This window comes from Aquarana catesbeiana, linkage group LG06, assembly GCF_042186555.1.
Source record: "Aquarana catesbeiana isolate 2022-GZ linkage group LG06, ASM4218655v1, whole genome shotgun sequence".
NCBI classification, from domain to species: Eukaryota; Metazoa; Chordata; class Amphibia; order Anura; family Ranidae; genus Aquarana; species Aquarana catesbeiana.
The window spans coordinates 352,613,441-353,626,008 of NC_133329.1; the positions used below are offsets into that span (position 1 = coordinate 352,613,441).

The 1,012,568-nt window shown below is 42.2% G+C and overlaps 2 protein-coding genes and 1 pseudogene across 7 annotated transcripts in view; 2 read left to right on the top strand and 1 right to left on the bottom strand.

The window, feature by feature from the left end:
• Nucleotides 1-252,438: 252,438 nt before the first annotated feature.
• Nucleotides 252,439-967,351, top strand: KCNH7 (potassium voltage-gated channel subfamily H member 7). Of its 5 annotated transcripts, XM_073634033.1 has the most exons (17): nt 252,439-252,840; nt 293,714-293,944; nt 603,433-603,588; nt 671,273-671,698; nt 708,586-708,606; nt 709,036-709,059; nt 727,377-727,591; nt 762,491-762,916; nt 791,032-791,431; nt 799,324-799,523; nt 883,905-884,148; nt 885,922-886,127; nt 890,016-890,112; nt 901,552-901,809; nt 923,150-923,318; nt 935,038-935,230; nt 946,352-967,351. In XM_073634033.1, the coding sequence occupies exons 1-17, from the start codon at nt 252,765-252,767 to the stop codon at nt 946,616-946,618; spliced, it is 3,609 nt and encodes a 1,202-aa protein (XP_073490134.1). In that variant the 5' UTR covers nt 252,439-252,764; the 3' UTR covers nt 946,619-967,351. The 5 variants fall into 5 exon arrangements, with proteins under 5 accessions (XP_073490134.1, XP_073490137.1, XP_073490136.1 ...); XM_073634036.1 differs by lacking the exon at nt 709,036-709,059 and having other exon boundaries at nt 883,896-884,148; XM_073634035.1 differs by lacking the exon at nt 709,036-709,059.
• LOC141101875 (U2 spliceosomal RNA) lies at nt 621,098-621,199 on the top strand (annotated as a pseudogene).
• A 34,668-nt stretch (nt 967,352-1,002,019) lies between the features above and the next one.
• GCA (grancalcin) overlaps nt 1,002,020-1,012,568 on the bottom strand; it is an 87,866-nt gene continuing 77,317 nt past the window's right edge. For both annotated transcript variants that reach the window (XM_073634038.1, XM_073634039.1), the window contains exons 7-8: nt 1,007,083-1,007,141; nt 1,002,020-1,002,714 (exon numbers count right to left, since the gene is read on the bottom strand). In XM_073634038.1, the coding sequence (XP_073490139.1) occupies nt 1,002,688-1,002,714; nt 1,007,083-1,007,141 (86 nt within the window). In that variant the 3' untranslated portion in view covers nt 1,002,020-1,002,687. The remainder of the gene's footprint in view (nt 1,002,715-1,007,082; nt 1,007,142-1,012,568) is intronic.

A 1,012,568-nucleotide genomic window follows, 5' to 3' on the forward strand; every position in this document is an offset into this window, starting at 1 on the left:
CCGAGGCTTTCCCCGTGACAACAGAGGGGGCGAACAGGAAAGTCCCTGTGCGTCAGAGGGGGGTGTTAAAGGGGGTTTCCAGATTCTGATAAGCCCCCCGCCCGCAGACCCCCACAACCAAGCAAGAATTGTGGGGATGAGGCCCTTGTCCTCATCAACATGGTCCCCCTTCAAAGCACCCTCCCAATGTTGAGGGCATGTGGCCTGGTATGGTTCAGGAGGGGGGCGCTCTCTCATCCCCCCTCTTTTCCTGCGGCCTGCCAGGTTGCATGCTCGGATAAGGGTCTGGTATGGATTTTTGGGGGGACCCCACGCCATTTTTTTTTTTTTATTTTGGCGTGGGGTTCCCCTTAACCACTTCAGCCCCGGACCATTATGCTGCATAAGGACCAGAGGACTTTTTCCAATTTGGCACTGCATCGCTTTAACTGCTAATTGCGCGGTCATGCAATGCTGTACCCAAACGAAATTTGCGTCCTTTTCTTCCCACAAATAGAGCTTTCTTTTGATGGTATTTGATCACCTCTGCCGTTTTTATTTTTTGCACTATAAACGGAAAAAGACCGAAAATTTTGAAAAAAAATGATATTTTCTAATTTTTTGTTATTAAAAAAATCCAATAAACTCAATTTTAGTCATACATTTAGGCCAAAATATATTCGGCCACATGTCTTTAGTAAAAAAAATGTCAATAAGTGTATATTTATTGGTTTGTGCAAAAGTTATAGCGTCTACAAACTAGGGTACATTTTCTGGAATTTACACAGCTTTTAGTTTATGACTGCCTATGTCATTTCTTGAGGTGCTAAAATGGCAGGGCGGTACAAACCCCCCCCAAATGACCACATTTTGGAAAGTAGACACCCCAAGGAAATTGCTGAGAGGCATATTGAGCCCACTGAATATTAATTTTTTTTGTCCCAAGTGATTGAATAATGAAAAAAAAAAAAAAAAATTACAAAAAGTTGTCACTAAATGATATATTGCTCACACAGGCCATGGGCATATGTGGAATTGCACCCCAAAATATATTCAGCTGCTTCTCCTGAGTACGGGGATACCACATGTGTGGGACTTTTTGGGAGCCTAGCCGCGTACGGGGCCCCGAAAACCAATCACCGCCTTCAGGATTTCTAAGGGCGTACATTTTTGATTTTACTCCTCACTACCTATCACGGTTTTGAAGGCCATAAAATGCCCAGATGGCACAAACCCCCCCAAATGACCCCATTTTGGAAAGTAGACACCCCAAGCTATTTGCTTTGAGGCATGTTGAGTCCATGGAATATTTTATATTTTGACACAAGTTGCGGGAAAGTGACAATTTTTTTTTTTTTGCACAAAGTTGTCACTAAATGATATATTGCTCACACAGGCCATGGGCATATGTGGAATTGCACCCCAAAATACGTTTAGCTGCTTCTCCTGAGTATGGGGATACCACATTTGTGGGACTTTTTGGGAGCCTAGCCGCGTACGGGGCCCCTGAAAACCAATCACCGCCTTCAGGATTTCTAAGGGTGTAAATTTTTGATTTCACTCTTCACTGCCTATCACAGTTTCGGAGGCCATGGAATGCCCAGATGGCACAAAACCCCCCAAAATGACCCCATTTTGGAAAGTAGACACTCCAAGCTATTTGCTGAGAGGCATGGTGAGTATTTTGCAGCTCTCATTTGTTTTTGAAAATGAAGAAAGACAAGAAAAATTTTTCTTTTTTCAAATTTCAAAACTTTGTGACAAAAAGTGGGGTCTGCAAAATACTCACTATACCTCTCAGCAAATAGCTTGGAGTGTCTACTTTCCAAAATGGGGTCATTTGGGGGGGGGGGTTGTGCCACCTGGGCATTCCATGGCCTCCGAAACTGTGATAGGCAGTGAAGAGTGAAATCAAAAATTTACGCACTTAGAAAGCCTGAAGGCGGTGCTTGGTTTTTGGGGTCCCGTACGCGGCTAGGTTCCCAAAAAGTCTCACACATGTGGTATCCCCGTACTCAGGAGAAGCAACAGAATGCATTTTGGGGTGTAATTTCACATATTCCCATGGCATGTTTGAGCAATATATCATTTAGTGACAACTTTGTGCAAAAAAAAAAAAAAAAAATTGTCTCTTTCCCGCAACTTGTGTCACAATATAAAGTATTCCATGGACTCGACATACCTCTCAGCAAATAGCTTGGGGTGTTTACTTTCCAAAATGGGGTCATTTGGGGGGGTTTTGAACTGTCCTGGCATTTTATGCACAACATTTAGAAGCTTATGTCACACATCACCCGCTCTTCTAACCACTTGAAGACAAAGCCCCTTCTGACACTTTTTGTTTACATGAAAAAATTATTTTTTTTGCAAGAAAATTACTTTGAACCCCCAAACATTATATATTTTTTTAAAGCAAATGCCCTACAGATTAAAATGGTGGGTGTTTAATTTTTTTTTTCCACACAGTATTTGCGCAGCGATTTTTCAAACGCATTTTTGGGGGAAAAAACACACTTTTTTAAATTTTAATGCACTAAAACACACTATATTGGCCAAATGTTTGATGAAATAAAAAAGATGATCTTAGGCCGAGTACATGGATACCAAACATGACATGCTTTAAAATTGCGCACAAATGTGCAGTGGCAACAAAATAAATACATTTTTAAAAACCTTTAAAAGCCTTTACAGGTTACCACTTTAGATTTACAGAGGAGGTCTACTGCTAAACTTACTGCCCTCGATCTGACCTTCGCGGTGATACCTCACATGCATGGTGCAATTGCTGTTTACATTTGAGGCCAGACCGACGCTTGCGTTCGCCTTAGCGCGAGAGCAGGGGGGACAGGGGTGCTTTTTTTTTTTTCTTTATTATTTTTTTGCTTTTTTATCTTATTTTTAAACTGTTCCTTTCATTTTTTTTTTTTTTTAAATCATTTTTATTGTTATCTCAGGGAATGTAAATATCCCCTATGACAGCAATAGGTAGTGACAGGTACTCTTTTTTGAAAAAATTGGGGTCTATTAGACCCTAGTTCTCTCCTCTGCCCTCAAAGCATCTGACCACACCAAGATCGGTGTGATAAAATGCTTCCCCAATTTCCCAATGGCGCTGTTTACATCCGGCGAAATCTAAGTCATAAAATGCTCGTAGCTTTCGGTTTCTTAGGCCATAGAGATGTTTGGAGCCACTCTGGTCTCTGATCAGCTCTATGGTCAGCTGGCTGAATCACCGGCTGCATTCTCAGGTTCCCTGTTGAGACAGGAGAGCCAGAGAAAAACACGGAAGACGGTGGGGGGGGGCATTCCCTTCCACTGCTTGTAAAAGCAGTCTAGAGGCTAATTAGCCGCTAGGATTGCTTTTACATGAAAGCCGACCGCTGGCTGAAAAGAATGATACCAAGATGTTACCTAAACCTGCAGGCATCATTCTGGTATAACCACTCAAAGTCGTGAATGGCGTACCTGAAGACAAAAAAATGGTTAACAATAAAGCACAGTAAACGGTAAAGTATAAAAAATTGCATACCTGAAAAGCAAACGTGATAAAACATAATAACAATAAAACATTGCAGAATAGAATACAGTAAAAAAGAGCAGAACAATAGAGAGAGAATAGAGAGAGAGAGAGAACAATAAAACGACAACTATTTTTTTTTTATTTTATATTTTTTTTTGTAACTGTAACTTTTATAACGGTAACTGGTTCCAGGTTCGGGTCTCTCAAAATGCGATGGCATCTTGGGAGACCCTGTGAAAGTGTGCCTAGTCTGTGCAATGCTGTACCCTACGCTAATACTCAACTAGTGTATGGTAGCGTTCAAAACATTCACCAATGCAAAGACCAGGATTGTCAGGACAGGAGGGACAATAGTAGCGGGTGTCATGCCTATATCCGTGCTTGCTGCAGACACAACATCTTTTTTGGGGGGTTCGTTGGGTAGGGGTACTCGGGAGGACATAAGGAAAATGCCTCTCATGCAGCCGACTTCATTTGGTTGGGGATGTGAATGGGGGAAGTACGGGTGCTGCAGAAGTGGTGGGTTCCCAATTAGGATTGGCGAATGCAGCAGGAAGGGCACTATGGGCACGACGGGCCTGTGTTTGTCTTCTTGGTGGCAGTGGGACACTACTTGTGCAGGTTTGACTATGACCGGGGTGTACTAGGCCGCTGGCGCTTGCCAGTTCACCAAAACGCTACCAAAAAAACTGTTAGCGATCGCAGGGATCAGGCCTGACTCTGCGAACGCTGCAGTTATGCGTTTAGTGTTTTGTAAGTGACAGTGATCGATCCATACTGCACTTGGGTGGGCTGGGCCGGGCGGAGGGGGCAAAGCGCAGGTGCTAGCAGGTATCTGGGCTGATTCAGCTAACACTGCGTTTTTGGGAAGCCTAAACTGCTGGGGACACTAATATAGATCTGATCGGATCAGATATTGATGCGTTCAGATACTATACCACTAAGGGAGGCGTATGCTGCGTGCGTGGGTGTTAGCGGTACTGGCGCTAATCTGACGCTGCCTGGGGCGACGCATATCACCGTCGGGCGATCAGGGGGCTAAACCTTTATTAGGTAATAAACGGCGGGTAACTAACCAGCGTCACCCGTAACGGTTATACGGTGATCAGTGGTGAAAGGGTTAACTAGGGGGCAATCAAGGGGTTAAAACATTTATTAGGTAGTATATGGGGGTCCCTGTCACTATAAAACGCTGACCGCGAACCTAAATATTTACGTCCCTAACTAGCGTCACCAGCGACACTAATACAGCGATCAGAAAAATGATCGCTTAGTGACACTGGCGGCGGGGGGTGATCAAGGGGTTAAAACTTTATTAGGGGGTGTTAGGGGGTACCCTAGACCTAAAGGGGGCTAATACTAACTTCCCTAACACAGTAACTGTCACAAACTGACACCATGCAGTAATCAGAAAAAAAAAAAAAAAACTGCTTGGTGTGACACGGGATGGGGAGGGGTGATTGGGGGGTGATCGGGGGGCGATCGGGGGGGGGGTCGGGGGTGTAAAGTGTGCCTGGCATGTTCTACTGTGTGTGTTTGTGTTTGTGCACTTACATTGCAGTCCTCTCTCCTCGGCGCCGGAACGGAAACTGCCAAGCCGAGGAGAGATGACATCACATCCTCTGCCTGTGTGTACTACACACAGGCAGGGGAGGATTCTCATTGGCTGGGAGCGATTGCGAGGGGGGGGCCACGATCGGATGGCCTCCCCCTCATCTCTGATCGCTGCCAGACCAACGGCGACCAGGTACATGATTTTGCCTGCCCGTGCCATTCTGCTGATGTACATCAGCGTGAGGCGGTCGTCAAGTGGTTAAAATCAATACCAGACCTGAAGGATCTGGTATGGATTTTGAGGGGGACCCCCACGCCTTTTTTTTGTTCCGGGTTCCCCTTAATATCCATACCAGACCTGAAGGGCCTGGTATGGAATTTAGGGGGACCCCCACGCCATTTTTTAAAAAAAAATTTGGTTTGAGGTTCCCCTGTGGGGAAATCCCATGCTGTTTTTACAAATGAACTTTTATGTGTATTGTCGGATCGACAATTCATATAGCCGCGAGTACTTTTAAATGACTTTATGACAATAACTTACATGTAAGCCTTTAAAAGTAGCACTTTTGATTATTCATGTTCGAGTCCCATGGACTTTAACGGTGTTCGCGTGTTCGAACGAATTTTTTGCCTGTTCACATGTTCTGGTGCGAACCAAACCGGGGGGTGTTTGGCTCATCCCTGGTGCACATGGACCAGAAGCAAATGTGTGGGGATGCCAAACAAATCAATGAACCCCACCCACGCCAAATCTAACTACCACATCCACCCCACATTGATTAAGCACAAGTACATATCATACCCTTATCCGGAAAATGAGCAGCATCTACTCTTTGCTAAAGAGGGACCTCGCCATGTCCACCTAGATGGAGATCCTGACCAGCACAGGAACTTCCAGGTGATTACAATGAATTATTTCTGGGTCAGAAGGCGAAACCACACTCTTTTGATCGCTGCTGCTAATATTTGATCGCAACCACAATTAGAATTTTATTATTTTTGTTTATTTGCAGATATGCAAATTTGTATTTCTACTTATGATATTTAAAGGCGTTCGATAAGAAATGGTGTCCCTGGGTTAGCAGCAGGTGAATGACAAAAACAAAAGGCCCAGTTTGAGCCCTGGTTCATACTGACAGAGGGAGGAAATCATTCAGCTGAAATCACACAATTTCATTTCCGCATGTCAGTCCTGACTGCAGGGGGAATTTCAGAGACATCTGTGCAGGTTTCTGCACCGATATCAATACAAATTTCATCCCAAAGTTGCACCAATTAAAATAGTGCAATTGCCACCGCTTTGACATGTCAAATCGCACCAATGTGAACTAAAGCTGACGCATACAACACTGCCTATCCACCAGCTGAATTCATTACCTGCAATTCTCCACAGCTGTTATATGTAAAGATTCCACCTTTATCATTTACTTGCAGGTGTGTAGAAGCCTAGGTTTACATTGGAGCGATTTGTCATGCGATTTGAGAGATCAAATCGCATGACTATTGGCAGCAATGGCACTGTTCCAATCGATGCGACACCGATTTTGTGGCTCCGCACCAATTTGCTAAATTAGTTCCTGCACTACTTTTGCCGATTTCAGGTGCGACTTCAATAGATATTTGTGTATGAAGCCACACGGATGTCTATCAAGTAGCACCTGAAATCACGCTGACCTTGCTACTTTGAAATCGTGCTACTTCAAGTGAAGTAGCGCGATTTCAAAGTAGCATCTATGTGAACCAGGGCAAAGAGATTCGTTTTTTAGTGCACAAATATATATTGAAATAAAATATAAGAGATATTGCACTTTCCCAAAACCACCACCCACAAAAACTAAAGAGAAAGAAAAGTAGAAGAGAAAAAAAAACACCACAACAAAGCTCAATAATGTACTTTTATTTTACCAGCAGAAAAAAAAAATTACATTCATTTACTAGCTTCAAAAAAATTTGGACAGGATATATGGTGCTACATTTATCAATGGGATTTTAAGGGCCCTGCTCATAGGAGCTTACAATCTAAAATTTGACAAAACCTTATGCCTCATACACACGGTCGGACTTTGTTCGGACATTCCAACAACAAAATCCTAGGATTTTTTCCGACAGATGTTGGCTCAAACTTGTTTTGCGTACACACGGTCGCACAAAGTTGTCGGAATTTCCGATCGCCAACAACGCGGTGACGTCAAGCACGTACGACGAGACTAGAAAAGGCCAGTTCAGAACCAAGCGTGGCACCCTTTGGGCTCCTTTTGCTAATCTCGTGTTAGTAAAAGTTTGGTGAGAGACGATTCGCGCTTTTTCAGACTTGTGGTTTTCAGATCGTTTTCTGCCGTTCAGTTTGTGCTTGTGGGTTTGTATCTGCTCTTCAGTGCGTGCAAGCAAGTTCCGCGTGACTTTAAGTAGTCATTGTATTCTTGTTCGTTCGTTACTGTTTTTCAGGTCGCTCTTCAAAGGCCTTGCTGTTCTTCAGTGCGTTCTGTTACTTCGTTCTGAGCAGCCGACCGTTTTCTAGCCATGTTGCGTATACGTACTCCTCGTAGAGTTCGTGCTGTGCGGGGGCTTGGTGTTGGGGTCCTGACCTTGACACAAGTCCAGTCCATGAACAGGGTGGGGAGGAGTTCATGGACCAAGAATTGGTTGCTTCAGCGTGACCAGTTCTCTCATATGCCTTTGCTCCGAGAGATCCGTGAGAATAATCCTGATAATTTCAGGAACTTTCTCAGGATGATGGACCCCGTATTTCACCGTCTGCTGGCTTCGCTGACCCCCTATATCAGCAGGCAGGATACCTGCATGAGGCAAGCCATCACTTCGGAGCAGAGGCTCGTCGCTACCCTGCGGTACTTGGAGACAGGGAGAAGCCTGCAGGACCTCAAGTTCTCGTCAGGCATCTCCCCCCAGGCTCTGGGGATCATTATCCCGGAGACCTGTTCTGCCATCATCCAGGTCCTGCAGAAGGAGTATATGAAGGTAAGATTTTTATCCTTTAATATCACATTTTATTGTATTTAATGTTTGATAATATATTTTATTTCTTTCCTCATTCCCTAATTACCATGATTGTAATATGCTGTGAATGTCCCCTTTGTCCTCATGCATGCAGGATTTTTATGTAATTATTTTTTTAGTCCTTTATACAGATTGCCCTTCAATAACCTCCCCAGCATGGTCTCCTGCCCTATATTCACCTCATGTAGTCACTTAACAATGTATTTTGTCAGCTCCATAGTAGTGCTTTACCCCAAACACCCCCTAAAATGTTTTTAAATGTGATTTGTGCTTTAAATTCAGGCAGAGTGCCAGAGGCTTTTTTTTTGTGGTGTCCCCAAATCATTTTTAGTGACCCTCCCTCCCCCCAACTGCTAAGTCAGCTGATCCCAATTATCTATCTATCCTCAATCATCTATCTGCTGACTTTGCAAAACCCATACACACTATACCCACCTCTTTTGTGGTCAGATTTATGGATGAATTCCCCAAAGCATGTAGTGCAAGGGCCTGCCTGAATACTTTCAAATGGCACTGTTTAAACTTTTTATATCCTATTATTATCTTGACAGGTAATAGCAGAATGTCCAAATGTCCTTAAATGTGTACAGTGTGTTTTTATATCTTTGTATTATGACACTTCTTACCTGTCCAGTGCGCTGCCAATAGTGTAACTAAGGAGGGGCTGTTCCAAGTAATACACATTATTTAGGCATTCATCTCTCAATGAAGTGGAGAGGGTTACCTGTCCAAGATTTCCCCACCCCCCATAATGTTAGAAATGGCCCATGAGAGGGGGAGGGGGGAGGGGTAATATGATAGGTGTACCTTATACTTTGGTGTTGTTAAATTCCCCTTAATAAATGCTATCTGGAGGTTGGCCAAGAATGTTTGTGTCTAATCTGCTTGCCATGTTTATGTGCAAAAATATTAATTTATTTTTGTTTTCCTCAACAGTTTCCTTCCACGCCACAGGAATGGCAGACTGTGGCCTCCCACTTTGCCGAGCGGTGGGACTTTCCTAACTGTGGAGGGGCAATTGATGGGAAACATGTCCACATCGTCCCACCACCCAACTTGGGGTTGTACTATTTCAACTATAAGGGGTTCAATAGTATTGTGATGTTGGCGGTGGTGTCGGCTAATTACGACTTCTTGTATGTGGACGTGGGGAAGAATGGCCGGATGTCCTATGGTGGAGTCATCGCCCAGACGGAGTTCTACAGGTATCTCCAGAATGGCAGCTTGGACTTGCCACCTCCAGAGGACAATGTGGAAGGACTCCCATTCGTGTTCGTTGCTGATGAAGCCTTTGCGCTGGGGGACCATCTTATGCGGCCATTCCCTATGAGGACCCTCACCCCGGAACAGAGGGTTTTTAATTACCAGCTGGCCAGAGCCAGAAGAGTGGTGGAGAACACATTTGGAATCCTGACCAGCCGGTTCCGCCTATTTCTGACACCCATCCATATGGCGGAGTATAAACTTAATCATATAATCCTGGCGTGCTGTATTCTCCATAACTTTTTACGCAAACATTCCGCCAACTATGCTGGCTCAGTTGGGCCTGAGGCATGAAACAACACTGATGGCGCTTGAAAGTGGCCGTCCTGGCTTGCTCTCCCTGAGTGCCCGTGATGTCCGGTTACGATACCTGGAGTTCTTTGCGGGTAGGGGGGCCATCAATATGCCAGCAAATTTGGGAAGCCTTTGTCAAATAAAAAAGCAAAAAAAAGAAAATCTTTGTGGACATTTACTGCTTGTGTTTGTTTTAGCTGACCGTGACAGAAATGTGTTGAGTCCTGAAAATGGCGTGATTGTGTAACCTTATACAAAGCACTGTTGGGTGTTATTTACTAAAGGCAAAGACACTTTGCACTACAAGTGCACTGAAACTGCACTTGTAGGGCAAAGAGGATTTGCCCTTAGGAAATAACCCCCATTTTCACAGAAAACAGCAATGACATCAAGAACAAAGTGTTTTAGCGTTGACACAATAATCCACACATTCTTGCTTAACAATTTCTTTAATACCTGCACAATCACATGTGCATTTAGAAAAGTTTTTTTCAAACAAAACAACATGTTTGTGGCATAACAATGTTTGGGGTAGCATTATCAAACAGATAAATGTCCATTTAAGCTAAAACGGGCATGTGTAAAACCAACAAGAAAGCCACAAATCTTGAACTTACAAAGTTCACATTTGGTAGAACTTGAAGGCAATATCAGACAAGAGTATTTAGGAACTGTGTTTGATATTGCGTTCAGATGGGGTGAAGTCACCCCAGGAAAAGCCAAATTTGGAAGATGCACACCAATTTACGAATGTCAACATGTGCTAGCTGCCATCACAGGGGATCAGGGGATGTGTTTTGAGGAAGGGGTTGCACCCTCAAAACGCATCCATTGATCTCCCGTGATGGCAGATAGCACATGTTGGCACATTGTGTGCATCCTCCAAATTAGGCTTATCGACAAATCTTTCAAACATTTTGAACATTGAAGCACACAAAAAAACAAAGGGATTGGGAGGGGTTTTAAACTCGCCCCAAAACATCAATGATGTTTTTATTTTTTTTAATAACATCATTGATGTTTTTATTGAGGTTTTCCAATTCTAAATTACACCCCGTGATCTCCCCGATCAGGATCTGTGCACTTTCTGATGTGGAAGGATCTGGATCCACAACATCCAGATCACCTAAAAAGAGAGAAACCCAAAAAAAAAGGTATCAAAAATATGCCGGCATCCATCTCTTACCTGAGCCTGTGGTCGCAGACACTCACCTGTTGTGGTGACAATTTCCACCACATCTTCTTCCTCCTCCTGCACTTCTTGGGTTGGTGGGATTTCACCTTCTTCCAGAGGTGGGGGGTCTGTGTTCTCCTCGGATGAGGGGTGTCCTCCGAGTCTTTTCTCCCCTATGTCAAACAAAAATGCTATACTTAGCACACAGTGATTTGATGGCACAACTATAAATATAAAACATTGCTTGGAAGTGGGGTACAATTGTCTATTTTGGCATAGTTCCAAAATGTGGCATTTTCTGTGTCCTTTGTCAAGCTTCAAGACTTTACCTGTTTTGTACAAGCTTCACAGATGTAGCCCCCCCCCCCTATAGAATACACTGGAGCACCTGTGTGGCCCCCTAATAAAAATGGTGTTCTGGTGTCCCGCACTAGTGCTCCAGTGTCCAGATGTGAAAACAGCTGCTGAATGTCCTCTCCTTACACAGAATCTAGTTTGCATTTCATTCTAGTAACAAAGCCATCTACCCAACCAAAATAGTTTCTGACAAGTAGGGCGTAAAAATTGTGGCCAAATGCATATGGCCTAAACAATGGTGTTTTATAGGTCGAAAGAAAAATGTTTGATACGAACGAATAATGTACCCATGAACATGAAATTTGCCATGTAAAAATGTAGACTTGTAAGAAAAGCACATGGAGCAGCACGAACGTAATAAACATAAAGAATAGGAACACAGGACAACTACTTACTTTTTTGCAGCACTCTCCGGATCTTTCTGGACTGCTCATGTTCTCGTAATTTCAGGTCCGACCACCGCTTCCTGAGCTGATCTTTCGATCGTCGTACCCTGAAATGCCGGTGCAGACTCTTGACCACTTTCGCCATGATCTTGGCCTTTCGGACATTGGGGTTGGGGTAAGGTCCATACTTCCCCTCATAGTCGGCCTTCTTCAGGATGTCCACCATCTCCAACATCTCCCCAAAGGACATATTTGAGGCCTTAAATCTCCTTCTGGATCAGGACGTTTCAGGCTCCGGGCTTTCCTCCTCCTCCTCCTCGTCGCTATAATTAGCACGCACCTGATGTGTCTCCGCCATGTGCTCTTCCCCCACTGCGCCGAACGAAAAGGGGCGGGGAATAGACTAGAAAGAACGTCAGGGGCGGGCGGAGTTACACGCATGCGCAGTGTATATAAAGCGTAACACGCGTGCATATTACGTACGATCTGTGAGCGGAGGAAGGAGCATCGAAAGCGCAGATCGTGATAACGAAGGTAAGATCTAAACTTGGGCCTATACTGCTTCGAAATTGAAGCCTTTATTGTAACAAGATTAGGAGAGTTTGGCCTGACCTTAGGGTTTGTCTTGTGTTGTGTCTTGCAGAGAAAATGGATGGCTTCAACTACCACAATTTCCTCCCCCTGTTCATAGACAAATACAGGGAGCTGCCCTGTCTGTGGCAGGTGAGGCACCCCCATTACAATAATAAACAAAAGAGGCAGGCAGCGCTGGAGAAACTGCTGGAGTTGGTGAAGCCGGTGGTCCCCACAGCAACCATCCCCTATTTAAAAAACAAAATTGGTGGCCTGAGGAGCACTTATCTTAGGGAGCGAAAGAAGGTCACAGATTCCCAGAGGTCCGGAGCTGCAGCAGATGACATTTATGTCCCCAGGCTGTGGTACTATGAGAGACTGCGATTTCTGTCAGACCACACTGAAGTCAGGGAATCCCTCTCTACTCTTCCTTCCACTCTTCCTTCCACCCCAGCTGAGGCTTCCGATGTCCAACCTGGGCCTTCCAGCCAGGAAGTAGTGGAGGAGCCCAGCTGGAGACAGGTATAGCATTCTTCTCCAGATTTCTGGTCAATAAATAAATGATGTTTACTAGATGTTATTATTGATCACTAATTGCTGATTGAAAAAAGTGTTTTACATATCAATAGACAGTAGTGGGCACCCAAAATTGGGACAAGAATGAAAAATGCTCGGCTCAGAATGATAGTCTGTTATATTTGTTAACATTCAATTTGCAACAGTCATGAGGTGAAAATTGTGTGTGATTGATGAATAAAAAACTAAAAACATGTCCCTTTTTCATACACAGGAAGACCTCAGCCAGGAGGAGGTTGTGGAATGTGGCAGTCAGGAGGAGGCGGGGATTAGTGGCAGCCAGGAAGAGGCGGGGCTAAGTGTCAGCCAAGAGAAGCCTGGGACCAGTCGCAGCCTGACTGAATTGCAGGTTCCTCCCCTCCGCCTTCCATATAAAAGAGCGAGGAAGACGACTCCCATGCAGGATTCAGCGCTCAGGCTAATTCAGGAGGCTTCTGCGTCCCTCCGAGCCTTACCCACTCCTGAAGAGGCCTTTGCCTGCATGGCTGCCACCAAACTGCAGGGCATGCAGGAGGGTCAACGCAAGCTGTGTGAGGACCTGCTTTATAAAGTCCTCAGTAAGGGGGTGAGTGGGGAACTAACACCCAAGACCGACGTGATTGAGTTGGACCATCCTCCTCCTCCTCCTGCTGCCACAACTCCACCACCAGAGCCACAGCGTGGAAGGAAGCGTGGAAGGAAGACAAGAGAGTGATGGCCCTGGGTTCAGTCTGGTCTGACAAAAGCTGCAGTCTCTCGTATGACCACAGCCTGGGGACACAGATATCATCTGCTGCTTTCCGGATCTCTGGGACTTCTGGACCAGACTGCACTCCCTTAGATAAGGACTCCTCAGGCCCCCAATTTTGCTTGAAAATAGTTGATGTGTGCCCTGGGGGTGCAAGGCTTCACCCATTTCTGCAATTTCTCCAGCGTTGCCTCCCTCTTTGTTTAGTTGTGAGCCCTTAATAAAAGTTATTTTTTGGGGAAATTTTACTCTCCTGTGTGTTTTCATCCAAAAAGGACAGTTTGTTGGTGACGATTCAGGGACATTTCTAACATAAAATGTGAAATTAACAAGGGACAACAACACCAAACAATCTCCTACAGATTAAATAGAACAACATATCAATGGTGTTGTGGTAACTTGACACAAAAACACACACAAAAGTACAAATAAAAATCCCAAAAACAAAAAATACGCCTTGAAAAAAATACAAACCAAAAATAAATTATTCGGCCTTAAAAACAAAAACAAAAAAACACCAAAATAATGATGTCAGATGTGACAAATCAAAATATATTGAGGGAATCCCGATAAATAGTAAAGAAATAAGTTTGTGAGAAGTGTGTGTGAATATGAGCAGCAAAACTACTTAATTCTTGTCACATTATAAAGAAGAAGAGAGTGCGCTGTATTAAACCATTTTTAACATTGCAGCGTGACGAAAGTGCTGTATCCATTGCGAACGCTAAGTTTACCAGACCGAGCTGTTCCGTGTCGGAATTTTTTCTGAGCATGCGTGGCACTTTGTGCGTCGGAACAGGCCACACACGGTCGGAATTGACGCGATCGGATTTTGTTGTCGGAAAATTTTATCTCCTGCTCTCCAACTTTGTGTGTCGGAAAATCCGATGGAAAATGTCCGATGGAGCCCACACATGGTCGGAATTTCTGACAACACGCTCCGATCGGACATTTTCCATTGGAAAATCCGACCGTGTGTACGGGGCATTAGAGTCAGTGTATAACGGGCAACACATCACATTTTTATCTGCAAGATTATAGAAACATACTTAACAGTCATTCTTACAAAGCATTCCAACATAATATTACAAAAGACTTATTCAAAACACCCACCACCAGCCCACAATCCACAAATACATACATTGGTGACCATGTTCTGCATAGTTGCCAACATTGTAAAAAAAAAATGTGGGACACTTTTGTGGCTGTAGGCGGAGCTGTCCAATAATTAGGGAGCGGGGCATTCGTCAGCAGGCGTGGCCTGGCAAAAACAGACAAGTGCTTCGCGCGCCGTGCCGAAAAATGGGCGTGGTTTACGTGAAATTGTGGGCGTGGCTTAAATGGGCGTGGCTCTAGAGGGTGTGGTTAGAGTCTGAAATGAATGAGGGATGGAGAGGGGGAGAGAGGGGGAGAGAGAGGGAAATGACGGGACAGCAGGCCCAGATCCTACACAATAGAAATATGTGTATTCTAGAAAGTTTAACAATAAGCAGATAAAGATACTCCAAACACCTGGTGTTAATGCTTCAATCATCCCGGCACCATGGTTGTTATGGTGTCAGGATGATTGAAGCGCATTATTTCTATTATTACATTGTAATATAAAATGAAATCATTCAACTCACCATAATGCAGAATCAGTGGGATCCCTGAGCGTGTCACCAGCCGTCCGTCCTTGCTTCAGATGTCCGAGCAGAGTCCGTCTTTGCATCAGGTGCCCCCAGCGGAGCCCCCCTCACACCAGGAGTCCCCGGCGGAGCCCCCCTCACACCAGAAGTCCCCGGCGGAGCCCCCCTCACACCAGGAGTCCCCGGCGGAGCCCCCCCTCACATCAGGAGTCCACAGCAGAGCCCCCCCTCACATCAGGAGTCCACGTCAGAGCCCCCCCTCACATCAGGAGTCCCCGGCGGAGCCCCCCTCACATCAGGAGTCCCCGGCGGAGCCCCCCCTCACATCAGGAGTCCCCGGCGGAGCCCCCTCACACAAGGAGTCCCCGGCGGAGCCCCCCCCTCACATCAGGAGTCCCCGGCGGAGCCCCCCCTCACATCAGGAGTCCCCGGCGGAGCCCCCCTCACACCAGGAGTCCCCGGCGGAGCCCCCCCTCACACCAGGAGTCCCCGGCGGAGCCCCCCCTCACATCAGGAGTCCCCGGCGGAGCCCCCCCTCACATCAGGAGTCCCCGGCGGAGCCCCCCTCACATCAGGAGTCCCCGGCGGAGCCCCCCTCACACCAGGAGTCCCCGGCGGAGCCCCCCCTCACACCAGGAGTCCCCGGCGGAGCCCCCACTCACACCAGGAGTCCCCGGCGGAGCCCCCCCTCACATCAGGAGTCCCCGGCGGAGCTCCCCCTCACATCAGGAGTCCCCGGCGGAGCCCCCCCTCACATCAGGAGTCCCCGGCGGAGCCCCCCCTCACATCAGGAGTCCCCGGCGGAGCCCCCCCTCACATCAGGAGTCCCCGGCGGAGCCCCCCCTCACATCAGGAGTCCCCGGCAGAGCCCCCCCCTCACACAAGGAGTCCCCGGCGGAGCCCCCCCTCACATCAGGTGTCCCCGGCGGAGCCCCCCTCACATCAGAAGTCCCCGGCGGAGCCCCCCTCACATCAGGAGTCCCCGGCGGAGCCCCCCCTCACATCAGGAGTCCCCGGCGGAGCCCCCCTCACATCAGGAGTCCCCTGCGGAGCTCCCCCTCACATCAGGAGTCCCCGGCGGAGCCCCCCCTCACATCAGGAGTCCCCGGCGGAGCCCCCCCTCACATCAGGAGTCCCCGGCGGAGCTCCCCCTCACATCAGGAGTCCCCGGCGGAGCCCCCCCCTCACATCAGGAGTCCCCGGCGGAGCTCCCCCTCACATCAGGAGTCCCCGGCGGAGCTCCCCCTCACATCAGGAGTCCCCGGCGGAGCCCCCCCTCACATCAGGAGTCCCCGGCGGAGCCCCCCCTCACATCAGGAGTCCCCGGCGGAGCCCCCCCTCACACCAGGAGTCCCCGGCAGAGCCCCCCCCCTCACACCAGGAGTCCCCGGCGGAGCCCCCCCTCACATCAGGTGTCCCCGGCGGAGCCCCCCTCACATCAGAAGTCCCCGGCGGAGCCCCCCTCACATCAGGTGTCCCCGGCGGAGCCCCCCTCACATCAGGAGTCCCCGGCGGAGCCCCCCCTCACATCAGGAGTCCCCGGCGGAGCCCCCCCTCACATCAGGAGTCCCCGGCGGAGCCCCCCCTCACATCAGGAGTCCCCGGCGGAGCCCCCCTCACATCAGGAGTCCCCGGCGGAGCTCCCCCTCACATCAGGAGTCCCCGGCGGAGCCCTCCCTCACATCAGGAGTCCCCGGCGGAGCCCCCCCTCACATCAGGAGTCCCCGGCGGAGCTCCCCCTCACATCAGGAGTCCCCGGCGGAGCCCCGCCTCACATCAGGAGTCCCCGGCGGAGCTCCCCCTCACATCAGGAGTCCCCGGCGGAGCCCCCCCTCACATCAGGAGTCCCCGGCGGAGCCCCCCCTCACATCAGGAGTCCCCGGCGGAGCCCCCCCTCACATCAGGTGTCCCCGGCGGAGCCCCCCCTCACACCAGGAGTCCCCGGCAGAGCCCCCCCCTCACATCAGGAGTCCCCGGCGGAGCTCCCCCTCACATCAGGTGTCCCCGGCGGAGCTCCCCCTCACACCAGGAGTCCCCGGCGGAGCCCCCCTCACACCAGGTGTCCCCGGCGGAGCTCCCCCTCACATCAGGAGTCCCCGGCGGAGCTCCCCCTCACATCAGGTGTCCCCGGCGGAGCCCCCCTCACATCAGGTGTCCCCGGCGGAGCTCCCCCTCACATCAGGAGTCCCCAAGGGAGACCCCTCACACCAGGAGTCCCCGGCGGAGCCCCCCCTCACATCAGGTGTCCCCAGTGCCCCCCCCTCACATCAGGTGTCCCCAGTGCCCCCCCCTCATATCAGGTGTCCCCAGTGCCCCCCCCCCACTCACATCAGGTGTCCCCAGTGCCCCCCCCTCACATCAGGTGTCCCCAGTGCCCCCCCACTCACATCAGGTGTCCCCAGTGCCCCCCCCACTCACATCGTGTCCCACAGCGGTGCGCGCGCTCACCCCCCACCTAGAACCCCCACCCCTTTCCATATCAGACTGGCAGCGGGGCGGGGGGTAGGCGGGCCGAGGCGGAGCGGGGCGGGCCGAGGCGGAGCGGGGCGAGGCGGAGCGGGGCGGGCCGAGGCGGAGCGGGGCAAGGCGGAGCGGGGCGGGCCGAGGCGGAGCGGGGCAGGGGGTGGGCGGCGACGCAGAAGCTTCGTCTAGCCTCCCCCCAGCCGTCTTCCTGAACTTCAACAAAATGGCGGCCGGCGGAGACAATGTCTCCGCCGGCGGCCGACCTCTAGCGGCGGCGGCGGCGGCGGCGGTTTCAAAAACCGGAACCGAATTTTTCGGGACATTTCCCGGGACACCACAAATCCGGGAATGAAGTCCAAGTCCCGGGAATGTCCCGGGAAATTCGGGACAGTTGGCAGCTATGGTTCTGCTGGAAGCTGCATTTCGGTATACACAATTTAACAACGAGATCAAAAAGAGTAGGTCAGCAGATGCTTCCAAACGATGTTTGCAGGATCAGACAGGAACAATAAACACACAACATTGACAGCATGGCCACATAAACCCACTTTTGATTGAAAAAATGCACAAGAATTTCATCAAATATCCCTAGTTGGGCATTTGTCAATATGCACAATATCATTCCTTCTCCCCCACAAATCACAGCAAAAAACCTGACCTTCTCAGGCCAAACAAACCCCCCTACTGCAGGCCTTTATATAAGAGAGGTTGTATTGTTAGCACACTGACACACCCAAAAGAAGTACACGCCCAACAGTATCTTTTAGTCTATCTCTTCATGTATATCTAAAGTGATTGCGCCTGATGAGCAGGAACATATAATACTATTCGCAACTGTGTTAGCCCTTGGCTATGTGCATCAAATCTCCAACTACAGGCCAAAGATCAAAGTCCATTTGCATCCACATAAACAAAGCAACAGTTTTCTAAGCATATGTACCTGTGCAGTGTAAACCTTAAAATTTTAAATGTCCGAGTCCCTGGGCATGATTAGTGCTAATAAACATTAACATAAGTCCCTGGCTGCAATGAGCTTCCAATATAAAGTCCAAAATTAACTTTCTTACATTAGAACCTATTTTGACAGGAGACAAATACAATGCCAGCATGTCTTTGGATTGTGGTGAGAAACCCACACAGGGAGAACATATAAACTTCAACACAAGGATTAGCATGTTGGGGAATTGAACCAACATCCCAGGTGCTGCTAGATAGAACTGCTACCCACTTAGCCACCCTCACACATGTTCTCTGCATATCTGTGGTGTGAACCAGCCCTAAGTCCATAGCCATGCTCAGTGTCACAAGCAATATACAATATATTGGCCTAAGTATTGGGATGCTTGCCTTTAAATGCACATGAACTGTAATGGCATTGCAGTATTAGTATTGGGCTCAAAACTCATTTGGCCCACCCTTTGCAGCTATAACAGCTTCAACTCTTCTGGGAAGGCTGTCCACAAGGTTTAGGAGTGTGTCTATGGGAATGTTTGACCATTCTTTCAAGTGCACTTGTGAGGTCAGGCAAAGATGTTGGACGAGAAGGCCTGGCTTACAGTCTCCACTCTAATTCATCCCCAAGGTGTTCTGTTGTGTTGAGGTCAGGACTCTGTCCAAGCCAATCAAGTTCCTCCACCCCAAAATCACTCATCCATGTCTTTATGGACCTTGCTTTGTGCACTGGTCCAAATGATTTGGTGGAGGGGGGATTATGATGTGGGGTTGTTTTTCAGGGGTTGGGCTTGGCCTCTTAGTTCCAGTCAAGGGAACTCTTAAGGCGTCAGCATACCAAGACATTTTGGACAATTTCATGCTCCCAACTTTGTGGGAACAGTTTGGGGGAAAGCCCCTTCCAGTTCCAACATGACTGCACACCAGTGCACAAAGCAAGGTCCATAAAGACATGGATGAGCAAGTTTTGGGTGGAGAAACTTGACTGGCCTGCACAGAGTCCTGGCCTCAACCCCATAGAACACCCTTTGGCTGAATTAGAAAGTCTGAAGACTGCCCCCTAACATGAAACACCTCCATCCCTATTTACATAGCAGAGAAACAAAGGTCGCCCCTGGGACTTTGAAATGAGGTGTTCATGATGATCAAAAGGTGAACAAATATGTAAGTAAAAAGGTTTATTTGATTGGTAACAGCACCATCCAATACAGAACATGAGCATGGGTAACAGGTTCATAAAAACAGCAACATGACATAATGATCCTCTAAACATAGCCAAAATATTGTAATATCACAAATAATACAGATATTCATGATACATCTCAAACTGACGCATTTCGCAAGCTTTCCTCGCTTCATCAGGGGCTGATGTGCATATCTGATGTCTGTAGAAAAACAGATAGGGTATATATTAGAGTATAGGTTGAGATTGGACAAGAGCATGAGGCCTGAACCGATCATCCCATACTTACTTGTCAAACGATTGGCTTCAGAGGCTGATCCTAAGCAAAGGTCGACGGAGGGCATCTCCCCCAGGAGATGAAGGGACGGGGACCACAGCAAGGAGAACCAAGGCCAGACGCAGGGGCAGGCATGGCAAAGATTGGAAAAGGAGGTGTGAACCCAAACTTCGCCCATGGATCTTGCAGGGCATACTCACTGTATGGAATATATGAGTATGTGTGTAAAACTGGGGTAACTACAATATCAATGTCCTAGAAATATAGGGTAATGTACATGGTACACAATATTGAAAAGTATCAATATCCTAAAAGTATAGGTTAATGTACATAGTATACAATATTGAGAAGTATCCTACAGACAAGATCTGAGGTAGCCAGGATAGCAGTATAATAAGGGTATAAAATGTGTGTACTAGTGCAGGGTATCCAAAATTTCCTGCAGAGCATAAGGGAAGATGGTAAAAGAAAAAGAAAAGTGGGGAAAAAAAGTGAGGAAAAAATAAAAGGAAAAGTGAGGGAGTGAAAAAGTGCAACAAAGTAAAGTAAGAAGTAAAAACAAGTCAAGCTGGAGTATAACAAAACTAACCAAAGGAAAAAGAGAGATGAAAAAAATGTGTATAGGATGTGGATATGAAGCCACTGGGTGTATGTGTAGAGATGAGTGAATATCCTGGTAAAATAAAGTATATAGGTATAAGAAATTATCAAAAATGCCTACCAGTGTGGTTGAACCTCTCGCCTATGTGTTGAAGAGAGCAGTGGAAAGAAGGTTTGCCATGCTCTAAACATTATTTCCATGTGCACTACTCCAGGTTTTAGCAGAGTAAGGGTTTGGGTGCTATTTGGTTTCAGGGAACTATAGTAAATTCGATTTTGGGAGTATTTTCTCACCAGCGCTATAGTGAATACCGTTTTAGCGCTAATTAGTGGTAATTACCGCTAATTAGCGGCAATTAGCGCTAATTAGCTATGCAGCTCTATAGTAAATGACCCCCAGTATCTTACAAAAGTGAGTACACCCCTCACATTTTTGTAAATATTTTATTATATCTTTTCATGTGACAACACTGAAGAAATGACACTTTGCTACAATGTAAGGTAGTGAGTACACCCTTAAGTGAAAATATCCAAATTGGGCCCAAAGTGTCAATATTTTGTGTGGCCTCCATTATTTTCCAGCACTGCCTTAACCCCCTTGGGCATGGAGTTCACCAGAGCTTCACAGGTTGCCACTGGAGTCCTTTTCCACTCCTTCATGACAACATCATGGAGCTGGTGGAAGTTAGAGACCTTGTGCTCCTCCACCATTTGAGGATGCCCCACAGATGCTCAATAGGGTTTAGGTCTGGAGACATGCTTGGCCAGTCTATCACCTTTACCCTCAGCTTCTTTAGCAAGGCAGTGGTCGTCTTGGAGGTGTGTTGGAATACTGCCCTGCGGCCCAGTCCCTGAAGGGAGGGAATCATGCTCTGCTTCTGTATGTCACAGTACATGTTGGCATTCATGGTTCCCTCAATAAACTGTAGCTTCCCAGTGGCGGCAGCATTCTTGCAGCCCCAGACCATGAGACTCCCACCACCATGCTAGACTGTAGGCAAGACATGCTTGTCTTTGTACTCCTCACCTGGTTGCTGCCACACACGCTTGATACCATCTGAACCAAATAAGTTTATCTTATGTCTCATCAGACCACAGGACATGGTTCCAGTAATCCATGTCCTTAGTGTACTTGTCTTCAGCAAACTGTTTGTAGGCTTTCTTGTGTATTATCTTTAGAAGAGGTTTCCTTCTGGGACGACAGCCATGCAGACCAATTTGATGCAGTGTGCGGCATATGGTCTGAGCACTAACAGGCTGATCCCCCACCCCTTCATCCTCTGCAGTAATGCTGGCAGCACTCATACGTCTATTTCCCAAAGACAACCTCTGGATATGAAGCTGAGCCCGTGCACTCAACTTCTTTGGTTGACCATGGTGAGGCCTTTTCTGAGTGGAACCAGTCCTGTTAAACTGCTGTATGGTCCTGGCCACCTTGCTGCAGCTCAGTTTCAGGGCCTTGGCAATCTTCTCATAGCTTAGGCCATCTTTATGTAGAGCAACCATTCTTTTTTTTCAGATCCTCAGAGAGTTCTTTGCCATGAGGTGCCATGTTGAACTTCCAGTGACCAGTATGGGAGATTGAGAGTGATAACACCAAATTTAACACACCTGCTCCCCATTCACACCTGAGACCTTCTAACACTAACGATTCACATCACACTGGGGATGAAAAATGGCTAATTGGGCCCAATTTGGACATTTTCACTTAGGGGTGTACTCACTTTTGTTGACAGCAGTTTAGACATTAATGGCTGTGTGTTGAGTTATTTTGAGGGGACGTCAAATTTACACTGTTATACAAGCTGTACACTCACTACTTTACTGTAGCAAAGTGTCATTTCTTCAGTGTTTTCACATGAAAAAATATAATAAAATATTTACAAAAATGTGAGGGGTGTACTTAATTTTGTGAGATACTGTATAAATGTGATCCCCACTAAGCGCGGCTGCCCTATAGCAGTAAATGTTCTATAGAGCGGTCGGCAAGTAACTTTTTTTTCTTTTGTTATTGCAGTCATTGCATGCATAATTTTAGACTCTTTAACCACTTCAGCCCCGGAAGGATGTACCCTCTTCCTGACCAGAGCACTTTTTACAATTTGGCACTGAGTCGCTTTAACTTCTAATTTCGCGGTCATGCAATGCTGTACCCAAACAAAATTTGCGTCCTTTTCTTCCCACAAATAGAGCTTTCTTTTGATGGTATTTGATCACCTCTGCCGTTTTTATTTTTTGCGCTATAAACGGAAAAAGACCGAAAATTTTGAAAAAAAATGATATTTTCTACTTTTTGTTATTAAAAAAATCCAATAAACTCAATTTTAGTCATACATTTAGGCCAAAATGTATTCGGCCACATGTCTTTGGTAAAAAAAAATGTCAATAAGTGTATATTTATTGGTTTGCACAAAAGTTATAGCGTCTACAAGCTAGGGTACATTTTCTGGAATTTACACAGCTTTTAGTTTATGACTGCCTATGTCATTTCTTGAGGTGCTAAAATGGCAGGGCAGTACAACCCCCCCCAAATGACCACATTTTGGAAAGTAGACACCCCAAGGAAATTGCTCAGAGGCATGTTGAGCTCATTGAATATTATTTTTTTTGTCCCAAGTGATTGAATAATGACAAAAAAAAAAATTACAAAAAGTTGTCACTAAATGATATATTGCTCACACAGGTCATGGGCATATGTGGAATTGCACCCCAAAATACATTCAGCTGCTTCTCCTGAGTACAGGGATACCACATGTGTGGGACTTTTTGGGAGCCTAGCCGCGTGCGGGGCCCCGAAAACCAATCACCGCCTTCAGGATTTCTAAGGGCGTAAATTTTTGATTTCACTCCTCACTACCTATCACAGTTTTGAAGGCCATAAAATGCCCAGATGGCACAACCCCCCCCCCCCAAATGACCCCATTTTGGAAAGTAGACACCCCAAGATATTTGCTGAGAGGCATGTTGAGTCCATGGAATATTTTATATTTTGACACAAGTTGCGGGAAAGTGACACATTTTTTTTTTTTTTTTGCACAAACTTGTCAGTAAATGATATATTGCTCACACAGGCCATGGGTGTATGTGGAATTGCACCACAAAATACATTTAGCTGCTTCTCCTGAGTATGGGGATACCACATGTGTGGGACTTTTTGGGAGCCTAGCCGCGTACGGGGCCCCGAAAACCAATTACCGCCTTCAGGATTTCTAAGGGTGTAAATTTTTGATTTCACTCCTCACTACCTATCACAGTTTTGAAGGCCATAAAATGCCCAGATGGCACAAACCCCCCCAAATGACCCCATTTTGGAAAGTATACACCCCAAGCTATTTGCTGAGAGGCATGGTGAGTATTTTGCAGCTCTCATTTGTTTTTGAAAATGAAGAAAGACAAGAAAAAACATTTTTTTTTTCTTTTTTCAATTTTCAAAACTTTGTGACAAAAAGTGAGGTTTGCAAAATACTCACTATACCTCTCAGCAAATCCCCGTACTCAGGAGAAGCAACAGAATGTATTTTGGGGTGTAATTTCACATATTCCCATGGCATGTTTGAGCAATATATCATTTAGTGACAACTTTGTGCAAAAAAAAAAAAATTGTCTCTTTCCCACAACTTGTGTCACAATATAAAATATTCCATGGACACGACATGCCTCTCAGCAAATAGCTTGGGGTGTCTACTTTCCAAAATGGGGTCATTTGGCTGGGTTTTGAACTGTCCTGGCATTTTATGCACAACATTTAGGAGCTTATGTCACACATCACCCACTCTTCTAACCACTTGAAGACAAAGCCCTTTCTGACACCTTTTGTTTACATTAAAAAATTATTTTTTTTTGCAAGAAAATTACTTTGAACCCCCAAACATTATATATTTTTTTAAAGCAAATGCCCTACAGATTAAAATGGTGGGTGTTTCATTTTGTTTTTCACACAGTATTTGCGCAGCGATTTTTCAAATGCGCTTTTTGGGGAAAAAACACACTTTTTTAAATTTTAATGCACTAAAACACACTATATTGCCCAAATGTTTGATGAAATAAAAAAGATGATCTTAGGCCGAGTACATGGATACCAAACATGACATGCTTTAAAATTGCTCACAAACGTGCAGTGGCAACAAAATAAATACATTTTTAAAAGCCTTTAAAAGCCTTTACAGGTTACCACTTTAGATTTACAGAGGAGGTCTACTGCTAAAATTACTGCCCTCGATCTGACCTTCGTGGTGATACCTCACATGCATGGTGCAATTGCTGTTTACATTTGACGCCAAACCAACGCTTGCGTTCGCCTTAGTGCGAGAGCAGGGGGGGACAGGGGTGCTTTTTTTTTTTTTTTTTTTTCCTTTATTATTTTTTTGCTTTTTTATCTTATTTTTAAACTGTTCCTTTCATTTTTTTTTTTAATCATTTTTATTGTTATCTCAGGGAATGTAAATATCCCCTATGATAGCAATAGGTAGTGACAGGTACTCTTTTTTGAAAAAATTGGGGTCTATTAGACCTTAGATCTCTCCTCTGCCCTCAAAGCATCTGACCACACCAAGATCAGTGTGATAAAATGCTTTCCCATTTTCCCAATGGCGCTGTTTACATCCGGCGAAATCTAAGTCATGAAATGCTCGTAGCTTCCGGTTTCTTAGGCCATAGAGATGTTTGGAGCCACTCTGGTCTCTGATCAGCTCTATGGTCAGCTGGCTGAATCACCGGCTGCATTCTCAGGTTCCCTGTTGAGACAGGAGAGCCAGAGAAAAACACGGAAGACGGTTGGGGGGGGGCATTCCCTCCCACTGCTTGTAAAAGCAGTCTAGAGGCTAATTAGCCGCTAGGATTGCTTTTACATGAAAGCCGACCGCTGGCTGAAAAGAATGATACCAAGATGATACCTAAATCTGCAGGCATCATTCTGGTATAACCACTCAAAGTCGTGAATGGTGTACCTGAAGACAAAAAAATGGTTAACAATAAAACACAGTAAACGGTAAAGTATAAAAAATTGCATACCTGAAAAGCAAACATGATAAAACATAATAACAATAAAACATTGCATACAGTAAAAAAGAGCAGAACAATAGAGAGAGAATAGAGAGAGAGAGAACAATAAAACGACAACTATTTTTTTTTATTTTATATTTTTTTTTTGTGTTGTTTTTTTTTTACACTTTTTTTTGTAACTGTAACTTTTATAACTATAACCGGTTCCAGGTTCGGGTCTCTCAAAATGTGATGGCATCTTGGGAGACCCTGTGAAAGTGTGCCTAGTTTGTGCAATGCTGTACCCTACGCTAATACTCAACTAGTGCATGGTAGTGTTCAAAACATTCACCAATACATAAACCAGGATTGTCAGGACAGGAGGGAAAATAATAGCAGGTGTCGCGCCTATATCCGCGCTTGCTGCAGACACAACATCTTTTTGGGGGGGTTAGTTGGGTAGGGGTACTTGGGAGGACATAAAGAAAATGCCTCTCATGCAGCCGACTGCATTTGGTTGGGGATGTGAATGGGGGAAGTACGGGCGCTGCAGAAGCACTGGGTTCCCAATTAGGATTGGCGAATGCAGCAGGAAGGGCACTATGGGCACGACGGGCCTGTATTTGTCTTCTTGGTGGCAGCGGGACACTACTTGTGCTTGCCACCTCACCAGCTTGAACTGCACTTATGGGACTTGCCATGTCACCAAGTGTTACTGCAGTGCTGGTTTGACTACGACCGGGGTGTACTAGGCCGCTGGTGCTTGCCAGTTCACCAAAACGCTACCAAAAAAACTGTTAGCGATCGCAGGGATCAGGCCTGACTCTGTGAACGCTGCAGTTATGCGTTTAGTGTTTTGTAAGTGACAGTGATCGATCGATACTGCACTTGGGTGGGCTGGGCTGGGCCGGGCGGAGGGGCAAAACGCAGGTGCTAGCAGGTATCTGGGCTGATCCCGCTAACACTGCGTTTTTGGGAACCCTAAACTGCTGGGGACGCTAGTATAGATCTGATCGGATCAGATATTGATCCGTTCAGATACTACACCACTAAGGGAGGTGTACGGTGCGTGCGTGGGTGTTAGTGGTACTGGCACTAACCTGACGCTGCCTGGGACTGGTGCTTGCCAGTTCACCAAAACTCTACCAAAAAAACTGTTAGCGATCGCAGGGATCAGGCCTGACTCTGCGAACGCTGCAGTTATGCGATAAGTGTTTTGTAAGTGACAGTGATCGATCGATACTGCACTTGGGTGGGCTGGGCTGGGCGGAGGGGCAAAACGCAGGTGCTAGCAGGTATCTGGGCTGATCCCGCTAACACTGCGTTTTTGGGAACCCTAAACTGCTGGGGATGCTAGTATAGATCTGATCGGATCAGATATTGATCCGTTCAGATACTATACCACTAAGGGAGGTGTACGGTGCGTGCGTGGGTGTTAGCGGTACTGGCGCTAATCTGACGCTGCCTGGGGCGACGCATATCACCGCCGGGCGATCAGGGGGCTAAACCTTTATTTGGTAATAAACGGCGGGTGCCCTGACACTATAAAAAATAAAGGAACTAACCAGCGTCACCCGTAACGGTTATACGGTGATCAGTGGTGAAAGGGTTAACTAGGGGGCAATCAAGGGGTTAAAACATTTATTAGGTAGTATATGGGGGTCCCTGTCGCTATAAAACGCTGACGGCGAACCTAAATATTTACCTCCCTAACTAGCGTCACCAGTGACACTAATACAGCGATCAGAAAAATGATCGCTTAGCGACACTGGCGACGGGGGGGGTGATCAAGGGGTTAAAACTTTATTGGGGGGGTTAGGGGGGTACCCTAGACCTAAAGGGGGCTAACACTAACTGCCCTAGAACACTAACTGTCACAAACTGACACCATGCAGTAATCAGAAAAAAAAAAAACTGCTTGTGTCAGTGTGACGGGTGGGGGGGAGGGGTGATCGGGGGTGTATTGTGTGCCTGGCATGTTCTACTGAGTGTGTGTGTGTTGGTGCACTCACATTCCAGTCTTCTCTCCTCGGCGCCGGAACGGAAAATGCCGAGCCAAGGAGAGATGACATAATTTCCTCTGCCTCTGTGTACAATACAGAGGCAAGGAAATGATCCCATTGGCTGGGAGCGATCGCGAGGGGGGGGCCACGAATGGATGGCCTCCCCCTCACCACCGATCGCCGGGGAAGATTTGCCAACTGCCGCAGGCACCGGGGGGGGGGGTATGATCGGACCCCCCACCCGCGGGCATGCAAGGACGTACCTGTAAGTCCTTTTGCCTGCCTGTGCCATTCTGCCGACGTACATCGTCGTGCGGCGGTTTGCAACTGGTTAAAGGAGTTGTAGAGTCTCGAGGTTTTTCACCTATTGACCCCATACATACTATGGGATTTTCTGCAGATTTTTGTCTTCAGATTTACCAAAACCATATGATATGAGGTCAAACCTTAACAGTTTCCATTTGTATGCAATCAGACAGGCCCTTGCACTACATGGTTTTGGTAAATCTGAAGACACAAATCTGCAGAAAATCTAATAGTGTGTATGGGGCCTAATGCATTCTATGCATTAAGGTGAAAAACCTTCTGTGGTACAGTTGCCCCATGTGAAAAGATATAATAAAATATTTACAAAAATGTGAGGGATGTACTCACTTTTGTGAGATACTGTATACGTGATCCTGCACTTCCGGGTATTTGGCGTGAGTATGAGCAACCGGCGGCTCGCTCCTGCAGTGAATCTACACAGCGGGAGTTTATCAGTGGGTCCTGTGGACCCCATGTCTGCTAGGACCCACTGATCGTTCTGTACACAGGCAGAACAGCGATCTGTCTATGAAAACAAGTCAGAGTGTCAGTCTGTCAGTACAGAAGGCATGGATCCTGTGTTCATGTAAAGCAGGAACACCGATCCATGGCTTCTACTAGTAAAAGCACCTCTCCCACTAGACTGAAACACTAGCTAGGCACAGAGTTAACCCTTTGATCGCCCCTGATGTTAACGCCTTCCCAGCCATTGTCATTAGTATAGTGACAGTGCATATTTGTAGCACTGATCACTGTATTAGTGTCACTGGTCCCAAAAAAAGTATCAAAAGTGTCAGTTAGGCGTCCGAATTATCTGCCACAATATCGCAGTCCTGCTATAAATCGCCATTACAAAAAAAAAATAAATACAAATTCCATATATATATACACACCATAGTTTGGTTTGGGGAAAAGTTATAGCATCTACAGTACAATCAATATACGCTTATTTTAATTTTTTTTACCAAAAATATGTACCAGAATACATATTGGCCTAAATTTATGAGGAAATTCGTTTTTTCGTTTTTTTTATTGGATATGTTTTATAGCAAGACCGCACAATTGTCACTTAAAGTAGTACAGCGCCGTATCGCAAAAAAATGACCTGGTCATGAAGGGAGTAAATCTGCCGGAGCTGAAATGGTTAAAGGGAACCTTTGAGAACAGAAAAATGGGAGTTTACATTGCTGATTTGAAATTAGCCTGCAAGGATAGGGACTTGGACTTAGGTTTCAAATGTTACTGGTTTTCATGCCAATTCCAGGTCAGTGATTTACTTGAACAGGAATGATAGCCTGCAACTTCTATATTTCTATCCGCACTGGTTCACTTTAAGAATAATTCAAACATCAATGAATCTCGCCAGTTAAGTCTGTCAGCCTTTCTTATTGACACTAAGCCATTTTTGCATGAAGGTCAGCAAAAATTCTACGATCTACCAATTGACTAATCAGGTGGCAAATTAGATCAATTCACATTATAAAGGTAAATTAATGCATATGACATGAAATTACAATATGCCATATCAGCAAAAACTCTGTTGTAGTATTCCCAGATTACTAAAAAAAGACATCCAGTGAAAGACATCCAGGTAAAATAACTCTTTCCATTTTAAGTGGTTCATAAAATTACATTTTAACCACTTCAATACAGGGCTTTTATACACCCTTCCTTCCCAGACCAATTTTTAGCTTTCAGCGCTCTCACATTTTGAATGAAAATTACTCAGTCATGCTACACTATACCAAAACAAAATTTGTATCATTTTTTTCTCATAAACATAGCTTTCTTTTGGTGGTATTTAATCACCGCTGGGTTTTTTATTTTTTGCAATATGAGCAAAAAAAGAGAGAAATTTTTGAAAAATTCTATTGTAAAATTTTGCAAATAAGTCATTTTTCTTCATAAATTTGGACCAAAATGTATACTGTTACATATCTTTAGTAAAAATAACCAAAATTAGTGCATATTATTTGGTCTCTGTGAAAGTTATAGAGTCTACAAGCTATGGTGCAAATCATTGAAAAATGATCACATCTGATCATACCTGATGTACTGAAGGTCTATCTCATTTCTTGAGACCCTAACAAGCCAGTAAAGTACAAATACCCCCAAAATGATCCCTTTTTGGAAAGCAGACATTCCAAGGTATTTAGTAAGAGGCATGGTGAGTTTTCTGAAGTTTTTTTTTTCCCACAATTCTTAGGAATATTATTTATTTTTTTCCTTTTTATAAAACATTGTCATAATAACAAGTTATTTCTCTCACACAGCACATGCATACTTGCAATGACACCCCAAAATACATTCTGCTACTCCTCCTGAGTATAGTGATACCACATGTGTGAGACTTTTACACAGCCTGGCCACATACAGAAGTCCAACATCAAAGTAGCACCGTCAGGCGTTCTATGAGCATAAATTGCACATCTCATTTGATTACAACCTATCACACTATTGAAAGCCCTGGAGCACCAGGACAACGGAAACGCCCACAAAATGACCCCATTTTGGAAAGCAAACACCCCAACGTATAATCTATGAGGCATAATGAGTCTTTTGAATGGTTCATTTGTTCCAGACGTTTTTGGAATATGTGGAAAAAAATGAAAACGCATTTTTTTTACACAAAGTTGTCCATTTATAAGATATTTCCAACATACAGCATGAACAAAAAGGTCACCCCAAAATACATTCTGCTACTCCTGAGTATGGTGATACCACATGTGTGAGACTTTTACACAGCCTGGCCACATACTGAGGCCAAACATTGAAGTAGCACCATCAGGCATTCTAGGAGCATAAATTACACACATAAATTCCTGCCAACTTATCACATTGTTGAAGGCCCTTCACATTTCTAACACATAGCATGTACTGTACATACCAATTACAAACCAAAATACATTCTGCTGAGGAAAGGGTAAAGAAAAGATTACCTGCAGTTTTAGTAGTGCAGTGGTCCAGAGGAGAGTATCGGTCCAGCAACGTGGACAGCGATAGCAAAACAGGCAGCAGGCAGGAATACTGTCCATAGTCAGTACAGGTAGAGATGTTGTCAGCACAGCCAAAGCATTGGTCCAGATAACAGGCAGGGATGTGGTCAGCAGCAGCAAAAGGATTGTCCATGCAGCAGGCAGGACTACTGTCCATAGTTAGTACATGCAGCAGGCAGAGATATGGTCAGTACAGCCAAAGTATTTGTCCAGGGAGCAGGCAGGACCCATCAAGCTTAGGGCATCGGTCAGGAAAGAATGGGGATGGGGTAGAGGCTTCTCCCACCCAAATCGCTTTGAAGCCTCCGGACAACCAGACCCTGTTCTGGGAACACCGAAAACCAAAAACTGTTTTTCTCTCAGAACACTATTCTGGAGCCCCTCACATGTGTGAGACCCCTGTGTAGCAGGGTGAAAGATCAGTGCAAGGGGCAGGCAAAAACATGGTCAACAAGCCGAGGTCAGTGCGGGTAAAAGGCAGAAATAGACAGTAGGCAGAGGCATAGTCGATACAGTCCAGGGTCAGTTCACATGAAAGGCAGAAACATGGCGGATAAAAAAATGCAGGCGGCAGGCAGAGGCATAGTTGATACAGTTCAGTGTTAGTTCACGTGAAAGGCAGAAATATGACAGATAAACAATGCAGACGGCAGGCAGAGGCATAGTCAAGAAACAGGCCAGGGTCAGTTCACATGGAAGACAATGATATGGTTGGTTGAGGCACCAGGGAAATATTCAGGACAGAAATTGAAAACGGGGGAAATGGCAGTCTATTAGAAATATGGGCTAATAATTTACAAGCGTGTGATAGTGTTTGAAGCATTCTCCGATGCAAAAGCTAGGTTGGGAGGGACATTGGGGACAATGGAAACTGGTGTCTTTCCTAACTCCTTTTTTGGTGCAAACCCGACATTTTTTTGGGCGTCGTCTTCCGGATCCTGATGATGGAATATGGTCAGGAAAATGGCGCTCATGTAGTCTGCTGACACCATCAGAGCGAATGCTTTCTGGGGGGGATATTTGCTGATAGATCAGGGCAGTGACAATGTCTTCAATAAACTTTATGAAGGTGGTGGGTGTTTCCGTTGATTTTTGGTAGATTATGAAAGAATTATACATGGCCAAATGAAAAAAGTAAATTGCAACTTTTTTGTACCAGAAGAGGGATTTTCGGGTTGAAAGATAGAGCTGCAATATTTGATCATTTAAATCCACCCCCGCCCCCCCCCCCACAAATTGATTGTACTCAAGGATACAGGAAGGCTTTCGAACTGGACCGCGTCTTCTGTGAAGTTCCACCGATGTGTCACCATGGATGGTGGACATGATGTACACATCTTTCCTATCCCTCCACTTCACAGCCAACACTTCCTCGTTCCTTAAGCTTGCCGATCCCCCCCTTTGTAGCCTTGTGGTGACTAGATTCTGTGGGAAGCCCTTTCTGTTTTTCCTTGCTGTACCGCAGGCCAAGGTATTTTTTAGGTATAGGTGGCGGAAAAGGGGCAAACTAGTATAGTAGTTGTCCAAGTATATGTGATACCCCTTTGAGAGGAGTGGGAATGCCAGCTCCCAAACAATTTTCCCGCTTATTCCCATGTACGATGGACACTCAGGGTGCTGGAGCTGGCAGTCTTTGCCTTCATACACGCGGAATGAGTGCACGTATCCGGTGGAGCTTTCACAGAGCTTGCCATACCTCGCCCTCTTACTGGCGATATATTGCTTGATTCCCGGACGGCCTGTGAAATGGACCAGGGATTCGTCCACAGAGATGTTCTTGTCAGGGATATAAAGTTCGGCAAATCTCTTGGAGGAAAAATCGAATTTTATATAATTTATCAAAGTTTGGGGTATTTCAAGAGGGGCACTGTGAGTTATCGCTGAAATGCAAGAAGCGCTTTATAATATATCGGGACCTGGACATAACAGAGGAAAAAATTGGCATGTGGTGGATAGGGTTGATTGACCAATATTTATGCACTTCATTTTTTTTGTAAGCCCCATATTGAGCGTTAGGCCTAAAGACAATTTAAGCTCCGCCACTGTTAGGGGTCTCCATTCAAAAGGGCGGGAATAGCTTGAGCTGGGGTTGTTTTCACTAAATTGTTGGGCAAAAAGATTGGTTTGGTCCACGATGCCTTGTACTAATTCGACAGGGAAAAATAAATTTAAAAAATCAATTTGGGAAAAACCTTCAGTGTGGACCTGCACACCTGGCTGTGCTGTGAAAGGGGGGATCGTGGCTGACCCTGTGCTAGAAGGCAGCCACAATGGGTTTGCCAAGGCATCTGGTACCTGGGTTTGGGCCCTAATTCTTTGGTGTGCAATCCTGGGAATTTGTAAGGAAAAAATGTAAAAGTTGCGCCAGCTCTTGGATGGAAGTGAAGCAGCCAACACAGCAATATGACCGTTGCAAGTGAAAGTTGGAGTGAAGAAGTGTGGCGCTAATGGGTGGTGGGACTCCTGTTGCTAAAACAGGTAGAAAAAGTGGTTAGGAGAGAGTGAAAACTCCTTTAGTGTAAAAGTGTTTGTAAGGTATACATAAAAATATATATTGGGTAATAAACACAGTACAAGTGAAAACCCAGTGTGTGTTAAAGAATATAAAAAACTCAGTAAAAAAGAAAATTTAAAAGAAACTAGTTAAGAAACAATCAAAAATATATGGTACAGCAAATACATATCAATGCAAGGTGAGCTGAGTGTGTTAATCCACAGAATTGGAGTTCAATGGAGGTGGCAGACCAGAAAAAGAACACCGGTATCCCCAAGGGGAAAAAATAAAAAAATAAAAAAATATATATACAGAGGAACTCAAAAGTCTTTTAAATGGCAAGATGGGATAGTCTCATTCAATCCCACAGGTAATTAGATGTGAACTGTCTTCTCAAGAGGTAACCTGAGGGTTATTGGGAAAGGACCCGACCAATGTGTTGGATCTTGGCTCAAATGGATAATTCCCACCAGGAGAAAGGCAGAAGCAAAAAGCAAAAGAATGCCCTTACCAGATCCGGTGGACTCACGGGCCGTAGCGGTGAGTCAAACGAGCCTATACCGTTAAACGGTGTGGGGTAAAGGTGTGTGGGAGAACTTGTAAACCATCTTGTCAGCAGTCCTCATACGAAGCACCGATTTGGAGTCCGGGGTCCCCAGGGTATGGTTCCGATCAGCAGATCACCGTTTCCTCAGAAAACCATCATATGTGCAAATAGGCAAAAAAGGAAAAAAAAAAAGGAAGAAAACTCCACATAGTGTAAATCCTTGATTAGCAAAGAGCATAAAAGCACTTTATTTAGGGAGTGTACTCCGAAAAAATGTTGTTACAGGCAAGGGGCGGTAAAAACTCGGCCCAAAATAAATTAAAAACCGGCATAAAAGTAATAAAAACAGGCGCAGTAGATAGTGGTGGGGTATAAACATAGGACCCGACGCGTTTCGCCTCCCAAGGCTTCTGCTGGGGTATGAATAAGCCCCCCACACACAACTGCGCTTTATATACAGAGAGATTGGAGTGTAACAGCTGATCGGCGCTGTTACACGGGACAACTTCCGGGTTCGGCAGCGTCATCCGTGACACACCGGTCACATGACTTTTTGTGGCCAATCACGGGCTAGAGAGGATGGTTAGAAGCCAAGCCTCACTCCTGACCACCTATAGACAGAGAAGCAATCCCATTCGTCATATGTGACGGTCACCTGATGTGGCAATGACGATGGGACGCTCTAAAGTGCGTGTCAAGGAGAGGAGGAAGTAAAAGCCTAATGGATAGAGGCGTGGAACGCACAACACGGCGGCGATCCACGCTGATAGTAATTGTTTGTAATAAACTGATGTGATCCCGATCCCGGAAGTGTTCCCAGCATATTAGCATATGGGCATATAGAAATAAAGGTGTATATCCAATAGGTGTTTACTAACAAATCTTAGTGAGTACACATGTAAAAGTATAACAGCAATATATATGACATTTTCTAGGAATTGAAAGAAGTATAAAGAGAGATGTAAAGGGAGTTATACCTAATAGGGAAATAGGGGAGTATACAACAGAGACTCATAAGGGAATCTATGGAAAGAAGGTGCATGTACTTGGTATGTACTGTGCACTTTAATTCTATTGAGTTAAAAGATTCCTTAATGGACTAGAGACTAGGGAATTCGAGGAACTCTTTATCCTATCTAAACAAGATAACAGGGTGGAAAAGTGAAAATGTTTATTTGATCTAGCAAGAATAGACGCTCATTTAAAGCCCCATAGGGAGTTTGAGAACATAGTAAGGGAGAAAGTCAAATGTTCAAAAAATATTAATAAAATGACAGCAATCTAGTGACATTTATGAAAATAGATAGTCCAAGGAGGTGTTGTGTAATTCATAGAGTTGCCAAAGGAGGGGGGAGAGGGGGTGGTGTATCAACGCCTAAGACTGATTTATAAAGGCGTTGATATCCCACTCCACGTTCAATCCATATGGTACATAACATTTCATGAGATGTATCCAAAAAACTTCAAGCTTGGAGACACCCCTTGTGTTTGGTTCCCCCCTCCAATGTGGAACAAATTTGTCAATAATTTGAAACTTTGTTCCAGATGGATTCTGATTATGGTGAAGTAAATAGTGTTTGGGAACACTATGATTGGTGCGTCCTTTTAGTATAGCTGTGATGTGTTCGTTCACTCGTATGGAGAAATTGCGTTTGGTACGTCCTATGTATTGCTTACCACAAGGGCAGGTAATAAGGTAAACGATAAATTTTGTGGTGCATGTTGCAAATTGTTTCATCTTAAATTCCTTCCCAGTGGAAGATGATGAGAAGGTTTCAATTTTGCGAGATTTGCAAACATTAAGTTTGCATACTGTACATTTCCTGCAGGGGAAAAAACTTCCTTTTTTTTTCCTTTTTTGCCTATTTGCACATATGATGGTTTTCTGAGGAAACGGTGATCTGCTGATCGGAACCATACCCTGGGGACCCCGGACTCCAAATCGGTGCTTTGTATGAGGACTGCTGACAAGATGGTTTACAAGTTCTCCCACACACCTTTACCCCACACCGTTTAACGGTATAGGCTCGTTTGACTCACCGCTACGGCCCGTGAGTCCACCGGATCTGGTAAGGGCATTCTTTTGCTTTTTGCTTCTGCCTTTCTCCTGGTGGGAATTATCCATTTGAGCCAAGATCCAACACATTGGTCGGGTCCTTTCCCAATAACCCTCAGGTTACCTCTTGAGAAGACAGTTCACATCTAATTACCTGTGGGATTGAATGAGACTATCCCATCTTGCCATTTAAAAGACTTTTGAGTTCCTCTGTATATATATTTTTTTATTTTTTTATTTTTTCCCCTTGGGGATACCGGTGTTCTTTTTCTGGTCTGCCACCTCCATTGAACTCCAATTCTGTGGATTAACACACTCAGCTCACCTTGCATTGATATGTATTTGCTGTACCATATATTTTTGATTGTTTCTTAACTAGTTTCTTTTAAATTTTCTTTTTTACTGAGTTTTTTATATTCTTTAACACACACTGGGTTTTCACTTGTACTGTGTTTATTACCCAATATATATTTTTATGTATACCTTACAAACACTTTTACACTAAAGGAGTTTTCACTCTCTCCTAACCACTTTTTCTACCTGTTTTAGCAACAGGAGTCCCACCACCCATTAGCGCCACACTTCTTCACTCCAATCCTGGGAATTTCATTCTGGGGTCTAGCAGTGCTTGTACTGGGCCTCTCCTAATGGGGTCTAGCGCCGTTGGCACTGCTGGTAGCTGCCTGGTGTTCAGACCCTCGTCTTTTGGACAGACTGCTTCCTCCTCTGATTCAGATCCTGATGTGCTGCTTTCGACGGGTTCATATTCTGAACCAGAATCGGAATCAGAATTGTAACTGGGCAGTGAGAGCTCCCCGCTACTCTCATCGGTCAGACTCAGTATTTGGTATGCCTTTTCTGGCGTGTATACCTTTCTGGACATGGCTGTATGACGGGTGACGCTGATGGGCTGCACGTCAGAGACTAATGAGCTGGATGTCAGGGACTAATGAGCTGCTCCTTTTTAGTAATTTTAGTACTCTGATGAGCTCAGACAGGTACTGATGGCAGGTACTCTCACGGGTACTGATGGCAAGTACTCTGACAGGTACTGATGGCAGGTACTCTGACGGGTACTGATGACAGGTACTCTAACGGGTACTGATGGCAGATACTGATGACAGGTACTCTGACAGGTACTGATGGCAGGTACCCTGAGGGGTACTGATGACGGGTACTGATGACAGGTACTCTGACGGGTACTAATGGCAGGTACTGATGGCAGGTACTCTGACGGGTACTGATGGTAGGTGCTGATGACAGGTACTCTGACAGATACTGATGACAGGTACTCTGATGGGTACTGATGGCAGGTACTCTGAAGGGTACTGATGACAAGTACTCTGACAGGGACTGATGGCAGGTACTCTGATGGGTACTGATGGCAGGTACTGATGACAGGTACTCTGACGGGTACTGATGGCAGGTACTCTGATGGGTACTGATGGCAAGTACTCTGACGGGTACTGATGGCAGGTGCTGATGACAGGTACTCTGACGGATACTGATGACAGGTACTCTGATGGGTACTGATGGCAGGTACTCTGAAGGGTACTGATGACAAGTACTCTGACAGGGACTGATGGCAGGTACTCTGATGGGTACTGATGGCAGGTACTGATGACAGGTACTCTGACGGGTACTGATGGCAGGTACTGATGACAGGTACTCTGACGGGTACTGATGGCAGGTACTCTGATGGGTACTGATGCCAAATACTCTGACGGGTACTGATGGCAGGTACTCTGATGGGTACTGATGACAAATACTCTGATGAGTACTGATGGCAGGTACTGATGGCAGGTACTGATGACAGGTACTCTGACAGGTACTGATGGCAGGTACTCTGACGGAAACTGATGACAAGTACTCTGACAGGTACTGATGGCAGGTACTGATGGCAGGTACTGATGACAGGTACTCTGACAGGTACTGATGGTAGGTACTCTGACGGGTACTGATGACAAGTACTCTGACAGGTACTGATGGCAGGTACTCTGACGGGTACTGATGACAAGTATTCTGACAGGTACTGATGGCAGGTACTCTGACGGGTACTGATGACAAGTACTCTGACAGGTACTGATGGCAGGTACTCTGACGGGTACTGATGACAAGTACTCTGACAGGTACTGATGGCAGGTACGCTGATGGGTACTGATGGCAGGTACTCTGACGGGTACTGATGGCAAGTACTCTGATGGGTACTGATGGCAGGTACTCTTTATTGGGGGGGCAATCTGGGCACAATAAAATCACAGTAAATGTGTAACTCACTGTTAGCTCGCTCTCCTTCTCACACTGGATCGGTGTGTGAGGAGAGGAGCCCAGCAACAGCCATTACACTACGGTTTGTTTACATTTGTGACCGACTGTGTTTGGACATAGCCGGTCACTGGTAAAGAGCCATTTCATTGGCTCTTTACCCTGATCGGGGCTGGGCTTTGTCCGAGTGACAAGCCTCAACCGAGATCGCCGCGCTGCGCGCACCCAGGGACGTGCACGAGCGGCGCGCACGACGCTCTGCATTGTGACCGGCTGTGATTGGATACAGCCAGTCATGATGCTTTCTAGACTCCGTCACCCGCTCATTAGAGGGTGCTACATACAGTATGTAACTCAACTGTAAAAAATGTAAAGGTGTGAATGTTACCATTGGGACAGTTAGATCATGTTTTTGTAATATTCCAAAATCTTTTCGAAATCAGTAATAACCTCAAAACAAGGACATCAGAAGCTGTGTTTACTTTGTCTATAACTCGGCTATCACAGCATGCTAATTCTGTAGAGTCATTATCACAAAAAGAAAAGGGCTGACACAAGAATTTTTGAATGATGTACACATTTTGCCCACACTGAGTATAACCACACCAGAAAATAATGTTCCACGCAATGATCATATTTCTTTATGACTTGTTCATTTTAATTGCGCTCCTGCTGGAGTAAGAACAATCGCACATCACAGATAAACTAATTGGTGCTGTTTACACACAAATGAACACCCACACACAGAGGACATGGCCATCTCCAAGGCTTTACCATTGCCTACAAGATATATCATTAAGGGAAACTATTATGCTTGTTTGGTCAGTTTAATTTCTTGTTCCAGGTATATGACCATTTATTACAGCTTTATACTGTGCGGGAGATTTTCTAAAACTGGTGCACGCAGAATATGGTGCAGCAGTTCATAATAACCAATCATCTTCAACGTTTTATTGTCAAAGCTTAATTGAACAAAGTGACGTTTGAAGCTGATTGGTCACCATGCACAACTGCACCAGATTCTGTGTGCACCAGTTTTAGTAAATCAACCCCATTTTGTTTCTTCAGATATTTCTTTGTAGGTCTTTTCACACAGGTAGGCATTTATTTTTTTCTTTATCAATATCAGTCCAGCATGGGTCTCCTAAAGGGAATGTGTCATTGACAAAAGAATAAAAATTCAGAAAGGAGTGCCAGTCCAAAATCAGAAGAAAGAGGTCCAAGATTATTTGAATTGTTAGTAAACCATGTAAGTCATGTAAAAACAGGCAATGCATTTTGGGGGACAACACCAATCCCTCATCATCAAGGCTCAAAACAGGATAAACCTTGGATGGACTGGTTTCCTAGAAAACTGTGGAACACAGGCTGAGGGTGCCATTCATCTCACTTCTTGCACATGGGTCTGTTTCATGTTGTGTGGCTTATGGATCTTTTTCTTTGACATTGCTTGTTTTTATATGACTTATTTTACCAACAATTAAAATTATCTTAGACTCTATCATCTGGTTTTGGTCTGGGGATCCTTTCTATATTTTTATGGTTTGAGCTTCTGTCAGGTGCCCATTGAGGGAGGTCTTGCTTTGTGGTAGCTGCCTCAGGTATTGAGTTTGTTTGAAGTTTTCTTTCATCTCACTACACATACAAATCTAAACGTTCCCAGTGCCCCTTTAAAGGGTTAGTTCACCTTTACCTAAAAACTGCCTATGCAGATAGGGGGCCCCTCTAGGTAAAAACAAACTCTGCAGCTCTGACTTAACCTCTTCAGCCCCGGAAGATTTTACCCCCTTCCTGACCAGAGCGTTTTTTGCGATTCGGCACTGCGTCGCTTTAACTGTCATTTGCGCGGTCGTGCGACGTGTCTCCCAAACAAAATTGACGTTCTTTTTTTCCTCACAAATAGAGCTTTTTTTTGGTGGTATTTGATCGCCTCTACGCCTCTATTTTTATTTCTTGCACTATAAACAAAATAAGAGCGACAATTTTGAAAAAAAGCATTATTTTTTACATTTTGCTATAATAAATATCCCCCAAAAATATATAAAAAAAATTATTTTTTTCCTCAGTTTAGGCCGATCGTATTCTTCTACATATTTTTTGTAAAAAAAAATCGCAATAAGCATTTATTGTTTGATTGATTTATTGGTTTGCGCAAAAGTTACAGCGTTTACAAAATAGGGGATAGTTTTATGGCATTTTTATTAATAATTTTTTTTTTTACTAGTAATGGTGGCGATCAGTGATTTTTATTGTGACTGCAACATTATGGCGGACATGTCGGACATTTTTGACACATTTTTGGGACCACTGTCATTTATACAGCAATCAGTGCTATAAAAATGCACTGATTCCTGTATAAATGACACGCAGTGAAGGAGTTAACTACTAGGGGGTGGGGAGGGGTTAAGTCAGTACTAGGGAGTGATTACTAACTGTAGGGGGGATGGGCTAGCAGTGTCACTACTCTGATCACTGCTCCCGATGACAGGGAGCAGAGATCAGTGCCGTCGAAGAAGAACGGGGAGATGCTGTTTACATCAGCATCTCCCCGTTCGTCCTCTCCGTGAGGTGATCGTGGGTATCCCCGCAGTGATCAAGTCCGCGGGACCTGGGACCCGACTCACGGAGCTCCCGGAGGGAAATTCAAATGGACGTACCTGTAAGTCCATTTGCCCAGCCGTGCCATTCTGTCGAAGTTCATCGGCGTGTGCCGGTCGGGAAGGGGTTAAGTTGAATAATAACTCCCAGGACATTGCTAGGATGTTTCTAAGCAAGGCCTAGTTGTTACTGCTCACCTCCACCATCACAGAAGTGAGCTCTCAAACACTGAGCTCAGAGATACTGCATCAGGGGAGAGAAAGTGCATGTAAGGTGGTTTGTTTGGCTGCATTTCTTTTCCCAGGATAGATGTTCTGAATGTGGCAACAGTGGACTATGCCCTTACAATGTGCATCAGCACAGTTGCTTTTGTCTCCATTAGTAGAGCGTGTGATAACAACACATAGAAATGTTGTATTCAAGACAATCACATCATAGCAAAAGAATGCAACATTTGTGGTCCGCGCAGGATACTTTTGTGATGTGATCATCTTGTATAAAACATTTGGACATTATTTGAAGATCCCTTGTGTGCTGGAAATATATGCTGTTCCATGATGTTACCAGCTTCCAGCCGGCAATTGCTGCACCATCCACTTACCTTCTAGCCTACCCTTAGAATGTACCATAGGAATAATGTTTACGGAGGGAGCGTAACTGGGAGACAGGGAATGAGCATTGTTACCCTATAACAGGAACTTCCAGAACAAGGACCTTCATGGCAAGATCACAATGTATTATTTTAAAGAGGAAGTAAAGTTTTCTTGTTTATTTGTACCTACAGGTAAGCCTATAATAATATAATAACTTGCACTGTTTAGGAGATATTTACTATATACGGTGCTGCCGACATCATCAGCGCATGCGCTCTGAAGGAACGGCCGCAATGCACACTAGCTCATTATGCCTTTGTCTTACAGGTTTTTTTTTGGGGGGGGGGGTGTTTTTTTATCAGGTTTACAACCTCTTTAATGAAAGCAGCCAATGACTTTTGAAATGACGTTATCTTCTTATATGAGGTTTTACAGATTGGGTGCACTTGTTCACATTTTGGGAAACTTTGCAGTCACTTTGCTGCTCATTAATGACAGATTCATGTAGATAATCCATGAAAAAAACTGGCCTGTGGATACCTAAAAAAAATATCTACAGCTCCTTCCAGGCTCTGAATGGCTAATGGATTCATTCATTGGATAGGGAGTTTGGGTTGCTTTGAGGTTTACCTTAAATTCCTCTTCCAGTCTCTACTGTATAGGTGTTAACAAGAACACTTAGCTGAGCTGAACAATGGGCTTCCCTTAGGACATTTGTATTATGCTTACCTTCTAAGTTCATGGGCATCTTATTGCTGGTCAAAAACATAGGCTAACTCAGTCACCTGAACCAAACATTTTAGAAACAAATATTGTATTTTTCATAACATTGTATACTACAGTGGCAATACAAAATGAGCTTAAAGGGTAACTACCCTTTTGCGAAAAAATAATAGAGCAAATTAAAAAATAGTACAGTATATACTGTATAATTTTTACACAAGCCATATTGTAATCTAATGTTATTCTAGATTACCTTTCCTTTTCCATCTGCGCTGCTGTGATCTTCTGCAAAATTCAATGTGATATGGTAACCTAGAGGCGTTCTGTACACAGCTGGTGTACAGAACACCCCCAGAAATGTAATTTCCTGCTTGTGTGATTGGCTTACTGATTTTCCCAAAAATCTGCAATAGAAAGTCAAATTTTCAGTATTTTAGATTGGTCAGATATTCTACAAGGGTTAATGGAAAAATAGAACGCTGGATAGCCGCACTCCAAAATAGTTCACCTTTATTAAAAATTAATATCAAAGCATCACAGGGTGCTTGGTCATAGCTAGAGTGCTAAAGATACACATAAAAGGAGAGCACAAGTGCGATGTAAAAGAAAAATGACACAAAAAATAAAAAATAAAACCATAACATAAAAACACCCTTTGGGACTTCAGGCTGTTGCGTTTTTCTTGAAGAATCACAGTAACTATTCTTTGGTTCATCAGGACTTCATTTTGTGTTGTTTGGAATATCTACTTACTGGTACTCATAATTTTTTATGTTCGATGGAGACTACTTCCTCCATAAGTGTGGGGCCTCGATGGGCACCAAATTTCCCCCATCCCTTGCCAACAGATATATGGGATGGTGGGAGAGGACCCACATTTTTAGCGCTGGTGGTCTCCATCGTTCTAAAATAAGATTTTTTCGCAGCTATATAGATGATTTCATCTTCATATGCACCAAAGTTATAGGCAGTGTCCATGTTTGGACTATGCATCTTAATGATAATAGTCTAAACCTTAAATTCACAGGTGTCATGGATCATAAACGCATTGAATTTTTAGATGTTGTCCTTATAGGTGAAGGAGAGCACATCTCCTCTGTCCTGTACAGAAAGCCTTCGGCTGGTAACTCCCCCCTGAGGGCTGATTCTGGTCACCCCAGACATACCATCAAGGGCAAATACTTCTAAAGGGATGCAGACCCTGCAGTTTTTCTCATCAGAGCACCAAGAGGGCACCAGCTGATTATAATGAACCAGTCTTTCCCATTCAGAATCAGTATCCAAAGGATATTGTGAAACTTTGAGAAAAAGAGAAAGCTTTTTCTTCAGAGCAGAAAATGTTCGGACTCTGCAACAAAGTTTGTTAGAATCCTTAAAATTCACATTGATCACCCACAGGGGATTGTTATTTTCTCAGCAAAAGTGAAGTTACTCTTTAATTTAAAGCGGAGTTCCACCCATATACATGTCAGCAGCTACAAAAAGTGTAGCGCTGGTTTTTAATAATCAGACACCTACCTGTCCTACAGTCCAGTGATGCAGGCGAACGAAGCCCCGCTCCTCTCCCCCTCCTCTCCTCAGTGCTGGCATTGTGACTGTGGGCGCCCGGTTCTGGCTTCACAGCAGGGCACGAGTTGCGCATGCGCGAGCTGCGCTGCACGCTGTGATTGGCTGGGCAATCTTCTGGGACCTGTGACATCCCAGAAAATTGCACGGAGGGAGGGGGGAGAGGTGAACTTCCTTCCGGCTCCACCGAGCCCCTGGAGGAAGTGGGAGCTGGATGCCTCTAGAAAAAAGGGTATCCACTCCCCCCCAAAAAAATGACATGCCAAATGTGGCATGTCAGGGGGTCACCTTCACTTAAAGTGGAAGTTCCATTTTTGGATGGAACGCCACTTTAAATTTAAATCACTAAAAGCTCATATAAGCTTTGAAATACACGTTGTGTTTAGCTACTTTACAGTTCATCTTTCGTGAAAACCATACCTGATAATCCTACCATAAGGGTTCTTGTTCTGTCACTTCCATTTGTGGGGTGACAACTTTCTTCAAATTGTGCTCCTGCAATATCACATGCAACCATAAAGAGGACTACAACAATGGCGTCGCTAGGGGGTGCGGACCGCACTTAGGTGACACCAGCCAAAGGAGTGACACCCGTCGGCAGGGGGACCACTAAAACCGCACCAGCATCCGCATCTCTCACCAGCTGTCTGGGTTGCCCCCACTGTCTCACACAGCAGACTGAAGCCAAAGCCGCCTCCCCCTCCTCGTCTGTTTAGATTTTCACAGACTGGAGGAGGGACACCACAGTGCATGCCAAGCTTAGGCCTGCACTGTACTGTATTATATTGTAGATGGACAAATAAGAGGGACAGAGTGACTGGGAAGAGGAGGGGGGCAAGTTAAATAAGATGGAGGAGTGATTCTGGGGGATAAGAAGACATGGTGCTGGGGGGGGCACTTTGGGAGGGGAGAGTACCTATGCTAGAAGTGGGGGTTGGATTTGAAATCTGACCCCCCACAAGAACCTAAGCCCTCTTGCCTCCCAAAGTGCCCCCCAATACATATCTGACTCCCTACCGCCTAACTAGCACAAGTCCTCTCCTCTCCCAAAGTGCCCCCCGGCACATAACAGACCCCCCCTCCAAGCTCCCTACTAGCACAAGTGAAGAGGGGTGAATGTACCGGGGGGGTATGTACTGAGTAAAGGGTCTGGAGTCTGGGAGTCTGTACTTAGTGTGGGGGGGTCTGGACTGGGGGAGGGGGTTCTGTACTGAGGGATGGGGTCTATAGTTAGTGGAGAGGGGGTCTGTAATGAGGGAGAGGGGTCTGTACTAAGGGAGAGGGTCTGTACTTAGTAGAGGGGGGGGTCTGTACTTAGTGGAAGGGGGTCTTTACTGAGGACGGACTATACTTGATGGAGAAGGGGGTCTGTACTGAGGGAGGGGGTTCTGTACTGAGGGAGGGGGTGGTCTATACTTGGTAGAAAGAGGGGTCTAAACTGAGGGAGGGGGGTCTGCACTGGGGGAGGGGGGTCTGTACTGAGGGAGGGGGTCTGAACTGAGGGGGACTATACTTGGTGGAGAGGGAGGTCTGTACTGAGGGAGGGGGTGGTCTATACTTAGTAGAGAGGGGGGTCTATACTGAGAGAGGGGGGACAGTACTTAGTGGAGGGGGTCTGGACTGAGGAAGGGGGGGTCTATACTTAGTGGATGGGGGGTCTGTACTGAGGGGAAACTATACTTGGAGGAGAGGGTGGTCTGTACTGAGGAGGGACTATATTTGCTGGGTGGGAGTTGACACCATGTTTTACCACACCAGGTGACACCAACTCTAGTGGCTCCATTGGGCTACAAACACCCAAAGTTAAAAACATTGCACAAACACAGTCATTTTATTTCTTTCAGGAATCTGGTCCAATGATGTGTAGCTGACACTGGAGCGAGTACATGTGGAGAGGAAATGACTCAAAGAGGCCATAGGAGATCAGCAGCTCTGAGATGCAAAAATACATAAAAAAAGAAAAAACAGCATTTTATAAGAAAAAGCCATTACAAAAAAATTGGATCTATTTTATATTGACCAATTCCCAGACAGATACAGTATCTCACAAAAGTGAGTACACCCCCCTCACATTTTTGCAAATATTTTATTATATCGTTTCATGTGACAACTCTGAACAAATAACACTTTGCTACAATGTAAAGTATTGAGTGTACAGATTAGTGTAAATTTGCTGTCCCCTAAAATAACTCAACACACAGCCATTAATGTCTAAATTGAGTTAATTAGCCATTTTCCATCCCCAGTGTCATGCGACTCGTTAGTGTTACAAGGTCTCAGGTGTGAATGGGGAGCAAGTGTGTTAAATTTGATATCACTCTCACTCATACTGGTCACTGGAAGTTCAACATGGGACCGCATGGCAAAAAACTCTCTGAGGATCTGAAAAAATAATTGTTGCTCTATATAAAGATGGCATAGGCTATAAGAAGATTGCTAAGACCCTGAAACTGAGCTGCAGCACGGTGGCCAAGACCATACAGCGGTTTAACAGAACAGGTTCCACTCAGAACAGGCCTCGCCATGGTAGACCAAAGATGTTAAGTTAAGAAGTTAAGTGCACATGCTCAGCGCCATATCCAGAGGTCGCCTGGGGGTGGGGTGGGGAGTCATTCTGTCAGTACTCAGACCATACACCGCACACTGTATCAAATTGGTCTGCATGGCTGTAATCTCAGAAGGAAGCCTCTTCTAAAGATGATGCACAAGAAAGCCCGCAAACAGTTTGCTGAAGACAAGCAGACTAAGGACATGGATTACTGGAACCATGTCCTGTGGTCTGATGAGACCAAGATAAACTTATTTAGTTCAGATGGTGTCAAGCGTGTGTGGCGGCAACAAGGTGAGAAGTACAAAGATAAGTGTGTCTTGCCTACAGTCAAGCATGGTGGTGAGAGTGTCATGGTCTGGGTCTGCATGAGTGCTGCCGGCGCTGGGGAGCTACAGTTCATTGAGGGAACCATGAATGCCAAGATGTACTGTGACATATACTAAATCAGAGCATGATCCCCTCCCTTTGGAGACTGGGCCACAGGGCAGTATTCCAACATGATAATGACCCCAAACACACCACCAAGACGACCACTGCCTTGCTAAAGAAGCTGAGGGTAAAGGTGATGGACTGGCCAAGCCCTATTGAGCATCTGTGGGGCATCCTCACACAGAAGGTGGAGGAGCGCAAGGTCTCTAACATTCACCAGCTCCGTGATGTCATCATGGAGGAATGGAAGAGGACTCCAGTGGCAACATGTGAAGCTCTGGTGAACTCCATGCCCAAGAGGGTTAAGGCAGTGCTGAAAAATAATGGTTGCCACACAAAATATTGACACTTTGGGCCCAATTTGGACATTTTCACTTAGGGGTGTACTCACTTTTGTTTCCAGCGGTTTAAACATTAATGACTGTCTGTTGAGTTATTTTGAGGGGACAGCAAATGTACACTGTTATACAAGCTGTACACTCACTACTTTACATTGAAGCAAAGTGTCATTTCTTCAGTGTTTTCACATGAAAAGATATAATAAAATATTTACAAAAATGTGAGGGGTGTACTCACTTTTGTGAGATACTGTAGGTCTCAAGGCTTCACATGCATGCCTCAGTGACAGTAATACTGTAGATATGACAGATTCAAGCATTACTTGTGAGGTCTCTTGAACTGCCTAACTGTTCACAACCAAACAATAGTGAGCACTGTAAATGCCTAAAGCACCCATTGTTTTGTTGTGGTCTGGGAGAGACCTGCATTTGTTTGTTATGCTGGGAAAACTGATTTCTTGCCATACTGTTGTGTCTTTTTCAATTTGCAATGAATAATTAGAGGGGAATTATATTTACAATGTATTGCAGGAATACTAGTGTAAGGGTAATTCATTCTTGAGTCTTCTCTTGTGGTGGACTAAGGGAGGAAATGTCCTGAGGACTTGACATGCTCTGTGGAAGAAGATAAAAAAGAGAAACAATGTTAGCAGTGAACAGCTATTGGTGCTGAATGAAGGGCTTGTTCCAGTCAATGGCAGTGACATGGCGTTGACAACTGCCTTGTAACGAGATAATAGCAGCCTACTTAACATGCTCTTCATTTATCAGGACACAATAAAATGATATAATATAAAGAACATGATGATAAGAGTACTAATCTCGCCATTGTAAATTTTTGCATTGCAAACGATATACTGTTAACCAGTTTCTCACCTTAATACTTGCAGAATAAATGCTCTAAAGCAGCAAAGCAATCCTAATTTTGTATAAGGAAAGTGGAATGAATGGAATACAACAGAAAGCAGACCTATGCTGAAAAAAAATATATATATTTTTGTTATAATAAAGTGTCACAAAACAGTCTGTAGTGCTTACTTTGCTGAAGCAGATGCTCCTCTGGGCTGCCATGATGATGGTCATTTAGTATCCAATATATGACTAATAAGCCCAAAGTATATATGCAAAACAAAGAGCAACCAGTTGGGACTTTATATGAGAACGCAGGGCTACCACCGCCAACGTAAATGTATAAGGGTAGGGTGCATGCTTCCATCCCTGTTGTATATATGCAAAACAAAGAGCAACCAGTTGGGACTTTATATGAGAACGCAGGGCTACCACTGCCGCCTGCGCTGCGTCGCATACTTGTGACGTCAACGCGGCGACGCTGTGTTTACATCCTACGCCCTCCACGAGGTGATTGGCGCCGGACGGGGATGGCGGTTGCCGCTCGTCGTTTTGGCGCCTTCTCCTCTTATTGGCCGCTAGCGTGACGATGGTGGACACTCCCCCCTTCATTGGAGTGTATATATACTCCTCTCAGTAGATAATTCCTCCCTTCTAGGGTTTGTTACCCCCATGGTTATGATGTACTTTGGATTTAATCAATTTCACTGCAAACCAGGTATCTTTTCTGTCCCCCCTGTTTACATCTTATTTTGTTCTACCACGTTTTTGCTCTAAACTGTCTCCATCTTGGGTACCTATACCCCAGTACTGGGGTTTTACTAGTATTTACTCTTTCCCATTCACTTTTGTCACCAATTTACCCCTATACTCTGTACTATAGGTATTTCTTATGACACTATTACCACTGGATGGTTCCTGTCTTATAACTTGTTCTATTAATATCTTTTTCATTACTGGTCTCTTTTTTGCAACACATTCATTGTTATACCCCTCTTTCATTTCACCTCATATTTCCTTTTTCACAGACAGCTACACTCCCGTGCTACACTATCTCCTCTCTACCCATGGGGGCCCCTCCCTGGGGAACATTTTCTCCTTTTGGCGATACATCTACGCCCGGGTTTGTCCACCTAAGCTCCCGGGACTGATGTCTACATCCGGTCGGCCTTCCGGCCCTCCATGCCTTCACCTAGTCCCATTGACATCTCTGTAAGTAGTTGTGGTAAATTGGGGTTATTCCCCCTCTCCTTTTCCTATCCAAAACAATGATTATTTTAGTTTACCCTATAAATTAACTATGTGTTTCAATACATACAGACATCTACCTCATACTTGCTCCTGAAGAGTGGCAGTCGCCACGAAACGTGTAGAGCCAATAGATGCCCTTTCGCTCATACTGTACTTTATCAATACTTACCATACTTACCCATTGGATCGTACCAACATATCTAGACACAGCTCTCTATCAGGGAGACACGCTTCTATAAAAATGGCTCTCTATGATGTGCATGATATGAATTCATTATGCTATTATTGTTGTTGTCATTATTATTGTTACACCTATCTACCCAATGTACTTTGTTTTTATATAATATTTGATATTATGAACTTATTATATCATTATTTTATTATGGTAACATTATGAATTCATTATGTCATTATTTTATTATGGTATCATTACCACTATTGTTACCATTTTTTACATCAATAAACCATTGACTACTAATTGTTGCCTTGTAATGTTGTCATCAATGCCCATAGTTTTATTATACCTAGTACTGCCCATTTTCATATGTATCGTGATTTCTCCAGGGATGCATTCTTCATATAAAGTCCCACCCTCCTTTCTCCTTATCAATAAGCCCAAAGTAGCACCTTCTGTGGCACCAAAAAAAAGAAATATTTTGTTATGTCAATAGAGCAACACATTAACAGGATACCATAGTGCTCTTTATCAAAGGGATATAAAGCACATTGACACCTTGGGGCTGATTTAACCTGTTGCCACCCACTTAACACATATCTGCAGCAGCAAAGAGGGTAGCCTTTAGCAGCCACACGCCACACAGTGACTGAGCTGCCAAAGACAGCTCTCAGTCTCTGGCAATGATCCAGATCCAGTGGGAACTGCTCCCGATCATGTGACCACTAAGAAAACTAATCACAGTGCACTTGATAAGGCATTCACTTTCATTATCCAAATAGGTAAAAAGCTAATTCCTTTTTACTAATTTCATTTGTACATGATTGGATAATCGAAATGAATATTTACACCATTTATTGTGTGATGGGTCTCAACTCTTTTAGTAAATCAGCCTCTAAATATGTAGCCACCCTACCATAATCAGGAGTGTGTATTTAACATAGTGCACCTGGTTGTATCTAGCCAGTGCTTGATTGATAGATGGTTCTGCTCTTATGGTTTCCTTAGTTCCAGCCTAGTTGTTTCCTCCTGCCTGTTATCAGGGAGTGCCTCTGGTAATATAGGTGGGAGAGACAATACAGTAGGTCTGGAGTATATCTGTGTCCTTCTCTTGCCAATTACTAGGAGTTTAGTTACCAGTGGTGCATGCTGGGGAAGGGCATAAACATTTAAGCCGACCTTGTTGAAAGGTCTTTTTCCCCAGGCTTAGGACCGGCGAGGAGTGCTACCAATAGACCAGCCTTTTTCAGCCATGGTGCCTTCGGGTTTCTTTAGGGGTGCCTTGGCAAAATGCTTAAAAGTTGCTCAAAAACTGTATACAAGCCAGCAGGTGGAGCAAGACTGCCTTTTAGTTACACAGGTTCTCACTGTGCACCATAGACAACCTTCTAGACACCGGCATCCTAACAATCACGATTAATAAGGAGGACGTCGGGTGCCTGCACGGCATTGTAGTTTGCCCTCCCCTGCCCCTCTCCATTAGCACTGGAGTCACTGAGTGAGGGAGAGAAACTGAGGGCAAGGAGAAACATTGGAATACCAGTCAGTACCAGTAAAATGTGTATTTGCTTTGGAAAAATAAATCACCTCTAATGTTGGGTGTCTCCTATGTGTGTGGAATCTGTGGATGTTGCTGCATTATGTAAAACTCTTTGTTTAGATTTTAACATTTTAGAATGGGGTGCCTCGGGATTTGCAATTTTAAGGGGTGCCTTGACTGAAAAAGGGTTAAGAAACACTAATATACAGTCAATGGCCATTTTTTTTGCAGCACCCCCAAGAAAAAAGAAAAATGGTATTTGGCAATATAGGGGCGCCGAGCCAAAACTGTGGGTGTGGTCAGATTGCATCAACAGTGGGAGGGGCTTAAATGGCCATATGCTTTAACCACTTCAATACAGGGCACTTCCCCCCATTCCTGCCCAGGACAATTTTTCAGCTTTCAGCGCTGTCGCACTTTGAATGACAATTATGCGGTCGTGCAACACTGTACCCAAACACATTTTTTTATAATTTTCTTCCCACAAATAGAGGTTTCTTTTGGTGGTATTTGATCACCACTGGGGTTTTTCTTTGTTTCTGTTATAAAATTTTGTTTTCTCCTTCACTCATGGGCACTGATGAGGCTGCACTGATGGGCACTGATGAGTTGGCACTGATGGGCACTGATGAGGAGACTCTAACATGTAGAATTGATGGGCACTGATAGGGAGCACTGATATGCGGCACTGATGGGTACTGACAGGCCTCTCTGATGGACACTGATAGGTGGCACTGATGGGCACTAATATGCTGCGCTGATGGGCACTGACAGACGATGCTGATGGGCACTTACAGATGGCACTGATGGGGCACTGACAGTCGGCACTGATGGACACTAATAGATGGCACTGATAGGCTGCACTGATGATGAGGTACTGACAGTTATTACTGATGGGCACTGATTGGCATCTGTTTAGGGCACTGACAGGCTTTACTGATGGCCACTGATTGGCACTTTGGTGGCACTGACTGGCATTTTTATGGGCACTGACTGGCATCTGATGGGCACTGATTTTCATCTGTAGTGGGCACCTCTGATGGGGGCTGTGCTGATAATCAATGCGCTGATTATCAGCGCAGACCCCCCTCTGACAGGAGGGGGCAAGATCAAAAAAGAGGGATTCAATTTATGGCAGGATCAAAAAAGAGGGAATTGGAATTTAATAATGCTCACTTACTCACTTTTCTGTTTGCATGTTCACCTAGTTGAGTTCTTAATTGGCTTAATTGGGAGTAACTAGATGTAGACTGACTACTTTTTCTCCTTATTCTTAGTGAATTAGGCCCATTGTGTCAAAATGAAATATATCATTCTAATTTTAAGATTTTTTTATATATAAATATTAAGACGTACCTGTGTAAAACAGTTTGTCTTCACCAGTCTTAGAACAAGTCAAGAAAAAGAAGGTTGAACCTTTCTACTGTCTTAAAAAGGAGTGAAAACAAGTCAGGATTCATTGACTGGAGAAAGTGTGCTTGAAATAGACGTCTGACCGAGCAGGGTGATGTGTGGAGCTGAAACATGCAGCGAACCCACAGGGATCAAGCACCAAAGTCCCACACTTGGGATGTTGGTGCTATGAGTATTGTTAACCTGGTCATGTCCACATAGCCTATCGTATATATACTGTATATTATATATATATATATATATATATATATATATATATATATATATACATTTTGATACAGTATGTCTCCAGAAGTCAGACCTAGGAGTGTAGGTATAAATTTGAACTTCATTTATGTAACATTTATACAGTATATAGAATAATGTGGCAAGTCTGGCATATTTGTATTTTATCTGTACTGAAATTCATAGTTAATCAGCACTAATGAGTAATGGCTTCGCCTTGTCTATAATATTGGTAATAACACCTTTTTGGAATGTATATGTACAGACAATTGCGTAATGCAATAAATGAGGCACACTGCCTGATAAAGCAAATACTTTTACTAACGGCATAAATAATAAATGAACAAACAGATGTTATGTAAATAAATACACCTAGAAGATGCAGAGTTTGTATTATGCTTTCACATATATTATGTAAGTGTTCTCTGGCCAGGATTATGGTCGTGCATATACATTACTTGGCCCCCTCTTAAGACAAAAGTATCCTTCTTGCGTGAGGTCGACATACAGTGACCATATAAATAAGTCATACTCCAACTTAAATTATACATACAAATCCTGACTTGTTTTCACTCCTTTTTAAGACAGTAGAAAGGTTCAACCTTCTTTTTCTTGACTTGTTCTAAGACTGGTGAAGACAAACTGTTTTACACAGGTATGTCTTAAGATTTATATAAAAAAAATATCTTAAAATTAGTATGATATATTTTATTTTGACACAATAGGCCTAATTCACGAAGAATAAGGAGAAAAAGTAGTCAGTCTACATCTAGTTACTCCCAATTAAGCCAATTAAGAACTCAACTAGGTGAACATGCAAACAGAAAAGTGAGTAAGTGAGCATTATTAAATTCCAATTCCCTCTTTTTTGATCCTGCCATAAATTGAATTCCTCTTTTTTGATCTTGCCATAAATTGAATCCCTCTATTTTGATCCTGCCATAAATTGTATCCCTCCTTTTTTTGATCCTGCCATAAATTTAATCCCTCCTTTTTTTTTTTGATCCTGCCATAAATTGAATCCCTTTTTTATCCTACCATAAATTTAATCCCCCCCTTTTCTGATCCTGCCATAAATTGAATCCCTCTTTTTTGATCTTGCCATAAATTGAATCCTTCCTTTTTTTGATCCTGCCACAAATTGAATCCCTTTTTTATCCTGCCATAAATGTAACCCCCCCCCCCTTTTTTCTGATCCTGCCATAAATTGAATCCCTCTTTTTTGATCCTGCCATAAATTTAATCCCTCCTTTTTTTTAATCCTGCCATATATTGAATCCCTTTTTCTATCCTGCCATACATTCAATCCCCCCCTTTTTCTGATCCTGCCATAAATTGAATCCCTCTTTTTTGATCCTGCCATAAATTTAATTTCCCTTTTTTCTGATCCTGTCATAAATTGAATCCCTCTTTTTTGATCCTGCCATACATTTAATTCCCCTTTTTTCTGATCCTGTCATAAATTGAATCCCATTTAATCCCTCCTTTTTTGATCCTGCCTTAAATTTAATCCCCCTTTTTTGGTCCTGCCACATATTGAATTCCCTTTTTTTTCCTGCCATTAATTTTGACTTCACACTGTGTTGCTACCACTAAGTATTTTACTTGAACATGAGATTGCATTTTCACCTTCTTCTAAGGAATACATTTCTCCCTTGGAGTAATAAGGTCCTAATATCTCACGTAGCATTTTTTCTACACACTTCTTTTTGGCTCAACCAAATAACTTTTTATATTGCCTTTCTTTCCTCTCCCCCTTCTCATGCTGGCTATAAAAACCGGTGTAGTCACTAACCACTTGGATAATTGGTTGTATCAATTAAATATGTTCATTTTCTGTGACACTAACCTGATAGGCCAATTATGTAGAGATGGAGTTTGCATATGTGTATGTGAGTATATATATATATTGCCATATCTGTTTCAAACTAGCTACGCTTAAGGCTATTGCCAAAACGCTTCAGATTTAGTGTTTCATTGTCACTCTGATGTACCAATAAGCGACACTTCAAGGATTACAGTTTTGCCAGCTCTTCTTACTGCCCTTCTTTTTCTTGACTTGTTCTAAGACTGGTGAAGACAAACTGTTTTACACAGGTACGTCTTAATATTTATATATAAAAAAATCTTAAAATTAGAATGATATATTTCATTTTCACACAATGGGCCTAATTCACTAAGAATAAGGAGAAAAAGTAGTCAGTCTACATCTAGTTACTCCCAATTAAGCCAATTAAGAACTCAACTAGGTGAACATGCAAACAGAAAAGTGAGTAAGTGAGCATTATTAAATTCCAATTTGGCATAGTCGCGGTTCCATAGCTGGCAATTGCCAACGAGTTTCCTATATGGAACTGCACTACAGTTTTTAGCTATGATAATGTATGTACATGTATGTCAATAAACCATTCTCAAGTGGGGTGTGCTCTACCTTGTATGTGGCTATTTATTTATATTACAATTATTGTGCATAGTTTGTTTTCTTCTTTTGCTAACAAATGCTGTTCTGAATGATTATTACAGAGTAATGTCTGCTATTCCGTGAGGTTACATGTATTTATCATTTACAGTACATATTTGCTATATGTTAATCTTTTTTTTCATGTTACATTTCTTTTTTAGGAGACTATAGAGATCTAATTATCTATGTTCATTCTTTAATCATACTAAACTATTATGCAAGTCTAATTGTACTCAGTACATTGGCCTAGTGGTCTACACTAATCCACAAGGAGTACTTAGATCATGAGTTAAAATCCCAACCATGCTAACACCCTGCATGTTCACTAATTTGATTATTTTATTTCCACACAATAATATTTTTGCAAAAATTAGTAGATGTGACTTATTTTGCTTCTTTTGCTGATATTTATATTATTTTCATTGATGTAAGAGTTATATCTCTATTCTATATATGTCAAACTTTTTTATGTCTAATTCCTATTTTATGAAAATGTTGAGTTCTATTTATATATGTTCTTTCTGTAATCATGGTACTTCTTTATACTCTAGGTATAATCGTACTCAGCACAGTGGCTTAATCCACAAGTGTACCTCTGTTTGGACATTTTGGCCACTAAATTTATATGTACAGCTAGTGCGACTTATGGGTAAAAAAAAACACCTGGTTGTCAGCGACTGCTTGAATCGATACAAAAAAATGAACTGTTAGTGCTAGCAGGGATCAGGCGTGACTCTGCGAACTCTGCAGTTATGTGTGTTGTGTTTTGTAAGTGACAGTGATCTATTGATACTGCACTTGGGTGGGCTGGGCTGGGTGGAGGGGCTAAACGCAAGTGCTGGCAGGTGTCTGGGCTGATCCTGCTAACGCCACATTTTTGGGAACACTACTATTGGGGATGCTAGTAAAGATCTGATCTGATCAAAGATATTGATCCCTTCAAACAGTATTCTAGTAAGGGAGGTGTATGGTGTGTGCGTGTGTGTTATTACTACTGGCAATCAAAGAGTTAAAAATCTGACGCTGTCTGGGATTGAAACTAACTGACACTGACTAGCTAACCCGTGACACTAATACAGCGATCAGAAAAAAGATCTGTACACTATACTAATGCCACAGTGACAGGGAGTGAAAGAGTTAACTGGGGGGTGATCAGGGGGGTAAACATTTATTAGGGACTATATGGCGGGTACCCTAAACCTACCTGGGACTACCGCTAGCTTCCCTAACGCTGTTTAGATTCACAAGTGACACTAATACGGTGATCAGAAAAGAGATCTGTACACTATACTAGTGACACAATGACAGAGAGTGCAAGGGTTACCTGGGGTTGATCAAGGGGGTAAACCTTTAATAGGGACTATATGGGGGGTACCCTAAACCTTTCTGGGCCTACCATTAACTGTCACTAACTATCCTATCGCTGTTTAGTGTCACAAGTGACACCAATACAGTAATCAGTGAAAAATCTGAAAACTGCACTTGGTGACACTGTGACAGGGAGTGAAAGAGTTAATTGGGGGGGATCAGGGGGTGATCAGAGGGTTAAAAGTGTGCCTATGTGTACTGGTATTAGCAGGGCCGGTGCTACCACTAGACAAACTAGGCACTGCTGCCTAGGGCGCCCATCCACTGGTGTTCTCACTCTCTTTTCTCTGCAGCAAGCAACTAAGTCTCAGCAGCAGCAGGCAGCCACCACTCCGTTTACACATAGTGTCAGAGGTGCAGCATCGACGGAGGACTGTGTCTGTGTCCCGACTCCCGAATGAATGGAAGCAAGCAAACATTCATTGATGGGCACTGATGAGGCTGCATTTGATGGGCACTGATGAGGCTGCATTTGATGGGCACTGATGAGGCTGCATTTGATGGGCACTGATGAGGCTGCATTTGATGGGCACTGATGAGGCTGCATTTGATGGGCGCTGGTACGGCTGCATTTGATGGGCGCTGGTGAGGCTGCATTTGATGGGCGCTGGTGAGGCTGCATTTGATGGGCGCTGGTGGGCTGCATTCGATGAGAGCGTCATTAAAAAGGTAGGGCATTAATAGGCAGAGCAAGGGGGTTGGAGTCAGGGGTGGAGCCAAAGAGGCAGCGGTAAAATGAGGTTTTGTCTAGGGTGTCAAAAATTCTTGCACCAGCCCTGAGTGGTAGTGTAGTGCTTGGTGTACTAACTATGGATGTCTTCTCCTCGCTTGCTGGAACCGAAAAGGGCTCCACGAGGGGAGATGACATTATTTCCTCTGCCTGTGCTTACATTACACCGGCAGAGGAGGCATTTCATTCGCCAGAACCGATCAGCAGGGCCAGGCCAGAAATAATTGGCCTCGGCCTGTAGATCGATCGGTTCTGTAGCGAATCTGTTCGCCCCATGTACAGCGGGAAATGCGCATGCGTGCCCCATACCCGCGGGAGTGAGCGACGTACACCTATGGTGATTCGCGCAGCCGAGCCAACCGCCAGCTGGTTGGCAACTGATTAAAGCTCATTATCTTTGCAAGCATTTAAAACATACCAATTATGCTTAACTTTAGGGTGAGATTTGTCATAAGATTTGGACCTGTCAAATTGCATGATGTCGCTCCGGTGTGAATGGGGGCTTAACCTGCTCTACACAGTCTCAATTTTTTTCCTGTACTCAGCATTTAGACTGAATCTGGTGTGAAAGGTTCAGTATCCCAGGACTGCGGAGCCCAGATATACAATCATAGTTCAAACAATGTACAGCTCTAGTGCTGGAATATAGACATGTGAGAATGAGGAGGCAAGGAAAGCTCTTGTTGATGACTGTGTTCCCTGGGCTACACCTTCTGCAACATGGCAACCCTAGGCAATCAGAAACAGGAGCAGTGTTAGAGGCAATTAACAATTCACACTACTTTGGAATGCATGATTATTGATATAATATGAATATTCCCAATCAAAGAACATTAATTTTAATGGAAGGGTTTGGGGGTTGATATATACTCATGTGCAGGAATCCACTGTAGTAGTGTAGATGTACATCCTTTGGCTATTAAAGGTAAATTCCATTCAAGCAGAGAAATACATAAATGGGAGTTGTTTTTTACCTAATAGAGATAACATTTTTTAATCCATTCAGTCCTGAAAATTGCAGTTCCTGCAAAACAGCACAGCCGGTGGGGGGGGGGGGTGCTGTTTTGCAGGAACTGCAAATTTCAGGACTGAAATATTCATAAGATGATGAAGGAGCAGCAGGAGACTGGTGAGATAACACCTTATTCTGTTCTCTGATATTGTCTGCTTGTATGCAGCTCACCTGATTGGCTCCTAGTGTTGCCTCTTCCTCACCCAGTTCAAGTGATGCTGGACAGGCTATTACAGGTACTTACACTAGTTGCATGTAAACTGATATAATTAATGATTCATTAATAAATATATGGTTTCATAAAAGAGGTATTAAGCTCAAAAGCAAACATTTAATATATTGCAGCTTACCAATTCTTAGATGTGATGGCTACATTTGTTTTCTTTTTTTAGGCTTTCTTTTCTTTATTTTTACCTGGTGATCCTGTCAGTAAGTCTGTTGTCTTTCAACAGAACAAGCTGTCCTGCAAATGTAGCATTTAGAGTGTTGAGACAAACCATTTACCACTGACAGGGGTGCTTACAATGATCAGCTTTTATTTATTCATAAACAACTTTATTCCAAAAAAAAACAAAAGAAACTGTTGCTGTAACTGCTTGTGTAACTACAGTGTGAGCTGGACTTTTTCTTCAGTTTGTTAGTGTATCTAAATCTTTAAGTGTTGCAAATTTGATGGCGCTGCTAAGAGTTGAAGATCATGAATACTAGAAACACTGTGGGATGTTAAAGTGTCAGTGCAATTAAATACACATATATAGCTAAAGCAAATGTGCTAGATCAGCCCTCAAAATTTCCACTCACCTGCTCGCATTTTGCGAGTGGAAATTAGTGGAGGGCGAGTAAGGAACAAGGGCAGACTGGGCTGACAGTTTCCTGGCTGATTGCTTCTGGCTGAAGCGGTGCAGCCATCAGAGCGGCCCTGAGGGGGGATGTCCTGTAAAGAAGCCTGCACCACTTCTGCCAGAAGCAATCATCCAGGAAACTGTCAGAAGGATTGGGCAGCCGGATCACACAGATCGGAGATCTCCCGCTGAGACGTGGCTTGTATATAAGATACGAGATTGCTGTATGATGATTGGCCAAAGCATGCACCTGACCTGCATGCTTTGGCCAATCACAGCGCTCTCGGCTGGGAGAGCTATAATTAGCCAAAGGCAGGGTGCCTTTGGCCAATCATGGCTCAGGGGGACTAAGTCCACGCCCCACTCTATATAAGGCTGCTTACAGAGCAGCAGTGTGTAGTGTTGTTGGCATGGACAGAGAGAGAGCTTGAGTTAGATTAAGCAGGCAGGTTATTCAGTTAGTGGCAGTGTATTTGATATATATATATATATATATATATATATATATATATATATATATATATATATATATAGAGCACTTGTATATGTATTTGTTTTAATTATTCATGCATTTTGTATGAGCACAATCACGTTCATGATGGAGGGATAAGTTCAGTGTTCGTTATATATTATATCTTATGAGGATTTTTGTAGATTTTCAAGATCACTTGGAGGTGTTTTATTATTTTAGGATAGTTTTTAATCACGAATTGTAATGGTAATAAGAGGATAATATTAGCGCAATTAACCACTATATTATTTATTGATCCTATTACTCATTTTAGTTGCAGCTATATTATTTGGTCATCTCGTATTAACCATTTGGTATCCGCACTAGTAGTTCTATCCACGTCAGCACTTGAGTCTTTTTGAATATCTAATAAAGTGTGTGCAGTTTCTAATAGACATCAGGTGGTATATTAATACATATTTACAGTCTAAAATATATATATATATATATATATATATATATATATATATACTCTGCATTCAGTGTAGCCTATATATACACAGTGCATTCGGTGGCGTAAACTTTGTAATACACTTCAGGCAGTGTGCACAATATCTAATACAGTGTGTACAGTTTCTACTACACTTTTGGTGATGTACACAGTATACATTACAGTGCAGCCATTGTACACTTTCTAATACAGTGCAGGCAGCGTACACAGTATCTAATACAGTGTGTCCAGTTTCTACTACACTTCTGGTGGTGTATACAGTATACAATACAGTGCAGTCGTTGTACACTTTCTAATATACTTCAGGCGGTGTACACAGTATCTAATACAGTGTAGTATGGCGTTGCAAAACAAAAAATACATCATGTCCCGGAAGGCCAAAAAGGAGAGGCAGATGCTCACAGGCCATTAAAAGAGGGCAAGCAGCCCCTGTGTCTACAGACAACAGTGGTGGTCGTGGCCATAGTGCTTCCTCTGCAGGTGGCCGTGGGGCACGCTTGTCCTTTTTTTCTACTGCTGGCCGTGTTATTGAGACACAACATGCAGAAGAGTTGGTGGAGTGGATAACGAAGCCGTTCTCATCCTCCTCATCCTCTGTCACCCAGGCTCAGAGTAGTCCACAGTCACTCCTTCCGTAGCCCCACCATCATGCACGGAGGAGTCCCCAGAATTATTCGACCACAGTGTCGGTTATATGCTGCTGGAGGATGCGCAGCGATTTGAAGGCTCTGATTTTGGTTCACAGGTTGAGGAAAAGAGTAATGTGAGCCTAGAGAGAGGGGGTGTCACAGAAGGACAATAAACTGGCAGTCATGTTCCCCCAGCTGCAGCATACTTCCAAGTTTGCTCCAGTTACGGGGAAGGAGGGGATGATGAGGTCACTGACTGTACTTGGGAGCCTGAGAGAAGAGAGGAGGAAAGTAAGGAGGAGTCACAACTCCAACGAGACAGAATGTCCTCTAGGGGCTGACTCTCCGCTGACTTCTAAAACCTATGTCTGAAGCGGATCAAGCGTGGCCAGAACAGCAGCCGCTTGGGCACCACATGCTTGACCAGACATAGATGACCTGCCAGTCCGTTGGCAACAGCACTCGAAAGACCCACATCAAAGAAAAAGGTGGACTTCTCCTTGCTCCTCATCTGGGATCTCCTAACCCTACTATACCTCCAGTCCTCTCAAAAACCTGCACTGAGAGGAATGAAGGTATAACAATAGGTGCCCCAAGTACTTGCAGCCAATCTGCTAGCAGTACACCACCAATTGATTTTAGCAGGCAAATTTCCTTACCCCAGTTGCTGAACCATAAAAAGAAATTTGGTCCCAGCCACCCACATGCTGAGCATCTAAATGCCAGCTGGGCCAAATTGCTAGCACTGCAACTGATGCCTTTTTAGCTGGTAGACTCTGCCCCCTTTCTTGAATTTGTGGCAGGTTCCAAAACACTGTTTCTTTTCATGGAAGGCCATCCTGACTCTCTACTGGCATATGGAAGGCAATGTTTTGGCCTCGTTTGACAGGGCAGTCAGCAGTAAGTTTCATATTACTGTTGACTCATGGTCCAGCAGGCATGGGCAGGGACGTTACCTTTCCTTCACGGCACACTGGGTAACTCTGCTGGTAGCTGGGAAGGATGCAGGACAGGGTTCAGTGTTGTTCCGTCACCATGCATCCAAAATGCTAGTGGTGATTCTGACACAGCTCTCTCCTCCTCCCCCTCCTCTTCTTCTTCCTCTATGGCCTCTTCTGCAGATTTGTCCTCTGAACCAGCGATGCTCCGTAAGCGTTCAAGGGGCTACGCAAGCACTCAGGCTAAAAGATGCCATGCGGTGCTTGAGTTGGTATGCCTAGGGGACAGGAGCCACACTGGGGCAGAGATTCTGTCAGCTCTGCAGGGGCAGGCTCAGAGGTGGTTGACGCTACGCCAGCTTCAGCCAGGAATGGTTGAATGCGACAATGGCACCAACCTTCTCTCCACCCTCCAACAGGGACACTTGACCCATGTTCCATGTTTGGCACATGTCCTGAATTTGGTGGTGCAGCAGTTCTTGAGCATGTACCCAGGCTTACAAGATCTCCTGAGGCAGGCCAGAAAAGTATGTGGTAATTTCCGCTGATCATACAATGCCAGTGCTCGGCTGGCTGACATTCAAAGGGAATGCAACCTGCCCACGAACTGCCTCATTTGTGCCATGCCCACCAGGTGGAACTCAACGTTGGCAATGCTGCAGCAGCTGCACACACAGCAGAGGGCCATCAAGTACCTGTGCGAATATGGCACCAGGACAGGGTCAGTGGAGCTTGGCTTCTTTTCGCCATGATAGTGGCTACTGATCAAGGATGCATGCACTGTCCTGTCATCATTTGAGGAGGCCACAAGGATGGTGAGCAGCGACAATACATGCATCAGTGACACTGTCCCTCTGGTCTTCTTGCTGGGCTACACGCTTCGTGGAATCATGGACAGGGCACTTGAGGCAGAACAGCGGGAGGAAGAGGAGGACTTCCTTTCCTCTCAAGGCCCCCTTTATCCAGAAAGCATTCCTGTGGGCCCGCCAAATACAAAGGAAGAAGAGGAGGAGGCGGATGATTGTCAGCATGGATGTAGAGGATAACACTCAGCAGTAGTCTTCAAAGGATGGTTTTCAGTCCCCAGAAGCCCAAGGAGTTGTACATAGCTGGGAGGAGGTAGTTACGGATAATGTGATCCTTATTGACCCAAAGGACTCAGAATTGAATGTCTCTGCAAATTTACGCTGCATGGCCTCCCTGATTCTGCAAAGCCTGTGATAGGACCCTAGGATTCGTAGTATCAAGGAGAGGGATCATTACTGGCTGGCGACCCTTCTTGAGCCACGTTACAAGGGTAAGGTTGCAGAACTCATCCTGCCTTCACAGAGGGAGCAGAGGATGAAACATCTTCAGGAGGTCTTAAAAAAGGTTTGTGCAACGCATTTCCAGACACTGGGAGGTTACCATTACCTGGTGCTAGACAACGTGTTGCTGAGGCTTTGTTCAGTCAGAGGTAGAGCGGTGGAGAAGGTGGCCGGCTGAACGATGCCTTTAAACAATTTTTCAGTCCTTAGCGCCTAGGTCTGATTGGTTCAAGCAACCATCGCCAGTGTCTGCATTATATGGTGCAGGAATATCTAGGGGCAATAGCAGACTTTGAGACCTTTCCAACAGACCATATACGGGGTTACTGGGTCTTGAAGATGGACCACTGGCCAGAACTTGCTCAATATACAATTGAGCTACTGGCCTGTCCTGCATCAAGCATGCTTTTTAAACACCAATTCAGTGCAGTTGGGGGGTATGTAATGGATCAAAGAGTGCACCTGTCCACAGACTCTGTTGATAGGCTCACATTCATAAAAATGAATCAGCAGCTATCAAGCACCTGATGCTGATTTGACTGATTGAATTTGCTATGGATCTGGGATCCCTTGCAGACTGCCTATGCTGACTATCCTATTCCTCCTCAATCTTGATGATACTAGCTTACAACAATATTTTTGGTTTAGGGCACCACCACCCAAGGCCCAATTTTTCTGCCCCTGTTTAACAGGGGCATGTAATTACAATTTTTGTTTTAATATTTCACAGCAGAGCCAGAGCCTATCACCCAACAAGAGTATCTGTGAAGGGTTACAGTGTTGTGGCACCACCACCACCCAAGGCCCAATTTTTCTGCCCCTGTTTAACAGGGGCATGTAATTACAATGTTTGATATAATATTTCAACGCAGGGCCTGTTCCTGCTCCCAACAAGAGTAACTGTGAGGGCTTACAGTGTTCTGGTACCACAAACACCTAAAGCCCAGTTTTTCTGCAGAGTATATAGGGCAGGCCGTATAATATATATACTGCTGTTCAGAGTATATAGTGCCTGGGGGACCCCCACCCCATTAAAAAAAAAATTGGTGTCGGTTTCACCTTAATATCCATACCAGGCTTGAAGCGCCTGTTATGGATTTTGGGGAGAACATCCACGCCATTTTTTTTTTGTTTTTTGGTATTTTTATCTATATTGTCCCGATACAATACATTACAGCTGTGAGCAGTTTTAAATTACATTTTTTACTTTTAGAAATGTCATTTTGCTGTGGCACTGTTATAAACATGGGAAAGATATTTAAAGAAATATTTCATTTTTATTGTTTCACTTTAAGCATTGTTAAAATCACTGCTCCCGAAAAAACGGCCATTTATAAAACTTTGTTTGCATTGATACATGTACCCTGGGGCAGGACCAGGGTCCCCAAACACTTTTTAGGGCAATAACTTGCATCTAAGCCTTTAGAATTAACACTTTTGATTTTTCACGTTCGCGTCCCATAGACTTTAACGGTGTTCGCATTAATTTTTTGCCTTTTCGCATGTTCTGCAAACAAACCGGGGGGTGTTTGGCTCATCCCTACTTATGAGGCTGCACTGATGGACAATGGTATTATGCTGCACTGGTGGGAAATGGTATGCTGTAATGATGGGCACTGATAGGCTGCACTTATGGGCAATGATACACTGCAATATTTATTTTTGGAACTTAATTCTGCATAAAACATTTAACAGTGTAATTTCATTAGATAATTTACAAGTGCGTGTTTAGGGGTGGACTTAGGGGTGGGGCAGGGTAGAGGTTGGGTAGAGCTACTGGTGGCGAGTAACTCTTAAAGTGGTTGTAAACCCTAAAAAAAAAAATCAAAAAAACAAAAAAAACAAAGGCATAATGAGCTAGTATGCTTAGCATACTAGCTCATTATGAATTACTTACCTGAGATCGAAGCCCCCACAGTGGTCCTCGTTCACCGATCTGGCAGCCAACATCTCTCCCGGGAGTTAATTCCTTGTATCGCGGCTCCGGAGCTGTGATTGGCTGGTGCCATTGCTTCAGTTTGCTTAAGTGCGCATGTGGCGATGACATTGGCACATGCAAATACAGGGATAGCGCCTAAACCGTGCAGGTTTAGGAGATATCCAGTGTAGCTACAGGTAAGCCTAATTATAGGCTTGCCTGTAGTAAAAAGTGGTTGTAAAGAGTTTACAACCACTTTAAGGCCTGGATAGTGACTCAGGACTTGAAATTTTGAGCCCTGTGCTAGATGGATGATCAAAATATAAAGTCCATGTAAATACAAGTCCAAAATAAAGAATAAAAAATTAAAAATAGTGTGATGAAAATGAAGAGTCTTCTTATAAATGGTGCACTTCAAATTTCACTGTGAAAAACGTGCTTCACAACCAAAACGACAATCCGTGACTAGTGCTCCCTTCACCAGGTGCAATGGAAGCTCACCTCATTCATAGACGCTATGAATCCAGAGCCTAGTCTCGGGAGGGGCACTGGCAGAAAATGTTTTTTTTTCTCCGGGAAAGTTATCGGGACAGTGGCTGGTGTTAGCGCTTTCATCATCACGGCACCATGGTTGTTATGGTGTCAGGATGATTGAAGTGCATTATTTATACTATTACATTGTAATATAAAATGAAATGGTTCAACTCACCATAATGCAGAATCAGTGGGAGCCCTGTGCGTGTCACTTGCCACGTCCCTGACACCGGATGCTGATTGTCACTTGCCACATCATTTGCCACACGTTGCGGATTGTCACTTGCCACACGTTGCGGATTGTCACTTGCCACATCACCTGCCACATGTTGCAGATTGTCATTGGCCTGCTAAGATGCAGATTGTCACTTGCCAGAGGGAAGGCAGGCAGCAGAGAGATGATGTCATCTCTCTGTTCCCCGCCCGCTGGCTCTCTGACTGGCCAGCACCTCCACTCTCATGCCGACCGGCCTGCCCACTTACTCGATGATTGCCCTGCCCGCCCGCACACTCACCTACTAACCCCCCTTACTCATCCGCCGACCTGCAGTGCCCGCTCAGGCGCTCACTCACCTGCCAACCCCGCTGACTGGCCAGCACCTCTGCTCACCTTCCAACCAGTCCGCCCGCACACTCACCTGCCGACCTCCCCTCACTCACCTGCCGACCTCCCCTCACTCATCTGCCGACCTGCCTGCTCAGGAGCAGTGGCGTAGCATGGGTTGTCAGCACCTGGGGCAAGGCAAGTAATTTGCGCCCCCTAACCTGCAGACTTTTACCACTCCCCAAGTCCCTTCAAATACAATAGTACTGACCTCCCTGATTCCTATACTGACCACTACACTAACCTACTTGATTTCAACACTGACCAACCTGATTCCTTTACTGACCATTACACACTACACCGACCACTATACTATACTGTCCACTACACTGACCACTATACTATACTGTCCACTACACTGACCACTATACTATACTGTCCACTACACTGACCACTATACTATACTGTCCACTACCATGACCACCATACTATACTGTCCACTACACTGAGAACTACACTGACCTCTACACTGTCCACTACACTACACTGTCCACTACACTATACTGTCCACTACACTGACCACTATACTATACTGTACACTACACTGAGAACTACACTGACCACTACACTATACTGTCCACTACACTGACCACTATACTACACTAACTGACCACCATACTACACTAACTGACCACCATACTACACTAACTGACCACCATACTACACTAACTAACCACTATACTACACTAACTGACCACTATACTACACTAACTGACCACCATACTACACTAACTGACATTCTCTCCCCCCCCCCGGGGCCAGTAACATGACTGTCATGATGGAGTCTCACTCACCTTTGTGTCTGGCTGGCCTGCATCAGTCCGGAGGAGGAGAAGACAGCGGCGGCTCACATTTTTGCTTCTCTCCCCCACTCTGTACCTGCAGTGTTCAGTGTCCGGCGCAGCGCACTGTAATTGGGCATATGGGGGTCATGTGTGGAGACGGGACTTCAGGAGCAATCGTGTACAGGCCAGCTCTGCGCCTCCCGTGACCCCCATACGCCCAATTACAGCGCACCGGACACTGAACATGGCGGCCGGAGCCCGGGGACACAGGAAGTTAAAATTAGGAGGAGGCAGCCAGTGACACATACTGGCGCCCCCCTAAATGTTGCGCCCGGGTCCACGGCACCCCCCACGCTATGCCACTGCTCAGGAGCTCACTCACCTGCCAACTCCCACTGACTGGCCCGCCCGCACACTCGTCCCTGGGCCCTGATTGTCCGTCACTAATTTCTCGGAGGGGGCAATTGCCCGTTCCCCCCCCCTGGATCCGCCCCTGATAGGGTCAAACGCACTCAGAACTCAAAAGTGATTCTCATCAGCAAATGGCTCCACATAAATCTCTGATGGCTCCTATAAAGACCCCTGAGGTCAGACACACGCTGCACACCATGTACTTCTGCTTTAATAATGGCTCCTTAATGCTCACCAACAGCTCCAAATCGACATGAAAAGATAAAAGTGCTTCCAATAGTGCAGTACCAGGTGTTAAGCTGAATGAAACCTCACCACCCCAGCTTAATACATTAAACTCACATTTATTAAGATAAAAAACAGCATGTATAAAAATCCAGCAAGTCTCTCGTGTAGCATGGAAGAATCACCACCAGGCTCTACCTCTACGCATTACGCCACCTTCCTCGTGGTTTCATCTGAAGGGCTTCATCTGGAGCTTCATTTTCACATCACTTATTTGATATTACTCATTTTGTGTTAGTCAACATTTATTCACTTACCACTAGGTGGCAGCGCACAACTTTCTTATTTTGTTTTATCTAACTCTATGCTACTACATCTAATACTCCCCTCAAATTAGACTGGAAATACTGCTGTCCAAAGTTCTCCCTATGCTCCTTCATCCAGAGTGGGGGCACTCTAATACATGAGGTGTGTTACTGGCCAGATCACCAGGTGAAAGCTGAGGGGAAAAAGTCTAGATGCAAAAAAAACTAATGCAACCACCATATCTAAGGATTGGTAAGCTTCAATATATATTTTTAATTTTTTTTAAATTTTTAACAATTTACAAAATGCAAAAATCTAAATCAAATCAGACAGGTTCAGGTCACACGTCATATGCAAATCATGGCATAAGTGAGCACAGCAACAATACACAAGGTAGTTATACAGCATTGGCGAGGTTTCTTCCAGGCAAATATTTGAAAGCAGACTGGGGTTCTTTTGAAGAAGCAGAAAGAAACAGGCAATGTTGAGGACCGTAAACACAGTGAAAAGCCAAGGAATGCAGCCATTGAAAGTCACATCATGCTTTCTTCCCTTTGACATCGGAAGATTTCCAGCAGTGCCATCAGCACAGAACTTGTGGCAACCAGTGCAATCTAGGTACACCCATTTACTGTCCAGAGAAGACTGGCCAGATGTGGTCTTCATGGAAGAATTGTGCCCAAAAAGCCAAACCTCCAACATGGAAACAAGGCTAAGCATGAAAACATAGGAACTGGGGTACAGAAAAATGGCAGCAGGTGCTGTGGACTGATGAGTCAAAATTTGAAATATATGGTTGTAGCATGAGGCAGTATGTTCACTGAAGGGCTGGAGAGCAGTACAATAATGAGTGTCTGCACGCAACACTAAAGCATGGTGCTGGTTCCTTGCAGGTTTGGGGCTGCATTTCTGCAAATGGAGTTGCAGATTTGGTCTGGATCAATGGTGTTCTCAATGCTGGGAAATACAGAAATACTTATCCATCATGCCATGAAGCATTTTTCCACACCTGTCTAAATCTTTTGCTTTTTTGGGTCTAATATCACTTAATGTATGTCTTTTATACTGTGTATGCCTGGAGTTTAGCTTAAAGGGGTAAAAATATATTTTATCTTGACCTCGTTGGTTACCATTTGTGCTATAAATGTCAAGAACATTGAGTATGCTGTCCTTAGAAAGAGCAACTGAAAAACGATTGAGGTAGAATGAACAAAACAATGCCCCTGGTTGCAGAATATCTGACATAAAAAATATTTTACTGATCTTGAAGTACCCTTGCTTCAATTATTGTGTTCAGGAACTGTAAAACACACTCCAGCAAAAAGTATGCCCCAAGGTAAACACAGTTCTCCACTCTACTACAGTACATGATGTCACTACTCTCTGGGGTAAAATACTCTGTTCTCGCTTGGTTAGCTTTACTGCCTCCTAGGTCTGGAGCTATTTGGCTTTTACACAGTTTAGTCACATCATTTTAAACCAGCAGCTATTACTGGTATTAAGGATTGGCTTAGGAAGCCATGCCATTCTCTGATCTTCACAGCCCAGTTGGAACCACAGTTACTCCCTTGTTTTCTAGAATAATACAGGTAATGACAGAAGATGTTGCTTTACCGAAAGTTGTAACGAAAATTGGATTTCTTCTTTTTGAAAAAGAGAAAAGAGTTAACTCTGTATCTAGAGATACATATCTCATATACCTAGCATTCAGGGGTAACCTGCATGCCCCAATGCATGTCCATTCCCACCAGAGTCTGGCCAAACTTTATTATTAATAATAGATATTGTAGGTGTAGAGTGTATCGTACTTTCACTTTTTTACATAATTCCTGTTTTGTAAGGTAGGTTTAGGATCCATTATCCAATCTCTAGAAAGTGAGAGGATCTGAGTGATTCCCTCAATATATTTATGTATACTACATGGTTTAAGAGTTCCAGACAATTATATGATCATTCCATTGTATAAGAGAGTAAAGTAAGTCCCTTGTAGGACTGCCAATTACTCCTGTCTTGATTTTCTCAAAAGTATGTCTACTATTATCTATCAATACTCTATAAATGTACTCTTTATCACTTGCCTTACTTTAGCCATAATCTTTTTTCCTAACAAGTGAAATCCAATATCCATCCTATGTACACTATGCTGCCAGTGCCAACTCTCAACAGAGACTAGCCAATCTGCATCTTGTAACCACATCTATCCCATAGTCCACCTTTCAAACACATCATGAGCATTTATGAAGTAATGATGCAATTTATGCACATGTGTCGAAGGCATGGATGGAGAGTCTATAAAAAAAATGGTTGCCACAAGGGCAATGGCATTCTAGCATGTTATCTTGTTTGATTTATTTGGGGGCACAGAGCACCTGATCACTCTTATTTTTATGAATTCCCGATGAAGCCCCAATCTCATGTGGCAAAACATGTTGAGTGAAAGAGGGTTGGATTGTGTTGGTTCTCTTTTTTTTTTTTGGAAGGTGGATTATAGAAAAGATGTAGTTATAAGATGCAGATTGGTTAGTCCCTATTGAGAGTTGGCTGTATAGTGTACATAGGATTGTTAGGAAAGAGAGATTATGACTGAAGTAAGGCAATGGATAAGGATATATTTATAGAGTCTTGATATAAAATAATATGAATACTCTTAAGTAAATCAATAAAGTAGTAACTGGCAGTCCTACAAAGGAGTTACTTTATTATTGTTAGGAACCTCCCTATACAATGGCATGATTCCATAGTTGTCTAGAGATCTTAAACAATGTACTGTAGAAGAATATTTTGAGCAACTCACTCAGGTCCTCCCACTCTCAGGGGAGTAGATGATGGATCTTAAATCTACCTTCCAAAATAGGACTTATGTGAAAAAGTGTCCTATACACCTTCAATGATTATTAAATATTGAAAAAGTTTGGTCAGACTTTGATGGGAATGGACATGCATTCGGGCATGCATGTCACATCCTATATGCAAAGTGTATAAGACTCACCAAAAGGTGTCTGCAAAAAGATAATGGAACAATTGCAGAGCAGATCTCCAACGTCCACACTTTACAGGTGGGTAGTGCAGTCAGTGACAGGTTTACAGCTTATGTGCCTATAGTTCCTGCTGATATATACATGTAGTTGTGACAGTGACAGATGCAGGGGTGTCAATAGGGATAAGCAAGATTTCCCAAAAACTATGGTAACTATCATGAGATTTTACATGAAATGTCACTTTTTTGGTAAATGTATTGGAAACAATGGAAACAAAAGAGAGGTGCTTTTAAGGGTGCAATAAGTTCTAAACCTTTGGCTTCCAAGCCCTACTTTCCTCTTTAAACCTCAGGTGGCCAGACCATTTTTTTTTTTTTTTTTTACTTTTATTTTTTTTCACTATGTCTGTGTCAGGAAAGGGTCCATCCGCTGGTAAGATCTATCAATTGGCGTGCAGTACTGAGGTCCACCAGCAGGTGTCCCCTGGCAGTTTGGAACTGTCAGGGGAGCCTTTCCCTGCTGGTGTTATGTCATTGTTGGGCCACAGTGCTGGTGTCCACCAGTGGATGGATCCTGGCAGTGTGGAGCAGACAACACTTCCTGCGCTCAGGTGTTACGTGAGGACAATTACTGGCAGTCTCATAAATACCTGGCTGATGAGTACTCTCATTGCCTTGATATCTCTCTCCTTGTGCCCTGACCTTGCTTGCCTGTTACCCGGTCCAGAGCCTGCATCCGACCCTGTTCCCGAGCTTATACTGACCCAGTTCCACCTGCGTTCCTGTTACCTTTACCTTACCCTTCAGCCCAATCCATCCCCTCCCTGTCCTGTTGGTTCCCTGTCCCTCATATACTGATCTCCCTGTGTATGACCTTGGCCTGGCTAACGTTTATGTTTCCAGAATATCCCTTGTTCACTTGCTTATCTGCTGTGTATGACCCTGGCCTGGCTTACGTCTGAGATTCTGGTATTGTCCCATTTGCTGTATATACTATTTGTTGTTTGTGGGGTTTTGTTTGGTTAGTTGTGCACTGTTTGTATTTACTTATTTATCACCTTAATTTATCATCTTAATAAACATCATTATTATTCATCTTACATGCATTTCTGGTTCTCTCTGTGCAGTCCACACAGTCTGTTCTACTGCTTCTCTGACAGTCCGTTGGTTTTATTTGGGCCCATAGTGTGTTGGTGCACCATGCCACAGTGCACCAACATATGTAACATGAATTAGTACGCAGAACGCAGTATTGTCACCACGGGCCTTTAGGGAAATATCAGGGGCCTAAGCACTCCTGTTTTAATATAGGAAAGGGAGGGGTTTAGTAAACCTGAGACATACTTATTGATGTTCCGCTTGCCATCCTTAGTGGATTGGATCCTCCGTGCTGAGTGCCCACACTCCAGAACCCACTGTCTCTGCTGGAACAGGCAGGGAAAAGCATAAGGGGTTGAAGGGCACACAGATGACACAGGAGGCACACAAGGGGAGTGAGTTGTGCAGGAGCAGAGCAAAGGTCATGGTGGGGAGGTGTCACATTTGTTAATGAATGGCTGATATCCACAGCTTTTCAACTGCAGATCACAGCTATTCATTGATCTGCAGGGTTCATTGGACTCTTCTATTACAAGTTTGCAGTTGCTAAAGTGGGAATGCAGCCAACATAAGGATTACTGAACTGGCTAACTGGAAGCAGTTTTGTTCTGCTGCAAGTCTTACATTGATGGTACCAAGGGGTTAGGTGTATCCCGAGGGCTACAGAAGCTCCTTTCACCTATCCTGGCTCTTCTTCAACTTTTTTGTGCCTCTCATTAGTCTTATTATTTTATTATTTATTTATTTTCAGAAAAAAAAAAGAGTGGACAAAATTAAATTTAAAATGTTAAAGCAGCAATATGCAAATAACAATCAAATATTCAAGAAAGGAAAATTAATACAAATAATAAGAACATTAAATGTAAATATAAAAACAAAAATATGTTTGTTATATGTTTGTTTAAACAAAATTCATCTATGCAGCTCACTTAATAAAATTTGGAGTTTACGAAGTAGCTCAGCAGCACAAAGATGCACAAAAAGAATGAAATAATGTTTAAAATGTATATAAACCCTAACAATGAACATCTCTTTCTTTGCTTCCTTTGCTTCTCCATGACTGCCATTAGGCTTACTGAACTGATCTTTCCATCTTTGTTGTCCAAGGGTGCCAACAATGCAATATTTCAATTATTACAGCACCGGAAACCACTTGTATGTAAATACCGGACCCCAAGCCTGGAGGTAGAGACCCCCCTAGACCTATTGCCTCTGCAACACTCCATCTTCTACCGACCCCCCTGCTAGCATGACTCATCCATATTTAGGGGCTGACCCAGCCACCCTGCCAGAACAGTACTACTGGGGATTGGCCAGGTTCCCTCAAGTATGCAGATCATCCCTCCTGGCCTCCGCCCACTAACTTCTAGAAGTTTTCCAAACTTCCAGATACAGGGGGAGGCAACTGACCGCAGAGGTTTGCTTTATTTTCATCAAAACTAGAATTTTACTGTAGGACCATCTAGTGTGCTACTAGATTAGTGCAGGCAAATTTATTTGACTCATGGGAAAGTGCGTCTGAATCTGGGTCAGGGTTTACTGTAGGTCAGGCTGGATGGCTCACAGAGACAGGTTTCTGGTGCCTCCCCCTGGATCTGTAAGTTTGGAAAACTTCTAGAAGTTAGTGGGCTAGGAAGGTTGATCTGCATACTTGAGGGAACCTGGTCATTCCCCAGTAGTACTGTTCTGGCAGGGTGGCTGGGTCAGCCCCTAAATATGGATGAATCATACTGGGGGGGGGGTCGATAGACGATGGAATACTGAGGAGGCACTAGGTCTAGGGGGGTCTCTACCTCCAGGCTTGGGTTCGGGTTGACTTAGGAAGATCCTTTCAGCATCACGATTTGATTAGGAATCTCGCTTGAGAGCAGTGGGAGCAAAGAGGCTAGAGTGAGTACGTCAGCACATCCAGCAATTTTCAATGGGAGAGACTGCCACATGTAGCAAGTTTTCTAAAAGGACAATGTTGTGCTTAACCCTTTTTATCCTTGGCCTGAGAAATCTTTAGTGCAGCCAGGAGGGCTGGTAGTGCTTGCAAGCAGTGGAGCTGGGAGCAGTTCTACATTAGGAGAGGATACACTCCTGCATGCAGTCTTGCCTCATTTTTGTGCTTTTTGAGAGCTCCTCATCTGTAAGGGACTTTTGCTACTGATCCATGAAAGACTGTGTGACAGAGGAGGGAAGTTGCTCCCTTTTGTTCTTTGTTTCAAGCTAGGCATCCCATAAATTCCTTCACCCCATCCCAGCTGTTACTTCTAATAAAACATCAAGACAAAGCCAAGGGACTGACTTCTTGTGTTTGGATGCAAGCAGAGAATGTGTGTTGCCTGGCTGTGCAGGAGTAGGGGAGCCTGTCACCAGCAGCCCCTGCTGTATATCTGTATATGCAGTAAAGCATGCTTGTTATACTTAAGGTGTAACCTAAGGGGTTAATCCTCTGCATTGTGTAAAAAGACTGTTTGATCCTGTATGCACAGATCCTCCTCTTCTTCCACTGACATCAAAATAAGTCTGGATAAGACAGAGTTACTGGAGTCAGGCTGCACATGCTCAGTTTGGTGTATATTGCTGGAGTGTTTTTTTTTTCTTGGAAGAGTGCATATGATCAGCGCAGGGCCAATCAGCATGGTCGAGACAGAGGGTCAGGGGTACTGCAGCCTGATAGAACAATCGTGGGAAAATGAATACTCCTCCTACAAGCTTTAACCAGACACTCATGGAAGTCACCAGACTGCTATATACTGCTGATTAGAAAATGTATTTAGCAGTTTATATTTACTATGATTGCATTTCCATGTTCTGTGTCCTGTGGGAGACCAGATATAGTGAATGCACGGTCCTGGGTTTAGTAACACTTTAACTATCAAGAAGGGATTTGATATCTGAACAAAAAAAAATAAACAACAATTTTCATTAAAAAAGGTATAAATGAATATGTGACTAAATTAATATATTACATGTCATATTCAAAGGTTTTATTGAAATACACCTGTTCTCTTATCCTGTGTTTTCACAAAAATAGACCCCTTAGATTGCAACTATGACAAAAAAAAAACATTTCCATTGCAAACAAATTATATTGCCTCCTTAAAGTTAGGGAAGCTCTGGTGTTCTAATAATAAATACTTGACGATCATACAAGTTCATGGAATGTCCTACAGGGTGACAACACTATTTCATCTTACAGTGATTTTACTATCCCAGAGGCTCTCCTTGGCTTGTATTGTAACATAACAAAAATGTAAATTGAAGCACCATACCACTGCTAAGCAGTCCATGTATCAGGTTCTAATAAAAGTCAGGGGGAGAATCCAAAGAATATCATTGTTTTTCAGAGGATCCAAACATGCCAAACCAGCTGCCAATAAGACCAGTTCTTGTAATCACCCTGAAATAAATAATATTAAAGGTCCAACTCACTTCTAGTTCATTCGCTGTGTGTTCAATCAAGCCCTTGATGTAGGGGGCGTTTTTGGATCTCCAAAGCGTAATGGATGACCTTTGAATTGTCCACCTGACTTTTACTGCAGTGTTGTCACCCTTTGCAACAACATCCTAACCTGCAGAGAAGGATCAATATTAGCTAGTCACTGCTAATAACCCACCCTGCCAATTAGTGTAGGAATGTATCCACCCAGACCAGAAGCAGGAATCCTAGCGGTTGCTCTGTGTCACCTCCTCTGGATGCAGAGCATCTTTTAGGTCCCTCCTCCCAATCTTACAGAGAGAAGACCTCAACATCACCATGGGGCTGCCAAAGAAAAGGAAGGAGAACAAAATAAGCATTGGCAATGCATCTACAGCGGGAGAGTGGCTAAGAAGTTTCCTTTAAATGGGCTAGAGAGGGACTTTTTTTTCTGTGAAGTACACATTTGGAGAGTGGAAAGTTGAGCTTCATAAGAAATGTTACTAGGGTTGTCATCTAGAAGCTAGATACTTTTATTGTACTGTTCAGTGTACATTGTTTACATAGAAAACATATTTTATTCCCTCACCAGACTATGAAAAGATATTTTTAACATTAATGTTGTTGTATTATGAAACACAGATATTCTGTTTGGTTTGAGTTGGAGCTCTTGTGATATTCCCCCGAAGGCCCTGTCTTCTGTAGTGTGTATAGTATAATGATAATTTAGGCTGCTCAGCTTGTCCTTGGTCAATGACTCCGTATTTTGGCACATATTTTTTCCCTTTTCCTTAGTGTCAAATATTGCTGCCAACTATAAGCCAGCATACATCTGTCTGGTTTAATCTGTGTGCCAGATGTAAATAATTCATTGTTTACATGCTATGAAAATCTGTGTTATGTAAATTCACAGAATTAGCCATTTATTACATCAAATATTCTCTGCATCTGCTATATATATATATATATATATATATGTACAAAATAAAATAACATGCTTTGATGTTCCATTAAACCAACAAAGAATTTCCTGTATCACATAGTTAAAGGCTTTATATAAAATAGTTGATATCACTGTTGATAAATTCATAAACATAATTTAAAGATAAGTAAATACTTATGTAAGAAGAATTTTAATGTAATTGTTATTCAGTGAATGATCAGACAGAGAGAGAGTACTATGATTTGCAATTTACTAAAGCAATGCAATGTTAGAATGTTAGAACAATGTTAGAAGCAATAATGCAAACATATTTTGGATGGCAAAGAGCTTGCCTACACTGCAAACACATACAAAAGCATGGACTGTTCACAGCAATATCTCTGTTGCCCCGTACACACGGTCGGATTTTCCGAAGGAAAATGTGTGATAGGACCTTGTTGTCGGAAATTCCGACCGTGTGTAGGCTCCATCACACATTTTCCATCGGATTTTCCGCCACACAAAGTTTGAGAGCAGGATATAAAATCCGTTGTTGGAAATTCCGGTCGTGTGTACACAAATCCGACGGACAAAGTGCCACGAATGCTCAGAATAAATAAAGAGATGAAAGCTATTGGCCACTGCCCCGTTTATAGTCCCGACGTACGTGTTTTACGTCACTGCGTTCAGAATGATCGGATTTTCCGACAACTTTGTGTGACCGTGTGTATGCAAGACAAGTTTGAGCCAACATCCGTCGGAAAAAATCCTAGGATTTTGTTGTCGGAATGTCCGAACAACGTCAGACCGTGTGTACGGGGCATGTGACTTCATCAGTGTAACATGTAGCTGCATAGCATAGTTTCTTTAATACTCTATAGCACCAGAGAGTCAAGCTAAGAATCCCTAATTCAGGTTCAGGTAACACAGGTGAACAGATGGAGGGATTCAAGGCCTGAGGTCAAAAGGGCACCCCATTGGAATTGCACTACTCTGTTAGTAGCTGGGGAAGATGCCTCCCACAGTAGTTTCCAGAGAAGCTGCATGCTATTAAGTCCCTGCATGGCTGCTGCACAAAAGTTCTGACAATGGAGGGCCACTCACCTCACTGCAGTCCACTTACCTAGCTACCTCTGCCACATCAGATTTGCCTCTCTGAGCTGTTGAGGCAGGGAAGCAGAGGAGCGTATCTTCCCCGGGTGTGTCTAGGAACACAGGTAAATGTGGGAAATGGAATTAAAGGGACCCATGTCTGCATTTGAGCATAGTGAGTATATAGACACAAAAATGCAATTCTCTTCTTTTGGGGTCACATGCTAGGCTTTGGGTAGTCAATTTCATTTTTACACCAACTGCTGTCGGTGTGAATCTTGTACAATATATGTCCCCATAGTCACAGTGTCGACGCTCCCATTTTAAGATTCTCACACTGGTATTCTGGGGATTAGGGATTAGGGAATCTGTCAAGGCTTGGTTGGCAAACATTTTTGTTAATTATGGTTGATGTTCGCAAACTTTTGTGGTGAACAATTGGGGGGGGTTTGTGCCAATAGTAGGGCTAATAAGCAAGATATTGTCAAGGGAAAGGCATAGGAAGTCAAGCACCACAACAGAGAACATGTACAAATGCCAAAATGAATAATAACATTTAAAAACAAATGATATTTCTTTCTACTTCTTTCAAGTACTACCAGAGTTAATACATAAAATATATTGATTTTTTATTAGGACAATTAAAAAACGGATGTTATTTTTTTTTTTAAATAATGTAAACCAACATGTATCATGCATATAAACTTTACAAAACCACAATCGTATCTTTTCTTGTATTTTTTTTTTTTTTTAGAAAAGTATTGAGAAAGTGTTGAAATGGATATGATAATGAGAAAAATACAACAGCACGGGACCTCTGATAGCAAGAAAAGAGAAAAGTAATATGAAAATAATTTTCTAAAATGTAAAGCATACTGTATGAGATAAAAATTAAAATACAGTGGAATATGGTCTTTCTTGAAAAATATGTATACACATACTGTATGTGCTCACTGGGCTTACGGATCCAAGTATTTGCAGATATACAAAAGAAAAGATGGGATGAAAATTGTAATATGTGTATAATAAAAATATCGTATGTAATCACTATAGGGATTAATAAATTGAGTGGATAGAGAAACAAAAGAACTACTAAAAAATTTAGAAGGGTTACAATAAACAGCAAAACTTCACAATAACATGATGGTAAGAATACAGATAATATCACTCATGCACAAGGGCCTTTATTAGAGGGACGAGAAAAAACACAGGTGCCAAAATGTGTAGATCGCATAATACAACAGGATTATATGGAGAGAGATGTACATATCTGGCGATTACGTTTTACTGTCACAATGTTTATTCTCTGATTAGAAAGATATAAGCAGAAAAGAGTACAGGGCCTTCAAAGATCTAATGGCCTTATGGATGTATCGCAGAAGAGGAAATGGATGATAGGGAGGAAGCGTCCATCAAATGGGAGAAGTCAGGGAGAAAAGATCAGTTTGGAAATAGGTTAACCTCCTTCATACCCTTATCCCAAAATATGACATTATTTTCATTTGTTAGAAAGGAAGGCAATGAAATTATGCTGAATAATTTTTTAGGCAATAAGAGGAACGATATCACAAAAGAGCAAATTAATATTGTATTGAGAGTATAAAGATTAAATTATTAAATCAACGGATAAATATGGGAATGTGCTTATCATGACTTTTAAACAATATAAATAAATGGCGAAAACTATATTGGACAACCCAAAAAAGTATCAAAGATTCTCAGAGAAATAGATGGAAAGACCTGAAAAAAAAGGGAGACCAACAGTTTCTTGGAAAGACTCGTTGACTGAAAAGGCTACTTTTCTGTTGACTTTTTTCTAAAACCACATCTAGAAACCTTAGCATTATATGAAAGGGACACCCCACATTTCATTTCTATGATTGGAAGTACCACTTGATACCCACTTGGTGGGATTGGATGTAGACTTTGAATGACTACAATCCAAAGTTTACATTTACTTTCTATAGAGCAATGTAAAAAAATATATCGACCGTATTCATCTATAATAGTCTGCCTACAGGGGAACACCAACCCCGTTCCAACCAGAATACTCACTCCTCTGAAATATGAGATGTGAACAGAGTGATATTGGTTCTGAAAATCCCTCCATTTAAGTTGTATCATTGTGGCCTTAGTGAGATGTGTCTCCTGTGGGCAGAGTACCTCTACCTCTATATGCACCTACTGTGGAAAAGACTGCAGTTCTCTTAACTGGATCCCCTAGCTCCCGAACATTCCAAGAGCATATATTAAGCATTTTAGGTTGCATTAAAGATTAATTCAGATAAGCCATATCCCTTATATTCAAGCCTACCTAAACATGTGCAAAAAATTCTTAAACAAACAAAAAAAAGTGGCCTGACCAACGTCGTGCGTCATCTCCCAACGAATACAGGATTGTTTGATGGTTTAAACTCAGATCTTTTATGCTTGAATTGAATTTTTACAATGTGAGTACCATTCTGTTACTTTTAGAATAAAGGTTTTAAACGTTTTTACGCTATGGGCACCCCTTCTCTTTTATGTTAACATAACACGATCCGGGATTGCCAGGAACTGCTGCACAGTGGCATAGACTGTGACTGCGCAATACCCCTGCAGGGGTGAAAGTATCCGGTGAATGTTTGCACAGTAAGAGCACGAATATCAAGCACTGTCACTAATGAACACTGGAATAAGAAGATTGCATTGAATAATATTGTTTACCAAGAGGAATAAGCTTTCAAGCACAACTATCACCTGCGCACTATAATTAAGACTATTCAAAGCAACATTGTTTTTTCTGATTAACGCTTGTTATTTTGAGCACAAGTCACTTTACCATTGACTGGATTCCCCCCCCTCCCCCCCTTCCTTTTTCCTTCCCACTCACCTTAGCACTTCAAATCAATGTACGGTATGAATACATGGGCATATTTTGATATAACAGCACCACGTGTTAAACAGTGAGTTGCATAGGATCAGCCACTGTCTGAAGCAAATTACATACACATCATTTTCTATTTTTATGCAAAATCACTTTTGATTGTTACTCATTTTTTGGGATAAAGTTTTTCAAGAATTTTTATCAACCAACATTTTCATACTTTCACTCACCTATCAGAGGTGACTTTAATATGTTATCACAGTGCCATAACACTTTGCCATAAAACCAGAACAGCGCCGTACCCACATCTAATTTCTTCTCAGTTCAGCTTTTTCCACTTCGGTGGTGATTGCATTTGTGGAGGCAGCAGTTCTGAACCACTTTTTTACCTACCCCCATTGCGCGGATTCATCATTATTTTCCTATTTATAATATTACATTAGTGTAGAATCTTTAACCCCTTTCTGTGAAAGAACCACATAATATTGCATTTGTGTAAAATCCTTGACTCCTTTCTGTGATGTTTCTGTGTCTATAAATCCCACAAACAAACAGTTGCTCATCCCCCCTAAAACATACACCCCACATACCCCCCATACATTCTGACTCTAAACCTCTCTAGGCTTACTCTGGGGGCCTCTAAAAATGACCATTCCATGTGTCCCAAGTGACATATCTATTCTCTTTGGTACAACAACAACAAAAAAGAAGGAAAAAAGTGTCCAAAGGTAGGGGAACCTCACACTCCTTGTTCCACTTATACAGTATCCCACAAAAGTGAGTACACCCTTCACATTTTTGTAAATATTTTATTATATCTTTTCATGTGACAACACTAGGGATGAGCCGAACACCCCCCGGTTCGGTTCACACCAGAACCTGCGAACGGACCGAAAATTCGCACGAACGTTAGAACCCCATTGACGTCTATGGGACTCGAACGTTCGAAATCAAAAGTGCTCATTTTAAAGGCTAATTTGCATGGTATTGTCCTAAAAAGGATTTGGGGACCCGGGTCCTACCCCAGTATCAATGCAAAAAAAACTTTTAAAAACGGACGTTTTTTCAGGAGCAGTGATTTTAATGATGGTTAAAGTAAAAAAAAAAAGTGAAATATTCCTTTAAATATCGTACCTGGGGGGTGTCTATAGTATGCCTGTAAAGTGGCGCGTGTTTCCCGTGTTTAGAACAGTCCCTGCACCAAATGTCATTTTTAAAGGAAAAAATCTCATTTAAAACTGCTTGCGGGTTTAATGTAATGTCGGGTCCTGGCAATATGGATGAAAATCAGTGAGACAAACGGCATGGGTACCCCCCAGTCCATTACCAGGCCCTTTGGGTCTTGTATGGATATTAAGGGGAACCCCGCACCCAAATTAAAATAAGGAAAAGTGTGGGGCCACAAGGCTCTTTATACTCTGAACAGCAGTATACAGGCGGTGCAAACAAGACAGGGACTGTAGGTTTGTTGTTAAGTAGAATCTGTTTGTCATTTTGAACGGGTACATTTTTAACGTGTTTAGCTCCAGCCAAAAAATCTTTTTTAAGCTTTTTGGAAAACATAGGGAAGGGTTATCACCCCTGTGACATTTGTTTTGCTGTCTTTCCTCCTCTTTAGAAGATTTCACCTCACTTTTTGTCCCAATGACAAATGTTTTTTGAAAATTTGGGTTTTTTTGTGGAACAAGGATTGGAAAGCATCAGTAGAAAGGAGAAATGTTTTTCCCATATTAACTCTTACAGGAGAGAATTTCCCTTCCTAGGGGTAGATTTCATCTCACTTCCTGTTGTCTCCTTCCGTTTGCAAGTAGGAGTCGTTTGTAAGTTAGATGTTTGAAAGTAGGGGCCTGCCCTATATACTCAGCAAAAATTTGGCCCTTAGGTGTTGTTGTGGCCACAACAACGTAAGCCCTCACAGGGCCCTGCTGTGAAATATTAGATCAAGAATTGTAATTACATGCCCCTGTTGAACAGGGGCAGAAAAACTGGGCCTTTGGTGGTGGTGGTGCTGGTGCCACAACACTGTAAGTCCTCACTCGCTCTTGGTGGGTGCAGAAATGGGCCCTGCTGTGAAATATTAGATCAGGAATTGTAATTACATGCCCCTGTTGAACAGGGGCAGAAAAATTGGGCCTTTGGTGGTGGTGGTGGTGGTGGTGGTGGTGCTGGTGCCACAACACTGCAACCCCTCACAGACACTCTAGTTGGAACGCAGGAACGAGCCCTGCTGCAAAGTATTGCATCAAAAATTGTAATTACACGCCCCTGTTAAACAGGGGCAGAAAAATTGGGCCTTAGGCACTGGTGCTGGTGCTACAACACTGCAACCCCTCACAGACACTCTAGTTGGAACGCAGGAATGAGCCCTGCTGCAAAGTATTGCATCAAAAATTGCAATTACACGCCCCTGTTAAACAGGGGCAGAAAAATTGGGCCTTAGGCACTGGTGCTGGTGCCACAACACTGCAACCCCTCACAGACACTCTAGTTGGAACGCAGGAATGAGCCCTGCTGCAAAGTATTGCATCAAAAATTGTAATCACACGCCCCTGTTAAACAGGGGCTGAAAAATTGTGCCTTAGGCATTGGTGGTGGCGCCCAGAACCAAAAATGTTCTTTCAAGCTATCAGCGCGATGATTGAGGAGGAAGAGGATAATTACTCAGGGATAGTCACTCAGCATCAGCATAGGCAGTCTTTGAAGGGATCTGAGATTTAAAAAAAAATTATTCGGTTACATCAGCATCAGGTGCTTGGTAGCTGGTGGCGATCCAAGACTGATTCATTTTTATGAAGGTCAGTCGATCGACCGAGTCGGTGGACAGACGCACCCTGTGATCGGTTACAAAGCCTCCAGCAGCACTGAATGTGCGTTCCGAAAGAACGCTGGATGCAGGACAGGCCAGTAGCTCAATTGCATACTGTGCAAGCTCTGGCCAGTGATCCATCCTCAAGACCCAGTAACCCAGAGGATTTTCGTTGGGAAAGGTGTCCAAGTCTGATCTTGCCCCTAGGTATTCCTGCATGTAAAACAGACGCTGGCGATGGTTGCTGGAACCGATCATACCTTGGGGCTGCGGACCAAAAAATTGTCTCAACGCATCGGTCAGACGGCCACCTTCTCCACCGCTCCTTCTTTGACTGACCGAAACCTCAGCAACACGTTGTCCAGAAACAGGAGTTTGTAACCTCCCAGTCTCTGGGAACGCGTTGCACAGACCTTTCTGCAAGGCCTCCCGAAGATGTTTCATCCTCTGCTCCCTCTGCGATGGCAAGATAAGGTCCGCAACCTTACCCTTGTAACGTGGATCAAGGAGGGTTGCCAGCCAGTATTGGTCCTTCTCCTTGATACCACGAATACGAGGATCCTTACGCAGGCTTTGCAGGATCAGGGAGGCCATGCAGCGTAGGTTTGCTGAGGCATTCGGTCCGGAGTCCTCTGGGTCACTAAGGACAACATGGTCCGCAGCCACCTCCTCCCAGCCACGTACAAGTCCATGTGTTTCTTGGGACTGATCCCTTAAAGACTGCTGCTGATGCTGAGTGCCAGGCTCCACCTCCATACTGACACAATCTTCCTCCTCCTCCTCCTCCTCCTCCTCCTCCTCGTTCTCTTCCTGTGTGATCGGCAGGCATGCAGAAACACTGTCTGGATAAAGGGGGCCTTGAGAGCTAAGGAAGTCCTCCTCTTCCTGCCTCTGTTCTGCCTCAAGTGCCCTGTCCATTATTCCATGCAGCGTGTGCTCCAACAGGTGGACAAGGGGGACAGTGTCACTGATGCATGCACTGTCACTGCTCACCATCCTCGTGGCCTCCTCAAATGGTGACAGGACAGTGCATGCATCCCTGATCATGGCCCACTGGCGTGGGGAAAAAAACCAAGCTCCCCTGACCCTGTCCTGGTGCCATAGTCGCACAGGTACTCATTGATGGCCCTCTGCTGCGTGTGCAGCCGCTGCAGCATGGCCAACGTTGAGTTCAACCTGGTGGGCATGTCACAGATTAGGCGGTTCTTGGGCAGGTTAAACTCCTTTTGGAGGTCCGTCAGCCGAGCACTGGCATTATATGACCGGCGGAAATGCACACAGACTTTCCTGGCCTGCCTCAGGACATCCTGTAAGCCCGGGTACCTGCCCAAGAACCGCTGCACCACCAAGTTAAGGACGTGAGCCAAACAGGGCACATGGGTCATTTGTCCCTGTCGGAGGGCAGAGAGGAGGTTGGTGCCATTGTCGCAAACCACCATTCCTGCCTTAAGTTGGCATGGCGTCAACCACCTCTGAACCTGCCCCTGCAGAGCTGACAGAACCTCTGCCCCAGTGTGACTCCTGTCCCCCAAGCACACCAGCTCAAGCACCGCATGGCATCTTTTGGCCTGCGTACTTGCGTAGCCCCTTGAATGGCTACGGAGCACCTCTGGTTCCGAGGACAAAGCACAGGAAGAGGCCATGGAGGAAGAAGAAGAGGAGGGGGTGGAGGAGAGAGGTATATCACAATCATTAGCATTTTGGAGGCGTGGTGGCGGAACAACCTCCAACACTACTGCACCTTGTCCTGCATCCTACCCAGCTGCCAGCAGAGTCACCCAATGCGCCGTGAAACTTAAGTAACGTCCCTGTCCATGCCTGCTGGACCATGAGTCAGTGGTAATATGCACCTTACCGCTGACCGCCCTGTCCAGCGAGGCATGGACATTGCCTTCCACATGCCGGTAGAGAGCCGGAATCGCCTTCCGTGAGAAAAAGTGGCGTTTAGGTACCTGCCACTGAGGAACCGCACATTCCACAAACTCACGGAAGGGGGCAGAGTCTACCAACTGAAAAGGCAGCAGTTGAAGTGCTAGCAATTTTGCCAAGCTAGCATTCAACCGCTGCGCATGTGGATGGCTGGAAGCAAACTTCTTTCGGCGGTGCAGCAGCTGGGGCAGGGAAATTTGCCTGGTACAATCTGACGTTGGTGTACCAAAAGCAGATTGCCCACAAGTACTTGGCTGTGACACACCTAATTCTACACCTTCATTCCTCTCAGTGCAGGTCTCAGAGAGGACTGAAGGTATAGTGGGGTTGGAGATCTCAGCTGATGAGGAGCAAGGAGAGGTCCTCTTTGTTCTTTGGTGTGGGTCTTTTAGATACGCTTGCCAACGAACTGCATGGCAGGTCAACATATGTCTGGTCAAGCATGTGGTACCCAAGCGGGAGATGTTTTGGCCACGCGAGATACGCTTGAGACATATGTTGCAAATAGCAGCGGTGCGATCTGATGCACTCGTCTCAAAAAAGGCCCACACCAAAGAACTTTTTGAATAACGCGCAGAGACTGCAGCGCCCTGCACATGTGGAGCTTTGGGGTGTGATGCAGTCAATGTGCTGCCCTTAGGTTGGCCCCTGGAGGGCATCCTGCCTCGTTGGTGATGTGCCGCCTCCTCCTCCTCCTCTCTCCCATCAGGCACCCACGTTGAGTCAGTGACCTCATCATCCCCTCCCTCCTCATCACTGGAGCAAACCTGGCAGTATGCTGCAGCAGGGGGAGCATGACTGCCAGATTGCTGTCCTTCTTGGGCACCCCTCTGTCTGCGCTCATGTTACTGCCTTCATCGAGCTCAGTATCATCATCAGAGCCTTCCAAACGCTGGGCATCCTCCTGGAGCATGTGGTCAAACAGTTCGAGGGACTCCTCAGGAGGACATGGTGGGGCTAAGGAAGGAGTCACTGATGACATTGAGCCGAGGGAAGAGGCCGCTGCTTTGCCAGACAAAGTACCCTGGGCATGGGTGAGAGAGGATGATGAGGACGGCTTGGTCATCCACTCGGCCAAGTCTTCCGCATGTTGTGGCTCAACACGGCCAGCTGCCGAAAAAAAGCCCAAGCGTGTCCCACGGCCACATGCTGATGAGGATGCACCGTCTCCATGACCAGCACTAGACACAGAGCCTGCTTGCCCTCTCTTATTGGCTTGTGACTGTCTGCCTCTCCTTCTTGGCCTTCCAGACATACTAATGGCCTGTAGCTGCACTAAGCTGGGATATGTATATATATATATATATATATATATATATATATATATATATATGTACTGATACTGCAGCTAGCAAAATCAACTGCCTGCCTGTAGTATGAGAACACCACCAACCTTCTACAGGTAGCTTTAGCTGAACACTGTGAGGTGGACGCACCCCACTAACTTGTAGGTTTAGCTGAACACTGTGAGCAGGACGCACCCCACTAACTTGTAGGTTTAGCTGAACACTGTGAGGTGGACGCACCACACTAACTTGTAGGTTTAGCTGAACACTGTGAGGTGGACGCACCACACTAACTTGTAGGTTTAGCTGAACACTGTGAGCAGGACGCACCCCACTAACTTGTAGGTTTAGCTGAACACTGTGAGCAGGACGCGCCCCACTAACTTGTAGGTTTAGCTGAACACTGTGAGCAGGATGCACTGCACTAACTGTAAATAGTCTAGCTGCCTGACTGTGGTACTAATAGGATCAAAAGAACACCATTAATTTTCTTCAGGTAGCTGTATATACTGTAACAAGACAAGCCTGCCTGTCAGTAAGAAGATAACAGGAACGGATCTAGCTGAACACTGTGAGCAGGACGCACTGCACTAACTTGTAGGTTTAGCTGAACACTGTGAGATGGACGCACCATACTAACTTGTAGGTTTAGCTGAACACTGTGAGCAGGACGCACCCCACTAACTTGTAGGTTTAGCTGAACACTGTGAGCAGGACGCACTGCACTAACTGTAAATAGTCTAGCTGCCTGACTGTGGTACTAATAGGATCAAAAAGAACACCAGTAATTTTCTTCAGGTAGCTGTATATACTGTAACAAGACAAGCCTGCCTGTCATTAAGAAGATAACAGGAACGGATCTAGCTGAACACTGTGAGGTGGATGCACCACACTAACTTGTAGGTTTAGCTGAACACTGTGAGCAGGACGCACCCCACTAACTTGTAGGTTTAGCTGAACACTGTGAGCAGGATGCACTGCACTAACTGTAAATAGTCTAGCTGCCTGACTGTGGTACTAATAGGATCAAAGAACACCAGTAATTTTCTTCAGGTAGCTGTATATACTGTAACAAGACAAGCCTGCCTGTCAGTAAGAAGATAACAGGAACGGATCTAGCTGAACACTGTGAGCAGGACGCACTGCACTAACTTGTAGGTTTAGCTGAACACTGTGAGGTGGACGCACCACACTAACTTGTAGGTTTAGCTGAACACTGTGGAGCAGGACGCACCCCACTAACTTGTAGGTTTAGCTGAACACTGTGAGCAGGACGCACTGCACTAACTGTAAATAGTCTAGCTGCCTGACTGTGGTACTAATAGGATCAAAAGAACACCAGTAATTTTCTTCAGGTAGCTGTATATACTGTAACAAGACAAGCCTGCCTGTCAGTAAGAAGATAACAGGAACGGATCTAGCTGAACACTGTGAGGTGGACGCACCACACTAACTTGTAGGTTTAGCTGAACACTGTGAGCAGGACGCACTGCACTAACTGTAAATAGTCTAGCTGCCTGACTGTGGTACTAATAGGATCAAAAGAACACCAGTAATTTTCTTCAGGTAGCTGTATATACTGTAACAAGACAAGCCTGCCTGTCAGTAAGAAGATAACAGGAACAGATCTAGCTGAACACTGTGAGCAGGACGCACTGCACTAACTGTAAATAGTCTAGCTGCCTGACTGTGGTACTAATAGGATCAAAGGAACACCAGTAATTTTCTTCAGGTAGCTGTAAATACTGTAACAAGACAAGCCTGCCTGTCAGTAGGAAGATAACAAGAACGGATCTAGCTAAACTGAATACAGTGTATATATATATATGCAACACCTGGGATGCATATATATATACACAATACACTGTAAGTGCAGCTAACTGACTGACTGTTCTGCCTAATCTATCTAACTCAAATCAAATGTCACTGTCTGTCTCTCTCTCTCTCTCTCAATGAACGCCGGAACACACACTACACAGGGCCGCCGTGCAGGCGGCCTTATATAGTGTGGGGCGTGTACTAAATCCCCTGAGCCATAATTGGCCAAAGCCTCCTTGGCTTTGGCCAATTACGGCTCTCTATTCAGGCGGCGCTGTGATTGGCCAAGCATGCGGGTCATAGTGCATGCTTGGCCAATCACCAGCCAGCAATGCACTGCGATGCCGCAGTGAATTATGGGCCGTGACGCGCCACACGAATTTGGCGCGAACGGCCCATATCGTTCGCAATTCGACGAACGATCGAACAGCCGATGTTCGAGTCGAACATGGGTTCGACTCGAACACGAAGCTCATCCCTAGACAACACTGAAGAAATGACACTTTGCTACAATGTAAAGTAGTGAGTGTACAGCTTGTATAACAGTGTAAATTTGCTGTCCCCTCAAAATAACTCAACACACAGCCATTAAAGTCTAAACCGCTGGCAACAAAATTGAGTACACCCCTAAGTGAAAATGTCCAAATTGGGCACATAGTGTCAATATTTTGTGTGGCCATCATTATTTTCCAGCACTGCCTTAACCCTCTTGGGCATGGAGTTCACCAGAGCTTCACAGGTTGCCACTGGAGTCCTCTTCCCCATGACGACATCACGGAGCTGGGGGATGTTAGAGACCTTGCACTCCTCCACCTTCCGTTTGAGGATGCCCCACAGATGCTCAATAGAGTTTAGGTCTGGAGACATGCTTGGCCAGTCCATCACTTTTACCCTCAGCTTCTTTAGCAAGGCAGCGGTCGTCTTGGAGATGTGTTTGGGGTTGTTATCATGTTGGAATACTGCCCTGCGGCCCAGTCTCAGAAGGGAGAGGATCATGCTCTGCTTTAGTATGTCACAGTACATGTTGGCATTCATGGTTCCTTCAATGAACTGTAGCACCCCAGTGTCGGCAGCGCTCATGCAGCCCCAGACCATGACACTCCCACCACCATGCTTGACTGTAGGCAAGACACACTTGTCTTTGTACTCCTCATCTGGTTGCTGCCACACACGCTTGACACCAAAAAGTTTAACTTCATCTCATCAGACCACAGGACATGGTTCCAGTAATCCACGTACTTTGTCTACTTGTCTTCAGCAAACTGTTTGCTGGCTTTCTTGTGCATCATCTTTAGAAAAGGCCTCCTTCTGGGACGACAGCCATGCAGACCAATTTGATGCAGTGTGCGACGTATGGTCTGAGCACTGACAGGCTGACCCCAAACCTCTTCAACCTCTGCAGCAATGCTGGCAGCACTCATACATCTATTTCCCAAAGACGACATCTGGATATGACGCTGGGCACGTGCACTCAACTTCTTTGGTCGACCATGGCAAGGCCTGTTCTGAGTGGAACCTGTCCGGTTAAAGCGCTGTATGGTCTTAACTACCGTGGTGCAGCTCTGTGTCAGAGTCTTGGCAATCTTCTTATAGCCTAGGCCTTCTTTATATAGAGCAACAATTTTTTTTTCAGATCCTCAGACAGTTCTTTGCCATGAGGTGCCATGTTGAACTGCCAGTGACCAGTATGAGAGAGTGAGAGCGATAACACCTGCTCCCCATTCACACCTGAGACCTTGTACCACTAACGAGTCACATGACATCGGGGAGGGAAAATGGCTAATTGGGCCCAATTAGGACATTTTCACTTAGGGGTGTACTCACTTTTGTTGCCAGCAGTTTAGACATTCATGACTGTGTGTTGAGTTAATTTGAGGGGACAGCAAATTTACACTGTTATACAAGCTGTACACTCACTACTTTACATTGTGGCAACGTGTAATTTCTTCAGTGTTGTCACATGAAAAGATATAATAAAATATTTACAAAAATGTGAGGGGTGTACTCACTTTGCTCTATAGCAAATAAAATGTATGTTCTTGCTAACATATATATTCCTCCACCATTTAAAGCTGAGATCCTATATAGATTAATGGAGTTTATGGTAGATAAGACCGACATACCAGTCATTTTAGTGGGGGATTTCAATATAGTCATGGATAGGAGAGTGGCTAGGTTCTCACCAGGGTCACCAATAGATGGTGCATCCGATAGTCGGGTGTCTCAACTTTTGGGGGAGGTGGAGTTGATGGACATCTGGAGAGTGCGCAATCCAAATGGTCAGCGATATTCTTGTTATTCCAGAACACACTCCCCACTCTGCAGAATGGATTTGGCCCTTGGGAATAAGGAGGTACTACAGCTAGTAAGGAATATAGATTATATGCCAAGAGGCCTCTCGGATCATTCACCGTTGGTGATGTCGGTGAGCCTAGAGGAGAGGTCGCCATCCATGTGAATGGAAAATAAGCCTGTTCTGGATGGAACTAATGGGAAAACCAGATGAGGGGTTGATAGCTTTAAAAGAGTTTGTTGTGACAAACACTGGTACGGCCTCAGCAGGGGTGATATGGGATGACCTTAAAGCATATCTCCGGGGCATACTAATCCAGTATCGAAGTTAAAGAGATGGACCAAAGAAAGGGAATAGCCTATTAAGGAGGGAGTGGTAAAGGCAGAAAAACAATATGTGGAGGACCCGACACCTGATAGGCTTAGGGAATGGTCAGCTAAACAAAAAGAATATAAAACAACTGTGCTAAGGAAAGCTTCTACTCCATTATCCCTGCAATTAGGACATCAAAGGGCAAGATTTCATTATATACACCAGAGATCACAGATACAGTTAAAGGGTATTATGAAGAATTGTATAGGTCACAACAGGATGACGGTGAAGGTGAGATGGGGGACTTTTTTTAAGGGCCTGGAGGTCCCAACCCTTTTAGAGAAGGATAGAGAAAGAAAGGATGCCCCTATAACCCTGGAAGAATTACAAAAGGCGGTAGCGGCCATGGCAAATCAAAAATCCCCTGGGCCGGATGGCCTTCCAGTGGAAATCTATATATAGTATGGGGGGGGGGGTATTGTTTCCGGAATTATTAAAAGTATTAAATTGGGAAGCCATGGAAAAAAGACTCTCTATGATGGAAGCCACTATAGTCGTTCTTCCCAAAGAAGGGAAAGATCCACTTGAGGCATCTTCGTATAGGGCTATATCCCTGTTGTGCAGAGATGTTAAAATTCTGGCGAAAGTGTTGGCCGCTAGATTGAATAAAATCATCCAGAAACTTATACATCCAGACCAATCAGGCTTTATACCAGATAGGTCCACTAGCATGAACATAAGGCAGGTATATCTAAACCTACAGACCCCAACAGATAACAAGGGGTCAAGGGCCATCCTGACACTGGACACTGTTAAGGCTTTTGACAGCCTGGAATGGCACTATCCCTAGCAGATTCTTGCAGAGTTCCAGCTTGGCCCTCCCTTTGTTAACTGGATAAAAATACTTTACGATGCCCCCTCAAGCGAAAGTTAGAGTAAATAATGAATATTCAGAGACCTTTCAATTATTTAGGGGAACAAGACAGGGGAGCCCTTTATCCCCCCTGCTCTTTGCCCTTGCGATGGAGCCTTTGGCAATGGCTATTAGATCATCCCCAGATATGCAGGGCTTTCGAAGGGCTGTGGGAGAGGAAAAGGTTGCATTATTTGAAGATGATGTTTTGCGGTTTCTGGGGGATACTCAGCTCTTCCTGGTGACAGCAATGAAAATAATCAAAGACTTCATTTTTTTTTAGTTTAAACTATAAACTGGGGAAAATCTGCACTTTTTCCTGTAGACTTTCTCAGTAATCCCTTACCAGATGAAACCCCCCAATTAGGAGTAGTAGAGAAAATGAAATACCTAGGAATACATATCACGAGAGACCCCAATAATATAATCCCTCTTCTGGCTAGATTTCAACGGAAAAGCAACATCTAGTGTCATTTCCCTTTGTCGGTAGTGGGGCGATGCAATTTGATTAAAATAATATAGATGCCACAATTACTGTATATGTTGCACAACTCACCAGTATGGATACATAAGAAATGGTTCCAGAAAATTGAAACTCTTTTTAGAGAGATAATATGGAAAAAGGGAGCTGCCAGAATACGCTTGCGCGCACTACCGCTACAAAGGGATGAGGGAGGATTGGCCAGGGGCATGCACTCAGGGGAGGCAGGTGAGGCTCACCTGCCATGATCATTAAGAAAAACAATTGAGCTTCAAGGGTCGTAGTTTGGAGACCTTAAGTCACAGAGACCTCAAATTTGGGGGGTAGGTAGCCTATGTCCTACCCCACCACTGGTAAAAACTACGACTATGGTTCTGGAGATATGGGGCTCCTTGTGCAGCCTGTCAGAAGCTACATACAGAGTGGCCCGTTTAAATACAAGTTGGCACACTCTGTTTGCAGCAGACCGAGGGGTTGAGCTTACAGTGCCTCTCCTCACTTCTTGTCAGAAGCACTGAGCACAATGGACAGCTTGGAGTCTTGGACCAATGGTAAAGTACCATTAGCCCCAGCTGTCCAATAAAAATGCTGCAGTGGAGGCACGCCTCTCACTGCAGTGTCATAGAAGGGGCATGTGCCTAAAAGACAAATGCTCCCTTCCAGCCCAGCCCTCCTAACTACAAGGAAATACATGGGTTTATGGGTATAAGTATTACCCACAATCCCATGTTTTTCTCACACAGTTAAGACGGAGAATGAGAATCTGCTGCTGTTGAAAAGGTCATTTTATAATCAAGCTAAATCATATATTTATATGCTATATGTTATAACATAATAATTTATTATTTATCTATTTACTGTGAAATTACGGGTTGGAAGTTATAACTTCAAGCTTCAGTAATTTGTCTGTTAAGCCACCTTGAGTACAGTTTTTGAAAATATAGTAAATTACCTTAAAAACAATATATAATAATTATTTGTATATTACTTATGGTATTTAACCCCTTGCCACCCAGGCCAATTCTAACACTTCTCTCCTACATGTAATAATCATAATTTTTTCCTAGAAAAATACTCAGAACCCCCAAGTATTATATATATTTCTTTAGTAGACACCTTAGGGAATAAAATGGTGGTCATTGCAACTTTTTATGTTACACAGTATTTGAGCAGCAATTTTTCAAACATTTAAAAAAAAAAAAAACTTTCATGGAAAAAAAAAACACTAAAGATTTCTTTGTAAGATGTGAAAGATGATGTTACGCCAAGTAAATATATACCTAACATATAAAGCCTTAAAATTGTGCACACTCGTGGAATGTAGTCAAACTTCAGTACTTAAATCTCCATGAGCAACGCTTGAAATCTTTTTACAGATTACATGTTTAGAGTTACAGAGGAGGTCTAGTGCTAGAATTATTGCTCTCGCTCTAACGATCGCTGTGTATGTAACCTGGCTCTGATACTAGCCAGTGCCTCACCAGCCACTGACCTCACCGCAGGTTCCTGGGATTGGGGCTACCACATCCATGAAGCTATTTTCTGGCAGCACAGTTACAGCAGGTGGGATGGAGCAACAGACCCAGGAGGGGTTAAGTAGGTATTATCAAACACATCCCATAATACAGTAACGGAGGCAATGGAAGCAGATTCCTTTTCTGTTAGGAGCCCAACACTGGTATTGATGGTTAAAGTATGGGAAACAGCTAAGACCTTAATGGGATATCATAGATTTACAGAATACCCCCCCCCCTTTGGAATAATAAAATACTACATGAAGTACAGATAAAGGAGGAATTTAAAGAATGGGTAAATTGTGGCATAAGCCTCCTCACCCATATATATGAAGATTGGACGTTAAAAAGATTCCAGGAGCTTAGAGAAGAATACTTGCTTTGGTGGATGTAGTTTAAAACGCAAGTATTAGAATGGTGTAATGTTCCTCTCCTCTGTAAGGTAATGGATGCAGACACTTTGAAGGGATTAATCTCTGGGATATATTTGCAACTATGTAAGAAGGCAATAGCTGGGATGGAAGAGCTCCCCAGTAGGAAGAGGTGGGAGGAAGATATAGGGGATATAACAGAGACAGAATGGAGGCGAATATTGGAACTGGGCCCATTGGTGTCAATGTCCCCCTCTCAGATAGTGTCACATTTATTTTTGTTGCACAGAGTGTATTATACCCCTCAGAGGTTGTTTTTATTCGGACGAAGACCAGATTCCAAATACCCTAGATGCCAGGCTACAGGAGGGGATCTCATACATATTGTTTGGAGATGCCCACAGTTACATTGGTACTGGGGAGAAGTTTTGGGCACCATAAACTCAGTCTTTGGGACATCTCTAGACCTAGAGGCAAAGATATGTATGTTGGGTTATGTGGAAGGAAAGAGTGCCCTTGGTAACACAGAAAAGAAAAAGGGCTTCCCTAGGGTGGGCACATAAAAGTGGTTAAAAAGTGTATAGAGTATAGTGGTACAAAAATATTTATTGATATTTAGACATTATCACTAAAAATAATACATATACAAATATAAAGCAATGGAATGTTTAAACAAGTTTGAGTGTTATCAACATATTTACAACGCATGAGAAGTCCTCTTTGCACACAAAAAGAGTGCAAAGAGGACTTCTCATGCGTTGTAAATATGTTGATAACACTGAAACGTGTTTAAACATTCCATTGTTTTATATTTGTATACAGTATGTATTCCACTCTTTTTTAACCAATTTTATGTGTCTTTAAAGTCCACCCTAGGGGAGCCCTTTTTCTTTTGTTCTCAATACTGGATGTGGCACTGATTGGCATAGTATTACTGTTCTTTCTCTTTGGTAACACACAGATAGCAGTACTTAGATGTTTATTTCAAGCAAGAAAATGAATTGCACAGAGATTGCAGTCAGTGATGCCCCCAATATTCGGAGAAAGGGTAAAAGTCATAAAGGAAACAATAAGGAAAGAAAAGTTTATATACATTAAAAGGGGTAACTTAAAAAAGAATTGAAAAGATTTGGAGACTCTGGTTGGATGTAATGGAGAGCCTCCCTACAGAAAGAGAGGAGAATTCATAAAGAATATATATAAGGTAGAAGGACCATACAATTTTAAACTAAGGGAAGAGGTATATTTAAGATATAAGGGGAAGGTAACAACAACAAACTGATTAATAGATGAGGTGAGATCTATTAATAAGGAAAAACAAACAATGGGAATGTATGAGTGAGCGAGAGAATTAGGGGTTACTGCAGAATGAGTGAAGCAGGGATGAACAAGACAATAATGTCATAAATGGGGATAATGGTTGATTAGGAAAGTTTTTTTTATGGAAGTTTTGGTGGATGGGAGGAACTAGGGCAATATAGTAATTGGAATATGCATGTATTATAAAGTGAAAGCTATGTTAGTAATATATTCCCTTAGAGAATGGGGTGGCGAAGGGTTGAAAGGGTAAATGTTATTTTATGGTTTGTATGTAGATGAATTTTTTTTCAATAAAGAATAATGAAGTAAAAAAAAAGAAAAGTTTACATTCACTAGTGACAGGAAAGATTTACATTTCCTGAATATAAAAAATTGTAAAGAAGGGAAACTTTATACAAATTTGCCTTAGGGAGCCTGCTGCAAGATACACAATTTTGGATGTCAGTAGTAGTCATCTACAGGCCCTAATATCTTATGGACATTAACACATCAGTAGAAAATAGCATTCTAGATTATGAATTTGAAAAAGAAGCTGCCTCCTTAGAATGAAGATACAATAAGAGAGGTTAAAAAAATAAAATACTATCTAAGGCCAATAAAAAAAAGCCAAACGGAGAAGGAAGATAGATGAGATGAATGTGAAAAGAAGAGAAAAAAATTAAGAGTATTTATCAGTAAGATTTATTACCAGATCTTCAGCTCAGCGTAAGATCCTCCAAAAAAGGCTTTGCAAAAAAAATTTGAGACTTTCTAAACAATTTAAATCTTTAATAGTTTATAAGGAATCATGTTATTTGAAAGATGAGTTAGTCCATGCTGAATGTGATAGCAACATGAAAGAAAATGTAAATAAGTAAGGGTGCATAATAATGCCAATGTTGTAGTATTTGCTACATTTTTGTAGAGGAGAAAGAGCTCAAAATTCTACCAGGCAAAGCTGTTGGGCCATGACATTTTTCCAACTGTGAAATTATGTGTCATTTACATGATGAGCTGCATATGAGGCTCGCTTTATACCGGTAAAAAAAAAAAGATGTTTAAGGATAGGATAGGTTATGTGTTGATAGGATAGAAAAAAGTGAAAGTGAGGGTCAGAGGCGGCTCTCTAATTAGGCAAATTAGGCGGTCGCCTAAGGCCTCACCCTCTCAGGGGCCTCGCGGCCAACTAGTTTGCCTAAAGAGCTGCCTCTGCTATCCTACTATCCTAAGAGACCGCACTGACACCAGCACTGAGAGAGACCGCACTGACACCAGCACTGAGAGAGACCGCACTGACACCAGCACTGAGAGAGACCGCACTGACACCAGCACTGAGAGAGACAGAGCACTGACACCAGCACTGAGAGAGACAGAGCACTGACACCAGCACTGAGAGAGACAGAGCACTGACACCAGCACAGAGAGACAGAGCACTGACGCCAGCACTGAGAGAGAGAGGTTAATGACATCAGCGCAGAGACAGAGCACACTGCACTGAGATAGAGTGCCCTGACACCAGTACTGAGAGCATGCCAGCACTGACACCAGCTTTGAAATAGGGGACACTGACACCAGTACTATATGCAATTCATTTTCATTGCTTGAATTATTTTTTCCCTTATGGACGTGAGTGGGGCCTCATGTCTAAGTTATGCCTAAGGCCTCACAAAGCCTAGAGCCGCCTCTGGTGAGGGTGATTGGGATCCTACAGAGAGAATGTAGATGTATTTATTTACTTAAAGTCTATGACTCTCAAGGAAACTAAGCAGTCAACTTTAGCTGCTAAATATAGTCTTAATTCAGTCTTGGATGATCCTGAATATACTTTTTCCTCTCTGAGTTTTTTTTGGTTTTCTTTAGATTATTGTTTTTTGAGATGTTTTAGGATATTTTTTAGAACTTTTTTGTTTGTATTTGTAACTGTAATTTCAATGCCATATTTTTTTCTCTTTTGTTTCTAAAATATTTGTCTGGGATTAGCTTAATTGATATGTTTATATTCATGACAGTTTTGAAGCCTAATTATGAATTTCTTTATAAATGTAATATTTGGTACATTTAAGAAGTTTGAATGTTCTGTAACAGCGGTGGGGTATGTATTGCAGATGTCTATTATGTTGTAGAGCAAGATATTAGGCTACATCTGAATATAAGTAGAAGCAGTCATTGTTATCTGATAGGATGGCAGCACGTTATGTGGTTGCTGAAATTTTAAACATTTACAGTAATGATGCTTTAGTCTTTATGGACATAACTCAAAAACACCATTATCAAGTTTACAGAAAACCACAGCTACTTGAAATACACTATAAAACTCCATAAATATTTGGCAAGGATGTTCATCTCCAACCTCAGAAGCCCAAGAGTCTGTCTATAAATGAATAATTGCGCCTAAACAGGGAACGATGAATAGAATTATGTGTTAACAGTTTAGATGTTGTTTGTACAAGGTCATAAAGAATGCCTGAAATAATAAAAATTCTGCCACAAACTTAAAGAAGATGATATCATTAAAGGGTAACTGTGCTTATAGGGCACTTACCCCTAGCAGGCTTTCCCTTTCCGGGATTTTTGGAAACAGGCATACTTGCCTAAAACCCTATTCTGTCAAGCTTTTTGTGCAATCCAAAACATGAGGAACATGGGAATCCCACTAAATAAGAGTGTAGTACTCACCCTGTGTATCAGGGGGTGTAATCTTGATATAATACCAACAAAAAAGAAAAACAAAAAACAAGAAGACTTAACACAACCAAACTGAGTTAACTACAAAATTTATTGGGCATAAACCACTGAAGGGTGTATACAAGCATAACAGAGTCTGCCCATGTCCCCATGTTCCCCCAAGAAAAACCACCTAAACTACCACCCAAAAGAACCCCACCCTAAGACTGGGACCAGAATACACCACCCCTCGCAAAATGAAAACGAAGGGTGGGAGATGCAGTCCCAACAGGGAGCTGAGCCCACCCTCTCCTCGTAATCAGGCCCTAATGCACCCAGCCAGGGACCATGTGTGAACCCACTCCCACTGGGTGTAGTGCTCCACCTTAAAGCCACAATGGGCGAATGAGGGACTGCCCCATAGTAGAGCAAGGGTGTATAACCCCGATCAAAACAGCCAGCCCACTGGTATCCCTACCAAACACACCCACAGTCCAACGTCAGTCAGTCAAAAGGGTATCAGTTAGTGGCTATAGATGAAGCCCATATGGCCCTGATTGAATGTACTTAAAAAGTCCTCCAATATCCAGCCGGTTAACGCTGGTAACAAAAGGTGAGTAAGTCAGCCATGCACATGACAGTCCCGACTGCTCGTGGCTGAAGTTGGCTGTCCATATAGGGATGTGGTGAGGAAGAAAAGAGATGAACGGCAAGAGAATGACTCACAAGTGAAGAGGGAGATTCACAAGTGCGTCAGGTAATCTCAACCTGTCGCTGGTACAGACCCTGCTAGCTTTTCCATTTACATAGTTACATAGTTACATAGTAGGTGAGGTTGAAAAAAGACACAAGTCCATCAAGTCCAACCAATGTGTGATTAAGTGTCAGTATTACATTGTATATCCCTGTATGTTGCGGTCATTCAGGTGCTTATCTAATAGTTTCTTGAAGCTATCGATGCTCCCCGCTGAGACCACCGCCTGTGGAAGGGAATTCCACATCCTTGCCACTCTCACAGTAAAGAACCCTCTACGTAGTTTTAGTTTAAACCTCTTTTCTTCTAATTTTAATCAGTCTTGTTAAACTCTTTTCTGCGAAAAAGTTTTATTCCTATTGTGGGCTCACCAGTACGGTATTTGTATATTGAAATCATATCCCCTCTCAAGTGTCTCTTCTCCAGAGAGAATAAGTTCAGTGCTCGCAACCTTTCCTCATAACTAAGATCCTCCAGACCCTTTATTACCTTTGTTGCCCATCTTTGTACTCGATCCATTTCCATCCTTCCTGAGGACTAGTGCCCAGAACTGGACAGCATACTCTAGGTGCGGCCAGACCAGAGTCTTGTAGAGTGGGAGAATTATCGTTTTATCTCTGGAGTTGGTCCCCTTTTTAATGCATGCCAATATTCTGTTTGCTTTGTTAGCAGCAGCTTGGCAATTGCATGCCATTGCTGAGCCTATCATCTACTAGGACCCCAGGTCCTTTTCCATCCTAGATTCCCCCAGAGGTCCCCCCCCCCCCAGTGTATAGATTGTATTCATATTTTTGCCACCCAAATGCATTATTTTACATCTTTCTACATTGAACCTCATTTGCCATGAAGTTGCCCACCCCATTAATTTGTTCAGATCTTTTTGTAAGGTTTCCACACCCTGCGGAGAAGTTATTGCCCTGCTTAGCTTAGTATCGTCTGCAAATACAGAGATTGAACTGTTTATCCCATCCTCCAGGTCGGTTATGAACAATTTAAATAGGATTGGTCCCAGCACAGAACCCTGGGGGACCCCACTACCCACCCCTGACCATTCCGAGTACTCCCCATTTATCACCACCCTCTGAACTCGCCCTTGCAGCCAGTTTTCAATACATGTACTCACCCTATGGTCCATGCCAACGGACCTTATTTTGTACAGTAAACGTTTATGGGGAACTGTGTCAAATGCTTTTGCAAAATCCATAAACACCACGTCTACGGGCCTTCCTTTATCTAGCTGGCAACTCACCTCCTCATAGAAGGTTAGTAGATTGGTTTGGCAAGAACGATTCTTCATGAATCCATGCTGATTACTGCAAATGATACCGTTCTCATTACTAAAATCTTGTATATAGTCCCTTATCATCCCCTCCAAGAGTTTACATACTATTGATGTTAGGCTAACTGGTCTGTAATTCCCAGGGATGTATTTTGGGCCCTTTTTAAATATTGGTGCTACATTGGCTTTTCTCCAATCAGCTGGTACCATTCCAGTCAGTAGATTGTCTGTAAAAATTAGGAACAACGGTCTGGCAATCACTTGACTGGGTTCCCTAAGTACCCTCGGATGCAAGCCATCTGGTCCCGATGATTTATTAATGTTAAGTTTCTCACGTCTAATTTTAATTCTGTCCTCTGTTAACCATGGAGGTGCTTCCTGTGATGTAACATGAGGATAAACACTGCAGTTTTGGTTACTGAAGCCCCCGATTCCCCTTGTGAAGACTGAGGAGAAGAATAAATTCAATACCTTTGCCATCTCCCCATCCTTCGTAAACAGATGTCCTTCCTCATTCTTTATGGGGCCAATAAGGTCTGTCCTCCCTTTTTTACTGTTTACATACTTAAAGAATTTCTTGGGATTTTCTATATATATATAAATAAGTTTCACAAATCCTTACGATTATATTTCAGTGGTTTTGTTCTTAGGTTTCATTATGTAAAGTAAACCCAAGTTATATTTTAAAGCGGTTGCAAACCACTGCACATTTTTTTTTTTTTTTACTTGCAAGGCAAAGGCATAATATTCTATGCATCGTATACTAGTAATATGTCCTGGTGCAGTCTTTCTGTTGCACTACTTGAGTAAACACATGTAATATATATCGGTTTTACTGGATGGCTTAAGGTGGGTGTTTCTACATACATTTGGTTATTTGTATAAAGGGAGGTGGCATGAGTGATTGGGCATATAAAGGGTCCCTTTATATTTAGGTGTAGAGCTGCCATAATTATTTTACATGCTCTGTTAAGGGGTCTTCTTTATTATTGTACATTATGTGTATTGCAGGCTTGGAATTAGGATGTTGTTTGCCTATATTTGAGTTTCGGGAGGCCCTCTCGAGGACGATTATATAGGTTAAAATGGGAACATGGAAGGGACAAGATTTATCTATTCATTTTTCAAAGATATTTGAACTAATATCCCTTAACCTCCCTGGCGGTATTCCCGAGTCTGGCTCGGGGTGGATTTTCAGAACCAAAAGCGGCAAACCCGAGCCAGACTCGGGATCGCATCGCAGGATCCAGGAAGAGCTTACTTACCTTGTCCCTTGGATTCTGCGATGTCTCCCCAAGTGTGAGCGGCTCGTCCTCCGCTCGATTCATCACGGAGTCGAACTCCGTTTCCTGTGAGCTTTGCGACGCATGGGGACAGAGAACGGCACCAAATTCAAAAAGTGAAACACACACAATACTTACAGATTACAGTATACTGTAGGAAATTATTTCACATCCCTTTTGTCCCTAGTGGTCTGTCCAGTGCCCTGCATGCAGTTTTATATTATAAAAACTGTTCTTTCTGCCTGGAAACTGGAGATTGTCCATAGCAACCAAAACCTTCCCTTTACATCAAAAGCGGTTTTAGACCAGCTAGAAAACAGCGATAATGAATTAGAATCACTCGCAGAATTGAGTGATAGTGATTTGTGGGGAGATCCGTCATCAAACACTGAAAAGTAATGACAGCGACAATTCTGCAACTGAGCAAATTTCAGTGTTTTTGATTTGATTACATTATTGAATAATTTTTATTATTATTATATTATTATTTGGTATAATTATTTATAGTTATTTATTATTTTATTATATTATAATTTATGATTTCGTGTTTCAAACCCGAGATGTCTACTAGACTCTGGTTTGGACAGATTTAAGTGTATATTGCTAAAATTACAGGCCTACAATATGAAATAATCATACCGCCAGGGAGGTTAATATTCTAGGTCAAATATACAGCTTCATAGCCTTTAGCCCCCCCCCCAGTGATTACACACTATCTATTGTGGGTTAAATGAGAACACTTAACAGAGTGGTACAAATTTCTTTCTTTTATGTTGAGAGGATACTCTTTGGGGCTCTTCTAACGGTATGTGTATATACCCCAATGCCTCAAGTCCCCCAAAATGTAGATGTCCCCCTTCCTTTTTTTTTCTTTCTTCTGTTTTTGTTCTTCTCTGTGATTGTCTGGTTCCCCTCCCAATGAGAGGTTTGTTGTGTTTCCTTTCCAGTTTCATGACTCTATGATTTATGATTCATGGAAATAGGATTTGTATTGTACATAATGTAAATCACATGCATTGTTGCTATACAATCTATTTATTGAATGGAAATGTATGATGATTTTATTTATCTAATTTCACAGAGCATGGGGAAGTGAGATATTTGGTACCCTCGAAACGTGTTGTGGAAGGACCATTGGGTTCCCCCCTGCTATTGCCATTCAAAGTCCTTAAAATCACTTGAGTGAATGCAAGTAAAGATAACAGCACTTCTGCAATCTGCTGTGAAACTATTTACCATATTTTATTGTTCATTATATTGTGGATGCACAAATAAGCCATGTTTGGCCAGAATGTGATGGAATTTTTAAACCCTAAAAAATTCAAATAGATGTATGAATTTTAATTATGGTGCATATTATACATCAATCTGAACACCTTCAATGTCCCACACATATTGGATTTATTTTTGTTAATTATACCAGAAGAGTTTATCCAAAAACACTGACAACCAAATAATTCAAAATAGCTGTATGGGAATTTTAAGGTACTGAAATCACATATTATAGTCTCAGTAACGTTAACACATTCATTTTTATTAATATCCACTTACAATATCATAAAACACCAACCTTGTGGCATCCTATGCGAGGGGGAGTCTAGGGCACATTAGCATTTAATCTGTATGGTTTACACCTTAGAGAGCTTTTTGTATGTAGACTGTTAATTATCTGCCTGAGGATAGTTTGAGTAACAAATTGAAAAGCTATGAGAGGAATAAGGTGCTAGTATCTATATGTTTGGATATATTATAAATAAAGAAAAAATATTTTGCACTTAGTGCAGCAATATGTCTTCAGAGCTGAACCTATAAAACATCAGAATACTGGATGTTAGATCTAAATACATACACATATAAAAGGAGCCCATCTACTAGACATGTGCACACTGAAATATTTGGTTTTGGAGTTTCGGTTTCGTCTGAAAAATACATTTATTTAGTTACTCCCGAAATTCGTTTTTATTTATTTTGTTTTGTTAAAAAATGCATACGTACGAAAAATAATTAATGTCGAATCTGTCAATTGAAGGCCTATGGTGTCTGTCGTATATTCTAAGAAGATTTGACGAAGCAGCTAAACTGTGCGATGCCGCAGTCGTACATTTCTGGTCGAATGCTCCGCCCACAAGCTATAGTAGAATTCTAATGTTGTATGTCTAGTAATAATTATAATTATTAATTATTATTACTAGTCAAACAACATTAGAATTCTTCTATAGCTATGGGTAGAGCATTTGATCGTAAATGTCCGCTCGCGGTGATCGTATGTTTTTCGCTGCTTCATCGAAAACTAAAACGAACACGAAAATCCCGAAATTTGGACAAAAATGCATTTGGACAATAACGAATGCACATGTCTAGCATCTACCCAAATAAAGTCCAAAGAAACAGATTATGTGAAAAGACATTCCGATTTCTGTGATTTGATACTCTTCAGCTCAGTTCATGTAACAACAGAGAATAAAATTCAAAGAGTCAGTGAAACAATCAACCATCCACGATCCAGTGTAGATATCTTGAAAAGCCGAACAAACACTTTGTTCCCTCCACCACAGACAACAATGGGCTCCTACCAAATGAACTGGATCCCCATAACAGAGAGCTCACCAAGTTCATCAATGACCATCCAGGCATCCATCAATGGTGAAAGGACTCCTCCAACCTCAGGCTCCAAGACAGCATCCATACTCATAGAGAGGAACAGAGGCTGTGCATAGTGTAAAACTTCCAAAAAAATTATTATTAAAAAAAGGCATACTTACAGAGAAAAAAGCAGATACAGCATGTAACAACAAATAGTAGTGCCTCGCTGGCATTCAACCGGTAGGTGAAGTAACATCGCAGGTTAAGCCCAATAACTTATATAACATTTGAAAACCTAAACAAGAGTGGACATCTAATCTATAATACTAGGTCCAGAGTTAAAGTAATATTAAACTCAAAAGCAAACATTTATTATATTGCATCTTACCAGTTCTTAGATGAGATGGCTACATTAGTTTTCTGCTTTAGGATTTCTTTATTTTACTTTTACCTTGAGATCCAGCCAATAAATCTGTTGTTTTTCAAAATAACAAGCTGCCCTGCAGATGTAGCAGTAACAGGTTTGAGACTAACCATTTACTACTGACTGGGATGCTTACAGTGATCAACTTTTATTTATTTTTGTAAAGCCTTTATCCCAAAAGGGAAAAAAAAGCATTTGCTGTAACTGCTTATAAAGTGTTAGCTGGAGTAGCTGCTAGCTGTAGGTGACATCCCTTGTATAGATTTAAAAAAAAAAAAACATTTTTACCTACACTTACAGTGGGGCAAAAAAGTATTTAGTCAGCCACCAATTGTGCAAGTTCTCCCATTTAAAAAGATGAGAGAGGCCTGTAATTGTCATTATAGGTAAACCTCAACTATGAGAGACAAAATGTGGAAACAAATCCAGACAATCACATTGTCTGATTTTTGAAAGAATTTGCAAATTATGGGGGAAAATAAGTATTGGGTCAATATCAAAAGTTCACCTTGTAACGAGCCCCTGCTCGCTCGGTTCCACTCTCCAGACACTCCTCTGCTGCTATAGAATCAGATTGCAGATCGCACGTCTGATGGTTCAGTCATCCGATGCTCCGGGATTAGAACTACAGCTATGTGCCGTTCTAATCCAGTTGTGTAGCTCAGAACAAACACTGGGCAGGCTGTATGTAAGTTCAACCAGGAATCTCTTTTATTGAGGAATACAGGCGCTTTTATACAGTAAAAGAGGAGGTGCGTATCTCCTGCTCATATTACTCTGAACATACACCTGTGACCAGAAACCTAATTAACATGGGCTAATTAACTAATCCCTTTAGATAGCCTAGATGACTCAGACATGACCTTTAGGCCAGACTGGCCGTCTTGTAGCTCAGAAAACCCAATCAACATTATCACAAATCCACACGAACTCTTCTTCACACAATAGCAGAGTTAATTAACACAAACAACAATGGGGATCTTATGACTCTAGACTTATTTACAATACACATTCTAGCAGGCAACAGACAGACAGGTGACTGGAATTGACATCAGCCTCTCCTAACAGTATTTGTCCCAGCATTATGAATCAGCCACTATTTCTAACATGGCAAATCCAGGGTCCCCAGAGTCTGTGTGTCCTGGAGGACCAGGACCGAATCCACAGTAATACCACCTCAAGGGTCCTCAGGCATACAGCTCACAAAGAGCACCGTTCCCCCAAATGCCAGGGCCCACGATCAAACAGCAAGAGGCTAGCATTCAGTCCCCTCCAAAAGTCTCTCTCCCGGCTAGGTCTGTCACACATCTCAATACTTTGTTATATATCCTTTGTTGGCAATGACAGAGGTCAAATGTTTTCTGTAAGTCTTCACAAGGTTGTCACACACTGTTGCTGGTATGTAATAGATAGTATATAAGACATATATATGGTAATACAAATAGTCATATACTAAAACAGCGCTATGTTAAGCATATAAGACGAAAGTGTGGCCAACTACACACAGATAAAGTCCATTAGACTCGTGCAATATCAGTAGTGGTTCAGAGGGTGTTCAAGTAGATCATAAAGCATGTCACAGTGTGCACCTTCCACCGATCACTCCAACTCCACCATATGTGAACACACTCCCCTCAGGGGGTCAAACTCACCAGAGCTTTAAAGTATAAAAGCATCCAATTTAAGGATATTCTGGACCACCTTAATACAGCACTTCTCTAGGCAATAGGGAGATGAAGGGGCTCCAAAGCATTAAAAAACGAGAAAAGAGCGCAAATAGCGTAATTCCGTTTTATTTAGGGTTGTCCCGATACCGATACTAGTATTGGTATCGGCACCGATACCGAGCATTTGCCCAAGTACTTGTACTCGGGCAAATGCTCCCGATGCTTCCGCCGATACTATGACAGTCAGCGGTGATCAGCGCGTGGGGGAGTTACAAGCTTCTCCCCCAGCGGCTTTAGTGACATACAGTGGTGATCGGTGCTTGTAACTCCCCCACACGCGATCACCGCTGACTGTCACCTCATCCTCCTCCATGCCCCCTCCGTTCCTCTGTCCCCCTATGCTGTTCCCCTCTGTTGCTCTGTCCCCCTCCATTCCGGCGTTCCGCTGTCACCCTCCGTTGTTCTGTCCTCCTCCGTTACACTGTCCTCCTCCTCTGTCCCCCTCTGTTTTTCTGTCCCCCTCCGCTGTCACCCTCCGTTGTTCTGTCCTCCCCGTTAAACTGTCCTCCTCCTCTGTCCCCCTCTGTTGTTCTGTCCCCCTCCGCTGTCACCCTCCGTTGTTCTGTCCTCCTCCGTTACACTGTCCTCCTCCTCTGTCCCCCTCTCCGCTGTGTGAATGGACAGAGTCAGCTGACTCTGTCTATTCACATAACTGAAACATTGTAATCTCCTGTGATTATGATGTGTCAGGTTATGAATGGAGAGGAGCCGCTGTCTTCTCTCCATTCATTCTCAGTGCAGCTGAGGCTGCAGAGAAAGGGACTGGGGAATCTCTATCCTCGGTCTCTTTCTCTGTCTCAAAGGGGATATATCAGAGGTCTGTTAAGACCCCTGATGTCTCACCAAAGCCCCCCAACAGGGCTGATAAAAAAAAAAAAACACACATATTGCAATAAAGAATAAAAAAAAAAAATGATTGTAAAAAAATAATGAATGTAAATACAATAAAAAAACACACAGAAACACAGAAACCGTTCACCCCCTACCCTAGCCCCCACCCCCCACCCCACCCTAAAAAAAAAAAAAAAAAAAAAAAACACTGTCACGTGACATTAAAAAAAGTATCGGTAATCGGTATCGGCGAGTACTTGAAAAAAAGTATCGGTACTTGTACTCGGTCCTAAAAAAGTGGTATCGGGACAACCCTAGTTTTATTCATACAAAGCACCCATTACATTGAATCTCCCCCATTACTAGCAACGTACCAGATTAAACAGAAAACACAGCAGATCAAATTAATATCACCGTGCACTGCACCGTGGCCGTCTGGAACCAGTCACCGCAATCAGATAACGGTAGCGACTTCCTCGTTCCGGGTCCGACCTCTATGGAGCGCAAGCGTCACTTCCTACGTCAGGGCATGGCTTACACGACATAGGAAGTGACGCTTGCGCTCCATCGAGGTCGGACCCGGAACGAGGAAGTCGCTACCGTTATCTGATTGCGGTGACTGGTTCCAGACGGCCACGGTGCAGTGCACGGTGATATTAATTTAATCTGCTGTGTTTTCTGTTTAATCTGGTACGTTGCTAGTAATGGGGGAGATTCAATGTAATGGGTGCTTTGTATGAATAAAACGGAATTACGCTATTTGCGCTCTTTTCTCGTTTTTTAATGCTTTGGAGCCCCTTCATCTCCCTATTGCCTAGAGAAGTACTGTATTAAGGTGGTCCAGAATATCCTTAAATTGGATGCTTTTATACTTTAAAGTTCTGGTGAGTTTGACCCCCTGAGGGGAGTGTGTTCACATATGGTGGAGTTGGAGTGATCGGTGGAAGGTGCACACTGTGACATGCTTTATGATCTACTTGAACACCCTCTGAACCACTGCTGATATTGCATGAGTCTAATGGACTTTATCTGTGTGTAGTTGGCCACACTTTCGTCTTATATGCTCAGCATAGTGCTGTTTTAGTATATGACTATTTGTATTACCATATATATGTCTTATATACTATCTATTACATTTACATTGTTTTTTTTAAACAGCTGCTTTTATTCTCCATACCCTTGGCTTTTATATTTTATATTTCAAAGGGTCTGGCAGATATTTTATGAATGTCATTTTTGTCTACTGAAGGTTCTAGATGAGTGTTGTTAGAGGATCTGTGGCGCTGAGTGGTGTATTATAGGCCGAGTTATACACTGTTGCTGGTATGTTGGCCCATTCCTCCATGCAGATCTCCTCTAGAGCAGTGATGTTTTGGGGCTGTCGCTGGGCAACACGGACTTTCAACTTCCTCCAAAGGTTTTCTATGGGGTTGAGATCTGGAGACTGGCTAGGCCACTCCAGGACCTTGAAATGCTTCTTACGAAGCCACTCCTTTGTTGCCCAGGCAGTGTGTTTGGGATCATTGTTTGTTGGTGAATCCAGCAGTGAAAGTCCACTCTTAATAGGTGTATGTAACACAGAATCCTATACAAATTACAGTGACTTCAGGTGACGTTTCCCACGTAGATGGACTGGGACTCACCTACAGTAAACAAAACAGCTTTAGTCAAGTCAATCACACTTGTACCCCTTTTAAAGAGGGTTTAGTAATCCTCAGGATCCCTGGTATGCTTTGTTTTTACGTTAGTTCAGTGCCTCTCAGGAAAGGAGACATAAGGTAGTGTAAATCTGTATAAAAACTTTATTTACAAAAAGGAGAAACACACTTATATAACTGAAAAGAAGCAACTATTAGGCTATAAACCATATTATTGTTGTTATTATTATTTAATTTAGTAGAAGCACAATAGATTTCTATTTGTAAAAACTAACAGAACAGTGACTTCATAGTAACATGTGAGCACCATTCTGTACTGTGGGCATCGCTCAACCTGGTAGAGGAATGACAAGACCTAATAGAAGGTAAGTATTGTAGTTCAAACTTGTTTTTGGTTTTTGTTTGTTTGCTTGTCTGTTTTTTTTTGTTTTTTTTTTGTTTCTTCTACCAAAAAGGTGAAGATGGGCTTTAATCACTTTGCGCTGACTCCCAATGGCTCTTTGAGGCAGTGGTTCTCAACTCCTGTCCTCAGGACCCGCTAACAGGCCAGATTTTAAGTATCACCTTGGGGAGATGCAGACTAGAATATTGCAATCACTGAGCGGGCAAATGATCTCACCTGTGATGTATTTCAGTTATCTTGCAAACCTGGCCTGTTAGTGGGTCCTGAGGACAGGAGTTGGGAACCACTGCTTTAAAGGGTCCTGAAAGACGACAGGTCAAGAAGGACTTCTTGCTTATGAAATCACTGTAATTGGTTGTCACAGCCGTCACATAATTAGAAGCCCCTCCAACAGGCTCCCAATTGTAAGCATTCACCAGAAAGTGACAGTTCAGTCAATGTGCTGGAAGTGCAGAACAATGGAGCTGACTGACACAAATATGCATACATCTGGCAATAAGGCCCACCTGTTGTGCATAATGTTGACTGAAAGAGGTTAACACAAATATTAATATGGATCAATATGTGGATATACAGTATATTGATTGTATCTCTTTTACATGTATGAAAATAATACACATTCTATTTTAATGCAATCAGAGTTCTGGAGAATTCCTCAATACAGAAGTGTGGTATCTGTATTGTAATTATGAATACTAATAAAACTCATCAAAATACTGTCATCTGGCAAGTGGGTTCATATCATCTTTGAAGATATCGCAAGAATTTATATTACCTAGAAATGTGAGGATTTATATCAACATTGGAAGAAAATGGGAAAAACATGCAAGTAGTGACATCGAAACATCATATGCTTCAAGAAGACGTAGTTTGTTATTACTAATTCTGCTCACAAGCTACAATAAATTGTTTTACAAGTGTGTTCATTATTGAAAGAGCTGTCGTTCGCTTGTTGTAACCAATCAGATACTGCTACTGACAGAAGACTAATAAAAATATAATAGAGAGTACTTAAAGTGGAACTTCACCTGGAGGATATTGTTATCTCCTGCTCCTCTTCAGCGCCACCATCTTTCATTATCTTGCACATGCGCTGATGTGTAGCAGGTCTCTGCTAGGTCTTAAAGAGCTTTGTCTCATCTGTGTATTTCATATGTGTGCACACGCATGATGGTTCCTGGCAGTAAACCCTGTGGGTGCTTTGCAGCTTGTTTATGCATGAAACAGACAAACCCGTGCATGCGCTAATGTGCATGTGCGCAATCTCGCAGTGGGCGTGTGCCCCACAGCTAATCATGGAGTCAATTGGACCTGACGTCATTCTGGCCAGAGAGCAGGAAGTGCTGCAGAAGAAAAGTAAACCTTTTGGTAAAAAATGGAACAACACCCTATTCCTCAAAGTGTAACTTCGCCCTTATTATAACAATTACAACAAAGGCACCTTTAGAAGTGTTTAGTAATGGCAATCTTCAAACAGAAACTTAGGCCCAGTACAGACATCGCGTTTCGGGAACGAGTGTTCCTGCTTGCAATTTTCAAAGCTTGATTTACTTGCTTTCCCGTGTGTCGTGCATAGGGCAGCCCATACATTTCAATGAGTGATCGTTGCCCAAAAGAAGCTCCCCCTTCTTTTTGGGGGACTAACTTGCAATTTTTTGTGTGTGTGTTTTGCTGCTATTGCCACGCAGTTCTGTTGCATAACAATTGCAGCAGAATCACATCACATTTGGGGTGCCATTAACAATAATTGCACCCAACTTTTGGCAAGATTTGGAATCACAGGCAGAATCACAGTGATACTTCAAAATGATAGCAGACATCAACAGGAGGACAAACGTTTTACAAAATCCTTTTGAAACAGCCTTGACTGGAGGTAATAGGGAATGGCCAGTGATTCTAGGCCTCTGTAAGAGCAATCCCAGTCCATGCAGTAACCTCTGGAATCTTAATTTCCTAACACATGCACACCTGAGAGTCCAATACCAGGGAAGTGAGTACAGAGGTACATTAGTACCCTTTATTACTAATTCCCAGAAAGAGTAAACTGGAAATAAGCACACCAATGCTGGAAAGTCCAAGTGTTAAAATTACAATTAAAAAATTGTAAACAATATTCCCCCAGTGTAAATCCATTGTCAGTCGCATCATCCAAAAATGTAAAGTCATCGGTAGCGAGTGACAGGTGTTCCGAGAGCCGCATATCAAGTCAAAGTCTGCTGTGTGATAGTGAATGACAGTCTCAGCCTGGAAGCCCCGCCAGGCCACGCCCTAATGCCTTTCACTCCACCCACCGGAGCGTACTATGCCTGGAGCATAGACGATCACCCTTCCCGGCCAGCACTCACATCGGTGGGCACAGGACTTTATTCCCTTACAGCCTGAGCAGCTCACACAAATATCTTGGTTTTCAATGTAAAGTCATCACCACATCTCTAGGGATCCTGGGTGAAGCCTTTGACCATATATGGTCATAACCAATTCACAAAGTTAAAGTAGAACTAGTAAGGGAGGGTTATTTATTTTTGCCATCTGTGCCCCATTGGAAAGATTTCCTTCCACGTTCTGTCCCATAGCCAAACAGGAGGTGAGAGGAAATCCCTACAAATTAAGAGAATTCCTTGTGGACCCCCAGATCACCAGAACTAATCAGTTCTGGGGACTCTCCAGCAGCAGTAATTGCAGATTTCGACAACTTGGCTGTTTTCACAGAACAACGGCAGCATATACACTATGGTACACGACGATTTGGCTGTTTTGACAGAACACATGGCTGCGGCCATGTTGTTGGTTACTAGCGGGTGGACTGCCAGTGTTCTGTGAATATAGCCAAGTTGTCGAAATCTGCAATTACTGCTGCTGGAGAATCACTGGAAATGACGTGGTTGGAGATTTTAACGAGTTGGCTCTTTTGACAGAACACCGGTTCAAACTAGGTAAAAAAGGCAAATGGCGGGACTTTTCATAAGCACACGGAGCAGTAATAAGATGGAATAAGTTAGCTTTTAATAAATTCAGATTATCATAAAGTTTTTTAAATTCAAATAATTCTATGCATTTTGCTATATATAACCATTTGTATAACTTTACAATTCATTAAAGCCAGAGAAATATACATAAATAAATATTCCAACAAGGAATCAATACATAATATGGGATACATAAAATGATTAGAACATGACTACATAATTAGATTGATAACTATGCAGGTTAAGAAAATCATTAAAATAAAATACAAAACAGAAACAAATGTATTGGAACGGCCTGAACAGATGCATAGTTGTATACACTAGGTTGTTGTTGGATCTACGCATTTCAAGGCCTTTATGCCTATCATCAGGAGCAAAAAACCATAGTGGTAATCTAAAAATAAAAATTTTTATTTTTTTATGTAATCATGTTCTAATCATTTTATGTATCCCATATTATGTACTGATTCCTTGTTGGAATATTTATTTATGTATATTTCTCTGGCTTTAATGAATTGTAAAGTTATACAAATGGTTATATATAGCAAAATGCATAGAATTATTTGAATATAAAAACTTTATGATAATCTGAATTTATTAAAAGCTAACTTATTCCATCTTATTACTGCTCCCGTGTGCTTATAAAAGTCCCGCCATTTGCCTTTTTTACCTAATATTATCTAACTGATTAGGGATGGTAGGCACACGGCTGCATTAACCATAGTAATTCCTTCATATTCCCATACGTCTGCTTGTCAGCCGTTTATATGTTTTTCCAATCATTATATTTTTTTTTTTTTCATTCAATATATTGTTTATTTTATTGTTGCCCTTTTTGCCATTTATTTTTAGTTTTTCTCCTTACATGTGCGCAGTGGTGTATGTGTCTGTGGTTTTGTTGGACCTTGCCTTCTTGTCCCGTTTGGGAGCTGCGACGCTCACTGCGGACCCTCCCTCCCCCCTGTTGTGACGTGGGGTGGGAGGGGTTTGTCCTCACTATCCATCGACGTCACACATCCCGACCAGACACGCTGGTGTCTTCTTAAACGCAGCGTGCCGACCGAGTGTTTGCTATCTGCTGGCCCATCGGGGGATGACATGGTTGGCGCCGCCGGCTGTGGGACCATTGATGGACTGGTTCCTGAGCTATCGGCGTTCTCCCCTCCTCTCCCTATTTGTGGACCAACGTGTAACGTTGGGGATATGTTTGCGGGGGCACGGCCTCTTTGGGCTCCTTCCCCACATGGATTTCACACACCGCACTCAACACACCTGTATCTGTCAAGCATCATGCACTCAGGCACCTTTGTTTGTGGTTATCCTGATTCAGGTATACACATCTCCCTTTTACTACTATTACTTTGTTTTTCATTTCTAGTTTATTTCCTCTTTCTACTCCTTCTCTTGCTTTTATTTCTACCTTTCTTTCCTTGTACACTATTTTTTTCCCCACCTTTTATTATTCACTTTCATTTATCTCTTGTCCTTTGTCATTTTTTCACAGAAACCATTCTTTTCAGCCAAGAGTTTTCCCATTGACCATCACCATTCTCCACATTGTCACCCATGCGGGGCGCCGTTCATTTTTGTCTTTTGTCTGCCGCAGCATGTCCCCTCAGCTCCCGTGCGAGACTTTTGTGGTTTGGTCTGGGGATTTCATGGCCGCACCATCACTGTGAGGACCCTCATGTAAGTGTGTGGGCAGGCTGGGTCCATGGGGGGACCCCTCTTGTCCAGAGGAGTTTTGTGGGGTGGTGTTTTTTTTTTTTCTAAACACATTTCCCATTTTTATTTTTAGATTACCACTATGGTTTTTTGCTCCTGATGATAGGCATAAAGGCTTTGAAAAGCGTAGAGCCAACAACAACCTAGTGTATACAACTATGCATCTGTTCAGGCCGTTCCAATACATTTGTTTCTTTTTTGTATTTTATTTTAATGATTTTCTTAACCTGCATAGTTATCAATCTAATTATGTAATCATGTTCTAATCATTTTATGTATCCCATATTATGTATTGATTCCTTGTTGGAATATTTATTTATGTATATTTCTCTGGCTTTAATGAATTGTAAAGTTATACAAATGGTTATATATAGCAAAATGCATAGAATTATTTGAATATAAAAACTTTATGATAATCTGAATTTATTAAAAGCTAACTTATTCCATCTTATTAATGCTCCCGTGTGCTTATGAAAAGTCCCGCCATTTGCCTTTTTTATCTAATATTATCTAACAGGGATGGAGGGGGGGACCTGAGCGGCTCCCCTATACCTCACTTAACCACTTAAGGACCAGCCTCGTTTTGGATTTTAGGTGTTTACATGTTTAAAACATTTTTTTTTGCTAGAAAATTACTTAGAACCCCCAAACATTATATATTATTTTTTTTCTAACACCCTAGAGAATAAAATGGCGACCATTGCAATACTTTTTTTTGCACCATATTTGCGCAGCGGTCTTATAAGCGCACTTTTTTTGGAAAAAATTCAATTTTTGAATAAAAAAATAATATAACAGTAAAGTTAGCCCAATTTTTTTTTATATTGTGAAATATAATGTTACGCCAAGTAAATTGATACCCAACATGTCATGCTTTAAAATTGCGCCCGCTCGTGGAATAGCGTCAAACTTTTACCCTTAAAAATCTCCATAGGCGACGTTTAAAAAATTCTACAGGTTGCATGTTTTGTGCTACAGAGGAGGTCTAGAGCTAGAATTATTGCTCTACCTCACATGTGTGGTTTGACCGCTGTTTTCATATGCGGGCGCTACTCACGTATGCGTTCGCTTCTGTGCGCGAGCTCGTCAGGACTGGGCGCTTTAAAAAAAATTTTTTTCTTTTTATTATTTATTTTACTTAATTTTATTTATTTTTGCACTGTTTTAAAAAAAAAATCCTATTACAAGGGATGTAAACATCCCTTGTAATAGAAAAAAGCATGACAGGACCTCTTAAATATGAGATCTGGGGTCAAAAAGTCCTCAGATCTCATATTTAGACTAAAATGCAAAAAAAAAAAAAAAAAAAGTCGTTTAAAAAAATGACACAAAAAAAATTGTGACTTTAAGAAAAGTGGGCGGAGCCGACGTAATGACATCGCTCCGGCCGTCCTATGGTATAGAGACGGGTGGGCGCCATCTTGGCCTCACTCGTCTCTATACCCAGGCACGGAAAGGACCCGATCGCCTCCGCTGCTACCGACGGCTCTGGTAAGCGGCAGAGGGTGCGGGAGAGCGGCGGGAGGGGGGGTGGCACCTCTCCCACCGCCGATAACGGTGATCTCGCACAGAGACCACCGTTATCGTGTACAGAAACGCCGGCCACAAAGATGGATACCTCGGTTGTGGCAGCACCTGCTGCCGTTACCGAGCTATCCGTCTTTAAAGTGATGATGTATATATACAGTGGCCGGTCGTTAAGTCCCACCAATACTCTCTCTTTTTACATACTAACCGGTTCATACTAGCGCAATGCGGGAACCAGTGCGATTCCAGTGGCAGTTCCTACATTGCATAGGACTCGCAGGCAGTTCACACTGCCCTATGCAAACCGCTGCAGGTGTCTAACATCACACCAGTGTGAACCCACCCTCAATGCTAATAGTAAACAGGAAAAATAGAGAGGATGAAGCTCCCTAATGGGGGCACAGACAGCAATAAAAACTGACAAGCGTTCTAATCCCTCTGCACTCTATACTAAACTAAATAACAAGTTTTGCCTTTAGTTATACTTTAACCATCACTGCTTAAATTGGTCAATCCAGCTAACTTTAGAAATAGTTTGCTTGAGCCACACTTCTGTCACTATCAATGATCTTGAGAAAATGCTACCACAGCAAAATATAAAAACCATGTCAAAATTATTTTCAGGAATATGTAACACCAACAGCATCAAATAAGTGCTTTGCTGAGAATGACCAATGGATTTCTTTTAAATAGACATTTGTTGTTTATGTACTTTGTGGCTTTTTTAAAGCTCCTTCCCTGTCCTTGTCTTTCAATATCAATTGCTGTCACCTTGTCAGTTACAGAAGAACCGTTGTAGACAAACATTGTGGATATTGTGACTGCGAGGGGAGCTGATCATGTTTCTGTGAGTTAAGTAATGTGTACCTGGACATTACTATTGAGTTTAGATTGTGCACTGTCCCAGCTGACATGTTGACAGATAACAGATCATTATATATTATTATATCACTGAAGTCTGTAACAATGTTATGGTAAGAGGGCTGAGACATGATTTATAGCATATGGTAAAATTACTTAAATCAAGCTGCTTTTTTTTTGTATTGCGGTCTACTTCGCGTTGTAGGGTTAGAACAACAATTACATTAAAGTGGTAAATGCATATCAATTGTATCTGTGTTTATTTGTGAAAGAAAAGTTGCATTTCATAAATACTAACCTTATTGCATTGGTTCAGTGTCAGACTGAGGTGGCAAAGGTGCAACTAATAAACTGAGAGATAAAGAGGGGTATTTACTAAAATTGGTGCACAGAGAATTTGGTGCATAGTAACCAATCAGCTTCTAGGTTTTATTGTCAAAGCTTAATTTTTTTTTTTGTTAACTCAATAAAGTTTTAAATTATAAGATGAAACAATCAGCGCCACAAGTAAAAAATATTGTCATGTTTAAATCAGATAACCTAATAATAAACGTGCGCAGCTGCTAAACATTCCAAGTGGTACGCCACACTAATTTCAAAATGAATAGTAAATAAATAAATGTAGCGCTATGTGTAAAATTATAAATATAAATATAAAGTGCAAATCTCTAAAATAAATAAATCCTACATATAAATTAATAGTCCATAAAATGAAAAAATGAAGAAATAAAACATGAAAAACTCTTCTTGTGATCAGTGTATCCACACAATTCCACCACAGTGATTGTTCGTCCTCAAAAGGAGTGCACACCACCACCAGTAAAAATGTGTGCTCACCTCCCAGATGAGTCAAAACTCATATGCGGATCTCCCCACGAGCTCTTTGCTCTCACTTCCTCTTCACAATCAATGGTGGGTAATCCAGATGGCTCTTTTCTTAATGGTAACTCAGCTCATTAATAATCAAAGAAACAGATTATCTCCCAGCATTCAGAGCAAGATTCCATGAGTTCAGGACATGTAAATAATAAGTATAGAGACCATAGTGTTCTCCGTATACAAATTTATTCAAAGCCCCCAAACAGACAAGTTGCACTTACAAGATAAAAACTTTTAAAATCACATAAAAACCTAGTAGCCCCATCGTGTTCACATACACAGTGCCTGGCTGAACGTGATCAGCTCCTCTCTTCTAGAAGCATATTGGCTAATCACAGGCCTTCCTCAGTAGAACGTTTTTATTGAAAAATAAATTTTGCAAGTACAAGTCATCAAACCATTCCAGAGAAATTACCACGGTATAAGTGACAACAAGTCCAACATTGTCACAATGGTACATGTAAAACAAAACATTCCTATCATAAGTGTCAAATTACAAACACACCACATTGACTTCATATATAAACATTCAGAGTATGAGACTGCTACCTATACAAGACTCTATCCAGAATTAAGTCAACCGGCGATAACCCCGGGGTATCAAGCCAAGGCGACCATACTGCTTGAAATTTATGTGAGCTACCCCTATGCTGGTAGATATATTTTTCCAAATGGATTGTATCTCCCATTGTTGTAATCCATTCCTTCCAGGAGGGAGGTTCATCAGATTTCCAATGTCTGAGGATTAGCTTTCTAGCCTAGAATAAGGCTTGTGCTATGCTTTGTTTGGTAACCTCTTTCACCTGGAGATCATCTACACTATACAAAATTATAAATGCAACACTCTTGTGTTTGCCCCTATTCATCATGAGCTGAATTCAAAGATCTATGACTTTTTCTATGTACACAAAAGGCCTATTTCTCTCAAATATTGTTTACAAATCTGTCTAAATCTGTGTTAGTGAGCCCTTCTCCTTGTTAATATTATACAGGATTTATATAGCGCCAGCAGTTTGCGCAACACTTTACAATATGAGGACAGACAGTACACTTACAATACAAAGCAATACAGGAGGGATCAGAGGGCCCTGCTCGATGGAGCTTAAAATCTAGAAGATTGTATTGCAAAGTTCATGTACTGCAAAGTTTGCAGTACATGAACTTTCACTGAAGGTGGACTGTTTAATGAGTTTGTAGCATGGATCACTTTATTGCAATATCATGATCTGTATATTCATTTCCATATTAAGCACAGATTTGCTGTTTGGCACATGCACATTACAAGAGTAATGGTAATTTACTCAATTTTATCTGCTGTCCTGGCTAGGGAGTTCCCCTCCTCTTTCTCTCTCTCTCTCTTCTCCTCCTGTCATCAGGCAGACCCCGCCCCAGGCCGGGGAGACGAGCGATGCAGTGAAAGCCAAACGGAGTTGGGTAGAAGGTGGAGCTTTAGGCTCCACCTGTCCAATTACATGCAGCCAGTCACCGGTCGCTTATGGGGGCGCGAGTCGCCCCCCCCGCCAAGCACGCCATCACACCATACTACTTACCAACACTGCTACAGCAAGCCAGCTGCCGGAGCCTGCATTTGTGCGGGAGAAGGTCGCGGGAAGGGCTCAAGGACTCAAGAGGGGCTCTTTCGCCGTCCCCCCCCTGCAAAGTACTGCCCTTGGCCTGGGCCTTGTCGGCCTAGGCCTAAATACATCACTGCCAGTAATACAGGTGAACAGCTGGAAGGATTCAAGACCCAAGGGTGAAGTGCCAACCCTCTGGAGCTCGAATACTCTAGTAGCAATTGAGGAAGGGCTCCCCAAACTAGCTGAGTCTTAAAGAGAAGCTGCATGGTATTAGCCCCAGTCCAGCTGCCTGCGCACTCATTCTAACAATGGAGGGCCACTCACCTGGCTGCAGAACATTTGCCCATCATGTGTATTCTCTCTGAGCTGCTAAGGAAGGGACACTGGGGATCTTATCTTCCCTGGGCATGTTCAGGAACCCAGGGAGTTTTGGAAAAAAGCGGTTAAGGGTATCTGTGCCTGCATCTGAGAATGGCAAATGGACACTCTGCTACAGGGTAATGATAAGTAAACAGCAGGAGGACAGACTGAGGAAACACAGATCCACACAATGGATGAAGCAGAAGAAGGGAAATAATTCCACTGCAGCCTCAGAATAGGTACAACTGCCTCTTCTGTAAGAAGAACAGTGGGCAGCACAATAGTGATATCACCAAGCCTCAATCCAAATCTTCTGAGAGTAGCCTTACATCAGTGGTCCCTGTCAGGGACCAGTTGAAAAAAGGAGGGGGGGGGGGGGGGGTTGTGGTGTGACAATGCAAGTGGCTTAACGGCTAATTCACAGTCAGCAGTGACAGACTTTTTACCACATTGTAAAACGTCTGTCACTGCAAGGACACACATGAAACAACTGTTTCCTATGTGTCTCATTCACACTACTTCTGTAAGACGCAAAAGTTGAATCCCACCCAATTTTACTTCAGCAGTTTAAGAAGATAATGACAGAGGAGAATGAGCAAGAGCAGAGGAGAGAGATGGAAAGGAAGCTCTAGGACAGGGATATGCAATTAGCGGACATCCAGCTGTTGCAAAACTACAAGTCCCATCATGCCTCTGCCTCTGGCTTTCATGCTTGTGGCTGTCAAAGTCTTGCTATGCCTCATGGGACTTGTAGTTCTGCAACAGCTGGAGGTCCGCTAATTGTATATCCCTGCTCTAGGACATCGCTCAGTTACGGTCTTAGCTAGGCGTCGCCGTAGACTTCAGACCAAGCCAGAAGCAGCCTGTTCAGCAAAAGGCCAGTACAGCAGCCTTCTGGATTCTGGGAGCTACTTAAAGAGACTGAGTGAGTCCAAGCCAGCCATTCACCCAAAGGAAGGAGAGGACAGTGAAGTGCAATACCTTGTGTCTGGAACCAGGAGTACCTAAATGCAGTGCAAGACAGCCAGGAGCACCCTAACACCTTTAACTTTGGGCCTAGAGCAGCACATCTTCAACACAACTTTTTGTGACTTTTATTCCCTGTTTCAGATGCACCATTGCTCCCACTGTGTTGCAGTACAGTTCAGTTTGGATAAGAGCAGCCAGAAACTTTAGCAGTTTTCTACTGTTGGGGCATCCCATGTACCCCCATCCCCATCCAAGTTCAACGTTCCCAAAATAAACACAAAAAAACAAAACCCTTAACCTGGTTCTTGAGCCATTTGGAGAGTGTGGAAAATTCCTTTTGCCTGTCTGTGGATGCTGTGAGGGGGAAAACAGGCCCAAAAATCCACAGGCTCCATTGGGGGGTGGCACTACATTTATGTATTTATTATTTCTGTTCAAGCAGTTACCATTACACTTTGTAATGATGGTGATGATTAAATTGGAGGATTTTACATCTAACTACCTTTTTCCTTGGTATTCAATATCGCATGCCAATCCTGGAAAAAAATAATTCTTCGGAGGAGAATTAGGCATATTGGGTTGTCTCTGCATAAGGTTATATTTTTAAATACATCTCAAACTCAATCATCTTGCCATTCCAAGTTCAGTAATTAAATTATTCACATTTGCTATCGCTGTCATTTTAACTTTTCTATTTGGTCTCCAAGATGCTAACAACCATCTGGCATGCATGCACTCTAAGAAGATAATTTACTGCTTCTCAATGGGATTTTGTAGCTGAAGTTCATTCATTAAATTTATGATTTTAATGGCTTTGGAAGAAATATATTATAAATTTTGAATTGACGTGTTAATAAAACAGGAAGTACTGTTCTGCTTTATCTTTCAACAAATATTTTAAGGTAAGTAACCTGTACTGATAGACATATACAATATATACTGTCACAGATCATCTCCTCTAAAAAAAAAATCTTGGTTGTCTGTATGCATTTTCAAAAGAGGCCAGCTTTTGCAGTCTGTATGTGTTTCGGCACATGTTTCTATATAAACGTACTTGTATTCAAACATTTTTGAATGACTTCTAACTGATACCTTTAAAACTTATGTGGGGGGGGGGCATTTAAAATTGACCTCTTAACACTGCTCTGATGGCCATAGTTGCCCTTGTAAGGACATGCTTTCTTGCTTTGGTGCATCTACCAGAGAGGGCATATAACAATATATAAGGTGTAAAGGTATGGTTGCCCATTTTTTGGCCCAATTTTTCTGTCTAATACTAAAGGTAATCAATCTCTACCATATTCCTGTTTTACCTTCACCTGTATCACCAGTGTAATTAGCTTCACATCCTATACATTTCCAGTATAAATGGGCTAAATAAAATTCTTCAGCCCTTTTAGTGAGTAAGTATGCTGTTTGGAGTCTGGTCTATAAGGAAGTCCTCAGATGAGGAGTAGGGATGAGCCGAACACCCCCCGGTTCGGTTCGCACCAGAACCCGCGAACGGACCGAAAGTTCGCACGAACGTTAGAACCCCATTGACGTCTATGGGACTCGAACGTTCGAAATCAAAAGTGCTCATTTTAAAGGCTAATTTGCATGGTATTGTCCTAAAAAGGGTTTGGGGACCCGGGTCCTACCCCAGGGGACATGTATCAATGCAAAAAAAACTTTTAAAAACGGCCGTTTTTTCGGGAGCAGTGATTTTAATGATGCTTAAAGTAAAAAAAAAAAAGTGAAATATTCCTTTAAATATCGTACCTGGGGGGTGTCTATAGTATGCCTGTAAAGTGACGCATGTTTCCCATGTTTAGAACAGTCCCTGCACCAAATGTCATTTTTAAAGGAAAAAATCTCATTTAAAACTGCTTGCGGGTTTAATGTCATGTCGGGTCATGGCAATATGGATGAAAATCAGTGAGACAAACGGCATGGGTACCCCCCAGTCCATTACCAGGCCCTTTGGGTCTTGTATGGATATTAAGGGGAACCCCGCACCCAAATTAAAATAAGGAAAGGTGTGGGGCCACCAGGCCCTATATACTCTGAACAGCAGTATACAGGCGGTGCAAACAAGACAGGGACTGTAGGTTTGTTGTTAAGTAGAATCTGTTTGTAATTTTGAACATTTTTAACGTGTTTAGCTCCAGCCAAAAAATCTTTTCTAAGCTTTTTGGAAAACATAGGGAAGGGTTATCACCCCTGTGACATTTGTTTTGCTGTCTTTCCTCCTCTTCAGAAGATTTCACCTCACTTTTTTGTCCCAATGAAAAATGTTTTTTGAAAATTTGGGTTTTTTTGTGGAACAAGGATTGGAAAGCATCAGTGGAAAGGAGAAATTGTTTTCCCATATTAACTCTTACAGGAGAGAATTTCCCTTCCTAGGGGTAGATTTCATCTCACTTCCTGTTGTCTCCTTCCGTTTGCAAGTAGGAGTCGTTTGTAAGTTAGATGTTTGAAAGTAGGGTCCTGCCCTATATACTCAGCAGAAATTTGGGCCTTAGGTGTTGCTGTGGCCACAACACTGTAAGCCCTCACAGGGCCCTGCTGTGAAATATTAGATCAAGAATTGTAATTACATGCCCCTGTTGAACAGGAGCTGAAAAATTAGGCCTTAGGCACTGGTGCTGGTGCCACAACACTGCAACCCCTCACAGACACTCTAGTTGGAACGCAGGAACGAGCCCTGCTGCAAATTATTGCTTCAAAAATTGTAATTACACGCCCCTGTTAAACAGGGGCAGAAAAATTGGGCCTTAGGCACTGGTGCTGGTGCCACAACACTGCAACCCCTCACAGACACTCTAGTTGGAACGCAGGAACGAGCCCTGCTGCAAAGTATTGCATCAAAAATTGTAATTACACGCCCCTGTTAGACAGGGGCAGAAAAATTGGGCCCTAGGCACTGGTGCTGGTGCCACAACACTGCAACCCCTCACAGACACTCTAGTTGGAATGCAGGAACGAGCCCTGCTGCAAAGTATTACATCAAAAATTGTAATTACACGCCCCTGTTAAACAGGGGCTGAAAAATTGTGCCTTAGGCACTGGTGGTGGCGCCCAGAACCAAAAATGTTCTTACAAGCTATCAGCGTGATGATTGAGGAGGAAGAGGATAATTACTCAGGGATAGTCACTCAGCATCAGCATAGGCAGTCTTTGAAGGGATCTGAGATTTCAAAAAAAATTATTCGGTTACATCAGCATCAGGTGCTTGGTAGCTGGTGGTGATCCAAGACTCATTCATTTTTATGAAGGTCAGCCGATCGACCGAGTCGGTGGACAGACGCACCCTGTGATCGGTTACCACGCCTCCAGCAGCACTGAATGTGCGTTCCGAAAGAACGCTGGATGCAGGACAGGCCAGTAGCTCAATTGCATACTGTGCAAGCTCTGGCCAGTGATCCATCCTCAAGACCCAGTAACCCAGAGGATTTTCGGTGGGAAAGGTGTCCAAGTCTGATCTTGCCCCTAGGTATTCCTGCACCATGTAAAACAGACGCTGACGATGGTTGCTGGAACCGATCATACCTTGGGGCTGCGGACCAAAAAATTGTCTGAACGCATCGGTCAGACGGCCACCTTCTCCACCGCTCCTTCTTTGACTGACCGAAGCCTCAGCAACACGTTGTCCAGAAACAGGAGTTTGTAACCTCCCAGTCTCTGGGAACGCGTTGCACAGACCTTTCTGCAAGGCCTCCCGAAGATGTTTCATCCTCTGCTCCCTCTGCGATGGCAAGATAAGGTCCGCAACCTTACCCTTGTAACGTGGATCAAGGAGGGTTGCCAGCCAGTATTGGTCCTTCTCCTTGATACCACGAATACGAGGATCCTTACGCAGGCTTTGCAGGATCAGGGAGGCCATGCAGCGTAGGTTTGCTGAGGCATTTGGTCCGGAGTCCTCTGGGTCACTAAGAACGACATGGTCCGCAGCCACCTCCTCCCAGCCACGTACAAGTCCATGTGTTTCTTGGGACTGATCCCTTAAAGACTGCTGCTGATGCTGAGTGCCAGGCTCCACCTCCATACTGACACAATCTTCCTCCTCCTCCTCTTCCTCCTCGTCCTCTTCCTGTGTGATCGGCGGGCACGCAGGAACACTGTCTGGATAAAGGGGGCCTTGAGAGCTAAGGAAGTCCTCCTCTTCCTGCCTCTGTTCTGCCTCAAGTGCCCTGTCCATTATTCCACGCAGCGTGTGCTCCAACAGGTGGACAAGGGGGACAGTGTCACTGATGCATGCACTGTCACTGCTCACCATCCTCGTGGCCTCCTCGAATGGTGACAGGACAGTGCATGCATCCCTGATCATGGCCCACTGGCGTGGGGAAAAAAAACCAAGCTCCCCTGACCCTGTCCTGGTGCCATAGTCGCACAGGTACTCATTGATGGCCCTCTGCTGCGTGTGCAGCCGCTGCAGCATGGCCAACGTTGAGTTCCACCTGGTGGGCATGTCACAGATTAGGCGGTTCTTGGGCAGGTTAAACTCCTTTTGGAGGTCCGTCAGCCGAGCACTGGCATTATATGACCGGCGGAAATGCACACAGACTTTCCTGGCCTGCCTCAGGACATCCTGTAAGCCCGGGTACCTGCCCAAGAACCGCTGCACCACCAAGTTAAGGACGTGAGCCAAACAGGGCACATGGGTCATTTGTCCCTGTCGGAGGGCAGAGAGGAGGTTGGTGCCATTGTCGCAAACCACCATTCCTGCCTTAAGTTGGCGTGGCGTCAACCACCTCTGAACCTGCCCCTGCAGAGCTGACAGAACCTCTGCCCCAGTGTGGCTCCTGTCCCCCAAGCACACCAGCTCAAGCACCGCATGGCATCTTTTGGCCTGCGTACTTGCGTAGCCCCTTGAACGCCTACGGAGCACCGCTGGTTCCGAGGAAGAGGCCATGGAGGAAGAAGAAGAGGAGGGGGTGGAGGAGAGAGGTGTGTCACAATCAGCATTTTGGAGGCGTGGTGGCGGAACAACCTCCAACACTACTGCACCTTGTCCTGCATCCTTCCCAGCTGCCAGCAGAGTCACCCAATGCGCCGTGAAACTTAGGTAACGTCCCTGTCCATGCCTGCTGGACCATGAGTCAGCGGTAATATGCACCTTACCGCTGACCGCCCTGTCCAGGGAGGCATGGACATTGCCTTCCACATGCCGGTAGAGAGCCGGAATCGCCTTCCGTGAGAAAAAGTGGCGTTTGGGTACCTGCCACTGAGGAACCGCACATTCCACAATGCAGAGTCTACCAACTGAAAAGGCAGCAGTTGAAGTGCTAGCAATTTTGCCAAGCTAGCATTCAACCGCTGGGCATGTGGATGGCTGGGAGCAAACTTCTTTCGGCGGTGCAGCAGCTGGGGCAGGGAAATTTGCCTGGTACAATCTGACGTCGGTGTACCAAAAGCAGATTGCCCACAAGTACTTGGCTGTGACACACCTAATTCTACACCTTCATTCCTCTCACTGCAGGTCTCAGAGAGGACTGAAGGTCTAGTGGGGTTGGAAATCTCAGCTGATGAGGAGCAAGGAGAGATCCTCTTTGTTCTTTGGTGTGGGTCTTTTAGATACGCTTGCCAACGAACTGCATGGCAGGTCAACATATGTCTGGTCAAGCATGTGGTACCCAAGCGGGAGATGTTTTGGCCACGCGAGATACGCTTGAGACATATGTTGCAAATAGCAGCGGTGCGATCTGATGCACTCGTCTCAAAAAAGGCCCACACCAAAGAACTTTTTGAATAACGCGCAGAGACTGCAGCGCCCTGCACATGTGGAGCTTTGGGGTGTGATGCAGTCAATGTGCTGCCCTTAGGCTGGCCCCTGGAGGGCATCCTGCCTCGTTGGTGATGTGCTGCCGCCTCCTCCTCCTCCTCCTCCTCCTCCTCTCTCCTATCAGGCACCCACGTTGAGTCAGTGACCTCATCATCCCCTCCCTCCTCATCACTGGAGCAAACCTGGCAGTATGCTGCAGCAGGGGGAGCATGACTGCCAGATTGCTGTCCTTCTTGGGCACCCCCTCTGTCCGCGCTCATGTTACTGCCTTCATCGAGCTCAGTATCGTCATCAGAGCCTTCCAAACGCTGGGCATCCTCCTGGAGCATGTACCCAACACTGTGGTCAAACAGTTCGAGGGAATCCTCATGAGGACATGGTGGAGCTAGGGAAGGAGTCACTGATGACATTGAGCTGAGGGAAGAGGCCGCTGCTTTGCCAGACAAAGCACCCTGGTCATGGGTGAGAGAGGATGAGGAGGATGAGGACGGCTTGGTCATCCACTCGACCAAGTCTTCCGCATGTTGCGGCTCAACACGGCCAGCTGCCGAAAAAAAGGCCAAGCGTGTCCCATGGCCACGTGCTGATGAGGATGCACCGTCTCCACGACCAGCACTAGACACAGAGCCTGCTTGCCCTCTCTTATTGGCTTGTGACTGTCTGCCTCTCCTTCTTGGCCTTCCAGACATACTAATGGTCTGTAGCTGCACTAAGCTGGGATAGAACACCTGTAATTTTCTTCAAGTAGCTTTATATACTGTAACCAGACAAGCCTGCCTGTCAGTAGGAAGATAACAGGAACGGATCTAGCTGAACACTGTGAGCAGGACGCACTGTACTAAATGTAAATAGTCTAGCTGCCTGACCGTGGTACTAATAGGATCAAATAGAACACCTGTAATTTTCTTCAGGTAGCTTTATATACTGTAACCAGACAAGCCTGCCTGTCAGTAGGAAGATAACAGGAACGGATCTAGCTGTACACTGTGAGCAGGACGCACTGTACTAAATGTAAATAGTCTAGCTGCCTGACCGTGGTACTAATAGGATCAAATAGAACACCTGTAATTTTCTTCAGGTAGCTTTATATACTGTAACCAGACAAGCCTGCCTGTCAGTAGGAAGATAACAGGAACGGATCTAGCTGAACACTGTGAGCAGGACGCACTGTACTAAATGTAAATAGTCTAGCTGCCTGACCGTGGTACTAATAGGATCAAATAGAACACCTGTAATTTTCTTCAGGTAGCTTTATATACTGTAACCAGACAAGCCTGCCTGTCAGTAGGAAGATAACAGGAACGGATCTAGCTGTACACTGTGAGCAGGACGCACTGTACTAAATGTAAATAGTCTAGCTGCCTGACCGTGGTACTAATAGGATCAAATAGAACACCTGTAATTTTCTTCAGGTAGCTTTATATACTGTAACCAGACAAGCCTGCCTGTCAGTAGGAAGATAACAGGAACGGATCTAGCTGAACACTGTGAGCAGGACGCACTGTACTAAATGTAAATAGTCTAGCTGCCTGACCGTGGTACTAATAGGATCAAATAGAACACCTGTAATTTTCTTCAGGTAGCTTTATATACTGTAACCAGACAAGCCTGCCTGTCAGTAGGAATTTAACAGGAACGGATCTAGCTGAACACTGTGAGCAGGACGCACTGCACTAAATGTAAATAGTCTAGAAGATAACAGGAACGGATCTAGCTGAACACTGTGAGCAGGACGCACTGCACTAAATGTAAATAGTCTAGAAGATAACAGGAACGGATCTAGCTGAACACTGTGAGCAGGACGCACTGCACTAAATGTAAATAGTCTAGAAGATAACAGGAACGGATCTAGCTGAACACTGTGAGCAGGACGCACTGCACTAAATGTAAATAGTCTAGAAGATAACAGGAACGGATCTAGCTGAACACTGTGAGCAGGACGCACTGCACTAAATGTAAATAGCAGGAACGGATCTAGCTGAACACTGTGAGCAGGACGCACTGCACTAAATGTAAATAGCAGGAACGGATCTAGCTGAACACTGTGAGCAGGACGCACTGCACTAAATGTAAATAGCAGGAACGGATCTAGCTGAACACTGTGAGCAGGACGCACTGCACTAAATGTAAATTGCAGGAACGGATCTAGCTGAACACTGTGAGCAGGACGCACTGCACTAAATGTAAATAGTCTAGAAGATAACAGGAACGGATCTAGCTGAACACTGTGAGCAGGACGCACTGCACTAAATGTAAATAGCAGGAACGGATCTAGCTGAACACTGTGAGCAGGACGCACTGCATTAAATGTAAATAGTCTAGATAGAAGATAACAGGAACGGATCTAGCTAAACTGAATACAGTGTATATATATATATGCAACACCTGGGATGCATATATATACACAATACACTGTAAGTGCAGCTAACTGACTGACTGTTCTGCCTAATCTATCTAACTCAAATCAAATGACACTGTCTCTCTCTCTCTCTATCTCTCAGCACACCGGAACACACACTACACAGGGCCGCCGTGCAGGCGGCCTTATATAGTGTGGGGTGTGTACTAAATCCCCTGAGCCATAATTGGCCAAAGCCACCCTGGCTTTGGCCAATTACAGCTCTCTCTACTGACGGCGCTGTGATTGGCCAAGCATGCGGGTCATAGTGCATGCTTGGCCAATCATCAGCCAGCAATGCACTGCGATGCCGCAGTGAATTATGGGCCGTGACGCGCCACACGAATTTAGCGCGAACGGCCCATAACGTTCGCAATTCGGCGAACGATCGAACAGCCGATGTTCGAGTCGAACATGGGTTCGACTCGAACACGAAGCTCATCCCTAATGAGGAGCAATGGAAGGAAGAACCCTCTTCCATCCACATCACCCACCTTCTCCTGATGAGCCCCCTAGTCAGAAACTCTAAACATTATTGCATATTGACTAAAAGAGACCCTGTCACCACCTTATGTATATTAGGGGATTTTTGTAAATTTACCCAAAATGTAATACATGTGGTTACCTCTCTTCTTTTTTAATTTTGTGCCGTAGACGTTCAACTATTCTTCTCTTACTCCAACACTTATTGGAGTGTTACATGTTCTATGTTCTAGCCTGACACTGTAGCTTCCCTCCCCAGCCCTACTACCAGTTTTCCTAGTATTGCCCCAGGAAGTCTTGCCTCAACTGCATAGTCTTTGCAGATCACACAAGGCTTTGCTGACTACTGCCAGGAATAGTTAGAAAGATAGATAGAAAAGTGCTTGTATTAAATCAAAAAGGAAGCAGTGGAGACCTTTCCGACGTGTTTCGTCTCCAAGGACATCGTCTGGGGTCCTTGGAGATGAAACGCGTTGGGAAGGTCTCCACTGCTGCCTTTTTGATTTAATACAAGCGCTTTTCTATCTACAATCATGTGAGTGTTTTAACTTTAATAAATTTAAAATTTTGCATACGGAATTACACTATTTGGTCCCTTTTTGCTTCTTCCTTTGGCACTTCACATCTGTGAATGTTGGAGTACCGCTACCTATGAAAGGCTACTTTCCAACTGCCCTCACTTGGATGTGAACGGGGAATCTCCAGCCCAAAGAAATCAATATCTCCTGCATTTACCCACCACATTACAAGCCTGTTTGACACCCAGAGCATATGTTCTGGCGTGTTCAAACATTCCGGTAAGCCTCCTCTTCACATGGTGGTGGTCCTATCACAGTCACAGATTTTTATCCTTGGATAGACACGTTTTTTTCACTGGAACTTTTGTTACAGAGTCTTACAACTCTAAAAAATATATAGACTGGCATCGCACATTCATTTAAATTTCAGTCGTATTGTCACTAGTGTCGTTATTTATATGGTCACTCAGTTTTATTATATGATTTGTGTTTTCATTAATATTGTCATTTTTTTATGCCACAATTTATTTTTTCTATTCATTGTTTCTAATTTTTAGATGTCATTTGGGCCCACAGCCCATTATGTTATAGCGCTACACTTTTTCGTTTTTATTTTTGCCTCTGCCATTTATCCAATTTGGCGTGTTAGCTGCTTGATATCGGAGGTAGCGCAAAATTATTTGCTACACTTTTTAGTCTTGTAAAAATATATACTCTGTTTTGTAAAAAGATTACATAATGTTCACTTTGTCTTGTTTTGTAACTTTATTGTCGAAAATACCTTATTTACAGCACCGCTGGGCGCTCACGTGACCCGCTTAGAGATCTTCTCCTCTCCTTCCGGCTGACAGCGGCCCCTCCCTCTGCAGTGCTCGGAGCGGGTTAGACGTCAGCAGGGATCTCGACCCTTCCCTCGGCAGTGCTTGGAGTGCGGAAGAAGAGCTCTGGCGGATCACGTGAGTGCCCAGCGGCACTGTAAATAAGGTATTTTCAACAATAAAGTTACAAAAGGAGACACACTGGACATTATATAATCTTTTTACAAAAGGGATTACATATTTTTACAATGACTTTAAACCCAGGTTCACATTGGAGCGATTTTGTGAGTGATTTGGCATGTCAAAATCAGCGGCTATAGCCGACAATGGCACCGTCCGAATCAGTGCGCCGACTTTGTAGCGCCGCTCCGATTCCCAAAACCCGCACAGATGTCTGTCAAATCACCCCTGAAGTCGGACTGCATTGCCGGGTTGAAATCGATTTCTAACTCGCAGCAATGTGAACTCAAGCTAACTAAGGTTTATTTTTGGGATTAAAGATGTCATAATGATGACTCCTGAGCTGACAAGGGGAGAGAAGACAGGGGACATAGATAAAACATCCCCGGAAACTAAGCCCTAGTGTGTTTTTTGTAGCCGAAATTAATATAAGATCCGGTCTTATTTTCGGGGCAACACGGTATGTAGTGCAAGGACCTGTATGCAAGATGAATGGACAGTCTAGACAAGTACTCACATTATGTTTTTGAAAATCTAAAGGATATTGTACAGACTGTGCAATTAAATTGTAATGTATATAATAAGTTTTAGCCTGCCTGTTCACAATTCATTTATCGAGACAGCAAGGCTGCCACTGCTTTTCTCTTTAACTTAAATCACATTTGATTTTAACACAAGGGCATTACAAGAGTTATTCCCTCCTCTTTGTAATCTTATCATTGCATTGTTGCAACATAATCACTTTTTTGTATGAGTCGTCATTGATCTATTGTTAATCTATTGTCATTGATTAATTTGTTTTGGAAATTGGAAATATGCAAATGAGTTATTTTAAACAAATTCTTAGTAGAGATACTGCAGTCCTATCAATGTTAAACAATATCCCCGTATCTTGCTCTAATCCATGAAATCAGTTTAGTCTGTGCTGAACTGTTTTTGTGGGTGATGTGTATATCAACCGACTCGCTGTCACTCCAGTGGGCGTTAAACTATGTGAGTCATATGATGCCCTAAAGCAACAATGAAAGCAATTTCCTCTATGTGGAATTTGAACAAATCCAAAACTGTATAATACAAAGAGGCAAAATGAAAGCAGAGACACGTAGAATACAGTATGTAGTAAGCGGATGCTATCAAATGTATATAAAAAAGGATTGCAGTTTAAAGCTCATTTTCTATACTTTACATTCCTACTCTTCCCATAGCTGCCGTCTATTCCTTTTTTATTGTCTATATTTAATTATGTCATTACAGATAGGATATCTGCCCTATGAATGAACACAAGGACAGGGACAGATAAAGAGATGTATGTAAGGGAGCTTACATTGTGAAGCTGTAAAGGCATTGAATGTTCTAAGAAGCCAAGGAACTTCTCGTTAAAATAGAAGATCCACAGGATCAAAAAAAAAAAAAAAAAAGATACAGTATAATAATACATATTTCCAATTCCTTCAGCTATATTCATGTAAAAAGTCAACATGTTTGAGTCTAAGGCTGTATTTGTCTCAAATAATGAAAAAAAATATAAGAATAAGTGTAAATAAAAAAATAAGAATCTGTTATATCGTAATTAAAGTGGGACTAAACCTCCACATTGGTCACGGGCACTGCCATCTTCTCCCAATTTTTCTACTGGGTTCCTAAACTTCGGCCACGTGTTTGTCTGGGCCGCGATTATATTATGCCATGCATGCATACTGGAGTCACGATCGTGGCCATAAATGTATGCTGAGCTGCGCATGCACTACTCAGTGTGCATAAATGCTGACAGGCAGGGAGAAGGGTTTATGGCAGAGGAGGGTCTCCTCTGCCATAAAAATATTACCTGTCTTTGAAATCTGTGCCCAAAAAAGGCAAGCAGAGGACAAATGACTAGTATCCAGTATTGCCACCTCCCTGCATCTTATTTTTCCCCATTTGTGGTCTTGTGCTGCACTGTGCCTCTAGGTGTAAACAGCCAACTTTGTAGAAGAATATGTTTTGCTTGTTCGTGACAGAGCCTAAAACCAATGACTGATGATCTGATTGTAGCACACTCTAGTGTGTGCTACAAGAAGAGTATTGTAAGTAAAAGCATTTGGCTGGCTCTAGGATTAAAACCTGAGTCACTGAATCTGGGTCAAGGTTACTAGAGGCCAGGGCTGGATGACTCATTCTGGCAGCTCTCTGGTATCTGGAATATTGGAGAATGTTCTAGAACTAGAGGGTGGATGTGAGGAGGAGCTGTCATGAATATTTATGGGACCTCAGCCAATCCCCAGAAGTGGGCTGGCAGGGGGGGCTGAGAAAATCTCATAAAAAGACATGGGCCATGCCAGCAGGGGAGTCGAGTGGAAGCTGGAGATGCAGTGCTGAGGAGAGGTTGTCAGTGGCCCTTGAGGGACCCCTGCTGGGGAGGGGGTTTACCTTGGGCTGGAGCTCGGCATAGATGGCCTAGAAGGATCCCACCATAGGAGGCAACTGGAGCGATTCATGCCAGAAGAGGCATTGGGAAAGAGCTAGCAAAGACAGTGAGTAATATCAGCAGAGTGCAGGGACAACACAAGGGGGAGAGACTATCAGCTGTAACAGTGCTCTATGAAGGCAATGGTGTCCTTAAGTCTTCATCCTTGCCTTGGGGAGTCTCCATGGAAGTGTGCCAGTGAGGAAGGACTGGGGAAGTGCATCAGTCAGGAAGGACTGGGAAAGCGTGTGCCAGTCAGGAGGACTGGGGAAGCAAGTAGCCAGGTGGGCTGGTATCTTCTGCAGCAGTAGAACTGGGCTCAGGGTCTACAGGAAGGCAGAAGGAGATGCTGTTCACTCCATATTGTACTACGTTATCCACAAAGGGACAAGATGTTCCCAGCCTTTAAGGGGCTGGGAACATCTTAGCTCCCCTGGAGTGATCAACAGGATCTGTACACCAAGTTTGTGCAGTAGGAAGGAAGAAGAGGACTTTGTGTAAATAGTGAGGAAGTTGTCCCCTTTCTTCATAGTTCTGAACATTTTTGGGCATCCCATAATTCCCTATCCTATCCAAGTTATTAACCCCTAATAAAACATCAAAAACAAGCAAAGGACTGTTTTCTGTGTTGGAGTGCATGAAGGAAATGCTGTGTGCCTGGCCGTGTAGCAGTGGGGAATCCTAACTCAGCAGTTCCTACGTGGGATATGCTACATGATGATTGGTGCAGAAGTATTCAGAAGGCACTGAGAGAGGTGCAGAAGTTAGGAAAGAATGAAACAGAAACAGGGAGATACTTGCACTGCAGGTCCTCTGCTACAGCTTCCCATCCAGCAAACAGCACAGTAGTGACATCACCAAATCTCGCTTCAAATCCCGCAAGACCAGTAGTCAGAGGCACACAGTGCCTAGGTGAACTCACACTGATAAAATAAAAAAAACTCTATTTAGGAAGGGAATTTTATTTAGTAGGAAATATGCCAGGATTACACTGACCAAGCTAAGGTGGACCATGTGCAAATGCCTATGGTGTTCAGTGGTGGACTGGGACAGTGTGCAGTTTGCAACTAAATACATATATTTACTAACACCTATAGTTCAGGATAAAATCTTAGTACAAAGCAAGGCAAGCCCAATCAAGTAGAGTTATTGTATAGATGCAAACAACTGGAATTTTTTGGCACAAAGAATTTGACTTCAAAGGAACACATTATACACTAATGACATAGTGACTAGAGGAAAGTAGTTACCTCTGGCAACATTGAGACACAAGCATCCAATGCACCAAATAAGGAGGATGCCATGGGTATTTGTAACTTCGAAAGGGAATGAAGATTTGATCCAACTCTGATAGTATGTATTATACAGTATAGGTATTTTACAATTCTGTTTTTCATTAAAATGGTATTAACCACTTCAGCCCCGGAAAATTTGGCTGCTCAATGACTAGGCCATTTGTTTTCTGGTACGGCACTGCGTCACTTTAACTGACAATTGCACGTTCGTGCAACGCTGTACCCAAACAAAATTGATGTCCTTTTTTTTCCCACAAATAGAGCTTTCTTTTGGTGGTATTTGATCACCTCTGCGGTTTTTATTTTTTGCGCTATAAACAAAAGAATACCAAAAATTTTGAAAAAAATACAATATCTTTTACTTTTGCTATAATAAATATCCCACATTTTTTTTCAAAAAAACTCATTTTTTCTCAGTTTAGGCCGATACGTATTTTTCTACATAGTTTTGGTAAAAAAAAAATCGCAATAAGCGTATATTGATTGGTTTGCGCAAAAGTTATAGCATGTACAAATTAGGGGATAGATTTATGGCATTTTTATTTATTTTTTTTTTTTTTACTAGAAATGGCGGCGATCTGCGATTTTTATTGGGACTGTGATATTGCGGCAAACAAATTAGACACTTTTGACACATTTTTGGGACCATTGACAATTATACAGCTATCAGTGCTATAAAAATGCACTGATTACTCTATAAATGTCACTGGCAGGGAAGGGGTTAACACTGGGGGGTGATCAAGGGGTTAATTGTGTTCCCTAGGTGTGTTCTAACTGTAGGGGGGATGGGACTGACTAGGGGAAGAGAGAGATCGGTGTTCATACTTAGTATGAACACACGATCTGTCTCATCTCCCCTGAGAGAACCGGGATCTGTGTGTTTACACCAGGGGTCTCAAACTGGCGGCCCTCCAGCTGTTGCAAAACTACAAGTCCCATCATGCCTCTGCCTGTGGGATTCATGCTTGTAACTGTCAGCCTGTCTTGCAATGCCTCATAGGACTTGTAGTTTTGCAACAGCTGGAGGGCCACAAGTTTGAGACCCCTGGTTTACACACACAGATCCCGGTTCTCGCTATGTCACGAGCGAGTCATCGCGGTCACGATTGCAGACTGACAGCGGTGAGAGCTGGTGGTGCGGAGGATGGTCTATGTGGACAGCTTTACCCCGGATGCCTGCATACTTAGGTATGCCTCTTTTAATCATGAACTATGTTTGTTGCTAAATGTTGTACCTTTATTAAATGTAACCATATTGCTACACTTAGAGGCGCCTCTCTTCACTTTTATACTCTGTAGCTCCTGCTGGATTTTGCTTCTAATCCCCTTGTGAAGGCTGCCATTTGTGGATGAACATTTTATGGTTACACAACCTATCACATTGCTATAATCTTATTGTATGGACTATAAACTGAAGGACTTATGAATAAATGGTTGTGGAATGAATCATCTGAGTTTCCATTATTTCTTGTGGGGAAATTCGCTTTGATATACGAGTGCTTTGGATTACAAGCATGTTTCCGGAACAAATGATGCTCGCAATCCAAGGTTTTACTGTACTACTTTAAGCTTTCTTATTGAGGTGAAAGTACTTATTTAAAGAAAACCTTTCCACCCACCAAACATGTAAACATGTACTTTCAAAATTACAATGAACAGTGTATATCAATAGGTATAACAATATCCAAATTTTGACTCTTTTTTTTCTAAAATAAATCATTATGCCCTAATTATCTATCTCTAACCACTCCCAAAAATTACCCCACCCCCGTTGCTGACATATATAGTAAGAGAAGATGTGTATTTAGCATACAGGCTATGTTCGATAGACTGACTCCAGGCCGAGGTGAGGCAGTGGCACAATTAAATTTTTTTCTTTTGTTCTTCCAAACAAGGTCAATGTTGGGTAAATTTACGATTTAAAAAGGGCTCTAAATTGCAGGTTCCTTTTTTTTTTTAAATATGCATGTTGTCCTCTATAGTTTTATAGCAAATTGTATTGGCTTGTTATACTATAAACGGGAATGTATTACTACAGGACAGAATGGATATTTAAAAAAATATTAAATGTGTTTTTCCTCCCATTTCAGATTGAATTTAACTTTATAACCAGATACATAAAATATTTATGTTAGAGCTTGTGTGGAGGCAGAATCTAATCTTCACAGCCATAACTCTAGTGTTTTATGCAGTATGTCCGGGCTCTTGTCTGAATGTTCAAGCAAGCGAAATAGGCTCTCATTGCCGTGTAAGGAATTTGCTGTGGCTTTACTGGGCCAGCACACATCAGAAGTGACAAATTCACTTGCAAAGCATACCTTTTTACAACATTACAGGTTTCCTAATTTTAGCCATGCTTTTTTTTTTTTTAATAAAAATTCATAGCAGAATTTCCTAAAAATACTAAACGTGCAATACGTTGTGAAAGCTTAAAAAGATTGTGTCACTAACTTAAAAATGTTCCCAGTAAAAGCACAGAAAATCACGTATGTTAAATGCTTACTTGCAGCATTTTTTTTCTCTCCATAACAATTTGTTTTTTATTTACTTCAGCTGTGCCTTCAGTGGCAAATTGTTAGCAAATTGGTTTTGAAGTAGTCGAAGGTCTAAAGTCAACTAAAAGTCAAGTCAATTCCGTAGCACAAACCTTTCTCATGATGTCATAGCCCTCTCCTCTTCTGGGAGTGTCTTGTAATGCCGCGTACACACGACCGGTTTTACAAAGGTTTCTTCAACGGAACTCCGACTGAATTTCACTCAAGCGGTCTTGCCTACACACATTCGATAGAAAGACGGGGTTTGGGACTTTAAATGAGGAATGCATGAAAGGACCCAGGGATAAGACAATGCATTTTCCATCTGCCCACCTGGAAATATGTCCATGGTTGTTGTTTTCCACTGGCCCCACTTCAGTTCCCGGTCTGCAGACCATTTGTTGGCCCATGTGCTCCGACTCGCACGCACATTTTCGCACTCTGCAATTGAGTAAGTTGGTTGGAGCTGGATTAATTTTCATCTCTATTTTTAGTTTCCCTTAGGTATTGGGTGATATGACCATAATTACACGCTATATTTATGTCCTTTTGCAGATTTTACTCAATCATGCATCCGCCCCTGAAGATTGCTGGTATGCCATGAAACGCGTCGGACACACACAGATGCAACATGATTTTATTCTAGGACCCACCTTGGTTTTAATGTTTCCACTCGTGAAAGGATTGTATAGCAATGCGATTAAGTAGTCGCTTTACTGTGTTTTATGGTTTCCTGCACCATGCTTTGTTATATATGTCTACTATTATGTATGCTTACTATTATGTATGTATGTTCGAATGCACGCTCTGCTGGGTGTTTTATACTAATTAACACATCCTTACTACATTGTCTTATCCCTGGGTCCTTTCATGCATTCCTCATTTAAAGTCCCAAACCCCGTCTTTCTATTCAATTAATAGGGATGGAGATTATGTTCTCATAAATCTCATTTAAAGTCCTGCAACGCCTCCCATGTCTGCCTACACACATTCAAACCAAAGTCCGACCGTCCAGAACGCAGTGACGTACAGCACGTACGACGGGACTAGAAAAAGGAAGTTCAATAGCCAGTAGCCAATAGCTTTCGTCTCGTACTTGCTTCAGAGCATGGTCCGTCGGAACAGCATACAGACGAGTGGTTCTATTTCTAGGTCCGTCAGAATTCTCGAAAAAAAAAAGTCAGCTGAGGCATACACGCGATCGGAATAGACGATGAAAAGCTTCTGTCTGACTTTTTCTGTCGGACATTCCGCTCGTGTGTACACGGCTTTACTCTTTGTGCTGGTCTGGCTCCTCTGCCCCTTCTCTCACCTTCCCTCATAACCTTTTATGTAGCAGCTGGGAAATACTAAAGTTCCCGTTGAGTGACAGCTCAGAGTCTCCTGAGGCTGCTGACATCACACCCAAGATGGTGGCACCAAGAAGCAGTCTAGGAGCTTTTGGATGTCTACACAAGGGAGGCAAATAACATGGCAAAATATATTTGATGCACATTTAATCTTATGGTAAAAATTGTTGGTGAAACAGATGTTCTGGTGACATGGTGACTCTAAAGGGTCAGTTTGCCCAAAAATTATATTAAAATTTTTGGCAGAAGCTTGAAATTTAAAGCACCTAACAGTTTTTTTTATATGCCCCAGAGACTCGATCTATTCGAATTTTCTCTGCACATGAGCTCTTGGATCTGCACATCTACTGTGTTTACTATGAGTAAATCCTCTGTGGAGTCTATTTAATTTTTTCATATTATAGAAAATGCATCAGAAGAAGCTGGAAATTAGTGTGGATAACCCAATACTCTTAAGCTCCGTACACACGATCAGATTTTCCAACGGCAAATGTTCAATGTCAGGCTGTTGGCGGAAAATCCGACCGTGTATGTTCCATCGGACAATTGTTGTCGGACTTTCCGCCTACAAATGTTGGCTAGCACGTCTTCAAATTTTCCGCCAACAAATGTGTGTTGTCAGATTTTCAGACCGTGTATACATAAGTCCGTCAGACAAAAGTCCAAAGTACAAACACGCATGCTCAGAAGCAGAAGCGGTCAGTCTTGTAAACTAGCGTTTGTAATGGAGAATTAACATTCATGACTTGGCAAATTATGAAATCTCCAAATGCAGCGCACATTCTCTTCTTCTTTAATGGGATAATAATGAAGCTGCTTTGCTGGTGATACTGAAGGAGTTATTGAAAACAAATTTTCACAGGCTTTTTTTTTCTAGTGATATCAAGAATAATATTATTGTTTTTTTTTTTTTATTTGGGCAAGTTACAACAACACCATTATCCTGTAGTTTTTAAGATCAAAGATACAACTATGTTGGTGTCCCTTGTCAATTTTACATTGTATTTTTTTTTTATGTAACTGCCTACTCCCAAAATATCATTTGAAGTAAAACACATAGCCAAGTATTTTTCTCCACGATTTTTTTATTGTGCATTAAAAAAAAATAATAATTAAATTAGACATGCTATCTTCCAATAGAATTTAACCAAAAAGTGCATTCTATGCATCCAAAAATATAGAAAATATACCAAATCAAATCATTATTCAACCAAAAAAAAATTTTAAAGCAATAACTCCAAGGCCAATAATAAATTACACGTTATCTCCTCCGATTCCGCAACATGTCTGGTTGATGAACGGCTGTTCAGAAACAAACTGAAAAGCGCAAATTGAAAAGCGCTAAATGAAAAACGCGAAAAGAAAAGCGCAAATCAACACTCACCAAACTTCTACTAACAAAAAAAAGCGTATTACGTCTAGTACGTCACTATGTTCGTAATTGTTGGCTAACATTTGTGTGACCATGTGTATGCAAGACAAGTTTGAGCCAACGCCCTTCGGACAAAATTCCACGGTTTTGTTGTCGGAAAGTCTGATCATGTGTACGAGGTATTAGGGGTATACTTATAAAACAATTGCAGAGTTATTTTGCTTGCAAAGCTGCATGTACATTCATTTTGGCAAAATCAAATGTTACTAGACTATTTTTTCTCTAGGTCACATAATTAATTCATAAGAATAGTGTGCAAGCAGGTACTTCCCAGAAGGTTCTAAAGCGTTAACAGTTTTCTCTTAATGTGTTCATTTCCTCAAGTTACTTAGTCCATACCTTTTAAATAGGGCTCACTAAGTGCCCTAGAGAGCTATTGGGGAAAGTCTGCCAAGATGTAGCTGTTACTCTGCCGGAGTGAACCACACCCTTGGGAGGGGGTGTTGTGGGAGCCCTGTTGGGGTTCCAAGTGAGGTCTGGAACTGATGCATATCTATGGACTGCAAGTCATGGACTTACTGCCTTGTTATAATTATTACCAAATTATGGTCATCAAGGGATTGTTTGCTATCTATTGTGGTTTTACTGCCTAAATTGACTTTTGCCTTGAAAGGATTGCTTTTATGGACTTTGCCATCTGCCTAAGGTACAGTCACTTCATTGAATACTAGAGAGCTTTGTATAGGAAAGTGTGTGGTAGATGTATTTGAGAATTGTTAATTGTTACTTGTACCTGGAACTACTTCAGTAAAAAATCTTTATAAGTTCTTCTAAATTGCCTGGTATGAGGTCTGTCAAGGGGTGCATGCATGGCACATCAAAATAACAGGGCTTACAACGAGGGGACTGAAGTGAGAGAAGATACAGTACAGAGTATAACAAGCTGTATGGTGTCCAGAGGAAGCTAGCATGCCATTGCTAATGACTACCGTATTTGTGACACTTGCTAAAGCTACCAACCAACCAGGAAACTGATGACATGGCAAAGGTGATGGTTACTCTGGTAGTGAAGGAGTGTTATGCTTGGCCCTTTCACTAGCAGCCGTGTCCCCACATACTGGGACCGGATCTGCGGAACAGAGTGCTTAGGAACTTAGCCTGGAGGCAAGGGAGAGAGATTTAGAAGGGAAAAGAGAACAAGCATGGAGTTATACATTTATGGATAGGTGTGTTTTCTGTGTCCAATAGCAACATCCAGAACATTGTCCCTGGGAGTAAGGTGACGGGACTGCTGAGTTGGTGGAGACTGTTTCATGTTCTACAGTACTGGCTCAGGAATGATGTGCACCTGGGGAAGTGGTGTTCTCTAACAGAAGTAATGTCCGAAGTGCTTAATGTAGTGTAAAAATTAGGGCCACGGATTACAAAGAGTTAACTGTATAAGTGCTGCCCACCTCTAAGTTTGGATTATCGCCTTAATGTAGATTTTAGTATGACAACAACGCCCTGCCTAGGTTAGGCATTAGAGAGTGCAGTGTCCCCACTAGGGTGCCTTAAGTCCCACTCCCAAATGTAAATTGGAAAAATACTGCATTATGGACACTAGATGGAGCTGACATTCATAGTAAATAATAATTTATTTCCTATGATCATCAGCTCAATCTAGAACTTTTTGCAGGGTGGGGAGCATCATTTTAAGGTCATCCATTCTCCGCCCCTTTTTGACAATGTTATTATCACATTATCATGGTCAGAGACTGCAGAAGTAGTACAGGAGACGGTCAAGGACTGCATAAATGGCACAAGAGAACTGTCGGAGACTGCATACATGGCACAAGGGGCGATCAGAGACTGCATACATGGCACAAGAGATGATCAGAGACTGCATACATGGCACAAAAAACTGTCAGAGACTGCATACATGGCACAAGAGACAATCAGAGACTGCATACATTGCACAAGAGACTGTCAGAGACTGCATACATGGCACAAGAGATGATCAGAGACTGCATACATGGCACAAGAAACTGTCAGAGACTGCATACATGGCACAAGAGACGATTAGAGATTGCATACATTGCACAAGAGACTGTCAGAGACTGCATACATGGCACAAGAGATGATCAGAGACCGCATACATGGCACAAGAGACGATCAGAGACTGCATGCATTGCACAAGAGACTGTCAGAGACTGCATACATGGCACAAGAGACAATCAGACACAGCATACATGGCACAAGAGCCTTCAGAGACTGCATAAATGGCACACAAGACTGGCAGAGACTGCATACATGGCACAAGAGACTGTCAGAGACTGCATACATGGCACAAGAGACAATCAGAGACTGCATACATGTCACAAGAGACTGTAAGAGATTGCATGCATGGCACATGAGACTATCAGAGACTGCATGCATGGCACAAGAGACGATCAGAGACTGCATACATGGCACAAGAGATTGTCAGAGACTGCATACATGGCACAAGAGATGATCAGAGACTGCATACATGGCACAAGAGATGATCAGAGACTACATACATGGCACAAGAGACCATCAGAGACTGCATACATGGCACAAGAGACTGTCAGAGACTGCATACATGGCACAAGAGGTGATCAGAGACTGCATACATGGAACAAGGGATGATCAGAGACTGCATACATGGCACAAGAGACTGTCAGAGACTGCATACATAGCACAAGAGACTGTCAAAAGACTGCATGCATGGCACAAGAGACTATCAGAGACTGCATACATGGCACAAGAGATGATCGGAGACTGCATACATGGCACAAGAGACGATCAGAGACTGCATACATGGTACAGGAGACTGTCAGAGACTGCATACAAGGCACAAGAGATGATCAGAGACTGCATACATGAAACAAGAGACAATCAGAGACTGCATACATGGCACAAGAGACTGTCAGAGACTGCATACATAGCACAAGAGACTGTCAAAGACTGCATGCATGTCACAAGAGATTGTCAGAGACTACATACATGGCACAAGAGATGATCAGAGACTGCATACATGGCACAAGAGCCTGTCAGAGACTGCATGCATGGCACGTGAGATGATCAGAGATTGCATACATGGCACAAGAGATGATCAGAGACTGCATACATGGCACAAGAGACTGCATACATGTCACAAGAGACTGCATACATGTCACAAGAGACTGTCAGAGACTGCATACATGGCACAAGAGACTGTCAGAGACTGCATGCATGGCACATGAGATGATCAGAGACTGCATACATGGCACAAGAGGCTGTCAGAGACTGCATACATGGCACAAGGTGACAGAGAGAGGAGAGAGAGGGGGGTGAGAAAGACAAAGAGGTGATAGAGAAAGAGAGAAGGGGAGTGAGAGAGAGTGGTAATGAGAGAGGGTGAGGGGGGTGACAGAGAGAGAGAGCGGGTGAGAGAGAGAGACTCCTAGCCCTGTCTGCAGTCCCTCTAGTGCCCCTATGTCCCAGTGGTGCTAGTAATGCTCACTACAGTGCCTTGCATGCCAGTAGGATGCCCATGATGGTCAGCAGCTGGCAAGACCCGTTTTTATCCTGGGTGAGGACAGGAGGTGCTCTGTTCCTTCCACCGAATCTATGACTTAACATGGAGCGGTCCCTGGCTGCCTGCATTTCCCACCCGTCCTTGTTCTGTGAACCCCGGGTCTATCTGTCCTCTGTGCCTGGGAGCTGTGAGGGGGTTTAAGGAGTTCAGAGGTTCCAAGCTCTGGGAGGTGCCGGGGACACTGTTCCTGGCATGTTTGGAGGTCTTGCTGCTCTTCTTTCCCATGGCCTCTGTCTCCTAGGCCACCCGCTCACACTGTGGCGAGCAGGTGATGTCACCCTGCCCAACCCTTGGGGCCTTCGCTGTCCCGCTCCTCACACCAGCTGTTATCAGACCAGGACCCTGACCTGTCAGCTTCACGAGTAGCCCTAAGGAGGCAGCCTGATGGTGGCGCCAGCCCTGCTAAACTGTGTACAGGTGTGAGCAGAGCCAGCCGCCGGTGCTAGGATAAGAACTGAGTGGGGAACCCTTGATCCCTGATACCAGGGGGGGCACTTGCCCCCCCTTGTGGATAACTATGTGGCCACCATGAGGTATTTCCCTGATCCAATGTATGGCAATGTGTGTGCGTTACCATACGTATAATAATGTGTGGTGCATTAAACGTTAGGCTAATCTGGTTTAAAATTATGGTTCCCCAATGGGCTGTCAATGTACTACAATGCATGTTTTCACACACATTATTGCAACAAAATAGTCTGAAGCCCTTAGGAAACTACAGATCTCAGGTAAAAATAACAACCATGCTTGTTTTTAATTTGAATTGGTCATCTAGAATTGAAGTTGGTGACAATCATCTCATGTTTATTGGTACCCTAGAACCTCCACGATTCTGTTCTGTAGTCTATCTATAGTCTATCTGTATCTTTTCAAGTCATCAACATCAATACTTTCATGTGGAGTTGACATTATCCACAGACGTGCTTCTGTTCTGCTTAGTTCCCTGCACAATGTTTTTACCTATATGAAAAGATGTTCTGGTTGTCTCCTATCAACCATCTGCTTGTGGCAGCTCTTTCTTTTTTGCCTTGACGAACCCCAGGAACCGATCAAGTTAAACAAGACTGTGTGAGTGATAACAAGCAAAATGAAGCGTTTATTCCAGAGGAAGGCCTATCTGCTCATGACAAGCTTTATTATCTGCTTTCACACATGCTGACATCTCATAATGTTTTCCCACAAGTGCTGGACAGAAATAGACCATGAAGAAAGCTTCACAGGACAATAGCATTCCATTTATCTAGAAACAATAGGATACAAACACAAGGCGGACAGAGCACGGCCCCATTACCAGAAGTGATAAACACAGCATTTCATTTTAAGGTGTTAAAGAGGAACTTCTGCATATCTAAATACCAGAATATCATTTTAAAATAAAGAGATTCTGAAGTCGATATACAATGATCAGCCTTTAACTTTATGACCACCCACCCAATTTTTAGAAGGCCCTGTTACCACTAAAACAGCCCCTTTTGCTGCTAAAACAGCTCTGACCTGTTGAGGCATGAATTCCACTTGACCACTGACGGTATGCTGTGCTACCTAGCACCAAGCCCTCAGTAGAAGATCCTTTAAGTTCTGTAAGCTGCGAGGTGGGCCTCCGTGGACTTTTTTTTCCAGCACGTCCCACAGATGGTCGATGGGATTGAGATCTGGAGAATTTTGAGGCCAAGTTAACACTTCAAACTCTTTGTTGTGTTTCTCAAATCATTCTTGAACCATTTTTGCAGCATATTGGGGCATATTATTCTACTGAAAGAGGCCACTGCCATCAGGAAATGCCATTTTCATGAAGGGGTGTACTTGGTCAGCAACAATGTTTAAGTAGGTGGTGCGTTTCAAAGTAACATCTACATTAATGGCAGGACCAAGGTTTCCCAGTAGACCATTGCCCAAAGCATCCCATCAGAGACGGCTATCTAATTGGGCAAATTAGGCGGTCTCCTAAGGCCTCACGTACACAGGGGCCTCGCGGCCGCCCAATTTGCCTGACATGGGAGGGAATGTCCCCGGGTCACTCTCTCCAAGCTGGCGGGGTAAGCAGTCTGGGCCGGTAAAGTGTTCCTAATATGCAGCCCTGCTATATCAACAGCTCCACTGCGCCGACCTGAAGTGTCATTCTCGTCCTTCTACTTCTCTCGGCACTCTCCAGCACCCCCTTTCAGTGTCCTCCTCCAGCGCTGCCTGCAGACAAATAATGGAGGCGGAGATGCCGGCCGCTGCTGAACCTGTCAGGTGAAATGCATGCACATGCAGAAGTTCGTTCTGCCGGCTGTGTGGCGGGAGGTAAGTTGGCAGCTTTTTGGAAGAATGTGAGACTTGTGTGCAGAGACTGAAGGAAGGGGCTTGAGATGGGGGAGGGGTGGTGAGAGCAGTGTCTGAAGCAGGGTGGGAGGCCAGTTCTGGTGCTGTGCACTTAATTTCAGTTGCACTATGCATTCCACTGCAAAGTGGCCTCTGCAGTGATGGAGCAAAAAATTAGGGTTCATTCACACCATATACTTTTATATCATCTGAGATACACTCCGCACCTCTCTCATGTCATACTACCCACCACCATACACTCCACACCCCTCTCATGTCATACTACCCACCTCCATACACTCCACACCCCTCTAATGTCATACTACCCACCTCCATACACTCCACACCCCTCTCATGTCATACTACCCACCTCCATACACTCCGCACCCCTCTCATGTCATACTACCCACCTCCATACACTCCGCACCCCTCTCATGTCATACGACTCACCACCATAGACTTCACACCCCTCTCATGACATACCACCCACCTCCATACACTCCGCACCCCTCTCATGTCATACTACCCACCTCCATACACTCCGCACCCCTCTCATGTCATACCACCCACCACCATACACTTCACACCCCTCTCATGTCATACTACCCACCTCCATACACTCCGCACCCCTCTCATGTCATACTACCCACCTCCATACACTCCCCACAACTCTCATGTCATACTACCCACCTCCATACACTCCCCACCCCTCTCATGTCATACTACCCACCTCCATACACTCCACACCCCTCCCATGTCATGCTACCCACCTCCATACACTCCACACCCCTTTCATGTCATACTACCCACCACTATACACTCCGCATCCCTCTCATGTCATACTACCCACCACCATACACTCCGCACCCTTCTCATATTATATTACCCACCTCCATACACTCCGCACCCCTCTCATGTCATAATACCCACCTCCATACACTCTGCACCCCTCTCATGTCATACTGCCCACCACTATACACTCCACATCCCTCTCATGCCATACTACTCACCACCATACACTCCGCACCCTTCTCATATTATACTACCCACTGCCATACACTCCGCACCCCTCTCATGTCATACTACCCACCACCATACACTCTACACCATTCTCATGTACATACTACTGGCCTCCATACACTCTGCGCCCCTCTCATGTATGTAGCACCCTCTATTGTGCTAGAAGAGTAATGCAGTTTTTTGAGAGAAGGTAAATTTCCAGGCATGGCTGGCAGCCAAGCCTGGGTGTGTTTTGATCTGGGCTGGTAGCATCACTAGGACCTCCTGCTTCTTTCTAGAATCTTCTAGCATTTTCTGGAAAGGGAGGCTGAAGGGGAGGTGGAGCTACTTGGGGTATTCTAGGGAGCCCTGACCTATCCCCAATCTGGATTGGTAGGGGGCAGGCCTCCTTAAATACCCAGGGTCAGCTCAGTGGTGGGTGGTTCAGGAAGAAGCTGGAGATGGAGTGCTAGTCTGTCAGTGGCCTTTGAGGGAGCTCCCCAGTCTGGGGGGGGGTGGGGTGACCTTGGGCCTGGGCTCGGGTGCAAACAGGACCCTCTGGGAACACGTGGAAGTGTCCTGGACTGGAGGTACAAGAGCTGGTGAGTGATGCACAGTCAGGAGGACTGGGGAGGCACGCCTGAGAGGACTGGGAGTGAGCAGTCTGAGATGGGTGCAGAACCAGAAGAGTGGACTGTGGAAGTCTGGGCAGGAAAAAGAGGCACCTGCAGCCAGGAGGGCTGGCAGGGCCCAAAGAGGTGGTGCTGGAAGCAGTAGGCACGTGTAGGACAAATAGCACCAAGGACTATCATATTTTTGCTACACTATAGGGATCCTAGGCCCCTACCCACAAAAGGAACTTGCAAGGCCTGGCTGAGTCAGTGTCAGGCCTAAACCTGTGCTAGTTGGTCCTGAAAGTCCAAGCAAGTGATGTGCTGGAGGTATTGAGGCATAATAGTCTGCAAGCAAGTGTTGTGCTGGAGTGAAGACTGGAGTATATATACAGGGAGAGTATATAGTTGGTCCCATGTAAATATCCTGCAAATTCAGTGGGCATCCCATATTTTCTTACCCCACCAAGTTATTTCCCCTTAATAAAAAACAAAACAAAGTGCATGGACTGTTTTCTCTCTAAGAGTGACTGGAAATTGTGTGCCTAGCTGGGCAGGGTGACAGGAGGACTACTATACTCAGCAGCCCTCACAAGGGTACCGCTACATGTACATACTACCCACTGCTATACACTCCGCACCCCTCTCATGTACATACTACCCAGTGCTATACACTCCGCACCCCTCTCATGTACATACTACCCACCTCCATATACTCCGCACCCCTCTCATGTACATACCACCCACCACTATACACTCCGCACCCCTCTTATGTACATACTACCCACCACCATACACTCAGCACCCCCCTTATGTACATACTACCCACCACCATACACTCAGAACCCCTCTCATGTACATACTACCGGCCTCCATACATCCCTCTCATGTACATACTATCAGCGTCCATACACTCTGCACCGTTCTCATGTCATACTACCCACCGCCATACATTCCACACCCCTCTCGTGTACATAGTACACACCACGATACACTAAGCCAACCCTTTCAAGTACATACTACCTACCTCAATAGACTACGCATACCCTCCACTTTTCTATCCTACACATATTTACCACCATCGTACAGTGCCATCATAATAGAATCATGGGCACTGGGGCCCCTACTAGGGAGACCTGCGGCATACACAGCACACCACAGAAAACAATGATTGTGGCTAAATCATGCTACATATTGGGCATGGCTTTTACAATTGTTTTATCATTTCTTTACAATTTTTTAAAAACATTCTTACGTTTTTTTGTTCTTTTTATGAGATATCTGGGGACTAAACAGACCCCCGAAGTCTCAATTTTGAGATAGAGAAAGGGACTGAGGAAACACATTCCCCAGTCCCTTTCACTGTAGCCTCAGCTGCACACAGTTTACTATGATCACGGTGAGTGATCAGTACTGATCACTTACTGTGTTCATTTAGAAAAGTAAGAGGCTGGTAAATTACATATGTATCAGCCCCTTTTCCTACCCTCCATCCTGAAGATCGTCCACAGCAGTCAGTGCGAAAGAAGCGTGCGAGAGAAGTGCGAAAGAAGAGGAAGCCGGCAGCACTGGGGGGGGGGGGGGCACACCGTTATTATTTTACTGTTATAATTATTTTTCCCGTTATGGGTGAGTGGGACCTCATGTCTAAGTTTTGCCTAAGGCCTCACAAAGCCTAGAGCCGCTTCTGCATCACATTGCCTCAGTTGGCTTGCCTTCTTTACACACTGCATCCTGGTACAATTTCTTCCCCAGGTAAATGACACACGCACCTGGCCAACCACATGATGTAAAATAAAATGTGATTCATCAGACCAGGCCACATCCTTACTCTGCTTCGTAGTCTAGTTCGGATGCTCACCTGCCCATTGTAGGTGCTTTTGGCTGTGGACACGGTCAGCATGGGCACCCTGACCAGTAAAAGCCCTTCAAGTGAGATTTTGTACCCGCTGCACCAGAAAGAATTTGCAGGATGATTTTAAGAAATTTTCATCCACAAGCAGAAATATAGAAAATGTATTTTAAATAGTGCCTCGGCTTCCTATTACATTTGTAATCTAGGAGAGGAAACAAATAGTGCTGTATACCAACCAAGCTCTACTGCATTACACATGGCTGTCAGTCTAACTCAAGATGGCTTCTGACAAGAGAGAGAGCAAGGATGACCTAATATGAAAGCTTCTACACCTTCGCTATCCAATAATGGGCTGGGGTGGTCCTTGACCAACCTCTTTCAATCTTTATCTCTGGAAAGAGGGTTGGAAACTTGCCTATACTGTCTGGCAGATATGACTGGATAACAGAAAGGGATAAACAGGATTAGACATTTTTTGACAGGTTTCAGAGTTCACAAAAATGTATTACACATGTAAATTTAGTTCATGAGGAGTGCAGCTTATTAGGGATGAGGTTCAGGTCTGCCACTACTATGGATGTAAGTACTTAAATATTCATAGCCTGTCCACCCGATGACTTTAAGAAATTTTCATCCACAAGCAGAAAATGTATTTTCCAAAGTGCCTTTGTTTCTTATTACATTTTCCCTCTGTAACCTGGTATAAGAAACTGTAAACCATCCAAGATTTACTGGATTGCACATTGCTGTCAGTCCAACTCAGGAAGGCTTCTTACAGGAGAGAGCACAAGGAAGACTTAATAAATAAGCTGCTGCTCCATCACGATCCAATCATGGGCTGGAGTGGCTTGACCTACCTCTATCTATTTTTATTTGTGCACAAGGCAAAAATTACCATATTTTGGGGAAAAAAATATGAAGTGCCACATCCAATATACTTACATCAAAAAATTAGGAACCAAAAAGTTTCATTAGCTAAAAGGGACTTTGAAGGCGCCATACAGTTATAAGTAGCAAAAACACAATTAAGAAGAAAATTAAAATCTATAAAATGTAATAATCACAAATTATCATTAAAACCATACAAAATTGTATTTCATATTCTCCCACTGATTGATAATTTACAATAGTTATTACAGCACTTAGACCAGTGATGGCAAACCTTGGCACCCCAGATGTTTTGGAACTACAATTCCCATGATGCTCATGCACTCTGCAGTATAGTTGAGCATCCTGGGAAATGTAGTTCCAAAATATCTAGGGTGCCAAGGTTTGCCATCACTGACTTAGACCCTAAAAAGAGTCAATACACAATCCACATGTAGAATAGCACTAGATGTCCTCATATTGTTGCATAATCTGCTCTTCTGATCCGGAAGTTTTTACCTATAATTGTGTTTTCTGTCTTTGTAGTTTGAATATCTAGGATTGCTGTGCTGGTGGTGGCTTCAGTCTCCTCCCCGTCTGATCCAGTGTTTTGAAGCCAGTTTCCCTGCTGTGAGTTGGGAAGGAGTTGGAGCTGTCCCTTCTGTAGATGCCTAGGTGGTGACTAGATGCCTAGGTGCTAAACATTCCCAATGTTCTTCTTTTGCTTTTATTATTGTGGTAAACCTCAGTGTAATATGCATGATTACAGTTGCATATTTCTGTGAGAAATAAGAATAGTATTATCTGTTTTTATTTATTTTGTGTTATTTTTTTAATTAAGCAGTGGTTGGTTATGAAACGCGTTGATCTTGAATCTCTCAAGTAATATAACAATATGAGGACATCTAGAACTATTCTACATTTGGATCGTGTATGGATTCTTTTGAGGGTCAATAGTTAGTGCAAACCAACTATTGCAATTTATCAATCAATGAAAGAATATGAAACATCATTTTAACTGTACAATGCCTTGAAAGTTTCATTTAGCTAATGGGTCTTTTGGTTCCTCCTTTTTGAATATTTTTATCTGTAAAAAAAGTTGCCTATACTGTCTGGAAGGGGGTTGTCTGCATAACAGAAAAGGTTAACAGGATAACACATTCTATCACAGTTCACATTAATGTATTACACATGTGAATTTAGTTGTTTTCTTCCATCCTGGTTGAATGCCCTCTCTTTACCTAACAGTGACAAAATAGATATTTTCCAGTTCGTTTCACAGCTCCTGCAAAGATATTATTGAGCCAAAAAATAACCCGTGTCATCATTTCCCATTCTAGGCACTAACAAGGTCCTAATGAGGCCAAGCCACAAAATGCTGCCAGAATCGTTACCGGACACCTTATAGGTGGAAGACGTCTTATAACCTTTGCCCTCTGACAAGACTGTTTTTATTTTAATTAGCCCTGGCTGTCTGCTCTGACGAATAGGTTCACCCTTCTCTCTTCCGCAAACATATTTGTCATAGCAAACAACTCAATAAATTAATATACAGTTTTCTTTTTGTGTGAACACATAAAACAAGATTGCATTCAGATGTGTCTACGCATACACTGTATCTATTGTAGAATAGAAAGCTTATAAGGCAACTGGTTTAAAGTTAACTTTGATTTGCCCACACTAATGCCCTGTACACACGACTGGTTTTGCCGTCGGAATAAACTCTGAAGGTTTTTCTGAAGGCGTTCCGATGGAATTCCGCTCAAGCTGTCTTGCATACACACGGTCACACCAAATTCCGACCGTCCAGAACGCGGTGACGTACAACATGTACGACGGGACTAGAAAACAGAAGTTCAATAGCCAGTAGCCAACAGCTTCCGTCTCGTACTTACTTCAGTTGTTTTTGGTGCGTCGGAACAGCATACAGACCAGCGGTTTTTCTGATAGTAATTTGTTCGTCGGATAAATATAGAACATGTTCTCTATCTAAGTCTGTCTGAATTTTCGACGGAAAAAGTACGATGGGGCATACACACGGTTGGAATATACCATGAAATGCTCCCATCGGATTCTTTCTGTCGGAAATTGCGCTCGTGTGTACGCGGCATAACAATTAGAAAATCGAATGAACATTGTTAAAATGAAACATTTCAAACTAAATAGGACATAGCCAACTTTAGTTTACTACTTCACCAAGGACATATATCCAACCAGCTAAATCATACTGCAAAGGTCTAAGCTAGCTAACCTAGTGCACTGTCACCGGCAGCGATAAGCTGCCTGTTCTATCTAGATTAAATTGATGTAAAGATGTAGAGGAGGGTTTACAACCACTTTAAATTTGAGTGTGCCCGTGAAATGGCGACATACTTCAGTACCCTATATTTTCTATAGGCGGCCCTTCAAAAGCCCCCTATAGGTCATCAGTTTAGTGTTACAGAGGAGGTCTTGTCCTCTATGTGATTTTTCAGTGACAAGCTCTCTTTAATCAAACATGCAGGGTTTAATAGAGCATGTCTGCTCTGGGCTCCACTGATTGTATTGCAATGCAGATTGCATTGCAATACATTCCTTTCTGGCTATACTACCTGGGAAAGTGAGAGGGTGACCTGGATGAGGCGTCATACACATCGCTGTGTCACAGCAAGAAGAGAAGTAGAGCGGACGTGTGTCCATTGTTCTCCCTCCTCTCCACCTGCCGGTGCCCGCCATGTCGGTCTCAGGCCAGCAGTTGGGCAAGCGGAGCCCGGAACGACATTGCGGGAGCACCTGCGCACGCGGGGGGTTGTGAATGAAAGCAAGCAGGCAGGAGTCTGCTGCAACCACCGGATTGTGTATGAAACCCTCCACTGTCAAACGGACCTGGCAGCGAAATGGTTACAAAAAAAACCTCATAAAGATGTGCGCCCCTCTAGGAAGGACGCATGTAGGCACATGCCTACAGTGCCTAGTGGGAAATCCAGCCCTGCTCACCCTCTTATTTTTGCAGCAGTGGGCAAATTCTAAGGGTCATGAACACTGGGGCTCTTGTTAAGGCTTTTCTCATAGCAGCTTCAAAAACGCACCTAACCTGCATTTTTGCAAATGCATTTTGGCACGTTTAGGCATGTCAATCGCTTGGCATTTATTGACTTCATTAGCCAGAATATTAATTTATTCTGGCCATTGAAATGAACAAAAGCGCTCATGTGCTAAACACGCCTAGTGCTTAGAGGGCATCAAGATGCGTTTACACGTGTTTAGGCTCATTGTGGCATAATTTCAGCCAAAACACTGCTCTCTTGAACACACGAGTGATGGGTTTCTTTTTCTGCCTCTAAACGCCCCTGCCTTTAAACTCCTGTAAATGCCTATGTGTGAATTGACACATTGGCTAACATAAAGGTGCTTTTTAAAAAAAAAAGCCTGTAAAAAGGGGTTTTTGAGCTGCAGTATGCATGAGGCCTAAATGCTGTAGAAAATGTGGCCATGTGTGGTGGGAGCACTATTATCTGCAGCATTGTCCTGTTAGTCTAGTGTTGGGGGTGGCGCCTTGACATTTTGGGCTTACAGGAAGTGGGTGAAACAATGTTGGGTGTCTTTTAATCAGGAGGAGAAGCAGGTCAAGATTGATAACATGGTAAGTCTTCAGGGGACTGCATTAGAGATAAAGTGAGTATAACATTTGGAGATGCTATTTTATTTGTACAAACTCCTGGGGAATCCAATTTCATATCTTTCGCTTAAAGCGGGGTTCCACTCAAATTTTTAACTTAATCTTACCCCCTTCAGTTAATTGCATAGATGTTCAAATGCCGCACGAAAAAATTTTTTATCGCTGTAATTACCTTTATATTGTACTTTATTGTGGCACTTCCTGTCTCTCCTCCCATGGGAGTAGGCGTGTTTATTGCCTTTCCCCGGTGCCGCACTGTCTCCTGGGAGCTTAGTGTCAGGCTTCCCAAGATTCAGTGCGGGAACAATGATCATGCTTGTGAACAAGCTGTGAATGAACAGCATTCACCGCATCCAGGAAATCAATGCTTGTGGGCTTCACATGCCCACAAGCAAGATGGAAACAGCCAGCATCACATTTTTAAAGTTATTCTTCAGTACGAAAACAGACAGAGGCGGAAATATTACACCCAAACTGTGAGTATTATTTTGGGATTAGCAAAGTATCTCAATGACCTAAAAAAAAAGATTGGTCGCCGGACTCCCACTTTAAGCCACAATTGGGTTGAACCATGGATGGTGTATACCGGCATTCCATGACCAATACAGACCAGTCCTTGATGTAAAAGATTCTTGCAAGCATTCTCTTCCTCTGGGATCAATAGCCATTTATGTGGCTTGTTTCCTTGCACATACACTATATTACCAAAAGTATTGGGACACCTGCCTTTACAGGCACATGAACGTTAATGGCACCCCAGCCTTAGTCCACAAGGTTCAATATTGAGTTGGCCCATTCTTTGCAGCTATAACAACTTCAACTCTTCTGGGAAGGCTGTCCACAAGGTTTAGGAGTGTGTCTAAGCTCGCTCATCCATGTCTCTATGAACCATGCTTTCATGCACTGGTCCAAATCATTTGGTGAAGGGGGGATAATGGTGTGGGACTGTTTTTCAGGGGTTGGGCTTGGCCCCTTAGTTCCAGTGAAGGGAACTCTTAAGGCGTCAGCATACCAAGACATTTTGGACAATTTCATGCTCCCAACTTTGTGGGAACAGTTTGGGGATGGCCCCTTCCTGTTCCAACATGACTGCCCACCAGTGCACAAAGTAAGGTCCATAAGGACATGGATGAGCAAGTTTGGGGTGGAGGAACTTAACTGGCCTGCACAGAGTCCTGACCTCAACCCGATAGAACACCTTTGGGATGAATTAGAGCGAAGACTGCGAGCCAGGCCTTCTCATTCAAAATCAGTGCCAGACCTCACAAATGCGCTTCTGGAAGAATGGTCAAACATTTCCATAGATACACTCCTAAACATTGTGGACAGCCTTCCCAGAAGAGTTGAAGCTGTTATAGCTGCAAAGGGTGGGCCAACTCAATATTGAATCCTATGGACCAAGACTGGGATTCCATTAAAGTTAATGTGTGTGTGTGTAAAGGCAGCCATTCCAATACTTTTGGTAACATAGTGTAGGTTTGCAAGTGTAGGTTTACCATGAGTACACTTATGCCGCATACACGGTTGGATTTTCCGACGGGAAATGTTCGATGGGAGCTTGTTGTCAGAAATTCTGATGGCGTGTAGGCTCCATCAGACATTTTCTGTCGGAATTTCCGACAAACAAAATTTGAGATCTGGATCTCAAATTTTCCGACAACAAAATCCGTTGTCGTAAATCCCGATCGTGTGTACACAATTCTGAGGCACAAAGTTCCACACATGCTCAGAATCAAGCAGAAGAGCCGCACTGGCTATTGAACTTCATTTTTCTCGGCTCGTCGTACGGGTTGTACGTCACCGCGTTCTTGGCGATCGGAATTTCCGACAAGATTTGTGTGACTGTGTGCATGCAAGACAAGTTTGAGCCAACATCCGTCAGAAAAAAAACATGGATTTTGTTGTCGGAATGTGCGATCATGTGTACGTGGCATTATAGTGCATTCATGCCAAGAGGTGATCATGCAGTATATATCTCCACACATTGGCCATGCAGTATATATCATACAACCATGCTTCTTTATCAATTGTGATTGATTAACAATAGCTAGCACATTTACAATTTACAATAGGGCTCAATAATGCTCAGATTATTTTTCCACTGTTGTTCCAGAACAATAGAAATTGAATGTGCCAGTGGTCATAGGTATTGATTGCTTAAGAGGGTGGGGGCACCTTAACTTTAGACTTTTGTCTGCAGCTAAGTACCGGTATATTCATTCTTACTTGATTATTTATCCAACTTCTATCTCGGTATTGATTTGCAATCTGTTTGATTAATGGTCTGCATTCAGTAACCTGAATTCTGTTTAAATATTAATCTGGATTTTGTTTGATTATTGATCTGGATTCTGTTTGTTTATTAGTGCTGTATAGTTAATAAACTGGGTTATATTTGACTATTAATCTGATTTCTGTAATATTCAGTTTTAATAGTGATCTGATTTCTGTTTGACTATTTACCAATTAATATGTATTCTATTTGTAAAATGTATGCCCCGTACACACGGTCGGACATTGATCAGACATTCCGACAACAAAAGCCATGGATTTTTTCTGATGGATGTTGGCTCAAACTTGTCTTGCATACACACGGTCACACAAAGTTATCAGAAAAGCAGATCGTTCTAAATGCGGTGAGGGAAAACACGTATGTCGGGACTATAAACGGGGCAGTAGCCAATAGCTTTTGTCTCTTAATTTATTCTGAGCATGTGTGGCACTTTGTGCGTCTGATTTGTGTACACACGATCGGAATTTGTTGTCGGAAAATTTGATAGCAAGCTCTCAAACTTTGTGTGTCGGAAATTCCGATGGAAAATGTGTGATGGAGCCCACACTCGGTCGGAATTTCCGACAACAAGGTCCTATCACGCATTTTCCATCGGAAAATCCGACCGTCTGTACAGGGCATTAGTGTTTGAGGCTAATCCTTCTTTCACACACTACAAATGTGTTATAGCCCTTGAAAGAACGACAGCCCTTCAGCCTGCACCATTAAAAACCAACTTGAAAATGGAAACTCCCATATCTCTTTTCTAATCAGATCTGTTTAAAGTGTTATCTCACTTATTTGGAAAACCTAATAATGCGATGCAAGGAAACATTGTAAGCATTATTTATTACATGTATTTTCTTCTTTTTATGGTACAAGATTTTTGAAGTATTCACACTGACCTTTCCAGTATCCAAATGCTATTGCATGTGGGAATAATAGACACGGGGAAGGCTGTATCTATATAAGCTAATTTGTAAGCAAGCGCATACAGCAATATTCATTTTTACTCCGTGGATGCTAAACATGATAAACAAAGGAAATCCCTAAATTTTTCAGTGAATTCTGGGAAATTAAAATTCTCTATTTTGCTCATCCCTACAGATCGGTTGCTCTTAGGTTTTCATTTATTAAAGGTTAAAGCTCTCCATATGCTCAGAGTTTCTGCATGATTCTCAGAGTTTACCTTCCCTCCCACCTGCTCTGACATCTGGCCTGAACTTGATGATGTATCACAATTTGGTACTCTTCATGTCCCATCTGACTCTTGGCTGTTACCATTGATACAGTCCTGAGGGCTATAACCTAGGAGATACCCTGCAGTCCTATAGGCCCTCTCCATAGTGTATTAACATAACTGTTGGGGTAATACAAGCATGCAGGTTTATGCAATGAACATAATAATTTTACTAAAACTGGAGAGTGTAAAATCTGGTGCAGCTATGCATGGTAGCCAATCATCTTCTATTTTCAGTACATTTCAGTTCAATTAAGCGTTGACAAAAAAACAAACTGGAAGCTGATTGCTTTTTATGTAGAGCTGCACCAGATTTTGCACTCTCCAGTTTTTGTAAATCAACCCCTATATGGCTAAAAGATTTAGAAGTTTGTCTGTTGGACGTTGTGTTCCATAAAGCTAAGAAGTCATCAAGTCAAAAAGCAAATAATTGGCATTCCAGTGAATTCTAAATGTTTGTAGTAGGACTTAGGTCAAGGCTCTGTGCAGACTTCCACCACACCAAACTCATCAAACCATGTCTTTATAGACCTTGCATTCTGCACAGGGGCACAGACATGCTGGAGCAGAAGATGGCCCAAAACTGTTGCCACAAGAATGGAAGGGCACTGTTGTCTAAAAGGTTTTGGTGTATTATAGCATTACATGTACCCTTTACTGGAACACCCGAATTTAAGAACAAAATACGAAGGCGTCTCCGCAACATTTTGGCCACAGCGTATTACAGTAATCTGTGTACCCCTTATGCCCCGTACACATGATCGAGATTTCCGACAACAAATGTTAGATGTGAGCTTGTTGGCGGAAAGTCCGACCGTGTGTATGCTCCATCGAACATTTGTTGTCGGACTTTCCATCCACAAATGTTGGCTAGCAGGTTCTCAAATTTTCCGCCAACAAATTTTTGTTGTCGGACTTTCTGATCATGTGTACACAAGTCCATCGCACAAAAGTCCACGCATGCTCGGAATCAAGTACGAGCATGCTCGGTCACGTACGTCTTGTACGTCACTATGTTCGTAATTGTTGGCCAACATTTGTGTGACCGTGTGTATGCAAGACAAGTTGGAGCCAACAACCTTCAAACAAAAATCCACGTTATTTTTGTTGGAAAGTCAGATCGTGTGTACGGGGCATTAGTCTAATCACAAGTCTAGTGAAGGTAAAATGCTGGATTAATGTATGACTGTCAGTGTCCACATATGTTGGTATTATATGACAAGTCCTGTGACCTCTTGTTCCATGGAAAACAAACATCAGGTGTATAAGGGCAAACCTATTGGTAATCCTGAAAGGTTTTATCCGCCTTGATGAATGTTACTGTTGATAATTTTTTTTTGTTCCATTTTTTTTATTGATTTTAAAACACTCAGATTACAAATACTGGTTATATCTGTATTCATGGTGAAATTTACATTGTGTCATTTCAGTGTTGGGAATGATAATGTTAACTTTGCATAAACACTTTCATGAAATGAAAATCATTTGGTGTCTCATTTGCTTAGAGGTCCAAAAAGTATGCATGCTTTGCATGACCCTGCATATTTGTATTTTTTGAAAGCTGTTATAATTGCTTTGTCTATCAATAGGTCTCCAAAAAGTAGTCTGATTCATTGCAGTAATTAAATAACATTGCTATAATTATATAATAATGACAAGCCTAATTAGAATACTAAGTAATATGACTGAGGTAGGTGCAGCTCCACTTTTGCTCCAGTTCTCGCAATGGAGTTGGAGTTGTAAATCCTAACTTAATGGCATTTACAGTGTTGCCCCCCCCCCCCCCCCCCCCAATTCATACCAGGCTCTTCAGGTTATTATAGTACACTGACATTCAAGATATTTAGTGTGAATTGCTCAACAGTCATCAAGCGGATCAGAGCATTGCTGTGAGATGGAAACTCTACTACAAACTGACTTAATTATAACAACTGTAAATAAAGTGCACAACATTTAAAGGATAAGCACATTTTTACACTGATCCTTCACTACTTGCCTTCCCTTCTGCCAACTGCTTGGTCATAGTTTATACTTATGCCGCGTACAGACGATCGGAATTTCCGACAACAAATGTTCAATGTGAGCATTTTGTCGGAAATTCCGACCGTGTGTAGGCTCCATCGGACATTTTCTGTCGGAATTTACGACAACAAAAATTTGAGAGCTAGTACTCAAATTTTCCGACAACAAAATCCGTGTCGGAAATTCCGATCGTGTGTACACAATTCCGAAGCACACAATTCCACGCATGCTCAGAATCAAGCAGAAGAGCCGCACTGGCTATCGAACTTTCTTTTTCTAGTCCCGTCGTACATCTTGTACGTCACCGCGTTCTTGACGTTCGGAATTTCCGACAACATTTGTGCAACCGTGTGTATGCAAGACAAGTTTGAGCCAAAATCCGAAGGAAAAAAATCCACGGTTTTGTTGTCGGAATGTCCGATCGTCTGTACGTGGCATTACAGTACCTGTAACTCGTCACCTAATCCTTCCGAAAATCATTGAAATTCAGCACTGCAAACTCATTTCGTTTCATCTCAACTTTGGTTTTTTTGTTTTGTTTTTTTATTGGGGGGGGTTTAGTTTTGGATAGAAGGAGAAAAGCCCCTGTCTTTTTTTTGTATTGTCCATGTGTGAGCTGCACCTCCTATCAGCATGCGACCATCAATGTGGTGGGCGCTTAAAATGTCACAATATGGCATTGGCTTTGTTAAAAAAATCCAGTAGAATGTAGAAATCCATCAAAACTTCAAAGTATTCTTTCAATGTTTTGACGCCTTGCAGGGTCAGTTTTTTAGGGCAAACTAGTGATTTAGCTGCCCCAGACACAACAAGAATTAAGACAGAATCTCTATGAAGTTAACCAAATGTTTTCCAATAGCTTCTGTTCCAGTGACAGTTGTACATTTTTTTATTTCTGGTCACAGATAGCAATTCAGACCCTTATCAGGGCATACAGCCTGTCTGGCTAGGAATAGAGTGGGGGCAATAAGCGTCCTTTACAATACTGCCCTCCTCCCATTTATATGATGATTGGATATCTGGGGACCCTTTATAATATAGGGGGTTTACATATTCTGATAACTTTTATCCTGCAGAACTTCAAATTCACTGGGCTAGGCCAGGAATGTGGAGAAGAGGCCTTTGCCCCCACTCAAGCAAGGTACCACTCCCATGTTGAGAACATTTGCCATTTTATGATTCAGGAAGGAGGGAGCCACATGCTCACTGTCCCCCTTTTCCTGACCAGCTAGATTGCATGCTCAGATAGGAGTTCGTTATGAATTTTGGAGGACTCCGGGCTATTTTTCTTACTTTTTTGTAGGAGTACCCCTTTGGAATCAATATGAGACCTGATGAGTTTTGTATGGATTGTTATTCTTTTACTTCTCTTCCTTAAATCCATACCAGACCCTCATCACAGATAATTGGCTGGTATGGATTTTTAGAGGGAGTCACATGCTTTCAAACGTCACTTTTGGTTTAGTACATCCTCCATGTGCATCACTTCACTGGCAAGTTTATGGCATCCCAGCCAAATTATATGTTTGTTTTTTTTTTGTAAGGGTATGTGTTTTCCCTAGCAGGACCAAGCCCCCTATGCCCTTTGACAACCCTTTGCCTGTTAGCTTTGAAAAAAGATATTACTTTCAAGATTCCCCTCCCATTGACTTCAGTGGGGTTCACATTAAAATGTTCAATGTGCAGTTTTTTTGACCATGTTCGTCAAATGTGCCCACAAATCGAGCCCAAGCAGATTCACCCATCACTAATAACAAGTAGCAGAAATGTTAATCCACCTTGTCATGAACAGTATTCTCATGTATACTGGAGTGAAGAAGACAACATGTATAATAATCTGTTTCTGACAGTGATTAGTAATATAACTCCATTTCTCTTTCATGATAATTCATCTTTAATGTCCCCTTAGGTACCCTAATACATTTAAATAAAAAGGTATTAAAGCCAAATGTTTATGAATCAATTTAGATGTAACACCTTTATTCTATAAAAGTCTCAGGAGATGTTTAATGTTCTACTGCTGTTCACATTTTCACGTGTTATAATTATCCTGTAATTTTTTGAACAGTTCAGAGAATGATCTAACTTTATTATTCCTGCAATAAAGGCAAAAATAAAATTACAATGCTTGCTTTTCTTTCTGGTAAAGTGTAAGGCCCCTTTCACATGTGCAGATCCGTATTCAGACATCCGCTTGCTCAGCAGGGATCGCTCCGTTGATCCCCGCTGAGCCGGTGGATGACAAGTCCGTCTCTGCACACTGTGCAGAAGCGGACCTGTCAGATCTCCGCTCTCCTCTATGGGGGGATTGGATGAAAATGGACCGGCTGTTCGTTTTCATCCGATCCGATCTGCCAGACAGATGGAAAATAGGGTTTCCATTTGTCTGGATTTTGCGGACCGAATTGGATCGGGGCAGATCAGATGTCAACGAACATGTCACCGCTGACATCCGTCGCTCCATAGAGATGTATGGAGCGACCGTTCAGGTCCACCTGCAAAAACTGATCCCCAGTTGTCAGGGAAGTTGGGTAAGCAGAGATCCACGGGTGGGGGGGGGTACAGAGAATCCTAGCTAGTGTCTTACCTTTACCAGTGACATCGGTCCCATCGTGGCTACAGGACGGCACTCTCCTCCTCTTAACTCAGTTACCATTCCATGTTGCCAGTACACAGCACAGACACTTCCCCAATCTGGGCTGTTCTCACGCCATGCTCCTCTCCATTCAGGAAATGGCTCACAGCTTCTCCCCAGCCAATGAGAACAGAGGGGTGTGGACTGTGGAAGGCAAAGTGGAAGCCCAGTACTGGAGCGTGGCTGTGGGGCCCTAGGACATATCTGAGCTGGACTTTGTGGAGGATATGATTATACGACAGGGGGGTTGCAGGGGCCTACTGGAGCTAGGGGTGGGGTTGCGATTGTGACCCCTGCAACCACTTATGCTACGCCCATGCCCTTAAAGTTGAACTCAAGACAAATATAACAGGCATAAATTACTGCAGCTCCATATTTATTAATAGATCTTTTTTTTAATACAAGCAATGTAAAAAAGCTAAATTCTTGGTATTAGCTTGCAGTACACTATACAGTCTTTAACCACTTCCCACCCGGCCTATAGCAAAATGACAGCTGGGTGAGACTTTCATAATTTCGGGTGGACATCAAATGACATTCTCCCAGAACGCACCTCTCGCGCTGAGAGCACGATCTGTCACTGGCTGTGTCCATCAGACACCGCCGATGGCAGATCACTGTACCAACATGCTGCCGGTACCATGTGATCTCTGTCACCAATTAGGATGAGGCCGATGTTCGAGTCGAACGTAAGTTCCTGGAATACTGACTATTATAGGGTGTTCACGGGAAATTCGATTGCCCACGGAACACCCCATAATGAACAGCGACGCTGTCAATACACTGCAAGATGCATCAGCAGCTGCTGATTGGCCAAAGCATGCACCCGACCTGCATACTTTGGCCAATCACAGCGCGCTCTGCTGTGAGAGCCATGATTGGCCAAAGGCAGGGTGCCTTTGGCCAATCATGGCTCAGGGGGCTGAGTCCATGCCCCGCACTATGTAAGGCTGCTTACACGGAAGCCGTACATATTTTTTTGAATGAGAGCAGCAAAATGACATTTGTAAAGGAAAAAATTTAATCCAAAACTGCTCGCGGCTGTAATGTATTTGCCGGATCACGGCAATATAGATAAAAATCATTGAAAACAACGCCATGGGTTCCCTCTCCCAGTCCATTACCAGGCCCTTTGGGTCTTGTATGGATATTAAGATGAACCCTGCGCCAAAATTAAAGAAAAAAAAATTGCGCGGGGGTCCCCCCCAAAATCCATACCAGGCCCTTCAGGTCCCAAACTGTCTACTGTCATTTTTACCATTTTGACACTTTTTTTGGTGAATGTGTAGGGGTACAATGTACCGATACCTATTCACATGGGGGGGCGGGATCTGGGGGTCCCCTTGTGTAAAGGGCCTTCCAAATTCTGATAAGCCCCCCACCCGCAGACCCCCACAACGACCGGGCAAGGGTTGTGGGGAAGAGGCCCTTGTCCCCATCAACATGGGGACAAAGTGTTTTGGAGGGGGCCCCAAAACCCCATTCTCATGTTGAGTGCATGTGGCCTGGTGCGGTTCAGGAGGGGGAGTACTCTCTTGCCCCCCCCCTTTCCTGAAGCCTCCCAGGTTGCGTGCTCGGTTAAGGGTTGATTTTTCAATGATTTTTATCTATATTGCTGGGATCTGACAATTCATTACAGCCGCAAGCAGTTTTTAATGACATTTTTCCTTTAAAAATGTCATTTTGCTGTGATACTGTTCTAAACACGGGAAAGATGCGCTACTTTACAGGCATACTAAGGACACCCCCTAGGCACAATATTTAAAGGAATATTTCATTTTTATTGTTTCACTTTAAGCATTGTCCCTTTGGGTCTGGTATGGATATTAAGATGAACCCTGCGCCAAAATTAAAAAAAAAAATTGCGCGGGGGTCCCCCCCAAAATCCATACCAGGCCCCTCAGGTCTGGTATGGATTTTAAAGGGAACCCTGCGCCAAAATTAAAAAAAGGAAGTGGGGGTCCCCCCCAAAATCCATACCAGACCCTTATCCAAGCACGCAACCTGACAGGCTGCAGGAAAAGGGGGGGACGAGAGCGCGCCCCTCTTCCTGAACCGTACCATGCCACATGCCCTCAACATGGGGAGGGGGTTTTATGTCCCCCCAAAACATCTTTTTCTCATGTTGATGGGGACAAGGGCCTCTTCCCCACAACCCTTGTCCGGTGGTTGTGGGGGTCTGCGGGCAGGGGGCTTATCGGAATCTGGAAGCCCCCTTTAACAAGGGGACCCCCAGATTCGGCCCCCCCTATGGGAATGGGTATCGGGTACATTGTACCCCTACACATTCACCAAAAAAAGTGTCAAAATGGTAAAAATGACAGGAGACAGTTTGGGACAAGTCCTCTATTAAAAAAAATAATAAATAAAGTGTCCCGCAATGTAACTCCATCTTCAATCACAGCGCCAACGACCCAAGAAAAAAAAATGGAAAAACTCTGCCTCGATGGGAGGCGTCCCGTGACTGCAGGCTTTTTGCAATGACAGCTGTTATATTGTCACATGGCATCAGAAGGGGCGTGGTCACCCGTTTACGTCACCAGGTGGCCCCACCCTCAGCTATATAACAGCTGTCATTGCAAAAAGCCTGCATTTGCAGGACTCCTCTCATCGAGGCAGAGTTTTTCCATTTTTCCATTTTTTTTTTCTTGGGTTGTCGGCGCTGTCTTCGAAGATGGAGTTACATCGCAGGACATTTTTTTTTTTAATAAAGGACTTGTCCCAAACTGTCTACTGTCATTTTTACCATTTTGACACTTTTTTTGGTGAATGTGTAGGGGTACAATGTACCCGATACCTATTCACATGGGGGGGCAGGATCTGGGGGTCCCCTTGTGTAAAGGGCCTTCCAAATTCTGATAAGCCCCCCACCCGCAGACCCCCACAACGACCGGGCAAGGGTTGTGGGGAAGAAGCCCTTGTCCCCATCAACATGGGGACAAAGTGTTTTGGAGGGGGCCCCAAAACCCCATTCTCATGTTGAGTGCATGTGGCCTGGTGCGGTTCAGGAGGGGGAGTACTCTCTTGCCCCCCCCCTTTCCTGCAGCCTCCCAGGTTGCGTGCTCGGATAAGGGTTGATTTTTCAATGATTTTTATCTATATTGCTAGGATCTGACAATTCATTACAGCCGCAAGCAGTTTTTAATGACATTTTTCCTTTAAAAATGTCATTTTGCTGTGATACTGTTCTAAACACGGGAAAGATGAGCTACTTTACAGGCATACTAAGGACACCCCCTAGGCACAATATTTAAAGGAATATTTCATTTTTATTGTTTCACTTTAAGCATTATTAAAATCACTGCTCCTGAAAAAACGGTTGTTTTTAAAACTTTTTTTTGCATTGAATAATGTCCCCTGGGGTAGGACCCAGGTCCCCAAACACTTTTTATGGCAATAACATGTATATAAGCCTTTAAAATTAGCACTTTTGATTTTTCATGTTCATGTCCCATAGTCTTTAACAGTGTTCGTACAAATTTTTTGCCTGTTTGCAAGTTCTGGTGCGAACCGAACCGGGGTGTGTTCGTCTCATCCCTAGTCACCAATCACAGTAGATCACATGACAGTTGTAAACAATGGATGGCTTCCTTTCATGCCATTCATTGTGTACAATGTGTTGCTAGCTGTGATTGATCATGGTGTTCACATGGTACAGATGGGGCCAATCACAACCCATCTGTACCATGTGATTAGCTGTGGCCAATCACAGCTAATTACAACAATACTCACTGAATGAATCTGTTTCATTCAGTAAAAATGTTTTTTTGTTTTTTTTACACATAATGATTGAAAGAAATAGAAAAAAAAAATAACAATTACATTTTTTTTACATACTGTCAACAGTCAGTGTCCCTGATCCCCGCCAACAACAGTTATATGATATTATAAAAAAAAATTTCAAATGTCTTCATTTTCCAAAAAATTGTGACATAAAAATTATAACTTCAAAAAACCCACCTAAATACCTTGGACTGTCTACTTTCCAAAAAGGGGTCATTTGGGGGATATTTGTACTGTCCTGGCATTTTAGGGCCTCAAGAAATGTGATAGGCTGTCAGTAAATCAGGATTGAGCAGTTTTCAGATATATACTATATTACCAAAAGTATTGGGACATTTGGCACATTCAATTTCTATTGTTCTGGAACAACGGTGAAAAAATCATTTGCGCATTGCCCCTATTGTAAATGTGCTAGCTATTGTTAATCAATCACAACTGATAAAGAGGCATTGTTGTATGGTATATACTGCATGGCCAATGTGTGGAGATAGATACTGCATGATCATTTCATGGCATGAACGCACTATTAGTGTACCCATGGTTAAACATACACTAGATTACCAAAAGTATTGGGACGCCTGCCTTTACACGCACATGAACTTTAATGGTAATCCAGTCTTGGTCCGTAGGGTTCAATAATGAGTTGGCCCACCTTTTGTAGCTATAACAGCTTCAACTCTTCTGGGAAGGCTGTCCACAAGGTTTAGGAGTGTGTCTATGGGAATGTTTGACCATTCTTCCAGAAGCGCATTTGTAAGGGCGGGTACTGATGTTGGACGAGAAGGCCTGGCTCACAGTCTCCGCTCTAATTCATCCCAAAGATGTTCTATCAGGTTGAGGACAGGACTCTCTGCAGGCCAGTCAAGTTCCACCACCCCAAATTCGCTCATCCACGTCTTTATGGACCTTGCTTTGTGCATTGCTGTGCAGTCATGTTGGAACTGGAACTGGAATTCTCAAACTGTTCCCACAAAGTTGGGAGCATGAAATTGTCCAAAATGCCTTGGTATGCTGATGCCTTAAAGGTTCCCTTCACTGGAATTAAGGGGCCAAGCCCAACCCCTGAAAAACAACCCCACACCATAATCCATCAAATGATTTGGACCAGTGCACAAAGCAAGGTCCATGAAGACATGGAAGAGCGAGTTTGGGGTGGAGGAACTTCACTGGCCTGCACAGAGACCTGACCTCAACCCGATAGAACACCTTTGGGATGAATTCGAGCGGAGACTGCGAGCCAGGCCTTCTTGTCCACATCAGTGCCTGACCTCACAAATATGCTTCTGGAAGAATGGTCAAACATTCCCATAGACACACTCCTAAACCTTGTGGACAGCCTTCCCAGAAGAATTGAAGCTGTTATAGATGCAAAGGGTGGGCCAACTCAATATTGAACCCTACGGACCAAGACTGGGATGCTATCAAAGTTCATGTGTGTGCAAAGGCAGGTGTCCCAATACTTTTGGTAATATAGTGTATATACCATAGTTTATGAACTTTATAACTTTTCTACAGACTAAATAATGAACACCAATTTGGGTTATATTTGCCAAAGAAATGTAAAAAATGCAAAATACATTTTGACCTAAATTTATGAAGAAAGATTATTTATTTGGCTACAGTTTTGCTTGACTGGCGCAATTATCATTTAAAATGCGACAGCTATGAAAGCTGAAAATTGGCCGGGGCAGGAAGTGTCCTGTATTAAAGCAGTTAAAGCAGAGCTCAAAGGGGCAAGAGAAGCAGCAAAAGTAGCCAATCAAATGTGCTACAGTGCAAGAAGCATGCTGATATAAGGAGGGAAGAGATGAGCTCATCAGTGTGCTACTTCAACTTTCCCTTTCCAGTCACAGTATTGACGTGGGTAAGGGACCTGTAAATGAAAGGGAAACTGCACCAGCGAAAAAATGGGTTTCCTGTCCTGCCAGACAGGGCTTTGCTGTGTAGCATAACTGTGTAAATTTTAGGACTATATGGACAGAAATATGAATCATTTGGTAAAACATCTCCCTTAAATGCATTTTATTTAGGCCCCTTTCACACTGGAGCGGTTTTCAGGCGGTATTGCGCTAAAAATACCGCCTGAAAACCGCCCCTAAACAGCCTCCGCTGTTTGTTCAGCCCCCGAGGGCTTTCACACTGAAGCGGTGCGCTCGCAGGACGGTAAAAAAAGTCCTGCAAGCCGCTTCTTTGGAGCGGGGAAGGAGCGGTGTATTCACCGCTCCTGCCCATTGAAATCAATGGGACAGCGCGGCTATACCGCGGTAATACCGCGGCTATAGCCGCGCTGTACGAGCGGATTTAACCCTTTTTCGGCCGCCAGCGGGGGTTAAAACCGAACCGCTAGCGGCCAAATACCGCTGCAAGAACGACGGTACAGTAGCGCTAAAAATATCGCTGTTGTACCGCCGACGCCCCCACCGCCCCAGTGTGAAAGGGGCCTTACAGTATGCATTAATTGTTTGCTTGGAATTCATAAAATAGTAATTAGAGTGATTCCTAAATTTAGCAGTTAAGCCTCGTACACACGATCGGATTTTCCGACGGGAATTGTGTGATGACAGGCTGTTGGCGGAAAATCTGTTTGCACGCTCCATCGGACAATTGTTGTTGGATTTTCTGCGGACAAATGTTGAATGGCAGGCTTTAAAATTTTCTGCGGACAAATGTGTGTTGTCGGATTTTCCGAGCATGTGTACACAAGTCCATCAGACAAAAGTCCAAAGTACAAACACGCATGCTCGGAAGCAGAAGCGGTCGGTCTTCAAAACTAGCGTTCATAATGGAGAAATTACATGACGCGGCAAATTATGAAATCTCGAAATGCAGCGCACATTCTCTTCTTCTTTAGTGGGATAATAATGAAGCTGCTTTGCTGGTGATACTGATGGAGTTATTGCTTTTTTTTCTGGTGATATCAAGAATAATATTAATATGCTTTTTTTTTTTTTTGGGGGGGGGGGGGGGGGTTACCACAACACCATTATCCCGTATTTTTTAAGATCAAAGATACAACTATGTTGGTGTCCCTTGTTAATTTTACATTGTATTTTTTTAAAAGTAACTGCCGACTCCCAAACTGTCATTTGAAGTAAAACACATAGCCAAGTATTATTCTCCACAATTTTTTTTATTGTGCATTAAACAAAGAAAACAAATAAAATTAGACATGCTATCTGCCAATAGAACCAAAAAGTGCATTCTATGCATCCAAAAATATAGAAAATATACCAGATCAAATCATTATTCAACCAAAAAATAAAATAAAAGCCTCATGCATGTGTCCTACTTCTTAATATAGGGGGTCAACAATGCCAAGAGTTGGTGAAAGCAGGGGTCCGTCATCCGAAGATAATTCCGAAAATCATCTGGATTATTCTCCTGGAGCTCCCGCAGCAAAGGCATATGACATAATTGGTCACGATTAATAAAGCAATCAATTTTTGGTCCATGAACTCCTCCTCCTCCTGTTCCTGGACTGGACTTGGGTCAAAGCAATAACTCCAAGGCCAATAATAACACGTTATCTCCTCCGATTCCGCAACATGTCAGGTTGACGAACGGGCGCTCAGAAACGAACTGAAAAGCGTGAACTGAAAAGCGTGAAATTAAATCCGCAAAATGAAAAGAGCAAAATGAAAAGCACAAATCAACACTCACCAAGCTTCTACTAACATGAAATTAGCAGAAGGAGCCCAAAGGGTGGCGCTAAGAGCCGAAAAACCACATAGTACGTCACTACGTTCGTGTTTGTTGGCCGACAATTCCTTGCCGTTTGTATGCAAGACAAAATCCAGACACACGCCTTCAGACAAAAGTCAGAGGTTTTGTCTGTGGAAAATCCGATCGTGTGTACGAGGCTTTAGTGTAATTGCTTATAATTATGCAAAAGATCTTATTCACTAGACTTGTGCACAACGGAAAATTTTTAGGGCTGTTACTGATTAAAATTTTCATGTTCGATAATCGATTTTTTAAAATCGATTAATCGACTGATTTCGATTAATTAAAATGCACATACAGATCCAACTACTTTTAGATGATGTCATGCGTAGCTCCTCCCCCGTGCGCGTTACATTCAATCAGTACTTCCTCAGCGGGGCGGGGCTACGGCGTCACCCTACAGTCTATTTAAATAGCACTGTTGTGCATCAGGGGACCGATGGAGAGCCAGAGACATCCATCACCTGCTGAGACAGCAAAGTGTCAGCTCTTTGGAAAAAAGTGCCCTCATCATAAATGTTTCTTGATTGCTGGATAACCAATCAATGTCAGTTCATCTTCAAACTGACTTACAGCCAGGAAAGCCCTCAGATATGTTGATTTTCATAGCCAAGTCCCGGATTTACATAGATGTTCATCTGAATACTTGGCCAGTGAGATCAATCAAATCGTTAGGATCTGTCTCCTCAATTTATGATTTCATGGACATCGGCGTCACCAGACTCCTCCCCCCTTCCCTTCATTAGCAGATGGAGGCACTTGGGGAAAGGGGGAGGAGTCCGGTGACGTCGATGTACATGACGGCACCGGACTCCTCCCCCCTTCCCTTCGTTAGCAGACGGAGGCACTTGGGGAGGGGGGAGGAGTCCGGTGACGTCGATGTCCGTGACGTCACCGGATCTCTGACGGAACTCCTGAAGACCCGGAAGCCGGCGGAGAGGTGAGTACCGATCAAAAGAATTTTGATCGATCAAAAAAATGAACGATTAATCAAGGAATTAATCTTTCATTTTCCCAGCCCTAAAAATTTTGTTTCGCTTCGTTTTGTTTCATTCGTAAAATACATGATTTCCTTCTGTTATATTCATTATGTTACGTTAATTTGTTTTCGGATAACTCGTTATTTCTCTAGATATCGATATTCGTTATACCGAATCGATTGTTAATCAATTTGATTCGATATGTACATCGAACGCAATTCGATATTTATGTATGTATATATATTCATGATAACGATTCGTAGTTTGGAAGTCGTTTGTTATTGAATCCATTAACATATACAATGACAATATCTCTTCTCCTCTGCTCAAATACAATACAACACCCTTCTCACTCAGTTCTTAGGAATGCACTGTACTGTAAGATTTACTCCCAGTTGACCTTTTGTTTCATTTTACCTTTAACAAATGAATGAACCATGTCAAATTAATTTGTTATTTTCGCTATAATTTCTTTCGTATTAGTTGAAATTTGTTATTTTTTTCATCGGACATTCGGATGCATCGGAATGTCCGAAAGATGCAAAATTTGACTGAATTTCGATTTGTTACAAAACGAATTGCACCTGTCTATTATTCACCTTAACATTTTAATAACGTGCTAAAAGAAACAATTTCTTGATATCATATAATTACTCCTGAATATTCCATATCATTACATCTTACGCACCGCTAAGCTGCTCCTCCATCATTACTGACACTAATTAATTGCAGGTCTCTGATGTAAAGAAATATGTTTTACTAAAAGGTGTTTCACATCTGGCACCTTTCTATTAGAAAATTAACAAGAACATGCAAATTAATACCCCCCCTCCCCCCCCCCCCCCCCCCCCCCAATTTTCTGTCTCTGTCCAGTCTGCATTTGGAGGAGGGCCACCTAGCCAAGGACATCATGATTTTAAAAGTATGCAGGTGGGCCCGTCTGTCATTGTCCCACTACAGTATCTCACAAAAGTAAGTACACCCCTTTTTGTAAATATTTTATTATATATTTTCATGTGACAACACTGAAGAAATGACATTTGACTACAATGTAAGTAATGAGTGTACAGCTTGTATAACAGTGTAAATTTGCTGTTCCCTCAAAATAACTCAACACACAGCCATTAATGTCTAAACTGCTGGCAACAAAAGTGAGTGCACCCCATGTGAAAATGTCCAAATTGGGCCCAATTAGCCATTTTCCCTCCCAGTGTCATGTGACTTGTTAGTGTTACAAGGTCTCAGGTGCGAATGGGGAGCAGGTGTGTTAAATTTGGTGTTATCGCTCTCTCTCTCATACTGGTCACTGATTTGCCAGATTTATTGGCAAGATCACCAAGTTAAAAAAAAGGGAAAAAGAGCTAAAAAAGAAAACCAATGCAGCCATCACATTTATTTATTCTTACCATTGAAATGCATTATGGCTCAAATGTGCCTAGCTTTTAGGCACTTTTCGGCACATCTGCGTGTAGCAGATTTAGATACACAAAAATACAAATTGAAGCAGGACTCCAGCTCACACTGCAGTTACACAAGCGGTTACAGCAAATGTTATTTCTTCTTTTGGGATAAAGGTTTTACATAAATAATTAATAGCTGATCACAGTAAGCACCCCCGTCGGTGGTAAATGGTTTACACTGCTAACTGATACATCTGAACTACAGCTTGTTCTGTTGAAAAACAACAGACTTACTGGCTAGATCACCAGGTGAAAATATAGGAAATAAAGCCTAAAAAATAAAACAAATGCAGCTATCCCATTTAGAGCCCTTGCACACTGGGGCAGTTTGCAGGCGCTATTGCGCTAATAATAGCGCCTGCAAACCGCCCCGAAAGTGCCGCTGCTGTCATCCCAGTGTGAAAGCCCCGAGGGCTTGCACACTGGAGCGATGCGCTGGCAGGACGGTAAAAAAAGTCCTGCCAGCAGCATCTTCGGAGCGGTGAAGGAGCGGTGTGTATACCGCTCCTTTACCGCTCCTGCCCATTGAAATCAATGGGACGGCGCGGCTATACCGCCGGCAATGCGCCTCTGCAGAGGCGCTTTGCGGTGGTACTTAACCCTTTCTCGGCCGCTAGCGGGGGGTAAAACCGCCCCGCTAGCGGCCGCATACCGACGGTAAAACGCCGCTAATAATAGCGGCGTTTTACCGCCGACGCCGCCCCCCGCCCCAGTGTGCAAGGGCTCTTTAGAATTGGTAAGCTGCAATATAATAAATATTTGGGGTTTAATACCACTTTATTTTCCAGAAGCTCATTTGGGGGTCTTCACTACATATGTCTACAGTTTCAATTGGATTTGAGCACATTTTGTTACTATACATTTATTACATAAACAAATACCAATACTGTGCCAATATTGCAGCCCCGCTGTGCCCCCATTGCAGCCTCACTGTGCCCCCCATTGCAGCCTCACTGTGCTCAACATTGCAGCGTCACTGTGCCAAAATTGCAATCTCACTGTGCCCCCATTGCAGCCTATTCGCTTATTGGGATTTTTTTTACCAAAAACATGTAGCAGAATACATATGGCCTAAATTGATTTTGGAAATGTGATTTTTTACATTTTTTATTGGATGTGTTTTATAGTAAAAAAATTTTTTTCTTTTTTCCAAATTGTCGCTCTTTTATGTTTATAGCGCAAAAAATAAAAACCACAGAGGTGATCAAATACCACCAAAATAAAGCCATATTGCAAAAAATGGCCTGGTCATGAACCTTCCGGGGCTGAAGTGGTTAAACTGTAAAGGCAGCCGGATGGGGTAATATACTTGCCTTGTGATATGGCACGGATTATACCCCCTGTTGTATTGCTGGGCAGTACCACTAACTGAATGTGTACTTGCGATAGCATGCAATGCATGCTCCTGTAAAGTGCCGGCGTTCTATCGAATAGTGCATCCCCATTGGATAATGCCACAGACGATCTGCGCTTGCGCAGTACGCAACGTCACTGCAGCTGATCAGCTGGCATGCCTTTAACACTGCACATGCACAGATCGCCAGAGGCATTATCCGATGATCTGCAAAGGGAGAATGAAATCGTCAGATTCTGTCTGCCTCTCTGCTCTTGGAGGAGAATTGATTGATCACGTGATAGCTGAATTTGGTGGGCCACCATCCTGCAACACACTCAAATCTGCCTGTCACATCATCGGTCAATTCTCCTGCATGAGCAGAGAGGCAGGCAGAATCTGACTATTACATTCTCCCTTTTGCAGATCATTGGATAATGCCTCCGACAATCTGCGCATGCGCAGTGTTGACGTCATGCCAGCTGATCAACATATCAGCTGCAGTGACGTTGCATACTGCGCATGCACAGATCAATGGAGGCATTATGCGACGGGATACACTTTTCGATAAAACACCAGCTGAAAAGTGATCCTCCACTTTTCAGAGGGCAATGCATGTGTAAATGAGCCTTCTTTGAATGTCCAACTGCTGAAGAGAGTCACAAGTCATCAACATTTCTTTCTAATATATCTTGAGTTTTCTGGTAACTATTATGATGGCTGGCAAGTACATAAGTATATACTTTTTTGCAGGGGCGTTGCTAGGGGGTGGCTATTGGGGCTATAGCCCTGAATCTGGGGCCCATAGCCCCGAGTCTCTTGCCGCAGGGTCCCTGCCTAACCAACGGGTTGCGGCTGCTGCGGAAGGTGGGCTGGCTGCATGAGAGAGGCGGATAAGAGGAAAGAAGCAAGCTCTTCACAGCCGGGCCTATTCAATTTGGGAGCGAGGTGTGGCAAGCAGCAGAGAGATGACATAATCTCTCACTGTCCGCCACAAATTGGTGCTCTTCCACCCTCACAGCACGATCATTGTGGAGATCCACTTTGCAGCCAGATCCCCTTGCTTCAATGTCGGAGGTGCGGCGGGGAGCAGCGAGATGACATCATCTCTCACTGCCCACCCCGCATCACCTCTCTCCTGCTCTCACTAAATGGACCAGTGCTGTCAGCCTGCCACCAATGCAGCATCAATGCACATTTGGAGGCACTGGCTGGCATGGCAAGTGACAATCCACATCAGCTGGCAAATGACAACCCACATCTGGTGGCCGGTGACGTGACAAGTGACATTCTGCAAATGGTGGCAAGAGATGTGGCAAGTGACAATCCACATCTGCTGCCAGGTGAAAGTGGCAAGTGACAATCCACCTCTGGTGGCAGGCGACATGGCAAGTGACAATCCACATCTAGTGGCAGGTGACGGTGGCAAGTAACACGCTGCATCTGGTGACAGGTGACGGTAGCAAGTGACATGATGCATCTGCTGGCAGGAGATGTGGCAAGTGACACGCCCAGGGCTCCCACTGATTCTGCAGTATGGTGAGTTGAACCACTTCATTATATATTAGAATGTAACAATAGAAATAATGCACTTCAATCACCCTGACACCATATCAACCATTATGCCATGATGATTGATGCGCCAACACCAGCCATCGCCCGTGAAAAATTGCTTACCACTGGTCCACCCCACCACCCCACGGGCATGCAAAAAAGGTTGGTGACCGCTGCTATGGGCTCTAGCCCCAGATCTTTTGCAGACCTAGCAACTCCCCTGCTTTTTTGTCTGTGTGTTTTTTGAAGTTGAAGCTGAAGTTGAATTAGAGGTTTTGCCCCAGTGGAAGCAACACTTATCAAATAGGCAGTTCGCCCAGATTTGATCATTTCTATGCAATTAACAGCCATTCAGTTTATAATGTAAAAAAAAGGAACAAAGACTACATAACACGTTCTAATTCCCAGTTGGCAGAGATGGGGCGCGGGCTGCTGGGTGATCTGCTAATGATCTGATATCTCTGAAGATGGACAGCTGTTTGACAATGCGTTGTTCTGCATGACATGTATGCAATGTTTTTCAAGAGAAGAAGCAATTTTGAGTGTTACAGTATTATGTGCACAGACACAGCTAAAGTATATATTGTTATTGGGCTAGTTCCTAAATAAAAGGGCAGCAGTAGGAGAAATGCAATGTATTAAACACTATGGGGGTTATTTACGAAAGGCAAATCCACTCTGCACTGCAAGTGCGCTTGGAAGTGCAGTCGCTCTAAATCTAAAGCCGCGTACACACGAGCGGACTTTTCGACCAGACTGTTCCGACGGACTTTCGACTGACTTCCAATGGACTTTCCGAATGAACAGACTTGCCTACACACAATCACACCAAAGTCCGACAGATGCGTACGTGATGACGTACGACCGGACTAAAATAAGGAAGTTGATAGCCAGTAGCCAATAGCTGCCCTAGCGTCGGTTTTCGTCCGTCAGACTAGAATACAGACGAGCGGACTTTTCAATAGGAACTGGGTCCGGCAGAGTTCTGACATAAAGATTTGAAACATGTTCCAAATCTAAAGTCCGTCAGATTTTTGACCGAAAAAGTCAGCTGCAGGTCCGATGAAGCCCCCACACGGTTGGTCGAATTGTCCGTCGGACCAGTCCGGTCGAAAAGTCCGCTTGTGTATACGCGGCATAAGGGGTAGATCTGAAATGAGGGGAAGCTCTGCTGATTTTATCATCCAATCGTGTGCAAGCTAAAATGCTGTTTTTTTTATTTTCCTTGCATGTCCCCCTCGGATCTACAGAGACTGCACTTCCAAGTGCACTTGCAGTGCAAAGTGGATTTTCCTTTAGTAAATAACCCCCAATATGTAGTATACACAAAATGATTAGCTGTTTTGTAAGTCATTTCCAAGACACAACACTTGCAAATGGGATGGTAGATTAACAGATTGATGTATAGATGATGGTAAGGTTAAAGCTTAATTCCAGGCAAACTGGTAAATAAACAAATGAAATTCATTTAAATTTTAAGTGCAGCCAAATCACAAACAAAAATCAGCACAAAGGACACAATATTGAGTAGGATACTATGTGGTTGATTTCAATGGCTTATCATTCATGGGTGCAGGGTGTTCCCGAAGGGGGGGCCCACTGTGACCTACACACTGCACCCATGGATGATCCCCCGGTTAACAGTGGGGGATGGTTGGTGCGGGGGAAGGGGGGGACAGGTACAAAATAAAAAGTAAATTACAAAATAAGTAAAAAATAAATGAATAAAAAGTAGCATTATAACAAAATAAAATAAAAAAAAAATTGTAGAAAAAATGAAAATAATAAAAATAAAAAACGACTGACACCGTTCACTACCTTACTGACACCCTACTGACACTGCCGCTGTATGCTCCGCACTGTACATTCCCTATTTAACAATACCAAATTAAGCCACGCCCAATATTTAGTGCAATTTAAACCACACCCACTGTTCACCGCGGCACGCTGTACACGGCACGTTTTTGTTTTTTATTAAAGCCTAGGGCCCACTTTTGATCTTGCACACAGGCCCACTGATTTCATGACATGACCCTGGATGATTTACTAAAGGCAAATATAGTGCACTTTTGCACGCACAGATGATCCAGAGCTTAGCAAATGAGGTAAAGCTTCACTCTACAAAGAATACCCAAACATATGGAAGGAAATTAAAAAAAAAACAGCATTTTTGCTTGCACATGATTGGATGATGGAAGTCAACAGAGAACTCCCTCATTTACTAAGCTCTGGAGAAACTGCACTTTCAAAAGAGCACAGTAGTGCAGTAGTAGTAAATCAGTCCCAATGTCCCTTCTGCTGTTTTCTCTTCTGTTAGTGAAAATCTTCCTCCATCATGACCCCCCTCTCTATCCCCACTGTTGTAATCTTCCAGTGTGGTGGGGTTAATTTAACAAATCGACTGCCGTAGGCTCTCATCAAAAGTATCTGACTATGCCCATCCTTTTGGCCAGCTGCTCTATTAATGGAAGCTGTACTACCAGTGGCGGTGCATCCATAAGGACGCACGGGCGCTGCTCCCTCTCTCCAGCCACTACCTCTAGCACCAATAGATAGATTCATGCATTCATGCATTGCATGAATCTATCTATGGCCGCCGCTGCCACCCCCTATTCAGACGCCCGGCCCCTTTTCGGGCACAGGGTGCCTGAATTACAGGAGGGGACAGGATGGCATGCTTAGCAGATCAGCTGTTAGGAACGATCAGCTTACCATCCCGTTACTGGCCGTTTTCAACCATTCGTTTTTTGCTTGATGTAGAATGGCGCACTGAAGCACCTGGACATTGTGAGTACCCTGTGTGGGACCTGTTTATTTTTGTTTTAATAAATTGCATAAGCATACTACACTATGAGATCCTTTTTTCATTGATTTACTGAGGCACATTGGCGATTGATCCAGGATCCCGGACGCACTGCTGAACCCTGTAGTGGTTCCAAAGCATGTATTGACCAAGCTTAACAGCGAGGTACACACCTTTAGGTGAGCCTTCATTACATGGGGGGGCACCTGAGTGAGAACACAGCATCTGATTATCGCATCATTTTCACAGCATACTGAATCGCATGGAGTGTGGAGCACCTGTAAATTGGATCAATTTGAACTTTGCACAGTGCACTTAAAGCGGAGGTTCGCGGAAAAAAAAATATTAAAAGCCAGCAGCTACAAATACTGCAGCTGCTGACTTTTAATATATGGACACTTACCTGTCCAGGGCGCCCGCGATGTCGCCAGCCGAAGCCGATCCGTTCTTTGGCTCTCGGCTGCTGCCGCCGCCATCCTCGGTAAGGGAATAAGGAAGTGAAGCCGTGCGGCTTCACTTCCTGGCTCCCTACTGCGCATGCGCGAGTCGCGCTGCGCATCCTCTCAGGTCCCTGCTGTGTTCTGGGATCTGTGTGTCTCCCAGAATACAGCGGGGGAGGACGGGGTAGGCGCCGGAAGTGGCATAGATCGCCACAAGCGCCGTGGTGATCTATGCCAGGAAGTGGGAGCAAATACCTATATTAGACCTGTATTTTTCATCACTATATGAATGCACATTGTCACTTTATTTTTTGGCTATTAAGCACTTGTTATTTTATATATTTTTTATCATATATTTTATACATTATTAGTATCACGGTGTAGAGGATATAATTTTACCATTTCAGAGGCTTTATGCTTATACCTTTGATAGCGCAGCGTTTTTAATGCGATTTTAGTACTTTTACATGGTTTATGGGAAATGTTTACCGCTTGCAGCTGATTCAAAGAGGATTTATTGGTTTACTATTGTTAGTGGAGGCTCACAGAACATTCTATATAATTTTTGTTTTACAATGTGATCGTTTACAATCACCTTAAGCCTTTCATTGTGAATTGCCCAAAATAACTTTTTACCTAATTACATTTACTAAATCAAGAAACAATTGTATTCATTTGGAAGGTATACTTAAAGCGGAGTTCCACCCATATAAAAGTCAGCAGCTACAAAAAGTGTAGCTGCTGACTTTTAATAATTGGATACTAACCTGTCCCATGGTCCAGCGATGTGGACACACGAAGCCCCGCTCCACTCCCCCTCCTCTCCCTGGCGCCCGAATTGTGACTATGGGCACCACAGCCGGGCATGCACCGCGCATGCACGAGCCACTCTGCGCGGTGTGATAGGCCGGGCAATCTTCTGGGACCTGTGGTGTGTCCCAGAAGATTGCACGGAGGGAGGGGGTGAGGTGATCTTCCTTCCGGCTCCACAGAGCCCCGGGAGGAAGTGGGAGCTGGATGCCCCTAAAAAGAGAGTATCCGCTCCCCCCCCCCCAAAAAAAAATGACATGCCAAATGTGGCATGTCAGGGGGTCTCCTTCACTTACAGCGGAAGTTCCATTTTTTGGGTGGAACTCTGCTTTAAGTGAACCATAATGAAAGTATCTCTGTGCATGGAGGTTTTCTTTTACAGGAAGCAGGCTGTTTTTTTGTTTGTTTTTTACGTATTTGTGTATTTTTTCTGTGTAGGTTTTTTTTTTTCTAAGTTCAGGATGAAAAATGTATGTCTTCCTTTGGGAAAACAACAGCAATGCTGCATCAGCATATTCACACTAAAATGTGAAGGTTATTTATAAAATATGACATTGCAAATGGAAAGTGCTATTAGAGATTTCTCTGTTTCCCTGCTGCTTGTATTCTCGGCTTTTTTCTGCATTGTTTCAGACACCTTCCCTCTACAACACCATCCATAACACTTCTGTCTATTTTTGGTATTTGGAAGGTATATAAATAGACAGACTTCCTGAATATATAAGAGATGGTGAGATCCGTACACGGTGAAATGTTCATCTAGGTGCAGCCATCCTTCACTGTATACAAGCAAACACTGGATCGGCATCTAAACAGATAAATTTATGTCATATCCTAAAGGATCGTTCGCTTTGGTACCAAAATAGACTGAAGTAACAATACTGTAAAGGAGCGGAATAAGGGAGGCAAGTGGTGAGGTTGGTTTACTAAAGGAGTTAAACCCACAACAGTAAAATCGATCAGTAAATCACGCTTGTTATACTCACTGTGGAACCTAAGGTGTTATACCTCTGCCTTGTAAAAAGGCTGTTTGATCCTGTATGCAAAGATCCTCCCCTTCTTGCATTGCCCACATAACATGTATGGATAAGACAGAGTTACTGGAGTCAGTCTGCACATGCTCAGTTTGGTGTTGTCAGGGAAGATTTCTGAGAACTGTCAAATATGCCAATATCCAAAATGGCTGAGCTAATGCGCGCATGCACATTAGCGAATGGCACGCAATGGCGAACGCATGTTCACGACGTTGAAGGTGCGTACACAAAACGCGCTAATTGCCAGTGTTCACTGGCCTATATAAGGACACCAGTGGCTCTCACAAATTGCTGGATTATCGTCAGCCATGTATCCTGTTTTGCTGTGTTCCTGTGCCTTGTGCTTCTGCTTGATTACCCATTACCAACCCGGCTTACCCCTGACCTGCTCTGGCTTCTCTCCTGACTCTGAACTCGGCTTGCTTCACAGACCTGCTCCTGCCTATTCCAGATCAGGGCCGGTGCTACCACTAGGCAAAGTAGGCGGCTGCCTAGGGTGCACTGCTGCCTAGGGCGCCCAGCCGCTGGTTTCCCTACTCTCCATCTCCACGCTATGTAAGTTTTCAGTGCTGTATTATAAATACCTCTGTAATAAATGTTATAACCTCTAGTGAGCGCTGCTGGGAAAAAGCGTGCACATCTTGGGGGGATGCAGGGGATGCCTCTGCTGCATGTTACTCAGGCAGCCGCTCTGTAGTGTCATTATAGAGGCGCAGCACTGAAGGACATGTCCTGATGGAGCGGAAGCAAATATCCCCTGCGTGCCTCTATGATCAATGCTCTCTACTGCAGCTGCATGCTTCCTCTAGCACCGGCTCCTGTCACACTGATGCTCGGGCAAAGGGGGTGGATTCAGGGGCAGAGCCAAGGGGGGAGGCAAAATTAGGTTTCACCTGGGGTGTCAAAAATCTTTGCACCAGCCCTGTTCCAGATTGACATCCTGTGTTTGACTCCGGCTTGATCTCGATCATGCTTCCTGCCTCTGCTCCTGACTGACTTCCTGTGTTTGACCCCCAGCCTGGCTTTTGACCTTGCTCCTGCTTTACCCATCTGTCTAGATCCGCCAGCATCTCCAAAGAATCATTGGCTGTGACCACCTTCTCTGCTTCTGGGTGTCCTTACATCTGGAATCATCGGGCAGCTTCATCTTCAGGCAACCCGTGCATCTTTGGGCATAGCACCCTCTGTCACCACCTTCAGGGGTACTCTGCACTTAGCCGCAAGGGGAGCCCTCTCGTTACCTCAGCCTCCAGTCTGGTACGTGACAGGTGTGTATTGCTAGAGAGTTTTTTTTTCTTGGAGGGTGCATGTGATCAGCACAGGGCCAATCAGCACTCTCCAGACAGAGGGTCAGGGGTCCTGCATCCAGATAGGTCAGTCAATGTAGTATGAAAACTCCTCCTACGAGCTTTAACCAGGCACTGATAGACGTCACAAGACTGCTATATACTGCAAAACTCGATAAATCTACTCTATTGGATGTAGGCCCGAAGAAAAAGAGAGAGGGATCCACTATACCTTTTATCACAACATATTCAGCTCAACATTACTTAATAAAGAAAATCATACATAAGCATTGGTACCTATTGGGCAATGATAAAAGAAGAAGTAAGACAAAGAGAACTGAGTCTTTCATTTCAACAAGTACCTCGAAAGAATATAAAATAGAGCCATTTGTTACATGTAGTTCTACAGGAGTAGTCTATTTACTCCAATGCCCCTGTGGGCTTCAATACATTGGGAGGACTAAGCAGTCAATGCAGGTCCGCCTAGGAGAACATATTATCAACATCAAGATTGGCTTCAAATACCATTCGGTCTCCAAGCATTATGATATGTTTCATAACCGTAATCCAGACAACACATTCTTCCTGGCGATAGACAAATATAATGCTCACTGGAGGGGGGGTTCCCTGGTTAGAGAACTGTCAAAGTTGGAGATGGCCTGGATCCATAGGGTATGATGTTACACTTCATATGGCCTTAACATAGATAGGGATGTCAACGCTTTTATAGATAATGGTTAAACAGATATTAATGTGAACCAGACCTGAGCTCCCAGATGACCCTGTGGTATGGAGAAGAGTGTATTGCTCCATTAAATTTAGAGCCACCAGCATATATTGGGTTAAAATAGTGGAGATACATGGGAATATATAGGCCCCTTATATAGGTTTGACAATTTTGGGGGAAAGATTATCAACATTCTCTTGGAAGTTGAGGTTGCCCCTTCTGCCCCATTTCCATTATATTTATATTAAATATTTGTATCACTATGCTATCTAAAAATGAAATGGTTATTTTTTCCTTTTCCTTTTTATGTTTTTCTCTTTTCTCTTTTTGTATGAACATGGGACTCAATTTTTTTTTCCATTGTTCATAATTTTTTCTTTTTAAATATATTATAATTTATATTTTATTTGTAGTGGCAATTAAATTACATAGTAAGGCTAAAAGCATTATGTTATTTGCTTATGGACCACTAGAGGTCACTTGAGTTACGTCCCTGGTTTTTAAAAAATTAGGAATGATCTTAGTCCAAGGACTAATGACCCGAAATCTAGGAGCTTTATGGTACTCCCTAGGATAAAGTGAATAAGATCTTATCTCTATATCGTCTGATGTTTTTTAATATCACTTTTATGACGATCGTTCAATTAGCCGCCACTGGTAGTTTTCCCTGAGGTAAGGGCAGCAGCCCTATTTCAATATGGTGGTTGATATGACGGGGGACGCTCGGAGCTCAGGACTGGGCGTCTCCTTTTCGATTATGGAGCTTAAAAGGTGGCGAGTCAGCACGCCACCCGTGCCCCTGGACGACGTCACCTTTGACGAAACGGCGTAAGGAGGAACGGCGTGCTGACATCACCAATACAACGCGAAGTCCCGGAAGCAACAAGCGATCATCCGAGAGCCGGACAGCTCGATATATTTTTTATATGCTACAACCTTCTGAATACTTTGTAAGTGCAATCTTTTTTTATGAAACAATAAAATGTTTACAGTTTTACACTATGCAAGCTTTTCTTTTTAATGTGGCCAATTGATGACCGTGAGATACCCAGGGGTGATATAAGAGGAGGAGAGGTGCCATCTGGTGGACAACAACAGAGACCTTGGCTGGGTTATAAGCTCAAAGCGGACGTGATCTCCTTAAAAAAGAGATCAGTGTAGCTGGTAAGAGGCAGTCATTTTCCAGGTGGAGGAATCTTTCTATCACTAATCACCTTTTCTGCGGTGTTTCCTTGTTTTAAGTCACAAATCAATCAACAAAGGAAAGACTTTTCTTAATAATGTGAATACCTCGTGATCAACATCAGTATTTCTCTAGAGAATCCTTGTTGATATGAACTCTCCCAGGGACATTTTTTTGACCATGTCACGTAGATGATTTTAAATGCATTTATTTACAACATTGTGATGCATGTGGTATATCATTTTTCTATTCAGATTTATGAATTGACACGTGGATTGGGAGTAAATTTGTCCCCTATCCATTAGGGATATTTAATACATATGAGTAGATATCATATTTTATAGGGTCTCATGATGTGCGGCTTTTTCCTCTGAACTATATACTGCTGATGGGAAAAAGTAATTAGCAGTTTATATTAACTATAATTATTGCATTTTCATGTTCTGTGTACTGTGGAAGACCAGATATAGTGAATGCAGGCTCCTGGGTTTAGTAACACTTTAAGCATGTTCACTTTTAAAGTGAAAGCAGTTATAAACCCAAAACCAAGAATGTAATATATTGCCGCTTACCAATCATTAAGTTTGACTGCTGCATTCCTTTTCTTTTTGTAGTCTTTTTTCCTTCTGTTTCCACCTGGTGATCTGGCCAATAACACATCTCCTGTATTAGGTGTCCGTTTATGAAACTGTGAACAGCGGTGATCCCGGGGATCACCGCTGACCGCAGCTCATTAACGGTTTATGAAACAGAGATGATCGAGGGAGATGTTCTCCCCCCGATCATCTCTGCATACAGAGAAGCCGACTGACACAGAAATGGCCAGTTTATAAAGTTGCAATCTCAGCACTTCACTGGCAATCTGTGTCAAAATTCACCCTCCCAGATTCACCAGCTCAGAGGTGGTGAATCAGGGAGAGAATAGAGAATCCCAGGGGGAACTGAGGAGGAAGAAGGAAGGGTTCCTTCTACCCCGATCAGGTCCCCCAAGACAGTAACCATGTCCCCCTGCCATGTTTATGTGTATACAATAGAAGGCTGGCCGGAGGCTAGCCTGAATTTGTAGGAGGAGCCTGAGGGCTATATACTGTATCCTTCCTCCTCCTCCATCAGATCCTTCGTCGGATCATTTCCGGGTTCCCACCCACCTGTTCCCCCATACTTTCATTATTTAATTTACATTTCATACATATTCATTCAGGGTATGCCCTCTTTTAGGCATACTGACCAGCTAGGCCAAGGCACACCTCAGGTCTTGATAGTTAGGGTTATTACATTTCCGAGTGAAGGCTCTGACTACAAATATATTTATATTATATTTGTACTCGGAGTCTCTTAGAAATAGTCCAGGAAAGGTAATGGAGGGAGGGGGAATAGTGACCTGTGGTATGCCTTGGTCACGTGGTCAGTATGCCTAAAAGGGGGCATACTCAAGAAGTAATTAGTAAACAAATAAAAGAAAGTAAAAGAAGGGATGGGTGGGTGGGATAACGTGAAAGGCACATCGACAAAATGAGTGGATTGAGGGCAGGTATTTATGGAGCCAGACTCCTCCTACAAATCCAGGCTGACTTACGGTGAGCCTTCCTATTTGTACTCGGAGCCTCTTGGAAATAGTCCAGGAAAGGTAAGGGAGGAAGGGGGAGTGCCATGGTCACGTGGTCAGTATGCCTGAAAGGGGGCAAAATAGAGACAGTAGGATGAGAGAGAAAAGGGGATTTATTTGAAACCATTTCATAACAGACAAGTGTGAAAATGCGTGAGACATCTCAACGTGTGGATCCGGGATATACCTGGAGTAGCAGGATGAATTCCACCTACCTAACTTCTTGATGATCGGAACAGGTAGCCCTTGGTGAGAGGCTGCTGAAGCAGCTCCTATCCTGTAAGAATGGCCGGAGTACGAGGTTGTTTTGACGAATTGCGCTGTAGTGAGGGGGGCACTAGGGAAGGTAAGAGTGGACTATCCTCAGGTTTGTCTGCTGTCTGCGCCATGAGTTGGTCTAGAACTGCTACCGGGCATCATGCAGTACGGGTCTTAAAATCATAATATCGGTGCCGGCTCCTGTCTGCTGTGTCTTGCAAGCGTCTAGGTGCAGCCGGAATCTGACTAACTGTTTATTTAGGAGCGTATGGGACTTCGGACCAGTACATGTGAATTCGCCTAGACTTAGGAAACCATAGAAAGCCAGATACATGGTCTTGAGGGCTAGGCTAGGTAGTTGCCCGAAAGGGGACCTGGTAAGCATATTGGACATGCTACGGAATATATGCCCAGTGAGCTAGTCGTGATAGGGGGGTTACTTAACATGGCCTTAATGGGGTGTGCCGAGAAAATAGAGGGCCTTATCGGGGTGCAGCAAGGATGCAAAGTGTTGGATTCCAACCAAATGTGTCTTAACAGTGCTGTGAGAAAGTTTAAGCTGGGAGTGGAAGTACGCCACGGAAGCAAGTAGGTATTGAATGTTGTAACAATCTAGCCTGGGGTACCCAGTCCATGCAGGCTATAATAGAATAGAAAAAAATATAACAGAAAATAAAAGAATAGGATATAATAGAGTAAAACAGAACAAAATAGGATAGAAAATAAAAGAACAGAATAGAATAGAAAGGAATAGAATAGAAAAAAAATAGAATTAAATAGAAAGATTATAACCATCTTCTGAAATTTGAATAGAATAGTAAAGAATAGAATTAAAAAAAACAATAGAATAGAATAGAAGTAATATAACTATTTTCCAAAATTCTAAAAGAATCAATTCAAAGTTAAATAGAATAGAAAAGAATAGAGTAGAATAGAATAGAAAATAACACAATAGTATAGAAAAAAACAACAGAAAAGAATAGAATGAATATAACCATCTTCCTATTCTATTATTTTATTTTCTATTCTATTGTATTCTTTTCTATTCAAATCTATTCTATTCGAAATTTGAATTCTGGAAGATGTTTATATTCTTTCTATTCTATTCTGTTGTTTTTTTCTATACTATTCTGTTATTTTTTATTCTATTCTAAGCTGTTCTGGCCCGTAGGTTGACTAAATTCCTCTCGGCCCATGTCAGAATGGGTGTCACTTCGTTCAGAAGGGACCTGCTGTGCGTTCCTCCTTGATTCTGAACATAAGCTACTGCCGCTTTGTTGTCCTTCTGGAGAAGGATGGATTTTCCCCTGAGGAAGGTGGCCAGAGACAGGATTGCTACCAAGCCGCCCTTAGCTCCAAGGTGTTTGATACTACCTCTGTCGCATTGAATTGCCATCTGCCCTGTACCAACTGGTCTTGGTAATGTGCCCCCCCATCCTAACTGACTTGCGTCTGTCGTCAGAACAGTCCATGTGATGGGGCCAAGGGGACAGTGAAGCAGAAGGTTGGATGGTCTTGTCCACCACCAAAGGCTGGATTTCATTGTAGGTGTAATCAATATCCTCTGCTCTAGGCGATCTTTCTTCCACTGTGATAAGAAGCCCACCTGGAAAGTTCGTAGATGCCATCTGGCCCATTTCACCATAGGTATGCATGAAGAGAGGGACCTAGCAGGCTCAGACAGTCTGATGCAGCCATAGAATGGCTCGCTAGCACCCTTTTCACTTTCCCTATCAATGAAGGGATTTTTTCTGCCGGGAGTGAAACTGCTCTTCCTGGAGTGTTGAAGAAGGCCCCTAGGTAAATTATCTCCTGTGTGGGCGTAAGTTGACATTTGGCGTAGTTGATTAGCCAACCAAACTTTATCAGTGTGTCTAGGACCAACTGTACATGTATCACCAAGGTCTGCCTGTGCTGAGAAAGAACTAGAATATCGTCCAAATAGTGTAGTACTCGAATCCCCTTCTCTCGAAGAGGAGCCAAGATCGCTACTAGCACTTTGGTGAAAGTTCTGGGCGCTGTTGAAATCCCGAAGGGAAGGCATTGGAATTGAAGATGTAAGTCGCCTATTCTGAACTGAAGAAAAGGTTGAAACTGAGGGCGGATAGGTATGTGCAGATACGCATCCTGAAGGTCTATGGACGCCATCCAATCTCCTGGCTGAACAGATAGAATGACCGTGTTTAAGGACTCCATCTTGAAATGTTCCACCCGGATATACCTGTTCAGCCTCTTCAGGTCTAGCACTGGCCTCCAACCCCCCGATTTTTTGGGGACCAAGAAGACTGGGGAATAAAAGCCTAAGTGCTTCTCCAAGTCTGGAACTGGTACTACTGCCTGCTGGAGAACAAGCATTTTGACATATTGAAGAAGGGCCTCCTTCTTCTCTCTGGAGGTTGGAATCTTGGTGGCATGAAAGGAATAGAGGGGAGGCTGCCTTTTGAATCCCCAGAAATTACCTTGACAGACCGTGGAAACTGCCCACTGGTCTACGCAACCTTCCACCCAAACCCGGGCAAACGCCTTTAGACGGGCTCCTACCGAACCGGTTTGGGTGGAGAGGGCATCAAAAGGACTTCTGCCCATCAACTGTGGATGTAGAGGCTTTTGGTTTAGCCGACCTCAGAAAGGTAGCTTGTGAACCTTTCCAGCCCCTTCTGTACTCCCTTCCCGGACGGTAGGATTTGGAGTCCTTCCCTCTTAACTGGCCCGCTGGGAGGTTTGCAAATCTCTTCCTCCTGCTTCTGTCCTGGGGAATTAGCCCACTTTTCCCCCCTGTGACTCTGGTAATTGCCGTATCCATTTTTTCGCCAAACAGGGCTTTCCCATCATATGGAATGCGACACCATGATTGCTTAGACGTTGGGTCGGCCGACCATGGTTTTAGCCACAACGCTCTTCTGCCCGTTATGGAATACAGCATGGCCCTGGAAGAGCATTTTAGGACGTCAATAGCCGCTTCTGCTATGAAATCTGAGGCCAGCTTTAATTCATCCAGTGCCTTAATGATTTTTTCTGAACCTACCCCTTGTCTGAGGGCCGTTTCCACATTGTCTGACCATACTCTGGTGGCCCTTGAGATCGAAGTCAGAGCTACCGCTGGCTTGCATGCTCCTCCAGCTGCCTGTTTTTTTCAGGTCTGAGTCAATCCTTCGGTCAAGGACATCTTTAAAGGAGACTGCGTCTTCTAGTGGCAAGGTTGAGCTTCTAGCCAACCTCATAACTGAGGCGTCCACAGTTGGTACAGCATCAAAAAGTTGCGCATCTGCTTCTGCCAGTGGATATAACTTAAGAAAATGATTATACGCCATAGGTCTTCTGTCTACCTTCTGCCATTCATCTGTTACCACCTCCTTGATTTCTTCCATCAAGGGAAAAGTTGATAACTTTCTTTTCAGATGTGGGAAATATTTCTTTGTTTTAAGAAGGTGGCTCTGGATTTTCCTCCCACTGGATTGCATCCTTGACCGCGGTTATGAAAGGCTCAACTAGAGCGAAGTCAAAAGCTGAAATATTGCTATCCACGCCTTCCACCTCCTCTTCAGAATCCACCTCTGTGTCCGAATGAGGAGTGGACGTGCTTACTGCTGCTTCAGGCGAGGGTGGGTTAATTTGGTCTTGGGAGAGGGCCAACTCCCTGATTGAATCCTTGATCAAGCTCTTAATTGATTCCAGAGACTGCTGCTTATCCTTCTCTCTTTATCCCCTGTAGCCTCTAGTAGACACTTCTCGCATACCAATTTTTCCGGCAGCGCTTGTCTTCCACATACCCAACAGGTCTTCTCTTTTGGATACACCGGTCTGTGGGATTCGTGTCTGCTAGGGGTATGTCGGGGTGACCTCTGGCCACTGCGGGAGGCATGAGCTGAGGATGAGTGAGAGTGTCCTGAGCTCCTATGACCTTTGGATCTCCTATCTGAGGAGCTACGGTGAGATGATCTGCGTGATGATCCCCGGTGTGGGCTGTAGAAACAAAAAATATGTTCTAATTTGCCCGAAGTGCTCTTTTTTTTCCTTTAAAACGTACCTGATTGTTGCAGCCCTTACCTAGTGGTATGATGAGGATCTTTTTGTTGTGGTATCACATTACTAGGGGCAGCTGGGCAAGAAGAAAAAAAAAATAGGATAGATTTCTTTCTGCTTTCCTTTTTAACTATATAGATATATATATATATATATATACATATATACATATATATATATATATATATATATATATATATATATATATATATATATATATATATATATATATATATATATATATATATATATATATATATACACATTCATACACACATCTACACAATACATATACATAACCACAAACAAAAGTACCCATTTACAAGCCCCTAAATACGTTGACCAGGCTCCATTGCAAAAAATAGGGAAGACACTTAAGGGAGATGTCTTCACCTTGATAGCTGGCCCTGTAGTGAATCCCAGGCTCTCCATTTGTGCTGAGAGCGCTTTGGGAGTACCAAGATGGCCGCCGACGGCTTCAGTTCGCTACTGGGCATGCGCCGTACTGTCACATGACGTCACGTCGTGACTCCGCCCCCCCCGCCGAGTAAAACAGAGCCGATCGGCGCGCACGAAGCGCCGCACACTGCTACAGGAGGAGGGGGGACATAATCCATGGAGGGACGCTGCAATGCAAGTAACAGCCTGCTCACATACGGATAAGAGACATACCATCAGGGAAGAGCATAGAGGAGATGCTAAGCTCCTGTTAATCTTCCAATATGGCCCAAAAAAAGATCCACAGAAAAAAACGGCCTTCCATACTTATCTGGCGCCTTTAGCAGCCCAAGCAATGGGACTCCATACTGCAGGAGAGCATAAAGCGGTGAGGTAAGGCTGATAATGATCCTGCTGGCATGAGGACAAAGTAAAGAAAATACTGACTATGGGGAGGAACTCTTTTTTTATAGAGTTAAAATGGTCCTGTGGGTTGGTAGGGGGCGGAGCAACCAACCATGGGTATGCTGACATGGGAGGCACCAGGAAATGGCATTTAACACCTTAGTGTCTGCTTGTATATATTGGTTTAACCTTTCATAGCTACCTGTATGGTTCATGCTGCCTTCTTACATACGAAGAAAAGTGTCATTTCTCATTATAGATCAGTCTGGATTTTATTGTCCATTCTACTAACTACCGTATTTATCGGCGTATAACACGCGCCGGCGTATAACACGCACCCCAAGTTTAGGAGGGAATTTTAAGGTAAAAACTTTTAGGAGGAAAGTTTAAGGAAAAAAACTTACATTTAAATGCCCATCAATGCAGCCTCATCAGTGTCCATCTGCAGCCTTGTCAGTGTCCATCTGTAGTGTTGTCCCTGATTGCAGCCTTGTCCCCCATTGCAGCATTGTCCCCCATTGCAGCCTTGTCCCCCATTGCAGCATTGTCCCCATTGCAGCATTGTCCCCCATTGCAGCCTTGTCCCCATTGCAGCCTTGTCCCCATTGCAGCCTTGTCCCCCATTGCAGCCTTGTCCCCATTGCAGCCTTGTGTCCATCTGTAGTCTGTGCATCTTTGAAAATGGCACCGCCATTCTCGGCCACTTTCGGCCATTCTCGGGGGCTCTCGGCCGCTTTCGGCCATTTTCGGCGACTCACGGCTGCTCTCGGACGCACTCGGCTTTCGGCGGCTCCCGCGGGACTGCGAGAGGCGCCGAGAATGGCCGAAAGCGGCCGAAAGCCGTCGAGAATGGCCAAAAGCCGCCGAGAATTGCCGAAAGGGGCCGAGAGCCGCCGAGAATGGCCGAAGGCGGCCGAGAGCGGCGGCGCCATTTTTAAAGCCGCCGAGAAAAGCTAAAAGCTGCTGAGAGCGGCCGAAAAGCTTACAATCGGCGAGGGATCGTCGTATAACACGCACCCATGATTTTCCCCTGATTTTCAGGGGAAAAAAGTGCGTGTTATACGCCGATAAATACGGTACTTTTAAGACTGACGTATATTTATTTTTCTTTCTTTTTTCTTTTGTCTCTATTTGGAGTGAACGCAGTTTTCTGAAAAGGCCAATGATGTCCAGACTACACCCCCCGATGCACAAACAGACACACTTTCTGTGTGTATGTTAAGGTGTGCGGGACAGGTGGCAAATCAGAGTACACGCATACTAGAGGCTGGAAAATTGGTTAGTGAGTTTAAACATCACCTCCCCCTAGACAATTACACTAATGCCCCCCTCTGCTGCTCTGATTAAAAAAGACTGTCACGCCTCTGAAAAGCAATCCACACAGATTTCTTTTCAGAGGCAATATGCGGCCTCCTCGCCACCTGTGTGGGCACTGGTGAGGCTGCACTGATCGGCACTGATGAGGCTGCACTTGGTACCCACTTTAAGCCCACAATCACATTGGGCCGATTTGGCATGTCAAATCGCATGCCAAATCGGCAGCTATTGCTGACAATTACACAGTTCAAATCGGTGCGACGCCGCCTTTGCGGAGCCGAACCGATTCCCAAAATAAGTTCCTGTACTACTTTTGGTGACTTTGGGGGCGATTTGAATAGACATCTGTGCATGAACCCACACAGATGTCTGTCAAATCGTCCCCGAATTCGGACTGCATTGTTTGAAATCATGCGAGTTCAGATTTCAAACCCTCCCTAATGTGAACGTAGGCCTAATGTACAGAGAGGAAGAGGTGGAGCCTAAAGAGGAAGGGGTGTGGTTTACAGATGACAGAGCAGGTCTTAAACATGAAGGGCTGTGGCATTGACAGGAAGGGGCGGGTCATATTTAAATTTGGGGGTGCATGAATTTAGTCAGGCCTAGGGCAGCACAAAACGTAAATACACCACTGGGTCCCTGGTAATATTTCCGGAATCCCACACAGGAAGGTCACACCGTCCCTCACCATCATCAAAGTGGAAACCTCAAGGATGATAATATTGAGGTGGCGACAGCTTCCCCTCTACCTCTGACAGGCTCTCCGGCCGGCAGAACCGTCACTTCTGGTTGGACTGCAAGCCGCAATCCAAACCCTGCACTGCTCTCTCTTGATTCTGGATAGGCTCTCATACAGCCTTGCAGCCAGATGCCCCCAGGATAGGCCCAATCTCTGGCCTAGCAGCCTGGGGCAACATGACACACGTCCACCCAGACAGCCGTCTGGGTGACACAGAACATAGATCACCTGATCACCTGTAAGCCAGCATGTGAAAGGTGGCTGGGTCAGCCTTTTAACACCCCCCACCCGATTGGCGTGGAAACTAACCAATCGAGAACTGACCCAGTCGGGTTTCATTTGCTGGCTTACAGGGGCGCTGTTACGCTGTGCTCTTACATTTAAGGTAATTATCTTTTGGAAGCCTCATTTTATTTCTGATTTTCTTTTATATTTTTGTACTTATTAGGCATTCTCATGCCAATTTTATTTAGTCATTCTGGCATATCCTTTTTGATTGAATAGGCTTGTGAACGCCGTTTGTTTGGCAACACCTGCCTGTCCGCATTGGCTCTTTTTCCCCCTCGACTCCTTGCCTACTCCTACTCATAATTTGGTTAATAACCCTGGTCTGTTTCATACAGCTCCTGGGGTAAGTTGTTATTTAACTTTTTTTTTAAAAACCTTTTATTTTTTTTTTAAATAATTCTACTGTTATACCCTTTTTTTCCTGCTTAGCAACCCTCCGTTCCAGCCTATCATTGCACATGCCTATTCTTCATCTATTTGGTCACCACAGCGCCCCTTTTTCATATAACCTTGAAGTAAGTTGTTGGTATGTATTGAGGCTATTACGCCCGTTTCATGATATAGATATGAGCTCTTTTGGAGCCTTTACTCGTATTTATTTAATTTTCACTGTGCATTTTTGCATTTTTTATTAGGTCTCCCCTTTGCCCTCTGCAGCCAGAGAGTGGCCTTGAGGGCTTGCTGCCCCAACAAAACTGGACCACTTTGGCCCTGCTCTGTTGGGCTGTTGGGGTACGTTGGGTGAATTTTGGGGACTGGGGAGTTTTTTCCCTTCAGATGTTAGTTTTGGTGGTGGGGGATGGGGTGAGGGGAATTGGGTATATGCTATCATTTTGCCTAATCATTCAGCAATCGACATTGTATTGCTATGTTGTTTGTTTGCATATTGACTTTGAGCTCTTCCTTTTAAACCTTATTACTATCATTTTTCTGGACAACAGATCATCTATTTGCTCTCATATTATAGTGTATATGTGGTTCAGTATTGTGTATCATTGTGCTCTGTTTTTAAATCTTTGTAATAAAATTAGATAATCTTCTTACAATTTATACTGTGTAGTGTTTTGTAACTTGGCACCGTTATAATCCCCTCTCCCTTTGTTCTTCCTATGGTGGGTGGAGTGTCATGGTTTGGGGCTGCATGAGTGCTGCCCTCACTGGGGAGCTACAGTTCATTGAGGGAACCATGAATGCCAACATGTACTGTAACATACTGAAGCAGAACATGATCCCCTCCCTTTGGAGACTGGGCCGCAGGGCAGTATTCCAACATGATAGCGCCCCCGAACACACCTCCACGACAACCACTGCCTTGCTAAAGAAGCTGAGGGTAAAGTTGATGGACTGGCCAAGCATGTCTCCAGACCTAAACCCTATTGAGCATCTGTGGGGTATCCTCAAATGGAAAGTGGAGGAGCGCAAGATCTCTAACATTCACCAGCTCGGTGATGTCGTCATGGAGGAGTGGAAGAGGACTCCAGTGGCAATCTGTGAAGCTCTGGTGAACTCCCATGCCCAAGAGGGTTAAGGCAGTGCTGGAAAATAATGGTGGCCACACAAAATATTGACACTTTGGGCCCAATTTAGACATTTTCACTTAGGGGTGTACTCACTTTTGTTGCCAGCGGTTTAGATAATAATGGCTGCGTGTTGAGTTATTTTGAGGGGGGCGCAAATTTACACTGTTATACAAGCTGTACACTCACTACTTTACATTGTAGCAAAGTATCATTTCCTCAGTGTTATCACAAAAGGTGTTTATCAAAAGGTATAATAAAAACTTTACAAAAATGTGAGGGGTGTACTCACATATATACATCTCACAAAAGTGAGTACACCCTTCACATTTTTGTTAATATCTTAATATATCTTTTCATGTGACAGCACTAAAGAAATTACACTTTGCTACAATGTAAAGTAGTGAGTGTACAGCTTGTATAACAGTGTCCCCTCAAAATAACTCAACGCACAGCCATTACAGTGTAAACTGCTGAGTGAAAATGTCCAAATTGGGCCCAAAGTGTCAATATTTTGTGTGGCCACTAATTTTTTTTCCAGCACTGCCTTAACCCTCTTGGGCATGGCGTTCACCAGAGCTTCACAGGTTGCCACTTGGGTCCTCTTCCACTCCTCCATGATGACATCACGGAGCTGGTGGATTTTAGAGACCTTGCGCTCTTACACCTTCCATTTGAGGATGCCCCACAGATGCTCAATAGGGTTTAGGTCTGAAGACATGCTTGGCCAGTCCATCACCTTTACCCTCAGCTTCTTTAGCATTCATGGTTCCCTCAATAAACTGTAGCTCCCCAGTGATGCCAGCACTCATGCAGCCCCAGACCATGACACTCCAACCACCATGCATTGCTGTAGAAAAGACACACTTGTCTTTGTACTCTTCACCTGGTTGCCGCCACACATGCTTGACACCATCTGAACCAAATAAGTTTATCATGGTTGGAGTAATTAGGGATGGGCCGAACACCAGAACCAGAACACCTCGAACAGACAAAAAGTTCTAGCGAACATGCAAACCCTATTAAAGTCTATAGGACGTGAACATGAAAAATCAAAAGTTTTAATTTTAAAGGCTTATATGCAAGTTATTGCCATAAAAAGTATATGGGGACCTGGGTACTGCCCTAGGGGACATGTATCAATGCAAAAAAAGTTTTTAAAACAATTTTGGCGTGGAGTTCCCTATAAAATCTATGCCAGACCAAAAGGGCCTAATATGGATTTTGGGGGGGACCCTATGCTGTTTTTTTTTTTATTTTGCCATGGAGTTCCCCTTAAAATATATACCAGACCTAAAGGGCCTGGTATGGATTTTGGGGGGGACCCCACGCCGTTTTTTTTTTCTTAATTCTGACATAGGGTTCCCCTTAACCAATTCAATACACGGTATTATATACTCTGCACTGCACTATATACCCTGCACTGTATTATATATATTACACTGACTGCACTATATATTTTCCACTGTATTATATATATTACAATGACTGCACTATATACTCTGCAATGTATTATATATACTATACTGATGGCACTATATACTCAGCACTGTATTATATATACTACACAGGCTGCACTATATACTCTTCACTGTATTATATATACTACACGGACTGCGCTATATTATATATATATATATATACACGACTCCACTATATATTCTGCACTGTATTATATATACTATACGGAGTGCACTATATTATATATACTACACGGATTGCACTATATACTCTGCATTGTATTACAGTATCTGACAAAAGTGAGTACACCCCTCACATTTTTGTAAATATTTAATTCTATCTTTTCATGTGACAACACTGAAGAATTGACACTTTGCTACAATGTAAAGTAGTGAGTGTACAGCTTGTATAACAGTGTAAACTCATTAGTGTTACAAGGTCTCAGGTGTGAATGAGGAGCAGGTGTGTTAAATTTGGTGTTATCACTTTCACTCTCTCATACTGGTCACTGGAAGTTCAATATGGCACCTCATGGCAAAGAACTCTCTGAGGATCTGAAAAAATAATTGTTGCTCTACATAAAGATGGACTAGGCTATAAGAAGATTACCAAGACCCTGAAACTGAGCTGCAGCATGGTGGCCAAGACCATACAGCGGTTTGACAGAGCAGGTTCCACTCAGAACAGGCCTCGCCATGGTCGACCAAAGAAGTTGAGTGCACGTGCTCAGTGTCATATCCAGGTTTTCTTTGGGAAATAGACGTTTGAGTGCTACCAGCATTGCTGCAGAAGTTGAAGAGGTGGGGGGTCAGTCTGTCAGTGCTCAGACCATACGCCGCACACTGCATCAAATTGGTCTGCATGGCCATAGTGTTTCAGTGAATTTCTGATTCTGTAATCTCATTATCTCTCATGAGATTCCAGAACCAGGGGGTGTTCTCCACTGTTCGAAGCGTTTGTAGATCGCTTCACTTCACAAAAGGAGAAGCAATCTACACCGCTTCACAAACAGGCCCTAAGAGGAGAACAATCTCCACTCTGAATGCCAGAAATCTGAGCAGCGGATATTTTCCACTGCTTCATAAACAGACACCTTAGAGTGCCCCACTCTGGATGAAGAAGCATAGGGGCACCTTTGGGCAACAACATTGTCAGTCAGGGGGGAGGGGAGTGTTAGATGTACTAGCAGATTTAGATTCACTAAACAAATTGAAGTAAAACTCCAGCTAACACTTTATAAGCAGTTACAGCACCAGTTTTTTTTTCTTTTAGGCTCGGTTCACATTGCCACGACCTGAAAAATGTGCAACCCGCGGTGCGACTTTGCCAGACGACTTCCTGGTGACTTGAGTACTACTTTGATAAAAGTAGAAGAGAATAGAAGTTGGATAGAAGTTGCCTTCAAGTAGTACAGGAACCTGCAGGAGAGCTTGTTCTGTAGAAAAATACAACAGACTTACTGGCTGGATCACCAAATGTAAATATAAGAAAGAAAGACTAAAAAGGAAAACAAATGCAGCTCTCACATCTAAGAATTAGTAAGCTGCAATAAAATAAATGTTTGCTTTTGGGTTTAATACAGCTTGTATTTTTGTTTTGCAAAGATTTTACTTTTACTTTTTACAGTATATTAGTAAATGAGGTGAAACAGCGTGAAAAATCAGTTTGCACAGAACCTCCAATTATGTGCTAGGAAAAAAAAGAAAACAGGATTTGTTCTTACACATTTGGATAATGAAAGCTGAAATCCAGGTATGGCAATTTGTATGCAATTAGATTGGTCCAGCTTGAACCAATGTAAGTATGTATGTGCCATACCTGTGGAATCCCAACAGAATCTAGAAATCAGTGTAGAAGGTGCCGCTACTATCTCCACAGTGATCTCCATTAGCTTCTTGGTCCCGTGCCATTGGCTGCCCTGCTACTCATTGAACAGAGAAGGTTACTCACTTGGCATGGGTGCCATTCAGGGAACACTTAGCATTGTGAATGTATGAATCAATGAATGCAAAGTGTTCTCTAGTTAGACAAGGTGGAGATTGTGAAGTAATCTCTCTGCCTCTCCACCTCATCTAATCAGAAAACACTTTCATTGAGAAAAAGGTACTCATGCCGAGCACCCTCCTATGTTCACATTGCAGCAGGGAAGCCCCTTGGCACAGGACTCAGAAGCTAGTGGAGATCAGTGGAGTAGTGGTGCCTACTCCAGTCCTTTATAGCTTCCTTCTGGGAAACCACAGGTATAGTCCAAGCTAGACCAATGTAACCAGAGGCAGCCGCTCATAAGGTGTGCAGGGGCAGGGGCGCCGCCCCCCTAATCCATGCGACCGGCCCCTAATCTTCATGCAGGGTGCTGGACGCATGGATTTCAATGGGTTTTTTTAAGCACATGATTAGAGCCTGAGGCTCAAATTGGCTTCAGAAAGGATGGGCTTGGGGCACAGAGCATTGCGCCCCGAGCCCACCCACTTGAGTGACAATATCAAATTAATATTCGCAAATTTCTTCCTGCTTCTCCTCCCGGCCAATCAGGAAGCGGGTCCTGAGACCCAATTGGCCAGGAGTCCCAATTAATTATTTAAAAATCATACAATATGATTTTCTGGATTTTTGTTTTAGATTCCGTCTCTCACAGTTGAAGAGTACCTATGATAAAAATTACAGACCTCTACATGCTTTGTAAGTAGGAAAATCTGCAAAATCTGCAGTGTATCAAATACTTGTTCTCCCCACTGAATGTGTGCATATTTATTATGTATTTGCATTAGCAGGAGATATTTATTCACTAGCTAACCTGCTATGTAAATACCCCTAATATGCTAAAAAATAAAAAAACATTTTTGCTGTCACCTGATTGGATGATTGAAGTCAGCACAACCTGACCGAATTTGCGACACTAAGTGAAAATTCTGTTTGCAAAGAGAAAATTTACTTGGCTTAGTGTTGCCTTCAAAGCTGAAGTTTAGATATGGCAATTTTTACATTCAGTGGTGGCTGGTGCTCAATTTTTTTGGGGGAAGGGGCGGGAAAAAACCTGGCCCCCTCACTTCCCCCCGTCACTTGATCGCCCGCTTGATTGCCGCTTTGCTTGCCCATCGCCTGCCAGCCCCGCAATTGACCAGGAGGAGAAGCGACCGCCAGGACTCGATGCAGGGAAGGGAAGATGCAGGGAGGAAGCCACCGAAGCCACGACCTGGATGGGGTAAGTGCGGGGCTGGCAGGCGATGGGCAAGCAAAGCGGCAATCGAGCGGGCGATCAAGTGACGGGGGGAAGTGAGGGGGCCAGGTGTGTTTGCCGCCCCTTCCCCCAAAAAAATTGAGCACCAGCCACCACTGAATGTAAAAATTGCCATATCTAAACTTCAGCTTTGAAGGCAACACTAAGCCAAGTAAATTTTCTCTTTGCAAACAGAATTTTCACTTAGTGTCGCAAATTCGGTCAGGTTGTGCTGACTTCAATCATCCAATCAGGTGACAGCAAAAATGTTTTTTTATTTTTTAGCATATTAGGGGTATTTACATAGCAGGTTAGCTAGTGAATAAATATCTCCTGCTAATGCAAATACATAATAAATATGCACACATTCAGTGGGGAGAACAAGTATTTGATACACTGCAGATTTTGCAGATTTTCCTACTTACAAAGCATGTAGAGGTCTGTAATTTTTATCATAGGTACTCTTCAACTGTGAGAGACGGAATCTAAAACAAAAATCCAGAAAATCATATTGTATGATTTTTAAATAATTAATTAGTATTTTATTGCATGACATAAGTATTTGATCACCTACCAACCAGCAAGAATTCCGGCTCTCACAGACCTGTTTTTTTTTCTTTAAGAATCCCTCCTGTTCTCCACTCATTACCTGTATTAACTGCACCTGTTTGAACTAGTTACCTGTATAAAAGACACCTGTCCACATACTGAATCAGACTTCAACCTCTCCACAATGGCCAAGACCAGAGAGCTGTGTAAGGACATCGGCGATAAAATTGTTGACCTACACAAGGCTGGGATGGGCTACAGGACAATAGGCAAGCGGCTTGGTGAGAAGGCAACAACTGTTGGCGCAATTATTAGAAAATGGAAGAAGTTCAAGATGACGGTCAATCTCCCTCGATCTGGGGCTCCCTGCAAGATCTCACCTCGTAGGGCATCAACGATCATGAGGAAGGTGAGGGATCAGCCTAGAACTACATGGCAGGACCTGGTCAATGACCTGAAGAGAGCTGGGACCACAGTCTCAAAGAAAAACAATAGTAACACTCTACGCCGTCATGGATTAAAATCCTGCAGCACACGCAAGGTCCCCCTGCTCAAGCCAGCGCATGTCCAGGCCCGTCTGAAGTTCGCCAATGACCATCTGGATGATTCAGAGGAGGAATGGGAGAAGGTCATGTGGTCTGATGAGACAAAAATAGAGCTTTTTGGTCTAAACTCCACACGCCATGTTTGGAGGAAGAAGAAGGATGAGTACAACCCCAAGAACACCGTCCCAACCATGAAGCATGGAGGTGGAAACATAATTTTTTCAGGGCTGCTTTTCTGCAAAGGGGACAGGACAACTGCACCGTATTGAGGGGAGGATGGATGGGGCCATGTATCGCGAAATCTTGGCCAACAACCTCCTTCCCTTAGTAAGAGCATTGAAGATGGGTCGTGGCTGGGTCTTCCAGCATGACAATGACCCGAAACACACAGCCAGAGCAACTAAGGAGTGGCTCCGTAAGAAGCATCTCAAGGTCCTGGAATGGCCTAGCCAGTCTCCAGACCTGAACCCAATAGAAAATCTTTGGAGGGAGCTGAAAGTCCGTATTGACCAGCGATGGCACCGAAACCTAAAGGATCTGGAGAAGGTCTGTATGGAGGAGTGGGCCAAAATCTCTGCTGCAGTCTGTGCAAACCTGGTCAAAACTACAGGAAACGTATGATCTCTGTAATTGCAAACAGAGGTTTCTGTACCAAATATTAAGTTCTGCTTTTCTGATATATCAAATACTTATGTCATGCAATAAAATGGAAATTCATTTTTTAAAAATCATACAATGTGATTTTCTGGATTTTTGTTTTAGATTCAGTCTCTTGCAGTTGAAGAGTACCTATGATAAAAATTACAGACCTCTACATGCTTTGTAAGTAGGAAAACCTGCAAAATTGGCAGTGTATCAAATACTTGTTCTCCCCACTGTACATAGGTTAATGCCAATTGCACAACGCATATTAGGTATTGCCGGAGTGAGAGGAATAATTACTGAAAAAAAGCATAGCTAAAAAAAAATGTATCAACATTTGTGATGCAGCATTTGTTTTAATTGTTGAGCTCAGAGGGTGAACTTATACTTTAAGGATCAATAACATATTATTTATTCGAAAAAGAAAGCTTTTAGTGAGTGGTTTGGATTGATGTATGTGGATCTATTGCCTAATGGCTCAAAGTAATTGCAATAATGGAACCCCAAGAGCTATACTTCCCTACTAACTGGGAACAAATGTAATTTAGTAACAAAAAATGATTTGTATGCTTCATACATCACACAGATGGAAAAGAGTGAAAAATACAGTGTATGCAGTGCAGTGAGAGTGCAAATTCACTGCACTGTGGTGCGATTCAGATGTAAATTCCAGGCTATTGCCTTCTATGGGAATGCATCTGAATTGCACATCTCATCAGTTTTGCACACAAATTCAATCAGACAAAAAAAAAATGCCCAGTCTATACCAGGTCCTTTCTGGTCTGGTACAGTGCTTAAGGGAAACCCCACGCCAATTTTTCATGGCGTGGGGCCCCCCTCAAATGGGGGACTCTTCCCCCCTGCCCCAAAGCACCTTGCCCCAATGTTGTTCAGGACAAGGGTATCTTCCCCACAACCCTGCTCAGTAGTTGTTGGGGTCTGCAGGCAGGGGGCTTATCGGAATATGGAAGCCCCCAGATTTCGACCCCCCATGTGAATAAGTAGGAGTACATTGTACCCCTACTTATTCACCAAAAAAGTGTCAAAAAGAAAAAACAATGTCCCCCAGTGTAGATCCAGCAACAATCATGATGAACGCCGCCACCACTGACGACTGGAGAAAAAAAATAAATAACTCCCCACCCTAACTCCCAACGTCTGACAGTTCTTAAATAGCTGGGTCAGTGATGTCACATGAGGCATGAGGACAGGATCACTGGTGCCAAATAGCAAAAAATGGCCTGGTCAGAAAGGGAGTTAAAACCTTTTGGAGGTCAAATGGCTAATAAACATATAGTGCCAATATGGGGCAGACAGACACAGTTTAAAGTGAGTTACAGAATTGGGTCTGGTCAATGACCTGCACTATGCAATAGAACTGTAAAGATGTCTCTGCTCTAATCCAAATAGCTTACACACACACACACACACACATATATATATATATATATAGAAATATATATATATATATATATATATACATATATATATATATATATATATATATATATATATATATACTATAATGAGCTAGACAGCTAGACTGCTAGAGGTTTATAACCACATCTTTACTGGTTTTCTATCATGAGGTCTATGGCAGGCTTTCTGCAGACCTCACTATAGGTTCAAAAATTTCAATGGTGGTGGGAAGAACCTAATTCTAACTTGGAGCACACAAGCCGCAAAGATCACCACATGGGCATGACAAAATTAGATCTGACTCTGAGGTTTTACCTTCCTGGTAGTCAGAAATGGCATTAGGAATCATACTCAGTGGATTGCAACTCTTCAGTTGCAGAGACAGCTTCTAACCAAATACTGAGATACCAGTTTTGGATAGTCTTGTTAAATGCCTAGTAAAAAAAACTCAGAAGCCTACAGTGCATACTCTGTATTGCCAACTCGTTTTTTTCTGAAAGCATTGCACTACATTCAACCCTTATTTGACATTACCTACCACTTGCTGTCAAGTGCCCTAACTTTTTCCATTTGATAATGCTCTCTGCACTGCTTAAGACTTCTGTTAGCATAATTGGAGATATATAGTGTATCAGGCTTCTAACTAGACAGTAGCATGATAAATCTCTTCTGTAGCTAAAAGTAGCAAGCTAGTCTCGTATCATAATGACCTTTTAATTTTTCAGAGCTTGCAGGCTATTTGTTCTGGGCTAAGCACTACAAAGAGTGTTTGAGAGGTTGAGCAGAATGTTTCAGACAATTTCAACAGACTCCATATCGCAATGGAAAATTATAGAAAGTGAAAGTGTCCAAGTTGTCTATAACAGCCAATCACAAATCGCATGCTTAGATTCATTTTCTAACATAATGAAGGGTCAGGTTTAATCTGGTTGCTATTTACAACAGACACTCTTCATAATTCCCACCAATTTTTATTTATGAGGTCCTGAAAACCACTGGGAACTTATGGGGAAACAAATAGATCCTATTTGACTTTTGATTCTTTTAAAGTGGAACCAATGGAAAGTGTGGCCCCAATTAATGCTGATCATCTGGCCCCCTATGTTTGTCCCCTTTGTCTATTTTGGTCTTTACAGTACAAATTCATTCAATCAGAGATCTCAGATTGTGTGAAAATACACTTACACCTGCCATTTCCTTCAGTGAAAGCAGCATTGAAAGACCATTTCTAACACATATAGCATTTTCGTCATGATTTTTGTTAGGTTGATGGTCATTGATGACTTTTTGAACACAGACTAAAAAACCTTCCTCTGTCGTCTTACCCCTTTGGGACACCAACATCCCTTAGCACAGTAGAAGGCCATGTCACACATGTCATGATGAGGAATAAATCTATATTGGGGACCTGCTAGGCAGGACAACCAAGGCTTTATTTACACCTATGGAAAAAGGAAAATATAGCAGTACTTTCAAGATTCACCAAAAATTCCTTAAGTAGATTGATGATCAGCAAATTTCTTACACATTACTTTGCCAGGACAATGTATTGATAGTTGTCTTGCACTATACAGGTGCATCGCATAAAATTAGAATATCATTAAAAAGTTAATTTATTTCAGTAATTCAATTAAAAAAGAAAGTGAAACTCATATTTTATATAGATGTGTTACACACAGAATGATATATCTCAAGCATTTCTTTCTTTTAATTTTGATGATTATGGCTTATAGCTATTGAAAACCCCAACTTCAGTATCTCGGAAAATTAGAATATTACATAAGACCAATAAAAAAAAGGATTTTTAATACAGAAATGTTGGCTTACTAAAAAGTATGTCCATGTACAGTATAGTGTGCACTCAATACTTGGTTGGGGCTCGTTTTGCATGAATTACTGCATTAACATAGCGTGGCATGGAGGAGATCAGCCTGTGGCACTGCTGAGGTGTTATGGAAGTCCAGGTGGCTTTGATAGTGGCCTTCAGCTCGTCTGCATTTTGGGTCTGGTGTCTCTCATCTTCCTCTCAACAATATCCCACAGATTCCCTATGAGGTTTAGGTCAGGAGAGTTTTCTGGCCAATCAAGCACAGTGATACCATGATCATTAAACCAGGTGTTGGTACTTTTGGTAGTGTGGGAAGGTGCCGAGTCCTGCTGGAAAATGAAATCAGCTTCTCCATAAAGCAAGTCAGCAGAGGGAAGCATGAAGTGCTCTAGAATTTCCTGGCAGAGGGCTGCGCTGACTTTGGACTTGATAAAACACAGTGGACCAACACCAGCAGATGACATGGCTCCCCAAATCATCACTGACTGTTATTTTAGTAACATTTAACATGAAGAGAAAAATCTAACCCCCTACAGTACCTTAGCTTTGACGCTCGCAGTTACTGCACCCCCTAAAAAGACTGTAAAGGAAACACATTCCAGGAGACTCAAAACTGTAGTGAAAAAAGCAGCTGTAAAGCAAGTTAAAGTAAATCTGTCATGTTGCCAAGTCAGGGTAAGGTAACAGATACTGAACCCCTTGAAATGCCCAGATATGGGAAAGCTTGCAACCTTCTCCTCTTTTCTCCCACTATGCAGTGCTTGGCACCTGAACATCCAGTTGTAGGATTGAACATTGTTGCATAGGGGCAGAGGGCGGTCCTTAGCCATGAGTAAGCTATATGACAAAGCTTAGATCATACAGCTTTCTACTCCAGGCTATGGGAGGAAAGTGGGGTGGTGGGGAGAGAGCAGGAAGAGTAAGTATTAGTAGCAGACAATATGCACTATGGGGGGAACCTAGTACTTTGCCCTTACAGGTTCACTTTAAAGGACTCCATTAGGCAAAATTTTTAAATTTATACAGTAAAACCTCGTACACAGGATCGGATTGTTGGCCAACAAAACCGTGGTCTTTTGTTCGAAGGGCGTTGGCCCAAACTTGTCTTGCATACAAACGGCAAGGAATTGTTGGCCAACAAATATGAACATAGTGATGTACTATGTTGTTTTTCAGCTCTTTAGTGCCACCCTTTGGGCTCCTTTTGCTAATTTCGCGTTAGTAGAAGTTTGGTGAGTGTTGATTCGCGCTTTTCATTTTGCGTTTTTCAGTTCATTTCTGAACGGCCGTTCGTCAACCAGACATGTTGCGGAATCGGAGGAGATAACGTGTTATTTATTATTGGCCTTGGAGTTATTGCTTTGACATTATTTTTTTGGTTGAATAATGATTTGATTTGGTATATTTTCTATATTTTTGGATGCATATAATGCACTTTTTGGTTACATTCTATTGGCTGATAGCATGTCTAATTTTATTTTCTTTTTGTTTTCTTTTTTTTAATGTACAATAAAAACAACTGTGGAGAATAATACTTGGTTATGTGTTTTACTTTAAATGACAGTTTGGGAGTAGGCAGTTGCATTTAAAAAAATACAATGTAAAATTGACAAGGAACACCAACATAGTTGATCTTAAAAACAACGGGATAATGGTGCCCAAATTAAAAAAAAAAAAAAAAAAAAAACGTAATAATATTATTCTTGATATCAATAGAAAATAAAAAGCCTTTGAAAATTTGTTTGCAATAACTCCATCAGTATCACCAGCAAAGCAGATTCATTATTATCCCATTAAAAAAGAAGAAAATGTGCGTTGCATTTCAAGATTTCATAATTTGCCTTGTCACGAATGTTAATCCTCCATTGCGAACGCTAGTTTACAAGACCGACCGCTTCTGGCTCGTCCTTGCTTCCGAGCATGCGTGTTTGTACTTTGGACTTTTGTCCGACGGACTTGTGTACACGCGCTTGGAAAATTCGACAACAGACATTTTTGCAAGTAATATTTTAAAACCTGCAATCCAACATTTGTCTGCGGATAATCCGACAACAATTGTCCGATGGACAAAATCCGATCATGTGTATGAGGCTTAATATCTCAGATTGCGAGTAACGCGGTTAACGAGTGTTTCGCAATACGAGATATTATTTTTTTGAAATCCTTACTCGGTTTGCGAGCGTTGTCTCACAAAACGAGCAGGATTCAAGCCTCTGCGGTGTGCAGTACCGCATTTGGACAGAGCTGCAGGAGCGCCGGTGACATTCGGAGCTGCTCGGATGCATTCGGATGCACTCTGATGGACTCGGAGCCGAGTTTCTGAGCCTCTCCGAGTGTTTCCGAGTGCATCCGAGCAGCTTCGAGCTGTTTCCGAGTGATTCTGAGTATCTCCGGTGCCCCCCCACCCACGTCTGGCCACATGCGGTACTGCATACCATAGAAGTCATTGTGGAACAAATTTTCTGAGTTTCCATTGACTTCTATTGGGAAACTCGCTTTGATATACGAGTGCTTTGGAGTACAAGCATTCTTCTGGAACAAATTATGCTCTTAGTCCAAGGTTCCACTGTATCTAAAATTGCTACATAAAATACTTTATAATACTTTATAATGTTAGAAAAACAACTATAATCATATATAATATACTGTTATCATTTGTTTTCCCTGGGTAACATGTAAGGTTTCAGTAATTCTGTAGGCTTTTCTGTAGGCTGTAGCATTAACTGGCTGGGCACTGATATAAAATATTCTTCAGTGTCAGAGCAACCGGGGAAGTAATGTCTCTTATAGGCAAGGGATGTACATAATCCTAACTGATGACAGAATCTCATCTAAAAACCATTATCCTGTTATTCAATATACAGGAAAACATCTACAAACAAAGGCAGTTGTATTTGTGTTATAATCGCACTCCTGATCTGCTATACCAGAATCCTTAATTCTTTGTGTCCTGCCTAATTTTATACAATTGGAAGTCGGTAGGAGTCACCCGGATTTTGTGCCTGCCTCCGCCACCAACCACCACCATCACGACCACCATCATTTACAGCCAGACGAAAAGAAGGAAGAGCTTAATTCTTTTCCCTAACATATTAAATTCATCCTCATGCATTTGATCGATGGAGACATGGGGCCCCTCAAGGAAGTATGTACTATGGAACTAGGTGTGGGTAGGTGTGATGGCAAAAAACACTCACAGGCCAGTTGCAGAAAAGGTAACTGTATTGAAATTGAAGTTCAGCAATACACAACAAGCCCAGAAGGCACCAGACCGGGAACAATCATAGAATGGAACAGCAATGAGTAAGAGCAGAAGGCCTCAGATGTGCCAACAGTGTCTGTCTCTAGGGAAAAACTGTGGCCTGGCCTGGCCATTCCGTACCCAAGTGTGGAGGCTTCCAGGTAGTGTGTCCCTGCACTTTCCCTACTCATCTGGAACCTTTCCCTGACCCCTCCCTACTCTAGCCAAATGGGAAATGCATGCCAAACCCAGGAGCCAGGGTCTTAAATAGACTCTGTCTGACCCAAGATGGCAGCCAAAGTCACAAGGGGTGCTAGCATCAATATAAATGCTCAATATATTGCTGCACTTAGAGGGCACTGCTCTTTCTTTTTCTTCTTTTCAATACAAATGCTGCCTCTCTGTGACCATAGAGGAAGAGTTACTTCTCCACCTGCATTGGCACTGCCAAGCGCCACCTGCAGTGCAGAAAGTAACCATAAAGGTAGAGTTTCTCGATGATTTGTAACATTCACACAGATCAGTGGTTTTGTGTTTACTCTGATCTGCATGGTTGGTATGGATCAGTAATTCAGAAAGTATTGCCACCAGTTCAGACTGGCATTCTTATAAGGAGATCGATAAACATTGTCCCCATATTTCTCTATCTTTCACCAGTAAACATTTATAAATGGAAAGGGATTGTTTAAAGCCTAACTCTAATGCCCCGTACACACGGTCGGACTTTGTTCGGACATTCCGACAACAAAATCCTAGGATTTTTTCCGACGGATGTTGGCTCAAACTTGTCTTGCATACACACGGTCACACAAAGTTGTCGGAAAATCCGATCGTTCTAAACGCGGTGACGTAAAACACGTACGTCAGGACTATAAACGGGGCAGTGGCCAATAGCTTTCATCTCTTTATTTATTCTGAGCATGCATGGCACTTTGTCCGTCGGATTTGTGTACACACGATCGGAATTTCCGACAACGGATTTTGTTGTCGGAAAATTTTATCTCCTGCTGTCCAACTTTGTGTGTCGGAAAATCCGATGGAAAATGTCCGATGGAGCCCACACACGGTCGGAATTTCCGACAACACGCTCCGATCGGATATTTTCCATCGGAAAATCCGACCGTGTGTACGGGGCATAAGAACATTTAAAATGATCCCCTGCATTGGGGCTGCGTCCATACTGCAAGGCTTAATAGTTTGTTTTGTCTAGGGGAGAGGAGAAACAGTTTTAGTTACCTGATCCTTCGCTCCCCCTGATCCTTTGCTACCTGCACAAATGGCGCTCCACCAAGCTTCAGCAGTGAAATGCCCTTCAGTGTCATCGTGTTGTTCTTCATGAGATCAGGGCCCTAGACTGCTGAAGCATGGGGGAGGGAAAAGCTGAAGGGACAAGTCTAGCTATGGGGAGAAGCAGAGGATTGGGTAAGTAAATCCCCTAGACCAGTGGTCTCCAAACTGCAGTCCATTGCTTGCTTTTATCCAGCCCTTGGGGCACCATTTCATTTACTGATATGACAATGGGGCATAATTCCTCCCGCTGACACAAATGAAGAGGCACAATTCCTCGAAATGACACCAAAGTTGGGGTAAAATTTCTCCTAATGACACCAACAATGGGGCACAATTTCGCCAAATGACACCAACAATGGGGCCCAATGACACCAACAATGGGGGCCAATGACACCAATGATGGGACACAATTCTTTCCAATGACACCAACGATGAGGTGCAATTCCTCCCACTGACACCAGAGATGGGGCATTACTTTTTCCCACTGACATCGGGACCATTTTTACTCCTAGTGGCCACCGACCGGCACCCCCCCAAGTCTCTAGGACATTAAACTGGCCCTTTGTTTTGAAAGTTTGAAGACCCCTGCCCTAGACCAAAATGAGTAATTAACCTTTTGCAGTGCAGACACAGCCCCACTGCAAGGGATACATTTTAGTTGCTTGGAGTTGGACTTTAACTGCTTCCGGACCAGCCGCCGCAGTTTTACTGCTGCAGGCTGGCTTCCCAGCGCGAAATCACGTTACTGTACATGATCTCGCTGGGTCCGGATAGCAGGCGCATACGCGCCCACTGCACAGCGGGGGGTGCCGATGCTCATGGCCGACGGTCGCAATGACCGCCGGCCATGAGCGATCATGACCAGGAGACACGGAACAGGGATGAGTGTCGTAAACACGCACTTCTCTGTTCTGTTCTGACAGGAGTGACAGATCGTGTGTTCCTATTAGCTAGGAATCACGATCTGTCACTTCCTGTAGTTAGTCCCTCCCCCTTCAGTTAGAATGACCTCCCAAGGAACACAGTTAACCCCTTCACTGCCCCCCAGTGTTAACCCCTTCACTGCCAGTGACATTTTTACAGTAATCAATGCATTTTTTAATCGCACTGATCGCTGTATTAATGCCAATGGTTCCAAAAATGTGTCAAAATTGTCCGATGTGTCCGCCATAATGTCGCTGTCACGATAAAAATCGCAGATCGCTGCCATTACTAGTAAAAAAAAATAATAAAAATGCTATAAATCTGTCCCCTATTTTGTAGACGCTATAACTTTTGCGCAAACCAATCAATATACGCTTATTGCGATTTTTTTTTACCAAAAATATGTAGAAGAATACATATCGGCCTAAACTGAGGAAAAAATAGTTTTTTTTATATATTTTTGGGGGATATTTACTATAGCAAAAAGTAAAAAATAATGCGTTTTTTTCAAAATTGTCGCTATTTTTTATGTTTATAGCTTAAAAAAAAAACTGCAGAGGTGATCAAATACCACCAAAAGAAAGCTCTTGTGTGAAAAAAAAGGACGTCAATTTTGTTTGGGTACAACGTCGCACGACCGTGCAATTGTCAATTAAAATGACGCAGTGCCGAATCGCAAAAAGTGCTCTGGTCGGGAAGGGGGTAAATTCTTCCAGGGCTGAAGTGGTTAAATAAAGTTACCTCTGCAGCCATGTGCCAGCTTAAACCTAGATTCACATTAGTGCAGCTGCAGCATGATCTGATTTTCAGTTCAATTTTGTAGTGTGACATCACACTTTTTTGAGATTTTTGTTCATTTTTGTTCATAAAACTGCACTAAAAAATGCACTAAAAACATATGTAAATGCATTTTGCACACGTCTTTCCATTGAAATCTAGGCAGCCAAAATCACACTGCATCAGCATCAAAGTAGCACCTGTACCTTTTCCAAAAATGTGCTGCAGCTGCGCTGCAATGATGGGCACCATAGAGAATAATGTGATTACCATTGTTGTGTAGTGCTGCGCTACAGCAGTTGCATCAAAAATCGCAATGTTGTCAACGGGGGCTTAAAGGCTCAAATTAACTAAATATATTCCATGGGCATCAAAACAAAAAGCAAAGTCCTCCAGTTCATTTTAATTACAAAGCCAGCATGCTGTAAAGAAGGATCCTTTCTTTACAAAAATAATGGTCTCTCTGCAGAGGTCCAACTCACCACCTGCTGACATAGACCTAGCTGATTTAAACTACGAGTTTATTTGAACTTTTACAACAACAGAGTGACAGAATCTATCATTCTGTATATGAAATACAGTTAATGAAGTAGGATCAATAACCACACAAAAATGTGAAAGTCACATCAAAAATCTCTTTCAAATTCTATACTCATTGAAAACATAATACATCACCTGTAGACACTAAACTGGCCCTTTCCTTGCATATTCCAGCTCACTGTGAGACTTGTAATGATAAAGAGCTGTGGCTTGGTCTCTGTCCTTAACTCCTGAATACCTGCCGAGCAGCCACTATAGATAAGTCTAACCTTACGGAGTATCTATACTTTGTAATAACTCACAATGAAACAGACTTTTAAACTTCTACCTCTCATAAAGTAAATTGGACAGCAATTTTCACATCCATACACCATGCAATATATGAATAGAAAAGCTATAGTAAAAAAGTGTATGAAAGTAAAGAACAATGACATGAGAAGTGATATTTCAACAATTGGTAAAGCCATAGGTGTGTACCCCAAAGCTCCAAAACACATGTGTGTGTGTGTACAGTATCTCACAAAAGTAAGTACACCCCTCACATTTTTGTAAATATTTTATTCTATCTTTTCATGACAACACTGAAGAAATGACACTTTGCTACAATGTAAAGTAGTGAGTGTACAGCTTGTATAACAGTGTACATTTGCTGTCCCCTCAAAATAACTCAACACACAGCCATTAATGTCTAAACCACTGGCAACAAAAGTGAGTACACCCCTAAGTGAAAATGTCCAAACTGAGTCCAATTAGCCATTTTCCCTCCCCGGTGTCATGTGACTCGTTAGTGTTACAAGATTTCAGGTGTGAATGGGGAGCAGGTGTGTTAAATTTGGTGTTATCGCTCTCGCTCTCATACTGGTCACTGGAAGTTCAACATGGCACCTCATGGCAAAGAACTCTCTGAGGATCTGAAAAAAATAATTGTTGCTCTACATAAAGATGGCCTAGGCTATAAGAAGATTGCCAAGACCCTGAAACTGAGCTGCAGCAAGGTGGCCAAGACCATACAGCAGTTTAACAGGATAGGTTCCACTCAGAACAGGCCTCGCCATGGTCGACCAAAGATGTTGAGTGCACATGCTCAGCGTCATATCCAGAGGTTGTCTTTGGGAAATAGACATATGATTGTTGCCAGCATTGCTGCAGAGGTTGAAGGGGTGGGGGTCAGCCTGTCAGTGCTCAGACCATACGCCATACACTGCATCAAATTGGTCTGCATGGCTGTCATCCCAGAAGGAAGCCTCTTCTAAAGATGATGCACAAGAAGCTCGCAAACAGTTTGCTGAAGACAAGCAGACTAAGGACATGGATTACTGGAACCATGTCCTGTGGTCTGATGAGACCAAGATAATCTTATTTGATTCAGATGGTGTCAAGCGTGTGTGGTGGCAACCAGGTGAGGAGTACAAAGACAAGTGTGTCTTGCCTAGAGTCAAGCATGGTGGTGGGAGTGTCATGGTCTGTGGCTGCATGAGTGCTGCTGCCACTGGGGAAGAGGACTCCAGTGGCAACCTGGGAATCTCTGGTGAATTTCATGCCCAAGAGGGTTAAGGCAGTGCTGGAAAACAATGGTGGCCACACTTATGCTTACAATATTGACACTTTGGGCACAATTTGGACATTTTCACTTATGTTGCCAGCGGTTTAGACATTAATGGCTGTGTGTTGAGTTATTCTGAGTTGAGGGGACAGCAAATGTACACTGTTATACAAGCTGTACACTCACTACTTTACATTGTAGCAAAGTGTCGTTTCTTCAGTGTTGTCACATGAAAAGATATAATAAAATATTTACAAAAATGTGAGAGGTGTACTCACTTTTGTGAGATATTGTGTATATATATATATATATATATATATATATATATATATATATATATATATATATATATATATACACTATATTGTCAAAAGTATTGAGCACATGCACATGAACTTTAATGGCATCCCAGTCTTAGTCCGTAGGGTTCAATATTGAGTTGGCCCACCCTTTGCAGCTATAACAGCTCCAAGGCTGTCCACAAGGTTTAGGAGTGTGTCTATGGGAATGTTTGACCATTCTTCCAGAAGTCTACTTGTGAGGTCAGGCACTGATGTTGGACGAGAAGACGTGGCTCACAGTCTCCGCACTAATTCATCCCAAAGGTGTTCTATTGGGTTGAGGTCAGGACTCTGTGCAGGCCACTCAAGTTCCTCCACCACAAACTCGCTCATCCATGTCTTTATAGACCTTGCTTTTGTGCACTGGTGCGCAGTCATGTTGGAACAGGAAGAGGCCATCCCCAAACTGTCTCCACAAGGTTGGGAGCATGAAATTGTCCAAAATGTCTTGGTATGCTGACACCTTAAGTGTTCCCTTCACTGGAACACAGGGGCCAAGCCCAACCCCTGAAAAACAACCCCACACCATAATCACCCCTCCACCAAATGATTTGGACCAGTGCACAAAACAAGGTCCATAAAGACATGGATGAGTGAGTTTGAGGTGGAGGAACTTGACTGGCCTGCACAGAGTTCTAACCTCAACCTGATAGAACCCCTTTGGGATGAATTAGAGTGGAGACTGCGAGCCAGGCCTTCTCTCCAACATCAGTGCCTGACCTCACAAACATTCCCATAGACACACTCCTAAACCTTGTGGACAGCCTTCCCAGAAGAGTTGAAGCTGTTATAGCTAGGGTGGGCCAAATCAATATTGAACCCTATGGCCTAAGACTGGGATGCCATTATAGTTCAAAAGCTCATGTGCGTGTAAAGGCAGGTGTCCCAATACTTTTGACAATATTATATATACAGGTATACACACACACAAACACCCTAATAAATAAGTGTAAACAACATTTTAAGTGTATTAAAACAGACGGTGTCAGTAGAGCAGTGAACGGTGTCAGTAGAGCAGTGGATGGTGTCAGTAGTTTTTTTTTTTTTGTTTGTCTTTTTTTTTTTTTTTTTTACAATTTGTATTTTTTTTTAACAATATTATTTTTATTTTTTTATTTTTTATTTTTTTAAGAGTCCTGTTGGAAAGATTTGGTGAAATATCAGGGGTCTAAACAGACTCCTCATGTCTCACTTTTGAGACAGAGAAAGGGACCAAGAATAGGGATTCCCCAGTCCCTTTCTCTGCAGCCTCAGCTGCACTTGACAGTGAATGGATGAGAAGTGCTCTGTGCTAAGCAGTTTCATGTTCATTCACAAACTGAAGCATAGTAAACACAATTTACTATGTTTAGGCTATGAATTAACACAGTGAGTAATCAGTACAGAGTGGAGGCCCAGGCAGCAGGGGAAAACTTCACCATCCAGGCACACCCAGCACACCCCCCTGTGCATGTCTATGGGTAAAGCTTTTTATATTTATAGGCACGTTTGGAGGGATTTTTCTGCAATATTTCCGGATACAATTGGGAATTTCCTCTCCCCTGGGAATGTGTTCCTGTGCCTGGATTTTTCACGGGTCTCCATCTCCTCAGCTCCCAGGATATAAGCTTTTAGCAGCCCTATATGTGTGTAGCACCGCATCTTTTAATTATGTAACTGATATGTAAGTAAAGGAGGGTGGATATTTCTTTTCTTTTCCTCCTGCCCCTACTCTTTTTCTACTATCTTGGCAAACATTAGACCATATTGTGGAGCAGGAGAACCACTTTAGGAAACCAAAGATGACTCCGGATACAAGACTTCAGGAAAACAAACTTTTTGATTCCCGCCAGCAAGAGACACCCAACCTCGGCTAATGCCAGGAAGTCAAGTGTGTCGTCTATCGGCAGGTTATATATATTAACAGAGGCGTCACAAAATACATTTCCTTTTACAAAAATTAACTAACTTAAAACACCTTAATACATCTTAAAACATTTTTATATTCAGCATCTTAAAAGCTTGCTATAGTCAGTGACATCCTGCCTATACATCCTGTGTTCAAAGCTAGCGGGGGAGTTAGTTTTTAGAAACAGGTGTCTGGAAATTCTATTATATATCAGTAGTTATTCTGTGTGACCCTACAAGTGAACATAACATGTTTGCTAAATTTCTCCATTTTGTTACAGTATCCATCCTGTCCAAGCCCAGCCATCCCATCCCAACTGGGCTGACAGCACAATTGGTATTCATTGTTTTTTGCAGATGTGCTCTTTGTCCGCTCCTGAGGAGGTGGATTCATCCACGAAATGCGTCGAGCTTACTGGATGCAGTCATGTTTTTCATCATGTTCAGTCATATTTTTATTTTATAGTCTATCTCTCAACTGACCAATTTGTCTTTTATTACCTATATGATACTCAATAATATGGGCTTACATCATCAGTTACAACAATATGCTCATCATGTTTTATTTGTGTATATATATATATGAATTGCTTTTGTGTCGTTTTTGTATGTGTATATATATGAATTAAGGAATACCCATGTAAGTACTAAAATTGCACTGTTTTATGTTTATGGTAATAAATTTGTCAATTTAATTTCGTGCTGTGTGATATGCCTCATATAAATCCCCCCCCCCCTTTCCCTTTTTTTTATTATGGGTTAGGCTGCATTCACACCTGAGCGTATCGTTTTAAGGTGGAAAGTTGTGCCTTTTTTCCTGCAATTTTGCTGTGATTTTTGCTGCGATTTTGTACAGGTCAAAAGGTCAACGATGTAAAAAGTAGAAAAATGCCTGTAATCTGCCCAAAAGAAACTCGTGTACTTTTTTGAGCTTCAGGCGACAGAACGCTCAGATGTGAACAGGGGCCATTTAAATGAATGGGATTTTGCTTGTTGGGTGTTTTTGAACTTCTTAGATGAGCGTTTTACGAGCTGAAAATGCTCAGGTATGAATGCAGCCTAAAGCAAATCTGCAACATACAAAGCAAGATCATGGTGTGAAATTATAGCCATATGGAAATAACCTTAAATCATAAGGCTGCATTCACACCTGAGCATTTTGTAGCTCAAAGCTGAAAAAAAAAAAAAAAAACAGTTATTCTCTATAGTGCTTGTTCAACACCTGAATGCATAAATGTCTGTCACTCAAAAAAGTTCTGGAGTTTCTTTTTTAGTTCAAATTGCAGCATTTTCGGGCATTTTGCATCCCATAGAATTGCATTGGGGTACCAAAAAAACACACAACTCGTGTTTTGTCACGCGTTTATCAGCATTTTTAAGCTGAAAGGTTCACACAGCTACAAGTGATGTCACATTTCATACTGTTCTTTATAGGCTAACAAATAAAAGCCTGAGGCGCAAACACTGTAATACAACACGTAAAAAAAAAAAAATGAATGTCAAAATATGCAACAGAAAATTCAAAAATGTGACACTCAGATGTAAATACAGCCCTATTGAGTGATATTTAGTTTGTCTAAAGTGACACTCTGGTTGACAAAGAAAAAACTTCAAGCATGTATTAACCTAAAAAAGTCCCTTTTACTGTTCACAGCCTCATTCAAATCTCTAAATTCCTTCTTTGCTGATGTAATCTGCCCTTTCTACCCCCTCCTTCATTCATAGAGCCAGTACTATGAATCCCATGAATGAAAAGTGGTCTATGAATGGAGGAGGCGGACCTTTCATTCATCCACCCATCCTCCATTCATAGAGGGCTTTTCACTGTTGAAATCTATAGTACAAGTTCTATAAACAGAGGAGGGGGTGTAAAGGGTGGGCATAGTCAGCGCTCTTAATGAGCACCTGTCACAGGTCCAGCACTAGTATTAACCGGTTTCCGAATACCCCACATACATTTACTGCGGTGGGGCGGCCATTCTGCACAGAATCACGTACTGGTACGTGATCCTACACTTTTGGGTCAGGGGCACAGCGGGAACCAATCAGCGGGTGGACTCGATGTCCGCCGGGACCGCCGATCGATCTGGACGCAAGCAGAACAGCAGTCTGCCTGTGTAAACAAGGCAGATTGTCGTTCTTTCAGAGGGGAAGGTACTAATCCTGTGTTTCTGCTAAGCAGGAACACAGATAATTGCCCCCCCCCCAGTCAAAGCACCTCCCCCACAGTTAGTAAGCACAACTTAGGCATACATTTAACCCTTTGATTGCCCCTGATGTTAACCCCTTGCCTGTCAGTGTCATTAGTACAGTGACAGTGCATATTTTTTTTAGCACTGATCACTGTAATGCCCCGTACACACGGTCGGACTTTGTTTGGACATTCCGACAACAAAATCCTAGGATTTTTTCCGACAGATGTTGGCTCAAACTTGTCTTGCATACACACGGTCACACAAAGTTGTCGGAAAATCCGATCGTTCTAAACGCAGTGACGTAAAACACGTACGTCGGGACTATAAACGGGGCAGTGGCCAATAGCTTTCATCTCTTTATTTATTCTGAGCATGCATGGCACTTTGTCCGTCGGATTTGTGTACACACGATCAGAATTTCCAACAACGGATTTTGTTGTCGGAAAATTTTATATCCTGCTCTCAAACTTTGTGTATCGGAAAATCCGATGGAAAATGTGTGATGGAGCCTACACACGGTCGGAATTTCAGACAACAAGGTCCTATCACACATTTTCCGTCGGAAAATCTGACCGTGTGTACGGGGCATATTAGTGTCACTGGTCCCCAAAAAGTGTCAAAAGCATCATTTAGGTGTCTGATTCATCCGCTGCAATATTGCAGTCCTGCTATAAGTTGCTGATCGCCTCCATTACTAGTAAAAAAATTAAAAATAAAAAAAAAATCCCCTAGTTTGTAGGCGCTATAACTTTTGTGCAAACCAATCAATATACACTTATTGGGGTTTTTTTTTTACCAAAAATATGTAGCAGAATACATATTGGCCTATTGCTCTATTTGTGGAAAAAAAAAGGACCGGGTACAGCGTCGCAGGACCGCCCAATTATCAGTTACAGTAACGCAGTGCAGTATTGCAAAAAACGGCCTGGTCATGAAGGGGGGTAAACCGTCCGGAACTGAAGTGGTCAAACCCCACAACACCAGATGATTACAGCTGCACAGTATGAGATGGAGGCAGGGGACTTCAGATTTCCACTATGACAACTGGCATCACCACAAGGGACACTAAATGGAAGTACCATCCCTTGTGCTGAGTGCTGAGTTTTGAACAACATTTTTTACCTAAACTTAGGCCTTAATGATTTCTCTCTCTAGCTAAAACTGGAAAAGTTCTGTACATTTTGTTGCTGTTACAGTAAAGGCTATGTTATAAGGCTGAATGTGTGGACATTCTTTATTTCTGGAGATGGGCCTCGGGCTACAAGATTGTGAACGACCAAGAAGATGATTGAGTTCCTCTATGCTACAAGTGTGTGTACCCTATCTCCTGCCTGTTGCAGGGAGATGGCAGGAGGGGCCCTTGGCCAGCATGACCATTACTGGCAGTGAATCAGAGCACCACTCACAAACATACAGCGTTATCTCCCCCATAATGTCTCTATAGTCACTGCTGAGACAGGTATCACTGGCAGGAGAGAAGACGTGATTCTTCTGTGTGTGGGGCCTGGTGATGCAATTTCACCTCTAGCCATTAGGTGGCGCTAACCCACACAAGACATAATAAAAATCTATTAGCAAGTAGTTCCCCAATACTAGCATGCATGGAAGACATTGTTAAAACACTAGTGGGGAAAAAAAAAGGAGTTTTTAGGTAGAAGAAACACTTATGTCACGTACACACGAACGCACATTCTGACAATAAAATCCATGTTTTTTTTTCCGACGGATGTTGGCTGAAACTTGTCTTGCATACACACGGTCACACAAATCTTTTCGGAAATTCCGAACGCCAAGAACGCGGTGACGTACAACACGTACGACGAGCCGAGAAAAATAAATTTCAATAGCCAGTGCGGCTCTTCTTCTTGATTCCGAGCATGCGTGGAACTTTGTGCGTCGGAATTGTGTACACATGATCGGAATTTACGACAATGGATTTTGTTGTCGGAAAATTTGAGATCCAGATCTCAAATTTTGATTGGCGGAAATTCTGACAGAAAATGTCCGATGGAGCCTACGCACGGTCAGAATTTCCGACAACAAGCTCCCATAGAACATTTCCCGTCGGAAAATCCAATCATGTGTACACGGCATTAGACTCCTTTCACACTGGAGGTTTTTCAGGCGTTTCAGCGCTAAAAAAAAGCACATGTAAAGTGCCTGAAAAACGCCTCCCATGTCACCAGTCAGTGTTCCCGATCACCGCCACACCAATATGGAGATGCTGTACTGCACTGGTGACAGTATATAAAAAAAAAACAAATATTTTTTTTTTTATTTCTTCATTTTCCAAAAAATTATGACAAAAAATTACAACTTCAAAAAACTTGCCATGCCTCTTAGTAAATACTTTAAACTGTCTACTTTTCAAAAAAGGAGTCATATGGGGGATATTTGTACTGTTTTGGGCCTCAGGTACATCAGGATTGATCAATTTTCAGATGTATACCTATACTCTACAACTTTCCTACAGGCTAAATAATAAACACTGATTTGGGTTATTTTCACCAAAGAAATGTAATTGAATAACTTTTGGGTCACATTTATGAAGAACAATTATTTATTTGCAAAATTTTATAACAGAAACGAAGAAAAACACGTTTTTTTTTTTTTGTTTTTGTTTTTTTTCAAGATGTTGTCTTTTTTCATTTATTTAGCAAAAAAAACCAAAACAAAATACCATCAAAAGAATGCTCTACTTGTGTGAAGAAATCGATAAAAATGTACTTTTGGTACAGTGTTGTATGACCGCACAATTGTCATTCAAAGTGTGACAGCGCCGGAAGCTGAAAATTGTCCTGGGAAGGAAGGGGGTTAAAGTGCCCAGTATTGAAATGGTTAAACTGCATATTTTAAAAGTCACATAAAAAATGTTTTATTATATTGATAAATAATATTAATAACAATGTTATTATTTTAACATGATTGCTATAGTAATGTTAATCAGAAAGTAAAGTCAGGAATCTAATACCTCTTCTCTTTCTCATTCTTTTCTGCTGTTTGTTTATTTGGATATCAACCATAAACAAAATGATCCTTGTGAAGTGCAATCCTTCCGGAGTCCTTCCTGTCAGATAAGTGGTGGAGCTACAAGAGCAATCGATCTGCTTCTCCCATATCAGATGCCATTACACCAGATAGGCGATCAATAGGTGACCTCGCATTAGGAGAAGGAGAGGGAGACGCCCCCTTCTGGTCATCAGCAGCACTGCACGGCTCTGACTCGTCTTCCACTCTTCTCCTTCCTGAACCCCATGCTGGGATCATCTCCTCCCTCCTCCTCTCCTCCCTCCTCCTCCTCCTCCTCCTCTCCTCTCTGATATTAGACTCATCATAACAAAGAACTGTATGGCGAATCCAGCCATGTGTCTTTATTTGTTTTGCACCAGTTCATAGTAACAGTATTTGCAAAAATAGTGTTAAAATACAGAAATGTATGTCTTCCTAGAGAAGAGAAATCAGCTGTTATATATGAATATAACCCGAGGACAACATTTAGTCATAATATTAATAATAATTAATACCTGGAGCATTATTCTTAGCAAATATTAAATCAGCATGTGGAATAATTTAACCATGATGATAAAATATTGTTTTATGTAGTTTGCATTAGTAATAGTTAGATATTAATGTGATTAGTTGGCTTTGTATTGTCAGTCCTGGAAGATTGAGGAACCCCCTCCCCCCCCCCCCCCAAATCCCTAACATCGGGCTCTCTGTAATATAAAGCAGTGCATAGCATTAGGAAATGCATAGTGTGAAGCTGTACATAGTATACAGCAGTACATAGTATAGGGCTATACATAGTACAGAGCAGTATATAGTATAGGCAGTATTAGAATAGGGCTGTACATAGTATGGGGCTGTCTATAGTATAGGGCTGTCCATAGTATAGGGTTGTGCAGGGCTGTACATAGTATAAGGATGTATGTAGTATAAGGATCTACATAGTATAGGGATATACATAGTATAGGGGTGTACATAGTATAGGTCAGTACACCTACCTTTAGGTAGGTGCTTTATAGTATTTCTTTGATAGAGTAGGATATAGAGACAGGTAAATTTAGCCAGGCCTGTGTTCTTTACTAAGCCTGGATGTTAATTTGGAGTTGGAAGTGTCAGAATAGAAGGGGGTGTGGCCGTCTACACTTGGGCTCAGGAAGACCTCTGCTTACGGTGGATTCTGCTGGAGAGAGAGAATGGGCTGAGACTTGAGTGGCAGGAAACCCATGTGAGAGGATTGACCAATGATTAATTTCTTTGGTCAAAGGGAGGTCTTACATATAAGGGGGGTCACATGCCCTGGGAGGGGTTCGCAGATTCAGTTTGGGATTTAGAGTCCACAAGTTAGGCCCAGAAGCCCGGGAGTTCAGAGATCCCGGAGCCCTGATGCCGGAGGAGGAACCAGGGGGCAGAGAGCCTGGGCCCCTGGATAAGGAGTCAGCATGTAGTCGACAAGGAACCACCGGACGCTCCCATTCGGGGAGGCGCCGATCAAGAAAAGGAGGAAGTAGGAGCATAGCGGCAGACGAAAACCTGGGTGATCGACTTTCTGTGAGTAGAACATGGACTGTTGATTGGGAGAGAGAGCAAAGGAAGTGCAAACCCAGAGGAGCCGAGAGAGGAGCTTATGCTGTAAATTCAAGGGCCACAATATCTAATACGTCCAAATACTGAAAGGGTGTTGGTATGCGGGTCATAAGGAAGGTGATGTAGGTGTTGACCTTAAAGAACCAATACCCCAAAGGAAGCCTATCAAGTTAAGCAGGGGAGCTATTCAGAGTAGCATATCCTCAGCCAAATATCTTAAAGAAGAAGCAATAATCTGCAGTGGGAAATCAATACAGGAGACATTATTCAGAGTAATGTTTACCTGTGGGATTTGGATAGTGCTGCATTACACAAAAGGAAAGGAACCAGGAAAGGATTAAATTAACAGTCCTGCAACCATATGGGGTCTTATGGGGCATCTCATATACTTCACTGGAGAACCTCACGGATATAATCCCAAATAAAGAAATCTAAAGTGCAACTTTGTCTGTTTGTGTTATGTGAGTGCATGGGAGATCGGAAGTGGACTGATTGGCAAGGTAAGGAACTAAAACCCAGCAGCCCCCAAGGGGGTACCGCTACAAGAGTATAGAGGTGCACATTGTATAGGGCAGTACATAGTATAGAGCAGTACATAGTATAGAGATGTACATAGTATAGGGCAGTACATAGTATAGAGGTGTACATAGTATAGGGCAGTACATAGTATAGAGGTGTACAAAGTATAGGGCAGTACACAGTATAGAGGTGTACAAAGTATAGGGCAGTACATAGTATAGAGGTGTACAAAGTATAGGGCAGTACACAGTATAGAGGTGCACATTGTATAGGGCAGTACATAGTATAGAGCAGTACACAGTATAGAGGTGTACATAGTATAGGGCAGTACACAGTATAGAGGTGTACATAGTATAGGGCAGTACATAGTATAGAGGTGTACAAAGTATAGGGCAGTACACAGTATAGAGGTGTACAAAGTATAGGGCAGTACACAGTATAGAGGTGTACATAGTATAGGGCAGTACACAGTATAGAGGTGTACATAGTATAGGGCAGTACACAGTATAGAGGTGTACATAGTATAGGGCAGTACAAGGTATAGAGGTGTACAAAGTATAGGGCAGTACACAGTATAGAGGTGTACATAGTATAGGGCAGTACATAGTATAGAGGTGTACTTAGTATAGGGATATACACAGTATTGGGGTGTACTTATTATAAGGCATTACATAGTATAGTGCTGTCCATAGAAGTGAATGGGGGAGCTGTCCAAGGTGCTGAAAAAAGGATCCCATAAGGATGAACGTTAGCTGTACTAGTGTACCGTGTACTAGAACGCTTGCAACATATTGTACTGTATAATACATCCACATTGATGTGTTTTCTGCATTTCATATAATAAAGAAGTGAACTTTTATAATATTCAATTATATTTTTTCCAGGCATTATCACAGCCAGGTGTCATGGATATCATCATAAAATGAGGACTTTATTAACGCTTGGATCTAATTTTCTTCCAAAGTGAAAGCCAATCTGCTTTTCATATATAAACTCATTTTGTTACCTCTGTCTTTCCTCTGTTTACAAAGATTGTGAGATCTTAAAGAGGATTTAGCGTCAGATATATTATATTTATTTTTTCATGCAATGTATATGCAGGCTAAGTATTATGTAACCCTAAGGTTACTTTCACTTAGTTATGTCCACCTGCCGGTTTTTCAGGCTGATCTGATCAGAAGCTTCATGTTAGTCCATGGCCAGCTGGATGTAAACTAACTTGCATTTGTTTACCTTCAAGTTTGTTCAGGTCTGAAAAAAAATGGAAGAGGTCTGCATTCTTTTCTATTTTTCGGATCTAAACGTATTTCTATGGGGTGGAGGTCAGGCCTCTGTGCAGGCCAGTCAAGTTTCTCCACCCGCTCATCTATGTCTTTATGGACCTTGCTTTGGCTGTATTTGTTTTTTGTTTTTTTTAGGCTTTTTCTGTTTTGCCTGATGATCTGGCCAGGAACACAGTTTAAGGACTGCTCTTTAATAATATGACTGCATGCACACAGGCATGTTAAAATAATCCCATTTACCCTGAATCTTTCTGCTAGGAGCTGACAGAAATATCCAGTGTAATAAAAGCCCAGTCATCATTCTAATGGCTATAATATTTATTTGTTCTACCCACTAAAATGAAATTACACAAATACTCTTGTGTTTATGCATGTACAGCAGGGGTACCCAACTTTTGAGGAGCGAGGGCCACTTTAGTGACTTGGTAACCGGTCGCTGGCAACAATGAGCAGAGCAGACAGATGACAGGTCCGTGCCCACTCTGCAAATGCAGAGCAGACACGGACACAGTCCTCTCTACTCTATGGGCCCTCCGATCCGATCCACACAGACAGAAGGGGACGGATCACCTTCTGTTTTTTTAAGTGGATCGGATTGGAGATAGGTGGGTGTAAACGAAAACCAAGTCTGCTGCTCAATAGAGGTGATTGGAGGGTCCAACTGGGTCCGCCCAAAAAACGGACAGGCAGACCCAATTGGACCAATCATGTGAAAGAGGCCTAAGGATGCTTTCACACTAATGCACTGTGGTTTACCTGCACCTCAACTGACCTCAATCTTCACTTCTTCCTCAGGATTCCTGCAGGTATCACTGGCTACTGCTATCCCCCAGGTGGGTATGGCTGTTGGCTGCTGCTGGCTGTCCTCCAGGGCTAGTGCTGCTGGCTGGTACTACTGGTGGGTACTACTGGCTGATACTGCTGGTGGGTACTGCTGGCAGGTACTACTGTCTGGTACTGCTGGTGGGTACTGCTGTTTGGTACTGCTAGCTGGGATGGCTGGTTGGTACTGCTGCTGGTTACTGCTGGCGGGTACTGCTTGGGCTATTTGTTTGTTTCTGGTGTAAAATATGGTCCGGGGACACACTGTACACCTTTGCTGCCACTGTGCTCTTGCTGGGTGTCCAGTGTGCTCCTGTTCCTTTAAGGGGGATTGGGCTGCCTCCAGGCTCACCTGCCCCTCATCTATCCATTTAATGTATGTGCTTCCATTGTGGAGACACCTATAAATTCAGTAGCGTTAGGACTGCAAGCATACACAAGGTGCCATGAAGAGGCCTTGCAGCTTATGCATGCGTTTGCAAATGCGTGCTAACTAAACCCCTGTTTCTAACGCAGACTGTTGGACAGGTTAATTTGGTCAGTTGGCAGACTGGTTGGTGAGTTGAGCTATGGAATGTTCTGTTTTTGTCTTTCTGGCTGGTACTGCTGGCTGGTACTGCAGGCTGGTACTGCTGGCTGGGACTGCTGGTTGGTACTTCTGTTGGGTACTTTTGGTGAGTACTGCTGGTGGGTACTGTTGGTGGTTACTGGTGGCGGGTACTGCTGGTTGGTACTGCTGGGGGGTACTGTTGGTGGGTACTGCTGGCAGGTACTGCTGGTGGGTACTGTTGGTGGGTACTGCTGGTGGGTACCTTTGGTGGGTATTGCTGGCTGCTTCCCGACCCACCATCCCCAAGCATCAGTGAGACACGTGCCGGCGCTGGAGGAACTATGGGGCTGAAGTAGAGAACAGAGCCGATGCTTCCTGTATCGCTCCTGTCACAAGCTGAGTATCACGCCTGTGACAGGAGCCGGCGCTATACAAGAAGCATTGGCTCTGCTTCCTCTAGCACCGGCTCCGTTCTTCACACTGATGCTCGGGGATAGCGAGTTGGGAACCCACGATCTGGGCTTTCTGACCTGCCATCACAGACGATAAGGTGGGGCGCCACATCAAAGGGCGCCTGCCGGCCAGCGGTCGGGCACCCCTGATGTACAGTATATGCGCATATATGCGAAAATTATGCCAATATGCTTCTGTCTGAACATAGGTTTGGGGCTTTTTTATGCCCCTAAAAACTGCTCTAAAATAAATTTCACAATGTGCATGGACACCTTGGCTAATATAGAGCTGTGATCAGAGGCAAAGAAAAATGCTTCCAGACGTGGCATTTTTTCTGCCCATGTGTATGAGGCCATAAAGTACATTTTAATTTAACCATTTGCAGACTGCCCGCTGGGAATGTACTGTGGAGGCCTGCTTCCAGGTTTAGGGTGCCCACATGCACGTTCCCTGTGGAGCCTTTCAGCAAGTCCTGGCCATTGATTCATAGGGAGGGAACAATTTCTCTGTTTCTCATACATGTTTTGCAGAGATCTATTAGTAAAATCAGCACACTTTACACATATTACACACAGTTAGGCACACATTTAACCCCTCGATCGCCCTCAATGTTAACCCCTTCCCAATCAGTGTAATTAGTACAGTGACAGTGCATATTATTATCAATACTCGCTGTATTTGTGTCACTGGTGATGTCATTGGCAGTTAGTCAGTTCCCCCCAGCGTTAGTGTCAGATTGGCCGCCACACTATCGCAGTCTTGTTATAAGTCACTGATCACTGTCATTACTAGTATAAAAATAAATAAAAATTCCAGTATGTATACCATAGTTTGTAGGAGCTATAACGCAAACCAATCAATATACACTTATTGGGATTTTTTTTACCAAAGACATGTAGCAGAATACATTTTGGCCAAAATTTATGAAGAAATTACATTTTTTTTTTTGGATATGTTTTGTAGCAGTAAGTAAAAAATATTGTTTTTTTTTTTTCAAAATCTTTGGTCTTTGTTTGCTTATACAATAAAAAAATAAAACCCAAAGGTGATCAAATACCACCAAAAAAGAAGCTCTATTTGTGTGAAAAAATTATATAAATTAAATTTGCGTACAGTATTGCATGACCACGCAATTGCCAGTTAAAGTACTGCAGTGCTGAATAGCAAAATATGCTCTGGTCATGAAGGGGGTAACATCTTTTGGAGCCAAAGTTGTTAAATGATCAGTTCATGATGGAAAGAAAAATGCAATTCTTGACTTACAATCGAATCTTAAAGTGGCCATAAAGTCAGATTTACAAATAACTGGCACCCCCTCTGTTGTATGAAGATACAAAGTACTCTGTGTCAGTTTTTCTAAAATTATAATCCTAAATACCTTTTTGCGGTCACGTGAGCTCCCTCTGCTCTCCTTCCCCGATCTAAGGAGAGCAGCGGGGGGGCTGAGATTGCCCTCTGATGTCTGCTGGCCAGCAGAGGGAGATCACGTGACTGCATAGTGGTGCTGTTCAAGCAGGTGTTTAGTATTATAATTTTAGAAAATTGACACATAGGGATGGGCTTCATGTTTGGGTCGAACATGAGTTTGATGTTCGCCCGTTCGCCGAATAGTGAACAATTTGGGGTGTTTGCGGCAAATTCGAAAGCCGCGGAACACCCTTTAAAAGTCTATGGGAGAAATCAAAAGTGCTAATTTTAAAGGTTAATATGCAAGTTATTGTCATAAAAAGTGTTTGGGGACCTGGGTCCTTCCCCAGGGGACATGGATCAATGCAAAAAAAAGTTTTAAAAAAACGTCAGTTTTTTCGGGAGCAGTGATTTTAATAATGCTTAAAGTGAAACAATAAAATTGTAATATTCCTTTAAATTTCATACCTGGGGGGTGTCTATAGTATGCCTGTAAAGGGGCGCATGTTTTCCATGTTTAGAACAGTCTGAGAACAAAATTACATTTCTAAAGGAAAACAAGTCATTTAAAAGTACTAGCGCTAGCGGCTATAATGAATTGTCGGTCCCAGCAATACACATAAAAGTTAATTGATAAAAACGGCATGGGACTCCCCCACAGGGGAACCCCGAACCAAAATGTAAAAAAAATGGCGTGGAGGTCCCCTCAAAATCCATACCAGACCCTTCAGGTATTGCTGGAGAAGAGGTAGAGGAGGAGATGCAGGGGAAGCCGCTGTAAAGCCGAGGAGGAGGAGAAGCCGGGTAAAGCCGCCGCCCGGAGGAAGTGCTGCCTGCCACCTAGATGGGGTAAGTGCACCGACGGATCCATCCCACCGGGGGGGGGGGGCAGATTTGGTTGGGTTATTTGCCGCCCCACCAAAAAATATAGCACCAGCCACCGCTGTTATTGACACCTGCAGCGGATTGCACACCCAGTGCGTTTGGAATGTTGTTTGGGAATCTACCATACCGAGTTTTGGTATTAATGGGCACTTTTTTACAGGAACTGTGTAGAGCTGGGGGCGACTTTTAAAAAAAAAAAAAAAAAAAAATCTGCGATTTTCTTTAAAAAAACTCGATTCACGATTCGAATCAAGTTTTTTTTTTTTTTTGGGCACTGAGTCCTGAGAAGCTGCGGGCAGGAGTTTTTAGGTGAGGCCGCGGCTTTGGCCTAGGCCGTGGCTTCAATCTAGTCCGCGGTGTCCGGCCTCGTGGACTAGGCCGAAGCCACGGCCTAGCCTAAAAACTCCTGCCTGCAGCTCCTCAGGACCGGTGCGGTGAAAAAAAAAAAAATCGATTTGCTTAAATTTTGAATCGATTTGACCTCTCAACTCGATTCAAGATTTAAATCGATTTTTTCCCCAGCCCTAGAACTCAGTCAAATGAACTCAAGGTACAGTCACATACATGTCTTTTTTGCCCTGGTGTTATGTAACTCTTTTAGATGTTATCAGTACCTTTGGAATTGTAATACTTAGATAAGCTTTTTTTCGTCAGTAGGTTGAAATATAAATATGAGCTTATTGATATGGTATACGATTTAGTTACTGTACATCTTTACTGATCCATCTGCAATCATAGGCAATATTCCATTGTAGTATTTTTTTTTTCAGTCGATCAGCAATAAATCATGTTACTGTACAACTAAAGCAGGATAATCATACATGATTTATGTGGCTGGCAGTAAAGGTGAGCTAACCAGTATGATAGGACTTTCCAGAGTTAACCAAAGCTGTGGTGTCAGCATTTCCTGTGTGTATACGGCATGTGTGCACTGCAGTCATTATTATATAGGTGAGTATGATTCTTAGAACATAACACAGTATAATAATAGAACTATGAGTGCTATTTAAAGCAGGTAAGAAAGTGATGATGTTGTCTCCATGATTTATAGGGTGTTCTCATCTCATCTAATTCCTCTGAGTGTTTTCATAGTTTCATTCATTCATTCATTCATAAGGATTAGTAAGCATGCCTATAGGCAAGTGGATCTAAAAATAAACTGTATCCAAAACCAAGACTAGAAATGGAATATATTGCAGCTTACCAGTCCTTAGATGTGGTGGCTGCATTTGTTTTTTTTTTTTTTTTCAGGCTTGTTTTTCCTTTATTTTCACCTGGTGATATTTCCAGTAACGCATTTCCTGTCTTAAGCTAGGTTCACCCCTACAGCGTGGGGAAAATAATTATTTGCTCCCCTTCAAATTTTGTAAGTTTGCGTGCTTACAAAGAAATGAAGGGTCTATAATTTTTATCATAGGCGTATTTAAAATTATATAGATGGAATATCAACCAAAATCCAGAAAGAACACATGATACAAATGTTATAAATTGAGTTGCAGTTCAGTGAGTAAAATAAGTATTTTAATTATTAATTATTTTTAAATAAGTATTTGATCCCCAAGCAAAACATGACTTAGTACTTGGTGGAGAAACCCTTGTTGGCAAGCACAGAGGTAAGACGTTTCTTGTAGTTGGTTACCTGGTTTGCACACATCTCAGGAGGGATTTTGGTCCACTCTTCTTTACAGATCTTTTCTAAATCCTTAACCACCTCAATACAGGGCACTTACACCCCCTTCCTGCCCAAGCCATTTTTCAGTTTTCAGCGCTGTCGCACTTTGAATGACAATTGCGCGGTCATGTTACACTGCACCTTAATTAAATTTTTATAATTTTTTTCCCCACAAATAGAGCTTTCTTTTGGTGGTATTTGATCACCTCTGCGGTTTTTATTTATTGCGCTATAAACAAAAGAAGAGGGACAATTTTGAAAAAACACAATATTTTTTACTTTTTGCTATAATAAATATCCAATTTTTTTTTTTTTTTTAACAAATTTTTTCCTCAGTTTAGGCCGATACGTATTCTTCTACATATTTTTGGTAAAAAAAAATTGCGATAAGCGTATATTGATTGGTTTGCGCAAAAGTTATAGCGTCTACAAAATACGGGATAGATTTATAGTATTTTTATTATTTATTTATTTTTTACTAGTAATGGCGGCGATCTGCAATTTTTATTGTGACTACGATATTGCGGCGGACACATCGGACACTTTTGACACATTTTTGGGACCATTCACATTTATACAGCGATCAATGCTATAAAATTGCATTGATTACTGTGTAAATGTGACTGGCAGGGAAGGGGTTAACACTAGGGGGCGCTCGAGGGGTTAATGTATGACCTAAGGAGGTGATTCTAACTGTGGGGGGAGGGGACTGACTGGGGGAGGTGACCGATCGCTGTCCCTATGTACAAGGGACACGCCATCGGTCTCCTCTCCTCTCTGACAGGACGTGGATCTGTGTTTACATGCACAGATCCAAGCTCCTGCTCTGTTACCCGGCAATCGCGGGTGCCCGGCGGACATCGCGGCCGCCGGGCACGCGCACCGGGTCCCGAGTGGCTCGGGAGGGCGAGGACGTCATATGACGTCCTCCGAGAACAATAGAAGCCTCGTCCAGCCGTCATATGACGGTGGGCGGTGGCTTAGTGGTTAAAGTGGATGTAAACCCGAAAAAAAAATTTTATGTCATAATGTAGAGTATAAGATTTCTTATCATTTGAGCCCAGTCTTACCACAAAGAGTAAATCCAGCTCTGAGCAATCCGAAACTGAACATTTTATTGTTCAGTGAGATAAAACTTGACAAACAGAGAAAAACTTTGTCAATTCCTCCCCCTTGCTGTGAGTGACAGGTGATTTACATATCTCGTGCACTAGACCAGGACATGCATTCTTTTTTAATCCTCACCCCCACTCCTTTCTTCAGCAGCTCTGCAAGGATTGGCTGTTCCACACCTCACCATGATTTGGCATGCTGAAGTCATGTGGTTACTTTCCTGTCTTTTCACTGGATGTTAGAGATCATAGCAGAAGTTCAGTGTAAGAAATACACAGGAGAAAATGCATATTGACAAGGGGAGTGTAGAGGTGGGCGGGGAGTCTACTGACATCACGACTCCACCCACCGAGCTCCAGACAACAGACCCACCCACAGAATCTGCAGTTTTTCAGGTCTCATAACAGACAGAGGGGAGACATTTGACAGGTAAGGTTACATGCAGGAGGCATGTATATCCTTATAGATAACCGCTATGGCAGTAGTTTAGAAAGGATGACATTGGGTTTACATCCACTTTAAGGTTTCTTGGCTGTCGCTTGGCAACTCGAAGTTTCAGCTCCATTGTCAGGTACGGTGTCATCTCCGGTTTCACCTGCTGATGGCACTATTACATTCAGCACCAAAAGGGTGTAATTCCAGTGGCCACCAGCGGGTGTCTCCCTGCCTGGACTTCAGACCTGCCATCAGCACACCTGTCATGGGTCTGCTGGACTATATAGACCCTCCCTGAACTAAGCCTCAGTGCTTCAGAATTCCTCTGCTAAGCCCTTGTCCCTGCCAGTACCTGCTCTTGTTCCAGCCTGTTCCCGGACCCCGTTTGTGTATCCTGTTCTTGAGTCCTGTTTCCTGTTCCCTGCCCCTTGGTCTGCTTTAGTATTCCTGGTTTCTGTTCCCTTGTTGCTTTTGCCCATGCCTTATTTTTATTTCATGTTTGTTTCCTTGCTCGTGTATTATATTAGTTAGATAGATAGTTAGGTGGGTTTGCTGTGTTTTCACCATTTACTTGTTTTTGGTTTGCTGTCTTGTTTTCACGTGTATCTTTATCATTAATAATAAACATACTTTTTTTTATTTATTTACTCGTTTGTCCCTGATTCCTTGGTGCAGCCCAGCGATCTGATCACCTGCATTGGATGTTGTGTATAACATCCCCTGACAGAATTCTGAAGCCATACAATCAGATCGGTTGCACCTGGGAATTGGGGCCTGAGTCCCAGCTATTGTTGAAAGATGGATTTTGAAAGTATTTTGTATTTATCGCTCCTGGCAACGGATGACAGAGACTTTTGTTATCAGACATTGGCTGAATACACTAGGGAACAATTGATAGAATGCATCCGCCTAGCTCATGTTTTTATTGATCAAGGCAGTTTTTTGTTTGAAGATGTGCAACCATTAATTAAGATCTGTACTGAGTTGGCCCTGTCTGATGTCGCTGAGGGAGGTGATGACTATACACCCCCTTTTAGTGCAGCTCAGGTAGAATCTTTAGTTTGGCTGTTGGAGGATGACTCAGCATTTTTTTTTTTTGAACAATATTCAGCTTGTCCTCAGCAGGTGCTTGCAAAATGCACTGAATCAGTGCAGTCTCTGGTTAGACAAGCTAAGTGCAAACCTGATTCAGTGCAATCATTAATAAAGGCCTGGTCAAGTCTGTTGCACTCAGCCTCTGTTCGCTCCCAATATACCTTTCTACCAATAAAATACCAGTACCCTGTTTGCTCCTGTTGCACCTACCCTGCCTTTAACCCCCCTGCTGCTTCTCAGCTGCCTCCATCACCTTCACTAAATCTCCCTTCAAAACCTGCTCCCTCTGTTTTGCCATCCTTTCACTCTTCGCTTCTACCAGCTGCATTCACTACCTACAGCCCTGTACCCACTTATAGATCCCCAGTGGCTAAAACCAAAAAGAAGCGCAAGTTTTTTCCAACCCATACCATCATGCCAGTATCCCATCCTGCCTCCCCACCAGCTGATCTGTTCCAGCCTGATGTGTTCCTGTATGCCGCCCAGCCTGATGTTCTGATGCCTGCTGTTGTGCCAGTACCTGCTGTTCTGCCTGTTGTGCCAGTACCTGCTGTTCTGCCTGTTGTGCCAGCACCTGCTGTTAGGCCTGATGTGCCAGCACCTGCTGTTAGGCCTGATGTGCCAGCACCTGCCCAGCCTGATGTGTTCCTGTTCGCTGCCCAGCCTGATGTGTTCCTGTTCGCTGCCCAGCCTGATGTGTTCCTGTTCGCTGCCCAGCCTGATGTGTTCCTGTTTGCTGCCCAGCCTGATGTGTTCCTGTCCACTGCCCAGCTTGGTGTGCCTGTGCCTGCTGCCAAGCTCGGTGTGCCTTTGTCTGCTGCCCAGCGCGGTGTGCCTTTGCCTGCTGCCCAGCTCGGTGTGGATGTGCCACAGCCCAGCTTGATGTACCTCTACTTTCTGCTCAGCCTGATGACATGGTGCCTGCTAAAACTGTTCCTGACTGATGCCCATCTTGCCGCTGTATCAATCCTGTCTGTCGCCCGGCCTGAATGTAATGCTCCTGTGTGGTCTGCCTCCAATGGTTTCTTGCCCGTTACCCTGCTAATTTTCATCTCTGGATCCAAACTTCCTGACCCGGGTGGTGGGTGCGTGTCCTATTTTCAGACTCTGATGGCACGTCCCCCAGTGAACTAAAAGACTCTGGCCTTGGAAGTGCGAAGAAGTCCGCAGACTCAGTAAGGAAACATTTTAGGGTGTTTCTGCACCCACTCGGACTGTCGTACCCAGGGCTGAATGGAGCGTCCAGAGGGGAACTGTAAGGTACGGTGTCATCTCCGGTTTCACCTGCTGATGGAACTATTACATTCAGCACCAAAAGGGTGTAATTCCAGTGGCCACCAGCGGGTGTCTCCCTGCCTGGACTTCAGACCTGCCATCAGCACCCCTGTCATGGGTCTGCTGGACTATATAGACCCTCCCTGAACTAAGCCTCAGTGCTTCAGAATTCCTCTGCTAAGCCCTTGTCCCTGCCAGTACCTGCTCTTGTTCCAGCCTGTTCCCGTTTGTTCCTGGACCCCTTTTGTGTATCCTGTCCTTGAGTCCTGTTTCCTGTCCCCTGCTCCTTGGTCTGCTTCAGTATTCCTAGTTTCTGTTCCCTTGTCGCTTTTGCCCATGCCTTATTTTTATTTCATGTTTGTTTCCTTGCTCGTGTATTATATTAGATAGATAGATAGTTAGGTGGGTTTGGGGGTTTGCTGTGTTTTCACCATTTACTTGTTTTTGGTTTGCTGTCTTGTTTTCACGTGTATCTTTATCATTAATAATAAACATACTTTTTTTTTATTTATTTACTCGTTTGTCCCTGATTCCTTGGTGTAGCCCAGCGATCTGATCACCTGCATTGGATATTGTGTATAACATCCCCTGACATCCATCCATAAATTTTCTATAGGATTAAGGTCTGGAGACTGACAAGGCCACTCCATTACCTTAAAGTGGTTGCAGACCCTTACAATCCACTTTTTGCTACAGGTAAACCTATAATAAGGCTTACCTGTAGCTACCCCAGATATCTCCTAAACCTACACGGTTTCGGAGATATCCTCTGTATCTGCATGTGCCAATGTCATTGGCACATGCGCACTGAAGCAAACGGCACGTACTTGCCGTTTGCTTCAGTGAGTGCGCCGTTACCAGCGGCTCCCAGGCACATGCGTGGGAGTGACGTCATTGCAGCTCCGGCCAATCACAGCGCCGAAGCCGCAATACCCGGAAGTAACTCCGGGGAGAAATGTCACCGGCCGGTGCTGTGTACAGGCACCGCAGTGGGGGCTTCAATCTCAGGTGAGTATTACATAATGAGCTCGTATGCTATACTACCTCATAATGCCTTTGTCTTGCAGGTCTTTTTTTTTTTTTTTGGTTAATTTTTTCATGTGGGTTTACAACCACTTTAATGTGCTTCTTGGAGAAGACAGTGATAATCACAAGAGAATCCAGCAGCCTGGTTGTACCCAAGTTGATCGATCGATCAACTTGGTACATTCAGCCTGCCCATTAATGGTTTGAATCTCAGCCGTTTCCCGCTGAACCGGCCGAGATTTGAACCGTGTACGGCCGGCCTTACTGTTGTAAGATGATATCAGCTTGCAGAAAAAAGAATCCTTTTTTCAAACAAAAAATAACCACGCTCCTGAAAATTTTTCAAACCAAGTACAAAAAGTTGCTAGCTCTCTATGAGATTTTTGTCATAGCGAAATAACATTAATCTAAAAATGTGCTGCACTATACTAAAGAAAAACACATTCATAAGAAAACAAACTCATAACATAAACAAAAAGTCCAATCAGGTCCCGAAAGCATAACAATAGTGGATATTGAATCTTCCAAAACACCGAAAGAAGGGAAGATGCTGTGTATCCCCTGGCAGACTGGACTACTGCTACCAAAGAGACGCACTACATCACTTTATTGTTAAAACCGCTAAAAATACAGGGAATATAACCGCATAACCAAATTAGCAGTCAGAATCGATCAAACTCACAGTGACACTTCTGCCATGATGATGTCATGGCATGTAGCTCTGTCCTGATGTGTTTCATCAGATATGACATATTCAGGGCATGGAAGGCATCATATCTGACGAAACGCGTATAGGCCCTCCTTATATGAGTGTATTTTTAGCGGTTTTAACAATAAAATGATCCGGTTTTACACTATGTAGAGCATCTTGTCCTTTTTTTATTTACACATGTGCTGGTTTATGTGAGGCAATAAATAGGTGGCTTAAAGGGATATCTCCCCTAATTACTTCTACTGGGTGGATGAAAGCACAGAACCTAATAAGAAGTGGAAATATTTATAAAGAGTACTTTTTGACTTCCCTTTAGTTAGAGAATCAATTGTTTCCAGTAATGCCGTGTACACACGAGGGGCATTTTCAACAGAAAAAGTCCGACGGGAGCTTTTCATCGTATATTCTGATCGTGTGTATGCCCCATTGGACTTTTTACGTCGAAAATTCTGACGACCTAGAAAGAGAACATGTTCTAAATTTTTCCGATGGAACCAATTCCTATCAGGAAAACTGCTCGTCTGAATGCTGTTCCGAAGTACCAAAACCGACGCATGATCTGAAGCAAGTACGAGACGGAAGCTATTGGCTACTGGCTATTGAACTTCCGTTTTCTAGTCCCGTCGTACGTGTTGTACGCCACCACGTTCTGGACTGCCAGAATTTGGTGTGACCGTGTGTATGCAAGAGTTTATTCCGAAGGGAAAACCGGTCGTGTGTACAGGGCATAAGCCTTCAGGTGTGTCTTTGGTGGCCGTGATCCAGTCCTGGTGGGAATTTCCAGCACCTTCCCTTCTTTCAGTGTGTGGAAGATTCATTATCACCTATTTCACAATTTTGGAACTTGATTTGACTTTTTTTATCATTTTTTTTGATATACAAAAGCATTTTATACATCTTATGTAAATGCAGACATATGTCCAAACATAAATGTAAATACAGGCATATGGCCATACAGCAGAATGCAGAGTGGTGTTTACAGCAGCTATGGCATACCTCCATCCACACCACCAATCACAAAATATGCTACATACCTGCAGACAATTATACATGGACATCTTCCCAAACACCCATTCTCATGCTCAAAAAATATATCCATGCATCTTCAAGCACAAGGATGAGATTTACAGGTATAAAACATTTTGTAATCATTGGTGTGCACATCCTACTTCATTAGGGTGTGCACCTCAGAGCACAAACACACATGAGTGTATATCAGCAGAGCAGTGGATGTAGGGCAGTGGACAGTCGTTTTTATTATTTTTTATTTTTTTGCAATTTAACTTTTTACATTTTTTTACAATATTTTTTCGGAGCCCTGCTGGAGGCTTTAGTGAAATATCAAGGGTCTAAACAGAGAAAAAGAGACTGAGGACAGAGCTTCCCCAGCCCCTTTCTCTGCAGCCTCAGCTGCATTGGACAGTGAATGAATGAAAAGTGCTGAGTGGCTTCCTGGTCATTCACAAACTGAAGCATAGTAAACATAGTTCACTCACTGTGTTCATTCATTCAACCATCCTGAAACATTCCCCACAGCAGCGGATGGGAGAGGAAAGGAGGGAAGCGGGAAGCACTGCAGGGGGGAGACAGGGGGCGCCAGGAAGCAGGGGGAATCGGCACCGCACAGGGTGATTAGGGTGTGCCTAGGCAAATCTGACACACCCTGTGCGCACGCCTAGTTTTGTAATACAGTAACATGCCTTAGCCAGGGCTGCCAGGCACTGCAATTTTGGCTGTATGGCCATACATCCGTAACTGCATTTATCTACAGGAGCCCTCGTTTATTAAATCGTTTTATTACTATTCAATAACAGTGTTCTCTTGTATGTAGTTGGCTTTAAGCCTGTAGCAGCATCTTTTTTAGAAGACGCTCTGAAATTAGCATCTTCTCTTTATCTGCTCTACATTTATTGGACTTTTTATTTATGTTATGAGTTTTTTTTATGATTGTGTTTTTTCTTTGGCATAGTGCAGCACATTTTTATATCAAAGATAAAATAATCTGTCAGGATGAAATCGAATTAAGTCCTTGTTCAATGGGTCCTGAAATGCCATGCACGTACATTGTAGAATTTGTTTACAGCTTTGTGTGTTTAAACAGTCAGATCGGTGTGAGTATCGTGAACTACAGCCTTCCGCGTCTATTAGGATTAGATCCATTTCTTCTGCCTATAACATGTGACATTTTGTTTAGCCAAAGATTGTCCACTGGACTTTTCAGAGGAGTGTGGCCAGCAGAGTTTACACAGGGTGAGGCCATGTGTAATGGTCGAATACTCTGTAGTTTCAGGGTTGAGTTGATTATTTAAAATCAATAAAGCAGATTTCAACTCTTGCAATTCAAACCTTGCAGTGAGGAGTTCACACGTAATACAGAGCGTTGCTGATTTAAAATGCAAATGTGTAGCTGGATGTTTTTGTCATATATTTACACATTATATTTAAGTGTGCAATACATCTACACAATATATATATATATATATATATATATATATATATATATATATATATACACACATATGCAGTATCTCACAAAATTGAGTTTACATTTTTCTAAATATTTTATTATATTTTTTTATGTGACAACACTGAAGAAATGTTGATACTTTCCTACAATGTAAAGTAGTGAGTGTACAGCTTGTATAACAGTGTAAATTTGCTGTCCCCTCAAAATAACTCAGCACACAACCATTATTGTCTAAACCGCTGGCAACAAAAGAGAGTACACCCCTTAGTGAAAATATCCAAATTTAGCCAAATTAGCCATTTTCCCTCCCCCGGTGTCATGTGACTTGTTAGTGTTACAAGGTCTCAGGTGTGAATGGGGAGCAGGTGTGTTAAATTTGGTGTTATCGCTCTCATTCTCTCATACTGGTCACTGGAAGTTTAACATGGCACCTCAAGGCAAAGAACTCTCTGAGGATCTGAAAAAAATAATTTTTGCTCTACATAAAGATGGCCTAGGCTATAAGAAGATTGCCAAGACCCTGAAACTGAGCTGCAGCATGGTGGCCAAGACCATACAGTGGTTTAACAGGACAGGTTCCACTCAGAACAGGCTTCACCATGGTCAACCAAAGAAGTTGAGTGCACATGCTGAGCTTCATATCCAGAGGTTGTCTTTGGGAAATAGACGTATGAGTGCTGCAAGTATTGCTGCAGAGGTTGAAGGGGTGGGGGGTCAGCCTGTCAGTGCTCAGGCCATGTGCCGCACACTGCATCAAATTCATCTGCATGGCTGTCATCCCAGAAGAAAGCCTCTTCTAAAGTTGATGCACAAGAAAGCCTGCAAACAGTTTGCTGAAGACAAGCAGACTAAGGACGTGGATTACTGGAACCATGTCCTGTGGTCTGATGAGACCAAGATAAATGTATTTAGTACAGATGGTGTCAAGCATGTGTGGCGATAACCAGGTGAGGAGTACAAAGACAAGTGTGTCTTGCCTAGTCAAGCATGGTGGTGGGAATGTCGTGGTCTGGGGCCGCATGAGTGCTGCCGGCACTGGGGCGCTACAGGAGGAAACCATGAATGCCAACATGTATTGTGACATACTGAAGCAGATCATGATCCTCTCCCTTCAGAGACTGGGCCGCAGGGCAGTATTCCAACATGATAGCGACCCCAAACACACCTCCACGACAACCACTGCCTTGCCCAGAAGCTGAGGGTAAAGGTGATGGACTGGCCAAGCATTTCTCCAGACCTAAACCCTATTGAGCATCTGTGGGGCATCCTCAAACGGAAGGTGGAGGAATCCAAGGTCTCTAACATCCACCAGCTCTGTGATCTCATCATGGAGGAGTGGAAGAGGACTCCAGTGGCAACCTGTGAAACTCTGGTGAACTCCATGCCCAAGAGGGTTAAGGCAGCGCTGGAAAATAATGGTGGCCACACAAAATGTTGACACTTAAGGCCCAATTTGGACATTTTTACTTAGGGGTGTACTCACTTTTGTTGCCTGCAGTTTAGACATTAATGGCTGTGTGTTGAGTTATTTTGAGGGGACAGCAAATTTACACTGTTATACAAGCTGTACACTCACTACTTTACATTGTAGCAAAGTGTCATTTCTTCAGTGTTGTCCCATGAAAAAATATAAAAATGTGAGGGGTGTACTCACTTTTGTGAGATACTGTATATATAGATATATATAGTGACGTTGCCTAATCTAATCTAGGAAATATGCCAGCAGTATAAAACAATGACTGTACAATTTATAAAATACTCAATAGCACGTTACATAATCCTTGACATTCTGTTTTGTACCTGTTACTAAAGGTGTGAAATATAATGAAACATTACATGAACTTGCTATATCTAGGTGGCAAAGGCTGCAAGATAACCTCCACTTATAAAATGCAGCAGATATCGTTCCAACTCCAACCAAGGAGCGAAAATGTTAAAAAAATGTAAAAAAAAAAAAAGATGACTGTGCATACACATAGTACTAAAAGCAAAATTAAAAAAATAGCATATATGATGCATTCTGTCACTAGAAACAACAAAGCAGTTTTTGTGTTTCTGAGCCCCCCCATAACTTAGTTTTGCTACCTGGTAATCCTTCTGTTATTTTTCATCTTCCTTTAGAGCCCATTCACACAGGGGCAACATGACTTCCAGCGTGACTTTGGGAGGCAACTTGGACACAACTTGAGTATGAATCACAGCGCGACTTGGGGCGACTTCAGCGCGACTTACAACACGACTTTAAGTCGCCTCCAGGACAGGGAACTGAGCATACCAGGCTACCCCCTACACCGAAAAAACGGCGAGGGGGTTCCCCCCAAAATCCATACCAGACCCTTATCCGAGCATGCAGCCCGGCACCCCCCCTCCTGAACCGTACCAGGCCGCATGCCCTCAAAATTGGGGGTGGGTGCTTTGGGGAAGGGGGGCGCCCCCCACCCCAAAGCACCCTGTCCCCATGTTAATGAGGACAAGGGCCTCTTCCCGACAACCCTGGCCGTTGGTTGTTGGGGTCTGCAGGAAAAAAAGTGTCAATAAAAAAACACAGTACACAGATTTTTAAAGTAATTAGGCAGCTCAGGGGGTCTTCTTCCGACTAGGGGGGTCTCTTCTGACTTCTCCGCTCTCTCCGGCCTCTTCTCCCGGCGTCCGGTTCTTCTCCCGGTGTCCGGTTCTTCTCCCGCTCTCCGGTACTTCTGCCGGGCTCCTCCGCTATCTTGTGCTCTTTTGCCGCTCTTTTGCTAGCGGTGGCCCGGTCTTCTCCATCGTCTTCTTCCCTCTTCTCTTCTTCTGATGTTGACACGATGCTCTCTCCCACTGTTATGCCGTATACGCGGTGCGCAATGACTTATATAGGCATGGGGCGTGGTCACCGTGTGATGTCACCCAGTGACCCCGCCCCTTATGATGTCACAGTCCCATCATGCCCTGGGACTGTGATGTCATAAGGGGATTCCGATAAGCCTCCTGCCCGCAGACCCCGACAACTAATGGCCAGGGTTGTCAGGAAGAGGCCCTTGTCCTCATCAACATGGGGACAAGGTGCTTTGGGGTGGGGGGCCGCAGGGTGCCCCCCTTCTCCAAAGCACCCACCCCCCCATGTTGAGGGCATGTGGCCTGGCGCGGTTCAGGAGGGGGGGCGCTCCCCACCCCCTTTCCTGACCGGCCGGGCTGCATGCTCGGAAAAGGATCTGGTATGGATTTTGGGGGGACCCCATGCCGTTTTTTCGGCGTAGGGGTTCCCCTTAAAATACATACCAGACCTAAGGGCCTGGTATACTCTTCAAGGGTAACGCATGTCGGTTTTTTATTTAAAATTTGGCGTGGAGTTCCCCCTCTTGATTCATACCAAACACATGTCAGTATTGCTTGTCACTCATTGGGAAAGGAAAAAACACATTTTTCCTTTCCCGATGAGCGAGTCAGCTCGGCGCTGGCATATCGCGGTCACTCTTCCTGGGTAAATTCTTTTCTTTTTCCTGTAAAGTTGCCTCACTATGAACGGGAATCCGACTTGGAGGTGACTTCCATTGAAATCAATGGGTACAAGTCGCCTAGAAGTCGGATTGAAGTAGTGCAGGAACCTTTTCTGAAGTCGGAGCGACTGCAGTAGTGTGCATTAAGACGGATCCATTAACTTACATTGATTTTTTTCATGTAGCGCGACTTGAGGCAACTAGGGGCGACTTGGGGCGACTTGAAGTCGGATCCAAAGTTGCCCCTGTGTGAATGGAGTTTTAAAGAATATGTCAAAACAACATTTCATATTTCTGATATGTACTTGCTGTGCCATGTACTTGTATGAAAAAGTATCCTGTTCTCTTTGTATTGTTTCCTTTGTGAGAAATCTCTGGTGTTCCTGCCAGTCCCTCTGCTTTCCTAATACAAATCGACCACACTGGGCATTAGAGCACAGTGTTGTTAGATTTCTGGCTATGTTCAGGACTCAGCCTGCTCTCATCCAATGATCAGACTGCCCCCCTTCCCTCCCCTCCCCACCCCTGCACAGTCATTTACTGGGAAGACCAGTGTGCTGCTGTTTCTCCTGCCTAGTTCTTGGATGTCCTTATGCAGCTGAAAACAGAGGGTATGTGTTCTCTTCTAAAAAAAGAGGGGATGAAAGGGTATTTATAATATTTTAATATGTAAAATGTTTTGCCTTTAATTTCTATTTTAAACTGAATGGATTGTTTTACAAGGTGAGGGTTTACATATACTTTAACCACTTGCCTACCGGGCTCTTATACCCCCTTCCTGCCCAGGCCAATTTTCAGCTTTCAGCGCTCTCATATTTTGAATGACAATTGCGTGGTCATGCAACACTGTACCCAAACTACATTTTTATCATTTTTTTCACACAGGTAGAGCTTTCTTTCGGTAGTATTTAATCACTTCTGGGTTTTTTATTTTTTCCTAAAAAGGAAAAAAAAAGTTTTTCTTAGTTTCTGTAAGTAAATTTTGTAAATAAGTAATTTTTCTCCTTCACTGATGGGCACTGATGAGGCAGCACTGATGGGCACTGATAGGCTGCACTGATGAGCACTGATGAGATGTCACTTATGGGCACTGATTAGGTGGCACTGATGAGGAAGCATGAATATGCCGCTCTTATGGGCACTGATAGGTGGCACTGATGGGCACTGATTGGCATTGATGGGTTGCATTGATGGGCAGCAGTGATAGCACTGACTGGCATCACTAATGGGCACTTTTTGCTGGCACTTGTGGGCACTGATTGCTGGTACTGTTGGGCACTCATTGATGGCATTGGTGGGCACGTATTGCTGGCACTGGTAGGCACTTATTGCTGGCACTGTGGGGGCTTTTTTGTAATCAGGGCACTGACAATCCCTGATTACATACCTAAATCTCCTGTGTAAGGAGATACCACTGATCGGCTCTCCTCTCCTCACACTCAGTGTGAGATGAGGAGCGCCGATTACCGGCATCTCCGTGTTTACATGTGAGCAGCTGTGATTGGACACAGCTGATCACATGGTTAAAGAGCCGCGGCCGCAGCTCTTTACAGAGATCGGGGTCGTGCCAAGTCCTAGCAACACGGCGCAGCCGCATGCGCCCGAGTGGCCTTTCTGGGGCACGGTCATATGACGGCATCCCTGAATGAGAGCTGCACCGCCCCGCCGTCATTTGACGGTGGGAGGGCGGCAAGTGGTTAATCACCACTGGGGTTTTTTTTTTTATTAAACAAACAGACCAAAGGTTTTGAAAAAATAACAAAATGTTTTTCTTGTTTTGTTACAGGTAATTTTTCTTCTTCACTGATGTGCGCTGATGAGGCTGCACTCATTTGCTGACAGCTGATCACGTTCTAAAGGGCCTGCTGTGATTGGCCCTTTGCCCGATCTATAATCTATCCCAGAGTGCGCGGGAAGCGCGAGAACGGGAGGATGTCTATGGATGCCCTCCCGGCAGATTAAGCCCGCTCTGTTGCTCTACATAAAGATGGCCTAGGCTATAAGAGGATTGCCAAGACCCTGAAGCTGAGCTGCAGCACGGCGACCAAGACCATACAGCGGTTTAACAGGACAGGTTCCACTCAGGACAGGCCTCTGCCATGGTCGACCAAAGAAGTTGAGTGCACATGCTCAGCATCATACCCAGAGGTTGTCTTTGGGAAATAGACGTAAGAGTGCTGCCAGCATTGTTGCAGAGGTTGAAGGGGTGGGGGGGGGGCAGCCTGTCAGTGCTGAGACCATACTCCACACACTGCATCAAATTGGTCTGCATGGCTGTCCTCCCAGAAGGAAGCCTCATCTGAAGATGATGCCCCAGAAAGCCCGCAAACAGTTTGCTGGAGACAAGCAGACTAAGGACATGGATTACTGGAACCACGTCCTGTGGTCTGATGAGACCAAGATAAATTTATTTGGTTCAGATGGTGTCAAGCGTGTGTCGCAGCAACCAGGTGAGGAGTACAAAGACAAGTGTGTCTTGCCTACAGTCAAGCGTAGTGCTGGGGGTGTCATGGTCTGGGCCTGCATGAGTGCTGCCGGCACTGGGAAACTACAGTTCATTGAAGAAAACATGAATGCCAACGTGTACTGTGACATACTGAAGCAGAGCATGATCCCTTCCCTTCGGAGAATGGGCCGCAGGGCAGTATTCCAACATAACCACCTCAATACTGGGCATTTTCGCCCCCTTCCTGCCCAAGCCATTTTTCAGCTTTCAGCGCTGTCGCACTTTGAATGACAATTGCGCGGTCATACAACACTGTACCCAAATGATATTGTTATTGTTTTTTCCCCACAAATAGAGCTTTCTTTTAGTGGTATTTGATCACCTCTGCGTTTTTTATTTTTTGCGCTATAAACAAAAGAAGAGTGACAAGTTTAAAAAAAAACACAATAATTTTGACCTTTTGCGATAATAAATATCCAATTTTTTTTTCTTTAAAACAAATTTTTTCTCAGTTTAGGCCGATATGTATTCTTGTACATATTTTTGGTAAAAAAAAATTGCAATAAGCATATATAGATGGTTTGCACAAAAGTTATAGCGTCTACAAAATAGGGGATAGTTTTATAACATTTTTATTTTTTTTAAATTTTTTTACTGGTAGTGGCGGCGATCTGCGATTTTTATCGTGACTGCAATATTGCGGCGGACACATCGGACACTTTTGACACATATTTGGGACCATTCACATTTATACAGCGATCCGTGCTATAAAAATGCATTGATTACTGTATAAATGTGACAGGCAGTGAAGGGGTTAACACTAGGTGGTGATCGAGGGGTTAACTGTGTTGCTAGGGAGTGTTTCTAACTGTAGGGGGCAGGGACTCACTAGGGGAGGAGACCGATCGGTGTTCCGCTGTACTGGGAACACATCATCGGTCTCCTCTCCTCTGACAGGACCGTGGATCTGTGTGTTTACACACACAGATCCATGTCCTGCTGTGTTACTGGTAATCGTGGGTGCCCGGCGGACATCGAGGCCGCTGGGCACGCGCACCGGGTGCCTAGTGACACGGCAGGCGCGCGCGATCGCCGGCGGCGGCGCGCACGCGCCCCCTGGTGGCCTAGGAAAGCGAGGACGTCATATGACGTCCGCCCGCAACGAGAGCTGCGCCGCCTGGCCGTCAATTGACGGCCGGCGGTCGGGAAGCAGTTAACGACCCCAAACACACCTCCAAGATGACCACTGCCTTGCTAAAGAAGCTGAGGGTAAAGGTGATTGACCTAAACCCTATTGAGCATCTGTGGGGCATTCTCAAATGGAAGGTGGAGGAGCGCAAGGTCTCTAACATCCACCAGCTCCGTGATGCCATCATGGAGAAGTGGAAGAGGACTCCAGTTTTCAACCTGTGAAGATCTGGTGAACGCCATGCCCAAGAGGGTTAAGGCAGTGCTGGAAAGTAATGGTGGCCACGCAAAATATTGACACTTTGGGCCCAATTTGGACATTTTCACTTAGGGGTTTACTCAATTTTGTTGCCAGCGGTTTAGACATTAATGGCTGTATGTTGATTTCTTTTGAGGGGACAGAAAATTTACACTGTTATACAAGCTGTACACATGTTGTCATGTTGTCACATGAAAAGATATGATAAAATACAAATATATATATGTATATATATATATATATATATATATATATATATATATACTCAGCACGTCCCTTCTAATGCAAACATACATGAAGTGACAGTGTGTAGTGACACGGGAAAGCACTTTCAGATGAATTCTGTACTTTTACTGCACAGAGTGTGTTGGCTCATCTCTAAGTTGGAGAAATGTCCTAAAGTGGTTGTAAAGGCAGAATGCATTAAGATAAAAAAAAGTCTGCGTGCAGCAGCCCCCCTAATACTTACCTGAGCCCCATCTTGATCCAACGATGTTGCACAGGAGCCTTGGCTATCTGGGGACTCTCCCTCATTGGCTGAGACAGCAGCAGGCGCCATTGGCTCCCACTGCTATCAATTAAAGGCAGTGATCCAATGAGGAGAGAGAGTGGGGCCAATCCTCGGCTCTGTGTCTCAATGCACACACAGAGCAGTGGCTCTGCTTGGGCGTCCCCATAGCAAGTTGCTTACTGTGGGGTCACTCGGCAGGAGGGAGGGGCCAGTATTGCTAGCAGGGGACCTGAGAAAAGGAGGATCTGGGCTTCTCTGTGCAAAACCATTACACAGAGCAGGTAAGTATAACATGTTTGTTATTTTTAAAGAAATAAAACAAGACCTTAGTTTGGCTTTAATGTTGGACATGACAGCAGTCTCTGCCTGGTCCCGGCATTGATGAGCGCGCTCTGCGCAAAAGGTACCCCCCCGCATGTAGTGTGAGTAGGCCCTCTCCAACACGTGCATTTTCATGCTGGTGTCCCAGTCATTTCTATTGGGACATGCGGCTGCACAGACACAGCAACTGTGGCCTAATATGACATGCAAGTGAGTGCAGGGGCGGGTCCCCAACTGTATACAGGCTGTGTTTTGGGACCTGCACCCACACTCACCCGTGTGTAATATTAGGACACAGTTGCTGTGTCTGTGCGGCCACATGTCCCAATAGAAATGACTGGGATGCCAGCATGAAGATGCACACAACATCTGTGCACCTCCGTCCTGGGAAAACATGAACCTACCATGGGCCCGCAACAAAGCACACAGCCTCGGGGGTCTTTCACACTTGTGAACTCTGCAAGCGGATCCACCTGCTCTGCAGGGGATCTCTCTGCTGATCTCCGCCGCTGAGCAGGTGGATGACAGGTCCGTGTCCGCTTCACTGATGCAGAGCGGACACAGATACAGCCTGCCATCCTCCATGTCCATCTGTTTTTAGTGGATAGGTTTGAATTGGATGTCGGCGGTTGTCAACGGACATCCGCCACTCGATAGAAGGCAACAGATTGTCTGATTGGGTCTGCCTAATAAAACAACAGGTGAACTTTATCGGTCCGCCCATGAGAAAGGGGTCTTGTAATTTTTAAAAAAATAGACCTGAATGGACACGGATGTAGACAGATGTAAACAGGTGATCATCTCACATACACTATATTACCAAAAGTATTGTGACGCCTGTCTTTACACGCACATGAATTTTAATAACATCCCAGTCTTCGTCCGTAGGGTTCAATATTGAGTTGACCCACCCTTTGCAGCTATACAGCTTCAACTTTTCTGGCAAGGCTGTCCACAATGTTTAGGAGTGAGTCTATGGGAATGTTTCCAGAAGCACATTTGTGAGGTCAGGCACTGATGTTGAACGAGAGGGCCTGGCTTGCAGTCTCCGCTCTTATGATGTTCTATCGGGTTGAGGTGCAGGCCAGTCAAGTTCCTCCACCCCAAACTCGCTCATGTCTTTATGGACCTTGCTTTGTGCACTGGTCCAAATCATTTGGTGGAGGGGGGGTTATGGTATGGCGTTGTTTTTCAGGGGTTGGGCTTGGCCCCTTAGTTCCAGTAAAGGGAACTCTTATGGCGTCAGCATACCAAGACATTTTGGACAATTTCATGCTCCCAACTTTGTGGAAACAGTTTGGGGATGGCCCCTTCCTGTTGCAACATGACTGCACACCAGTGCACAAAGCAAGGTCCATAAAGACACGGATGAGCAAGTTTGGGATGGAGGAAATTCACTGGCCTGCACAGAGTCCTGACCTCAACCAGATAGAACACCTTTGGGATGAATTAGTGTGGAGACTGCGAGCCAGGCCTTCTCGTCCAACATCAGTGCCTGACCTCACAAATGCGCTCTTAGAAGAATGGTCAAACATTCCCATAGACACACTCCTAAACCTTGTGGACAGCCTTCCCAAAAGAGTTGAAGCTGTTATGGCTGCAAAGGGTAGGCCAACTCAAAATTAAACCCTACGGACTTAAGCCTCGTACACACGATCGAATTTTCCGCAGACAAAGCATCAGACTTTTGTCCGAAGGCCGTGTGCTGTGAACTTGTCCCGCATACAAACGGTACACAATTGTCGGCCAACAAACACGAACGTAGTGACGTACTTGACGTACTAGTAGCCAATAAAGAGGAACTTCAATTGTCATGCACCACCCTTTGGGCTCCTTCTGCTAATTTCGTGTTAGTAGAAGTTTGGTGAGTGTTGATTCGCACTTTTCATTTTGCGCTTTTCATTTTGCGCTCTTCAGTTCGTTTCGGAATGGCCGTTCGTCAACCAGCCATGTTGCGGAATTGGAGGAGAGAACGCGCTATTATTGGCCATGGAGTTATTGCTATGACCCAAGTCCAGTTCAGGAACAGGAGGAGGAGGATTTCTTGGACCAAAAATTGGTTGCTTAACCACTAACCAGACCAATTTCCAGCTTTCGGTGCTCTCACATTTTGAATGACAATTACTCAGTCAGGCTACACCGTACCTATATGAAATTTTTGTCCTTTTTTTCACACAAATAGAGCTTTCTTTTGGTGGTATTTAATCACCGCTGGGTTTTTTATTTTTTGAGCTATAAAAGAAAAAAGACCGAAAATTCTGTAAAAAAATGAATTTTTCTTTGTTTCTGTTATAAAATTTTGCAAATTAGTAATTTTTCTTCATATATTTTGGCCAAAATTTATACTGCTACATATCTTTGGTATAAAAAACCCAAATCAGTGTATATTATTTGGTCTTTGTGAAAGTTATAGCGTCCATAAGCTATGGTGCAAATTGATCACATCTGAAGTACTGACGGCCTATATCATTTCTTGAAACCCTAACAAGCCAGGAAAGTAGACATTCCAAGGTACTTAGTTAGAGGCTTGGTGAGTTTTTTGAAGTTGTAATTTTTTTCCCACAATTCTTTGCAAAATCAAGATTTTTTTTATCTTTTTTTTTCACAAAATTGTTATATTAGCAGGTTATTTCTCACACACAGCATATGCATAGCACAAATTACACCCCAAAACACATTCTACTACTCCTCCTGAGTATGGCGATACCACATGTTTGAGACTTTTACACAGCGTGGCCACATACAGAGGCCCAACATGCAGGGAGCACCATCAGGCGTTCTTGGAGCATAAATTATACATATAATTTCTTAACTACCTCTTACACTTTTGAAGGCCCTGGAGCACCAGGACAATGGAAACACCCCAAAAATTACCCCATTTTGGAAATAAAACAACCCAATGCATAATCTATGAGGCATAATGAGTCTTTTGAACATGTCATTTTTTTCTACAAGTTTTTGGAAAATGTGTAAAGAAAATAAAAACGCATTTTTTTTCCACATCGTTGTCCATTTACACAATGTTTCTGACACACAGCATGTACATACCAAAGATTACACCCCAAAATAGATTCTCCTACTTCTCCTGAGTATGGCGATACCACATGTGTGAGACTTTTCCACAGCGTGGCCACATACAGAGGACCAACATGCAGGGAGCACCGTCAGGTGTTCTAAGGGCATGTGTTTCAAATCTAATTTGACTACCTGTTACACTTTTGTGAGGCACTGTAGTGGCATGGATGTGGCATGGGTGATAACTGATGTGGCATGTATGAGCATGAATGGGGATGGATCAGCCGTGGATGGGGATGGCTGAGCATGAATGAGTATGGCTGAGTACGGATGGGTACAGCTGAGTACGGATGGGTACGGCTGAGTATGGCTGGGTATAGATGGGATGGCTGGATACGGCTGAGTATGGCTGGGATGGCTGAGTATGGCTGGGTATGGCTGAGTATGGCTGAGTACGGCTGGGTACATCTGAGTATGGCTGAAAATGGCTGGGTACGGCTGAGTACAGCTGGGTATGGCTGAGTATTGCTGGGTATTGCTCGGTATGGCTGGGTATGGCTGAGTATGAATGGGTATAACTAATTATGGATGGGGATGGATGGGATGGCTGAGCATGGATGGATGGATGAGTATTGCTGAGGATGGATGGATGGATGGCTGAGCATGGATGGATGGATGAGTATGCTGAGTATGGATGGTTGAGCATAGATGGACGGATGAGTATGCTGAGTATAGATGGCTGAGCATGGATGGATGGATGAGTATGCTGAGTATAGAATATGCTCAGTATGGATGGCTGAGCATGGTTGGATGGATGAGTATGCTGAGTATGGATGAGTATGGATGGGTGAGCATGGATGGATGGATGAGTATGGATGGGTGAGCATGGATGGATGGATGAGTATGCTGAGTATGGATGAGGATGGATGGATGAGTATGCTGAGCGTGGATGGCTGAGTATGCTGAGTATAGAGTATGCTCAGTATGGATGGCTGAGCATGGTTGGATGGATGAGTATGCTGAGTATGGATGAGTATGGATGGGTGAGCATGGATGGATGGATGAGTATGGATGGGTGAGCATGGATGGATGGATGAGTATGCTGGGTATGGATGAGGATGGATGGATGAGTATGCTGAGCGTGGATGGCTGAGTATGCTGAGTATAGAGTATGCTCAGTATGGATGGCTGAGCATGGTTGGATGGATGTGTATGCTGAGTATGGATGAGTATGGATGGGTGAGCATGGATGGATGGATGAGTATGGATGGGTGAGCATGGATGGATGGATGAGTATGCTGAGTATGGATGAGGATGGATGGATGAGTATGCTGAGCGTGGATGGCTGAGTATGTTGAGTATGAATGGGTGAGCATGGATGGATGGATGAATATGCTGAGTGTGGATGAGGATGGATGAATGGGTATGATGAGCATGGATGGCTGAGTATGCTGAACATGGATGGATGGATGAGTATGCTGAGTATGGATGGGTGAGTATGCTGAGTATGGATGGATAGATGAGTATGCTGAGTATGGATGGGTATGCTGAGCATGGAATGGCTGGGTATGGATGGATTGGGTGGATAGCTGGATGAGGCTGCAGTGGGCACATATCAGCGCCGTGTGCACTACACATCCAGCCCACAGCGCTGCTGCCACCGATCTTTCCCCTCGCACTGTACCAATAGGTATGGGGAGTGGAGAGAGGAACCGGCCGTGACGCTGGTTTGTTTACTAGTGATCGTTCCGTCATTTGACGGAGCGATCACGTGGTAAACGGCCACTATCAGCAGCTTACCGCGATCCGGTCACGGATGTTCCCAGGTGCAAGAGCAGGACTCTGGGACAACGTCAATGTATGCCCTCCCAGAGTTATCCGACCACACTGCAGCCGTCATTAGGCTATAGCGCGGTCGGCAAGCGGTTAATCGTGACCAATTATGTCATATGCCTTTGCTGTGGGTGCTCCAGGAGAATAATCCAGATGATTTTCGGAATTATCTCCGAATGACGGACCCCTGCTATCACCAAATCTTGGCATTGTTAATCCCCTATATTAAGAAGTAGGACACATGCATGTGTTATATTTTCTATATTGTTGGATGCATAGAATGGACATTTTGGTTAAGTTCTATTGGCAGATAGCATGTCTATTTTTTTCTTGTTTTCTTTTTTTAATGCACAATAAAAAAATTGTGTAGAATAATACTTGGCTATAGTAAAATAAATAAAATACAAGTATAATAATATTATTCTTGATATCACTAGAAAACAAAAAAAATTTCAAATACGTTTGCCATAACTCCATCAGTATTACCAGCAAAGCAGCTTCATTATTATCCCATTAAAGAAGAAGAGAATGTGCGCTGCATTTTGCCAATTCATAATTTGCCGCGTCACGAATGTTAATTCTCCATTACGAACGCTAGTTTACAAGACCGACCGCTTCTGGCCCGTCCTTGCTTCCGAACATGTGTGTTTGTACTTTGGACTTTTGTCTGACGGACTTGTTTATACATGATAGGAAAATCTGACAACAGACCATTGTCCGCCGAAAATATACTAGCCTGCCATCCAACATTTGTCGGCAGAAAGTTGAACAATTGTCTGATGGAAGGTACTAATGGTCAGATTTTAGGCAAACAGTCTGTCATCACACAATTCCCCAATGAAGATCGTGTGTACAAGGCTTAAGACTGGGATGCCAATAAAGTTCATGTGCATGTAAAGGCAGGCAACCCGATACTTTTGGTAATATATTGTAGATTGTGGTTTAGTCTGGATCAGGGGTCTCCAAACTATGTCCCTCCAGTTGTTCAGGAACTACAATTCCCATCATACCTAGTCATGTCTGTGAATATCAGAGCCTCATGCGACATGTAGTTCTGCAACAGCTGGAGGGCCGTAGTTTATAGATCCCTGTTCTGGATCATCTGAAAAACTGACAGATGGTGGTCGGTGTGCAATCACCTACACTTTATAAATACCTGTAATAAATGAATGGCATGCATGCATGGATGGAGTGTAGATAGGAAGTAATTGCAAAGAGGCTGCAGGAGACTTGCAGTGGTGATGTGCAACAAAAAAGGGGAATTATTCTATTATAAAAATATAAAAGGGGAATTATTCTAATATAAATATATAAAAGGGGAATGGTTTATGATCTGCAGGGCTTTAGCAAATTAAATGTCACCCAGTTAGGCTTATCGTAATATAGGTAGCATATAGTACATACTTATAGTAATATAGGTAGCATATAGTATATACAGTATCTCACAAAACTGAGTACACCCCTCACATTTTAGTAAATATTTTATTAGATTTTTTTCATGTGACGACACTGAAGAAAAGACACTTTGCTACAATGTAAAGTAGTGAGTGTACAGCTTGTATAACAGTGTAAATTTACTTTCCCCTCAAAATAACTGAACACACAGCCATTAATGTCAAATCTGCTGGCAACAAAAGTGAGTACACCCCTAAGTGAAAATGTCCAAATTGGGCTCAATAAGCCATTTTCCCTCCCTGGTGTCATGTGACTTGTTAGTGTTACAAAGTCTTAGGTGTGAATGGGTTTAGGTGTGTTAAATTTGGTGTTATCGCTCTCACTCTCATACTGATCACTGGAAGTTCAGCATGGCACCTCATGGCAAAGATGTCCTAGGCTATACGAAGATTGCCAAGAACCTGAAACTGAGCTTCAGCACAGTGGCCAAGACCATACAGCGGTTTAACAGGACAGGTTCCACTCAGAACAGGCCTCGCCATGGTCGACCAAAGAAGTTGAGCACATGCTCGGCATCATACCCAGAGGTTGTCTTTGGTAAATAGACCTATGAGTGCTGCCATCACATTGCTGCAGAGGTTGAAGGGGTGGGGGGTCAGCCATACGCCACACACTGCATCAAATTGGTCTGCATGTCTGTCCTCCCAGATGGAAGCTTCCTCTATAAATGATGCACAAGAAAGCCCACAAACAGTTTGCTGAAGACAAGCAGACTAAGGACCTGGTTTACTGGAACCATGTCCTGTGGTCTGATGAGACCAAGATACATTTATTTGGTTCAGATGGTGTCAACTGTGAATGGTGGCAACCAGGTGAGGAGTACAAAAACAAGTATGTCTTGCCTACAGTCAAGCATCGTGGTGGGAGTGCCATGGTCTGGGGCTACACGAATGCTGCCGGCACTAGGGAGCTACAGTTCATTGAGGAAACCATGAATGCCAACATGTATTGTGACATAATGATGCAGAACATGATCCTCTCTCTTCGGAGACTGGGCCACAGGGCAGTATTCTAACATGATAATGAACCCAAACACACCTCCAAGACAACCACTGCTTTACTAAAGAAGCTGAGGATAAAGGTGATGGACTGGCCAAGCATGCCTCCAGACCTAAACCCTATTGAGCATCTGTGGGGCATTCTCAAACTGAAGGTGGAGGAGTGCAAGATCTCTAACATCCACCAGCTCCGTGATGTCATCATTGAGGAGTGGAAGAGGACTCCAGTGGCAACCTGTGAAGCTCTGGTTAACTCCATGCCCAAGAGGGTTAAGGCAGTGCTGGAAAATAATGATGGCCACACAAAATATTGACACTTTGAGCCCAATTTGGACATTTTCACTTAGGTGTGTACTCATTTTGTTGTCAGCGGTTTAGACAATAATGACTGTGTGTTGAGTTATTTTGAGGGGAAAGCAAATTTACACTGTTATAGAAGCTGTACACTCACTACTTTACATTGTAGCAAAGTATCATTTCTTCAGTGTTGTCACATGAAAAGTTATAATAAAATATTTACGAAAATGTGAGGGGTGTACTTTCTTTTGTGAGATACTTTGGGTAGTATATAGTACATAATTATAGTAATATAGGTAGTATATAGTATATACTTTTCTTATCATACACCATGGGACACAGAGCCATAGTAATTACTATGTGGGTTATAGGCCACCTTCAGGTGATGGACACTGGCACACCCTAAATTAAAAAGTGCACAAGTATCTCTTCTGGCCAAATTGAATGGTACCCGGGCCTCGTATCCGAAGAAACGAGGTTTTGCCTGTGAATGCTTCTCTTTTTAGAGAGCTAGACCCCAGGATCCAGTACTTTTTGGTAGTAAGGTCATAAAGTTTCACTGGCGGGGTGCTATTGCAGGTCCAGGATAGTGGGTTACCTGAGGATCCCCGGCTCCTGAAGGTTTCACGGAACCCACTGTGAAGGGTGAAGATTGGGTCTCTTGGTTTACCACAGAAAACTTCTAGTAATATAGGTAGTATATACTTCTAGTAATATAGGTAGTATATAGTATATACTATAGTATATAGTATATACTTCTAGTAATATAGGTAGTATATACTTCTAGTAATATAGGTAGTATATACTATATAGTATATACTATACTATATAGTATATACTTCTAGTAATATAGGTAGTATATAGTATATACTATAGTATATAGTATACAGTATACTTCTAGTAATATAGGTAGCATAAACTATATACTTCTAGTAATATAGGCAGTATATAGTATATACTTCTAGTAATATAGGTAGTATATAGTATATACTTCTAGTAATATAGGTAGTATATACTTCTAGTAATATAGGTAGTATATAGTATACACTTCTAGTAATATAGGTAGTATATGGTATATAGTATATACTTCTAGTAATATAGGTAGTATATAGTATATACTATAGTATACTTCTAGTAATATAGGTAGTATATAGTATATACTTCTAGTAATATAGGCAGTATATAGTATATAGATCATATATATATGTATATTATATATATATATATATATATATATATATATATATATATATGTGTGTGTGTGTGTAAAATATATATATATATATATATATACTTCTAGTAATATAGGTAGTATATAGTATATACTTCTAGTAATATAGGTAGTATATACTTCTAGTAATATAGGTAGTATATAGTATATACTTCTAGTAATATAGGTAGTATATACTTCTAGTAATATAGGTAGTATATAGTATATACTTCTAGTAATATAGGTAGTATATACTTCTAGTAATATAGGTAGTATATAGTATATACTTCTAGTAATATAGGTAGTATATACTTCTAGTAATATGTAGTATATATCATCGGAGAATCTGGTAATTGGCAGTTGTCACTGTGTCCCCTCTCTGGTCCCTCCGACCTGTCCTGTGACCGCTGACAGCTCTGTATGCCAGGAATGCCATGTGCCAGCTGCACACAGGGAGGAGGGGGGGGGGGGTCATCCTCTGCTGGTGATGACTCGGGTCCTTTAAGAGCAATAAGAGAGACATGAGCCTGGGAAAGAGGCTGCGCTGTGCCCGCTCCCCCCTCCTCCTCCTCCCATCACATCGCTAGCTGTGCCGGAGGCTCCGGAGGTGAGGAGGGGAAGGACAGCGACCCTCACACTCTCCCAGCTGCGGGGAGGGGGCTGCGATCACCTGAATGCTCAGGGAAGGTGCTGCAGGAGGAGCCCCTTCCGTCACATCTCCGGGCTTCACCATTCTTCCGTAGGAGATGATGAGCGCTGAATGAGGAGACTGGAGCAGATCGGGAGATCCTGGCGGAGGAGCTTTGTGCAAGTCTTGGACAACTGAGAGCACTTCACTTCCAATAATGCCTGTCAGGAGGGGACATGTGGCCCCACAGAACACCTTCCTGGGGATCATCATCAGGAAATTCGAAGGACAAAGTAAGACTTCTCCCCTCTGCTCCATGGAGAGCAGATACTTCTTCCTTCCTATTGGGTGTTGGGTTGTTGTAGCAGAGCATGGATGTGTCATCTTCAGTCCTGGTAGTCAATGGATACATTGTATCTGCCAATGTATCAATTATTGTATCAGCCAATGTATCAATTATTGTATCAGCCAATGTATCAATTATTGTATCAATCATTTTATCAGTTCATTTATCAGTCATTGTATCAGTCAAGGTATCTTTGGGTACCAGGGTGACATCTATATTGATGGACCCCAAAGACAGAATGGTGCTTACAGAACCTAATTTAGGGACTCCCTCTCGATATAAATTGGGGGGGGGGGGGCATATATTCTAGTCATTGGTCCAATTCAGGGTCTTAGCCAAAGCGTACACTTAGCTTTAGCTACGGATAGTAGATACAAGGCAACCAATCAGGTTTTAGCTCATTGTAGAAAGAGCAACTTGCTCAGCCTTTATAATTTTGGAGGGGTGCAGCTAATTGAGCATTCTTCTTTTTTTTGTAGGGGGTCTAATATGTATCCAGGGGTCTAATTTGGGGTCTTAGCCAAAGGTTGCACACTTTGCTTTTTTAACTGTTAATATTAAATAACAACCAATCAGGTTTTTTTATTTACTGTAGGAAGAATCAATAACTAAGCATTTTTTTTTGGGAGGGGCAATATGGATCCAGGAGTCTAATTTGGGGTCTTAGCCAAAGGTTGCACACTTCGTTTTTTTAACTGTTGTTATTACAGTAACAACCAATCGGGTTTTTTGTTTACTGTTGGAAGAACCAATAACTGAGAGGGTTTTTTTTTTTTTTTTTTTTTTTTGGCGGGGGGTGCAAAATGCTTGCAGGGGTTTGATTTGGAGTTTTAGCCAAAGGTTGCTTTTTCTGTAGTTAGAAAATATTACAGAAAAAGCAGCCAATCAGGTTTTAGTTTACTTTAGGAACAGTGGCTAATTAAACATTTTGTGTTTTTGTTTTTTAGGGGGGGGGGGGGGGTGCAAAATGCATCAAGGGGTCTAATTTGGGGTCTTAGGCAAAGGTAACACTTTGTTTTATTTTAGCTGTTGATGTTACATAAATAGCAGCCAATCAGATTTTAGTTTCCTGTAGAAGGAGCCACTAACTGAGCGAAGAATATTTGTTTTTTCGGGGGGTGCAAAATGCATACAGGGGTCTGAGTTGGGGTCTTAGCCCAAGGATGCACACGTTGCTTTCTCTTTAGTTAGTAAATATTACAGACATAGCAACAAATTAGGTTTTAGTTTACTGTAGGAAGAGCGGCTAATTGAATGTTTTCGTTTTTTTTTTTTGTTTTGTTTTTTTGGAGGGGGGTCAAATATGCATCCAGCGCTCTAATTTGGGGTAAGCCAAAGGTGGCACACTTTGCTTTTTTTAGCTGTTGATAATACATAAATATCAACCAATCAGGTTTTAGTATACTGTGGGAAGAACCACTGGCTGGGCAAGGAGGTGTAATATGCATCCAGGGGTCATATCTGGGTTCTTAGGCTGACCATACACTACACAATCTGATTGTACAATCTCCTTTAGATCTACCATCAGCCATGTAGTACAAAGGCCTGCCTGATTTGATACTGGTTTAACGGATTGTTTAGGTTTGTCTTCATGTTAAATAGTTTTGGTAAAGCTCATGGAGATTGTACTGGGATTATATAATCAGATTGTATAGTGTATGCAGAGCTGCTGTTAGAAATCACAGGCCCCGTACAGCCTACCTGGTAGGGCCACCCCCCTAATAGATCAAAACAATATTCATAAAATCATTATTAGTGGACACAAACATAACAGAGAACCTGTGTGAATTAACCCCTTTTTATTAGTTTTTTTACATTTTTTTTAGGTATAATTTTTTAAAAATGTACATTTTAAAAGTTATTTTACAATTTTTAAAAATTATTTATTACACTTTTTAAAAATTATTTATTACAATTTTTTAAAATTATGTATTACAATGTTAAATTTTTAATTTTTTTTTTTAATTTTTAATTTTTTTACAGGGCAGGGAAGCCGACAGTGCCACGGGAGGGGGGGGGGTGTTCAGCACAGTGGCAGGGGGGCACACTGAGGGGGATCATAAGTAGGCAGAACACGGAGGGGATCGATGCGGGGAAGGATACCCTGTGTCTATTTCTCTCCCTGCAGCAGCTGAAAGCCAGCAGGAGGGAGAGAAACCAGCTTTCAGCTGCCGCAGAGAGCCGCACAGGGCATCTTTCCGTAACTGCCCCTTCGCCCAACCACACCGATTCCTCCTGCTTTTGGACCCCCCCCCCCCGTGCCCGGGCCCCCTACAGGAGGACTGGTGGTACACCCCCCCCCAATCAGCGTCTCTGAGTGTATGGCTAGCTTTAGATAAAAGTTGAACAATTTTCTTCTTCTTTAGCTACTGATATTACAAGCATAGCATCCAGTCAGGTTGTTTACTTTAGGAAAATTACTGGTTGAGTATTATTATTATTCTTGTTTTATTATAATTATTATTTTTGGGGGGGCTACTTTGCTTTAGCTAGTGCTATTACATACATAGCATCCAATGGGTCTCAGTGTGCCAGGGTGATGTTTATGTTTTGTGATGGACCTCAAAGACAGTATGGTGCCTACAGAACCCATTTTCAAGACTGCTAACTCTAAAAAAATTAGTGGGCCCCCAAAATATAGTCAATGGTCCAATTTGGGGTTTTAGGCAAAGGATACACTTGGCTTTAGTTAATTATATTACATACAATACAATATATTTTCTGTAAGAAGAGCGACATTTTTATTTGGAGGGGTGAAAAATGCACCCAAGGGTCCAAACTTGAAGCCAGGGGCTGCACACTTTTGCTTTGGACAGAGGTACTACATATATAGCATTCAATGTTTTTCAGTGTACAGTAGGCAGAGCAATGTCATGATGATGATGATGCCAAGCTGATCTGTTGGTTTGGCTATGCCCACATAAAAACAAACGTCATCATGATTTATAGAAGAGCAAAGACTGGTTGTATTGGGGGCTGTCACTTGTTTGTAAACATTGAGTGCTTTTGTTACGTTTATTTTTCAATTGGTTTATATATAAGGATGTTTGGTTTTTCACTAATCTTTACACAAGTGGATGTATTATATGGTGTCTTAAATATTTTAATTTATGTGTGGGCATTCCATTTAGATTTTTACATATATTGTTTCTTATTGCACTCTAGCAGGACAAACATGTATATTTTTGGTTTGGTTTTGCACTTTGACCTTTTTCATTTCATTATATATATACCTTCTCTGCATCAAAAGATAAGAGGCATGCCTTTAGGTTGTGTCACTGGATGTAGGCAATAAGGTTAATGGTTTTAGTGGTGTTGTCCCTGGCCTCTCAACCGGGAACAAACCCCACCTGATCTGTATGGAAGACTGAGCGTGAGAAGCGGTTCGGCCAAACTTTTGCGAAAAGTTCAACGTCTGGGTTGAGGAGCGAAATTGGCCGATAACTGCTACACTGAGAGGGATCCTTGCCTGGCTTGGGTATGATAGAGATGTAAGGAATAAAAGGTCACTAGAGGGTAGATGGGAATCGTCTATAGAGTTAAACGCTACGGTGAGCAACGGGGCGAGGGGCTGGGCAAACGTCTTGTAGAACCTAGGGGAAAACCGGTCTGGGCCCGGGCATTTACCAGATTTCAGCCCTTTGATAGCGTTTAGGAATCCTGCTACCGTTAGAGGGTTGTCTAGGTCAGCTGACTCTTTGACATCTATCTGTGGTAGAGCTGTCTCTCCTATGTAATACTTCATGCTGGAAAGGTGTGGGTTTCCCGTGTGGGTCTGTTTAGTTCGCGAGGGCAGGTTGTGCAATTGAGAGAAGTAGTGTTGAAAGGCACCTGAGATACCCTGGGTGTTGATAATATTTTGTTGTTCAATAGTACAGATGTGTTGGATGGGTCGGTGTGGGGGGCAGGGGTGGAGGACCCTTGTCAGGTGTTGCAAACATTTGTTGGCTAAGGTGTAATGCCGGTTGCGTCCCTTGTCCCTAGCTATGAGGGATTGGGCATCTAATATGCGGAGGAACTCTCGGCGGGCATTGGAGAGGTCAACATAGGTTGTGGGGTCTGGGTCCCGTTTATGTGCGAGTTCGAGTGTAGCTATAGTGGATAGTAATCGGGTTATGTCAGCGGATCTGGCTTTCATTAGGCGGGAGCCGTGTTGTATGAGTGTCCCACAGAGTACGCATTTTAAGGTTTCCCATTTAGTGGTCCTGAATAAAATCACGGATCATCTGTTCGATCGCTACTATGCATGGAACATCCTTCAACAGGTTGTTGTTCAGGCGCCATGAAAATGTTTCATGGGATTTAGGTGGGTGGGTGGGCTAGGCCAGAGTGCGGGGGCATGGTCAGACCACAATATGTTGCCGAGGGATGCCTTAAGTGGGATTTCCAACAGGTATTGGGAAACTAGGAAATAGTCGATACGACTAGAAGAGTTGTGGGCTATGGAGTAACAGCTGTATTCTCTCTCAAATGGGTGTTTCCCCAACACTTGAGCGGAATGAAGGAGTGATTTTTTATGTGTGAGAGTAGATTGGGATATGGAGGACTTACCTGAGGAGGTGTCCAGGGCCGGGGAAAATGTCACATTGAGGTCTCCACCTAGAATGAAACAGGGACCGCCAAAAGAAAGTAACTTGTTCAGAACCATGGACAGGAAGCTCTCCTGGTCTTGGTTTTGTCCATATACGTTAGCCAGTGTGAAAATAGAGGTGTTAGATTTTAATTTAAGAAACAGAAAATGACCTAGGGGGTCAATAAGGGAGTCTAGAACTTCTGGATGGAATAATTTATGGAAGGCTATGGACACCCCCTTCGACTTTGCCTTCGGGTTTGTACTGTGATACCACTGGAAGTAATAAGGGTTATTAAGGTTCGGGGTGGCTGCACCCCTAAAGTGGGTCTCCTGCAGGAGCAGAATTTGAGCCCTGGCTTTGTGGAAGTGGTATAATATCTGTCTTCTTTTCTCCGGAGTATTGAAGCCTCTACAGTTAAAGGATGATAAAGTTATATAATCATATGACAGCATGGTAACATTGAGAGGAAAAGACACTAAATCTCCAAATTGTAGCTAACACTGAGCTGTGTTTGCACCAAGGTCTGCCCACTAGGGGAGAAAGGGGGAAGGTAAAGGGGGATGATGGGGGGGAGGAGAGGACAGAATAAGGAAATAGGAGGATGAGAGAGAGCAGAAGGGGTGGGTGGGATCCATCTCCAGTATAGAGAAGAATAAAGGATTAGAGTAGTAGTAGATGGGAACCACCATTGAAGACAGAAGAGAAGAAATAACAAGCCACTAGATGGCAGCATTAAACCATTGAGTAAATAACTTGACATTTCTAAAATTTAAGAACAGAATACTAAAAGTACAGTGCATACACTTGCACTATCGGTCCTAAGGGGGGGTAGTCGTGGTAAGCACATGGAGTGCCTCCGATCCCGGGGTCCACGGGGGTATAGTAACGAATGCTAAACTGGGAATAACAGTCATCAGATATTACACATAGCTTAATATGAACTATAAGGCACAGATGTTCAGTATAAAACAAGTAATCCTCCACACTGTTGTTGTGCATGCTCAGGGGAAGCTGGGGGGTTCGATGGGATGTAGGATGTGGTCAGTGGCACGGGGAGGAATAGCCTATACCGTTAGAGGCAAACCGACTGACGACAGCATGGAGGAGACCCCTGTGCGTCTAGATATATATGTAAAAAAGCAGAACAGGTAAAAACAGTGCAACACAGTAGCAGAAAGGATAAAAAAAGGGGGGAAAAATGCAAAAAGAGGTAACAAAGTTAGTGCATGGGCTATTCAGGTAGCCCTGGATGTTTGTTCCAGCGGGTCATAGATGGAGGGCGTATGCCCTGTGACGGAGCAAAGGGAACAATCCCGTCTCTGGGGTAAAGGTGCTCAGCTAATAGGCGCCTAGACAGAGTCAGTCATCTGGCGGCATCTGGGAGGTAGATCTGGGGGCGTTTCTTCTTGATGGACTTCTGCCAATGCGGGTTGAATGGGAGACCCGGGGTAGTAGGTGAGAGGGGCCAGTCCGGTAAGGAGACCTGGGGCAGCTCCAGGGTGCTCAGGAACTGTGGCAGGTCCCCCAAGGTGTGGAAGAGGGCCATATTGCCTTCACGTGGGACCCGCAGCTGGGATAGAAACCTCCATTGGTATTTAATATGTTTCTCCTGGAGAAGAGCTGTGAGTGGTTTGAGAGAGCGTCTCATGGCCAGTGTTTGGAGTGAGAGATCCGGGAGCATCATGACAGGGGTGTCGTTCAGCTGGATGGAGTCTTGTGTGCTGGTGGCCCGCATAATTTCCCCCTTAACCTTGTAAAAGTGGACCCTGAAGAGCGTATCGCGGATAAAGGAGGAACCAGGGTTCTCGGGCCCGAGGTCCTGTGCACTCTGTCCAGCTCAATGTGGGCTTCTTTAGGCTGCTGGAGTAGCTGGTTAACCAGTTCATATCCGCGCTATTGCCGAATGATGGCAACAGCGCGGTCCCGACCCCTTACCACATGATTAGCTGTCAGCCAATGACAGCTGATCATGTGATGTAAACAGAGCCGGTAATCGGCTATTTTTTCTCCTCGTGCTGACAGCGTGAGGAGGGATCACCGGCGGCCGGGAGAGGCACATCAGTCCCGATCACGGCGATCGTCTGTGCCCCCTGCCAGTGACACCTAGCAATAGGCAGCAGTGCCGCCTACCAGTGCCCACCAGCGTCACCCATCAGTGGCCACAGTGCCACCCATCAGTGCCCACAGTGCCACCCATCAGCACCCACAGTGCCACCCATCAGCGCCCACAATCAGTGCCACAACAACAGTGCCCATCAGTGTCACCTACCAGTGTCCATAAGTGCCCATCAGTGCAGCCCATCAGTGCCCCCCATCAGTGCCGCCCATCAGTGCCCCCCATCAGTGGTACCTATCAGTGCCACCTATCTGTGCCACCCATCTGTGCCACCCATCCGTGCCACCCATCAGCGCCCATCAGTGGCCATCAGTGCCGCCTTATCTGTGCCCAGCAGTACCGCCTTATCTGTCCCCATCAGTGCCGCCTTATTTGTGCCTATCAGTGTCGCCTTAACTGTGCCTATCAGTGCCGCCTTAACTGTGCCTATCCATGCCCATCAGTGCAGCCTATCAGTGCCCACCAGTGCTGCCTCATCAGCGCATATCAATGAAGGAGAAAAATTACCCGTTTGCAAAATTTTATAACAAACTATGAAACATGATTTTTTTTTTCAAAATTTTCCGTTTTTTTTGTTTGTTTAGCAAAAAATAAAAATCCCAGCTGTGATTAAATACCACCAAAAGAAAGCTCTATTTGTGGGAAAAAAATGATAAAAATTTCATTTGGGTACAGTGTTGTATGACCGCGCAATTGTCATTCGAAGTGCGTCAGCGCTGAAAGCTGAAAATTGGTCTGGGCAGGAGGGGGGTTTAAGTGCCCAGTAAGCAAGTGGTTAAACATGGCGGTGACTGCCCCTGCCAGGTCCTTGTGTTCCACTGCTTCAGGGATACCACGGATTCTGATATTGTTCTGTCTGTTACGTTTCTCGATATCGTCTTGGTGGTACATGAGCTGCTGCAGTAAAACAGTGTGGGATTTGAGGGACTCCTCGTGGGACTGCAGTGTGTAGCAGATGACGTCAGTGGTGTTCTCTATGTCTTCCATACGGACCCCTAGGCCTTTCTTAAGTTCAGTTATCTCCTGTCTGTATGTCTTTTCTATACGGGAGACATAGTGTTCAAAGTCAGATTTTGTAGGCAGGGATCGCATGTATGTGTGCAGGGATCGCATCTACGATTCCATATCCCAGCTGTCACAGGCCTGTGAAGCCTGTGAGAGGCTGTGGGGGCTGTGTAAGGGAGGTTCAAGGTCTGCAAGGGAGGCTGAACAGCCCCTGGAGTGTACCTGCATGGCGTCTGCTGGCTCAGAGCGGGCCAGGGATAGAGGTGCCAGCGCCATCTTGGATTTGCCTTGGCTCATGTAGGCCACAGATTACCGGGTTAGAAACCATCCCAGATCGCCCTGTGTCCGGTCACCAGCGAGTTTGGGCTGATCCTTGGGTCTCTCCTTGCCCATCGACGCGGTTTGGAGATGATGTGAGCTGTGATGGAGGTGATAGAGCCCCGTGGAGATCGTCAGGACCGGGAGCTGCCGCAATGCACATCTTACAGCTCCATGCATTAGGCCATGCCCCCTCCCTTTTTTATAATTGATGACATTCCCTCTGATCTCAGCCGCATAAGAGCTGGGGGAAGGAGTAGCAGCACACTGAGCTTCCCAGTGAATAGCTATGCAGCATGTCAGGACAAATCTGATAATCGAAGAAGAGTACACTGAGTTCCCAACATAGCTAGAGAACTGACCATGGTGTGTTCTTCTGCTTAGTGTGGTCAGTTATTAATAGGAAAGCAGAGTGGCTGGCAGGATCACCAGGGATTTCACACAAAGGAAGCAATACAAAGAGAACAGGATATTTTCTCATACAAGTACATAGTAGAGCCAGCACATATTGGAAATATGAAGTGTTGGGGTAACAAACGCTTTAATTAAATCCCTTATGCGTGTAGTATAACCCTGTATGTGCATATATATATATATATATATATATATATATATATATATGAAACTATTACAAGTATTTATATAGTGGCAACAATTTACGCAGTCCCTGCTGCAGTTTACAATCTAAGGTCCCTATCTCACATGCATACATACACATAGCAGGGCCAACTTAGACAGGAGCCAATTAACCTACCATATAGGTACTGTATATAATATATTTAGTGTCATTAATTAACCCATAGCAGTTGTGTGGTTGTATATGTAGTATTGATCAAGTTCACATTTCACATACAGTACATGCTTTCGAATGGGGAAGACTGTACACATGAAAGGTGGATATGTACTTTAGTTTTTTGCCTCAAGACTCATGGCTGAGCACCAAACGTGACTTCTTAATTGCACACAGGGCCCAAATTTACTTTCAAGCCTACTCCTAACTGGCACAAACACACAGCAGGTTCATGAATGGATGAGCAAGGTGCTGTGAGCACTCCAGTTACAAGGTGCGTTCAGGCAGGAGTTAGAACCTAAAAATTGCAATGCCTGCTGCAGTTTTTTTTTTGATGGGTTATGTAACGAAGCACTACTGAGAGCTGGGGAATTGTGCAGTGTATAAAAAGATAGAGAGAGATCCGTGTTTCAATTTTATTAAGCAAATCGCCATTGTAATAGTGTCTCTGCCCTTGCTTTATTTTAACCCCTTGATAGACATAGACGTATGCGACCTTAAAACGTAGTAGTAAACTACGAGTTCTGTCTTTTGAACTACAAAAGGCTTTTTAGGTTACATGATTTTGCTGTTCTTTTTGGAAATGTTTTCAATGATCCCTGCATGTGAGTCAGACTTAATAGGGCTTATTTAAGGCACAGAGCAACATTCAGTGAACCACGGAACCAAGTCAGCGATTATCTTCCACTGTTTTAGCAACAGAAGGCTAATAAAAGGCAACATTTGACTGATATGTATGAATTGTGGTCACATGTTTATTATTTGTTTTATATCATATTTATTTATTAATTATACATATATCTTTTTTTTCCTGTCGATTTAATTTTAAAATCAGAATGCTAAAAGTATGAAATTAATTAGATGGTGTCATGTTCTGGTGAAATTTCATACAGTGGAACCCCTTTCATTAAACTAAGACAAATTAGATTAAACTTGTGTTCTGGTCTAAATAATTAACTAAGTATGTAGGTCATAACTGATACTGTAGGTTAACCTTACATAGCACTGTGTTACTGGATGAGTATACCAAATGGATGTGGAAATAACACGGGAAATTGTAACACTGGCATCTTAGTTTCTTGACTATTTTGTAGCTTACTTAAAATTTTAAAGAACTTTAACTACTGTTCTATGAACTTATTTTATTTACCTAATCACCCAATGAATTCACATACAATTTTGAGTAATGTAGTGATGTATGCATTACAGGTAAAGGTTTGGTATAGGGTTGCCTTCCAGAGACTTGATGAAGCTGTGGAAAATTAGATTGATTAGCAACTCAGGTATTATATACAAGGAGTATGTGAACAAAAAATATTATTTTTAATAAGAAGTACTATTTTAACTAAATTCTTGTCTTAGTTTTGGGACCCTAAAACTAACATATACATTAGGAGATTGTTAACATATTGTTCTCTTACTAAGTACTCCTAAAATGCTAATTATTACATTGTTCCTGGAGGACTGGGCTGCCTTCTCAGCAGGTCACCAGTACTATGGAAGGGACGGACTGCACCTAAATGAGGAGGGTGCAGATGTTCTGGGAGTAAAGATCAAAAAGTTAGAGGGTTTTTGTAAACTAGGCGAAATAAAGCGTTACTGGATCTGCTGATTACCAACAATACAGACCTGATCACGGATGTGGAAATACTGGGAAATTTAGGAAACAGCGATCACAGGTGAATTGGCTTCAGTATAAATCACGCAAATAGGAAACATAAGGGAAGTACAAAGACACTGAATTTCAAAAGAGCCACGTTCCCTAAACTACAAACCTTGCTAGAAGATATAAATTGGGATAAAATCTTAAGAGCAAAGAACACGGAGGAGAAATGGGTTCGCTTTAAGAGCATATTAAATAAGGGCATTAGCCAGTGCATCACATTTGGTAATAAATTTAAAAGAGCAAACAAAAAGATCGCTTAACGCCAATGTAAAAATGCAGATAAAAGCAAAAGAGAAGGCCTTCAAAAAATACAAGGTTGAGGGATGATCATCAGCATTCAAACTTTATAAAGAATGCAACAAGAAATGTAAGGGTGCAATTAGGGTGGCGAAGATAGAACACGAAAGACACATAGCGGAGGAGAGCAAAAAAAATCCCAAGAAATTCTTTAAGTATGTAAACAGTAAAAAAAGGGAGGACCATATTGGCCTCATAAAGAATGAGGAAGGACATCTGGTTACAAAGGATGGGGAGATGGCGAAGGTCTTGAATTTATTCTTCTTCTCAATCTTCATGGGAGAATCGGGGGGGGGCTTCAGTAACCAAAACTGCAGTGTTCATCCTCATGACACATCACGGGAAGCACCCTCATGGCTAACAGAGGACAGAATTAAAATTAGACTTGGGAAACTTAACATTAATAAATCACCGGGACCGGATGGCTTGCATCTGAGGGTACTTAGGGAACTCAGTCAAGTAATTGCCAGACCATTGTTCCTAATTTTTAATGACAGTCTACTGACTGGTATGGTACCAGTGGATTGGAGAAAAGCCAATGTAGCACCAATATTTAAAAAGGGCCCAAAATACATCCCTGGGAATTACAGACCAGTTAGCCTAACATCAATAGTATGCAAGCTCTTGGAGGGGATGATAAGGGACTATATACAAGATTTTAGTAATGAAAACAGTATCATTAGCAGTAATCAGCATGGATTCATGAAGAATCGCTCTTGCCAAACTAATCTATTAAGCTTCTATGAGGAGGTCATCTAGATAAAGGAAGGCCTGTAGACATGGTGTATCTGAATTTTGCAAAAGTATTTGACACAGTTCCCCATAAACCTTTAATGTACAAAGTAAGGTCCGTTGGCATGGACCATAGGGTGAGTACATGGATTGAAAACTGGCTACAAGGGAGAGTTCAGAGGGTGGTGATAAATGGGGAATACTCCACAGCAGGGGTCTCAAACTGGCGGCCCTCCAGCTGTTGCAAAATACAAGTCCCATCATGCCTCTGCCTGTGGGAGTCATGCTTGTAACTGTCAGGCTTGCAGTGCCTCATGGGATTTGTAGTTTCGCAACAGCTGGAGGGCCACCAGTTTGAGACCCCTGCTCCACAGGGTTCTGTGCTGGGACCAATCCTATTTAATTTGTTCATAAACCACCTGGGGGATGGGGTAAACAGTTCAATCTCTGCATTTGTGGACGATACTAAGCTAAGCAGGGCAATAACTTCCATGCAGGATGTGGAAACCTTGCAAGAAGATCTGAACAAATTAATGGGGTGGCCAACTACATGGCAAATGAGGTTTAACCACTTCAATACCAGGCACTTAGACACCTTCCCGCCCAGGCCAATTTTCAGCTTTCAGCGCTGTCACAATTTGAATGACAATTGCGCGGTCATGTAACACTGTACCCAAACAAATTTTGTATCATTTTGTTCCCACAAATAGAGCTTTCTTTTGGTGGTATTTGATCACCTCTGCGGTTTTTATTTTTTGCGCAACAAATAAAAAAAGACCGAAAATTTTGAAAAAAAACAAATTTTTCTTTGTTTCTGTTAAAAATTTTTGTAAATAAGTACGTTTTCTTCTTCAATGATGGGCACTGATATGGCTGCACTGACGGGCACTGATACGGCGGCACTGATGGGCACCGATGAGGTGGCACCAATGAGGTGGCAATGATGAGGTGGCACTGACGGGCACTGATGATGGGCACTGATAGGCGGCACTGATGGGCACTGATAGGTGGCACTGATGGGCACTGATAGGTGGCACTGGTATGCGGCACTGATGGGCACTCGTAGGTGGCATTGGTGGGCACTTGTAGGTGGCATTGATGGGTAGTTATGGGTGGCACTGATAGTTGGCACAGATGGGCACTGATGGCCACAGATGGGCACTGACAGGTGGCACCGATGGACACTGATGGGTGGCACTGATGACACTGATTGTTTGCAGTGATGCCCCTAAGGGTGGCATTGCTGGGCATCACTGCAACATAATGGTGCCAATCAGTGCCCATTTGTGGGCACTGATTGGCACAGATTGGGCACTGACTGGGCACACTGGGCACATGTAGATGGCCATGGGGTACATACCTGGCCATCCACATGTTGCCCCTTCCCTGGTGGTCCTAGTGGCGATCCCTGGTGGTCCAGTGTGGTGATCTGAGGGGGGGCTGCACTGATAAACAATCAGCGCAGACCCCCCTGTCAGGAGAGCCGCCGATCGGCTCTCCTCTACTCGCGTCTGTCGATCAACGGCTCTTCCTATTGACATCGTGATCAGCCGTGATTGGACACGGCTGATCACGTGGTAAAGAGCCTACGCCGGAGGCTCTTTACCAAGATCGGTGTAGCGGTGTGTCAGACTGACACACCGATCCACCGATCGCCGCGATGCACGCCCCCGCGGGCGCGGGCGGCATGTTATCCTGCTGGACGTCATATGACGCCCAGTCTGGATAACTGAACCACCGCCCGGCCGTCATCTGCTATGGGCCGGGCGGGAAGTGGTTAATGTAAAAAATGTAAAATAATGCATTTGGGTGGCAAAAATATGAATGCAATCTATACACTGGGGGGAGAACCTCTGGGGGAATCTAGGATGGAAAAGGACCTGGGGGACCTTTTCCATCCTAGATTCCCTTCCCTTCCACAGGCGGTGGTCTCAGCGGGGAGCGTCGATAGTTTCAAAAAACTATTAGATAAGCACCTGAACCACCGCAACATACAGGGATATACGATGAAATACTGACATATAATCACACACATAGGTTGGACTTGATGGACTTGTGTCTTTTTTTAACCTCGCCTATGTAACTATGAAACCACAAAAAGGTACCCTAACCCAATGAAGATCCTTAGAAAAATACCTTAAGCTGTAGCACTTCATTATGTTTTGTATATGAAGGGATGTTGCCATTATGTTCAAGCAGAAAAATACAGCGACAGTAATATCCACAATGCAATGGGCTGCTATGATATTTACTGTGAAACCCTATGCATAATCAGTGTATATTTTACTGACAACTTTACCAAAAGAAAATATATTTATTATGGGGTTTAACCAGTGGTAACTGGGGTGTGTGAGAGATTGGGGGTAACCCACCTGTTTGAAAATGTTTGTTTACAGTCAATATGTCCTGACTTCATATATGTTAAAGTGGTTGTAAACCTCAGACATTAAATATGAACAAAGCATATCCTTCTATAGTGTGTACTTGTCTCAACCCATCGCACTAAGGCTACTTTCACACTGGGGCGGGCGGGCGCCGGCGGTAAAGCGGCGCTATTTTTAGCGCCGCTTTACCAGCGTTTTAGCTGCGCTATTCGTCCGGTAGCGGGCGGTTTTAACCCCGCAGTGGCGCTTTGCCAGTGGTTTGGCGGTGTTTTCAATGGGCAGGGGCGCTTTAGCGCTGCAAAGATATGACTTGCAGGACTTTTTTGACCGTCCTGCAAGCGCACCGCTCCAGTGTGAAAGCCCTCAGGAGAGACAGGTGAGGCTCTTTTTAGAGGCGCTATGCAGGCGCTAGCTGTGAAAGTAGCCTAAGTGTCACTTCTGTCTGGTGCTTCTTTCCTCTGCTTGACAAGTTGACAGGGGAGGGACCTCCATCTGATTGACAGCCTCAGCTCTGTTCCTGTGTGCTGTGTGAAGGCTTGTGTCTCTCTTCCCTCCAATCAGCTCTCAGAGCACTCCTTACTGAGCTCTGCAGAGTGTAATTTCAGCTCTCCGCCCATTTTTTTTCTGACAGCTCAGAGAAGCTTTAGAAAATTCTGCACTTTGAATGGATGTAAAAAAGAGAAGACTGCAGATAAACAGGTACAACTTACATAGGAGGATTTGTTTCATCACCTGAGGATAGTCACTTCACTGGAAATATGTAAGGGTTTACAACCACTTTAATCTCGAACCCAGAGGGGTTTGTACATAGCTGTAGATGTCCTCCAGAACTCTTAAAACCTCTGGAGATCTATTATGTATATCCCACTTTGACCTAGCAGGTTGGTGCTTTGACCTACTTCTACCTACCTTCCTGTTCTCCAGCAGTGTGATAAGTAACTTTACAGAACATTAAGGAATTGTTGGAGGGTGCTCACCAAAGAGACATCCTCCTAACTGAAGTCAGTATTTGCATAATAGAGATCCAGGGGTTCAGAGGTTTGAGGTTCCGGAGGTGCTCGAGAATCATCTGTAGATGTGTACAGGAACCTTGAAGTACCTGTGTTTCATTAATAATATCAGCTTTATATGTATGAAGCCCTAACAAGTTTACTTTAAAAAAAGAAAACCAATTTAGTTTGAATGTTGCATTTAAACTACTTCGGGAACATGGGCTGCCTAGATTTCCTGCTGAGTGGTTCTAAACTTCTATCCAACATTCCTGTTGTGCAGTTTGTTGCTGTATTCACTAATACAAGTGGATAGCACTATCCTCATCTTCTGATTATCCCTGAACATGAGCCTGTAGTGCAAGCCAGGAGTGCACTGGTACTAAACGCCACCCTCTTTTCAGAGGCCATGACTACTGACTTCCAATGATCTATAGCCTGGTACACACTTTAAAGTGGTTGTAAACCTAGTTACACCACTTGTATCTACAAGTAAGCCTATAATAAGGCTTACCTGTAGGTACTGTACATTTTTCCTAAACCTGCACGGTTTAGGAGATATTTACCATATACGCTTTCACCGATGTCATTGGACGCATGTGCACTGAATAAACGGCCTACTCTTGCCGTTTCTTTAGAGCCTGTGCCATGAGCAGCGGCTCCTGTGCGCATGCGCGGGAGTGACGCCATCGCAGCTCCAGCCAATCACAGCGCCAGAGCACGCAAACCCAGAAATAACTCTGGGGGACATGTCGCCGGTCACAGCGGTGCGGGTAGGGAAAGTCTCCAGAATAGCTCTGGCGTTTTTTCTCCGAACACGCCCGAGCGATTCGTATGGATATTGTGTGCCCATTGCAATAGAGCAGATAGTCAGGCCTGAAATGAATCAAGATAATCAGCCTGCAGTACCAGATGTTCTGCTTTCATGATGTACTCTGGCATCAGACTTGTGGGGGTAACCAATTGCTCTCCAGACATGAAAAATTGTGAATGAAAGTAAATGCAGAGTTTCTCACTAAAGCTAACTTTTAAGGTAGGGTAAGTTTATATTTTTAGATTGACATTAGTTTTAGTCGATCTTTCTAGGTTTTTTAATGCTGTCTTTACTTTTTATTGGGGGCTTGCTAGTTATCGCTAGTTACCGATATCAAAGATCACCACTGCACCCCGGTGACCTTTGATCTCTTCACTTTTGTCCAGGTAGATCTCTATCTCTCAAAGGTTGCCTACCCCTTCACTGGAGCCAATTTAGACAGGAGCCAATTACCCTACCAGCATGTCTTTGGAATGTGGGAGGAAAACCACTCAGGAACAGGGAGAACATACAAACTCTAGGCATGTAGTGTCATGCCCTGTACACACGGTCGACTTTCCAGCGTAAAATGTGCGATCGGAGCTTGTTGTCAGAAATTCCGACCGTGTGTAGGCTCCATCTGACTTTTTCCATCGGAATTTCCGACACAACACAAAGTTTGAGAGCTGGATCTAAAATTTTCCAACAACAAAATCCGTTTGCGTAAATTCCGATCGTGTGTAGACAATTCCGACGCACAAAGTGCCACGCATGCTCAGAATCAAGCAGAAGAGCAGCACTGGCTATCGAACTTCATTTTTCTCGGCTCGTCGTATGTGTTGTACGTCACCGCGTTCTTGATGTTCGGAATTTCCGACCAACTTTGTGTGACCGTGTGTATGCAAGACAAGTTTGAGCCAACATGCATCGGAAAAAATTTAATGGATTTTGATGTCGGAATGTGCGATCATATGTACGGGGCATAATGGTTAGGATTCGAACCGGCGACCATAGTGCTGCTAGGCGGAAGTGCTAACTACTGTAATATACTGTGTATATTTGTATATGAATTGCTACACTTTATTGCTTTTAGGCATTTACGCACCTGGATTGATAGAAATATGTATGAGACCATTACTTTGTGAAAACATTAGTTGCCTGGCAGTCAGTGGATAAAAACATAGAAGACTGACAGCAGAAAAAAAAAAAAATAACAGTGATTCATCAAGTGTGCCTTTTTTTGTTTTTTATTGTACATACAGAGGTACTGACCTAGAACAAGCATGCAGCAAGTACATTCCGGATGACTTGTTTCAGGTCAGTGACTTAGAACATCATGAAGATATTCCATCAGCCAGACAACAAGCATTTTTAGAAGGAGAAATCAGCAGTCTGCATCTTTCATTCTGCAAAGGTTTCCTCCCTGTGTAGTCCAAATAAGATTTTTATATATTCTTTGGAATACATGGAAAGCCTATCAGCATCAGAAAAGTCTATCAGTATTGCTGAAATGTTCAAATCAACAGTATACGAGTATTTTATTTTATCTGTTGATGTTGAGTTCTTTTTTTTTTTTCATTTGATGACTAACATTCAGTGTTCTTTATATAGCGCTGGGGGGGGGGGGGAGGCACTCAGTACAAGAGGGAAATTCACATGCAATGCTTCTGCCGATAACACTGTCCTGGAAACAGATGATAACAACTTGAGTGTTGTAAAGTCTGTAAGTCACAGCTTTTTTGCAGAGATTGCATTCAGATGTTTGTTTAAAGGGTCCAAGCACCGTGGGAACCAGAATATATAATGAACCCTTTCTATAGGAACACTTTATCATGCTTTATATGCAGTATAATTATCTGAACGCGAGAGTCGAAGTGTCAGAATGCAATAGCCGGCATATCTAGTTAGTCTTGGATGTTGATAAGCTTGTTGGTAGGAGACTTGTTTCCCATAAATTTATGTTTCCCATTTATTGGATAAGTAATTTTTTTATTTTTTATTTTTATTTATTTATTTATTTTAGAAAATCAGTGTTTTATCGTTTTTATTAGCAAATAAGGTGAGTATGGTATTAGCTATATTGGTGTCCAGGTATGTAAATGTGTCAAAGATATCACTGAAAGATCTGTCAGACCAAAAATCCTGACATAAATATGTATGCACGGAGGAGCTGGATATGGGTGCTTATACCTGTGAAGGAGGCAGCAGAGCAGAAAGCAGAAATTCTTTGGGGCCAGTTTATTTGAAAGAGAAGGAATAGCAATTGACTGGGAAATTCCAATCTGCGCCATCAGTGTATACCTGGGGAGGTCAGAGAATGCCCGCACGCATACAGTTATTTGGCCAGGGTGGGCATTTTTTTTGGGGGGGGGGCTTAAGTGCTTGGGTGTAACTTTAATATTTTTACATTTTTTTTTGTTCACTAAACTTTTATTTTTCATCATCTAGGGAACAAAAAATCCCCTACATGATGATTTTTATGGAGACAGATTCTCTTTAATGGGACATTAGGGGGGGGGGGGGGGGGTGTAAAAGACCCCAGAAGTCTCACCTGCCTCCCAAGGAAGCTAATGGGCAGGGTGGATTTGATTTAAATCACTACTGTGTTTCCCCGAAAATAAGCCCTACCTTGAAAGTAAGACCTAGTTTGATTATCAGGGCAGGCTGCAATATAAGCCCTACCCCGAAAATAAGCCCTATCAAAGTTCACTAAAAAACCTGTAATCCATTACTGTATACTGGTGCAGTGTCTCCATTTATTACTGTATTTAGCGCTACACCTTTATTCCCCTTACTGTATTAATAATACAATATTTTACAGCCGCCGGAAGTCCTCTTTTCTCATCCTGGCTGATGTCTGAAGCCCCTTCCTTTTCAGTGTATGAAGTGGGCTGACGTCAGCGGGATCTCGGCTCTTCTCTCTCATCCTCTTCTCCCCACTGATGTCTGCGGCCCCTCCCTCTGCAGTACTGGGAGCGGGCTGACGTCAGCGGGGATCTCAGAGAAGAAGAGCAGATCACACGTGAATGCCCAAAGGAGCTGTAAAATATTTTTTATGGTATAAAACTGTGGACACACTAATGAACCAGTATAACATTTTTATTAAAGGTATTTCATAAGGATTTTAAGCAAGATGGATTTTTTTAATGATTAAACTGACTTCTGACCTGACAGTGGAAGGGGTGGGGGGGTGACACAGGAACTTTTTTTTATTTTTTATTGATTTATTCATGATTGATTTTTAGAACATGGAGAGGGGTAAATGATGCAGCACAAGCACTGTGCTATCTATCATGCTTTAAAAGAAACTGATTTTTTTTTTAGGGTTACAACCACTTTAGTGCCATAATTAAATAAGACATCCCCTGAAAATAAGCCCTAGTGCAAAAATTAATATAAGACCCGGGGAAACACGGTTGTTAAAAAGCTTGATTTAAATCAACTCCATTTAAAGTGGTGTTCCGGCCGAAATTATACTTTTTAAATAAAAATACCCCTATAATACACAAGCTTAATGTATTCTAGTAAAGTTAGTCTGTAAACTAGGGTCTGTTTTGTTAGTTTATAGCAGTAGTTTGTTATTTTATAAACTTACAGCAGGCCGTGGCCATCTTAAGTGTGGGCATCTGAAGCCAGACTGTATTTCTTCCTGGATCTCATCCTTGCAGATCTTGCACATGCTCAGTGCAGCACAAGCAGTGTAATAGGTTTCAGGTCAGGTTTCCATAGCAACGGCAGTGTCAGAGGAAGTTGCCGCCCCTTCCCAGAAGGCATTGCAAACAGGAAATGATACGATGGGCCACGGCCAGGGAGGAGGAAGTGAAAAATGAATACAGCAGATATACAGTAGGTGCTGAGAAAAACATTTTTAAAATATCCAATTCGTTTACAGTGCACCGTTTAGTGAGGGATGCTGAAGAGTAGTAAAAGTGGGTGGAACTCCACTTTAAATTATAATTTTTAAAGAGCAACTGTCATCTTTGTCCTGCAGCGGCTCCTCCTCTGACCCGCTATTGACTCACCGACAGTCCCATTCAGCAGGTGAGTGGATGCCCCGCTAACAGGCGCTGCCATGATGGATCTGAAATGACAGGTGCTCTTTAAATATAAGGACTTATTCTTGCTGGTAGTTAGAATCTTTAATATTTGCAAACAAAATTAAGGTTTCCTATTTAGAATAATAAGCTGTCAGGTTAGTAAAACAGTGATATCAGAACCGATTCAATCATACAGTTTGTAGTGTACATAGATTTGCAAAACAATGAGATAAAGGAATATTCCTGAACTTTGGTTTATCTCAAGGTTACCGCGAAATTATGTGAATGCATCAATGCAATGCGTGTTATCTCAGCTTACAGAGCTTGGATTCATTGAATGAATTTACCAAAAATTTAAAGCGTAACTCCACTTTTTGTTGAGAAAAAAACATACCCCTCTGGGTGATCTCTGTACATTGCAAGGATTATAACAAACTTTGCTGCAGATTCCTACCTTTTGTTATTCTGAAGAAATGCATGTGTGTTTGTCTGAGCCTCTGTTCTGACTGGGTCTAATGGGAGTGGTTTCATAATTAACTCACAGGTGTGGAGCTACAGGGCACTAATGAGGAAATCTGCTGGGCCTGCATTTCTTTAGACGTGTTCCTATTTAAAGTATCTCTGCAAAAATGAAATTTTTGTTGCAAGGGATGTCTGAAATCTGACTTATGTGAGTATGTTAGGCAGACTTCTGGGAAAATTGGTGAGCCAATCACACAAGCAGGAAATGATGTTTCTGGGGAGTGGTCAGTACACTCTCTGTGTATAGAAAACTCCAGGTAGCCATATTGCAATGTATTCTCAGAAAATTACAGATTGAAAAGGAAAGGTCATCTTTAATAACTTATATAACTTATGATTAGTGTCGTAATCATATGCAATCATATTTTTTCTTTATTTGCTATTTTTTTTCCCCCAAGAAAGTGGAGTTACCCTTTAAATATTGCAGAATATACAGCCTCATGCTACATAACTAAGCTCCATTTCTTGCTGAATAAACGAAATTATTAATGTATCTTAAATAGAAAACTATCTTTAGATTTAAATTTTAAAAAAATCCGATTTTTAAATTTTTTTTTTTAAAACATCATTGATTTTTATCCACCCTGCTAATGGAACATAGATCGGTCTCAATAAGTTTCTTCCCTGGCCATCCTGCCTTTAGAAAATGACACCAGAATTTGGAAGTGACGTTATACACGCTGCCTCTGGGTCATTAAAGAGGAAGTAAGGTCTTCTTTTTTAAATGGTACCTGCAGGTAAGCCTATAATAAGGCTTACCTGTAGGTACTGTAAATATCTCCTAAACTTGCACCGTTAGGAGATATTTACGCCATACACCGCCGATTATGTCATCGGCACATGCGCTCTGACGGAATGCCAGTCTGTGTCGTTTCTTCGGAGCCCTGTGCCATGACTGGCGGCATCGCGGCTTCGGGAAAATGTCCGCCATCTTAGTGGTGTGCGGGGCCACTGCAGGGCTTTGTTCTAAGGTAAGTATTTCATAATGAGCTAGTATGCAATGCATACAAGAAAAAGAGGGTTTGGGACTTTAAATGAGGTAGATCTAGCATGGCTAAAAGATGAGTCAATGTAACAAGACATGTTTTATTCATTAAAAAACATGACATAGCAATATGAGTACATGCATAGTAAAAAAGCATGACTGCAGCAAACTGTTTGTGGGCTTTCTTGTGCATCATCTTTAGAAGAGGCTTCCTTCTGGGACGACAGACATGCAGACCAATTTGATGCAGCGTGCGGCGTATGGTCTGAGCACTGACAGGCTGGCCCCCCACCCCTTCAAACTCTGCAGCAATGTTGGCAGCACTCATACATCTATTTCCCAAAGACAACCTCTGGATATGATGCTGAGCATGCGCACTCAACTGCTTTGGTCAACCATGGCGAGGCCTGATCTGATTGGAACCTGTCCTGTTAGACCGCTGTATGGTCTTGGCCACCGTGCTGCAGCTCAGTTTCAGGGTCTTGGTAATCTTCTTAAAGCCTAGGCCATCTTTATGTAGAGCAAAAATTCTTTTTTTCAGATCCTCAGAGAGTTCTTTGCCATGAGGTGCCATGTTGAACTTCCAGTGACCAGTATGAGAGAGTGAGAGCGATAACACCAAATTTAACACACCTGAGACCTTGTATCACTAATGAGTCACATGACACCGGGGAGGGAAAATGGCTAATTGGGCCCAATGTGGCCCCATTTTAAACAAGCTGAACACTCACTACTTTACATTGTCATTTCTTCAGTGTTGTCACATGAAAAGATAGAATAAAATATTTACAAAAATGTGAGGGGTGTACTCACTTTTGTGAGATACTATATGTCACCAGAACACATAGGTATGAACGGCCCCTTTATAAGCTTATCACCTGGAGGCGTCTCCAAACTCTGCTCACCCTCCACAAGATTTTATCCGGCTTGCAGCTAGTCTCAGTGATGTCCTCAGTGGGCACAGGTTGAGGATTAAAATCAGCAAAGGCTGCCTATGGTCACCGCTTCACACCCCCCCCCAACCCACACATGGACTCTGTAATGGGGGACTCTATTAGGGACACTGATGGGGACACTGATCTAAGGGGCATTAGGGTGGGAACCCTATAATGGGAACTCTGATGGGGACCATAATGTAACAGCAGACTCTAATAGGGACTCTGATGTAAGACTCGGTTCTTACTGCTGCAATGCGAGAACCCGTGCGAATCCAGTACTGGTTCCCTTCCTGGATCGCATACAAACCGCAGACAGTTCACGCTGCCCTATGCAAACCGCTGCGGGTGTTAATGACACCCACAGATCGGTTCGCATATCGCAGTACGAACTGTCAAATTGGACAGGAATTGGATTGCATGAGTGTGAACACCCACGTGATCCGATTCTGGCACGGACCAAAAAAAGTGTCCTGCATGACTTTGGTTTGAATGCCATGCGAATTCAGCCATACAAACTGTATGGCTGAATTTGCATTGCACAGACATCGCATGTGATTTGCACAGCAGTGCGGTGCGATTCACATGCAAAGTCACACAGTGCAGCAGTGTGAACCCAGCCTTAAGGACATTCTAATGGGGATTTTTTCACGCTGCAAATATTTGTAAAATATATGCGATGTGGGCCTCATCCTTAAGAGTTTGGAGACCCCTAATCTAGAGGGATACATGCTTAGTCATCAAAGTATATGTCATTTGTGTAACTTTGTTCTGCAGGTTATTGCCTGTTCTATTAGGCCAAAGTTAAAACCAAAATTTTGAATTGTAAATTGGTTGTGTGTTTTAAAGAGAGCACATGGAATATTTTCAGTAAGCACATATTGTAACTATAGTATGTAAATGGTGCAGCGCTAAATTCAATGAAAAAAGTGAAAACAAGGCTAAACCAAGAAAACTAAAGCAGACATATGTGATATATGCTGGTGATGTGAAAATTAAATCACTAATGCCCCGTACACACGGTCGGACATTGATCGGACATTCCGACAACAAAATCCTAGGATTTTTTCCGACGGATGTTGGCTCAAACTTGTCTTGCATACACACGGTCACACGAAGTTGTCGGAAAATCCGATCGTTCTGAACGCGGTGACGTAAAACACGTATGTTGGGACTCTAAACGAGGCAGTAGCCAATAGCTTTCATCTCTTTATTTATTCTGAGCATGCGTGGCACTTTGTGCATCGGATTTGTGTACACACGATCGGAAATTCCGACAACGGATTTTGTTGTCAGAAAATTTTATAGCCTGCTCTCAAACTTTGTGTGTCGGAAAATCCGATGGAAAATGTGTGATGGAGCCTGCACATGGTCGGAATTTCCGACAACAAGGTTCTATCACACATTTTCCATCGGAAAATCCGACTGTGTGTACGGGGCATAAGTGGTGTGAGACTGGTCAAGTAGACATCACGAATATGCACATAAAATAAAATAAATCAATGGAGTCCACAGTTGAATGTTGTGAATTTGATAATCACAAGTGAAATATATTGACATGCGTGATATAGATAAAAATAAAAATTGAATAGTGAATATAAAGTCCCAGTGAACTCGCAAAAGGAAGAAGAAACTTCAACAGGTGAGTACTGCAATTAGTACAGCCTCATGCGTGTCCACAGCCAGCGGTGGCCGCCACTGGCTGTGGACACACATGAGGCTGTGGAGCCCGGAAGACGGGGAGAGCTGAGCCGGCAGTGACAACATCAACCCCAGTGGAGCAGCCTTGGTCCCTCCTATCCTCTCAGGCATTACAGATATCACAGCCTTGAAATGTTCATACGGTTTTTGGGAGACCTAATTCCCAAGGCTTGGTGAGACCAACTTTTTGGTCTGTATAGCTGGTAAGGAGCCAACCTATTTCACTTTGGGTGTTCCGGTTTCATTGGATAAAGGGACTTTTTTCTCATCACAGTACTAATTGCAGTACTCACCTGTTGAAGTTTCTTCTTCCTTTTGCGAGTTCACTGGAACTTTATATTCACTATTCAATTTTTATTTTTATCTATATCACGCATTTCAATATATTTCACTTGTGATTATCAAATTCACACCATTCAACTGTGGACTCCATTGATTTATTTATTTTATTTTATGTGTATATTAGTGATGTCTACTTGACCAGTTTCACACCACTTAGTGATTTAATTTTCACATCACCAGCATATATCACATATGTCTGCTTTAGTTTTCTTGGTTTAGCCTTGTTTTCACTTTTTTCATTTAATTTAGCGCTGCACCATTTACATACTATATTATTTTGAGTTTTGTATTGCAGACTCTTGGTGCGAGCTGCTTATATTTACTTTATTCATTTTATCTCTGCTTAGTTGTTATTCTTATTTTAGTGCAGCGTTTGGCCATCCGGCCCCTTTTTTTTTCACATATTGTAACTATAATGCCCCGTACACACAACGGAATTTCCGACAACAAATGTTCGATGGGAGTTCGTTTTGGAAATACCGACCGTGTGTGGGCTCCATCGGACATTTTCCGTCGGAATTTCTGACAAACAAAATTTGAGAGCTGGATCTCAAATTTTCCGACAACAAAATCCGTTGTCGGAAATTCCGATCATGTGTACACAATTCCAACGCACAAAATTCCACGCATGCTCGGAATCAAGCAGAAGAGCCGCACTGGCTATTGAACTTCATTTTTCTCGGCTCGTCGTACGTGTTGTACGCCACCGTGTTCTTGACGTTCGGAATTTCCGACAACATTTGTGTGACCGTATGTATGCAAGACAAGTTCGAGCCAACATCCATCGGAAAAAAACATGGATTTTGTTGTCGGAATGTCCGATCCTGTGTACAGGGCATTAGTATTGCAGTGACTTTCACATTTTTCATCCTTGCATTTCCAAATGTGTGGTATTCTATCGCATGTAGTAATTTGTAGATTAGCTACAGGAAGCATGATAAAATGATCCCCTTGAATTACTCTGCCATATCAGCCACACAGGGAGTGCTTTCCTTTCATTGAATTATTAGCCAACCCATAGGCTTGCATTATGTAAAACACAGCACAGCACAAGCAAGAAGCAGAGCCTGCACATGTAATGACCAATATTGGCTGCCTCCATATGCAGATCGTTATAACACTATATACGATAAGTTAAAATATATGTATTAGATGGATAGATAGATAGATAGATAGATAGATAGATAGATAGATAGATAGATAGATAGATAGATAGATAGATAGATAGATAGATAGATAGATAGATAGATAGATGTATGTACAGTACCTTCTATAAATATAGTGCTGTCTACTATATTATCTTTATCTGTAAACTCTGTCTCAGGGTGTGTTTTCATATAGAAAAGAATCACCCCTCTTTAAAATAATCAAATTTTGTTGCTTTGCAGCCCAGTTTTTGTTTTATCCAGCTGTATATACTAGTGCAACTTATAACATCCAAGTGAAACATATGTGCAAGCAGATGTGTAGTGCCAATAATCCAAAAATAAATGAATAAACAAACTAGTAATGTAAAGTGAAAAAAAAACAAGTCCTCAATTAGTAAATATAATCCTCCATGATGAAAAGGGAAAAAGACATTTTTTTGTGTCCAGTGTGAGGATGAAGACTTAAGGCTGGGTTCACATATGAACACGCAGCGGCTCACAGCTGGGGTCCGGTGCATCCTCGTTCACCATTTCAGGTCCGATTTCAGCCCGAATTTTTGGCTGAATTCGGACCTGAAATGGACCAAAAGAGCATTCCTGTGCAAATCGCTCCGGAACGATTGCGGAGCGATCACTGCGGAGATATGTGAACCGGCTCCATAGAGAACCTGGTAACAATCTCCTGCTTTTGCGAATTGGATGCGGTAGGACAAGGCACGACCCCGTTCTGTGTAAAGAGCCATGGCCGCAGCTCTTTAACCATGTGATGGGCTGTGTCCAATCACAGCCGGTCACATGTAAATACGGAGATGCCGGTAATCGGCGCTCCTCGCCTCACACTGACAGAGTGTGAGGAGAGGAGAGCCGATCAGCGGCATCTCCTCACAAGGGATAGCTAGGTATGACAGCAATCAGTTCCCACAAGTGCCAGCAATCAGTGGCCATTAGTGATGCCAGTCAGTGCTGCCCATCAATGCCCATCACTTCGGCCCATCAATGCTCATCACTGCTGTCCATCAATGCCACCCATCAATACCCATCAGTGCCGCCCATCAGTGCCTCCTATCCATGCCACCTATCTGTGCCCACCAGTGCCACCTATCTATGCCCATCAATGCCGCCTATCTGTGCCCAGTGCCCACCAATGCCACCCATCAGTGCTGCCTATCAGTGCCACATATCAGTGCCACCTATCAGTGCCCATAAGCGCGGCATATTCGTGCCTGCTCATCAGCGCCACCTCATCAGTGCTCATAAGTGCAGCCTATCAGTGCCGCCTCATCAGCGCCCATCAGTGAAGGAGAAAAATGACTTATTTACAAAATTTACTGACAGAAGCTAAGAAAAATTTTTTTTTCAACATTTTTGGTCTTTTTTTTAAGGAAAAAATAAAAAAAAACCCAGGAGTGATTAAATACCACCAAAAATAATCTCTATTTGTGTGAAGAAAACGATAACAATTTCACATGATTACAGTGTAGCATGACGGGGCAATTGTCATTCAAAATGTGACAGCGCTGAAAGCTGAAAAATGGCCTGGGCAGGAAGGGGCTATAAGTGCCCTGTATTGAGGTGATTAAAATGAATGGGTTTTTTACAAGGTGATCGTTTACAATCACTTTAACCACTTGCTGACCAGCCTCCGTCATTATACGGCGGCAGGTCGGCTCTTTCCCGCGAATCGCCATAGCTGTACGGTGGTCCCTTTAACAGCTACAGCAGGCGCATGAGCGCCCGCGGCACGGCTGGGGAACAGATGCGAGTGGCCGGCGGCCGCGATGTCTGCCGACCACCGACGATCGCTCCACAGAGAGCCAGAACGGGGATCTGTCAATGTAAACAAACAGATCCCCGTTCTGACAGGGGAGTTCAGAGTGATCGTCTATTCCTAGTGATTAGGAACAGCGATCTCTCTCTACTTCCAGTCAGTCCCATCCCCCCACAGTTAGAAACACCTCCCAGGGGACACATTTAACCCCTTGATCACCCCCTAGTGTCAACCCCTTCCCTGCCAGTGTCATATATACAGTAATCAGTGCATTTTTATAGTGTCTGATCTGTCCGCCGCAATGTCGCACTCCTGTAAAAATCGCTGATCACTGTCATTACTAGTAAAAAAAAAAAAAATAATAATAAAGATGCCACTATCACTTTTGCACAAACCAATATATATATACGCTTATTGCACTTTTTTTACCAAAAATATGTAAAATACATATTGGCCTAATTTGATGAAAAAAAAAAATTTTTTTAACTTTTTTTTGGGATGTTTATTGTAGAAGACAAAATTTTGTCTATTTTTGTTTATAGGGCAAAAAGTAAAAACTGCAGAGGTGATCAATTACCACCAAAAGAAAGCTCTATCTGTGGGGAAAAAAGGACAGTTGAAGCAATGCAGTGCCGTATTACAAAAAATGGCCTGATCATTAAGGGGGAAAATCTTCCGGTCTCTAACCACTTCAGCCCCGCAGCATTTGGCTGGCCAAAGACCAGAGCACTTTTTGCGATTCGGCACTACGTCACTTTAACTGACAATTGTGCGGTCGTGTGACATGGCTCCCAAAAAAAATTGACGTCCTTTTTTCCCCACAAATAGAGCTATCTTTTGGTGGTATTTGATCACCTCTGCGGTTTTTATTTTTTTGCGCTATAAACAAAAAAAGAGCGACAATTTTGAAAAAATGCATTATTTTTTACTTTTTGCTATATTAAATATCCCCCAAAAATATATAAAAATGTTTTTTTCCTCAGTTTAGGCCGATACGTATTCTTCTACATATTTTTGGTTAAAAAAATCCCAATAAGCGTTTATTGATTGGTTTGCACAAAAGTTATAGCGTTTACAAAATAGGGGATAGATTTATAGCATTTTTATTAACTTTTTTTTTTTACTAGTAATGGCGGTGATCAGCGTCTTTTATCATGACTGTGACATTATGGCGGACACATCGGACACTTTTGACGCTATTTTGGGACCATTCACATTTATACAGTGATCAGTGCGATTACTGTGTAAATGTGACTGGCAGTGAAGGGGTTAACCAGGAGGGGGCGCTGTAGGGGTTAAGTGTGTCCTAGGGAGTGATTCTAACTGTGGGGGGGGAGGGGCTGTGTGAGACACTACACTGATCACCTCTCCCAATTACAGGGAGCAGAGATCTGTGACACTGTCACTAGGCAGAATGGGGGGATGCTTGTTTACATCAGCATCTCCCCGTTCTTCCTCTCTGTGAGACGATCGCGGGTATCCCCGCGAACATCGAGTCCGCGGGACCCGCGGTCGGACTCACGGAGCTTGCAGCGGGCACTGCTATCCAGGCCTCGCGAGATCATGTACAATAACGTGATTTCGCACAGCGGAGCCAACCTGCCGCAGTAAACCCGTGGCGGCTGGTCCGCAAGCAGTTAAGTGGTTAAGCTTTGATAATAAAACCTGAAAGCTGATTGGTTTCTGCATGGAGCTGCACCAGATTTTGCACTCTCCAGTTTTAGTAATTAACCTAAAACTTTCTGGCAAATCATCTGGTATTTTTAAGTACTTGCAGACAATATGGGGAATATTGCGTGTATTGATCAGGTGTACTGAATTTTTTTTTTTTTTGCCCTGACATATGCTTCCATCAGATATGCCACACATACATAACAAAACAGTAATGTCAGTGCTTGTTTGCAAGTATTGCAGAAACTTTGGGGCTCATTTACATTATATGCATTGAGCTGCTCTGTATAGTCTTGCAGTGCTCCCTTTGCAGCGCACACCGGCGGCTGTGGTATAGTGCGCCTGGTATAGTGCGCCTGGTATAGTGCACCTGGTATAGTGCTCCTGGTATAGTGCGCCTGGTATAGTGCGCCTGGTATAGTGCTCCTGCTATAGTGCGCCTGGTATAGTGCTCCTGGTATAGTGCGCCTGGTATAGAGCACCTGGTATAGTGCTCCTGCTATAGTGCGCCTGGTATAGTGCTCCTGCTATAGTGCGCCTGGTATAGTGCGCCTGGTATAGTGCTCCTGGTATAGTGCTCCTGCTATAGTGCTCCTGCTATAGTGCTCCTGGTATAGTGCTCCTGGTATAGTGCGCCTGGTATAGTGCGCCCGGTATAGTGCGCCCGGTATACTGCGCCCGGTATAGTGCGCCCGGTACAGTGCACTTCGTATACTGCGCCTGGTATAGTGCGCCTGCTATAGTGCTCCTGCTATAGTGCTCCTGGTATAGTGCTCCTGGTATAGTGCGCCCGGTACAGTGTGCCTGGTACAGTGCGCCCAGTATAGTGCGCCCGGTATAGTGCACCTGGTATAGTGCGCCCGGTATAGTGCTCCTGGTATAGTGCTCCTGGTATAGTGCGCCCGGTATAGTGCGCCCGGTATAGTGCCCCCGGTATAGTGCACCTGGTATAGTGCGCCCGGTATAGTGCCCCCGGTATAGTGCACCTGGTATAGTGTGCCCGGTATAGTGTGCCTGGTATAGTGCTCCTGGTATAGTGAGCCCGGTATAGTGCTCCTGGTATAGTGCTCCTGGTATAGTGTGCCCGGTATAGTGCCCCCGGTATAGTGCTCCTGGTATAGTGCTCCTGGTATAGTGCGCCCGGTATAGTGCCCCCGGTATAGTGCACCTGGTATAGTGTGCCCGGTATAGTGTGCCTGGTATAGTGCTCCTGGTACAGTGCGCCCGGTATAGTGCGCCCGGTATAGTGCACCTGGTATAGTGCGCCCGGTATAGTGCTCCTGGTATAGTGCTCCTGGTATAGTGCGCCCGGTATAGTGCCCCCGGTATAGTGCACCTGGTATAGTGCGCCCGGTATAGTGCGCCCGATATAGTGCTCCTGGTATAGTGCGCCCGGTATAGTGTGCCCGGTATAGTGTGCCTGGTATAGTGCTCCTGGCATAGAGCGCCTGCTTGTGTAAATAAGCCCTCAAGTTATTTTCAGCAACCTAGCAATATTCTCCAATCTCCTATTACACTGTGTACACAAGGAAATATATCTTTAACAATTTCTATCTGTGTTCTTTTGAGTCAGCTTGAAACATAATAACTTTATTAAATAGCTGTTACCTATTCTAGTCATAAAATGGAATTGCTGTGCCAGAACGATTTATCTCCGCTGATCCACCGAAGAGGCAAGAACATGTCGGCTGATTGTGATGGAATGTTAAAATTATTCAGAAGGAAATTGATATATTCTGCAACATATAAACTTACTGCCTTCTAGATTATACTCCGCCAGATCCTGGCACATGTGACATCCATTAATTCTTTAACTAAGTCATATTAGGCACAACTGACACTGGGAAATGAATGCAGAAGGGTGATATAATTAGCTTAATATGTTCAGTGTATTTGGAAAGTCTAAGTCTATCCTTTTTTAATAAACTAGAATCAGAAAATTATTCTGAATGATAGATGAACAGGGAGCGTTTATAGAAATACAATGATGAAAACCTTCTTTATTACTTAATTGCAGTTATTTAAAAAAAAAACAAATCAGTACATCTCTGTAATACATGCTTATTTCCCCATGATTTTTCATTTTTAAAATACAGCAAGTATGGACAAATAACTGTTGAGCTGCCACAAATCCAGCATGCTCCTTACTATTTTAGATGCCTTATGCCCCGTACACACGATCGGATTTTCCGACAACAAATGTTGGATGTGAGCTTGTTGGCGGAAAGTCCAACCGTGTGTATGCTCCATAGAACATTTGTTGTCAGACTTTCCGCCAACAAATGTTGGCTAGCAGGTTCTCAAATTTTCCGCCAACAAATTTTTCTTGTTGGACTTTCCGATCGTGTGTACACAAGTCCGTCGCACAAAAGTCCAAAGTACAAACACGCATGCTCGGTATCAATGCTCATCAAACACAACTTTAGCAGAAGGAGCCCAAAGGGTGGCACATGACTATTGAACTTCCTTTTTATCGGCTCGTCGTACATTTTGTACATCATCACGTTCCCACGTTCGTAATTGTTGGCCAACATTTGTGTGACCGTGTGTATGCAAGACAAGTTGGAGTGAACATCCTTCTAACAAAAATCTACGGTTTTATTGTCAGAAAGTCTGAATGTGTGTACGGGGCATCAAAGGTCCGACGGAACGAATCCGTCGGACAGTTGGATCGTGTGTGGGCTTCATCGGACCTTTTCTGTCGAAAAATCTGAGGACTTTAGAAATAGAACATGTTTCAAATCTTTCCGACGGACTCAAGTCCTATCGAAAAATCCCTTAGTCTGTATGCTAGTCAGACGGACCAAAAACAACGCAAGGGCAGCTATTGGCTACTGGCTAGGAACTTCCTTATTCTAGTCCGGTCATACCTTATCACGTTCGAATCATTCGGACTTTGGTGTGATCGTGTGTAGGCAAGTCCGTTTCGTTGGAACTCCCCCCAAAAATCCATACCAGACCCTTGGAACTACGAATCCGTCGGACAGTTGGATCGTGTGTGGGCTTCATCGGACCTTTTCTGTCGAAAAATCTGAGGACTTTAGAAATAGAACATGTTTCAAATCTTTCCGACGGACTCAAGTCCTATCGAAAAATCCCTTAGTCTGTATGCTAGTCAGACGGACCAAAAACGACGCAAGGGCAGCTATTGGCTACTGGCTAGGAACTTCCTTATTCTAGTCCGGTCATACCTCATCACGTTCGAATCATTCGGACTTTGGTGTGATTGTGTGTAGGCAAGTCCGTTTCGTTGGAACTCCCCCCAAAAATCCATACCAGACCCTTGGAACTACGTCGAAAAGTCCTTCGGAGTTGAGTCCGACGAAACGTCCAGTCGTGTGTACGGCATAAGGCTTCATGTACACGGAACGTTTCTCAACCTCTCCTGAACGCTGGAACATCACAGCTAGTAATCCACGTTTAAAAACGTGTGTTTAGCAGCGTTTACAAGCCGCTTTATTAAAGATAACCTCAGGAGTCCCTCCCAAATGATTAGAAAGCACTAAAAAGAAGTATTTATTAACTATTTCAGACATTCTGTGAGAGAACAGTGTGAGTAGCAGCTGAGAAAGCAGTGTGCTTGTAACTAGCTGTTATTTTTTGGCTGGTTTGTTAATATGGATCCCATGATGAGCATGTGTGAGGAAATGCTCCTGATGTTGCTTTTGCTGAGGCTCCAAAGATGTAGAAAATTGCATGGGAGGACCAGAGTTCGTCGCTACTGGACACATCCATTGATGGCTCAGCGCATGTCCACAGGATACTTTTCTAATATGTATGTTCAACTGCGTAATTAACCAGAGAAATCGTTTAATTTTACACGCATGTCAATTGCCACCTTTGACTTTAGATGGAAAACTTTATAACATGTTGAGTCATCAAGAAATGCAAACAGCCAGACATTAGGGTCTCAAGCTCAATGTGGGGGTCATCAGGATTAATTCTCAATGGTTGACGGGTGAGTGAAATTCCTATTCAACTTCAGCGTCAAGTAATGCAAGGTGTGTATTGTGCAGCACAATTGGCTGATGAGGGGAATATCACATGGTATATCAAGCCTGTATACAGTGATAATTGAGTTTTTGGTGTGTCTTTAGCATTTTCCAGGCTCAAAAGTAATAAATAAAATGTTTCCCTTTAAAAACGCTACTAGACGAAAACGCGCCTAAACGCGGGTAGCCACGCTTAGCCGCATTTGGCGTTTGAAATGCCTCTAAACACAGCTTGGGTTCCAAAAAAATCCTCTAAACGCAACTGCCTAGAAACGACTATAAACGACCCTGTGTGCATGTACTGATAAGATAACATAGAGGAGAGTTCAGGGGCAGTTGAAAAAAACACCCAACTGCTCCTAAACGTCCGTTTACCAGCAGCAGTGTACATGAAGTCTAAGATCCACCGTGGTCCTTATTATTTTAGCTCACAGCACTTAGTTGATGCTACTTTGCTGCAGTGAATTTCCTATTACCATTGTCAGTCCCATCTGCTAGCCTACTGAATAGGGATGGGCTTTATGCTCGGGTCGAACATGAGTTTGACTCGAACATTGGCTGTTTGCCGAACAGCAAACAATTTGGGGTGTTCGCGGCAAATTCGAAAGCCAGGGAACACCCTTTAAAAGTCTATGGGAGAAATCAAAAGTGCTAATTTTAAAGGCTTATATGCATGGTATTGTCATAAAAAGTGTTTGGGGACCTGGGTCCTGCCCAAGGGGACATGTATCAATGCAAAAAAAAGTTTTAAATACGTCCGTTTTTTCAGGAGTAGTGATTTTAATAAAGCTTAAAGTGAAACAATAAAAGTGAAATATTCCTTTAAATTTCGTACCTGGGGGGTGTCTATAGTATGCCTGTAAAGTGGCGCTTTTTTCCCGTGTTTAGAAAAGTCTGACAACAAAATTACATTTCTAAAGGGAAAAAAAAGTCATGAAGTAATAGCGTTGTCGGCTATATTGAATTGTCCATGGGAGAAATCAAAAGTGCTAATTTTAAGGGTTAATATGCAAGTTATTGTCATAAAAAGTGTTTGGGGACCTGGGTCCTGCCGCAGGGGGCATGTATCAATGCAAAAAAAAAAGTTTTAAAAACTGACGTTTTTTTCGGGAGCAGTGATTTTAATGATGCTTAAAGTGAAACAATAAAAGTGTAATATTCCTTTAAATTTCATACCTGGGGGGTGTCTATAGTATGCCTGTAAAGGGGCGCATGTTTCTCGTGTTTAGAACAGTCTGACAGCAAAATGACATATAGGCTATAAGGAATTGTTGGTCCGACAATACAAACGGCATGGGATTTCCCCACAGGGGAACCCCGAAACAAAATAAAAAAAAAATGCGTGTGGGTCTCTCTAAATTCCATACCAGACAGGTCTGGTATGGATATTAAGGGGAACCCGGCACCAAAATTTAAAAAAAAATGGCATGGGGCTCCCCCTCAAAACCCATACCAGACCCTTCAGGTCATATGGATTTTAAGGGGAACCCCGCTCCAAAATTTTTTTAAAAAAATGGCGTGGGGTCCCCCCGAAAATCCATACCAGACCCTTATCCGAGCACGCAACCTGGCAGGCTGCAGGAAAAGAGGGGGGGACAAGAGAGCGCCCCCCTCCTGAACTGTTCCAGGCCACATGCCCTAAACATTGGGAGGGTGCTTTGGGGTAGCCCCTCAAAGCACCTTGTCCCCATTTTGAAGGGGGAGAAGGGCCTCATCCCCACAACCCTTGCCCGGTGGTTGTGGGGGTCTGCGGGCGGGGGGCTTATCGGAATCTGGAAGATTTAATAGATGGAAAGTTGAAAAAATTACTGAAGGTCTGCTTTAAGGTGTCTGATTAATCCTCCTAGTTCTTATCTTGGGACTACAGAAATCATGGTGGCTCTGTTGTGGAGATGGGCAATTGGGTTGTTTTGAGCAGTTTAGCAAAAGAAAACTAGGCAGGGCTGACATCACTCAGTCCACAAAAATGCTGTTTGCTGTCAGCTCACAACTAGACTTGGAAGTTGAGTGCATTTTGGCGGATCAACAGGTATTCTTCTGAACTTGCAGGGTCTGTAACCTCTTCCCACCCAGCCCTGGCATTCCATCAACTGGATTTTTACACCAGGCTTGTGGAAGGATTGTCCATTTGCGTGACCACTGTGATTGGCATTCACAGTGGTCACATGATCAGGAGCCAGTCCGACTGGTTCTAAACTAGAGACCGAGAGCTGTCTATGAATCTTTGGCCACAAGCGATGCATATACGCGGATTGTGGGCATTAATGCCCGCTCACTTTGCCGCCCCACATGTGCAATATGTGGGCAGCAGGAGGTCAAAGGGATAAAATATGGGGAACATGGGGTACATGTTTTGCAGAGATGGAGTCCATATGTTTTGTTTATTATTTTTCCCTGACATACATTTTTAAAATAGGGTGACATATTAGAGAGCAGCATTTTAACCACTTGCCGACCAGCCGCAGCAGTTATACTGCGGCAGGGTGGCTCTATTGCGCGAATCGCCCTACTGGTACAGTGCTTCGTGTAACAGACACAGTGGACGCGGCACCGGAGTCGATCCACGTGGCTGGTGGCCGCAATGTCCACCAGCCACCCGCCATCTCTCCACAAAGACGCAGAAAGGGAATCTGCTGATGTAAACAAGGCGGATTCCCATTCTGTTAGCGGAGTACAGTGTAGGGGGGGTTTCCAGCCGACTGGGGGGGGTGGTTGTTTGCCGCCCCCCCCAAAAAAAAAAAAAACCCCACCAGCCTCAACTGATTAGCACAGTGACAGTTTATAGTACTAGCACTGATCACTATATTAGTGTCACTATTGATTTGTGTCAGTCAGGGTACCCCCCAGCTAGCATCAGCTAGTGATTGCCTGCAACACTTTCACTGTCCTAGTAGAAGTCGCTGATCACTCCCATTACTAGTATAAAAACAAAATCCAGATTATATACTGTAGTTTGTAGACACTATTTTTTTCATGCATACCAAATATTATACACTTATTGGTATTTTATTTAAGATGAGTATCAGAATACATTTTAGCCTAAATTCATGAAATTTTAAAAAATGTTATTGGATATATTTTATAGCAGAAAGTAAATAAATATTGTTTTTTTCAAAATGTTCAGTCTTTTTTGTTTATATAATAAAAAAAAAATAAAACTAACACCAAAAGAATTCTCTATTTGTGTATAGAAAATTCTATAAATTTCAATTTTTGGCACAGTGATGCACGACCGCGCAATTGTCAGTTAAAATAGCACAGTGCCAAATAGCAAAAAAATGGCCTGGTCTTGAAGGGGCTAAAACCTTCTGGAGGGCAAGTGGATACTGTACTTATGAATGTTATTACCGGTAATTCATCTTTCACAAAGTCATTTTCTTTTAAGCTTAGATGGCTTTAAATAAAGCCTTGGTTAAAGCAAAGCAAAAAAACATGACAGCAGCAAAATGTAGAGAATGGCATAAATTGTCTGCACAGGTTTGTTGCTGTAGAAAGTCTCACCTACAAAAGCCACCAATATTTTAGGCAAGCAGTGATTGGTTCTAAGTTTCTATTAGCTTATAAATGGACCCATCCTGCCTCCATTTACCTAACAAGGCCTGAGGACCTTATAGCTCATAAACTAGACATTGCACTTTTGGACAGGTGCAGGAGCTTTGTTAAATCTCCAGTATCAGAGGCCCAAGGTAATTCTGCAGTATTTACCCTGTACTAAATAGGAAGGGAACAGTGGGGGCTGGTGCTCAAAATTTTTTGGGGGGGCCCAAAAATGTTTTGAAAAAAAAAAACCATCAATTGCAGCCACTGTGCCATCAAACACTGCCACTGTGCCCATCAAAGGCTGCCACTGTGCCCATCAAAGGCTGCCACTGTGCCCATCAAACGCTGCCACTGTGCCCTCAAATGTTGCCACTGTGTCATCAATTGCAGACACTGTGCCATCAAACGCTGCCACTGTGCCCATCAAACGCTGCCACTGTGCCCTCAAATGTTGCCACTGTGTCATCAATTGCAGACACTGTGCCATCAAACGCTGCCACAGTGCCATCAAACGCTGCCACTGTGCCCAAATGCTGCCACTGTGCCCATTTAAATGCTGCCACTGTGCCCAAACGCTGCCACTGTGCCCATCAAACGCTGCCACTGTGCCATCAATTGCAGGCACTGTGCCAAACGCTGCCACTGTGCCCATTAAATGCTGCCACTGTGCCCATTAAACGCTGCCACTGTGCCCATCAAACGCTGCCACTGTGCCATCATACGCTGCCACTGTGCCATCAATTGCAGCCACTGTGCCAAATGCTGCCACTGTGCCCATAAAAATGCTGCCACTGTGCCATCAATTGCAGCCACTGTGCCAAATGCTGCCACTGTGCCCATGAAATGCTGCCACTGTGCCCATCAAGCGCTGTCAGTGTGCCCATCAAAAGCTGCAAGTGTGCCCATCAAAAGCTGCCAGTGTGCCCATTAAATGCACTCAGTGTGACCTCCGCCTGCTCGCCGTCTGCCCGGCACTTACCCTGTCTTGGTGGGGCAGCGGGTGACAGCGACGAGTGGGGTCCTCCATGCGTCTCCTGCCATCCTTATCTCCCGTCCTCTCCTCCTCCTGGGCGTCCAATAGCAGCGCCTGTTATTTCAGCCAATCAGGTGACAGGTAACAGACCTGCGTGCGCCCAGCATGGCGCTCACAGGTCACCTTTTTTGATGCCTATTAGAGCCTATGGCTCTAATCAGGTGCTTCAAAAACACCCCCGCCGCTGTAATTTAGGCGCCCCACGCCCGAAAAGGGACCTGGGCGCCTGAATAGGGGGTGGCAGCGGCGGCCATAGATAGATTCATGCAATGCATGAATCTATCTATTGGTGATTAAGGTAGTGGCAGGAGAGAGGGAGCGGCGCCCGTGCGCCTTTATGGACGCACCGCCACTGGCAGGGAGTATTTGATTTCCAAATTAGACAATTTGGTAGATGTAGGCCACCCTTTAGTGAGGCCTACTGATTCATTCTGGTTTTCTATTTACTTGGCACCCTAGCACAGATAAAATATTTGAGTATCACTTTTTAAAAACATTTGCCATCAGCCCCACTTAAAGCCTAGCTTATATTCATGTGTCTACCAGCCACCAGCTGGCACAACACTTCCTTTAATGTTGTCCTAGGTGAGGGACCTGTGCATCAGTTCATCCCTACTCAAATGGCACCACTACTGTATTACACATAGCTAAGGCAGCCATCAAATAATGCTACATCATATCACCAACTACACAGAATATATATCCATAAAGTAACGTGGACAGAGCATTACTTTTCCAGCTAAATAGAATATTTAAGCTATATATTCTATGTAGGCTAGTATTTACTATAATGGTGGGCTAGTGTCTAAGGGTAGCAGTGCAGGGGAGGATGCGCCAAAAAGCAAACTATGATAATTTTTTTCTACTTAATTTCCCTATTCTTGACACCTTTGGACATTTGTGCCTAAGCTCAGAAGAAGAAACATTAAACCATATTTCTGTTATTTTGGTTATAGCTCTGTACAGATAAAATGTAGTTGTGAATATAAATGCAGCGCTTACCCCCGAAGGAGCGGCTAAATAATTGTTATATCCGTAATTCACGTTTACCACCCAACCCTCTCAGCCCATAGATTCATAAAACACAGTCCTTAATGCTTTTTCTCTTGCTTTATTTGATAACATGGACTGGGATGGGAGTAGGACTTCTTTTGAGATGCTCTTTTGTTAAATTATCATCTTTCACTGTCTCTTACGGGAAAACTAGAATCATTTGCGGATAGTTGGGAAATCACTTTGTGTGATTTCTTCAATCAGGGAAGATGGAAGTAGATTTGATAGAGAATAATTGACAAACAGTCACTCTGAATAACTTCTTCATCTGCATGACTTTTCAAGAACAGTCCATATCTCTATATGTGTGCTTGCAGCTTCACCGCTACCTTTTTACCACTACTTCCCATCTACATGGTACTTCCAAGTTGAGCTAAAGAAAAGTCACTCTGAATAACTCCTCCCGCTTGACTGATTGGAATCCCGGGGCATTGCTGAACCCAAAGTCACAGGCCACAACCACCTGTCTCACTGACTTGCGTACCAACATCCCTCAGCCCCTTGGGCTTTCACTCACATGATCAATAGTCCATGTGCCACTTATAAACAATCGATTACCCAGTTTCCTTCCGCTTTGTTGCTACTTCTCCCGCAATGATTCTTAGTTCCTTTTCTCCTTTATGGCCCGCTCCCCTCCCCGCAGGGGCAGCCAACGACACCAGCGATTACATGCTGTAAGATGTCGTCTCTTCCTCCATGGAGACAGGTTCCCCACCCTTCTTGCAAGGGGGAGCTCCATTGGCTCCCCGGAGGGGGAAACCTCTCCCCTCCGGGAACCAGGCTGGCTTCTCTCGCTCCTACAGGACCGGACTCTCTCTCTCAACCATGTGACCCTGCTTTTATATGAGAGTCCCAGGCATTACCAAGCAAATTAATGATTGGCCGAGACTAGCATACAAACTACCTGCCACTCAAATGAAAAATGAACAACAGGCCTGCTGTAATAGCACAAGCCTGTTCAAATTTACCTGACATAGAAAACTACCAGGAAAGGTCACCTACCTAAAAGTAGGTGCCCGCTACATAAAGTAGATATTTTTGTGACTCCCATAGTTCATTGTAGAATTTGTTTTTACTAAAATAATTGCATGATAGAGAGGATGAACCTTGTTTAAAGGGATATTGGCATTCAGGTATGAGCTGAGATGTCTCAATACAGACCTCTTTATAAGTGCCTCCTTTCAGCCTCCACTACTTGTTTTAGAGGATGTTTAAAGCCCAATTGAACCCTCCTTTTATATTAGCTAAATGCATTCCAGATGCCTCAAAACAAAAAGTGTTTATGGTCTTACGATATATTTCCTATATATAGAAAGCAGCCACACAGTAGAAAAGCCCATCCCTTGCCAGCAGTTGCAGAGTGGGACCATTGTTATCTGATCTCTGACATACCCCCTACTGAGTGAGTTCCAGAGCTCTCCAATCAGAGGGAAGCATGAGGTCGGACTCAGTAGAAGGCGTTTTTGGACCTCTGCCATGAGATCACTGCTTACTCACAGAGGCAAGAGGGGCAAGAGTCCCTCTGAGCAGTTGTTGGCTTTGGCTGCTGTAGAAAGCAAATTGTAAGACATGGAACATCTTTTGTTGTGATGCACCTGAAATTGATTTAGCTGGTTTAAATAAAAGATTTAATTGTGTTTTAATCACTGGCTCCAAAATGTGTGTTGACAGCGCCCATTGTTATATTTAGCAAAACCTTTTGAAAACTCCCAATGGTCTTTCTCCTGGGAAGCAAATATTCTGGTGATGTGTGCACACTATACATCTCCTAGTCCATAGTCCAATCTGGGAGCAAGCAAAAGAGGGGGGCTACATTCCTTCTTATAGAGGTATTGTAGAGAATGAACATAGCCACCCTCTAACACAGCCATTCTAGGTTTTCTCCAGAGGTTTCTAGGGGTTCCTTCAGCTGTATCTTATTGACCTCCTATTTAATTGTGCCTGCATTGTTACAGGGTCAACATCACTAAGCAGAGCCAGCGGCATGACACCAATGATGTTTATAGTCTGTCTATAAGGGTTGCATTCTTCCTTCTGACCACCAATGTAAGGGGCGTTTTCCCAACTGTCCCCTGATAAATTGGATTAATAAGGTTTCCCTGAGACTTGGAAACTATTTAAGGGGTTCCTTTTGGGATAGAAAGGTTGAGAAAGGCTGTTCTAACAAAGCCAGATCACATCAGCAAAATAAAGGAATTTGGAGATTTGGAGAAGGCTGAGAGCAATAGAAGGGGCTTTATCAAGTTAAGAACATACATACTTTGTTTTTCTTTTCAAACCAGAGCTTAATACCACTTTAATCCTTGGTCATGTTAGCCCATTCAAATGCAAAATGTTCATGTTTGACTGGAGCATTCCTACAAAAATGTTTGTTTCCTTACATGTTCTTGGTTTGTTTTAACTATAATGTTCAAATTTTCCTTTTACAGATAAGAAATTCATTATTGCTAATGCCAGGGTCCAGAACTGTGCGATTATTTACTGTAATGATGGCTTCTGTGAGATGACAGGATTCTCAAGGCCAGATGTCATGCAGAAACCATGCACCTGTGACTTCCTCCATGGCCCCGAGACCAAGAGACATGACATTGCACAGATAGCGCAGGCCTTGCTGGGGTCAGAAGAAAGGAAAGTCGAAGTCACCTATTACCATAAAGACGGTAAGACAGAAGCTTCTACATTGATGTCTATATTTAGAGCCATATTGATTAATCTATATTAGTTTGTTCTTGGCTTGTTCCGGCAATATGTTTCATGTCCTGTATGTCAGCTGTGTTTAAAGAAGTCTTTAGGGACTCGGGAGCTGCTGTAGAGGAGGATTTAGAGGAGGTGTATGAATGTAGGTTGAAGGCCTCGGAGGTAATTACTCATTAGTGAAGTGTAAAGGATGCCTATGGAAAATGTAATTTTTTGCTTTATCATTCTTTATTCTAGTGATGGTGTTCCTAATAAATATTGTATGACTTTGGCACCTCTACGTGCAGATTTGTGAAAATATGCAAACTTATGTATTTTTCTAATGCAGTATTTATGATTTTTCTCCTATGTCGTATAGTCACATGTGTTTGAAGTGAGATAACAGCATGTTTTCCAGCATGCGATGTAATTTCCCACAGTGCATATATTAAAAAAAAAACACTTTTTTCGTACCTCTTATGTGCTTTTTAGAGGAGTTTTTATTGCATTCTATTATATGCAAACTAATGCCCCGTACACACGATCGGACATTGATCGGACATTCCGACAACAAAATCCATGGATTTTTTCCGACAGATGTTGGCTCAAACTTGTCTTGCATACACACAGTCACACAAATCTTGTCAGAAATTCCAAACGTCAAGAACGCAGTGACATACAACACTTACGGCAAGCCGAGAAAAATCAAGTTCAATAGCCGGTGCGGCACTTCTGCTTCATTCTGAGCATGAGTGGCACTTTGTGCGTCGGAATTGTGTACACACGATCGGAATTTACATGAACGGATTTTGTTGTTGGAAAATTTGAGAACCAGATCTCAAATTTTGTGCGACGGAAATGGAAACTGTCCGATGGAGCCTACACACGGTCGGAATTTCCGACAACAAGCTCTGATTGTACATTTTACATCGGAAAGTCCGACCGTGTGTGCGCGGCATAAAATGTAAAAAAAAAAATACATTGCAACACAGAGGAATAGCTAAAAGTTATAAGATAAAGCTAAGTGGGGCTTTATCATACCTGATAACTGAAGGTAGATTAGATGTGACGAGAAAGAGAAACCTGTACTGAATGTAATTTGAACATACAGCTGGTAAATAAGAGAATACAAGAAATTAACCATAATAATAGCAGCCTATGTGACTACTATAAGGGGACTGAAGGGGCCCGTTTGGTATATGCAAAGTGTTCATATCAGATTTAGTTATAGCCTTGTCAGCAGCTGGTTGTCAATCAAGCCCTGATGAAGAGGGTGCTCTTTGCACTTTTTGCATTGTTTCCCTGACTTTTAGTGGAATAAAGTTGTATCTAGACCTCTTAGCAGTGGTGTGGTGCATCAGTTTCCATTTTTATTGCATTACACTACAAGTCAAGGAGAACATGAAGATCCACTGGGATGTAGAATCCACCTGTCCAGGAACCAGATCATGTACTGTAAATCAAGATCAATACTTTAAACTAGCAATGTCAGTGAGATAACCCTGTGGGTACAGTGCTGTTTTTCCACTTTCATAAATAAGAGGAATCCATGTGCCCATTCAAGGCAACGTTCTCATGGCTCCCTCTCTACCCATCTAACCAAATAAATATAAATGATGCAAACTATACAAAATGACTCCTAGGGGGCGATAATGAGAGCCTCCTGTGGTCAGAGGTATTTGTCATCGCACATGCTGTGAAACAGATTAATGGGATATCAACATGTGTTCCACTATCACTTTCAGGTGAGAGTCAGAGCATGTCTCAAAGCTCAGGTGACTTCTTCAATTACAGAAAGATGTTTCCCCGGCCTGTCTTCCTATGGGAGACATTTTCCCATCTGTGACCACCCTGGTTACTTATTAAACCTTCTGCTTAGCACTTTTTTAATAAGATTATGATTGCTGAGGAGTACTTGTTATCCTTCTAGATGCTTTGGGGGAAATCTTACTGGCGTGTAAAAACGTACATCATTTTATCACTCCAAGAACACGAGGCCGCGTTGCGGTTGATCCATCATGTAATCGGAACTCCCAGAATCATTTGCTAGGAAGTGACAGGCAGAACGATGCTGGGGCCTGGGCTTCACAGGGGCCAATTCTCTAGGGCTGTGTACTTCCTTATTAGTGGCACAGCTCCAGGAATACTTTTTCATAATGCAATAAATGTCAAAATCACTTTAATATATAAGATTTGGTCGGTTTGTATAATAATTATATGGTATGTATGTGTGTCTTTGATTCCTGCTTGCCGCTGAAGGATTGAAAATAAATAAATATTTGAAATGATTTATATATTTTGAAAACAACGGTAATTTATAACTCGGCTGTGGGAGAACACATATATTTCCCAAGTCAAGAGCTGTTCTAATGTGAGCCTCAGGCAGTGGTTTCCTCCAGAGAGTGCAGCCGTAATCTGGCTTTGCTGACTAATCACTTAACAAAATTTGACACAACGGACCATGTTTTGTTCATTTTACTTAGCTGCCGTTACATCCAGAACTCCATTTTTCTCTGTGGCTATATATATATTTATATATATAGAAATAACAAGGAGGCACAGTGGGCATAACTTATACCTTCATCAAAAAGTAATATAGCAATGTCATATACTATATATATATATATATATATATATATATATATATATACAGTGGGGACGGAAAGTATTTAGACCCGCTTAAATTTTTCACTCTTTGTTATATTGCAGCCATTTGCTAAAATCATTTAAGTTCATTTTTTCTCTCATTAATGTACACACAGCACCCCATATTGACAGAAAAACACAGAATTGTTGACATTTTTGCAGATTTATTAAAAAAGAAAAACTGAAATATCACATGGTCCTAAGTATTCAGACCCTTTGCTGTGACACTCATATATTTAACTCAGGTGCTGTCCATTTCTTCTGATCATCCTTGAGATGGTTCTACACCTTCATTTGAGTCCAGCTGTGTTTGATTATACTGATTGGACTTGATTAGGCAAGCCACACACCTGTCTATATAAGACCTTACAGCTCACAGTGCATGTCAGAGCAAATGAGAATCATGTGATCAAAGGAACTGCCTGAAGAGCTCAGAGACAGAATTGCGGCAAGGCACAGATCTGGCCAAGGTTACAAACATTTTCTGCTGCACTTAAGGTTCCTAAGAGCACAAGAAGAACCCAAAGATCACTGTGGCTGAGCTCCAGAGATGCAGTCGGGAGATGGGAGAAAATTGTAGAAAGTCAACCATCACTGCAGCCCTCCACCAGTCGGGGCTTTATGGCAGAGTGGCCCGACAGAAGCCTCTCCTCAGTGCAAGACACATGAAAGCCTGCATGGAGTTTGCTAAAAAACACCTGAAGGACTCCAAGATGGTGAGAAATAAGATTCTCTGGTCTGATGAGACCAAGATAAAACTTTTTGGCCTTAATTTTAAGCGGTATGTGTGGAGAAAACCAGGCACTGCTCATCACCTGTCCAATACAGTCCCAACAGTGAAGCATGGTGGTGGCAGCATCATGCTGTAGAGGTGTTTTTCAGCTGCAGGGACAGGACGACTGGTTGCAATGGAGGGAAAGATGAATGCAGCCAAGTACAGGGATATCCTGGATGAAAACCTTCTCCAGAGTGCTCAGGACCTCAGACTGGGCCGAAGGTTTACCTTCCAACAAGACAATGACCCTAAGCACATAGCTAAAATAATGAAGGAGTGGCTTCACAACAACTCCGTGACTGTTCTTGAATGGCCCAGCCAGAGCCCTGACTTAAACCCAATTGAGCATCTCTGGAGAGACCTAAAAATGGCTGTCTACCAACGTTTACCATCCAACCTGACAGAACTGGAGAGGATCTGCAAGGAGGAATGGCAGAGGATCCCCAAATCCAGGTGTGAAAAACTTGTTGCACTTTTCCAAAAAGACTCATGGCTGCATTAGATCAAAAGGGTGCTTCTACTAAATACTGAGCAAAGGGTCTGAATACTTAGGACCATGTGATATTTCAGGTTTTCTTTTTTAATAAATCTGCAAAAATGTCAACAATTCTGTGTTTTTCTGTCAATATGGGATGCTGTGTGTACATTAATGAGGAAAAAAAATTAACTTAAATGATTTTAGCAAATGGCTGCAATATAACAAAGAGTGAAAAATTTAAGGGGGTCTGAATACTTTCCGTCCCCACTGTATATATGTGTATATATATATATATATATATATATATATATATATATATATATATATATATATATATATACAGTGGCTTGCGAAAGTATTCGGCCCCCTTGAACTTTTCAACCTTTTGCCACATTTCAGGCTTCAAACATAAAGATATAAAATTTTTATTTTTTGTGAAGAATCACCAACAAGTGGGACACAATTGTGAAATGGAACGAAATCTTTTGGATATTTTAAACTTTTTTAACTAATAAAAAAATGAAAAGTGGGGCGTGCAAAATTATTCGGCCCCCTTGCGTTAATACTTTGTAGAGCCACCTTTTGCTGCGATTACAGCTGCAAGTCGCTTGGGGTATGTCTCTATCAGTTTTGCACATCGAGAGACTGAAATTCTTGCCCATTCTTCCTTCCAAAACAGCTCGAGCTCAGTGAGGTTGGATGGAGAGCGTTTGTGAACAGCAGTTTTCAGCTCTTTCCACAGATTCTCGATTGGATTCAGGTCTGGACTTTGACTTGGCCATTCTAACACCTGGATACGTTTATTTGTGAACCATTCCTTTGTAGATTTTGCTGTATGTTTGGGATCATTGTCTTGTTGGAAGATAAATCTCCGTCCCAGTTTCAGGTCTTTTGCAGACTCCAACAGGTTTTCATCCAGAATGGTCCTGTATTTGGCTGCATCCATCTTCCCCTCAATTTTAACCATCTTCCCTGTCCCTGCTGAAGAAAAACAGGCCCAAACCATGATGCTGCCACCACCATGTTTCACGGGGGGGATGGTGTGCAGAGTGTGATGAGCTGTGTTGCTTTTACGCCAAACATATCGTTTTGCATTGTGGCCAAAAAGTTGGATTTTGGTTTCATCGGACCAGAGCACCTTCTTCCACATGTTTGGTGTGTCTCCCAGGTGGCTTGTGGCAAACTTTAGACGAGACTTTTTATGGATATCTTTGAGAAATGGCTTTCTTCTTGCCACTCTTCCATAAAGGCCAGATTTGTGCAGTGTACGACTGATTGTTGTCCTATGGACAGACTCTCCCACCTCAGCTGTAGTTCTCTGCAGTTCATCCAGAGTGATCATGGGCCTCTTGGCTGCATCTCTGATCAGTCTTCTCCTTGTCTGAGCTGAAAGTTTAGAGGGACAGCCAGGTCTTGGTAGATTTGCAGTGGTCTTATACTCCTTCCATTTCAAAATGATCGCTTGCACAGTGCTCCTTGGGATGTTTAAAGCTTGGGAAATCTTTTTGTATCCAAATCCGGCTTTAAACTTCTCCACAACAGTATTACGGACCTGCCTGGTGTGTTCCTTGGTCTTCATGATGCTCTCTGCGCTTTCAACAGAACCCTGAGACTATCACAGAGCAGGTGCATTTATACAGAGACTTGATTACACACAGGTGGATTCTATTTATCACCATCAGTCATTTAGGACAACATTGGATCATTCAGAGATCCTCGCTGAACTTCTGGAGTGAGTTTGCTGCACTGAAAGTAAAGGGGCCGAATAATTTTGCACGCACCACTTTTCAGTTTTTTAATTGCTAAAAAAGTTTAAAATATCCAATAGATTTCGTTCCACTTCACAATTGTGTCCCACTTGTTGGTGATTCTTCACAAAAAATTAAAATTTTATATCTTTATGTTTGAAGCCTGAAATGTGGCAAAAGGTTGAAAAGTTCAAGGGGGCCGAATACTTTCGCAAGCCACTGTATATATATATATATATATATATTCAAAAGTATTGGGACACCTGCCTTTACACGCACATGAACTTTAATGTCATCCCAGTCCGTAGGGTTCAATAACAGCTTCAACTCTTCTGTCCACAAGGTTTAGGAGTATGTCTATGGGAACGTTTGACCATTCTTCCAGAAGCGCATTTGTGAGGTCAGGCACTGATGTTGGACAAGAAGACCTGGCTCGCAGTCTCCACTCTAATTCATCCCAAAGGTGTTCTATCGGGTTGAAGTCAGGACTCTGTGCAGGCCAGTCAAGTTCCCCCATCCCAAATTTGCTCATCTGTGTCTTTATGGACCTTGTTTGCGCACTGGTGCGTAGTCATGTGGGAACAGGATGGGGGCCATCACCAAACTGTTTCCACAAAGTCGGGAGCATGAAATTGTCCAAAATGTCTTAGTATGAGGCTTGTCTTAGTATAAGTGTCCCCTTCACTGGAACTAAGGGACCAAGCCCAACCGCTAAAAAACAACCCCACACCATAATCCCCCCTCCACCAAATGATTTGGACCAGTGCACAAAGCAAGGTCCATAAAGCCATGAATGAGCAAGTTTGGGGCGGAGGAACTTGACTGGCCTGCACAGAATCCTGACCTCAACCCAATAGAACACCTTTGGGATGAATTAGAGTGGAGACTGCAAGCCAGGCCTTCTTGTCCAACATCAGTGACTGACCTCCCAAATGCGCTTCTTGAAAAATGGTTAAACATTCCCATAGACACACTCCTAAACCTTGTGGACAGCGTCCCCAAAGAGTTGAAGCTGTTATAGCTGCAAATGGTGGGCCAACACAATATTGAACCCTACGCTTATTTGCCTATTTGCTTGAGTATCAGCCCTGTTAGGGGAAAATTATGGAATGTCCCATTGACTACTGACTAATTTGTTATTTTTTTCATTCTGAACAAATCTCAACACAGTTAACTCTCAACGCTAGACAGTTGAAGCTCATCAGTTAACTATCAACGTTATCCGGGAAGATAAAATATGAAGGCCACTCAGTTTACCTTTATCTGAGTCCAATCAAGGTATTAGTGATCGGTGTACAGTGCCTTGAAAAAGTATTCATACCCCTTGAAATTTTGCACATTTTTCCATTTTACAACAAAAAACGTAAATGTAATTTATTGGGATTTTATGTGATAGACCAACACAAAGTGGCACATAATTGTGAAGTAGAAGGAAAATGATAAATGGTTTTCAAATTTTTTTACAAATAAATATCTGAAAAGTTTGTTGTGCATTTGTATTGAGTCCCCCTTAGTCAATACTTTGTAGAACCACCTTTCACTGCAATTACAGCTGCAACTCTTTTTGGGGATGTCTCTACCAGCTTTACACATCTAGAGAGTGACATTTTTGCCCATTCTTCTTTGCAAAATAGCTCAAGCTCTGTCAGATTGGATGGAGAGCGTCTGTGAACAGCAATTTTCAAATCTTGCTATAGATTCTCAATCGGATTTAGGTCTGGACTTTCGATTGGGCCATTCTAACACATGAATATGCTTTGATGTAAACCATTCCATTGTAACTCTGGCTGAATGTTTTGGGTCGTTATCCTGCTGGAATGTAAACCTCCACCCCAGTCTATAGTCTTTTGCAGACTCTGACAGGTTTTCTTCTAAGATTGCCCTGTATTTGGCTCCATCCACCTTTCCATTAACTCTGACCAATTTCCCTGTCCCTGCTGAAGAAAAGCAGCCCTACAACATGATGCTGTCACCACCATGTTTCAAAGTGGGGATGGTGTGTTCAGGGTGATGTGCAGTGTTAGTTTTCCGCCACACATAGCATTTTGCTTTTAGACCAAAATGTTCAATTTTGGTCTCATCTGACCAGAGCACCTTCTTCCACATGTTTGCTGTGTCCCCCACATGGCTTCTCGCAAACTGCAAACAGGACTTCTTATGGCTTTCTTTCAGCAATGACTTTCTTCTTGACACTCTTCCATGAAGGCCAAATTTGTGGAGTGAATGACTAATAGTTGTCCTGTGGACAGATTCTCCCACCTGAGCTGTGGATCTCTGCAGTTCCTCCAGAGTTTCCATGGGCCTCTTGGCTAGTTCTCTGATAAATGCTCTCCTTGCCTGGCCTTTAGGTGGACGGCCATGTCTTGGTAGGTTTGCAGTTGTGCCATACTCTTTCCATTTTAGGATGATGGATTGAACAGTGGTCCGTGAGATGTTCAAAGCTTCAGATATATTTTCATAACCTAACCCTGCTTTAAACTTCTCCACAACGTTATACCTGACCTGTCTGGTGTGTTCCTTGGCCTTCATGGTGCTGTTTGTTCACTAAGGTTCTGTAACAAACCTCTGAGGGCTTCACAGAACAGCTAAATTTATACTGAGATTAAATTACACACAGGTGGACTCTATTTACTAATTAGGTGACTTCTGAAGGCTATTGGTTCCACTAGATTTTAATTAGGGGTATCAGAGTAAAAGGGTCTGAATGAAAATGCACACCACACTTTTCAGATATTTATTTGTCAAAAAATGTTGAAAACCATTTATCATTTTCCTGCCACTTCACAATTATGTGCCACTTTGTGTTGGTCAAAACATAAAATCCTAATAAAATACATTTACGTTTTTGGTTGTAACATGAGAAGATGTGGAAAATGTCAAGGGGTATGAATACGTTTTCAAGGCCCTGTATTTTGTTCTGTTACCATAGATCTCTCCATGGGTCTGTATAAGAACTGTATCTCTACCAAGCTTCTACTATTTATTATACATTAAAGCAACGTACTTGTTCTTGTTATAAAATAATAATAAAATATCATTTATTCAAAAAAATATTTAAAATTATATATTTAAATACATATAACTGCATTTTTTGGACTTTTTTCATATCTGCTTTGATAGAAAGGTTGTGATGTTATCAGTTACCTCTGATGTTTGTTTTTGTTGTTCTCTCTATCCCCACTGGATAGTAGACAGCATACCTACTTTGTAAAGAGCCATACATGTTTAAATGATTCTATAATTTTCTGAATCTGTATTCATTTTTTATAAATGAAAATCACTGTTGGTGCTTGTGAATGCATGAAATCCTGTCTCTTGCACATAAAGTATTGATGGCCTGCCTCTTTGAAATTATATGAAATAAGGTTCTGCACAGGTTTTCTCTTTCCTAGCTCAGAAAGTTAGGGAGTATAATAATGTTATATAATAAAGTAATAATACAAGTGTTAAATTTTAGGATTATGGTTTTAAGCGTGGCAACTTTGAGCTTCAGTAGCACTTAAGGAGTGCTAAGCAGTGCTTAAAGCAGTAGTACATTTTGCCACGTTTAAACGAAAAATGCCCCCCCCCCCACACAGAGTTATGCCATAATGTGCTAGTATGCATCACATGCCGCACTGCACAACAACATGAATGAAGTGCCACTTTTGTGCATTTCGAATAAAGTTTGTACGAAAAAAAAGATAGTAGCCATGTGATGCGCTAAATCGTGTCCCACACTGCCCCCTACCTCCGGCTCACAGCAACCGGACTGGAAAGTATCGCCACTGTGTGGCAGTTGTCCCTTTAACCACTTCAACTCCAAAAGATTTACCCCCCTTCCTAACCAGTCCATTCTTTGCTATATGGTACTGTGTTACTTTAGCTGACAATTGCGTGGTAGTACTGTACCCCCAACAAAATGTTTGTCCTTTTTTTTCCCACAACTAGAGCTTAACTTTGGTGGTATTTGATCATCACTGCATTTTTTTTGCGCTATAAACAAAAAACAAATGACAATTTTGAAAAAAAAACTATATTTTTTACTTTCTGCTATAAAACATATCCAATAAAAAAATGTAAAAATCAAATTTCTTCAACTTAGGCCAATTTGTATTCTGCTACCTGTTTTTGGTAAAATCCCAATAAGCGTATATTGATTGGTTTGCGCAAAAGTTATAGCGTCCACAAATTATGGGATATATTTATGGAATTTTTATTTATTTACTTTTTACTAATAATGGCAGAGATCAGTGACTTATATTGCGGCGGACAAATCGGACATTAATTGACACTTTGGACACTTTTTATGGAGACCAGTGACACTAATGCAGTGATCAGAGCTAAAAATACGCACTTTCACTGTACTAATGACACTGGCTGGAAAGGGGTTAACATCAGGGGCGATCAAGGGGTTAACTGTGTGCCTAGCTGGTGTTTTCCTATAGTGTGGGGGAGGTGCTTTTACTAGGGGAAAGTATTGATCCATGTCCCTGCTTTGCAGGAACACAGGATCAATTCCTTTCTTACTGACAGATCGCCATTCTGCCTGTGTACTGAACAAAAAGCAGGTGCGGGTGGACATCAGGTCCACGGGCCCCGCTGGTCAGCTTCCACTGTGTAGAATCACAGCGGAAGAGAGCCGACAGCCCACGCACTCGTGCCCGATACCTGGAAGTGCAGGATCACATATATATGTGATCCTGCACAGCATAGCCACCTTGTAGCAGTAAAACTGCTATAGGGCGATCGGCAAGTTGTTAATGTAAACAGGTCCTTAAAGAGACTTTGTCAAGCTCAAAGTACTATGCAAGAGATGGGAAATTACCTCTACATAGTGTCCCTTACTTTCCTTTCATTTCAGTGCTGCAACCCATGTTAGTACCTTCAGCATTTACCACTTCCAGAAGTGTGTCTCTTCCAGGAATTCCTGTGTCCCCTGCTGCCTGCTGAGGCCCCATCCTTTGACCCCTATGTTACTGCAGGACTCAGCAGGTTGGAGGATGGAACCACAGCATGCAGTAGGGGACTTTGGCACCCGGCACTCCCAAAAACGTTGAGAACCAAAGACACTAAAGGACACTAATTTGTTTCAAATGCTGCTGCGGCTTAATTAACCACTTAACGACTGCCCACCACAGATATACTGCGGCAGGGCGGCCGCTCTGCGCCAAATCACGTACCTAGTAAGTGATCTGACACTTCCGGGTCTGGGGTGCGGGAGCCCATCATTGGGTAATATCGGTTGGCACCCGCTGATTGCAAAGGCAGAACGACAATCTGCCTATGTAAACACGTCAGATCTTCGTTCTGTCAGAAGGGAAGACATTAATTCTGTGTTTCTGCAAAGCAGGAACACGGATCTTTGACTTCCCCTAGTCAAAGCACCTCCCCCACACTGAGTAAGCACAACTTGGGCACACAATTAACCCTTTGATTGCCCCTGATTTTAACCCCTTCCCTGCCAGTGTCATTAGTACAGTGATGCCCCATAACCACGATCAGAAATTCCGTCAGAAAAAACTTGGGTGGTTTTTCCGACGGAATTCCGATCAAGCTTGCTTTGCATACACACGGTCACCCAAAAGTTCTCGCTAAGAATGCGGTGACATACAACACTACATCGAGCCGAGAAAATGAAGTTCAATGCTTCCGAGCATGCGTCGAATTGTTTCCGAGCATGCGTGATTATTTGCGCGTCCGAATTGCATACAGACGAATGCATTTTCGATTAGGAACTTTTTCCGGCAGGAATTCTGCTAGCAAAAGTCCTATGGAGCATACACACGGTTGGAATTTCTGACCAAAAGCTCACATCCGACTTTTGCTGGCGGAATTTCTGATCGTGTGTACGGGGCATTACAGTGCATATTTTTTAGCACTGATCACTGTATTAGTTTCATTGGTCCCCAAAAAGTGTCAAAAGTGTCAGTTAGTTGCCCGATTTTCTGCTGCAATATTGCAGTCCCTCTATAAGTCGTTGATCGTCGCCATCACTAGTAAAAAATAAATAAATAAAAATATCCCATAGTTTGTAGACGCTATAACTTTTGCGCAAACCAATCAATATACAATTATTCCTATCTTTTTTTTACCATAAAATATGTACATGTAGCAGAATACATATTGGCCTAAATTGATGAAGAAATTCGATTTTTAAATTTTTTATTGGATGTGTTTTATAGCAGAAAGTAAAAAATATTGATTTTTTTCAAAATTGTCGGTCTTTTTTTTGTTTTTTGTTTATAGTGCAAAAAATAAAAACTGTGGAGATGATCAAATATCACCAAAAGAAAGCTCTATTTGTGGGAAAAAAAGAAGAATATTTTTATTTGAGTACAGTGTCACATGACCACACAATTGCCAGTTAAATTAATGCAGTGCCGTATCGCAAAAAATGGCCTGGTTATGAAGGGGGGGGTGAATCGTTCGGAGGTCAAGTAGTTATTAACAAGACTATTGGCCTTAAAATGATGCTAGAGACCTACTAGATAACTAGTATTTACTAGTTAACATCATAATATGGAAGTTTAGTACTGGTTAGTGCAACAAAGTGACACAGAGAGAGTTCTAAGGTAGCACTGTGTTCTTGTATAGGGGACCTGCTTGTGCACCTGACTGGGTCAGTACTGTCATTATAACCACCCTTTAAAGCGGTAGTAAGCCATTGGGTGTATTTTTTTTCCTAACCTGAAAGGTAATCACATAGTAGCATATTATGTTAAACTTACCTGAAAAAAAAAGCCTGTCACCGCTGCTGGCGCTTCCATCTTGACCTGGTCTTCCTTCTGGGTCTGCGGACTCCAGCATGCGTGTGGCAGCCGCCATTTACAGCGCAGGACTCTGAGGGAACGGCCAGGGTGGCCGTTCCTTCAGAGCGCATGCACCAGTGATGTCACTGGCTGCATGTACAGTAAATACTTCCTAAACAGCACCACATTTAGGAGATATTTACAGTACCTATAGGAAAGCCTTTTTATAGGCTTACCTATAGGTAAGAGTCAGAGATGGGAGTTTACTCCCACTTTAATAGTTCACTATTAAATCAGTATTTTCAGGATGAGGCAAATTATTTTCAAGTACTTGCTGATCTTTAGTTATTAGTCACAACACTTTTCTTACTACAATATAAGGAAAAATAGCAACCCTCTCATTAATGGAGTACTATATAACAAGGTTGAGAGCAAGATCAGAAAGTGCCGGAGGACTAAGGAACAGAATGATTTGGGCCAAAAGAGTGTCCGTCCTTCCAAAAAAAAAGGACAGTTGGAAGTTATTTTTGTAAACTAAATTGAAAACTCATAATCAGTGGCATGCAGAGGCTTTTGGCAGTAGGAATTCCAGCTTAAGCTTTCTCCAAAATGTTCTGCTTGTAGATCCTGAATACAAAACATGTTTAAAATTCATTCTAAGAAAATGATAAAGTATCAACACACTGTTTGAGATCAGTCCAAAGAAATTGTTTTATGTGCTTAAAGTAGCTCTAAACAATGTCCTTACACTCCAAAAATAATTGATACACACCCACTACTTAACAGCTTCAGCCCCGGAAGATTTGGCTGCTGAATGACCCGGCCATTTTTGCGATTCGGCACTGCGTCGCTTTAACTCACAAGTGCGCGGTCATGCGGCGCTGCACCCAAACAAAATTGACGTCCTTTTTTTCCCACAAATAGAGCTTTCTTTTGGTGGTATTTGATCATCTCTGCGTTTTTTATTTTTTGCGCTATAAACAAAAAAAGAGCAACAATTTTGAAAAAAAAAACAACAATATTTTGTACTTTTTGCTATAATAAATATCCCCATTTTTTTTTTAAAAAAGCTAATTTTTTCTCAGTTTAGGCCGATATGTATTCTACTACATATTTCTGGTAATAAAAATCGCAATAAGCGTATATCGATTGGTTTGCGCAAAAGTTATAGCGTCTACAAAATAGGGGATAGATTTATAGCATTTTTATTATTATTATGTTTTTTTACTAGTAATAGCGGTGATCTGCGATTTTTATTGGGAGTGAGACATTATGGCGGACACATCGGACACTTTTGACACATTTTTGGGACCATTGGCATTTATACAGCGATCAGTGCTATAAAAATGCACTGATTACTGTAAAAATGTCACTGGCAGGGAAGGGGTTAAACACTAGGGGGTGATCAAGGTGTAACTGTGTTCCCTCTCTGTGTTCTAACTGAAGGGGGGATGGGACTGTCTAGGGGAAATGACTTTGTATGAACACACGATCAGTTTCTGCTTCCTTCAGAGAACCGGGATCTGTGTGTTTACACACACAGATTCTGGTTCTCGGTGTGTCACGAGCGATCGCGGGAGCTTGGCGGTCATTGCGCCCGCCGGGCACTCGCTTTGGCTCTGGGGGCGAGCAGCGGGCGTGCGCACGCCCCTAGTGGCCACAGGGCGAAGCGACGTTACATAACGTCGTTTTGCCCAGCCGTGCCATTCTACTGCAGTAAAACTGCGGCAGATGGTCAGCAAGTGGTTAATGGCCCAGTGATCTATTTTTTGTGAAATAGTTTTTTTCTGTATATGTTCTTCTTTGTGATGTCCTTTTGTGAACTCCTGAACCCTTCCTTTTCTGTCACACTTCTGCTTGTTTATAATGAGCAGTTGTGGTCATGTGCACTGCTCTATGCACACTTCAAATCCTATAGTCTATAGTCCCTAGTCCAGAGAAGGTGACTACATTCCTACATACGAGGGGGTGCTAATAAGTATTTAGCCTTACCCAGAAAATATTGAACTAGGAAGCTGTAAATTGCAGGGTGTACTGGCCAATTTGTCTATATTCAATGGTGCAAAAATCAGCTACCTATGATTTTAACTTATCTCTTTTTCAGGTCCAAAGTGAACATGGCAGCACTGCCAGAAAAATTCAGTGTGGAAGAGCAATGGACCATAATCCTGTTTCTCCAAGGGAAAGCTGCAAAACAGATCCATGCTGAAATGTCACAAACTTTTGGGTGACAGTGGCCCTTCATATGCAACAGTTAAACGTTGGGTTGTCAAGCTGGTCATTTCGGTGTTGAAAGTGGGAAACCCAGTGGAAGGCCTGTTTCTGTCTCTGTGCCTGCAAAAAGTCAAAAGTTTTGAGATCCACTTTGCTGCAATGACTTTCCAAGTCATTGTGGAAATGGCACCAACTCTCTCACGTGATATTCCCAGATATGTAGCAATACTTTTGGCTGATATTTGGTATTCCATGATCATGACATGGATGGCTTTCTCATTTGCATGCCAAGGCAGAAACAGGCCTTCCAGTGGTTTTCTCACTTTCAACACTGAAATGGGCAGTTTTAAAATTGACAACCCAACGTTTAACTGTTGCATATGAAGGGCCACTGTTACCCAAAGTTTGTGACATTTCATCATGCATCTGCTTCGAACCTTTCCCTTGGAGAAACAGGAACTTGGTTATGGTGCTATGCTCTTCAGCATTGAATTTTTCTGGAGGTGCTGCCATGTTCACTTTGGACCTGAAAAAGAAAGATAAGTTAAAATCAATTATAGAATGAATATAGACAAATTGGACAGTACATCCTGCAATTTACAGCTTCCTAGTTCAATTCTTTCTGGGTAAGGCTCAATACTTATCAGCACCCTCCTCGTACAATGGCATAGCTCCCAACTGTCCCTGATTTCGAGGGACTGTCCCTGATTTCAAGCAATGTCCCTCTGTCCCTCATTCCTCCTCATTTTGGTCTGATCTATATAGTTGTATATAAAATGCACTTTTTATCTATCAAAAAGTGTTTTCCAGTGCTAAACCTTTCATCTGATTTTTAAATTGTTGCATTTGTAAATTCGAAAAGCCAATATAAAGGAATAGTAGTGGTAAAAAAAAGCACTTGTGGGTTTAACCTATCTTGTTTTTTGTACAATTCTCCTTTAAGGGGACGTGGCAAGGGGTGTGTTCTATGCCTGCACACTTTTGCTGATAGGTGTCCCTCATTCCCATCTCAAGTTGGGAGGTATGCAGTGGGACCATAGAGAACAAACATAGCCACCCTCTAGCAGGAAGTGAGATCACAGCAGCAAAAAGAAAGGGGAACTTGGAGATTTGGAGGAGGCTGGGAGCATTAGAAAGTACTTTTTTAAATTAGGAATGCTTACTTGAGTTACATTTTTCTTAAAGTATATGCAAACCCTCACCTTGTAAAACAACCCATTCCCTTTAAAATAGAAATGAAAGGCAAAACAATTGTCTATAGATATAAAAATAATGATACATTTTCCACCTTCTTTATGTGATCCCATTCCCTCTGTTCTCAGCTGCACATGGAGCTCAGAGAGCTGGGAGAGGAGAACAGCACCAGCACACCGGTCTTCCCAGTGAATGGCTGTGCAGGAGAAGGGGTTGTCAGGACAAGTCTGGTCACTGGAGGAGAGCAGGCTGAGTTCCCAGCACAGCTAAAGAACTGACCACAATGTGTTCTTCTGCTCAGTCTGGTCAGTTTTTCATTGGAAAGTAGAGGGACTGGTAGGGACACCAATGATTTCACAAAAAGGAAGCAATACAAAGAGAACAGGACACTTTCATAAATGGTACAGCAGACACATATCAGGAATATGTTAGGTTTACATAATCTTTAAGTCAGAGTTTAGTGCCACTTTAACCTTTGTTGCTAGAACTGGTATATGTTTATTTCTTATAGCGTAGTTTTTTTGGGGGTATCAGTATCCCCCTTCATGTCAATTACATTATGAATAGAGGTGGAATTGTTGAGGGCAGAGAGGCTGTAGATACACTTTCATATAGTCTAGATAGAACTGGCTACATTTTCTTCAATTTCAGTTAGTTAAATTTTATTACTTCCACAATTGAGTCCAACTCTTTGATTGGAATAACATGGTACATTGCCTCTATGTGGCATTGGCCTGGGCAGGCTTCCAGCATGCATGATGACATCTTGGACCATTAGATCAAATAGTCCTGAGGGTTCATTCAATCCACATACTCCATAGCTCCCAACTGTCCCTCATTTGGAAGGCTTGTCCTTCTTTTGAAACCAAAACCCTAGGTCTTTATTTCCGATTTGTCCCAATTTTTGGCCTGATATATAGACTTCTATATAAATGTATGTGGAAGATTTCCCCTCTATTACTTTTCTGGGGACAACCCAACATTTTGAATTTTCTTTTACTTTCAATAATAATGATAAACAGGTCAAATGGAGAGGATGAATAAAGGGGTCACAGACAGTAATAAAAATGTAATAGGTGTTCGATTCCCTCTCCAATCTATCCAAAACTAAAGAAAACCTTTTGCCTTTAGTTATACTTTAACTACTTAAAGAGGAGTTCCAGTCTGTAAAAAAAAAAAAAAATTAAGTCAGCAGCTACACATACTGTAGCTGCTGATTTTTAATATAAGGACACTTACCTGTCCAGGGATCCCACAATATCGGCACCCCTAGTCGTCAATCGGCTTCGGATGCAGGCAATGGCACCTGTAGTAAGATAAACAGGAAGCGAAGCCTTGCGGATGCGCAGGTTGAATGCGCAGGTTGAATTGTGCTTTCCGAAATGTCCCATCATCTTCTGGGATCTCTGTGTGTCCCCGAAGGCAGAGGGGGGAGAAGGAGGGGCCAGAAATAACGTAGCTTGCCATGCGGCGATCGAACCAGGAAGTGGGAGCGGGTACCTGTCAAAACCAGGTACCTACTCCCCCTTCTCCCCCAAAAAGTGCCAAATGTGGCAGTGGAGGGGGGAGGGTGCAAACAATTTGAGCTTTCCCTTTTGGGTGGAGCTCCGCTTTAACACTGCCCCCAAGCAGATTGATGGCTGGGCGGGTGCTTTCTCCTTCTGAGTGGATGTCCCATTAAATCCTCTCCGAAGGCTACAATTTTAAGACTGCAGCTGTACGATCTGTCAGCCGATGACCAGTGTACCGTTTCGCTGCTGGTACCATGTGACCGCTGTGATCAGTTGTAAGCAATGGTTGGCTTCTATTCATGCCATCCATTGTGTACAATTGTTTTCCTAGCTGTGATTGGTCACAGTGATCACATGGTACAGACATGACCATTCACAGTTCATCTGTACCATGTGATTGGCCAGAGCCAAGAAAGTTATAGAAAGTTATAGTGTCTACAAACTATGGTGTATATATACTTTTTTTTTATATGCTAGTAATGGCGATGATCAGCGACTTTTAATGGCACTGTGATATTGCGTCGGCAAATCTGACACAGGGGGGGTACTGACTAACTGACACTGACATCACCAGTGACATTAATACAGTGATGAGTGCCAATAGTCTACACTGTCACTGTACTAATGACACTGGCTGGGAAGGGGTTAACATCTAGGGCGATCAAACTGTGTGCCTAACAACGTGTTAATGTGTGTATTATGTGCTGCTTTTCACTAAATATCTTCGTGCTTTGCAGGGATAAAAAACAGAGAGATTGTTCCCCCTGTAGAGAGTCCTGTGTTGATTGTCAACACAGGGCTTTGGGCTGTGATTGGACACAGCCGATAAGCAGGTCCCGGCTGGGACCTGCTGACAGACTCCTGCTGTGTGCACTCGCTTTGCCTTTATGGGCTGCCCGTCCTCAGTATATTGCGGATCAGCGGTCGTGCGCAGGAGTTTATCATTCAAGCATGAAGACACCATGTGGTTGCGCAGCTCATTTTACAGCACTGGAGAAGACAGCAAGTAAGCAGGTTGGGGCATTTAATTGCAGAAGAGACACTGGTGTTAATTTACTAAAACTGGAGAGTGCAAAGTCTGGTGCAGCTGTGCATGATAGCCAATCAGCTTTTAACTTCAAATTGTTCAATTAAAATGGATGCAAACCCACTCTCATCCTCTCTATACTACGGCCATAGTGGTTATCTATAAGGATATACATGCCTCCTGCATGTATCTTTACCTGTCAAATGTCTCCCCTCTGTATGTTATGAGACCCGAAAAACTGCAGATTCCGTGGGTGGATCTGTTGTCTGGAGCTCGGTGGGTGGAGTCGTGATGTCAGTAGACTCCCCGCCCACCTCTACACTCCCCTTGGCCAGGCATCAATATTTCTTACACTGAACTTCTGCTGGTCTTGTGGATTATGCCCCATGATCACTAACATCCAGTCAAAACCCAGGGAAGTCACCACATGACTTCAGCATGACCAATTATGCTGAGGCGTGGAGCAGCCAATCCTGGGAGAGCTGGAGAAGAGAGGAGGAGGGGATCTGAAGTACACAGAACGTCTGTCTCACACTTGTGCATGAGATATGTAAATCACCTGTCACTTCCAGCAAGGGGGACAAATGGACATCTATTTCTCTGTCTGTCGTTTTTATCTCACCGAAAAAAGATAAGAGGACTGCTCAGAGCTGGATTAATTCTTCGTGGCAAGACTGGGCACAGATGACATGAAATCCTATACTATACAAAGTGCAAGCCTTAATTAATTTTTTCTTTTCGGGTTTACAGTACATCCACTTTAAGCTTCGACCAAGAAAGAAAAAATGTCTCGCTGTTTGTTACAGTGGAACTTCAGTTCAACTTTAACTTTGCAATTACAGGCACGTTGTAAGCTACATTGGCGAGATTTAGTTTATAAATTGCTTAATTAAAATCTCTCAGTTAACACTGTAAGGCCTGTGACCGATCACAATGGGTTCCCAATGAGGTGCAGCAAATTTTAGAACCTGGCTGCTATTTATCATGCAATATTACCGCATTGTGTCTTCTATGATTTATCACAGCTACAGTCTATCATGTAGTTTGCACTATAGGGAGCTTATTGTTTTATTACTTGGCAATCGATTGCAAGTTGTCTTTATTTAATAGCGACTGATTTTAATTGCACAGTTTAACAAAATCACCCATGTAACCATATGGTAAGAAAGTTTTCGTTTGAATACATGTTCTGTAACTTTCCTGCGAGTTTGATTTTGTACAGCCGTATAAAGGAAAACAACATTTTCCTAATTTACCATAAATGCTAAATATAGCTGCAGCAGAACAATCTTTGGCATTGCATGCTGTATCTATTTTTAATTAGATATGTCGAAGCCAGCTGGGGAAATCTGTTAAGCTAATCTTTAATTAACAAATATTGCCACAAATGCATCAATGCTGAAGGCACAAAAAATGCAAAGCGGTTATTTTTATTCCTAGACGACTGGAGTTTTCTTCTTGAAATATGGAGCAGATGTCAGATTCTGCAACCTGACTTGTCAATAAGGATTGTTTACAACTGCAATGCAAAAAACAACTGAGCTGCTGTTACAAAAAAAGGCGATTTCTGGTCTATCCACAGAAGTATGTCCTGTACCTGCTGAAACCGGATCCTATCCATTGGAGATTTTTAATCCCAGAGACTATAAAAAATCTCCTAGACCAAAAATTGCCTTATGAATGGGCAAAAATCACCCAATAATTTTCTAACTGAGTGATTGTTGAGCAATAATGTCCTACTCCCATTCAAGTCTATGGGGTGGAAGAGGGGGCATTGATTGCTAATAGTATCTGCAATGCAGTGAAATTGCAAAATTGTGTTTTCATGGGGGAATGGCTCAATCACTCCACTGAAAATCTCTTGAAGGGTTCTTTCACACTCGTGGAATATGGTGTCGTTGGAAAAGTGATCCCCTTTCAGTTTGCATTTCAGAGGACATTTGACAGCTGGTGAGGAGGAGTTATATTGCCTCATCCCCCAACCTGATTTAACCCTTTGATACCACACTACCACCCCACAATCACTTGCATTGCTTGGGATTGCAGCGTGGCCCCATTGAACTCAATGAGTGAGGTTGACAAACGATGTTGCTTATCAAACTCTGCACCCTGGGTAAGACTCCTTCCTACAGGAGGTGGGCACCGCTAGTTTCAGGCGGATGGACAGTCCATGTCCACTCCGCTTATGCAGATCAGACATAAACACAGCCCGCTCTCCTCTATGGGTGGACGGATCCTCTATGGGTGGACAGATGCACCTGACTACCATCCGATCCACCAGACAGATGGGGAACGGATCTCCATCTGTCTGTTTTTAGTGGATTGGATGTCGACGGGTGTAAATGGATGCATGACAAGTCAAAACGCATTCATTTTAAATGGGCCTGCCTTAATTTCTGCGACTAAAGTTGCAGCAACAAAAACATGGTTCCTGCACTACTTTTCATTTAATTTAATTTCTTTGTCTTATCTTTGCGACTTTGATTGCGACATCAGAGGGTTTTGTAAGTTCAATAATATTTGTCACACTCCATGTTGTTATGATTTGCCAGAGTCACAAAACGACAAAGTCGCATCAAGTTGCAATGAAAAGTCGCACTATAAGTCGCACGACTTAGGGGTCGGAGCAGTGTGAACCAAGCCTCATAGTATAGATGGAGCTCTAGTTGCAGATTGAGAATAACCAAACACATATGCAAAAGTTAAACACTTTTTACATGTTTTTTTTTTTTTTTAAAGAGACCCAGGGACACAGTAAGGCCCCATTCACACTTGTATTTAAGAGCATGCTATGAATTCCTGTGAATTCCCTGTACAAAGCAATGACAGGCTGAAGCCAACAGTTTGCATCCAATGCTGATCATCTTCCGCGTGCCCGGGTGCTGTCAGCTGCTTTGTATGGGGCTTCCTGTGTGCATAAGTCTTCCATAGACTGCCCCTAAACATAAGTAGAAATGGGGACTAAAATATTTCTTTCACAGAAAATGTAGTCTCTCCTCCTATCGTCCTTTTGGATGATGTTTAGCTCATTTGTGGTGTTTTACAATCACATAGCCAACAAGATTACGTAGGAAGTATCTTGTTTAGCTAATTTGCTACACTATTACCTCCTTTGAGTGGCAGCCCATGGAAACCATTATATGTCAAAAGCAGTTTTATATTACCTCCTTGTTGTCTCTAGCCTTATCTCTACACAATCTAGCATTACCTCTTTCCTAGAAATACTGCTTCCCGGTATTACTTTTGGTATCTTTGGAAACTTCATATTTAATCACAATTGCCTAACTAACTGGGTCGACAGGGGCTAAATGGCTTAAGTTTGCCGGGTGACCTAAGACAAATGGTGTTTGACAGTTCAGGTACAAATATTCTATCTCTCTTCTTGATTAATTCAAGCCTATCGTTTTTCTACATCAACTCCACGAGGCATCAAATTATTTTTGAACTTGAGTCTTGGCTTAAGGTACACAGCAGCTCAAGTTGAATTTTAATCTATAAGATGCATCAGAGAGAAGAGTCTACGGCCTCGTACACACGATCGAACTTTCAGACGGGAATTGTGTGATGACAGGCTGTTGGCGGTAAATCCGACCATGTGTACGCTCCATCGGACAATTGTTGTTGGATTTTCCACAGAAAAATGTTGGTTAGCATGTTTTAACATTTTCCCGTGAACAAATGTCTGTTGTGGGATTTTCCGAGCGTGTGTACACAAGTCCGTCGGATAAAAGTCCAAAGTACAAACACGCATGCTCGGAAGGAAGTATGACCCAGAAGCGACCGGTCTTGTAAACTAGCATTCGTAATGGAGAATTAACATTAGTGACGTGGCAAATTATGAAATCTCGAAATGCAGCGCACAATTCTCTTCTTCTTTAATGGGATAATAATGTAGCTGCTTTGCTGGTGATACTGATGGAGTTATTGCAAACAAATTTTCAAAGGCTTTTTTTTTTCTAGTGATATCAAGAATAATATTATTATGTTTTTTTTTTTTTTTATTTATTTGGGCAAGTTGCCACAACATCATTATCCCGTAGTTTTTAATATCAAAGATACAGCTATGCTGGTGTCCCTTGTCAATTTTACATTGTATTTTTTTAAATGTAACTGCCTACTCCCAAACTGTCATTTGAAGTAAAACACATAGCCAAGTATTATTCTCCACAATTTTTTTTACTGTGCATTAAAAAAGGAATTAGACATGCTATCTGCCAATAGAACTTAACCAAAAAGTGCATTCTGTGCATCCAAAAATATAGAAAATATAACAAATTAAATCATTATTTAACCAAAAAAATAATGTCAAAGCAATAACTTCAAGGCCAATAATAAATAACACGTTATCTCCTCTGATTCTGCAACATGGCTGGTTGACGAACGGCCATTCAGAAACGAGCTGAAAAGTGCGAAATGAAAAGTGTGAAATGAAAACTGCGAAATCAACACTCACCAAACTTCTACAAACACAAAATCAGCAGAAGGAGCCCAGAGGGTGGCTGAAAAACAACGTAGTACATTACTACGTTTGTGTTTGTTGGCCAAAAATTGTGTGGCCGTGTGTATGCAAGACAAGTTTGGGCCAATGCCCTTCGGACAATATTCCACGGTTTTGTTGTCCAACAATCCGATCATGTGTATGAGGCTTACCTGTTCAATATCTCAAATTTTCCATAGGTTGCTACATTGAACTCTATTCCCACTTTTGGTAATCCTGGAAATTGCCAGCTGGTGATGTTGGAACACACTCTTTGCTGTCTTCTGCATAAGAAAAATCTAATGTAAAAAAAAATGTAAGTACTGTAGCACCCTCCTAGTCAGGTAAATTGTGTTCTTTTTTGGCTCCTCTGTAATTAGTGGAGCAGTTTTGCTTTGGACTGATCATTGTCCCACTGGCTGCAGGCTTGAAGGCTTCTCCCTGCCTTCTGGAAGGCTCCAGAACATAGGAGTTAAGCAGGTCAAAGGAGTGGCCTGAATATTTATGAGCTCTCAGCCAATCCCTGGAGAAGTGCACCCAGTAGGTGGCTGCAGAGCACATAAATAGTCTGGGGCTTGGAGCAGTCTTGTCCATGTGGAGAAGTTCCCAGCCTGGAGGACTACTACCCTCCCAGGCAACCCAGCTGAGATTTACCTGAGCTTGTCAAGGTCCCAGCTATGCTAAAGCTGGTGGGCCTACTTGCTGACAACCTCTGAAGCTAAACCAGGGGGATTTCACCTAGGATCTGGTCTGGAGAGTCCATCAAGGAAATGTCTGCCTGGCACTGGAAGGAGGCATCCAAGTATCCAAGGACTTGTGAGTAAAGACCTGAGTGCAGGATCTGGGTGACTGTTGTTGCTGTTAGCCCCTGGCACACTAAAATTAAGGCTTGCTTGGCCTAGGACTTTTGTTTATGGTGTCCCAGTCCTGTTCATTTCCTGGGCTATTGCCAAAGGGACTGTTCTAAGAAGTAGCTGCAGAGTGAAGAGTGCCCTCTTTTTACTGCTCAGCTTTTGTTGGCGTATCCCACAGCTTGCCCATCCAAGTTGGTTCACCAATAAATATCAAAAAGGCAACACCTAGACTGTTTATTGAGCCAGAAGAGTGAATGCTGCTGTGTGCCTGGCTGCCGTGGCATTAGTGGGGATGGGTACCTGTGGCAAACCAGTGGCTCCTGTTGGGGTAGCACTACAGTACTAAAATGTGACACATTTGTATAAACCACTCCCTGGCTTTCCTTGTTCCCTTGATTTTCTCTAAACTGAAATGTATGGAACCAACATAATTAGTTTTCATTCACATGAGCAGCATTTAAGTAGAAGGCCTCACTCACACCTGCGTTAGGGCTGACTATTAATTTCTGCAGAAGACTCAGCTGGGTTTCCTGTGGGCAAAAAGCCCAATTTAAAGTAATGAGAGGCTGAAAGTGCCAACAGTCATTTGCGGCCATTCGCTTGCAAATGTCTGTTACAAGGTGACAACTCCGGAGCACAACTGGGAAACAGAGAAACAGCGTTGTCACTCTGTACCAGGAACGAGGATATCAAGAATATTCAACTCCTTTTATTTTAATCAAAACTGCATATTGAAACATATTAAAAAGTGTTCTGAAATTACATGAACATGTTAAAGCTTATTTGAGATTTTAGTAATAAGGTTGATATACTGTATATTTTAAACCATATCTAAACCAAAAAACAGAAATTGAATATATTGCAGCATATTGTTTGTGCAAATAATACACTTCCTGTCCCCTCATGTCTGCACTAAATTGTCCATTGTATCCATGGAGGGAGCCATGGTTGTCACACAGGCTGGACTTCAAACATGTCTGTCTTTGGTGAATTGATGGGACTAGTAGTTTACACAATAAAGATGAGATTATTTGTGCTTTTGTTTAGGTTTAATCTCACCTGAATTTACTACCGGTAGGACATTGCATTTCTGGCATAATCAGTAGGCATTTTATTTACCTGCTGAAAATGTGCTTAGCCTGAAAAAGACAATTGCAACCACCGCATTTGGGGACTGGTAAGCTCTATTATATGACATTTTTGGGGAGGGGGGTGGTTAGATGTGCTTTAAGTTCTTTTGCTACTCTATTTACCCATCTCAGTAAGATGTTTATTAAATTAAAGAGTCCTTGTCGACAGACCATCCATTTTAACATAAACCTTGCTATAAGGTTATATGTGCACCTAAATAATTTTAGACATGTTATTTACATGCTGCTGGGTGCTTCCACTTTGGATGTGATGTCAGCAGCCCAAATTGTGGCAGAGCTACCAGAGAAATTCTTCCTCGCATTGGTCGTTAGTGAAGGGCACCCTTACATTTTGGTCAGTGAGAGAACTTTGCCTTTGTGATCAGTAAGAAGAAGAATACCCCTTACATTGGTGATCAGTGGGAAGAATGCTCTTTACATTGGTGATTAGTGGTAAGAATGTCCCTTACATTGTTGGTCAGTTGAGAAGAATGTTCATTGAATTGTTGGTCAGTGGGGAGAATGCTCTTTACATTGTTGGTCAGTGGGAAGAATGTTCCTTACATTGTTTGCCAGTGGGAAGAATGTCCCTTACATTGGTGATCATCGGGAAGAATGCTCCTTACATTGGTGATCAGTGGGAAGAATGCTCCTTACATTGGTGATCAGTGGGAAGAATGCTCCTTACATTGGTGATCAGTGGGAAGAATGCTCCTTACAATGGTGATCAGTGGGAAGAATGTCCCTTACATTGGTGATCAGTGGGAAGAATGCTCCTTACATTGGTGATCAGTGGGAAGAATGTTCCTTACATTGGTGATCAGTGGGAAGAATGCTCCTTACAATGGTGATCAGTGGGAAGAATGCTCCTTACATTGGTGATCAGTGGGAAGAATGTTCCTTACATTGGTGATCAGTGGGAAGAATGTTCCTTACATTGGTGATCAGTGGGAAGAATGTCCCTTACATTGGTGATCAGTGGGAAGAATGCTCCTTACATTGGTGATCAGTGGGAAGAATGTTCCTTACATTGGTGATCAGTGGGAAGAATGTTCCTTACATTGGTGATCAGTGGGAAGAATGCTCCTTACATTGGTGGTCAGTGGGAAGAATGCTCCTTACATTGGTGATAAGTGGGGAGCATGCTCCTTACAATGGTAAGAATGCCATCTGTACCGCTGTTTCTGCTACATGGCATTAACCCTGAAAATATGCAGGCACCATTGGGTCGTGGGTCAATAAGCCACTCCTCAAGGAGCCCTATAGGAACCTCTGGAGGTCAGTGGGAAGAATGTCCCTTACATTGTTGGTCACTGGGAAGAATGCTCCTTACACTGGTGATCAGTGGGAAGAATGCTCCTTAAATTGGTGATCTGTGGGAAGAATGCTGCCTACATTGGTGATCAGTGGGAAGAATGCTCCTTACATTGGTGATCAGTGGGAAGAATGTCCCTTACATTGTTGGTCACTGGGAAGAATGCTCCTTACATTGGTGATCGGTGGGAAGAATGCTCCTTACATTGGTGATCTGTGGGAAGAATGCTGCCTACATTGGTGATCATTGGGAAGAATGCTGCTTACATTGGTGATCAGTGGGAAGCATGCTCCTTACATTGGTGATAAGTGGGGAGCATGCTCCTTACAATGGTAAAAATGTCATCTGTACCGCTGTTTCTGCTACATGGCATTAACCCTGAAAATAAGCAGGCACCATTGGGTCGAGGGTCAATAAGCCACTCCTCAATGAACCCTATAGGAACCTCTGGAGGAACCCTAGGGTGTCACAAAACCCTGGTGGAGAATGGCTGCTCTATAGTATCCCTCTTTGCTCCTCCCCTGACAGCTACATAAAAGGTTATCAAGAGACCTAAGGGAGGCATAGAGGAGCTGGGCCAGCGCAGAGAGCAATTAAACATTCCCAGAAAAAGAAAGGGCTTTAATGTGCAAAGCGGGTGTGTTTGTGTGTGTGTGTGGTGGGGGGGGGGGTTGGAAGGATGGGGCTGCGCTAGGAAATTTACTTTTCCTGGAGTGGTCATATTTTTTAAAATAAAAAAATAACAAAATATTTAAAAAATGCTGTAAGCAAGCATTTAACATTCCTGATTTGTCTGTGCTTTTGCATACAATTTAAATTGGTGACAGGGTCTCGTTTACATTTGAGCGTTGGTTTAAAACCAGCAGTTTGCTCTTTCCATGAATCCGTCATGTCACTGGCAGCACATTTGTATTTATATAAATAGATCATCCAAAATACATGGCTGGTATTTACATACTCTGACAGGCAGAATGTGTTTGTTTCATGATGTAGGAGTATTTCTGAACAGATGGAAGCTTATTTACCGAGTATCATGTGTGTCATAGACAACATAGGCGTAAATGGCGTATTTAGCTAGAAAGCTATTTATGAAACATATTTGTTTAGCACACAAGTGTGGATATAAAGCTATCAAATGGCCGTAATGGCGATGTCTGGGAAGTGTTTATCTTGTCAGAGCCCGGCACGCAGGCCTCCCTTGTGCTTCCTGTAGTGTATCTTACATTGTATCTGAACACAGAGTTCTTTTTGATTGATACAGCGAGCTACATCGTGTTCTCAATCTAGCAGGATTTTCCAGTCACGCTAACAAAAATGATAGATCGCTAGTACGCATTATTGATCTTTTTTTCTTTTTTTTTTTCAATATGCGAAGAGTAGTAATAAGATGAAAGGCTACCAAATCAAAAAATTACAATCCTCACACAGCAATCACTCCATTGTTTACTTTGAAAATGACCAAATTGTAATATAATCCAGTCTTAGCGATTTTTCTCCAGCAGGGTTGCTGATAAGGCAGTACAACTAGTCTTAGTTGTTGTACTGGGCTAAGCCCCCCGTGGCGTCAGAGGGGGGCAGGGTCACCCATTTATGTCACTGGGTGGCCCCACCCTCAGCTTTATAACAGCTGTCATCGAGAGGAAGCGTCACTTGGTGAGAGCCTCCCATTGAGGCGGGACTGTTGCGACTTTTTTTTTTTTGGTCCATCGGGCAGCGTGGATTTATATCGCTGGACAATTTTATTTTTTAATAAAGGACTTGTCCCAAGTTCTCTCTTGTCTTTTTTACCGTTTTTGACACTTTTTTTGTGAAATGGTAGGGGTACAATGTAACCTGTTACCAATTCACATAGGGGGGGCTGGGATCTGGGGATCCCCTTGTTAATGGGGGCTTCCAGATTCTGATAAGCCTCCCGCCTGCAGACCCCCGCAACCACTGGGCAAGGGTTGTGGGGATGAGGCCCTTGTCCCCATCAACATGGTCAGACCCCAAAACACCCTCCTCATGTTGAGGGCATTTGGCCTGGTATGGTTCAGGCGCTCTCTCGCCCCCCCTTTTCCTGCAGCCTGCCAGGTTGCGTGCTCAGATAAGGGTCTGGCATGGATTTTGGGGGGACCCCTATGCCATTTTAAAAAAAATTTTGGCGCAGGGTTCCCCTTAAAATCTCCGGTATGAATTTTGGGGGGACCCCTAAGCCATTTTTTAAAAACGTTTTGGTTCAGGGTTCCCCTTAATATTCATACCAGACCCAAAGGGCCTGGTAATGGACTGCGGGGGGCCATGCCCTTTTTTTCAATGAGTTTTATCTATATTGCCGAGACCCGACAATTCATTACAGCTGCGATCAGTTTTAAATGACTTTTTTCCTTTCGAAATGTCATTTTGCTGTAGTACTGTTCTAAACATGGGACAACTGCGCATACTGTAGTCACCCCCCAGGCACAATATTTAAAGGAATATTTCATTTTTATTGTTTCACTTTAAGCATTATTAAAATTACTGCTCCCGAAAAAACTGCAGTTTTTAAAACTTTTTTTTGCATTGATACATGTCCCCTGGAGCAGGACCCGGGTCCCCAAACACTTTTTATGACAATAACTTGCATATAAGCCTTTAAAATGAGCACTTTTGGTTTTTCATGTTAGTGTCCCATAGACTTTAACAGTGTTCCGCGGCTTTCGAATTTGACCCGAACACCGCATATTGTTCGGTGTTCGCCGAACGGCCGAACAACCAAAGTTCGGCCCAAACTTATGCTCGGGCTGAACCATTTGCCCATCCCTACTGCCTGCTGCCATCCCCAGCTCTGAACTGGTGGTGCCCCGATCCCGCAGCTGAACCAACTGTAAGAGACAGTCCTGGCACTTGCTGGACTTTTTTGGGAGCCCTGAAGCCTTCTTCACAAATGCAGTGGAAATGTTTTTTTATGGGATTAAGTTAATTTTCATGGCAAAGAAGGACTTTGCAATTAATCACAATTCACCTGGTCAGTCTTCATAACATTCTGGAGTATATCCAACTTGCCATCATAAAAACTGAAGCAGCAGACTTTGTGAACATTAATATTTGTGCCATTCTCAAAACTTCTGGCCACGGCTGTACAGTAGAGGGTCAGGGGTCCTGGATCCTGATGGGACAGCTAGTGCAGTATAAAAACTCCTCCTACAAGCTTTATATTTATTAACATAATTGCATTTCCATGTTCTGTGTACTGTGGGAGGCCAGATATAGTGAATGCAGGGTCCTGGGTTTAGTAACACTTTAAATTAAATTTCCCTGGGCCCCATCAGGCCAACAGAGGGGCCTAGGAGGTGGGAGCAGAGGAGGGACTTTTTTTTTTCATTTTTGGGGAGTAGGTAGATAATGTCAGTGCTGTACCAGGCCCCATGATTTCTAACAGTAGCCCTGTGGATCTCCAGCATTGGGTAGGGTTAACCCTTCCTTATGTAATGTACTCTTACATTACTGCTTCATGTACTCTTCTGGACTGATTATGTGTTTCCCCTAAAGCAGTATTAAACCCAAAACCAAACATGTAATATATTGCAGCTTACCAATCATTAGATGTGGTGGCAGCGGCATTCATTTGCAGTCACGCAAATACACACAAATGCGTGCAAATACGAGCACATGAGCATAAATATTACTGAATTTTGTGCAGGAATGTATTGTAAGCACAGATACGCGGGAAACAAATGCCTGAAATTACATCCAGAAATGCAGATGCTCAAACATCTGTACCATGTGCAAGAGGCCTAATATAACTTTCAGGCCTCAGGGAACCCTAGTGATAATTATTGTGTCTACCACTCCCAGGACATTAGCATGAACAATACGTTCTGGATATAATAGACATAAAGGAATAAGGGATGTAGGGACTTTCTATATTTCATACTTAAGGCTGCTCTGTAAGGCCTCATTTTCATGAGTGGCTCTATGAGAAGAATACTCCTTACATTGGTGGTTAGTAGGAAGACGGTAACTAACATTGGTGGCCAGTGGGAAGAATGTCCCCTACATTGGTGGTCAATGGGGGGAAGAATGCCGCTTACTTTGGTAGTCATTCTGAAGAATGCCTACCATACAAAGCAGACAAGATCATTGGAGTCAGTGGTTACCTATACAAAAGGCAAAAATTGATCATTGCTCAAGGAACCCTGGTTGAGAAAGGCTAGTATAGGCTCTCACCTGTGCCATATGTTGGTATGATAGGCAATCAGTACATTGATTTCTGTAAACCTGGCTCAGTGTACCGACTCAGCAGCTGAGCAAAGGTACTTCAACCTGCAAGACTGTTTGATTTGTTTCTTTTGTGATGACTTGACTAGTTTCTGATATCCACTCCTGGAAATTTAAGGAAATTAATTTACATTTTATGATGTACTCTTTTGTTTATTTTTTGAGAAATTTGACTGTTCTCCTTTGGCCACTCCAACATTGAACATCTCTTATAATACTTGGCATCTTTTTTTCTGAATTCTGCTTGTTCCTCAACATCTGCTACTTTCAATTGCTTTTGGTTATGACACAGCTTGGAATTTGGCTTTTGCTTACTGACCTTTTGCATAGCCTAACCTTCTGCTTATACAGAATTTCTGCTTAATCCCTGTAAACCCTTTTCTGCCTTCATCCCTGACATCTGGCCTGGCCAGACATTGAACTTGCTTTGGCCCTGTCTGATCTGTCAGGCTGAACTCTAGGAATGGTCTACTATCAAGTTCAACCCACATTTTGGATTTGGTGAGGACTGGACACATCTAGAGACGTGTCTCAGTAAAAGTCTTCTGCCACCTGCTGGTAAATTAAAGAAATTTCCTTGTTTGTGACAAATAATACAGCCCCATTATATTTTCACAGTGATAACAAAATGCCCAAGGAAACTGACATTTTATTGTGTACCCTTGGTCTCTTTTGACTATTTTCCTTTAATTGGCCACTCCAATATTGAACATCACTTATAATATTCTAATGGTGTACAGACGCACTTCACTTTTATCCCATTTTGCACCACAGGGGCGTTGCCTAAATGCTCAGTGGTTCCAAGATGTTGTTTTCCTTGAGGTGCAGAAGAACATCTTTTGGGAACCAACTTTGTACAGGCCAGGAAACTAGTGTGTCGATCACCCCTAGCATTTTACAGAAGAATAGGACTGAAGAAAAAAATCTCAACTGCCATAATGCAATGCAGTCTCTTAGAGCCTTGCTATGTGTTTTTATTTTTTTGTTAACTTTGTTGTCTGAGTATAGATCTATGTTTATCCCAAGCATGTTTGAAGATATTTGCTGTTGACTGTCTCACTATCTCTGCTGGTAGTTTATTCCAAGCTTCAACTACCCTTTCAGTAAAATTTTGAACTTCCCTCCAGTTAGTTTGAGATCATGTCCCTGTGTTCTTGATTTTGGTTTCATATTGAAAAAACTGCCTTCCTGAACCTTATTCACCCCCTTGATGTAGTTAAAGGTTTCAATTATGTCTCCCCTTTCCCTCAGACTGTACATATTAAGTTCCTGAAGTCACTCTCTATATGTTTTATCCCAAAACTTTCACCATTTTTGTTACCTGTCTCTGGACTCGGTCTATCCTATCAATAGCTTTTTGTAAGTGAGGTCTCTAGAACTGGACACAGTATTCTAAATAAGGTCTATCAGAACCTCCTTCCTCCTGCTGGTGATGCCTCTAGTGATGCATCTTAGAATTCTATGTGCTTTTGCTCATTTTGCAATCATCTGAAATAGGTACCTTCAAATCTTTTTCTTCTGTAGTGCTGGCTAATACTCTCTCAGGGGATTCTTTTTCACTAGGTGCATTCTTTTACATTTAGAAACCTTGAACTGCAGTTTCCACTGCTTTAACCAATCTTCCAGCAATTCCAAATCATGTTCCATGTTACAGACACCTCCAGTAATATAAACCCTATTACACACCTTTGTGTCATCATCAAAAAGACATACCTTGCCCAAAAAACCTTTAGTTATATCACTTACATAGATATTAAATAGAACGGGACCTAGTACAGTGCCTTGTGGTACCCCACTAGTAACTGGACCCCATTTATAACCACACTCTGATATCTATCCTTTAGCCAACTGCATATCCACTGAACCACCCAAGGGTTAAAGGACACATAAAGGCAGGCTATGTATTTTTAGTGAACCCTTGGCAAAGCTCATGAAAATGACACATAATAAACAAAAATGTAAAAAGAAAGCATCAAACTACAAAAATGTATGTAAAATTAACAATAAAAAAAAAAAAATTTAAAGCGCCCCTGTCCCCGCATGCTTGCTCGTAGAAGCGGACGCATATGTAATTTGCGCCCACATATGTAAACGGCAGTAAAACCACACATGTGAGGTATCAGCGCAAACGTTAGAGCGAGAGCAATAATTCTAGCACTAGCCATTCTCTGTAACTCTAAACATGTCATCTGTAAAAAAATTTAAAGCATTGCCTATGGAGATTTTCAAGTACCGAAGTTTGGCGTCATTCCACAAGTGTGCATAATTTTGAAGCGTGACTTGTTAGGTATCTATTTACTCGGCGTAACGTCATCTTTCACATTATACAAAAAAATTGGGCTAACTTTACTGTTTCTTTTTTTCTAATGCATGAAACTGTTTTTTTTTTTTTAAAAATGCGTTTGAAACAGTCTGCGATAAGCCCCGCCTACCATCCTCCAATCCAATCAGATGCAACAGGATGGAATGGAATCATGAATGATTCGTTGTAGAGTGGAACTGGGAGTGTAAACAGGGCACATGACCCGCGCCTTGTTTACACTCCAAACACTGCCCAATGAAGCTTTTCAGCTGTAATCACCTGATTGCAGCAGTCAAGCTTCTAGTGGACAGCTCAGTGTCCTGTGACCGGACGCTCTTAAAGGGCCACTTTTTTTTTTCAATGTCCAGCTTGGGGGGTGCGGCGCCACGAGCGCCCCCTATTGACAGGCCACCACTGACCCTCTCTATTTGTCCTGTTTACCATTATTATTGAAAGTAAAAGAAAATCCCAAGGTTTGGGTTGTCCCCAGAAAAGTAATGAAGGGGAAATCTTCCAACGAGGACACTAGTTCTGGTGACCTGGGGGTCCGCAAGTAATTCTGTTAATTTGCAGGGATTTCCTCTTACTTTCTGTTTGGCTATGGGACAGGGAGTGAAGTCTCCCCAACGGGCCACAGATGGCAAATACATATCTGACAGGGGTTATAACCCTCCTTTACTCTATCCAAATTTAAAAAAAAAAAAGTTTTGCCTATAGTTCTATTTTAAAGTATTCATAGCATAAATTTAGGATTTTCTCATCACTTTCTATCTCAGGCATTCACCTTGTTTTCTGCAATAAGGGTATCTTCAGCAGCATGGGGTGATTCCTGATATTTGTAACAGCATTTGGGATGGTCACTTAAACTCACTTTGTATGTTTTGTTTAGGATGGATAGTCCATTTTTGCTGGACTGCACCTTTATACACTCTTTCTCTTCCTCTGCACCATGTGGTTTCACATGCAAGAAAATTCATGCGTACCATTAATTAACATCTGCTAAAGAGAAGCCTGTTTTGCTTGTGGGTCAGGAACATGCATGATTATGCATGCGTTCCCAACCCACACATATGTGAATCTAGCCTTTCAGGTCCCCTCCCCAGCCCCACCCTGTTACTGGACAGTGAAATAAGAAGCAGCAGATGGATGATCTCACCTCTCCATATCGCTGATCTCTTATCCTACCTGATTGTCTCCTTGTGCTCCCTATCCCAGTCTAAGCTATGCTGTACTAGGATTGCAGTAGACAAATGCCGAGTCAAATTCAAGTACTAACACCAGGACTTTTTTTCAGTGGGAATCGGGGGAACGCAGTTCCGGCACCTCCTGGACTGACTGTATGTAATGGCAAGGGGTGCGGGGGTATGCTGCAGGGTATTGATGCTCACTGCTGGGGGATCTATTCAAGCTGGAGGGGATCTATTTTTGCAGGGGTGTCTATTGTTGCTGAAGGAGGTCTATTGTTGCTGGTGGGGGACCTATTATTGCTAGAGGTGGGTCTTATGTTGCTGGGGGGTCAGTTGTTGCTGAAGGAGATCTACTGTTGGGGGGAGGGATCTATTGTTGATGGCTACCAGAGTGTCTATTAATGCTGGCTGTGTGGAGATCTGTTGATGCTGCCAGGAGTCTATTGTTGCTGGTAGGGGATTTTGTTGTGGGTGGTACATTGTTGTTAGGGGGATCTATTGTTGTTGGTTGGATGGGATCTATTTTACTGCTTTTCTTGATATCATTACCAAATTCCATACAAATTACTTAGCACCACAAAATGATACTTGGTTCTGTATTGTCTAAAATGGGCGGTACTGGTAGGTGGGTAGGGGATGGAACCAAGGGACGGTGCTCGGAGGTGGGTAGGGGCAGGGAAAAGGGGTGACTCGGAAAAGGGGAGTTCCTGCACCTATTGTCAGAGAAAAAAAGCCCTGACTAACACTAACACATACACTTATTAAAAAATACATTTGATGATGCCTTATCAAATACAGAACTACAATAATTGTTTATTTACTGTATATCTGCCCAGAGTGCAGCTTTAAGGTTTTATAGGAAACTTGTACTTTAAAGTGGTTGTAAACCCTTTACAACCACTTTTTGCTACAGGTAAGCCTATAATTAGGCTTACCTGTAGCTACACTGGATATCTCCTAAACCTGTTTAGGAGATATCCCCGGATATAACACGGTTTAGGAGATATCCCGTGTATTTGTATGTGCCGACGTTATCGGCACATGCGCACTGAAGCAATGGCAGTACATGCCGTTGCTTCAGTTAGACTGTGCCGTTACCGGCGGCTCCCGCGCGCATGCGCAGGAATGACGTCATTGCGGCTCCAGCCAGTCACAGTGCCGGAGACCAAGATACCCGGAAGTAACTCCGGGAGCGAAGTGGGATCTCCGGTAAGTAATTCATAATGAGCTAGTATGCTATGCATTATGCCTTTGTCTTGCAGTTTTTTTTTATTTTTGTTTTTTTTTTTTCTAGGGTTTACAACCACTTTAAAATGAATTACTCTTGCAAAACAATATTGCAAGAAACATAATTTTCTGTAATATAGTTTAGGAATTGCTGAATAAGATAACAGAGGAATCAGTAGTTGCTTCAGTATGCAAAAATAATAGAATCATTTTCTTGCCATTTGCCTTGAAATGTCTCCCCTGCTGCTAGTCTTTATGTTATTGTTTTATGGGGTGCAAAATTTGATATTACATCCTATCATTGCTGCTATTTCAGTTAAAACCTGAACATAAACATTTAATGTAAATGTAAAGCCCAATAGAAATCTAATTAAATAGATATGCAGTCAGACAGTCAGTGTACTGACAACCTCTGTTTTCATAGTTTTGCTTCTTCCTTCTATTACAGTAGTTGTGCTGGATGTCTAAATAGGACTCTGCAGTCCTGTAGACACCAGGGATAGACTCACTAGTGCTGTCAGTAACAGAACTGTTCTTATATACCCTTTCTCTTCCTCTGCAGTACAAGTCCGGGTGAGGCTATGTATGCCGAGGAGGTGTGCCTCTTACTCAGCTATGCCAGCACAGAGCACTGAAGAGGGAGGGTGGGACGCAGCATTTTCACTGAGGGCATAAAATCTCAGGTGCAGTGGGTGAGACTGCCCAGTTCAGACTGCAAGACAAGAAAATTGCTTTGTTTCCTATAAGGGCAATTCCAGGGCTTTTTTTTCTCAAACACTGGATGCAGGGACCCCCCCCCCCCTCTCTGATGTACTCTTCATCTCTGCCCCCTACCCACCTCTGAGCATTATCCCTTGGTTCCACCTCCTACCCTCTCTCAGTACCGCCCCTTGTAGAGTATACAGAACCAAGTATCATTTTGTGCTACTAAGGTATTTGTATGGAATTTGATAGACCCCTGCCCCAGCAATAGTAGACTCCCACACAACAATAGACATCCCCCAGGCAACAATAGATATCCCTAACAACAATAGACCTCCCCTCCAGCAACAAAATACCCACCCAGCAACAATAGACACCCCCCCAGGCAGCAACAAGAGGTCTTCCAGCAGCCAGAATCAATAGACCCTCCAGCAGCCAGCAACAAAAGATCCCTCCCTGAACAGTAGATCCCCCTCCCAGCAAAAATGCCCCCCCCCCTCCCCCAGCAACAAGAAACCTACCCAGCAACAATAGACCCCCACACAAAAATAGGTCCCCACCTGCAACATTGTAGATCCCCCAGCAGCCAGCATCATTAGACCCTCCAGCATTCCTTACCATAAAATACATTCGGTGCTGGAAGTGTAGGAATTGCATTCCCCCACATTCCCACTGAAAAAAAGCCCCGGGCAGTTCTCACCACAGCATTGCTGTGGTCTGCACTGAAAAAAAGTTCTGTACAGTATGCACCGCATCAAAAAAACGCTAAAGCAAAAATAGAAATGTCACTAACATTTCAATAAAGTTCTGTGAATAAAAAGTAAACAAAGCTATCAAAGCCATTAATATTGTGTTCCTTTAGTTCACTTCAGTGTCTGTGCATTCAGTGTGGCTCGCTGGTGTGAATGGCCCCCTAAGTCATTTTATTGCAACATTTTGCCCACGTAAAAATATACTTCTTTAGCACCCTCCTAGCGTAGGCTGCTAGGTAAATTTCGTTTTTGGCTCCTTCAATCAAGGGACCAGTGATTTTTTCATCTGGTCTATTCAGGGCTTTACAGGCTGGGAGTTTGATTGCTTCCCCCTGTCTCTGGAATATGTTTTTAGAGGTTGGGGGGAAGAATTCAAATGATCCGTCTGAATCTTGATCAGGGCCTAACCAATCCCTGGGAAGGTGTGCCTGGATAGTGGCTGGCAAATAGTCTGAAAACCTGGAGAGATAGCTTTTTCCCCAGCAAGTAGAGTTTCAAGCCTCAGGAAGCAATGGCCCCTGACGCAGCCTGTGGACTGTGTTGCTGTTCTGTGAGGTTTCACCAGTGGCAGAGCTAGGACCTGGACATGATCTGGAACTGACTACAGGACTTCACCAAAGGGATCTGGTTTAGAGAAGGACTGTCTTACTCATTGGACCATGTCAGGAGGAACCTGGAAGGTGGCAGCTGTTCTGGGGACTTGTGAGTAATGACCCTGAATTGATTCCTGGTGACTGTGTGCATTTTGGATGTAAGTGCCAGAGGTTGCTTGGACTGAGACTGCTCTCATAGGGTCTTAGATACTGGCAATTACCTTGTCCTCAGCAGTGTCCTGGACTGTGAGCAGAATTGTGTCCTCCTGTACTGTGTAGTATTCCTAAGATTGTTACCAGTAACTGTGCAGCCTGATGGTTCCCAGCTGTGAAGACTGTCCAATATTCATAGCTGCTCTTTCCATCTATTAAATCTTCTGCCCTTGTTTTAACTTTGGATAGGATACATTTTTTTTTCTGCCAGTAAATACCTTATACAGCCCACTTCCTGTTTCTTGTCTGGTAAAAAGCCTAGGCTTATGACATCATGCACAGCTCTCTCTCTCACTCTCATGAGAATTTGCCAGGAAGGGAGGGGGGATGAGTCATAAGAGGGCCAATCAGAGCTGCAGAGCTGGAGGTGTGTCTGTGTAAATCCAGGAAGTGAACAGGCAGCAGCTTCAGCTGCCCACAGTTAATATGGTTGCAGCCAGACTCAGTGGAGGGAGATTTCTGCAACATATTTGGCAAGTACAGAATCACAGTCTATATAAAATATTATGCAAAGTGGTTGGAGGGAAGCTTCAGAATAGCAAAGATGTTTTTATTACAAATTATGTTAGCAGACTGCAGTTCCTCTTTAAGGAGAAGATTATCCTCTCACAGCCAAATGTTAACCATTTTGGAGTATCTCATACCCTCAACCCCTCTCCTGTTACAAGTTTCATCAGCAATAAATTATTATTATTATACACGAGTTATATAGCGCCAACAGTTTAGGCAGCGCTTTACAATGCAGAGGGGGGACAGCACAATTACAGTACAGTTCAATACAGAAGGGACAGGAGCGCCCTGCTCGTAGAGCTTACATTCTAAAGGGAGGGGATGGTGGTACAAAAGGCAGGGAATGATTTGATGGGGGGTGGCTCGGGGACAGTTGTTAGGTGGGTGTGGGATAGGCTTCCCTGAATAAATGAGTTTTCAGGGATCTCCTAAAGGTGGACAGGTTAGGGGCTGATCGGACATACCGGGGCAGGGAGTTCCAGAGGATGGGAGAGGCTCTGGAGAAGTCCTGAAGGTGAGCATGAGAGGAGGTAACAAGGGAGCCAGAGAGCAGGAGATCCTGGGAGGAGTGGAGGGGACAATTCGGGCGATATCTGCAGATGAGATTGGTGATGTAGCTGGGGGGGGCGTTGTTGTGCATGGCCTTGTATGTTGTGGTTAGTATTTTGCATTTTATACGGTGGGGTAGGGGAAGCCAGTGAAGGGATTTGCAGAGAGGGGCAGCACACACAGATTTGTTAGTGAGGTGTATTAGTCTAGCAGCAGCATCCATAATAGACTGTAGGGGGGATAGTCTGCATAACTGTAGGCTATTAAGGAGACAGTTGCAGTAGTCAAGGCGGGAAATAACCAAGGAGTGAATAAGTTGCTTTGTGATGTCGTTATTCAGGAAGGAGTCTGGAGATGTTGTGGAGGTTAAGGCGGCAAGATTTAGCCAGTGATTGGATTTGGGGGCTGAAGAAGAGGTCAGAGTCAAGGATTACACCCAGAACCCTGGCATGTTGGGAAGGACCAAAGCTTGTACTGTTGATCCTAATGATAAAGTCATGGGGGGGGGGGGATAGGAAATATTACAAGCTTAGTTTTAGAAAGATTGAGTTTGAGAGAGTGGTGTGACATCCATACTGATATGTTATTCAGTAAGTTTGTGATCCGTGAGGAGATCGAGGGGGTGAGTTGAGGAGTATAGAGATAGATCTGAGTGTTGTCGGCGTAGAGGTGGTATTGGAAGCCATGGGAGATTGTCAACTGGGCCAGGGAAGGGGTATAGAGAGAGAATAGGAGGGGCCCAAGGACGGAGCCTTGGGGTACCCAACAGAAAGAGGAAGAAACAATTCCTAGACTGTTCATTGGAGCCAGAGTGAACGGACTGTTGCTTGGGTGGCAGGGAGCCTCTGTGCTGTTTTGGGGAGAACCAGTTAAAATTAGCTGTCCCTGCGGTGGTAGAGATACACTTCTTTGGGGCTTGCCATCACGGGCAACCTTTAGTCTCACACAATTGTACATGCTCCTCTTCTGTACTGAAAATGCTTTCTCTGATATCACTTTACATTGTGAGCCTCTCAGTTTGCATTAGAAGCTGCAGTAAGTCAGGTAGAGCCCACCTCATTTCCTGCCTGGAGGATGTCCAGCGTCATCTACCCTTTTCTGCCTCAGTCTGATTGTCCTTGTCCGGCCCCCTTCACATCCCATGTGGGCGCTACCTAGGGCAGTCTGCCTATGAATACCCTAAAACTGGAGCACACAGAATCTGGTACAGCTGTGCATAGTAACCAATTAGCTTCTAACTTCAGCTTGTTCAATTAACCACGTGACCGCCGGAAGATTTACACTTCTTCATGACTAGGTCATTTTTTGTTATACGGCACTGCATTACTTTAACTGACAGTTGGTGGTATTTGATCACCTCTGCATTTGTTATTTTTTGTGCTATAAACAAAAAACGACCGACAATTTTGAAAAAAAAAACAAAAACATATGCAATGAAACGTTAACACATCTAATAAAAAAGTGAATTTCTTCATCAATTTAGGCCAATATGTATTCTGCTACATATTTTTGATAAAAAATATCAAAAAACGTATATTGATTGCTTTGCGCAAAAGCGTTATAGCATCTACAAACTATGGGATATATTTAAGGAATTTTTATTTTATACAGGCATACCCCGCTTTTAAGTACACAATGGGGTTTATTTACTAAAGCTAGAAAGTGCACAATCAGGCTCACCTCTGCATAGAAACCAATGAGATTCCAGGTTTTATTACCAGAGATTAATTGAACAAGCTGGGGTTAGAAGCTCATTGGTTTCTATGCCGAAGTGAGCCTGATTTTGCACTTTCTATCTTTAGTAAATAAACCCCATTGTGTGCTTAAAAGTGGGGTATGCCTGTACATTTTTTTACTAGTAATGGCGGTGATCAGCGACTTACAGCGGGACTGCAATATTGCAGCAGACAAACTAGACACCATATGACACTTTGACGCTTTTTGGGGATCAGTGACACGAATACAGTGATCAGTGCTAAAAAATATTCACTGTCAATGTACTGACACTGGCTGGGAAGGGGTTAACATCAGGGGTGATCAAAGGATTAACTGTGGGCCTAGCCAGTACCAGTGGTTGTGTACTGTGGGGGAGGTGCTTTTACTAGAAGAAGGCATTGATCCATGTTCCTGCTTTGCAGGAACACAGGATCATTGCCTTCCCTACTGACAGAAAGGCGAACTGCCTAATGATCGGCGGATGCTGGTGGACATCGAGTCCTCAGTACCCGCAGATCAGCTCCCACTATGTATAATGGTGAGCCGCTGGCGGCGGGAATGCGTGCCCCAGAACCGAAGTGCAAGATCACATACTAGATCCTGTGCAGGAGAGCCGCCTTGCCGCCGTGTATGTATGTTACATAGCTCCCAACTGTCCCTGATTTCGAGGGACTGTCCCTGATTTGGAACAATGTCCCTCTGTCCCTCATTCCTCCTCATTTGTCCCTCATTTTGGTCTGATCTATATAGATGTATATAAAATGCACCTTTTAAGTATCAAAAAGTGTTTTCCAGGGCTAACCCTTTCATCTGATTTCTAAATTGCTGCATTTGTAAATTCCAAAAGCCAATATAAAGGAATAGTAGTGGTAAAAAAAGCACCTGTAGGTCTAACCAATCTTGTTTTTTTTGTACAGTTCTCCTTTAACGGGGTGTGGCAGGGGGTGTATCCTATGCTTGCATACTTTTGCTGATAGGTGTCCCTCATTCCAATCTTAAAAAGTTGGGAGGTATGATGTTATACGGTCGGCAAGTGGTTAAGCTGTTACAATAAAACCTAAAAGCTGATTGGTCACTATTCATTGCTGCACCAAATTCTGTGCACACCAGTTTTAGTAAATCTCACCCATAGACCCAATGATGTTGTCACTGGGTCCAATATAAGGTGTTTATTGAAAAAACATAGGGTTTATTTAAAAATTTTCATTAAATGCCGGTTCACACTAGACGCGGCACGACTTGCAGGTCGCCTCACCGAGGCGACCTGCACACGACTGCCGGGGCGACTTGCAAGACGACTTCTGTATAGAAGTCTATGCAAGTCGCCCCCAAAGTAGTACAGGAACCTTTTTCTAAGTCGGAGCGACTTGCGTCGCTCCTATTAGAACGGTTCCGTAGCACAGAACGAGAGGCGACTTGTCAGGCGACTAGGTCGCCTGACAAGTCGCCCCTGTGTGAACCGGCACTAACATGTTGATCAGAGGAGGAAGGATGGCAAAATATAAGCAGATTAAACTTCAGCTTTAATCACACACAACAGGCACCTCCAGGTCAAGTCCTTCCTTAGCGTAGGCATCCCAGGTGCACAGAGTACACGGATGCTTTGGAACACGCTTTTCTGGATCTATTATGTTCAGTCTTTTATTAAAAACCTTGCAGTTTCCTATGATACACAATGCTTCAGGAGCTCAGTGAAGAGGGCATATCGAAGCTGCTAGAGCGCTAAGCACATCCAAGCATATTGCTGTGTTTTAGAAATGTCAAGTGTTAGGTTTTTATTTTTTTATTTATTTTTTTTAAAGAAGGCATACCATTGCTTTATATTGTCGGGGTTTACATCTACTTTAACTATTTTGCTCTTGGTTATAGTGGGGTCAGGGATTTCATAAAGGACATACCGAGACTATTAGTTGGAACCACTTGGAAGAGTTAACCTCTTGGAATACAGAGCTAAGAGGGGCATGGTAGATGGCTCCTGGAGAGAACAGTAAAACAGGTTAAGCTGTTAAAACCCATATCCTTATCTATACCTATGTGGGAGGAGTGTTTTAGTGTTATATTGATACTCTAGTGTTGGTACCATAGTTTATTTGGCATACTGCAGAATGGCATCACCACGGAAAGCCTTATCATTGCACTTTTGCAACATCTTGAAAGAAATAGCTAATTTGCTGCTTGTCCAGTGTCTCCCCCTGTTCTCAATTGTATTACTGAACACATACTGAATTATGCAGAGCAAAATAGTCACTACTCCCCCCACGGATTCCTCCTTTGGAACAAGTGGTAAATTTGATGGAGGAGGTAATGACTGTCATGTTCTAAATAATTCAGAAAGCTGCTAAGGATAAGGCAGTGAGGATGAACATCCGAAGGAATATGAATTGGGAATAGCTGATTTAAGTAATATCACATAAGTAAATACTATCAAACATTGATTATTTAGATTTAGGTGGAGTTGCTTATTCATACTTACATCGCACTGCAATATTCATGCCAAGGGGAAGTCGTGGCTGATGATAACTGTCTTTCTTGATAGTCAACTCTACATAATGGATCTACTGAGGGCATGTCATCAGTTTAATAGTCAGTTAAATCTATCTGTGTATGGGATCAGCTTAATGTAAGTAATAATTTAAATGAGTGTTTGTCTCTATTAGGCTAAGTCAACTTAAACATTTTCCATATGCTGGACAGTCTCTGCTTGTTAGTGTTGTAGGAACAGAGGTACCAAAGGTTGCAGTTGGGCTCCTGGGGTGGGGGGTAGGGGGGCATAGGGCCTTTTGTAACATATGCAAACCAGCTCAAGTATACAGCCTAATCATTTCTACAAAGGATGGGGACACACTAGAGCAGCCATTATCAACCAAGGGACCATTTAATCTTAGGTTTCCTTCAGAGGTTACTAGAGGTTCCTTGGGCTGTGGATGGTTGACCTCTCATTTGATGGTGTTTGCATAGTTCTGGGGTCAGTACCACTTGGCCAGCTGCATGGCCCCAATGATCATTTTTAGCTGTCTGTAAGGGTAGCATTCTGTCCTTTTTGATGAAAGGGTCATTTTTCCCCTGACCACCAATTAATTGGTTTTATTAAGGGTTCCCTGAGACCTGAAAAATTATTTCAAGGATTCCTCTGGGAAAAAAGCTTGACAAAGTCTGTACTAAAGTGCTAGAGAAATTGGCAAGTTTAGGCAGTTTAGAAATGTTATGAGGCTTTAGGCACAGTAGGCAAGGGAGTGGACATGTAAGCTGCAGTTGAGTGTGATTGGTGTTGTTTAGTCCATGGCAGCTGTCACAGAGTGACTTATATCCAGCACTGGGGTCCAGTTATGTCAAACAATGCCACTCTTGCCTGTAGCAAAGCATGCAATTATAAAAAAATAAAAATGAAAAAAAAATGTACGTCCATGTTACCACTTTGGAATTTTTCAATATACTCAGTTCCATTATATTTGAAGTACAAAAGCATCAAAAACGATTCAGTAGATTGCCTGGATGTGATTAAAGTGGAAGTAAAATCCACTTTTTTAACTCAGGTAAGCCTCTAGTAAGGCTTACCTGTAGGTACAGTGAATACCTTCTAAACTTGCACTGTTTAGGAGATATTCACACGGGATGCAGTCAGTGACATCACCGCGTATGCGCTCTGAAGGGACGGCATACCCGTGCATACAGCTGGAACCCGCGGACCCGGAAGGAAGACCGGGTGAAGATTGAAGCCATCACAGTAATGTGCTGGAGGGCTTTGTATGCAGATAAGTCTGTCATACAAGCATATTATGGCATAGCGCTCCAGGGGGCCCATATTTTTTTTTTTTGAGGGGGGTTTACTACCGCTTTAAATCATTTTTATTTGAAGTTGATTTCATGCATATTTATTTTATTAGGAATTTTGAAAAGAAACGTGTTATTTTACATTACTACTGCAGTGAATGGATCATGTTAACAACTGATCAGGGAATAGTTGCAGTAATGCATTGGGGTGGATTTATTAAAGGCAAATAGACTGTGAACTTTGCAGGTGCAGTTGCTCCAGAGCTTAGTAAATGAGGTGAAGCTTCACTTTGCAAAGAATACCCAATTACATTCAATGAAAGTAAAAAAAAAAAAAAAACAGCTTTTTTGTTTGCACGTGATTGGATAATGTATGTCAGCAGAGCTTCTACTCATTTACTAAGCTCTGGAGCAACTGCACTTGCAAAGTGCACAGTCTATTTGCCTTTAGTAAATCCACCCTATTATCTTCAACTTCCCATGATTCTTCCTCCATCATCTAGCATGGCACCAAATATTACCCTCAACCTTGCTAAGATAGTATGCCATAGCAATAATGATGTATCATTACACAAACTCAGCTGAAAATGGACTACCCTGGTAGGAACAAAAAAAAATATTTGTTGATGCAGTCATATTTGCAAAATTACAGTCTTTTATACCTTTTACAAGAGTCCTCATTACTGGAGTAAACAGATATTTTTCATGCTGAAGGCAAATGCAATTATTGTTGTTATTATCCTTTTTTAAATGTTGCCTATCTTAAGCTCCTTACCCCCCTAGGCATTCCACAGAAATGACATAACTTACTAGATGAATGTTCCTGCTGGAAGGAAAAACCACTACCTGTTTTTCTTATTGACAAAGCTAAATAATTTCCCCTTTTCACTTCGAGTAACTAGAGCATACAATCTCATGCAATTTTAAATAATAGGACTGTAATTCTGTACCATATATAAAATGCTCTTTTTCCAGTATAGTTTAACTGGGGAGAATAAATGGAATGCCTGTCAATTTACTGGTGGGGAAATTCTGAATAATCATCATTTTAAACATATATGAAACTTGAATAAATTGATACTGGTCAACAACATATGGAAGAAGGGGACTGGCTTTTTCCATATGATATGATTACCATCTATTGCCCAAACTAACTTACAGTTTGAACCAGTGTTAGGCTGGTTTCCTGCTAAGAAAATCATAGTTAAATTAATGGAATTGCTAACTGGCTAATTTCTCAGCTATTTATCGCTCAGTCGCTCAGCAATTGAGTTTTAGCAATATCCATGGACTTGAACCAGCCATACATGGATTGACATTCGGCCAGTTCAGCAGCTTCCTGCTGAACCAGCCAAATTTTGATCCATGTATGGCCGTTCCCATTCATAAAAAGTCAATCTAACGATCAACTTCTCAAGAACTGGCTTGTGGGTACATTTTTGCACAATCCGCACATGCAGCCAGTCGGCTGCAGTGCTAATCAATGTATTCTGATGGCAAGGAGTCCCACTGGCAGAATACACTGATACAGCTGGGAGAACTGCTCCATCTACCTTGAATGTGTGGATGGGAGAAATGGTCCCGTTTAAAAAAAAAAAACGGAATCGTATTTGGCCAGCTTTAGTTAGAGATCAATGAAGGGTAGACGTTCTCTGCTACAAATCGGACCATGTCAACCCAATGCCATACCACTAGTTTAGTTTGTACCAGTGAAAATTCACTAGCGACAAATCGCTTTTTATCACCAGCATTAGCAGTTTGTAGCAGTGATTAATCTCTGCTACGGAATCACCCATTTGACATCATTCATAGAATTAGATTACTGCATTGCTTGGGTTTGGTCTTCACCATAAGCTACCCCTGTTGCCTGAAAATCTCACATTTCCTAGATTTATGAATACAGCCACACCGACTTTAAAATTGTTTCATTTTATTTCTGCTTCTCTTCTATAGTGCAGTGAAATATGGTACTTCTGTTAAAACTTCTAGACAAGAACGTGAGAGCTTGTGTGCACAGCGTGTACTGTCAAGTTTTGCCAGCTAACTAATTACTCAGCAACTGACATTCTTTTCTTTTTCACCTTGTTATACTTGAACTCACTAAAGATTATTATAAATACTGTAGCAGTGCCTGTAATGGTACTTTAAAATTCACATTGAAGGGAAACTTTATTATATTTAGTAGGAAGAGAGTTTATTATTATTATTATATTTTTATTTTTTCAATAAAAGTAATTTTTAAAATGACCACCCTATTTTGTATGGTTGATGTACCCAAGTAGGTTTGCTCTCTAATGGTCTCAATTCCAGCAACTCTATGGCTTTCCTAATACATAGGGCTTTCCAATAACGCCTGGTAGTTGAACAGAGCTATGGAGAAGTGAAAACATTTTATTAACAGAAATATAATACCGTCTATATCAATCACATGTTACAGTAGGTATCCTCTTCCTAACTTTAGAGTATCACAGTTATTCTGCATCTGTAGCTTGGAGCAAATGAAGACTACAATAAAGATTTTATTGTAGTAACTGCACTATGGGGTTTTTGAACAGTCTAGAGCCATATTCACACGTACGCGATTTGAATTATTTCCAAAAATGCTTCAATTCTTAACACCAAATTTTCATTCTATCCTATGGGGCCCATTTACACCTGAATGATGTGCTTTTACTTAAGAAGTAAAGAAGATTTTTTGGGGCTGAAAAGGTGCATTTTTGCCTAAAAAATATTCAAACACATGTAACAGCATATCTTCATGGCTACCAACTGTCTCCTCCTAGTAACTTGCTTTAAATTGGTCTAAACATCATGAAAAATTGTTTTGTTTGTGTGTATTTCAGATAACGAAATAATGAAACTCAATAAAATGTATCTGATATAGAAAAAAAAATGGTCTAAACAAAATGATATGAAAGGTAATGGATACTTGTGCTCACACCAAAAATAAATCAATTGGAGAAAAACGAATAAATAAATTAAAAAAATAAAAAATACAAATATCCACTAGAGATCATATAAAAACAAACTCAACGAAGTATAAAAGAGTAGCTGCCACAAATAATAGTCTTCACACACCAATAGACAAATTATTAAGTGATAAATTGCGGCGCTTTACTATATAACAAGCTACTGAGATGCAAAAATTGTACAACACTACCCTACCAGGAAGATCCAAATTTAGGAACTCCAGGTAAAGATAGAGTTACAACAATTAATCTTCCACTATATTGTGCAACCAGAGGACACAAAGAAACCAATATTGCATCAATAATTGAATATAAATGCAGATGACGTGAAGCCCATATAGATTAATGAGTATGAGAGGAGTGTATACAGCCAATGAAATTCCTCACACTGATGAAAAACAGGGGGAAAATGATATAGGTCAATGGTAGATATGTAGCAAAAATCAAAATAATAAATAACCAATTGTAACAAAAGTCCAAAAAAACAAAAAACACACATCCCAGGTGTCACATGTCATCCAGAGAGTATATCCAGTACAGCAAAACACTGATGCGGAATATTGCTAATAAGGATACTTAGAGAATGCTACACAAATGTAGCAATTTAAGTTCAAATGAAAACACTTAATTAAAATAGGGACGTGCATGAATGTATAAGTGCAGCATAAATATCTGAAACTCAGTGATATGTGCACCAAGTGAAAATACAATATGTGCGGCATAAAATTACAACTTCAAAAACTAAACTGACACCTAGTTTTCAAACAGGTGAAAATTATCAAATAAATAGTGTAAAAATTCTTAATAAATATAACACATAAAAAGTCCTAAAAAAATCCCATACACATTCAAATCCCACCGTGATAATGAATACAAATAGTTAATTTATATGGAGTGTGTCAGAATGGATTCCTCCAGGTGTAACCAATATTGTGAAAAAATATGAAAATAAAGTGCATCAGGTTTGACAGTGAATAAGTCACATCCAAATCCCACAGAAGGTCCAATATAAAGTCAGATCCCCATCGTGGCAATCAAACAAAGAAGAGAGAAGAGTGTCTAAATAAATTTCTCCAGATGTGATCAATATTAGAAAAATGTGCAATAGTGGTGATGGTTCCCCCAGCCTCCCACCTCACGGCTGAACGATAACAGCCAAGCAAGCCAGCAACAATAAACCAGGCAGCTCCCGACCTCCCTGATGACAGATCCCCTCGAGTTCTCCGGGCTTCTATTTCAGATGGCTCAGGTAGACTCAGCTCCAAGAACATAAAGAGGGAAGGACTCCATAGAATAATAAAGTAAGACAATCTTTATTTAAGCCTCTATTCACTTACATGTAAAACATCCACCCAGGGACAACACCATTAAGACAATTAACTTAAACCATTGGCTAACTTCCCAAAAACAAAGAGGCTTCTTTCTATCCCTGGATGCTGAGAAGGCGTTTGACAGGCTGGCCTGGGATTACCTGGGGGCGGTTTTACGCCACCTAGGTCTACAGAACCGAATGTTCAACCTAATTATGTCCCTATACACCACACCAAAGTCAACGGCCACCTGTCAGGCGCCTTCTCCATCCAGAATGGAACGAGACAAGGATGCCCACTGTCCCCTATCCTTTTTATTTTAACACTAGAACCCCTACTACGTGGCCTGCGATCGAACAAGAATATCAAAGGTATTTCCATAGCAGGACATACGTATAAAATAGCGGCGTTCGCCGATGACATTCTGCTATTTCTAAGTGGCCCACTTACCTTGATCCCAAACCTCCTCAGAGATTTTGACCTATTTCGGCAAATATCCAATCTAAAGATTAACTTCTCAAAATCCCATGCCCTCAACATATCTCTTCCGAAAGACCTAGTCTCCCAATGCCAAGATAATTTTTCCCTTTGTCTGGAAACAAAACGCCATCACTTATCTGGAAATCCAATTGACCAAACACCTATCGGACTTGTACACTAGAAACTTCACCTCGCTGATTCGCACAATCTCCGAGGACCTACGCAGATGGGATAAACCCCATTTCTCTTGGTTCGGCCGTGCGGCCATCCTAAAGATGAATGTGCTTCCTCGTATCCTATATCTGCTACAAACAATACCCATCAAACTCCCTGCAGCTTTCTTTCACACAATTAAACAACAATCTCTGAAGTTTCTTTGGAAACACAAGCGCCCTAGGATAAGCTACACCCAACTCTCGAAACCCAAAAACAAAGGGGGTATTGGGCTACCAGACTTGCAGAACTATTCCAGAGCTTGCCACCTGGGAAGAATTGTAGACTGGTCAGTACACGAAGGGGTTAAAGACTGGGTGAGACTAGAAGGCTCTTTCTCCCACCTGCCCATTAGAAGCACCCCCTGGATTCTCCAATGCCATATTCCCAAACCCCTAAAAGAACACCCCTAATAGAGGCTACCCTCAGGAGCTTTAGGGAAGTATATAAAAAATTCAAAATCTCCTCTAACCCAGGGCCCCTTACGCCTATCCGACTTAACCCAGCCTTTGTCCCGGGGATGTCCAACACTTTCCTTAAAGATACTTGGCCACACAAAGACATATTAGCCCAACACTTCTTTAGAGATGGCAAATTTCTACACCGTGATGCACTTCCAACAAATACAGGGGGCGAACGCCTCCCGCTATGGAATTACTTCCAGATTTGCCATTTTCTCACAACAACGCACCGAAACACGTCTCTATCTAGAAACTTAACCCCATTTGAAAACTTATGCTCCCAAACCACACCGCAACAACACTTGCTTGCTAATACCCACTCTATGCTTTTTGCCCTGACTTCCCCCAAAGATACCAAAGATTGCCAGGCTTGGGAAAGGGAACTTCAAATAGACCTAACGGAAGAGAACTGGGAACGAATTTTCACAATAGCACACAAAGGCTCCCTCAATGTTACGATACAAGAGAATAATTACAAAACCCTATCCCGATGGTACCGTACACCTGAATTACTAAACAAATTTAATCCTGAGACGTCAAACAAATGTTGGAGATGCTCCAATAATATAGGTACATTTTTACACATCTGGTGGTCCTGCCCTCTTCTCCAGACTTTCTGGAAACAGGTTCATGACATCACTTCCCAGGTAACCACATACCCTCTGGACTATACTCCTGCTAGACTCATTCTCCACCATTCCTCCACTTCAGCCCACACATACAGAAAGTCTCTGGGGATACATATGATCAACGCAGCCAAATTATGCATCTCAGCCCACTGGAGATCCCCCTGTATCCCAACTATGTCTGAATGGTTTTCTCGTGTGGGCAAAGTGGCTGAAATGGAGGAACTAATCCACATTGCAAAAGATTCGCCTTCAAAATACTCCCGAACGTGGGCCTGTTGGACCCACTTCTGCACCACAGAGAGATATACCTCCATTATGAGGCCAAACCGTCCCGAATCCTGCCACAATGACTGACTGAAATAAGCCAAATAACTCCTTTGAGATACGCACTTTCTCTTCAAAACTCGCTGATTCGCTCATTCCCGCCCTAATGCGGATCCCGGGGGGAATCCCCCTTCAGACAGGGATCCGCCCACGAAAACCTGTATGCTTTTGAAGCCCGGTGGAGACTGGGGAGGGGATACCCCAGTTCCCTCTCTCCCCTCCCTATGTCTGTCTTTCACTTTATCCCTCAATCCCACTCACTTCTATGTCTACTCCCCTTTCTACACCCCTACCCCAACTGAACAGACGACGTTAACCACCTACTTACCCCCATGACTACCCTAACTTTTGTGTATAATTTGCCATTTAATCCTCACATTTCAAAAACTAACTCCCCATACAGATACCCCACCTTGCAAGCCCGACACTTCCACACGTGCTCAGGAACAAACAAACGGACTTATAGCTAACTACACACGGCCACCTCTTCAATTAGCCCCCAATTTCTGAAACCATAATCAAGGTGATACTCCTGCCTAAGATGGTTCCTGATCTCAGATGATGAGGTAAACCTCGAGTTCGAGGCTGTTTTACTCCTTTATATGTCTGTTTGATTTACTGTTGAACATATATCTGACTGGCTATACTTCAGTGAGATAAGTCATGTCAATAAGGTTTATGTTGTCTATTCACCTATTGTTTGTAAAAACTGTGTAACAACATTCTGTTCACAATAAAAGCATCTGCAGTGGCATTTTTTGTTCTGGGCTACTTTGATTTTGGTGGGCCCACCTGTAATATAAAGTTGGATGGGTAAGCATCTGCAGTGGCATTTTTTGTTCCAGCCTGGAGTTTACCTTTAGGACACCTGTAGGAAGGGTGACATGCATGTAGTTAGTTTCCAGCACCTGCCCCAGGTTGGGAAAAGGGTTATGCATTTTCAGCTTAGTTCCGGGGCTACTTTGATTTTGGTGGGCCCACCTGTTATATAATGAGGAGGACCGCTGAGATCGGGGAGTGCCGTAGGTAGCCATGAAGTTCTGCCGCCGAACAGGAAGCCGAGGAAAAGATGTCAAGATACCGGGAGCCACGGACAGCATCCAAGTCATGGACAATGCCTATATGGACTCATATATGGACTCATAGGAGTCACGGAGGTATGTCTGGCAGGACCCCATTCTGTTACTGGGACTGAGGTAGCTGGAAGCATGCTCAGCTCATTCCTCTTAATGCAACATACAGGTTACAGTGTATAGTGACATGGGACAAGTTGTTTTTCAGCGGAACTTTACATTTATTACTACATACAGTGAGTGATCTCTAAGTCAGGGAACTGCCTTAATGTTAGGTTCTTCCCATGACAGCAGTCTCTGCCTGGTCCCAGTCATTGATGAGTACACTCCACGAGTGTTACCCCACATGCACGGGCACAGTAGGCCCCCGCCTACACACTGCTCTGGTTTCTGCCTTTCCATAGCTCACTGCTAATCGGGTATCTGGGTGGATCCCGACATTATTGTCGGGATAAATCCAGAAACTGGAGCAGCTCTGCAATGTCAGCCAACAGCGCACTTTAGCCCGCTGACAGCCGATTCTGGGTCACAGGAGAGTACAAGCAAATGCACCCCTGGGACTCACAAGAGAAGCATGGCCAAAACTGCATTGGTCATATTTCTCTTTTAATTCTAGTTCATGTGTGGGACTCTGACACGAATAAAGATGCTCATCCAAGCATTATTACTACTGGTATGTTTACTGTAGGTTTGCTGAGTACCATCTGAGAAATGAGTGCATTTCCTGTTTATGTTGTACTTTTCAATAATGTGGTCTGTCTTAGTGGTTTACAAAGTACAGTGCTGGTAAAGGATTAAGATCGTAGAAAAAATTATATGCATCATTGACAATTACTCCTAATTTGATGGTGTTTTCCCCTTTTAAGGCAGCACTATATTTCAAAACCGAATGATCTTATACATGTTAAAAGCGCTGCTAATAATTTTTACAGTTGTGTAAGAGCATCTGTAGAAGTACAGAGATGAAGATAATTGACATTTATTTCATGTTGTACGGCCTATTGTTCTGTGTAAACCGCCAACAGACGCAGCAAAATGACAGCTGGTACTTTTCTTCTATTTGATGTCTGGGCAGGAAGTCGGCTGTGTATAGAAAAGTATTGCTCCATAATATATCACTTTGTTCAGATTTATTTATCCATGAATGTTATTAAAATATACATATTGTGACAGTGCAAGGCCCCGTCACTGTAGAGAATGGGCAAAAGAGACAAGATTTGCATGAATACAGAGGGCTCTGGAATATCCATTTCAAGAGGAGAAAGATGGCTTTTCAGCTTTCTCCGAGTTTTGGTGTTCCCGAATTGGGTTCCCGAGGTTGGAAACTTTGAAGAGCTTTGGGAGGGAAGAAGCCTCCAACCCAGTGTCCAGGTCTTACTGGGAACTGATAGGCTGTGTGTGCAAGTGCACACAGCCTTTATAATCGTAGGCTTGGGTTTAATTCAGGGCTCCCATTAGGAGGCAGGTATGCTCTACTCAGGAGACTCTGTGCTGGAGTCTGGAGCTTCATTGTTTAGAGGACTGAGAGAGTCAAGACAAATGAGTGAGTCTAAAGGACTGGGAGAGTTGAGACGACTGAGTGAGTCCTGTGGTATGAGAGAACCTAGAGGTCTGAGAGGACTGAGAGAACCAATGGCTGCAGTGACGATCAGTGTATTCTGATGAGGGGGGGTGGGGGGTGCTCACTGTCAGAATACAAAGACACAGCAGGGGAGATACCTGCATCAACATCGTTTGTTGATGCGCGTATCTGTGAATTTCTTTTTGTTATTTAAACCCATTGGTTGAAGGGAAAAAACCTCAATGTGCATACCCAGCTTTAAATTGAGAACAACACTGAAGGCACCTGCTCCACATACCTGTTTAAGTTAAAGTCTTTAGTGACAGGATCCGTAAGCCAACTAGGGTTCCTCCAGAGATTGCTAGGGATTCCTTGAGAAATGTGCAAATTCTGCTTCTCAGAAAAACAACCACTGAAACCAATAAACATTTAGATTTTTGTAAGGGGAGGTTCTTCCAATGACCACATGTAAGGGGCATTCAGTGAGCTGTAGATATAGTAATTATTATTAGGGTTTCCTTAGACAAGAAAGCTAATACAGGGGTTCCTCAGTATTAAACAGGCTGAGAAAGGCTGCCCCATTCATACCGCCAAATCTTGTGATCCAAATGAGCCAATTGTGGAAAGCAGAATATATTTGTAGGGGGATCTCAGATGCATTTTTTTGTTATTAGTTCTGGTCTACAGACTTGTGTCCCTCTACAAGTTACTGTTCATGTGAGCAACCAGGACATATGGGCAATTGTCAGCGGATCTGCTACCGATGCATCAATGCATGTCAATAGGTAAATAGCCATAAAGGCTGGTATCCATAAGACTTGAAGGCTTGACTTTGCCCATTTATCCAAAGCACTTTCACATTAGTCATAATAAAGAATCTCCCATACACCATTTTATTAACAGAAAAATAATACCGTCTATATCAAGCACATGTTACAGTAGGTATCCTCTTCCTAACTTTAGAGTATCACGGTTATTCTACATCTGTAGCTTGGAGCAAATGAAGACTACAATAAAGATTTTATTGTAGTAACGGCACTATGGGGTTTTTGAACAGTCTAGAACCCTATTCACACGTACGCAATTTGAATGAATTTCCAAAAATGCTTCAATTCTCAACACAAACTTTCTATTCTATCCTATGGGGCCCATTTACACCTGAATGATGTGCTTTTACTTAAGAAGTACAGGAAAATTTTTGGGGCTGAAAAAGTGCATTTTTGCCTAAAAAATGTTCAAACACGTGTAACAGCATATCTTCATGGCTACCAACTGTCTTCTCCTAGTAACTTGCTTTAAATTGGTTTAAACGTCATGAAAAATTGTTTTGTTTGTGTGTATTTCAGATAACAAAATAATGGAACTCAATAAAATGTATCTGATATAGAAAAAAAAAATTGGTCTAAACAAAAAGCTTCTGCCCTAAAACGTGTCAAAAATTAGTGTGTACATGCCAAAAATGGAAAAAGATATTCATGCTCAAGTATGCACCTATTCTACTTATCCAGGTCCTATGCTGTCATCTTTCTGTGCCCCCAGTCCTTGCTCTACCATCCCATCCCCGGATGCTTTCTTGCATGTATCTTTTTATGCTTACCATTGGAGCCTTCAGACTTTGGGGTTGTTTTACTAAGGAGCCTTCAGACTTTGGGGTTGTTTTACTAAGGGCAAATAGACTGTGCATTCTGCAAATTGCAGTTGAACTCTGCAAGAGCAGTTGCTCCAGAGCTTAGTAAAGGAGGGTAAGCTCTGCTGACTTCCTTCATCCAATCACGTGCAAGCAAAAATCCTTTTTTTTTTTCTTGCATGTGATTGGGTATTCTTTGCAAAGTGAAGCTTTACCTCATTTACTTGGCTCTGGAGAAACTGCACTTTGCAAAGCGAGTAGTCTATTTGCCTTTAGTAAATCAACCCCTTCATGTCCTGTTTGCCTCTTATCCTGTGCTAGGTAGTCTTCAGTGATGCATTGTTAACATGATGACATTAGCATCATTCTTTGCATTATTGTTCTGCAAGGTATTGTGGTGATGCCTTCCTACTTGGAGTGGGCCCATGGTATACTGCATTCCAGGAAACCCACCCAGCCTCATTTAACCCGCAGCAGGGCCGGTGTTGGAACATTGAGTGGGTGAGTCTGTAGGGTGCAGGGGACAACATTGGGGAGGTGATGTTACAGTAAGGCCCCTTTCACACTGGGGCGGTGGGGGCGTCGGCGGTACAACAGCGCTATTTTTAGCGCTGCTGTACCGTCGTTCTTGCAGCGGTATTCGGCCGCTAGCGGGGCGGTTTTAACCCCCGCTGGTGGCCGAAAAAGGGTTAAAATCCCTCGTACAGTGCGGCTATAGCCGCGGTATTGCCGCGGTATAGCCGCGCTGTCCCATTGATTTCAATGGGCAGGAGCGGTGAAGGAGCGGTGAATACACCGCTCCTTCACCGCTCCAAAAAAGCGGTTTGCAGGACTTTTTTCACCGTCCTGCCTGCGCACCGATTCAGTGTGAAAGCCCTCGGGCTTTCACACTGAACAAACAGCGGAGGCTGTTTAGGGGCGGTTTGCAGGCGGTATTTTTAGCGCAATACCGCCTGCAAACCGCCCCAGTGTGAAAGGGGTCTAAGAGCTGCATTTTTCTATATGTAGAGTTATTACAAAAATGTAATTCTTTTAAGGAGAAACATTGTTATTATGGGGTTTCCCTAAATGGAAAGTGGCCGTATGTTAGTTTTCCTGTCTGGCAAATGCCTAATGGGTTATGATATAAATACTGTATAATATATATGTATATATTATGTTTGAACACACAGTATTAAGAAAGGAGTATAATTATCCTTTCACTTATTCATGAATACATTCCTGAAGAGTTGTGCAAAGTATTTAGGTGCTATTTTAGAAGAGGGACTGACTGATCATATCCAGCTGTCATAACAAATTAGTAAACTCAGAAATTAGGATAATGGATTTCTGACTTGCTATTTAAGCTATTACCTAAATGCCACCACTGGTAAGAAATAACCATCTGTTCTGACTGCCCAGATGCTAATTTAGTTGAACACTTGTCACATTTTTATAATGTTAAAATTATTAAAGCGCAGCATGATAATGACTGTAAATTTCCCTTTTATTAGTCCTGTTATGCAAATTGGAAGGGTGTCATGTTCCTATTTGTAATGTAATGCTTTGTGATGACATCCATTCTTCAAAATCCTGATACATTCTCAATAGAGATTCTTTTCTAAACACACTAAAATAATTTTTGGACTTCTGTACAAGTGAAGAGTATGACTTTCTTTGAGTAAAGTACTGTAATTGTATTTACTTGTAGTGTTGTTTACTGTGTTCACCACATGGTGGCAGTAGTTTTTGGGCAGCCCATGACTAGTAGTCTAGCAACTCTAGGATTTGCCAAAAGTGCTGGAATGCCAGAAAATAAACACCTGTGCAGTCTTAATTTAAAGTATAACTAAAGGCAAAACTTTTTTTCTAGTTTTGGGTAGAGTGAAGAGGGATTAGAACGCTTATACATTTTATTGCTGTCTGTGTCCCTGTTAAGGAGATCCACACTCCTTATTTGTCCTGTTTACTATTATTATTAAAAGTGAATGTAAAAGAAAAACCCCCATTTTTAGTTGTCTCCTGAAAAGTAATAGAGAGTAAATCTTCCAATGGGGGAACTAGTGCTGGTGACCTGGGGGGCCCCAAGGAATTCCCTTAATTTGCAAGGATTTCCTCTCACTTCCTGTTTGGCTATGGGACAGGAAGTGAAGGGAAATCTCTGCAATGGGTCACATATGGCAAAAATAAATCGAACAAGGGTTTTAACCCTCCCTTGCTCTATTCAAAATGAAAAAGTTTTGCCTATAGTTCTACTTTAAGTAACGTAAAGCGCTTGTTAACACCCCCCTCCCAAAAAAAGGATCCTGCTCATTTAAAGCATGTTATATGACACAGTGCTTGTCCTGTGTCATTTGGCCCACTGTAACACCTAAAAACCTGGATGATCCTGACAGTTTCTACCCTCCCCTCTGAAAACTGACCACGGTGTATCATGGCTGCTGAGCCTTGACACCGTGGTCAGTTTACGTGCCTCTGTCATTTGCAGCCTGCTATCTGCTCTCTTCTCTGCTCCTCCCCCGTGACAGTGCTAACCCTCCCCCTCCCACTACTCTCATAACACTAACCTGTATACACCATCAGCACTGCCTCCCATTGCAGTGTGCCCCTCTGTGAATAATTTATAACAATAAATGCTGTAAAAACCTAATTTAAGAGCCGAGATTGAGATCACATGACCAGCCAGCTCTCTCCTCCTTTCCTCCTCCTCCTCTCCAGACTGACATCAGCAGGGGAATCTCAGCCCCGCCCACTGCATCTTTCAGAAGAGGAAAAAAAGAAAGCTTGCCAGTCATGTGATCGCAATCTTGGCTATGAAATTAGTTATTTGCAGCATTTATTTCTATAAATCACACACAGAGGGGGATACTACAATAGGAGGCAGTGCTGATGGTGTATACAGGTTAGAGAGGCTTAACAATCACTTTAAAGTTACTTAAGAGCCATCACTTTATGTGGCTATGGGGGAACATGTGACCTACTCCCAGAATGCAGTGCTAGGACCTGAGTGGTCAATCAAACCTTATCTATGTGATTAAAAAAGTCAGGCGCTAACACATCCCCTCCAACTCTCACAAAACTAACAAGTCACATAAACACCATACAAACTCAGCATAGATCCACAAAAATCAGTTAATAAACAAATGGTGAGTAATAAAAGTCCATATGAAAATGCGGATATATCCTTTTCAAATCCGCCAACCACCGTGGTTGGTGTAAATACATGTGGCAATATTTATATGGATCATCACAACAGTGATTTGATGAGCAATATAGGGTGATACCCTTAAAGTGGTCGTTAAGCCACTTGTATAAAAAGCTCCCATCCCCTCTGTATTAGAACAATAAGTTCCCCTGTGTCTGTGTTATATCATAAATATTGTATAAGTCTTCCTGCGATCAGTTGTCTCCTCTCTCCTCTCCTCTGCCCGGCTGACAGTTCCAGGGGGCGGGGCCAAGCACTGCCATTGATGTCAGCCGGGGAGGGGAGGGGAGGAGAGACAGAGCCGGGGAGTCACATGATCGCAGGAAGACACTGTTATCGGTACAGATAAGCATATTTATGCTATGACCCAGACACAGGGGAACTTATTGTTCTAATACAGAGGGGAAGGGAACTTTTAATGTCAAGTATGAGAGCAGCAGGAGCGGGGGAAGGGGGGGGGGGCAGGCACAGAGAGGGGAGGAGGGGAGAGGATGGAGGAGAGGACAAGGGGGACAGATAGCAGGCTGCGGTTGATGGAGGCACGTACGCTGACAACAGTGTCAGGGCTCAGTAGCCATGATATATCGTGGTCAGCGTACAGGAGAAGAGCATAGCCAGGCAGGATCAGACAGGTAGTACAGGTGATACAGGGGGCAAAAATGACACAACACAAGCACTGTGCTGTATAACATGCTTTAAGGGAACAGGATCAGTTTTTTTTTGTTTGTTTTTTAGGGTTAACAACGCTTTAAATAATTACAAGGTGCATACAACTGGTATGGTTGATGAGTGTGCATTTTGTACACACTGTGGTGGAGCACTAAGTGAAGGAATTCTAATATCCATATCTTCATGTGGACTTTTATTACTCACTATTTGTTTATTAATTAATTTTTGCGGATTTATGCTGAGTTTATATGGTGTTTATGTGACTTGTGTTAGTTTTTTGAGAGTTGGAGGGTGTGTGCTAGCGCCTGACTTTTTTAATTGCATATATTTAGAGGTGGGGGTCCACTTAAAGGGGCAGCTGCACATGTTTATATGATTTTAGGTCGGCGCCATTCTTTACACAAAAACATTTTTAAAATTAAACCTTATCCCCTGAAGAGGAGGTCATCATCTACCCTGCATAAACTCCCACACCATGCAGCACAGAGCTCTGAGACACAGGGGGGTTGATTTACTAAAGGCAAATAGACTGTGTACTTTGCAAAGTGCAGTTGCTCCAAAGCTTAGTAAATGAGGTAAAGCTTCACTTCAAAGTGCACAGTCTATTTGCTTTTAGTAAATCAACCCCATTGCATCTGACAGCAGTCCCGTCTTATACAGTGATCAGAACCAATTGCCATGATTCCCAATTATGTGATCACTAGAAGATCCCAGTGATCACATGACATTGTTTACAAACAAGACAGTGACTTGCTTGACTGAACTGTCATTGTGTGTCACTTAGAGAAATGCACACTTTGACAGAAGCAGTCGGTAGGCTCTGATACTATATCAAATATGCATAACATTAAAAATATTACATTTGCATAACATTAAAAACCCCAATGGATTAAAGAAATGTTTAACAAATATTATACACTGTTAAAGAAAAACTGTGTTTTTTTCACTCTATTATCTGTTTGTGAGCTTATAGTAAAAATCTGAGGAGGGTATTAATTCTAACAATGTGCCAAAAAAGCTGCATACATCCTTTAAAAAACAGTGTAACTTTTTTTAGGTAGGTAAATTAGTCACAGAGTTATAGTAAACCTACCGGTAACTGCTGCATATGGACGCTGATAATTTTATCCATGACGTCTGGGCACTGAAGACCCCAGGTCATGAGAGAGTTAAGCCTCGTTCACATGATCGGATTTTCCGATGGGAAATTGTGTGATGACAGGCTGTTGGTGGAAAATCCGACAGTTTGTACGTTCCATTGGACAATTGTTGTTGGATTTTACGCGGACAAATGTTGGATTGCAGTTTTTAAAATTTTCCGCGTCGGAATTTCCGAACGTGTGTACATAAGACCGTCGGACAAAAGTCCAAAGTTCAACACGCATGCTCGGAAGCAAGGACGAGCCAGAAGAGGTCGGTCTTGTAAACTAGCATTCGTAATGCAGAATTAACATTCGTGACGTCACGTGGCAAATTATGAAATCTCGAAATGCAGCGCACATTCTCTTCTTTAATGGGATAATAATGAAGCTGCTTTGCTGGTGATACTGATGGAGTTATTACAAACGAATTTTCAAAGGCTTTTTTTTTCTAGTGATATCAAGAATAATATTATTATGCTTTTTTTTTTTGGGCAAGTTACACAACACCATTATCCCGTGGTGTCCCTTGTCAATTTTACATTGTATTTTTTAAAATGTAACTGCCTACTCCCAAACTGTCATTTAAAGTAAAACACATAGCCAAGTATTATTCTACACAATTTTTTTATTGTGCACTAAAAAAAGAAAACAAATAAAATTAGACATGTTATCTGCCAATAGAACTTAACCAAAAAGTGCATTCTATGCATTCAAAAATATAGAAAATATAACAAATCGAATCATTATTATTCAACCAAAAAATAAATTAAAAGCCTCATGCATGTGTCCTGCTTCTTAATATAGGGGGTCAACAATGCCAAGAGTTGGTGAAAGCAGGGATCCGTCATCCGGAGATAATTCCGAAAAACATCTGGATTATTCTCCTGGTGCTCCCACAGCAAAGGCATATGACATAATTGGTCACGATTAATAAAGCAACTAATTTTTGGTCCAAGAACTCCTCCTCCTCCTGTTCCTGGACTGGACTTGGGTCAAAGCAATAACTCCAAGGCCAATAATAAATAACATGTTATCTCCTCCGATTCCGCAACATGTCTGGTTGACGAATGGCCATTCAGAAACGAACTGAAAACCGCGAAATGAAAAGCGCAAACTGAAAAGCGCGAAATGAAAAGTGCGAATCAACACTCTCCAAACTTCTACTAACAGGAAATTAGCAGAAGGAGCCCAAAGGGTGGCGCTAAAGAGCTAAAAAAACACGTAGTACGTCACTACGTTCGTGTTTGTTGGCCAACATTTCCTTGCCGTTTGTATGCAAGACAAAATCCAGGCACACGCCTTCGGACAAAAGTCAGAGGTCTTGTCTGCGGAAAATCCGATCGTGTGTACGAGGCTTTAATGAACACCTGGATAGGTTAAATAGTGTTTTTTTTTTAAACATTTGCAGCTGAGGAACAGTAAAAACATGTGGTTGAGTCGCATTTTTACCCCCTCCCCCAACTGCTCCCCCTTAAAGCTCTTCTTTGCCCATTTAAAAAAAAAATTAATTCAGCAGCTACAAATACTTTAGCTGCTGATGACCTTTAATAAAAAGACACTCACCTGTTCAGCACCATCCTGTTCAGCACTTACTGTGGACAGCTGGCTGTGATTCCTTGCGGCTTCACAGCTGGCTGCCCACTGCGTATGCGAGAGCCGCACTGTGCTTCCTGAATGGTCCTGCAGCTTTCTGGGACCTGTGGCGTGTCTAAGAAGGTTGGGTGGGGGGAGGGGGGGTTGTCGAGAGCAAAAGTCCAGTGGATTGCGGTGATCCGACTGGAAGTGGGAGCGAGTACTTGTCAAAACCGCCCCCCCCCACAAAAAAGAGTGCCAAAAATAGAAGTGGGGGGGGGGACATTAAGCAGGACTTCCCGTTTAGAGTGAATCTCCGCTTTAAGGCCGCAAAGGCAGCGGGCAGTTGTACACATGCTGTGGCCATGATTCTTTGCTTGCCAGCTGCAAAAATGATCCCCTCTGTCAGGTTCAGCTGAATGGGGCTGCACCATGCAGTTGTAGCATGGTGGTGCGGGTTTTTAGATGTTAAAACAAGTGGGGATCAGGTGACATATCACCCCCTTACTGCCTCTCAAACACCCTCTGCAACATGATCCACTGTATATTGCTTTTCAGAGGGCAATTGTAAATGAGCCCTAATCATTTCTTTGCAATTTTAAGGTTTTTCATCCTTTTTAAAGATTGGAGAATTTATAAATCGGGCACTCAAGGATTTTCAGTGCGAGTAAGCCGGTGAAGCAAGCGTTAGGAGGGGCTTGCTGTTTATACGAGGTGTTAAAATAAATGAAGAGGAATTGGTTCAGCAACACAAATCGGAAGCACTGCTTGAGGAAGATTAGCTGTATCTTAAAAGTTCAGCGTGGATCCTCTGATGTGATAACGGTTAAATCTTCAAGCAATTTGGTTTAGTGGAGCATGCAGTGACAGATCTAGTTAGCCTGCTAGAGTTCAGCATATTAGGCGCCAGCTCCAGGCACAAGGCGTTCGTTCTGTAGAACAAGAGGTGACGATGAGAACGTTAATAATATTATATGCATTTCTGGTAGTATACGTATTTTTCTGCTACAAATTCGAAACAATATTCAGCCTATTAATGTACTGCACATACTTCTTGCTTTTCAACCAAGTGTTTATATTAGCAAGACTAAGCTATGCTTTGTATTGCGACTGCAATGACCAGATACGTTAACCCCACCCAACTAAGTCCCCCTTTTTTCACAAAACAAACCACTCGACACAGAATTTGGGGTTTAAAAGGCCAAAGCAGCCATTTATTAAAACAACCACTCCAAAATTTACAAACTTTTAAAATTTTCAATTATATTAACAAATTTTATAACAATAATCCTGATAAAGAGTGACCTATTTTCTGATCTAGGGTCGTTGAAGGCACATTTAATTTACCAACCGGCTGTATCCACCCCAATTCCACTTCAAGGCTCTCCGTCGCAACTGCACCAACTCGGGAACAATTTTAACTCCATTTATCCTTGATACAGCCCCACATTAAATATGGAAGGTACACCCATACCTGCAATGGGCCCAACCATTATTGTCCAAAATTTTACCACCATCTCCCACCTTCGAAGACCCTTAAGACCCCTGCTGCTACGACAATAACATTATTGCAAAAATAAAGCTTGAACCAAGACCCACATACACAAAAGAGAGAAATAAGCCAAAATAGTAGGGAGGGAGTTCTTCTGTCCCTATTCCTGTTCCAACTGACCATGAGGCAAGTGACCACCCCTACAAAGACCACTGTGACCTCACCCTATCATACTTCTCCTTTATCCAATCCAGTAAGACCCCCTTGTAACTTTGGAACCCATCAACTTTTTAACCCTATCTTTATCCCAGCCTAACTGCAAACTAGTCATTTAGGCCTTCCACTTAAGCTGCACCTTCAGCGGCAGGCCTATCTCTAGCTGAAGCTGTAATTTATGTTGTCTTAGTAAATGCTAAAACAATAGAAATTGTTTCAGTTTGTTAAGAACTGATTTGGAGTCATTTGGATATAAAAGACCACATTTAAGAGCCTCCACACCCAAAAACGATTGTAGGTAACATAAGGCAAGATTTTACCTTTGGTTGTGTCATTGGGCTGCCCCTTCCTCCAACCAACATGGTTGTAACTGCCGATAATCCTAACTAAAAAGCTAGGGTCTGGGCATTAGTACTCATGGATTGGGATTCTTTAAAGCTAACCTTCTGACCCACCTGCGCTCATCTTACTTGTTATCCCCTTGTTTTTCAGTAGTCCTAACCCTGTTATGGCGTTGGAACATACACAACATTGATTATTTCACCCCTTCCCTCACGTGACACTGGTCAGGCCTGCTAATTGGCTGCTGAGGCAGAGCAATGCCTTAGAAAATTAGGTCACATGGAGGAGGGAACCACTAGGTATTTTCTGTTAGCTCCAATGGCAACTACGTTACGGCATAGTGAACACAGGCAGGCTGCAGGCTTTATTGAAGAGAAAAAAAACAGCTTGCAGAGACCATTGCAGCCTGTACATGACTGTGTGCTTCTTCAATACTGCAATTGTCTCATACAATAATAGCATTAAAAAAAATACGATCATTAAGCAAAGTGTATATTGGTATATTTACAAAGCAGTAAATCTGACATTCACCAAACATTTATTGCGGGTAAATGAATCCCTATAGTTTAAAAAAGCATGATTTAGGCATGATTGTGATGCAGCCATATTTACTGCTTTAGAAATGTGACCTATAGATTTTTTTGTCAAGCTAACTGTACCATACTGACGTTGCTAAATTCGACCTGGGCATCTACACTTAAGTGACCTCTGGGCACAAAAGGGTTAATCAGCTAGCCTGGAGTTTAGCTTTTTAATACATTAACCAGAAAGCTCAGTAATACCCCAAACTTAGAAATGTACTGATTGCATGTTTTCCTATTAGTAAATGGCTGTTGTCATTGCCTAAACTGCAGGATTTTAGTCTTTGTTGCCCTCAGCTTTTTCATTACAAATATGCATGACTTCCTGTGCAGCCATATACATATTTTCCGAGAAAGGCTTAAACATTACCATTACAATTGACTGCAGCATCCTTTTGGGACTGCATTACAATAATAATGATGTGATGTAAGTGATGTAAGGCAAAGGATAGCTGAGAAGAAATGGTGTTAGATGCAACCTACTCATTACCAGCACATCAAATAGCACAATAAGGAGATGTTTCTTGCAAGCAGTCAGGGTGATGGGATGAGACAAAGGGCAGAACAAGTAAAGTGTATGCCAAGGCAAGACTTTTGTTTTTCGTTTTGGATAGCATGTGGATGGGTTAGAACCTCTGTCCCTACTCAAGAGATTTACCTGCTATACCTGTGTTGGTGATCATTGTCTCCTGTACAGAAAATGAGAAATTTTAGAGCTGTCACAGGAAAAGTAGTTGAGGACGAGGCCTCTTGCACACTGGGCATTTTCTCTTCCAAAACGCTGCTGCTCCTGAACATGCTGGCAATGGGTTTTTTTTTTCTGCCTCTAAACACCTGTAACACCGAGAGGCAAAAAAAAGTCAAACATTACTAAAAGTGGCATTTTTAACGCCCAGTGTTCATGGGACCTAAATCTTCCAATGAATACACCTGGTTCAATGACAGCTGCTTAAGATGGAATCTCCCATTGACTTGAAGAGATTTCCTCTTATTTCCTGTTGTGTCCTTGGTCAGGAAGTGATTAAAAATCCATCGAATGAAACATAGCAAAAACAAAACCTAAGGAGATTTTAAAAGGAAATTCCAGGCATGTTATTTTATAAATTGGCCCTATTGGACCTATGTAACTACCGGTATGTATATACTATACCTGACTGATGCCCCTAGAAGCTGCACATCACCGAACTTGACACCACTACTCCAGTAATCTCCACTTGCTTCTGGGTACCATGCTGAGCAGCTAGCCTGATGCACTGTGAACACAGGTGGTTGGCTGCCATTAAAAGAATGCATTGCATTTTCTGAATGATTGTAAAAATATAGCATGCCTGGAATTCCGTTTTACTATTGTTTACTCTATACAAAAACGAAACAAAGTTTTGGCCTCACATCCAGTTTAAAGTGGGGGTCAGCAACCAGTAGATCGTGATCGGGATGGGGCTGAGCCACTCTTTCTGTGTCTTTTGAACTCAGAAAGCCGGCTCAGGAGTGAGCATGCACTAGTGCCCTCAACAGCAGGCGGCTTGCTATGGGGGCTCTCGGCAAGGGGAAGGGGCCCAGAGCTCTGGTGGAGGACCCGAGAAGTGGAGGATCGGGGCTGCTCTGTGCAAAACCATTGCATAGTGCAGGTAAGCATGACATATTTGTTATTTTTTTTATAAACATGTTTTCCTTTACAATCACTTTAAGATAATGCCCCTACCTGCATTAGTGCAGCATGTAAAATATTTACCTTTTTTTCTGTACTAGAGTTCACTCTGCAGCCTCACCTACCATCAGTCAGCCTTTGCTGGGAAAACATCTTCTCTGGATTTTCTTCTTATGCCCCGTACACACGGTCAAATTTTCAGACAGAAAATGTTTGATGGGAGCCTGTTGTCGGAAATTCCGACCGTGTGTAGGCATTTTCCATCGGAATTTCCATTACACAATATTTGAAAATCTGTTGTCGTAAATTCCGATCGTGTGTACACAATTCCGATGCACAAAGTTCCATGCCATGCTCGGAATCAAGCAGAAGAGCCACACTAGCTATTGAACTTCCTTTTTCTCGGCTCGTCGTACGTCACCGTGTTCTTGACGTTCGGAATTTCTGACAAGATTTGTGTGACCGTATGTATGCAAGACAAGTTTGAGCCAACATTCGTCGGAAAAAATCCATGGATTTTGTTGTCGGAATGTCCGATCGTGTGTACGGGGCATTACTGCGTATGCGTGCTGCGTCCCCATTCTTTCCTATGGGGAAGCAATATTCCATTAGACAGCTAGAGGCTACTATGAGTTTGGCTCACCCATAGCAATAAATTGGTTCTCATCACACATGCACAGTTATGCCGTGTACACACAATTGATTTTCTCGTCGGAAAAAGATATGACGGCTTTTCCGATGGGATTCCGCTCAAGTTTGCCTTGCATACACACAGTCATGCAAAAGTTCGCTGAAATTACGACTGTCAAGAACGCGGTGACGTACACTACGGCGAGCCGAGAAAAGGACATTCAATGCTTCCGAGCATGCGTCAAATTGTTTCCGAGCATGCGTGGGGATTTTGCGCATTGGAATTGCCACAGACGATCGCATTTTCGGATAGGAACTTTTCCCGACTGAAAAATTGAGAGCATGCTCTAGATCTTTTGCTGGCTGGAATTCCGCCAGTAAAAGACCGATGGAGCATATACACGGTCACATTTTCCGACGAAAAACTCTCATCGGTCTTTTGCGGTCCGAAATTCCGACCGTGTGTACGCGGCATAAAAAGAGGACCTAGTGAGGAGTTTTGTATGAAGAGGCTATATGACATCGCATAGTGAATATTTTTGAAATGGGGAGGAAAGTACGTAGTTTACACTACAGGCTACACTAAGGGGTCAGAGCATTAATTAAAGGACAACTGTAAAAAGGTACAGCTGTCCTTTAATTCTTTCTCCATTCAATGGTCAAACAGTAGCTTTAATGCACAAAGTTGGTTGCCTAGACTAATAAAAAAGACATACAGGAAGATTACACTCTGTACTAGTTTGCATGTCACAGATAGGCCATGGAATTAATCTTTAACTGTATTTCCATATGGAGCAGCCTTGCCTCTTTTGCATAAAAAAGTTGAATATTACCAGGCAAATGATTTGCCATACCAGGGAAGTGAAAATGTTTGTTCTTCCCAGTTGAATGACTCTAAAATAAATCACATTTCCACAGAAGATAGAAGTAGCCAGAAAGCTCTATAGCGTGTCATGCTAACCTAACAAATGCATTATGGGTTTATTTGTAGGCATTAAGAAAATATAAATGACCAAGGCCAACAGTCTGGATTTTACCTTTGTAGTCAACGAAAGCTTTTTCATCCTCTAATATATTTGCTTTTGCTGTTTTTTTTCCTAGTAATATTTAAATAAAAAGTCCACTTTTTGCCCAGTTTTACAAAATCATCTCTCATTTTCTAAATCAGATAACTATAACATTCTGGTCATTTGCAAAGGTCCTCCACCTGATTCACACGACACCAGAGTACACTGCTTTGGCTGCTTAGAAATGTAACATTTAGGTCAGGGGTGTCAAACTCAATTTCATTGCGGCCGCATCAGCATTATGGTTGCCCTCAAAGGGCCAATTGTATTGTAAGACTGTATAAATTTATCCAGGGCCTTGTTTCTTAGAGAACAGGTAACCATGTCCCCTCGCTGAACCACATTGAATGATGGATATGGCCAAATTGCAACAGTGGGAGACTCTTAAATGGGCAGTATACACCAGGAGTGTGTTATGTGCAGTAAAGTTTAGGGATGCACTATGTACAAAGTGCAGAATTCAGGGCTATGCTACGTACAGAGTGCAAAGTTCAAGGATGTGCTGTGTACAGAGTGCAGGGTTGAAGTGTGAGCTACATACTAGGGATGGGCCGAACGGACCCCTGTTCGGTTCGCACCAGAACTTTCAAACACCGCGAAAGTTCGGACTTGAATAACAAACCCCATTAAAGTCAATGGGACCCGAACATCAAAAATCTAAAGTGCCCATTTTGAAGACTTATATGCAAGTAATTTGTCATACAATGGTTATAGGGGTCCGGGTCTTGCCCTGGGGGACATGTATCAATAAAAAAAAGTTTGTGAAAAACATCATTTTTAAATGAGCAGTGATTTTTTGATTTTTAGTGAAAGCATAAAAATGAAAAATTACTTACAATATAGAGCCTGGGGGTCCCCTTAGTCTACCTGTAAAGTGGTAGATCTGTACCATGTCTAGAATCTGTTGCAGCAATAATTGCATTTATAAAGCCAAAAAAATGTTTCCCTGTAAGCTGCCTTTATTTTGCTCAGCAACAGCTGGGGAGCCCGTATGTATGATGAGGCCACAATGTAGTGCACTGGAAACAAGATTAGAGTTTTTTTTGGATACATTCTGGTGTCACTTTGACTTTGGATAGAAGTAACGGGTGCGTAAAAATTGATCTTTGGGTGTCGGTGGCGCCTTCCCACTATAACCCTATAGAGGTACTCTTGATGAAAGCAAGAATTGGCCTTGCTGTAAAAATTGCAATAATATGCACCTGTCAAACAGCTGCAGAAAAATTATTCTTTGGGCGTTGGGGCGCCTTCCCACCGTAACCCTATAGAGCAGTGATGGCGAACCTTGGCACCACAGATGTTTTGGAACTACATTTCCCATGATGCTCATGCACTCTGCGGTATAGTTGAGCATCATGGGAAATGTAGTTCCAAAACATCTGGGGTGCCAAGGTTCGCCATCACTGCTATAGAGGTACTCTTGATGAAAGCAAGAATTGGCCTTGCTGTAAAAAATTGCAATGATTCGCACCTATCAAACAGGTGCAGAAAAATTATTAATATACAGTACCATGTGCAAGAAAAGCAAACTAATAAAGTCCAAACTGACAATCCAAACACCATATAAACATAGATATGAAATCTTCTTGTTTGATGTTCCTTCAAATACAAGCATCACCACGAGTGCTTATGAGGTAGATGGCAACTCACCAGAGGTGATTGACCACTTTTTACAGTAGGTCAAAATGTGCTTTGTTTGAATGGACCAGATGGATCCTAGGTAGACATCTCTCTACTATGGGATCTCCTCCAAGACAGGCTGAGAATAAGGGAACAGACTCCACCAAGGACACAAAGAAGAACTCTTATTGTTTAGCAAGTTTATTTAAAAAATGTTTTTTTTTAAATTGACAAAGATTGCACTCACATGTGACTGTACTATGCCCAGCACTAAGGTGTCTACAACATGTACGGGTCGGTATATCAAAATTGCGGCAGCGTGCAATCCACGCCTCGTTCTGGATATACTGGACAGATTGGATGTCACATATAGGACCCGGAAGTGGCAAGTCTGCGCTTCTACGTACGTTTCACCGTACTGGCGTCATCAAGAAGTGGTCAAACACCTCTGGTGAGTTGCCATCTACCTCATGAGCACTCGTGGTGAAGCTTGTATTTGAAGGAACATCAAACAAGAAGATTTCATATCTATGTTTATATGGTGTTGGGATTGTCACTTTGTACTTTATTTGCTTTTTTTGCAAATGGTATATCAATACCAATTTCTATGATGTATTCGTTCATGATGTTTTATAGCGCCAACACCTTTACCTTTTCTCATTCTCATTTCCATTCATGTAGAGAGCAGAAGTATGAACACATTATACACATACAGATTGGACCAGATGGCACTTCTCCTTGGCAATACATTGATGTTAAAATCTGACAGATATCATGCAGGGAGACATATTGATATTACAATGTAATCATACAAGGGCTGCATATATGGGTCATTGACACCCTGGCAAGACTGTAGCTTCCATGAATAATGCATACTTCCCAACTTTATGAGATGGGAACGAGGGACACCTATTAGCAAAAGTAGATCCATACATAATTGCCAAATTCGGGTGCCACATCTCTATATAAAGTCTTCCGTATTCGAAAACATAAAAATGGCATTATGGGACTTTTGAGGCACAACATTTGTTCTAGTTTAAAGATGTTATTTTATTAATTCCTCTAAATGCAATAATGCGATACAGTACATAACCATACAAAGCCAATTATGACAATTCGATGCATCTTGTCCACATGTAATGGTCCTAAAGTGTTACCAAACTCAGGACCCTGCATTCACTATATCTGGTCTCCCACAGTACACAGAACATGGAAATGCAATTATATTTTCTCATCAGCAGTTAGAGCAATCTATCTTGTGACTTCTATCAGTGTCCAGCCAAGCACTGATTAAGGCTCAATTCATACCTAAACCGGCCGCGGATCACAAAGGAACGCTGTGCGCCCCTGTTCTCCATTACAGGGACAAATCAGGGCCGACAGTTTGCCTGAATTTGGCCCTGAAACAGAGCCAAAGACGCACAGTGCAGTGCGCTCCGCAGCCGTCCCAGAGATATGTGAGCCGGCTCCATAGAGAGCCAGTCACACTCTCCTGCTATGCGAATTGGATGCAGGGAAACCCGCATCCAATTCGCAACCTAAAGCTTGTAGGAGGAGTTTTCTGACTGTCCTATGTGATTGCAAGACCCCTGACTTTCTGCCTGGACAGTGCTGATTGGCCCTGTGCTGATCACATGCACTCTCCCAAGAAATAATAAAATTCTCTAGCAATGCACACCAACCTGAGCATGTACAGCATTGACTCAGGAAATTATCAGGGGGCAGTGGAAGGAGGGGAGGATCAGGAAAGACAGGATCAAACAGGCCTTTTACACAAGGCAGAGGATTAACCCCTTAGGTTCCACAGTGAGTATAACAAGCATGATTTACTGCTTATACAGACTAATTTTACTGTTGTGGGTTTAGTAAAACTTTAAGGCTCGAAGCGTTTCCTGGACTTAGTCCAATTCCTTAGGATCCATTGATACAACATTTGCACAGCATGCAATCTAGGTAAAAAAAACAGATATCAGCAAACACTTCTTAATAATTTCATATTCACACCACCACTCATTGCATCAAGATAATCACCCCAGGAATGCTCAGATCCGCAGGAGGGGGAGCAGGACCCTCCGATGGAGCCAAAGGGGAGCCCTTCCATGCTCAAAACTTTTTGAGATGAGAACGAGGGACACCTATTAGCAAAAGTATGTAGGCATAGGACACACCCCTTGTCGCACCCCCTTAACCACTTGCCGACCATCACACGCTGATGTACGTCCCTACTTTGGGGACGGATATCATTGTTATGGCAGCAGCTAGCTGCCATAACCCCGGTATCCCCGTGTTCGGCCGGCGGTCGGCTACAAGATAAAAGTGGTCTCTGCGGTGGATTCGCCGCGAGATCACTTTTATCGGTGGCAGAAGAGGGCCCCCCCTCCCACTGCGATCCGGTGCCCTCCGCCGCTTACCGCAGCCATCGGCAGCGATGGAGGCAATCGCGTCCTTCTCAGGGCTGTGCATGGAGACGAGTGAGGGGAAGATGGCCCCCACCCATCTCCGTGACACTGCAGGGCGGAATTGACGTCAAAACGTCACTTCCGCCCATAGCTCTTAAAGGGCCAATTTATTTTTTTTAATTTTTTTAAATGATACTTTTTTTTTTTTTTTATTGCATTTTAGTGTAAATATGAGATCTGAGGTCTTTTTGACCCCAGATCTCATATTTAAGAGGTCCTGTCATGCATTTTTTTTAAACAGTGTAAAAATAAATAAAATCAAGTAAAATAAATAATAAACAAAAAATTTTGAAAACGCCCCGTCCCGACAAGCTCGCGTGCAGAAGCGAACGCATATGTGAGTAGCGCCCGCATATGAAAACGGTGGTCAAACCACACATGTGAGGTATCGCTGCAATCGTTAGAGTGAGAGCAATAATTCTAGCCCTAGACCTCCTTTAACTCAAAACATGCAACCTGTAGAATTTTTTAAACGTCGCCTATGGAGATTTTTGTGGGTAAAAGTTTGACGCAATTCCACGAGCAGGCGAAATTTTGAAGCGTGACATGTTAGGTATCAATTTACTTGGCGTAACATTATCTTTCACAATATAAAAAAAATTGGGCTAACTTTACTGTTGTCTTATTTTTTTATTCAAAGAAAGTGCATTTTTTTCCAAAAAAAGTGTGCTTGTAAGACCGCTGCGCAAATACAGTGTGAAAAAAAGTATGACCGCCATTTTATTCTCTAGGGTGTTAGCAAAAAAACAATATATAATGTTTGGGGGTTCTAAGTAATTTCCTAGCAAAAAAAAAACTGTTTTAAACTTGTAAACACCAAAATCTCAAAACGAGGCTGGTCTTTAAGTGGTTAAAGGAGAATTATACAAAAAAAAAGATTAGTTAAACCCACAAGTGCTTTTTTTACCACTACTATTCCTTTATACTGGCTTACGAAATTTACAAAGCCAGCAATGTAGAAATTAGATAAAAGGTTAAGCTCTTGGAAAGACTTTTTGAAAGATAAAAAGTGCATTTTTTATACAACTATATAGATCAGACCAAAATGAGGGACAAATGAGGAGGAAAGAGGGACAGGGGGAGTTTATTCCAAATCAGGGACAGTCCCTCGAAATCAGGGACAGTTGGTAGCTATGCATAATGGTCAGTTTTAGAGCAGATATGTGCTGTAAGCGTAATTATCATAAGTAGTTGCTTATAAATAGGCCAGCTACGATTGGAGAAATACGAAAATGAACTTTTCTTGGTCATATTAGTCTGTGCATAGACACATTGCGAAAAGAAGGGGGTGTTAGATTCTAGGACAGAAATCATTTCTGAGTTGCCCTTATCAACAAGGCAATAATATAATATGCCCTTTGAGAACTAGACATTCATTAGCAAAAAAAAAAAACGAGATGCACAGCCAGTGAGAAACACTTTCCCCTTATACATCCGTACATTAGAAGTTTATGCTTGAACGGAGACTGTAATCAAGCAAAGAGGAAGGGTATCCCTGTGCTCTATTAATTGCTCAGCAACCAGAGAGAAACAATACCACCCATTTGCTGAACAGACGTCCGTGTGATGCGAATGATTTGTTTGTTGCTTTTATTAGCATCTCTTCCAATCACAAACCCTTCTCCTATAAACCTTCTTCTACTTGTTACACTGCAAACAGAAGCTTAGCTACCAACAAATAATAAACTGATTAAGTGCCGAGGAAACAGATCCCTGAACAGGCATCAGTGGAGCAGAACAGGAAAAATACTGCAGTCCCCTGGGGAGTCCCGGGCACATCACAGGAAGGTCATGTGATCTGAAGCAGTGGAGACGGGGACTCCACCTGAGATCCATCACCGGAGAGCCTCTGTGTACAGAGAAAATAAAGTGTATCCAAACCATGGGAAAAAAAAAAACAAATATATTGCAGCGTACCAGCCCTTATCATGGGTGCTCAATCTGTGGCCCTCCAGCTGTTGCCAAAGTATAATAAGTGCAGTGCTAAGGTTGCAAAAAAAAAAAGGAAGGTGATAAAGTTATATGTAATATAAACATATAAGTGACATAATAGCATAGAATTATATGTATTACAAACATGTAAGTGACATAATAGCACAAACTCCAATCATAATAAATGTGAATAAATTATATAGTGTGCTAATGTAGTGACTGCACTACACCCAAAAGTCCACATTGAGTAGAATGATTAAATACAGTCCAATTAGGTTTGTGATCCAATGCACATGGGAAGAATTCCTGACATTACTGGGAACCCTGAAGTGAGGAAATAGAAGCAAACACCACCACCGTGAAAGAGGGAGGAGGCTTACCGGACGGTATTGACTTGGCGGGGTGTATACCACCCAAGTCAACAAGGCTTGTTGGGTTCAAACCACCCAGTGGGGGACAGCAGGTCCTGGAACTCGGTCAGTCGGTCAACCTTAAACGGTCATTGAATGTTAACTGAAGGCTTCAGGAGTTTCAAAAAATGTGGAAACTTATTGTCACAGGAAGGGTATCATGTCATAGTAAAAAAAAAAAAAAGTGCATTTTTTATACAACTATATAGATCAGACCAAAATGAGGAACAAATGAGGAGGAAAGAGGGACATTTCTCCAAATCAGGGACAGTCCTTCAAAATCAGGGACAATTGGGAGCTATGCTTTTAGCCTTGCAATGCCTCATTGGTTTTGTGGTTCTGTAACAGCTGGAGGGCCACAGGTTGAGCACCCATGCCTTAGATGTTGGGGCTGTGTTCGTTTTCTTTTGCCTTCATTTTCACCTTGTTACTGTGCTAGTAACGTACTTCCTGTCTTAGGGTGACAACACTCACTGCACAATATCTATGATGGAGCAGCGTTGTCTCCTTAGTCTACTCTCTTTATTTTGGCTAAGAAAACCTTCCCTTCTTCTCATCCCAACAACATCGGGGAAGTTGTTCTATAGTTCACAGAGAACTGGGAAGGCTGATAACATTGTTTAAGATATCAGTTCAGTGCATAAATACTGGTGTTTTTTTTTTTTGCACTTACAGAAAATGTACCCAACCTAGGAAATGAAAACGAATGCAGCCACCACATTTAAGGACTAGACATTAAAGTGGTTGTAAAGTCTAAAGGTTTTTTTTACCTCAATATATTTTCTGCATTTAGGTAAACAAAAAAAGTTTATGTGCAGCCCCCCCCCCCCCTCCCCTAAATACAGTAACTGAGCCAAATGTCAGTCCAGCGCTGTGCCTGAGAGCAGCGGCTCTGCTTGCTCTCTCTCTCTCCCTCCACTCTGGACTCAGCGGGAGCCATTGGCTCCTGTCCTGTCAATCAAATCCAGTGACAAGGGAGCGGGGGTGGCTGTGTGTGATCAAGCCTGCACTAGTGCCAGCTTGCTGGGGGGGGGTAATTGAAGCAGGAAAAGCCAGAAGTGCCTGTGGGAGACCCCAGAAGAGACGGGTCGAGAACCTTTGCACAGAGCAGGTAGGTATAACAAGTTCATTGTTTGACCACTTCAGCCCCGGAAGGATTTGCCCCCTTAATGACCAGAGCATTTTTTGCGATACGGCACTGCGTCACTTGTCATAACTGACAAAATTTACGTCCTTTCTTCACCACAAATAGAACTTTCTTTTGGAGGTATTTGATCACCTCTGCAGTTTTTATTTTTTGTGCTATCAACAAAAAAAGACCGGCAATTTTGAAATAAATTTTTTTTTTTTACTTTCTGCTATAATACATACCAAAAAAAAAATATATAAAAAAACAAATGTATTCATCAGTTTAGACCAATATCTTCTACTTTTTTTTGGTAAAAATCGCAATAAGCATATATTGATTGGTTTTGGCAAAAGTTAAAAACTACAGGATAGATTTAGGGACTTTTTTCTTTTTATTGTTTTTACTGGTAATGGCAGCGACCTGCGATTTTTTTAGCAAGACCACGACATTGCAGCGGACAAATCTGATCCCAGATTACTCTTTTTGTGGACCAGTGACATTATTACATTGATCAGTGCTATAAAAATGCACTGATCAATGTAAAAAATGACACTGGCAGGGAAGGGGTTAACACTAGGGGGCGATCAAAGGGTTAAGTGTGTTCCCTCAGCGTGTTCTAACTGTAGGGGGGATGGGCTTACTGAAACATGACAGAGATCATTGTTTCCGATCACTGGGAACAAAAGATCCCTGTCATGTCCCTAGACAGAACGGGGAAATGCCTTGTTTATATAGGCAGTTTCCCAGTTTGCCTCTCCTCACCGCGATTGCAGGCCGCCGGCAAACACCAAGTCCGCGGGACTCCCGGCCGCGCTCCCACGGCGCGCACTGGGCAAGTCCTGCCAGCATGCTTTGGCTTGCACGCGCCCGCTGTCCTAGCTGTACAGGTACGTCGATTTGCGCAGTGGTGCCACTCTGCCGACGTAAAGCCGGACAGCAAATGGCTAAAAAAAAAACAACCTTTACAATCACTTTAAATTGGTATTAAACCCAAAATCAGAAATGTAATATATTGCAGCTTTCCAGTCATTATATGTGGTGGCTGCTTTCGTTTTATTTTTTTAAGTTTTTTTCCTCTTTCACCTGGTGATCTGGCCAGTAACACACCTCCTGTATTAGAGTGCCCCCACTCTGAAGGAAGGAGCACAGGGGACACCTTTGGATAGCAGCAGTGTCAGTCTGGGGGAAAGGGAGTGTTATACCGCGTACACACGACCGGACTTTACGGCGTACTTTGCCCGACGGACTTTTCGACGGACTTTCCGAATGAACTGACTTGCCTACACGCGATCAACCAAAGTCCGACGGATTCATATGTGATGACGTACACCGGACTAAAACAAGGAAGTTCATAGCCAGTAGCCAATAGCTGCCCTAGAGTCGGTTTTTGTCCGTCGGACTAACATACAGATGAGCGGATTTTTCGACCGGACTTGGGTCCGTCAGATAGATTTGAAACATGTTTCAAATCTAAGTCCATCAAACTTTTGAGAAAACAAAGTCCGCTGGAGCCCACACACGATCGAATTGTCTGACGAAATCCGGTACGCCGGACCAAGTATGCCGGAAAGTCCGCTCGTGTGTACGCGGCATTAGATGTACTGGCAGATTTTTTTTTTTTTCCCTTTTGGGATAAACATTTTACATACATTAATAAAAAAACAGACATTGTAAGCACCCCTGTCAGTGTAAATGACTTGTCTCCACTCTCTTACTGCTTCGGCAGGAAAGCTTGTTCTATTGAAAAACAGATCTACTGGCCAGATCACCAGATGAAAATAAAAGAAACAAAGCCTAAAAAAGAAAACAAATGCAGTCATCACATCTAAGAATTGGTAAGCTGCAGTATAATAAATATTTGCTTTAGATTTAAAGTATAACTAAATGTAAAACTTCTTTTTAGTTTTGGATAGAGTGAAGAGGGATTAGAATACTTGTCAGTTGTTATTGCTGTTTGTGCCCCCATTAGAGAGATTCACCCTCTCTATTTATCATGTTTACAATTATCATTGAAAGTGAAAGTAAAAGAAAATCCGAGTTTTTGGGTTATCCCCAGAAAAGTAATAGAGGGGAAATCTTCCAATGGGGACACTAGTTCTGGTGACTTGGGGGTCCCCAAGAAATTTCCACCTACGCTATAGCTGAATGACGTCTACTGCGCAGGCTTCCAGTGCCAGGAGGGCGTCCTACAAATTCGGCTGATCACAGAACAGGGTAAAGGGCCAATCACAGCGGGCCCTTTACCACATGATCAAATGTCAGCCAATGACAGCTGATCATGAAAGTAAACAGAAGCCGGTTATCAGCTATTTTCTCCTCACGATTAGTGTGAGGAGAAAAGAATAAAGCCGGTAACCGACTTCTGTTATGCCCCATACACATGAGTGGAATTTCTGTCGGAAAAACCTTGGATGGTTTTTCCGACGGAATTCCGCTCAAGCTTGGCTTGCATACACATGGTCACACAAAAATTTGCTGAACTTTCGACTGTCAAGAACGCGGTGACGTACAACACTACGACGAGCCGAGAAAATTAAGTTCAATGCTTCCGAGCATGCGTCAAATTGTTTCCGGGCATTCGTAGGAATTTTGCGCGTAGGAATTTTTTCCGACCGAAAAATTGAGAACATGCTCTCAATCTTTTGCTAGCTGAAATTCCGCCAGCAAAAGTCTGATGGAGCACACACACCCTCGCATTTTCAGACCAAAACTCTCATCGGACTTTTGCTGGCATTATTTCCGCTCGTGTGTACAGGGCATTACAGTGACATCGGTCCCTGCCTCGGTGCCTACCAGTGCTGCTAATTAGTGCCACCCAGTGCTGTCAATCAGCACCCATCAGTGCTGTCAATCAGTGCCCATCAGTGTCACCTATCAGTGCTGCCTACCAGTGCCTATTAGTGCCCATCAGTGCTGTCAATCAGTGCCCATCAGTGCCACCTCTCAGTGCCCTTCAGTGCTGCCTATTAGTGCCACCTGTCAGTGCAGCCTCATCAGTACCCACCAGTGCAGCCTCATGAGTGCCCATCAATGTCACCTCATCATTGCCTCCTCATCAGTGCCCATCAGTGCAGCCTATCAGTGCCCATTTGTGCCCATCATGGCATCCTTATCAGCACACATCAGTGAGGGAGAAAAGTTACCTGTTTACAAAATTTTATAGTAAACTATGAAATTATTTTATTTTATTTTTTCCAAAAATTTGGTCTTTTTTTTGTATCCTTAGCAAAAAATAAAAAACACAGTGGTGATTAAATACCACCAAAAGAAAGCTCCATTTATGTGAAAATGATACAAATTTTACATGACTGCACAATTGTAGTTCAAAGTGTAACAGTTCCGAAAGCTGAAAATTGGCCTGAGCAGGAAGGGGGTAAAAGTACCAGGTAGGCAAGTGGTTAATTTACAGTGATTTCCTCTTACTTCCTGTTTTTGGCTATGGGATAGGAAGTAGAGGGAAATCTCCACAATGGGACCGAGATGGTGAAAAAAATCTGACAGGGGTTGTAACCTTTCCTTAGTCTATCCAAAATGAAAAAAAATACCCATAGTTCTACTTTAATACTGCTTTAAAAGGAATTCCACTAAGGTAGAAATAAGGGAACAGTCATCACTGACTTGTTTCCCAAATCATGACAATTCCAGGGTTGTTGTTGTTTTTGTTCCGCAAGCAAGCATACAGCTAGAGAAATATCTAAAATAGGTAGAATACTTACCTCAGTCTTGTAGAGCTGCACGATTAATCAATAAGAATGATTCGTTGTCGCGCTTTTTTCCCCCTTTGCGATCTTGACAAAGTATTTCCCAATTCTTTCTATGCAGAGAATTCTCTCTGCTCTGTTGAAGCCGACAGCCATCAAAAGAAAGAAAAAAAAAAAGGGTCAGTCTGCCAAGAATCACACATTCTTTAGCAGTGGAACTTAAGTATAAACATTGTAACAATTTGTCCTTTAGATCAAAGGAATACACTTTGGTGTGAAAATGAGGGAAGTTTAACCACTTAGAGCCGGTTCACACTGGGACGACTTGTCAGGCGACTTAGCCGCCTGACAAGTCGTGTTCCGTTCTGTACAATGGAACCTTTCTAATAGGAGCGACTCAAGTCTCTCCGACTTAGAAAAAGGTTCCTGTACTACTTTGGGGGCGACTTGCATTGACTTCTATATAGAAGTTGTTTTACAAGTCGCCGCCGTGCAGGTCACCTGAGGCAGTCGCGCTGCAAGTCGACACTAAACACTAAACCTTTTTCTGACATTTGTTGGTTTCAAGTTAAAATCATTTTTTTTTTTGCTAGAAAATTACTTAGAACCCCCAAACATTATATATATTTTTTTTAGTAGAGACCCTAGAGAATAAAATGGTGGTTATTGCAATATTTTATGTTACACTGTATTAGCGCAGCAGTCGTTCAAATGCAATTTTTTGGGGGAAAAAATTACACTTTAATGAATTAAAAAAACAAAACTAACCAGTAAAGTTAGCCCGATTTTTTTTTTTTTAATAATGTGAAAGATTTTACGCCGCGATAATCGTGATCTTTTTATTCTAAGCAAAAAAATCATGATTCTCATTTTGTGCCAGAATTGTGCAGCTCTGCAGTCTTGCTAAGTAGTAAAGCCTGAATGAGAAAGGCGGCCCTAGAGCTTACATCCTTAAAAACAGGTGAACAATGGCAGCATCTGTATTTCTATTGTTACAGATGTGGACCGATCCACATTTATGACCTTATTTTTTCCTGGAGTTCTCCTTTAATAAATAATGAAAGCATGTGCAAATTGTAAGACATTCCAAATGTCAGCATAATTTACAGGTCTGCAAAATGGCCACACCAGGTTATACCAGCAATACATCTCAGCATTAATGAACAGTTTTATCTCATATTAAAGCCATTTACTTATCTCCACCTGCAGCTGTAGCTTGATCTCATTGCTGAATTTCCACATTTATATTTTCTTTCTAAATTTGTACAGGATCCAAGTATTGATTTACTGTTAATGAAGCCTTACTGCCCTTTTCAAATGTAATAAACACTAAATATTGGAATTATATTCTATGACGTAAATGAAAATGAATGAGAGTTAGAGACCATTTTATTTGTCCTTGCTGTACAACCTGCAGACTCCCGATGACCATGACTTGGCAAGAGGATATACAGTGCCAGATAGGTATGTGTGTCATGGAGTCTATATTGATGTCTGCCAGTCTGTGCATGTGCCAGTTTTGGTATTTTAATTTCATGCCATCGCAATAAATTATTGGCATTAGAGTTTTATCTTCAATGGAAAGTATGGTGTATGTTAAGGTGGCATCACCTTGCCTATGCAGATCAATGTGACAGTGGATGTTAATTACTAAAACTGGTGCACACAGATTCTAGTGCAGCTGTGCATAGTAACCAATCAGCTTTAGCTTGTTCAATTGAGCTTCGACAATAAAACCTAGAGGCTCATTGGTTACTATGCACAACTACACCAGATTCTGTGTGCACCGATTTTAGTAAATATCCCCCCAGTGTCTCTGGAAATTCCCACCCATAAGCTTACCTTACCTATGCTGTCTCACTGCTCTTCTTCTGCAACATGCATAGAATGGGGGGGGGGGATTTACTAAAATTGGAGCAATCAAAATATAGAGCAACTTAATAACTCGCTGCTCCAGTAACTAACTGGTGTTAAGTAACCAGTCAGCTTCTAGTTTCAGCTTGTTTAGTGAAGCTTTGAAAATGAAAGCTAGAAACAGATTGGTTGCCATGCACAGCTGCTCTAGTCTTAGCAAATTCCCCTCAATGAGCAGTATCTGTTCTGGGCATTGTGGACTGCAAATGAGGAAGAAGTGGCAAAGGATCGATGTTAAGGTGAGTTTAACGAGGAGGGGGTTGTCAGAAACCATGAAATCAGACCGAAACAGAAGTACAGTTAAATCACACTTGTTTAATAATAGAAGTAAATAGAACAAAACATAGTCAAAACATAGTTCAGGAACCGAAACGGATAGTCAGACAAGCCAAATGTCAGGGAGCCGGAGATGAGCGTAGTAAAACAGCAAGCAGGATCTGGAGCCAGAAGGGATGTCAGCCAAGCAAGTCTTTTAACAGGAATGCAGGAGAACGTCTCTGTCATGTTGACTAAGGCGAAGGCAGAGATCCTCTGGACTGGACGGCTTAAGTAGGCAGGGCTGACGAGCAGGATATCATCAACAGCTGAGTACCTGTGGAGAGAGATGGGAGCTGGCAATTAGCCGACAGTTGATCGGCCAGCTCAGAGAAGGAAGGGCTGAGCCCAGCCCTGACAGGGGTAGCCTTTCCAGAAACAGTAGGGTTGATTCAATAAAGGCAAATAGGCTCTTTACTTTGCAAGGGATGTTGCACTTTGCAAGAGAATTTTCCCCAAAGCTTATTGAATGAGGTAAAGCTCTACTGACTTCCTTCTGACATTCATGTGCAAACAAAAAATGCATTTTTTTTTTCTGTTTTCCCTGCACATGATTGGATACTCATGGCAAAGTGAAATTTCATCGCATTCACTAAGCTGTGGGATAAATTTCCCTCTAATGTGCAACTGCCCTTGCAAAGTGAGCAGCATATTTGCCTCTAGTAAATCAACCCCAGTGTCTCTTTAAAGTAATTTTTAATTGACAATCCTATAGTAATACCTCTCATCCTCCCACAATCTGGAGGAGGAGAGGATAAATTGGGACTTTAAATGTGCCTTAGAGACAATATATACCAGGATAAAATTAATACAACTTTATTACATAATTAAAATTGCGTTAAAAAAGTACAGGAAGAAACCAAATGCCATATCAAACTAGACACAATGGACTTAGCGGTTTCAGAATTTCATAATCAGTAGATAGCGCAATGGATCAACGCATTTCGCGATGCTGTTGCATCTTCAGGATCCTTTACGCCTTTATGAAAATAGATGATATGGCTCAAGCACTATCCAATGATGAACCAAAAAGGACGAGAATACATAAGTGTAATGCCCTGTACACATGATAGGATTTTCCCATGGAAAATGTGTGATAGGACCTCGTTGTCGGAAATTCCTACCGTGTGTAGGCTCCAACACACATTTTCCATAGGAATTTCCGACACACAAAGTTTGAGAGCAGGCTATAAAATTTTCCGACAACAAAATCCGTTGTTGGAAATTCCGATCGTGTGTACACAAATCCGACGCACAAAGTGCCACGCATGCTCAGAATAAATTAAGAGACGAAAGTTATTGGCTACTGCCCCGTTTATAGTCGTGACGTACGTGTTTTACGTCACCGCATTCAGAACGATCGGATTTTCCGACAACTTTGTGCGACCGTGTGTATGCAAGACAAGTTTGAGCCAACATCCGTCAGAAAAAATCCATGGATTTTGTTGTCGAAATGTCCAATCAATGTCCGACCGTTTGTACAGGGCATTAGGCTGTCATTAAAACTGATGTCAGGGGCTCATATAATATACATCCACACTAAAGCTGAGACTTTGGAATTCACCAACAGTTGCCATAATAATATATTATACCACCACTAGCGAATGTTCCCCATATGCAAATAAAAAGGAGAAGGACTCAACAAGTCATATCTTGCCCTTCAAATGCCACAGTCTCTCCACCAACACCGCATTAATCCAGCAAAATGGCTTCTCGTAATTTTTAATTGGCTTTCACATTTTTTACAAGCTTGGTCCTACACGCTTTTTTATTTTACCAAATATAGAGATTTCTAGACCAGCCACTGGAGGGGGCTGTTATTGGCTCAGTGCAATTTACTCTGCATTTCCCATAAAATTTATTGAGATGGAATATCTGTCAAATAGCAGTTGTATTGTTTTTTGTTTTTTTTTACCTTTTGCATGTCTCTCTGAAAAATGAAGAACTTTAATAAGACTATGTATTCCCTAAAGTTTGTTATTATAACCCTTGCTGTTCTCTTAGCTTTGATGTACAATTGTACATGCAAATATTTCAATCCAATTCCTGTGTATGGCATCTTCTTTTATAGTAGGTAACCGTGTTTGAAACTGTAGAAAAACTGTCTCCCCAGAATCCAACAGGAGCTTTCCCTTTGTTGCTCTTTGTATGATATGCTCTTGTGAATGAATGAATGAATGAATGATTTGTATAGCGCTACAAATGTGAACTAAATCGCCTCAAGGCACTCGATCCGTCCTGTGTTGTCCAGCTTCTTAGAAGAGGTAGGTCTTGAGTTTTTTTCTGAAGGCCTGATGGTTTTCTTCCATGCGAATGTGAGTAGGTAGAGCGTTCCATAGCCGTGGTCCTTGGACTGCGAATCTTCGTTCTCCCTTTGTTTTGTAGCGGGGTTTTGGAATAAGGAGGAGGTTTTGGTTAGATCAAAGACTGCGATTGGGTGTGTAGTGTTTTATTTTCTCGCATAGGTATTGAGGGGCGTTTCCTTGTATACATTTGTGGGTGAAGCAGAGGGTCTTGAAAGTGATTTGATTCTTTACGGGGAAATAGAGCTGAATGGAGGGGGGGCTAGGCTTAATTTTAACTGTTATTCTATTGCAGTGGTTCTCAGCCTGGGGGTCGGGACCCCCTTGGGGGTCGAATGATGATTTGCCAGGGGTCACCGAATCCTGGGCTGTTCCTGAAGCCCTCACCGCTCTCCCAGCCTTTTTTGCAGCTGCCCAGCAGGGCTGTTCCTGGTGCCTGTGGCCGCCCAGCTGGGCTTATCCTGGAGCCCGCGGCCGCCCACTCAGCCTCTTCGCAGCCGCCCATTCAGTTCACGGCATGGCTGGGGGACAGAAACTAGAGGTCAGCTGACTGGTCAGGAATGTGAAATGGAAGGGGCTGGAGGAGACTCTATCTCCTGATTTTGGCATAGTTGTCACTGCTACGAGACACCACAAAGTCGGAGACACAGTGAGTAACACTACCTGTGATTATAGTCGCCATTAAAAGTCCCCACTACAGTTCTCAGATCAGCAGATGACCTTGATCAAGAGCACCTAATTTGGCTGATCACAACTCCCCACCAGCACTGCCACTCATCCCATCCCCCCCCCCCCCCCCACCAAGGAGTAAGGGAAGGAATAAAAAAAGAGAATACATGGAAAGAGGGTGAGGAACAAAGAAAAGGGGAGAGAAAGAATAAGAGAAAGAACAAGAAAGACAGCTAGAGAGAGGGATAGGGGAAAAAAACAAGAAATTAGGATAGAGAGAGATAAAAGGGAAAGAAAGGAGAACAAAGAGAGTATATTCTAAAATGTACCATAAGGGGTTTTAATACTGTGGAAGGGACTCAGGGGAATTTTATCAAGGGGTCACGGCACTAGGTTGAGAACCACTGTTCTATTGCAAGGAAAACTATGGAACCAGAATAATTGGTTTTATTTAGTGTTGATTTTAAAACCATCTAGCTAATTCACTAATTGAAGTAGGAATATGCAGTACCAATTGTAGCCAATCAAAGTCCATCTTGCACCACTTGTTCTTCAGTAAAGGAAATTCTGATTGGTTGCTATGTGGTACAGTTCTTTGGACTAACTGCTTGACTCCATGCACTGTTTCTTGAATAAAGTATTACGTTTTAGTCAGACAGGGCTGTTTTGTATTAATTATTGCTGAATGGGTATTACAAATAAAATTACTTATATTTCAGTATTATATAGTTTTTAAGGTATATGCCACAAATGGCGCGTGGTGTTTTGTGTACTATAATTGAGCAGGGTTAGGCTACATCCTCATGTTTTTTTAAAGTGCAAACTTCAGGCTGAGCCTGTTTTTTTTATCGAATAAGTTGTAGACCTGGAACATACTGGCAGCCAGTAAAGTCTTGCTCAAGGTCAGTGACTCACAAGGTAGTGAACATTCACGGACTACACATGAGCTCATTATCATGTAGGACATTCAGCTCTTAGATTTACTTTTATCTCTTCTTTTCATCTTCTTCTATGGAGGAAGAAACAACCCAGGTCAGTGAGAGTTCTATGCGATGGGTGCTGGTAGTAATGAAACAGAAGGTAGAAGCATTTCAGCTTAATTGGATTTTCATTTATGGAGCCTAAACTGGACTGTTAACAGAGCTGAACCTGAAATTGACAACTTTAGATTTGAATCAGATTTCTTGAATTTGGATGTACTAATCTGAATCTTAATTTTAATATTAATTCTAGTGGTGTGGTTTCCAAATATGAGAAAAAGGGGAAATCACTGCTCTAGACCAATATGGGTGAAGCTGCTAAGACTAAAACAAACAAAGTCCCAAATGGATGTAACAAAGTGTAGCGCTAAATGTGCTTGTGGGACACTCTATCTATAGTGAACTAAAAATGTCAAATTGTACAGGACATGAAATCAAACATGTAATATATACAAAAATGTAAACTCATAAAATGTGAGTGCAACGATCATATGTCCAATGAAGGAACGTTCAGAACAAAAATTATGTCCAAACAGTGACAGAAAAAAATGTGTATAAACACCAAAAAAATAGTAAACCTCATAGGGAATGTGTCCAATCAAATAACTGATTTAAAATCTTCGGTGAAGAGTGATGTAGCAAGAAAAAGAGAAGCTGGCTGTAGGACTTATTCAAAATGAGACGAACAATCTTCTAATAGAAAGTTGTAGATAAATACTTCTTACCAGACAGGGTGGACCCACTTGGCGTACGACAGTGGGTCACTTGAGCTCTTATCGGCCGAAGGCCTGATGGTCAAACGATGGTACCAACTCAAATGCGATCGGAACATGGAGAAGCATCACTCCAAATACGAACGGTCAATCAATCGACAGAAATGGATCCATGAAGTACAATACAGCTGGGTATCCAAGGCTCAGGCGATTCTCCAGACCAAATAGGAATTGAAACCCAGTGAGGGGTCCATTTTTAGAGACCAATGGTAGATGGAATGGTTTCTCATTCAGTACTCAAAAAGTACAACCATCAATTTTCAGATGAGTACATAAAAATGTGATCACTGATAAAAATGGTAAAAGCAATGTGGGAAGCAAGTGAAGCAGGCCCGAAGCGTTTAGTCCCAACGGACTTCAACTGGGGCATCAAAGCCATATGACTCCCAAAGGCAGCTGAGCAGCTAAAGCTGACACCCTCCCAATTTCCTTTTCAAAAAAAAGGTGAACACTTAAAGCGGAACTTCACCCTAAAGGGAAAGTTCCATTTATGACCTCCTCTTCTAATTTTGGCACTTTTTTGGTGGGGGAGATGATGTACCTGGTTTAGACAGGTGCCTGCTCCAACTTTCAGTTGAATCACTGCAGGGAACCACTGGAAGTTCTCCTCCCGCCCACAACCTTCTGGGACACATTATAGCTCCCAGAAGGCTGTGGGACCACTCACAAAATGGCTCGCACATGCACAGTGGAAAGTCAGCTGTGAAGCCACAAGGAGTCACAGCTGACTGCCCACAGTAAACATGCCGACACCTGGGGACCCTAAGACTGACGAAGAACCTGTTTGGGTGAGCTTTGGACCCCTGGACAGGTGTGTGTTCTTTTATTAAAAGTCAGCAGCTACAGTATATGTAAAAAGGCTGAAGAATCACTTTAAGGGCTTCCAGGGCTGCTAGGAGCTGCTGCTGGTTTTTCTGATTTCCCTAGACTACAGGTATGTGCCATTTTGTGGACCCTCATCTCATCTATATTATTTTGTGGAAATAACATTATGTGGGTGGACTCTGCCAGTCACAGGCTGTGTCATACCCCTCCAGCCTGTGTCTTAACCACTTCAGCCCCAGAAGATTTGGCTGCTCAATGACCAGGCCATTTTTTGCTATATGGCACTGCGTCGCTTTAACCGACAATTGCGCGGTCATGCAACGCTGTACCCAAACAAAATTGACGTCCTTTTTTTCCCACAAATAGAGCTTTCTTTTGGTGGTATTTGATCACCTCTGCAGTTTTTATTTTTTGCGCTATAAATAAAAGAAGAGCGACAAAACACTATCTTTTCATTTTTGCTATGATACCTGTAAATATCCCACATTTTTCAAAAAAACAAAAAAAACAAATGTTTAACTCAGTTTAGGCCGATACGTATTCTTCTACATATTTTTGGTAAAAAAAATTGCAATAAGTGTATATTGATTGGTTTGCGCAGAAGTTATAGCGTCTACAAAATAGGGGATAGATTTATGGCATTTTTCTTCCCACTGATACCAATGATTTTTTTACTAGTAATGACGATCTGCGATTTTTATCAGGACTGTGATATTTCGGCTGAGAAATTGGAAACTTTTGACACATTTTTGGGACCATTGACAATTATACAGTGATCAGTGCTATAAAAATACACTGATTACTGTGTAAATGTCACTGGTAGGGAAGGGGTTTAACACTAAGGGGCGATCAAGGTGTTGACTGTGTTCCCTGGGTGTGTTCTAACTGTAGGGGGGATGGGACTGTCTAGGAGGAGAGAGAGATCAGTGTTCATACTTAGTATGAACATACGCTCTGTCTCTACTCCCCTGAAAGAACTGGGATTTGTGTGTTTACACACACAGTTCCCGATTCTCGCTCTGTCACGAGCGATCACGGGTGCCCGGCAGTCATTGCGCCCGCCGGGCACTCACATCGGCTCCGGGCACGCGCGCCCCTAGTGGCCAAAAGGAAAAGTGATGTAAGGTAACGTCGATTTGCCCAGCCAAGCCAACCTGCCGCAGTAAAACTGCGGCGGCTGGTCTGGAAGTGGTTAAAATAAGAGGGAGGTGAAGCCACTATTAATCTACATGTACTATCCCCTCACCATTGTGTTTAGCTGGTGAGTGGGCATGAAGGAGGAAGGAGGGAGAGGGCTGACATTTACTACTATGCATACGCCCACATGTGTGACTCTATAGTCACATGGGCTGCTCAGATGTGATCAGAAGGAAATGCTCTGCATAGAAACTCATTGAAAATTGAGCATGTGCAGAGTTGCTACCACAGCTGCAAAATCCCTTGATGAATTGGGGATATGGACAGAAGGGAAAGATAGAGAGCAGCTGGATCAACCAAGTTTTTTGCAGAATACAGAAAATGAATCTCATAGAGACTGAGTATGAACAGCACGTAATACACCATTTATTGATAGTTTTTTTTATGATGTGAGTTTAGTGACACATTAATCTTGGACTAATGCCGCGTACACACGATCAGAATTTCGGCCCGCAAAAGACCGATGAGAGCTTTCCGTCGGAAAATGCGACCATGTGTATGCTCCATCGGACTTTTGCTGGCCGAATTCCAGCCAGCAAAAGACTGAGAGCATGCTCTCAATTTTTTGGTCGGAAAACGTTCCTATCCGAAAATGCGATCGTCTGTGGCAATTCTGACGCGCAAAATTCCTACACATGCTCGGAAACAATTCGACGCATGCTCGGAAGCATTAAACTTAATTTTCTCGGCTCGTCATAGTGTTATATGTCAACGCGTTCTTGAAGGTCCTAATTTCAGCAAACTTTTGTGTGACCGTGTGTATGCAAGGCAAACTTGAGCGGAATCCCATCGGAAAAGCCGTCATATCTTTTTCCGATGAGAAGTCCGATCGTGTGTACGCGGCATAACTGAGCGATTGTGTCTGCCCATACAATGTTCTTTCTGATATATCTGTCTGTTGATATGTATAGAGGTAACCACAGCTACTGCAAACTGTGAAACCCACCTGCTGGCGCGATGCCGGCACACAAAGTGTCAGTTATCTGTTAAGGGTTCTTAAATGCATTTGTGGCTTTATGTTGAATGAAACTGTAACACAAATCATGGACCTGACAGAGGGAAAGTGTTGGTTTATGTAGACATTGTGGGTTCATGTGAGGTGGCGAGCCCTGCTGGTCAATAATGTATCTCCTTCATCTCTTCGCCTTTCAGACCCCTGCAATGGAGACAGAAAAACATTTCTTTGCAGAGTCTCTAAAGTATATGCTGAATTAATCACTCTGCTGTTGGACGAAAATGTCCCGCAATCCAATTTTGTCCAGTCACTAGGCTCACGTTAGTGGCTCACATAGCAAACATCCTAGGTGTGTTAATTAGGCAGCGTGATGATTTGTAGCATACAGAAATTATTACCCAACTTAGTCCCGGAAGGATTTACCCCCTCCCCTTAATGACCAGGCCAATTTTTCCGATACGCCACTGCGTTGCTTTAACTGACAATTGCGTGGTAATGCGACATTGTATACAAACAAAATTTATGTCCTTATTTTTCCTCACAAATAGAGCTTTCTTTTGGTGGTATTTTTTTTTTGCGCTATAAACAAAAAAAGACCGACAATTTTGAAAAAAAACACAATTTTTTTTTTTACTTTTTGCTAGAATAAATATCCAAAAAAAAAAAAAAAAATTTCTTCATCAGTTTAGGCTGATATGTATTCTCCTACATATTATTGGTAAAAAAAATTGCAATAAGCGTATATTGATTGGTTTACGCAAAAGTTATAGTGTCTACAAAATAGGGGATAGATTTATGGCATTTTTATTATACATTTTTTACTAGTAATGGCGGTTATCAGCGATCTTTAGCAGGACAGATCAGACACTTTTGACACTTTTTGGGACCAGTGACATTTATACAGCGATCAGAGCTAAAAATAGCCACTGATTACTGTATAAATGACACTGGCAGGGAAGGGGTTAACACTAGGGGGCGATCAAGGGGTTAAGTGTTCCCTGGGAGGTGTTTCTAACTGTGGAGGGAGTGCACTGACTGGGAGTAGAGAGAGATCGCTGTTCCTGATCACTAGGAACAGACGATCTCTCTCTACTCCCCTGTCAGAACAGGGGTCTGTTTGTTTACATTGACAGATCCCCGTTCTGGCTCTCTGTGGAGCGATTGCGGGTGGCCGGGGGACATTGCGCCTCCGCTCCGGAGACGCGCCGCAGACACTGGCGCCTGGGGGTCTTCTCATGTGAGGGGGGGAGCCCGATGTAAAAGGGGGAACTCTGATGTAATGGAGGGGGGCTTCTGATTGTGAAAAGGGAGACTTTTAATGTAAAGTAATTTCTTGGAGCCTGTTTATTCATTCAGTTGGGTAATACACAAATCCTCCTACATACGTTGTACCTGTTTATCTGCTGTGTTCTCTTCTCTATATCCGTTCAAAGTGCTGAATTTATGAAGCTTATCTGAACTGTCAGAAAAATAGGGGCGGAGAGATGAAATTACACTCAGCGGAGCTCAGTGAGGAGAGGTCTGAGAGCTAATTGGAGGGAAGGGACACCCCCCTCCTCCACACAGGACACAGAAACAGAGCTAAGGCTGTAAATTAGCTGGAGGTCTTCTGTCATCTTTTTTCTCTTGGTGTCAGGAAAACTTGTCAGAAGTGATTCATGCTGATAGCAGAGGAACAAAGCAGCAGACAGAAATGACATTGCGTTCTCTGGATTAAAACAAGAGCACATTATAGAGCAGGGATCTCCAAACTTTCAAAACAAAGGGCCCTTCAAATATTAGGGGGGTCGGACTGTGGCCAGTGGGAGTTAAAAAAATATATTATTGGTGTCAAATAGAAGAATAGTGCTCCATCATTTGTGTCTCTTGGAGGATTGGTGCCCCATATGTATAATTAGTTCTTGTCTCTAGTCTCACTGGGAGGAATAGTGCACCATCATTGGTATCATTGGGAGGAATAGTGCCCCATTGGTACCAGTGGGAAGAATAGTGTCCCATCATTGGTATCAGCGGGAGGAATAGTGCCCCATCATTGGTATCAGTGTGAGGAATAGTGCCCCATCTTTGGTATCAGTGTGAGGAATAGTACCCCATCATTGGTGTTAGTGAGAGGAATAGTGACCAATCAGTGGTATCAGTGGGAGGAATAGTACTCCATCATTGGTATCAGGGGGAGGAATAGTGCCCCATCATTGGTATCAGTGGGAGGAATAGTACCCTATTGTATGTGTCAGTGGGAGGAATAGTGCCCCATCATTGGTATCAGTGGGAAGAATAGTGCCCCATCATTGGTATCAGTGGGAGGAATAGTGCCCCATCATTGGTATCAGTGGGAAGAATAGTGCCCCATCATTGGTATCAGTGGGAGGAATAGTACTCCATCATTGGTATCAGTGGGAGGAAAAGTGCCCCATCATTGGTATTAGTGGGAGGAATTGTACCCCATCATTGGTATCAGTGGGAGGAATAGTGCCCCATTGTAGGTGTCAGTGGGAGGAATAGTACCCCATCATTGGTATCAGTGGGAGGAATAGTGCCCCATTGTAAGTGTCAATGGGAGGAATAGTGCCCCATCATTGGTATCAGTGGGAGGAATAGTGCCCCATCATTGGTATCAGTGGGAGGAATAGTACCCCATCGTTGGTATCAGTGAGAAGAATAGTGCCCCATCATTGGTATCAGTGGGAGGAATAGTACCCCATCGTTGGTATCAGTGGGAAGAATAGTGCCCCATCATTGGTATCAGTGGGAGGAACAGTACTCCATCATTGGTATCAGTGGGAGGAACAGTACTCCATCATTGGTATCAGTGGGAGGAACAGTACTCCATCATTGGTATCAGTGGGAGGAATAGTACCCCATCGTTGGTATCAGTGGAATGAATAGTGCCCCATCATTGGTATCAGTGGGAGGAACAGTACCCAGATATTTCAGATATATGAATGGTGTCTCGTATCAGGTGAAGGAATAGTGCCCCAAGGGCTAGGTAAATGCAAGCAAAGGGCCACATCCAGCCCCCGGGCCGCAGTTTGGAGACCCCTGCTATAGAGGGATATGCTTTGTTCATATTTCATGTCTGAGGTTTACAACCACTTTCAATTTGAATTATTCATTTATAAAACTGATTTTTTCAGCCTGTGAATATTTGTAAAATATGCAATGTGGCCCTCATACGGAATAGATTGGAGATCCCTGGTCTTGGGTATGACTTGGATGTGAATACTGCTCAGCGCAGTCCTTTAAATAAAACAATGACATTTTTTTTTTTTTTTTTTTTCGGTAGTGAATTGGTGAATTTGATGACTTCTGATACACCATGACAAGTGTGCAGCATTTTTTAGCTAGCGGCATGTCGTGTTGTATTTTAATCCTCCGAACAGACAGCTTTATAATTGCATTTTTTTCTGCAGCATAATGATGTTGATTTGGACGTGTTGTAATAGTTCTGGTGTTCCCACTGTGACAAACTGTGTTTTCATTGTGATTATAAACTCTGAGTTTGGAAAATCATTTCTAAGCCTGTTTATCTAATTTATACTAATTATCTCCAGTGCAGTAAATGCTTTCTGTTTTAATCTGCGAAGTTTGTAAGCACACATAAGTTATCTAAATAAAATAGATTTACTATAAAAACAGCAATATGTATCGTTCCCTAGGAGTCCTACACATTGATAAAATAAGACACAACTGGTATAGTACTGACACCTGAAAGAGGTATAATTAAACTCAAAACTAAAAATGTAATACGTTGCAACTTACTTGGATGTGGCAGCGGCATTCGTTTGCTTTTTTCCCTATGTTTTCACCTGGTGATCTATCCAGTAACGCAATTCCTTTATAGGAGAGACACCACTCTGGATGAAGGAGCACAGGGGGCAACTTTGGACAGCAGTATTATCATTCTGTAGAGAGGGGAGTGGTAAGCCGACCACAGATGAAGCAATTTTCTTTCCTGCAACCCATCCACAGATGGAGCAATTGAAAAATTGCGCGATTCCCCCATCAACACTGTCTGTCCCTTCCGTGGAGCCATTGTGTTCTCCTGCTGTGGGGGGCAGGGGAAGCTGTGCTTAATGCTAGCGCTTTTAATAGCCACTAGCAATAATCGCATGTATAATCTGACAGGCTGGTTGTACCCAGGTTGATTGATCGATCAGCTTGGGTACATTCGGCCTGTCTATGCATGGTTCGAATCTCAGCCAATCCCTGCTGAACTAACCAAGATTTGAACTGTCTATGGCTGGCTTTAGATGGACTAGCACAAGGGTGTACAACCTTTTGACCAGTGGCGGCTGGTGCTCAAAATTTTTTGGGGGGGCACACCAAACGCAGCCACTGTGCCATCAAACGCAGCCACTGTGCCCATCAATTGCCGCCACTGTGCCATCAAATGAAGCCACTGTGCCCATCAATCACTGCCACTGTGCCCATCAATTGCCTCCACTGTGCCATCAAGCGCAGCCACTGTGCCATCAAACGCAGCCACTGTGCCCATCAAGTGCCGCCACTGTGCCAATCAATCGCAGCCACTGTGCCCATCAATTGCCGCCACTGTGCCATCAAGCGCAGCCACTTTGCCATCAAACGCAGCCACTGTGCCCATCAATTGCCGCCACTGTGCCCATCAATTGCCGCCACTGTGCAATCAAGCGCAGCCACTGTGCCATCAAACGCAGCCACTGTGCCCATCAATTGCCACCACTGTGCCCTTCAAACGCAGCCACTGTGCCATAAAACGCAGCCACTGTGCCCATCAATTGCCGCCACTGTGTTGCCATCAATTTCCGCCACTGTGCCCATCAATTGCCGCCACTGTGCCATCTATCGCAGCCACTGTGCCCATCAATTGCATCCACTGTGCCCATCAATTGCCGCCACTGTGCCATCAATCGCAGCCACTGTGCCCATCAATTGCCTCCACTGTGCCATCAATCGCAGCCACTGTGCCCATCAATTGCCTCCACTGTGCCATCAAGCACAGCCACTGTGCCATCAAACGCAGCCACTGTGCCCATCAATTGCCGCCACTGTGCCATCAAGCGCAGCCACTGTGCCATCAAACGCAGCCACTGTGCCCATCAATTGCCACCACTGTGTCCTTCAAAAGCAGCCACTGTGCCATAAAACACAGCCACTGTGCCCATCAATTGCCGCCACTGTGTTGCCATCAATTTCCGCCACTGTGCTCATCAATTGCCACCACTGTGCCCATCAATTGCTCCCACTATGCCCCATCAAACGCAGCTACTGTCCATATCAATGCTGCCAGTGTGCCCCCCGCCGGCCCGCCGTCTGCACTTACCTGTCTCGGTGGGACAGCTCCTCGATGTCTTGTCCTGTTCTCTGCTATGATTGGACGCCTGGTGTCCAATCACAGCGCCTGTCATTTTAGCCAATCAGCAATTAGCTGACAGGTAACAGATCTGAACACCTGATTGGCGGAAAGGCGGTTTAGTGTTAGGAAAGCGAATATTAATTCACTTTTCTAACACAGCTGAGTGACCTGCGAGCGCCCTTCATGGCACTCACAGGTCACCTTTTTTGATGCCTATTGGAGCCTATGGTTCTAATCAGGTGCTTCAAAAACACCCCCCGCTGCTGTAATTTAGGTGCCCTGTGCCAAAAAGGGGCCGGGTGCCTGAATAGGGGGTGGCAGCGGCGGCCATACATAGATGCATGCAATGCATGCATCTATCTATTGGTGCTAGAGGGAGTGGCTGGAGAGAGGGGGCGGCGCACCGCCACTGCTTTTGAACTTCCTGGGCCACATTGGAATAAAAGGAATTGTCTTGGGTCTCACATAAAATACACTAACAGTAAGGATAGCTGATGGGCAGAAAAAGTCAGGCAGATCTTTTAATGATCACTGATATAGATAATGTACCTTATCTGAGTCATAAAACTACATTTTTTGTAATATTTTTTATTATAAAAGCAAAATAGGGCAACATAAAACGAGTGCAAAATAAACTAACATCAATATCTGGTTTGATGGCTGTAGTAGAAATTCTCAATGCATTCTCGAGGTTCTCATCAGATATTTTGGTTCTAATTTTGCCCTTTGTGTGCTTTATTCTTGAAAATATTTGCTCAGAAATATAGGTGCTGCTGAAAACTGACGACATGAATAAGGCGTGATTATGAAGAGTGGGAGATTTTTCTTTGGGAGGATAAAACATAAAAATCCAGTAAAGAGACATCGTCAAATTTTTCTTTGGCTGCATGTGTTTGCTAAGTGTAAAATTCCCCAAAAAATCAACATTGTAAGTTTGCAGTTTTGTGTTGGGCTACAGGTTGGACACCCCATGTACTAGCAGATTTAAATACACTAACAAATTGAAGCCAAACTCCAGCTAATACTTTATAAGCAGTCAGGCTGCATTCACATTTCAGTATTTTGAATCGTGGGTAGATTTGCTGCGATTCTGCCCGCGATTTCAAAGCGCAGAGGTGTGAATGACTCATAGCAGAAAGCACATTTGAGATGCCATTCACAAAATCGTGCTACAATCGTGGCAATCCGCATCACGTGAAGCATGTCACCCAAAAGTAGCTCCTGAAGTGTTTTTGTTTCGATTTTCTTACAGGAGCCTTTAGTTGTCCTTTAAGGTGGTGAATAGTTGATAACATTTCGAGTATCCTGCTGCTTGCTGAGAAGAATGATCTACCTAGTGCTGAAATGAATTAGAACATTTTGTTTTTTAAGAATGTTCTTGCTTTCAAGGTATCATGCATTGTAAAATCTCCAGAATCATGTAGTGTTTTAATTGGAACACAATCAATAGGCTGTCTGGCTGTAAAAGATGTTCTTGTAATATTCTGAACAAGATTAACTGTTATTACTGCCTGTGCCAGCACTTGGTGACAATGTATTAATTAGTGTTCACTTTCTGCACAGTGCTACAAGTTATTTGAAAACCATGTCCATGGCTAGGTGTAACAGTAGTTAAAGTTTATATTAACCCCAACACAAAAAATTAATATACTGCAGTTTACCAGTCCTTAGAGATGGGCTCTCCATTGCTTTTTTTGCCTATTTTTCCTTTATTTTCACCTGGTGATCCAGCCAGTAACACATTTCCTGTCTTAAGGTGGCTACACCAAATCAATCACAGTATCTGTGGAAGAGTAATGTAGCCACTAGGGCTGGGGAAAAAATCGATTTGAATCTTGAATCGAGTTGAGAGGTCAAATCGAATCAAATTTTCAGCAAATTGATTTTTTAGATTTTTTTTTTTTTTCACCAGGACTCACCAGGACTCACCAGGACCGGCGCCGTGCCGGTCCTGAGGAGCTGCGGGCAGGAGTTTTTAGGCGAGGCCGCGGCTTCGGCCTAGTCCACGAGGCCGGCCGCCGCGGACTAGGCCGAAGCCGCGGCCTCGCCTAAAAACTCCTGCCCGCAGCTCCCCAGGACCGGCGCTGACACCGCGCCGGTCCTGAGGAGCTGCGGGCAAGAGTTTTTAGGTGAGGCCACGGCTTCGGTCTAGTCCGCCTCGCCTAAAAACGCCCGCAGCTCCTCAGGACTGGCGCGATGTCCATCAAAAATAAAAAATAAAAAAAATTCGAAACGTGAATCAAGTTTTTTTTTTTTTTAAATCACAGATTTTTTTTTTTGGAAAAAATCGCCCAGCTCTAGTAGTCACCCTTGGACAACGCTACAAGTGAACTGAAAACCATGTCTATGGCTAGATGTAACAGTACTTATACCCTATATTATTCCCAAGACAAAAAAAATCTACATACTGCAGTTTACAAGTCCTTAGATATGGTGGCTCTTTTAGTTTTTGTTTGGCTATTTTTCATTTATTTTCACCTGGTCAACCAGACAGTAACACACTTCCTGTCTTAAAGTGTAAGTCCACCCTAACACTAAAATCCCTGCATCTACAGACATCTCCGATCTAACACTAACCTATATAGCCCTGTAAAGAAGAAATCAGCATACATACTGAAAGGAAATTCTAGACGACCACCCTTTTTGTAGGTACATCAGCAGGGCCCTCAGATATCTGGAGACACTTTATGAACGAGAGGCAGGTTGTGTATTCATAAAATGTCTGAGTTTATTGAGCGAGAAAGTAGCTTATATTTAGTATAGAACAAAGGAGGGGGAGTGGTTAGTTTAATGCATACATATCTAGGGTTATGCAAGTTTTTTACCTGATATATATCTATCAGGGGTTAGATAGGACATCTGGTCATTAGTCACATATCTTTGCTGATCGCCTATGGCTAAACAGGATATACATTCCGAGGAACAGGTTTGACCGCAGTGAGCCGTGCAAGCATTCTTACACAAGTTTGAACTTACACAATAAAGGACTTCATACAAAATGGCGGGGGTATACAAAATGGAGTCATGATGGTTCATTCATATTATTACAAAACACAAGGGGCTTATTACATGATCCTTTCCCATACCTTTTATCAGAATATAGAAGATCACGCATTTTTATGGTGAGGGATGCATCATCACGCATTTTTATGGTGAGGGATTTATCACATCTATTTATGGACTTTTTAGTTGATTATTTTAAAGCATGCTATTAAGGTTGTATTAGCGCTGGTTCCTATTTTGTTCAATTAACTTAAAGTGGAAGTCCAGCCTAAAACTAAAATCTCTAATGCTGCGCACACACGATCGGACTTTCCATCAGAATAGACTCCGATGGTCTTTCCAACGGAGTTCCGACGGAGTTCTGCTGAAACGGACTTGCCTACATGCGATCACACCAAAGTATGATCGTTTAGAATGTGATGACGTACGACGCGACTAGAAAAATGAAGTTCAATGGCCAGTAGCTAATAACTGCCCTTCGTTTTGGGTCTGTCGGACTAGCGTACAGATGAGCGGATTTCCCAACAGGAACTGATTCCGTCGGAAAAGTTTGAAACGTTCTATTTCTAGGTCCATCAGAATTTTAGAAAGAAAAAGTCCGATGAAGCCCACACACGATCGGAATGTCCGACGGAATGATTCCGTCGGACCTTTTCTGACGGAAAGTCCGGTTGTGTGTACGCAGCATAAATCTACTTGCAGGCACAATTTAAGACTAACCTATCTAACCAAATCTGTAAAGCAAAACTCGCTATACATACCTTCTCTGAAGCTGAACGTTCCGGTCTCCGGCGTCGGAAGCTCTGTGCAGAACACAGCCAAAAACGGCTGTGAAATGCCTGGAAAGTGGCGTCGCCCATAGAAGCACTATGGGCCTTCCGTTGTCGCTGCCTCCTCTGCACCGTCCTCCACAGAGAAGCCGTCACTGACAGGTCAGCGTGGGTCGGTTTCAGAAAAGGTATGTATAGCGCAGTGGTACTCAACTCCTGTCCTCAGGACCCACCAACAGGCCAGGTTTGCAAGAAATAGCTGAAATACATCACAGGTGATATCACTTGCTTCTCAGTGATTGCAGTATTCTAGTCTGCAACTCCCCAAGGTAATACTTAAAAATCTGGCCTGTTGGTGGGTCCCGAGGACTGGAGTTGAGAACCACTGGTATAGCGAGTTTTGCTTTACAGGGCTAGATATGTTAGTCTTAGATTGTGCCTGCAAGTAAATTTTGGTTTTAAACTGGACTTATACTTTAACCACTTGACGACCGCCTCACGCTGATATACGTCAGCAGAATGGCACGGGCAGGCAAAATCACGTACATGCCAGGCACACATAACACCCCCCTTTACCCCCCGATCACCCCCCCCCCCCCCCCCCCGTCACACTGACACCAAGCAGTTTTTTTTTTTCTGATTACTGCATGGAGTCAGTTTGTGACAGTTACTGTGTTGGGGCAGTTAGTATTAGCCCCTGTAGGTCTAGGGTACCCCCCTAATAAAGTTTTAACCCCTTGATCACCCCCTGTCGCCAGTGTCACTAAGCGATCATTTTTCTGATCGCTGTATTAGTGTCACTGGTGACGCTAGTTAGGGACGTAAATATTTAGGTTCGCCGTCAGCGTTTTATAGCGTCAGGGACCCCCATATACTATCTTATAAATGTTTTAACCCCTTGATTGCCCCCTAGTTAACCCTTTCACCACTGATCACCGTATAACTGTTACGAGTGACGCTGGTTAGTTCGTTTATTTTTTATAGTGTCAGGGCACCCGCCGTTTATTACCGAATAAAGGTTTAGCCCCCTGATCGCCCGGTGATATGCGTCGCCCCAGGCAGCGTCCGATTAGTGCCAGTACCGCTAACACCCACGCATGCAGCATACGCCTCCCTTAGTGGTATAGTATCTGAACTGATCAATATCTGATCCGATCAGATCTATACTAGCGTCCCCAGCAGTTTAGGGTTCCCAAAAACGCAGTGTTAGCGGGATCAGCCCACATACCTGCTAGCACCTGCGTTTTGCCCCCTCCGCCCAGCCCAGCCCAGCCCACTCAAGTGCAGTATCGATCGATCACTGTCACTTACAAAACACTAAACGCATAACTGCAGCGTTCGCAGAGTCAGGCCTGATCCCTGCGATCGCTAACAGTTTTTTTGGTAGCATTTTGGTGAACTGGTAAGACCCAGCCCCAAGCAGCGTCAGGTTAGCGCCAGTAGCGCTAACACCCACGCACGCAGCGTACACCTCCCTTAGTGGTATAGTATCTGAACGAATCAATATCTGATCCGATCAGATCTATACTAGCGTCCCCAGCAGTTTAGGGTTCCCAAAAATGCAGTGTTAGCGGGATCAGTCTAGATACTTGCTAGCACCTGCGTTTTGCCTCTCAGTCCGGCCCAGCCCAGCCCACCCAAGTGCAGTATCGATCGATCACTGTCACTTACAAAACACTAAACGTATAACTGCAGCGCTCGCAGAGTCAGGCCTGATCCCTGCGATCGCTAACAGTTTTTTTGGTAGCATTTTGGTGAACTGGTAAGCACCAGCCCCAAGCAGCATCAGGTTAGCGCCAGTACCGCTAACACCCACGCACGCACCGTACACCTCCCTTAGTGGTATAGTATCTGAACGGATCAATATCTGATCCGATCAGATCTATACTAGCGTCCCCAGCAGTTTAGGGTTCCCAAAAACGCAGTGTTAGCGGGATCAGTCCAGATACCTGCTAGCACCTGCGTTTTGCCCCTCAGTCCGGCCCAGACCAGCCCACCCAAGTGCAGTATCGATCGATCACTGTCACTTACAAAACACTAAACGCATAACTGCAGCATTCGCAGAGTCAGGCCTGATCCCTGCGATCGCTAACAGTTTTTCTGGTAGCGTTTTGGTGAACTGGCAAGCACCAGCGGCCTAGTACACCCCGGTCGTAGTCAAACCAGCACTGCAGTAACACTTGGTGACGTGGCGAGTCCCATAAGTGCAGTTCAAGCTGGTGAGATGGCAAGCACAAGTAGTGTCCGGCTGCCACCAAGAAGAAGACAAACACAGGCCCGTCGTGCCCATAATGTCCTTTCTGCTGCATTCGCCAATCCTAATTGGGAACCCACCACTTCTGCAGCACCCGTACTTCCCCCATTCACATCCCTAACCAAATGCAGTCGGCTGCATGAGAGGCATTTTCTTTATGTCCTCCCGAGTACCCCTACCCAACGAACCCCCCCCAAAAAAGATGTCGTGCCTGCAGCAAGCACGGATATAGGCGTGACACCTGCTATTATTGTCCCTCCTGTCCTGACAATCCTGGTCTTTGCATTGGTGAATGTTTTGAACACTACCATTCACTAGTTGAGTATTAGCGTAGGGTACAGCATTGCACAGACTAGGCACACTTTCACAGGGTCTCCCAAGATGCCATCGCATTTTGAGAGACCCGAACCTGGAACCGGTTACAGTTATAAAAGTTAGTTACAAAAAAAGTGTAAAAAAAAAAAATATATATATAAAATAAAAAAAAATAGTTGTCGTTTTATTGTTCTCTCTCTCTCTATTCTCTCTCTATTGTTCTGCTCTTTTTTACTGTATTCTATTCTGCAATGTTTTATTGTTATTATGTTTTATCATGTTTGCTTTTCAGGTATGCAATTTTTTATACTTTACCGTTTACTGTGTTTTATTGTTAACCATTTTTTTGTCTTCAGGTACGCCATTCACGACTTTGAGTGATTATACCAGAATGATGCCTGCAGGTTTAGGTATCATCTTGGTATCATTCTTTTCAGCCAGCGGTCGGCTTTCATGTAAAAGCAATCCTAGCGGCTAATTAGCCTCTAGACTGCTTTTACAAGCAGTGGGAGGGAATGCCCCCCCCCACCGTCTTCCGTGTTTTTCTCTGGCTCTCCTGTCTCAACAGGGAACCTGAGAATGCAACCGGTGATTAGTATTTTGCAGACCTCACTTTTTGTCACAAAGTTTTGAAAATTGAAAAAAGAAAAAAAAAAAGTTTTTTTCTTATCTTTCTTCATTTTCAAAAACAAATGAGAGCTGCCTCTCAGCAAATAGCTTGGGGTGTCTACTTTCCAAAATGGGGTCATTTGGGGGGGTTTCTGCCACCTGGACATTCCATGGCCTCCGAAACTGTGATAGGCAGTGAAGAGTGAAATCAAAAATTTACATCCTCAGAAATCCTGAAGGTGGTGATTGGTTTTTGGGGCCCCGTACGCAGATAGGCTCCCAAAAAGTCCCACACATGTGGTATCCCCATACTCAGGAGAAGCAGCTAAATGTATTTTGGGGTGCAATTCTACATATGCCCATGGCCTGTGTGAGCAATATATCATTTAGTGACAACTTTTTGTAAATATTTTTTTTTTTTTTGTCATTATTCAATCACTTGGGACAAAAAAAATAAATATTCAATGGGTTCAACATGCCTCTCAGCAATTTCCTTGGGGTGTCTACTTTCCAAAACGGGGTCATTTGGAGGGGTTTTGTACTGCCCTGCCATTTTAGCACCTCAAGAAATGACATAGGCAGTCACAAACTAAAAGCTGTGTAAATTCCAGAAAATGTACCCTAGTTTGTAGACGCTATAACTTTTGCGCAAACCAATAAATATACACTTATTGACATTTTTTTTACCAAAGACATGTGGCCGAATACATTTTGGCTTAAATGTATGACTAAAATTAAGTTTATTGGATTTTTTTTATAACAAACAGTAGAAAATATCATTTTTTTTCAAAATTTTCGGTCTTTTTCTGTTTATAGCGCAAAAAATAAAAACAGCAGAGGTGATCAAATACCATCAAAAGAAAGCTCTATTTGTGGGAAGAAAAGGACGCAAATTTCGTTTGGGTACAGCATTGCATGACCGCGCAATTAGCAGTTAAAGTGACGCAGTGCCAAATTGGAAAAAGTCCTCTAGTCCTTAAGCAGCATAATGGTCCGGTCCTTAAGTGGTTAAAGCTGAACTCTGAGCAATTTTCTTCCTCCCATGCAGTGGGGCTTCTAATTTTTGTCTAGGGGGGAAGAGAGCAGAGCTATACTTACCTAATCCTCTGATCCCCCCAGCACAAGATCAGTCCGGCACCCCCATGCTCCAGTGGTCTTGTAGTGGAGTGTTCCTGATGTCATCACACCCAGAGTAGGTTGAATAGACCAGGAACAGTCTACCACTGAATGTGGGGGTGCCGTTTTCCAGTGGTTGGAAGGACTGGGTAGGTACAAGCTTTGTGTTCACCCCTAGACAAAATGAATAGTTAACCCATGCAGTGCAAGCACAGCCCCACTGCATGGGAAAACAAATATCCGGGAGATGGACTTTAAATGAATAAATGCTGACAAGCGCATGCATGTTAAAGTGCAACTAAGCCCCCCCCCATCCTTTACATCCAATGAAGCTCCCATCTTAGCCTCTGTACGATCTGCAGGTGCCATGGTGCTGCACATGTGATTATTTATGGCATCAGCCATTTGATGACTTGACAGTTCAGTTAAGAGCACAGGCACTTGTCACAGTTAGATTCCTAAAAGGCTTTTAGCAGAAAGGGACCAAAGGTTGCTCCAAAGCAGGGGTGGATAAACTGTGACCATGTAGCTGTTGTGGAGAAATAGGAGTAGTGTCTATATTCAATACTAAGAGTAAAAAGTTATGTACCATCACCAGAAACTTAGATATAAAAAGATCGGGAGCTTGGTCCCCAGCCAGGCCTCCCAAAAGAAATAGGGCAATTGGCCTATCTCAGTACAGTGAAGCAGGTAAATTCAAATGTGTAGGCAGATGTATAAAAATAATAATAAGTTTATTGATACAGAGATAATAATAATCAGTTACAGATTGAAAGCATGGTAACAATCCATGTATATCACCAAGACAATGATCCCCAAACGGGGAAGATAACAGTGGTGTGAATTTACGTGCTTCACTGTACCGAAATAGTCCAATTGCCCTATTCCATGTAGCTGTTGTGGAACTACAAGTCCCATCATGCATCTGCCTCTTAAAGTCAGGCTTGTAACTGTCTGCAAAACAGCTGGAAGGCCACAGTTTGCCGACCCCTTCTCCAAAGGCTTCTGCCTTATATTCACTTCTGCTATTGCCTAATCACCCTTAGCTTGATGGCCAGATCCTACTCAGTCTTTTATTCTCTGCTAGAATTTTTCGTTTCAGGCAGTTTTTTTGGCCCCATCAACTTGTGAAGCGGGGCTGCCAGTTGCTTCCTAAACCATTCTACACAACTTTGCACCATTTGCCGCTCTGCAATACCAACCAGTATGAGTCTGATTCAAATTTTCATAAAGGAAACCGATGGCTCCAAAGTTTTGACTTTTGGAGGTTTCCTAGCCACCATTCAAGGAATCCAGCCTGCTATACTAGTACACTAAAGTGATGAGCAGGCACCTGGAGATGTTATAACATAATAATGGCACTTTGGAATCTTCTGGGTCACTTAAGTTTTCTTTACAATGATAGCTCACTATAGTAAAGCAGTATTATGGTGTCATTTCATATCTTTCTGGAATATAATGTCTTTTCTATGCAGCACATCCAAAAATCAAACACAAGCAAATTGCTTTTCGTCTCGTATACTGTTTGTATTACTATAAATGTATTTCTCATCTGCAGTTGTTGCCCCCATAACACCTACTGATATTATTTAAGCTCCTCATACATAATACCTCGACTAGAAGATGGGCCACAATAGACATACAAAGTCAGATAGTACACCAGATGACATGTTTAAAAATGTATAGGATGGTAGAAAAGGTAATTTATGTATTTCTCAAAGGAAACACGAAGGCCGTGTATAAGCCAATATAAGTCTGAATGAAGAAAACCCCTTAAAGTGATTGCAGACCTTTTAAAAAAAATAATAAACATTTCATTGTTACCTGCTCTGTGCAATGGATTTGCACGGAGCAGCCCCAATCCAACTTTTCTGGGGTCCCCCATGAGCGACCCTGACTTCACCTCTTCACCAGTTACCCCATATGAAGCTGCTACCTGCCTCTTTAGGCAAAACCAGCACAGCTCGGCCCTGCTCCCTCCTCGTTACAAAATTTGAGTAACAAGAGCAGGAACCAGCGGCTCCCGCTGCTATCAATCTGCCCTGAGAGTAGGGAGAGAGTGGTTGCTCTAGGGGACAGCACTGGATTGAGATTGGGCTCAGGTAAGTATAAGGGGGGGGGGGGGGGGCGGTGTCCTGTGGCTTAGAAAGTTTTTTAGGACAGGATACTATTTCATACAAGTACATGCAAGTACAAAAGGCACATATCAGCAATATAAAATGTTGGGTTTACATACTGTTTAAGGTAAAAAAAAATCTTAGTCTTTAGATCCACTTTAAGTCTCTTTATACTATTTTACACAAATTTCATCCCTTTATCTAGCTGTCTTTCTATACATGATTCAAATACTGCATTGTAATACCATGTTTATTTAACACAAGTCTGTGCTATGTTCTTACACATTAGCTATGCAAACATTGTACATTGTGCTAGTGGTGTACACCTGTCATCAGCTATAGACATGGCTCAGAGACATTTCTATTCATGGGCTGGGGCTGTATGTGTTTAATTACAGCCCTCAGACATCACAGCATTTCCGTACAACTGCAGAAACCTGAACCTTCCTCTGTTATGCAATAAGATTCAAATATAAGTTTATGTAAGTGGATGTTTGCTTGCCTTAAAGTAGAATTTCCCCCCAAAAGTCTGCAATTACTTTGAATGTTAAAAGTAGCAACCCTTCATGTTACACAGTGTTCTTATTTATGTATTTATGTATGTGTCATTCGGAAGAACCTGGTTATGTGGCCATTCTACAAAGCCCCAAAGCTCTTTTCTTGTCTTGGTAAAGTAGTATTGTAACCCCCCCCCCCAGTTCTTTTCAACCTGGTAAAGAAACATGGTTGGCTCCCACAGTTCTTTTCCTGCCCTGGTGAAGTAGTGTTGGCTCTCACAGTTCTTTTCTTGCCCTGGTAAAGTAGAGTTAGCTCCCGCAGTTCTTTTCCTGTCTTGGCAAAGTAGCATTGTTTTCTTCGATAGTTCTTTTCCTGTCTTGGTGAAGTATCGTTGTTAGCTCCGACAACTTTCTCATGCATGAGGACACACAAGTGTTGGCTCTTGCAGTTATTTTCCTGTCCTGGTGAAGTGGCATATTTGGCTCCCGCAGTTCTTTTATTGTCCTGGTGAAGTTGCGTTGTTGGTTCTCGCAGTTCTTTTCCTGTCCTGAAGAAGTAGCATTGTTGGCTCTGACATATTTATTTTCCTGTCCTGGTGAATTAGCATTGTTGGCTCCTACGGTTCTTTTCCTGTCCTGGTGAAGTAGTGTGGTTGGCTACGGCAGTTCTTTTCTTGTCCTGGTGAAGTAGCGTTCTTGGCTCCAACATATTTGTTTTCCTGTCCTGGTGAAGAAGCTTTGTTGCCTCTGACACACTTCTTTTCCTGTCCTGGTGAAGTAGCGTTCTTGGCTCCTGCAGTTCTTTTCCTGTCCTGGTGAAGTATTAATGTCCCACAACTTTCTTATGCATGAGGACACAGAAGTGTTGGATCCGGCAGTTCTTTTCCTGTCCTGGTGAAATGGCATTGTTGGCTCCTGCAGTTCTTTTCCTGTTCTGGTGAAGTAGCATTGTTGGCTCCCGCAGTTCTTTTCTTGTCCTGGTGAAGTAGCATTGTTGGCTCCCGCAGTTCTTTTCTTGTCCTGGTAAAGTAGCGTTATTGGCTACCGCAGTTCTTTTCCTGGTCTGGTGAAGTAGCTTTGTTGGCTCTGACACATTTCTTTTCCTGTCCTAGGGAAGTAGCGTTCTTGGCTCCTGCAGTTCTTCTCCTGTCCTGATGAATTATTGTTGTTGGCTCCGACAACTTTCTCATGACTGAGGACACACAAATATTGTCATTCATGAGAAAGCTCCAAGAGTGTATGTGTAAACATCTCCCAAACAGCTGCTGTTATAACTGGTATTCTGTTGCCCTAGAAACACGTCCAGGTGGGCATAAATCACTTCCACCATTGACGCAGGAGCTGAGGTGTTCCCATCTGCGGGGGAATTGCAGTCACATGACCATGGGAAATAAAATGTTTTATGCAACAAGCATATTCAATTTTATGCCAGTGAACTGTTGGATGCAATAAGGCTTTGCAACTACTTTACAGTAGAACTATAGGCAAAACCTTTTTTTTATTATTATGGATAGAGCAAGGGAGGGTTAAAACCCCTGTCCATTTTTTTCCCGCCATCTTTGTCTCTGTTTCCTTTCACTTCCTGTCCCATAGCCAAACAAGAAGTAAGAGGAAATGCCTGCAAATTAGGGGTATTCTTTGGGGACCCCCAGGCCACCAGAACTAGTGTCCCCAGTGGAAGATTTCCCCTCTATTACTTTTCTGGGGACAACCCAAAATAATTTTCTTTTACTTTCCCTTTTATTGATAATGGTAAACAAATAGAGAGGGCGAATCTCCTTAACAGGCACAGACAGCCATCAAAAACTGACAACCGTTCTAATCCCTCTCCTCTCTAACTAAAAACGAAATGACTGTAGTTATACTTTAAGCTGTCAGTAGATATACAGATATTGGAAAGTGTTTAGACATGCAGATCCAATTTGTCCACTGGAACTTTCTGCAAAACAGTTAAAAAACATGCTAGCATGAATGTGAGTATATTGCTGGGACTACAACCATCTCCTTATCTCAGGGGTGTGGTAGGGGGCAGTTGTGACTGGCTGTTTTCTCTAAAGCCTAGTACACACTAGAAGTTATTTTTTTTCGTTCAACCCAGCAGGTCTGAACGAAAAAAAAAAACTGACAGCTCAGGAGGAGCCGCTGTACTAACTATCTGACGTTAGTACAGCAGTCTCCCCTGCAGTTCTATTGTGTTCTGACAGGGGGGCGGCCCCACTGCCAGAACACTCCAGTCAGCGCTGTGAGCCATTGGCTGAGAGCACTGACCAGGAGCCAGTTGCCAGACCTTTTTCGGTCATGACCCATCGACAGACCAGCTGCAGTACACACAGGCCATACCTTGGACGGTTTCTATTGAACCGGCCAATGCCGTCCAACATTCGGCCCGTATGTACTATGCTTACGATTGCCTAGGGATGTTTGTTAAGGAAAAGTTAAGAGCAGGGGCACCTAAAAGTTGAATCCAAAAGTATTATTGCAATAATAGGTTCAATGAGTTTTACTGTTTTACATCACCTAAAAGAAACATGTATATTGGTTTAATACACATTTTATTGATTTTTTGTCTTATAGTAAGACAAAAAATAAAATATTAAATATTGCATATTTTGTATGCTTCTTTGTACCGGCAGGTGGCGCTCAATGCTCCTTTTCACATGATTTTCTTTGTCTTTTTGCCACCTTTTGAAAAAGCCAGTTAAAGTGGAAGTAAACCTTCCTATTGTTTTCAGCCAAGGAAGCTGCCATCTTGGCCTCTGTTTAATCTACAGCTGCCATGATGCTGCACATGTGATCAGCTATGACACCATCCATTGGATGATTTGACAGTTTGAACACAACCAATGGGAGTGTTACATTTCTGGCACGTGCCAGAAATGTAACTATTTTTTGAAACTGTTAAACGGATGTGTTTACTTCCGCTTTAAGGAAGCGCTTTAGCTAAAAGCAAATCTGCGATTTGCCATTTCAGGGTAAAGAACTTGTTTGTTTTAACCTCATCTCACCAACAAATACTGTACCTATCTCTTCTTCACTGCCACTCAGTTCAGTGCAAGAGCAATGCCTGATGAGGAGCATGTGACTCACTACATGTGACAGCAGCGGAGGTCGGTTAATGTTGTCACATATTAGGGAGTCCATAGCCAAATGTAAGTTATTGACTCCAGCAATTCATAGTTTACACTGTGCTTTCATTTCACTCCAGGCAGCAGGGATTTGTTGAAAAGTGATGTTATGCATCCTTAGAATTTATGTAATTTAAAGTAAATGTTACTTTATATTCAATGCACAACGCACAGATTCACAGACACCACCGTCCTTCTGGGAAGATTCCTGGGGAATGTAGAACAGCCCAATTTCCTAAGAAGACAATCCAATCCAATGTGTTTGTGATGCATTAAATCGGTTGGCACTTTATTGTGTTTTACTAATCCACGCAAGTGTAAATGAGGCCTTAAAAAATATTTGGTCCACAGGTTTATGTTTGTCTGTACTTGTTGCAATGCAATTGCAGGGGTATGTTGGTTACAAGGACAGAAAAGGAAGGCCTCTTGAGCCCCTCGGGAAAGAGAGCCCTGACTGATGGGGGCATGGCCAGGGAGGAGTATAGGTGACTATTGGCTCACTTGGGATTGGTACAGGAAGGGACAGGGGCTGGGCCTGAGCTCAAGAGTTTGGCACCCCAGGGGATTATGGGCCTTTTCGAATGGAAGCATGGAAGAGCTGCCCACCCTCCTGCCCTATTTCTGATGGTATGTCACAGCGTGCTGCGGTTTTGGTGACCTTGCCACAAATATGGAAGCTTTGTTATGTCCTGATGGTAATTGGGAGATAGACGGCCGGTCCGGCACTTAGGGTAAGGACAGGCCCCTCCTTCATCTCCCTTTTACATTTGGAGTTGAGTGCTCACAGTGCAACTGTGACTGGCACGGTTTAAATATTTAATGTTATGTTTGAGTTAAATAAAGCTGTGGCCTTGCCCTTTCCACCGTTTATGGTTGTATGTGGTTTTTATTGGATGGGAAGAAGGGGTAAGGTATTCTAAGTGGTCGTGGTAAGTTATGGTATGGGACCTGGGCTTATTGCACCTCAGCAGTCATGTGTACAGTGTGTAGTATAAGTAGGCTCAGAGTCTATTTAACATTGTCATTTTTAATCATGTCCAATTGGCAGCACTTTGTAGCCACGCTCACTTTTCTCTGCAGTGTGCTTTGTATACCACGTATTGTCCCCCTTTTTGAAATGCAAAAGCTGGGCATTATAATTATATGGTCCTACTCATAGACTAGTGCTGGAAGGAGCATGGGCCTATATAAACTGTTGACTACAGCCAATGAGCGTAGTTTGTGTTGTCTATAGAACAGTGCAAAATATTACAGCGCACACATGCAAAAAAGACATTTACCTCCAGCAAGGCTAGTTTAAAACACCTAGACAAGGGGGGCGTGGCCTGGCTATGGAGGAGTGAGGACGTGCTGGGCCCGAGCTCCGTCCGGTCCGCAGCTAAATAAGCAGCTACAGGGGTGATTACCCCCCGATTTCCGCACAGGGCATGTCACAGCGGCGGCGAGCTTCTTCCCAGCCGAAAAGAGCTCACCCCAACGGCCAAGGATCGCTGGATTCTTTCCTTTCCGACACCCCCCGCCAGCAGAGGGGAAAATCCAAGATGGCGCCGGAACGAACGGCCACGCTGCAGCAGGAAATTCAGCCAGCGCCCCCAGCACTGTCTCCTATCTCCTCTCCCAGGCTGGTAAGCGACTCCATCCCCCCTGCATCCCCCCGCTCCGCATCACCACAGGACAGGGGCACAAACCTGGCAGATTTGACGGAGGACAGGGACATCAGACAGCATCTATGGTCTCTCCCCACTAAGGAGGACCTAGAGCGCTTTACCAGCAGGATTGAGAGGGCCTTCAGGCAAGACATTGAGCAATTGCAAACAGATACCACTGAACTGGGTCACAGGGTAGAGACTCTGGAGCAGAAATTTGATGACACTATACCCGCCATAGCTCAGCTCAAAGAACAGACTGTCACCCATAGTCACCAGATTGAGGCCCTTCTGTGTCAGTTGGATGACATGGAGAACCGCAGCAGGCGAGCGAATATTCGCATACGAGGCCTTCCTGAAGCCACTGCACCTAAGGACATTGTTCCCACCTTGCAGGGAGTGTTCCGTGAGATCCTGAGTTTGCCTCCATCGGTGCCGATTGAGATAGACAGAGCGCACAGGGCACTTCGGCCCCCATCAGAAGACCCCGACAACCCCAGGGATGTGATCTGCAAGCTGCACAAATTTACACTAAAGGACCGTATAATGCAAAAGATGCGTAACAGACCAGTCTTTGACTTTGATGGAGCTCAACTGTCCTTTTACCAGGACCTCTCACGGCGTACCCTAATGCAGCGGCGAGCCCTACGCCCACTCCTAATGGAAATTCAAGCAGCAGGCCTCACATACCGCTGGGGCTTCCCATTCAGCCTCCAGGCTTCCAAGAATGGCCGTTGGGCTATACTACGCACAAAGGATGACCTCCCCCGCTTCTTACATACCTTGGAGCTTAATCCAGTGGATTTCCCGGACTGGCGCACCACTCCGGACATCCAGATGCCCCAGCTACCTCAGCCATGGATCCAGGCGGCAGGAAACAGACGCTCCCGAGGTCGTAACAGGCAAACAGAGGGCCCACGTCCAGGCACCTCTACAACCAGTGACTGAACAAACCACTGACGCCCTTGCTGCTCTCACTAATTTTCTGGACATGATCCCCTCTTCATCATAGGTGCCCTCATCAGGACACTGGGCCCAATGGACGCATTGCTGTCTTATCCTACTTCCACGTGCAGGACGTTGCACGCGAGGCCCTTTGCACTACTTCCCAATTCTGAGTACCATTGGGCGCCATGATGGACTGGGGGGGTCCGCGGTTCAGCTCCTAGCCTGGCTGTCTGGTTTCCTTCCCACCGTTTTTTCTTTTTCGCACTTTTTTGGGAGTTCGAGTTACATAATCTCCTTTCCCCTTTTGGTGATATGTACTGTTTTTTTTTTTTTTTCCCCCCACCCTGTTTATGTGTCATAATGGACTGGACGGACGGAAGGGCTAGCCGTCCCCTTGGTGGTCACCCACGTACCCCACTTAGGCCTCACCTTACTAGGTGACAGTCCCTTGTGGGACTCCGAGTTTTCACCCGGGCGGTTTTTGGGTTGATACCCCCCTCCCGGGTGAGCTCTATAGTTTTCTATTGTTTTCGCCCGTATCCCCTTCCCTCCTTTTCCTCCCCTACCCTACCTACTCTCTCCACTAACCCCCCTAAACCCCCCCTCCTCCCTATCTACCTCCCCCCCCCTCCCACCACCTCCCCCCTTCATATCATTCTGTGCCTGATATTACTTTCCAGAGCTAACGGTTATTGCTTTGATCCTCAGGTCGCCTTTTGACGGGCTGAACCATGCACGGAGGACCTAGAGGGGGTGTGACCGGTCAACTATCATCCAGGTCAGGTGCGCCGTCACTAAAGGTACTGTCCTATAATGTCAGGGGGCTCTGCTCTCCACACAAGCGCAACAGGCTTTGGCAGGAACTAAAGAGGCTGGGGGCCCAGGTGGTTTTCCTGCAGGAGACTCACTTTAGGGAACAGTCCCTCCCAAAGATACCTACACACTTATACACCCAATGGTTCTTTAGCAACTCTCCGGTGGCCAAATCACGGGGTACAGCCATTGCGTTCCATAGGTCTTGCCCATTCCAGCTCTCAGAGAGCCGAGTCGACCCGCAGGGTAGATACGTCTTTGTGAAGGGGGTCTTGGCCAACAAAAAATTTACATTTGCGACTCTCTACGCACCCAATGCCCAACAACTCTCCTTTATTGACTCTGTGTTAGACAAGCTGAACGAATTCAGGGAGGGGCACCTAATTCTTGGAGGGGACTTTAATGTGAGCCCGGACCCACTCGTTGACACATCCCGAGGCCGCCCCACTCACTCCCAAGCCTTCCTCAAGCATTTTCGCAAGTCACTGCAGAACAGCTTCCTTATAGACACGTGGAGAGCTCTTCATGCGTCAGAGAGGGATTACAGCTACTATTCGGGGGTGCATGACGTGTACACGCGCATTGATTTAATGTGTGTGGACCACGACACCCTTGAGCTGTTGCAGTCAGCTGAAATAGGCAATATCACTATTTCAGATCACGCTCCGGTGTGGGCCGTGCTGCGAATCCCAGATGAAACGCAGAGGGCCTGGTCCTGGAGGCTCAATGAAAACCTCCTAGACGATGCCTCGGTAGTGGCTAGGGTCTCTGAGACCATTACACATTATTTCACAGAGAATGTGTCTGAGGATATGGCAGACGGAGTGGTGTGGGAAAGCCATAAGGCGGTACTCAGGGGGGAACTGATCTCCCTAGGCTCTAAACTTAAAAAGGAAAGGCAGATAGACTTCCAGAGGGTACTGACAGCTTTACAGGAAGAAGAACTTAAACACAAACGCCAGGGAGATGTTCAAGCCCGCGATCGGTTGATCGAACTGAGAGAACTCTTTTCACGCCTCCTTGACCGTCGAGTGCGCAGACAACTACGCTACCTTTCACATAAATACTACGAACAGGGAAATAAGTGTGGTAGAATGCTCGCTAGAGCGCTCCGGCGGAGAAGACTGACAGCTCACGTGCACTCTCTTCGGTCCCCTGACGGTACAGCTACATTACACTCCTCCGGGATTGCCTCCATCTTTAGAGATTATTATGCGGACTTATATCACCTAGATAAGGAGATCTCCCACACAGGGCGGACAGCGAAAATGAAAGCTATTGGCGACTACCTCGCCTCAGCCGGACTTCCCTCCCTGACACCCGAACAGCAGCTAGACCTTGACGCCCCCGTCTCCCCTCAGGAGATCATCTCGACAGTGAAGGCCCTACCTAATGGGAAGAGCCCTGGCCCGGATGGATATTCCAAAGCGTACTATGTAAAATTTCTCCCTTTGCTACAAAATCATATGTGTAGGTATTTTAATTCTTTAGCCACAACTCACCAGATCCCCCCCGAGGCATTATTAGCCCACATCACCGTAATCCCGAAGGAAGGCAAGGACCCTACTCTCCCACAAAGCTATCGACCAATATCACTTCTTAACGTCGATATAAAAATTTTTGCTAAGATCATGGCAAATCGACTTAAATATGTCTTGCCCTCCTTTATCCACCCCGATCAAACGGGATTTATTCCAGGTAGAGAAGCTAGGGATAACTCCATCCGGGCCATGCAGCTTATACAATGGGCATGTGCCCATAGGAATTCCACCCCATACCTTATTCTGTCCACGGACGCCGAAAAGGCTTTTGACAGACTAGATTGGTCATACCTTAAGGCGGTGCTGGAGGCTTGGGGACTAGGCCCTCATATGCTAAGATGGATCATGGCACTTTACGCGACCCCCAGTGCGAAGGTCAAGGTAAATGGCCACTTATCCCAGGGGTTCCCCATTCGGAATGGCACAAGGCAGGGGTGCCCCCTCTCCCCCCTCTTGTTCGCTCTGGCTATGGAGCCACTGCTTCGAACAATACGGGCGAGTGCTGACATCAGAGGGGTGACGGTGGGGTCAACGGAACACAAACTGTCAGCCTATGCAGATGACGTGCTCTTTCATTTGACCCAGCCCTTGGTGTCGCTGCCAAACCTTATGAGGGAACTAAAAACTTTTGGTCAGGTGTCCAATTTTAAAATAAATTTTTCGAAATCCGAAATCCTGCCCATCACCATCCCTGCGAAGATGGCTAATGACTTACAACAAGCTTTCCCATTTAGTTGGGCTACAACATCGATTAAGTACCTGGGTATACAACTTACCAATAGATTTGATAATATTTACTCGGCTAATTTTCCCACCCTTTTGAGCATGGTGCGTAGAGACTTACAGAATTGGGCCAAGACCTCCTTCACGTGGCTGGGCAAACTTAGCATACTCAAGATGAACATCCTTCCACGGGTGCTCTTTTATTTACAAATGCTGCCGGTCCCTCTCCCCAGGAGCTTCTTTACACAGCTTCAAAGCCTAATGATTAATTTCATCTGGCATGGTAAAAGGCCAAGACTAGCCGCGTCTTTACTACAGAAGGCCAAGGAAATGGGAGGCCTGGGCCTCCCGGATATAAGACGATACTACAGAGCCATTGCGATCCAACATATCCTCAACTGGCGGCATCATGGGGGTTCAAAAATATGGGTCTCCTTGGAAAAGAGCTTGGCAGGTCGTGACTTGTCCTACGCGCCTTGGCTGCCTCGTGAATATAGAGGACTCTCACAGACGTCCTCCCCGCTAACTACCCATACCCTGCGGGTCTGGGATCGCACGAATGCTTTGTACGCTTTGGTGCCCCCGGGCTCCCCACTGGCACCGCTGGGGGGGTTCAGGTGGTTCCCTCCTGGGGAGCAAAGGACCTTTTTTGGTACATGGGTTACAGATGGTAATTATAGCTGTGGCAAATTTGTAGATAAGGGTAGTCTGATACCCCTAGATGCCTTGAGGACTAGCCATGGCAGATTCCCCATGGATTGGTGGAGACACCAGCAACTCCAACACTTCATTGCAACAGAGGGGGCTTCGATGAGAGGGCTAGACACCATTACCACACTAGAAAGATTTTTCATAGAAGAAGAACCAACTCCCCACCTGATCTCTGAGTTATATAGGCTACTGGGTTCAGTTTCCGCTGCTTGCAAGCCGGCTTTCATAAGAGAATGGGAGCGGGACCTAGGGATAGAGCTCTCACCAGAACAGCGCCTACACATGTATAAATTAGCACATTCTAGCTCCATAGAGTCCAGAACGCAGGAAACTAACTACAAGCTCCTAACTCGTTGGTACCGGGTACCAGCCGTCATAGCACGTATTTACCCCTCGGTTTCTGACCGCTGCTGGCGTGACTGCGGTCAGAAAGGCACCCTCCTTCATGTGTGGTGGGAATGCCCAGTAATTAGGCCGTTCTGGACGGAGGTACAGGCTACCATTAAAAATGCTCTGCAGATTGAGATCCCGTTCTCCCCAGAGCATTTTCTCTTGCACCTCCCCGCCCTCCCTCTGAGCCACTACAAAAAAAGCGCCCTTCCTCATCTATTAAACGCTGCTAAAAGGCTGGTTCCTCTCCACTGGAAGAGTCCACGGATCCCTACCTTAAAAGAATGGTTACAGAAGGTGGAGGATATCAGAGAGGCGGAGGAGTGGGTGGCGAGGTGCAAGAGTAGGAGTGAGCGCTTTGATAGTATCTGGGCCCAGTGGCGGAGATTCACCATTGACACTAATCCTGTATCCTCTAGCCTGGAAGTCGCGCTGTTGGAGTTAGCGGAGCCCTCCTTGAAGCTAAGGAGGCCTGTATGTGGTGACGTGCGTACCTGAATGGCATGTCTCACCACCCTATTGATTGCACCGGATGTAGACCTTTTCTTTCCTTATGCATGGTTCACAAGGTCCACAGTTGAAGGCTCATACGAAACGCTAGGCGTCTTTGGAGTTTTTTTTTTTTTTTTTTTCCCCTTTAAGAAAGGCAAGTTTTGTATCTCCCTTATTAAATGTTATAGAGTTATTACCAGGGCAGACTTATGGGAAAGGGGCTCCGCCTGGCGACACAGGCACCTTTCAAAGGCATTGACCCCAGGGGATGCCCGTGGGGCGCTTCCCTTTCGGTGGAGGTTAGTTGGAGGCTTATGGCCCCCCTCCCGAGGGACCCGCCCGGTGGGCATCTCGGGGACCTTAAAGCAGGGACGAAACCCCCCCTCCAATACAGAATGGAGGGCTTTTGTGACGGGTTCGGCCAAGAAGTTGCCATGGCGGGACCCCCCCCTGGGAATCATTTTGACTGTTCCACAGTGCAATACAGTTAGAAGAAGACTTGATCCCTCATCCCCTTCCCCCTCCTTCCCTCACCCCTCCGGTTTTTACCTTGTCTTGTGATTGGTTTGACAACTTGTTATTGTCTGGAACGTCTATGTTTGCACTGTAAGAATTGCACTGTATTGTGGTAAGAATGACCATAGACTATATGTCTGTATGTTCCTTTTAATACATAAAATAAAAATAAAGATTATATAAAAAAAAAAAACACCTAGACAATTTAAAAAAATATTATCAAAAAATATGGGGATTTGGTCACACCATATTGCTATATGGTGCTAAGCCCACTTACTGCGTCAAAGTACCCCATGATTAGTGGGTCCTACGCTATCCATGGATTGGGAGATCCTGCTTCTCTGAACCATGAGAGCAATACACTCTTCTATATGGGAGAACTTTGAGGTCTCCACCCATGACACAAGTGGACACTAATGAGAGGTACTTAATGAAAGAGTGGGGTGCTCCTCACCCAAAAGGATTTGGTCAGAATCCATACAATAGACAAACAAGATATTTGGGGGGCACACCCTCAAAGATGCATTAAAGCTGGTGCAGCCGTAAGACCATACATATGGTCTTATGGCTGCACCAGCTTTAATGCATCTTTTAGGGTGTGCCCCCCAAATATCTTGTTTGTCTATAGAACAGTGTCTGTGTCACTGTGGAAAAATGGTGGACATGTGAGCAGTTTTTGACAGTATTTTTTTTACTGCTAGCAGCCTACAACAGTGTTTTTGGTCCATACAAGTGCCATTTGACAGTCTTTTATAATATGTAGGCAGCATCAGTAACATATTTATAGTATTACTGGACTGGGAGTCACCAATCCTGCTTCTGAGAAATTGAATGATAACCTGTTGTATATAGATGAATATGAAGCTACAGCTGTTAAACAATGTCTGTTTAAACATGTCCCCTCATGGTAATCCATACAAATGGTTTTTTTTTGAGGTTTGGTGGGCCATACTTTAAATTTCCTCTGGTGGGCCCCAGGTGCCCCAGTCCAGCTCCGCACACAGTTTTGAGAAAGTTTCTTTCTTTTCTTAATTTGTCCTTGTATAGGTATGAAGATCCATGATCTCCACTTTAGCAGTCCTGGAATGACTTGCTAAGAATCTTCAGGCTTCAGTAGACCTCTGTTAATCTCTTTATAGTTACTATAGAACATATGGGGTGTCAGGCAGCTACCATCAATGATGGGCACAAATTCGACTGTATTCATTTTGTGTCTGTTGATTTGCTGACCTGTGCTGACATTCCATGTGGCCTTCGGTAACCTGTGCTTATCTCTGTGACAGCGACTACAGGCTGTCAAAGACAATAAGGATCTGCGGACATGAGGATCAGCAGGTAAGGGCACCTTACGTTGGTACATATTTCTGTGGGATGACAACAAATTTGAATTTTTAAAAAAATATATTTTTTGTACCTACTGAGAATGTTTGCCAGCAATAGTATGCATTTACTCTTTGAAAAATTCTGCTTTAGATATTGTTTACAGAACTTGTAGACTCCGGTATTGATTGTGCCAATTAGCCAGTGAAACCAAGTTTCCTATTGTCCAAAGCATTCGTGGCTTGTCTGTGAACCAAGATATTGTCTTTTAGTAGAGACAGAGAATGCTGTCTGATGTCACTAAAATATTTGAATTGTATTTTTATAACCGTTTGGAACCTCTTTTTATGTCGTTTGTCCCATAGGTCAAAACTGTTAAGCAGTTTTTGGTTCTTGGGAATGCTTTCCTTTATGCAACAGACCGACAGTGTTGCTTTTTCTTGATGCTGTAAAGGTTGTTTTCATCAAGTTCTATCAAATCAGGCTGTGCAGTATTTTCAGATGGTGACTCAGTATGTAGATGGCTTACTATTTTTGCAGTTGTTTTTGCTGCTAGTCATGGTTTCAGTTTGGCAGGAAATTATACGCTGTGCAAAGACTAACTAATTTATTCTTTTTTAATGGCATGTTTAAAAGAAAAGCTGTCATGGTAGAAATATGTAAGCTACCATTGCTGATGTATGTTTCTGAGAATGCTAGCTTCTAGGCTGCCAATGATGCTAGGCTGTCATGCTGATTCAGTAGCTTCAGTAGTTCCGTAGTAAAGCAGCGCACAGAGCAAATTTCCTGCAACCACGGGTAGCCATCTCCGCTATACTAGCCGCTGGTGATAATCGCATGCAAAACCTGGCCGGCTGATTGTACCCAGGTTGATCGATCAATAAACTTGGATACATTCAGCCTGCCCATACATGGTTTGAATAATGGCCGATTCCTGCTGAACCATCCGAGATTCGAACCGTCTATGGCCCTCCTTACTGACCTGGAACAGATACAGAGATAAGGGATTCTCACTTTTCTCTGACTTCCATTCACTGTATACTTGTTCTAGGTGTGTGATTCAGAAGTATCTAAGTCATGGACAACCAAGCAACTAGTATTTTTAGAAATAGATGAGCAGTGTCAGTGCTACATTCTTCTAAAGATGCACTTTAAAAAAAAAAAAGTGACAGCCTTGATCAGAGAGGTAGAGAATTGGCATTAAGCGTAGCAAAGGTACCAATACACAATAACCATGTGCATATAAGCTGTTCTGTTAGAAAGTGACCCCAACACCGTGGGTTAGTATAACGCACCCTTATTAAAGGTGTACCCTTAAATTTGTGACCAGCGGCAGAAAGGCTTCCTTACATTGGTAGTTAGGGTTGTGTCCCCTTTCATTGATTATTTGATTATCAGTGTAGTTTGTCCTTACAGTGCAGGTTAATGTAGTGTCCCCTTACATTGGTGGCCAGTGTAGTGCCCCCTTACATTGGTGATTGATGGGGTAGGTGCACCCCTTTATTTGTGACCAAAGGGAAAAATGCTCCCTTACATTGGTTCTTAGTGTAGAGCTTCCTTTAATTGGTGATCAGTGTAGTTCCCCCTTACATTGGTGTCCAGTGTAGTTGACCCTAAAATAGTTTTTCAGTGTAGTGTCCCTTACATTCAAGGTCATTGTAGTGGCCCCTTACATTGTTGGTTGATGGAAAAAGTGATTCATTATATCTCTGGTCAGTGGTGAAAGGGCTATTTTACATTGGTGGTCAGTGTAGTGCCCCGTTACATTGGTAGTCAGTGTAGTGTCCCTTTAAATTGGTGGTCAGTGTGTTGTCCCTTTTACATTGGTGGTCAGTGTAGTGTCCCCTTACATTGGTGGCCAGCCACTATAATGCCTCCTTCTATTGATGGTCAGCACAGTATCCCTTTACATTGGTCATTAAGAAGAATGCTCTGCTACATAGTCAGTGGAAATAATGATTCTTACATTGGGAGTAAGTAAATAAAATGCAGCTTAGATTGAGAGTCGGTGAGAAGAATTCCACTTACATTGGAAGTTAATGGAAAGAATTCCCCTTTACAGACAGAAAAAAGATCATCAGTGACGAGAGGCTCCACTGATCCTTTACCACTGATTAATAAGTAATGTCAGTCCTGGAACTATGCAGGCAACATCAGGTGGGGAATTTTCAATGCTCACTGCTCAAGAAACCTCTAACAACCTCTTGAAGAACCATGGGGTACCATGAGCCCTGGGTGAGAAAGGCTGGACCAAATGATTAGGTAATAGATATTTTGCAGTAGGTCAGCTTTAGAGGCAGTTTTGGGCATGGAATAAACATAAGCGTGTTTAAAATTATATCAGGAAACCCACTTGTAAATGTTAATTACATGATGACACTTCTTTAGAATTGTGACCTTTTGATGATATATGTGTGTGTTAGTGTTGCTTTTTTATGGCGCATGTAGGTGGAAGTTATGTAAACAGACGATATACAGTATGTTGACCTTGAATTTTTACGTGACATACTTCTGTTTTGTTAATGTAATTATCTTCTAAATTGCAGCAGATATGCAAATCGTCTTTTCAAACCATAAGTAAATCACAAGCGCTCATGCCTTTCTAATTAATTTGCAATGACTTTAAATTTCTTTTTGATTTATGGCTTTTCATCATAAGCAAATGTGTGGCATTTCCAGAAATTCTAGCTCATCACAAAAAGTGCTGCCTCCATGAAATCGCTCAAGTAATTCTCGCATCTTTTGTACAACGCTGAAAGGGAATGACAACCACAACACATGTGAAAAGTATGCAGTATATAGCAACACAAACACAGGGGCTGTCATTATCATGCACAGTCCAGCGTTCATTCAAATAGAAGAAGACAGAATTGGCTAATCTAATTTGGCTATTTGGCTATATATTACATTGGGCCTTCTCATCAAATTGTCTCAAGGCACACATGTCTGTGTTGCATGTAACAACCAATCAGCTTCCAAATTTAATTTACCTACTGGAGTATATAAGTTGCTTTTCTATAGGGATTCCAGCTCGTGTGATTTAAATTTTTGTTTTTCTGGGATGGGAGTTTTTTTTTTTTTCTTTTTACATATTTGCCTCTGCTACGCAAAATAATTAACCCAGAAAGTAATGTGTGTGGATCTGAACTGGATAAACAGAGAATTTGGAGCCGATAAAGTAAACTGCAGTGGGACAAATACTTGCTTATTTGCTCATATGGAAACCTACATGGCAGAAAGTCTCTAAAAAATGTACATACATAGTATTGAAGGAACGTACATCTACAGTTGTGCTCATAAGTTTACATACCCTGGCAGAATTTATGATTTCTTGGCCATTTTTCAGAGAATAAGAATGATAACACATATGCCGCGTACACACGATCGGAATTTCGGCCCAGCAAAAGACCGATGAGAGCTTTTGGTCGGAAAATGCGACCGTGTGTATGCTCCATCGGTCTTTTGCTGGCCAAATTCCAGCCAGCAAAAGATTGAGAGCATGTTCTTAATTTTTCGGTCGGAAAAAGTTCCTATCCGAAAATGCAATGGTCTGTGGCAATTCCAACGTGCAAAATTCCTACGCATGCTCGGAAACAATTCGACACATGCTCGGAAGCATTGAACTTCATTTTCTCGGCTCGTCGTAGTGTTGTACGTCACTGCGTTCTTGACGGTCGAAAGTTCAGCAAACTTTTGCGTGATCGTGTGTATGCAAGGCAAGCTTGAGCGGAATCCCGTCGGAAAAGCCGTCATATCTTTTTCCGACGAGAAGTCCGGTCGTGTATACACGGCAAAAAACTTTTCTTTCACTCATGGTTGGTGTTTGGCTGAAGCCATTTATTATCAGTCAACTGTGTTTACTCTTTTTTAATCATAATGATAACAGAAACTACCCAAATGACCCTGATCAAAAGTTTACATACCCCAGTTCTTAATACCATGTATTGCCCCCTTTACCATCAATGACAGCTTGAAGTCTTTGGTGGTATTTGTGGATGAGGCTCTTTATCTTCTCAGATGGTAAAGCTGCTCATTCCTCTTGGCAAAAAGTCTCCAGTTCATGTAAATTCTTGGGCTGTCTTGTAGGGCCGAAACAACGAATCGATTATGAAATTAATCGATTACTATTTTCATAATCGATTAATCGGCCAATAACATAATGGGGTTAAAAAAACTAAAATTAGCCCTTTATGGTACAAAAAGAGCAAATAATCGCTACTGAAAATATTACTTTCACTGTTCCACAAAAAAAAAAAAATGAACCCCTTACAGTAGCGATTTGCACTTTTTGTACTATAAAGGGTTAATTTCCGTTTTTTTAACCCCATTATTTTACTAAACGTCTTAGGCCTAGTTCACACCTATGTGTTTTTTGGTGCTTTTTGCAGAAACACACTACAGTTCATTTAACGTGGTTTCCTATGGGACACGTTCATATCTATGCTTTTTTTTTCAGCCGCTGCATATTTGGAATGTGTCAAGGACTTTTTTCAATGCAAAACTGTGCTTTTTTGGTTCAATATACTTTAATGGAGAAGCGGCAGAAAAGCAAGTAGTGTGTTTTTGCAGCAATTTGTGTTTTTTTTATCTGCCCAACAACAAATTGGCCAAAAAAAAAGCAAAAAAAAAAAATATGCAAAAACGCAAATCGCAGCAAAATCACTTTTGCAAAAATGAAAATGCACAGCAAAAAGCACTGCAGAAACAGATCAAAAGTAAACTGCATAGGTGTGTACTGAGCCTTATGCTGGCCACACGGATCAATTTTCAGACGAGAATATTCAGACGAAAAATCTTTGTACATTCGCTGAATGAAAGATTGTTGTTTGAAAATTTCACTTGCTTTTAACATTCTGTTTTAAAATGAATGAGATTTCTGAACGAAAACACATACACTGTCTGAAAATTCCTTTGACCAAGAAGTTTTCTATTATTTCTAAATTTTCCCGTCACTGTGGTTGAAAAAAAATGTTGATTTGACCCCACTAACGATTAGAAAATCGAATGAACATTCTTAGAATTACATTTTTTTTTTGAAGGAAGACATTGTTTTTGTACGGCCTGCATATAAAATATTACAGTTCTGTTTGAAAATCTGCAAAACAGTTAATCTCTGAGTCTGATGATATTTACCAGCTTCAACCTCTAATAGTATATACAGTATATCTCTTCTGTCTGTTATTCTCAGAGTGGATTAGAGATTTTGCTCTCTAACTATATAGTTGGTTATTTATATTTACCACTTCATATAGAGATATTTAAGAATAAATTGCCTTTTTTTAACCTTTACATATTAATTAACCGCTTCAGCCCCGGAAGATTTTACCCCCTTCCTGACCAGAGCGTTTTTTGCGATTCGGCACTGCGTCGCTTTAACTGACAATTGCGCGGTCATGTGACGTGGCTCCCAAACAAAATTGATGTCCTTTTTTTCCCACAAATAGAGTTTACTTTTGCTGGTATTTTATCACCTCTGCGATTTTTATTTTTTGCGCTATAAACAAAATAAGAGTGACAATTTTGAAAAAAACGCATTATTTTTTACATTTTGCTATAATAAATATCCACCAAAAATATTTTAAAAAAAAATTTTTTTCCTCAGTTTAGGCCGATCGTATTCTTCTACATATTTTTGGTTAAAAAAAAAATCGCAATAAGCATTTATTAATTGGTTTGCGCAAACGTTATAGCGTTTACTAAATAGGGGATAGTTTTATGGCATTTTTATTAATAATTTTTTTTTATTAGTAATGGCGGCAATCAGCGATTTTTTTATTGTGACTGCGACGTTATGTCGGACATTTTTGACACATTATTGGGACCATTGTCATTTATACAGAGATCAGTGCGATTAAAAATGCACTGATTACTGTGTAAATGACACTGGCAGTGAAGGGGTTAACCACTAGGGGGCGGGGAGGGGTTAAGTATGTCCTAGGGGAGTGATTACTAACTGTAGGGGGATGGGCTCTGTGTGTGACGTCACTGATCTCTGCTCTAATGACAGGGAGCAGAGATCGAGTGACACTTGTCACTAGGCAGAACGGGGAGATGCTGTTTACAACGGCATCTCCCCGTTTGTCCTCTCCGTGAGGTGATCGCGGGTGTCCCCGCGACGATCGAGTCCGCGGGACCCGCGACCCGCCTCACGGAGCTCCTGGCTGGCGCGCACGCAACGGCACGGCGGGGAATTCAAATGGACGTACAGGTACGCCCATTTGCCCAGCCGTGCCATTCTGCCGACGTACATCGGCGTGCTCCAGTCGGGAACTGGTTAAATTATACACCACACTTCTTTTTAAGGTTATTGACCAATTAATCGAAATAATAGTCGGCCAACTAATCGATTATGAAAATAATCGTTAGATGCAGCCCTACTGTCTTGCATGAACTGCACTTTTGAGATTTCCCCAGAGTGGCTCAATGATATTGAGGTCAGGAGACTGAGATAGCTTTATTCTGCTGTAGCCAATGACAGGTAGACTTGGCCTTGTGTTTTGGATCATTGTCATGTTGGAATGTCCAAGTATGTCCCATGCGCAGCTTCCTGGCTGATGAATGCAAATGTTCCTCCAGTATTTTTTGATAACATACTGCATTCATCTTGCCATCAATTTTGACCAAATTTCCAGTGTCTTTGTAGCTCACACATCCCCAAAACATCAGTGATCCACCTCCGTGTTTCACAGTAGGAATGGTGTACCCTTCATCATAGGCCTTGTGGTCTCATCACTTCAAATGACTTTGTGCCAGAAGGTTTGAGGCTTGTCTCTGTGCTGTTTGGCATATTGTAAGCGGTATACTGTGTGGCATTTGCATAGTAATGGCTTTCTTCTGGCGACTCAACCATGCAGCTTCAAGTGTCTCCTTATTGTGCATTTTGAAACAACCACACCACATGTTTTTAGAGTCCTGTATTTCACCTGAAGTTATTTGTGGGTTTTTCTTTGCATTCCAAACAATTTTCCTGGCAGTTGTGGCTGAAATTTTAGTTGGCCTACCTGACCGTGGTTTGGTTTCAACAGAACCCCTAATTTTCCACTTCTTGATTAGAGTTTGAACACTGCTGATTGGCATTTTTAATTTCTTGGATATCTTTTTATATCCCTTTCCTGTTTCATACAGTTCAACTACCTTTTCCTACAGATCCTTTGACAATTCTTTTGCTTTCCCCATGGCTCAAATCTAGAAACGGTGCAGCACTGGATGAAAGATGCCAGGATCTGTCAGGAGTCCAGAAACTCATTGACCTTTTATACACACACACTAGTTACAAGCAAACAGATCACAGGTGAGGATGGTTACATTTAATAGCCATTCAAACCTCTTTGTGTCAACTTGTGTGCACGTTGTTAGGCCAAAATCACCAGGGTATGTAAACTTTTGAACAGGGTCATTTGGGTAGTTTCTGTTTTCATTATGATTTAAAAAAAGTAAACATAGTTGATAGATAATAAATGGCTTCAGCCAAACACTAATCATGAGTGAAAGAAATGTCTTTGTGTTATCATTCATGTTCTCTGAAAAATGGCCAAGAAATCATAAATTCTGCCAGGGTATGTAAACTTATGAGCACAACTGTATATGAAAAGTGCAAAAATAATGAAGGCCTATAAGGTACAATATGAAGTGTGAATATGATGATTTAGTCCTTCAAAATATGTAAATATCATAATCTCAGGTTTTAGTGGTCTCACGCACCCTTGCCAAGTGTTCTTTTCATACAGAAATTATTAATGAGCCTTATGTAGAATGAAAGCACCATGCTTTGTCTGTAAAATGTGGAGTGCCAGATATGTGTTGCATGCAAGATCTCTTATTAGTTACAATGCTCAACACACATTCCTTATATTAATTTGATAGAACCATAGAAGAATAGCAATAACCTTCTGAAATGATAAAGAGAGACACATATTAGCACACCATATGTAGGCAAAAGTATCTGCTACCTAAAAAACATTTTTAAAAAAGGGACTTAAAGCAGTAATCGCCGTACCAGAAATGGCCACCTCCATATAATATATAGCGTTAACATAGTTGCCAACATTGTAAAAAAAAAATGTGGGACACTTTTGTGGCTGTAGGCGGAGCTGTCCAATAATTAGGGGGCGGGGCATTCGTCAGCAGGTGTGGCCTAGCAAAAATAGACAAGTGCGGCGCGCAAAGCGTGGTTTACGCGAAATTGTGGGCGTGGCTTAAATGGGCGTGGCTCTAGAGGGTGTGGTTAGAGTCTGAAATGAATGAGGGATGGAGAGGGGGAGAGAGGGGGAGAGAGGGGGAGAGAGAGGGAAATGACGGGACAGCAGCCCCAGATCCTACACAATAGAAATATGTGTATTCTAGAAAGTTTAACAATCAGCAGATAAAGATACTCCAAACACCTGGTGTTAGCACTTCAATCATCCCGGCACCATGGTTGTTATGGTGTCAGGATGATTGAAGCGCATTATTTCTATTATTATATTGTAATATAAAATGAAATCATTCAACTCACCATAATGCAGAATCAGTGGGATCCCTGAGCGTGTCACCAGCCACGTCGCCTGCCACCAGCCGTCCGTCCTTGCTTCAGATGTCCGAGCAGAGTCCGTCCTTGCATCAGATGTCCCCAGCGGAGCCCCCCCTCACACCAGGAGTCCCCGGCGGAGCCCCCCCTCACACCAGGAGTCCCCGGCGGTGCCCCCCCTCACATCAGGAGTCCCCGGCGGAGCCCCCCCTCACATCAGGAGTCCCCGGCGGAGCCCCCCCTCACATCAGGAGTCCCCGGCGGAGCTCCTCCTCACATCAGGTGTCCCCGGCGGAGCCCCCCCTCACATCAGGAGTCCCTGGCGGAGCCCCCCCTCACAATCAGGAGTCCCCGGCGGAGCTCCCCCTCACATCAGGTGTCCCCGGCGGAGCTCCCCCTCACATCAGGTGTCCCCGGCGGAGCTCCCCCTCACATCAGGAGTCCCCAGGGGAGCTTCCCCCTTACATCAGGAGTCCCCAGTGCCCCCCTCACATCAGGTGTCCCCAGTGCCCCCCCTCACATCAGGTGTCCCCAGTGCCCCCCCTCACATCAGGTGTCCCCAGTGCCCCCCCTCACATCAGGTGTCCCCAGTGCCCCCCCCCTCACATCAGGTGTCCCCAGTGCCCCCCCCACTCACATCAGGAGTCCCCAGTGCCCCCCCCTCTCACATCAGGTGTCCCCAGTGCCCCCCCTCACATCAGGTGTCCCCAGTGCCCCCCCTCACATCAGGTGTCCCCAGTGCCCCCCCCACTCACATCAGGAGTCCCCAGTGCCCCCCCACTCACATCAGGTGTCCCCAGTGCCCCCCCTCACATCAGGTGTCCCCAGTGCCCCCCCTCACATCAGGTGTCCCCAGTGCCCCCCCCTCACATCAGGTGTCCCCAGTGCCCCCCCCACTCACATCAGGAGTCCCCAGTGCCCCCCCTCTCACATCAGGTGTCCCCAGTGCCCCCCCTCACATCAGGTGTCCCCAGTGCCCCCCCCACTCACATCAGGAGTCCCCAGTGCCCCCCCACTCACATCAGGTGTCCCCAGTGCCCCCCCCACTCACATCAGGTGTCCCCAGTGCCCCCCCCACTCACATCAGGTGTCCCCAGTGCCCCCCCACTCACATCAGGTGTCCCCAGTGCCCCCCCCACTCACATCAGGTGTCCCCAGTGCCCCCCCCCCACTCACATCAGGTGTCCCACAGCGGTGCGCGCGCTCCCCCCCCCACCTAGAACCCCCGCCCCTTTCCATATCAGACTGGCAGCGGGGCGGGGGGTAGGCGGGCCGAGGCGGGGTGAGGCGGAGCGGGGCGGGCCGAGGCGGAGCGGGGCAGGGGGTGGGCGGCGACGCAGAAGCTTCGTCTAGCCCCCCCAGCCGTCTTCCTGAACTTCCACAAAATGGCGGCCGGCGGAGACAATGTCTCCGCCGGCCGCCGACCTCTAGCAGCGGTGGCGGCGGCGGTTTCAAAAACGGGAACCGGATTTTTCGGGACATTTCCCGGGACACCACAAATCCGGGAATGAAGTCCAAGTCCCGGGAATGTCCCGGGAAATCCGGGACAGTTGGCAGCTATGCGGTAAGCAAGCAATGGAGCTGCAGGTATAATGGCTGAAGGCAAGCTGTAGCCAGATAGCAAGCACAATTCCACAGAAGGGAGGTGACTGGTCTGCAAAGGCTCAATGGTTATATGCCAGTGGGTCGCTTATGAGTCTCCATTGTTAATCAGCCAGTCAAAAACATAACCTGGAAAAACATGGGAGCAATATATATATTGTTCTATGTACAATCCTTGTTTTATTGATTGCATGTAATATTCTAATTTTCTGAGATTGTGGATTTGGGGTTTTCATGAGCTGTAAACCATAATCATCACAATTATGACAAATCACGGCTTGAACTATCTTGCTTTGCATGTAATCTATCTCATATATTAGTTTCACCTTTTAAGTTGCATTAGTGAAATAAATGAACTTTTGCAAGATATTCTAATTTTTTGAGTATCACCTGTACATATAGTGAAGGAGGTTTACTTAAACTGGAGCACTCAAGATCTGCTGCAGCTGTGCATGGTAGCCAATCAGTTTTTAAATTCAGCTTGTTCAATTAAGCTTTGACAATAAAACCTGCAAGCTGATTGGTTTCTTTGCAAAGCTGCACCAGGTTTTACACTCTCCAGTTTTACTAATTTTCCCCCAGTGTGTTCTCTCCTATTATGAGACTCTCCATCAGATAAATTTAAGTAAAACTGCATATTTGGCTTACCCAATTGCCTTCATTCTTAATATGTACTGTAAATGCAGTGTTTTCTAAACTTTTTGAAGCTCTTGTATATGTAATGTGGACATCTTTAACCACTTTAGCCCCGGAAGATTTTACCCCCTTCCTGACCAGAGCACTATTTGCGATTTGGCACTGCGTCGCTTTAACTGACAATTGCGCGGCCGTGTGATGTTACACCAAAACAAAATTGCCATCCTTTTTTTCCCCACAAATAGAGCTTTCTTTTGGTTGTATTTGATCACCTCTGCGGTTTTTATTCCTTTGCGCTATAAACAAAAAAAGAGCAACAATTTTGAAAAAAAAGCAATATTTTTTACTTTTTGCTATAATAAATATCCCCAAAAAATATATAAAAAACAAGTTTTTCCTCAGTTTAGGCCAAAATGTATTCTTCTACATATTTTTGGTAAAAAAATCATAATAAGCCTGTATTGACTGGTTTGTGCAAAAGTTATAGCGTCTACAAAATAGGGGATAGATTTATGGCATTTTTATTATTAATTTTTTATTTTTTATTAGTAATGGTGGCGATCTGCGATTTTTATCGTGACTGCAACATTATGGCGGACACATTGAACACTTTTGACACTATTTTGGGACCATTGTCATTTATACAGTGATCAGAGCTATAAGAAATGCACTGATTACTGTGTAAATGATACTGGCAGGGAAAGGGTTAATCACTAGGGGGCGATCAAGGGGTTAAGTGTGTCCTAGGGAGTGATTCTAACTGTGGGGGGGATGGGCTACCATTGACATGACAGCGATCACTGCTCCCGATGACAGGAAGCAGAAGATCCCTGTCATGTCACTAGGCAGAACGGGGAAATGCCTTCTTTACATAGGCATCTCCCCGTTCTGCGGCTCCGTGACACGATCGCGGGACACCGGCAGACATTGAGTCCACAGGACCCGCGGGCACGGTCATGCCGTACATGGCCCGCTAGCCCCGCCAATTAAAGGGGACATACAGGTACGCCCATTTGCTCACCCCTGCCATTGTGCCGATGTAGATCAGCGTGCAGCGGTCGGAAATTCGTTAGCAATCCTTACCGAGCTTTCCTACAATAGTAGAGTAGACAAGCCCAAGCTTCTTTATCATCTCCGCATACTGAGACTGTATTTTATGCCTTATCAGCTCTCTCAGTTGTCCTTATAGATAACTCTAATCTTAATAAGTAAACAGCCCCTGATCTTAAAGTGTTACTAAAAACAAAATCACAATCAAAACCTCAGCACTTACGCCAAAGAAAAGTTTTTGTGTTATCATTCATCTTCTCTGAAAAATGGCCAAGAAATCATAAATTATGACAGGGCATGTAAACTTATGAGCACAGCTATATGTCTATTGAGATGCAGTGGCTACAAAAACACAACTGCTGCTCCCAATTTGACATCTATGACTGCCTGGAACACTTGTGCATTCTGTGTGGGTAAACATAGCCCTTTGCATGAATATACACCTAAAGTGTAACTAAAGGCGACACTTTTTTTATTTTGGATAGAGTAAAGAAGGGTTATGACCCCTGTATTTTTTTTTAATCACCTGTGTCCCATTGGGGAGATTTCAATTCACTTCCTGTCCCATATCCAAAGCCGGAAGTAGTAGGAAATCCCTCCAAAGTGAAGGAATCCCATGGTGTCACCAGGGTCTCCGGGTGTCCACATTTGAAGATTTCCCCTCTATTACTTTCATTTTTGATGATAACGGTAAGGACAAATAGAGAGGGTGAATCTCCCTAATGGGGTCACAAATAGCAATAAAAACTGACAATAAAGAATCCCTCTCCACACTATCCAAAACTAGAATTTTTTGCCTTTAGTTACACTTTAAGTCCTGTGTGAGCAAGGCCTTACAGGTGATTGTGGAAGAGCAAATGACACAACACCAAAATCCTCCCCATTGAAATCATAGTACCCCCCCTTAATAGTGCCTTCATCTTTGCAGAAGGGCAGAGCAATCTTTGTGTTTGGAAATGACACGCAGAAATTGCCTGCTGCCTTTTAATGATAACAAAAAACAGATGTGAAAAAAAAAATGCTGTTGCTGTTACACTGTGACATGTCCAAATGTTATCTATGTATTCTTGCAAAGTTAGCAAGAAGTCTACTTTAAAGTTTTAAAGTCTTTTTCTTTATCGTACATCATGGGACACAGAGCCTTAAGTAATTAATTATTGGGTTATAGGCCACCTTCAGGTGTTGACACTGGTTATACCCAATCAAGGAAGTTCACTCCCTATATAACCCCCCCTCCTTCCAGGAGCACATCATTTTTTTCTCCAGTGTCTAAGGTGTTGGTCACGAGTGAAGATGTGCTCTGAGAAGCTCCACTGGAGGGATCCATGCTGGATTTAAATAACCTCCATAAAGACCAGATCCATCCAAAGTGCCACTAAGGCCTAAAAGGATGGTACCTGGGGCCTCGTATCCGAAGCACGAGGTTTTGCCTGTAACACCTCCTTGTAGGGTTGGACCCCAGGAACCCAGGGCTTAGGTCTTGCTACATTACCTAAGGCTTCCTGATCCAAGGGAGTTGGAACCCCATTTTAGGGAGCCAGTCCTTGAAGGTTTGCTAAACGCAGCCCACCGTGATGGGTGAAGGCTGGATTGTCTGTTAATTCAGCAAATCCTGTGGCATGGATAAGGTAAGGGAAGAAAGGTATTAAAATACACCTATGTATTTCTTCCATTAGGGAAAAAATGTTGTCATGCCTTAATTATCCACTAGAGTGAGTCTATGCACATACCTTACTCTGTTGTCTTCACTGTAAAGCTCAGTCCGTGTCTGGTTGCAGCAACGTGTGAAGGGAGACTTTCAAGGTAAAGGAAATCTGCAAAAATGTTTTCTTTCTCCCCCTGATGGGACGAAAGGGTTAGGGGGACAGCAGCCCCCCTTACATTACCCCCCCCACCGCGGGGGAGGGGGGGTGCAGAGGTCCCGCTAATACCGCTAATTGTTTTTAACTGTGGCTGATTTCACTGTTGTTTGTGCCTGCTGCTGGATGAGTCCCTGCTCCCCCCCCCCCCCCCTCGTGTTGGTTCGGTGGACCCGCAAACGTTGCACACAAGCGTTGGAACATTTTAAGATTAAAAAGGGGAAGAATTTTTTCTTGGTGGGGGCGGGGCCTAAGCACGATGTTGTGAACGTCCATGAGGACATACGGCAGGCTAAAAACAAATACAACGAGCAACCTGCAACACAGGGACACAGGAGCTGTGGGACATGTGAGGGTTGCAAACTGGCATTTCTGATAGAGGAACAACACCTTTTTCCCAGCATTAGGCTGAATTTTATAGCAGCTTTAAATGTCATGACTATTTTCAGCGATTAAGTGCAATTTGTATAGTGCCTCTGTTTTTGTACTTCGGACTATGCCTTCCTAGAAAAGACACCACAAAAATCAAAAAAGTAAAGGTTTCACCCCCAGGTGCTAGGATCCCGAGTCACATTTCCATGCTGTCATCCTAACCTGAATTACCAGTTATGGCAAGCCAGGGTGAGCTATTAAAAAAAATTGATGGTGCAACTGCTTCTCACATCTCAGCCCCTGTATATGTGACTGAAGTCCTTTCCATGCTGTCATCCTAACCTGAATTACCAGTTATGGCAAGCCAGGGTGAGCTATTAAAAAAAATTGATGGTGCAACTGCTTCTCACATCTCAGCCCCTGTATATGTGACTGAAGTCCTTTCCTCCTCCCTGCAGTGTCTGGAAGAAAGAATAGTGGCTTTAATCGCATCCTCCATTCAGATGGATAGGAAGCATGCTAGATCCCCCTCCCCACTTCAGAACCTTTGCAGTGGGAACAGTGGGCACAGGATGAGGTGTTACCCTCAGTCGATCAGGAGGAAAAACAGATGATTGATAATTCCTCTGCGGAGGAAACAACGGTAGGTGAGGCTTTTTCAGCCTCTCAAATCTGAGAAATTGCTGATACAATCTCTTACGGAGATTGTTCGTTCCACTTTCATGCTACCCCTAACGGAGTCTCCTGAAAGTTCGCTTTCTTCCTTGGGTTCCTTAAAACCCTCTCAACCTTTACATGCGTTTCCTGCACATGCATTACTAAAACAGCTTATGTTTGCTGAATGGGATCACCCAGATAAGCATTTTTCTCCCTTTTAAGAAATTTGCAATTATCTATCCCCTGGAGGAGAAATTCTCCAAAAGATGGAAAATACCAGCAGTTGACACTATGATTTCCAATGTGAATAAAGGCCTAACTTGTCCAGTAGACAATGCACAAATGCTTAAGGATCCAACAGATAAGGAGTTGGAATCCCTGTTAAGATCTACTTTTTCCATGGCAGGTGCCATTACTCAGTCTGCAATCGCTGCAATAAGCGTCTGTCAATCCCTATAGGACCAATTTAAACAGGCCCTTAGAGAGCTTCCTGCACAACAAGCTCGGGATTTGGCTGAACTACCAAAAGCATTATGCTTTGCCATAGATGCTATTAAAGATTCTATTCACCTTACGCTTATGCTTGTGCATATGCTTAGTATCCTGTGGTTTAAAACTTGTTCAGCTGAAGCACCATGTAAAGACCTCCTAACTGGGCTCCCTTTTTATGGGGAGCGACTATTTGGAGAAGACTTGGACAAATATATCCAAACAATTTCTAGTGGGAAAGGTACTCTTTTGCCAGTCAAAAGAAAGTATAAACGCCCTTCATTTAAACTGACTCTTCCCCTACACTGGGAGTTTCCGCCTCTAGGCAGGGGCGACGGCTTCCGCCGTCAGACTCTAGAGAAAAATCTCAGAGTCAAACCCAGGCTCAAAAGAAGTCCTGGGGTAGGAAACCTGCAAAGCAGATTCCTAAAGCCTTATCATGAAGAGACAACCCCCCTCACCAAGGTGGGGGGAAGACTTCTGCAGTTTTCAGAAATCTGGAAAGAAGAAATTCAGGACAGATGGGTCATCTCCACGGTAATGCTGGGGTACAAGCTGGGGTACAAGCTGGAATTTCGGGACTTTCCACCGTCTCGCTTCCTGAGGTCAAGCATTCCCAAAGATCCAGAGAAAAGACAATCTATGTTTTAGGCACTAGACCGATTAATATCTCAAGGGGTGATCAAACAGATCCCCACAAAAGAGCAAGGTTTGGAGTTTTATTCAAACCTTTTTATGGTACAGAAACCAAATGGAGATGTCAGACCCATTCTAGATGTAAAAAATCTATATCAGTTCCTTAAAATCTGCTCCTTTTGCATGGAGACGATCAGGTCAGTAGTTTCTATCCTGCTAGGAGGAGAACTTCTGACATCAATCGATATCAGGGATGCATATTTGCTTGTCCCTATATTTCCCGCTCATTAAAAGTTTCTGCGGTTCGAATTAGAACAGCAGCATTTTCAGTTTGTAGCCCTGCCCTTCAGGCTAGCCACAGCACCCCGGGTGTTCACAAAAGTACTGGCCCCACCTCTAGCAAGGTTAAGGGCACAAGTCATAACAGTCATAGCGTACCTAGACGATCTGTTACTAATAGATTAGTCGGTGGCTCCTTGGAGCAAAGCGTACGCACTACAACCAACTATTTGAAAAGTTGGGTTGGATTCTCAACCTAGAGAAATCTTCCTTAAATACCGCTAAAGAGGGCTGGAGTACCTGGATCTGATCATAGACACAGCCCAGGAAAAAGTGTTCTTGCCTCAGGCAAAGATCAACTCCATAGGAGAGCTGGTGTGGATGGTCAGGTCAAATGGCGATCCCTCCATTCACCTTTGCATGAGGTTGCTAGGAACCATGGTGGCTTCATTCGAAGCAGTTCCCTATGCCCAACTTCATTCAAGAATGTTGAAAAACAGTATCCTGTCTGCTTGGAACAAAACAATTCAAGCTTTAGACTTGCCAATGCAGCTGTCCCCAATAGTGTTCCAAAGCCTCACTTGGTGGTTACTAACCCAGAATCTGTTGAAAGAAAAATCCTTCAGATCAGTCATCTGGAAAGTGGTAATGACGGATGCCAGCCTTTCAGGCTGGTGAGCAGTACTAGAAAAGACAACTGTCCAGGGACAGTGGTGAAGAACCAAAATAACCTTGCCCATCAATATCCTAGAGATTTGGGCAGTACGTCTGACTCTAAAGACCTGGACTTTCAGGTTACGGGATTGTCCTGTCAGGATTCAATCTGACAATGCCACAACTGTGGCCTATGTCAATCACTAAGGGGGCACCAAAAGTCTCAGCGCAGAGAGAGGTGAACCATATTCTAACTTTGGCAGAAAGGAATGTTCCATGCCTTTCGGCAGTCTTCATTCCGGCAGTAGAGAATTGGCAGGCGGACTACTTAAGTCACCAGCAGTTATTCCCAGGGGAATGATCTCTTCACCCCGACATATTTTGGGCTGTTTGCCAAAGATGGTGGACTCCGAATGTAGATCTTCTAGCGTCCAGGTTCAACATGAAGTTAGTCAACTTTGTGGCCAGAACAAGGGATCTATTCGCATGCGGAACGGATGCGTTGGTGACCCCGTGGGATCAGTTCTCACTGATCTATGCACTCCCCCCTATTCAGTTGCTGCCTCGACTTCTTTGCAGGATCAAGCTGGAAAGAAAGACGGTAATTCTGGTGGCACCAGCATGGCCCAGAAGGTCATGGTATGCAGAAATCGTAAAGATGGCAGAGGAGGGCCCATGGTCCCTCCCACTACGGCCAGATCTGCTCCCACAGGGACCCATATTCCATCCTTCCTTACAGTCTCTAAATTTAATGGCTTGGCTATTGAAACCCACATTCTGAAGAAACGAGGGCTTTCTGGGTCAGTTATCTCTACCCTGATTAATGCAGCGAAGCCAGCTTCCAGAACTATATATTATACAGTCTGGAGGGCTTATGCTTCCTGGTGTGAATCCAAGGGTTGGCACCCTCGGAGATATATCATAGGCAGAATTCTTGCCTTTCCACAATTAGGCGTAGAAATGAAATTGGCCTTGAGTACTATTATAGGCCAAATCTCAGCTTTATCGGGGTGACGCGGCTTAATCCGCCCGTTAAACCTCCCTTGAACCCTTGAGACTTGAACTTAGTTTTGTCTGTGTTACAGAAACAGCCATTTGAACCAATACAACATATTCCCCTAGTCCTTCTGACATGAAGTTGGTATTTTTGGTTGCTATATCCCCAACAAGGAGGGTTTCGGAATTGGCTGCTTTTTCTTGTAAAGAGCCATATTGACTATTCATGAGGACAGAGTGGTGTTACGCCCTCATCCAGGCTTTTTGCCAAAAGTGGTCTCAGGTTTCCACCTGAACCAAGATATTGTCCTGCCATCGTTTTTTCCAAAAACCATGCTCCAGGGAAGAAAGTTCACTACATTGTTTTGATGTGGTGAGAGCAGTGAAAGTCTATTTAAAGATGACTGCTCAGATTCGTAAGACTGATGTCTTATTTATTCTGCAGAGGGTCATGAGAAAGGACAGGCAGCGTCGAAATCCACTGTCGCTAAGTGGATTCAGCAAATGATAATTCAAACTTATGATTTAAGGGGTAAAATTCCCCCGTTTCAAGTTAAGGCGCACTCTACCAGGTTAGTTAGTGCTTCTTGGGCAGTGCATCACCAGGCCTCCATGGCTTAAATCTGTAAGGCCGTAACTTGGACTTCAGTGCATACATTCACAAAATTTTATCAGGTGGATGTAAGGAGGCATGAGGATATCGCCTTTGGGCGCAGTATGCTGCAGGCAGCAGTATAAATCCTCAAGTCTGTGGGTACCCTGCAGGTTGTCTCTCCCTCCCCTCAAGTAGCATTGCTATGGGACATGGGTAATTACTTAAGGCTCTTTCGTCCCATGATGTACGATGAAGGTAATAGGATTTTTATTACAGCTTACCTGTAAAATCCTTTTCTTGGAGTACATCATGGGACACAGAGGTCCTGCCCCTCTTTTGGGATTAAGTATATTGCTTTGCTACACAAACTGATGTGCTCCTGGAAGGAGGAGGGGTTATATAGGGAGTAAAATTCCTTGACTGGGTATAACCAATGTCAACACCTGAAGGTGGCCTATAACCCATTAAGTAATTACTTGAGGCTCTGTGTCCCATGATGTACTCCAAGAAAAGGATTTTACAGGTAAGCTGTAATAAAAATCCTATTATTTAAAGCCTTTTTTATGTGATTTCTCCTTGATCCATCAACACCACATCCACATGGTCTACCACACTGCACCGCTGTGAGCTCAAACCCTACCTATTTGGTTTATGGGATAGCAGTTGACTGCTAAATCCTTGTGGGTTCCAACACTATAGGAAAAATATCATCGATAAATCAATACATTTTAATTCTTAACATTTCCACATTAGATATAAACATTTTTTTCTGGCTTCTTATCGCCCAGCTTTCTCAGCAAACGTTAGTAGGGTAGTTTGGATTAGGATAAATATGTGTTTTTTTTTGCCAGAGGAAGAAATGAGAAATAGCCTGAAATATTAAAGCACTCCTAAATGTGAAATGTCTCCAGCGCAAGATGAATGTGAAGCCCATTATAGAAAGCTGAAGCCTCTGGCAATGCTTCAGTGACATTTGTACATCCAATAAGTGAAAGAGTCAGTGGGGAAAATCAGCTGGTGGAATTAGAAGGCTTTTATTTTCTCTACTACTTTGCTGCTGAATGTTTCACAGTATATATTTCTAAATGAAGGCCATAGTATGCATCAAAATGATTGACGCTTGGCATTAATGCAGCTTTGAAGTTGTTGACTTTGATGTCTGGTATCAATTTATCTGAAATATTTTAAGTGAGAAAACTCTATTTTCTAACAGATTTCCAAAAAATCCATCTCCTACCCTTTCCAAATTATTTTTTATTGTAAGAGTGTGGTCTTTTTCATAGAGCCTTCTTACGTTTCTAATTGCACATCTGACACAAAAAAACAGCATTTAATCCGGTTATTTATTAAAGATACACTTTATTCCAATTGAAAATTAAACTTTGAGAAGGGTACAGCGCAACCTACCCTCTCAACACTTCTTAATTTTCTGTAGTGAACCAGTCCAGTTGGTCCTTTTCAATATTTTCTGTTTTGTAATATATTTGAACTATTCCTAGACACACCTACTTGCAGGTTCTTTGCTGTCTCTCACATAGCCTAATATAAAAAATAAAAAATGTCAAAAGATGCTGTACTGTCCTAGTCTACTCTGTATTCCTAGAATAAAAGGACAGAATTAGAAAAGCTATGGCTTGCTCCAAAGCACTGCAATTCTTTGATTTGTGGTCCCATAACTTCTTTGCGCTATCTCAATCTCCTTTCTACCATGAGATTTATTCAAGTGATCTGGAATGCATGTAGGTCTAGGTTTTACTTAGACTTACTAGCATCCCCTCTCATCTCCTTTCTTTGTACTCCAGCTTTGCCAGACAGCCTTACACAACGCATGGCACAGCTGTGGAAACTTAAATCTTTGTTCCATATTGGCAACATCCTAGATGCCTGTACCACAACAGTCTTACCCATTGCTACCCTGCAAGAAAGACACAATTTTCCATCTAAAGCCTTATGCAGTTACCTCCAAATTTAACAGTTTGCCTAATCTATTTTTGCCAATCTTTCCCTAGCATACCCCCTTTAAAAAGCCTTGCATTTGTACAACTTGCAAAGGCCTGGTTTCTGATACAGTAAAACCTTGGATTGAGAGCATAATTCATTCCGGAAGCATGCTTGTAATCCAAAGCACTTGTATAGTGGGGCAAAAAAGTATTTAGTCAGCCACCAATTGTGCAAGTTCTCCCACTTAAAAAGATGAGAGAGGCCTGTAATTGTCATCATAGGTATACCTCAACTATGAGAGACAAAATGTGGAAACAAATCCAGACAATCACATTGTCTGATTTTTGAAAGAATTTATTTGCAAATTATGGTGAAAGATAAGTATTTGGTCAATATCAAAAGTTCATCTCAATACTATATTTTGTTATATATCCTTTGTTGGCAATGACAGAGGTCAAACGTTTTCTGTAAGTCTTCACAAGGTTGTCACACACTGTTGCTGCTATGTTGGCCCATTCCTCTATGCAGATCTCCTCTATAGAACAGTGAGGTTTTGGTGCTGTTGCTGGGCAACACGGACTTTCAACTCACTCCAAAGGTTTTCTATGGGGTTGAGATCTGGAGATTGGGTAGGCCACTCCAGGATCTTGAAATGCTTCTTACGAAGCCACTCCTTCGTTGCCCGGGCAGTGTGTTTGGGATCATTGTCATGCTGAAAGACCCAGCCACGTTTCATCTTCAGTGCCCTTTCTGATGGGAGGAGGTTTGCACTCAAAATCTCACGATACATGGCCCCATTCATTCTTTCATGTACACGGATCAGTCATCCTGTTCCCTTTGCAGAGAAACAGCCCCAAACCATGATGTTGCCACCCCCATGCTTCACAGTAGGTATGGTGTTCTTTGGTTTCAACTCAGTATTCTCTCTCCTCCAAACACGACGAGTTGTGTTTCTACCAGACAGTTCTCTTTTGGTTTCATCTGACCATATGACATTCTCCCAATCCTCTTCTGGATCATCCAAATGCTCTCTAGCAAACCTCACGGGCCCGGACATGTACTGGCTTAAGCAGGGGGGCACGTCTGGCACTGCAGGATGGTAGCCTTTGTTACGTTGGTCCCAGTTCTCTGCAGGTCATTTACTAGGTCCCCCATGTGGTTCTGGGATTTTTGCTCCCCGTTCTTGTGATCATTTTGACCCCACGGGGTGAGATCTTGCGTGGAGCCCCAGTTCAAGGGAGATTATCAGTGGTCTTGTATGTCTTCCATTTTCTGATTATTGCTCCCACAGTTGATTTCATCACACCAAGCTGCTTGCCTATTGCAGATTCAGTCTCCGCAGCCTAGTGCAGGTCTACAATTTTGTTTCTGTTGTCCTTCGACAGCTCTTTGGTCTTTACCATAGTGGAGTTTGGAGTGTGACTGTTTGAGGTTGTGGACAGGTGTCTTTTTTTATACTTATAACAAGTTCAAACAGGTGCCATTAATACAGGTAATGAGTGGAGGACAGAGGAGCCTCTTAAAGAAGTAAATACAGGTCTGTGAGAGCCAGAAATCTTGCTTGTTTGTAGGTGACCAAATACCGGTACTTATTTTCCACCATAATTTGCAAATAAATTCTTTCAAAAATCAGACAATGTGATTGTCTGGATTTGTTTCCACATTTTGTGTCTCATAGTTGAGGTATACCTATGATGACAATTACAGGCTTCTCTCATTTTTTTAAGTGGAAGAACTTAATGATTCATTCCACAACCATTCATTCATAAGTCCTTCAGTTTATAGTCCATATAATAAGATTATAGCAATGTGATAGGTTGTGCAACCATTAAATGTCCATCCACAAATGGAAGCCTTCACAAGGGGATTAGAAACAAAATCCATCAGGGGGTAGAGAGTGTAAAAGAGAAGAGAGGCACCTCTTAGTGTAGCAATATGGTTACATTTAATGAAGGTACAAACTTAGCAACTCGCATTGTTGATGGTTAAAAGAGGTACATCTAAGTATTCAGGCATCCGGGGTAAAGCTATCTGCAATGGCTGCCCAGAAGTCTACCCTGCAGTAGAGCGATCTGAAAACGGGGTTTGAACTGCTCGTGGAGCGCAGCGTGGAAGGGACCACGTCAATGGTGGTGAGGAGGATGGTCCACGTGGACATCTTTACCCCGGATGCCCGCACGCTTAGATATGCCTGTTTTAATCATCAACCATGTGTGTTTCTAAATGTTGTACCTTCATTAAATGTAACTGTATTGCTACACTTAGAGGCGCCTCTCTTCTCTTTTATACTCAGTTGTGACACAACGCTACTTGTATATCGAGAAACTAAGTGGATTTTCCTAACGAATACGTTGATGCCTTGCGGCATGAATATAGAACTTGATGTCAACTGTTTCATAAGTGATTATTGAAGTATGTAATCATAATTCCACACTATAAGAGTACATCATTTTATCAATCTATTAATTTATGTTAGGAATTAGAATTTTTCGTATACTGTATTTATTGGCGTATATCACGCACTTTTTCACCCTGAAAGTCGGGTGCAAATAGTGTGTGCGTGTTATACGCCAATACTGCAATTTGGGCTGCCTAGGAGGGAACCAGGGGGGGGGGGGGGGGCGGGACGAGCGCTCTCAGATTAAATACAGCGAGAATCTCCTGTTTACTCAGCGGCCACTGTAATAGGAAGTCCCGTCTCCTCGGCCAGCATTGGAGCAGTGTTCTGTCTATCATAGAAGCCAGTCCATGAGGCAGGACTTTGTATTAAAGAGGCCGCCGATTAAACAGGAGATTTTGCTGTATGTAATCTGATGGCGCTCGTCCCACCGCCCTCTCTGTCCCCTCCGAGGCAGCAGTAATCTGAGTTGAGGCTGCAGATGCGCATTGATCAGGCTGCATTCATGGCAATGGTGAGGCTGTATCTGGGCATTGATCAGGCTGCATTGATGGGCAATTGTGAGGCTGCAGATGGACATTGATCAGGCTGCAGATGGGCAATGATGAGGCTGCATTGAAGGGCACTGACCCTTTTTTTTCTTCAAAGTTCTTTATTTAAAATTTAATTTTTGTTTCCTGAAACTTCCCTCATAAAATTAATGTGCGTGTTAAATGCCTATAAATACGGTATGTATTGTATTTAGAAGCTATAGAGGATAAGTACATTCCTGTTGGAGTGACTGTGTTCAATAGAGTCAGCCATTGAAGTGAGTATTTCTGATCTATAGGACAGATTATATAGTTAAATGAGAATAGTCCGTTTGTGTAATTTACTGTTTAAAGAGTTAAAGTGGATTTAAACCCGAAATTTTTTTTATCATACTGTAGAGTATAAGATTTGCTATCATTTGAGCCCAGTCTTGCCAGTCTTTATTGTTCAGTGAGAAAATTCTTGACAAACTGAGAAAAACTTTGTCAAATCCTCCCCCTTGCTGTGAGTGACAGGTCATTTACATCTCGTGCATTAGCCTAAGAGACATGCAGTATTTTTAAATTCCCTCCCCCACTCCTTTCTTCAGCAGCTCTGCTTGGATTGGCTGTTCCACACCTCAGCATGATTTGGCATGCTGAAGTCATGTGGTTACTTTCCTGTCTTTTCACTGGATGTTAGAGATCATAGCAGAAGTTCAGCAGAAGTTCAGTGTTAGAAATACACAGGAGAAAATGCATATTGACAAGGGGAGTGTAGAGGTGGGCGGGGAGTCTACTGACATCACGACTCCACCCACCGAGCTCCAGACAACAGACCCGCCCACAGAATCTGCAGTTTTTTGGGTCTAATAACAGACAGAGGGGAGACATTTGACAGGTAAGGATACATGCAGGAGGCATGTATATCCTTATAGATAACCCCTATGACAGTAGTTTAGAAAGGATGACATTGGGTTTACATCCACTTTAATGTTAGGACAGCTGACACTTTTTATATTTTATATCATGATTTTTGAGTTTATTATTGCTGAGATTTTAATTAGTTAATGGTTTTGTAGTCAAGTCATTTACTATGTTGTTTTATTATTTTTTTACATTGTGATTTTTTTTTTTCTATATAACATTTTGCAATCTGTGCTCTTATCATGCTATATTTATAGCGTTCAATAAATTGAATACTGAACCGATCTATGCTGACGGCAGATCAGCGTGCATCGGAGTGTCTGTGAGGTTGTGGGTTATCTGCTTGAAACGGACAGACTTGACTTGGACTTGATACAGACAGATGTCTGATGCGGGTAGTATGAAGCTCACCGTTTATCCGGTGTATGTAGATAGTAATTAATAGCTGCCTTATAAGCTCAAGTATAGAAGTGGTATGACGGAAGGGGTTAACAGATTGCAAAGTGGGGAGTCTATATAATGGTCGTGTCATCTAGCCACACCCTCAGATGATGTCGCAGATGACGAAACGTGTCAGTATGGGCTATACGATGACCAACAGTGATGTGAACATGCCATTCGGGGATACCACTAACATTGGAAAGTCGCGGTGTAGTCAGTAGGAGACACCGCCACACTCCCCGTTGGCGCTATCGCTTATGTCATATGCCTGTTTGATTTTGCAATCTTGTAAGTGTATGTCCTTTAAGGGGGAATTTTAGCTAATAAATCAGTTTGAAATGGGATTACGCTATGGAGTTTCCTTTCTCTCCATTTGAATGAGCTCATTAGTGGGCGACCCGTCCTCCCGGCTGCAGCGATCTGTGATCAGTTATCCAGTCAAAGGATTGAAACCAAGATCTGGTGTTCTGTGCCTGTTACCCAGCACAGTCCTGTAAGAAAAATTACTATGTGGCTGGGCGGCCCTCAGAGTGATACGGCACCTCATCCCAAAAATTTGAAAATCAAACCAGAGGAAGGGAGTACAGGGATTATGGCGGTGCCAAGAGAAACACAGTATATTAAATTTTAAAGTTAAAATTAATTTTTATTGTTTAACAACAATCGTTTAAAAATGGACATCAAAATCACAAAAATATGGTGTGCATAATTACTAAAAACATATCTGTAGCAAGCTTCACGTAACTTGGCCTGAAAAGCGTAGCGGCCAGTTCAGTGGGTAGGTATTTTAGATGCCCGACATGTTTCGCCAGTGATGGCTTCCTCAGGGACAGATTATTGATACCTAAAGCGCTACAGTACACTCTGCAAATCACCAGGGAAAGGTGCCACACATCTCCAAAGCAGGGCCTCCGACAAAGATCACAATGGGTAGCTGCAGGGAGCAATGGGAAAGGCCTGGCGGAGTTTATATAGAAAATACTCTTTATAGTGAATAACAGGACACCGATAGATCGCCAGTGTTGAGGAAGTTCAACAACGGCGGGGCAAGTATCTCAATAAGTAGATATGGAATGGGATAGTAGGCTGAGAGGGAACCTGCAGCCGGTTAGAGTGCCAGATGAGGCAAGCGGACCGGATGGCAGTAAATGCAACAGTGTCCTGTAAATCCCTGGCGTGTATACAGGACACCGTTGCATTTACTGCCATCCGGTCCGCTTGCCTCATCTGGCGCTCTAACCAGCTGCAGGTTCCCTCTCAGCCTACTATCCCATTCCATATCTACTTATTGAGATACTTTCACCGCCGTTGTTGAACTTCCTCAACACTGGCGATCTATCGGTGTCCTGTTATTCACTATAAAGAGTATTTTCTATATAAACTCCGCCAGGCCTTTCCCATTGCTCCCTGCAGCTACCCATTGTGATCTTTGTTGGAGGCCCTGCTTTGGAGATGTGTGGCACCTTTCCCTGGTGATTTGCAGAGTGTACTGTAGCGCTTTAGGTATCAATAATCTGTCCCTGAGGAAGCCATCACTGGCGAAACATGTCAGGCATCTAAAATACCTACCCACTGAACTGGCCGCTACACTTTTCAGGCCAAGTTACATGACGCTTGCTACAGATATGTTTTTAGTAATTATGCACACCATATTTTTGTGATTTTGATGTCCATTTTTAAACGATTTTTGTTAAACAATAAAAATTAATTTTAACTTTAAAATTGAATATACTGTGTTTCTCTTGGCACCGCCATAATCCCTGTACTCCCTTCCTCTGGTTTGATTTTCACAGTCTGGTAAGAGTCTAATCTATAGGGGGATTTTTTACCCCCCAACCCTACACGTGTGGAGGTGATGGTGAAATGGTTATATCTAGAAGGTAATCAAGCACTCTCTCTTTGTTGGACTCTACTAAACCTTTAACGTGAAGTGATCACATTGTTGCAACGTTTATTTGGACTTTAAACTTATGCCGCGTACACACGGTCGGACTTTTCGTCTACAAAAGTCCGACAGCCTGTCCGACAGACTTCCGGCGGACTTTCGGCGGACTTGCAGCAGACTTTCTAACGAACGGACTTGCCTACACACGACCACACAAAAGTCCGACGGATTCGTACGTGATGACGTACACCGGACTAAAATAAGGAAGTTCATAGCCAGTAGCCAATAGCTGCCCTAGCATGGGTTTTTGTCCGTCGGACTAGCACACAGACGAGCGGATTTCGGGGTCCATCGTAGTTACGACGTAAAGATTTGAAGCATGTTTCAAATCTAAAGTCCGTCGGATTTGAGGCTGAAAAAGTCTGCTGAAAGTCCGGAGAAGCCCACACACGATCGGATTACCAGCCAGCTTTAGTCCGTCGGCGTCCGTTGGACTTTTGTAGACGAAAAGTCCGACCGTGTGTACGCGGCATTACATGCACTTTTATGATAGCACACCCGTAATAGCGGGAATGTGTTTGTTTATGTAGCGCTGCCTTGAATGTTTTTGTCTGTTTAAATTGAATTCGCTTGACATTGGCAGGCATATGTGGTAGCAGCTTCAGTCTTAAATAGGATATTTGTGTTTTTTTACAACTATTGTGGTAGTTTCACCTAACACATAAGCGCTTGAATTCGTAGGAGGAGGTCCGTTTGTTTACAAGTCATTATATCAAGTCAAAATGTATTAAAAAATGTTACTTGTCTTGAAAAAAGCTCTCAATCCAAGTTACTCTCAAACCAAGGTTTTACTGTGTGTGTGTGTATATATGTGTATATATGTATATATATATATATATATATATATATATATATATATATATATATATATATATATATATATATATATATATTAACGTTTTGATAACCCCTCACCCTAACTCATTTATAAAACAGAATTATATGCTAAAATGGGAGCAGACTTTAAAAAGGGAATTCTATGAAAAATGTATCATATTCCTGCACTTTTACATTCTTTTAATCCTAAAATACTTGAACATTGCTGGAGATGTAGACAGTGCCTAGGTATACTTTCATATATACTGGACCTGCGAAGGGTCCCTTCTGGCTGGAAGTTAAAGCCCTTTTATGCACTCTATTTCAGATACATGTTGAGCTTGACCCAACTGTGTTCTTGCTTGGTCTGTTAGCACATCATATGCCTAAGGATGCTGAGACTGTCTTTACATGATATGACATCTGCAAAATGATTGTTTCTCATAGGCGACCATTGCAGGGTCCTTCCATACTAGAGCTCCATTCTTGTATTGGAGAGATCAAACTCATGGAAGCTTTTACAGCCCATTTACAAAACACGCTTGCCATATTCGGACCCTTGGATCCACTTTGAAGCTCTAACTTGAGATGTTTTGCAGCCGGCGTCCCGTGCCTTCCCATGTCCCCCTGCTTTCCTCTACTGTCGTAACCCTCCATATCCCATTTCTGCTCTCAGCCCTTCTTTCCTTTTCTCTCTTTCTCTACCCTTTCTCTCTTTACTGCAATTATCTTGCTTGTGGGGGAATTTCCCATAAGTACAGCTTTCAGATGTGCTGCAAGTAAGAAAGCTGTTGCTTCGTATGTTAGTATTTCATAATATTATCTACTAAAATTTTATGTTGTTTTTGTATTCTTATTGTATGCAGGTATTTCAACTATGTTGTATCATGGCAGTATGCGTTCTCTAGCTTTAGGCAGAGTCACGATTTACCTTGTTTTCTCTACCTTTGGATGGTGGAAAGCTTGGTTTTAATTTTTTGATTGCTGATTTCTAAATATGAAGTCTGCATCCTGCAACCCTTACTGTAATGTATCTTTGGGAAAGCATTTTCTACATTTATAATTAATAAAAACATACATACAAAATATCAAAAGGTGGTGGTAGAGGAGCACTGGATGTGGATTTTCACAGGTTATCAAAATGTGGACAAAATCGTTACTTGTGCTCAATAGGCCTGCATTCCGCAGCTCATCTGAAAGACAGAGATCCTCTGGGAGAGGATATTCTCTCGAGCTGAGAAAGCCAAATGTAATAGGTCAAAAAGAGAGCACAAATGAAAAATGTTTAGGAGTCCAGAGTATTTATTGCCTAACCGGTTACAAAAAGCAGGGTGTTTTAAAAGCTACGCCAGACTTCAGGTACACACAGAAGCCTGTTTTGTAATTGATTAACAGGAACAGTTAAAGGAGAAGTACAGCCAAAGCTTGTTTGGCTGTACTTCTGTGGATTACGTTCTGCACTCCTGTGACCCGTTTTCAGCAGATAGCGGGCTGTTGGCTGACATCACAGAGAAAGTCCAGACATGGACAAGATCATGACAGTGGAGTCAGGATCTGCCCACATGCCTGGACTGGCACCCAGCTCAGCCTCTCACTGAGTTGCTGAGAGCCTGAGCCGGCCGCTCCCACCCTCTCTACAGCCCAGTGCTCCAGTGAGCAAAGAAGGGGACAGAGCAGACAGCAGTGACTGACAGTCACAAGCTCTCTGCTCAAAGAGCCCTGAGAACCAAGCGATCGGCAGTGTTAGATCACTCAGTTTTCAGTGTTAGGGCCAGCGGGGGACAGATGCAGCAGGGGACAGCTGCATCCACCTAGGTAGGTATGATTCTAAAAGTCCATATTTTTCTTTTAAACTATGGCAACACAGGAACACTTGCCTAATAGTCTCTGCTTATGGTCATGAGGTCCAACTCTGTCTCAACTTCCTGAAAATTCCCCTTTATAAGATGTTACAGTCCTTCATGCGGGGTTTCTGACCAAGCTAGCAGTTACAGGAAGTTCCTGTTTATAATCAACTAACTCTACAATAATTACCAAGCAATACATACACTGGAAGAAATAGCAGCTACCTACATTAGCTTCCAATAATCTTCTGCACACAAGGGCTCAAAAATGCTAGTCATATACCAGGCAGTTTTAAGATTAGTTGCATTGAACTGAATGGTCCACAGTAATCTGCCAGGCCTCAGTTCTTGAGTTCTCACCAAAAAATATACAGTGGTTTCCCTTAAAACAATGATTGCAGAGTACATGCTTTCATGGACTATGCCTGGTCGTGCCTTGAATTCGTAAGTGCCGTCAGTGCCCCACACTTCGTAAAACCTTTATATGAGCCACTGAAATCCTTTTAGTTGTCTTGTCATCTTGGGTGTTATGAGTTAAGATACATGCAAGCCAAAAAAAATAATATCTTATAAAAAAGTGTATAAATGTAACAATGTAGCTCTGGTTACTAGGTCTGTGTGATTACTTAATTGGTAGGGAGTGTAGATATGGAACAGATGTCATAATTCTGAACATCATATTCCTGTTTGCAGTATTGATGTTCTATGTTTAAGAATGTTTAACAACTATTGTGTGTATGGATTTTGGATTGGAACAGTCGTGCTGCATATATATTGAAGCTGAAAGAGCAGTAGCAGTAAACTGAAAATAAAATCCCTTATTTTTTCTCTTACTGCAAGTAGCTAAATACAGAGGTGAAATACATAAATGTAAACTATTTTACCTGTCAAAGAAATTGCAATTGTGTTTATTTAGACTTGTGATCAAGGTAGCCCTGCTAGACAGTACAGCCACTTGCATTCCCTGACACTTTTCTGTAGATTACACTGCAGTTGCGTAATATAACCTTGTCTAGAACCTGCCTTGGTTGTGATTGGACAGTTAAAGAGCAGAAGCACAATGAGAGCATCCCTCTGCTCTCTTCTCCTCCTAGACAAAATAACCTGATTGACTGAGACTACTGCCGTCCCTCCTCCCAGTTTGAATGTGGTGCTAATTGTATTGTATTGAAAATACATGTAAAGTTTAAGTGTACTTAAAAATACAAAATTAACACAAGGCCCCATGGCTGTAATTCATAGGTGCAAGAGGGATTATTGAGAACAGAGAGGGCAGACCTTTTAATTATCTTACCATCCTCCATTCATAGATTGTGTTTCATTCATAGAGGCTGTAGTACCGGCTTCTTTGAATGGAAGAGCTGGATGGAAAGGGCAGACATAGTTGGGCACTCTTGATGAGACCCTGTGACAGCTCCTCAGCTCTACTAACCCCTGCCACATTGGAGGATTACTGTGGTGGGAGTGGGGGGGCATCAGGGGATGAAGATTTCTATAGAGCTAGAAGACAGAAGCACAAGGGACACATCACATTGAAGGTAAGTAATGTCCCTTGTGCTTGCTTTGTATTTTTTTATAGGTAAACTTAGTCTTTAAAGTATATCCAAAGCCAACTTTTGATTTAGCTGTGGACAGAGTAATAAAGGTTAGTATTGTCTGTGTCAGCCCTGCCTGAGTTCAACTGTGCTGGACTACAGAACACAATCCCCTTATGGTATATGGTCGTTAGCCCCACCCAGGGGATACCTGGGCAGGGCTAAGGACATTGCTTAAAGTGATTATAAACCTTTGTTTTTTTGGGGTTTTTTTTAACCAAAATAACAAACATGTTATACTTACCTGGTTTTGCTCAGGTCAGCCCCAAACCTCCTTTCCTGGGGTCCCTGGCCGGCGCTTCAGGTCCCTCCTCTTCACGAGTGTCCCAAGGAAAGCCACTTTCCCAGGGGGGAACCCATGAGTGCTCTCTTCCGAGCCGCCCAATCTGCGTCTATTGACACAGACCGGGTGACTCAGCCCTGTCCCCGGCTCCCTCGTCACAGCATTTGATTGACAGCAGCGGGAGCCAATGGAGTACAGAAGTGGAGTGCTGCAGTACAGAAGTTTTTTTTACCTTAATGAATAAAATGGCTTTAAGGTTTTATTGTGACAGATGCAGGATTTTTTAGAAGATTCACATGTGTTTGCATCATTTTTAAAGAGATAACAAATGGGAATGTATATTTATTAGGGAGAGTGATACTGGTATCTCTGTTTTAAAAAGAAATGTGATCTACTCAGGACAAACTCTCCCCAGAATGAGATATAATATCTAATTTAATGCTCGGTGACTATATGCATAATGCTTCCTTGGCTTCTAGCTTCAATTAGCAAAGTCCTTAGGTTATTCTTTACTATCTCTTAATTTATCATTTATTTTGCATGGCTCATTTCTTTGGTCTATTTTTGCTAAGCTGCTTTCCAGCTCTTCCATTGTGTGGCAATTGATAGATGATGGTAATATTAACTATAAAACTTGGGTTTCTTTTAAATGAAAAGACACACCACCCGCATTATTTTCTGAGCATTGATCTTGGTGGGAATGCTATGGACAGCAAACTGAGCAAACCAGCTCATCCTTTGGGCATCCATGGATTGTACAATTATTATTATTTTATATACAAGACTTATATAGTGCCAACAGTTTCCATAGCAATTTACAAAGAATATTTATAAAGAAAGACGCAAAATACAATTCAATACAAGGGGGGTTAGGAGGGCCCTGCTCATGAGAGCTTACAATCTAATATGGAGGGGCAAGTGGTACAATAAAGTTCTGCACTTCCCATATATATATATGTAAGTATATATATATATATATATATATATACACATACTGTGCTCTTATTATCAAAGTAAAACATGTAAAAAAATATATGTGATAAATAATCAATTTATTTAACATGATAAGTATCCAGTGAAAAACAATAAAGTGAAATCAAATCCCATTCAACATATCCTTTATGCCTAAAATTTTATTATAAATGTTTTTTTAGTGTGAACTCATGCATATCATTTTATTAATTTAGCCCTGATGAATTGGGCAGATCTGGGCCCCCCGGACACGTTGGCTGCACCTGCAGATTTTATTTAAATTATTTTATTGAAATAAACAATATTCAACTTTAACTCCTTGGCGTGGCACTTGTGTTCTTTGTTTTCCCTCTGATTCCACCCTGAAATTGCTTTGGGAAGCCTCTTTGTACATAAGAGCTGCTTGTCCAATGTTAAAATGCTGCACATCACCCATGTAAAATTATCCTGGGTTTCTAGTGCCATCTACCCACCTGTCTGAAGGTTTTATCTATTGTCTTTTTTCCCACTAGAGAGATTTTTGACATAATTTTTCCCCGAGACATGACAAGAAGTGAGTTGAGAGTTGTTTCACCAAATTGAAATAAAAGTCCCCATTGCAAGATTTACGCTCATGTCATGACAGCTGTACAATTTGGGATCTCCCATCACTTTCAGTTATAACCAGGATAAATATTGAGGGTTGAACCTCCAAGCAGACACACAGACAGCTATACAATTTTGAAGAAGTTTCAACCTTTCTCCACTGATTGGCTGGAGATGCAATTTAACTGGAGCAGTTCCAGTGGATAGCCTCCAGGGGCTCTTCTCAGTGGCTGTACATTAAGGTACTTCTTGATGTTCACTATTGATTGACCTGATGCTTGTGATCATTGCCTATAGCTCATGGCGGGTGATGAGCTCAGTGTTTCATGCTACAGGTCAAGATGTCATTATAACAGAGTTGATGCCCCAGTAGACATGTCTATTAATGAGGCAGCACCATGTCACAGTAATTCTTTTTATATAGAATCAGGTGAATGTTTAAATGCCATGTGAGGACACAGAAGCCTTTTACTGAAAGAATCGTAAAGTAGGGCTATCACTGTTCCCACTAGCAGTCACCTTCTTACTTTCCAGTTTCTAGGGCAGGATAGAATTCAAAGGAAGAAGAAGCAATTGATAAATTGCTACAGCAAGCATAGGTGATTCTTCAGTTAAACACTTCGAATAACTAGGCCCATTGTGTTTCTTTATGGATTATAGTAGGTGCACCAAACACACTTTAGCTCCCAAATGTACTAAACATCGGATCTCTACTAAGTTATCTCTGAAGTCTTAGTTTAAAAAACTGGATAGAGTTGCTCTATTTTCTATTATGTGGAAGGTTAACTTAAAGTGGAGTTCCACCCAAAAAAAAAAAAAAAAAATCATTAATGTGCATGAAAAAAAAAAAAAAAAAAAAAAAAGTTTGAAGAAATTTTTTTTTTATACTGACCTCTTTAATGCCTGTTGCTAGGGGTCCCTCATAATCTGCCTCCTTCCGCGCCTGGGCTCCTGACGTCACTTCCCTCAGCGCAGGAAGGGAGATCAGCTCTCCTCCCTCCCTCTAGGCAATCATCTGGGACACGTGACAGGTCCCAGATGATTGCGCGGCCAGTCACAGCACGTGGCGCGGCTCCCGCATGCGCAGTGGGTGCCCAGCTGTGAAGCCACAGCCGGGCACCCACATTTACAATGTCGGCGCCACCAAGCAGAGGGGGAGACGAGCGGGGCTTCGTTCCCCCGCATCGCTGGACCCTGGGACAGGTAAGTCTCCGATTATTAAAAGTCAGCAGCTGCAGTATTTGTAGCTGCTGACTTTTCTTTTTTTTTTTTTTTTTAAGCGGAACTCTGCTTTAAACTGGATATTTAAGAACTAAAGGTATGGACATTTGTCCAGCTTGGGCCGATGTAAGTACAGTATATAAATGACATACCTGTGGGATCCCTGTGATCTCCACTTGTTTCCAGGTCCCATGCTAAGTGACTGCCCTGTTGCATTGTGAACCCATGAGGTTGTTTGCTCAGCACAGCTGCCATTTTGGGAACACTTTTTCTTTTTCTTTTTAATGACTGCAAAGCACTCTCTGATTGGTGAAGAGACAGGGAGGTGATGTCATGATATCCACCTTGTCCAATCAAAGAGCACTTTGCATTCACTGAGAAAAGTGTTTTTTGAATTTTTTCCATGTCAAGCGGGCAACCTCGTATGTTCACAATTCAGTAGGGCAGCAGCTTGGCATGGGACCCAGAATCTAGTGGAGGTCACTGGAGTAGTGGTGCTTATGATTGTGATTTTCAGCTTCCATGGGAATGCCAAAGGTATGAAACATATATACTTTCATGGTTCCAAGTTGAATTAATGTAACTACTCTATGTAAAAATCGCCATACCTAGAATTCAGCTTTAATTTGCAGGTCAAAAAAAAAATTCCAGAAATGTCACATTATACAACAATATTTTCAGAAAATCCTTACCTTTTATAATTTAAAAACAGCCTTTGAGATTTAGACAAGTGACTTTGCCCAAGTAATGTCATTCATATGCTGCAGGCAAGAAAGCATATTTCTTTAGTCTCCTCTCAGACTGCAACACTGTAACTTTGTAGCAAGTCACAAGGTGAGAGGCTGCAGCAGGGGCTGATTTGCATTATGCATGAGTCTATTCCTACTCCAGGAAGTAGGTGCTGACCCTGAATATTGCCTGAACCAACATGGCTCTATCTTTCTGCAAAGATAAACAGGTGAAGGCATTGTCAGGAAGCATACGTTAACTACTGTGAGAGGTAAGGCCTGATTCACATCTTATGTGTCAGGAACACATGCAGAATCGCGCACTTTCCCGACACAGAGAAACTCCCTTCTCTTCAGCAGATGTGTGGGGGTGCTAATAATTCTTAAAGTGATTGTAAAGTCTCTTTTTTTATATATATATATAAAAAAATAACAAACATGATATACTTATCTGCTCTGTTGTAGTGGTTTTGGACAGAGCAGCCCAGATCCTCCTCTTCTGTGCTCCTGGCCCCTCATTCCTGTTGACTGCCCCCACAGTAAGCAGCTTGCTATGGGGGCACCCAAGCCAAGCTGCAGCTCCGCCTGTCCATTCAGACATGGAGCAGCAGTTCGGCCCCACCCCCTCTCTCTCCTGATTGGCTAACAGACTTTGGTTGACAGCAGCGGGAGAATCTAGGATGGCCGAGACACTCGTGGACATCGCTGGACAGAGATGGGGATCAGGTAAGTATTAGAGGGGCCGAGGGGGGCTGCTGCACACAGAAGTCTTTTTATCCTAAAGCATAGAATGCATTAAGATAAAAAAAAAACCTTCTGACTTTACAACCCCTTTAACAGCACCACTATGCATCAGGAGCTCAATGTTGCATATGCCATGGTGCTGTGGCACCATGTGGTTCGGTGCGGCACAATTATACAAGATAGGGTAGCCCGTTGAAATGAATGGATTGTCCTACATGGGACATGCAAGCTTGCACAAAAAATGCACATGTGCACCCACGCACACAGTAATGTGAACCATGCCTAATAGGTGTGACAATTTAATTTTGGAATGCCCACGGTATAGAACTATGGTGGTGAGTCACACAGCCATTCACACTCGAGCATGTTCTGACATATTCTTTATGGAGTTGTAGAAGAAATAACATGTGTGTGCGTTGCGCTGTGGGCGGAAAATGAGTGACAGGAATCTGGAGCAGCGGATTAACATCAAATTTTGCTTGAAAATTGGTAAAAGTGGGAAGAGGGAAGATGTCCACGGTGACGCAAGAAGTGAGCAGTCAAAAACACAAAGGACGGATGCAAATGCGGACAGAGTACGAACCCTCGTAAGCTTGTGCTGGTGTGTTTTGTTTTTTATCACAAGGGTATAGTTCATTATGAGTTCATAGAACATGGTACAACGGTCAAGCAACATTGTTACTTTAATTCTGAAAAGGTTACAGGAATCTGTTTAGACAAAAAGACTGGAACTCTGGCCTTGCCAAGTGGATCCCCACCACGACAGTGCTCCTGCACAAAAAAATGTTTACCAGTCCATTCCGGGAGTTACATTGTCACGCCTCCTACATACCTGTAAATGTTGCTCTCACACATCACTTAGCATGCATTATGAAATACTATAAAACTGATACTAGGTCTATATAAAACACAATACCTGTCAAATCCGGGAAGCTAGAGAACAGAAGACTAGCAGAAGCATTCAAATGGTGTTGTGTGTCTCATCTTTACTGCAAATCTGCGGTCTGACCTGATCCTCGATTCTCAGAATCACGCTTCATTCCTGGATATTTGCAAACTATGTTGTCTGCAGATGAAAGTTTTGCTTTGAGCGTTTTTAGAATGCTCATGTTGCTTTGGCAACAAATTAAAAATAGAAACAGTTTCAGTATCTCTTAGGATGTATTCACACATGAGCTGACTGTCTTTGGTCGTTTTGCAGACTTTTTGGAACGTTTGTACAGGAGTTTTTGCAGGTGTTTGTCAAAAGACGATGGAGTAAGAAAAAAAATAAAACTTGGGGGGGGGGGGGGGGGGGTTTAATGGTGGGGAAAGGGGTGAGGGGAGGGGGAGGAAGGATAAGAGGGAGGTGGGAAGAGGGAGGAGTTGCAAAGGAAAAGATGGTCCTAAGGAAAATATTTCAGCCTAGACCCCCTAGTGCATGGCATGGTCTGTTCTCCTAATACATAGTCCTGTATCAGCGTTGTCTAAAGTGAACCATTCATGACAGCCTTATAATGCCCATGGATTTGTAATGGAATGAACAAGCCCAAATCTTAGGGTATTGAGTCAGGAATAAAGTCAGGTGAACAGTGAGAAATTACCAAAGTGATTCAGTGTACCTCTCTCCACTAGGATTGGACATTGCCACCAGATAAGGATTCATTTGCCTACCTCAGTGTTACAACACATTTATCTGTTACTCCAGAACTTATGAATCACTGCCGTTGTCTGATACCACTGTGATCTGATCTTAAAACCATTTTCATGCTTGTTTACATTAAATGAGCCTTCTGATAGGGAGCAACCAAAATCTTGCTCCCACTTTTTATTCATTTTATCCTTACTTGGGTCAGGATTATGAAACAGATTTAAGCAGTTGAATGAGATCAAATGTTTTGGGGGTTCACAAGCCAGACACACTGGGATTGATTAACTAAAACTGGAGACTGCAAAATCTGGTGCACATCTGCATAGAAACCAATCAGCTTCCAGGTTTTTTGTCAAAGCTCAATTGAACAAGCTGAATTTAGAAGCTGATTGGCTACCATGCACAGCTGCCCTGAGATTTTGCACTCTCCAGTTGTAGTAAATCAAACCCTTTGTGTGTTTTTGCTTACATACTACTAACTCTTGCAACTTCACTGTTTCGAATGAGGTGGCTTGTTGAGTGTCTAATAGGGCGTACACACGGTCGGACTTTGTTCGGACATTCCAACAACAAAATCCATGGATTTTTTCCGACGGATGTTGGCTCAAACTTGTCTTGCATACACACGGTCACACAAAGTTGTCGGAAAATCCAATCGTTCTGAACGCGGTGACGTAAAACACGTACGTCGGGACTATAAACGGGGCAGTGGCCAATAGCTTTCATCTCTTTATTTATTCTGAGCATGCGTGGCACTTTGACCGTCGGATTTGTGTACACACGATCGGAATTTCCGACAACGGATTTTGTTGTCGGAAAATTTTATCTCCTGCTCTCCAACTTTGTGTGTCGGAAAATCCGATGGAAAATGTCCGATGGAGCCCACACACGGTCGGAATTTCCGACAACACGCTCCGATCGGACATTTTCCATCGGAAAATCCGACCGTGTGTACGGGGCATTACTCTCAAAGTGGTCAAAAAAATGCCTGACTTGAAAGTAGGCCCAGAATGGTATTGGGTTTGTAGGAAATTTTGAGAATACAGCAGTTTGACCTAGAAAAGAACTGTTTTCTTCCTAGGAAAAAAGGATCATTCTCAAAGAGATATCTTACAAGCCCTCTAGGATTGGACCTATGATCCTCTAGGAATTTCCCAGCTAGGCCAGGTGAGAATTCTGGCTTGAATTTAATTGATGACATTTGTCCTTTTATTGGAAGAGTTAGGCATCGCATTGCATGCATTGCATGCAATGTAGAAACTAGAGGTATGGGGGAAAATAGTTGTATAAGAGAGATTCAATCTTTTTGAAGGTGGTGGAGATTCCAGTCCATAATTCTGGTCAAGCAGCAGGTCCAGTAATACTTTCCAGTATCTGGTAGACCATTTGTTCTGGTACGACCAAGCAGGAGTTTTTGTTTTCTGGAGGTTTCCCTTGGCATAGAAAGGCACTCATAACTTTTTTACTAGTTTAAATACTTTTGCCCCTTAGTTTCTATTTTCGTAGCCAAAGTGTGGTTAGCACAGCCTTGGAGCAACCACAGTTTTGGAGCATTGTTTTGGAATTTCCTTAATCAGAACCCACTGCATTTATTTGAAAACTTAGGAAAGAAGGTCCTTTTACACTAGAGAATAGTATATTCTTACCAGATGATGACAGCTTTACTTTAAATATCTAGTAATCTTGTAGGCTGAATTTATATTGTCAAACATTAATAAACTCAGCTGAAGAAATATAGTCTTGTCAAGGGCAACAACGACGATGCTTATGTTCATTTCATTCTCACTTATTTAATGCAGTGGGTTTTTAAAGCAATGATGTTAAATCTGTGGCAAACAAAAATATGTGAAAAAAAGAATAATATTAAAAAAAGGTGCACATACATTATGCCCTATATAACTTAAGACTAAGGAAGACTAAAAGCAAATCTGAAGTCATATGAAACTTACAACGATGGTTTGTTAGGCTGACTTGCTGCACTCCAGTGTCCACCTTGTGACGAGCTCTGGTAGATGAGAGCCTGGCCTTGCCCCCATTGGTATCTTGCATCTTACTGTTGTTCAGTAAGGGTGCCTATCTCAATCATAGGATAATAGTGAGGTATATATCAAAAAGGATGCAGCGCTAAATTAATTCATAAACAATTTTGAATAAATATAGAAATATAAATTATATATATAAAAAATGCCGAAGTGAAAAGAAAAAGTGAAAAAAGAAAACTAAAGCAAAGTCCCATTACAAGTCCATAAATTCCTACGTAGCAGTGTCCATCCAAATAGGCAAATATAAGTTGTAAGAAGAAAATCGTGACAAACTCTTTAAACGAAACAAAACAAAGTGCGTGCAGATCGCCACCCAAGGTGCTTGAATAACCTGCTTACCAGAAAGCGATGACCGCCACAGCAGCCTCACCCAGCATAGGGAAGTAAGGTCTCCCTTAAACCTTAAGGAATATCCAGAGCTCCCTCCGTTGCTATTGATACTCAGAACCATAAAGCGAAAGAAACTTCAATGGTGTAGTATGTTGATAAAATATAGATTTATTAAAGGAATAAGTTTGCACTTACAAGAGATTGGTCATCTATCAGCAAAAACGGTACAGATTTAGCTTGCCGGAGTTGCAGTATCACCGTCAGTCTCGCTATACTTCCTGTATATCATCCATCGTCTCCAAAGAAACAAACATGATGACGTCACCGTCAGTTGCTGCTTTGGCGGTCATCGCTTTCTGGTAAGCAGGTTATTCAAACACCTTGGGTGGCGATCTGCACGCACTTTGTTTTGTTTCGTTTGAAGAGTTTGTCACGATTTTCTTCTTACAACTTATATTTGCCTATTTGGATGGACACTGCTACATAGGAATTTATGGACTTTACCTGTGATGGGACTGTGCTTTAGTTTCCTTTTTTCACTTTTTCTTTTCACTTTGGCATTTTTTATATATATTTTATATTTATATATTTATTTAATATTGTTTATTAATTTAGCGCTGCATCCTTTTTGATATATACACTTTGGTTGGAGTTTCTGTACTGGGCTTTTTGATGTTGGCAACTTATTTAGTATTATAATTCAACTTAAATTTTTCACTTATTTGTTTATAGCACAGCGTTGGCCTTAGGGCTTCAAATTTTTTCTAATAGTGAGGTATATAATGTGGGAAAGGATGAGGGTCAGGCACCTTAAGAGCCCATTCATAACATATACTTTGACCATCGCAGTCCCAATGCAAAGACAAGGCAATTTGCCTATTGTTTAAATCATACCAATGAGTTGGTGTGTGCTGCAAAAAAATGGGGACATGTTGCATTTTTATGAAGTGCAGCATGTTGCAGTGCAATACATTGCACTCCACCACAGTGTATAGAGATGAATGAAATGTAATTTTGTGACATTTCAGTAAAGCTAAGAAAAAAAAGAAAAAAAAGATCAAACATGCTATGCATTGTAACAGCGCATCACACTGCTCCCTCACAGTGCACACCAATGCTTCTCTACAACTAAGCCCATAAGGGTAAAACATGTCATAGATGGGCGGTCCATAGGCGGAGATGGCACGCTCAGTGTGTTCGAATAAAGTTTTACTGGCCAGTAGTGTCATTGTGTGCTGCTATTTGTTTGTTTTACCAGTGGGCTCACACTATGCAGAGCAATAACATGTGTTGTGTCCCACCTATATACAGTATCTCACAAAAGTGAGTACACCCCTCACATTTTTGTAAATATTTTATTAGATCCTTTCATGTGACAACACTGAAGAAATTACACTTTTCTACAATGTAAAGTAGTGAGTGTACAGCTTGTATAACAGTGTAAATTTGCTGTCCTTTGAAAATAACTCAACACACAGCCATTAATGTCTAAACCGATGGCAACAAAAGTGAGTACACCCCTAAGTGAAAATGTCCAAATTGGGCCCCATTAGCCATTTTCCCTCCCCGGTGTCATGTGACTCGTTAGTGTTACAAGGTCTCAGGTGTGAATGGGGAGCAAGTGTGTTAAATTTGGTGTTATCGCTCTCACTCTCTCATACTGGTCACTGAAAAATCACTGGATTCTACTTAAATTTCTCAGTGGAGGCCTTTACCTTTTGAAGGGGCCCCCGTTTTGTGGTGGAGCTATCAAGGTTAGGCCCAAGCATCTGTCTTTGTCTTGGAATCGGATACTCAAAGTGATTTTTACAACTCTTTTACAACTTACTACAACAGTATTCCCCCCAAGAAAACCCTCTAGCATTTGTCAATGAAAAGCAGACCATGAGGTTTAGGCAATTGACTTTGTTACAAGGTCTCAGGTGTGAATGGGGAGCATCTGTCTGCTGCAGGCAGGAGGAAATATTTCCTCAGTCTTCTCTCCTCTAGTTACAACATTTAAATGTCTGAAGCTGTAAAAGTTTTTTCTTTGAAATCAATTTAGTTTTTCTTTTATGTGACAAAATCTATTGTAGACTACTTTCCCTATTTATTTTTGTAAAAGAAAAATCACATGAGCAAAAATGTCTTTGCAGTGATTTTATAAATCACTCAAAAAGACAGATTAGCCTTGCTTCATGTGTCATAATATTTGACTTTAGTATTGTACACAATGTCAAGGTGAGATGTATTATATTAAAGCTCTGCGTCTGTAACATTCATTTTCATTTTTAAGTACTTTTGAGAAGTTATCATCATTTCATTTTTATTTCTGAAAGTCTCTGATTGCTACTGCAATGTTTAAAGAGTCCCCAGAGAGACGGATTATCACAGTCAGAGTAAAGGAAAAAATACCTTACTATAGAATTATTTAATGTTTGCTTGCACCCTACACTTGATATTTGTACAACATTTGCATGGCTGCTGGGATAATAAATGAAATCAACTTCTGGTTCCTTACATCTTACAAGGGTAGGAAATTTCTAGCAGTTTTCAGTTCCACGATAAAGCCAAATGATGGTGTCATGCTCTCCAGACTGCTTCCATGGGGAGGGGTGAAGGCGCAGACCTCCAAGGGAGAATCTTCCCATTAAAACCCTTCAGTAATAGAAAAGGATCACATGATGTGGGAAGGGGTCGAGACAGAAACCTAAAATAAAATTATTTTAGGTTTCTGTAGGTTTCTAAAAAAATGATTCTAAAACAGGGATCTCCAAACTACAGCCCTCCAGCTGTTGCGAAACAACATGTCCAATGAGGCATTGTAAAACTCTGACATTCACAGACATGACTAGGCATGATGGGAGTTGTAGTTCCTAAACAACTGGAGGGCCATAGTTTGGAGAACCCTGTTGTAAAACATCAGAGCCTCATCTATTTTGTAGAACCCATAAACTATAGGCATTTCTGCTGTATAATTATTGAAGGCTTTTCTTCTTACCTCTTACCTTACCTACATGGGTACCAATTACACAGCACTGAATAAAGTCCTGGTTCTTTCTTGCCAAGCACCAAGAGCAACTAAAAAAAGAAAAAGATCTGTATGCAACCATGAAAAATTATCCACACAGGAGAGTTTTTGAAGGTAGTAGAGACCCATAATGGTTTCTGACTACCTCCAGGTGTAAAGCCGGCCATAGATGGCTGGAATCTCGGCCGGTTCAGAAGGGACCAGCTGAGATTCCAACCATCTATGGGCAGGCAGATTGTACCCAAGTTGATCCATTGATCGACTTAGGTACAACCAGCATGTCGGATTTTTCACCCGGCTATAGCCGCTAGCAATAATCACTGTGTTCTCCTGGAAGGGATGGCTCCCTGTGTCCTCCCGCCAGGAGAACACAATAGATTAATGGGAACGATTTCCCCATCAACACTGACTGTGTTGATGGGGAAATCAAGCGATTTTCTTTCCACAGGTTGCAGAAAAGAAAATCGCATCATCTATGGCGTGCTTAAGTATAAACATCCAAAAAAAAGGTAAACAGTTGACAACCCATATCATCCAATTGCAGAAGTATTTGTTAGTTACAGGGTGAATGCAACATGAATACGCTCATGGGGCCTTAGTCAAAGCATTGTTTCTCTGGACAACACATGTTAATTTATACTTCCCTCCTACTATAAGAAATGAAATCCAGGTAAGTGCAAATAAAACCAATTAAGCCGAACTGAAGGGAAAAAAATTACTCAATGCAGGAAAATGAAATTAAAAAAAAAAAAATTATGCATCACATAACAAGAAAAACATAATTGTAAACTGTCATGGCATCAATTATTTTAAAAGCCGAAGCTAATAGCTGCAGTATCATACCGTGATAGACAAGTATGGCTAAGGAGAGGTTCATAACTGTAATTATAAATAAGTAATCATAAGAAAGGACATCTTTATAGTTAATATGTATTAAAGTAACGTTAAATGGGTATGTGGACAAGGGATTATAGCGGTGCTAGGGTCAGGAAGATTAGAGAAGAAAAGATAAAACAAAAAATACTAAAATTACAAATTTTATTAATAGTCTATCATAAATACAATGTACATTATAAACAATTCATACAGTAATTATACAAATTTTGTGGATACATGTACTGTAAGTGACCCTAAGAATGGTCAAGTGGGCCAGATGGCAAGTGGCCGTTGAAGGAGGGGGGGCTCATTTTCCTACATGTTTCGCCAAAACATTGGCTTCTTCAGGGAACAGGAGCTCATAGGGTGGATATATATAAAAAATTCTGTGTGGTGGACATAAATACACATGTTAGAAATATTAATTTGACCAAACACTGCATAGTAAAAACAATAACACATTGTAACTATGGCTGGACATTCATGCAACCCTAAGCTCCACACCACTAAACGGAACTGCGGACATACCTGGGGCGTCAGTGCCCAAGACGGGAGGGAAGAGAGGGAGAGGGGGAACACAGCCACCCAAGGAGATCCCCACAGGGGAGCAGGCAGACCGCGCCGTAAATTGTGCCTGCAGGGGGCATACAGTACACCTGGCAAAGGAATGTAAAGATAGTCATGTGTCATAATGCACTGTGGTAGTTATTCCAGGAATAGAGGGTTGCGCATATATGCATTGTATTAAAAAGAGAACAAAAAATATATGTATATAAATAGGTATAAATGTATCTATATCTCTGGAAAGGGTGCGGACTTACATGTATATCTAAAAGCTGTAGAAAGGCAAGGTCAGGAAGTGCCTGTGATATATGTATGCACACAGCAAGGAAAGGACATCAAGGTTAAACCATATCTGCAGACCACTTAAAGCAGGCCTAGTTGGAAAAATAGGTAATGTTAGGGGTCTTGCTGTTGTTAACTGGGGCCAGATATGGTAGTTTATGCCTATACTTACTTGATGGTATCTGCTGTAAGAAAAGATTCTCATAGCGGTACATTCACAGGTATATAGTACCAGTGTTGGGATGAAAGAGGGATAAAAATAAACGTGGATCCTATATGAAATATAAAGGAAAAAAGGAGGATCAGAAAGGTAGGGAAATGGAAGCTTTAAAATGTACTTGGGCACAGGTGAGGCTAGTGAAAAGGAGTCTATTACCTAATTCATCATGAAGCACACCGTGTTGCTTGAGAAAATCAGTGTTAACCACCAAAGTAAGAGGCCGGTCCAAAGTAAGTTCTAAAAAGTATGTAAAGGAATAATAAATAATTCATGTAAACAACATGAAGTCAGGGTGTTTAGAAAGGCAGAAGTTTACCTTGTAGCTGTGTGCAGAGCGAATGCAGGCACGTCCCTCGTCCATGGGAACTAAGGGACTGGCCGGTTACTCATATACCCCCCACACCTGATCAGATGATGATCAGGTGTGCGGACGCTAAACGAGGGGTAGCCACGGCTGTGCACTGCACGGTGCCTAGGAACTACGAGTTCCATCATGCAACGCGCGCACATGCTCAGATCTCACGGACCGTGTGGCGATTGGAGAGGCGAACACCCCTGGAATGGAAAGTACCAAGGTGTCATCTCACCCAATCTGCCGATGGAATAAAGGACCAGAGGGTCTGAGAACAGACGTGGGCACCCAGGGGCAGACAGTTGTCTGCGCCTTGGCGTCCGTACAGGCAAAGACAGCGCTAGCCATGCCACCCCCAGACCGGGAGAGCCCGCGGAGCCGCCGTTGTATTAAAGTACAATGAACGTATAAGTGTCCATCCTTTTATGTAAAGTTACTAGTGCATGTGTACATCATAAGCCACTATGAGAGGTGTGGACATAAGATGGGTCGCTAATCCATCCCAAGAGAGGATTGATGTATGAAAAAATAGAAATAACAAAGTAAACAAAAACATCACCTTGGGAAAGGGTCAACAATCTAAAAGGCAAATAAATTAAAGCGCAATTGAACCCTCTATTTATTACAGTAAGCCTAAACAAGTGCTGCAATAAGGTAGCACATAAGAGAAACTCACACTTAAGAATTAGCCCAGCTCTTCAAAATGCCCCCTTTAAAGCATATCTATGGTCAAAATGTAAAATCATATATTCACTACCACATTGTATTTCAATTATTTCTAGCATGTTCCCATTAAAATAGAAGTATGGGGGTATAAAAACAATCCTTATACTCACCTAGGTGGATGCAGCATTGATCTGATTCTGCATCTGTCCCCCGGAATCTCTGGACTGAGAACTGAGTGACCAAACAACGCTAATAACTCAGTTCTCCCTTCCCCACTGAGCAGAGAGTGGTGACTGACAGTCACTGGCTCTTTGCTCTGTCCCTTCAGCGCTCACTGTAGCACTGGGCTGGGGAGGGAGCAGCTGAAAGGCTGCCAGTCCAGGCATCTGGGTGAATCCCAACTGTAAATTATGGATTTTCCACCAGCCTGTATAGGCTGAGTGACGTCAGCCAACAGCAGGCTTTGGCTGAAAATGGGTCACAGGAGTGCAGAACGAACCACACTTCTATGATCCATAGGAGAAGTAGGGTTTTGGCCCTACTTTTCCTTTAAATCTGAATGATCTTCAAGTTTGTAAACTTACTTTGTGAAGATCCCCACATATTCATGCCTGTCTTCTAAACTACAGAGGTGCTGAGAGGAGGAGATTCAGGAGGCGGTGTGAGTACAAAAACCCTTTGCAGGCAGCAAGGCACCATGGAATATGTAGTTCTAAATTTGAAAGATAAGAAGCTGCAAAGCATGTACGGAATCCAGGAAGTTGTGGAAAGGGATAGCCAGCAGGTAGGCTGCACTTGCAACACAACAGTAGATTTTTCAAGTAAGCTTATATTGGATTGTCAGCAATAACTATGCTGATGTTATAAAAGGAAAGTGTACGCTGTGACCATAGATTTAGTGTTAATACTTTAGAATTAGCAGTCCTGCTCAGGGAGCAAGAAGGATGATGCCAAGACCAGTGTTTAGTAGGGCGTGAGCAATGATGATTGTAGCGGTCTTCAGTAAGAGCATGAGCATTGTTGAGTAGAGCAGCGTTCCATGAAGCATGTGGAACCACAGGGGAGCTTGCGTGTAAAGATGGCCATACGTTGCCCACATTTGGGACAATTCTTGCTGAATCGTCCAAAATGCAAGCTGTGGGTGGCCCTGTTGGCACTACCTGGCTGGACAAACTGATGTTTCAATCCACCTTTGTCAAAGGAGCAGGAAAATTGACACCGAAACCTTAAATGCATTCAGATGCAGTCACTGTTCACGTCTTCAGCAGCCGCAGGTCTCACTGGCTACTGAATACAATAGCCAGCAGTGGAAGTTCCTTCATCCTTGGTGTTTGGCATGGATAGGGGAATCAACTGACTTCTATCATTCAGCTTGTGGAGCTGAACGAGAGAACTCTGAAGGTGTATGGCTAGCCTAAGTGCTAGTGGCACGTTGTTGTTCACATGGAACATGGCTAATTGAAAAAAACAGCAAAAAAGCCATATTTATTACTGTATATGCCACCTGACTGCATTACAGCAAAAAATGAAGACTGTTTGATTGGGTTTTAATCCATTTCTACCTAAAATGACTTTTATGCATGTCTGAAGGGCACCTGCTGGATATTATAAGCTCTTTTCTGATATAAGTGGTTCTCTGTAAAGCATCACCATATATGTCTGAGCTGTATAAATGAATAAAATGTATCTATCTTTTTAAAACTTTCTTCGTTCAGAGACTTATGTAAGGTTGGAAATGAGAATGAAAATCAATCCCACAACAGCCGTGGGAATTATTGATGGCATATTTTGTGCTGCTGGTTTGGTCTTCACAGGCATCTTGTGCTAGTGAAGATCCCTAGTGCTTATTGTCACATATAAGATCCCAAAGCAGCTGCAGGTTAATCCATTACAAAGCCATAACAATATTGTTTCCACTGATAAGCGAATGAGGGCTTGTGTACAAGTCAAAGTTGGAAGCAAGCAAAATGTACCTTCGAGACCACATTCAGGGAAAAGATGGATCCCGGTTTTGAGAGGCTTTTGCGATGTCTCAGATGTGCTTTCATGGGGTTTTTAAATGTGTTTGTGAGACTTTGTATTCTGATCAGTTGAGTGGCTGTTGGTATTTTAACGTTTGTTTTTTTCCAAGATCATTGCGGGAGAAGAGTCTGTGAAATTCTTTGTAAATGCATGTTCTAGGCTTTCCATTCATTTATTCTCAATCAGATTTTATATAAGCACCAACAAAAACAACCAAAAAAAAAAAAAGGCTTCATAAATTTATAATGGTTATGTACTGAAGAGGTGTGAGGGGAAAAAAACACTGTGTGAGCTAGATTTGCTCAAAAAAATCTGCTATAGATATGTGGTTTCAAGTATTATGGTAGTGATATATACAGGGATCATTAAAGAAGAGGGAGTTATATAAAATAAATTATTGTAAAAATATGACTTTAATGTTATTAAATCTGTAGTATTTTATATACTGTAGATGTACGTGTATTCCCTGGGCACCATAAAAGCCTTTTTGTAAATAATATTGTGCATAAACTCCCATTCAGTTAGGATGTGGTGCACTGGAAAATGGCCCACCATTACTTACTGAATCCATATATTTAAAAAAGCTGGAATTCAGCTAAACAGGACAGTCCAAGCATAGAAAATCACAGCACAATAATGCAAAGCAAATACTACATAAACCTCTAAAATTTAAATTCCAAACACTACAATAAAGTCCTTTTGCAGAATTTTTTATGAATGCATTTGAAATGCAGATCCCAACACGCATTTCCCCAAACACTAGGCTGATGTCACACTGGCAGTGACAGAAGACAAAAGGATAATACGTAAATTATTACTAAACCCACAATAGTAAAATCAGTCTGTATATGTAGTAAAGCATGCTTGTTATACTCACTGTGGAACCTAAGGGGTTAATCCTCTGTATTGTGTAAAAAGACTGTTTGGTCCTTTCTTCTCTGATCCTCCCCTTATTCCACTGTCCCCAAACCATCTCTCGATAGAACAGAGTATTGGGGGCAAGCTGCACATGCTCAGTTTGGTGTGTTTTGCCAGAGAGTTTTTTTTTTCTTGGGAGAGGGCATGTGATCAGCACAGGGCCAATCAGCACTGTCCAGAAAGAGGGTCAGGGGTCCTGCAGCCTCATAGGAGAGTCAGAGGAGAATGAAAACTCCTCCTACAAGCTTCAACCAGTGCTCTGCAGGACGCTGATAGAAGTCACAAGCCTGCTATTTACTGCTGATTAGAAAAGGTATTTAGCAGTTTATATTTGCTAAAACTATTGCATTTCCATGTTCTGTGTACCCTGGAAGACCAGATATAGTGAATGCAGGGTCCTGGGTTTAGTACTTCCCTTCTGGCCAGAACAGCAAGACCTCCTCGCTGACTGAAATGATATAAATACATCTTGCCAGGAAGGGAGCAACGCTTTGTTGTTCTCACCAGTGAGTTGCTAGTTTGACATTGGGTCAAATAAATGTCATATTTGACAGTATTAAAATCGTTTTTTCATTCTTGCATGACTGTTTTGTTTACACAATAATGAAAAAAGTCTGAATATATACAACCTGTTCTGTTTTGTTTATGCTTCATTAATGTTCAAAAAAACATATGCTTAGATTATGCACACTAAGGGCTCTTTCACACGGGGTGGATCAGTGATGATCCGCCCCGTGAACACCCGCTTGCTCAGCGGGGATCGCTCCGCCGATCCCCGCTGAGCAGGAAAATGACAACGACGGACCTGTCAGAGCGCCGCTCTCCCCTATGGGGGATCGGATGATGACGGACCGTAGAGTCCGTCGTCACCCGATCCGATCTGAAAACAGATGTTACACTTTTCGGATCGGAGCGAGTCGGATGTCAGCGGACATGTCACCGCTGACATCCGACGCTCCATAGGGATACATGTATGTCCGTTTTTCATCCGAAAACGGAAGGATGAAAAACGGACATACGGATCCCCCGTGTGAAAGAGCCCTAAAACCTTTATATATTCTGGACAAGAAGTAAAAGCCTTCATTCATCTCTGTATCTGTAAGCATTGTGAAGAAATACGTGTTAAAAGTTGACAACACAGGCACAGCTTCTCTATGAAAGCAGATCTTGACAGCCTGCCAGTCTTCTAATGTAAACACACTGCAGGGGGTACTATTTTTTTAGCTGTCCATTGAAAATAGACTCCAGTTTGTATTGCTACCTCTGCCCCCATTACAGGGGGTCCCCGGGTTACAAACACGTTAGGGACTATAGATTTGTTCTTAAGTTGAATCTGTTTGTAAGTCGAAACAGGTACATTTTTTAAGTGTAGCTCCAGCCAAAAAAACTATTTTTAAGCTTTTTGGATAGCATAGGGAAGGGTTAACACCCCTGTAACATTTGTTTTGCTGTGTGCGCCCCTGTTCAGAAGATTTCACCTCACTTTCTGTCCCAATGACAATTGGATTTTGAAAATTTTGGGTTGTTGTGGAAACAAGGATTGGTGATAAAGCATCAGTGGAGGTACCTTTTCCCCATAATAGCTCTTACAGAAGTGAATTTCCCTTCCTAGGGGTAGATTTCCTTTCACTTCCTGTTGTCTCCTTTCATTTGTAAGTAGGGGTTGTTTGTAAGTCGGATGTTTGTAACTAGGGGACCTCCTGTATAGAGATTCACCCTCTTTATTTGCCCTGCTTAAGGTTATCGTCAAAAGGGAAAGTAAAAGAAAATCCCAAATTTTGGGTTGTCCCCAAAACGGTAATAGTGGAGAAATTTTCCAATGGGGACACTGGTTCTGGTGACATGGGAAGCCCCAATGGATTCCCTTAATATACAGGGATTTCCTATCACTTCCTGTTTTGGCTATGGGGCAGCATGTGAAGGTAAATCTCCCCAATGGGAAGCAGATGGTTTTAAACCTTCCTTTACTAAGATGAAAAAAAAAGGTTTTCCCACAGTTCTCCTTTAAAGTAGAACTATAGGCACACCTTTTTTTTTTATAGAGCAAGGGAGGGTTATAACCTCTGTCAGATTTTTTTTTTTGCCATTTGTATCCCATTGGGGAGATTTCTCTTCAATTCCTGGCCCATAGCCAAACAGGAAGTGAGAGGAAATCCCTGCAAAAGGGAATTCATTGGGGACCCACCAGAACTAGTGTCCCCATTGGAAGATTTCCCCTCTATTACTTTTCTGGGCACAACCCAAAATTTGGGATTTTCTTTTGCTTTCACTGTCATTGATAATGGTAAACAGAAAAAATAGGGAGGGTGAATCTCCTTAACGGGGCACAGATAGCAATACAAACTGATAGGCATTTTAATCCCTCTCCACTCTATCCAAATGTAAAAAAAAAAAAAAGTTTTGCCTTTAGTTATACTTTAAAGTAAATAAGCTTTGGCTTCATGATTAGTGGCCTTGAACAGTGATGATCACTTGCTCATTTTCCCTTTCTAGAGCAAGCCAACCTGGCAGGATAAAACTGAAAAATCATTTTCTTGGCTGTTTGTACAGTAAAGCAAGGAAACAAAACACCCAGTAGTATAATAATTTTACTAAACATGAGTGCTGCACATACACACAATTATAGGACATGTGCCCTATTGATTCATGTTATGTATGAAATGATCAGTTATGGCTACCTAGTACTGCATGTTTTCGTTATCTTTTCATCTCCAGCAAACGTCCTTTTCATAGCTGTAGTCAAACAAATACAGTAAAAGCATCCTGCTGATAAATTATTGAAATACCTTGCTGTCTAGTTAAAATAAATGTAGATGATAATGAACTGTGAAAAAAAGCCTTACCCACATAGTGGCACTTTGTAGCATAAGAGATTGGTTTCTCACATTCCAAAAAGAGCAAAGTAAACAATTACAGAAAGATCTGCAAGATAAAGGTTTTGTGCTGTACAGCCAGAAATGAAAAGGTAGTTGTTAGATAGAACTACCATAAAGCGCACAATAAATTGAGGCATAAAAGTAAAGCTATCATATATAATTAAACTTAAATGCCCCCATTTGTATAAAAACGATCTTTGAATTATAATTATTTTTATACATGATTTATATAGCGTCAACAGTTTGCGCAGCGCTGTACAACATGAGGGCAGACAGTTCAGTTACAATACAATTCAATACAGGAGGAATCAAAGTGCCCTGCTCATTAAAGCTTACAATCTAACAGGGAGGGTCAAGTGATAGAAAAGGTAATAACTGTGGGGGGTGATCTGATGGAGAAAGTAAAGTAGAGTTGTTAGGTGAAGGCAGAATAGGCTTCTCTGAAGAGAAGGATTTTCAGGGATCGTCTAAAAGCAAGCAGAGTAGGAGATAGTCGGACAGATTGGGATAGGGAGTTCCTGACAGAAACCATGAAATCAGGCCGAGACAGAAGTACAGTTAAATCACACTTGTTTAATAATAAAAGTAAAAAAACAAACGTAGTCAAAACATAGCCAAAGTTCAGTAACCCGAATGAATAGTCAGCCAAGTCAGAAGTCAGGGATCAATGTAGTGGAACAGCAAGCAGGATCTGGAGCCAGAAGGGATGTCAGCAAAGCAAGTCTTGAACAGGATCGCAGGAGATAGCTTCTGTGATGTGACCAAGGCGAAGGCAGAGAACCTCTGGACTAGACAGCTTAAGTAGGCAGGACTGATGAGCATGATATCATCAACAGCTGAGTAACTGTGGAGAGATAGGAGCTGGCAATCAGTGTGAGTGGCCAGCTCAGAGAAGGAAAGGCTGAGCCCAGCCCTGACAGTTCAATAGTATAGGAGAGGCTCAGGAAAAGCCCTGGAGGTGAACATGGGAGGAGGTGACAAAGGAACTAGAGAGCAGGAGGCCTTGAGAGGAATTAGAAATAATATGTGTACAGTAACATAAAAAAGCTTCCTTATAAGAAAAACAACAGGGTCCAGATTTAAGGCTCCCAAAAAAGAGGGGTCAGGCAGCGTTGGTGGCATCCATGCCATTGTATTTTTAGATTGTAGAGGCAAAATGGATCAAACAATCAAAAAAATCCAGAGCAACCCACTTCTTCAAAACTGCCAACCCTTTACCTAGTATTCCCTTATCTCTAGACAGTGTTAATTTTGTCGACTAAAATATTTCCATCGACTGAATTAATACTATTTTAGTGTACTAAAATACGACTAAAACTAAAACAATTGCGATGACTAAAATATGACTAAGGCTTGGTTCACACCTATGCATTATGGTGCTTTTTGCATTTTGCACAACAGAACGTGTTCCATAGGAAACCATATTAAATGGACTATAGTGTGTTTCTGAAAAAAGCACTAAAAATGCGTAGGTAATACCAAGCCTTAAACTAAAATGGCATGTTAGTCAAAAGGCTATGACTAAAACTAAATTGAAATTTGACATCAAAATTAACACTGCACTAAACATAAGAATATGTAGGGGACATCGACTAAGCTGCTAAAAGAAAAAAAAAAGGTAAGAAAAATGGTTTTCTTATTTTTTTCTTGATATTTAATGTTGGTAATATATTCAGGTAATATGTGTAATGGCATTACAGTCAATAGAGTTTACAGTTTTTTTTGTTTTTTTTTATATTTTCAAGTTGTACTTCTGTTTGTCAAAAAGCAATATTTTTGTTTTTAATGAAACTTGGTTTTATTTATGTAATATATCACAACAGCTAAATCTGTGTCTGTGCATGTTCAAACCTTTATACCATAAATTATATGTTATTCAATTTTTACTCCAGAAGTATATAATGATTGTGGCATTTTTAAAGAAATGCTTAAAGCAGAGGTCCAGCCGTTTTTTTTTTTTTTTTAAGTCAGAAACTACACTGTAGCTGCTGACTTTTAGTAAGGGCACTTACCTGTCCAGCGAGCCCGCGATGTCGCCCCCCACCCCCCCGAGGCCGATCCGTCCATCGGGTGCCAGCGCCGCCATCCTAACTAAGGGAAACAGGCAGTGAAGCCTTGCGGCTTCACTGCCCATTTCCTACTGCGCGAGAGTCATGCGACGCTTTGTGAATGGCCCTGTGGTTTTCTGGGACACACACATGTCCCAGAAGACAACGGGACAGCTCGCCGAAGAGGAGGAAGTGAAGGAACAGCGCCGCGGAATAGGAAGAGGCAGATTAGGAAGACTGCCTAGCAACAGGCATTTCTGGTAAGTAAAAAAAATTTTTTTTTTCAAATTTTTTAATATTTTTTTTGTAGAATGTTAATGAAATTTGTAATTTTAGGGTGGACCTCCACTTTAAATAATGCATTCAAATTTAACTAAACCCATTAGATTTTAGTCGACTAATATACAACTAAAACGAATACAATTCAGATGACTGAAATACGATTAAAACTAAAATGGCATTTTAGTCAAAAGACTGTAGCTAAAACTAAATCGAAATTTGATGTAAAAATTAACACTGACTGTGATTCTAATTAGACAGGGCTTTTTTTCCTTTTGTAGCATGTTTTGTACCTGTTTTGGTCTGAAGGTTTCTAATTCACATTACTGTTCAGTACTCATTGATAAAAACTATAAAAACATCCAAAAGACGTGCAGATCCAAGTCAAGTCAAGCTGATAATTCTGTAGTTGGAATGTAAGCCAATAATAAGATTTCAATATAGCAAATTCCATTCATTGTACTGTTAAATATTATGGCTTTAAGTCTTTTCTTCTTTAGAGGCAAAAAATCTTACTTTCCATTTAGGATACATATGTTACAAGGACTTTTCTAATATAACTTTAAATAAAACAGTATTATTGCAGATCCTTATCTTTATCTGTCTTTAGATATTCTCAGAAATGTGCTGAATTCTTTAAAATTAAGTGATGAGATTAACGCTCTGCTTATACTTATAATCAGTTCCAGTGTTATAATAAAGAACATTGAACCCCTAGAATGCCTTCAGGTTAAAGGATCACTAAAGCAATTTTTTTTTTTTTTTTTAAATAACAAACATGTTATACTTACCTCCACTGTGCAGCTCGTTTTGCACAGAGTGGCCCCGAACCTGGTCTTCTGGGGTCCCTCGGCGGCTGTCTCGGCTCCCCCCCGCAAGGACTCAACACTTTCATGCAAGCTCCCTCACATGGTGTTGGGTGCTTGCGGGAGCGCTCTCGTGATACAGCCGGCGGCCATAGCCGCTCACTGTATCACTCGGCCCTGCCCCCCGGCGCGCCGCATCATTAGATGTGATTGACAGCAGCACGAGCCAATGGCTGCGCTGCTTTCAATCCATCCACTCTAACCAATCAACGGCCAGGGTGAGCGGCGAAGAGGATGTCGGGAGCGAGCGTGGGACTTTCGAGGGGTCAGGTAAGTAAAACGGGGGGGCTGGGGGGCGGTATTGTTGGATGTTTTTTCACCTTAATGCATAGAATGCATTAAGGTGAAAAAACTTTTACCTTTACAACCCCTTAAATTTCTCACTGAGTAATTTGTACTCTCAGTACACTAGACCAGTGGTCCCCAAACTGCGAGTCATGGGCCATATGCAGCCGTATGCTTGCCTTTATTTAGAACTTAGGGTAGTGTTCCTCCCATTGACACCAATGATGAAGCACTTATTCTCCCCATGAAACTAATGTTGAGGACACCAATAATGGGGCATTATGCCTTCTACTGATGTAAACGATCAGACACGATTCTTCCCATTAACAAAAATGATGAGACTTGCTCCTTCTACTGACCACAGGCACCATGTATTTTTTTTCCCCACTGACCACCAAGCCTGAGACATTGACTAATACACTGATACTGGGAGATTTTCTAGCCACAGTCCAGCCCCTCTAAAGTCTGGGGAACAGTAAACTTGTCCTTTTCTTTTTTAAAGTTTGGAGACCCTTACACTAGACATGAGTGTTACTAGAGATTCCATATTTCACATACTTGAACCCTATGCTCTGTGCAAACTTCTAGGAAAAATTATAAGCCAATTACATGAGCATAAGTATTCTGAGAAATCCCATTTACAACTTTTATTTATTTATTTACATAATTGCAAACAAGAATAGCTTTGGCATTTAGAGAAAGTTATGTCATGAAGGCCTATTTTCCAGATGCTTCATGTCTACCTGCATGTGCTCCTGCTGCACATCATTTTTCTGGGTGTGTTATTTGATGGTTACATCAGTGGAACATGCCTGTTCAATGTGGGGAAACATGGGTATTTAGTCCCCATTTAGAGAGCATGTTAGATTGCAACAAGCCAGGAGAGCAAATGAGAGAGAGAGAGCATTGTAACTGTATAGGACTGCTTGATAGTAGGTGCGCGAGGTATAATTTTAATGAAAAATTTAGATTTCAAAAAACTGAAAATTACTTTTAAAATGACTTTAACATGTTAAAGCCTATATGAGATCTTGTGATTGGGTTCACGTATACTTTAACGACTTGTCGCTCGTAGGGCGTCTATGGATGTCCTTGGGTTTCAGTAGTTATACCAGGATGATGCCGGCACCTACAGGCATCATCCCGGTATGGATTTTTTCAGCCGAATCCCTTTCTATCAGAAGTGATTCTAATTAGCCACTCGATCATTTCTGCAGGTGGTGGAAGGGGGTCCCACCCCCCTCCTGTCTCCCGCCACCGCCTTTCCCGGGTTTTACTGTCCCATCACCTGGGAGCGATGCGGCTGGTGGCGATTGCTGCACTGTCGCCATCCCTCTCTCTCTCTGTAACCCCAGGAAACCGGGATCGATGAGTATTTCGTCACTTTCGGTTCCGTCTCTTTGTTTACCTGGCCACTAGCGGCCAGGAAAGCAGCTGATCAGATCGATCTGTGTCTGATTGGCTGCATGGGAGGCTTGAGGAGAGATTTTTGGTCTAATAGACCCCAGATCAGTCCATAAAGAGGACCTGTGATGACCCATGTTGTCACAAGGGATATCATCCCTTGTGATAGCAATAAATTTAATCCAAAAAAAATAAAAAATGTGTATAAAATAATAAAAAAAAAGATTTAAAGCGTCCCGTCCCACCATGCTTATACGCAAATGGAAACACATACGTTACTCCCGCACGCATATGTAAACGATGATCGCACCACACATGTGAGGTATTGTCGCGCACGTCAGACCGAGAGCAATAATTCTAGCACCAGACCTCCTGTGCAACTCTAAACTGGTAATCTGTAAAGGCATTTAAAGTGTCGCCTATTTTAAGCACCGTAGTTTGCCGCCATTTCACGGGCAGATGCCATTTTAAAGCGTGAAATGTTAGGTATCTATTTATCAGTGTAACATCATCTCTTTTACATTATATAAAAAAAATTGGGCTAACTTTACTGTTTTGTTTTTTTCTTTAATTCAGTAGCCACCCTGGCGGTATAAATATGTCAGATTTTTGCGTCTCAAAGCAGTACAATTGTTTTGCATAGAAATTTGGCGTTTTATATTGTAGGCCTATAATTCTTAGTAATAACGCACTTAAATCTGTCCAAACAAGAGTCTAGTAGATATCCCGGGTATGATGAAGTTTGAAACACAAAAACATAAATTATAATATAATAAATAACTATAAATAATTATAAAAAGTAATATAATAATAATAAAATAAATTTCCCCACGATTCACTATCGCTCAATTCTGCAAGTGTTCTAATTTACTATCGCTGTTTTCTAGCTGGTCTAAAACCACTTTTGACGTAAAGGGACACTTTTTGGTTGCTATGGACAATCTCAAGTTTCCAGGCAGAAAGAACAGTATATATCATATAAAACTGCATGCAGGGCATTGGACAAAGCACTAGCAACAAAAGGGATGTGAAATGATTTGATACAGTAATGTAATCTCTAAGATTACAGTGTACTGTATGTGTTATGATTTATGTACTTTTTGAATTTGCCGCCGGGCTCCGTCCCCATGCATCACGGGGCTCGCAGGAGACAGAGCCTGGCACAAAGAGCATCGGGCGGAGGACACACGGGGACACCGGGGACAATGTAAGTAACCTGGACCAGGATTCTGCAATGCTCTGGGTTACCACTAATGGTACTGAAATTTAACCCCAAGCCACACTCGGGATTATCGGCAGGGAGGTTAAAGTGTATTTTTTCCCAAAAAATTGCATTTGAAAAACTGCTTCGCAAATACTGTGTGAAAATTTCAACACCCACCATTTTATTCTATAGGGTCTCTGTTAAAGAAACATGTATGTGTGTATGCGTATATGTATATATATATATATATATATATATATATATATATATATATATATATATGCGATTCGTTTCATATGAATCGAAAATTCGTACATTCAGGAGGATCCGAAATACGAATTGCTATGCTTCTGAATTTTGTATGAAATACGAAATTTCGTTTTACGAATTTCGGATCCAAATTCTGTTACATGGAAACGTGACTGGTGTTTTGGTGACCAATCAGAGGTTTTCTTCTGCTGCTGTGTGAGGGTTGGGAAAATGACCTTTTTTAATATAGGAGCGGGAGACTGCTACTGGTAGTCGATGGGAGATTCAGAATCGGACAAAATAAGAATGTTCATTAGTTACGATTATTCATTATGTTGAAGTTAAAAAACCCAGGAAGTCAGAACAGCACAGGGATGGTGGGAGCCCTTCATAATGAGCACAGCACAGGGATGGTGGGAGCCCCTCATAATGATAAATTCATCGTAACGAACATTCGTAATTGTTACAAACAGTTAACGAACCTAACGAAAATTCATATTTCGTACGAATCCAAATTGAATTTCGGACACGAATTACGAAATACGAATTAACGGCTAATATGAAACTGAACGAAACAAACTTATTGGCGGCGCACATGTCTAATATATATATATATATATATATATATATATATATATATATATATATATGTGTGTATAATGTTTGGGGGTTCTAAGTAATTTTCTAGCAAAAAAAAAATAGATTTTTACATGTAGGAGCGAAGTGTCAGAATTGGCCTTGATGCAAAGTGGTTAACCATAAAGAGGCGATTAAAAAAAAATGTCACCACCTCAAAGACACTCAAAGCATACTGGATCCACTAACAAAGTATGATTCCATTGTTGCAACATTTCTACTCTAGTTTGCATAAAAAAAGCAAAATGCTTAGCTTTAACAGTTAACTTAAAAAAAAAAAAAAAACAGTGTATATTATCACAGCAATTACTAAGACTCTAGTGTAATGTAATGAATAGCTAGAACATTTTTTTACATTTTAATGAGAATCTCTGGAAATACAGTGTGTGATTGGTTGATGCCATTTAAAAGTACTTTGCTGATACAGACATAATGCGATAAGCAACATTACCCGCTGGGATGCACCAAGTTCCAAAACAAACTTAATTTTCCAGCAGCTGGGAAAGCGGTGGCTTTGCTGGTTGAGAATCTGTTGTCTTTCCTCCTGATAAAACTGAAGACATTATTTCCAAATGTGAATACCGGCTGAAATGTATTTCTCACAGGGTGTCCTTCACTCGGCTTGACTAAGAATATTTCCCCATTTTCTTTGGCTGAATGCTCGTCAGGTCTACTTAGAAGAGGTTTTTGGGATGACACCAAGAAGATAATGGAAGTTCAATTGAGTTATTCTTGATCAGAATGCCAACAAGACAGTTTGTCTTTTTGTAAATGTCATAGATGGAGCCAGCATTATCCATTATTTAAGACTGAAGGTTAAAAGGGAGGTTGTTTTATGATTAACCTTTTATTTCTTTACGCTTTCTGTTTATTTTCTTTATCTGTTTGAGTGTACAGCATGTTTTGTGTAGAGTGCAGTTAAAGTGTGTCTAAAGTCAAAACCTCTTTCTAGTTTTTGGATAGAAGGATGAGGGATTGAAACTCCTGTACGATTTTTATTGCTGCCTGCATCCATAGGCGTGCGCACAGGGTGTGTCAGGTGTGCCTGGGCACACCCTAATCACCCAGTATGGTGCAGAGTCCCCTGTTTAGACCCCTGATATTTCACCAAAGCCCCCTAACGGTGCTCCTAAAAAATAGAAAAGAAAATAAATTAAAAAGATAACATTGTAAAAAATAATAAAAACTGACACCGTCCACTGCCCTACTGAAACCAATCTCTGCCCTACTGATACCGTCCATTGCTCTGCTGACACCATCAGTATGTACTGTATACACATGCACACACACACAAATGTGTTTGAGCTTTGGGGTGCACACCTTAATGCAATTAACACCTATGCCTGTATCCCAGTTCACCTCCTCTCTTTTTGCACAGTGACCCTTGTCAATGGAACTGGAATTGAAAGACAATCCAAACATTTGAGTTTTCACCAGAACAGGAATGGAGTGGAAATATTTCAGTGGGGACAGTTGTTCCAAGAACAGCTGTCTAAGAGGAATTTATCTCACTATGGAGAAATTTCTCTCTTCTTGTTATGTCTACAGGACAGGGAGTAAAGGGAAATCCCTTCAATGGTCCACAAATGCCAAAACCCTGGCTGCCAACTATATCCACTTCAACTCCAGAAGGTTTACCTCCTTTCATCACCAGGCCATTTTTTGTGATACGGCAATGCAATACCTTAACTGAACATTGCGCGGTCTTGTGACACTGTACCCAAATAAAATTGATGTCCTTTTTTCCCACAAATAAAGCTTTCTTTTGGAGGTATTTGATCACATCTGCGTTTTTTTATTTTTTGCGCTAAAAACAAAAAAGACAGACAGTTTTAGAAAAAAAAAAAATTTTTTTTACTTTCTGCTATAAAACGTATCCAATAAAAAAATTTTAAAAATATAATTTCTTCATCAATTTAGGCCAAAATGTATTTTGCTATATATTTTTGGTAAAAAAAATCCCAATAAGCATATACTGTATTGATTTTTTTGCGCAAAAGTTACAAACTATGGGATATATTTATGGAATTTTTATTAATTTTTCATTTTTTACTAGTAACAGCGGCAATCAGTGACTTATAGCGGGACTGCGATATTGCGGCTGACAAACACATGACACATGACACTTTTTGGGAACCAGAGACAGTGCTAAAAATATGCACTGTCACTGTGCTAATAACACTGGCAGGGAAGGGGTTAACATCTAGGGTGATCAAGGGGTTGAATGTGTGGCCAACATGTGTTACTGTGTGTGCTGTTTTTACTAAGCAATGTGCTGTTTTTTATTTCCTGCTTTATCTACACAGGGCTCTCTTTGGTAATGTCCAATCATCAGGTGCCGGTGACCAAACAGTGGCCGGAACCTGCTGATTGTTTGGTGCTGCAGCCAATCGCAGCACAGCCGGGGTGACTCTGGCACGTACTCTACCCCAGCATGCGGATCCGGTGCAGAGCAGCCGCCCTGCCGCAGTTTCTATGTAGTGGGCAGTCGTAAATTGGATATAGTAGAAGTAATTCTTTACAGCTTCTACATATATTAAAATAGGCTGTCCCCCAAATGACCCCATCCTAGTCAAATGCCCCACTTAGCTAATTGGGACCTCTTGAGTATATTTTGTACCATAAATATAGATTTGATAAACAGTAGCGCAGCTATCATGTGACATAACAATGTAACTGTCACCATTTTATTCAACATCCAGAAAATATGTAATGTTCTGGAGGTTTTAAGTAATCTTCATGTATAAAATGTGCATGTTAATGTATGCAAAAAAGAAAAAGGCAGCAAAAGAGCTAAAGTGTATGCAAAAGAAAAACTTTTTTTTTCTTGTTTTTTGTCTCGGACAGATTAGGGTAGAGGTAGGCATTCTGTCACATTTTTATTGCTACAAAAAGAAACAAATGCTTGAAAGGTTGCTGTAGGGTAAATTGAAGAAGAGTGAATTCTTCACAAATCACGCCACTCTGAACAGGTCAGGGGGAACCCAGGAATAACTTTAAACGAGTGGTAAAATCTAGCAGGTAATGTAAAGTCCATCATTGGCCTCATCCAGCAGGATATGCTGGCCAATAGACTTGGGTGGAATGAGAAAGTCCAAAGAAACTGACGCGTTTCGAGGCTGACCACTCGTTTGTGAGTACAATATTTTATTTGTAATAAATTTCTGTGTTACAAAGGTAATGCCCAAGCCCGGTGCGCCCTCTGTCCTTGTTTTCTTTTACATTTTTATTGCTGTCTGTGTCCCCATTGGAGGTGTTTGTTGAGTTGCTATCAGAGCAAGAGTTAGGGGAAAATCATCCAGTGGAGACATCTGCTTCATTGACAAGATGGAAATTCCCCTCACCTTAAGGAGATTGTCTCTCATCTTTTTTCTAGTCCTTAGATGTGGTAGCTGTATTAGTTTTAATTGGCTGAGAACATTTTCGGCAAACACAGATGATGCCTGCTGATCATGCCAGAAATGTATTGTTGTCACTTCTGTGCGCTGAAGTGAAAGCAAAAACAATACTACCTTCCTTCTGTCAACTACTTCTATTCCCACCCTCTGTGTAATGGAGTGAAAAAAAAAAAGAAGACATATTTGATGTCCAGCCTGGGTGATCTCCATGGCGCCCTCCATAGGTACATTGGAGTAAGTGAACATAACTGTCCAGGGACAGGAAATGTTGTTCAAAGGATTACCAGATAAAAATAAAGAGAAATAGTTCTGGAAAAAAAAAAAAAGAAAACAAATGTAGGTACCTTTTCTAAGGATTGGTAAGCTTCATTATATTACAATTTTGTTTATGTGTTTTATTACTCCTTAACAAATTATATTTAGAGATCTAAACAGCTCTGATATTAGAAGTATATAAAAGCTTTTACTTGAAGCAGGAGTTCTGTTCCACTTCCAAGCTTTCATTTGTGTCCCAATCAAATAACCTCATCAGTTTGGTCCAAGTTCATAAGTTTACTATTGCTTCGGTTTGCGGGAGGAATATAAAAATACATTAAAGTGTCTCTGCCAAAAACTGAGTCTCCAGCTGGCTGCTGCAAGCGTTTATAAAATTAGAAAAGAATACAAAAAAGTGAGATGCATAAATGCTTGATTTAAAAGTCAGATTTAACATTTAAAAAAAGCTAGTAATGCGCTAATGCAATGAACGTATGCTGTAATATTTAGAGCTAGATATTTAATTATGGTATCCTAAATACATAAGCTGGTTAGACCAACATTTTATATACATGTAAGCATGCTGTTTTTGAGGCATGATTGTATATTTGGTCCTCCTCTTCTCAGGTCCCTCTTTGTTGCTCCTGGCCCCTCCCTCCTATCGAGTGCCCCCACACTCAGCAGCTTGCTATGGGGGCACCCAACCTGAGTTACAATTCCATGTGTCCATTCAGATACGGAGCCCGACCCGTCCCTGCCCCCTCTCTCCCCTGATTGGCTGACTAACTTTGATTGAAAGCCGCGGGAGCCAATAGCACCACTGCTGTGTCTCAGCCAATCAGGAAGAGTGTCCCAGATGGCTTAGACAATCGTGGACATTGCTGGTGAGAGATGGGGCTTAGTAATTAGGGGGTGCTGGGGTGGCTGCTACACACAAAAGTTTTTTTATCTAAATGCATAGAATGCATTAAGATAAAAAAACCTTCTGCCTTTACAACCTAGTAATAAATGTGTGTGAGTGCGCTACTCTTTTAACATACACCACTCATAATTATACATCACTTTCCTATTACTGTGCAATATTTTGGAAAAACCTCCCATAAATATTAAATTCCACTTACAATATCATATACATAAATCACCAATCTATATATCAAAATTACTAACATGCAAAATATATTACAAAGTCCTTGTGCAAAAAGTGCAAATTCCTCTATTAATTGTTGTGATTTCGACTCTTTATGTGTATCATCTGCATTCATTTGTGACTTAGTGACACACCACCACCTTTTAGATCGACCACTGACCAGATATTTCTTATGTGATACGCCTTTGGTTCATTAATGGGATAACCACTCCACCTTTTTACTGCTCCCCACCGGCTATGCTTGAGCTTTGGTTCTCCTCATGTAAAGTATATGGACAACAATCATTGCGCAATGCGTTTAAAACTGTTTATTATCATAAAATACAAAAGTGTACACTCACATTTAAAAGTGCCCTCGAGCCGACACTAAGCTATTCCAGCAGTTAGGTATGGGTGTGATTCAGTAGCGTGATAAGCCTGTGTGCGATGTGTGTAATCCCCGCATCCGGCTTGCGCTTCACCCCTCGTTCCCGTTCGTATCTCCACCAGCTATGGACGTTCCCGCTCATGTGATTCAAAGTTTCCCAGCAGCCTCTACGCGTTTCGCATCATAGTATGCGTCATCAGGAAGTCTTTACAACCTCTTTAAAACACATTTTTTATTAATCGTGAAGTGTTACATATCAATATTATGTTTTCTAACATTTCCAACATTTCACCACATCTTTTTTTCCTCCAATCACTCCTCCATCTCTCTCTTTCTCACCAAATCCCACTAAATAAAACTCTCACTAAATATTTCACCAAATAAAACCACACATGGTGTAGTATTACAAGTTGAATTTAAATCTTTAGCAAAAAGTCTGTTTTCCTGTTAGGGGATATAAAGTGTTACTAAACATGTAAAATCAGTCTGTATAATAAATAAAACAGTAAAATCAGTCTGTATATGCAGCAAAGCATGCTTGTTATACACACTGTGGATTAAGTGATTAATCCTTTGCATTGTGTATAAAGGCTGTTTGATCCTGTCTTCTCTGATCCTCCCCTTCTTCCACAGTCCCCAAACCATCTCCTGATAGGACAGAGGGTAGGAAACAAGCTGCACATGCTCAGTTTGGTGTGTATTGCTAGAGAGTTTTTTTTTGGGAGAATGCATGTGATCAGCACAGGGTCAATCAACACTGTCCAGACAGAGGGTCAGGGGCTCTGCATCCTTATAGGACAGTCAGAGCAGAATGAATACTCCTACAAGCTTTAACCAAACACTGATAGAAGTCACAAGACTGCTCTAACTGCTGATGAGAAAAGGTATTTAGCAGTTTATATTTACTAAAAATATTGCATTTCCATCTTTTGGGTACTGTGAGAGACCAGATATAGTGAATGCAGGGTCCTGGGTTTAGAAACGCTTAAAATCAGAAAGGTAGACCAACCTTTAGGAACAGAATGTTCTGTACCCTATGAAGTGGGTCATGTTAGAGCAGGGTTTCTCAACTCCAGTCCTCAAGGCGCCCCAACAGGTCATGTTTTCAGGCTCTCCATTAGTTTGCACAGGTGATTTGATCAGTTTCACTGCCTTAGTAATTACCACAGCTGTTTCATCTGAGGGAAATCCTGAAAACATGACCTGTTGGGGCGCCTTGAGGACTGGAGTTGAGAAACCCTGTGTTAGAGAACCTGTGGTATTCCAGGCTGGATACTAACATTATAGGTAAAGTTGATCCAGGGAATATCTGATTGCCTCCCGGGGGATCAGGAAGGATTTCCCTTGCTGGAGCAAATTGGATCATAATTTGTTGGGTTTTTTGCCTTCCTCTAGATCAACTGTGGGAAAAATATTTTGTGTATATAGGATTGCATCATTTTTTCCCCAATTTTATTGGTTGAACTAGATGGACTTGTGTCTTTTTTCAACCTGAAGGCCTCAATTTGAGTTTAGACCAAGGCCCCAATTTATCTCAAAATTGGCGATTCTGTGCAGACTATACTGCAGTTGAGCAATGAAGCCTTGTTTACTAAGCACCCTAGCTTGGGAATGGGCAGTGATGGTACAATGATATGATTATCACTCTGCTGTCTCATTTTCCCAGGAAGTGCTCAGTGTTTGATGGAATGTGCTGTGCAATGCATCAAGGCCTTACTGATTTCAGGTGCTTGCTCCCTCTTTTAGGCTGGGTTCACACTGGTCCGACAAACGCTCCGACATTGGGAGCTCATGTCGCATGACGTGTGAAATTTAATGTTTCCCTATGGGAGCCGTCCTAACTGGTCCGACACAAGTCGTTCCGACTTTAGAAATGCTCCCTGTACTACTTTGGTCCGAATTTGATCCTACTTCAGCCTATTGACTATCATTGAAGTCGGATCAAAGTCGGATTGCCGTCTTGCATGATCCGACTTCGGCACGCGACTTGTGCTCAGATGTTCTTGAGGGGGAACTCCGCGCCAAATTTTAAATAAAAAACCGGCATGGGTTCCCCCTCCAAGAGCATACCAGGCCCTTGGGTCTGGTATGGACCTTGAGGGGAACCCCCTAAAACATCACAGTCCCAGCATGCCCAGGGACTGTGACGGCATAAGGGGGCGTGGTCACCACCTATATAAGTCAGAGCGGAGCGCTCAGAGTGCATTCAAGCCCCAGAGAGCGTCGTGTCAACATCAGGAGAAGAGAGCAGAAGGCAGAAGGCAGAAGATTGAAGACCGGGCTCCTTCGCTATAGCAAAAGAGCGGCAAAAGAGCAGAAGAGAGCGGAGGAGCCCGGCAGAAGGTCCGGAGAGCGCGGAGAAGAACCGGAGAGACCCCCGAAAAGAAGAAGGCAGCAGACCAGGCTCCTCCGCTATAGCAAAAGAGCAGAAAATAGCGGAGGAGCCCGGCAGAAGACCCGGAGAGCGCGGAGAAGAACCGGAGAGACCCCCGAAGTCGGAAGAAGACCCCCCGGAGCTGTCTAATAAATTACTTTAAAAATCTGTGTAGTGTTTTTTTTTTAATTGACACTTTTTCCCTAGGTGAATGGGTAGGGGTACGATGTACCCCATACTCATTCACATAGGGTGGGGGGCCGGGATCTGGGGGCCCCCTTATTAAAGGGGGCTCCCGGATTCCGATAAGCCCCCGCCCGCAGACCCCGACAACCAACGGCCAGGGTTGTCGGGAAGAGGCCCTTGTCCTCATCAACATGGGGACAAGGTGCTTTGGGGTGGGGGGGCCGCAGCGCGCCCCCTCCCCCAAGGCACCACCCCCCATGTTGAGGGCATGCGGCCTGGTACGGTTCAGGAGGGGGGGGGCGCTCGCTCGTCCCCACCCCCATTCCTGTCCGGCCGGGCTGCGTGCTCGGATAAGGGTCTGGTATGGATTGGGGGCGACCCCCTATGCCGTTTTTTCGGCGCAGGGGGTTCCCCTCAAGGTCCATACCAGACCCAAGGGCCTGGTATGCCCTTGGAGGGGGAACCCATGCCGGTTTTTTATTTAAAATTTGGCGCGGAGTTCCCCCTAATACCAAACAATGCCGGGCATTGGCGGGGATCCAAGTCGGATCCCCGTTCATTGAAAGTCGGACACATGCCGGCTTTATGTCGCAGGGCAAAGTCGGATCCAAAGTAGGACGGCTGTCGTGTCGCACCAGTGTGAACCCAGCCTCAGGCTGGGTTCACACTGGTCCGACAAACGCTCCGACATTGGGAGCTCATGTCGCATGACGTGTGAAATCCAATGTTTCCCTATGGGAGCCGTCCTAACTGGTCCGACACAAGTCGTTCCGACTTTAGAAATGCTCCCTGTACTACTTTGGTCCGACTTTGATCCTACTTTAGCCTATTGACTATCATTGAAGTCGGATCAAAGTTGGATCGCCGTCTCGCATGATCCGACTTCAGCACACGACTTGTGCTCAGATGATCTTGAGGGGGAACTCCGCGCCAAATTTTAAATAAAAAAAACGGCATGGGTTCCCCCTCCAAGAGCATACCAGGCCCTTAGGTCTGGTATGGACCTTGAGGGGAACCCCCTACGCTGAAAAAAACGAGACGAGCGAGCGCCCCCCCCCCTGAACCGTACCAGGCCGCATGACCTCAACATGGGGGGGTTGGTGCCTTGGGGGAGGGGGCGCCCTGCGGGCCCCCCACCCCAAAGCACCTTGTCCCCATGTTGATGAGGACAAGGGCCTCTTCCCGACAACACTGGCCGTTGGTTGTCGGGGTCTGCGGGCGGGGGGCTTATCGGAATCCGGGAGCCCACCTTTAATAAGGGGGCCCCCAGATCTCGGCCCCCCCACCCTATGTGAATGAGTATGGGGTACATGGTACCCCTACCCATTCACCTAGAGAAAAAGTGTCAATAAAAAAAAACACTACACAGATTTTTAAAGTAATTTATTAGACAGCTCCGGGGGTCTTCTTCTGACTTCGGGGGTCTCTCCGGTTCTTCTCCGCGCTTTCTGGATCTTCTGCCGGGCTCCTCCGCTATCTTCTGCTCTTTTGCCGCTCTTTTGCTATAGCGGAGGAGCCCGGTCTTCTGCCTTCTGCCCTCTTCTCTTCTTCTGATGTTGACACGACGCTCTCTCCGGCTGGAATGCACTCTGGGCGCTCTGCTCTGACTTACCCGATGACCACGCCCCCTCATGCCGTCACAGTCCCAGCATGCCCAGGGACTGTGACGGCATAAGGGGGCTGGGTCACCGCCTATATAAGTCAGAGCGGAGCGCCCAGAGTGCATTCTAGCCGGAGAGAGCGTCGTGTCAACATCAGAAGAAGAGAAGAGGGCAGAAGGCAGAAGACTGGGCTCCTCTGCTATAGCAAAAGAGCGGCAAAAGAGCAGAAGATAGCGGAGGAGCCTGGCAGACGACCCGGAGAGCGTGGAGAAGAACCGGAGAGACCCCCAAAGTCGGAAGAAGACCCCCGAAGCCGGAAGAAGACCCCCGGAGCTGTCTAATAAATTACTTTAAAAATCTGTGTAATGTTTTTTTTTATTGACACTTTTTCCCTAGGTGAATGGGTAGGGGTACCATGTACCCCATACTCGTTCACATAGGGTGGGGTGCCGGGATCTGGGGGCCCCCTTATTAAAGGGGGCTCCCGGATTCCGATAAGCCCCCCGCCCGCAGACCCCGACAACCAACGGCCAGGGTTGTCGGGAAGAGGCCCTTGTCCTCATCAACATGGGGACAAGGTGCTTTGGGGTGGGGGGGCCGCAGCGCGCCCCCCTCCCCCAAGGCACCAACCCCCCCATGTTGAGGGCATGCGGCCTGGTACAGTTCGGGAGGAGGTGGGGGGGCGCTCGCCCGTCCCCACCCCCATTCCTGACCGGCCGGGCTGCGTGCTCGGATAAGGGTCTGGTATGCATTTGGGGGGACCCCCATGCCGTTTTTTCGACGTAGGGGGTTCCCCTCAAGGTCCATACCAGACCTAAGGGCCTGGTATGCTCTTGGAGGGGGAACACATGCCGGTTTTTTATTTAAAACTTGGCGCGGAGTTCCCCCTCAAGATTCACACCAAGACATCTGACATTGTGTAATTTCCTGCCCCCCGCTGTAGCCCCTCCCATTGTGTGTTAGTTTTAATTGGTCAAAGGACAAGTATACTATCTGAAAAGTTGGATCAAAGTAGTATCCTGTTCATGAAAGTCGGATGGATGTAGGACCAATGTAGGATCAATGTAGGACCAATATAGGACTGATGTCGCAGAGCAAAGTAGGATGAAAGTCGTACTACTATCGTGTAATATAGTGTGAACCCAGCCTTATTGTGAAGTTTGTTGTACAGGGCATTACATAAGGGGGCTATCAAGACACATTGAGCTGCTCAATCTCTGCAAAAGTACATTTAGAGTATACAGTATCCAAATCCAAAACTTTTCTTAAGCTGACCATTGATCGAAATTCGGCCGGTTCAGCAGGGACCAGCTGAATTACCATTTTATGTGCGGGAGAAAAGCAAGGTGTGCTAAGATCAATAGCCATTTAGATCTGACGAAGAAGCGGCTGCTTTGAAACGCTATCTCCGTGTTCTGACCTCACTTCCAATGCGACTCTGAGTGTGTTCTATGCTGGTTCCAAGATGATGAGATGGATGTCCGGCCGGTTGTAACTCTCCCCTCGTGTTAACATCTACACATCACCATCCACCAGGGACCCACTGAGTGACCACAGTATTTTACTGGTATATGCCTATTGATCTTTTTCTTCCATTTGGCTGATTTTAATTAAATATACCATTTGCTGCACCTTCTGATGCACTTAGTTTTTGGCGCGCCTTGCTTTGCTCCCATTGTTCTTCCAGAGACTGCTTCGCTCTCAAGGGAGCTGCTACTAAGGCTGCATATGTATACTTCCTGGACTTTATAGGCTTTTCGTTGTTTTATCAGTGTGTTTCGATACCCTCTCATGTGCCATTCTGTTTTTGTCTTTTACCACTTATGTGTGGCTACTGCTGCTCAACTGAAGTCGATCTATCGATAGACTTGTGTTGAATGGACCTGTTGGAAGAAAAGATCGATTAGCAGCTGCAGCCAATGGCTGCAGTGCTGATCTGTGCACTTTAACAGTAGAGGCGTCCCCCCCCCCCCCCCCCCCCCCCCCCCCCGCTGTCAGAATACAATAGCACACTAAAGAGGATTCCCCCATTCACCTCAATTGTTTGGATGGAGGAATTGGTTCAGTTTTTTTTTTCTTTTGTTCAGCCCGCTGGCTAAACGAAAAAAACTGAGCCATGTATGGCCAGATTTAGTTTTGGATAGAGTAGGGGGTGGTTAAAACGTGTTTTTTTTTTTTTTTTTTTTACTGCCTATAGAGAATCTAGGGAGGTAATCCTTCCACAACAAAGAAAAACCAAACTCAGCTTGGATTTCCTATTACTTTCCGTCTCAGTAAGAATGGTCACCAGGAGAAATGGGATGAATTTTTCCAGCAATGACACAGATGGCAATAAAACCCAAATTAGGGGCTCTAAGAATTCCCTTGCCTGTTGTATCCAAAACTAGAAAAATGGCTTAAGTTACACTTTAATTATTTTTTAATGAACCCAAATCTTCATTACATAGCGGCTTTTATATTCAGAGTTCAGCTTTAATAGGGTAGTATGGCAATACACTGGTGTTATATGGTACTGTATTGTAGCTTTTACTACTTTCAAACAAAATGCTTACTATAGGTTCTATTTTAGCTCCTGGTCATAATTATTCCTGTAAATGGTGCCGTAAGTATGTATGAATCCCTCACACGTATTGCTTGGCTGGTGTCCCAGAAATGATCCTGTTGGATAAAGCTATGATGCATTATATTAATCCTAAGCAACGTTTGTTCCATTAACTGTACTGTGTGATTACACATATCGTACCTTTGACATTCTGCTTTCTATAACATAACATCTACTGCTAAATGATGCTTTAGCTTTAATTGCTTTGATATAGATAATGAATGAAGCAGGTGGCTTTATACCTGCTAAACGATACCATATAGAAATGTACAGACAGCCCAGAATTTATCCATACTTTTTCATAAATGAGATATGGGGGAATGGGCTGAGCAGATCGGTCCAGATCTCCCTTTAGGTCCAACCTTAGACTCAGTTGGGTTATACCAAGAAATATTGCAATCTAGCTTGATGATACTCTATAATCCTGCCAAAGAGACTTCTCCAAATGTGAACTAGCTAGGATCATCTTATTAGAGTCAACTTGGCTCTAAAAAGAAATGTAAAAAAAAAAAGGAATCTGTTAAACATGAGTAATAATATTTACCCATCTTGCTGCTGGGGACTCTAGAGAATGGATTCTTAGTGCAAGAAATGCACTCAATGTCAATGGGATAGGTAGGTATTATTAGGGATTGTGTCGATTGATTTTGTTTTTCTGTGTTTTACATGAGTCTGAAATGTACATCAGCAGTATCCTATTTAGTCTAATAATACTTTGGGGCTGATTAACTAAAACTAGAGAGTGCAAAATCTGGTGCAGCTCTGCATAGAAACCAATCAGCTTCCAGGTTTTTGTTTGTCAAAGCTTAATTGAACAAGCTGAAGTTAGAAGCTGATTGGTTTCTATGCAGAGCTGCACCATATTTTGCACTTTCAGGTTTTAGTAAATCAATCCCTTTGCGGGTGTCAGTTCTAATTCTGTGTTTGACCTGCTTTGATTTGAATTGTGTTTCTTTAGAATCAGCAGGTCCTACTGAGATGCATTTGCAACCAACCCGTCTACACAAACCCTTTTTCTTCTACAGGTTGTTGTTTTTTTTTTTTCTTTTTACGTGACAGCTTACATTAGAGCCATAAATACAGTGGTAGATCCAAGTATATTCTATATATTTATTTTCACAAGAACCAATATGCCAGCCTTTTGAGGAATCAATACAGTACATAGTCCAATAAAAAAATATCAAATTTTCATGACAAATGGCACAAATTTCGCAACAGCTGGAGCTGTGGCAGAATGACTCTCGATTTCCACTCTCATCACTATACTTCTCCATGCCAGTTGGCTGACCTGTTCACTTTGTTTTTGGGATTCTTGGTTTGGTTTCCTATACACAACTTTAACGTACGGCCTGTAATCTTTCTTTTTTGGTAGGTACATGATACAACATTATGTGCCATTGATTTTGGATAACTTCTGTCTGATGTGACATCTGTTACATTTATCCCTAATTATTTTCATATTCTTTTCCCCTTATCACAATATCCTTCAGGACCTGTTCACAGTTTTTTTTTTCTTTCCCTCATTTGCTAGCTGATATTCAGTGCCGTTGCAAGTATCTCATTGTCAAATATCAAGAGAGGGTTAACCATATACTGTATACGCACTCTGTTAACAATGCTACTCCAAAAACATGCTGGTAGGTTAATTGGCTTCTGTCCAAAATTGGCCCTAGTATATGAATGTGAGTTGGGGACCTTAGATTGTGGGCTCCTTGAGGGTAGGGACCGATGTGAATGTGCGATGTATGTATGTATGTATGTATGTATGGAGTGCTGCGAAATTGATCGCGCTATATGGATACCTTAAATCAAATAATGATATAATAGATGAGCATCCTAATGAGACACAATGTACAGGGATAGGGACAATTGCAGACACTCACTGAGGTTGAACTGAATGAAATGGTGTCTTTCTTCAACCTTACTAACTGTGTAACTATGTACTTAACACATCATATGCTGGATCTACTGTTACAGTCCTCTTTTTTTTTCATATTCTGGTTTGTGATATCAACTGAGGGCACTGTTGATGTATCTGCTTGTATCACAACTCTTAATAAAAAAAATTTTATATAATTATTTTTATTATTTTCTTATTAAATTGATTATTTTTTTTTTTTAATAAAGAGCAATAATTAAAAAAAAAATATATATATATATATATAGTATTTGTAGAATGTTGAGGAAAATAATGAATTTAATCCATCTTGGAATAAGGCTGTAACAAAACAAAATGTGGAAAAAGTGAAGTGCTGTGAATACTTTCCGGATGCACTGTATATTTAACAAATTTAATGTATAGTATTAACAATTAAAATAATATTTTTAGTTATTATATACAATTAAAACAGTTGAAGTATCAGCCGGTATATGTTCCCTGAAAAATGCATATTAATTCCATACACTATACCGCTATACATCGTATTCCCCACTGACCAATTACTATTAACACAGCGTTTTAATAGCTGTTATATAGAGAGATGTAAACTTTCTAACAATTGATCCCAATAGGCTAGTGCGGCAAGGATATCTCTGTGTGTTTCACATGTAACACACGATCTGTGTCATCAGAAGAGCGTTGGGTATATCGAAGAATGTCTACAAATAATCAAAGTAAAGGTAAGGTAGCTATTGATACATTTGGGCACACCTCATCAAAAGTAAAGTAAAGTACCATATTTATTGGCGTATAACACGCACATTCATTTTAAGAGGGAAGCTTCAGGAAAAAAACTTACATTTTAAATAAGGAACTTTGAAGCAAAATAAGGGTCAGTGCCCATCTGCAGCCTGACCATTGCCATCAATGCAGCCTGATCAAAGCCAATCTGCAGCCTCACAAGTGCCATTAATGCAGCCTCATCAATCCACATCAATGCAGCAGCCTCATCATTGCCATCAGTGCAGCATGATCGATGCCCATCTGCAGCCTAGAGGGGACAGGGAGGTGGGCAGGACGAGTGCCGACAGATTACATACATTGAGAATCTCCTATGATAGACAGAACAGTGGTCCAATAGCGGCCCACAAGACGGGACTTCCTATTACAGAGGCCGCCAAGTAAACAGAAGATTCTCACTGTATGTAATCTGAAGGCGCTCATCCCGCCCCCTCCGAGGCAGCTAAAATTGAAGTATTGGCGTATAACATGCACTCGCTATTTGCACCCAATTTACATGGTGAAAAAGTGAGTGTTATACGCCAATAAATACAGTATATATTGATTATCAGTTAACATACATACCTACAGATGTTACTTTAACCACTTGCTGACTGCCGCATGTACATATACGTCGGCAGAATGGCACGGCTCCGCAAATGGGCGTCCCTTTGAATTTGCCGCCGTGTGGTCGCATGTGCGCCGCTGGTGGCACTTGCGTGACCCTGCCGCGAGCTCTGTGAGTGCGATCGCGGGTACTGCGATCGTCTAACGGAGAGGAAGAACAGGGAAATGCTGATGTAAACAAGCATTTCCCTGTTCTGCCTAGTGACAGGACACTGATCACAGCTCCCTGTAATCGGGAGTGGTCATCAGTGTCGTGTCACACGTAGCCCCTCCCCCTTACAGTTAGAATCACTCCCTAGGACACACTTAACCCCTGCAGTGCCCCCTAGTGGTTAACCCCTTCACTGCCAGTCACATTTACACAGTAATCAATGCATTTTTAATCACACTGATCGCTGTATAAATGTGAATGGTCCCAAAATAGCGTCAAAAGTGTCCGATCTGTCCGCCATAATGTCGCAGTCACGATAAAAATCGCTGATCACCGCCATTACTAGTAAAAAAAAAAAAATGCCATAAAACTATCCCCTATTTTGTAGACGCTATAACTTTTGCGCAAACCAATCAATAAACGCTTATTGTGATTTTTTTTACCAAAAATATGTAGAAGAATACGTATCGGCCTAAACTGAGGAAAAAAAATGTTGTTTTATATATTTTTGGGGGATATTTATTATAGCAAAAAGTAAAAAAATATTGCTTTTTTTTCTAAATTGTCGCTCTTTTTTTGTTAGTGCAAAAAATAAAAACCGCAGAGGTGATCAAATACCACCAAAAGAAAGCTCTATTTGAGGGAAAAAAGGATGTCAATTTTGTTTTGGGAGCACGACCGTGCAATTGTCAGTTAAAGTGACGCAGTGCCGAATCGCAAAAAGTGCTCTGGTCTTTGGCCAGCCAAATGGTCCGGGGCTGAAGTGGTTAAGACACCTGGTCTGTTTCAACTGGTACCTTTCCATTCAATGAAGCAGTTACTGTACCGAAAGATGCTCCTAGACCCACACATCTATCATCTTCTCAAAGTGTTGACAGTTCAGTTTATGTTTTGCTGCTTTTTTCTGCCAGGACTTATAAGTGACTATTTATGAGTATCTTTTCTGGAGTCTCTTTCCTGGTGTGACTATCATTTCCAGAATCTACACAGCCAGTTCTGAGTACTATGCATTGTACAATCACTCTGTATGTTGTGCAGGTGGGTCATGTCTCCCTGCTTTACTTTGAATACTAAGGCACTAGGGGTTTCCATAACAAGTCATATGCCTGGATTGGTGATTTGCATTTGGAAGTGCCTAGAATTTGAAGGGTTCATTCTGGGGGCTGTGGGTCATGATAGGTGTACTTGCTGGATAATCTTTTAAAATCACCTTTAAGTGATTGTAAAGGTTTAGTTTTATTTTCTAAAATAACAAACATGTTATACTTACCTGCTCTGTGCAATGGTATTACACAGAGCAGTCCTGAACCTCCGCTTCTAGGGTCCCTTGAGGGCACTCTTGGCTCCTCCTCTTTTCCATGTGCCACCATAGTAAGACGTTTCCTATGGTGGCACATCTGCAGGCTTCCAAGCTGGGCTGTGTGCATACATGAACACACATAGCACGGCTCTGCCCCACTCCCTCCTCTTAGGATTTGATTGACAGCAGCAAGAGCCAGTGGCACACTGCCTCACTGATCTCTCTTCCAGTCCTTTGAGATAAGGAAGAGAGAGAGAAGCGCTGCTGCACTTGGGCACAGCTGTGGATTGAGATAGTACTCAGGTAAGTATGGGGGGGGGGTTGACTAAGCGACACAACTACTGGAATATGTTTTTCCTTAATGCATTAAGGAAAAAACATGTTATGCCTTTACAACTACTTTAAATAGGAATTCCAGATATGATTATTATATACATCAGTGAATACATAGTTACCACCCCAGATGACGTCTTAGCAGACGTAACGCGCTGGGTCCATACCCTATCCAGGCCATTGCATTCTACATGCTGCTCGTGTATTGGCTTTTATGAGCAGCTCATTTTTGATGTAAGCGTTCTATTTTTTTTTTTTTTTTAAATATACCCAATACGGTTTCACACTTTGTGGAGGCTCTTTTTATGCTTTTATGATCCATTGGAACTCCAATACATCCGAATGAGTGGCAATCTAATACCATCATGAGGCGGTGATACAGGATCCTTTCAGCCGCTTCCATGTCCAGTGTTTGAAGTGTACATGCTTTGCTGTGATAGCATTCCATAAGTGACAGCTTTATACCATCATGAGGCGGTGATGTGGGATCTTCTCAGCTGCGTCTATACCCATTACTTGGAGTTTATATGCTTTGCTGTCATAGCATTCTGTTAAGCGCAATACTCGGTTTCGGTGGTGAATACTCACAAATGAGGGTGGTTGTGGACTGTCACTATTGCTATCTCTAATCATGTTTTCTGCACTGTAATTTGTCACTTTGTACTCTCTTTACATATTTATGCTTTGATTATCACTTGACAGGTTACTATGTTGCACTGTATGGATTCTACAATTTTTTTTGATTATTTTTTAACACACATCATTTTTGCACTTTGCTGACTCTAATAACCATATTATTGTTACCTAATTTCTAGTGCTGCACTTGTCTATACACTTATTTATTTAAAATTGTTTGTCGATTGTAGTGCTGGCAGCTATACCTTGATTTGTTGATAATTAGTTAGGTACTCTTTATTATTATTATTGTTATTATTATTATACTCTCCATTATATTATAAGTATACACCTGGAATTCTTCTAAAAAGTTCAAAATCATGTTTAACCACTTGCCACACACCCACCGGCAAATGACTGTGTCACATGACGACACCCCAGAATGACCGCGGCCGCGCAGCGATCGCGGCCACACTGTGTTCCTAGGAAACGTCTTGACCCGATCTCTGTAAAGAGCAGATGACGCAGCTCATTAACCATGTGATCGGCTGTGTCCAATCACAGCCGGTTACATGTGAATGCGGAAGTGCCAGTGATCGCTGAAAGCTGAAAAATGGCCTGTGCAGGAAGGGGGTAAAAGTGACCTGTATTGAAGTGGTTAAAGAATGCAAACTGCATTTTTTGCAGCAGCAGTGGTGACACAAGTTACCTTTACTTTGAATTCAATTAAAGTAAAATCCAATATGTTTACTCTGAATTCATTCATAAATTCAGCACAGAAAACAGTTGCTGAGTAAGGTCCGGTAAGTCTCCACCTATGTGACCCAAATTTGCTGAGCGGGATATAATTCCTTGTTGCTATGGATACCATTCAAGTCTAGTGTATGTAAGTATAGTATATCATCAATCAGAACTCTGAGTACTATACGGTTGAGGGAAGAGAAGGTTAATCGTTGGTAGAAATGCAGCATGAATGTGGACCAGATATAAGGGCGACACTTAGAGGATACATGGGTTGTAAGCAAAAATCTGTGTGTACGAATAGCCAAATTTAGGTGGTGTTAGGGATTCTTAAATTTTGCAGTTCATATTTAAAGTGATTATAAACGATTACATTGTAAAACAACCAGTTCAGTTTCAAATAGAAATGAAAGGCAAAATTTTTTTGTATAGATTTAAAAAAACATTATAAATACCTTTTTTCCCCTTTTTTATAAGTGATCACATTCCTTCTGTTCTCAGCTGCATAAGAGCTGGGGGGAGGAGAAGCAACAGTACAAAGAACTTCCCAGTGCAGGGGGGCAGGGTGTCAAGACAAGTCTGATCATTGGAGGAGAGCAATGAGTTCCCAGCATAGCTAAAAAAAACTGACCATGGTGTGCTCTCATCATGCTTAGTATGGTCAGTTTTTAATAGGAAAGCAGAGGGACTGGCAGGAACACCAGGGATTTCATACGAAGGAAGCAAAACCTCACACAAGTTCACGGTACGGCAGGCACATATCAGGAATAGGAAATGTTGGGGGTAGGGCTGGGGAAAAAATCGATTTAAATCTTGAATCGAGTTGAGAGGTCAAATCGATTCAAAATTTAAGCAAATCGATTCTTTTAGATTTTTTTTTTCACCGCGCCGGTCCTGAGGAGCTGCAGGCAGGAGTTTTTAGCTGAGGCCGTGGCTTCGGCCTAGTTCGTGAGGCCGGAACGCCACAGACTAGGCCGAAGCCGTGGCCTCGCCTAAAAACTCCTGCCCGCAGCTCTTCAGGACCGGCGCGGTGTCAAAGAAAAACCCAAAAAACTTGATTCGAATAGTGAATCGAGTTTTTTTTTTTAAGAAAATCGCAGATTTTTTAGTTGGGGGTAACAAACACTTTAAATATTAATTCCAATTATGGCTATTTATACATAGTTACATTGGCCCAGCTTGAAGCAATGTAATCTATGCATCTACCATACCTGTAGGATGGTATATGCTTTGCTGGCCATATATTATACATTTTTTTTTTTTTGTTCAATTTCCTTTAGATTTACCGGCAACTATGTAGCGCCTGCCTGACTGCAGCAAATTGAAAGTGTTTAGGTTTGACCTCATATTGTATGGTTTTAGTAAATCTAAAGAAATTTTTTGTTTTGTTTTTTTTTTTGTTTTTTTTTAATCACATAGTAGGTGAGGTTGAAAAAAAGACACAAGTCCATCAAGTCCAACCTATGTGTGTGATTATGTGTCAGTATTACATTGTATATCCCTGTATGTTGCGGTCATTCAGGTGCTTATCCAATAGTTTCTTGAAACTATCAATGCTCCCCGCTGAGACCACCGCCTGTGGAAGGGAATTCCACATCATTGCCACTCTTACAGTAAAGAACCCTCTACGTAGTTTAAGGTTAAACCTCTTTTCTTCTAATTTTAATGAGTGGCCACGTGTCTTGTTAAACTCCCTTCCGTGAAAATTTTTTATCCCTATTGTGGGGTCACCAGTACTATATTTGTAAATTGAAATCATATTCCCTCTCAAGCGTCTCTTCTCCAGAGAGGATAAGTTCAGTGCTCGCAACCTTTCCTCATAACTAATATCCTCCAGACCCTTTATTTGTACTCGCTCCATTTCCATTTCCATTACATCCTTCCTGAGGACTGGTGCCCAGAACTGGAAAGCATACTCTAGGTGAGGCCGGACCAGAGTCTTGTAGAGCCGGAGAATTATCGTTTTATCTCTGGAGTTGATCCCCTTTTTAATGGATGCCAATATTCTGTTTTCTTTGTTAGCAGCAGCTTGGCATTGCATGCCATTGCTGAGCCTATCATCTACTAGGACCCCCAGGTCCTTTTCCATCCTAGATTCCCCCAGAGGTACAAGAAAATTGTACATTTATCTAAGCCGGACCAACGTAACTATGTAAAATGATCAACACCTGGAATTCATCTTTAATTTCCTGCCAATGAACTTGAGTGTAGCAAAAGGTGTAATTTTAATCCCTTAGAGCCGGCGTATGCCAGCCCTTTAAGGGGTTTTCAACTCCGGGAGGCGGCGTGGGGCTTATCATAATTTTACCACCGTAATTGGCTGTCACATGAGTGGAAAGTTGCCGATCGCATGGTGCGAATGTGATCTTTCAGTTAGTTGCCGCTAACTGTGCTGTCGGCACAGCGCTACTGGCGCTTATGTATGGAAATATGCGGCCGCTCGGCGCCCAGGAGTTAAATCATAGTTAACTTGCATACATTCTTTATAATACAAGGTAGTTTTGACAAGAATGGTACTACAAAGTAATGGACAGAGATTATGTAGGGGGATCAGTGATTCATTTGTACCTTTATGGACAATTCCAACAATGGTGATATTTTTAGCTTTGAATGGATGGCCAAACGTTTACTGTTATGCCCCGTACACACGGTCGGATTTTCCGACGGAAAATGTGTGATAGGACCTTGTTGTCGGAAATTCCGACCGTGTGTAGGCTCCATCACACATTTTCCATCGGATTTTCCGACACACAAAGTTTGAGAGCAGGATATAAAATTTTCTGACAACAAAATCCGTTGTCGGAAATTCCGATCGTGTGTACACAAATCTGACGCACAAAGTGCCACGCATGCTCAGAATAAATAAAGAGATGAAAGCTATTGGCTACTGCCCCGTTTATAGTCCCGACATACGTGTTTTACGTCACCGCGTTCAGAATGATCAGATTTTCCGACAACTTTGTGTGACCGTGTGTTTGCAAGACAAGTTTGAGCCAACATCCGTCGGAAAAAAATCCATGGATTTTGTTGTCGGAATGTCCGATCAATGTCCAACTGTGTGTACGGGGCATTATGCTGATTTCTTTGCATCTCTAAAGGTGGAGAGACCCCTACTAGAACTCAGTTCTTTTTAAAGGCCACAAGCTCTTGGGAAGACACTTGGTGGAGTCTCTCTTCCTCAGTGGATTCTCTATACTATAGAATGCCTAAATATTGTGAGAGAATAGCATTATGACCTTGGGGGAAGGAGCAGGGACACAAAACTGAACTATCATGTTTGGGTGGAGAGTTAATTAAAACAAAATAAAAACAACTTCCATCAAGAATGTAGAGGATTGGGATTATTGCGGTGCTTGTAATAAATGGTACAGAAAAATTTAAATAGTAAAAAATATATAATTTCTTTATTAGTACAAAAAAAGAAAAGAACAAAAATTCAATCAAAACCAGTATGGAGCATATACATAATACATGTACTGGGTTGCTGGTGTCCCAAGAAAAAAAGGTGGTCACAAATAGATGTTAAGTCCCAACATGTTTCGCCAATGATGGCTTCCTCAGGGGATAATGTGGGACCACCACAAATAATCTGGCTCTAACATAGAAAACAAAATATCAATGATTATACAAATAATGACCATGAATAAGGGAAACAAACTTCCTATTAAAAACTACTTCTTATTGAGGATTTCTGGACAATTTTGACAGGAAAATGGAGAGATGTAAATTGATTTTCATCAAAGTGGAGTTCCAGGCAAACCCTAACTAGCGCTAAAATGGTCCCCTCTTACCTCCTAACACCTATGCTGGCTAACCTGTATAAGAAAGATGCTTACCTATTTTTTAAGGCCACCCTGGTCCAGGCATGTGATTTCTCCTATGTCAGCCATTGGCAACTGAAGAGAAGAGGAGAGAGTGCTCCAACAATGGCTAGTAAAGCCTAGAGTGGTGACAACACCCATAGGCTTCAATGGCCCATCCTCCTCTCCCCTGCTGCTGCGCTGGCTGACACATGGGAGACGGATCATGTGACCGGACCACAGCATCCTAAAAATAGGTAAGTATATACATCTTGCTTACACAGGTTATTGTATTAGGAGGGGAGAGGGGACAGTGTAAGGCTAATTAGGGTTTGCCTGGAATTCCACTTTAACCTCCCTGACGGTTTTCCCGAGTGTGGCTCGGGGTTAAATATCAGTACCATTAGCGGTAACCCCGAGCCACACTCAGGATTGCAGGATCCTGGTGCGGTGTTACTTACCTTGTCCCCAGGATTCTGCGATATCCCCCCACGCTGTCTGCGGGCTCTGTCTCCTCCGAAGCCTCTCTGTGCCAGGCTCCGTTTCCTGTGAGCGTTGCGACGCACAGGGGCGGAGCCTGGTGGCAAATTCAAAATAATATAAAATTCATAACACATACAGTACTGTAATCTTACAGATTACAGTACTGTATGAAATTATTTGACATCCCTTTTGTCCCCAATGCTTTGTCTAGTGCCCTGCATGCAGTTTTATATGATATATACTGTTCTTTCTGCCTGGAAACTTAAGATTGTCCATAACAACCTAAAAGTGTCCCTTTACATCAAAAACGGTTTTAGACCAGCTAGAAAACAGCGATAATAAATTAGAACACTTGCAGAATTGAGCGATAGTGAATCGTGGGGAAATGTATTTTATTATTGTTATATTATTATTTTTTTTAATTATTTATATTTATATTATAATTTATGTTTTTGTGTTTCAAACTTCATCATACCCGGGATGTCTACTAGACTCTTGGTGGACAGATTTAAGTGTGTTATTATTAAGAATTACAGACCTACAATATAAAACTCCAAATTTCCATGCAAAATAATTGTACCGCTTTCAGCACCTAAAATCAGAAATAATCATACCGCCAGGGAGGTTAAAATAAGAAACAGCTACCAGTTCTAGATTCTATGTTTAGTTTGACAGATCTTGTTTTGCTTATCTGGAAACACCAAAGCACAAATGTCTGTACTTTTTATTCCAAAATAACTAATGCGCTCAATTTGTCCTAGAATTGCTAATTATTGCACATGCACCAAAAAGTTCTAATTTATTAGCAGTTTATTGTAGCACTAATATATTCATTTATATCATTCCATTTACATCATATTGATATTCTACTCATATTTGTGGATTCCCACAAACACAGTTCTTAATTTTTTTTGAAAATAACAAATACATCATACTTACCTTCTCTGTGCCATGGTTTTGCAGAGAACAGCACCAATCTCTCTTTTCTGGAGTCCCCCGCCGGCGCTACTGTCTCCTCCTGCCTTCTTCCATAGCAAGCCACCTGCTATAAAAACACTCATGTGTGCTCGATCCTGAGCCGCACTGTGTGCGTCTACTGACATACACAGAGTGGTTCAGTCCTGCTTTCTGCTCACAGGATTTGATTGATAGCAGCAGGAGCCAGTGTGAAAAGAGGGGAGAGAAGAGTAGAGATGCTGGAGATGGGCACAGCACTGGTTTGAGATGAAGCTCAGGTATTTGGTATTAAGGTTTTTTTCCTTAATGCAGAGAATGGATTAAGGTAAAAAAAATCCCTTTACCTTTACAACCACTTTGAAGTAGAACTATAGGCAAAACATTTTTTTTTTTTTAATTTTAGATTGAGCAAAGGAAGGTTATAGCCCCTGTCAGTTTTTTTTTATTTTATTTTGTTTTTTTGCCATCTGTGTCCCATTGGGGAGAATTCCCTTCACTTTCCCATAGCCAAAACAGGAAGTGAGAGGAAATCCCTGCAAATTAAGGGGATCCCCCCCCCAGGTCAGCAGAACTAGTGTCCCCAATAGAAGATTTGCCCTATATTTCTTTTCTGGGGACAACCCATTTTCAGTGATAACGGTACACAGGACAAATAGAGAGGCTGAATCTCACTAATGGGGGCACAGAGAGCGATAAAAGCCTAATAGGTGTTCTAATCCATCTCCACTCTGTCCAAAATTAAAAAAAAAAAAAAAGTTTTGCCTTTCTGTGTCTTTCTGCTGCTCTTTTCCTCTGTTATCAGCATGATAACTTCTGACAAGGTCTCCGACACAGCAGATAAAGGCAGCTGGAAATTTGTGTCGGGGAGGTAACTTAGAGACAGATAAGCAGAGAGCTTGTCTATTCACAGCACAGCTCTGCAAGTTTCTAAGTTCCTCTGCCTATGTGGAGGCGTGCATTTCCTCTAATCAGCTCATACACAGTGGGGGTTATTTACGAAAGGCAAATCCACTTTGCACTGAAAGTGCACTTGGGAGTGCAGTCGCTCTAAATCTGAGGGGTAGATCTGAAATGAGTGGAAGCTCTGCTGATTTTATCATCCAATCATGTGCAAACTAAAATGCTGTTTTTTATTTTCCTTTCATGTCCCCCTCGGATCTACAGCGACTTTACCTCCAAGTGCACTTTCAGTGCAAAGTGTATTTTCCTTTAGTAAATAACCCCCAGTGTATGCCTAGACTCCACACCCACTGCTGAAACAGGATGAAAGATTTGCAACACAATGTGCACTTTCTAAAAATTATAGAAAGGGGAAGACAGCAGATATACATGTAAAACTTCTGTAGGGAGATTTGTTTCATCTCTGTCTATCATCTGAGGCTGTTCACTTCACTAGGTATATGTGAGGGCTTACACCCACTTTAAGTGTTTTTTTTTTTTATCCCACTTTAAGTCTGTTTTGTCATCTGTTCAGAAAAATAAACAAAAAAAACAGTTTTCAAACATGCCGTGGTGAAAGGAAAAAAAAGCCACGTAACCCAATAATGAATAAAATACAAATGGTATTTGTTCCCACACCATAGAAACGCAGTCCAGATGCATTCCAGGTGCTTTTCTACATGCACGTTTTTGATGCGTTCCAGTGCATATTTGGTGCGTTTTTGATGCAGTCCAGTGCTTTTTTTCCCCCCTCTTTTTTCTAAGGGCCAGTTCACACCATAGAAACGCAGTCCGGATGCGTTCCAGGTGCTTTTCTGCATGTGCATTTTTGATGTGTTTTTGGTGCGTTTTTGATGCATTTTTGGTGCATTTTTGATGCACACCAGTGCTCCCCCCCCCTCTTTTTTCTTAACCTTAAGGGACAGTTCACAGCATAGAAAGGCAGTCCGGATGCATTCCAGGTGCTTTTCTGCATGAGTGTTTTTGATGCATTCCAGTGCGTTTTTTATGTGTTTTTGGTGCATTTTTAATGTAGTCCAGTGCTTTTTTTCCCCCCTCTTTTTTCTTAACCTTAAATAAGGACAAGCGTGTTGCAGTGCGTTTTTGGTGCATTTAGGTGCGTTCCGGTGCGTTCCAGTGCATTTTTGATGCATTTTACAGCGTTCCAGTACAGTCCAGAGAAGAAAAAATGCAGCATGTTCTACTTTTTTTTTCTGGAACTGGAACGCACTGGAACTGCAAGCACTGGTGTGAACTATGCCATTGAAAAACATATAAGCTACTTTCCATACGTTTTTGATGCAGAAAAAAAACGCACTGGACTGCATGTGGTGTGAACTGGCCCTAAATGAGGACAAGTGTGTTGCAATGTGTTTTTGGTGCATTTAGGTGCGTTCCAGTGCGTTTTTGATGCGTTTTACAGAGTTCCAGTACAGTCCAGTGCAGAAAAAATGCAGCAATGTTCTCCTTTTTTTTTTTCTGGAACTGGAACGCACTGGAACTGCAAGCACTGGTGCGAACTATGCCATTGAAAAACATATAATCTACTTTCCATGTGTTTTTGATGCAGAAAAAAAACGCACTGGACTGCATGTGGTGTGAACTGGCCCTTAGTGTTTCTTATATACAGTAAATAATTGGCTGATGGTGGGCCATATCATTTAGACTTGGGAGAACAATCTGGGTTTACAACAACTTTAATTCTTAGTACATGGCAGTGAAAAATCTTAAACCCTTTTTAGGAACAGACCACCAAATTTATATGATGCCAGTATATTAAAAGACCCATGCAGCAGAATGTTCACTTCTTCCTAGTCACAGCTGATTGCACCTTAAAGTAGAGTTTTTCTTGGGTAAACTTCGTAGGCAATTACTTTCCAGCACAGTTATGTAATAAAATTGGAGCCAAAAACTTACATCAACTAAACCATTCACACAGTTAGTTCAGTATTTGATTTCACACTTGCCAAAGAGGAAAAGTATGTCACTTGCGTATTTTTAGTATCCTATTTTGCTTCATCAGTAAGCATTCTAAAATTGTGTCAACTGGTTACTTATTATAAATTGCTGCCCGTGAATGGATTTTGCAATTAGAGAAAGTACGTTAAACTTATGTCTACTTTTGTCCTGAACCAAGTCATTGTGTAATATATTATGTTTATCTCTGGGGGGCCATTGGTATTCTGTGAAAAATTGCTTGTCTGTTATTTATTGCTGGTTGAAAGTGGTTCTGTGTCTTGAGAATCGATGAAGAATTGCTGGGTTTACCATTCATTTTATTGCTGGTATGTAACAAAATCGCACTAATTAGCTGATATATAGATGCTGATGTGCTAAATGTTTTGAGGACATTGACATATAAAGTACATCATCATCATGTGAAGGTAAATTCCTGGTATTATAGCTTAAAACCTTCCCTCTTTTGGGTCCAAATTCAACTGTCAAACTCTTTTCTTTAAATACAGGTGTATGCGCAAGAGCTGAGGCTCATATATCGCCCATTTTACAACACTTATGTCATAAAATACATAGTCTCATGGGGTCCATGTAAGAAAAGTATAATATATAGGGAAAGCAAGGGAATATTGTCCGAGGACTCTTAGGATTGCCGTCTTAGGAGAACAGAAACCAAGTGGGTTCCAAAACTGCTGAGAAAACAATAAGGAGAGAAGCGCCTCTAAGAGTAGACGTTTAAAAAACACTTTTATAGGCATACAGTTTATGCACTCACATTTTGAAGGTGTTTTTAAGAGCATATCAGTCCCAAAAAGTCTAGGTGGCCGCTCCTGCTGACTGCTCCCTCCGTCCATGTTGCTCCGGTGCTGGCTGGGAGAGTATCACTCCGTGCGGATGGATGCCGGCTACTCTGGAGGAACTCGATGACCAGAACGAGGCTTGGAACTTAGGGTAGGGATGGCAGCAGGGAGATGGCGTCACCAATAGTGGACACGTTTCCTGAGCATGCACGCTGCGATCGTATTGCAAGCCGCTCTCCTTTTTCAGTCTGTTGAAAAAGGAACGTGGCTTGCCATACCATTGCAGCGCACATGCTCAGGAAATGCGTCCACTATTGGTGACACCATCTATCTGCTGCCATCCCTGCCCTGAGTTCCAAGCCTCGTTCTGGTCATCAGGTTCCTCCACAGTAGCCGGCATCCATCCACACAGAGTGACACTCTCCCAGCCAGGACCGGAGCAACACGGATGGAGGGAGCAGTCAGCAGGAGCGGCCACCTAGACTTTTTGGGACCGATATGCTCTTAATACTTCTTCAAAATGTGAGTGCATAAACTGTATGCCTATTAAAGTGTTTTTTTAAACGTCTACTCTTAGAGGCGCTTCTCTCCTTGTATACTCTTTTCTTTAAAATTGCAATTCTAAAGGCTGATATGTAAATCAATTTACTTTTTAAAGGAATAGCCACCATTTTCTCATTGAGGAGAAACCAATTCATTTTCTGTTTCACTTGGCCGATTGTGGGGGTTGATGCCCACTATGCTTTGGCCAAGTAGACGAAATTGGTTGATTTTTGCAAGTTTCAGGTTTAGCAAAGCCTCTCTTTGGATTTTTTGGTATACATGCTTTCCCCAAAAGCATGTTTACTAGTTGCTACCCTGTTTCCTCGAAAATAAGACCTAACGTGATTGTCGGTGATGGCTGCAATATAAGCCCTACCCCCCAAAAAAGCCCTAGTTAAAGTCCTTGTAGGTCTTATTTTCAGGGTAGGGCTTATTTTCAGGGAAACGGTAGGGCTTATTTGGGGGGTAGGGCTTATATTGCAGTCATCACTGACAATCACGCTAGGTCTTATTTTCGGGGAAACAGGGTATATGCCAGCCCAATATGTTCTCACTTTGGGACATTCTCACCATATTTGTAAATGGATACCCTGGAATTGGCACCCCCTAAAGCATTGGTCAGAAGCAGACAAATTTCACCAACTGTTGAGGAACCATTTAGCAGCACATGAATAATTTATAATCAGATTCAATTGCCTACACATTAATTGAGCAATGGCAGTGGTTTCCCAAATTTGCTTTCAATTTTCCTGCTCTAGATTGGCCCCATAATCTTTCTGCCAACATTCCACATACGTAAGGGAAGTAAGGGTCTGTTCTTCTAACAGAAAATTGTATATCATAGAAATTGTACCATTAGCTAAAGGATCATGGTAGCAAATGTATTCAAATTTCATTTGTAAGGAGGAAGACTGCTTAATAGTACACACTTTGACCCATGATTTGTTTATTGTGTTGCTCAGGCTCGATCAATATGGGTAGCAGTGTGGGTAATGCTGCAACCACTGCAGGAGTGCCAGCAAGGGATGGAGCTCGTCCCGGCTCCTGTAGTCACTGGAAGGAAGAGAGGGAAGATCCCTGGAGCCACACATCCACAGAGTCATATGGTGGTATGAGAGAGAAAACCTCAGCCTGGTCTCCCACCAAAACACACCCTCAATGCGCTTCACTCCACCCCTCGGAGCTTTGTCATGGAAATTACCATGGCTAAGCTCCAAAGGACGGAGTGAAATGCGTTGGAGTTGTGGCCTGATGGGAGCCCAGGCTGAGGTTGTCTCTTTCACACCACCATAGGACCATGTGGCTGTGCCGCACCAGGGAAATTTCCTCTCTTCCTTCCAATTCTTAATAGTACAGCCAGCTAAATTTTTAATCTGTACGTTTCAGAATACTTCCAGCTTTAAATGTAAATTTCAGAGAGAGGGAAAGGGAATTACTCTTGACAGGGGTCACTAAATCATAGATTCTATATAGGCCCTTTGCCATCCACCATTTAAATCTAGCCAGTTCTGTATAATCTGGGGAAAACATCAGGTTGGGAATGATAAAGGCTAGTGGATCCTAGGGAGACATTAATTTAGCAGAATATTTAACACTGTCCAAAACTTGCAGTGAATAATTTATTATGGGGATGGCGATTCCTTTACATAAGTAGTATCGGGAGGGGGAATCCAAAGTAGCATTCCACTAAAATGGGGTCTATTTCGAAAGCTTCTGATGCTACCCACAGTGGTGGATTTATGTTTACATCTACCTGCCCGTAGAATTGCATGGCGCTTCTGTTGAGGCCCGCCTGAAAAACTGACAAGCAGACTTGATCTGATAGACAATGTAAAAGGGCCAGTAATTGGCCTGATTTTCAGCGTTAACATAAGTTGCAAGAGCTATGGTATGTAAGCAAAAGCACACATACTGTTATGGAAATCAAGACATCTGCTAGACTATCTGATGATCAGTGGCGGCTGGTGGTATATTTTTTTTTGGGGTGGGGGGGGGGGGACAACAAACTATCCACCTGCTGTAGTGCTCTGTGCCCCGAGCCCACTCTTTTTTGAAGATTATTAGAGCTTTAATCACATGCTTCTAAAATAAATAAATAAAAAAAAAAAAAAACAAAAAAAAAAAAACATTAGAATCGATGCATCCAGATGTGGCTTAGACACATGGATTAAGGGGGTAGTGCCCCTGCACCCTGCATTATATGCCGCCACTGCTGATGACATTACTGGATGCAATTAACATTGTGTTTTAACCCCTTCCCGCCGACCGTACGCAGATATGCGTACTCGGCTTTCCGGGGTTATACCGGGATGATGCCCACAGCTGCAGGCATCATCCCGGTACCGTTGTTTACAGCGGGCGATCGGCTATCTGAGTATAACAACCGATGCGGCTAAAAGCCGCTCGGCTGTTATACCGGAGGAGCGGGAGGGGACATCCCCCCCCCCGCCGCCTCCCGCAGCTCTTACCGGGCCTCCCGTGCGATCGGGAAGCCCGGTGTCCAATTGGCCACCTTCGGCGGCTGGGGGCGGGCTGGAACGAAGCTGTGGGTGGCTTCGTTCCAGCCTTCTTATTGTAAACGCGGAAGCGACGTCATGACGTCACTTCCCGTTTACTCGGCTGCCAATGGCGCCGGTTTTAAAAAAATATACAGTATTCAGAATCGCCGTTTTCGGCGATCTGAATACTTTGAAGTGCAAAGGAGGGATCGGGGGTCTTTTAGACCCCCGATCCCTCCATAAAGAGTACCTGTCACCACCTATTACTGTCACAAGGGATGTTTACATTCCTTGTGACAGCAATAAAAGTAAAAAAAAAAATTTTTTTTTTAAACACAATTTATAAAGTATAAAATAAATCAAATAAATAAAAAAAAAAATTTTAACGTGCCCCCGTCCCCGCGAGCTCGCGCAGCGAAGAAAACGCATACGGAAGTCACGCCCGCATATGTAAACGGTGTTAAAATCACACATGTGAGGTATCGCCGTGATCGTCAGAGTGAGAGCAATAATTCTAGCCCTAGACCTCCTCTGTAACTCAAACCTGGTAACCGTAAAAAAAAATTAAAGTGTTGCCTATGGAAATTCATAGGTACCGTAGTTTGTCGCCATTCCACAAGTGCGTGCAATTATAAAGGGTGACATGTTTGGTATCCTTTTACTCGGCTTAACATCATCTTTCACATTATACAAAAAAATTGGGGTAACTTTACTGTTTGGATTTTTTAAAATTCATGAAAGTGTCCCTTTTCCAAAAATTTGCGTTTAAAACACCGCTGCACAAATACTGTGTGATATAAACTATTGCAAACAATCTCCATTTTATTCTCTAGATTCTCTGCTAAAAAAATATATATAATGTTTGGGAACTCTAAGTAATTTTCTAGCAAAAAATACGGATTTTAACTTGTAAACACCAAATTTCAAAAATAGGCTTAGTCATGAAAGGGTTAAAATACTGAATGTCAATCTCATTTTTTTATGTGATCTCATAATCTCTCAAAACCACAGCATAGTCACTCATAGTCACTCATAAATTTTACAATTTTTTTCTTTAACATCTGCAGTTACTTAGCCCTCTAAGACCACATTTAAGATATGTATGCACAGGGCTTTTTTTCAGTGAGAATGCAGGGGAACGCAGTTCCAGAACCACCACCACTCAATGTATGTAATGGCAAGTGCTGGGTTGTGCTACAGTGTCTATTGATGTTGGCTGCTGATGGATCTATTGTTGCTGGAGGGGATCTATTTTGCATAAGGGTTGATTGCTGCTGGGGAGGTCTATTGTTGCTGGTGGGGGATCTATTGTTGCTTGGGTGGGTCTTATGTTGCTGGGGGGTCAGTTGTTGCTGGGAGGGATCTACTGTTGAGGGAGCAGTCTATTATAGCTGGCTGCTAGAGGGTCTTCTGTTGCTGGGTGGTATTTTGTTGTAGGTGGTCCATTATTGCAGGGGGGAGGGAATCTATTGTTGCTGGTGGGTCTATTGTTGTTGGCAGTGGGGGGTCTATTTCACTGCTTTTCTTGTTATCAATAACAAATTCCATACAAATTACTTAGTACCACAAATGTTACTTGGTTCTGTATTCTCCAAAAGGGGCAGTGCTGGGAGGTGGGTAGGGGGTGGAACCAAGAACTGGTGCTCAGAGGTAGGTAGGGGCAAAGACAAGGGGGGGAGTCCCTGCACCTATTCTCTGAGAAAAAAAGACCTGTGTATCTAAGATATGTTTACCATTATATTTAAGTTATTAATTGCGATTATGGTTTTTACATCTGAATTGGGTTACTTATGGCATCTGTTGTGTAAGTGAATGTTAAATCTGACAGTTCTGTCTCACACATGGCCCTTCTGGAGGCCTGTGGCCTATTTTTGTTGACTGGCACACAGACCTTTGGCTATCGTGAGGAATAATGCATTGCTTGTATGATAAGATTCACCCCAGGCAACTGCTGCGGCTGCGGGCACAGAATGACATTTTTTTTACCTGAGCTGTCATTTCCACTGTCTGACATAGACCATGACAGAAGTCAGGCCCCTTATGAGGCATAGACACTTCTTTTGCATACAGTACATGAAAAACATAAAGGTCATAATTTGGAAAACAGACTTGAAGAATATACTAATGTGTACAAATACTTTAACATTATGGCCCTGACTGCACTACTTTACGTTTTGCATGATATTAAAAAGGACTGAGCCCCTCGTTAAAAAAAAAAAGAAAAAAAAAAAAAGAAAAATTTGGGATAAGTAGATGGGATTGTTTCTGATCCCCACAGATGGATGTTCATCACTGATTTGCACCAGGCAAACCAATCCACTTGGTGAACTGGAGAAAAGTAAAAGGTTTTGTGCTGGAAAATCCTTGCTTCAGGACAAATATACTCCAATGTAGGCATATTGGGGTTGATTTACTAAAGGCAAAAAGACTGTGCACTTTGCAAAGTGCAGTTGCACTCTGCAAGTGCACTTGCTCCAGAGCTTAGTAATTGAGCAGAAGCTCTGCTGACGTCCATCATCCAATCATGTTCAAGCAAAAATGCAGTTTTTTTTATTTTCCTTGCATGTAATTGGGTACTCTTACCTCATTTACGAAGCTCTGGAGCAACTGCACTTGCAGAGGGCAACTGCACTTTGCAAAGTGCACAGTCTATTTGCCTTTAGTAAATCAACCCCATTGTGACACTGTGCTGTATGTGTATCCATACAAGGCTGTATGTTAATCCATTGAATATAATGTAAATGCCTATTGACCCATTCACTCTCTCTCTGACCATACCCATTTCCCAATTCATTTTGTGCTGTTGAAGGCTGAATAATCCCAGGTGAAAAAACAGACCGCCCCCCGTTTTACTTACCTGAACCCTCAAACTTGTCCCACGGGGACGAGCCTTCTCTCTGCTGGGGGTTCTCGGCTGTTGATTGGTTAGATTGATAGCAGCGCAGCCATTGGCTCCCGCTGCTGTCAAATCCAATGACGCGGCCGCCAAGGGGGGCGGGGCCGAGTCCTGCATTCGGCGTCTATGGACTCGGGAGCACACCCGCAAGGTAACCCCCTGGGCGAGCGCTTCTCCCAGGGGGTTATCTGATGCGGGGAGGAGCCGAGACAGCCGCTGAGGGACCCCAGAAGACCAGGATCGGGACCACTGTGTGCAAAACGAGCTGCACAGTGGCGGTAAGTATGACATGTTTGTTATTTTAAAAAAATTTAAAAATTACCTTTATTGTCACTTTAAGTTTGGTATAAACAGAAAAGCACTAAAGAATAATGTGCTGCTGTGTCCTCCTTTAGTATATCTCCTACTCAAAATGCCCCCCCCCCCCCCCCCCCAACCACTGCTGCCGTAATCTTGGTGTGGCGGGAGGTAATAGCACAAAGGGAGCTGTCAGAGTCACTCATCAAAAGTCTCCGACTATGCCCGCCCTTTCTGCCCCTCCATTCTTAGAAGCCTGTACTACAGCTTCTGTGAATGAAATGTGATCTATGAATGGAGGACGGACAGATGATTGAAAGGTCCGCCCCCTCCATTCATAGATTTTGTTTCATTCATGGAAACAAAGCTTCTGTGAATGGAGGAGCTGGGTGGAAAGGAGGGGTATAATAACTACCTGTAACTGCTTCCTTAGTTCTGTTAACCCCCGCTGCACTGGAAGTTTATGGCAGAGAAGGTGGGGGCAGGACACAGCATCAAAAGGGACATATCTCAATGAAGGTAAGTAATGCCTCTTATTCTTTCTTTTTTTCTTTTTCTTTTTTTTTTCCCCATTTTTTAAACTTAGGATTTAAAGGAAAATAGAGACTGAGATTTGAACAGGAATTAAACCCCATTTATTGTTGTTGTATGCTGTTGCCTTTGATGCTTTTCATTTGATATAAAGTATGTCTAGTCAGAGATTCATGGGTGCACCCTGACAATTGTGATGACACTCTTCTTTGTTGGGTTTACCTTGTATGGAGCCAGCTGTGTAGTTAGTCTTGAGTTTGATTTTCTATAGGCAAATAGGCCGTTTTACTTATTAGAATTAGAATTTTTTCTTTGTAAGTGAATTTTCCCTTAGCTTAGTGATTGAGGTGAAGCTCTGCTGTCATCTATCATTCAATAATGTGCAAACAAAAACACTGTGCAAACAAAAACGCTGTTTTTTTTTTTTTGGACAACATTTTTTGTAAACTGAATTTTCCTTGTCAAAAGAAGTTTATTGAGTATACAATGTTATAAAGATACATAAAGTAAGTTTACAAGGATCTATAAAGTAAGCTCATTGTTTTACAGTAGGGTTTATATAGGTAAATATCATGAAATTTCAAATATTAAACATTGGGTTCACGTAAACCTAAATTAAAGATATATATCATTTCCTTAGTTACTTTTGTAGGTATTTAAATGATTTATACCTACTATACATATTGTTTACAAGTAGAGTGTATATAGGTCAAATAAATTCTGATAATGAGCTTTAATCGTAAGGTGGAGAAAAGGAAAGAGAAAGAAGAAAAAGGGTGAAAAGGTAGAGGTATGGTCCACAAGGTTGTCCCGCTCGTCAGTTTATTATTCTTTTTAGTTCTCTTTGAAGCCTTAGAATGGGTGTCTCTGTAAGTCATTTAATCTGTTACCATGGCAACAGGACAGAGTCATTGAAGTTTGACAGGAACTGTTGTTTTATCCAAGGATGCCAAAGTTTTTCAAATTTTGGAATTTGATTTTGATCGATGGCTACCATCTTAGCATGGGACATTGTATTATTCATTCTGTGAATTGTTTCTGCTAGTACCAACGTAGGAGATTTCCATGCCTTGGCCACTGTTTGTTTTGCAGCCGTTATTAGTTGGATCATAAGTTTGAATTGAGAGAGTGTTAACCATTCCGGTTTTAGATTAAGTAAAGTTAAATATGGATCTGGTTGTATTATTTTTTTAAATATTTTAGATGCAATCACGAAGACTTCCTTCCAGAAGGTTTGGATTACTGGGCACGTCCACCATATGTGTAAATATGTGCCTATTTCTGGGCATCCTCGAAAACAAAGAGCTGAGGTATTAGGTGAATATTTTGCCACTCTAACGGGTACAAGGTACCAGCGAGTTAGGACTTTATAATTTGTCTCCAGTGCTAAGATGTTGGGTGAAGATGACTTAGATGTGAGCCATATGTTAGACCAGTCCGTGTCTTCTAAAGTTCGTCCCAGGTCCTCCTCCCACCTCTGAACTTAAGAGGGTCTATTAAGATTTGCTACTCCATATAATTGATTATAAAGTGATGAAATTGTACCTTTAGCAAATGGATCTTTTGTACAGATTGATTCAAAAATGGATAATTGGGATAATGGTGTATCCCCCTTTAGGAATGGTGTATAGAAATTTTTGATTTGGAGATATCTAAATATCTCAGAGTTTGGTAGATCATATTTTTCTCTAAGCGATGGGAATGAAAGGAATGATTTAGATGCTATGAAGTCATTTAGTGTCTGAATGCCTGATGTTGTCCAAGCTTTAAAAGAATTTGGGTAGATCCATGCCGGATAAAAGGCCGGATTTCTGATAAAAGAAAGGAGAGGATTGTGTGGAGATTGTAACTGATATTTGGTTTTTAGTTTATCCCAGAGAGATAAGAAGTGTTTAGTTATGGGATTATGAATTTTAAAGCGGTCTTTAGGATCAAGCCATAATAAATTTGATATTAATAGAGGGTCATTTTCTGAAGCCTCTATAAATACCCATAATGGGATTTCCTGTTTTGCATGGTATTTGGACAGACTGGCAAAATGTGCTGCTCTGTAGTAGTTAGTAAAATTAGGGTATCCCAGGCCTCCTTTATTTTTGGGAAGATGTAGTGTGTGTATAGGTATACGTGGTTTAGAAGAGCCCCATATAAACGAAGTTGCTCTTTTTTGTACTATTCTCAAAAAATAGGAAGGAATTGGAATAGGGAGGACTCTGAATAGATAAAGCAATTTGGGTAGAATAGTCATTTTGATTGCATTAATCTTCCCTATCCAGGATAAAGGAAGTTGCGACCATTGTTTTATTAGATTTGTGATCTGTCTTAATACAGGAGGATAATTGGTTGAGAATAAGTCAGAATGAGATGCTGTTAAATGAATTCCAAGATATGGGATTGATTTTTCTGCCCATGTGAATGGGAGTGCAGCCCTAGCCGGGATCAATTCCATGTTTGTGAGTGAAATATTAAGCACTAGGCATTTCTTAGGATTAATCATAAGGCCGGATAGGGCTGCAAATCCATCAAGAGCTGGTATTAAGTTAGGACCAGAGACCTGTGGTGATGATAGAAAAAGTAATATATCGTCTGCAAATATACATAATTTGTGTGTAATACCTCCTACTTCAATGCCAGTTATAGTTTGGTTTGTTCTGATGTATTGGGCCATGGGTTCGAGTATAAGGGCAAATAATAAGGGAGATAATGGGCAACCCTGTCGGGTACCTCTTTCGATATTAAAGGCTTCAGATTTGTATCCAGCATATTTTATATAGGCTTTGGGTTTATTATATAATGCTTTGATCCATGTTAAAAAGTGGGGTCCAAAACCCCATTTTTGTAATGAATATTGCATATATTGCCAGGATACTGTGTCAAATGCCCTCTTAATATCGAGAGATAGAAAACATAAAAGGATTTTCCGTTTTTTAGCAATATGTGCCAATAACACTGCCCTGTGTATATTATCGCCTGCCTGTCTATTTGGCATGAAGCCTACTTGATCTCTATGTATTAATTTTCCTATAATGCTATTGAGGCGTTTTGCTATTATTTTTGCTAATAATTTAATATCGAGGTTTAAGAGAGAGATAGGCCGATAATTCACACAGGAAGTATCATCAGAAAGGGGTTTTGGGATCATACAAACAATTGCCATTAGTGTTTCTTGCCGAAAAGAATGTCCATCTAGAAGTTTGTTAAAAGTTTCAGTGAGAATGGGAGAGAGTATTTCTGAGAATGTTTTATAGTATAAAGCCGAGTAGCCGTCTGGGCCTGGTCTTTTGTTAAGTTTTAGGTCTTTTATGGCGTTAGCAACTTCATCTATAGTTATAGGCTCATCCAAACTGCTTTTTTGATTCTGAGATAACTCAGGTAAGATTATTTTTGAGAAGAAGGATTCAGCCTCTGTAGGATTAAATTCATTGTTTGTCTTGTATAAAGTTGCGAGATGTGAGTGAAATTTATGGACTATTTTAAATGGATTACAAGTGTAAACATTTTTTGATAATTTCAAACGTATTGGTTTGAAAGATTTGTTAGTTGAATTTAATGCCCGAGCCAAATATGTACCTGGTTTGTTTGTATTCATGTAGAAATTGTGTTTGGAGCGTTTGAGGGATTTATCAACTGACTCAGTGAGAAATAGATCGTATTCCAATCTAGATTTTTCCAGATGAGATTTTGTACTCTGAGATGGATTATCTTGAAATGATATGTAGGCTGCATTAAAATTGAGTTCTAGTTTTTTTGCTAGATTTTTGCGTTCCCGTTTAAATAGTGCCATTTGTCTTTGTATTGTACCACGCAAGACAGGCTTATGAGCTTCCCACAGTGTTATTGGGGAGATGTCTGTTGTATTATTAATTGATATGTATTCCTTTAAAGCTTGTTCAATGGCCATCTGATGTAGTGGGTGTTTGAGCATTATGTCCGGTAAGTACCACGTTGGGTCATGCGCTTTTGGTATGGCTGAGGCTATAGTAGTGTATACTGCATTATGGTCAGACCACGGAATCGGAATTATATCTGATGCAATCATTTCTGGTATCATTCCTATTGTTAGAAAAATATGATCTATTCTGGTGAAGGTTTGATGAGGGTGCAAGAAATAAGTGAATTTCTTTTTCATTGGGTTACTTTCTCTCCACGAATCTACCAGATTGTATTTGGAAAGAAGTTGAGAAAAAGGTAATCTAGAGGTTATTTTGGATGGTGTAAAAGGTGATTTATCTAGAAATGGGAGGAGGACCTGGTTCGAATCCCCACACATTATTACTGTTCCTATTTTGTGTGTATTAATCACTTGTAATATATGTGAGAGGAATGGTGTAGGTTGTTTGTTAGGAGCGTAGTAGGAAATCACCGTGATTGCTGTATCCATTATATAACCCATGAGTATCAGGTATCTACCTTCTGGGTCTTTAATTTCTGATGATAAGGTGAATGGTGTGGATCGGTGAAATGCAATTAGAGTTCCCCTTTGCTTGGTACAGGCAGAAGCCGTGTAAATTTGTTGATAAAAAGGAGAAATATATTTTGGAGTAGAATCTTTGGTGAAGTGTGTTTCTTGGAGGCATACTATGTGAGCCTTCTTGTTATGGAAAGTACGGAAGGCTTTGGTCCTTTTTTGAGGGACATTTATTCCCTGAACATTCAGGGAAAGTATATTCAGTGGTGCTATGGCAATAGATCAAATAGTTTTGACTTACTTTTTGTTATGCAGAGCTGACTGCGCAGATCAACCTGTGTGGACTGAAGAGATGAATAGATAGAAAAGAAACCAGTGAATTCTGGAGTAAAGAGTAAACAAAAAACATATGAGATTAGATGATACATTGTATAAATTATTTTTTGCAAGTAATCACAATTTACCCGTGAAAGAGAATAAATATCTCTCTCAGGGGAATAAGTGCCTTCGTCACACTCCCACATAATATGGTTGGGAGAATGAGGAGGGCTAATGGGGGTACACGGATCTTCCGCTTACAGGAGAGAAGTGCTATGTCAAAAGACATCAAAATGATGTTTCATTAATTGGAGTGCAGAATATAGTTTTTGTTGAAATTATTTATTCCAGGGTGGTTGTATATGGTTAGTCTTGCCCTAGGCTAAATAATTCAGTTAGAAAGGTACTGTTAATAACTTTGGTATTGATGAAGATAGTTTGAATTATTTTGGGATTTTAACCCTTTTAGAGTAAACAATTACATATTTTATTCATATGTAACTGTTTAGATATGTTAACTCATAAAATTGAGGTTGTATTGCTTCAGATTAGAATAAACAAAAACATAATTCTAGGAACTAGTTAGGTAATAATATATTTGTTTTAAGAAAAGAAAGAAAAAGCTTCCATTACTTCTGGATTATTGAACATATTTGTCCTAAAAAGTAATAAATCTATTGTTATTACCTGATAATATATAACTGAACAAGAATTTCCTTATTTCACTTATATATTCTAAGGCTATATGAATCAGAAGTAATAAGAAATATAACTGGAATGTAAGATGATCCCACACAGTGTGTGACTATCAGAATGCAGTTACATTCAGTTATAAATATAGTTTTTTTATAGAGAACCATCTCTTAGTATAATAAATGAAGAAATATCAGGAATTAGGATGTCAGTCCATTGAATCTTCTTGGTCCATGGATGATGTGGCATAACGGCCTCTTTTGTGAGAATGATGATTCCCATTTTGTTCTGAAATTTTCTGGGTGCTGCCTGAAGGTGAAGATGACGCCATTCTTCTGCGTGTGGGAGTGTTGCTGCTTGTGGGTTCTGTCAGATTTAATTTTAAAAGGGTTTGTTGTAGTTCATCTGCTGATCTGCTTCTGTAAATTGTACCTTGGTAGTTAAATCTGACTGAAAAGGGGAAGCCCCATTGATACATAATGTTGTGGCGTTGCAGTTCCATTAGTTGGGGTTTCATGGATCGTCTTTTAGTAATAGTAAGTTGGGATAGGTCAGCAAAAATTTGATAATTGTGTCCTTGAAAATTAAGTTCCTTTTTTTCTCTTGCAGCAATTAGTATTTGTTCTTTCGTTCTGTAATAATGAAATTTTGTGATTATATCACGTGGGGCTCCATCTTTCTTTTTGGCTGTGAGGGCTCTGTGTACTCTGTCCAGTTCTAAACGTTCAATAGGGATATCTGGCTTTAGTTCTTGTAATAGAGCAGTAATAGTAGATTGCAGGTCTGTCACAGTTTCAGGTATTCCCCTTATGCGCAAGTTTGAACGTCTGGCTCTATTTTCGTAATCTTCGAGCTTAGTTTGAAGAATTAAATTCTCTTTTTTTAATTGTTCCAATTCTGTTATATTTTCTTGGGTTGTAATTTTAATTTCATCCATTTTTATTTCTAAGGCTGCGGTGCGGTTTCCCAGCTCTCTTATTTCTTTGGTTAGGCTTTTTGTTATTTGGTCTGAGGTTTGTTTTAAAGCCTTATGAAGCATCTTTTCAAATTGTAATAATATTACTGGGGATACTGAGGAGGCTTGTGGAGAAGTTTGTGAGAGGATTTGTTCTGTATCTGACTCAAATGGAGAGTCTTGCTGTGACATTTTCTGTCTGTGAGAGCGCCCTGATGCTGTATCTTGTGAGGTGACTGGAGCTGCTTCAGCTGCAGTGAGTGCCTGTGAGCTCTTTGTGAGGTGATTTTTATTTCTGCCACGGTTTCCTCCCAGTACCATATTTCCTGCCCAAACTTTCACAGTTTGTTCCCTGGGGCAAAAAGGTTCAAATGGATACCTTTTGAGCCTGCAGGCTCCGCTTTGTCCTTCTCTTCTCTCCTCAGCGGTGTGGAGCTCTAACAATGCATGTCTGCTCCGCTAGGCTCCGCCTCCTGCCCCGATCGTAAACTGAATTTTCACAGCATTCAGAAAACTAATTGAAAATTGCTTTGCAAAATGATATATTTGCTTTTAGTAAATAAATGCCCGCTTATTCAATATCTGCTAAAACTCTGTCAACAGATTGAAAAAATATTAAATAAGACACATGAAGTTTTGAAAATAAAAATGTGTGAAAAATATTTCCAAGAGATTTTGTCATGCCAGAACTAATGTGATATTTGATAATCCTGAACTATAATAACAGAAGTCTGGAATCCAAGCACTGAAAAAGAAAGGTGTTCCCATTCTCTCTCGAAAGTCATTGCAGCCTTGCCCACTCCAAGAAGATGGCATAGAGACCATATAAAAAAAATGCTAAATCCGGCTCAGGGGTTTTGAAAAACCCAAATTAAGTGGAATTTATGACTTTGCCAGAACTGCATTGTTTCTTAAGTTGCCATTAGATATTTGATTTTGCTTATTGGCTGATATTTTCTTTGGATAGATCTAGACAAGGCGATACTGTAGGAGACAGCAAAAGTGTTCATCAACCGACATAAAAAAACACATTGCAAGACCAGACTTTCCATTCTGGCTAGTCTTGGTGGGAGTCAATCAGACTTTCAAACATCCATAGACTTCACCTTTAATGCCGCCTACACACGATCGCACATTCCGACATCAAAATCCATGTTTTTTTTCCGACGGATGTTGGCTTAAACTTGTCTTGCATACACACGGTCACACAAATCTTGTTGGAAATTCCAAACGTCAAGAACACAGTGACGTACAACACGTACGACGGCACTAGAAAATGGAAGTTCAATAGCAAGTGCGCCACCCTTTGGGCTCCTTCTGCTAATCTCATGTTTATCTCGTGTTAGTAGAAGTTTAGTGAGAGACGATTCGCGATTTTCAGCCTCGTGCTTTTCCGATCGTTACTGCTCTTAAGTTTGTGCTTGTGGGTTCCTATCTGGTTTTCAGTGCTTGCCCCCCCAAAGTGCATGCAATGTCCATGTAAAATATGTGGAGTACTTTGCGGGTATGGGGGCCATTGATATGGCAGAAAATGTGTAGCCTCCCTGAAGGTATTCCCGAGTGTGGCTCGGGGTTAAATTTCAGTCCCATTAGCGGTAACCCCGAGCCACACTCGGGATTACATTGCAGGATCCTGGTGCGAAGTTACTTACCTTGTCCCCAGGATCCTGCCATGTCCCCCGATGTGTCTGTGGGCTCTGTCTCCTCCGAAGCCTCGCCGTGCCAGGCTCCATTCCCTGCGAGCGTCGCGACGCACGGGGGCGGAGCCTGGCGGCAAATTCAAAAAAATGTACAAACCATAACACATACAGTACTGTAATCTTACAGATTACAGTACTGTATGAAATTATTTCACATCCCTTTTGTCTCCAGTGCTTTGACCCCTGCCCTACATGCAGTTTTATATGATATATACTGTTCTTTCTGCCTGGAAACAGGAGATTGCCCATGGCAACCAAAAAGTGTCCCTTTACGTCAAAAGTGGCTTTAGACCAGCTAAAAAACAGCGATAGTAAATTAGAACATTTGCAGAATTGAGCGATAGTGAATCGTGGGGAAATTTATTTTATTATTATTATATTATTATTTTTTTTTAATTATTTATATTTATTTATTATATTATAATTTATGTTTTTGTGTTTCAAACTTCATCATACCCGGGATATCTACTAGACTCTTGTTTGGACAGATTTAAGTGTGTTATTGTTAAGAATTACAGGCCTACAATATAAAACGCCAAATTTCCATGCAAAATAATTGTACCGCTTTCAGCACCTAAAATCTGAAATAATCATACCGCCAGGGAGGTTAATAAGCATTTTTCCAAAAAAATGTTTTCGTTAAACTGAAATAATTCTTCCTTTGATTTAATGCTTATGTTTCTTTTAGCTGACTCCTAGGTTCTCCTATGGGCTTTTTTTTTTGGACATTTTCTTCAATAGTGCAAACGTAATTTATTTGATACATGAGGTGACAATCTCTTCTTCAGCAAACTATTAATGTTAATGTATGTAATGCATTACTGATAAAAATATTCATCATTTTCAGCACCATGAATGAATTTTGGTGAGTCACGAAAATGGCCTGATTGTGGCAAATTATAAAGCACTGTGGGAGTTATTTACTAAAGGAAAATCCACTTTGCACTCCAAGTGCACTGCAAGGTGCACATGAAACTGCACTTGAAACTGCACTGAAAGTGCCCTTGTAGTGCAAAGTTGATTTGCCTTTAGTAAATAACCCCCATTTCAGTGTAAACACCAGCTTAGTCCAAAAAATGATATTGAGCATTGAAAGAAGAAGCCACACATTGTTGAGTAAAAAACTTTTTACACATGTGCACTTTACACATGTGCACACATGTGCACTTTCACATGTGCGTTAGAAAAGGGTTTTTGAACAAACCAACATATTTTAGTAATTACATTGTTGTTTTTGACAGAACAAATAGCCTTTTTTGTGTTAAAACAGGCATGTTTAAAACCATAAAACAATACACAACTCAGGAACTTACAAAGTTCAACTTTGACAAAGTGAAGGCAATATCAGACATTAGTATGTCCAAACTGTGTTAATATTGCCTTCATCAGATGGGGTGATGTCACCCCTGTGAAAGCCAAATTTTGAAGATACACACAAACTGAGCGTAAAAATGGGGATTTCCCTCCTGATCCCATGCCTAATGTCAACATGTGCTAGCTCCCATCATGGGGGATTAATGGACGTGTTTCGGGGGTGCAGCCCCTTCCTGTCACCTACTTGAGTTGTGAGGAAGGGGTTGCACCCCCAAAACGCGTACATTGATATCCCGTGATGGCAGATAGCACATGTTGACACACCGTGTGCATCTTCAAAATTTGGCTTTCAATATACTTCAAAAAATTTTCAAAAATGTATAAAATATCAACAAATCTAACAATTTTGGTGTATTTTAGATTCTGCCTAAAACATCAATGATGTTTTTGAGTCTTTTTTCCACATCATTGATGTCTTCCTTGATCTTCTGTAAACACCATGATCTCCCCGATGAGGACGTGTGCACTTGCACTTGCACTTGTGAAATGAGATTCTTCTTCCACAACATCCACATCACCTAAAATAAAAAAAACACACCATGTATTATAAATATGCAGGCATACATCTATTACCTGAATCTGTGGTCTCAGACACTCACCTGTTGTGGTCACTATTTCGCCCACTTCATAAACCTCTCCTTCCTCCACATCTTCTGGTTGTGATGTGGGGATTTCCCCTTTTTTAGGAGGTGGGGGGTCCCTGGTGTCCTCAGATGTCCAGAGTCTTTTCTCCCTATATGATTCAAAAATAGATATACTTAGCACACAGTTATTTGAAGCGAGAAATAGTATAATAATATGAACCATTGCTTGGAAGTGTCGTACAATTGTTTTTTTTTGGCAGCGTTCCAAGCTGAAGACATTATTTTTTCCCCTTTATAAAGCTGGAATACTTACCTTTTTTGTACAATTTTCACAAATGGAGACACCCCTAGTATATACTGGAGCACCTGTGTGGGACACCCTAAAAAGTTTGTTCTGTGTCCCACACTAGTGCTCCTGCGTCCAGATGTGTAAACAGCTGCTGAGTGTCCTCTGCTTACACTGAATAAAGTTTGCATTTCATTCTAGTACAAGCCCATCTAGACAACAATGTTATAAACTTCTTTTAATACCAATAGGCCTAAACAAATGTAGTTAACATGGATCTGCCAAAAACATCGTATTAGTGGGTGAACAACGATGTTTACTACGAACAATTACTGTGCCCACTAACCTGAAACTTGCCATTTTAAACTGTACAACAGTATAGAAAAGCACATGGAGCAGCGCAAACGTAATAAGAATAATAGGAACACACGACAAATTCTTACTTTTTTGAAGAACTTTCTTGATCTTTCTGTACTGATCCTGCTCCCTCAATTTCAGGTCTGACCAGCGTTTCCTCAGTTGATCCTTGGATCGCCGTGCCCCAAAATTCCTGTGCAGATTTCACAACTTTAGTCATGATTTTGGCCTTTCTCACATTTGGGTTTGGGTAAGGTCCATGCTTCCCATCATAGTTGACCCTCTTCAAGATGTCCACCATCTCCACCATCTCTATAAAGGACATATTTGAGGCCTTAAATCTCCTCTGGGATCCTGTGTTCGTGGCTCTGGCCTTTCGTCGTTGCTGCTGCTGCTGTCTGCATGCACTTTCTCTTTCTCTGCCATGTGCTCTCCCACTGCGCAGAAAGACAAGGGGCAGGGAATAGACTAGAAAGAACGTCAAGGATGGGCGGAGTTTCACGCATGCACAGTGTATATAAAGCGTAACACGCGTGCGTCATACGTACGATCTGTGAGTAGAGGAAGGTAGAGCGGAAGCACTGATCGTTCTAACAAAGGTACAATTTTAACTTGGTGCATCAGTGGCATATACTGCGTCTAGATTGAGTCCTATATTGGGACAAGATTAGGAGAGTTTAGCCTGACATTAGGGTTTGTCTTGTGTTGTGTCTTGCAGAGAAAATGGATCTATTAAATGATGAGGATGTTATCCCTATATTCATTGATATGTACAGAGAGCTGCCCTGTCTGTGGCAGGTAGGAAGGAAGGCAGCGCTGGATCAATTGCTGGAATTTGTGAAGCCGGTGATCCCCATGGCAGACATCCCCTATTTGAAGGCCCTAATTGGTGGCATGAGGAGGCCTTATAATAGGGAGTGCAAGAAGGTCCACGATTTCCAGAGATCAGGAGCTGCAGCAGATGACATTTATGTACCCAGGCTGTGGTACTATGACAGACTGCATTTTCTGGCAGGCCAGCACTCTCAAATCTTCCTTCAAGGCTTCCTTCCACCTCAGCTGAGGCTTCCGATGTCCAACCTGGGCCTTCCAGCCAGGAAGAAGTGGAGGAACCCAGCTTGAGCCAGGTATAGTATTGTTCAACATATTTCTAGTCAAATCATTAATGATGTTAACTAGATGTTATTATTGATCAGTAATTTCTGATTTTACAAAGTGTTTTACATATCAGTAGACAGTAGTGGCCACAAATGATTGGGACAAGAATGAAAAATGCTGGGGTCTGAATGATAGTCTTTTCTATTTATTAACATTCAATTTGCAACAGTCATGAATTGAAAATTGTGTGTGATTGATGAACCAAAAACTAAAACTATGTCCCTTTTTCATACACAGGAAACTCTCAGCCAGGAGGAGGTGGGGGTAAGTGTCAACCAGGAGGTGGCTGGGCCCAGTAGCCTGCCCGAATCCCAGGTCCCTCCTCTCTGCCTTCCAAAAAAAACTCCCAGGAAGAGGAGTAACCTGGAGGAGGCAACACTTGGGCTATTTCGGAAGGCTACTGCAGCCCTCAGAACCCCCCCCCCCCCCCCCAATATTCAAGAGGACTATGCCTATATGTCAGCCTGCAAAATGCAGGAAATGGAGGAGGGCCAATGCCTCTTATGAGAGGAAGTTATCTTACAAGCCCTAAATGAGGGGTTGAGGGGCAAACTCACTAGCCAAAGCCACGTTTGTGAGTTCAACCATGGTCCTCCTCCTCCACCTCCTGCCACAACTACAACACCAGAGACACAGCCTGGAAGCAAGCGTGGAAGGAAGTGTGGAAGGAAGACAAGAAAGTGATGGCCTGGGTTCAGTCTGGCCTGACAAAAGACGCAGGCTGTTGTATGACCACAGCCTGGGGACATATAGGTTATCTGCTGCTGTTTCTGATCTCTTGTAGTCCTGAACCATATTGTGTTCACTATTATAAGGACTCAGGCCAACAATTTTGACTGTAAAATAATTGATGTCTGCCCTGGGGTACAAAGGCTTCTCAAATTTCACCAGTTTCTCCAGTGTTGCTTTCCTCTTTATTTTGTTATGACCCATAATAAATGACTATTTATTTTTCACAAATACTTGCCTATGTGTTTTACTTCAAAAAGGACAGTTTGTTTGTGAGTAGGCAGGTACATTTCAAAAATACAATGTCAAATTAACAAGGGACACCAACACCAACCTCTGAGGTTAAAAAATACAAGATAATAACGGTGTTGTGGTAACTTGACACAAAACGAAAGAAAAAATTATGGTGATCACTATAAAAAAAAAATTAAAAAAATTATTCATGAGATCACGAGAAATAATAAAGAAATCAGGTTGTCAGAACTCTGTGTGAATATCAGCAGCAAAACAACTTCATTATTCTAGCATTATAAAGAATAAGAGAATGCGCTGCATTAAAAGACTTTAAAATTTGCAGCGTGACGAATGTGCTATCTCCATTACGAACGCTAATTTTACCAGACAGAGCGCTTCCGTCTCGTAATCGATTTAGAGCATACGTGGAACTTTATGCCTCGGAATCCGACTGTGTGTACGGGGCATAAGGGTTACTTGTTAGGATGAAATATCGAGGCTCTCATTGCCAGCTTGGTTTTAAACCTTGACTTTTAATTAAAGTGCACAAAAAGCAAACTTTTTTTTTTAAATTTGGAGTGGGAGATTAGAAAAAATTTCAGTTTTTTTGTTGCTGTCAGTGACCCTTTCACTGAATGTGAAAATCCCAAATTTTACAGCACAGCAACATGCTGCATTACACTTTCCACTTGTGTTGCAGTGTGAATGGGGCACAGTTTTTCTTTTGTGTGTGTGTGCAGGGATTGGCATTTATCCAGTGTGGAAAAACCTCAGTCATCGCAGTATGAGTGAATGAGTCCCAAAAGTGTAAGTAAGCAAGAACTGCACAGGCACTAGGATTTACGGGATTGGGTCATCTATGAACTAGTCTAGGAGGTAGAAGCTGACCCAGGAGGATACTTGAATAAGGATGTCGCTGCAGAGTTAGGCAGATGAAGACATTGCCAGGGGGGAGTACTGTGATGTCTGAGAGGTCAGTAATACCTATAAGACTTACCAGGGCTGCTGATCGGGGGGCCACAGGAAATCCTCCTGTACTGGGCCCCAGGCCCCATTGGGTCAGCAGGGGCTCCTCACATTTTCTCTGTCAGTTGGCTTCAGTGACTTTCCCTCTCAGGGCCGGGACAAGGGGTGGGCAGGAGAGGCGGCTGGGTGCAATAGTTTATTGCAGGGATGGAGGTCCCCTGACCCTAACCCTAAGGGAAGGGACGAGGCGCAGTTTGGCATCCCTCTGGCGACGTCTTGTCAAGTGTCCCCATTTCTGCCTTGGAGTCCATGCACATACACGCTGTGCTCACAGCCTAGCCAGCCTGTGTGTCCCCCCCAGTGTATGTGCAATGGGAGCCCCTTTCCTGTCTGGACCCAAGTAGAGTGGACAACAGTGAGGGAGGTGAAAAGTTGGAAGGGGGATGGAGGGACCTCCTGTGACACCTGAGAGGTTCTGGGCAGGGCATGCTGGGAGAAGGAGGATGACAGGGTCCTACATAGATTGTCCATTAGGAAACCAGCAGGTAGCTTGTCTCTGGACTGCAGTCCCCTGAGCATCCTAGTGTGATGGCCCTGCACTCAGTTGGCCCACTGCTGGGCTAGTAAGGGGCGTCATCACTCGATAGTAAGAAAAATAAATGAGAAAGTTCCTTAACTTCTAAAGGAAGGAAAATGGGAATAAATTTGTTAGACATACAGACGGTGAGGGGGCCCTGTCAGGTAGGCTGTATGGGGCCCTATGATTTTTATAGGATGGCCTTGAGTGTTACACGTACACATTACTTGCAACTTGCACATTCACATAGGATGCATGCATTAGAGGTCCATTCTAGTTAACTTATTTCCTGGAAAGGGGCATAGTAGGAAAATATACCTCCCCCTTCCTTATTAAAATAGCACTTTTGACTGATGCACTCTAGTAACACACAACCAATACGGCTTTTACAGGAAGACATTTCTCTGCCTTTGCTACATGCTAATGCCGATGGTATCTCTTCACAACAGCAGAAACACATTAATGTTGTTTTTGTTTTAATCAAGGGAATCCAAGCTGTATGTGTTGAATTACATTTCCATATTTAAAAGTTCTATTAGAAATCATTTAGCTCGAAGGGAAAACATTTTGCAATATTGAAAAAACTGCAAAGAGTCTCTAGCTAGATGTACTGTAATTATTAATTAGCAATACGAATAGCAGAAATATGATTATTGCCATTCCTAAATATAAATGTGGGAGGAAAAGCAAACACATTTGAATAATTAGGAGTAATTAAAGTTCTCTAATATACTGAATCTGCTTGATTAGTATTCAAAATTACCTTCATAGCACTTTAACAGTGGGCACCCCTTCAACCTAAAGCAACAAACTCTAATCCAAACATAGCAATCTGACAGTGGATACCCTTTTACATAAAGCGTCCAGCTCCAGCCCAAACTTCTTATTCTTTTTTTTTTGGATAGGGTATAGAAGTGTTAGAACCTCTGTCAGATTTTTAGTACTGTCTGTCACTGTTGGGAAGATTTTCATCACTTCTTTTCAGGACAGGAAGCAATGGAAAATCTTCAACAGGGACACAGTTAAAATCACGAGGAAAGGTTGGACCTAATGTTTTATTGTCAGAATTTCCTGGAATAGGAAATAATGGAAGATATTTTCAAGCGGGCCCTAGACAGAAATATATAAAAAAGTCTTCCTTCTGTTTTACTGTGATTTGGACTTGAAGTGCTTAGTCTTTCCTTTCTGGGGGGTTTGTACCTAGATTTATTTTGGCAAGCACTTCCCTTGTTTTGTCATTGATCTGTGTGACTATGTCCATATACTTGAATGATTTTGTTGCTAAATATGGCAAGATCTGTAGACACCATTTGTGAGTCAAAAGATGAACAACTGCTGGTTGTCATGCTCTCCCATTTCTCTCCTGTACACAGCTCCCCCTTTATACCCAAAACACTCTTCTCCTCCATAGGCTGCCTGCTGTCACGCCCTCCTTTCTCCTCTCCTCCACGCACTGCCCTCTGTCATACTCTCTACACTGCTCAAATGCACATACCTCCACCTGCTATACTCTCTGTCATACCCTACGCACCCCTCTCCTGCACATACCTCCACCCATCGTACCCTGCATACTCCTATCCTGTACATACTGCCCACTATCATATCCTCCCCACTCTCTTGCACATACCGCCACCTGTCACACTCCTTGAAAATACTGCCTGCTGTCATACAAACTGCACTCCTCTTCACACATACTGTTTGCTGCCATACCTGCTGTACTTTTCTCCTGTGCATATTACCCACTGTAATACCCTCCACTCTTCTCTTTTGCACATACTGCCCACTGTAAAACCCTCCACTCTTCTCTCCTGCGCATACTGCCAACTGCAATACCCTCCACTCTTCTCTCCTGCACATACTGCCTACTGTAATACCCTCCACTCTTCTCTTTTGCTCATACTGCCCACTGTAAAACCCTCCACACTTCTCTCCTGCACATACTGCCCACTGTAATACCCTCCACTCTTCTCTCCTGCACATACTGCCAACTGCAATACTCTCCACTCTTCTCTCCTGCACATACTGCCTACTGCAATACTCTCCACTCTTCTCTCCTGCACATACTGCCCACTGTAATACCCTCCACTCTTCTCTCCTGCACATACTGCCAACTGCAATACCCTCCACTCTTCTATCCTGCACATACTGCCAACTGCAATACTCTCCACTCTTCTCTCCTGCACATACTGCCTACTGTAATACCCTCCACTCTTCTCTCCTGCACTTACTGCCCACTGTAATACCCTCCACTCTTCTCTCCTGCACATACTGCCCACTGTAATACCCTCCACTCTTCTCTTCTGCACATACTGCCAACAGCAGTACCCTCCACTCTTCTCTCCTGCACATACTGCCTACTGTAATACCCCCCACTCTTCTTTCCTGCACATACTGCCAACTGCAATACCCTCCACTCTTCTCTCCTGCACATACTGCCAACTGCAATACCCTCCACTCTTCTCTCCTGCACATACTGCCCACTATCATACCCTCTACTCTCCTATCCTGCACAGGCTGCCTTTGGTCATACTCTCTACACTGCTCTCCTGCACATACCTCCTCCTTCTACACTCTCTGTGCTTGTCTTTTGCGTTCACTGCCCACTGCCATACCCTACACACTCCTCTCATGCATATACCTCCACCCATCTTACTGTTCACAATCCTGTCCGCTACATACTGCACACTATCATATCCTCCACACTCTCCTGAAAATACTGCTGCCTGCCACACCTCTTGCACATGCTGCCTGCTGCCATACCCACTGCATTCCTCTTAAGGCCTTATGCACATTGTAAGCTTAAAGATGTTTTTTCTCCTACAGGAGTTTAGCAGCATTTTTAGGGAAAGACATAATGAGGTTAATTTACTAAACTGGAGCACTCAGAATCTGGTGCAGCTGTGCATAGTATCCAATCAGCTTCCAACTTCAGCTTGTTCAATTAAGCTTTGACAATAAAACCTGGAAGCTGATTGGTTTCTATGCAGAACTGCACCAGATTTTACACACTCTCTTTTTAGTAAATCAACCTCACTGTCTGCTGTTATACCTGCTGTACTTCTTTCCTGCACATAATGCCTACTGTCGTACTCTCTGCACTCCTCTCCTGCACATACTTCCTCCTGCTATACTCTCTGTACTTCTCTACTGCATTCACTGTCCACTGTTATACCCTATGCACTCCTCTCCTGAACATACCTCCACCCATCATACCCGTCACACTGCTATCCTATTTATACTGCCCACTGTCATACCCCCCATACTCTGCTCCTACACATACCACCACCTGTCACGCCCCCCTCCATGCTTCTCCTGCACATGTTGCCTGCTGTTATACCTACTGCACTCTTCTTTACACATAATCTATCATACCTTCTGTACTTCTTTCCTGTACATAATGCCTACTAGAAAACCTTCTGTACTCCTCTACTAAATATACTGCCTGCTGTCATTCCCATTCACATTGTTCTCCAGATTCTTTCCAGTTGTTTAAGATGGTTCTCAGGCTTTACTAAAGTAAAACTGATGGAAGAGAAGAACTTAATTAAACTGCTATACAAATTATGCTTTCATTTATTTGTCATTTTAAAGAAAAATCAGTCTTTAAATGATTAGAAAGTAAAGAAACTAATAGATACAGAAGATTTTAAGCTCACAGTTTGACAATGTCTGGTAGAAGGTATCAAGCAGAGATGACTAATGAGATCGCCTCATATTTGGCAGTGGTCTAGAGTCTGGATGCAAGTGTAACAAGGATAATGTAAAGAAGAGAAAGAAGTGAGAACATGTTAAGAAAAGAGAATTCTACTGTGGCAAAGTAGCTCCATGAAAAAGCAGAATGTGTTTTTTGGGAATCATAATCCCGCATTGCCAAAATGCATGGCTGTAGATGGCATGAATGAGGTCCCTCAGAGTGACTATCAGAATACTTTTCCCACTGATTGGTGTGTGAAGGAGCTTCATTCTGGGGTTCTAGAGTGGGGGGGGGGGGGGGGGCAGGCTGCTATAGTTGCCATATCTCTGGGGGTCTGCATAGCAACTCTAATAATTCTAACAAGGAGCTGTAGTCTAGCATTTAAAAAAAACATCCTCACAATAATTACATAGGAATTTAGAAGGCTTATATCTAGTTGTTGCTAATTACAGTGCAATTTTTGGCTATATAAATAAATTAACCATTTTTAAAGAGGAACTACACTCTGCTCACATCATTTGTAATAAAAACAACCATTCTGAAGCTTCCTTCCAACCACTTTGCATATTATTTTATATATACTGTGATTTTTTTACTTGCCAAATATGCTGCAGAAGTCTCCCTCCACTGAGTCTGGCTGCAACCATTTTAACTGTGGGCAGCTGGAGCTGCTGCCTGTTCACTTCCTGGATTTACACAGACACACAGAGGCACACCTCCAGCTCTGCAGCCCTGCAGCTCTCATTGGCCCTCTTATGACTCATCCCCCCTCCCTTCCTGGCAGACTCTCACAAGCGTGAAAGAGAGAGCTGTGCATAATGTCATAAGCCTAGGCTTTTTACCAGTCAAGAAACAGGAAGTGGGCTGTATAAAGTATTTACTGGCAGAAAAAAAAATGTTTGACTATCCAAAGGTAGCCTCCCTGGCGGTTTTCCCGAGTGTGGCTCGGGGTTAAAATTCAGTACCATTAGCGGTAACCCCGAGCCACACTCGGGATCGCATTGCAGGATCCTGGGGCGGCGTTACTTACCTTGTCCCCGGGATCCTGCGATGTCACCCGCAGTGTCCGAGGGCTCCGTCCTCCTCCGAAGCCTCTCCGTGCCAGGCTCCGTTCCCTGCGAGCGGCGCGACGCACGGGGGCGGAGCCTGGCGGCAAATTCAAAAAAATGTCAAAAGCATAACACATACAGTACTGTAATCTTACAGATTACAGTACTGTATGAAATGATTTCACATCCCTTTTGTCCCCAGTGCTTTGTCCCATGCCCTGCATGCAATTTTACATGATATACACTGTTCTTTCTGCCTGGAAACTGGAGATTGTCCATAGCAACCAAAAAGTGTCCCTTTACGTCAAAAGTGGCTTTAGACCAGCTAGAAAACAGCGATAGTAAATTAGAACACTTGCAGAATTGAGCGATAGTGAATTGTGGGGAAATTTATTTTATTACTATTTTTTTTTTTTTTTTAATTATTTATTTTTAATTATTATATTATAATTTATGTTTTTGTGTTTCAAACTTTATCATACCCGGGATATCTACTAGACTCTGGTTTGGACAGATTTAAGTGTGTTATTGTTAAGATTTACAGACCTACAATATAAAACGCCAAATTTCCATGCAAAATAATGGTACCGCTTTCAGCACCTAAAATCCGAAATAATCATACCACCAGGGAGGTTAAAACAACAAGGGCAGAAGATTTAATAGATGGAAAGTTGAAACAATGACTGAAGGTCCGCTTTAATAAAGAACTCCACTAATGCAAAAAAATTTAGAGGTTTAAAAAACAAGTTGATTAAACTAAACAAAATTTACAATGCATCCTTCCTATAATAGTAGAGAAACATAAGGGTTCTATAACATTTAACCTCCCTTGCAGTATGATTATTTGAGATTTTTGCGTCTCAAAGTGATACAATTATTTTGCATAGAAATTTGGCGTTTTATATTGTAGGATTTTCCCTCATCTCTTGCTCTGGTGACAACTGAATTTTTTTTTTTAATTTCCCCTCACTTCCTGTCTCATTAACAATGGTTACTGGGATGAATAGAGGGGTCCAAATCCACAACTCTTCATATTGAGAATACCTCTGCGTGATCCCATTCTTTAGTGTACTTTAGTTCAGTTTTTTGGTGACTTCATTGGTTCAGTTTACTGCACCTCTCAGCACTTTAACTAATTGCTATTAAAGTTGGTGACTGTTCAGTGAATTTCTTAGTGGCAGTTGCATAATGGGGAATTCTTCTCTCTATTGGCCATTATTCTCCCCATGTGAAACAGCTGTGACTAATGAGACCCTAATCCCTTTTGTTAATCCCTTCCCTTAGTTATGCTGTAAAGTCTCTGCTGACGCTAAGTCATTTCCAATTGTATTTTTGCCACAAAGATAGAGCACCTCTCCATTGTGAATGCAGTGTAGATCAATGCTTTTTGTAAAGGATTTGTCATCTTTGCCTCCTTCTGTCTACAGTAAATAACATAACAGTGTCCAGGTATGGAAGCTTGTGGGTCATGAGGGAGATATATGCAGGGACTTGTAGGCATCTGTAGTTCACCTGCACCCAGTTTAATCGTTTTTTATTCTTTGTTTGTTTTTTGCCTTTCTTACATAATAGTGCTGCAGATTACCTGCAGCTTCCTTCATCACTTCCTGTCTACATGTACTTGCTCCATTGTCAGCTGCACATCATTGCTTTTGACCAGTGATGAGCTCAGGCGGGTTTGGACATGAGTCTGAACCTGCCTGAGCTGTCCCACTGGAAAGCTTTTAAGGCCAACAGCCAATCATAGGCAGCAGAGGCATTCCCTGCCCTGCAGCCGTATATATACATGCCCCTTGCATGAGCGTGCGTGCGGGGCAGAGAATGTCTCCATCACCTGTGAATGGCTGTTGGCTCTGACAGCTTCCTAGCGGGATAGCTCAGGCGGGTTTGGACTTGTATCCGAACAGGCCTAAACTCATCCCTACCCGTGACCTTTTTCCTGACGATTGTGGACCATGTTTAAGCACTATGTAGTGGCATGGTCACTTGTAGTCTCCAGCAAGGGTATGTGTGACAATGCAGAAAGACAATTGAGAGACAGGTTCCTCCCTATAACAGAAAGCCCCTAAACAAAGACTTCTATAGCTGGATTATCAGGTATTATTTTAATCAAAGAATAGTCATTTTACAGTATGTGGGATAGTATCAGAATTTTAGGCGCTCTCCCACACTCTCCCACACTGTCCCACACTGCCCACAGACTGTCTTGCAGGATCCGAGAAACTGTGCAGTGTGGCTGCAGGTTGCTGTGTGACCCCAGCGACTTACGCATTTCATCCCACTGACATCAATAGGGCTTATTTTAGCCCCTGCTGGCACCACTGATGAGGATTTATTTTTATTCCACTGACACCTTCAATGGGGCTTATTTTACTCCCAATGACGCCACAAAGGGATACATCTTTACCTGCCTGCTGACATTAATTCTGTCACAATGCCCTATTTTATCTAAAACACAGCAAAGCCTAGAAAGGTGAGGAAAGGTGCAACACTTTTGAAATGACATTACCATGTTAAAGCAGAATTTCATCCCACACCCCTCCATTTTTTTTTCCTCCATTACCTTTTTCATTGGGTTTCCACAAAGAAACATCATCAGGTGAGCCATCAGTGTCTCCCGGGTTCTTACAGCTACCACAGCTGCCTCCCAATGATACACTGCAGTGCATGCACTGTAGAATACCCTAAGGCCTCCTAGCATGCGTGATGTGCTACCCCAGGAGGCTGTGGGCAACTGAGTAAACCATTAGGCTTGTCTTGTGCCTGAGGAAGCTGCAATGTTGGCTTTCTAGTGCTCCTTCAATCAATATAAACTGGAATTGGGGTTAAAGTTGATTTGGGTAAAGGAACGAGAAAAGAGATACATGTTCCTGATGTCACAGTTAGCCATTTTCTCTTTGTGCACCCTTAGAAGAAACTGCATATCTACCAAGGGCTTGATTTCCATTACTGCTGTGTATAAGCATACAACCATTGGCTCTCAAAGCAACAGCCCTCTGTCACTATTGCCTCTTGTACACAGAATATTATTAATTTTACTGGTCCTAACCTGGCTTCGATTATTTAAATAAAGTTTTATAAAATTCCCTCAGTTCTTTAGAAAAAACATGGCTGATAGCTTTGCAGGAAAAGACTGAGGGGGTTATTCACTAAAGGAAAATCCACTTTGCACTGCAAGTGCACTTGAAAGTGAAGTAAAGTCGCTGTAGAGCCGGGGGGGGCATGCAAGGAAAATAAAAATACAGCATTTTAGCTTGCACATGATTGGATGATAAAATCAGCAGAGCTTCCACTCATTTCAGATCTACCCCTTAGATTTAGAGCGACTGCACTTCCAAATGCACTTGCAGTGCAAAGTGGATTTGCCTTTCGTAAATAACCCACAATGTTTGAACTATGTTTTGTTCTTAAGGTGATAATATCCAGCTATCTGCCTGGCAGTAGTCTTCTATGGTTACTTTATTGAGCACATCAACATAGGATAACATTTGGACCCAATACGATAGCCTAAGGTATGTAGTGTAGCCATGAGCACTGGGTTAATGCTTAAAAATACGGCCTGCTACACTTACCTTGACTGTTTTCTTCCTTAGCTCACATTGTTGGGCAGAGTTAAAGGCCCTTCACGTTCTGTTCAATGTATCCCCTGCAGTCCACTGGGGATCAATATTGTCTGTATATATGATATCATACGTGTATATAAGAAGTTATTACAGTAAGTGCTACACAAATTAAAATGTGTTCTGAAATTGTGACAGATTATTGAGCGCTGAAATAATTTGATTTATATGAATATAGAGGTTATTCCCATATTGTCTGAGGAAGCAAAATCTGTCTGTGAAACACATTTTTGCTGCCATCTTGCCATCAATTATCAATGCATTCTATGTATCGTTGTCTGCTGACTCATACCCCATGTTGTAAAATATCATTAGGTAAAAGGTATATACATAGTTTATATATTTTATTGGTTCTCTTCTTTATGTGACATACTAACACCTTTAAATCCCTTATTTTTTTGGTTAATTATGATATCATATTATGAAACATGGTTTGTAGGTGGTTCTGAACTAGGGACAAGACACTGTAATTTTGATGCAGGGAAGAGCTGTCTCACTGCCTCTGCCTCTATGCCTACTATGTCCCTTGCCAAAACCACCATCTTTTCACCAGCTTTTTCCAGGTGCTGGTCTTTGGCCATCTTGATTGGCCAGTGTGGGATGAAATAACTCCCGTGCAGGTGCAGGAGTCATTCATCCTGGCACACTACTATTGTGCCTAAAATGTAGCTGGAACTGCTCATGTGAAGATCTGTAATCATTCTGTATTGGAGTGCAAGCAGGCCTGTTCACAATATTTAGGTTACAGGCCTACCTAACCTAAAGATAAAACTTTGTATATAGCGAGTGATGACAGGAAGTGAAGTGCCAATACCCATGTTGATCTTCTTGTTGAAGCTTTAGCTGTAAAAGAAGCTGTAGAAGGGTGAATAAGGTGATCTGGAAAAGCCTCTGATGACTTTGATATAAAAATGAATAGCCCATTAAAACATAAAATAGGAAAACCAGCTTTTGCTGCAATATTCAGCATCAGTTTTTTTGACACTACATGATCTCAGTCTGATGGCCAGAATACTTTAACCCCCTTCCTCTGAGTCCAGGTCATCCTGGACCCACTCCAAACAGTGATTGGACAGTGAAAGGAGAAGTAGTCAGTGATGAGCTCATCTCTCTGTCACTCTGCTGTCTCTTCCTATCGGCATGCTATTTGTCAGCACATGAACTGATTGGTTCCTTGTGCTTAACACTCCCAACTTGTATATATAGGGACTGAAAGTGGATGATATCAGGTCAAATTCAGGTGCATACACTGTTTACATATAACAAATACATTCATGATGTACCGGTATTTAGGATTAGATGCATTAGTTTGTGTATTTTATATCTGCCTAGGGCCTTTGGGTTTACTGTAATTCATCTGTACAAAACGTTTGCAGATTGGACCAAGGATGAGAACTTCCCTTAGGCATTTTGGTGTATGCACCCTAAATTTAACATAGAAAGGGTTGTATTTTCCCTAAAGTTGATATAAGGTCTGGGTATGTGGCAATTTATATGCAGATAGTGCTTAGTAGAGTTCTTCTTTAAATTAAGTAATATTCCTGTGTAATTTCTTTCAAATATAATTTAATCCCATTATAACGTACACATACTACTGACCTAATTTAGCAATAATGTCCATCTTTATTTACAAGCTTTGCTGTTGCCATATTTTGGATTTGCATTAGAGGAACAACAATTGATAACACAAGTCCCCTCTAGGGAAATTAGAGTCTCCACTGTCATCCACACATACACACATAAAAAACAGGAGAGGTTGCTACGGCAACAGTTATTGACATCAATGTGGAAATGCTTCGCAAGTAATACATATGCCACAGGATTACTCCAGGATTTTAGCTGTAAAATATAAATACACACTAAATAGTAACTTGTGACTTAGGGTTTTTTTATTTGAGTTAATGATTATGTCTGCTTACCCATGTTTGTCAATTCAGCTAATGATGTAAGATGGCAGGTTTCTCAGTTCTCCGCAGCAGGAGGTAACCTAAACAACAGACTAGACCTATAATTTGTGAATTACAGAACCATTGTATGGCATTTTTTATACAAACTAATAGCTCACTGGCTGAATGAGCCCCTGGGTATTTTTTTTGTAAGATTTCATTCTAGCAAAATATCCAGCAAAATATATTTGGATAAGAAAATAAGCAGGTGTTAGTGGGAGGTCCACTCCCTGATTTCCTGATCTTGGGTGGACAATTGACCAAACCCAAAAGGAAAAGTCACAGGGCAAGTTGGGGTTACACGGAAGGTTAGTGTATGGCTTTGGGTAAGGGTTATAGGTAAGGTAAGTGTGAGGCTTTGTGTTTGGGTTGGAGAGAGGGTTTGGTAATAGGGAGGGATAGCATAAGGCTTAGTAGGGTTACACAGTGGGTTTGGGGAATCTTAGTGTAGGGCATTGCTCTGTCCCAAAAACTACCCATGCCTGTCCCCTGGCACTCAAAGTTGATGTATCTTAAAGCGGGGTTCCACCCAAATTTTGAACATTATCTCTATGCATTCTCTTCCTTGCCTAGATGCTGACATGCTGTGTAAAAAAATTTAAATCGCCGTAATTACCTTTTTTTTTCTAATCTTCTTAGCACTTCCTGGTTTTCCTCCCATGGGAGTAGGCGTGTTTCTAGCCTCTCCCAGACCTCCCACAGTCCCCTGGGAGCTAGTCTCAGGCTTCCCAGCATGCATTGTGCAACAGCGTCATCACAACATCTCGGTGAATGCTGGGAGCACAGCATTCACCGCATCCAGGAAATACATGCTTGTGGGCTTCAAATGCCCACAATGAAGATGGAAACCGCCTTCAGTGAATTTTATAAGTTATTCTTTACAACGAAATCGGACACAGGTGGACTTATTACACAGAACATGTGAGTAGATAATCATGAGAAGAAAAGTTTGTGAATGAACTCCAAAAAAAAAAAACGATAGATAGGTGGACCCCTGCTTTAAAGAATAATTAAGTTGGCCAAAAGGAAAGTGTCTTTATTCGACATGCTCAATTTCTTATAGGAGTCTACCGCTCCAGAGTAATCACTTCTTCTAAGGACAGCTGTCTCCGCAATCAAACAGGGCGTTGGCTCTGTTTACAACAGAGATAATGGAAGATAATGGAAGAATAAAACGCTGGATAGCCGCACTCCAAAAATTCACCTTGTAAATAACCCTCTACTAAGCACCATATCTGACTAAGCACCATATCTGGTGTGAAACACGTCAGCAGCTGTGCAGCTAGTCTGTATTAACCTATGATGCCTTGATATCTATTTATATAATAAAGGTGAATTTTTGGAGTGCAGATATCCAGCGTTCCATTGTTTCATGCTCAATTTCTTGGATGAGTTTCGGTTGGTTATTTTGATTTGTTTAATATCGCATGTTTTTTAATGAAATATTCAGATTTACAAATGAATATCTAACACACATGTGTCAAACACAAGGTCCAGGGCTGAATTCAGCCTGCTAGGCCATTTCATTTGGCCCTCGCACCTCTCCTACAGCTACAGCACCTCCCTCATCTCCGCCCTCAACTTGTTTCAGCAGTTGGCAGCAAAGAGAAAGAGAGAACTTTTCCACCAAATCCTGCTTTTCTTCATGCAGCTGCAGAGAAACTTAGCAATGTTAACAATGGACAGAGAAACTCAGCTCTGCCCCCCGGCTTAGCAGTCGGCAGCAGAGAAAAGGACAGAACTCCCCCCACAGTTCCTGCGCCTCTCTGTGCAGACCCAACACCCCCTCATCCCCACCTCCCCTGGTCTTAGCATTCAGCAGATTTCAGCAGTTGACTCCAGCCCTCCTCTGGTCCTCCTCCAGACCCTGCTCTGTTCTGCTTCCTAATTCTATCCCCAGCTTCTTTCTGGCAGCAGTACAGGGTAAGGGTGGTGCACCGTGGTGTATGGGAGGGTGGGGGACATTTGACTTCTGATGGTGGAGAGGCTCTTGACATCTGCTTATAATTATTATGAGAATAGTACAATATATTATATATTATATATATATATATATATATATATATATATATATATATATATGCCAGTTGAAAAGGATTGCTGCATATCGCTGGTATTATCCAGAAGAAACTTTCTTGGAGACGGCTCAGACAGAACACCATTGCAGAACCATGTTCTGTCTCAGCAGTCTTCAGTAAAGTTTATTGTGGATTATACCAGCAGTGTGCGACCCTCCTTTTCAGACTTGCATCATCTGCTACAGGAATGTGAGTGGGTTCTGTGCTGATCTACACCTGCACAGCTTAAAGTGATTGTAAAGCTTCGTTTTTTTTTTTGTTTTTTTTTAATAACAAACATGCCTATACTTACCTCCTCTGTGCAGTGATTTTGCACAGAGTGGCCGCGATCCTCCTCTTCTGGGATCCCCCTGCGGCGCTCCTCTTCCCGAGTGCCCCCAGGGAGAGCGGCACTCGTGCGGGTGTGCTCTCGAGTCCTGCTGCTGCGTCCATTGACACAGACTCGCCCCCCACCCCCCGCCTCCAGTGTTTCTGGATTTGATTGACAGCAGCGGGAGCCAATGGCTCCTGCTGCTATCAAGCTATTCAGTGAGAACCCGAGACAGCGGCTGGAGCTGCTGTGCTCATCCCCGTTGCTGGAACGATTGGGTTCAGGTAAGCAAAAGGGGGGCTCTGGGGTGCTGCTGCAGCACAAAAGGGTTTTCACCTTAATGCATAGAATGACTTAAGGTGAAAAACAGTGAGGATTTACAACCCCTTTTTAGTCCTAAGTTATTATTAAAAACATAATCAAATGCAGAGGCAATTATTTAATATGATTAAGAGTTGATAAATTTATATAGTCTTGCAGATACAACTGGCCCTTTGAGGGCAACAATAATGCTGCCTGTGATAAAATTGAGTTTGACACCCCTGATCTAACAGATCCCCTGATGGCCACATTACAGACCTTTTCGACTTCTTGATTTTTTTTTTATCTTTTTAATTGGTTAGTAATGTGTTACATAATTTCTTAACATAAACTTGACATCTGTTCACACTATTAGTTGCAATTTACAAAGAGGACATTTTTTTATATGTGTATGAGGATTGTCAGTGTTGAACTATGGCTAGGTTGTTGTCTAAACAGTATTTTTCAACCTTTTTTCGGCCAAGGCACCTTTTAAAATTGTGGACAGTCTCAAGACACCCTTTAAAATTGTGGACAGTCTCAAGACACCCTTTAAAATTGTGGACAGTCTCAAGACACCCTTTAAAATTGTGAACAGTCTCAAGACACCGTTTAAAATTGTGGACAGTCTCAAGACACCCTATGGACAGTCTCAAGATGCCCTATTCTAAAATGTAAAAAACTATTCTAATGGTTTTACATAATGTGGCAGCATCGGCACACGTAGGACACCCAACGTTAGAGGTGATTTATTCTTCCAAAATAAATACACTTTTGCACACTGGTACTGACTAGTATTCCAGTGTTTCTCCTCTCCCTCAGTTTCTCCCCATTACTCAGCTAGTAGAGTGGAGTTGACAGAGTGGAGCAGGGGAGGGTCAAACAAGGATGCTGTGCAGGCGATCAACAGCCTTTTCAACACTGATGACATCACTGGTTGTTAGGACGCTGGTGGCTGGAAGGTTGAAATAGTGCAGAATAAAAACCTGTGGCTTTGTGCAACTAAAAGGCAGGCGTTATCCTGCTGGCTTGTATACATTTTTGGGCAATTTATAGGCATTTTGCCAAGGCAACCCTGAGGAAACCTTAGGGTACCCCAGGGTGCCTGGGCACCTTGGTTGAAAAAGGCTGGTCTAGAAACGGGGGATCTTATCTAAGAAAAAATTTCTTGCCTGCTAATTCAAAACATTTTAAGGAACATTTTTTTAATTCTGAATATGCCTCCAGAGCCAAAGAGCAAACACTGGTAAATAGAGTTTTCTAATTAGGCATTTGACCGAATTTTGTGGATTTTGTTGGGGGGGAGGAGGGTTATTTACTCCTACCTGCTTCTGTGAAAGTGCCTGCATTATATTTGACTAAACATTACATTTTGTAAAGGTTTCAGGTTTGGTATCTCAGGTCTGTCTTTGGCAGTTTGACACTGTCGAACATATACATATATTACACGTGTCATACATTCCATATAGGCTAGTGGAAATGAATGACCTCTTCCACAGATATGCTGAGCTGTATCCCATGAGGCATCAGTGCTGACAACTGCTCTACTGAGGCTTTCCAAATAATAGAGAGAAAGGGACAAATCATTAAATTCATGCCGGCCAAGGGAGCAATTGGTCCGTGTCACCACCAGCTAAAAGAGCACACTTGGCTGTGAGGTCCAAATTACAGCAAGGAATGAGGATCACGGAACTCATGGAGCCTTTATAAATTTAAATTGACATTGAAGACCCTACTACTCAACCCTATATGTGAATAATGAAGTGCATTATAATAAGGTCATATTCAATTTCTATCTGGGTGCTTTAAAAATTTAAAGCAATAATGGAACCTTATGATCATCAGTTATTCTGCCTTGTAGAGGACTTTGAAAGTCATCAGTGTAACGATGAGCTGTGTTATTAATAGCCAAGCTTTACATTTCAAAAGACTTATCTTCATCTCACAGCACAATGGAAAGAGTCCTTGTGTAGGTCTTCATGGAAATATGTTTGTTCCTGGATATGTAAAGGATTGTATGTCATGTTATTTCAATGTGACAAAACTTCAATGGAAATCATAAATTCTGGGAAATGCAAGTCTCAAAAATAGTCAGCTATTGTTATGTTGTTTGGTTAGAGATCATTGGTGAACTTCTTTTCTAACTATTTAATACAGGGGTGTCCAACCCGAGGCCCACGGGCCGCATGCTGCCCAAGACTGCTATGAATGCGGCCCAACAGAAAATCATAAACCTACTTAATGTTAAATGTTGATTTATTTTTTTGCGGGGGGGGGGGGGTTTCTTTACACTTAGCAAACACATAGGGTCAAAGAAAAATAATAAGCAATATAATTATAAATAGTTATAAGTTTTATCTTCCCAAAGAAAAAATCCCACTCTTCACAATCACGTCTTATTCATGTTGTCATTTTTCGGTAGCACCTATATTTGTGAGCAACTGTTTTCAAGGATCAAGCACACAAAGGGCAACATTACAACCAAAATATCTGATGAGAACCTTGAGAATTCATTGAGAATTGCTACTACGACCATCAAACCAGATATTGATGTGTTCATTTATCAAGAATAGTGTGAAATATTGCACTAGTTTTATGTTGCCCTCTTTTACTATAAAAAATATTACAAAAAAATGAAGTTTTATTACTCAGATAGTTACATTATATCAATGAATAACTTGTGATCTGCTTGAATCTTTCTTCTCATCATCTATCCTTATTGTTGATATATTTTATGTGTGACCCTTCTTCCAATGTGGCCCAGGAAATCAAAAGGTTGGATATCCTTGATTTAATAAATGGCCAATATACTCTGTGGTATCTTACAGTGGGTTGGTCTAAACCAGTGGTGGCCCGGTCAGGTCACCTGCACCCCCCCTAGTCGGTCGGTCACCCGCAACACTTACTCAGGGCAGCGCTTCCCTCTGAGCGATGGGAGGATGACTTCCCCTGCGTCTCCTCCTTGGCATCACGGCAGTGTCCTCACTGTGCTCCTCCTCTGCATCACAGCGGTATCCTCGCCGTGCATCTCCTCCTCGGCATCATGCTGGTGTCCTCGCTCCTCCTCCCTCAGCCAATAGGGTAGCTTCTCCTTTAGGCCAATCAGGAAACGGGTTTTAGGTCCTGATTGTCTGGGAGGCAGAATCAGTGTGACAATAGCGAATTTCCATTCGCTATTGTCACACAACTGTGCCCTGAGCCCACCCTTTTTTGAAGCCTATTAGTGCCTCTGGCTCTAATCATATGCTTCCAGCATGGATGGGGGGGCAGCGCCTGGGCGCACCCTATGGATGGAATGCCACTGGTCTAAATGTGTAAATGCCATCTTAACCACATTTAGGGGTTTGAAATTTGCTGATCTTGCATATTGCATGACTAGCAGACAAGATATTCTGGGCTGTTGTATCAGTTGAGCATTCCCAAGGACAACTTGACACGAACATAATTTAAGTTTTTTTTTTTCCATATTTCACTTTACAGTCCATAGAAAATAGAGATTGTACTGTTAAAATGTCAGTTTCTATGCAAGTTCCATGTTTAGACAATTCTAAGGAGTTGCTTTAGACCTATTGTAAACAACCAGCACCTACAGCAGCTGGTAGCTAAAAATTCTAAAAGTTGGACATATTCGGGTAGGATTTTTTTCTTCTGTCCAGGCCACTTGTCTTTTTTTGAGAGTGTAGCACAGCCAAGGATTGTCAATATGTGAACAAGATGTTTCTTTGGTCCTTTTGTAGAGTTCTGAAAAATCTCTTTCCTCTTTTTGACTGTCAAGTCATGTGGTTTAGACTATGGCTAGTCGTCTGCATTTCATCTGCGTGTTTTCCACCTGTCCTGACTTCAGCCTGTTCTCTGAGACCTTGTTCACATCAAAACACAGGAGTTGCTTTGATATATAATTCAATTTTTTTTTTGTTTACCTAAATGACATCATTCAAGTTAATTAAAACCATAATGCTGGATGCAATGTAGCTCAGTAGTGTGAACACGCCCTATTGAAAACACTCTATTTATTCTCCCTATGCTTTCTGTCTGGGATGGAAAATGTAGCAAAATGCCTGATAGTGCAATTAATTGCAATGAGGCCTTGTTGTGTGCCACCAACCATTTCTGCCTTCACGCCACCTGCTCCCATTGCTTGTTGTATTGAGTTCACCTTTTTTGGTCAGTGTTGTATTTAATTCATTGTCTGCAGTCAGTGAAAAGCAAGTCCAAAGCTACTGTATATCCTAAGAGTATCTTTCAGCTACATTTTTTTGTTTGTGTGGGTTTTTGGTGCAGACTGAACACATCTTAGGCTCTATGCCTGTTTCTGATAAAACAAATGTCTCACTCTCCCTCACAAAGCTACTGTATATGTTGGCAAAAGCATCTTGCTTTCAATTTACTTAAGTTTCCTGATGGCGCTGAGTAAGCATAATAAAATATTAATAAATCAGCTTTGACTGATTTAAAGACTTGTCTCACATTTTTTAGATTGATATATACAGATACTCCCTGTTTAACCACTTCAGCGACGGAAAATTTTACCCCCTTCCTGACCAGAGCACTTTTTACAATTTGGCACTGCGTCGCTTTAACGGACAATTGCGCGATCATGCAGTGCTGTACCCAAACGAAATTTGGGGCCTTTTTTTCGCACAAATAGAGATTTCTTTTGGTGGTATTTGATCACCTCTGTGGTTTTTATTTTTTGCACTATAAACAAAAAAAAAAGCGCCAATTTAAAAAAAAAAACAATATTTTTTTTGCTATAATAAAAATACCCAGAATTTAAAAAAATAAAAACAAATTTCTTCATCAGTTTGGGCCAATATATATTCTTCTACATATGTTTGGTAAAAAAAATCACAATAAGTGTATATTGATTGGTTTGCACAAAAGTTACAGCGTCTACAAACTTTGGGAAAGATTTATGGCATTTTTATGGCATTTTTACTATTTTTTTTTTTTTTACTAGTAATGGCGGTGATCTGCAATTTTTAGTGGTACTGCATCATTTCGATGGGCAGATCGGACACTTTTGACACTTTTTTGGGACCAATGACAATTATACAGCGATCAGTGCTATAAAAATGCACTGATTACTGTGTATATGTCACTGACAGGGAAGAGGTTAACTGTGTGGAGATGGGAGCGACAAGTAGAGGAGACATATTGTTTTTCCTACTTAGTAGGAACAAACAATATGTTTCCTCTTCCCTGATAGTACAGGGATTTGTGTGTTTACACACACAAATCCTTGTGCTGGCGCTCGTACACATGATCGAGCGTGGCCGCCGGCCATGCGCATCGGGTCCACCGCCGTGCAGCGGGCGCATGTCCTCTGGTCGCCGAAAAAAGGTAGGACGTACCTGTACGGGATTTCACCCAGGGGTGCCATTCTGCTGTAGTATATCTGCGTGAGCCAGTCGGGAACCAGTTAACAACCACTTGGACTTACGACCAGCTCTCCCAACCCAAGCGGTGCGCTATACATGATTGTATTGTACAGTACAGTACAGAATTTTCATTTGTGTTCTGTACTTATGCAAATTAAAACAACATTATTGAGCTGGTGTTTTGTGTTTAGACCTTTTTTTCACAATTCAGTACAGTACAGTAGTTAGGAATGCTTAAAATATTGATTACTTGTGGTTCCTTGTTTAACGCCCAATTCGGAACGGAACCTGGTCGTTAAGTGAAGAGTACCAGTATTGAATATGCCTCTTTTAAAGTGATTGTAAAGTCTTGTTTATTTTTTCTCTATAAAAATAAAAAACATGTTATACTTACCTACTCTGTTGCAGTGGATTTGCACAGAGCAGCCCGGATCCTCTTCTTCTCAGGTCCCTCTTCTGTGATCCTGGCCCCTCCCTCCTGTTCAGTGCCCCCACAGGAAGCAGCTTGTTATGGTGGCACCCGATCCAAGTCACAGCTCCCTATGTACATTCAGACACAGAGCCCGGCTCCACCCCCTCTCTCTCCTGATTGGATAGCTGACTTTGACAGCAGTGGGAGCCAATGGTGCCGCTGCTGTGTCTCAGCCAATCAGGAGGGAGAATCTCAGACGGCTGAGAAACACTTGTGGACATCGCTGGACAGAGATTGAGCTCTGGTAAGTATTAGGGGGACTGAGGGGGGCTGCTGCACATAGAAGGCTTTGTATCTTAATGCATAGAATGCATTAAGATAGAAAACCTTGTGACTTTACAATCCCTTTAAGAGCATCTACAGCTGCCTTTCTCAACCAGAGTCAGAGTTTCCTTGAGCCATGAGCAATTTACTGACAAAAATTATTTTTTTAGATGATGAGAGGGATTCTGACCACAAATGTAAGGAGCACTCTTCCCACTGACCATCATGCTAATGTGCGGTGAACTGTAGATATTATAGTCGAGTTATAATAAGCAGGGGTTCCTTGGCACTGGAAAGTTATTTTCAAGGGTTTCTGTGTTATTATGGGGCTGTGTAGCCACAGACCAGTCAGGGTGTCCATGCTGACCTTTGTACACAGCCAAAAACACCTACAATGGACACATGAACATCAGAAGTGGACCAGGGAGAGCATGTGCGTCGCTCACCTGGGGAAGGGATGGCACCAGAATGAAGAAGGCAAGCCAGTTGAAGACAGCCTGATGCTTTGGACAATGTTCTGCTGCAAAAACCTTGAGTCCCGCCATTCATGTAGATGTTACTTTAACACATACCACCTACCTAAATGTTGTTGCTGAGCAAGTACTGATGGCAGTGGCCTCTTTCAGCAGGATAATGCACCCTGTTAGACTGCAAAAATGGTTCAAGAATGGTTTGAGGAACACAACGAGTTCAAGATGTTGATTTGGCCTCCAAGCTCTCTTTAGTAATCAATCCAGTCAAACCTCTGTGGGAGGCCCCTACTCACAACTTACAGGACTTAGAGGATCTGCTACTGACGGCGTAGTGCCAGGTACCACAGCATTGGCGGCTGGTGGTATATTTTCTGGGGGGGGAGCAAACAATCCGACTGCCCCCCCTCCCCGGTCGGTCACCATCCCCACACTTACCCCATCTAGGTCGCGGGCAGCGCTTCCTCCGGGTGGCGGCTTCACCCTGCGTCTCCTCCTCCTGGTGCTTTACGGCGGCTTCCCCTGGGTCTCCTCCCTCCTTCTCCTTGGAGGTCAATAAGATCGCTTCTCCTCTCAGGAGTCTCAGGACACGCTTCCTGATTGCCCAGGAAGAGAATCAGGAAGACGACGATAGCGAATATTAATTCGCTATTGTCACACAACTGGGTGGTTTTGGGGCGCAGCCCATCCTTTTTTGAAGCCTATTAGAGCCTCTGGCTCTAATCACGTGCTTCAAAAAAAAAAAAGCCCCATTGGAATCCATGCGTCCAGTGCCCCACATGTAGATTAGGGGGCCAGACGCATGGATTAGGGGGCCGCCACTGTACCACAGCCTACCTTGAGAGGTCTAGTGGCGTCCATGCCTCAATGGGTCAGGGCTATTTTGGTATCAGAAGGGGAACCTGCTCAATATTAGATGGGTATAGTGGGTGGTGCAAAATGTTATGGCTGATTGGTGTGTGTGTGGCTCTCATGTGTCTTGCACCGAGGAGAGGCTTCCATTGGGCCACTCTGCCATAAAGCCCCGACTGGTGGAGGGCTGCAGTGATGGTTGACTTTCTACAACTTTCTCCCATCTCCCGACTGCCTCTCTGGAATTCAGCCACAGTGATCTTTGGGTTCTTCTTTACCTCTCTCACCAAGGCTCTTCTCCCCCGATAGCTCAGTTTGGCCGGACGGCCAGCTCTAGGAAGGGTTCTGGTCGCCCCAAACGTCTTCCATTTAAGGATTATGGAGGCCACTGTGCTTTTAGAAACCTTAAGTGCAGCAGAAATTTTTTTGTAACTTTGGCCAGATCTGTGCCTTGCCACAATTCTGTCTCTGAGCTCTTCAGGCGGTTCCTTTATCCTCATGATTCTCATTTGCTCTGACATGCACTGTGAGCTGTAAGGTCTTATATAGACAGGTGTGTGGCTTTCCCAATCAAGTCCAATCAGTATAATCAAACACAGCTGGACTCAAATGAAGGTGTAGAACCATCTCAAGGGTGATCAGAAGAAATGGACAGCACCTGAGTTAAATATATGAGTGTCACAGCAAAGGGTCTGAATACTTAGGACCATGTGATATTTCAATTTTTCTTTTTTAATAAATCTGCAAAAATGTCAACAATTCTGTGTTTTTCTGTCAATATGGGGTGCTGTGTGTACATTAATGAGGAAAAAAATTAACTTAAATGATTTTAGCAAATGGCTGCAATATAACAAAGAGCGAAAAATTTAAGGGGGTCTGAATACTTTCCGTCCCCACTGTATATAGATATAGATGTATATTTTTATATATTGCAAGTGTTGAAATTAAAGAAAACACTAGCCTCTTTCTTGCCATAGTCAAACTCTAATCCCTTAGGAACCAAAGAGAGTGAAGTGTACAGGGAAGCAGGATGCCTAAGGAGGAGGAAAAAACTGCTCTAGGACCTTACAAGACATGCTGCTAATTTTACCCTTAATGCCTGCCATCAGAATTGTTCCTAACCTGCCCTGCCATGTTCCCTATTAGCAGTGCAATCACTTCCATGCACCGTTTAAGAAGATAACAATGGAGGCATTGTAAGAGCAGCTCCTATGGGGTTATTGGAGACAATGGAGGAGGCACAAATCAATGAAGACGTAACTGAGACAAGTGAACAAACCCTGGCTAAGGCATCCGTATATCTGGAGAGCACAATAAACAATTCTGAAGGAAGCTGAATGTGTTTCAGGTACAGAGATAAATCTGGTGGGAAATGCTGTCTTTGCTTGACAACTTTACTATTATTTTAACAGTTTATTTATGGCACCCATGTATAGATAGGCCTTCCCTTTTTTCAAAGGTTAAAATTGCTCACAAGCCTGTGGCTATTGAATAGAATATTTTCTATCAACTGATTAAATTTTTAGTTTTATAGTGTCGCCTCTACAAACTGCAAGTACTTTTTATTAAAGTGATATTAAAAGCACATTTCTTTATTTTAAATCGCAAACTTTTGATTCTTACCTTACCAGAGCAGCTCAGATCCTCCTCTTCTTGGGTCCCCCGTCCGGCACTCCAGGCCCCTCCCACCTGCCTAGTGCCCCCAGAGCAAACAGCTTGCTCTGGGGGCACCCGAGCAGGCTCACTTTGCTGTTTGTCTGTTCACACATGGAGCGCGGCTCGGCCCAAACCCCACTCTCTCCTCATTGGCTCACTGGCTGTCATTAACAGTAATGGTGAGCTTGCTGCTGCACATCGCTGGATTGAGATGGGGCTCAGGTAAGTATGGGGGGGGGGGGGCGGCTGCTGCACACAGAAGGTTCTTTAGAATGCATGAAGGTAAAAAAAAACCTTGAGCCTTTACAACCATTTTTGTAGATATAAACACATTTACCAAAATCTCAAATAAACAGTATTATGTTAATGTAGTTTTCAATATTTTAAAGGCTAAGTTCACCTTTGTTCACTTTTTTTTCTAAATTCCAGCTCCTCAATGTACCAATATAGCATTATTATATTTATTTTGGAAAAAATAAAACAGCTTTCCATTAATTCTACACACACTTACCTCACTCTTCTCATAGAATTTTAAACACACTGCTCGATTACTTCTGCCTTACTTCCTGGTCCAACTTTAGGTCATGACACAGGAAGGAGTTGACCAGCTGATCTCAGCACACACCCTGTATCATCTACCTTCAGCTGGTGAACTCCCTCCTGTGTCAGGACCTAAAGTCTGACCAGGAAGTAAGGCAAAAGTAATTGAGCAGTGTGTTTAAACAGCTATGAGGTAAGCCTGTGTAGAATTAATGGAAAGCTGTTCTTTTTTTTGTTAAATAAGTACTTTAATGCTATAGTGGTACATAGGGGAGTTAGAATTTAGAAAAAAATAAAAAATAAAAGTGAATAAAGGTGAACTTAACCTTTAAATCTGTCTCTTTCCTTGAAATACACCAGCTGACCCTTCCATGAAGGTCCTTGTGCAGACAGTAACTGTTATAGAGTGCCAACTCTCTTTCACTGTGTTCACTGTGTTCAAATTGTGTTCCTGCATTGTCATCCGCTTACATGTGTTTACAGTCATCAATGGCAACACATATTGCAAGGGCATGGTCCACCGTATCAGGCAGCCGGTCAAGAGCAATGATGTGTAGCCATTACTGGAGCAAGTGCATGTAGACAGCAAGTACATGAAGTGACTGAAAAAAAGACTGGAGGAGATCAGCAGCACTGAGATGGACAAAAAGAAGAAAAAAATATAAAAACAGAATGTAACAAAAAAAAGCACTAATTGTTTATGATACGTGCTTTAGTAAACTATGTATAAGACAGCTATGGTTTGCGTCTACTTTAACCAAGAAAACACCCAACAACCAAAAAAAATAAAAATTTAAGTGCAAATGTGAGTGAATCTCATCAATTTCAATTTTTTTGTATAAATGGATAGATAAAAGATGTAAAAACTGTGATACAGCTCATGTATTGTGCAGATTTAATGTTAACGTTGATCTGATCATACTATGTTAGAGACCCTTTCTAATAACTAATTATCAAGGCAATTATAACTACTTTTTAGAAATGATCTTTCTTACCTTTTTTACAAGGTTAACAAGCTCTGTCATATGACCATTGGCACATGTGACCGCCTCCCATTATCTTCCTGATAGTGGGAGGCAGGGTTACAGAACACTGTGTAGACACATGGTATGCCTGTATATAGTCTGTTTAGCCTGAGGCAAGATGCAGGCTGTGCTTGACTGAGGGTGGGTTTTGCCAGAGGCAGGCTGTGATTGGGAGGGGTTGTGTGCTATTGGCAGGCTGTGATTGGGAGGGGGTGTGTGCTAGTGGCAGGCTGTGATTGGGAGGGGGTGTGTGCTAGTGGCAGGCTGTGATTGGGAGGGGGTGTGTGCTAGTGGCAGGCTGTGATTGGGAGGGGGTGTGTGCTAGTGGCAGGCTGTGATTGGGAGGGGGTGTGTGCTAGTGGCAGGCTGTGATTGGGAGGTGGTGTGCACCAGAGGCAGGATGTGATTGGTCAGGGGTGTGTTGGCTGAGAAAACTGCACAGTGTCCTGTATCTCTGAATGGCTAGAAGAAGGATGAAGACTAACCACACAAGCAAAGTTCAGTTTCTGTGCTTTGTGTGCAGTACCGGGACATTGGGCAAGGATGCAGAACTGCATCCTCTCCCCCAATCCTAGTGCATTCAATACCCCCTTGCACTAGCTGTCCATGGTTGGCATTGAGTGTGCACTGCATATTCATGGCCATTTTCTTGATTTTTACAGCAGTAGATATCAAAGCAGACATGAAGCTACAGTCTGGCCCTGTTTATGAACCACTGTTCTAGAGCTTGGGTGCAGTAAGGGTTCTCTCCCTACTGCTGTGCCCAGGGCGGCTGCTCCTCCTGCCCACCCCTTGTCCTGGCCCTGTTTGTGTGGACAGTTTAGAACAAAGAAGACAGGTGACTGGCAAAATTGACCAAGTACTTCAGATAGAAGAAGTACATTAGAATAAAAGAGACTATGATTTATAAAATACACATATGTGAACACACATGGCAAAAAAAAATATTCAGGCTAACATACGACTTTAAAGTGGCTCTTGACTTCCCCCATGTAAGAACATGGGGGGCCTGGGTAGCATGTGGCTCACTATATTGCTCCATGTGGCAGTTCTCGTTCCTGGTGATTGGCCTGGCGCTGTCACATGGGGGGGTGGAAGAGAGTCGCCCTCAGTGTGTACAGCTGGGGATGGGGTGGTGTTAAGTGACTTGACCTGCGTTGGCAAATGGAAATTTGTTCCTCTTGCGGGACTTTAAAAGGAGAACCTACTTGTATGACCTGCGTTGGCAGAGTGAAGGATCACTTAAATGTTGCCCACGTGCTCAGGATTTCTTGTCTGTCCTGCGGGAGATTGACAGGTATTATACAAGTACCACTCCTCCAGATCTATCCAGAGAACATGGTGGCACCCACACACAACATTGTGAAATGTACTGTACTGGTAGCTTTTCCAAGGCAAATGAGCTATAATGTCAGTATGAAAAGGCTATAAAATTTAGACAATCAGTTCCTGAATTACCCTCTTCATTAAGAATGTGTACATAATGATGTACAGAGATTGCCATTGGTAAATCACAGATGGTCCAGAAGCTGCTATTGCTCTGATTAATGTTAAGAGGGGCGCCAGAAGCTGTAGGCACTGTACTTCACTCATACTCCTTCCCAACAAATGACATCACCCATTACTTGTCATTAAAATGTGAAAGCATGTGCTGTGTCTGTAAAGAAACATCACATTAGCTACAGAAGAAAAAAAACAGATGGATCATTTCTTGTTAGCTACCCTTCACCAATTCAGCAGAGTTCTTTCATAAAATACGCTACACTAATATGTTGTAATATGAACATGCCCCACAGAAATAGACCAGACACAGTCAATTAGCTCATTATAGCATGTAAGTATAACAGTGTTTTCTTATTCAGACTTCCTGCATGCTTGTTTGTAAGCGCTAGAAGCCTAATTATAATATCGATTTTGTATTAGATTTACTTATAGCAACTGCATTTAATTATATTGTGTGACATATGCTGAGTACCGAGCAACCACTATGACCACATACTATAATTTTAAAGCCATGTAAGTACTTAAACCTACACAAACCAATACCTGTGTATTACACTGATTTACCCATCTCTGACCAAATCTAGAAATGTTTATGATCTAGCAATCATCTCGGCTAAGGGTTTTTACGTTGTAGAATGTGTCGTTTGTTTTTTTTAAAGGCATCATTCAGTGGTCCAGCTTAAACTTAAACTAAACACTCATCTAAACCCAAAAACAAAAATTAAAGCCCAGTCGAAACTTAAAGCGTAACTCCACTTTTTTTCGGTAAAAAAACATTCTGGGTGATCTCTGTACATTACAAGGATTATAACAAACTTTGTTACAGATTCCAACCTTTTGTTACTGTATTCTGAAGAAATCCCTCTGAGTTTCTCTGAGCCTCTGTTCTGAGTGGGTCTAATGGGAGTGGTTTCATAATTAACTGTCAGGTGTGCAGCTGCAGAGCAGTAATGCGGAAATCTGCTGGGCTTGCATCCCTTTAGATGTGTTCCTATTGAAAGCATCTCTCCAAAAATGAAATGTTTGTTGCAGAGGATGCCTGAAATCTGACTTGTGTCTTAGGCAGACTTCTGGGAAAATTGGCGAGCCAATCACACAAGCAGCAAATGATGTTTCTGGGGAGTGGTCAGTACACATTGTGTGTACAGAACAACTGCAGATAGCTATATTGCAATGCATCCTCAGAAAATTACAGTGGCTGCAGATAGAAAAGGAAAGGTCATTTTTAGTAATGTTCAATAATAATATGATTAGTGTCAAAATGATATGCGTTATATTATTTTTTCTTTATTTGCTATTTTTTTTTTCCCACGAAAGTGGAGTTACCCTTTAAGTTTGAGGTCTTATTTACATGTGAAAACAGGCGGTTGATCTCTGTCATTATTGCCGCCTGACCACCCACTGGCAGACGCAGTAACAGTTTGCCAAATTTCGTACAGCAAGTTGCTTTTGGCCGGCAGTGCCACCACAAAATACTCACCATTCAGGTGAACGTGACTGCGTCACAAACGTGATGCAGTCATATCCAATGCACAGGGTGGGGTTGCCCCCCCTAACACTGGCATCCAGGTGACATATCACCTCTGAGTCACCTATCAACTGACTCTGAGAAGAGCATACCAGTCATCGGTCTTATGAAACAGACATAGAGGAGAATAACCCCTTGTTGTTATGCTGATTTCAACTGCTGGATGACTGTAATGAATACCATGAAGATACTGAGTTAGTATAAATAAAGTAACAATCTATATATAAAAAGAAAAATGTTCACAGTTCAGATAATTTACAACTGTGTTGAAAAAGTGTGTCTTGGTTGGTTTGGTCTAAATTGTATGTAATCTGTTAAAGATAGAACTTGCACATTATTTATACAGTATGTTCTCCATGATGGGCTGCAGCCTCTCCTAATATAACTCTGTGTTGTGGAACTTCCCCCTCTCCCTGCCTAGGAGAGAACAAGCCAATACCCAAACAGAAAGATTGCTCCCCCCACTCCTTATATTACGTCTTGTGCAATGACCCTGTCCTTTAGGGGTACGCAGGGTATCATTCACTAACATCCAAACAGGTCAGGACATAGCCTTGAATTCATAAAGAGTGTCATAGAAAATCCTACGAAAAATGTCTCCCATTTATGCAACAGAGGATACTACTTTTAACACATTTTTGTACATGTCAGAAACATGTACAGGCAAGTTTCACATGGAGGCATGGTGGGGGGGGGGGGGTACTTTGTCATTGGTTGTTATGGTGCTGTGCGAACGACAGTTTAGTAGCAACCAAGGACACTGTGGGGTTGAATTACTGAAGTCAAATAAACTGCAGTTTCTCCAGAGCTTGGTAAATGAGGAAAAGCTCTGCTGACTTCTATCATCCAATCATGTGCAAGCAAAAATGCTGTTTTTTTTATTTTCCTTACACGTGATTGGGTACTCAGCTCTGGAACAATTGCACTTGCAGAATGCAACTGCACCTTGCAAAGTGCACAGTCTATTGCCTTTAGTAACATAAAAACCAAATTTCCGTGCTTAGGAAAAGGAACTGCAGCCCCCCCAGCAAAGAACATCACCTCATTGAGGTTCAAAAGACAAGGAAATACTATTACAGGGGAATTGGCGCTGTTCAAAAAGTGGTGAAAATATATTAAATAAAAATTAAATGATAAATAAATAAATGAAAAATATTCTCTGTGTTATAATTGTAAACCATACACACTAAAGTGCAATAAAGTGCAAAGTGCTAAAGAAATTGTATCTGAAATATATAAAAAATAAATAAAATTCATGAACAATGGATAACAGTGATATTAATAACACCAAATAACGTGCTGAATGGCTGGATAGCTAAAAGAGCTAATTTTAAAATTAAACAATGTCCCCATGTGAGTCCACAGCAAATTGCTTCAAGTGAATAAATAGCAAAAATTGATATATAAAAAAATTGAATTGAAAAAATTGATGTATGATGTAAAAAATATATATATAAAAAATATATACAGGCATACCCCACTTTTAAGTACACAATGGGGTTTATTTTCTAAAGCTGGAAAGTGCAAAATCAGGCTCACTTCTGCATAGAAACCAATGAGCCTCTAACCCCAGCTTGTTCAATTAAGCTTTGGTAATAAAACCTGGAAGCTCATTGGTTTCAATGCAGAAGTGAGCCTGATTTTGCAATTTCCAGCTTTAGCAAATAAACCCCATTGTGTACTTAAAAGTGGGGTATGCCTGTATATAAAAAATGGTGATGAAAAAAAAGTTCAACTGGATATGTGTATATATATATATATATATATATATATATATATATATATATATATATATATATATATATATATATTATTTATTTTTTATATATTTCAGATACAATTTCTTTAGCACATTGCACTTTATTGCACTTTAGTGTGTATGGTTTAGAATTATAACACAGAGAATATTTTTCATTTATTTATTTATCATTTATTTTTTATTTAATATATTTTCACCACTTTTTGAACAGCGCCAATTCCCCTGTAATAGTATTTCCTATTGCCTTTAGTAAATCAACCCCTGTTTTGACAGTTTCCTAGCAACCAATCACACTTGGCAGCCAACAGCATTCACACAACCAAGGATGCTGTGCTGACAGTGTTCTAGCAACCAATGACACTGTGTAGTTGACAGCATCCTAGCAACCAAAGACACTGGGGTTAATATACTAAAAAAAAATACCCAATCACTTGCAGAAAAATAAAAAAAAATGCATTTTTGCTTGAACATGATTTGATGATGGAGGTCAACAGAGCTTCTGCTCATTTACTAAGCTCTGGAGCAACTGCTCCTGCATATACACAGTTTACATGTGCATTATTTGTAAAAAAAAAAATGTTGGCTTTAGAACCACTTTAAATCATGGCGTCTTTTTCCTCTGTTTTAAAGGATAAGTTCACCTTTCATAACATGCTACACCCATATTTGGGGTGTAACATGTTATGAATGCATCGACCCCCGCACCTTCCCGATCCCCACTGTGCCCCATCATTGGTGTCAGTGGGAGGAATAGGGCCCCATCATTGGTGTCAGTGGGAAGAATAGTGGCTCATTGCTAGGTTCAGTGGTAGTAATAGTGCCCCATTGTTGATGTGAGGCCAAGTAATAGAGACTCAAGGAGCAGATAAAGATAAGCAAATAGCCACATTTGGCCCTTGGGCCGCAGTTTGGAGACCACTGGTTTAACCTATTCCAATGAGACCTCTGAGGAAGGGGGTGCGCCCCCGAAACGCGTTAGCTGTACCCCGTGTTCTGTTCATGTCCATGCACTGTTTTTATGGCCTTTTGTCAGTTGCATTTTGTGAGTACCCACTTTTATATAAAAATGTCTTATTATTAAATTATCTTTGGTAATGCACTAGGTGTGCGTGCCTTCCATTTCTGTTTTTCTTGCTATTCCAATGAGAGGCAAAAGGCATCTGTATGGGGAAAAAAAAAGAAGAGGATAGACATACTGACTCCAGGAAAATTGATAAATATTGTGGGAGCTTTGGGTGTCAAAATGATTTGACACTCAAAGCTCTTAAAGTGGGGAGGTACTAAACTGCATATTGGGATGATGGGATGATTGGATTATTGGCTGCAATACTGAGAACTCTCACTAGATGTCAGTGTACTATATACACATTTATATGGTAATGACTCTGTTGTTTCTCAAAATATGTTATTCTTTCTTGCAGTGCTTGATACAATGTTGCAAGAAGCAGTTGCTAATGTTTAACTCTTCACTTGCTGATATATATGCAGCTGTACCAGTATTGCAGCCAATAATCCAATCATCCCATCATCCCAATATGCAGTTTAGTACGTCCCCTTAAAGTGGATGTAAACCCGAATTTTTTTTTTTTATGTCATACTGTAGAGTATAAGATTTCCCATCATTTGAGCCCAGTCTTGCCACAAAGAGTTAATCCAGCTCTGAGCAATCGTCTTTTATTGTTCAGTGAGATAAAACTTGACAAACAGAGAAAAACTTTGTCAAATCCTCCCCCTTGCTGTGAGTGACAGGTGATTTACATATCTCGTGCACTAGCCTAAGACATGCATAGTTTTTTTAATTCCCTCCCCCACTCCTTTCTTCAGCAGCTTTGCAAGGATTGGCTGTTCCACACCTCAGCATGATTTGGCATGCTGAAGTCATGTGGTTACTTTCCTGTCTTTTCACTGGATGTTAGAGATCATAGCAGAAGTTCAGTGTAGGAAATACACAGAGAAAATGCATATTGACAAGGGGAGTGTAGAGGTGGGCGGGGAGTCTACTGACATCACGACTCCACCCACCGAGCTCCAGACAACAGACCCACCCACAGAATCTGCAGTTTTTCGGGTCTCATAACAGACAGAGGGGAGACATTTGACAGGTAAAGATACATGCAGGAGGAGTGTATATCCTTATAGATAACCACTATGGCGGTAGTTTAGAAAGGATGACATTGGGTTTACATCCACTTTAATCTTGTTGAACAATATTTATTTTTGAACCTACCCTCATATATGAATTACACTGGCATAGGGAACCCATAACTAATACTTTTTTTTTGAAAACTGATAATTTTTATTGATTTTCAAAAAAATTATTTCAACTTAAAATGTAAGAGGACATGCATTATTGTAGAAAGAATATATCTGTCAGGTAGTCATCATACATTTTGGCCAATGGTAAAATTCGGTAGAGACATGCAAAGCATACATCCAGTGACAATATGTGGAATTATAAGATTAGTTAAGTAAGATTCTGAATTTTTGTAGTACAACAGAGTCTAACCTGCGGGACTGTGTATGACGTTATGGGGGAGAGGAAGAGTATAGTGAGAAGAATAGGGAGAGTCAGAGAAAGGGGGAGAGAAACGAGATAGAGAGTAGTGAGGAAGAGAGGATAAGAGAGGACAACCACCCACCCTAGAAGCTCCGCACCACTTGAGGGGGGGTACAAACCATGAGTGCAGATGACCTCCGCAAGGTCAAGGTTCACAGGATATGAGGTTGTAGGGGTCTCCAACATAATCCACGGCTCCCACACTCTATTGTGTATAATCGAGTGAGCACTGACATTTGGAAGGCACCCCATATCGGACCTGGACATTTGGAGAGTACATCTACTTTGGGACCGTTTGGATACTTATCCATCTGTTATGCAGCCTCTATTACACAGGCTCTAATGATCATCTGTCCCAATTAGACTTGTTCAATACATTCTGAACCTGAACATTTGTAAAACATTTGCAACTCTCAAACCCCTGATGAAGGTATCAGAATACTGGAAACGCGTCGGGCATCGGGGTACATCACCCCTAGGAGAGTACATCTAACATTATCATTTTCATCTGTATATCTCTTGCTCTGATTCTGTATGGAATGTATTTTTGTATTTTTGTATGTTGTAGACGTCTTCACATCTTTTTATAGTATACCATTAAAAACGTATATTTTTTTTATCATAAAAGTTGGTGGTCTATTAAAGTCCCACTAAGGGGGGCATTCTTCTTTGGTCTAATACGTGAGGGATGGGACCACCACACTCTACATTTGACATGATGGAAGCCTCTTTCTTTCTTGCGGGACTGTGTGTGACGTTATGGGGAGAGGAAGAGTATAGTGAGAAGAATAGGGAGAGTCAGAGAAAGGGGGAGAGAAACGAGATAGAGAGTAGTGAGGAAGAGAGGATAAGAGAGGACAACCACCCACCCTAGAAGCTCCGCACCACTTGGGGGGGGGTACCTACCATGAGTGCAAGTGACCTCTGCAAGGTCAAGGTTAACAGGATATCAGGTTGTAGGGGTCTCCAACATAACCCACAGCTCCCACACTCGATTGTGTATAACTAATACTTTTTTTATGCAGAATGGATTTTTCTGAAATTATGTTTCTGTACGGTCAGTTTTAATGTAAGTAGAACTTTGTGCAGTTTCTTTTATGTCTATTAATATCTCTAGAATTATAATATGGCACAGTATGGTCTCCATTCTAGGAGAATTAATAATGTACCTTTATCTAGGCAATCATTCATTAGTGCATTTGTTGATTACCATCACAAACTTGAAGAAGAGTTAAAAATGTAACAGAAGAGGATGAATCCAAGACCAGATATTTCAGTTTTATAAAGGTCACTCTATTGAATGGATGCATTTTCAATATCCTTCAAACTTTCGCTCTGTCAACGAATGCTGTAAAAACATCACAGATCATCTTTAAATCAATTTGCTTATGAACATCAGGCTAGATGAACCAATCAATACAGTATATGTGGAAACACTGAACAGTGCCAAACACCACATTTGATGTCTGTATTTAGTGTCACTTAAAATTCTGTATTTACAGAGAGGAGACTAATGCTTTATGCAGCCAGCATGACATGGGGTGCTGTCTGATAACATAATGAAAACAGCAGTGATGTGATGTGTCACATGTCAATCAGAGACCGCTGTTTAGCAGTCCGGTGTGGTTAGCAATTCTACACCTGGGACACTTTTTATGTGATTTGAATTTGTTGAATGTTGACAATAATCAAAGCTTTCGATGTGGCACAGTGACAGGCAGATCAAATTAGGAAGCCGTGGTCAGAATCATTTTCTAACATCATTAGGTACTAAACTTATAAAAGTCTATGGAAAGTCAGAAAAACTTTTTTTATTTGTTTGAAAAAAATATAGACTTAATTACATTTAAAGGGTCTCTAAACAGAGGATTCCACGCTTAGGATAAAGATGTATAGCTGCAGCCTCCCGAAAAAAACACCAGAAAGTGGTGCCCAAAATGTTATAAATCAAAAAAGGGAAATGGCCCTGCTAATAATTATGTAAATGTCACCTAATCAGGGCAAGTATTGACCAGCAATAGGAAGCAATCATGTGCAACGAAAATCCCTATATAGTATTACAATTAGTTAGAAACCAACAAACCAGCATTTTTTGGTTTCTAACTAATTGTAATACTATATAGGGATTTTCATTGGACATTATTGCTTCCTATTGCTGATCAATACTTGCCCTGATTAGGTGACATTTACATAATTATTAGCAGCGCTATTTACCTTTTTTTTATTTATTACATTTAAAGAGTAACTCCACTTTCATGAGAAAAAAATATAACAACTGTGGTGTAGTGGTTAGCATTTTCACCTAGCAGCAATGGGGTTGCTGGTTCAAATCCCGACCACGACTCCATCTGCCTGGGGTTTGCATGTTCTCCCTGTGCCTGCGTGGATTTCCTCCGGGTTCTCCAGTTTCCTCCCACACTCCAAAGACATGCTGGTAGGTTAATCAGATCCTGTCTATAAAATTGGCCCTCGTATGTGTATGTGTCTGTAAGCGCATCGAGATCCTTTGGGGTAAATGACTGTGCTATATCGAGATGCAACTCAACTAAAAAAAAACCAAAACAATAGAACATATACAATTGCTGCGCAAGCCATGTTGTAATTGAATTTTCTTAAAAAACACCTTTTATTTTCAATTTGCAGTGCTGTAATTTTCTGTAAAGTCCAATGCAATATGGCAGCCTGGAGGCCTTTTGTACACAGTTTTTGTACAGGACATCCCCAGACATGTAATTTCCTGCTTGTGTGATTGAGTCTGCATCAAGATACAAGTCAGATTTTAGGCATCCTCTGCAGCAAAAATGTCATTTTTGGTGAAACACTCCCACAGGGCTAATTACTTCTTAAGGGATGCAGACACTACAACTTTCCTAATTACAAAGTAGAACATTGCAAGTGCACAAGCTGATTAATAATGAAAAAGATACTTCCAATTAGATTCAGGCTAGATGTAAAAAACAGCTACTGTATTTCTTCAGAGCAGAAACAGGTAAGAATGTGCAACAAAAATTGATAAAATGAATGCAATGTTCATCGATCACCTAGATAGGATTGTTTTTTTTTCCCTCAATAAAAGTGGAGTTACTCTCTAAATATCAAGCTATTCTGCACTCCAATCTGAGGCTGTGTGACAGCCAAATCCCAGAGCCCTTAAAAAGATTTAGGTCTACAAACCACAGAAATGTGTTTTTATTTGAAGGTTCTGACAAATACAATTTTGGATTCTTACAACTGAATGTCTTGTGACTATCATTTTGGTGCTCCTCACCCATCAACACCTGACCTTTAAATCATAGACAGTTTGGTTTTTTGCCAACTATAAGATCAGTTTTAAAGGGAAGTGATTTAGGTCAACTTTTATTGTATTTTTTTTAAATATAAAGTGGTATTTTATTTTCATTATTTATGTAGAATCCCTGTTTTACAAATAAACATTTAAAATGGGGGAACACTTTTCAGGGTGTTAATACGGATCAAACTTTCTTATAAGAAAGCCCATCACTAGGTTTGCACTGAAGATCTAGAAAGCATCCTCTGCAATTGTGAAGGAGAGTGGTATGTTCTCCCTCTAATGCCGCGTACACACGAGCGGACATTTCGTCAGAGTAGAGTCTGACGGTCTTTCTGACGGAGTTCCGCTAAAACGGACTTGCCTACACGATCACACCAAAGTCTGACCGTTTAGAACGCGATGACGTACGACCGGACTAGAAAAAGGAAGTTCAATAGCCAGTAGCCAATAGCTGCCCTTGCGTCGTTTTTGGTCCGTCGGACTAGCATACAGACGAACGGTTTTCTCGATAGGAATCGAGTCCAAAATTTGAAACATGTTCTATTTCTAGGTCCGTCAGGATTTTCGAAAGAGAAGGTCCGATGAAGGTCCAATGAAGCACACGATCGGAATGTCCGACAGAATTATTCCGTCTGACCTTTTCTGCCGGAAAGTCCGCACGTGTGTACACGGCATAAGTCAGCCTTTTTCAATCAGGGTGCCTTCAGGTGTCTTCAGGGGTGCCTTTGCAAAATACCTAGAAATGGCTCAAAAACTGTATACAAGCCAGCAGGTGGATCAAGCCTGCCTATTAGTTACACAGAGCCACAGGTTTTCATTGTGCACCATTACAACCTTCTAGCCGCCAGTGTCCTAACAACCAATGATGTCATTGGTTAATAAGGAGGATTTGGGCACCTGCCCCTCTCTTTTAGCACCAGAGTTACGTTAGCTGAGTGAGGAAATGAAACCGAGGGAGAAGAGAAACATGGGAATACTAATCAGTACTGGTGTGCAAAGGTGTATTTGCTTTGGAAGAGTAAATCACCTCAAATGTTGGGTGTCCTACACATGTGGATGTTGCTACATTATGCAAAACTATTAGTTTAGTTTTTAAAATTTAAGAATAGGGTGCTTTGAGACTGAAAAAAAACACGGTTCTAATTTATTCAGTTGATTCATTAGGCTGTGTGTAACCTGACAATCTAATATTCTGGTCTGAATTTTCAGCTCAACACTAAGCCAGCTATCTGAAACCTCAGTGTACCAGACTTATACTAGCCACCTGCTGGCAAAAAAAAAGCAAACATATTAAATTATAGCATAAATAATGCAACGTTTCATAATTACCAGTCCAATAAAACTTTTATAATAGTTTCAAAAAAAGTATTTTTTTAACAAAATGCATAAACAAAGAGATTCTATGGAAATACATATACATTCCGTTTAATGTCTCTGTCATCTTCAGAAGCCCTTTGTATCTGAGAGCTTTAAAACAATATTGTACGCCTTACTGAGGTTTGTCATTAAACCTTAAATTAGAATGCTGGTAGCAGGCTAGAAAGACCCTCATATAATTAGGTCTTATTCCTCATCTAGGCTCTATCTTATTAAAGCGTGTGTATGGTATTTTCTCTGATTGGGATAACTTTGCCTCACTGCTGCAATTTTATGCAATGTAATGAACTCTGTTCTGCATGGAAGCAATATTTCCCTAGTTGCTTTTTTGTATTTGGGAAAAAATACAATATGCCTTGGCAGACAATAACTGGCAGGGTAGGGCATAGCGGGGCTTCTAGTTCTTTGGCAGCCCAAAACGTGCAAGTTACGGAGCCACACTCCAAGATCTTAAAGCGTATCTAAACACAAAAGCAAAAATTTTATATACAGGCATACCCCACTTTTAAGTACACAATGGGGTTTATTTACTAAAGCTGGAAAGTGCAAAATCAGGCTCAGTTCCGCATAGAAACCAATGAGCTTCTAACCCCAGCTTGTTCAATTAAGCTTTGGTAATAAAACCTGGAAGCTCATTGGTTTCTATGCAGAAGTGAGCCTGGTTTTGCACTTTCCAGCTTTAGTAAATAAACCCCATTGTGTACTTAAAAGTGGGGTATGCCTGTATTGCAACTTACCAATCCTTAAATGTGGTGGCTGCCTTTTTTAAGCTCTTTTCCCCTTATATTTAACTGGTAATCTGCCCGCATTTTCTGTCTCCACTCTGGATGGCGGGACAGTGGAGACACCTTTGGACAGCAGCATTGTTTAGCTGAAGAGAAGGTAATGTTAAATTTAGATGGATTTGTTTAGCTATCTAGGGCTGAACTCTCACTAACACTTTTTAATCAGTTGTAGAAACAGATTTTGAGGTAAAGGTTTTACATAAATCACGCATCACTAAATGGCGGACCGCGGTTCCAATCCGGACCAGGTCACTGTCCCATCTGGACCGCTGCGGTCCCGCCATTTAGCAGCTGGTTCTCCCCCCATTCTCTGCCGTTGTCACTATCATAGAGTGGAGAGCTGGAGGTAGAACAATTGTGGACCGAGATTGGGAGCAGGAGCTGCCAGAGTTAACTTTTCAAGTTAACCAGCCGGTGATTGGTTGCTAGGATGTAGGGTGCTTCTAGCAACCAATCAAAAGTTTATTGATATGAAAAGCTGATTCCGGCTGCAGCTGCTGGGGGGGGGGGGGGGGCTGGGGTGTGAATTGGCAAGCTTTGGTGACTGTGAAGTCAGGGGCAGAGCTGCAGGGGGGCTGTGATGGAGGACACTGCTGTGGAGGGGGGATTATGATATCAGAGGAGAGGGCTGTGATGGGAAAGTCTTCGCACAATATGCGGACCGCAGTGAATTTGAATTCAATACCCCTGACATAAATGAATAAAAGCTGACCATTGTAAGCACCCCTGCCAGTGGGAAATGGTTTATCTCAACACTCTAAATGCCACTTATAGCATGGTCTGTTAAAGGAAGTTGAAAAAACAGATTCACTGTGAAACAAAAAGAAAAAGAGCTAAAAAAGAAAACCAATACAGCCATCTCATTTAAGCCTCAGACACACAGGGCGTCTCTTTAGCCCCTCTGAACACTTTTCTCCTAGCAGGAGAAAAGCTGCTTAAAAAATGTGCCTAAAGCCACATATTGCACACTCGTTTGAGCGCATCAAGTGTAATGTGTAATGGGTTCCATTGGCCAGAATCTTAATTTATTCTGGCCATTGGAATGCATTAACCTCCATGGCGGTATGATTATTTCAGGTTTTTAGTGCTGAAAGTGGTACAATTATTTTGCATGGAATTTCTGTTTTTTATATTGTAGGCCTGTAATTCTTAGGAATAACACACTTAAATCTGTCCAAACAAGAGTCTAGTAGACATCCCGGGTATGATAAAGTTTGAAACACTAAATCATAAATTATAATATAATAAATAACTATAAATAATTATAAGAAATAATAATATAATAATAATGAAAAATATTCAATAATGTAATCAAGTCAAAAACACTGAAATGTGCTCAGTTGCAGAATTGTCCACTAGGGACAAAAGGGAGTTGAAAAAAAATTGATACAGTAATGTAATCTATAAGATTACAGTGTACTGTATATGTATTGTGTGTTTTACTTTTTGAATTTGGCGCCGTTCTCCGTCCCCGTGTGTCGAAACGCTCGCAAGGAACGGAGCTTGGGCACAGTGATAGATTGAGCAGAGGATGGCTCGATCACACTGCGGGGAGACATCGCAGGATCCAGGGGACAAGGTAAGTAAGCTGTACCTGGATCCTGCGATGGAATCCCGAGTCTGGCTCGGGGTTACCGCTTTTGGTACTGAATGTCCACCCCGAGCCAGACTCGGGAATACCACCAGGGAGGTTAATGCTCAAACGCGCCTAAATGGGTCTAGCTTTTAGGTGCGTTTAGGCACATTGCCCAATGTTTCTGCTCTTCAGCTCCTCTCTTGAACGCACTTTAGATGTTTTTGTTTTTAGGCTGTAGATACTGTACTCTTAATACCCCTATAAACACCTGTGAGTGCATGGACACATAGGCTAACATAAGAGTGCTTTTACCCCAAACACCTGTAAAAGCGGCATTTTTTAAGCCTAGTCTGCATGAGGTGCTAAGGAATGGTAAACTACAATATATAACATTTTCGCGGTTCGGTTTAGATATGTTATAAAGAGTCCTGATCATCCCCCTATTACAATTTCTCTAATCATGAAAAAATAAAGCTCTAGTTTACCACTTACAATTTTCCACCTGCGATTTTCCTGTGACATTTTTTAAGCTATATTTAATTACCTTTCTCTCCTTAATTTTCATTTTTCTGTGTTTCCGTGTCATAACTGCTTTGTTAAAATGTTACTAATTGTTATGGGTAGTCTGTATTCTTATCTGCATTGAGCAATATAGATGCCTAAATTGATATAACATGATTGCAACTGCCTTGTATGCTTGGTGTAGGTGACAGCAGCCTCAGAATTGCATGCAGGGCCACCACCCTTTCCATGTGCAGAGGTAGTAGAGTAGAGGGATTGTGTTACCTGGAGTGGTGTATTTCAGCCTCAGAATAGTGTTTAGGGAGGTTTGGACTTTGGGGTTGGCAAATAGACTGTGCACTTCGCAAAGTGCAGTTGCACTCTGCAAGAGCAGTTGCTACAAAGCTTAGTAAATGAGTAGAAGCTCTGTTGGCTTCTATAATCCAATCATATGCAAGCAAAAATGCTGTTTTTTTTATTTACCCTGCACGTGATTGGGTATTGTTTGCAAAGTGAAGCCTTACCTCATTTACTAAGCTCCGGAGCAACTGCACTTTGCAAAGTTCCGCCGACCTGAACACAATATAAATCACTGTGTAGCCAGACAATTCTGCACCCCCTTTGCTTCTGGGCCCTGTGGCAGTTGTATGGGGTCCTGTGCCTACAGATGCACCTTAGATGTGTACCATAATGAAAGTCAAGTCTGATAGTACCCACATTGTTTAACCACTTCAGCTCCACAAGGTTTTACCCCCTTCATGACCAGGCATTTTTTTGCTATTCAGCACTGGGCTACTTTGGTACTTTGCGTGATCATGCAACACTGTACCCAAATAAAATTTATACAATTTTTTTCACACAAATGGAGCTTTCTTTTGGTGGTATTTGATTGCCTCTGGGTTTTTTATTTTTTGCAAAATAAACAAAAAATGGATAAGAAACAAAGAGATTGTTCCATCTGTACAGAGCCCTGTGTTTATTGTCAACATAGGGCTCTGGGCTGTGATTGCACACAGCCAATCAGTAGGTCCCAGCCATGAATTATTGGCCGGAACTTGCTGACAGACTCCCACTGAGTACAATCACAGCAGGTGTTGGCAGGAGATGGGCGCACACACTTGCTCCAAAACTGGAAGCAGGCAGCGAGGTACCAGTACATCGCTTTGCCTGCACAAGCCACCCATCCGCAGTACATTGCGGGCGTTTCAGAAGAGGTTAAAATGATTAATTTTCTGTTTTTCTTTATAATTAATTATAAAATCCTGTTTAGAGCCCTGTCGTGAGTGTTTGGTTTCTCCACAACAGACTTGGCCATTAGTTGGGATTCCAAGTAGCACCCTTAATCAATGAGATTGACTTATTAAAGGCAAATAGGCTCTTCACTTTGCAAGGAAATCTGCCCCAGAGCTTAGTAAATGCTGTGAAATTTCAGTTTGCAAAGAATACCCAATCACGTGCAAGGAAAGTAAAAAAAAAACAGCATTTTTGCTTGCACAAGTTTTGGCGATGGAAGTTAGCAGAGCTTCACCTCATTCACTAAGCTCTGGGGAAAATTCCTTTGCAAAGAGAAACCTCCCCTACAAAGTGAAGAGCCTATTTGCCTTTAGTAAATCAATGCCCATGTGTAGCTCCCAAGATCAGTAAACTTAGCTTATCATTTCATCCAAAAATGTAATCTATTTATAAATAAATCCTGATGAGCTGGAGTTTCTTGATTCTCTTGTGGACTCCACTGGCAAGATCTCCTGCCACATCTCGTAGTTCTGTCACCTCCACATCAAGTCTTATTTGTCTTGCTGCATTTTCCATACTGCAAATGAAAAATCTGTTTTCCATGACACTCTAAAGATTAAAGAGAAGTGTGAACTTAGTTGCAAAAGTCTAACAGAAGAAATACTCAAGAGATACAAGTAGCTGGTGAGTCATGTAGTGGACCTCTTTTATCTTTGTGAAACATGACTGCTGCATATGGCCCTTTCACCATTATCCTTTCAGTGCTTGACAGGTGTTAGTAGTGTCATCATTATTAGGGAGTCAGATGTTACCTTAAGTCTGAAAGTTGCTGCTTTGTCAATTGTTTGACCTTGCAGACTAAGGCCAGCCATACACGGTGCAAATTTCTGGTTGCAGGAAAGAAATTTGCATGACTCCCCCATCAGCACAGACAGTGTTCACAGAGAATCCCTCCTGCTGAGCAATTGCCTGCTTCCTGCGGCGGGCGGGGAAGCCGTCCCTGCTGGGCGATCGCAGCCACTAGCAATAATCACAGAGAATCTGGCAGGCTGGTTGTACCCAAGTTGATTGACCAACTTGGTACTTTCAACCTGCCCATTAACGGTTTGAATCTCAACCGGTTCCTGCTGATACGGGGCCAAGATTTGAACCGTGTATGGCTGGCCTAACTCAGAGCTTTGGTGAGTGCATAATGTCTTCATACAGCATATCTCTATAGCTAGGAGAATTATAAACAACTAAGGCTCTCAGTCAAAGCGTCTTATGTTGGGAAACACTGCTGTAGACAAAGTGCATTTACTTTGAATATGTTCTAAGTTTATTCCTACGACATTATTTCCTGTTGGCTCCTGTCTCAGCAGTTCAGCAGTGCGGTAATAAAAAAGTATCCAAAGCTTGTGTTTTTATTAACAGATAAGGGAATTATTGTTTTATTTTACTAATAAGCCACAAACATTTTTGTAGACTTCAGCACTTTGTGAAACAACTGGTTCCTTGTAATGGTCTCTCACAAAAGTTGTTTCAGCAACATTTTATGTGTCTCTAAAATATTGCTCCCACAAATGTGATGATGAGTTTCAAGTAGTTTCCTTTCTCATATATACAGTTGTGCTCATAAGTTTACATATCCTGGCAGAATTTATGATTTCTTGGCCTTTTTTCAGAGAATATGAATGATAAAACAAAAACATTTCTTTCACTCGTGGTTAGTGTTTGGCTGAAGCCATTTATTATAAATCAACTGCGTTTACTTTTTATAAATGGTAATGGCAACAGAAACTACCCAAAAGACCCTGTTCAAAAGTTTTAGCCTGGTGATTTTGGCCTGATAACATGCACACAAGTTGACACAAAGGGGTTTCAATGGCTATTAAAGGTAATCATCCTCACCTGTGATCTGTTTGCTTGTAATTAGTGTGTGTGTGTGTATAAAAGGTCAATGAGTTTCTAGACTCCTGACAGACCCTTGCATCTTTCATCCAGTGCTGCACTGATGTTTCTGGATTCTGAGTCATGGGGAAAGCAAAAGAATTGTCAAAGGTTCTGCAGGAAAAGGTAGTTGAACTGTATAAAACAGAAAAGGGATATAAAAAAGATATCCAAGGAATTGAGAATGCCAATCAGCAGTGTTCACACTCTAATCAAGAAGTGGAAAATGAGGGGTTCTCTTTAAACCAAACTACGGTCAGGTAGACAAACTAAAATTTCAGCCACAACTGCCAGGAAAATTGTTCGGGATGCAAAGAAAAACCCACAAATAACTTCAGGTGAAATACAGGACTTTCTGAAAACATGTGGTGTGGCTGTTTCAAGATGCACAATAGGGAAGCACTTGAAGAAAGATGTGCTGCATGGTCGAGTCGCCAGAAGAAAGCCATTACTACGCAAATGCCACAAAGTATCCTGCCTACAATACGCCAGACAGCACAGAGACAAGCCTCAAACTATCTGGCACAAAGTCATTTGGAGTGATGAGACCAAAATTGAGCTTTTTGACCACAACCATAAACGCTACATTTGGAGAGGAGTCAACAAGGCCTATGATGAAAGGTACGGAGGTGGATCGCTGATGTTTTGGGGATGTGTGAGCTACAAAGGCACATTAAATTTGGTCAAAATTGTTGGCAGGATGAATGCAGTATGTTATCAAAAAATACTGGAGGAACATTTGCATTCATCAGTCAGGAACATGCGCATGGGCCGTACTTGGACATTCCAACATGACAATCATCCAAAACACAAGGCCAAGTCAACCTGTCATTGGCTACAGCAGAATAAAGTGAAGGTTCTGGAGTGGCCATCTCAGTCTCCTGACCTCAATATCATTGAGCCACTCTGGGGAGATCTCAAATGTGCAGTTCATGCAAGACAGCCCAAGAATTTACAGGAACCGGAAGCTTTTTGCCAAGAGGAATGGGCAGCTTTACCATCTGAGAAGATAAAGAGCCTCATCCACAAATACCACAAAATACTTCAAGCTGTCATTGATTTTAAAGGGGGCAATACATGGTATTAAGAACTGGGGTATGTAAACTTTTGATTAGGGTCGTTTGGGTAGTTTCTGTTGCCATTATGATTTAAAAAGAGTAAACACATTTGATTGATAATAAATGGCTTCAGCCAAACACGAACCATGAGTGAAAGAAATGTTTTTGTGTTTATCATTCAAATTCTCTGAAAAATGGCCAAGAAATCATAAATTCTGCCAGGGTATGTAAACTTATGAGCACAACTGTACAGTATCTAAGTAGTTGGGGAAAGTGAAAACGTATACTGCAAAAATGACCACACCTTATAATGCTCACCTCTGAAAGGTAGTGGTTGCTCACTCCCTGCCACTCCTCAAATTAGGAGGCTCTAACCATAGCCCATATGATGCATACAAAAACCTATTCCTGAGAATTGACACCAAGGTGGGCAATCCAGGGATATAGACAGCTACTATTGGTCAGAGAGGGCAATAAGAGAAAGTTATGTAAAAACCAGTACCAAATTTTATTATTAATTTACCAAAACAACACACATATTAATTGCTTCTCAATGAAGTCAAGGAGGCATCAATGGTCCCCTGTCACCAACCATGAAATGGTACACCACAGGGAGGGGTGCAACCCCTTCTGATAGTGTCCCGACAAAACAGACAGACTAACAAGGACAAACAGGACAAACCAACCACAATAAATAACACACAAGATGAGCATGCAGTGCAGGCGCCTGCAGTATCCACACACACTTGGAAACCCCTTAGGCAAAAGGCCAATAAATAACAATAAATGTCAAAAAATCAAGCATATACAGGGGTGACCATGCGGGTGTGGTCCCCGGGGATAGCAATGGAACTACAACTGACTATTATGGTGACACCATGTAAGGCCAAATGGATGGAATATTGTGGGTATAGTTGCTGTCACCGATTAAACATCTATTCAATATGTATTGCAATTTCAATAAGTCACAGGATAGAAGTGATAAAGATGCACATCCTATGAATAGACAAGATCAAAAAATGACCACTTTGTCGTTGTAGTGTCCACTCCAACTAGATCATGGTTCCCGTCAGTAATTAGGCAGTCTATACCAATATGACAGTAGTTGTTGGGTTGATTGGTAGAGTTACTGGGGTATAGGTGGTATCTTATTGCTCATTTTTCAGCCATCATCACCTGGTATTGTACCCTGATTGTACGACCAACAAAGCAAGCTGTCACGGGACTTACTTAAATCCCCATAGTGTAGGTATAGGTGCTAGTAACCTTCCTATGTGAAAGTAAAGAGAGGTGTATGTCCACACCGTCAAATAACATTACTGCCTTCCGTGCCGATATAGGAGTTGTTTCGGGATGGTATCTGGCTTCTCATATATCCATCCGTCTGTTTAGAGTGGATGGATCAACGTCGGCGGATGCCACAGGCTCTGGCATTCACACACCGCCAATCCAAGAAGCCGCGGCACTGCAGACAAGTCCAGCGGCTGCTAGTAATCCTGCTCGTGGCGGCTTCGGCGGTATGGGTAAGAACTTCAATGGAAGGTACTCCGCTCCACTGCTTCCTGGATAGTATAGGGATTCACTGCATCGGCATCACAGCACCGCAGTTACATCGACGCATTTCGCAACGTATCGTTACGTAGCTTCAACTGGACATTCAAGATGCGAGCTTACACCTCTCCCTTATAGTTCCTCTAGGTGCGCTCGCCCCTCCTCTTGTTGTTGCTTTTATTTTTGAGTGTAAATGGGACTAGCAAAGATAGAAAAAGCTTGGATAAGTGTCCTTCAGCTATCTGTAATGTCACAATGCTTGCCATACATTGATCATACATGCTAATAGCATATTTTTGTTTGGTAAAAAAGGTCACTTTTGTTTTATTGGTGTTTTAACCCCTTTCTGTCTCTAAGAAACATAAAACTTATAGACATAAATGTTAAAGTAGGGGCTAAGATCTCTAAAGGTTTTGTGTTCTATTATATTTAGGTGTTTTTTTTATTATTTAAAAACTTTAAATATACCAGAACAGGGGACCATTTTGAGAGGGATGAGATGACAATATGGAGAGGATCAGGAAGGAAGGAAATAAAGGAGAGCAGATAGAGGAAAGGAAACAGAAGAATAGGAGGGAAACAACCAGAGAAGACATTTTTCAAGCATCAGTAAAAGTGAAAGGAATATGGAAAAAGGTAAAGGGAATATGGAAAGATGGAAAAAAGGGGGGGGGGGGAGAGGAAGAGAAAGAAGGGTAGATGGGAAAAGGACCAAATTTTATCTTGAGAGGGGCAATTCCTTACTATTGATACAGGAATGGTTGCATATTCAACTCAGTGTTCATACCTTGAGGTACAAGAGATCCCAGGGTATATATCCACCATTTCTCTTTCTGTAAAAGAATGTGGTCAAAGTCCCCCCTCCTGGCGGGTAGTTTTAGGGTATAAATGCCTTTAACTTTTAATCCATCCGTTTTACCCTGATGATATTGTACGAAATGTTTAGTTACCGGTCTTTCTTCCCTTTTTTCCTTTTTTTCAAATCATTTTTCTGCTTCTTTTTTAATGTCTCTTAGGTGTTCACCTATCCTGATTTTAAGGGACCTTTTTGTTTTGCCGATGTAGATTTTTGGACAAGGGCAACTAATCATATAGACCACCTTCATGGTGGAACAATTGATTAGGTCCCTAATTTGATACTCCTTTGTCCCCATCGCGTCTCTAAAGACATTCGTCCTCTCAACAAACGGGCAGATGTGACATTTTGTACATGGGAACATCCCAACACTCCGCGGGTATCCAGACAACCAGGTGGAATCTTGTCGCCTGGTATACTCCGAGTGTATAAGGAGGTCCCCCAAATTTTTAGATCTCCGTGCCACCATCTTGGGCCTGTCGCCCACTATGTTGGCCAGGCTTTTGTTGTTTATCAATATAGTCCAATTTTTCTCGAGGACTTTACGGACTGAATCCCATTGAGCACCGTATGTAGTAATGAGTCTTATTGGTTCCGATTCTTTTGTTTTTTGTGTCTTAGATTTCTGGTCTATAAGGAGCAGGCTTTCTCTAGTTCGTATTGCAGCTTTACGTTTGGCTTTTCTAATCTGCTTGTGTGAATATCCCCTTTCACGGAATCTCAAATATAAATCTTTTGATTCCTTCCGGTAATCAATAGTATTAGAGCAGTTACGTTTAATTCTTATAAATTGTCCTGTCGGGATTCCATTCTTTGACCAAAGAGGGTGGTGACTGTCAGCTTGTAACAAAGTGTTAGCCGCTGTCTGTTTTCGGTCGGTGCAAGTGCTGATCTTACCGTTTTCTAGTTTGATCATCAAATCCAGAAAGGGTAATTGGAGCCGATCATACGCATAGGTTAGATGTATATTACGTTCATTTATGTTAAGTTCGTTTATGAACGCATGGAGGGAATTGATGTGGACATGTAGACATGTAGTGCTGGACATGTAGATTATCTTATTGGTATTGCTTTCCTAAAGTATTGATGCTGATATAAATAACCTAGATTGCGGACAGGCAGCTTCTACACCCCAGAGGATCTCCATGTTATGCAAAAATTGAAATGGAAGCGCCAAACCACTGCTAAAAGGTCTAGATACAACTTTATTTCAATAAAAGTCAGGGGGACAATCCAAAGAGTAGCCAACATGTTTCAGGGGTCCAAAAACACCCCTTTAACCACTTCAGCTCCAGAAGGTTTACCCCCCTTTATGACCAGGCCATTTTTTGCGATACAGCACTGCGTTAATTTAGCTGACAATTGCGAGGTCATGCGACGTTGTACCCCAAAAAAAAATTGACCTTCGTTCAGGCAGACCTCCGTTCTGCTTGTCTCCCGAATGCTCGGCGGGTCCTGGCAGGTATCGCATCTGCTGGACCCGCTGATTGGCTCCCGTTGTGTCCAATCACAGTGGGAGCGGGTTCGCCAGTGGCGTGCACATGTGCCACAGACCCAGACGTGTCAGATCACGTACTAGGTACATGAATTGGCACAGAGCGGCTGCCCTGCCGCAGTATATTCTTTTGCTAGCGATATAAGCACAACCCAAGTGACTAGGTTGGTCCGGTTAGAGGTGAAACCTTCACCTCTAACAGGATCACCTTGCCACTTGGGTTGTGTTTATATCACTGGCAGAGAAAAAGTCTCCCCCTTTATCAGGGATTGAGCAGTCAATGTTTTAACAGAATCACAACAGAATGCACTTTAGTGCCTTTAGGGGCTTTAATGTTTAGGCTACTTTCACACGGAGGCACTTTACAGGCACTATATCGCTAAAAATAGCTTCTGTAAAGAGCCTCTCCTCTCACTCCAGTGTGAAAGCCCAAGTTTACAGGACGCTTAAAAAATTCATCCAAGCAGCATCTTTGAGGCGCTTTAGGAGTGGTGTATACATCGTTCCTAAAGCGCCCCTGCCCATTGAAATCAATGGGCAGCGCCGCCGAAGCACCGGCAAAGCGCCGCTTTGAACCATTTTTCAGCCATTAGCAGGGGTGTAAAAGCACCCCCCAATGCCGCAGCGCCTCAGTGTGAAAGTGCCCTAAGACTTGGTAAATACTAGCATGTCCAGGTGACACTAAATCAAGCCCTAACAAAGGTCCCTTAGTGCATCATATCATGATTCTGCCAACATTACTCAAGCCCTGAAGAAGGTGGGAGGCTTTTTTCTCCCCTGAAATGTTTTTTTTGTATTTGATGCTCGTAAAGTCATATTAAAGGCTTGTTTAAAAAAATAAAACTAACAAACATGTTATACTTACTTCCACTGTACAGTTGGTTTTGCACAGAGCAGCCTGGTTCCTCCTCTTCTCGGGTCCCTCTTTGCTGCTCCTGGCCCCTCCCTCCTATCGAGTGCCCCACGCAGCCATCAGCTATCTATGGGGGCACTGGAGCCGAGTCAGAGCTCCTTGTGTCCATTCAGACACGAAGCCCCGACCTGGCCCCGCCCCCTCTCAGCCCTGATTGGCTGACTGACTGTGATTGACAGCCGCAGGAGCCAATGGTGTCACTGCTGTATCTCAGCCAATCAGGTTGAGTGTCTGGGACGACTTAGACATTTGTGGACATTGCTGGAGAGAGAGGAGGCTCAGGTAAGTAATTAGGGGAGTGCTGGGGAGGCTGCTAGACACAAAAGGTTTCTTATCTTACTGCATAGAATGCAGTAAAATAAAAAAAAAAATGTCTGCCTTTACAACTCCTTTAACAATTAAATGTTTTAAAGAATCCTGCGATGAACTTTTGTACCATGCACTCAATACACATCCAATATTTACTTTTTATAAGGGAATAGTATAGGCCAGGGGTCTCCAAACTTTCAAAACCCAGGGCCAGTTTACTCCCCCTCACACTTTAAGAGTAAACAATGCCATAGGCTTGGTCAGTGGGAGTTAAAAAAAAATTACTTTATTGGTGTCAGTGGGAGGAATAATGTCCCATCATTGGTGTCAGTGGGAGGTATAATGTCCCATCATTGGTGTCAGTGGGAGGAATAATGTCCCATCATTGGTGTCAGTGGGAGGAATAATGTCCCATCATTGGTGTCAGTGGGAGGAATAATGTCCCATCATTGGTGTCAGTGGGAGGAATAATGTTCCATCATTGGTGTCAGTGGGAGGTATAATGTCCCATCATTGGTGTCAGTGGGAGGAATAATGTCCCATCATTGGTGTCAGTGGGAGGAATAATGTCCCATCATTGGTGTCAGTGGGAGGAATAATGTTCCATCATTGGTGTCAGTGGGAGGTATAATGTCCCATCATTGGTGTCAGTGGGAGGAATAATGTCCCATCATTGGTGTCAGTGAGAGGAATAATGTCCCATCATTGGTGTCAGTGGGAGGAATAATGTCCCATCATTGGTGTCAGTGGGAGTTATAATGTCCCATCATTGGTGTCAGTGGGAGGAATAATGCCCCATCATTGGTGTCAGTGGGAGGTATAGTGCCCCATAATTGGTATTAGTAGAAGGAATAGCAGCTCATGTCAGTGCCACAAGGGCCAGATGAAGGCAAGCAAAGGGCCACATCAGGCCCCCGGGCTGCAGTTTGGAGACCCCTGGTATAGGCTATAAATGTTATCTGGCATAGTGCATTATGTTCGGTGGGGGAATCTAAAGACTGAATACGTTTTTTCTTAAAGGAAGTAGCATATTCTTTTTATATTTATACGATATTTATAATACATGTTCTAATATTCTTTTTATTTACCTGTCTATGTACTTAGCTTTTATAAATCGTTTTACATCAGTTTTCTGCACAGTTGTGCAAATCAGTACCTTATTGGTTGCTATAGGTGAAATATACCAGTCAGTCTAATGTATTAGGAGTCTACCAGCACTAATTTTTATTGTATTTTCTGAAGCCTACAATTTTCTGTCATATCCATTCTCTATGGTACATTGTACAATCGAGAGGGAAAGCCGCTTTAAGGCTCCACTATAATTGCACAGCCTGCTCATATTTGTCTTTTACGGGGTGGATAAGAGCTGTTGCTTCAACAGAAGTTTTTGCAGTTGAAGTGCTAATGTGCAGCTCTTACTATAGAAATAAATGAGGCAGCGGATGGAAAGTTTTTCTGAGCCTAGCAGCGTGCAATGTCATAAATGCAGAGGGACCAGGAGAGATGAGTCATAGCAATGTGTATCCCATTGTGAATCGCTCTCTTCCATTGCTATGAATGAGAATAGAAATATTGAAATGGAATGCTGATTGTTTTGTACATGTTTGTGTGAGTGAAGAACAGGGTTATGGTGAAATAAAGCCGTTGTAAAAAGGTTTATTGGAAGTGCATGTGAAAGTGATGAAGTGAAAAGGTTATCAATGTTTTAAGTCTTTTTATTTTCTTTCGCCATTTTTATGTATATATACAGTGGGGACTGAAAGTATTCAGACCCTCTTAAATTTTTCACTCTTTGTTATATTGCGGCCATTTGCTAAAATCATTTAAGTTCATTTTTTTCCTCATTAATGTACACACAGCACCCCATATTAACAGAAAAACACAGAATTGTTGACATTTTTGCAGATTTATTAAAAAAGAAAAACTGAAATATCACAAACCAGTCTCTGCGCGCCGCTGAGACCCTGAGCCAGCTGCTCCCACCCCCTCCACAGCCCAGCGCTCTAGTGAGCGTGGGGGGGGGGCAGAGCAGAGAGTGGTGACTGACAGCTCTCTCTGTTCAGGTGGCTCTGAGAGCTGAGTGATCAGCAGTGTTTGATCGCTCGGTTCTCAGTGTTAGGGCCAGCGGGGGAAAGATGCTGCATCCAGCTAGGTAAGTATGATTCTTAAGAAAAAAATAAAACCCGTACTTCTCTTTTAGGCTGGGTTCACACCTCCGATGGATGCAGCTCGCAGCAGGGCTCTGGTGCGTCCCTGTTCTCCGTTTCAGGGATGAATCAGGCCTTCATTTTTGCCTGAATTTGGCCCGGAAACTGAGCCAAAGACACACAGTGCAAGTCTTTCTGCAGCCGCAACGGAGATATGTGAACTGGCTCCATAGAGAGCTGGTCACAATCTCCTGTCATGCGAATTGGATGCAGTGAAAGCCGCAACCAATTCGCAATTGTGTGAACCCAGCCTAAAGCAGGGAGGTTGACTAATAGGGCGTACACACGGTCGGACTTTGGTCGGACATTCCGACAACAAAATCCTAGGATTTTTTCCGACGGATGTTGGCTCAAACTTGTTTTGTCTACACACGGTCGCACAAAGTTGTCGGAAAATCCGATCGTTCTAAACGCGGTGACGTAAAACACGTACGTCGGGACTATAAACGGGGCAGTGGCCAATAGCTTTCATCTCTTTATTTATTCTGAGCATGCATGGCACTTTGTCCGTCGGATTTGTGTACACACGATCGGAATTTCCGACAACGGATTTTGTTGTCGGAAAATTTTATCTCCTGCTCTCCAACTTTGTGTGTCGGAAAATCCGATGGAAAATGTCCGATGGAGCCCACACACGGTCGGAATTTCCGACAACACGCTCCGATCGGATATTTTCCATCGGAAAATCCGACCGTGTGTACGGGGCATTAGGATGAGCGCAGTATAGAGTTTTTTCTGGTGGTCAATTTATAACTCATAACTCATATAACTAATACATTTCATACTATACCAAAAAATATGGAAGAGCAAGTATCAAAAAATATCACATCAAAAATTACTTTGTGGCAAGAAATCCAAAACCAAAAGTGTATGATATTGCAGCTTACTAATCATTAGATGTGGTGGCTGCATTAGTGTTTTTTTGCTTTGGCTTTTTTCCCCTCTGTTTTCACCTAGGGATCTGGCTAGTAAGTGCCGGTTCACACGGGGGCGACTTGTCAGGCGACCTAGTCGCCTGAAAAGTTGCCTCCCATTCTGTACAATGGAACCGTTCTAATCGGAGCGACTCAAGTCGCTCCGACTTAGAAAAAGGTTCCTGTACTACTTTGGGGGCGACTTGCATAGACTTCTATACAGAAGTCGTTTTGCAAGTCGCCCTGGCAGTCGTGTGCAGGTCGCCTCGGTGAGGCGATCTGCAAGTCGTGCCGCCCTTGTGTGAACCGAGCCTCACACACCTCCTGTATTAGTGAGACACACCCTTGGATGAATGAGCACAGGAGGCGCAGCAGACAGCAGCATTGTCAGTCAGAGTGGGAGGGTAGTGTTAAATGTATTAGCAGATTTAGATACACTAACAAATTAAAACCAAGCTTCAGTTCACACTTTATAATCAGTTACAGCAAACTGTTTTATTTTCCTTTTGGGATAAAGGTTTGCATACATAAATAAAAGCTGATCATTTTTTTTCACCCCTGCTAATGTTCTCTTTGCTGCAGAACTTGAGCTTGTGAAAAACAGAAATGCTGACTGGATCGCTAGATGAAAATAGAAGAACGAATTAGTCTAAAGGCCCATAAACACGAGCGGACTTTTTGACAACAAACATGCAAATTACCTGTTTTAAGGCAACATCCGACCGCGTGTACGCTCCATCGGACAAACTTTTTCAGTTTTCATTGGACAAATGTTGTGCAAACAGACAAACTTTCCTGCAACAAAAGTCCTAGGTTGGCTAGTCCGATCGTGTGTACACAAATCCATCCAACTTTAGTCCAAAGTACAAACACGCATGCTCAGAACCAATGCAAAAGATCAGACAACAATACAGAAGTTGACTAAAGGGTGGCGGTAAAGAGCTGAAAAACCACGTGATTTGGTGAAAGTTGGCTGAAAAAGTCCTGCCGTGTGTATGCATACCAAGTTCATGGCCAACGCCTTTTGGACAGAAATCCACAGAAAAGTTTGTTTGAAGTCCGATCGTGTGTACGAGGCTTTGGAATGTAAGAATCAGTAAGCTGCAATATAATGTTTTCTCCTGGGTTTAATACTGCTTAAGGCTGGGTTCACACTATTTCCGCATGCGGCTCACAGCAGGGGTCCGGTGCGTTCCGGTTCACCGTTTTAGGTCCGATTTCAGCTTGAATTTTTGGGCTGCATTCGGACCCGAAAGGGACCAAAAGACGCACAGGACCCCTGTGCAAATTCGCACCGAAGCCGCAGTGGAGATATGTGAACCGGCTCCATAGAGCGCTGCCACCCGATCCCCCCCCTGCCCATTCACCAAAAAAGTGTAAAAAGTCAGTAATGACACAACACAGGTTTTTGGCAAGTCCCCAGAATCTCTGAATAACCAAAAATTAATCCGAACCGAGAAAAATTGCACATGTGTAACATACAGGCCACTGTAGTTTGTAGTGTGAAAGGGGTAGGAAGAATGAAAGAATCATCCAGTACTGGATTGGTGCAAGCTAGCAATTCACATTCAAATGCCACACTGATTGGTTTGCTATGAACGTTGGCAGGTGGTCAGGTGCTTTTATATAATTGCCTGGAATCGTCCTTTGACCTACGGTACGTATTCCTGGCAACTTTTCAAATTAATGTTTATTGACATTTATTAGACAGAACTAGTCCTAGCCTGTGACTCATAGGATTAGTTCACTAATACAATTGCCAAGAAAATCACATCACAAAATGACAGCATTATAGCTTGGCGTAGAAATTCCATAAACAATGCACAACAAATAAACAGAGAAATTCAATTAAACATTTTAATGGGTTAATGTTAAAGTAGATGTAATTCCTCACGGAATTGCATTTCCTAAAGCCCAGTTTCATCAACAGATGTCTTATTTACATGGAAAAAACACCTTTTTGTACCTTTTTTTTCATCTTTTGTTGCATCTCTTGCAGCCTCTTTGCAGCCACTTGCTGCCTGCATGTACTCATGCAAAGCTACTTGGCACTTCTCAGCGTGGCTTTATTGATGGTGGCAAGAGTGGACCATGTCTGCATTATGTATGTTGAAATGGCCACTAAGGTAGTCTACCTTAACTGCTTCAGCCCCGGAAAAATTTACCCCCTTCCTGACCAGAGCACTTTTTGCGATTCAGCGCTGCATCATGCGATGTTGCACCCAAACAAAATTGACGTCCTTTATTTTCCACAAATAGAACTTTCTTTTGGTGGTATTTGATCACCTCTGCCGTTTTTATTTTTTGCGCTATAAACAAAAAAAGAGCGTCAATTTTGAAAAAAAAAACAATATTTTTTTACTTTCTGCTATAATAAATATCCCCCAAAAATATATAAAAAACAATTTTTTTCCTCAGTTTAGGCCAATATGTATTCTTCTACATATTTTTGGTAAAAAAAAACGCAATAAGCGTATATTGATTGGTTTGCGCAAAAGTTATAGCGTCTACAAAATAGGGGATAGTTTTATGACATTTTTATTATTATTTTTTTTTTTTACTAGTAATGGCAGCGATCTGCGATTTTTATTGGGACCGCGACATTATGGCGGACAAGTTGGACAATTTTGACACATTTTTAGTACCATTGGCATTTATGCAGCGATCCGTGCTATAAAAATGCATTGATTTCTGTAAAAATGTCACTGGCAGGGAAGGGGGCGATCAAGGGGTTAATTGTGTTCCCTAGTGTGTGTTCTAACTGAAGGGGGGAGGGGACTGTGTAGGGGAGATGACAGATCGTCTGTTCATACTCTGTATGAACAGACGATCTGTCTGTTCTCCCCTCAGAGAACCGGAAACTGTGTGTTTACACACACACACACACCCCGGTTCTCGGTGTGCCCCGAGCGATCGCGGGAGCCCGGCAGTGATCGCGACCGCCGGGCACTCTCATCGGCTCCGTGGGCGAGCAGGGGGTGCATGCGCACCGCCGGAGGCGCCCCTAGTGGCCAAAAAAGGAAGTGACGTAAGGTAAAGGCGATTTGCACAGCCGAGCCATGTTTCAGTAGTACAACTGCGGCGGCTGGTCGGCAAGCGATTGGTTAATGCTGTGAATGATAAATTTCTTTTTCAGTGCTGTTGTTTTCTGTAAAATGCAATGCAATATGGCAACCTGGGGGCATTCCATTCACAGATGGTGTACTAAACGCCCCCCCCAGTAATGTCATTTCCTGCTTGTGTGATTGGCTTACTGATTTTCCCAGAGGTCTGCACTAGGATACAAGTCAGATTTTGGGCATCCCCGGCAACAAAAATGTCATTTTTGTTGAATACTCCCAAAGAGAGTACCATGTTACTTCCGCCTGGTGGAGCGCACATGGGCTCTAGGGAGCTGCAGAGCAGCCATCTTGAGATATCGGCAGATCATTCCAGGTGCCAGGACAAGGGCACACGCTTTGTGAGTGGACAGAAGTTTATGTATTTTGACTTTTATTAACAAAACAGTATTATGCTATGATACTCTCTATGATCTTTTCCTCTCCCTGAGCGACTTTTGGGATACAGATCCGTTGTATTATATTGGAGATACAGCAGTACATAGAAGCCTGATTGACCTTCCTTGGTGTACACTTAGGGCGGTCTATACTGGCGGGTGAGTGCACACCCTGGTAGGGGCACAGAAGTTGTATTGCAGTGGAGCACTAGTGGATGCACAGAGTACGTATTTGAAGATTATTTTGTAGTTGCAGAGATATTATTGGGCCCATAACTTTTTCGGATGGATTTTTATGCACTTTCGTTTTTGCACAGACTTTTATGCACTTTACTTTTTGATTGATTATTGATCATATAGCCCGTCTGCACTGATGGCACTTTATTTATTACACTTTTTGAATGCACTTTATTTTATTTATTTTTTGATTGATGATTAATTATACAGCACTATTGTACTGATGGCACTTTATGTGTATTTTATATATGATATAGGGTTTGCACTGGCTTCATGGAAAGGATAACGCAGCTTTTATAACATTTTTTCAAAGGAAAAGAGATTCAGACCCTGCCACTTTCCTCATTAGAGCCCTGCAAGTACAGCAGCTGATTGATAATTATTAAGCCACTCCCATTTACATTCACAGTACACATGGACGCAGACAAACCAATGGCTATTTTTTCACAATAACAAAAGGTAGGAATCTTCAACAAAGTTTGTTAAAATCTCTGCAATGTACATTGATCACCCAGAGTGGAATGTTTTTTCTCAACAAAAGTGGAGTTACGCTTTAAGTGCTATCATAGCTTTGTGAATCAGGCACAGGTATATATTTTTCCCTAGATATGACATGAAAAAAGTGGCAAACGTCACGCTAGATCATAGTACCGTAAAACACACAGAGAATGAAGAAATCATTCTTACTCTAGAAATCCGTGCTGCTGCTGCCAGGTAATAGGAGAGGGAAAGGAAAGTCGCCTATTTCAAGCCTTTCAAGTTTTATAGCAGAAAGATACATGAATTTGAAAGCTGTCGATGTGATCTGCATGTTGACACTGGAAATAAATAGTTAAACATGGTGACAGTTCTATCAAATTTACCTAAAAAAACAATTCCGTCTGCTGACATATTGAGGTAATACATATTATATTGTCTCATTAGTGAAAAAGCTGCAAGTCAGAGCCAGAGACAGAAAAAAAACTTTACTCGAAGTATATCCAAATCCAAAACTTTTTTTCATTTCAGAGATAGTAAATCTCCCCTCAATGAGGACACAAACACCAATGAAAGTCTGACAGGCATTCTAAACCTTCACCTCTGCATTCAAATCTAAAAAAAAACAAAAGTTAATTATAGTTAGTTATACTTTAATTCCAAAAGTCAACCCATTTTTTATACATTTTTGAAAAACCATGCTGGCCTTCCAGCATCTTAGGTCATGGGGTATAAAAAAAATAACCCACCCCCCATGTTTAATCTACACCATTTTACTTATAAAAAAAAAATCTACCGGAATTTCACAAATTCTTTCCTAAATCCTTGGTCATGTTACAGGCTGGGTTCTGGTTCTTCTTTCTTGAGGTCTGGGATGTTTCTTCTTCAGGTGGCCACGTTATGTAATAGTGATGTGTAAACTTGCCATTGGCTGTCACAGCCATAAGTGTAGTTTTTTTTATTGAGCCCTGAGGATTTCAAATAGTGGCCTTATGAGATCAAAATTCAAGGGGCAGCTATAAGACCAATCAGCAGAGCTGAACTGCAGTGGTAGACCACCCACCTCAACTACCATGGAAGGTCACGTGATAGTGGTATGTAAAAAAGAGTGTAATGGTGCGTACACACGATCGGAATTTCCGTCAGAAAAAACTTGGATGGTTTTTCCGACGGAATTCCGCGCAAGCTTGCCTTGCATACACACGGTCACACAAAAGTTCTCTGAACTTTCGACTGTCAAAAACGCGGTGACGTACAACACTATGACAAGCCAAGAAAATGAAGTTCAATGCTTCCGAGCATGAGTCAAATTATTTCCGAGCATGCGTGATTTCCGAATTGCATACAGATGAGCGCATTTTCGGATAGGAACTTTTCCCGACCGAAAAATAGAGAACCTGCTCTCAGTCTTTTGCTGGCTGGAATTCCACCAGCAAAAGACCGATGGAGCATACACGCAGTCAAATTTTCCGACAAAAAGCTCTCATCGGAGTTTTGCTGGTGGCATTTCCGATCGTGTGTACGCAGCAGTAGAAGATTTTTTTTTTCTGTGAATATGTAGGACTGAAGTGGGTTTGAGTTTTTTTTTTGTGTAACCTTGGAAAGATTTCACTTCACTTTCTGTCCTAGAGACACAAGATTGACACAAGTAGCATGATATCCAGGCAACATGCAATTTAAACAAATGAAGCCAGTATCCCTATTTTACTCAGTTGAGGTTTCCTTTAAATTAAGTCCTGAATGTTTCTGAGCTTCCATTCATTGTTAAACACTTTTATTAATATAGTATTTGGTTAACTTTTTTTTTCATATGTTCTGCTTGCTGTTTTCTGTAGGCTGTCTAGCTGTTCCCAGCATGGCATAAATAATGCCTTCAGCTCTATACTGACCTATATACAATATTGTGTTTACTCGTGTCATTCAAACATATAAGGCTAGAGAGAAAGGATTTTGCTCTGTTTTTTCTTTATAAGGCCTCCTGCACATGGGAGTACATAACGCCACATTTTATATTACTGATCTAGGCATAGATGAATTGTTGGAATCATACACACAGCTGCATAAAGATGAGTAATAGAGCGATGAGTACAAAGCGGTAAAACAAAAATAGAAAATTTTACGTTTGAGTGCAGTAATTTACGTATATATGTCTTTACGTGTGTGTGTATATACGCAAATATTGCAATACTGGCAATAAAGAAGACATTTACACTTGTATACACCTATGCTCTATGCATCAGGTCTTTACAGAACAGTTTACTTCTGATCAGTTTACTACAAGATCCTGAGTTAATCAGTCAGTAAATTCTTACATTCGTGTGCAACTGGCCTTAATGTGAAGTTGGGGTTCATCTTTGGGGGAAAATTTGTAATGCATAACTTCCCAATGGGATATTTCAGAAACGTGTCCACCCAGATAAAGGGTCACATTACATTGCTTCAGGGAGATTTCAGTGATCGAAATCAATAACATTTAGGCTGCATTCACACGTATGTGTGTTTGTAACATGTGCTTTGGGATCTTGGCATTAATTTCTAATTTGCTCCCAACACATGTCAATGCATTAAACAAGGTACCTGACCCTTAGGACTCATTACATCAGGAGTGCATAGCTGCATCGCTCTAAGCATTTACAGCACAAGATCAAACAGAGTATCATTGTTTTCAATGCTGCCAGTTTACACAAATGCCCGGCATTGGAATGTATTGAAAAAAATAGGGCAGGCTACAGTATGCATTTGGAAATATCTAAGTAAAAAAAAAAAAGGTTAAAAAAAATCACTCTACCACTTGTAAAAAATAAAAGCATTGCAGTGCAAAACATTATCAAAACCGCAAGCCAACACATGTGCATTATGCTCTTTTGCTCTGGTGCCCAATTTGCTCTGGTGCCCTTTGGCATTTATTGTGTGCCCCTGTGGGATCCTGCAGACGGTAGTCTTTGTTTACCTCATCTAGGTACCTACACAGGCCAGTGAAGGAAAAATATTTGTTAGACTGGGTTCTAATAGTTAAATGGCTTGTTTTATTTTTACACACTATCTTACTATTTTCTATTTCCTCTGCTGTTCATCTCTTTTCTCATTTTAATTGTCTTTTTTTTCTTTCTTTTTTTTTTTTTTTTTTTTACCCTCAGATCCTTTATAATGGATCTTGCTGTAAGAAAAATCAAATGTGGCACAAGTAAATTATAGGGGGGTGTATGGAGCACAAATGTGGAAGCACTGATTTTGAAAGTGACTGTGATTTCTAGAGCAGTCTCTGGCAGTGTGTCTTCAGTCTAAAACTGTCTCCTGTAGCATGTCCTCAGTCAACCACAACATGTACAGGAGGGGTTAGGAATTAAAATCTGGTCAGTAAAATTTTCCTCCAGGAGAGGTCCAATTTTCATGTTTTTTTCTATGACTAAGATCATTTTCATTACACCCCCCCCCCCTTTACATCAGTGTCCTCATTCCCTCCTTCAAATCACAGCCCCCCCTTTACATCACAAAGCCCCCCACTTTACATTGCAGTGGCCTGTCTTTACATTGCAGTCCCCAGTTAACATCATCGCCACCCCTTTACATCACAGTCCCCCTTCACATCACAGCCCTTCCTTCACATTGCAGCCCTCCTTTGCATCACAACCCCCCCCCCCCACACACACACACATCACAGTCCCTTTACATCACAATGTAGCCTTTACAATATAGCCCCCTTTACATCACAGTGTCCTTCTTTTTTTGTTTACAAACTTTTTTTTTTATTAGAAGGTAGTACAGAGAAATTAGCATTTTGTAACATCAAAATATCATATCGGTACAGAAAATGACAAAAATCTACAAAATATAACCAGGATAGTCCAGTCTATAAAGGTGCGCAATTATCAATGCGCAAATGTGAATACAGATACTAATGATGCAAGTATTACCAAAAAAGGAAAATGAGAAGACATCAACATTAACATACTAATATACAGTATACTGTATGCAGTTCTAAACATCAAGAATAAATCATTCAATTGCAATGGTCGAACCAAGGAGACCATTTATGCTCATAATAAGGCATAGTGTGGTATAAGGTGTAAAATTGTTTTTCCACTCTACTTATGGACTCTACCCTAAGTTTACCCTGAGAGGGTGGCACCTACTGAATTCTCTGTAAAGCGACTACCCAATGGATAGCAACAAAGATTGTGTGAATTATTCTCATCTGTGATGTGGTAGATAGTAAAAAATCCTGGATGGCCGCACACCGCTAAAGGCATCTTTATTTAAAATCCAAAAACAGTCAAATCTTGTGCATAGAAGACAGGAAAAACCAGCTAACGCGTTTCACATCATGTGTACCTGCTATGACTAAGCATCTATCCATGATGTGAAATGCGTTAGCTGGTTTTCCCTGTCTTCTATGCACAAGATTTGACTGTTTTTGGATTTTAATCGTTTAAATAAAGATGCTTTTAGCGGTGTGCGGCTGTCCAGGATTTTTCCTTTCTTCCAAATTTGAGCAGAGCCAGCACCTGCTGGATCGTAATAGGGCGGGTGTCTTTAACAGGTCTGGAGCTTTTTGAGCTGCAATTTTTCTTTCATCTGTGATGTGGTAACTTCTGCGATTGGATCAAATAATAGACATTGGGATGGTGTAAGAGAGAGCTGGGTACCAGCCTCTTCCATCTCCTACAGAACAGTACTCAGACCGGGAAGGGGTGGGAAAACATGAAATCAGACTCTGCTACTTATACATTACATGTAGTGAAGGCAGATATAGGTAGAATCCAAGTCCAGGTGACGAAACGCATCAGTCAGCGCATAGAGACACGTTAGTACACACCTGATACACACCTGAGTGAGGCATCATGAACCAGACATCTTGGCTATGATATTATATTAGCTAAGTGAAGCTCTGTATACACAATTACCCAATAGTGTTGGGGGCACTTATGTCATGTGAGTTCTGCCTGGTGTTTTACCCTGGTTCTGTATAGTAAGCCTATTACACTATGCAAAGCCTCATGCTGATTTGTCAGTGGGATATACGTCTTGACAGAGGGGCTTGTAGAGTGCCAAGGCTCAGATTATGTACCCAAAATGACCAGATGACAACATTTATTTGGAGTCGAATGGCCATAGCAGCCCATTTATTTTATGAAGCAAAATAAATATAACATTAAAAGAGAAAAAAATCGAATGCATAGAATACAGTCAATTCAAAACAAATAAACAAACATCAGAATTGATCCTGCCAGGTCTAAGGTCTTTAACCTCCCTGGCGGTATTCCCGAGTGTGGCTCGGGGTTAAAATTCAGTACCATTAGCGGTAACCCCGAGCCACACTCGGGATCGCATTGCAGGATCCTGGGGCGGCTTTACTTACCTTGTCCCCGGGATCCTGCGATGTCCCCCGCAGTGTCCGAGGGCTCCGTCCTCCTCTGAAGCCTCTCCGTGCCAGGCAACGCACGGGGGCGGAGCCTGGCGGCAAATTAAAAAAAAAGTAAAAATCATAACACATACAGTACTGTAATCTTACAGATTACAGTACTGTATGAAATGATTTCACATCCCTTTTGTCCCCAGTGCTTTGGCCCATGCCCTGCATGCAGTTTTACATGATATACACTGTTCTTTCTGCCTGGAAACTGGAGATTGTCCATAGCAACCAAAAAGTGTCCCTTTACGTCAAAAGTGGCTTTAGACCAGCTAGAAAGCAGCGATAGTAAATTAGAATACTTGCAGAATTGAGCGATAGTGAATTGTGGGGAAATTTATTTTATTACTATTTTTTTTTTTTTTTTTTTAATTATTTATTTTTATTTATTATATTATAATTTATGTTTTTGTGTTTCAAACTTTATCATACCCGGGATATCTACTAGACTCTGGTTTGGACAGATTTAAGTGTGTTATTGTTAAGATTTACAGACCTACAATATAAAACGCCAAATTTCCATGCAAAATAATTGTACCGCTTTCAGCACCTAAAATCCGAAATAATCATACCGCCAGGGAGGTTAAAGGCTGATATAATCACAACAAAACCAGTTGTATCTTCTACCCAATAAATAGGCCCTTAGCCACTACTACACCATGGTAAAAAATATCCACTTATGTACTACCAGATACAACCGAATTAAACCCTAATGTTACTAACGTATTGTTGGAAGGAAGGAACAACCCATACCTAAGATGGGCTCAACCCATAATTCTCCACAATTTTTTAACCAGTACTGCCTTCGAAGACTCAATAGACAGCTGCTATGACAAGATACAAGAAAAGACCAAAAAACAGAAGAACAAGCTAAAATGTAAGACCAAAGAACGCACAAAATATAGTCCAGCACCTCAAAAAGGCAGGAAGCTCCTACAGACCAAAATGAGGGCGGGAGGCTGAGAGATACACAACTGTGGATTTATTTACAATTCAGGATTGTACATATGGATACTGACTATTATTTCATGTTTTATTTTTTTCTGATTTAGGTAAGCCATAGATGGTGCAATTTTCTTGGTTGCAGGAAAGAAAATTGCTTGATTCCCCCATCAACGCAGTGAGTGTTGATAGTGTTGATGGGGAAATCCCTCCCGTGGAGCTATTATGTTTTCCCAGCAGGGGGAGCCGTCCCAGCTGGGAGAACACACAGTGATTATTGCTAGCGGCTATAGCCACTGGCAATAATTGAATGAAATATCTGACAGTCTGGTTGTACCCATGTTGATCGACTGATCAACTTGAGTAATATTAGCCTGCCCATACATGGTTTGGATCTCTGCTGGTTCAGCAGGGACTGGTTTTGAACCATCTATGACCGGCTTTACACATGCATAATGTTTTTATTTTTTGTTTGTTGCCATTTGAAGCCAGAGACAATCAGGTAAATAGCATCTTCAGAAGGTGGTCAGCAATGGCAGCTAAAAATTATATGATAAACTCCGGGAGTCATCTGCCACCTCAGTTTTACTACAAAACAGCAAGGGAAGAACACATGCTTTTAAATGCAGACTACCCTGGGCTGATTTGTATTTTAATGAACAGATGCTTTACCCAGTCAGCTGTGGTGTGACTACATCCTGGCATCCTGGCTAAGGCGGCACAGTAATAAAGACTGTGGGGTTTCCCTCGATTGGCTTGCTTCTCCCTTTTCGGGTTAAAAAGGTCATGAACATGCAGGCTGGCACCGTGGGACATAAGAGATTTTGACAGTGAGTCATGAAACAGAGCCAGCAATCTATAAACAGATGGCTCGAAAATGCTGACAATACAAAGAAGCTGAATATGTAGAGAAATGAAATGTCATACGGCAGGCGCAGAAAAAGCGAAACGCTTGAGAAGGTAAAGCCACTTAAGTGTGGAAATTTGTGAAGTGGAAAATATCATTGGGCTTGTTCAGAAAACCTGAGTGAAACATTTCTATCTCGCTCTGCCTGTGTGCAGAACACTTGCTAGCAACGGGATTACCAGAGATTTACCATAATTGTGCCAACTGTTATGTAGTTAGTGAGTAAAAATTTCAAACCATCTACAATACATAAATGGCTTAAAAAATGCAGCTCAAATGTTAGCTGCTTGCTATAGTGTATTTTCAGAGAGTAAAAATTGCAGAGACCTAAAGCAAAATGATAGGGTTGACCATTTTCTGCAGCACCTTGCATTTTTAACTGTTGCCCAACAGTTTAGATTGCCTATTGATACCGATATATGGTAAGGCGTTAGTGCACCTAACCATCACACCTATATGAGCATCTAATCTCAAATCCATTTTATCTCATTCCAAAAACATGTCTTTCTTTGTGTTTATAACAGACTCCAATCTTCTGTGAAGGCTTTCCATGATTCCAAGGGTGTTTGGGAAATGTATGGGTTATTTTAAAAGCCTTATTTTCCTAAAATGGTTTTACAGTTATTGGTAAAGCCCTGAGGTGTCCTCTTCAGCTTGACACATGTGCCCTGCAACCGCATAAGGGTCTACAACCTATGTTCCTACAGGGCACATGGGCCAAAATGTCTTGTCTAAGAACAGGCACCTTGATAAGCCTCTTCTATGTGTCCTTCAGTCTATCATTAAAGTGGTATTCCGGCCGAAATTATACATTTTGAATAAAAATACCCCTATAATACACAAGCTTAATGTATTCTAGTAAAGTTAGTCTGTAAACTAAGGTCTGTTTTGTTAGTTTTTAGCAGTAGTTTGTTATTTTATAAACTTACAGCAGGCCATGGCCATCTTAAGTGTGGGCATCTGAAGCCAGACTGTATTTCTTCCTGGATCCCATCCTTGCAGATCTCACACATGCTCAGTGCAGCACAAGCAGTGTAATAGGTTTCAGGTCAGGTTTCCATAGCAACGGCAGTGTCAGAGGAAGTTGTCGCCCCTTCCCAGAAGGCATTGCAAACAGGAAATGATGCGATGGGCCACGGCCAGGGAGGAGGAAGTGAAAAATGAATACAGCAGATATACAGTAAGTGCTGAGAAAAAAAATAAAAAAATATCCAATTTGTTTACAGTGCACAGTTTAGTGAGGGATGCTGAAGAGTTGTAAAAGTGGGTGGAACTCCACTTTAAGGCCCTTGAATTCTCCAGCTTGGGCACTAAGCCTCAATCACTGTCACTCTGCAGGTCAAAGCGCTTTTAGGCTGCATTCACACCTGAGCGTAGTGTCTTTGAGCATTTTTCAGGTGTTTTTTGCACTTGTGCGATTTTGGCACAATTTTATGCGTGACTTGCACAATTTTATGCGTGACTTGCATGTTTTTATGCACAATTTTGAGCTTTGGCATTTTTTTATTAGCCAATAGAAAACTATCATCTGTTGTATCATTTGTTGTTAGATATTGTAGCTTTTCCATTAGCTTTTCTTTCTTTTTTTTATTATTATTCATTTATTATTATTTTATTTTTGTTGGGGTAAGGGGTTAGAGTTGAAGTTAGAATTATTTATGACGTTTTTTTTGTTTGTTATGGGTATTAATACTACTACTACTACTGCTACTACTACTACTACTACTACTACTACTACTACTAATAATAATGATAAATAAATACATGTAAAATAAATACACAAATAAATAAAAATATAAATTTTCTTTCTTATTATTGGTTGAACCGGATGAACTCGTGTCTTTTTTCAACCTGACTAGCTATGTATAAATAAATAATAAATAAATTTAATAAATTAATACTAGGTAATGATAAATATATAACCCCTAACCTTAACCCCTAACCCTTAAAAAAATTAAATAATATCAATAATAAATAGCTTAACACCCTAACACAAAATAAATAAATACATTATTATTTTTTTTTTTCGGGTTTGGGTGTTTATTTATTATTATTTTATTATTAATACTACTACTACTAATAATAATAATAATAATTTATTTAGTATGTTTAAGGCTAGGGGTTAATTATTATTTATTTATGTATATAAATACATTATTATTATTATTATTATTATTATTATTATTATTTTTGGGTTTGAGTGTGTATTTATTATTATTTTATTATTATTAATATTATTACTATTAATTATTATTATTATTATTATTATTATTATTATTATTATTATTAATACTACTACTACTAATAATAATAATAATTTATTTAGTATTTTTAAGGCTAGGGGTTAATTATTATTTATTTATATATTATTACATATTATTAATTTATTTTATTTATGTATGATGATTTTTAGTTTTTTGAACATTTATTTGACATTTATTTATTCATGTATTATTACTATTTTATCTTTTCATTTAAGCAGAAAATTGTGCAAATATACACAAACTGCGCGAATGGCACGTTTTCATACATTTCTATTGGAATAAAACCGCTCCTATCTGCTCGATTCAAGCTACACAAAAAAGCTCCAGAACTTTTTTGAGCTTCAGGCGTTTGGCTTCAGGCAACTTGGAGTCGAGATGTGAACCTTCTCCATAGAGAATAATTTATATTTTCTCCTCCAGCGTTTAGGAGCTTCAAGCTACAAAACGCTGAGGTGTGAACTGGGCCTAAGCGTTCATTAAGGTGCTGTCATTGGATAGTGGAATGGTCAGTGGGCAGAACTTCAAATCCCTTGTGGTTGTAAAATTATTGTCATACATATGGAGGGAGTATAAGAACTAGAGTTCCTAGCATGCTTCTGTTCCTGTTCAAACATGTGTCCTATGGAATTTGCAAAACCCCTTTTCTTTTACAATTATTGATTACAAAACATGTCCTACTTCTAGATCTGTTGTGCTCTTTAAATAGACTGATCAACAGTGTTAGTATCTGCATTCCCCTTTCCATTAATAGACGAGGCGGTAGCTTTAGGTGAATGTTGTCTGGTACCACCTGAGAAGGCCTTTAAATTATTAACTATAAGACAATCAAAGAAAACATAAGCCACTCCAGCTTGGCCACTCAGGCACATCCCTGGTAGCTTTAACGTGTTAACTGAATCCACTGACTTATATTTTTTTAATGGTTTTGCAAAGTTCATTTGTGTAAAAGGTCAGGAAAGAACAGCATCACGGCAGGTAGTTGACCATTTACATATGTTTGGGGGAAGATAAGATACGTTGGCTGTCTTACATGGCTTCCATTACCTTTCTGACAGATGCTAATCAAGCTAAAGTATAAAGTTTTCATGCTGCACCTTGCAGTGTATCCCCAGTGAAGGAAGCAGAACTGTTGTTGCTTATCTATCAGATGTCTTTGAGCGCAGTAAACTGTAGGCTATTGTGTATTTACAGTTGATGTTTTAGTACTGGGGTGTCCAACCCGTGACCCACGGGTCGCATGCTGCTCAAGACGGCTATGAAAGCGGCTCAACACAAAATCATAAACTTAATTAAAAATATTGATTCTTTTGGGGGATTTTAAAAAAATGCATTTACACTTAGTGAACACATGCAAGCAAAGAAAAACCCGACAGTGTTTATTCCTGTGTTTTATCTTCCCAAAGAAAAATATCCCACTTTGCGCAATCACACCTCATTCATGTCATCAGTTTTCAGCACCACCTATATTTGTGAGCAACTATTTTCAAGGATGAAGCACAGGAACGGCAAAATTAGGATCAAAGTATCATAGGAGCACCTTGAGAGTTCATTAAGAATTGCTACTACAATCATCCAACCAGATATTGATGCGTTCGTTTTTCGAAAACACTGTCAAATTCGGCACTCGTTTTAGGTTGCCCTCTTTCACTTTTATGATAAAAAATATTACAAAAAATAGAAGTTTTATTGTTAAGATAGATACATTATCTATATCAATGATCGGTAACTTGTGATCTGCCCGACTTTTTCTGCCTATCAGCTATCCTTAATGTTATGCCGTGTACACACGGTCGGACTTTTCAACCGGACTGGTCCAACAGAACGAATCCGTCGGACAGTCCGGCCATGTGTGGGCTTCATCGGACCTTCATCGGACCTTTTCTGTCGAAAATCAGATGGACTTTAGAATTGGAACATGTTTCAAATCTTTCCGACGGACTCGAGTCTGATCGAACAATCCGTTCGTCTGTATGCTAGTGCGACGGACAAAAAATGACGCTAGGTAAAAAAGAGAGAGAGGAGCGCCACTAAGTAAAATCATTTATTCACCAATATAAAAACAAAGTATCAACATACATTTAGGAGCGGTATATAGAACAGACAGATGTGATTCCTGATAGAAGAGGGGGAAGGGAACAGTCAGTGATTCCCCGGGGATGCCTCCAAACACGACGCAGTCTGGAGGGGAGGCCAGGACGGTACATAGCCTGTCTCTGCGGGAGGACGGAGCGGTAGCCCAGGAAGCCGCTGGCAATGTTGTCAATGAGGAGAAAAAACACAACGCGTTTCTAAACATGCGCAGGGTCTCTACGGCACATGCGCGCTCCTTTATCAAGTGTCCCCGGGGAATCACTGACTGTTCCCTTCCCCCTCTTCTATCAGGAATCACGTCTGTCTGTTCTATATACCGCTCCTAAATGTAAGTTGATACTTTGTTTTTATATTGGTGAATAAATGATTTTACTTAGTGGCGCTCCTCTCTCTCTTTTTTACCTGGATGGATCTGAGTTTGACTTCTCTCAACAAGAAGAGCTGCCTTTCGTGAATCTGGCCACAAAAATTCCTACAGGAAAAGAAAAGTTTTATTCCAGTGTTTGTTTTACCTATGACTTATCCTCCAGGGATCCTCTCCTGCTTTATAGACTGTTTCCTGGCTTCTGTCCAAGACTTCCAACACCGTCCTGATTGCACCGTGATTGATCCAGCTTTAGACTTTATAATTTCATTAACTTTTATAGTCATTTGCCTTATAGCCTCTGAGCGCCAGTTTATTTGTTTTAGTGAAAAAATGACGCTAGGGCAGCTATTGGCTACTGGCTAGGAACTTCCTTATTCTAGTCCAGTCATACGTCATCACGTTCAAACGACCGGACTTTCGAATGGACTTTAGTCCGTTCATGTGTGCGCAAGTCCGATCGTTCGCAAATCCGTCGTAACTCAGTCGAAAGTCCGCCGGAAAGACTGTCGGACGTTTGATGCTGAAAAGTCCGCCCGTGTGTACACGGCATTAGTGTATTTTATTTGTGGCCCAAGACAATTCATCTTCTTCCAATGTGGCCCAGAAAGGTCAAAATGTTAGACACCCCTGATCTAGCAGGTATTGTTCCTAGGCAGGGGCTGCTCTTTGGGTTGTTTTTGCCATAAGGGATTGTGGGGGGGGGGGGCAATTCTTGGGGGCATTAGGATTAAAGGGGGCTGGGCGAAGGCACAAAAGAGCCCTGACTTAAACCCAATTGAGCATCTCTGGAGAGACCTAAAAATGGCTGTCCACCAACGTTTACCATCCAACCTGACAGAACTGGAGAGGATCTGTAAAGGAGGAATGGCAGAGGATCCCCAAATCCAGGTGTGAAAAACTTGTTGCATCTTTCCCAAAAAGACTTATGGCTGTATTAGATAAAAAGGGGGCTTCTACTAAATACTGAGCAAAGGGTCTGAATACTTAGGACCATGTGATATTTCAGATTTTCTTTTTTAATAAATCTGCAAAAATTTCAACAATTCTGTGTTTTTCTGTCAATATGGGGTGCTGTGTGTACATTAATGATGGAAAAAAATGAACTTAAATGATTTTAACAAATGGCTGCAATATAACAAAGAGTGAAAAATTTAAGGGGTTCTGAATACTTTCCGTCCCCACTGTAAATTAGACTTCATGTTGCCAGCAGTATCAAATTTTAGCATTAGCTTTTACTAAACGAGACGCAAGGGGCAGAACTTGTACAAAAGGCCATCTTTGTTCAAGTTTGCCTAGAGCAGCATGATGCCTAAATACAGCTTCAGTCATTCCTCCCATTATGAAGAGAGAAGATATCTGCGCTCGAACCAAAGCAATCAGCTGTTGAACACTATACCTTTGATACTAGGCATGTATGTACAAGTGAAAAAAGTGCAGCGCTATATTAAGTAAATGTGAAAAATGAATGTAAATGACATCAATTTAAATTAGTGAATTAAATTCACAAAGTTCTCTTAAATAACAGTTGTGACTAAAATAAACAAGCAAATAAATGTAAATGAAAAAGTCCCATATGAGATTCTGTGCCAAGTGAGAAAGGAATCCAGGCACAGTGGATGTGACACTTAGAAGATATCCACACAAGGGGCTTACAAGACAGCCAGTGACCCCCCTTATTCAGGGAGGCCAGTGAGCGCTTTATCAAATAGATCCAATGGCAGGAACTTAAGCATCAGCTCCAGTGACACCAGGCAGCCAATTCACAGACATAGGCAATCGAGAGACTCCAAAAAGTCAATCCACTCGAGTCCTCACCTGCACCACACGGTCGTACGTATGCACGACAAAGGCTCCACATAGTACAATATTGTAAAAGAATCTCCATTTATTTAAAAAAGTATTGCACTTACATTTCAAACACCCTTCAAAACACATTTCAAATACCCTTCCTGACTAATGACACCACAAAGCAACTTATTCACTCCTTGATTATTTACCGCCTTGACTACTGCAACTCTCTCCTTAATGGCCTACCCTTACGCAGACTACCCCCCTTCAGTCTATTATGAATGCTGCTGCTAGACCAGTGTTTCTCAACTCCAGTCCTCAAGGCGCCCCAACAGGTCATGTTTTCAGGCTTTCCATTATTTTGCACAGGGGATTTAATCAGTTTCACTGCCTTAGTAATTACCACAGTTGTTTGAACCTGAGGGAAATCCTGAAAACATGACCTGTTGGTGCGCCTTGAGGACTGGAGTTGAGAAACACTGTGCTAGACTAATACACCTCACTAATCGATCCGTGACTGCTGCCCCTCTCAGCCAATACCTTCACTGGCTTCCCCTACCCCACCATATAAAATTCAAAATGCTAACCACAACATACAAGGCCATCCACAACATGGCCCCCAGCTACATCACCATCCTCATCTGCAGATATCGTCCAAATCATCCCCTCTGCTCCTCCCAGGACCTCCTGCTCTCTAGCTCCCATGTTACCTCCTCTCATGCTTGCCTTCAGGACTTCTCCAGAGCCTCTCTCATCCTCTGGAACTCCCTGCCCCAGGATATCTGATCAGCCCCTAACCTGTCCACCTTTAGGAGATCCCTGAAAACTCACTTATTCAGCCTATCCCACACCCACCTAACAACTGTCCCCGAGCTACCTCCCATCAAATCATTGCCTGCATCTATTACCTTTTGTACCACCACCCCCTCCCTTTAGAATGTAAGCTCTACGAGCAGGGCCCTCCTGTCCCTTCTGTATTGAACTGTACTGTAATTGTGCTGTCCCCCCTATACATTGTAAATCGCTGCTTAAACTGTTGGCGCTATATAACTCGTGTATAATAATAATAATTTCAAACAGTAATAAACAGTGTGGGTAACATCAAAACAGGTCAGTTACCAACACCAAAGATGGCCGAACACCAATTGCACATGCGCTGTAGCGTGTGTGCTTGGCGCCTTCCTACGCGTTTCATCAGAAATGACCTTATCAGCTGCACCCTCCCATTATACTGTACATAGTGCTTCTTGGAGGCTCAGATGAAAAGGTGCAGCAATGTATCATTTACACACCTTGGATCTTTCCCTTGCATTAGTAGCAGATGGAATATTGGTGGTGTGTTGTGAATTGGATTTGCACTGGTGGTTGGGGCCTCAATTTTCCCCACAGATAGAGATTTCTTTTGGTGGTATTTGATTACTTATTTTTGTTTTTTTTGTGCTATAAACTTTTTTGCACTAAAAAGACCGAAAATTTTGAAAAAAAAATGTTTTACTTTCTATAAAACATAACCAATAAAAGAATTTAAAAAATCAAATTTCTTCATAAATTAGGTCAATATGTATTCTGCTACATATTTAAAAAAAAAATCCCAATAAGTGTATATTTGATTTGTGATTGGTTTGCGTAAAAGTTATAGGGGGTTATTTACGAAAGGCAAATCCACTTTGCACTGCAAGTGCACTTGGAAGTGCAGTCGCTCTAAATCTAAGGCGTAGATCTGAAATGAGTGGAAGCTCTGCTGATTTTATCATCCAATCATGTGCAAGCTAAAATGCTGTTTTTTTATTTACCTTGCATGTCCCCTCGGATCTACAGCAACTTTACTTCCAAGTGCATTTGCAGTGCAAAGTGGATTTTCCTTTAGTAAATAATCCCCATAGTGTCTACAAATTATGGGATATTATTATTTATTTTTATATTTTTTTACTAGTATTGGCGGCGATCAGCAACTTATAATGGAACTGCGATATTGCGGCAGACATTCAGACACTGACACTTTTTGGGGACCAGTAACACTATTAGGCTCCATGCACACTACCGTTTTTTTTTAAGCTTAAAAAACACTGGAATAATCACTGGATAAAAAACGCTGGTAACAGCTTTTTGTAGTAGCGTTTTAGCAGCGTTTAGGAGCATTTAAGAGCATTTAGGAGCATCAGCATTTTATTGGCATTTTTGCAGTAAAATGAAAATAAAAGCTCAGAAAACGCTATTAGGAGCGTTTCTGCTGGAAAAATGCTTCAGGAAACTCTACAAAAACATGTTTTTTTCTGCTCCTAGACGCTGAAGCTCACAAAACACTAATTGCCTAAAATAGTGTGCATGGACACATAGGATAACACTATTTAGCTTCTAGGAGCAAAAAAAAACAGCTACTTGGAGCTTAAAAAAAACACTAGTGTGCATGGAGCCTTACAGTGATCAGTGCTAAAAAATATGCACTGTCACTGTACTAATGACACTGTCTGGGAAGGGGTTAACACCAGGGGCGATCAAAAGGTTAACTGTGTGCCTAGCCAGTGTTTTACTACACTGTGTGTGTTGCTTTCACATGGGAAGGACATGGAATTTGTTCCCTGCTTCGTAGGGACATAAATTCTATCCTATTCCTCCTGTCAGACAGCCGTTCTGCCTCTCTGCCTGATGATCGGTGGGCGCTGGCAGACGCTCACAGCATGAGCAAACTGCTGGTGGTGCGCATGCACGCCCCTACCCGGAAGAGTTGGATCACGTATATATACAATACGTGATCTGAAACAGAGGTGCTGCCCTGTAGCAGTAAAACTGCTATAGGGTGGACCTTAAGTGGTTAATATACATAGAGTTAGGTCCATATATACTTGGACATAAGCACAATTTTCATACTTTTGGCTCTGTATGCCAGCAGAATAAAATTAAAACGAAACAATCCAAATGAATTTGAAGTGCAGACTTTCAGCTTTAATTCAAGGGGTTGAACCTAAAAATCAAGTTCAAATTTTAGGAACTGCAACCATTTTTATACACAGTCCCCCCATTTTCAGGGGTGGTTCAAATGTAATTGGACAAATGAATATAATCATAAATAAAATGTTAATTTTTTATATTTTGTTGAGAATCCTTTACTGGCAATGACTGCCTGAAGTCTGGAACCCATGGACATTACTGAAGACTGGGTTTCCTCTCTGATGCTTTGCCAAGCTCTAACTGCAGCCGTCTTCAGTTGCTCTTTGTTTGTGAGACTTTCTGCCTTTAGGTTTGCCTTCAGCAAGTGAAATGCATGCTCAATTTGCTTTGAGATCAGGTGATTGACTCGGCCATTGCAGAATATTCTACTTCTTTTCCTTCAAAAGCTCCTAGGTTGCTTTTGCAGTGTTTTGGATCATTGTCCATCTGTACTGTGAAGCGTTGTCCAATCAACTTTACTGCATTTGGCTGAATCTGGGCTGACAGTATATCTCTAAACACTGCAGAATTCATCCGGCTGCTTCTGTCTTCTGTCACATCATCAATAAACACCAATGACCCAGTGCCACTGAAAGCCATGCATGCCCATGTCATCACACTGCCTCTGCCATGTTTTACAGATGATGTTGTGTGCTTTGGATCATGAGCTGTTCCAAGCTTTCTCCACACTTTTTTCTTCCCGTCATTCTGGTACAGTTTAATCTTAGTTTCATCGGTTCAAAGAATGCTTTTTCAGAACTGGTTTGTTTTTTTATGTTTTTTGGCAAAGTCTAATCTGGCTTTTCAATTCTTCAGGCTTATGAATGGTTTGCACCTTGTGGTGAACCCTCTGTATTTGCTCTCGTGAAGTCTTCTCTTGATTGTAGACCTTGACAATGATACGCCTAGCTCCTGGAGAGTGTCCTTCACTTGTCTAGATCTTGAGAATGGGTTTTTCTTTACCATAGAGAGGATCCGGCAATCATCCACCACTGTTGTCTTCCGTGGACGTCCAGACCTTTTTAGGTTGCTGAGCTCACCAGTGCGTTCTTCTTTCCTCAGAATGTACCAAACTGTTGATTTGGCCACTCCTAATATTGCTGCTATCTCTTTGATAGATTTGTTTCGTTTTTGAAGCTTTACAATGGCCTGTTTCACTTGCATGGACAGCTACTTTGAACACATGATGTAGGTTCACAGCAATAGATTCCAAATGCAAATACCACACTAAGAATCAACTCCAGACCTTTTGCCTGCTTAGTTGATGAAAAAAAAACACCATGCCATAAAACAGCTTTTGATTCAATTGTCCAATTACTTTTGGTCCCTTGAAAAAGGGGGGGGGGGGGTGGCTATTCTTAAGAGCTGTAATTCCTGAACCCTTCCTCCGATTTGGAAGTACATACCCTGAAATTAAATCTGAGAGTATGCACTTTCAGCCCATATCCATTAGAGGTTAAATATGTTTTGGTAAATACCTGAAAAAAACTAAAATTGTGCCTGTGTCCAAATATATATGGACCTAACTGTATATATTCAAAACTATTCCCTGATTAGTATATACTGTACGTATACAAAACTCAATACATACTTTTTTGCATCGCTGTGGTTTCTGAGCTTCACTCCTTCAAAGGCTCCTAAAGTTTGCTGGCAAATCTACATTTGAATTTTACTACTATTCGTTAGCCAAATGTTTTCTCTATCAATATACGTTTCATTTTCTAGTCAGGAACCTAACAAAAATATGAATAAAATGCTGAGGAATGCAAAATGAAAAAAGTTTGTATGATGCATTGAATAACCTTCGATCAGACAAGACAGCTCTATAGAATGTTATTCACTCGCTTAAAGACTGCTATTCTCAGATGGAGAAAGCTATAGTGTTTATTTAATCAGTCTGAGCCGCACAGCCTATCCTTCAGCAAAGCTATTTTTAGAAGTTGTGAAACGGTCCTAAATTGCTTATTTTCTGTTTACTAAAGTAATTTTGTTTGTTTCCATGGGAACAGAGGCAAGTGTCTTGGTGTAACAGTTTGGAGAGACGGTTTGAAGGCACAATGGCTAAAACTTGAGCTATTTGATCACAGATTGGCCCATGTGAAGTAATGACAATGTTAAAGGAACTGAAAAAAAAAAAAAAAAAAACTGGAAATAGCATATTTTTTTGGTTGTTCAGGGTAGGGAGGAGTTTTAAAGCGTATGTTAAAGCAAAAAGAAAAAAAAATAATAGTAATAATCTGCAATACATGCACATTTTCTCATGTTTTATCCATTTAAACACGCTTCATGTACAGAAAAATAACTGTTGATGTGCCAGAATGAATGTTGTTAGTCTATTGTCTTAGGCTAGTTTATCTTCTGGTCAAAGCTGGTCAAAGCTTCTTGGGCTAACCTTTCAAATAATTTTCACTTTTTGTTGAATGTTTTTAAGGCTGGTACACACGGGATGGATATTGGCTGGATATTGGCTGGTTTCTGTTAAACCGGCCGACATGTGGCCAGTGTGTACAGTAGCCTGTCCGACAGGAGCTGGCCCAACGTCCAGCTTCTGTTGAACGGGCATGCAAGAAAACCAGTAGCCTACTAGCCTTGCGGCCAATGGCTGCGATCACTCACCCTTGTGTTCTTGCGAGTGCAGCCCCCTGTCAAAACATAATAGCTCAGTAGGAAGAACGCTGTACTAACATTGCATAGTTAGTACAGGGAGCTTGTCTCGAGCTCCTACATTTTTTTTTCATTTAGCCCTCTGGGTTTTAGGCTATTTTCTCTTGAGGATTGATAGTTCTTTCAACATGACAGATGTGTGAGAGGAGCGTGTTTCCCCGTGTGAGTCTGGGGAATGCACCCAGATGGCTATCAAAATGAGAACAGCGTCTGTGTCCGTACAGCCACTGTGTCCAAATTGACATGATTGGGACTGCCTGCACGTAGATGTACGGAGCACCAGTGCATCCCTTGTGGGCAATTTGGGCCCATTGTACATTAAGTATGCCCGTGTGAAGGCAGAGACAGTGATAAAAACATTGTCAGAAGTTCAATGGGCATGCATCAACAGTTGTTTGTTTGCCGCAGACGGGTTATGGATTTCCTTACAAGTCTATGGTGAAGCAGGTCAGAAGAAGGTCAACTGCAGATAAGATGCATCTGTCAATAAATTATAATCTCCATTGGTTCTCAAACTGATGCTATCATCACATGCCCAAATGCCATACATATTTCTACATTCAGCTGCTGATGTTCTTACTGAAGAACAAGGGATAGACGCAGAGTTTCTCACATCATCATCCCAAAGCCCATGTAGAAGCAATCACAGAAGGACAGGTTCTTCATTCTACTTCCACCCACGCTCTACTCTGTAGGTGACCAGCAACAGTCCTTTCTGCACACTGTTTCCATGCCAAGAATAAAAACAAGATAACATTCAAAGTGATTCAGTGATCATTCATTGAAGTCCATACATCAATATGATCAGCACATTAGTTAATACTGAGAAACGACAAGTCCTTTTGAAAACAGTCTTCTAGAGCAAACTTCTCATCAGATAACCACAGGTTCCACAGCGTCTCCCACTGTCCTCAGCAGATAACTTCCACGGGGATCAGAGCTGTCTTTCCCTGAGCTCACTGATGGGTCTACGTACATCGTATGGCTCCACTCTAACGCGTTTCGTCACTCATGACATCATCTGAGGGATAGTAGGAGATGCTGTGGAACCTGTGGTTATCTGATGCACTTTTGTGAACACCGCTTATTTATTTGCACATTCTTGTAAGTGTACATCTTGAAGGGGGGTTCTCTCCCCTCTTTCTTCTGTTTTTTACAATAAAATTAATATAAATGAGATTACGCTATGTCTGATCCTCCTCTTTCATTGCCTGTATAACTGAATGATATGAGTGCGGTTCCGTTTTGGATAAAGGAAGGAGGATATCAGCTTGGATCTCCACCGATTTGGATGACATACACGCTAAGATCAAGCTCTTATCTGGTAAGAGTTTTATTAGGAGGGGGTTCTCTTGCACACCCCCCCCCCTCTTTATTCGAGCATGTGTGCGTTGGACTTCTTTTTGGTGACAGCGGCTCTGTCTGAGAAGTTTGCTCTAGAAGACTGTTTTCAAAAGGACTTGTCGTTTCTCAGTATTAATTAATGTGCTGATCATATTGATGTACGGACTTCAATGAATGAACTCTTATCATATTGATTGCTCATGGTTTATGATTAATCATACTCATAAGCGCTGCCCGAGTCGATTGGACCCCCTTTTTGATGTTTATTGCTTATTTTTTTCCATTCAGGAAAGATTTTTTAGGCAGCAGCTGTTGCCATTCATTTTGTCTGGTAGAAATTATTTGTCTTAGATAGTTCATTTCTCCTAAAGCGCTTGTTTTACAATGCGACAATAGGCCTCGTCTCATTTATATTTTGTTTATAGTTTTACAATGAGATAAACTTTATTGAAGAGTCAAGTCACCCAAAAAACAGATACAGCTTATGCATTTCATCCCAAGAGGGCTTTAGTCATAGCTGTCAATAAAGGTTATCTTGGAGGATCACTTCTACTGCCAGCTTGTTTGTATTTTGCTATGTAGTAAGCCATTATGTTTTTTTTTACTGAATTGTTCCAATACTGCTCTGGGTCAGTGCATTAGCCACCATGGTAAAACAGAGCAAAACCAAAATCAAAATGTTTTTTATTATTCATAAATTACTTATTTTCCTTTTAAATATATATACACCAAAAAAATATATATTTCATATAATACAACATATCAACGAATGTGTAAAATTAAATAAGGTACAAATCCATATGATTCATAAATTGCCCAGTGTCAATAAATGTATCTTCTCAAATAAGTGTACTGTTCATTCAAATATATATTCTAAATAGAAAAGAAAGACCCCCACTATGCAAACATCCAATGATTGTAGGAAAGAATTGAATGAGTTGTGACAACTCTATCAAACTAAGGTGGACTTTGTGGGCATAACATGAGGTAATAATTTATAAAATATAAAGTCTTTATTACAATTTAATTAAAATAACATTCAACAAAGACACCCTACTAACTGACAGGGTCAATAGGATAGAAATGGAAGTATGGATCTGAAATATATTAGTAAAATCCATAATGAACACAAATTGCTGTATAGAAATCTCAATGGGTAGAATCCATAGACTTCTCCATGCCTTCTTGTCAACACGTTTCGCAACTGTAGTAGCTTCCTCAGGACAATACTGGGTAGGTGCTGAAGAATCGCAAGACCAGATACAGGGGGGCACCACACAGAACAAGTTTAGGACCAGGAACAATCCTTTCCGCCGAACAAAATTGGCAAAAGTAAAGAATAAAACAATTATTTGTGACAATTGGGTTGAGAAAGAGAAAATCTCACCTCTAATATAGCCAAGGTCGCTGGTAATTCTATTAATGAGGGATGGGTTGATTCACTCAGAGTGGATTATATAAGTAAGAAGGATTGTATATCAGACATAAATATCGAAAAAATGTGTTTTTTTTTGTGTAATCACCCCTGAAGGGGGGAGGCACAACTGTAGCCTTGATAAGTCCACCCGAGTGTCATCCCAGTCATCTAATTAATTCATAAATAGAGCCTTTTTTCATGTATCCAGGGCGTTCTCATATTTAGAGGGGCTTAAAATTATAAAGCCATAGCCAAAGAACCCCAAGTGGAGTATGAGATATCTCTTGCAGGAAAGGTTAATGGCACTGGTTTCCCCCGCCATATTCTAAATAAACCGTCCCATGCAATAAAAATACCCAGTGCAAAATTCATGTGCAAAACAAAGTTCCTATAAGAAAGTGCTATTGCTTCAAGCTTTATCCTCTTCTCCATGTCCAATGTCCACACCGTGCTTCCTCCACATTCTTCACTAACTACCAAAATCAATAAACATCAATGCTTTCTCCATAATGTAATAAATCCAATTCAACTCTTTTCCAGTCACTATGGGGTTAAACAATCCACTCTCCTCTCAAAGACCACCATCATCGCTGCTTGAGACTGTACATAGGAAACAAAAGGCACTGCATCATGTAAAACCTTTTTTATAAAAAACTATTAAGAACAACAATGCACTTAAATGAAGAAGTGTCTACCTCAACACTTAACGTATACAAATCACTGATACCGTCAGCTACAACCACAAAATAACAGACTGTGGGCAGGCACACACTCCGTGCAGGACGACATAACTCCAAAACAAGCTCCAACCTATGTATTTCGCCGTTCCGGCGTCTTAAGGGATGGATAGGATGCGGCTCATTCCACAATCACTTTTATATGTGTAATACATACTACTTCTTCTAAATTGTATGCAGTAACCCAATAAATGGCAATAAAAACATTGCAAAATATGAGTGAATGATGGATGTCAGCACAGCTTAACCTGATTCACTAAGCTCTGGGAAAAATTCCCTTGCAAAGTTCAACTTCCCTTGCAAAGTGAACAGTCTATTTTTCTTTAATAAATCAACCACACTGTGTACCTATCTATGCCGGCAAGAATGGCTGATTCTTAGCAGTGGCTACCCTTGTATATGGGCCATAATACATTTTGAAAATGGTTCTGAAACCCGGGTATTATACACAGTTACAAGAAGGAGGCATAACATACAATTATTAATAAGACAGTACAAAACTCTGCTACTACTGAAATGGCATATTATAAGGTAAATTCCTAGTGCAGCTCCCTATTTATGGACTTTGAGGCCCTTTTCCTTTGAGTGAATAAGGTTGGTTTACTAAAGGCAATAGGATGTTCACTTTGCAAGGGAACTCTGCTGAATTACATCATCCAATCATGTGTAAGCAAATGTTCAAAACAAAATGTTTTGTATATTTTCCTTATTTTATTTTATTTTTTTTCTTGCACGTGATCGGCTATTCTTTTCAAAGTGAATTTGCACCATTTTCACTAAATTAAAATTTCCTTGCAAAGTGAACTGCCTATTTGCTTTTGGTACACCAGCCTCTCTAAGTTTATTATAGAATGTCAGGTCTACTTTAGGCTTTTTTTTTTGCTATCCCAGCAGCAATTGTCATTGTCTTAGTTTCTTCTGATAATTAAGGCACTGTTCTGTTTTGCAGATTGTTTCCCAGCATCAGCACTAACCTCATTATAGAGCTGAGTTTTTATAGAATATAATACAAGATCAGTTTGCTGTGGCCAAGGAAGTAAAGTTTCTAGTTTTACTGTGTTAAGTCACATTGCATTAGTCTGAAACAGACAGAATTGCTGATTCAGGCACTTAGGGAAGTCTGCAAAGATCAAGCATACTTTATGAAACTTTTTTCTATATTTTTTTCTATAAAAAAGTGCAATGAGTGGCATAAACTGCTTAAAATCTAACAAACTGAATTTATTATGTTCATTTGTGCAATGTAAGTTTTATTGTATTATATAATGAAGCAGGATTGCTGCCAAAATATTTATTTCACAAAAATAATTGCAACAAATGTATCTATTTAGGTCTGATGAAGGAAAGAATTTAGGCCAGATTCACACTGTGGCGGGTTGCTGCGGGTGGAAGACAGCATGTAAAGTGTACGTATTCCCACACCCGAAGCCAAAACAAGCTGCTCTTTTGCAGACACGTGGGGGTGCCACACATTCTTAATGGCAACCCCATGCATCCGAAAACACAATGCACTTTCAGGTGCAGGAAATTGTAAAAGCACCATGCACTTTCTGTTTGGCAGCAATTTTAAAAAGGTGCAGGGACTTTTTGCTGTGTTTTCCTGCAGGCAGAGCAGCCTACTCAAATTAATGGACTACGGTGCCTACGCAAATGCAAGCCACACAAAATGCGACAGCGTGAGCCTAGTCTTAAAGTGTATCTAAATCCAAATACAACAATGTAATATATTGAAATTTACCAGTCTTTAGAGAGGATGGCTGCATTTTTTCTTTTAGGTTTTGCACCTATGATCCTACCAGTAGCATACTTCCTTCCCCAGGGTGACAATGCTTTATCACTGGAGGAGCAGTGTTGTCACCCAAGGACAGGAACTTTTTAGGACTATTCAGCACCCCCCCCCCCATCTCCACCCCCATCCTCATCTCAATAACATTGAGTGAGATGTTCTGTAGTCCACATTAGGAACTTTTAATAGTATTAGCTGATACTTTCCTATGCATCCTGATACTTTCCTATGTAGCTCTAGATTGCTGTCAGATTCCTCCACCTCAAATTCACTCTTCCCGTTGGATCAGGCTCCTTCCTGTTCCAACATGAATGCACTGGTGCGCAGTCATGTTGGAACAGGAAGGGGCCATCCCCAAACTGTTCCCACAAAGTTGGGAGCATGAAATTGTCCAAAATTAGTTGGTATGCTGACGTCTTAAGAATTCCCTTCACTGGAACTAAAGGGCCAAGCACAACCCCTGAAAAACAACCCCACACCATAATCTCCCCTCCACCAAATAATTTGGAGGGGTGGCCCAATGCTTTTGCCAATATAGTGTGAATGAGCGAGGTTGGGGTGGAGGAACTTGACCGGCCTGCAGTGCGTCCTGACCACAACCCAATAGAACACATTTGGGATGAATTAGAGAGGAGACTGCGAGCCAGACTTTCTCGTCCAACATCAGTGCCTGACCTCACGAATGCACTTCTGGAAGAATGGTCAAACATTCCCATAGACACACTCCTAAACCTTGTGGACAGCCTTCCCAGAAGAGTTGAAGCTGTTATAGTGGCAAAGGGTGGGCCAACCTAATATTGAACCCTATGGACTAAGAATGGGATGCCATTGAATTTCATGTGCGTGTAAAGGCAGGCGTGCCAAGACTTTTGGCAATATAGTGTATGTGGTTAGTTCAAATTTTGTGACTGAGGTTTACAACCACTATGAGGAAAATGAATTAGAAATGCATGGACATTAGAAAAATATTCCTTTAATTGTTAAGCTCTCTTTTTGAAAATACTTGTTGACTTTTATGGACAGCCACATGCCAATTGTGTTTTTTTTTCTTTTTGGATAAGAGTAGAAATTAGTTAAACCCCTGTTAATTTTTTTATTTGTTGTCATCTGTGTCTAGTTGTAGGGATATTCCTTCACTTCCGGTCTTGTAGACACAACAGGAATAGGAGGGAATTTTTGTTTCATTTTGTATTCTTTTTTATTTGCATTTTTCCCCCTTTCCTGTGTACTGTTGCTTTAAATGTTTTAGGGTACAGTTTTTTACTTTTTACTTTTTTTTTCTGTGAAAAATATATTAAAAAAATAAGGCGAAAGAGGGGCTGTTTTTTGGCACCAGAACAAGTCCAGGGTAAATGAATGGAGTTTCTGTAACCATTGGAAGTAATTTAAAGCCTATTGAATAGGGATTCAATGGGCTTTAAATTACTTCCAATGGTTACAGAAACACATAGGTGTCACATAGCACATAGGTGTCCAAGAAGCAGATCTGCCTCATTCTCACGAGGCAGATCCGCTTCCACGGAGTCCGCCTCGGTCCTCCGGCTCAGCGAGAGATCTCTTCGTTGATCTCCGCTGAGCCAGTGGATGACAGGTCCCTCTCTGCTCACTGAGCGGGGAGGGGCTTGTCGAGCGCCGCTGGTTTCTATGGAGAGATCAGACGAAAACGGACAGCATGTCTGTTTTTATCAGATCTCACCTGATCTGATTTGCCAGCGACGGATCTGAACTTAGAGGCATCTGTCTGCTTTTAGTGGATTGGACCGGGTCGGATATCAGCGGACATGTCACCGCTGACATCCGTCGCTCCATAGACTAGCATGGAGCGCCCGTTCAGTTCCACCGTCAAAACTGACAGGCAGACCTGAACGGTCCGACTGTGTGAAAGGGGTCTTAGACTTGGTGAACACATGTGGATGAAGAAAAAATTGACACTGTCTTTACTGGACTTTTATAAGTTTTATCTTCTCAAAGAAAAATCTCCCACTCTTCACAATCACACCTTATTTAATTTATCAGTTTTCAGCAACAACTATATTTGTGAGCAACTATTTTCAAGGGTGATCCATTGAAGTAGATATTGATGCGTTAGTTAACCAAAAACAGTGTCAAATATTGCACTAGTTTTTTGTCCCCTCTTTTACTTTTAGTATAAAACATATTACAAAAAAAAAAAAGAAAGAACGTTTCAGATAGGTACAATAATCTATATCAGTGATCGTTACTTTGTGATCTGCTTGACTTTTTCTGTTCATCAGCCCTCCTTATTGTTAATGTATTTTATGTGTGGCCCAAGACAATTCCTCTTCTTCCAATGGTTGTTCAGGAAGATCCAAAAGGTTGGACACCCCTGCCCAAGAGCAACTCAGTTGCCAATCTGAACTTGTCAATAAAAGCTGTCCCTTAAAGCAAATATATATACTTAGCCCTTCTGCCGCACACACAACCAAACTCTGCTCCAGTGAAGAGAAATTTGGAGCCTATTTCTTCAAAACAACACTTCTGGTAGTGTCAATCTCCTGGTCCTCCACTGCGCTTAGTAATACCTCACACCAATCCCAATGTCATTACTGTGTATTGCTCAGTTTGGCAGCAGTCTCTTTCAAAACAACCCAAAATCATCTTAAAGGAGAAGTATGGCCAAAGCTTTTTTGGCCATACATCTTCTATGGATCACAGGACTGCAGTTCGTTCTACACTCCTGTGACCCATTTTCAGCCGACAGCAGGCTAAAGACCGCTGTTGGCTGACATCACTCATCCGGTCCATGCTCGGTAAAGATCCCGACCTCATGGCCAGGATTCACCCAGATACCTGGACTGACACCTGACTTAGCCTCTCAGCGATCTGCCAAGAGCCCGAGCCAGCCCCACTGGCCTCCTCCACAGCCCAGCGCTCCAGTGAGCACTGGAGGGGAGAGGAGAGAGTCGCTGACTGACACTCATGGCTCTCTGTTCAGAGCAGAGGGGGAGAACTGAGCAATCAGCTGTGTTTGATCGCTCAGTTATCACTGCAGAGGCAGCTGGGGACAGATGCAGCATGGGATCACACTGCATCCACCTAGGTAAATATAAATGTTTTTTTTTCTTTTAATCCCGAACTTCTCTTTTAACTTCACTTTACTTTTTGACCACAATGCATTTTACCAAAATGGTTACATTTCAACATTATCTATCCAGAACTGTGACACAAGTAGTACATGACTAGTCACACAGATTATTTGCTACTCAAATCTGCACTTTGGTGTTCTCTAAGAATCTTTCTGTTCCCACCAGAAAATTTCACAATAGCTGCTACTAGAGAATTTCTGGATGATAAAATGTGTAAAATTCCTACACTCAAAACTGGGACATCAAATGTACATATAATACACTAATCAATATGAGGGGATTAAGCGTTGTACATGAAAAGACTGAAGTAAGCTAAAGAAGCTTTAATCAAGGATAACTTTTGATAAATTATTTTAACTTTCCAGTAATGATCCATGCAAATTTGAAAGTCTCCAGCAAATCTGTCAGCTAAATTGAGGACTATAATAATTAAAGGTACATTATTTGTAAGGTTTTACCGCACATAAATGGCCTATTTTGCGTTGATTTCTCTTTGTTGAAAACTTTTTAAGTAATTCCACTTTTAATATTCTTTAAATACCGTATTTATCGGCGTATAACACGCACCGGCGTATAACACGCACACCAATTTAGGAGGGAATTTTAAGGAAAAAAACTTTTAGGAGGGAACTTGAAGGGAAAAAAACTTACATTTAAATGCCCATCATTGCAGCCTTCTCAGTAAAGCCTTGCCCCAGTGCAGCCATGTCAGTGCAGCCATGTCAGTGCAGCCATGTCAGTGCAGCCTTGCTAGTGCAGCCATGTCAGTGCAGCCATGTCAGTGCAGCCATGTCAGTGCAGCCTTCCCCAGTGTCCATTGCAGCCTTGCCCCAGTCCAGCCTTGCCCCAGTCCAGCCTTGCCCCAGTGCAGTCTTGCTGAAGCCTCTGAGCTTCAAAATCGCCGACCGCGATTTGAAAATGGCGCCGCCGGCGCCGAAATACACAGAGCCGGTCCTCGGCTCTTCTCGGCGGCTCTCGTTCACTTTCGGCTCCACTCGGACGGTGAGCGGAGCTATCCGAAACTAGCCGAGTATACTCGGCTAGGTTCCGTCGGCGTTCAAGTGAAACCAAAAGTGACCGAGAAGAGCCGAGGGCTGGCACTGTGTATTTCGGCGCCGGCGGCGCCATTTTCAAATCGCGGTCAGCGATTTTTTCGTTCTGACAGGTCAGGATCGCAGGGGATCGGCGTATAACACGCACCCACGATTTTCCCCTGATTTTAAGGGGAAAAAAGTGCGTGTTATACGCCGATAAATACGGTAACTCTCTAATGTTTTTGTTCTCTCAGCTGTAAAAAAAAAATACTTTGATGAAAAATACAGCAGCAATTCCTTTTTTTCTTGACTATCTGGATTATTCTAAAGCAGAATTAGGTTGGGGCAGAGGTAGCTAAGGCCGGCCATACATGGAATTTTCTTCGTTGCAACCACGGGTTACAGGAAAGAAAATTCGCTCAATTCCTCCATCAACACAGATAGTGTTTATGCGGAAATCCCAGGCCATTGTCTTCTCCCAGCATGGTGGCGGGGTCAGGGAAGCCATACCCACTGGGAGAAGACCATGGGGATGGCTTCCCTGACCCCGCTATATACCGATAATCACAACAGAATCCAGCAGGCTGGTTGTACCCAAGTTGATTGATACATCAATTTGGTAGATTCAGCCTGCTCTTTAACGGTTCGAATCCCAGTTGTTTCCTGCTGAACCGGTCGAGCTTCAAACTGTATATGGCCAGCCTAACACTTGTGGTTGTATCCCCCAACCTTGAGGTGGGGAAAGGATGCTTGATACCAAAATATATATTGACTGTCAAGTCAAATGACTTGGCATTGTCACATTTCTGACCATAGTTTCCTGCTTCTAAGGAAAAATCACTATTGATGACTTAAAGTATAACGAAAGGTAAAACTTTTTTGGATAGAGTGGAGAGGGATTAGAATACCTGTCAGTTTTTATTGCTGTCTGTGCCCCTGTTAAGGAGATTCACCATCTCTATTTGTCCTGTTTACTGTTATGATTGAAAGTGAAGGTAAAAGAAGATCCCAAATTTTGGGTTGTCCCCTGAAAAGTAACAGAAGGGAAATCTTCCAATGGGGACACTAGTTATGGTGGCCTGGGGGTCCCCAAGGGATTCCTTGAATTTGCAGGGATTTTTTTCTCACTTCCTGTTTGACTATGGGACAGGAAGTGAAGAGAAATCTCTGCAATGGGACATAGATGGCGAACAAAAATCTGACACGGGTTACAACCCTTCCTTTTTCTTTTCAAAATGGAAAAAAATAGTTTTGCCTATAGTTCTACTTTAATGTGCAAAAAGATTTCCTTGCATTACAAGCAATCAACATCATTAAAAACAGGTACAGAAAAAACCCACAAATCCCTTAAAGTGATATTAAAGGTCCACTTTAACTATTCTTAAAAATGCTCTTTTGCCCCTCCTCCTACTTATCCTGCATATCCCTTATGAAAATGATCTGTGTATTTACCTTTTTTTAATCCAGTTCGTTCATGTAATTTAGCAGCTTCAGCTTCCCTGTGTAAGGTAGTGCTCGACAATCGCTGTGAGTTCCTGGAACCATGACATCACCCATAGTCTTCCATGGCCCATCTGTTGTCAGCTGACACAAATGAGCTGGAGCTGCTGAATCAAGTGACTGGACCGGGTTTAAAAAACTTAAAGTAGAAGTCCATGCTAAAACTAAAATCCCTACATCTATAGACACCCACGATCTATCTAACACTAACCTATCTAGCCCTGTAAAGAAAAAATGAGTATACATAATGTTTCTGAAGCCGATCCGACCTGATCTCCAGCGGCAGAAGTGAAATGAATGGGAAGTTACGTCACCCATAGACTTACTATGGGGCTTCTGTTGTCGGACGTGTTCTCTGCGCCCGCCTCCACAGTGAAGACGCGGCTGACAGCTCGGCATGGAATCGGGTTGGATCAGCTTCAAAAAAGGTATGTATACTGATTTTTTTCTTGACAGGGTTAGATAGGTTAGTGTTAGATCGTGGGTGTCTATAGATGCGGAGATTTTAGTTTTAGCATGGACTTCTACTTTAAGTATGCAGATCTTTTTTTTCAGGGTGTGTAGGATAGGTAGGGAGAGGGGAGAGTGAACATTTTTAAGAAAAGTTAGGCTTTTCTTTTACTTTAAATGTAAAGGTCACTCAGATTACTTTGAGCCATACATACTCTTTCTCTGTACAAATATTCTGCACTAACTTGGGTGATATGTCCCACCCTAGACCTAAGCTCCTTCTTCCTACTTTCTCAACACCCAATCAGAGTTTCATTTGTTGCTGCTGAGGTTCTCACAAATCTCTCTTGGGACTCCTTTTGTAAATTACTTCTGTGATAATTTGCACCCCTATGCCCTCCTACAAGGCTATAGTTGTATTCTTGCAGCTGGACTATCCTTGTACAGTCTTTAAAATACGTTATGAATAATCTCAAAATAGTGACTCCTTCACTTGGCTGTGTAATAGTGGAGGCAGAAGGGGCAGCTCTGGAAGAAACATTTCATTACTGCTTTCCCTAAAAGTTAGAAGAAGAAAACTGAAATATCTTGGAGCTAACTGTAATTTATCTTCTCTTTCAGGTTCAACATTTGTTTGCAGTACCCATATTATTCCTGTAAAGAACCAGGAAGGTGTAGCCATGATGTTCATCATTAATTTCGACTGTGTCTCAAAGCTTGATAGTCCTAGCTCACCGGATAAGTTAAGCCAAATTCTTCCACTGAAATCAGAAAACCGTAAGTAGATCTCTAAATGTTAATTTCTCATGTGGGTTTTCATTCTGGAAATCTTTACAGATTTAATAGACAAAATAAAGATAACATGATTATACAGAGGTGCCAATGCTAATCTCCCAAAAATGATAATTGCTTGAATGTCTTATTTTACCACCTCCAGTCTGGGCCAATTCTGACATTTAAAACCAAAGGTAAATGTTCCGCATCATGGACAAAATTGTGAAAATAGTTATTAAGCTGCTGCCCCCACTGAAACTACCACCGAGCCCCATAATGTGGGACGCAGGAGCACCGCCCCCCTAATCCAAAAGCAATAGCAAATTAATATTCACTATTGTTTTCCTGATTCTCCTCCCAGCCAATCACCTGATTGGCCGAGAGGAGAAGCGATCCTATTGCCCACTCAGGAAGAGGAGAGAGGAGACACAGGGGAAGCCGCCATGAAGCACCAGGAGGAGGAGACGATACCCGCCTCCCAGGGGAAGCGCTGCCTGCGACCTAGATGTGTGGTGCTGGTGACTGGCTGACCGATTAGGGGGGGTTTACCTGTGACCCAACTGACTGGGGGGGGATTTGGCGTTGGGTGTATTTTTTACCCCCCCCCCCAAAAAAAAGTGATAAAGAGCAAAATATTCTTTAAGGGGAGTGGGTATGGTGCTGCTTGTAGTGTGTATCCCTTTAAGTGTACCTGCAATTAGTGTGCTAGGTGAAGTGTTTAGGTGTGCAATTTGGCAATTATAATGTGATTGCACAGAAATAGGTCAAAAATATCCTAATAAATGTATGGTTGCGGTAAAAATTAATAAATCACTTAGATTATCAAACTATGAATCACACACAATATATAATAAAGTGACTGTGTTGTGCTTTACAATATTCCTTAGTATCTGTGAAAAGTGACATGTGCTGTAATACAATAAAAAGTCCATAAAGTGATGTGCTAAAAAACAAAAAATGATAAATCTATAATGCGATATTGTTTAAATTACATAAATCTTGTGGTGTGTTGGTGGTTTTAATACATGCTCCCCCTTCTCCACCTCACTCACCAGAATTTCTCCCTTGTTAAGGGGTAAAACAGCAATTACAGCACTTTGTGGCTGTACACAATTCCCAGATACAGAGCTGCCTCGGCTTCTCCTACGATCTCCTATGCCTCCACGTGCAGAGACAACAACAAACAGGCCCCATAGCATAGCTCCCAACTGTCCCTGATTTCAAGGGACTGTCCCTGATTTGGAGCAATGTCCCTCTGTCCCTCATTCCTCCCCATTTGTTCCTCATTTTGGTCTGATCTATATAGATGTATATAAAATGCACTTTTTATCTATCAAAAGTGTTTTCCAGCACTAAATCTTTCATCTGATTCCTAAATTGCTGCATTTGTAAATTCCAAAAGCCAATATAAAGGAATATTAGTGGTAAAAAAAAAGCACTTGTGGGTTTAACCAATCTTGTTTTTTGTACAAGTCTCCTTTAAGGGGGTGTGGCAAGGGGTGTGTCCTATGCCTGCATATTTTTGCTGATAGGTGTCCCTCATTCCCATCTCAAAAAGTTGGGAGGTATGTCCATAGTGTAAATCCGTTTTACCATTTATTTCAAAATTGGTTTAGAAATGCACTTACATTATGTATAAGAATATTACAATGTTTAAAATCAGGAAGTCTGGGATGAATATGTGCTCCATAGACCGAAACCGAAAGTGACACACTGACGGTGGAAGCAACAAGTTCATCAATGTTGCTGATTCTCCCTTTACTGGCCATTCAAAGGGTGTGGTTGTAGAATAGACCTGTAAGTGAAAGTGAAGTTCTAGCAGAGAAACCTCAGGCAGGGCTGTGCTTTGTGGCAGAGGTGTGTAAATCTCAGGACTGGATAGACAGAACTACAGATTTGGTTTGTTTTGGTAGGTAAAACTGGCCTCATATATGTATTTCTTTCTTTCTTTCTGTGTATTTAGCTGTTTGCCTTGACTTCAGCCTTATTATATCATAAAACATACTTGTTAGGATGGAACATTGAATACTAATAGTGCTTCCAGGCCAACATTCTAATCCCTGCCTTAGAAAGTCACTGTCCTGGAACAAGGATGTGTGCATTAGATGTATTGACACTTCACTGGTGCCATGCTTGTTTCAGGTAAGTGGCTCACTAAACTGTGAAAGATTAGTCAGGGAAAAGCCCAGGAGATTGTGCCTTCAAAATACATCAGCATTGGCAGCTTCCTTATTTCTGTCCAAAAGATTTTGCTGAAATATATTATTGATTCTGTCCTCATATGAACCACATATTACTGATTTTATCTTTATATAAACAACATTATAGACATTTGATAAAGTGACTTCTTGAAGTGGAGGTTGTTTTTTTATATTTTGTGATTATCAGCAGTCGAAAATAAAGCTTAATCTATCTCAATCTATCCAAAACCGAACTTAGAATTTTATATAAAAACGTCAGCAGGCAGTGTATTTTTGGGTCCCAGATTGCATGTTACCATAGTACCGTGCAATTTTAGTACGGCACGTTTTTCAAAAGTAGAGCATGCCCTACTTTTTGTGTAGTCCGGTGAGATTTGCATCCCATTCAAATGAGTGGGCTGCCAAATTGCACTGCAGGGGAACACTGGTATGGACCAGCCCTTCAACACTGAAGAAATGGCTGCACTCCAAGATCCATCAATATTCTTATTTAATGAACGAACATCCCAAGTGTTACAGACAGTTCAAATGGTAGACGCGTTTCACACACTAACAGGTGCGCTTATAAGCGCACCTGTTAGTGTGTGAAACACGTCTACCATTTGAACTGTCTGTAACCCTTGGGATGTTCTTTCATTGAATAAGAATTTTGATGGATCTTGGAGTGCAGCCATTTCTTCAGTGTTGATCGTATGCGGAGGCAAGCCGAGGCGTGCACCTGTGTTATCATTAGGCTTCCTGTCTCACCTGGAGCAGGGAGTTCTTTTGTATGGACCAGCCCTTACTGAGGAAGGTATAAAAACATAGATTTGCCCTTGGGACTTTGAACAAGGCATAACACACCCAATAAATAAATAAATGGTATGCAGATGTATTGATAGGTACAATAATAGTAACATACCATATAAAACAAATACCATGCTAATGGGCAGATTTGAAGTAATTGACATGATATAGTTCATAACATAATACAGTATTCCAAAAATCAGTACATAATTAGTTTAAGATTGGATCTTTAAGACCTGATGCGTTTCAAGAATCAATGTTCACTTCCTCAGGGGTTTATGCATACACAAATATCTGTAAAGTAAAACAATTTTGAAATACATGACAAAGTTGGTAAAAAAATAAACATTTTTTTAAAGCTATGACTCTCGGTAGGGGACCCATACTTACAAATCTGCTAAAAATGAAAGCACATGATCATGTTCCATGGTTGACCACCAGGAATGTCTGACCCGGGAGCTGTGGGCAACTTTTCCTCTTATTTACAAATGTGCACCTTCAGGTTACTGTTCAGGGCTGAGACACAGGGGAGGGGCAGAAGGGGTAGCTGCACTGGACTAATGAACTTTGTATTATCATGGAAGCATCCCAAACTGATCTCAAATGCAGGCTGAATGCACCTGGAAACAGGCTACCTTTGTCCATTGACAGAAGCTCCATGTGGCTTATAGACGACCGTATAAAAAAAAGAAAAAAGTGGCAGTATTTTGTCCCAATCTCTGTAATTTATCATTTTTTATGAACAGTTTGTAAAAGCCTTTATTTAATATACTGGTGGTCCATTGTTTGAATTCTTGGCAGATGTTAAAGTGTTACTAAACCCAGGACCCTGCATTCACTATATCTGGTCTCCCACAGTACACAGAAAATGGAAATGCAATTATTTTAGTAAATATAAACGGCTAAATACCCTTTCTCATCAGCAGTATATAGCAGTCTTGTGATTTCTATCAGTGTGCGGCTGAGCACTGGTCAAAGCTTGTAGGAGAAGTTTTCATTCTCCTCTGACTGTTTTTTGAGGCTGCAGGACCCCTGACCCTTTGTCTGGAAAGTGCTGATTGGCCCTGTGCTGATCACATGCACCCTCCCAAGAAAAGAAAAAAAAAACTCTCTAGGCAATACACACCAAACTGAGCATGTGCAGAATGCCCTAAGGCTCTGTACTATCATGAGATGGATTGGGGACAGTAAAAAAGGGGAGAATCAAATAAGACAGGATCAAACAGCCTTTTTTACATAATGCAGAGAAATATCCCCTTAGGTTACACAGTGAGTATAACAAGCATGCTTTACTGCATATACAGACTGATTTTACTGTTGTGGGTTTAGTAACACTTTAAATACATAGCTACATGATCTGAGTCATTTTCCATGGGTTCATCAGTGTCATAAAATGGCCATGATTGTGTATTTGTGTTGTTTCTGTATAAACACAGGAGAGAGATCATACCAATGATAATGTGTAGAAAAGGGTAAGAAACATTTCCTATATATGTACCTAGGAGAAAAGGTTTCAGTGGGTCGGTGATCTTGATGAGGATAGACAGAACTCTCACCATCCGCTGCACTTAGCGTAGACCTGCTCATCTATTAGGCGGCCTTTTTGTTGTTTAGTCCTTTGGATGAGTCTATTTCTTTGTGACCTTATGGAATTTCACAGAGCAGGCATGTTTGTCAGGTGCTGCTTCGATGATCTTATTCAGGTTGTTATTCACTGCTTAAAGAATATTTTTGTTCTTTTATATTATGGTCAAACACTACAAAAATATTATATTAGAAAATAATTTTCTTTATTGCTAGCTGAGTTAATATGAGATAAGGCATAGTAAAGTGTAAATTAAGGTACAATAAAACTAAAACAAACACATCTGAAACCATCACATTGCACTATTTACAGCCATCAAAACATGCTGTGATTTTTTTTTTTGTCTTTTTAACTGTGGTCATGTCATCCCTATGTCCCCTATTTTTAATGACAGCTCGGCTGGGCGTTGGACTGCAAACGATGCTTGGTGATAAAAAGGCACTGTCACTCAAACTGTGGAGGGCGGAATGGGATGGGAATTAGTGTGGCGGCTTTTACCTGTCTTGGTGACTATAGGCATGAGGTCTTGTAATTCCCAAGCCAAAAAAAGACATGCAGACTGGCTACACATGTACGAATGTGCTTCCATGCCTAATTTGGTCAATAACAAAGAGAAAGGGGTTCTTTGCTAAAGGAAATGGCAGGATAAACAGGTACTTTAGAACTTTCCTGGATCTCATACACAATGTACAGATTGAGCTGAGTTTACAGAGGGACAACAAAAAATAGTCCCCATTTTTTTTTAATTTTATGTTTACATACCCTTTAAGTCTTCTTCCCATGCATATTTGATATACAAACATAGGTAGTCTACATACATACTATATGTAATCTTCTATCCATACAAATTAAGTCTTCTATCCAACCAGCAGGATGGGCTTTAGTTTTCTTTTCACATCATTAACATCACTTTTCAGCTGTGCTAAAAGAAGCCTCTTGAGGGAGGCCCGGAGTAAAATGCACAAGGAAATGTACAGAGGGCTGGCAGGACAGGGGTTAAAGGGGCTTGGGTCTAGGTGAGGGTTTCAGTTGCAGTTTGAAACAATATAGGCGGCAGAACTTAGCTGATTGGGTCAAGGTTGGGGTTGCCTGGAATTGCAGAGGGTTGGTCTGGGAAGGTCTTCATTCATAGGTCTGAAGAGTCGGGGGAAATCTTCCCTCCCGCCCTGTAATTGTGGTTTTGCAGTGTGGGGAATTTAGTTTTTTTCTCTGTCGTGCAGCAGGTGGGGTACAAGGTCCTTTTAGGTTAGGGTGGATAAAAAGGTACGTTGTAGGGACCCGTCTGAGGTACGGCTCCAAGTTGGTGGGATGCCTATCTGCGTGTTGTCTCCGAGTCGGTGGTCTTGGAGCTGGAGATACGCAGTTACCTTTCCTTCTCGTGATGCCTAATAGGACCTTGGAGCTCCATGTTTTTTGTTACACTGTGGTGTTAAGTGTTATATAAGTTATTAAAATGTTATTGATATTTTGGTTAATAGAAGCCTGCTATGGCAATTTAACTCCAACTTGTTGTGGTGTTGTTAATTTTTTGGAAATATTATGGGGTGATGGTTTGAGCAGAAAAGACAAGCCATATTTAATACCCTAGTCATGTACGGAACTCTAAGGTGTTATTTGAGTTTTAGGCCTCTGTCATACAAAGGTTAGCTGGTTATCTGTTCTGCTTTGCTGTCATTTTGGCTAACCCATGGTGCTCCAGGAACCCTTTGTCATGTATTGTTTATTTGTGAAACAAAGATTGTGTATGCAAAAAACAGATATAAAACAGCAGTGTAAATACTTAAAGCAGAACTGAACTCTAAAAAATAAAAAGTGAACAGGCAGACTCTTAATTGCAAAAAAGACATGCCATGTCTCGTCTGTAATAAAATGCCCTTACCTGCCTGTGTCAGGATTAACGACTCCTGCATATGTGCTAGAGTGACGTCATCCTGTGCCGGCCATTCTTGCTAGCCGAAGACCACCACCGGACGAAGCCAAGGAGAAGATGCCAGCACCAGCAGGAGACCTCACAGGTGTCAGAAAATTGGAGTAGAGGTGCCTTTAACTCTGCTTTAGATCAGAACTCTAACTATATCTTCACTTTCTTGAAAGAACAAAAAAAATAAAAATTTTGGAAAAAGTTCAGCTACAGACATACTTAATTTATTGTAACAAATGCAGTCTTTCATACTGTAGAGAAAGGCATTAAAGTTATATGACGTCAGCTCTGCTCTCTGCAGTATTGTACTGTGAGCCTTGGTCGGTTTGGTGAAGTACCCCCATGAGGTGTGTCAGTGATGGTGCAGAATCCCAGGACTTTAATTAAAATACCACACATAGAATTATAGTTGTTCCCTTAAAGCGGTTCTAAAGGCAGAACATTTCTTATCTTAACCACTTCAGCTTCGGAAGATTTACCCCCCCCCCCTTTATGACCAGGCCATTTTTTGCAATACGGCACTGCGTTAATTTACCTGACAATTGACGGTTGTGCCACGCTGTACCCTAATAAAATGTGTGTCCTTTTTTTCCCCCACAAATAGTTTTCTTTTGGGGGTATTTGATCACCTCTGTGGTTTAAATTTTTTGCACTATGAACAAAAAAAGACTGACAATTTTGAAAAAAAACATTTTTTTTTAAATTTTTGCTAGAAAACATATCAAATAAAAAAAATGTAAAAATCCAATTTCTTCAAAACTTTAGCCCAATATATAAGCATATATTGATTGATTTGCGCAAAAAGTTATAGCGTCTACAAACTATGGGATATTTTTATTCATGTTATTTTATTAATGTATTTATTTTACTAGTAATGGTGGTGATCAGCGACTTATAGCAGGACTGTGATATTGCGTTCGGACACTAACTGACACTTTTGTCACTTTTTGGTGACCAGTGACACTAATACAGCAATCAGTGCTAAAAATATGCACTGCCACTGTACTAATGACACTGGGTGGGAAGAGGTTAACATCAGGGGCGATCAAAGGGTTACCTGTGTGACTAGCTAGTCCTTTACTACAGTGTAGGAGATGCTTTTACTAGCAGAAGACATGGATCCATGTCCCTGCTTTGTTATATCTCGATCCAGCTCTGTACTTGTCTGCAGCCACACTGGCCTCACAGAAAGGCTGTCAATCAAATCCAGTGAACAGGGCGGGGGTGGGGGTGGGGGGGCGAGCCACACTGTGTGGCTTTTGAAAGCCTTTGTAAGCGGCTTCCTGTGATGGCACAAACAGAGGAGGAGCCGAGACTGCCGACAGGGGATCCCAGAAGAGGAAGTAGAGGGGCGCTCTGCAAAATTTAGTTGCACAGAGAAAGAAAGTATAACATGTTTATTTTTTAAAAAATGTTTAACCACTTAAGGACCGCCTAACGCCGATTTACGTCGGCAAGGCGGCACGGGCAGGCAAAATCACGTACATGTACGTGATTTGCCTCTCGCGGGTGGGGGGTCCGATCGGACCCCCCCCCCCGGTGCCCGAAGCGGTCCCGTTCTGTTCCCCGGCGATCCGAGATGAGGGGGAGGCCATCCGTTCGTGGCCCCCCCCTCGCGATCGCCGCCGGCCAATGGGAACACTCCTTTGCTGCTGTATGCTAAACAGCAGCAAAGGAAGTGATGTCATCTCCCCTCGGCTCGGTATTTTCCGTTCCAGCGCCGAGGGGAGAAGACATCAATGTGAGTGCACAACACACACACACACAGTAGAACATGCCAGGCATACAAAACACCCCGATCCCCCCCCCGATCGCCCCCCGATCCCCCCCCAATCACCCCCCCCCCCCTGTCACAAACTGACACCAGCAGGTTTTTTTTTTTTTTTTTTTTTTCTGATTACTGCATGGTGTCAGTTTGTGACAGTTACAGTGTTGGAACAGTGAGTATTACCCCCCTTTAGGTCTAGGGTACCCCCCTAACCCCCCCTAATAAAGTTTTAACCCCTTGATCACCCCCTGTCACCAGTGTTGCTAAGCGATCATTTTTCTGATCGCTGTATTAGTGTCGCTGGTGACGCTAGTTAGTGAGGTAAATATTTAGGTTCGCCGTCAGCGTTTTATAGTGACAGGGACCCCCATATACTACCTAATAAATGTTTTAACCCCTTGATTGCCCCCTAGTTAACCCTTTCACCACTGATCACCGTATAACCGTTACGGGTGACGCAGGTTAGTTCGTTTATTTTTTATAGTGTCAGGGCACCCGCCGTTTATTACCTAATAAAGGTTTAGCCCCCTGATCGCCCGGCGGTGATATGCGTCGCCCCAGGCAGCGTCAGATTAGCGCCAGTACCGCTAACACCCACGCACGCAGCATGCGCCTCCCTTAGTGGTATAGTATCTGATCGGATCAATATCTGATCTGATCAGATCTATACTAGCGTCCCCAGCAGTTTAGGGTTCCCAAAAACACAGTGTTAGCGGGATCAGCCCAGATACCCGCTAGCACCTGCGTTTTGTGCCTCCGCCCAGCCCACCCAAGTGCAGTATCGATCGATCACTGTCACTTACAAAACACTAAACGCATAACTGCAGCGTTCGCAGAGTCAGGCCTGATCCCTGCGATCGCTAACAGTTTTTTTGGTAGCATTTTGGTGAACTGGCAAGCAAGCACCAGGCAGCGTCAGGTTAGCGCCAGTACCGCTAACACCCACGCACGCACCGTACACCTCCCTTAGTGGTATAGTATCTGATCGGATCAATATCTGATCCGATCAGATCTATACTAGCGTCCCCAGCAGTTTAGGGTTCCCAAAAACGCAGTGTTAGCGGGATCAGCCCAGATACCTGCTAGCACCTGCGTTGTGCCCCTCCGCCCGGCCCAGCCCAGCCCACCCAAGTGCAGTATCGATCGATCACTGACACTTACAAGGCACTAAACGCATAACTGCAGCGTTCGCAGAGTCAGGCCTGATCCCTGCGATCGCTAACAGTTTTTTTGGTAGCATTTTGGTGAACTAGCAAGCACCGGCCCCAGGCAGCGTCAGGTTAGCGCCAGTACCGCTAACACCCACGCACGCAGCATACGCCTCCTTTAGTGGTATAGTATCTGAACGGATCAATATCTGATCCGATCAGATCAGATCTATACTAGCGTCCCCAGCAGTTTAGGGTTCCCAAAAACGCAGTGTTAGCGGGATCAACCCAGATACCTGCTAGCACCTGCGTTTTGCCCCTCCGCCCGGCCCAGTCCAGCCCACCCAAGTGCAGTATCGATCGATCACTGTCACTTACAAAACACTAAACGCATAACTGCAGCGTTCGCAGAGTCAGGCCTGATCCCTGCGATCGCTAACAGTTTTTTTGGAAGCTTTTTATTGAACTGGCAAGCACCAGCGGCCTAGTACACCCCGGTCGTAGTCAAACCAGCACTGCAGTAACACTTGGTGACGTGGCGAGTCCCATAAGTGCAGTTCAAGCTGGTGAGGTGACAAGCACAAGTAGTGTCCCGCTGCCACCAAAAAGACAAACACAGGCCCGTCGTGCCCATAGTGCCCTTCCTGCTGCATTCGCCAATCCTAATTGGGAACCCACCACTTCTGCAGCGCCCGTACTTCCCCCATTCACATCCCCCAACGAAATGCAGTCGGCTGCATGAGAGGCATTTTTATGTGCTCCCGAGTACCCCTACCCAACGAACCCCCCCCAAAAAGATGTTGTGTCTGCAGCAAACGCGGATATAGGCGTGACACCCGCTATTATTGTCCCTCCTGTCCTGACAATCCTGGTCTTTGCATTGGTGAATGTTTTGAACACTACCATTCACTAGTTGAGTATTAGCGTAGGGTACAGCATTGCACAGACTAGGCACACTTTCACAGGGTCTCCCAAGATGCCATCGCATTTTGAGAGACCCGAACCTGGAACCGGTTACAGTTATAAAAGTTAGTTACAAAAAAAGTGTAAAAAAAAAAATATATATATATAAAATAAAAAAAAATAGTTGTCGTTTTATTGTTCTCTCTCTCTATTCTCTCTCTCTATTGTTCTGCTCTTTTTTTACTGTATTCTATTCTGCAGTGTTTTATTGTTATTGTTATTGTTATTGTTATTATGTTTTATCATGTTTGTTTTTCAGGTATGTAATTATTTATACTTTATTGTTTACTGTGCTTTATTGTTAACCATTTTTTTGTCTTCAGGTACGCCATTCACAAATTTGAGTGGTTATACCAGAATGATGCCTGCAGGTTTAGGTATCATCTTGGTATCATTCTTTTCAGCCAGCGGTCGGCTTTCATGTAAAAGCAATCCTAGCGGCTAATTAGCCTCTAGACTGCCTTTACAAGCCGTGGGAGGGAATGCCCCCCCCCCCCCCCACCGTCTTCCGTGTTTTTCTCTGGCTCTCCTGTCTCAACAGGGAACCTGAGAATGCAGCCGGTGATTCAGCCAGCTGACCATAGAGCTGATCAGAGACAAGAGTGGCTCCAAACATCTCTATGGCCTAAGAAACCGGAAGCTACGAGCATTTTATGACTTAGATTTCGCCGGATGTAAATAGCGCCATTGGGAAATTGGGGAAGCATTTTATCACACCGATCTTGGTGTGGTCAGATGCTTTGAGGGCAGAGGAGAGATCTAGGGTCTAATAGACCCCAATTTTTTCAAAAAAGAGTACCTGTCACTACCTATTGCTATCATAGGGGATATTTACATTCCCCGAGATAACAATAAAAATGATTTAAAAAAAAAAAAAATGAAAGGAACAGTTTAAAAATAAGATAAAAAAGCAAAAAAATAATAAAGAAAAAAAAAAAAAAAAAAAAAAAGCACCCCTGTCGCCCCCTGCTCTTGCGCTAAGGCGAACGCAAGCGGCGGTCTGTCGTCAAACGTAAACAGCAATTGCACCATGCATGTGAGGTATCGCCGCGAAGGTCAGATCGAGGGCAGTAATTTTTGCAGTAGACCTCCTCTGTAGATCTAAAGTGGTAACCTGTAAAGGCTTTTAAAGGCTTTTAAAAATGTATTTATTTTGTTGCCACTGCACGTTTGTGCGCAATTGTAAAGCATGTCATGTTTGGTATCCATGTACTCGGTCTAAGATCATCTTTTTTATTTCATCAAACATTTGGGCAATATAGTGTGTTTTAGTGCATTAAAATTTAAAAAAGTGTGTTTTTTCCCCAAAAAATGCGTTTGAAAAATCGCTGCGCAAATACTGTGTGAAAAAAAAAAATGAAACACCCACCATTTTAATCTGTAGGGCATTTGCTTTAAAAAAATATATAATGTTTGGGGGTTCAAAGTAATTTTCTTGCAAAAAAAAAAAAACTTTTTCATGTAAAAAATAAGTGTCAGAAAGGGCTTTGTCTTCAAGTGGTTAGAAGAGTGGGTGATGTGTGACATAAGCTTCTAAATGTTGTGCATAAAATGCCAGGACAGTTCAAAACCCCCCCAAATGACCCCATTTTGGAAAGTAGACACCCCAAGCTATTTGCTGAGAGGCATGTCGAGTCCATGGAATATTTTATATTGCGACACAAGTTGCGGGAAAGAGACAAATTTTTTTTTTTTTTTTTTTTTTTTGCACAAAGTTGTCACTAAATGATATATTGCTCAAACATGCCATGGGAATATGTGAAATTACACCCCAAAATACATTCTGCTGCTTCTCCTGAGTACGGGGATACCACATGTGTGAGACTTTTTGGGAGCCTAGCCGTGTACGGGACCCCAAAAACCAAGCACCGCCTTCAGGCTTTCTAAGGGGCGTGAATTTTTGATTTCACTCTTCACTGCCTATCACAGTTTCGGAGGCCATGGAATGCCCAGGTGGCACAAAACCCCCCCAAATGACCCCATTTTGGAAAGTAGACACCCCAAGCTATTTGCTGAGAGGTATAGTGAGTATTTTGCAGACCTCACTTTTTGTCACAAAGTTTTGAAATTTGAAAAAAGAAAAAAAAAAAAAAGTTTTTTCTTGTCTTTCTTCATTTTCAAAAACAAATGAGAGCTTCAAAATACTCACCATGCCTCTCAGCAAATAGCTTGGGGTGTCTACTTTCCAAAATGGGGTCATTTGGGGGGGGTTTGTGCCACCTGGGCATTCCATGGCCTCCGAAACGGTGTTAGGCAGTGAAGAGTAAAATCAAAAATTCACGCCCTTAAAAACGCTGAAGGCGGTGATTGGATTTCGGGGCCCCGTACGCGGCTAGGCTCCCAAAAAGTCCCACACATGTGGTATCCCCATACTCAGGAGAAGCAGCTAAATGTATTTTGGGGTGCAATTCCACATAGGCCCATGGCCTGTGTGAGCAATATATCATTTAGTGACAACTTTGTGCAAAAAAAAAAAAAAAAAAAAAAAAAAGTGTCACTTTCCCGCAACTTGTGTCAAAATATAAAATATTCCATGGACTCAATATGCCTCTCAGCAAATAGCTTGGGGTGTCTACTTTCCAAAATGGGGTCATTTGGGGGGGGGTTGTGCCACCTGGGCATTCCATGGCCTCCGAAACTGTGATAGGCAGTGAAGAGTGAAATCAAAAAGTTACACCCTTAGAAATCCTGAAGGCGGTGATTGGTTTTCGGGGTCCCATACGCGGCTAGGCTCCCAAAAAGTCCCACACATGTGGTATCCCCGTACTCAGGAGAAGTAGCTGAATATATTTTGGGGTGCAATTCCACATAGGCCCATGGCCTGTGTGAGCAATATATCATTTAGTGACAACTTTTTGTAAATATTTTTTTTTTTTTTTTTTTTTGTCATTATTCAATCACTTGGGACAAAAAAAATAAATATTCAATGGGTTCAACATGCCTATCAGCAATTTCCTTGGGGTGTCTACTTTCCAAAATGGGGTCATTTGGGGGGGTTTTGTACTGCCCTGCCATTTTAGCACCTCAAGAAATGACATAGGCAGTCATAAACTAAAAGCTGTGTAAATTCCAGAAAATGTACCCTAGTTTGTAGACGCTATAACTTTTGCGCAAACCAATAAATATACGCTTATTGACATTTTTTTTACCAAAGACATGTGGCCGAATACATTTTGGCCTAAATGTATGACTAAAATTGAGTTTATTGGATTTTTTTTATAACAAAAAGTAGAAAATATCATTTTTTTTCAAAATTTTCGGTCTTTTTCCGTTTATAGCGCAAAAAATAAAAACTGCAGAAGTGATCAAATACCATCAAAAGAAAGCTCTATTTGTGGGAAGAAAAGGACGCAAATTTCGTTTGGGTACAGCATTGCATAACCGCGCAATTAGCAGTTAAAGCGACGCAGTGCCAAATTGGAAAAAGACCTCTGGTCCTTAGGCAGCATAATGGTCCGGGGCTCAAGTGGTTAAACATAGCCTTTACATATGCTTTACGATAACCAGGCATTTCTAGCTGGCATTCGCATGTTAAAAGCCTTGCTAAATATTTTGGTCAGTTGCTACTTTTTGATAGTCAAGTGCAGGGAATGTCATGCCTTGCTGCCTCCATTCACCTGCAAGGACATAAACATAGACATCCATGTTATTAGACATGTGCACAGCCAAAAAATTAGTTCATTTTAGTTTTCGTTTCATTAGTTTATTTTTTTTTTTTTTCATTTTTCAGGTCATTCGTTTTATGATCGCAATTCGTACATTCGTACATTCGTAAATTCGTAAATTCGTACATTCGTAAATTCGTACATTCCTACATTCCTACATTCATACATTCGTGAATTCGTACATTTGTAAATTCGAAATTTGAAAATCCAAAAACCCAAAAATTCGAAAATCTGAAATAGTAACTAACTATTAAATTATAGGTATTGTAATTTCCTTTCAAATTTGGCTGTCAGTGTACGTAACAAATACGAATTTATCCGAAGTTACGCATTATCCGAAATAACGAATGCTGCATCTAAACAAATGGAACGGAACAAATTAATAATAAATAATAATAATCAAAAGTTTTTATTATTATTATTATTTATTATTATTAATTCATTGCGTTCCATTCGTTTGGATAGGGCATTCGTTATTTCGGATCATTCGTAACCTTCGGATAAATTTGTACGTGTTACGTTCACTAACAGCCAAATTTGAAAGGAAACTACAATACCTATAATTTAATAGTTACTAATAATAGTAGTTAAGTTATTATTAGTTAATTATTATTTCAGATTTACGAATTTACAAATTTACGAATTCACTAATTTACGAATGTACGAATGTACATTCGTAAATTACGAATGTACGTATTTACGAATGTATGAATTTACGAATTTACAAATTTTTCGAATTTACGAATATTCGGAAAAATTGGTTAAACGGGTTTTCGTTGATTCGGATATTTCCGAATTAACGAATTTGTCGAAATTCGTTAAAAAAACTAATTTGGAACGAAACAATTGCACATGCCTACATGTTGAGATCCTATTATGGGGGAATTGGCGCTGTTCAAAAGTGTTCAACATATATTAAAATAAAAAGAATAATGCAAATCAATAAAAAAATAAATAAATAAAGGTAAATACAAATCAATACAAATAAAAATAAAAATAAATACTCCAGATAATATGAACCCAAACACACTGATGTGTTTGGGTTCATATTATCTGGAGTATTTATTTTTATTTTTATTTGTATTGATTTGTATTTACCTTTATTTATTTTTTAATTGATTTGCATTATTCTTTTTATTTGAATATATGTTGAACACTTTTGAACAGCGCCAATTCCCCCATAATAGGATCTCTTTTGTCTGAACTTCACTGAGGTGATATTCTTTGCTGGGGGGGCTGCAGTTCCTTTTTTCCTAAGCGCGGAATAATTGGCCTTTACATGCCTACATGTTGTCCAAGCATGCAGGTTTTTGTTGCTATCATGTGAAAAAAGAACTTCTCCAGTGGTTGAATTTTTTTCTGCTGATTCAACTGTCTTTCGCAGCCAGCTTCACTCAATTTTATGTGGGAACTTTAACCACCCGATTTTAGGTGGCCTCTAATATCAATTCAAATATCAACATCTATCTTATAATAAAGTATTTGAAAGTCACAGCAGCAGTGGAAGGATATTACAGTTCGTTCTCATCTGCTGACTTGTGTGATGATTTCCCAAGGAACACTAAGATTTTATCAGGGGCGTCATTTATCTCTTTTTGTGGGAGTCTTTATCTATGTTGGGCTTTAGTTGTTGTCTTTCAGATGTAGTGCGATTTCCAAGAGTTTTCCTTTTAAAGCCTCAGTGAGTACCATCTGGTCATGTAGAGCTGGTAAAGTGTGCCCTCAGGATCACTAAAATGTTTTCTTTTCAAGGATCTGCTAAATTGCTCCCAGTGTATCAGGTTTTGACACTACCTTCTAAATAGCAAAAATGACATCCCTGAAGACGGCTTTTCACGTATTACAAACAGCTTTTGCCTACAGCTCAGATTGTCAGGATCATACAAATAGTGACACATTTTGTGTTAACTGAAGGTTCAATATTGAAATGTACTCCTGACATGAAAGAGGTTTTTCAATCCTAATTTAAGAGACATTCTACTGTCTGCTTGTGACCCCTCCATGGTACTTCAACATAGAGCAAAGCCCTCAACTCTCAGATGGCACTTCTTGCAGAGGTAAAGCTTTCCCAAATCAGAAATATTACATTTTAATATTATTGTAACTTTAAACTGCTGCGTTTGCAAGGTTTCAGGTTTCTTGGTTTCACCAGCAGTTGGTGTATCAAATAGAATCTTTATTATATCTACGATATTAGAGAAGGCTAAAGCTAATGGGTGGGTTACATTTTGTAAATGTGTATACATGTATCTGTAAAACGATTAGAGGTGTACCTGGAATCCTTTGTCCTTTTGTCTGCAGTCTTCTCTAAGCCATGTACACATGGTCCGAATGTTGGGAGACATTTGCCAGTTCCAAAAAAAACATCCGACATTTGTTTGGCCGGCTTCTGATCTGTCGGACATGTATGCTGGAAAACCAGCAGCTGAAGGACACTCAATCAGTGCTCTCAGCCAATGGCAGAGACTGCTGATCAGAGTGTTCTGGCGGGGGGTGGGGGAATAGCTCAGCGGGGGAGATCGATGTACTTGCTTCGCATAGTAAACGTCAGCTCCGACCCGAGCTGACGTTTTTTTTTGTTCGGCCCACTGGGTTTAGTGGATAAAACCTATAGTGTGTACCATGCTTTATTTTGGTTTTGATATCTACACTGTAACAGTTTGCTATCTGTGGATGCCAGTGGTCAGTCTATGCAGCAGATCTTCAAACCTTATAAATAAAAGGCCAGTTTATTGTCCTTTGGGATATATGAGGGCGGGACTGTGGCCAGTGGGAGTAGAAAAAGCCTGGGGCTTGGTGATCGGTGAAAGTAAAAAAAAAAAAATTACATGTGCAATTACCATTGCCTCTGGTCGATAGGATTAGGAATAGTGCCCCATCATTGGTACTAGTGGGAGGAATAGTGCCCCATTATTGGTGTCGGTGGGAGGGATACTGCCCCATCGTTGGTGTCAGTGAAAGGAATCGTGCCCCACCATTGGTGTCAGTGGAAGAAATAGTACGCCATCAGTGGTGCAAGTGGCTGTACAAAATGCTTGGGGCTTAGTGATCAGTGAAAGTAAAAAATAAAAATTAAGTGCCTCTAGTTAATAGGAGGAGAAATAGTGCCCCATCATTGGTATTAGTGGGAGGAAAAGTGCTTCATTATTGGTGTCAGTAGAAAAAATAGTATGCCATCAGTGGTGCCAGTGGGAGTAGAAAATGCCTGCAGCTTGGTGATCGTTAAAAAAAAATTAAAATTTACATAGTGCCTCTGGTCAATAAGAGGAGGGGAATAGTGCTCCATCATTGGTATTATAATAAAAAGAGCTGGTGATAACAGGTGTACAATATACTCTGCTACCACCTCCAAAATAACCAAGTTAAAGCAGAACTTTAAAGTGGATGTACTTATTCAGGTATGAAATATGCATTGTTACTTTGGTTCAAGCTTCACCAGTGTAAGTATGCAATAAAGATCATATCTGGAGATGAGGTATCTCTGCCTTTTGGCTAAGATCAAGTGTAGTATCTGTTCTTATCAGTTTCCAGAGGAGGCGCTGTGTCACTCTCGTTGGGGAGGGCCAGCAAATCCAATGGTGTCATAGTACCTGGAAAGGCGATACTCAGCAGGGACTACGCCGTGTTGCCCGACAGTATACTGGGGACCGGCCAATGGTTGAGTCTGAGCCGTCTGGAAGGGTGCTCCTGGTAGGGATGGGTGCTGCATTTTGGTCTGGCCGAAGGGTCGGGTCCCTGGCCTTCTGGCCTGGATTGTGGTAGCTCTAGCTGCTGACAGTTATTTGGGTAGGAGAACGCTTACTCCCCTTTTGCTGGAGGGGGGGAGTGGCTAGTATCCATTTACCCAAATGTGAAACTGGAAGGGGTGATGGGAGTGACGGTGGAGCCTTCGGGGCAAGGGCTCTCACCAAGCTTCCTGAACCTCATGCCTTTTCTGTCTGCGGTGGGGGCTGCCGTGGTCTAGGCTGTGGGCCAGGGTAGGTCTTGAAAGCCTATGGAGTAGTGCCCCTGGAGTGGCAGTCCAGGGGTGCCATAAAATCACTGTGAGTGGCAGTCACTTTGATTTGAGGCACCACGGTCACTGCACCATAACACGCTTTTTTTGCACCTGCCTCTTGGGCCGGGCCTTTTGGCTAGGACCAGAGGAATTTTTTATTCCTGGCCGGAGGGCCTGGTCATTGTGTTACACAATGGCCACTTCTTTTCACTCTCCTCTCCACTATCCCTTCCCCCACTTTTTATTTATTTTGATTGAACCTATGTAGTCTGGTCACGTCTTGTTTTTGTCACGTTTGTCTCACTGTGTGATGAGTAAGGATGCGGGTCCTCGGGCCAGCCCTGAAAGTCTTGGGAAGGGGTGGACATGGCCTTTTGGCTTAGTTCGCCCTCTCTCATGGGGTCTCCCTTCGGGGGAGCCCCACCTAGTACTTGGGTGGGTCCTGTTTCGGCAGGCCCTCCAGAGAACGGGGTCTGTCTGGTTTCGGCCAGATAGACCATTGTAAGTACCTTTGTCCCCGCAGGAGCCTAACGCCCCGGGGGATCAGGGAATTGGCACGTCTTGTGTACCCGTGGCACTTTTTTGTGAACACTCTTTATGTGTGTGCACATTTTTTATGCACCGGGTGAAGTTTTTGGGTGTGTTTTGCACGCCATAGGCTTACAAAAAAAAAAAAAAAAAAAAAAAAGTAAAATGATGTCTCAGGTTTTAGGTAGACCCTCATTCTACAAAACTATTGGTAAATCTAAAGGTAAACTTTATTGCAGTCTTCTGTCCATACATACAGTATTTGGTCTCCATACATAAGTAGTCTCCATACATACTGTATGTTGTCTCACTTTTCAGCTTTGCTAAAAGAAGCCTCTTGTGTACAGAACTAATGTGTTACTTGAGTTTTGGGCCTTTGTCAGACAAAGGAAACTGCATGGTGAGCTTTACTGTCATTTTGGATAACCCATGGTGCTCTAGGAATGCTTTGTCATGTATTGTTTATTGGTGAAACAAAGATTGTGTAAACCGTGTAGGCAAAAAAAAACTGATGTAAAACGACAATGTAAAAACTTAAAGCAGAACTGTACTGCAATAAAATATACCTACCTGTCTGTTTGCAATCCCGATCTCAAGGTATGATCTTTATTGTATACTTACACTGGTGAAGCTTGAACCAAAGTAAATATACTGTGCATATCTCAATCCTGAATAAGTAAATTGATGTCCCAGGTTGACATCTCTGTGAATGGGTTGTTTTAGGTAAACCCTCAAGCTACAAAGCTATTGTTAAATCTAAAGAAAAACGTAGAGGTTGTACACAATTAAATGATATGGTGTGTACACATATTATACATTTTTGTATCAAAAACACATTCTTAAAGCCCCCTATTGACTGGCCATAGTGTAGGTGTTTAACAGGTTCACTTTAAGTTTTTACACTGTCTTTGTAAATGAGGGAAAATCTATCCTGCATTTAGCTTTGAATGACAGCTGCTGGATATTATGACGCACATAAAAGCTTTGTTTGAACTGGGAGTGATTTCTGTTTATTCTGGCATGTAATTTGCAATATCTGTATATCTGAAAATGACTGTTTGTTTTTCTCTGGTGCAGTAGCAGGTGCTTCACCAGTCACACAGATATTTCAATATGCACAGAGTTTTCTTTTCATTATCCTCATTGGATGGATGAATGGATGGCTGGATGGATAATGGTTGGACGAGTAGATGAATGGATGGCTGGATGGATGAATATATTGTTGATTGAATGGGCAGGCATTCTATTTATTCATATGGATGGATGAATGGATGGTTAGTTGGATAGATGGACAAATGGATAGATGTTTGTTTTTCTCTGATGCAGTAGCAGGTGCTTTGCCAGTCACAAAGACATTTCAATATGTTAGCTGTGTTCATTATCTTCTATGGTTGGATGGGTGGATAAGTAGATGGATGGATGGATGAATGGATGCTTAAATGGATAGATGGACTTTCCATTTATAGATGGATGAATGGATAGATCAATACATCTTCTGTGGATGGATAGATGGTTGGTTTAAATGGATGTACTTCCCATTTATTTATACATGCTTATTGGTTGGATGAATGGATAGACAGGTGGACAGCTGTACTTCTTTTTTTTTTAAACCTGCTATTGAGATTTATTGATTATATAAAAATAACACCACACTCTTATTAGTTTGAGGGCCATGCCATATGAATCCATTGCTTAAAGAATAGGTCCAACCAAAACAGATATTGGGGAATAGCTGCTTTCATCAGGTTTTTAACAAATTTACTTTAAGAAAGCAAATGGTGCAAAGTGGAGTTACCATTTACAACTATTCTGTAGTATAATCTTTGCTATGGATTATTATTGAGCATTATCGTTAAACCTCTTGATTTTTCTCTCTGATATATATGATTTACCTTTGAGGGGGCACTGCAGAGTAAATCTGTCTCAGCTGGCCTGTTACATGCTGCAACATGAAGACCATGATGTTGTCACCACAGCTATTTTAAGCAAGCTGTGGTCAAGGACTGTAGGCTTGGTGAGAGCGCAAAAATCATCAGTGCAGTCAGTTCATTTTGGTACTCAACATGTCACGGCAACTTGGCAGGGGAAAGCTTTGACAGCACATAAACCCACATTAAATCTAACAGAACATAAATGTCTATGGAAGATTCATTGTCAGCTTATAACTGGCAGAGATTTTTCCTTCTCATTTTCAGCTGTAACTCACATATCAAACCTACTATACTAGAGAATCAGGGACATGACAATGGACTTACAGAGGTTGCTATGACCAGATGCCACTCTAAGGGCCTGTAGACCATCCATAATCATGTAGGCAACTAGCACCACATTTTCCACTTTAATACAATGAGGATGAGTAACTAAGGGATTTGAGAATCTTCACCCAATAAATTGAGAAAATATTTACTTCAGTTATCCATCCATGTGAAAAGCAAACTCCTGTTTAATTGATCTGCATGTAACTGGGTATTTAAAGAAAAAGCAGTTACAAACTTTTGAGGGAATTTTCTAATTTCCTCAGTAAACCAACCCTAATGTTTTATTAAGGACAGGGTTGCCAATACTGACTTTTCTAATTATCTGTATTTGCCTATGGATAAGCTCGGCCTTGCCTACATGACAGTATTACAGCCTGGGAAAGGTTGCATAGGTATGGGTCACTGCATTGTGGAAGGATCAATGAAGAGTGAGTATTTAGCACCATACCTAGAAGTTAAGTTCTTTTTAGGAGACTTTTGCAGCTCAGGAAGGGTGAGGAGGGGGGTACAGGAATAATAAAGGGGGGGGGGGGTACCAGAGGGTGGTTGAAGCTCATATGTGATTTCACTGTTATTTGAAAAAAATAATTGGGACAGAATTCTTTAAAGTAATCCTTTCCGTTCCAAATGCTCTGTAAATAATGAGTTTCAAGTGCCTGTCCCTTTTACCATCTTCTACAGCAGAGGTCTCCAACCCCGGGGCCATGGACCAGTACTGGTCTGTGGTCTATTAGGAACCAGGTTACACACATTCACATGGGAATGGAGAGCTACCAGAGCACCTAACCACTCTGGCAGCTATCTGTTCTAGGGGGCAGTGTTGTGTGCAATTCAGCACATCATGCAGCTCCTTTTTTTTTTGTTTTTTTTACTTGAACTTCATTCATGGCAATGTCCAGCAGTGTGCTGAGCTGGATATTGCCATGCAATTTGGCATGTATTGTAAATGGGATACGTAGGAAACAATTGCTTCCTGTGTGTCCTTGCAGTGACAGATGTTTTACAATGCAGAAAACATTATTGTTACCGCATACTGTGTATCTTTATCTGGTGGCAGGCTATATTACCCAGCCCCACCACCCTCCCTGGTTTCATGGAAAAATTATCTTCCACGAGACCAGCCCTTCATGTTAAAAATGTTGGGGACTGCTGTAGGGGGCCGTTCTTCTACAGCACTCTGGGAGTTGCAAATACCTAAAGTCAATGGAAGATGTAAGCAAATTTCTCCAACCTGCATGTAATTCCCATGATTGGATGTCATGGGGATCACATGATTGAAAATCAAGCTGATTGGTTCTCATTAGTCTGAGTGTTAATGCTGGTCTGGTCTCAGAACTCTGGGTACAGATACATACTACTTATAGTAGGTAGGGAAGAGAGTGACCTGCTTCCTTGTGAAGTACCGGGTTTTTCTCAGAGCTCCAGAAGCTAAAGAGGGGTGGTGGGGCTGCTTACTATAACTTCTTTTCAGGAGCCTATTTCTTTGCCACAAATGGGAAAATAACATGGTCACTTTAAGAAATAATGCCATTGGCTTTGCATAAGCAACTTTCAGTCCCCAGTTTGTGTTCGAGGGTCATTATTCATCAATTGAAGTGACCTTATCCATTCAGTGTATCCATCCATTTTTAATCTGTATAACTGTGTTTTTCCTTTATCTGTTTTTTAATACATGCTTAATATGTTTTCAATACAAATCACCTAAACCACTAAATCCATAAATTAGATGGACTGAGCAGTCGTTACTTTGAAGTTAAATGGAAGCAAACATACAGTAACTTAAATCTTGTTTGTAAGCAAATCAATTGGGAACAATCCTTATGAATGTAATGCATTTTATCGGAGAAATGCTTGATTTATTGTATAGCTCTAGGTGTAGACAAAAAAATGAAATAACCCAATCAGGCATGTAAAGCTTTTGCAGCTATTAAATGTAATATTTTTAAAGCCGAACTCCAGGAAAAGCAAATATGGTCTAACTACAAGAGGTGTGTGCATTCCTATTCAAATCTCGGTGTGCTTTGTGCGTTTCGTCCAGATCTGTGCAGTAATCCAGTGTGACCTTTGTCTCTGTGAAGGAGCTTCCTGTAATACAGACCATTCCCAACTTCTCTTTCCATGTACTTTTCTGCAAGCAGCCTGTAGTGGGTGCTGCTTCTGGGTCCTTCTCACAGAGCTCTGTACATAGCACAGGCTATGTACAGCACAGTAATGATGTCACTGCAAATCCTATATAGTGGTGACTCAGTTTGGCATTTTGTACAAAAATTATAGGATTTATATGGGATTTTTAGACATTGAGGATTCAATTGAAAGGAAATTTTTGTTCCCTGAGATTTGCTTTAATCGCTTGCCGACCGCCCTATAGAAGTTTTACTGCTACAGAGAGACCGCTGTGCGCAGGATCACGTATGTTTTACGTGATCCCACACTTCCAGGTAGGGGGCACAAGTGCGCACCACCTACGGCTCACTTCCAGCTGTGATTATCCAGCGGGAGCCGCTGTGTGGGTACCGCAGATTCAATGTCAGCTGGCACCAATCAATCATTCATTACACAGGCAGAACAGCAGTCTGCCAGGTAAACAAGGCAGATTGCTGTTCTATCAGTAGGAAAGACATTGATCCTGTGTTCCTGCAAAGCAGGGCATCGATCCATGTCTTCCCCTAGTAAAAGCACCGCCCCCACAGTAAGAAAACACCAGCTAGGCACACATTTAACCCTTGATTGCTCCTGATGTTTAACTCCTTCCCAGCAAGCGTCATTGGTACAGTGACAGTGCATATAGCACTGATCACTGTATTTGTGTCACTGGTTCCCAAAAAAGTGTTAGTTAGTGCCTGATTGTCCGCTGCAATATCGCAGTCCCGATATAAGTTGCTGATCGCTACCAATACTAGTATATAAAAAAAAAAATCCATAAATATATGCCATAGTTTGTGGACGCTATAATGTTGGCATAAACCAAATCAACTAAATCAATATTCACTTGTTGGGATTTTTTTTACCAAAAATATGTAGCAGAATACATATTGGCCTAAATTTATGAAGAAATTATTTTTTTTTTATTAGGTATGTTTTATAGCAGAAAGTAAAAAATATTGTGTTTTTTTCAAAATTGTCATTTTTTTTTAACGCAAAAATAAAAAACGCAGAGGTGATCAAATACCACCAAAAGAAAGCTCCATTTGTATGAAAAAAAAGGACATACATTTCGTTTGGGTACAGCTTTGCACAACTGCACAATTGTCAGTTAAAGTAACGCAGTGCCATATCGCAAAAATGGGCTGGTCAGGAAGGGGGGGAAATCTTCCAGAGGTGAAGTGTTTAAAGAGTATGTCCAGCCAAAACTTCTGTTATTGTTTTGGATAAAATAGAAAAGGGTTAGAATCCCTTTCTGCTTTTTACTGTTATCCAGGGTACTGGAGATTTTCCCTCATTTTCTGTCCTGCTAACAATCAAACTGGTTTAGTTACATAATCCCATCCTTGATGTCCGGAAGTCTTACAACAAGGATGGAATTATATAACTAGAACAGGGGGTTCCACAACTTTCACACATTCCATCCTGTTCTTAGACAATAACATCTGCCTTACCATGGTGATTGGATTAAGACAGACCTAAGCAAACTGTGGCCCCAGGGCCACATCCAGCCCTTTGGCTGCCCTTATCTGGTTGTCAATGCCTCTACCGTCAGCATACCTCTCTGAGCCTATCATCTTCCTCTGTTTGTGCAGAGAGCTGCAAGAACTGGAAGGAGAGAGCCTGAGAAGCTGATCAAGACAGTGGGGAGGCTCGGTTCTTGTGAGAGAGAATTGTCTAGTAGCGATGGGTGAACGGTTTGGGCTGAGCATAAATTCGGCCCGAACTTTTGCTGTTCGGACGTTCACCAAACAGCCAAACAAACAGGTCGTTTGACCATTTGTTCGGCCCCCCGAACCGACCAGAATGCATTGCGGCGCTGAACAGTGCATTGCAAGCCCTGATTGGCTGAAGCAGTGAAAGCTTCAGCCAATCAGGGCACAGAGCACTGCCAGAGTCATGATTGGACACTGTCATCATGACTTTATCCAGTCATGGCTCATTCCCGCCCCACAGTATAAAAGTGTTCTTTCAATGGCAGCCATTTTCAATGTGATTTTGGCGTGGAGAGAAATAGAACAGGGCTCTGTTTAGTGCTATTAGTTAGTGTACTATACAGTGCTATTTTGCTTCAATTGTCAGTGCAGAATATTAGTTTAGTGTCAGTCTAGGGATAGTGTGAGTGTAGTGAGGAGGACCATAATTGAGCTTTGCATAGTGTGCAGCTAGAGTAGGGACAGCTCAGATAGTTTCAGTGTAGTGTAGTGAGGCAATGTCAGTAATCTTGACATTAGTGTATAGCTAGAGTAGGGACAGTTCAGATAGTGTCAGTGTGGTGACGGTTGAACACCGTCTATTTGATTGCGTTACTACCAATTTAACACCATTTACTTCTGTGTGCGTTACTGCCAGTTTAACACCATATCATTTTGTGTGCATTACTGCCAGTTTAACGCCATATACAGTATCTCACAAAAGTGAGTACACCCCTCACATTTTTGAAAATATTTTAATATATCTTTTCATGTGACAACACTGAAGAAATGACACTTTGCTACAATGAAAAGCAGTGAGTGTACAGCTTGAATAACAGTGTATATTTGCTGTCCCCTCAAAATAACTCAACACACAGCCATTAATGTCTAAACCGAAGGCAACAAAAGTGAGTACATCCCTAAGTGAAAATGTCCAAATTGGGCCAAAAGTGTCAATATTTTGTGTGACCACCAATATTTTCCAGCACTTCCTTAACCCTCTTGGGCATGGCGTTCACCAAAGCTTCACAGGTTGCCACTGGAGTCCTCTTCCACTCCTCCATGACAACATTATGGAGCTGGTGAATGTTAAAGACCTTGCGCTCCTCCACCTTCCATTTGAGGATGCCCCACATATGTGCAATAGGGTTTAGGTCTGGAGACATGCTTGGCCAGTCCATCACCTTTACCCTCAGCTTCTTTAGCAAGGCAGTGGTTGTCTTGGAGGTGTGGTTTGGGGTTGTTATGTTGGAATACTGCCCTGTGGCGCAGTCTCCAAAGGGAGGGGATCATGCTCTGTTTCAGTATGTCACAGTACATGTTGACATTCATGGTTCCCGCAATGAACTGTAGCTCCCCAGTGCCGGCAACACTCTTGCAGCCCCAGACCATGACACTCCACCACCATGCTTGACTGTAGGCAAGACACACTTGTCTTTGTACTCCTCACCTGGTTGCCGCCACACACGCTTGACACCATCTGAACCATATAAGTTTAACTTGGTCTCATCAGACTACAGGACATTGTTCCAGTAATCCATGTCCTTAGTTTGCTTGTCTTCAGCAAACTGTTTGTGGGCTTTCTTGTGCATCATCTTTAGAAGAAGCTTCCTTCCGGGACAACAGCCATGCAGACCAATGTGATGCAGTGTGCGGCATATAGTCTGAGCACTTATAGGCTGGCCCCCCACCCCTTCAACCTCTGCAGGTGCTGGCAGCACTCATATGTCTATTTCCCAAAGACAACCTCTGGATATGACGCTGAGCACATGCACTCAACTTCTTTGGTCGACCATGGCGAGGCCTGTTCTGAGTAGAACCTGTCCTGTTATACCACTCTATGGTCTTGGCCACCGTGCTGCAGCTTGGTTTCAGTGTCTTGGCAATCTTCTTGTAGCCTAGGCCATCTTTATGTAGAACAACAAGTCTTTTTTTTCAGATCCTCAGAGAATTCTTTGCCATGAGGTGCCATGTTGAACTTCCAGTGACCAGTATGAGAGACTGAGAGCGATAACACTAAATTTAACACACCTGCTCCCCATTCACTCCTGAGACCATGTAACACTAATGAGTCATATGACACTGGGGAGGGAAAATAGCTAATTGGGTCCAATTCGGACATTTTCACTTAGGGGTGTACTCACTTTTGTTGCTAGCAGTTTAGACATTAATGGCTTTGTGTTGAGTTATATTGAAGGGACAGCAAATTTACACTGTTATACAATCTGTACACTCAATACTTTACACTGTAGCAAAGTGTCATTTCTTTAGCGTTGTCACATGAAAAGATATAATAAAATATTTACAAAAATGTGAGTGGTGAACTCACTTTTGTGAGATACTGTAGTTTTGCGTGCGTTACTGCCCGTTTAACGCCATATAGTTCTGTGCGCATTACAACCAGTTTAACGCCATATCGTTTTGTGTGCATTACTGCCAGTTTAACTCCATATAGTTCTGTGTGCATTACTGCCAGTTTAACTCCATATAGTTTTGTGTGCCTTACTGCCAGTTTAACGCCATATAGTTCTGTGTGCCTTACTGCCAGTTTAACGTCACATAGATCTGTGCGTCACTGTACGTTTGGCGTATTATATTGCAGTATGTTATAGTGTATCCGTGAAGTGTGTCTGTGTAGTGTGATAGTGTGAGCACTGAAATTAAAGTGCACCAAACACTTCTTTACATTGATTAAAGTGCATCTATGTGCAGATTTCAACTTCTTCTTTACATTTTCCTATAAGCACTGCCCCCTCCCTCCCAATAATGTCTGGGAGGACAACAAGGAGAGGCAGACGTTCCCTTGGCACTGTAAGGGAGACAGCAACAAATGTGTCCACAGGCAAAGGTGGACGTGGTGGTCAGTCCACAGGCAGGGCATCATTTCTTCTCTTTAGTGAGTTTGCCCGTGCTATCCAGCGTGCTTTCAGAAGGGGCATTCAGTGCTGCAGGAGGTTTTGTTACTGATCATAAAACACGTCTGACTTTTATAAAATGAATTAGTCCTGGATTACCAGCTATAAAGCCCATGATACCGATGTCACTGATTAAGTTTTTTTGGGATGTGGAATCTCTGCAGGACTTCGAGGCTGCCTAGCTTTGAGGGTGTTCAATCATTTCATTTGGAAGAATGTTTTTGGTATAGGTTTCACGGGCACAATTAACACTCAAAGTTTTCAGCACCTGTTTGACAGCGGCATATCATTGCAATTTTTTACAGCAAGGCCAATTCTTGCTTTCATCAAGAGTACCTCTATAGGGTTACGGTGGGAAGGCGCCACAGACACCCAAAGACCAATTTTTCCGCACCTGTTACTTCTATTCAAAGTCAAAGTAACACCAGAATGTATCCAAAAAAATATCTATACTTGTTCCCAGTGCACTACATTGTGGCCCCATCATACACACTGGATCCTCAGCTGTTGCTGAGCAAAATAAAGACAGCTTGCAGGGAAAATGCAATTTTTTTAGCTTTATAAATGCAATTATTGCTGCAGCAGATTCTAGACATGATACAGATCTGCCACTTTGCAGGTAGACTAAGGTGACCCCCCAGACACTATATTGAAAGGATTTTTTGATTTTTATGCTTTCACTTTAATAATCTAAAAATCACTCATCATTTAAAGATGACGTTTTTCAAAACTTTTTTTTATTGATACATGTCCCCCAGGGCAGGACCCGGACCTCTATAACCATTGTATACCCAATTACTTGCATATAAGCCAAGCCTTCAAAATGGGCACTTTTGTTTTTTGACGTTCAGGTCCCATTGACTTCAATGGGGGTTCGTTATTCGGGTTCGAAATTTCGTGGTGTTCGAAAGTTTTGGGGCGAACCGAACAGGGGTCCATTTGGCCAATCCCTATTGCCTAGGAGACAACTCTCCCGCCACCATGCTACCCGGTCAAGTTGTTCCTGTGTTAGCGCCTGTGCACTGCAAATCCCAGGTGACCTGCACCTGTTTTTCACTTCAGGTCAGGATCTGCAGAGATCTCCGCTATACCGATCTTAGGCTCTCTCCTTCCATTCGCAGTGCTTTCCAGAGGGCATTTGACAGGCAGTGGGGAGGTGTTAAATCGCCTCACCACCTGATGTACCCTTTAGTGCCACACTACTTTGCTGCAGTCATGTGCATGCATGTGGTTGTGGCATTGCCCCATTACACTCAATGGCCGAGTTTGACAAGGGATGCCACTTGTCAAACTCTGCAGCCTAAGTTAAAAATGCCATGGTATGGAGTATGCAAACAGCTCCATCCAGCTGTTATTTTATAGTTTGGGTGGGTATCCAGGGAAAAGAAAAACTCAGCCATCCATTTTTACCACCCCCTGACCACCCATCTGTAAAATACCTATTTTATGATCAGTTGTACCTTTTATTCCTAGTGCCAGGTATTTGTTTTCTATATGTTTATAAACCTATGGACCTTCCCAGGTCCCAAATTAATATTGAGTAGATTTTATTTTGACCCTCCACAACTGTCCTATTTTCTCACGTGGCCCCTTTGGAAAATTAATTGCCTACCCCTGGATTAGGGTGTCAGCTTAAAAAAAACAAGGTGGGTCCTTGAGCGCTAAAACTGGCATCATTATAAATAATATATTATTGTCTTGTCTTTCTGATACTTCATCAGAGGCTAGGGCCCAGTGCAGCTGCTAAGGTGTCTGAGCTACCTGTGTGGATATAAATGCTGGGATATGTTCCTAACACTTATTAGAACTGACAAATTGGATTGGATAATCTAAAATCGTCTTCAACATTGCAGAACATATCTAGGTGAGTTTTGATTAACTACTACTAGCTATACTACAGTATGGCTTGGATACATCACTGGAGAATCTTTACACATTGAGGTTTGTTTAGTGATAGTGAAAGATAGTGTCAAAAGGACAGGAGGTAAGGGGTGATCATCCTAATGTTGTACAAGACAGCTATAGAAACCTAAAAGGGCAAAGATGGCAGTCCCTCTGATCTGTTTGAAATGATCAAACAGGGAAAGGTATACATGGTCAGAGCAGTATTTAAAACAGTACAAAGACGGTCATAGCACACTTTCAAGCCAACCAGGAAAAAAAAAGTTTTAAACTGCTCAGGTTAAAAACAGAGGTATTAATTTCATACATTTGCAATTATCCATGGAAGCAAAATTGCTGCATTAAGGCACTTCTGATAAATGTCGTTCCTAATGAGTCCCTAATGCATTTCCCAACCATAAGAACATATTTAACATTGCACAAACAGAGCATAGGCTTACCTGTAGGCATCCTTCTCCTCTGTAAAGGTACAACACACCAGCCATTGTCTTTACAAAGCAGCTGGAGACTTCTAGTGTGTGTCTTCAACATTACAGAACAAGCTGAGCAACCAGTTGAATATGACTGACTACTACTAGTTATATCATGACCAGGATGAATGAGACCCTTCAAAGACATATTCAGATATGCTTCAGTCTGTGCTGGTGCATGTGCATTGTGGCTTACACACAACAGTTGGAAATCTGACAGGCTGATGGATGGGCTTTCCATTGAAGTAAATGGAGTGAAATATTCTTTGGATTGGAGTAGTGGCCCTTAGAAACATGTTGTAGAGAGGAAGAAATTGATGCTTCTCTACAGTTAAAGTGTAACTCTAGACATTTTATTTTATTTTAAGGGTGATAATGTACAATTAGCTATTTGGTGAATTGCATTAGGATTCATTTTAAATGGCATAACATAATTTGCACATTTTTTATGGCACCCCATTGTTCATTACAGAATGTATGTGCATGCAGCACCCCAACAAACCATAATGTTGAGAAGAGGCCCTGAAGCTAAATCTGCAGGGGAAGCATAGACCACAGTCAATACGTTGACATGGGTTTTGATCTTCCCATAACCTACTAAAATAGTGTCTTTCGTGCTGCTGTGTCTCTGCTTGAGATTTTTTTCTAATTTTCTGTCCCAATGACAGTGCCACAGGACAGGATGTAAAGGGCGATGTCCCAGACCACAGTAAAAACCTGGCCAGTGGATTCTAATCATTCCACACTCTATCTGAAACAAAGGTTTTGGCTGGAAAATACTCTTTAGCTGAGGCTATAGCTTTTCCATTCATAGTTGCCAACCATCCTGATCTTTGTAAAACAATCCCTTCATTTTGAAATTTGTCCAACCACCACCCCAGGCAGATGTAAATATTTTAAATGCTGGTGGTTCTATGGTTCATAAAACTGTTTTATATGATCTCCAATTAGACCTCAGATGCTTAACGACCCAACCACAACTAAATAGAAGCTCTCCAACAGTTCAGAAAATGAGGCTGTCATTTCCACTGCAGAAAAGTGTCTTAACAAAATTGGATGGGAATGTTATCAGTTATGTCATGGTACTGTCTAACTAGAGAAGTAAACACATGTCACTAACAGCTGTCTTAGCCTATCACATGTTCTATTCACAGTTGCCATAGATGAGTGGCTAGTATAAGAACTAGTCACTCTCAACAGCATCCAGCCTACTGGCAATGTGAACTTTGTGGCATTCTAAATAGAAACCCTGACCTGAACTGTAGTCCCTAGCTTACATGTACTATAAAGTTGCTGCTAGGCTGTGGTCAGCTGAACTCTGAATTGTTCCAATTCTGCTTTCATTGGGTCTTCCCTAAGCTCCAGCTTTTTTTTTTTTTTTTTGCTCATGCCTGTTATACGGAAGTGTTACACAGCAGATAGTCTAATAAGAAACAATATTGCTGGGTTATGATTATGTATGTCTCCCTGGCCAAGCACTAAGAGGTTTATTGCCAGTCATGCACCCCGGGGAAGGAAATAAATATTTGGTGTTTCCTTCCAGAAAGGCCCTTGCCTCCTTGGCTGTTGCCAGAAGAGGAGGCAGTGTCAGAGGCCAGCTATGGGGGGGGGGGGGGGGTTGCCAGAATAGATGCTTGGGTCTCTGGCCTGGAGCAGTTTGTTCTGCCTCGCTGGAGCATCTGAGGAAGAAGTGTCCTGCTGAACAGTGTCATGGAGAGAACAAGCTGCTGCTGGTGGACATTGCAGGAAGGCCTGTCTCCTTGTTCCAGAAGGTATTTGTATAGTTGGAAGTTGCTCAAAAATCTGAAGAGTACAAACTGCCAGTTTTGGCTTAAAGGCGCATAGGCTGTATTGACTGTTGCTAGAAGCCTGGGGTTGCATTTTTTATGGTTTTTGAGTATTCTGTGCCCCAACCCTCCTTCGTTGAGTTTATTGTGCCTAATAGACTCTTTATACATTCTAAAGTAACTGTGGTGTGATGGCCCCACACACAGTTAAGAATTCCAACCTAAGGTTTGATATGCTAGCCTTCTCAGCCAACTGGGAGTCCTCAACCACATCCTAGGGGTATGGGGATGCTACATTTAGCTTTGCCAGAAATATCCCTTTTGAATTACATCAGTCCGTTTAGACTTCTAAAACCTGTTTTAAAAAATATTTGTATTGAGTGATTTACACAGCAGCAGTTTTTTCTAGAAAACTCTAGAACTGGCTAGAATGCAGTCAATTGCTTCAGTAACAATATGAAAAGAATGTTTGCTCAACCTTTCAAGCTTCCCTGCAATTTGTACAAATGGCAGTGTAAGGCAAAGTATACCTATTCCTTTGGGTAATTGCAACCAAGCAGCAAGCCTGCTACCTCCAATCCTATAGAATCCTTCTAATATAAACGTCTTACATAAGTGTATTTCAGGTCTTCACGTTTCATACCATGCAGGATGCCTTTCACACCCCACAGGTTCCATATTATATCTATGATTAGGCACCCTGCTTGAGCCTAAATGTGTCAATCCAAACTGCAGTGATGTGAGATGTTCCTAACAAATACTGCAGATTGTAAACAGATGGACTTGATAGTGGCTTGCTGCTTGGTTATTAAATTTCTTGGACCAACACAAATATGTTTGATTCTGTTAGCTGTAAGGGGTTCATACATGAAATTGCAGCATTAAAACTGAATTTGGGGCACAAAATATTTAATTTAAATATATTTCTCAATATCTATAAGAATATTAAGAATAAGAATATTAATCCACTTTGTGTATACCACAAGCCTTTGTAAATCCAGATATTACCATATAGAAATAGTAGTGCCATCATCGCTCTGCTCCGCATAGTTTATGCAGAAAACAGAGCTGTGGGAGGGATATAGCAGGTCCCACCCACTACAGGCTACTTGCAGAAAACTTCAGGAGGGGCGGAGACAAGACCAGTGACACTGCACATGGAAAAGGAGCAGCAATAACCGGTCTTTATTACAGGAAGTTTCTGCACAGACCACGTTTCACACTAGATACCTGCAGAGATTTGCAAGAAATTCACAAAGCACGCCGAGATTCAAGTACACACTCCTCTTGTATTTAGACAGCATTTGCTTATCCTGGAGCTCAGCTTTAAAGTGTTAATTCACCTTTACAGAAAAAAGTGCAACGGTGAACTAACGTCATACACCCTCCCCACCCCCTGGTTTCCACTGTATTTACCTCTAGCAATTCCAAAACTGTCAGTGCCCATGCAATCAGTCCAGCATTCCTGAGGTTTGAAATCCCCACTCTTCTCCCTCTTCTCTGTGCAGCGCTTCCTGGACAGACCAGATCAATTCTGATTGGTCAGCGCCTGCATGGTGAATCGTGCTGGTCCATCCTGGAAACATTGTACAGAGAAGAGGAAGAAAAACAAGGATTTTCGGACTTGCTGCGTAGGCACTTACAGCTCAGCATCGCTGTAGCCAAGTACAGCAGGGACGAGGGTGAGGGAGGGAGTACAACGTTAGTTCACCTTTGCATTTTTTTCTTTAAAGGTAAACTAACACTTTAAGTATTATGCCTTATCTATTTGTTGTTTTACATGCAGCCCAAGGTGTCTAGAGAAAGTGACAGGTTTGGAGACAAACTTTAACACTGCCAGGGGTGATTGAGTAATGGCAGCAATAGTTATTTTTAAAGTGGAATTATTCTTCGCTCCAGTGGTGAGATGTCCTGAAGCTACCTCCTTGGCATGAGGGAATCATCTCTGACCAGACTTCTTCCGATCTTCCTTTGTCTTGATTGGCTGGCCAAGATGACATTACTTCTGCGCATGTGCAGAAACTTTATGCAAAAGATACATGTGTCTATTCTGCATTACAAAAATCCTGCCTGCTCACAATTTTTATATTAATTGAAGTTCCGCTTTAAGACAATTTAAACCATATGAATAAAAGGTAACCATTGTAAGCCACTCTGGTCTTAGTTAGTCCAAACCTTTTCCACTGTCACTTTTAGATGAATAGTTTGGTCTGCATGTGTTATGCCGCATACACACAAGCGGACCTTTCGACCAGACTCGTCCGACGGACCGAATCCAGCGGACAATCCGACCGTGTGTGGGCTCCATCAGACCTGCAGCGGACTTTTTCGGTCAAAAATCTGATGGACTTTAGATTTGGAACATGTATGTATGCTTGTCCGACGAACGAAAACCGACGCTAGGGCAGCTATTGGCTACTGGCTATCAACTTCCTTATTTTAGTCCGGTCATACGTCATCACGTACAAATCCGTCGGACTTTGGTGTGATCGTGTGTAGGCAAGTCTGTTCGTTAGAAAGTCCGTCGGAAGTCCGTCAAAAGTCCGTCGGAAAGACTGTCGAACCTTTGTTGCCGAAAAGTCCACCCGTGTGTACAGGGCATTACTGGAAGTGACAGCGAGCTTAACTTTTTCCATGCCAAGCCAACGGTTAAATTTTTTTATATAAGGCCACAAAATGTGGGCAATTAGAGGGCTCTCATTGTATAATGATAACAGTTGTTTATGTATGGATATTATTTTTTTCTTTTTTTTCACACGCCACCCATGATGTAAAGTAAATGTAGAGAATAAATAAATAAAGGCGTGTGAAAAAAAAAGGAAATAATGTCCTTACATAAACAACTGTTATCATTATACAATGAAAGCCCTCTAATTGCCCACATTTTGTGGCCTTATATAAAAAATTAAACTGTTGGCTTGGGGTGGAAAAAGTTGAGCTCACTGTCACTTCCAGTAACATGATGACCCAGTAAAACTGTTTGGAAAAGTTTCATCAGTATACCTGAGCCATTTTAGCCTTGCTTGATGGCTCAGAAAGGTCTCTAGTGAAAGATTTTTAGTGTTTCTATGGCAACCATTTATGTAAGATGACTGACTTGCCTTGTTGCCGAGTTTCACTGTGCTTGCTTTTACAAACCTTCTATTTCAGTTCTTCATACAATCGCCAGATACCTCTTCAAATCTATTGAAAATTGCTGAGAACAGAGCGACAAATGGAGCGAGATCCTGGAGAGAATATTTCCATTACACTGGAATGCCTTTGGGTGTATTGTATACTATAAAGCCAGCTTAGGCTGCTTGCAGCACAGGAACTGCTGTTGAATTACAATAGCTAGTGGGAATATTGCCAAATGTGCTTCGAGGCCTGTATGAGAAGCATCCAACGGGAACTGACATTCCCTAACTTGTAGAGCTACAAAACCAGATCTGTTAAACTTTACTCTGAGTTTCGTCCCAGACGTTCGAGAACTTCAGCCCTGCCTGAACCTTCTTCCATTAGTTTCTTGCATTGTGTCTTGAATCCCTTTATAAAAATTAATGTGCCCACATGTAAACTGAAGCTGCAATACCACCAGAGCCTTTAAACGCTGACATTCAAAAACTGGCTTTATAATGGCACCCCCATACTTCCCTACAGCAATGGGCAAGCCTGGCAATAGCCAAATGGCATTGCGTTGTAGGAGATGGTAGAGTGTATGCCTGTGCTACCCTTACCAAGGATCTTTCAATCAAAAATGCATTGACCTGGGACACATAAAGTTATATAAAGGAGCTTGGAAGCAATGCTGTTTCATTCATGGTGAGATAGAGATACTTTCTTCCCTCAAAACAATGATGTGGTTTGGTAGAGATGATGTGTCCTACTGTTTATTATATGTCCAAGCAACCAATGACTGGTTGTTGAAAATTCTATAGCCCCTTGCCGACTGGCTCACGCCGATATACGTCGGCAGGAGGGCACGCACAGGCATGTTAACGTACCTGTACATTGCCCTTTAGGATGCGGCATTGTGGGAGCTCCATGAGTGTGATTGCAGGTCCCGCAGACTTGATGTCCGCGGGGACACCCGCGATTGTCTCACGGAGAGGAAGAACGGGGAAATGCTGATGTAAACAAGCATTTCCCCATTCTTCCTAGTGACAGGACACTGATCACAGCTCCCTGTGATCGGGAGTGGTAATCAGTGTCATGTCACACGTAGCCCATCCCCCCCACAGTTAGAATCACTCCCTAGGACACACTTAACCCCTGCAGCGCCCCCTAGTGGTTAACCCCTTCACTGCCAGTCACATATACACAGTGATCGCTGTATAAATGTGAATGGTCCCAAAAATCTGTCCGCCATAATGTCGCAGTCACGATAAAAATCGTAGATCGCCGCCATTACTAGTAAAGAAAAAATTATTAATAAAAATGCCATGAAACTATCCCCTATTTTGTAGACGCTATAACTTTTGCGCAAACCAATCAATAAACGCTTATTGCGATTTTTTTTTGCCAAAAATATGTAGAAGAATACGTATCGGCCTAAACTGAGGAAAAAAAATGTTTTTTTATATATTTTTTGGGGATATTTATTACAGCAAAAAGTAAAAAATATTGAGTTTTTTTCAAATTTTTTGCTCTTTTTTTGTTTATAGCGCAAAAAATAAAAACCGCAGAGGTGATCAAATACCACCAAAAGAAAGCTCTATTTGTGGGGAAAAAGGGATGTCAATTTTGTTTGGGAGCCATGTCGCACGTCCACGCAATTGTCAGTTAAAGCAACGCAGTGCCGAATCGCAAAAAACGCTCTGGTCTTTGGGAAGCCAAATGGTCCGGGATTGAAGTGGATAGTAGGTTTACAAACCACAGATCCACTACATCAGGGATCCTCAAACTACGGCCCTCCAGCTGTTGCAGAACTACACATCCCATGAGGCGTTGTAAAACTCTGACATTCAAAGACATGACTAGGCATGATGGGAATTGTAGTTCCTGAACACCTGGAGGGCCGCAGTTTGAAGACCCCTGCACTACATAAACAAAACAGGGAGATGCATGCATTGCAGATTCCTCTCCAGCAGGCAGCACAGTAGCGTCATTACCAAATCTCACTTCCAGTCTTGTAAGACTAACACGTCATAGACAACAGTGTTCGCTCTGCATATATACTGTTAAGAGGCTATAAACAAAGGCGTGTCTGGGCACACTCACATACCAGGAAGTGCCCCGCTATTGTTCAGAAGGAAGTCAAGACAAAAGGTAATTTTTACCTTCTTTTAGGGTACTGCTTAAAGTGATATTAAAGATTCAATTTAAAAAAAAATTAAAAACATGTTATACTTACCTGCTCTGTGCAGTGATTTTGCACAGAGCAGCCCCAATCCTCCTCTTCTCTGGGGTCCTCTGCCAGTGCTCCTGGCTCCTCCCCCTGAGTGTTCCCCTTGGCAAGCTACACTCCTACATGCACACTTCCGAACCCCGCTCTGTGTATCCTTTGACTTACAGAGTGTGGCTAGGCCCCGCTCCCTGCTTTCTCCTCACTGGCTGTGATTGACCAATGTCTCCTGCTGCTGTCTCTGAGCCAATTAGGAGGAAGAGAGCCAAGAGAGTCTCTGCTCTCTTGCACATCGCTGGATCAAGTTTGGTTTAGGTAAGTATAAGGGGGAGGCTGGGGGGGGCTCCCTATTGAAATCAACAGTATATTGATAAAGTGTAAGGGCCTATGTCAATGGCCTTTAGTCTTGGGTCCATGGCATCAGTTTGACATCAGTTTGAGATTCTTCAGAGATCATTTCAAAATCATTGACAGATGCATTTGACTTGTAGTTGACCTTCTTCTGACCTGCATTTAACTTTCTTTAAGCAGATTTTGAATTTCCATGAACTTGAATAGGAATGCAAAACCCGTCAACACATACCCCAAAATGAAAGCATAACAACAGATAGTGCAACTGTGTCTGTGAAAGGGATCATGGCTGCTTTTTGACAGTTGTACACATAACATGTGTCCAAAGACCTGGCTTCAAATATTTAATAGGCAGTATGATCATAAGATAGAAGTATTTTTTGCCCATATATTAACCCACCCATGTTACATGTAATGCCCTGTACACACGGTCGGATTTTCCAATGGAAAAAGTGCGATCGGATTGTGTTGTCGGAAATTCTGATCATGTGTGGGCTCCATCGGACTTTTTCCATCGGAATTTCCGACACACAAAATTTGAGAGCATGATATAAAATTTTTCCGACAACAAAATTCGATCGTTTAAATTCCGATCGTGTGTACACAAATCTGACGCACAAAGTGCCATGCATGCTCAGAATAAATTAAGAGACGAAAGCTATTGGTTACTGCCCCGTTTATAGTCCCGACGTACGTGTTTTACGTCACCGCATTTAGAACGATCGGAACTTTGTGTGACCGTGTGTATGCAAGACAAGTTTGGCCCAAAATCTGTCGAAAAAAAACGATGGATTTTGTTGCCGGAATGTCCGATCAATGTCCGATCGTGTGTACAGGGCATAAGTCTGCTGGTGTCAATACTGCCAGTCATGCACACAGTAGTCTTTTGGCTGTACTGGTTTACTTTGACTTTCTAAGTTGCCATTGGCAGATTATGACAGAGGCTTGGCTGGATTTAAAAAATAATGTCTGGCAGCCCTTCCAATATGGACGCTGTAGGTAGTACTAGAATACATTCTGCATGTCTGCACTGTCTTCCCATGCCCAGCACACTCATCATCTGAAAACTGGTACTGTCCAGAGATAATCCAAGACTGCTGGTCAGAGATAGCGCCCTGCAATGAGGTTAACCTATTAAAGAGAATGAGAACAAAATGGAGTTGTTGCCAAAACGATTAGAATTTGTAAAAAAAATTCCCGTGCATTGAAAGATGAAACCTGATTGGTTGCTTTGGGCAGTAATTCAGAATATGCCTACTTTATTTTTTCCATTTATAATAAATTATCTTCTGTATCTTTGACAAATTAGGCCAGCAGCAAATGTTTCTGTAAAATTGTATCAGCAGTGCCAGGAAAGATATATGATCCTATTTTTAAATGGGTAAGAACATTGCTTAATGCAAAGTGCACCAACCCATAGCAACCAATCAGAAGTAACTTCAGACCAGCCCAAGATAAATAATGTTTGGTTGTACAACACATTTTGCAGATTAAAAACAATGCCAGTTATTTACTTCTTTCTCATTAAATTATGTAGATTTTTGGATAGATGAGAGTGCCACAAAAGTTGAATAAGTCCAGTAGAAAGTTTTATTGAACACAATACAAACCTAGAAAGCCAACGTGTTTTGGGGGCTCCAAAAACCCTTCAACAGGGCTAAAAAAATTAGATAGTAAAAGGACAAAAAATATGTATATATTTACTGTATCAGTTACAAGGAAAGCCACAAACTCTTGTGTGTGAGGTAAATGACCAAGGTCCTCATGAGTCTTGTAGTGGAGGTAAATCAAAGCAGCAAAAAAAGAGACTAGAGAAACTTAATGTGAACAAATCAGCATGTCCAGCTTGCACCCACCAGTTCTTAAATAACTTAGCTCAGCTATAGCAAAGTCACTATTTCAAATTTTTTCAAAATATCTTACTGACTGAATTGGTATCAACTGATTGACGTAGAGCAAATATGGTACTAATTTACAAAAAGGATCAGGATGTATACCAGGAAACTACAGACTAGTCAGCCTAACATCAATAGTATGTAAGATATTTGAATGTCAGAAACTATGAAATCAGGCCGAGACAGAAGTACAGTTAAATAACACTTGTTTAATAATAAAAGTAAAAAGAACAACCGTAGTCAAAACATAGCCAAAGTTCAGTAACCGGAACGGATAGTCAGCCAAGCCAGAAGTCAGGGATCAATGTAGTGGAACAGCAAGCAGGATCTGGAGCCAGAAGGGATGTCAGCAAAGCAAGTCTTGAAAAGGATCGCAGGAGATAGTTTCTGTGATATTGACCACGGCGAAGGCAGAGATCCTCTGGACTGGACGGCTTAAGTAGGCAGGACTGACGAGCAGGATATCATCAACAGCTGAGTAACTGTAGAGAGATAGGAGCTGGCAATTAGCCGACAGCTGAGCGGCCAGCTCAGAGAAGGAAGGGCTGAGCTCAGCCCTGACACTGAGGGAATGGAAAGGGACTTTATACAGACATTACTTTGCGATAAAGGTGTCATAAGTGACAACCAACATGGATTTATGAAAAACCATTCTTGTCAGACCAGCTCCTGTTATCATTCAATGAGGAGGTTGGATGGCGGAAGTCCAGTGAATATAGTTTATCTAGATTTTGCTAAGGCATTTGATATTGTACCTTATAAATGTTTAAGCTATAAAATCTGTTGAAATTGATGAAATTGTATGTAAATGGATAGGAAACTGGTTACATGAACGGGTCTAGAGAGTAATGATTTGAATGGTCTAAAGTTGTAATTTATGTGCTCCGGGGATGTAATGCTCTTCAGTAAGTGTTTGATAATGATACCATATTATGTGGGGAAATAACTTCGACACAGGATATGGCATCGTTACAGGAAAACTTTGACAAAATAAGGGTTTGGGCAGCTACATGGCTGATGAGGTGCAGTATTGAGAAATGTAAAGTTACGCACTTGGCTGTCAAAATACACATTGAGATTACAAAGTAGGAGGGGCTCCCTTGGGAGAATCAGTAATGGGAAAGGATCTGGGGGATGCTAGAAGATCACAGACTTAAGCAATAACTTGCAATGCCTAACCGTAGGTAACAAAGCCTAGCAAAATGCGATACATTAAAAAGGGCATGCATTCAAGAGATGAAATATCAATTCTGTCATTTTACAAAACACTTGCATGGCCTCATCTTAAATAAGCAGTTCAGTTTTGGCCACCAATCCTCAGGAAAGACATTGCTGAAGAGTTTAGCAAAGGGCAATAAAATTAATAAGGAGGGTGGAGGACCTCAGCTATAAAGTACAAATATATCATAGATGATTCCATTAAAAGTAATAAATTGTTTATTCTAAGGTCCCTTAAGAGGACACGAGACTACAATTTAAGGTTAGAAGAAAGGAGCCTTAACCTTAGATTGTGGAAAGGGTTCTTTACTGTTAAAGCAGTAAACCCTCCCCTAGGAAGTGGTACTAGCTGAGAGTGTCGACAGCTTCATAAACCTTTTAGATTCCTCAGAAAGTAGAATATACAGGGCTATAGTAATTGTTGGAGAATAAAAATCACACACATGTACACACACATACAGTAGGTTGAACTGGATGAATCTGTGTCTTTTTTTCAACCTTATAAACTATATAATGAATGTAGAAGAAAGAACAAAGGTAAATAATACCCAGGTCTGAGAAGGGATAAAACACTAATCTATAAAATTCTTTAACAAAGATACATGATCATAGAAGCTTTCTGTTTTTGATGTAATTCTGATAAAATCTAATGGATTACTAAAGACATACTATACAGTGGTTGTGTTTCCACTCAACATTAGCAGGTAGACAGACCGGTAAAATGATAGTAAAAACAAAGATTGCAAATTAATGAAGAGAAATATACCAATACCTGCATATTCAGATTCTGATTCTGATTCGGAATTCTTTATTAATCCCAAAGGGAAATTATTAAAATACAGTTATACTCAACGAAAAAGATACAGGAATGCAATGTGGATAAGGGATATTACTGCGCTGACCCAGTGTGTAAGAGAGAAAGGACAGCTGCTACATAAGAATGTGCCAAAAATTCAATGTGAAGGATTGATAAAGAATGTAGCGCTAAAAAATGTTTATTGTTTATTGTATATATGTTGATTGCTTTATATTTTCTATCGCTATATTCTTTATCAATCCTTCACAAGAATGCAATAACAAATAAAATCTAAAGACATAAAACCAAACTAAATATAAGTCACCAATAACAGCAATTAATATATACATTACAATAACCATGCATTGAAAATAAAACAAAAGCCAAATTAAATACTGTACTTTAATAAACCTTCAAGCACCCCCCAGATCCTTTTCCATCCTATTAAAACACCTCACTGAATAAACACGGTTAAAAGAAATAGCAAAAAAAGTCAAACTACAATAAATGCACCACTTCCCCTAAATATCATACTAAAAATAATCACACATAAATTAACCTAATACTAACATAATACTAATACCACATAAAATCTGGATAGTAAGTTTAGATTAAAACCCTCGCATTCATCACTCACAGAGAGGAATTATATAATTTTATGGCCACAGGCAAAAATTATTTCCTGTGTCGGTCTGTGGTGCATTGTGCTTGTAACAATCTATCACTGAAGGTACTCCTCAGATTGAAAAGCATATTGTGGAAAGGGTGGGAAGAGTTGTCCAAGATTGCAGGTACCTTGTACAACATCCTCCTCTGTGACACTGCTGTTAAAGACCCCAACTCTAATCAACAACATCACTGGCCACCACAGACTCATAAAACATCTTCGCCATCATCAACCTTAGTCTTCTCAAAAATTAGAGGTGGCTCTGGCCCCTTCCTATGGAGCACTTCAGTGTTCCTACTCCAGTCCAATTTATAATCTATGTGCACCCCCAGATACTTGTAATTCTCTACTACATCCATACCCACTCCTCAGATGGAGATGGGTTCACAACCAACTCCTTTGTCTTAGTTACGTTTAGATACAGATGGTTATCCTCACACCATGTGACAAAATTCTCCACCACAGTCCTATATTCAGTCTCTTCCTCATCCCCGATACATCCCCCTACCCAGTGGTGTATTTAGGTTTTGTGCTGCCCTAGGCCTGACTAAATTTGTGCACCCCCTAATTTAAGTATGACCCACCCCTTCCTGTCAAGGCCACATCCTTTCCTGTTTAAGACCAGCCCTGTCATCTGTAAACCACACCTCTTCCTCTTAAGGCTCCACCTTTTGTAACATGCATTGTGAGCCTTAAGCTGGCCATAATCTATACAATCTAATTGTACAATCTCCTTTTGAGCTACCATCAAATGTGTAGTACAAGGGTCTGCCTGATTGGATACAGAGTGAATAGATGTTTAGCTATGTCCTTATATTATATGGTTTTTGTAAATCTAAAGGAGAATGTCCAATCTGATTTTTTTTTAGTGTTGGGTCAGTTTTTTGGAGATTGTACAGTCTAATTGTATAATGTATGGTCATCAGAAAGGGAAGGAGGAATGAATGGATAGAGGGATGAATGAATCGATGGATGGAAGTGGGGGTAAATGAATGAAAGGATGGACAGATTTATGGATTTTGGAATGAATGGAAGGAGGGATGGATGAATGAATAGAAGGAGGGAAGGGTGGTTAGGGGGGCAGATGTATGGAGTTTAAGTAAATAAAATTATTCCTGCGCTACCATGTGCGGAGGGAGAGAAAGAATATAGAAATAATAAATATAAAACTGGGAAAAGCTGCCTACACCGGATAGGGTACACCCTGCCCCTATTGGTTAGGTAAATGAATAGAAATATGGTGCTGCGCTAATCCATTCGACAAAAGTGGTACATAAATATGCGAAAATATAAAGAAAGTGGCAGTGCTGATATCTATTAATCAAGATATCCTGAAAGTCTAAAGTGACTGTGTTATGCTAACGTGCTTATATACAACATAAAACACGCGATAGAGCAACATGTGACCAATACCATGTGCACAGTAATCACAAATGAATATAGTAGCAATAAATGGCTCCAATTAAAATTCATATAAATAATGTGCAGACCAGGCACACAACAAACAGGCAGAAAGGGTAAAGTGACTGGTGCAAACGGACAAGATATGAGTGACAGCTGACTAAAAAAATGTGACAACTGACTAAAAAAGTCCACAAGTAAAGGTGCATAAAAAGTGATCCTCTTTGGGAAAGGGGTGACTGGAACAAATGGTGATATTTTCCTTCTTCGTGCAACACACCACACGTCAGTGGGCAGTAGCCCCTTACCTGCAGGTAATGGGGTGACAGCATTAGCCAATTTTAGGCATGGCGGCCCTTATTCATGGTGCAGGGATGAGAAAATCTTCCGAATGGCGAGGTACCAACTTCAAACCAGTAGTGGGGGCGACAATCTTTAGTCCTATCCTCGTTAGCCTCATATGGGAAATAAAAGCAGAAACACAAAGCATAAATCCGACGAGCGGCAAGCTCGTATCTCCAATCAACATAGAGTGCCTGTCCCGTCCCACGGGAGATACGAGCTTCTTCGGATTTATGCTTTGTGTTTCTGCATGTTTCCCCCAGAGATCCATGTCAACGGTGTCAGTGTCAGATGAGGAGGACTGATGGAGGGGGTCCCAGGTAGAGAGCAGTGAGGATCATCCACTGTGTACACAGCACAGCCCTCCCCTCCTCTGCCATCCTTGGATCTCAGCATTACATTAAAGTGTAAGTTCACTGGACCCCCTCCCTATTCCCCCCCAGTCCCGCTGTTCCAGTGTCCTGCGATCCCCCGTTGTCAGGAGGCCACTTCACAAGTCTTTGATTTGAAAACCAAGCAGCATCACCTACATCTGTAATACTCAGCAGAAGAGGCATTCTGATTGGTCAGAACTGTCACATGGACGGCGCTGGCCAATCAGATTCCGTCTAGCCCTTCCTGTCAGCATGCGGGCAGCCCCCTTAGCGCTGGTGACACACACCACAACCAGTGGTTAGGACATGCAGCCAAGCAGGCGAGGGTCACCCCTCTGGTGGGTGTCACCCCAGTGCGGTACCCCATAGTGACACCACTGCCGGCACTATACTAAAAAGTGTAGCGCAATCCGACGGGGACTATTTTGGTGCGGGAGCCAGGAGGAGGCTGTTTTTTTTTTGTGTGGTGGGGCAGCTTTTTTGAGGCCCCCCTTGCAAAGTGCCACCCTAGGCCTGGGCCTTGTTGGCCTAGGCTAAGATACAGCGTTGTCACTACCGCAGAATCATCAGGAAACGTTTAAAGATAGCAAGACTCTGTCTGGTAGGCGGTAGCTGAAGTCAGTGTTATAGACCATGAAGAGAAAGGGAGAGGGAACTTTCCCCTATGGAACCTCAATATTGCTGACCACCCTATCCAACACACAGTCTTGCAAATGCACATACTGTGGTCTTCCAGTCAAGTAGTCAACAATCCATGACACAAGGAAGACATCAACCTGCATTACTGTTAGCTTCCCATCCAGGAAAGGCAGTCTGATGGTATCAAAAGCACTGGAGAATTAAAAAAACATGCCCCTCACTGTGCTTGGCGGCTAATCCAGGTGTGCATATATGCAATTTAGCAGGAAGAGGATAGCATCCTCAGCTCCCAATCTAGGCTGTTAGGCAAACTGTATCTGGTCTAAATATTGTGATATTGAAGAGATTATACTCATGTGGTAGGTGCTTTTTTTATTGAATTGTACCAAATTAAACCGTATTTTAGGGCAGAAAGTTCACATAGATATTAGTTTACCATGCAGGGGTTCTTCCACTTCAATGTAAACAGTCAAATTAAAATACCGAGCCTCCTGGCTCCCTTGTTGGCGGCACCGCTCTCCAAACTGGGAGCTCTGAGCTATCCTCGGGTTTGATTATATGATGACCCTGCAAACCTGTGTACTCAGGCACCTGGTAAAATTCAGACACAGGATTGAAGGTTCTGATCCAGAACTACAGATCCTGGGGAAAACCAAAAATACAGTTTTTCCACTCAGAAACAATAGTATGGAACCTCGCATTAACCCTTAATGCTGTGTCATATACTCCTCCGTTTTAACAGTGACAAGGGTCACAATATGTACTAACCATGGTGCCTAACTGATGTAAAACAAGTATACTATATATACACATATATTGTTACTTTGTGTGTATATATATATGTATATATATATATATGTGTGTGTGTGGACTATATCAAAGGTGTGCATAATTTGTATGTAAAACAATGTAACAGATCTATAGGATCTGATATCTCTGATACCCCTAGATTTTGGACCCCTGATTCTTGTGTACTCTGGAGTTCAGCGTTCCTAGATAGAATGATTCCTATAGATATTTTTTTCTGTGTTGTTTCCAGTGTTAGGAAGTATTAAATGTTTTTTTCCTCATTTTCTTCTTCTTCTTCTTCTAATATTAGCGAGGTTGAGAGTGTAGAGTTATAGAGCTCAGCAGGAAGTATGTAGTATGGAGTGGGCGCAGAGAAAGTGGGGTGAATTAATCTCTGAGTCATCTTCACTGCTCCAAATTGTCATTTTCCTGCGCAAAGAGCACAGACCTAAAGCCATCTAAGAAGAGAGATAGGAAAGTCTTGAGGATTCATGTACTGTCAGGCTTATTCGATAGGCAAAAGAACAAAGTACAGTATCCCATATGCATTTTAGCAATGTGTGCAAAAAAATAAACCTGTGTGATTGATCGGTATCATATGTAAAACAAGCCATACATGTTACAATGACAATCTGATTTACATTTTCTAGATTAAAGTAATGTGAGGGCCTGACTAAACAATCCACTGAATTTGTATCTGGTCAGGCAGAACTTTGCACTTTATAGTTGTTGGTAGGTCTTGGAGATTGCAACACGTATGATCATGTTAAAATGCATAATAAATTTACTGCACTGCAACCAAAGTTGTGTGAATGTAGCCTTAAAAGCAGGGTTGCACGATACCAATACCTGTACTTGTACTCATGCAAATGCTCTGATGCTTGACCTGATACCTGGCAGGAGGTCAGTGCACCTGGCGTGCGGTGGTGGGGACAGTTACAAGCACTAATCTCCCTGAATAGCTTTTCTGACAGCCACTTCTCCTCCTCTCTCCCACGGCTGTCAGGGAGATCAGTGTTTGTAAACTTCCCCCCTTGCCACACCGATCATCCCCGATCGCCCCCTGCATCCTCCACGGCTCCCCAGGTCCTCCTCCAGTCCCACCTGGTCCTGGATCTGTCAGGATGGAGAGCGGTGGAAGCAGTCGGTAAATCAGGAACGTGCGGTGAGGTCAGTGGCTGGCGAGGCACTGGCTAGTATCAGAGCCAGATACACACAGGATATATAGGCCGTGAACGTTAGAGCGAGAACAATAATTCTAGCACTAGACATCCTCTGTAACTCTAAACATGTAACCTGTAAACATTTTTAAAGCATTGTCTATGGAGATTTTTAAGTACCGAAGTTTGGCGCCATTCTACAAGTGTGCGCAATTTTAAAGTGTGACATGTTAGGTATTAACTTACTCGGCGTAACATCATCTTTCACATTATACAAAAAAATCGGGCTAACCTTTGTTTTTTCATTCATGAAACAGTTTCTTAAAAAAAAAAAAAAAACGCATTTGAAAAATTGCTGCGCAAATACCGTGTGACATAAAAAGTTGCAACGACCATCATTTTATTTCCTAGGGCAGTGATGGCGAACCTTGGCATCCCAAATGTTTTGAACTACATTTCCCCTGATGCTCATGCACGCTGCAGTGTAGTTGAGCATCATGGGAAATGTTGTTCCAAAACATCTGGGGTGCCGAGGTTTGCCATCACTGCCCTAGGGTATCTGCTAAAACAATATATATAATGTTTGGGGGTTCTAAGTAATTTTCTATTAAAAAAATGAGGATGTTTACATGTAGGAGAGAAGTGTCAGAATTGGCCTGGGTGGCAAGTGGTTAATTACCATAAGTAAGTAATATACAAATAATTATTATTAGTTTGAAGTTATAACTTCAAACCAGTAATTTCACAGTAAATAATAAATTATTATCTTATAACATATAGCATAGTAATATGTTATTTAGCTTGATTAAAACAGTACCTTTTCAACAGCAGCAGATCCTCCCTCTTAACTGTGTGAGAAAAACATGAAATTATTAGTAAATCTTATACCCATAAACACGTTTTTTTCCTTGTAGTTAAGAGGGCTGGGCTGGAAGGGAGCATTTGTCTTTAAGACACATGCCCCTTCTATGACACTGCAGTGAGAGGACAGCCTCCACTGCAGCATTTTTATTGGAAAGCTTGCTCCAAGCTGTCCATTGAGCTCAGTGCCTCTGACAAGAAGTGAGGAGAGGCACTGTGAGCTCATTCTCTCCTTGTCAAAAAAAGTTTATTGAGTATACAATGTTATAAAGATACATAAAGTAAGTTTACAAGGATCTATAAAGTAAGCTCATTGTTTTACAGTAGGGTTTATATAGGTAAATATCATGAAATTTCAAATATTAAACATTGGGTTCACGTAAACCTAAATTAAAGATATATATCATTTCCTTAGTTACTTTTGTAGGTATTTAAATGATTTATACCTACTATACATATTGTTTACAAGTAGAGTGTATATAGGTCAAATAAATTCTGATAATGAGCTTTAATCGTAAGGTGGAGAAAAGGAAAGAGAAAGAAGAAAAAGGGTTGAAAGGTAGAGGTATGGTCCACAAGGTTGTCCCGCTCGTCAGTTTATTATTCTTTTTAGTTCTCTTTGAAGCCTTAGAATGGGTGTCTCTGTAAGTCATTTAATCTGTTACCATGGCAACAGGACAGAGTCATTGAAGTTTGACAGGAACTGTTGTTTTATCCAAGGATGCCAAAGTTTTTCAAATTTTGGAATTTGATTTTGATCGATGGCTACCATCTTAGCATGGGACATTGTATTATTCATTCTGTGAATTGTTTCTGCTAGTACCAATGTAGGAGATTTCCATGCCTTGGCCACTGTTTGTTTTGCAGCAGTTATTAGTTGGATCATAAGTTTGAATTGAGTGTTAACCATTCCGGTTTTAGATTAAGTAAAGTTAAATATGGATCTGGTTGTATTATTTTTTAAAATATTTTAGATGCAATCACGAAGACTTCCTTCCAGAAGGTTTGGATTACTGGGCACGTCCACCATATGTGTAAATATGTGCCTATTTCTGGGCATCCTCGAAAACAAAGAGCTGAGGTATTAGGTGAATATTTTGCCACTCTAACGGGTACAAGGTACCAGCGAGTTAGGACTTTATAATTTGTCTCCAGTGCTAAGATGTTGGGTGAAGATGACTTAGATGTGAGCCATATGTTAGACCAGTCCGTGTCTTCTAAAGTTCGTCCCAGGTCCTCCTCCCACCTCTGAACGTAAGAGGGTCTATTAAGATTTGCTACTCCATATAATTGATTATAAAGTGATGAAATTGTACCTTTAGCAAATGGATCTTTTGTACAGATTGATTCAAAAATGGATAATTGGGATAATGGTGTATCCCCCTTTAGGAATGGTGTATAGAAATTTTTGATTTGGAGATATCTAAATATCTCAGAGTTTGGTAGATCATATTTTTCTCTAAGCGATGGGAATGAAAGGAATGATTTAGATGCTATGAAGTCATTTAGTGTCTGAATGCCTGATGTTGTCCAAGCTTTAAAAGAATTTGGGTAGATCCATGCCGGATAAAAGGCCGGATTTCTGATAAAAGAAAGGAGAGGATTGTGTGGAGATTGTAACTGATATTTGGTTTTTAGTTTATCCCAGAGAGATAAGAAGTGTTTAGTTATGGGATTATGAATTTTAAAGCGGTCTTCAGGATCAAGCCATAATAAATTTGATATTAATAGAGGGTCATTTTCTGAAGCCTCTATAAATATCCATAATGGGATTTCCTGTTTTGCATGGTATTTGGACAGACTGGCCAAATGTGCTGCTCTGTAGTAGTTAGTAAAATTAGGGTATCCCAGGCCTCCTTTATTTTTGGGAAGATGTAGTGTGTGTATAGGTATACGTGGTTTAGAAGAGCCCCATATAAACGAAGTTGCTCTTTTTTGTACTATTCTCAAAAAATAGGAAGGAATTGTAATAGGGAGGACTCTGAATAGATAAAGCAATTTGGGTAGAATAGTCATTTTGATTGCATTAATCTTCCCTATCCAGGATAAAGGAAGTTGCGACCATTGTTTTATTAGATTTGTGATCTGTCTTAATACAGAAGGATAATTGGTTGAGAATAAGTCAGAATGAGATGCTGTTAAATGAATTCCAAGATATGGGATTGATTTTTCTGCCCATGTGAATGGGAGTGCAGCCCTAGCCGGGATCAATTCCATGTTTGTGAGTGAAATATTAAGCACTAGGCATTTCTTAGGATTAATCATAAGGCCGGATAGGGCTGCAAATCCATCAAGAGCTGGTATTAAGTTAGGACCAGAGACCTGTGGTGATGATAGAAAAAGTAATATATCGTCTGCAAATATACATAATTTGTGTGTAATACCTCCTACTTCAATGCCAGTTATAGTTTGGTTTGTTCTGATGTATTGGGCCATGGGTTCGAGTATAAGGGCAAATAATAAGGGAAATAATGGGCAACCCTGTCGGGTACCTCTTTCGATATTAAAGGCTTCAGATTTGTATCCAGCATATTTTATTTAGGCTTTGGGTTTATTATATAATGCTTTAATCCATGTTAAAAAGTGGGGTCCAAAACCCCATTTTTGTAATGAATATTGCATATATTGCCAGGATACTGTGTCAAATGCCCTCTTAACATCGAGAGATAGAAAACATAAAGGGATTTTCCGTTTTTTAGCAATATGTGCCAATAACACTGCCCTGCGTATATTATCGCCTGCCTGTCTATTTGGCATGAAGCCTACTTGATCTCTATGTATTAATTTTCCTATAATGCTATTGAGGCGTTTTGCTATTATTTTTGCTAATAATTTAATATCGAGGTTTAACAGAGAGATAGGCCGATAATTCACACAGGAAGTATCATCAGAAAGGGGTTTTGGGATCATACAAACAATTGCCATTAGTGTTTCTTGCCGAAAAGAATGCCCATCTAGAAGTTTGTTAAAAGTTTCAGTGAGAATGGGAGAGAGTATTTCTGAGAATGTTTTATAGTATAAAGCCGAGTAGCCGTCTGGGCCTGGTCTTTTGTTAAGTTTTAGGTCTTTTATGGCGTTAGCAACTTCATCTATAGCTATAGGCTCATCCAAACTGCTTTTTTAAATCTGAGATAACTCAGGTAAGGTTATTTTTGAGAAGAAGGATTCAGCCTCTGTAGGATTAAATTCATTGTTTGTCTTGTATAAAGTTGCGAGATGTGAGTGAAATTTATGGACTATTTTAACTGGATTACAAGTGTAAACATTTTTTGATAATTTCAAACGTATTGGTTTGAAAGATTTGTTAGTTTAATTTAATGCCCGAGCCAAATATGTACCTGGTTTGTTTGTATTCATGTAGAAATTGTGTTTGGAGCGTTTGAGGGATTTATCAACTGACTCGGTGAGAAATAGATCGTATTCCAATCTAGATTTTTCCAGATGAGATTTTGTACTCTGAGATGGATTATCTTGAAATGATATGTAGGCTGCATTAAAATTGAGTTCTAGTTTTTTTGCTAGATTTTTTCGTTCCCGTTTAAATAGTGCCATTTGTCTTTGTATTGTACCACGCAAGACAGGCTTATGAGCTTCCCACAGTGTTATTGGGGAGATGTCTGTTGTATTATTAATTGATATGTATTCCTTTAAAGCTTGTTCAATGGCCATCTGATGTAGTGGGTGTTTGAGCATTATGTCCGGTAAGTACCACGTTGGGTCATGCGCTTTTGGTATGGCTGAGGCTATAGTAGTGTATACTGCATTATGGTCAGACCACGGAATCGGAATTATATCTGATGCAATAATTTCTGGTATCATTCCTATTGTTAGAAAAATATGATCTATTCTGGTGAAGGTTTGATGGGGGTGCGAGAAATAAGTGAATTTCTTTTTCATTGGGTTACTTTCTCTCCACGAATCTACCAGATTGTATTTGGAAAGAAGTTGAGAAAAAGGTAATCTAGAGGTTATTTTGGATGGTGTAAAAGGTGATTTATCTAGAAATGGGAGGAGGACCTGGTTCGAATCCCCACACATTATCACTGTTCCTATTTTGTGTGTATTAATCACTTGTAATATATGTGAGAGGAATGGTGTAGGTTGTTTGTTAGGAGCGTAGTAGGAAATCACCGTGATTGCTGTATCCATTATATAACCCATGAGTATCAGGTATCTACCTTCTGGGTCTTTAATTTCTGATGATAAGGTGAATGGTGTGGATCAGTGAAATGCAATTAGAGTTCCCCTTTGCTTGGTACAGGCAGAAGCCGTGTAAATTTGTTGATAAAAAGGAGAAATATATTTTGGAGTAGAATCTTTGGTGAAGTGTGTTTCTTGGAGGCATACTATGTGAGCCTTCTTGTTATGGAAAGTACGGAAGGCTTTGGTCCTTTTTTGAGGGACATTTATTCCCTGAACATTCAGGGAAAGTATATTCAGTGGTGCCATGGCAATAGATCAAATAGTTTTGACTTACTTTTTGTTATGCAGAGCTGACTGCGCAGATCAACCTGTGTGGACTGAAGAGATGAATAGATAGAAAAGAAACCAGTGAATTCTGGAGTAAAGAGTAAACAAAAAACATATGAGATTAGATGATACATTGTATAAATTATTTTTTGCAAGTAATCACAATTTACCCGTGAAAGAGAATAAATATCTCTCTCAGGGGAATAAGTGCCTTCGTCACACTCCCACATAATATGGTTGGGAGAATGAGGAGGGCTAATGGGGGTACACGGATCTTCCGCTTACAGGAGAGAAGTGCTATGTCAAAAGACATCAAAATGATGTTTCATTAATTGGAGTGCAGAATATAGTTTTTGTTGAAATTATTTATTCCAGGGTGGTTGTATATGGTTAGTCTTGCCCTAGGCCAAATAATTCAGTTAGAAAGGTACCGTTAATAACTTTGGTATTGATGAAGATAGTTTGAATTATTTGGGGATTTTAACCCTTTTAGAGTAAACAATTACATATTTTATTCATATGCAACTGTTTAGATATGTTAACTCATAAAATTGAGGTTGTATTGCTTCAGATTAGAATAAACAAAAACATAATTCTAGGAACTAGTTAGGTAATAATATATTTGTTTTAAGAAAAGAAAGAAAAAGCTTCCATTACTTCTGGATTATTGAACATATTTGTCCTAAAAAGTAATAAATCTATTGTTATTACCTGATAATATATAACTGAACAAGAATTTCCTTATTTCACTTATATATTCTAAGGCTATATGAATCAGAAGTAATAAGAAATATAACTGGAATGTAACATGATCCCACACAGTGTGTGACTATCAGAATGCAGTTACATTCAGTTATAAATATAGGTTTTTTATAGAGAACCATCTCTTAGTATAATAAATGAAGAGATATCAGGAATTAGGATGTCAGTCCATTGAATCTTCTTGGTCCATGGATGATGTGGCATAACGGCCTCTTTTGTGAGAATGATGATTCCCATTTTGTTCTGAAATTTTCTGGGTGCTGCCTGAAGGTGAAGATGATGCCATTCTTCTGCGTGTGGGAGTGTTGCTGCTTGTGGGTTCTGTCAGATTTAATTTTAAAAGGGTTTGTTGTAGTTCATCTGCTGATCTGCTTCTGTAAATTGTACCTTGGTAGTTAAATCTGACTGAAAAGGGGAAGCCCCATTGATACATAATGTTGTGGCGTTGCAGTTCCATTAGTTGGGATTTCATGGATCGTCTTTTAGTAATAGTAAGTTGGGATAGGTCAGCAAAAATTTGATAATTGTGTCCTTGAAAATTAAGTTCCTTTTTTTTCTCTTGCAGCAATTAGTATTTGTTCTTTCTTTCTGTAATAATGAAATTTTGTGATTATATCACGTGGGGGTCCATCTTTCTTTTTGGCTGTGAGGGCTCTGTGTACTCTGTCCAGTTCTAAACGTTCAATAGGGATATCTGGCTTTAGTTCTTGTAATAGAGCAGTAATAGTAGATTGCAGGTCTGTCACAGTTTCAGGTATTCCCCTTGTGCGCAAGTTTGAACGTCTGGCTCTATTTTCGTAATCTTCAAGCTTAGTTTGAAGTATTAAATTCTCTTTTTTTAATTGTTCCAATTCTGTTATATTTTCTTGGGTTGTAATTTCAATTTCATCCATTTTTATTTCTAAGGCTGCGGTGCGGTTTCCCAGCTCTCTTATTTCTTTGGTTAGGCTGTTTGTTATTTGGTCTGAGGTTTGTTTTAAAGCCTTATGAAGCATCTTTTCAAATTGTAATAATATTACTGGGGATGCTGAGGAGGCTTGTGGAGAAGTTTGTGACAGGATTTGTTCTGTATCTGACTCAAATGGAGAGTCTTGCTGTGATATTTTCTGTCTGTGAGAGCGCCCTGATGCTCTATATTGTGAGGTGACTGGAGCTGCTTCAGCTGCAGTGAGTGCCTGTGAGCTCTTTGTGAGGTGATTTTTATTTCTGCCACGGTTTCCTCCCATTACCATATTTCCTGCCCAAGCTTTCACAGTTTGTTCCCTGGGGCAAAAAGGTTCAAATGGATACCTTTTGAGCCTGCAGGCTCCGCTTTGTCCTTCTCTTCTCTCCTCAGCGGTGTGGAGCTCTAACAATGCATGTCTGCTCCGCTAGGCTCCGCCTCCTGCCCCCGTGAGCTCATACTCTCAGTCTGCTGCAATAAGAGTGTGCAAGCTTATATTTAAACTGGCTGCTCTGTATGTAGCTTCTGACAGGCTGTGCCAGGAGCCCCGTATCTCTGGAACCATACGACCCTCGAAGCTTGATACTTTTCTTTTATGATCATGGAAGGCGAGGCAGTCCCCTGACTGCACGTCCCCGCAGTAAATATGTATCCTTTTCCAATTGTACAGAGTCAGTGATCACGTGACATTAAAAAAGTATCGGTATCGGCGAGTATGTGCAAAAAAGGTTCGGTACTTGTACTCGGTCTTAAAAAAGTGGTATCGGTGCAACCCTACTTAAGGGTTAACTCCACTTTCGTTGGAAAAAAATTTGCAAAAAAAAAATCTAGCGTATACAATTGCGGCACAAGTCATACTGTAATTAAATAATAGTTATAAGTTAATAAGTTAATAAATATGACCTTTCCTTTTCAATCTGCAGTGCTGTAATTTTCAGTAAAATGCAATGCAATATGGCTGCCTGGAGGCGTTCTGTACACAGATGGTGTACAGAATGCCCCCCAGAAATGTAATTTCCTGCTTGAGCGATTGGCTCACTGATTTTCCCAGAAGTCTGCACTAAGATACAAATCAGATTTTGAGCATCTCCATATGTCATTTTTGTTGGGATACTTCCAAAGGGAAATCATGTCTAAAGAGATACAGATCCCGCCACTTTCCTCATTACAGACCAGACCTGTAGGTGCAGCACCTGATTGATAATTATAAATTCACTCCCATACAGATTCACTTTGCTCATGGACACAGACAAACAAACAACTATTTCTTTAGATAAACAAAGGGTAGAAATCTGCAAAAAAGTTTGTCAAAATCTCCTTAATGTATATAGCTCACCCAGAGGAGAATGTTTTTTTTTCACAAAGGTGGTTAAGTGAACCTCTGGCCAGGTTATGAATGCCAAAATGTTTACATTGTCTTACCAAGCAGTAAATGGTGCATAAAACAAGCCCTTGCTGACCTCTGTAGCCACAGACATTGTGGAGTGATTCATTTTCAAAGTTCAGAACATAAATCTTTCAGGTTGGCTCACATCTGCTCTGTGTTTCCACTAGCGATTAAAAGGCTGCTTTGTCACTGCTGGAGCGGGAAGCAATTTGAGTTCAGCTACGGGAGGGGGAAGAGAGTGAGTTCAGCTGCTGAACCACTGCTGAGAGGGGGAACAGGGGGAACTGAACTGCTAAGGCCTCCTTCACAAGGGTACTAAGGACTAGTCACTGTGAAATGCCCATTTGTTTATGCGGCTTGAGCTGCCAGGTGCTGTGTAAGGGCAGCCCATGCAGGTCTATGTGTAAGCAGCATCTGCAGGGACACAGCATTATCACTATGTTGAACAGGGCGCTTCACATAATATGCTTGCTAATGTTGAAATGATGGTAAGTCATCAGCAAATGACTGTCAAGCATTATTATTTCTCAGCAATGCTGGGACCTGTGTATACAGTTCTAAAGCTGAATTTTAGGTATGCACCTTATAGCATATTTATATATGTCCAGCTTGCACCAGTGTAAATGTGCATGTCTAAAACCCGTGGGACCCCTGTAGAAGTGGAAACCACTGCAGTAGGTGTCATTACTGTGGTGATTGATGCTGTCTTCTGAATACTGAGGTAGAGATGCAAGGCAGTGTTTTGTTTTGCAGCTTTAAGGCCTGGCTCACACCTATGCAGGTTGCAGTTTGCATATTCCAGGTGCATTTTGCATTTTTCAATACACACTTTTGATCCATTGAAGTCTATGGAACCAAAAACCAGAAAAAAGTTCCTGGCCCTTTCCATAAAATGCACAGATCTGAACTACATCCATAGTAAACCATGTTACTGTAAATTGCCTGTAGTGTGTTTCTGCAAAACTGAAAACGCACTGAAAAATGCATAGGTGTGAACCAGGTCTTAAGGTTCTTTGCGGTAAACCCAAAGAAGCAATGAAACCTCTGTAGCATATATTAATTTGCTTTGCTAAACAAAATTGCTGTACTCACTTGTAAGAAAAAAAACTCACAGCATACAAAGCATTAAAAAATATGCTTACAACATGCACAAGCTATCTATCCTTCCTAGCAAATAAGCATGTAAAATGTATGTAGTAGACATACTCTAAACAGTTACTAAACTTGGTTCTTACTGATGATGGAGTCTTCTACCTTTTAAACGGGTTATCTCCACACTGTTCCCTCTCGAAAGTCCTCCAGAACTACTGTCCCTTTGTCTTTCACATGGCTTGTTCAAGTCCTCTTTTATCTTCTCCTACATCCGGTAGCATTATTTCCTGTCCTAAGCTCATGAAGCAGTCCAACGTGTTCATTAGTGTATGAATAGGAGGAGACTTAGCTTCTAAACAACACATGGTCTTAAAAAATGTTCCTCCAAATTTATGCTATAAAAATCACTAAAATAGCCATAGCCATACAAGTGGTGACATCACAATCTCCACTGAGTCCAATCAGAGAATACCTTGCATTTATTGAGAAAAATGCAAGGTGTTCTGTTAATGGTGCCCATCCTGGGCATGGGACCTAGAACACCTCCACCTCCACTCCTCCACTCCTTCTCCTCCAGGAGTGGAGGTGTGATAGATTGTCCCAGATTCCCTTCCAGACCCTGAGGCTCGGTTCACACCTAAACGGGTCACGGATCGCACAGGAACGCTGTGCTTCCCTGTTCTCCATTACAGGAACGAATCAGGGCCGAATCTCTGCCTGAATTCGGCCCTGAAACGGAGCCAAAGACACACAGCGTTTCTGTGCAGTGCGCTCTGCAGCTGCCCCAGAGATATGTGAACTGGCTCCTCAGAGAGCCAGTCACATTCTCCTGCTATGCGAACTGGATGCAGGGAAACCCGGATCCAATTTGCATAGGTTTGAATCCAGCCTAAGAGGACACCGAGTTGTGGTGAGGTACAGTCACTTCTGCTTCCAGGATATAAAACTTCTAACCTGGTCACTTGACCAGACCGCCAAACTCTGGTTCCTTCTGTAAAGCGGGGATTCCAGCTACTATTAAGATTCCTGGGGAGACCTATTTACCAGTACTTGGTGAGACCATTATTCTAGTGGTCATGGAGAGCTGGTAAGCAGGCTACTTACTCTCACCTGGGTGTGGAGCTGGATGTATCTCATGTGAAGGATTATCACTTTCTCCTCACCTACAGCTTTTCATATACACGAAGCATGGATATAGGTTTTTATTTTCACCTATGGACTGTATATTTGGGACTCTAAGCCTTTTTTCACTTGTATATTTCTAATTTAATTAGTGCTGCACCAATTTTGTATTTTATGTTTTTAATTTGTGTTCTAATATCTAAAGATTGTGATTAAACGAAAGGTATAATTAGTGAGTTAAATGAAAATTGCTACTCTTCAACCGTCTATAGAATGAAAAGATGCACAAAATGCTTCTCACATCATCGTTGGAAGTTATAAAGGAAAGTATTTATCAAATAAGACTAGTCAGAGAGTGTTACATCACTGGTGTCCTTTTTTTTTTTTAAATGCCCTGCTTTGGGAATTAAATGCATCTAAAGCTTATGGCTAATCTGTCTTCCATTTGTGTTGCTATGGCTGAACAGTGATTGATTACAGCAATACTACATAGAATACAACTTTACAGTGGAACAAGGCAATTATAACAATGTATAAGGTAGGACATGAGCTCATTTAATGATGTGTAAACACTTTAACATATGCAGAACGCAAACACATCCTATAGTTAAGGCAAGCTCACGGACCAACGGCTAAAGTATATGCTAATGGTTTTAGGGGAATAAATGAACCATACCAAAGACATTATAACAATAAAATAAATGTGCACACAAATACATACATAAAAATAACACACACATTTAAAAAAATAGTGAATCAATTACTGTCATTTAAAGGATAAGTTCACCTTTTCATAAAAAAATGAAAAAGTAAACTAACTCACCACTCCCTCCTCACCACCCAGTCCTCCCTGCACTTAGCTGCTGTAAATGCCATCTTCCCCCGCCCATGCCAACAGGTGTAATGGGAGAGAATTGAAAACTTCATTACACAGCCCTGGAGACTATATGTAGCATCATAATGCTTGCAACAGCTAGCAGTCATCGATGAGCACAGAATAAGGAAGGCTCAGAAGAGATTCTCACTGGTCAGTTCCATCTGTGCCACCCGCAGCTCCAATTTTGGGTGGTTGAGAAGGAATCGATGTAATTAAAGCCACATATGGCTACCTTAGGCCCCGGTTCACACATGGTGTGGGAAATAGGCGATCCGTGCGTCTTTTTCCTTACCGCGTTCAAAATGCACTGCCCCTGCGATCTGCAGTGAGTGTCAGTCAATGTTGACAACACCCCAAACGCTGTCACGCTTACCTCTAATGCAGGTGGTCAGGCACTATAGCTAGCTTCTGTGTTCTTTATCTATAGCAGCCCCTCTTCCCATAAGGCAAGCAGGCCTACTGGTGCTTGGTTGCCCCCAGGTTTATACACAGTGCCTGGCTATCATGGCGGGGGTCCCAGACTGAGCTCAGCAAACAGGGGCTTGCAGTTGGCAGACAGGCAGAGTGGTCAGTGACAGTCCGGGTTCAGGGCAGGCTGAGTTCTGAGTGTATTCGATATCCGATCCGAGGTCGTCAACAAGGGAATCCAAACTAGCAGGCAGGGCAGACAAACAGGGAGCTTGGAGCATGTGGTACAAACAGTGGCAGCTGGTGCTCAATATTTGGGGGGGCAAACCATCACCAACCAACCCCCCCCCCAAAATATTGAGCACCAGCTGACACTGGTGCGAATGGGAATGCAGCGATCCCCCCCTGTGCGTGAGACTGATGGGAATGTGGCGGCGATCAGAGACCTCCTTACCAGCAGCTATGATGGCGCAAGAGTGCTACACACTCCTGACAGTTTCCAAAAGTTGTGCATACACTTCTTTGGTGTGATGCAGTGAGATTTGAGCCCATTCAAAATGAATGGGCTCAAATCGCACCACACTGAATCGTATGTGAGATTTTCTATAACTTCCTGTTGCTTTTCTGGGACAGGAAGTAAAGGAAAATCTCTCCAACAGGACACAGGCAGCAAAAAAATTAACCCTTCCTTACGCTATCCGTTTTGTTTTCATACATGATCCTGAACAAGAGTATAGCTCTTTGGTAATCAACTTATAGTAATTGCACCTTATAGCATTGTATCCCAATGATATGACGTCCAGTCAGAACAGGAGAGCCACCGCCCAGCTGTCGATTTGCTATAGGGCGAGATGTGGTTACAAGCAGCTATTGTTATGTAAAAGTAGCAGTGTCATCGTCACTGTGCTGTACATAACCTGTGCAGAGAGAAGAGATATGGGAGGGACCCAGCAGCTCCACCCACTACGGGTTTTCTGAAGAAAACTACGGGAAGGGGCGGAGGAAAGACCCGTCAGTCACAAATGGATAGAGGACAACAGTGCCTGGTCTCCATTACAGGAAGTTTCTGCAAAGAGACAAAAGGGAGAAGTTGTTTGTGCTTGATTACCACACAATTCTAGAAGAAATAGCCAAAATCAAAATGCACATGGCTCTTTTATTTAAACAAAATAAGTTTTGCCTGGAGTTCAACTTTAATGTTCAACTTTTGTTGATTAGAATGTTTCTTGTTTTACCCAAAACCACCAGAGCTCCAAATGTCACTTTTTGTTTTGTCTGTCATTATGAAGCTTTGAGTGACAGGCTACCAAAATGTGAAAGTCACATCAATAAAAATGACTTTTAGTAAACCACATTAATAACTCAAAATACTCATTTGAAACGAACTGTAGTTTTCCTGTCAACTGCATAGTAGTGGGAGATCAGAATAAAGTGTGCAGAGGGCTTAGGTCTTCACCTACTGGGGCCAGTTCTTTGCAGTTCCAACACTTACTTTTAGTTTAAAGATATAAAGCAATTTTCACATGAGATTACTTGAATCTGCAGCTCATTTAAATGTACATAGACAAGGAAAGGTCTGCATCAGTTTTCAAATACTCCACTGTGAATTATACATTAGAAATATCACTCTCCTTTTGCAGTGATATAAAACAAATTGAGCTTCTGCAAGAGAAGAATGAAAATGGGAACATATCACGTATAATCATGCTGGCTTCACTAGGACTATTATTTTACAGTGATCTGAATTTTGGATAGCACATGACAAAACTGTTTCTCTGTATAAGCTATATATAAAACCGGAGAGGTAATTGCTTTTGGGCCATTAAAAAAAAGAAAATGTATTTTAGCTAGGACTTGGAAAAACATATTCCATAGTCGAATGTTAAAACGGAAGTACTAATCAGAATACAGTATATGCCAGGTACATGATATGGCAGTCATTCTCAACCAGCGTTTCATGGAACCCTAGGGTTCCTCCAGAGGCTACTATGGGTTCCTAGATCTGTGGCTAATTGACCTCCCATCTAATGATAGCTTCATAATTCTAGGTCTATTGCCATTTGGCAGAGCAAGTAGCACAACACCAGTTATCTTTTTAGCTGACTGTAAGGGTAGCATTCTAACTGCTACTGTAATGGGGCATTCTTCCCACTGACCACCATTGTAAGGGGCATTTTCCTGTTTAGCTTGGATGACTGTTCTTAGCAGGGGTTCCAAAGAACTGAGTATTTCAAGGTTTACTCTGGAATGAAAATGTTAAGAAAGACTGTAATATAGACTATTGATGGTACAGAGGCTCTGTCATGTGCTTTGTGCTGACATTCTTTAGCCCTTTAAGACCTTCTCCTTATTTTTAAGCTGGCCATAGACTGATCAAAATGTAGGTCAGTTTTTAGACATCCCTATTTGACAGAGGTTGATTGTTTCATCAACATCTGTTGGACATGCTAGAAAACTTTTGTTGATCAACGGCCTGCAGCCAATTGGCTAGTCCTGCTATCAGAATACATTGTCCCGGCAGGTATTCCTCCATCCACCTCGCTTGTGTGAATGGAGGAATCTGTTTTTTTCTTTCAGTCCTCTGGCTGATCGAGAAAACTACCCATCTATGACCAGCTTTAGCTATATGGTCAGCACAGCAATATTGCATTGCTATGCTTTTTGCATGGCAGTTGGGTTCAAAAACCAGATTGACATTTTACATTATACTCTCAACACACCTGATAGGTGAGTCCAGACACTCTGGCCACCTGGACTAAAACTTCACCTCAAAATGCTGGAAAAAAAAGGGGGGTAACCCTGCTAGTGCCAGCTTTCTCTGGTCCAAATGTAGATGTGTTGTGTTTTTGTAAAGAAAGTTCTTCTAACTGCATATAGGAAGATGACACAATTATAGGGCAAGGTGTTGGTTTTAGGCAAAAGCAGACAGGATGTGTTTAGTTGGCTTTATTCATAGAAGTGTTGGGCTCGCTCAGGGTTCTTTCTTGGCTGAAGCTGCTGCCCTCCACTTCTGTCTCTTGTTTTAGATTTGTCTTATGTGACAGCTTGGTGAGGTTATTTGTGCTTGTTCTGTTTTCCGGCTATTGATGACTGCATTCCCATTGGTATATGACAACAAACATTTGCCTATTTTGGCATCCTTTGAAGTGTTTTGGATCCAAAAATTTGAAAAAACGAAAATACAGTATATATCCTGCTGGCAAGGATATTGATAATTAAATATAATTAAATGTGTCTCTCTGTTTGTAAATAACATTTCAGCCACAATACAAATATACACTATGTGACCAAAAGTATTGGGACATTAAGCAAAGCAAGTTCCATAAAGACATGGATGAGCGAGTTTCGGGTGAAGAAACTTGACTGTCCTGCACAAAGTCCAGACCTCAAACCAATAGAACTCCTTTGGGATGAATTAGAGTGGAGACTGCAAGCCAGGCCTTCTCATCCACATCAGTGCCTGACCTCACAAATGCGCTTCTGGAAGACTGATCAAACATTCCCATAGACACACTCCTAAACCTTGTGGATAGCCTTCCCAGAAGAGTTGAAGCGGTTATAGCGGCAAAGGGTGGGCCAACCCAATATTGAACCCTACAGACTAAGACAGAGATGCCATTAAAGTTCATGTGTGTGTAAAGGCAGGAAAATATACATTATTATACAGTTGTGCTCATAAGTTTACATACCCTGGCAGAATTTATGATTTCTTCAGGCCATTTTTCAGAGAATATGAATGATAACTCAAAAACTTTTCTTTCACTCATGGTTAGTGTTTGGCTCAAGCCATTTATTATCAATCCACTGTGTTTACTCTTTCACAACAGAAACTACCCAAATGACCCTGATCAAAAGCTTACATGCCCCAGTTCTTAATACCATGTATTGCCCCCTTTTAACATCAATGACAACTTGAAGTCTTTTGTGGTATTTGTGGATGAGGCTCTTTATCTTTTCAGATGGTAAAGCTGCCCATTCCTCTTGGCAAAAAGCCTCCAGTTCTTGTAAATTCCTGGGCTGTTTTGCATAAACTGCACGTTTGAGATCTCCCCAGAGTGGCTCAATGATATTGAGGTCAGGAAACTGAGATGGCCACTCCAGAGCCTTCACTTTATTCTGCTGTAGTCAATGACAGATCAACTTGGCCTTGTGTTTTGGATCATTGTCATGTTGGAATGTCCAAGTACGTCCCATGCGCAGCTTCCTGACTGATGAATGCAAATGTTCCTCCAGTATTTTTTGATAACATACTGCATTCATCTTGCCATCAATTTTGACCACGTTTCATGTGCCTTTGTAGCTCACATATCCCCAAAACATCAGCGATCCACCTCTGTGTTTCACAGTAGGAATGTGTACCTTTCATCATAGGCCTTGTTGACTCCTCTCCAAATTAAGTGTTTATGGTTGTAGCCAAAAAGCTCAATTTTGGTCTCATCACTCCAAATGACTTTGTGCCAGAAGGTTTGAGGCGTGCGTCCTTATTGTGCATCTTGAAACAGCCACACCACATGTTTTCAGAGAGTTCTGTATTTCACCTGAAGTTATTTGTGGGTTTTTCTTTGCATCCCGAACAATTTTCCTGGCAGTTGTCACTGAAATTTTAGTTGGTCTACCTGACCGTGGTTTGGTTTCAACAGAACCCCTCATTTTCCACTTCTTGATTAGAGTTTGAACTGCTGATTGGCATTTTCAATTCCTTGGATATCTTTTTATATCCCTTTCCTGTTTTATACAGTTCAACTACCTTTTCCCGCAGATCCTTTGACAATTCTTTTGCTTTCCCCATTACTCAGAATCCAGAAACGTCAGTGCAGCACAGGATGAAAGATGCAAGGGTCTATCAGGAGTCCAGGAACTCACTGACCCTTTATACACACAAACTAATTACAAGCAAACAGATCACAGGTGAGGATGGTTACCTTTAATAGCCATTCAAACCACTTGGTGTCAACTTGTGTGCATGTTATCAGGCCAAAATCACCAGGATATGTAAACTTTTGATCTGGGTCATTTGGGTAGTTTCTGTTGCCATTATGATTTTAAAAGAATAAACACAGTTGATTCATAATAAATGGCTTCAGCCAAACACTAACCATGAGTGAAAGAAAAGTGTTTGTGTTATTATTCATATTCTCTGAAAAATGGCCAAGAAATCATAACTTCTGCCAGGGTATGTAAACTTATGAGCACAACTGTATATACACGACTTGAGTCACACTGGTTAGAATGGTCCCATTGCCGTTAATGGGCTGTGACTTGTCATGCGACTTTGAACACTCAAGTTGCAGTGTGAACAGGGGCTTACAGGTCAATTCAAGGCAATATTATAGCACTATCCTTTGTATGATGCATTCTGTGGGCAAGCCCAGCAACAATATTTTAACCAATAGCAATTTATAACATAAGAAGAGGGTGGGAATATAACCTAGCAACTCATCCTAAGAATCGGTATATACAAATTGTTTAGAACAATGTTTCTCAACCTTTTTTAGCCAAGGCACCATTTAAAACTCTGTACAATCTCGAGGCACACCATTCTAAAATGTAAGAAACTAAATTAATAGTTTTTCATATTGCAGCAGCATGGGAAACCCAACATTAGAAGTACTTTATACTTCCAAAGCAAATACACCTTTGTACCCTGATCCTGACTAGTATTCCAGTGTTTCTTAGTTCTCATTCAGCTAAGGATGTTGTGCAGGTGCCGATGTCCACTTTATCAACTGATGACACCATTGGTTTTTATGACATCGGCAGCTAGAAGGATGTAACAGTGCAGAATTTAAAATCTGTGGCTTTGTGTATTTAAAGTGGTGTTTCGGCCGAAATTATACTTTTTAAATAAAAATACCCCTATAATCCACAAGCTTAATGTATTCTAGTAAAGTTAGTCTGTAAACTAAAGTCTGTTTTGTTAGTTTATAGCAGTAGTTTGTTATTTTATGAACTTACAGCAGGCCGTGGCCATCTTAAGTGTGGGCATCTGAAGCCAGACTGTGTTTCTTCCTGGATCCCATCCTTGCAGATCTCGCACATGCTCAGTGCAGCACAAGCAGTGTAATAGGTTTCAGGTCAGGTTTCCATAGCAATGGCAGTTTCAGAGGAAGTTGCCGCCCCTTCCCAGAAGGCATTGCAAACAGGAAATGATGCGATGGGCAGCGGCCAGGGAGGAGGAAGTGAAAAATGAATACAGCAGATATACAGTAGGTTCTGAGAAAAAAAAATTAAAAATATCCAATTTGTTTACAGTGCGCAGTTTAGTGAGGGATGCTGAAGAGTTGTAAAAGTGGGTGGAACTCCACTTTAAAAGAGAAGCTTGATCCACCTGCTGGCTTGTTTACAATTTTTAGGTAATTTTAGGCATTTTGCCAAGGCACCCTCGTTGAAAAAGGGCTGGTTTAGAATAATCAGACTGTTCTGATCTGCTACAACCCAAAGTGTATACAACTGTATACAACCGTGATTTAGAACAAAGTCCCACTGTCCCTCTTTCCTCCTCATTTGTCCCTCATTTTGGTCTGATCTATATAGTTGTATATAAAATGCACATTTTATCTTTCAAAAAGTGTTTCCCAGTGCTAAACCTTTTATCCAATTTCTAAATTGCTGCATTTGTAAACTTCAAAAGCGAGTATAAAAGAATAGTAGTGGTAAAAAAAAGCACTTGTATGTTTAACTCATCATTTTTTTTGTATAATTCTCCTTTAAGGGGGTGTGACGGGAGGGGGAGAGGTTGTCCTCTACATAATTTTGCTGATAGGTGTCCCTCGTTCTCATCTCAAAAAGTTGGGAGGTATGTAGCTTGTATTAACAAGAATAACTCTCACACTGCTCTACTCCCTTAAAGATACTCTCAATATATACGATATACAGTGCCTTGCAAAATTATTCACCCCCTTGGCATTTTTCATGTTTTGTTGCCTCACAACCTGGAATTAACATGGATTGTTTGAGGATTTTTATCATTTAACTTACAGAACATGCCCACAACTTTGAAGATTTAACTATTCACCCCATAAAGTCAATACTTTGTAGAGCCACCTTTTGTGGCTATCACAGCTCCAAGTCACTTTGCATAAGTTTCTATGAGCTTGCCACATCTTACCAATAGGATCTTTGCCCATTCCTCCTTGTAAAACTGCTCCAGCTCCTTCAAGTTGGATGGTTTGCGCTTGTGAACAGTAATCTTTAAGTCTGATTAAGTCTATTGGATTGGGATTGAGGTCTGGGCTTTGACTAGGCCATTCCAACACATTTACATGCTTCCTCTTAAACCACTCAAGTGTTGCTTTAGCAGTGTGCTTGGGGTCATTGTCCTGCTGAAGAGTGAACCTCCCTCCTAGCCTCAAATCACACACAGAATGGTACAGGTTTTGCTCAAGAATATCCCTGTATTTAACACCATCCATCTTTCCCTCAACACTGCCCTGTTTCCCAGTACCGACTGCTGAAAAACATCCCCACAGCATGATGCTGGCACCCCCATGTTTCACAGTGGGGATGGTGTTTTTTGGGTGATGTGATGTGTTGGGTTTGTGCCAGACATAGCATTTTCTTTGATGGCCAAAAAGTTCAATTTTAGTCTCATCAGACCAGAGCACCTTCCTCCATAGTTTTTGGGAGTCTCCCATATGCCTTTTCAAAAACTCAAAATGTGTCATTTTGTTTTTTGCTGAAAGTAATGGCTTTTTTTTGGCCACTCTGCCATAAACCCCAACTCTATGGAGCGTACGGCTTATTGTCGTCCTATGTACAGATACTCCAGTCTCTGCTGTGGAATTCCGCAGCTCCTCCAGGGTTACCTTAGGTCTCTGTGCTGCCTCTCTGATTATGCCCTCCTTGCCTGGTCTGTGAGTTTTGGTGTGCTTCCGTCTCTTGGCAGGTTTGCTGTTGTGCCATGTTCTTTCCATTTGGTTATGATAGATTTGATGGTGCTCCTAGGGATCATCAAAGTTTTGGATATTTTTTTTTATAACCTAACCCTGACTTATACTTCTCAACAACATTGTCCCTTACTTGTTTGGAGAGTTCCTTGGTCTTCGTGGCAGAGTTTGGTTAGTGGTGCCTCTTGCTTAGGTGTTGCAGCCTCTGGGGCCTTTCAAAAAGGTGTGTATATGTAATGACAGATCATGTGACACTTAGCTTGCACACAGGTGGACATCATTTCACTAATTATGTGACTTCTGAAGGTAATTGGTTGCACCAGAGCTTTTTATGAGCTTCATAACAAAGGGGATGAATACATACGCACATGCCAATTATCATTTTTTTATTTCTGAAAAATAGTTTTATGTATTTATTTTTCTAATTTTACTTCACCAACTTAGGCTATTGTGTTCTAATCCATCACATATAATTCAGATTAAAAAATCATTGAACTAAAGGCTGTAATGTAATAAAATAGGTAAAAAGCCAAGGGGGGGGGGGTAAATACTTTTGCAAGGCACTGTACATCAAATCAATCACTTCTGATGTTTTATCAACTCATTTGATATAGTGTTACCCAGTATGTGTTAATGGAGTATCCAAGGGAAGAACCTGTAAATCTCTATTTTACAGGCTTTGACCCGCTTTTTCAGAAGAGAAGGAGATGTAATATTTCTATAAAAAAAGATGAAAGTAATAACCATAAATAGTACATTGTAATTACGATGTATTATGAAACAACAAAGGTCCTTCCAATAAGTGGGATGGAAATACTCGCTACAAACACATGCAGAAGTCTGCAGATATGAAAAAGCTTGCACACATTGAATGTTCTATGGAACAAGCACGGGGTGTTCTAGGGAGAAGGGTCGGAGAGAGCACGATAGATTAAAAGTGATAAATACAAGAAATTATATATATATATATATATATATATATATATATATATATATATATATATATATATATATATATGCTGTATATTCTTTTAATACCCATAGACTCTCCCTTAGTGGTTGCCATTGGGGGTATTAGCTTTGGCTCCATAATCTTTATAATTCACCCATTGATATTAGGGTCACACTTACTAATTTAATGATTGCTAAGCTTCAGAAATGTTCTAACATTTATTGTTATCCTTCTGTTTCCAGGCAAAGTGTTTGGATTCCGGTTACCATCGTTAAGACTTCTGAACTACAGGAAACAGTCATTACCGCAGGAAGACCCTGATGCCGTCATAGTGGACTCAAAGCACAGCGATGACTCTATGGCCATGAAGCACTTTAAATCCCCCACTAAGGAAAGTTGCAGCCCCTCTGAAGCAGATGATACAAAAGCACTAATAGACTCTAATAAATGTTCTCCTCTGGTGAATATAACTGGACCTCTAGACCATTCGTCACCCAAACGGCAATGGGACCAGCTATTTCCAGACATGCTGCATGCAGGTTCACGCTTGTCTCATGCACAGTCAAAAGAAAGTATTTGTAGCATGAGACGAGCATCTTCAGTTCATGATATTGAAGGATTTACTATTCATCCCAAAAGCGTTTTTAGAGACCGCCACGCAAGTGAAGGTATGATCACCAAAACTGCATGCTTGAAGTTTTCATTGATAACTTTACTTTCATGGCTAAATTCACCCAAAGTCAGTTCCTGAGCCCTGTCACCAATACCATTATTTTTTCTAGCTATATTCCTTCTGAAAACCTCAGCAGCAGGGATTGTGGAAGTTTAATAACTGTCTCTTCCCCTTGGCTGTATTATCCTCTGTTGAGCTTTTTTTTTTTCAAGATGAAAAAAATGTTTCCTGTCGCATCATGGCAGCATACTATACTTTGGGTTGTGACTCCGCCCCCACAATCTGATAGGACTGAATAGCTATAAATCTTAGAGAGGACCCCACCACAGTATTCTCCTTTTTTTTCTGTAATTTTCCTTTCCTGTCGCATCTTCATAGCAGCATACAGATGCCCACCCTTCTGAGGTTGATAGATACAGAGAATACTGCGGTGTGGTTCTCTCTAAGATTTATAGCTATTCAGTCCTATCAGGTTGTGGGGGCGGAGTCACAACCCAAAGTGTATGCTGCCATGAAGAGTGACAGGAAAGGACAATTACGGAAAGGTGAGTATACAAGTATAAAGTTTTTACAACTGTGGGAAAAAAATACTACAACACTTGAGGGCCAGTGTCAGTGGGCTTTTGTTTTTCTCAGAACTGATTCTCTCCCCACAAAAATGCAAATGCTGATCAAATACAAATCAGTCGCAAAGCTCCGGCAGGTGTGCTTGTCTTTGCGCTAAATCCTTAGAGCAGTGACGTCATTCCATTGGCGTCCATTGCTCTAAAGTGTTGTCGGCTCCGAAATAGATAATGCCCACCAGCTGCACTGACAGACACACCAACCGGAGCTTTGTGGTCACGTGACCACTTTTAAGAAAAGTTTAAAAAGTTATTACGATTGATTGAGATTTTCTTCAAACTTTAATCAGCAAGTATAAGATAGTGGGGAGTCCACAATTAATAAGTCCATTATTCTAGCCTTTCCTTCTACTCAGCACTGACCAATCAGAACCCAAGATTTAGTATAAACATGCTAGACGTATGTTTGCTGTGTCAATTTTCTAACACACTTTGAAAAATAATATGAACCCCTTAACCACTTACGGACCGCCTGCCGCAGTTTTACATCGGCTATTTGAAGGAGGATTTCGTTGTTATGGCAGCAGCTAGCTGCCATAACCATAGTAGGGCGGTCCGCTACAAGATAAAAGTGCTCTCTGCGGCGGATTTGCCGCGAGATCACTTTTATCGGTGGTGGGAGAGGGGCCCTGCCACGATCCGGTGCCCTCCGCCGCTTACCGGAGCCGTCGGCAGCGGCGGAGGTGATCGCGTCCTGTCGTTAGCTGTGCATGGAGACAAGTGAGGGTAAGATGGCCCCCACCCGTCTACATACAATTGCTGGGCGGAAGCAAGGTCAAAACGTCACTTACACCCACAGCTCTTAAAGGGCCATTTTTTTAAAATTAACTTTTTTAAATGACAATTTTTTTTTTTTTTATTGCATTTTAGTCTAAATATGAGATCTGAGGTCTTTTTGACCCCAGATCTCATTTTTAAGAGGTCCTGTCATGCTTTTTTCTATTACAAGGGATGTTTACATTCCTTGTCATAGGAGTAAAAGTGACAATTTTTAAAAAAAAAACAGTGTAAAAATAAAAAATGAAAGGTAAAATAAATAATAATAATAAAAAAAAATTTTAAACGCCTCGTCCTGACGAGCTCGCGTTCAGAAGCGCCCGCATACGAAAACATAAACATGTTTTCAAACCACACATGTGAGGTATTGCCACGATCGGTAGAGCGAGAGCAATAATTATAGCCCTAGACCTACTGTGTAACTTAGAAAAAAGAGAGACTTCCACCATGTCAAGTATGGAGTATGGTGGTCCCATCCCTGATGATTGAGCAAAAAGAGTTAACCCCCTAGATGGGACTTTGACAGACCACCAACTGAAATGATAAAAAAATATATCTTTTAATAGTATAAAATGTAAAAAACATGTGCCATTAACACATAACACGAGTACATACAATGCGTCACATGAAAGACAAAAAAGAATATGCACAAATACAAGTCATCCTAAATACTCTCCAAGGGGTTGTGTGCCCTGAAGCCCGACGTGTTTCCAGTATTCAACATTCAGACACCTTCATCAGTGGCTGAGAGTCGGATGTATTTACAAAAATATTGATTCCACTGGAATTACTCCATGTTGACGAGCCTGCTAGGCACTGTGAAGAGGACAGCACGCTACATACTGAATCGGGACGCCTCCAATATATGTAGTATACATCTACCTTGGGACACTTGGATATTTCTCCGTCTGTCACTGAGCCCAGATTTCAGGCTCCAACAACATTTTGTCCCATATACCTCGTCCTTCATTTTCTGAGTCTGGCGCCCTTACAATATTTGATTGGATACATTCGCCTCTGATGCTTCGTCAACATGGAGTCATTCCAGTGGAATCAATATTTTTGTAAATACATCCAACTCTCATGCCCTGATGAAGGTATCTGAATGTTGAATACTGGAAAATGGAAAGTTGGTGGTCTGTCAAAGTCCCATCTAGGGGGTTATCTCTTTTTGCTCCTGTGTAACTTAAAACATGCAACCTGTAGTATTTTTTAAACGTCGCCTATGGAGATTTTTAAGGGTAAAAGTTTGTCCCCATTCCACGAGCGAGCGCAATGTTGAAGCGTGACATGTTGGGTATCAATTTACTCTGCGTAACATTATCTTTCACAATATAAATAAAAAATTGGGCTAACTTTTCTATTGTCTTATTTTTTAATTCAAAAAACTGAATTTTTTCCCAAAAAAAGTGCGCTTGTAAGACCGCTGTGCAAATACAGTGTGACAGAAAGTATTTCAACGATCGCCATTTTATTCTCTAGGGTGTTAGAAAAAAATATATAATGTTTGGGGGTTCTAAGTAATTTTCTAGCAAAAAAAAAACTGTTTTTAACTTGAAATTAACAAATCTCAGAAAGAGGCTCGGTCCTTAAGTGGTTAATGATCAGAGGTCATTGAAGCCTAAATGCCTTGACTAAGTTTAGCAGCGTCAGTGTTTGTCTATTAATTTGACAATTAGTTATCTAATTTTCCCACCTAAATAATGTTTACATTGTTTGTGAAGGACATATAACAGTTTGGCACTCTTTTAATAAATACACCATTTGCAATTTAAACTATAAGCTGAAACATTTTTTTAAATGCAGTTTTGTTATCTTACATAGTTACATAGTAGGTGAGGTTGAAAAAAGGCGCAAGTCCATCAAGTCCAACCTATGTGTGTGATTATGTGTCAGTATTACATTATATATCCCTGTATGTTGCGGTCGTTAAGGTGCTTATCTAATAGTTTTTTGAAACTATCGCTGCTCCCCGCTGAGACCACCGCCTGTGGAAGGGAATTCCACATCCTGGCCGCTCTTACAGTAAAGAACCCTCTACATAGTTTATGGTTAAACCTCTTTTCTTCTCATTTTAATGAGTGGCTACGTGTCTTGTTAAACTCCCTTGCGTGAAAAAGTTTTATTCCTATTGTGGGGTAACCAGTACGGTATTTGTAAATTGAAATCATATCCCCTCTCAAGCGTTTCTTCTCCAGAGAGAATAAGTTCAGTGCTCATAACCTTTCCTCATAACTAATACCCTCCAGACCCTTTATTAGCTTTGTTGCCCTTCTTTGTACTCGCTCCATTTCCAGCACATCTGCCCAGAACTGGACAGCATACTCCAGGTGCGGCCGGAACCAGAGTCTTGTAGAGAGGGAGAATTATCGTTTTATCTCTGGAGTTAATCCCTTTTTTAATGCATGCCAATATTCTGTTTGCTTTGTTAGCAGCAGCTTGGCATTGCATGCCATTGCTGAGCCTGTCATCTACTAGGACTCCCAGGTCCTTTTCCATCCTAGATTCCCCCAGAGGTTCTCCCCCCCCCAGTGAGTAGATTGCATTCATATTTTTGCCACCCAAATGCATTATTTTACATGTTTCTACATACTTATTTGCCATGTAGTTGCCCACCCCATTAATTTGTTCAGATCTTCTTGCAAGGTTTCCACATCCTGTGGAAAAGTTATTGCCCTGCTTAGCTAAGTATCGTCCGCAAATACAGAGATGGAACTGTTGATCCCATCCTCCAGGTCGTTTATATATAAATTAAATAGGATTGGTCCCAGCACAGAACCCTGGGGGACCCCATTACCCACCCCTGATCATTCCGAGTATTCCCCATTTATCACCACCCTTTGAACTCGCCCTTGTAGCCAGTTTTCAATCCATGTACTCACCCTATGGTCCATGCCAATGGATCTTATTTTGTAGCGTAAACGTTAATGGGGAACTGCGTCAAATGCTTTTGCAAAATCTTACACATTTGTTTCAAGTTAATGTAAACCCACAACAGTAAAATCAGTTTGTATATGCAGCATAGCATGCTTGTTATACTCACTGTGGGGTTAATCCTCTGCATTGCGTAAAAAGGCTGTTTTATCCTGTATGCACAGATCCTTCCCTCCTGCACTCTCTGTCTGGGGAAGGCCAGCTAACACAGGCAGGGTAGCCGACCTGCACATGCTCAGTTGTGTCTTTTATGCTAGAGAGAACATTTACTTGTTCCCAGAGCTAGCCAGGTAACAGGATAATGACATCACACATGTGGACATGTATACAGGCTGAAGTGGAAATCTCCTCCCACCTGAACTCTCAGCACTGGAGAAACTGTGCAGTTTATCATGTAACTGTGGTATACAGATCATCCAAAAAGGTATATATTGGCAGTATTTTAATGTAAAAAGAAGATTTATAAGCTGTGAGCACTGTGATTGGCAGATTAACGATTTTCATATTACTGGGTTTAGTAACACTTTAAGCAATTTTTTTACACACTGTATTCTAAAATAAAATGTACAATAATGTCCTCTCGACACAGTGAAGTAATTAAAACTCGAGGCTAATAAAAAAAATACCAGTTATATGTGGAATAAAAGAATAACCCAATATATTTTTTACATGCAACTAAGGCCTCATGCACCCAGACCTTTATTAGCTTCAAAGTCCTAAAACATAAAAGCCCCAGCACCCCCCCCCCCCCCCCCGCTTGAGGAGCCACAAAAGCCGTGAACAGCTACCAGTACAAGTAAATTACAAAAAAGGAACACAAGGGGACGTCAGCTAAGTGCAGCATCAGAGGGTTTATTACGATTAAAAAGCCAAATGCAAACTTACAGAAATATAAAATCAAAGAGCTTGTCTTCAGCCATGCCACGTTGGATGGAAGCTGTCCACTAGAAGATCCACCTTTAATAGCAAACAGCATGTTGTCAGTGAGGAAGTCCAATGTTCCAGGAAGTCAGAAGAGCCACTTAAATGGTTTTAGAAAGGCACCAATAGGAGTTCTGAAACACGTTACCATAGCAATCAGCCCACCCCAGGTGTGACATCACGTCCTGCCTTGTGTCCCACAGTGGCTCTCCTAGCTTCTTGGAGCGTTGGAATTGGTTTCCTCACTGACAACACGCTGCTTGGTGTCACAAGTGGCTCTTCAGGTGGACGGCTTCCACCCAGTGTGGGATGGCTGCGGATAAGCGATCGGGAGCTTTCGTTTAGACGGCAGCAACTGTGCTGGGAGTGTGCAGCACGCTCGCTCTCGGCACAGGTGTATTGGGGGCAATTCACGCAAATATGCAGCCCTTCAGCACTAAGGACCAGGCCGGCGCCAAGGGGTTAATCGTAATAAACTAACTGATGCGAAACTAAGCTTGTGCCCCCTTGTGTTCTATTTTGTTATTTCAGAGATTCGTTCCTGTCTCAGGTGGAGCTGCCTACTGAAGTACAACACCCTCCTGGGGTTTTTTTTATGAACTCCTTATGAACATTTTATTCTACACAAGCGTATCTTCAGATTTATCTAGGGGGGTAGAGGTTGTCTTATGTGGATGGTGCATTAGCATTTGTGTGCGCCACAATTTCACTTGTTGTTCAGTACAAGTTGATAGCAGTAGGCATCCTTAGTTGTGTAAACACAGATTGCTTCTGCATTGGTGCCTACCTGCACATGCATCTGCATATTTTCCTACTTTTGCAGCACCTGCAGCTCTCCATGTGCAAGAAAACATTAGGGTTTTTACGCTTGAGGATTTAGGAGCTAATAAGTATTCGTGTGCATGAGGCCTAACATACATAACTGTCCTTGTCGTGATATCCACTTCCTGTAATCAGGAGGCTTTCCGTATTAATCCTGGGAGAGGGATGGCCCACAATTGGAGCTAGTCAGGGCTCAGGTTGTTTCAAGGGCTAAGTTCAACTTTTCCAAGAAATAAGCTTTTGCAGTAAAGGGGCTCCAGTGGTAAAAAAAAGTGCATATTTGTACAATCTTCATTTATTGTCATACCCAAGAGGTAACAGGCGCCATCTAGTCAGCGGATGGCAGCCAACAGCATTGACATTTCCCACATCACTATAGCAACTTGTCTACAGCCAGGTAGACAGCACACTTTTGCATGAATGATGGGGCACTATTCCTCCCGCTGACACCAATGATTGAGCACTATTCCTCCCACTGACATCAATAATGGCCACTATTCTTTTCCCTGACACCAATAATGGGCACTATTCTTGTCACTGACACCAATAATGGGCACTATTCTTGCCACTGACACCAATGCCCGGGCTCTATTGCTCTCACTGACACCAATAATGGGCACTATTCTTGTCACTGACACCAATAATGGGCACTATTCTTGTCACTGACACCAATAATGGGCACTATTCTTGTCACTGACACCAATAATGGGCACTATTCTTGTCACTGACACCAATGACCGGGCTCTATTGCTCTCACTGACACCAATAATGGGCACTATTCTTGTCACTGACACCAATAATGGGCACTATTCTTGTCACTGACACCAATAATGGGCACTATTCTTGTCACTGACACCAATAATGGGCACTATTCTCGTCACTGACACCAATAATGGGCACTATTCTTGTCACTGACACCAATAATGGGCACTATTCTTGTCACTGACACCAATAATGGGCACTATTCTTGTCACTGACACCAATAATGGGCACTATTCTTGTCACTGACACCAACAATGAGACACTATTCCTCCCACTGACACCAATGATGGGGCACTATGCCTCCCACTAACTGACATCAGGACATTTCAACTCCTACTGGCCAAAGTCCCGCCCTTCTAAAATCTGAAGGATAATAATTTGGCCCTTTGTTTAGAAAGTTTGGAGACCCCAGTTTTAAATGAGCTGGGTGACATTTGTATGTTTGCATTTACTGCACAAGCATCAAATTAACACCATGACATTTTGATTTTTAGAGATCACAAACCTGTGAAAAAGTCGTTGTCATGCTAATTTGTGCGCTCGCTAGCCCAGATCTAATTTTAATGTTATGCTACCAATTTACACAAATTATTTTTTTTTTCAACTGTGTGTGTAACATTTGTGGCAATGTAACACCAACAGAGGAATAAAGATCTTCTGTATTAAAGCCTAAATGTTCACTTTGAGCTTTACCATTTTACTTTGATAGAATCCAATTGCACATATGTGACATCATTTTAATCACCATATTTTGAAGCTTATGTTTTGGGGTAAATATCTAGGGCAGTGATGACGAACCTTGGCATCCCAGATGTTTTGGAGTGCCAAGGTTTTCCCATGATGCTCATGCAGTGTAGTGCAGAGCATCATGGGGAATGTAGTTCCAAAACATCTGAGGTGCCAAGGTTCGCCATCACTGGTCTAGGGTGTGCAAATTGTATAAATGTTGCAACTGAAAAAAAGTACAGCAAAATGCAAGTGGTGCACCGAAACAAATTCTGGTGCCGAAACCAAAAATCCAGGATGCACTTTGCCGAAACCGTAATTGATGTTTTTAAAAAAATATATATATTTTTGAAAATAATTGTATTATATTCGACTTTTTAAGTAATATCGTGAATTTAAATGAATATGAATTTATTGTCGGCCATTATCGGCACTTTTTGAAGCGGTGCTAAAAATCCTGCTTGCTGCATTTTTGGCACATATTTGGTCAGTATAAAAAAGCGCATCAAAAAATGCACCTCCCCACTGAAATGCATTGAAAATGCAGCAAGAACGGATCAAAAATGCATCGTGTTGTGTTTTTTATGCATTTTTTTTCGTAGAAAAATTGTGGCAAAATCACTGTAAAATCAATGCTAAATTGTGACTATTTTCAGCAGCCATTATCGGCACCTTTTTTTCTTTCAGCACAATATTTGGCCGATAGTTTTCGGCGGACAAAATTTCAGTGCATCACTAGAAAATGCATTTTTATTTTTTTTCATTATTGCTTCCAGAAAATCTAGGAAATAAAAAATATATATATACATATTGGGTACCAAACTAAAGCCTTCTGTCCCCAGAAAATTATACATAATATATTAGGGTAGACTATGAATTTTAAAAGGTAAAAGTTGCAGAACCGAAACATTTTCAAAATGAAAAAATCATTCTGGGACTTTAAAGCCTCGTACACACGATCGGACTTTCTGATGGCAATTGTGTGATGACAGTTGTCGAAAAATCCGACCGTTTGTACGCTCCATCAGACAATTGTTGCCCAACTTTCCGCGGACAAATGTTGGATGGCAGGTTTATAAATTTTCCGTGGACAACGGTGTGTTGTCAGATTTTCCGAGCGTGTGTACACAAGTCCGTCGGACAAAAGTCCAAAGTACAAACACGCATGCTCGGAATCAATGCTCACCAAACACAACATTAGCATAAGGTGTCCAAAGGGTGGCGCTAAAGAGATGAAAAAACACGTAGTACTTCACTACGTTCGTGTTTGTTGGCCAACAATTGTGTGCCGTTTGTATGCAAGACAAGTTCCTGGCCAACGCCCTTCGGACAAAAGTCAGACGCTTTGTCTGCAGAAAATCAGATCGTGTGTACAAGGCTTTAGATTAGTAATGGCAGAAACCCTGGGACTGAAGTGGTTGACTGCCCAGTCACAGAAAAGTATCCTGTTTTTTTTTTTTTTTTTTTTAAGTACTACATTTACATTTACTTGTTTTGCATCCTTTTCTGCATCCCTGTTCTACAAATCTCCTTAAGCCAGGCCACTTTCTGTATACAAACAGTACATGCGCTCCTTCAGTGGCAGTTGCCTGTCATAGCTTAGAACCAGTTTCCTGATGGTGATACAGTGGAGCATGCCTTAGCAATGTATGCAGATATGGATGCTTACACTGTAGTTTCTATTGGTAGAGCAAGTGACATGGTGAAAATGCTTAGGAGACATGGAGAACACAGTCACCTGATAATGGGAAGTGGCTGAACGAGCACCTTTTTGGCAGAATCCACAGGGAATATTTTAACTAAAGGGTCAGTTCACCTTTGCAAACAAACTACATATGCAGGTAAGGGGCACCAGTAGATAAAACAAATTGTGCAGTTCCGACCAAAGTTAAATAATGCCCTCGCTATAGGTGTAGACCATATACATACCTCCCGAAGCCTGACCAAAAAAACTCTCAGAGATGGATGACATCACTCCATCCTGCTTTGTTGATAGGATGTTGCTCAGTCGATTCAAACCCCTTTGAATGAGCTCTCACTCTCCCCTGTCGCAATTGGTCTGAGCTCAGTGATGCTGTGACGGAGGACATAGTGGACCACACATGTGTAGGGGTTTGGGAGCTCACTCCTGTGATTGGAAGGATAAGCAGCATTTGCTCAAAGTGTCTTAGCAACATCCTAGCAACAAGGCAGGATGGGGCGCCGTCTCTTGGAGTTTTTCTGCCAGGCTTCGTGAGGTATGTAAATAACTTGCACATAGTAAGGGAATTATCAAATTTTAGTAAAAGCTGCACAGTTGGTTTTTTTTTTCTACAGGTGCCCCATATCTGCATAGGCAGTTTTTTGGTAAAGGTGAACTATCCCTTTAAAGCTGTAGATTCCAAAAGATTGTAAATGGCTTGTGAAATTACATTATCAAGCTAAAGATTATATTAAAATGCAGCTATTGGGTTTACATATCCGATAAATGAAGTGTAGTCTGCAAAAGGGGTCCATGACCTAACTGTGGGGTCAGTTCTGGGTGCCTCAATCATGAGACTGGAGGCACAAATTACTCTGGCAAAATAACAGGTCACATGTATATGTATTTTAACTGTGTTTTTAGTGGACTGCCTATAATAATAACTTGACCAGTTGCTCCAATTCTTTTTCAATAAAGCATTATCAGCAGTGGCGGGAGACAGATGGACGGGGATGGGGCGATCAGAGGCCTCCTTACTTTAGGCAGATGACGAGTCCCGGTATGACTCTCTGATCTCCCCTCCTCCTTGGCTGCGGGTGTCCCGTCCCTGGAAGAGGGAGCCGAGTCCCAGCTGGAGAGGACCGCTGGCTGAGCTGCTCCCTGACTCTTCCAAGCTTCGGGGCCGTTGCTTCTCCTCCCAGCCAAACAGGAAGTGAGTCCTAAGACTCCCTGGCCAATCAGGTTTCAGGACCCGCCTCCTGATTGGCCAGGAGGAGAATCAGGAAGAGAATAGCGAATATTAATTCGCTACTGTCACACAACTGGGTGGGCTCAGGGTGCAGTGCTCTGCACCCCGAGTCCACCCTTTTTTGAAGCAAAATAGAGCCTCAGGCTCTAATCATGTGCTTAAAAAAAAACAAACATTGGAATCCATGCATCTGGTGCCCTGCATGTAGATTAGGGGCTGGGCACTTGGATGGGGGGGGGGGGGCGATGGGCCGCCACTGATTATCAGTATATGGTGGTTAATTTTCCAAAGGGGTTTAATAATTTATGTTCATTAGCTGAAAGTCTTCTGTGAAATTATTGTGGTTATCAGTCAGTAGTCCTATTAAAACATTCTCTTCACATTCCTTTACATTGTTCTGCTATTCGCACAAAAATTTGTGCCTGATAAAGCAGCTGTGAAACCTTGAGACTGATTCATGTATTAACAGCCAATCAGGTTTCACTATTCAATCAGTAGCCAAACTAAGAATTCTGATTTGTCACTGTGGCCAAGACTTAAACACGTTGAATAATTTGTTTTCATATACATCATTTGCACAGGAAACAGTGTACAAATAAGGACACAAATCTTCACAGGACAGTGTTGGAAGATAAAAGTGCCTGTTGTATGCAGACCCTGTCTTTTAGGCCTCATGCCCATGGGCGTTTTAAAAAACGAGCTGTAAGTACCAACGCCAGGAAAAAAGGCGCAATAAAAACGCGTTTTTTCGCGTTTTGCATTGGTGTCAATGCACGTTTAACTGCGCTAGCTTTCAGCCACATTTCTCTGTCTCTATTCAAAATCAGTGGTTCCCTATGGGAACTCATTGATTTGAATAGAAGTCGCACTAGAAGTCGGATCAAGATGATTGTGTGCTGAGAATCTTGAAAGGGAACCCCGCCAAAATTTTGCGTGAGGTTCCCCCCCAAGATCCATACCAGACCTTTATCCAAGCACGCAGCAAGGGCCTCTTCCTGACAACCCTTGCCCGGTGGTTGTTGGGGTCTGCGGGTGGGGGCTAACTGAAATCTGGAAGCCCCCTTTAACAAGGGGGCCCCCAGATCCCGGCCCCCACCCTAGGTGAATGAGTATGGGGTACATCGTACCCCTACCCATTCACCTAAAAGAAAGTGTCAAAAAGAAGCACACTACACAGGTTTTTAAAGTATTTTATTAAGGCAGTTCCAGCTCTTCTCCCTCTTCTGGCGACGTCTTCTCCCTCTGTCGGTCCTTCTCCCCTCTCCGGTTCTTCTCCTCTCTGCGCTGTCCTCTCTCTCAGTGATCTTCTTGCTCTTTTTCAGGGTCCTCATCAACATGGGGCAAGGAGCTTTGGGGTGGGCGGCGCAGGGTCCCCCTGTCCCGAAGCACCCACCCCCCATGTTAAGGGCATGTGGCCTGGTATGGTCCAGGAGGGGGGGGGCGCTTGCCCATAGGGAACCATTGATTTTGAATAGAGACAGAAACGCCGGACGAGGCTTATCGCTGTGTATACAGCGTTAAGTTTCGTTAAATCAAGTTTAACACCTTTTACCGGCATCTGGCGTTTTTACAGCTCTAGCACTGGAGCCTCAGAACGCGCTGGTCCTGGGTTTTTTTGGAGCCTAAACATGCCTATGCCACTTACATTTCCTAAATGCCTTGGTGGGCATGAGGCCATAGGCTAACATGGAGAGGCGTTTTTAAGCTGGGAAAAAAGCTCCTAAAAGCGGCTGTAAAAACGTCTATGGGCATGAGGCCTAACCTTGCTCTCTCTTAGGCACAGTTTAGAACAGGGGTGTCAAATTAAATTTCTCGTTCAATATTTTTATTGAAAATTTTACAGTAAGGCACAATGTCAGTATAACAATTATCCTCATCCGAGAGCCAACATAGCCCTTCCTTAGGGATCAACATATACAAAATATAACAATAAAACAGTGTATCATTATAACTTTGAATATAACACATAACCTTGGTGACACCAGACCCCCCGAAAGTTTAATGTGTGCCATTACACTGTGCTTTGTATAAAGAAAATAAAGTCTGTGTATGCCGTATGTCCTAGAGGCCTAGCCTAGGCAGGCAGAGGATCAACCTGTGTTTTGTTCCGGTTGGACTAAGGGGACATCCACCCACCACCCCTATAGGAATCATGCTGTGGCCCGTAGTTGCTCCCCTAGTCCCCTCCGGGGAGTGGAATCCGTCCTCCTCCCCCTCCCATCCTAGCCTCCATCTTTTTGTTAAGAGAGATAATAGGATTGCATTGAGTCAGTGAGTAAAGAGTAGAGGTGCGTGCATAGTAAAAGATGATTGTGTTCATATTTAATACATCGTTGTCTGACAGCTATCAATTGGAAGACAACTGTAAGTGCAAGTCATTTCAATAATATCAGCCTTTCAGGGGGTAGGTGTCCTGAGCTCCACAGGATAGACCCTGCGGAATAACCTAGAAACCTAGAAACCACACTAGGTGGCAAAGCAAGAAAAAAGGAAAGAAAGAAACCAGAGAGAGTGGGTGGATCTGTAATATGTCAAACAACGAAGAGCAGGAGAGGGGGCCAGAGACCCAGGTCAGTTCTTGAGGTAAATCAGATGGCCTGGATATAGGGGAGCCTTAATATAACTAGCCCATGGTTCCCAGGTTGCCTCAAACCTGGCCACCCTGTCTAATAATTTTGCAGATAATTGTTCCTGGGTGAAAATCCAAGAAATTTTCCGTTCTGTGGCCGCTAGGGAGACCTTATGTGATTTCCACGCCCTTGCGATGGTGAGTTTTGCTCCTAGGAGCATAAAGAAGATTAGAGTATTGGTGTGTTTGGGGACACCTTCTATTCTGTGGTTCAATAAAGCAATAGTGGGGTTTTGTGAGACTCCCAGACCCGTTACCTTCCATACCAGATGGAAGAACCTATTCCAGAAGCCTCTGATACGTGTGCAGGTCCACCATATATGGTGCATAGTACCCAATTGTTTACAATCCCTAAAACAGAGGGGAGAGGCGTCTGGATATATTCTGGCCAGTCTGGAGGGGACATAATACCACCTTGTGAAGATTTTTACATTTGCTTCTATGAGGCTTGTGTTGAGAACTCCCTTGAAAGATCTCTGGAATTGGCAATGCCATTTATTCTGGTCCCAAGCCAGGTCCAGGTCCGTCTCCCAAGCCTGGGCATAGGGAGGCAGGCTGTGTTTACTCGACAGTAAGGTGTAAATCAGCGATATACCACCCCTCTGATCCACAAAGGAACCACACCAGTGTTCGTAAGCTGTCGGTTTGGGGGGGGGGTTGTCTGTCCAAAGGGTGTTTAGAAATCTCCTCATCTGGTTAAGGCGAAATGTCTCAGCATGTGGCATTTCAAGTTTGTTGTAACAGTCTGTCAGCGTAAGAGGACCTGATGCTGTGAAAAAGTGTCCTATTCTAAACATGCCCTTGTTTGTCCACTACTTAAAGGCAGATATATTTAGACCTGGTATGAAATCCTTGTTGTGGAATATATGAGCCAGTGGTCTAAAGGAGGAAACCAGCAAATTCTGTTTGTGGAGTGTGTCGCAAAGTGTTAGCGAATGTGAGAGGGTTGGGGCCATTATGGAGGGTCTATGTTTCCGGGGACACCACATTAGATAATCGATTGTGTGGAGTGGAACTGCCTGTCTCTCCATGGATAACCAGTCCGGTTTGGGTCCTTTGGAATATACCGAGGAAATTTGGGCTAGTTGTGCCGCCTGGTAGTACCACCATAAATTTGGGAGACCTAATCCTATATATAGTTACATAGTAGGTGAGGTTGAAAAAAGACACAAGTCCATCAAGTCCAACCTATGTGTGTGATTATGTGTCCTCCCTGTGTTTTAAGGCGAAATAGGACATCCTTTGAGAATCGGTGCCCTTTCTTCCCCCAGATAAAGTGTATGATATGGGACTGAAATTTACTCAGTATATTCTTTGGGACGGTGATGGGGAGGGATTGGAAAAGATATAGAATACGAGGCATCAGGGTCATCTTTACCGCGGTTTACCCTCCCCAGCCAGGATAGACCACATTTAGTCCATGTACTGAGATCCCCCTCCAATCGCTTGAAGATCTGGGGGTAGTTTGCAGAAAATAGCCTTTCCACCCTACTGGGGAGTGTGATACCCAGGTACGGGATAGATTCCCTAGCCCAAGGAAAGGGAAAGTGTTTTTTCAGTTGGTCCACCTGGAGATCTGGGATGTATATATAAAGAGACATTGATTTGGATAGGTTGACTTTAAGACCTGAGAGGGAACCAAATTCCTCGAGTGTTCTCAATAAATTGGGAGTAGATATTATTATTATTATATTATTTTTTGAGATATTAGGAGGGATGAAAGGAAAAGGGGCATGTCATCCGCAAACAGTGCACACTTATGCTCCTGGGATCCACATAGTACTCCCTTAATGTTCGGGTTGCATCTAAGGGCTATAGCCAGCGATTCAATAGCAATCGCAAATATGAGTGGAGATAATGGGCAGCCCCCTGTCTGGTGCCTTTATGTATATTAAACCCGTCAGAGTAGTATCCTATGAGGCGTATTTGTGCACTCTGGGAGGAATATAGAGAGTGTATGATTCCCAGAAAGTTGGGGCCGAAACTCCATCTTCCTAATATATCAAAAGGGTAAGGCCAGGACACTGTATCGAAGGCCTTTTGCAGGTCGATAGACACTATAAAACCTTCTTGTGGGGCCCCTCCATCCCAATTGGAGTGCAGTAATAAGATTATATTTATGGCCCTTCTGACCTGGTCCGGGCCTTGCCTCCCTGCTTGGTCCTTATGGATATATTTCGCTATAAACTCTGACATTCTATTTGCCAGGATTTTAGTCATGATTTTAATGTCATTGTTGATGAAAGAGATGGGGTGATAATTGCCGACATCACTCCCATCTTTCCCTGGTTTCGGGATAACTGAGATAAATGCTCTATTCAAGTCATTCTCTATCGGGTTACCCTCTTGTAGAGAGTTAAAAAGGCGTGTAAGGTACGGGGCTAAGGTAGTCCCGAACTTTTTATAGTAGCCACCGGAGAAATCGTCCAAGCCTGGTCCTAAACCCAGTTTTGGGGATTTTATAACTTCCAGGACTTCTTCCGTGGCGAACGACTATCCATAAGGTTCCTATGAGCGTCTGATATTTTAGGGAGTATTAGGTCGCCAAGAAAGGGGTCCTGTTTGGTAGAGGTAGGAGGCTTGTGGTCCCGGTATAATTTGGAATAGTATGCCTGGAACGTGTCCATGATGCGGGTGGGGTTTTGAGTCAGGTCCCCCGTGGTGGTCTTGATTTTAGGGAGGGTTAGGGTACAGGTCTTGGGGCTCAATTTCACTGCCAGTTTGGAAACAATTTTATTAGATTGGTGGTAAAATTTTGCTCCTGACAACGGAGAAATTTCTTGGCGTCTGTGGTGAGGATCAAGTCAAGTTGAATTTTGGCTGCCTCAAGGGCTTGTAAAGAGGTAGGGGTTGCGTTTGTGTGCTTTACTCAGCTCCAGATACTCTCTATTTAAGCGCACGATATCAGCTTTGCGCCCCCTTTTTAATCGAGAAGACATCTGGATAAGTATGCCCCTCATGACGGATTTGTGTGCTGCCCACAGTGTGGATGGGGAGATATTGTTAATGTCATTGTCTGCAAAGTAGTCCTGTAAAGATTTCTTTAGTATGTTGCAGAGAACTGGGTTGGTCAGGATGGATTCACTGAAGCGCCACTTAAAGGGTCTCTCAGTGTTCCCTGCGTAATGCATGGATAGAGTCATCATAGAGTGGTCCGAAAGTGGTGTATCTTTGATTTTCGAGGAGATGGTTAGGGGGATTGTGGAGGCTTTTACAAAAATGTGGTCTATCCTGGCATAGGTCTGGTGTGGGGCTGAAAAATGGGTAAAATCTTTGGTGTGGGGGTTCAGTTCCCTCGATATGTCAATTAGGTGAAGGTCGTTCAGTAATTGTACAACTTACAAGCTCTGTTTTGGTGGGCGTTTTATAGTAGTGGAGGTTCCCTTGGACTTGTCTAGGGCCAGATCGAAGGGCAAATTGGTGTCTCCCCCCCATAATGATGGTCCCCTTCAGGTGCGGTGTTAGTTTGGACATCATAGAATTAAAGAAGGTTCCCTGGCCTTTATTGGGGGTGTAGTATGTCACAAAAGTGTATAACCCTCCGTTAATGATCCCTTCGATCAGGAGGAACCTCCCCTCCAGATCACTAATCTGGTTTGTCAGCGTAAAGTTAATGTTCCGCGAGAAGCAGATGGCTACCCCTCTTGTCTTATTCTCTCCGTTAGCCAGATAGAATTGTGGGAATCGGTGGTGGAGGAATGTTGGAGTGTATGAACCCAGAGAATGTGTCTCCTGGAGGAGGACAATATCCGCCTTCATGGAGTGGTATAATTGAAAAATCTTTCTCCTTTTAATCATGGAATTCAGTCCCTGGGCATTGTGTGATATAATGGACAGGGTTGGGGTATGTAGTGGTGGGTCAGTCATGGATCAGAGGGGTGGAAGAACGCTATAAGAAAAGCTATCTTACCCCAGCCTGGAGGTCGTCCAGACGGGTGCTCATAAGCCAGTGGTCTCCTGCAGTCCAGGTCCCCATATCCGTGAAGGTCTGGCTCCCCCGCCTGCTCCCGATATGTAGGGAAAGAGAATAGAAGAGGAAGAAAAGGAGAAGGAAGAAGACATAGAAACAATGGTCAATACATAACAAATAATGGTTGGTGAACCAAAGAGTGGAGCGGGGGACATATCTGCCCCCAATCCCCTCATTTCCAGGGAAGGAAATGGAACCTTCATCCCGGATGAAACCTGTAGTCCCTGGTAGGAGAACTTCATCCTTTCAGTGACCATGGGAGGTGCATTGTAACCATTCCGGCCTTTCAGCCGTGTACTATAACTTATTTCTAGGATAAGACAGAGCCCCTAAAGTAAATACGATAAGGGAGAAACAGAAGTAGCCTATAGCCCGGTGATCCCTGTGCCCAGCAAGGGGTCCCATCTGCTTGGTAACCCTCCCCCTGTGAGCATTCACTCCCCTGGTGTCCAAAGGGGCAATTCTTCCAAGTGACCACCATTGTTTTCCTGCAGGTTTCTGTAGTATAGAAAGAGGGGTATCTATAAAAAAATAAAAGAGGGGGGAATCCTTATATCTAATACCCGTCATGTGAAATCATTGGTGTTGTACCTCCCACCCTCAAGCCCCCTCCCAGTGTCCCAGTCCTTGGTAGGCTCCAAGTTATCATTTAGTCTGAAGTTCCGGGATGAAGAAGATATATCCAAAATCCTTTCAAGATACTCCAAGGCTTCGGAGGGGACAGTTGTTTATAGGCAGTCCGTGCAGGGGGGTTGGAGGGGGGTACGATGGGGTGATTGCCAACATAGTTCTGGCCTAGTTACTCGCAGGAAGAATAGAGCCCTGGGAATTAAAGCCTCAGAGTGATAGCAGTTTGGATGTGACGTGGACCTGGGGAGTCTTGGTTGTGAGTGCAGGGATCCAATCTGGGGGTGTCAGCAGGCTAAGAGATTCAGGATAGAACGTGGGCTCTCATCTTGGAGGGCCAGAATCTTTTGATCACTTTGGTTGTTGTTTTTGCCAGGTAGGGAGCAGTGGACTGGGTGGCGAAGGGCGTTTTGCAGATGGGGGGCCTCTGGAGGTAGCTGGTTGTGGGTTTTCTTGTGTAATGATCTCCAAGTGGATCCACAGATGCTCCCCCCTCACCAAAAGTAGAGAAACCATAGGGCTTATTCTGATAAGAGAAATTCAGGCACAGGGGGAAGGCCCATCTGTATGTGATTTCTCTTTGCATGAGAGCCTGGAGCAGAGGTTTCAGGGCACGCCATTTCTGTACTGTATACGGTGACAAATCCACAAAAATCTGGACTGGTTGCCCCTGTATCAGGATTTTTTCTGCTGCCCTGGATGCTTTTATAACCCCTTCCTTAACCGCATAAAAATTGGGCTTTACTATGATATCCCTGGGTAGTCCGTCTTTGCGCGGCGGTTGTAGGGCCCTGTGTGCTTGGTCTAGTTCCATCCTGTGCTCAGGGATGTCAGGTATCATATCTTTGACTGCTGCGGGAACATCTTTAACAGTTTCCGGGAGCCCCCTAATTCTAGTAAATTTATACCTTCTAGACCTATTCTCAAGGTCATCTATTTTGTATAAGGCGGTCTCCAACTGGTCCTGGAGATCCTGGATCCTGGCAGTGTTCTGGTTAATCCTTCCTGCTGCCTGGTCTGATTTCTTTTCAATTACTTCAATCCATGTTCCCAGCTGCTGCAGGTCTGCATGTATGGATGAGGTAATCTGGGTTGCTGTTTGTGCTATACCTTTAGACAGCATAGTGAAGAAGGCAGACATCAGGGCTGACAGATTCACTGGGGTGTGAGGTGAAAGTTGTGGGCCAGTGACATAGTTGTCTGGAGAGGATAGGAAGTCTCTCATGGGGGTCCTGTGTATGTCACTCAGGGTTCTTTCTATCAGGGATTCTGTGGATGTAGGGGAAAGTGAGGATAGAAGTGAGTTACTCACTGTTCCCAGTCCTGATTCCTGCTCCCTGGCCGGTGCTGGTCCTGTGTCCTGGTCAGCAATAGATTCTCCAGCTTCTTTTGGGACAGGGCGCCATCTTGGGAGACCCGGGCAGCTGTGAGGTATTTTCAAGCTGGCGGTATAAGTTCCTCCTCGCCGTGCCTGAGGTCATCTGGCGGGTCTCTATCGATTCCCAGACTGGAGGGTGTGAGACACGGTCCGATCTGAGCGTCCTGTCAGCTGTCACTGGTTTCGTTTGGCCAGAATGGCGCGGAGCTCTCAGGCTATGCGGCCATCTTGCAAGCCTCGTCAAATTCAATTTCATTGCAGGCCGCATCAGCATGATAATTGCCCTTAAAGGTGCCGTTGTATCTGTAAGACTATGTAAATGTATCCAGGGCTTTTTTTTTCTCAGAAAAGACAGGAACAGAAGGGTGCCAGACTCAGTGCAGTATTAAAATTAATGATCTAATAAGAGCAAGACAAAAAGCAACTCACAAGATAGATGAGTAAAAAGGGTTCAGGTAATTAGGGCTCATCAGTTCCAGTCCTCTCTGAGCTTTCTGGGTGTTATAGCGGCCTCAAGCACTGGCTGTGTCACTGGATGGAAGCAGGAAGCAGCTGATCGCCGTGGTAACCAGCGTGGAATGCAAGATGGCACCGGGCAGAACGTGACGTCACTACAGAGGGTGTGCTGTCTTGCTGACGTGTGGATAGTCGGTAATGCATTTTGAAGCGTCAGCTTCTTCAGACATCTGAAGAAGCTGGGGGTCACTGGAGACATAGAGGTCACTGAAGACACTGGGGTCACTGGAGACACAGAGGTCACTGGATTCCCAGGGGTCAGTAGAGACACTGGCATCACTGGACACCCACAGGTCACTGAAAAGACACTGGGATCACTGGAGACACAAAGGTCACTAGAGACAATGAGATCACTGAAAACGGAGACACAGAGGTCACTGAAGACACTGGGGTCACTGGAAATAAAGAGGTCACTGGAGACACTGGGATTTCCTGGAGACATAGAGATCATTGGAGACAAAGGTGTCACTGGAAATAATTACATAGTTAGTCTGGTTGAAAAAAGACACAAATCCATCTAGTTCAACTAATAAAAGAAGAAAAAATGCAGAGCTTGCTGGAGACACCGGGATTGCTGGAGACACAGAAGTTTCTGGAGACACAGGGGTAATTACAGACACTGAGGTCACTAAGACACAGAAGTTGCTGGAGACACAGGTGTCTCTGGGACAAAGATTCACTGAAGGCACAGGAAGTTTTTGGTCACTGGGGACACTGGGGGTCACAGAAACTCTGGAGGCACAAGAGTGCAGGGGTTGCTGGAGGTAGATGAAAGCAGGAGTGAATGGAGGCATAGGACTGCAGGGGTCACTGGAGGCTTGTGTAGTGAAATGTTGCTCCAACATCACCCAGCTTTTAAGGCAATGTCCAAGCGCTGATTGGCCATGAGACTTTCTGTACTATAGTCTGCTCATTTGTGATTTATACTACTTAACACATCCTTCCTCTTATTTTCATAATGTAGAAACATAGAGGGGAGGTGTTCCCCATACTGTCTTTTCATTAGAACTAATGCACCCCATACCATCAGAGATGCAGGCGTTTGTAATAATAATAAGCTGGAAGGTTTCTCCCTTTAGTCAGGAGGACGCAGTGCCCATGGTTGCCAAAAAGAATGTCAAATTTCGATTCATCTGACTACAGAACATTTTTCTGCTTTGCAAGAGACCATTTTAAATCCGCTTTGGCCCAGAGAAGACGGTTGCATTTATGGATAATGTCCAGATATGGCTTCTTCTTTGCAGGATAGAGCTTTAGCTTGCTTTTTTGGATGGCACAGTGAACTGTGCTCACAGACAGTGATTTATGAAAGTATTGCTGAGCCCATGCAATGATGTCCATCAAAGAATCATGCCTGTTTTTCATGCAGTGCCGTCTGAAGGCCCGAAGATGCGTTTTGGCCTTGTCCCTTGCACACAGAGATTTCCCCAGATTCTCTGAATCTTTTGATATTATCACAATTTTACCTTGAGGAACATTATTTTGAAATTGTTCAACAATTTTTAGACGTAGCTTTTCACAGATTGGTGAACCTTTGCCCATCTGTACTTCTGAGATGCTGACTCTCTAAGATGCCCTTTTTATACCCAATCATATTACTGACCTGTTGCCAATTAACCTAATTAGTTGCAAAATGTTCTTTCAGTTCTTCCTTGTCAGTACCTCTTACTTTGCCAGCTTTTTGTTGCCCTATCCCAAACTTTTTAAAGATGTGTTGCTGCCATCAGTTTCAAAATTACCTTTATTCTGCTGTGAATAAAATATGGGTTTGGGACTTGCAAATTATTGCATTCTGTTTTTATGTAGATTTTACACAGCGTCCCAACTTTTTTGGAACTGGGGTTGTAAAACACCAGAAAACAAATCAGTATCAGGTCATATGTCTCTTTCTTTATCTTAGCTACAGTATTGCTGAGAGATAGTTAAAAGTCCAGTTTGGAACCCAGAGAATGTTTATACAGTATATATAATATACTTATATTATATACAATTATATATATTATATAATATATAATATTGATTTGGTCTCCTTTTTGCCGTGAAAACAGCCCTGTACTGTCAAAACATGGACTCCACTAGATCTCATGTGGTATCTGGCACCAAGCCAACAGTGGCAGATCCCTAAAGTTCTGTAAGTTGTCAAGTGGGGTCTCCGTTGATCGGACTTGTTTTTCCAGCACATCCCACAGATGGTTGACTGGATTGAGATCTAGAGAATATGGAGGCCAAGTCAAAACCTTGTTTCGTTGTATTCCTCAAACCATTCTTGAACCATTTTTGCAGTGTGGCAGGGTGCAATGTCCTGCTGAAAGAGGCCACTGACATCAGGGAATACTGATTTAATGAAGTGGTGTACTTTGCCACCAACAATGTTAAGCTAGATGATACGTGTCAATCAACAGCGACATGAATGGCAGGACAGAACATTGCTCAAAGCATTACAAGCCTCTGCCAACGTGCCTTCTTCCCATACTGTATCCTGGTGCCATCTATTCCCCAGGTAGGCGTTGCAAACATGCCTGGCCATCCACATAATGTATAATAAAACGTGATTCCTCAGACCAGGACACCTTCTTCTTTTGCTCTGTGTGTGGTCCAGTATTGATGCTCATGTGCCCATTGTAGGCTCTTTTGGCTGTGGACACGGGTCAGCATGGGCACCCTGATTGGTCTGTGGCTATGCAGCGCCATACACAACAGACTGCAATGCTTTTTTTTTTCTCCATTCCACACTTCAACCTGTTTACTTGCTGCCTAATATTACAGATGCCATTGTAACAAGATAAACAATATTATGTGTGTGTGTATGTATGGATAGATAGATACAGTGTGCGTATATGTGTATATATATATAGATATATATAGATATATATATCTATATATATAGATAGATATATCTATATATATAGATATATCTATATATATCTATATATATAGATATATCTATATGTATATATATAGATAGATATATATCTATATCTATCTATATATATCTATATATATATATATATAGATTTGTATATAGATATATCTATCTATCTATCTATCTATCTATCTATCTATCTATCTATCTATCTATCTATCTATCTATCTATCTATCTATCTATATATATATATAGATAGATAGATATAGATATAGATATGTATAGATATATATACAGGTATATACAGTATAAATATATATCTATAGATATATATTTATATATAGGTATATATATATAAATATATATCTATAGATATATATAGGTATATATCTATACATATATCTACATATAGATATATATGTATATATATCTATATATAGATATATATAGATATATATATAGATATATAGATATATACAGTATATACGCACACTGTGTAAATAGTATTTCCCTATAGTGTTATTACAGAATGATGTAAGATGGAGTTTCGTGGGTTAATGGCAGAGAATTCTCTCCTCTCCATCCCTAGCAGGAAGCGTGCTCTGTGGGGATTTTTATTTGGTTGGCACCAACCTATGAGATATATACAGCTCTGCTCTCAGTCTCATTATTTAATTATATTGTGAGTCAGGACCACAGAGATGCTTTTTTTGGCACAGAGTTTGATATTGATCGCCTCTTCGGCTTTGTATTCTATTCAGGGCAGAACTACTAGAGGTATATTTTCCCCAATGTCTTGCAGAGTACTGCAGTGATTACCAATAAAGGGGCATTTGATGGTAACAGTGGCCCAAGGAAGAAGCAGCTTGTGTGTTTTTTGTGTACCTCCTCCATGAAAAATAGGCCATGTCATTGAAAATGTCTGATGTTATATACCCCTGTTGGGTCCTATTGTGAAAGCATTCCTTTGCTGCCAAAAAGGTACAGAGGCACCTGTGGCTTTTTTAAACCCTTATTTCTACACACATCACAAGATAACAAAATAGACCTTCCTGATAGCGGTTACATATGCAACAACTATCGGGAGGGTAGTTGACTGTTCATCGGAACTTGTGAATATACCACATAAGGTAGGTTTGCTCCACCCTGTGCTACATTACAATTAAATGAGTGCACTTTTTCATTAGTACATCATTAATTCAGCATCTAATAAATTGTTATAACATGTATATAATTGCAAAACAACATTATTAAAGTGGTTGTAAACCTCAGAAATATGAACAAAGCATATCCCTCTATAGTGTATGCTTGTCTCAATCCAGAGCACTAATTGTAATTTCTCTCTGCTGCCTTGTGCCTCTACTCTCAGCTTGAGTCATGTCTGACAAATTTTCCTGACACCAAGAGAAAAAAGGTGACAGGGGAAGGGACCTCTAGCTAATTGACAGCCTCAGCTCTGTCCCTGTGAGCTGTGTGAAGGGGGCATGTCCCTTCCCTCCAATCAGCTCTCAGAACTCTCCTCACCGAGCTCTGCCTAGTGTAATTTCAGATCTACGCCCCCTTTATTCTGAACACTCAGACAAGCTTTATACATTCTGAACTTTGAACAGATGTAGAGAAGAGATGACTGCAGATAAACAGATACAACTTATGTAGGAGGATTTGTTTCATCTATGTATATCATTTCAGGCCAGTCACTTCACTGGGTATATGTAAGGGCTTACAACCACTTTAAGGCTTATTTCCATTATTGCATTAAGCCAGTTCCCAACCTCAATACCCTAAAAGGAAAGAAAATTATTCTGTTCACTAAAGCGTGTCTCAAGACAATTTTTGGACAGAGTGTCAAGGGGTTAGAACTCCTGTCAGATTTTTATTGCTGTCTTGCTCTCTTTAGGAAGATTCACTTTCTCTATTTTTACTCTTGACCACTATCACTGGGACTAGGAATATCCAGAATCTGAGTTGTCAACAGAAATAGAGAAGAAATCTTCCATTAGGGACTTATGATCCTTGCTAGTAAATCTGTTATTTTTCCACTTCCTGTTATAGGGGGAATGAGACACAATGAAATCACACTGCAGCGTTGTCACCATGTGGACAGGATAGACTTAGATGGAAAATGTAATCTTGAATAGCATGTTGAAAGCAGAAAAAATGAGCATTGCGGTCTGCTACATATGGGGCTGCATAGCCGCCGACCAGTCAGGGTGTCCATGCTGACCTTTGCCCACAACCAAAAGCACCTACAATGGGCATGTGAGCATCAGAATAGACCACAGAGCAATGTAAGAAGGTGGCCTGGTGTGATGAATCAGGGTTTCTTTTAAATCATGTGGATGGACTGGTGAGTGTGCATCATTTACCTGAGGAAGAGATGGCACCAGGATGTAGTATGGGAAGAAGGCAAGCCGGCTGAGGCAGTGTGATGGTTTGGGCAATGTTCTGCTGGGAAACCTTGGGTCCTGCCATTCATGTGGATGTTACTTGACACGTACCACCAGGGCTTTTTTTCTCAGAAAATAGGTGCAGGAACTCCCCCTTTGTGAGTCAAGTCTCCGCTCCCTACCCATCTCTGAGCAGCGTTTATTGATTCCATCCCCCACCCACCTCTCAGTACTGCCCCTTTTAGAGAATACAGAAACAAGTATCATTTTGTAGTGCTAAGTAATTTGTATGGAATTTGTTAATGATAGCAAGAAAAGCAGTAAAACAGATCCCCTGCAGTCAGCAGCAATAGACCTTGCCCAGTAACAACTGATTTTCTCCAGCAACAATGGAACCATGCAAAAAAATACCACCCCGGCAACAAAAGACCTTGAGCAGCAACAACAGATCTTCCAGCAGCCAGCATCAATAGACCTCCTCCCTCAACAGCAGATCCTTTCCAGCAACAATTGAACCCCCCCCTAGCAACATAAGCCCCCCCCCCCAGCCAACCAACAACAATAGACCACCCCAGCAACAATAGACCACTATGCAAAAATAGATCTTCTCCAGCAATAATAGATCCCCCAACGGCCATCATTAATAGACCCTCCAGCACACCCCAGCACCCCTTGCCATTACATACAGTACATTCAGTTCCAGAGGTGCCGGAACTGCGTTCCCCTGCATTCCTCCTGAAAAAAAGCCCCGCGTACCACCTACCTAAACATTGTAGCTGGCCAAGTACACCCCTTAATGGCAACTGTATTCCCTGGTGGCAGTGTTCTCTTTCAGTAGGATAATGCGCCCTGCCACAAAATAGTTCAAGAATGGTTTGAGGAACACAATAACGAGTTTGAGGTGTTGAATTAGCCTCCAAATTCTCCACATCTCAATCCAATCGAGCATCTGTGGGATGTGGTGGAAAAACAAGTCTGATCCATGGAATTACAGGACCATGCAATTGCAATGATCATGCAATTTACAGGACTTAACTGATCTGCTACTGACGGCTTGGTACCAGATAACACAACATACCTTCAGAGGGTCAGGGCTGTTTTTGTGGCAAATGGGGACCTATTAAATATTAGGTGGGTGGTCATAAAGTTATGGCTGAGCAGTATATATATAAGTAGACGCTATGAACAGTGCATAGTAGAGCTAGGCTTGGCAAATCTGATTTAAATATCTGTTTATGAATTATAGCCCCCGTGGTATTTTTGTTATTGAATGCTTCAGTTGATTACCTGTGGAGTTATGACCAGCTAAATGTATAGTACAGAAAATAATATTTATTTTGTTACTGCAATATAATTTAAACTGAAAAGAGACTTCTAGCGAAAGACTCAAGTAGATATATATGGGGTAGATTTTTCATCTAAGAAAGGCTAAAGCTATCCATACGCAGGCAAACATGACCCTTCAATGCAGAGATTTCTACTGTTACAGATGACTGATAATGTATCTCTGGACAAAGATCAGCACAGCTCAGTAACTAGATGAACTATCAGGCAGAGTACATGGAAATCCTCATTTGTTGCCAGATTAGGGCAGTGCATGGAAACCAGTACTGATAATAGAGATGTGAACTAGAGTTTCTATCCACGTAATCCAGCAATCAAAATGGAGAGGGTTTTGTGCTGTGTGACACACTACATTGACCTTCGGCAGTAATAATGGAGCAGTGAATTACCATACATGAAATTGTGCATGGCGCTTAATGTATTTCTGTAGGCTTCGTAGGGAAAGTGCGGGACATAATATCCAATCCAACCATTTCTTACATCTGCCTCACTGTCTAATCATTCCTTGAAATGTGAAAGAAGATAATGGGAAGCTGATATAAGAATAGTTTGCTCACACAATGCTCATGTGCCATTTAACTAAAGGGACAAAAAGAAATTTACCCCAAGTCTGCAAGAGTCTTTTAAGAGACTTGCAAGCTGTAGATCTTGAGATTACAAGGCTATAGAAGAGCTCATTATCAGCCCTCTGGTCCTAAAGCCAACACCACTTTTGCTCCTGTTTTTAACATGCTAATAAATATTTTTGGTCTAGTGTTTTAGGACCTGTTCACACCTCTGCATCACGATGTGTGCATTACAATGCAACAAAACACCTTCTAGTTGGCAGCTCGTTGTCTTAAATGGGGCTTGTTCACATATATGCATTGTATTGCATCAAAGAAAATAGTTCAAATATGCAAACTATTTCGATTCCTACAAATAAAACATTGGCTCTCCAACGTATTCACTATTAAAGCCCTTATGAGTCAGCTATGCCTATTTGAAAACACATGTCCCCCATATGCCTTTCTCCCTTAAACTTATCTCTATTTTCTACTCTCAGTTGAATAATTCCAACCATCATACCTATCACGCTTACATTTCCAAGTGGGAGACAGACCTCCGGCGCACCAGAGATAGAGCAAATTGGTTGCAAATCTGGGCCACAAGAGCCTCCTACTTTATTAATGTGAATACTGTCGAATCTGTGTTCAATACAGTTACCAGATGGTATTTGGTCCCATCACACATAGTCCATCTTCAGCTTTCTATTCTGGTCTGTGCTTTCGTGGCTGCCCAACGCTGGACAACATTTTACATATCTGATGGACATGTCCCATGCTCACATGGTTTTGGACCAAGGTCTTGAAGCTCATACATTCCATGTTCCAAGGTCCTTTCCCCCAAAGATCCTTGGTATGTCTTCTTACACCTCAAACCCCCCTTGGTTTCAGCCAACTACAATTCAAATTGCCGGCCTACATTTTGTTAGGGGCAAAACTGACTATTGCCAAAGCCTGGATGAAACTATTTGTTTCCTTTGAGGAAGTTCATCAGTGGGTCTACGTCAATGAGAAACTGACCAGCATCCTGCTGGACACAAAATTAATTCTCCCAGATATGGACATCATGGATACAATATGCTCATCCATCACTGTTCATGGAGAGCTATATATCATTATAGCAGTCCAGCTTTGGGTGCTGGTTTTGGGCATTCTCGACTCTTATGCCGCGTATGCACGAGCAGAAATCCGACAGAAAGAGTCCGATGGGAGCTTTTCATCATATATTTAGACCGTGTGTATGCCCCACTGGACTTTTTCTGTCAAAAATTCAGACGGACTCAGATAGAGAACATGTTCTATATTTTTCTGACAGAACAAATTACTATCGGTAAAAACGCTCGTCTGTATGCTGTTTTGACACACCAAAAATGACGCATGCTCTCAAGCAAGTACGAGACGGAAGCTATTGGCTACTGGCTATTGAACTTCTGTTTTCTAGTCCCGTCGTACGTGTTGTATGTCACCGCGTTCTGGATGGTTGGAATTTGGTGTGACCGTGTGGTGCAAGACAGCTTGAGCAGATTTCCGTCGGAACTCCATCGTAAAAACCTTCAGAGTTTATTCCGACGGCAAAACCGGTCGTGTGTACAGGGCATTACTTGCCGATCATGTTGTTTATTCAGACTTGATGTCCTGATCTGCTTATTGTTTTGCAGTCTGCGGCAAAATTACCTGGCTCATTATACCTAGTACAACTTGCAGGCTACAAGTTTTATTTATTATTACGCTATTTATACTATTGGGTGTTTTTACATTCTCGGCAGCTACGTTCCTGCTGTCTTACATCTTCTTGGCAATTTCAAAAAGTTTTCTTGCGCTTGTTTTGTACCTTTTTTAATTTAATATGTTTTGTATCTTTTGAGCCTTATTGGATTTTTTCAATAAAAATCTATTGAAAGTGAAAATAGTTCAAATATGTTTTTTCATCCGTCAATGTGTGTAGGAGGGCCCATAGAAATCAGTGGTAGTGCATGAAAATGCATGGCTATTATAGTGGTTCTGAAGCCTTAAGGTTTTCAACCTAATGCATTCTATGCATTAACCACTTGCCTACTGGCCACTTTTACCACCTTCCTGCCCAGGCCAATTTTCAGCTTCCAGCGTTGTCACACTTTGAATGACAATTGTGAGGACATACAACACTGTACCCATATGAAATTGTTATAATTTATTTTTCACACAAATGGAGCTTTATTTTGGTGGTATTTAATCACCACTGGGGTTTTTTTTATTTTTTGCTAAACAAATTTCATAGTTTGTTATAAAATTTTGCAAACAGGTAATTTTTCTCCTTCACTGATGTGGGCTGATGAGACCGCACTGATGGGCACTGATAGGTGGCACTGATGGGCACTGATAGGTGTCACTGAATGCCACTGATAGGTGGTACTGATAGGTGGCACTGATAGGTGGCACTGATGGACATTGATGAGGAGGCACTAATGAGGCTGCACTGATGGGTGAGACTGAAAGGTGGCACTGATGGGCTCTGATAGGCAGCACTGAAGGGCACTGATAGGTGGCACTGATAGGAGGTACTGATGGGCACTGATAGGTGGCACTGATAGGCAGTACTAATAGGTGACACTAATGAGGAGGCACTGATGGTACTGATTGGCAGCACTGATGTGCACTGATTGGCAGCACTGGTGGGTACTGTTGGGACTGCAGTGATAATCAGGACATTGATAATCAATGCCTTGATTATCATTGCCGATGTCCCTATAAGAAAAGCCGGTTATCGACTGTCAGCATGAGGAAAGAAAAGCCGATAACTGGCTTGTGTTTCCTTCCTTGATCAGCTGTCATTAAACACAGCAGATCACATGGTAAAGGGCTGCTGTGATTGGCCATTTACCCCGATCTGTGATCAGCTGAGTCTCAAGGACTTAGTGATCACAGAGCGTGCCACCACGCAATGCAGGGGGCAAGTTAAGCCTGCGTTACAGGCTATAGCGCGGTCGGGAAGGGGTTAAAGTGATTGTAAAGTCTCGTATTTTTCCCATAAAAAAAATAACATGTTATACTTACCTGCTCTGTTGCAGTGGATTTGCACAGAGCAGCCTGGATCCTCCTCTTCTCGGATCCCTCTTCTGTGCTCCTGACCCCTCCCTCCTTTTTGGTGTCCCCACATTCAGACACAGAGCCCCGACCCACTCACGCAACCGTCTCCCCTGATTGGCTTGCTGACTTTGATTGACAGCAGTGACAGCCAATGACGCCGCTGCTGTGTCTCAGCCAATCGGGAGGGAGAATCTCGGATGGTTGAGACACTCGTGGACATTGCTGGACAGAGATGGACCTCAGGAAAGTATTAGGGGGGCTGAGGGGTGCTGCTGCACACAGAAGACTTTTTATCTTAATGCATAGAATGTATTAAGATAAAAAAAATCTTCTGTCTTTACAACCCCTTTAAGGTGAAAATCCTTCTATGCTGCAAAATCCCCACCATCCTACATTATACTTACCTGAGCCTGATTCGATCCAGCGATGTGCATGAGATCAGCGGCTCTCACCGCTGTCTTCCTGCTCCCTGGGCAGATTGATAGCAGTGGGAGCCTGAAGCACCAGCGAAGGACCCCAGAAGAAGAGAATCAGGGCTGCTCTGTGCAAAACTATTGCACAGAGCAGGTCAGTGTACCATGTTTGTTATTTTAATTTTAAAAAATTAAGCTTAAGACCCTGGTAAGAGGTCATGTGCTCTTGGTATAGCTCCATTTGGAAAATGGCAGGCTATTCTTACCCATACCTAGGCGCTGAGCACATCATTTCAAAAAGACTTATAATTAAAACGTGAATTGAAAATCACATGGAAAAATACAAGTGCATAGATTTGAAACCAGCCTTAATATTTATCTGAGACCTGAGCTCATGAACATAACTGAACACTAATGTTCCTCTGGTTGAGGACTAACGGACCACCTTTGTTTCCACATAGTGGTGACATGACTAGTGGGCACTGCTGTTACAGGTGTCATAGGGTTTTTTTATTTGTGCCACTTTATACGTAAAGCCTCTCTAAAAATCTCATAAAATCTTTAACATATTAATGTAATTTTGAAAGTCATTTTCAATTTTTTCAATCTGAAACTTTCATTTAAACAACCTGGTGTGTTCCTAACATGAAGGTCCTTGTTCAAGCACTTCATGCTGTAGGGTGACAATGCCCTGGTTCCTGTGCCAAGTAGCTGCCCTGCTGCTTACTTAACACAGCAGGTTGTCCAGTCACCACGGACGCCATTCAGAGATTTTCTCAGTGAATGCAAAGCGTTCTCTGATTGGACATGTGGAGATTGTGACGTCACCTCCCCACCTGTCCACCTCATCCAATCAGAGAATTTATTGAGAAAAACCAAAGCAATCTCTGAATGGCACCCATGACCTACTGTGTTCACATTGCAGAAAGGCAGCCACTTGGCATGGGACCCAAAATCTAGTGGAGATCATTGTAGTAGTAGTAGTGCCTTTACAGTGATTTCCAGCTTCCACGGGATCCCATAGGTATGGTATATACTTCTACTTTAAGGTTTAGATCTGCTTTTAAGTCAAATTCTCATTGTCACACATCTTCATGCTTTATTACTTAGAGGTGTATTGCTGTTCGTCCACTGAAATATCATGGGGAATTCATTCAGTGCAAAGGGGGCAAAATCAAGAGTTCTCATAAAGTTTAAGAATGTGTAAAAGGGGAAAATACTGCATTATGGCCAAAAGATGGCACTATCATTAGAAATAAGAATGTTCCTCAGCTCCATCTAGTGGTCATAATTAGGTATTTTTCACTTTTACACATTCAAATTACAGAGAATATACCCTGAGAGCGTTTGGTTTTGCCCCATTTGCACAGAACAAATGAACATGCAATTTCAATGGACAAACATCTATGCACATTTTTTTATAAATACTCCCCTTAGTGTGCAGCTGACCTGAAACATGTGTGCAGTACAGAAGATCAGACTTCTCACACCCAGCTTGTTGCATGCTTGTTCCAGGTCAGTGAGTCAGTGGCTCGCTAGGTTGTAATGCCAGGATCATGGTGGCAGTCCCCAAGCCTGCCAACCTAAAACTGAGTAAGCAATGACTAATGGGATCATCTCAAATACACTGATGAAATATGCATGTGATTGTGTACTGTATTTGGTTAATTCTGTTCAGCCAGTCCTGTGATTCACACTTCCCTACCACCTACCTAGTTGTCACCACTTTCCTAGTATGTGTTACCTTCCTGCCTCCACCCTGATCAGTGGACTATGAAACATTATAATCCCACCTCTGAGGGTCTGTCTCAGCTTCCCCCCTCCTGTAAGGTGTCCAATCACCTCCCATTCCTGCTTCCAGTGCCTGAATACATGTTAGTTTGGCAGCATTGTGCAATTCAATTGAGCTGGTCTAATATACAGTCAATTATATTCCATTTATAGTCTGATCTCTGCCATGAGGGGAATTGTGGGAAGATAATAAAAATACAGATTTTAGGCAGCTATACTAGCGGTATTTTAAAATGCATTTAATGTTAAATTATTGCATTACTTTTCTTTTTTTTGCTGGGTTATCAATTTTAATTAAATGATAGGTGCCCTTCCCCTGTGTGTTAGATCTGATAAAACAAATATTTTATGATTATTTTTTTTCCAAATCCTAGAGAAAACATATGTGTGGACTGAGTAACCTGCCAAAAGATTTGTAATTCTGTTTTGCTACTCTTAAGATGCACGCATCTTAAGACAGCATAGGCAGGTTGCTGACCTGACTTTTTTCCACGGTAGTTAAAGCAATCCAGCTTGGTCAAAAACTTGCTGCAGCCTGGGATTGGCTGTTGAAAGAACAGAAGTTAACTGTTGAGGTCATTAGTCTGCTCTAATTTTTTACAGTGCTGTGCAATTAAATAGAGCATGATTGTATTACATTTCTGGTCTACATCTCCCAGTGCTGTACGTGATATTACAGGTTAAAGTACTATTTAATAATAAACTTGTTAATTTTATTTTTGATGGGTGTATATGTAAATAAGATGTGGCTGTTTTTTAACTGCCTATAGTTCTACTTCAGTAGGGACTAGTCTAGTACAGGGCCTTGAAAAAGTATTCATACCCCTTGAAATGTTCCACATTTTGTCATGTTACAACCAAAAACGTAAATTTATTTTATTGAGATGTTATGTGATAAATCAACACAAAGTGACACGTAATTGTGAAGTGGAAGGTAAATGATAAATGGTTTTCAACATTTTTTACAAATAAATATCTGAAAAGTGTGGCGTGCATTTGTATTCAGCCCCCTTTACTCTGATACCCCTAACTAAAATCTACTGGAACCAATTGCCTTAAGAAGTCACCTAACTAGTAAATAGATTCCACCTGCGTGTAATTTATTCTTAGTATAAATACAGCTGTTCTGTGAAGCCCTCAGAGGTTTGTTATAGAACCTTGGTGAACAAACAGCATCGTTAAGGCCAAGAAATAAGGGGAAGTTTAACCACTTCCCGAACGGCGCACACCGATGTACGTTGGCAGAATGGCACGGCTGGGCAAATGAGCGTACCTGTAAGTCCCATTTGAATTCCCCGCCGTGCCATTGCGTGCGCCCCGCCGGCGGCCCTCGCGCCCGCCGGCTGGGAGCTCTGTGAGTCGGGTCGCGGGTCCCGCGGACTCGAACGCCGTGGGGATACCCGTGATCGCCTCACGGAGAGGACGAACAGGGAGATGCTGATGTAAACAAGCATCTCCCCATTCTGCCTAGTGACAGGCTCACTGATCTCTGCTCCCTGTCATCAGGAGCAGAGATCAATAACGTGTCACAGCTAGCCCATCCCCCCTACAGTTAGAAAACACTCCCTAGTACTGACTTAACCCCTCCCCGCCCCCTAGTGGTTAACCCCTTCACTGCCAGTGTCATGTACACAGGAATCAGTGCATTTTTATAGCACTGATTGCTGTATAAATAACAATGGTCCCAAAAATGTGTAAAAAATGTCTGATGTGTCCGCCATAATGTCGCAGTCACAATAAAAATTGCTGATCGCCGCCATTACTAGTAAAAAAAAAAAATTATTATTAAAAATACCATAAAACTATCCCCTATTTTGTAAACGCTATAACTTTTGCGCAAACCAATCAATAATCGCTTATTGCAATTTTTTTTTACAAAAAATATGTAGAAGAATACGTATCAGCCTAAACTGAGGAAAAAAAATGTTTTTTTAATTATTTTTTGGGGATATTTATTATAGCAAAAAGTAAAAAAATCATGCGTTTATTACAAAATTGACGCTATTTTTTTGTTTATAACGCAAAAAATAAAAACCACAGAGGTGATCAAATACCACCAAAAGAAAGCTCTATTTGTGGGAAAAAAAGGACGTCAATTTTTTTTGGGAGCCACGTCGCACGACCGTGCAATTGTCAGTTAAAGCGACGCAGTGCCGAATCGCAAAAAGTGCTCTTGTCAGGAAGGGGGTAAATTCTTCCGGGGCTGAAGCGGTGAAGCAGGGTTAGGTTATAAAAAAGTATCCCAAGCTTTAAACATCTCATGGAGCACTGTTCAATCCATCATCCAAAAATGGAAAGAGTATGGCACAACTGCAAACCAAGACATGGCCGTCCACCTAAACTGACAGGCCGGGCAAGGAGAGCATTAATCAGATAAGAAGCCAAGAGGCCCATGGTAACTCTGGAGGAGCTGCAGAGATCCACAGCTCAGGTGGGAGAATCTGTCCACAGGACAACTATTAGTGGTGCACTCCACAAATCTGGCCTTTATGGAAGAGTGGCAAGAAGAAAGCCATTGTTGAAAGAAAACCATAAGAAGTTTGTGAGAAGCCATGTGGGGGGACACAGCAAACATGTGGAAGAAGGTGCTCTGGTCAGGTGAGACCAAAATGGAACTTTTTGGCCTAAAAGCAAAACGCTATGTGTGGCAGAAAACTAACACTGCACATCCCCCTGAACACACCATCCCCACCATGGTAGTGGCAGCATCATGTTGTCGGGATGCTTTTCTTCAGATGGGACAGGGAAGCTGGTCAGAGTTGATGGGAAGATGGATGGAGCCAAATACAGGGCAATCTTAGAAGAAAACCTGTTAGAGTCTGAAAAAGACTTGAGACTGGGGAGGAGGTTCACCCTCCAGCAGGGCAACGGCCCTAAACATACAGCCAGAGCTACAATGGAATGTTTTAGATCAGGGGTCTCCAAACTTTCTAAACAAAGGGCCAGTTTACTGTCATTCAGACTTTAGGGGGGCTGGTCTGTGCTCAGTGGAAGTAAACAATGCCCAATCTTTGGTATTAGGGGGAGGATTAGTGCCACCCTCGGTGTCTGTGGGAGGAATAGTGCCCGATTGTTGGCGTCAGTGGAAGGAATTATGTCCCATTATTGCTGTCAGTGGGAGGAATAGTGCCCTATTGTTGGTGTCAGTCGCAGGAATAATGCCTCAAGGGCCGGATAAAGGAAAGCCAAGGGCCACATCCGGCCCCTGGGCCATAGTTTGGAGACCACTGGTTTAGATCAAAGCATAGTCATGTGTTAGAATGGCCAAGTCAAAGTGCAGACCTAAATCCAATTGAGAATCTGTGGCAAGACTTGAAAATTGCTGTTCACAGACGCTCTCCATCCAATCTGACAGAGCATGAACTATTCTGCAAAGAAGAATGGGCAAAAATTTCACTCTCTAGATGCAGGGCCGTCTTTAATATTATTTGGACCCTGGGCAAAAATTTTCTTGGGGCCCCCCCATGCAGTTTTGCTCTCCACCTGCTCTGAGACATACAATAAATAGCAGCTAGACTAAAAATCAGTTTACTGAATCAGATCACACAGTGATTGCGATTGGTTGCCAGAGGTTACAGTGTATCATTACCGGTCACTAACTGGTTGCTAGAGGTTACAGCAAACATTTTGGCTCACTGATTAGTTGCTAGAGGTTACAGCACATGATTTCTGCTTGTTGATTGGTTGCTAGAGATTACTGTACATCAATACTGCTCACTGATTGGTTACTGCACATCATTACTGCTTACTGATCGGTTGCTAGAGGTTACAGCACATCATCTCCTCACTGGCTGCACACCATGGACTGGACCTTGCTCACCTGTGCACCCCAAACTGTAATTTCTTCTCTGCCTACCTTTGCACACCACACACTACCCTCCCCCCACTAATTTGCTTATCTTTGCAGAACAGGCTGATGGTAGGCTTAATGACCACAGTTGTAGGCAGAACTTTCAAGCATGCCCCTTTATTTCCCCAGTGGATAGCATTCAGTATAGGTTATGGTGGATATGACCTCAGGGGGGCATGATATACATATGAATACCACCTCTGTTTACATAGACTGCTGCCGGTCTGCCACTATTTACATATGAATGCCCCTTCTATTTACATATCAATGCCGGTATTTACATGTAAACACAGGGTCTGCAGGTGAGTCATCTGTAGACAACAACAAGACAGAGCTGGGCAGCATTAATAACAGAACTTCACACTGAGATATTAGGACACAGCATGAGACTAAAACCTCAAGGGACAAGGGAATTTAAACTGGGAAAGTTGGCAAGTATGAGGCAGCTGCTCTGGGCCCCACAACAATAACAGGGCCCAGGGCAGCTGTCCCTTTTGCCCTGCCTTAAAGACGGCCCTGTCTAGATGTGTAAAGCTGGTAGAGACATCCCCAAAAGACTTGCATCTGGAATTGCAGCAAAAGGTGGTTCTACAAAGTATTGTCTGAAAACAAATGCACGCCACACTTTTCAGGTATTTATTTGGAAATAATTTATTTTTGAAAACGATTTATCATTTTCCTTCCACTTCACAATTATGTGCCACTTTGTGTTGGTCTATCACGTAAAATCCCAATAAAATACATTTACGTTTTTGGTTGTAACATGACAAAATGTGGACAATTTCAAGTGGTAGGAATACTTTTCGAGGCACTGTTTGTGATTGATTGGATTATATTCTGTAATTATTCTGTAAATTATCCAATCTGAATTGCTGCAACAACCAACATGTAAAGATGTTTTAATGTTCTATGTATTTGCTTTGTTTTGATTTTCTTGTTATGTTTATAGTTTTCCACCACATTTAGAATGTTCTCTTTTATATTTCCTTTGTTCTGCTGAATATCAGATAATGGTCGCGATATCAAAGGTAACGTGTGATTTGGCGAATGTTTTTTTTTTATCTGACTCTTTAAGAGTACCACTTTTGTTTGGCATGTTAACTTGCCTGTTGCATGATCAATAGAATCTGGTGCCCTCTGCTGGCCCAATAATGACTATGCACATTATTGAATCAGTATTTCAGGCTAGAAACCAGCGCTAAATGCTACTTATTCAAATTATTTATAGTAAACTGCATATGCTTCTAACGTTCACAAAGTAACTATACTCCTAACCACTGGTTTATTTATTTTTTGAATTTACAGGGTTGGAAGTACAGTATTCTAGTTAACTCCTTTGCTGCCAGACCCCCGTTGTTAATTGGTTTATTGTTCCTCTGGTAGCAAAGAGGTCAATTGAAAGAAGCAAAATTTGCCTAATTACTTCATTCACTCCTCTTTTGTCTCCTTAAAACTAGTTTCACATTCCTGGATGGCAGGGGGTATGGCTTATTTTGTTTTTTTGTTTTTTAAGTTTAACTATTCATGCATGTATGTCTGAATTATTAAGCCTACTGGAATGGTTTGCCATATACACATCTCTTTAACCATTAGAATACCAGCCTGTATATACCCCTTCAACGCCAGGCCATTTTTTAGTCTTAAAATCTTTGATAGTTTGAATGACAATTACTCATACAACAGTGTACCCAAATGAATTTGGGTATGATTGTCTTTAAACAGATAGAGCTTACATTAGGTGGTATTTCTTATTATCCAAGAAAAAAAGACAAACACCTTTGAAAAAAAAAAAGATTTCTATAAGATATCAAATAAAAATGCCAGGACAGTACAAACACCCCCCAAAATGCCCTATTTTTGGAAAGCGGGCACGCTAAGCTAATCTCCTTTTTTTGCCACAATCTTTTGGCAATAAAACACGCTGGTACTGAGGTGTTTAAGGTTTGCACAATCTTTAAAAGTCTCTGCAATAAAAATCCCACAACCATTGGTGGTCAGTGGTACTTAAAAAAAAAACACCTTGAATCTGCTGCTGGTAATCCCCTCTTTCCTGCAATCCCTCCTCCCCTTCCTACGTTGTGAGAGGAAGAGGAGGGCTGAATGTTTATAAACAAAGGTAGTGTTTACATTTGTGGTTGCTGAGATTGGTTCACAGCTTTCACAAGGTACAGAGCCACTCTGATTGACTCTTCACCGAATGGTTTCTCGTAGGATTTAATAACATCATTGAGACTCCTTTCAAACTCCTGCAGATACCTTGCCTTTAATGGTTGTTTCTTAATCAGTGGTAAGAGGAGGGTTGCCAAGAACTCTGGTGTAAGATCTTAGGTCCAACCCCCCCACCCCTTCCCCCCAAACTCCTTGTGCTGTATATTTTATAATACCAACTACATTTATTGGAATGTGGGACCTCCTCATAACAGGCATTATAGGTAGCAGACCTGGGAATTTAGGAGAAAAGGTTTTGCCACAGGTACTCCCTATCGGATACAAAACCAGTGACTGATTTGATCTTATGGCATCCACACAGGACTAAAATATATTTTGAGTGGATCATCCAAAGTTCTTACTGAGGGCTAAGCACAACTGCTAAGCACAACTGAGCATTTTTATTTCCCAAAAATTTCAGTGAATCATGGGAGATTTGTGCAAAATGTGGACATTTTGGTGAGTCTACAGGGTCTACAGAGAAGGTGAGGCTACAAAGGGCCTTTATCGGCCCCTAAAGGTCACAGAAGCTGCTTTTAACTGTTCTTTGTGCCAAAAACAGCCCATCAGCCTTATTATTTAAGTTCTTTCCACATATAAAGATACTACAGACAGTAAAAAATAACAAAATGAAAAAATAAAAAATACATACATTAATATAAAATTAATTAAAAAGTAAATTTAAACCCACAAAGTATACAACTAAATACACAAAAGAGAAACAATAATAATTCAATAATTTCCCTTTGGGATTAATAAAGTGTTCAGAATCTGAATCTGAAAAGCACAAACAAATACAATAAACTATTCTAAATGCACCCACCAAAATAAAACTATAAATACATGGGAGAAAAGGAAACTATTATTTTCACACAAATTTTGCCTAAACAGCTCAATGTACAATATTGAAATGGGTAATTTTGTGGTCCATCAATCCGCTCAGCCCAAATCCTTATAGTCAAGGACTGAGAAATAACTGGTTCTTATGAACCACCCAGAGGTCAAACAGAGGACTATACCCTGCAAAGTGTTATGCTTATTTTGTTTCACAGCTCATCAAATTACGTTTAAACAGCAATAATTAGCTTTTTATTGATTCAGCCTATGTATCCGTTTTCTACCCTTTGTGATGTATGGAGGAATTCTTAGATCAGAGAAGTCATCCTTTTACAGTAAGATCTGATTTATACACATGGAATGCTGCAGTGTCAGCCTAATGTTTATAAGCTGCCCAGACATAACCACAAAAATAACCGCATTCCTACATATTGTGCCAAATGAAAGACAATTTAAAGTACGAGTGGTCTTCAAAAAGTTTCCACATATTTTCTAACTCTATTTATTAAGAATTTGAAAAACAAATTACATCACTTTTCCACATAGTCACCTTCCTTTGTGATGCATATTTCCCAGCGTCTTACCAACTTTTTTTTTTTCCAATCTTGTTTATTGAGGTTTTACATTACTGAAAATCTTACCAAATTTTTAATGCCATCAGCAAAAAAATTTTTTTTTCATTCATCCCAAAGCTGTTCTGTTGGGTTGAGGTCAGGACCCAAACTCGCTGATCCATGTCTTTATGGACCTTGCTTTGTGACTGGTCCAAATCATTTGGTGGAGGGCAGATTATGGTGTGGGGTTGTTTTTATGGGGTTGGGCTTGGTTCCAGTGAAGGGGAACTCTTAAGACGCCAAGACATTTTGGACAATTTCATGCTCCCAACTTTGTGGGAACAGTTTGGGGATGGCCCCTTCCTGTTTCAACATGACTACGCACCAGTGCACAAAGCAAGGTCCATAAAGACATGGATTAGCAAGTTTGGGGTGGAGGAACTTGACTGGTCTGCACAGAGTCTTGACCTCAACACCTTTGGGATGAATTAGAGGGGAGACTGCGAGCCAGGCCTTCTCATCCAACATCAGTGCCTGACCTCGCAAATGCGCTTCTGGAAGAATGGTCAAACATTCTCATAGATACACTCCTAAACCTTGTGGACAGCCTTCCCAGAAGAATTGAAGCTGTTATAGCTGCGGGGGGGGGGGGGGGGCAAGTCAATATTGAACCCTACGGACTAAGACTTTAATGGGAAGACTGGCCATTAAATATCATGTGCGTGTAAAGGCAGGTGTCCCAATACTTTTGAGAATATAGTGTATATATTTATATATAATTAATGGGCAAATTGTCAGGGACAAAACATGATGATATTTCTAAATTAATTGTGATTTAATAATGTCAAAATAGAGTAGCATAGTAGCATTATAAAGTTTCAGTTGAGCAGTTTTCTAAGTTTATCTATATTATATAACTTTATACCTCTAACTCAGCGGGACCTTTTAAAGAACCCAGCGTAAATAATTATATTTTATTAAAATCTCTAGTAAAACCTACAAGTATAAGGCTATGAATATTTTTGTAATTTCTTGTACAGTGCGCCTGTCTATCATTATTCATGGCAAACCATTCCATGTGGCATTTGATTGTGAAATTGCTAGCTTGCATGCTGTGTATGATTATGTGATTATAACATGGTGTATAGTTATTAACTGTCGTGTATATTTGTTGTCACTGTTCTAATAGAGTTACTAATCTTCTAAAAGGATGTTTAAGGATATAAAACATGTTCTTATGAAAATGATATACCCCAGAATCCCATGTACAGTGCCTTGTAAAAGTATTCACCCCCCCTCGGCATTTTTTCCGTGTTTTGTTGCCTTACAACCTGGAATTAAGATGGATTGTTTGAGGATTTGCATCATTTAACTTACAGAACATGCCCACAACTTTGAAGATTGTTTTTTTTTATTGTGAAACAAACAACAAATAGGACAAAATAACAGAAAACGTCAATGTGCATAACTATTTACCCCCCTAAAGTCAAATAGAGCCACCTTTTGCGGCTCCAAGTCACTTTGGATAAGTCTCTATGAGCTTGCCACATCTTACCACTGGGCTTTTTGCCCATTCCTCCTTGCAAAACTGCTCCACCTCCTTCAAGTTGGATGGTTTGTGCTTGTGAACAGTAATCTTTAAGTCTGACCACAGATTTTCTATTGAATTGAGGTCTGGGCTTTGACAAGGCCATTCCAACACATTTACATGTTTCTCCTTAAACCAATCAAGTGTTGCTTTAGCAGTGTGTTTGGGTCACAAATCACACAGAGTGGTACAGGTTTTGTTCAAGAATATCCCTGTATTTAGCACCATCCATCTTTCCCTTAACTCTGACCAGTTTCCCAGTCCCGACTGCTGAAAAACATCCCCACAGCATGATGCTGCCACCACCATGTTTCACTGTGGGTGGATGGTGTTCTTTGGGTGATGTGATGTGTTGGGTTTGCGCCAGACATAGCATTTTCTATGATGGCCAAAAAGTTCAATTTTAGTCTCATCAGACCAGAGCACCTTCCTCCATACATTTTGGGAGTCTCCCACATTCCTTTTCGCAAACTCAAATTGTGCCATTTTGTTTTTTGCTGAAAGTAATGGCTTTCTTCTGGTCACTCTGCCATAAAGCCCAACTCTATGGAGCGTACGGCTTATTGTTGTCCTATGTACAGATACTCCAGTCTCTGCTGTGGAACTCTGCAGCTCCTCCAGGGTTACCTTAGGTCTCTGTGCTGCCTCTCTGATTAATGCCCTCCTTGCCCGTTCCGTGAGTTTTGGTGTGCGGCCGTCTCTTGGCAGGTTTGCTGTTGTGCCATGTTCTTTCCATTTGGTTATGATAGATTTGATGGTGCTCCTAGGGATCATCAAAGATTTGGATATTTTTTTATAACCTAACCCTGACTTGTGTTTCTCAACAACATTGTCCCTTACTTGTTTGGAGAGTTCCTTGGTCTTCGTGGCAGAGTTTGGTTAGTGGTGCCTCTTGCTTAGGTGTTGCAGCTTCTGGGGCCTTTCAAAAAGGTGTGTCTATGTAATGACAGATCATGTGACACTTAGATTGCACACAGGTGGACATCATTTCACTTATTATGTGACTTCTGAAGGTAATTGGTTGCACCAGAGCTTTTTATGGGCTTCATAACAAAGGGGGTGAATACATACGCACATGCCAATTATCATTTTTTATTTCTGAAAAATAGTTTTATGTATATATTTTTCAAATTTTATTTCACCAACTTAGCCTATTGTGTTCTGATCCATCACATATAATTCATATTAAAAAAAAACATTGAACTAAAGGCTGTAATGTAACAAAATAGGTAAAAAGCCAAGGGGGTGAATACTTTTGCAAGGCACTGTACATTGAGGTTCAGATGAATGGTGCGCCTTAACGTCCAACTGAACTTTCAGTTTAAATCAGCTAAATACATTCCAGGTTCATCAAAACAAAAGGCATAGAGGGGGAGATTTACAAAAACTGGAGAGTGAAAAATCTGGTACAGCTCTTCTTAGAAACCTATCCAATCAGCTTCCAGGTTTTATTATCAAAGCTTAATTGAACAAGCTGGAGTTAGAAGGTGATTGGCTACCATGCGCAGCTGTACCAGATTGTGAGTGCTCCAGTTTTATTAAATTAATCCCACAAAGTCTTACAGCATATTTTCTTTATAAAGTAGCCACAGTCTGAGTAGAAAAGCCTGTCCCCTGCCAGCATGCCTCAGAGAAGGACCCTTGCCCTTTGGGTGTAAACAGCAGCCTTTCTGCAGAGTTCTGACACAGCTCATGCTTTCTGCTGATTGGAGAGCTTCAGTTCAAACTCAGCAGAAGGCATGTCAGACCTCTTCAGAGAGACCACTGCTTTCCCACAAATAGTATGCTGACAGAGGACAGAGGACTTTTCTGCTCTTTCTAAAGATATTTAAATGTAATACTTTGCACAACGTTTATTTATTTTTTTTGTTGTTGGTCTATTTGGAATGTATTTAGAGGATTTAAAACAGAAAATTCAGTTTGAAACAAAAGTCAGCTGGTTCCTTGGAACTCCTCCCCCCAATCTAAAATATGAATTTGAGTCCGGTGGGGCTCCTATGCCAGTGTTTGCAAAACCTGGATAAAGTAAAGGAAATTCTTCCTATAGAATAATTTTTTTGTAGCTGCTGACTTGTAATTTTGGGACATCTGACTGAAGCTCCTCTTTAAATAATGCCCTTGTTATAGGTGTAGGCCATTAACATACCTCCTGAAGCCTGACTGAAAAACTCCCTGGGATGACATTATTCTGGCCTGCCTTGTTGCTAAGGGTCACTCCCAACTGTTATGCCGCGTACACACGATCGCACATTCCGACAACCAAACCGTGGATTTTTTTCCGACGGATGTTGGCTCAAACTTGTCTTGCATACACACAGTCACACAAATGTTGTCGGAAATTCCGTTCGCCAAGAACGCGGTGACGTACAACACGTACGACGAGCTGAGAAAAATGAAGTTCAATAGCCAGTGCGGCTCTTCTGCTTGATTCCGAGCTGAACTTTTGTGCGTCGGAATTGTGTACACAGGCTCAGAATTTCCGACAAAATTTGAGAACCAGCGCTCAAACAGTTGTTGTTGGAAATTCCGACAGCAAATGTCCGATGGAGCCTACACACGGTGGGAATTTCTGACAACAAGCTCACATCGAACATTTGTTGTCGGAAATTCCAATCGTCTGTACGCGGCATTACTGCTGACAAAGCTCTTTATCTTTAACTACAAATCATATAGACAGTAGACACGCCCCTTTGGTTTGGAGGCCATAAAGTATTAAAGTGGTTGTAAAAACCTCTGACATGAAATATGAACAAAGCATTTCCTTCTATAGTGTGTACTTGTCTTAATTCAGAGCACAAGTGTCACATCTTTTTGCTGCCTCATTTCTCTGCTGAGTCGTCTGACAGGTTTTCCTGACACCAGAAGATAAAAAGGTGACAAGGGAGGGAGCTCCAGCACACAGCATGTGATTGACAGCCTCAGCTCTGTTCCTGTGTGCTGTGTGAAAGGGGTGTGTCCCTTCCTTCTAACAGGTACAACTTATGCAGGTGGAATTTTTTCATCTCTGTGTATCACCTGAGGCTAATCACTTCACTGGGTACGTGGAATGGTTTACAACCACTTTAACCACTTACCAACTGCCCCACATACATATACTGCAGGGCGGCGGCTTCTACAGGCAAAATCACGTACAGGTATGTGATCGCCTCTTCCTGCTCTGGGGGGCGCACACACGCTGCTGGCAACCACAGCCACAGTGAGAGCCAATCAGCGGGTTCAGCGGACCCGATGATCGTTTCCAACATAGGCAGAGCGGCGGTCTGTCAGAGGGGTAGACTGAGATCTTGTGTTTATGCTAAGCAGGAACACAGATCTCTGTCTTCTAACAGTAAAAACAAAGTTAGGAAACACTCCCAGGTTAAACACATTTAACCCTTTGATCACCCCTGATGTTAACTCCTTCCCTGCCAGTGTCATTAGTACAGTGACAGTGCATTTTGCTTAGCACTGATCATTGTATTGGTGTCACTGGTCCCCAAAAAGTGTCACTTAGTTTCAGATTTGTCCATCAGCAGTCCCTCTATAAGTCGCTGATTGGCGCCATTACTAGTAAAAAAAATTAAAAGTTCCAGAAATCTATCCCCTATCTTGTGGACGCTATAACTTTTGTGCAAACCAATCAATATACGCTTATTGAGATTTTTGTTTTACCAAAAATATGTAGCAGAATACATATTGGCCTAAAAGGATGAAGAAATTAGATTTTTTACATTTTTTTATTGGATATGTTTTATAGCAGGGATATGCAATTAGCGGACCTCCAGCTGTTGCAAAACTACAAGTCCCATCATGCCTCCGCCTCTGGTTGTCATGCTTGTGGCTGTCAGAGTCTTGTTATGCCTCATGGGACTTGTAGTTCTGCAACAGCTGGAGGTCCGCTAATTGCATATCCCTGTTTTATAGCATAAAGTAATACTTTTTTTTTTTTCAAAACCATCTGTCTTTTTTGTTTATAACGCAAAAAATAAAAACCACAGAGGCGATCAAATACCACCAAAAGAAATCTCTATTTGTGGGAAAAAATGGACATCGATTTTATTTGGGTACAGTGTCGCACGACCGCACAATTGTCAGTTAAATTAACGCAATGCCATATCGCAAAAAATGGCCTGGTTATGAAAGGGGGGTAAATTTTCCGGAGCTGAAGTGGTTAATGCACAGAAAACAAACCTCACAAATGTCTTCTTCACTGCTGCCTGTTCTTTGCAGGTTTTGAAATTGACAAATACAATAATTTGGAGGTTGGATGAATCGCTTCACTCAGTTTAACACTTTTGGTAGATAAATAGTACATTTTTAAAAGAAGTCTGTCTAGACAATTAAGGAGGAAAGAGGGACAGTCCTCCCCGATTGAAGGATAGTTGGGAGCGATGCTGATGAACCATCTCTACTAAATTAAAGGAAATCTATACTGAGGGAAATAGAAGCTTCTTTCAAGTTCACTGTTCTTGTTAAAAAACAACATTTCTTTATTAGCCTGTTATGTTTCACTGTTAATAAAAATTATTTTACTGCCTTTATAGACCATAGAGGTGTTACTTGAAGAAAACATTTAATAAGCTGTTATTTCTAGGTGACAGTTAAAATAGAAATGCTAATTGATTGGTAATAGGCAATCCTTTAATTTAAAGGATAAGTTCACCTTTTGGAAAAAGAAAATAAATTGACATGATTTTGCAGGGAAAAAATATGCATTTATTATTTTTTTTACAGCCTGTAAAGCATTGGTGATCGTGGGTGCAATGCCAGGCTCCTGCAGATACTCAGTACAGAAGTGCTGGAAAAATCAATGAACTACAAGAGTACTCACCAACGCCCCCACAGTTCATTGAGAACTACAAGCTGTCTGCTGCAATGGCAGATGGGACTTGTAGTTTATTCATTCACGGAGCTCTGTGAATGCATGGCGCAGATGTGTGTGCAGGATTCCTTTGCTGCTCCACAGTAACACGTTACGTGTTACACCCTAAATACAGGTGTATTATGTTACAAAAGGTGAATGTATCCTTTAAGACTGTCCAAGATTACAGACATACTTCAGAAGATGGTCAGAGGCTACAGACATGCTACAGGTGTTGTCAGAGAATGAAAACCTGCTGTAGGAGACAGAGACTAGGGTAAGATTGCCATTCGTCCCCTTTCCCGAAGACAGTCCCCATTATGAGGGGTCTGTCCCCAAGCGGTCTGTCCCTGGCATGTCTCCAGCCACAGGGTGGTATAGTGTAAACCTTACTTGTACAGGCACCTTGGCTATTCCAAAATGGTGCAGTTTGCTTTTGCAACCAGTTACACTTGCATGGCAATACTCATGCAATGGGTGAGATTTTCTTTTCTGGCTTCTGGCTGTGAAGTCCAGCAACATCATTTTATGGTGGCAATACAAATAATACCAGCGCTAGGACTAAATTGCAGGTAGAGCAGCTGTATATCACTCCCTATATCAAGGAATAGCCCAATACTCTTTATACTATATATACAGCGCTGACCTGTAACATCAATGTTCAAAGAGCAAACAAGCATATTTAATTTATATATACCAGTGCAAAGAATTATACTCCCATAGAAAAAAGTCCATAGAAAGTGTCCAACCAGTCCTCAAAATTCTTAACAAAGTGACACAGTGCTATGCATATGCAGTATAGAAATAAAAAAAGGTGCTGTAGTGCTGTGTTGAATAATTCATAACCAATGTTCAAAATTTGAACAGAGATGTGCAAAACAACCTGGACGCGTTTCACCACACGGACGTTATCAAGAGGTGCCTATTTGATAACGTCTGTGTGACGAAACGCATCTGGCAGTACCGGATGTGACGCCATCACGCACACTACGTGCGGAAGTGAGGTAGGGTACACCGGGGAGAAACCAGGAAAGCGAGAGCGATAATGCATGTCACATTATATATGTGATGAATTGAAGATTGCACTGCAATAGATTTTAAAGTATTTACATTGCTCATACCATTGAAGGTTTTACACTATGTTGGCCCCCCTTTGCTCTTTTATGTAACGCATAAATGGGCCATGCTGGTGAGATGATTGCTGGCTATCACACAGAGGAGGAAGGCTGGAACAATTGGGAGCCCTATTATAACATCAGGCATTACATGACTTGCCTGTAGTGGGTGTTCATGGAAATCTGGTGAGTTCTTCTGTGTGGCAAAGGTGGTGGAGCACTGAAGCATGTGATTGGAGGATTGGGAACATGTTTAAAATTGTTTACACAGTACGGTGGCACTTTCCAAAGAAGTTTTGCACATCTCTTTGTTCAAATTTTGAACATTGGTCATGAATTACTCAACACAGCACTACAACACCTTTTTTAGTACTATACTTCATATGCATAGCGAGGTGTCTCTTTGTTAAGAATTTTGAGGACTGGTTGGACACTTTCTATGGACTTTTTTGTATGGCAGTATAATTCTTTGCACTGGCATATATAAATGAAATACTCTTGTTTGCTCTTTGAACATTGATGTTACAGGTCAGCACTGTATATATAGTGTAAATGATTATTTTGTGGTGGCAGAGGCACCTGTGCAGTGTAATGTTTACACTGTACTGCCTTACAGCCGGGAAGGAGGAGCATGAGGAGGGATCCCTACTACACTGATGACCCATCAGATGGGTAAAATGCCACTGCTCTTTAGTGTTACTTATTCCTGACCTCTGTTCTTTGTGTGATACTTACTCCTGATCCCTGTCCTCCATGCCATACTTATTCCTGACCTCCGCTCTCCATGTGATACTTGCTTCTGACCTCTGTATTCTGTGCATCACTCCTGACCTCTGCACTATATGTGTCACTCCTGAACCCTGTACTCAGTGCGTCACTTACACCTGATCCCTGCCTGAACCCTGTACTCAGTGCGTCACTTACACCTGATCCCTGCCTGAACCCTGTACTCAGTGTGTCACTTACACCTGATCCCTGCCTGAACCCTGTACTCAGTGCGTCACTTACACCTGATCCCTGCCTGAACCCTGTGCTCAGTGCGTCACTTACACCTGATCCCTGCCTGAACCCTGTACTCAGTGCATCACTTACATCTGATCCCTGCATTCTGTGCATTACCTATTTGTAACCTCTGCTCTCTGTTCACAACTTACTCCCGCACTCCTGACTTCTGTACTCCGTGCGTTACACACTTCTTACTTATATACTTTGTGTGTTATGGACTCTAGACTTATAGCAGAGTGGGCTCAGGTTTATTTTTACTTTACGTCTTTAAGTCCCTTCCACTATTACTGCAGTTTTGCCACTCCCACAATTTGCAGTGGGGAGTTAATTGTGCCCCATTATTGCTCTACCCATGATACCCAAGCCATTTTGTCTTTATACTTTAAATACCTCTTGTTCCAAAATTTGGTGAACAAATGTTTAGAGCATGTTACAAATGGAAACGTGTGACTATGATTGGAGAACAATTTTGTAGGTGTGTTTAAAACTGGCCATGGTAACTGAGGGGGGGGCCCCGATTTTATTTTGTATATCTGGTAACCTTAAAACGGGGACATGTAACTTGAGACTGCTAGAGATCACTGCCATTACCACTCCTTTGCAAATCAATGCTCCCACTACTGGGGACTTGCAAATGGCTAATCATCAAATACCAAAGGGCCACATGTGGGTTGCGAGTTGGACACCAGGGCCCTAGTCTACTCAGATGAAAAAAATGGCTTTAGATTATACTTGAATGTTTCTATCCTTTTTTTGCTGAAACGAGTTAATAAATCAAATTTATGCCACTGATATAGAATTTACACAATGTGCCTAAACTGCATCGATCAATTAAACTAATCTCAGTTTCTCCGAGATCAATGGAGCTTTCTAGCTCATGGTTTTACATTTTCCCTAGTTATCTCAGCTTTTTTATCACACAAAGTTTTTCGCTTCACAGCTAATGAAATGTATCCCTCAATTCAATGTCTTCATCAAACAGAGACTTAGATCGAATCAGCGATTTTAGTGAGTCATGGAATTACTCAGAGACTTGTTCAAGATAGTTGCTAAGTCCTTGTTTTTCTAGTGGAATTAAACTAAACTTTACTGAACACTTCAAATACATCAAGGGGTGTATTTGTTAAAAAAAAAAAAAAGGTTAAAGTGCTGGTATATGTGTTCTGTGTGACTGGGGCTAAAAATTTATCTTATTATTACTATATTTCCTGTGTTGGACAAATGTTTTTCATTGGTTTAAATTAGAAAATACTGCTTTTGGCCACTAGATAACTCTTGGAATTATAGGAAATTCCTTTGATACTTGACACCTTCTAGTGGCCAAATGTGGTATTTTCAATTTTAAATCAATGAAAAACATTTGTTTAGCACAGAAAATAGCCTTATAACAATTTTAGTTCATTTGCAGAGAATGAAAAATGTACATTCATTGGTCAAATTCCCATGTGATTTTTTTTTTTTTAAATGCACCCCTATGTTTTATAGGAGGTGGCTACTAAATTAATAGCTTGAGCCATTTTTTTTGCATACAGTGCTCTGTAAGCATGGATGAGGATGTTTCCCTTACTTTCTGTCCCTGGATCATAAGGGTTGTACTGCTGTCTGTGTCAGGGTAAAGGAATGTAAGGTGCTCTGGATAACAGGACTGGCCATAGATGATGTCTGCATTGTGGGATGGATGCAGATCAGGCAAACAGGTGTCTCAGACAGCACTTGGGCAGCACTCCAAGAGGGAAGCATCACTCTAGTAAGGAAAAAAGCAAACAGAAGGCGCCTCTAAGTACAGTAAACAAAAGTCTTTAATTGCCCAAAGGATAATATAAACTTACTAGAATTAAAATAAGCAAGGCTCATCAAGCAAGGAGCCAACTGATGCTCCAAAACGCGTCCCGCTCTTTGACGTCACATCCGGGCACCTGCGTTCCATGCTGGCCCTGGGTGCCTTCTGCTGATTTGACATTTCGGGTCCTGCGTTTCACGCTGATCCTGGCAGTGTGGTCGTCCTTCCTGGTGCTTTTTCCTGCGGCCCCCCTCTGCTAGTTGGTTGGGACTTACTCCATCAAGCTTCATATTGGACTACCTCTGGGACCACCTGCCGCTGGACTTCCTACCTTATCTACCATGATGAGCTTTGCTTAATTTTAATTATAGAAAGTGTATTTTATCTTTTGGGCAATTAAAGTCTTTTGTTTACTGCACTTAGAGGTGCCTTCTGTTTGCTTTTTTGCTGTCTGTGTCACCTATGAGGAGAGTTCCCCTCACGTCCTGTTTTAGTGATACCCTGATATCTACCTAATGGGTACACAGCAGCAAAAACTTAACAGAAGTTCTAATTTTATCCCATTATATATAGTACTTTAAATAAAGATTTGGGTGGCACTAAGAGAAGTGGAGTTGGAACAACTGTAAAGTCTGTGACCCTATTAAGTAGAATGGGCCTGAATTCTGTTATGCCGCATACACACGGCCAGACTTCCCGACAGAAAATGTCCGATGGGAGCTTTTGATCGGACATTCCGACCGTGTGTATGCCAAACAGGGATACAACTTAAGTGTAGCGCTCAAACAAAAAAGGGGGAAAAAATATATAAAGTTAAAGAGCTAGCAATTCAGAGTTCGAATGCTGATAACAATGTCTTTAAAGAAAATTGGAAGATGAAATATAATGTCCTCTGGAACAAATATTTGACCGTAGTACAAATCCTCTATGGAGAGAGCCCACACACCACCAATGACAATGGGGAAGCTTACCGGACTAGATGGACCCGACAAGGCATACGCCAGGTGGGGTCAAACAGGCTTGGGTGGTGCTGGGCTGGAACGGATGCTGAAGAGCAGGGATGGTGGAGTGGCTTCCACGTGACTGTACTCCTTGGAGGTAGTCCGGACGAAGGTCGTGATACTCAAATCCGTGTTGGAATGTATGGAAGGGAGAAAGAATGGGCCAAATAGTGTAAATCCGTATTGATTGGACCCCACTGTCGCCATTTTGTTATACAGCGCTGCTTTTAGCTATTTTCTATGTAAGTGTTTATTATCACTTTAATAAATTTTAAATCAATACGGATTTACACTATTTGGCCCATTCTTTCTCCCTTCCATACATTCCAACACGGATTTGAGTATCACGACCTTCGTCCGGACTACCTCCAAGGAGTACAGTCACGTGGAAGCCACTCCACCATCCCTGCTCTTCAGCATCCGTTCCAGCCCAGCACCACCCAAGCCTGTTTGACCCCACCTGGCGTATGCCTTGTCGGGTCCATCTAGTCCGGTAAGCTTCCCCATTGTCATTGGTGGTGTGTGGGCTCTCTCCATAGAGGATTTGTACTACGGTCAAATATTTGTTCCAGAGGACATTATATTTCATCTTCCAATTTTCTTTAAAGACATTGTTATCAGCATTCGAACTCTGAATTGCTAGCTCTTTAACTTTATATATTTTTTCCCCCTTTTTTGTTTGAGCGCTACACTTAAGTTGTATCCCTGTTTGTTATTCACATTTGTTGGTTGTGTTAGCTGCTTCCCCCCCCCCCCTCTTGGGTAGCGCAGAATTATTGTACATACATTCGACCGTGTGTATGCCCCATCGGACTTTTTCTGTCGGCATTTCCAATGGACTCAGATATAGAACATGTTCTAAATCTTTCCGTCGGAAATGCCGATGGAGTTTAGCCCGTTTGCAAGTCCGCTGGTGTGTACGCGGCATAGGAGGTTTTTTTCCTGTTCTGCCAGACATCTCTCACCTGGACAAGAAGTAAGGGTAGATATCCCTCATGGAGACGCAGAATGCAACAACAACCTGACACAGCCTCCAAACCCTCCTTGCTCTACAAGTCATGTTATTTTTGCTTTCTGTGTTGGAATTCACCTCACTTCCTGTTCTGTCTGCCAACAGGCAAATAGACAGGAAGACAGGTAATAACACATATGCCTCTTAGGGGTTAGGGGGACAATTGGGGAAAGGGTCCCAGAGTTAGACACTAGGAACTAATTAATTTATCCACATTGGGTCTGCTTGACTGACTATGATGCTGTTTAAAGGACCCTTTCACACTGGGGCTGTGCAGGCATTAGCGGTAAAGCGCCGCTAGTTTTAGCAGACCTTTACTGCTGTTATAGCGGCGCTTTTCAGCTGTTAGCGGGGCACTTTTAACCCCCGCTATCGGCCGAAGAAAGGGTTAATAGCGCCCATGTTGCGGTGCTGCCAAAGCGCTTTGCAGGCACTTTGGCAGCGCTGCCCATTCATTTCAATGGACAGGGCGATGCAGGAGCGGTGTATACACTGCTCTCGCACTGCCCCAAAGATGCTGCTTGCAGGACTTTTTTTCCTGTTCTGCAAGCACGCCGCCCCAGTGTGAAAGCACTTGGGCTTTCACATTGGGGTGGCTTGAGAGGCACTTTTCAGGCGCTTTACATGCACTATTTTTTAGCAATAAAACACCTGAAAAGCACCCCAATGTGAAAGGGATCTAAGGACTAGCCAATGTTCAATGACCAGGCAGTGGTAGACGGACAGTTGGTGTTGGTAGTGTCAACAACTGGAACCCAGTATTCCATTCAACTCTTTTATCCCCCTCTTAATTAATTGTACTTTTAAGAAAATATAGCTCTATTGCTTCAGTAGACAACATAGAAAATTAGATTAAGCTTAGACTATGAAAAAGTTTATCCATTTTTTTAAGTTTGTTGACAGTTTTTAGTATTTTTGTAATTATTTGATAATTAAAAATAAAAGTTTATAAAGGGAGCATCTTTGACACTGAGGTTGCAAATCATATTGTCATCGCTTACAAGCAAGTATGTAATTTACCAAAACAGGTAGTTTTGCCTTTCCTAGGAAGCATGGAAGGCTGGTATCTCTTCTCTGAGTCATTCAGCAGTCTGTGTAATCTCTTTGGTATTTAGTTTTTTTTGTTTTTTGTTTTTTTAGCACAACAGTCTTTAAAGTAAAACTATAGGCAACACTTTTTTTTTTTTCATTTTAGAGTAACGGAGTGTTCATTTTTTGCCATCTGTGCCCCATTGGGGAGATTTACCTTCACTTCCTGTCCCATAGTCAGGAAGTGAGAGGAAATCCTTGCAAATTAAGGGAATCCCTTGGAGACCCCCAGGTCACCAGAGCTAGTGTCCCTATTGGAAGATCTCCCCTCTATTACTTTTCTGGGGAAAACTCAAAATTTTAGATTTTCTTTTACTTTCACTTTCAATGATAATGGTAAACAGGAGAAAAAAAGAGGGTGAATCTCTCTAGCGAGGACACAGGCAGCAATAAAAGCTGAGAGGTGTTCTAATCCCTCTCTGCTCTGTCCACAACTAAAAAAAAGTTTTGTCTTTACTGCTTTACAAGATCTTCCTAAATGCTTCTGGAGTTGCTTAGAACTTCCATGGTTCTGTAGTGAGTCAACAATAAATAATTGTCTGCTGCGCTAAATAAAAATGAATTATGTATACATTTGAAAATAATCAATCGAGCAGCCAGCACAATGCTGCATCTATTTTATATAGTGAGTCAACAATGCTGGTTCTGCTGGACTGAAATTACAAGCAGTGTCAGCCATGCCTGAGTTCTCCCCTGTTGGATTACAGAACACATCCACCTAATGCTATGGAAATAAGGAGAGGGTGAGGGGTTCTGTAGTACAGCAGGTTAGAGCTCAGGTAAAGCTGACAACACTGCTTGGGATTTCAAGGCAGCAGAGGCTGCATCGTCAGCCCAGTACAGAAAATGAGAAGATCACTTTATTTCTGGCAGGATCATCAGATATAAATTGTGTATGTTTCAGAGATGCTTTAGTATTAGACCCCATACACACTATTAGATTTTATGCAGATTTTTGTATTTAGATTTACCGAAACCATATAATATGATGTTAAACCTTAAGGCTGCTTTCGCACTGAGGCGTTGGGGCATTGTCAGTAAAGCGCTGCTATTTTTAGCGGTGCTTTACCGTAATTTTAGTGGCACTATTCGGACGCTAGTGTGGTGCTTTTAACCCCCGCTAGCGGGCGAAAAAGGGTTAAGACTGCCCGCAAAGCGCTTTGCCGGCGGTTCGGCGGCACTGCCCATTGATTTCAATGGGCAGGGGCGCTTTAGGAGCGGTGTATACACCGCTCCTACAGCGCTGCAAAGATGCTGCTTGCAGGACTTTTTTTACCATCCTGCAAGCGCATTGCCTCAGTGTGAAAGCACTTGGGCTTTCACACTGCAGTGAGAGGAGAGGCTCTTTACAGGAACTGTGCAGGCGCTATTTTTAGTGCTATAGCGCCTGTAAAGCGCCTCAGTGTGAAAGCAGTGTAATGCCGCGTACACACGGTCGGATTTTCCGACTGGAAATGTTGGATGTGAGCTTGTTGGCTGAAAGTTCAACCGTGTGTATGCTCCATCGAACATTTGCTGTCGGACTTTCTGCCAACAAATGTTGGCTAGCAGGTTCTCAAATTTTCCGCCAACAAAACTTTGTTGTCGGAAAGTCAGAACGTGTGTACACAAGTCCGTCGCACAAAAGTTCACACATGCTTGGAATCACGCAGAAGGAACCGCACTGGCTATTGAACTTCCTTTTTCTCGGCTCGTCGTACGTCTTGTACGTCACCGCGTTCCTAGGTTCGTAATTGTTGGCCAACATTGTGTGACCGTGTGTATGCAAGACAAGTTGGAGCCAACAAACTTCGTACAAAAATCCACGCTTTTGTTGTCGGAAAGTCCTATCGTGTGTACGGGGCATTCGAGTATCAATTTGTATGCAATCAGGCAGGCCCGTGCACTACATGGTTTTGGTAAATCTGAAGACATAAATCAGCAGAAAATCTAATTGTGTGTTTGGGGCCTTAGAAATACGTAAATGTCAGAAACACTTAGATTGAAACTATCCATGCAGACATCCACAGATTCATTAACTACCTTTATTTCACTCCTGCTCCGTTCAGTCTCTGGGAGCTCACACAAGGCTATGGACTCCCCTCATTGGCCCAGCGCTGTCACATAGGGTATGCACATTCTCCTTCATACCATGGATATACTTGTTGTTTATTATGGCTCCCAGAGCTAAGTGGAAGAGTGGATCAATATACACGGCAAGGGGCAGGGTTGCTTTGAAGATTTTTTCTTTTAATGCTGAGAAATACTTGCAAATAATTAACGATAAGGTGTTTCTCAAAACCTGGGCATGCTTGGCCTGTATTTGCACAAGGTATGATTTTAAAAATAAAGATGGAGACAACCCTAAGCATTTAGTAAGAGAGGTTATCATCTGGACAAGATAAATATTGGGATAAAGATTAGGACCACCCATCAGATAGACCATGTTCCTTGACTGAGTCCAAACCCAACCCTTTCATGTTTAACTAGAGTTGATCTCTAAAGTTACATCCTGTTTGGTGGTTTTTGGTTACCTAACTTCGTTACAGTATTTTTACATTTAGTTCTGCTTTTCACCTTTACCTTTCGTCAGGCTTGAAGATTCCATTTCCGCTGAATTCTCAGCAAATGCTTAGTCTTCATTACTAATATACCATAAATAGATGTTACTCATCTCTCCTTGGCATCTTAACACATGAAAACCTGTTCAGAGCTTCATGTTATTCAGTGTTTTGTTCTACAATGGCCTTTTTTAATATCTTGGTTATATTTGTCTTTGACTGCTTCCAGGCCCATTTAATCATATCAAATCAAGCCTTCTCGGATCGACTTCTGATTCAAACCTGAACAAATACAGCACCATCAACAAAATCCCTCAACTCACACTGAACTTTTCAGATGTAAAAACTGAAAAAAAGGCATCCTCTCCACCTTCATCGGAAAAAGCGATCATAGCGCCCAAGGTGAAGGAGCGAACGCACAATGTTACAGAGAAGGTTACGCAGGTAAGAATGGAGGATAAATTGTTCTATCAAAAAGGTGTGTTTGTAAGAATAGATAATGTTTTAAAGTAAAATCTGAGGATGGCATGTGGTCTGTCTGAGTTGTTTTGACCTTTTTGAAGGATCGCGTGGGTTTGCTGAAATTTGCTAATTAAAGTAATCACATTCCTCTGATCCCATCAGCTTCTGGTTTAAAGCCCTACTCTCGGCAAGCAATGTAACCCTCCCCAAACATCCCTCTAGCTCCTAACAGTGCAGCCCAAAACATGTAACTTACTTTGTTCCCTCTTGAAGATTGATCAATTAGCCCACCTAGTGACATCATCACTGCTTCGTAAAACTCACTTAAGTTTGCCAGGGCACTAACTGACAGGACATGTGGATGGGCATATGAGTGGCTGAATAGCTTCTCATTAGGAGATGAGGACTGGGAACCTTTGGCATGAGTGACAAACACAACTATCTAGCCCTTTCATGGATGAACATATTTCTGTGGTTTTAAAAAGAAGTATGGGTTTAAAAAAAAAAATCCATACTCGCCTAGGTGGATGCAGCATCGATCTGATGCTGCATCTGTCCCCTGCCTCCTCTGCACTGAGAACTAAGTAATTAAACACTGCTGATCACTCAGTTCTCCCCTCCGCTCTGAGCAGAGAGCCGCAACTGTCAGTCACCATTTCTTTGCTTTGCCCCTCCAGTGCTCACTGGAGCGCTGGGCTGTGGAGGGTGTGGGTCTCCCAGCGGCTCACTGAGAGGCTGAGCCAGCTGCTGAATCAAGCTTCTGGGTGGATCCCGACTGTAAAGTCAGGATCGATCCAGCACCTGGACTGGCTGAGTGATGAAAGTGGACAGCGACTGAAAACAGGTCACAGGAGTGCACTGCTGAGATCCATAGGAGAAGTAAACCCCAAAAAAGCTTTGGCCTTACTTCTCCTTTAAAGAAAGTGTACCATGCAAAGTAAGCCATGTCACCTCATTGATTGGGAGGCATTGTAAAAGGTTTTCAAGCATCAGCTTCTGTTGGAACTCTTAGCATAGATGATAACATGACATCTCAGAGTTGCAAAGGAGGTTGAAACTACAAAACTTTCCTTCACTGAGATTGCAGGTCTGAAGGGCAGCCAGTAGCTGTAGCTGTATAATACCCAGCAGCTGTTGATGACTGGTTCTGCTTTGATCAATGTCTAAAATATTAAGTATCTCCACATATGGCCACCCTTTCTATGTGGAATAGGTAACTTAGACTCATTGCTCCAGCTGCAAACAAGTCATATTTTTAATGCCAGTTTTGCAACACCACATTTTACGGTGCTGGAAGTTATTCAGCTCAGAATTCGTGAGGCACCCTAAAGCTAAATGAAGCATTTGGGAGTTGGCAGAGTGCAGGAGCATTAAAGCAGTGTCTGAGCTGTCACAAGAAGGGCATAAAGGATCCTGCTTAGTGGTAAAGTGATGAAGCTGGAGTTGTGCGGGAGTCCAACTATAATCGTTTGTGTTTTTTTTTTTATTATAATTTGATCTTTATGCTGTTTTTCATTACTTGTATAATATGTTATTTTTCAAGTAAACTTATAATCCAGAGTGCATCCATGACAGTGTGTTTGAAGAGCCCAGCGTGAGTACCCCCATAACAAGCGACTTGCTTTGGGGGCACTTGCATGTGGTCGATCCCAAGCCGACTCTATGTGTCCATTGACACACAGGGCACTGCACGGCCCTGCCCCCTCTCTCTCCTCATTGGTTGTGTTGGACAGCAGCAGGAGCCATTGGCTCCTGCTGCCGCCTTTCTATCGGGGAGAGAGACGCTGCTCTCATACCTATTGCTGGATGGAGATTGGGTTCGGGTAAGTATTAGGGGGAGTTCTGAGGGGAGCAGTACATTGAAGGTTTTTTAACTTAATGCATTCAGTGCATTAAGGTAAAAAAACCTTCAGGCTTTAGGACCACTTTAAAGTAATCCTCTTTTGAAAAAGGGAATGTGCTTGGTGCCCAGGTACCCAGTTGCAAGGTATACAGTAAGTCTCGTCATATGGGGGAGGGAGCATGCCTAGCAGTAAGAAGGCAATGACAGTGAGGGTATTGTTGGCACTTAAATTGCTTAGATTCTGCTGAAGATAGGACTGGGAGTGAGAAGTTGGGGCTCCAGAGGGTGTTTGCTTTTACTTTTAATCATAGTTTTAATTTAATAGCTCATTTTGTTTTGTATTTTTTTAACAGCTACAGACATCCTAATAAATATTCATTAAAATATAAATACGCAATTTAAGATGCTGTTCATTTCCTGTGTACCATAAAACTCTTGCTAATGTATTCATAATTTAATTAGAAATTGTGTTAACATTTACTTTTCATGGCTTTACATCTAAATGTGGTTTTAAAAATACACAATTAGGAGAGAATTTCCAATGTTTAAAATGTCATACGCACAATCCAATGAACAAAATTCTGAAACCAAATATTGTTGTAGGCAGGTCCAGAGTAAAACTGTTCTGATAGGATCAGCTCTTTTTGAGAGAACCTTTTTTTGTCTTTTGTTTTACTGATCCTAACTTCTCCTAGAACATTGCATTGTGAAAATAAAGTTGTCAGAGCATGTCAGCTGTTTTAAACAATTCCTAACAGAGGCCCATGCTGTGGTTCCATCCCATGACCCCAACATCACTACAGGACACAGCAGGGATTGTACCGGATAGTACCACAACACACGGGGGGGACACAGTCTTCATCCTATGTCCTCCTCCTCTAGTCCCATTACCTCTATTCTGTGTCCTCCTCCTCCAGTCCCATCTCCTCCATCCCATGCCTCCTCCTCCATCCCATGTCCTCCTCCCGTCCCATCTCCCCTATCCCATGTCCTCCTCCGGGTCCCATCTCCTCCATCCTATGTCCTCCTCCTCCACCAGTCCCATCTCCTCCATACCATGTTCTCCTCCTCCTCCAGTCCCCCCCCATCCTATGTCCTCCTCCTCCTCCTCCAGTCCCATGTCCTCCATCCCATGCCCTTCTCTTCCTCCTTAAGTCCCATCTCCCCCATTCCACATCCTCCTCTTCCAGTCTCATCTCTCCCATCACATGTCCTCCTCCAGTCCCAGGCTTCCCCCATCACATGTCCTCCTTCATTCCATGTTCTCCTCCTCCTCCCTTTCATGTCCTCCTCCATCCCATGTCATCCTCCTCCAGTCTCATCTCTTTACTATGTCAGTACTCTCTCACAGTGTCCTCCCTATGTAGTCTTTCTATCCCTCCTGGACCCTTAGTACAGCCCTGACCCAGGTGATACCTCAGTTAAGGTCCCTCCTTGGTCCGGAAGCTCACCTTGCTCTCTCTGGACACAGCTCCGATTGATCACAATCCATATTTAAACTTCCTGCTGCAAATCTCTCAGCCAGCTGAACCTATTGGCCCGACTCATCAAAGGAAGATGATCTGGATGGCACACTATACACCAGGACAGACTGTGGCAATTGGACAGACTGCTGTGGGGGCAGAGAATTGTGGTAGGGAGGAGATGTTGGAGAGGGCCAGGAGAGAGACAGAGCGGTGCGGGAAGGTGCAGCAGCAGACAGGGCTGCTGATGTACCTGTACCTGCACCTCTTATTTCCACACGGGACACAGCGATCTCTAGACAGCTTAATGAAAATCGTGGCAAGTATGCGGGTAGTGTGGGGCTCAAAGAGCAGCTACTTTGGGCCCCACAACAATGACTAGGCTCAGGGCAGCTACCCCTTTTGTCCCACATTAAAATTTGCCCTGGTTGGGGCTCGGGGCGCTCAGGACACCCGGGCCCCCTACATGTGTATGGGCTGAACATACTGGTGGCCATAAGTTTATGGATGATTTTATATATATATTTATATAAATATATACACTATATTACCAAAAGTATTAGGACACCTGCCTTTACACGCACATACACTTTAATTGTATCCCAGTCTTAGTCTGTAAGGTTCAATATTGAGTTAGTCCACCCTTTGCAGCTAAAACAGCTTCAACTCTTCTGGGAAGGCTGTCGACAAGGTTTAGACATCTGTCTATGGGAATGTTTGACCATTCTTCCAGAAGCGCATTTGTGAGGTCGGGCACTGATGTGGACGAGAAGATTTAGTGGGTTGAGGTCAGAACTCCAAACTCTCTCATCCATGTCTTTATGGACCTTGCTTTGTGCACTGGTGCACAGTCATGTTGGAACAGGAAGGGGCCATCCCCAAACTGTTCCCACAAAGTTGGGAGCATGAAATTGTCCAAAATGTCTTGGTACAGTGCCTTGCAAAAGTATTCACCCGCCTTGGCATTTTTTGTGTTTTGTTGCCTCACAACCTGGAATTAACATGGATTGTTTGAGGATTTGCATAATTTAATTTACAGAACATGCCCACAACTTTGAAGATGTTTTTTTTTTTGTTTTATTGTGAAGCAAACAACAAATAGGACAACATAACAGAAAAAGTCAATGTGCATAACTATTCACCCCCCTAAAGTCAATACTTTGTAGAGCCACCTTTTGCGGCTATCACAGCTCCATGTCGCTTTGGATAAGTCTCCATGAGCTTTCCACATCTTACAACTGGGATTTTTCCCCATTCCTCCTTGCAAAACTGCTCCAGCTCCTTCAAGTTGAATGGTTTGCGCTTGTGAACAGCCATCTTTAAGATTTTGATTTTTTTTACAACCTAACCCTGACTTGTACTTCTCAACATATTATCCGTTACTTGTTTGAAGAGTTCCTTGGTCTTCATGGCAGTGTTTGGTTAGTGGTACCTCTTGCTTAGGTGTTGCAGCCTCTACGGCCTTTCAAAAAGGTGTGTATATGTAATGACAGATCATGTGACACTTAGATTGTGCACAGGTGGACATCATTTCACTAATTATGTGATTCTGAAGGTAATTGGTTGCACCAGAGCTTTTTATGGGCTTCATAACAAAGGGGGTGAATACATACGCATATGCCAATTATCATTTTTTAATTTTATTTCTGTATATATTTTTCTAATTTTAGTTCACCAACTTAAACTATTGTGTTCTGATCCATCACATATAATTCAGATTAAAAAAAACATAAGTTTTTTTTTAAAGGCTGTAATGTAAACAAAATAGGTAAAAAGCCAAGGGGGTGAATACTTTTGCAAGGCACTGTATGCTGAAGCCTTAAGAGTTCCTTTTTCTGGAACTAAAGAACCAAGCCAACCCCTGAAAAAACCCACACTATAATCCCCTCTCCGCCAAATAATTTAGACCAGTGCACAAAGCAAGGTCCATAAAGACATCGATGAGCGAGTTTTGGGTGGAGGAAGTTGACTGGCCTACACAGAGTTCTGACCTAAACCCGATAGAACACCTTTGGGATGGATTAGAGTGGAGACTGCAAGCCAGGCCTTCTTGTCCAACATCAGTGCCTGACCTCACAAATATGCTTCGGGAAGAATGGTCAAACATTCCCATAGATACACTCCTAAACCTTGTGGACAACCTCCCCAGAAGAGTTGAAGTTGTTATAGCTGCAAAGAGTGGGGCAACTCAATATTGAACCCTACGGACTAAGACTGGGATGCCATTAAAGTTCATGTGTGTGTAAAGGCAGGTGTCCCAATACTTTTGATAATATAGTGTGTGTGTGTGTATATATATATATATATATATATATATATATACATATAAGTTAGGTCCATATATATTTGGACACAGGCACAATTTTCATACTTTTGGCTCTGTATGCCACCAGAATAAAATTAAAACAAAACAATTCAAATTAATTTGAAGTGCAGACTTTCAGCTTCAATTCAAGTGGTTGAACAAAAAGTCAAGTACAAATTTTAGGAACTGCAACCATTTTCATACACAGTCCCCCCATTTTCAGGGACTCAAATGTAATTGGACAAATGAATATAATCATAAATACAATGTTCATTTTTAATATTTTGTTGAGAATCCTTTACTGGCAATGACTGCCTGAAGTCTGGAACCCATGGACATTACTGACTGGGTTTCCTCCTTTCTGATGCTTTGCCAGGCTCTAACTGCAGCAGTCTTCAGTTGTTCTTTGTTTGTGGGTCTTTCTGCCCTTAATTTTGCCTTCACCAAACTGTTGATTTGGCTACTCCTAATGTTGCTGCTATCTCTCTGATGGATGTGTTTCATTTTTGAAGCCTTACAATGGCCTGTTTACTTTTGGTCTCTTGAAAAAGGGGGATGGCTATTCTTAAGAGCTGTAATTCCTAAACCCTTCCTCAGATTTGGATGTACATACCCTCAAATTAAACCTGAATGTGATTATATGACTAGCTTGAAAACTAAAAATGTGCCTGTGTCCAAATATATATGGATCTAACTGTGTGTGTGTGTGTGTGTGTGTGTGTGTGTGTGTGTATATATATTATTATTTTTTTTTTAACAACATATATACTGCAGTTTGGTAATTCTGACATGGTATTGCTCTCTTCTACATATATGAGGGCAGAAGATACCAAGGGAAATGTTTCCCTAAAGCTAAGGTTAAGCCCGCTGTCGCATGACGTCACAGAATTGGTCCAGGCTGAGGGAAGATCGCCACCATATGGTCGGGATCCACCCATATGCCTGGACTGGCACACGGCTCATCCTCTCAGCAAGCCACTGAGAGCCTGAGCCGGCTGCCCCCGCCCCTCCACAGCCAAGCGCTCCAGTGTGCGTGGGGGGGCAGAGCAGAGAGCCGGTGACTGACAGTCAGCAGCTCTCTGTTCACGGAGCTGTGAAAACTGAGCAATCGGCGGTGTTTGATCGCTCGGTTCTCAGTCTTAGAGCCAGTGGGGGACAGGTGCAGCATCAGGCCAATGCTGCATCCAGCTAGGTAACTATAATTCACAAAAAAAGTGAATTCCATACTTCTCTTTTAAGAAACTTTGAATTTTATACAGTACATGCAGCTGTATAACAGGTTATTACTAGCCATAGTGCTTTTTATCTTTCCTTTGAACGCTGTCTTATATGGCTTGCCTTATATGACTGCACTTGGCAGTCCCCTGTAAGAGGAATTAATATCTCGCGAAACTAGACCAGCAATGATGTTTTAAATTGTGAAGAGTCAATTTTTTCCCCAGATGACAATGTGCTGTATAGGGAAAATGGCTTTCGGCCACAAATTGTCAAGGTAATTCAGCTAAGATGTGCTGCGTTCCTTACCTCTGAGATTGTGCTCGTGTCACAGCAACAGCAGGAGAACTAAGCAGAGTAATCACTTTCCTGAATCGTGGCCATAGCGATTACTGTCATGTGAAAGTCATTCTTTGTTCACATACTGAATGCAGTATCTGCGGGGCCAATGAATTATAAATGTGGTCTCCTAAAATAGCAAATGTCTGTATTTATCATCAGTCTAATTAACTGCCTCATTATTACCACTTCATAATTTACTATAAATATATTACATTTCATTCTATGTTCAGCAATCAAGTTAAAATTGGGAACAATGTTAGCTGTAAACCCAATATATTCTATGTATAAGATAATTGAGAACCACCCATTTGTTCTGAATGGAGAATAAGGAAAACAACTTTAACTTTGCAGACTGGTTGGAAAGATCCAGGGATCAGAAGTTCTCCCCATAACGTTATTTGTAGGACTCACTGCTGATTGTCCTCACCTCTGAATTCAGGAACCCCTCACTTGTATTAAAAGAGGTATGGACTGCAAAGAGAGATATCATCTTACCCCCGTACAAATCATTATTAAGACGTCATCTGGAATATGCAGTTCAGTTTTGGGCACCAGTTCTCAAAAAGGATATTGGGGATCTGGAGAAAGTGCAGAGAAGGGCAACCAACCTGATAAGAGGCATGGAGGAGCTCAGCTATGAGGAAAGATTAGTTGAACTGAAATTTGTCTCTCTTGAGAAGAAGTAATAAAGGGGGATATAATCAATATGTATAAATTCATGTCCATGTCCAACTTGGGGTAGAGTATTTTATTCACTTTAAAGTGGAGTTCCACCCACTTTTACAACTCTTCAGCATCCCTCACTAAACTGTGCACTGTAAACAAATTGGATATTTTTTTATTTTTTTTCTCAGCACTTACTGTATATCTGCTGTATTCATTTTTCACTTCCTCCACCCTGGCCGTGGCCCATCGCATCATTTCCTGTTTGCAATGCCTTCTGGGAAGGGGCGGAAACTTCCTCTGACACTGCCGCTGCTATGGAAACCTGACCTGAAACCTATTACACTGCTTGTGCTGCACTGAGCATGTGCGAGATCTGCAAGGATGAGATCCAGGAAGAAATACAGTATGGCTTCAGATGCCCAGACTTAAGATGGCCACGGCCTGCTGTAAATTTATAAAATAACAAACTACTGCTATAAACTAACAAAACAGACCTTAGTTTACAGACTAACTTTACTAGAATACATTAAGCTTGTGTATTATAGGGGTATTTTTATTTAAAAAGTATCATTTCGGCCGGAACACCACTTTAAGGTTATGGCAACAGATAGGGTGCACTTTTTACGTCTGGAGAAAAAGAGATTTAACCTCCAAATACGGAAAGGCTTCTTCACAATAAGAGCTGTGAAAATGTGGAATAGACTCCCTCAAGAGCTGGTTCTGGCCAACTCAGTAGCATGGTTTCTTTCCTAAATGCACAAAATGTAACTGGATACTAATGTTTATAGGTAACGTTCATCCAGGGAATATCTGGTTGCCCCTTGGGGGATCGGGAACAGAATATTTTTCCCCCGCTGGAGCAAATTAGATCATGCTTTATTGGGTTTTTTTTGCATTCTTCTAGATCAACTGTGGGTATAGAATAGTGTATATGGAGGGTTTCAATTTGTGTATGTTATTTTTTTATTTTTTTGGTTGAACTGGATAAACTTGGTGTCTTTTTTCAGCCTGATTAACTATGTAACTATTTAACACACTGCACAGTCAAATAATGACACAGCTTTGCCCCCCACTCTCCCCCCTCTCCCCCCGAAGCCATCAGAGCTACATAACTGCCACTTTAAACATCATATATTACAATGAGACTTTGCACACTTTGAGCCCCCATAGACCTGAATGGGGCTGTGCTCCACGTGGGGTTCACTGCATAGGCATAGTTAGTACTGAAGAAGATATGGGCAGCAGAGGAGGCTGAGGCTGCCATACTGAGGTTAGAGAGCACCTGGGTGGTGGGGTTCCCAGATTCGTCTATGTTAAAGTATAACTAAAGGCAAAACCTTTTTTTTAAGCTTTGGATAGAGTGGAGATGGATTAGAACACCTGTCACATTTTTATTGCTGTTTTAATGTACCCCCTCTATTAGTCCTGTTTACCATTATCATTGAAATCACAAATTTTGGGTTGTCCCCAGAAAAGTAATAGAGGGGAAATCTTCCAATGGGGACACTAGTTCTGGTGACCTGGGGGTTCCCAATGAATTCCCTTAATTTGCAGGGATTTCCTCTTACTTCCTGTTTGGCTATGGGACAGGAAGCAAAGGGAAATTTCTGCAACTGGACACAGATGGTGAAAAAAAAATCTCCACAAGGGTTATAACCCTACCCTGCTCTATCCAAAATGAAAAAAAAAGTTTTGCCTATAGTTCTACTTTAAGGCTAGATAGGGTCCTTTATGGTCAAATTTAAAATAATAGTGTAGCTTAACCACATGCCGACCAGCGCACAACGATACACATCGGCACATTGGCAGGGCTGGACAAATAGGCATACAGGTACGTCCCCTTTAAGATGCGGCATTGTGGGCATGCGCACGACCACCGCGTGCTCCGTGACCATTTGTCCCACGGACTCGATGTCCGCGAGGTGCCCGCGATCATGTCACGGAGCAGGAGAACGGGGAGATGCCTATGTAAACAAGGCATTTCCCCGTTCTGCCTAGTGACATAACAGAGATCACTGCTCTCTGTCCCTTGATCGCCCCCTAGTGTTTAACCCCTTCCCTGCCAGTGTCATTTACACAGTAATCAGTGCATTTTTATAGCACTGATCGCTGTACAGTGGTCCCAAAATAGTGTCAAAAGTGTCTGATGTGTCCGCCATAATGTCGCAGTCATAATAAAAATCGCAGATCGCCGCTATAACTAATTTAAAAAAAAAAAAAAAATAAAATGCCATAAAACTATACGCTATAACTTTTGCGCAAACCAATCAATATACGCTTATTGCGATTTTTTTTTACCAAAAATATGTCGAAGAATACATACCGGCCTAAACTGAGGAAAAAATTAGTTTTTTTTATATATTTTTGAGGTATATTTATTATAGCAAAAAGTAAAAAATATAGCTTTTTTTTCAAAATTGTCAGTCTTTTTTTGTTTATAGCGCAAAAAGTAAAAACTGCAGTGGTGATCAAATACCACCAAAAGAAAGCTCTATTTGTGGGGAAAAAGGATGTCAATTTTGCTTGGGTGCAACGCCGCACGACCGCGCAATTGTCATTTAAAGCGATGCAGTTCCGAATCGTAAATAGTGCTCTGGTCAGGAAGGGGGTAAAATCCGGGGCTGAAGTGGTTAAAATGCCTTCTTACTACAAATACATTATACTTTTCCTCAAAAAGGTAGTTATATTTTCAGTAAAAAATAATAGAAAATATATTTGCTGTGCATACTTACTGAATTGACCTGAAGTACCCACCCCACCTCCACCAACTGTATACTTACCTGAATCTTATAGCCTCAGCTCGCACCGCTATTTACATCCTACAAACCGTATTCTCTCCCCTCTGTTTGTGCCTGCATGCTGAGTCCTCATAGAGTTCTATGGGAACATCTTCTGCCATAAGATTACAGCTCAAGATATCAGTTGTGTGTTAGAAAATCTCTGTCCTCACAGCTTTTATTTTGGATATCTTCAGCTATAGATAAGCTTCTAAAATCTTTTGGATATGTCTGTAAATATCTTATTTAAAAACTTTTATTTTGGCTTTATGGGCTCGTTGTGTTGAGTGAAGTGGTATATTTTAATTGGCTGTATACTGTGTACAGATTGTAAGTGCCTATGAATGAATATGACCTCATTTTATATTCCCCATAGGCAGGATGTGCTCATGTTTCTGTTTTTATAAATTCTACTGGTACATACAATACTTGTCTTTATAGCACCTTGTAACCTTTAAGCTTATGCTTCCAGTAGTTGCACAGTGGATAATAACAAATTACCACATTGTTCATGTAGGTCAGTGTAAAATGGGTATTTTCAACACTATTTTTTGTTTATAATCACCAGCTCAAAGCTAGTGCATTGTCGTGTGTTACACAGCAACACAATTTGCCAGGATGGTTTGTAGGGATGCCATATAGAATGAATGGCATGGAATCGCATCAACCCATATAGTGTACATTGTGGTAATGCACGCCTTGTCTTGAATTGTATTGTAAAGCTATGGTCTAAGACAGAGGAGAGAGGCGCCTCTAAGTGCAGAATTAGTAGCTGTTTATTTCCCCAAACAAGATTAAAAACACTTACAAAATCTGGCGAATTAAAAAGCGTGTAGTCATTGATAATGCAAATGGTCCTGCAGGCAGATGGGTCCCCGGCATGTAAAGACTCTCACAATTGTGTCCTGTGCTGTACCAAAAACATAGAGCTACCGGTAAGCTGATGAATGGGTACACACACCGAGTTCATGATGGACGGAGATCCCGGAAGTGATGTCAGCAGTGAGAGACTGGAGCCAGCATGAACAGGATGTAGTCATCAGTAAGGGACGCGTTTCGGAACATTAGTAAGTTCCTTTTTCAACCTAATGACTGCAAGTGTACACACAGGTAAATTTATACTTTCTTGGGCGGGAACATAGGCAGGGACATGAACAAACATAAACAGGGAAGTCAGGAAGTTATAATTGATATAATAATAATGAGAAACATTCTCTGAAAGATATATAATAATGGGTATACTGATAAAAATAATAATAATAATAAAAAATGATAAATATAAAATATATAAATAATATAAAAATAAAAAATAAAATAAAAATAAAGCTGAAAATAAAACTAAAACTAAAAATATTAGTATTAAAAATTAAAATGAAATGTAAAAATAGAGAATGCATATCCCATCCACAAAAAACATGAAAAAACTAAAACACACAACAAATAGTAATAATAGCGACCAATCATAATGGGAAAAAGGACATATATTATAAAAATATTATAAAAACTATTTAAGATTGTGCGTGAGCGTATGCACATTATTGTGCATCCCAAAAAGGAACATGCAAACCACGTGCACACGATCTCTAACGCGCACACATACATGTGTCCCCATGACACGCATACATGCATATATGTATGGGACAAATGTAAATGTCTCACAAAAAGCCTACACTGGCAAAAAGACTGTTATATTGCTAAACGGGGGGGGGGGGGGGGAGCTAGAGAATAGCACTGATTTCAAAATCCTCAATCAACCCCCCAGGGGCCAATACATTTAAAGAGAAAATCCAAAACATTTCTCTATGGCAGAGTCTTCTGAAACGCTCAGCTGGAGGAAGGTCTCCAGGCATTGCCTCAATAACCCAGACCCTGAGGCCATCTGTAGATTTTCCATGGCGATTGAGGAAATGCCTAGGGACAATATGGACGTCCAAACCATAAGTGTTGAAACGGCGATGTTCGACAAAATGCTTACGATGTCCAAATCCAAATGTTTTGGATTTTCTCATTAAATGTATTGGCCCCTGGGGGGTTGAACAAGGATTTTGAAATCAGTGCTATTCTCATATATATGCATGTATGCGTTTCATGGGGACACATGTATGTGTGCGCGTTAGAGATCGTGTGCACGTGGTTTGCATGTTCCTTTTTGGGATGCACACTAATGTGCATACGCTCACGCACACTCCTAAATAGTTTTTATAATATTTTTATAATATCTGAGATTGTCCTTTTTCCCATAATGATTGGTCACTATTATTACTATTTCTTGCGTGTTTTTGTTTTTTCGTGTTTTGTGTGGATGGGATATGCATTCTCTATTTTTACATTTCATTTTAATTCTTAATATTAATATTTTTATTTTTATTTTCATTTTTATTTTTATATTATTATATATTTTTTATTTATCATTTATCATTTATTATTATTATTATTATTATTATTATTATTATTATTATTATTTTTATCAGTATACCCATTATTATATATCTTTCAGAGAATGTTTCTCATTATTATTATATCAATTATAACTTCCTGTCTTCCCTGTTTGTGTTTGTTCATGTCCCCACCTATGTTCCCGCCCAAGAAAGTATAAATTTACCTGTGTGTACACTTGCAGTCATTAGGTTGAAAAAGGAACTTACTAATGTTCCGAAACGCGTCCCTTACTGATGACTACATCCTGTTCATGCTGGCTCAGCAGCATGTACAGCACAGGACACAATTGTGAGAGTCTTTACATGCCGGGGACCCATCCGCCTGCAGGACCATTTGCATTATCAATGACTACACGCTTTTTAATTTGCCAGGTTTTGTAAGTGTTTTTAATCTTGTTTGGGGAAATAAACAGCTACTAATTCTGCACTTAGAGGCGCCTCTCTCCTCTGTCTTATTTTGTTTCAGAGTTTGCTCCTCTTTTCTGAGTGCATCCCTCAGTGTTGGATCTATATCATTGGACCCTTGCCTCTCTACTGTCTGCTTGGTCCTCATGCTCAGAGTGCCCTTATACACTGTACCTGGATTAAAGCTATGGTCTGCCTTTATCTTGTAAAGCATAGCTCCCAACTGTCCCTGATTACGAGGGACTGTCCCTGATTTGGAGCAATGTCCCTCTGTCCCTCTTTCCTCCTCATTTGTCCCTCATTTTGGTCTGATCTATATAGATGTATATAAAATGCAATTTTTATCTATCAAAAAGTGTTTTCCAGAGCTAAACCTTTCATCCTTTTTTCTAAATTGCTGCATTTGTAAATTTCAAAAGCCAATATAAAGGAATATTAGTGGTAAAAAAGCACTTCTGGGTTTAATCAATCTTGTTTTTTTGTACAATTCTCCTTTAAGGGGGCGTGGCAAGGGGTGTGTCCTATGCCTGCATACTTTTGCTAATAGGTGTCCCTCATTCCCATCTCAAAAAGTTGGGAGGTATGCTTTATCTTGTAAAGCGCTGTGCAAACTGATGCTACTATTAGATCCTGTAAAACATAATAGTAGTTAATAATAAAGTAACAAAATAAAGTGCTGCACTACCTGCAATCTGCTCTGCAGGACTGGGAGAAGGAAGGGCAGCACTGATTGTCACTCGGGCTCTGCTGTACAGTGTGAGAGCAAAGTGGTGACCTCACCAGTGTGCTGCTGCTCTTTAATTGTCCAGTCACAATGACAATGACTTTCACAGAGTCTGTATTTGCATGGTGTATAGGCTATATCTAAGTTTAAAAGGAGTTTCTAAACATTCAGGAGGCATGCACAGACACAGTAAATTCCCTGTTAGTTTACTTCCTGTATAAGTGTGTACTTTAGAGCCCATTCACACCAGCCTGCTCTGCTGTGGTGCATTAAACACATGTTGTGCATTAACTTGCTTTCATTTGAATGGGCTGCCCAGTGCACCCGAAAAACATGCATATTGACAGCACAATGCACATTAGTGCATTACCACCTCAGCAAGGTATGTTGGGTGCCATTCAGAATTGTACGACATCTCATCAACCCTTAATAAACAAATCACTAACCTGGAACACGTCTGTGTTCATTGAAGTCTGAAGAATCCAAACTCTCTTTCTGTGTGCAAGTTCCTGCTTAGTGATGTGGTAGAAAAAGCAGTCTACACTTTTATAAAGCAAATCTGTAATGCAGGGCTTTTTTTCAGCTGGAACGTAGGGGAACGCAGTTCCAGCACCTTCATCACTGAGTTTATGTAGTAGCAAGGGGTGTTTGGGTGAACTGGAGGTTCTATTGTTGTGGGGGGGGGGTCTGTTGTTGCAGAGGAGGTCTATTGTTGCTCAGAGAGATCTAGTGTTGAGGGAGGGGTCTATTGTTTCGTTCTGCTGGCTGGTGGGGATCTATTGTTGCCAGCAGGGTCTGGTGTTGCTTTGGTCGATCTATTGTTACTTTTTTGTTTTTTGTTGCAGGGGGTCTATTGTTGCTGGGGTGTTTAATTTTTCTGGGGGAATCTACTGTTGGTGAGTGGATCATTTGTTGCTGGGGGGGTCAATTGTAGCTGGGAGTAATCTACTTTTGAGGGAGGGATCAGTTGTTGCTGGCTGCTGGAGAGTCAATTAATGCTGACTGCTGGGGTGGATCTGTTGTTGCTGGAGAAGAATTTAGCTGTGGGGGGTCTTTTGTTGTTGGGGGAGATCTGTTGTTGCTGGGGGAATCTATTTTATTGCTTTTCTTGTTATCATTAACAAATTCCATACAAATTACTTAGCAGCAGAAAATTATAACGTAATGTTCTGTATTCTCTAAAAGAGGTGGTACTTGGGGGTGGGTAGGGGGTGAAGCAAAGGGACGGTACTCAGGGGTGGATGGGGGTGGAGACAAAGGGGTGACCTGGAAGGGGGGAGTTCCTGCACCTATTTTCTGATCAAAAGAGCCCTGCTGCAACGGCAGCTTATACATTTTATGCTATTTTACCTCACCAATAAATGGTATTCTTCCAAAACCCCAAGAAGAAATGATAATACCTTGAAAGTAGCGTTTATTGAATGGATACAGGGCTAAAAGTTCATGAGGTAGTTACTGCACATAAACCTTGTCAATATTCCTACATCTTAATTTTGGTAGACATGTGCATGACGAAAAAAATTGTTTTGTTTTGTTTCGTTTCGATTCGTTAATCTAGTTATTTAGTTTTGTTAAATTTGGTTGATTCATTCAATTCCTATTCGGGATTCGTATTTGGATTTCGTATTCGGCACTCGTTTGTCTTTTTTCAAATTTACCAAATTTTTTTTCTATTCGAAGCCTTCGAATCGATAAATTTTGAAATAGCTGAATCAAAAACATTTTTTTTTTCCGATTCAAATGTGGCAGAGTAAACAAACAAAAGAAAAATCTTCATCAAATGATTACAGTGACTCTTTAAAACACCTTTGGCTTAACTAAAACAGCATTATTTCGAAATGGTACCCTAATAACACACACAGTCTTTGATTTCAGATGTTTACAGTTTGAATTTGACTGGAATTCAAAGTAAATTTCAAAGAATTCGAATTTCGGAAATTCTGACAAATTTCGTTTAGTTATTCGGAGCATTCGGGTATTCGGATATATCTGATTCTTCGAATAATGAAAAAAAATTGTCAGAATATTTATTCGGGATGAAACGAACTGCACATGTCTAATTATTGGAGCACTGAAGGTACAGAAAAGCCAAGTGCTGACGAGTATATTCCTGCTGAGGGCATTTTGTTCTTGGGGGTGAGTGGTGTCCTTTTTAGGTCCAGTCCTGATTCCAGCCTTTAAGTGCTAGGCTGGCATTTGTTTTAAAGTGGGAGGTCATTTAAAAATCTTAGAAATAAATGACAATACATTTTATTTGCCAATTCATACACATCAAACCAGAGGAAAAGGTTTAAAGTAGATCTAAACCCAGTTATTAAAGTATAAGGCAAGTGAGCACTAAAACACATATTAAGCAATACTGTAATGCCCTGTACACACGACCGTTTTTTGCCGTCGAAATAAACTCCGAAGGTTTCTCCGATGGAACTCCGACGGAATTCCACTCAAGCTGTCTTGCACACACACAGTCACACCAAAGTCTGACCGTCTAGAACGCGGAGACGTACAACACGTACGACGGGACTAGAAAAAGGAAGTTCAATAGCCAGAAACCAATAGTTTCCGTCTCGTACTTGCTTCAGAGCATGTGTCGTTTTTGGTCTGTCGGAACAGCATACAGATGTTTTCCCAATAGGAATTGGTTCCGTCGGAAATATTTAGAACACGTTCCATTTCTAGGTCCGTCAGACTTTTCGAAAAAAAAAAGTCCGATGAGGCATACACACGATCGGAATAGACGATGAAAAGCTTCCGTCTAACTTTTTCTGTCGGACATTCTGCTCATGTGTATGAGGCTTTAGATTAGCCCTATTAGTAATCCATGTTTTTTAATAAACTTTGTTTTTACAAAACTTTTTGATCATTTAATATTAATAATCATAGGACTGCCAATACCTTGCTAGGGCTCCACAGTTGCTGCTCTCAACTTGTCCTTGTTCACACGGGGACACTACAGAATACACCTGTGCGAGGACAATTTTTTGCCCACATAGGGATACACAGGTGTTTTGTGCATCCTCGCGCAGGCAGTCCTATTCATGTCAATTGAGATGCAGTGGCTGCACAGACACAGCTGCTACTGCCAATATGACAGTTGTGCTGGTGCATGGCCCTGAGCGCACACTGTCTACATTCAGGGTTGTGCACCCACACATCTGTCAAACCGGGAGCAGCGGCTCTGTCTATGCAGCCACTGCGTCTAATGCCTGCTACACACGATGAGGTTATTGGATGAATGATCGTCCGTTTTTTTTTTTTTTTGCATGCTAATCTCAGATCTAAACAAGGCTAAGGATAAATCCAAGGGAAAAACCAAGCTTAACTTACCACCAGCCCGCAGACAACCAAATAACCTGTCTAACAGTATGCGTTAAAAGCAGGGGTATAGTCTGCACACATTTGCAAATACATGCGTAAGCCACAGAGCCTCGTCAAGGCACCCCGGTATCTGTGGTACCTAACACTAACGTATAAGTGTCCCCACAGTGGAGGCACGTGCATTCTGATGGATAGGTGAGAGCAGATGGACTGAAGGGGAGCCACCCCTTCCTAAAGGTACAGGGGCACACTGAACACTCAGCATACAGCACAATGGCTGCAAAGGTGTCTTTGCGTTGCCTGACCAGGCCACCAGATAATATATATCTAGCGGCTCCTACAGGGGGTAGCGCTACACACATATGAAATAACTTTTTTCCTCATTTCTTCACAGATCTATCTAATGTAGGCAAGAAACAATGGGAAACTGAAATTTAATTTAGGGCTGCAGAAATTAACAATGAATTCCTTGATTAATCGTTAATTTTTTTGAACGATCAAAATTCTTTTGATCGGTACTCACCTCTCCGCCGGCTTCCGGGTCTTCAGGGAGTTCCGTCGGAGATCCGGTGACATCACGGACATCGACGTCACCGGACTCCTCCCCCCTTCCCCAAGTGCCTCCGTCTGCTAACGAAGGGAAGGGGGGAGGAGTCCGGTGGCGTCGATAAGACCCCGCTCTCCTGTAATTTGCCCAGTAAAACTCCATGTCTCCTCTCCTCAGGAGAGGATTTGTAGTACACAGCCCCTTCACATGTATTGCCTTCTAGGGATATTGGGTGCTGTAGTTCCACAGATGTCTATAGAGAGGCAGTGTCTAGTGCACTGTATGGATCTGTATGTGCTTTATAATTAATCGAAATTAGTCGATTAACCGATTTAACAAAATCTATTAATCGAACACTAAAATTTTAATCAGTAACAGCCCTAACTTAATTACATGATGTTTATACTTCTGTGAATGACTAGACACACTTCCACTTAGTAGCAGATGACTAGGACGTGTAGAGGTCTTAGCTGGCACTGGGTACAAAGTATGCACCACCTATTCAAAACAATACCGTCATGTACTCTATATTCAAGTATTATAGATGATGGCCTCTTGGAATGAATAATTATCCTGAACCATTCATGTTAACCGCAGGAGGACAATTGTAGAACACAAGGCAGTCGCTTCCATTCAGGCCACAGAGTGATTGATGTAGGTATAAGTTTTCCTTTACTGCATCAAGTCACAAATGAATTTCACACTTTTCTGCACATTTGGTCATTCATTCTCTTCAAGGCTCCCAATGTGACAGCCCTTTAAACATGACAATTAATTCAACAAATGTAGAAAGTTCTCATTAAAGTTGTCATGTTAATTAATTAAATATGGAGTCTAATTAACATAGTGTCACAGATGCTGTCAGCTTTCACAGATATAGTTTTTTTTTTTTTTTTAATCTGAGTACCCTAGACGGTTTTGATGCACTTAAACAGCTACAGTATAAAATGATACTATGTAAACTTAAAGAAATAATATAATTTATTATTTTTTTTACAGTATTTAGTTACCAAAGGACAACATACATGTACTACTTTATCCCATCTGATGTTAGGGAGGGTGCCCCACCCAACACAGCTAGCAAGTAGACAGCTACTTTGCTAGCGAGCATCTGTCTCCAGCTCCCAGCCCTTCCCCAAGGCAAGCACTGGCAAGAGGAATACAGAGGAAAGCTAGGCGGGTCAGACCTGCCTCAGGCAAGTGCTGGGAGCTAGAGACAGACAGTCGCTAGCAAAGCAGCCGTCTCTTTGCCTACTGTGATGTCAGGTGGTCATGTGCTAAGGGGAGGTGTCCTGTTCAACATCGCAGTTATCGTTACAGGGAACCTAGGAAGATGGGACAAAGTACTAAATCTACTCTGAACCATCAGGAACGAAATACTGTAAAATAAAGTGAAACTTCTCCTTTAACCTCCCTGACGGTTTTCCCGAGTGTGGCTCGGGGTTAAATTTCAGCACCATTAGCGGTAACCCCGAGCCACACTCGGGATTGCATTGCAGGATCCTGGTGCGGTATACTTACCTTGTTCCCAGGATCCTGCGATGTCCCCCCCCCCCCCCCCTCGTGGTGTTGGCAGGCCCTGTCCTCCGCCCGAAGCCGAAGCCTCTCTGTGCCAGGCTCCGTTCCCTGTGAGCGTCGCGACGCACGGGGGCGGAGCCTAGCGGCAAATTCAAAAAATGTAAAAATCATAATACATACAGTACTGTAATCTTACAGATTACAGTACTGTATGAAATTATTTCACATCCCTTTTGTCCCCAATGCTTTGTCCAGTGCCCTGCATGCAGTTTTATATGATATATACTGTTCTTTCTGCCTGGAAACTGGAGATTGTCCATAGCAACCAAAAAGTGTCCCTTTATGTCAAAAGTGGCTTTAGACCAGCTAGAAAACAGCGATAGTAAATTAGAACACTTGCAGAATTGAGCGATAGTGAATTGTGGGGAAATTTATTTGATTATTATTATATTATTATTTTTTTTATTTATATTTATTTATTATATTATAATTTATGATTTTGTGTTTCAAACTTCATCATACCCGGGATATCTACTAGACTTTTGTTTGGACAGATTTAAGTGTGTTATTGTTAAGGATTACAGGCCTACAATATAAAACGCCAAATTTCCATGCAAAATAATTGTACTGCTTTCAGCACCTAAAATCCAACATAATCATACCGCCAGGGAGATTAAGGTCCAACAAAGTCCAACATCTTACAGTTTGTTTTCTTTACACAGCAGCACCAGCTCAAGAAGAAAAACCTGTCCCCGGCCAGCATGCTGCAGAGAAGCACCCTTGCTCACTGTGTGGAGGCAGTGGTCTCCTTGTAGTTGACCAACATACTCCCAGCTGGCTTAGACCTATAACTCTACAATCAGCTAGGCTCATTATTTCTGCCGATTGACGAGCTCTAGCTCAGACTCAGCAGGGGACATTTCTGAATTCTACAGAGAAACAACTGCTTTCCCACAGCGAGAAAGTGTTCTCTCTCTCTACAACATGCTGGCAGGGGATAGGCCTTTCTATTCAGGCTGTGAAAATTGAACTGTAAAGCATTACGCACATTTTGTTTTATTGTACCTATAATGTATTTAGCTGCATTAAACCGGAGGTTTATTTGGGCTTTAACCACTTAAGGACGAGTTGCCCCCTTAATGACCATGCCATTTGTTGCGATACGGCACTGCGTTGCTTTAAATCATAATCGCGCGGTTGTGCAGCACTGTACCAAAATAAAATTGACGTCCTTTTTTTCCCACAAATAGAGCTTTCTTTTGGTGGTATTTGATCACCCCTGTGGTTTTTATTTTTTGCGCTATAAACAAAAAAAGATTGACAATTTTGAAAAAAAAATACAATATTTTTTACTTTTTGCTATAATAAATAACCAAAAAAAAAATTCTTCATCAGTTTAGGTCAATATGTATTCTTCTACATTTTTTTGGTAAAAAAAAATCACAATAAGCGTATATTGCTTGTTTTGCGCTAAAGTTAGTCTACAAAACAGTGGATAGATTTATGGCATATTTATTAATATTTTTTTTTTTTACTAGTAATGGGGGTGATCTGCGATTTTTAGTGGGACTGCGACATTGCGGTGCACAGATCGGACACTTTTGACACTTTTTTGACACCACTGACATTTATACAGCGATCAGTGCTAAAAATAGCCACTGATTACTGTATAAATGTCACTGGCAGTGGAGGGGTTAACACTAGGGGGCGATCAAGAGGTTAAGTGTTCCCTAGGAAGGTGTTTCTAACTGTGGGGGGAGTGTACTGACTTGGAGTAGAGAGAGATCGCTGTTCCTGAACACTAAGAACAGACGATCTCTCTCTCTCCCCATTCTGTCTCTCTCAGGAGCGATCGCAGGTTGCCGGCAGACATCGCAGCCGCTGGCGACGCACATTGGCTCAGACGTCACGCGGCTTCGCACAGGGGGGCATACCTGCTGCCGTATAATGACGGCGGCTGGTCGGCACGTAGTTAAAGGAAATGTGTCATGAGAGGAATGAGGGCTACCACTGATGGCGATTCCTTCTGATGAGGGCAGGGAGTGATGTGAATGTGCAATATATATGTGAAGCGCTGCGTAAATTGACGGCGCTATATAAGTACCTGTAATAAATAATAAATAAATATTTTTTTTTTCCTGTTTGTAATGTTGACTCTTGAACGTTAGGTCTTTGAATCGCTGACCCATAACAAGTATGCCTTTGCTCCAATATTCAAATCCTGCATTCTTATTCGGAGTCAGTGACTCAAAGTTTTCAAGCCAGGAGGTCAGCATGGCAGCCTGGTAGAATTTTTAGAAGGCAGTCAGCAATAACATTTCCTGTATTTTCCTGTAATTACAGATTCACTTTAAAGGGAATGCATTGCCTTTTCCATATATAAGGGATCTGCTTGATGTAAATAAGCTTATCAATATGTGTTAATGTTTTTAAAGGAAAAGTCCACCTTTGGGAACATGTTACATATTCCACCTATTTTTAGGGTGGAACATTTAACCCCCTGTAGCCGCTGCCCGCTCTGCTGCCTCTAAGGACAGCAAGCAGGGGATCTTCTCCCCCCACTCGCTGTCACTTTAAAAAAAAAAGCACACCTACCTGGCTGCGTCATTATTCTCCTTGCACAATAAATTTTTTCCCCATCAGCTCATCCCCCACAGTTATTACCTTTTGTCTCCACTTGACCCTCCCTTCTAGATTGTAAGCTCTAACGAGCAGGGCCCTCTGATCCCTCCTGTATTGATTTGTATTGTAAGTGTACTGTCTGCCCCATGTTGTAAAGCGCTGCGCAAACTGTTGGCGCTATATAAATCCTGTATAATAATAATAATAATAATTATTGGGTATTCTTTGCAAAGTGAAGCTTTACCTCACTTACTAAGATCTGGAGCAAAGTGCACAGTCTATTTGCCTTTAGTAAATCAACTCCTATGAATCAGCTGACTCATTGAAAAAAGTGAATTCTCTATTTGGCTGCTATCTTATTTTAGTTTTAAGAGAAAGTGACAGGAGGATCAATTTCAATAAGCCGGTGTGAGTTGTTAGTTCATAGGTGAGTTATTAGCACCTTAGTTGCTCAGATGTGGGCATCTTAGTATAGTTCCATGATATGGGGTCACAGGTAGCTACAGGGGACGTGCGCCTATGTACAGCAGTGACTACACAAAATAGTAATAGTTAAACCACTGAATCAATGATCTAGGGACCATTTTGCAGGGTAGAATAGGGATCTCATCTGATAACACTAGTTATGGACATAATTACTAGAACATTCATACATCACCATTATCACTAATGTGGAACTCTCGGGGGCTGTTATTGTTCCTGATAAAAGCTATACACATGACTGAAAGACAAAGTAGGATGTTCCGATGTTTCTTCTGGCAGAATCTCCCAACTGTACTTTGTGTACTTTGGCGTATTCACAGAAACATTAAGATCATTTTCATCAGTGTTCCATCCCAGTGAGCTGGCCAGTGACGAATATCTTATGAAACATTTGCTCATTCACCAGCTGAGTTTTGGCCAGGAGACAACTCGAAGTGGACAAGGTCCAAAGTACACTTAAGGACAAGCCGTTTGTTAGGTGTTTCTCATTGTGTCAAGTGTTGCCTCTTGAGTATATAGTTGGAAATGTTGTTACACATGGCTGAGCTGCCCAAACGACCTTGTTAGTGTTGCAAGTAAAGCAAGCGTCTGTTATGAGGCCGACTAATCTACATCATGGAGTATTGCAATGACAAAATATTAGCATGGCTTGCTAAATGCATGTTTTTGGGGCACGATAAACATATTAACATCTATTAGAGCACAATCAAAGAAAGCTACATGTCTTTATATTTTATGTAAGCACCAAAAAAAAAAAAAAAAATTATATATATATATATATATATATATATATATATATATATATATATACACACAGTTTTCCCTTCCTTTGTCTGCTGAATTCATGGGAAAGGTAGGTACAATTTACAATGTGAACAGGTCACAGAATCAGTGCTACAGAGCAGGACAAGAAGCAGTGGACATAAAAATTTAAAGTATCATTGGGGGGATATTTACTCAAACTCGTGCACTCAGAATCTGGTGCAGCTGTGCATGGTAAGTTTCTAACTTCAGCTTGTTCAATTAAGCTTTGACAATCAGTCCGGGTTTACACTGGCACGACAAACGCTCCGACATTGGGAGCTCATGTCGCATGACGTGTGAAAATCAATGTTTCCCTATGGGAGCCGTCTCAACTGGTCCGACACAAGCCGGTCCGACTTTGAAAATGCTCCCTGTACTACTTTGGTCCGACTTTGATCCCACTTCAGCCCATTGACTTTCATTGAAGTTGGATCAAAGTCGGATCGCCGTCTTGCATGATCCGACTTTGGCATGCGACTTGTGCTCAGATGATCTTGAGGGGGAACTCCGCACCTAATTTTAAATAAAAAGCCGGCATGAGTTCCCCCTCCAAGAGCATGGCCCTTGGGTCTGGTATGGATTTTAAGGGGAACCCCCCCACACAGAAAAAATTACGTGGGGGTCCCCCCCAAATCTATACCAGATGCTTATCCGAGCACGCAGCCCGGCCGGTCAGGAAAAGGGATGGGGACGAGTGAGCGCCCCCCCTCCTGAACCGTGCCCTCAAAATGGGGGGGTGGGTGCTTTGGGGCAGGGGGGCGCCCTGCGGCCCCCCCCACCCCAAAGCACCTTGTCCCCATGTTGATGAGGACAAGTGCCTCTTCCCGACAACCCTGGCCATTGGTTGTCGGGGTCTGCGGGCGGGGGGCTTATCGGAATCGGGGAGCCCCCTTTAATAAGGGGGCCCCCAGATCCCGGCCCCACACCATATGTGAATGAGTATGGGGTACATCGTACCCCTACCCATTCACCTAGGAAGAAAAAGTGTCAATAAAAAAACACACTAGACAGGTTTTTAAAGTAATTTATTAGGCAGCTCCAGGGGTCTTCTTCCGACTTCAGGGTCTCTTCCTTCTTCTCCACGGTCTCTTCCTTCTTCTCCGCGCTCTCCGGTTCTTCTCTTGGGCTCCTCCGCTATCTTCTGCTCTTTTGCCCGCTCTTTTGCTAGTGGTGTCCCGGTCTTCTCCGCCGTCTTCTTCCCTCTTCTCTTCTTCCGATGCTGACACGATGCTCTCTCCCACTGTAATGCCGTGTGCACGGTCCGAAACGACTTATATAGGCATGGGGCGTGGTCACCGGGTGATGTCATCCGGTGACCCCGCCCCTTATGACGTCACCCGGGGCATGATGGGGCGGTGACATCATAAGGGGCGGGGGCACCAGATGACATCACCCGGTGACCACGCCTCATGCCAATATAAGTAGTGGCACATCGCGCATCCAGAATTAGAGCGGGAGAGAGCATCGAGTCAACATCAGATGAAGAACAGAGGCAGAAGACAGGTGAGAAGACCCAGCAAGTGAGTGAGAAGACAGCGGAGAAGACCCGGCAGAGGCAGAACACAGCGGACAGAGGGAGAAGAACCGGAAAGAGAGCGGAGAAGACCCGGAGAGGGGAGAAGAACCGGCAGAGGCAGAAGACATCAGCGGAGGAGGCTGAAGAGCTGGAGAGGGGAGAAGAAGTCGGAAGAGATGCCAGCGCTGCCATAATAAATTACTTTAAAAACCTGTGTACTGCATTTTATTTTTGACACTTTTTTTTAGGTGAATGGGTAGGGGTACATTGTAACCCATACTCATTCACATAGGGTGGGGGGCCGGGATCTGGGGGCCCCTTTGTTAAAGAGGGCTTCCAGATTCCAATAAGCCTCCCGCCCGCAGACCCCGACAACCAATGGCCAGGGTTGTTGGGAAGAGGCCCTTGTCCTCATCAACATGGGGACAAGGTGCTTTGGGGTGGGGGGTGAAGGGCCCCCTGCCCCAAAGCACCCACCCCCCAAGTTGAGGGCATGCGGCCTGGTACGGTTCCGGAGGGGGGGGCGCTTGCTCGTCCCCACCCCCTTTGCTGACCTGCCGGGCTGTGTTCTCGGATAAGGGTCTGGTATGGATTTTGGGGGTATGCTGGTATGCTTCTTGAGGGGGAACCCATGCTGTTTTTTTTTTACATGTGTTCACATTTTTTTGTGCGTGGAGTTCTCCCTAAAGATTCATACCAGACACAGTGCCTGGTATTGTCGGGGATTAGACGGATCCCTGTTCATTGAAGTCGGATGCATGTCGGACTTCAAGTCGCAGGGCAAAGTCAGATGCAAAGTGGTACGTCTATCGTATCGTACCAGTGTGAATCCGGCCTAAGGACTAAGGCCGGGTTCACACAGGTGCGACATACGCTCCGACTTTGGGAGCACATGTCGCATGATGTGCACAAATCAATGGTTCCCTATGAGAGCAGTCTTAACTTGTCCGACACAAGTCAGTCCGACTTTAGAAAAGGTTCCTGCAATACTTTAGTCCTATTTTTGTCCATTTTCAGCCCATTCAATATCATTGAAGCCGGATCAAAGTTGGATCCCCGTCCTAAGCATCTGACTTGTGACATCTGACATGGTGATTACAGCACCAGGAAAAGGAATTTATGTTACACCGGATTGTTTTTATTGGTCAAAGGACAAGTTGGACTATGTCAAAGTCAGAGCAAAATTGATTTCTGTTCATACAAGTCAGATTAAAGTAGAACCGAAGTTGGACCGATGTCGCAGGCAAAGCAGAATCGTCAGTCTTACAACAGTCGTGTCGTACCAGTATGAACCCAACCTTAAACCTGGAAGCTGATTGGTTTCTAAGCACAGCTGCAGCAGATTTTGCACCATGCAGTTTAGTAAATAACCCCCATTGTGACAATATTCCTAATCTTTACTCAATGTCAAAATTAGTGACAGTGACAGCATACAGGCATGCATGATCCAGTTACTGCCCCACCCCAAACCTGGTGCTGTTCTTTACAGGATATATATATATATATATATTTTTTTTTTTTTTTTGTCCCACCCCACCTCCTAAGCCTCCCTGTTGGCTAATGATCCAGGTCACCTCATTACTATAAATGATTGCAAGGGTTCCTCTAGGGCAGTGGTCTCCAAACTGCAGTCCAGGGGCTGGATGTAGCACTTTGCTTGCCTTTACCTTCCCCTTGGGGCACTAGTCCTCCCACTGACATTAACAATGGGACATAATTCTTGCCACTGACACCATCAGTGGGGCACTATTTCTCCCACTGACACCAACGATGGGACACTATTCCTCCCACTAACATCAATGATGGAGGACATTTCCACCCACTGACACCAATGATAGAGGACTATTCTGCCCACTAACACTAATGATGGGACACTATTCCGCCCAATGACACCAACAGTGGGGCGCTATTCCTCCCACTGACACTAACAATGGGGGATTATTCTCCCACTGACATCAATGATGGGGGATTAATGCTCCCACTGACACCAACTATGGGGGCTTATTTTTGCCCACTGAAACCATCAATGGCACACTTGAATAATGGGGCATTGTTACTGATGCCAGGACATTTTCCCACTCCCACTGACCACAGTCTGGCACCTTTAAAGCCCGTAGGATAGTAAATTGGCCCTTTGTTTATAAAGTATGGAGACTCCTTCTCTAGGGTAAAAAGGTTGTGAAAGGCTGGTCTAAAACGACTTTTTATTCTCTAGCATTAACTGGACTCTTCAATAGAAACACCTAAACTCAGTCATTTGGTGTACACATCATTGATAACACCTCAACTCCTAAATATTATTGCCATATAGTGTAAATTTGTTTCACATGGGATAAACTTGCTTTTCAGTACTGGTAGTATACTTCTTAGGAAGGTAATATAGCTGGTCTGTTGGTATGTAAATATGACTCTATTTCTGTAAATAATAATGCATAAAAATGGAATGCTGACTCTAGTGTTTGTATAGGGTTGCTAATACAGAACATATTCTGGAGTTAGCATTTATGCAAGCACTGGGTAGAGAAAAATGCACTTTAAATCAGCTATATTATCTAGCAGTTAGTGTAACAATGTGAAAATGCTGTAGTAATTCCAGACCATAGCTGTTTCATGGAGCACTTACCACTAAGTACTTTCTATGAGATAATGGATGTTTTCTATTCAAGCCTCCTGCTCCAGTGGTGTACCTAACACATATTATTTGTACTCAGCAATTTCATTTTTTTGTGAGTGCTTTATTTTAGATCCTACTTGTACCGTATTTGCTGCCCTATTGTGAAGCCTGAAGGGATAAATGTTATAATGCTAGCAGTGTTTTTATTCCCAGCCAACCAGTAATTCATGTATATATATTTAAGGGTTCCAAGAACGTGTGCATTGCTTGTGCGAAGAATCATTACAGCATCAGGGACTGTTAAGGACATAAGTAGGCTAGAGGCAATTATAATAGGAATAGGCTCACTTTTAGAAATAAAATGGTCCTGGGAGAAGTACAGATGCATACAGATTAAAATAAAAGATAATAGATTTTTGGTCAGTTTTATTTTATTAAAGATCACATGTTGCAGATACTTTACAGAGAATCTGTCACTTTGTCCTTTTAGAGCCCATATGTTCCCATATTAAGACCCCATTCCCGATTATATCTTTACCATGCTCCTCCCTCCTGCTATACTTCTGAGTATGGAGAGTATATTATATTGTCAAAAGTATTGGGAAACCTGCCATTGTACGCACATGAAGTTTAATGGCATCCCAGTCTAAGTCTGTAGAGTTCAATATTGAGTTGGCCCACCCTTTGCAGCAACAACAGCTTCAACTCTTCTGGAAAGGCCGTCCACAAGGTTTAGGAGTGTGTGTATGGGAATGTTTGACCATTCTTCCAGAAGCACATTTGTGAGGTCAGGCACTGATGATGGATGAGAAGGCCTGGCTCACAGTCTCCACTCCACTCCCATGTTCTATCGGGTTGAGGTCAGGACTCTGTGCAGGCCAGTCAAGTTTCTCCACCCCAAACTCGCTCATCCATGTCTTTTTGGACCTTGCTTTGTGCACTGGTGCGCAGTCATGTTGCAACAGGAAGGGGCCATCCACAAACTGTTCCCACAAAGTTGAAAGCATGAAATTGTCCAAAATGTCTTAGTACGCTGATGCCTTGATGGAACTAAGGGGCCAAGCCCAACCCCTGAAAAACAACCCCACACCATAATCCCCCCTCCACCAAATGATTTGGACCAGTGCACAAAGCAATTTCCATAAAGACATGGATGAGCGAGTTTGGGGTGGAGGAACTTGACTGGCCTCCACACCTGACGTCAACCAGATAGAACAACTTTGGGATGAAGTAGAACGGAGACTGCAAGCTAGGCCTTCTTCTCCAACATCAGTGCCTGACCTCACAAATGTGCTTCTGAAAGAATGGTCAAACATTCCCATAGACACACTCCTAAAGCTTGTGAATAGCCTTCCCAGAAGAGTTGAAGCTGTTATAGCTGCAAAGGGTGGATAAACTTAATATTGAACCCCACGGACAAAGACTGGGATGCCATTAAACTTCATGTGCCTGTAAAGTCAGGCGTCACAATACTTTTGAAAATATAGTGCATATGACCCCCCTTCCTCCCAGGTTGCATGGCTCAGCAGGTGATCCCCAGGCCCAAACACTATCACATGAGGGAGTGGAAAAGGTTCTCTCTTAACACTGTAAAAGGTCCAACGCAAACCAACATTGTGCTTAAACAAGGATTACACTCATCACTCTAACAAGCAAACAGAACTTTTGTGGAATGCATGGAAGTTAAATATCACTGCGTGGCGGGGTTGAATTTTTAAGAGAACCCAGCTCTTTGTTCATCTAGAGCAACTTTAAATTTTGCTAAAAAAAAAGAACCTGTGTGAGTCAGAGAATGGTAGCTTCCATCTGCAGCTTCATGCTAAAATACCTTGTTTCTCCTAGATACTCCTTAACCACTTCAGCCCCGAAAATTTGGCTGCTCAATGACCAGGCCATTTGCGATATGGCACTGCGTCTTTAACTGACAATTGCATGGACGTGCGGCGCTGTACCCAAACAAAATTGTCGTCCTTTTTTTCCTATAAATAGAGCTTTCTTTTGGTGGTATTTAACCTCCCTGATGGTTTTCCCAAGTGTGGCTCGGGGTTAAATTTCAGCACCATTAGCGGTAACCCTGAGCCACACTCGGGATTACATTGCAGGATCCTGGTGCGGCGTTACTTACCTTACCAGGATCCTGTGATGTCCCCTGCTGTGTCTGCGGGCTCTGTCTCCTCCGAAGCCTCTCTGTACTAGGCTCCGTTCCCTGCGAGCATCGCGACGCATGGGGGCGGAGCCTGGCGGCAAATAAAAAAAAAAGTAAAAATCATAACACATACAGTACTGTAATCTTACAGATTACAGTACAGTATGAAATAATTTCACATCCCTTTTGTCCCCAGTGCTTTGTCCAGTGCCCTGCATGCAGTTTTATATTATATAAACTGTTCTTTTTGCCTTGAAACTTGAGATTGTCCATAGCAACCAAAAAGTGTCCCTTTATGTCAAAAGTGGTTTTCGACCAGCTAGAAAACAGCAATAATAAATTAGAACACTTGCAGAATTGAGCGATAGTGAATTGTGGGGAAATTTATTTTATCATTATTATATTATTATTTTTTTTAAATTATTTTAATTTATTTATTATATTATAATTTATGTTTTTGTGTTTCAAACTTCATCATACCCGGGATATCTACTAGACTCTTGGTGGACAGATTTAAATGTGTTATTCCTAAGAATTACAGCCCTACGCCAAATTTCCATGCAAAATAATGGTACCGCTTTCAGCACCTAAAATCCAAAATAATCATACCGCCAGGGAGGTTAATCATCTCTGCGGTCTATATTTTTTGTGCTATAAACAAAAAAAGAGCGTCAGTTTTGAAAAGAACACAATATTTTGTACTTTTTGCTAAAATAAATATCCCCATTTTTTTTTAAACAAAGCAAATTTTTTTCTCAGTTTAGGCCAATATGTATTCTTCTACATATTTTTGATAATAAAAATCAGCAAATGTTGATTGGTTTGCGCAAAAGTTATAGCGTCTACAAAATAGGGGAAAGATTTATGGCATTTTTATTATTATTTTTTTTTTACTAGTAATGGCAGTGATCAGCGTTTTTTATCGGGACCGCGACATTATGGCGGGCAGATCGAACACTTTCGGCACATTTTTGGGAACATTGACAATTGTACAGTGATTGGTGCTACAAAAATGCACTGATTACTGTGTAAATGTCACTGGCAGGGAAGGGGTTAACACTAGGGGGAGATCAAGGGGTTAACTGTGTTCCCTAGTTTGTGTTCTAACAGTAGGGGGATGGGAGTGACTGGATGAAATGACAGATCATTGTTCCTAGCTAGTAGGAACTCACGATCTGTCTCTCCTCTCCTCACAGAACAGGCATGTTCTGGTTCTCGTGCCCGCGATTGTGCGTGGCCGGCGGTCAACGCGACCGCTGGTCACGCGCATCGGCACCCCACAGTGCAGCGGGTACATGCACCTGCTATCCCGCTTAAAGGGACCGACGTACAGCTACGAGGGTTCACGGGTTTGTGCCGACCTGCCGCAGTGTAATGACGGTGGCTGGTCGGAAAGCGGTTAAAGTGTTAATCTACTTATACCAAAAAACTGCCTATGCAGGTAAGACTGTAGATAAAAACATATATAATAAATTCAGGTGCGCTACTAGTGTCACAATGGTTAAAGTTAATCTTCAACCCAAACTTCTTGAAATTTTGTATTACTTAATAACAATCCTAATAAATAAACATATGTGAAGTCCTAAAAAACTCAATTGAAAAATGAATGTATCAAAAAATGTGTGTTTCTCTAAAGATAGTCCTTCTTTCAGCTAATGGGATTGCTGATCCTTTAGTGTCTGAACATGCTGACAAGGCGGTATATGAACATGCTGACAAAGCAGTAACATGGGGGGGCGCTTACCAGATATGTTGGACCCCTATTACGGGGGTCTTTAGAGCCTCACAGGTGCCAGATCTTATAGGCAGGAACAGCTGCTTTTACTTGCGGCTTCGGATCCACCTTGGCTTCTTATCGAGCACGGGGATGATCTTAACTTGACCGATGCCGCTATGTCTCAGATATGACGGACCCCTATTATGGAGGTCTTCAGAGCTTCACCGGTGCCGGGGCTTACAGACATGAACAGCTGATTGAAATTGAAGTCCGCCCTAGGTTCCTCCCAAGCACTGGGATGCCGTATCATGAGCTGTACTCCTGTGTAATCCCTCGTTAGCATGTTGGGGATAAGACAGAAAAATCCTCCATGGCGAAGTTCATAAAAAACCTCTTTTATTAAAACTGATGGATGGCTGACATCAAGGTTAGAGCAGAAATTACACAACGGACAGCTTGGCTGCGGTGAGGCTTGCCCAGCTGATGTGTGGTGACATCAGGTTCCGTAGCTCCGTCCCGCGGCTGGTCGGAAAGCGGTTAAAGCGTTAGTCTACTTATACCAAAAAACTGCCTATGCAGGTAAGACTGTAGATAAAAACAAACTGTGTCGCTTTGACTAAAGTTGAATGTTAGCCATTTACACACCTACCTAAACCTGGGAAGAACTTCCAGAGATGATATCCCCTTGTCATGCTTTATTGACCTTGCTAAGACAGTCCCAGCCAGTACCGCTCACTCCTACCATAGCAGGAGCAAGCTCCTTCTTCAATTCAACCCCCCTCACTTGCTCTTTCCCTCTCCCACTAGCTCTGAGCTCAGCGATGCTGCGATGGAGGAGATGGTAAACCATGCATGAGCGGGGGTTTGAGTGCTAACTCCTGTGATGGTGGGGATAAGCAGAAGCAGCTGGAAGTGCATTAGCAGCGTCCTAGCAACATGGCAGGATGGGGGTATACCATCTCTGGGAGTTTTTCAGCCAGGCTTTGGGAGGTACATAAAAGGCTTACATTCAAACTAGGACATTATGCAAAAGGACTGATTGCATGTACTTTTTTGCCACGGTATCCTGTATGATCCTGATTTTACAATAAACATTTTTGGATAATATCTTCCCAGTGTGCGGCTGTCTGGATTTTTTCATCTACCTTCAGCATGATTCAGCATTAGCCAGTACCTGGGGCTCTTTACTCTCGGAGACAACCATTCTCTTCACACCTGGTTTGAATCCATACCTGTGCGGTGAAAACTCTCTCGCTACATTAGGACATTATGCAACTTTAGTCAAAGCTGCACAGTTTGTATCTGCCTAATTAAATACAAAAAATACCAAAAATTCTGCAAAAAAATCTGGTTGATCCTTCTGTTATCTATAAACTTTCCTGTTCATGTCCCCAATGCAGCTGGGGTTTCTGTAGCGGAGATGTTGGCAGCTAGTGCACATGCTCAGGTATTCCTATGCTGAGCATTTCCTCCTTGATCACATCTGAGAAGCCCATGTGACGATGGGCCCATGTGAGTCACACATATGGGCGTATACACTCTGATAAATGACAGCCCACTTCCTCTCTCCTCCTCCATACACATGAAACAGCTGTACACATGAGGGCAGGATATTACAGGCGTCACCTCCCCCTTATTCTAAGCACATACACACAATAGACATAAGGTAAAGGGGCATGACACAGCCTATGATTGGCAGAAATCCACTCACACCATATCATTGCCAATAATAATAAGGATTTGGGTTCAAATGTATATTTGTATGAATTTAAAACAGTTCATTGATATTAATTATTTATTTTTACTGGTAGGACAGGATTTTTTAGGTGCTCAAATATTGACACAAATAAAATTTACAAAATCATTGATTTTTCCATTAAAATATTTGATAAAGTCAGTACACATGATATGATTTCCTCTCATGTTATTCAGTCTATTCAAGTATGATGTCATACAACAATATTTGATCCAAACAATATTTGATCAAGCTACGGATGTTACATTCTCTACTTGTTTCGCCGTAAACATGGCTTCTTCAGGAGTTATTGTAGAAAGATACCTGTGTACAAAACAAATCAGATAATAAGAATCCAGATATAATAAAGGTAACAAGAACAATATGAATAAATAATAGATTTAACAGTAAACATCCTGAGGATGACTGTTTCATCCTCAGAAAAAAGGTAGGTCCTTGACATTCCCCAGGGCTTATTCTAAATAGATAAATAATTAAAAATAATGTTACAATGTTTATTGTTAAATCTATTATTTTGTCCTATTGCTCTTTTGTTACCTTTATTATATTTGGATTTTTATTATCTGATTTGTTTTGTACACAGTTATCTTGCTTCAGTAACTTCTGAAGAAGCTGTGTCTATGGCAAAACATGTAGAGAATGTAACATCTGTAGCTTGATCGATCTTAAACCATACAGATCAAATATTATCGAATGACATCATACTATGATTATTGGGTTGACTGAATAATATTTGTAACTACACACAAGTTGAATGGATTGGTTAACGTAAGAGGAAATCATCATGTGTATTGATTTTATCAAATATTTTAATGGAAAAAAAAATTATTTGGTAATCTGTAATTTTGTCAATATTTGATTACCTAAAAAATCCCATTCTAGCTGTACAATGTCTGTTCGAATTTAGGGGATGTGGTGCATGGTATGAGCCATCTTCTATCGCATATATAACGTATACCCTATTTATTTTTACGCCGTATTCCAAAGGCTGTTCTTTTTCACATGTGACCAATAGCAGAGGACTAGAAGCTTCCCCTGCTTATGTTTCCCTGCAGACAGGTTGGGAAAGAGCTGGGTCATGTGAAAGCTGTATATTGATTAGGAAATGGGTACTTAGATTTTATTGTTTTTAAATCATTACAGTGCCGTCATCCATATACAGAAAGAGGAGGGATAATATAAATTAAACAGTATTTAGCATCACTTTAATTTACACCCTGGAATTTGACCACGCTGCGGGTGCCGGTAACATCCTTGCTGGTGGTGGTATATATATATGTGTATATATTCTATGGTATATTACGTAATATGTATGAGAAGTATAGGAAGTATTTTTGCTGTCTTACTGCAATCATTTTTTGCGGATTTTATTATAAATGGTGTTATATACTTTATTGAGTATAGTTTACAGCAAAAACATACATTAACAAAGCAGAACAGTGACAATTCAGAACAGTAGGAAATGAAAGACATAAGATCCTTGCTTGTTAAAGCTAAAAAAAAAAAACACTTTTATTATTTATTATTTGTGTGCCCCCCTATCTGAACAGTTTGTTGCATATCAATTTATGCATTTTGTAGCAGGGGACATGTTAACCTTTTATGGCAATGTAAACATATATATTTTCCCTAATTGTCATCTTTGCTGCTTTTTCTCTGCAGGTTCTGTCACTGGGAGCGGACGTCTTGCCGGAGTACAAACTTCAAGCACCTCGTATCAATAAGTTTACTATATTGCACTATAGCCCTTTCAAAGCCGTATGGGACTGGCTCATTTTGTTGCTTGTTATTTATACCGCGATTTTCACTCCTTATTCAGCTGCCTTCCTACTTAATGACATAGAGGAGCAGAAGAGACGCACATGTGGATATTCCTGCAACCCTCTGAATGTCGTAGACTTAATGGTCGATATCATGTTTATTATCGATATCCTCATAAACTTCCGGACCACATACGTTAATCTGAACGAAGAGGTTGTCAGCGATCCTGCAAGAATAGCTATACATTATTTTAAAGGCTGGTTCCTAATAGATATGGTTGCAGCGATACCTTTTGATCTGCTGATATTTGGATCTGGTTCTGATGAGGTGAGTTGAAGAGACATGTATACTTTGGATATTGCATAAGAGCATACTAGAAGTATGCTTGTTCACAGTGTTACACAGAGAGACATATATCAGGTAAATTAGCCACAAACCTCTGCAAGACAGCTTTGCAGAGGTCTGCAACAGAAATAAAGTGATAATAAAGTCTTGTTTTTTTGTTTAAAAATAACAAACATGTCATACTTATCTGCTCTGTGTAATGGTTTTGCACAGAGCAGCCCAGATCCTCCTCATCTCGGGGTCCCTCGCTGGCGCTCCTGGCCCTTCCCTCCTGCCGAGTGCCTCCATAGCAAGAAGCCTGCTATGGGGGCACCCCAGCCAAGCCACTTCTCTGTGTGTCCATTCACACGGAGCTGTGGCTCGGCCCACCCCCTGCCTCTCCTCATTGGCTCACTGACTTTGATTGACAGCAGCGGGAGGCAATGGTGCCCGCTGCTGTGTCTCAGCCAATCAGAAAGGGAAAGTCCCGGACAACCGAGGCTCTCATGCAACATTGCTGGATCAGGATTGGGCTCAGGTAAGTATGAGGGGGGCTGCTACACACTGAAGGTTTTTTATCTCAATGCATAGAATGCATCAACATTAAAAAACCTTCTGCCTTTAGAACCCCTTTAACACCAGGAATTGTACAAATTTTCATTAGGAAAAACAGAAAACAGTCTGAAACAGACTTTTACTCCAAACAGATGCACAATTAAGAAGGGGTCAGAGGCAGTTTTTTTCTGTTGCGGGGCTTCCTTCAGAAAGAGAAGAATTTATAAACAAGCTGCAATATCATAGGAAGTCCCTCTTTGTACCACTATTTAGCATTGTCTTGCCGCGTGGCAAAATTGGTACATGTCCCCCACTATGTGGACAAAAACATGTGGACGCCCATGCAAATAATTTTTCTCTGAGGAGGGGTACTGTTATGCAACAACATACAGTAAAAAATATTTTAGACAATTGTGCATTTCCAATCTTGTGGAAACTTTTTGGGAAGGACCCTTTTCTTTTCCAGAATGGCTGTGCCACTGTGCACAAAGCAAGCTCTGCAAATACATGGTTTGACAAGTTTGGTGTGGAGGAACTTAAGTGGATTGCCCAAAGCTGGACCTCAATCCTAATGAACACCTTTGGGATGAATTGGAAGGCTGATTGCAAGTTAGAGCTTCTCGCCCAATATCAATATTCAACCCCATAAGTGCCCTTTTAGTTGAATAGGAACATTTTTTCACAGACAAACTAGAGAATCTTGTGGTAAGCCTTGGCAGAAGAATGTATACAGCTATAGCCAAAAGGGGGAAGGGAGGGCAGCTTCATATTGATGTGTATCTCTAATGCCCCGTACACACAATCGGACTTTCTGACAACAAAACCGTGGATTTTTGTTCGAAGGATGTTGGCTCCAACTTGTCTTCCATACACACGGTCACACAAATGTTGGCCAACAATTACCAATGTAGTGACGTACAAGACGTATGTGATGTCTCCATTACGAACGCTAGTTATATCTCCGGCTCGGAATTGATTCCGAGCATGGGTGGATTTTTGTCCGACGGACTTGTGTACACACGAACGGAAAGTCCGACAACAAACATTTGTTGGCGGAAATTTTGAGAACATGCTAGCCAACATTTGTTGGCAGAAAGTCCGATCGTGTGTTCGGGGCATAAGACTTTTTTTAGTTTTGGCTAGAGTGGGCAAGGGTTAGACCTTGTGTCAAATGTTTATTGCTAGCTGAGCCTTTATTGGGAAGACTAACAACTTTACTTGTACTGAATCAGAATACTTTCTTAATCCAGAGGGAAATTATTGTGACGCAGCCACACTCAACAAAGACAACATAAGATCACAACAATGAACAGAATAGGACACAGTGACACAACAAAATTACCAATACCAGCAATTAGCACCCATAAAACAAATAAAAACTATACTCTAATAAACCATCCATACAATCAAAATACAACATAGAATAAATAACACTAATTAAAAAATAACAAAAAATCTAACTACCAAAACAAACAGAAAGAGAGGAAATCCAAAATTGTACAATTGTCCCAAAAACTATAAATAAAGTGAGGTCTACTAATGGTGAAACTTGTTCTAGAGAAGACTCTCTAACCTTGGTAGATTTCCACTAACATCCTGTCGTGTCTCTGGGACAGGAAGTGAAGGTGAATTCCGCTAGCAAAAGAATCTCTGGTGAGCCTTAAAAGAGAAGTATTTTTTAAAAATGTACCCATCATACTTACCTAGGTGGATGCAGCATCGGACTGATGCTGCATCTGTCCCCCGGTGCCTCTTTACTGAGAACCGCACCATCGAACATCATCATTGGCTCAGTTTTCACAGCTCCCCGAGCGGAGAGCTGCCACCTGTCAATCAGCAGCTCTCCTCTCTGCTCCTCCACGCTCATTGGAACGCTAAGCTGTGGAGGGGCAGGGAGCTAAGAGGCTGAGACAGGCATCAGTCCAGGCACCTGGCGGATCCTGACTATATTGTCGTGATGGCGCGGTAGCTGGACTGATTCCTGTGACATCCGCAGAGAGCGGACTTCAGAGCGCTCTCTGCTGAAAATGGGTCAGAGGAGTGCAAAACAAATTGCACTCCTGTGACCCTTAGGAGAAGCCCAGCCTTTTAACGAGCTCAGGCTGGACTTCTCCTTTAAGATTAAAGTTGTACTGCCTTGTGCTGCATAGAGCAGGATTGTGCATCGTTGGTGAGGTTTGCAAATGAGGTCTGTATAACTATTTACTTTTTGACGTGGAAGGGGGCTTTAACACAAATGTAAAAGAACAGTTACCCTTTGGTGACAAAGACCTGAATAGATTGCAAATGGATTGTAAGTTGTCACTAATGTCTTGACATTTTCTTTAATTATACATAGTTTGGGTTAAGCCCTATTGAGTGTAGGCAGGTGTATTATTAGATGAAATTATAATTGCATATAGAATTTAATATTTCACTAGGCACCATTTGATACAAATTGGCATTTGACCAAAAAATGCCTTTCCCTTTCGGATTTCCCTTTTGGAAAAAAACACATCTCCCTTTTGGATCTCCCCTCTCTTTCGGTTTTGGTGACAATGGTTGTTTTGGTAGTTTGATTTTTTTTTATTTTTACAATCTGTGTTATACCTCTACCTTTTGAAATATGCTTTTTGTCAATCAGTTTAATGCTTGATGTGATGCCCCTAGAATGAAGGTTTCAGCAAAGATTGCTATTTTCGACATCATCAGGTACTTGTTTCATTAAGCACAACTGGCCTCTTTTCTTTAATATAATTCCTGGCTCATCCCTCTAGCAAAGTCACCCTACCCTACTATAAACTTTAAGCTGCTGTTTAAGGCGGAACTTCAGTCATTTTTTATCTTTCCATCTATTAAATCTTCTGCCCTTGTTGTTTTAGCTTTGGATAGTAAAAGATTTTTTTGGGCCAGCAAATACCTTAGACAGCCCGCTTCCTGTTTCTTGTCTGGAAAAAAGCCTAGGCTTATGACATCATGCACAGCACTTTCTCACTCTTGTGAGAGTTTGCCAGGAAGGGAGGGGGGGGGGGGCGGGTCATAAGAGGGCCAATGAGAGCTGCAGAGCTGGAGGTGTGTGTGTCCGTGTACAGGCAGAAGCTTCAGCTGCCCACAGTTAAAATGAATACAGCCAGATTTAGTGGAGAGAGATTTCTGCAGCATATTTGGCTAGTACAGCATCACAGTATATGTATAAAAAATATGCAAAGTAGTTGAAGGGAAGCTTCACAATGGTAAAGACGTTTTTTATTACAAATTATGTGAGCAGACTGCAGTTCCTCTTTAAATGATCACTATTTAAAAAAAACTTCATTCTAATGCCCCGTACACACGGTCGGATTTTCCAATGGAAAATGTGTGATAGGACCTTGTTGTCGGAAATTCCGACCGTGTGTGGGCTCCATCACACATTTTCCATCGGATTTTCCGACACACAAAGTTTGAGAGCAGGCTATAAAATTTTCTGACAACAAATTCCGTTGTCGGAAATTCCGATCGTGTGTACACAAATCCGACAGACAAAGTGCCACGCATGCTCAGAATAAATAAAGAGATGAAAGCTATTGGCCACTGCCCCGTTTATAGTCCCGATGTACGTGTTTTACGTCACCGCGTTTAGAACGATCGGATTTTCCGACAACTTTGTGTGACCGTGTGTATGCAAGACAAGTTTGAGCCAACATCCGTCGGAAAAAATCCTAGGATTTTGTTGTCGGAATGTCCGAACAAAGTCCGACCGTGTGTACGGGGCATAACAGTATGCAGTTATTGTATTCAGTATATATTTTTTTATGCCACATTACTTAAGATTATTTATTTTTATTTTCACTCAGAGCAAGTTACCCAACCAACAGTGGTTGGAAGAAAGCATGACACTTGAGCAGTTGCAGCTAGTGTTGTGCTTTGTAAATGCTTTCTTTTAGTTTTGAGTGCTGTGATAGTTTGACTGAGACTTACTCAATCATGCAATAATATGCCCAAATAAATAAAAAAACATTTTTTAGACAAATAAAGCTTTCTTTTGGTAGTATTTTGAAAACAAAATTGTTTACCTTACATTATATTATAAAATATTTAAAATCAATAGTCTTTCTAAATGTCTTTAGTAGAAAAACATAAAACAAAATAAGTGCATATTATTTAGTCTTTGTAAAAGTTAGAGTCTACAATCTATGGTATATATTTTGAAATTCATGATGAGCAATTTGAAGATTTAATTTTTTGCCACAATTCTAGGCAAAATTTAGAAATTACAGTTTTTTTTGGAGAAAGTTCTCATTTTAACAATTTATTTCTTACATACAGCATGGACACTTAGAATTACACCCAAAAAACCATTCCACTATTACTACTGCTGAGGATACCACATGTGTGAAACGTTTTAGCTTCCTAGAGTCATAGTGGGAACCAAAATCCAAAATGCACTTTCAGGCTTTCAAGGGGCATAAGTTCCCCATTTGATTTCCTGACTACCTGTCACATTTTTAGAGTCCCTGAAGTGGCAGAATAGTATTAACCTCCCTGGCGGTATGATTATTTCAGATTTTTGCGTCTCAAAGCGGTACAATTATTTTGCATAGAAATTTGGCGTTTTATATTGTAGGCCTGTAATTCTTAGCAATAACACACTTAAATCTGTCCACCAAGAGTCTAGTAGATATCCCGGGTATGATGAAGTTTGAAACACAAAAACATAAATTATAATATAATAAATAAATATAAACAATTAGAAATAATAATAATATAATAATAATAAAATAAATTTCCTCACAATTCACTATCGCTCAATTCTGCAAGTGTTCTAATTTACTATCGCTGTTTTCTAGCTGGTCTAAAACCACTTTTGATGTAAAGGGACACTTTTTGGTTGCCATGGACAATCTCAAGTTTACAGGCAGAAAGAACAGTATATATCATATAAAACTACATGCAGGACGTTGGACAAAGCACTGGGGACAAAAGGGATGTGAAATGATTTCAAACAGTACTGTAATCTGTAAGATTACAGTGTACTGTATGTGTTATGAATTTTCACTTTTTTGAATTTGCCACCAGGCTCCTCCCCCCATGCGTCGCGACCCTCGCAGGGAACGGAGCCTGGCACAGAGAGGCTTCGGGAGGAGGACGGAGCCCGCAGACTCAGCGGAGGGGACATCGCAGTATCCTGGGGACAAGGTAAGTATACCGCACCAGGATCCTGAGATGTAATCCTGAGTGTGGCTCGGGGTTACCTCTAATGGTGCTGAAATTTAACCCCAAACCACACTCAGGAAAACCTCCAGGGAGGCTACAAAAATGGAAAACGACCCCATTTTTTAAAGCAGACACCCCAGGGTATTTACTAAGTGATATGGTTAGTCTTTTGAAGATTTAATATATTGCCACAAGTTTTTAGAAAATTAAGAATGAAAAAGATAAATAAAATTATCTGTCGGGTGAAGGGTTACATTGTTCAACAATTAAATCAAATAAAATATTGATTGAGTGTAACATTTCCGTAAAGCCACAAAGTGTATTGCTTTTCCTTTCACTGTAGAGTCAGGGGCTGGATGAGGGTCAAAACCCAGGGCCCTGAATAAGGGGGTACCACTGGCCCTTAATGTAGGGGCCCAGGCAAGCGGGGGGCAGGCCCAGGCAACTGAGTGAATCTGATATGGGCAGGGATAGTGATCAACACAGCGGGGTGGTGGTGGTGGGGGGGGGGCAATTATTGGAACTGATCCCTTATATGGCTCTCTGCAGTGACTAAAAGCTGACTACTTCTCCTCTCCCTCCTGCTGTCTTTTAGCTGCTGCAAAGAGATCCATACAGGGGATCGGTTCCAGTAATTCCCCTCCCCCTCCTCCGCTGCTCTGATCACTCTCCCTGTGCACAATACGTCTCTCCATGCTGCCAAGGCTTCCCTGTATGCCCCACCCCCACAGAGCTGCTGGCTTCCCTCTTCTCCTTCCCATTGGCAGCTGCAAGTACAAAATAGGATCCTTCAGGATGGAGAGTGATGGAAGGGTCAGGTAAATATGTCACATTTACCAGCGCCTTCCTTTCCTGAATGAACACGACTGATCCATACTGGTCACTTATTGTGTTCATTCATAATTGAAGCATAGTAAAATGTCTTTATTTGGGGGAGGCCGTCAGATTGGCTGTGTGGTTTCTAACAACAGCCCTGTCAAAACCTCTAAAGGCCCCTACACACAATCAGAAAATCGGAATGTAAAATTTCATCCGATGAACGATCTGCCGATTTTCGGATTGCTAGTATGGTGCTTTCGACAACCGATTCTGAATTTTCGGACAACAAAAACTGAAGGTGCAGGCTATAAAATTCTTGTATGTGAACACAACGGGGGTTATTTACGAAAGGCATATCCACTTTGCACTACAAGTGCACTTGGAAGTGCAGTTGCTGTAGATCTGAGGGGGACCTGCAAGGAAAATAAAAAACAGCATTTTAGATTGCACATGATTGGATGATAAAATCAGCAGAGCTTCCCCTCATTTCAGATCTTCCTTTCAGATCTACAGCGACTGCACTTCCAAATGCACTTGTAGTGCAAAGTGGATTTGTCTTTTGTAAATAACCCCCCAGTCAGATTTTTATTTAATTAGTACAGTTTTCATCCCAAAAAAATCGTAAGAATAAGACTACGCATGCTCAGAAACGAAAGAACACATACAAAACAATTCAACACATTACATCACTTACATCACATGTGCAGAACGAAAAAAAGATTTTGTTTCGGTTAGTTATTTACATAAATTAGTTTGTTTAATCCGTTTAATTCGCTTTTGGAATTTGTTTTGTTTATTCGTATTCAAATGGATTTAAATAGTTTTATTCACTCTATTATATTCTATTCTTTTATTTTCTGTTATATTATTTTCTATTCTATTTTTTTTTCTATTCTATTCCTTTATTTTCTATTCTATTTTATTCTCTTTGGAAATTGGAAAACGATTAGAAAAGTATTACAAAACGATTCGAAAATGATTCAAATTCGAATTTCGTCCAAATTTTTTTTTTCGTTATTTCGGATTCATTTAAATTCGGTACTATTGTAATTCAGAAATTCGGATACATCTGAATTTTGGAAAACAAGAATTCGTCCGAATTTCATTTCCGAATGAAACAAACCGTACATGTCTACTTCTGAAGTTGAATTCTGTTGTACGAGAATTTTTTATGTTGAGTAACCTCTTCACTTTCCATATGAGACCAGCATGCAACAAAAAACAGACGAAAATTTGTCCGATAATCTGATCGTTTGTACCCGGCTTAAGAGTTATTTAACAGCAGCTGAAAAAAAATGATCTGTGCTTTGTGGCAAAGCTGTGTAAATCTCAGTAATGGGTAGACAGAAATACAAACATAAAACAGCTAGCTCCCTCGCGTGTATTTTTCTGTGTATTTAGCTGTCTGCCTAGAGGTAAAGACCAGTAAAAATTAAATAAAAAGGAAACGCATATGCCCTGTACACACGGTCGGACATTGATCGGACATTCCGACAACAAAATCCATGGATTTTTTCCAATGGATGTTGGCTCAAACTTGTCTTGCATACACACGGTCGCACAAAGTTGTCGGAAAATCCGATCGTTCTGAACGTGGTGATGTAAAACACGTATGTCGGGACTATAAACGGGCAGTAGCCAATAGCTTTCGTCTCTAAATTTATTCTGAGCATGCGTGGCACTTTGTGCGTCGCATTTGTCTATACACAATCGGAATTTCCGACAACGGATTTTGTTGTTGGAAAATTTTATATCCTGCTCTCAAACTTTGTGTGTCGGAAATTCCTATGGAAAATGTGTGATGGAGCCCACACACGGACGGAATTTCCGACAACAAGGTCCTATCACACATTTTCCATCAGAAAATCCTATCTTGTGTACAGGGCAATATACTTCACTAGCATTATCAAATATACTGTATGAATCATGGACAGTTGTCAAACTACAAACATTTTTCTCCAGAGTGGTTCTTTAACCTCAGACTGTATTCCTGCCCTGAATTAGATCAGTTAATTTATTCAATGCACAGATTGAAAGGCTGAAGGAGAGAGACGTGTCTGGCACGAGAGATGAAGGAACACAGAAGGTCTGTCTTATAATAAAAACCCAGAATCCATCCTATAATGGACACCAAAGTTCCATCTTGTAATGGACACTGACAGTTTGTCCTATAATGGTCCCCAAAGGTGCATCCTATAATAGACACTGAAGGTCCGTATTCTAATGGACACCAAAGGTTTATCCTATAATGGACATTGAAAGTTTGTTCTATAATGGACACCAAAGGTTCATCCTGTATTGGACACTGAGGGTCCATCCATCTGTACAGCTTCAGACAAATGTTTTCTTTGGAAGCAGCTTGCTCTGAAGATAGCAATTTTTAGACGTTATTGTATATTGAAATATTTTTTTATATTATAAATTATTTTTTCCAACTAAATGATCAATAAGGAGTGAAATATCAATAAAATTTAAATGAAAACAAAAAAAGGCGCCTCTAAGTGCAGAAGTAAAACTTTATATTTCCCAAAAGGATTAAAAACACTTATGCTCCGTACACACGGTCGGAATTTCCGGCAGAAAAATCCGATGGCAGCTTTTGGTCGGATATTCCGACCCTGTGTATGCCCCATCTGACTTTTTTCTGTCGGAATTTCCAATGGACTTAGATATAGTACATGTTCTAAATTTTTCCGTCGGAAATTGCCTATGGAGGTTATCCCGTTGGCAAGTCTGACTGTGTGTACGCTGCATTACAAAAGGGTGGATGGGTAGGAGCACATCATATTAGTAATATGGCAGGTGGTCCGGTATTCTGGAAGTCCCAAGGAGTCTCAGGGGGAGATATTATAGCATATTCTAAAATGGCCAGCAGATGGAAGCCACAACTCTCCTGGATCCTGGGAAGACAACTAGGCTGTCTGAGACAGCATGGAAGCCGAATCCAGGAAGTGACGTCAATGACCCGTTGACGTCACTTTCTGGATTCGGCTTCCATGCTGTCTCAAACAGCCTAGCTGTCTTCCCAGTATCCAGGAGAGTTGTGGCTTCCATCTGCCAGCCACTTCAGAATATGCTACCATAGAATTACACCTCCAGATATCCCTGAGACTCCTTGGGACTACCAGAACGCCGGACCACCTGCCATTTTACTAATATGATGTGCTCCTACCCATCCACCCTTTTGTAAGTGTTTTTAACCCTTTTGGGAAATATAAAGTTTTACTTCTGCACTTAGAGGCACCTTTTTTTCTTTTCATTTTACTTCCAGAGTTTGCTTCTCTCTTCAAGTGCTGCTGGAAGTGAAGACCCTCTTCTATTTCTACATAGACTGATATCTGCTTGGTCTGTTACTCAGAGCGCCCTTATACGCACTTTTATCAATAAAATTTACCCTTAAAAAAAAAAAAAAAAAAAAGATCAATAAGGTATTTTAAAAGGGAAATTTTTTTTGGCTCACATTGCAATCTGTCTGTACAATCTTCGTACAGGGAACTTTAGATTTACCAAAAATGTAATATGAGGACCTACCTATATTATTAACCCAATCTATATCCAGTCAGGTAAGCTGTTTCACTACTACTAGATCTAAAGAGATTGTACAATCAGATTGTAATGTCTCTGGTGAACTTATAAAAGATGAAGTTCTCAAAACGGTTGTTGCATTACACCCCTCATGGTGGAATGCAATCAACCAGTTATTGGCTATTAAAGTCTCTGTAAGGTTGTAGGCAATTTAAATCACCAGCAACCAGTCACATGGCTGAATTACCTCACTGATGTCACTGTTTTCTGGATGCAATGATAGTCTAACTGGGCTCTATGGCATTTTTATAAAACAAATACAGTATATTAGTAATAGCAGCTCGGCAGCTTTTCTGATTGACGTCCATTAGGAAGACATTCCTTTAGAACATTTGATGTAATTAGCATTCACATAGAAGAAATAGTTTTCATGAACCTCAATCCCCGAGCGATTGAAAGTCTTTCAACAAGGAAATTAATGTCTGCTTAACAGTGGAAATTAAATCATAATGTGTACAGACCAATTTCCTGTAAAATATGTGAAGAAACCCAAGGCTATACTGTCAATACGCCGGTCTCTTGAGTTATTATATAAAATGGTAATTTAGTATTAGATGTTGACGTTTAAATATGGATGAGGAGGTCTCAGGCGATATATATCCTTTCTCATTTTTGGTTTATTCAAAGTATAATTAAAGGACATTATATTATATTCCCCTTTTACATTTAGTCTTAAAGAGAAATTATCGTATTTATCGGCGTATAACACGCATAGGCGTATAACACGCACATTCATTTTAAGAGGGAAGCTTCAGGAAAAAAACTAAAATTTTAAATAAGGAACTTTGAAGCAAAACTAGGGTCAGTGCCCATCTGCAGCCTCACCATTGCCATCAATGCAGCCTGATCAATGCCCATCTGCAGCCTCACAAGTGCCATCAATGCAGCCTCACCAGTCCACATCAATGCAGCAGCCTCACCATTGCTATCAGTGCAGTCTGATCGATCCCATCTGCAGCCTAGAGGGGACAGGGAGGGGGTGGGATGAGCGCCGACAGATTACATACAGTGAGAATGTCCTATGATAGACAGAACAGTGGTCCAATGGCGGCCCAGGACACGGGACTTCCTATTACAGAGGCCACCAAGTAAACAGGAGTTTCTCACTGTATGTAATCTGACGGCGCTCGTCCCGCCCCCCTCCCTGTCCCCTCCGAGGCAGCTAAAATTGAAGTATTGGCGTATAACACGCACACGCCATTTGCACCCAATTTTCATGGTGAAAAAATGAGTGTTATATGCCAATAAATACAGTATATTTAATGCATAAGGAATACATAGATAATACCTAAAGTTTATGTGTAATAGAACTTTGTGACCCTCGCCACTTAGGTTGTAACAAAAAATATCTGAGGAAGCTTCTTAAATCTCTAGTTATATAGAACAAGTCCAGTTCAATGTGATTAACTATTACAAGCTGCTCTCTTAAACTGTTGCATGTAGTATGTGTTTCAGTGTTTTTGCACGTCTCATTACACAAAAGATGGTCCACTGAATTTTTACACTTTTCTAAAGACATCAAAAAAGTGAACCTGTACTCCATTTTATCATTTTAAAAGTAAAACTTCTCCCTAAGGCCCCTTTTACATGGGCTTCCCGATCAGGTCTGCCTGTCAATTTTTAAGGCGGACCTGATTGGACACTCTATTTAACCCTATGAAGCGGCAATATCCAATCTGATCCTGTCCATGAAATCCAGACAAGTGGAAACCCTATTTTCCGTCTGTCTGGAGAATCGGAGAATCTCCATAGAGGACAGCAGGGCTTTGACAGGTCCATCTCCACACAATGAGCAGAGATAGACATGTCTTCTGCCTGCTCAGCGGGGAACACCGGATAAGTTCCTGCTGAGCAAAGCAGAGTCTGCACACAGACAAGCCCGTGTGAAAGGACCCTAATGCCCTGTACACATGGTCAGACTTTCCGACAGAATATGTGCGATCTGAGCTTTTTGTCGGAAATTCCGACCGTGTGTGGGCTCCATCGGACTTTTTTCATCGGAATTTCCGACACACAAAGTTTGAGAGCATGCTATAAAATTTTCCGACAACAAAATCCAATCCTTGAAATTCCAATCGTGTGTACACAAATCCGACGGACAAAGTGCCACGCATGCTCAGAATAAATTAAGAGACGAAAGCAATTGGCTATTGCCCCGTTTATAGTCCCCACATACGTGTTTTACGTCACCGCGTTCAGAACGATCAGATTTTCTGACAACTTTGTGCGACCGTGTGTATGCAAGACAAGTTTGAGCCAACATCCGTCGGAAAAAATCCATGGATTTTGTTGTCGGAATGTCCGATCAATGTCCGACCGTGTGTACGGGGCATTAGACTTGAAACCAGATGCCTGCAATTCCCTTGATTAGCAAGAAAAACATTTTGTGTGCTCCTCTCTGATTTTCTTTCCTGCAACTATGGGTTTCAGGAAAGAAATTTACACAATTTCCTCATCAACGTGGATGACAGGGCAATCCCTCTTCCTGAGCTATTGTCTGCGCCCAGCGAGGGGGGCTGGTTGTTTTGTAAAAAATAAATTTTAGTCATTTAAAAAAAAAAAAAAAATACAATATATACCCCACTTTTTGTAAAATGTGCATGATGTTACGCAGAGTAAATAGATGCCTAACATGTTATGCTTTAAAATTGCGCACGCTCATGGAATGGCAACAAATTACGGTACTTAAAAATCTCCATATGCAATGTTTCAAACGCCTTTACAGGTTACCTGTTTAGAGTTGCAGAGGAAGTCTAGTGATAAAATTATAGCTCTCGCTCTAAAATTCGTGGCGATACCTCACGTTTTTGTTTTTACACTGTACCTTTAATTTCATTTTTTTTTGCTCACTTTTATTCCTGTTACAAGGAATAGAATAGAATATAAGTAAGGATGACAGGTCCTCCTTATGGAGAGATCTGGGGTCAAAAAGACCCAAATCTCTTCTTTACCTTTAAAAGAAAAAGATTTAAAAAAAATTAAAAATTCTTATCTTTCAGCTTTAAAAAAAAATGATTTACTTCTAGTCTGGACTGGAAGTGACATCATGATGTCGCTCTGGTCCTCCAAGGCATCCAAAGAGGATCTATTCTTTGATCACCTATGGGAGCAGCCGGACGCACCGTCGGATAATTTCTCGGGCAAACGGGCAGAAACGGTAAGCTCGATAAACACCGTCCCCTCCCAATGCTTTTGAAAGCGTTCCAGCGGCTCATGAGCCGCTTTAAACAGTTTCCAGAGAAAGCCAGCCACCGGCTGAAAGAACGATATCGGGGTTAGGCAGATACCTTCAGCCATATTCTCAGTAAACCACTTGCAAACCGCAACGTGTATATATATATATATATATATATATATATATATATATGTATATCTGTGTGTGTGTGTGTGTGTGTGTGTGTGTGTATTTTGGTCGGCTAGTGGTTAAATAAAAACACCAAGAGCTGCGTCTACCTTCCTTCTTAAAAGCATGTTAATGCACTTCTGGGTATTTGCGTTTAAAATTTTTGAGCTTATTGTTTGTCATAATCTCAGTATGTTTCCTTTAAAGGAAAATTAAATCTAACTGAAAAGCAGAATAATGTTTTAAAAGGAAGAGATGTTGAAACCACCTAAATGTGTATCTGCAGCTAGAGATGTGCACGATAGAAAAATGTGTTTGGTTTCACTTTTCGGATTCATTTGTTAAGTTAATCATTTTGTTTCATCATATTGGTTATTTAAAATGATTTGTTTTTGGAATTTGGTTCATATATTTGGATTTGTTTCATATATTTGGATTTGTTTCATATATTCGTTGTTCTGAATCGATTTGTATTTTGAAAGCTACCGGTATTTCAGAAGATCGGCTATATTCGTTTTAATGTGTTAATTTGTTGTTTCGGGAGATTACTTGTGCACTCTGTTTGGGTTGGATGGAGGTTCAATCCATCGGATTCTTTAAATCATAACGAATGAAACTAAATTAATTTTGGAGTTATTCATTGGGGGATATTTACTAAAGGCGAAACCACTTTACACTACAAGTGCACTGTAGGTGCAGTAGCTTTAGATCTGAGGGGAAGATCTAAAATGAGGGGAAGCTCTGCTGATTTTATCATCCAATCTGTACAAGCAAACATGCGTTTTTTTATTTTCCTTGCATGTCCCCCTCAGATCTACTGCGACTGCACTTCCAAGTGCACTTGCAGTGCACTCGTAGTGCAAAGTGGATTTGCCTTTAGTAAATAAACTCCATTATGTTCAGGGCTGTCTTTAATTTTGATTGGGCCCCGGGCAAACATTTTCTTGGGCCCCCCCCCTCCATTCTGAGACATACAAAAAATAGCAGGTAGACTCAAAATCAGTTTAATGCAGCAGATCACGCAGCGATTGCAATTGTTTGCCAGAGGTTACAGCCTATCCTTACTGCTCAATGGCTGGTTTCTAGAGGTTACAACACATCATTTCTGTTTGCCGATTGGTTGCTAGAGGTTAATGTACATTAATAGCGCTCACTAATTGGTTGCTAGTGGTTACAGCACATCATTAGCACTTACTGATTGGTTGCTAGAGATTAAAGCAGATCACTACTGTTTGCTGATTGGTTGCTAGAGGTTCATGCACATCATTACCTCTCACTGAGCAGTGGAGCAATCCCAAATAATTGAGCAAGTAAAGGGGCACCTTAATACACATACTACAGGAGAGGTTCCGAGACTGCGGACATACTGCAGAAGACAATCAGAGACTGCGGACATACTGCAGAAGACAATCAGAGACTGCGGACATACTGCAGAAGACAATCAGAGACTGAGGACATACTGCAGGAGACAATCAGAGACTGTGGACATACTGCAGGAGACAATCAGAGACTGCGGACATACTGCAGGAGACAATCAGAGACTGCGGACATACTGCAGGAGACACTCAGAGACTGCGGACATACTGCAGGAGACAATCAGAGACTGCGGACATACTGCAGGAGATTACCAGAGACTGCGGACATACTGCAGGAGACAATCAGAGACTGCGGACATACTGCAGGAGACAATCAGAGACTGCAGAAATACTGCAGGAGACAATCAGAGACTGCGGACATACTGCAGGAGACAATCAGAGACTGCGGACATACTGCAGGAGACAATCAGAGACTGCGGAAATACTGCAGGAGACAATCAGAGACTGCGGACATACTGCAGGAGACAATCAGAGACTGCGGACATACTGCAGGAGACAATCAGAGACTGCGGACATACTGCAGGAGATTACCAGAGACCGCGGACATACTGCAGGAGACAATCAGAGACTGCGGACATACTACAGGAGACAATCAGAGACTGCGGAAATACTGCAGGAGACAATCAGAGACTGCGGACATACTACAGGAGACAATCAGAGACTGCGGAAATACTGCAGGAGACACTCAGAGACTGCGGACATACTGCAGGAGACAGAGACTGCAGACATTATACAGGGGATGGTCAGAGAACTTTCAGCAATGCACAGCTTTACAGTTAAATAACACAGCTCAGGGTTTAAACAGTCAGGCATTTTATGGTTGTAAGGACATACCTGGCCAGCCAAACTTACTACATACATTCAGGACTGTGGGCGGGGCTTCCACTCTCTGCTCTCACTAAAGCAGCTGGGAGCTCCACTGATGCTTTGTTGGGTGGGCCCACATCACCCGTGAATGGTCGCCCCGATGACAGCTTTGCAGAGCGCACAGAGGACATGGGAGGATGTATTCCGCGCTAGCCAGCTGAGAGGGGCGGGGCCAGGAGCTCCACTGACGCTCTGACCCCGCCCACGTGCAGCCTGTGTACTGGGAATAGAGTGCCTGTAGTGAGAGCCAGTGATTGGAGTGGGAGTGTCATTGGAGCTCCCGGCCCCGCCCCCGGACCTCTGTATTCACCAGCCAGTATAGAGGGGGCGGGGCCGGAAGCTCCACTGACACTCGCACTCCGATCACTGGCTCTCACTACAGAAGCTCTTTTCCGAGTACACAGGCTGCACGTGGGCGGGGTCAGAGCGTCAGTGGAGCTCCCGGCCCTGCCCCCTCTCAGCTGGCTAGCGCGGAATACATCCTCCCATGTCCTCTGTGCGCTCTGCAAAGCTGTGATCGGGGGGCCCCAATTCACGGCTAGCGCGGGCCCCCCAACAAAGATTGGGCCCGGGGCAAGTGCCCCGTTTGCCCTGCGCTAAAGACGGCCCTGATTATGTTATGATTTGGAGATTCTGATGGATTCACCTCCATCCAACCCAAACACAATAAGCAGTGTTGCCAACCCCCCGAAGTGAAATTTACTGGTAGGACGCCAAAATTTACAAACAGCACCACATTTTTTTTGCTGGCAAAAAAACATGACATTTACTGACAGAGCTGCATTTTTTACTGGCACAGCTAAAAAGTGCCTAAAATTGCCTTTTTCAGTGCTAAACAGTGCAGATATCATTGTTTAAATTATAAACATATAGCTAGTGCTATTAGCAATGTGTTTAAGCTAAACAAAAGTCAAAAAACATATTTCACCATTTACATGAAGGGCAGGTTACTATAACCCAGCCACCCCAGAGTCCCCTCTTACATCAGAGTCTGCAGGATCCCCCCTTACAGTGAAAGGGAACTCTTATGTAAAGGGGGAATGTTGCAGATCATGATTTGAGGGGGGGCTCTGTTGACCAGAGACCACCTTATATCAGAGTCCACTGCATTCCCTTTACATCAGAGTTCCCACTTGCATCAGGGTCTGCAGCATTGCCCTTGCACTGAAAGGAGGGGATACTGCAGACTCTTATATAAAGGGGAATGGCAGGAACTCTGATGTGGGGGCACTCTGGTGACTAGAGACCACCTTTCGCAGAGTGAATACACTAAGGTAAGGGTGTAGGGGGTTACTAATATAGGGGGGAACCTTTGTATCAGTGCCCCCTTACATTATTGTATTCACTCCTACCTTACATCAGCAACCCGCCCCCCACTCAGACTGGCCTTGCAGCGCTGTCACTGACCTCCTCTCAGGTGCATCGTGAAGGACTCAGTCAGACAGCTCCAGGTTGGCGGCTTTGAGTTTTATCCTATCCATCCCGGCGGTGTTCCTACTCTTGACTCTTCTCCAGACTGACACAGAAGGTGGACAATGGCTGCGGACATGACACAGGAGGTGGACAGAGGCTGCGGACATGACACAGGAGGTGGACAGAGGCTGCGGACATGACACAGGAGGTGGACAGAGGCTGCAGACATGACACAGGAGGTGGACAGAGGCTACAGACATGACACAGGAGGTGGACAGAGGCTGCAGATATGACACAGGAGGTGGACAGAGGCTGCGGACATGACACAGGAGGTGGACAGAGGCTGCAGACATGACACAGGAGGTGGACAGAGGCTACAGACATGACACAGGAGGTGGACATAGGCTACAGACATGACACTGGAGGTGGACAGAGGCTGCAGACATGACACAGAAGGTAGACACAGGCTACAGACATAACACAGGAGCTGGACAGAGGCTGCGGACATGACACAGGAGGTGGACAGAGGCTGCAAACATGACACAGGAGGTGGACAGAGGCTGCAGACATGACACAGGAGGTGGACAGAGGCTGCGGACATGACACAGGAGGTGGACAGTCGCTGCGGACATGACACAGGAGGTGGACAGTCGCTGCGGACATGACACAGGAGGTGGACAGAGGCTGCAAACATGACACAGGAGGTGGACAGAGGCTGCGGACATGACACAGGAGGTGGACAGAGGCTGCGGACATGACACAGGAGGTGGACAGTCGCTGCGGACATGACACAGGAGGTGGACAGAGCCTGCGGACATGACACAGGAGGTGGACAGAGGCTGCGGACATGACACAGGAGGTGAACAGAGGCTGTGGACATGACACAGGAGGTGGACAGAGGCTGTGGACATGACACAGAAGGTGGACAGAGGCTGCGGACATGACACAGGAGACGGACAGAGGCTGCGGACATGACACAGGAGGTGGACAGTCACTGCGGACATGACACAGGAGGTGGACAGAGGCTGCGGACATGACACAGGAGGTGGACAGTCGCTGCGGACATTACACAGGAGGTGGACAGAGGCTGCGGACATGACACAGGAGGTGGACAGTTGCTGCGGACATGACACAGGAGGTGGACAGTCTCTGCGGACATAACACAGGAGGTAGACTGTCGCTGCGGACATGACACAGGAGGTACATAAGTGTGACAGTGTCCTCCTGTGCCCCTTTCACCTCTCCACAGGGCAGCACATCAGTGTCCCCCCCTTCACGGCTTCACCAGTTCACCCCCAGTCCTCCTCTACCATCTTTTTATCTTCCTCAGTCAGGCTCTCAGTCTCACTGACTCACTCACATGTGTGACTGACTGTGCTGTGCTGTCCATCCTGTACTAATCACTCCCACGGAGTCCCACCCTCTGCAGCAGGAATGCCCAGTGTCATTGCCAGGAGCTCCTTGTGTCACAATCCGTGGTATCATGACATGCCTATGGACGGGTCGGGTATGGAGATTGAAGTCCATGAAAATCCAGCAATGAGGCATGTCTGAACCTTGTGAAAGCCGCCTGCCTCGTCCTGAAGCCCTACACACTTGGAGGCCCCCGCGCCGAGAACGAGTGCCACAGCCGCTACTTTCCATTTAAGAATGGCACCAAGCGGCGTCATTGCGTTACTGTGCATGCGCCGCCCGGCTGAGTGTGTATGAGCTTTCCTGAGCCCGGCCAGCTTCAGAGCGGTGCATGTGCAGTTGAATGGTCAGCTTGCGGCCAGCTTTCTACATTTACGGACACCCCAAAAATGGGCTTAAATTTACGGGCTGCCTGTAAATCTACGGGCGGTTGGCAACACTGACAATAAGTAGGAATCATCATTTTATTTCACTTTTATAACATACTGTATTTATTGCAATATGTTTCTATTTCACATACACTGCATTTTTTTTATAATGAAAAATGTTAATGCTACATAAAAACGATATGGTTCCAAATCAATTCGGATATGGCATTATGTTATTTCAGAGCCAAAAGAAACAAATTAATTTTTTACGATTCGGATACCTCAAAATAACAAAAATTTTGTCTGAAATTCGATTCGTAATGAAACAAATCACACTTATCTGCAGCCAAAACTGGAAAGGGTTAGAACATGCCAGGTTTTTCTATTATTCCATTAGTGAGAATCTCCTCACTCAAAGTGTATTTTCGCTTTTGCAGTCAAATTTTAGAAAACCCCACTATATGTTATGTGCTCCAATTCACACAGTATGCCTAAAAACATTAATATATATATATATATATATATATATATATATATATATATATATATATATACCGATTATTCAATTGACTTTGGGTGCAGGTGCCAGCATCTTAAGAAAGGAAAACCGGCAGAGAAGCCTTGCAAAACACGCTGCAAATTGTGAATGGTCCCGCAGTCTTCTGGGACCTGTGATGTGTGCAAGAAAACTGAGGGAGAAAGAGGGGGACTGAACTTCTGGCTCATAACCAGGTACCCGTTCCCCCCCAAAAAGTGCCAAATGTGGCATTGGAGGGGGAGGATGCAAACAAGCGGAACTTCCCCTTTTGCGTTAAGATCGCTTTAAGGAGTTGTCACAGGAACACATGTCCTTGCTAAAAGATTTCCTCTCATCTCTTCACCTGATGAATTCTCAAACATTTTAATTTTCTCTTATTTTTTGTCTCCGTGGCTATGAGCACCACGAAAAAATAGGACTGCAGCTATTACTGCCAGTAAAATTTAGGAATCTGGACCCCTTTACGTTACACAGCCCCCCGCACCTCTGGACCCCTTTACATTACACATCCCCCGCACCTCTGGACCCCTTTACATTACACAGCCCCGCACCTCTGGACCCCTTTACATTACACAGCTTCCCACACCTTTGGGCCCCTTTACATTACACAGCCCCCACACCTCTAGACCCCTTTACATTACACAGCCCCCCACACACCTCTGAACCCCTTTACATTAAACAGCCCCCGCACCTCTAGACCCTTTCACATTACACAGCTCTGCATCCCTAGACCCCTTTACATTACACAGCCCCCACACCTCTGGACCACTTTACATTACACAGCACTCACACCTCTAGGCCCCTTTACATTACACAGCCCCCATACTTCTGAACCCCTTTACATTACACAGCCTCTGGACCCATTTACAGTACACAGCCCCCCACACCTCTGGACCCCTTACATTACACAGCCCCCACACCTCTAGACCCCTTTACATTACACAGCCCCCTACACCTCTGAATCCCTTTACATTACACAGCTCCCACACTCCTCTGGACCCTTTTACATTACAAAGTCCCCCCACACCTCTGGAACCATTTACAATGCACAGCCCCCCACACCTCTGGACCCCTTACATTACACAGCCCCCACACCTCTAGACCCCTTTACATTACACAGCCCAGCCCCCTACACCTCTGAATCCCTTTACATTACACAGCTCCCACACTCCTCTGGACCCCTTTACATTACAAAGTCCCCCCACACCTCTGGACCCCTTTACATTACACAGCCCCTGCACCTCTGCACCCCTTTACATTACACAGCTCTGCATCCCTGGACCCCTTTACATTACACAGCCCCCCATACCTCTGGACCCCTTTACATTACAAAGCCCTCCACACCTCTGTACCCCTTTACATTACACAGCCCCCCACACCTCTGGATCCCTTTAAATTACCCATCCCCCCACACCTCTGGACCCCTTTACAATATGCAGTCCCCCACACCTCTGGACCCCTTTACATTACACAGCGCTCCCACACCTCTGGACCCCTTTACATTACACAGCCTCTACCCCCTGCAGCTCTGCCCCTTCCTACCTTTTTCAGGCATGAAGAGCGGGAGTGACAGGAAAGCATAGTAGGGAGCAGGAGGCAGAAAAGGAGGGAAAAACAACAGCACTGACTAGACAGTGGGAGCTGCCAGAGTAAACTTTACAAGTTAACCAGCAGGTGATTGGTTGATAGGATTATCTCCGCTGGATTATCTTGCGGAGATAATCCAGCGGGTGGCCCTGGATGTCACCCCTCTGGCAGGTGTCAACTGGGTGCAGCCCGCACCCCCATAGCAATGCCACTGCCCATAGATCTATGGATATTGGGAAAGCACAACAAATGTAACTTACGGGGCCATATAATTGGAATTTATCAGTGCCACTGAGTATTGCTTTGGTTTTCTGTATGTAAAACATGGCTATTTGTTGGTTAGAGTAAATGAGCTCCTTTCTTTTGAAATAAAAATACAATCCTTTTCTCTGTTTAATGTTCTTCCAATTTACCCTCAGTCCATGACTTCCTCCCCATAATGGCTTTCAGAAAGGTTATCCTTCTGTAATTGCTTGTCTAGGAGGACACACATTGTAATCTGCACCCGTTTCATGTGTTACCTGATAATCAGGCTCTGAATACATGGCTCTGTGCAACCCCTCTGCACAGCTATGCTCCGCCGTCTTCAACTTGATGTGAATTAGGACATATGAAAACAGCAGGAGAACGAGTTTCAGCTGAATAGCGATATGCGTACTAAATATGCAGACTACAGCAATTAGCTTGTCATAAAAAAATAGAAAACCTGAGAAGTTGTAATTAAAAATACTATTCTTTCTTGTGAAAGCATTTTAGAAGAAGGCTTTCCCTCTGAAGCTGTAGGAATAGAGAATTCTCACCTCCTGTCAGATCTTAGAGTTCTTAGTGTGCTATGAAGACAGTAGGGGCACAGATTTATTGCCTGGACTGCCAACATGGCAGCTCAAGCTAATGCCAGAAAGGCCGGTGAATGGGACCCTCAGTTATTTTTAGTGTTTTTATATAAATTATTGTACTATTATATGTTTACATTGTAACTCATATTGCTTCTGCTGCAGTTTTTCATTTTATTTTTTGTACAAATGTTAAAATCTGCATTTTTGGCTACAGAATTACTTAAAACCCATGAAACATTATAATTATTTTTGAATGCAGAGGACCTATAGAATTCAAAAGGTGGTAGTTTAATTGTTTTGTATGTCACTCATCATTTATGTAATGGTTTAGCTACTCTATTTTTATTTTTCTGTATAATAATAATGTACTCAGTTGACAGTCAGAACCACATCCCAGAGTAAGGATACACGACAAGAAACAATACAATATTGGAACTTTATAGGTGCTGAAACCTCCTCATAGAATAATGAACCTTGCAATGTGATATTAAAATTTTATTTTATTATAAATTGTTAAAATTGTGTCTATACCAAATAATAGACATATTGAAAATGACAAAGTTTATACAGCGTAATAGATTTGACAAAATTCCCCCTCTCCAAAGTATAGTAATTCCTCTATAGATAAATGTATTATGCAGTAATGATTAACCATGGCAAACAATAATACATATATACATTCACAAATGTTCCTAAATTCATAAACAATTGATATCACGATACAGTAGTCAAAACAACTTACATCTGGTATGTATTGACTTTGGGAAGCCCCCTGGGGGCATTACATATTCCTGCCAGAGCACTATAATGTGGACCAGACGTCTGTCTGTGTCAAGCAGACCTGGGGTTGAATGGAAGGGCTTATCCCAAAAGCTAAAAAATGGTCGAATATATAGGTATTGGCAATTCAAGCTGATCAATCCTACGTTTAACAAAAAGGTACTAAAATAAGAGGAAGATAGATGACACACAGCTATAACATATTCTCCACTCAAAGCATAGTTTAACCATATATTTTCCATCATATATAACATACCCAAAAAAGAAACCCTCTGTTCAAATCCATGAACAGAAAAGGTTGGCAGATTCCAAAAGCCGGGATATAGTGCACAGTATCAGATCTGGAATAGCATAGAAGGAACAATACTCATTTTCATTCCCAGAAAACCTGCACATCCCATATCATCTAGTCAAACTTAAACACAATCTGTATACCTTATCTCCAATAGAGAGGATGTCACAGCTAAACCGTCCGCACTATTCACCTAATCCAAGCTGGGTACAACTGCCACCATTGAAAGAACCTTCAAATAATGACCCACCTGTGCAAACAATCATTCCACCCTTAAATTGGGTTGAATTTGTGCCACAACTGCCTCCCTAGGATGTCAGTGCTCAGCTGAATCAGCTGTGAGCCTGACGTTAATGAATATACAGTTTATAATAAAATGAAATTTTAATATTACGTTGCAAGATTCATCATTCTAGGAGGAGGTTTCGGCACCTATAAAGTCCCAATATTTTGTTGTTTCTTGTTGTTTATCCTAATCTATATTTATTGTTAACAAATATACTAAAATACATTTTAGTGCACAAAAACACAATATACTGTAATCCCCAATTTATGTCCAAAATTAAAGACAAGGGTTGTGTTGAGTAAAAAGATACCAAATATGCCAAGCCTCAAATCTCTATGCACCCGTGAAATTGCCAAAAATGACAGTACTGAAAATTATCAATAGATGACACTTTAAATGTTCTTACAACTCATCAGCTTAGAGTTAACCATTAATGAGGAACCCACAATTGTTTCTCTCACTCCAGTGTGCACAGCAATACCCAATATGTATTGCACAATCATTGTTTACATATACACGCATGTCCTATGTGCACATTTGTTATGTTTGTACACAACGTGACAAGGGTGCTTCTACATGTTTTTTTATTTTAGTATATTTAAAGGAGCTGTAAAGACAGAAGGTGTTTTATCTTAATGCATTCTATGCATTCCCAGCACCCCCTAATACTTACCTGAGCCCCCCTCTCTGTCCAGCGAATCCCTCGGCTGTCCGGAACTCTCCCTGCTGATTGACTGAGACACAGCAGCGGTGCCATTGGCTCCTACGGCTGTCAATCAAAGACAGTTAGCCAATTAGGGGAGAGAGGGGGTGGGGCTGAACAGCAGCTCCGTGTCTGAATGGACACACAGTGCTGCAGCTCGGCTCGGGTGCCCCATAGCAAGCTGCTTGCTGTGTGGGCACTCAACAGGAGAGAGGGATCAGGAGCAGCAAAGAGGGACCCGAGAAGAGGAGAATCCAGACTTCCCTGTGCAAAACCAACTGCATAGAACAGGTAAGTATAACATGTTTGTTATTTAAAAAAAAAAAGACTTTATGTAGCGCTACCCCCATAGGGTAAATAGTTTTTCAGGCCGTTACTCTGCCCTCCAACCCCCAAAATCCTCTCAGCCCCTCTGGCACACCTAACAAGGTAGTTAGTGGTATAGCACAATAAATGGCACACAGGCACAGTTCAAATGGGTTCAGCTCTCTCAGATTTAGAGAAGAGAAGAGACTTAAAATGATATTAGTCAGCCAAGACCTGGATAAATAGCCAAGACTTGACTAAAACAATTTTTAAAGCAGTAGATTAACAATTAGCAACAACAAGTAAATGATACCAACATGTACAGTAATAAACAGTAATAGATAAGTTCCTTAAGAAAGCTGATTGCTGTGGGTATTACTACTGCTAAAGGGGAACCCCAGGCCAGCCTATAGTACCTTAAAACTCAATGAGGGTTAAAATAATATAGATAGCAATAACCTGTCCCCTTTAAGAGCAATAACAAGGATGTTCTAAAAGCAAGGCCTTGCACTATCTTCACCGGGAAGTTGGAGCTCATAAACAAGAATTCCTTAATGTGGTAAAGTGCTGATGAACAAGGCAAGATAGCTGATTCTGTCTTATAGCAATCCTCTATGTGATCCAGGTATAAGTTGTCTGCGCTCAATGTTCAGAGTGTGATATGTATGAAAGGCAATAGAATCTGTGGGCAAAGGTCCCCTCACCAATCCTGACAGCATTCTGCAGTTTCCCGCGGGGGGGAACAATCAAAAGATTCTCCATGCTGCAGATGGGCAGAGATGGCGATCAGTCTGTTGACTCAGTGAACCGGCTGGTTCCACAGTGCTCAGCGCTGCGGCAGAGTGTCCTTCAGGAAGCCGGCGACGTCTGGACTCTCTAAGAATAGAGTTGTAGGCTGTGTAACACGTGGTAGGCAGTGATCCCCTCACACAGTGGCGAGATGGTGCTCACGTAATGGGATCCAGCAAGCAAGAGAGCGTGGGCCTGGTCCCTTTATAGTCTCTCCCACAATTCTCCCCTGGAGCAGATGGCTTGCTGGGATGTGCAGTCCATGGTTGGTTCTGAAGATTAGCAATGTCCGTTCAGAAAACTGCAGCGCACACAATGCTTTTCTTTAGGCTCAGGAATGTGATGTCAGTAACCCTGAGTCTAATACTAGGGGGATACAGAACAGTCTGGGACAGCAGGAGACAAGTCTGCAAAATCAGGTGATGTAGTTTGCTCCCGGCTACATTTACAATCACTTTAACATTTTTGACAGCTCTGAACACGGAAGTGCTTTTAGATGATAGCTTCTGGGTTCAAACTTCAAAAAGGTCATTGAAGAATGGATATTCTTTGCTGTTGTAGTCCCTGGCTCCCATGAGCAGTATGAGAGCCCGGGAACCACAGAGGGGACATCTGGTAGTAAAAGTGACTGGGTGGCTGCAGTCACTTTAGGTATCTTTACCTAAAAGTTGGGAGCCTATGAAGAATAGGAGAAACAAACTCACAGCTGTGGGCTTGTTTTTACCCTTTCAGTGCCTGGGCATATGAGACATGCCCAAAGACCTTAGTTGGTTAATAGATAAATGTGAAATTGATATTAGTATAAAGGATGTATACATATAGTTTGTGATTTATAGACAAGTGTGTGGCTTTCCTAATGAAGTCCAATCAGTATAATCAAACACAGCTGGACTCAAATCAAGGTGTAGAACCATCTCAAGGATGATCAGAAGAAATGGACAGCACCTGAGTTAAATATATGAGTGTCACAGCAAAGGGTCTGAATACTTAGGACCATGTGATATTTTAGTTTTTCTTTTTTAATAAATCTGCAAAAATGTCAACAATTCTGTGTTTTTCTGTCAATATGGGGTGCTGTGTGTACATTAATGAGGAAAAAAATGAACTTAAATGATTTTAGCAAATGGCTGCAATATAACAAAGAGTGAAAAATTTAAGGGGGTCTGAATACTTTCCGTCCCCACTGTATGTCCTCATTGGAGAGATTCCATTCATTTACTGTCCTGGTATCCACACATGAACTTAAGGTAAATCCCTCCAATAGGGAAAGAGGCAGCAGTATACCTCTAACAGATATTTTTGCGGGGGGGGGGGGGGACTTCAAAACTCACAGCCCATGGTTCTTAATCAAAACTGACCTCTGTAGACAAAAATCTTTACCCTTGTAGTGGGTCCCACTCCCCACTGCAACCTTATTTCTCCAGCAGTTGGAGCTGAAGCTCTCCTCCACTGTCCAAGGCTCCTGGGTGGTGGCTGGGCCCTTGGCATTAAGAATAACCTTTCCTTTTCAATCTGCAGCACTTGTTTTCTGTTAAATTCAATGCAATATGGTAAGCTGGAGGTCTTCTGTACACAGTTGGTGTACACAGTACTTTCCCAGCAATGTCATTTCCTGCTTGTGTGATTGTCTCCCTGAAGTCTGCTCTAAGATACAAATCAGATCTTAGGCATCCTCTGCAACAAAAAATTTATTTTTGGTGAGATACTCCCAAAGAGTTATTACTTCTAAATAATGCAGACCCTGTAACTTTCCTCATTGGAACACTAAATGTGCATCAGCTAATTAATGAAAAAGTCACTTATATTCAGATTCACTCTGTAAAAAACAAACAGCTGTTTCTTCAGAGCAAAAAGAGATAGAAATCTGCAACAGAGTCTGTAAAATCCTTGCAATTAACAGAGATCAATCAACAAAAGTTGAGTTACTCTAAGTAAGCACAGCATTGTATCACATTGTATTATGCATGGAAACATGTTACTAGCAGTCAGAAAATGATGTGTGGGTGGCTGTGTGTGATTGCTTTAAAGCCCAACTCCAGGAAGGGAAAAAACTATTGCAGTGAGGCTTCCCTCACACTATTAAAGTTGTTGTAAACCCATATAAAAAAAACAAAAAAAATCTGCAAGACAAAGGCATAATGAGCTAGTATGCATCGTATGCTAGCTCATTATGAAATACTTACCTTAGATCAAAGCTGTTGCAGTGGTCCCCGCACACTGCTGTGACCAGCAACATGTCTCCCGGAGTTATTTCCGGGATCGCATGCTCCGGCGCTGTGATTGGCCAGAGCCGTGATGACGTCAGTCCCACACATGCATGCGGGAGCCGCTGGTCACAGAACAGGCCCTCTATAAACGGCACGATCCAGATATTTCTTTAGTGCGCAAGCGTATATGGTAAATATCTCCTAAACTGTGCAGGTTTAGGAGATATTTCCAGTACCTGCAGGTAAGCGTTATTATAGGCTTACCTGTAGGTACAAGTGGTGTAACAGGGTTTACAACCACTTTAAGCCTAGTACACACCGGTCGAATGTTGTGCAGCATCAGCTGGTGCAAAAGAAACCGGTACTGTGTACTGCTGTTCGGCCGGCTTCTTTCGAAGGGGCATGACCGAAAAAGTTCTGCCGATTGGCTCCTGATCAGTGTTCTCAGACAATGGCTAAGAGCGCTGACCAGAGTGTTCTGGCGGGTGGCCCCCTGTCACAACACAATAGAACAGCAGGGGAGATTTCTGTACTAACGTCGTAAGTACAGCGCCTCCTCCTAAACTGTCAGGTTTACTACTAGTGTGTACTAGGCTTTAGCCTTGTATTGTATGTGGAGAAAGTAGACCTACTGTACAACCAAGGTTGGGAATACCTTAGAGAGGAGCACAAATGGAAGAAGCCTGCTGGAGCACAGTGTTTGGTAAGTATTACTTCGTATTCCTCTATGTCTAGTCTAAAATGAGCATGTGGATCATCCTAGACTGCAAGGGTAGTTTTTTATGTGCCTGCTGATGGACTTTACCTTGGTGGACCTTGACCTTTATTCTACCTCACCATGTTTACAGTTTAATAATATTTTTCCTTTTATTTTTATTTGCAGACTACCACTCTCATCGGACTTTTGAAGACTGCACGGCTACTTCGCTTGGTCAGAGTAGCCAGAAAGCTGGACAGATACTCAGAATACGGTGCTGCTGTCCTTATGCTGCTAATGTGTATTTTTGCATTAATCGCTCACTGGCTTGCCTGCATCTGGTATGCAATCGGCAATGTGGAACGACCTTACCTAATTCACAAAATTAGCTGGCTGGATGCCCTGGGTGATCAAATAAAGAAACCGTATAATTATAGTGACCCCAGCTCGGGACCATCTATCAAGGACAAATATGTCACAGCACTTTATTTTACCTTCAGCAGTCTGACAAGCGTAGGCTTTGGAAATGTGTCTCCCAATACCAACTCGGAAAAAATCTTCTCCATTTGTGTTATGTTGATTGGCTGTAAGTAAAATCTGCTCTGAGAGTTAAAGAAAACATTTATTTATTGATTTAGTCAGCCCTTGCTGGAGAAGAACCGGTCACTAAATAAAATGTATTTGCAAAATACAAGTACAAGATGTAAATACCGATTGCAATTTTAAACAACCTCCATATCTCACTCCTTTTGCCCTTCTCAAATACATAAATACAGATTTCAAGCTCACTAATTGTAAGGTACAAACACTAGTTCGGACCCTATTACTAATTATGCACCATTCTTAGTATTCTGCTTTTATTTTATGTGTCTGAACTGGTACTTGGGTGACTTATGCAGTGGAATATAGAGCTGGAATAGGATGTTCATAGCCCCACAGTGGCAGTCTATAGATATTAGGTGAACCAACAAGCCAGGTACTGGATGAGATTGATTAACCATGCCAGATCTATTATAAAATAACAGGGGTCCAAGGTAGCTACAGCAGTGTCAAAAGGATACAATAGAACTGTAGTCAGGGGCATCATAACCAGAAGCAGGTACAGACAAGTAATGTGGGGATTAACAGCTTCAGATCTCTGGGCTTAGCTGCACTTCCCCTTCTGCCCTCTCCTCCATTGAGGAAAATTCTTTACTGATTACACTGCACATAACACGTGTTGTAAATGGAGAAAATCTAATCAGTCACAGGATTCCCTTCTCTGTTTAATTAAAGATTGTGTTACAGGCAGTGTAGAAGTTTTCTCAATAGATGAATAGGACCATTATTAGTGCAGCTGAGTCCGGAGACCTGAAGCTGTTAACCCTCACAGTGCCAGAAGTTCAGCAGCAGGAGGAGGACAGAACAGCCCTTCAGTGAAGATTTCTACAGAATACAACAACTTCCTGTACAATGTGGGACATACTTCATTACAGGTCAGAAACATAACTAAAATGGTAGAGAAAACATACATTTTAGCTTCATGGACTGACCCATACCTGTTGGTTCAATGAATGACCACATCTCATGTGGATAAATACCACCTAACTGTATCAGCTTGGCATGTATGTGCTGGGAAAAGTGGCCATCCATTGTACTTGCTCCGCGCTGTAGATGGACATGGCAATCTTTCGGTTGAGTCTAGAAAATGTGAATATATAAAATATTCTGTTAAAATCACAGAATATAAACACTGCCCAGGTTATTGGAAAGGTATAGTTGTCTTTATCTGAGGCCTGTGACGGCACTGATAAGAAGGAACGGGGATGGTAGAAACGGCGGTGTGTTTAAAAATACCCTTATTTCTTAAAGCTGAATTCTAGGAATTCAGATACTTTGTAAAAAGTGCTGGCACACTATGACTTAAAGCCAAAGAAGTGAATGACATCTCCTGAACTTACCTCTATTGTTTATATGTGGCTCTGTCAGAGCATGCACTGACACTTGGGGCTGTGAGAGAGGAGAAAGGGGTACACAGAGCAACTATGCCCACCCCTCCTCTCTGCTGCCTGTTCAGAGAAGCCTTTGTATTTTGTGAATGAGTTCACATAATACAAAGGCTTCTCTGATAGGGCAGGAGGAGGAGAGGGACAGGCATAGCAGCTGCATCGACTCTAACGTTGAAGAAGCGTAGACCTGAAGCATCAATGTTTGGCTTCCAGAAATATAGAGATAGCCATCTTCCAGGAGTGCAATAGTACTGTCAGATGTAAATAATAGAAATAAGCACAGGAGATGTCATGCAGTTTCTTGGACTTAACTCATAGTGTGCCTTCTCTTCTTACAAAGCAGCTGAATTCCTAGAATTCAGCTTTAACATTGTTTTGCATTTGCTGTTATTTCCTACTAAATTATTAGCAAACTCTTTGCACTTCTGTTCCCAGGCATGTACACCCGCTGCAGCCATTATGAGAAGGTCCCACTTTACCTATGGGTTATTTTAATGTTTGTAAGTTAGGGAGATTGTAATAAGAAGAGTCAGAGCGCCCCACAGTGGGGGGAAACAGAGTCAATAAATTGAAAGGAAGATCACATTATTGGAACTCTAAAACAACATAGGAATCCAGTGATTGATTCAGCCCACCATTCTACCCATAACCCAAACCCTCACTGCTCTTTAACTAAACACATTGAACATGATAAAATAAACATTTCCCAGTAAGCTATTTGTTAAAATTTTTACCCCAGCACTTGCAGTTTGCAACTTTCAATGCTGCTGGCTCCTGAACTTTCAGTGACATTTCCTTACAGAAAATTATTAACAGTGGACAGTGCAGTCTTCAGTCAGTCTGTTAGCTTGAAGAAGAGAGGATGAGGAAAAAAGAAGGAGCAGGGAGTGCCTTGCCATTCTAGGTCACGGGGCTGTCTGTTTCTATTGATGCACACTTTACAGAGATACAGTTGTTGTCCCTGCATGCAAAGGTGGCTCCATAGGATACTACATAAGAAAGGACCATCTTAAAACCGCAGACCTAGGGCAGTGTCATGCCATCATCATAAACTGGAACAGAGGTAAGGATTAACCCTATCGCTGCCAACAACATTTTTGCTGTTTTTTTGTTTTTTTGCACACATGTTTAAAAAATGTAGGTGGCAGTAAAAGAGTTTAAAGATAAACAAGTTACATTTTCAGTATCAGTACTCAGCTGCTGAAAGTGCTTACAAACTGAGGGTTTAATGTCACTTTAATATTACTTAGGTATACGAAAGGGTTAGACATTTTTTGTTTTGTATTCTTGTCGGGGTGCCCGTTGGGGAGATTACCTTTCCCCTGCTGATACTCCGCCATGCATAGTGTCAAAAGGACAAGAAGAAATCTGTTGAGTGTGGACACAGCAGTACAAACCTGACAAAAGTTCTGACCCTTCCAAATCCTACTTTATTTCTTTATTTCCCTAAAGTTGCAGATTTCCCCTGATTTTCCATCATGGCTAGTTGGTGGCATTAAGCTGAGGTATTTACAGGAGGTGCAGAGACCCTGGTTTTAATCCTTGGCCTCATTTTTCCAAAATTAAACAAAAGACGTTTTGCTGGAGTTGGGATTTAAATTGTGAGGACGCTTTTCTGAATACAAAGTGAATGTGGAAAAATAAAGGCTTGACTTATACTTCTAAAAGGAGACCAAGCTGTACAGCAATTTCAGACTTTACCTAGTAGTTTACCAAGATTGCAAAGATGAGTAGATAACATCAAGTCAATACTAGAAAGAAATCTAAAATTGATTTTTATCCATGTCATTCTGGATAGGGAATTAATTGGAATGGAAGGTTATAAAACAAGCCTAGAACTCCCACATCCCTCACTAAATCTATCAAATTGAAACCAATTGGCTTGTCTGCTTTTGCCGCTGTGGAGCATTATGGACCTCCGATTATAGCCAGCCTTGATAATTGTAGCCTAAACGCAAGAAGGTGATCTATAATTCTCCCCAGCGAGACCTTTAAACCAACTGCTAATTAGCTCTGTCAGGATTTTAAGGTCTTTGAGTCTCAGAAGGTATCTTGCTATGATTAACGATCTAGAAATAGGTTTCATTAGTATAAATATCAGGAGAATATTACATGTTCTGTCTGGAAAACTTGGCATGAATTACAAAGCAGGAAACGTGTTTTGTTTGTTGACAAATGTGAATTGTTTTCTGCTTTTTTTTATAAACTTGTGTATTAAAGTCAGATTGCTGTAAAATGTGAATCACCAATCTGACGTGGACAACGACAACATAGGGACAAGTTTTATCTCACACTGCTCCCTTGTACATTGCTACTTTTGAAGGGAACCAGCTAGGCAGAAAGCATGGGGACACCAATGGTGAATTGTTGTTTAAGGTGCAAGTCCAGGGTTGTCTTTATACTTACTTCACTACTGCCATACACTAGTAAAAGCAGCACAGTGGCTTAGTGGAATGTACTTCTGCCTTGCAGCACTAGGATCCTCAGTTTGGGATCCAAAACAGGCAACACCCATATGGAGTTCACATTTTCTCCCTGTGCTTGTGTGGATTTTCTCCAGGTACTCTGGTTTCCTACCACATGCCAAAGGTTAATAGCCCCTGCCCAAATTTGCCCCAGAATGTGAATATATGTACGCGAGGTTGGGGTCTTAGATCCTTGTGGACAGTGACTGATGTGAATAAATAGAATATATAATATATTGTGTAAATTGTTGGTACTATAAAAAATACCAGTAATAATGCCACTATTTCCCGGCTCTACAGGCTTGCCGACTCCGCCTTTAAAACTAACCTTAGAAAGTATTATTTTACTGAAAAGAGTATAGACTTTCAGCATAGGTAGTGAGTCAGTCAACTATATGTGGATTCGATTTTTTTCTGCTAACACTCTTATGCCCCGTACACACGGTCGGATTTTCCGATGGAAAATGTCGATCGGAGCTTGTTGTCAGAAATTCCGACCGTGTGTGGGCTCCATCGGACATTTTCCATCGGATTTTCCGACACACAAAGTTGGAGAGCAGGAGATAAAATTTTCCGACAACAAAATCCGTTGTCGGAAATTCCGATCGCGTGTACACAAATCCGACGGACAAGGTGCCACGCATGCTCAGAATAAATAAAGAGATGAAAGCTATTGGCCACTGCCCCGTTTATAGTCCCGACGTATATGTTTTACGTCACCGCGTTCAGAACGATCGGATTTTCCGACAACTTTGTGTGACCGTGTGTATGCAAGACAAGTTTGAGCCAACATCCGTCGGAAAAAATCCTAGGATTTTGTTGTCGGAATGTCCGAACAAAGTCCGACCGTGTGTACGCCCTATAATGCCCCGTACACACGGTCAGATTTTCCAATGGAAAATGTCCGATCGGAGCGTGTTGTCGGAAATTCCGACCGTGTGTGGGCTCCATCGGACATTTTCCATCGGATTTTCCGACACACAAAGTTGGAGAGCAGGAGATAAAATTTTCCGACAACAAAATCCGTTGTCGGAAATTCCGATCGTGTGTACACAAATCCGACGGACAAAGTGCCACGCATGCTCAGAATAAATAAAGAGATGAAAGCTATTGGCCACTGCCCCGTTTATAGTCCCGACGTACGTGTTTTACGTCACCGCGTTAAGAACGATCGGATTTTCCGACAACTTTGTGTGACCGTGTGTATGCAAGACAAGTTTGAGCCAACATCCGTCGGAAAAAATCCATGGATTTTGTTGTCGGAATGTCCGAACAAAGTCCGACCGTGTGTACGCCCTATTATAGTAATTAGAAAATTTCTGTTTTTGTAACAATCATTTGATTTTTCAATAGTTAATGAGGTCACATCAATGTTCATTTGTTACTGTTGTGGCTGGAGAATTTAAAGGTGCTGAAAGGACATTTTTTCTCAAGCAAACAAAATTCTGTAAATTTGGTTTTCTTTTGGGAAAATTCGTACATTGTAATAAAACCTATTAATGTGTCTAGGAAAATTGCAGGTTAAGGGCTTTCAAATAAAATAATTTACTCACGGATGGTAAGAAGAAGGTTCCGATGCACAATTTTTCAATAGAAACGTTTGAACGAAATTCTAACCATGTATAGCCAGCTGCAGTAAGTCACTTAGATGGAGCAAGCATATGTTTAGCAAGTGTCCTACTCCTCACCAAGTTGCAATGAAAGGATAAAGTAGGTGGCCCTGAAGTCTGAACCTTCTAAACCTTGTCAACAGAGGCAGCTTCTATGTTTCTTATTGCCAATGAGAACATTTAAAGCTCCTCTTGTATAAAATAAACAGAATAGCACAACCTTTTGAATTTTTTTTTAAATTAAAGATATTTCTGGAATAGTCAGTTGTGTGTTCTTTAAGCTTTCATTTAGTTTGTGTACATTGGATGTCAGGTATTGCTATTTAGCTGATCATTGTGATTACCAACATCAGTATCACTAATACAATTTTTATCAGTTAAGGAATTATGAATTATGTCCTACCCTGATGTTTTGGGTTATATTGAGATTTTAATTTAGAGTTAGGAGTTTAGAGTAAGGTTTGGTTTAGTTTAGGTTTTGAAATGAGGTTCACGGCTACGATCAGGTTTAGGTTAGGGGTTAGGGTTAAAGATAAGTAAGATAAGAGAAAGTAACCTAATATTACATTTTTGGGTGATCACCAAAATGGTCAGTGGTAGTAACACATTCAGGCATCTTCATCGAGAATCCTCTGTTAAGGTGACCATGAAGTGTCCCTCTGAGTAAAGAAGAAAAGGCTGAGCCATATTCCTTGTGTTTCTACAATTTACCTTACAATTTACAATCATCAAAATAATTTTCATGAGAAACTACGGCTCCTTCATTTATTAATCAGAGGATCTGCTAGTGTTGTCAGTATACTGTGCATTTTTGTTCAAATAATGCATCTCTTTTTATTAATAATAATAAGGGCAATAGAGAGAAGAAAATTGATGGCACCAATTACAGAGGTCTAGCTGATAGAATGGTATGCCATTCTAAAGTAAAACTGAAAAAATCCTGTTTGAAAGGTACAACAAAAGGTACAATATTTTATGTTAGCTAGCCTGCTCCTCTACATCATTGTTTTTTTTCTGTATACTGCCTAGTGCGAATATACAGTCAATTATGGAATCTTCATCTTCTTAAAATGCCGTAAGTCTCACTGTTCCATTATTTATTTTTTTGTTAGACTTAAATATCAATTTCGGAGCAGCCATTTCTTTATAGGTTGTTTTTGCAACAGGCACTGAGAAATGTTATTGTCCTTGTCTAAATTGTGGACCTGTTTTGACTTTTCTTCTTAACTTCAGTGCCATTGTTTGAAGCACCTGCATAGTGAACGATTTGATTTTCTCTGTTAAGAAAAAGAACTATTGCTTTCAAGTCACATAAATTTTTATTATTGGAAAATCTCTACACCAAGCATTTCAGATGTTTGCACTCAATTATTATTTGTTAACCATTATCAACCAGATCTAAAGATTTAAAGCTGAGGTCTGGGCAAAAATGAAAACTTCTTACGTAAAATCCAAGCCCCAGGTAATGTTGAAAAATGTGGCCTGACAAACTGGTTTCAGATATTCAAAAACCTAGTACTGTAACCATCTAACTCTCCCTTGTCAGCTGATGGACCAGATTGATCTTTACTGCTCCTGAGCAATTTTCATTCTGGTCCACAAGCTTACCACTTAGCTACCTGGGCAAAACATCTTAGCTTTACATATGCTTCTGATGGGTGGAGTCAAACTCAACTTAGTCATACATCCTATGCTTCCGGTGGGTGGAGTGAAGCTCAAACTTGCTAAACATCTTATGCTGGTGGTAAATGGAGTCGAACTCAACCTTGCCATACTTCCTATGCTGCTGGTGGGTGGAGTCAAACTCATCCTGGCCATACATCCTATGCTGCTTGTGGGTAGAGTCAGTTACCCATTTATTGACACCAGTTGTATAGGCAGCTACATGTTATACTGTCAGTATTGTTATTTTCCATATTTATAGTTTTAAAACACAAACTATACTTCATAGCATTTATTTTACACATTTTTCTATTACTGCTTGATTAAAGGAGCCTGGAATTAATTATTGCAAACAATGCAAATAGTGGAATATCTAGCAGATATTGGCTGTGTAATGCCTTGGCGCCAGGTTGCACTTCTATATGGATGAATTCTTTTTAGTTTTGGCCTGTTGTACATTTCTTATCAAATGTAAGCAAATAAAGTGAACAATTTAGGATACACAATCTAAATACATAACATGTATACAATAAAACATATATAAAATGTTATAAATACATCTGTAGCTTCCAATAATATTTTAAAAAAGGGCCTAAATGTCTTAACAAATCTCTTAAATTTTTCTTTAGAAAAACTATTTAAAGGCTGGTGAGCATTATTTTTATAGTTGTTGAATGTTTGCATATTTTTATGTGTTTTAAGCCATTTGATGTAATTTCTCACTGTGCCATTTTTTGTTTCCTTTCAATCCAGCATTAATGTATGCAAGTATTTTTGGAAATGTGTCTGCAATAATCCAAAGATTATATTCAGGAACTGCGCGTTACCATATGCAAATGCTACGAGTGAAAGAGTTTATAAGGTTTCATCAGATTCCCAACCCCTTACGCCAGAGGCTTGAAGAGTACTTCCAGCACGCCTGGACTTACACCAATGGCATTGACATGAATATGGTATGGTGCTACTCTGATACAAATGCATAATGATAGATGTTTTGTGTGAGATCAGAGATTTGCCTTTTTCATGTGTGCAGTTACATGAATGCAACATTTATTCAGATTCTGGCTGAAGGCAGCACAATCACTCATTTATTAGCCAGAATAATGAAACACTACGGAATAGTCATACATAGCTTGATACGTTGCATTCTTCAGTACACCCTATAGGAACTGTCATAACAAAATCTACATGAAAACACTAAAATATTGTGAAACAGTCATATTTGTTTGTATTACATCCTTTCCTATCACCCTCAAAATTATGTGGTATGCTACATGTTAATGGTATAACTTCAGGTCATATTTAATTATAGTGACTCCTCTTCCCATTTAAAGTGATATGTCAAAAACTGGGCAATTCTGAGAGTATGGTTAAAAAAAAAAACATAAGCAAATCATAATAAAGGAATCATAAAAGCCTTGAGTTTTTCTTTAAAATATTAATCTTGGACCCATCCTCTCCATTGTTCAAGCCTCCCTATTGACCCCTTAATATATGTTGGGTTCTCTATGAGGAATAGAGGAAGGGAGGCTTGGGAAGTGGAGACCAGGCTGGGCCAATTTTTTTACGCCTACTGTATGTCTCTTGATCTACAAATTATTTTGACACTCAGGTTCACTAAATGTGACCCTTGCTTATGCAGTGTTGCATTATATGCTGTTCAAATTACCAAGGCTTGTGATAGGTTTAAGAACCTGGATAACAATATTTAGCAGAGGTGTATTAAAATGTAAGATTCAGTTATGTATGTGCTGCGTGTGTGTGTATATATATATATATATATATATATATATATATATATATATATATATATATGTGTGTGTTATATATATATATATATATATATATATATATATATATATATATATATATATATACATACAGTATATATTCTGTATCTATATATAGACAGGCACACACAAGTGAAATGCATATGGTTAGCATATTAACCTGCTCAATACTTTCTTAGTCTAGCAGTCATTTACTCTAGCTTCACCATGAGAAGATTAAGATCATAGTCAGTCATGGGTGATCACTGCTGGTCGCCAGGGTAGCAAGGCCTTTATACAGAAGGAGAGGCCTTTATGCTTTTTATACCCATTTTAACCATACTAATGCTAACTAGACGCTGCATTGGCTTTATGACCAATAAAAAGTTTAACAAGAGACAAAAATTTGCACAGCTGGGCACAGAAGTCATCCTGAAATCTGAAGAATTACCTTTATAAAGTCTTTCTGAAATGTTGTACTCTGAAAGAGCATAATTCAGATAAAATTATTTAAGTAGAAAATTAAGGGATCTATTTATTAAAAAAAAACTTGCTGGCTTAAACATTCGCACAGCTGGCACGAATAATCATCTTTATTTGTATAACATGTTCATTTTCTATGATCGTCAGCTCCTTCTAGTGGCCATGATGCTGTATTTTTCTGATTGAATATTTCAGGAAAATACTGCATAATGGCAACTGGATGGAGCTGACAATCATAGGAAGTAAAGATAATACACAAGTTGCAGCAAAGATTTATGACAGCTGTGCAAGTGCTTGGGACAGTCGCACAGCAGTTTATTTTTTTATAAATAGACCTCTAAGTATGGTTGACAATTTTAAAAACAGTAAAGGTTTTTTTTTTTCACATAATCAACCAATAATCTGAATATTATCATTTATCTGTCCTTGAGTAGACCTTACCGAAATCCTAGCAAATTCCCACAGCCTACTGACAGAATAAGACATCTTCACTTCCAGCTACTCACCCAAAGGGCAGTGACCTTTATTTTAGCCAATGTGAAGTCTTTCATCTCAAGGCTTAGAATCTTAAGCACTGCTAGTAGCATGATAAAGGTTGAACATCAGTGAATCAATAGTAAAATTCTTAGCAAATCCGATTCTGATCCACATATGTGCCATTCTACTAGCTTTTACAGATATTTACAGCTACTTAGACTATTGTAAATGTTAAATGTGCGTGAAACACAAAACTAGTCATGTGTGAAATGTATGTTGTAATGTGAACAAGACACAAATGAAAATAGTTGTTTAAATGTCATATGCAGTGTTCTGTAACAAATCAGAATAGTTACAAAGTTAACATTTAATTAATATGTTATGTGTATTTTTAGAAATATGAATGTTAAATTAGTAATAATCCTAAAGAAATCTTGTAAGAATAGAGATGTGGGAGCTGCTGATACTAACTTACCTCCAAAAGAGACCCTGTCACTACAGTACACATTGTAATCTTAACATGTGCAACGAAAGGAGGCATCTAGCACCTTCTTTACATCCCTGTTTTGTATCTTTCTGTTCTTTTTTTTTTCAGCAATCTTTTTTTTTATTCTGATGCCCTGTACACATGACCGGTTTTGCCGTCGGAATAAACTCTGAAGGTTTTTCCAACAGAATTCTGCTCAAGCGGTCTTGCATACACACGGTCACACCAAATTCCGACCGTCCAGAACGCGGTGACGTACAACACGTACAACAGGGCTAGAAAACGGAAGTTCAATAGCCAGTAGCCAATAGCTTCCGTCTCGTACTTGCTTCAGAGCATGCGTCATTTTTGGTGCGTCGGAACAGCATACAGACGAGCGGTTTTTCCAAAAGTAATTTGTTCCGTCGGAAAAATATAGAATATGTTCTCTAAGTCCGTCTGAATTTTCTACGGAAAAAGTCTGATGGGGCATACACACAGTCAGAATATACAATGAAAAGCTTTCTGTCAGAAATTCCGCTCGTGTGTACGTGGCATGAGTCACCTCTGACATTGTCGCTGACCATGGTAGATGAAAGCCTTATCATGCTCCCATGTGCAGTATTGTATGAGGCTTCCTGTTTAGCTGCTGGTGCCCTGGTGATATCAGGGTGAGGAATGGGCTCAAGTTGTGGGCTGTGGAGTGAGAGAGCCTTCAACATTACAGGAAGGGTCAATTGTGACTCTGACATAGGGGGTACAGTAAATGCTAAATGCCGATTCTCAGCGCCCATAATGAGCACTTTGGTGACAGAGTATCTAGGTGCTGGCTCCTATGGTGTCATCCTGATTCTTCCTATCTAATCAGTTACTGACCTGAAACAAAATTGCAGGTAAAGTCTGCAAAGCTTAGGTTCTTTGTCTGCTGCTTTTTCTTGGTCAGAAACTTAGTAGGTAGTGAAGATTGGATCATACAACATTCACCGTTAGAAAACAAACGCAGTTCCTAATCATTTCCATTGGGCCTTGCATGGCCACCTTTATGTTTTCCACCTTCAGAAAATAAAGCCTATAATACTGTATGCATATATGTTAAGAACACTTGATAGCATTACGTTTAATGTTCAGCTCAGATACCATTGCCAGTGCATCTGCTGTGAGTACAAGGAAAGTTTTGCAATCTGTGTTTTAGGCATTTACCACCATGACTGACTTACTAAGCCAGGAGCATGATGTCACAAATGTCATTTATACATTCCTGCCTTCACTGTCTCACCTACGCTAGAAATTTGTTTGTTGGATATATATTTGGTAACTATTGGCACCTTCCCCCCCCCCCAGCTCTAACGCATTGGCTGCATCAAGGTCTCCCTTACTAACCACGTTCACTATTACTCGGACTCTTTTTTCACCACCAAAACAATTCACCTTAATCCTAGAGGGCAAATGGTTGAACTGCTCAGATGTGTCCTGTATTTTGTAGGGAAAGATCCAACATGAAGATTTAGCTCTCCAGTGGCAGGAGGTACATTGTTTTCCCTCTAGTGTTAGCCAATCAGAACGTGCCAGTGGATAGTACCCTTCCAATCAGAAGAGGGAAGCTGAACAGCTTTCTGCTTGTCCAGAAGGATCAATCTGTGGCTCTCAGCAAAGGAGAGGGGTTTTCAATATTGCTAATTTGAATACTTGACAAGGTAAGTTTAGGTTTGCAGGGGTTAAGTAAGCACCAGTGGTATGGTAAAAGGTACTTACAGTTGTACAGGTAACATGATAAACCTGTGCTGAGAGAAATATGGAGGCTGCAATTGTGGACTTTGTTCTGAAAATTTGTGTTGCCTCTTGTGCAAGCTCTGATTTAGAGGATTAAAGTGATTTTAAAGCTAAAACATCTTTTACCCTAATGTTTTAGGACTTGCTGTGCCCCCCTCCCCTTTTAAACACTTACCTGATTCCTGGATCGATCCAGCACTGTGCCCGACTGCAGTCAATTCTCACTCTTCACACAAGGACTGACAAACAGAAGTGGGAACCATTGGCTCCTGCTGCTGTCAGTCAAATCCAGTGAGGGGGGAGGGGATGTGGGCCTGAGCCATGCTGTGTGTGTGTGTCAGTGGATTGGAGCGAGCCCCCAGGTGTGCCCCCAGAGGAAAAGTCTTACCTATGGGGGCGCACGAAAAAGAGGAGAAGTCTGGTGTGCCAGCGGGGGGACCCCAGAAGATAAGATTCTGGGCCGCTCTGTGCAATATCATTGCACAGAGCAGGTACGTATAATATGTTTATAATTTAAGAAAGTGACTTTACGACCACTTTAAGCTGGCTACAGTTAAATGGAAATTCCAATCTATGTATGGCTGTTCCCACTTAACAGAAGCTCAACAGGAATGTTGGAAAACTGTTGTTGATCAGGAGCTGCAGCCACTGATCAGTGTATTCTGACAGCAGAGGATTCCTCAATCCTCCTCACTTGTGTAACTGGAAGAACCTGTTCCTTTTTTTTGCTATCGGCCTACTGGATGAACCAAAAAAAATTAGGTCTGCCTGCAAAGAAATTATTAATATTTACCAGTTTCGCTGCCCATGTCACCAGTCTTGGATGCCTTGAAGAGATAAGCTTGTTGAACAATCTGCTGCATTTGACACTTCCAGGAGTGTCTGATGCCTGGTCTTCCTCTGTGCTTTTATCCACTGGCCCCTACATCACTACAGGACACAGTAGTGACATAGAGACCAGTGAAAAGAACCACAGCAGTTGTACAGTGGGGAACCTGGTATTCTTTAAAGGCAAGTCTCTTTATGAATTTTTAAAAATAGCAACAGAGACACCTTAAGTCCTTAGTTAAAATTTAGGATTAAGAATTCATGGTGGCCCCATCTATGGTTGTCATTCTTGTTTTATCTTCATTGTGCCTGGGCATCCAAAGAAAACAAGACTATCTGCTAGGCAAATATCAAACACAACTTATGTTGTCATGGATGGCCCACCTTCCTTTCCCTATGCCTTTCTAATGCAGTTTTTTGTATTAGGTAGCCAATAGGGAGGCACAAGCTGAGGGAAAAGGTAAGTCACCCTTGACCCACAGAACCCGGCCCCTTTAAGGTGAAGTGAAGAGGCAAGCAGGCACACAGAACCCCCTTAGAATGTAATGTGAGCCCAAAGAAGGTTCAATAGCATGAAGCTAGGTTTAATAGCTTAGGTAATACAAGATTAAGGATTAGGTTAAATGTAGGGGTCAGAAATGTATTTAAGCAATGTATTTCTAACTTGATTTTAGTACCAAATGTCCCACTGAATACCTGCCAGCACTGGGTTCAGAGTGCTAAAAATCAACACCTGGAATAACATGGACACATCAGACTAGTTTAGCAAACTGCCCTTCCATATTACTGCTGAGTTCCCAGCGCATTGGAGAAGACATTTGGAGATGTTAAAGGAGGTACTCTGGGCCTTCAGTTGTAGGGTCTGGTCTTACCCATTGTGACTCCTTACAACACTGTTGGATACCTCTCTCGCTTTTCCTGTTCTCCAAGATTAAAGAATAGTGTTTCTGAACTCAAGTCCTCAGAAAATCTTAGTAAATCATGTTTTTTGGATTTCTGTCATTGCAAGATTCACAGATTTTATTCACCTAAGAAACATTGTATTGTATACTGTAAGTAACATATGTAATCATCTGTAAGTAACATATGTAATCATCTGTAAGTAACATATGTATACATTCATCATCTCAGTGATAGCTAGCAGAGAAGGTTTTATGTGCTGCATGTACCTTCAGATGGCACCTGCTTTATCTAATAATTCTGCCACTTAAATCTCTCTCTGTGCTATAAGTTTATGGTTCAGATTCCCATACCATGCACATGATAGTAATTTTTTTAGCCAGGACATGGTTTTTCTCTAGCATGGTCATCAGAGCCAACAGATAGTGGACCTTTCTGATTATTTTTCTTAAACCACCAGACACCATCTAGTTGCAGGTATACATCACCAATACAACACATTTTGTAATTCTTGTTACATATACCCCTGGACATACATCAGCCTCAGTAAGCACCTCTGACCATTACATTGCAGCTAAGGGGATTATTTGCAACATTTTAAAGAGAAATCATAATAGTTGTGATCTGTTTTTTTTCACTTTGCTTTTACGTTGTATTTGGTGTCTGTTTTTTAGTACCTAGTATATACAGTACAGTGTTCTTTATTAAAAAAAAAAAAAAAACACAATATGACAAATGATTCACACAGCACTATGAGTTAACTAAAGAGACAGCACAGCAAATGCTTGTTTTCAACCAATACATGTCCCTCACTACAAAAAAGAACTGTCTAAAAAGAAGCTTAAATTATAGAGACAATGTAAATAAGCAGCAATGTAAGCTCAAAAATATTCCTATGTGTGATCTTCTGCAGTGTTACACACAATAAGCACCTCTGCTGAAGATGGCCCTCTTCTCAGACAGAAGCAAAGCTAGACAAGCTGTAAACTAGAAGGTCTATCTCTGTTGGCTTCATTTAGTCACCATTTTAGAAGCCATCAGCTGCATTTTGTCACCAGTGGTACACATCCCAACTGTAAAGTGTACCCTAAATCCGACACTTTTTTCTTTTTAGTTTTAGATCGAATGTGAAAGTGTTGAAAACACATATCAGCTTGTAATTGCTCTCTGTGTCCCTGCTGGGGTGATTAGCCCTCTCTATTTGTTCCTGTAACCATTGTCACCAGGAAAAAGAGTGATGGGAAATGCAAAATCTTACAGTTGTCACCAAAACAGGAGGTGAGAGAAAACCCTGCAATGGGGAAAGCTGTTTTTGTTTCAACTGTCTAAGAGAGGATTTTACTGTCCAAGTGAATATTTTGGAGAAAGTTCCTCTAACCTCCTGTTGTGTCTCTGGGAAAGGAAGTGCAGCGAAATGTCCAAAGTGAGATACAGACACAAAAACTGTGTTTTTTAACCCTTTCCTACTCTATTCAAAACATAAAAACATAACAAAAATGTGTCTTTGTATATACTGTAAGTTGACACTACTTCACTGGGAACAGCTGTAATAATGGCTGATCAAGTGACACTAATTGAATGGCCAGGATGTACTGAAAACATGGCCTTTTGGGGCTGTTTGAGGACTGGAGTTGAGAAGCACTGTTATACAGCACCTGTTAGTGATCGTATAGCTGCGTGTTCACCTGCAGTGTATGATTGGTAGCAGTTGTCAGATGTATTGTTTTGTTGTTGTCTTCTCACATACTTATAATAGTTTTATCTCTTTTTGTGCCTTCTCTAACTTTTAATCCATGGATTAACAACACCCACTGGTAAGAACAGGAGGTATTTTAAATGAATATTTGCCTTGTTTTTATGTTGGATTGAGTTGTGCTTTTCCTTTTGGGAAATGCAGTTTTTTTTTTCTTTCATGATGGCTTAAAGAGGTTTCCAGGAAAAAAATTTAAACCAGTACACTTGCAGGGGAATTTTTAGTGATGTGCAACTCCAGCCAAAAAATCTTGTCATCTTTTTTTTAGTTTTCATAGATTTCCTTGGCTAGATGTTCGCCATCCCTTTTCGTTCATTTGACAAAAGAACAAAAATTAGGCAAATCGAAGTCATCAAAGCTGGAGAGCTCAAAAAAAGCCATCTTTTTTAGATAAGTGTTTTTCTTGCTATCTGCATCCCCATTATGGGATTGTCCATCATTTCTCATTCCTCTGAAGCACTGTCATTGGGGTGAGAAATGAACAATTATCTCCTCACTGGGGATACAAACAGCAGTAAAAACTTTAGCCTGCCCCCATGCAATCCTATGTTTTTGCTAGCATTGCATTTTACAATGAAAAACTCAAAACTTTATTTTCTAATTATGTATTGGAAGACAAGTCTTTGATTTCTCACCAGGTCATTACCTCTACGTGTATTCTCAGTAGAGAGACATCACCATACCCCATATTGTAACCATCAGTGCTGTGCTTTGATGTGAACTTCCCGAGGCCCCTCTTCCTCCCCCAGGTTCATGGACATCAATGAATACCTTGTGCAGGACCAAACCCCACCTCATTCCACTCATAATTTAAAAAAACATCCATATTGATGTCAGGGTTATTTGAAGTTTGAGCACATATCTGAAATTACCTTTGCTGAAATAGATTAGTTATATAGATCTTTATATACACTATCTCACAAAAGTGAGTACACCCTCACATTTTTGTAAATACTTTATCATATCTTTTCATGTGACAACACTGAAGAAATGGCACTTTACTACAATGTAAAGTAGTGAGTGTACAGCTTGCATAACAGTGTAAATTTGCTGTCCCCTAAAAATAACTCAACACACAGCCATTAATGTCTAAACCACTGGCAACAAAAGTGAGTACACCCCTAAGTCCCAATTAGCCATTTTCCCTCCCCGGTGTCATGTGACTCATTAGTGTTACAAGGTCTCAGCTGTGAATAGGAAGCAGATGTGTTAAATTTGGTGTTATCGCTCTCATTCTCTCATACTGGTCACTGGAAGTTCAACATGGCACCTTATGGCAAAGAACTCCCTGAGGATCTGAAAAAAGAATTGTTGCTCTATATAAATATGACCTAGGCTATAAGAAGATTGCAAAGACCCTGAAACTGAGCTGCAGCATGGTGGCCAAGACCATACAGTGGTTTAATAGGACAGGTTCCGCTCAAACAGGCCTTGCCATGGTCGAACAAAGAAGCTGAGTGCACGTGCTCAGCGTCATATCCAGAGGTTGTCTTTGGGAAAAAGACTTATGAGTGCTGTCAGCATTGCTGCAGAGGTTGAAGGGGTGGGGGTCAGCCTGTCAATGCTCAGACCATATGCCACACACTGCTTCAAATTGGTCTGCATGGCTGTCGTCCCAGAAGGAAAGCTCTTGTAAAGATGATGCACAAGAAAGCCCACAAACAGTTTGCTGAAGACAAGCAGACTAAGGACATGGATTACTGGAAACATGTCCTTTAGTCTGATGAGACCAAGATAAACTTATTTGATTCAGATGGTGTCAAGCAAGTGTGGCGGCAACCAGGTGAGGAGTACAAAAACAAGTGTGTCTTGCCTACAGTTAAGCATGGTGATGGGAGTGTCAAGGTCTGGGGCTGCATGAGTGCATCCAGCACTGGGGAGCTACAGTTCATTGAGGGAACCATGAATGCCAACATGTTCTGTGACATTCTGAAGCAGAGCATGATCCTCTCCCTTTGGAGACTAGGCAGGGCAGTACTCCAACATTATAACGACCCCAAACACACCTCCAAGATGACCACTGCCTTGCTAAAGAAGCTGAGGGTAAAGGTGATGGACTGGCCAAGCATATCTCCAGACCTAAACCCTATTGAGCATCTGTGGGGCATCCTCAAACAGAAGGGGGAGGAGTGCAAGGTCTCCAACATCCACCAGCTCTGTGATGTCATCATGGAGAAGTGGAAGAGGACTCCAGTGGCAACCTGTGAAGCTCCATGCCCAAGAGGGTTAAGGCAGTGCTGGAAAATAATGGTGGTCACACAAAATATTGACACTTTGGGCCCAATGTGTACATGTTCGTTTAGTGGTGTACTCACTTGTTGCCAGCGGTTTAGACATTAATGGCTGTGTGTTGAGTTATTTTGAGGGGACAGCAAATTTACACTGTTATACAAACTGTACACTCACTACTTTACATTGTAGCAAAGTGTCATTTCTTCAGTGTTGTCACATTAAAAGAAAGAATAAATTATTTACAGAAATGTGAGGGGTGTACTCACTTTTGTGAGATACTGTATACAAAGCGTATGGCTTCAATATCTCAGGTGGCTTCTTTTAGATTACGGCTAAGACTTCAAACAGCCCTTGAATAATATTGAGTTGAGGGCCTTAGATTTTTTAACAACCTCCCTTGGTTTCATGGAGAACCTCTTTAAGCCATTTGTTTGCATGAATCTGAGTGATGCATGCCTCCCAGTGTCCTAAGATTTGTTACATCCACTGTTTGAAACCCATCCCAGACTAACACCCACATTATGGACAAATCTCAATTCAATTTCTGCTATGCCCTGGACCCTCGGTCAAAACATCTGAACTTTTTAACCAAAACTGGGACAGTTGGAGGTTATGCAGGGTGAAAGTAAGATGTTTTGATACTGATTTACAATGTAGACACTGAATCCTGTTTATACATGTTCCCGAGGAATGCGCTCCAAACAACCATTCTGATTCATGTTGTAAAGCGCTGCGCAAAGTGTTGGCGCTATATAAAACCTGTATAATATTAATAATTACCTTTAAAGTCGGGTAGAATAGAGGAAACAATTTGAATAACTATTACTGGACCAGTCTGTTCAGGACAATTCTTCCAAAAATATTTTGCTAAATGGTGTAAGCTGTGGTTTTCCATTTGGCAGTATTAGCTAGGCACGTTGGATGATGTAGTTCTGAAAAAGCTTAAGAGGCCTTGAACTTAAAGGGTTAGTTCACCTTTACCAAAAAAACTGACTATGCAGGTAAGATAAAAACAAACTGTGCAGCTCTGACTAAAGTTGTAATATACACTTGGTATAGGTGTAGGCCATCTTCTTACATCCCAATGTTTGGGTGAAAAATTCTCAGAGAGGGCATCCCCCCATCCTGACTTGTTGTCAAGATGTAGCTAGGACACTCCCAGCTGTTAATGATCATCTCCGTCATCCCCAGTAACTAAGCGGTGTAAAAAGTTGACCATGGATGCGCTGGGATTTGAGATCTCCCTTCTATGAACATGGGGGTGAACAGTAACATCTGGGAGCGTTTTAGCTCTTAGCAATGCCAATGTCTAATTGGCTTCAGAAGGTACGTAAATGGCCTAAACTATAGCAAAGACATTATGCAACATTAGTCTGTCAAGAAGTTTACACGATTAATCAAGTCAGTGTGCTAATCAGCATAAAATAAAATAAATATAATCACACCGATGATTGGTGATCTCCAGATGGAGAGTATACCTTTGAATAGGATCTAATGCCAAAATATAACACTATAAACTATGGAATATGCATACAGTTTCTTTCAGAAGTGAGAGGAAAATTTTGCAAAGTAGTTATTAAAGTATACTTTACCAATAAAGATCTTTAAGAAGGGTTATAGATCCACACTGGGGTAGGGATGAGCCGAACACCCCTGGTTCGGTTCGCAGCAGAACATGGGAACAGGCAAAAAATTTGTGCGAACACTGTTAAAGTCTATGGGACACGAACATGAAAAATCAAAAGTGCTCATTTTAAAGGCCTATATGCAAGTTATTGCCAAAAGAAGTGTATGGGGATATGGGGACCTGGGTACTGCCTCAGGGGACATGTATCAATGCAAAAAAAAGTTTTAAAAAAAATCAGTTTTTTCAGGAGCAGTGATTTTAATAATGCTTAAAGTGAAACAATAAAAATGAAATATTCCTTTAAATATCTCGCCTGGGGGGGTCCCTTAGTCTGCCTGTAAAGTAGCGCATATTTCCCATGTTCATAACAGTCCCGCAGGAAATGACATTTCTAAAGGAAAAATGTCATTTCAAATTGTTGGCGGCTGTAATGTATTGCCAGATCCCAGCAATACAAAATCATTGAAAAAAACGGCGTGAGTTCCCTCCCCCCCAGTCCATTACCAGGCCCTTCGGGTCTGGTATAGAAATTAAGGGGAACCCCGCGACAAAATAAAAAAAATGGCATGGGGGTCCCCCCAAAATCCATACCAGGCCCTTCAGGTCTAGTATGGATATTAAGGGGAACCCCATAACAGTGCCAAATTTTTTTTAAAAATGGCATGGGGGTCCCCCAGGCCCCTAGGCACTATATACTCTGAACTGCAGTATATATACTATACAGACTGTACTATATACTCTTCAGGAAAAATGAGTCTTAGGTGTTGGTGTTACCAGAACACTGTAACCCCTCACAGTTACTCTTGTTGGGTGCAGGAACGGGCCCTGCTGTTAAATATTATTTAAAAAAATGTAATTAAATGCTCCTGTTAAACAGGGGCAGAAAAATTGGGCCTTTGGTTTTGAAGGTGCCACAACACTGTAACCTCTCACAGTTACTCTTTCTGGGTGCAGGAACGGGCCCTGCTGTTAAATATTATATCAAAAATTGCAATAACATGCCTTGTTAAACAGGGGCAGAAAAATTGGGCCTTGGGTGGTGGTGGTGCTACTACACTGTAACCCCTCACAGTTACTCTTGTTGGGCACAGGAACGGGCCTTGCTCTTAAATATTATATCAAAAATTGTAATTACATGCCCCTGTTAAACAGGGGCATAAAAATTGGGCCTTGGGTGGTGATGGTGGTGCCACAACACTGTAACCCCTCACAGTTACTCTTGTTGGGTGCAAGAACGGGCCCTGCTCTTAAATATTATATCAAAATTTTTAATTGCATGCCCCTGTTAAACACGCGCAGAAAAATTGGGCCTTGGGTGGTGGTGCCCTGAACCAAAAATATTGTTGGAAGCTAGCATCTTCATGATTGAGGAAGAATAGGATAGGCAGAATAAGCAGTCTTCAAGGGATCCCAGATCCATAGCAAATTCAATCAGTTACATCAGCATCAGGTGCTTGATAGCTGCTAATCCGGGACTGATTCATTTTTATAAATGTGAGCCTGTCAACGGAGTCTGTGGACAGGAGCACTCTTTGATCCGTTACAAACTCTCCAGCAGCATTGAATGTGCATTCAGAAAGCACGCTTGATGCAGGACAGGCCAGTAGCTCTTGGTATATTGGCCAAGTTCTTGACAGCGGTCCATCCTCAAAACCCAGTAACCCAGTGGATGCTCTGTTGGAAAGGTCTCCAAGTCTGCTCTTGCCCCTAGATATTCCTGCACTATATAATGCTGGCGATGGTTGCTTGAACCTATCAGACCTTGGCGCTGAGGACTGAAAAATTGTTTAAAGGCATCGGTCAGCTGGCCACCTCCACCGCTCTTCCTCTGACTGAACAAAGCCTCAGCAACACGTTGTCCAGCACCAGGAAATGGTAACCTCCCAGGGTCTGGAAATGCGTTACACAAACTTTTCTTCAAGGCCTCCTGAAGATGTTTCATCCTCTGCGAAGGCAGGATGAGTTCTGCAACGTTACCCTTGTAATGTGGATCAAGAAGGGTTGCCAGCCAGTAATGATCCCTCTCCTTGATACCACAAATCCTAGGGTCCTTTCGCAGGTTTTGCAGAATCAGGGAGGCCATGCAGCTTAAGTTTGCAGAGGCATTTGATTCTAAGTCCTCTGGGTCACTAAGGATCACATTATCCATAACTACCTCCTCCCAGCCACGTACAACTCCTTGGGTTTCTGGGGCTTGAAAAACATCCCTTAAAGATTGCTGCATGTTATCCTCTACATCCATACTGACACGATCCTCCTCCTCCTCTTCTTTCTGTGTGTGTGGAGGCCCTGCAGGAATGCTATCTGGATAAAGGGGAATTGGTCAAAGCATGCAGGTCAGGTGAATGCTTTGGCTAATCATCATACAACAATGCACTGCAATCTTGCAGTGCAATATGGGGCATTCCATGATGCTAGAATTTCCCACGAACACCCCATAATGTTCGCTGTTCAGCAAACGGATGAACACCCGATATTCAAGTTGAAATTTATGTTCGACTCGAACATAGAGCTCATCCCTACACTGGGGATTCACAAGGCCGCTTATCTGTTGACCTGTAAAAGGATGTGTGAAGGGATATTATAGAGATCGATTGGCAGAGCCTTGGATTGTGATACCCTGATGTTCGAGAGAGTGTCTTGTTGGAAGATCGAGATTCTGATCGGTTAGGTGGAGAGCGATGATGATTTTCAATCGAGATAGTGTTGGAGATGAGGAATGATCGATCGAGATAGTGTTTGAGATGGTGATCAGTGGAGTGTGATCTGATGATGATCCCTTTCCTCTCTGAACTTTTCATTTTTATTTCCAAAATTCCCTTATCTAAGGATTAGCCTAGAGGGTTTGGTTCAGAATATTTACCCACGTCTGATTGGAATGTACTTCTATAAATGAACCCAATGTTTGTTTAGGTGTTGACTGTACCTGCTGACCAGATGGAGCTCCAAGACTAGGAATTTCTATTTTAGGTCTTCTGGAAATGAAATGGAAATGATTCAATTTAACCTTATATGAGAGATAATATTTTTATCCCTGGGTTAGGTCATAGCGTGGATAGGTATAGTCCCCATTGTGGATAGGAATATTTGTGATATTAACCTTTAATGCACTATCATCTTAATCATGTGATATTTTATAGAGATGTGTGATTTATCCAGAGATCAATTTGAGGTAGTACTTACCAATCCTTTAGGAACATCTGGGGGTATATCACACCATTATTTTCCTTGTCAAAAGAAGTTTATTGAGTATACAATATTATAAAGATACATAAAGTAAGTTTACAAGGATCTATAAAGTAAGCTCATTGTTTTACAGTGGGGTTTATATAGGTAAATATCATGAAATTTCAAATATTAAACATTGGGTTCACGTAAACCTAAATTAAAGATATATATCATTTCCTTAGTTACTTTTGTAGGTATTTAAATGATTTATACCTACTATACATATTGTTTACAGGTAGAGTGTATATAGGTCAAATAAATTCTGATAATGAGCTTTAATCGTAAGGTGGAGAAAAGGAAAAAGAAAGAAGAAAAAGGGTAGAAAGGCAGAGGTATGGTCCACAAGGTTGTCCCGCTCGTCAGTTTATTATTCTTTTTAGTTCTCTTTGAAGCCTTAGAATGGGTGTCTCTGTAAGTCATTTAATCTGTTACCATGGCAACAGGACAGAGTCATTGAAATTTGACAGGAACTGTTGTTTTATCCAAGGATGCCAAAGTTTTTCAAATTTTGGAATTTGATTTTGATCGATGGCTACCATCTTAGCATGGGACATTGTATTATTCATTCTGTGAATTGTTTCTGCTAGTACCAATGTAGGAGATTTCCATGCCTTGGCCACTGTTTGTTTTGCAGCCGTTATTAGTTGGATCATAAGTTTGAATTGAGAGAGTGTTAACCATTCCGGTTTTAGATTAAGTAAAGTTATATATGGATCTGGTTGTATTATTTTTTTAAATATTTTAGATGCAATCACGAAGACTTCCTTCCAGAAGGTTTGGATTACTGGGCACGTCCACCATATGTGTAAATGTGTGCCTATTTCTGGGCATCCTCGAAAACAAAGAGCTGAGGTATTAGGTGAATATTTTGCCACTCTAGCGGGTACAAGGTACCAGCGAGTTAGGACTTTATAATTTGTCTCCAGTGCTAAGATGTTGGGTGAAGATGACTTAGATGTGAGCCATATATTAGACCAGTCCGTGTCTTCTAAAGTTCGTCCCAGGTCCTCCTCCCACCTCTGAACGTAAGAGGGTCTATTAAGATTTACTACTCCATATAATTGATTATAAAGTGATAAAATTGTACCTTTTAGCAAATGGATCTTTTGTACAGATTGATTCAAAAATGGATAATTGGGATAATGGTGTATCCCCCTTTAGGAATGGTGTATAGAAATTTTTGATTTGGAGATATCTAAATATCTCAGAGTTTGGTAGATCATATTTTTCTCTAAGCGATGGGAATGAAAGGAATGATTTAGATGCTATGAAGTCATTTAGTGTCTGAATGCCTGATGTTGTCCAAGCTTTAAAAGAATTTGGGTAGATCCATGCCGGATAAAAGGCCGGATTTCTGATAAAAGAAAGGAGAGGATTGTGTGGAGATTGTAACTGATATTTGGTTTTTAGTTTATCCCAGAGAGATAAGAAGTGTTTAGTTATGGGATTATGAATTTTAAAGCGGTCTTTAGGATCAAGCCATAACAAGTTTGATATTAATAGAGGGTCATTTTCTGAAGCCTCTATAAATACCCATAATGGGATTTCCTGTTTTGCATGGTATTTGGACAGACTGGCCAAATGTGCTGCTCTGTAGTAGTTAGTAAAATTAGGGTATCCCAGGCCTCCTTTATTTTTGGGAAGATGTAGTGTGTGTATAGGTATACGTGGTTTAGAAGAACCCCATATAAACGAAGTTGCTCTTTTTTGTACTATTCTCAAAAAATAGGAAGGAATTGGAATAGGGAGGACTCTGAATAGATAAAGCAATTTGGGTAGAATAGTCATTTTGATTGCATTAATCTTCCCTATCCAGGATAAAGGAAGTTGCGACCATTGTTTTATTAGATTTGTGATCTGTCTTAATACAGGAGGATAATTGGTTGAGAATAAGTCAGAATGAGATGCTGTTAAATGAATTCCAAGATATGGGATTGATTTTTCTGCCCATGTGAATGGGAGTGCAGCCCTAGCCGGGATCAATTCCATGTTTGTGAGTGAAATATTAAGCACTAGGCATTTCTTAGGATTAATCATAAGGCCGGATAGGGCTGCAAATCCATCAAGAGCTGGTATTAAGTTAGGACCAGAGACCTGTGGTGATGATAGAAAAAGTAATATATCGTCTGCAAATATACATAATTTGTGTGTAATACCTCCTACTTCAATGCCAGTTATAGTTTGGTTTGTTCTGATGTATTGGGCCATGGGTTCGAGTATAAGGGCAAATAATAAGGGAGATAATGGGCAACCCTGTCGGGTACCTCTTTCGATATTAAAGGCATCAGATTTGTATCCAGCATATTTTATATAGGCTTTGGGTTTATTATATAATGCTTTGATCCATGTTAAAAAGTGGGGTCCAAAACCCCATTTTTGTAATGAATATTGCATATATTGCTAGGATACTGTGTCAAATGCCCTCTTAATATCGAGAGATAGAAAACATAAAGGGATTTTCCGTTTTTTAGCAATATGTGCCAATAACACTGCCCTGCGTATATTATCGCCTGCCTGTCTATTTGGCATGAAGCCTACATGATCTCTATGTATTAATTTTCCTATAATGCTATTGAGGCGTTTTGCTATTATTTTTGCTAATAATTTAATATCAAGGTTTAACAGAGAGATAGGCCGATAATTAACACAGGAAGTATCATCAGAAAGGGGTTTTGGGATCATACAAACAATTGCCATTAGTGTTTCTTGCCGAAAAGAATGTCCTTCTAGAAGTTTGTTAAAAGTTTCAGTGAGAATGGGAGAGAGTATTTCTGAGAATGTTTTATAGTATAAAGCCAAGTAGCCGTCTGGGCCTGGTCTTTTGTTAAGTTTTAGGTCTTTTATGGCGTTAGCAACTTCATCTATAGTTATAGGCTCATCCAAACTGCTTTTTTGATTCTGAGACAACTCAGGTAAGGTTATTTTTGAGAAGAAGGATTCAGCCTCTGTAGGATTAAATTCATTGTTTGTCTTGTATAAAGTTGCGAGATGTGAGTGAAATTTATGGACTATTTTAACTGGATTACAAGTATAAACATTTTTTGATAATTTCAAACGTATTGGTTTGAAAAATTTGTTAGTTGAATTTAATGCCCGAGCCAAATATGTACCTGGTTTGTTTGTATTCATGTAGAAATTGTGTTTGGAGCGTTTGAGGGATTTATCAACTGACTCAGTGAGAAATAGATCGTATTCCAATCTAGATTTTTCCAGATGAGATTTTGTACTCTGAGATGGATTATCTTGGAATGATATGTAGGCTGCATTAAAATTGAGTTCTAGTTTTTTTGCTAGATTTTTGCGTTCCCGTTTAAATAGTGCCATTTGTCTTTGTATTGTACCACGCAAGACAGGCTTATGAGCTTCCCACAGTGTTATTGGGAAAATGTCTGTTGTATTATTAATTAATATGTATTCCTTTAAAGCTTGTTCAATGGCCATCTGATGTAGTGGGTGATTGAGCATTATGTCCGGTAAGTACCACGTTGGGTCATGCGCTTTTGGTATGGCTGAGGCTATAGTAGTGTATACTGCATTATGGTCAGACCACGGAATCGGAATTATATCTGATGCAATAATTTCTGGTATCATTCCTATTGTTAGAAAAATATGATCTATTCTGGTGAAGGTTTGATGAGGGTGCGAGAAATAAGTGAATTTCTTTTTCATTGGGTTACTTTCTCTCCATGAATCTACCAGATTGTATTTGGAAAGAAGTTGAGAAAAAGGTAATCTAGAGGTTATTTTGGATGGTGTAAAAGGTGATTTATCTAGAAATGGGAGGAGGACCTGGTTTGAATCCCCGCACATTTTCACTGTTCCTATTTTGTGTGTATTAATCACTTGTAATATATGTGAGAGGAATGGTGTAGGTTGTTTGTTAGGAGCGTAGTAGGAAATCACTGTGATTGCTGTATCCATTATATAACCCATGAGTATCAGGTATCTACCTTCTGGGTCTTTAATTTCTGATGATAAGGTGAATGGTGTGGATCGGTGAAATGCAATTAGAGTTCCCCTTTGTTTGGTACAGGCAGAAGCCGTGTAAATTTGTTGATAAAAAGGAGAAATATATTTTGGAGTAGAATCTTTGGTGAAGTGTGTTTCTTGGAGGCATACTATGTGAGCCTTCTTGTTATGGAAAGTACGGAAGGCTTTGGTCCTTTTTTGAGGGACATTTATTCCCTGAACATTCAGGGAAAGTATATTCAGTGGTGCCAAGGCAACAGATCAAATAGTTTTGACTTACTTTTTGTTATGCAGAGCTGACTGCGCAGATCAACCTGTGTGGACTGAAGAGATGAAAAGATAGAAAAGAAACCAGTGAATTCTGGAGTAAAGAGTAAACAAAAAACATATGAGATTAGATGATACATTGTATAAATTATTTTTTGCAAGTAATCACAATTTACCCGTGAAAGAGAATAAATATCTCTCTCAGGGGAATAAGTGCCTTCGTCACACTCCCACATAATATGGTTGGGAGAATGAGGAGGGCTAATGGGGGTACACGGATCTTCCGCTTACAGGAGAGAAGTGCTATGTCAAAAGACATCAAAATGATGATTCATTAATTGGAGTGCAGAATATGGTTTTTGTTGAAATTATTTATTCCAGGGTGGTTGTATATGGTTAGTCTTGCCCTAGGCTAAATAATTCAGTTAGAAAGGTACTGTTAATAACTTTGGTATTGATGAAGATAGTTTGAATTATTTTGGGATTTTAACCCTTTTAGAGTAAACAATTACATATTTTATTCATATGTAACTGTTTAGATATGTTAACTCATAAAATTGAGGTTGTATTGCTTCAGATTAGAATAAACAAAAACATAGTTCTAGGAACTAGTTAGGTAATAATATATTTGTTTTAAGAAAAGAAAGAAAAAGCTTCCATTACTTCTGGATTATTGAACATATTTGTCATAAAAAGTAATAAATCTATTGTTATTACCTGAAAATATATAACTGAACAAGAATTTCCTTATTTCACTTATATATTCTAAGGCTATATGAATCAGAAGTAATAAGAAATATAACTGGAATGTAACATGATCCCACACAGTGTGTGACTATCAGAATGCAGTCACATTCAGTTATAAATACAGGTTTTTTATAGAGAACCATCTCTTAGTATAATAAATGAAGAGATATCAGGAATTAGGATGTCAGTCCATTGAATCTTTTTGGTCCATGGATGATGTGGCATAACGGCCTCTTTTATGAGAATGATGATTCCCATTTTGTTCTGAAATTTTCTGGGTGCTGCCTGAAGGTGAAGATGATGCCATTCTTCTGCGTGTGGGAGAGTTGCTGCTTGTGGGTTCTGTCAGATTAAATTTTAAAAGGGTTTGTTGTAGTTCATCTGCTGATCTGCTTCTGTAAATTGTACCTTGGTAGTTAAATCTGACTGAAAAGGGGAAGCCCCATTGATACATAATGTTGTGGCGTTGCAGTTCCATTAGTTGGGGTTTCATGGATCGTCTTTTAGTAATAGTAAGTTGGGATAGGTCAGCAAAAATTTGATAATTGTGTCCTTGAAAATTAAGTTCCTTTTTTTCTCTTGCAGCAATTAGTATTTGTTCTTTCGTTCTGTAATAATGAAATTTTGTGATTATATCACGTGGGGGTCCATCTTTCTTTTTGGCTGTGAGGGCTCTGTGTACTCTGTCCAGTTCTAAACGTTCAATAGGGATATCTGGCTTTAGTTCTTGTAATAGAGCAGTAATAGTAGATTGCAGGTCTGTCACAGTTTCAGGTATTCCCCTTATGCGCAAGTTTGAACGTCTGGCTCTATTTTCGTAATCTTCGAGCTTAGTTTGAAGTATTAAATTCTCTTCTTTTAATTGTTCCAATCCTGTTATATTTTCTTGGGTTGTAATTTCAATTTCATCCATTTTTATTTCTAAGGCTGCGGTGCGGTTTCCCAGCTCTCTTATTTCTTTGGTTAGGCTTTTTGTTATTTGGTCTGAGGTTTGTTTTAAAGCCTTATGAAGCATCTTTTCAAATTGTAATAATATTACTGGGGATGCTGAGGAGGCTTGTGGAGAAGTTTGTGAGAGGATTTGTTCTGTATCTGACTCAAATGGAGAGTCTTGCTGTGACATTTTCTGTCTGTGAGAGCGCCCTGATGCTGTATATTGTGAGGTGAATAGAGCTGCTTTAGTTGCAGTGAGTGCCTGTGAGCTCTTTGTGAGGTGATTTTTATTTCTGCCACGGCTTCCTCCCAGTACCATATTTCCTGCCCAATCTTTCACAGTTTGTTCCCTGGGGCAAAAAGGTTCAAATGGATACCTTTTGAGCCTGCAGGCTCCGCTTTGTCCTTCTCTTCTCTCCTCAGCGGTGCGGAGCTCTAACAATGCATGTCTGCTCCGCTAGGTTCCGCCCATCTCCTCTACACCATTATTTTCCATCTCACTTCTGAACCATATTGATTATGAAAACACACTTATATTTTGATTTCTGAGTATTATGATATTACATATACATAGTACTATATTTCTTGTCAGCATTGAGTCCTTTAGATATTAGGATCTATGTATGCATAAATAAATTGCAAAGCATATAATAACTTTATAGTTATTAATTTTCAAGAGTGTCCCTCAAAGGTATAAACTATTTTGTTTTTTAAAATGGTGAAAGATATTTAGCTAATTTCCATTTGACCTCTCTTTGTTTTTAAGCCACTTGTAGAAAGGTTTCAGAAACATTCCCTTGTAAATAATTTTTGTTGTACAGATTAGTTTATTGGCACTTCTTGACACTTAGACAATGCCAGGACAGCTTTTTACTGTATGCCAAGAATGTATTATAGAAAAATCAACACAAGTAAGGAAAAGGGGACTTTAAAGCTATCAAAGTAATGTAAACAGTTAAAATGACTCCAACTTCATAAAATCCCAATTACAGTTAAAAACATTGACATATATAGATAATGCATTGTGAACACATTAGGCTCCAAGTAGAATCTCAGACACATTTCTCCTGTAGTGGCTTCTTCAGTGAGAGTTATTAATTACAAGAAGCATTCACTATATTAATACTAAAAAAAATTATGAACTCAGAAACGTTTATTAATATAGTGAATGCTTTTGTAGTTAATAACTCACCCTGAAGAAGCCACTACAGGCAAAACATGTCAGAGATTCAACTTAGAGCCTAATATGTGTTCAGTCAGTGTTTTTATCTGTAATTGAGATTTTATGAATTCAATAAATTTGGATTCATTTTAACTGTACATGTTACTATGGTACCTTTAAAGTCCCTTTTCTTACTTATGTTGACTTTTCTATAATGTCTTTTCAGGGACAATGGTACCTTGGTATAGTTTAATGGGTCTTACATAATGACAGTGATCATGCAAAGAGTGTAGTTTCTTGCTGTTGGATAAATACATTTTTCCTTTCCCAGTTATAAAACTGGTTGTTGTTTGCATCTGCAAATGCATTGCAAACAGAGAAAGGTAGTTTCAATTTAAAGTGGGCTTCTCTTATTCAGGCTTTTTGTTTGAGTATCCCATTTACCATTGTTCCTCAGCTTAGAGTATACTTGATGCAATTGCCTTTCTACATGTCTATGAAAATTAACATTTCAAGGAACTTTCGTTCTGACCTGTAACATCTGTCATACTAAGTTCATCTTTGGTTCAGTCTGCATATCTCATCAGCATTTTAAATTATTGATAATTTTATACCAGAGAACCCCTGACAAATCAAAGCTGCACAGTTTGCTTTTATCTACAGGTGCCCCTTTCCGGCAAAGGCAATTTTTGTGTAAAGGCGAAAAAGCCTTTAAAATGGAGAAATATTACTTTTCTTACCTCTTAAAGGGCCAGCAAGTCTTTACCAGTAGGCTCTACTTTCAAAAGAGCTATTAATACCACTCACAAATATGTAATGTAAAGTAAAAAGAAAAATGTGGAAGGGACTTTCAAAGTGTGGTTCCTCAACAAATAAACAACTGGACATCCATTAAAATTATATAAAACAAAAGCTTTATTGTATGCAACTTCTTAAATATGCCCAATAATGGGTAACAATGGGCATATTTAAGAAGTTGTATCCAATAAGTATTTAGTTTTATGCAATCTTATTGGATGTCCAGTTGTTTATTTGTTGAACGTCCCTTGAACGTCCCTTCCAAATTTGTATTTTTGTTTTTCCTATATGACTTCTTGAGTGATGGGGTGCCAGACTTCTCAGTCCAAGGGAATTGCTTAGTTTGAATATATATGTAAAGGTACCCATACCTTCTTGTAAAATAATATTTTTTACATGCTATGTGCATTTGCTGTGCATTCTATTGTTTTAAGATATCTACTCTTTTAATTTTAAAGGAAATCTGTACTAAGGAAGTATGAGGGCTGGCGTTGCTTACCCCACCATTTGAAAATGCTTGTTCCCTGGCTGTTATTTTGATACAATGGTTTCCACACCTTTTAGTTCACTGACTCATAGGTTGACTAATAAGAAATTGTATTGACATGTGCATAAACACCCTTCTTTAGAAGGAAAATTCTGAATACATATGTTTTAGTAGGAGTGTTTATACCCAATTACAACAGTACATTACTAATGTAGAGATTATAATCATTAAGATAGCTTGTCAGTAAATTTAATCAGAACAATTGAACAATCAAGGAAGGATAGTTCCTGAGGCATAAACAATAACACTGGGTATATTCCATTATCGTCTCACAAAATGTCCATGGCCATAAAAGTCACACATTCTTCTGCAACTACTAAGAGAACCTGTTTGATGATGTATTAGCAATTATGCCTACAACATGCCTAAATATGTGTGTTTATTTAATTAGTTCATTTATTTGAAAGGATTAGGGATGAGCGAACCAGGCAAAGTTCAGTTTGAGGGAGGTCCAGCGAAACCACTGGGACGTCTGAAGACCCTGAATATAGAACAAAACCCTATTGAAATCTATGAGCGCCAAACCTTATGTTTTATTTTGCCTCTTTTCAATTCTAATTTGCACAGTGATGTTAATGCCAAGCCCCTCCCCCCTTTACAAAGCACCTTGTCCCAGTGTTGAGGGACAAGGACCTCTTCCCCACTTCTGGTCCCCTAAAAAGAAGAGGTATGTGGGGGAATAGGAATCTGGAAGCCCCCTCTATAATAAGAGGACTCCACATATCCTCCCACCCCCCCCCCCCGCCCAAGTACAGGAGTACATTGGTACCCCCACATCCATTCACCCAAAAGAGAAGTTTGAGGGTTGGGGGGGGCTTATAGGAATCTGGTAGCCCATGCTGTTTTTTTATTTTTTTTGAAAGGCACAGTAATGATGTAAAAAAATGGCATGGTTTCCCCTAAAAGTTAAGCAGCCCTTATCCAGGCATGCAGCTTGGTGGCCAAAAACGGAAGGACGGGAAGCCCCTCTTCCATCTGAATCCCACCAGGCCACATGCCTTTCAATATTTAGAGGGTACCTTGCAATAGGGAGGCAAAGCTCCCGTCCCTTTCAAGGCATATGGTCTCTATGTTGAGGACTTCTTTCCATAGACTGTCCCCCAAAAGGAATGTAAGGAGAGGGGGAATTATAGGAATCTAAAAGTACCTTTTATAATAAAATATATAATAATAATAATAATACAAAGTCAAAAGAAAATAAACACACAGCGTCCTTTAATAAAAATACATGTCAAAAATGTAAATCCAGTGCCAATCACATCAGCAATTTAAATACAGTGTCAGTCACAAAGTCCCACTGCTTGACGATGTTTCGCTAAGGCCACAATGACCTCCTGCATGACGATGCTTCCCTTACACACTCCCATTGCAGCTGACAGAATTCCTGACACTGCTGTAATGTAAACATACTTGGCCAATGATGTCGCTTGGAACGGGACGTCTCCCTTTGTTTACATTCTAGCAGCCATGGATTTTCGGAACTGTAAATAGGCGGGGTTTGACCAGAACCTGAAGCTCATCCCATGTCAGGATAAGTATGCAGATTCAATTTGACTTTACTTTGACTATCCTGATCTGTATGGTTTCTGCAAGCAAAGGTCTCAAAGTATTAAAGCCAGAGACAGCCAGGCAACTAGCATTTTTAGAAGGAGGCCAGAAGTGGCAATCTTTATATTTCATGCAGAATTTCTTTAAAGGGCAACTGTACTTTTGGTAGACGTTTTCCTTTAAGGCTTGCCATATGTCTTCTCAGTGCAGCCCACCTAGTCCAGTACTAATATCTGCCATCATTCCAGCAATGCTAGTTTGTGGCCCTGCCTGGAGCTGTCCAGCCGGTCTTCTAAAAGCATTTATATGGGAATTAACACTCTGCTACCCAATATATACACACTATATTTACACTGATCAGCCATAACTTTATGAGCACTGACAGGTAAAGTAAATATTATTGATTATCTCATCACAATTGCACCTGAAAGTAGATGGGATAAATTAGATAGCAAGTAAACATGTTGTCCCTGAAGTGATTGTTGAAAGTAGAAAAAATGGGCACCACAGTTTGTTGTGTATTTGTTGCGTAGCCACAGACCAGTCAGGATGCCCATGCTGACCCATGTCCATAACCAAAAGTGCCTACAATGGGCATGTGAGCATCAGAACTGGATCATAATTCAATGGAAGAAGGTGGCCTGGTCTGATGAATCACGTTCTCTTTTACATCATGTGGATGGCTGTGTGTGTGTGTGTGTGTGCATCACTTTCCAGGGGAAGGGATAGTATCAGAATGCAGTATTGGAAGAAGGCAAGCCATCAGAGGCAGTGTGTTGCTTTGGTCAATGTTCTGCTGGGAAACCATGGATCCTGTCATTCATTTGGATGTTACTTTGACACGTAGCACCTACCTAAACATTGTGGGTGACCAAGTACACCCCTTCATGGAAATGGTAATCTCTTATGGCAGTGGCCTCTTCCAGCAGGAAAATGCACCCTGCCACACTGCAAAAATAGTTAAAGTATGGTTTGAGAAACACAACAAAGAGTTTGAGCTGTTGACTTGGCCTTCAAATTCTTCAGATCTCAATCAAATTGAGCATCTGTGGGATGTGCTGGAAAAACAAGTCTGATCCATGAAGGCCTTAACCTACAATTTACAGGACATAAATGATCTGTTACTGACGGCTTGGTGCCAGATACCACAGCATACCTTCAGAGGTCTAGTTGTATCCATGCTTCAATGTGTCAAGGTAGCAAAAGGGGGACCATAAAGTTATAGCTGATCTGTATATATATATATATATATATATATATATATATATATATATATATATATATATATATATATATAAATAAAGAGAGAGTATTATAAAGAAAATGTGTATAAATTTAATTCATGAAACTTGAACTTTACTTTGAGATTAAATTAAGAAAAAATATCCCTATTCTCTAACTTAAAAAATAAGGGCTCAATTATGCAATAACAAGCAATGTTTAGAAAAAATGCAAATACATGTACTTCCGTATATAAACATATGTAAAACCCAAATAAAAAAACAGTGTCATATGTAATGTGCCAACCAGATAATGTGATATTCCTAAGAATCTTTCTCCCAGCTTCAGCAGTGCTCTTCCAAACATAATTCACTCCTCTAAACACAATGGGGGTTATTTACGAAAGGCAAATCCACTTTGCAGTCGCTCTAAATCTATGGGGTAGATTTGAAATGAGGGGAAGCTCTGCTGATTTTATCATCCAATCATGTGCAAGCTAAAATGCTATTTTTTATTTTCCTTGCATGTCCCCCTCAAAGCTACAGCGACTGCACTTCCAAGTGCACTTTTAGTGTACTTGGAAGTGCACGTGCAGTGGAAAGTGGATTTTCCTTTAGTAAATAACCCCCAATATGTTGAACAGCATTATGGTATCCCACAATCTATGGCCATACATTATACAATTTTCTTGTTTAATTTCCTTTAGATTTACCTTCTACTATGTAGTGCAAGGGTCTGCCTGATTGCAAACAAATTGAAGTGTTTAGGGTTGACCTCATATTATATGGTTTTTGGTAAATCTAAAGGAAAAATGTACAAGAAAATTGTACAATGCATGGCACTTACTGCAGTAGCAAACACCCAGCAGACATCAGAATCAAACATGTTTCATCTGTTGACTTTCTCAGGGGCAAGGGAGCCAATAGACAAAACAGGACCCCAGTTTGAACCTTACATGCTCTTATAATTCAAACTGGGGTCATACTGAATAACAATGATGCTGTGAAAAAGAGGCAGAAACTACAGAAAAATTGCATTGCTGATTAACCACTTCAGCCTAGGAAGATTTTACCCCCTTCCTGACCAGAGCACTTTTTACAATTTTGCACTGCGTCGATTTAACTGACAATCGAGCGGTCATGCAACGCTCTACCCAAACAAAATTTGCGTCCTTTTTTTTCCCACAAATAGAGCTTATTTTTGGTGGTATTTGATCACCTCTGCGGTTTTAATTTTTTGCGCTATAAACAACAAAAGAGTGACAATTATGAAAAAAACCCAATATTTTTTACTTTTTGCTATAATAAATATCCCCAAATTTAAAAAAAAAAAAAATCTTCCTGTGTTTAGGCCAATATATATTCTTCTACATATTTTTGGTAAAAAAAAAAATCGCAATAAGCGTATATTGATTGGTTTGCGCAAAAGTTTTAATGTCACCAAACTATGGGAAAGATTTATGGCATTTTTATTTTTATTTATTTATTTGTTTAAACATCAAGTTTATTAAAGTTAAAGAAACACAGATATGGAGTCGCAGCTCCACTTAATGAGAATATAGAAATCAGATATTTAAGAGAGCTTATGGTAAAATGAAGTAACATTCTATCGCCGTAATATGTTGTCATGTCTGTTCTTCTTAAATTCTGTTTATTTTAATCTACTAAAAGTTGTACCTAAGAACCTCTTTATTTAGAGATTGTCTTAAGGAGGAGAAGAAAAGAAGAAAAAAAAAAGGGGGGGGGGGGCTTAAGTCTTGAAAGATTAGAAAGTAAATAGTAAAGCAGTAGTGTTTGGTTCATTAAATACATTACTAATCTGATTGGGGCCTATCCATGGGGTTCCCTATTTTTTTTTTTTTTTACTAGTAATGGCGGTGATCTGCAATATTTAGCTGTATTGCGACATTGCGGCAGACAGATCAGACACTTGATCGGTGCTCTAAAAATGCACTGATTACTGTGTAAATGTCACTGGCAGGGAAGGAGTTAACACTAGGGGGCGATCAAGGGGTTAAATGTGTGTTCCCTCAGCGTGTTCTAACTGTATGGGGATGTGACTTACTAGGCGAGGAGACATATTGTTGTTCCTACTTAGTAGGAACAAACGACATGTTTCTTCTGCCCTGACAGCACAGGGATTTGTGTGTTTACACACACAAATCCCCATGCTGGTGCTCGTGCACACGATCGTACATGGCCAGTGGCGATCGTGCCGACCGGCCACACGCATCGGGACCCCCGCTGTGCAGCAGGGGCACGCACATGCCCTCTGGGGGCCACTAAGGGAAAGGACATACTCATATGGGATTTGGCCCAAGAGAGCCATTGTGCTGCAGTATATCTGCATGAGCCTTCTGTGACCTTCTGCATCAAAAAGCCATAGGCATCTGGGGAGTGCTGAAGGCACTATTTAATTGAGAAGATTCTTAGGTAATTCACATTATTTGGATGCCAAATGTTACACATATGGGGTTGTATTTTATTTGTGTTTTACATGTGTTTATATATTGAATCACATGTATTTGGGCTTTTTGGGGGAAAACGTTGTTGTTATTGCACAGCTGAACTGTACTGATTTTGCATAATATATTTTCCAAAATCTCCCTCTTCATCCTGTGCATGCACACTGCAGACCTGTTCATTCTTAAAATGAGAGCTGTACTTTGCACTACCACTAGAGGCCGCCATAAGTACGAATCCCAGTAGCGATGGATGGGGCAGTGGCACGCATGCACAGAATGGAGAAAACACAGCAGCATTTCAGCATAAAGGCTGTGCACTTTCTGGCAGGGCTGCAAAGATAAGATTTCTGGAATGGAGACAGAGGTAAGCAATAGACCAGGGGGGCATGCTTTAAAGAACGACTTATATCAAACATACAGTCATCTTTTAAAATGTATTATTTGCATTTGGTATTGCTGAGGTTAACGAAAAACTTAAATGTGTTTTACAAGTTATGCATCTCATCTAAACCATCTTATTTTAAAGTTCTAACAATTTAATAAAAAGAAGAACCTGCTCCAGGTGTCTACTTCCTAATGATCTCTCCCCTCTCCAGGCGTGGGTGCGGCTCAATATGCAACCATATGCAAAAATTGAACAAAAAGGTCCGGAAGCCGCACTCCAATGAAAACGATTTCTTTATTGTTATAATAAATCCATGCAGCCAGGATAAAACTGCTAACGCGTTTCACACCGTTATAGCAGGTGCTTATTCATAGATTTGAATAAGCACCTGCTATAACGGTGTGAAATGCGTTAGCAATTTTATCCTTCCTGCATAGATTTATTATAACAATAAAGAAATCGTTTTCATTGGAGTGCGGCTATCCGGACCTTTTTGTTCAATTTCTAACAATTTAATGAAATGTTTACAAATGTATTTGTGAATGATATTAAGAGTTATATTGCATCAACCAATTTGTAATATATGCTTGCAGTATATTTAATAAGATTCTTCTTTTCATTACTGAAGACCCTTCAAACATGTTTTATTCAGACATTTAATATTTAAAGTTGTTTCCTCCCCAAAATATCGACACTGGACATAAAAAATCTCTCCAGAAAGAGTTTCAGTGTCATCATGTGTGGGCTGAAATTATTGTAGTCTGCTCATTACACGAGTGCCAGAACCCATACCATTATTTATTTCAGGCTAAGCTGTTTCAGCATTATTTGTGATGTTATGTTGTATTGATGTGTCCATCTGATTATACAGTCTCAAAATATATTTTTATAATATTTTTAAAAGAGGCCACTAAACATAAAATCTATGTTGTCTTGCTAGGTAAAGTTATATATATTAACAAATGCATACATAATAATTTTCTTTGGATCATGAAGTTACTAAAACAGAAATACCACTCCCCATTTATCAGTTCACCATAAAAAATGAAACTATTTAGATGGGTTGTCCTGTCTTCTTTGTCTCGTGTTGGGGTTATTGCTTTACCAAAATAAGCCATACACAATAAAAATTTAGGTAGTAAACTTCTTATAGCTTAACCTGCAGTTTCCAGCTCCAGTATGACTGAATCTCATGAAGATTTATTGTGGTAAAAGGAGATCCTAGGAGACTCTTATGCCGCGTACACACAAGCGGACTTTTCGACCGGACTGGTCCGACGGACTATCCGACGGACTTTCGACAGACTTCCAACGGACTTTCCGAATGAATGGACTTGCCTACACACAATCACACCAAAGTCCGACGGATTCGTACGTGATGACGCACGACCGGACTAAAATAAGGAAGTTGATAGGCAGTAGCCAATAGCTGCCCTAGCATTGGTTTTTGTCCGTCGGACTAGCATACAGACGAGCGGACTTTTCGATAGGAACTAGGTTCAGCAGAGTTCCGATGTAAAGATTTGAAACATGTTCCAAATCTAAAGTCCGTCAGATTTTCGACCAAAAAAGTCCACTGCAGGTCCGATGAAGCCCACACACGGTCGAATTGTCCGCCGGACTCGGTCCGTCAGACCAGTCCAGTGGAAAAGTCCACTCGTGTGTACACAGCATAACATCCTAGTTTCCATGGCCATGCTCTTAATTATTTCATTTAAATATTTCTTTCATTAAGGAGTATATATAGCCAACTTTTTTTTAGTTTTTGATAGAGTAAAGAAGGGTTAGAACCTCTATCAGTATTATATTTACTCAGTGTCAGTCAGTGTCACCGCTGTAGAGATGAATTCTCTCTATTTGTCTTGGTGACCACTGTCACTGAGACAAAAGGCGATGGGAAATAAAAAATGTAACAGTTGTCACTAAAACAGAAATAGAGGGGGAGTCTTCCAATGGACCCATTTCTGGGGTTCCCTCTTGAAGCACCCGCCTCAAGAGCAAATGGACTGGTCCCTACATAGAAGGGTGCCTCCATTGGAATGCCACCCAGCAGGCCTGGTGTTCTGGGCTTGTACCATTTAGTAAAGGATGGGCCTAGTTTTTTCTTGCAATGGGATTAGCAAGTTGTGGAAGTTGGGTGCAGGTTTTTAGAAGTTGCCCTACGTGCATTTAAAAGGTAGTTGAAATGGGAATCAACTATGTAGCCGCAAACATTCTGTTGAAACATCAGTGTGGGCATACAAAATAATAGGCAGGGTTCAGTCCCACAATGGATACAGCATGTCTGTGCCTTGCACCTCCTATGGGTTCCCCATAGGAATACAGTAGATGGAGAATGCACTTTGACCTCTGTTAACCGTTGTTTAGATTTAAAGGCAAGTTTAGCTTGTCACCCTGGTGCAATTTTTGTAGAAGATGGAAAACAAGACAGCTATTAAGGCCTGGATGGCAACTGAATCCTACCATATGGCACAAAAAGTAAAAAAAAAAAAAAAAAAGAACTGTTGCAAAGTGGAGGGACTCTTTAATGGAAAACATTCAAATGCACCATGCTATATAGCACATTTTAAAGGATAAGTGTACCTTTACATGCACATCATGAATTCTGCAACAATTTTGTAAATATAATGACATACTGTGGATGATCTCAAGTGTTGGCCGTGCTCTTGATGGCCAGTGCCCTGATTCTAGCCTCTGCTGTTACTTTACTGCTTTGAATCCTGAAGCATTTCTCAAGAGACATTGATGAGAACAACTACCATCTCAGTCCATAGTTTGACACGTGCCAACATTCAAAGCAAGGTGGAAGCACCAGAGGAAAGTTTTTCCCTGTCAGCATTATACAGTCTGGGCAGTGAAAACTAGCATGAGTTGATCCATCTCAAGTATGTGAACATAATTACTAACTTTAATATATTTGTTGTTCGCTTTTATAGCAACATGATTTTGGATTTAGTGGTCCCTTAATTAAAAATTTCCACTGATCTTCATTAGTATTGTTTTTCTGGTGTGTCTCTGCATGTCCTGATATTTTCCATCTCTTTAAGACTAACTTATAATTCAGCCTGCATGAATGTATTTTAGTAAAATGTAATTTCATCATGTTATATTGATATGGGCCAGCAAATAAATCAACATTCATTACCATAATTACATCTCTAATATCATGTAAATAATAATCAACTATTTGCATTGTATTTCATTATTTTTTTGTGACATATTTGCATTTCGTTCAAATGACTTCAGAAGCTTTACCTTTTTTTGTTAGGCCCTGGTGGGAGGTCAAGGTGCCTGTAATATAATAATATAATTAGGCATGTGCGGGTAGTACCATTATAGACAACAGGCAGATGTACCTCTATAATCGTGTTGAATTGGTATCCCATAAATGAGATAGTAAGGGAAATCGTCATTGTCATTAATGATGAAGACCTGGTTCACACCTGTGCAGGTTGCAGTTTGCATATTCCAGGTGCATTTTGCATTTTTCAATACACATTTTTGATCCATTGAAGTCTATGGATTTAAAAAACAGAAAAAAGTCCCTGGCCCTTTCCATAAAATGCACAGAAGTGAACTACATTCATAGGAAACCATGTTAAATGGACTGTAGTGTGTTTCTGCAAAACTGGAAACGCACTAAAAAATGCATAGGTGTGAACCAGGCCAAAGGGTATACAGGAGAATTCATAAAAAGTGTCTAAGGCTGGATTCACACCTATGCATTTTTAGTGCTTTTTGCACTACGGAAAGTGTACCATAGGAAACCATGGTGAATGGACTGTAGTGCAAATCTGCAAAATGCAAAAAGCACTAAAAATGCATAGGTGTGAATCCAGCCTTAGACACTCTTTAGAATCTATTGTGAGTCCACACGACAAATGTTGGTGTGGGAGACAGATTCATGTACTTGTTGTAAATATGTATATGAACCTGGGGCATGCACCGCCACGGCACACTGAGAACGGACTGTCCATACAGATACTCAGAGCTGCAGATGGGCACAGTGCTGGATCGAATGAAGGATCGGGTAAGTAAAGGGGAGGGGGGTGATACTGATGCCTAAACATTTTTTACCTTAAAAGAGAAGTATGGATTTTTTTTTAAGAATCATACTTACCTAGGTGGATGCAGCATTGGTACGATGCCGCATCTGTCCCCCACTGGCTCTAACACTGAGAACCGAGTGATCAAACACAGCCAAACGCTCGGTTCTCACAGCTCTGTGAGCAGAGAGCTGGTGACTGTCAGTCACCACTCTCTGCTCTGCCCCCCCCCCCCCACGCTCAATGAAGTGCTGGGCTGTGGAGGGGGCTGCAGCAGCCGGCTCAGGCTCTCAGTGCCGATCCAGGCATGTGGGCGGATCCCGACTTCATTGTCACGATCTTGCCTGAGCCTGGACTGGCTCTTTGATGTCAGCCGATGGGGCTTCAGCCAATAGCGAGCTTCAGCCCGCTGTCTGCTAAAAATGGGTCACAAAAGTGTAGACTGAACTGCACTCCTCTGATCAATAGGAGAAGTACAGCCAAACCAGCTTTGGCTGTACTCTTCCTTTAATGCATTAAGGTAATAAATGTTTAGGCTTTATAATCACTTTAAAGCAGAACTACAATGCATATGAGCACCACAAACCAAAAACTATATTTTATCAGTTTTTAATATTGAAATCAAACTCTCCCATCAATCCATGTCTCCATGCTTTATTTTGCATTTCTGGAATCTTGAGTAAGGGCAGATAAATCATGTAGCATTTACTTCCTTGGATCTATCTGCCCTTAGCTCAGGCATGCAGGCAGGAGCTTAGCTGAGAAAACCCCTCCTCCCCTCATGAAGACTTCTTAGATGTATGGTATTATTTGCCTAGGCCAGAAACCAGGAAGACATTGTTTCCTATTTACCGATGCTAGAGGCATTTTACTCACCTGAGCCCTTCGTTCCCTCAGTGGAGATGCGCTCTTCCCCTCTGCCTGGGGCTCTCGGCTCTTGATTGGATAGAATGATAGCAGCGCAGCTATTTGCTCCCGCAGCTGTCAATCAAATCCAATAACGTGGGCAGGGCGGGGCCGAATCCGGCATTCTGTGTCTATAGACTCAAATGCTGGACTCGAGAGCACGCCCGCACGGTAACCCCCAGGGAGAGCGTTTCTCCTATGGTGTTTACCGATGCCAGGAGGAGCCACGAGCACCGTTGGGGGACCCTAGAAAAAGATGATCAGGGCCACTCTGTGCAAAACTAACTGCACAGTGGAGGTAAGTATGATATGTTTGTTATTTAAAAAAAAAAAAAAAAAAGAAAGAGGGCTTACAACCCCTTTAAATATTTGAGGAGGCCTGCTCCCTGCCAACAGAGGTTGGGGATTGGTCAGGGCCCTCAGCATACTCCAGTCAGCTCCACCTTACCTCCCCTCCTCCTTTCCAGAAGGTTCCAGTGCATTCTAGAAAGAGGGGGAGGTCTCAGTGATGCTATCGTTGAGTCATCCAGCTCTCCCCGGATTTCTGTCCAACCCAGGAAACAAAAAACAGACATACTTGGCTAGCAGCCAAGCCTGCATAAATTTACCTGTGCTAAAAACAAAAAAAATGATTTCTACTTCTAGCACTAGAGGGTGCTACACTTGTATATCATACAAAAACTATCAGCGCCCACAATAGGAGAAAAGTCTGTACTATTCAAACAGTTCATGACAAGGAATTATCAATGTCAGATGGATGTCAAAATCCAGCATCTCCTGGCAATAAGACCTGGGAGAGATCCCTCATGTGCGCGCAAGAGAAGGAACAGCAGGGCGGCAGATTAGGAACGGATAAAATCACCACTTTAATGTGTAGATGACTTGTGAAAACACTCCACTGGCTAGGATGGGATATGGACAGTACAGCAAACAGTAGTCTGGCAGGACCGATGATCAGTTGCAGGGATACAGGCAAAGACTTGCTGAGAGGTGGTTACGAAGCGGCATCTGTAGCCCTCGCTCAAACCATATACTGGGAGCCGTGATAGGTAAAAGGAGCCGGCTGCGATGCGTTTCCAAGGTCCTGTCTCCTATTTCAAGCTTGAAGGAAACTGAATGAATAATGCGTTCACTTGGTAGGAGCCCTGCATAGCTGCACTGTTTTTAAATTGTGACAGCGGGTGTGGGGAGAAGATCCCCTGCTTGCTGTCACACTGAGGAATGGGGGGGGTGAGGGAAAACTGGCGCCAAGAGCTGGAAATATGGGTGGAACATATTTCCACCCATAAATTGTGAATGTGTCTTTCGTGCTACTGAGAGTAATAAAACAAACCTAGTACAGAACTCAAATGATAAATCAATAAATGCAGCAAAACCTCAGAGTGTATCACAAAACACTAAAATGTGGTAAAAGTAAATAAAGTGGTCTCGAGCAAAAAATATGTCACAGAATAACACTGTGATACAATATACACACTGAATGATATTAAATTATTACCTAAAGGGCAAGTGAGTGAAAAACAGTAATATGAAGGATCAGTGTGCAAAAACTGCCATGAATAAGTAAATAAATAAATAAATATATCTGTATAATGCGCAAAATGGCTAAAGTGTCCGATAAACCCTCCAATGACGTGAAGTGATCATATGTCATGAAATCACAACAATATAATAAACATAATGATCCTCAAAAATAAGTGAATAAAATCGTGATATTTATTCACTTATTTTTGAGGATCATTATGTTTATTATATTGTTGTGATTTTATGACATATGATCACTTCACGTCATTGGAGGGTTTATCGGACACTTTAGCCATTTTGCGCATTATACAGATATATTTATTTATTTATTTATTTATTTATTCATGGCAATTTTTGCACATTGATCCTTCATATTATTGTTTTTCACTCACTTGCCCTTTAGGTAATAATTTAATATCATTCAGTGTGTATATTGTATCACAGTGTTATTCAGTGATATATTTTTTGCGCGAGACCACTTTATTTACTTTTACCATATTTCCACCCATATCCACGCCTAAATATGGGTGAAACATGTAAAACGTCAGTAAAAAAACAACAAAAAAAGAGTTGTGGTAACAATAACACCCATCATAATATATAGTATACTTATTTATACCCCTGCATACAAGGAGGGTTTGTTTACACCTTATTCTACAACCCTACACAGACTTCTTTAAAGTGTTGCTAAACCCACAACAGTAAAATCAGACTGTATATGCTTTAAAACATGCTTGTTATACTCACTGTGGAAGGGGTTAATCCTCTGCATTGTTTAAAAAGGCTGCCTTCTCTGATCCTCCCCTTCTTCCACTGTCCCCAATCCATCTCCCAATAAGACAGAGCCTTTGGAGGCACTCTACACATGCTCAGTTTGGTGTGTATTGCTAGAGAGTTTTTTTTTTTCTTGGTAGAGTGTATGTGATCATCACAGGGCCAATCAGCACTGCCTAGATAGAGGGCCAGAATGCAGGTTCCTGGGTTTAGTAACACTTTAAGCTGTGGATTTTTTGCAGAACTCCAAACATTAACGGTTTTATCAGTTTTTAACTGCGGAGAAGCTCTGGTATCTTTTTACAGCCTGAGGAAAAGGGTTTTCAAAGTGAGGGCAATAGATCTATACTACTAAGACAGTTAAACAATTGTCTTGGGGCTAGCAACCATAATCCTGAAGAATCATCCTGAGCTTCTGACAGGAACCTTTCTATACTCTTGACTTCACAGGGATACAAGGTCTGTGTCAACAACAGCCACTCCAATCCTTTACGATACAAATCTAGATCTGTGTTATGTTAATAAGCACACTGATTTTCCACAGTATATATAATTTGCCTAAATTAGCTTCCTAATGGGGCCTCCTCCAACTCCAAGGCCTCACAGCAGCTTCATGTGCTGCTATAATCCATTGTTATGCCACTTGCTAAGGGTATTTGTTTTTGTATTTATTAAATGTATTACTAGTACCCAGTAATGGATATACGATTACACATGTATCCTGTATTGCCAAGGGTAGGTGGAAACCCCTCTAAATTATTGAGTTCAGGTGTTTCCAGTAAAGGGTACTGTTAATGCTACAATATACAAAGAAATATTAAAAAATGTTGCCTTTCCAACCTTGTGGCAACCTTTTGTGTTTAAGCATGACTGCACCCCTGTTCACAAAGCCAGGTCCATAAAGACATGGTTTTATGAGTTTAGCTGGAAAGAACTTGTGTGGCCTGCGTAGAATCCATCCCTTGACTCTACTAAAGCCTTGACCCTTCACAAAGCTAGGTTCATAAAGACATGGTTTAATGAATTTAGCAGGAAAGAACTTGAGTGGCCTGCGTAGAATCCATCCCTTAACCCTACTAAAAACATTTGGGATAAATTGGAACACAAAGACCTGTTTTTTTTTCATCCAACACTAGTACCTGACCTCACAAAATCTCTTTTGCCTGAATGGGCACACATACACACTCAAAATCCTTCCAGGAAAAGTGGAACCTGGAACCGATAGGTGTTGGCTTAAACTTGTCTTGCATACACACGGTCACACAAATGTTGTCGGAAATTCCGAACGTCAAGAACGCAGTGACGTACAACACGTATGACGAGCCGAGAAAAATGAAGTTCAATAGCCAGTGCGGCTCTTCTGCTTGATTCCCAGCATGCATGGAATTTTGTGAGTCGGAATTGTGTACACACGATCGGAATTTCCGACAACGGATTTTGTTGTCGGAAAATTTGAGATCCAGAAATTCCGACAAAAAGTGTCCGATGGAGCCTACAGACGGTCGGAATTTCCGACAACAAGCTCCCATCCGAACATATGTTGTCAGAAATTCCGACCGTGTGTATGCGGCATTATAGTTGCAAGGGGAGGAAGGGCAACTCCACATTAAAGCCCCTGATTTTGGAATGGGATGCTCAACAAGCTCATATTGGTTAGATTGTCTGGTGTCCACAAATTTTATGGTTGTGTTGTTTATGTAGTGCATCTCAGGTTTTTTTATGGCAATGGCATTAGTATTTCAGAGGATAAGGAGATATTTTTCAGTTTATTTATCATGGGAAGATTTTTACCTCTCTATATCCTGCCTTGAAAAACAGTTGCTTTGTTGCTATAATATTTGTTTTTTCTTCTCAGTGTAGAAAAATACACCGAAGGTTCACTCTTTTACATGACTCTTCAGGAGAGTGGTTTGTCTTGTACACATTTTTCATTAACCTCACCAGATGCTTCATCACACACCCTTCCCTGGAAGAATACAAGGAAAGTTGTTGAAACACACATTTGTTGTCATAAACTGCTTATATTGCCAGCACAGAATTTGTCTTTGTTGTAGTACATTAATGGCCAGTGTCTAGCATGATCAGCATGGTAAAGTGAAAAACGCACATTCTTTTAGACAACAAGTAGATCCAAAGTCTCAGAAATGGTTTACCGTATGCCACTATAAAGGGAAAGTATTAAATACAGCCTTCAATGTTTTTTTCAGCATGCTGGAAAATATACTTAGAAGACTCTGTGCTCAAAATTGACATCACTCTGCACCACATCTAGGCAAATTAACTTGATTGTTGCTTGAATCATTTTGGAATACTGTCATGTATATTGATAGCCAAGAGGCTGACCAAGACAAAGATACCTCCCAGTGAGGTTAATGTTATTTCCTTGTTTGAATCCTGTCCCAAGATCTGCTTTGACTTCTCTGGCTACAGCTTACACAGTAGTATGCTGAATAGGGTCTGTTACCCCTTGAGTAAGGAAAAGGTGACTATGGCTTGGTGACTGTACAGATTTTCTGAATATGATATGGAGAACTTCTGACATCAATGACTTCTTTCTGCTTGGTAGTTATTCCTACATGATTGACAGACATAGACAGACTTGCATGTGTTATTTTTTTTTTTTGGTTGGCTGCCTCTGGCTTCTCCTCCTCTTCTCCAAGGAAGGAAACGTCATCTTGAGTTTGTTGAGGGTCCTTCAGTGCCCTTTAGACTTTAAAGAGAAAACATTTTCAATAAACACATGTTCTAAATCAGAGGTCTCTAACCCCTTGGCCTGCGGACCGTGGCCTGCTGGAGGACTGGGTCGCATGGCGGGGGGGTGGGCGAGTGAGCCAGCAGAACCATCACTGCAACCGTCCAATGACCAGAGGGGTGCCCACTGCCCTACTCCCAGCCCCACTACTCCCTTCCCTGCTTACATCGGCAATACGTGAGAAGAAGAGGAAAAGAGATGAGGAGAAGGGGGAAAAGAAGGAGAAGGGGAGGGAGGAGGGCCGGCAAGATTGTCATAGAGCACTGGTGAGACCCATACACTGCTACGATGTATAGCAGAAAGATCACTATGTCCTGGGGGCCCTCATACTGGACTGACTGCAGATGACAAGCTGTACTCCACACAATGACAGTCTATCAACCCCCCCCCCCCCGTCTGTGGCAAGGTTGTCTTCCGCAAGGCAGTCCCTGGTGCCGGAGAAGTTGCAGACCACTGTTCTAAATAACCATTGTTTACCTTAAAGAAAAAAATGTACACAATTAAAAAATCATTTTAGGCCTGAATATTAGTAAAACGTACAAATATATTTTATGAAAGCAGAAACCCTAGGGAATAAACTAGTGGTAGTTCCAATTTTTTACATTGTCACGCGATATTACAAAGTTTCCGAATAAAATACACTTAAAGTTAATTTTAGGGCACATAAACACAATATAATACCATTTTTTTTCCCGATAAAATATAAAAGAGTATGTAGATACTCAACATGTTAAGCCTTTAGAATTGTGTACTATATGCTTGTGGAATAGCAACAAACTTCAATACCCTATATTGTCAATACCCTATATTGACACTTTAAAAAACCCCAGTTATTGGTTTAGAGTTATCCATTAATATGAGAGTAAACTTTTTTTCATCACATAGGGGACAAAAAGTCCCCTATTTGGTCATTTTTTGGTGACAAGTTCTCTTTAATGAGACATCATGTCTGTGTGAATTTCAGCTTGAGATATTAAGCTCTGTAAGCAGCAGGGTGTTTACACCAAGAGAGCAAAGGAGACAGAGAAAATTCATAAAAAAGAGCCTGCCGGCTATATTATGGATTACATAATACAGTATTTATATGTTATATGGATATTTAGCTCACTGAAAAAAATAATTTATTTCATATGTTTATATGTTTCTGGTTCTTACCATATTATATTATTAATATAAAACCACTATACTTTCCTTTAACAAATAAAGAATACATTTTACTAAATAAAATGCTAGAGCTCGATGTAATGAGGGTTTTTGGCAAAACATGATATAAAAATCAACCTTGTCTTGTTTTACAGAAATTTTAAGACTTGTTATCAATACAGAAAAATGTTCCATTTGCATATTAATGAAGCGGCAGAAAGCTCAATTCTCTGTTAATGAGCTTTATGTGAAAAAATTAAGAGATTATAGCAGCATTAGCGGCACTCTGTAAGTAGAAGTTACCATGGTTGCTGTATGGTGGTAATATTTGTTCTCACTTGAATGGGTGTTAATGAATTGTGATGGTGATTGTCTTGCAGCAAATAGAACCCATTGTTTTAATGTGTCAAGGCCAGCCACATTTTGTATACCTTGCAAGAATTATTTAATGAGTTTAAAGATTATCATTCTAAAAGAAATGCAAGAACTGGGCTTGCAATAATCACTCTCTTACTGCTAGTAATAAGCGAACTCCAGGAGCCTAGAATTAATAAGGAGCAACAATGATGTGCAAGCTGCAGTAATACATAATAAAGCTGACCATGCACTAGTAGAATAATGTTTGAAAATGTTTGTTTTCAGAACATTCTTTCGATATTCTAATCATTAATGGGTTCAAATTGATATTTATTTTTGACAGCAGTGATGAGAAAATTCAAAAGAATGGATGGAAACTTTTCTTGAACAAAATAATTTCTAGAGCCAGCCATAGATGGATCGAATTTCAGCCAGTTCAGCAGGGACCATCCGAGATTTGATCCATCTATGGGCAAGCTGCTTGTACCCAAGACGATCCATTGATTGACTTGGGTATAAGCAGCCTATTGGATTTTGTACATGCGATTACTGCCAGCTGCAATAGCTGCTCACAGTAACTATTGTATTCTGCTGGCCGGGAAGGCCCCCTGCTGGCAGAACACAATAATGCCCCGTACACGTGGTCGGATTTTCCGACGAAAAATGTTCGATGGGAGCTTGTTGTCGGAAATTCCGACCGTGTGTAGGTTCCATCAGACATTTTCCATCGGAATTTCCGTCACACAAAATTTGAGATCTGGATCTCAAATTTTCCGACAACAAAATCCGTTCTCGTAAATTCCGATCATGTGTACACAATTTCAACGCAAATTCCACGTATGCTCAGAATCAAGTACGAGACGGAAGTGCTTGGTCTGGTAAAACTAGCGTTCGTAATGGAGATAGCACATTCGTCATGCTGGAATTTTTTTAATCTTTTAATGCAGCACATTATCTTCTTCTTTAGAATGCTAGAATAATGAAGTTGTTTTGCTGCTGATATTCACACAGAGTTCTGAAAAAATGATTTCTTTATTATTTCTCATGATCTCCTGAATATTTTATTTTTTGGTTTTTGTCAGATCTTCATAATAAATGTATTTAATTTTTGTTTATAGTGTTTTTTTTTTTAATCAAGATCTCCTTGTTTTTTTTTTGTTTTTTTTTTCTAGTGCTCTCCATAATGTTGTTTTTAGTTTTGTGTGTCAAGTTACTACAACACCATTATTATCTTGTATTTTTTTTTAACCTCAAGGAGGTTGTTTGGTGTTGCTGTCCCTGGTAAATTTGACCTTGTATTTTGGAAATGTACCTGCCTACTCACAAACAAACTGTCTTTTTTGAAGTAAAACACATAGGCAAGTATTTGTGAATACAAAATAGACATTTATTATGGGTCATAACAAAATAAAGAGGAAGGCAACACTGGAGAAAATTTTGAAATTGGCGAAGCCTTTGTACCCAGTCACACATCAACTATTTTGCACCCAAAATTGGTAGCCTGAGGAGTACATATAATAGTGAGCACAATCCGGTCCCAGACTACAAGAGATCAGGAACAGCAGCAGATGACATATATGTCCCCAGGCTGTGGTCATACAACAGCCTGTGTCTTTTGTCAGACCAGACTGAACCCAGGCCATCACTTTCTTGTCTTACTTCCACTCTTTCTTCCAGGCTGTGGCTGTGGTGTTGGAGGTGTGGCAGGAGGTGGAGGAAGAGGAGGAGGATGGTCAAACACACAGGTGTATTTTGATTGTGAGTTGGCCCCTCAACCCCTTATTTAGGGTTGTATACATAATTTCCTTACACAAGAGGCGTTGGCCCTCCTCCATTTCCTGCATTTTGCTGGTAGTCATGCAGCCAAAGGCCTCTTGAGGAGTGGGGCTGGCTCTGAGGGCCGCCTTAGCCTTCCAAATCAGCCCAAGCGCTGCCTCCTGCACATTACTCCCCTTCCTGGGCCTTTTGGTTGGAAGGCGGAGGGGAGGGACCTGGGATTCTGTCAGGCTACTACTGGGCCCGGCAACCTCCTGGCTGCCACTTTCCCCCGCCACCTCCTGGCTGCCACATTCCACACCCTCCTCCTGGCTGAGGCTTTCCTGTGTATGAAAAAAGAACGTAGTTTTAGGTTTTTGTTCATCAGTCACACACAATTTTCAGCTCATGACTGTTACAAATTGAATGTTAACAATTAGAAAAGACTATAATTTTAAGCCCAGCATTTTTCCTTCTTGTCCCAAACATTTTTGCCACTACTGTCTATTGATATGTAAAACACTTTATTATATCAGGAATTAGTGATCAATAATAACATCTAGTTAACATCATTAATTTTACGAACAGAAATATGTTGAACAATGCTATACCTGACTCAAGCCGGGCTCCTCCACTTCTTCTTCCTGGCTGGAAGGTCCAGGTTGGATGTCGGAAGCCTCAGCTGGGGTGGAAGGAAGAGTGATAGGAAGAGTGGATAGTGATTGCCTGACGTCTGGTCTGACAGAAACCCCAGTCTCTCATAGTACCACAGCCTGGGGACATAAATGGCATTTGCTGCTGCTCCTGATCTCATGGAATCCTGGACTGTATTGCAATCCCTATTATAAGTGCTCCTCAGGCCACCAATTTTGGCTCACCAACTCCAGCAGTTTCTCCAGCGCTGCCTCCCTCTTTTGTTTATGATTATAATGCAGTTGTTTCACCTGCCACAGACAGGGCAGCTCCCTGTACTTGTCTATGAATAGGGGAGGAAGTTGTGATCATTGAAGCCATCCATTTTCTCTGCAAGACACAACACAAGACAAACCCTAATGTCAAGCTAAACTCTCCTAATCTTGTCCCAATATAGGCCTCAATCTAGTAGCAGTATAGACCACTGATGCCCCAAGTTCAAATTGTACATTCCTTCCAACGATCGGCGCTTCCGATACTCCTTCCTCCACTCACAGATCGTACGTATGACGCACGCATGTTACGCTTTATATACACTGCGAATGCGTGAAACTCCGCCCACCCCTGATGTTCTTTCTCTTCTATTCCCTGCCCCTTGTCTTTCGGCGCAGTGAGAAAGCACATGGCGGAGACAGAGCAAGTGCATGCAGAAAGAAGCAGCCATGACCAAAGCCCGGAGCCACGAATGTCCCGATCCCAGAGGAGATTTAGGGCCTCAAATATGTCCTTTGTAGAGATGGTGGAGATGGTAGACATCTTGAAGAGGGCCGACTATGATGGGAAGTATGGACCTTACCTAAAACCAAGTGTGAGAAAGGCCAAGATCATGGCTAAAGTTGTGAAGAGTCTGCGCCGGAATTTTGGGGTACGGCGATCCAAGGATCAACTGAAAAAACAATGGTCAGACCTGAAATTGAAGGAGCATGATCAGTACAGAAGGATCAAGAGAGTTCTTCAAAAAAGTAAGTTGTCAAGTAAGTTTTTGTCATGTGTTCCTATTATTATTAATATTTGCATGCTGCTCCATGTGCTTTTCTTTACTGTTGTACAGTTTAAAATGGCAACTTTCAGGTTCGTAGGCACAGTAATCGTTCTTAGTCAACATCGTTCGTTCGCCCACTAATATGATGTTTGGTGCAGATCCAGGTTAACTACATTTGTTCATGCCTATTTGTATTAAAAGAAGTTTAGTACATTGTTGTCTAGATTGGTTTGTAACTAGAATGAAATGCAAACTTGATTCAGTGTAAGGAGAGGATACTCAGCAGCTGTTTACACATCTGGACGCAGGAGCACTAGTGTGGGACACCAGAACAAACTTTTTAGGGTGTCCCACACATGTGCTCCAGTGGATACTAGGGGTGTCTCCATGTGTGAAAATTGTACAAAAAAGGTAAGTATTCCAGCTTTAGAAAGGGAAAAAAAATGTCTTCAGCTTGGAACTCTGCCCAAAAAGAAAATTGTACAACACTTCCAGTCAATGTTTCAGATTCCTATTTCTCACCTCAAATACCTGTGTGCTAAGTATACCTTTTTTTTTCCACATAGGGGAAAAAAGACTCGGGACATCTGAGGACACCAGGGGCCCACAACCTCGTAAAGAAGGGAAAATACCACCAACACAACTAGAGGATGTGGAGGTAGGAGAGGTTTATGAAGTGGGCGAAATAGTGACCACAACAGGTGAGTGTCTGAGACCACAGCTTCAGGTTATAGATGTATGCCTGCATATTTTTAATACAAGGTATGTTTTAGGTGATGTGGATGTTGTGGAAGAAGAAACTCATTTCACAAGTGCAAGTGCACGTGTCCTCATCGGGGAGATTATGGTGTGCAATCATGATTTACAGAAGATCAAGGAAAACATCAATGACGTTGAAAAAAGACTCAAAAACCTCATTGATGTTTTAGGCAGAATCTAAAACACACCAAAATTCTTCAATTTGTTGAGATTTTCTAAATAATTTAAAAATTTTTGAAGTGTATTGAAAGCCAAATTTTGAAGATGCACACAGTATGTCAACATGTGCTATCTGCCATCACGGGATATCAAGGTACGCGTTTTGTGGGTGCAACCCCTTCTTCACAACTAAAGTAGCTGAGAGGAAGGGGTTACACCCCCGAAACACAGCCATCGATCCCCCATGATGGGAGCTAGCACATGTTGACATGCCTATTTAACACAAAAAAGGCTATTTGTACTGTCAAACGCAAAAATGTTATTCCAAAAATATGTTGGTTTGTTCAAAAACCCTTTTCTAAAGCACATGTGAATGTGCACAGAGTAAAAAATTTTAAAATCAACAATGTGTGGCTTCTTCTTTCAATGCTCAATAGCAGTTTTGGTACTAAGTTGGTGTTTACAGTGACAATGGGGGTTATTTACTAAAGGCAAATCCACTTTGCACTACAAGTGCACTTTCAGTGCAGTTTCAAGTGCACTCTTGCCAAGTGGATTTTCCTTTAGTAAATAACTCCCACAGGGCTTTATAATTTGCCATAATCACGCCATTTTCTTGACTCCCAAAAATTCATTCATGGTGCTGAAAATGATGATTCTTTTTATCATTAATGCATTACATATATTAACAACAAAAACGAGGTGAGTGTGTAGCAGACCCACAACATAATAGTTCGCTGAAGAAGAGATTGTCACCTCATGTATCAAATAAATTACATTTACACTATTGAAGAAAATGGCCAAAAAGAAAAGCCCATTGGAGAACCCAGGAGACAGCTAAAAGAAAGACAAGCATTAAATCAAAGGAAATATTATTTCAGTTTAAAAAAAAAATGTATTTTTAAAATGTTTCTTAAACATTGTCTGGCATATCAATGGCCCCCCTACCCACAAAGTACTCTAGATACTTTTCGCAAACTTCGTGGGCACTTTGGGAGGGCAAGCCAGGACAGCCAGCTTCAAGAGCCGTCAGATGTGTTGGATCCGGTAATAAGCCGGCCTCAGTCCCAACTGAGGCCACATAGTTTGATGCATTTTTTCTTAAAAAGTTATATAATATGCAGCATGCAAGAGCGATGTGATTGATTTTATATTCTGCCATGTTTATTGCAGTGAGGAATAGGCGGAACCGGCTGGCCATTTTCCCAAAAGCATTCTCCACCACTCTTCTGGCTCTGGCCAGCCAGTAGTTAAAAACCCTCTGGTCCGGGTGAGGGTCCTCATGGGGAATGGCCGCATCAGGTGATCACCCAGCCCGAATGCTTCATCAGCGACAAAGACGAACGGGAGTCTTTCCACGTTCTCTTCAGCAGGTGGCAATCCCAAGTCACCATTCTGGAGCCGTCTGTAAAACTCGGTTTAGGCGATGACTCCACCATCCGACATCCGGCCATTCTTCCCCAGGTCCACATAGAGAAACTCATATGTCGCCGACACTACCGCCAACATCACAATACTATTAAACCCCTTATAGTTGTAATAGTATGACCCTGAGTTGGTGGGTGGGACTATGTGGACGTGTTTCCCATCAATTGCCCCTCCGCAGTTGGGAAAGTCCCACCGCTGGGGAAATTGGGAAGCCACAGTCTGCCATTCCTGTGGCGTTCAAGGAAACTGTGGAGTCAAACAAGAAAAAAGAAATTAGTAATTTTGCACATAACATTGCAAGCAGATTATACACAAACATTCTTGGTCAACATCAGTATAACATTTATTTTAAGGAGTATTTAAAGACAAAAATATAAGGTCCACTTATCAGATTCCTCACCTCCTCTGATGGCCCATTGTAAAAAATTTAGGAGGGGGGGTGTTTTGGACAGGTAACCCTCTCCACTTCATTGAGAGCTGAATTCATAAATAATGTGTGTTACTTGTGTTACTTTGGCCAGCCCCTCCTTACTTACATTATTGGAAGCCCACTGGACAGGTAAAAAGTGTCATAATACAAAAATATAAATACACACTGTACAAATTGAAGCACTTTTTGACATTCTGCAATTACCTATCAAGATAATAGGAGAACAAAAATTTAAACAGCACCATTTGAAAGTATTCAGGCAGGCCCTTTCACTACATGCTTTGGTGAATTCATCCATAAATATGAACACAAAAGAGGTAGGTATAGTGTGTATGGGTTTGGCAAAGTCAGCAGATAGAGGATTGGTATCGGTTGACATAGCAGTTGGGGGGGAGGGAGGTTTCCAAATGATTTTGGGACCCCAAAAAATAGCCTCTGGCACTCTGCATGAATTTAAGCACACAAATAACATTTAAACACATTTTAGGGGGTGTTTAGGGTAAAGCAGTACTATGGAGCTGACAAAATAAATTGTTAAGTGTCTAGGCTAGGTGTGTATGGGCCCAGGATAGCATGCTGGGAAGGTTAGCGAAGGCAAATATGCATGAAGGACAAAAAAGGTAGTTTAAAAACTTCCAGCATGCATGAGGACAAAGGGGACATTCACAGCATATTACAATCATGGTAATTAGGGAATAATGAAAGAAATTCAATACATTAGCAAACATTAAATACATAGAATGTGATGTTAAAGGAGAAATCTTACCTTAATATAGTCATTTTGCAGGACCTGAATGATGGCAGAACAGGTCTCTGTAATAATGACTCCCAGAGCCTGGGGGGATATGCCTGTCGAGAACTTGATGTCCTGCAGACTTCTCCCTGTCACCAAGTACCGCAAGCGTGGCGACTAGCCTCTGCTTGCCGTATGCAGCTGTCCTGCTTGGTAATATAAGGGGACAGCAAAGCCAACAGAAGGTGAAAAACGGGGTCTGTCATCTGGAGATAATTCCTGAAATCATCAGGATTATTCTCCTGGATCTCCCGCAACAATAGCATGTGCGAGAATTGGTCACGCTGGAGTAACCAATTCTTGCTCCATGAACTCCTCCCCGCCCTGTTCATGGACTGGGCTTGGGTCAAAGTAATAAGAACCCCAACACCAAGCCCCTGCATAGCACAAACTCTACGAGGAGTACGTAAGCGCAACATGGCTTCAAAATGGTCGGCTGGTCAGAACGAACTAACAGAACGCACTGAAAAACAGAAAGGCCTGAGAAGAGCGAGCTCAGAAATGAGCGGACAAGAACGCACTGCAAAAGCAAATACGTACTATAAAATACGCACTGAAAAACAAATGTGAACTGACTACACGCACTGAAAACCAGATACTAACCCACAGATATGAACCCACAAGAACAAACTGAAGAGCAGTAATGATCTGAGAAGCACAAGGCTAAAAAGCGCAAATCATCTCTCACCAAACTTCTACTAACACAAGATTAGCAGAAGGAGCCCAAAGGGTGGCACACTTGGTATTGAACTTCTCTTTTATAGTGCCATCGTACGTGTTGTACGTCACCGCGTTCTTGACGTTCGGAATTTCAGCCAAGACCATGTGTATGCAAGACAAGTTTGAGCCCACATCTGTCGGAAAAAACCCATGGATTTTGTTGTCGGAATGTTCAATCGTGTTTACGCGACATAACATTGCAGGAGGGATTCTCCCATCAATAATGACTGTGTTGATGGAGGAATCAAAAGATTTTCAGTCCAAAGAAAGGAAAATTGCATAATCGATGGGCTGCTTAACAGTGAATGCCATTTTCATTCAGGGGCACATATTCATTCCAAAATCAAATGTTAAGATCAAATTAAAATTTTTAAGTACTTTTGAATGACATTCTTTAAAGCGTTTGTAAACTTTCTGGATTTTTTTCTTTAGAATAACAAACATGTCTTACCTGCTCTGGGCAATGGTTTTGCACAGAACAGCCCCGATCCCCCTCTTCTTGGGTCCACCGCCGGCGCTCTTGGCCCTTCCCTCTGCTGAGTGCTCCTATAGGAGGCCACTTCCTAAGGGGGCACTCGTGCTGGCACGCTCCCGAGCTGGACTTTTTGTGTCCATTCAGACACACAGCCCAGCTCAGCCCGGCCCCCCCGCTCCCTGCTCACAGGTTTTGACTGGAAGCAGCAGGAGCCAATGGCTCTTGCTGCTCTTAGCCAAGCCTCTGAGAGCCATGAGAGGGGAGAAGACTGCTTCTGACGCGCTGTACCATGACCGGGTTCAGGTGAGTATGTAGGGGGGCTTCAAGGGGAGCTGCACCCAAAAGGTGGGTGTTATCTGTACTGATAAGAATTTGGGGTTATTTTTATTGGTTATGTGAGCTACTGTACTCTACACACCATTGTTGTTCTTTGCATTTTGCATGCCTTTACGTAATAAATCTATTATTTTAGATTTACTTCCTTTATTGTTTTAGTAACAATTGTCATTTCAAAGCTGAAGTTCAGGTTTTATGCTCCCCCCTACTCTGGACTCAACCTCAGATAAAGAAAAACAAATTTTTATACATACCTATTTCCGAGTGCTCTTAAAGTGGACCTTCCACTTAAAGTAAAAGTACCACTAATGTGCCTTTCCTCACCCTCCTGTAACAAAGTTTTTTTGAGGAGGGAGAGGGGACAGGTAACCAAGTCTGACAGGTACCCATTCCCACTTCCGCAATACTCACCTAGATGAGAATTGTGGAAGTTTGACCTGACCCCCCTCCCTACCCACAACTTACTGGAACATGTCACATGTCCCATGTCCCTGACAGCGCAGTGTCTAGCGCATGTGCAGTGGGGAGCCAGCTATGAAACAGCAAAAAGTCACAGCCGGCTTCCACAGTCTAGATGGTGGCACTGGGGTTCCGAGAATTAACAAAGAACTGGCCCAGGTGAAGACAGCGCTGCACTCCTGAGCTGGTAAGTGTCTGGTTCGTAAAAAAGTCAGCAGCTACAGTATTTCTGGCTGCTGACTTTTTTTTTTAAAGACTGTAGTCCCTCTTTAGGAGTAAACTGGACTGAGTGGTGCTTGCCTAACGATGTGTGAATGCCGCTCTAGTTCTGCGAGCTCAGGCTACTTAATAATGCACCCACAGAAGGTATGTCCACGAAAGCCTGGGCTCACTGGAAGTGGCTTGGATTACGCTAGATGTCATCTAACAGCAGCATCAGGAGGTAATCGACATTCTGTGAGAAACAGCCCTTGGATTAAAGGTGAGTATTGCAGCTCAAGGTGTTTTTTTTTTTAACTGGGCATTGATATCAATTTCTGTTTAGAAACTGAAGTGCAACCTTAAATATATAGTCCAAAAAGAAAGCCTAAAAATAACCATGAATAATGGTATACATACATGTCAATACAGTCTGTGGTTAATTGGAGTCAAAGGGAAAATATAGGCATTGTGATGCATGTGGTTACATTGTAACATTAAAAAAGTCTTAATCCACAGTTATATCATTCATTATTATGTATAAACTGAAGCAAAGTTCATCATGTAATAGTAATATACATAACTGGGAAGGCCACTATATAAAGGTAAAGTCCATCACCATTAGGCTGTATTACCCAACACAAGGACAAGGCAATAGCCTTATGTCCTAGGGCAGTGATGGCGAACCTTGGAACCCCCAGATGTTTTGGAACTACATTTCCCACCCATGATGCTCAACTACACTCCAGAGTGCATGAGCATCATGGGAAGTGTAGTTCCAAAACATCTGGGGTGCCAACGTTTGCCATCACTGTCCTAGGGCTTCAGTTTATGTCAATGTACTGTGTTAGTGCATGCAGAAAAAAAATAGGACACGTAGCATTTATCACAGCTCAGCATTTTCTGCTACCCAATGCACACTGTAAAGACCAAAAAAAAGGGGGTCTTAAAAACCTCACTGTAACTTTTTAAATGGTTTACAGGTTCCCTTTATGGGTGGAGAAATTCAGAGATTTGTGTTCCCTGGTTTAATTGTTAACAGGCAGTTAATTGTAAACAGGCAGTGCTCGGGTGCTCAGGGACCAGTATTAGGCCTATGGAACATTGTTACAGAAATACAGAAGAGCACAGCCATTTTTACAAGTGTTACAAAAGCAGCCACATAAAGAGAACCTGTATCCCAAACAAGTAATTAACCAGCGATTAAAAAGCCTAATTTTGTAGCTAATTCAAGTTTTTTATGTTACGTTGTAGTCTTAAGAGAAGAGGGTCCTTAAGAACTGCCACAAATTGTTGGCTTTTCATAGATACAATAAATAATAAATTATATCTGGACTCCATCACTAGTCTGGCATATAGGCTTCTTTTATTTGGCTGTCTAGTAAAACTTGCAAAATGATTGCATGCCAGCCTAATGTAGATTTGTCTGTTGTTTGCAATAAGTACATTAGCTGTGATAGAACTGACCAGGTTTTTATGCCTAATAATCATCTTCTAGTGTACGTGTAGCTAATTATCTAGCTCACTTGGCATACTCGCTAGTTCTTAGGTCTTGCTTAGACTGATCTTTAAGCAGTGCCACTTGGTGGTTCTGATCCTTGGTGGTTCTAACCCCAGTTGCTCAGTCAGACAGTACTAAGTTGAACTGCTCAGTATGTGCATGGGTGATCAATGCTTAGTGGCAGTCTAAAGTTGCCTATAGTTTCACTAAATGGCCAAAAGTTTATGGATTCCTAATCAACACACATAATTATATATTCAAGTAGGAATATGTCAGCGTAGAGTGGTACTGCAGACATACAAAAATATACTGTGCCACATCCCTTATTCTAAGGATATTTAGGAAAAAGAAACAAACTTGAGACTTTACTGGCCCCACACTAGAGGTAAACATTGTTTAAAAAATATATTTTTATTGGAAATGTTTAAAAATCAGATGTAAAAACATCTTGATACACAACTTAGATTATTTTCACAATACAAACACTTTAAGCTGATATCACCAGTAACCCTCAAAATATAGGTAGGGAGCCTCCAAATAGGTATAACACATATCAGATACAGTACATGACCATAGGCTCCTGTTTGTCAGGTATCCAACTGATGACTACTTGAGGGGTGGTGATATCCCGCTATACAGGTGGCTCGACATGTTATGCGTAATACAGTACAGTATACACTTCAGGAGCTTAAGAGTTAAAATATATTGTAGGTCTATAATAAAGTGAGCGGTATGAAACACTGTATTGTAGGAATTTTTATACCCGGGATACTCCCCCTGTGAATATCAAACATATATATGTGTAACAATATGCTTGGAAACAAGCAATACAGTCATTGTGAGTTAATCACAGAGCAGGGTCCATAGGGTCTATATGGTATAACAAAGGGGGTTGCCTACCCTAGAAATTAAATGCCTCTATCCTTGATTGGTGTCAGTACTGTGTCCTCTAGACACACCAGCAGGTCTCTCTGAGTCCCAGCTGGTCGTTACTCTATTTAAGCGTATCCCGAGTGAGGCATCCATTGCGGGCGAGAGCCCGCATGTCCATTGCTAAAAATATGTTGACACCCCTTTAAACTATTGAATTCAGGTACTGAAGTGTATGTTAATGTTACAGTATAAAAAGATATTTTAGACAATTGTGGGCCTACAATCTTTTGGCAACAGTTTAGGTAAGAACATTTTCTGTTCCAGCATTTAGCAATACTGTGCCCCTATGCACAAAGAGAGGTGCCTAAAAAGATGGTTTGGTGTGGAGGAAATCAAGTAGCCTGCACAGAGCCATGGCTTCAATCTATTGAACACCTTCAGAATTTATGAGCCAGGACGTCTTATCCCAGTAAAATAAAAAAGGCGGCAATCACTCAGGGCAGAGCTGTTCACAAAACAATACAATACAAAAATTACCCCAGCACACTTACCAGGTTGTCAGCAAAAAAAAAAGTCTAATGCCTGGTACACACAGTAAGTTTTTTTTTTTCATTCAACCCAGCAGGCTGAATGAAAAAAAACTGAGAAGCTTGCTATACCAACTATGCAATTTTAGTACAGTGATTTCTCCATTGTTCTATTTTGTTCTGACAGGGGGACTCCCCCCTTCGCCAGAATACACCATTGGCTGCAAGCGCTGATCAGATGCCAATCGGCTGCTGATTTTCCAGCATGCTTGTTCGACAGAAGCCAGTTGTGAGATCGGCGTCTATCGGACAAGGACCAGTATGCATGGGCCAAATGTTGGCCTGTTTTTTCCGTACTGGCTGATTTTGGCCTGTGTGTATGGGGCTTACGGCTACATTCACTCCGGTGATTCTGGCTGGTGCTAATTGTAGTGGCAGTAATCTTGTGATTCCTGCAGTGGCCCTAATCTGCTAATCTGTCCGCACAGCAAACAATTACCTGCAGTGATCACTGCTGGACTCACTTTGTGTGCATCCAACAGCAATAACCACAGGTAATGCTGGCTGTACAGAGAGCCGCGAATAGCTGCAGCCGTCGGCAACCTGTCAGTATTAATCAGAAGATTCCTGCTGCTACCATTCTCACTGGCCTTATTGTCAGTGTGAATGTAGCCTTTATGGCTTTAACAATTGGCATTAAAAAAGTGATTGTTGCATTTATTTGCAAATATATGTAATCCACACTGCTACGCAACAGTACCTCTGAAAACTGTGGTACTTAAAGTGGTTGTAAAGACACAAGGTTTTTTACCTTCATACATCATATGCATGAAGGTAAAAAAAAAACTTCTGTGTGCAGCATCCCCACCTCCCCCAAATACTTACCCGAGCCCTATCTCGATCCAGCAATGTGCACGAAAGCTCTCCTGGGTGTCTTTCTCTTCATTGCTGCTGAGACAGCAGCGGGAGCCTAAGCTACTGTCAATCACAGCCAGTGAGCCAATGAGGAAAGAGTGGGGGTGGGGCAAAGCCGCATTCTGTGTGTGAATGAACACACAGAGCAGCGGCTCGGGAGCGAGCCTGCTCAGGTGTCCCCATAGCAAGCTGCTTGCTATGGGGGCACTCGGCAGGAGGGAGGGGCCAGGAGCCCCCGTGGGGGAACCCAAGATGAGGAGGATCAGGGCTGCTCTGTGCAAAGCCACTGCACAGAGAAGGTAAGTATGACATGTATGTTATTGAAAAAAATCTGCCTTTAATATCACTTTAACTCTAGTCTAACAGAGCTTCCATTGTGGGAGATATATAGTGAATAAATTATAGGCAGGTATGCCATGGGTGAAGCCTCTTCCTCCTTTAAGATGCAGGGACACCCCAGAAGCCGAGACTTAATCAATGGTAGCCCAAGACCTCTCATGTCTATCTTCATAAATACAAGCAAAGTAAAAATGGCAACCATTTCTCATCCCACCACCTGACCTCATAAATGCATTTCTTTATAGTACATCACGGGACACAGAGAAACCATAATAATGACTATATGGGTTATATGCCACCTACTGGTGGATGGACACTGGCAGATAGTCAAACAGGAAGTCCACCCCTATATAACCCCCTCCTATACAGGAAGGACCTCAGTTTTTTCACCAGTGTCTGTTAGGTGGAATGGTCACTGATGTAATACATGTGCTCTTGGAGCATACTTGGAGGTCTAGACGGTTCTATTTAGAATCATGGTCTTCAATCAGTTCCATGCGAAAAAGCTGTCAGCCAAAATGGATGGTACCCGAGCCTCATTGGAAGGAGAGAAGATTCCTCGAGGTTTGCCTGTAATGCAGCCTTACGGTGCTGGACCCGGCGTAATGGAACCCTGTGTAGTGTTTGTTCTGACCAAGGTGCTTTCCTGCAGGGTGCTATACAAGTCCAGGGGAGTGGACCCCACATTAAGGGGGACCCAGTCCCTGAAGGTCTTCTATGACAAAGCTCACCGTGATGGGGGAAGATTGGACTCCTGTTTTGTTCAGAGTCCTGCAGCGAGAATGGTAAATCTGCATCTTTACAGTTTCTCTTTTTTTTTTTAAAGAGATCTGACTGTCTGTTCTCCCAGTGGCCACTGGGGGCAGTGTGCTGTTCAATCATGCTGTGTACGTCTTAGTCGTGTGGGCTGCTGTTTCTCCTCCAGCCACTAGAGGGTGCAGATTCGCTCAGTATGGCCTATTTTTATATAGGCAGGAAGTGCAAGGGCAGCCATGTTAAGAACGCCATGTGCCACAGCTTCAGCACGGCCTCTTGAGGCATAACATCAGCTAATGGATACTAATGAAGTGCGAGTACTTACTATGGGAGAAATGTGTGGCCAGACAAGTCATGATTATATACTGCATACTTACTGCTTAATCTGGGGGGCCTGTACAACTGTAAGTCGATAATACACCCCTAGCAGTACACTTTAAAGTGTTGGGTCTCCAGAATACTGTGCTTTTGGCACAAAAATAGTATTGGGCCTGGAGCAGTTGAACAGGTGCATACTTGCAAACTTCAGAATAATGTGCATTTGGTCTGCAGGAGCTTACTTTTAGACTGAAGCAGGAAAAGGTTGCGTGGCATGCATATGTGCTAAACTAGTAAAAACTAGCCAAGTGCAGCATAGTATTCATGCTTGCAAGCTTGTTGTCTAAACGCATGCTTGAATAAACACATGTTTTGCATATATGTTGTATACATACATATGGCATAAGCACATGTTTGGAAGACCATGGGCATCGGTGCACTTGAAGGAGTTGTGTCTCCAGAAGAGCATGCATTGGGTCTGCAGGAGCTTAGTTTTGGCCTCCCTTTTCACACTTGTTCGATTAGAAAATGTTGCGCATTTTGGTCGCAACTTTAATGTGATTTTGCAGCGACGTGAAGCAGTGCCTGTGTAATCCTGAGGTCTATGGACCTCAAGTCGTGCCAAGGTCTGACCAGAGTGGTGCAGGGGCTGCTTTGAGGTCACTGCGACTTGAAGACCCACGGATATGAAGGGTACTCACTGGAAATCATTGGGCGCTACTTGTTAGGCAACCTTGCAGTCCCAGGACGGGGTGTGGAAGAGGCCGTAGGCTGTTGAAGCAACATAGAGGCTGCATTGGATGTCTATGTACTTGGCTAAACCTGACTATAACTAGTATGGGCCCAGGTGCAGTTGAGCAGGTGCAGCATAGTATACATGTATACATACATGCTTACTTGCATAGAACACAAGCCTACATAGGCACATGTTCGCAGAGGGCCCCGCCCCATGGCCCCCGTGCCCAGCAAGCAGGCGGTGCCCAGCATGCAGCTCCCCAAGGCTGGCTGCGACGGGGCATCTGCATGGACGCATGTTGCGTAAATGCAGGTTTTTATAAACATATCTTTGTATGGACGTGTGGGCAAGTGTGTATGCATGTTGCATAGATATAGGTGTTTGCATGGATCTATGTTTCCATAAACACATGTTGCATACACGTTTATAAACGCATGCTTGCTTATTCCGTATTGCGTAAGTGCTTGTTTGCATGGACACACGCTTTCGTGTTTTGCCTAAATGCATACTTGCTTAAGCACATAACTACATGCTTCCATAAACGCATGCCTCCATAAATGCATGCTGGTATGTTTTCATTCATACTGCATAGGTATATGCTTAGTTTGAACTGTATACATATGTGCTTACTTATATTAAACTGTATACAGTACCTGACCGTGAGATTGTGTTTCCAGTGCGATTCCCATCGCGCTGGTTCTTGGCAACAGGGTACTGTGCATGTCGCGCTGGCTCGCTCATCAGGAAAGGAAAACTTTTGTTTTCCTTTCCTGATGAGCGACAGGCAGTGCTGACAGCTGTCTGGTATGAATCATGAGGGGGAAATTTTAAATTAAAAAAACGGCATGGGTTCCCCCCAGGGGCGTATCAGGCCCTTAGGTCTAGTATGGCTTGTAAGGGGAACCCCCTACGCCGAAAAATCGGCGTGGGAGTCCCCCAAAATCTATACCAGACTCTTATCCGAGCACGCAGCCTGGCCGGTCAGGAAAGGGGGTGAGGACGAGCAAGCGCCCCCTCTCCTGAACCGTACCAGGCCACATTCCCTCAACATGGGGGTTGGGTGCTTTGGGGGAGTGGGGCACCCTGCGGGCCCCCCACCCCAAAGCACCTTGTCCCCATGTTGATGAGGACAAGGGCCTCTTCCCGACAACCCTGGCCGTTGGTTGTCGGGGTCTGCGGGCGGAGGGCTTATCAGAATCCAGGAGCCCCCTTTAATAAGGGGGCCCCCAGATCCCGGCCCCCCACCCTATGTGAATGAGTATGGGGTACATCGTTCCCCTACCCATTCACCTAGGGAAAAATGTGTCTATAAATAAAACACACTACACAGGTTTTTAAAGTAATTTATTAAGCAGCTCTGGGGGCTTCTTCCGACTTCGGGGGTCTTCTTCCGACTTCTCCGCTCTCTCCGGCCTATTCTCCCGGTGTTCGGCTTCTTCTCCCGGTGTTCGGCCTCTTCTCCCGGTGTCCGGTTCTTCTGCCAGGCCCCTCCACTATCTTCTGCCGTTCTTTTGCTAGCGCTGGCCCTGTCTTCTGCACTGTCTTGTCCCCTCTTCTCTTCTTCCGATGTTGACACGACGTTCTCTCCCACTGGAATGCTGTGTGCGAGCTGCGCAACCATTTATATAGGCAGTGACCCCACCCCCTTGTGACATCACAGTCCCAGCATGCGCTGGGACTGTGGCGTCATAAGGGGGCGGGGTCACCGGGTGACCGTGTGCCTATATAAATGATCGCGCACCGCTCACACAGCATAACAGCGGGAGAGAGCGTCATGTCAACATCGGAAGAAGAAGAGAAGAAGGAACAAGACAGCGAAGACCGCGCCACCGCTAGCAAAAGAGCGGCAAAAGAGCAGAAGATAGCGGAGGAGCCCGGCAGAAGAACCGGACACTGGGAGAAGAGGCCGGAGAGCGGGAGAAGAACAGAACACCGGGAGAAGAGGCTGGAGAGAGCGGAGAAGTCGGAAGAAGACCCCCGAAGTAGGAAGAAGACCCCCGAAGTTGGAAGAAGACCCCAAAGTCAGAAGAAGACCCCCGGAGCTGCCTAATAAATTACTTTTAAAACCTGTGTAGTGTGTTTTTTTTTATTGACACTTTTTTTCCTAGGTGAATGGGTAGGGGTACGGGATCTGGGGGCCCCCTTATTAAAGGGGGCTCCCAGATTCCGATAAACTCTCCGCCCGCAGACCCCGACAACCAACGACCAGGGTTGTCAGGAAGAGGCCCTTGTCCTCATCAACATGGGGACAAGGTGCTTTGGGGTGGGGGGGGCCCCGCAGGGTGCCCCCCTCCCCCAAAGCACCCAACCCCCCATGTTGAGGGCATGCGGCCTGGTACGGTTCAGGAGGGGGGGCACTCGCTCGTCCCCACCCCCTTTCCTGACCGGCTGGGCTGCATGCTCAGATAAGGGTCTGGTATGGATTTTGGGGGGATCCCCACGCCGATTTTTCGGCGTAGGGGGGTTCCCCTTACAATCCATACCAGACCTAAGGGCCTGGTATGCCCTTGGGAGGGGAACCCACGCCGTTTTTTTATTTAAAATTTGGCGCGGCGTTCCCCCTCATGATTCATACCAGACAGCTGTCAGCACTGCCTGTCGCTCATCGCGAAAGGAAAAAATAGTTTTCCTTTCCCGATGAGCGAGCCAGCTCGGCGCTGGCTCCCGCGACGGGGCTCGTAGGTGTCAAATCTCGCCGATAACAGCGGCGAAGATTGACACAATATCGCGGTCACCTACTGTACATATGTGCTTATTTACAATAAACTGTATACATATGTGCTTATCTACAATAAACTGTATACATATGTGCTTATTTACATTAAACTGTATACATATGTGTTTATTTGCCTAGGACTACATACATATCTGTTTTTTTGCCTAGGACTATATACATAGGTGCTTATTTGCCTTAGAATATATACATATGTGCTTATTGCCTTGAGCTGCATACATAAATGCATGAATGACTACTTGTATACCTGCATGCTTACATACCTGGGTACCTGCATACCTACATACCTAAAGGGGTTGTATAGTGGTAGACCAACATTGTCTAGGCCTGCATCCTTGTGGAACTGCGTACTAGTTTGTCTAATACAGTCACTTGATTATGTAACTGTTAGACTAGCTAAATGACTTAGAAGGGTGAGGCAGGTACACTGCCCTCAGGTCCAGTGGTCTGGCAATGTTCACATCTCCTGTTGGACCAATGGCATCAGGGTGATCTGAGCCACTGTGGTGCCTGATCTTGGGTAAAGCCTGGTTAGTACTTAAGTGGAAGACTGCCCAGGTTTCCCTCCTAAGTGAGGGAGGCATCTGAGGTTGCTCTGTTTGAGAGTATCTCAGACCATAAGATTTTAGAGCAGTCTCTGAGATGGTTTGCTCCTTCCTTAGTCAGGTCAGTCTTGGCCTTGTGTTGGGTCTTGGCACAAAAGTTATGGGCTAATTATTGTAAAACAATTAAATGGTAGCAGCTTCAAACCTGAATAGGGACATGAGGTCTATCTTAAGATCTCAATCAGATGGGCATCCTTCTCTTTCAGTTAGGCTCGGTCTGATGATGACCTCTCTGCAAGAGGTAGATTGCGGGGCCCATAATCATCAGGAAACACACAGCTTCATGTGCCGGGTTGTTTCCAGCCTCTTCAAAGATATCTGTAATGGCAGGGGAAAGTCGTTTGTTTTCTTTGTGACCATCCTTCAGACTGTCCACAGCTTCTGAGGTTCACAAAGCTCCTAGCTCCGGTGCTGGACTTGCTAAATTTGCAGGGGGTGTCCATCTCAGTATACCTCAATAAACTTTGCTCAGGAAGCAGTTGGTCCAGATTTTTCGTCGATACAATTTGCAGTAGGAGGCTGTATCTAGGTCGAAGCACATTCCTTATATACAGTCCTACTCTAGTTCTTGGTAGAGGATCATTCTCTCTGTCTGGAACCTGAAGATCCAGGCATTGGATTGCCGAAGGGGTCTGTTACTGGGTTGTTGCACAGCTAAAGATTGATGGTTCGGAATCTAGAAAAGTTCAATCCTTCCTTTCAGGTATTGGAAGATAATAACCACTAATGCCAGTTTCTCCATTTGCTTTGAGGGAGGCTACAGTTCAGTGGACTTCATAGGAGACTATACTGCCCATACATATCTTGGAGCTTTTGGCCAGTATGCCTTACTCTGGATTATGGTATAAACCAGTTGTAGATTCTATCCAGGAAAAGCCTCTGCCGGGCTCTATCTCTCTATCTCCTCAGGAAGGTGGACCGCATTCTGTCTGGGACAGCATAAGTGCTGTCTCTATTGTCAGTGCATATTCCAGGTATAGAATAGAGGCAGGAGGAACTCTGCAGGTGAATTCTACAACAAGTTGGGACAGTTTGTGTCCAGGACGAGAGTCCCACTGGCAATAGGGGTAGATGCACTGGTAACGCCTTATGGACCAGTTATCCCTTATTGACTCTTTCCCTCTGTTTCGAATTTGCCACATCTTTTGCGAGGAATCCGGAAGGGGGGTAACACTGATAATAATGTTAGCCCAGGAGGGCTTGGTATACTGACATAGCAAGTCTTGCAGGTGTCTCTCCTGGGACACTCCCAGTCCAGCGGGACCTGATGGTCTTGAGTCCTGTATCTCAGCACTGTTGAGCCCCTGGAAGCCAGCTTTGGGGAACTTCAATGCAGGACTTGAAAATATTTTTTTGCCTGGGGTGACAGTCCTTGCAGAGGCCACTTTTTGAACCAGTCGGGAGATTCTGTTGGTCCTTTATCTCGGAAGGTGGCGTTTTTGGTTGCTATCGCTTCACTAAGTGGAGTGTTAGAGTTGGAGGCTCTTTCATGCAAGGAGCTGTTTTTGGTGTCACATCATATTAAGGTGATGTATCCTCCTAATACATTTTTTGCCTGGTATGTTGTCTGGTTTTCACTCAAATCAAGACAATGTCTTGCCTTCTTTTCTGATCCTCAGTTGGCAGGAGTTGGTTTACTGCATACTCTGGAGGTAGTTCTGGTGGTCAGAATTACTTGATTTGTCGGTACAAGTCTGGAATCCTGGTTTGTGCTGCCAGTAGAGCCCAGGATGGGCAGGAGGCATCCAAGTTAACTATTTTCATTGGATTTGCCAGTTAATTATTCGAGCCTATGGCTTGAAAGGGCAAGGTCCCCCACCCCTTTTTTTTTGGTAAAAAGCGCTCGCTACCAGGTGTGTGGGGGCACCTTGGGCCATCTGCCATCAGGTGTCAGTGGATCAGGATTTAAGGCCATTACATGGTCTTTTGTTCATCCATTCACAGAATTTTACCAGATGGATATCAAAGCCACAAAGGATCCTGCTTGGCCACAGTATGTTTTGGGCGGCAGAAAGAGTCCTTCTCAGGCGGCAGTTTCTGTGATTGTGTCTCCCTCCCCTCAAGGGCATTGCTTTAGGACATCCCATATAGTCATTATTATGGTTATTCTGTGTCAATAAAGAAATTAGGATTTTTAAGTCATACTTACCTGTAAAATCCTTTTCTTGGACTACATCACGGGACACAGAGGTTTTCCCATCTTTTTGGGATATTCATTGCTTTGCTACAAAACTGAGGTCCTTCCTGTGTAGGAGGGGTTATATAGGGGTGGACTTCCTGTATGACTATCTGCCAGTGTCCATCTACCAGTAGGTGGCGTATAGTCATTATTATGGTTGCTCTGTGTCCCGTGATGTACTCCAAGAAAAGGATTTTACAGGTAAGTGTGATGGAAAAATCCAAATTTTTGGCTAAATTGGCACACATTTCACAATCTGGTGGAAAACTTTTCCATTGGAGTAGAAGCTGTTCTAGCCAAAAAGGCGAGGGCCAACTCTATATTAATGCCCATAGTTTTAGAATTAGATGCTCAACAACTTCTGGCCAGTGGCCAGTTGTACACAAGCTTTTTCACATATGTGAGTGTGCTACTTTTGCCCTCCAGGAGAACAATTTGGACAATTAGCAGAATGCCACCTGAACAACTAAGGAGCTGGATGTATGTTTCTAAGAGTGAGAATTTAAATTTATTTACTGAACTCCTAGGTGTGGGCTGCAAAAGCTCATTTTGCTTTGACCGTACTCATGCTGCCACAAGTTAGCTTTTACAGCGTAGGCAGTGTGACAGCGCTGGGCCCGAAAACCAACTTAGTGACAGCTGCTTCATCCTACTGGGAACCAACAGTGAGAGGCTGGTATCTGTGCACTGGTGTTAATATCTGCTGCTACATCATTCTTTCAAATGCTGAAATTCATACTGACATTATTTTTTAATTTCAAGATCATCATGTCATTACCTCAGCGTGTGGATGCTGTGGGGCGTTCTCTAGAAGTTTTCTAAATGTGTCATCTGTCATCTCTTCAAACAAAGTGATTGCAAATTCTTATTTGACTGCCTGCCAATAAACCACTGCCCCAAGTGAGAAGCTTCTAAAAAGCGATGCGCTAGATTTTCTCTTCAAAGCAAAGCTGTTCAGGGTGCACTTTTTGAAGCTTGTTATAAGTCATAGTTTGAAGTTGAAAAGTAAGCTGTTTTCTTATGAGAACGTCGGAAAAATTAAGAATGGGTTGGATCAGATCACTGCCACAAACTTTTGTTGTAGATAAAGGAATATGAGCCAATGTAAAGCCTAAGGAGACACAGAGGACGTTTTTATGTACAAAAGAGGAACACCAGACACCAGAAAACTGTAAACCCCAGCAGTGGGTGTCTGCAGGATGATGGAGATAAAGAGAGCCAATTCCTCCTGCTTAGGGATGGGTGAACGGTTCAGCCCGAGCATAAGTTCAGGCCGAACTTTCGTCGTTTGAACGTTCGGCAAACATCCGAACAAACAGGTCGTTCTACCGTTTGTTCAGCTCCCTGAACTGACCACAATGCATTGGGGCGCTGAACAGTGCATTGCAAGCCCTGATTGGCTGAAGCAGTGAAAGCTTCAGCCAATCAGGGCACAGAGCACTCTCATGATTGGACACTGTCGTCATGACTTTATCCAATCATGGTTCATTCTCGCCCCACATTATAAAAGTATTCTTTCAATGGCAGCCATTTTCAGTGTGATTTCAGCGTGGAGAGAGATAGAACAGTGCTCTGTTCAATACTATTAGTTATTGTGCTATATTGTGCTATTTTGCTTCAATTGTCAGTATAGACTATTAGTTTAGTGTTAGTCTAAGGATAGTGTGAGTGTAGTGAGGAGGACCATCATTCAGCTTTGCATAGTGTGTAGCTAGAGTAGGGACAGCTCAGATAGTTCCACTGTAGTGTAGTGAGACCGTGTCATTCATACATACATTAGTGTAGAGTAGGGACAGCTGATATTGTTGTAGTGTAGTGAGACCGTGTCAGTAATCTTGACATTAGTGTATAGCTAGAGTAGGGACAGTTCAGATAGCTGCAGTGTAGTGACGGTTGAACACCATCTATTTGATTGCATTACTGCCAGTTTAACACCATTTACTTCTGTGTGTGTTACTGCCAGTTTAATGCCATTTACTTCTGTGTGTGTGTTACTGCTAGTTTAACACCATTTACTTCTTTGTGCGTTACTGCCAGTTTAATGCCATTTACTTCTGTTTGCGTTATCTGCCAGTTTAACGCCACTTACTTCTGTGTGCGTTACTGCCAGTTTAACGCCATATAGTTTTTCTGTGCGTTACTGCCAGTTTAATGCCATATAGTTTTGTGCGTCACTGTATGTTTGTTGACACAGTACTCAAATGAAAGTGCACCAAACACCACTTTACATTGATTAAAGTGCATCTACGTACAGATTACCACTTGTTCTTTACATTTGCTTATAAGCACTGTCCCCTCCCTCCCAATAATGTCTGGGAGGACAACAAGGAAAGGCAGACGTTCCATTGGCACTGTAAGGGGGCCAGCAACAAATGTGTCCACAGGCAAAGGTGGATGTGGTGGTCAGTCCCCCGGCAGGGCATAATTTCTTCTGTTTTAGTGAGTTTGCCTGTGCTATCCAGCCACAGCATGCAAAGGAGTTGGTGGACTGGCTTACTAAACCTTCCTCATCCTCCTCATCCTCTGTCACACAAGCAGAGACAAGTGTCTCCCCTGCAGTTGCCAGAGTGGATAAACCTCCCTCCTTGTCCACATCTATTCCTGCCATAGAACCAACATCAGCCATGGAGGGGTCAGCTGAGTTATTTGACCACAGCGTCAGCCACTTGCTCCTTGATGATGCCCAGCCATTAATGGATTCAGATGTTGGTTCTGAGGTTGAGGATGACAGGAACATGAGCCTAGAGAGAGGGAAGAACACTGGTAGACAAATTGGCATTCATGTTCCCCCAGCCGCAGCATATTGCCAAGTTGTCTCCAGTGGTAATGATGAAGATGGAGGAGCTGATGATGATGAGGTCACTGATGTGACTTGGGTGCCAGATAGAGCAGAGGTGGAAACTGAAAGTGAAGTGGCACAACCCCTAGGAGGCAGACATCAAGAGAGTAAAGAACAGCCACCCTATTCCATCACATTCTGCAGCTGTTGTCTCCCGGCTCACTCCCCAAAGCTTAGCTGTCTGGGCCTTTTTCAGCACATATGCAGCAGATCGCACTGTTGCTATCTGCAAACTGTGTCTCAGGCACATCAAACGTGGCAAAAATACCAGCCATTTGGGTACCACATGCTTAACAAGGCATTTAACGTCCAGCCGCTCAGCCCGTTGGCAAGAGCACCTAAAAGCCACACAAGGGACACAAATCTGTCCCTCCTCAGCACCCACTTCAGTCTGCCCCTGCTATACCAAGTCATTACCTCTCAGCAGCCTCCACTGACAGGAATGATGGTATAGCACAGGGTGTCCCAGGTCCTAGCAGCACATCTGCCAGCAGCACACCACCAGCTGTAGACTGTAGCCGGCTAATTTCTCTGCCCCATCTGCTGCTGCAGAAAAAAATACAGTCCCTGCCACCCACATGCCCAGCGTCTAAATGCAAGCTTGTCAAAGCTGTTGGCTCTCCAACTTCTGCCTTTCAGGCTGGTGGATTCTGCCCCCTTCTGTGAATTTGCACAATGTGCTGTACCACAATGGCAGGTTCCCAGTCGCTACTACTTTTCACGTGAGGCTGCTCCATCTCTCTACCATCACGTGGAAGGGAATGTTCTGGCATTGTTGGGCAAGGCAGTCAGCTGTAAAATCCACCTTACTACTGACACGTGGTCCAGCAGCATGGGCAGAGACTCTGCTTGCAACTTGAAAGGATGCAGTACAGGGCTTGGTGCTGCAGCTTGTTGTGCCCTCACATCTCCATACAGCTGGTGGTGAAGATGCCAGACCTGTGAGCTCTACCCCCCCTCCTCCTCCTCCACCTCCATGCCCTCCTCTGCAGAATTCCTCATGAACATCCCCTAAGTGTTCAAAGGGCTATTCCATGAGTCAGGCTAAAAGATGCCATGCAGTGCTTCAGCTGGTGTGTTTAGGGGACAAGAACCACACTGTAGCAGAGATTCTTGCAGCTCTGCAGGGACAGGCCCAGAGGTGGTAAACACCATGCCAGCTGGAGCCAGGAATGATGGTGTGTGATAATGGCTCAAACGTCCTGTCCGCCCTTAGACAGGGAAAGTTGACACATGTGCCATGCCTGGCACATGTCCTCAATTTGGTGGTGCAGCATTTTCCAAATACGTTCCCAGGGTTGCAAGATGTGCTAAAGCTGGCCATAAGAGTCTGTAGCCATTTCAGGTGCTCATACACAGCCAGTGCTCGGTTGGCTGAAATTCAGCGGGAATTCCACCTGCCCGTAAACCGCCTGATTTGTGACATGCCCACCAGGTGGAACTCGACTTTGTTAATGCTGCAGCAGAGGGCCGTCAACGAGTATCTGTGCAAGTACAGTACGACGTCAGGCTCAGGCTTGCCTCGGCTTTTTTTCCTCACTCCAATGGCTGATCATTAAGGATGCCTGTACTGTACTGTCACCATTTGTGGAGGCCACAAGGATGGTGAGCCGTGACAGTGCATGCATCAGTGACACAATCCCTGTTGTGTTCCTGCTGGAGCAGACTCTGCGTGGCATTATGGACAGGGCATTGAAGGCAGAGCAGCAGGAGGAAGAGGACAACTTCCTTTCCTCTCAAAGCCCACTTTATCCAGACACCATCATTCTTATATCACAGAACACACAGGAGGAGAGAGGGGAGGAGGATGAGGAGGAGAATTCTGGCACTTTCATAGGCTTCGAAGAAGAGGAAGACATGCGTCAATCTGTAAGCGAAGGCTTTCCAACCCCAGAACCCTTGGGAGTAGTATGTGGCTGGGAGGAGGAAGTTCCAGATGCTATCATCCTGAGTGACCCCGAGGAGTCTGCTTGTCAAGCCTCAGCAAATTTGAGGAGCATGGGCAACCTCATGCTTCAAAGCCTGCGAAAGGACCCAAGAATATGTGGCATAAAGGAGAAGGATGATTACTGTTTGACAACCCTCCTTGACCAACGTTATAAAGGGAAGGTCTCAGAACTCATTCCGTCCCCACAGAGTGCAGAAGATAAAAATCTCTTGAGAACATGTTAAAGAGGATTTTATTGACCCTTTTTCCTGACTCCAGTAGGTTACAGTGTCATGGAAAACGTAGTTTTAAGTCTTCTGTTGGTCAAGAGAGAAGCGTTGGAGAAGGCGTCCGCCTAAGTGAGACATTTTCAGAATTTTTTTTAGTCCTCAACGCCCAGGGCTGTCAGCTTCCACATCCCATTGGCAGCATCTGCATCACATGGTGGACGATTACCTAGGGGCAGAAACAGGGATGGAGAGCTTTCCAGCTGATGATCCATTGACTTACTGGGTCATAAGAATAGACCACTGGCCAGAACTTAACCGTTATGCTATTGAGTTGTTGGGCTGCCCCTGCATCCAGCGTGCTTTCAGAACGGGCATTCAGTGCTGCAGGAGGTTTTGTTACTGATCATAAAACACATCTGTCCACAGACTCCGTGGACCGTTTGACTTTTATAAAAATGAATCAGTCCTGGATTACCAGCTATGAGGCCCCTGATGCCGATGTCACTGATTAAGTCTTTTTGGGATGTGGAATTTCTGCAGGACTTTGAGGCTGCCTAGCTTTGAGGGTGTTCAATCATTTCATCTGAAAGAATGTTTTTGGTATAGGTCTCATGGGCACAATTAACACCCAAAGGCCAATTTTTCTGCACCCGTTTGACAGGTGCATATCATTGCAATCATCTGACTTTTTTTTTTTAAATTCTGATGGACCTAGAAATGGAACATGTTCTAAATATTTCCGACGGAACCAATTCCTATCGGGAAACCCGCCTGTCTGTATGCTGTTCCAACAGACCAAAAACGGCGCATGCTCTGAAGCAAGTACGAGACGGAAGCTATTGGCTACTGGCTATTGAACATCCTATTTCTAGTCCCATCGTACGTGTTGTACGTCACCGCGTTCTGGACGGTCGGACTTTGGTGTGACCGTGTGTAGGCAAGACCGCTTGAGCGGAATTCCGTCGCAGAAACCTTCAGAGTTTATTCCGACAGCAAAACCGGTCACGTGTACAGGGCATTACACAGATTGTACAATCAGATTACAATGTATGTAGCCAACTGTAGTGTAGAACTGGAATGGAAATGTGATTTCAATGAAGTCCTTTCCTTGTAGAATGCACTACACTGATATCATTTTGCATGAAGCATTTAGATATATCTACTTAAAAAAAAACTGTGATATCCCTTTTACTATCCAAAGAACGTATAAACCCAAATTGTTTTTGACAAGAAAAGTGCGTAAACAAAAGACATGTTTTAGAAGCAGTTTAATATAAGCCTAGACTAGTAAGAAAGAATTCCTAGGAGACAGTAGACATTATTTGACCATGTCTTCTTTGGTATTGCTGGCAAGAAAAAAGAACACACTATTGGATTTCTCAGCAATATGAAAAACTGTAGCTGATAATTGTGCCAAGAGGGAAATCAGTGCCATTGCGGAGAAACTCCTAGATTCTGACAAGAATCTGTCAGATGCTTTTTGTTTTTCAGGTGACAAAATCCAAATGCCATCTAAGGTAATGATAAATGGCATTATAGTCTAAATGCTGTGCTTATCCTGTACCTTATACTGAATCAGTTTTCAACATGACATTCTCATATCTGCGGTGCATTAATGAATGGACATTAACAAACATTATGTTGCATTAACCAGCCCATTCATTTGAATGGGCTTCCAAAGCACCGCAGCCCAGCAAAAATTGGAAATGCTTTATTTGTTCTTACTCTGCATTCCACCATGCATGGCACTACATTAATGCCACTGTGGGTCACTGCATTGAGGTGCAATAACTGACTGACACAGCAATGCACCATGGTACACATGTTGCAGTCATGTGTGGGGAAACTGTGTGTTACTGCAACAAAACAATATAAGTAATGCTGAAATTTCTCAAGTGATCATTGAATCTCAAATTCAAGCTTTATTTCCTTTCTTTTTAACTGGGTGACAACTGTTATTTACCCTTCTGCATCAGAACAACAGAAACCCTGACCCATAGCCCTGACCTATACCCACATGTCTCACCATTCTGTACCCGCAAATATGTAATTCTAATATAAAGTTTGATGTCATAATTAGGTAAAAGAATGGGGCAAATGCCCACTGATCACTTGCTTTAATAAGCTTTGATTTTGAAAAGTATGTAACATTTACTTTGTATACAGCATTTAATACCAAACAAAATATGTTTTGAAAAAAAAAAAGTAACAAGATTGGATTACAGAATGTATTCTACATAACGTAGAGGGGCTTGGTTCTGTAGTGTTTAGAGCTAATAGCAATGGGGCTGATTTACTAAAATTGGAAAGAGTGCAAAATCTGGTGCAGCTCAGGTAGCCAGTCAGCTTCTAACTTCAGCTTGTTTAATTAAGCTTCAGCTAAAAAGGCTGGATTGGTTTCTATGCAGAGCTGCACCAGATTTTGCACTCTTGAGGTTTAGTAAATCAACCACAATGTAACTGATAATAGCACAAGCAGCTATCGGCTCACCAGATTTTTGGCAAGATCAACAAGTATTTTTTTGAATGTATCAAACAGATATACCAAAATAGATAAGAGAAGTTCACTGTTAGGGTTTAGGTATGCTTTACTGTATGGTTGGTAGCTGTCCTTGTTTGGTTGGGACAGTCCTCTTTTTGAGGGTTCTGTACCTAGGGCGCAAACATCCCCAACGATGTCCCAAGGGGCAGATGTCCAGTTGGATTTTTTTTTCTGTTCCCATAGAAACAAAACAAAATGAGGGCTGCATTTTGGTTTGTTGAAATGTAGACCAATGAAATGGGTGGTTGTTTTCCTTGTTTCCGTTTCCTGCTCCAAATGAAGCCAGTGGTTGGGGGGTGGATTTTACATAGTAGGCGAGCTTAAAAAAAGACAAATCCATCAAGTCCAACCTATGTGTGTCATTTTATGTCAGTATTACGTTGTATATCCCTGTATGTTGTGGTCGTTCAGTGGTCGTAATAGGTAGCCAGCAACAAAAGAAATGTAAACATGGATATAAACCCCTGGAGTGGTGATTGTAGAAGCCATGAACCTGAAAAGGACAAGGAAGTCCCACAAAAATATGTTAGAATGGGACCAAACTTGTATCCTGGCTACAGATTAGCACCTCCACTAATATGTTTTGATGCCCATGCCTCTTCCCTCTTCAATCCATAACAAAAAAACTTTTGACTTTAGGTATACTTTAAGGGTTTGTTCACACCAGCCATGTTGGGCTGCATTGGGTAGCATTGTCCTATGCAAGAGCAAGGCAAAATGATATTGATAGATATATATATATATATATATATATATATATATATATATATATATATCTATTATTCCATAATGGATTCAATTAATTATTTTCCTCGAAATGTTACAAACAATACCCCATGATGACAACGTAAAAGAAGTTTGTTTGAAATCTTTGCAAATTTATTAAAAATAGGAATATAAAAAATACTATGTACATAAGTAGTTCCAGCCTTTGCTCAATACTTTGTTGAAGCACCAATTACAGCCTCAGGTCTTTTTGAGTATGATGCTACAAGCTTGGCACACCTATTTTTGGGAAGTTTCTCCCATTCTTCTTTTGCAGGACCTCTCAAACGCCATCAGGTTGGATGGGGAGTGTCGGTGCACAGCCATTTTCAGATCTCTCCAGAGATGTTCAATTGGGTTCAAGTCTGGGCTCTGGCTGGGCCACTCAAGGACATTCACAGAGCTGTCCCGTAGCCACTCCTTTGTTATCTTGGCTGTGTATTTAGGGTCGCTGTCCTGTTGGAAGATGAACCTTCGCCCCAGTCTGAGGTGCAGAGCTCTCTGGAGCAGGTTATCAAGGATGTCTCTGTATATTGCTGCATTCATCTTTCCCTCAATCCTGACTAGTCTGCCAGTTGGAATAAGGCTATAACAAACTGTGGAAAAAGTGAAGCACTGGAAATACTTTATGGATGCACTGTAATTGTGGTTCTTCACTGTATCATCAATGGTGGTCACTACAAGCACATTTGAATTATACATGGTTGAGCACTGTCAGGACTGTGCAGTTCTACACAAAGTTAGTTTTCTATGACTACAGTTCGCACTGACATGCTAAAAAAATGTAGACATATTGCACTTTTTCAAAGCAAGATCATAACGCACTGCAGTGCATAGAATTACATATTTTAAAAAAAGGTAAGCACTGCAATGCATTTTATCAGCATGTAGCAACACAGCGCAGTGCCCACACACCACAAAGGGAGTGGATTCTGTCTTTAGCTACTGTGTTTTCTAGACTGTTTTTATAGTTTTCTTGTTGCCTTACATTGCTTACCTTTTCTAATGTTGCACCATAATGATCTGCGTTATCATATATGTTTATCATAGACTGAATGCAGCCCTAGCCCCAGGGGCACTAACTGCATAATGTCCCGATCACAGTCACACAATAGCTCAGGTGGGAGAAAACCGTAGCACCTATTTCATTCAGGCGAGAACATATAAAATCCATGCTGACATTGCCCCTCATGAGAACTACGCCTCATGTGAACTATGCAAGTCCCCTTTAGGTTTATAGCGAATATATCAGCTAACATTTCATTTTTTAGTTCAGCTTTTTGGGACTATAAAGACCTGGCATACAAGAAATTACTGCAAAATTATAGTTAATAATTTACTTATTTATTCAGATACAGACAAAATGCCTCAAGTGCAATTTCATTAAATATGAAAAGACTTCTTGTATAATTCATGGCTTTATTCCTTATGTATCAACATTTTTATATAACCTTTTTTTCTCTCTGAGTGCCAGAGTTGGGTGGGCACTATATTCTCATTGTACTGTCACTTTCAGGTAGCACTAGGTCATACCACCCAAGTAGAAAAAGAACACTTATCTGTACATAGATGTTAGGAAAATTACATTTATCAAGTAGTCTGTAAAGAATTCACACACAACAATGGTCTGTGAAACCCACTGCTGTTTTATTTCAAATTCATTTTCTCTTTTCTAGCTCCTGGAGATACCAGTTGTCCATATAAGCAGGGCTGGGTCAAGGGGTGGGGAAGAGGGCAGCTGCCCTGGTCACTGTGGTATCAGGTGAGGTGGGGGGCACCACAAGGAGATTTGCTGCGAAGGGGATTTATATTGAGAAGGGGAATTTGGGGGGTTGTGGGTGTTAAGAATTGTTCTAGGTGGGCATATTTGAGGAGGTGTGTTAGGAGTGGTTATTTGGGGGGATTTGTGTTGGGAGGGGGGATTTGTGCTATAAAAGTATAATGGTCAAGGGTATTTTTTTTGGGGGGGGGTGTGCTAGGATTGGGGCTTTGGGGAGGGAAATTTGTATTCGAAGGGGGGTATTAGGAGTGGGGGGAGTTTATGGGAAAACTGGAGGGGTAGAGGATTTGTGCTAGGAGAAGGACTTTTTTTGTGTGGGGGGGAGATTGTGCTGGGGGCATATGCTGAGAAAGGGGATTTGAGCTGGGGGGGGCCAAAAATTTGGTCTGGAAGAGGTGGTTTTAGCAGGTTGTAGATTTTTTCTGGGAGAAGGCAGAATTTATGCTTAGGGGATGAGCATGCATATCAGTGCTCTTTATTTGGGGGGGGGGGATTTTCGCTGACACATAATGCTCATAAATCTTGGGGGACTGCAATTTGTCATGTTCACCCTGGGCTCTCGATGACCTTGTCTCAGTGTTCTGTCGAGAAGTGCCCGCTATCGAGAAGTGCCCAGTATGTACTGCGCATGCGCAGGACGGAGCCGCACTTCAGCTGATTTGCCGATCAGCTGGAGTGACGTGACCGGGGCGCAAGCGCACATCGTAGGAGGCATCTCTCAATAGGAGATACCATTTCACAGGCACAATTGAAACCTATACAAACAGCGGAGCAAGACCGTAGTTCTCAGATTGTGCATCGCTACTGCTGGGGGGCGGCTAGTGGCTGTGTTGAAGAGCTGGTTTTAACTGTGTTGCAACCCGCCCTTTAACACAGGCAAAACCGACCGTTCAACACAGCAAACCCGCCCTGCAACACAGACAAAACCGGACCATCAGCACACTGTAAAGCCGCCCCGCAACAGCGAGGCACAGTGTGAGAACTATGGTCTCCCCCTGCTGTTTGTATAGGTTTCAATTGTGGCCGTGAAATGGTATCTCCCATCGAGAGATGCCTCCTACGATGTGCGCTTGCGCCCTGGTCGCGTCACTACAGCTGATCGGAAAATCAGCTGAAGTGCGGCTCCATCCTGCGCATGCATGGGCATTATTTGATGGGGAGCACTCGACAAAACACCGGCACTGCATATAAAGGCCTGGAAGATACATTTAACAGTTTGTTATTTCAATTGTACTTTTATGAATACAGATCTAAATATTAGATTGAAAGAGGGACTACTGAGGGAGAAAGGGGGGCACTGGAATTTGGTCTTGAAAAAAGGAACATTGGGAGCTATGCTTGATCCCAAGGTCAATAAATCTGCTAGCGTTGTAACCCTTTTTTTATACATATGGGTATTCTGTTCCTGGGGAAAGTCTACAATAAAGCAGTTTTCTATAAAGCACAATTGAATGTTTCCTTTTACCTGGATTCACCAATGGCTGATTCTTCTTCAAAATTGCTGGATTACACAGTATGTTAATACCAAAGCTCAACAACTACGTTCTCATACTTTCTTCCATCTAAATTCTTCAAACTTTAACTTTGAAACCCCATTTATAACCATTTACATGTTCATCAAGCATGCAGCTGGTTGAGAGCTTCTTCTGAGAGCTTTTCTGCAGTTTTAGGCCCCTTTCACGCGGGGCAGATTACGTTCTGATCAGCAGGGTGATATGTGAGCTGATCCCCAGCTGACCAGGACAGAGCAGGCAGGTGACACATCAGTATCTGCAGAGCAAACAAGGGCAGAGTCCACTCTTCTCTATGGGCAGAGTCCAATCTTCTCTATGGGCAGAGTCCACTCTTCTCTATGGGCAGAGTCCACTCTTCTCTATGGGCAGAGTCCACACTTCTCTATGGGCAGAGTCCACACTTCTCTATGGGCAGAGTCCACTCCTCTCTATGAGCAGAGTCCACTCCTCTCTATGGGCAGAGTCCACTCCTCTCTATGGGCAGAGTCCACTCCTCTCTATGGGCAGAGTCCACTCCTCTCTATGGGCAGAGTCCACTCCTCTCTATGGGCATAGTCCACTCTTCTCTTTGGGCAGCCTGGAGTAAACAAACTTTGCTGTCCATTTACACTCGGCTTCCTCTAATCTGCTCCGCCTAAACAGAAGAGGATAGAGTCTTTTAGCGGACCTTATTGAACCCTGAGGTAGTTGGGTCGTAAATGGATACAAGTCCATATACATCCGCCTGTCCATAGGGATGTATGGAACTTACAATCAGTTCCGCATAAAAAACTCAGGCAGATCTAATCGGAACGCCCCTCTAAAAGGGGACTTCATTCTCTTTTGCTTCTTGTGTAGCTTTTGCCTTTCTTCCCATGACACAGGCTAAGGTTGTGGCACTGTATGACCAAACCATATATGAAAGCGTCTAGTTGGGATGTTCTTATTTGATCTTGTAGATTTTCTGATGGAGGTTGAAGACAGTTCAACTCTTCAGAAAATAAATGCCAATTTCAGTTGCAGTGATGTTCTGTTACTTTTCCTGCAATATTGATGGGGCTTCTTGCTCAGATCGTCGTACAGACTGTGATGACTGTCACTTTATGAGGCTTTTGACACAAAGGTGTTTCATTATGAATTCCACCACTGCTGGTTGTTACCTTATTGGTGTCTAAATGCAGAATTCTGGAACCCTTTTCAGACTCGCTGTAGCTGACAAATATTCCTTCCTTAGCACAAGGTTATCATTTGAATGCTTTTCTTTAGGGATGTGTATGTATGATTTGCTTCCAAAGATTTGGATGTGTTTCAGGTCAGGCTTATTTCTATTCCACACCTCATATGGAGTTTTCTCTGTTGCTTTTCCAGATTAGCAGTTTTGGAGATAGCAGACTGTCCTAATTGCCTCTCCTTATTATGTTTTTGGCACATCTGCATCACTCTCTGCAACACTATTTTCTCCTGAATTGCGTGGTAAAGAAATATGGAACATAATTCCAAGCTTCCGCATAATAGTTTGTGTTTCCTTATTAAGATTTCAAATAAGGACTGTTATCTATTGATGATGCAACACACCGATAATACTATGCCCTGCATCACTTAATAAGTAAGGCATTCTGGTTTTCTCATGGAATGACTTGACCATGGATCGTGGTGGGACCACCTTTTAGGATGCATTTTTTTATTAATCCACATATAAACAAATAATCCCACACCATAAATGGGGATCCCAGCTAGAAGAGGCATAGTTATAATTACACTAAACAATATCCTTATTCTCTAAATAATCCATACACTTCCACAAATTATTGACCCAGTAATCTAGTTTGCATTTATTAATTTCTTAATATGTTTTTCTAATGACCTTTGTAATCTTCCAAATATTTTTTCCTGTCATTTCAGTATGTTTGCAATGAGTACTTTGGGTTGATTTACTAAAACTGAAGCGTGCCCAATCTGGTGCAGTTGTGCCTGGTGGCAAATCAGCTTCTAACTTCAGCTTGTTCCATCAAGTTTGGACAAAAAAAAATGGAAGCTGATTGGTTTCTCTGTGCACACTGCTCTGTGCACATTACAAATTCCAGTGGTCCCTGTGTCTACAGACAGTGGGACCATAGAGAGTGAACATAGCCTCTAACAGAAAGTCAGATCACTGCAGCAAAAAAAGGAATTTGAAGATTTTAGAAGAGAGCAATAGAAGGTACCTTGAGTTATGAATATACATTTACCAGCCACTTTATTAGGTGCACCTGTTCAATTGCTTAGTAAACACAAATTGCTAATCAGCCAATCACATGACAGCAACTCAATGCATTTAGGCATCTAGACGTAGTGAAGATGGCTTTCTGAAGTTCAAATTGAGCATCAGAATGGGGAAGAAAGGGGATTTAGGAGACTTTGAACGTGGCATGGTTGTTGGTGCCAGATGGGTTGGTCTGAGTATTTAAAAAACTCAACCATCTCTAGGGTTTACAGAGAATGGAACAAAAAAGAGAAAATATTCAGTGAGCGGAACTTTTGTGGACAAAGATGGCTTGTTGATGTCAGAGGAGAATGGGCAAATGTTTGAGATGATAGAAAGGCAACAGTAACTCAAATAACCACTCGTTACAACTAAGGTATGCAGAATGCCATCTCTGAACGCACAACACATTGAACCTTGGAACAAATAGGCTACAGCAGCAGAAGGCCACACCGGGTGCCACTCCTGCCAGCTAAGAACAGGAAATTGAGGCTACAATTTGCACAGGCTCAACAAAATTGGACAATAGAAGATTGGAAAAACGTTGCGTGGTCTCATGAGTCTCGATTTCAGCTGCCATATTCAAATGGTAGGGACAGAATTTGATGCAGACATGAAAGCATGGATCCATCCTGCCTTTTATAAATGGTTCAGACTGCTGGTGGTGGTGTAAGGCTACTTTCAGACTGGGGCATTGTGGGCGTCGGCGATAAAGTGTGAAAGCCCTCGGACTTTCACACTGGAGACACAGGAGAGGCTTTTTAAAGGCGCTATACAGGCACAATTTTTACCGCTGTAGCGCCTGTAAAGTGCCTCAGTATGAAAGTAGCCTAATGGTTTGGGGGATGTCTTCTTGGCACACTTTGGGCTCCTTAGTACCAATTGAGCGTGGTTTAAATGCCACGGCCTACCTGAGTATTGATGCTGACCATGTCCATCCCTTTATGACTACAGTGTACCCATCTTCTGATGGCTCCTTCCAGCAGGATGATGCACCATGTCACAAAACTCAGATCATCTCACCACTGGTTTCTTGAACATGACAATGAGGTCACTGTACTCCAATGGCCTCCACAGTCACCAGATCTCAAGCCAATAGAGCACCTTTGGGATGTGGTGGAATGGGAGATTTGCATCATGGATGTGCAGCCAACAAATCTGCAGCAACTGCGTGATGCTATCTAGTCAATTTGGACCAAAATCTCTGAGGAATGTTTCCAAAACCTTGGTGAATCTATGCCACAAAGAAAAAAGATGATCTTTAATTTTTTAATTTTATTAAAATCTGGAGATTTTAATAAATGATTTACATAATTTCTTAATCCCTACAAATGGAAACAATGAAAAACAGGAGAGTAGAGGGAAGTGAAAGCTAATTGCTCGCAGGCAAGTTGTCATGATTACATTGTACTTTTATCATGTTTTATGACAATTTGCAGCTCACCTTGATGGTTGCTGTTTTTTTAATCTTATGCACATTTGAAATGCAGGTAAAAAAAGTCAACAAAATCCCATTGACTGAAAATAAGTTGTACATATGGCAGCTAATGGCCTGTGGTTGACCTGCTTTGCACATACTGTAGGATGTTCTACTGAGATGCATTTTAACTCCATAAAAAGCAGGTCAAATGCAGGATTTTCCTGTCGATTGCTGCATTTTCTATTTAAACGCAACTTCATACATGCGAATGAAAAACACAGCTCATGGACATGAGCCTTAAAAGATGTCCACAACACAGGGACGTATGTACAGGGGTTGCAGGGGTCGCAATTGCGACCCGGCCCTATGCTCCAGGGGGCAGATCGATTCCTCTACATTCTGGCTCTCCTATTCACCGCCTGCAGTGATCTGGCCCCTGTGTACTCTTCCGAAACCCCCCCATCAACCACAGTGCTGCCGGGTTCCCCCTCCCCGCCGGCTGCTGCCCTTCATGGTTTCTTGCACCGGGACCCTGAAGGTTATAGTTACGCCTCTGCCACAGCAGAGAGTCTAATAAATGTATTCAATGTGACAGGGTATATAGCACAATATAAACACAAATTTCAAAGTATAAAAGTATTTACCGCAGGGATCAGTGCATTTTTTTAAATCTATTAAAGCTTTGTTTGAATATGGCAGCAAACTCATTACTTATGTGTATTTATGTGTATCCCATTGCATAATTCAACTGCTCCTCCTCCATTCACAATAGACACATTTGTGTGCATCAAATGCCTTTATAAACCCAGATATTACCCTAAAAATTTAGCAGTGACATCATCACAGTGCTGTACATGGCCTGTGCATTGAGTAGAGCTGTGGGTGAGGCTCAGCAGATCCAGCAACTAAAGGCTGCCTGCAGAAGAATACATTGGGGTGAATAAAAGACCAGTCACCTTGCACAAGTAAAGAGAAAAGCCCTGATCTTTGTTGCAGGAAACTCCCAGCTCAGAGGCAAAGTGCAGGACATGTTTCAGGTTGGATTACCAACCATGGGGTTGATTCACTGAAGGCATATAGACTGTTCATTTTGCAAGGGTTTTATTTTCAGAGCATGGCAAAGCTCTACTGACTTCCATCATTCAGTCTGTATAAGAAAAAATATAGTTTCTTTATGATATCTTTATTTTCCTTTGCACGTGATTGAGTATTCTTTCCAAAGTGAAATTTCACTAAGCTCTGAGGAAAATTCCCTTACAAAGTGCAACTTCTCTTGCAAAGTGAACAGCTCGTTTGCCTTTTGTAAACCAACCCCTAAGACTCAAGTAAGAATATACATGCCTCTTAAATTTTTTGACATAATTGGTTCAGCCCAGATTTTAATTTTAAACAATAACTCCACTTTTGTTGAGAGAAAAAAAACATTCCCTGTGGGTGATCAATGTACTTTGCAGGGATTTTAACAAACGTTGTTGCAGATTCCTACCTTTTGTTATTCTGAAGAAAAATAGCTGTTTGTCAGTTTCCATGGGCAAAGTGAATGTGGATTGGAGTGACTTTATAATTATCAATCAGCTGCTGCACTCGCAGGGAGTAGAACTGGGATTGTAAGCATCAGGACTGATATCCCATGCAATACAAAATAATGCAGCCATCCCGTAACAGTTTTCAATTAGCTGTATTTGCAGAAAACAATTCCAGCAACACATCTCTTTGGCGTCTGCTGACGTCATCATGCTAGGAGACGCCAGAGTGTGCACTTGCAGCCTGATGGGTTTTATGCACATAGCATATGCTGATATGGTCTTCACATTCAGTACTGTGTCAAAAGTTTTAGGCAGGCATGAAGAAATGCTGTAAAGTAAAAATGCTTTCCAAAATATATATTTTAATTGCTTGTTTTTGTCAATTTACACAATGCAAAGTGAGCGAACAAAAGAAAAATCTAAATTAAATTTAATGAATATTCTGTGACTACCCTTTGGCTTCAAACCAGCATGAATGAATGAGGTACACTTGTTCATAAATAGAAACAAAAAAATGATAAAAATGCATATGGATAACTGTTCATCATAAATAAAATATATGGTGCAAACTGTGACAATCCAAACTTTAGAGTAAATGACTACAAAGTGCAGATAATTTGTAAAGTGCATATGAAACACTGCAACATATATTAATATATGGTTGCAAACTTTGATACCCAAACTCAAAAATAAATGAATGCATAGTCCAACGTATAGGTATCCCGATGTGCATGGGCCAAGAAGCTTTCTCAATAGCAAGAATCACACCACCTCTGTGCATCAAAGGCCACTTACTGAAGACTCCCATTTAGTCTGTTATTTATACCATTGAAAAAAAATTGTTATACCTGTTAGTTAGGGTGTTTCATTTTTCCAAAGATGTGATTTTCATATGACTTTGCTTACGCCCCAAGTCTCAGTGATGTAAAAGATATATATGCCAAATTTCAAGAAGATTGGATAATATTTAGGGGTTGCACACATTGATCACTTTTATCAAAGCAAAATCTGTGGGCTTCACTTGATAAGAAGTTATATACAACAATGCTGGATGAAGAAAGTCCCGTTCAAGGCTTTCTAGAAGAACAATGAGTGAAAATGGTTAACTACATCCAAAATGTCCTAAAAGGCGGAAGTCATCCAAGAGAAGACTACAAAGAGTTATTACAACTCTCACTCCTGTACCTAGAAAGTTGGTCTAAAAAGGACTTCAGTTTCAGGATCCCAGGGGCACTGCATCAAGCAAGGTGGATGGCAAAGGCAATATATGCACTTAAAATTGTCCTCTTCACTAAACAGTTGAACATTCCTCAACAACAACTGGAAGGAATGAAACGGGTTGCACATTTTGTCAGCCTCATATATGTTTGCTTTTGGCATGAGGCAATTGTAAGTCGATGGGCTCCAAAGAATGATTCGGATATGCTACAGCTTTTAAGCACTTACCCAGATGCAGACGTCAAAAAATGTGCTCTCACAGTTGCTAAGAGACACCTTTGGTATCTGTCAGAAACAAACGTAGGATTGGCTTTTTTGGACGAACGTATTACTCAGGCTGTTAAGGAAAATATGACTAAAAATTTAGAAACCAAACCTGCAAAGAAAAAGGAAGTCAAATGATTAGAGGGTAAAAACATGGTTTTTGAAGGAAAAGACCTGAGCCATTTCATTACTAATAAAACAAAGACGTTCTTTGAAATGTTTGGGATCCGCGACGTGGCAGAATACAAGGGATTGCATCGCTCAAAGTTGATTAATATAACACATGTTTTGCCTATCATATTACCTATTAATCTTAGTGTATAGCTTTAATAGTATTTTAAGTTTGTGATTTCTAATTTTCCCAATAAAAGTAATTAACATTGAAAAATCGTAATTTTTGCCTACTTTTACAAAACAGATCAGTGTGCAACCTCTAAATATTATTCAATCTTCTTGAAATTTAGAATATATATCTTTTACATCACTCAGACTCGGAACGTAAGCAAAGTCTGCAAAAATTTTACAGTTTATTTTTTTCCATTAGAAAATGAAACACCCTACAGTTAATGCAAAAATACTTGTTGATCTGACACATCTTGTGAGCTGGTGCGAAAATAAAACAAATGCAGCCAACACATTTAGGGACTAATAGGCTGCTATATATTACATTCTTACTTTGGGGTTTATACTTTAAACAGCTGCAAGAAAAAGGAGGTCTACCTGAGAAATAAGTGTCTCTCACTGTATAGGAAATACGGCCACTATGTTCATCAAGACCTACTCATGGCAGAGGGTAAACTATTTATCCCATAAGGTAGTATAAAATGCTAAAACAAAGCTATGCACAGTCCATTACACCAGTGGTTCTCAACCTCAGTCCTCAAGTACCCCCAACAGACCATGTTTTTGGGAATTTCTCTTAGATAAAATAGCTGTCCAAAATACTGAACCATTGACTCTGATTTAAAGCACCTGTGCAAGATGAAGGAAAACCTGCAAACGTGACCTGTTGGGGGTACTTGAGGACTGAGGTTGAGAACCACTGCATTACAGGACTCCAAAGTATAGTGAAAATGTGTCAACATGATACTGTGGGGTTAATTTACTAAAGCTAGGAACAATTTTTAAATATTTATATTCATAAAGGATAAAAAAAAACACTTTGGGGTTGTTTGCTAAAACTGGAGAGTGCAACATTTGGTGCAACTCTGCACAGAAACCAATCGGCTTCCATATTTTTTTTTTTTTGTCAACACTTAACCACTTGCCGACCAGCCGCCGTCATTATACTGCGGCAGGTCAGCACATTCCCACAAGCCGTCGTAGCTGTACGCCGGCCCTTTAGGCAGAGATAGCAGGCGCGCTGCACTGCGGGGGAACCGATGCGCATGGCCGCAGGCACGAGAGCCAGAACAGGGACGTGTGTGTAAACACACAAATCCCTGCTCTGTGAGGAGAGACAGATTGCTTGTTCCTATTAGCTACGAACAACGATCTGTCTCCTCCTCTAGTCAGTTCCTTCCCCCTACAGTTAGAACACACACTGAGGGAACACAGTTAACCCCTTGATCGTCCCCTAGTGTTAACTCCTTCCCTGCCAGTGACATTTACACAGTAATCAGTGCATTTTATACCACTGATCGCTGTATAAATGTCAATGGTCCTAAAAATGTGTCAAAAGTGTCTGATCTGTCCTCCACAATGTCGCAGTCCCGATAAAAATCACAGATCACCGCCATTACTAGTAAAAAAATAAAATAAAAATGCCATAAATCTTTCCCATAGTTTGTAGGTGCTATAACTTTTGTGCAAACCAATCAATATACGCCTATTGCGATTTCTTTTTATTTTTTATTACCAAAAATATGTAGAAGAATATATATTGGCCAAAACTGATGAAGAAATTTAGATTTTTTTAAAAACATTTTTGGGATATTTATTATAGCAAAAAGTAAAAAATATTGTTTTTTTCAAAATTGTTGTTCTTTTTTTTTTTTTGTTTATCGCACAAATAATAAAAACCGCAGAGGTGACCAAATACCACCAAAAGAAAGCTCTATTTGTGGGGAAAAAAAAGACGTAAATTTTGTTTGAGTACAGCGTCGCACGACCGCACAATTGTCAGTTAAAGCGATGCAGTGCTATATCGCAAAAAAATGGCCCGGTCAGGAAGGGCGTAAATTCTTCCGGGGCTGAAGTAGTTAATTGAATAAGCTGAAGTTAGAAGCTGATTGGCTGCCATGCACAGCTGCACCAGTTTGTGCGCACTCCAGTTTTAATAAATCAACCCCAGTATGTCCTAGGACATCAAACAGATGTTTGAAAAATGCAATGTCTGTCAAGAAAACAGACCAGCCACCTCCAAAAACTTTCTTAGCTGAACTATTGCTCATTATCTTTGGTTTTGGACCATTCCTGCTGTCTGTGAACTTTTTTTTTTTTTTTTTCAAAACATTCAGAAGGCCTCAAACAATTGGAGACAGGCTCAGATATGTATTTGCAAGGCATGGTATTCCGAGGGAGAAAGTTGAAGACAACATGTCATTCTCAGCAGAGAGATATGTATTTTTGCTTTCCAGTGGGGAATTCATCAAGTTCCCTGTAGTGCTGGATTTCATAAAACATCTCAAAAAGTCATTCAGAACAAGTGTTGAATCAGTTTAAGAGAGTCAGCAGGATTACCTGCATGGAAGAACTGTAAAGAGACCCAGTAAGACTTATTATTTTGATGTGACCATTGAAAAGTGATTTATGACTGTCATATTATAGTACAGTGTAATACTTATATTCTTTTGGTGTAAAAGGGGATTACTCTACTGTGCTGCTACTTAAACTATGAACTGCCTTGAAATCAGCAGAGTCATTTCTGCATAGTTTCTGCACTTAAAGAGGAGCTCCAGTCTCTCCCCCCCCCCCCCCCCCAAAAAAAAATTAAAAGTCAGCAGCTACAAATCCTGTAGCTGCTGAACTTTAATATAAGGACACTTACCTGTCCAAGAATCCAGTGTTGTCCTCACCCGAGCTGATTCTTCAATCTGCTTCGAGTCCAGGCGGCAGCTTCTCGACTAAGAAAAACCGGCAGTGGATTTTCCACTGCGTGTGTGCGAGCCGCTCTGTGCTTTGCGAATGGTCCTGCGGTCTTCTGGGTCTTGTGATGTGTCCGAGAAGATTGAGGGGGCTGAACTTCCACTCAGATCGGCGTGGCTTTCTGACGGGAAGTGGGAGCGGGTACCTGTAAAAACCAGGTACCCCCCCCCCCCAAAAGAGTGCCAAATGTGGCAGAGGAGGGGGGAGGATGTAAATAAGCAGAACTTTCTCTTTTGGGTGAAGTTCTGCTTTAACCCCTTCATGACCAGGCCATGCTATGTGGCGCCACGCTACTTTAACTGATAATTGCGCGGTCATGTGATGCTGTACCTAAACCAAATTTATATTGTTTCCACACAAATGGAGCTTTCTTTTGTTGGTGTTTGAGCACCACTGGGTTTTTTTATTTTTTATTTTTTTTTTTTTTTGTCTTTCTGCTATAAAACCTATCCCATAAAAAAGTAAAAGAAAACAAACAAATCTCTTAATAACCTTTTGGCCAAATGTATTCTGCTATATGTCTTTGGTAACGAAAATTACAATAAGTGTATATTGATTGATTTGCGTGAAAGTTATAGAATCTAGAAACTATGGTGTATATATACTGGAAGTTTTATTTACTTATTTATTTTTATACTAGTAATGGCAGTGGTCAGCGAGATTTATAGTTTGATGGCAGGCAATCTGAAACTAACTGACACTTTGTGGAAACTAACTAACTGACATCACAAGTGACATTATTAAAGTATCCAGTGCTAATAATATGCACTGTCACTGTACTAATGACACTGGGCAGAAAGAGGTTAACATCTAGGGTGATTTATGGTGTTAAATATGTGCCTAACAAGTGTTTGTGGGTGTACTGTGAGCTGCTTTTACTGGGGATCGACTTGTTTTCATTCCCTGCTACAACTAGATTCCCTGTCACTGAACACAGCGAGCTGTTTACACTCACAGAGCTGTATTCCATGAAGCTCAGAGCTGGTCGCCGGGTGCCATTACTGAATTGATGGTCCCAGAATATTCTGAGCCACTTAGCAGGTCGAGAGTTGTTACTCCACTCACACTTTCTAACCTGCATGCTTGTTTTCCATCAGTTTTGCAGAAAGTGTTGAAGTCAAAGAAAGACAGGCAACTGCCATTTTCAGGAGGTCATGAATGACAGCCTCCCTATTTCTCTCAATACCGATTTCATTTATGAATGGGAACTCTTTATTGAAAGAGGTTTAAGCTTTTTTTTTTTTTAAACATTACCACTTATTCATAGAAATCTTTACCTTAGGCGGGAAACTTACTCATGATCGTTTTCACAAACTGTCTTTTAAAGAATAAAGAAATCTGCTGACAGCTATGAAGTGCAGGCAATCGTATATGCAGGCACATCGTTATGGCAGCTTTCAGTGTTCTTTCTTCGCCTGAATGTTGTGTATTCTGATTAGGCTGTTTCAGTACTTCCTCAATAGCTTGCCTTACCCCTCCTGCCTTCCACAGTATCTTATTGGCCAGAAAAGGAGCACATCATAGTGATGGTCCAATAGGAATGTGTGTGGGGGGGCTGTGGAGCTTAGTAATAAGCTCCAACATTGCCCGGAATTGTTGGACCTTTGCCTAAACAGAAGGACCTGGGATTTGAATGAAGCAGAGGACAAGGAAACTACCATGCTTCTAGGTACTTGTACTTTATACTTGTCAGAAGCTTTTAGTGTTCTTAAAGGGGCTGATTTACTAAGACTGTAGCGTGCAGCTCTGCATAGAAACCAATCAGCTTTCAGGTTTTATTGCCAAAGCTTAATTGAACAAACTGAAGTTAGAAGCTGATTGGCTACCATACACAGCTTCACAAGATTTAGCATTCTCTAGTTTTTGTAAATCAACCCCAAAGTGTCAAAGTCCCTTTAACCATTTGTTAAGAAGACTAATAGATTTCCATTAAATTGTTGAAGTTTTATTTTGATACAATCAGCACCACTGTTGGGGGGGGGGGGGGGGGGGGAATCTGTTTGAAAGGAAAATTCTGCTCTTGCGTTCTAAGGATAAAAGGGTAATTTAAACATTGTCCCTTTTTCTTCTCATTTGAAAAAATGGTTGGAAACACGTTGGGGAATTTTAGACTATTTCATAACTGCAGATGTTTTTTTTTTTCATAGTCATCTTTTAAACTATTGCCTTCTGGAAATATTGGATTTATCTCAGGAATACATTCAAATAAAAATTGTGAATCTATTACTACTTTCATTTATATCTAGGTACTGAAGGGATTTCCAGAATGCCTGCAAGCTGATATTTGCCTGCACCTCAATCAAACATTGCTGCAGAACTGCAAAGCATTCAATGGAGCCAGCAAAGGATGTCTTCGAGCTTTGGCTATGAGGTTTAAAACTACCCATGCACCACCTGGAGATACTCTTGTACACTCAGGAGATGTGCTTACTGCATTGTACTTTTTGTCAAGAGGTTCTATTGAAATCCTTAAAGACGATATTGTTGTTGCGATATTAGGTGAGTTTTTAGTATATAATAATTATTGTGATTGATAGAGCTGCAGCCATTATGGGACCATGGGCAAGGGGGATATTGCAGGGCAAAATGCCTCTAGGGCAGTACTATGTGTTAACCCATTTGAACTTTCAGCTTATATTAGCTAAATATATTCCAAGTTCATCAAAACAAAAAATATGCAAAGACTTGGGCCCCTTTCACACGTGTAATGAGATCAGGTCTGCCTGTCAGTTTTCAGGCAGAACTGATCCGAAGGTCCATTCTCCCCTATGGACAAGCAGATGTAAATGGACTTGTGTCCACTTACACCTGCCTACCTCTGATCCTATTTGGTCTGCTAAAACAAGAAAAACAGAAGGGGATCTGTCCTCCTCTGTCTAGGCGGATCAGAGGGACATCAGGTGCAAACAGAAAGCGGAGTCCATTTAGACACGACCAACTATAGAACAGAGTGGGCTCTGTTTGTGTCATCCGCCTGCTCTGCTCTGAACAGCAGGGGACCAGCGGGCAGATCCCCTGCTAATTAAAACTAAGTCCACCCCCTGGGAAAGGGGCCTTACAGTTAACTTTCTTAAGAAAGCAGTCACATCCTGAATAGAAAAGCTTGTCCTCTGTCAGCATGTTGCAGAGAAGGATTGTATGGAAGCAATGGTCTCCCCAAAGAGGTCTGGCTCACCACTTACTTGGTCAGTGCTAGAGCTCCCCAAAAAGCAGATTACAGAGCTATTGGATTGGACTCCACAAGGGGCATGTTAGAGGGGGACCATTACTTACACACACAGAGCAAAGGTCCTTCTCTACTGCATGCTGGCAGGAGGTAGGCTTTTCTGCTCAGGCTGTGGCATGCATTCTAAAGAAAACAAACTGAGACTTTGCACATCTTTTGTTTTGATGCACCTTTTATTTAGCTCATTAAAACCGAATGTTTAGTTGGGCATCTATCTGAATACGAACAAATAAAACAATTGCAGGCAGTGCCACCCAACACTGTAGGACCTGCCTGATTGTATTACATGGCAGGTCTGAATGTTTGATCAGAATGGTGTCTTTTCATAGGGTTTATGACAGCATAGGGTCATTTTTGGATGGCAGGTATTTTACACACCGGAATTTACTGCAGTCATCATGAATACAAATATTTTCAATTATAAGGATGCCCTTAACTGCCATTTTAGAAGAGTCTAAAGCCTGGTACAAACAGTAAGGGAGGAGTTCACGAGAAGGTCTCTGTACTAACTATTGTAAGTTAGTACAGAGATCTCCCCACTGTGCTATTGTGTTCTGACAGAACACACTGGTCAGCGCTCGCAGCAATTGGCTGACAGTGCTGGTCGGATGCCGATCGGCTGCTAATTTTCCAGCATGCTCGTTTGACAGAAGCCAGAGATCAGCTTCTGTCAAGCAAGGACCTTTACACACAGGCCGAATGTCGGCTGGTTTCTACAGGATAATTTCAGCCAATATTCAGCTTGTGTGTACGGAACTTTAAATTAGGATCTCAGAGCATTTTTTGGCTGCTAACCAGTACTCGAGGTATACCTTTTACATTACATGAAATGCTCCATTCTCTCAGAGCTGTGGTTCTACCTACTTTTGTAGACACCTAGAAAACAGTGTGATACAAACTTTTTTGCTGTTCTGTTTCTTCTATGTTCTTCTATTAGGAGGCATTTAGTGGCCCATAGAGAGCACCTCCAGAGATAAAAATTTTTTTTGCTTGTGCTTTATGTTTGTATTGTGTACAATTTTACATGTTGATCTTTCTTACATTAGGTAAAAATGATATTTTCGGAGAGATGGTTCACCTGTATGCTAAGCCTGGGAAATCCAATGCTGATGTTCGAGCTCTGACCTATTGTGATCTTCATAAAATTCAGCGAGAGGAATTATTGGAAGTTTTGGATATGTATCCGGAATTCTCAGATCAGTTTCTCACAAATCTAGAGCTGACTTTTAATTTAAGAGATGAAAGCACAAAGGTTTGCAGAGTCATATTTAATACCTTTAAACCATTTTTTAATTAGTATGTGTTAATATTACTTTTGGTGCTTAGTGCTTGCATATCGTGCTTCATAGAATTCATATAATGTTGTTTGTGGTTTGGGCTGCTTATTCTTCTAACAATGAGTGGTTGACTGGTGACTAAAAAGAACTCATATACTTTCTAATGGATTCTAATTACAGAAACTTCTTTCATCTACCTACTACAAAATAGCCAGAAGAATGAGCAATCTGGGACACACGGAATAGACTGAGAAAAGTTGTAAAAGCTGTACCTTTTATAAAGTGGGATCTGCAACAACTTTAGTTCCATGCTAGAATATAATAACAGAGGGTGCATATGGTGAAACTGGCACAGGGTCCATAAGGCCAGGAGACCAATGTTGTGTGCTATTCCCTCTTATCAGCTGTGTGATAGCCTTGCTTTCTGTGCAGAATAAAACAGCATTTACAGTATTTTTTTTACTACACCATTATTATTTTTTCAGTCAGAATTCTGTTGCTTGAGTTTTTAGAAAACTTTTTGAAAAAGAAAATATTTTAAAATTAGCATCCCAAGAGTCAAGTCCAGTGATATAAGAGGACCCCTATTCAGAATCTACACCAAAGCCCTGTAGCTCTATTAGACATGCCTCATGGTATAATTACAGTATCTGGACTATTGGTACCTTGCAATGCAAAGTCTCCATTGAATATAAACTGCAGTCCATTCCTTGTTAAAGTTGATTTCAAGGTATGGCAATGTTTACAGAGTTTTTACATAGCTTGAACCAATGTAAGTACAGTGCATCTGGAAAGTATTCACAGCCCTTCACTTTCTCTACATTTTGTTATGTTACAGCCTTATTTCAAAATGGATTAAATTCATTATTTTTCTCAAAATTCTATAAACAATACCATGTGGCACAGGACGTTGAAGTTAAGATTCCCACCTTGTCCAATCAGAGAACACTTTGCATTCATCGAGAAAATGGAAATAGTTCTCTGAATGGTGCCCATGCTGAGCTGGCGACCTGTGTTCAGTAAGCAGAAGTGCCTGGACACTAGCATCAATCACCGTAGTAGTGGTGCATACTACAGTGATATTCAGCTTCCAGGGTGACACATACTACATACTTACATTAATTCAAGTTGGTACAGTGTAACTATATAAAGATTTTCATAGCTGGTATTCAACTTTAAATAATTCATAAGTTCTGCAGAAAGACAAAAAGTTTTCAGGGTAAAAGTCTTCCAGGCCCACTCCAAGAGCTTGGTGTGAAATCTGATAATTCCCAGAATCCCCATTGCAGAGAGTTCACAACAGTCCTAAACTGATATTTCTGTTTTAGGTAGACGCCAGAGGGCCGACTCACCCATGGCTGCATATCCTTCTGGAGCTCTAGTGGGAAAGTCTCTCCGCTGGACTTCCCAAATCTAGTAGGACTTTGTGGTTCCTTTTAAAAAGGCTTTTACTGTTCCTCAGTTAGTGGTTTTCCATTTGCCCAGGGCTGAGAATCTATTAAAATCAATAGGATTTTGGAAGCCAGGCCGTTCTTCTCTGAAAAACTTGAGAAGCTCTAAGCCCATTGGTAGCCACAGAGCTGCCAAGTAGGTAATTTTAAACAGTTCAATAATATGATTCCCAGTATCGCAGATTATAAAATGAATTAGACCAAAATACTCAGTATATTGGATAATATACAAGTGATATAATAACCAAAAAATTCAAAAAGTTTATAAATATAAAAAAGTAAATCAAGCCAATATATAAATAGTGTCCTGGAAAATCACAATATGCAAGTGATATGGTAAACCTTGGGATCCTGCCTTTTGAGGGTTGAATCTTTCCATCCAATTCTGGACGTGTAGATTTTCCTAACAACCATCTGAGAGTGTCGGATACGATTAGGGTGATTCCCTGTAACAGCATGGTTGACTCAGTACTCACCAGTCCACACTTTCTGGTAAGCATGTTGTATAAAAACAAAAAAAAAAGTGTAGCGCTAATAAATGGAAAAAATTACAAATATTATGATAACACGTGCAATAATGAAAGTAAAATTGGTGTTTTATATCTATTTAAAGTTTGTGCATGTAAAGTCCATCATATTAAAACACCCTTATTAAAACACTTTACATGCACGAACTTTAAATAGATATAAAACACCAATTTTACTTTCATTATTGCACGTGTTATCATAATATTTGTAATTTTTTCCATTTATTAGCGCTACACTTGGTTTTTATATAATTTATAGCAAAATTTCTATTTGTTGTGGTAGCTGCTTACATATATTTTTTTGAGTAAGTGCATGGTTTTACAAGCTTTTTATACACATTGGTAAGCATGTTGGTTTTATATTCTGGTGGTGGATCACACAGCGATATTGAAGTTTGATCGTATTTTGTTAGTTCACGGGTGATTTTCATTCAATTTATGGGATTCATTTTATATGATGGACTACTACACATAAGGATCTTCTTTTTTTATATTATGAACTTTTTGAATTTTTGGGTTATTATATCACTTGCATATTATCCAATATACTTAATGAGTATTTTGGTCTAAGGCCCCTTTCACACTGGGGCAGGGGCGGCGTCGGTGGTAAAGTGCCACTATTGCGAGCGGCGCTTTACTGTTGGTATTCGGTCGCTAGCGGGACGGTTTTACCCCCCCCGCTAGTGGCCGAGAAAGGGTTAAATACCACCGCAAAGCGCCTCTGCAGAGTCGCTTTGCTGGTGGTATAGCCGCACTGCCCCATTGATTTCAATGGGCAGGAGTGGGGAAGGAGCGGTGTATACACCGCTCCTTCCCCGCTCCGAAGATGCTGCTAGCAGGACTTTTTTTCCCGTCCTGCTAGCGCACCGCTCCAGTGTGAAAGCCCTCGGGGCTTTCACACTGGAGAGACAGCAGCGGCTGTTTCGGGTCGGTTTGCAGGCGCTATTATTAGCGCAATAGCGCCTACAAACTGCCCCAGTGTAAAAGGGCCCTAATTCACTTTATAATCTGCAATACTGGGAATCATATTCTTGAACCAAGTTTTCATATTTCCTATGTTTCCTAGGTTCACACATCAGTTTGAGCACTGCACTATTGTTTATTTATGTTTTACACTATATGTCTAGTGAAGTGCCAGCAGCTATACACAGTCTTGAAGCTCAGTTTTTATATTTATTATTAATTTTAAATAGTTGCTCGTGGGATATAAACAGGGAAAACCTTCATGGTTAGCAGCAGGGAAGCATGTGCACTGTGTTTTAAAGGTTTTCCACTTTCTATCTAAACGTTAAAAACTCCTTTAAAATGTAACCTATGCTTTAGAAAGCAAGCCCTGCTTCAGCCCCCTTGCCCTCCTTTTTTATTATTTTAAATATTATTGTACCCTTTAGATACAAGCTATCAGGTCTTATCACTGTTGTTGACCTAGCACTGTTTAAACTGCGCAGTTTTCTGGCAGCTCCAAATCATTGCATGTAGTCTTCTGAAATGTAGGTGTCCATTATTCTCTATGACCACATGCATGACTTGTCACAGAGCTACACAGTCTAAATAATGCATTACAATTTAAAATGTTGTTACCATTTAAGATTTGCATGTGGGCTCGTTCTTGAATAGCAGCTCAAAATACTGATTTCTTTTGATAGCCAGCTTGGTTGATTGTTTTCCTTTTGCTTAAAATCTGATTGGCTGGTATAGTTCAGAAGGGAGGCATTCTAATTTCTGCATCACTGTGGTTGGAGGCAAGATTTAACAGGCCATATTTAGGTGATTAAAATTAAGTCATTCAAAAGTATTCATTGCCATTACTGATATTTTAACATGAAGATCTGAGATAAAAGCCTCTCCTATGGCTTACGATAATGTGTGTGTTTTGTAAAACCAGGCTGATCTGCTAAGAGCACATGTGGATGCTGACTTTGATGAAGAGAACTGCAAACTAAGAAGAAGAAAATTATCTTTTAAAGAAAAATCAGATGAAGGTAATTGGGTTTGCTTTATTTAAATCTTTTTTTTTTTAAATCTGTTTTAAGGTTTACATAAAGAGTATTCTATCGTACTTTATTGACATAATAAGATGTTAGTATTGTGTTTTTTTTATGATATTTAGGGTCCTTCATTTTTCTTCATCTCTTATATAATATACATAATATATATTGTCTTTCGAACACATTTTCACCTTATTTTACAACATTATTTTACATTATTCCGACAAGCAAAAAAACAGGCTGACCCGGAAAATATCAGCATTAAGTAGAAGTGTAAAAAATGGTAGAAAGCAACAAAAATTTGATGAGAAGTGCAGATGTAAATAGGAAGGAACAATGTATAACATACAGTAGAATGTCAGTTCTAACAAATTCCTCAATTGTCAATTTCTCTCCATTGAAATTGGACAATACAAGACTAGACTGGAAAAAAAGACCTGCTAAATTGTAGAGAGACAGCAAAAATTACTTGGGCTAGGTTCACACTTGTGCAGGTCAGGAACGCTCACAAAATCGCGTGTGTTCCTGACTTACAGGCAAAATGCGTTGCAATTTAGCAGACACACAGGTTGCTATTAATTCAAACTGTGGCACCATGTGAATCGGTGTGCTGCCCTGTAAAAAAAGAGGCAGGGACTTCTTTTCCTGCATTTCTGCAGGTAGGGAAGCCCACTGAAATGAATGAGTTGCCAACACGCAGAACTCAGGTCACAGAAGTGTGAACCTACTGTTGGGGTCTATTTAACATTGTTTTCATAAAAAAACAAGCCAAGTCCGGCACTACAGTCTTTGGAACGGATGGCATCCCATACTCTTAATAAAATAATTTCATACACATGCTGCTTATCGGCAAACCACTGGATTTAGTAGAACCTTGAAGACCAAAACAAGACTCCAGAGCACACAGTGTTGTTATAGAAAGAGGTTCTGAACTCAGTATAGTTTGCAAACTTGAGAACTGGTATAATACAAATATATAAAACGGACTGAAAGAGCTAGACCCCTCTTTCACTTAGTGGTAGTGTCTATAGAAAAGTGTCCATAAAGGAAAGTCTGTGAGCCAGTATAAAGTTTGAAACTTTATTGATGAATAAGGCAAAAAGTATAAATGGCCAAGAATAGAAAAACTATATGCTCACATGCAATCCTCAGGCTCCTGCAATGTAGACCAGCAGAGTAGGTGATACCAAACAGGGTGTAGGGTGGCCAAACAATCAGGGCATATAGGCGGACTTCTACACAAGGGAAACCACTTGACTTTGGTGCTCACCCGGGGGGCCATGTCACAGGAAGTGATGCACCAAAAGTGCATCAGCAGCTGCTGGCATCACCAGCAGTGACACCTCAACCTGTACAGTAGTCGGAGGAGGATCACCAGGAAGGGCATGGCCTTCATCACCATGACAATGCTTTTCGAGGCACCACTTGATAAAAAGGCCATCCCTTAAAACACATAGTAATGGTGATGAAGGCCACTCCACGCCCTTCCTGGTGATCTTCCGCTTACTGCTGTACAGGATGAGGTGTCACTTCCGATGATGCGAGCAGCTGCTGACCATGGGGATCCCACGGGTATCACACAGACATACTTAAATTGGTCCAAGCTGGACCAATGTAACTTTGTAAAAAGTGCCATACACAATCACTGTGGGGATTCTCCATTCATGCCCAAAAGACAGTGCTTGGGACTGGTGATTGGACGGTCAGATGGCCATCATTGAATTGTAGGAAATAGGGGAGAGAATCTCATGCTCCCCCTATACCCAGTAAATTCTTGGATATTCTCAGTGACCGACAGGGATGATGAGGGAACAAATGGAAAGCAGAAGGTCTCTTCCGCATGCCAAACCTAAACTTTGCCCATTTAGGCAAAATTATGGAATAATATCTCATGAATTTAATAAAAGCAGGCATCTGGCCATTAACTCTTTCCATTTTAATATTAAAATCAAATGAACCATTTGTAATCCATGTTAATATAAGCTATGGTCTAGAATCTGAAGCCATGAATGCATTCTATGTACAGTCCAGTGATTTTTAGTCACCATTCATTATCTATTTTAATTTCCCCCACATCCCACCACGTTCTAGGCATGTGAAATCTGTCCACCGTAGTTTAAAATGAGGAACCGCAGCATGTGTGCTGTCACTATCTATATTCTTTTCCATCCTTCCACTGGACCGCTAAGAAAGGAGCTTAATTAACAACCTGCTTGGTCCGGTGGCTAACCTTTCCCTGGCAAATGTAATGATACAGTGTAGATAGATTTCACATGGCATAGCCTACAGGCTGTTCAGTCTGCTGGCAAAGGCCAGAGACACCTATTACAATGGAACAAGAATGAGGCACCTGCAAACAATTAGCAACTGAACGTAATTGTATTGTACGCACAGCTGTCTGGTGGAATCCATGTGGAAACATTCTTTTCATGGCAGATTCGTGACTACTTTAAAAGGAATATATAGTGGTTTGTACATGTTCTCTTTATTTTATATAAGATCTAAACAAATGAAATTTATTTTTTCTGTTATTATGTAGTCTTCTGCCCACCCAGCAGGTGGCATTCTGGTGCACACGTAATTTCTTACTATACAAGCTGCACCCCAGCTCTAAGCCTAGCAGGCCATGCGCACATAGTTTCTGGTTCCTCAGTCTGTTTTCCGTGTGATAAGAGAATAAAAAAAAGCAGATCCCACACAGTCCATCAAAGTAAAAATAAATACAACCCTCTTGAAATAAATGTGCACTATTGATACCCTCATACTGTATTTCACTCAGCATATCTGTTTAATGGAGTGCATATTCCATTTAAACTCCAGGCAGGTATAAAGTACCCAAGTTAATGCAACTCTGTGGTAATTATTACAACATTAAGAGTTGTGTCTAAAAAGTTTGGTGAATGGTCTGATATCTGGGCCAGCTGCGTGTGCATGCACATGGCTATTCAGAGACACGTCAAGAAGCGCCACCTGCGTGGAGCACATGTGACCATTAGGGTAAACCCGCTGCGGGCAGTCGAACGTAGTCAGTGTGAGAGTTGACAAGTTCCAGTGTACTGAAACAACAAGGAGAAGCAGATAAATTGAACTCTCCTGGGCGGACAGATGGTGGATAGACCTCAGGGGGGCATGATATACAGTACATATGAATGCTGCCTCTATTTACATATCAATGCAGACGGTCTACAGCTATTTACAGATCGATACAGGTTATTTACATGTAAACACAGGGTCTGCAGGTGAGTCATCTGTACACGGTAATAGGGCAGAGCTGGGCAGCATTAGTAACAGAACTTCACACTGAGATATTGGAACACAGCACGGGACTAAAACTTCAAGGGACAAGGGAATTTAAACTGGGATAGTTGGCAAGTTTGAGGCAGCTGCTTTGGGCCCTACAACAATGATGGGGCCCAGGGCAGCTGCCCTTTTTGCCCTGCTTTAAAGACAACCCTGACTCTTTCAGAACACGCATTATTGCTGTGTTCTGGTATATTCTCTGAATACAGACATTCTTGCCAAAGTGTGCTTTGTCTACTTAGAAAAATGTATCCTTATATGTAACATATCCAGTATGCTGGAGCATACATACAAATATCAAATGGGCCTTCTGACTAGATATACAAACAGAGACATTTTGTTCTCCGTTGCTTTTCTGTTGACTATTTATATGCTGCCAGTTTGTTGAAATTGTTACAGCATATGGCATTGAAATACAGAATGAACCCACCACAGATTGGGAAAGAGCATTCATTTTTATACTGAACAATGTCATAAATATAACCGAAAAACAACACTTCTGTTACTCATATCTGGAAAAGACACTGACTTTAATCATACTGATTAAAATAGACTTAAGCCGATACATTTTAGTCAAAATATGGGCTGAGTAAGCAAGGGAACTTGGCAGCAGTTGATATTGCTGTAGCTGTATATCTTTTATGTATATCTGTATATCTTTTATATCAGATTTTATCTGATACCATTTTAACATGGCACTGAAGATGGCTGCAATCACTGATCAGTTGCCGGTCGGCTGCTGGTTTTCAAGCACATTCGTTCAACAGAAGCCAATCGTGAGACCGGCTTCGTCAGACGGGCAGCTGTACACATAGGCTGAAAGTCATCCAGTTTCTACTGTAATAGCTGATATTTGGCCCATGTGTACCCGGCATTACATTCTAACCTAGTTTTGGAAGACAATTCTTGTAAAAAAATGGCTCTAGTTTTCGCTTTGGAAATTATAATTTGTAGCTGATTGCTTTGCTGGCAAAATCCCTATGACTTTTAGTGGTGATAATACTGGGTACACATGGGCCGAATATCGCCCAAAATCAGCCAATACAGTAGAAACTGGCCCCTGTGTACAGCTGCCTGTCTGACAGAAGCCAATCTCATGAGCAGCTTCTGTCGAAAGAGTATGATTGAAAAGCAGCAGCCGACCGGCACACGATTAGTGCTTGCAGCCAGTGGTGGGGGAGAATGCTGTACTAATATCACTTGTGTTGGCACAGCAATCTGTCGGGTTTTTTCATTCGTCCAAACCCAAATCCACAATCAAACCAGTTTGAGTCAATTTGATGTACTCTTTGGTTTGTTGACGTGATTCACTAAGTGAATCAAGCTATTTGTTAATTGTAAATGGGTTCTTGTGCCTCCTTACCAGCTAGCTGTCTAGTTCAGAATATGCAGGTGCTCTGCCATGCTTCCTTTAGAGCTTGGGTCTTCCAGTTATCCTCTATGATCAAATAAGGGTATCTATATCATGAAGGCATGTTACACCTACAAGCCCAAGCACCCCATCATTAATATAACACATGCTCATTCCCATTCAAGTCAAGTGAGTGTGGATGTATGACAGTAGGGCTCCTGCTCCATTTTGATGCAAAAGTGATGGCAATCAATGGTGGATAATTCATTCATCCCTCACTGCCAGAAGTCTTAATTTTCTTAGTGGACCCGTATGCAAGTCTTTACAAAATACAGGCCATTGTTTTCCTTGCTTCAAAGGAGTTTCCCTTGGATCTTAGAGGGATGAGCTTCTCAGAACACAGACGTGTGACAAGAGATTGTATTTCCACTCCAAAAAAAAAAACTGTTTATTACTTGCTGATTCTGGATACAGTTGATTAAACTGATTAAAGTAAATTAAATGTACTTTCTGACTTTGGAAGAATTAGCAGATGCGGATTGATTTTACTTGTTTCTTGGAGTTGTTCTTTCTTGTCTGAAATTTGAATACTGTAGCAAACCAGTGCCAAGTGCCAATAATGATTGGACAAACACCTTGAAGATAAGGGTGTGATAATAAAATTTGCACATGTCTATTACGATTCCATGGGTGCCTCCATCTTTAATCACTCTGGGAGAATCCATGCGTAGGGTGGTATATATCCATGACCATCAATTTTCCCTAGCTCGTGAACCTGCAGTTTTATTCAGCCCCTGGTTCTTCCTAAATGAAGAGAGCTTCCTTTCAGCACTTTGAGGTGCACTTGCAGGTTGGGACACAGGGGTTGATTCACTTAAGGCAAAAAGACTATGGGGTTGATTTACTAAAGGCGAATAGGCTGTGCACATTGCAAAGTGCAGTTACACTCTGCAAGTGCAGTTGCTCCAGAGCTTAGTAAATGAGGTAAAGCTTCACTTTGCAAAAAATACCCAATCACATGCTAAGTAAATAAAAAAAAACAGCATTTTTGCTTGCACATGATTGGATGATGGACGTCAGCAGAGTTTCTACTCATTTACTAAGCTCTGGAGCAACTGCTCTTGCAGAGAGCAACTGCACTTTGCAAAGTGCACAGCCGATTTGACTTTAGTAAATCAACTCCTAGGCACTTTGCTTAGTGCAGTTGCTCCAAAGCTTAGTAAATGAGCAGAAGCTCTGCTGACTTTCATCATCCAATCATGTGCAAGCAAAAATGTTGTTTTTTAATTTCCTTGTATGTGATTGGGTATTCTTTGCAAAGTGAAGCTTTACCTTATTTACAAGTCTCTGGAGCAATTACACTTGGAGTGCAATTGCACTTTGCAAAGTGCACAGTCTATTGGCCTTTAGTAAATTAACCCCACAGTTAAACACACATATAAGGCATATCAGCTTTTCCAAAAGAAGATACTGTTTGCATTCCAAAGCCTGTCAGGGAGATCCCCAGAGATTATTGGAAGAGGTAAAAAAGGCTGCAGCATCACAGATGTGAGGGGAAGCAAGCAAGTTTTGCAGGTTGATCTAGTCCCAGCCACTTAAACACCTCCCAAGGTGCCTATAAATGTTCCATTGAAGCTTGTTGAAGCAGAGATGATGCAAGAGTATCTGTACTGGATCATTCCTAGTCAAGTTGAATATGCAGACATAAGCATTTTAGTTGCCCTTCAAAACCCTTGCATAGACATTCAACTTTCTCAGAAGGGAGCAATAGGAAATGAGCAGGATAGGTAGCAGCCATCCCCTGCCAAGACATCATGCCAAGTTAGGTTGGCTGCAGTGAAATAGTACTGCTACAAAGAAGAGCTTTGCAATCAATGTGAGCAATGAAAGATATTGTGGACTGAGTCGTTGGTGACAGTTTCTTTAGTAAAGCATTTAAGAAATGTTTGTCTGCCTATCCACTTCTTCCAGTCCATATGTGTGTGTTCCTTGAGGGTTATTGTACCAATCTCAAAGAACCTACTTGGGTGTGGTGAAACATTGTGGTAAAACAGTGTGTGTTAGGAAAAGCTTACATACTTGGGGCAGTTTGGTGTTTGAAGTTATTATGAAAACTCTTTGGTGCCACCACAGGTTTAACGTAGTCAGTAGGGTTGAAATAGAAAAAACTGTCTGGAGATCCACAATTTAAAGTGACATAATAAGAGATTTTGGTGTATTACTTTGAGAATGAAAATGGCAAAGAAAACACATACCAACCTGTAGAGAAGATGAAGTTGAAAAGTAATTGTCACTGACTGGACGACTTCAGTTCCCTTTTTTTTTAGACTTGACATTGTGTCTCCAGCAGTAATATTGTTTTAATTGAAAACTTGCTATTTGTGGTTATGGCCATGGTTGTTTGTTTTAAAATGCCTTTACTCTAATAAGTGCTTTATATAAACATTGCGCTTATATTAAATGTCTTTTTCCTTTTGTTTTTCCTATTAAAAATCAAAAACTGCTATTTGGAAAAAAAAAAAACAAAAAAAAAACTTTGTCAATAAAACCTGGAAGCTGATTGGTTTCTTATGCAGAAGTGAGCCTGATTTTGCACTTTCCAGCTTTAGTAAATAAACCCCAAAGTGTTAAAGAAGAGATTATGAAAGCAGAGGTACTGGAAGGAGTATGTTAAACTGAAGGTTGGGGGCATGCAAGATAGACTATATTTCCACTAGCATGAAATGTGTGTGATACAGTTGTTTATAATTTTCTAGCACAAGAAGCACTATTGCCCCTTATAAAATCAGGATTGATTTGTAAGAGATTGATTTGTCTCACATTAAGCACAGAACACTTTTTAATTATATTTTGGCATAGTGATTATGTATCATTTGGAGCACTTTATTACAATGTGATTTAGATTATGTATCACATTAAGGCTTGAGTGATTTATTAGACATATTCTGAACTGCTGCACTATTTCTTTCTATATCAGGTGTGACCAACCTGCAGCCCAGGGGTCACATGTGGCCCAAGACGGCTATGATTGCAGCCCAACACAAAGTCGTAAACTTACTTTATAATGTTGTTTTTTTTGTTTGTTTTTTTAATTCTTTGTAAAAATGCGTTTACACTTAGCAGACACATGAGGCTGAAGCAAAATTTGGCAGTGTCTATTTATTGGACTCTCCCACTTTTCAGATTCGCGCCTTATTCATGTCATCAGTTTTCGGTAGCACCTATATTTGTGAGCAACTATTTTCAAGAATGAAGCACACAAAGGGCAAATTAGAAACAAAATATCTGATGAGCACCTTGTGAATTCATTGAGTATTGCTACTACATCCATCCAACTATGTTGCATTAGTTTATTAAAAGCAGTGTCAAATGTCACACTAGTTTTATGTTGCCCTCTTTTACTTTTATAATAAAAAATATTTTGAGAAATATTTTAAAAAATGATGTTTTATTACTCAGGTACATTAGCTATATCAGCGATCGTTACCTTGTGATCTGCCTGGCTTTTTCTGCTCATCAGCTATCCTTATTGTTAGTGCATTTTATGTGTGGCTCAAGACAATTCTTCTTCCAATGTGGCCCAGGAAGGTCAAAAGCTTCTACACCCCTAATCTATATTGTTATTTAGTGTGTGAATCAGAGGAGCGCTGGCTTGCTTAGATAGCAGATATTTATTGTAATAGCAGTACAGGAGGATTATCAACATTTTTTTTGTATCCCTTGATGTTACACTTCCCATGTAGCTTTTCTGCCTGCTTTGCATCCTAATGTCCCCTGGTTACAGGTGGGTAGCATAAGAGTGGTTCGGGCTTTGAGAGTTTGTTGCCTTGTTCTGGTGCTCACTCATTTATCACATGCCTTTGACATACCCTGGTGGAGAGTTTTCTTTACCCTGTCTGGCTTTATTTGGAATTACAGGACTGTGCATCGCACAAAAGGGGGGGCTTCACAAACATATTTAAAGTAGCTGTAACATTTAGTATACAATTTCATTTAATTCATGTTTTTTACTCTTTGAGCATTCACTGCTTTCCATGAATTCTTCTATCTTCTGCTCCCTCACTAATATGTTCAATCTCTCCCTCTCTACTGACACCTTCTCCTCCTCTCTAAAACATGCCCTGATCACCCCCATACAGTACTTAAAAAGCTCTCACTGGATCCCACCAGCCTGAACAACTTAAGACCCATCTCCTTGCTCCCATTTGCGTCAAGATTTTAGAACGCTTAGTCTACAACCGTCTTAGCTCCTACCTCACTGACAACAACCTTCTTGACCCCTTATAGTCTGGCTTTCGCTTCCTACACTCCACTGAAACTGCCTTACTGAAACTCACTAATGACCTACTAACTGTTAAAACCAATGGCCACTACTCCATACCCATACTACTCAACCTCTCTGCAGCCTTTGATACTGTTGACCATCCCCTCCTCCTCAAAAAACTCCACTCTCTTGGCCTTCAAGACTCTGCTCTCTCCTGGTTTTTCTCCTACCTATCACATCGCTCCTTCAGTGTGACCTATAACTCTGTTACCTCCTCTCCACTTCCTCTTTCTGTAGGGGTATCTCCAAGGTTCTGTCCTCGGACCCCTTCTCTTTTCCTATTACACCTCCTCCCTTGGTCTGTTAATAAACTCCCATGACTTCCAGTACCACCTCTATGCTGATGTTACACAAATCCTTTCTCTCTACTCCTTACCCCACTCCTTCAGTCTCCTCTCGCATTACTAACTTACATATCAACATGGATGTCAGACCACTTCCTGAAACTCAATCTTTTTAAAATGGAGCTCGTAATTTTTCCTCAAGCCTGTACCCCCCCCCCCCCTCGACTTCTCCATCAAGATCAATAATACAACCATCAGTCCCTCCACTCATGCCAAGGTACTAGGTGTGATCCTAGACTCTGAACTGTCCTTTTAGCCCCAAATCCAATCACTGTCCATATCGTGCAGACTTCACCTTCAAAATATCTCCAAAATACACCCCTTTCTTACAGTTGACACCACTAAGCAACTTATTCACTCTCTTGTTATCTCTCACCTTGACTATTGTAACTCCCTCCTCATTGGCCAACCTCTCTGCAAGCTATCCCCCCTTTAGTCTATTATGAATGCCACTGCCAGACTCATCCACCTTACCAACCGTTCAATGTCTGCCACTCCTCTCTGCCAATCCCTCCATTGGCTTCCCATTGCCCAACTAATAAAATGCAAAACACTAACAATAACATACAAAGCCATTCACAAATCTGCCCCAAGCTACATAGCCAATCCTATCTCCAAATATCACCCAAACTGTCATCTCTGCTCCTCCCAAGACCTTCTGCTCTCTAGCTCCCTTGTCCCCTCCTCTCATGCTCTGCTCCAGGACTTTTCCAGAGCCTCTCCCATCCTCTGAAATTCACTACCCCAATCTGTCCAGTTATCTCCTACTCTGTTCACTTTTAGGCGATCCCTGAAAACTCATCTCTTCAGGGAGGCCTATGCTGCCTCCAGCTAACAACTGAATCTTCTACTCCCCTCATCAGTTCATCCTCACAGTCCCTACCTTTTTTGCTTCCCCTCTCTCTTAGATCGTAAGCTCTATCCCTCTTGTTTTTAATTGTATTGTTGGTGCATTGTCTCCCTTTACACTGTAAAGCGCTGCACAAACTGTTGGCGCTATATAAATCCTGAATAATAATAATAATAATCATTCCACTTTAAATTAGTTGCATCTATTGGTGGCTTTACATATATTGAGAAAAAACTAGGTATGGACCAGAGAAAATTCTCCAGTAACCTACAATAGCAGACTATAACAGCCAAAGCAATGGAGACGAGTAATAGATAAAAATAATCTTTATTATACAATATTAAAATGGATAAAAATCAAGGTATCACACCCAAACATCTGGGGAAAATGATACCTTCTAATAAGTATACATAGCTTGTTAAAAGTGCATTCAACCATATATTTACATGTTTTAGTAAGTACACTTAAATAGCATGCGCTTAGCCTGCTGTCTGTAAGGTCAACGGGTTTCACCAGATATTAGGTTTCTTCAGGACCCAGGCAAAATAAAGAGCAAGCTACCTAGAACAATATAGTATTAGTACCAAAACACTACAAGTCAATCATGGCAACAACACAATGTAAGTATCATTTGTATTTATTAATCTGTGCATTCCTACTGGTAGCCAAATGTCCGCCCATTAACGCCTGGGGTGGGCACATAGGCACACAGAGTCAAAAGCCCCCCAATGGACATAGATGGAGGTGGCCAGACTAAAAATTCTAAATATATAACAAGAATTATATTGTATGTAAACATAAGGCAGTTTTTTTCAGCTCCAGTCCTCAAGGCGCCCCAAAGGTCATGTTTTCAGGATTTCCCTCAGATGAAACAGCTGTGCTAGTTACTAAGGCAGTGAAACTGATCACCTCTGCAAAATAATGGAGAGCCTGAAAACATGATCTGTTGGGGCGCCTTGAGGACTGGATTTGAGAAACACTGATATAAGGTACTTGAGGCTAGTATAATGGCATAAGGTGATTATGTAGCACATACTGAATATTCAAAATTTACTTTAATAGACAAGTCCCAGTAGGTATCAATTTTCAAAGTGAATAATTAATCAATTAATTTACTGGCATAAAATCATAGATGAATCAATATAGTAATCTACCATACACAGCCTGCAGTTTTTTCCTGCACTATATCTTTGGTATGTTACTATGTCTGCCACGATATTATAGGACAGATTTAACCACACCTTTACCCTTCTCTTATCTGTAGATTCCAGCAGAGACAACAGCCAGGATGGTTCAGAGAATTCTCTAGAGGATCTCAGACATTGTGACTACAACAAGAAGAATGCAGACAAAAAGAGAAGTGGATTGTCCTCACTGGTCTTCTCCATTAATGAACAGAAGCCACTGTTTACTGAAATTGGGGGTTTCAGCTCTGTATTCACCAAGCCTTCTGTCCCCCAGTTTGAAGAAGCTGTGTGTCCTGACAAGTTAACAATCACCAAAAGAAGCTTATCCTATCGAGGTAAGGCATTTACATCCGTATACATGGCTTGGAGTAATAATACTGTACACAGTAGGGTATTGATATACATTTAATATTCAAATGCCCTTTGTTATAGATGAGACAAGATACTTGAGGGTGCAGGCTGCGATCTAATCACATAGAAATAACAGGCAGCTCGATTAGCAGCATAGAGACAACTTTTCTCATGTTGCATAAATTATAGGTGAAAATAATGATAAACCAGCACTCTTGTCTATTAGACCATGGACGTTATAGGGCTGAAATGCATATAAAGGTATGTATAAGATTTCAGAGAAGCCATTGTGCTTTGTGGATCTGCTACCCCTTAATCAGGGCTAACAAATAAATACTGGTTTTGAATTATTCAATTTGCAGGTTCTACACATATAGTTTAACATACAGTATATAGGGAGTCATTGGTGTATACCAATTGGGTATAAAAATATAAAGGATTTTTTTGTGCTATCAATACAATGTATAATTTAAATGTAGTAAAAGTATGTGAAAAATCTTTTACATAAAATATACAAAACATTCAGAGAAAAATAGTATAAAGATAATGGGTTCAAATTGAATAGTTACAGGTGCGAGGCTTGCATTGTGAACTAGTGGATTATTGGATGCTTGGGATTGCGCTATGCCAAGAGGATGCCTCTTCATATCCATATGGTCTAGGTCTTATACACTTATTGGATGCAAGGTCTATACTTACCTGGGATGTTTTGAGTGCCTTTTTCTCCCTATGCATTGCCCTCCGGTTATCAGCCGGATGGTTGGGTCTTTGTTTCACATTTATTCCATCTCCTGCCCCATCCTCTGTGGTCGTACATTGCAGGGGGTTTACTAGATCAAGCTAATTCTCATTTTGTGGAACGTTCTTTTAAAACAGCCATATTCAGTTGTACACCATGAAACCCTGAGGATGCTAAGATTGCGAAACGCGTCTGAATATCTACACCTCCTCCACGCTTACATATCTGTTAAAGCTTTACCACTTGCAATAAGAAATAGGAAAATGCTAGTAGTGCTAATAAATATAACAATAACTGTGAATCACTGACAATGAAACAATGATTCTATAGTTATAAATAGTGAATATAATATCTATCACCCAGTGACATGTGAAACAAAATATATATATATATAAAGTCCATAAATAAAAGTTGGATGAGAAAAAAAGCTTCAATCTTCTCAAAACTTCTAATCTTCCACCAGACCAACGTGCTTGTGACATGGACTTTATATATATATATATCCATATCCATATATCCATATTTTTATTTTCACATGTCACTGGGTGATATATATCATAGTCACTATTTATAACTATAGAATCATTGTTTCATTGTTAGTGATTCACAGTTATTGTTATATTCATTAGCGCTCATAGCATTTTCCTATTTCTTATTGCACATGGTTATAGGTTTAATCTCTGTTATTCTACAATTTTTATAACAAGTGGCAGCTTCATATACACATATATTTTTCATTGGCGCAGTGGTGGTATAGGATATTAAGGGCGGTTTTATATCTTAGACCAATAGTTCATTGAAAGCTTTACCACTGTTTAGAATTATACTTACTGATACATGGGAGGGAGGTGTTCTTTCTGGGTTTGCATAGCTGATCATGGTTTGCTGTGGATATGATATGTTTTTAGGGGGTACAACCCAAGATATTTTACTATGAATGTATTATGAAAATTTTGGTTTTATACATATTTGTTTGTAAATTTATTCTGAGGGGAAAGTTTACAGCACCGCATAAAACCCCATCCATTCTTCTTTTTGTTCGCATTCAGAGAAAGATTTAAAAAAAAAAAATCACCCCTGTTAGCAATCATATATAAAACCTGTCTTTAAATTTACATTTTAATAAAAGTTGCAATCTCAGTTTACATATATTTTCAGTCCCTACCCTAATCTATGAAAGCACATACAGTATGCTGAGTTATGTTATAACAAGAAATACATAGACAGCAAGCTCACCTAGAGCTATAAGAATAAACCTCAAAGAGTGGGATTATGTGGGCGATTGAAAAAAAGATACTGTATTTATAAAATATATATATATATATATATATATTTATTACAAATAGATTTGAATAAAATTCCAAATGGAAAATACAAAATAGTACAACAATGATGATATCACATAATATGCATAAGAACATTTGATGTAAACATGAAGTGGTAGTTCCCATCTACTTGCAGTTCCTTCATCGGTAGATTACGATGAGGTAAAGTAGGTGGGGATATCCAACGCGTTTCAAACTATGCTGATATAAGCAAATCTTCAGGGAATAATACCACTTCTGCAAAAAACAAGTTCAATTGAAGAGCAAATCAGTATTGTATATTACCATGTATGTAATTTACATCTGAAAATATACATACAGGCATAAACAATTATCCATATCCATATAAACACTTACAGTGTTTGATTTTTCTAGCAGGAGCACTCCTTTAGATGACAAGAGAACCATGTATCAGTGTATCAATACTCCTCACCAAACTGCAGGAACTCATCAGGAACCAGCTTCACACTACCCCTAAAAGGAGATGAAAAAAGGAAACAAGACAAAAAATCATGAAAAATCCCTTGGAAAATAATTAGTGTCTATTCTATGGGATATTTGGTCAACCTACATGATGTTCACCCACAGGCTGGCCCAATAGCTACCTACATTCAAAAATTGAATGAACTTGTGTAAAACCTTTTTCCAGTCTTGCATTGAGAGATAAATTTAGTATGCAGATGTCAGCTGTAGTATATGGCAAGGTTCTGGTGTACTGCTGGTCATCCTGGGGTATATGACATGGCTCCACATCAGTCGAACTTCCATGCCCTGCACAAGTGAGGAAGGAATGGTGCCCGTGTACAATACCGGCGTTTCTAATGGACTGCGCATGCGCAGGAAAATGATGCAAATCGCATGCAACCTACGTGATTGCATCATCACTGCGTCTTGTGTTGTCGCATCATATCCTGTCTGCAGGATGACAACATCCGGAGACCTGGATGGCGGCCATGCTGGAGACAACCAGGAGAAATCTTTATGCAAGCAGCGCCTAAACACAGGAAAGAATAAAAAATACCCTATTTCTAAGATCACAAAAAAAAAGGAACAGACTAACAATCAATGAAATTGAGGGTCTCTTGTACATCAATCAGCAGTGACCTGCTATTACAAATTATTTGTGGCATATAATTTATCCAACTTAATTAATGTGTCCCAATGAGGACATTACATACAAATATAAAGCATTTTACATACAATGTAAACATTTGTATACTGTATAATGTCCTCATTGGGACCCATTATTAAGTTGGATAAATGACATGCCACAAATAATTTGTAATAGCAGGGCACTGCTGAATGATGTATAAGTGACCCTCAATTTCATTGATTGTTAGTCTGTTCCTTTTTTTTAGAGAGGTGTAAAAGGGGGGGAGGGGTGCCAGAAGATGAGGGATTCCAGGCCAACAGGGGTTAATTAAATTAGAAATTAAAGGCCAGGCTGTAGCGCTCTAGGTTAAGCCCTGTTATTAGCATCTCCTTGAGGGTCAGGACCACCCATGGGACCTGCATCAGAAGGGCACTGTATATCTCGATAAGCGGAAGAACAGAAAAAGATCGACCAAGGATACCATGTATCATGACATTTTTCCTCCCTATGGTTAAAGGAGGCCGTCTGACGTTCCATACATTCAATGTCATTAATTTTAGACAGCCACAAGGAAATGGGGGGGGGGGGTAACAGATTGTTTCCAAAGGATTGGGACACAAGCCCTGGCTTCATTTAGCAAATGTACAGTGAGTGAGAATTTATACCACGAAAACAGAACACTATTGAGATGAAGCAGGTAACTCATAGGGTGAGCACCCAGATCCACTGATGTGAGCTTGAGTATCTGTCCCTTGGTTCTTAACCACTGGGTTGTGGCCCAGTGCCAGGCTGCAGCCTCCTCTTTCCATGACCTCTAACAAGCTGCAGATCCCTTAACCTCCTACAGTGCCTTCCAGCTCCCTTGGTGCCTCTGAACCTCTCTTAGTGGCTTTACCTGCCTTGTGTAATAGTTTTTCAAAGAGCTACCCCGATCCTCCTTTTCTCTGGTATACCACTGGTGCTCCTGGCCCTTCCTCTTCTCCAAGTGCTCCTATAGCAAGCTGCTTGCTATGGGGGCACTCGTGCATGCTCGCTGCCAAGTTCCACACTGGCCGTCCATAAGAAGCACAGAACAGGGCTTGGCCCTGCCCCCGCTCCCTCCTCACTAGCTTTGAGCTGTAATTGACAGCAGCGAGAGCCATCTGTCTCTCAGCCAATCAGGAGGCAGAGATCCAGGAGAGCAGATGCTCTAATGCACATCACTGGATCGTGATTGGGCTCAGGTAAGTATTAGGGGGGCTGCCAGGGAAGCTGCATACTGAAAGTTTTTTTACCTTCATGCGTGGGGGGTTTAGTAGAAAAAACATTCAGCCTTCAGAACCACTTTAATAAGATGCTGCAGAGCACAGCCTTATTATATTTCTGTTTTTCAAAGCTTCCTTAAGTTCTTCTTTGGACAGTAATCAAAACACGAGCACATGGTCATCGCAAAAGTAGTAGTCAGTCATTTTATTGAGATAGTGGAGGGTCTCAAAGACCCCTTTGCTAGTTCAGTGATCAGCAAGTTGGGCAAATCGCTAAATATTTCCGCTTCCAAGGAATCTGTCTGATCCACTGTGAATTGCCAGCTGTTGGACACATTTATGGCCAGTCGCACATATGAGGAGCAAGATGTTACCAGACGGTCCCTTCCTTCAGAACCGTTCATATTGAACGATCATTCATGCAAGTGCCAAAGAACAAGCCGTAAATTTTTATCTTCCTCCAAAGCCGAAGGCCTCCTTTTCCAAACTTGTCATGAACGAGTTTTCCAAGTGAAAGATTTCTTTCTGCGGACTTATTTAGGCTGAAGCTTTGTATCCCCGCAGCCATAGCAACCCTTACCAAGGCAACCTACTGCAGATTTTAGTCTGGGCTAAATTTAGAAAGTCTGCAAAAATTGAGCATTTTGATCATGTTCGTACGTGATTCAGATCTGTCTTTTTTGGAATGCAAAGAATATTTTATTTAACTAGAACAGGAAATAATCCACAGACATGGCATACCGCTCATATGAAATTAACACCTTGTATAATTCAGATAATTCAATAAGTCCTGGACTTCTCGTCTTAATTGCAGATACAAACAGAACTCATTTTTGGCTGCAGTATCTGACTGGATCATATTGTTGCAAATTAATTTTATCAATTGACTTTGAAAAAAATCTTATTATAGAAGGTCTGAAATTGTTATCGGGTTTATAATTATTTTGTGCCTAGTAGAGAATGGCATCTAAAATGAGTTTATTGCTTGTGCACACTGTAATAATAATGTGCTCTGGGAATGGTGTCCTAAAACCAATGCAAATATAATTATTCTTATCAAGTCTAGACATATAGATCTGTGACAACTAGAATAACATAGTTTTCCTGTATTTCATCATATGATTTCTACTGCTAAAAGAAGGCGCTGGCAATGTCATATGGTAAGAAAAAGGATAACTTAATGAGTTCTGCATTATGTTGTGAAAGGAATACTGCCATTTTTTAAAGTGGAACTTTAGCCAAAACATTGTTCTTATTTTGGGTAGAGCCTTTCAGTTTTTGTTTTTTATTGCTGTCTGTCACGTTGGCTGGTTAAAGCCTAACTCTGGGCTCAATACAAAAAAAAGCAGCCCAGGCTGCAAAATTTACCTTAAAGGGGTTGTAAAGGTTCGTGTTTTTTTTTTTTTAAATAACATGTTATACTTACCTCCTCTGTGCAAGGGTTTTGCACAGAGGGGCCCCCGATCCTCCTCTTCTGGGGTCCCCCAGCAGCGCTCCTGGTTCCTCCTCTCCTCGAGTGCCCCCACAGAGACCTGCATTCCATGGGGGCACTCGTGCGGGCGCACTCCCGAGTCCTGCTGCGTCCATTGACCTAGACAGCAGGACTTGGCCCCCGCCCCCTGGCTCCTGTGTCACTGGCTTTGACAGCAGCGAGAGCCAATTCTCCTGCTGCTATCAATCCAGCCAATGGGGACCCGAGGCAGGGCTGGAGCGGCTGTGCTCACCCCCCTCGCTGGAATGATCGAGTTGAGGTAAGTAAAAGGGGGGCTGCTGCACTACAAAAGGTTTTTCGTCTTATTGCATAGAATGCATTAAGGTGAAAAACCTTGAGGGTTTACAACACCTTTAAGGCTCAGTTCACACTGCCTTGACTTGGGCTTAATTAGCACTACTGAAGTTGCTCCGACTTTAGAAAAGGTTCCTGTACTACTTCAAGGCGACTTCTATCAGACTTGTGCCTCAAAGTAGTACTCAAGTAGCCAGGAAGTCTCCTGGCAAAGTCTCACCATAAGTCACGCGACTTTCAGGTCATGGTAGTGTGAACCGAGTCTTAGACCCCTTTCACACGAACATTCCGATTGGGTCCACCTGTCCATTTTTCAGACGGACCCGATCGGAATCTCCTTTCTCCTCCATGGAGTAGCAGGGGTAAACAGATCGGATGGTAGTCGGCCGTTTACATCCGACTGCCTATAGAGAACAGCGGGCTGTGTCTACTCTGCATAAGCAGAGTGGGCACGGATCTGTCCTCAGCCTCCTCAGAATGGATCAGCGGACAAGATCCCATGCTAAGCAAGAGGTTAGCAGCCAGAGTCTTCCCCTGTGAAAGGGACCTTACTTAGAAGCTGTCCACTGCAGCACTCTCTTTATGTCTCAAGATGTTCTCAGTCTTATAGGTTGACAGACACCCAGCATCATTAAACTCAGATGGCTGAGGACAGACTGTGGCACAGGGGAGGGAGATTTACTAACACTGGTGCACACAGAATCTGGTGCAGCTGTCCATGGCAACCAAACGGCTTTCAAGTTTTATTGTCAAAGCTTAATTGTACAAGCTGAAGTTAGAAGCTGATTGGTTATTATGTCTTTAAGAATACTAGTGCACTGCTATATACAATAAAAATATGTTTAAATGTGAGTGAACCATATGTGCAACAATTGCAAAACTACCGCAGCCACTGTTATGGTGAACTCCAACCACTAAAAGAATGTGTAACAACAAAGGAATAGTGCCCTGTTCAAAAAACAACACTTCACTCATAAAGATACCATGAACCATGTCATATATCATTTTTTTGTGAAATACCATTTAGTGCTAAATACATACATAAAAGTGACCCTAAAGTCATCAAAAAATCCCCCAAAAAGTCCATCATACCAAATGTAAGAAAATATGACTAGGAAAAATATCAAGAAATAAATAAAATTGAAAACTTTCTAGTATCAAATAATAACAATGAAGTCCCCATCACAATCATATATCAATCGATGCAATATGTGAAAATTCCATCCATAGAGTCCAAATTCATGTTATACAGCCATCACCAGACACAGCTTTGTGCACTGCCTGCTTACCGTAATATGTGTAACCAATTACAGGTTATATTTCGCCTTTAATAAAGTAATGATCTAATGTGGTTCCATTAGAAAAGCTCCATTAGAAAAGCCCCACTGGAGAATGGGTACTCGGGAAATAAAAGTATAGGCATATAGCGTAATATGTCTTTAACAACGATCATGTTTAATAGGATTAAAAACACTAACTAGGCTCTAGGCTCACAAATGGGCAGAGCCAGTGACGTCACTTTCAGTGTCTCCCAGACACGGAAGTAAGCGATTTATCGTCCCAAGGACTGCTATTCCAATACTACTTTATGCTATGTGGCAAGTAGCCTAGATGTAAATGTAAGCTGCAATATATTAAATTTTTCTTATGGGTTTATTACCGCTTTAACCTACCTTATTGACTCTAATGCATTTTAAGAACTTTATCTCTATTTATTACATCAATTTCAAGTAAATTTAAACAATTAGTTTTGTTCATCCATACTGGAGTTACAGGAAGGGGAGAGCTAATGGGAGGCCCTACCAATTTGCTGATGTTTTTTAATATTGTAAAGAGCAAACACAACTTGAGGCAGTTGCATGGGGTCAGGGGGACCTGAAAAGGTTTATCAGCATCCTTATGGTATCCTTATGGTATTCAGCCCTATTACCCAGTGGGGATGAGATGAAGAATCAACAGAGTATAAGGATAATAGTATACTTCTAGTCATCTTTATGATACCCTGAACTCTCTGAATTGTTATAATATGCAATAGAGTCAGACAGTGAACTCACACTGTATTCCCAATCCAAATAAAAAGAGGAAATGAGAGAATCTTTCTGGAATCCTCGTGTAGCATCCTCCTAGTTAGGTTGCTAGGGTGTTAGGTAAATTTAGTTCTTTTTTGGCTCCTCTATAATCACTGGAGAAGTCGATTGCTTAGGGTTGTTCTGTGTTTCACAGGCTGCAGGTTACATTGTTTCTGCTTGTATTCTAGAGGATTCTAGAATCATAGTGGGCTGAATGGTCAAGTCTTAATAATTATGGGACGTCAGCCAATCCCTGGGTAGGTGTGACCAGTAGGTGGCTAAAAAGCACATAGGAGAGCAAGAGGAGCCCCCAGCCTGAGGGGCTCTGCCCCTCTGAGCAGATTACTGGAGTTACTGCATGTTCATCAAGGTTCCAGGTATGGGACATCAAGGTTCCAGCTATGGGATAGCCGGGGGACATCAAGGTTCCAGCTATGGGATAGCCGGGGGGACTTATTTCTAAAATCCTTTCAGGTGCTAATCAGGGGATTTCACCTAAGGACCCAGTGTGGGGAGCACACTGAAGAGTGTCCACTGGAAGTTGAAAGGAGGCATCCAACTGTCCTGTGGCATTGTGAGTATTAACTTCTTCTTCACAGATGTGCGTCTGGTGGATACTGGAAGGAGGCATTCAGTGATCCTGTGACATTGTGAGTACCGACCTGAGCTTAGGTTCTTAGTGACTGTGTACCATCTCCCTTTGAGGTAAGGTGTCAGTGGAAGTTTTAACTGAGATGGTTTCTAAGAGGATTCAGTTCTGTCATCTGTACTTGCTCCTGCAGACTGATCAGAGAGGCTTAGCAAAGTGGAGTGTTCTCTCAAACATTCTGTAAATCTGGAGTATCCCATAACACCCTACACCTCATCCAAGTTCTTCTGTAATAAAATTATAAAAAGACATCCCCTGTTCTAATTACCTATACTACAGCGCTGTCATAAAATCAAACCACATATATTCAAAATGTTGTTCAGTGCAATAAATGTATGAAGATATACACAAACAGTCCCATAGTAGTTTAAAAAGTTCATCAAAAACTGTATAAAGTGCTCCGTGCTCATATAAAGCTCAATTCTGTGCTTCCCCACACTCACCAGACAAAATAAACTGTATGCATGTTAAGCACAGAAGTTATAGCAGGCTTGAGGAACAACCCTCCTAGGTACTCTGGCAGCAAGGTTTGGCCTCTCCGATGCTCATACAGCCATCCTGCATACTTGTGTGCCTCCAATATTAGAAAAGGGGGGGAACCCACATAGAGCAGTATTGTTGTTTATTAAAATATATATGTATACAGATTTTAATACACTCACATGAACCACTTGCAAAAAAATCACATGTAAGACCCGGAAACGCCACCAACCTGGCATGTGTTCCACAGGCCAGAAGTGGCGTCACCAGATGTCCCACCCAGTGCGTTTTGACATCCAATCAGGCATCTTAAGGAGCCTGTGTTCCCATGTATTGTTTATGTTTAATGAGCCAGAGTGAATGAACTGTTGCTGTGTGCCCGGATGCCTCTGGACTAATTTGGAGAAAGAACAAGTTAAATTACCTGCGGCTCCTTTAAGGGTAGCGCTACACTTGGTAGCAGTCAGACAGGTAGTAAAGGATGTGCCTCCTACTTCTCAACAGCTCAACAAATGAAAACTGTTCAGGTTTATATAGCAACATCAAGGGGTCCCAGCACCCACCTGGCTCACATTTAGTATAAACGGGACCCTAAGTTCCAGTTTGCTTGTGCAACTGCACACTTACACAATTGGCTTGCTTGTCAGTGCATACAAGAACTAGAAAGTGGAGAATAGGGCAGCATTCCTTATCTCTATGCTTCTTTAGGGTCAAAGTATTGAAGCTATAAAAATTAGAATGTCAGCAAAATAACTAACATACTGTATTTAGAAGAAGATCGAAATAGCAGCCTGAACTTTTTTCCAATAGCAGTCGGTTTCCTTTAAATTATACTCCAAGAAACACAGCAACAGTCTAGTATACTGTCATCCACAGCTTATGGCGTGTGGTATGTGGTGGGGCATATGGTTGTTTCTTGCCTTCATAATAAAGTGGTTCGTTTTGGTATTTTAGTAACTAATAAGCATATAAAAATATTTTTCTTGTAACTATAAAGAATCAAGGGCTACCTAGGAAATGGGAGTAAACCTTGTGCATTGTGGTGCACTGTGGCGTGTGCATTAGGGTGCGATTCAAAATGAATCGCACCACAGTGTATTAATGTGCACAAGGTGCATTAAATACATGTTACATGTTTTACCATGTTGGTGTCAATAAGCCCTTGGGGCAGGTGTTATTACCTTCTACAATAAGGAATGAGCTCAGGTGTGTTTGGATCCTAGTTTGAACCAATCTGATCTGTCCCACCAGGAAGCTGTCACTGCACAAAGCCAATTATAAAAGGGTAAAATTAGAGTAAAATAAATTATATATGCAGTATGTGCTTCTGCATATTATATCTTCTTGTGTTGAAGTTGCCTTGTAAAGCCCTACAAAACCTAGTCACAGTTATGTGTAGAACCCACCAGATGTGTTCTGGGTATCTTGGATGACCTTCCACTAACAGAACTTCAGACAGTAGCTGTTAACAGAGCCTTATTCCAGACTCCTTCTGTAACAGTGGAAATCGGATAAGGCTTCCACTCATAAAGATTGGGTACTCAGCATGGGTTACACTCTCAGACTTCAAAAAGTAATTTTCCAACACTGAGTAAGTAAATTTGACAGGCTCTGCGGGGACTGGTTGGTACCTGGTCTGGCCCAGGTCGACCTGGTGATGGATGGAATCCTGGAGTGACCTTTATTACAGGAGGTACTCTCCTGGATTCTTAACTATCTACAATTCTACCCACCCACTATGTTTGCATGGTTTGTAGATATGCATTTTACATATGGTTATGCTTTGAGGGTGTCTGATATTTGCTGGTTGTACTATGTTGTGTATGGATCACGGATATATTGGAATACCACTACTGTCATCTATTTTGGCTGTATATGCTATGTCTGTTTGTTGAGGTTCAATAAACTTTATTTTTTATTTTAAAAAAGTGTATGTGTAGGCAGGTGTAGTCTACTTTCTCCACTGCAAGTGGCGCCCATTCGCAGTGACAATGCAGATGGAGGAGGAAGTTGAGAGGAACCTAGTTCCTCCATGGTCTCCTCTGTCCCTGTTCCTTTTGGGGGGGGGGGGGGCAACTATCCAATTTGATGCTGACACTCCATATGACTCTGGTGCAGAGTCTATTTAAGACCCTGGCTCTCAGGTTTGGCATGCATTTTGAGAGTGGTTAGAATAAGGACAGGTCACCTGTCTGTCGGGGACAGTGCTTACCTTCAGGGAAGGCTTCCGGAGGAATAGGGAAAAGGCAGGGCTACATCATCATTCTGTTAGGGTGCAGACCGGCCAGGCCACACTTTGCTCCTTTGGTCCGCCACTCTACTGCCGCTTTTTTCTGTCAGGTTACAGGTTGCTTTCCTGTTGGGTCTCTTTGTTTCGGCTGGACTTTTGTAACAATATATTCTTGTCATTGCACCTGAACTATGTGTGTTTTCTGCCGCCACATCACTCTGCACCTTCCCATATATATCTATAAAAAGAAAAAAAAAAGCATTTTTAGTAAGTTTCCACAGTACATGCATATTTGCCCATGTATTATTTCTATACAACCCCTGGCAAAAATTATGGAATTACCAGTCCCTGAGGATGTTCCTTCAGTTGTTTATTGTTGTAGAAAAAAAGCAGATCACAGACATGGCCAAAAACTAAAGGCATTTCAAATGGCAACTTTCTGGCTTTAAGAAACACTAAAAGAAATCAAGAAAAATAATTGTGGTGGCCAGTAACAGTTAGATTTATAGAACAAGCACAGGGAATAAATTATGGAATCACTCAATTCTGAGGAAAAAATTATGGAATCACCCTGTAAATTTTCATTACAAACACTAACACCTACATCAGATTAAATCTGCTTGTTAGTATGTAGGTAAAGAGGGTAAATCATCACGCAGTGTTGCACAAGATGTTGGTTGTTCACAGTCGGCTGTGTCTAAAACATGGACCAAATACAAACAACATGGGAAGGTGGTTAAAGGCAAGCATACTGGTAGACCAAGGAAGACATCAAAGCGTCAAGACAGAAAACTTAAAGCAATATGCCTTGAAAACAGAAAATGTAAAACAAAACAAATGAGGAACAAATGGGAGGAAACTGGAGTCAACATCTGTGACCGAACTGTAAGAAACCGCCTAAAGGAAATGGGATTTACATACAGAAAAGCTAAAAGAAAGCCATCTCTAACACCTAAACACAAAAAAACAAGGTTACAATTGGCTAAGGAAAGGCAATCGTGGACTGTGGATGATTGGATGAAAGTCATATTCAGTTATGAATCTCGAATCTGCATTGGGCAAGGTGATGATGCTGGAACTTTTGTTTGGTGCCGTTCCATTGAGATTTATGCAGACGACTGTCTGAAGAAAACATGCAAATTTCCACAATCAATTATGATATGGGGCTGCATGTCAGGTAAAGGCACTGGGGAGATGGCTGTCATTAAATCTTCAATAAATGCACAGGTTTACATTGAAATTTTGGACACTTTTCTTATCCCATCTATTGAAAGGATGTTTGGGGATGATGAAATCATTTATCAAGATGATAATGCATCTTGCCATAGAGCAAAAACTGTGAAAAAATTCCTTGAAGAAAGACACATAAGGTCAATGTCATGGCCTGCAAACAGTCCAGATCGCAATCCAATTGAAAATCTGTGGTGGAAGTTAAAGAAAATGGTTCATGACAAGGCTCCAACCTGCAAAGATGATTTGGCAACAGCAATCAGAGGAGGCTGGAGCCAGATTGATGAAGAGTACTGTTTATCACTCATTAAGTTAATGCCTCAGAGACTGCAAGCAGTTATAAAAGCCAGAGGTGGTGCAACAAAGTTCTAGTGATGTGTTCGAGTGTTATTTTGTTTGTTTGTTTTTCATGATTCCATAATTTTTTCCTCAGAATTGAGTGATTCCATAATTTATTCCCTGTGCTTGTTCTATAAATCTAACTGTTACTGGCCACCACAATTATTTTTCTTGATTTCTTTTAGTGTTTCTTAAAGCCAGAAAGTTGCCATTTGAAATGCCTTTAGTTTTTGGCCATGTCTGTGATTCTGTAAACTACAGAATCCTTCCCATAGCAAAAGGGGGAAGGTGTTCTATAATCCAGCAGAGACCTCTGACTAGAAACACTGATGATAGCAAATGTTGGTTGCCATTGAGCTGTTTGGGACCAAGGGTGGGTAAGTGACCAGTAAACCTATGTAATTACAGGCTGATGGCATATATACTCATTTTGGATACCCAGATCTGCCCTGTGGTGCTCTTGTGCTAGTGAGTTGATCTTCTAGAGATGTCTGGAAGATAAGTTCTATAATTTATATCTTATGCATGTAATATAGTCATCTTTCTTGTTAAAATTAGATACATGTGAAAAATCCATACTGCAGGCTAGATTGATTTTGTGATCATTCTTTACAGCTAAGTGAACATTTCCTGTTCATCTATAGTGTGTGTTAAACTTGGATGTCAGAGATTTATTCGCAGTGGGATTCTCTCCAGCTTTAGGTGCACCAAGGCCCTTTTTTACTACAGAGGAATTGCCATAGTTACCAGCTGTCCCTGACCTTCAGGGGCAGTTTCATGTTCTGGAGATTTATCAGTGAAAATAGTCCTGCTTTTGAGCTCAGATTAATCCTTTTGTGATGGGAAGGGATCATCTGTTCCTAAATGCCCGGCCAATTTTAGCGGCATCTGTATGTGTCGGTTAACTTGAAAAAAAGCATTGTGACTAGTTTACTTACTTTAAAAAAATTACAGTTTTTTAAAAACATGTACAGCTTTTATTTAGTTATTTGGAATGTTTTAATAAATACTTTGCTTTTATTATAAGCTGAAAAGTACTTTTTTATTATAAGCTGAAACATGGACAACGATGTGTAAAAACTGCATGTTTCACTTAAACAATAGTGATGGGCCGAACATGGAAAAAGTTTAGTCCCGAACCGCGAACCCAGCATGCAGCGGTCGGTGACGTCTCAAGGGGGTGGTGCCACCAGGTGACCGCCAGGTGTCTCTGCCCATTACCTGTTTAAGAACTGTCAGATGGCGGCGCAGGCAGTTGGCGGCTAACCTTCGTCGCGGGCAGAGTTTTCTTTTCTTTTGGGTGCGGCGGGCGTCGTGATTGACGATGTATCTCGCTCACTCGCCCCCCCCCGGCCTTCCAGGCTTCATGCTTGGATAAGGTGGATATGGATAGATTTATGGATTTTGGGGGGAACCCCACACTTTTTTTTTAATTTTGGTGTGGGGTTCCACTTAAAATCCATACCAGACCCGAAGGGCCTAGTATGTGTTGGCAGGGACCCTCACGCTGTTTCTTCCTCATTTTTTTTTTCTTTTGCTGGCAATATTTTTTTTCGGTCAGCGGGGAAGCCTGTTGAGTGGCTTCCCAGCCCGCTCCTTAACAACCGGCAGCTATTTGCTGTGCGCTCGGCGGGCGAATATCCCACCGAGCGCCATGAAAATTAAGATGTACAGCGGGTGCTGTTCGGGGCTGAACCGATGCTCGGCCCGAAAAGTTTGCCAATCTCTAATACAAAAACAGAATTGGGAAATGCAAATCCAGGAGGTGGCAAGGAATCAATTGGAGATGCAATCCATGTGAAAAGTAAAACAGTTTATTGCTGATAAAACAAGTAACAAAGTACACAGTACAAATGGAAAAAATTGTCAATGGCCAAACTCAGTGTGATAGTGCCAGCAATGGAGCCAAAAGGTGGTGGAGAAATGGCTGTCCCGCTTCTGTGAGGGCTGTGGACAGAGGGGGTTGCAGAACAAAGAGGGGAAGCCTGAAAACACTTTCCAACAGCTGGGAGCGGTGACCTTAACCAAAGCCAGGCTACATCCGGGAGGGGAAAGGCTGCCATTTTCCACTCTGGTCATACAGTGATCGTGCTTCCTGGATCTGGACCTAGCCTTTCAGGCTTCCCATTTTTGGTCTGCAGCCCCCTCTGTCCACAGAGGGACAGCCATTTTCCAACCACCTTTTGGCTCCATTGCTGGCATTATCACAGTGAGTTTGGCCATTCTAACGATTTTTCCAATTTGTACTGTGTATTGGTTACATGTTTTATCAGCAATAAACTGTTTTAAATTTTACATGGATGCCATCTCCAATTGATCCCTTGCCACTTCCTGGATCTGTGCTTCCCAGTTCTTTTTTGTCTGTTTCTCATTTGGTCATTTGAGTGTGGTAGCAGCGGTCCAGTGTGACTTGTGATTATTTTTTTTTTATTTTAATAATTTATCATCTATGTTTTAGTTTAATAGCCAGAGCCTTCTAACTGCTTCTGTCAAAGACAAATTTGAAAAACTAGTTGGTGGATATTTTATAAAATACCTCATCCTAGACAGTCTTGAGAAAATGGAATAATCTGGGGCAAAGCAGACTTTTTGTGGTGCTCAAGGATGTACTATCAAACATATATAAAAAAGTATTAGAATGATAATAAAAGCAATAATTCCAATAAAAATCATACATAATGCCTATCCTCTTTTTGGGCTTGCACCTTTCTATGAACTCCTACTTGTAATTATGCAAAACATATTGTACAACCATAATATAATCCACAAAGGTATATCAGGTGTCCAAGGAGAAGAAGTGAGAAACTCCCAAGTCTTGACTCGTTTCATGGATTGTAGCCAGTTCTTCAGGAAGGGGAAGGAGGAAGCCACAATTATATAGATCTGAAAATCAAAATACATCCATAATAATATATAACATTGTAAACAATGTCATATAATCACTATCTCACAGTGGTCACATGACTGGGAGCCATGCTGACTGTATCCAAACTGCACACTTCCAGCACAAAGACTGCTGAAAAAATCGATAGCCGACAGGACCAGCTTCCGATCATGTGACCACTGTGACAGGAAAATCACAGTGGTCACAAGATCGCAGATCCTTCCTGCCCCCCTGGGCGTTAAGAACTTTTAAATGGGACCTTAGGGTGGGCAGGAAGGGATTAAAAGGATATCTAAAACTAAAAAAAAATAATGTAATATATTTCAGCTTACTAGTCCTTAGATGTACCCACAGTGGAATGTCCATGCTCCCCTGCTGGTAAAGATTCCTAGCATTATTGGTCTTGTTATACTGTCTATACTGTATACTGGGATTCCTAGCACATTACAGATTTTCAATAATCGTTAGCCCTAAGATGTGGTGGCATTATGCAGATTACTCTTCAGAGACCAAAGCAAGTGAGAACGAGCCCTTAGGTTGGCCATACATTATACAATTTTCTTGTATAATTTGACCTTATATTTACCAAAACCATATAATATGAGGTCAAACCTAAACACTTTTAATTTGTATGTAATCAGGCAGGCCCTTGCACCACATAGATGAAGGTAAATCTAAAGGAAACTGAATGAGAAAAAAAACAGGTTGAAGGAAAGAAAATTGCTCAATTTCACCCATCAACACAGTCAGTTGCAGAGCTATTGTGTTCAACTGGCGGGGAGCCTTCAGAATACAATGATCACTGCTGGCAACTATAGCCCCTGGCAGTGATTGCACAAATAAAAAGCCTACGGGCTGGTTGTACTGAATTCGATCTATAGATCGACTTCTGTGCAACCAGAGATGATCAAAGAGCCAGGCGCATGATTGTGAACAAAGATGCCTGTGAAAAAATGTATATAAAATGTATAGGTCTGACCGCTGCTCCAAAACTCACAAGACCAAATGAGAAACAAAAAGATTCCAACACAAGGAATGCTGTTCCAGTATATTATAACACAAGGAGAGTGAAGTAAGGCTTAATGTACATGGGACGTTTTTACAACCTCTCCTGAGCAATTTAACAGATAGTAACCCACGTTTAAAACGTCCGTTTTGCATTTAGAAGCGTTTGAAAAATGTATTTATTTATTTTTTTTATTTTCAAAATAGCCAAAAATGAAAAACGCCTGTAAACGAAATATGTTTGGCGTCTGAAACTTTGGCGTCTGAACTCTTTTTTTTGCCTTCAAAGAAAAACCTATAAACGCAACTGCCTAAAAACAACATTAAACGAACCTGTGTACATGTACACATAACATAACATTGGATGAGTTCAGGGGCAGCTGAAAAAAGCATTCAACTGCCTCTGAACGTCTGTTTACCAGCAGCAGTGCACATGAGGCCTAAAAAGTTTCAATCTTTACTTGTAATTGAATCAATTCATGAATTTAAACCAAAGGATCGAGTAGAAAGTGCCATAATAGCACAGTTAGGGCTAGTTTACACTTGCTTTAAAACATGGCTTTGGACACGCTTTGTTAAAGCTCTCTGAACGCCAGGCAAAGCTCCTGTCACTAAATAAAATGTTTAGCTTACAGTCATGTTTACACCTTGCTTTTGCTTGGTGATTTGATGAGGCTTCGGTGGGGCTTCGGTGGGGCTTCAATGGGGCTTCAAGCGAGCTTTGCCATAGACTTCTATGGAGGCTTTGAAGATGCTTTGAAGCACCACTAAAGCTACATGGGGTAGAATTTTTGATGCAAAGTCGAAGCAAAGCAAAAGCAATGTGTAAACAGGACTGTAAGCTAACCATTTTATTTAGTGACAGGAGCTTTGACTGGCGTTTGGAGAGTTTTAACAAAGCCTGTCCGAAACCTTGTTTTGAAGCAAGTGTAAACTAGCTGTTAATCTTTGTTGAAGCTGAAGCAAGTGTAAATGAGCCCTTACTCATGGCTAGCATGTCATCCTCGGCAGACCCGGATGGATAGCTGTAACAAACCCTGGTGCTGTAAAATGACAGTGAGACATTCATGGAGGGTGTAGATGGAGCTCCCAGGCTCAAACTGTCAGATACCAAACAAGGTTTTTCCAGCTCAGGAAAGGCACAGGCCATTCCCGATGGGAGGGGAGGAGAGACAGAGCCGTACAGGGCAGTACAATCCTGGCTGGAGAAACAGGAACGCACCAGTGGCTTGTTTCCGAGTCTATGCAGACAAAAGTGCAGCGGCAATAACAGGAAGGCTGGAATCAATCATAGGACCGCAAAGCAATTGGAAGGAAAAGGTTGAAGAAAGTTGCCTCAATGAAGATAAATGCATATAGATAGGGGCGGGTACCATCATCCTTTATTGACAATGATATAGAGGGGAGTTGTCTGGAGCTACTCCAGTGAATGCCCCAAGACAAAAATGGGAATGGACTATCTCGGTACCCAGGGATAAAGCGATTGAATATAAAATGTTTTTTTTAATTTTTATTATACATGAACAGTATTTACACATAGATACAAAAAGTGATTTAAAAACATTATTGCATACAGAAGCAAGAAAAATTATTACATACAGACTTTACAAGGCAAGAACCCCACAATGTAGTGGAGCTTCTGAAGATGTAGGTCCAATTTGGATTCCTCTACATGTTTCGCAAATAAATTTGCTTCCTCAGGAGGAATTGGTTTAATACATCTAGAGAAAAATACAATTCTTTATTGATAATGTCACAATATTTACAAGTTAATAATTAGCAAGAAGGGGGAGAAAGAGAGAATAGACATTCTCATACAATGATTACAAATTACTTGGAGTAAATTAATAAAGCTGAGTCTGTCTTACCGATAAAGACCCAGGCGGGGTCACGGGCGGCAATGTGTGAGGCACCCAAAGAATTGGGTAATCCCCCCGCGGCGGACACGGGGGACACTGTATAGGGTACAATTGCTGAAAAATATCATAGGCATGGAAGGTATGAGCCATAATGAGTCAATTACTAACAAACGAGTGCAAGGAAAAATTGGGTGCCAGGGGGGAAAAAAGAAAGTGAGGAATGGGAAGGGAAAAGAATGGTTGAACAAAAGGTGAAAAAGAAAGAGAGGGAAGGAAAAAGAAGGGAGGATAGGAGAAAAGAAGCTTGGGGGGGGGAGAAAAAAAGGGCAAGGTTGTAGAATAATGTCAGAGCTCAGTCGGTAATAGACTACATGTTTCGGGGATTAACCCCTTTGTCAGGTCACATGATCTGAGCCGGCAGGGAATGGAAGTATAAGTACTGATTACAATAACAGGGGGTGGGACAGCCATTCAATCCCAAACACATATCCCTATATTATATACTATGTACAACCAGCCTGCCCATAGATGGATCAAAATTTGGTCAGTTCTTGTCTATGGCTGGCTTTAGTCCAAAAAAAGGGGAAAGATCTGTATCCTTATCCTGGTTTTTTTTTTTACCTAAACCTGATAGATCGGAGGTAAAAGGATGTAAACAGGGGCACATATATTTACATTCGCCTGCCCATAAACCTAACATAGGTCCGTTAAGCAACATGAGAAAAAACTGAAGGAACACGGAAGTCACAAAAACACATCCATTTCCATTTTGCATTTAGATTCAGAATTTGGATCTGTTTATGAATCCCAACTAATCAAAATGAGTGCCACAGAAAATCTGAAAAATTGTTACAGTACAATACCAAATGTTTACTTATCTTGTCTTGCAAGTATAACTAAAGGCAAAACTTCCCCAATAGTGCAAATATTGCCTGTTTTATGCGGGGTACACACTATGTTGTTTTTTTTTTCTTCTTGTTTTTTTACACAAGCAATGATAGTGTTGTGATCTTCCCGCCGAGGAATTGTATTCAGAGGGACCCTCTCCGCCCCCCACTCCGGAATACACTGATCTGTGCTCACAGCCATTGGCTACCAGCACTGATCAGATGCTGGTTTTACAGCATGTCTGTTTGACAGAATCGGCTAATATTCAGCCTGTGCGTACCAGCCAATATCCTATCCAAAATAAAAAAGTTTTGCCTTTAGTTCTACTTAAAGGTTATTGGGCTGATTTACTAAAAGCAAAAAGACTGTGCAATTTGCAAAGTGCAGTTGCACCAGAGCTTAGTGAATGGGATAAAGCTTCATTTTGCATAGAATACCCAATCATGTGCAAGTAAATAAAAAAAACAGCATTTTTTCTTGCACATGATTGGATGATGGAAGCCCGCAGAGCTTCTGCTCATTTACTAAGCTCTGGAGCAACTGCACTTTTCCAAGTGTACAGTATATTTGCCTTTAGTAAATCAACCCCATTGTCTTTTTAGTTATTGTGCTTTTTCACTCAAAACATATAACTAAAGTGCAACTTCAGCCAACGAATGAGAAAAGGCTTGAATCTCTGTTGTTTGAGCCCCAGAGTGAGAGAATTTGTCTCTATTCTAGTTGTGGAGATCACTGTCACTGGTACATGAAGAGAGAGTATTCTTCCCAACAAGGACACAGACATGGATAAAAAAAACAGTAATATTTTTTTACCATTTCCCACTACCAAAATAATGTTTTAATGTGGAACTAAAGTCAGAAATACCTGTACTTACCTATGCTCCAATGGTCCGACAATGGTGAGGTCCAGCCCTTGCATCCCCCCAGGGATTATTCTGGGTACCGATCTTCGATCGTTTGGATTGACTGGTATAAGATGTCACTCCTGCACATACATGGGAGTCATTAATCCCTCACACTGGTACTGTGCCAAAAATTTAAACAGAGCTTCACATGCACAGTTGTATGTACGCTTTCAACAGGATTGCGAAAAAGGAGATAAATATACAGTGTGTCTGTTCACAATTTTTTTTTAGCCTTCTTTTCCACCTTAATGACCATTTGCATTCCACTGATGAAATTTCTTCTCATACCCCCTCCTGTCACTGGAAGCAAGGGAGATCTTACAAACGGGTGAACAGAGAACACATAAGCCTGGCAGGGGTTCAACCTTTCCCCAGTCTATTCAAAATAGGTTTTGCCAATGGTTGCATCCCTGTTCAAGAGTTGTCTCCGCATGTAGTCACCTGGGAACTAAGGGGAAAGCCTCCACAACATGGTACAAAGGCATCAATAACGTAACAAAGGTTTTAGCTCTTCTAATTCTAGAATATTGTGGCTGGAGGTCCATTTGAACAAACAAAGACATTGTTTGACCAGTTTGCATACTACTGTTTTGTAACAGATATAGCAAGTCCGAGGAACTGGGAGAGAGAAGTTCCTGAGCTACATGAGAGTACAACCCATCACACAACGTTGAACAATGTGACCTGGGGAATGGGAGAAGCCGACAATGATCTGACCTACAGTGAGGTGGAGCACCGACTTGACCTTATTCAGGAGCAGATGAACAGGTAAGGACAAATTGAAAATTATCATATAGGATACTAAAGAAGTCCTATAATATCATATCTCTATATTGTGGTATTTCTCATTTGTGTCCATTTTGAACATTTAAGTAGCTAGCAGCAGTTAGTCACATTTAGCTGGACTAGTTCCAGGATGTTGAAGACATTTCTTAAATTCTCCAAGCCACTTCTTCAATTCTAATGAGTGTCAGGAAGATATCCCAGAATTTATATTCACACAGGTAACACAGACACCTCGATCCAATCACCATGGAATGTGTTGAGGCGGATGTTAATTATACAAGAAGAGGATGGGAGGTGTAATTGTTGTAGAGCCATCCCTTTCTAATTACTGTAAATAAGCCCACCTTTGGTGTCAGTCTTTTGATTCACGTGGCTGAAGGTGTGAATTGTCATTGTTAAAAATAACAAAGTGGCTTGGATAACCTAGGAAACGTCTTCAACATTGCAAAATAAGCCCAGCTGAGTGTGATTAAATGCCACTAGATATAGCATAGAACTGGGTAAATGAGAGTCTTCACAGGCATAGCGTCATTTATGTCTGTCTTAATGGAAAATGCATTATTGTTGATGTATACAGTAGTTCCTGCCCCAGTGGAGCTTACATGCTAAAACTCCTGCTCCGGGTATACAAACATGCCACATTAGGAGAATGAATTCCTTTGGTGTAACAAAACATGCAGTCAGCATATAGTTTTTCTGTCTGAAATTTTTATTCAGTGTTCTTTAGAATGTCAAACCACAGAACTAGTAGAAAGTAAACCAAAGGGAAATTACAGCTGAACTCCAGGCAAATAGCTTAATATTCATTTAAAATATATATATGACAACTGTTTTACCTGCCAAAGGATTTGTAGTTTTGTGCAGCTAGTCATATGATCCTGCTACCCCTGTTAGTCAACATATCCAGGTCCTGGACCACCCTGCAAGCTAGAGGGCAGTTAGGGACTACAGTATGGTCAAGGGCCCACCTCACCTTGCAAATGGACAATGTAGGAACAGTAAAACCCTAATAAAGTCATCCCTCTTTTCTGCACTGTATGCAAAGCATGAGAGGCTGATCGGGTTAGAATGTTGACCCTCCGATTGCTGCTGTACAGGCAGTCCCTGAGTTACAAACATCCAACTTACATACGACTCATACTTACAAACAGAGGGAGACAACAGGAAGTGAGAAAATCTACCCCTAGGGATGGAAATTCACTCCTGTAGGAGTTATCATGGGAAAAGGGTGTTTCCAATGCAGCTTTATCACTAATCCTTGTTCCCACAACAACCCAAAATTTTCAAAATCCAATTGTCACAGGGACAGAAAGGGAGGTGAAATCTTCTGAACAGGGGCACAGACAGCAAAACACACATTGCAGGGGTGTTAACCCTTCCCTATGCTATCCAAAAAATTAAATATATATTTTTTTTGGGGCTGGAGTTACACCTAAAAAAAATTACCTGTTCCAACTTGCATACAAATTCAACTTAAGAACAAACCTACAGAACTTTTTTGTGTAACCCAGGGACTGCCTGTATAGGGAATTACATGAAACCAATATCAAGACAAATTCAGGTATTTGTGATATTTGTAGGCAACAATATAGATAGTGGATTTCACCAAATAAATACTGAATTAAATTATGTTTGTTGCATCTGCATAGAGTTCAGCTTCTTCTCCATACCAAGCTTTGCTGTGGCTCCTGAAACCCCTATTGATAGGTTAAGTTGGGAGAGTTGTTTAAGTATGACAACTGGGATGGGGTATGAAATATTTGGCATTTTGGGGGGAGGTCATCTCATTCCTCCATGCCACTGTCCAAGCCACAAATTCAGCTTTTCCCAGTAGGCAGCAGACTAGGACCGGCGGGAATCCTCAGGTTTCTGTAGAAAGGGCTGTGTCTTCAGACTGTATAATAGCCATCTCCGAACTCTATTTATTAATTTTGTGTAGAAGCTGACATGTATTGCCATGGTGTATTTCATGTATAGAAAATATCAAAACCATACAGTACAAGCAGTAGCAATACTTTGCCAGTTCTAGTATCATAGGTCTGTGAAGGTTTTCATTTATCCATGTCATGATATATTTAATAGTAGGTAATCACATTCATCTGAACTTGTTCTGTAATACATTTTGTAGCTTCTCCAAGCCAATTCTTCAGTTCCACTTGGCTACAAAACATCTTCAACATTAAAAAACAAGTCCAGTTGAATGTGACTAACATATAATATCATTGATAATGGATTTGCAACCTGTGCAGACCTCTCTTTTTCCCAGTTAAACTGGAGTAGATTTACTAAAACTGGAGCACACAGAATCTGGTGCAACTGTGCATAGTAACCAATCAGTTTATAACCTCAGCTTGTTCAATTAAGCGTAGGCAATAAAACCTGGAATCTGATTGGTTTCTATGCTGAAGTGAACCTGATTTTGCACTCTCCAGCTTTAGTAAATAAATCCCGTTGTGTCTTGAAACAGAGGTTAAAGTAGACCTAAAGACAAAACTTTCTTCATTGTGGATAGAGTAAGAGAGAGTTATAACCTCTGTTGGCATTTTTTGCCATATACAGTGGGGACGGAAAGTATTCAGACCCCCTTAAATTCTTCACTCTTTGTTATATTGCAGTCATTTGCTAAAATCATTTAAGTTCATTTTTTTTCCTCATTAATGTACACACAGCACCCCATATTGACAGAAAAACACAGAATTGTTGACATTTTTGCAGATTTATTAAAAAAGAAAAACTGAAATATCACATTGTCCTAAGTATTCAGACACTTTGCTCAGTATTTAGTAGAAGCACCCTTTTGATCTAATACAGCCATGAGTCTTTTTGGGAAAGATGCAACAAGTTTTTCACACCTGGATTTGGGGATCCTCTGCCATTCCTCCTTGCAGATCCTCTCCAGTTCTGTCAGGTTGGATGGTAAACGTTGGTGGACAGCCATTTTTAGGTTTCTCCAGAGATGCTCAATTGGTTTTAAGTCAGGAAGTCAGGGCTCTGGTTGGGCCATTCAAGAACAGTCACAGAGTTGTTGTGAAGCCACTCCTTCTTTATTTTAGCTGTGTGCTTAGGGTCATTGTCTTGTTGGAAGGTAAACCTTCGGCCCAGTCTGAGGTCTTGAGCACTCTGGAGAAGGTTTTCATCCAGGATATTCCTGTACTTGGCTGCATTCATCTTTCCCTCCATTGCAACCAGTTGTCCTGTCCCTGCAGCTGAAAAACACCCCCACAGCATGATGCTGCCACCATCATGCTTCACTGTTGGGACTGTATTGGACAGGTGATGAGCAGTGTCTGGTTTTCTCCACACATACCGCTTAGAATTAAGGCCAAAAAGTTCTATCTTGGTCTCATCAGACCAGAGAATCTTATTTCTCACCATCTTGGAGTCCTTCAGGTTTTTTTTAGCAAACTCCATGCGGGCTTTCATGTGTCTTGCACGGAGGAGAGGCTTCCGTCGGGGCACTCTGCCATAAAGCCCCGACTGGTGGAGGGCTGCAGTGATGGTTGACTTTCTACAACTTTCTCCCATCTCCCGACTGCATCTCTGGAGCTCAGCCACAGTGATCTTTGGGTTCTTCTTTACCTCTCTCACCAAGGCCCTTCTCCCCCGATAGCTCAGTTTGGCCAGACGGCCAGCTCTAGGAAGGGTTCTGGTCGTCCCAAACATCTTCCATTTAAGGATTATGGAGGCCACTGTGCTCTTAGGAACCTAAAGTGCAACAGAAATTTTTTTGTAACCTTGTCCAGATCTGTGCCTTGCCACAATTCTGTTTCTGAGCTCTTCAGGCAGTTCCTTTGACCTCATGATTCTCATTTGCTCTGACATGCACTGTGAGCTGTAAGGTCTTATATAGACAGGTGTGTGGCTTTCCTAATCAAGTCCAATCAGTATAAACACAACTGGACTCAAATGAAGGTGTAGAACCATCTCAAGGATGATCAGAAGAAATGGACAGCATCTGAGTTAAATATATGAGTGTCACAGCAAAGGGTCTGAATACTTTTTAATACATCTGCAAAAGTGTCAACAATTTTGTGTTTTTCTGTCAATATGGGGTGCTGCGTGTACATTAATGAGGAAAAAAATGAACTTAAATGATTTTAGCAAATGGCTGCAATATAACAGATTGAAAAATGTAAGGGGGTCTGCATACTTTCCGTCCCCACTGCATGTCCCATTGGGAAGATTTTCCGTCACTTACTGTCCCAAAGCCAAAACGAGTGGAAAAAAAAAGGAGGAGCAAACCAACCAACAAGGAAATCCTGACAGCTTTTACCACATCCCAATTGCGATTAGAAAAAAGGAAGGGGGTGCCCAAGGGGATGGTGTGGGTAAAAGGGTGGACAGGCTATTGGCAATAAAATCATAGAAGATGTATATAAAAATATAAATTTTATTGGATAAATATATACAAAATAGAATAGAATATACTATAAACATCTAAAATCATGAAATTGAAATACATGTACAATAGAAATCAGCAGCTAATTGGATGTTGAGAGCACACAACATTACTAGACTGGAAGTCGACTGAATATGGTGCTCACAACAAATGCACTTCTGGAAGAATGGTCAAACATTCCCATAGACTAGGGTTGCCACCTTTTCTTCAAGCCAAACCTGAACACATTGGGGGGATGGGCCAACTCAATATTAAACCCTACAGACTAAGACTGGGATGCCATTAAAGTTCACGTAAAGGCAGGCGTCCCAATACTTTTGGTAATATAGGGTATATTAAGCCTCCTGGGCTATTCCAGAACAGAAATGAAGGTACATTGTACAAATTTTATTATCTTTAGTCATTGAGAGTTAGTGGAGTAGCGCTCTAAGAAGCTTTAATCTTGAAATTTACTGTAATTTTAATGGGTAACCTGTTGTAGTATTCACATTTTTAAGATCAAACTTGCAAAACAAACAAGTCATATCTCACTGTCTATGCTGATTTCTTTTATCTATTTAAAATTCATAGATTAGCTTGCTTAGATTAGCTTGGGGGTGGGGAGGTATACACTATAAGATTGTAAAAGACCTGGGACACTTTTGGTGGCCTGAAAAAGGGTAGTAATGTGGCGCAAAGCTTGCCGCAGCAAACAGTGTGTGTGGCTAAAGTGTGAGTGTTCTGCACGGAATGCAGGGGTCAGATATATATGAGATAAATATGTGCTGGGGGGCAGTGGTGGCTGGTGCTCAAAATTTGGGGGGGGGGCGCAAACAAACTGAAACATTTTTAAAAAAAAACATAAATTGCAGCCTCACTGTGCCCCATAAGATGCAGCCTCACTGTGCCCCATAAAATGCAGCCTCACTGTGCCCCATAAGATGCAGCCTCACTGTGCCCATCATACAGCCACTGTGCCCATCATACAGCCACTGTGCCCATCATATGCAGCCTCTGTGCCCATCATATGCAGCCTCTGTGTTCATCATATGCAGCCTGTGCCCTTCATATGCAGCCTCTGTGCCCATCATATGCAGCCTGTGCCTATCATACAGCCACTGTGCCCATCATATGCAGCCTCTGTGCCCATCATATGAAGCCTGTGCCTATATGTGTTGGGGGGCGCTTGGGGGGGTCGGATATGTGCTGGGGGAGTGCGTTTTGTGAGAGAAGAGGGCCAGTGCAAGGGGGAGGGGTGGGGGGGTAGAATATGTGCTGGGGGGTGCTTTGGGAAGGAAGAGATAGCGCAAGGAGAGGTTATCAGATTTCAAATCCAATCAACACTTCTAGCATTGTCTTCTCCCTGCCAAAGCCCCCCCAGCACATATCCTCTTAATCCCTCGATCACTACACATATTTTCTACCTTGTCCTCCTCCTCCTTTCCAGCCGCTCTCTCCCCTACCCTCCTACATCTACAGAGCATAATAAAAACTTTCTACAGACCTGATATTAGCGTGTCCCTGCTCCCCTTCTCCTTGTGTGTGTACAGAACAGAGAAGGAGGAAAAGGGGAGGAGCTTTGATTCACTGACACTGTGCTTTGCTCTGCTGAACCAAGCTGCTGTCAGGGAGGGGGGAGACATCAGATGTCACTCTTGGTGCAGTCCTTGTGAATTATGTGTCCGGGTCTTGGACAAATGTAAAGCCAAACACATAATTCTAAAACCGGACTGTCCGGGAGAAAACTGTACAGGTGGCAACCCTACCATAGACACACTCCTAAACCTTATGGACCTCCCACAGGAGTTGAAGCTGTTATAGCTGCAAAGGATGGGCCAACTCAATATTGAACCCTACAGACTAAGACTGGGATGCCATTAAAGTTCATGTAAAGGCAGGCGTCCCAATACTTTTGGTAATATAGTGTATATTAAGCCTCCTGGGCTATTCCAGAACAGAAATGAAGGTACATTGTACAAGTTTTATTATCTTTAGTCATTGAGAGTTAGTGGAGTAGCACTCTAAGAAGCTTTAATCTTGAAATTTACTGTAATTTTAGGGTAACCTGTTGTAGTATTCACATTTTCAAGATGAAACTTGCAAAACAAACAAGTCATATCTCGCTGTCTGTGCTGATTTCTTTTATCTATTTAAAATTCATAGATTAGCTTGAGAGCTTGGAAACCTAATTTGGTTCAGAGTAATTTAAAACTTGTATATTTGAATAGGAGAATACTACTCCATATTTCATACTGCAGTTAGGTAATAACCATCGAAATGTAGTGCAAGGTCACCCTCTGCTGGCAGTTTTTAAGAACTGCAATGTGTTCACATCTAATACAAAAAAAGTCTAATTTTTGGCAGTACTTTACTGTATCATGTCGATTGCATACATGCATTCACAAAGTGGCATTGGTTATATAATACATGGAAAATATGAAGTAAATATTAGTGATGGCACTATTGTAAAAGTTAATTAGGAGTGTAATGCAATACAGGGTTAAAAGCAGCTTGGAGGAGTAATGGACGACATTTACTAGCGTAACTACAGCCATAGAAGCCTAGGTCCATATGCAGTGACAAGAAAATCCATGTTTGCTCACTTAAAGTGTGTTTGTTAAATATTCTCGTGGCTCTGATTGCCAAGTCCATCCACTGAGCTAGTTTAGTTTGAGCTGACCACAAAGGAGGAGCTCTTCCTTAGTACACAGCATAGGCTCAGCACAACAGGGACTAATAAGAAAGATGTAGAGTCTCTCAGTAGCCCTGCCAGCACCTTCGGACCATTGAGTGACCCACTTAGAATACCTAGTTACAACTTTTATTGTTTGGTCATAGTTTCCACAATTCTTATAGTTGCTGCCCAATACCCATCTCTGACCACCAGTGGTTTTGGGGTATAAAATGGAGACATTGGGGTTGATTTAATAAAGGCAAATAAACTGTGCATTTTGCAAGTGCAGTTGCTCCAAAGCTTAGTAAATGAGGTGAAGCTTCAATTTGCAAAGAATACCCAATCGCATGCAAGACACATAAAAAAACTGCATTTTTGCTTGCACATGATTGGATGATGGAAGTCTGCAGAGCTTCTGCTCATCTACTAAGCTCTGGAGCAACTGAACTCTGTAGAGTGTAACTGCACTTGCAAAGTGCACAGCCTATTTACTTTTAGTAAATCAACCCCATTATGTGCCATTCCTCTCTGACTACAAATTCTGAGGCTGTGTAAATAGAAGTGCATTATAGGATACCTGCCACTGATATGGTGGCCCATCTGTATGGCCTGAGGGGCCCCGGGTTTTCTAGTTGTGCTCCTGCACGTTTATGTATATCTACTAAGTTCTATGGGACTATATTGTAGATTGATGTTACTGCTGCTGATATGGTGATATAATTGAGGCATTTTGTGATTGTTATCAATACCAAATAAAGCTAAAAACAATTTTAAAAATCTCAGAGCTCCTACAAGTTGACAGGTACCCTCAAACACACAAGACCTTCTGGTAAATGCCAGTCTGAGGATGAGGCCCCACAGCCAACACCATTAAAGTGACTCTAAGACAAATGCCTGACGCCAAATCATCCCTGCAAAGAAGATGATTTAATGCCCACCCCTCCTGTTGCCCATGCCACCAACCTCTGCTGTCTCCAAAGAGCCTTCAGCACATCCAACACACTTTCAGAAGTACAGAACAACTAGTGGAAAATAGGCATGTTCAGGGGGTCAGGTGCACAGAGCATTTCCCATTCATTCACTGTCCAGTGCAGCTGAGGCTGCAGAGAAAGTCATGTGTGTTTGAGCTTTGGGGTGCAGATACTAATACAATAGGCTGCACACATCTATGTAGTGGAATTTGGCATTTTAGCACTCAGAATTCACAGGGAAATGTGCCATAAAGTGTGCAAAGGGCCATTACCACTGTGCTACTCGGCCTGGATAATAGTAGCAGTGCCACCCTCCTCAGACCGAGGATGAACAGAAGGGTGCAAATGCCTTATGTATTATCTCAAGTCATTTATTAAAAGATAAAAGATCCAAAATATAATCACAAGCCAAATGTGGAATCATAGCATATCATGATAAAAATCCAGAAGTCTGCCCTCCAATCTCATGGCATCATCTGAAAGGCAGAACCAACTGATGCATTCCGTGGAACTGCGTAGGTTGCCTGGATCCCTCTGCATGCTTTGCTTCATTCCTCCATACTCCTACATCACTATGGGACATACTGCAACATAGCAGCTGGTGCAAAGAACTAGAGCACCCTGCAGGAGACCAGGCAACTTATGCCCTGTACACACGGTCGGATTTTCCAACGGAAAATGTGTGATAGGACCTTGTTGTCGGAAATTCCGACCGTGTGTGGGCTCCATCACACATTTTCCATCGGATTTTCCAACACACAAAGTTTTAGAGCAGGATATAAAATTTTCCGACAACAAAATCCGTTGTCGGAAATTCCGATCGTGTGTACACAAATCCGACGGACAAAGTGCCACGCATGCTCAGAATAAATAAAGAGATGAAAGCTATTGGCTACTGCCCCGTTCATAGTCCCGACGTACGTGTTTTACGTCACCGCGTTCAGAATGATCGGATTTTCCGACAACTTTGTGTGACCGTGTGTATGCAAGACAAGTTTGAGCCAACATCCGTCGGAAAAAATCCTAGGATTTTGTTGTCGGAATGTCTGAACAAAGTCCGACTGTGTGTACGGGGCATTACGCTCCTGGAAATGTGTAGGATGCTGTATATTCTTCAGCCAGCAGAGATCATGGAGGTAGCAGTTATCAGTGGCACTGGCAGCAGTTGGGGTATGTATTAAATTTTTCCTCCACAGGGATGCCTTTCCTTTGGATACTCGTTTTGCTGGAGCTCTTATGGCTGTACTTCTCCTGTGGATCACAGGAGTGCAGTTCGTTCTGCATTAATGTGACCCATTTTCAGCAGACAGCGAGCTGAAGCCCGCTGTCAGCTGACGTCACCGAGCCAGTCCAAGCTCTGGAAAGATCACGACAATATGGTCAGGATCCACCCACATCCCTGGACCTGACAGTCACTAGCTCTCTGCTCAGGGAGCTTTGAGAACCGAGTGATCGGTGGTGTTTGATCGCTCGGTTCTCAGTGTTAGAGCCGGCGGGGGACAGATGAGGCATCGTACCGATGCTACATCCACCTAGGTAAGTATGATCTAAAAAAACAAAACAAATCCCATATTCTTGTTTATTCACTTTAACCACTTGCCGACCAGCCACCGTCATTATACTGCGGCAGGTTGGAACGATCCCACTAACCGTTGTAGCTGTACGTCAGCTCCTTTAAGCGATATAACAGGTGCGCACGCGCCCGCTGCATTGCGTGGGTGCTGATGCTCATGGCCAGCGGTCGCGGGCATGAGAGCGAGAACAGGGACGTGTGTGTAAACTCACAAAGCGAGGAGAGGAGAGGCAGATCGTGAGTTCCTAATAGTTAGGAACCACAATCTGTCATCTCCTATATTCAGTCCCCTCCCCCCACAGTTAGAACACACAGTCAGGGAACACAGTTAACCCCTTGATCGCCCCCTAGTGTTAACCCCTTCCCTGTCAGTGACATTTACGCAGTAATCAGTGCATTTTTATAGCACTGATCGCTGTATAATTGTCAATGGTTTAAAAAGTGTGTCAAAAGTGTCCTAATGTGTCTCATAATGTCGCAGTTCCGATAAAAATTGCAGATCGCCGCAATTACTAGTAGGAAAAAAATAATTAAAATGCCATAAATCTATCCCCGATTTTGTAGGCGCTAAAACCTTTGCACAAACCAATCAATATTGGTGATTATTGTGATTTTTATTACCAAAAATATGTAGAAGAATACATATCTGCCTAAACTGAGGAACAAATTTGCTTTTAAAAAAAAAAAAAAAAAATGGGGATATTTATTATAGCAAAAAGTACAAAATACTGTTTTGTTTTTTTTCAAAATTGTCGCTCTTTTTTTATTTATAGCACAAAAAATAAAAACCACAGAGGTGATCAAATACCACCAAAAGAAAGCTCTATTTGTGGGGAAAAAAAGGACGTCAATTTTGTTTGAGTACAGCGTCGCACGACCGCGCAATTGTCCGTTAACAGCTTCAGATCCGGGCCATTGCCAAATGACGGCAACAGCGCGGATCTAAATTGCCGGGACGACGTCTATTGACATCGTCCCGTGCATGAGCGGCCTGCGCGCCCCCTGCAGGGGGTCTATGAGACTCGCCTGATCACAGATCAGAGTAAGGGGTTGGTCCCGACCCCTTACCACATGATCAGCTGTCAGCCAATGACAGCTGATCATGTGATGTAAACAGAGCCGGTAATCGGCTATTTTTCCTCCTCGCGCTGACAGCGCGAGGAGGAAAAAAAAAACCCGATCACCAGCGGCCGTGATCGGGACATCAGTCCCGATCACGGCGATCTTCTAACACAAGGCAATAGGCAGCAGTGCTGCCTACCAGTGCCCACCAGCATCACCCATCAGTGCCCACAGTGCCAACAATCAGCGCCACCCATCAGTGCCCACAGTGCTACCCATCAGTGCCCACAGTGCCACCCATCAGTGCCCACAGTGCCACCCATCCGTGCCACCCATCCGTGCCACCCATCCGTGCCACCCATCTGTGGCCATCAGTGCCGCCTTATCTGTCCCCATCAGTGCCGCCTTATCTGTCCCCATCAGTGCCGCCTTATCTGTCCCCATCAGTGCCGCCTTAACTGTGCCTATCAGTGCCGCCTTAACTGTGCCCATCAATGCCGCCTTATCTGTGCCTATCCGTGCCCATCAGTGCAGCCTATCAGTGCCCACCAGTGCTGCCTCATCAGCGCATATCAATGAAGGAGAAAAATTACCTGTTTGCAAAATTTTATAACAAACTATTAAACATGATTTTTTTTTTTCAAAAATGTCCATCTTTTTTTGTTTGTTTAGCAAAAAATAAAAATCCCAGATGTGATCAAATACCACCAAAAGAAAGCTCTATTTGTGGGAAAAAAATGATAAAAATTTCATTTGGGTACAGTGTTGTATGACCGCGCAATTGTCATTCAAAGTGCGACAGTGCTGAAAGCTCAAAATTGGTCTGGGCAGGAGGGGGGTTGAAGTGCCCAGTAAGCAAGTGGTTAAAGAGCCGCAGGGCCGATTCGCAAAAAAATTGGCCTGGTGATTGAGCAGCCAAATCTTCCGGGGCTGAAGTGGTTAAAGAAACATGATCACTATTATTTCTGGAAGATCATTTGGCTTCATTGCAGTGGTAAGATTTGAATCCTTCCATTGACTTCTATTTAATTTTTTAATTACAGGTTAGAATCACAGATGACTGCCGATATCCAGAGCATCCTCCAGCTCCTGCAGAGACAGGCCTCGGTGGTGCCACCGGCATACAGCCTGGTAACAGCCAGTTCAGACTACCAGAGACCAACTGTCAGACGAGTACAGAGTGTACATTCCGGGGCGTCCATCAAAACTGACCGCAGCTTCACTCCGTCATCACAGGTAAGTCAGCAACACGCAGGCAACAGAAGCATCTCAACAAGCATTTTTTGCTTAGTTCTTATTACTTTATTTTGATTTCTTGGCATATAGCAGGGCTGATGTAGACAGAACAGTAAAGCTGGCTATGCACTGTTCAAATTTTGTCCTGCTAAATCATCTGAAATTGGAGTTGTGGGTGGCTCTGTTGGCAGACTTTGATTGAAAAATCGAAGAATCTGTGTGGAAACTTGTTGGCCAAATGGTGATTGCATCCAATCCAACAACAGTTGGCAGGGAGATTCCTCCATCCACACAGTTTAGCATGGGTGGAGGGAATCAACTGATTCTCTTGTTCAGCTCATTAGCACATAAACACTGTGACACATCTCCTTGTGCTGCTTTTTCTCTCCTAGTATGAGCTTTGCTGTACCGAGGCTACATAAGGCAAATACCAAGTCACATTCAGTCACTTACACTGCTTACATAATAAAAATTATTGATACATTAAGAAACACAGCACTGCACTAATTAGCATTTTTTATATCTGCCTGGAGTAACGGCATAAATGCTACAAATAACACTGTTGGATTCCTCAGAGAATTACATCACTCCAGGTTGGTCCACACCACTTAACCCTGTGGTAGTATAGGTGCTAATCCAGCTCCCAACCTTATAATATAAGAATGAACTTGTAGAGATGATCACACGTCAAATTCTGGTGTGTAAATCATCATCATATTATTATTATCATACAGGAGTGCCAACAGTTTGCGCAGCGCTTTACAATACAGGTATAAAGGGAGGCAATGCAGCAACAATACAATGCAATACAAGGGGGTTAGGAGGGCCCTGCTCCTGCAAGCTTACAATCTAATAGGGAGAAGCTGGTGGAACAAAAGGTAATAACGTATATAACATATATTTATATATAATAATAATATATAGCATATATTTGCTTTTATATACAGTGCCTTGAAAAAGTATATATACCCCTGGATATTGTCCACATTTTGTCATGTTACAATCAAAAAGGTAAATGTATTGTATTGGGATTTTATGTGATAAACCAACACAAAGTGGCACATAACTGTGAAGTGGAAATAAAATAATAAATGGTTTTCAACATTTTTTTACAAATATGTAAAAATTGTGGCGTGCATTTGTATTCAACCACCTTTCGCTGCAATTACAGCTGCAACTCTTTTTGGGGAAGTCTCTACCAGCTTTGCACATCTAGAGAGTGAAATTTTTGCCCATTCTTCTTTGCAAAATATGTATATAAGAAATAAGCGCGCATCCAATAGTGAAATCAAACCAAGTGAAAAAAATGTGAAATTACAAAATCAATATGTTTTCGTAAAAAACATTGATAAATTCTCATGGAAAATAACAAAAAGTCCTTAAGGTGCTTTAAAAGTGCAAAGTGACATGTATTGACAAAGGTTGATTTACTAAAGGAAAATCCACTTTGTACTACTTGTAAGTGCAGTCCCTGTAGATCTGAGGGGAAGCTCTGAAATTAGGGGAAGCTCTGCTTATTTTATCATCCAATCATGTGCAAGCAAAAGTGCTGTTTTTTATTTTCCTTGCACGTCCCCCTCAGATCTATAGCGATTGCACTTCCAAGTGCACTTGTAGTGGATTTGCCTTTAGTAAATAACCCCCATGTGCTCCTTCTCACAAGGCAATCAATCAGCGCGCGTTGCCAGAACAGTTGGATCTCAAGTTATAGAGATCATACACGCTCACACAAATGTCAGCCAACAGAGATAATCTCCTCCTTGGACTCCTCCAGGGGAAAGATCCTCTCCAGTACAGCGGGCTGTTCAGTTATATGAAAGTCTCAAAGACACGGATCATCTTTCTCCAAGTTGTCCCTGTTTAGATGATTAGGTTGTCTAATCTGGTGGTGGTGCCTGTAGAGCCATACAGCTGGTTTCTCAATACGTTGTTGACTGTTTTCAGAGGACAAAGTTCCAATCAGAGGGAGTCAGAGGCAGTACCAGTGGCTGGTTAATAGTAGTGGCATGATTATGAGTACAGGAGAACCTAAGTAACCTTCTCTCACTGTAACCAGCTGACAACTGCTTATTGCAGCTCCTTACGACGTGCTGCACACCGTCCCCAGCAATCAGAGCACAGCTTTGCAAAATAGCTCAAACTCTGTCAGATTGAATGGAGAGCGTCTGTGAACAGCAATTTTCAAGTCTTGCCACAGATTCTCAATTGGAATTAGGTCTGGACTTTGACTGGACCATTCTAACACATGAATATGCTTTGATCTAAACCATTCCATTGTAGCTCTGGCTGTATGTTTAGGGTTGTTGTCCTGCTGGAAGGTGAACCTCTGCCCCAGTCTTAAATCTTTAGCAGACTCTAACTCGTTTTCTTCTAAGATTGCCCTGTATTTGGCTCCATCCATCTTCCCATCAACTCTGACCAGCTTCCCTGTCCCTGCTGAAGAAAAGAATCCCCACAACATGATGCTGCCACCACCATGTTTCACCGTGGGGATGGTGTGTTCAGGGTGATGTGCAGTGTTAGTTTTCCGCCACACATAGGGGTTGATTTACTAAAGGCCAATAGACTGTGCACCTTGGAAAGTGCAATTGCACTCTGCAAGTGCAGCTGCTCCAGAGCTTAGTAAATGGGGTAAAGCGTCACTTTGCAAAGAATACCCAATCACATGCAAGAAAAATTAAAAACACAGCATTTTTGCTTGCACATGATTGGTTGATGAAAGTCAGCAGAGCTTCTGCTCATTTACTAAGCTCTGGAGCAATTGCTCTTGCAGTCTTTCCAAAGTGCACAGTCTTTTTGCCTTTAGTAAATCAACGCCATCAACCCCATGCTGTCATGTTACAACCAAAAAGGTAAATGTATTTTATTGGGATTTTATGTGATAGACCAACACAAAGTGACACCTAATTGTGAAGTGGAAGGAAAATGATAAATGGTTTTCAAAATGTTTTACAAACAAATATGTGAAAAGTGTGGCATGTAATTGTATTCAGCCCCCCCTCCCGAGTCAATACTTTGTAGAACTGCCTTTCCCAGCAATTACAGCTGAAATTCTTTTTGGAGATGTCTCTACCAGCTTTGCATATCTAGAGAGTGACATTTTTGTCCATTCTTCTTTGCCAAATAGCTCAAGCTCTGTCAGATTGGATGGAGAGCGTCTGTGAACATCAATTTTCAAGACTTGCCACAGATTCTCAATTAGATTTAGGTCTGAACTTTGATCTAAACCATTCCATTTTAGCTCTGGCTGTATGTTTAGGGTTGTTGTCCTGCTGGAAGATGAACCTCCGCCCCAGTCTCAAGTCTTTTGCAGACTCTAAAAGGTTTTCCTCTAAGATTGCCCTGTATTTGGCACCATCCATCTTCCCATCAACTCTGACCTTCTTCCCTGTCCCTGCTAAAGAAAAGCATCCCTACAACATGATGCTGCCACCACCATGTTTCCCTGTGGAGATGGCGTATTCAGAGTGATGTGCAGTGTTAGTTACAGATAGCGTTTGGGCTTTTAGGCCAAACAGTTAAATTTTGGCCTTATCTGACCAGAGCACCTTCTTCAACATGTCTGCTGTGTACCCCACATGGCTTCTCGCAAACTGCAAACAGGACTTCTTATGGTTTTCTTTCAACAATGGCTTTCTTCTTGCCACTCTTCCATAAAGGCCAGATTTGTGGAGTGCACGACTAATAGTTGCCCTGTGGCAGATTCTCCCACCTGAGCTGTGGATCTCTGCAGCTCCTCCAGAGTTACCATGGGCCTCTTTGGGTACTTCTCTGATTAATGCTCTCCTTTCCTGGCCTGTCAGTTTAGGTGGGCGGCCATATTTTGGTAGGTTTGTAGTTGTGCCATACTCTTCCATTTTTGGATGATGGATTGAGTGCTCCGTGTGATGTTAAAAGGGTAAAGGTGGCTGAATACAAATGCACGCCACACTTTTCAGTTATTTATTTGTAAAAAATGTTGAAAACAATTTATAATTTTCCTTTCACTTCACAATTATGTGCCACTTTGTTGGTCTATTACATAAAATCCCAATAAAATACACTTAGGTTTTTGGTTGTAACCTTGCTTTGTGCACTGGTGCGCAGTCATGTTGGAAGGGAAGGGGCCAAACAGAAAAGCCAAATGAAAACCATCATTAACACCTAAACAGAAAAAAGCAAGGTTACAGCGGGCTAAAGAAAAGCAATCATGGACTGTGGATGACTGGATGGAAGTGATATTCAGTGAGGAATCCCAGATCTGCATTGGGGAGGGTGATGATGCTGGAACTTTTGTTTGGTGCCGTTCCAATGAAATGTAATGAAATGTATGAAGACGACTGTCTGAAGAAAACATGCAAATTTTTGATAATATGGGGTTGTATGTTAGGTAAAGGTACCGGGGGAGATGACAGTCATTAAATCTTCAATAAATGCACAAGTTTATATTGAGATTTTGGACACTTATTCCATCAATTGAAAGGAAGTTTGGTGATGATGACATCATTTTTAGAATGTAATCTGATGCAGATGTTTGTTTTAGAACTGGTAATTCTATAATATTTTCCTCAGAATTGAGCGATTCCATCTTTTTTTCCTTTGCTTGATCTGCAAAAACAGTTGCAACTGACTACAGTTTTCTTTCTTTTTTTATTTAACTACGGTATTTCTTAAAGCCAGAAGATAGGAATGTTAAAGAAAAATAGTTTTGAGACATGTCTGTAATTAGTTTTTTTTTCTTTTACACAATTAAACAATTCAATGAACATTTTCCAAGAGGGGTGATTCCATACTTTTTGCTAGGGGTTGTAGCCGCCAGCAGTGACAGGGTGGAAAAACCTGACAGGCTGGTTGTACTGAAATGGATCGATGGATCGACTTCCGTACAACCAGCCTGCCTATAGACAGATCAAAATTCGGCTGGTTCAGCAGGAATTTTGATCCGTCTATGACCAGCTTTAGATAAATGGTCATTAAAAGAGACCCTACTTCCAGAATACCCCTCCTTTCCTTTTTTTTTTCTTTCTCAGGTTACAAGCCTAGCAAATTTGTATAGCAGTACTACACATCCCAAAGTGTGGGATTCCTAATTGTAAAGTTACAAAAGTTGCTTGCCCCCTCATTCCCCCCACTGCAACATTAGGCAGACAGTATAGCTATAATACAAATCAAGACAAAAGAGTTAGTGTGTACCAGGCTTTACTAGCAGGGCTCTCTGAACAGTTATTTTTTCGTTCAACCCAGTTGGCAGTCGGAGCCGCTGTACTAACGATTCGATGTTCTGACAGCGGGCCATTGGCTGAGAGCGCTGATCGGGAGCCGGCCAGCTGCTGGTTTTCCAACATGCTCGTCTGACAGAAGCCGGACAAACTGTTGGCTTCTGTCGGACCAGCCGCCATACACACGGGGCGAATGTCGGACATTTTTTTTTCTTTAACCTGGCAGATGTCACCCAACATTAAAAGTAAAAGTTCAGTTGTTGAGGTGGAGCAGGATAGGCTTCCCTGAAGAGATAACAGTAGGAGATAGCCAGACATTTTAGAGTAGGGCATTGTAGAGGAAGGGAGAAGCTCGGGAGATGCCCTGGTAGAGATCATTGGGGAAGGTAACAAGGTAGCTAGAGAGCAGGAGGTCAGGCAAAAGCTGAATTCCATGCATGGTTGGATTCGGTTAGTTACATTGTACTACATGTAAATGTGCTTCCATACCTGTTGGATCCCTGTGGAAATTGGAACTCAATGTAGTATTCACCGCTGTCTCTTGAATCCTTGGCTACCACTGCCCTGACTCTCTACCTTGTCCATTCAGAGAATGCCTCGCATTTACTGAGAATCATGGCTCCTGTGCCAAGGAAGCAACCCCCTGGGGTCATTATGCAACAGGGCAGCTACTCGGCATGCGACCCGGAAGACATCGGTTATCACTGTAGTAATGGCGACTACCACAGTGATGTGGAACTGGACCCCTATAACAATGACATAAAATCCACACTTGGAATTCAGCTTTAAACTGCCAAATCCCTTGAAGTGAATGTAAACGATCACCTTGTAAAACAACCCATTCGGTTTAAAATAGAAATGAAAGGCAAACATTTTCGTATAGATATAAAAATGCATAATGAATACCTTTTTTCTCTTTTATATGTAAGCTGATCACGTTCCCTCTCTCTTCAGCTGCATTAGAGCTGGGGGAGGAGAATCAGCAGAACACTGAACTTCCTGGTGAATGGCTGTGCAGCAGTGGTGTGTCAGGACAGCTCTGATCATTGGAGGACAGCACAGCTAGAGAACTGACCATGGTGTGTTCTCCTGCTTAAGCCTCGTACATACGATCAGGTTTTCCGACGGGAATTGTGTGATGACAGGCTGTTGGCGGACAATTTGTCGGATTTTCCGCGGACAAATGTTGGATGGCATGTTTTAAAATTTTCCGCGGGCAAATGTCTGTTGTCGGATTTTCCGAGCGTGTGTACACAAGTCCGTCGGACAAAAGTCCAAAGTACAAACACGCATGCTCGGAATCGAGGACGAGCCAGAAGCGATCAGTCTTGTAAACTAGCAATGGAGAATTAACTGCTAGCAACTAGTAAACTAGTAATGGGGAATTAACATTCGTGATGCGGCAAATTATGAAATCTCGAAATGCAGCGCACAATTCTCTTCTTCTTTAATGGGATAATATTGAAGCTGCTTTGCTGGTGATACTGATGGATTTATTGCAAACGAATTTTCAAAGGCTTTTTTTTCTAGTGATATCAAGAATAATATTAATATGCTTTTTTTTTTGGGCAAGTTACCACAACACCATTATCCCGTAGTTTTTAAGATCAAAGAACATTGTATTTTTTTAAATGTAACTGCCTACTCCCAAACTGTCATTTGAAGTAAAACACATAGCCAAGTATTATTATCCACAATTTTTTTTATTGTGCATTAAAAAAGGAAACAAATAATATTAGACATGCTGTCTGCCAATAGAACTTAACCAAAAAGTGCATTCTATGCATCCAAAAATATAGAAAATATAACAAATCAAATCATTATTATTCAACCAAAAAATAAAATAAAAGCCTCATGCATGTGTCCTGCTTCTTAATATAGGGGGTCAACAATGCCAAGAGTTGGTGAAAGCAGAGGTCCGTCATCCGGAGATAATTCCGAAAAACATCTGGATTATTCTCCTGGAGCTTCCACAGCAAAGGCATATGACATAATTGGTCATGATTAATTAATAAAGCAACCAAATTTTGGTCCAAGAAATCCTCCTCCTGCTCCTCAGACTGGACTTGGGTGAAAGCAATAACTCCAAGGCCAATAATAAATAACACGTTATTTCCTCCGATTCCGCAACATGTCTGGTTGACGAACGGCCATTCAGAAACGAAATGAAAAGCGCGAACTGAAAAGTCCTAAATGAAAAGCGCAAAATGAAAAGCGGGAATCAACACTCACCAAACTTCTGCTAACACAAAATTAGCAGAAGGAGCCCAATGGGTGGCGCTAGAGAGCTGAAAAACCACATAGTACGTCACTACAATCGTGTTTGTTGGCCGACAATTCCTTTCAACTATGTCTGAGGTTTTGTCTGCGGAAAATCCGTTCGTGTGTACGAGGCTTTAGTGTTGTCAGTTTCTAAAAGGAAAGAAGAGAGACTGGCAGGAACACCAGGGATTTCACATAAAGGAAGCAATACAAAGAGAACAGGATACTTTCTCATACAAGTATAAGGTACAGCAGGCACCTATCAGGAATATGAAGTTTTCTACGCTTTAAGTAGAACTTATCACTTTGGTAGAAATGATCCTGGCAGATGGCTTTGCCCGTTTGGCAAAGGGCCTTTCCCCCAAGATTTGTTCTCATTTTATAGGATATGAGATGGAAGTGAGTATCAATTAATGAATTAGGAAATGATAAGAGATACATGAACGAAAGGGGAAAGTTTCACTATAAGACAGGCCAGAACCATATAGATAAAATCAGCTCTGTGACCAAGCAAGACAGCAGTATAGTAAATCTATCTCAGTAATGTGAGTTTAAAAGTTGTAATTTAAATCAGTGTACCATTGGTGATAATACAATGGATGGAATGGATGACATTGAAGACCAACGGAGAGACAGCAAGGCAGTGGTTAAATCAATGTACCAGTGATGATAATGCAGAAGATTGCAGGATACCAAATGAAGACAGAGAAAGCAAGGCAGTGGTTAAACCAATGTACCTGTGAAAGAGTAGAAAAGGGTCCCAGTCTTAGTCCGTACGGTTCAATATTGAGTTGGCCCCCCTTTAAAGCTATAACAGCTTCAACTCTTCTGGGAAGGTGGTCCACAAGGTTTAGGAGTGTGTCTATGGGAATGTTTGACCATTCTTCCAGAAGTGTTTTTGTGAGGTCAGGCACTGATGTGGACAAGAAGGCCATTAAAGTTCATGTGCGTGTAAAAGGCAGGTGTCCCAATACTTTTGGTAATATAGCGTATGTTTGCCAAGGCACAGTCACTTGGTTGTTAGACCCCTTTTACACTGTTCTGCCACCGGCGTCAACAGTAAAGTGGCGCTATTTCTAGCGGCGCTTTACTGTCGTTTTAGCGGCGCTATTCAGCCGCTAGCGGGGCGGTTTGAAACCCCCCGCTAGCGGCCGAAAAGGGGTTAAATCCGCCCGCAAAACGCAGCCGGAGCAGCATTTTGCCGGTGGTATCGCAGCGCTGCCCCATTGATTTCAATGGGGAGCAGAGGTGGAGGAGCGGTGCGTTCACCGATCCTTCACCGGTCCAAAGAAGCTGCTGGAAGGACTTTTTCTGACGCCCTGCCAGTGCACCGCTCCAGTGTGAAAGCCCTTGGGCTTTCACACTGGATTGAATGGAGCAGCTGTTTTAGGGCGGTTTGCAGGCGCTATTTGTAATGCTGTAGGGCCTGCAAAACTCTCCAGTGTGAAAGTGTGTGTCTCCTAGTATTGCCTTTCATTGTCTATCATATTTTTCTGAGGCTGATAGCGGGATCTACACAGAAGATAACCTTCAGCAGTCACCGCAAATATCTGATATTTCTATATAATTTGTATACTATTTGTTTATTTATGTTACCATCATGGGTTACATGACTTGCACTGACTATCTTGAATGTGGCTTCCACCAACAAATGAGAGTCACAGAGCCAGGGCATTGCCAGGGCTAACAGGAGCTGCATATAGGAGAACCAGTAGCAACTTTCACAAATATGCCAATGTTTCTCATCCCTTTGCTTATCGTTTATTAAGTTACAGTGGGGACGGAAAGTATTCAGACCCCCTTAAATTTTTCACTCTTTGTTATATTGCAGCCATTTGCTAAAATCATTTAAGTCCATTTTTTTCCTCATTAATGTACACACAGCACCCCATATTGACAGAAAAACACAGAATTGTTGACATTTTTGCAGATTTATTAAAAAAGAAAAACTGAAATATCACATGGTCCTAAGTATTCAGACCCTTTGCCCAGTATTTAGTAGAAGCACCCTTTTTGATCTAATACATCCATGAGTCTTTTTGGGAAAGATGCAACAAGTTTTTCACACCTGGATTTGGAGATCCTCTGCCATTCCTCCTTGCAGATCCTCTCCAGTTCTGTCAGGTTGGATGGTAAACATTGGTGGACAGCCATTTTTAGGTCTCTCCAGAGATGCTCAATTGGGTTTAAGTCAGGGCTCTGGCTGGGCCATTCAAGAACAGTCACGGAGTTGTTGTGAAGCTACTCCTTCATTATTTTAGCTGTGTGCTTAGGGTCATTGTCTTGTTGGAAGGTAAACCTTCGGCTCAGTCTGAGGTCCTGAGCACTCTGGAGAAGGCTTTCATCCAGGATATCCCTGTACTTGGCCGCATTCATCTTTCCCTCAATTGCAACCAGTTGTCCTGTCCCTGCAGCTGAAAAACACCCCCACAGCATGATGCTGCCACCACCATGCTTCACTGTTGGGACTGTATTGGACAGGTGATGAGCAGTGTCTGGTTTTCTCCACACATACTGCTTAGAATTAAGGCCAAAAAGTTCTATCTTGGTCTCATGAGACCAGAGAATCTTATTTCTCACCATCTTGGAGTCCTTCAGGTGTTTTTTTTAGCAAACTCCATGTGGGCTTTCATGTGTCTTGCACTGAGGAGAGGCATCCGTCGGGCCACTCTGCCATAAAGCCCTGACTGGTGGAGGGCTGCAGTGATGGTTGACTTTCTACAACTTTCTCCCATCTCCTGACTGCATCTCTGGAGCTCAGCCACAGTGATCTTTGGGTTCTTCTTTACCTCTCTCACCAAGGCTCTTCTCCCCCGATAGCTCAGTTTGGCCGGGTGGCCAGCTCTAGGAAGGGTTCTGGTTCTCTCAAGTGTCTTCCATTTAAGGATTATGGAGGTCACTGTGCTCTTAGGAACCTTAAGTGCAGCAGAAATTTTTTTGTAACCTTGGCCAGATCTGTGCCTTGCCACAATTCTGTTTCTGAGCTCTTCAGGCAGTTCCTTTGACCTCATGATTCTCATTTGCTCTGACATGCACTGTGAGCTGTAAGGTCTTATATAGACAGGTGTGTGGCTTTCCTAATCAAGTCCAATCAAAATAATCAAACACAGCTGGACTCAAATGAAGGTGTAGAACCATCTCAAGGATGATCAGAAGAAATGGACAGCACCTGAGTTAAATACATGAGTGTCACAGCAAAGGGTCTGAATACTTAGGACCATGTGATATTTCAGTTTTTCTTTTTTAATAAATCTGCAAAAATGTCAACAATTCTGTGTTTTTCTGTCAATATGGGGTGCTGTGTGTACATTAATGAGGAAAAAAATGAATTTAAATGATTTTAACAAATGGCTGCAATATAACAAAGAGTGAAAAATTTAAGGTGGTCTGAATACTTTCTGTCCCCACTGTATGTGAAAAAGGGTTTAGAAAGTCCCCTTTTCTTGTTCTTTCCTTTTCTGTCCTTCCCAACCATACCCTATCTGCCGATTCCTTTGTATCCCTGTCTTTCTTCTGCCTAGCTCTTTTTATGCCTATGTATGGGCATCTTTACATTTCAAATCTCAAAATATATTTTATATACTGTATCTATTTTTGTCAAAGTAACAGTTGGCTTTTATTTGGATACATTGCATTTACACTTCTGTATTTCAACCAACAGAGTCCAGAATTTGTAGACTTTGAAAAGTCCAGACCCAAATCCAAAGAATCCCTCTCCAGTGGAGTTCATCTAAACACAGCGTCTGAGGACAACTTGACGTCAATACTAGATCACGACTGCGACTCTCCGATTGAGCTACAGGCTAGGCATTGTCCGTCATATCTTAACCCAGTGAGGCACACTTCTCTGCCAGATTCTTCCATACACAACAGAGGTTCTATGTCCCTCCACAGGCATGAATCTGACCCAGGTCTACCGGGCAAATAATCCAAAAAATAAAAAAAAGGTTCATTTTTTTAAGTACCTTCAATTATATTGTAAGTGCTTTTAATGGCTGTTTTCCTCTTTGTATTTAAAATCCTCTTTACTTGACTCAGGGGCAAAAAAAATGATATCTAATATGCAAAAGTACTGTATATTTTGATACATTTGAAGCTAACTAAAGGTACATTTGAAAAAAATAAATATAAGTCATGATGTAACATCATGTAAAGACTTTATGCTTAAAATAACATAATACTGCCAGCATCACAAGGCACCTTATATTATTTTATTTTTATTTTATTTTATTTTTTTTTTTAACTTGCATGTTATAATGTCTGTTTGTATCGCATGTAGAATGATATATTAAATTATTTCACGGACAGGTCATGTTCTTGTGTGAATGCTTTTAGTTGACCATGTCCGAACCATTCTGTTTTAGTCGCACGCAGACCGTTAATTAATTTTGCACACTCTACAGGTAATTTTTTTTGTTTAGCTTTTATGTCAGCAAAAAAGATGAGTGCAATATTATAGGAGCATGTGTTTGGTCAATTGTTGAACACTGGTCATCAGCAGAAAGCCGCACAGCATGCTGGGAATGCGGCCAGTAACACAACTCTGGTCTACCTTGAGTGTAGGCTGACCTTGTAGAATTTTTTTTTCATTCTCCCTGGCTCAGAAATCCCTGTGTATCAAGGGGGTTCATATTCCCCTACTATGCTTGCAAGCAGCAACTGGAACTTTTTGGTGGTGTCCCAATTCATCTCTAGGTACATACTGTTATGGATTGTCATTTGGTTTAACTGTATCTGCAACACCAGATTTCACAGACAGGTGGTGCTAAGTTTGAATCCTGGATTTCCAGTGTGGAAGAAACTTAGTTTGTATGTAAAGGGAATTTTATTTAATTCAGCTTTACAGGGTCACAAAGCAAAGTACCTGTGTAAAAAAGACTATAGGAAATATTTATTCTCGCATAGGTGTTTTGTTTTGTGACAGATTCCCTTTCATTTGATGTAAGAACAACATAGATTGGGCATACTTATGAATAGTTACACAGTCAGCCTGGTTGAAAAAAGACACAAGTCCATCCAGTTCAACCAACCAGTAAGACCCTTTGTTACAACACAGAGGCATCCGAGGCATTGATTAAACTATACTATATGGCCAAAAGTTTATGGGTAACTGACCATCACACCTACCTAAACAACCAGAACTATATGGGTACCCTTCAAAATGAATACGTTCAGTTGTTTGTAGTGAAGGGCATTGTTAATGCTACGGTAATTAAAAACCATTTTAGGCAATTTGCACATCTAACATTGTGCAAAAAATGTAATTTTCTTTCTGTATGAGTGTATTTCTGTGCACAGCCAGGTCAACAAAGACATGGTCTGACAAGCTTGCTTTTGTCAACTTGAGTGGCCTGCCCAGATCTCTGACCTCAACCGTATTGCACAACTTTGAGATAATTTGAAATGCCAATTGTAAGCTAGGTCTTCTCATTCAAAAACAGTAACTGACCTCACAAATGATCTTTTGGGTGAATGGGTACAAGAGTGGAGGTTATTATAGGGGAGGGCAGACAATTTTATATTAATGTCCATAATTTTGGAATGGAATGTCCGACAATCTAATGTTAGGTATGTTGGTCAGGTCTTCAAAAACTTTTGTCCATCTAGTGTATGTAAAAAAATCCATTTAAAATGTTGTCATCAGCAGGGTAGTTATGAATGTACTTGACATCCAAGTATGACAGGTATAATGGGCTTACTATTTTTACCACAGTATTTCCTACACCAGAAACCCCTGAGCAATTCCTCATTTCCTACGACTGTGTGATACCTGCCAACCCTAACATATATCACAATGATGGGAATGGCCTTTGGATTTTCCTCAGTGACAAGTAACAGGGTGACCCATATAGACCATATCCAGCCTATAAGAGCCTATCTGTTTCTAAAACAGGGGCTTCCAACCTGGGGCCCACGGGCCGCATGCAGCTAGGGTTGCCACCTCATCTCTCTAAAATCGAACGCACATTAATTACACAGGTTCTGAGGCTAATTTAATGCAGATAAGGCATGAAGTGAGTTTAATTACCAACCTACTCAGCCACAGAACCTGTGTAATTAATAGGTGTTCGGTTTTAAAGGGATGAGGTGGCAACCCTACATGCGGCTTAAGATGCCTATGAATGTGGCCCAACACAAAATCGTAAACTTACTTAAAATGTTGATTTTTTTTTTGTAAAAATGTGTTTACACTTAGCGGCCAAAATAAATTTGACAAAATTTAACTTTTATAAATTTTATGTTCCCAAAGAAGATTATCCCACTCTTCACAATCGTGCCTAATTCAAGTCATCAGTTTTCGGCAGCACCTATATTTGTGAGCAACTGTTTCCAAGCATGAAGCACACAAAGTGCAAAATTAGAATCAAAATATCTGAGGAGCACCTTGAGAATTCATTGAAATTCGCTACTCCATCCAACCAGATATTGATGCGTTAGTTTATCAAAAACAGTTTCAAATATCACACTAGGTTTATGTTGCCCTCTTTCGCTTTTATAATAAAAAATATTACCAAAAAAAATGAAGCTATATTACTCAGATAGGTACTATATCAGTGATCATCAACTTGTGTTTTTCCCAACTTTTTCTGCTCATCAGCTATTAGTGTATTTTATGTGTGGCCCAAAACAATTCCTCTTCTTCCAATGTGGCCCAGGAAGGTCAAAAGGTTGGACACCCCTGATCTAAAGCAAACCTACAGGCCACACTCAATAAGGCAAAGAGCAGTGTGGAAAGTATCCTAGCAACTAATCAGAATTCACTTTCGCTAATCTAACTGTTGGAACTGAATCTGATTGATTATCATCTTTTACAGCACCATACATATTGTCCTCACTCGTTGCACAAGTAAGCATCTTGCCAAGTAAGCCTGCTTATGTAAGACTAATGTGGACAAATCATATGCCTATTGGGCTCCCACTGAAAAAAAAAAAAACACATTATACCACAGCAAGTACAAGATTTTAATCCTATTGATAGATAGTAATTCCACCAAATGGATTCTTTGCTAACCTCGTTAGCAGGTTCTCATTGGGATACTGTTGTTGGGTGCATTACTCACCCATAAAGAGTACTTAGCCCAGCAACAAGCTAGGCTTGACTTGTCATGATGGTGAAGTTGTGGATTGAGTGGATAACTTCCTAATTGTATCCTTTACAGCAGTCAAAAGACCCAACAAGCAAACACCTAATGTTTCACTCCACATGCAAATATAAAATGTTCTGAAAACACTTGTGTTATTTGTTCCTAATATGTATACACAGTAGCAGATAAAGTGAGAAATGTGAACATGCAATCATGGGCAGAATAATTGTACTGTGGGCGCACATCAGGTTTCAGATGCATGGCCCTTCAACAGTGGGAGTTATACATAGGGTAGTTCACTAGGGATGGCATAACGTTACTCACTAATCATCGAATGAGCCTGATGTGCTTACAAACCACTTGCAGCAGAACTACAGTCTCCAGTTCCACGGCCTTCTTTTGTCTTGGATTCGGACACGTATGTAGTGTTCCTGGTCAGAGGGAGGCACTAGTGTGTTTGCCCTGGCTGAATAGAGTAAGCTATAAAGAGCAGAACGTAAAAAAAAAAGAACAAGAAAAAAGATGTGGTACCTTCCAGAATCTGACCCTTTAGGTTCCTGATTTTCCCACTGGGAATGATGTGGATTTGATGAGGTTGTATTGTTGCTGAAATAGGTGAAAATGTAGCTGATTCAGGAGAACATCTTTTGTTTCTTAGATGCTGGGAGATGTTGAGTAAGTGTGGTGTCATATAAACATTATAATATCCCATTTTTTCATTTTTTTTCATTATTTAACATAACATCAGACTTAGAGGTCCAGTCTGACTTTTACCTGAACTAGGCCTCAAGGTTTTCATGTGGGATTCTAAGATGTTCCCAGGCAAGAGCCCCACTGTTCAGGGTATGAAGCCCTATCCATTTAAAATTTCCAAAATACCTTGCTGACTCTTGACATTGTGCAAGATTTAATTATATATTTCCAATACCTGTATCCTGATCTGCTTAGGATATGTTTCCAGGGCAATAGCCAGCACTAATTTTGGGTTATTGGGATATTGTATAACTCGTTTATAGTGCAATTGGTTAACCAAGATCCATTTGCATCCTCAAAACCTGAGATTGTCTCTAAAAATAGGGACACATGGCATATGTTAGAATTGTATACATTTCTCGCTTTACTCTTGTCACAGTACAGTAGTTCTGAGTTTAGAACCTGTTAATTTGGAATATCATAAGAGTACTGAATGAGGGACTGAACAACATAAGGGAAGAAAGACCTGCAAGGTTTCGTTCACCTCTAAGAGGTGAACGGTTTATTAGATCTAGACCCTAATGCAATTTACTTCCACCTATAATCCTAATGATTTTTACTAACAAAGGTTGTTAACTAGCATATCCCTCGTATAACATGAAAATTTAAACTTTTGATCCATTTGCATTTTATCTGCACCATTTTATCTAAAAATAGGGGTTGGTTTACTAAAATTGGAGAGTGCAAAATCCGGTGCAGTTATACATATAAGCCAATCAGCTTCTAACTTCAATTAAGCTTTGACAAAAAAAAAAAATGGTTTCTATGCAGAGCTGCAGCAGATTTTGCATTCTCTGTATTTAGTAAATCCACAATATAGTGTAACAGTTGCAATTGATCTTTCTGCTTGTTTCATTCCCGGAAGCACCATTCCAGGTAGCACCCACCACTCCTGGGCTCACTGAGTGATTTCACATATATCATCCATATACGATTATTATCAGTGATGTTCTTACAGTATTTTCCTGTGTTGGGTGTAATATTGCATAACAATTATGTATTTTTCAAGTCACATCTTTTGAGGGGTAGTCTGCTGAGTTGGTGGTTGTTGAAGTGTGTTAGAGTCAGATTTCTACTTCTGTTCAGCTAAGCCAATGATTTAAATTATCATTGCAAGCACTTTTGTGGCCAAACTCATTGCTCCATCCTTTTGATGGTGTTGCCAGAGATTTCAAATACATTTTATGGGCCTGACACCTATTGGAAGCACAGGTCAGATGTCCCAGAAGTCCCCCTTATGCCTAGTACACACAATAAGAATATTGGACCGTCTGCTTTTTTTTTTTTTTTTTGCATGCTAGTCTCATATCAAAAACCGATAAGTTACTAAAGTTATGAAAATTCTCGTACGACAGAATCCAACTTCGGAAGTGATGTAGTGTATTGTAATGTGATGTATTCTTTCATTTCTAAGCATACGTGGTCTTGGTCACACGTTTTGTTTTTTTACAGATACCATACTAATTACATGAAAATCGTTTGTTGTGTTATCGTACGAGAGAAGTTTTTGTGCGTGTCCTTTCAGATATTTTCGCATGAACTGTGAAAGGCTCTCAAAAGCTGTGTACTAACAATCAGAATCTGAGGATTGCTCTGAAAACTGTAGATTTTGTCCCATTTTCTTATTATGTGTACTGGGCTTTAAAACGAAAATCCAAGGAAACAGCTAAATACATCTACATACATATAATAGAGTAGTCTTGTCTGTCAAATGATTTGCATTTGTGTTTATTCATTCCTAAGATTTGCACAACCAGGCAGATGACGCCACCTTTTTTGTTTAGTTTTTTTCCGCCCTCAGTCTGTTGACTGGACAGTAAGGCCGGTAATAGAGTTGATGGGGGAATCCCTCCCGTAGAGCTATTATGTTCTCCCTGCAGGGGGGCGCGGGGAGCCATCCCTGCCAGGAGAACACAGTGATTATTGCTATCGAATATAGCCGCTGGAAATAGGAAATAATTGCATATAAAAATCTGACATGCTGGTTGTACCAATTTGATCAATGGATCAACTTGGGTACAATCAGCCTGCCCATAGATGGTTTACCATCCTTGAGTAGCTTAAAAGAGCAGCAGGAGGCTGATTAGGTCATCTCTTTGCTCTCTATTTTCTCTTCCAATCAACGGGTACCCTTGTCAGCAGATTTGCCTACAGCACACCTAATTGGCTGTCAGTCTTGCCCATTCTTCTCCCAGTGCTGCTCTACATGAGATTGCAAAAGGGCCGATACTAAGTCAAACTTACACTACTTGCACTAGTTTATATTTAAAAAAATAAATGTAATAATTAAATAATAACACACTGCATTATTTGTTTCTTTTATATCTACCTGGAGTTCATCCTTAAACTATAATATCATCACAATGGGAACCCAGGGGGTATTGCTTACTGACAATCTAATTCAAATACACAGGGATTCCATATTTGCATGAGGACAGTCACACAAATAGGCAATCATACTCTATGAGTAGCATGATTTCCATGTTTTACAAACCTGTGTGCAGATATATACGAGGATCAAAATGTTCATAGCTTGATCATCCCATTTTTTTTTTTCCCATAAGGATAATCCCAGTTTTGTATCAAATTACTTACCACCATTTACACAATATTAGCACTCGATTCCTACATCAATCCATACCTGTTCTCCTTTAAATGACAAATATAACAATTAGGCTGAATCCTAGAAAATAACTTTTAGCAGAGCTTGTCACAAAAAGTTCCCGGTATTGACTGACAAGTATCTGCATAGCGTGGCATTCCCTGTTATTTTAGCCCTCTGGGCAATAGAAAGTATCGCTGAAGCTTTTCCTGCTATTAATTAGGGGACCTGAGATTTAAATGCGTCTATGAATATGCAATAAGCAAGGTATTTGCATACCAGAGAACAGCACCAGAGGGAACGTACAGAATAGCTGGGTGCCGAATTACAGAATTTTTAGGTCGTTTTAAGAATGTAGAGTATATGCCAAAGCAAGTACACACTTCTGTAGTGACACGAATAACTATTTGTGCCTTTTGCACAGCTAGATTACATTTTTGGTTGGCAAAAGCAAGATAAGCATAGACCAGGAAAGGGCGCTGTGAGCAGCTTTTATTCATTGGGTGGATTGCCCTCTATACTTACAAATAACAATACCAGTGAATCTGTAGCTGTAGAATTGTATAGTATTTAGTAATTAGCATGGTAGTTTGTTTGTTTTGAAGATGGGTTGTTCTTGCTGCTACCGATCTTTTAAAGGAACCCAGAAATGAGGGAATATGCAGGCTGCCATTGCTGACCTGCTTCTGCAAATGCCAGAACACCCAATGCTGGTCAAGTAACTTCACTATTTTAAGTAGCTGACTTCAAAAGAGTATATAGATTATAGCTTCCCTCTGACTTAAATGCTCAGTCCACTTTGGGACCATGTTTCATGTTACCCAGATTTATGGTATAACGTGAAACACAGTCGCATTCTCCATCTCCCAACAGCCAAGCACTTACCTGAATCATGGGGTGCTTCCCAATGAAACATCCAGTTTATTTATTTTTTATTAACTAGCAGGGGTTCGGTTCGCACACCTGCATCATCCGTTCACAGGGCTCTGTGAATGGGAAGACTACAAGTCTGGCATCACGGTAGAGGGACTTATATTTCTAGATCCTAATCAGCAGAAAAAACATGAAACCGGTTCCAAGAATATAAAAATGGACAGCAGGCACTTCATGGTCACAACTGAGTAATATATTAAAAAGATGGGAGAGTAAAACTGAGCTTTAAAGTGACACTAAACAATATCCTTATTCTTAAAAAATAATCCATACACATCCACTACTTAAAGAGGAGTTTCGGCTACCCATCAAACACTGTAGCTGCTGACTTTTACTATTAGGGCACTTACCTGTCCAGGCATCCAAAACAAAATTCAACGACACAACACGCAAAAAAAAAAAAACAAAAGAAAAAGGGAGAAAGAAACTCCTGCAGGGGGGTAGGAGCACAATCATCATAATAGAGTGATTAACAAATGGTCTCTATCAAAAATTAGGATACATGCACTCTATCCACTTGGACTACATTTCTACATATAGTGGGACCATTGAGAGTGAAAGGGGCCACCCTCTAACAGGAAGTCAGATCACTGCAGCAAAAAAGGGATTTGGAGATTTGGAGGAGGCTAAGAGCAATGGATGGTACTAGTGTAATTGTGTAATTGCAAATGCTGCTACAGCAAGTAGGGGCCATAGATCTACTTTAGGTTTCATTGTTTTTGTTATTTCTTATTGATTCTGCAAGTTGTCTTTGATGCCTCATCTAGTAATGTTCAATCATTTTAGGTTTGTAGTTGTTTTTATGGACAGGAGTGGGGGTGCCATTGGATTAGAAGTTCTCAACCTTGGTTAAGGCTGTAGAGTGTTAATGTGACATTTTTGGGCCGGTTCATCATTGTTTTGGTGTTGGAAGATAAGATTGGTTGTGCATCCCTGTTCAAAATGTGATGGAATGGTATGGGTGGGATGGTAAAGAACAATTAATGGGCAAGACAATAACTTTAGGGTGAATGAGATATACAGCACCTCCAGGTTGATATGTAGTAGCCAATCAAAATGTATTAGTCAAAAGATGAAGTATGATTGGTTGTTGCAAGTCTTTGTTTTCCATAATATGACATAAAGGGGTGGCGTTACTTAAGGCAAGTAGACTGTGTACTTTGCAAGTGCAGTTGCTCCAGAGTTTGGTAAATGAGGAAAAGCTCTGCTGACTTCCATCATCCAATTATGTGCAAACAAAAATGCTTTATTTATTTTTCTTGCACGTGATTGGGTATTCTTTGCAAAATGAAGCTTCATCTCATTTACTAAGATCTGGAGTCTATTTGCCTTTAGTAAATCAACCCCAAAAAGTTGACATGGGAAAGTGTGGTGTAACAAAATAATAAAAATAGGTCAACAGTCAAGTCTTGGATGTTAGATTTTAGGAACAGCAACTTTATAAATAATCTAAACAGTCAAGACCAATAGTTTCCACAAAGCAGATTTTCAGCCTTTAATAACCCATCTCCCCAATGTCTGGCATTTATGTCTGTATTCACGAAGTATGCTTTAGCACCAAAGGATTTTCTTTGTAAATATGTCAATGTGGTCCTAATATTCAGGTTAATCTACATGTTGGTACCTTCATATATTTGTTTTTATCTTCTGGCATTTCTACAACGAGAATTCATATCTGTGATTTTCCTTTTCTGAACTTCATTTTTTTAAGCCAAAAGTTGCTGAAAACACACATGAGAAACAATGAAAAAAGTAAAATGTGTTAACTTTGGTATCATGAAATGCACTTATGGAGGACTTCTGATAAACAGTTTCCTGAGGTCTAACAAAATACACAGAAAGGGGTCTATTTATTCGTTGAACGAATGTCACAAGCATTTGTGCAGGCTGCATTCATTTCTCCTTTATTTTCTCTAATACTATGATTTCCCATGATCTGACGCTCCATCTAGTGGCCAAAATGCAGCATATTTTTCTGAAATATCTCAATAAGAAACTATTCCGCTTTTTGGCTACTGGATGGAGCTGGTGATCATAGGAAGTCATAGTATTAGACAACATACAGGGAAGATTTGTGCAGCTTAGACAAACAAATATTGTCCAACAAATGAATAGACCCAAAAGCGCGTCAGAGTGATTGGTGGCCACGGGGAAAGTTGGGTGTTAGGGATTTCGTAGAGAACATGGTTTATCGTAGAATATGTATATGCTTAAAAGGAGAAACTGTAAGGGATGAATTGTAAAAGTACTTATGAGCTTAACAAGATGCTGCTTTGTGATAATATAGACTCACAATGTCATTGTCACAAATATTCTTTATCAGAAGTCCAAGCTGCAAAAAAGTTACCCTTGCAGTAGGTCTCCCTTTGTACTGCAAGGGTTAACTGTTTTGTTTGGGGGGGTTGAAATAAGGTGAAATACTTACCTTACCCCTCTCTCCCATTATCGTCCCCCCTCCAGCATGAATAGTCCTCTGAAGCCGCTCCGCTTCGCTGCCCAACTGGTCGCAGTGCTCTGATGTCACCATGTACAATGCAAGACCAGTATGATTTGATTTGTATGATTTGTATGATTTGTATAGCGCTGCACATGCGAACTGAATCGCCTCGAGGCGCTTGATCTCTCCTGTGTTGTCCAGCTCCTTAGAAGAGGTTTGTCTTGATTTTCTTCCTAAAGGCCTGATGGTTTTCTTCCATGCGGATGTGGGTAGGTAGAGCGTTCCATAGCCGTGGTCCTTGGACTGCGAATTTTCTTTCTCCTTTTGTTTTGTAGCGGGTTTTTGGAATGAGGAGGAGGTTTTGGTTTGAAGATTGGATTCCCAGGGTTTTTTTTCCTGTTAACAGTCTTGCCGCCGTGTTTTGGATGAGTTGCAAGCACGCAAGCTGATATTGGGGTAGTCCTATGTAGAGGGAGTTTGCGTAGTCAAGTCTGAAATTGATGATTGTTCCAACTACTGCTGCTTTGTCCTCTTCTGGGACGAAGGGGATGAGTCTACGTAGCAGGCGGAGGAGATGGTGAGATTGGCTGACTACTGATCCTATTTGTGCATCCATTGACATTTCTGAGTCCAAAATGACTCCGAGACTCTTGGCTTTGGTGCTTGGAGAGATGGTCTGTCCGAAGATGGTGGGTGGTGTCCATGGGGTCTTAGTTTTGGAATTTTGATTTGCGTGTAGGAGAAGAAGCTCTGTTTTTGATCCGTTGAGTTTAAGAGAGCTAGTGGTCATCCAGTCGTCTATCAAAGTGAGGCATTTTTCTAGTTGCTGATGATGGTCTTTTTCTCCAGGGATGCGAAGGTAAAGTTGGGTATCATCAGCGTATGAGTGGAAGCAGAGGTCCGATTTTCCAGTGGTCCTGCATTGTATGAGAAAATCCCAAGGGTCTGTTTACATCTGCCTACATTCCCTACATCCTCCAGAGGAGAATGCCAGCTGCCGGGGAGCGAATATATAATTCACTTTTTTTCTCATCCCCTAGAAAAACAAAGTAGTTAACCTTCGGGGGCCCACTACAAGGGTAACTTTGTCTGCAGCCCAATGTTCACCTTTAAATTGGTTCTAAAGGCTGAAGGTTTTCTACTTTCATGCATTCTGAGCATGAAGGTAAAACACCTTCAGTGTGCAGCTCCCCCCTCAGCTCCCTCTTATACTCACCGATCCCGATCCAGTGATGTGCACAAGAGTAGGAGCTCTTCTGGGTCTCTCCCTCCTCATTGGCCAATGGTTCCTGCTGCTGTCAATCACAGACAGTGGGGAGGGAGCAGCATCGAGCTGCACTTTGTGGAGCGAGCATGCACAGGTGCCCCCAGGGCAAACAGCTTGCTATGGAGGCACTCATCAGGGGGGAAGGGCCAGGAGCGCCGGCAGGGGACCTGAGAAGAGGGGGGACCATTGCACAGAGCAGGTACGTATAACATGTTTGTTAGTTAAAAAAAAAAAACTGAACTTTTACATATGCTTTAACTAATAAACAGAGCATTTCACAGTTCAGTGATCATGTTTTTTGCAGCTCTCTAAGTTCAAAGCAGCAAAGAAAGTTGATGCTGGAAGATCGCAGGTCTGAATAAGGAGCAGTTGGTTATATAATGCCCAGCACCCGTCACTAATTTTGATTGAGTGTTATTGAGGGAATATCTCCACTCAGGGCCAACAGCCAAACATTTATTATTTGTACTGGCTGCTCCACTGCTCAGTCCTCCCCTGAATGCACTCATAAAAAAAGCTTCCCGATCATAATTAAAAAGTGTATTTAATTTAAAGTGATTGTTTGTTTTTTTGTTTTTTTTAAATTGCTTTACAATCAAACAAGTTATACTTGGCCAGGAACCCCCTCTTCTGGAGTCCCCTGGATGGTTAATACGGTAATGTAATCTCACAGATTACAGTGTACTGTAAGTGTTATGTTTTTTTTGCACTTTTTGAATTTGCCGGCAGGCTCCGCCTCCATGCGTAGCAACGCTCGCAGGGAACGGAGCCCGGCACACAGCACATCCGGTGGAGGACACAGCCCTCGGACACAGCGGGAGAATATTGCAGGATCCTGGGGACAAGGTAAGTAAATTTGCCTGAATCCTGCGATGCAATCCCGAGTGTGGCTCGGAGTTACCGCTTTTGGTGGTGAAAATTCAACCCGAGCCACACTCGGAAATACCGCCAGGGAGGTTAATGCTGTGAATGCATAAAGGTAAAAAAATGTCCTGCCTTTAGAACCAATTTAATAGGTTTGCTCTGAATTTGATGTAGAACGGTCTTAGACCCATGTGTCTCTCAGGCCTAGTTCACACTGGTGTTGGTATCGGAAAGGTTGTCCACAGTGAATTGCTTCTCAGAGAGTGGTACAGGCGTGACTGACAGGCATTCAGGAGGAGATGCTGCCTTCTTTTGAAAGCCTGTTTTTGAAAGGGAACACCGTTTTGCAACCGAGAACCTAGCGTTTGGCTCTCAGTTGCGATGTGGCCCTATTCATTTGAATTAGTCGTGTTTGGCGGTGATACTTCCTGCCGAATGCAACAGGGGGATTTTCGTTCCCCTAAAGCATCATGGCCAAGATCCGCAGCTGGCTGCCTTTACGGCATAAGGAAGTAGAATATGGGGACATTAAAACAATGGCTCAACTGCATATTTATATTGCCCCCTCCCCTTTCATATTCTCCTTTATTGCTAACCTGCAAGCACGTTACATTAACATGTTTTACAGGTTCAATCCCACTTTAATATTAAAGGATAAGCTCATCCTTTAGTAACATGTTACATGTTAAACAATATTTAGGGTGTAACATGTTACTTACTGAGCAGCCCCTGCCCCCCCGTCCCAGCTTTGACAGCGGGCCAGGGATATTCTCCCTGCATCCACTGTCACAATTTGGCCATGCAGGGTTCCACCAACCCGGCTAGGTCATTCCACCAGCTATTGCGGCTGAAGGCTTGTAGTTCTGAATGAACTGCCAAGGCGCTGATGAGTGCTCTTGGTAGTTCATTGATCCTTCCTGTCATTCAGTAACTGCCTGCCCATACTGGGTATGGGAGCACAGCTTACACTGACAGTTTGCAGGAGCCTGAGATCGCACCCATGATCTGCAGGAGCCCGAGATTGCACCCATGATCTGCTGATCATGGGTGCAATGCTTTACAGGCTCCAAATAAAAAAATCTATATATGCACATTGTTTTAACCTGCAAAACGATGTCCATTTATTATTTTTTTTTAAAGGTGAACGTTTCCTTTAAGTCAGACAGACATTTAAGGGGAGGGGGTGGGGGGAGCCTCTAAATCCCATTTTCTACTTCAGTCAAACACCCCAATGCTAGGTCTGAAACAAGGGTAAAGTACCTACCTTTGGGTTTGCTGGGCTTTGCATTACATTGGATTGGTCCAAATGTTGCACCTACCAAATAAAATCTGTTGATGGGGATTTTCTTCAATTTTCCCTATTCTCAATAAAATATTTGATTAAGGAAAGGGTATTTTCAACTCGAATTTGTCCAGCTGTTTATACCCCACAGAAGTTCTTACTATTGTCACCCATTCTATAAAACATACGTACAAATGTATTATAATAGATGAGGACAACATTGTTGTTTAACCAGTGAAAACAGATGGATGAGGTTTTTTCTATATATCTGTTATATGGTAGGTGGGATCCTTCTATAGCAGGCTAATGCAAATGAGAGATTCTGTTTAAAGTTGGAAGCCTAATTTAGGATATTTTATGTTAATGACAGAAATGCCAGCATGGACTCTTTGTTAGTATACACATACTAGTACTTTACAAGAGCACTTCTCACTGTAAACGAAAAGCCACTCACCGCAGACTGAAAATACCTGAAGCCCGGGGTCGACTGAGCCCCAAGTGTGAACAGGAAGAACAATAGGGATTGATGAATATGTTTTTGTTGCGGCTGCTGAATGCACGGCTATAGGATGTTATCTGTTTTATTATACAGCTAATACTCCAGAGTGGTACTGACAAGTATGTTGCCTCTATTATTTTCAGAGTTCTCTTGGCAGTGCTAGGGATGCTGTCAGGTTGTGGACAAGAGCACAAAACAGCACACAGTACATTTTTCATTCACAGTGCAGACTGAATGGTCCCAATGTACTCAGCCTTTCTCAACCAGGATACTTCCAAAAGTTGCTAAGAGTTCCATGAGCAATCAACAATTTGTGACTACCAGATAAGAAACCACTGACACGTAAATGGTCCAATTATTACAGTCGTTTGCAAAAGTTTAGGAACCCCTGACAATTTCCATGATTGTCATTTATAACTATTTGGGTGTTTGGATCAGCAGTTTCATTTTGATCTATCAAATGACTGAAGGACACAGTATCTGTACATTGTATCTGTAAAGAAGGCATTCTTCCTATTGACTGCCAAAGATCATTCTTCCCAATGACCACCAACATAAGGAACATTTCATTAATTGACCACCAGTAAAGGAGGCCCTTCCCCTAATGACTTCCCATCCAAGTGGATCCTTCTCCACTGACCTCCCATCCAAGTGGATCCTTCTCCACTGACCACCAATCCAAGTGGATCCTTCTCCACTGACCTCCCATCCAAGTGGATCCTTCTCCACTGACCACCAATCCAAGTGGATCCTTCTCTACTGACCACCAATCCAAGTGGATCCTTCTCCATGGACTAGCAATTTAAAGGAGCACTTTCCCAATGACCATTGATGTAATGGAGTAGTTCTTCACTGACCACCTATATAATGGAACTCTACAAATTTTCACTGCCCTTCTTTTTCAGCCATTATTAATATTGTTATTCATTTCATTTCACTATTTTTACTAAAAATGTTTGTCGAATAGGACAGCCCTAGGTGTCAAATATGCAACATTCCCTATTCTTTTACTATTTCTTATATCTCAGCTGACTGTTACATTAGTGTACCATGAGCTGTAGAAACAGAGATTTTAGGCTTGGGTTTCCTGATACCTGAAAGTTATTTCAAGGGTTCCTCTGTGTTAAGCTGGTCGAGAAAGGCTGATTTGTATTGAACTGGAATATGACCATGGGAGAGTGAAAATATTACATGCAGCCTATTAAAGCGGAACTAAACCATCCTATCCTTCACAGCCAAGGAAGTTGCCATCTTAGCTTCTGTTTGATCTGCAGTTGCCATGGTGCTGCACATGTAATCAGTTATGACACCAGCCATTTGATGGCTTGACAGTTCAGTTGAGGGCACAATCAGCTGTGACAGTTATCATTCATGGTATGCCTTGAAGGTAACTGTCTTGGAAAGCAACTAAACTGATGGGTTTAGTTTCGCTTTAAGTTTCACAAAGCAAGTGACAAAACCAGAGAAGCTTTGGAATCTATGTGAAGCTTTTCCACAAAGGAACAACTATGAGAGAACTGCAGTAAAAGCCATAGAAAGCATTTTGTTGAATCTATGAATATTCCAGGCCTACTGCAGGCCATACATGGGTCGAATTTTGAACCAATTTTCTTTAAAAAAATTTGAAATTGTGTGATCCGATGGTGCCACCATTGATTTTAAAATTCGACCAACCAAGCCTTCATTTTCTTGTGGCTACATAAAATCATTTTCGTGGTCTGAAAGCTTCTTTTCTTTCCTGGGAATTTTCTTTTCTTGAGCTCATGCTCATTTCTTTTTCGATTTTTTTTAGAAAATCATGTTGGAAATTGTTTGAAAAAACAATCACTCAAACTTGATGGCAGCACGAAAATGAGCCGTTGCTACAGCCCACTAATGATGCGAAATCCGAACAGAAATTCTTAGTTAAGATTTTCTAAAGAAAATTATTTCGGAATTCGACCCATGATATATATGGAGTGATATTCACCCCGTCTTGTGCCCATTGAAACATTCCTTAATGTTCCTCCCCCTTAGCATATTATTGCTGACAAATACCTCTTAGTCACATAATACCTTGTTGAACCATTAGTGACAATGTGATGAGATATAGTTTGCTGGTTATTGATTGGAAGGATCACTATTGAAATCTGTGAGTTTCAAACCAAACTCACGGCGAGTCAGGACTTGAAGTCTTTGTAAGAAGCTGTTGTCAATCAAAGCTCCTATATGTAAAGAGCATATACAGAAAACTTACATTTTCTAACTTGCTTCGTTTCTAGTGGCGAAGTACAGGAAAGCCCAAAAATAACCTAAAGTGTATGTACAGCCAAAGCTTTTTAGTTTAGAATAGAGTAGGAATTAAACACCTATCAGGTTATCTCTTTTGGGGAGATTTCTCTTCATTTCTGAGGACACACTAGGAAGTACAGTCCATTCACAAAGTATTCACAGTGCTTCACTTTTTCCACATTTTTGTTATGTTAGAGCTTTATTCCAGAATTGATTAAATTTAATATTTTCTTCAAAATTCTACAAACAATACCACATAATGGCAACAAGAAAGACGTTTGTTTGAAATCTTTGCAAATTTATTAAAAATAAAAAATCACATGTACATAATTATTCACACAGCCTTTGCCATGACACTCAAAATTGGGAATTTTCTTTTCCTGCGCGCATGCTCATTTCTTTTTCCAATATATTTCTTGCACGATTCTCCCATCATTCATTAAGAAATCGTTTGTTCGGATGCACTCTAAGAGGACATTTCACTGAAATGAGGGGAATTTCCGACATAAACGATTGTCACCTGAACAGTTTTCCCCATTGGATGATTATCTTACAACATTTTAGAGTTGTGACCAGAGAAAAAAGTATTTCATGTCACTTTCTGTCTTTGTGATAGTAGTCAACAGGACAAACAGGGGGGAATCTTCCCAATGGGAATGCAGCCAGCCAAAAAAATCTTGATAACGAATCCAACCTGCCCCTGCTTTATCCAAAACAAAAAAAAATGACGTTGCATACACTTTAAATACATGAAATTAAGATATTTGTCTTGGGGATATTTTATATGCATTTCATTAAAGCGGAACTACACTCTATCTGAGCAAAACCAAAACCCCTATTTATGTTATGTTTAATATTTAAAGCAAACTCCCCCATCCATCCATGTCTACATGCGTTGTTCTGCTGATAAATCACTTTAAAAAACACCCCCCTGGCATTTCTGGTGGTGGCCATCCTGAGTAAGGGCAGATGATTCATGTAGCATTTACTTCCTGGAAAACATCTGCCCTTAAGTGGTATTAAACCCACAAGCAAACATTTATTATATTGCACCTCAGCAATTATTTGTTTTCTTTTTTAAGGCGTTCTTTCTTTTATTTGTTCATGGTGATCTGGCCAGTAAATCTGTTGTTTTCCAACAAAACAAGCGCTCCTGCAAATGCATCATTTAAGAGCGTTGAGACAAACCATTTACTACTGACAGGGGGGCTTACAATGAAGGAGGATTGTTACTGGACAGATCACCAGGTGAAAACAGCCTGGAAAAGGAAAACTGTTGCAGCCACCACATCTAATGATTGGTGCAGCTGCAATATATTACAATTTTGGTTTTGAGTTTTATACCGCTTTAGCTCAGGCATGCAGGCAGGAGAGTATGCGTAGCTGGGAAAACTGATCCTTCCCTCCTGAAGACTCTTGGGATGTATGACATCATTTGCCTAGGCCTGGAAATCGAGAAGTAACTGAAGAAATGTAAAAAAAAAGTTTAAAGCAAGTAAATATGATATACTTTCCTACTATCTATTTACTAATGCTAGGAGCATAAGGATCCACCCCATATGCCACCCAACCCTCCTATCCACAAAACAAAGAAAGTGTCTCAGGCTCTCAGCAGCCAATAATTGGGATTTTGTTGGTTTGTTGGGCAGTAAGGAAGGAGCTACATGTCAATGTGCATCAAAGGATTGAAGGGCCAAAGTTGATGGGATTTGTTTATGTCAAAACTGCTTTTCTCCCCTTAGAAGTCGAGGGGTATAGAAAAACAGCTTGAAGCAGGTTTATGCAACTTGGAAGACAAGGAGGTCACCTACAGGTAAAACATACCTGTCAATGACCTCGGAATGATTACACTGCATTTATCTTTCAACCCAAGCCCGAAGGGTGCTCCGCAGGTGGACAGGAAAGTATTAAAATAAGAGGTGCCCATGGAAATTTTTGGTACCAGCAGCAGTATAATTTTGCAAATGATGCAAACCCCTATCCGGTTCTCTGTTTGTATGAAGGCTACAGGACTATTGTGCCTAATGGCATGGGGGATTATAAATACATAAAATGTTGGGTCCAAGTGAATACTGTATAGAATAGAAGGCTGCTCTAATGAACCCCACGTAGGGCATTTACTTTGACAAAGTTTACTGTACCAGTGTCCAGCCTAACAATACCAGATTTGATTGGAAAGCAGAGATAATGCTTTACAGCAGAGGTCTCCAAACTTTCTAAGCAAAGGGCCAGTTTACTGTCCTTCAGACTTAAGGGGGGCCAGACTGCGGCCATTGGGAGTAGAAAAGGTCCCAACATCAGCGGGAATAAACAATGCCCCATCTTTGGTGTCCGTGGGAGGAATAGTAACCCATTAGTGGTGTCAGTGGGGGGGAATAGCAATCCATCAGTGGTGTCAGTGGGAGGAATTGTGCCCCATCTTTGGTGTTATTAGGAGGAATTGTGCCCCATTGTTGGTCTCATTGGGAGGAATTCTGCCCCTTCATTGGTTTCATTGGGAGGAATTCTGCCCCTTCATTGGTCAGTGGGGGGAATTATGTCCCATTGTTGGTATCAGTGGGTGAAAATAGTGCCCCAAGGGCTGGATTAAAGCAAGCAAAAGGCTGCATCTGGCCCTGGGCCGCAGTTTGGAGACCACTGCTTTAGAGCTAGCTGCATTCAGCCAGATTTTGATTTGTCAGATCAACATTTACAAACTTTGTAATGTAAGAACCTTGTTAACTGGATACATTTCAAACAGACTGTTCAGGTTGGCCCTCATCCTTCCTATTTGTTGATAAATTTGTTGATCTGGCAGTATGTAGTCAGCTTGCCAATTTTGTATTGCTTGGACTTCCAGTTTAAATCAGCTAAATACATTCCAGGTGCATTAACACAAAATTAACACAAAATTTTACAAAGTTTTATAGTTTGTTCTCTTTATACATTTTTTTCTTTCTTCTTTATAATGAAACCACGGAAAAAGCCTGGACCCTGCCAGCATGTTGCAGAGATGGACCCTTAAGCCCCGTACACATGGGCAGAATGTCAGGCAGCATCAGCTGGTTCAATAGAAACCAGGTGACATTTTGCCCATGTGTACTGCAGCCGGTCTGACAGAAGCTGGTTGTTCGGCCAGCTTCTGTCGAAGGGGCATGACCGATAATGGTCTGCTGACCAGCTCCCGGTTCTGGCAGGGGGGGACTTGTGCAGACCCTCTAACTTATGAAAATACCACTCACATTCCAGTTGATATTCAGTCCTATACATTGTCTTCTGCTTCAAAACCTAATGAAAGCAGCGATTTTGAACCACTGGAACCCTTTTGATTGTTCGTAAAACTTTACTGGAATAAAACTGTATTTGGACTATTGAGCAGTGGTGTGTTGCTTCAGTTCTTTTTTTCTACTGTAGTACATTACAGACCAAGGGAACCATGGAGATCCTCTGTGGTGCCTATCTAGACATTAGATCACCTAAACCAACATCACTAAATACCAATGGATAGCAATGCCAATGGACCTCATGAGTCCAACACTATTTTTTCACTTTCTTGAACGCCTCCTGCTAAATCAGAGCTAGAGCTCTCCGATCAACCGAGCTAAAGGCAACAGCAGGTGTGCCAGACCTCTGCAGAGAGGCCACTGCTTCACAGAGAGCAAGGGTCCTTTTTTACAACATGCTGGCAGGGGACAAGCTTTTCTACTCCAGATATGACTGCTTTTTAAAGAACAAAAAAAAACAAAGGCTGGCCATACATGGTTCAAATCTCGACACGGTCAGCAGGAACCAGCTGGGATTCGAACCATTAATGGGCAGACTGAGTGCACCAAGTTGATTGATCAATCAACTTGGGTACAACCGGTATGCCAGATTTGTTTGCGATTATCACAAGCGGCTGTCTTCTCCCGGCGGGGGCGGCTTCCAATCCCGCGCCCCCACCGGCAGGCGACAATGTCTTGGCCGGAGGGATTCCCCTGTCAACACAGGAAAGAAATTTGCACTGTCTATGGCCTACCTAAGTCTTTGAACACCTTTTGTTTTGATGTACCTTTTGGCATTTAGTTGATTTAAACCGAAAGTTTATTTGCGCTTGAAGCTTTGTGTAACCCATCTGTACATATTGGCATTTTAAAAATCAGTACTACTGTTTGACTACGGTTTTAATTTCATGGTGCCTGACACAATTTCTGCCTTGTATTTATTTCATTTAAAGGTTTTTTTCGTTGTGTATAATGTTTCTTATGCTTTCCAACTAAGAGAATCAAAATGCATTGTCAACTGTTTTGCAAAAATTTCAGTTTTAGTTGCAAAAAAAAAAACAAAAAACAATGAAACAGAATTTTTTTTTTTAAACTAGAGATTCGCGGTTTGCAAGAACATAATCACTTTTGCAATGTACGCATGATTCTATAGAACCTACTGTATAAGAAATTTTAATGTATTTATATTTTCTAAAGTTATATACCCAATGACGGGGCTAGACCCTGCTAAGGGTACGGATAGCATGCACTTGATTTTACAAGTATATTACTGTATGTACATATTGTAAGTAGCAAATTTTAGTGAATGTATACACTATAAATAATATCCCAAAAATGCTAGGATTTCTACATTGCTTGTGGTATAAATTTTGAAGCATTTTACAGATATGTAAATATGGACATGTATACTTCACTGTAAAATATCTGCAAATGATTTAGTATTTAGAAAATATTATATGCATTGTTCTGATAATAAAAAAAGTAGTTTCTAAAAATGAATTTCTGTGTGGTGTCATTGAATGTTTGGAAAGATGAACCTGTCATGACAAATATATAAAGTAGGAGGTCTCATTAATGGCTTTTCATGCTCCCCTACAGTCACTGACCTGAAAAATATGGGTGGAAGTTGTATGAACAACGCAATAAAAATAAGGGTAAGAGAAGAAAATAATAGGAAATTTGACTTGCCTGTAAATTCCTTATCTTGGAGTATAGTACAGGACACATGCTTGTATTCCTAGACCAGTGTTTCTCAAACGTTTTACCCTCGAGGAACCCCTGGCAAAAAGTCTGAGATCTCGGGGAACCCCTGAAATAATTATATCTATAGTTCACGGAACATTGATGCGATCAGGTTGCTGTAGATATAACAACAGTTATTCCTAGAAATAGCATTAAACAATAGAATAAATAATAAGTCTTACCTCCTTAATGTGAAAATTGTGCTTGCTTTTTTTGCACAGATGATCAATCCTAGGTCAAACTTGAGATAAGCTGTGTACAGGGGGTCAGCAGGGCAGAGCACAGGGGATCCAGGAGGGAACAGTACAGGGTGACTGAGAGAGCAAAGCACAGTATGGGGGGGGGGGGGGTTAGGAGAGTACAGTACAGTATGGGGGGGGGACAGGAGAGCAAAGCACAGTATAGGGGGGCCAAGAGTGCACAGTACAGATGGCCAGGAGGGAACAAAACAGGGGGGCAAGAAGGGAACAGTAAAGGGGGCCAGGAGGGAACAATACAGGGGGGCTAGAAGGAACAGTACAGGGACGCCAGGAGGGAAAAGTACAGGGAGGCCAGGAGAGAAAAGTACAGGGAGGCCAGGAGAGAAAAGTACAGGGAGGCCAGGAGAGAAAAGTACAGGGAGGCCAGTAGGGAACAGTATAGGAGAGTCAGGAGGGAACAGTACAGGGGGGCCAGGAGGGAACAGTACAGGGGGGCCAGGAGGAAACAGTATAGGGGGGCAGAAAGGAACAGTACAGGGGGGCAGAAAGGAACAGTACAGGAGGGCAGAAAGGAACAGTACAGGGGGGCCAGGAGGAAACAGTACAGGGGGGCCAGGAGGGAACAGCACAGAGGGCCAGGAGGGAACACTATAGGGGAGCCAGGAGGGAACGGTACGGGGGGGCAGGAAGGAATAGTACAGGTGGGCAGGAAGGAACAGTATAGGGGGGTCAGAAGAGAACGGTACAGGGGGCAGGATTGAAAACGTAACTTTTTTAGGAGAACACTAAAACCTTCGTAACTGGAAATACAGTATCCACCTAAAGTGGAACTTTAGTCAGAAAATTAAAGTGGCTGTAAATCACAGACATAAAATGTGAACAAAACATATCACTCTATAGTGTGTACTTGTCTCAATTAAGAGCACTAAGTGTCATGTCTGTCTGCTGCTATGTTCCTCTGCTATCAGCATGAATCACTTCTGACAAGTTTTCCTGAAACCAAGAAAAAAAAGGTGACAGGGAAGGGAGCTCGATCACATAGCCTGTGATTGACAGCTTAAGCTCTGTTTCTGTGTTAAGGGGGGCGTGTCACCCTCTGATCATCTCTCAGAGTTCCCTTCACTGAGCTCTGCAGGGTGTAACTTCAGCTCCCTGCCCCCTATTTTCTGATAGCTCCAGTAAGCTTTATAAATTATGGACTTTGAATGGCTATAGAGAAGAGAAAACTGCAGATAAACAGGTACAACTTGTATGGGGATTGGTTTCTTCTCTGTGTATCACTTGAGGCCAGTCACTTCACTGGGTATATTTAGGGGTTTACAGCCACTGTAAGTCCTGATAGATCACTTCAGGCTGGCTCATTTTTAAGGTATAGTAATGTAAAACGTGTATCTCCTCTCTGTCCCTCCCCCCTCCTGTGTGTCTGATGATCTCTGTCCCCGCCCCTCCTGTGTGTCTCCTCTCTGCCCCTTCCCTCTCCTCCCTGTACCCCCCTTCTGTGTGTCTCCTCCCTGTACCCCCTCCCCTCCTACGTGTCTCCTCCCTGTATCCTCCTGTGTGTCTCCTCCCTGTACCCCCCGCCTGTGTGTCCCCTCCCTGTACCCCCCTCCTGTGTGTCTCCTCCCTGTACCCCCCTCCTGTGTGTCTCCTCCCTGTACCCCCCTCCTGTGTGTCTCCTCCCTGTACCCCCCTCCTGTGTGTCTCCTCCCTGTACCCCCCATCCTGTGTCTCCTCCCTGTACCCCCTTCCTGTGTATCTCCTCCCTGTACCCCCTCCTGTGTGTCTCCTCCCTGTACCCCCCTCCTGTGTGTCTCCTCCCTGTACCCCCTCCCCTCCTGTGTGTCTCCTCCCTGTACCCCCCCCTCCTGTGTGTCTCCTCCCTGTACCCCCCTCCTGTGTGTCTCCTCCCTGTACCCCCCTCCTGTGTGTCTCCTCCCTGTACCCCCTCTCCTCCTGTGTGTCTCCTCCCTGTACTCCCTTCCTGTGTGTCTCCTCCCTGTACCCCCTCCTGTGTGTCTCCTCCCTGTACCCCCCTCCTGTGTGTCTCCTCCCTGTACCCCTCCCCTCCTGGGTGTCTCCTCCCTGTACCCCCCTCCTGTGTGTCTCCTCCCTGTACCCCCTCCCCTCCTGTTTGTCTCCTCCCTGTACCCCCCTCCTGTGTGTCTCCTCCCTGTACCCCCTCCCCTCCTGTGTGTCTCCTCCCTGTACCCCCCCTCCTGTGTGTCTCCTCCCTGTACCCCCCTCCTGTGTGTCTCCTCCCTGTACCTCCTCCCCTCCTGTGTGTCTCCTCCCTGTACCCCCCCTCCTGTGTGTCTCCTCCCTGTACCCCCTCCCCTCCTGTGTCTCCTCCCTGTACCCCCCTCCCCTCCTGTGTGTCTCCTCCCTGTACCCCCCATCCTGTGTCTCCTCCTTGTACCCCCTCCCCTCCTGTTTGTCTCCTCCCTGTACCCCCCCTGTGTGTCTCCTCCCTGTACCCCCCTCCTGTGTGTCTCCTCCCTGTACCCCCTCCCCTCCTGTGTGTCTCCTCCCTGTACCCCCCCTCCTGTGTGTCTCCTCCCTGTACCTCCTCCCCTCCTGTGTGTCTCCTCCCTGTACCTCCCTCCTGTGTGTCTCCTCCCTGTACCCCCTCCCCTCCTGTGTCTCCTCCCTGTACCCCCCTCCCCTCCTGTGTGTCTCCTCCCTGTACCCCCCTCCTGTGTGTTTCCTCCCTGTACCCCCTCCCTCTTGTGTGTCTCCTCCCTGTACCCCCTCCCCTCCTGTGTGTCTCCTCCCTGTACCCTCCCTCCTGTGTGTCTCCTCCCTGTACCCCCCCTCCTGTGTGTCTCCTTCCTGTACCCCCTCTCCTCCTGTGTGTCTCCTCCCTGTACCCCCCCTCCTGTGTGTCTCCTTCCTGTACCCCCCCTCCTGTGTGTCTCCTCCCTGTACCCCCCCTCTTGTGTGTCTCCTTCCTCCTACCCCCCCGTGTGTCTTCTCTCTGCACCCCCCCTCTTGTGTGTCTGATGATCTCTGTTCCCCCCCCCCCCCCGTATATCATCATCTCTGTCCTCACACATGGGCACACATTTCCACAGTATCCCTCCACTGGACAACCTTTCCAGAAGAGTGTAGGATGTAATGGCTGTAGGTGGAAGCTATGGTCATGGGTTTGGAATGGGATGACAAGCAAGCTCATATAGCTCATATAGTGTGATGACCAGGTGTCCACAGACTTTTGGCCATATAGAATACAAAGAGTCTATCAGGTGCTCTAACACTAAAATATCAGTTTTGAGTGGACTGATCCTTAAAGCAGAATTCCAGCATTTGATATACTTTACATAGTTTGTTAGGGCCAACATGTGAGGCAGTTGGATGTGCAGTAAAAGCTGTAATATAGCTGAGGCTACATACTACATACAGCTCTGTGTTCCGGGTTGGAGCCGAGACATTCCTGTCTCATACCCGTAACACAGTAGAGTCTGTCTGATTGGTGCTCAGCCATTAATAGTAAGTGATGTATTCTAAAGAGAGGCAGCCTGATGATGTCACAACCTCTGATTTGGCCAATCAGAGAAATATTTGTATTTATTGCTAGAATACATTGCTTTCTATGAATGGCTGAGCACCGATCAGATAGACTGTGCTGTGTTACGGGTATGAGACAGGAAGGTCTCAGCTCCAACCCGGAACACAGAGCTGTATGTAGCCTCAGCTATATACAGTCTATACCGCACATCCAGCGGCCTCATGTTAGTGAGGGACATAGTTTAGGCCAAGCTGTAAAGTGTATGAAAAGCTGGAGTTCAGCTTTAAAGTGTATGTTACCCCAACATTTCATAATCCTGATATGTGTCTGTGTACCCATGTACTTGTGCTAAAAGAATCTTATTGGATTGCTTCCTTTGTGTGAAATACCCGGTGCTCCTTCCAGTCCTCCTTCTTTCCTATTTCAAATGACATTGTTGTCTCTGTCCTTATCATTTCAGGATGCTGAGAAAGTGAAACATTTCTTCAGGATGTATTCCATATATTGGTGTAACGGTGACCTTACTTTTACTGTGAACATATATATGTTTTTTTTATGTAAATTTAAATACATTTTGTATTTTTATATGTTTGCTGTACTTGGCATCAGCCTCCAAGGTCCCTTGGGCAAATTGTCTTTTTTGGTTAAACCCTCCTATTGTTTTCAGCCAAGGAAGCTGCCATCTTGGCCTGTTTGATCTTCAACTGCCATCCACGGTGCTGCACATGTGATCAGTTATAACACCAGCCATTTGATGGCTTGACAGTTTGATTGAGGGCACAACCAATGTGACAGTTACATTCCCATCACATTCCAGGAATGTCATTTTTTTAGAAACTATGGGTTTAGTTCCACTTTAAGACATCTGTTGAGTTTCTATTGATATTTGTTGAGGACATTTCACATCCTGTTCCCATAACCACATAGGAAGTGAGCAGGGTAAGTTTCCATCATATGGACAGTAAAAAAATTAAAAAATCTCACAGGGCTTCTAACACCCTTTCTTTTATAGATAACGTGGTTTTATTTTCTGGTGCTCCTCTAGAGAGATTCCACTCTGACCACACTGGGAGGAAGAATCTCCCCAGCAGGGGGCACACACCGAGATCCTAATCACTTCCCACTTTATTCAAAACTAGAAAAAAGGTTTTGCAGGAATAACACTTTTTCCTAATTTAGATAACAGAAAAAAATCCCGGAAGTTGCCTTTAATTACTTTCCCTGATCCTGTCTACCTCCTATATCCATGCCAATGAAAACTCCAGTGCTTCCAGGTATAGAAACAGATGCATGTTTCCTTGCCTTCCCACAGTTCATTGCTTGTTATCGTGAGAGAGTCACCAGTCCAGAACGCTATCACCTGGGGGGGCAATCCTGGCGACCTGTATATGTATAGAGTCTGCAGTGCAATACAGGACAGCAGATTGGACCAGCAAGACACCCTCTGTGTGACCTACTATGGGTGGTCGGCAGACAGGATGACACCTGAGTGGGTATAGAATATGTGAAGGTGGCAGGCAGGGACATACTAAAGTGGCTATAGACCTGTCTGATGGGTGATGGGTCGGCAGGAAGATGCTAGAAATGCTACAAGCTAAAAACAATAAGCTTTTACTGTAGTGCAATCTGTGGTTGAAGATGCAACTGCCCTTTGCTGCCCATCCTTAGACTTCAGTTTGAGAAGAAAGGGAGGGAGAGAGAGACACCATCCGGTGTAGCATGAAAATTTGTGTATGTGTGTGTGTGTGTGTGTGTGTGTGTATATATATATATATATATATATATATATATATATATATATATATATAGTCCATATAGTGATACTGACTCGTCTTTTACTGTAAAGGGGTTGAAGCGTTCTGGTGAGTCATTTAGGATTTGCTCTCTCACTGGGTGATATATACTTTACCGATGGTGGAGGAATATTGATGGCGGGGGACTACTGAAGCACCAAAAGTATTTTGGAAAAGATGACAAGTCAGCATCACTATATGGACTATTCCATATATACACTATATTACCAAAAGTATTGGGGACGCCTGCCTTTACACACACATGAACTTTAATGGCATCCCAGTCTTAGTCCATAGGGTTCAATATTGAGTTGGCCCACCCTTTGCAGCTATAACAGCTTCAACTCTTCTAGGAAGGCTGTCCACAAGGTTTAGGAGTGTCTATGGGAATGTTTGGCCATTCTTCCAGAAGCGCATTTGTGGGGTCTGTGACGGGAGGGCCTGTGGAACTCAGAATCCCTTGGAAAGTAGGGGATGTCCTTGTTTCAGCTTCCCATATACATCTTATGTCTAAGTCACCCTGTGCTATCCTGGCACAGGGTGAGTGAGAAAATATATCTTGGACTACTTAAAATGGGACAGTAATATTTGTCCACAATATCTCCCAGGATGTATGTAGAGACTATTATTGGTTTGGTTGATTCTGAACTCAACCTGTTAATTGAGTGAGCTGATCACATTAGCCTCCAGGCTAGGAAACGAACTGTTGATGACTAGGCTGAGGAGGGGGGGAGATTGTTGTTTGTATTGTTAATTGTAATTAGCTCCGGCTATTGTGTTTATACTACTGTGTGAAGCTCGGTGCCCACAAGTCTGTCATCTGGTCTGGGTAAATTTTTTAGTAAATTAGCTCATGTTAATTAGGTTAGCTTTGAGTCAGCCTGCTGTATAAATGTGTGTGAGATCTCAAATAAAGAGTTAGTCCTGATGTACTCCAAGACTGGTGTTGTCTAGTTCTTGGGGGTTCCTATAGCCAGATCCATTGGACTCGTGTTCCAGAACTTAGGAAGCAGTATACTGACGGAAGCACTCAAGCGGAGTGTGGGACGTTCCGTGACAGGGTCAGGCACTGATGTTGGACGAGAAGGCCTGGCTCGCAGTCTTCGCTTGAATTCAGTTTCAGGTCAGGACTCTGTGCAGGCCAGTCAAGTTCCTCCACCCTAAGCTTGCTCATCCATGTCTTTATGGACCTTGCTTTGTGCACTGGTGTGCAGTCATATTGGAAGAGGAAGGAACTGTTCACACAAAGTTGGGAGCATGAAATTGTCCAAAATATCTTGGCATGTGGATGCCTTAAGTGTTCCCTTCACTGGAACTAAGGGGCCAAGCCCAACTCCAGAAAAACAACCCCACACCATAATCCCCCCTCCACCAAATGATTTGGACCAGTGCACATAGCAAGGTCCATAAAGACATGGATGAGTGAGTTTAGGGTGGAGGAACTTGAGTGGAGAAAGATAAAGAGATTTCGCGCATAAAATCTATCATAAAAATACACAATAATTAGTGAATATACACTGTGAAAAATAAATAACAGGTACTGGATAAAAATAAAAATAAAAATAAATAAATGTGATAAAATAAGTATCACAAAGAATAAGTGCAAATATGTAAAACCTGTGCTGTAAAATCAACAAATTCAAATGAATGGCTAAAGCCAAATCGCAAAAAAGTGCAAAAGTGCAAAAAGCTGTGCAGCAGCTACAAACAGCGTGATAAAAGGATGCTGTCAAATGTAAGACTATAAACCAGAGTTCACATAGGAAACAATATAGAGTCCATAACTTGTGATGGTAGTAATGGTGGTGTTGATCTTCATAAAACAACTGACAGCTCAACCAGGCTCTCTAGACTCTCACCTCAAAGCAGGAAAAAACAGGCATCAATGCAGATCCTTCCTTGTTGTGACAATAGAAGTCACAGGATGTCTGTGTTCCCCTCTGCTTGCTGTCACTTTAGCGCGAGGGACCATAGCAATTATAACTTGAGTGGAGAGCCTCAACCCAAAAGAAAACATTTGGGATGAATTAGAGGAGAGACTGCAAATCAGGCCTTCTCTTCACTGCCTGACCTCACAAATGTGCTTCTGAAAGAATGGTCAAACATTGCCATAGACACACTCCTAAACCTTGTGGACAGCCTTCCCAGAATAGTTGAAGCTGTTACAGCTGCAAAGGGTGTGGCTGCACTACTGCTGATCTCCTGAGCTCCAGAGAGGCCTACTGATCCAGGGAGCTTGATTACTCCCTATACACAGAGTGGATGCAGGAATCTGGGGTGGACCCCGGGAAGGATCCCCCGGATGGCCAGAGTACCGATCCTCCCATACCAGTGTTTGAGGACCTGGGAAATGGCCCAGCTAAAGGTGAAAGCCTGTCAGCCTACAGAAAGAAGGTTTGTGCTAGGATTGCGAGAATTGCCAAGAAGGAGGAAGTACTGGCAAAGTTGAAGTTTGACTTCAAACATAAAAAAATTGCAAATGACCGGCTTCACAGTTCTAAGAGAAGACAGATGCGGCCTGAGTTAATGGCTTTGGAGGCTAAAGTGGAAAAGCAGAGTCTGCTGGTGGCTGCATTGAAAGAAACCAGCGGAGCTTTCAAGGAGAAATATGGCAATGAGGATCGCTTCCGTACAATGCGCAGAGGGACCATAGAGTCCAGTGGAGGAGAAGCATCACCGGAGTGCGAGAAAGAAAGGTCAGTGCAAAGCAAAAAAGTTTCTTCGGGCTTGGACTGTGTTTTTGGCCAGCACGCTGGAAAATCTTTACGTTCTGAGCCAAGTATCAGTATGCCTGCAGAAAGTGGAGAAAGCTCTGGCACACAGGCTGCGGGTGATCAGCAGTCAGGTGTTTTGACTGCCAGTATGCCACTGGGCCAAGGAAGTTCTGTGCCCTTGTCACCGCAGCAGGAGGCTATGGAGCAAGATGATCCATCTGAGCCTGTGAAGGGAGCAGGAATGCTTAAGTTAATCACAGAAATGGAATCCCCTTTGCATGGTCGCAAGTTTGCCGTGTCTGGATCATCTGAGGATGAAGAAGAGGATAGTGATGTCCCCCCAAAACCTTTGAAACATCGGTTGGCTGAAAAAGCCGTTTTTGTTAAAGATTTGCCTATACAACATAATGGAGATGTAGTTCCTATAGATGGTGCTGTAGAGGGCAGTGGAGAGCAAGCTCATCTCCTGGCTGAGACTACCACCTGTGTACAGAGAGCCAGTGAGGGGTGTGCAGACTCTGCTGTGAAGAGTGCTGATAAAGACAGCTCCGCTGTTAGTAACCCTTTAGTTACTGGTAATGAAGTAAGAATTACCAAGGGTAATGTAGATGATATTTCTGTGTCAGAAGTCTCTGTTCCATCTGTTGATGATAATGTTGTTTCTAACTTATCTAAAGAGGGGTCTGTAACTAAAAGTGATGTGCGGGATGTTGCAAGGAGTGCAGTTATTTCCTATGCTGCAGCGGTGGCTGCACCTGTCCCAAGGGTGAGTAGGGCCAGTTATTCTGCGGTCACTAGGACTGATGTGAGTGAAGGTCAGGCCAATCTGACACCATCTGGTAGCTCCTTTAAACGCTGCAATGTGGTCCAATTGAGGTGGACTGGAGAAGGCCCCCCCCCAAATAGGAGAGATGTGGTGGACCGTATTCTGGGGATGGGTTTTAAAGCAGAGGAGATTTTTGCCCTTATCAGCCCAGTTGGGTCATATGAGTATGACCTCTCCTTTGTCAAGGCGGAAGGATTAGATGTCTTTTGGGAGAGGTATGAGCAAAGGTGGAAAGAGTCCCCAAAATGGGCAGGTTTGTCACCCAAAGTAATCTCTCGCCAGCCATTATATAGGAACGTCACCATTCTAGTACGCAATGAGTCCATTCCTGCTGCGGATCTGGTGGTGTGGTTGGAGAGATATGCTGATGTCCAAGCTCCATTGAGGAAAGTTGTAGATGATAGGGGGATTTGGACAGGAGGATGGACGGTGTTGGTAAAACTGCATGTCACGGGTAATGTTGTTAAGCACATCCCTTCGTCTGCCTTTATAGGTCGTGACAGGATTATTACTTTTTATGCAGGGCAACCAAAGTTGTGTCATCGCTGTGGTGAAAAGGGGCATTTTTCAAGCTCATGTTCTGTGCAGAAATGTTCCCTCTGTCAGGGCTCAGGGCATGTTGCAAAAGACTGCAATAGTATTCGTTGTAATCTTTGTAACAAGTTAGGTCACCCCTATAGTCTTTGCCCTGAAGCCCTCCATAATCAGCCAGAGGTGGTGGAAGAACTTCTGAGGATGGAGGAGGAGGAACGTGGGGGGCAGCAAGGGGTTGGTGGAGCTGTTTCAGCTAGTCCTGAGGACCCCCCCCCCCGGTGTAAGTTTCCCAGCATGAAGGTGTGATCCCTACTGTATCTGCTCCCCAGTCTGTGCTCCCTACTGTGTCTGTGTCTACTTCTGTTGTGTGTTCTTCCCCAGTGTTTCAAGTGCCCAGTGTTCCAAAAGTAAATAAGTCGTCCAGATTGGCTGAGCCTGCCAAAGGGGCAGATTCGTGCAGATCTGAGGTGGCAGCTTCATCAGGGCCTTCCCTAAGGCAGCGTAAAACCTCTAGTGGAGGTTCTAAGGTGAAGAAGGGGGAAGTTGCCACTGCTAATAATGTAGATGAGGTCTTTCAGGGTAATATTTCAGGGGAGGAGGGAGAGTGGACCAAGGTGGGGAGAAGGAGGAATAAGGTAGTCCTGACCTCTGCCTCCTCGGTTTCATCCTTAGAGGTAGATGATCTACCACTGGGAAACAAGTTTGGGTCCTTATCTGAGGGGGAGGAGGAGTCTTCTAATTCCGTGTCTCAGATGGAGGAAGATGAGGTAGAGTGTTCTCTAAAGAGGTCAAGGTCTCCAGTAAGGGGGGAGGGAGCTCAGGCTAAGAAACGCCTACCTCAATCATCCTGATGGCAGTTCCCACTCCGATAAAGTTGACAACGATTAATGTTGCCAGCATAAAATCTGTAAGGGCTCGTAATATGGCCTTATTTTTGCTCAGTGAGATGGATGCTGATATTTTATTTTTGCAAGAGACCCGGCTAAATAGACTTGCCGATGTCCACCTGGCAAAGAGGGAGTGGAGGCGTGGGCCCTCCTTCTGGTCTCTTGCGGCTGAGCCTTACAGCGGAGTTGCAGTACTTTTTACTGGCATGGTAACGTGTCGGCGGGTTATCGAGGTAGAGATTGGAAGGTGTATGGTCCTGGACGTCTCTGTGAAGGGGCATGATCTGCGTTTAATAAATATTTATGGACCACAGACTAGATGGGAGAGGAAATGCCTCTTTACAAAGATTAAGCCTTTCCTTTTTACATCTCGGCAAGTTGTCTTTGGAGGTGATTTTAACACCATTACTAGGCTCAAAGACAGGAAAGGCTCCACTGACAGTCTGAGATATGATAGCGTTTTTCTTAATACGATAGCCAGGGAAGCAGGTCTGGAAGATGCGCATATTAAGCGTTGCCCAGACAGCACGGGGTACACATTTAGGCGAGGCAGTTGTGAGAGCAGGATAGATAGGTTTTTTTTAAAAGGGGACTCTGCCTTTTCGGCTCCTGAGTGTCGTATGGTGGAGTTTTCTGATCACCTTTTGCTGTCTGTGATTCTCAATGCTTCAGATACACCACCTAAAGGAAAGGGTATTTGGAGGATGAATTCGGCTCTGCTGGATGACGAGCAGGTAAGACAATCTTTTGAGGATTTTTTTCAGGCTCAGGTAACCATCCTGGATTTCTGCAGCAGTAAGTCGGAGTGGTGGGAGCTTGCCAAAAGCCGGATTAGTGGGTTTTTCAAGGCCATAGGAAAAAGGAAACAGCTTGGTAAGTACATTGCCTACCAGCAGCTGTGGAGAAAACTTGATCGCCTTGTCTTGAGTGGTGGAGATTCTGGGGCAATCTCTGAGGTAAAACTTCTCCTTAGGAAGTATCAGTATGACCGGCACGCTTCTTTGGTTCTGGAAAGGGACTACGGGAAATATCACTCGCCCGGCCCTTATCAGAACTGCAAACAAAGCGCAGCAGTTAAGACGGTTGTTGGGCTAAGGGATAGTACGGGCTTTTTGACGAAATCCAGGTCAGGGATCCTGGAGGTCTCAAGGTCTTTTTATGTGGATCTTCTGGGGGAGAAGTACCTCGATCGGGCAAAGATGTTGAGTTTTCTGGATTCTACACCAGGTCTGGGAAATAACATTCCGCTTGCAAGTTTGACAGGGGGAATCACAGCAGAAGAGGTAGTCAAAGCTATAGATGGTCTGGCTATTAAGAAAACCCCTGGGCCAGACGGATTGATGGCTGAATTTTATAAGACTTTCAAATCCAGCTTGGTACCCTATCTTGTGGAGGTATTTAACAGCTGTCTGCAGGAGGGTTCGCTCCCTCCCTCCATGAGCCAATCTGCTGTGATTCTGTTGTCAAAAGGCACGGATCCCTCGATGATTGAGAATTGGCGCCCCATTATCCTTCTCAATGTCCATAGAAAGATTCTGGCGAAGATAATTTTCTGGCGCTTGTCGTCAGTAGCAGACAGAATTCTTTCTCGTCAGCAGCACTGTTCGGTCCAGGGCAGAAGCACTTTTTCAGCGGTGTTAGCTGTCCGGGAGGCTCTGGAACGTTGCAGGGCTGAAGGCTGGGGAAAGTATTTGCTGGCACTGGATCAGGCGAAGGCTTTTGATCGTGTCAATCATGAGTACCTCTGGCTTCTCCTTGACAAGTATGGCCTGGAGAGTGGGTTTATTGGATGGCTTAAGACTTTATACAGAGAGGCAGAGAGCTTCATGCTTGTTAACGGTTGGGTTGGACGGCCCTTCGGGGTTGGATCGGGGGTGCGCCAGGGGTGTCCGCTGAGCCCTTTGCTATACGTGTTCACAATCGACACCTTCATCAGAAGGCTAGAGAGCGGACCGTTGTGCGGGGTGCCGGTGGACATTACTGGTGAGCCGCCCTTGAGGGTTGTAGCCTATGCTGATGACGTTTCTGTCTTTATCTCTGGGACAGAGGAGGCACAGGAGGTGGTTTCAGTTATAGAGCAGTATTCCGAGGCATCAGGCTCCAAGGTCAACCGTGATAAAAGTGAAGTTTTTTGGATGAGCGAGGGAGGTGAGAGCTTTGCACTTCCGGACACCTTCCCGAGGCCTCAGCAGAAAGTCAAAGTATTAGGCATCGAGTTTGGCCCTGATGATTACAGTAAGTCAAATTGGGAAGCCAGGCTGAATGATGCTGATGTCAAGGTGAAATGCTGGAAAGGGTGGCGGCTCTCCTTGAGGGAAAGGGTGGACTTGATTAAGACCTACCTGATTCCTACCTTTTTGTATGTCAGCTTTGTTTGCATCTTGCCAGAGTCTTGCTATACCAGGATTTATAGTTGTTTCTTCCAATTATTATGGGGGAACAGGCTGAATCTTGTGAAGCGGAATGTGACTTGCCTATCTAGGTGGAAGGGTGGCCTAGGGATGGTCAACCCGGTTGTGTTCTTCTCTCTGATGTTTTTGAAACATAATTTTGGTAACATGCTAGCAGAGAGACCGCCTGGATGGGTAGGTATTTTCCAGATCTGGTTTAGACCTTTTATGGGCTGTTGGGAGAGTGGCGGGCCAGTGAAAAGCCTAAGGATCAAGCATGGTAAGCTCCCGGCTTATGTTGCCCTGTGCCTGAAAATTCTTAAACGGTGGCATGTGACAGCAGATGATATCAGGTCCCTTCCTAGGAGATTCCTGGGGGAGAAGATCGTGGGTACTGTCTTTCATGCGCCACTGGCCTTAAGGGATTGCCCAGGTCATCTTATGAGGGAGGGTTTACGTTTAATAAATTCTGAGCGGATTCCCTTGAAATTTAGGGACCAGGCCTGGCTCGCTTTCCACGGTAGGCTCTATGTGAGGGGGAACGTGAAGTGCCACTCATTGGACAATCGTGGTTGTCCAAGAGTGGAGTGTCAGGGTGAAGTGGAAACCATGGACCACTTCTTGCTTCAGTGCCCTTTCAATATAGAAGTCTATAAAAAGGTGGGGAGGGCTCTGAATATTCCTCTCCTGCCTTGCATGTCTTATGCTGAGTGGGTGTATGGAGCATTGCAGAATCGCAAGGGATTTGATTTGGACACTCTTTTTCTAGTCAGCTTAGTAGTCCGATATTACACCTGGAATGCACGGTGTCAGGTATCCCTTCGGCAGAAAGTCCTTCCTGTTCTGGTGGTGGTGTGTGAGATTCTTGGTGAGGTAGGGAAAATTTGGGGTCTCGAGAAAGACAGATGGCGGCAAAGGGTCTGGATAAAGGCGTGGAGGAATATCAGGCCTGTAGCTGCTGTTTGTTGATCTCTGGGTGTTGGGTTCTTTCCCTGTTTTCTCTCTGGACACTCCTTTAGATTTTCAAGGATAAACATAATTTTGAAGAAAGGCTACATACACATGATAATCTATGTTTCTTGGTCTGAATGTTAATCAAGTTGAGTAATGTGTAGAATTGTTGAAGATGTCTGTGCTTTTTAGTGATATATGTATATAGTATAATATAATACAGTGATATTCCTCTTGGTTGAAAAAAAAAACCCTTTTATTCATATATTATAGGTTGAAGTAAGCCTTTATTATTATGTTTAGTCGTATATACAATATGTTATGCATATTTAAAAAAAAAAAAGGAAATATATGTATGTGTATGTGTGTATGTGTATATATGTATGTATTTATGTGTGTGTATATATATATATATGTATATATGTATAATATTTATTTTTTTGTATTTTTGTATAAAAAAAAAAGTTGGAATGTGTTTCTTGTTTGCAAGATTCTCAAATAAAAAAAATTGCCAACTCAATATTGAACCCTACGGACTAAGACTGGGATGCCATTAAAGTTCATGTGTGTGTAAAGGCAGGCGTCCCAATACTTTTGCTAATATTTTGTGTGTATATGTATGTGTGTGTGTGTATATATATATATATATATATATATATATATATATATATATATATATATATATATATATATATTTTATTTTTTTTTATATTTGACTAGATACAGTATCTAACAAAAGTGAGTACGCCCCTCATATTTTAATATATCTTTTCATGTGACAACACTGTAGAAATGACACTTTGCTACAATGTAAAGTAGTGCATGTACAGCTTGTATAACAGTGTAAATTTGCTGTCCCCCCAAAACACAGCCATTATTGTCTAAACCGCTGGCAACAAAAGTGAGTACACCCCTAAGTGAAAATGTCCAAATTGGGTCCAAAGTGTAAATATTTTATGTGGCCACCATTATTTTACAGCACTGCTTTAACCCTCTTGGCCATGGAGTTCACCAGAGCAAGTGTCTTTTTTTTCAGTGTTGTCACATGAAAAGATATGATAAAATATTTACATAAATGTGAGAGAATAGTGTAAATCCAGCTTTACGTTTTTAAAAGTGGGACATGTAGTATTTTTGTGCATTGATTTATATTATGCAGGGCCACTGACATGAATAGTTAAACCACATAAATGCATATCATGCATCATCTATGTATTTGCACCATGGAAGGTCTGTTTTACTAAAGTGATAATCATACTAAAGCCTAACTTTTTTTTTTTTTTAATTTCATTCAAGGAAGTCCAGACTTACTCATTATGTTTAGCTCACCTCCTTAAATGTTTGTATTTTTCATTAGGTGGCTGGTTCCACAGCTACTGCCCCAGCTCCTGTTTGCAGATGTCTCCTTTAGGTATCCACATCTAAAGGAAACACCTGTGCTCTCCCCCAGTTGGGGCTATGTGTGTCTATTGACACACACAGGGTTGGGCAGGCCCACACCCCTGCATCCTCATCCAGTTCATGACAGACAGCTGTAGGAGCCAATCTCTCGCTTACTCTCACCTCTACAGGCAGGAAGTTCGGGAAATGGTGTGGCTCGTGAACCTGGCATCCATGACAGAGGCAACAGATAAGTGTTTTGGGATAAGTGGGTTAGCACTAGTACTGGGACATTTTTTACCTTAATGCTGTGAATGCATTAGGGTAGAACATTTTTAGCCTTTAGTATCACTTTAAGGCCCTATTTAGATCTATGCATGTGCGTTCAAAGTGTATATACTGCGCTATTGATATTATTGAGTGACAATAAACCTGTGAAAGAAAAAAGCAGCGACACAAACATGCAATACAATCATGTGTAAAACTTAGAAAGGTAAAAATAGTGCAAACAAATTATGAGTCAAAAAGCAAAAAAAATTAAATACATGATATATAACTCCTGTGTGATAAAAAGAATGCAATAGTGACACATACAACTCAAGAGTCTCTTGTAAAGTAAAAAGTGAATAAAAGTGACTTTTTGGAATATAGTCTCTACAGATGGTAGGTATATCAAATTCTGCAATGATGCAACTGTGAAGAGAGATGAAGAATTCTCTAAGTTTCCGGCCGCCACCAAGAGAAAAGGTAGAATCTCTCCGTGGTGCGGGGGGCAGAAAAAATGAATACTCTTACCGGAAGATGTGGACCTCCTATTATAGCAATATAGGTGAGTTGGAAGCTCTGGTGCATGAGGAGAGCTATGATGTAATCGGTATTGCTTAAACTTGGCTTCAATCCTCACACGACTGGGCTATTAATATTCCTGGCTATGCACTCTTTCGGAGAGACAGGGTAAAAAGGAAAGGTGGCGAGGTCTGTCTCTATGTGAGAAGTGATCTCAAAGCAAGTGTGAAAGAGGACCTGGTTGATGGAGAGTGTAATGAGTCTGAAGCATTATGGGTGGTACTGCATATAGATGGGCGTAGTTCAAAGTTAATCACTAGAGTTTGTTATAGACCACCCATTGTTAACGAGGAGGTAGAGACTCAGCTCCTTGCACAGATGGAAAGGGCTGCAAGGGCTGGGACAGTGATAATAATGGGGGATTTTAACTACCCAGAAATCGACTGGAGTAATGGCACTGCTGGGACAGTTAAAGGGCAAAAATTTATAAACCTATTACAGTACAATTTTATGGTCCAGTTTATTGAGGCCCCAACTAGGAATGAAGCTCTGTTGGACCTGGTAATCTCAAACCATGCAGAGCTTATTACTAATGTCCAGATAAAGGAACACCTGGGTAGCAGTGATCATAACATGATTTCATTTGATGTTAGCTGTAAACAAGAAATACATATGGGAAAGATAAAAACACTTAACTTCAAAAGAGCAAATTTTCCAAGGATGAGGGCTGCTCTCCAGGATTTAGACTGGGAGGGAATATTTGCATTGATAAACACAGAACAGAAATGGGAATTCTTCAAAAAGACTGTTTGGGACCTCAATGCAAAGTATATTCCCATGGGCAATAAGTTTAAAAGGCTAAAAACAAAACCTATGTGGCTCACGGCCAAAGTTAAAAAAGCTATAAACAATAAGAAAAGAGCTTTTAAAAAATATAAAAATGAAGGAACACTAGTGTCGTTTAAATGTTACAAAGAATTTAACAGAATATGTAAAAAGGAAATCAAGGATGCAAAAATTCAAAACGAACGACAGATTGCAAAAGATAGTAGGACAAACCCTCAAAAATTCTTTAAATATATTAATAGTACATAGGTCAGGTCTGAGCATGTAGGCCCTTTACAAAATAATCTAGAGTGGGTGACTGGGGACAAAGAGGGCAAATTTAATGAATACTTTCTTCAGCTCTGTGTATACAAAGGAGCATGAGGGAGCTTATGTCCATAATGGGGGTGGTATTGACACAGCCCCAAATGATCCACAATGGCTCAAAAGTGATATGGTCCAGAAATATTTAGACAGAATAAAGGTGGATAAAGCACCTGGACCTGATGGCATCCACCCACGGATCCTAAAAGAATTGAGTTCTGTAATTTCAAAGCCATTGTATCTAATTTTTAGGGACTCATTAATGACGGGAATAGTACCAATGGATTGGCGCAGGGCGAACGTTCAGTGCTGGGACCCTTACTTTTTAATATCTTTATAAATTATATTGGGTCTGGGATCAAAAGTAACATTTCTGTCTTTGCTGATGACACCAAGCTATGCAGTGGAATAACGTCCTTACAGGATGTCTCCAATTTTACAAGCCAACCTCAATTCAATGTCTAATTGGGCGACTATGTGACAGATGAGGTTTAATGTTGAGAAATGTAAAGTTATGCACTTGGGGGCTAATAATATTCATGCATTATACATGCTAGGGGGAGTACGACTGGGGGAATCCGTGGTGGAGTAGGATCTGGAGGTTTTGGTAGCTCATATACTCAATAATAGCATGCAATGCCAAGCTGCTTTTTCCAAAGCGAGCAAAGTCCTTTCTTGTATTAAGAGAGGTATGGACTCCAGAGAGAGATATAATTTTGCCCCTGTTCAAATCATTAGTAAGACCTCATCTGGAATATGCAGTTCAGTTTTGGGCACCAGTTCTCAAAAAGGATATCGGGGAACTGGAGAAAGTGCAGAGAAGGGCAACCAAACTGATAAGAGGCATGGAGGAGCTCAGCTATGAGGAAAGATTAGAGGAACTGAATTTATTCTCACTTGAGAAGAGTAGAATATGGGGGGATGTGATCAACATGTTCAAATATATAAGGGGTCCATATAGTGAACTTGGTGTTGAGTTATTCTCTTTACGGTCAACCCAGAGGACACGGGGGCACTCTTTACGTCTAGAGGAAAAGAGATTTCATTTCCAAATAGGGAAAGGTTTCTTCACAGTAATGCCCTGTACACACGGTCGGACATTGATCGGACATTCCGACAACAAAATCCATGGATTTTTTCTGACGGACGTTGGCTGAAACTTGTCTTGCATACACATGGCCGCACAAAGTTGTCGGAAAATCCGATCGTTTTAAACGCGGTGACGTAAAACACGTACGTCGGGACTATAAACGGGGCAGTAGCCAATAGCTTTCGTCTCTTAATTTATTCTGAGCATGCGTGGCACTGTGTGCGTCGGATTTGTGTACACACAATAGGAAATTTCCGACAACTATTTTGTTGTGGGAAAATTTTATAGCCTGCTCTCAAACTTTGTGTGTTAGAAATTCCGATGGAAAATGTGTGATGGAGCCCACACACGGTTGGAATTTCCGACAACAAGGTCCTATCAAACATTTTCTGTTGGAAAATCCGACCGTGTGTACAGGGCATAAGAGTTGTGAAAATGTGGAATAGACTCCTGCCAGAGGTGGTTCTGGCCAGCTCAGTAGATTGCTTTAAGAAAGGCCTGGATACTTTCCTAAATGTACAGTACATAATATAACTGGGTACTGACATTTATAGGTAAAGTTGATCCAGGGAAAATTCGACTGCCTCTTGGGGGATCAGGAAGGAATTTTTTCCCCCGCTGTAGCAAATTGGAGCATGCTCTGTTGGGGTTTTTTTTTGCCTTCTTCTGGATCAACTGTGGGTATATTGGATTGTATGATATTTTTTATTCTATTTATTTATTGTTTTTAAGGTTAAACTGGATGGACTTGTGTCTTTTTTTAACCTGACTAACTGTGTAACTATAGCGAGGTCATATATGCCAGCAGATATAGCCCTCTGCAGGGTCTGAGGTGGGTCCTGAATCAAGATGTATGGATCAGCCACGGACGTCCTCCTCACTCACTGGCCACCATCCGCCCGCTTACTTCCAAAAATGTCAATCTCCCAAAATGAGCGTGGAGCAAGTAAAAAAAAAAGCTCCAATGGTGCGTTATCGTTTAAAAACACTGCTCATTTATTTTAAAAAGTTATCCATAAAATTGTACAATAGCAGCTTAAGAAGCACTTTCTGGCAATAAAAATTTCAAACGAACGCCCGTGGTTCCAGTGTCACGTGAGGCGTGATGACGTCAGCGCGTAGCACTGCTCGAAATGTTTCATCATACGTTACGTCTTCCTGGGGCCCAGCCTGTGATCCCAATTTTGAGCAGTGTGTATATATGTGTGTAGATATAGATATATAGATATATTTGTGTTTGTCAGCCCTCAAAAATTCTGCAAGTTGATTTTGAGGACTGGCAAGTGTGGGCTGCATGGGAGTGGGGGGGGGGGGGGGGGGGTTGTATGGGAGCCGTTCTCCCATCGATTGTAGGAGAGCAGAGAGAGAAGAGCTGCCGCCTGGTTTATCAGAGCACCGGGAAACATAACAGCTTTCATTTCAATAGCTGTGTGTTCCCCGCTGCGCTCCGTCATATACAGCCCCCCCTTACCTCCCCCGCAAGGGCGGTGCGCTTGCGGGATGGTAAAAAAAAAGTCCTGCAAGCAGCATCTTTGGGTGGTTTGGGAGCACTGTATTTAGCGCTCCCAAAACGCCCTGCCCATTGAAACATGTGCACTTTTAACCCTTTCTTTGGGGTTAAAAGCGAACCGCTAGTGTCTGAAAAGCGCCGCTTAAACAGCAGTAAAGCACTGCTAAAACAAGCAACGCTTTACTGCTAACGCACAGGTGGCCCCAGTGTGAAAGGGGTCTAAGAGTGCGGCCTCATCAGTAGTAATCAGTGTAGCCTCGTAAGTTTCAAAATATCACAGCTTACCAGTGTATATTAACCACTTCTGGACCGGTTCACGCCGATATACGTTAGCACTTTGAAGAGGGATATCATTGTTATGGTAGCAGCTAGCTACCATAATCCCAGTATCCTCTTCTTCAGTGAGCGGTCCGCTTCCTAATAAAAGTGGTCTCTGTGGCGGATTCGCCACTAGATCACTTTTATCGGTGGCGGGAGAGGGCTCCCCCTCCCGCCGCTCTACGGTGCCCTCCGCAGCTTACTGGAGCTGTCTTTTATTCTTTTAATGACATTCATTTTTAATTTTTTTATTGCATTTTAGTGTAAATATGAGATATGAGGTCTTTTTGACCCCAGATCTCATATTTAAGAGGTCCTGTCATGCTTTTTTTCTATTACAAGGGATGTTTACATTCCTTGTAATAGGAAAAAAAGTGACACGATTTTTTTTTTTTTAATAGAACAGTGTAAAAATAAAAAATAAAAGGTAAAAGAAATAAGAAAAGAAAAATTTTTAAACGCGCCCCGTCCCGCTGAGCTCGCATGCAGAAGCAAACGCATACGTGAGTAGCACCTGCATGTAAAATATGGTGTTCAAACCACACATGTGAGGTATCGCCGCGATTGACAGAGTGAGAGCAATAATTCTAGCCCTAGACCTCCTCTGTAACTCAAAACTATTTTTTAAACTTCGCCTAAGGAGATTTTTAAGGGTAAAAGTTTGTCGCCATTCCACAAGCGGGCGCAATTTTGAGGCGTGACATGTTGGGTATCAATTTACTCGGCGTAACATTATCTTTCACAATATAACAAAAGATTGGGCTAATTTTACTGTTGTCTTATTTTTTAATTCAAAAAAGTGTATTTTTTCCAAAAAAAGTGCGCTTGCAAGACCGCTGCTCAAATACGGTGTGACAAAAAGTAGTGCAACAAGTATTTTATTCTCTGGGATGTTAGAAAAAAAAATTATATATATATATATATATATATATATATTGTTTGGGGGTTCAAAGTTATTTTCTAGCAAAAAAAAAAAAACTGTTTTTAACTTGTAAACAACAAATCTCAGAAAGAGGCTCAGTCCTTAGGTGGTTAATTATGATCTGATTATAACATGGAGCACTTTGCAGTACATGAACTTTACCTGAATGTGGATTGTTTAATGAGTTTGTAGAACGCATGGAGCACTTTATTACAATATGATCTGATGATATGCATTTAATCTATGTTGAGCACTTTATATGGACATGATGACTATATACAAATAATGGTAATTAGCTGTACCCGCTGTCCTGGCCACCACTGTCAGTCGCTCCCTCCCCCTGGCCAAGTACGCCCAATATACTGCCCCCCCACAAAGTGCTGCCCTAGGACAACACAGCACTGGCTGTATGTAGTGATAGTGTGCTCAGCCTGGAGATGCAGACACCCGCAGCTCCTGTTTTCTCTCCTCTTTCTCCTCCTCCTCCAGCTGCAGGATCAGCCAATGACTAAGTCTTTGGGAGTAGTGGACTAGTCAGTCACAGCCCCGGCTCCGCCCATCTCTGGAGATATTGAAGATACCCGCGGGACAGTCTTACCTGATTGGATGACTGGGGAGACAGGCACCGCCCTCCCTCACCCCACTGTGCTCCCTGCTGACCAGATAGACCAGGGCTCAAAATTTCAAGTCCTGAGCTACTAGGCATGCCTCAAAGGTTACTCGCCACCAGTTGCCCCGCGCAACCCCTACCCTGCCCCGCCCCTAATTCCACCCCTAAACACGCCCTCATAAATTATCTCATGCAATGACACTTAAATGTTTTATGCAGAATTAAGGTATAAATATAAATATTAACAACAACTTTATCTGTGCCCGCCAATGCAGCCTGCCCGTGTCCACCAGTGCAGTCTGTGCCCGCCAATGCAGCCTGTGTCCGCCAGTGCAGCCTGTGTCCCCAATGCAGCCTGTGTCTGCCAGTGCAATCTGTGTCACCAATGCAGCCTGTGTCCCCAGTGCAGCCTGTGTCTGTCAGTGCAATCTGTGTCACCAATGCAGTCTGTGTCCCCAGTGCAGCCTGTGTCTGTCAGTGCAATCTGTGTCACCAGTGCAGCCTACCTGTGCAGGGGAAGAGAGAGGAGAGCCGCCGCCTGGTTTATCAGAGCGCCGGGGAACATAACAGCTTTCATTTCAATAGCTGTGTTTCCCGCTGCGCGCCGTCATATACAGCCCTTCCCCTTGTCCGGAGAACTTTGATAGACAGACCACCAGTCCCAGGATTGGAAGGGTGAGCTGTCTATCAAAGTGCCCGGACAAAGAGGAGGGGCTGTATATGACGGCGCGCGGCGGGGAACGCACAGATATTGAAATGAAAGCTGTTATGTTCCCCGGTGCTCTGATAAACCATGCGGCAGCTCTCCTCTCTCTTCCCCTACGATCGCTGGGAGAATGGCTCCCATAAAACCCAGGCTGCCGGTGCTCCCCCCCCCCCCCCCCGCTCCAATGCATTCCACACTCGCCAGTCCTCAAAACCCACTCGCAGAATTTTTGAGGGCTGACACACACAAATATATCTATGTTTCTATACACACACATATATACACACTGCTCAAAAAAATTAAAGGAACACTTTGAAAACATCAGATCTCAATGGGGAAAAATATCATGCTGAGCTCCTTAACAGACTGAGGCGCAACCTGGTAGCATCAGATGGACTGAAACAATGTCCCAGAGGTGTTCTATTCAATTTAGGTCAGGCGAGTGTGGGGGCCATTCAATGGTATCAATTCCTCCATCCTCCAAGGAACTGGCTGCATACTCATACATGAGGCCAGGAATTGTCGTGCACCAGGAACCACTGAACAAGCGTAGGTCTGACAATAGGTCTAAAGCCTCATACACACGGTACGATTGTTGGCCAACCAAGCGTCTGATTTTTGTCAAAAGGACATGTGCCAGGATCTTGTCTTGCATACTAACACAATTGTCGTGCAACAAACACGAACATAGTGACGTACTACGAGGAATTTCAGCTCTTGAGCACCACCCTTTGGGTCTCTTCTGCTAATTTCGTGTTTGGCGAGCATTGATTTCAAGCATGCGTGTTTGTACTTTTGACTTTTGTGTGATGGATTTCTGTACTGACCATACGAAAATCTGACATCAAACCGTTGTCCACCAAAAATTTACTAGCCTGCCATCCAACATTTGTTGGCCGAAAGTTGGGCAACAATTGTCAAAAGGAGCATATTATCAGTAAGATTTTAGGACAACAGTCTGTCAACAGACAATCCCCTTCCACCAATCGTACCGTGTGTACGAGGCTTAAGGATTTCATCCCGATACCTAATGGCAATCAGGGTGCCATTGTCCAGCCTGTAGAGGTCTGTGTGTCCCTTCATGGATACGCCTTCCCAGACAATCACTGATCCACCACCAAACCGGTCATGCTGAACGATGTTACAGGCAGCATAGCATTCTCTTCGCCAGCCCCCTTCACGTCTTTCACATGCGCTCAGGGTGAACCTGCTCTCATCTGTAAAAAGCACAGGGCGCCAGTGGCAGACTACCAATTCTGGTGTTCAATGGCAAATGCCAATCGAGCTCCACGGTGCCTGGCAGTGAGCACAAGGCCCACTAGAGGACATCGGGCCCTCAGGCCACCCTCATGGAGTCAGTTTGATTGTTTGGTCAGACATTCACACCAGTGGTCTGCTGGAGATTATTTTATAGGACTTTGGCAGTTCTCATCCTGTTCCTCCTTGCACAAAAGGAGCAGATACTGGTCCTGCTGATGGGTTAAGGACCTCCTACAGCCCTGTCCAGCTCTTCTAGAATCTCCTCCATGCTCTTGAGACTGTGCTGGGAGAAATAGCAAACCTTCTGGCAATGGCACATATTGATGTGCCATCCTGGAGGTGTTAGACTGCCTGTGCAATCTCTATAGGGTCCAGGTATCGCCTCATGTTACCAGTAGTGACACTTACCCTAGCCAAATGCAAACTAGTGAAAAACATTTAGAAGATGAGTAGGGAAAAAGGTCAGTGGCCTCCACCTGTATAACCATTCCTGTTTTGGGGGTCGTCTCATTGTTGCCCATCTAGAGCACCTGTTACTTTAATTAACTCCAAAGCAGGTGAACCTGATTAACCCCCCTCTGCTACTTAACTGACCAGATCACTATCCCAGAAGTTAAGACTGCTTTCACACTGAAAGCATCGGCCGTTAACACTTCTTGCTTTTGCACCGCTTTCTTTTTTCCATTTTTATTGTTTTCTGGTTAATTTGTACAAACAAGAGGTTATCGCTTTTCAGTCGCTTTCAAAGCACTGCATGATTTATTCCAATGGACAAGGCTCCCAACCCACTCCAAAGATGCTGCTTGCAGGACTTTTCAGAACGTCTCACAAGCGCAACGCCCAAGTGTGAAAATTCACACTGCAATGAATGGGAGGCAGCTTTCATGCACTTAGACTGTTGAACGGGTTAATTTGGTTGGTGAGTTGAGCTATGGAATGTTCTGTTTTTTGTCTTTCATGTGTTTGCCCTTCCATGTGTTCCTTGCTGTGAAGGCCAGTTATAGGTGGGGGCAGGGGCTATGTGTTTTGTTACTGGTGTAAATATGGTCCAGGGACACACTGGGCACCTTCGCTGCCACTGTGCTATTTGCTGGGTGTCCAGTGTGCTCCTGTTCCTTTAAGGGGGATTGGGCTGCCTCTAGGCCCACCTGCCCCTGTATCTATTTAATGCATGTGCTTCCACTGTGGAGACATTTAAAAATTCAGTGTTGGGACTGCAAGCAACACAGGGTGCCGTGAAGAGGCCTTGCAGCTTTCGCAAATGCGTGCTAACTAAACCCCTCTTTTTAACCATTAGGCATGAATTATAATTTGCTTAATCTACTTAGCAATAGTGGATTTCAACGCTGCCTGCCCCTTCCTAGGACCCTCTGGCAGCATAATAAAACATCAGTCTTTAAGGCCGGGTTCACACTGGAACCGGCTGCAGATCGCACAGGAGCACTGTGCATCCCTGTTCCCCGTTTCAGGGCCGAATAAATGCCTGAATTTGGCCCTGAAACAGAGCCAAAGACGCACAGCGTTTCTGTGCAGTGCGCTCCGCAGCCGCAACGGAGATATGGGAGCCAGTCACATTCTCCTGCTATGCTAATTGGATGTGGTGAAACCCGCATCTAATTTGCATAGGTGTGAACCCGGCCTTAGACCTGAGCAGTCTTCTTTAAATAGACCTTGACCGATCTCACTAAATCAAGGCAATGTAGTGAGTTCTCTACCCTAGAACCTGGTTTTAGAAAAAACTACGGTAGGACAATATCTTGGTTTAGGTGAAAAACCTAAAAACACCTTAATATTTAAACATGGCTTCTTTACAGGAAAGAGCAGCCAACTCCAATACCCTTTTGCAGACGGTATAGCAACCCAAAACACTATTTCCCTTGTCAGAAGGGCCAAGGGAGTATGCTGTAACGGTTCAAAGGGCTGTTTTTGCAATACCGACAAAAAACTAAGTTCAAGTCCCAAGGTGGTTTAAATGGCGGAATAAGCTGCATTACCCCTTGTATAAAAACCCTGGACCAAAGAATGCGAAGCAAGCAGTCTTGAAAAAAAAAAAAGACAGATAAAGCCGAGACTTGCCCCTTAATAATACTCAAGGCCAGCTTCATCTGTACTTGTAGGAAAAAACAAGAATTCTACCTATATTATATTTCCAAGGGTGCTAACTCTTGGATTCACACCAGGAAACATAAGCCCTCCAGAGTCTATAATATATGACTCTGGAAGCTGGCTTCATTAATGAATGTAGAAATCACTGACCCGTGACTACGTCTTTTAAGAATGTGAGCTTCAATAGCCAAACCAGTTTGTAAGGTAGGATGGAATATTGGCCCCTGTGAGAGTAGGTCTGGCCGTAGTGGAAGGGACCATGGATCCTCCACCGCCATCTTTACGATTTCTGCATACCAGGACCTTCTAGGCCATGCTGGGGCTACAAGAATTACCAGCGTTCTTTCTAGCTTGATCCTGCAAAGAAGCCGTGGCAGCAACTGAATAGAGAAAAAAAAAACCTAACTCAGTGAAAACTGACCCCATGGGGTCTCCACGCATCTGTCTTGCATGCGAGTGGATCACTTGTCCTTGACAAAGTTGACCAACTACATGTTGACCCTGGACGCCAAAAAAGATCTACGTCCGGGATCCCCTCATCTTTGGCTTATAGCCAGAAAGATTTCGGGGTGAAGGGACGACTCCCGCGGGAACAACTGCTGGCGACCCCAGTAGTCCACCTGCCAATTCTCTATTCCCGGAATCAAGACTGCCAATAGGAAAGGAACATCCTTTTCCGATCCAAGCTAGAATATGGTCCACCACTCTCTGAGCAGCGTGACCCTTAGCGATTGATATAGACCACAGTTGTGGCATTGTTGGATTAGATCCTGACAGGACAATCCCGTAACCTGAATGTTCAGTGCTTCAGAGCCAGACGCGCTGCCCGAATCTCTAGGATGTTGACGGGCAAGGCTTTTTTCGGTCCTGGACAGTTGTCTTTTCCAGTACTGCTCCCCAACCTGAAAGGTTGGCATCTGTCATTACCACTTTCCAGGTAACTGGTATGAAGGTTTTTCCCTTCTGCAGATTCCCAGATACCAAGCACCAACTGAGGCTCTGGAACACCTTTGGGTACAGCCGCATTGGCAAATCTAGAGCTTGAACCGTTTTGTTCTAAGCAGACAGGATACTGTTTTCTAACAGTCTCGAATGGAACTGGGCATAGGGAACCGCTTCAAATGAAGCCACCATCTTTTCTAACAACCTCATGCAAAGGCGAATGGAGGGATCGCTTTTCAACCTGACCATCTGCACCAGCTCTTTTATGGCATTGATCTTTGCCTGTGGCAAGAACACCTTTTTCTGGGCTGTGTCTATGATCAGACCCAAGTACTCCAGCCTTTTCAGCGGTTTAAAGGAAGACTTCTCTAGTTTGACAATTCAACCCAGATTTTTCAGGTATTTGATTCTAATGCGCACGCTTTGCTTCAAACGAGCCACCGACTGGTCTATTAGCAATAAATCGTCTAGGGACGCCAAGACTGTAATGCCCTTTGTCCTTAACCTGGCTAGAGGTGGGGCCAGAACTCTTGTAAACACCCGGGGTGCTGGAGCTAGCCCGAAGGGCAAGGCTACAGACTGAAAATGCTGCTGTTCTCTACCTTGAACCGCAGAAACCCTTGGTAAAAGGGAAATATAGGGACATGCAGAAATGCATCCCTGATGTCGATAGACGCCAGAGGTACTCCTCCTTGTAGGATAGAAACCACTGACCTGATCGACTCCATGCAGAGCGGATCTTCAGGAACTAATTTAGATTCTTTAGATCTAGAATGGGTCAGACATCTCCATTAGGTTTTGGTACCGTAAATAGGTTTGAATAAAACCCCAAGCTCTTCTGTGGGGATTTGTATGATCACCCCGAGCCAGTAATCGGTTTAGTGCCCGAAACAGAGATTGCCATTTCCCTGGATCTTTGGGAACGTTTGACCTCAGAAAAACGAGACAGTGAAAACTCCCGAAATTCTGGTTTGTACCCTAGAGACACCATGGAGATGACCCATCTGTCCTGAATTTCCTCTTGCCAGACTTCTGAGTATTGCAGAAGTCCCCCCCCCCCACTCTGGGGGGGGGCATCCCTTCATAATGAGGCTTTAGAATTCTGTCTTACAGGTTTCCGCCCCGTGGCCACTGCCTAGAGGCGGATGTCCCTGGCACAGGAGAAAGAGTCCGCTTAAATGAAGGGCGTGTATTCTGGCAAAAGAGTACTTTCCCACTGAAAATCGTTTGGATGCATTTGTCCAAATCATCCCCAAATAGCCGATCCCCATGAAAGGAAAACCAGTCAGGAGCTTTTTGCATGGTGCTCTGGCTGACCACTTTAACCACAGGATTCTACGCATGTGTACTAGCACAAGCGAAAGGCGGGACACCTGGAGAATACAACCCCTGGCAAAAATGATGGATCACCAGTCCCTGAGGATGTTCCTTCAGTTGTTTATTGTTGTAGAAAAAAAAGCAGATCACAGACATGGCCAAAAACTAAAGGCATTTCAAATGGCAACTTTCTGGATTTAGGAAACACTAACAGAAATCAAGAAAAATAATTGTGGTGGCCAGTAACAGTTAGATTTATAGAACAAGCACAGGGAATAAATTATGGAATCACTCAACTCTGAGGAAAAAATTATGGAATCATGAAAAACAAACAAAATAACACTTCAACACATCACTAGTACTTTGTTGCTCCACCTCCGGCCTTAATAACTGCTTGCAGTCTCTGAGGCATTGACTTAATGAGTGATAAACAGTACTCTTCATCAATCTGGCTCCAGCCTTCTCTGATTGCTGTTGCCAAATCATCTTTGCAGGTTGGAGCCTTGTCATGGACAATTTTCTTTAACTTCCACCACAGATTTTCAATTGGATTGAGATCCGGACTGTTTGCAGGCCATGACATTGACCTTATGTGTCTTTCTTCAAGGAATTTTTTCACAGTTTTGGCTCTGTGGCAAGATGCATTATCATCTTGATAAATTATTTCATCATCCCCAAACATCCTTTCAATAGATGGGATAAGAAAAGTGTCCAAAATTTCAATGTAAACCTGTGCATTTATTGAAGATTTAATGACAGCCATCTCCCCAGTGCCTTTACCTGACATGCAGCCCCATATCATAATTGACTGTGGAAATTTGCATGTTTTCTTCAGACAGTCGTCTGCATAAATCTCATTGGAACGGCACCAAACAAAAGTTCCAGCATTATCACCTTGCCCAATGCAGATTCGAGATTCATCACTGAATATGACTTTCATCCAATCATCCACAGTCCACGATTGCCTTTCCTTAGCCCATTCTAACCTTGTTTTTTTGTGTTTAGGTGTAATAGATGGCTTTCTTTTAGCTTTTCTGTATGTAAATCCCATTTCCTTTAGGCGGTTTCTTACAGTTCGGTCACAGATGTTGACTCCAGTTTCCTCCCATTTGTTCCTCATTTGTTTTGTTGTACATTTTTTGTTTTCAAGGCATATTGCTTTACATTTTCTGTCTTGATGCTTTGATGTGTTCCTTGGTCTACCAATATGCTTGCCTTTACCACCTTCCCATGTTGTTTGTATTTGGTCCACGTTTTAGACACAGCCAACTGTGAACAACCATCATCTTGTGCAACACTGCGTGATGATTTACCCTCTTTACCTATATACCAACAAGCAGATTTAGTCTGATGCAGGTGTTAGTGTTTGTAATGAAAATTTACAGGGTGATTCCATAATTTATTCCCTGTGCTTGTTCTATAAATCTAACTGTTACTGGCCACTACAATTATTTTTCTTGATTTCTTTTAGTGTTTCTTAAAGCCAGAAAGTTGCCATTTGAAATGCCTTTAGTTTTTGGCCATGTCTGTGATCTGCTTTTTTTCTACAACAATAAACAATGAAGGAACATCCTCAGGGACTGGTGATGCCATACTTTTTGCCAGGGGTTGTAGAATCTTTAATGGAGTCTATGACAACTTAATGCTCTAGGCAGTTCGGCCAAATCCCAGGCTTGCTGTACAGGAATCTCTTTAAGGGCCTGTCTAAACTGGTCCTTTAGGGATTGACAGATGCCTATTGCAGCGACTGCGGACTGAGTAACCGCACCTGCTAAAGACAGGATTTTAACAGAAATTTCCAACCTTTTATCTGTTGGATCCTTAAGCATTGTCTGTGCATTGTCTACTGGACAAGTTAGACTTTTATTCACACTGGAAATCGCATCATCAACTATGGGTATATTCTATTTTTTTGGTGAATTTCTCAGAGAACTGAGAATCTCTTTGGAGGGAAAAAAAAATGCTTATCCAGGTGATTCCATTCAGCATAAATAAGCTGTTCTAGTAATGCATGGACAGAAAACGCATGCAAAAGGCTGTGAAGGTTTAAAGGAACCCAAGGAAGAGTCCAAACTTTCACCTGACTACATTAGGGGTAGCATGAAAGTGGAACGAACCATCTCCGTAAGAGATTGTACCAGCAATTTCTCAGACTGCGAGGCTAAAAAGGGTTCATCTACCGTTGTTTCCTCCACAGGAGTAATCGGTTTATCTTTCCTCCTGATCGCCTGAGGGTAACACCTCATCCTCTACCCACGATCCCCTTGCAAAGGGTCTAAGGTGGGGGAGGGGGATCTAACACGCTTCCTATCCATTTGGATGGATAATGTGATTAAAACCGCTAATCTTCCCTCTAGGCCCTGCAGGGAGGAGGAAAAGGCATCTTCAGTTATGTATATAGGGGCTGAGATGTGAGAAGCAGCTGCACCACCAATTTGTTCCAATGACTCACCCTGGCTTGCCCCAAATGGTATTTCAGGGGAGGATGCAGTGTGGAGGCACGGCTGGAGCGCCTGGGTACCTTTTATGAGGTTTTTGTGGTGTCTAGAGGAACTATTTAACTGCACAAATCGCTGAATAGTCTGACAGAATAATGCCGCTATACAAGTTCAGTCTAGTGCTGGGAAAAAAAAAAAAAAAAAAAGTCCTTCCATATTAGGAATGCGTTTTTGCACCCTCACATGCCCCACCGCTGCTGTGTCCTGAGTCTAGCCAGCTTGCTTTCTCCTTGCTGTACAGCCAAGAGACAGCTCCAAGTAATATCTCCTCTCTACGCTTGCACCGTGCATCCTCGTGGACGCTTATGTCCCACACACGGCGCTGCGCCTAGGCCCCACCCCCCTTGTTTGATTTTCAAATGTTCCCGTGCAGGCATCCTTCGGGTCCCGCAGACCCAATACGAGGGGGGGGGGGTAGAGGCAGAGCCCAAAGACAGCTGGCAGGGGAGTAAAACTTCTGGAGTCTAAACCTCTGCACCCCCCCACCAGCTGGGGGGGTATTACAAAAGGCGCCATAACAATTGTGATCCCTAACATTTCATGGTCCCACCGGGGGGGGGGGGTAGGGGGGTGCAGGATGGCAGATCTTTTACCTGCAAGAGGAATCCCCACTGTGCAAGCTGCTGCTGCCACATATGGACTGACACTGAGCTGAAGTGAAGACAACAGATAAGGTGTGTGCATATACTCCCTCTAGTGGAGGATTTAAGCATGACATTTTTTCCTTAAGGAAGAAAAATCATAGGTGGACTTTTTCAGTTCCTATGATTCTTCCCGTACCCTCGCTGCAGGATACTGCTGAAGTCAGACAGATCCAAACTTCACCCATCATGGTAGGCTGCGTTAAGCAAACCTTCAAGGACCGGGTCCCTTTTTATCAGGGTTCCACTCCCATGGACCTGTATAGCACCACTCAGGAAAAACTTTAGGTAATGTGAGCATGACCAAAAAGCCCTGGGTCCCAGCCCTGCAAATAGAGGCATTAGTCAAAACATCGTGCTTGGTATACGTGGCCCGGGTACCATCCACTTTGGCCTCAGTGGCGCTTTGGATGGATCCAGTCTATGGAGGCTATTTAAATCCAACATGGATCCCTCCTGGAGCTCCTCAGAGCACATCTTCACTCGTGATCAAAACCTTAGCCACTAGCGAAAAAAACTAAGGTGTTCCCAGTATGGGAGGGGTTATATAGGAAGGCAACTTCCTGTTTAGGTTGTGCCAGTGTCCATCACCTGAAGGTAGTAATCCACATAGTAATTACTATGGTGCTCGGTGTCCTGTGATGTATGATAAAGAAAGACCCTTTTGCTTGTATTGGTTATTAAAGTATTTACAAAGCATCCACACCCCAAGCTGTCATTATATTGTAAAAACTTTGGGCAGGAGGCGCAAAGAAGACTGACAGCACAAAATACTTGTCAATGCAGAATATTCAGTTTCTGCTGAGCCTGATATTAAAAAAAACCACGTGCTCTGCTTTTCATTCTTAGGCCACTTTCACACTGGGCGGATCTGTTTGACGGCATTCGCTCCGCTGATCCCCGCTGAGTAGGCAGATGACGGGTCCTCTCACTATGCAGCATGGAGACAGAGTCAAGCTGTCCTCTATGGGGAAATTGGATGAAAACGGACCGCCTGTCAGTTTTCATCTGAGCTGCCAGACTGATTGGGGGGAAAAAAAAAAAAAAAAAAAAAAAAAAAAGACCATCATCCGCCTGGATTTAGCAGCCAGGATCTGATCAGATAGCAGCAGACATGTCACCGCTGACATCCACCGCTTTATAGGGGTGAATGGAGGGTCCGATCAGGTCCGTCTGAAAAACCAATGGTCCATGTGAAAGGGGCCATATTTGTATTTAAGTCAAGATCACAAAATACATACTGTAAATCCCCCAGGATCAGGCGTTTATGGCATGCTCCATGCAGATAGACCTGTTTCAGGAATCTCTGGGCCACCCATGCCAGTTTATTTCAGAAGCAAAACAGAACTAGTATAGGGTTGGCACCCAATAAAACAGAATGCAGCAGTTTTTTCAAAATAGAAAACTGCTACAGAGCCTTGCTAGGTCAGACCTGGCATATGGTATGTGAGCGGTTAGCTTATGTAGAGATTACAATTCAGGAGCATAACCTGCAGCATTAGCAACCCTCCTCTTCCTTCCCACTCAGCTGAGTGGGATCAGAGCACGCAGCTCCAGCTGAAGTTTGTTCTGTGTCTGTCACAGGCATAAGGCTCCATTCACACTTGTGTGACTCCAAAGTTGTGCCGACTTTGGAGCAAAACTTTGGATGGGTGTAACGTGGATACGACTTTGACCAGTAATAACGAACAACTGTTGCACACAAGTTGCATTGTATAACATTCAGGTATGACTTTCATGCAACTTCTGAAGGTTAACATTGAAATCTATGGCCCTCAAGTTGCATGAAAGTCAGACCAAAGCATGAACTACTTTGAACATGCTGCAATTGCTGTATCATTGGAAAACATGGGGAACGACGTGTCATGAAACTTTAATGTCCAAAGTTGCACAAGTGTGAATGGAGCCTTAAACGGGAACAGATCACTTTTGTTAAATCAGAGCAGGATCTGTGCTGTTTTCATAGTTTAGAAGAGTGGTTCAGGCTTTTTGCCTGTGTCACTGTCAATCCAGCGTCATTTTTGAGACGGACGGTGCTTTTTTTTGGTGGCATTTATTCTCCACTGGGTTATTTTTTGGGTTACAAAAAAAAACAAAAAAAAAACAAAAAAAAACACCACACACACACAAATTTTTACTTTGTTCTTAAATTTTACAAATATCTTTGTAAAAACTTAATATATTCTGCTACATTTCTTTGGTAAAAAAAAAAGCCCAATTCAGTGTATATCATTTATAGAGTGTAAAAGTTAGTCTACAAACTATGGTAATATGTAAAACACAGTATATATTATACATGTGTGTTACTCACGGCCCATCTCATTTCTTGAGGCCCTAAAAACACCAGGACAATACAAATACCCCCCAGATGACCCCTTTTTGAAAAGTAGACAATCCAAGGCGGTTTCACAATTTTTCTATGACTGGCGTGGAAGTGATAAGGGACACCGATTGTTTACTTTTTTTTTTTTTTTTTACATACTGTCACCAGAGCAATACTGGACTGCTCTGGAGAGTTGATTTTTTTTTTTTTTTTTTTTTTTTAACACACACAATGATTGATGATGATGATCACTGTATAAGCAATCTTTTCTTTGTGACTGGCATCCATTCATATGCCACTGTGTACTATTCTGATAGCAATCATTGGCCACAGCTATCACATGGTACATGTTCACTGTAATTGGCCCTGTACCAGGTAATTACTGTGACCGATCAAAACAGTACACAATGGGTGACTATGAATAAAAGCCACTGTACTACTCATAGGAGATCACTGTCATTGTTCACAACGATCACATGGTACCAGGGCTGGTCTGGTACAATCATCTGTTCTAGATCACACCACTACGTGGCCCCTAGGGTGCCCATCTGAGAGGACATCATATTATGTCTACCCGGGAGAGCAGTGCTACTGCCTGGTCCTTTTTTTTTTTAATTCTATAATAGGCCAGGCGGGAGGTGTTAATCATATACACATCTGGATTTGGTTTTTAATTTGCACCATCAGAACCAAATTGATGGTATTTAGCAAGCATATCCTCTAGTACCAATTTAAGATAAGCACATCAATTTGTAAACTAGGCAAACTGGTACACGATTATTTGCCTGAATATATATACATATTTGTCCAGTTCATGGATTAACACAGTTCGCAAGACACAGCTCCATAACAAATGTGAATTGCAGAGTAAGTCAATTTGCAAATGCAAAAGATAAATGAAAATATGGCTCAAGCAATGTGAAGCACTTGTTATAGCCAATTTTTCTGACCTTCATACAAAGTTTTAAGTTTAAAATATACAAGGGAAACAAGTAGAGTTGTAGGTTTTTAATGAACTACAAAAATTACAGTTTATCAACATGGCATGCAATTTATGCAAGTGAACAAACATGTTCTGCATGAGTTCTCCCTTACCCACCCTACAGCTGTCAAAACAGGTGCAAGCTGCTTCTTGAAATGAGTGTTCAAGGTAACTGACAGATATCTCTCCACCTATTGATGTTTTCTGATCGGCGGCCTCTGCAGCTTTTTGTTGGACTTACTGGAGAAATAAGGGAAGCAGCCAATCACAAAGCAAGTAGGAGAGAAGTCTCATCAGCTGCCAAATTCAAATGCATTTTCACCTGTTTCAAGAGACAGTTGTACTGAAATCTACACTAAAAAAAAAAAAAAAAAAAAAGAAAAAAGAAAACACAAAAACAAGAAACTGGGACGAAAGGTGGATTTTAATAGATATATTTTTATATGAAAAAAGAAAGCTTGAACATATATTTTACAGCGATCTCTGTGTCCTATAATACAAATTAACTATCAATGTGTTGAGTCAGTGTACTGTGTATAAGGACCGACTTAAAATTGAAATATTAGGTTGTACAATAAGGTAGATTCACAGTGTGGTCACACTTGGTTCCCTCTTCGAACAGTTCACAGGATGATTTATAATGCCAGATTCTTCATAAACTTGACTGTAGTCCAGACATTTATATGGCCATTGTGTTCTGCAAAAACTATGCCAAAAAATAAAAAATTGTTATCAAGCCGTGTCTAAGCTTTGACAGAGGGTGCATCTGCAATTACGGTTTCCTTAACCACCCCGCAAAAGTTATAGGGCATCAAAAAGGTTATCAATGCTGGCCATACACACTTTGAATTCAGCTAACTGACCTTTCAATGGACAGAATGTCAAACTATTTGAGAATGCATATATAAAAAAAAAAAAAAAAAAAAAAAAGTAAACCCACCCATTTCAAACCGAATAGCAAATTCCAAATGATGCGGCATTACCCATGCACTGCAAGGGTTAAATGCCCGCTTGGGTCTAGGGGACCACAAAAAGCCCTTAACTTACCCGACCCCATACTTTTAAAGCCTCTCTGCAGCCTCTTCTCCCCCATGCTACAGCAGTTGCAAAGTCCTCTGACATCATCAAGTCCAATACAGAGCTCAGTCCTACACGGGATGAGAGGACCCAGAGGGATAGCTCAATATTAAAGCGTTGGGGAGCAGTGGAAAGCACAAGCTGCCAGGGGAGCAGAGATCAGGTAAATAAAACGTCTGTTGCCAGTCCCCTAGACCCAAACTTGTATTTAGCCCTTGTAGTTGAAAGGACAGCCCCACTGAAAGGGAGCATTTTTCCTTTTCTCTGGAGATGGCTGAAAAAGCAATCAGTTCACTGAATGAATCAATAAGTAGATAGCCAGAATGCATTAGTTCTCCAGGTATATCGTTATGCATTAAATTCAAATATAAAGAACAGCAATTGGATATGTAAGACAACTAGGCTGCAAGATAAGATCAAAGAGTATGAAATCGTTGGGGGTATCACAGTTGACAGTGGGCTTATAAAATCACATTAAATATAAAAAAAATTTATATATATATATATATATATATATATATATATATATATATATATATATATATATATATATATATATATATATATATACACACATACACACACATATACACAGAAAGAGTTCACAGCGCTTAATTTTCTCCACTTTTTTATGTTACAGCCTTACTCCAAAATGGATTGAATTCATTATTTTCCTCAAAATTCTACAAACAATACCCCATAATGACAACGTGAAAGAAGTTTGTTTGAAATCTTTGCAAACAAAAAAAAGAAAAACATTACATGTATACAAGTATTCACAGCCTTTGCCATATGACACTCAAAATTGAGCTAAGGTGCATCCTGTTTCCACTGATCCTCCTTGAGTGCCGGTTCACACAGGAGCGGCACGACACACTTCAGGGCGACTTGCAAAACGACTTCTGTATAGAAGTCAATGCAAATCGCCCCAAAAATAGTACAGGAACCTTTCTCTAAGTTGGAGCGACTTGCATCGCTCCTATTAGAACGGTTCCGTAGTACAGTCGCCCCTGTGTGAACCGGCACTGAGAGGTTTCTACAACTTGGAGTTCACCCGTGGTAAATTCAGTTGATTGGGACAATAAAGTCCCACATTTAACAGTGCATGTCAGAGCACAAACCAAGCCATGAAGTCCAAGGAATTGTCTTTAGGATTGCATCGTGGCACAGATCTGGGGATAGGTACAGAAAATTTTCTGCAGTATTGAAGGTCCTAATGAACACAGTGGGCTCCATCATCCGTAAATGTTAGAAGTTTGGAACCACCAGGACTCTTCCTAGAGTGGGCTGTCCAGCCAAACTGAGCAATCAGGGGAGAAGGGTCTTAGTCAGGGAGGTAACCAAGAACCAGATTATCGCTGACAGATTTCCAGTATTTCTCCGTGGGAGAGAGGAGAACCTTCCAGAAGAACCACCATCTCTACAGCACTCTACCATACAGGCCTGATTGGTGGAGATGCCAGACGGAAGGCACTCATCCGTAAAAGGCACATAACAGCCCATCTGGATTTTGTCAAAAAGGCACTTGAAGGACTGACCATGAGAAACAATTCTCTGGTCTGATGCAACAAAGATTGAACTCTTTAGCGTCAGATCAGGAGGAAACCAGGCACTGCTCATCACCTGGCCAATACCATCCCTACAGTAAAGTATGGTGGTGGCAGCATCGTCCTGTGGGCGATGTTTTTCAGGGGCAGGAACTGGGAGACTAGTCAGGAGCGAGGAAAAAAAAAATGAATGCAGCAATGTACAGAGACATCCTTGATGAAAACCTGCTCTAGAGCGCTCTGGACCTCAGACTGGGGCAAAGGTTCATCTTCCAACAGGACAACGACCTTAAGAACAGCACCAAGACAACAAAGGCATGGCTATGGGATAGCTCTGTGAATGTCCTTAAGTGGCCCAGCCAGAACCCAGACTTAAACACAGACTTAAACATCTCTGGAGAGATCTGAAAATGGCTGTGCACTGATGCTCCCCAAACAACCTGCTGAAGCTTGAGGGGTCCGTCAAAAAAAAAAAAAAAAAAAAAAAAAAGGGAGAAACTGGCCAAAAATAGGTGTGCCAAGCTTGTAGCATCATACTGAAAGACTTGAGACGAATTGGTGCCAAAAGGTGCTTCAAAGTATTGTGTAAAAGCTGTGAATACTTATGTACATGGGATTTTTTTTTTGGTTTATTTTTAATAAAATTTGCAAAGGATTTCAAACAAACTTCTTTCAGGTTGTCAATATGGGGTATTGTTTGTAGAAAATAACAAATTTAATCCATTTTGGAATAAAATGTGGAAAAGGCGCAGCGCTGTGAATGATGCAGATGCAGTGAGTACACACATATACAGGTGATACTCAAAAAATCAGAATATCGTGCAAAAGTTCATTTATTTCACTAATGCAACTTAAAAGGTGAAACTAATATAGGAGATAGACTCATTACATGCAAAGCAAGATAGATAAGCCATAATCATCAAAATTATGATAAAGCTGTGATTTGTCATAATTGTGATGATTATGGCTTACAGCTCATCAAAACCCCAAATCCACAATCCCACAAAAGGTGCAATATTCTAGGCTCAAAGTGTCCTACTCTAATCAGCTAATTAAGCCATAGCACCTGCAAGGGGTTCCTGAGCCTTTAAACGGTCTCTCAGTCTGGTTCAGTAGGTATCACAATCATGGGAAACACTGCTGACCTGACAGTTGAGCAGAAAACTATTACTGACACCCTCCATAAGGAGGGAAAGCCTCAAAAGGTAAATGCAAAAGAAGTTGGATGTTCCCAAAGTGCTGTATCAAAGCACAATAATAGAAAGTTATGTGGAAGGGAAAATTGTGGAAAAACAAGGTGAACAAGCAGCAGGGATGACCGCAGCCTGGAGAGAATTGTCAGGATAAGGCCATTCAAAAGTGTTGGGGACTTTCACAAGGAGTGGACTGAGGCTGGAATCAGTGCATCAAGAGCCACCACACACAGACGGATCCTGGACATGGACTTCAAATGTCGTAATCCTCTTGTCAAGCCACTCCTGAACAACAAACGTCAGAAGCGTCTTACCTGGGCTAAAGAAAAACAGACCTGGTCTGTTGCTCAGTGGTCCAAATTCCTCTTTTCTGATGAGAGCAAATTTTGCATCTCATTTGGAAACCAAGGACCCAGAGTATGGAGGAAGAATGGAGAGGCACACACTGCAAGATACTTGAAGTGTGTTGATTTGGGGAGCCAAGTCATCTGCTGGTGTTGGTCCACTGTACTTCAATAAGTCCAGGGTCAACGCAGCTGTCTACCAGGAGATTTATGAGCACTTCATGCTTCCTTCCGCAGACGAGCTCTATGGGGATCCAGCAGGACTTGGCACCTGCCCACACTGCCAAAACCACCACAACCTGGTTCAATGACCGTGGGATTACTGTGCTTGATTGACCAGAAAACTCGACTGACCTGACCCCATAGAGAATCTATGGGGCATTGCCAAGAGAAAGATGAGACATGAGACCGAACAATGCAGAAGAGCTGAAGGCCGCTATTAAAGCATCCTGGTCTTCCATAACACCTCAGCAGTGCCACAGGCTGATAGCTTCCATGCCAGGATGCATTGAGGCAGTAATTGCTGCAAAAGGTGCCCAAACCAAGTACATGCTTATACTTTTCAGAGGTCCGATATTGTTCTATGCACAATCCTGGTTTTATTGATTGCATGTAATATTCTAATTTTCTGAGATTGTGGATTTGGGGTTTTCATGAGCTACAAGCCATAATCACCACAATTATGACAAATCACGGCTTGCTTTGCATGAAATTAGTCTCTTATACTAGCTTCACCTTTTAAGTTGCATTAGTGAAATAAACGAACTTTTGCACGATATTCAAATTTTTCGAGTATCACCTGTATACATACAAAACACCAAACAATTGTATGCTGGGTACTGGATGTTAGGCGATAGCTAATACACAATTCTGCACATCAAACAAGATGTAATCTTTTGCTGAAGACACTTACATCGTCATACATGAAGTTGACTATTCCCTGCTGCATGCTGTCTCTTCGCCGAAAGATATCTGGCAAGAAAGAAGTTGATTAGTAAAAAGTATCTCAGATATCAGGCACAAAGAAAAATATTTAACCACTTCCATACCGGGCCTATTCTGGCACTCCTCTCCTACATGTAAAAATCTTTTTTGCTAGAAAATTACTCAAAACCTGATAATAACATTATTATTATTATTAATATTATATAAATATATATTTTAGCAGACATCCTAGGGAATAAAATGGCAGTTGTTGCAACTTTTTATGTCGCATGGTATTTGCACAACAAATTTTTCTTCAAATGTGTTTTTTTTGGAAAAAAAAAAAATTTCATAAAATTAACAAAACAGTAAAGTTAGCCCAATTTCTTTGAATAATGTGAAAGATGTTATGGCGAGTAAATAGATACCCAACATGTCACGCTTTAAAATTGCGCACACTCATGGAATGGCGCCAAACTTTGGTACTTAAAAATCTCCATAGGTGACTTTTTTTTTTTTTTTTTTTAACAGGTTACCAGTTTAGAGTTAGAGGAGGTCTAGCGCTAGAATTGCTGCTCACGCTCTAACACATGTGGCGATACCTCCCATGTGTGGTTTGAACCGCGTTTACATATGTGGGTGGGACTTGTGTGCGTTCACTTCTTAGAGCGTGTTACTGGGGCGTTTTAGAAAATATATATATATATATATATATATATATATATATATATATATATATATATATATATATATATATATATATATATATATATATATATATATATATATATATATATATATATATATATATATATATATATATATATATATATATATATATATATATATATACACACACACACACACTTTTTTTTTTAAATACTTTTATTCCTACTACAAGGAATGTAAACATCCCTAGTAATAGAAATAGTTTGTGACAGGTCCTCTTTATGGAGAGATGTGGGGTCAATAAGGCCCCACATCTCTCCTTCAGGCTGGAAAGCACGAGATCAAAAAAAATAAAAAAATTCATGATCTCACGATCGTGGCTTTGACAATTGCAGCCCGGACCCGACGTCATAACGCCGCGCCCGGGCCTCTGACTGTCATAGAGATGACTGGTGACCAACCTCTGACAGTCAGAGATGACTGGTCGTCAACCGGCGGCGGCCGATTCTTTCTCTGGGTCCCCGATGGCACGGGACAGCCCGGAGAAGCACTGGATGGCGGCGGGAGGGGATGTCCCCTCCCATCGCCTGTAAGAATGATCAGGCGGCGGATCTGCCGCTATGATCATTCTTATGGTGCACAGAATAGTCGTCTGAAAACGAGGATAGCTGAATGATGCCTGTAGCTGCAGGCATCATTCAAATATCCCCACTGAAAGTCAAGGATGTCATACTATGGCCTTGGGCTGGAAGTGCAGCATTAGGGCAAAAAGTGGAATTCATGCAAATCGCATAACACATGTGATGTGCATACATCCAAAAATGGTGTAATAAAGTGCAATAATTGGTGCAGTTTGAAATGAAATAAATCATAACATATGTGGAATGTAATATCACAAGTGCAAACAAAAAGAAAAGTTAATATGCAGCTGATTTTCATCAGAAGTCCCATGAAGAGGGGGTGTATTGGCAACGATGAAATGCTTGGCAGCGTAATACCCATCACCACAAATAAAATGCAGGCTTACCAGAAAGCCAGCGACCCCCCCCTTACTCATGGAGGTCACAAAGCGCTTTGTTGGCTCTGTGATCCACAGAAAAGATGTCCCGTTGTCTCTCCCCAGTAGCCTCAGAAGATACACGCCAGGAACGTCACAGCTGATCAGGGTGTGGCGTTTTAGAAAAGACGCAGAGCCGGAGTATAGAGAGACAAAGGGGGTTATTTACGAAAGGCAAATTCACTTTGCACTGAAACTTGGAAGTCACTGTAAATCTGAGGGGTAGATATGAAATGAGGGGAAGCTTTGCTGATTTTATCATCCAATCATGTGCAAGCTAAAACGTTGTTGATTTTCCTTGCATGTCCTCCTCGGATCTACAGCTACTGCACTTTGCACTTGTAGTGCAAAGTGGATTTGCCTTTAGTAAATAACCCCCAAAGACTCCACATAGTATAATATTGTCTCCTCTTTGCAGCTTATTATAAGCAGAGCATATACATAGGTTAGCAAAAGTTCAAGCCTGAGAGCATGTCTCAATCCAAACACTTCCTTAAAATCCAGACAGTGATCGCATATGCACAGTAGCTTGTGTACATAACCGCCCCGACAACCATCTCGTCACATGACATTAGGGGGCCGATCGTCATAAATGACGCGTATGCATATGCGATCACTGTCTGGATTTTAAGGGAGTTTGAAAGGAAGTGTTTGGATTGAGACATGCTCTCGGCTTGAACTTTTGCTATCCTGTGTATATGCACTGCTGCTAATAAACTGCAAAGAGGAGACAATATTATACTATGTGGAGTCTTTATGTATCTATACTCCGGCTCTGTGTCTTTTCTAAAACACCACGTCCTGATCAGCTGTGAAGTTCCTGGTGTGCATCTTCTGAGGCTACTGGGGAGAGGCGTCAGGTCATCTTTTCTGTGGATCACAGATCAAACAAAGCGCTTTGTGACCTCCCTGAATAAGGGGGGGGGGGTTTCTGGTAAGCCTTCATTTTATTTGTGGTGATGGGCATCACGCTGCCAAGCATTTGATCATCATTTCCAATACACCCCCTCTTCATGGGACGACTTCTGATGAAAATCAGCTGCATATGAACTTTTTTTGTTTGCACTTGTGATATTACATTGCACATATGTTATGTTTTATATCATTTCAAGCTGTACCAATTATTGCACTTTATTACACCATTTTTGGATGTATGCACATCACGTGTTGTGCGATTCGCATGAATTGCACTTTGCCCTAGTGCTGCACTTTTATTTAAACAAAAGTAAAAAACTATAGGCAAAGCTCCTTCCTCACTTTTTTTTTTTTAGATAAAATAAGTGTGTTTATTAAGACCTGTCAGATTCCCCCCATCATCTTTGTCCCATTGCAGAGATTTCACTTCCTGTCCCATAGCCAAAACAGGAAGTAAGGAAATCCCTGCAAATTAAAAGGGAATTCCTTGGGGACTCCCAGGTCACCAGCACTAGCGTCCCCATTGGTAGATTTCCCCTCTATTACTTTTCTGGGGACAACCCAAAATATTATATTACTTTTAATAACGGTAAATAGGACAATTAGAGAGGGCAAATCTCCCTCATGGGGGCACAGACAGCAATAAAAACCTGACAGGTGTTCTAATCCTTCACTATCTAAAAGACTTGGACCAATATAACTATGCATATACCATACCTGTGGGATCCAGAAGCTCAAAATCACTGCAAAGGTTACTGCTACTCCAGTGATCTCTACTTGCTTTTGGCTCCCTTGCTGAGTTGGCTGCTCTTCTGCTCACTGAAAATCATGAGGCCGGCTACTTCGCACAGGCACCAGAGATATGCTTTGCATAAGTTGAAGAAAACGCAAAGCTGCTTTGATTGGACGAGGTAGATTTGTGACTTTACGCTCTCCATCACATTCAGAGAACACTTTTGCATATATTTGGAAGTGCAAAGCATCCTCTGAATTGCACCCGTGCCCAGCAGCTGACTTCCAGTGTTCACAATGCGGCAGGGCAGCTGCTCCACCCGGAAGCTAGTGGAGTCTACTAAAGCAATTTCTAGTTTCTAGAGGGGTCTCACAGGTATGGTATATACATAGTTAATTGGTCCAAGCTGTAACTTTGTAAAAATATTCATACCTGCAATGCATCTTTAATTACTTGCCGACCAGCAACTTACCTGGTCTGTTGCTGGACAAGTGATAATACCGAGATGATTTTATTTTTGTATCAAAAAAGTGATGCTGCATTTAGTATAAGTGCATTGACCATTAAGTTCTTCTTCCCCCCAGGAAAATCTCACAAATGCCTGTCGATCTTGCCAGTGAAGCCCAAATAATGCAGCTTCCTGTGAAGGGGTGACAACACTGCTGCACTGCTCCTGAATTCAGAGCAGCGTTGCCACCCTCATGCAGGCTGTGCCTACTTCACAACATTGGGATGAGGCAGAAGTGAAAACGCTGCACCCACCACTAATTTACAAGCATGTAGCTTGTCCACCTGCCCACACCTAGTCATGCCCACTGCTTTCTGGATTGGCAGCACTGCTTCTGAAAGCTGCGAATTGTGAGCTGCAGTGTCTGGAAGGGGGTGTGCGAGATACAAATAGAGCAGGATTGTTCTCAGCCTGGGAGGGTAAAATACGTTTTTGTTTTTAAATTTACAGAGTACTATACATCACATAGTAACTTGATTTGGGACCTGTTTAGACCATCATAATTTACCAACTGTTGAGACAATATATCAGCCACACAAGGAAAGCATTGATGCGAGATACCAGCTATTATCTTAGTACATGGTACAATCAGATACTTTGTGGTTCCTGCTGCTAGACAGGACCTTTACAAATTTAAAATGGTGGAGATGTTCATCTCAGAGGGATCTTCCTGAATTGAGCTACACTGGAGATCAATATTAGAGAACCATCTACAATTTCCTAAATTTCAAGGTCACTGATTAGTCTTATTTGAAAGTGTAAATGAGCAGTTTTGTCAAGCAGATTTCATAAGTTACATATGTTTTGAAGCACAGAATAAAAAACTTCAATGGAGATTTTAAAAACATAAAATTAGAGAACACTTTCAGATCCCTCCCATTTATTGGCGTTACCGTATTTTTTGCTCCATAAGACGCACCTGACCATAGGACGCACCTAGGTATTAGAGGAGGAAAACAAGAAAATAAAAAAAAAAATTTCTGAACCAAAAATAGTGTACTAAAATATTTTCCAGTGCCCATGAGATGCAGAGTGGCCATTGCCACAGAAAATGCAGAGTGGCCATTGCCACAGAAAATGCAGAGTGGCCATTGCCACAGAAAATGCAGAGTGGACATTGCCACAGAAAATGCAGCCTTACCTGATGTTATCCCTTCCACCTAACAGAAGACAGAGCAGCCGAATGCTCTGTTTTCTGTCTCAGGAACCAGCCGGAAGATCGCCCACACCCTGCGGGGGCTTTGGAAGTCTGTCCCCCACTCTCCTGCCTCTCTTCCGGCGGCGACGGCGGGAGGCGATGCGAGCGGTGGCAGGGGGCGGTGCCAGTGGCGGCAGGGGGCGGTGCCTGTTATTCCCACCATAAGACGCAGGGACATTTTCCCCCATATTTCTGGGGGGAAAAAAAAGTGCATCTTATAGTCCGAAAAATAAGGTAATCTGGCACCTTGTGCTAATTTCTTTCATTATCTGACAAACCCTATTTAACTGGCAACCTAACTTTACAGCTTCACTGACTTTGCAAGATGGTGAGCCGTTCTAAAGTGACCGAAACCCTCCGGCAGCTGGTTGTCCAGATTAAGGCCAAAGGGATGA

Excerpts from the sequence above, each read along its gene's own strand:
- KCNH7 (XM_073634033.1), top strand. The coding sequence starts at position 252,765 with ATGCCTGTCAGGAGGGGACATGTGGCCCCACAGAACACCTTCCTGGGG. Across the intron at positions 293,945-603,432 it reads CACCTATTACCATAAAGACG|GTTCAACATTTGTTTGCAGT; the intron begins GTAAGACAGAAG and ends CTTCTCTTTCAG. Across the intron at positions 884,149-885,921 it reads TATTGTTGTTGCGATATTAG|GTAAAAATGATATTTTCGGA; the intron begins GTGAGTTTTTAG and ends TTCTTACATTAG.